The 1,053,531-nt window shown below is 47.7% G+C and overlaps 382 protein-coding genes across 382 annotated transcripts, besides 3 other annotated features; 175 read left to right on the forward strand and 207 right to left on the reverse strand.

Annotated features, from left to right (window-relative positions):
- Window positions 1–10,189: 10,189 nt before the first annotated feature.
- N7489_007552 (uncharacterized protein) lies at window positions 10,190–11,998 on the forward strand (the record flags this gene model as incomplete). The annotated part of the gene is made up of 3 exons (XM_056713302.1): window positions 10,190–10,283; window positions 10,340–10,734; window positions 10,802–11,998. The coding sequence occupies 3 exons, from the start codon at window positions 10,190–10,192 to the stop codon at window positions 11,996–11,998; spliced, it is 1,686 nt and encodes a 561-aa protein (XP_056567017.1).
- Window positions 11,999–16,308: 4,310 nt separating this feature from the next.
- N7489_007553 (uncharacterized protein) lies at window positions 16,309–16,699 on the forward strand (the record flags this gene model as incomplete). Its single annotated transcript, XM_056713303.1, has 2 exons — window positions 16,309–16,427; window positions 16,516–16,699. 2 exons carry the CDS (start codon window positions 16,309–16,311, stop codon window positions 16,697–16,699), a joined length of 303 nt encoding a protein of 100 aa, XP_056567018.1.
- Window positions 16,700–18,238: 1,539 nt separating this feature from the next.
- On the forward strand, window positions 18,239–21,933 carry N7489_007554 (Zinc finger CCCH-type; the record flags this gene model as incomplete). Its single annotated transcript, XM_056713304.1, has 11 exons — window positions 18,239–18,471; window positions 18,781–18,921; window positions 19,213–20,838; window positions 20,898–20,985; window positions 21,042–21,154; window positions 21,208–21,255; window positions 21,311–21,345; window positions 21,398–21,486; window positions 21,536–21,571; window positions 21,625–21,815; window positions 21,869–21,933. Exons 1-11 carry the CDS (start codon window positions 18,423–18,425, stop codon window positions 21,931–21,933), a joined length of 2,481 nt encoding a protein of 826 aa, XP_056567019.1. The 5' UTR covers window positions 18,239–18,422.
- Window positions 21,934–22,141: 208 nt separating this feature from the next.
- On the forward strand, window positions 22,142–22,576 carry N7489_007555 (uncharacterized protein; the record flags this gene model as incomplete). Its single annotated transcript, XM_056713305.1, has 2 exons — window positions 22,142–22,226; window positions 22,281–22,576. The coding sequence occupies 2 exons, from the start codon at window positions 22,142–22,144 to the stop codon at window positions 22,574–22,576; spliced, it is 381 nt and encodes a 126-aa protein (XP_056567020.1).
- A 449-nt stretch (window positions 22,577–23,025) lies between these two features.
- N7489_007556 (4-hydroxyphenylpyruvate dioxygenase family protein) lies at window positions 23,026–24,405 on the reverse strand (the record flags this gene model as incomplete). Its single annotated transcript, XM_056713306.1, has 4 exons — window positions 23,026–23,160; window positions 23,217–23,574; window positions 23,632–23,691; window positions 23,747–24,405. The coding sequence occupies 4 exons, from the start codon at window positions 24,403–24,405 to the stop codon at window positions 23,026–23,028; spliced, it is 1,212 nt and encodes a 403-aa protein (XP_056567021.1).
- A 404-nt stretch (window positions 24,406–24,809) lies between these two features.
- Window positions 24,810–25,589, forward strand: hmgX (the record flags this gene model as incomplete). The annotated part of the gene is made up of 1 exon (XM_056713307.1): window positions 24,810–25,589. The coding sequence occupies one exon, from the start codon at window positions 24,810–24,812 to the stop codon at window positions 25,587–25,589; it is 780 nt and encodes a 259-aa protein (XP_056567022.1).
- A 174-nt stretch (window positions 25,590–25,763) lies between these two features.
- Window positions 25,764–27,274, reverse strand: hmgA (putative homogentisate 1,2-dioxygenase (HmgA); the record flags this gene model as incomplete). Its single annotated transcript, XM_056713308.1, has 4 exons — window positions 25,764–25,887; window positions 25,949–26,596; window positions 26,649–27,158; window positions 27,207–27,274. The coding sequence occupies 4 exons, from the start codon at window positions 27,272–27,274 to the stop codon at window positions 25,764–25,766; spliced, it is 1,350 nt and encodes a 449-aa protein (XP_056567023.1).
- Window positions 27,275–27,544: 270 nt separating this feature from the next.
- Window positions 27,545–28,834, forward strand: fahA (fumarylacetoacetate hydrolase FahA; the record flags this gene model as incomplete). The annotated part of the gene is made up of 1 exon (XM_056713309.1): window positions 27,545–28,834. One exon carries the CDS (start codon window positions 27,545–27,547, stop codon window positions 28,832–28,834), a length of 1,290 nt encoding a protein of 429 aa, XP_056567024.1.
- Window positions 28,835–29,071: 237 nt separating this feature from the next.
- On the reverse strand, window positions 29,072–29,752 carry maiA (maleylacetoacetate isomerase MaiA; the record flags this gene model as incomplete). Its single annotated transcript, XM_056713310.1, has 1 exon — window positions 29,072–29,752. One exon carries the CDS (start codon window positions 29,750–29,752, stop codon window positions 29,072–29,074), a length of 681 nt encoding a protein of 226 aa, XP_056567025.1.
- Window positions 29,753–30,451: 699 nt separating this feature from the next.
- Window positions 30,452–33,063, forward strand: N7489_007561 (uncharacterized protein; the record flags this gene model as incomplete). The annotated part of the gene is made up of 3 exons (XM_056713311.1): window positions 30,452–30,659; window positions 30,723–31,350; window positions 31,407–33,063. The coding sequence occupies 3 exons, from the start codon at window positions 30,452–30,454 to the stop codon at window positions 33,061–33,063; spliced, it is 2,493 nt and encodes an 830-aa protein (XP_056567026.1).
- A 187-nt stretch (window positions 33,064–33,250) lies between these two features.
- N7489_007562 (isoaspartyl peptidase/L-asparaginase) lies at window positions 33,251–34,594 on the forward strand (the record flags this gene model as incomplete). Its single annotated transcript, XM_056713312.1, has 1 exon — window positions 33,251–34,594. The coding sequence occupies one exon, from the start codon at window positions 33,251–33,253 to the stop codon at window positions 34,592–34,594; it is 1,344 nt and encodes a 447-aa protein (XP_056567027.1).
- Window positions 34,595–35,619: 1,025 nt separating this feature from the next.
- Window positions 35,620–37,363, reverse strand: N7489_007563 (cytochrome P450; the record flags this gene model as incomplete). The annotated part of the gene is made up of 3 exons (XM_056713313.1): window positions 35,620–36,774; window positions 36,835–37,107; window positions 37,160–37,363. 3 exons carry the CDS (start codon window positions 37,361–37,363, stop codon window positions 35,620–35,622), a joined length of 1,632 nt encoding a protein of 543 aa, XP_056567028.1.
- Window positions 37,364–38,670: 1,307 nt separating this feature from the next.
- Window positions 38,671–39,194, reverse strand: N7489_007564 (uncharacterized protein; the record flags this gene model as incomplete). The annotated part of the gene is made up of 4 exons (XM_056713314.1): window positions 38,671–38,810; window positions 38,873–38,963; window positions 39,019–39,100; window positions 39,160–39,194. 4 exons carry the CDS (start codon window positions 39,192–39,194, stop codon window positions 38,671–38,673), a joined length of 348 nt encoding a protein of 115 aa, XP_056567029.1.
- Window positions 39,195–40,046: 852 nt separating this feature from the next.
- N7489_007565 (uncharacterized protein) lies at window positions 40,047–40,854 on the forward strand (the record flags this gene model as incomplete). The annotated part of the gene is made up of 5 exons (XM_056713315.1): window positions 40,047–40,334; window positions 40,405–40,429; window positions 40,481–40,625; window positions 40,676–40,742; window positions 40,792–40,854. The coding sequence occupies 5 exons, from the start codon at window positions 40,047–40,049 to the stop codon at window positions 40,852–40,854; spliced, it is 588 nt and encodes a 195-aa protein (XP_056567030.1).
- Window positions 40,855–41,363: 509 nt separating this feature from the next.
- N7489_007566 (uncharacterized protein) lies at window positions 41,364–42,455 on the reverse strand (the record flags this gene model as incomplete). The annotated part of the gene is made up of 1 exon (XM_056713316.1): window positions 41,364–42,455. The coding sequence occupies one exon, from the start codon at window positions 42,453–42,455 to the stop codon at window positions 41,364–41,366; it is 1,092 nt and encodes a 363-aa protein (XP_056567031.1).
- A 1,801-nt stretch (window positions 42,456–44,256) lies between these two features.
- Window positions 44,257–46,289, forward strand: N7489_007567 (uncharacterized protein; the record flags this gene model as incomplete). The annotated part of the gene is made up of 3 exons (XM_056713317.1): window positions 44,257–44,319; window positions 44,383–44,809; window positions 44,866–46,289. The coding sequence occupies 3 exons, from the start codon at window positions 44,257–44,259 to the stop codon at window positions 46,287–46,289; spliced, it is 1,914 nt and encodes a 637-aa protein (XP_056567032.1).
- Window positions 46,290–46,658: 369 nt separating this feature from the next.
- On the reverse strand, window positions 46,659–49,698 carry N7489_007568 (TAPT1 family protein; the record flags this gene model as incomplete). The annotated part of the gene is made up of 2 exons (XM_056713318.1): window positions 46,659–47,215; window positions 47,280–49,698. The coding sequence occupies 2 exons, from the start codon at window positions 49,696–49,698 to the stop codon at window positions 46,659–46,661; spliced, it is 2,976 nt and encodes a 991-aa protein (XP_056567033.1).
- Window positions 49,699–50,788: 1,090 nt separating this feature from the next.
- On the reverse strand, window positions 50,789–51,956 carry N7489_007569 (S-methyl-5-thioadenosine phosphorylase; the record flags this gene model as incomplete). The annotated part of the gene is made up of 3 exons (XM_056713319.1): window positions 50,789–51,183; window positions 51,250–51,759; window positions 51,842–51,956. The coding sequence occupies 3 exons, from the start codon at window positions 51,954–51,956 to the stop codon at window positions 50,789–50,791; spliced, it is 1,020 nt and encodes a 339-aa protein (XP_056567034.1).
- A 296-nt stretch (window positions 51,957–52,252) lies between these two features.
- Window positions 52,253–53,791, reverse strand: N7489_007570 (6-phosphogluconate dehydrogenase, decarboxylating; the record flags this gene model as incomplete). Its single annotated transcript, XM_056713320.1, has 1 exon — window positions 52,253–53,791. The coding sequence occupies one exon, from the start codon at window positions 53,789–53,791 to the stop codon at window positions 52,253–52,255; it is 1,539 nt and encodes a 512-aa protein (XP_056567035.1).
- A 580-nt stretch (window positions 53,792–54,371) lies between these two features.
- Window positions 54,372–55,485, forward strand: N7489_007571 (sugar phosphate isomerase/epimerase family protein; the record flags this gene model as incomplete). Its single annotated transcript, XM_056713321.1, has 2 exons — window positions 54,372–54,761; window positions 54,832–55,485. 2 exons carry the CDS (start codon window positions 54,372–54,374, stop codon window positions 55,483–55,485), a joined length of 1,044 nt encoding a protein of 347 aa, XP_056567036.1.
- A 237-nt stretch (window positions 55,486–55,722) lies between these two features.
- Window positions 55,723–57,573, reverse strand: prnC (delta-1-pyrroline-5-carboxylate dehydrogenase prnC; the record flags this gene model as incomplete). The annotated part of the gene is made up of 3 exons (XM_056713322.1): window positions 55,723–57,213; window positions 57,276–57,383; window positions 57,445–57,573. The coding sequence occupies 3 exons, from the start codon at window positions 57,571–57,573 to the stop codon at window positions 55,723–55,725; spliced, it is 1,728 nt and encodes a 575-aa protein (XP_056567037.1).
- Window positions 57,574–60,079: 2,506 nt separating this feature from the next.
- On the forward strand, window positions 60,080–61,522 carry N7489_007573 (proline dehydrogenase family protein; the record flags this gene model as incomplete). The annotated part of the gene is made up of 1 exon (XM_056713323.1): window positions 60,080–61,522. One exon carries the CDS (start codon window positions 60,080–60,082, stop codon window positions 61,520–61,522), a length of 1,443 nt encoding a protein of 480 aa, XP_056567038.1.
- Window positions 61,523–62,061: 539 nt separating this feature from the next.
- On the forward strand, window positions 62,062–63,117 carry N7489_007574 (putative proline utilization protein PrnX; the record flags this gene model as incomplete). The annotated part of the gene is made up of 1 exon (XM_056713324.1): window positions 62,062–63,117. One exon carries the CDS (start codon window positions 62,062–62,064, stop codon window positions 63,115–63,117), a length of 1,056 nt encoding a protein of 351 aa, XP_056567039.1.
- A 493-nt stretch (window positions 63,118–63,610) lies between these two features.
- On the reverse strand, window positions 63,611–63,883 carry N7489_007575 (uncharacterized protein; the record flags this gene model as incomplete). The annotated part of the gene is made up of 1 exon (XM_056713325.1): window positions 63,611–63,883. One exon carries the CDS (start codon window positions 63,881–63,883, stop codon window positions 63,611–63,613), a length of 273 nt encoding a protein of 90 aa, XP_056567040.1.
- Window positions 63,884–65,819: 1,936 nt separating this feature from the next.
- Window positions 65,820–68,575, forward strand: N7489_007576 (Zn(II)2Cys6 transcription factor; the record flags this gene model as incomplete). The annotated part of the gene is made up of 5 exons (XM_056713326.1): window positions 65,820–65,899; window positions 65,962–66,093; window positions 66,162–66,427; window positions 66,485–66,570; window positions 66,629–68,575. The coding sequence occupies 5 exons, from the start codon at window positions 65,820–65,822 to the stop codon at window positions 68,573–68,575; spliced, it is 2,511 nt and encodes an 836-aa protein (XP_056567041.1).
- A 331-nt stretch (window positions 68,576–68,906) lies between these two features.
- N7489_007577 (BUD22 family protein) lies at window positions 68,907–70,338 on the reverse strand (the record flags this gene model as incomplete). Its single annotated transcript, XM_056713327.1, has 2 exons — window positions 68,907–70,007; window positions 70,096–70,338. The coding sequence occupies 2 exons, from the start codon at window positions 70,336–70,338 to the stop codon at window positions 68,907–68,909; spliced, it is 1,344 nt and encodes a 447-aa protein (XP_056567042.1).
- A 442-nt stretch (window positions 70,339–70,780) lies between these two features.
- Window positions 70,781–71,771, reverse strand: N7489_007578 (complex I 30 kDa subunit family protein; the record flags this gene model as incomplete). Its single annotated transcript, XM_056713328.1, has 3 exons — window positions 70,781–70,831; window positions 70,889–71,538; window positions 71,603–71,771. The coding sequence occupies 3 exons, from the start codon at window positions 71,769–71,771 to the stop codon at window positions 70,781–70,783; spliced, it is 870 nt and encodes a 289-aa protein (XP_056567043.1).
- Window positions 71,772–72,158: 387 nt separating this feature from the next.
- Window positions 72,159–77,742, forward strand: N7489_007579 (CCR4-NOT core ubiquitin-protein ligase subunit MOT2; the record flags this gene model as incomplete). The annotated part of the gene is made up of 6 exons (XM_056713329.1): window positions 72,159–72,211; window positions 72,266–72,332; window positions 72,446–72,561; window positions 72,622–73,795; window positions 73,848–74,802; window positions 75,572–77,742. 6 exons carry the CDS (start codon window positions 72,159–72,161, stop codon window positions 77,740–77,742), a joined length of 4,536 nt encoding a protein of 1,511 aa, XP_056567044.1.
- Window positions 77,743–78,600: 858 nt separating this feature from the next.
- N7489_007580 (spherulation-specific family 4 protein) lies at window positions 78,601–79,407 on the forward strand (the record flags this gene model as incomplete). The annotated part of the gene is made up of 1 exon (XM_056713330.1): window positions 78,601–79,407. One exon carries the CDS (start codon window positions 78,601–78,603, stop codon window positions 79,405–79,407), a length of 807 nt encoding a protein of 268 aa, XP_056567045.1.
- Window positions 79,408–79,671: 264 nt separating this feature from the next.
- On the reverse strand, window positions 79,672–81,285 carry N7489_007581 (thiamine pyrophosphate-dependent dehydrogenase E1 component subunit alpha; the record flags this gene model as incomplete). The annotated part of the gene is made up of 5 exons (XM_056713331.1): window positions 79,672–80,442; window positions 80,504–80,713; window positions 80,778–80,839; window positions 80,897–81,084; window positions 81,146–81,285. The coding sequence occupies 5 exons, from the start codon at window positions 81,283–81,285 to the stop codon at window positions 79,672–79,674; spliced, it is 1,371 nt and encodes a 456-aa protein (XP_056567046.1).
- A 230-nt stretch (window positions 81,286–81,515) lies between these two features.
- On the reverse strand, window positions 81,516–81,995 carry N7489_007582 (NUDIX hydrolase; the record flags this gene model as incomplete). The annotated part of the gene is made up of 1 exon (XM_056713332.1): window positions 81,516–81,995. The coding sequence occupies one exon, from the start codon at window positions 81,993–81,995 to the stop codon at window positions 81,516–81,518; it is 480 nt and encodes a 159-aa protein (XP_056567047.1).
- A 495-nt stretch (window positions 81,996–82,490) lies between these two features.
- N7489_007583 (tyrosine-protein phosphatase) lies at window positions 82,491–83,464 on the forward strand (the record flags this gene model as incomplete). Its single annotated transcript, XM_056713333.1, has 2 exons — window positions 82,491–82,992; window positions 83,097–83,464. 2 exons carry the CDS (start codon window positions 82,491–82,493, stop codon window positions 83,462–83,464), a joined length of 870 nt encoding a protein of 289 aa, XP_056567048.1.
- Window positions 83,465–83,654: 190 nt separating this feature from the next.
- On the reverse strand, window positions 83,655–85,187 carry N7489_007584 (uncharacterized protein; the record flags this gene model as incomplete). Its single annotated transcript, XM_056713334.1, has 1 exon — window positions 83,655–85,187. One exon carries the CDS (start codon window positions 85,185–85,187, stop codon window positions 83,655–83,657), a length of 1,533 nt encoding a protein of 510 aa, XP_056567049.1.
- Window positions 85,188–86,375: 1,188 nt separating this feature from the next.
- On the forward strand, window positions 86,376–88,312 carry N7489_007585 (uncharacterized protein; the record flags this gene model as incomplete). The annotated part of the gene is made up of 6 exons (XM_056713335.1): window positions 86,376–86,396; window positions 86,468–86,642; window positions 86,713–87,766; window positions 87,911–87,973; window positions 88,037–88,097; window positions 88,232–88,312. 6 exons carry the CDS (start codon window positions 86,376–86,378, stop codon window positions 88,310–88,312), a joined length of 1,455 nt encoding a protein of 484 aa, XP_056567050.1.
- A 1,116-nt stretch (window positions 88,313–89,428) lies between these two features.
- N7489_007586 (uncharacterized protein) lies at window positions 89,429–91,320 on the reverse strand (the record flags this gene model as incomplete). The annotated part of the gene is made up of 7 exons (XM_056713336.1): window positions 89,429–89,729; window positions 89,784–90,680; window positions 90,739–90,764; window positions 90,820–90,870; window positions 90,924–91,061; window positions 91,133–91,163; window positions 91,229–91,320. The coding sequence occupies 7 exons, from the start codon at window positions 91,318–91,320 to the stop codon at window positions 89,429–89,431; spliced, it is 1,536 nt and encodes a 511-aa protein (XP_056567051.1).
- A 5,216-nt stretch (window positions 91,321–96,536) lies between these two features.
- On the reverse strand, window positions 96,537–96,737 carry N7489_007587 (uncharacterized protein; the record flags this gene model as incomplete). Its single annotated transcript, XM_056713337.1, has 1 exon — window positions 96,537–96,737. One exon carries the CDS (start codon window positions 96,735–96,737, stop codon window positions 96,537–96,539), a length of 201 nt encoding a protein of 66 aa, XP_056567052.1.
- A 77-nt stretch (window positions 96,738–96,814) lies between these two features.
- On the forward strand, window positions 96,815–97,786 carry N7489_007588 (uncharacterized protein; the record flags this gene model as incomplete). Its single annotated transcript, XM_056713338.1, has 3 exons — window positions 96,815–96,830; window positions 97,004–97,472; window positions 97,546–97,786. Coding segments are annotated over 3 exons (726 nt in total), but the record flags the coding sequence as incomplete, so codon positions are not given.
- Window positions 97,787–104,159: 6,373 nt separating this feature from the next.
- N7489_007589 (Glycoside hydrolase superfamily) lies at window positions 104,160–104,920 on the forward strand (the record flags this gene model as incomplete). The annotated part of the gene is made up of 3 exons (XM_056713339.1): window positions 104,160–104,558; window positions 104,665–104,828; window positions 104,893–104,920. Coding segments are annotated over 3 exons (591 nt in total), but the record flags the coding sequence as incomplete, so codon positions are not given.
- A 168-nt stretch (window positions 104,921–105,088) lies between these two features.
- On the forward strand, window positions 105,089–105,796 carry N7489_007590 (Glycoside hydrolase superfamily; the record flags this gene model as incomplete). The annotated part of the gene is made up of 1 exon (XM_056713340.1): window positions 105,089–105,796. The coding sequence occupies one exon, from the start codon at window positions 105,089–105,091 to the stop codon at window positions 105,794–105,796; it is 708 nt and encodes a 235-aa protein (XP_056567055.1).
- A 558-nt stretch (window positions 105,797–106,354) lies between these two features.
- On the reverse strand, window positions 106,355–108,304 carry N7489_007591 (uncharacterized protein; the record flags this gene model as incomplete). The annotated part of the gene is made up of 1 exon (XM_056713341.1): window positions 106,355–108,304. The coding sequence occupies one exon, from the start codon at window positions 108,302–108,304 to the stop codon at window positions 106,355–106,357; it is 1,950 nt and encodes a 649-aa protein (XP_056567056.1).
- A 1,856-nt stretch (window positions 108,305–110,160) lies between these two features.
- Window positions 110,161–111,536, reverse strand: N7489_007592 (UPF0075 domain protein; the record flags this gene model as incomplete). Its single annotated transcript, XM_056713342.1, has 3 exons — window positions 110,161–111,276; window positions 111,331–111,405; window positions 111,456–111,536. The coding sequence occupies 3 exons, from the start codon at window positions 111,534–111,536 to the stop codon at window positions 110,161–110,163; spliced, it is 1,272 nt and encodes a 423-aa protein (XP_056567057.1).
- A 451-nt stretch (window positions 111,537–111,987) lies between these two features.
- On the forward strand, window positions 111,988–114,000 carry N7489_007593 (uncharacterized protein; the record flags this gene model as incomplete). The annotated part of the gene is made up of 8 exons (XM_056713343.1): window positions 111,988–112,381; window positions 112,455–112,544; window positions 112,611–113,020; window positions 113,075–113,266; window positions 113,314–113,408; window positions 113,463–113,619; window positions 113,677–113,737; window positions 113,801–114,000. 8 exons carry the CDS (start codon window positions 111,988–111,990, stop codon window positions 113,998–114,000), a joined length of 1,599 nt encoding a protein of 532 aa, XP_056567058.1.
- Window positions 114,001–120,156: 6,156 nt separating this feature from the next.
- Window positions 120,157–122,454, forward strand: N7489_007594 (uncharacterized protein; the record flags this gene model as incomplete). The annotated part of the gene is made up of 6 exons (XM_056713344.1): window positions 120,157–120,199; window positions 120,299–120,746; window positions 120,804–121,221; window positions 121,275–121,883; window positions 121,935–122,026; window positions 122,088–122,454. The coding sequence occupies 6 exons, from the start codon at window positions 120,157–120,159 to the stop codon at window positions 122,452–122,454; spliced, it is 1,977 nt and encodes a 658-aa protein (XP_056567059.1).
- Window positions 122,455–123,623: 1,169 nt separating this feature from the next.
- N7489_007595 (putative proline permease) lies at window positions 123,624–125,323 on the forward strand (the record flags this gene model as incomplete). Its single annotated transcript, XM_056713345.1, has 2 exons — window positions 123,624–123,958; window positions 124,018–125,323. The coding sequence occupies 2 exons, from the start codon at window positions 123,624–123,626 to the stop codon at window positions 125,321–125,323; spliced, it is 1,641 nt and encodes a 546-aa protein (XP_056567060.1).
- Window positions 125,324–125,657: 334 nt separating this feature from the next.
- Window positions 125,658–126,692, forward strand: N7489_007596 (class I SAM-dependent methyltransferase; the record flags this gene model as incomplete). Its single annotated transcript, XM_056713346.1, has 2 exons — window positions 125,658–125,847; window positions 125,938–126,692. The coding sequence occupies 2 exons, from the start codon at window positions 125,658–125,660 to the stop codon at window positions 126,690–126,692; spliced, it is 945 nt and encodes a 314-aa protein (XP_056567061.1).
- Window positions 126,693–126,992: 300 nt separating this feature from the next.
- On the reverse strand, window positions 126,993–128,421 carry N7489_007597 (uncharacterized protein; the record flags this gene model as incomplete). Its single annotated transcript, XM_056713347.1, has 2 exons — window positions 126,993–127,937; window positions 128,053–128,421. 2 exons carry the CDS (start codon window positions 128,419–128,421, stop codon window positions 126,993–126,995), a joined length of 1,314 nt encoding a protein of 437 aa, XP_056567062.1.
- Window positions 128,422–129,168: 747 nt separating this feature from the next.
- Window positions 129,169–130,146, reverse strand: N7489_007598 (nicotinamide/nicotinic acid mononucleotide adenylyltransferase; the record flags this gene model as incomplete). The annotated part of the gene is made up of 3 exons (XM_056713348.1): window positions 129,169–129,426; window positions 129,494–129,767; window positions 129,836–130,146. 3 exons carry the CDS (start codon window positions 130,144–130,146, stop codon window positions 129,169–129,171), a joined length of 843 nt encoding a protein of 280 aa, XP_056567063.1.
- A 1,544-nt stretch (window positions 130,147–131,690) lies between these two features.
- Window positions 131,691–137,261, forward strand: N7489_007599 (HECT-type E3 ubiquitin transferase UFD4; the record flags this gene model as incomplete). The annotated part of the gene is made up of 4 exons (XM_056713349.1): window positions 131,691–131,974; window positions 132,034–132,113; window positions 132,202–137,010; window positions 137,065–137,261. The coding sequence occupies 4 exons, from the start codon at window positions 131,691–131,693 to the stop codon at window positions 137,259–137,261; spliced, it is 5,370 nt and encodes a 1,789-aa protein (XP_056567064.1).
- Window positions 137,262–137,750: 489 nt separating this feature from the next.
- Window positions 137,751–138,619, forward strand: N7489_007600 (uncharacterized protein; the record flags this gene model as incomplete). The annotated part of the gene is made up of 4 exons (XM_056713350.1): window positions 137,751–137,804; window positions 137,868–137,909; window positions 137,973–138,428; window positions 138,503–138,619. 4 exons carry the CDS (start codon window positions 137,751–137,753, stop codon window positions 138,617–138,619), a joined length of 669 nt encoding a protein of 222 aa, XP_056567065.1.
- Window positions 138,620–138,753: 134 nt separating this feature from the next.
- N7489_007601 (PaaI family thioesterase) lies at window positions 138,754–139,679 on the reverse strand (the record flags this gene model as incomplete). Its single annotated transcript, XM_056713351.1, has 2 exons — window positions 138,754–138,780; window positions 138,837–139,679. The coding sequence occupies 2 exons, from the start codon at window positions 139,677–139,679 to the stop codon at window positions 138,754–138,756; spliced, it is 870 nt and encodes a 289-aa protein (XP_056567066.1).
- Window positions 139,680–140,388: 709 nt separating this feature from the next.
- On the forward strand, window positions 140,389–141,391 carry N7489_007602 (uncharacterized protein; the record flags this gene model as incomplete). The annotated part of the gene is made up of 2 exons (XM_056713352.1): window positions 140,389–140,860; window positions 140,913–141,391. 2 exons carry the CDS (start codon window positions 140,389–140,391, stop codon window positions 141,389–141,391), a joined length of 951 nt encoding a protein of 316 aa, XP_056567067.1.
- Window positions 141,392–141,524: 133 nt separating this feature from the next.
- N7489_007603 (uncharacterized protein) lies at window positions 141,525–141,725 on the reverse strand (the record flags this gene model as incomplete). Its single annotated transcript, XM_056713353.1, has 1 exon — window positions 141,525–141,725. The coding sequence occupies one exon, from the start codon at window positions 141,723–141,725 to the stop codon at window positions 141,525–141,527; it is 201 nt and encodes a 66-aa protein (XP_056567068.1).
- Window positions 141,726–142,483: 758 nt separating this feature from the next.
- On the reverse strand, window positions 142,484–143,968 carry N7489_007604 (URC4/urg3 family protein; the record flags this gene model as incomplete). Its single annotated transcript, XM_056713354.1, has 4 exons — window positions 142,484–143,112; window positions 143,193–143,366; window positions 143,415–143,742; window positions 143,813–143,968. 4 exons carry the CDS (start codon window positions 143,966–143,968, stop codon window positions 142,484–142,486), a joined length of 1,287 nt encoding a protein of 428 aa, XP_056567069.1.
- A 351-nt stretch (window positions 143,969–144,319) lies between these two features.
- On the reverse strand, window positions 144,320–146,756 carry mak5 (ATP-dependent RNA helicase MAK5; the record flags this gene model as incomplete). Its single annotated transcript, XM_056713355.1, has 3 exons — window positions 144,320–145,198; window positions 145,255–146,451; window positions 146,517–146,756. 3 exons carry the CDS (start codon window positions 146,754–146,756, stop codon window positions 144,320–144,322), a joined length of 2,316 nt encoding a protein of 771 aa, XP_056567070.1.
- Window positions 146,757–146,965: 209 nt separating this feature from the next.
- N7489_007606 (tRNA methyltransferase TRM7) lies at window positions 146,966–148,273 on the forward strand (the record flags this gene model as incomplete). The annotated part of the gene is made up of 1 exon (XM_056713356.1): window positions 146,966–148,273. The coding sequence occupies one exon, from the start codon at window positions 146,966–146,968 to the stop codon at window positions 148,271–148,273; it is 1,308 nt and encodes a 435-aa protein (XP_056567071.1).
- A 317-nt stretch (window positions 148,274–148,590) lies between these two features.
- N7489_007607 (sulfite reductase subunit alpha) lies at window positions 148,591–151,731 on the reverse strand (the record flags this gene model as incomplete). Its single annotated transcript, XM_056713357.1, has 1 exon — window positions 148,591–151,731. The coding sequence occupies one exon, from the start codon at window positions 151,729–151,731 to the stop codon at window positions 148,591–148,593; it is 3,141 nt and encodes a 1,046-aa protein (XP_056567072.1).
- Window positions 151,732–152,436: 705 nt separating this feature from the next.
- N7489_007608 (uncharacterized protein) lies at window positions 152,437–153,229 on the reverse strand (the record flags this gene model as incomplete). The annotated part of the gene is made up of 2 exons (XM_056713358.1): window positions 152,437–152,957; window positions 153,025–153,229. 2 exons carry the CDS (start codon window positions 153,227–153,229, stop codon window positions 152,437–152,439), a joined length of 726 nt encoding a protein of 241 aa, XP_056567073.1.
- Window positions 153,230–153,608: 379 nt separating this feature from the next.
- Window positions 153,609–155,482, forward strand: N7489_007609 (uncharacterized protein; the record flags this gene model as incomplete). The annotated part of the gene is made up of 3 exons (XM_056713359.1): window positions 153,609–154,467; window positions 154,551–155,001; window positions 155,056–155,482. The coding sequence occupies 3 exons, from the start codon at window positions 153,609–153,611 to the stop codon at window positions 155,480–155,482; spliced, it is 1,737 nt and encodes a 578-aa protein (XP_056567074.1).
- Window positions 155,483–156,918: 1,436 nt separating this feature from the next.
- On the forward strand, window positions 156,919–157,338 carry N7489_007610 (uncharacterized protein; the record flags this gene model as incomplete). The annotated part of the gene is made up of 1 exon (XM_056713360.1): window positions 156,919–157,338. The coding sequence occupies one exon, from the start codon at window positions 156,919–156,921 to the stop codon at window positions 157,336–157,338; it is 420 nt and encodes a 139-aa protein (XP_056567075.1).
- Window positions 157,339–158,800: 1,462 nt separating this feature from the next.
- N7489_007611 (RICIN domain-containing protein) lies at window positions 158,801–159,292 on the reverse strand (the record flags this gene model as incomplete). Its single annotated transcript, XM_056713361.1, has 1 exon — window positions 158,801–159,292. The coding sequence occupies one exon, from the start codon at window positions 159,290–159,292 to the stop codon at window positions 158,801–158,803; it is 492 nt and encodes a 163-aa protein (XP_056567076.1).
- Window positions 159,293–161,024: 1,732 nt separating this feature from the next.
- Window positions 161,025–162,523, forward strand: N7489_007612 (acyl-CoA dehydrogenase family protein; the record flags this gene model as incomplete). The annotated part of the gene is made up of 4 exons (XM_056713362.1): window positions 161,025–161,357; window positions 161,423–161,673; window positions 161,728–162,335; window positions 162,390–162,523. 4 exons carry the CDS (start codon window positions 161,025–161,027, stop codon window positions 162,521–162,523), a joined length of 1,326 nt encoding a protein of 441 aa, XP_056567077.1.
- A 6,742-nt stretch (window positions 162,524–169,265) lies between these two features.
- Window positions 169,266–170,315, reverse strand: N7489_007613 (ankyrin repeat domain-containing protein; the record flags this gene model as incomplete). Its single annotated transcript, XM_056713363.1, has 1 exon — window positions 169,266–170,315. One exon carries the CDS (start codon window positions 170,313–170,315, stop codon window positions 169,266–169,268), a length of 1,050 nt encoding a protein of 349 aa, XP_056567078.1.
- Window positions 170,316–171,772: 1,457 nt separating this feature from the next.
- Window positions 171,773–172,583, forward strand: N7489_007614 (uncharacterized protein; the record flags this gene model as incomplete). The annotated part of the gene is made up of 2 exons (XM_056713364.1): window positions 171,773–171,811; window positions 171,912–172,583. 2 exons carry the CDS (start codon window positions 171,773–171,775, stop codon window positions 172,581–172,583), a joined length of 711 nt encoding a protein of 236 aa, XP_056567079.1.
- Window positions 172,584–172,788: 205 nt separating this feature from the next.
- N7489_007615 (uncharacterized protein) lies at window positions 172,789–173,280 on the reverse strand (the record flags this gene model as incomplete). The annotated part of the gene is made up of 1 exon (XM_056713365.1): window positions 172,789–173,280. The coding sequence occupies one exon, from the start codon at window positions 173,278–173,280 to the stop codon at window positions 172,789–172,791; it is 492 nt and encodes a 163-aa protein (XP_056567080.1).
- Window positions 173,281–173,892: 612 nt separating this feature from the next.
- Window positions 173,893–175,720, reverse strand: N7489_007616 (uncharacterized protein; the record flags this gene model as incomplete). Its single annotated transcript, XM_056713366.1, has 4 exons — window positions 173,893–174,003; window positions 174,035–174,232; window positions 175,041–175,353; window positions 175,524–175,720. 4 exons carry the CDS (start codon window positions 175,718–175,720, stop codon window positions 173,893–173,895), a joined length of 819 nt encoding a protein of 272 aa, XP_056567081.1.
- Window positions 175,721–177,098: 1,378 nt separating this feature from the next.
- On the forward strand, window positions 177,099–177,956 carry N7489_007617 (uncharacterized protein; the record flags this gene model as incomplete). The annotated part of the gene is made up of 2 exons (XM_056713367.1): window positions 177,099–177,165; window positions 177,616–177,956. The coding sequence occupies 2 exons, from the start codon at window positions 177,099–177,101 to the stop codon at window positions 177,954–177,956; spliced, it is 408 nt and encodes a 135-aa protein (XP_056567082.1).
- Window positions 177,957–179,242: 1,286 nt separating this feature from the next.
- Window positions 179,243–180,231, reverse strand: pre9 (proteasome core particle subunit alpha 3; the record flags this gene model as incomplete). The annotated part of the gene is made up of 4 exons (XM_056713368.1): window positions 179,243–179,382; window positions 179,452–179,870; window positions 179,962–180,146; window positions 180,208–180,231. 4 exons carry the CDS (start codon window positions 180,229–180,231, stop codon window positions 179,243–179,245), a joined length of 768 nt encoding a protein of 255 aa, XP_056567083.1.
- A 551-nt stretch (window positions 180,232–180,782) lies between these two features.
- On the forward strand, window positions 180,783–182,260 carry N7489_007619 (uncharacterized protein; the record flags this gene model as incomplete). Its single annotated transcript, XM_056713369.1, has 2 exons — window positions 180,783–180,952; window positions 181,006–182,260. 2 exons carry the CDS (start codon window positions 180,783–180,785, stop codon window positions 182,258–182,260), a joined length of 1,425 nt encoding a protein of 474 aa, XP_056567084.1.
- A 180-nt stretch (window positions 182,261–182,440) lies between these two features.
- Window positions 182,441–183,190, reverse strand: N7489_007620 (uncharacterized protein; the record flags this gene model as incomplete). Its single annotated transcript, XM_056713370.1, has 1 exon — window positions 182,441–183,190. The coding sequence occupies one exon, from the start codon at window positions 183,188–183,190 to the stop codon at window positions 182,441–182,443; it is 750 nt and encodes a 249-aa protein (XP_056567085.1).
- A 717-nt stretch (window positions 183,191–183,907) lies between these two features.
- Window positions 183,908–186,540, forward strand: N7489_007621 (uncharacterized protein; the record flags this gene model as incomplete). Its single annotated transcript, XM_056713371.1, has 4 exons — window positions 183,908–183,965; window positions 184,029–184,129; window positions 184,156–184,707; window positions 184,768–186,540. 4 exons carry the CDS (start codon window positions 183,908–183,910, stop codon window positions 186,538–186,540), a joined length of 2,484 nt encoding a protein of 827 aa, XP_056567086.1.
- A 624-nt stretch (window positions 186,541–187,164) lies between these two features.
- On the reverse strand, window positions 187,165–188,185 carry N7489_007622 (LUC7 domain-containing protein; the record flags this gene model as incomplete). Its single annotated transcript, XM_056713372.1, has 3 exons — window positions 187,165–187,644; window positions 187,719–188,050; window positions 188,143–188,185. The coding sequence occupies 3 exons, from the start codon at window positions 188,183–188,185 to the stop codon at window positions 187,165–187,167; spliced, it is 855 nt and encodes a 284-aa protein (XP_056567087.1).
- A 340-nt stretch (window positions 188,186–188,525) lies between these two features.
- Window positions 188,526–190,745, forward strand: gpi16 (GPI-anchored transamidase subunit GPI16; the record flags this gene model as incomplete). The annotated part of the gene is made up of 4 exons (XM_056713373.1): window positions 188,526–188,896; window positions 188,952–189,346; window positions 189,399–190,391; window positions 190,696–190,745. The coding sequence occupies 4 exons, from the start codon at window positions 188,526–188,528 to the stop codon at window positions 190,743–190,745; spliced, it is 1,809 nt and encodes a 602-aa protein (XP_056567088.1).
- A 274-nt stretch (window positions 190,746–191,019) lies between these two features.
- N7489_007624 (uncharacterized protein) lies at window positions 191,020–193,177 on the reverse strand (the record flags this gene model as incomplete). Its single annotated transcript, XM_056713374.1, has 2 exons — window positions 191,020–191,695; window positions 191,751–193,177. 2 exons carry the CDS (start codon window positions 193,175–193,177, stop codon window positions 191,020–191,022), a joined length of 2,103 nt encoding a protein of 700 aa, XP_056567089.1.
- A 788-nt stretch (window positions 193,178–193,965) lies between these two features.
- On the reverse strand, window positions 193,966–195,303 carry N7489_007625 (alpha/beta hydrolase; the record flags this gene model as incomplete). The annotated part of the gene is made up of 5 exons (XM_056713375.1): window positions 193,966–194,264; window positions 194,285–194,624; window positions 194,685–194,839; window positions 194,910–195,035; window positions 195,102–195,303. The coding sequence occupies 5 exons, from the start codon at window positions 195,301–195,303 to the stop codon at window positions 193,966–193,968; spliced, it is 1,122 nt and encodes a 373-aa protein (XP_056567090.1).
- A 433-nt stretch (window positions 195,304–195,736) lies between these two features.
- N7489_007626 (uncharacterized protein) lies at window positions 195,737–197,806 on the forward strand (the record flags this gene model as incomplete). The annotated part of the gene is made up of 8 exons (XM_056713376.1): window positions 195,737–195,877; window positions 195,940–195,995; window positions 196,062–196,189; window positions 196,251–196,641; window positions 196,691–196,940; window positions 196,998–197,154; window positions 197,223–197,469; window positions 197,527–197,806. The coding sequence occupies 8 exons, from the start codon at window positions 195,737–195,739 to the stop codon at window positions 197,804–197,806; spliced, it is 1,650 nt and encodes a 549-aa protein (XP_056567091.1).
- A 1,303-nt stretch (window positions 197,807–199,109) lies between these two features.
- Window positions 199,110–199,573, reverse strand: N7489_007627 (uncharacterized protein; the record flags this gene model as incomplete). Its single annotated transcript, XM_056713377.1, has 2 exons — window positions 199,110–199,343; window positions 199,412–199,573. The coding sequence occupies 2 exons, from the start codon at window positions 199,571–199,573 to the stop codon at window positions 199,110–199,112; spliced, it is 396 nt and encodes a 131-aa protein (XP_056567092.1).
- Window positions 199,574–200,593: 1,020 nt separating this feature from the next.
- Window positions 200,594–201,704, reverse strand: N7489_007628 (dihydroneopterin aldolase family protein; the record flags this gene model as incomplete). Its single annotated transcript, XM_056713378.1, has 3 exons — window positions 200,594–200,770; window positions 200,842–201,201; window positions 201,291–201,704. The coding sequence occupies 3 exons, from the start codon at window positions 201,702–201,704 to the stop codon at window positions 200,594–200,596; spliced, it is 951 nt and encodes a 316-aa protein (XP_056567093.1).
- A 665-nt stretch (window positions 201,705–202,369) lies between these two features.
- N7489_007629 (putative MFS monocarboxylate transporter) lies at window positions 202,370–203,778 on the reverse strand (the record flags this gene model as incomplete). The annotated part of the gene is made up of 3 exons (XM_056713379.1): window positions 202,370–203,278; window positions 203,326–203,563; window positions 203,615–203,778. The coding sequence occupies 3 exons, from the start codon at window positions 203,776–203,778 to the stop codon at window positions 202,370–202,372; spliced, it is 1,311 nt and encodes a 436-aa protein (XP_056567094.1).
- Window positions 203,779–205,285: 1,507 nt separating this feature from the next.
- Window positions 205,286–206,004, forward strand: N7489_007630 (uncharacterized protein; the record flags this gene model as incomplete). The annotated part of the gene is made up of 4 exons (XM_056713380.1): window positions 205,286–205,427; window positions 205,462–205,583; window positions 205,636–205,653; window positions 205,711–206,004. The coding sequence occupies 4 exons, from the start codon at window positions 205,286–205,288 to the stop codon at window positions 206,002–206,004; spliced, it is 576 nt and encodes a 191-aa protein (XP_056567095.1).
- A 768-nt stretch (window positions 206,005–206,772) lies between these two features.
- Window positions 206,773–208,061, reverse strand: N7489_007631 (uncharacterized protein; the record flags this gene model as incomplete). The annotated part of the gene is made up of 2 exons (XM_056713381.1): window positions 206,773–207,495; window positions 207,555–208,061. The coding sequence occupies 2 exons, from the start codon at window positions 208,059–208,061 to the stop codon at window positions 206,773–206,775; spliced, it is 1,230 nt and encodes a 409-aa protein (XP_056567096.1).
- A 478-nt stretch (window positions 208,062–208,539) lies between these two features.
- faeB-2 (putative feruloyl esterase) lies at window positions 208,540–210,146 on the reverse strand (the record flags this gene model as incomplete). Its single annotated transcript, XM_056713382.1, has 2 exons — window positions 208,540–209,783; window positions 209,843–210,146. 2 exons carry the CDS (start codon window positions 210,144–210,146, stop codon window positions 208,540–208,542), a joined length of 1,548 nt encoding a protein of 515 aa, XP_056567097.1.
- A 1,358-nt stretch (window positions 210,147–211,504) lies between these two features.
- Window positions 211,505–211,908, reverse strand: N7489_007633 (uncharacterized protein; the record flags this gene model as incomplete). Its single annotated transcript, XM_056713383.1, has 3 exons — window positions 211,505–211,576; window positions 211,639–211,725; window positions 211,789–211,908. 3 exons carry the CDS (start codon window positions 211,906–211,908, stop codon window positions 211,505–211,507), a joined length of 279 nt encoding a protein of 92 aa, XP_056567098.1.
- Window positions 211,909–213,436: 1,528 nt separating this feature from the next.
- N7489_007634 (DUF3632 domain-containing protein) lies at window positions 213,437–214,486 on the reverse strand (the record flags this gene model as incomplete). The annotated part of the gene is made up of 1 exon (XM_056713384.1): window positions 213,437–214,486. One exon carries the CDS (start codon window positions 214,484–214,486, stop codon window positions 213,437–213,439), a length of 1,050 nt encoding a protein of 349 aa, XP_056567099.1.
- Window positions 214,487–223,286: 8,800 nt separating this feature from the next.
- On the reverse strand, window positions 223,287–223,742 carry N7489_007635 (uncharacterized protein; the record flags this gene model as incomplete). Its single annotated transcript, XM_056713385.1, has 1 exon — window positions 223,287–223,742. One exon carries the CDS (start codon window positions 223,740–223,742, stop codon window positions 223,287–223,289), a length of 456 nt encoding a protein of 151 aa, XP_056567100.1.
- A 2,948-nt stretch (window positions 223,743–226,690) lies between these two features.
- Window positions 226,691–228,359, forward strand: N7489_007636 (uncharacterized protein; the record flags this gene model as incomplete). Its single annotated transcript, XM_056713386.1, has 2 exons — window positions 226,691–226,862; window positions 226,921–228,359. 2 exons carry the CDS (start codon window positions 226,691–226,693, stop codon window positions 228,357–228,359), a joined length of 1,611 nt encoding a protein of 536 aa, XP_056567101.1.
- Window positions 228,360–229,819: 1,460 nt separating this feature from the next.
- N7489_007637 (uncharacterized protein) lies at window positions 229,820–230,194 on the reverse strand (the record flags this gene model as incomplete). The annotated part of the gene is made up of 2 exons (XM_056713387.1): window positions 229,820–230,106; window positions 230,158–230,194. 2 exons carry the CDS (start codon window positions 230,192–230,194, stop codon window positions 229,820–229,822), a joined length of 324 nt encoding a protein of 107 aa, XP_056567102.1.
- Window positions 230,195–232,067: 1,873 nt separating this feature from the next.
- N7489_007638 (uncharacterized protein) lies at window positions 232,068–235,695 on the forward strand (the record flags this gene model as incomplete). Its single annotated transcript, XM_056713388.1, has 2 exons — window positions 232,068–233,817; window positions 234,260–235,695. 2 exons carry the CDS (start codon window positions 232,068–232,070, stop codon window positions 235,693–235,695), a joined length of 3,186 nt encoding a protein of 1,061 aa, XP_056567103.1.
- A 51-nt stretch (window positions 235,696–235,746) lies between these two features.
- Window positions 235,747–236,436, reverse strand: N7489_007639 (uncharacterized protein; the record flags this gene model as incomplete). Its single annotated transcript, XM_056713389.1, has 2 exons — window positions 235,747–236,067; window positions 236,146–236,436. The coding sequence occupies 2 exons, from the start codon at window positions 236,434–236,436 to the stop codon at window positions 235,747–235,749; spliced, it is 612 nt and encodes a 203-aa protein (XP_056567104.1).
- Window positions 236,437–236,985: 549 nt separating this feature from the next.
- N7489_007640 (LSB5 family protein) lies at window positions 236,986–238,352 on the reverse strand (the record flags this gene model as incomplete). The annotated part of the gene is made up of 4 exons (XM_056713390.1): window positions 236,986–236,998; window positions 237,050–238,078; window positions 238,128–238,279; window positions 238,338–238,352. 4 exons carry the CDS (start codon window positions 238,350–238,352, stop codon window positions 236,986–236,988), a joined length of 1,209 nt encoding a protein of 402 aa, XP_056567105.1.
- Window positions 238,353–239,196: 844 nt separating this feature from the next.
- On the forward strand, window positions 239,197–240,255 carry N7489_007641 (3'(2'),5'-bisphosphate nucleotidase; the record flags this gene model as incomplete). Its single annotated transcript, XM_056713391.1, has 1 exon — window positions 239,197–240,255. The coding sequence occupies one exon, from the start codon at window positions 239,197–239,199 to the stop codon at window positions 240,253–240,255; it is 1,059 nt and encodes a 352-aa protein (XP_056567106.1).
- A 193-nt stretch (window positions 240,256–240,448) lies between these two features.
- On the reverse strand, window positions 240,449–241,329 carry N7489_007642 (mitochondrial 54S ribosomal protein uL6m; the record flags this gene model as incomplete). Its single annotated transcript, XM_056713392.1, has 3 exons — window positions 240,449–240,822; window positions 240,888–241,001; window positions 241,062–241,329. The coding sequence occupies 3 exons, from the start codon at window positions 241,327–241,329 to the stop codon at window positions 240,449–240,451; spliced, it is 756 nt and encodes a 251-aa protein (XP_056567107.1).
- A 467-nt stretch (window positions 241,330–241,796) lies between these two features.
- On the reverse strand, window positions 241,797–242,537 carry N7489_007643 (uncharacterized protein; the record flags this gene model as incomplete). The annotated part of the gene is made up of 2 exons (XM_056713393.1): window positions 241,797–242,004; window positions 242,059–242,537. 2 exons carry the CDS (start codon window positions 242,535–242,537, stop codon window positions 241,797–241,799), a joined length of 687 nt encoding a protein of 228 aa, XP_056567108.1.
- A 1,126-nt stretch (window positions 242,538–243,663) lies between these two features.
- Window positions 243,664–245,486, forward strand: N7489_007644 (uncharacterized protein; the record flags this gene model as incomplete). Its single annotated transcript, XM_056713394.1, has 6 exons — window positions 243,664–243,748; window positions 243,789–244,609; window positions 244,666–244,887; window positions 244,955–245,011; window positions 245,059–245,395; window positions 245,449–245,486. 6 exons carry the CDS (start codon window positions 243,664–243,666, stop codon window positions 245,484–245,486), a joined length of 1,560 nt encoding a protein of 519 aa, XP_056567109.1.
- A 617-nt stretch (window positions 245,487–246,103) lies between these two features.
- Window positions 246,104–246,908, forward strand: N7489_007645 (uncharacterized protein; the record flags this gene model as incomplete). The annotated part of the gene is made up of 4 exons (XM_056713395.1): window positions 246,104–246,116; window positions 246,219–246,416; window positions 246,491–246,838; window positions 246,892–246,908. 4 exons carry the CDS (start codon window positions 246,104–246,106, stop codon window positions 246,906–246,908), a joined length of 576 nt encoding a protein of 191 aa, XP_056567110.1.
- Window positions 246,909–247,239: 331 nt separating this feature from the next.
- Window positions 247,240–248,273, reverse strand: N7489_007646 (DUF2011 domain-containing protein; the record flags this gene model as incomplete). Its single annotated transcript, XM_056713396.1, has 3 exons — window positions 247,240–247,590; window positions 247,642–248,179; window positions 248,248–248,273. 3 exons carry the CDS (start codon window positions 248,271–248,273, stop codon window positions 247,240–247,242), a joined length of 915 nt encoding a protein of 304 aa, XP_056567111.1.
- A 349-nt stretch (window positions 248,274–248,622) lies between these two features.
- N7489_007647 (LAMTOR1/MEH1 family protein) lies at window positions 248,623–249,338 on the forward strand (the record flags this gene model as incomplete). Its single annotated transcript, XM_056713397.1, has 3 exons — window positions 248,623–248,673; window positions 248,796–248,947; window positions 249,044–249,338. 3 exons carry the CDS (start codon window positions 248,623–248,625, stop codon window positions 249,336–249,338), a joined length of 498 nt encoding a protein of 165 aa, XP_056567112.1.
- A 966-nt stretch (window positions 249,339–250,304) lies between these two features.
- Window positions 250,305–251,405, reverse strand: N7489_007648 (E2 ubiquitin-conjugating protein UBC8; the record flags this gene model as incomplete). The annotated part of the gene is made up of 6 exons (XM_056713398.1): window positions 250,305–250,441; window positions 250,498–250,679; window positions 250,747–250,861; window positions 250,916–250,953; window positions 251,287–251,294; window positions 251,373–251,405. 6 exons carry the CDS (start codon window positions 251,403–251,405, stop codon window positions 250,305–250,307), a joined length of 513 nt encoding a protein of 170 aa, XP_056567113.1.
- Window positions 251,406–252,817: 1,412 nt separating this feature from the next.
- Window positions 252,818–253,348, forward strand: N7489_007649 (uncharacterized protein; the record flags this gene model as incomplete). The annotated part of the gene is made up of 1 exon (XM_056713399.1): window positions 252,818–253,348. The coding sequence occupies one exon, from the start codon at window positions 252,818–252,820 to the stop codon at window positions 253,346–253,348; it is 531 nt and encodes a 176-aa protein (XP_056567114.1).
- Window positions 253,349–253,989: 641 nt separating this feature from the next.
- On the forward strand, window positions 253,990–259,485 carry N7489_007650 (uncharacterized protein; the record flags this gene model as incomplete). Its single annotated transcript, XM_056713400.1, has 6 exons — window positions 253,990–254,910; window positions 254,973–255,221; window positions 255,283–255,604; window positions 255,664–257,365; window positions 257,419–258,419; window positions 258,473–259,485. The coding sequence occupies 6 exons, from the start codon at window positions 253,990–253,992 to the stop codon at window positions 259,483–259,485; spliced, it is 5,208 nt and encodes a 1,735-aa protein (XP_056567115.1).
- Window positions 259,486–259,815: 330 nt separating this feature from the next.
- N7489_007651 (pyridoxamine 5'-phosphate oxidase family protein) lies at window positions 259,816–260,677 on the reverse strand (the record flags this gene model as incomplete). The annotated part of the gene is made up of 2 exons (XM_056713401.1): window positions 259,816–260,555; window positions 260,614–260,677. 2 exons carry the CDS (start codon window positions 260,675–260,677, stop codon window positions 259,816–259,818), a joined length of 804 nt encoding a protein of 267 aa, XP_056567116.1.
- Window positions 260,678–261,090: 413 nt separating this feature from the next.
- Window positions 261,091–263,067, forward strand: N7489_007652 (aminopeptidase P family protein; the record flags this gene model as incomplete). The annotated part of the gene is made up of 10 exons (XM_056713402.1): window positions 261,091–261,283; window positions 261,341–261,505; window positions 261,570–261,730; window positions 261,786–262,178; window positions 262,228–262,271; window positions 262,327–262,360; window positions 262,417–262,638; window positions 262,689–262,807; window positions 262,859–262,985; window positions 263,038–263,067. 10 exons carry the CDS (start codon window positions 261,091–261,093, stop codon window positions 263,065–263,067), a joined length of 1,488 nt encoding a protein of 495 aa, XP_056567117.1.
- A 675-nt stretch (window positions 263,068–263,742) lies between these two features.
- On the forward strand, window positions 263,743–265,862 carry N7489_007653 (protein serine/threonine kinase activating protein nimO; the record flags this gene model as incomplete). The annotated part of the gene is given in 4 exon segments (XM_056713403.1): window positions 263,743–264,240; window positions 264,350–264,398; window positions 264,415–265,685; window positions 265,743–265,862. 4 exon segments carry the CDS (start codon window positions 263,743–263,745, stop codon window positions 265,860–265,862), a joined length of 1,938 nt encoding a protein of 645 aa, XP_056567118.1.
- Window positions 265,863–267,415: 1,553 nt separating this feature from the next.
- Window positions 267,416–268,559, forward strand: N7489_007654 (3-methyl-2-oxobutanoate hydroxymethyltransferase ECM31; the record flags this gene model as incomplete). The annotated part of the gene is made up of 2 exons (XM_056713404.1): window positions 267,416–267,877; window positions 267,939–268,559. 2 exons carry the CDS (start codon window positions 267,416–267,418, stop codon window positions 268,557–268,559), a joined length of 1,083 nt encoding a protein of 360 aa, XP_056567119.1.
- Window positions 268,560–268,700: 141 nt separating this feature from the next.
- N7489_007655 (ubiquitin-like protein ATG12) lies at window positions 268,701–269,370 on the reverse strand (the record flags this gene model as incomplete). The annotated part of the gene is made up of 3 exons (XM_056713405.1): window positions 268,701–268,760; window positions 268,828–269,027; window positions 269,112–269,370. The coding sequence occupies 3 exons, from the start codon at window positions 269,368–269,370 to the stop codon at window positions 268,701–268,703; spliced, it is 519 nt and encodes a 172-aa protein (XP_056567120.1).
- A 943-nt stretch (window positions 269,371–270,313) lies between these two features.
- N7489_007656 (uncharacterized protein) lies at window positions 270,314–271,141 on the forward strand (the record flags this gene model as incomplete). Its single annotated transcript, XM_056713406.1, has 1 exon — window positions 270,314–271,141. The coding sequence occupies one exon, from the start codon at window positions 270,314–270,316 to the stop codon at window positions 271,139–271,141; it is 828 nt and encodes a 275-aa protein (XP_056567121.1).
- A 483-nt stretch (window positions 271,142–271,624) lies between these two features.
- On the reverse strand, window positions 271,625–272,582 carry N7489_007657 (uncharacterized protein; the record flags this gene model as incomplete). The annotated part of the gene is made up of 2 exons (XM_056713407.1): window positions 271,625–272,057; window positions 272,107–272,582. 2 exons carry the CDS (start codon window positions 272,580–272,582, stop codon window positions 271,625–271,627), a joined length of 909 nt encoding a protein of 302 aa, XP_056567122.1.
- A 568-nt stretch (window positions 272,583–273,150) lies between these two features.
- Window positions 273,151–274,167, forward strand: N7489_007658 (SIR2 family NAD-dependent protein deacylase; the record flags this gene model as incomplete). The annotated part of the gene is made up of 2 exons (XM_056713408.1): window positions 273,151–273,490; window positions 273,548–274,167. The coding sequence occupies 2 exons, from the start codon at window positions 273,151–273,153 to the stop codon at window positions 274,165–274,167; spliced, it is 960 nt and encodes a 319-aa protein (XP_056567123.1).
- A 561-nt stretch (window positions 274,168–274,728) lies between these two features.
- N7489_007659 (SDR family NAD(P)-dependent oxidoreductase) lies at window positions 274,729–275,634 on the forward strand (the record flags this gene model as incomplete). Its single annotated transcript, XM_056713409.1, has 1 exon — window positions 274,729–275,634. One exon carries the CDS (start codon window positions 274,729–274,731, stop codon window positions 275,632–275,634), a length of 906 nt encoding a protein of 301 aa, XP_056567124.1.
- Window positions 275,635–276,064: 430 nt separating this feature from the next.
- N7489_007660 (uncharacterized protein) lies at window positions 276,065–278,552 on the forward strand (the record flags this gene model as incomplete). Its single annotated transcript, XM_056713410.1, has 14 exons — window positions 276,065–276,182; window positions 276,238–276,271; window positions 276,323–276,372; window positions 276,428–276,522; window positions 276,571–276,716; window positions 276,770–276,953; window positions 277,014–277,083; window positions 277,134–277,418; window positions 277,469–277,519; window positions 277,576–277,883; window positions 277,935–278,035; window positions 278,085–278,257; window positions 278,310–278,472; window positions 278,525–278,552. 14 exons carry the CDS (start codon window positions 276,065–276,067, stop codon window positions 278,550–278,552), a joined length of 1,806 nt encoding a protein of 601 aa, XP_056567125.1.
- Window positions 278,553–280,350: 1,798 nt separating this feature from the next.
- Window positions 280,351–283,786, forward strand: N7489_007661 (putative SNF2 family helicase/ATPase; the record flags this gene model as incomplete). The annotated part of the gene is made up of 2 exons (XM_056713411.1): window positions 280,351–283,326; window positions 283,379–283,786. 2 exons carry the CDS (start codon window positions 280,351–280,353, stop codon window positions 283,784–283,786), a joined length of 3,384 nt encoding a protein of 1,127 aa, XP_056567126.1.
- A 1,384-nt stretch (window positions 283,787–285,170) lies between these two features.
- N7489_007662 (hybrid sensor histidine kinase/response regulator) lies at window positions 285,171–289,089 on the forward strand (the record flags this gene model as incomplete). Its single annotated transcript, XM_056713412.1, has 2 exons — window positions 285,171–288,728; window positions 288,796–289,089. The coding sequence occupies 2 exons, from the start codon at window positions 285,171–285,173 to the stop codon at window positions 289,087–289,089; spliced, it is 3,852 nt and encodes a 1,283-aa protein (XP_056567127.1).
- Window positions 289,090–289,296: 207 nt separating this feature from the next.
- On the reverse strand, window positions 289,297–292,019 carry exg2 (putative exo-beta-1,3-glucanase; the record flags this gene model as incomplete). The annotated part of the gene is made up of 3 exons (XM_056713413.1): window positions 289,297–289,708; window positions 289,762–290,774; window positions 290,826–292,019. 3 exons carry the CDS (start codon window positions 292,017–292,019, stop codon window positions 289,297–289,299), a joined length of 2,619 nt encoding a protein of 872 aa, XP_056567128.1.
- Window positions 292,020–292,528: 509 nt separating this feature from the next.
- On the reverse strand, window positions 292,529–293,848 carry N7489_007664 (SDR family oxidoreductase; the record flags this gene model as incomplete). Its single annotated transcript, XM_056713414.1, has 2 exons — window positions 292,529–293,766; window positions 293,818–293,848. 2 exons carry the CDS (start codon window positions 293,846–293,848, stop codon window positions 292,529–292,531), a joined length of 1,269 nt encoding a protein of 422 aa, XP_056567129.1.
- A 1,905-nt stretch (window positions 293,849–295,753) lies between these two features.
- N7489_007665 (potassium ion transporter) lies at window positions 295,754–298,360 on the forward strand (the record flags this gene model as incomplete). Its single annotated transcript, XM_056713415.1, has 10 exons — window positions 295,754–295,790; window positions 295,849–295,969; window positions 296,042–296,178; window positions 296,246–296,420; window positions 296,479–296,630; window positions 296,685–296,732; window positions 296,795–297,218; window positions 297,282–297,996; window positions 298,047–298,090; window positions 298,150–298,360. The coding sequence occupies 10 exons, from the start codon at window positions 295,754–295,756 to the stop codon at window positions 298,358–298,360; spliced, it is 2,064 nt and encodes a 687-aa protein (XP_056567130.1).
- A 442-nt stretch (window positions 298,361–298,802) lies between these two features.
- N7489_007666 (glycoside hydrolase 5 family protein) lies at window positions 298,803–300,032 on the reverse strand (the record flags this gene model as incomplete). The annotated part of the gene is made up of 3 exons (XM_056713416.1): window positions 298,803–299,104; window positions 299,162–299,284; window positions 299,351–300,032. 3 exons carry the CDS (start codon window positions 300,030–300,032, stop codon window positions 298,803–298,805), a joined length of 1,107 nt encoding a protein of 368 aa, XP_056567131.1.
- Window positions 300,033–301,788: 1,756 nt separating this feature from the next.
- Window positions 301,789–302,097, forward strand: N7489_007667 (uncharacterized protein; the record flags this gene model as incomplete). The annotated part of the gene is made up of 1 exon (XM_056713417.1): window positions 301,789–302,097. One exon carries the CDS (start codon window positions 301,789–301,791, stop codon window positions 302,095–302,097), a length of 309 nt encoding a protein of 102 aa, XP_056567132.1.
- Window positions 302,098–302,140: 43 nt separating this feature from the next.
- N7489_007668 (uncharacterized protein) lies at window positions 302,141–302,527 on the forward strand (the record flags this gene model as incomplete). Its single annotated transcript, XM_056713418.1, is given in 2 exon segments — window positions 302,141–302,223; window positions 302,242–302,527. 2 exon segments carry the CDS (start codon window positions 302,141–302,143, stop codon window positions 302,525–302,527), a joined length of 369 nt encoding a protein of 122 aa, XP_056567133.1.
- A 1,632-nt stretch (window positions 302,528–304,159) lies between these two features.
- N7489_007669 (putative MFS sugar transporter) lies at window positions 304,160–305,732 on the reverse strand (the record flags this gene model as incomplete). Its single annotated transcript, XM_056713419.1, has 2 exons — window positions 304,160–304,872; window positions 304,931–305,732. The coding sequence occupies 2 exons, from the start codon at window positions 305,730–305,732 to the stop codon at window positions 304,160–304,162; spliced, it is 1,515 nt and encodes a 504-aa protein (XP_056567134.1).
- A 1,057-nt stretch (window positions 305,733–306,789) lies between these two features.
- Window positions 306,790–307,056, forward strand: N7489_007670 (uncharacterized protein; the record flags this gene model as incomplete). The annotated part of the gene is made up of 1 exon (XM_056713420.1): window positions 306,790–307,056. The coding sequence occupies one exon, from the start codon at window positions 306,790–306,792 to the stop codon at window positions 307,054–307,056; it is 267 nt and encodes an 88-aa protein (XP_056567135.1).
- A 36-nt stretch (window positions 307,057–307,092) lies between these two features.
- N7489_007671 (uncharacterized protein) lies at window positions 307,093–307,938 on the reverse strand (the record flags this gene model as incomplete). Its single annotated transcript, XM_056713421.1, has 1 exon — window positions 307,093–307,938. The coding sequence occupies one exon, from the start codon at window positions 307,936–307,938 to the stop codon at window positions 307,093–307,095; it is 846 nt and encodes a 281-aa protein (XP_056567136.1).
- Window positions 307,939–309,069: 1,131 nt separating this feature from the next.
- N7489_007672 (uncharacterized protein) lies at window positions 309,070–311,134 on the reverse strand (the record flags this gene model as incomplete). The annotated part of the gene is made up of 8 exons (XM_056713422.1): window positions 309,070–309,408; window positions 309,468–309,639; window positions 309,696–310,180; window positions 310,230–310,385; window positions 310,444–310,648; window positions 310,700–310,811; window positions 310,870–310,992; window positions 311,092–311,134. The coding sequence occupies 8 exons, from the start codon at window positions 311,132–311,134 to the stop codon at window positions 309,070–309,072; spliced, it is 1,635 nt and encodes a 544-aa protein (XP_056567137.1).
- Window positions 311,135–313,563: 2,429 nt separating this feature from the next.
- Window positions 313,564–315,165, reverse strand: N7489_007673 (uncharacterized protein; the record flags this gene model as incomplete). The annotated part of the gene is made up of 1 exon (XM_056713423.1): window positions 313,564–315,165. One exon carries the CDS (start codon window positions 315,163–315,165, stop codon window positions 313,564–313,566), a length of 1,602 nt encoding a protein of 533 aa, XP_056567138.1.
- A 54-nt stretch (window positions 315,166–315,219) lies between these two features.
- Window positions 315,220–315,795, reverse strand: N7489_007674 (uncharacterized protein; the record flags this gene model as incomplete). The annotated part of the gene is made up of 1 exon (XM_056713424.1): window positions 315,220–315,795. One exon carries the CDS (start codon window positions 315,793–315,795, stop codon window positions 315,220–315,222), a length of 576 nt encoding a protein of 191 aa, XP_056567139.1.
- Window positions 315,796–316,596: 801 nt separating this feature from the next.
- On the forward strand, window positions 316,597–320,791 carry N7489_007675 (uncharacterized protein; the record flags this gene model as incomplete). Its single annotated transcript, XM_056713425.1, has 7 exons — window positions 316,597–316,823; window positions 316,903–318,207; window positions 318,268–318,988; window positions 319,039–319,089; window positions 319,138–319,830; window positions 319,853–320,702; window positions 320,751–320,791. The coding sequence occupies 7 exons, from the start codon at window positions 316,597–316,599 to the stop codon at window positions 320,789–320,791; spliced, it is 3,888 nt and encodes a 1,295-aa protein (XP_056567140.1).
- Window positions 320,792–321,401: 610 nt separating this feature from the next.
- On the reverse strand, window positions 321,402–321,739 carry N7489_007676 (mitochondrial 54S ribosomal protein bL33m; the record flags this gene model as incomplete). The annotated part of the gene is made up of 2 exons (XM_056713426.1): window positions 321,402–321,571; window positions 321,727–321,739. 2 exons carry the CDS (start codon window positions 321,737–321,739, stop codon window positions 321,402–321,404), a joined length of 183 nt encoding a protein of 60 aa, XP_056567141.1.
- A 1,027-nt stretch (window positions 321,740–322,766) lies between these two features.
- N7489_007677 (glycoside hydrolase family 75 protein) lies at window positions 322,767–323,964 on the forward strand (the record flags this gene model as incomplete). Its single annotated transcript, XM_056713427.1, has 6 exons — window positions 322,767–323,036; window positions 323,097–323,162; window positions 323,216–323,352; window positions 323,413–323,561; window positions 323,621–323,839; window positions 323,891–323,964. The coding sequence occupies 6 exons, from the start codon at window positions 322,767–322,769 to the stop codon at window positions 323,962–323,964; spliced, it is 915 nt and encodes a 304-aa protein (XP_056567142.1).
- Window positions 323,965–324,911: 947 nt separating this feature from the next.
- Window positions 324,912–328,091, forward strand: N7489_007678 (glycoside hydrolase family 31 protein; the record flags this gene model as incomplete). Its single annotated transcript, XM_056713428.1, has 4 exons — window positions 324,912–325,594; window positions 325,664–326,074; window positions 326,163–326,333; window positions 326,405–328,091. 4 exons carry the CDS (start codon window positions 324,912–324,914, stop codon window positions 328,089–328,091), a joined length of 2,952 nt encoding a protein of 983 aa, XP_056567143.1.
- A 1,816-nt stretch (window positions 328,092–329,907) lies between these two features.
- Window positions 329,908–330,282, forward strand: N7489_007679 (uncharacterized protein; the record flags this gene model as incomplete). Its single annotated transcript, XM_056713429.1, has 1 exon — window positions 329,908–330,282. The coding sequence occupies one exon, from the start codon at window positions 329,908–329,910 to the stop codon at window positions 330,280–330,282; it is 375 nt and encodes a 124-aa protein (XP_056567144.1).
- Window positions 330,283–330,584: 302 nt separating this feature from the next.
- Window positions 330,585–331,598, reverse strand: N7489_007680 (metallophosphoesterase family protein; the record flags this gene model as incomplete). Its single annotated transcript, XM_056713430.1, has 1 exon — window positions 330,585–331,598. One exon carries the CDS (start codon window positions 331,596–331,598, stop codon window positions 330,585–330,587), a length of 1,014 nt encoding a protein of 337 aa, XP_056567145.1.
- A 1,740-nt stretch (window positions 331,599–333,338) lies between these two features.
- N7489_007681 (endo alpha-1,4 polygalactosaminidase) lies at window positions 333,339–334,577 on the forward strand (the record flags this gene model as incomplete). The annotated part of the gene is made up of 1 exon (XM_056713431.1): window positions 333,339–334,577. The coding sequence occupies one exon, from the start codon at window positions 333,339–333,341 to the stop codon at window positions 334,575–334,577; it is 1,239 nt and encodes a 412-aa protein (XP_056567146.1).
- A 396-nt stretch (window positions 334,578–334,973) lies between these two features.
- On the reverse strand, window positions 334,974–336,694 carry N7489_007682 (uncharacterized protein; the record flags this gene model as incomplete). Its single annotated transcript, XM_056713432.1, has 2 exons — window positions 334,974–336,322; window positions 336,484–336,694. Coding segments are annotated over 2 exons (1,560 nt in total), but the record flags the coding sequence as incomplete, so codon positions are not given.
- Window positions 336,695–337,097: 403 nt separating this feature from the next.
- Window positions 337,098–338,651, reverse strand: N7489_007683 (uncharacterized protein; the record flags this gene model as incomplete). Its single annotated transcript, XM_056713433.1, has 3 exons — window positions 337,098–337,474; window positions 337,529–337,619; window positions 337,677–338,651. The coding sequence occupies 3 exons, from the start codon at window positions 338,649–338,651 to the stop codon at window positions 337,098–337,100; spliced, it is 1,443 nt and encodes a 480-aa protein (XP_056567148.1).
- A 934-nt stretch (window positions 338,652–339,585) lies between these two features.
- On the forward strand, window positions 339,586–340,823 carry N7489_007684 (uncharacterized protein; the record flags this gene model as incomplete). Its single annotated transcript, XM_056713434.1, has 3 exons — window positions 339,586–339,972; window positions 340,024–340,405; window positions 340,516–340,823. 3 exons carry the CDS (start codon window positions 339,586–339,588, stop codon window positions 340,821–340,823), a joined length of 1,077 nt encoding a protein of 358 aa, XP_056567149.1.
- Window positions 340,824–342,075: 1,252 nt separating this feature from the next.
- N7489_007685 (uncharacterized protein) lies at window positions 342,076–342,735 on the reverse strand (the record flags this gene model as incomplete). Its single annotated transcript, XM_056713435.1, has 1 exon — window positions 342,076–342,735. The coding sequence occupies one exon, from the start codon at window positions 342,733–342,735 to the stop codon at window positions 342,076–342,078; it is 660 nt and encodes a 219-aa protein (XP_056567150.1).
- Window positions 342,736–346,786: 4,051 nt separating this feature from the next.
- On the forward strand, window positions 346,787–347,441 carry N7489_007686 (uncharacterized protein; the record flags this gene model as incomplete). The annotated part of the gene is made up of 3 exons (XM_056713436.1): window positions 346,787–346,791; window positions 346,838–347,042; window positions 347,298–347,441. 3 exons carry the CDS (start codon window positions 346,787–346,789, stop codon window positions 347,439–347,441), a joined length of 354 nt encoding a protein of 117 aa, XP_056567151.1.
- Window positions 347,442–347,838: 397 nt separating this feature from the next.
- N7489_007687 (uncharacterized protein) lies at window positions 347,839–348,063 on the forward strand (the record flags this gene model as incomplete). The annotated part of the gene is made up of 1 exon (XM_056713437.1): window positions 347,839–348,063. One exon carries the CDS (start codon window positions 347,839–347,841, stop codon window positions 348,061–348,063), a length of 225 nt encoding a protein of 74 aa, XP_056567152.1.
- A 2,922-nt stretch (window positions 348,064–350,985) lies between these two features.
- Window positions 350,986–352,536, forward strand: N7489_007688 (arylsulfotransferase family protein; the record flags this gene model as incomplete). The annotated part of the gene is made up of 1 exon (XM_056713438.1): window positions 350,986–352,536. The coding sequence occupies one exon, from the start codon at window positions 350,986–350,988 to the stop codon at window positions 352,534–352,536; it is 1,551 nt and encodes a 516-aa protein (XP_056567153.1).
- A 557-nt stretch (window positions 352,537–353,093) lies between these two features.
- N7489_007689 (alkyl/aryl-sulfatase) lies at window positions 353,094–355,073 on the reverse strand (the record flags this gene model as incomplete). The annotated part of the gene is made up of 1 exon (XM_056713439.1): window positions 353,094–355,073. One exon carries the CDS (start codon window positions 355,071–355,073, stop codon window positions 353,094–353,096), a length of 1,980 nt encoding a protein of 659 aa, XP_056567154.1.
- A 2,725-nt stretch (window positions 355,074–357,798) lies between these two features.
- Window positions 357,799–358,887, forward strand: N7489_007690 (fungal specific transcription factor domain-containing protein; the record flags this gene model as incomplete). The annotated part of the gene is made up of 3 exons (XM_056713440.1): window positions 357,799–357,813; window positions 357,863–358,066; window positions 358,168–358,887. 3 exons carry the CDS (start codon window positions 357,799–357,801, stop codon window positions 358,885–358,887), a joined length of 939 nt encoding a protein of 312 aa, XP_056567155.1.
- A 418-nt stretch (window positions 358,888–359,305) lies between these two features.
- Window positions 359,306–361,135, reverse strand: N7489_007691 (alkyl/aryl-sulfatase; the record flags this gene model as incomplete). Its single annotated transcript, XM_056713441.1, has 1 exon — window positions 359,306–361,135. One exon carries the CDS (start codon window positions 361,133–361,135, stop codon window positions 359,306–359,308), a length of 1,830 nt encoding a protein of 609 aa, XP_056567156.1.
- An 807-nt stretch (window positions 361,136–361,942) lies between these two features.
- N7489_007692 (putative zinc metallopeptidase) lies at window positions 361,943–363,271 on the forward strand (the record flags this gene model as incomplete). The annotated part of the gene is made up of 2 exons (XM_056713442.1): window positions 361,943–361,955; window positions 362,010–363,271. The coding sequence occupies 2 exons, from the start codon at window positions 361,943–361,945 to the stop codon at window positions 363,269–363,271; spliced, it is 1,275 nt and encodes a 424-aa protein (XP_056567157.1).
- Window positions 363,272–363,465: 194 nt separating this feature from the next.
- Window positions 363,466–364,485, forward strand: N7489_007693 (NAD(P)-dependent alcohol dehydrogenase; the record flags this gene model as incomplete). The annotated part of the gene is made up of 1 exon (XM_056713443.1): window positions 363,466–364,485. The coding sequence occupies one exon, from the start codon at window positions 363,466–363,468 to the stop codon at window positions 364,483–364,485; it is 1,020 nt and encodes a 339-aa protein (XP_056567158.1).
- A 251-nt stretch (window positions 364,486–364,736) lies between these two features.
- N7489_007694 (uncharacterized protein) lies at window positions 364,737–366,023 on the forward strand (the record flags this gene model as incomplete). The annotated part of the gene is made up of 1 exon (XM_056713444.1): window positions 364,737–366,023. The coding sequence occupies one exon, from the start codon at window positions 364,737–364,739 to the stop codon at window positions 366,021–366,023; it is 1,287 nt and encodes a 428-aa protein (XP_056567159.1).
- A 660-nt stretch (window positions 366,024–366,683) lies between these two features.
- Window positions 366,684–367,418, reverse strand: N7489_007695 (uncharacterized protein; the record flags this gene model as incomplete). The annotated part of the gene is made up of 1 exon (XM_056713445.1): window positions 366,684–367,418. One exon carries the CDS (start codon window positions 367,416–367,418, stop codon window positions 366,684–366,686), a length of 735 nt encoding a protein of 244 aa, XP_056567160.1.
- A 1,173-nt stretch (window positions 367,419–368,591) lies between these two features.
- N7489_007696 (DUF726 domain protein) lies at window positions 368,592–370,754 on the reverse strand (the record flags this gene model as incomplete). Its single annotated transcript, XM_056713446.1, has 1 exon — window positions 368,592–370,754. The coding sequence occupies one exon, from the start codon at window positions 370,752–370,754 to the stop codon at window positions 368,592–368,594; it is 2,163 nt and encodes a 720-aa protein (XP_056567161.1).
- Window positions 370,755–370,999: 245 nt separating this feature from the next.
- On the reverse strand, window positions 371,000–371,575 carry N7489_007697 (uncharacterized protein; the record flags this gene model as incomplete). Its single annotated transcript, XM_056713447.1, has 1 exon — window positions 371,000–371,575. One exon carries the CDS (start codon window positions 371,573–371,575, stop codon window positions 371,000–371,002), a length of 576 nt encoding a protein of 191 aa, XP_056567162.1.
- Window positions 371,576–371,871: 296 nt separating this feature from the next.
- sec17 (alpha-soluble NSF attachment protein SEC17) lies at window positions 371,872–373,042 on the forward strand (the record flags this gene model as incomplete). Its single annotated transcript, XM_056713448.1, has 5 exons — window positions 371,872–371,904; window positions 371,989–372,112; window positions 372,190–372,496; window positions 372,569–372,743; window positions 372,803–373,042. 5 exons carry the CDS (start codon window positions 371,872–371,874, stop codon window positions 373,040–373,042), a joined length of 879 nt encoding a protein of 292 aa, XP_056567163.1.
- A 419-nt stretch (window positions 373,043–373,461) lies between these two features.
- On the reverse strand, window positions 373,462–375,942 carry N7489_007699 (small subunit rRNA maturation protein TSR1; the record flags this gene model as incomplete). Its single annotated transcript, XM_056713449.1, has 2 exons — window positions 373,462–375,770; window positions 375,834–375,942. 2 exons carry the CDS (start codon window positions 375,940–375,942, stop codon window positions 373,462–373,464), a joined length of 2,418 nt encoding a protein of 805 aa, XP_056567164.1.
- Window positions 375,943–376,252: 310 nt separating this feature from the next.
- On the forward strand, window positions 376,253–377,907 carry N7489_007700 (WDR46/Utp7 family protein; the record flags this gene model as incomplete). Its single annotated transcript, XM_056713450.1, has 2 exons — window positions 376,253–376,882; window positions 376,942–377,907. The coding sequence occupies 2 exons, from the start codon at window positions 376,253–376,255 to the stop codon at window positions 377,905–377,907; spliced, it is 1,596 nt and encodes a 531-aa protein (XP_056567165.1).
- Window positions 377,908–378,230: 323 nt separating this feature from the next.
- N7489_007701 (urease accessory protein UreG) lies at window positions 378,231–379,257 on the reverse strand (the record flags this gene model as incomplete). Its single annotated transcript, XM_056713451.1, has 3 exons — window positions 378,231–378,771; window positions 378,886–378,984; window positions 379,082–379,257. 3 exons carry the CDS (start codon window positions 379,255–379,257, stop codon window positions 378,231–378,233), a joined length of 816 nt encoding a protein of 271 aa, XP_056567166.1.
- Window positions 379,258–380,309: 1,052 nt separating this feature from the next.
- Window positions 380,310–382,932, reverse strand: N7489_007702 (uncharacterized protein; the record flags this gene model as incomplete). The annotated part of the gene is made up of 3 exons (XM_056713452.1): window positions 380,310–381,317; window positions 381,376–382,460; window positions 382,632–382,932. 3 exons carry the CDS (start codon window positions 382,930–382,932, stop codon window positions 380,310–380,312), a joined length of 2,394 nt encoding a protein of 797 aa, XP_056567167.1.
- A 2,522-nt stretch (window positions 382,933–385,454) lies between these two features.
- N7489_007703 (uncharacterized protein) lies at window positions 385,455–385,751 on the reverse strand (the record flags this gene model as incomplete). Its single annotated transcript, XM_056713453.1, has 2 exons — window positions 385,455–385,526; window positions 385,590–385,751. 2 exons carry the CDS (start codon window positions 385,749–385,751, stop codon window positions 385,455–385,457), a joined length of 234 nt encoding a protein of 77 aa, XP_056567168.1.
- Window positions 385,752–386,599: 848 nt separating this feature from the next.
- N7489_007704 (ATP-binding protein) lies at window positions 386,600–389,458 on the forward strand (the record flags this gene model as incomplete). Its single annotated transcript, XM_056713454.1, has 1 exon — window positions 386,600–389,458. The coding sequence occupies one exon, from the start codon at window positions 386,600–386,602 to the stop codon at window positions 389,456–389,458; it is 2,859 nt and encodes a 952-aa protein (XP_056567169.1).
- A 937-nt stretch (window positions 389,459–390,395) lies between these two features.
- Window positions 390,396–391,093, forward strand: N7489_007705 (actin-binding ADF family protein; the record flags this gene model as incomplete). The annotated part of the gene is made up of 5 exons (XM_056713455.1): window positions 390,396–390,401; window positions 390,458–390,468; window positions 390,530–390,781; window positions 390,847–390,895; window positions 390,959–391,093. 5 exons carry the CDS (start codon window positions 390,396–390,398, stop codon window positions 391,091–391,093), a joined length of 453 nt encoding a protein of 150 aa, XP_056567170.1.
- A 743-nt stretch (window positions 391,094–391,836) lies between these two features.
- N7489_007706 (DUF4050 domain-containing protein) lies at window positions 391,837–393,048 on the forward strand (the record flags this gene model as incomplete). Its single annotated transcript, XM_056713456.1, has 1 exon — window positions 391,837–393,048. One exon carries the CDS (start codon window positions 391,837–391,839, stop codon window positions 393,046–393,048), a length of 1,212 nt encoding a protein of 403 aa, XP_056567171.1.
- A 324-nt stretch (window positions 393,049–393,372) lies between these two features.
- Window positions 393,373–394,884, reverse strand: N7489_007707 (glycoside hydrolase family 71 protein; the record flags this gene model as incomplete). Its single annotated transcript, XM_056713457.1, has 4 exons — window positions 393,373–393,917; window positions 393,975–394,106; window positions 394,282–394,693; window positions 394,756–394,884. 4 exons carry the CDS (start codon window positions 394,882–394,884, stop codon window positions 393,373–393,375), a joined length of 1,218 nt encoding a protein of 405 aa, XP_056567172.1.
- Window positions 394,885–395,997: 1,113 nt separating this feature from the next.
- On the reverse strand, window positions 395,998–402,930 carry N7489_007708 (uncharacterized protein; the record flags this gene model as incomplete). The annotated part of the gene is made up of 1 exon (XM_056713458.1): window positions 395,998–402,930. The coding sequence occupies one exon, from the start codon at window positions 402,928–402,930 to the stop codon at window positions 395,998–396,000; it is 6,933 nt and encodes a 2,310-aa protein (XP_056567173.1).
- A 289-nt stretch (window positions 402,931–403,219) lies between these two features.
- Window positions 403,220–403,502, forward strand: N7489_007709 (uncharacterized protein; the record flags this gene model as incomplete). Its single annotated transcript, XM_056713459.1, has 2 exons — window positions 403,220–403,274; window positions 403,348–403,502. The coding sequence occupies 2 exons, from the start codon at window positions 403,220–403,222 to the stop codon at window positions 403,500–403,502; spliced, it is 210 nt and encodes a 69-aa protein (XP_056567174.1).
- Window positions 403,503–404,058: 556 nt separating this feature from the next.
- Window positions 404,059–405,331, reverse strand: N7489_007710 (PAPA-1-like domain-containing protein; the record flags this gene model as incomplete). Its single annotated transcript, XM_056713460.1, has 3 exons — window positions 404,059–404,313; window positions 404,381–404,487; window positions 404,542–405,331. The coding sequence occupies 3 exons, from the start codon at window positions 405,329–405,331 to the stop codon at window positions 404,059–404,061; spliced, it is 1,152 nt and encodes a 383-aa protein (XP_056567175.1).
- A 958-nt stretch (window positions 405,332–406,289) lies between these two features.
- N7489_007711 (peroxisomal membrane protein PEX14) lies at window positions 406,290–407,534 on the forward strand (the record flags this gene model as incomplete). The annotated part of the gene is made up of 1 exon (XM_056713461.1): window positions 406,290–407,534. The coding sequence occupies one exon, from the start codon at window positions 406,290–406,292 to the stop codon at window positions 407,532–407,534; it is 1,245 nt and encodes a 414-aa protein (XP_056567176.1).
- Window positions 407,535–408,020: 486 nt separating this feature from the next.
- On the reverse strand, window positions 408,021–412,242 carry sec31 (putative protein transport protein (SEC31); the record flags this gene model as incomplete). Its single annotated transcript, XM_056713462.1, has 9 exons — window positions 408,021–408,065; window positions 408,126–408,424; window positions 408,479–408,841; window positions 408,916–411,202; window positions 411,258–411,344; window positions 411,402–411,635; window positions 411,689–411,794; window positions 411,857–411,973; window positions 412,034–412,242. The coding sequence occupies 9 exons, from the start codon at window positions 412,240–412,242 to the stop codon at window positions 408,021–408,023; spliced, it is 3,747 nt and encodes a 1,248-aa protein (XP_056567177.1).
- A 454-nt stretch (window positions 412,243–412,696) lies between these two features.
- N7489_007713 (RNA-binding protein) lies at window positions 412,697–413,214 on the forward strand (the record flags this gene model as incomplete). The annotated part of the gene is made up of 2 exons (XM_056713463.1): window positions 412,697–413,017; window positions 413,077–413,214. 2 exons carry the CDS (start codon window positions 412,697–412,699, stop codon window positions 413,212–413,214), a joined length of 459 nt encoding a protein of 152 aa, XP_056567178.1.
- Window positions 413,215–413,490: 276 nt separating this feature from the next.
- On the reverse strand, window positions 413,491–414,111 carry N7489_007714 (uncharacterized protein; the record flags this gene model as incomplete). The annotated part of the gene is made up of 5 exons (XM_056713464.1): window positions 413,491–413,590; window positions 413,730–413,742; window positions 413,805–413,867; window positions 413,968–413,983; window positions 414,052–414,111. The coding sequence occupies 5 exons, from the start codon at window positions 414,109–414,111 to the stop codon at window positions 413,491–413,493; spliced, it is 252 nt and encodes an 83-aa protein (XP_056567179.1).
- Window positions 414,112–414,381: 270 nt separating this feature from the next.
- N7489_007715 (cytochrome c oxidase subunit VIb) lies at window positions 414,382–415,030 on the forward strand (the record flags this gene model as incomplete). Its single annotated transcript, XM_056713465.1, has 6 exons — window positions 414,382–414,448; window positions 414,524–414,526; window positions 414,640–414,670; window positions 414,733–414,814; window positions 414,873–414,936; window positions 414,996–415,030. The coding sequence occupies 6 exons, from the start codon at window positions 414,382–414,384 to the stop codon at window positions 415,028–415,030; spliced, it is 282 nt and encodes a 93-aa protein (XP_056567180.1).
- A 679-nt stretch (window positions 415,031–415,709) lies between these two features.
- N7489_007716 (uncharacterized protein) lies at window positions 415,710–416,384 on the reverse strand (the record flags this gene model as incomplete). The annotated part of the gene is made up of 1 exon (XM_056713466.1): window positions 415,710–416,384. One exon carries the CDS (start codon window positions 416,382–416,384, stop codon window positions 415,710–415,712), a length of 675 nt encoding a protein of 224 aa, XP_056567181.1.
- A 230-nt stretch (window positions 416,385–416,614) lies between these two features.
- Window positions 416,615–416,898, reverse strand: N7489_007717 (uncharacterized protein; the record flags this gene model as incomplete). Its single annotated transcript, XM_056713467.1, has 2 exons — window positions 416,615–416,685; window positions 416,739–416,898. The coding sequence occupies 2 exons, from the start codon at window positions 416,896–416,898 to the stop codon at window positions 416,615–416,617; spliced, it is 231 nt and encodes a 76-aa protein (XP_056567182.1).
- Window positions 416,899–417,960: 1,062 nt separating this feature from the next.
- On the forward strand, window positions 417,961–419,505 carry N7489_007718 (phenylalanine--tRNA ligase; the record flags this gene model as incomplete). Its single annotated transcript, XM_056713468.1, has 1 exon — window positions 417,961–419,505. One exon carries the CDS (start codon window positions 417,961–417,963, stop codon window positions 419,503–419,505), a length of 1,545 nt encoding a protein of 514 aa, XP_056567183.1.
- Window positions 419,506–420,075: 570 nt separating this feature from the next.
- grpE (mitochondrial nucleotide exchange factor MGE1) lies at window positions 420,076–420,949 on the reverse strand (the record flags this gene model as incomplete). Its single annotated transcript, XM_056713469.1, has 3 exons — window positions 420,076–420,108; window positions 420,176–420,601; window positions 420,674–420,949. 3 exons carry the CDS (start codon window positions 420,947–420,949, stop codon window positions 420,076–420,078), a joined length of 735 nt encoding a protein of 244 aa, XP_056567184.1.
- Window positions 420,950–421,704: 755 nt separating this feature from the next.
- Window positions 421,705–422,511, reverse strand: N7489_007720 (uncharacterized protein; the record flags this gene model as incomplete). The annotated part of the gene is made up of 2 exons (XM_056713470.1): window positions 421,705–422,380; window positions 422,432–422,511. The coding sequence occupies 2 exons, from the start codon at window positions 422,509–422,511 to the stop codon at window positions 421,705–421,707; spliced, it is 756 nt and encodes a 251-aa protein (XP_056567185.1).
- A 498-nt stretch (window positions 422,512–423,009) lies between these two features.
- On the reverse strand, window positions 423,010–424,798 carry N7489_007721 (putative methionine permease; the record flags this gene model as incomplete). Its single annotated transcript, XM_056713471.1, has 4 exons — window positions 423,010–423,148; window positions 423,199–423,596; window positions 423,654–424,382; window positions 424,442–424,798. The coding sequence occupies 4 exons, from the start codon at window positions 424,796–424,798 to the stop codon at window positions 423,010–423,012; spliced, it is 1,623 nt and encodes a 540-aa protein (XP_056567186.1).
- A 508-nt stretch (window positions 424,799–425,306) lies between these two features.
- Window positions 425,307–425,553, reverse strand: N7489_007722 (uncharacterized protein; the record flags this gene model as incomplete). Its single annotated transcript, XM_056713472.1, has 2 exons — window positions 425,307–425,315; window positions 425,383–425,553. The coding sequence occupies 2 exons, from the start codon at window positions 425,551–425,553 to the stop codon at window positions 425,307–425,309; spliced, it is 180 nt and encodes a 59-aa protein (XP_056567187.1).
- Window positions 425,554–426,246: 693 nt separating this feature from the next.
- On the forward strand, window positions 426,247–427,340 carry N7489_007723 (uncharacterized protein; the record flags this gene model as incomplete). Its single annotated transcript, XM_056713473.1, has 5 exons — window positions 426,247–426,483; window positions 426,537–426,591; window positions 426,619–426,743; window positions 426,793–427,098; window positions 427,125–427,340. Coding segments are annotated over 5 exons (939 nt in total), but the record flags the coding sequence as incomplete, so codon positions are not given.
- A 1,117-nt stretch (window positions 427,341–428,457) lies between these two features.
- cbpA (putative calcineurin binding protein) lies at window positions 428,458–429,300 on the forward strand (the record flags this gene model as incomplete). The annotated part of the gene is made up of 1 exon (XM_056713474.1): window positions 428,458–429,300. The coding sequence occupies one exon, from the start codon at window positions 428,458–428,460 to the stop codon at window positions 429,298–429,300; it is 843 nt and encodes a 280-aa protein (XP_056567189.1).
- Window positions 429,301–430,124: 824 nt separating this feature from the next.
- Window positions 430,125–431,315, reverse strand: N7489_007725 (DNA-directed RNA polymerase II core subunit RPB3; the record flags this gene model as incomplete). The annotated part of the gene is made up of 3 exons (XM_056713475.1): window positions 431,205–431,315; window positions 430,586–431,151; window positions 430,125–430,512 (listed from the first exon to the last, which is right to left on the reverse strand). Exons 1-3 carry the CDS (start codon window positions 431,256–431,258, stop codon window positions 430,125–430,127), a joined length of 1,008 nt encoding a protein of 335 aa, XP_056567190.1. The 5' UTR covers window positions 431,259–431,315.
- An 821-nt stretch (window positions 431,316–432,136) lies between these two features.
- N7489_007726 (NUDIX hydrolase) lies at window positions 432,137–432,761 on the reverse strand (the record flags this gene model as incomplete). Its single annotated transcript, XM_056713476.1, has 2 exons — window positions 432,670–432,761; window positions 432,137–432,564 (listed from the first exon to the last, which is right to left on the reverse strand). The coding sequence occupies exons 1-2, from the start codon at window positions 432,716–432,718 to the stop codon at window positions 432,137–432,139; spliced, it is 477 nt and encodes a 158-aa protein (XP_056567191.1). The 5' UTR covers window positions 432,719–432,761.
- A 1,096-nt stretch (window positions 432,762–433,857) lies between these two features.
- On the forward strand, window positions 433,858–435,828 carry N7489_007727 (arginyltransferase; the record flags this gene model as incomplete). Its single annotated transcript, XM_056713477.1, has 9 exons — window positions 433,858–433,912; window positions 434,084–434,128; window positions 434,221–434,299; window positions 434,357–434,542; window positions 434,613–435,017; window positions 435,087–435,184; window positions 435,245–435,310; window positions 435,402–435,652; window positions 435,703–435,828. 9 exons carry the CDS (start codon window positions 433,858–433,860, stop codon window positions 435,826–435,828), a joined length of 1,311 nt encoding a protein of 436 aa, XP_056567192.1.
- Window positions 435,829–436,255: 427 nt separating this feature from the next.
- Window positions 436,256–436,638, reverse strand: N7489_007728 (CVNH domain-containing protein; the record flags this gene model as incomplete). The annotated part of the gene is made up of 2 exons (XM_056713478.1): window positions 436,256–436,428; window positions 436,506–436,638. The coding sequence occupies 2 exons, from the start codon at window positions 436,636–436,638 to the stop codon at window positions 436,256–436,258; spliced, it is 306 nt and encodes a 101-aa protein (XP_056567193.1).
- A 1,849-nt stretch (window positions 436,639–438,487) lies between these two features.
- Window positions 438,488–440,455, reverse strand: N7489_007729 (uncharacterized protein; the record flags this gene model as incomplete). The annotated part of the gene is made up of 2 exons (XM_056713479.1): window positions 438,488–439,800; window positions 439,885–440,455. 2 exons carry the CDS (start codon window positions 440,453–440,455, stop codon window positions 438,488–438,490), a joined length of 1,884 nt encoding a protein of 627 aa, XP_056567194.1.
- A 951-nt stretch (window positions 440,456–441,406) lies between these two features.
- Window positions 441,407–442,025, reverse strand: N7489_007730 (uncharacterized protein; the record flags this gene model as incomplete). Its single annotated transcript, XM_056713480.1, has 4 exons — window positions 441,407–441,431; window positions 441,485–441,579; window positions 441,641–441,799; window positions 441,864–442,025. 4 exons carry the CDS (start codon window positions 442,023–442,025, stop codon window positions 441,407–441,409), a joined length of 441 nt encoding a protein of 146 aa, XP_056567195.1.
- A 1,310-nt stretch (window positions 442,026–443,335) lies between these two features.
- N7489_007731 (uncharacterized protein) lies at window positions 443,336–444,197 on the forward strand (the record flags this gene model as incomplete). Its single annotated transcript, XM_056713481.1, has 2 exons — window positions 443,336–443,725; window positions 443,796–444,197. The coding sequence occupies 2 exons, from the start codon at window positions 443,336–443,338 to the stop codon at window positions 444,195–444,197; spliced, it is 792 nt and encodes a 263-aa protein (XP_056567196.1).
- Window positions 444,198–444,586: 389 nt separating this feature from the next.
- N7489_007732 (exosome non-catalytic core subunit RRP42) lies at window positions 444,587–445,836 on the reverse strand (the record flags this gene model as incomplete). Its single annotated transcript, XM_056713482.1, has 3 exons — window positions 444,587–444,742; window positions 444,799–445,191; window positions 445,288–445,836. The coding sequence occupies 3 exons, from the start codon at window positions 445,834–445,836 to the stop codon at window positions 444,587–444,589; spliced, it is 1,098 nt and encodes a 365-aa protein (XP_056567197.1).
- Window positions 445,837–447,122: 1,286 nt separating this feature from the next.
- Window positions 447,123–449,568, reverse strand: N7489_007733 (serine/threonine-protein kinase; the record flags this gene model as incomplete). The annotated part of the gene is made up of 2 exons (XM_056713483.1): window positions 447,123–449,348; window positions 449,404–449,568. 2 exons carry the CDS (start codon window positions 449,566–449,568, stop codon window positions 447,123–447,125), a joined length of 2,391 nt encoding a protein of 796 aa, XP_056567198.1.
- Window positions 449,569–454,906: 5,338 nt separating this feature from the next.
- N7489_007734 (uncharacterized protein) lies at window positions 454,907–455,967 on the forward strand (the record flags this gene model as incomplete). Its single annotated transcript, XM_056713484.1, has 6 exons — window positions 454,907–454,977; window positions 455,032–455,058; window positions 455,105–455,339; window positions 455,401–455,616; window positions 455,684–455,782; window positions 455,854–455,967. The coding sequence occupies 6 exons, from the start codon at window positions 454,907–454,909 to the stop codon at window positions 455,965–455,967; spliced, it is 762 nt and encodes a 253-aa protein (XP_056567199.1).
- A 1,397-nt stretch (window positions 455,968–457,364) lies between these two features.
- Window positions 457,365–459,434, forward strand: N7489_007735 (uncharacterized protein; the record flags this gene model as incomplete). Its single annotated transcript, XM_056713485.1, has 3 exons — window positions 457,365–458,153; window positions 458,212–458,314; window positions 458,368–459,434. 3 exons carry the CDS (start codon window positions 457,365–457,367, stop codon window positions 459,432–459,434), a joined length of 1,959 nt encoding a protein of 652 aa, XP_056567200.1.
- Window positions 459,435–459,743: 309 nt separating this feature from the next.
- On the reverse strand, window positions 459,744–460,890 carry N7489_007736 (OB-fold domain-containing protein; the record flags this gene model as incomplete). Its single annotated transcript, XM_056713486.1, has 2 exons — window positions 459,744–460,459; window positions 460,758–460,890. 2 exons carry the CDS (start codon window positions 460,888–460,890, stop codon window positions 459,744–459,746), a joined length of 849 nt encoding a protein of 282 aa, XP_056567201.1.
- A 372-nt stretch (window positions 460,891–461,262) lies between these two features.
- Window positions 461,263–461,946, reverse strand: N7489_007737 (putative DRAP deaminase; the record flags this gene model as incomplete). The annotated part of the gene is made up of 1 exon (XM_056713487.1): window positions 461,263–461,946. One exon carries the CDS (start codon window positions 461,944–461,946, stop codon window positions 461,263–461,265), a length of 684 nt encoding a protein of 227 aa, XP_056567202.1.
- Window positions 461,947–462,345: 399 nt separating this feature from the next.
- On the forward strand, window positions 462,346–463,302 carry N7489_007738 (DnaJ domain protein; the record flags this gene model as incomplete). Its single annotated transcript, XM_056713488.1, has 2 exons — window positions 462,346–462,499; window positions 462,554–463,302. 2 exons carry the CDS (start codon window positions 462,346–462,348, stop codon window positions 463,300–463,302), a joined length of 903 nt encoding a protein of 300 aa, XP_056567203.1.
- Window positions 463,303–463,952: 650 nt separating this feature from the next.
- Window positions 463,953–469,124, reverse strand: ino80 (chromatin-remodeling ATPase INO80; the record flags this gene model as incomplete). Its single annotated transcript, XM_056713489.1, has 4 exons — window positions 463,953–464,149; window positions 464,206–467,989; window positions 468,048–468,536; window positions 468,597–469,124. The coding sequence occupies 4 exons, from the start codon at window positions 469,122–469,124 to the stop codon at window positions 463,953–463,955; spliced, it is 4,998 nt and encodes a 1,665-aa protein (XP_056567204.1).
- A 2,666-nt stretch (window positions 469,125–471,790) lies between these two features.
- Window positions 471,791–476,664, forward strand: N7489_007740 (WD40 repeat domain-containing protein; the record flags this gene model as incomplete). The annotated part of the gene is made up of 2 exons (XM_056713490.1): window positions 471,791–474,424; window positions 474,484–476,664. 2 exons carry the CDS (start codon window positions 471,791–471,793, stop codon window positions 476,662–476,664), a joined length of 4,815 nt encoding a protein of 1,604 aa, XP_056567205.1.
- A 599-nt stretch (window positions 476,665–477,263) lies between these two features.
- N7489_007741 (HNH endonuclease signature motif containing protein) lies at window positions 477,264–478,339 on the forward strand (the record flags this gene model as incomplete). The annotated part of the gene is made up of 2 exons (XM_056713491.1): window positions 477,264–477,284; window positions 477,335–478,339. 2 exons carry the CDS (start codon window positions 477,264–477,266, stop codon window positions 478,337–478,339), a joined length of 1,026 nt encoding a protein of 341 aa, XP_056567206.1.
- Window positions 478,340–479,140: 801 nt separating this feature from the next.
- N7489_007742 (zinc-dependent alcohol dehydrogenase) lies at window positions 479,141–480,153 on the forward strand (the record flags this gene model as incomplete). The annotated part of the gene is made up of 3 exons (XM_056713492.1): window positions 479,141–479,641; window positions 479,698–480,052; window positions 480,107–480,153. The coding sequence occupies 3 exons, from the start codon at window positions 479,141–479,143 to the stop codon at window positions 480,151–480,153; spliced, it is 903 nt and encodes a 300-aa protein (XP_056567207.1).
- A 318-nt stretch (window positions 480,154–480,471) lies between these two features.
- On the reverse strand, window positions 480,472–482,662 carry N7489_007743 (putative GABA permease; the record flags this gene model as incomplete). The annotated part of the gene is made up of 7 exons (XM_056713493.1): window positions 480,472–480,626; window positions 480,686–481,106; window positions 481,145–481,231; window positions 481,309–481,841; window positions 481,903–482,050; window positions 482,278–482,408; window positions 482,476–482,662. Coding segments are annotated over 7 exons (1,662 nt in total), but the record flags the coding sequence as incomplete, so codon positions are not given.
- Window positions 482,663–483,960: 1,298 nt separating this feature from the next.
- N7489_007744 (bifunctional K:H/Na:H antiporter NHX1) lies at window positions 483,961–486,339 on the reverse strand (the record flags this gene model as incomplete). The annotated part of the gene is made up of 4 exons (XM_056713494.1): window positions 483,961–485,837; window positions 485,933–486,082; window positions 486,182–486,211; window positions 486,297–486,339. The coding sequence occupies 4 exons, from the start codon at window positions 486,337–486,339 to the stop codon at window positions 483,961–483,963; spliced, it is 2,100 nt and encodes a 699-aa protein (XP_056567209.1).
- A 613-nt stretch (window positions 486,340–486,952) lies between these two features.
- On the reverse strand, window positions 486,953–489,064 carry N7489_007745 (putative sucrose transporter; the record flags this gene model as incomplete). The annotated part of the gene is made up of 4 exons (XM_056713495.1): window positions 486,953–488,280; window positions 488,341–488,662; window positions 488,775–488,814; window positions 488,910–489,064. The coding sequence occupies 4 exons, from the start codon at window positions 489,062–489,064 to the stop codon at window positions 486,953–486,955; spliced, it is 1,845 nt and encodes a 614-aa protein (XP_056567210.1).
- A 1,144-nt stretch (window positions 489,065–490,208) lies between these two features.
- steA (sexual development transcription factor SteA) lies at window positions 490,209–492,554 on the reverse strand (the record flags this gene model as incomplete). Its single annotated transcript, XM_056713496.1, has 5 exons — window positions 490,209–490,455; window positions 490,507–490,590; window positions 490,689–492,212; window positions 492,270–492,369; window positions 492,425–492,554. 5 exons carry the CDS (start codon window positions 492,552–492,554, stop codon window positions 490,209–490,211), a joined length of 2,085 nt encoding a protein of 694 aa, XP_056567211.1.
- A 3,076-nt stretch (window positions 492,555–495,630) lies between these two features.
- N7489_007747 (uncharacterized protein) lies at window positions 495,631–497,220 on the reverse strand (the record flags this gene model as incomplete). Its single annotated transcript, XM_056713497.1, has 2 exons — window positions 495,631–497,108; window positions 497,166–497,220. The coding sequence occupies 2 exons, from the start codon at window positions 497,218–497,220 to the stop codon at window positions 495,631–495,633; spliced, it is 1,533 nt and encodes a 510-aa protein (XP_056567212.1).
- A 2,140-nt stretch (window positions 497,221–499,360) lies between these two features.
- Window positions 499,361–499,794, forward strand: N7489_007748 (uncharacterized protein; the record flags this gene model as incomplete). Its single annotated transcript, XM_056713498.1, has 3 exons — window positions 499,361–499,503; window positions 499,568–499,665; window positions 499,724–499,794. 3 exons carry the CDS (start codon window positions 499,361–499,363, stop codon window positions 499,792–499,794), a joined length of 312 nt encoding a protein of 103 aa, XP_056567213.1.
- A 369-nt stretch (window positions 499,795–500,163) lies between these two features.
- Window positions 500,164–501,756, reverse strand: N7489_007749 (amidohydrolase; the record flags this gene model as incomplete). The annotated part of the gene is made up of 1 exon (XM_056713499.1): window positions 500,164–501,756. One exon carries the CDS (start codon window positions 501,754–501,756, stop codon window positions 500,164–500,166), a length of 1,593 nt encoding a protein of 530 aa, XP_056567214.1.
- Window positions 501,757–503,991: 2,235 nt separating this feature from the next.
- N7489_007750 (uncharacterized protein) lies at window positions 503,992–504,543 on the forward strand (the record flags this gene model as incomplete). Its single annotated transcript, XM_056713500.1, has 1 exon — window positions 503,992–504,543. One exon carries the CDS (start codon window positions 503,992–503,994, stop codon window positions 504,541–504,543), a length of 552 nt encoding a protein of 183 aa, XP_056567215.1.
- Window positions 504,544–504,932: 389 nt separating this feature from the next.
- N7489_007751 (uncharacterized protein) lies at window positions 504,933–506,583 on the reverse strand (the record flags this gene model as incomplete). The annotated part of the gene is made up of 3 exons (XM_056713501.1): window positions 504,933–505,046; window positions 505,115–505,601; window positions 506,087–506,583. 3 exons carry the CDS (start codon window positions 506,581–506,583, stop codon window positions 504,933–504,935), a joined length of 1,098 nt encoding a protein of 365 aa, XP_056567216.1.
- Window positions 506,584–507,503: 920 nt separating this feature from the next.
- On the reverse strand, window positions 507,504–509,256 carry N7489_007752 (uncharacterized protein; the record flags this gene model as incomplete). The annotated part of the gene is made up of 3 exons (XM_056713502.1): window positions 507,504–507,713; window positions 507,777–508,702; window positions 508,764–509,256. The coding sequence occupies 3 exons, from the start codon at window positions 509,254–509,256 to the stop codon at window positions 507,504–507,506; spliced, it is 1,629 nt and encodes a 542-aa protein (XP_056567217.1).
- Window positions 509,257–510,685: 1,429 nt separating this feature from the next.
- On the forward strand, window positions 510,686–512,059 carry N7489_007753 (Rieske [2Fe-2S] domain protein; the record flags this gene model as incomplete). The annotated part of the gene is made up of 1 exon (XM_056713503.1): window positions 510,686–512,059. One exon carries the CDS (start codon window positions 510,686–510,688, stop codon window positions 512,057–512,059), a length of 1,374 nt encoding a protein of 457 aa, XP_056567218.1.
- A 263-nt stretch (window positions 512,060–512,322) lies between these two features.
- Window positions 512,323–512,987, reverse strand: N7489_007754 (uncharacterized protein; the record flags this gene model as incomplete). Its single annotated transcript, XM_056713504.1, has 3 exons — window positions 512,323–512,432; window positions 512,503–512,610; window positions 512,693–512,987. 3 exons carry the CDS (start codon window positions 512,985–512,987, stop codon window positions 512,323–512,325), a joined length of 513 nt encoding a protein of 170 aa, XP_056567219.1.
- Window positions 512,988–514,417: 1,430 nt separating this feature from the next.
- N7489_007755 (uncharacterized protein) lies at window positions 514,418–515,994 on the forward strand (the record flags this gene model as incomplete). Its single annotated transcript, XM_056713505.1, has 3 exons — window positions 514,418–514,483; window positions 514,536–514,787; window positions 514,840–515,994. The coding sequence occupies 3 exons, from the start codon at window positions 514,418–514,420 to the stop codon at window positions 515,992–515,994; spliced, it is 1,473 nt and encodes a 490-aa protein (XP_056567220.1).
- A 906-nt stretch (window positions 515,995–516,900) lies between these two features.
- Window positions 516,901–518,262, forward strand: N7489_007756 (uncharacterized protein; the record flags this gene model as incomplete). The annotated part of the gene is made up of 3 exons (XM_056713506.1): window positions 516,901–516,991; window positions 517,040–517,902; window positions 517,954–518,262. The coding sequence occupies 3 exons, from the start codon at window positions 516,901–516,903 to the stop codon at window positions 518,260–518,262; spliced, it is 1,263 nt and encodes a 420-aa protein (XP_056567221.1).
- Window positions 518,263–518,917: 655 nt separating this feature from the next.
- N7489_007757 (zinc-dependent alcohol dehydrogenase family protein) lies at window positions 518,918–519,943 on the reverse strand (the record flags this gene model as incomplete). The annotated part of the gene is made up of 1 exon (XM_056713507.1): window positions 518,918–519,943. The coding sequence occupies one exon, from the start codon at window positions 519,941–519,943 to the stop codon at window positions 518,918–518,920; it is 1,026 nt and encodes a 341-aa protein (XP_056567222.1).
- A 3,198-nt stretch (window positions 519,944–523,141) lies between these two features.
- On the forward strand, window positions 523,142–524,045 carry N7489_007758 (uncharacterized protein; the record flags this gene model as incomplete). Its single annotated transcript, XM_056713508.1, has 2 exons — window positions 523,142–523,493; window positions 523,561–524,045. 2 exons carry the CDS (start codon window positions 523,142–523,144, stop codon window positions 524,043–524,045), a joined length of 837 nt encoding a protein of 278 aa, XP_056567223.1.
- Window positions 524,046–524,893: 848 nt separating this feature from the next.
- N7489_007759 (uncharacterized protein) lies at window positions 524,894–525,304 on the forward strand (the record flags this gene model as incomplete). The annotated part of the gene is made up of 2 exons (XM_056713509.1): window positions 524,894–525,203; window positions 525,261–525,304. 2 exons carry the CDS (start codon window positions 524,894–524,896, stop codon window positions 525,302–525,304), a joined length of 354 nt encoding a protein of 117 aa, XP_056567224.1.
- Window positions 525,305–527,341: 2,037 nt separating this feature from the next.
- Window positions 527,342–528,619, forward strand: N7489_007760 (uncharacterized protein; the record flags this gene model as incomplete). Its single annotated transcript, XM_056713510.1, has 3 exons — window positions 527,342–527,733; window positions 527,798–528,050; window positions 528,107–528,619. The coding sequence occupies 3 exons, from the start codon at window positions 527,342–527,344 to the stop codon at window positions 528,617–528,619; spliced, it is 1,158 nt and encodes a 385-aa protein (XP_056567225.1).
- Window positions 528,620–529,281: 662 nt separating this feature from the next.
- N7489_007761 (serine/threonine protein kinase) lies at window positions 529,282–529,909 on the forward strand (the record flags this gene model as incomplete). The annotated part of the gene is made up of 3 exons (XM_056713511.1): window positions 529,282–529,423; window positions 529,552–529,778; window positions 529,862–529,909. 3 exons carry the CDS (start codon window positions 529,282–529,284, stop codon window positions 529,907–529,909), a joined length of 417 nt encoding a protein of 138 aa, XP_056567226.1.
- A 413-nt stretch (window positions 529,910–530,322) lies between these two features.
- On the reverse strand, window positions 530,323–531,012 carry N7489_007762 (putative isochorismatase family hydrolase; the record flags this gene model as incomplete). The annotated part of the gene is made up of 1 exon (XM_056713512.1): window positions 530,323–531,012. The coding sequence occupies one exon, from the start codon at window positions 531,010–531,012 to the stop codon at window positions 530,323–530,325; it is 690 nt and encodes a 229-aa protein (XP_056567227.1).
- A 2,560-nt stretch (window positions 531,013–533,572) lies between these two features.
- On the forward strand, window positions 533,573–535,211 carry N7489_007763 (uncharacterized protein; the record flags this gene model as incomplete). Its single annotated transcript, XM_056713513.1, has 2 exons — window positions 533,573–534,065; window positions 534,121–535,211. 2 exons carry the CDS (start codon window positions 533,573–533,575, stop codon window positions 535,209–535,211), a joined length of 1,584 nt encoding a protein of 527 aa, XP_056567228.1.
- Window positions 535,212–536,911: 1,700 nt separating this feature from the next.
- N7489_007764 (succinate--CoA ligase (GDP-forming) subunit alpha) lies at window positions 536,912–538,308 on the reverse strand (the record flags this gene model as incomplete). Its single annotated transcript, XM_056713514.1, has 7 exons — window positions 538,096–538,308; window positions 538,002–538,030; window positions 537,822–537,948; window positions 537,703–537,765; window positions 537,613–537,638; window positions 537,476–537,558; window positions 536,912–537,412 (listed from the first exon to the last, which is right to left on the reverse strand). Exons 1-7 carry the CDS (start codon window positions 538,254–538,256, stop codon window positions 536,912–536,914), a joined length of 990 nt encoding a protein of 329 aa, XP_056567229.1. The 5' UTR covers window positions 538,257–538,308.
- Window positions 538,309–538,525: 217 nt separating this feature from the next.
- N7489_007765 (Elongator subunit ELP3) lies at window positions 538,526–540,308 on the forward strand (the record flags this gene model as incomplete). Its single annotated transcript, XM_056713515.1, has 2 exons — window positions 538,526–538,829; window positions 538,885–540,308. The coding sequence occupies 2 exons, from the start codon at window positions 538,526–538,528 to the stop codon at window positions 540,306–540,308; spliced, it is 1,728 nt and encodes a 575-aa protein (XP_056567230.1).
- A 615-nt stretch (window positions 540,309–540,923) lies between these two features.
- On the reverse strand, window positions 540,924–541,458 carry N7489_007766 (uncharacterized protein; the record flags this gene model as incomplete). Its single annotated transcript, XM_056713516.1, has 4 exons — window positions 540,924–541,001; window positions 541,095–541,187; window positions 541,294–541,351; window positions 541,421–541,458. The coding sequence occupies 4 exons, from the start codon at window positions 541,456–541,458 to the stop codon at window positions 540,924–540,926; spliced, it is 267 nt and encodes an 88-aa protein (XP_056567231.1).
- Window positions 541,459–541,768: 310 nt separating this feature from the next.
- On the reverse strand, window positions 541,769–542,751 carry N7489_007767 (1-(5-phosphoribosyl)-5- ((5-phosphoribosylamino)methylideneamino)imidazole-4-carboxamide isomerase HIS6; the record flags this gene model as incomplete). The annotated part of the gene is made up of 3 exons (XM_056713517.1): window positions 541,769–542,052; window positions 542,109–542,295; window positions 542,452–542,751. 3 exons carry the CDS (start codon window positions 542,749–542,751, stop codon window positions 541,769–541,771), a joined length of 771 nt encoding a protein of 256 aa, XP_056567232.1.
- Window positions 542,752–542,927: 176 nt separating this feature from the next.
- On the forward strand, window positions 542,928–543,882 carry N7489_007768 (uncharacterized protein; the record flags this gene model as incomplete). The annotated part of the gene is made up of 2 exons (XM_056713518.1): window positions 542,928–543,266; window positions 543,328–543,882. 2 exons carry the CDS (start codon window positions 542,928–542,930, stop codon window positions 543,880–543,882), a joined length of 894 nt encoding a protein of 297 aa, XP_056567233.1.
- Window positions 543,883–544,028: 146 nt separating this feature from the next.
- N7489_007769 (RidA family protein) lies at window positions 544,029–544,494 on the reverse strand (the record flags this gene model as incomplete). Its single annotated transcript, XM_056713519.1, has 3 exons — window positions 544,029–544,205; window positions 544,250–544,320; window positions 544,383–544,494. The coding sequence occupies 3 exons, from the start codon at window positions 544,492–544,494 to the stop codon at window positions 544,029–544,031; spliced, it is 360 nt and encodes a 119-aa protein (XP_056567234.1).
- Window positions 544,495–553,326: 8,832 nt separating this feature from the next.
- On the reverse strand, window positions 553,327–554,514 carry N7489_007770 (uncharacterized protein; the record flags this gene model as incomplete). Its single annotated transcript, XM_056713520.1, has 1 exon — window positions 553,327–554,514. The coding sequence occupies one exon, from the start codon at window positions 554,512–554,514 to the stop codon at window positions 553,327–553,329; it is 1,188 nt and encodes a 395-aa protein (XP_056567235.1).
- A 1,173-nt stretch (window positions 554,515–555,687) lies between these two features.
- On the reverse strand, window positions 555,688–555,984 carry N7489_007771 (uncharacterized protein; the record flags this gene model as incomplete). The annotated part of the gene is made up of 1 exon (XM_056713521.1): window positions 555,688–555,984. The coding sequence occupies one exon, from the start codon at window positions 555,982–555,984 to the stop codon at window positions 555,688–555,690; it is 297 nt and encodes a 98-aa protein (XP_056567236.1).
- Window positions 555,985–560,195: 4,211 nt separating this feature from the next.
- Window positions 560,196–561,952, forward strand: N7489_007772 (uncharacterized protein; the record flags this gene model as incomplete). The annotated part of the gene is made up of 4 exons (XM_056713522.1): window positions 560,196–560,483; window positions 560,536–560,776; window positions 560,824–560,892; window positions 560,949–561,952. The coding sequence occupies 4 exons, from the start codon at window positions 560,196–560,198 to the stop codon at window positions 561,950–561,952; spliced, it is 1,602 nt and encodes a 533-aa protein (XP_056567237.1).
- Window positions 561,953–562,662: 710 nt separating this feature from the next.
- Window positions 562,663–564,514, forward strand: N7489_007773 (DUF890 domain protein; the record flags this gene model as incomplete). Its single annotated transcript, XM_056713523.1, is given in 10 exon segments — window positions 562,663–562,760; window positions 562,814–562,861; window positions 562,922–562,997; window positions 563,060–563,094; window positions 563,114–563,212; window positions 563,262–563,335; window positions 563,386–563,515; window positions 563,569–563,659; window positions 563,752–564,015; window positions 564,086–564,514. Coding segments are annotated over 10 exon segments (1,344 nt in total), but the record flags the coding sequence as incomplete, so codon positions are not given.
- A 606-nt stretch (window positions 564,515–565,120) lies between these two features.
- On the reverse strand, window positions 565,121–567,940 carry N7489_007774 (tetratricopeptide repeat protein; the record flags this gene model as incomplete). The annotated part of the gene is made up of 1 exon (XM_056713524.1): window positions 565,121–567,940. One exon carries the CDS (start codon window positions 567,938–567,940, stop codon window positions 565,121–565,123), a length of 2,820 nt encoding a protein of 939 aa, XP_056567239.1.
- Window positions 567,941–568,215: 275 nt separating this feature from the next.
- On the reverse strand, window positions 568,216–569,828 carry N7489_007775 (glycoside hydrolase family 5 protein; the record flags this gene model as incomplete). Its single annotated transcript, XM_056713525.1, has 4 exons — window positions 568,216–568,881; window positions 568,956–569,336; window positions 569,404–569,668; window positions 569,731–569,828. 4 exons carry the CDS (start codon window positions 569,826–569,828, stop codon window positions 568,216–568,218), a joined length of 1,410 nt encoding a protein of 469 aa, XP_056567240.1.
- Window positions 569,829–570,235: 407 nt separating this feature from the next.
- On the reverse strand, window positions 570,236–572,912 carry N7489_007776 (putative APSES transcription factor (MbpA); the record flags this gene model as incomplete). Its single annotated transcript, XM_056713526.1, has 3 exons — window positions 570,236–570,915; window positions 570,968–572,624; window positions 572,679–572,912. 3 exons carry the CDS (start codon window positions 572,910–572,912, stop codon window positions 570,236–570,238), a joined length of 2,571 nt encoding a protein of 856 aa, XP_056567241.1.
- Window positions 572,913–573,294: 382 nt separating this feature from the next.
- On the forward strand, window positions 573,295–574,317 carry N7489_007777 (uncharacterized protein; the record flags this gene model as incomplete). The annotated part of the gene is made up of 1 exon (XM_056713527.1): window positions 573,295–574,317. One exon carries the CDS (start codon window positions 573,295–573,297, stop codon window positions 574,315–574,317), a length of 1,023 nt encoding a protein of 340 aa, XP_056567242.1.
- A 389-nt stretch (window positions 574,318–574,706) lies between these two features.
- N7489_007778 (putative glutamine-serine rich protein MS8) lies at window positions 574,707–575,553 on the reverse strand (the record flags this gene model as incomplete). Its single annotated transcript, XM_056713528.1, has 3 exons — window positions 574,707–574,809; window positions 574,889–575,304; window positions 575,428–575,553. 3 exons carry the CDS (start codon window positions 575,551–575,553, stop codon window positions 574,707–574,709), a joined length of 645 nt encoding a protein of 214 aa, XP_056567243.1.
- Window positions 575,554–579,421: 3,868 nt separating this feature from the next.
- N7489_007779 (sugar transporter family protein) lies at window positions 579,422–581,044 on the forward strand (the record flags this gene model as incomplete). Its single annotated transcript, XM_056713529.1, has 3 exons — window positions 579,422–579,598; window positions 579,666–580,340; window positions 580,394–581,044. The coding sequence occupies 3 exons, from the start codon at window positions 579,422–579,424 to the stop codon at window positions 581,042–581,044; spliced, it is 1,503 nt and encodes a 500-aa protein (XP_056567244.1).
- Window positions 581,045–582,545: 1,501 nt separating this feature from the next.
- N7489_007780 (GPI inositol-deacylase) lies at window positions 582,546–586,026 on the forward strand (the record flags this gene model as incomplete). Its single annotated transcript, XM_056713530.1, has 4 exons — window positions 582,546–582,815; window positions 582,992–583,084; window positions 583,144–585,734; window positions 585,798–586,026. 4 exons carry the CDS (start codon window positions 582,546–582,548, stop codon window positions 586,024–586,026), a joined length of 3,183 nt encoding a protein of 1,060 aa, XP_056567245.1.
- An 899-nt stretch (window positions 586,027–586,925) lies between these two features.
- Window positions 586,926–587,373, reverse strand: N7489_007781 (TMEM14 family protein; the record flags this gene model as incomplete). The annotated part of the gene is made up of 3 exons (XM_056713531.1): window positions 586,926–587,122; window positions 587,189–587,281; window positions 587,337–587,373. The coding sequence occupies 3 exons, from the start codon at window positions 587,371–587,373 to the stop codon at window positions 586,926–586,928; spliced, it is 327 nt and encodes a 108-aa protein (XP_056567246.1).
- Window positions 587,374–590,766: 3,393 nt separating this feature from the next.
- N7489_007782 (putative translation elongation factor eEF-3) lies at window positions 590,767–594,032 on the forward strand (the record flags this gene model as incomplete). Its single annotated transcript, XM_056713532.1, has 2 exons — window positions 590,767–593,881; window positions 593,947–594,032. 2 exons carry the CDS (start codon window positions 590,767–590,769, stop codon window positions 594,030–594,032), a joined length of 3,201 nt encoding a protein of 1,066 aa, XP_056567247.1.
- A 1,209-nt stretch (window positions 594,033–595,241) lies between these two features.
- N7489_007783 (DEAD/DEAH box helicase) lies at window positions 595,242–597,226 on the reverse strand (the record flags this gene model as incomplete). Its single annotated transcript, XM_056713533.1, has 2 exons — window positions 595,242–596,945; window positions 596,993–597,226. 2 exons carry the CDS (start codon window positions 597,224–597,226, stop codon window positions 595,242–595,244), a joined length of 1,938 nt encoding a protein of 645 aa, XP_056567248.1.
- Window positions 597,227–597,454: 228 nt separating this feature from the next.
- N7489_007784 (uncharacterized protein) lies at window positions 597,455–599,446 on the forward strand (the record flags this gene model as incomplete). Its single annotated transcript, XM_056713534.1, has 1 exon — window positions 597,455–599,446. One exon carries the CDS (start codon window positions 597,455–597,457, stop codon window positions 599,444–599,446), a length of 1,992 nt encoding a protein of 663 aa, XP_056567249.1.
- Window positions 599,447–599,747: 301 nt separating this feature from the next.
- rscE (uncharacterized protein) lies at window positions 599,748–601,924 on the reverse strand (the record flags this gene model as incomplete). Its single annotated transcript, XM_056713535.1, has 3 exons — window positions 599,748–601,133; window positions 601,187–601,767; window positions 601,828–601,924. The coding sequence occupies 3 exons, from the start codon at window positions 601,922–601,924 to the stop codon at window positions 599,748–599,750; spliced, it is 2,064 nt and encodes a 687-aa protein (XP_056567250.1).
- Window positions 601,925–602,943: 1,019 nt separating this feature from the next.
- Window positions 602,944–604,016, reverse strand: N7489_007786 (uncharacterized protein; the record flags this gene model as incomplete). Its single annotated transcript, XM_056713536.1, has 2 exons — window positions 602,944–603,893; window positions 603,986–604,016. The coding sequence occupies 2 exons, from the start codon at window positions 604,014–604,016 to the stop codon at window positions 602,944–602,946; spliced, it is 981 nt and encodes a 326-aa protein (XP_056567251.1).
- A 1,216-nt stretch (window positions 604,017–605,232) lies between these two features.
- On the forward strand, window positions 605,233–606,653 carry N7489_007787 (uncharacterized protein; the record flags this gene model as incomplete). The annotated part of the gene is made up of 2 exons (XM_056713537.1): window positions 605,233–605,665; window positions 606,622–606,653. The coding sequence occupies 2 exons, from the start codon at window positions 605,233–605,235 to the stop codon at window positions 606,651–606,653; spliced, it is 465 nt and encodes a 154-aa protein (XP_056567252.1).
- A 2,968-nt stretch (window positions 606,654–609,621) lies between these two features.
- On the forward strand, window positions 609,622–610,407 carry N7489_007788 (glycosyltransferase family 32 protein; the record flags this gene model as incomplete). The annotated part of the gene is made up of 1 exon (XM_056713538.1): window positions 609,622–610,407. One exon carries the CDS (start codon window positions 609,622–609,624, stop codon window positions 610,405–610,407), a length of 786 nt encoding a protein of 261 aa, XP_056567253.1.
- A 1,052-nt stretch (window positions 610,408–611,459) lies between these two features.
- On the reverse strand, window positions 611,460–611,689 carry N7489_007789 (uncharacterized protein; the record flags this gene model as incomplete). Its single annotated transcript, XM_056713539.1, has 2 exons — window positions 611,460–611,569; window positions 611,602–611,689. 2 exons carry the CDS (start codon window positions 611,687–611,689, stop codon window positions 611,460–611,462), a joined length of 198 nt encoding a protein of 65 aa, XP_056567254.1.
- Window positions 611,690–612,219: 530 nt separating this feature from the next.
- N7489_007790 (uncharacterized protein) lies at window positions 612,220–612,423 on the reverse strand (the record flags this gene model as incomplete). Its single annotated transcript, XM_056713540.1, has 1 exon — window positions 612,220–612,423. One exon carries the CDS (start codon window positions 612,421–612,423, stop codon window positions 612,220–612,222), a length of 204 nt encoding a protein of 67 aa, XP_056567255.1.
- Window positions 612,424–613,587: 1,164 nt separating this feature from the next.
- Window positions 613,588–615,235, reverse strand: N7489_007791 (phosphatidate phosphatase App1 family protein; the record flags this gene model as incomplete). Its single annotated transcript, XM_056713541.1, is given in 2 exon segments — window positions 613,588–614,190; window positions 614,201–615,235. The coding sequence occupies 2 exon segments, from the start codon at window positions 615,233–615,235 to the stop codon at window positions 613,588–613,590; spliced, it is 1,638 nt and encodes a 545-aa protein (XP_056567256.1).
- Window positions 615,236–616,394: 1,159 nt separating this feature from the next.
- Window positions 616,395–616,724, forward strand: N7489_007792 (uncharacterized protein; the record flags this gene model as incomplete). Its single annotated transcript, XM_056713542.1, has 2 exons — window positions 616,395–616,471; window positions 616,556–616,724. The coding sequence occupies 2 exons, from the start codon at window positions 616,395–616,397 to the stop codon at window positions 616,722–616,724; spliced, it is 246 nt and encodes an 81-aa protein (XP_056567257.1).
- Window positions 616,725–616,986: 262 nt separating this feature from the next.
- On the reverse strand, window positions 616,987–618,015 carry N7489_007793 (ankyrin repeat domain-containing protein; the record flags this gene model as incomplete). Its single annotated transcript, XM_056713543.1, has 1 exon — window positions 616,987–618,015. The coding sequence occupies one exon, from the start codon at window positions 618,013–618,015 to the stop codon at window positions 616,987–616,989; it is 1,029 nt and encodes a 342-aa protein (XP_056567258.1).
- Window positions 618,016–619,020: 1,005 nt separating this feature from the next.
- N7489_007794 (uncharacterized protein) lies at window positions 619,021–620,388 on the forward strand (the record flags this gene model as incomplete). The annotated part of the gene is made up of 1 exon (XM_056713544.1): window positions 619,021–620,388. The coding sequence occupies one exon, from the start codon at window positions 619,021–619,023 to the stop codon at window positions 620,386–620,388; it is 1,368 nt and encodes a 455-aa protein (XP_056567259.1).
- A 520-nt stretch (window positions 620,389–620,908) lies between these two features.
- On the forward strand, window positions 620,909–622,420 carry N7489_007795 (uncharacterized protein; the record flags this gene model as incomplete). The annotated part of the gene is made up of 1 exon (XM_056713545.1): window positions 620,909–622,420. One exon carries the CDS (start codon window positions 620,909–620,911, stop codon window positions 622,418–622,420), a length of 1,512 nt encoding a protein of 503 aa, XP_056567260.1.
- A 271-nt stretch (window positions 622,421–622,691) lies between these two features.
- N7489_007796 (DUF3632 domain-containing protein) lies at window positions 622,692–624,105 on the reverse strand (the record flags this gene model as incomplete). Its single annotated transcript, XM_056713546.1, has 4 exons — window positions 622,692–622,890; window positions 622,947–623,184; window positions 623,231–623,737; window positions 624,009–624,105. 4 exons carry the CDS (start codon window positions 624,103–624,105, stop codon window positions 622,692–622,694), a joined length of 1,041 nt encoding a protein of 346 aa, XP_056567261.1.
- A 346-nt stretch (window positions 624,106–624,451) lies between these two features.
- On the reverse strand, window positions 624,452–625,829 carry N7489_007797 (uncharacterized protein; the record flags this gene model as incomplete). The annotated part of the gene is made up of 4 exons (XM_056713547.1): window positions 624,452–624,918; window positions 624,984–625,051; window positions 625,119–625,261; window positions 625,323–625,829. 4 exons carry the CDS (start codon window positions 625,827–625,829, stop codon window positions 624,452–624,454), a joined length of 1,185 nt encoding a protein of 394 aa, XP_056567262.1.
- A 751-nt stretch (window positions 625,830–626,580) lies between these two features.
- On the forward strand, window positions 626,581–628,335 carry N7489_007798 (putative GABA permease; the record flags this gene model as incomplete). The annotated part of the gene is made up of 5 exons (XM_056713548.1): window positions 626,581–626,691; window positions 626,742–626,926; window positions 626,978–627,057; window positions 627,114–627,497; window positions 627,545–628,335. 5 exons carry the CDS (start codon window positions 626,581–626,583, stop codon window positions 628,333–628,335), a joined length of 1,551 nt encoding a protein of 516 aa, XP_056567263.1.
- A 372-nt stretch (window positions 628,336–628,707) lies between these two features.
- N7489_007799 (S1/P1 nuclease) lies at window positions 628,708–629,800 on the reverse strand (the record flags this gene model as incomplete). Its single annotated transcript, XM_056713549.1, has 2 exons — window positions 628,708–629,611; window positions 629,670–629,800. 2 exons carry the CDS (start codon window positions 629,798–629,800, stop codon window positions 628,708–628,710), a joined length of 1,035 nt encoding a protein of 344 aa, XP_056567264.1.
- A 927-nt stretch (window positions 629,801–630,727) lies between these two features.
- N7489_007800 (uncharacterized protein) lies at window positions 630,728–630,990 on the forward strand (the record flags this gene model as incomplete). Its single annotated transcript, XM_056713550.1, has 2 exons — window positions 630,728–630,810; window positions 630,891–630,990. The coding sequence occupies 2 exons, from the start codon at window positions 630,728–630,730 to the stop codon at window positions 630,988–630,990; spliced, it is 183 nt and encodes a 60-aa protein (XP_056567265.1).
- Window positions 630,991–632,537: 1,547 nt separating this feature from the next.
- Window positions 632,538–633,294, forward strand: N7489_007801 (uncharacterized protein; the record flags this gene model as incomplete). Its single annotated transcript, XM_056713551.1, has 2 exons — window positions 632,538–632,561; window positions 632,935–633,294. 2 exons carry the CDS (start codon window positions 632,538–632,540, stop codon window positions 633,292–633,294), a joined length of 384 nt encoding a protein of 127 aa, XP_056567266.1.
- A 599-nt stretch (window positions 633,295–633,893) lies between these two features.
- On the reverse strand, window positions 633,894–634,610 carry N7489_007802 (hemolysin III family protein; the record flags this gene model as incomplete). Its single annotated transcript, XM_056713552.1, has 1 exon — window positions 633,894–634,610. The coding sequence occupies one exon, from the start codon at window positions 634,608–634,610 to the stop codon at window positions 633,894–633,896; it is 717 nt and encodes a 238-aa protein (XP_056567267.1).
- A 4,796-nt stretch (window positions 634,611–639,406) lies between these two features.
- N7489_007803 (DUF3176 domain-containing protein) lies at window positions 639,407–641,167 on the reverse strand (the record flags this gene model as incomplete). Its single annotated transcript, XM_056713553.1, has 2 exons — window positions 639,407–640,497; window positions 640,558–641,167. The coding sequence occupies 2 exons, from the start codon at window positions 641,165–641,167 to the stop codon at window positions 639,407–639,409; spliced, it is 1,701 nt and encodes a 566-aa protein (XP_056567268.1).
- Window positions 641,168–642,329: 1,162 nt separating this feature from the next.
- Window positions 642,330–643,700, forward strand: N7489_007804 (uncharacterized protein; the record flags this gene model as incomplete). Its single annotated transcript, XM_056713554.1, has 3 exons — window positions 642,330–642,620; window positions 642,696–643,467; window positions 643,531–643,700. 3 exons carry the CDS (start codon window positions 642,330–642,332, stop codon window positions 643,698–643,700), a joined length of 1,233 nt encoding a protein of 410 aa, XP_056567269.1.
- Window positions 643,701–646,087: 2,387 nt separating this feature from the next.
- On the forward strand, window positions 646,088–647,607 carry N7489_007805 (uncharacterized protein; the record flags this gene model as incomplete). The annotated part of the gene is made up of 2 exons (XM_056713555.1): window positions 646,088–646,552; window positions 646,591–647,607. 2 exons carry the CDS (start codon window positions 646,088–646,090, stop codon window positions 647,605–647,607), a joined length of 1,482 nt encoding a protein of 493 aa, XP_056567270.1.
- Window positions 647,608–648,350: 743 nt separating this feature from the next.
- N7489_007806 (uncharacterized protein) lies at window positions 648,351–648,649 on the forward strand (the record flags this gene model as incomplete). Its single annotated transcript, XM_056713556.1, has 2 exons — window positions 648,351–648,465; window positions 648,534–648,649. Coding segments are annotated over 2 exons (231 nt in total), but the record flags the coding sequence as incomplete, so codon positions are not given.
- Window positions 648,650–648,669: a sequence feature (Protein overlapping with rRNA (N7489_007807, KAJ5237716.1) was converted to a misc_feature.).
- Window positions 648,670–648,740: 71 nt separating this feature from the next.
- Window positions 648,741–648,842: a sequence feature (Protein overlapping with rRNA (N7489_007807, KAJ5237716.1) was converted to a misc_feature.).
- Window positions 648,843–648,853: 11 nt separating this feature from the next.
- Window positions 648,854–648,962: a sequence feature (Protein overlapping with rRNA (N7489_007807, KAJ5237716.1) was converted to a misc_feature.).
- Window positions 648,963–649,625: 663 nt separating this feature from the next.
- On the reverse strand, window positions 649,626–650,250 carry N7489_007808 (uncharacterized protein; the record flags this gene model as incomplete). Its single annotated transcript, XM_056713558.1, has 2 exons — window positions 649,626–649,647; window positions 649,733–650,250. The coding sequence occupies 2 exons, from the start codon at window positions 650,248–650,250 to the stop codon at window positions 649,626–649,628; spliced, it is 540 nt and encodes a 179-aa protein (XP_056567273.1).
- Window positions 650,251–652,245: 1,995 nt separating this feature from the next.
- Window positions 652,246–653,209, reverse strand: N7489_007809 (WD40 repeat domain-containing protein; the record flags this gene model as incomplete). The annotated part of the gene is given in 2 exon segments (XM_056713559.1): window positions 652,246–652,335; window positions 652,355–653,209. 2 exon segments carry the CDS (start codon window positions 653,207–653,209, stop codon window positions 652,246–652,248), a joined length of 945 nt encoding a protein of 314 aa, XP_056567274.1.
- A 166-nt stretch (window positions 653,210–653,375) lies between these two features.
- N7489_007810 (uncharacterized protein) lies at window positions 653,376–656,881 on the reverse strand (the record flags this gene model as incomplete). Its single annotated transcript, XM_056713560.1, has 4 exons — window positions 653,376–654,200; window positions 654,256–654,863; window positions 654,886–656,227; window positions 656,327–656,881. The coding sequence occupies 4 exons, from the start codon at window positions 656,879–656,881 to the stop codon at window positions 653,376–653,378; spliced, it is 3,330 nt and encodes a 1,109-aa protein (XP_056567275.1).
- Window positions 656,882–659,019: 2,138 nt separating this feature from the next.
- Window positions 659,020–660,750, reverse strand: N7489_007811 (cytochrome P450; the record flags this gene model as incomplete). The annotated part of the gene is made up of 5 exons (XM_056713561.1): window positions 659,020–659,346; window positions 659,398–659,776; window positions 659,832–660,012; window positions 660,063–660,618; window positions 660,670–660,750. The coding sequence occupies 5 exons, from the start codon at window positions 660,748–660,750 to the stop codon at window positions 659,020–659,022; spliced, it is 1,524 nt and encodes a 507-aa protein (XP_056567276.1).
- Window positions 660,751–661,273: 523 nt separating this feature from the next.
- On the reverse strand, window positions 661,274–662,380 carry N7489_007812 (uncharacterized protein; the record flags this gene model as incomplete). Its single annotated transcript, XM_056713562.1, has 1 exon — window positions 661,274–662,380. One exon carries the CDS (start codon window positions 662,378–662,380, stop codon window positions 661,274–661,276), a length of 1,107 nt encoding a protein of 368 aa, XP_056567277.1.
- Window position 662,381: 1 nt separating this feature from the next.
- On the reverse strand, window positions 662,382–662,710 carry N7489_007813 (uncharacterized protein; the record flags this gene model as incomplete). The annotated part of the gene is made up of 2 exons (XM_056713563.1): window positions 662,382–662,515; window positions 662,551–662,710. The coding sequence occupies 2 exons, from the start codon at window positions 662,708–662,710 to the stop codon at window positions 662,382–662,384; spliced, it is 294 nt and encodes a 97-aa protein (XP_056567278.1).
- A 1,081-nt stretch (window positions 662,711–663,791) lies between these two features.
- On the forward strand, window positions 663,792–665,286 carry N7489_007814 (cytochrome P450; the record flags this gene model as incomplete). Its single annotated transcript, XM_056713564.1, has 4 exons — window positions 663,792–663,852; window positions 663,903–664,843; window positions 664,897–665,057; window positions 665,112–665,286. 4 exons carry the CDS (start codon window positions 663,792–663,794, stop codon window positions 665,284–665,286), a joined length of 1,338 nt encoding a protein of 445 aa, XP_056567279.1.
- A 166-nt stretch (window positions 665,287–665,452) lies between these two features.
- N7489_007815 (uncharacterized protein) lies at window positions 665,453–666,868 on the reverse strand (the record flags this gene model as incomplete). Its single annotated transcript, XM_056713565.1, has 1 exon — window positions 665,453–666,868. The coding sequence occupies one exon, from the start codon at window positions 666,866–666,868 to the stop codon at window positions 665,453–665,455; it is 1,416 nt and encodes a 471-aa protein (XP_056567280.1).
- Window positions 666,869–667,739: 871 nt separating this feature from the next.
- N7489_007816 (DUF3237 domain-containing protein) lies at window positions 667,740–668,350 on the reverse strand (the record flags this gene model as incomplete). The annotated part of the gene is made up of 2 exons (XM_056713566.1): window positions 667,740–668,164; window positions 668,215–668,350. The coding sequence occupies 2 exons, from the start codon at window positions 668,348–668,350 to the stop codon at window positions 667,740–667,742; spliced, it is 561 nt and encodes a 186-aa protein (XP_056567281.1).
- Window positions 668,351–668,925: 575 nt separating this feature from the next.
- On the forward strand, window positions 668,926–670,717 carry N7489_007817 (cytochrome P450; the record flags this gene model as incomplete). The annotated part of the gene is made up of 2 exons (XM_056713567.1): window positions 668,926–669,334; window positions 669,387–670,717. 2 exons carry the CDS (start codon window positions 668,926–668,928, stop codon window positions 670,715–670,717), a joined length of 1,740 nt encoding a protein of 579 aa, XP_056567282.1.
- A 758-nt stretch (window positions 670,718–671,475) lies between these two features.
- N7489_007818 (cytochrome P450) lies at window positions 671,476–673,302 on the forward strand (the record flags this gene model as incomplete). Its single annotated transcript, XM_056713568.1, has 5 exons — window positions 671,476–671,781; window positions 671,832–671,957; window positions 672,007–672,106; window positions 672,156–672,224; window positions 672,281–673,302. The coding sequence occupies 5 exons, from the start codon at window positions 671,476–671,478 to the stop codon at window positions 673,300–673,302; spliced, it is 1,623 nt and encodes a 540-aa protein (XP_056567283.1).
- A 645-nt stretch (window positions 673,303–673,947) lies between these two features.
- On the forward strand, window positions 673,948–674,841 carry N7489_007819 (uncharacterized protein; the record flags this gene model as incomplete). Its single annotated transcript, XM_056713569.1, has 1 exon — window positions 673,948–674,841. One exon carries the CDS (start codon window positions 673,948–673,950, stop codon window positions 674,839–674,841), a length of 894 nt encoding a protein of 297 aa, XP_056567284.1.
- Window positions 674,842–675,361: 520 nt separating this feature from the next.
- N7489_007820 (uncharacterized protein) lies at window positions 675,362–677,079 on the reverse strand (the record flags this gene model as incomplete). The annotated part of the gene is made up of 5 exons (XM_056713570.1): window positions 675,362–675,651; window positions 675,711–676,234; window positions 676,327–676,420; window positions 676,471–676,839; window positions 676,911–677,079. 5 exons carry the CDS (start codon window positions 677,077–677,079, stop codon window positions 675,362–675,364), a joined length of 1,446 nt encoding a protein of 481 aa, XP_056567285.1.
- Window positions 677,080–678,000: 921 nt separating this feature from the next.
- N7489_007821 (terpene synthase family protein) lies at window positions 678,001–679,129 on the forward strand (the record flags this gene model as incomplete). The annotated part of the gene is made up of 3 exons (XM_056713571.1): window positions 678,001–678,346; window positions 678,396–678,669; window positions 678,721–679,129. 3 exons carry the CDS (start codon window positions 678,001–678,003, stop codon window positions 679,127–679,129), a joined length of 1,029 nt encoding a protein of 342 aa, XP_056567286.1.
- A 964-nt stretch (window positions 679,130–680,093) lies between these two features.
- N7489_007822 (uncharacterized protein) lies at window positions 680,094–681,165 on the forward strand (the record flags this gene model as incomplete). Its single annotated transcript, XM_056713572.1, has 2 exons — window positions 680,094–680,240; window positions 680,290–681,165. The coding sequence occupies 2 exons, from the start codon at window positions 680,094–680,096 to the stop codon at window positions 681,163–681,165; spliced, it is 1,023 nt and encodes a 340-aa protein (XP_056567287.1).
- Window positions 681,166–682,353: 1,188 nt separating this feature from the next.
- N7489_007823 (uncharacterized protein) lies at window positions 682,354–682,684 on the reverse strand (the record flags this gene model as incomplete). The annotated part of the gene is made up of 2 exons (XM_056713573.1): window positions 682,354–682,476; window positions 682,517–682,684. 2 exons carry the CDS (start codon window positions 682,682–682,684, stop codon window positions 682,354–682,356), a joined length of 291 nt encoding a protein of 96 aa, XP_056567288.1.
- A 72-nt stretch (window positions 682,685–682,756) lies between these two features.
- On the reverse strand, window positions 682,757–684,166 carry N7489_007824 (uncharacterized protein; the record flags this gene model as incomplete). The annotated part of the gene is made up of 4 exons (XM_056713574.1): window positions 682,757–683,454; window positions 683,669–683,872; window positions 683,928–683,967; window positions 684,023–684,166. 4 exons carry the CDS (start codon window positions 684,164–684,166, stop codon window positions 682,757–682,759), a joined length of 1,086 nt encoding a protein of 361 aa, XP_056567289.1.
- A 1,002-nt stretch (window positions 684,167–685,168) lies between these two features.
- Window positions 685,169–686,286, forward strand: N7489_007825 (uncharacterized protein; the record flags this gene model as incomplete). The annotated part of the gene is made up of 3 exons (XM_056713575.1): window positions 685,169–685,199; window positions 685,261–685,731; window positions 685,901–686,286. 3 exons carry the CDS (start codon window positions 685,169–685,171, stop codon window positions 686,284–686,286), a joined length of 888 nt encoding a protein of 295 aa, XP_056567290.1.
- Window positions 686,287–687,322: 1,036 nt separating this feature from the next.
- On the reverse strand, window positions 687,323–688,319 carry N7489_007826 (SDR family oxidoreductase; the record flags this gene model as incomplete). The annotated part of the gene is made up of 3 exons (XM_056713576.1): window positions 687,323–687,545; window positions 687,606–688,207; window positions 688,272–688,319. 3 exons carry the CDS (start codon window positions 688,317–688,319, stop codon window positions 687,323–687,325), a joined length of 873 nt encoding a protein of 290 aa, XP_056567291.1.
- Window positions 688,320–688,588: 269 nt separating this feature from the next.
- Window positions 688,589–690,850, forward strand: N7489_007827 (uncharacterized protein; the record flags this gene model as incomplete). Its single annotated transcript, XM_056713577.1, has 10 exons — window positions 688,589–688,708; window positions 688,761–688,874; window positions 688,927–688,964; window positions 689,021–689,075; window positions 689,125–689,223; window positions 689,291–689,511; window positions 689,574–690,259; window positions 690,338–690,557; window positions 690,639–690,729; window positions 690,797–690,850. The coding sequence occupies 10 exons, from the start codon at window positions 688,589–688,591 to the stop codon at window positions 690,848–690,850; spliced, it is 1,698 nt and encodes a 565-aa protein (XP_056567292.1).
- Window positions 690,851–691,665: 815 nt separating this feature from the next.
- On the reverse strand, window positions 691,666–695,424 carry N7489_007828 (regulator of nonsense transcripts 2; the record flags this gene model as incomplete). The annotated part of the gene is made up of 4 exons (XM_056713578.1): window positions 691,666–691,971; window positions 692,029–695,219; window positions 695,300–695,344; window positions 695,406–695,424. 4 exons carry the CDS (start codon window positions 695,422–695,424, stop codon window positions 691,666–691,668), a joined length of 3,561 nt encoding a protein of 1,186 aa, XP_056567293.1.
- A 477-nt stretch (window positions 695,425–695,901) lies between these two features.
- Window positions 695,902–696,183, reverse strand: N7489_007829 (uncharacterized protein; the record flags this gene model as incomplete). The annotated part of the gene is made up of 1 exon (XM_056713579.1): window positions 695,902–696,183. One exon carries the CDS (start codon window positions 696,181–696,183, stop codon window positions 695,902–695,904), a length of 282 nt encoding a protein of 93 aa, XP_056567294.1.
- A 1,265-nt stretch (window positions 696,184–697,448) lies between these two features.
- On the reverse strand, window positions 697,449–699,065 carry fhdA (putative transcription factor Tos4; the record flags this gene model as incomplete). Its single annotated transcript, XM_056713580.1, has 3 exons — window positions 697,449–697,475; window positions 697,541–697,946; window positions 698,002–699,065. The coding sequence occupies 3 exons, from the start codon at window positions 699,063–699,065 to the stop codon at window positions 697,449–697,451; spliced, it is 1,497 nt and encodes a 498-aa protein (XP_056567295.1).
- A 3,016-nt stretch (window positions 699,066–702,081) lies between these two features.
- On the forward strand, window positions 702,082–702,897 carry N7489_007831 (uncharacterized protein; the record flags this gene model as incomplete). Its single annotated transcript, XM_056713581.1, has 3 exons — window positions 702,082–702,146; window positions 702,195–702,614; window positions 702,678–702,897. The coding sequence occupies 3 exons, from the start codon at window positions 702,082–702,084 to the stop codon at window positions 702,895–702,897; spliced, it is 705 nt and encodes a 234-aa protein (XP_056567296.1).
- Window positions 702,898–703,724: 827 nt separating this feature from the next.
- sun1 (SUN family protein UTH1) lies at window positions 703,725–705,092 on the reverse strand (the record flags this gene model as incomplete). Its single annotated transcript, XM_056713582.1, has 2 exons — window positions 703,725–703,772; window positions 703,836–705,092. The coding sequence occupies 2 exons, from the start codon at window positions 705,090–705,092 to the stop codon at window positions 703,725–703,727; spliced, it is 1,305 nt and encodes a 434-aa protein (XP_056567297.1).
- Window positions 705,093–707,840: 2,748 nt separating this feature from the next.
- On the reverse strand, window positions 707,841–708,491 carry N7489_007833 (glutathione S-transferase family protein; the record flags this gene model as incomplete). Its single annotated transcript, XM_056713583.1, has 1 exon — window positions 707,841–708,491. The coding sequence occupies one exon, from the start codon at window positions 708,489–708,491 to the stop codon at window positions 707,841–707,843; it is 651 nt and encodes a 216-aa protein (XP_056567298.1).
- A 2,369-nt stretch (window positions 708,492–710,860) lies between these two features.
- Window positions 710,861–714,914, reverse strand: N7489_007834 (putative sister chromatid cohesion factor (Chl12); the record flags this gene model as incomplete). The annotated part of the gene is made up of 3 exons (XM_056713584.1): window positions 710,861–711,062; window positions 711,654–712,064; window positions 712,120–714,914. The coding sequence occupies 3 exons, from the start codon at window positions 714,912–714,914 to the stop codon at window positions 710,861–710,863; spliced, it is 3,408 nt and encodes a 1,135-aa protein (XP_056567299.1).
- A 442-nt stretch (window positions 714,915–715,356) lies between these two features.
- Window positions 715,357–716,411, reverse strand: N7489_007835 (uncharacterized protein; the record flags this gene model as incomplete). Its single annotated transcript, XM_056713585.1, has 5 exons — window positions 715,357–715,636; window positions 715,692–715,815; window positions 715,876–716,126; window positions 716,193–716,300; window positions 716,359–716,411. The coding sequence occupies 5 exons, from the start codon at window positions 716,409–716,411 to the stop codon at window positions 715,357–715,359; spliced, it is 816 nt and encodes a 271-aa protein (XP_056567300.1).
- A 1,357-nt stretch (window positions 716,412–717,768) lies between these two features.
- N7489_007836 (electron transfer flavoprotein subunit alpha/FixB family protein) lies at window positions 717,769–718,957 on the reverse strand (the record flags this gene model as incomplete). The annotated part of the gene is made up of 3 exons (XM_056713586.1): window positions 717,769–718,346; window positions 718,406–718,574; window positions 718,652–718,957. The coding sequence occupies 3 exons, from the start codon at window positions 718,955–718,957 to the stop codon at window positions 717,769–717,771; spliced, it is 1,053 nt and encodes a 350-aa protein (XP_056567301.1).
- Window positions 718,958–719,327: 370 nt separating this feature from the next.
- Window positions 719,328–720,581, reverse strand: N7489_007837 (uncharacterized protein; the record flags this gene model as incomplete). The annotated part of the gene is made up of 2 exons (XM_056713587.1): window positions 719,328–720,449; window positions 720,510–720,581. 2 exons carry the CDS (start codon window positions 720,579–720,581, stop codon window positions 719,328–719,330), a joined length of 1,194 nt encoding a protein of 397 aa, XP_056567302.1.
- A 479-nt stretch (window positions 720,582–721,060) lies between these two features.
- N7489_007838 (zinc-binding alcohol dehydrogenase family protein) lies at window positions 721,061–722,119 on the reverse strand (the record flags this gene model as incomplete). The annotated part of the gene is made up of 1 exon (XM_056713588.1): window positions 721,061–722,119. The coding sequence occupies one exon, from the start codon at window positions 722,117–722,119 to the stop codon at window positions 721,061–721,063; it is 1,059 nt and encodes a 352-aa protein (XP_056567303.1).
- An 863-nt stretch (window positions 722,120–722,982) lies between these two features.
- N7489_007839 (uncharacterized protein) lies at window positions 722,983–724,388 on the reverse strand (the record flags this gene model as incomplete). Its single annotated transcript, XM_056713589.1, has 6 exons — window positions 722,983–723,295; window positions 723,347–723,377; window positions 723,441–723,508; window positions 723,573–723,690; window positions 723,755–724,139; window positions 724,215–724,388. The coding sequence occupies 6 exons, from the start codon at window positions 724,386–724,388 to the stop codon at window positions 722,983–722,985; spliced, it is 1,089 nt and encodes a 362-aa protein (XP_056567304.1).
- A 761-nt stretch (window positions 724,389–725,149) lies between these two features.
- On the forward strand, window positions 725,150–728,539 carry N7489_007840 (uncharacterized protein; the record flags this gene model as incomplete). The annotated part of the gene is made up of 5 exons (XM_056713590.1): window positions 725,150–725,585; window positions 725,641–725,764; window positions 725,820–726,286; window positions 726,345–726,632; window positions 727,809–728,539. The coding sequence occupies 5 exons, from the start codon at window positions 725,150–725,152 to the stop codon at window positions 728,537–728,539; spliced, it is 2,046 nt and encodes a 681-aa protein (XP_056567305.1).
- Window positions 728,540–729,114: 575 nt separating this feature from the next.
- On the reverse strand, window positions 729,115–730,154 carry N7489_007841 (coiled-coil-helix-coiled-coil-helix domain-containing protein; the record flags this gene model as incomplete). Its single annotated transcript, XM_056713591.1, has 3 exons — window positions 729,115–729,433; window positions 729,489–729,825; window positions 729,962–730,154. The coding sequence occupies 3 exons, from the start codon at window positions 730,152–730,154 to the stop codon at window positions 729,115–729,117; spliced, it is 849 nt and encodes a 282-aa protein (XP_056567306.1).
- Window positions 730,155–730,418: 264 nt separating this feature from the next.
- Window positions 730,419–731,569, forward strand: N7489_007842 (thiamine diphosphokinase; the record flags this gene model as incomplete). Its single annotated transcript, XM_056713592.1, has 4 exons — window positions 730,419–730,533; window positions 730,600–730,667; window positions 730,774–730,818; window positions 730,934–731,569. 4 exons carry the CDS (start codon window positions 730,419–730,421, stop codon window positions 731,567–731,569), a joined length of 864 nt encoding a protein of 287 aa, XP_056567307.1.
- A 582-nt stretch (window positions 731,570–732,151) lies between these two features.
- On the reverse strand, window positions 732,152–733,355 carry N7489_007843 (uncharacterized protein; the record flags this gene model as incomplete). Its single annotated transcript, XM_056713593.1, has 3 exons — window positions 732,152–732,935; window positions 733,002–733,232; window positions 733,282–733,355. 3 exons carry the CDS (start codon window positions 733,353–733,355, stop codon window positions 732,152–732,154), a joined length of 1,089 nt encoding a protein of 362 aa, XP_056567308.1.
- A 580-nt stretch (window positions 733,356–733,935) lies between these two features.
- N7489_007844 (putative mitochondrial carrier protein) lies at window positions 733,936–735,240 on the reverse strand (the record flags this gene model as incomplete). Its single annotated transcript, XM_056713594.1, has 2 exons — window positions 733,936–734,988; window positions 735,052–735,240. The coding sequence occupies 2 exons, from the start codon at window positions 735,238–735,240 to the stop codon at window positions 733,936–733,938; spliced, it is 1,242 nt and encodes a 413-aa protein (XP_056567309.1).
- A 940-nt stretch (window positions 735,241–736,180) lies between these two features.
- Window positions 736,181–737,236, reverse strand: N7489_007845 (uncharacterized protein; the record flags this gene model as incomplete). The annotated part of the gene is made up of 4 exons (XM_056713595.1): window positions 736,181–736,734; window positions 736,789–737,009; window positions 737,074–737,091; window positions 737,166–737,236. 4 exons carry the CDS (start codon window positions 737,234–737,236, stop codon window positions 736,181–736,183), a joined length of 864 nt encoding a protein of 287 aa, XP_056567310.1.
- A 1,915-nt stretch (window positions 737,237–739,151) lies between these two features.
- Window positions 739,152–739,966, forward strand: N7489_007846 (SH3 domain-containing protein; the record flags this gene model as incomplete). The annotated part of the gene is made up of 2 exons (XM_056713596.1): window positions 739,152–739,595; window positions 739,658–739,966. 2 exons carry the CDS (start codon window positions 739,152–739,154, stop codon window positions 739,964–739,966), a joined length of 753 nt encoding a protein of 250 aa, XP_056567311.1.
- Window positions 739,967–744,053: 4,087 nt separating this feature from the next.
- On the reverse strand, window positions 744,054–745,767 carry gprM (the record flags this gene model as incomplete). Its single annotated transcript, XM_056713597.1, has 3 exons — window positions 744,054–745,337; window positions 745,424–745,545; window positions 745,599–745,767. The coding sequence occupies 3 exons, from the start codon at window positions 745,765–745,767 to the stop codon at window positions 744,054–744,056; spliced, it is 1,575 nt and encodes a 524-aa protein (XP_056567312.1).
- A 3,176-nt stretch (window positions 745,768–748,943) lies between these two features.
- On the reverse strand, window positions 748,944–751,505 carry N7489_007848 (uncharacterized protein; the record flags this gene model as incomplete). The annotated part of the gene is made up of 6 exons (XM_056713598.1): window positions 748,944–749,776; window positions 749,834–750,489; window positions 750,546–751,083; window positions 751,154–751,354; window positions 751,409–751,437; window positions 751,486–751,505. 6 exons carry the CDS (start codon window positions 751,503–751,505, stop codon window positions 748,944–748,946), a joined length of 2,277 nt encoding a protein of 758 aa, XP_056567313.1.
- A 687-nt stretch (window positions 751,506–752,192) lies between these two features.
- Window positions 752,193–755,849, reverse strand: N7489_007849 (uncharacterized protein; the record flags this gene model as incomplete). Its single annotated transcript, XM_056713599.1, has 2 exons — window positions 752,193–752,428; window positions 752,537–755,849. 2 exons carry the CDS (start codon window positions 755,847–755,849, stop codon window positions 752,193–752,195), a joined length of 3,549 nt encoding a protein of 1,182 aa, XP_056567314.1.
- A 1,523-nt stretch (window positions 755,850–757,372) lies between these two features.
- On the forward strand, window positions 757,373–760,771 carry N7489_007850 (FACT complex subunit POB3; the record flags this gene model as incomplete). The annotated part of the gene is made up of 9 exons (XM_056713600.1): window positions 757,373–757,765; window positions 757,894–758,013; window positions 758,064–758,200; window positions 758,828–759,050; window positions 759,107–759,861; window positions 759,911–760,042; window positions 760,104–760,337; window positions 760,387–760,459; window positions 760,514–760,771. The coding sequence occupies 9 exons, from the start codon at window positions 757,373–757,375 to the stop codon at window positions 760,769–760,771; spliced, it is 2,325 nt and encodes a 774-aa protein (XP_056567315.1).
- Window positions 760,772–761,740: 969 nt separating this feature from the next.
- Window positions 761,741–763,279, forward strand: aspB (septin AspB; the record flags this gene model as incomplete). Its single annotated transcript, XM_056713601.1, has 3 exons — window positions 761,741–762,029; window positions 762,077–762,543; window positions 762,628–763,279. Coding segments are annotated over 3 exons (1,392 nt in total), but the record flags the coding sequence as incomplete, so codon positions are not given.
- A 1,721-nt stretch (window positions 763,280–765,000) lies between these two features.
- Window positions 765,001–766,921, reverse strand: N7489_007852 (splicing factor u2af large subunit; the record flags this gene model as incomplete). The annotated part of the gene is made up of 5 exons (XM_056713602.1): window positions 765,001–765,483; window positions 765,536–766,119; window positions 766,168–766,765; window positions 766,819–766,844; window positions 766,894–766,921. The coding sequence occupies 5 exons, from the start codon at window positions 766,919–766,921 to the stop codon at window positions 765,001–765,003; spliced, it is 1,719 nt and encodes a 572-aa protein (XP_056567317.1).
- A 177-nt stretch (window positions 766,922–767,098) lies between these two features.
- Window positions 767,099–768,465, forward strand: N7489_007853 (8-oxoguanine glycosylase OGG1; the record flags this gene model as incomplete). Its single annotated transcript, XM_056713603.1, has 3 exons — window positions 767,099–767,193; window positions 767,253–767,995; window positions 768,047–768,465. The coding sequence occupies 3 exons, from the start codon at window positions 767,099–767,101 to the stop codon at window positions 768,463–768,465; spliced, it is 1,257 nt and encodes a 418-aa protein (XP_056567318.1).
- Window positions 768,466–769,195: 730 nt separating this feature from the next.
- On the forward strand, window positions 769,196–770,007 carry N7489_007854 (40S ribosomal protein uS15; the record flags this gene model as incomplete). Its single annotated transcript, XM_056713604.1, has 4 exons — window positions 769,196–769,397; window positions 769,466–769,498; window positions 769,713–769,759; window positions 769,834–770,007. The coding sequence occupies 4 exons, from the start codon at window positions 769,196–769,198 to the stop codon at window positions 770,005–770,007; spliced, it is 456 nt and encodes a 151-aa protein (XP_056567319.1).
- Window positions 770,008–770,381: 374 nt separating this feature from the next.
- N7489_007855 (fanconi-associated nuclease 1) lies at window positions 770,382–772,799 on the reverse strand (the record flags this gene model as incomplete). Its single annotated transcript, XM_056713605.1, has 3 exons — window positions 770,382–770,900; window positions 770,972–772,307; window positions 772,363–772,799. 3 exons carry the CDS (start codon window positions 772,797–772,799, stop codon window positions 770,382–770,384), a joined length of 2,292 nt encoding a protein of 763 aa, XP_056567320.1.
- Window positions 772,800–773,073: 274 nt separating this feature from the next.
- On the forward strand, window positions 773,074–773,637 carry N7489_007856 (DPY30/SDC1 family protein; the record flags this gene model as incomplete). The annotated part of the gene is made up of 3 exons (XM_056713606.1): window positions 773,074–773,085; window positions 773,223–773,464; window positions 773,550–773,637. The coding sequence occupies 3 exons, from the start codon at window positions 773,074–773,076 to the stop codon at window positions 773,635–773,637; spliced, it is 342 nt and encodes a 113-aa protein (XP_056567321.1).
- A 1,529-nt stretch (window positions 773,638–775,166) lies between these two features.
- On the reverse strand, window positions 775,167–776,336 carry N7489_007857 (RNA recognition motif domain-containing protein; the record flags this gene model as incomplete). Its single annotated transcript, XM_056713607.1, has 3 exons — window positions 775,167–776,085; window positions 776,138–776,243; window positions 776,300–776,336. 3 exons carry the CDS (start codon window positions 776,334–776,336, stop codon window positions 775,167–775,169), a joined length of 1,062 nt encoding a protein of 353 aa, XP_056567322.1.
- A 408-nt stretch (window positions 776,337–776,744) lies between these two features.
- Window positions 776,745–780,066, reverse strand: N7489_007858 (putative PHD finger domain protein; the record flags this gene model as incomplete). Its single annotated transcript, XM_056713608.1, has 3 exons — window positions 776,745–777,594; window positions 777,646–779,413; window positions 779,493–780,066. 3 exons carry the CDS (start codon window positions 780,064–780,066, stop codon window positions 776,745–776,747), a joined length of 3,192 nt encoding a protein of 1,063 aa, XP_056567323.1.
- Window positions 780,067–780,475: 409 nt separating this feature from the next.
- Window positions 780,476–781,095, forward strand: N7489_007859 (uncharacterized protein; the record flags this gene model as incomplete). The annotated part of the gene is made up of 5 exons (XM_056713609.1): window positions 780,476–780,498; window positions 780,564–780,742; window positions 780,800–780,811; window positions 780,870–780,947; window positions 781,004–781,095. 5 exons carry the CDS (start codon window positions 780,476–780,478, stop codon window positions 781,093–781,095), a joined length of 384 nt encoding a protein of 127 aa, XP_056567324.1.
- Window positions 781,096–781,437: 342 nt separating this feature from the next.
- On the reverse strand, window positions 781,438–783,941 carry N7489_007860 (N(6)-L-threonylcarbamoyladenine synthase family protein; the record flags this gene model as incomplete). The annotated part of the gene is made up of 6 exons (XM_056713610.1): window positions 781,438–782,683; window positions 782,776–782,816; window positions 782,875–782,961; window positions 783,033–783,094; window positions 783,522–783,526; window positions 783,571–783,941. 6 exons carry the CDS (start codon window positions 783,939–783,941, stop codon window positions 781,438–781,440), a joined length of 1,812 nt encoding a protein of 603 aa, XP_056567325.1.
- A 3,552-nt stretch (window positions 783,942–787,493) lies between these two features.
- N7489_007861 (citrin) lies at window positions 787,494–789,641 on the forward strand (the record flags this gene model as incomplete). Its single annotated transcript, XM_056713611.1, has 1 exon — window positions 787,494–789,641. The coding sequence occupies one exon, from the start codon at window positions 787,494–787,496 to the stop codon at window positions 789,639–789,641; it is 2,148 nt and encodes a 715-aa protein (XP_056567326.1).
- Window positions 789,642–790,501: 860 nt separating this feature from the next.
- N7489_007862 (DUF5321 domain-containing protein) lies at window positions 790,502–791,029 on the reverse strand (the record flags this gene model as incomplete). Its single annotated transcript, XM_056713612.1, has 2 exons — window positions 790,502–790,680; window positions 790,741–791,029. 2 exons carry the CDS (start codon window positions 791,027–791,029, stop codon window positions 790,502–790,504), a joined length of 468 nt encoding a protein of 155 aa, XP_056567327.1.
- Window positions 791,030–791,408: 379 nt separating this feature from the next.
- On the forward strand, window positions 791,409–797,656 carry N7489_007863 (C50 family peptidase; the record flags this gene model as incomplete). Its single annotated transcript, XM_056713613.1, has 2 exons — window positions 791,409–796,023; window positions 796,077–797,656. The coding sequence occupies 2 exons, from the start codon at window positions 791,409–791,411 to the stop codon at window positions 797,654–797,656; spliced, it is 6,195 nt and encodes a 2,064-aa protein (XP_056567328.1).
- Window positions 797,657–798,079: 423 nt separating this feature from the next.
- Window positions 798,080–799,231, forward strand: N7489_007864 (S-formylglutathione hydrolase; the record flags this gene model as incomplete). The annotated part of the gene is made up of 4 exons (XM_056713614.1): window positions 798,080–798,335; window positions 798,441–798,661; window positions 798,761–798,955; window positions 799,046–799,231. 4 exons carry the CDS (start codon window positions 798,080–798,082, stop codon window positions 799,229–799,231), a joined length of 858 nt encoding a protein of 285 aa, XP_056567329.1.
- Window positions 799,232–802,105: 2,874 nt separating this feature from the next.
- Window positions 802,106–802,545, reverse strand: N7489_007865 (GFA family protein; the record flags this gene model as incomplete). Its single annotated transcript, XM_056713615.1, has 2 exons — window positions 802,106–802,456; window positions 802,519–802,545. The coding sequence occupies 2 exons, from the start codon at window positions 802,543–802,545 to the stop codon at window positions 802,106–802,108; spliced, it is 378 nt and encodes a 125-aa protein (XP_056567330.1).
- Window positions 802,546–803,405: 860 nt separating this feature from the next.
- On the reverse strand, window positions 803,406–803,848 carry N7489_007866 (uncharacterized protein; the record flags this gene model as incomplete). Its single annotated transcript, XM_056713616.1, has 2 exons — window positions 803,406–803,599; window positions 803,647–803,848. The coding sequence occupies 2 exons, from the start codon at window positions 803,846–803,848 to the stop codon at window positions 803,406–803,408; spliced, it is 396 nt and encodes a 131-aa protein (XP_056567331.1).
- A 1,353-nt stretch (window positions 803,849–805,201) lies between these two features.
- Window positions 805,202–808,507, reverse strand: N7489_007867 (Ran GTPase-binding protein LOS1; the record flags this gene model as incomplete). Its single annotated transcript, XM_056713617.1, has 3 exons — window positions 805,202–805,228; window positions 805,302–808,343; window positions 808,496–808,507. 3 exons carry the CDS (start codon window positions 808,505–808,507, stop codon window positions 805,202–805,204), a joined length of 3,081 nt encoding a protein of 1,026 aa, XP_056567332.1.
- A 435-nt stretch (window positions 808,508–808,942) lies between these two features.
- On the reverse strand, window positions 808,943–810,737 carry N7489_007868 (xylulokinase; the record flags this gene model as incomplete). The annotated part of the gene is made up of 2 exons (XM_056713618.1): window positions 808,943–810,178; window positions 810,237–810,737. 2 exons carry the CDS (start codon window positions 810,735–810,737, stop codon window positions 808,943–808,945), a joined length of 1,737 nt encoding a protein of 578 aa, XP_056567333.1.
- A 559-nt stretch (window positions 810,738–811,296) lies between these two features.
- On the reverse strand, window positions 811,297–812,647 carry N7489_007869 (cation diffusion facilitator family transporter; the record flags this gene model as incomplete). The annotated part of the gene is made up of 2 exons (XM_056713619.1): window positions 811,297–811,871; window positions 811,936–812,647. The coding sequence occupies 2 exons, from the start codon at window positions 812,645–812,647 to the stop codon at window positions 811,297–811,299; spliced, it is 1,287 nt and encodes a 428-aa protein (XP_056567334.1).
- Window positions 812,648–813,092: 445 nt separating this feature from the next.
- N7489_007870 (putative SIR2 family histone deacetylase) lies at window positions 813,093–814,232 on the forward strand (the record flags this gene model as incomplete). Its single annotated transcript, XM_056713620.1, has 1 exon — window positions 813,093–814,232. One exon carries the CDS (start codon window positions 813,093–813,095, stop codon window positions 814,230–814,232), a length of 1,140 nt encoding a protein of 379 aa, XP_056567335.1.
- Window positions 814,233–814,427: 195 nt separating this feature from the next.
- Window positions 814,428–815,686, forward strand: N7489_007871 (cyclin-dependent serine/threonine-protein kinase phoA; the record flags this gene model as incomplete). Its single annotated transcript, XM_056713621.1, has 3 exons — window positions 814,428–814,595; window positions 814,659–814,682; window positions 814,781–815,686. The coding sequence occupies 3 exons, from the start codon at window positions 814,428–814,430 to the stop codon at window positions 815,684–815,686; spliced, it is 1,098 nt and encodes a 365-aa protein (XP_056567336.1).
- A 1,764-nt stretch (window positions 815,687–817,450) lies between these two features.
- N7489_007872 (putative cAMP receptor-like protein) lies at window positions 817,451–818,412 on the forward strand (the record flags this gene model as incomplete). The annotated part of the gene is made up of 3 exons (XM_056713622.1): window positions 817,451–817,648; window positions 817,712–818,224; window positions 818,380–818,412. 3 exons carry the CDS (start codon window positions 817,451–817,453, stop codon window positions 818,410–818,412), a joined length of 744 nt encoding a protein of 247 aa, XP_056567337.1.
- A 550-nt stretch (window positions 818,413–818,962) lies between these two features.
- Window positions 818,963–819,726, forward strand: N7489_007873 (PMF1/NNF1 family protein; the record flags this gene model as incomplete). Its single annotated transcript, XM_056713623.1, has 2 exons — window positions 818,963–819,345; window positions 819,432–819,726. 2 exons carry the CDS (start codon window positions 818,963–818,965, stop codon window positions 819,724–819,726), a joined length of 678 nt encoding a protein of 225 aa, XP_056567338.1.
- Window positions 819,727–819,753: 27 nt separating this feature from the next.
- N7489_007874 (uncharacterized protein) lies at window positions 819,754–821,499 on the reverse strand (the record flags this gene model as incomplete). Its single annotated transcript, XM_056713624.1, has 4 exons — window positions 819,754–821,023; window positions 821,136–821,277; window positions 821,338–821,368; window positions 821,437–821,499. 4 exons carry the CDS (start codon window positions 821,497–821,499, stop codon window positions 819,754–819,756), a joined length of 1,506 nt encoding a protein of 501 aa, XP_056567339.1.
- Window positions 821,500–822,632: 1,133 nt separating this feature from the next.
- Window positions 822,633–823,099, forward strand: N7489_007875 (uncharacterized protein; the record flags this gene model as incomplete). The annotated part of the gene is made up of 2 exons (XM_056713625.1): window positions 822,633–822,683; window positions 822,785–823,099. The coding sequence occupies 2 exons, from the start codon at window positions 822,633–822,635 to the stop codon at window positions 823,097–823,099; spliced, it is 366 nt and encodes a 121-aa protein (XP_056567340.1).
- Window positions 823,100–824,254: 1,155 nt separating this feature from the next.
- N7489_007876 (NTF2 and RRM domain protein) lies at window positions 824,255–825,878 on the forward strand (the record flags this gene model as incomplete). The annotated part of the gene is made up of 2 exons (XM_056713626.1): window positions 824,255–824,575; window positions 824,637–825,878. 2 exons carry the CDS (start codon window positions 824,255–824,257, stop codon window positions 825,876–825,878), a joined length of 1,563 nt encoding a protein of 520 aa, XP_056567341.1.
- A 1,715-nt stretch (window positions 825,879–827,593) lies between these two features.
- Window positions 827,594–829,771, forward strand: hsp90 (chaperone Hsp90; the record flags this gene model as incomplete). The annotated part of the gene is made up of 2 exons (XM_056713627.1): window positions 827,594–827,851; window positions 827,936–829,771. 2 exons carry the CDS (start codon window positions 827,594–827,596, stop codon window positions 829,769–829,771), a joined length of 2,094 nt encoding a protein of 697 aa, XP_056567342.1.
- Window positions 829,772–834,142: 4,371 nt separating this feature from the next.
- On the forward strand, window positions 834,143–835,521 carry N7489_007878 (uncharacterized protein; the record flags this gene model as incomplete). The annotated part of the gene is made up of 4 exons (XM_056713628.1): window positions 834,143–834,228; window positions 834,292–834,459; window positions 834,510–834,964; window positions 835,022–835,521. The coding sequence occupies 4 exons, from the start codon at window positions 834,143–834,145 to the stop codon at window positions 835,519–835,521; spliced, it is 1,209 nt and encodes a 402-aa protein (XP_056567343.1).
- A 2,053-nt stretch (window positions 835,522–837,574) lies between these two features.
- Window positions 837,575–837,973, reverse strand: N7489_007879 (uncharacterized protein; the record flags this gene model as incomplete). The annotated part of the gene is made up of 2 exons (XM_056713629.1): window positions 837,575–837,763; window positions 837,821–837,973. 2 exons carry the CDS (start codon window positions 837,971–837,973, stop codon window positions 837,575–837,577), a joined length of 342 nt encoding a protein of 113 aa, XP_056567344.1.
- Window positions 837,974–838,635: 662 nt separating this feature from the next.
- Window positions 838,636–846,384, reverse strand: N7489_007880 (putative polyketide synthase; the record flags this gene model as incomplete). Its single annotated transcript, XM_056713630.1, has 5 exons — window positions 838,636–838,895; window positions 838,952–841,930; window positions 841,981–844,959; window positions 845,034–845,684; window positions 845,748–846,384. 5 exons carry the CDS (start codon window positions 846,382–846,384, stop codon window positions 838,636–838,638), a joined length of 7,506 nt encoding a protein of 2,501 aa, XP_056567345.1.
- Window positions 846,385–848,615: 2,231 nt separating this feature from the next.
- Window positions 848,616–850,573, reverse strand: N7489_007881 (uncharacterized protein; the record flags this gene model as incomplete). The annotated part of the gene is made up of 7 exons (XM_056713631.1): window positions 848,616–849,011; window positions 849,069–849,394; window positions 849,451–849,474; window positions 849,534–849,997; window positions 850,059–850,172; window positions 850,270–850,340; window positions 850,433–850,573. 7 exons carry the CDS (start codon window positions 850,571–850,573, stop codon window positions 848,616–848,618), a joined length of 1,536 nt encoding a protein of 511 aa, XP_056567346.1.
- Window positions 850,574–851,471: 898 nt separating this feature from the next.
- N7489_007882 (uncharacterized protein) lies at window positions 851,472–852,974 on the reverse strand (the record flags this gene model as incomplete). The annotated part of the gene is made up of 1 exon (XM_056713632.1): window positions 851,472–852,974. The coding sequence occupies one exon, from the start codon at window positions 852,972–852,974 to the stop codon at window positions 851,472–851,474; it is 1,503 nt and encodes a 500-aa protein (XP_056567347.1).
- Window positions 852,975–853,627: 653 nt separating this feature from the next.
- Window positions 853,628–854,947, forward strand: N7489_007883 (uncharacterized protein; the record flags this gene model as incomplete). The annotated part of the gene is made up of 5 exons (XM_056713633.1): window positions 853,628–853,685; window positions 853,756–853,877; window positions 853,958–854,128; window positions 854,201–854,690; window positions 854,931–854,947. 5 exons carry the CDS (start codon window positions 853,628–853,630, stop codon window positions 854,945–854,947), a joined length of 858 nt encoding a protein of 285 aa, XP_056567348.1.
- Window positions 854,948–855,092: 145 nt separating this feature from the next.
- On the reverse strand, window positions 855,093–859,841 carry N7489_007884 (uncharacterized protein; the record flags this gene model as incomplete). Its single annotated transcript, XM_056713634.1, has 2 exons — window positions 855,093–859,352; window positions 859,419–859,841. The coding sequence occupies 2 exons, from the start codon at window positions 859,839–859,841 to the stop codon at window positions 855,093–855,095; spliced, it is 4,683 nt and encodes a 1,560-aa protein (XP_056567349.1).
- A 744-nt stretch (window positions 859,842–860,585) lies between these two features.
- Window positions 860,586–861,993, forward strand: N7489_007885 (Fructosamine/Ketosamine-3-kinase; the record flags this gene model as incomplete). Its single annotated transcript, XM_056713635.1, has 6 exons — window positions 860,586–860,667; window positions 860,735–860,853; window positions 860,911–861,481; window positions 861,544–861,670; window positions 861,734–861,790; window positions 861,849–861,993. 6 exons carry the CDS (start codon window positions 860,586–860,588, stop codon window positions 861,991–861,993), a joined length of 1,101 nt encoding a protein of 366 aa, XP_056567350.1.
- Window positions 861,994–863,907: 1,914 nt separating this feature from the next.
- On the reverse strand, window positions 863,908–864,786 carry N7489_007886 (glutathione S-transferase family protein; the record flags this gene model as incomplete). Its single annotated transcript, XM_056713636.1, has 2 exons — window positions 863,908–864,475; window positions 864,617–864,786. The coding sequence occupies 2 exons, from the start codon at window positions 864,784–864,786 to the stop codon at window positions 863,908–863,910; spliced, it is 738 nt and encodes a 245-aa protein (XP_056567351.1).
- Window positions 864,787–865,977: 1,191 nt separating this feature from the next.
- On the reverse strand, window positions 865,978–868,278 carry N7489_007887 (putative AMP-binding enzyme; the record flags this gene model as incomplete). Its single annotated transcript, XM_056713637.1, has 5 exons — window positions 865,978–866,083; window positions 866,149–866,432; window positions 866,477–867,738; window positions 867,802–868,057; window positions 868,108–868,278. 5 exons carry the CDS (start codon window positions 868,276–868,278, stop codon window positions 865,978–865,980), a joined length of 2,079 nt encoding a protein of 692 aa, XP_056567352.1.
- Window positions 868,279–868,795: 517 nt separating this feature from the next.
- On the reverse strand, window positions 868,796–870,513 carry N7489_007888 (putative arginine transporter; the record flags this gene model as incomplete). Its single annotated transcript, XM_056713638.1, has 2 exons — window positions 868,796–870,291; window positions 870,345–870,513. 2 exons carry the CDS (start codon window positions 870,511–870,513, stop codon window positions 868,796–868,798), a joined length of 1,665 nt encoding a protein of 554 aa, XP_056567353.1.
- A 991-nt stretch (window positions 870,514–871,504) lies between these two features.
- On the reverse strand, window positions 871,505–872,116 carry N7489_007889 (MARVEL domain-containing protein; the record flags this gene model as incomplete). Its single annotated transcript, XM_056713639.1, has 3 exons — window positions 871,505–871,604; window positions 871,697–871,982; window positions 872,038–872,116. 3 exons carry the CDS (start codon window positions 872,114–872,116, stop codon window positions 871,505–871,507), a joined length of 465 nt encoding a protein of 154 aa, XP_056567354.1.
- A 1,338-nt stretch (window positions 872,117–873,454) lies between these two features.
- N7489_007890 (uncharacterized protein) lies at window positions 873,455–875,589 on the reverse strand (the record flags this gene model as incomplete). Its single annotated transcript, XM_056713640.1, has 4 exons — window positions 873,455–874,465; window positions 874,534–875,379; window positions 875,468–875,524; window positions 875,578–875,589. The coding sequence occupies 4 exons, from the start codon at window positions 875,587–875,589 to the stop codon at window positions 873,455–873,457; spliced, it is 1,926 nt and encodes a 641-aa protein (XP_056567355.1).
- A 401-nt stretch (window positions 875,590–875,990) lies between these two features.
- On the forward strand, window positions 875,991–877,876 carry N7489_007891 (ubiquinol--cytochrome-c reductase subunit 2). The gene is made up of 4 exons (XM_056713641.1): window positions 875,991–876,410; window positions 876,482–876,656; window positions 876,748–877,607; window positions 877,666–877,876. The coding sequence occupies exons 1-4, from the start codon at window positions 876,171–876,173 to the stop codon at window positions 877,759–877,761; spliced, it is 1,371 nt and encodes a 456-aa protein (XP_056567356.1). The 5' UTR covers window positions 875,991–876,170; the 3' UTR covers window positions 877,762–877,876.
- A 1,076-nt stretch (window positions 877,877–878,952) lies between these two features.
- Window positions 878,953–881,233, reverse strand: N7489_007892 (uncharacterized protein; the record flags this gene model as incomplete). The annotated part of the gene is made up of 3 exons (XM_056713642.1): window positions 878,953–879,992; window positions 880,058–880,495; window positions 880,555–881,233. The coding sequence occupies 3 exons, from the start codon at window positions 881,231–881,233 to the stop codon at window positions 878,953–878,955; spliced, it is 2,157 nt and encodes a 718-aa protein (XP_056567357.1).
- An 826-nt stretch (window positions 881,234–882,059) lies between these two features.
- Window positions 882,060–884,206, forward strand: N7489_007893 (phosphate-sensing transcription factor PHO4; the record flags this gene model as incomplete). Its single annotated transcript, XM_056713643.1, has 3 exons — window positions 882,060–882,592; window positions 882,661–883,652; window positions 883,707–884,206. The coding sequence occupies 3 exons, from the start codon at window positions 882,060–882,062 to the stop codon at window positions 884,204–884,206; spliced, it is 2,025 nt and encodes a 674-aa protein (XP_056567358.1).
- Window positions 884,207–885,336: 1,130 nt separating this feature from the next.
- On the reverse strand, window positions 885,337–890,007 carry N7489_007894 (uncharacterized protein; the record flags this gene model as incomplete). Its single annotated transcript, XM_056713644.1, has 10 exons — window positions 885,337–885,708; window positions 885,761–886,049; window positions 886,115–886,529; window positions 886,592–887,461; window positions 887,499–887,611; window positions 888,144–888,720; window positions 888,791–889,097; window positions 889,150–889,398; window positions 889,448–889,705; window positions 889,813–890,007. The coding sequence occupies 10 exons, from the start codon at window positions 890,005–890,007 to the stop codon at window positions 885,337–885,339; spliced, it is 3,645 nt and encodes a 1,214-aa protein (XP_056567359.1).
- Window positions 890,008–891,728: 1,721 nt separating this feature from the next.
- Window positions 891,729–892,091, forward strand: N7489_007895 (uncharacterized protein; the record flags this gene model as incomplete). The annotated part of the gene is made up of 1 exon (XM_056713645.1): window positions 891,729–892,091. The coding sequence occupies one exon, from the start codon at window positions 891,729–891,731 to the stop codon at window positions 892,089–892,091; it is 363 nt and encodes a 120-aa protein (XP_056567360.1).
- A 1,395-nt stretch (window positions 892,092–893,486) lies between these two features.
- N7489_007896 (O-acetylhomoserine aminocarboxypropyltransferase/cysteine synthase family protein) lies at window positions 893,487–894,968 on the forward strand (the record flags this gene model as incomplete). The annotated part of the gene is made up of 4 exons (XM_056713646.1): window positions 893,487–893,530; window positions 893,580–894,078; window positions 894,139–894,707; window positions 894,770–894,968. 4 exons carry the CDS (start codon window positions 893,487–893,489, stop codon window positions 894,966–894,968), a joined length of 1,311 nt encoding a protein of 436 aa, XP_056567361.1.
- Window positions 894,969–895,472: 504 nt separating this feature from the next.
- N7489_007897 (Nrd1 complex RNA-binding subunit) lies at window positions 895,473–898,080 on the reverse strand (the record flags this gene model as incomplete). Its single annotated transcript, XM_056713647.1, has 5 exons — window positions 897,929–898,080; window positions 897,605–897,850; window positions 897,326–897,422; window positions 896,070–897,274; window positions 895,473–895,982 (listed from the first exon to the last, which is right to left on the reverse strand). Exons 1-5 carry the CDS (start codon window positions 898,046–898,048, stop codon window positions 895,473–895,475), a joined length of 2,178 nt encoding a protein of 725 aa, XP_056567362.1. The 5' UTR covers window positions 898,049–898,080.
- Window positions 898,081–899,962: 1,882 nt separating this feature from the next.
- On the forward strand, window positions 899,963–901,617 carry cit1 (citrate (Si)-synthase CIT1; the record flags this gene model as incomplete). The annotated part of the gene is made up of 5 exons (XM_056713648.1): window positions 899,963–900,073; window positions 900,136–900,200; window positions 900,265–900,349; window positions 900,410–900,457; window positions 900,511–901,617. 5 exons carry the CDS (start codon window positions 899,963–899,965, stop codon window positions 901,615–901,617), a joined length of 1,416 nt encoding a protein of 471 aa, XP_056567363.1.
- Window positions 901,618–902,524: 907 nt separating this feature from the next.
- Window positions 902,525–903,780, forward strand: N7489_007899 (putative mitochondrial DNA replication protein (Yhm2); the record flags this gene model as incomplete). Its single annotated transcript, XM_056713649.1, has 4 exons — window positions 902,525–902,641; window positions 902,697–902,793; window positions 902,934–903,606; window positions 903,726–903,780. The coding sequence occupies 4 exons, from the start codon at window positions 902,525–902,527 to the stop codon at window positions 903,778–903,780; spliced, it is 942 nt and encodes a 313-aa protein (XP_056567364.1).
- A 1,905-nt stretch (window positions 903,781–905,685) lies between these two features.
- Window positions 905,686–905,982, reverse strand: N7489_007900 (uncharacterized protein; the record flags this gene model as incomplete). The annotated part of the gene is made up of 2 exons (XM_056713650.1): window positions 905,686–905,789; window positions 905,853–905,982. The coding sequence occupies 2 exons, from the start codon at window positions 905,980–905,982 to the stop codon at window positions 905,686–905,688; spliced, it is 234 nt and encodes a 77-aa protein (XP_056567365.1).
- A 79-nt stretch (window positions 905,983–906,061) lies between these two features.
- On the reverse strand, window positions 906,062–906,439 carry N7489_007901 (uncharacterized protein; the record flags this gene model as incomplete). Its single annotated transcript, XM_056713651.1, has 1 exon — window positions 906,062–906,439. One exon carries the CDS (start codon window positions 906,437–906,439, stop codon window positions 906,062–906,064), a length of 378 nt encoding a protein of 125 aa, XP_056567366.1.
- A 4,425-nt stretch (window positions 906,440–910,864) lies between these two features.
- Window positions 910,865–912,235, reverse strand: hem13 (coproporphyrinogen oxidase; the record flags this gene model as incomplete). The annotated part of the gene is made up of 2 exons (XM_056713652.1): window positions 910,865–911,971; window positions 912,026–912,235. The coding sequence occupies 2 exons, from the start codon at window positions 912,233–912,235 to the stop codon at window positions 910,865–910,867; spliced, it is 1,317 nt and encodes a 438-aa protein (XP_056567367.1).
- A 699-nt stretch (window positions 912,236–912,934) lies between these two features.
- Window positions 912,935–913,452, forward strand: N7489_007903 (autophagy-related protein 8; the record flags this gene model as incomplete). The annotated part of the gene is made up of 3 exons (XM_056713653.1): window positions 912,935–913,024; window positions 913,134–913,366; window positions 913,419–913,452. The coding sequence occupies 3 exons, from the start codon at window positions 912,935–912,937 to the stop codon at window positions 913,450–913,452; spliced, it is 357 nt and encodes a 118-aa protein (XP_056567368.1).
- Window positions 913,453–914,407: 955 nt separating this feature from the next.
- Window positions 914,408–915,692, forward strand: N7489_007904 (putative mitochondrial GTP/GDP transporter Ggc1; the record flags this gene model as incomplete). Its single annotated transcript, XM_056713654.1, has 7 exons — window positions 914,408–914,504; window positions 914,560–914,597; window positions 914,652–914,693; window positions 914,753–914,866; window positions 914,937–915,070; window positions 915,127–915,304; window positions 915,357–915,692. The coding sequence occupies 7 exons, from the start codon at window positions 914,408–914,410 to the stop codon at window positions 915,690–915,692; spliced, it is 939 nt and encodes a 312-aa protein (XP_056567369.1).
- Window positions 915,693–916,065: 373 nt separating this feature from the next.
- Window positions 916,066–918,710, reverse strand: N7489_007905 (putative microtubule binding protein HOOK3; the record flags this gene model as incomplete). Its single annotated transcript, XM_056713655.1, has 7 exons — window positions 916,066–916,248; window positions 916,313–916,408; window positions 916,478–916,860; window positions 916,928–917,040; window positions 917,096–917,175; window positions 917,226–917,283; window positions 917,335–918,710. The coding sequence occupies 7 exons, from the start codon at window positions 918,708–918,710 to the stop codon at window positions 916,066–916,068; spliced, it is 2,289 nt and encodes a 762-aa protein (XP_056567370.1).
- Window positions 918,711–919,251: 541 nt separating this feature from the next.
- Window positions 919,252–919,742, reverse strand: N7489_007906 (uncharacterized protein; the record flags this gene model as incomplete). The annotated part of the gene is made up of 4 exons (XM_056713656.1): window positions 919,252–919,378; window positions 919,435–919,444; window positions 919,522–919,546; window positions 919,608–919,742. The coding sequence occupies 4 exons, from the start codon at window positions 919,740–919,742 to the stop codon at window positions 919,252–919,254; spliced, it is 297 nt and encodes a 98-aa protein (XP_056567371.1).
- Window positions 919,743–920,559: 817 nt separating this feature from the next.
- N7489_007907 (putative mRNA cleavage factor complex component Pcf11) lies at window positions 920,560–922,666 on the forward strand (the record flags this gene model as incomplete). Its single annotated transcript, XM_056713657.1, has 5 exons — window positions 920,560–920,728; window positions 920,789–921,216; window positions 921,270–922,163; window positions 922,213–922,563; window positions 922,619–922,666. The coding sequence occupies 5 exons, from the start codon at window positions 920,560–920,562 to the stop codon at window positions 922,664–922,666; spliced, it is 1,890 nt and encodes a 629-aa protein (XP_056567372.1).
- A 239-nt stretch (window positions 922,667–922,905) lies between these two features.
- On the forward strand, window positions 922,906–924,264 carry N7489_007908 (Gfo/Idh/MocA family protein; the record flags this gene model as incomplete). Its single annotated transcript, XM_056713658.1, has 4 exons — window positions 922,906–922,939; window positions 922,992–923,012; window positions 923,079–923,609; window positions 923,693–924,264. The coding sequence occupies 4 exons, from the start codon at window positions 922,906–922,908 to the stop codon at window positions 924,262–924,264; spliced, it is 1,158 nt and encodes a 385-aa protein (XP_056567373.1).
- A 663-nt stretch (window positions 924,265–924,927) lies between these two features.
- Window positions 924,928–925,893, reverse strand: adk1 (adenylate kinase ADK1; the record flags this gene model as incomplete). The annotated part of the gene is made up of 4 exons (XM_056713659.1): window positions 924,928–925,333; window positions 925,408–925,562; window positions 925,625–925,677; window positions 925,734–925,893. The coding sequence occupies 4 exons, from the start codon at window positions 925,891–925,893 to the stop codon at window positions 924,928–924,930; spliced, it is 774 nt and encodes a 257-aa protein (XP_056567374.1).
- Window positions 925,894–926,338: 445 nt separating this feature from the next.
- On the forward strand, window positions 926,339–927,644 carry rpn8 (proteasome regulatory particle lid subunit RPN8; the record flags this gene model as incomplete). Its single annotated transcript, XM_056713660.1, has 3 exons — window positions 926,339–926,616; window positions 926,688–926,959; window positions 927,042–927,644. The coding sequence occupies exons 1-3, from the start codon at window positions 926,433–926,435 to the stop codon at window positions 927,642–927,644; spliced, it is 1,059 nt and encodes a 352-aa protein (XP_056567375.1). The 5' UTR covers window positions 926,339–926,432.
- A 209-nt stretch (window positions 927,645–927,853) lies between these two features.
- N7489_007911 (uncharacterized protein) lies at window positions 927,854–928,126 on the reverse strand (the record flags this gene model as incomplete). Its single annotated transcript, XM_056713661.1, has 1 exon — window positions 927,854–928,126. The coding sequence occupies one exon, from the start codon at window positions 928,124–928,126 to the stop codon at window positions 927,854–927,856; it is 273 nt and encodes a 90-aa protein (XP_056567376.1).
- A 60-nt stretch (window positions 928,127–928,186) lies between these two features.
- Window positions 928,187–928,753, reverse strand: N7489_007912 (uncharacterized protein; the record flags this gene model as incomplete). Its single annotated transcript, XM_056713662.1, has 1 exon — window positions 928,187–928,753. One exon carries the CDS (start codon window positions 928,751–928,753, stop codon window positions 928,187–928,189), a length of 567 nt encoding a protein of 188 aa, XP_056567377.1.
- A 105-nt stretch (window positions 928,754–928,858) lies between these two features.
- Window positions 928,859–931,048, reverse strand: N7489_007913 (ubiquitin carboxyl-terminal hydrolase; the record flags this gene model as incomplete). The annotated part of the gene is made up of 3 exons (XM_056713663.1): window positions 928,859–930,209; window positions 930,262–930,659; window positions 930,704–931,048. 3 exons carry the CDS (start codon window positions 931,046–931,048, stop codon window positions 928,859–928,861), a joined length of 2,094 nt encoding a protein of 697 aa, XP_056567378.1.
- A 3,365-nt stretch (window positions 931,049–934,413) lies between these two features.
- On the forward strand, window positions 934,414–935,366 carry N7489_007914 (MYB DNA-binding domain protein; the record flags this gene model as incomplete). The annotated part of the gene is made up of 2 exons (XM_056713664.1): window positions 934,414–934,874; window positions 934,952–935,366. The coding sequence occupies 2 exons, from the start codon at window positions 934,414–934,416 to the stop codon at window positions 935,364–935,366; spliced, it is 876 nt and encodes a 291-aa protein (XP_056567379.1).
- Window positions 935,367–935,659: 293 nt separating this feature from the next.
- Window positions 935,660–936,541, reverse strand: N7489_007915 (tRNA (carboxymethyluridine(34)-5-O)-methyltransferase; the record flags this gene model as incomplete). The annotated part of the gene is made up of 3 exons (XM_056713665.1): window positions 935,660–936,128; window positions 936,266–936,390; window positions 936,446–936,541. 3 exons carry the CDS (start codon window positions 936,539–936,541, stop codon window positions 935,660–935,662), a joined length of 690 nt encoding a protein of 229 aa, XP_056567380.1.
- Window positions 936,542–937,769: 1,228 nt separating this feature from the next.
- On the forward strand, window positions 937,770–938,825 carry N7489_007916 (TBCB family protein; the record flags this gene model as incomplete). Its single annotated transcript, XM_056713666.1, has 3 exons — window positions 937,770–938,045; window positions 938,204–938,423; window positions 938,485–938,825. 3 exons carry the CDS (start codon window positions 937,770–937,772, stop codon window positions 938,823–938,825), a joined length of 837 nt encoding a protein of 278 aa, XP_056567381.1.
- Window positions 938,826–939,138: 313 nt separating this feature from the next.
- Window positions 939,139–941,250, reverse strand: N7489_007917 (Cupin domain protein; the record flags this gene model as incomplete). The annotated part of the gene is made up of 5 exons (XM_056713667.1): window positions 939,139–939,365; window positions 939,432–939,680; window positions 939,736–940,914; window positions 940,977–941,137; window positions 941,189–941,250. 5 exons carry the CDS (start codon window positions 941,248–941,250, stop codon window positions 939,139–939,141), a joined length of 1,878 nt encoding a protein of 625 aa, XP_056567382.1.
- Window positions 941,251–941,483: 233 nt separating this feature from the next.
- Window positions 941,484–942,515, forward strand: N7489_007918 (ribonuclease H2 catalytic subunit RNH201; the record flags this gene model as incomplete). Its single annotated transcript, XM_056713668.1, has 1 exon — window positions 941,484–942,515. One exon carries the CDS (start codon window positions 941,484–941,486, stop codon window positions 942,513–942,515), a length of 1,032 nt encoding a protein of 343 aa, XP_056567383.1.
- A 188-nt stretch (window positions 942,516–942,703) lies between these two features.
- N7489_007919 (peroxisomal membrane protein PEX16) lies at window positions 942,704–944,035 on the reverse strand (the record flags this gene model as incomplete). Its single annotated transcript, XM_056713669.1, has 4 exons — window positions 942,704–942,827; window positions 942,890–943,730; window positions 943,784–943,819; window positions 943,882–944,035. The coding sequence occupies 4 exons, from the start codon at window positions 944,033–944,035 to the stop codon at window positions 942,704–942,706; spliced, it is 1,155 nt and encodes a 384-aa protein (XP_056567384.1).
- Window positions 944,036–944,304: 269 nt separating this feature from the next.
- On the reverse strand, window positions 944,305–946,374 carry N7489_007920 (SAE2 C-terminal domain-containing protein; the record flags this gene model as incomplete). The annotated part of the gene is made up of 1 exon (XM_056713670.1): window positions 944,305–946,374. The coding sequence occupies one exon, from the start codon at window positions 946,372–946,374 to the stop codon at window positions 944,305–944,307; it is 2,070 nt and encodes a 689-aa protein (XP_056567385.1).
- Window positions 946,375–946,681: 307 nt separating this feature from the next.
- N7489_007921 (WD domain protein) lies at window positions 946,682–948,371 on the forward strand (the record flags this gene model as incomplete). The annotated part of the gene is made up of 2 exons (XM_056713671.1): window positions 946,682–946,845; window positions 946,910–948,371. 2 exons carry the CDS (start codon window positions 946,682–946,684, stop codon window positions 948,369–948,371), a joined length of 1,626 nt encoding a protein of 541 aa, XP_056567386.1.
- A 532-nt stretch (window positions 948,372–948,903) lies between these two features.
- N7489_007922 (uncharacterized protein) lies at window positions 948,904–950,035 on the forward strand. The gene is made up of 7 exons (XM_056713672.1): window positions 948,904–948,965; window positions 949,111–949,130; window positions 949,203–949,237; window positions 949,292–949,305; window positions 949,394–949,408; window positions 949,465–949,770; window positions 949,829–950,035. The coding sequence occupies exons 1-7, from the start codon at window positions 948,926–948,928 to the stop codon at window positions 949,936–949,938; spliced, it is 540 nt and encodes a 179-aa protein (XP_056567387.1). The 5' UTR covers window positions 948,904–948,925; the 3' UTR covers window positions 949,939–950,035.
- Window positions 950,036–950,344: 309 nt separating this feature from the next.
- Window positions 950,345–952,613, reverse strand: N7489_007923 (uncharacterized protein; the record flags this gene model as incomplete). Its single annotated transcript, XM_056713673.1, has 6 exons — window positions 950,345–950,545; window positions 950,607–951,712; window positions 951,763–951,913; window positions 951,982–952,026; window positions 952,067–952,076; window positions 952,123–952,613. The coding sequence occupies 6 exons, from the start codon at window positions 952,611–952,613 to the stop codon at window positions 950,345–950,347; spliced, it is 2,004 nt and encodes a 667-aa protein (XP_056567388.1).
- Window positions 952,614–952,797: 184 nt separating this feature from the next.
- N7489_007924 (aldo/keto reductase) lies at window positions 952,798–953,812 on the forward strand (the record flags this gene model as incomplete). The annotated part of the gene is made up of 3 exons (XM_056713674.1): window positions 952,798–952,860; window positions 952,925–953,205; window positions 953,266–953,812. The coding sequence occupies 3 exons, from the start codon at window positions 952,798–952,800 to the stop codon at window positions 953,810–953,812; spliced, it is 891 nt and encodes a 296-aa protein (XP_056567389.1).
- Window positions 953,813–954,428: 616 nt separating this feature from the next.
- N7489_007925 (uncharacterized protein) lies at window positions 954,429–956,665 on the forward strand (the record flags this gene model as incomplete). Its single annotated transcript, XM_056713675.1, has 2 exons — window positions 954,429–954,542; window positions 954,584–956,665. The coding sequence occupies 2 exons, from the start codon at window positions 954,429–954,431 to the stop codon at window positions 956,663–956,665; spliced, it is 2,196 nt and encodes a 731-aa protein (XP_056567390.1).
- Window positions 956,666–957,095: 430 nt separating this feature from the next.
- On the reverse strand, window positions 957,096–959,402 carry N7489_007926 (uncharacterized protein; the record flags this gene model as incomplete). The annotated part of the gene is made up of 2 exons (XM_056713676.1): window positions 957,096–959,332; window positions 959,390–959,402. The coding sequence occupies 2 exons, from the start codon at window positions 959,400–959,402 to the stop codon at window positions 957,096–957,098; spliced, it is 2,250 nt and encodes a 749-aa protein (XP_056567391.1).
- A 404-nt stretch (window positions 959,403–959,806) lies between these two features.
- Window positions 959,807–960,677, forward strand: N7489_007927 (Rab family GTPase; the record flags this gene model as incomplete). The annotated part of the gene is made up of 2 exons (XM_056713677.1): window positions 959,807–959,875; window positions 959,925–960,677. 2 exons carry the CDS (start codon window positions 959,807–959,809, stop codon window positions 960,675–960,677), a joined length of 822 nt encoding a protein of 273 aa, XP_056567392.1.
- A 289-nt stretch (window positions 960,678–960,966) lies between these two features.
- Window positions 960,967–963,406, reverse strand: pmt2 (uncharacterized protein; the record flags this gene model as incomplete). The annotated part of the gene is made up of 4 exons (XM_056713678.1): window positions 960,967–961,616; window positions 961,687–962,473; window positions 962,530–963,213; window positions 963,266–963,406. The coding sequence occupies 4 exons, from the start codon at window positions 963,404–963,406 to the stop codon at window positions 960,967–960,969; spliced, it is 2,262 nt and encodes a 753-aa protein (XP_056567393.1).
- Window positions 963,407–964,228: 822 nt separating this feature from the next.
- Window positions 964,229–969,276, reverse strand: N7489_007929 (putative MFS monosaccharide transporter; the record flags this gene model as incomplete). The annotated part of the gene is made up of 11 exons (XM_056713679.1): window positions 964,229–964,620; window positions 964,679–965,120; window positions 965,233–965,503; window positions 965,559–965,752; window positions 965,842–966,130; window positions 966,198–966,275; window positions 966,334–966,752; window positions 967,010–967,189; window positions 967,921–968,737; window positions 968,800–968,948; window positions 969,082–969,276. 11 exons carry the CDS (start codon window positions 969,274–969,276, stop codon window positions 964,229–964,231), a joined length of 3,426 nt encoding a protein of 1,141 aa, XP_056567394.1.
- Window positions 969,277–969,888: 612 nt separating this feature from the next.
- On the forward strand, window positions 969,889–973,277 carry spt16 (chromatin-remodeling protein SPT16; the record flags this gene model as incomplete). The annotated part of the gene is made up of 6 exons (XM_056713680.1): window positions 969,889–970,068; window positions 970,154–970,238; window positions 970,297–970,418; window positions 970,485–970,637; window positions 970,696–972,726; window positions 972,783–973,277. The coding sequence occupies 6 exons, from the start codon at window positions 969,889–969,891 to the stop codon at window positions 973,275–973,277; spliced, it is 3,066 nt and encodes a 1,021-aa protein (XP_056567395.1).
- Window positions 973,278–973,714: 437 nt separating this feature from the next.
- Window positions 973,715–974,702, reverse strand: N7489_007931 (zinc metalloprotease; the record flags this gene model as incomplete). Its single annotated transcript, XM_056713681.1, has 3 exons — window positions 973,715–974,377; window positions 974,431–974,649; window positions 974,700–974,702. 3 exons carry the CDS (start codon window positions 974,700–974,702, stop codon window positions 973,715–973,717), a joined length of 885 nt encoding a protein of 294 aa, XP_056567396.1.
- A 343-nt stretch (window positions 974,703–975,045) lies between these two features.
- Window positions 975,046–976,521, reverse strand: N7489_007932 (CDC50/LEM3 family protein; the record flags this gene model as incomplete). The annotated part of the gene is made up of 6 exons (XM_056713682.1): window positions 975,046–975,130; window positions 975,185–975,347; window positions 975,395–976,124; window positions 976,188–976,284; window positions 976,339–976,375; window positions 976,428–976,521. The coding sequence occupies 6 exons, from the start codon at window positions 976,519–976,521 to the stop codon at window positions 975,046–975,048; spliced, it is 1,206 nt and encodes a 401-aa protein (XP_056567397.1).
- Window positions 976,522–977,436: 915 nt separating this feature from the next.
- On the reverse strand, window positions 977,437–978,596 carry N7489_007933 (SWIRM domain-containing protein; the record flags this gene model as incomplete). The annotated part of the gene is made up of 3 exons (XM_056713683.1): window positions 977,437–977,880; window positions 977,954–978,232; window positions 978,366–978,596. The coding sequence occupies 3 exons, from the start codon at window positions 978,594–978,596 to the stop codon at window positions 977,437–977,439; spliced, it is 954 nt and encodes a 317-aa protein (XP_056567398.1).
- A 28,793-nt stretch (window positions 978,597–1,007,389) lies between these two features.
- N7489_007934 (uncharacterized protein) lies at window positions 1,007,390–1,007,692 on the forward strand (the record flags this gene model as incomplete). The annotated part of the gene is made up of 1 exon (XM_056713684.1): window positions 1,007,390–1,007,692. One exon carries the CDS (start codon window positions 1,007,390–1,007,392, stop codon window positions 1,007,690–1,007,692), a length of 303 nt encoding a protein of 100 aa, XP_056567399.1.
- Between the last annotated feature and the right edge of the window lie 45,839 nt (window positions 1,007,693–1,053,531).

Consider the following 1,053,531-nt stretch of genomic DNA (forward strand, 5'->3'; position numbering starts at 1 on the left):
CTAACATGAGCGCCATGCACATCTACAGGTGCACTTGGCTAGGACACCATCGGTATGACATACTCATCTCACCCATAAACCCCAAACACCCAGGGTTCCGATTCGGTGCCATTCCTTCTGCCTCTATACATATGTAGACTACACGATGTCAACCGGAAGTCCTTGCCGAAACAGAAAGAGCGAAATACATGCCAGTACGGCATGTAAAAACAATCTAAGCCATTCCAATCAATGTGTACACACCAGCAGACAGGTTAATTTTCGTAGGAGATCCGTGCCTCCATTCGGGATCGTGTGGGAGTGTCTGTGTTCACGAGGGTCACCCGATATGCCGAGGAACAACAACGCACCCAAAGACAGACGCACTCCCACAACATCAACTAACAATTTTTGGCTTTCCGGGGTCTTCAATCTAACCTCGGTGCGCATCTGTGGGGGTGCCTATTCTTTCCGTGTTTCCTTTCCCGTTTAAGGTCTTCTGGGGTAATGGACGAACGGAACTAGGTAGCTGGTGACCTGTCCCGTCATGGTGATATACATTGTCTTGTTACCCGGATACGAGAGTTAAATCTTAATGTTTGAACTTCGGGTTGGGCAATCGATGTATACCATTTCTTCAAACAGCACCTGAAGTCTTGCATGCGTGTTTAGGTCATGATGTTCTATCAAATGGACGATGCGTTGCCCTACTTGGTTCTTGTCATTCTGTATCTTCATCTCCCCTAATGACATTTGTTTGTTGATGCGAGTGTCAGTGATAACTCCGATTTGTTTTCTTTCCTCCCTGAAGAAACCCTTGCAGGGCGAAGATCTGATCACCTCTGCATGCACAATATCGAGCCCCCCACTCTACCAGGTAATCTGTACGACGAGCAGGTGCCGACGTCAACAGCAAAGAGTAGCGATCTACGCTATTCATACCTGCAATGACGTTTTTGTACAGGTTATACAACTTCATAACAAGCTCATTGTCCCGAATGTGTTGAGTTCCGCTGTATCGTGACCTCGGGGCACTACGTCGAGCAGCGAAGTGCCGGCCTATGGGACGAACTGGAATTATGAATTGAACATAAACTCGATAATGCCCAGCTTGGGCAATTATCAGAACCTCTCTCGACGTGACGCCCGAATCGGAATTTCACGGCGAAGGCCGCGTACCAAGTTTCAGTTTCGATGGGATGGATATATTAAGCTCTAAAAGATGTGTACAAAATAGGAAGGACATCATTATTTCTCAGTTCTTCTGGCGCTTAGGGAAAAATACAATCGTGTTTTCTTTTTTTCCCTCTCCTTCTTGAACCGGTATGGTAGAGCTTTCAGCTTGCCGGGATTCAGATGTTGACTCCAGGGTTTCACAATGCATGGAAGTACGACCCCAGTTCCCCGCGACTCGTGGACCACAGGATTCGGAATTCTGCTATCCACAGCTTGAAGGCGAGACAGGCCTAGACCAGTTCTATTTTCTTTCTTTTGACATGTAAGCTGTTGATATTAGGAGTGTTGGGACATTGGAATGGCTGCCTTGATCTGAATGGTCGACGATATATCCACTCGTATGTCTGAGCTTTCCTTTCCGGACATCAAACTTGGCAGATAGCATTGGTCTAGGCGAGAAAAGACTCAAACAAACCATTGAAAGGTCGCTTAGCCAGACCCTAGCTCTACACGCAGACACATAATGGCGCCGTATTATGAAACAGGAAGCCAGGAAGCCAGGAAGCCATCAAACTCGAAATACTGCATTGCAGTGCCATTTCAAAGCAAACGAGGCAATAGTAAGTGCCGTACCAGGATAAAGTCCTTATAATATGGGCACATGAATGCAGCTGCATCGAGCTTGTCTATACATAGCACACGATTCCAAGACGCATTGCATCCCGCGGCAGATCAATTTAAAGTCCCCCATGACCTGCAGCGGGTCGTGTTGCAAGGCTTCTTGATTGGAATATTTGAAAACGGGCGGCAGCCGCTACAGGAGACGGACGTCAGCTCCAGCTTAACCGTAGGTGAGTACGCCGGGCCACGACGTACCCTGTCTGGACAGATTAGGTACTTGTGTACATGGATTGGTTCGATCTTCCGCCTCGGGCCGAATCCAAATTCATCGCTGCGGGGTGACACCGCTGACAGGTACGAGTGCAAGCCCCGATCTGGCGCCCATTTTCGTGGTCGGGGCCAGTTTCGAATCTGTGGGACATGCGGGCTTGGATTGGTTGTGCTGGCTATTCTTCCTTTTTTCCCTTTCTGTCGTCTAGTACATTGTGGGCGGGAGAACTAGATCAAGGCTATGCTGCTGGTCAGCCTTGGATCTCTCTATCTTGTGCCCTGCGTTCTCAATAGAACTGGGCTACGTTGCATAGTCCTGTAGAGTAGGCGATGTCTTGGTATGTTCTTTTTCTAGCGATAGTCGACATAGCCGCGCTATGCTTGTAGAAAATTTATACCGGAGATATTATTTCCGCCGTTCAGATGACCTGGTACTGTCGGTCGGGCTCCATGTGGAACAGGCGAGAAGGAGCATGGTCTGGCCATAATCGATATCTTGTTAAATGGGCGTTGTTAACTGTTGGAGACCTCGGAGCATGAGCTACTGTCGCGTCGGCCTCATCGGTGCTATAATCTGAATCACCTAGGCTGTTCACATGGGCGTAGATTGACGTGGCTTCATTTCGTTTTAGACGTCTTTTTGTCCGCTCGTGACAGTCATTTTATGTAAATTGGGCATCTTCCTCTGCTAGTAAGCAACTGTCACTTCCGACCTGTGGTCATTTAGTTGTTCTAGCGCTCCTTCGGGGAACCCTTGGTCTCGTCACACGACGCACTTATTATCGACATATCACCAACCTAGTGATCGCTATGTTTGAGGTTCATGACAATTCGACTGCCTTGGGCAACTTCGGTTTACCCGATCTGTAGATGTTTGCGGCCTCTACTCTGTACTAAAGTATGGAAAATCGGTATAGGCGCGTATTATTCAAAAAGTGACAATACTTTTCAAAACGTATTCTCTTTCTCCTTTTTATCAGTAATCTATTTGCGTCAGACCAAAATAGTAAATGGTTTGCCAGTGCGGTGGCCGAAAGCGGACTGTCAGGGTCCGGGGTGACCCCTCAAGGTTGCTTCCCCGGATTTTGATCCCCGCAAAAGGTCGCGAGCATTTTCTAAATATTTGGAGTTGTAATATTATGGGAGACCACATATTTATTCTATAAGAATATAACTCTTGGGGTCATGAAAGATGAAAAACAAAAGCTAGATGGATACCCACATGTAGACTCTGTACTTGCAAAGATATATCACAGCATCTAGAGCTCCTGGCTAACCTACCTTCAAGCCTCAACAGGACATGTTTGATTAGATATACGTAACAGTCTTTGTTTTCGGTCGATATCTAAATATTATGCGACCAACAGCCACGGCTGACGGGGAAGCAGGTGACAAACCCGGACGAATTAGCCTGATTGTAGGAGGCTCCAGATCAGCGCCTAACACACTGACAGGTGATCAGGTGCACAGAACAAACGAAACATCAAAAAGGTCCCCATGGCTTTGAAGTTAATACCCGATCAGCGTCTAAAATCAGCAGTGATAGAGTGCCAGTACAAACGATGAAAGAGATCAATCGATCAGGTGTCGCATGGCCAAAGAAGCCACAGTGACAACCGTACCGAAGAGGCTTTATTATCAATCAGGGATTAGACTCGTGATGGTCTAGACTACGTGTCGATGAAACACTCCATCTCAACAAAAGTAAGCAATCAAAGACAGCGATCTCAGCCCATCGACCGCCACAATCACACGCCGAGAGACCACCAAACTGGCGGTGATGAGAGATCTTTGTACACAGCCGCTACAGCCGTTCTGGGCGTGGAATAAAAAGAGAGCTGTCAGGAGATAGCCGCCCTAAATAGCCACCGGATGCACATGGCCCCATCCAGTCAGCTTGCGTTGTGGGGATGTCATTGGTCAGGCAGCTTAGGATCAACACGTATATTATCCAGTTGCTTGCACAACGGTGGGAGTAAAAAGGGACGATGTGCTCTCTAGACCTTCCATAGGTAGATGGGTCTAGGCTTTTAGTCAGGTGGTTTTGTAAATTGGGCTATTTCTGGAGTCTCCAGGACCCTTGTCTTTGATTACTTCGTATCTCCAACCATCGCAACAAGCAAAAACCAGTTATGTTCTCTTTGGGAAAATGTGTGACTTGGGGTTCGTATTTGGCATTGGTGTCTTTAAAACAGAATTTGTACAAAAGGAATTCAATTCAAAATTCCGAATCAGGGCCCTGAAAGTCCACAATAAGAAACCGTGACAGCGGGCTGTTACTATCTCAAATACCAGAGAGCCAGAACAAGCAAAAAAAGAGTAAGAGACCATAACCGGCTTGCAATAACTATGCATTTCTTTCTGGATTTCCCTCGCAGTATGCTTACCAGAACAATATGCAATGACGAGGTGGCGGATGAGGCATCAAGCCCAAATACTTCGTCCTGTATGGAGTAGAGTATGTATAGACCCTTGCACTGCAACATCAAGAGAAGTGGGGCCATATCGTTAGAAAAATGGGAGCAGACATGCCAGGGCTACCGAATACCTGGGAACGTGATCTGCAGAAAGCACAGGGTGGATAGATAATTGGGCCATGACTCCAAACAAGGGAGTTGTCGACGATCCGGGACCAGGGGCCGCGCAGACAAGACGATGGGCTAGACCTTTCAATGGTATGCATGGATGTGCTTTTTCTTTGCTAGTTTGTGATGGTTGAACGAGCAACAGAAATTACACACATGACCACCTGAGCCCGATCTATTGTAATAGTTGGATGAGACCGCGATATTGAAGGGCGAGGGATATGCAAAAAAAAAAAAAAAAAAAAAAACACCCAAGTCCAGAACGATCTTCGTCTAGGATAGGGATATATTGGGTGTCACCTGTTCCAGTCAAACATGATGTTTAGAAGTCGACTATCTGCAGAGAAATGTATGAATGAAGCCAAAGACATTCGGAAGAAAATGATCGTCGCGGATATGCAAGTCCTGCTTCCGGCTGGATCGCAGGATCCAGGAACCCACATCCCATCTTCGTCTCAGCTTGTTTCACGGGGCCTACCAGCCTCGCGGATACAGCAAGCTTTCGATCTGGAAGATTCCCCGGATATCCCTTGTTGAAGGTCACATGCATTATCCACTGGTAGGTCGATCTTTGCAGCGTAGGGAATTGGAAAGGACATCATTACGTGGAGTAACTCCGTAGCTGGTAGAAGAATATCATAATCGTATGTTTTCCCGTCTCGGTATGAATGTTTCTAGATTGAGTTCATCGATCCGTCCACCTGACTCTATGAATCTAGAAAACTATCCCCGGCTCCTACTCCCGCAGCCCGCGAGTATCCCTTGCTCGTACCAGTCAACTCTTAAACATTGAAACAGATAGACTTCTCGCTTGGATAGCAAGTCTCAAATGATTCTCGATCCCCTTGATTAATTATGGATTCGACCATCTATATCAGACACTAAGATTTGATCCGAGCACAGACATGTCGGGGAAGGCGGGCTACAAATAAAGTGCGAAAGTGCGAAAGTGGGGGAATGTGATTCGTTGCCTGATATGATACAAAGAGAACTCGGAGATGCCTGTCGTTACGTATCCTATCGATTACTCTGTATCGCTCAATTTTGCGATCTATATAATCCAAAACAAAGAATCAGGAGATAATCCGTAACTCCCCCTGAGCCCAGTTGGAATGGATGGGAGTGAATTATTGACGATACTCATCACCCTCGTACACCGTTATATGCCACGCGTTTGACCTTTCAAGTGGTGACAGTCACCGGCGTGGTGCCCTGTCACATTGAAAGAGACACGGCTCTGGCCGTTGGTTTGTTGACGCGAAGCGCGTTGATTCAGGGACGGTGACACATTTAAGCTTAGTCTGTCGAATCCAAATTACAGCCCTGGAAGGTTTACAGGCCCTTTTTATCGATTATTTACCGTTGAATCCCTGATAGCTTTTTGTTACGTCCAGCCACATTACATAACTATGTACACCCTGAATATATAGAAGCAATTCATAACATTGATCGACACGGCGCATAGTGTTGCGTCTCATGCATGAGTTGCGGTATATTACATGGGGTATATGATACAATGGGAGATGAACGAATATGTTGTATGACAGTGATACTCGTCTGAGAGGGGATCTGGATACCCCTGAGGTTTGGAGACCGGGCGGGTTGGATTCAGAAAGCTGATATCTGTTTTCGTGATACTACCCACATGTAGGTAGCTCACATAATTATTGGGCCAGACAGGTAGCTGTCATCTCAAGCCGTTACGCGGATCAATGAGCCAAGGCATCTGGGCAGCTATGACGGTTCAATCAGCAAGCAGAAATGAAAGTGACTAGGACGAGACAAGAGAATGAGATCGAGGTGATCCCCGGCGTCCTTTCCGTGTCACATGGACTCAGGTGATTGGCGAGGCAGCAACATAGCCCAAATCCAGGGCCGAGAGAGGAGTTCTCGAAAATCAAACGGGAAGCGTCAACTCGGGAAAGTCACAAGCCCCTGAAGTGGCGCGCTGTTCCTGGAACCCCACATCATGTGACACGACTTGCGCGTGACTTCGCCACTTTATGAGCTGTCCTTTCGGCTCATTGCTCATATTAGACAGAATGTGGTCATTATACCTGGATACCCGAGTTGCACTGCATGCGACTGTGGGTACCAATACCCCAGCTCCTTAATTTGCCATATCGGCACTATATGGAGATATTGCAATCCGAAGCGCGCTCGTCACAACCTGCGCCTACATCAGCTGCCATCTGCCACAGCCCCGGTCTTATTTCTCTTTGGCGGCTCGGTCTGCCCGTGATCATTTGGCATATTGTACAGCGCATAGGATAGTGACCATGACCCGAGTCTTGACTCACATGGCGGAAATGCTTTCTGCCGGTCCTCGGTACCCCGGTATCGTGGCTTTTCCAAGGTTTGTCCATGTTCTGGTCCAAGTGGGGCGTGATTTCCCATTTCCCCAGTTTCGAATTATTGGCAGCCGCAGCCTTAACGCGGTCATTATGCGGCATGCCTGGTTTGATGATGGTATATTATGTGTGGTTTCGTATTGCCACCTGGTACCACCCGAATACTAGTGAGACAGGAGCTGGATGTCTAGATAGAGTAGATGAGTCAAGAGAGTGCGTCTCAATGTTCCTCTAATCAGATTGCCTATCGAAATGACTTTTATATGCCATTGGCATTGTGTAATACTTGCAGACAGGGGTCAGCAGCTATGAAGAAAGTCAGGCTGCACAATCGGCCAGACAATGCTTCGCATCATATAGATGATTGTGTGGTGTCATACATCCGCAGGGATACGTCTACTACCAACGAACTGTTTTGAACGAATCAGACGACTTCGGTATCTTTTTTTGGGTGGCCAAAGGAGATGCACAATGGTTGATTGGTAGATACCTTTTTGACTAAGACCTTCTACAAGGGGAATGAGATATAAGCGACTTCATACACCAGCTTTCCCGGTGCACCGAGTTGTAGATTTGTTTTCCTCATCCGGATCCCCGCAAATCCAACTGGAGTCTCTTGTTACACACCTGGAGTCACAGATGATGACAACTTGCAGAATTCCACGTTATATATTTACAGGAATAACGGACCTGGGATGTATCTGTCGGATGCAAGTTACTGTTACTTACCTTGGTAGCTAGGAATCTCATGGTGCAATATCACATGATAGATGAAACGTGCGCCTGATGTGACTTTTGGCAGGGGTCGTGTCCTGGACGATCGACCTTCCAGGCGCCCGGGTATAGGTTTGGAATGATCGGGTAGAGAAAGATACAGTTCCCTTCCGCCAGTCCGGGCCTGAGGGTAACCTTGGAAGGGTTGCTGTAAGCGTTCAACCCCCGTGACGAAAAAAAAGGCCACCATCTCTAAACCGGCCTCTTACGTATCGTGGCCTTCTTTATGTCGACCGTCATCTGTCAATCCCGTTTCTCTTCAGGTAAAGCAAGGAAAACCAATGAACATTACAATGAGCTGGCAGACTCGTGACTAGTAGCCTAGGTTTGTGACACTTTCGACTGTCGTGTCCTGTCTGAATAGTCAAAGATAGAAAATCTGGCCAGGATTTGTCCGTTCGGAAGATAAAAAGGAAAAAAAGAGCGGTAAGGCTGGTTCGCTCTCTGCTTTCGAGTGAAGCTGTGGCTGACTTGCTTTTTTCATCCACATGATTGAGGCCTGAAGTGATTTACCAGAATATCCCTCAGAATCCTCACCGATGAAAGACGTGTGGATAGAATTTACCTGTTTTGAAACAAAGCAATGCATCTCAAACAGAACACGATCTACGATGGAAGAGGTACGTTGGCTCCCCGGCATGCAGCCGGGCTTGGAACCATCCCTTCCTCCCGGGTAATAGCTGCTTGCGGGGGAAATAGCTGGGGAAAAGCACAGATTTCAGCCGGAATAGACAAAATTAAACAGCCATTAAAGGAACGAGGCGCTTAGAGGGAAGTGTATAATCTCCACCGGAGTTATTGTGTTTCGACATCTATAGCCTTAACCCGTGACATTTGATACTTCCTGGGCATAATAGGCTCGAGGATAAACGAGCCCCAAGTTCCATATCGGTGACCACAACGTGGCTTGAGATCTTAGACCGATTCCTAGCCTTTTGGACGCGGTGTACCCCATAGTCCAAGTAGAGAGCGTCCGTGACGAAAATAGCTTAAATGCGACATCGGTTTGGTAAGTCAGCCGGACCCTTTATCTGTCAAAACCAATCGCTGGCAGTTTGACAGTTCATCAGTCAGTAGGCCTCTCTTTTTACACAGTAAAGAGTCGATTGTCAGTGGCAAGAGGTTGTGCCCCAATGTCAAATGTCCAAACGACCATTGAGAGATACATTAAGTGGCGTAGAGAGAGCCCTGGTCCGGACTTCCGGCAAGTCACTGCAACTACCGCGTTGGAGGGTTGCCGTCTTTCGATCTGTACACTTTGACGTTTTGTTTTTGTTTTATTATTTTATTTTACTTTTTTTTTCGCCCCGACAGGTCACAGGCACTCAGAGGCTTTGATTATTTTCTCATTCTTTGATATGAGTGTCTAAGGTCTTTGAAATGCACGGAGTGTAAATGTTCGGGAGTTCAACTTCCCTTCTAGAAACCAATATTGAAGCCCTGAAGGGAACCGTGGTTTCCGACCTTGGAAGGTTGAACTGATATTTAGGTAATCCGTAAATTGAAACGGAAACTGGTATTAACATTACCCAGGTATTTTTAGGGGCAACTTCGGAACTTCCAGTCGGAAAGGGAAAGGAAAGTCTAAAGTACTGGGGGAATACAGTTGGAACCATGGTAGGGAGGAACTGAATACATGGACATGGTATCGATGTAATTCAGGGCCCCGTGATGCGATTGAATTTTCCCCCTTCACCGACCATTATCCTCGGCTTGGAGTTATTTCGGGAATATTTTATTTTATTTTATTCAATTATTTCCCCTTGTATCGTTATGTTCTTACCAATAATTCCAATAATTCTTATTCTTTTTAGGAATAATTCAATTTTCGATTTTCGATTTTCATTTTCATTTTTTTCATTTTCTTTTAATAATTTATTACCGTCCCCCTCTCCTTCCACTCCACTCCACTAAAGTGCCGCCCCCCGTCATTCTTATTATCGTTCCGACTCCCTTTTCTCTTCTTCCTTCTCCAGATTTTTCTAGTTCACCTCACTCTCAACCTACAATCCCTCTCACCCTTCAATCCTGAAGGATCATCCCAATCCGCTCTTTCAACACTCGCTCCGTTTCTCCGACTCTTCGCCCCGGAATCTCCGCACAGTGGCGCTCTGACGGAAAATTGACGGACATCCGACGCCCGATTCTTCACTTCATTTGAAAATCCAAATTCTTTTACAACTCGCATCTTTCGCGTGAGAAATCGATTGCATTCTAGGCGCCAAACCCGATTGATCGACTCTCTGCAGCACACCGCAGGGCCCAGACTCAAATTTCAAGGCCCATTCCAGAAACCGGTCGATTCTTACGAACTTTCACCACCGCATCTCAAGCGCCGTACGACCACTCTCGGGGGAGACGGCGACCCCGGAACATCAATCAAAGATTTTCGATAAGTACAATAGCTTCACTGCTAGTTGTGGCGTCGCGAAAATGCCTTTAACGACACCGGTTCTCACGGTGGACGCGGACAATATTCATAAGGTGGATACCGCCAACGCTCAAAGTCTTCATGGAATGTGGATGGGTAAGTGACAATTCTGCTGGTCGGGGGATATCTTGTGTTGCTAACCTATTGTGCAGTCTTTTCCAAATGTGCCGACTACATGGACCAGGGCCGTCGACTTGAAAACCTCAGTTGGCGGTTGTGGACTCGCGAAACCTTCTGTGTCGAACCTGAAAAGTCTAACAGCACTTCTGCCCTCCCATTGCTACGATCCGAAGCTGGGGATTTGCCCGAACTCTCTGCCAGTGTCGAGTCGGCTGCATCTGACCAAGCCGAGCGAATCGAAGCTCATATCAAGCGTCCCAAGTTTTCTGACTACCGACCAGCCGTTGTTCGCGAGGACTCACTAGCCAGCCTCGGCCGTGGCAAAGAGAAGCACATCACCTCGTTGGATTTGGAGCGGATGGTCCTCAACATTAAGGAAAAGAAGCAACTGGAGCCCATGCCTACTGTCGAGCCTGCTGCCCCCGTTGTGGACATCACTCCACGCCCATCCACCCCCACCCCCCACCCCTCCCTCCGTCTCTACCGCTCGTCAGGTCCCTAATTTCTCCGTCCGACCGACCCCATACCCTCATGAGTCGACTGAATCCTGCTCGACGACTGCCCCCGAGGGCAATGAGAGCGACACTGCACAGGTCAACGCGTCCGATACTAGCGTCTCATCTTCCGGAATTCTTCCCAGCCGACCTCAATTAGTCAAGTCTACCAGCATTGTTCGTGGATTCTCGCCATCACACATCTCATCTTCATTCAGATCCCAACCAAGACTGTCTATCGAGCCTAGTCCTTCTCGTTCTGCTACGCAACTGAAGCCATCGCCCTTGAAGAAGAAGGGAGGCATGTTTACATTGGGCGGATCCTCTGGGGATGACGATGAAAGCTCATTCGAAGAGCGCATGGTTCCCCAGGCGGGCCAAGAGAACGCGACCGGGGCGTTGAAACCGAAAAACAACACAGACCCTACGAAGAAGACTGCTTCCTTCAGCAATCAGGTCTCCTCCCACATCATTCCTAACTCGAAGGACATCAGTCGATCCGACGAGGACGCCATCGAGACCGACGATGAAGTCTCGGAGAGTGCGATCGAAGATGACGAAGATTCTGATTGGGAAGATTCCATCACTGAAGGTGGCGAGTCCAGCGTTGACGAACGAGGAGGAATGTTCCAACGGGTTGATTCCCGACCCAATTTGGTCTCGCGCCGCTCGATGCTCACTATGATGATGCACCAGCCGGCCCGCATGCAAGGGAACGCGTTCCGGTCCAGTCCTGCACTTCAACGATCGCGGTTGACCTCACCGAGTGGCCCATCTATCCCCCAGTCCCCTCCCAGCAACGAAGAGGAAAGTTTGGTCATGCGTGGTCCCGATGTTCCCCGATCGAAGCCTATTGTCATGAACACCAACGCTTCGCAGTCTATGGCACACTCTCCCCGAACCACCCGTCGTAACATGCTTGCTACTGAATTGACCGAGTCTCTCCGCCGACATCTTCTCTGGGAGCGCCAGCAGAAGAGCGCAACTGCGAACGCTTTTCTCAAGCGTCGCCACACCGCCCACGACATGAAGAACCTTCAGGAGTATCCTGGTCCTAAGGGTCCCCACAAGGGAGTTGGTCCAAACCAGGCTAGTGCTGAAGCAGACCCTAATGCTGCTGACCTGGGCAAGAATGGCTCCTGGACCAACTACACCACTGACTACGGTCCCTGGGAGTACCATGTGAAGGGCTGGTAGTCAATCCGCGTGCGATTCACTTCGCCTACTCGCTTTTCGATTTTCTTTTTCAGACAAGGCTTTGCAACACAGCACAGCTTTTCTTTCTTGACACGTACAATCACGATCATGCATTGCATATATGGCGCATCTGGGATTCTTTTTCTTTCTGCTTTGTCTTTTTCTCGATCTCATCGGCTCCGAGGCCGGGATGTTGTCACAGCATTCACTGGGCGTTTGTTCTGCATGGAGGGTATGAATACCAATTTCGAGGGCTATTTCTTACGACCTTAATATCCATGTACAGCTCATATCCCTCGTGCTTTTTTTCCGGGTCACCAACGGTTGATGCGACATGGGTTTTGTTTCTTCTTTGCGTCTTGCTTTCCAAGATATTTCCGGTTGGCTTTTTCATGCCCGGAACGTTCACCAAAAAAAGGGGTTTATCTTATGGTCTATCTCAGCGCTGCGTCTTTTACTGCATGTCCATATTTGACTGCAGAGAACGTGTAGCATTATTTCACTACTCCCGATTATGATCGGAGAGATAGTCATGTTCTTTTTGCTTTCCCTGCGATACTTGATACCACACGTTTATGTCTTGCAATTCTTCATCCGGCACCGATATCCCCAATCGGGCCACTTGTACGCTACATGATGACAGCTAAAAACAAAAAATCCAATGAATGAAATCAGAGAAAAGCTGTCCTCACATGCATATCGTATTTCCTTGACTGCAGCCTTGGATATCAGAAGAAGAGGCCTACATAGGCCTGAATTGGCGGTCTGGATCCATCTTGTACTGTAGTAGCTAGCTATAGCTCTGCTGCAGAGCACGGAGGATACCAGAGGTCCTCAAAGCCTTGTGATAACGGCGCCAAATCAATCATGTGGAAATCCAGAGTTGACTTTGTGGCGCTGACACGTATGAGAGATGAGTCTTATGGCATAAGACTGAGACCTGTCTGCATGTACTTCGCATGCGGGTGGTCATGATGCATCTTGATTATGTTGCCTGACTACAGGAGTTAAATGGCACTCGACTATATCCATACTTTCTTGAGATATAACCTGATACAATGTACTCCTACAAAGTGCCGTATGCCGTACTCCCTATAACCAAGAAGATCTTCATGTAAACCACACGCGGGGCGCCAACATAGGGAACAAGTTACACTCAATTATGAATCGAATCGAATCGTCGAATCTCTTAATGCAGTACCACCTGCCTAGACAGGCTTTGAGAAAAGTTTAGCTATGAGTTCATGAATGGACGTTTCAGTGACAACCTCCGCCGATCCTTCCCGCCAAAAAAATAATAGAGGTCAGGTGGGATGCAAAAAAAAATCCAATACAGGGGCAATTAAAAAGCAGCGCGATATCCCGGGACCCCCGTTCGGAATCTTGAAAATATGTCAAAAGTACCTCTCTCTCCCGGGAAACAGTTCGCGCAGATCTAGAACACAGACCAGAAACTCGGATTCCTTTTTTGTCTAATTATAATTTGACCATATGCATGTGTCACATCATGATATTCTAACATCAAAGGTTGTGATGTCGATATTTGATATTACGAGTTAATATAGCCCCGTACAGCCCCGGACTCTTCGCTGAAGAAAGTTTGCATCTTCCAAAACTGACCCGATCGAGCCGCGAGATCCTCGGTGACATCTTCTTTGTTCGGCTTCGCACTGGTCGCTAGCACATGCGACGAGAAGCTATGTCATCTTTACATTAGTTTATGCCAAAGCTCCCGCGGAACTCGGGAGGTGGTGGTGGGCTTGAAATCGACTCGACGAGATACGTGCTCAGTTCGCGGTGGCTTTCTCGCCCTGCATGGTTTGCAGGGCCAGCTCAGCGGAGATCTTGGGGGTGTGTGTGGGATTATGAGGGGGTAAGGGTGATTAGATTGGGCTTGCGCCGTGTGGCTGGCTGGGTGAGTTCTAGGCCTGTACTTTGGATTTTGTATCTCCCTTGATATTGAGTTAAATGCTGGGCTCTATTTAGGCGTGGGATTGTGCTATGGTACTCCGTTCGATGTACAATTACCATCTACTCCTAAGGGAAGTTGCAGGAAAGGAATCACGTTCCGTTGGAGGGCCTCATTATGACACTATGAGTAATTGTAATTTGTGTTTACATGGATCTTGCCTGAGTTATGCGTGTTTTCATCATGGTTTTGCCTCCGCTTACAGTTTTGCCATGTCTTACCTAGTGGTGGTGGGAGTTGCCTGAAGGATGAAGATTGACGTGCAGATCTCAACTGAAGGCTGCACTGAAGGAGTTGTATCACGTTGATGTCATTATTGGCATAATTGCATTTTCATATTGGTTGAAGATATGCTTATTTTCATCAAGAGATGTGTCAGACTTGTGTGCAATGCCAATAGAAGGAGTCTTATACATCGTAGTCCTTACAATGGTTTACCGGGTACAGTATAGGTAGTCATGTGGTAGCTGCACATGACCGGCGCACATGATCCGGGGGTGGAGCCGCTGGATTTGGATGCCCGAGATCCATTTCTATATTGTATTCTCTTATCTTCCTCTTTTCGCAGTCGCATCTCAAATATATGAAATGTGCTAATAGACAAGAGATCGAGTAATATTATCAAAGGTAGTACTCCCTGCCCAGTTGGTCCCGCAGTGTTTCAACCAATGACGTATGCAGAAGCTTCCTGTCTCCAACTTTGAACGGGTGTGGGGATGAAGACTTTTTTCCCTAAATTGCCCGACGCCGTTTCCATCCTGGGAAAATCTCCAGTCTTTCCGGTCATACCCGAGTCGTGGGGCTCTAGTATGAACCATTCAATGCTTGAGGAACCAAGGACCAAGAACAAAATGAAGCCAATGACATGGATAAACAGATCCCATGTCAAATTGAGTACAAAATACACCTCCTCACCGAAAAATGCGATCTTGGCAATATATAGCCAAGGTCGTATACTTTTATATCTCAAGCCCCTTTCCTCCGTCCCGACCTAACAACAGCGAAACAGCGAAGATGGAACAAGAGCTTCTTCTAAAGCCATCACCAACACTCTCCAGAACATACATCGTGTGCACATTCCAGCCTCCATCTACAGAACCCACCTGCCCTGTTAGGGCTAACTTCTCTCTGACCCGGCCCGGCCAGATGAGTCTTCTTGATCTCAGCTTCACACAGGCCGCAAAGTGGGTGTTGTAGTGGATCACTCACAACACAGGGGCAAACATTATTCGCTGTCTCCTTTTTCACGCGTCTCACCGGTACTGAAATGTTTCTAACTGACACTGTACACATGTGACAACCTTAGCTCCGCATTTCCTATTCGGGCCTTCATACGACTTGTTATGTTATGGGTACCGCGTACTAACCCCCACGGACCGCTCCACGATCAAGGCTGTTAGGCAGAGGCGTTGTGGTTAAGAAAAAGTGGATATCGCCTCTTTGCTGCAAGATTGACGCCTAACTGGCTCATCGGGTTGGTGATGTGCGCCCGACGTGCAATCGGCAAGCCGATGCAGCGTGCAGCGTGCAGCATGTCAACAAAAGCTACAATTTGCGAAGATGCGAGGATATCGCGCCCGTGAGCTGGAAATGGAGGGTGATTTCGATATTTAAAGATTGAGGCACCTTGCATACAGCTTCGGTCGCTTCGTCTAGGCTCTTTGATGATTGAGGCGAATCCAGACGCGCAAGAATCTTAGTTGATTTCTTCTCGGTCGTCCTCCACTACGAAGCGATCGTCCAACCATGACGCATGCAATCCCTGTCTACTCCATAGGCCTCTGGAGCTCTAGAACAAAACTTGATTTCTGTTTCGATGCCGTATTTTAGACTTAGGCTATGCTTTACTGACTTCTTGCTATGCTTTCAGTTCAGGGACATCTCTATCAATCTTAGCATGAATGCTGCACGACGACAGATGCACGACGACAGATATCTACTGTCTCAAGTCACTTCACAATATTTGCCATCATATATGACCTCCCACGTTTCGTGGCTGTTCCGAATTAACTGCTACACCACATCGACTATTATTAATATTCGGCGAAATCCCGAATGAGGCGCTCGGGATTGGCCCCCGCCCGTTTTCCCTGGCCAAAAAAGGAAATTGAATCTGCGAAACCCAACCTAATTACCACGCCCGTGATTGGCCAGATTATTATTCTAGGCCTTCTGGTGGAGAAAGGTCACGTGTATCAGCGCTCCCAGGAGCCCTGTACTCCGAAACCCCGCAAGCTGCCAATATCGTCAATTGCTGTCAGATTATGGGAATGGAATAGCACGAGACGTAGTAAGAGCAAATTCAACGCATATACTAAATGGCAAATCGACGTTCATAGAAATGCCGACATGTGCTCAAACCCGGAAACTGCAAGCTATACCCATGGTCAAACGCGCCAACGCCCAGGGAAGACCGTGCGAGATTCTGGAAGGCTTCTGGAAGGATGATCCGGTTGGCCCGTGAGTTCCAGGTCCGATTCGCGCCTTTCCGCTTTCGGTGTTTTACTTACTGTACGGTATTTGTATCTTACATTACCATATTGTACAGCGGAAGGATCAGTACCGCGGAGCGGAGCTCCCATACCGGTGTCTTTCTTACAATACAGTTGACCGAGGCTCAAAATCAGTGCCCCGTAGATGCGGAGGTTCTTCGGTTGAATGGGCCATATTACATGTTCGAACAGCTTTTATTTTGCATCTACAGCTCGGCTATTACATTCCAGACAACCTAGCCATGTGGAATGCTACATCTAAAACGCGAGTATATCTTGTAACTTCCCGATTGGGCTGAATACCGGTGTCCTACTAGCGGCAGCCACGGACAGGGTTTATGCACAGAGTACGGAGTACTCCGTACAACACCAGAGGTTCCACTATACATCCGAGTGACCTACAGATAGCCTCGCCAAAACCCGTTTCCTTCAAATCATGGTTTACGCCACAGCTGATGTGTGGGATTTGAGAGTTTCCTCTAGATCGAGGTCGAATCCTCTCTGTATCTGTACAACATAGTACGTACATTTACTTTGTCGCACAATTCAATTTCTGTGGCTTGGATCCACTCCCAAATCGATTCCCTTTCTCTTACCTTATTACTCCGTACTTTTACGTTAGATTCCCTAAATGTCGGGGTAAACACGTAAAACCCACGCTATATGTGTCATGAAAGTTCAGTACCTACAACATAGGTAGAGTCCGAAATACGACGACACACTCAAGCATCCCCAGTCCTGAAAAGAAACTATCGAAGATAACCGTTCTGTCTAATGGATCGATGTCGTATCCCGGACTAAACGCATACCCTGGTGAAGGCGCACCCATTACGCAGGGATGCGGGAATTCTAGAAACTCGAAAGCGAACCCCTCATCTTCTCCGCGCAACGCGGACAGACCGCTGTCCGTGACTGGTGGCCGTTGAGGACATTGCCCTGAGCTTGTTACGACCATCGGGTCGTATTGCTCCGGTGAAGGTTAATCTTTTCTCGCATATTATCATGGCCTCGCTGGCCGGTGTTGGACCCTTGCTAAGGGGGATATCCCCCGGCATGGATGTGGGAGATAAGGCGCATGGCGCGCTCCGTGTAGTATATGCTCTGCTGACAGACTGGAATTCGGAATCTTGTTTCCCTCCTGCTTCTTATTCTGATGGCTTTTGCTTTTATGGTTTCTGTATGCAACGGTGCTGTGCAGGTAGATTATTGTCAATCAATGGTAGTACTTGGTTGGTTTTGCTTCCTGTTGTGGCTTCGAGCATGAACGCCACAGCATTGGGTTGCGATTTCGACGTGGAATGACGAAGGCTATACTTGAAATGATATTAAACGTGAGGACTCTGCAGTGGTTATCATTATTAATATTTGTGAGTCTGTACTTATACATTGTACAACATGCGATGTAGGAGTACTGGAGTTAGACAGGACAGATCTACATGCCAATTGTTCTCCATCTTAGAACACCGAACATTCTAGTCATTTTCGACTAGAAACCTCCAATCCACCTTGCAAAATCGATTGTGACTAACCGCAGTATGACTGGAAATGAGTCAACAGGCGAATATCAAGGCAAATGAGATCATCGGGTCCGCCTGAAGTCTTGGCGCTCGCCTGCCAGTAAAACCGTAAACAACTATAACTTCATGTATAGCTTCATATTTTTTCAGACCTTAAGCCCAGGAGATACTGGTCTGTGGCCGATCTTGATATTTTACGTCACGTGGCATCTCTTCACAGTTTTCCTTTTTCCTTTCATTTTTGCTTAGCGCCGTGACTTTAATCGCTACAAAAGTTCAGACGGTCGCACATCTCGGCTTACTTACTGCGCAGATCTGGTCCTGTCGATCTCCTCAAGGTCACCCGATCTCTGCGTTGGCAGCGCGCGTCACCTCCAAGTCGCCCAGAGCCGGGCCATTCCACTCTGGATCATCTTTCGCAACACGGCTCGAGGCTCAGTTTCAGCATGGAGAATAGGTCATTTGACAATGCGGGTCCAACACCCCAGATCCAAGGTGAGTCAAGCATATTCTATTATTGGCTCGTAAAAGCCATCGAGCCGGAACCTTTTCTCCCAATCAATTCCACGAGATCTACTCCGTACTTGGCCGGATTATCTCGGTCGACCCTCCACGGGCTTTCGTATTTTCAGCCCCCCCTGTTGCATGTCCATGCACCACATGTTGCATCAGCCACAAAGCCTATCAATCCCCCATGTTATCTCGTCCGAGAGCTTTGTTGGCGTGCAGGGTGGCTACGTCTGGATCGGGGGCGGCCGCCCGCAACCTTTTTGATCACACGCTCATGATCCCTTTGTTGAACAGATACAGAGCTGCCGTCCTCTTTGACAACTGATGAGTTGGCAGCGGTCCGGTCGCGTGGTGTTGCATCCACCGATGAACTGAGTGCTGCTCGCCAGTCATCGCCTCGGCGGCAGAAATGTCGCTTTTTCAAATCTAAGAAGGGTAAGTCTGCGTTCTGAGTTTCTTTCTGTAAGGGCTCTTTGTCTGTTTTGTCACTGCAATGATCGACGCGTCATTGAATACGAGCCGGGTGCCACAAACAGGCCCCTTCGGGAATGCTTGTACACACCAATCTGCTATGTTCACCCAAAGGGTCAATGATACCGAGGCTATTATCAGCATCGTATGATCGACCTGTGCCCTAAAGTCTTTTACGCATGTATTTATTCTCGGGCATTGTAATTTGCTAGGAAGGCGATGTTTCGTTCAGGTCATATGCTAATATTTTTCAAGGATGCCGACTTGGAGCATCATGTCCGTATATACATGATGCCTCGGCGATTGAGGCTAAGCAGCCTTCTTCCGGGCAGCAGACACCTGCCCAGTTCTCAGGAAGTGAAAGCCAGAGTTCGGCACAAGCCCTTGTCACTGGGGCCGAGAGATTGAAGATTGGTGACAACCAGTCGAAGCAGAGCTCTGCCGCAGGTCCTGTCCAGCCCCAAAGACCAGTTTCGAAATTGGAGCAGTCAGATCCAAGAGAGTTCCAAATCAACCAGTTGAGGCGGCGTTACCGTCCACAGGAAGTCAATGATGCTCAGGGTACTACTTTGACTTTTGGCTTGGTACCTTCTGATCCAGACTTCCCATTTGAGCTTGAAAGACTCCACTGTGTCCTTCATGTCCCAACCTCATACCCCAAAGGACGGCCCACGCTTGCAGTGACCAATACTGAAATGGAAGCTGCGTATCAAGCCAATGTCGTCAGAGGCTTCAATGACATTGTCGATTTTACGTACCGCACCAACAGCCGAGGAACTCTTTTGGGCTGGCTGAACAGTCTGGACCGAAAACTCGAATCATTACTAACCACCCTGGAACGTGGGCCAACGCTGAAGTTTTTCGCCAATATTGGTGATGGGTCCACAACTAAAGAACCTACCAAGGCCCCGGAAAAGACTTTAAGCCAGCAGAGCTTGTCTCAAGGCCGTAGTAAAACGGCAAGTGTTGCTGCTAAGCCAGTACCACAAGCACGAACTGTAGCACCCAAGCACACAGCCGAAGCAAAAGCCGCAGCTGAGAAACGACGAGCAACCGAGACGAAACAGCTCGAAGCGCGCCTTGGAAGACTACCGATGTACCAAAAGCTGCCAGATGGTAGGACATATGTTGTTCCCATCCAGCCAACAAAGAAGGATCGTCTGCCGCGAACACTTCAAGCACTCAAGACTGTGAAATTGATCGTGCCACCACTCTACCCGCTCGAGCACAGCTCGATCAAGTTGCAGGGAGTCGAAGGCCTCGAAGTGAAGGCAACAGAAGTGGGATTCACTCAGTGGGTAGAACAGACTTCCCAGCTGAGTCTGGTATCTCAGATCAACTACCTGGCGAGCAACATCCATAAATTCGCTGAAACGCCCTTGCCAAAAGTGCAGGAGCCCGCTGGGGATGTACCTTCCACTTTTGAAGAGGACGAGGATGAGAATGTGGAGGAGCCTACCAAAGCACCTGCCGCATCCTTAACTCAAGATATCGAAGACAAGCCACATCTTGTTGTCATTCCACGGCCCCCCGAATGGTCTGTTCCTAATCCCAACAGTGGCACTGAAGGGACATCGGACGAATCGAGTTATGAGGAAGACGAGTATTCAGATGAAGAGGAAGAGGAAGATGAAGAAGGTGGCGCACCTGTTCCCGCACCAGTGGACAACAACGCGCCCGGACGAGGCGTCGCACTTTCTTTCCCATTCTTGGAGCTCTACGGAATCGAGCTGCTGGAACTCGCGAGCCTCAATATCACTATCAAATGTGACAGATGTAAGGTTTCGCTCGATGACAAGAACGTACCACAAATTACCGACGAGAAGGGCCAGATGCCGAAAATGGAGTCGTGCCGGAAATGCGCTAATAATATGAGTGTTGGTGGGTATACACTTAATCTCATTCACCTTCTCAGATGAGTTACTGACTCTTATGTGCAGCCTTCCGGAAGCAGCTGATGCATTCCCATGCCAATCGTGCTGGCTACCTTGAATTGGGCGGCTGTACGATTGGGGACATGCTTCTCAGGTTGGTTCTGTGATTCATATAAGTATAATGTCATCTGTTGACTCACCTTGCTATAGCGACTTCATCCCGACATGCTCAGAATGCTCGACTGCCCATCCGGCACCTGGTATATCTGCAGTTCGTGGCGAGAGTGCCATGGGTATATGCCGCCAGTGCCATCGCAAAATGGGTATGTTCTAATACGCAATACAGTGTGTTGCTTAGGTACTAACATATCCAAAGTGTTCAAAATCCCTGAGGTGAAATTCCTTCTAGTGGGAAGTGCAGCAAGTACGTCCCGATCAAACCCGCGTAAAACGCTTTTGCTCATTGCTGTACCACCTAGTCACTGCTCGTGGAGCCCTCCCTCGCAAAAGAAAGGTTCGTACAATCTACAACGCATCGTCATGGTAAAATCTAATAAGTACCTCAGCCTCAGGAAGTCCTCGGCATTGTCGCAGGACAGGAACTTCCGCGACGCGGTCGTTGCCAGCACTATGCTAAGAGTCAACGCTGGTTCAGGTATGTGATTATGGCACTCGGCAAACAGGTCATACTAAACCCCCTACAGATTCAGCTGCTGCTCAAAAGTCTTCCCTTGTGACAAGTATGATTTCCACTCGATATGCATCCCACTTCATATGCTTATGATTTATCTAGATGCCACGACGCGGAAACCGATCACCCGAACGAACACGCAAACCGTATGATATGTGGCTACTGCTCCCGCGAGCAAATCTACAGGCCCGAGAACTGCGGTATCTGCAAAGCAGTCCTGATTGGAAAGGCTGGTAGTGGGTTCTGGGAGGGTGGAAAGGGGACGAGAAATCGGGCTCTGATGAGTCGAAAAGGTATGTTTTTCGGTCTAAGTTCCTATGAGTACTCTCGTCTAATATGGCTCTAGATCCGAGGAAATTTAAGCGGATTGGAGGCAATGCTCCCACTTCGAGTTCGTCGAAGCGGAAGTGAATAAGGGCAAGAATAGAAATATTATATATCTCACTATGGCCCTGCTTTGGGGTATATATTAGTTTACTTCAATCTTAGCAAAGGCTTCTTCCAACGTGAGCCGCGGAAACCTAAACATAACATCATTAGTGTCTCATCTTACCCACGAAAAAAAGCACATTCTCATTCTTTCTGTTACTCAACCAGATCGAACGTCTACATCAACGAAATGTCTATGATTCCGCGAGCGCTAGAGGCTGCCACCTGCGCTGCCGTATGGGTGGTGTTAATTCTAGTCAGTGCTGCTACTTTTTGTACGTCTTGGTCCCGATCCACCCCCACTTCCTATCACTAAGAGAAGACCCTAGGCCTTATGGTGCAGTGGCTGGAGACAAGACCGGTCGCCACATGGAGAAGGAACACGTTGTCGCAGGCAAAGAAGAAATGGATGGATGATAAGAAACGCTTGCTCGCTGAATCGAAGGCCATATTAGACCGCGAAGTATCCTTGATAAAGGATCTTCAACGAGGAGAGGACGAAATGGCTAAAAGAGTTATTGATGCTGCTGGTCTAGAGTCGATGGCCGTCTTGGAAAGACCTCTGGATGAGATTCGACGGAATTGGCGGGAGCTTTCGGACTTGCTGGATCGATACTGCCATTAAGCTTGGAATTGAGATCAACGTAGGGTTACTGGATAATTGATGATGGATGACTAGATGGTAGGGGGTTGCTTCTTTTGGCTTTTAAGAATTTGGCGTAATAAATGGTAAGGATAATGCCTTGTTTCGGTCGGGTTATAAAAGAAAGTAGGTGCTTGTTTTTCCAAGATTCTAAAGTTGCTTCGGTCTCTATCAAGTATATCTTAACTTCTATGTCTTTAATGCTTCTATAGTAGCAAGCTAGCCATTATCATAGGGAAGCCGGAGTGCACAGAAGCTAAGGATACCATATATCCCAAGTACAGACGGGAGTTACAAAACGAGGCAGACCATGGAATGATTCAAAAATTGTTATTAAGGAATAATCCCTAATTCGCTAAATACAAAATGAGAATTCCAAAGCAGAAAGGGCTCATCAAGAAAAATGCCCGACTATACAAATTTTTAAGTCCTTAAACCAAGTTACCACGCAGTTCCTGCTCTCGTTCAATAGCCTCGAATAGTGACTTGAAATTGCCAGCTCCGAAGCCTTCGAAGTTGTGGCGCTGGATAATCTCAATGAAGACAGTAGGCCGGTCCATCATGTGCTAATTGTAAGGTTAGTATAAAGTAACGAATACTGGTGTCATCAGTTTCCACATACCTTAGTGAAAAGCTGCAGCAGATAGCCACCCTCATCGAAATCAATCAAAATATCCAAGCTACGGATGGTCTCGAAGCTTTCCTTAAGTACCAAACCAGACTGCTTCAAGCGAGCCTGCATATCCGTGTAGTATGTGTCGGGAACCTTGATGAACTCGACACCCCGTGCCTTGAGATTGGTGATATCTCGGATGATATTGTCTGTGCGAAGTGCAATATGCTGTACACCAGCACCGTTGTAGAAGTCCACGTATTCCTCGATCTGGGATTGTTTCTTGCCCTTTGCTGGCTCGTTGATGGGCATCTTGACGATCTCGTTGGGCGAGGCCATGACAACACTACTCAAAGCTGAGAATTCACTATCATCATAGGGTTAGCCACTTGTCAGGTATCAGATATAATATTAAAACACTTACGTGCAGATTTCGTTGTCGTCGACGGACCAGAAACGGTGGAAGCCGAGAGCCTTCTCGTAGCTAACCAGTGGTATCAGTAAATGAGACTCAACCAGATAGTCTGGACCAAACTCACTATTCACAGATCTTATCCATCTCATCCCAGTCCTGATTTCCAACACAGTGATCGATATGCGAGAGTTGAACACCAGGCAGGAACTTCACAATGGGATCCTCATTGGCAGTCTCGGCACGGTAGCCTGGCATAAAGGTACCGCGGTACTCGCTGCGCTCAATAAGGGTATGGGTAGTCTGCCCATAAGTCTGGATAGTAGCAGTCTTGACACGACCACCCTTATCTTCAAGGACCTTAGGGTTGGAGACGGCCTTAGCGCCATTCTTCACAGCGGCAAAGAAGACAGCATCGACATCGTCAACCTCAAAGGCAACGTCCTTGACGGCATCACCGTGCTTCTCGAGGTGGTCATGGATCTCCTTTAGCTCGGCTTGCTCCTCGGGATCGAAACGGTCGATTTGGTCAAGGGACCGCAGAGGCGAGCTCAGGATGAAGGTGATATCGCCGTTGCGGATGACATGCGAGCAGATGTGGCGGCTGCTGGTTTCAAGACCCTTGTACGCAATGCGCTTGAAGCCCATGCGGGTGATGTAGTAGCTTGCGGCTTGCTTGGCATTACCAACGTACCAGTGCACATGGTCGTAACCGCGGTAGCTGGCAACTGAAGATGCATCGGCAACTGAGGGAGGAGGGCTATTGGAAATAGCTGAAGGCGCCATTTTGCTAATACTGTATATTTGTGATGATATTGGTAGATGGGACTTAGATGGTAGTTCAAGATGGGAGGTGGCGATTTCGAATTATTTGATGTCCAGCCTACTCCTTCCCTTTCTTTTAAATAACTGGATCCTCTATTAACCGTGTCTCGGCGGGTGTGTCTTCCAATCCACTTTTGTTGCTGACCTTTGGCCGGCTTGTCCCTGTGCGGCTATTTCAGGACCCTGAAATATCCGGAGATACCCGGACCCGCTGAGATCATCGTCAACATCCGCCTGAAGATCAATTTCTTAGATTCGCAATTCTCGGGAGATTTTGTTCTGTTCTTCAATTATTACGACCGTAGTGAGCCTATTCTGAATCGATCCCCACGAAATTCATAACTGCCTCAACATCAAATCACAAGATGACATCCATCACAGCTGCTCGCCCATCATTGACATCTAATGATTCGGCTGTACTGCAAGCTCTATTTGATGCCGAATCCTCTCCATCATCGGGATTCACCGTTGATTCGTCGCTACCACCATGGCCATCATCTGTGAACATTTCTGAAACAGACTTGGCATCGCTCAAGCAGCGTGAAACAGACATTATCCGCAAGCTGCAATCAAACAAATCACCAAGTATAGGGACAGTCCAATCAGCACTGGACGACTTCGACACTCTCATCACCGATCATCCAACATATCCCTCCGCATACACAAACCGAGCACAAACACTCCGCCTGCTGGTCGATCTGACCTACAGCAAAGAAGCGGGTAGTGATCAAAGCACTGAGGGCGAGGTATCCGATGCGGCTCTCTTTGCCCCGCAAACCTCCCAGCTCTGCTCCCGCATCTTCTCTGACCTAGGTCAGGCCATAACCTTTGCCACACCTTCCTCTCCTGCCGATGCGGTCTCGACAACCCAGGCGCGGTTATTGGCTGACGCACACACGCATCGGGGATACTTGCTTCTCAAAGCGGCGCGCGTGAAGAAGGCTGGTTCTGGTGATGAGGCGGGCCCGGAGCGTCTGCGTGCACTTTCGGCTGATCAGCTTGAGGAAATGGCTAGTCGGGATTTCTTTTTTGGGGGTCGCTATGGGAATAAGGTTGCGCAGCAGCTTTCTGTGCAAACGAATCCTTATGCTAAGATGTGTGGGGCTATTGTTAAGGAGGCGATGAAGAAGGAGCTTGAGGGGTGAACAATGTATATCATGAAGTAATTTAATTTATGGAGTGGCATTTGGAATAACGAACATTTGAAGCAATAATGTGAAACAATTTTGATAGATTCGATGGAGTTCTGGTATCTTGTTATGCTATAGAGCTAATTGGAATGTGCACATATGCTCAGCGCAGTGCTCAGGGCCCATATCTTAGGCCTTTTTGTTAGGGTTTACAAAGTGCCGCTTCAGAGGCTTCCAGCTGTGCTCGTTATATTCTGGCTGCACTTTCTGGCAGGTCTTGAGACCCCATTCCGAGACGCCAACCATGTGAGCACTAAAGCATTGTCAGCAAATACGAAGTTTCGGAAGGAAGTGATGGTGGGAATTGAACTAACCTTTCAAACATGAAAGCCATACTTCCATCACCAACCTTTTGAGGCTTCAGCTCAGCATTGCTAGCTCCCTCGAAAGCACCCGAGTCGGGACCATGTGCACTCATAACGTTGTGCAAACTAGCACCAGCAGGCTTGAAACCTCCACCCACCTTCGCATCGTAGTCGCCAGAAATCAGACCCATGAACTCTGACATGGTGTTACGATGGTACCATGGGGGACGGAAAGTACCCTCTGCGACGAGCCAGCGAGGAGGGAAAATGACAAAGTCAGCAACGGCGGTACCAACGTGGTCCGATGGAGCTGTCAGCACAGTAAATATCGAAGGGTCGGGGTGGTCGAAAGAGATCGAACCGATGACACTAAATCGGCCAAGATCGTACTTGAAAGGGTAGTAGTTGCCGTGCCACGCGACAATATCGAAGGGGGTGTGGTTCTGTCGCGCGGAGAAGAGAGTGTTGTTGAATTTGCTGTAAAGCTTGTACTCGCTTTCCTCTTCGTCGTCGAAAGCGGCAACGGGGGCTTGGAAATCGCGTGCATTGGCCAGGCAGTTGGATCCAATGGGGCCTAGCTCTGGGAGCTGGTAGTGGCCCTGGTATAATTCACAGATGTATCCCCGCACAGGGCCGTCTGGGAGTGTCACTCGGTATCTGATGGAAGTGGTTAGTTATTGGTGACATATAGGGTATAGAAGACACCAACCTAACACCACGAGGGATCACGCAGATCTCATTTGGTCGCAGGATAATCCGACCGAGCTCTGTCTGGATGTCTAGCACACCGTGCTGAGGCACAATTAGGAAGTCTCCGTCGGCGGAGTAGAAAGCTTCCTTGCCCATGTCCTTGCCTGCGGCATACATCAAGATACCCAACCCTTGCTTCTGAGTTGGGTCTCCAGACCCTGCAATTAGGTGCAGTCCATGCACCCAGTCGACCTTCTCATCTAGATCGAAGGGGTTCCATCGCAGCTGATTAGGGATATGGTGAAGCTTGTGGGCCTCGGTTGTCATCCTCGTATGGTACGAGTCGACATCCTCCGCGATGAAGTTCTCATGAGCTGCAGCGGGTATAATTCGGTAAACCCATGTCTGTTTATTCTCATGGCGAGGTGCAGTGAATGCCGTTCCCGAGAGCTTTTCAGCGTAAAGCCCATAGGGAGCTTTCTGCGGGGAGTTTTGACCGATTGGCAGAGCTCCTTCGATGGCTTCGGTCCTATTTACTTATTAATTTGTTTTCATTAGAAACTATGTGTATACATACTCGTGATACGAGTCGAAGCCCGTCTGGTACTTATAGGGATCAGGGTGGCTGAAATTAGTGACAGGCATATTGGCGGTGATGTCTTGATGTTGGATGATGCAGACCTCTTAATCAAATACCCCAGATCAACCTCGGATCTCTTCCAGAAGCAAACGTCAGGTCACACCATTCCGCGGAAATCTGAGAATTCCCGCGTTTATCCTTCGTTCCGCTCCGGCTGGATGCGGGGGGAGCGGACCAATTCCGCTCAACGTCGAGGGGCTAAACATCATAGTTAGGTAGTTAAGCCCCGTGAAACTCCTTTTTCTTTCTCCAAACTTCTCGAACATTAATTCATCATGGCTTCTTGGCTCCAGATTCCCAAGAACTCGCCGTTCTCACTCGCCAACATCCCGTTTGGCATCATCTCAACGCAATCCGCACCAAAGGCAGCTGCGATTGCAATCGGTGATCATGCATTGAACTTGAGCGCATTCGCTTCGTCTGGAGGCTTCTCACAGCTACCAGCTATCGAGAAACACCTAGCTGTTTTCAGCCAGCCGACGCTGAATGACTTCGCTGCACTTGGTCGCCCTGTGCACCGACAAGTGCGCGAATATCTACAAAACGTCTTCCGCGCCGACACGAAGTTCCCACAGGTCCTTAAAGACAATGCATCCCTCCAAAAATCAGCCTTGCTCCCCTTGTCCCAGGTCACCAATCATGTTCCCATGCAAATTGGCGACTACACTGATTTCTACGCTGGTCTGAACCACGCCTACAACATTGGAGTCCTCTTCCGTGGCCCGGACAATGCACTCCAGCCTAACTATAAGCATCTACCCGTTGCCTATCACGGCCGTGCCTCATCAGTTGTGGCTTCAGGCACACCCCTCCATCGTCCCCAGGGTCAGATTCTGGCAAACCCCGCCGCGGACCCCAAGCTGCCTACGTTTTCTCCTTGCAAGAAGCTCGACATCGAGCTGGAGCTGGCTTGCTTCATAAGCAAGCCCAATGACCTCGGCAAGCCTGTCCCAATTGATGAGGCTGAAGATCACATTTTCGGTCTGGTTCTCATGAACGACTGGTCCGCCCGTGACATTCAGGCATGGGAATACATCCCTCTGGGTCCCTTCAATGCGAAGAACTTCGGTACAACCATTACCCCTTGGGTGGTTCTGATTGATGCGCTTGAGCCTTTCCGCGCTGCCGGCTTGGAGCCTGCGAACCGCGAGTCTCTGCTCCCCTACCTGCGCGAGAAGCGCGCCGATAGTGCCTACGAGATCCCCCTCGATGTCGAGGTCACCAACCCCGGTGGTCAGCCCACTATTATCTCCAAGAGTAACGCTCGCAACCTGCTCTACTCTTTCCCTCAGATGGTTGCTCACCACACTATCACGGGTTGCAACTTGCGCACCGGTGACTTGCTGGGATCGGGTACGATCTCTGGTAAAGAGGGTAAGACTGAGGGTAGTTTCTTGGAACAGACCAATGGGAAGGTGCCTATTAAGTTGGCGGATGGCTCTGAGCGCATGTTCCTTGAAGATGGTGACACTGTTACTCTGCGCGGTATGGCTGGCACGGAAGGCAACTATGTCGGCTTCGGCGACTGTGTTGGCACTATCCTTCCTGCCGTTTCGCTGCAATAGATGACTTAAAATGACTTAAATCAAATGATCAATGTGTGATATTTCTTGAGTTTTGTCCAATTCTACAATAGAGAGCTTGGAATTATGTCTCGGTCGGTCTTATTTAGCCAGTATAACAAGGAAAATTGATCGCCTTTTGCGGAAATGTCATTGAACACCAGTATTAATAGCATGGCGATGGAACATTCCAAGAACATCAGTTGGGACTAGTGTGTCCACTTCTTACAGCCTGATCAGCTACTCTTTGATACGGAACTCCTCAGGGGTATCTTCCTGTGACCTCCAATGCCCCTTCTTAACAGCCTCCTCCATCTCCAAGTTCTTCACAATCCCATTCGTAACCGGGAACTGACCCAAGTCAACACCAAACCGCTGAGCTCCCCAAGCAGCAGGAATCAAACACAAATCCGCAATGGTAATGGAATCCCCAACGCTAAACTTCCCCGCCGAACCCTTCACAACAGCCTCATAAGCCCTAAAACCATCCTCCATCAAATTCTTTGACCATTCAGCACGATCAACACCCAGCTGCCCAACCCGTTTCAGGATCCTGAGGTTTGTAACAGGCTGTATATCGCAAGAGATAATGTCTGCCAGCGTGCGCACTACAGCCCGGCTCTCTGGGTCCGACGCTGGGGGAAGCAGTGCGGGCCCTTTCTCTGGGAATGCTTCTGCAAGGTACTCAAGTGCAGCGAGAGATTGTGTGATCGTCACGGGTGCTTTGGACTCGCGTTGGATTACTAGGGCTGGCACTGTTCCTGATGGGTTGATGGCCAGATGGGCTGGGGAAGATTGTTCGCCCTTCAAGAGGTTCACGTAGACGGATGTGAAAGGGATTTGCTTTAGGTGCAGGGCTATCCGGAGTCTGGCTGAGCAGGAGGAGCGAAAATAGGTGTGGAGAGTCACTGTGTCGGACATTGTGGCTGGTTGATGTTTTGATCTATGGGATATTGGAGTAGTGATGAAAGTACGAAAAAGAGCCTAGACAGACGGGTTGGAGAGACTCTGTGCTTATAAACCGAATATCAAGTCCAAGTACGTTGAGTGACTTCCCCCGCGGATCTTGTTACCTTGCCCAGGCTGACTTTGTACATATGCAGTACATCGTACGGAATAAATTCCGTCATCTCTAAAGCCGAGTTCAAGCGCTGTGCCTTTTGTACATTTCGGCTATCACTCTTGGATATTGTTTATATTGCTTATGTTTTTCCCAATTTATTTACTTATGTACATCATACTATTGAATTGCATTAGAGCCCCGGAGGCTTGTAGTCTTGAATATTCTGCATGACATATACCGAGTTCTGCTTGTATTGGCTCATGACTGTCCAGCAGGAAACAGCATCACCAATCAACTTTAGCATAAAACTAAAACATGATTTTATTCATAAAATAAGTTCAAGCATGATATCTATGATTAGATTAATTTTCGCCTCTAGTTAAAAGGTCCGATCCTCGCCTGGGAAGCTTATGCGGGGCCGACGGATATCGCCGGCTAATAGACCCGGCTCAACCGCATCTCTTTGTCTCACTGCAATTATCCATCGCATCACCAAATATCCACAGAATCCACTTCAACACCGAAATCCTGGCTAATTCGCCCAGGAACGGCTGACGATGGATGGTGTCAGGTCATCCCGTCCGGACAAGCCGTATCAACGCACCTACAAGGCATGCATCCCTTGCCGGCAACGAAAGGCCAAATGCGACCTAGGAACCGGCCCAGATGGCCTTCCGATCGGCCCACCATGTGCACGCTGCCGAAGGGAGCTAAGGGAGTGTGTGTTCCCGGAGAAACGGGCATGGGAAAGGTCCCGCAAACGAGGTGCGCTAGAATTGAGTGCTTACCATATCTAAATTGGCTGATTTCTGAATGGTCAATTTCTAGCGAGATCACCAGAGAGCTACGAAGCGGATGTATCACCCCGACACGGCAGTCAACTTACGACGACATCGCCTAATGATTCCATCCACACACAAGGACGGACACTGAACCCGCATCAGGCAAGCGAAGTAGCCAACTCAACACCCGAGACCAACTTTCATAAGGAGTCTGAGTTTCAGTCGGGATGGCCATATCATCGGGATCAAGCTGGGTCGCACCGTGGCTCTCTCGATCATCGTTCCGTAGGGTCTTCACGAGCTGTTCAGTCCCCTTCTCATGCGTATGACAATAATAGGCACCGATCGAATTCCACCCTCGCGAGCTCTATGATGCGCACTGTCGTGACAAGTGGCAATGATGCGCTCAATATTCTCTTCGAAGCTGCAACTGCTCAAGAAGATAACAGTCCTGGTAATAGCTCCGAATCACCAGCCGGGCCTCCATCGATTGGTCCGAGTACTCATGATCGAACACCTGGGAACTACGATTCCGCGTTTGAGCCGGTGACTCGGGTAATACACCCTGTCAAGCTATCTGACGCCACCCAAGACACTCTCAATGTCTGGGAGGCTTGTCGGTTTGTCAAGATGGGCTGGTTCACTGCTAGAGAGGCTGTTACTTTTATTGATCTGTGTGTTCCTTACATCTTCCATGTCTAAACTGCCAATAAAAGCTAACAGGAATTAGGTTCTATAAGAATATGTCCTGTTTATCTCCGATTTTAACTGATTTCTACGCCAACCATCGATATCACTACTGGCTGGTTACTCGGGAACCAGTTCTATGCTCCACCATACTCATGATATCTTCCCGTTATCACGTCCTTCCTGGGGCAGGGGGAGAGTCAAGAAATTTCTTTATCCACCACCGACTATGGTCGCATTGCCAGAAATTAACGATGCGGCTAATATTTGGGCAAGAGAAATCAACAAAATCCAAGGTGCGGAGTCTCGGTACTGTAGAGGCACTTCTGTTGATGTCAGAATGGCATCCTCGCGCCCTGCATTTTCCGCCCGAGACGGATGGCTGGGACGATGATTTGATCCCAGCACCACCAAGGAACCATGAGAATAACGACCCAGGCTCAGCACCTGGCAGTCGTGGCGTAGAAGATATAATCGAGCCAGCACGCCGATCTGACCAAATGTCCTGGATGTTGCTCGGGTGTGCGCTCTCTCTTGGTCACGAGCTGGGCATATTCGAGACAGAAGGAAGCAGCTCACCAGCAGATGAACCAGAATGGAGAGATCAGATGACAATTCGTTGGCAGCGCGTACAACGCCTGCTATACGTCTACATCAATCAATTGGCTTGGCGGATTGGATGCATGTCACCGATTCCTCAATCATTAAACCATGCTATCTTGGGGGGACGCAAGCCGGAAGGACTGGGTCCACCGGGCAGCACGTGGTTGACGTTCATGGATTCGTGGATTGAGCTTACCAAGCTAGCAAAGTCTGTCACTGATATGTTCTTCCCATCTGCCGCCTTTGCACGTCAGCAACTGCACAGCGGCCGTTATGTTGGGCTTCTTGAACATTTCCGACCTCTTCTCAACCAATGGAAAGACAAGTACCTACAGCCCCAAGTACTTGATAAAGCATTCTACAACGATCTTTTTATCGAATACCACTTCGTCCGTGTCTATACCCATTCAGTGGGAATGCAAGCCGTAGTGGAGCGTGCTGTCGCAGAGAACGACCCCAACAACTTCGACGGAGTGCGACCCATGACCATCGACCCAACAGACTACGAATACATTCAAGAAGTGATCGATGGATGTGGCCAAATATTGCAGAAAGTCACCCATCTAGCCGAAGCAGGGGCGCTGCGATTCTCGCCAGTTCGAATTGTTCTTCGCATAACCAGTGCCTCGATCTTCTTGATGAAAGCGCTCAGCCTGGGCACCCGGCAAGCCAAGCTCCAGGAATCAATTGAAATACTAGAAAAGAGCATCAAAGCACTCAAGTCGAATGCCTTGGATGATGTGCATCTGAGCACGCGCTATGCTGCACTACTAGACATGCATGTCTCACGCTTGCGGCGCAATCTGCTTGCATCATCGAAAGTCATGAAAAGTAGTCAAGCCGCTACGCGAAGATCATCCATGGGACCCCCTCCTTGGCCAGATAATGGTGACCGGTCAAATCCCATGAGCACCCCTGTATTGCAGGACCCACCACCCGACTTGGGATACATCCCGTCCTTGAATGATATTGGTGCAGACAACTGGCTTTCGCTGCCATTCGATCCATCGATGGCGCCGTTTGATATGAGCCACGGATGTCAATTTCCGATGTATGAAGGTGGAACATTAGACTTTATTTGGAATCTGCCATCGTGACAGAGTCAACTCTGCACAGTATGCAACAGTATAGCTTTGTACATAGCCCTGTATGATCGCAGTCGCGCAATGTTGATAGAAGATGATACCCCAATTCGGACAATGTCACTCCGCCTTATCTATGGATATTTCCCCGCACCAAAGACAACCAACGTCAGAATCCCAACCAGCCCAAGTACCCAGCAAAATGACGAAACCAGCGTCATTCAAACCCACTCTGATAATCCACGGCGGTGCCGGCAATATCCAACGCTCCAAACTACCCCCAGACCTCTACGCCGCCCACCACGCCTCCCTCCAATCCTACCTCCGCTCAACACACATCATCCTCAAAAATGGCAGCACAGCCCTAGACGCAGCCGTGCACGCCGTCTCACTCCTAGAAGATGACCCCCTCTTCAACTGCGGCCGCGGCAGCGTCTTCACAACAGCCGGCACTATCGAAATGGAAGCCTCAGTAATGGTGACCTCCCTGCACGAGGACAACGCAACACAACCAGGCTCCATCAAACGCGGCGCTGGTGTGATGGGCGTCCGTAACGTGCGCCATCCCATCCTTCTCGCGCGCGAGTCGCTTCTCAGAGCCGGTGTCACCGCTGACGGATCTCCCGTAGATGACGGAGGGAGTATGCATTCTCAGCTGGGTGGTCCATACATTGAGACGCTTGCTCGGGATTGGGGGCTGGAGTTTTGTCCCGACGAGTGGTTCTTTACGCAGAAGAGGTGGGATGAGCACATGAGGGGTTTGAAGGGGGAGGAGGAGCCTGTTTCGTTGAGTCAGGGGACTGTTGGTTGTGTCTGTCTTGATCAGTGGGGGAATCTGGCTGTTGCTACTAGTACTGGTGGTATGACGAATAAGTTGCCCGGCAGGATTGGTGATACGCCTACCTTGGGTGCTGGGTTCTGGGCTGAGGCTTGGGATGAGATCGCGTCGGGTGGTGGTGAGGCAGTGCCGGGGGATTGGACAGGTGGTCTGCTACAAGAGGCGAGGAATTGGCTGGGGGATTGTATGCCGGCTTTCTTGCGAAATCAGGCCTCTCCTGTTTGCTCGTCCCTTTTGGGTGATGATTCCTCCCGGCAGCTGGACTTTGGGTCCGAGAAGGTTTGTCATTCTTATTACTCTGCTCCTCCATACAATAATCGGCGGGCTGTTGCGGTGTCCGGGACTGGGAATGGGGACTCGTTCCTTCGGGTTGCGGCTGCGCGTACCACTTCTGCAATGCTACGGTTTTCTTCGCCCGGCAGGTTCCCTTCTGGCCTAGCCGACGCAGTGACGGCTATTTCTGGGCCAGGTGGTGAGCTTCAACGTTCTGCTGGCTCTAGGTGGAACAAAACTGGTGAGGGCGAAGGGGGTATCATCGGCATAGAGGTAGAGCTTTCCCCTACAAACAGGGTATCGGATGTCAAACTACGTCGGGGAAAGGTTGTATTTGATTTCAATTGTGGTGGTATGTGGCGTGCTTGGGTAGAGGAGGATGCTGCTGGCAACGAAGTTGAGAGGATTATGGTCTTCCGAGGGCAATATCAATAGAATATGGATCCTCTCCGGTTGAATTCACATCTAGGCTGATATATCGATAGTATATCTTCGGCAAGCTCTTTTTTAACTAAACACTTGTAATGCACTAGTTAGGACACAGTTATCCAACTTATTCATTGATTGCGGTCCCTTTACCCTGTTGCTTGTTCAATGTTCTCATACCCATATGATACTAACAGGGCGACTATGTAGTGAGCCGAGACTTGAGCGCCATTTTATACGCGCTGAACATACGAGTTCGGGATTGATCTGGGCGTGGGAATGTTTCATGCCACATACTTTCTGAGTGGTGTGGCTTGATACAAGGTATTCCAATCCATAGTATGGGATGGGCTGGACTACCGGCAATAGGTCCTAGAAACGGTCAGGTAGCTTGCAGGGAAAAGAATTAACAGTAGCCAATATCCTCATATCCCCATTTTGATCTATTTTTCCATCCCAGCAAGCATAGTAAAGGAAGCCCAGATGTCGGCCATCCATCTACTCTAGCTCTTCAAAACTTCGTAATAACCGAAGAAATCCTGCTTCGTTAGACCAGAACTATCTTCACCATCTGTGCAGCTAATAGACGCCAAAGTTTCCAAAAATGTTTCTTTATAACTAGGACAGGTCTCAAAGCCGTCTTCGCTATCATCACTTGAGCAGATTCGAATTCTATCCGCACTTTTCAGCTCTGCAAGATGCTTCCGTTTCCATGAGAAACATCCGTGTAAACGTCGGCTAGTAGTGAAAATTTCTCCAGGGGCTCATATACTGACTCTTTGATGGTTCGAATCACATCGCTGTATGTAATGATATCAGGCCCCCTTGTGTCGGAACCCGGTACAACGAGTGGAGTTTCATTGAGCGATGCAAGAGTCTTTGAGAGTAGCAATTCGTAGCAACGAATTGTTGCACTGTCTGCAATAGTGCCCTGATGGTTCGCCCTCAGCAATGTAAAGACGCAAACTACTCTAAAGGCTAACAATATATACAGCAAGGACCATGCAAAGTCGACAGGTACATCAGATCCCGATCTACCACCCCTCCAACGGCGTAAGCAAGGCAAGTACCCCGTCTTTAGGTGCAACGGTAGCCCCTTCCCGAATCTCCAACTTGGCATCAGGAAACTTCAACTCCATGTGAAACCGACCGACAGTAGCAGCAATCAAGCAAGCAAGCTCCGATTTCGCAAAGCCCTGTCCAATGCAACTACGAGGACCATGCAAGAAAGTCAAAAACGCATAATTACTAACCGCACCGCCGGTGTTAGCCTTACCAGGACCCATAAAACGGTCCGGATTGAACTCGTTCGCGTCTGGTCCCCACAGCTCTTCCAATCGGTTCAGGATTTGCGGACAGATTGTGAATGTTGTGTCCTTGGGGATATACATGTCGGCAAGGGTTGTGTCACGAACCGCCTTGCGTATGGTCATCGGCACAGAAGGGTGGAAGCGGAGCACCTCGTTGCACACTGCGTTTAAGTAAGGCAGATTATCGACTGCGACTGCGGAGATTGGGGTCGGGTTGTCGAGCGAGGGGAGATTGGCGCGGATCTCATCCCGCAGACGGGTTTGGACATCGGGGTTCTTGCAGAGTGCGTAAACGGCCCACTGTAGTGCTGTGGCGGTTGTCTCGTGGCCTGCGCCTAGGAAGGTCATGGATTGGTCCACGAGGTTTTCTTCGTCGAAGGTGCCGCTGCTTAGTGCGACGGAGATGATGTCAATCCCCGTTTCGGCTTTGGGGTCTTCCATCTTTGCCTTCTTTTGTCGGATCATCTGGCGTGCGACGTTGCGGATGACCTCGCCACTTTCTTTAATGTCTTTGTTGCGTTTCATCGGTAAAGAGCTGACCCATGTTGGGTTACCAAATATCATACCTATCACGAAAAGGGTTTTCATGATGAGGGAGGGCGGGGACATGATTTTGCGATAGGATTGGTTGAGGGTGTTGTCGGGATCACGAAGAGAGTCGAAGTCATGGTCCATACCGGCGACGCCAATGATGTCCAGGGTTGCTCGACTAGCCCAGTTACTGATTCGGACTGTGTTATCGTTATTTCCATTGGCTTTCCTGCTCTGCAGGTCTTCCTCGATCATCTTGACCATTTCTACACTCTTGCTCCAAAAGATTGGGTAGAGGTTCTTGATGTGGCGATAGGCAAAGGCTGGCATGAGATTCTTGCGTTGCGTCTAGTGGAGATATTGTAAGTTTGAACCCACGTAGAACGGCATTTGAAGGGACGGTTTCACCTTATGCTCTTCGCCTTCAGCGAGTAGGACTCCATCGCCTGTAATACGCCGCAAGCTCTGCCGAACCAATTCGGGTTTTTCAAAGTCGTAAACTTTTGTCACAAGCAGCTCGCCCAATGCTTTTGGGCTTGTCAGAATCACTCTTTCGAGGTTTGCGACAAGATAGTACCGGATGAGATCTTGATTGGGCCTGTTCTTGGCCCACTCCCGCAGCTGCGGATAGGGGGTCTCAAGCAAGAAACTCGGAGAATTACCGGTGAGACAGCTTCGACCCTAGATAGTATTAGGCAGATTCATCGAATCCAAGGAAAGAGGGCTGGCCTACTGCAGGTGAATAAATGTGTTTCAAAGGGGTGAAGTAGTCGGGATACAACACAAGCCGATAAACAAGCTTGGACGCAGTAATAACCCCAAAAATGAGGGCAGCCGTTGCAACCCTGGAATTGAAAACAGAATACTCCGGCTTGAGGTATATGCCGGCGGCGAGGGCAAAATAGAGAACGGTGAAGCTCTCGCTGATGCGTCCCATTGCTAGAATCTTCCGGATCTTCCGGGGGAAAATATATTATGAATCGACAGGTCCGATCCCACATACAGCAAAGATGATAAGATAAGGCCTTCTTGAGTATCGAACTACTGGTTTCGATTGATTCTTTAGTAGCACCAGCCTCGAAGCGAAGAGCTCCGTGTGGGGTATAGGCGGATGACAAAATGCTTGGCTCTCGTTGGTTCAGTGAGGTCTGAATGATATATGGCGTACAGTCTGAGAAATAGCAATGCAACCTCGATGAATTCGGATAATCTTTGCACAGTTGAGATGAGTTTGGCTCAAAACAATTCACACGGATATAAGACGGTGAGATGGTTGCCTGGGACATATGACAAGCGCGGACCTCGGGGAAACCTCGGACGCCAAGCAAAATAAGCCTAAAAAAGGAACCACGTGGTTGACAGGTCAAGGTATATTATGATATAGCCCGAGTATCTTAGCTGCATATGAGATCTACACTATTCAACAGTCTTGCTTTTGATACTTTGGTATCCTAGGGTGTGCCCAGGGCGCCCCTAGTGAGATTCTTTAAGGACATGTTACCGTTAAATAGTGTTGACATGCATGCATACATGCAATGCCTGCAGGGTATGCGTTTGTCTCTGTGCAGATAGATGCATCATAACCTCTCTTCTTCACGATTTTCTGTTACAACCTGCCCCTGGACTGGCGAGTTACACACTAGGCCAAAAAGACCACTCTATCTGAGCGTTACGCTCAGACATTCCAGGCCCCGATATATATAATGCGTGTCATGACATTTTCCCTCCATCTCTCTCTTGTTTCGTAGCCTCAACAAATAGTCCTAGCTACTGGGTACTTGTTGACACTACAAAGCAAGAGAGAGATGGAGGAAAAATCGTGAAGCAGAAGAGAGATGATGATGCATCTATGGAAAGGAGCCGGTATATAAGCCGGCGACGTGACAAACGAGACGAGCTAGGCAATGCTCAAAGAGCTCAGTCTGCACACAGAGACAAACGCATACCATACACGCATTGCATGTATGCATGTATGTCAAGAATACTCCATATATGGTAAAGCATTATATAAATAGTAAGCCACTCCCTTGCTAACTGAAGACCTGAAACCCCCTTCCAACCGTCTTTGTACGCAAGGTTCCGATGTTACTAGGCTAGCTTTACAACATAGTAATCGATACCTAAGGCCCTGGGGAGGGCGGACTTCAGAGAACCACGAGGTTGCTCGGGAGTGAAATAGAGCAGTTAAATCCTGGTCTTGGGGTCTGCCCTTCTAAAATCCACCACCAATATGGGTTCCATGTCTTACTCCGCGTTCTGACAGTAACCTTGCAAACCCTTCAAGCCACAGTAGTAATCGAACTCATCACCACCCATGTGGAAGCCAAAGGAGAAGCAAGAAGGAGTGCCAGACCATCCATCCATAGCGTATGTGTCCATTTTGCCTGCATGTTAAGCCCAGGTTAGAAAGAGCACACTGTTAATTGCTGGCGTGCGGGTTCCTCACAGTCAGGGCAATGATCCCATTGTTTAGTGCCGGTATTGCGGTTCCGGTATCGGGTGCATGCATAAGTTGAGGCAGCAGTGTCGAAGTCCCACTAGAAGCAATTAGTGTCTGTAATCTTGCAATGACCCAGTCATACTAGTACTCACGTATGCGTCTTGGACAGAGTTGCTACCATGACGCTCGCCACAGGCGCAGAAGTTGTGTAGGTCGGCAAGAACGCCGCCGAAGCTGGACGGTATGTTAAGACACAATGTGATAACTTGGAATGGAACATGAGGCCGGCTTACAAAAGCGAACTAGAAATAAGAATTGATAGCTTCATGTCTTCGGGAAAAGAACAGAAAACAGAAAAACTAGAGTAGGTGAATATAATAAAGTGCTAGTGAGAGTCGAAATAAGTCGGTAGTCAAAAGGTCTCGTGGTTAGGTAGGACGACAAGTGACGGGAGTGAGGAAGCAGCTTTACTATATATAACATTCTCGCAACAAGAAGAGGAAAGGGGGCGAAAAGAGGATAGTGAACGTTTCTACGGACAAAGCGGAAGACAGTGCCCAGGTGTCTTACCTCTAGCGGGATATTGGGATCCGCCGAAATGAGGCCTTTACTAGTTTCATGATAGTAGCTTTACTGGGAATAGCCGAGATATGACGCCTAATAGGATAAGTTTCGTAACGTGATCCATGAGTGAGACACCTCAAACCACCGTGAATCCGACAATGGTATTCCCTATAGTTGAAACTGAGGGAAAATACTTTCCAAAGGATCAGCACTAACTATCTGGTGTCTCAGTCGCTCGTGGCTTAGTGGTGTTTGGGATTCTCCACCGTTCCGCAGCCAAACTTTATGCTCAATTTAACTATCGAGCTAGCCCAAACTGGGCTACCTTGGTAGAGGCCCAAGCCAATCAATTATGCATGCAACTTTATTCGCCCACTGGGATATACGAAGGATTCTACGAAGCTACTCCGCCCCTTCAGAAGTAGCTAAGATTTACGAATAGCTCATCCGGGGGTTCCGGGAAGAGCTTGCAAAGACCGGTATTGCCAGGATCAGTGAGTGACAGCCTGGAGTTGCCAGGAAGAAATGGAGCATAAATACCGGCCTCGCAGCCCAAGCAGCAAACTACAAAGCCTTTCCTTACTTCACAATCACTCTTCCCATCAAACTTGGCAAGATGCGTCTCAGCCAAGTCGTTTTCCTTTCTCTGCTTGGCTTCGCCGCCGCCGCACCTGCTCCCGATGGACTTGATAGCTCGGCTGCTGTTGTAGCTGACGACTTCAAGCCCGACTGGGATGCCTTTGAGAGCGACTTCAAACTGGCTTTGGAGGAGTCCGAGGCGGACGCGAGCTTGGCCAAGCGCCTTAACACCCAGAGCGCTAGCAATGTCGCGTACGGGAAGGCAATCTATGCTGCCGGTTCTGCCGCTGTCAACCAGATTAAGGGTCTTAAGAACTGGAATAAGGTAATGAGCAATGCTCTATTTGTTGTTTCTGCTTCTGCCTTTTATATCCGGAAACTGACAGTACATCTAGGCCAGGGAACAATTCACCCAGCTAGGTAAGGAAAGAGGAAACCTGTGGAAGTCTAGCGCTAACAATTCATTTCCAGTCACCCAGGGCATGATGGACCATAACCCTGACCCCAAAACAGCCGTGGCTGCAATCTGCTACAACAAGGGCTATGGAGTCCAGAATCCGGAGGGGATTTATGGCCTACACAGCGAAAAGATTTCTGTTTGGCCGGCGTCGACCGAGTAGGTTTGGAGTACACATGAAAGCACCGTGCAATGCTAACTAGTTTTAGCTACGACTGTTTCTACATGGGCAAAAACAACGCCTTCTGGTCTTACGGCGATGGTGGTACTATCAACGTAAGTTTGAATCTACCACTGTAGAAGTTCCCAGAGCTAACGGACCCAGTTGTTCACCCGCTGGCAACACGGAGCTTGCCGTTTCGACGACAAATCGGATCTCTACTGCTAAAGGTGGAGCATTTTTGCACTGGTGAATTGAAATGGATCGTGGCGGTGTCGGAAGTGGGATGGTCTCTAAGTGGAAGAGGAGTTACACATCATGAGTTAGCACTAGACTGACTTGAAGGCTGGATTGATGCTTTGAGAAGCGGCAGCTTATAGACATGGGTCCCTCGTGCTAAATAGTTGATTAGGAGAATGCCGCTCTTCTTAATGCAACTCCCTCCTGGTCCTTAGTGCATATAAGCTGACTTGTGATCGGTTCTCGCTATTCGTCTGTTCGTTTCATTATCTAGTGCCTGCTATCTTTCATCATCTTCTATGTAAGATATAGATCGTTTAAAGCTACTTATACTATTCTGTCTGACTAATAAACCTTCTATGTTCTAGATATTTATAAATAATATCGTACAAGAATATACTGGTAGGTATATAGATATATGAAAAATGTCTTGCGATATATAGTACAAGAGCTAGGACCAATTCCGACAATGGGCGCCACCAAGAGCACACTCTGAATCAGACATCCGCCAACTTGGTAATCCTATCGAACTCCCCAATCGTATGCTGCCAAACATTCTCTGCCATCCCCTCCTCACGAAGTCCAGCCAACAACTTGACAACCTTAGGGCCAGCATGCTCCCCACTCCAGTGAATACTGTAAACACCACTCCCGACCTTCCCATCCGTCCCAGTAGCAACCTCAACCCCCTCGGACAAAGGCACACCAGCGGAATCTCCCACCGCAGCATCCAATCGGACACGGGGAGGATACTTAGCACTCGTCGCGAAGAAAAGATGTCTCTCCCCTGACTCACGAATCGGAATGTAAACCAAAGGCCCAATAATCATAAGCACGATAGTCATAATCCAGACCATAAGAGTATTCGACTCACGCCCGATCCCCGTCTTAACTGCGCCGGGGTAATCGTTGATAAAAGTAACTTCTGGCGCTTGCTTGGCCAATTTTTCCAGCGCCATATCGGTCATGGACACAATATGTCCACGTATCTTTAGCATGGACATGCCCTTTCCTTGGAAATCGGTCACATCAATAGGACCTTCGTGGCCACCAGCTAGGACGCTGACGACGCGGCGTAGGCCCGTAGCTTGCTTGAGATTGGGTAGGAGGTTGACGATGAAACGCGTTCGTGCGTAGTATCCAGTTGCAGCCATGACATGGAGGCCTTCGGATGTATCTGTTTGTATTATGAGCAACGACTTTTTTTTCTTGAAGTGATGTGGAATGTCCTGCCCACCTTCTCCGAAACGAATAGTCCCGCAGCTAAGGAAGAGGATGTTGATACTCTTTTCTTTGCTCTGGAGCTCGCGACAGACTGAATCGACATTCCGAATTAGACTGACGTCCGCTTTTATGAAGGTGAATTCGCCTTCCGGGTTCAACTGTCGACATTCGGCTGTGATGCGGGCGGCGGCTTCTTGCGAGCGGCCGATGAAGTATGCGCGGGGAGATCGGGTGGAGCGGGCGAACTCTTTCAGGGCTGCTTCGCCGATGCCGTTTGTTGCGCCTACGAAGACTGCCACGAGGCCTGCTGGGAGCGTGTTGGCGATTTGGGTATTTGAGGACTGCACGTCTGGTAGTGACACCATTTTGTATTGTATATTATAGCAGCGAATTGACGTGGGAATGTTGGCGGTTGAAAGGTCGTCGATTTTGGAGATCAGTTGAGGGTAAAACCCCAGTATTTATATTGCAGGGATTTGTCTTGTATTGTGTTTGGGTGAGTTCGGTGCATCTATAGGCCGTCTCGGACGAACGACGGACTTAAAGCAACACGAGGCAGAAACCTCCGGAAGTTTACCATTGAAAAGAAAAATAAAAAAAGAGGAAAAAAGGGACGTCTATCTATCGCATGTCGTATTTGGTTTCAATGTGGCGATATGATTAAGAGATCTCTATTTGAAATAGAACGATGAAGCGGTGGCACGCGCCCCTTGCGAAGGACAGACGAATCGACTTGGTAACATAAATCATGCGCAACAACCGAATTGACAGTGATGACATGACAATTTACTCGTTATTTGGAAGTTCGATGCCGGAGAATGGAAATATCACACTATTCTTTACTCCGTATGTTGTCGGCATGAGATGAAGGTTGGGGAAATATAACGCGACACGCGCTGGAATAGCTTGGGAGGTTGGGTGTCTGATTGTGGAATTGCTGCCGATCTGGGGGTTGGGGTTAGGGGTCAACGCGGGCTTGTTCTGGATATGCGGGCTTGTGCATGTTATCGCGAAGTATCCCCGACGGAATGCATATGGACAACGGATTGAAGTAAAATCAACTGGGATGAATTAGCCAGTCTTGGCGTTCACCTTGGAAAGAGCTTGTCCGCAATCATGTGACGTTGCCTAAAATAGGCAAAAATGACACCTCAGGTGCCAACATGCTTGTTTACTCCTAGAGAGATAGCAAAAATTACAAAATCAAAATGACCCAAGAAGATAGCGTGAGGCCTTGGAAATTGCCAATGTAACATCCAACTCTTTAGCGGAGTCAGCGCTTAGGTACACCCCTGGCGCGTGCTGATGGCCAGTGGGCAGTCAGAATGGAGAGTGACGGGACCCATCTTCCCCATCTGTGTCTCAGGGCCTTGGGGAGTGGGCCAGTGAGACAAAAACAATGTTATCTTTGCTCCAGGAATAGTCATATGTACTCCGTACTCTGTAAGTAGTTCGTGGTATTGATGAAGGTAGAGATATTCCCAATTTAGAAACATAAAAAGGGCAAAAGGACAAAAGAACAAAGGAAATGAATAAGAAACCCTTCAATGAAAGAGAAACCCTTTCAGCCCTAAACTTGTGCCTGTGACTTCCCGCCTCCCCACCCCTGCCGAACTCCTCCCCTCGAAGTGTTTCAACTTCTTCCCCTTTCTCAACTTCTACCACTTCTACCTGTGTCATTCATTTTTCAGTTCCTTAGCCCTTGGAAAAGTGGCCACCTTCATTCAATCCGATTTCCGCCTGTTTCGACCTATTTTCACTGACAATTGCGCTTTCTTTCTCCACACAATCGTGACCCCTTTCTTGGCAGGAGAGATCGGCGGTCTTCAATGAAAGTCTGTCTATTGCCGCTTTGAATACGTCAATGCGCGCCCGGAATCCCAGCGCTTCATTGTGATCATAGACACGTGGCTTGCAGCACTCGATACCTGACACCGCGAGCCTCCTTCCCTTCCGCAGGGATGCGCCATTCGCGCGGTTAAGATACTATCATTTCCCTCATTGCGCCCCGACCATTGACACTCTCTGTTCTTTAAACCTGTTTCGAAACTCAATCACGACTTTGCCCGGCTGGCCCGAGGAAGTCGACTCATCATCATCCGTGATCCCGCCATTCCTTTCAATCCTCCGTGATCACTTCCTGGCAGGACCAGGTCAATTGACACAATGCTGTGCGGTGGAGACCGTGAGAAGGGGGATGTAGCGATGGAGGAGAAATGGGACTACGTGGTAAGTCTACATGGTGATGGTGTTGTATGGTTGGCTCGGCATAACTGACAGTTACTCCCTTAGAACTTGGACGATTTCAAATCCGAGTCTTGCTGGACGCCCTTCTCATATTTCTTCTTATGGGTATTCCTATTTATCTCTCTTGCCGTCTACGGTGTCGATACGTTCACTGCAGTCAATTTGCTGGCTTTCTCCCGCTGGTCCGGCCAAGTTGAACCCGCAATTCCCTTCAATGTCTCCCGCTGGATCTTCGCCGCCTGTATCATTGCTTCGTTCGTTCTTTTGGGCTACCGATGGGTACATGCCATCCGTGCCATCCGCTCGGGTAGTATCACTCGCAGCTTTCTGGATCCGCTGGCCGTGCGCATTCAGAGTATTCGCTTCGGCAGGCGGGGTCGTGGATACAGGAGATTCCTTGTGTTTGCTGAATTAACGAAAGACAGGAAAGCAGCAGAATATGTTGCTCTTTATGCATACTTTTCTTTTCAGTGTCAGTATACTACTGTTGCTTAACTTGCCTTTGAAAGTTGTTAACGAAGCTTCTAGTCTGGATGAACACGATCTTCGCAGATGGCCCGCGTCAAGTTCTCAATGCCATCACTCTCTATTCAGTCATGCAGATGGACCTCATCCCTGGGGGAAAGAATGCAGCCGATGACGATGGAACTTCATCAGCTGCTCAATTCTTCAACAATGTTAAGATCATGGCCGAGGACAACAACCTCCAAGCTGTGGTCTTGTTTGGTATGCTGTTCACACTGGTCATTTGGGTCCTATCAGTTCTCAAGTTGATCTCGGCGATCGTACTCTATTTGATCTTCCTATTCCACCATATCCCCGCGGAAGACGGTACTCTTTCCAGGTACTGCCGCCGGAAGGTTGGCCAACGTCTGAAGCGTATCGTGCACCGCAAGAACACCAAGGCGTTGGCAAAGGGTCTCAAGTTACAGAATCGAGCACCCACTCAGCCAATGCTGGCCACAGATTCCAACCCGACTCTACCATCTTTTGCCGGGGATAAGGTTTCTACTGTGGCTTCGTTGTCGCGAAGTACTACCCAGACCACTTTGCCGCCTTACTCGCGGTCGGCCTCCTCGACAACGCCGGCGCCAAACCCGACACTGCCAAATCTGGACCTCGATACGAAACCGACACTGGCTCGAACTGCAACTTCATCTTCAGCAATGTCCGAGTCCGCTTCATTGACAGGCCATGCGGCCGGAATGGGATACAGTCCTCTTGATCGCCAGAACCCGACGCTTCCCCCAGTCCCTCCCTTGCCGGCAAACGTTCCATCAAGGATGGCTACTCCCCACTCTCGAGCGACTGCTGCGCCATATGGCGGTGATGATCATAATACCCCCGGTCATGGATATCGCAACCTGACCAATAGCTCCGATTCTTGGCCATACCAGGGCCACACCCCAGCTCCTGGTTATGCTTCGGCTGACATGGACGCTTCCGGTGATCATGATTATTTCAACCGTGGCAATGCGCCTACTCACTACGACCCGTATGGTCCCCCGAGGGGTACATATGGCGGAGAGGACGGATACGGGGAAAGATACGGGACTCCTGGTGGACAGACAGGCGCCCCTCGCCCACAGCAAGATTACTACCCACACGATCCATATTCGACAAGATCCTACACGCCGGCTAGCACTGGTGCGACGCCTGCTCCCTATATGTCCAACACCCCGGCGAGCTACCGACCCACACCTCCCCCACAAGCAGCCGCATTGGAACAGCCTCCAAGGACGTTCACTCCAATGAGCTCGGCGACTCCCGCTCCTCAAAATGGCGGCTATGCAGCTTTCAACCCGTCAATGGCTCATCACGCACCCCAGACCCGCTCCCAGAGGCCTCCCGGTCCGTCCAGCTTTACTCGAGCAAACACCGCTTCGCCCTCGGCCATGCATCGGGCTCCACCAGGGCACACATTCAATCGCTCAAATACCCACCAATTTTGATAAGGCCCAAGGCTATGGGACCTTATTACGATGAAAACCAGGAGCTGGCTCCTGTGGTTGATGACCGGATCACTCGCTAATACTGATCACGACCAGCCAGCCTCTCGAGATCTTGTACATACTCCTATTCACCCACCTTTGATATCCTTCCTCAAATTCTTATTCCCGATGACATGAATTGACCACTTTCATCCCCCATCTACTACATCGAATGTATAGATAGCAAGTAGCTGAAAGTATTCTTGATACCCCCTTCATTACATTCTATGGTCCAAAACAATGTAATGTAAATAACAACAGGAGAGTAATATACATCTATACTATAAGTTATACAATAAACATCTTCCATCCACAACAAACCAACACCAATCACCAAATCTTCTTAGCAATCATCTCATACCGCTGTACATGATCAACATTAAACTCCCCATCCTTACTCTTATCCTTCTCCTCCTTCTCCTTCAACCGCCGCAACCCATCCGGATCATCCGCATAGATCAACCTCCGCTTCTCATCCCCAACCTCCACAACACCCCACCCACCAACACGCTGACTACCCTCAACATCGAAATCACGGGAACGAGGCGCCCCACTCTCAGTACCGGACTGGGTATTCGCCTGTCTACGCTCGTTCTCCCGACCCTTCATCTTCCTGTACCGGGAGCGCGCAAACGCAAGCAGGACCATGCCAAGCAGCAGTTTCAGGATGAGCAGTACGATAAACCCGGTCAGTAGCAGGATGCCGGTGAATATATGGACAGACTGGGCTGGAGATGGGATGGCGTTTTCGAGGAGGGTGCGGAAGAACGCGCTGACGTGGGCGGCGGAGGCAGGGAGGAGGGTTGCGAATGTTAAGGGTGGGGCGGAGGGGATCGGGGAGGGGCCGTAATTGTTGTGGATGGAGGTTAGGGAGGTTGCTCCGTTTGCTGTGGAGGAGGGGTGTTGGGGGAGGAGGGCGGCTAGGAACATTTGGTAGGTTTGCACGGAGACGCGGAAGAAGAGGCAGGAGAGAGGGATGACTGGGAGGCCGATGCGACGGGTTAGGGTTTTGTTCGCCGAAGGCGTTGGTGTAGTAATCCTTGGCTAGCACGTCGAGGAAGCGGCTGTAGATGGCTGGGCGGTTGTTGTTGAATTTGTTGATGTAGGCGTGCTTGAGCCAGTCAACTAGCATCTCGGAGCCTAGGACGACTAGGAATGGGCCTAGGACTTGGGCTAAGGTCGGGATGAAGGAGTTGACGCTGTTGAAGGATGATAGGATTGATGATGGGAAGAGGGTGAATGCTTGAGGTAGGATGGATGATGCAGTGCGTGGAGGCGTCGATAGTGGCGTGCTGTTGGTGATTGTGGAGGACTGGCCTGGGAAGCTAGATCCCAGCCCGAGGTTGCCGACGAAATTGAATGCGCCTGTCTCCACTATATTACGCGAAGCGATGATAGTGAGCATCAGCCATAGCTGGAATCGTTCCACGACGTCCGCACATGTAAGCTGGAAGAGATTCTCTTTCTCGAACTTCCGGAAAACGGTGGATTTGATCTCGACGAACTGATTCGATAGTAGCAATGTAATCAAAGCGTTGGAGTATGAGTTCACTGCCACATTCAGAGTCATGACTTGGTAGAACAGGGACAAGGCATGGGATACTGTATAAACCAGTGCCACCAGGAACAACCAGAATGGACGAATGATCTTGCTTCGGCCGTCTGGGCGACGTTCAAGAGCCTCCCGGGAGAAGAGACACTCGAGGACATCTTGACCTATAGCAGCCAAGAGCCTGTCGCTGACCTCCAACACATTGTAGATAACATATAGCTTTATGGCAGCCTGTCCACGAATCCAGTGATACATTCGGCTTGCATCGAAATACATCAAAACACAGCAGGTGGCTATCATGAGTAGGCCTGTCAGGATGTCCGCTTTGTCATCCGGAAGTAGCGCCGAGGGCATCGACTTCTTCCGCCGGTGGTGATACTTGCGGGATTCGGAGGACCGATGTTTCCTCCTTGGTGCTATGTCTGGCCCTATAGAGGAGCCTGGAGGCAGGTGAGGAGTGGCGTCAGATTCGCTTTCGCGTCTTCCACCCTGATCCTCCTTCAAATTATGATTCCTCCTGCGCCATACTCGACCAATCCCATTCAGCACGAATTTCCAAATGAAACGGATCTCAGCTCCCACGTTCATCACCCATGACTCGCCCAGAATATAGACTGCCTTGATGAACCGCAGTGGCATTATTGTGAAAGAGTAAAGCCATGCATCAAGACAAGCAAGACTCCCAAAGCAAAGTACCTGCTCTAGCATAGGTGCGAGCATGATAAAGTTCATAAGTCTCTCGATCTTAACCCGTGACGATTCATAGGGGAAGTCGCTGGCTGCATCGCGGTGTATGTACAGTGGTGAAGGTCGGCCAGAAGCAAGCTCAAGCTGAAGATAGGTTGGTAGAGAGACTGGTGGCAAAGGGATAGATGATGGCAAGGGTGATGGCATGGCTGATTCTACAATCTGAGGTGAGGCAATAAGGTGGCTCTTGAACTCGCGATCCAGCGCGGGTCGGTCCTGTTTCGAGCGCGATGCCCATGTCTGTGTTAGGCGATCATTACTTGGGGTAAAGGGCAACTGACGCCGCGTGGAACCAGGGGTCGAAACTGTTCGTGCTGGCTGCGGCCGATTGCGGAAGGGGGGATTTTGAGTATTCCGTGGGAAGGCGGGGCTCGCCGGTGCAGAAGCATCTCCCAGCAACACGTCTTTAGCGGGCCGTAACTTTGGTAAAATATCCGCGGGTGGTGGCTTTTCGCCAAGTGACGGAAGCGTGAGCTCCGGCACCTCTGGTTGTGAGGCGGAAACACTCCCATGGACATTGTCCGAGGCTACTCGCCTCCCATCGTTCGTTTCTGGTCCCACAGGACGGTAGGGGATTGACTCTGGTGAGGACGTGAGTGCCTGGATCTTTTCAGGAGACAACTTCATGACTTTTTCTTTGTCCTCCGATAGGTGAGACAGGTCACCAGCCAACCCAGCCAAAGCAGCTTTGACCTTGGGCCCATCGTACACATCCACTACCGACAATCGACCAATATGATCCGGATCGTTTGGTGAATGCTCGACTATGATGCCCAGCCCTTGCTCCGAAACCGAGTCCGATGTTTTGTGTACTCCGTTCGTATGGTGGCGTTCCGAAGGAGTGCCGTGTCTCCATTGCCCATTTGTGCCATCGCGTCCATTGATTGGGCGTTCGTCTGCCCCGCCGTTAAACTGTGCCACGGGATTGTCTAGTCGACTGTGTGTGCCCTCGAGATAATGAGGTGAAGACTGTTTCTCAGCTTTCAAGCTCCCATTGCTCCCGTTTTCGACACTATGTTCTGCCATCTTCCGCTCTGGCGGAGCTTCACTGGTATCTGCGACAGGGCTCATTCTGACGACCCAGGAACCCGCGACAAACCGATATTCATTGGAAATATCCACAAAGCTGCAGTATCGTTTCTCATACCATCAGAAAGTGCAATCTCCAACTTGCATCATTCGAATTTGGCTCGCGACGGATCAACAGCGAAAGGGTGTAAAAGGATAGGAACACAACAGTGGTGTAATTGTTGTATTAACTACTAACAATGTCGTTTGTCCAGCGTGTACATCCTCGAGAAGCAGAGTACAGTCTAGGCTGTTTGGAACTCTTGTTGATGTTGGGGTCTGGGGGAAGATAAGGACGGCAGATTATCTGGCAGGTCGGTGAGTCGGTGAGATCCACAAATCACGTGATAACTATACTTCTGCCCAGGTGGGCATCTTGGTGATTACTAATATTTCCAAATTACCAGGGCTAGGTATAATATTAATGATTTATTAACATATAATCCCTTATATGCGACACGCATATATGTGTCAGTGGCGTCTTAGGTTCCTGCGACTTCCAAGCATGCAAAAGACGGTGATTTGATAGGAGGGTCTATATGGTGAAGTCTACTTCCACTGATATATGGTCATTTGGTGCAATGGTATGTATACAAGACATGCTTTTGTCATTGGATTCTAACTGCCACTTTTAGCTTATCACTTTGATATATGGTAGTAAATCTTCTTGTTTAAGTCCGATGTCTCTTCTAATCATTGTGAATATGCGCTGGGAATCCTTACGAAACAGTGCCAATTCTTTGGCCCATTTTCTGTCTCTTACCAGGAGATCGCTCGCCCTAGCACACTAAATATCCTTATGCGAAGCCATGGAGGGCAGGCATTTAGCTACAGTGTTGCTCCTTTTTGGAAAGAAGAATAGCCGTATCGATAGAGGATCCGAAGAAAAGAGCATATATCCATAATAAATAGTAAATCAATCGACACACTGCATATGACTAATTTATGAATGTGCAATCGTATCCTTTGTGATTTGCATGTCAATCATGTCTATCATGTTGGTATTCCATAACTATAATGCATATATGCTATCATCAGATGTGTCAAGTGACAAGGCAAAACAATGCGTGTCCCAATGCCAAAGCCTCCAGATCTACCAGTAGCCAGGGAAAAGCCAGTCCAGCTTCTCCTTAGCCTCAGGCTTCCAGTTAGTCTGGGGGGTGCTAACACCAAACTTAATACCGCCAGCCAGGTGCTTAGCCTGGACCAGCTCGCTGTGCTCATCGCTAGCCAGCGCATCAAGGACAGCAGTCACGAAACGGCGAGCGTTATCAGCGTTGGACTTCATGTTGCCCATGACCATCTCGACGGTCACGTCGGCGGTGGCCTCGTGCCAGCAGTCGTAGTCAGTGGACATGCAGATCATCTGGTAGGCGATCTCAGCCTCGCGGGCGAGCTTGGCCTCAGGGAGGGCGGACATATTGATGACGCTGCCACCCCATGAGCGGTACATTTTGCTCTCAGCGCGGGTGGAGAACTGGGGACCCTCTGGATGGTGTAAAAAGACATGGTTAGCGATCTTTTGTCTTAAAAACGGGTCGCATCTTCACATACCCATGCAGATCAGAGTACCACGGTCGTGCAGGACGACGCCATCACCCTCAAGGCTGTGTCCGCACTCGCGCACCACCTTAGCGATGCCCTCATCGAAGGGGTCACCGAAGGGGACGTGAGCGACAATGCCACCCTCGAAGAAAGTCCACGGGCGCACGCCCTTGGTGCGGTCAATGACCTGGTCAGGGATAACAAAGTCGCGGGGCTTGATCTCCTCCTGCAGACTGCCGACGGCGGAGAAAGCAATGATGCTGCGCACGCCAATGGAGCGCAGGGCGGCGATATTGGCGCGAGCGGGAACCTCATGAGGGGCGATCTGATGGTGCAAGCCGTGGCGGCTCAAGAAGGCGACGGCGACAACCTTGTTGTTGTGCTTACACTCGTGGTGCAGAATGGTGATGGGCGAGGAAGGGGCGCCCCAGGGGGTTGTGACATTCAGCGAAGCCACCTGGGTGAAGCCTGGCAACTCGCGCAGACCGGTGCCGCCGATGACGGCGATTCTGACGGGCCCTTTCAGATTCACTATCGTCAGCTTTTTATCGAAGTGGGGGTATGAGGGGTAGTAAGGTGAGGGAAGCAGAAGCACACGTACCGTCGTATGTGGTAGGGAGAGAAGCCATTCTGCGAGCGAGTTGTTTTGCGGACTCAATTCGACGAAATGGTTTCGATATAGAAGAGATTGAACGTAAGCCTAAGATCCATCGCATCTTGCGCCATCTTCAAATCTCTGAGGCTGCGGCCAAGCTGCGCTTCTCCGATTGGTTGTTGGTCGACCCACGTGTTGCGGGTTCCTTAGGCCGCCACCTGCCTTTTTGGACGATCTCTACAACTTTAATACGCATCTACATCTACATCGACCTCTACATAGCTATCGGGGTCGCAGTTGATCAATAGTTACAAACTTCTTGAACGTCCTATTCTGTACAGTTGATACATGTGTAATTTGGGATAATAGATACAATCTGGGTTGATACAGAGTCTAGAGGAATGTACTCGAACCAATCTAAGCCGGCAGCCACTCATAATGATGAGGTCCCTTGTGAACAGGTCCTGGATCCTCACCTGGAATACCAGGCTTGTTATAGTTGTGTGAACCGAAGTAGTCCATCTGCGCCTCCATGAACTGGGTCGGCAGTCCCAATCCACCCTCATACTTGAGATATTCCAGAGTAGCCGAGAGAGCCGGAATATATTGATCAAACATGGTTCCCTCCATGACAATCTGCTTGAGACTGTGGAATTTCTGGCGCAACTCATGCGAGACCGCATCCACAAACTTGGCGTTCGTCAGCTCATTTTTGCCTGCAAGCGCCGGCTGCAGTAGATCCGCAATGTAATCGGACTTGATGATACAACCCGCTCGCCAGATCTGCAGACAGTCACCCAAGTTGACATCCCAGCCTTCGTCTTTCGAGGCCCGGGAAATCAGCTCCAGGCCCTGACAGAAAGATGCCAGGAACGAGCAGAACACAGCTTGTCTTAGGTTCTCGATGATCACTGCGTGATCCCGGGTTCCCTCAATCGGCTTCGGCATGGGCATCTCCATCTTCTTCGCAACACGCGCTCGCTCTATGCGGTTTCCACTTGCGACTCGCAGGTAATGAGCGGCCGCCAACGTAGGACAAGAGACATGTCGGGCGGCAGACTCCATGAGACACCAGTATGGAGTGCCTTCAGTGTTATCGTCGTCTTGGACCACCTTGTCGAGCACGTCGTCGATCACATATCCGTTATCCCGGCTGGATCCCTCGCCTTTGCGGTCACCGTGGGGAGTTCTCTTTTTGTGTAGCATGTCGGCACCGATGTTTACCAGGTAGTTGCCTCGTAGCTCGCCAGACTCACTCCATTTATTGAAGACATCTCCGATTTCGCCATGCTCCATGGCCAGTCCCTCATGCATGTATTGCCATGTTTCAGCAAGAGAAGAAAGCATTCCACCCTCGATGCCATTATGAACCATCTTGATGTAGTGACCCGATCCACCGGGACCCATGCGCTTCACGCACGCAGTTCCAGTTTTGGGATCATGGGCCGCATACGACTCCAAGAATGGCATAACAAGCTCGAGGGCCTTGGCATCTCCACCAGGCGAGAGACTGGGTCCCCGTCGCGCAGACTGATACCCACCCGAAACGCCCATTCCGATCCAGGAGACGCCGATCTCTTCACACTCTCTCTGGCGCCGTTCGGTGTTCCGGTAGTTCTCATTTCCGCCGTCGAGGACGATATCGCCCGCTTTTAAGTCGGGTTTAATCATGCGGAGTACTTCGTCGGCGGGGTGGCCGTGCGTGATGGAAAACATGAAGACCTTCCGTTCAGACTTGCCCTCTAGGCTCTTCGTGAACTTGTTGATGTCATAGAAGCCTTGAACTCGGCCTGTGATGGCTTCGTCCTGCTTTGCGTAGTTCACCGCGTCGTCCACGTTCTTCTTTACTACATCCCAGACCGAGACTTGGAGGCCAAGCTCAGCGAAGCGGAGGGTCATCATAGAGCCCATGTTTCCGGCTCCGACGACGCCGATGCTTTTGATGGCGGTTGTCATTGTGAATTGGGCTTGATTCTGTAAAGCTAGCTCATGTGTTGTTATTCGGAGCTCATATGCAAAATATGCAGGAGATATTGGCACGGAGATATCTGGGACGATGTTCGCTCTTCTTGAACAAGAATCTTGTGGCGATCGCGTCAGTGATCCGGGCGTTGTCAATATGCAATCACACACGCCACGAACCAGTCAACGGAGCCTGTTTCCTCTTGGCACATATCATTCGTTTGCAGAGGCAAGTGAGGCAAAATAATTACTTTTGGTGTGTATTAAAAGACCCAAGTTGTGGCCAAACTGGATATGGGGGGATATGACACAGCACTGACGACACAAGCCCTAAGCGTAAAATCCAATATTACATCACAATGCACACAGAATGAACAAGGAATGGGCAAAACAAAAACAAATGAGGCAAATGTATTCCTAATTATACCAAGCATGGCAATCTTTCATAGAAGCTCTGTCCCCATGCATCCTGTGGAGTGTATCTTCTTGGCCGATATCAACATCCCCGAATAAGATCACGGTATACCGCACCATTTTTCCTCGACAGTCATTTAGGAAAGCATTTAGAACGAAAATGTCAATTCCCCACTCCAGCCTCCAAAACATCCCCCTTTCATACGCCTCCTGCTCAATTGGCTGCAGCCCAAACGACACACTCCCGCGCCGTCTCGAAGCAATCAGCGGAGCGGGCTTCACAGCAATTGAGCTCTCCTTCCCAAACATCTTACAGTATGGGGCGCAAGTTACTGGCACTTCAATTGCACCCGACGACTACCCTGCGATTTTCCCCATCGCCGTGGAGATCCGCAAACTATGCGAAGAAAAAGGGTTGAAGATCATGATGCTGCAGCCATTCTCAAACTTCGAAGGCTGGGCCAGGGGCTCTACAGATCGTGAGGAGGCATTTGCTAGAGCGACAGGCTGGATGGAGATTATGAACGCCGTGGGTACCGATTTGTTGCAGGTATGACAGCGATATACGATGGATGACCAGCGCAAAAGTCGCGAGAACAAGCAACTGATGCCACATCTAGGTTGGAGCAACAGACACGCCGGAACCTTTATTTAAAAATGATCGCGACTCCATCGTCTCCGACTTGCGCGCTTTATGCGACATTCTCGCAAAACGCAACTACCGCCTAGCCTACGAGAACTGGTGCTGGTCGACTCACGCCCCTGCGTGGAAGGATGTCTGGGAGATTGTGAAAGCTGTAGATCGTCCGAATTGCGGGCTGTGTTTGGACACATTCCAGACTGCGGGCAGCGAATGGGGCGATCCGACTACCGAATCTGGTCTAATCGAATCAGTCTCGGAGTCCGAGCTAAAGAAGCGGTTTGATGCGAGCATGGATGAGCTTACAAGGACTGTGCCCGGTGATAAAATCTATCTGCTTCAGATCTCGGACGCGTATAAGGTGTCGCCGCCGTTGGACGACAAGACTATTGGTGGGCTGAGGCCGAGGGGTCGCTGGAGCCATGATTTTAGGCCCATGCCATATGATGGCGGGTATTTGCCTATCGAGGATGTTGCGAAGGCGGTGCTCAAAACCGGATTCCGGGGTTGGTTTTCGATGGAGATCTTCGATAGTGGCCCGCAGGGGACTGGGAAGAAGTATGACATGGGATCTTATGCAGCGAAGGCTATGGATAGTGTGCAGAAGTTCTTGAAGAATTGTGCGACGGATTAAGAGAAAAATTACCTGCAAAATGTTTGTAATGATATACGGGGTTTGAAGAAGGCTAGTTGGTACATTTGGCATGTTATCTTTATAGATTTTGAAATAACTAAATACATATTTTGAAGATTGGAAATTCGTACACCAATTGAAAGAAAACGCCGGGGTGGGATATGCAAGTTTGACGCCAATGAGATCAGAAAGCACGGGATATCAGCCTGAAGGTCATGGATAGGGGACCGTTATCCATTAGTTGGCGTTGCTGGGGTACGCAACGGTGTATGTGGGAACATACTCCTCCTTAATGGAGCGCAAGCTGACGAAACGGGACATCAGGTTGGCACTTCCGGCCTTGTCGTTGGTACCGCTAGCACGGGCACCACCGAAGGGCTGCTGGCCGACAACGGCACCGGTGCTCTTGCAGTTGATGTAGAAGTTGCCAGCGGCGTTGCGGAGAGCCTCATCGGCGAGCTGGACAGCCGCACGATCCTGGGCAAAGATAGAGCCGGTCAGAGCGTAGGTGCTGGTGGAATCGATCTTGTCACAGATCTTGGTGAAGTCGGCATCGGTGGCATCGTTGTAGGAGTGAATGACTAGAACGGGGCCGAAAAGCTCGCGAGAAAGCAGAGGGTGGTCGGGGTTCGATGTGCGGTAGACGGTAGGCTGGATGTACCATCCCTTCGAAGAGTCGTAGGTTCCACCGACGAGCAACTCAAGCTCAGGGTCATTCTTGGCCTCCTCGATAACTCCGGACAGCTTGTTGAATGAGGCCTCGTGGATGACAGGACCGCAGAAGTTGGTGAACTCAGATGGCTCGCCAACGTTGATCTTCTTCACCTCAGCGACGACCTGCTGGGTGAAGTCCTCGGCGATCGAAGAGGCAATGTAGGCACGGGAGGTGGCACTGCACTTCTGGCCCTGGAACTCGAAAGCACCACGCACGGTCTGGACCGCGGCGTTACGGACATCTGCGGACTTGTGCACCAAGTGGAAGTTCTTGCCACCGGTCTCACCCACAATGCGGGGGTAGCTGCGGTATTTACCGTCAGCCACGCCCTGTGAGATCTTACCGTACAGCATGCGGAAGACATCAGTGCTTCCGGTGAAGTGAAGAGCAGAGAAATCGCGGCTCTCAAGGACAGTCTCGGTCACCTCCGCAGCGTCACCGGGAACGAACTGGATGACGTCCTTAGGCAGACCGGCCTCAAGCAGGATCTGGTGCACGAGCCAGTTGGAGGCAATAGCGGAAGGCGAGGGCTTCCAGATCACGACGTTACCCATCAAAGCGGGAGCACCAGCCAAGTTACCGCCGATTGCGGTGAAGTTGAAGGGGCTGATCGCGTACACGAAACCTTCGAGAGGGCGGTACTCAAGACGGTTCCACACACCGGCAGCGTTATGAGCAGGCTGCTGTGCGTAAAGCTCTTCAGCATACTTGACACCGAATCGGAAGAAGTCGCAAAGCTCAGCGGCGGAGTCAATCTCGGCTTGCCATGCGTTCTTGCCTTGTCCGTGCATAGTCAAGGCCATGATATCGTAGCGGTACTTGGTCGCAATCAGATCGGCGGCCTTGAGGAAAATGCTAGCGCGCTCGGCGAAAGGAGTGTCGGCCCAGGACTTGCGAGCGGCGAGAGCCGAGTCAATGGCAGACTGAACATCGGCCTTGGATGCGTTGGAGTAAGTTGCCACAGGAGCATGGGTTGCGGGGTTAGACTGGGTGAAGGTTTCATATCCCTTGAGCTGTGTGATTCAGTGTTAGAAATTGCTGTCTCAGTTATACAATATTCCTTGATGATTCTTACCTCCTTGCCCGCAACTACCAGAGGCACACTCAGAGGACCTTGCTGTTTGTACTTTGCCAAAGCCTCCTCGAGACCCTTACGATCCGGAGTGCCAGGAACATAGTGTTTCTTTAAGATTCAAAAGTTAGCCTGAATAATCAAACAGTCTCAATTCTAATGCCGAACTCACGTTAGGTTCATTGTTAATTTGGGGCACCTTGAAAGTGGCGTAAGTGCCCATGGAGCGAGTGCTGGAGCTTGGAATGCGGCATGCAAGGCGCGAAATGGGCGCGCGGGCACGCATAATGGAGGCCATCATGGTAGTTTGAAATGAAGACAATGAATCAACTTTCCAAGCAATGAAGAAGAGAAGATTTGGAGAAGAAGTAGACGCGGGGAAGAATGATCAAAAGTGCCGGCTACGACCGGTCAGAAGCACAAGAGCTGCATGGGAGTGGCTGAAAGTATCGGCCAATCAGCAGTGGCCGGTTATTGTCCCGGGTGGATCCCACCGGGCCGGCGTCTATCGTTTGTCAAAGAGAAAACATTTTAGAAATCATTTTCTTCACCGGCCCTTGATGTTCTCGATAAATTCAAGTTCTTATTAGTTAAGAGATTTGGATAGACAATTGACACTCCCCACGAATCTAGATAGACTCGATAGCGGAGATTGGGTTGCTTGAGAGGACAAACAGAGAATCAACAGTCAACCCCACTGATCGGCGCTAGATGTAGGAGTATACTTCATGGGTACTCCGCACAACTTACAACAACCTATAATTCCCTTGATCGGTATATAACATAATATGTATAATACAAGGACTTCTGTTGCCAGCAAGATTGAAAATGAATACCTAGATAGTGGGATTTATTAGTTTGAACTACTCGAACGTTGACATAAGTGCTAGTCACCAGTAATTGTATCCTGGCGGTATTTCAATCAGCATCGGTGTTACTGAATCTTCAAAGACGGGTTTGACATACCAATAGCAATCCAAGACTGGGCTCCGTAAATCGAGTGATGAAATACGGCACAGAAACACCCTGGACGGGGGGAGATAGGTGGTCATTTCACCGAGCATTTTCATGACAAAGTATACGATACTTGACATGACAGTATAACCCATGATCAAAGGAGCTATCACATATTAGCCCCATATCAAGTTTATGTTTCTGAAGCTGCTTCTCACCAGGACCAACCGTCGACAGCGCTTGACCACTACCCACGAAAAGCCCAGTTCCGATACAACCAACCAGAGCCAAGAATTGAACATTACGCGAGCTCAAACCTCGCTGAGTCTTTCAGTTGTGAGCACCTGTGATCTCTCTTTGTATAGCTTTTGGGTCATCGTATGGAGAATCGGGCCAGTCCCCCGCATCGAGACTGTTACGCGAGTCCTTCATGGTGCGCGAAGGCAGAGAAATAGAAAGATTGGCTAATATACAGCACAACTTAGGAGAAGAAAAAGAAGAACAGCAACACGGCGGAAATTTCTAGGCAGCGCAGAAGCCTATAAATCAACTTGAAATATTCGAAGAAAGACGCAATTCTTATTATACAACGTCTGCTCTGTGCTTCGCAGCACCAAGGTGTTATCTTTCCAGATACCTCTGAAGATGAGATAACAATACACGCCCCGACATGATAGTGTGCTCCAATTGGAGAAAGCCTCCCGGAGAAAGATAATTAAAACGCCCAGGGAAGGAAATGAGTTTCCTGCGTCGATGGGTGATTTAGAATCCATGTACGGAGTATCTATCAAGGACTGTGAAAGCGTGTGCCGTCCAAAAATGATCTAGAAGACCGCGCTACTGTGGGGGCTATGATTGAGCTTTTTGAGATGATTGGCGCCCACATCGCCTTTAGTTCTAGCTTAATCTCTGGCGCCTGTCTTATCGTATTTCACCTTAATAGGATTCTCTTATCTTACCTTGCAACCTTGGAAATATTCCAACAAGCTTCTAGCGGCGTTCTTTTACTTGGCCCAACCTTGGAACGCTTCCAACGTTTCCGGGTAACCAGATTGTTTGTGATTGGTGTGCAGGTTAAATTGACTTTTAAACATTTGCCTCCCGCTTTGCCACTGCGATCACGTGGAGTGTGTATGGGGAATAAACCGGGGTAAAATAGGCAGACCTGTGCCCAGGTGACTGAATAAAATCACAAATAAAATCAGACAAGAATGTATTTGCGGAGTAAGGGTTTCGGGGGTTGGAGCATACCAGAACGTTCTGGGACTAAACCGAAAGTAGCCAGAAGTAGGTCACGCGTGCAGAAAGACCGGCCCGGTTCTGCTTATCGCTTATCAGTGGCCCACAGCCAAATATCAAACCGGCCCGTGAACCGTTCGGCATGAAGAACATGCGAACCTCCTGTTGGCTCACATTACACGGGTAAAGAGGCGAATATCAAAGCGTCATTCAGACTCAGACATGATCTCCCTTCCCTCGACGCAATCATACCTTAATAGTTCTTCGTGCCATTATCATTTTATATGATCATAAAATCTATAGTTCCCAGATGACATGAATAATAGCAATGCCAATCCATGGATCGTAACACATAAAAACTGCCATTCTCTTCCCGGCCCGTTAAGATGGGCCTGCTGACCGTACCGGTGCCTGGCGGTTGCCACCGGCTCTTTTTACTTCTTACCCAATGAGTTCCACCAACCTAATCGCAATATCTAAAAGGTCGTCTTCAACCGTGGCTCTTCCGTTTCTTCCGTTTATTCTAAGTCTTCACCCTTCACTCACTTCAAAACTACGTCCTTGCCTTCCTTTTCCTAGCGATAGTCTCACACAATACGACCTAACTGACAGCCATGAAGGCTGCACCTTCCGTGCGTGTGCCCCTCAAGGCCGCCGCCCAAACCACCAGACTGGTCAGCGGCACCAGTAACTCTCGATCTTCAGTCGCCTCAGTTTCAGCCACAAATGCATGGCAACCACAAACAAAAGCCCCGCCTCCGCTGCCGCGCAAGGCACTGGCAGCACCTCTAGCTAAGCTGCCGTTGTCATCTGTTATCCGCTCGTTGCTGGTTTTGTCTGTTTCCTCGTCAACTCTACTTCTCAAGCCATGCATTTATACCCTGTCTTTGCTGGCCCACCCACGCAATGCATTCTGGGATGTCTCCAAGAACCCATTGCTGAACATGCTTGTCAAGCACACCATCTATAAACAATTTAACGCCGGCGAGAACAAACTCGAAGTCCAAAATTCGATCAACCAAATCAAAGCCCTCGGATGCCGTGGTGTACTTCTGGGATATGCCCGTGAGGTCCTTGTCGGGGAGAATTCGGATGCCGCGCGCGACGAGAAGGCTGCTATGGCTGAGATTCAGATGTGGATGGATGGCACCCTCCAGACCGTTGACATGGCTCAACCCGGCGACTTTGTCGCTTTGAAATTTACTGGAATGGGCACCGATGCCCTTCGCCTGTTGCAATCGCAGAGTATGCCCACCGAATTCATGGACAACTCTATCCTGAAGGTCTGTGATCTCGCCATCTCCCGTGGTGTCCGCCTGTTGGTCGACGCCGAGGAGCAGGCCGTGCAGCCTGGCATTGAGGCCTGGATCATGAAGTATCAGAAATACTGCAACTCGCAGACCCCCGGCCGCGCCATCTTCTACGGAACTTACCAAGCCTACCTGCGCTCTACTCCTGCCACTCTCGCTCGTCACCTTGAGACTGCTCGTGCTGAGGGATACACTCTTGGTGTCAAGCTTGTTCGCGGTGCCTACATGAAGACCGAGCCTCGCCACATTGTCTGGGCTGAGAAGGAGGAGACCGACCAATGCTACGACCAAGTTGTCGAGTCCCTCCTCACTCGCAAGTACAACTCCATGCTCCAGGCTCCCTCTAAGGATACCCCTGCCGAACTCCCTCCCGTCAACGTCATCATCGCTACTCACAACCGTGAGTCCGTTCGCAAGGCTCATGCTCTGCGCATGGAACAGGCCACCCGCGGCGAGGACTACGGTGTCGATCTTAGCTACGCTCAGCTCCAGGGTATGGCTGACGAGGTTAGCTGTGAATTGCTTCAAGGATTCGAAAGCGCCGAGAACAGTGTTGGCGCTACCCCCATGGATGCCCCCAACGTCTTCAAGCTGTTGACCTGGGGCTCCGTTCAGGAATGCATGGGCTTCCTGCTCCGTCGCGCCGTGGAGAACACCGAGGCTGTTGGCCGTACTAAGGACTCTCAGATCGCAATGATCGCCGAGTTGAAGCGTCGCATTGGCAATGTTTTCAGCCGCAGCAAGTGATATCCTAATCTTCCCTGATTTTCCTTTTCGACTTTCGGAGGCTACTTTAGATCGTTCTGTCTTTACTTAGCAGCCCACGGGCTCTTTCGCTACGTCTTTTTTCTTGTTTTTGTTGCATTTTTATTTGCGTATAGCTGGATGCATTCTTCATGGCGTTGCTACTGCTTTATGAGAACCTTGGAAGTCCATTCTGATGATGATCAATGAAATCAAATTTTTGAAAACTAAGTGACTGTATTCTCGTGTTCCTGATTAATCTTTAGTCGTCGGGTAGATTGGAATTAAGAAAGCAGGTCAGAAAGATAATCTCATACCTACTTTCCAACCGGCATGATCGAGGTCAGATCATTTGGAATGTCCCCAGGTAGTCCCCACCGGAACGACTTGCCCCTCACGAGGCCACTATATGTCGGAAGGTCTACCCGATGACCTCCCCCTTATATTCGACTCATCATCTCGGAAAGCCTCTTATCTTTTATAGTAAACTTTAGACAACTGGACTTGAAGCATCTCACAAGACAATCAAACCCTCAAGCAAAATGCATATCCTCTCTGAGCCAAACGTCTCCAAAATCTTCCGCAGTCTAACCCAAACCCAATGCCATGGCTTCATCTCAGCACTGGGCAATGCTCTAATCAGCATAACCCAAGAATCGAAGCCCTCAACCCCAGCATCCAGCAAAAAAATCCACCAACCCCTCCGCACAGTCCTCAACACAAGCGATGACAACACATCCCTCTTCATGCCGGTATCGGACACCGTATCCACCGGCATAAAAGTGGTAACAGCCAGTCCAACCGGAATCCAAGGCGTAATCAACATCTTCAACCCAGAAGGCCGTCTCCAGGGCCTCCTCGCCGCAGCAGAAGTAACAGCCTTCCGCACCGCACTAGCAACAATGACCCTCTTCGTGCGCTGCACGACCCTACGCAAGGACAATGTGCTTGTTCTCGGCAGCGGTCGACAGGCAGAATGGCATGCGCGTCTTGCGCTGCTGCTGTACCCGGACCAGGTCCGACGGGTGACGTTTGTGAATCGCGGCGCGAAGAGGCTAGCGGAGATGGAGAGGGATGTTGTTTCGGAGTTGCGTGCGACTTACCCCGCTGTTGACTTTGTCACGCTTGCTAAGGAGGGCGTTGCCGATTATGAGCAGCGGTTTGGGGAGGAACTCGCTGTCGCGGATGTTATCTTTAGTTGTACGCCTGCTACGGTGCCGAATTTTGAGTACAAGGCGCTGCAGGCGAGTCCTAAGCAGAGGTTTATCTCGCTTATTGGCTCGTATAGGCCTAATATGCATGAGATTGATACTGAGACGCTGCTTTCTGGTGGTGGGAAGGTTTATGTTGACTCCAAGTCAGCTTGTCTGGAGGAGGCTGGTGAGTTGATCGCTGCGGGTCTTGGGGAGGAGCAGTTGATTGAGATGGGGGATCTTTTGGGGGCGGAGGGGATTGCGGAGGGGGCAGTTAATGTCCCTGCTGGTTGTAATGTTGTCTACAAATGTGTTGGTATGGGGCTTATGGATCTTGTTGTTGGGAAGAAGGTGCTAGATGTTGGGGTTGAGATGGGGCTTGGTACTCATGTTGATGGGTTCTAAAGGCCTACTGGTATTCTCTACATTTTACAAGGATAACGGTATCATCGATCAGAATTATATTGAAAACCATTACGTGCTAGGCCTCGCAAGCTCTATCCTCCACTCACACGTCGTGGCAATGTCATTTAAATGTCCCAACAACTGGTCATATTGGCAGGTAATGGCGTCGCGGTCTGCAACAGGCTTGCCCTGGCCAGCCCGACGTTGGGCGTGATGGGTGGCCGATGCATGGTTGGATGCTTTAAGATCGTGGAGAGCTGAAAAGGTAGCAGATGTTTTCTCCTGTCACACAAAACCATAGTGATATGTGAAAACTCCCTGGTTTGGGCATCAATATAGTCAAAGAACGGAGGGGATAACTCGAGGCGGTGATGGTTAGAGCAAAAGTCATTTAACCATTTGCAATCGAAACATTGGGAGCGTATGAATGCGTTTGTGCGTGTTGTTGTTCTGCAGGGTGTTTCACTAGGCGCAGGGAAAGGATCACGAAGGCTTAATCGTCTGAGCCACCGTATTTGAGCAAGACATCAGTTGTGTTGAAGTATCCATCCGTTCTTTGCTCATGCGTGTGCGCGAGCGCCGGGCAGCACATTCGAAGGATCTCTGCGCACTTGCAGTGCCAACGAGCCTTCCTGTGGATGGCTAGATGATAAGATCTGAAGTCAAAGCTCTTGGCCTCCAGAATGTCCATTCCCAAAAATGCCGTTTCCGATCGCCAACTAGCTATTGCTAATGGCAACTTGTCCTGCAGCCGACGCTCCGGCATTGGGAGCAGTCACTCATCCAGTTGCCATGCAGGGAATAGTGAGTGTAAGTGTGACCATCACATGCTTCAATCATCTATATCCAGCACTCCGTTCGGGGCGATGGCTAGCAACGCTCCTTAGATTGCGAAGAAGGGGAAGCGAAGAGGCGAAGGTATAGATGAAGGAAGATAAATATAAATATAATAGGCACGGGTGGAATACTCAAAGATAGAGTGAGCTTGAATCGAAATTGACATGCTTGTTGCACTCCAGCCAGCGAAATATAATCATGACATCGGCAAGATCAATAACACGATTTGTCCAAGGGTTCTAGCGCAGGGAGCGATGCCTGACACTTTTTCTGTGCGGGTAGATCATTGATTTCATCCACGGACCCAGGGAACTTCCAAGATTCCTAGTAGGCCCTTAGTGAAAGACGTGTAGGACCAAGCTCGTCTAGCGGAGGTGCCATTGTTGCTATAGAGAAGCGAAGGTTAGTATGAATTGCTTGCACTAGGAAGTGGGGGAAGGAACCCACCAATTGACAAAGAAGATCAGTATTGAAGTTGAGCATTGAAGTTCAGGGTCGAGGTTTGAGGGAGAAAAGGAAAAGTTTATGGAAGGGGAAATGTGAGGTTTTTATATTTGAGCAGAAGTGTTGCTCTCGCCAAGCATATTTGCCTGGCAAACTTCTCAACGACCTTGAATCACCAGACATTGCCTACATTTTTTGTATGTGAACAATCCTCTGGCGGGCCCTCTGCTGAGAAAATATGAGACGCTGGTAAGTCAGGGGGCAATTGGGCCATGACAGTCAGTGGAAGTTATCTGTAACATTAAATGGTAGGCTGCATATCTAGGCTAGTCTAGGGCTGTTGGCATTGTAACACACACACACACACACACACACACACGGTTTCATTCTGAACAAGACAAACGGACAGAGAAAGAAAGCCCAAGGAGCAGGTTAAATAAGAGGCCCAACCACCCCTGGGAAGGAATAAAGTAAAAGGAGAAATGAATGGAAAGTAAAGGATATGGAACTGAATCTTGAGGAAAGGGATGTTAGCAGCCAGACAAAGTACTGAGGATCTGAACTTACAGGCGTAGGTGCGTGAACCTCAGCACTATCCTATTGGTGGTAAGGTCTGTTTACTAGGGTCGGGCTTTGACTTGGATGGAAAGAAGAAGCATCGAAGTCATGAACGGATGGCGTTCCACTTGTTTCTCTGTCTGATCCCACGACGAGGGCTGGGAATAGATCTCTGACAGTTTTGTCAGACGCCATAATGTTCAATTTCAAGAAAGGCGACGAGAATAGAATTAATTCGGTAACAAATGGTTTGCTTTATACGAGTAGGCGACATAATCATCCATGTGATACGAGGTAATCAAGGCGATTGAATGAGGTACGCGATGCACACCACAAGTACTATCTAGGAGTATATATAGAATGCTGGAAGTTAAGTACTTCCAACATTACAAAGCTATAGAGCTACCGGCTATGGAGTTACCCCCTTCAGTGTTGTGGTGTATATATATTCCCATAGTATTATCAATCCGGCATCGGACGTCGAGGGACTAGAGTTTGCTGGGGATTTCTAAGCTATAATAGGTTAGGACTATATTAATATACCTAGGTAACTAAGCCGTAAATATGAAAAAGAAAAGGAAAAGGAGAAAAAAAAAAAGCGTCGTTCATAGAAGATCACCAAATAGCCCCAGTCCCCCCCTAAAAAGGCACAGACCGATGAGCGGAGGCAAAATGAGACCCGGATGATGCGGGGATGTGCCTTTATCGATTAGCTTCCCTTTTTCTCCTCACATGGCCATTTTCCAACCCTGGACATTCCTCTGACTGTGATCTTTTGCATATCTTTACATATATCTCTTGGTTCGCAATCTCTTCATATTTTCTCATTTCTCTAGACCATGCCCTGATCCGCTGTCACGGTAATGGACGACTCGACCCCGACGCCCACTCAGCAAAAACGTCCTCGCGTGGCCGAAGAAAACCGCAAGCGAGCTGTCCGAGCGTATGCTATCGCCCTAGTGTATCAAATAAATCGCATCCTCTAACATAGTCCTTTCCGCGCAGGTGCGATGGTTGTCGCCGGGTGAAAGAGAAATGCGAAGGAGGTGTGCCGTGTCGAAGATGTCTGCGATACCGCCGCCAGTGCAATTTTACTCACATTGACCCCAATGAGAAGACCCGGTCGACCTCAGTCTCGTATGTTGACCGCATAAACCATATTTTTATTATAAAATAGTCTGCTAACGGCGCAACACCTGTATTAGACTTTTGGACAGAGCAGCCGCCCAGAGTCGAAATGACATCGCCGAGGCAGAACGGGTGCGCCTGATGGAGCGTCTCCTGTCGCATTATGTACCCAACATCACTTTCGATATTCAGTCTCTGCGCCAAGCTGCAGAGGATCTGAAGACCAAACACCGCGATTCTGAGTCGGATGCGATCTCCACCCGGGGAGACCCAAATGAACTGGAGGATCTTGCCATTGACGAGGAGGATTTTACAATCAAGGCCATGCCCGATAACACTACCCGTATGTTGACCTCCGAAGACCGTATATGGGAATTCCTTGATTGACGGTTTTTGTCAGAATATTCCGGTGAATTTTCATACCTGAATTTCACAATGAAGATCCGGAAGAAGATCGATGAGTGGATGAAGACTGCAGCCCCCGAGGTAGGTTCCCGTGAATTGTCGGTGTGCGAAGCCACTCATGCTAAACCCGAGCCTGCAGGCCACTTCCGAAGTTGAGCCTTTTGAAGAACGATGGCGAAGTACACAACTCCAGTCGGCATCACCCCAGGTATCTGCCTCAATTACATGTCTACCGCCGCGCTATGTCGCCGATTTTCTTGTCCAAATCTTCTTCAAGTACGCACAGACCAATAACTTTTACATTGAGGAAGACTATTTACTCGAAAAATTGGGCGTCTGCTACACTGACCCTGACAGTCTGTCATTTGACGATGCAGGCGCAGTGTGCTGCATTCTTATGGTCCTGGCCGTGGGAACTCAATTCGCACATATGGAATCATCCACACCTGTGAATTGCTTGCCCTCGGGTTCTACAGCAAATCAGGATCACCACTTTTCAGAGGATGAGGTCGGACTCACATTCTACCAATTTGCCTCGAGGCTCTTACCAGACATCATTGCCACTGCTTCCGTTCGAAGTGTGCAGGCCTGTCTACTCATTGGGACCTATTTGCTTCCATTGGATACTTCAGGGTTATGTTATACATACTTTGGCCTGGCACTCAAGTTGGCCATTCAAAATGGGATGCATCGGAGGTATCACGGCGAAGGCCTGTCTCCACGCATGATCGAGGTGCGGAATCGGGTTTTCTGGACAGCTTTTACTATCGAAAAGCGTATAAGCATTCTCCACGGCAGACCATCGTCGTTGTCGGACCCCGACGTTGATGGTCCTCTGCCGGTCGATTTCCCTGGATTGATGCCCGTCAATCAAATCTCAAACCATAAAAACATGGTAACACTCATTACGTTGACTTTGAAGCTTGGGGAGGTTTCAAATGAAATCACCTCATTGCGAAAATACCGCAAAGATCAACAGCAGGACTGTCTTGAACGATTACTGAGTTGCCGGAAAAACCTTGTTGATTGGTGGTCGACTCTGCCAGAGGAAGTTACCTGCCGTGATCTGAATCCCGCAGGGCCGCTTTTCAGGTCTAATGTCCATCTCAAGCTAGACTACTGTCTAACTCGAGTCTTCATTGGACGTCCTTTCCTTTTCAGTAATATCAAAGGCATCTACCCAACCGCTTCTCAAGGTCCGCCGTACAAGGGGTCTTCCGGTCTGTCCGGTCTGTCAAAGAATCGTGCGACTCTTGTCACAGATTGCGTGGAAGCGGCTCTGGAAATCATCGATTTGTGCCGCTTGCTCCGTGATGAGACCGGTCTCGCGCGAGCCTCGTTTACTGAATTTAGTTCATGCCGTGCAGCTTTGCTAGTCATTCTGGCCCAGGGCCTGACCAAACGAACTGAAAGACTTGGCGCTGCTCTCGAACAGGGAATTTCCCTAATCAAGATCATGTCTATGGGTGTTGGGTCGGCCCGTTCAGCTGTTAGTGTCATAGAGGCGCTCGAACGTGCCATTCGCCGCCTCGAAGCATGGAGCGAGACACAACCGGATATGAGCAGCGGAGGTGCCGTCGAATCCGCGTATGACCGGTTCAAAAACTGGGAAATGCTTTGGAAAGCAGGGCCTATCTCGCCGTCCACGCTCGCGTGGCAATCACAGGAAAATTATGCTTCAAGTGAACCAAATGTTCCACAAAGCGTACCCTCTCAAACCTCCACTATGGCAGGTCCTTCTACTCTTCTTCATGGCATGGCCCTGACGCCTCCTTCTGCGGCAATGATTGGAGTGGGTGGTGCTGTTCCAACACCTGCTGCACCTGATCAAGGCATTCCAGAGGGCGAAGAAGTTCCACTCCCCGATACTTTCTCCATTTCCCAGCAGTCCCTCTCACATATGCCACACTTTGGTTTCGATCATTTCGTTTCCAATTTCCCACAAGAATTGGGCGAGTTCACTGCTATCCCTTGCTTCGAGCCAGATTCTCAGGCTCAACCTAATGGGTTACCTGGTTCTGAAATGAAGCCGCCAGGTGGCAGCTCTGACCCCCCTCACTGGCTGAACTTCATGAGGGATTCGTGATTGATCTTCTCCAAGTTCTTAAGCAGCGACTCATCTATACGACATGTTTGGGTTGGGTCTTTATAACTTTGATATTCTTTATTTTGGTATACCATCTTGCGACTGTTTTTTTCACTGCTCTTTACTGCGCCTGGGTGGTGGAACTCTCGGAAATTGTATACAGCTTATTCCCAATATAACAATTTATTATCGCAATCAATCCGTTACTTTGTCTGAGTTCTGAGTTGACTGACTTTCAGTTGTGTGCACATAGGGGGATCTTAACATCTGCTCGTCTGCTTGTGATGATATTTCGAATGTTGATTGATAAATATACATAGTGCCCATAGACTTAATCGAATGTAACCTTCTTTCCTGAGAAAGCAGCTGTCGTCTGCTCTTTGGCCTTCCGCTTTGCCTCCCAAGAGGGGTGCAATGGGCCCTCATCCTTAGGCGGACCTTTAGGCTTACCGGGCCGCTCCCCAGAGTGAGGACCAGTAGGGCCAGGGCCATCTCTGTTCTGAGGCCGTGCAGATCCACCACCAAAGCCACCACGCCTGCCCCCTCTGCCTCCTCTCCCACCCCTCACACCGTCAGTTGCGCCGCGCTTCGTATCCCATCCATTATCTCTGCCACCATACTTCGCAGCCATCTGCTCCTTCTTGACGTGGTTTGCACTAGCTCCGAACTTCTTCTCCCACAGAGCCCGACGCGCCTGCTGACCCATGCGGTTCTTGCGAACAGGCTTCGCACCAGAATCCTCCTCATCAGTGGCTTCCTCCGAGCCAGACCAGTAACCACCGTGCATTAGAGACGGCAGGAACGTCGTACTATTCACTGCTGCAGCAGAGCCCTTGGCTGCCTTTGCTTTCTTGGGTGGCGGGGAGTCCGCGGCGGAGAACGAGGGTGAGGGGGAACGGGAGATAGAATCGGAGATATGGTCTGCGGCGGGGTCTTCCTCGTCGCCGGATTCCGAATCAGCTTCGGAGTCTGAGCCCGGCCCAAGTCGCGAGTCGAACTGTGAAAGGTCTTCGTCTCCGGATTCGCCTGAGTCGGAGATGTCCATGTCGTTCGTGGAGCGGGAGACCTGCTCGCCGCGCCTGGGTTTTGTCGTCGCTGTCGCTGATTCGGACTCGGATCCGCTGTTTTCCTTTGCTGAATCCTTCGTTGGCGCATCCTTCTTGTCATCATCTTTTTTCGCCTTGCTAGCCGGCGCCTCGTCGACTCTCAGTAATTTCCGAATGCCGGCCATGATGCCGGGTATTTCCTTCTGTACAGGAGTCGATTTGAATAGCCGTGCCAGGATATTGGCTTCGGCTGTACTTTTTGGTCCATCCTGCGAGACTTTCTTCACTGCCTGGAACTCCCCGAACGTCCGTGTTTCTGCGATCCGCTTCGTCCTGATAAGTTGCTTGAATAGGTATCGCTCCGCTGTGACATGGTAATCGAGACCCTGAGAGAGAATGTATTAGTGATGGAGTTCTTGCGTGAGGGCTCTCATCGAAGCCATCTGGATGTCTAGAATAACAATAGCTACATACTTTCAAAGTCTCGATTTCTTCCTTTAGTCGCGCCAACGCCTTATCGTCTTTTTGCGCCTTCGCTGTCTTCTCTCGCCGACTAAGCTTTTGTCGCTCAAAGCCACGCGATGTCTTGAGACCTCGCATTATCATTAATACACCGTTCTCGAACATTTGCGTCAACCGGGTGCCGTGAATGGACATTTTGCGGGTGTCGCTGCTCCGCGGGGGGCCGCTGACTTCGTCGAGCTTGCGTTTAGGCATTTGTTCGGTGGTGTGGGTGTATGGAGATGTGCTATTTCGACGTAGGCAACTCAAAGAGTATATGGCTTGTCGGGGAAAAGAAGGAGGGCGGTTTCGAGGGTCGTGTTGATCGTCGGATGTTGGTGTAGCTTAATTTTTTTTTCTTGGGCGGATCCCGGCGCCAAGACACACGCTTGCAATGGCCATTGTAAACTATCGACTTGATAACTATCACAGGTATCTATGTCTCTCTGTAGATTGTGAAACAAAAACAGGCAAATAAATATATAGACATCTATTACTGGCAATTGGGGACTAGCTTATGAGTAGACTCGGACAAGTTAACTGCTACGAGCGTTACATTGCTAGACATATGGCTTGGACGAAAAAAGACCATCGATTAACACTGACGGATATGTACATACAAACATGGCAAAGGAAACGATACGCATACAGACCCTTTCTATTTCTTTTCTTCCTGCTTCTCTTCCGGCTTGGGGGTCGGGAGCTTGAACTATAGTTGAACAGGTTAGCACATTATCTTTCAGCAACGAATAGGAACTTGACTTACGGATTCAGGAGTGCGGTTCTGACCCGCACCCACAGGCTCCCAGGCAGTAGAGCCACTCTCAAAGTTACGGAAGGCCTGGGTGAGCTCGAGGGGCTCAATAACGATGCGCTTCTTCTCCTCGTCGTAGCGGAGCTCAGTATAACCAGTCAAGGGGAAGTCCTTGCGCAGTGGGTGGCCATCGAAGCCGTAATCGGTCATGATACGGCGCAGATCAGGGTGGCCGGAGAAGAACACACCGAACATGTCGTAAACCTCACGCTCGTACCACAAAGCACCCTCGAAGAGACCAGTCACACTAGGCACAGGGGTGGCCTCGTCCGCGTAGGTCTTGACACGAATACGGGAGTTGTGGCGAACACTGAGCAGGTTGTAGACGACCTCAAAGCGCTGGTCCCGGGTAGGGAAGTCGACGCCCGTGATATCGGAGATCTGGGTGAACTCGGCGGCAGTGTGGTTCTTGAGGAAGCTCATCACGGGAACGACACCGGCGGGAGCGGTGTACACAGTGAGCTCATCCTTCCAAACTGTGAACTGCTGGATATATTTGGGCAGACAGGACATAACGTACTGCCCATAGGCGTGAAGGCTATCGGCCATGGGCTGGTACTTGTCGGTAGGGTTGACCACGGGGGCGCGCAGAGGTCCCGAGGCTGGCAAAACACGGTTCGGTTAGCTCAATTGTGTTCTATCTATCAACTGGTCCATTGCACATACGCGGGCGCTGCGCCTGGCGCATGTTCTCAGGTTCCGGGCCCGGTGCTGTCGAGGCCTTGGGGGCACACTGAAGGGAGGCGGAGGAAAAGGTGCGGGCGGCCATGGACCTCGTGGCAGATGCCACAGAGCGTCCAGAACCCAGGCGCATCAAAGAGCGTGCGGAGGCCATTGTGTAGAGGGAGCAATGGCAGATGCAACTGGAGGGGGGGACGGAGGCACGTAAGTCGGATTGTGAAGGTTTAGAGTGGTCGAGCACTTCTGGTCACGTGTTGACCATACACTAAGCCAAATCGGGTAATGCCAGCAAAATGAAGCCGCGCTTCACAATTTCCTTCCTTCTTCTCTCCGTTCATCCTCTTCTATCAATCATCTACACCTTTTCTTTTGCCCTCTCTTCTTTTCGCTCCTCCTCAAATAACTAATTACCGTTTGTCTTTCTACACTTTACAGGGCAGCGTATTCTCTTTTATTTCCCCAGTTTCTCGTCCGATTTAATCAGGTGTCGGCGTTTGAGATCTCGTGTCCCTCTCCGGTTGTCACCATATTCCCCGCGATCATGTCCAGTCCTTCCTTGATCGACTCCGTCATCGACGATGATGACGAGTTCTGGTATGTCTTGAAACTCGTTCAAACAGCTTAATCTGTATACTGATCACCCCACAGCCCCCTGTGCATTGAAGAGTTCGATCTCTCCGATAAGAATTTCAAACCATGTCCTTGCGGATATCAGGTACGTTCGATCGATATCCTTTACGCGTCTCTGCCAGTATTTCCTTTACTATGGCAGAGACAGATGGCTCGTCTTTGTCTCCCTGTGCCAGATCTGACATGTGATCTTTATAGATTTGCCAATTCTGCTACAACAACATTAAAACGCAGAACGAAGAAGGACGATGCCCTAACTGTCGACGCGGATACGATGAAAGTACCATCCAGTACAAGATTCCTGACGTTGAAGAGTCAGTTAGCCCAAGCTTTGTGATATATTCGCCACATCCCGACTAACCCGCTGTGTTTAGGTTCAAGGCAGATCTGGCACTGAAGCACCGCAAGGCGGCTGCTGCGAAGAAGAAGGAAGCCGAAAAGCGGGAAATCGAGGCTTCCAGTCGGAAGAACCTGGCCGGTGTCCGTGTTGTCCAAAAGAACTTGGTCTACGTTATCGGCCTCAATCCTACGATCCGAGACGAAAATCAACTACTTCAAACGCTCCGTGGACGGGAATATTTCGGTCAATATGGCGAGATTGAGAAGATTGTGGTCAGCAAGGCTAAGCCCGGCGGCAACCCCAACCAGGGAATTGGTGTTTATGTGACTTTTTCGCGCAAAGCCGATGCTGCGATGTGCATAAACGCTGTGGACGGTTCCGGAAATGGCGATCGAGTGCTCAGGGCGCAATACGGAACAACGAAATATTGTTCGTCCTTCCTTCGCAATGAACAGTGCAATAACCGGAACTGCACTTTCTTGCACGAGACCGGGGAGGACAGCGACAGCTACAGCCGCCAGGACCTCTCATCCATGAACACGATTTCCACCCAACGCCATAATCTCCCACCTACCCCCTCTCACGTGAGGTCCGCTCAACCCATCGCTCATCCTATGCGCCGGCAACCGAGCAAGGACGACTCGATCAGTAGTCGCACCGGCATACCAGACGGTCCGGCTCTCCCCTCAACCGCCAGCTGGGCTAACAAAGACGCTGCTATTCACCGAACCAGAAGGGCTAGTCTGTCTGGTAGCCAAGCCTCCATCAACAGCCCACGGCCCTCAAGTGTCAATGTTGCGACCCCAGCAGAAGAACCAAAGCGAGCAGAGAAGCCATCTCCGATTTCCCAAGAACCGCCACAATCCATTTCCCAAGTCGATTCCCAGTCTCCTGCCGCGCAACCACGTTCTCGCCGTGGGACTCAACCACCCAAGCTGCCATCACCATTTGACAGTTTGCTAAAGGATATCAACTCTCCGGATTTCAAGTTTTCTTTCAGCACGGGAGACCTGAGTGCCGAAGAGGTCAAGTTAATCAAAGATTACCCATCTTTCATCGATCCATATGGTGGTGTCAAGCGCAGAGCAATGCGCGAGAAAGTCGAACAAGAGCGTCTCAACCGCGAGCAGGAGTTGCTCCAATCTGTTGCAGCGGAGGAGGAAAGCCGTGAAGCTGGCAGCCTGCAACTCGGTGGCGAGCCAGAGGAAGCAAACCCCCCCACGCAGTCGCCAGACGCGGGAGTCTCACGGTGCCATCCAGCCGCCTTCGCAGCAGGACACTGCGGACAATTCAGCTGTTGGATCTCCTGTCTCTGCGACTAGCCATCAATTTCAAGGCTTGAACCTCGCTGGACGAAGCTTAACTCCCTTGCAGCAACAACAGTTGATGCTACTCAAGTCCGCCGGTAATCAACAAGCTGGCTTGGCTGACCCTCTCAGCGCTGCCGCTCTAGACCAAGCCGCCCAAGTCCGGCAAGGCCTTGTGCACAATCAGATGGCACAGTTCAATGCGCTGCAGGCAGCACAGAACCGACAGTCTTCTCGATTCTCGTTCACCAACGAGGCCGGTTCTAAGAATATGCCTAATGCACGCATGTTGGGCCAAATGCAGTCTTCATCACCCAACCCTCTTTCTGCTCCAAGCCCTCAACATGGTCTTGCAGCAAGCGGTTTCTATGCCAGCGGTGTACAGGGTCCCCCGCCGGGACTGAAGACTGCCGGCACTCCTCCGATCAGTGGTGGCGGAATGTTCGCCCAGGGACATGGCTTCACCTCTGGGCTTGGAGGTAATGGAGGAAAGCAAGATCCAACTCCGGAGCTGATGCGCGAGCTACTCCGTGGACGGACTGGTACAAATGTTGGTGGTTTACAGGGCCAGGAGGCCGCTAAGCGTGAGTTTATGTTCCCTTTTCTTCAACAGCACAATACCCCGCCCCCCATGACTCCTGTCAATGGCCTTCTCAGCTCCTTCTATGGGCCCCAAGCGGGCGTAATGCCTGATTCTGGTGGCCCACAGAAGCAGAAGAAGAAGGGGAAGAAGCACAGACACGCTAACACTTCCTCCGGTGGAGGTGGTGTAGTAGATCTTGCGGACCCGAGCATTTTGCAGGCGAGGATGCATCAAGTCGGTGCGAATGCTACTGCTGGGCAAGCGTTGTACGGGAGTCAGGGTCAAGGTGGGTACAATCCCTCGATGGTGTATGGTGGTGGCATCAGTCGGTGGTGAATCCCCATGGTTTCCCTTTAACCTCTCGCTTATGCCCGTGATTTGATTTCCTTCATTTTCCTGCTCGCTTTTCCACTATGACCTCCCCTTGGTGGGCCTGCTTTATCCTGATGACATGATATCAATTCCCTTTCTTTTCACTCCATATGGAGGCATTGCATTTGTTGTTTCTGTTTTCTTCGCCGTCAGACTGACAGCTCTGATTTATGCGATGGCTGGTCGTTCACCTGGCGTACTAGGGTCTTTTCCCTGTCTCCTTCAATTGCTATCTATTTCCTGCATGTTTTCTCTGGCTCTTCCCAGGTGTCTTCGCATTTCATGGACATACCGGCGTGTGCTCCGGGCTCCCTTTGTATTCGGCGGCTGTGTATTCCCTTTCTACTGTTTCTTCATTTCTTTTTGCATCCGGACTTCCATTATACGATCTGCTGTGTCTTGAATACCGCGGGTGTTCATTGTGGATTAATGTACGTTAAGATCTCCCTACCCTGATACCACAAGCCGAAAAGGGTCTTATTCGAAATCAGTTTCCTCACAGCCGCCGTTTACATAGACGCCCTGTCCTGCGAAGTTCCTGGTCTGGGAGATGTCCATCATGTAATTATCTCGTGCTCATTTTTGTATTCTGCTTAGCCGTGCTGCGCTGCTTAATCGTCACCTTCGTCTCAGGCGGTTTCGATCTGATCTTACGTCCTCATCTGCCCACTCACATCGCCACATTTTTGCTTTCTTGCACATTCGCTGACCCAATGCTCTAGTAGATGAGGACTTTCCGCCTCTTGGGGATCAATCCAAGGATCGACGACCCGTTGACAGCTTTGGGTTTTTGAAGTCTCAATTGCCTGGCGAGTCAGCTGCTCGTTCTGGGACTCCGACCTTGCCACCTGGACTGCCTTTACCTCATGCCCATCCCTCGTCTTCGGTCTTCCAGGAACGCAGTTCCTCTAAACCTTCGTCTCCTGCCCCAATGCTCCCACCCGGCTTGACGCCTAACATTTCGCGACTCAACAGTCCGTCACAGAGCCGTATTGGCAGCCCCTCTCGTCTTTTGAGTCCTGAACTCACCGTGGGCGGGCCTTTGACATCAAGCCGCGTGAAGGACGCTTCTCAAATATCCTTTGGATCGCCCGTGCAAAAGTCCGCGAGCAAGGCTCGTAATCCACGCAAGAGCGAGTTCAACATTGGAGCTGATTTCAAAGATTCCCCTGCAAAGGCTGCAAACCAGCCGCAGCCGAGTTCTGCCACTACGAAAGGTAGCCCACTCGACTTCGCCGCCTCGCTACCCGTATCCACCAAGGCTGAGCATGTACCACCTCCTAGCTCTGTTTCCGCAGTCGGGTCGCGGCCCGACACACCGCAAACCATAGCGTCTCGCCTATCTGACTCCCCTGCCCCTCGGCAGCCTCGTATTCTGCGTGTGGTAGAAACCCCTAAGACAGAAACACCTCCCATTGCCACCGCACCCTCCGTTCCCGCCTCTGTTGTCGGGGGTATCAAGTCTCGCTCTAGCAGACAGAGCATCTCGTCGACCAGCATCCCTGACACTCCTGCTGATATGGGGTGGGAAGCTGATTGCTATCCTTCCACCTCTGCTTCTCGTGCGAACTCCCCCCCTGCGTCCTCTCGTATCGGCTCCGCCCCTGTTCGCACTATGACCAAGAGTCAGGTCAAGAAGGAACGTAAGCAGAAGGCGAAGGAGGCCGAGGCTAAAAAGGTCGAAATTGCAGCTGTGAATGAGGAGCCTGTTCAAGCCCCTATTATGGGGCGAAAGCGCAAGACCAAGAAGGCCCCCACAGCCACTGTGAGCACGCCCGATACACCCGCTGCCATTGGTCCCGAGAAAGCAAGCCCTGTGAAACCAGCGAATGCTTCTCCTGTTAAGGCCGAACCCAAGGTGGATGCCACCACAAAGAAAACGAAGGCCAAGGAGACCAAGCCTGTCAGAGAGCCTACTCCTCCCCCTGTCGAAGAGCCTCCTGTCCAGAAGGAACCCCCCGTAGAGCCGTGGCGTTCGAACAATACAGTTGGGCAGTTGGTCAAGGATTCCGAGGCCCTTGGAAAGGCAATCAAAGATCTTTTCGTGGAACGAACCAAGCCTCTTCATGAGTTGCTCGCTGAGATGCACAAGTCCGGCGAACTTGACCTCAACAAAAGTGCCCTCTTCAACCCTAGCAACCTCAGCCAGCGCACCGATATGAAATGCACTGCAGAGGACTACGATTATCTCCAGTGTCCCAATGAGTTGACCGAAGAAGATCGGAAAACTCTGCTTCGCGGAGAGCCCGTTCGAATTGGCGATTATTTCCTCAAGACTCGGTGCCTCATCACGCCCCGTGGCTGTGTGCTGCGCCACCTCGAGCCAGAAGAGGAGGAGCGATACCTAGAGCTGGAGAAGAACATGGCCGGTATCTCCGACCCTTTCATGATTGGAGATGACGCGAGCAATCCCAGCGGAGGTCTGGAAGCACTCTTCGCGAACCCGGAAAAGTTCAACATCTGCTGGGTCGACGACATGCCCACTCGGTTGGGTGCCACGTCCCCCTCGTCTTCTCTTGAGGCGGCTGAATCTGTGATCCCACCTAACGTCCTCTCGGCCATGGAGGCAGACAGCTCCCGCAATCACGACTGGGCCGTCGCCAACTCGGCAGAATTCCTCAACACCACCCCTGCTGCCGTGCGTTCCTTCGCCGCAGTTACCGCGCAGCACATGCTGGGCAATCCGGGCATGGTCGGCACCAACCCAACCCTCGATGACGTTGCTGGCTTGACCAACGAGGAACTGAAGGAACTTTCTGGTCGTTCTCAGAAGGACCTCGAGCTCACCCGGAAGGAAATGGATTCGCTGGACAAAAAGTTCGCAGCTCTCCTTCGACGCAACAAGAAGCTTCAGCAGCAGGCATTGAACTTTGCTACTGGGTCGGAAGTGTAATCGACTCTATCTCGGATCGGAGCTCTCAGTCCCCTTCGCAATTGGAGTCTTGGGCGGACTTGAAATTTTCTGTACGTGTACATATGGATTTGCATGATACCCAGGATGGTGGTATTTCATGGCGTACTAGCCCATTCTTTACGATTATTCTATCTTAGCCTGAATGAATCATTGTACCATATTTGTTACATCCCTCCACGCAGGTCCTAGTAATATGTAGGCCTATCCTCAATAGTACACTTGCATGCAATTGAGCATACAAATTTTTATTCTTGAGCCTTAATGGCAAGTGAAGATCACTTGAATTCGGAAACTGGAGAGCGTATTCACTCAACTCCATTTATCCCAAGTGAGAAACAGATCTGAATTTCGAGTTTCATCTAACATGGCAACAAGGGGATGTGCCAGGGCTGGATCTCTCGACTTCCACATTCCTCTCCTCCGTACATTTCAATCAAGACCAGACATTTAATGAGGGCTCATTCCTCCGAAGGGATTCGGCATTTACTAATTCTTGGTATCACACAATTCCTACATGGGTATTGAGTATTGAGGTTCAAGGTGATGTGGCTGGTTTCTAGTATACTAGGTCTCCTTCTACTTTCGGCCTGGATACAAAAGGGATCGAGGCTGATATTGGGCTCTGCTGCCCCTATTCGATCACTTTCTTCCCACAGGACAGTACTTGCGCGAGTATCTCGTCTGGCATGTATAAAGCATGCAATACTCACTAGTATACCACTTCCCGTCATCTTGTTGGTCGTTTCTTCTTTCCTTGCGCTCATTTTACATCATTGGCTATCTTGGGTGCTACATTTATTCGGTTACTTGCTCACAGTCAGCCTCACATATATAACAATGTTTCCATTACTTGTCATAGCAACCTTGCTTACCCTAGCCTCAACTGCAGCATCGACCGGCCTACTAATACCATTATACGCCTGGCCCGGTATAGACGGATGGAATACAATCTACGACTCAATCGCAGCCCATCCAGCAATCCCATTCTACCTGATCATTAACCCATCCACGGGTCCCGGTACTACAGAATACCCAGAAGACGTCTTCATAACCGCCATCGACAAGCTAAACAGCTATTCCAACACCAAGATACTGGGCTACACCTACACAAGACAAGGCACGCGGGCCAGCTCCGACGTTGAAAAGGACATCGCGACCTACGCCAACTGGGCCACATATGCAGGACAGAATATCAGTCTCTCCGGCATCTTCTTCGACGAGGCATCCAACGGCTCAGATCCGAGCAAGCTCGCTTACTTCCAGAAGCTCTCTCGGAAATATAAGAGCAGCAGCTTGGGTACTGTCGTTTTCAATCCTGGCGTCAAGCTCGTGGCTGATGTTGCTGAGTGGTTCGCCGCCGCAGACTTTATTGTTGAGTATGAGAATACTTATGCTAATTGGGTGGCTCGGGCTCCTGATGAGCATTTCTCGACGTCTGACCATTATGGGAAGGATGCTGTTATCTTGAATCAGACGCCTGTGGATGCCGATGTTGATAATGTTGTTCGGCTTGCGAAGGATATTGGGCTCGGTGCAATTTATCTGGCTTCGGATGATAATTGTATGAGCCTCGGTACAGTGCCTAAGGTTGCTGTTGCTGTTGCGCAAAGCCGGAATGCTAGGCGCAGGGGGCACGGTCGGTAGTCGACTTGAGTATATAATATTTTTAGATGTTTTCTCATTTCTAAGTTCCGACCGCGTTTGGTCGAGTGCTGTTAGGGCCTGTAAATTTTGTTCTTGGCTGAATATATAGGAGATTCCATAAACTAGTGCAGTCGGAATCTTCAATAAGCATCACGACTGAACATCATTCTTCTGGATATCGCCGGGATATATATGAATATAGCTCTCAATTATAATGCTCTAACGCTCCTAGGGCCCCTATGTATACTTTTTGAGAGACAAGCCTTAATCCAGACCATTAATCCCATCTTTATACGGCCGGAGGTCATACTCATCAGGATAAGTCTCCAAGATGCGCTTGAGCTCCGCCATCTGCTCCCTCTGCTCCTCCGTAATTTCCTCATAAACATCCGTAAAGGCGTCCCTAAGCGAGGGCTTCTTCTCCTGCTCCGCCTCGCCAAACTCCTTCAGCACTGCCTTCCGCATCTCATCCCGCGTCTCCTTCTCCTGCTCCTCACTCCAAATCCCCTGATTCTCCAGCCATTTACGCAGCCGGATAATGGGATTATCACGACGTTTCCAGTCCTCGACTTCAACGCGGGCGCGGTACGCAAAGCTATCGTCGCTGGTACTGTGGTGCGAGACACGGTAGCTCATGGCTTCGATCAGCACAGGCCGTCCGCCATCACTTAGGGCGAGTCGGCGTGCCTCTTTCATCGCTTCGTTCACAGCGAAGACGTCATTGCCGTCTACGCGGATCGTGTCGATACCGTACCCGACGCCGCGGCTGGCGATTCCATCGCCCCGGTACTGCTCTAGCGTTGGCGTTGAGATTGCGTAGCCGTTATTTCGGCATATAAAGACAACCGGGCAGGACCGTGTCGCGGCGATGTTTAGCGCGGCGTGGAAATCACCTTCACTGGCGGCTCCTTCGCCGAAGTAGCAGGCCACAATGCGTGGGTCCCGGTTTGGGTTTTGAAGGTCTTGGAGTTTTAGTGCGTAAGCTGCTCCGGCGGCTTGGGGAATTTGCGTGGCTAATGGGGATGAAATTGTGTGCTGTTTTGCGTGTGAGGTTAGGGAAAGCACAATGCTGTAGTAAGGAGGTAGTGGCACTGACCGTGCGAGGATAGTTTTGCCCATAGTGGACTGGCATATTTCGACCACGGCCTGTGTCGTTGGCATTGGCGAAGAGCTGGCTCATGAAGTTTTTCAATGTAAATCCACGTTGCTGGAATACGCCGGCTTCGCGGTATTGTGCAAAGACCACATCATCTGGTGTCAATGCGGCCGCGGAGCCAACTGTGATACCTTCTTCGCCGGCGGAAACCTATAGGTACCCAGTCAGATAAGCCACATTCTTCCTCTTCTCACTCTTGATAAATTGGACATACCATGTAGAAACTTAAGCGACCCTGCCGTTGTGCCTCAAACATGACCACGTCCATAACGCTTACTGCACCCCAACAGTCAGACAGATACTTGATGTCCCATCAAGTCTGGAGTAACTAACCAGACAGCATATTTTTGTACCACGTCAGGACCTCCTCATTTGTAACATTGGGTGCTGGTCTCGTCTTGTCGATCTGGTAACCATCTGAATCCATCACACGGTAGGTAGGGATAGCGGGCAGATCCGAGGCTTTGAGGAAGGCCATCTCCGATGTGAACTTGCTGTTCACAGCACCTGGGAATCGAACACTAAAGGGATAACATCTGGTCAGTGTCTCTTTCCCCCAGAAGAAATTGTTGAAGCAATCACCTGTCTGACCCCGGCCGCTGCGAGATGGAGCTACTCCACCTCCGTGCGGGGACGATGCGCGCTGTGGTTACGGGCTGGCTGCGAAGGCCATTCCGAGACAGGAGCTTCAGAGACATTCTGGTCTCTCTCGTTATTAACATTGTAGTTTTAATTGTTCTCAATGGGAGAAGAGGGATTCCAAGGTCTTTGAATGTTAAATCTGGGGAGTGCGGAGGGCGGTTGGCGTCGGCATTTTAACGTCACTCCGCGGCCAACCGAGTATTCGGTTGCGGGGAAATAAACTAAAGAGTGAACAACATTGCAACAATCTCAGTTGTATTCTTTGCATCCTGATTAATTCTCTAGAATGAGGCCTCAAATATCACACACCTCAGACGTATCCCTGGCGGCGTAGTTCAAATCCCGTGCGTATCACATCCTGCATGGCGACAGGGATGCGGAGATCGTCAATACACTCCTCTTCCACCCATCGATACTCAAAAAACTCGCTGCGAGGGATTACGACTATCTCGGTAGATTCCTCGTGGATCACAAAGTTAAGTTTCGTCATGGGCTGGTCTTCAGATCCCCACGACAATGGTTCCACCTGATAGATGTTGTAGCAGCCCTGTAGTCCAAGACCTGTCTGCTCGAAAATGATCCGTCTCATGGCACTGTCGATGGTCTCATCAGTGTCTCGAACTGGACCCGTTGGAGTATTCCACCATCCAGTCGTGTACGAGCCCGTGGCGCGCTTCAGAAGTAGGACGGTGTAGCGCCCATTCTGTTGGTACCGGAAGATTGCTGCACCGATGCGCCACTGTTGATCCCGGGGTAAGTCTGAGATTCGGGTGTGGTCTGGGGCTGCCATAGTTGGATGACCAAGTTGATTCGAGAAGACGGAGATGGAGTTGATTGGTGGAGAGTTGAAGTCACACCAAGGGCAGTATAAATACCTATGTTTGCTATTTCGTTTGCTACTCATTTGCTATTTCACTTCTATACGGTCTCATTGCTTATTCTCTGACTTATATGAGGTTGAAGCCTGCAAGAACAGTTCGTATAACATGGGTCATGGGAAGAAAGCTCAACAAAACCAAAATAAAACGTGAAATTTATAAAAATGGTATCTGAGAAGACATCTGAACAGACTACATACTAACGACTGTGTGAAAGGACCATTGAGAATATATCAAAAGACGCCATAAGTATCTATGAAGTGTTCCTGGAAAACAAGGCCGTCGTCGGATATGATGACATCGGTGCCTGCGTCGGCTCCACTAATGGATACGATGACATCGTTGAACTGGCTTTCTTTATATATCTTCGATCTCTGATTTCTGTTTTCGATCTGTGCAATTGAATAATGAACGAAGCCGATCACATCCGTCAGGTATTAAATACCGATATCCGAACCCCCATCCCCCAGGCGGTCGTGACTAGGATCACATCCCTGCCACCATTTATCCCCATACAAGGTGTCTCCAACTTTCGCGATCTGAGCCATGATGGCAACCAGGTACGCCCAGGATTCATATATAGGTCAGGAACTTTGTCCGACATCTATGGTACCGGGAAATCCGTCATTGCGACCCAATTGGGCGTCACCACAATCTTCGACCTCCGTAATGAAGGGGAGCGGCAAAAAGCTCCTTCGCCTTCTATCACAGGAGTCAAAACGATATGGCTACCATACGGAGCTCGACCAGCCACTTTAAATCTTGGCGATTTCACGGGCGCAGATAAGGGCGCCGCAGGGTTCGTCAAGATGTACTTGGGGATCCTCGAAGCGGCTACCCCATCTTTCATGGAGATATTCAAGCATATCAGAGATAAACCACATGATCCGTTCATCGTCCATTGCTCAGGTAAATTCCACCGGTATCACCGTGCTCTCATGCTTATTTTGCATAGTCGCGTGCAGAAACTCCCTTCATAATCGACGGATGCTGATCATAAGTTCCATCCACAGCCGGTAAAGACCGCACAGGTGTATTTTCAGCTCTGGTCCTCCTCTTGATCGACCAACCCCATGACGAGATTGTTAATGATTACATCCTCACTCGAGTCGGATTGGAAAGCGCCCGTGAGAACCTCATGGAGGCATTCGCTGTAAATCTGGGAGCTGGTGGAGTTGACATCAACCAGCTGAGCCCCGAAGCGCTGGGTATGCTCGAACTGTGTGGTGTTCGCGCCACTTCGATGGCAGCATTCCTGGGAGCATTCGAGAACTCTTGGAAGAATGGCGTTGAGGGCTATCTCATTGATGGACTTGGATTCTCACAGAGTGATGCATCGGTGATGCGCAGGAACCTGACACAGCGGGCCACCTTCAGATAATTATACAAATATAAACAATCATGTAGAGAGTACACATTGTTGTACTAGTTATGTTTAGACTCGACCAAGTCTTAAGGTTCTCCGGACATGTCTTCATTGCTGCCTCACAAATATGCCTTCAAGAAAATAGATAGGAAAATACCCGTGGTTACGACATATCCTCTGCACAATTTATGAGACTTTCTGTCTGCTATATCAAAAGAGTCTCGGTATGCATTCCCTCCCGTGCGCAGAACGTATACGTAATATCCAACCTGGTCGCAGACTGCTGACTGACGACATGTACCCAGGACAAATCCTCGATCCTCTGGCACACAGCGATTTGTTCCATGCTCTGTATCATTTGCCCACCCCATGACCCACCCTCTTCAATCTCAATTACCCGCTCAACCACCCTGGCAGCAGAGATGCTATCCCAAACCGCCTCCCGTATCGGTTGCCGTCGCAGGATACTCAAGACCTCGCGTCGGACTATGGGATGCCGGCATTTGACCCCAATTATGTAAAGCAAGGGAACAATTCCAGTCTCCGGCGTAAAAGTCGGCTCTAACCTCGAATACCGCTCACGCGCCGCCGCTATGTCGCCCGCCAAGGCTACGCACTGCTGGAACTGGGGCAGGAAGTCATCGTAGTCCATTTCTCTGCCAGGTCCGCAACTACTGAGGAGAGTGCATGCGATAGTATGTTGTAGGCGCAGCAGTGATTCAAGCGAGTAAGCTTCAGAGTCTGTCTCATAGGATCCGCCTTTTTGCAGTGTGTTGTTGAAGAGGCTCGACCACGTTTCCATCTGCCCGAAAACAATATCCTTAAGCGACGAAAGTGACGGCCGCATCTTAACGGACATTTGCTGCTCCGTATTGCGCAGTCTCATTACCCGAGCGAGGAGGGTCTGGAGGTGGTCGGCGGCTTGGTCGAGAGACCTAAAGCTACTGTCGGAGGGTGGAAGCTGGGACATAAATGTCTCTCGGATGTCAATTGGAGTCCAATCGACTAGAAATGTTACGGCCTGCATGTCGAGGCGGCGGATCTGCCTTGTGACCTGGCAGATAAGCGTGCGAAACCCTGAGGGTTCGGAATCGCCATAAGTACTGTCGTTGTTTACTATAGCCTTGTCGAGATTGCACGAAAGCTCTACACCTCCGCGCAGATGCTTCACTGCTTGTACGTAATTGCCTGCCAGATGATCAAAGCAGGTGAAGAGATAGCAGACCAAAAGCGTGACGGCCGTTATTTCGGTGTTGTCAGCACTTCTCTGGTTCAAAAGAAAGTGAATTGCCCGATTATAGTGAAGCAACGGAGCCGCATCCGGTGGCCAGTCTTTCGAAGATTGCGGTTGATGTATATGGTCGCTAGAATCGCGATACATGTAGTTTCGGTGGATCAAGGCCAGTGCAATGGCGGCATGCCGCACTGATGGCACTGTTTGGGAGAAGAATATGAGAGTTCTACGCCATGATTCGCAGGGGCGATATACACTCAGATGCTTGATCGAGATATACTCAAAAAAACACATTGCCTCGGCCTGGGCTGACCCGGTCACTGGTAAGACCATAAAGGGTTCGAGGTTCTGCAAGTTGAGGCCATCGTATTTCGAGTACCACTTTTTGGGATGATACGCACTGATCGTGGTACAAGGGTGATAACTGTTGCAGCTCTCTTCTCTATCGGCCTTTTCGTTGTGATTATGACTTGGTTCAATCTCGGTCTTGAAAGCGATGGTCATTTCACTATAGCCGTCACAGGTGCGACCCGTAGACTGACATTTCAAGCATGAAGGTAGAGATAGATCGCATTTTACTCGTCTTATCCTGAAAGGTGCACCGACGTTGAGTGTCATTCTTCTGGATCTTTGAACACAATCGATTGATCTGTAGAACGGTGTCTAGACTCACTTGCAAGTCTTACAGCCTAGCCTTGATTTTGGAGCGAACTTGCGAGGCTTTCTTCTCCAAGCTTGGTTGGCCATCTTCGTGTTCTTCTTCATATCGTCCATCGCTTTGATGTTAGCTGGCCAGACTTGCTTTGCGTTGTTTTAAGCAGTGGACACTCCCTGGGCCGCTGCCAATATAATTTCAGGAGGACCTTCTATTCATCTGTTCGTATGCCAGCAGGTCATCTCCCACGTCCTTTGCGGTGGACACTTGAATAAGGACGTACGGTACAACAAAGAGGGTGAGAGATCAATCGAATAGCCCAAGGATAAACCACTGTGATAAATACCTACCTACCTAGGTAGGTATTGATTGGCCAGTTCGTAGGTACAAGCAAGAAGTACCAAGAAAGGGGAGTCCCAAGGTTCTCGATGGAGAAGGACCGAATAGGGTGAAGATAAGCCAATGATAAATCCTGAGACAACATATTTTAATAAATTCTGATTGGCTAGTTCGCACAGGTGGGGTGCCAAGAAGGTAGAGCCACCAATTACGGTGAGGTGTGATGGCTGCCTAGGTAGACATCTCTGTGTACATGCAGTGCATCCGGAAGGCTAGTCTTAACCTCACATGAGGTTTAGTATAGAAAGTAAAGCACCTAGGTAATCTTAGAAGAATTTAAGCCCCCACGCTCCGTAGTGAGATCTGGTGGTAGAATAGATATTCATTGGCTAGTTCGTACAAGCAAAGCGCCAGGAGAGTGTACACAATAGGTAGCGTGGCTTGATAGGAAGAATGCCACTACCTAAGGAGCTTAGTGAACCCTGTAAGTTTATTTGACAAAGTCTCTGAGGAAATTCACCTGGTATAAATATCTGCCTGGTCTCGCGATGTGCCGGGTCCAATGATACTTTCTTGCAAGCAATATTAACAGGAAGCTCAGTGAGAACCTTTTGGGGATAATAATGAAACAACTTGTGAATGCACTCATACTTTTCATGAGCTTGGGATGCAAAGCCGATATTTGGCGTGATCCAAGCATGGTATATGGATTTGACACTGTGAGTCTTGGGCTTTGCCGAACCACAACCTCTAATCAAAGGCTTTTTGAGCTTTCTGACTAGCCATCTAGATTAACCCATCAGCCAACCTCACGTGGACACCATGTTTCGATAACTTTACGTGTTCTAGACTTGAGGTTCCTTTGGATTATTCAAACAGAAGTTTTGGCACGACGTCAATCGCCTTCATAAAACTGGCTGGGAAGAATGCCACCGCCGAGTCCCCAAGCATTGTACTCAACCCCGGTAAGATCTCGATCAGATCAATCATACAAAGTTACCTGAAATGCATGTGCCTGGACTGACACCTCGTCAGGTGGTCCGGGTGGTTCTGGTGTCGATCTCCTCCTCACATACTCCACTGTCACAGGGCAAATGTTCGGAGATCAGTACAACTTCATCTCGTTTGATCCTCGCGGTGTGAACAACAGCGATCTGAGCCTCGACTGCTTCTCGGGGAATTCTGAAGCAAGGTTGGCCTTCAGCCGACTGCACAGTACAGGCGCTACCAACATCTCAACTACATCGCTCGAAGAACAATACTATTCAAGCTCTATCTATGGAGAGTGGTGCAACGATGTCGTCGCCAATGAGTCACCTCATGGTTATTATGTGACGACACCGGCGGTTGCCCATGATTTGCTCACATTTATAGAAGCCGAGGCCAGGGTCGCCGGTCAGTCACCATCAGACGCCAAATTGTGGTGTTATGGCATCAGTTACGGCACTGTGATCGGCAGCACTTTCGCTTCCATGTTTCCCGACCGAGTTGGGAGAATGATACTCGATGGTGTTTTGAACGCAGAGCAATATTATAACAATGACTGGAGAGATAACGTTGATCAAATGGACGAGGCCATGAAAGTATTCTCGAGCTTCTGCCATTCCGCAGGCCCTGAAAAGTGTTCCTTCTGGGGACCCACGCCAGGCAACATCACAGCCAGAATGGACGACATCATCCATCAGCTTCAGTACAATCCGGTCCCAGTAAGCGGAGTACGAAGTCGAGACTTACCGACACTGATCACCTATTCAGACTTGAAGGCTCTTTTCCTTAACACTATCTACACCCCACTTGAGAAATTCCCAGTCATGGCCGATATCCTACACCAGCTCGAGCGTGGAGACGTGTCAGCTCTTACAGGCATGTTCGACGGATTAAATTCTATATCCGACGCCCGTCTTGCCATTCAGTGCGCCGATTCGTATCGGAGGAACCGGCTTACTACCATGGAAGGATTCAAGAGTTACGTCGAGTACTCAATTTCCAAGAGCAAATACATCGGTGATATTTACCCCATCTACCAAGAAAATATCTTGTGCAGATCATTCCGACCGCAGCTGCCTGATAGCATGATGATTCAAGGCAGGTATCCCACGTTTTGTCTCTATCTTTCTCTCTCTCCCTTTCTGTATTCTCTAAAGTTCATTCCGGAAAGCTAAATAAACATCTCCACTGGAAGCAAGATCTAATCGATTTCTTTCTATGCAGGCCCAATAAGTGGACTAGACAGGCCTACGTCCTTTCCAATCCTTTTTGCGAGTAATACCATCGACCCTATAACGCCCTTGAAATCGTACGTTTCGACCAAACTGTCTCGCCATCTGGTATGTTGCTAATTGACTTGACACCTTGGCAGGGCGAGCGAGATGTCTTCTCGGTTTGCCGGATCAGTACTCCTATTGCAAGAAGCCGTTGGTGTAAGTTATTATCAAATCTCAATCACACAACCACCTCAAACAAGGGTCTAGGCTGAATCGCGGGATGTTTTTCTTGGATGCAGCATACAGTCATCAATCAACGGGCGTCAAATTGTTACTATGGGTATGTTCAGGCATACCTTCAAGGCATAGTTCCACCGCCCAACATTACATGCCCGCAGCGGTACATACCTTTCATAGACGGCCCTATTTAAGAATTGTTAACGCCGCGGAGAAGGGGTTCGGTGAGTTCCAGGAAGAGTTGGCTAGTGGCACCACAGTGCTCAATGGTTTCCTACCATTGTGAACCTGGCGGTTCTATTACCTAGGTGGGCAGTTCAGAATGATAATGGCAACAGGACATTGAATGGTGCCAATCAAGTGTTACATATAGAATATGAGGACCTGTGGAATTGACGCCGGTAACTTTCGATGTACTATTTTACACCCGCCCAGCACAGTTAGTCGTCCTCGAGTCCTGATATTGGCGCCCGACTTTAAACAGTTGTTCCCCCTATTTCCACTGGCGGTCAAAACGGCGCCGAAAATGACTCCCTCCTATAGCCAAATCTAAGTTCCCTCCCTTTTCGTCTAGCCCGGTCGAGTGGCTGTAAGATGCTTCGTCTTCCCTCTCTTCCGGAGTCACTACACCTCGCATCCTCGCTCCTTATCCCCGTTGCCCACGCCCTAAGTCAACCTTAACGCTTCTAATACCAAATTATTTGCATGCTGGTCTTGGTACCTGACAATCCCTATAACAACACCTACGCCCGTACGTCTGGCTTAAGCTGATGAGTATTAGAATCCTACGCACTCTATCACTCCCGCGTGACCATTGGTCGCATCATATTAAGTCGATATAAGGTTCTAAACGTCTCTACAGTCGCCCTTCCCTCTTAGCTGACACTGTACCTTAGGTAATGTGCTAATGTCCACGGGTGTCTACGTGATACATCCCCCAAATTCCAATAGGCTTATACCACAGTGAAAGAATAGCCCTCGTGAATTGGGTCAGTGGCATCCAACAGGTGGCCCACCGTTGTTCTCGGATGGCATCTGGCGTCTTTTCAAGCCTGATTATCCGACAGGTGCCGAGAAATGTGCAATCCGCCCACAAATATCTAAATGGTATTAAAACAGGAGAAGGTGATGGGGAAAGTAAAGAGCAACATGGATTTTGATTCCGCTTGCAAACCATGCATCAACAGGAATGGGGTGATTGCATGAGAGCAGCCGGTAAAGGTAAAATAGCCATTCCATGAGGTACACAGTTGCCGGCAAACCTTTACACAGCCCAGATAATTCCCCTCCCATTGGATAGGACGAATGTATTAGGAGACTGTATCGACAAACCATCCGTGCTCGTCATTATACAGGTTGTATGGTGTTACTCCAGTCAAAACGGGATACTTTTGCTGGTCGTCCGTAACTGTGCAATTACCTGTTCCGTGCAAGCAGTCTGCAATGGCTTCACCAACATGTTTGCCTTCAAAGTAGGCGCCCTGCAAGTAGCCGAAGAATTCCTGGCTGGTGGCCTCGCCTGCGAAAAACAAATTCCCCACGTTCGCACGGAGGTTTTGATGCGCTTGCATACTGGTGGAGGGAGGCCAGTTGGAGTAGGATCCATACGCCCTGGTGCTGTCAGTGACGTTCTGGGTGCCAGGGCTATGTGTTGCGGAAACCTACCAAGGGGTTTGTGTCCACCGTTTGTACCAAAGATCAGTCGGGTCAGGGATTTCCGGGCCATACATGTTCCGCAAAACTTCCATGACTTCAGCCTGTGTTTCTTCAAAGGATTGCGCCTCTACTCGGTAGGACTGGTCATTTACGACCGTCGCGACCATGAGGCCCGACCCTTCCAACACGCCCGGGAGGTCAAGGGGCTGGAACTCGGGATAGTAGCCTCGAGTTTCGGGATCCGCATAGATGAGGTACTGCGCGTTATCCCAAAATGCCCACGGGAATTGCATGAAAATCTTGGTGTATGTTCCCAGCTCGAAGCTATGGATGGCAGATTTCTTCCAAGAAGGAAGCTGTGGAGCAAATTTCACAACGTCCTTCTGAAGAACTCCCAGCGAGAAGGTCATGATAGCGTAGTCGGCATCGATGCAACCTCGATTGGTCCACACAGTCACAGAGTCCTTGCGGTACTCGACGCCCGTTACCTGCGTGCTCAGACGTAGACGGCTGTCGTTTTCCGCCAGAAACTCCGCCGCTTCCTCCCGAATGATAGTTGCAAAGCCACGCTGGTCAGATACGAAAAGGTTTTCTTCGGAGAAATAGTTGAAGGTCGCGTTCTCTGCCACAGAGGTGTAGACTTCCGAGCTCTCACTAGGGGTGTAAACAAACTCGCCATCAAATAACCACCATTCGGCGGTCTGCCGGTAAGAATCGTCCTTGGCCGGGTCCCAGCCCTGCAAGCGCAATCCGGCACGGAAAGACCGATCCTGGATATTGTGCTGTAGGAGAGACCCTGCGTCAATAGTAACTTTTTCCATGGCCTCTTGGAACTCTCGAATTGCATAATCATAATCTGCTGGACCTCTTTCATCGAAGTATGTCGTGTTATCCTGGTCAGTGAACCTGTAATAGTCGTCAGCAACCATTCGTCGTATCTTAATTACCTAATTTCCACACATACAGGGTCGTGATCAAGTTCTTCTTGGCCTATCAGAACGCTGTCAGCTGCATGCTATGACACTATCCGCGTGGAGTGATTTACCAAAGTGTAAATCGGGTTCTCAGGGCCACCATCACGGACCGTTCCTTGCACCTGATACCGGTTAGACGTGAAAACACTCTTCGAACGGTACACCAAAAGATTACCCAGTTCGCGCCTGCTTCCACGATATACGGATACCCGTCTGGCCTGCTGCCAAAGCCAACATCATGCATGCGTCCTCCAATGCGGTCTTGGTACTCAACAAGCAGGAAATCATCAATCCCATTATCTGAGAGCGATTTCTGTTATGCACATATGAGAATCAAATATGTCGATACGGGAGGGGGGCATCCTTGGTATAAGGCAAACTCACTGCAGCTGTGACTCCAGCAACACCCGCGCCACTGGCGATTGTCAGTCCTGGTTCATTCCAAAAGTGTATGTGTGAGGTCTAAGGGTATGATCGTACAGGACAGCAACCTTGGTTCTTTCGCATGTTTCCTGGGCCCGCACAGCTAGTGCGACGAGGCTAAAAGCAACGAGACTTGCCGCTCGCTTCATGACTTTCAATAATATAAAGGACAAGTATGATGTGCCGAGCAGTCCAGATTGACACAATCTGTTTTGGTTGAGTTTTAGTTGGAAGCTTGTATTGTCAATTGGCAGCTTGTTTAATATACCTTCCATCTGGTCACCAGATTGCCATCATCGACGTCTGAAGCAAGGACACTAATTCCTTGCTTCACTGCTGCCATGGGGAATCCTGTACTACCACCTGGAATTGTTGAAATATTCAACTTGTAACCTCATTTTCAGCCGCCTAGAGTGTACGTGATCATCACTTCATATTTTCAAGTCATTTCCAAGCACTATTCCTATTGTTGAAAAGCCCATTTTTATTAAGACTCTTAGTGAGAGCTAGCCAATTTGATCGTTCCTCCGATTTATCTTTTGTTAACTAATTCGAACCAGAAAACCACAACGGGAGTAGATATATTTCCTCCCATCAGAAATTGCATTCCCTATGAGATATAATAGCTTGGATTCAATTATTTGTAGGTCGAAGGATCAGCATATCCTTGTCTTTTCGAGGTATTGATAATTAGAGACTAAAGCCGTAGGGCTACCGAGCTACCTATCAAGTTGATCTGCAGATCTATGCAACACGTCTTTTCAGCAACGCCAGGTCGGCGGGAGAATTTACTTAGCTACGTTGTAAGTCGGTTTACTGGAGCATTCAAGTCCTCGGAAAATTCTTAGGAAGGGTATGAAGGGGCAAAGTATGTGAGCACAAGGTAAGCTAGGAAATTACGTTCCCGCCCTTCGGGAATTCTACAATAGGGATTATCACGGTGGGAACGGGTAAGTATCATACCGCTTAGCGAGGACCAGATCTATAGCTCGAGATCACACTCAGTTAACACCTACAAAAAAGCCAACCAAAGGGTCTGACCTACTCTATTGTTCTCTAAGTACGGTGCATGTCCAATTTATATGGGAACCAGGTTCTGCAAGAAGCACTTCTTGCCACTGGTGCGATCCGTTCTCGGTCTATATTACCCGGGTCCTATATATAGCGCGTATCATTTAGCTTTATCTGAAGAGGCTAGTAGGGCTAGGCCTTGATAGGTGCTGCAGCACTAAAAGGACTTCTGCACTGTTTCCCGGTACTGCGGCTGCATAATTTTAAGAATCTATATCTTTTGGATGTATACAATGGTTACTTAACTTGCTCAAATACAGTTTCAAACCAATGTATTGGCTTCAAGTGATCTTTAAAACCACAGCCACTTGCCAATGAAGTTTCTATTAAACTCATAACTAAAACATGATCAAACGCCGTAGGCATTAGCAAAGTGTTTACTACGTAAACTTTTAGCTAGAAATAGTACAGAGTCAGTTGTTGAGCTGAAGAAGGCAAGTCGATGGTATTGCTCTGCTAGATGCTGATTTGTTGTCACTCCACGCGTCAACATGTGTCAAACAACATTTGGAACAACTCATGGAATGACCCCCTAAGCCCCGTCTGAGAATCGTTTGGGGACGGCCCCTACAGTCTGAATCTGACATCAGTAGCTCCGGTAAGCTCTTTGATGTCTCGGTAGACCCACTCAATGGGCATGAAGAGGGCGTAACGCCCGTGTGGCTCCCCGGCAAATATGATCTCAATCAAGACTAAATAGGCTGGATTAGAATTAGTGAATACCAATCCCCCGAGTCCCCAAGGGTGGCTGGACTCGGATCCTGTGACAATGTAGCCCACTGTATAGTTTTCGGTCTCTTCGGAATCTGCGCATGGATTGTTTGGCCCTTAAGGCCAATAATTTCATAAGGGCTGCGGTCTTCAGCCCGTGAATAACCCCGGTACGGTGCCCCATTCGCTGTCCCCACAGGCAACCTCCAGCCCATTTAGGTCTGTGGGAAGGGCAGAGGTATGGAAGGGCTGTCCCTCCGGTGTCTAATTTTTTGAGATTAGCTTTTACCACATCTGGTTCAACCAAAGCCCATGCTATCAAAAGAGAAGTCGCCTTACTTGGTTTGGTGACACCCGATGGCTAGGGACCTCAATTATGATCTATTCAAAGTCACAAACGCCCTCATAAATCCGATAAAGCGAAGATCCAAATCAAATTTGAAAAAAGGAAAAACCGACGCCGTTGAGACAGGGGCTAGATGATTCGTATTGTTGAATACCCGTCTGTTTATTCATATCCGTAGGGAAGCAGAAATTCGGAGTGCTTTACCAATCCAAGTGGTCACGAAAATAAACTGATCTGACCGCAATTAACCGTAGGGACTTGGATTGATGAATCACCATTAACGCGAGCTCAACGTAATTTCGAATGTGAGGAAAATTGGCTGACGGTGAAATTGTGTCCGAACGTTCACTAAACCAGGCTTCTTAAAGAGGGCGTGCAAAAGTGTTGTGCAGCGTGGTTGAAGTATAGCAGGGCTCGCCAACTGAGAGCCCGTCCTCCACCTAAAGCGCAGGTCCATGCATTTCATAAAGCACAGCACCCCCCCCCCGCCCCCAAGGTCTCTGATAAGAAATTATTTCAACCTGCTCGCAAGGGCCACCTCCGCTCCATTCCGAGCCCTTAGGCGGGACCGGAGAACTTGAAATTCCTTCTGTGGTTCACTTCTAGTACAGTATTTGTACATCTTCACTCTAATCACGGCTCATAGTAGAATCGAGCTTGCCCCAACGAGGCAACCATATTCCAGGCTACACGTAGCAGCCAATCTCATGCGATTGCTCACAATCACACATCTGTATTCCTAAAACAGTAGGATCGTCGTACTCAGCCTCGCACGGTTACCACGCAATCCGGTTACTGCCTCAATTAACAGGCCCTTTCTAAAATGTGATAACGAAATGGTGTATATACCTAGGTACTGATAGTTTGAGCTCCGCTCCTGCTTTCATACAGTGCCCGTACGTAAGATAGCCTGACATTGGGCAGTCCAATCGACGATATTAGAACAAATATATACTTCAGGAATCATAGAAATACCCCCAATGCCTGAAATATATAATCCTGCTGTAAAGTAGTTAAAAAGAAAAACACTTGGCAGGCATGCCGGGGAGCGAACATCAAGGAACAATAGGACAAATTAGAGCTCTTGATATTGCGCCTGGTCCCAGCCAATACTTCAAATTCACATGTTCATATTTAGGTAGACCTCGCCACATTCCTTTTTGGGGTACCCTTCTCGAACATCCATTATAGAGCACTCATTTGTCCATTACGGATGCTGCTGCTGCTAGTGTCACATGGCCTTTTCCTATGTATGTAGGTAGTTCACTGCTATCCTTCCTTTCCTCTTTACATAGTACAGTACAATACATCTTGTACAGCCTCTTTCATGATCTCATTTACATTGTAGATCTTACCAGGGAAAGATAAATCACCGGATACTGCGGCATCCGTTCCGGGGAAGTACTTTGTGCTGGGGCGGGCATTATTAGGAAAACCCATATAAAGCGCCAGGTTCGCAAGGAACATGCCTGTCCTCCAAGTTTCAGTAACCCGCCTTTCTATCTGGTCAGTACTTCTTTCCTCCCCTTTCCTCCCCACTTGGTTACTACCGCAATGGATATAGACAATGCAATGCTGAAGACTGTCGACAGTATCAATTTTCCCTTCAAGCGAAAGCAATACGAAAATGCGCATGAGCCTTCTCCTACTTGGCTTCGCTGCCAGCGTCGCCATGGCTTCTCCACTCGAAACACATTCTAATGTCTTGACGAAGCGTCAATGTATCTACTGTTCCGAAACCGCCGACATGTGCCCGATGAAGTGTACCTGCGGTAATTATGAATTACCCCTTTTTTGTGAAGGTGGAAAGCAATGCTGTTGCAGATGTGTAAGTAATCACCTCTGGAGATTTGGATGGGGTAGATCAAACTGACAGGCCCCAGTCTGGTTGTGACGATGGCGGTCAGAATGGTAGTTGTTCGGTGGAGTAGCCGGCCAATAGGGCTAAGGCCCCGCCATTACCTGACATGACCACAAATATAAGTACATATGTATAAGATAGCTAGATAGCTCTGAATACCAGAGTTGTCAGTTTCTGTCGGGTTATAAGCCCTTTATTTTGGTTACTTTAAGATTTATAATAGAACGCGAAGAACCCCTATCTACAATTACTAATAGTATTTTTTAGAACTTTTCAGGACTATATTCTCAGCTCTAGGAGTGTACCTGGAAGAAACCCCGACCCGCAGTCTGATACGCAAGCTGACCAATCAGGAGGTCCATGTAAGCGATTAGTTATTCCAAGGTTGGCCCCATTAGCGGCATACGGCCCCCGGTTTCTGTGCCGCAGACTGAACCCCTTACTGATGCGCCCTGCTTGGTGGATTACCCTTCTAATGTCACAATCCTGCTTGCGCCCTGCCAATCTGGCCCCCATGTGATAGTGTTAACTAACGTAATCCACCACCGAATGGATCACACCACCGAGCGGCGCAGTCCGGAACACCATTTCAAAAGCCTTTTTTTTATACCTTGATATCTTGATCACCAACTCATGAACTTTCTCCTAACTCCCTCCAAAGAGACTACATAGCACCCTGAAAAGTATAGGGTACAAGGGGAAGCCTTTATAGATCACTGTTTTTAAGATTTTACAACCTGATATCTCAAGTGTTCCGGACTGCGCAGTTCGCGTACCGGTTACGTTAGGGTCCCTGAGGAATAACACTAAGAATAGAAATTAATTGGGGCAATAGAAGAAAACTTTGACCAATTCAAATGTGGCACATACCATATACTTGAAGGATAGAAGGATTAGGGGCGGCCTGGTCAAATTATGAGAAAAATTACGATCTTCTTTCTCCCTGCGTATTAGTTGACACGGCGGGCCCTCTGCCGTACCCGACCGCTTGCCCTTGGGTTTATACAGACGCGACCTAGAAATGAATAGAATAAAAGGGGTAGTGCGTCGGGCTATAATAGGGCGTAATAGCCAGTGGGGCCGATAGGTAAAGAAAGAGGGCGGCAATAAGTGCAAGGTAGAGGAGTTCTAGGGAGGGGAAGAAGGAGAAGAGAGGTCGAAAGGGCGAGGCTGAGTCTTTTACATCGAGGCGACGCCTGGAGAGGTTACAAAAACAGCGTATTATGGTCATCGAATTTCCCGGTGCTCGACGCTCCGCGCAGAAATCGGCCTTCCTCGAAGACAACGTCCACCCACTTCAGCTCTTTCCTGTCGAGAATGGACCGCACTGTTTTTTTTTTTTTTTTGTGGTATTGATGCGGTTTTTTCCTTGTTGTCTAGCAGATCACGACGGCGGTGCGGTTGCTGTCTGCAGTGTTTCCATTACCGTACCGAAAACAGTTGATCAGAAAGTTGTTCAGGTGAATCCTTTTGACGGTTTCGCCGCGGATCTTTGGCCAAAGGGGGTAGATGGGGTCGGACCGAGGGACAGGAAATCTCTGGACTTTTGCTGTCCTGTCTGTTGGTGTTGCTGTCATTTTGAAGCTGCATGAGAGGGACATTGTTAGATGAAAGACGGCATTGACTTGTAGCTCGACCGAGCTTACAACAAAAGATGGCGTTGCAGCAGAGTATGTTTGGGAAGAGGGAACTGGTTCAAGTAGAAGAAGCTTGAGTCCAAGTTAAGTACAAGAACTCGAACTCGAATGGGCTTCATGGTCAACGGCAACACTTGAATACGATCTATTGTCTATTCCAGTGACAATGGGGGTTTTCTACGTGATTCACAATAGCACATGAATAGGACATATATTCGAGGACCCAAAAACCCCTTCAAAAAAAAAAAAAGGGCCGAAAGAGCCCAGGTTCACATTGCAAGAATGTTCTCCAAACGCAATAGGAATCTGGGATTCCACCTGTGAGATCAACGGCGATATATTCAATCGATGGAAGCTGCCCATCCAACCAGAGCAACGCCCTCGCAGCCCTGGAGCTCGACAGAAAAGCTCACAGCAGCAAAGTCCGTTCTTTCGTCTCCTGGCTGAGATCAGGAGGCTGGTATACCTCGAGCTTATGGGCGATCGACGAGTGCATATTCGGTACTTTTGGAGAAAGCCATCGCGGGAACCACACAGCAAGCCTCGCTGGCGCTGGTGGCATACTGTTTGTGACCATTCTGACGGATTTATTGATGATCCTGTTGAGGATATCTGTTCAATCTCGGGCCGCGAGGGGTACATGCACATCCTGAGACCCAAAATTGGCAGCGTGGAGTGGCTGAGATGTTGTCAAATCGGGCAAGTCGGTATCCTTCCACTGTCAGACCATTGACTTATTATCGTACAGATATGAAGAAGCATTGGACGTTCTTTATGGGGCGAATGTCTTTGTGATGGACGAGGCTATGGACACCCCTTCTCTGATATCACGGATTTTGGCACCGCGTTGTGCGTCTCTTATTACATCTATGGACATCTCGTTTGTTGTAGGCTTCTGGGGCCCGGGGCAAGCTGAGGAGGACTGGATGGCAACCTATTACGCGTTCTTTGGGTTAGTTGAGAAGAGCTTCCGTGGCGTGCTCCGGCTACGTGTGCTACTTCAAATGCCGCCCTGTGAGGCTCAAGAGCTTTTATATACCTATTGTTGAGGCTACGAAGGAGGGGAAAGATGGAGATGAAGAGAGGTGATAGATGAATCTATGGGAAAAAGCTGGTATATAAACCAGCTGTATGACTAAGATAGCAAAGAGCTCAGTCTGCACACAGACAAACGTATACCCTGCATGGACTGCATGCCAAACAGATACCCTGCGTGCAGTGCATGTCAACACACCCTCCCAGACTGAGCATCATGAAGAAGAGCTCATACACAGAGGGGCCATAGAAACATCAGATAAATGAGTGTTGGGATCATCTTCGAAAGCATTAATATCAAAAATATCAGTATGAAAAACATCATATGTCAATCTGGTTTGCATAGTAAAATCAATGAAAATAAATCACTTTTTATAAGGAAAAATAAAGGAAAAAGGCAGCATCCAGAGCTTCAATCTGCATGCTTTTCTTGCTTTTCTTCCTACTTGCTCACAAGCAGTTTTCGAAGCCTTTCGAAGTCAACCTTTAGTAGTGCTTTTGTCAATGTATCTACCGGGTTATCCTTACTGTCGATGAGGTGGATTTCAATCTGCTTTGTTTTCAAAGTATACTTCACAAATTGGTATTTGATATCTAGCCATTTGGTCCCTTTGTTATATGAATCCTTCTTGAGAATGGCCACGGCATTGTCGCTATCTGTGTAAATCCGGGTTGGCTTTATATCATCTAACAAGTAGAGCTAGAGAAGAATCTTTTTTAAATAAAAGGCTTCCCGCACTACTCTATTAAGAGTAATGTACTCGGCGATAGTGCTCCCTATCGCAATAATGTCTTATTTTCGTGAGCTCTAAGAAATTGGCGCTCTAGTATAGTAAAAGATATATACTTCGGTCGATTTCCTATCTTCGTAGTCGTTAAACGAAGAGTCGATATAACCAATTAGGTTCATATTATTATCACCTCTTTTTATAGCGGTTGAATTTATCCTTCTAAGTTAGATCCTATAGTGCGGTGCACCTTTAAGATATCTTAGTAACTGAGATAGAGCTTCTAGGTCCTCCTTCCTAGGATTTGTAGTTCTTCTTTATAGTCTGTTTATAGCAAAAGTAATATCGGGTCTTATACGTATGCCTAACTAGGTAACCTTGCTAATATCCTCTCTAAAAGCTGATTTTTCGGAGGAAGAAACTGTCTCCGAGGAAAAGACTGTATTAGTCTCTATTGTAGAGAAAGGTGGTTGATATAATGACTTTATAGGTAGGTATGTCGATAAAACCTTGCCTAGACTTGCTATCTGTAGCAAATCTTCTAAGTATATAGCTTAGTCGATGAAAATGGTTGATGAAGAAGAAACTCTATTAGGGAGTGAAGAAGCTTTATTAATAGTTCTTATCAAACTACTTCCTAGAAATCTTACTAGTTCACCTATCACCTTAATCTTAAAGGTGATGTTGTCTTTGAACCATTGTATCTGCTACTTATCTAAAGTAGCGCTTAATATATCGTTAATATAGAGCAAAAGCCAGAGATCTCTCTCTCTATATATGAAAATGTATCTTTTATCCGGAAGCTCTTTAAAACCTAGTCTTTTTAGCTCTTCCTTTAGCGTTTCGTACTATAGATTTACTGATTGTCTAAGTCCGTATAATGCTTGCTTTAGCATATAGACTTTGCTAGATCCTAATTAGTCTATCCGGAAATCGGAGTTTTGATAGTATCCGGTTAGTGGTCTTATAAAAATGCACCTCTTATCAATGAGCGTATTGAGATACGTAGTGGTGTAATCAATTTGCTCCTATTCTATATTGCGAATTGTAACTATAGATAGGAATAATCTAGTGCTTTCTGGCCTAGTAACCGGTGTATAGGTGTCGTTAAAGTCGAATCCTAGTCTCTAGCGGTTGCTATAGATCACCTATCTTACTCTTATCTCTATAACAAAGTCTTACTTATCACATTTGAGGTCGTAAACCTACTTTCTTAGTAAGATAGTGCTTCCTCTCGGCGGAGTGTTAACTAGCTAGTAAGCTTACGCTACTTCTAATTTAGTGATCTAGTTATCTATAGCTTGCTGCTAAAGCTCTTTCTCTAGCGAAGGGGAATTTAGTGCTTCTTTATAATTCCGGGGTATTTTCACTTGCTATATTTTCAGACCTTCCGGGATAGTAGTAAAAGCTATACTAATAGCGGATAAAGCTCTGCTATATTAATCCTAGTCTTCGTTATCAAACCTTCTTACTAGTATTCCTACTATTTGCCTTATTAATCTCCGTATAGGAGCTAGATCTAGGGAAGACATTAGTCCTAGAGCACCTTCTAGGGAAGAAATAGAGACCGTTTTCGCACTTAGTGAAGGTGTCTATAGACTAGAAGCTGTTCTTCTAAAAGTAGGTTTCTTACCTTTCTTAGTAGGGGTAGGGGTTATAAATAGGGTATATTCTTTATCTTCGTTATCTAGTTCTTACACTCTTATATCTAATAGTGGGAGATGTTAAACTAGGTGTTGAACCTTGCTTATAATAATGACTAGTGAACTAACGCTTCTCTTAATGCTTAGGGGACTATTAATGGTTTGTCCTCTAGTGATAATATCCCTCTTATTATAGTGAGGAATACCCTATTTTTGCTCCTAAAATATAATATCTCTATGTCTAGAAACCTTCTTAGTTTTAGGATTATAAATCCTATAGATATGACTATTGTCACCCTCGTAACCCACGAGGTGGCTAATCTATACTCTAGTATCTATCTTTTAGCTTTGAACACGCTTTTCCTTCGGGATATAAATATATGCCTTTATATACTATACCCGAAGGAAGGAGAGAGAGACATTATTAGGACTTCTTAAATTTAAAGACTGTCTCTATGCTATAATAGGAGCTTGTTGATAAAGCTAATTTCTATAAGCACCTTGCTCTCTCTTTGAAAGTGGTTTTCGTAGTCGGTTAATGATATATATAGCTATATTTATAGCTTCTAGCTAGAGTTCTTATAGTACGCTAGTATCAATTCTTATAGTACGGGCAATCTATAAAAGATAAAACCTAGAGAACTCGGAAACGCCGTTTTGCTTATATATATAAGGTGCTAATAAAGTGACTGTTATATATATCGATTTAGCCTATTTAGTAAAAGCAGAGAATTCCGTACCGCTGTTAATTCGCTATTCCTACGGCTAGTAACCTATCTTTTAGTGTATCTCCTAAGCAAATTTCTAGAGAATTGGGGAAGTATCCGCCTTAGTAGTAAGATATAGTGTTAGACGATATCTGGTTATATCGTCCGTAATAATCATAACATGTTTTCTGTCAAATTTGCTAGTATTAGTCTTCGTATCTAGATTAAATCTAGGTAGTGATATAGGCTGTAGATCAATATGAAATATATAGCCTACTCTAGTTACTCTCGCTTACTAGGAGCGAGATATAATCCGCTTTGATTTACCGAGTTTATAAGCTTTACAATTGAATTCTTTATCCTATATATTATAACCTAGGTCTATATAGTTGATTTTTGTAGTATAATTGCTAGTATGACCTAGTCTCCGGTGAGTAAGTTTAGATAAAATGACTACTATACCGAGAGTAGGTAAAGTAAGCTATAAAAATAGGATACGCTAGTGAATTTTGGTATAACTAATAAGAATATCGTCCTTATATAAAGCTCCGGTCTTACTATTCCACTAGATTCCTTGCTTTACTACTATCCCTAGGGAAAAGAGGTTGTATTAACCACCCTTTTTATAAATATAGTGTAGTTTTAAGTGGTAGTAAATAGGAGTTATTAGCGTTTCTTTATCGTGAAGCTTCTGATCTCTGAGATAAAGTGTTAAGTTGATAGTCCTATATCTATTAGCTTTGACTTTCTTATTGCCGGAAGTCTACCATTCGTATTCCTAGCTAGTTATATAAGCCTATATAGTGGAAAAAGCAGTTTTATCACTATAGATATACTCTAATACACCTATATCTAAAACCTATAGATAACTAGATGCTATTATAGAGAGCTGTATTATAAAAAGAGCATTCCTATCCGATTTGTTATCGGTTGTTTCTCTAGGAAGTAGGTAGGAAATAGACCTATTTCCTTAGAGCGAATTAGAAAGGTCTACTATGCCTACTTTATCCTCCCGGATAGCAGTCTCTACCATTGCGTTTTCGCCGTACCGGCTCTTTTTAATGACATTTTTGTCGGAACTACTATCTCTATAGCAGCTCTCTATCATAATATAAGAAGGATTGAAACCTTCTTTATAGAAATCGATATTAATAGATGTTATAATAAAACTAGATGCTACTTCTAGAGCAGATAAATTGGCCTATTTCGCTCGATCTATAAGCGGACTATACACGGGTTGAATCTTATCCTCTTTAAACTCGGTTTCTTTATTCTTCGAGGTGTTGAAAACCTATATATTTAGCAAAGGCTTCTAATTCTCACTCCTTTTCTCTAGATATAGATAAAAACAGCTTTTCACTCTATAACTAGGTTTCTTATAGTATAAATAGTACCTAGTATCACTCTTCTCTAGTTTATAAGATAACCATTTCTTAATATGTACTTCTATAGATATACCCTTTAGTGGTTCATTAGTGCGCCGTTTGTTCGAGTTGGATGTATTAGAAGACCTAGATTTTATAGATTGACTCTTAATAGTAGAAAGAGCTATAGAGTCCGCTTTGCTAGACTTGATATAATTAAGAATTGTAATACTATACCGATAAAAATTAGTAATAGTGATGGTTTGGACTGGTTTATCGATTGTATTTAGCTCGTTGTCCTTTACGATAATAAAGCTGTTTAATTCCTACACTCCTACTAGCTGGCCTAGCATTATCTGAAGCGTATAGTATAGAGTAATTTTAGTATAAAGATTATAAGTCTCTTTATATATATGCTTTAGAGTATTAATATACTCCGCACTTATTGAAAATTGATCCCTTCTAAGGTTATAGAAGGTGTTTATAGCAGCTTTTAGCGCTCTATATCCCTCTCCTTTTATATAGATCTTGATTTCTATAAAAATCTTATCTATATAATAGAGATCGCTACCCCGCGCATTGATTTCCTATATGATAGTATAGTGGATACTGCTTGATAGCTAAGATCCGACTTATAGTAAGAGCGTATTCTATTTCTGACTATTTAGATCACGAATTCTCGGCTAAGGAATGTCCTTATTGATTAAGTGATACAAATTGTATCCTCGAAGGACTTTTTCAACCTAATCTATCTAGTTATCTAGATCCGCGCGCTCTTTTAAAGGGGGAGTGAGCTTATATAGGTTGAAACTGCCTGGTTTAGGTAGGTTCACCGCTTGGTTTATAACGATAGTAGTGCGGATTGCTTTCTAGTCATTACTATCATTAGCGAGGTGCGCTATATTAGCAGTAGTAGAGAAGGGAGAGGGGTTCGCTATAGCGAATATAAAGTGGTAAAGATCAAGAATCAATCTAGCTTAGTATATAAATATAAAAAAAATGATATAAATATAGTTTAAAGACACTATATACTACGATGGAGGTAATTCTCTAGTAAAAGAGACTCCGCTTAGTGCTTAAAGACAAATTCACACAATAATAAAATGTCAAAGGCGGGTTTATATAGAGGTGATAGATTTATATAGAGGTGACGGGTTTATATAGAGGTGAAATTATAATCCGGGTACACACTACGGTATCTCGGGTCTTCGTATAGCGGCGATATAGTGATTCGGATGCGTATAGCGGCGATATCCGGACGCTTCTTCGCTTAGCGGCGATAAAGAAAAAGGTGAGATATAGCTTCTCTAACAAAGTGAGAGATAGCTTATACACCAAAAGTGAGTTATAACTTCTTTAAGAAAGACAGTTTATACTCAAAAGGAAAGCCTAGTTCTTAATGAAACTAGCTATAAAAGCTTCGATTCTTAATGAATCTTAGCAAAGGGGAAAGAGGAAAAAGGGCCTCATAACCTATTGAGGCTACGAAGGAGGGGAAAGATAGAGATGAAGAGAGGTGATAGATGAATCTATGGGAAAAAGCTGGTATATAAACCAGCTGTATGACTAAGATAGCAAAGAGCTCAGTCTGCACACAGACAAACGTATACCCTGCATGGACTGCATGCCAAACAGATACCCTGCGTGCAGTGCATGTCAACACCTATGAAAAGGGGGAGGTGTTCCTCAAACCATGGAAAAGACTCTTGGGAGGTCGGGAGTGGACTCGACTGCAGCTTTGCGTTCCGTACAATTGGCACGACTGGTTTCAAGAAATCAAGGGACCGATGCCTGAGCTAGCCAGATTGGAGCTCATATCTACTTCATGGGCCGACCACTCACTTGCTCCCTCGGATTTGGCATGGTCAACATAAGTTGACCAGAACCTCTTCAGCGTAACCAATCGCACTGGCTTCCGTACCATTTTCCCGAACCGCCTAATATCACCGACGAGCAGTTGGCCAAGGGTGTCGAACCCGGCACGAATTGGCATTTCGAGGTGAACGGCCATGAGTTCTACGCCAAGGGCTCGAGTCTCACTCCACCAGATGCGTTCTGGCCGCGAGTCACAGAAGCCAGGATGCAGCGACTCTTTGATGCAGTCGTTGCTGGAAATCAGAACATGCTCCGAGTCTGGGCTTCGGGCGCTTACCTTGTTGATTTCATGTACGATCTTGCCGACCAGCGTGGAATGTTGCTGTGTAGGGAGTTCCAATTCAGTGATGCTCTGTATCCGACCGACCAACCATTTCTCGACAATGTTGCTGCTGAGGTTGTCTCCAACGTGAGACGGGTCAATCATCATCCATCCTTGGCTTTGGGGGCCGGTGGAAATGAGATTGAAAACTTGGAGCTACCAAGCGCTAAGCCAACATGACCCTGCATCATAGGCCTGCTTGGCTGGAGATTATGAACATCTGTTTATATCTCTGATTCTTCCCTTGGTCTACGAAAACTCACGGTCGATTTCATACATGTGCGAATACATGCCCAGTAGCACCAACAACGGCTTCCTGAAAGTCGATCCGCCGGCTCCAGTTTCTATGGTAGAGCGGTACGATAATGGGACAGAGGAAAGGACATTATTACGGTGATACCAACTACTATAACTATGACAGCACTGTGGCGTTCGACTTCACCGGCTAACCGATAGGTCGCCTCGCCATGGCTACCACAGCATGCCGAGCGTACAAACATAGCAGCAAGCCGTGGGCGATGAAAACCTCCACTTCAACAGCAGCACCATCATGCTCCGAACCCACCACTACCCACCAAACAGCCCAGACACTCATAACTACAAGAACTCATCTAGTTATGGGCATGGCCGAAATGACCCTGGCAGTGGAGAGATACTACCCGATCCCGAATAAGCAAGACTCAGTCGCCAACTTCAGCGCCTGGTGCCACGCAACCCAGCTTTTCCAGCAGACATGTACAAGTCCGAAATCCAGTTCTAACGTCGCGGAAGTGGAATGCCAGAGAGCCAGCTCGGAGCCCTATATTGGCAACTCGAAGATATCTGGCGGGCGCCGACATGGGCTGGCATCGAGTATGACGGCCGCTGGAGGTCCTTCGCTACGTCGCCCGCGATATCTTCCAACCCGTCATCGTCTCGCCGTCCTGGAACTCTTCAACTGGCGACCTGTCTATCTACGTGATATCGGATCTCTGGGAGACTGTCCATGGAACTGTGACTCTTACCTGGACAGACTTGTCTGGCAAGCCAATCCCAGAGAACGCAGGTACTCCCTTGACCAAACAGTTCTCCGTTGGAGCACTCAATACTACCAGTATCTACGAAAATCAGCGTGGCAGAGCTCTCTGCCGAATACGAAGGATGCCGTCCTGGTCATCGACCTCACTGCTCAGGGCCGTCTCCCGAATTCCAAAAGCAAGACCCTGACTACGTTCACACAGCGGAACAAGTTTACCCCCATCTTCCCTAAAGATCTTGCACTCAAAGACCCCGAACTCAAACTGTCTCGTGATGCACAGGCTGGCACGTTTACCGTCGAAGCGTAGAGTGCTGTCTCGCTGTATACATGGCTTGACTACGCCGCTGGTGTGGTGGGATACTTTGAGGATAACTCGTTCTCTTTCCTTCCTGACGAGAAGCGGACTCTTCGGTTCGTTGTGCAGAAAGATGAGACTAGAGGGAGTGTGTATGGTGTTACTGTGCGTAGTCTGTGGGATCAGACTACTAAAAGTTGATGAGTGTATACAATGCTGTTGGATCATCCCATTGTCCATATATGCCTCATTTCTTAGGCAGTCTGAGCGCTTGCCAGTTTGCCTGGTTGTTGTAGCCTCAACAATTGCGCGTAGTCTAAATATCGATTTTGTATTGTTTATTTTTATCTAGCAACCTTGGAAATGTCTTGACAGTATTGATCCGTGGATTATCTTCTATTCTTAGGATCACACCATAAATATTAGACAGATTGATAATGGAGTGGAATTAAATGGTTGAGTGCCCTTATGGGGTACTGACTAGTTCTTCCTATCAATATTTGCATATCATGTACCAGCCGTGCACTATATCTATATATCCGACTTATACCACCAAATTCATGTCCGCGTCTATTTACCATCGTAAATAGCAGTGGCATCAGTGAGGAACTTGTCAAAGGCTCCATCACCGGTAGTAGGGACGATCGACTTAGGAAGGTCCTCACCCTGGGCATTACGGTCATCGACAGTCTTAGCCTTGGTCTTCTCAACCCACTCCTTAGCAGAGTTGAACTCGGCATCGGCCGTACTCTGGTCCTTGTCATCAAGCGCCTCGAGCATAGCAATCAAGTGCTTGCAGGCGGTTGCCCACTGCTTAGCAACAGTGGCCCAGGGTGCCACATCCGTGGCGAAGGCCTTCATAGCCATATCGGGGAGAACATCGGGGATGGAGATGATGAGTTCGAGACGATCTTTTAACGCCCCAGTTCCGTCGCTGGTGCCGGCTTTGCGAGCAGTCCAGAAAGCTGTAATGTCCTTGTTAAGCTGGGTCGCATTGACCTGGGGATTTTGGTACGGCCAGTTTTGGTTCAGGTCGGTGAACGCGATGAGTGCGTTGTGAACGGTTGTGTCAGTACCAGACAGCTCCCATAGGCTTGCTTCCGTAGACTTGGTGGCGTCGTACGACGGGCCGTTCCAGGTATAGTCGCCGTAGTTGGCGAGCGTCGCCATAGAGGCGTACGGTTGATTCATCGGGTTCGAGGTGAACCCAAGAAGGTGCTTATACAGTTCGGCCGCACGCTTGGTGAGAGGGTTCAGGAATAGGCGATCGCGGTTGGCGTCGTTGACCGGGAAGTTGTCCCATAGGAACAGGTTTTCGGTCACGTAGCTCTTGTCGGCGGCCACGACGCTGTCGACTGTGATTTCGTCGCTGAAGACTCCTTCGCCGGTCCACTGAACGCGGATCTTCTTGTTTAGCTTGGTGCCGAATTCTGTCTTGTACGGGGATGTTGCGCTGCCGGCGTAGTGGGTCGGGACAGTCTCGAGGTCTTCGAGGTTGTTTGGCTCGATGTACTCCGTCTGAACGCGGTTCAGATAGAAGGTCTGGGCATCGGCGATCCATTCATCGTTCTTAGTTTTGGGCCACTTCTTCTTATCTGCATCGCAATGGAACTCGAGGGGAATATCATCGAGAGCAATGTAGAAGTTGCTGACACCAAAGTCGCGCAGCTGGTTGAACTTGGCGACGGTAGCATCGAAGTCCTCGTCAGACGAGTAACATACGTCTAGGCCAGGAGAAAGAGCGTAGGTGAAGTCGACATGGTTGGCATTCGCAGTCTCAACAAGCTCCTTGAGCTGGGTAAGCTCGTCTCCACTGTAAAGAGTGCGCCATTTGGCGCGGAGAAGTAGATCGTCCTTGGGCGTGTACACATAGGTGTTCATCTTGTGCTTTCCATAGAAAGCAAACTGGTCAAGACGTGCCTCATGAGACCAGGGGACACCGTAAAACCCCTCGATTGAGCCACGGATAGACATAAGAGGCCAGTCGCGCACCTTGATACCGGGAATATGGTCACCGTCGAGAAGTTGACGAAGAGTCTGTGCCGCGTAGAAAGTGCCGCGGGTGTCTACACCATTGAGTACAATGCTTGGCTGTTGCTCATAATTGCCACTTGCAAAGACGTAGCCATCAGCGTCAAGGCCATTTGCAGAGTTTCCGGCAAGAGCCTTAGCAGCAGCGACAGCGACACCAGCTTCGGCCTCCGTACCAACGAAGATCTGCGTGCCGTTGCCGCTTGACTTGGAGGCGAGAACTGCATTACCACCGGCGGCAGCAATAACCTCCTTGACCTTGGAGATCGTGGCAGAGTCTTTGAAATCGTCAGTCACGATGGTGACATCGCCTGTGAGCGATACCTTTCCGCTGGTTAATGTTATCTCTTGAGGAGTGGGCCACACCGCGGGGCCTCCATCTTCACGGCCAGCAAGGTCGTTGTGGGTAATGGGTGCAGCATTGACCGGCCCAAGAGCGAGGGCCACAAGAAAAGCACGAAGACAGGTGATGCGGTGTAGATTGAACATTGTGTGGAAGAGAGAACATGTTCCAGGGCTGGTTTATATACTAAGGAAGGTGGGGTTAACACCCCCGAGGTTTTGTTTGATCACCTTCCAAGATTGGAAGTTTGCAAGTGACCAGTGCCACCGGTTACATCATGGCAAGAAGAGTTGCCCAGGTGCAGTATAGCCCGTAGTGTTGCTTACCGGGGTTTGGTTTTTTGATTAATTTCTCAGGTCGTATGCAGCCGGTATACCCCAAGCAGCAGTTAGAACGGTGTATTCCGGTTCTCCGGAAGATAAGATCTACAGGACATTGTGTTCTCAGGTGGTAATGTTGGCAGATGGTAGTGTCCTCAGGTAGTACTGTCTTGGGATAGCAGAGCAGCAGAGAGTGCAGGGAGCTGCACGACGACGATCCGTCCGAAGTGCCAGGGGGTTGTTTTGGCAAGCCAAGATGGTGGCAATTCACAAAACCACCCCGCTTGTAAGTTAGCGCTTGCTGTGGTTGATATATAATAGATTATAACGAGGTAAAGTGGAGGCAATTGTTTAATATACCGGTGTCGCTAATCGTTGATTGGGTGGACACTGGACGAGTACGACTTTGTAGATCAGGTATGTCAGGTATCAATCTCGGGATAATTTAGATATCTCGGCAAATCTCAACTCGAAAGCCCAAAGCTTTTCTGGACTGTAACGTTACACTCCTCAGATTGCGGGGTAAACGAGATGAAGTTGTCCAACTTCGGTTGAATTGGATATGTCCTGGTAGAGATGTTGAAATTGGAATAGATGTCGTAGATCTTGGGTCAACTATAATTGTCTCAAGGCTTGCAATATATTTCAAGAAAGGACGGCACATATCTTAATACCACCTGGGCAGGAGTAGTCGGTTATGCGTCCTATCTGTGAGGATAAAGTATGCCTTGAACATACTTTACCCTATTTGACCTTTCCACGTGACCCTTGTTCCCTTTTTTATATTAAGTATTTTCGAGTTACTGGTTATCAATTAGGGAGTATCTCTTTTTACATTAGCCAATTTATTCCGGTATACCCTTGTTTCGATTAACGATGCCTAAAGTATATCGAAAACATAGTCCTTCTATCTGTTGAATGGTAGGTTCGCCCGGCGAGATTTATACATAAATACGTGCACGCGCAATGCAATTGTTAACGAAAGTACCATCCCCTTTAGGTACTTTATAAGCCTAGTTTTTTCGCATCAAGAGCTATCCACCGATGCATCGAGACTAACCTTCTCTGAGCCCAAGGAAAAGCTTAGCCCACAGTCTAGATCCTACTAGGCAAGGGATAGAAAGAGCAAGCAAGCTATCCCCACATCCCTACGGAGCATGAGCAACAAATTAAAAAGCCCACCGCATTCACAAAGGATCATATAGACTCGGTAAATCCTCGGGCGAACAATTGCCGATGTAAAAAGGCAGCTCTGAACTTTTCCTGGCACGTGCCATTAGTACGTACTGCTAAAATGGCTGAATGGATATTTGCTATGACGATCCAGGCTAAATGGAAACTGGTTTTATCAAGCTAGTGATATTAGTGTCGATCGTCGGGCGGTTCTCATACTTAAGAATGCACCACATGCGTTGACATCAATCGTGTTGTTTGAGTACATTTTCATTTTTAGATCCGAGATATTCACCGACATTTGAGAAAATAACCAGGAACAACATTTCATTCGCCAGTCCAAATATATATGTAATCAATGTAAAGTTGCGCCAAAAAGTCAAAGAAATTCCCGAAAGTATGTAAATGCATTCCAAAACCTTATGCAAAGAACTTGATCAAAAAGTCCGTGAGCCGTATTTACCATTTGTTGTCGAAAGCCTTGCCGTCAATGTAGTTGACCAGCTCGTTTACTGGGGGAGATGGTCACGGCCAGCGCCAAACAACATGCCCTGACGCAAGACGTTGCGGTAGTTCTTGCCCGGAGATACCTTACCGAGGACATACTCTTGGCGAGTCTCAACACGGGTGGGGACAGGGATAGAGCGGCCGACTACGGCCTCCATTCCCTGCCAAGCAAAAGTAATGGCCTCCTTAGCGCCACCAGGGATACCAGCTTCATCAAGCATCATAATACGGGTGTTGGGGTAGTTCTCCTGGATAAAGGCGGTGATGTTAGGGTTGTACGCGCCACCGCCGCACATGAATATCTCAGCGATCTCAAGGTCCTTAGGAGCGTAGCGACGGTAATGGTCCACGATAGCCTGGGCGGTAACACGAGTGATGCTGGCGACAACATCGTCAGGCTTAAGGCCCTTGGCCTCGGCCTTGACGATGAACTCGTGGGCGAGGGTGTCACGGAAAACTTCACGACCAGTTGTCTTGGGGGGTTCCAACGCGAAATAGGGATGTGTCAGGAAGTCGTCCACAAGTTCCTGGTCGACTGTGCCGCGGGCTCCCATCTCGCCATCTCGGTCGTACTCGTGCTTGCCGTTCGTGTAGTGGCGTACGACGGCATCGATGAACACGTTTCCTGGACCGGTGTCGAAGTCGTAGCAGGCGTCAACGCCGCCGTGGCTGTCCGGGAGGACGAAGCAGACATTTGCAATACCGCCGATGTTCTGGCATGCACGTAGCTTGGTCGGGTGGTGCAGCACCAGCGCGTCGAAGAAGGCAATGAGGGGTGCTCCTTGACGTCCAGCGGCCTGATCACTTACCCGGAAGTCGGTGACTGAGGTAATGCCCGTGCGCGAGGCGAGGAATGTGCCCTCGGCCATAGTCAGAGCGCTGCGGGTCTCGCCGGCCTCTGGCATGGAGAGTAGCCAGATGGTTTGGCCATGGGATCCGAGGACATCAATTGATTTGATATCCACATTGTAATCCTTACAGAACTGGTGCACGGCAGAGGCAAAGGTCTCGCCCAGGATCACATTGACCTCAGACAACTCTGAAGGGGAGGTCTTGTTATGCAGGATCATGTTCATCACTCGCTTCTTGATCACCGGCTCAAGTGGAATTTCACCATACTGCGTCATTGGTCAGTGTGTCGTACCTTGTGGAGCATTCCCTTGGGTACTTGCCTTGAGTAGTTCGAAGTGCATAGGAGATTCGGGGGTCTCCTGGCGGAATCGGCAAAGAGCGCAGTCAATGCCATCCTATAGCTGATGAGTGTGGTGTTTTCTCAATTGAACAGATAGTCACCTACCATGGACGTTCCACTATTCAAACCCAACACTGTAATGTCTAAACCATGGCTGGTAGTGCCATTGACAGAGTTGGATGCCATGTTTAATGACAAATTGTAGATAACAAACACGGAAGTATGACGAGAACAATGTTAAAAGAGAGAAACATGAGGATCCAAGACCCTATTTATCAGACCCGGTCCTGACTGCCGGAACCCATAACGAACCAACCGGTGAGTGGTGGAGACCGAAAATTTGGTTCGGCATTCTCAATTACTTCTGATAGATCTCCTCCAAGTAATCTACTCCTAGTGAAGAAATCGATGATTACGTTACTATGGGCAGAAGGGATGACCGGCAAAACGCCTATTAGGAATTCCAATGGATAAATGGCTACACGCTTGAGAGCTGTGGGCTTGGCCCCCGCATGAACAGCTCCATCGTGTCCCCAGTCTTTACAGATTCTTCACCAAATGCCGGGGGCGGGTCCTATAACAGGGATTATTCGAGATAGCTTCTTTTCCGATTCCTGGGATCTGGGAAGTCACTGTCATGGGGTATACTACACTATGGAAGCGACTTTCGCCACGTCAGCTGAATGTCGCCATTCAAATATTTTCGCTGATCTCCATCTTCTTTGAGGGATATGACCAGGGTGTGATGGGTGGCGTCAACAACTCGCCGAGATATGTGGAAGAGGTTGGCATTGGTAAACCTGATGGGACAGTGACCGACACCACTCACCAGGGTGGCATTGTCAGCATCTATTACCTGGGCGCGATCTTTGGTTGTTTCGCTGGCGGCTGGCTTGCCGATCGAGTTGGTCGGATCAATGGCCTACTCGCCGGCTCATTATTTGCGCTGGTAGGTGGCGCCCTGCAGGCGGGCGCTCAGAATTCGGACTTCATGCTGTGTGCGAGAGTGATTACAGGGATAGGGACCGGGGGTAAGCATCCTTGCTAGTCTTGCCTTAGCTTGCGGGTTGGAAGGAGCTACGATTCTAATTTGTTATTTCACAGCCTTGACTGGGATTACTCCAGTATTAGTTTCAGAGACCTCTTCCGCGAACCATCGTGGTGGCTTTTTGGGTTATGTATTCATTGCCAATTGTGAGTTGTCAATTTGCGATATCCACTGTGGGGATGATCCTGTTTCTGACATACATCATTTTCAAGATCTAGGAATCTCCGTCGCATACTGGATCTCCTTCGGCCTCGCTTTCGTTGATAACGGTTACTCGGACGTACGATGGCGCTTCCTTCTTGCCTTCCAGTGTTTCCCGGCACTCCTCCTAGCTGCCTTCATCAAAATGTTGCCGGATAGCCCCCGCTTTCTGGCATCAGTCGGGCGGAACGATGAAGCTCGAGACCTTTTGAACCGTATTCGCAAAGACCGGGCCTCCCAGGACGATATCGACCGAGAATACCTTGAGATTATAGTCACTGCGAAAGGAAGCAAGCTCAGCTCCCCCATTGAGTTTGTCAAGATCTTATTTGGAAAGGGTGGAAGACCGGGAATGAATCTCGGCCGACGAGCCTGGTTGTGTGTTTGGCTTCAAATCATGGCGTCCTGGACAGGTATTACAGTGAGTTACGGCGCTTACAACCAATGGACCATCCGGGTGCTAATGGTATGACAGGCTGTTACTGCCTATTCTCCGGTACTGCTTGCTCAGGCAGGTTATAGTGATATAAAGCAAAATGGCCTTGCTGGAGGAATCAATACAATTGGGATCATCGGTACCATCATCAGTGCTATCATCATTGACCGATTGGGCCGACGTGTATGTTTGATGGGCGGAGCGGCTGTTTTGTTTGCAGTCAACCTTATTGTGAGTTTAGTTTTACTTCCGATCGAAATATTTCTAACAAATTATAGGCCGGAGCTGTTTATGAAGGCTCGCTGCATAACCCTGAGAAGGCATCTCAATATGCGCCTGGTGCTGTGACTATGCTCTTTTTATTCAATCTGGGGTAAGCGATCATGAAATTGAACACTCCTTTCATAGGTACTAATGTCATGGGTAGTTATGCTGCCACCTGGGGCACGGTTGCTTTCTTGGTTCCCACTGAGATCTTCCCCAGTGATTTACGAGCCCAAGGCAATGGATTCGGCATCACCGGTTGGGCTATTGGGGTGGGTATGACCACTTTGGTCAACCCTATCATGTTTGATGTCATGACCGTAAGCTTCTTCGGCTTTTACTGGAGTACTTTGATGAAAATACTAATGACCTTTTAGAGCCGTACATACTTTTTGTTTGCCGGCCTTAACCTCATCTGGATCCCGATCGTCTACCTGTGTATGTTTCTGATGTCTTATCAATCTACGTCCAGTGCTGAGTCTAACATGATCTTTTTCATAGTCTACCCCGAAACTCGGAACCGTTCTCTTGAATCGATTGACGCGCTTTTCTCGACGCCTAGTCCATTCCACTGGAAGATGGAACAGGCCTACAAGCTCCACGGTGATGTTCTTGCCGAACACGGAGTCAACAGGAATGAGGCTCTGGGTGATGGCAAGAGTGAGCTGACAACGTCTCCAACTGAACTTGGAACTGTCTAAAGCATCTGCCATTTACGTCATACTGTATAGTGTTACATACCGACACAACACATGTATAGGATCATGTACCTAAAGTTGTCACCTCGGACTTAATGTTTTATATAGAGATTGTATACATACTATTCTTGCTTGTTTTTCACTTCTGCTTACTTGTCTCTAGTAGTGACCCCTATGTGTTAGGTCGTAACCACCTTTATATCAAACTAGCCAAGGATCTGTACACACTTCAACATTGAACGCATTGAATATTTTCTTTTAGGTTTCCCTTTTAAGTTTTATATGCAAATCCGAATTGATCCACCAGGTATATAAATATATTCTTACTCTATCTTCCAGATCCAACGATCGTCCAAATCTCCACCGCATTCGATCGTCCCGGCGTCAACCTCGAATGACACGCCGCTGACTCAGCTTTTTGTGGCTTCCAAGCAATGTCGGAGTAGATGCATACCGGCATACCGGAGGATCCATTGATCCTATGAATTGTGTAATTTTAGATTAGTAATCGGTGGCCCATATAAATTGTCAGGAAAACCGATATAGCAATACAGAGAGTTGAACACCATTGATTGGACCCCTACATTTCGCAATACGGCACACGCCGACAGTTATGAGCCCGGTTCGCACTGAATGAGACCACTATAGTTAGAATATAGTATCTAGCCGGCTGCTAGAAGTGTCTCGTAACCCCTAAAGCTACCCTAAAAGCTATCCCGAAGCTATATAAAGCTACCCCTAAATCTAGTAATAGAGGTAGTATTAATCCTCTCCGCTATAAAGGGCGAAAAACTAAAGGACTTACTATAGTGGCTTACCTAGTTTTTAAAGGTGTAGCTATATGCCGTATAAAAGAATATATAGGATCTCTATAATCTAGACCTTACCTCGTCGACACGAACTAAACCTCTCTAAGAACCGGCGGAACCCGAATACCCCGAGGAAGGCGATAAGAAGGACCGAAGGATCTAGCGAGACCGTATAGATATATATAAAGTGAAGTATATAAGATAGGAAAAGTAGGTAAAGGGACTAAGCGATATAAACGAGTATATCCTTATATACCTTAATCTAATCCACTATCTCTCTTTAGTTATATATCGTACTCCGTATAATAGGCTTATATATCTAAAGTCTCGCTTCGCTCGATCGACTATATACGAAGAAGAAATCCGTATAAAGTGGAAGGTCTTTATAATATAGAAGCCGATAGGAGATATCGAGGAATAGCTTTAATAGTGGAATATACTAAGAGAGTAAGCCGTTAGTCTTAGAATTAATAATAGAGATATAAATAGGGACTTCTTATACGCTATAAAAGAGGTGCTTCCTATCTAGTAGTAAGGGAAATACTAGGAGATTATTATAGATAAGAAGGTGTACGATACTCGAGATCTTCTTAAATCATTCCGCGCTATAAACTGTAAAATTAGCGTTTAAACTATATCCTCGATAACCGCTCTAAAAAGCGTATTTTTAACCTAATAAGGACACTAAGAAGCGAAACCGGAAGTGAAGTAAGAGAAGCTCCTATTTAAGAAGAGACGCTATCCGTATAGTAGCACTTATCTAAGGTATAAGGTTACCACTTACTATACTATAAATAAAGCAATTCGTCCGGAGGGATACACTCTTAATAAGCGTACGCTAGAGAAAGCGAAGAAGAAGTTAGTAAAGGACCTCGCTTAGAAATAATAGGTGGATAAGGTGGTTACTAAAGCTTAGCTAAAGGCTAAATATACTAACTAAGTTAGCTTTACTACCACCTACTAAAGTAAGGATAAGCTACGAGATAAAGCCGTATAGATTAGTAAGTATATACTATTTATAGTAAGAAGCGACGAGCCCTCTCTTTACGATCGATAGATTCTCGACACTAGATCGAGTGCGTATATCTATAATAATAGAAGTCTATTTGTTAACTTCACCCCGGAAGATATAGAAGTTATAACTAGAGATAGCACTATAAGGATACTCGGTAAGGGTATAGCTCGCCTAGTAGGAAGATATCTAGTGAAAGGAAGGATAGAGATTATATTAAGTAACACTCTATACTTATCTAGATTCTATACGAATCTAGTATCGTACGCGATACTAAGGAAGAAAGGTGGCCTATAGTGTTAAAAGACGAATTATATACGGGATCCTAATAATAGGCCTATTGTTAGTATACACTTCTAGGATCACTTTAACCTTTAGCTTTTTAATAAGCCTAGTAAAGCTCCTCTATAGTAAGTATATACTATCTAAGGCGTACGGAACTCGGTAAAGCCGTAGGAATTAAAGGCTCCTTCTAAACTATAGTATCGGCGACTAGTATATATTAAACCAGTATATATTAAACCACGTACTATAGTAAAGCTTCCTAGTATAGTGGAGGGCGTCGTTCTTAAAGATAAGAAGTCGATAGGGGAGTAGTCGGGAGAGGAGTAGAAATCTTTATATTAAGTCTATAAGATAGGAAATGCTCTAAAATAGATATTAAGAAGACTAGTTAGACGTACTTTTAGACGATTTAGAAGGGTACACTTCGACCTAATCTAACTACTACCGGCGTATAATAGATATCGCTAGATATCCCACTTCTATCTAGAAGGACCGAGGTTCTATTAGATTATAATATATAAGCTTAAACCGGAATGCTAACTTACGATAAAGGAGTTCGTATAGCTAGTAAGGAATGAGTAGAAGCTACCGATTAAGGCTTTCTACTACGATAATAAAGCCGTAGTAGGTAGAGTAGCGGAGTATAGCCTAATAGCTAATAGTATCTTAGTATATTATACTCCACTAGGATATTTAGAGATAAATAGGTATACCGAGAGATCTAGCGGGATAATTATTACTTATATACGTATACTCGCTCTCGAAGGAAAGCTTCCTAAGGACCTATAGCTAGAATTTATAAGTGCCGCTATATAGTTATTAAATCGTACGCCGTTATATATTGCCACCGAGAACCGCTAGGTGGTTCTATAGGAAGAAGTTAGGAAGGAATTTGCACTAGTAATACCGAAGACTAACCTATTAAATATCAGACTATACGGGAGTATAGCGTACTATAGGATTAAGAAGTAAGTATAATCTAATAAGATATACCTATAAGCGGAGATTAGCTTCCTAGTAGGATACCGTGCTTCGAATATCTAGAAGATCTAGTTCCCGTATAGTGGAAAGGTGAAGTATATAAGGGATGCTATAATTGATAAAACCCGGAAGTATATACCTAAGTACGACTAGTATATACTAATTCTACTACCGCTAGTGAAGGAACCGTAGGAACTTATTACTAAAGAGATCACCTAGGTGATTAACTATAAAATCACTAGTTAATAGACTAGTATAATAGAGGAAAGTTAGGATATATAGGATCGGGATAATCCCTAGTAGTATAATCCCTAGTAGTAAGATCCCTAGTAGTATAATCCTTAGTAGTAGGATCCTTAGTAGTAGGATCCTTAGTAAGTATAGGAAAATCCTTAATAAGCGTAAGATACTTCTTAGGAAGTGGTTTAAGAAGTAACTAGTAAAGTAAGTGCTCGATAAGAGACTACCCTAAGCTAGGGGGTAAGAGAAGAAGTATACTAGCTAACACCTAGTTATCTATATATAGTACCACTAGGTGTATTCCCGGAGGATTAAGATCTACCTCTACTACTAATTACTCTACTATATAAAGAGGAAGCGAGTACTAACTCTAGTTAGGGGGTGGATATATAGGCTAATTAAGAAGATCTAGCGCGTTAAGACTAGACCTAGTATAAAGAAAAGGCTTAGTATAAACCTACTCCTAATCCTATAGAAGACGAGCTAGAAAGGTAGCTATAGTCTAAGCTACTAGCACTAAATAGAGAGATAGTTAGTGATATTAACACCGGTAATATACTAAGTGGAAAACGAATACGTAGAGTAAGAAGAGATAATAACTTTATATATATAATAACCACTATAGTACGGGAGGAAGAGCCCCTAGCTCTACTCTATACCTTTACCGCTAGTTTATACGTAGAGAAACCGGATATTTATCGTTATCGAGATAACCTTCCTCTACCGCCGAAGCATTAGAAAGATATTATAAACCACCTATTTTAGGAAGGCTTTCTCGTAGTAATAAGGAAAGAGATCAATTCGCTATCTAAAAAGGAGATATTTAAAATCATTAATAGACTAGGGGATAGAGGGAAGTAGATCCTCCCTCTACTATAGGTTTTCTTATATAAATTTGACTAGGATAGTTATCTATTAAAACTAAAGGCTCGTATCTACGTACGAGGAGACCTTAAAACTATTTCTCACGAAGAGAAAAGGGCTACTACGCTAGTAGTAAGGATAGTAAGGATAATCTTTGCACTAGTGGCTGCTTTTAATCTAGATTTGCGGTAGCGGGATACTATTACCGCTTTCCTAAATAGTAAGCTAGATAAGAAGGAGACGTATATATCTATACTAGAAGGGTTCTAGATCCTAGGTAAGTGCTAGAAACTACGCCGTGCTTTATACGGACTACGTATCTCACCGAGACTATAGTAGCGAGAAGTAGTAAGTGTATTACGTAAGCTAGGGTTATAATAGATACCGGAAGACCCCTACGTTTTTATAGGATAGGGCTTGCTAGTCTTCTTCTATATAGATGATATCCTGATTGCTAGTCACACTACTACTAGAGTATAAGTATAGTAGCTAGAGCGAGATCTAGAAGCACACTAGGAGCTAACCGATTATAGAGAAGTAGTATAGTTTCTTAGAATCCGGATTGTCCGAGATAGGCAATAGAAGAAGCTTTAGCTCTATTAGGATAGCTATATGACGAGTATTGCTACCTAGTATAATCTGATAGACCGTCTACCTATCTATACACTATTACTAATTAACGAATTAACACCCTACTAGGGTACGGCTATACCGGGAGAGATCTATTTATACTAGAAGAAGGTTGGATCTATAGGGTATGCCACTATAATCACTAGACTAGATACTATAAAAGCCACCGCTCGGCTTACGTAGTTCCTTATAAATCTAGGTCCTTAGCACTAGTAGGCAGCTAATCGAGTTATCACCTATCTCTATACTACCCGGAATCTAGCTATCGAATATAGCGCGGATATAGTAAGTACTAGAATCGATTCTATACAATTTATAAGTGATACTTCTTATAGAGATTATCCTAATCGAAAGAGCTCTATAGGGTATATCTATTAAGCGTACGGTAGTCTAGTTAACTACAAAGCTAGTAAGTAGCCTATAGTCACAATATCGACTACCGAGGTAGAACTATTAGGCCTATTAGAGATAGGGAAGTAGCTTTAATAGTGGTAGCGGTTGCTTAATAACCTAGCATTTATCCTATCTTACTACCTAACTATTGACTATAATAATAAACGGACGATCAGCCTCTTAATAAGCGAGGATATAGCCTTCGAAACGAAGCTACGATATATAGATATATACCACTATTAGCTAAGATAGGAAGTTAGAGTAGGACGTATTATAGTACGTTAGGTAGCGACGGCGAGTATAGTTGCCGATAGTCTCACTAAACTACTATCCCGGCAGAAGTATGAGAACTTTGTACGGCTACTTCGGATAGTGGATATAGGCTATCTTATAGCCTAGATAGCGAGGAAGAGAATAGATCATAGAGTATGCCGTTATATAGGGTGTAGCGATCTCAGTATGTATACTAGGACCGCTAAGGGGGTGTGTCGGAGTAGATGCATACCGGCATACCGGAGGATCCATTGATCCTATGAATTGTGTAATTTTAGATTAGTAATCGGTGGCCCATATAAATTGTCAGGAAAACCGATACAGCAATACAGAGAGTTGAACACCATTGATTGGACCCCTACATTTCGCAATACGGCACACGCCGACAAGCAACTCTAACATCGACTTTTATCCTTCGCTCATTTCCAGGATTTCAATTGTGCATGTCATCGGAGAAATTTGCTGCTTGAGCTAGTTTGTCAATATTGTCAATTTTTTGGCCCTTTTTCCATTCTGCACAGGCTTTACCCCAGGATCTTGCACACACGACCCGTGTCTCTGCGCAGACCTCAACCCCGTTTCTGACCGAAGCTCGCGGCCCGCGAATTGTCTCCCGCGTCCTCCTTGCTCCTGAGACCACCAATCTCTGTTGGAATTGAACTAATGAATTGAATGTCGCAAAAACCCCGAAAGCTCCAACGCGTCTCTAAAGCCTGTAAGATCCCCACGTTCAATTGTATACTCCACTCGCGCTTGGCGGCAATTATTCCCCCGGATTGTACTAGAAAGCTCTGAGCTCATCCCGCATCCACAGGCGACTTCTGCAACAGACGCAGCATCAAGTGCGGCAGAAGTGAAGACCCGCTAGGCAGATGTCAGAATTGTGCGGATTTTGATGTCCCGTGCACCTTTGATCGCCCCGCAAAGCGCCGGGGCGTCAAGGCTGGCACCAGGGCTTCCATGCGAGAGACACCGTTGGTAGGGACGCCTGCCCCCGAGCACGTCCCCCCTGTACCGCCTTCTGCGCAGGCTACAGGGAGGATGTCAAATTCCTCTGCGTCTAGGAGTTCGTACTACACCGAGTCAGCCCACCGCCCATCATTGACTGGGGATCCATGGTCTACCTTCAATACTGGCGGCGTGGCAACGGAAGGGTATGATGACGACGGCGCATTGCGGAACTCGTGGAATGCATTTGCCATTGCCAGTGATCGTCAAATCCGAAATCTTGTGCAAGTATACTTCGAGATTGTGTATCCAATGTACGAATCGAGCTTGTTATTGCTCTTGTCCCTTTTCTATGGCTGATGTATTTCTAGCTTCCCGCTTTTCCACAAGCAATCTTTCATTGAGAGAGTTCATAACCAAGAGCATCTCCGAAATCCGGGGTTGTTTGCCTCAACAATGGCAGTTTGCGCCTTGGTTTCGGGGCGCGCGCGAGACGGCGCGCTGTTTACGAATAGATGGCATCGCGATGAACTTACAGAACCGCCATCCGAGGCATTTTACGCCGCGGCCAAAGATTCTATCCCCCGAGACCTTGCAGCGGCAAGAGGCATTAACTATATGCGTGCATGCGCTATTCTTGCAATCGCCAGCATTCAAAACGGCCAGATTAAGAATATGCAAAAGTTCTCCGGCATGTACCACACTCTCACCAGCATGGAGGGTCTTCATGATGAAAAGCTTTGGCCAAAGAACCTGAGTCCCATTGAAACCGAGGAGAGACGAAGACTAGTATGCATTCTTTCATCTTACGGTTACGATTTCCACTAACTCTGGGTCCAAAGTTCTGGTCTATCTATACATTAGATATCTATTCCACTATTGTATGGGGAGGCGTGATTCGATATCGCGAAGCCCATTCTCTGGTACGGTATCCGAGTGAAGTGGACGATGAGTTTATTACACCGCACGGTTACGGCCTGCCGCCCGTGTCTCCAGAGTCGGGCGTCAGCCCGGACGATGTGACCGTCGTATCACGGCAACCTGTAGCATGGCTTCGGGGCTGGAACTTTACGACCGATCTGTATCGAATCCTAGAATACGTCGTTGATGGCAATCGCCGTCGTTTCTCGTCAGCCAACGGAACCTCACAGGTGTGGTCTCTGTTCACCCCGGCATCCATGTCAGAACCAGCAGTCATGGAGAGAGTACTAACGATGTACGCCGCGCTGCCCCCACAATTCAAAGAAACTCCACCCACTACAGGCGACATGGCGAAGGATCTGTTCGGGTTCCAGTCTGCCAACATCCAGGCAACACTACAGCTCCTCCGGATGGTCCTCTTGTCAGCGGAAGAGCTCGGCGTAGACCGCAAATGTGACGTGGCGGGAGAACTTCTCAGTGTCTTCAGCAAAGTTCCCGTGGAGTATTTGAACGCCATCAGCTCCCCTTTGGTATGTACACCAGCCTTGTTCTTCTACACCCATTTCACTAACCGCTTCCAGCTTCATCATCTCGGCGGAATCGGTTATATCCTCGGCTCTGTCATGGAAGGAAGCTTATCAGAAGCATCGTACCAACGCGTCCGCACGTTGCTGTAAGTTCTTTGCCCATTCCAAGCCACCCAGTCAGACATATAACTAATACCATCCTTACAGACTCGAAATGGCCGACCTCCTCGGCCGCCTCGAGACAGGTCTCCAGCGCGCCTCTGGCGCTAGTCAACGACTCCGATCGCAGGTAGACAGAATCGACGGCTACATGCGCACCTCCCGACTACTCAATCTCACGGCGCCACACCCACCCCCTCAACATAACACAATCCCCATCGATACTAAACGCGAGATCCCTATCCCAGCCACAACATACATTCCTCCCAGTGGCCCAGCCCCGACGGTCGGTCCATCGACGGCAATGGGCGGGCAGATGATGCAGTTCCAGCTGCCGCCGGAGCTGTTGTCGGATTGGCCGTGGCCGTTGGATGGGGCTCATTCGGAGGGTTTTCTTCCGCTGGCGTTTGAATAGCTCACTCGGTGATTGCTGGGTGGGTTTGGGGGAGTTGGAGGCCGCGTGTTTAATGATTCCATAGAGTAGAGCAAAATGCTTGTATCTAATCATCCGTTTATATCCATATCTCAGGGTGTAATTGAGCTGAAGTCACGGATCGTGCTGTTTATTACTGCTCATCGTCCTGCCTGTACTTGCTATATTTGTGCATATTTCGTCTCTTTCACATGTTCTGTTCGGGTTCAATTTTGGACCAGCTTGATGGTCAAAGAATCTATCTATCTTGGGTGGAGTGGTGGGGGCAGACCTCGGGTAGCTGTCTATATGCTTGTCGTACTAAATCCTATCCACTCTGTACGTGGAGAATTCAAATTGGAAAACCATATGCATGTAATGATCCAGTTCTACATTTTCTAGACCGAATCGAGCAAGTACATACAGGCCACATTCCGTTATAGAGTACAAGGAAGGTCTTGTCCGCCATTGCTAAGCCTTGGGATACAAATAGCACCGGGCCGGTGTCTAGTGCTCAAACCCCGCTGCCTTGCCGTCAAAATGCGGGGGGTTACATATTGCCTTTGTATCTGCTTCGGTCTTCCAAGGCTAAGCGGGTCACAATATGTACACCGCAGTAAGGTGAATGCAACCGAGATGATCGGGGGCTTCATTGGTCGTTGGAATCTGATAGGACATTTTGGACTGCATTTAACCTGCTGATCTAAACGTTTCGTTTGATGTTACCGGTCAACCTCCGATATCAAGGGCTTGATTGTGTCTAAGAGTTTACCCCACAATTGGCTTGAGTCCGAGGCATTAATATCTTAGCATCTCTTATCAAAGTCTTATTCTGTTCCATGTTATTTCCAAGCTGGAACCCTCCTGATAAGCTTATCACTTGGCAGATCTACAACTACAAGGTTTAGCATCGCCTTCTCCTCCCCCTTTTGGGATCGTCCCGTATTCTCTAATCCTAATATCTCTCTTATCAGTGGTGTTTGGGTCTTTTGTATAATGCTCTTGGCAGTTTTGCTTAGATATTGCATGATCAACATGTACGCCGTCCACGGGTCTTTATCAACGTCGTTAGCTCAGCACGCTCTTGACCCCCAATGTCGGTGCGCATATAAAGAGTCACATCCCCCGCCTCTAGACTTAGAGTAAAATCCTAGCCCCAGTAGTATTTCGCTATGGAGAAGAAACTTTCTACAGACCTTTCCGTGCCCGAGGATACTAGGCCAGGCGATGTTTTACCCTACCGACAGACACAGCGCGGTCTGACATCCCGACATGTGCAACTAATGGCCATCGGAGGTTCAATCGGGACTGGGCTTTTCGTCGGTATTGGATCCTACCTGCGAGATGCCGGTCCGCTGTCTGTGTTCCTTGGGTATCTTATCTGGGGATGTCTCTTTATCTTACCTGTCAATCTTTGTGTTGGAGAAATGGCTGCATATCTCCCTATTCGTGGGTCGATCTTTGAGCTCGATGCCCGGTTTATTGACCCGGCATTTGGGTTTGCTATGTAAGTCCTTCCATGGCTTATCTTGCTTTGCTTTATGGTGTAGGTACTAACTCTTCTAGGGGCTGGGTATATTTCTATGGCGGTGTAATGCTAGTTTGTACAGAATACTCTGCAGTCGCAACAATCATGCAATACTGGAACACGAGCGTCAATCCCGCTGTGTGGGTAGCCATGGCGCTGATTGTTTGCACGATACTCAACCTGGTTTCCGTGAGATGGTACGGCGAGAGCGAGTTCGTCCTAGCGTCGACCAAAATCCTTCTCCTTATCGGACTCATCCTCCTCACCTTCATCACAATGGTTGGAGGAAACCCCAAGCACGATGCCTACGGTTTCCGTAATTGGACCGAGGGTGTCATGTTCGAGTACTATACCGAGGGCACCACGGGCCGCTTTTTGGGCTTCTTCTCCGTCATGGTCTATGCCGCCTTCTCCGTCGCTGGACCCGATCTCCCAGCCCTAGCCGCCGGAGAGATCCAGAACCCACGAGTGACCATCCCCCGAGTTGCGAAGATGACATTCTGGCGCATTGTGGGATTCTATGTCGTCGGAGTCCTAGCTGTAGGCATCATCTGCAGCCCGCGTGACCCACGTCTCATGTCCGCGATTGATGACGGTGCCGCCGGCTCCGCCGCTTCACCTTGGGTTATCGGAATCGAGAACCTCGGAATTACGGGCCTGCCGGATCTGATCAACTTTCTGATTTTGTTATCGGGCTGGTCATGTGGCAATGCCTACCTTTACAGCTCTAGCCGGACACTCTACTCTCTCGCTCGCGATGGCCAAGCGCCCAAGTTCCTTTTGAAATGCACTGTATCTGGCATCCCCATCAACTGTGTCATCACGGTGTCGGTTTTGTCTTGCATTACCTTCCTCGTGGCTAGTACCTCTTCCGTCGAGGTCTTCTTCTGGTTCGTCGATCTGACCACCATCGCCTTCGTGCTCACCTACACGGGCATGGTCTGCGTCTTCATCGCCTGGTACCGCGCCATGAAAGCCCAAGGAATTGACCGCAAGTCATTCGTCCCATGGGCTGCACCGTTCCAGCCATACGGAGCTATTCTCGCTATCATTATCGGCTGCGCTACTGCTGTCTTCAATGGCTTCTCTGTCTTCAAGCCTTTCAGTGTACAAGGGTTCATCACTTCGTATTTCGGTCTGGCGTTCTGGGTTGTCATGTTTGTCTTCTGGAAGGTGTATCATCGGAGTTCCTTTGTGAAAGTTGCAGAGGCAGATTTGTACTCTGGCAAGGCGGAGATCGATGAAGAGTGCAAGATCTGGGAAGAAGGTGGATGGGCGGAACGGCGGAAGGAGGAGCTGGCTAACATGCATTGGGCCCGGCGAGGATGGGAAAAAATGTGGTGATTATAATTTATATGCTTGGTGTTTGGGTTGTATATATACATTTGTCTGACAGGGTTAATCAAGACAAAATGTTCACCAAGGTAGCAGATAATGGCACTCGGCGAGGATACTTGTAAACACACCTATTCAATTCTAAAGAGCTAATATCTTTTCTATAACTAAATAAGTGTAAAAGTGCCCAGGTTGTTCAGTTGTCCTCATACAACTAGACACTCTGATTGGTTGGCGCGGATGATGCTTAAGGGCACGCACCGGTGGGGACCGGGACAGGAAAAGAAAAGTTGCCCGATTCACATGGGCAAGCTTCTCCAGACTCGCAAACACCAATTCCACCATGTCCACCATGTCAACTCGCTCCGCCTGGCGAGCTTTGCACTACAGTGCCAAACGTCGCGCTTTCCAACCTTTCACCCCCTACCGTTGTTTCTCCTGTGCCAATCGCGCCCAGGACCAAAAGACAGACAATGATCGCATGACACACTTCGGCTTCACCAACGTGCCCGAGTCAGAGAAGGAATCGCGAGGTAAGGATTCACCATCTCCCTATCCAATTGACCACCATCTCAATCCGACCAAACCCGAAACCCATAACTAACCACCAACACCCCCTACAGTCGGCGCCGTCTTCAGCTCCGTAGCAGCGTCCTACGACCGCATGAATGACCTAATGTCCCTCGGCATCCACCGCCTGTGGAAAGACCACTTCGTGCGATCCCTGAACCCAGGCTCCTGCCTACCCGCCATGACCGCCGACCAGCGCGGCTGGAACATCCTGGACATCGCCGGCGGGACCGGCGACATCGCCTTCCGCATGCTGGACCACGCCACGAACGTCAACCACGACATGGAGACCCGCGTGACGATCAGCGATATCAACGCGGACATGCTGGCCGAGGGCCGGAAGCGCTCGCTCGACACCCCCTACTACAACACGTCGCGACTGGACTTCGTCGAGGCCAACGCTGAGCACATGCCTCATATCCCCGATTCCTCGGTGGATCTGTACACGGTTGTTTTTGGGATCCGGAACTTCACGGATAAGCAGGCTGCGCTGAACGAGGCGTACCGTGTGCTCAAGCCTGGTGGTGTCTTTGCCTGCATGGAGTTCAGTAAGGTTGATAACCCCGTTCTGGATGGTATCTATAAGCGCTGGAACTTCAGTGCTATCCCGCTTATTGGTCAGGTTGTGGCTGGTGACCGGGATAGCTATCAGTATCTCGTTGAGAGTATTGAGCGTTTCCCCAGTCAGGAGGAGTTTAGGGGTATGATTCAGAAGGCTGGGTTTATGATTCCTGGTCAGGGCTTTGAGAACCTTACGGGTGGTATTGCTGCTATCCATAAGGGTATTAAGCCCATTGCTAAGGCTTGATTGTGGAGGGGTGCTGTGTCGTGTGGGAGATGGTGTTTCTGTACTATATAGACCTGGGACTTTGCATACTGATTGTATTACCGAGAAATATCATTGGCGTTAATTTGCATCGTATATGAACAGCCTTGGCTGTGAGGCTTGTGCTTCGGTTGTAAATGTGCATCTAAAAAGTATGTATGCGAAGAGAAACAGAGCTGTGTGGGCGTAACATCGTCATCCGGATGCGTGATAATGCAAACGATATGTAAGATCAAGTGAGTATATCCAAGAAGGAGAAAACTGGGTAGCTTTTCAGCCATGTCATCCGTCCAATAGATCCTCTGCCTCCACCAACCCCAGGAAACTGCCGGGAGAGGTCATATCCTTCACGACAGCAACGACAGTTACTGGGTCTGATCTATTTCGAGATTCAGAAACAGTATGTCGGATTTCAGCGAGGGGTGTTGAGTCTGGCACCAAGAGCCATTTACTTCGAGGTACAATAAATGGAGTACTGGGGTTCTTGGCCATAACTTCAGACACACGCATGTCCATATCTCCACTAGGAGACAGGAGAGCACGAATGCGCCGAGGAGGGATTATTTCAGATGGAGACAATAACACCCAAGATCTGGCATTGGGATGCTGGATGGCTGTGAGAAGGATATCGAGAAGTCTGACATCGCCGGGTGACTGCGATGAAGACGGCGAGGCGGTGGGAATTTGATCGAGCGGGACCAGCATATCTCGAGAAATGACGCGCTGTTCCGGTGGCGACTGTAGAGTGAAAGGAGGGATCAATGGAGTATTCGTGATTTCCTCCCACGGAAGAGACACAGACGACGTGGGAGAGTCAAATGTCCTCGTTGACATGCCACTGGAAGGCGTGGTCAGCGGTGTCTCAGCTGCCGCCGCTCCAATGGCACCACCAGGATGGAACCCACGGAAGACTTCTGCAGGGTTCTTCCCAGTGGCAGTGTGCAGCTTCCGGGCCGTAGCAATAGCCAGCGCATCGCCCAGCGACAAGGCCACCGTCGTGGACGAAGTGGGCGCACGCACACCGAAAGAAGCCTCCTCGTCCTCATGAATCGGGGCCGGTAAAAGAATGCCCATTCCCAAAGGGCCATGCAACGAGAGAAGCGGACATGACGCTGGATGTGTATGCGATGTAAGAGCGATCACCGGGACAGTAGCCGGAAGATGCGGAAGCAGAGATAAAAGTTCAGGCGAGCGACCAGAGAAGGATATAAGAAGAACCGTATCATTCTGGATCCACCAGGTCAGTATCAGAGTCTCGAATGTCTCATTAAAAGCCAAGCGATCGCGCCGTGATTGTGATTCAAAAGCACGCATCTGCAGGCGTAGGCGCAGGTGGGCTTACCGGCCGAACCAATCCCAGATCGCCATGCAAGGCTTCAGTCGGATGCAGGAACGCGCTGTATACGCCCAAACTATTCATCGTAGCCTCGATTTTTCGTCCGACCTTCCCACTTTTCCCGACCCCGCAAACGACCAGTTTCCCACCCTCGCGCACGCTCTGTGTAATTCGATCCACGGCCCGGGCGAGATCGTGCTGCGCTCGCGCATCGGTCTGGTAGATGTGCTCGAGGTGAGCGAGGGCCGCTCGCTCGGTTGAGATCACATGGATTGCTGTTACTACCGATGAGACATCTTTTGGTGCTGGTGGATCGGATGAATTAGGAGGTGTGAGAGGCCACGAGGGTTGGGCGGGTTCTTCGAATATTGACATGGCGGGTTCCCAATGTTTATAGCATGATTGGAAGTAAGAGGAATTTATGAGTCAAATGGTCTCTTCGCACGCCCGGCTAAGACGAGGCCGAAGATCAAAGGATCAGTCGATAACGGAAGATAACGAGTGATCGGAGATCGGTGTTTTCGTGAGCGGGAAATATTACTACTTAGGTACTTTACCTCTATGGACACATGTAGTCTTTTGAGGGGAAATTTGATTTATTAATGTAAATACCCCTTTCTGACATTGATTTTATGCCAATATGCATAGCCCCGTCTAACCCCGTCTAATAAGATGGTGTCATTCTTCGCTACAATGGTGAATGTGGAGGCGATCTACTTTCCTATTCGAGTATTTCCGAGGCCGATGCATAGAATAGAGCATTTGAATATGAAGTTGAACAGATTTTGAGCAATTGACGTCTAACCCAGGTGGTCTATTGTGTCATATGTACAGCGGGTATAACCAAAAAAAGAAAAGAAAGCAAGCCCGAAGATAATAGTATGTACATCCGGTTGGCCGCGGGGGATAATTGCAAGATTCTCCCGATAATAGTCTCTAGCAAGGACAGAGGCCAACATGTTTAGAACTCAAAGGTACTCCACAAACTCCAGCAAAAAAAAAAAAAAGGAAATCTGTCGTACAGGAGAGGACAGAAGGTAGGGGTATCGCATCAGGATGTCACGTCGCTAGGGGTCATTATGAGTATGCCTCAACAGGCAATAGTAGATCGTCGTATCATCCTTATCGACCCTCCTGTTTTTCTTTCCCTTTCTCTGTCGTGCCATCATCCTCGTATAGATGATGCTGCTCAATGTAATGAATGACTGGAACTGGGATGAGGTAGCGTACACTCATCTCACGCCGCAAGAAGAGCCGGATCTTTGTGCTGCTAACATCATTCTGAATGAGCTGCTGGATAACATGGATGTTGTCCTTCCAGGGCTGCAAACTGGCTAGGGCTTCATCGATATCTGTGCCACTGCGCTCCACAATGAAAGACTGAGAGGCGTGTTAGCGATCCATTTCTCAAGCGTGGGATGGACGGGGTCGATGTTCAAGGACTTACCCCGTATTTGCCTAGAATGTGGTCCAGATCCTTCTCACTCCATACACCTGGTGTGGACATGGTATGGATCAGATCCGCCCCGGCTAGCAGAGCAATGCGAACGGGCTTCCGGGTTCCATTTCCGGCGTCCACCCCCTCACGGACCACGTTGATTTCATGATCGAAATGATCCAGCACCACAGCAGTTGGCTGATAGGCCTTCTGAGTTGGCTCCCATGTGTCCACCATCAACCAGTCGGAGGTTTGCTCGACTGCGAGTTGGCACATCGCAACCCTATAGATCAATCCCCGTTAGCCTTCGAGAACGGCGAGACCCAATAGAATGAATGCAAAGTCCCTTACCGATGCTCTGCACTAGCCAGACCAGCCTTGCGATAGGCATCCGACACCGGCGACAGATATCCTCCAATGAGTTCAAAGTCGGTGCTGAATCTGACGTGATCGGCGGCCATTTCGAACATTCGCAGGTGTAAATAGGTAATTGGTGAGAAAGAACCACAAGCGACCAGCAAGAGAGGGGTCTTTTCTGGGTCGCTCATCGTGCGCTTGAGGCGATACTCCGGGAAGGTGTACTCCTCCATCGGAGCGGGGGTGATATCGGCGGGTATCTGGTGGACATCATCGCTTTGCCCGCCGACCATTTCGATTGCCATGATGGAGAGATAAATAGAAGAATATGCCCCTAGAGGATCTTGAATTCCGGGGAAAATGAGAGAGTATGGGGATCGGAGAAAGGCGGGGGAGTTGAAAAGTGAAGAGATGAATTTCTATTGCGGCGGGGGGGGCGAACCGGAGGCGGCAAGAGAATGCGCCGGAGAAGGCGAACGTATGAAAGCTCAAAAAGTGAAAGATGGAATATGTGAAATATGTTTCCTTTTGCCTTGTTTACCTTTTTTTTTTTCTCTATCAGGTTCCAGCCCTGGAATTCCGTGATTAAAAATCGCAACCTCGGTGAGTCAATCGAGATCTATTCGGCGTCTCTCCGTGATCCGGATCGAACGCCGTTACTTTCCATTTTGAGGAGTTAAGGGAATATATATGTAGGTTCATGGAGTTAACAGCTTAATAAAGTTCATTTAGCTCTCAAGGTCCTTATTTAATTCTAATTCTTACCTAGTTCTCGGCTTCACTGAATCCTATATAGTTATCAATGTGCTCCATACGGAATACTTGTATGAATGGCCTTTGACTGTCAACCCAATAATTGCACATCAAATCCACATACCATAAACATATAAAAGACACAAGGAGATCCCTTGCGGTATTTATTGCCACCTGCACTATCAGGTCTCGGGCCCTCCGTGCCCAATATCCAGGCAAGATGCCAATGTGTGCCGGAGAATAGAGAATAGAAAAAGTCATGAAGTACGGAGTAATTGTGCAATAAATCATTATAGTATATGATATTTGCTATAGACTAGTAGATATAATAGATATGAAACCATCTATGTATGTAGTATCCAGTGAGTTCGTCGGTAATCAAGTATATAAGTACCTGGTTAGATCATCGAATGTTGCACTTCCGCCGCCTGACGCTCCCCCCAATCCCATTCACAACCACATCAAACCAACTTCCCTTTTCTTTCCCCCTCCCCTCTCCTTAACCCCCCATCGAGAAAAAAAATTATCTCCTGTGCGACTGGAATTGGTACTCGTTCTTTTCTTCCAAGACTGTGATCTCATAGCCTCAACGGCAACAGTGACAGCTACCCGAAACATCGTTCTCGCCAGCCCTCTCGGCTAGCCATAGCGGATGGCGGGTTAAAAACGGTGACCACTCAATTGAGCTTCCTATACCCGATAACTTATGGCCAGGCAAAGGCCGTCCGCCAACCGCCAGGACCCTCTCGAGGATTATCCCGCCCCCGTAGGCACTTCGGCCTCTTCTTCCCTGAGGTAGTTTCCCCGTTCTCTCCGCCTTGTACACTCATCGCCTAGAGGTTCAGACTCATCTTCCGTGGACTCTCACGAACCTGTTGATCACTGAGCTCTCGTACCCTTCGTTTACCCCTGGGTTGTTAAGTCGATGATCCGCAGTTCATCGGAATCATCATCTCTTCTACATTTCTAGATTCGTCATCTGTCTACCCAACTATCTGCTTATCGCTTTGGCCATCCCGGTCTTCGTTTTTCCGTCATTCTCTTTCTTCAGGCCCTAATATCTTCACACATCATTACAAAAAAAGACCACTTTCTCATGTCATCCAGAATAACTCGCTCCTCCGCGAGACTCGCCACAGACCCTCCACCTGCTGAGTCCGGTACACCGCTACAAACCGCCGGCTCAACCCCATCCCGGAAACGCAAGGCATCTTCCCGCCACGACCGACAAGCAGACGCCCCGATACAACCAGCACCGCCGTCACCCAAACGGAAAACCAAGCGACCGCGGACTGCAGCATCCCAAACAGCTCCATCTACTGGTCCTGTTGCTGCACCCCGTCGAGGCGCCCGCAGCCGCCCAGCCATGTCACAACCGGGGTAGGTGATGATGTACAGTGATGAATAGGGATCGGAGCTAATTTCGTCTTCTGATGTAGACCGTCATCTCGACCGTCGGAGGAATCATCCAAATCGACGACCTCTCCCCAACCATCGAGGCGAAAGTCCAATCGAAACGGTGAGTTCTATGCTGTGGAAATTGGCAATGTGACACAATAATTGGTGTCTAGACATAATATTTACTGATCCCGTCTCCTTATTTATAGATCGACCTGCGACCACACAGTCTCCACCACCCCGACGCTCGAAGAAGCGTTCCGCTAAATCAAATGCCGATGTTGTGATGAGAGATGCGGAGGAGGAAATCGAGCAGGAAGAACACCAGGAAGAACACCAAGGATCACAAACGGGAGAGAGCAACGATGGCACTAACCCCTCGGCGTTTGGTGATGATGATATGGATACCTTCCACAGCAGCCTGTTCGGTGGCCGAGGCCCCATGGGACTCCAGAGCACTCTACGTGCGCTTACTGGCATGATGAGTGGCATGTCCTCACGTCTTCGAGATATCCTCTCCAACTTGAGAGCAAAAGATGATCCGTCTCTCCAACTGATCGCCCTGCAAGAGCTGTCGGATCTCTTGCTTGTCTCGAACGAGGATAACCTCTCCGGTCAATTTTCACCGGACCCGTACGTGAAGGAGCTCGTGGCTCTGATGCAACCGAACCAGTTTGGCGAAGAGAATCCCGAGATTATGCTTCTTGCATGTCGCTGTCTCGCAAACCTAATGGAGGCCCTGCGGGGCTCCGTGGCGAATGTCGTATATGGTGGTGCTGTACCCATCCTTTGTCAAAAGCTGCTTGATATACAGTTCATCGATCTAGCTGAGCAGGCTTTGAGTACTTTGGCCAAGATTTCCGTCGACTTTCCAGCCTCAATTGTGCGAGAAGGTGGTTTGACCGCTTGCCTCACATATCTGGATTTCTTCCCAACCAGCACTCAACGCACAGCAGTCAGTACGGCCGCCAACTGCTGTCGTAACCTCCCTCATGACTCGTTCCCCGTGGTAAGGGATGTAATGCCCACTCTACTCAACGTCCTGTCTAGCAATGACCCTAAGGTCGTGGAGCAAGGGTGCCTATGCGTATCGCGGATAGTCGAGAGCTTCAAGCACCGACCTGAGAACCTGGAGGAGCTGATTGAGCCTGAGATGCTCAAGGCCGTTCTTCGGCTGCTACTGCCAGGAACGACGAATCTGATTGGACCCCATATCCACACGCAATTCCTTAGGGTATTGACAATTGTATCGAAAACAAGCCCACGATTGTCGAACGAACTTCTCAAGATGGACGTAGTGGATACGCTTTACCAAATCTTGACCGGCGTGTCACCACCACGTGATGTGGATAGCACGGCCGTCAAGATGGACAGCGTGCTAGTTATGCAAGCATTGATTCATCGGCCTCGCGAACAAGTATTTGAAACTCTCAACGTCATCTGCGAGCTACTGCCTGGTGTTCCAAGTCGCGATGCCTCAAAGACTGATAACCTCCTAAGTTCATACTTTGATAGCCACATGTCCATTGGACTAAGGTCACCCAAAACCAAAGAGGCAGTGGAGGAGAGGCGGTCCTTGCTCGCCGACTGCAAGACTGAGCTTAAGCGTTTTGCGATGATTCTGTTCCCAACTTTGACTGATGCCTACTCGAGCACGGTCAATCTGCATGTGCGCCAGAAAGTCCTGATTGCACAGCTGAAGATGCTACACATTCTCGAGCCTTCTTTGATTGAAGACGCCCTGCGCACAGTTCCTTATGCTTCGTTCTTGGCTGCTATTCTGTCCCAGAAAGACCACCCGTCTCTCGTATCTTTGGCTCTACGCTGCGCTGAGCTACTGTTCCAGCGACTTGAACATGTTTATCAGCACCAATTCCACCGTGAAGGAGTGATCTCAGCCATCATCAAACTATCCGAAGGTTCTCTGTCCGGAGACCAGGAGAACATGGATTCATCCGATCCCACACATATAAGTACTTCCACAGATCCATCGCGCGGCACCAATGTCGGAGAGACCGGAGCTGGCGGAGATGATGAGGATGAGGATGATGAAGCCGATGACTATGACGACGAGGATGGCGAGGAGGATGACCACGATGACATGTCTGATTCCGAGGATGACTTCATGGCGGGCCCGCGCAGTCTACAAAAGATGGACAATGCGCTAAACGACGTAGTTATCCGGGATGCGCAAGCTTTCCTCGAGGTATATGAAGCAAGCCATGGCGAAACCGTTCGAGCAGAGGCTCTGAGGATCTTGACAGCACTGAAATCTCTCGCCTCTGAAATTAAGTCGCGCTATTCTCGTGGCGGTGAGGGTGGTTTCCCCTTATTCAAACAGCTCGCGTCATACTTTGATGGAGACGCCTTGGAGAGCATTACCAGCTCTGAATTGCTTAACTCCGGCATCATAGAGGTTCTTCTCTGTGTTTTAGGTAACTTCCAAGCGCCTTCTATTCGCGATGCCAGAGCCGACTTCCTAAGAGCGTTTATGGGTGTTTCAATCTCAGACAAAGCTCAAAGCCAGAGCACCGCTACGACACCCTTCAGCGTACTTATCCGCAAGTTGCAAGACCTGCTTAGCAGGACGGAACATTTTGAAGTCCTCACAGTCAGCCATAATTCGCTGGAGAATACCCGCAGCAATGCCGCCTACATGCTGAGCAAACAGCTCCGATTGAAGCTGGTTGCCGACGAAGAGTCCGAAGTTCCTCGTCCTTATCGCAACATCATGGTATCAATCCATGCTATTGCCACATTCAAGGCCTTGGACGACTTCCTTCATCCCCGGATCGCCGTGGCAGAAAAGCCTCGCCCCTCACGAACCAGGGACTCAATTCTCTCCCAAATTGCCAATGCATCCCGACTTCGTGAACAGCTGGCTTCAGGGTCTGGGATGAACCTTCCAAGCCACACAGAGGGCCCCGATGACACTATTGCCGACTCTACGGACGGCACCTATGATCGCTCAGCTGACCACCCGCGCCACCAGTCAGACCGGATTCAAGAGGATGAAGACGAAGACCACGAGGACGAGCCACTCGAGTGCGCAGATGAAAGGCAACTGACCGACGAAGAAGAAGACGGTGTTGACGAAGACGAGGACGAAGAACTCAATGCCATTGTTGATGATCTCGATGAGGATATGGAAAATGACACTAGCTCCGACCCTTCGGCAGTCAACATGGAGGTGGCATCCTCGGGCAAGGTCACAGCTCGCAAAGAGGATGGTACCCGAGTTGGAACTCCCTCTCAGACGGCTGCATCCAAACCTTCATCATCAACTCCTGCTGCTGCTCCCCCCACCCGCATGCGCAATAACTCGCTCGCCACTGCCGGGCGGCCCTTCTCATCTTATGCCGCTGCGATGGCCTCTGTGCCTCAGGATTGGCACCTTGAGTTTTTCGTAGATGGCAAGCCCGTTACTAATGAGACGACTATCTACCGTGGTGTTCATCATGACCGCGAGGACTTGGACGAGAGTAGTGCCAAGAACGTCTGGTCTGCAGTCCACACCATCACGTTTAAGCGCGTCCCTGGCCCTCCACCACCAGAGCCCTCAACCCTCACACCGACCACTCAGGCTGCATCTGAGGATGATACTCTCCAGATCCCAGCCTCTCTCGACAAAGACCCCACCACTTCATCCATCATTCGCCTGCTTCGTGTTTTACACGAAATGAACGCAACAATTGATGATATCTTGACCGATAGCAAAGACACTGCCACTATCACCTCGGAGCCCCTGGCCCAGTTCATTAACACGAAGCTCACGGCCAAGATCAACCGCCAACTCGAGGAGCCTTTGATCGTTGCAAGTGACTGCCTTCCGAGTTGGAGCGAAGACTTAGCCAGGCTTTTCTCCTTCTTGTTCCCGTTCGAGACAAGGCATCTATTCCTGCAGTCAACTGCATTCGGCTATTCACGGGCAATGATGAGATGGCAAAATTCTCAAAATGGCGAGGACAGCCGACGGGACTTGCGCCGCGATGATCGCCCATTCCTTGGACGGCTGCAGCGCCAAAAAGTGCGGATCTCTCGTTCGCGTATCCTTGACTCGGCACTAAAGGTCATGGAACTCTATGGGTCTTCCCCCAGCATTCTCGAGGTCGAATACTTCGAAGAAGTTGGTACTGGATTGGGGCCGACTCTTGAATTCTACTCTACTGTTTCCAGGGAGTTCTCTAAGAAGAAGCTGAAGATCTGGAGAGACACAGATGGGAGCTCTGGTACAGAATATGCATTTGGCAAGCGCGGTCTGTTCCCAGCGCCGATGAGTGATGGACAAGCAGGCCAAGAGATCGGGAAGAAGCAATTGAACATCTTCAAGGTGCTAGGAAAGTTCGTGGCCCGCTCGATGCTTGACTCCCGGATCATCGACATTTCATTTAATCCAGCGTTCTTCCGTATCGCGGATACCCTGTCGTCAGTGGCACCATCCCTAGGCACTGTCAAGCTTGTTGATCAGGACCTCGCGAAATCCTTGTTCATGCTCAAAGAATTTGTCGATGCCAAAAACGCCGTTGAGGCAAACAGGTCGCTTTCGCCAGCCCACAAAATCGAGGCGGTGCAAAACATCACCGTCCACGGTGCCCATGTTGACGACCTGGGTTTGGACTTCACTCTACCTGGATATCCCGCTATTGAGTTGATTCCTGGTGGCACCGACGTGCCGTTGACAATCGAAAATGTTGACATTTACATCGAACGGGTGATCGACATGACCTTGGGCAGCGGTGTCCGGCGCCAGGTAGATGCCTTCCGGGCTGGGTTCTCACAAGTCTTCCCCTTCTCCTCTCTTCGTGCTTTCACTCCAAGTGAGCTTGTCATGCTTTTCGGGCAAGCGGAGGAGGATTGGTCAATCGAGACCTTGATGGACTCTATCAAGGCCGATCACGGGTTCAACATGGACAGCCGGAGTGTGCGCAACCTTCTGCAAACGATGAGCGAGCTGGACCACCAGCAACGCCGAGATTTCCTTCAGTTTGTCACTGGTAGCCCCAAGCTCCCCATTGGAGGTATGTTAATCCCATTTTCCACCGCGTGGAATCCCACTAACACAATCAATACAGGCTTCAAGAGTCTCACGCCGATTTTCACTGTCGTGTGCCGCCCAAGCGAGCATCCCTATACACCAGACGACTATCTCCCCAGTGTGATGACCTGCGTCAACTACCTGAAGTTGCCAGACTATAGCGATCTGGACGTTCTCAAAAAGCGCCTCTCGGTCGCCATCAAAGAAGGCCAAGGAGCTTTCCATCTTTCCTAGACCCAAAACCTCCACTATCTCCTCTGCCCTCTCCTCTCTTTTGCTGGCTTTCATATTTCTCGACTAGGACGAGAAACCATTCACGATGCGACGACGTGCGACTTGTTTCTGATTTGTTCCTCCCAAATTCCCAAGTTTCCGGACGGGCTGTTTCTCTGTTGTCTTTTCCTTCTATGCCATCTGGGTCGAAAGGCGTCATGGCGGGGGTCCCCTTACGATAGTGGTATTAGATAGCAATGCTCACTTTCTACTGAAACTTGGTGTAGGTGCTCCCATACTGAGGTACCATTTTGTACAAACGCAGTGTAAGTGTAGCACAAGGTCTATCCCAATGAAACGTTCGTAAAGATGTAGGAATCAATTGCCCCATTAAATAGTGTAGCTTTCATATTCCTCCGAGCTCTCCGATGAATCACCCGTGGACAAGATGAAGTATATATTCATCGGATTAGCTCTTGTTGAACGGGACAAACCTCTTCTTCCTATGCCATGGCTGCTCCGCGAGAGATCACCATTGAATGCCTCAACGGCCCCTGGGTCCTGGTAATTGTACTATGCCCATTCGAAGATACTAGATTCTAATCGTATTCCTGTCTGCATGTACAGAACAAGGACCTAACCAGCGAGCCAGATCCGATTCTAAAACTGGTTTGAAACATCTCGTCCATTTCTACTACAGATCCCAAGCTAATCATCCCGTCCTGTCTACAGCAAAAGGTATCTTGGTTACTCCGCAAGGCCTTCGGATTGGCGACAATACACCTCCACATCTCCCAATACCAAACCCCAGCCTCTGAATCGACTGAACCATCGACACATATCGACTTCAACCAAACAGCCGCAGGTCTGGCACCGACCGAAGAGAAGCGCATCTTGGATTGGGAAATAAGGGACCACCAGGACTACTTCTTCGGCGAGGTCAAAGCACAGTGTGAATTCGTTCACGGCGCTGTTGATGCAGATGGAATCGTGAGACCTCAATTTGAGTTCCAGACGCCCAATGCCAATGCGCAGATTAAGAAATTCATGCGAGGCGAGATCGAGGTGGATGGGAGTAAATCCGCGGGTTTTATAGTTGAGGATTGGAGTGGGATGGCGGATGAAGGTCCTGGGCTTTGGGTACATACTTGTGAGCGGAATGATAAGTCTGGATGGACGGCTGAGCAAGTGAGTATTGTAACCTATTGTCATCGTTTGGTTGGTTTAAATGTCATGTCAGAAATTGACTACTTGGGTTGCAGATTTGGGGGTTCGAGATGCTTGGGGACTCACGATACTTCTCTCGTCGAGTGGTGGTCATGACGACGAAGGGAGAATATCTATGTGGGAGGATTGTCTTTGATTTTGTTAGTGCTTAATGGATTTCGAGAATCATGGGAAATTAGTATATCTATCATTTTAATAGTCTATAAATCTATGAATCTCTAACTCTAACTCTATAACTCTATAATCTATACAACGCGAAGGGATATCCACCTTTCACAAAGACACTCTAGCTCGAATAAATCTTCACCATAGACTGAAAATTGTTAGCCAAACACGCTTCGTGGATACAGAAGAAAGAAATTAACTCACGTCCGCAAATTTAGGCTCAATAAACAAAGCCTTAGCCTCAGCAACCATTACCGCACCTTCACTATCCTCCCGGAGCAGACCAGAATCAGCAACAATGCTATTCGAGTCCGCAGACGGCAAAGCCAAAGGAAGATAAGTCATCCGACCCTCAACCCAAGCCTTCCTGCCCTCGACCTTCACCGTCTTTGTGCGCAGCACATATATCCGGTCAGGAAGGGCCGGCTTTCGGAAATCCACATTGAGATTAGCTGTCATACCCAGCCCGCTGGGGAAAGCCGCAGAGACACAGCGAGCAAACACCTCATCAAAGAGAACACTCAGCAGACCACCATGGACAAAGCCAGGGTGACCACAGAGATCCTGACCGATGTGGAAGACCGATACAACGCTGCTGGCCCGGTCGGCATTCCCGACCTGTGCTTCAGACTTGCCGGTCGATAGCCACATGTACGGTGCGAATGCAAGCTTGCCTGGACCAGCTAAGCTTCCACCAACGAAGTGATGTTGTCTGATGGGTGGTGGGATTGCGAGATGGGGGCGTGTTTCCCTGTAGGTGCTGTGGGGTTCGCGGAGTTTCTGGACAATAGGGATATGGGAAATGAGGGTGTCGAGGTTCATAGATTCATGGCGTGGTGATTGAGCGGGTGTTGATTGTGACTTGGTATGAGAAATGAATGAGGGTGATTCTGTTTGGCTTGGTAGTGCCTGGTTATGAACCACAGCCGACCGTGTTGGGCCTTGTTGGTGAAGACGGGCAATAGACGCTGTGGGCGGGTATGTTCTGAAAGCTGAAAGGTTTTGCGATCGGAAAAGCCGACGCGCTGTTTGTGAAATGTTTGACATTTTGGGAAGTATATGAAGCCGATTTTGAGCCTAGTTATGCATGTTAGAGGGGCATGTTTTTAACTGCCGATCGGGGTACATACTGCAGAACTGGCTCAGCTTATGTAGTACTCGGTCTCCTTGAGCTTGTAGATCTCACTAGCACCGTTGATAGCTTGGACGTAGGGCTAGGTGATGTATGGAGTATACCACACTTGGAACTTTTGCAATGACGATGAAAAGAGGATTGTTCTGCAATTTAAATAACAGACCCGCCACATCTGAATTGGACCTGTTTCTGCCCTTTTTTTTTCTTTTTAAAGCCGATTTTTCTCCTGCTGGACCCATCAGTGGGGCTCAAAGGCTTGGAACAGCCGATGATCGGACCGGGATGCCAAGACATATAGTTCGGCATGCCGAGAACTATAAGAAGCCGTAGATCTATATCAATATAGCACCGTATTTCAGCATACTTCAGCGGAGGACTGAAGTTCAAAGTTCATAGTATATCAGATTAGGATAGTATGGTGGTCTTGAACGTGGGTCCTTCCTCGTTGGGGGCTCACACGCAACAAGATGCGTTCTCATGGAACAGGACCTCTTCTCGTCTCCTCTTCACGTTTTCAACCAAATCATCATTGCAATCCATCTTGCGCATCATCTATTCTCTCATATCAGCCTTCTTTCATCAATTTTTCGTTGTCATCACTTATCATCGTATCTTTTCAACATGGAGGATGAAACCAACCTCTCTTCTTCTGGTGAGGTCGGCGAGGTCTCTGGGACAGAGACCGTCACCAACCATGTCGGTCCTGGTGTGAGCAGTAACACCCAGACTGTGAACAACCCCTTCGGTTCTGCCGTGGGACGTGGCACCCAGGTCCACAATCCGTTTGGGGCTCGAATGACCTATGGCACGCAGGTAAACAACCCGTTTGGCCCTGGCGTGGCCAGTGGCCACACCAACAACCCGTTCGGCGCTGGTGTGACCCATGCCCTCCAGACTGTCAACAACCCGTTCGGGTCTGGCGTGATCAATGCCCTCCAGACTGCCAACAACCCGTTCGGAACTGGCGTGCGCAATGGCCCCCAGGTCAACAACCCGTTCGTCTCTAGTATGGGCAATGGCCCTCCAACTGCCAACAACCCGTTCCGTACTGGCATGGGTCATGCCCCCCAGACTACCAACCCGTTCCGCTCTGGTGTGTCCAATGCCACCCAGACCATCACCAACCCCTTCCTCTCTGGCTGGAGCAACCCCCCCCCAGACCAACAACCCTTTCGGCTCTAGTGTGGGTACTGTCCCCCAGACAATCAACAACCCGTTCCGGTCTGGTATGAGCAATGGCCCCCAGACCACCAACAACCCTTTCCGCTCTGGCTGGGGGATTCCCTCCCAGACCAGCAATCCTTTTTCTTCTGGAGGAGGCAGTGTCCTCCAGACCATTAACAACCCTTTCCGTCGCGCCGCCATCGAGGATGGCCCCTTGACTCCCAATGGGGGGCTGACCAACGGTCACTCCCATGAGAACGAATGGCGCGCTCCTCACCCCACCGACTTCAACCCTCTCTACCGCGCACCCGACGACGAGAGCGAGGGTGAGGGTGAGGAGCGGGGCGCTGCCAACACAGACGCCCTCGAGGCCAGCCTCGACGCCATCTTGGCGGAGGGAAATGAGGACGCTGACGACTCCAGGGACGGCGACGAGGACGCCTACCTGGACGAGGCGTAGGCAAATAAATGCTTACTTAAGTGCAAGGTATGTCTTATATTTTCTTTTCCCCTGGGTTCAAGTCAGCTTCACTTCACTTCTATTATCGCTTTGCTCTCACATCGGCTTCCTTGCTAACTCATCTTCTTGTCATCTAGGTGCCGGTGAGGAGAGCGGCGGCGGCTTCCTCACTGGGTTCCTCCGCCTTGCGGTGCTCCCACCACGCTGACCTCAAGCCTGGTGGGGCACGAATACAATCCTGGTGGGAAGGGGAGGGGGGAGGTGGTGGGGGAGGAAATACTTCTTGTCTGAGTCCGGGGGGAGGAGGGCGATGTACGATTTGGCCCGGTGGCATGGGGCCGTTTGCTGTTTGATTCCGGCCTGGGGTCTGACGCTGCACTAGGTTCGCCTGGTGCCGCCGTCACCTAGGCGAGGGGCATGCTCATTGGAGCTGTCCCGTTATGTTGAGTATCCCTTCTGTTTTGAGTATCCCTTCTGTTTTGAGTATCCCTTCTGTTTTGAGCGTGTTTGTCTTGAGTTGAGGTGATCGCTGATGAATGCAACTCTCATTTCAACTCCGTGTTTTGACCCTTTTGTTACAAAAGAGGAACATCAAGACCGCAAGTGGCATCCAACCTTGCAAACGCAGAGCAGAGTTACGAGTCCTGCGATACGATGATACGATACGATGATACGATGCGAAACGGACCCGCATTGACTGGAAGACATTTTGGAACTTGCTCCGGTTACCCTAAACGACCTCAAATTTTATAAGCTGGGAAGCAACCCAAGGCCGGACATACACAGATATAGCGCTGTTTCAGCAGCTCCGGTTTCCGTAAACTCACTGCAAGCAGATCAGGGCAGAAATGCTGCACCGAGATACTTCTTTTCTACTGGAGGTGAATGGCCAGCATCTCGCATATCCAGTGCCTTATAAAAGATCCTTTATAAAGCAGACTTCAACACCGGCCTACAGTATAAACAGAAGAAGTTCAATCCATGCTGTATTGGATCTACAATCTATGTATTGCGGGTGGTGAGAACCGTAAATACATTAAGTGGACCTACTATGAACGGCTACTTATGCATTTGATACTGACAGCATGCTTTCTAGAACAAGGTACCATCACCAAAGTTCAAGATAGGACTACACTTTGTCTCTGGACGTTTAGTCGCTGCAAGCTCACGACCCGCTTTCCAAGAGCCCGCCTCCAACACCTGCGGTAGAGACAACTGGACACCGTCCATGCGAGCAAGGATCTTCGTATGCAACACATCAAGGAGGGCAACGGTCATCGCTCGCCATTCCACAATCTCGTCATCGCCCGCACCAAATGAGGGCAAGCTACCACCAGAAAGGCTCAACCCTCGCTGCAGTGACTCGGGCTTCAATTCTAGAACTCCCATGTCCACAAACATTCCTCCGTTGCGGTACTCGGGTAGACCAGTCCCCAGCTCGGTATTGGACCACGATACCGAGAGGAGACGAGAAAATGGCACCATCAATGAGTACGCTAGCCACTGGGTCAGCTTATGGAATGGCTGGATGTTCGAGTAGGGTTTTGACTCCGATCCGGCTTGCTGCGAAAGTGCTCGCAGGGGCCACGCATCGCCGATGGGCTGTCCATTAATGTGGGTACGATCGGACGGCCAGATTGGAAGCAGAAGGTGCTGTAGCACATTCCAAAGATCTCGGTAATCGAGCTTTCCGCTATCATTTGACTTGGCAATGAGGTAGTCTGAATGTTTTGGGAACTGTTTAGTCATTTTGATCGAAGGGTCCAGGACTAACTGGCCTTCATGGCCGGTATGAACTTACCAACAAGATTACCAGGACGACCAGAGCGACCGAAGATATCTTTCAGGTTCACCAAAGAGTCGCCGAGTTTACGGAGGATATCCGCACGAGCAGGTACTCCTACCATGGGATTGGCATCGTCGACCTGGAGTCCACGGGATAAGATATCTATGTTGATATTGCGCAATGCATCGCCTAGCGCGAGTCAGCCAATACTGCATTGAATAAAGGGCAACCCCTTACCATTAACGGTGTGTTTCACCGACGAGTCCTGCCCAGCAAAGTCGCCGTCTAAAAACATGTGCAGGGCTGCAACCGCAATACCTTCGCTTCGATTGAGCGTCAGGCCGCTTTGTGACTCATTGTATTTCCAAAAGTCTCCAGCACCAGCATCCAATAGAACTGAGACGAAGAAAAGATCTATCAGCCCGCGTGTCTTTTCGGTGGCGTCACATTTCTTCTCATCCCATTCAGCTAGAAGGTTGGCTATGCGGGGAACCCCGCCAACTTCGAAATGCTGCCAGCGTCCATGGGGCGGAATTAGGTGATACTTATCAGGGCCAAAGTCGCGCTATGATAGAGAGTGAGCGTTTTTGTGCTTGGAACTGTAAGTGTTCACTCTGGGTATGGGATAGCCCTACCTGAATCAGTTTAAGTACGTAGTCGGTGGCATCTTCCATGCGTTCACGGTGGTAGTTAAAATGATTCAAACGACCCTCTTCGGCTAGTTTGAGGACGATATGGGCTCTGGTACGGACGGCTTCTAAGCCTAATAGTTCTTGAATTTGGGGATCCATGTTGATTGCGAGGATGGGAGAGGTGAGTCTGGAGGAGGTCAAGGATGCACTTTGTATTACTCGGAGCTGGGAAGCGGGGGAACATATGCACTTATGTAAATAGCTGCATATACGCCGAATGAGCTAGTTACCTTTAGGAAAAGTGTCTTGGATACCATAGATTAACCTGCTCAGGTGTTGGGGTATTCTTTGTCACTGATATGTTATCTAAGAGATGTCGGAGTAGTCCGATAACGTTGGGGGCATTTTCGAAGGATTTAGGAATCAAGTACATATCCGACGTAGTTTTGGTATAGTCTAATATCAAAGAACTATGATTTTTACAAACCCAATGCTTCAGTAGATTCAGAATTAGAATGTCAGAGGGTCAAGGTGGCCCAGGAATGCGTCGTTGCCCTCGCCACGAAGAAGAGCATCAATGTCAATGCGACCGGCCGTAAGGTACTTCTCGCTAACACCGATGTTCACTCGCTGGGAAAGCAGTTGTTTCAGCTCGGCGCGAAGCCCAGCCATTTCGCTCTTGCTCAATTCGCTAGCCTCCTTCTCACGTCTTTCGCGGCCACCACCACGACCACGACCTCGACCCTTAGACTGATCGAACTCATCACTATCATACTCAACACCGAGATCATCGGCCGCAGCACGGAGCCAGTTGTCCTCAGTGTTGACCTTCTCCTTGGCGATAGTGGAATCGGTAATTCGCTTGGCGAGAGACATGCGGGGGCGGAGGCGAGCAACCACCCGGCGATCAATGTCGAGAGACTCGAGGGGAATCTTCTTGCTAGGTCCGTTGGAGTCTTCGGCTTTCTTCGTCTTCTTGGAATGGATCTTGCCAGCGAGACGAGCAACACCGACAACCTCGTCAGGAGCACAGATGAGAATACTCTTTCCGGACTCACCGGCACGAGCAGTACGACCGGATCGGTGAACGTAGGCGTCTGCTGTGCGGGGAACGTGGTAGTGGATGATGCAATTAACGCCCTTGATATCCAAACCACGAGCGGCGACATCGGTGGCGACAAGAATGGAGCTTGGGTTGGCAGTAGGAGATGAGAAACGTTCGATGGAACGGAGTCGGGCTTTCTGGGCCATGTTTGAGTGGAGTGCGAACACAGGAAGTTGAAGGGCTTGCAAAAGCTGAGTGATACGGCGGACAGCAGAGATGGAGTTTGTGAATATAAGAGTGCGGTGCTTGGGATAGTAAAGCAGAACTGAGTAGAGGTATAGGTCCTGGTAAATTTATATTAGCATCAGTATTCGAGCGGTTCAAAAAAGAAGCGTCTTACCTTTTCCATGGCAGGGCATTCGACAATTCCTTCCTTGAGGCCGACGGCCATCTGTGACTCCGGGTTCACATCGATGAATTTGGGCTTCTCTTCGCGGAAATTCAGCTTCTTGAGAAGGTACTCCATAGACTCTTTGTTGTCCAACATTTCACCACTTGTCCAGCGGCTTTTGCCTGCTAACTTTTGTTGGAGGTCCTTGTGGAATGTGGCCGAGAAGACAAGAGTCTGCCTATTGGATGGCTCCTCTTCCTCTTCTTCCTCATCCATGTCCGCGATGTCTCCGGCTTGATGTTTGTCTAGGGCAGTAAGGATATGTTCCATCTCCTTGAAATGACCTTCACTCAGCAGTCTGTCCGCCTCATCGACAACCAGAAATTGGATTTTCTGCATTTTGCGGATTAATCCCGTTCCTGTGCTCAGGATCTCCCACACTCGGCCGGGGGTTCCGATGACAATATCCGCCGTGGCAAGCTGTCTCTGCTGCTTCTGGATGGACATACCACCGGTAATAAGAGCGACTCGTGCGTTGGTATCCGGAGAATTGGCAATGAGTTCTCCGATATGCTTTCCAAGCTGATGCGCTAGCTCTCGAGTGGGAGATAGAATCAATGCAATCGGAGATTTGTTCTTTTCAGACTTGTCAGACTGCCCCTCTTGTTTCCCTCTCTGGTCCAAGTAATGCTCGATAATCGGAATACCGAATGCCAATGTTTTACCGGAACCTGTTGAGGCCTTTCCAACAACATCGTGCCCATCCAGAATGGCAGGGATACTGGCTTTTTGAATGGCCGATGGGGAGCTAAACTTCATTTTGGAAAGAGCCGTAAAGGTCTCGGGCGAAAGATTAAGACCATCCCAAGCCGACACATCAACACCGTCATCCTCTTCGACATCGTCGAGAGCCGCGAATGAAAGCCCGGCCTTGATGCTCTGGCTCTGGGCAGCTTTGGACTCCTTAGGCTTCTGCTCCTTAGGTTTTTGCTCCTTGGAGTTTTGCTCTTCTTTCTTGGTTTTGTTTTGCTCCTTCTTTTTGTCCTTCTTCGACTTCTTATCTTCCTTCACTTCGGTTGCAGCGGGAGTCTTCTCAGTGGCAGGAGACTTCTTGGACGAGTCTTCGTCGCTAAAACCAGCCCATTCGTCTCCGTCATCTTCAGACGGGGGTTTTATGATCGATTTTGTCGGCTTGCCAGCTTTGGCCTATCCACCCAACCATATATATTAGCGTCTTGCCAACATTGTTGATCAAATTATCAGCCTCGTACCTTGAATTGAACCCCTCCATCGCCCTGTTTTATAATGTCCACACCCTCAATCTCTTCCAGTCCGAAGAAGCCTTCTGCATCATCCATTCGATCTGGCATAGCAACTTCCTTCCAGTTGAGGTCGTCAACTCCAAGAGAGCCATAGTCGTCGCTGGAAGCTGCGTCAGACTTGGCTGCCTTTTTGCGTTTGTTTGCCTCAGCCACTTGGGCTTTGGGGTCGCGTGCTCGCTTCTGACCCATCATGAACTAAGTAATACTCGAGTATTACAGCGTGTGCCGGTAGACAAATGATCCAAGTACACCGTCGGGGAAGATTCGCAAAGAAAAAAGCGGCAGAAAATTTAGTCCGCCTTTGGAATCTTATCTTTTCGTTCCCCACGTTCGCCGCAAAATTAACCCACTTTGACAGACTAGGACTGCCCATTGCGCCTGAACAGTCTGTTCTCAAGATGGGCAAATCATCCAAGGACAAGCGCGATGCTTATTACCGACTTGCCAAGGAGCAAAATTGGCGCGCCCGTTCCGCCTTCAAGCTTATCCAGATCGACGAGCGATTCGACCTATTCGAGCACGAGAACCCGGACAATGTGACGAGAGTTGTGGATTTGTGCGCTGCACCTGGAAGCTGGAGTCAAGTACTCAGCCGTGTCTTGATCAAAGGCGAAAGCTTTGGGCGGCGGGCATGGCTCGAGAAAAAGCGGAAAGAACTCAAGGGATTGGAGGCCGCAGAGACAACGACGGCCGATGGCGATAAAATGGACTGCGATGAGGTCACTTCAAGTTCTGAATTAAAGCCCCGGAAGAATGTCAAGATCGTATCCATCGATCTACAACCCATGGCACCGCTCGAAGGTATCACAACCCTAAAAGCCGATATCACACACCCCTCTACGATTCCTTTGCTCTTGCGCGCTCTGGACCCAGAAGCGTACGAACAACCATCTACCCCCTCCGAATCTCCATCACCTGCCACTGAGGCCATCAGGCAACCTCACCCCGTCGACCTGGTCATCTCGGACGGTGCCCCGGATGTAACAGGTCTGCACGACCTAGACATTTATATTCAATCACAACTTCTCTACGCAGCGCTAAACCTTGCTATGGGTGTTCTCCGCCCTGGGGGCAAGTTCGTCGCCAAGATCTTCCGCGGCCGCGATGTCGACCTTCTCTACGCGCAGCTGCGGACCGTCTTTGAGCGCGTCAGCGTCGCGAAGCCGCGGAGTAGTCGCGCTAGTAGCTTGGAGGCCTTCGTGGTCTGTGAAGGCTTCATTCCCCCGGTTAGCGACAGCGGAGTGGTCGGTATGGCCGCATTGAAAAATCCACTCTTCGGCGGTGCTGCAGCTCCGGTAGCTGTGTCAGAGGATGGCAATGTGGGCGTGGAAGTCCGCGAGGAAATCGACAAGGACACACGGGCCCGAAATACCGTGTCGCAACCCGCGGCAATCACTAGTCCTGCGCCCAATCATTCTACTGAAGTCCGCCATCTTCAAACCACAACATCACAAGACCAACAACCCCAACCCCAAAAGCTGTCCAATAAGTTTGCAGTTGAGAACCGGTGGATTCCATCGTTCATTGCTTGTGGTGATCTTTCCGCTTGGGATTCTGATGCATCATACACCTTACCTCCGGATTATGTTAACCTGGATCCTATCCAGCCACCTACTGCACCCCCATATCGCCGGGCATTGCAGTTGAGGAAGGAAAGGGGTGGTGCATTTGGCAAGACCAAATATGGATCCCCTGGTCACGTTTGATCATTACGTTGCATGAGTTTAAGAGAAACTTGTATGTATAGACGACATAGACACGACATAGCATTTTTGAGGGTCATGCTATGAAGGCATTGTCTTTGAAGCAGATACCCTAATACATATTGAATCATATATATTTTAATTTTCACAAAGGTGTCGAAAATCAGGAGACATTTTATTGAAGATCGTGAAATTCTAATGTATTCTTGAAGTCTCTCAAGGCCAATGCGCTAGCCAAAATCAGGATCTAAATACAAGGGGGAATAAAAAGCAAAAACATGCCAATCGTAGAATCATGCCATGCCAAAACGAAACAGAGTCTAGTAAACCTCCAAAACATAGCGCTCCTCGTCCTTCAGCTTCTCGATCTCCTTGCGAGTCTCAACCTTCTTGCCGTTGTTCTTGGCTTCGGTGGCAATAGCCTCCTCCAGAACAGCGGTGACATCGGGCACGGGCCAAGTGGGACCGCACAGGTAGAAAGCACCCTCCTCACGAATGTATGCCTGGATGATCTCGGGCAGTGTCTGGCGCATGCGGTCCTGGATATAGATCTTCTCGGGCTGGTCACGAGAGAAAGCAGCGCCGAGGAGAGTGATAACACCAGCCTCCTGGTAAGCCTCCCATTCCTCGCCGTAGCAGTACTCCTCGCGCTGATGACGGGAGCCCATGTACAGCAAAACAGCGCCGATCTCCTTGCCCTGAGCCTTCTCGAGGGCGCGGTGCTGGACGAAGGCACGGAACGGTGCGAGGCCAGTGCCAAGACCGGCCATGATAAGGGGCTGGGTGGACTTAGGAGGCAACTTCATGACACTGGACTTGACGCTGACGGTGATCGGGGAGCCGGGTTGCAGGCGGCTGAGATAGCGGGTGGCCAGACCGAAGCGGTCGCGACCGTTGGGGTCGACCCAGTTCACGGCGACAATCATCAGAGCGACCGAGGTGGGGGTCACCTTCTGGCACGAGGCGATTGAGTACTCACGGCGCTTCAAGGGACCGATGATGCGGACGATATCGTGGAATTCAGGGTGAGCGGAGGGGTACTCGAGCAAGATGTCGGCGAAGGTGACAGTGTCAACCTCGGCGCGACGCTTGAACTCGGTGGCGCCGTCAGGACCACCCAAAGTGAGCAGGTTGGTCTTTTCCTTCTCATCGGAGGCAAATTCGGCAAGGGCCTCGTAGAAGCGCTTGGGAGGGCGACCAAAGATGTCCACGTTCTGGACCAGAGCCTGGTAGACAGTGCGGTTCTCCAAAACGGCAGGGTCCTCGCGGCTGGGAACCTCGACAATCGCGTCGGGGTCCAAGCCGTAGAATGCGATAAAGTTCTTAACGTCCTCAGGGTCGTTCTCGGCGTGGATACCGAGGGCCTCGCCAATGTCGTACTTCAGACCAGTCTCACCGAGGTCGAACTCGATGTGGAAGATGTTACGATCATAGGTGGTAGGGGTGAGACGTCGGTTCTCCTTGACATGGACAGTGAAAGTCTTGTGAGCAAGATCAGGGCGAAGGGCAGCCCTGGTACCGTAAGCCTCCTTGAACGCGAGGCCACGAGCGGCAGTCTCCCAGTCCTTGAGAAGAGTGGGGGGCTCGGACTCGTCCTTGTCGAACGAAACAAAGCTGTTGGCGATGATGTCCTTGGGAAGTTGAACGGCCTCGCTGACGCCCTCGGGCTCCTTCCAGGACTCGGGAACCTCGATTTGGCGGAGCAGCTTCTCGAGATCCTTGGTAACATTGTCCAGAGCCTCGGCATTGCCAGTGACCGAGGACAGCTTCTTGGCTGCCAGAGCCTCCTGAGCAGGCAGAGCGACGCGCACGAACGAAGCCTGCAAGACAAGAGTGTCCAGCGACGAGTCCTCGACAGCAGACGAGTCGACGACGAAGACGGAGATGCCACGCTGGGCGACAGCCTGCTTGAAGGTAGCGGGAAGCTTCTTCTCCAAATCCTCATCCTTGATGCCCGGGGCGTTGACAATGACCTTAGCGTTGTCCTTGACTGAAGCCAGTACATCAACATCGTTGAGCAGGGAGATGTTGCCAACGTAAGAGACGTCGGCACCAGTTACCGCGTAAGGTGCGTCAACAATCTTAGCACTCTTGCGAATGTCAACACGGATAGTACCACCTTGGACAAGGTTGTCGTGAGCCTTGCTGAGGGTCACGTTGCTGGCCGAGTCGGCGCCAAGAGCCTGGCTCAGAGTCTGAGCAGCTGCCTCGGTAACCGAGGAGTCCACATCCCAGAAAGTGTATTCCTGCACAGAGGCAGGGTCCAGCAGCTGCAGCGAAGCGTTGGTTTCGCCGTTGACCGTGAGAATAGGCTGGTCGTACACACGCTGGAATGCGGCGGCGGCGGAGATGAGATCCCAACGCTGGGAGCGGGGGTACTTGATCTCCACACAAGCCGGGTTGTGCTCACGGCCGGTGGCAAAAGTCAAAGAGGCCAGCACATCCTCATAGAGAGCAGAGTGAACTCCCTCTTCCTGAACAGCCTGCTCAGAGGCAACCTGTCCAAGAACTGCGACAGTCTTGGTGGACTGGGGAAGAACGCGCAGGAACTCCTCCTCGATGAAGGGGCGGTACACCCGGACATTCACAACGCCGACACGAACACCATCCTTTGCGAGAGAGCGTGCGATTTGGGCAGTCAGAGTAGCCTCGACAGTGCCGAAGGCGATCAGCACAGAGGTAGGCTCAGAGTGACCGTGGTACTCGAAAGCACTGTAGTCGGTTCCGAGTTCGCCGTTTAGGGTCTTCAGAAGCTCCAGAACCTTGCCCTGAGCGTCGAGATGACGGTTGCGGGTCTCATCGAGAGTCTTGCGGATGGCCTCGTAGGTGCGAGTCAGCCCATCCTTGTCGAGGACATCAATGACGCGTGTGGTATCACGGCCAACACGAACGCCGTCATAGATGTGTATGGAGGGGAGGACCGAGGAAAGCAACGTTGTGAAGAGAGCCATGTGCTGGGACTCATGGGCAGAACCGCTGGATACCAGACCCAGACCGAGGTCCTCGGCCAGAGAGAGGGTGGAAGCATAGTCGGAGACTAGGCCATCCTCGCCGGCGTAGTCGACTGCGGCGACATGTGCAGCAACTGGGCTAGCGACGGAATAGAGCAGAGAGAGTTGCTCCAATGCGGCCCGCATATAAGGGAGGGTTGCTGAAGAAGCAACAATACCCTGGGGGATGTGGCGCTTCTTCAAATCAAAGTCCTGAGAGAAGAGGTAGCCAAGGGCCATGTTTCCGGCACCCTGGCGGGTTTCCAGGGCCTTGACAGAGGGAGACTCGCCATTGGCATTAGTCTCACCCTTCGAAGTCCATTCCTTGAGAGCAGCATCAAGGTCGAAGGTCTCCGGCGAGTAGGAGAAGATCTTATCACTCAGCAAGTATGCAACTTGCTGGATGAGGGTCTGGGCTGTAACATAGGTCGGGCCATTCAAGGCCGACAGAGCTGGAACTGATGGACCCATGACTTCTTCTTGACACCGGATACAAGACCGATGTCTGTTAAAGATAAAAACAAAGAAGAATGTGGGGAGAAAGAGAATCTCCCCTCTTCATAGCTTATAGAGAAAACCCCAGGTCACTTGCCCAAAGCGGTTAGTGCCAATTGCGTGCTTGTTATCGGGCGATAAGATTTTTCAAGGCGGTGAAGAGTGGCACAAAGTGGCGGAGAACCCGTGGACGCGCCGCTTTCGGAGCATTACTCAGCTGTGCCTGAACCCGTGACCTCCCGCTCATTTTGCTGGGAAAGGAAATCCTTTATGAACATAGAAGTTTTGACATAGTTAATTAGGAGAAAGATATCATTGTCGGAATGTGGTCTCTTCGCCTTCTTTAATTATCGAACTCGGCTGCTCCAACGGATACCTCATTTACAGTTGACCATAATAGGAAAAAGGAAGGGAGCTTGTACGAAGAGCTTGTCAAGATTTATCAGCAATCGACTGTACGCTACAAACAGTTGCTGGCACATTGGACAACATGAAGGCTTTTTAACGTCCACAGATGATTTGCTGCGTTAGATAGCAACTGTGACGGGTGATCCTGTAATCGGTATAATTGGTATAGTGCATCCAGGACACCCGGATGAAACCTAACAAGCTGCTTAGCTTCACGAATCCTTGAAGCTCACCTTTTCCTATAGTTTCTGTATTTTTCTGCAGTACAATTGTTCAATTATTCACCCCAAGGAATACCATCAAGACAGCAGCATATGTTGCCGTAGACATCAATGTCTCCACATTCGACACGCGCACTCCAAGAGCCGTAATCAGTGCAAACAAAACAATACAGACCGAGACCGTAATCAGACTCTTAGCCTTTGACTGGTGCAGAGTCATAATGATCATGGGTACCACCAGGAAGATGCCCCCAGTCATAGCGACGAGGAACCGCGTCAATCGATCCACAAACACCGACACTTCTCGCGGTGCTTTGCCCTCGCTGTATTCTCTTGCCCTCGACATCTTTTCTTCGTCGGAGAATGCAAGAAATGAAGGCATATACCGCATCAAGGCCCTCCGCAAAGGATCGACTCTGTCCTCTGCGTCGTGAAAAGAGCAGTAGTGGGAGTGGAACTGGTCGTTGACTCTAGATCGAAAGTAGCGTTGCAAAAGCAATTTTCGCCTAAGTGTCTCGGCCTTGTCAAGGGCTGCTTTGCCCTTGAGGAACTGGTAGTTCCGAATTGCAGTGGCTACGGGTGAAATGTGAGATATTGCGAGACACTTTCTATTATGATTCATTCATGAGCGACCTCTTACCATATTTCTGCAGCGTGCTCTCGAGAGTCTCCAAATCGTGAATCGACGCACGTTTTTCGCCCTGAAATCGGCCTTTCAACCGGACCAAATCTAGCTGCAGCTTCACGATGTTGAGTCTTTGCAGGAATTCAAAGCGCAGGAAGTGAAATTCCTCTTCTTCGTCCAGCGAGCGGTTGATATACTCGACAAGATCATCTTCCTCCATGGTCTTGGAGCTCATGGAATCCGGATGCATTTGAAGGTTTCTTTCTCGATGTGGGCCAGCGATGGTTCTCACCTTGCAGTAGTGTCGGGCTGCGCCTCATGCCCCGCTCTATCTCAGGACTCGCGAAATTCGGCTGACGATTCTAATAAACTCATGGCGCGCAGCAAAGAAGAAGCGTCGTAAATTCCTCTGATGATGGACAACACCAACCCGTCGTACATCTGCACCTGTTGTCCCATGAACCCAAGGAGATTCAGCAGGGTATACAATTTGCGGTAGGGTTTGCTGGCGTTCAACAATTGCAAATCCCCCAGGCCCTTCCAACGACTGACTTGCAAAACCTAGTACTCACGAGAGGGAAAAGAAGAATTTCAAAAGCATGAGTGAAGCAAAGCAACACCAAGACTCCCTCCGTCTCCAACGCTATTCATGGTCGTGCGCCTTCCTCCAAGGATGGCAGTGGGCATTTCATGCTATATCACCATTGGCCCAGACTTCAGTCGGACTATCCAGTGACATATGTGGCTACTGCGGCCAAGCGTTCCCCAAGAGCGGCGAGCCGGACTCAGAATCTCGGCGGGTCGACCATTTGGCCTCCGTGCACAAGTGCGGCGAATGCAATGAAACTGAAATATTCGATTGTAGCGACGACTTCCGGCAGCATCTGATACACCGCCATTCTGGTAGCAATGGCCCCTGGATGAAACATTTAGAAAATGCTTGTATGAAAGAGAAGCAGGACCCGGACCCGGCGGAACCTACAAAGCCGCAAGTCCCGAATGAAAATGCATCACGCGAAGCCTGTGGAGTTTCCGCAAAGGAGATATATCGATGTATGGACGATCGCAGTCCGAGATCACAACACTCGGTTAATTCACGAGCCTCACAGAAGTCGACGCACTCGACCGGGTCGCAGGTATCGGATGAGTCGATAGAAGCAGGTCGCTCTGCCTCCTATGGGACGGACGATCGCAGTCCGAAATCAAAACACTCGGTTAATTCACGGGCCTCACAGGAGTCGACGCACTCGACCGGGTCGCAGGTATCGGATGAGTCGATAGAAGCAGGCCACTCTCTCTTCCATGCGATGGATGATTTGATTGAGGGGCATCTCAAAGATGCCTTTCCCAGGTCACGTTTTATTCTTCGCAAGACAACAACGCCTGCTAAGGAGTGTTACGAAACTGGAGTTAGAGACCTGCTCTATAAAATCCACAAGCGTTACACTTTGTTGTATGGTATTATGGATGTGGATACATGTTAGATAAACCTTCAGTCGTGACGACTCGGTCCGCCATTACTGATATGAGTTTTGATTCAGGTGAACGCGACGAGAACCTCTTGGTATTGTACGACGACATGAAGCTGTCTTTCAACGGTCTTCTGTCTCGGATCCTGGTGGCACAGGAGGTATCTGAGGAGGCTTACGTCGACCGGACTCTACAAGTATTGGAATTCGGTTATCGATTGGACCAATGTATGGGTCTAGAATCCGATCAAGCAGACATTAGATGTGCTGCCTCGCAGGAGCAGGACAGGACACTGCCGTCACAGCTGGCTCACGATAAAAGCAAGTATATGGGGACCAAGAAGCATATCAAGATGCTACTATCCAAGAACAAATCCAGCAAGACTCGCGGGGTCCTCTCTTCGGTTCAAAAAGCAACCGGGTGGTGGAAGTCAAAGACTGTCGTTCCCAAATCCCTCGAACATTTTACCTGCAATTGCTGCCCTAAGAAACCCAGGAAGTTTAAGAATCACTCTGACTTGCGGTAATTCCTGTCTTCACTCCATTTTGCGAGGCATTCCATTAATCCCCAAACTAGTGCGCATGAATCCGAGCAACTCGACTGCCATTTAAAGAACAAGGCGGAGGTCAGACGGCACGAGAATGCTGTTTATCTACCCTTGTATTCTTGGTCGTGCGCCGCACTCATCAGTTTTCAGACCGCGTTCGGTCCGTCTCGCGATATGTGCGGGTACTGCGGCAAAGTATTCACAAATTACCCCCAGGTAGACTGGGATGGTCGGTTCGAGCACCTGACGACCGTGCACAAGTTCGGCGAGTGCAACAATGCGAAGAAGTTCTACCGCGCCGACCACTTCCGGCAACACCTGAAACATAGCCACGCTGGGACCAGCGGGGAATGGACCAATATATTGGAAAGCGCTTGCATGAAGGAACAGCAGCCCAAGGACGGTAAGACTGCTGTATCGTCCGGTGCTAGCAGTGGAGCAATATATAGCACCTAAACCGCCGTGTCGTCCAAGTCTCTTGGCAAGGCCCTCAGTGATGAATGAAAATTCATCTGCCACATTACACTGGAATGGGCCATAAGGAGCGGAATGCTGTTAGGATCCTACCTAGGTAGTTAGTTAACGTTAGTTGTTACTGATGACGTTCGTAACTGAGACGTAAGGCTCTCTATATGTTAAGGTACCTTGGGGTCTTAGGACAACACTACATAGTAATATGGGCAGCTGCGGGTTGCGGCCTGTTCTACTAAGGGTTATGTGGCCTATAAGGAGATATTGCTTCATAGGCTGCTTCTTTAGAGAACCGGCTTAGGGTACTTGTTCTTCTAGCCCTGGGGGTAGTTGAGTAGATATAGCCCCACTTGTATCTCTAGAATCATAACAACCAGTCATAATCTAGACTATAACAGACATCAATATGCAAGTGCTTGAAACAATATAGCTACTACCAACTTATGCAAGCACAATATAACCAATAAAAAGGTCGTAATTTCGCTATTGCTCTGGCCGGCCCAGCACCGGACTCCCCGGCCCCTTCAACCGCCATACTTTAAGGTCCTCGGCTTTCAGCCAAGCTCGGACTACGATATATCAAATGAATGTGCATTCTATAATCCCCCTTTTGGTTGGGTCTCGGTGACCCATTGTCAGCTGAAGAGTCCCTTGTATGAGCGGCTGTTGCCGGGGTCATAGGAGGTATTCAGCGGCGAGCGACCTCAACCATCAAGTTAGGTAGATCCGTGGGTGCTGCAGCCATCTTTCCTTTTGGTTAGCTGAGTTTTATTAACAAACCAATCGAGGGTAATGGAAACGTTCCTTAACCCGGGGCGTCCGGACGAACTGTCAATGGAGGTGGAGCGATACGGAAGGTTCTGCGCCCTTGAATAGCTTGATATGTCTGTCAGATGCAGGACTGTTTGCATTCAGATTCTAACAATGCAGTGGTGGCTTTTACTTCCTATTCCTATTCCTATAGGAGGATGTTGGTGGATCGTTACAAGATGTCTGCAAGAGAGGATAAATAGCCGAGGTGGGGATAATAAGCCGACATTATCAGTAGTAGTAATATTGGGATTGGCCAGTGGTTTTCTGTTGTTTTATTCTTGTTCATATTACCAAAACTTATTCATGCCTAAGGTCGCATTGGTAGGAGAAGGGGGTGTGCTTATGGTCTGTCCGAGGAAGTTCAGCCAGCCCACAAACTTATTCCTGCCTCACTCTCAGTCTCCAATAAGCAAGCAGTAATTTAGTATCTCTTGTCGTTCCATTGATCCATTTAAAAGCCATAGCCACTTGTTTCCTGCTCTTTCTCAGTTTTTCTTTCACCACCGTCGTTTCGTTGAGCTGATCGCCCTTCTCTGTCTCGTACATTGTAGGTACCTATTCGCTGCGTCCTCTGACCGGAGCTAACTGTTATATTGTCTGATAGCAAAATGACTTACATTCTCCCCGTGGCGATCGTCAATGAGACCAATGAGGTCCTCACGGTAGTTGAGAAGACGTGCTGGTATTACGCGAATGGCGGCACTTGGACCGAAGAAAAGTGCGACAAGCTTGTCCTCGAGATGGGTGGGAGCGGCACATCAGGCATGCTTCGTATCAAGACCTCATCAGGCACTACTTTCAGTGTCATTGTGGGTTACCACAATTACGACTTCTGGTGCGATGCGCAAGTGAATCTGCATGACGATGATACGGCAGTGAAGCTGCATCCCGAGTACTACAACGGAGGGATTCTATCTCACGAGGCGCGACCTATCACTGAACGCACGACTTCAGCCGGGAGAACGGTGAAAGTCTACTTGCAGGCCTTGCCATGTGGTCGACCACCTGTTATTATCACCTATTGTTGAAGAAGCTGGAACTTCCGGGAAGGGTCGACTCCGACCAGAAGCGGGATTATTTCTGTAAGATTGAGTGAAAGCGTCGCTTTATTTGTACTGAACTGGCAATCTTGGCTTGTTATCTCTCTCATCTTGTTTGTTCCCTTTCGTAGGATAATGTAGAATTGAGCGGACCTAGGTAGTTAAGGTATTGATTGGTGTCAGACTCAGAGTGATAACAGAGAACCCTGTTTGGATAGTCCACTATAATCGCGAGTAGCCCTTTTCTCCAGCAGATCCTACAATGAATTCGTAACTTGAATCACTATTATACCGATTCCTTTTTTGAGCGCTAAGGATGGCATTAGATCCTCACCTTGCATATTCCAATCTGTACGTTGTAGAGATTCATCGGCAATCACTGCCTACTTTAACCTAATAAGCTAATCGCCGAGTCCTAGGTCCTAGCCCGTCATACCTAGTGCATAATTCCCCACCAGTTGTTGATTCTACATGGGCATGGTTACTTTCGACCCTTGGTAGTTAGTCTGCGTAATGGTCAAAGCCCCAGAAGAGCTAATGACTACTCGCTAGTCACTGCTGCTTGCTTGCTTACTCTCCGCGGGATTTACTTTCGAGTCCGTATACTTTGTTTGACCTACTTTCCGATATCTAGGAACCCCGAAGCCCCTCTATCCCTCCAATATTATCAAGTTAACGTAGGACTCTTAGAAGACGGGATACTTATACTGGCCGCTTCTACCGACTAAATACCCATGTTGTCAACGGAGTTTACCGGACCAATGTAGAGCCTAATAGAATGCCCATCCAACCCTGGTAGTTCCGTAGGATATCCAGAAACCTTGGCATATGCAAGTGATCATTTCCAAACCCGCCTGCAGAATCTCGGCACTGCCAGCGCATACCCCCACAGAGCTGAGTCGTTCAAAATTAACGGCGACGCCGAAGACCTGACAACCTGAGAACCTTTACACAGACAATTCGACGGACCCGAACAGGGTCTAGACCTGGTACTTCCGCCCCAAGACGCTGTCTTTCCTAATTTCGGACACAACCTGCCACCTCACCCAAGCCTGATAAAAGAGATACTACACAGAGTGAGTGATTCTGTCTTGAAAAACAACAAACCAGCGGAAAGACACAGTTCTATCACTGGTGAGGGATTTCCGCCGTTCGCTGCAAGTACATAAATGTGGCAGGCGTGTGTAGCGGGGGAGCAGAAATATATCAATCACGAAGAGATACTAAACGCGTTACCTGGAGAGGAGTGTGGGAAGTGTGCTTCAGAAGGTTTCAGTCAATGGTCGGCGCGCATGCACAGAGAAATTAAGGCACATATAATGTGGTCAAAATACGAATATATATTCAGTAGCGCTCCAACCAGGCCTGGACACACTCCCATCGAGAAATCATATCTTGAACTTCACCCACCCCGTCTGCTGCATTGCGATGGCTAAGTAAACGTAGCAGATTAGATCTTTCTAATCGCTGTAATAGTCCAATGCTGTCCCGTATGATCTCCATCTCCCATAAAGGGTTCGTGTGTATCAGAGTATGTGTCAAGGCGAAGGTTACCAGAATATGCATTCGATAGTCTCCACGTGCTGTCACCCCAGCCGTCTAGCGTCCACAGCTGGCCTGAGTAATTCCCCTCCGTCGCCAAATGCGGCTTGGTCTTGTCGTTTCCGTACACATCCAGGGCCCTGTTTTGCCCAAGAAACATGCTGCATATCTTGTACGTCCCGGAAGATGGCTGCGGAATAAATTGCCAGAATTGGCCACTGTAATTGCCACAAGGTGCCATTTTCAGACGTCCCTCTGTGTTGCCCACGCCATCATTTTCCACATCGAGGGCGATCGAGGTGCCGAGATAGGCATTTGTGAGCCGGTACCAGGTGCCAGGATCGATGGTAGTACTGATATAGCTGCAGCCTGCATTGGCGTTGACATCGGCGCTCATCATACTGTTGGACTTTATAAATATATCAGCTCCGAAATATAATGCCCGCCTAGGAAATGCTCTAAGTTACCTGTGATGAACTGCTGGGTAGATACTAAGGGCTCAATATTGCAATCTGAGTGTCCAGACAAGACTCAATGTTCAGGTATATCAAGGCTGTGTTGGGTTCTGACTGCTGACCGTTCAAATTCAAAAGACGAGCGCACTCTTTATATATATGTGCTATGTACTTCTTGCTCGCTAGTTTCTATTTCGCCCGGGAACCCCGCAATATTTTGGGCGTTTTCTATATGAGCTGAAAGTGGTCACTATGTGGCAGACGCTAATTTAGTAATACGCATAGAGTTAGCGACACTTGTTTAGGCATCATATATTCAGATTCCGTTGTGGGACCAGTTGGAAGTAAAGCGCTGACAGACGTGTTACTATTTGTTGACTGCATACAGAGGCGTAGCTGCGAAAGTGCTGAAAAGTGTAGGTTAATTTCGACACAGTTCTTCCTCATCTTAATTAGGTTAGTTATATACGGTCTGCCGGGGAACACCGTTGTCGCTCGCCCTAGAGGTTAGAAGAGGCAAATCTAGAGAGATAGATTAGCAATGACCCTTTATAGAATAAGAGAGAGATTTCTGTCTAGAGCGGGCGTGGCTCGGTGTCGATGCGCACGGTGAGAAAGTAGGGCCCCTTCAAGGGTTCAATAAGACGGAAGGATACAATTGACCGCAGCTTCCTATTGAAGATGATGAATTCAACGAAACAAAAGTAGGAAGGAGAAGTGGGCTGCAGCTGAGCTCCGTTAGCCAGACCAAACCCCTCGACGCGGCCTTACAAATGAGTCAGGCAGCTGTAAATATTTCAGTATTGATGACACTGCTGTTGACTGTTGACTGTGTCCTAGGAGGTGGCTGAGCTGAATGATTGTATCTCCAGCGCTTGTAGGCACGCCACAAATATTCCATACCCCCAGGACTAAAACGCCCACAGAGTCAGCTGAAGATCACTTCAGCAGGTGTAAGCATTTCATTGCCCAGGTGGCATATCATCCTCGAAGTGGTTTAATATAACTGAAATTCTTTTTGTCGTAGGCCCCACGTAATATATAGACTCTATGCCTTGTTGTTTTGCGCTATTGTACTCGACAGCGTTATTTAAGAGGAGAACGAGACCAGAAGACCTTATACCTCTAGACATAGAGCACGGTGAAAAGTGGGTGCCATTAAATGGTGACCGCCAAGCGCTCCTTCAGGTATGAACTGAGCGTAGACTAACTGCCTAATAGATACCCTTTTGAGCATTTAGCGAGCGACTAGTGAGCATCTAATCACCATCAGTGAGCACTCACTAAGCGTTCATCGGACCAACTCATCACAAGATGGCTCTGAGCAGCTCACTGAGTCTGACCCCGGACAGAAACTCACGGAGCCTGACAACAAGTATGCTCATAAGCGGCAGCTAAGGTAAAAAAGGCCCGAGGAGATATGGTACATCTTGTTACCTAGGTATGTACGATGTAGGTACCCGTGGATGTTAGCGACGAGCGCGCCACGTGATGTGCTTGTGCACACGCTTGTGCACGGGATCTGCACAACCACACCGAGCCTCGGTCGTCAGAATGCGGAGAAGCCATTCCATCCCCTCGTAGATAATTGATCCTGATACATAAACACCAATATAGTCCAATGCGTATTCCCAAATACATTCTCTGATAATATATCTCTTTGTTGACTCGTTCATTATGGCGTACAATTCACCAAATCCCATTCCATTCTCAGAGCCGCCTTATATTCGTGGCCTCCCTTCTCCCTACATTACGCCTGCCCACCGTCGCTTCCAACAAGCATGCCGTAAATTCGCAACAGAAAACTTGATTCAGCATGCGTTGGAGTGGGAGCGTGAAGGAACAGTTCCTGAGCATGTTTTCCACACGTTCTGCAAGCATAATATGCTGTTGCCCAACATGCCGGCCCCATTACCTGTGGATTGGTTGAAGCGCCTGGGAATCAATGATATCCTGGGAGTCAAGGTCGAGGATTGGGACTACATCTACACCGGAATTTACTGTGATGAGGTATGCTATGAAAATTGTCTGACTATATATAATCGCAAGGTAATTGACTGGTTATTTGCAAATAGATGGCCCGGTCTGGTCTCAGTGGCCCTAGTGGCTCCCTAAATGCTGGGTTCGCTTTTGGAATTGCACCAATCTACAAATTTGGTAGCACTGAGTTGCAAGAGCGGTTCTTGCCCGAACTGCTCACAGGTAAGAAGCGAGGCTGTATTGCCATCACGGAACCCGAGGCCGGGAGTGATGTCGCAAACATCACCACAACTGCTGTCAAGAGCGCCGATGGTCAACACTACATCCTGAACGGATCCAAGAAGTGGTGAGAGACAATTCTGCAATAATAATAAAGCTGCCAGCTGATCGCAATATCCAGGATCACGAATGGTATTTGGTCGGACTATGCTACCATGGCGGTGCGCACCGGTGGACCAGGAGCCGCAGGTCTTTCCGTTCTGGTTGTGCCTTTGAAGGGCCACCCCGGCGTCTCGATGCGCCGACTTAAAGTCTCAGGTCAGATCACAGGCGGGACCACATACATTGAGCTCGACGACGTCAAGGTTCCTGTGTCAAACATCATTGGCAAAGAAGGGGACGGCATGCGTATCATCATGACCAACTTCAACCACGAGCGACTTGTTATTGCTGTTGGGGTCACTCGCCAAGCTCGTGTGGCCCTTTCTGCGGCTTTCTCGTACTGTCTGAAGCGCGAGGCTTTCGGAAAGACGCTAATGGACCAACCCGTGGTCCGCCACCGTCTTGCCAAGGCAGGCGCTGAACTTGAATCTATGTGGGCGTGGGTTGAGCAGATCTTGTACCAATTAGTTCACCTCAGCAAAGAGGAAGGAGATCGTCAACTCGGCGGATTGACGGCATTGGCTAAAGCAAAGTCTGCTATGGTTTTGAACGAGTGTGCCCAAACAGCCGTTTTGTTGTTTGGGGGCAATGGATTTACTAAAACTGGTCAGGGTGAATTGGTCGAAGGTATGCTCACAGGAGTATCAGTATGCGTTTGAAACAAGCTAACCACGTCTCTAGCTATTCTTCGCGATGTTCCTGGTGCCCGTATTCCAGGTGGCTCAGAAGACGTGCTGCTCGATCTGTCTGTGCGCCAATTGGTCAAGCTCTATCAGGCTGAAGAGAAGAAGCTCTCCAAGAACGCCAAAATTTGATTGGCTTATTCACAAAACCTTTGGTCTTTGAGGAGTATCACTTATCCGGCTGTTTCGGCTAATATACTCGAACTTCCATTTATGTCCATAGACAGACCAACGTTACCTTCTATTAGGGGTTCTTTTATTACAACTGAGCATAATCAGCCTATACTCAAAATGCTAAGCATTCTTAGGGCTTGTAGTCTCTCCACTAGTTCCCACTCCACCTATCCTCGAAGTCGCACGAACTACCGTGTCTTGTATCTCGTCCAAAAAAGACCCGATATTGCACTCGTCTTAACCTGCAGACGTATGCGAAACACGAGACGTCATATAATATCTCCCTGGATCTTAGATCAATTATAGTCATACAGACCTTTACGCCATCATGGCCTTTGCATTTGAAAGCTAGAATATCTTCTCGCATTTTGAGCAATTCTACCATAATCTAATAGCAACGGCAATTGGCGCTCTTCCCTGCTCAAATAAGAGCGTATCTCCAAGGAAGTCGTCTAAATTGGACTTTCATCCCTGTGCACAATCCACCGGGGTAATACTACATGGTTTGAGTTCGGTTTGCGTCTCGTGAGGAACCCTTGAACTTCGTGGGCTTCCTGGTAGTCTTTTTTTTGGCTTTCCTTCGGGACAGTGTTCTCGTGAGCTTCATTGGTTTCTTGTATTTCTAGGCTTTTCTCGTCGACCAGCTACTTTCCACCTGAGATGACTTCTTTGGTGGAGCTGTCCTTGGAGCTGTCCTTGACAAAAGATTCGCTTGAAGATTCGCTTGAAGATTTCCTCGAAGCTCCCCTTGCAGTCATTCTCACTCCTATCAAGTCCTCCAGTACCGGATACATCCCTGTCGCGGGCAAGTCCAGTACACACTTTCCATCAACTACTTGGTCTGCACGAGCTCCGTGCTCCAAGAGTAGCTCTATCAATACAGTGTTGATCTGACGTTGTTTTTTGCCCTTTTGATGAGGCTACGAAGGAGGACTGCTAGTGAGAACTAGCATGGAGGGAAAATCGGGAAGAAGATGCGTGCTATGAATCTATGGAAAAACAGGCTGTATATGAAGCCTGTACTAACAAAGACATAGCAAACTGACAAAGCAAAGGCTCAGTCTGCACAAAGGGACAAAGGCATAAAGACATGCCGTACCATGCATGTCAACACACCCCCCCAGACTGAGCATCAAAAGCCAAAATCAATCTGGTTCGCATAGTAAAAATCATAGTAAAATGTATAGTAAAAATTGCAGTAATAACATAGACAAAGACGCAGTAAAAAGCAACTCAGTATGACAATTTAACCCGTCTTTTCCTTCTTGCTGACCAGCAGTTTTCGAAGTCTTTCGAAGTCGACTTTTGGCAGTGCTTTTGTTAAAGCATCTGCCGGATTTTCCTTGCTGTCGATAAGCTGGATCTCGATCTGCTTGGTCTTTATAGCATGTTTCACGAACTAGTATTTGACATCCAACCACTTGGTTCCTTTGTTATGTAAATCCTTGTTGAGAATGGCAACGGCATTGTCGCTGTCAGTACGAATTGGAATTGGAATCGGAGTTGGCTTCGTGTCATCTAGTAAACGCAGCTGGATAAGGATCTTTTTCAAATAAAGACCTTCTCTCACTGCTCTATCGAGAGCAATATATTCAGCAATAGTGCTTCCTATGGCAACAATGTCTTGTTTCCGTGAGCTCTATGAAATTGGCGCTCCAGTATAGTAAAAGACATATGCTTCTATTGATTTCCCATCTTCGCAGTCGTTAAACGAAGAGTCAATATAGCCAATCAGTGTTAAATTGGATTTTGCTAGTTGTATCCTATAACTAGGTGCACCTTTCAGATAGCGTAGTAGTTGGGAAAGAGCATCAAGATCTTACTTCCTAGGATTTGCAGTTCTTCTCTACAGTCTGTTTATAGCAAAAGCGATGTCGGGTCTTGTGCGTATGCCTAACCAGGCAACCTTGCTAACATCTTCTCCAAAAGCTGCTTTTTCGGAGGAAGACACTATTTCCGAGGAAGAGACTATCTGAGAGACCGTGTCAGTCTCTGTTGTAGTTGTAGAGAAAGGCGGTTGATAGGATGACTTTATAGGCAGGTATGTTGATAAAACCTTGCCTAGACTCGCTGTCTATAGTAGATCTTCGAGATATGCAGCTTAGTCGACAAAAATGGTCGATAAAGAAAAAATTTCATTGGATAGAGATCTGGTCAAACTGCTTCCTAGGAACCTTATAGGTTCACCAACCACCTTGATTTTGAAGGTGATGTTGTCTTTAAACCATTGGATTTGTCGTTTATCCAAAGCAGCGCTCAATGTGTCGTCAATATAGAGCAAAAGCTAGAGATTTCTCTCTCTATATGTGAAGATGCATCTTTCATCTAGAAGCTCTTCGAAACCTAGTCTTTTTAGCTCCTCTTTTAGCGTTTTATACCACAAATTTGCTAATTGCCGAAGTCCGTATAATGCTTGCTTTAGTATACAGACTTTGCTAGCTCCTAATTGGTCTAGCCGGAAAGGGGATTCTAACGTCGAAGAAGGAGTGTAGTATCCGGTTAGTGGTCTCATGAAAATGCATCTCTTATCAATAAGTGCATTAAGATATGTAGTGGTATAGTCAATTTGCTCCCAATACATATTTCGTATAGCAACCATAGATAGAAAAAGTCTGGTGCTTTCGGGTCTCGCAACCGGTGTATAGGTTTCGTCAAAATCGAATCCTAGTCGCTGGCGGTTGCCGTACATGACCCATCTTGCCCTCATCTCTGTGATAAAATCTTCCTTGTCACATTTAAGGTCGTAAACCCATTTTCCTAGCAAGATAGTGCTTCCTTTCGGCGGAGTGTCCACTAGCTAGTAAGCTTGCGCTACTTCCAATTTGGTGATCTGGTTGTTCATGGCATCCTGCCATAGATCTTTCTCCGGGGAATTTAGCGCTTCCTTGTAGTTACGGGGAATCTTCACTTGCTATGTCTTCAGACCTTCCGGGATAGTAGCAAAAGCAATACCAATGGCGGATAAAGCTCTTCCATATGCATCCCATTGTTCTTCGTCAAATCTTCTTAGTGGGATTCCTACAGTTTGGCGTCTTGACTGCCTTGTCTATGGTGTAGGAGTAGCTATAATTGGATCCGGGGAAGAAGAAGAGTCTATGTCCGGTCTTCTGTCTCTCTCTGATGGAGAAGGGATAGTTCCTACGCTTGGTGATAGAGTCTATAAACCTGTCGATGTTCCTCTCATTAGGGCTTTCCCTTTCTCCGCCTGTGTAGGTGTTGTGAAGAGAGTATTTTCTTCTTCTTCATCCAGTTCCTACACTCTAGCATCCAATGGTGGGAGATGAACTGGTTGTTGAACTGGTTGTTGAACCTTACTAGTAGTAATAACTGGCGAACTAACACCCCTATAAGAAATAGGGGGAGGTGCATCGATAGTTTATCCTCCAGTGATAATATCCCTTTCATCATAGTGAGGAATACCCTATCTTTGCTCCCAAAACACAACATCTCTGTGTCTGGAGACCTTCTTAGTTTTAGGATCATAAATCCTATAGATATGACCATTGTCACCCTCGTATCCAACGAGGTGGCCAATCCATGCTCTAGCTTCCATTTTCTGGCTTTGAACGCGCTTTTCCTTCGGGATATGAACATATGCTTTTGCATACCATGCTCGAAGGAAGGAAAGAGAGACGTTCTCCGGGGATCTCATATTCAATGATTTCCTCCATACCATAATAGGAGCTTAGTGATAAATCTGATCTCCCTAAGCTCTATATTTTAATATCGGCTTTCTTAGTCGATTGATGATATATGCAGCTGTATTAACAGCTTCTGGCCAGAGTTCTTATAGTGCACCTGCATCGATTCTCATAGTCCGAGCGATTTGTAAAAGATAAAACCCAGAGAACTCGGAAACACCGTTTTGCTCATATGCATAGGGAGCTGACAAAGTGACTATTATATGCATTGATTTAGCCCATTTGGTAAAAACCGAGAATTCCGTTCCGCCATCAATTCTCCATTCCTACGGCCAGCATCCCATTTTCTGGTGCATCTCCTAAGCAAATTTCTGGAGAACTGGAGAAGCATCCGCTTTAGTAGCTAGATATAGTGTGAGCCGGTATCTGGTTGCATCGTCCGTAATGATCATAACATGGTTTCTGTCATATTTGCTAGCATTAGATTTCGCATCTGGATTAAATCCAGGAGGAGATACAGGTTGTAGATCGATATAAAACATATAGCCTACTCTGGTTGCTCTCGCTTGCTAGGAGCGAGATACAATCCGCTTTGATTTGCCGAGTTTACAAGCCTCACAATTGAATTCTTCATCCTACATATCATAACTAAGGTCGGTATAGTTGATTTTTGTAGCATGACTACTAGCATAGCCTAGTCTCCGGTGAGCTAGTTCTGATGAAATGACAGCTATACCGAGAGCTTGGGAAGCGAGTTATAAAAAGGGAACTCGTTGGTGCATTCTAGTATAGCCAATAAGCTTGTCGTATTCATCATATAAAGCTCCAGTCTTGCTATTCTACCAGATTCCTAGCTGTTTTTCGGCAGTCCTAAGTGAAAACAGATTGTACTATCCACCCTTCTTATAAATATAGTGAATGCTAATTTAATAGCAAGCTAGTGTCGTTCGGATAGCTACTTCCTAAGCTGCATACACAATATCATCTCTAAGGTGGAGAGTCAAATTGACAATACCATAAGCATCCGCTTTAACTTTCTCATTGCCGGAGGTCCACCATTCATATTCCTAGCCAGCTGTATAGGCCTATATGGTAGAAAAAGCAGTTTCGTCACTGTAAATGTGCTCCGAAGCGCCAGTATCTAAAACCTATAGATATCCTAGAGCTGTAGCAGATAGCTGGATTGCAATGAGAGCATAATCTTGCTCTTACTAGGCTCCAGCTCTGGATTGCTGGATAACCTCTTTCCCTTCTTTTTGGAGGGAATCAGTAAGGTCCATACCTACGTCATCCTCCCGGATAGCAGTCTTTGCCATCACGTTTTCACCATATCGGTTCTCTACTATATCATAAGAAGGATTGAAACCTTCTTTGCAGAAATTGACATTGATAGATGTTATAATAAACCTAGATGCAGATCCGGCATCTAGTGTAGAGAGATTCGCCTAGCGGGTCCTATCTGTTTGGGATCCGTATATAGGCTGAATTTTGTCTTGCTTGAATTCAGTGCTATTAGATACCACATTTGGCGCACTTGTCGATTTCTTGTAAATCTATAAACCTAGCGATGGAATCCAACCTAGATAGCGAAGCTTAGGATATAGATAGAAACATCTGCTCACTCCGTGTCTCTTGCCGTAGTAAGAGTAGTTTCCGTTATCACTTCTCTCTGGTTTGTGCGCTAACCACTTCTTTGTATGCTCCTCGGCAGATACACCCTTTAGCGGCCTATTCGTAAGCGTAGTGTTGTTGTTGGTGTTCGAATTGGAATTGGTAGCCGGTGTAGAAGAAGATCCGGATAGATTGGGAGATCCAGATAGATTGGTTATACGCTTCTTAAAAGTAGAGAGAGCGAGAGAGTCTACATTGCTAGATTTGATATAGTCTAGAATAGCAGTACTATACCGATAAAAATCGATAATAGTAATTATCTTCGCCGGTTTCTTAATCGCGTTAAGCTCGTTATCTTTTATAACGATAAAACCGCTAAGTTCTAGTATATCACTAAGCTCTAATAATATAGTTTCTAAAGCGTAGTATAGGGGAAGTTCTCTATTTAGGTTATAGATAGCTTTATAACGAAGCTTTATAGTATAAATAAACTCCTTATTTATTATAAATTGACTCCGAGATAGCTTCTTGAAATTTCTCACAGCTGCTTTTAAAGCACCATAACCTTCACCCTTCATATACTTCTTCAATTCGGCAAGAAAGTCGTCGGCGAAACCAATTTTTGATCCACGAGCATTAATCTCCTAAACCAGGGTGTGGTCCATACTACTCGTCATCTATATCCTCACTTGTAGGGAGAGAGTATGCCATTTCTCTCCATTTAGATCGTTAACAGCGGGCCATAGGATGTCGGTGTTAATCAGATTGTGAAGTTTGTGGCTCCGTAGGACCTTTTCCACTTAGTCCATCCAGTTGTCGAAATCGGTTCGTTCTTTCAGCGGTGGGGTGAGTTTGTAGAGATTGAAACTCCCTACTTCCGGTAGACCAACAGCTTGGTCTGCAACAATGACATCTTACTTGGCATACTAGTCTCGGTCTACTGGTTGGTTGGAGGATTCAGCCATCGTGGCTGATGAAAAATGAATGCACTTCTTTGTCAAGGATAAAGAGATAGTACTCCGTTAAGATACTCTCTTTGTAAAAAGTGATAAAGAAGTCAGAAATGCACCCCTCTTTAACAAAGGGTATATACAAATCAAAAGTGCACCCCTCTATGTCAAAGGGTATATGCAACAAAAAGTGAGAGATATAGACCTCAAATCTATTCTCCCAATGAAGCAAGAAATAGCCTATCGACAGTGCTATTCTTGATGGTGAGGCTCCCCCGCGGGGAGATGCTCATGTAAAGTAAGGATAGATCTACTAGATCTAAGCAAAGGGGAAAATGGAGGGCGTCATAACCTGATGAGGCTACGAAGGAGGACTGCTAGTGAGAACTAGCATGGAGGGAAAATCGGGAAGAAGATGCGTGCTATGAATCTATGGAAAAACAGGCTGTATATGAAGCCTGTACTAACAAAGACATAGCAAACTGACAAAGCAAAGGCTCAGTCTGCACAAAGGGACAAAGGCATAAAGACATGCCGTACCATGCATGTCAACACCTTTTGCTTTCGCAAATTGGTTTTCACAATCCTATGAAGAGCCATGGTTCCCTTTTCAACGTGGCAGCGAGTCCTCGGTCCTGGTTTCAAGGCCTGTGCAAAGATGTCCGGATCCCCAAATCTGATACCAAGTGGTGGTTCTCTTTTCCAGTTCCGTATGTTAATATCGGCACCAGATCTCAAAAGCAATTCCACGAATTTTTTTTGGGCCTTCTTATTTCCTAGGAAGGCGTTGTGGGCAAAAGAATCGTGAAGGGGAGTGTTTCCTCCCGAGTCTTGCGCATTTAAGTCAGCACCATAGTCGAGAAACAGACGGAACAGTTTCTTCATCGAAATCCATGGCCTCCTAGTCATCCTGTGAAGACAGGTAGGCAATTCATCCCCGTATTGGAAATTTGGATCTGCCCCGTGAGCCAGCAGCAACGAGGTTATATTGACAAACTTCTTGTCTCCTTCGGGTGGTGGGTTATTCCATGTCTCCGAGCTCCAAGTGTCACATTCCAGGGCACGTCCCAGGGGACAAATACCGCTTGAAACAAGGTCTACATGAGCTCCATGCTGGAGGAGTAAGCTGGTCATGTTGAAGTCTCCTAGTCTCACAGCATATTGCAACGCGGGCATATCTGTGTCGAGATTGACTTGGGCTCCATTGCGCAGAAGGAGCTCTGCAATATTCGTATGACCAGATTTGGTGGCACAGAGTAAAGGTGTGTTGGCCCACATGTAGTACCGGGGGCACAGTTTCATGTTCACATCTAGGTTGTTTTGCGATATCATGCGCTGGACCCCCGATTCAAACCCTCTTTCTATCAACCATTGCAATGGATGATCTCCAGCGTATTTGCGTTCATCCTTGTCTTGCTTGTACAGGGGATGGATCACGATATCATGAAGCATACGATTGCATCGTAGGAGTGACAGCATATCTTTGCGCCGTGGCAGATACGAGACAATAAGATAGATTACTTCGATGGGCAATGAGTCAAGAGACATTTTGAAAGGAAAGTAGAACTCTGTCCACGACAAGAGGGGTATTTTACAGTATATATCCAAGTCGAGCAGTTGTATGTAATGATTATCATTTCAGTAAACCGTTATTTAGCTCCAAAGTTTCTCGAGATGGTGAGCCTACTATGACTCGATGAAGTACCCGGGTACACTTTTCCATATACTAACCATTGATTTATATCTATTCGAAGCGTTGAGTGCGCAGTTATCTTTGAACAGTAATTTTTTGCTCTTTGAATAGGCGTTGTGAAGTATAGCATCGCTATATGTATTTGATCATCCTCTACAAGCATTGACGTGACTGTCGATCATATATACAAGTGTAAGCTTCATGTCAACCTTGGGATGGATAACTAGAGGAACCTTGTCTCTCCATGGAACATCCCACTAGTGGTTACTCCTCTCTCGGGGGAATATATTGGATTCAATCCTAGAACGTATCGGCTGAGACAGTTTCATGAACAACCAGGCATAGTATGGGCATGATGACATTGGAATAATCCCCCGTGCAATCCAACGATTTCTTAATCAACATTCAATCAAGAATGCCTCTCCGTCATTTCCAAGACTCAGCACATCTGGTTATACATGACCACTTCGGTACTCTTGCTTCAGCAGCACAACATATCCGATAGGTGCATAACTTTAGTAAAGTGGGTTTATTAAGAATTTGACTCCCAAATAAACTGCTCGTCTGAGTTGGTACGAGTTATTTAATGATACATAAATTGGACTTCTCGATATTGCTCAAAATTCGAGTAAACATGCAGTTGACCATTACGTCAAAACAAAACTGTGTCGTGTTTTTCCCCTTTTAGAGAGCCACGGCTGTAGAGCAGAAAATAGTGTAGCACCAGAGTAGGTCAAGAGGGCACTGGCCAGAGTCATCCGCGTAGTCTGGACACCGTATTCAAGAAGCAACCCGATCATAGCATCCGTCTCACTGAAGTCATACGGACATCTCACTCTACCTTCATTCATAGCCTCCAAGTAGTCCTGAAGCTCGTACCGAAGCGAGTCGGTGCTTGGGTCCTCCTCAAACTAACTGGTTAGCCCGTCCGTTATAAGATAAGTCGAGGAGCTGAGCCCCCTCTTTGCCATGGCATTGGACTTTGGCACCCGCATCGAGAAGCGGCCTCGCTAGGTTTATCTTTCATGGGAACAACATTGCATGCTCCAATGGAGTCCTCAATTCTCGGTCCCTCGCGAGCATGTCGGCTCCTCGGTTTAGGAACGATTTGAGCGACTGGTTATGCACACATTATTGTGCATTACTGTGCACAAAGTCGCGCTTACCAAATGCAGTTTAGCTCTTCCTCGGGATGACGAAAGGCACTGCGCCTAGATGGATTCTCGAGCTCCCACTGCATTCCCCTCTTGATACCTTATGCTGTACAAACGCGACGGACATCTACACTAACAGCAACTCCAGATATACAAACATGGTGAATGCCGCATTGATCGGTGGTACGGGGATGGTGGTAAGTGTCCATCCTGCAAGCAAAACTCCTCAATCTACTCGTCGCAAACTTCCCAAACATACTGGGCCTAGAACCTGAGCTAAAGTCGTATAACCGATAGGGCTCCCATATCCTCGCCAGCCTTATCTCCAACCCCACTGTAACCCGCGTTGACACCATCTCCCGTCGCACTCCGCCAGCTACTAGCGGCACGCCCCCAGCCAAACTCACCAACTTCGTGTCTGGCGATACCGCCACCTGGGCAAGCCAGCTCTCCTCCCTCACCCCGACCCCCAGTATCTTCTTTTCCGCCTTCGGAACCACAAGAGCAGCCGCAGGCGGATTCGAGAACCAATACAAAATCGAGCATGGGTTGAACGTCGAGCTGGCCAAGGCCGCGCATGAAGCTGGCACTAAGGTCTACGTGCTGATCTCCTCTACCGGTGCCAACAAGGATTCCAACATGGGTTATGCCCGCATGAAGGGAGAAATCGAGGAGGATATCAAGAAGATTGGCTTTGAGCACATGGTCATCCTACGCCCTGGGTTGATCGCTGGTACTCGTGAGGAGAGCCGGCCGCTCGAGGCTGGGATTCGGTTCGTTGCGAACTGGGCTGGCAAGCTGCACTCCGGTTTAAAAGATGGTTGGGCTCAGGAGGCGGATGTTATTGGCAAAGCTGCTGTCAATGCTGGTCTGAAGGCGTTGGAAGGTGATGTTCCTAAGGGCAGTGAGAAGGTCTGGACCTTGTTTGGCAGTGATATTATCAAATACGGCAAGGAAAGCTCGTCCTGAAGACCTCGATGCGTTTGAATGAGCTATGTCTGTTTTTAAACACACATTTGTATAATTCTTATGGTTTGGGCCTTATGACGTTATGCGGCTATGGACAAATTACTTGATTGCCTTGATCGAAATTTCAATATGACATGTATTTGGAAATGCCGAAGACACTGCATGATATGACCATTTATCGCCCGCAACAGTATGAACAGAGCATTCAATCCCGGTACGAAACATGAGTCCCATCCTCCTTCACATGAATACTACGGCCCTTCTTCGGCGACCCACGAGTGCTGGAAACGCCGCGATCCCGATTCCGATCAGGCCCTTCCTCACCCGGGTGCCTGTAAGAGCTGGCACCCTTATTGGCTGGGCTCATATTTAGAGGACTCTCCTTCTTGCCTTCTTGTCTGCTTTCCTCTTCAGTTGCCGCGAGCTCGCTCTCCGGTGCTGTGTTCGATGGGTCGAATGCAGAGGGGTGCTCGGCGACTTCGGCGTCCGTACCAGATTTGGCAGTCTCTGAGCGCTCCGGGTTCAATGTTTCACGGTCGAGCGAGGTCTGGCCCTTTTCGACCTGAAACAGAGGGGTTGTGCTGAAGGGCGTTCTTGTTGCTGTTGGGGTCGCAAGGGATTGGGTGGTGGTTTTTGAGACCTGGCTCCAACTGACTCGGGTGGCTTGCTGGCCGGCTGAAATAATGGTTTTCCACATTCTGTGAGATGTGGATATGAAATTCGGGGATGATTTCGGGCGCAGAAGTGAAATGGTTGGTGGAGATACCTTGTTGTGGTTGGGCTTGGGTATCGAGATTGTAAGTGTAATGAACTGGAGGAAAGCAATTTGTTAGACAGAAGGATTGCTTGTTATCATTATCAGGGAAAACCGATCAAAAGAAAGTCTTGAGACTTCTCGCTCTTCTCTGCGTTCCAAGTTCTGCAGGCCATAGGATCATATTGACGTCACTTGGCCAGAAACAGCCGGGCTAACCTAATCGGGCAATGAGCTTGCCCTAAGAGACCGGCCTTATACAAATGAAATGAAAGGCCCCTTAGAAGTCCCAGCTGCTAATTCGCGTTGGTCTGATATACCATGCTACTTGGATCTACATCGGGATCTTGGGATCAGCTGGCATGCCCATAATGATATATCATGTATTGCTAAAGACAAGGGATTGATGTGGAAATAGGTATCACCTGTTTGCAATCAATCGAATCGAAATTAGGAAAGAGATGGAAGGTTTTCATAGAGAGAGGCCTACGGCGACGTCGAAGGGCATCGTGTAATGTGAGAATGATATTGAGAGTAGCTGCAGCAGAGGCTAAACTAAAGCGGGGGGACTCTAGCGATGGAGTCCAATACGTGACTTGCAGTTGAGGCAGTGGCTGCCATTAACCACACACAATATCGTATCCACCATGTGGGCTCTAGGCTCGGCTACGAACGTACTTCTGGTCGACCGTCACACCACGATATTTAGGTCATATTCTGACGGCTGACGGGCCGCCAGCCGATCAAAGCATGTCGCTAAATGATGCATGGGAAGGTGACGTTGTTCTTTCCGGGCATCCCAGTAATAGGCAGAGGCGTTGTTGTAGAGGGGTTCGAGCGTGCGCGGTGAGCGGACTAACTCGAGAGCAGACTGGCCAGGATATTCGGCTAAAGCCTTTGCTAATTCATCAGTTTCCGTATGGGTCCACTTACTTCATTGCGGGATATTCTCAATTGTAGCATCGTAACGTTGTAGGAACAAATTCTTTCGTGGCTTGCAAGGAAGAGCCGGCAAGGGGGGGGGGAGGAGGAGGGGATCATAGCCTGCGTTTCGTTCATTCAAAGGTAGGGTACAAGGACGATGAAATGAATGGAGCCGGATGTTGGACCTTGTTGGAGCTAGAGAACAATTGGTTTGGTTATTCAAAGAAGGTTCTGAGGTTGCTTGGAGTCAACGGACTCTGAGAAGGTGTGGAAAGCAAGAGCAAAAGCAATATGTGTGCCCGAACTTTAAGTAGATAAGATTGACATATGAAGTAAATATGCGCTTGCATATATTAATAATATCCCATCAATGCCCTCCGGGTGTTGGGGCGGCCTAAATCAAATGCAATGTTAGGGTAATCCACACACAAACTCGAATTGACAACGTCCGAGGTGCCCCTGTCCGATCAATAGAATTACGAGGTAGAAGGGCTTCTTTGCAACGTAGGCAGTGGTAAATGATGCAGAAGAAAAAGAAAAGAAAATAGTGCCCCTAGAACGTGATTTGGTGCTGTGTTCACGACGTGTGCTGCAGGTAGAGCATCTGCATAGGGAGGTTTGACAATGATAATGGGGAACACGCGAATGCGAGGGCCCACTCAGAGAAAGTACGATCTACCAATGAGAGGTAGTCGTAGGCCTCATCCAACGCAAGTGCTGATGAGATGCACATGCCTTTTTGGAGTGGGGAAAGGTGTCGTTAGTTGCATACAACTGACATCCTGGCTAACGGTTGCCATTGGACGATTGGGCCGGCTGTAGGTGAGGATAAGTTGACCGGCCGACCAATCCCCGTACGCCTGACAGAATGTAGACAGTGGGCTTTTTTGCTGTCCAGCACCAAAGGCAGCATTAACCTCAGCGATTTGTCGCCGTCCAAAAGCACGCGTGGGTAGGGTGCGGGAGCCTCCGTTCACTTTCATATCACGGGACCAAAAGAGCCCGACGCTGTGGGAGCCTGTATGCGGGTCCCGGAATTCAATTTTAACGTTGAGGCACGGGCTTTTCTGGTTGATAGCGCTCAAAATTGGCCTGCGGTAACTCCAACCAGATCAAAAACGCTTTAGTATTTCACCCGGCAACTTCGCTTGTTGGGCAGAAACGACAACCATGCTTTTCCCAGACCCTCGGCCTGATCCTTGCCAGGAGAAACTTTGGTGCACTAGGGATGGGCGATGGGTTTCGGCGGTAAGACGAGAGACAAAGGGGGGGCACCGGAATTTGATTCGAGAGCTTTTTGGGGCTGGATGCAACCAGCTTGCCGCAGCGAAGGATAGATCCACCGAGTGTTATGGCCATATTGAGGCTGTGAGCCATCATCAGGGATGCCAGTTGCCAACTCAACATCTTGCCATGGATCATCTTCCTGGGTCCAATGCTGGGCGTGGTTGAGCGGCATTCCCCGACGATCGCTTGTCGTATTGGTGCATTTCTCAGAGGCCTCGACCAGAACGGCAAGCACAGAAGTCTGCAGGATTTTCCATTCCACATTGGCAATCAGTCATATTTCGTCATTGTCAATAACGTGAATGGCATCTGGCTCCCTGGTGGAGCTTGCATAGAATCCGTAAACGGCGATCCACGGCCTTCGAGCCAGCCATCGCTACCAGGAATTGACGCAGAAAGCCAGAAACAACGTGCCACGTCAGAGTCCCTGAGCTTTGGTGCAGCTGCATGTGGCTCGACAATATGTGGAATGTGTCACGGTTCGTGTCTGCGGCGAGCGCCGTACATCAATCCGATCCTATCATTTCCGCCATAAGGAGCAAGTGGATGATGGTGAACACACACATGAGCGGGCCAAATGCAGGATCCCTCTTTGCAGGAGTGAGAGATCAGCTGAACGAAAATGGATCTATCTGGCCTGCATCCCTAATTTTTGGGGTGTGGCACAATAAATTTCAATTGCGTGGACCGTGTCCTTGAACTCCAGTGCCAATGATAGGGCCGCGGAGACTCTAGCATTGCCACTTGAGTGAGGGCTATTGGCTGAAGCCACGGACCGGAGAAGTGCGGCAGGGTGGAAAGACGGCTAGGTCTGAATTTCGATGGACTGGCGAGTAAGGCTCGGCAGGAATAACACAAGAAGACAGGGGCTAATGGTTGCACCCACATGCTGAGACCCAATAAAGATTTCCATTATTGCCCAAATGCAGGAAACGTAGGAGCCATGAATTGGAGTGAAGGCAATAACTTGGGATGTGCATGCGTCTGCAATCACACTGACAGCAATATCGGATAGATACTTCTGCGGACAAAACATGGCGTTCGGCCAGAATCCCGTGTCAGTGCTCATGATAGATGAGGCATTGAGCCAATCAATAATTGCGGCTGTCGAAAAATTGCATCAAGATATAACAACCCATTGTGGTGGAGTCACAAGTGGCGTGCAGAGTCCCGTCACATTTGCGAAGGCAGTAGCTTTTCTCTTGCATGTAGACAGGGTTATCCCTGGGCATGAAATCCTGATTATTGCATCAATACGACAGCTGGCAAGCACCGGGACGGATTCGACCATGCAGGATCAGCCATGCAAAACGCAAGAGAATCACAGGAGTGCGAGTCCATGCGAACAGCATCCACATGAAAGCGGGGAGAGGCAGATGGCGACGGCATAATTGCAGTAGTTGAATCTAGAAACTAGAGGATTGCAGCCGTGAATTGAGGGATTTTCGGCCCATCGTACATCATCACCATGAGGAGGGACTCGCCACGGCTGAGGGTTGCATGCATCCATGAAGCAACCGGTTGTTCATAGTGGCTCCATTCGAGATACCATGGCCATCGTACTGTCTCCACTGCTTGGAGAACTGCTCCCAGCCAACCGGATCAACCGTCAGGCAGGTGCGATGTGAATCCACGGACTGGAACCACGGATGATAAGCCATCGGGCACTGACAAACGTCGATCAACAGTGGGACGAGCAAACATGGGAGAATAGAGCCATGGCATAGAAACTTCGTCCGAAACATAAATAAGCCTGTCAGCGCCCCCAGGATGCCGTGAAGTTCTCAATCATCCATCCGGTTTCATAATTCGAGTCTGAAATCTTCAAGCCAGGCCAATAGATCTTCTTCATAAAAACGATTCATTCGAAATTTGTTTCAACTTTGTTGAGCTTTCTCAGTCCTTTAAAGCCACAGACAAACGCCGGCCTATCAAATCTGGCAAGCGCAAGTGTACTGTCAGGTGCAACCAATAGCAACCCAGTATTCAAGCTGAAACAAAGACGGAGCCGTGAGCAAGTGGGTTATGTCGTACTTGCAGATTGAGCAGCACTGACAGATCTGATAGGCATGTGCTTTTACAACCAAAAGAGATTTGCGTGTGGAGACTGGAGCTGGACCAGCTTTGCTCATCGATGCAATTATGAATATCGCACCGGCGAGACATGCGGTATGAGACTCGTCAACATGACTGAGAACGAGAAGACAAACTGTCGTCTCTGCGAAAAGATCGAAACCAAATATCGCCGGCGTAGTGCCGAAGTCGACCGTTTGGACCGGTGGAAGCGAGAGGGTGCCACACTTGTGGCCTCGATGGATCGGTCTCACAAACTCATTATGGACTTGGAGAAAGAGATCCGCTCCCTGCAGCGGGAGCGGGACGACCGAAGGAGCACTCTCCTAAGATAGGATTGGTTTGGATTTGTAAAACCGGTGTTCCTTTGGTTTTTCTGGCTTTTTTCTTTCATCCTTATTCGTTGGACAGCAATTGTGTTAGCCTATTTCGGGTCCTTGGTGGCCAATTACCCTGTCGTTCGTTCTGTTGCCTGTCACTGTTTCTTTCTTGGGATTTGCAGCGAGTTTCATGTTTCACCATTTGTCCGTGACAGTAAGTCCGAATCGAGGTTCTGCAAGGTGATGGGAGAACCAGATCGCCTCTAAGAAGATTGACGAAGAATTTGATTGGTTCAGTCTCCATACTGTTTTCTGTCGATAGGCTGTTAAGCTCCCAAAAAAAATGTCAATAGGGACTAGTCGTGTCATAAGCGCCCTGTTTTGCTGGGTGAGCGGTTCGCTGAGACAGATTAAGTCTCACAAAACAAGAAGTGGCACCTGCTGTAACCAGACAAAAGAGCCATTGAGGCCTGAAGAATATTAAGTAGCCATTCAGAATTGAGATGAATCCTTGAAATGAGAGCCGTGGTGTCTGGTGTCAGAACAAGGGCACATAGTGTGGAACAAAATGCCCCTCATCACATACCCCCGCACGTGACGACCCCTGCTTAGATAACCTAATAAGTTGCAGGTGGACCTGTCACAATCTTGCAAGATGGATCTGGGTAAAGTCCCTAGAAAAAGAGTTGGAAATTCGAAGCAGTGTTGTGAGGAAGAATGTCGGGCTAGGTGGGCTAAGGTGGGTTCCACTTCCCTTGCTCTATACTCCCAGGACCTTGGGAAACTCCAACATTGCAAATCTTCAGCCCAGCTCCAAAATGGTGGGTTTGGAAAATCTAGGCAAAATAACAACATGTTTGGTACGTGCCAGTGATATTAATAAGGGAGAGGAAAAGGGAAGAGATATCGAATTGAAGGCTACAGAGCGGCGAGCTGGGAACTATATATCATGGCCCTATAATCGGAGAATTTACTGGTGCTGGCTAGAGCCCGCATGCCCCTAAGTAACATCCATGTCTCTTCAGCCTACGTGTACCTACCTGCTTCAGCATACTCCAGGCAAACAGCATCGAATTGGAATGCAGAAGTGAAGGAGAGCGCTGAGACTGGGCCGATGTGCATGCCACGTCACAAGAGAACAACACCAGACGCAGCCATAAACAAAAGCAGGCGCGATAGATAGCAAGACTAATGTTTTGTTTGGAAATGAGACGACACTAGGATATTGCAACCGGGTGATTATGGTCAAAGTATTGGATTCGAGTATCTGAAACGGAAAAAGGAACAAGAGAGGATTTAATCTATTTTATGTCACCAGCCTCGGGCTCGTCATCGACCTTGGCCAGCCCTTGTTCCCGAAGAAGGGAATCAATCTCATCCGCAGTCCATAGGTGGTGGTAGATCTTGCCATCCCTAGTCTTGCCCACTGTTGCAAACTCGACTACGTAAAGTACAAATGTTAGTATGATGAAACGAAATAGAATGCAGAAGAGATCACCGAGAAACTTACTCTTCTCACTGCTCAGCTTTGTGGAGTCCATAGTCTTGCTCAGCACCTTAACAGCCATAGCACAAGCCTCCTTGAGATCGCAGTCCTCCTTGTAATCTTGCTTGAGGAGACTCTGCGCGCTTGCGTTGTTTGCGCCAACGCTTGTCGCTTTCCAGCCTCCATAATTTCCACTAGGGTTGCTCTGGTACAACTGGAACTGACGGAGGTGGTCGTACCCGGCGTAGATGAAGGAGACACCGAACGGACGGAGACCTCCGTGTTGGGTATATCCTTGCTTCAGGTCACACAATCGGCGGACAAGCTGTTCACATGGAATGTCTTCGTTGTACGTTAGGAGGTAGCGTTGGGCGTTCTGGCGAGCATAGTTGATCAGAATGTTGGCATCGGCATTCATACCCGCAACGGCGCAGATCATGTTACTAGAAAATATTAGCTACTTATCCCAATAGCAAACGCAGCAAATCTGGCCATTTCGGCTCGAGACGAAATAAATGGTGGGGGTTGGCGTACTCGTTGATTGTGTAGAGCTTCTCGGCGGAGGTATCCTGCTCCAACAGCTTGCTGGTCACCTTCCTCTCAGCAGCAAGGACAATTCCATCCTTGGCTAAGATACCAAGGGCTGTACCGGCATGAGAAATAGCCTCAAGTGCATATTCAACCTGGTAGAGTCGACCTTCTGGGGAGAAGATGGTGGTCTTTCGAACAGCGTCATAGGTTAGCTGGAGCTGCACAAAAGCAATGACGGTGTGCACAAACCCTCGAATCGTATCTCCGAGACATCGTGTATGAATAAAAGAAAGCAACAAAAAATCAGAAATGGGCTAAAGGTAAGGGTGGATTGTGCGGAAGAGGTGGTTCGGGATGGTGAAGGTCGGTGGTGAAGACGTAGAAGCTCCAGGCAACTCGCCCTGGCGCGTCCTCTGTCATCCGCCAAGCTCGGACCACCTCACCACACCAAAGCTTCGTTGCGACAATTTCACCACTTTGACCCGCAAGGACGGACTACAAGGCCGACTGACACGTTATTTCGCATTTCAATTCATTCATCTCGATCGTCATGCTCAGATCAACATACACCGCTCCTCCCCCTTTGCCTCCGGGATGGACACAGCATCGGGCCCCCACAGGTTGGTATTGCGTTCGGTTCGAGTGAAAAGTTTTGGCCGTTCTAAGTATTAAGCCAGGTCATTTGTACTATTATAATTCTTCAACAAAGCAATCGACATATACTCGCCCCCAAGAAACCCCCCCTCAGCCCATTCAGGCCGCTCCCGACATATCAGAAGCAACATACAATCCCGAGACACTACCTCCGTTTTCTTCGACACCCTATGGACCGGCGGGGTTTGGCTCTGGGCCAGCGCAGTTTGGCCCACCACAAACCTCCCGTGGACGCGGAGGATTCCGAAGTGGGAGAGGTTATCACGATCGCGGACGGAAGGAACCCGAAGATCGCCCAAAAGCGAAGCATCCTATTCCTGACTGCGCGCCGTGGCTACTAGTAAGGACCAAGCTTCGGAGGATATTTGTGCACAATCCGGAAACAAACGAAAGCTTTTGGAAATTCCCAGAGCAAGTCTTGAAGGGCGTGGTCGAATTTGATCGCCTCGAGCGCGAAAAGAAGGAAAGGAAAGAAAGGGGAGAGCCCGAGGTGCCGGCCAAAAAGGAATCGCCTGCTCCACAGGATAATCGCAAAGAGCGCCAGCCGACACCACTAGAAACCGAACGCGCAGACTACGACTCCGACTATGAAGAGGTCGAGGTCACAGACAGCGAGGGAGAAGAGGGCCAGCCGTCAAAGCGTGCACGAGCTGCAAGTGAGCATGCCAAGGATCAGGCGCTAGAATTCAATGAAGAAGACATGGCATATCAACTAGCAGCCATGGGCGAAGACTACGGACTGGATCCTGGGGAATATGGTGAGGTTGGGGAAGAAGATTGGGAAGAGGGGGCAGAAGGCCTGCCGCTGACAGAGGCCGATGCTGAGGCCCTCTTCCGCGACTTACTGGATGATTTCAAAATCAACCCATTCACGACATGGGAAAAGGTCATTGAAGACGGCCGCATCATTGAAGATACTCGGTATACTGCACCCCCAAACATGAAGACACGACGAGAGATTTTCTCCAATTGGACACGGGACCGAATCCAACACATGAAAGAGCAGAAAGCGAAGCAGGAGAAGACCGACCCACGCATTAGATATCTGGCATTTTTGCAAGAACATGCCACTCCGAAGCTTTACTGGCCGGAATTTAAGCGCAAGTACAGAAAAGAACCTGAAATGAAGGACTCTCAACTTGCAGACAAAGAGCGCGAGAAGTTCTACCGGGATCACATCTCTCGTCTCAAGCAACCGGAAAGCACTCGCAAATCAGACTTGTCAGCTCTGCTCAAATCTGTTCCTTTAGACTTGTTGCATCGGTCATCGAACTTGGAAGCTCTGCCCACCATGATCATCACCGATATTCGTTATATCGGACTGTCGCCCGAGGTCCGAAACCCGTTGATTGAGGCATACATATCTACTTTGCCTCCGGCGCCGGAGGTACAGATGACGGCAGAAGAGCTAGCAGAAGTCGACCGAAAACGAGTGGAACGGGAGAAACGCGAGAGGGCCCTTGCAGATCGGGAGAAGCGGGTTGAGGAAGAGAAGCGGAGACAGCGAGGAGATCTTCTCCGTGGAAAGCATCTACTCCGTGAAGGCGAGGCTGAGATTGAACAGGCAATGCATGTCAACAAGGATGCACTAATGAGCTACATGGATGTTGATCAGGCGGTAGATGAGGGACAAAAGCCGAGTCAATAATATTTGGTCATTGAATATTACATATCACATTTGTCGGAATAAGGACAGCCGAGTTCATATTGTACATCAACAGGCAATTTGCTTATACCAATGCCATTCGGTTCCTGAGGGTATCACTGTAGATGAGGGAAACCTATTTCCCCTTCACGTGGACGATTCATCATTTCACCATCGATTCAATCATTTAAATCTCCAATCATCCCAATCCTCGTCGTCATCGTCTTCACTCTCGCTCTCAACCTGCTCCACTACGCCAGATCCCATCGGCTCATCCTGTGTCTGGTCGTCGGCGCGGGCTTTCCGCAACTCCTCGCGTTTTTGTTTGAGCCTTCGGACCCGCTCCTCCAACTGATCCATCTCATCAAACTCTTCCTCCAAGAGCCGTGCGGCATCCTCTCGCTCCCCTTCCATCTCTGCCTCACGAGTGCGGGCTGTTGATGCCTTTGCTCTCTCTTCCTGCGCAGCAATTTCTGCGGCTGTCATTGGTGCTGCAGATATTGTAGCCTCGGCCAGAACAGCAGCTGGTGCATGCGGCTCCTCGGACTGTGCGGCGACCTCGCGTTCGAATGCTGCCCACGCGTCTTCGTCAATAGGCGTTGATAGATCTTCAGGCGGCTGCGTAGTTGATTCTTCCACAAGGTCTGCAGCTGGCCCAGCAACCACTGGTTCACTGTCGAGTGGAGGTTCCGGGCCGACGACATCATCCTTGACTTGCTCCGAACCTTCATCCTCTGTGGTTTGCTCGATGCCTGTTGCGCCAGAGGCAGACTGAAATGCATCTAGTTCCGCGGCACGTATCTTTTTTCGCATCACTCCATCTCCACTGTCAACCTTGCGCTTTTTGGTGACCCGGTTTCCTGTCGTATTTGGTTGAGATGTGCCCTTGCGGGAAGCTAATTCACTACGGAGTAGCGATCGGACGTCGGCCATGTTCTCTAAGTCGTAAGGAGTAGGTAAAACGGGGGCGTAGTAGGTGGAACAAGCTCGGAATCAAACAGGCGTGAATAAAAGAGTCTGTGATGAAGAGTGGGGAACCTGGAGAAGCTCAATCTTAAGATTCACCGAAGGGCATTTCGCCGCGAACCTGTGGCTGGTGACAAATATCACGTGATAGAACCCCGGTGAATGACAAAGACGGGAGCCAAGCCACTTATTCATCTCTCTTCTCACATCGCATCGCATTCCTTTTCTATCTTTTAACCATCCATCTCTGGCGTTATTGCTTTCGTCATTTGATCGTCGAGAAAATACTGCTCCAGCGCCAACTCAAAACGTCTAGTGCTATTTCGGACTGCAAAAGTGCGTGATTTGGGCTCAACTCACACCACGCGACCCCGCTTAGCGCCAAGTGTCGATTTGACGCGCAGCAAGGGATTGCACAGTCCCCCATAACACCCGCTTGAGCGCGTTCTTCGCCACCGCGTGTCAGTCCAAGAAATATTGCGCAGAGACTAGATCGGTTCTTTTATTCGATCAAGCAAACTGTGGGCTAGACAGTGACGCTGTTGTGCCGTCTTCTTGTGTATTACATTAGCGCCTTGAGCCCGTAGAGACTTTTGTCACCCTGGGGTAACACCCGAATTTCGAGCAAGTCAAGAGATCTATTATCCTGTCACGCGCTGTAGTACGCGCCAAATCACCATTATCATGGCCGGTAAGCTTTCGTACACCATCACTGCACACATTGTCATCCGATCACTTGAGAGTGGCAGGGCAACCCCAGGACTGGGTTGCCGACCTAGACCTGGGGTTGCTGACTATTCACCAGAAGACAAACTAACAGCAAGACTAGACGAACCTCGACGCTCCGGCCGAGCCACCAAAGGCCAGCACAAGAACCTCGAACTTCCAGATGATGCCGCGAAAAAGGCAAAAGCAAAAGCCCGAAAGAAAAGAGCGCGAAGCTATCCGCCGAACCTACACCCGGTCCTAGTGAAGCCGAGGGAGACGAAGAAGAGATCATCCGATGTATTTGCGGTGAATATGAAGAGGAAGAGGATGTGGAGCGTGATATGATCTGCTGTGATCAATGTTCAGCATGGCAACACAACGACTGTATGGGCCTCACATTCGCGAAAGGTCAAGAGCCAGATCAATACTATTGCGAACAATGCCGACCAGAGAATCACACAACCCTCTTGGCAAAGATCAACGCGGGCGAGAAACCCTGGGAAGAGCTTGCTGAGAAACGTCGCCAAGAGGCCGAAGAAAAGAAGTCTAAGCGGAAGAAGGGCAAGAAGGGAGGCCGCAAAGGAAGACCCAGTGAGAGTCGGACAGATGCTAGCACACCAGCTCGCACTGCGCCGTCAACCACACCAGGTCCTCGCGGCTCTCCTGGACCGGCTGTGTCCGCCTCAGCTGAACCAGAGAAAAATGGCCACGCTGTTGATTCTCGGCGATCCAGCACTAACAAGCGCAAACTTGAAGAAACAGTGGAGGCAGAGAATGTAAATACTTCCATTTCACTCACTCATCACATTCAAAATGCTAACATGTTTATCTGTCAGGGACCACAGGTCAAACAACAACGGGTAACCCCACAGTCTACCCCGGCAGCTGTCCCAGAGGCGACCGCACCCCAAATCAAGACAGACCCTATCCCCGAGGCACCTGCTATTGCCGCCCTGGAGGAGCTGATGCCTGCTCGCAAGAGTGTTGCCACACACCTCGTCAAGTTGTTTGTAGACCAGATTACTGCAGCCCTGAAAGCAGGGTCATTTACCTTGCCTGCGAACCAGTCGATGGAGGACATGGCACAGCAACTGGCTCTATCCATTGAAGATGCCATGTATGAGAGTATCTGTGGACGGACAGGGGAGCCTAATGAAGCATATAAGGCCCAATTACGGTCGATCATGTTCAATGTAAAGAAGAATGCTTCTCTGCGAGATCGTCTGCTTATAGGTAGTCTCTCCCCTAAGTTACTGTCTCAGATGACAACGGCGGAGATGGCCAGCAAAGAACTACAGCAGAAAGACGCAGAAATTAAACGAGAAGCCGACAGACACCATACCATTGTCCAGGAACAAGGTCCTCGGATTCGACGCACCCATAAAGGAGAAGAGTTGATCGAGGATGAACACCATGGTGCGGACGAGTCTGTTTTCTCCCGTGGGCCTCGTCGTGTTGTGGCCGATGGCGGCAGTCCAACCCACAAAACTCCCACCAGCCCCAAGGGACCGCAGCAACCAAAGACAGAGAAAGATGGATATGTTCGGGGTCTATCACCTGAGGGTGCTCACCATGACCATGTCTTCCCCGAAGTGGCTCCCGCCATCCACGAGCCACTGCCTACTGGCAGGGTCCAAGCAGATGCTGAGATCGATCAGCTCTTGCGCGACGATGAGCCTTATTCCCCTCCTTATTCACCCAAAGATTTCGATGATGATGGCACCATCTGGCGCGGCAAGGTAACGATGCCTCCAATTGGAGAGTTCTCCTCGTCCGCGAAGCATGTGGGAGGCGCAGACTTGAGTGGCCGAATCCCATGGAGCCAACTGGCGCCCTCGACGTTGGTTGTTGATGGCCGTATCGATATTAGACGAGCAACTGATTACCTATGCGGTCTCCAGTTCAGCAAGTCTACCGATGTGTCTGTGATAGCAATCAGCAGTCCTGATCAGCCTGTGGATCGAGCAGGCTTCGACAAATTATTTGAATACTTCCATAGTCGTGGACGCTATGGCGTCATTGGAAAGCACCCGCTACCTGCCGTCAAAGACACCTACATTGTCCCGATGGAGGTCGGCACCACGACGATGCCCGAGTTCATTGAGCTGCTGGAGAACATTTCACTGGAGGGACCTATTACTCAACGCATGCTCCTTACTATCTTCGTCGTCAAGACTGGCGAGTCCAACCCTTCATCTGTCCAGCCGCCATCCCACCAGGCTAGCCAGGAGCCCCCTGTCTCTGCGAGCCCCGCCGTCGCAGCGACGCCTCAGCAGCCTCAGTTCAGCGCTGGAATCGCGCCAACGCCCCCCTCCCACTTCGGCGGGTTCAACCCGAGTCCCGCAGCATACGGCCAGCAGGCCCCTGTACAGCAAGGCCAACCTGCTCTGACCGGCCTCCCTGCCGCAGTGCAAGTGCTCGGCCCACAAGTCGATGCCCCCGCCATTCAGCAGCTTCTGAAGACTGCACCCAACGTGGACATGGCGCAGCTGAGTGTCGTTCGCGACATTCTGGCCCGCCAACCTGCTGCAGCTGCTAATTACGACGCTTTGATGCAGGCTCTATTTGAGACTCAAGCGAACGGCCACGTGCCCCAACAGGGTGTGTAATAGGGCCATTTCCATGATAGCCATTTTTCCTTTTTACTTGTACAGTTTATCACATTTTGTATTTCGTTTTTACAAGGCTGCGCAATGCTAGTCTGGTGTTCGGGACCCAAGTCTCTAGGGCTGGGAAAAGGGTTTGTTTTAGGAAAGTGGAATACCCACCGCCAAATGTTTTCAAATTTTATGCCTCGTTGTTCTCTACTCGCAAAAATGAAACCGTTTCTACTAGTGTTAGTATCTCACGGGGCTTGTTTGGCCCTGGACTCGGATGGGTAGGGTTTGTTGTAGCCGATGTTGAAGTCTTGCATTTGTAGTCGAGGTCCATTTGGGCGCTAGTTGTATGCATAGTTATCTGATACGGTAGCAGTAGAAAGTGGATGAGATATTCCATCATATCATGGGGAAAGATGATGTATACCATACTGTACACAATTCTCGTACATATTACAAAGGCTGTGAGATATCAACAAGGACAAGAATGAAAAATGAAATGGATATTGAGCACTTATCCTATGACCTCCCTAACCGTCGTCTGAGCATCATACACAAGATAATAAGTAAAAACGCCTGCGCTATGCAACGGGCCCAGAGCCCAAGTCTTCAAGAACGAAGAGAAGTCATCGAAAATCACCACCTTCCACCTCCACGGCGCCGATATCCACCACCGCCACCACCACCCCCATACCGAGGACCACGACCAGCACCGGGGCGACCACCAGAGGTGTAAGGGTTATCATCTTCTTCGTGATGACGAACTGGCGGAGCCCGGCCCTTCAACTCGACGCTTAGCTTCTTACAGTTCTTGCGCATGTCTGAGTATCCCATGTGCATCTTTCCGAAGAAGTGATCCGCCAACCGGCGGTCGTTGTCAAGACGAGACAAATAGGCACCACAAACGTCACAGACTTGTAGCTTCTGGTGGCCGGATGGACCAGAGGTATCTTGAAGGTTCTTGAGATCGCGCTCCAGACTTTCCTTCTGGTGCTTGGAGGTGCGGACTTTGTGCATTTCACTGAGTGCTAGTGCGACAGAACCTGTTTCGCCGAGAATCGAAACTTCTTGGAGACCGGAGTTGATTGTGTTGGATAGATCGGCAATTTGTTTGAGCTATATCAGAAGTTAGTTGAGATCCTTAGGTCCCTCTCATTGGGGTTTGACGATAGAAGCAAAGCTAGACATACCAGGTCATTTGTCTGCCGAATCTCATCCGGCGTCTTTTCCAGTCGGCGCTGCGCCGTATCGATTCGGCGGTCACAGTCATCAATGTACTTCTGCATGTCGCGCAAGTAATCGAATTCGAACCCCCATTTTGCCTTCTCTGAGGAAGATGCCATGTCATATTCTGCTTTCAAGCCTTCGCTATGGACCTTGGGGCAAGGTCCGAGATCTTGCTTGGTGTTGGTGAACAGGTCGTGCGGGCAAGTGCCAGCTATGTAGGAACGGCAAACTTTGTTGTCGGTGATTGAGAGCTGAGAATTGCGACCCTGTGCGCTAGTTCCAATGAGCTGATCAGCTATAGACAGATGCAATGTTAGCTCAATTTGGAGATTTGTCGGGGTAGGCCAGAGCTTGGAGATTTTGAGAGTCACAAAAAGGACAACATACCTCCCATAAGCTGCTCAAGCAGCTTTCTCTGTTCTGCTGCCATGCTGATGGTGTATCCAATAAGCTGGAAAGAAAAGGAAAGACGAAATTGTGACAACGGGCTGGTTGGCGGCAAACGACGAAGTCTTTCGTTTTTGATGCTTTTGGTGCCAAGAAGGCGGTGAGGCTCCGCAGTCAACAGACCAGATGGACATCTCGGGGCTTTTGGAGTTTGGCTTTGATCTTTCTCTCAAATGCGGAGCTTTTCTATTGACTCGGTGATTACTTAGGCCTGATTTTCTGGGTGCACAGCCAACATAGGCCCATCGCTTCGCCGACGCCCCCTGCCAATTGACCTGTGACAACCGCATGGACGAAGACCGAGCTCCGGCAAGCATGAAGTCATGACGGTCCTTTCACTATTCTCACTTCCTTTCGTCGCACTTATTCTTTCGTTATGGAGTTCCTCCGCCTTTGCGTCATCCGACTATCACGAGCACCTGCTCCTACACCCTCTTCCGCAGTCCTCCTTACTAGCTTCTTTTAACTTCCGAAGCAATACATCCCAACAATCATTCGACCAACAGCATTTCAGATATCTGCCACGCGCTCTTGGCCAAATTCTCCAACATGCTCATACAAAAGAATTACACCTCCGCTTCACCACGGGAAGATGGGACGCTGAAAGCTGGGGCTCACGGCCATGGAACGGCAGTAAAGAAGGAGGCACTGGCGTCGAGCTTTGGGCGTGGATCGATGCGCCGGATGACGAAGCGTATGCTCCATACTCGAAATATGACATGAGAGACACACAATGCTAACTTAATTAGGGCTTTTGCCAAATGGGTCACCCTGACGCAGTCCCTCTCTGGTTTGTTTTGCGCCTCGCTGAACTTCGTGGACTCGACCCGGACCACTCGACCTGTGGTTTCTTTTGAACCAGCCGGGGATCACTCGGCTGCTGATCAACTGCACCTTCTGCATGGAACTCTCCCCGGAGAGGTAGTATGCACAGAGAATTTGACCCCTTTCTTGAAGCTGCTTCCGTGCAAAGGAAAGGCTGGAATCTCCTCACTATTTGACGGGCACAAATTGTTCGATGCCGCATGGCAAAGTATGTCAGTGGATATCCAGCCAGTCTGCTCTGCAAACGGAGAATGTGTGGTTCAGATCGAGCAAACCGTGGACATGGTCTTGGATATTGACCGGTCCAAGCGCTCTCGTTGTGCGTATTTTCACCCGCATAATGCGGCTCAAAATTGCTAATATAGATCTAGCGAACCCAATTCCTCGGCCTGTGCCTAACGAGCAGCTGGTTTGTGACACTTCCAAGCCTTATAATTCAGACGACACATGCTACCCGCTGGAGAAGACAAACGACAAGGCGTGGAGTCTTACGGAAATTTTCGGGCGAAGCCTAAATGGGGTCTGTCCTCTTACAGAACTCGATGGCTCTAGTGACCAAAGCGTCTGCCTTCGGGTGCCTCACGAGAGGGGTGTCTTCATATCCGAGGAGGCTGAAGAAATCAAGAAAGATGATGGCTTTACGCGCTGTTTCAAATTGGCACCATCGGTTCCCTTTGATCTTTCGATTCCGCAACAGCCAGTGAACACTGAAGTTCCGTTGGACGAGCCCGTTTTGCACGCAGAACGAACTATTGTCGGACACGGCCAGGAGCGTGGTGGAATGCGCATTATCTTTGGCAATCCATCCAACACCAGCGCGGTTGATTTCATCTACTTCGAGTCTCTTCCATGGTTCTTGCGACCATATATACATACTTTGCACGCAACAATCACGGGGCACGACGGAGTCCTGCGGGAGGTGCCAGCATCTGAAATTGTCAAAGAGACGTACTACCGGCCCGCCATTGATCGCGAGCGTGGAACACAATTAGAACTGGCACTTTCTGTCCCCGCCGCATCAACCGTCACGTTGACTTACGATTTCGAGAAAGCCATTCTTCGGTACACCGAGTACCCGCCAGATGCTAATCGAGGGTTCAATGTTGCACCTGCAGTAATTCGGATCTTGGATACAGCCCACGATGCGCCGATCTACATCCGGTCTACGAGTCTGCTGCTTCAGCTTCCGACCCCAGATTTCAGCATGCCTTACAATGTGATCATTCTCACTAGTACCGTGATTGCACTTGCGTTCGGAACTATTTTCAACATTCTGGTTCGCCGAATTGTCACCCTGGATGAGGCTGCTACCCTTGGAGCTCAGACTTTGAAAGGCCGCTTACTAGGGAAATTTGTGGCTATTCGTGATCGCCTCCGTGGCAAGGATACCAAAGTGGAATAGTTCATATCTGAATATAATAATTACATCTCGAATATAAAGGCCTGTGTAAATGACGCCGAAAATGACAGCTTTCGGTGCCAGAAACGGCCGCCTTTCTACCGTAACTTCCAGCGACAAGCCGCCGCTCGACCGCCTAAACCACCTAAGCTGATATTAACGCTCGGCCTTAAATGCCTCCCATTTATAGTAACTAGATCCCCTACACTTACCTAGCTTAGTCGGGTGTTTATAAGATACTCTTTGTAATCCCCTTAGTGTCCTACTAGACACTGTCAAGAACGGAGCGATAATAGCAATTCGGGTCATGCTCGACTAGGCAACATTGTACTTGTGCCTTTGGATGTGCATCCCTGCGGAGTACAACATACAAATATAGGGATTGCATCATAGCTGAACCTAACTTGCCGGTAAGATCTGAGGAAATAATTTGTGCAATATGCTTTCGATCGAGAGGAGATGGAGCTACACAATAGTCGTAATTAGATCGATTCCGCCTCACCTATCACTAGCTGCGCTGATCCTTACATTTCCACTTCAACACTTAAGGCATTGCAAGTCTAATAGTACGTATATATTAATGCAATGCATGATCACTTGGCTGACCCGGTTATACCAAGAGGCCGACTAATGCTTGAACCCGACGCAAACGCTTGTCGGACATGTTCTTCCAAATGCAAGACATTCTCGATCCCCTTCCAAAATATAGAGTCAATCCGGAGAAGGCCAAGATGGAGGCAGGGGAGAACATCAGCCTTCAGACGCATATCCCGGCGCACTTTGTGGAGGCAAGTGACCCATTTGTCTGCCTCGCTTCTATCAACGGAGCTGGTAGCCATGTGCAGGATTTGGAAACAGATAGACGAGAATGCAGTCGCACTCCAGGCCGGCCATACAGTCTCGAGGTCATCCGGGCGCAGTCCGTGAATAAACTCCACTGCCGCGGAAATGCAGGTTTCTGCTCGGATCCGGGCCTGCTCATGCGCCAGTATATAATCTGCCTCATTCAAGTTTTCGACAGTTGGTTGTAGGAATGGTCTCAAAATAGCCCTGCAAATACTGAGATGAATATAATGGTAGTTCATCTCGAGTGTTCTCTCTAGTCTGGTTGGTCTGCCTTGATGCGATGAACCTTGATTTGACGATCTGAAATCGGTTGATGGTGCAGATACAGGTCTGTGCGATGAGAAGAGATCTTCAAGCAGCGGACCGGTCAATGCGATAGTCTTTTCGTAGTCGGTACATATGGTATTAATGGCACGAGGGGAGCTGGGATCGGTGAGTTGTGGATAAGGCGAGATAGTGGACATGGGGATTGACTTACTATAATTGAGTCAGAACACGGTCAAGCAGAGAGTCGAGCTTGGCTCGCTTCATGATGTTCGTCCAGGCTTGAGGATCAAGTCCACTGACAGGACGATCCTCTTGGCTAGGACTTGTCACGAGCCAATTATCATAATGCAGTAAAGGTGGCCGCCCAAGGCTCAATGCGAGCCACTTATCTGTCGAATAAATAAAATAAGACAGACAACGTCGCTGGGCAATTTGCCACGGTGGTAATCGCCACGACTTTGGATCCAAATGTAGTCCAAGAGTATGGGCACAAGCAATAAGACTGGCGAGTTGGGACCATTTGAATCCACTATCCAATACAATTGGGTTTGGATAAGGTCGAATGACCAAAAGAAGCATTGTTTGTACAACACAAAGCTTCGGTGCATGTATCTCATGCGAGAGCGCTCTATTGATGATCCCATATAGTGCCACATTTGATGGTTTATCGTATGCCAGATCGATGCATAGTTTTTCATCAAATTTAGTGAAAGGTTCGACAAGTAGGTACACGCTCGCAAGGAGGTGTGGCGGGCTGGTGCCGGGATTCAATTCACCTGGTGGAAGTATTGGGTAGTCCGGTGCGACTATCCTCTCAAACAGGTTAATTAGTCTGAGACCTATACCCTCCGGGACCAAAGATTGGAGTTCCTGCCTCAATTGAAGGGCCGAAACATTCTCGCATCCGTTTTCCTCCCTGCTGGTAGCAAATATTGATGGTTTTGACAGTAAAAACTGCGTTGGGTCGGTCCCCGAGGATACGGATTGGATATTGAGATTTTTAAAATAAAAAGCCCCAGATTTGTCGTATTGATAACGACTCATCAGCAAAGGGTCCATATCACCACTACTGCCGAGCAATTGTGGTGTCATTACACCTTGAGTGTCGGGGCAAATCGATGAGCCGTTCTCCTGCATAATCAATGGCAGGCAGTCAGCCTGCGATAAGCCTCCATCCTCCGAATAGCCAGTCCCTGCCAGCCTAGGAGATGGATAGATAAAGCCCCCTGGACTAAATCCAGTTGGCCATGTGCCATCCTCAAAGTCACCCGATAATGATACTCCAGCCCCGTCAAAAAAATCATGGAATGCCTCAGGTGCAGTGGCAACTGAATGATTTCTCCCGTTATCATCAATCGACATCAAGATATCGTAATGGACTGAGTCACCAACTGGTGAAACCTCATGCTGCTCTGAGTGTGAGCCTATCTCAGCTTGTTGCGGGATCTGTGAGCTGAACACCTCAGGGAAAGGCTGGCGTGGCCTTGAGGTTGGCTGTAAGAATGTGCATTCTTTCCCATGAAGCGTGCAAAGGTAACAGGGAGGTGCTCGATCAATGCGACAAGCTGCCTTCCTAGCACGACAGGAATCACAAGCGCGGTTTCGCTTACTCATGTACCTACGAGCTCTGCCTGACATTTTTGCATTGGGAAAATTGCCATGAGCACATGTATTAGTCGCCAAACCCCGATAGGTCAAGAGGTAGGATGTCTACAAAGAAGTAGGTCCTAGTGGTCCCACATGCCACGTGATTATGCCAGGTCTTTTAAGGTTCTGACGACTCTCTGCCTCCAGCTCTACCACAGAGTTCCTCGTGTGTTAATGCAATTATTTTTACCAAATGTCCATCTAGCTCTTTGGACTAGGTCGCGCTAACCTTGAAGTGGGGGTATATGCGACATTGGTATACGGAAGCGAGAAATATGGCCGTTGTCCCCAATAAAGTCTATTTAAAACTTGCACTACATATTTTCGGACCTTTAGACTTGTTTGTACTATTCTTCATCTAACTACCTATTCCTGGTGCGAATTTCCCGGTCTAGGCCCCTGGTATAGTGGGACCTCTAAAATATGGGGCCGAGCGAAGTATATATCCAACGACCAATATTATGAACTGGAAAATATTCATGATGCGTTCACGGGTGAATCTTGCATGAGATTATAAGACCTCCGTTTATTACCCGCGTAGGGACTGAGTAAAAGTTGGAGTTTTTTTTCGCAGTTTTGGTGGGTGTTATAACTAACTGGTCAGTTGTTGGACACAATCCGGGGTTTATCGTGCTGATAATCTTGGAACCTTCCAAGGTTGTCCCCGCATCACCCGGGCCGACCCCGGGAATATAAAAAAGTTTGTAAATTCCATGGTTCCTTTAAATCTTTTTCACATTCTCCAAATTATCATAATTTGTGTACTATCTCCCTTCCCTTCACTCTTGCCGAGAGTGCACTTGCCGAAGGATTCGACTCGTATCGTCAATGTAGACAAAGCTCTGTGAGAGTCCCCTTTCCGGGTGATTGAAGTGTCCAAATGCATGTGGCACGCCTGGGTATCTCTTCATTGTGACCTCGTTTCCAGCCTCCCGCATAAGCCGACCATAATATTCTCCTTCATCTCGCTCAAGATCGAACTCCGCGGTGATGATGTGTGCCTTCGCAAGGTTTTTGAACGAAGGAGCGAGCACAGGTGTACAGATCCATTCTTTTGTCAAGATTCTCTCTTGGGTAGCTGAAAAACCATTAGTACACGCATGAAGAAATTGAAAGGAGGAAAAAGAGAAAGGGATGACTTGCCGTCATCATCGCCGAGCCAATACTTCAGGAACCATTGCTCTCTGCCTAGTGGTCCCCAAGGGGCATCACGGTATAGCAAGACACTTTCGTATGGACAAGTGACCTCGTTCAGCTCCCTTGTTTTTAGGCAATAGCGCATGTCTGTCGCCGGAACTATGATCAACTGAAGTTTCAGATCAATTCCCTCGTCACGGGCGAAATGTGCCATTACTGCAGTCATTTGACCACCAGCCGAGAGACCTCCGATAGAAACGCTCGATGCATCAACGTTTAGAGTAGAGGCATTGGCGATTGTCTGTCCAAATATTCGGTGTTAGCGAAGCACACCTCAAATGGCATTCGGTCTTGCACTTACCCATTTCACGGCATCCCATGAATCGTAGATACTGGTAGGATAGGGAAACTCCGGAGCGAGTCGGTAGTCGACATCAATGACTTTAATTTGAGCTTTGTTGCACATGTGCCGGCACCAAGCAGCTTCGGAGTTGAGATTGCCAAGGACCCATCCACCTAAAGTCCATGAAAAATGGTTAAAGAGCTCATACCGGAAATTGGAAGTGTGGCGCCATAATACGCATACCTCCGTGGAAGTTTAGATGGACAGGGAATGGCCCTGGACCTGCTGGAGTATAGACCCTGATCATGATCTTTCCAGCTGGCTGAGAAACCGGGATCTCTATATCCTCAACATGGAAAACGGACGGGCCTTGATCAAATTCAGTACTTGTCTAGGTCCCCAATTGAATGACCGGAGCTCACAAATCCGACTTACCTGGGCATGTTGGGTAGGTGAAGCTGTACGTAGCGGGACTTTTGCGATATTCTTCAAGAGATAGCTCGTCGGCTCTCACCATGGAGCTGCCGTGCTTTTCCCATAGCTCTACCCATTCAGGATCCAGCCCACCCAAGAGTTTTTCTGGAATAGACAAGCGCCCCTTCTCTTCTACCACGGCTGGTGTTTGTATACTAGCCATTGTCATGTGTCAAAGCAGATTAGCCTTGCAATAAGAGGAATTGTGAGGGCAAAAAAACACGGTAGATAAACGGGCAATACTAGGCGAACGATTGAAATTGATAAAAAAAAAGGCGACAGTGTTCATAAATTTAGTCACCTTCCCTTCGATAGGCCTCGGGTATAATGCATGGCCCTGGTTGGCGGCATCGGCCACCTTATCAGCTCCGATCTAAGCGATAAGCGATAGGCATCGGGGGCGGGGGTCTTCCTATCTGCGGGTCCCATGTGGGCCATGCACCCCGGATTCGTTCCCGATATCGAACCTTCCACTGACCGAGTTGGTTAATTAAAACGCCATTCCTCTGGTTTAACATGGAGTAATAAAGGTTTGCCTTTTCCTTTCCCACATTGATTTGCACACTACTTCATATATTTACATCTTTTCAGACGAGATGGATTCTATCTCAGCCGACAGAAACCATTCAGAAGAGGAACTGGACAAAGTCGACCAGTCTCCTACTAGTCTCCATGCTGGACTCCGCCGTATTCCCGACAAATTCCCACGCGTTGCGCTATTAATCCTCGTCGTCGAGGTATGTTGCCCCACCGCCCACGTGTTGATGCCCAAGCTCGTCCGCTAACGTCCACCTATTAGCTTGGCGAACGGTTCACTTACTTTGGCCTCAGCGGTCCTATGCAAAATTATATCAAGTACGTTGAGCCTTTCAAACATGCGTCCATGTTCTGGGACAAGGCCTAACTAACTACTTCATCTAGTAACCCCTATGATCCTGGGTCCGGTCTCCCTGGCGCACTAGGCAGAGGACAAGCAACCGCGTCGGCTCTGGGGAATTTCTTCAAATTCTGGGCTTATGCCTCCACCATTATTGGTGCAATTGTTGCAGGTAATACATCTTTCCCCATCTTTCCCCAAGATCTTCAGCATCATTGCTAATAGTCCTCCAGATCAATATGTCGGTAAATTCAAAGCTATCACAATCTCTCTAGGGATTTACGTGGTCGGACTAACCATCCTCGTCGCCACTGCGACACCAGCTGGTCTTGGGGGTGATGCTGGTTTTGGAGGATTGGTTGCTGCGATGGTCATCATTGGTCTGGGAACAGGTGGTATCAAGGCCAACGTGACTCCCATGTGCGCCGAGCAATACCAACATGCAGAGCCGGTTTTGAAGACTCTAAAATCAGGCGAGCGTGTGGTTGTTGATCCTGAATTGACCGTGCAACGACTTTTTATGTGGTTCTACTGGGTCGTCAATGTTGGCGCTCTCTCCCCCTTGATTACAGTCAATGTGGAGGCAAAACACTCCTTCTGGCTTGCATATTTGATCCCATTGATGTAAGTTGGGATAAGGCACATGTATGCTGCACCGCCTAATGTCTTCCAGTGCAATCTTGCTCTCAGCTATCGTATTCTTGTCCGGCCAGAAGCGATATGTTAAGGTTCCTCCCCAAGGGTCTGCTATCATTGATGCATGCAAGGTCTTGAACATTGCCCGACAGGAGAAGCATTTTGAAGATGCAAAACCATCAGCTCTAGAGGCTTCAGGCCGTTTACGAAAGTATCCGTTTGCGTCTTCGCCGCGCTACACGGACCAGTACGTCTCGGACGTCCGCCGAGGCTTTAGAAGCTGCAGAGTAAGTGGAAGTTCAATACTTTCGCTCTAAGATATACTTAACTTACGAATATTATAGATGTTTGTATTCTTCCCATTTTACTTTATTTGCTGGGTCCAGATCTGGAACAATCTTATCTCACAAGCTGGACAAATGGCATTGCACGGAACACCGAATGATCTCCTACAAAACCTTGACCCGATCGCCTTGTGTATCTTTATCCCACTTCTTGACTGTGAGTATCGACTTGAGGAGACTGAAAATAAGAAGAAAACATCTGCTAACCAATTTACCTATCTCCAGTGGGCGTTTATCCAGTCCTTCGCAAGTTTAAGATCAATTTCAGTCCAGTCCGTCGAATCTTCGCTGGCTTCCTTCTTGTCTCGATCTCCATGATCTACTCCAGCGTGTTACAACATTATATTTACATGTCCCCTGCAAAAAGCATACATGTGTGGATTCAAGCCCCTACGTATATCTTAGTCGCATTCTCCGAGGCCTTTGTTATTGTTACTGGCTTGGAACTCGCATTCACACATGCTCCGAAGAAGTGAGTCAACCGCCCACTTGATACCGTCAAACCCAAACTAACCATACGTTACTTTAGCCTTCGATCTTTTATCTCCGCACTCTTCTGGCTCATGATTGGCATTGCGGCGGCGATCTGTATCGGTCTAAGCCCAGTGTCTCAAGATCCGTATCTTCCTTGGATGTATGGATCTCTCGCAATCGTGGGCTTCATAGCGGGGTGTCTGTTTTACCTTTGCTTCAGAAAGAGTGGCTCCCTTGATCCTGTTATCCCGAGACTTGTCGAAGGAGTTCCAGTTGAAGGGAACGGACAAGATGTTACCCAAGTTGCTGATCATAGCAAACACAGTGAAGTATAAAGACTCTTGTTCGATTAAACAGCCTAGTTATAATGAATACACATCTTCTTTTCAGTTTGCATCCCTTTCCTTATATCACAGGTCCAAGTAGATGTTTGTTCGGCTAGATAGCTCCTCCGGTTCTCAGCTTCCACAAATCTCTACTCATTGCCGTGTCCACTATGTCCAGTACGCCATATCATATTTTTCCATATTAAATCTTGACTGTCATACCGCCAATTTGCTCTACGTCCCCCTTTTGTAGACTTCATCCAACATAGTTTATAGCTGTGGAAAGAAGACCGAAATACCTATACATCATACCTGCAGTACCCTAGCATTTTTAACAATAGCGACATGTTTCCTCTTCCCCCGATTTTTATTTCAATTTATTTCTATATCTTACGAGATCCCCCCAAATATAGCACGAAAAGAGTGGCAATTGTGGTAAGCCCGAAATCTGTGAAATATGTCTCTTGGTATCCTCCTTCCCCAGTCCCATGTGCTTTTATCAACCGGGATACTATACAACATTCCCGATTCAACCCTAGCGGGAATCATGACACCAATCACAAGCTATGCCGGTTGATCCACATTTAAATGCCGCCAATCGGAGCGTTGCCCAACCTTTCGCCCCCGAGGTAGGCGCTCGTTTCCTCGTTAATCATATCTAAATTGGACGCCGGAGACGAGATAAGAGATATGGAATTAATGAGTCAATGTGGAGGGAGTCCTCGAAAGTGGGGTACTGCTGTTGCTTCTTGTTTAAATTAAAGGAGCTCCTTAGATGGATTGAGTCCTAGTCCGTTGGTTGAGTTTTTGAACACTGATCTAGTCACAATGAGGAGCGAATCTGTGGTGATTATTGGGTGAGTCAGACCCATCCGAGTATTTTCTGTTCTTTTTACAAAATGCTTCAATGACTGACAGTCATAGCTTGCCTGATACACTTGGAGATGAACCGAGTCTATATTATCCCGGACCAAGGCAATGCTACCAGAGCTCGAGTCACCCGAAGCGGAGATCCTCGCAGCATTTGCAGGCTTGCGGCCATCGCGAGGAGGTGCTCGAGTCGCCAGTGAAGTTGTCCAGGGCTGATAAAAGTGGTTGTTGTAATATAACAAGAATTCGTTTATGTACTAAATTACAATTTCACCTTCTGTGGGTTTGAGGTGCGTGCAGCAGGTGGCTTTTGCTTTATAATATATAAATTTACAGGTGACAGGTGACAATATAGTAGACATCTGAACGACATTATCCTCTACAACGGATTGGGCTTTGTCAGAACCAATGATCCTATTAATCTTTCGCAAAAGGGGGAAACTCACATGCCGAAAAAACTCTTGAATGCGCCCCATCCAGGATAAGTATCCGGATCACCGGCCTTGCGGCGCATAAAAGAATGATCTTCGGTGGCACAAGTCGGCTCGCCTTGGGCATTCATAGGCGCAACATTGTTGTCAACCAAGTTCTGGCGTTGAACGAATTTACTTTGTCCACGTGTCTTCTGATCATCTAAAGCGAGGAAGTCGCCCATTGTTGATCTGGGATTGGTAGCCTTCGATACCACAATTAGGACTCGCCAAAATGTGCTATAAGGCTGTCTGGCAACACCAAATCACCTACCTCTGCGTGACCTGATCCCCCGTGTTTGCCACCTAACCAGAGCCTGTCGCCCCATCCCTCTCCACCGCCGACATTGTTGGCGGGAGTAGGTTGGGCACTGGCACCTCCTTCGGGCACCGCAGTTGTTTGACGATTGAAGGTACTATCGGCCCCCATTGTCATATTGGGGTTAATTTGACCTACATACCGAATTATTAGCAAACTAATTGACATACGGAGGGAGATAATGCCGTGGTGAATTGATAAGGGAAGTGGATGGTACAAATTGTTGTTGTATCAAAGAATGTGTATACTCACTGTGAAACTATATATTGGGGAATTTCCGTGTGGAGATGGTCGCAATTCTTATAATGGGATTTGTACGGAGTGCATATTTGAGATCAGTTGAATTTATTTAATTCTATATATCCTTGTCCTTAGAATAGTCCTTGCCACCACGACCCCGGGTGAAGTCATGATGAGTATACATCGCTCTTTGCCATTGGTCCAGCATCGGTAGTATCCCGATGATCTATGAAACAATTCCCCAAGTTGGCCAGGTTTTATTAGTTATTTTCCTTGCTGGAAGTAGTGCTATCGAAGCGACCAATTTTACCAATCCACGTTTTAGAGCACTGATTCCTTGTTAAGCTATATCTCCAATCAGGTAGTGGAGCGCGTTGTTCCAAGCCCAGATGTTGATCTCAAGGATCGCGTACAAGCTCATCAGTTTGTCTGCGTAGACAACTCGGTCCAAACAAATCCCTCGCACTTGTGGTTAGGTCGTGTCGTGGATGAACAGTTGTGAGCGAAAGCACACGTGGTTGATGCCAGCGCTATACCTACAATGCTGTCTATGCTATCGCGATACGGACATCCGAGGAAGACTGTCACAATTCCCGCCCGTTCTCTCAGTTAACTGGGCTTGTGGTTTAGTGGTATAATACTCCCTTAGCATGGGAGTGGTCCGGGGTTCGATTCCCCGCGAGTCCAGATCTTTTTTACATGATGTACATAATTCCGTAGCTATGGAAGTAGGTGGCGAGTTTTTCTTTTTTAGTATTCATATATATCACATGCATGATCCTGTCTACAGTAGGTCACATAGTGCTTCTTTGCAACCAATGAAGTGAATCTATCTTCCTAAGCCAGATATTTATTAACAGCAGATAAGAATGGTGACTATCTGACTATCCTCCCGATTCACTGGAAGAAATCACGGGAACGAGTGATTTCTAGACCCGAGCCTTCGACAAATGCCAAAGCACTTGGTTTCTGTACTAGTACAGTGACTTTCTCGTGTCCAAACTCAACAACCACAATCCGAGCAATGAGCGACGCAAGAGATTCCACGCTACCGAAAGATGAAGATTCCACACGCTATTATAATGCGAGGTGTTAACAGGTTCTACTAATAGAAATTGAACAGAAAGGGCGGGTTTGTAGCTTACCTCTGCTACCTCCAATGTTAATTTCTGATAGGTATCAACAAACTTTGAGCCCCATTGTTGTAGTGCAGGGCCGTTGAATGCCAGAGAGATATGAACGGCTTGCTTCTCAAGTCGTTCCCACGGGTTAATTCCCAAAATACAATAGCATCGAATATTTTCTATCTTGAATTCCTCCTCGAGGATGGCGAGCCTTTTCTCGGCGGACGGAGACGTTTCCCCCTTGACCACAGCCAATGCAGACTTACCGCGATAGTAGAGACCTCCATCCGCACGCAGGACGGCCTTGGGAAGGCGAAGCTCTACTTCAAATTCACCAAAGTCTCCCCGAACTGCGGGGGATGGATCGCTCGAAGTGTTTGACTAATACATATTTAGAACACGTTCTTGAAATCTGATCAAAACCTGTTGGTGCAACAAGGGCGGAGGAAGCAGAAGGGTAGAAAACGAACCGCGGTTTCTTCCAATTGCTTCATGCCACATTTAGCTATCAGTGCTGCGGCCAACCTAACGTCTTGGCCAACTTCTCCGCGCAGGTTTTCATGTAATTCCTCTCCATCTCCCCGCAGAACACCGCATTCACGAGCTACCTCTGAGCTGTTGTCTGAGATCAGACCGTCAAGCTCTGCATCCAATCGCTTGAATAGCTTGCCATAATCAATTGTCTTTTTGACATCATCGCTCTCAGCAGCAGCCGCTGATGATGCATAGGTGAGTCTGAAAGATACATTGCATGGCTGCTTCTTTCCCCCGCGATGCCATGCCTCGGGAGCGACAGGCAGTGGAAGTTGGATATTCCGAAGTTGGATGGTGTCTGCAATGTCAGGCCGAGGCTCTATTGAGAGAGATGTTCTGAGATTGGCCATGACTTTTTCTTTTTCACTGAACGTTTAGGTGCTACAAGGCATTGGTAGTAACGGGAAACGAGTCATACGTGTTGACAATTTTTGGTGGCACCCGTGGTCACGTGGTGACGACGAGGTAATGTTGGTGCCTAATAGATCAGGCCACTTCCTTGCTTGCTGCTCTTCTCTCATCCTCCTCTCTCTCTCACATGCACATAATCTTCTGGTTGTTTCAGTCTCCGCATGCATTCTATCAAGGCTGCAAGTACGCTTGAGCTAGGACCCTCTACTGCAAGCCCATGCTCTCCACTATGTGAGAAATAATCACAGACTTCATGACTGTCCTCTTCCCCATTAGATAGTGAACACACGCATCATGGATATTTAAGCAGTACTTATGTTTGATGATATTGCTAAAACCTATATGACAACATTTGGACATGATCCCAACCTCCACCGAGTCATCAGTGAAGCCCTAAATCGCATTGAGCCAGATTCACGTATCTTAGATGTTGGGTGTAGTATATGGAGACTGATAGCATTCTATATAGTAGCAGACCGTGCAGTCTACCTTTCTATGTGTGGTACGTGTCTACCGAATCTATTACTTTTGAGCTAGAAGAATAGTCCTTTCACTTGTCTTGATTCGGAGCGCCAATATCGCCCTGCAGTTTGCACTGCATTGCTTATTTCTTGCGAGGATTCTCTAGATCATACCGAACCACCTTGAAAGTTGGCCAAACCTGTAACAAGACAGCGCCAACCATCATACAACCCGCAAAGACCTGAGCACGCAAGAACTCCGCGGTATCAAGATTTACCAAAGCACCTGCAATTGGAGTTCCAGCAAGCGCTCCGAAAGACGATATCCCCCACATCATGCCCAACCGAGTCCCTAAAAAGCTTGAATCCGGACAGAAAACCGGATGTGCCACAATAGAAGTGGGAGCCGTAACCAAAACACCACTGAGAGCTCCCCAGTAGCATGCCCAGACAATGAACCCAGCCATACCAGTAGCCGCAATCCAAGTGAACATGGCAATCGCCGACGCCGTCACAGCGAATATCAAGATCCCGATAGGCTTGATATATGCAACGAGCAGATATGGAACGACACGACCAATGACCGACGTGCCGTTGACAATAGCAACCATATAAAAGCTAAAATCGGTCGTGGTATGCACCACCGTGCGGGCATAGGAGGCGACATAGAAAATCGGCACGTAGTATGCGAGCATTACACACGTGAGCGAGAGCGAGAACATCATAAACGAGGGCTCCCGGAAGGCTTTCCAATCAATAAGACTTCTCGCACGGGCCTTTTGGCCTGGTTGCCGGCACAAGATTAGACATGATACACTAGCGAGAAATAGGCTGATGAAGCCAATACTGCGAACTGCCCATGGGAATCCGGCTTTGGGCTGCAATTGGCGGAACATGACTGGGAATATGACGGCCCCCACGCTAGACCCGATTGACGCGCAGCCGATGGCGATTGGGCGTTTTGTGGTGAAACTCGTGGAGATTACGACGAGGGCTGGGATGTAGGAAATGCCGCCTCCCATTCCGACGCAAAAGCCTTGGGCGAGCAATACCTGTTCTTGTCAGAAAATGGTCATCCGATGTTGGATTTCGGATTTACCTGATAGTATGAAGTGGCGAGACTCGTCATCATCATTCCGAATACAGTTAGGAAACTTCCGGATATAATTAAAGGACGCAAGTAGCCGACGTCAACTAATGGCCCTGTGGCAAGTCCAACCATTGGGATTAGAGTGGCCTGGATACTGCCTACCCATGAGATTGTGGATGGGCTCTCATTTGGTAGAAGTTCTGTTTGGTAATACTCTTGGAAAGCGCCGTAAGTCGTTAGCAGGCCCCTGGAACAAATATTAGTTTGATATAAGAATAGTACAAGAATATAAACCTACCATGAGTTCACAAAGACACAGAAGCCCGCAAGAACATTTAACCACGCATTTAAGCCCCCGTTCACTCTTTTCTGGGGTTCGTTTTCGTGTTCATTGTCGGACGTTAAGTTGCCCGGCACGGGTGGTAAATGTGGTTGGGCGCCATGTATCTTCTCTGAACTCATTTCGATATATGATAGCCATTATGTATGGAAGAAGAGCAGTTATAAGAAAGAGAACCCTTTTCCCAACACTCCACTGTGGGGAAAAACTGGGGTTGCTATTAGTCACGAGCTTCCCCGGTTCGGCATTGGGTAGCCGAGCTCTACCGATTGGGTTGGCTGCTGGTTATAGGATGATCTCAGGCTATATACGGAGTACGGAGTAGTTATGCAGTTCCAAATTGGTCGGGCATCTCCGAATTTCCGATTTCCGATGTTCGAGGTTCAAGGGTCTTACATCTACCGAGTAAGATCGTTGAATATCACTTCCGCTTCCGGAATATACGTATATACCCTTTGTAGGGCTCATTTTGGGTCCTAACTTTGTTCATCTGCTTTATTGGAGGGTATTTGTTTCTTCATTTCCTTTTCTCTTTGTCTACATAAAGCTATGTTGACTGAGTCCATGGTAGGTAGTAAGTGCTATTAGTTTAGTACCTTATTGCTTCCCTTGGGGCCTCTCCCCAGCCCGGTTCTACGTAATTCCTATTTCGATCATAATGCAAGTATTTATCCGGCATGACCATTTCGTTCTCGGGGAATTTCTTACCTGCGTAACTCCTATTTAGTGTCATCTGACGTGAGACTGGACCAATCACATCCACTTCGGAGAAAGATCTCCCACCTATTCACAATCTTCGTTCTATATGAGGAATCAAAATCAGATATGGTTCAATCGAGCCATTTTTATCATCTTCGACCTTATGAATTTCATCACCGATTTCACGTGGCACTTACCGGATGTTTCTATCCAACAATTTCGTTGCTCCGCACGTTATGTGACTATGAGGTGACCCCCAATACTCTGTGACCGTCTTGCCCGCCTTGATCCGGAGAGATATCGAATACTTATTTTTCCAAGATGCGATCCCCTGGTGGATCATCTCAGCGCATGTCGCTTCCTCTGCTACATAAAAAAAAGTCACCTCTTGCGGTCTTCCGGACTTGTTCAGATATCTCTGATGCTTCTGGATCTTGGCTCTTCCACACTGCAGACCTGATGTGATCCTGATTGATGAAGTCGTGTTCGCAGATCCGAAGCTCGACCCTTTGGGAGGCTTCATGTTTGTCATCTGATCTCACATTCGTGGACTATTTCATCTCATCTGTCATACCAGGGAAAATACCCTGACGGTCAATGACTAGGTGGGTGCAAATGGGAAAAAGGTTCCGCATTTGCCCAAGTGCTTATGAATCTAGAGGCATAACCTTAGGGTTCTATGGGATCCCTTCACAAGACCACCTGTTCTCCCTCTCTCTCTTCATCGTCAACGAGGACGAGAACCATTGCTACTGACTGCTCTTCTCCAGCCCTGTCTCTCAGCCTTATGACGTGGGACTCGGTACTCCAAACCTTATCCAAAACTTAGTACTAAGACCATATAGCTTCGGACGCCGGAATGTCTGCACCTTCCTCGTCGATTCCCTTTCGGAACCCCTTACGTTGGTCACAAAGACCAGACATTCAGAAATGTCTGATGGCTCGGACTCCCTAGAAGTCGAGCACTCGGACGTCGAATGCTTCAAGGCGCTGCCCGACGACATAGTCGAAGCCATCGGGTCGACGGAGAGTGCCATCCGGAAGATTACAAACCCAAGAAGCAACCGACGTGGTGAAATATATACGTTTCACAAACGTCCCACCAGCTATTGCGGACAAGTTTTCTTTGCGCAGTACTCGGCAGATGTTTAATCGCAGCACTGGATATATGATCATCAAGCTCTTCACTGGGGCCCATGAAACAGCTTCACGCAGCCTAGATGGCGCAGTGCAATATGAGATATACAACATGGGGCTGGACGAGTCGATCCGCCCGTTAGGCTCCGAAACTATCTAAGGTATGTTTTGCAGAAAGGAGGCCGACGCGTCGTTTGGCCCTACGTAACCTATTCTAGGTCGCAGTCCAAAATGGCCGGACCGTTATGCTCGAAGTAGGAGTATTAGAGTTATATCGAAAGCTGCGGGCAGATGCAGAATGGTGGCTCAAGAATTCGAGAGGCGATGTGAAGCTTGTAATCATCGTGTCTATTAGTCGAGAGACCCCCGACATCAAGTTTGAGACTGTTGCTTTGGACCCGACGGTCAACTACGTCCCAAAGATACGGCAGACGATTACGGCATCCCGCGACGCAAACAAACCTTCCCGACTCACAGATCACCGTCAGTCCAGCAGCACCTTTGACCATTAGGTTTGAAGAATTGTTTTGTCGTCAACCAGTCCCGCCTGAACACAACATTGAACTATCACCTGATCGGTTAGGACGGATCTCAAAACACGTGTGGGGGGAGCAAGGATTTTAGCTTATCATTACCTCTGTGCCTCTGTTAGTTCTAGGTAGCTTCTTCAATGACACAACTTTTGCTACGATAATCGTGGAATGAAGAATTCCGAGAGCCGTACGAACTACTCCGGCCGGTACTAGGGGAAGCGTACCTCCCTTTTGTTCGCGCAGATCTGGATTTTGTGAGGGGGTTTGCAACGAGACGGACAGTGCCTGCAAGCTCAAGCCTTAAGGTCCACAAAAGACACAGGAAAAAGATATAAAACGACATCGAACGAGATGCCCAAAAAGACATCAAGAATCTGAATATACCGTCCCTTATATAATTTGGAGCTAAATGGATCAGATTCTTGAGGTATGTCAAGAACAGAGGCTGCACAAGCGCCGACTATGCTTGTTACAACATCAATAAGCCGAAAATATAGCAGATGTCACAAATTCCAGAAAGCAGCCTGGAGTATTGGGTATGAGCAAAATATACGTATATGTAATGCTGGCGGACTTTCGCATCTGACCCATCTGAGCCACCAATCAATGAATGCTCCAGGACAGCGGGATATCAAATTGCAAGTGCGGAAAAGTATCTTCATGTCGTAAATGCAGAAAGAAAATCGTAAAAACCAATGAGAAGAAAAGCCAGAAAAAAAAAAAACTCATTTCCAACAGGACAGTTCGTCACTCATCCTCGAACTGGTCTGCCCAAGTTCCAGTAATGGGTGAAAACGTATCGTCCAATTTATCCATTGCTGTTTGTGACTTGGATGGTGCAGGAGCAGTTTCCGTTTTGGGCTCGGCTTTAGTCTCAGCCTTGACCTTAGTCTCCGGCACAGACACAGGCTTAGTCTCTGTCTTCTTGGGTCTCTCGGGCAGAGCCGGGAATGCGCTCTTATTATCCAGCCCCGGCGCAGCAGGGCTCTCTGCTGCAAATATACTGTCAGCCAAGCCCTTGCGTGGCCGGTCTCCCTGCGGGGCCCGCGGAGATCCACGGTCACGGCCACCTCGACCGCGTCCACGACCCCGGTTACCACCAGTGTGATCTGCGGCATCTTCTGAACGGCTGTCTTCAAAGTCCCGTCGCACGGCGCCAGACACGCCACCATGCATACCGCGTCGGAACTGGCTGCCTCCACCGCGGGGGTCATAATCTTCCTCGCGTTTCTGCGAGTCCCACTCACGCCCCGTCTGGGCCTTGAGTTTCCGCTGCCTGTTTTTCTCGCGTTCACTATCCATCACGCGGCGGTGCGCGAGTTCCTCGCGACGTTTCTTCGCCGCCTCCTGCTCGCGCTCCATGAACGACGCCTGATCAGCTTCGGCGCGGGCATGGGCCGCAGCCTTCTTTACGGCGTTTTCCTTGGCTGCTGCAATGCGTTTGGATAGTTCTTCTTCCGTGAGTTTAGGCTGAGAGGGAATAGTCAGCTTGGGACTACCGTTATCTGGGTAAGAGATGCAGTACACACCTTCCTCAGTCCACCTGTGGCACTCCGGTCACCACGTACAGCAGGGACTCGCTGAGCATCGGCGCCATTCGCAGCCGAATCCTCACCATTACCCTCTTCAACCGGAGCGGTCTGCTCTTTAGACTCAACGGGCTTTTCGGGCTTCGAAGCTGCCGTCTCGCGCGCTTCGGCAGCAGGTGCATTGACAGGAGTCTTTTTGCGCGGAGAGCTTTCTGACCGTTTCTGCTCGGACTCCCGACCACCGCGTCCTCCTTTGCCCCGGCCCCGTCGTCCCCGGCCTCGTTCTCCACGGCCCCGCTGCGGAGTCTCCCCACGTGGAATTGGCTGCTCGGGAGCTGGCTTCTCGGGTACTTGTACTTCCTCTGGCTCTGGATGTGGCTCTGGTTCGGGGGTGATGATCTCTGTCTGCGCCTGCTGTTCTTCCGTGGAGATCGGGATAATCTCATCGTCGAATAGGTCGTCGGGACCGCGGGTCTGTGCGAATTCGTCCATCGCTGGGTCTGCCATTGCGATTGGGTCTGGAAAGGGGGCTGGTAGGGCGGACGGGTTATGGGGAGGCTGTGAACTCGAAACTCGAGGGTGCGCGGGATTGTCGCCGCTATATACGCGATCCGAGGGGTAGCTTCGATGGGGCTTTAAACGGTGATCCGTGCGCAGACTAGTGGAGGGTGCAATATATTGTTATCTTTCAAAATTTGCAAAGATTCACATAAACGACATATATAAAGGAGAAATGACTAGCGGGTATTATAGTTGTCACACAGCTCAACTGATCTACAATCCAGCCGGGGCAGTCTGCTAGGCGGTCTGATCTTGCGCATTGTTTTGCCGATGAATTCCGTCTGCTTTCTGCCCATATGACGTCCAAGGTTGTTTACATCCTCTTTATACGTGAGCTGGATTGAATAGGTCAATTCTGACGATTTTCTAATGATATTTCTAGGTAGTTCGGAAGAACCACATACACAACAAGGGGCAAGCAAGCCTAAACACACTGCCAAGCGTTCTCATCAGTGTAGTTACCAGGACCCTTGAACACGTTGCGTCGAGGCCAGCGGCAGTGCCTGCGCTTGTACTCCACCTCAGAGCCAGGGCCATCAGAGAACTTGGTACCACGAACAGTCTCCGGCGCCTTGCCCTCCTCGACCCACCGAACCATTGCCATAAGAACATTGTCCTCGGGGTCGGTACCAGCGTAGGTACTGGCGCCCTGGCCAATACCATAGGCTCCATCTCCATCACCGCAATGGGCCATACCGCTGATCGGGAAGAAGCGGTAGAACTCGTCCAATTTATTGGGGGGTAGTTTCATTGTTTTTGACACGTGGGAATAGTACAGCTTGGAGTTGTCGGAGCTGATCAGCTGGTCTTGGAGGCCGTGGTAGTGCAGGATTTTGCCGCCACCATTTTTGAACGAAGAGATATCACCATCCCACGTCTGTATATTGTACGGGTTCTGGCGGAGAGCCACAGCAGCATCTTTTACTGTGAAGTTGGCCCCGCTCCAGGCCGGGTTGTTGTAGACGACATATCGATACCAGTCTTGGCTGTATTGGAATGGTGCGCCACTGTACATTATTGGTGCAGCGAGGATCTCGGATCCAGGCTGCATGCGGGGGTATAGCAGGGTGCCATTAATTCCGTAAAATGGCGATAGCACTTGCTGGGCGGTGTTGACTTGGGCGCTTGTGAGACAGCTTGTTTTGCTTGAGGCACTGGGGTCACATGTCAACGTTTCCAAGACAGGATGGCAGAGGTCGGTATCTTCGATAATTCCATCTTCGGCGCCATCAATAGCATCACATTGGCGGATGATCTCTTCGTGGACGATCTTCCATTCGGCTGGGGACAGGAATGTGTCGGAAGTCGGGGAGCCAGTGATCGGGTAGAAATGTGCGCTCCACGAGAACAGATTGACTAAGCCGATAGCAGGGGCACCAGCGACCACCCCGTCAAAGTCGTTGGGGTATTTCTGGACAGATTTCCAACCTTGGCGGCCACCAGTGGAGCATCCGAGGTAGTAGCTCTTGTCGAAGCCCTCCTCATAGAATTGCTTGGTGAGTTCTTTGCCTATGACCACTCCAGTGTGAACAGAACGGTATGCATAATCTTCGATTACCTCAGGTTGGCGGTAGAAAGGCTTTCCCGATGTACCGTTGTGTCCGTTGTTGGCTCCGACAGTGGCAAACCCTAGTTGCGCGGTGTATGCGAGATCATAGTATTGAATACCTGCGTTGAGGTTAGACGAGCCGACGTGTTGGTTTATGTTGGTTTCGGGAACAACTTACACCCAGAGATACCACCATTTCCGGTGCTCAAAAAGCGGCCCTTGTACTCACGAGGGAACCAAGCCTCTAGCGTGATCTCGCTGCTATTCGAAGTCGACACGGCCATGGCGACCCGGCACAAGTCTACGGAGACGGCCTGATTCGACCTACCGCAGCTAGGTGGATTATCCGCCAAGGATAAGTTGGTACCTCCCTGCACAAACTCGGCAAAGTTGACTTTGACATTGGGAATGTCGATTTGAGCACCAAACTCGACACATTTTGATTGAAAGGCGTCTTGGCTGGCCAGGGCAAGGGAGCCCATGGCTGCCAACAAGGGCAACACATGAAGACGAGTCATATTAGGGAGAGACCGTGGAAAACACTAATGATGCGACACCTGCAGACCAGCGGCCTTTAATATCCGGTTATTTGCTCCGAGGTATGTTTCCTCCTCCCATGGCAGCGGTATTATTGCGTATTAATATGAACGTTGAGACGGCAAATATTAGACCAGGAGTTCCCGAAGACCGACTCCTGCAGATCAATAACGAAAAGGCTAAAGCACCCGAAGTTTGGCCGACTAGCATGTGGGGATTGGCAGCGAATGAGCAACCCCAGGCTGCGGAGAGGACAAAGGACGCGACGACATCGGCAGCATTGCAAAGCTTAGACCAAATAGCGGGTTTCGGAGGTGATCCGGAAAAGCCGAAAATGACGGGATATTTCTATTTCCTCGAGTCAGAGGGAGAAATCCGGGGATCTCCACAAATGCGGAGAATACACACACCTGTTTCACTTTAAGGCTGTTGAAATCGGCACTTCTTATTTTACCTGTAATTCAACACCCGTCAATTTCAGGCAATTGAATGGAGACTAACCTCGGTGGTGTTTGCATGCTTTTGTGATTTATATAGTAATATGTATATGTGTAAACGGCCGGCGTGTTCTAGGTAGTTTTGCCTTCTCGGGTTTAGTGCCCCAATACGCCATCATGTAACCTCCCTTCAATGCCCTCCGGCATGAAAGACCCGTCTTCGCTGCTCTTCCTCCCTTTCTCTCATTATCCCTGCCTCTCTATCTTGCACCCTCGCTGCGCCCCTTCAATTTTTCCCGGCCACTCGCTTCGCCTTATCCTAAGTATCTAATAGCAAAATGCCTTACCACTACTAGAGATTAATAATAAACTACCTATTACAATAAATAATAACATTCAAGCGAACAGTGAACACAAACCCCGCTATATGTCCTGATTGCCCTTTGTATAGAACAAGATAGACTCTACTAACAGGGATACCGGGGAAAGTCCTTAATATAAACTAGTGTATCTTGGCTATTAGGGTTCGAGAAACGCCAATTACGAGACGCACTGTACAGCTGGCCAACAATCTCGAAAACGGTCAGAAATTCTACTGCTACTAGTAATATTACTCAATAGAATAGGCAGTCAATAGGCAACACTTTCATAGAAGTAGAGCTAGCTAGATACCGAACGAGTGTGGTGATAACGAGAACTGTACGAATACCTCACCCCAATACAGACAGAATCCACTGCTTGTTCCAAGCCCTCCTTGGCGTATGATCATTGGCATTGAGAGACACGAACCATTTCAGACCTATGATGGGCTAGAGAATAATCAAAACAGCCAAGGACTCTGTTTCTTGCGGAACTGTATAATTGGTTCAAACTGGGGTCTGGCAGTCAACCCTCTTGTGGTGCTCATCGTATTCACAGTGGTGGCGATCAGACTTGCACTGTAGATGAAGATTAAATGATAAGAACAAATCAATTGGCCCCGAATCGAATCGGAATCTACCTTCTTGTTGGCGGCCGAACCGCAATTGACTACATGGTTCTTTCCACCCTTTAGGTATGTGCACGTGTTGTGTTTCAAGCTGCATTCCTGTAAAGCGGTTCAGAAAGGTTAGTGCTATTTCTATATAGACATCTTATAAGAAGAACTTACTCCTCCGAATTTACTAAGCTGTACGTCTCGGGCATCAAGATCGTCCGACTCGGTCGCGATGGGGCTAGCAACCGCGCCCATTGCGGCGAAGAAGACAATGGCAATGCTAGTAATATGCATGGTGGAAGAGTGGTCTTGTAGAGGATTGCGGTATAGTAGTTGAGAGAGAAAGGTTGATGAGATTGATACTTCACAAACTGGAGCGCCGTGAAGGTGTCTTATATAGACAATGACGGATATTTCCTGCGATATTTGACAAATACCATCCTCACATTCGATATAGCCATGATCGAGGCCGCGGTCGAAAGATTATCCAAGCTATCCAATAAAAGATATGCCTCATATATCCAAAAGTTCGTTCATACGGGGTATAGAATAGGCAATGCTATCATTGGCTTAATGCTAACAGTACTACTGATCTGCCCCACGGGCCGGGCCGCAAACCCTGCGTACACAGCCTTGTGGCCTGCTGCAAGGCTGGGGTGAAAGTCCCAAAAACTAGGGCGTTTATGCGATGTAACACTGCAAGCTTCGAGGCACATGCAATGTGGAAGTATGTAAGATTTGGATATACGTATACAAAACAAGGAGGTGGAGTGAATTGGCCGCAGGTTTGCCAGAGGTTCACAGAGACCTTGGGGTGTGAGCCTCATCGGTAGATGCATCTATTTCAGCCCGCAATACTTGTACGTAGCTTCTAGGACTTATGTGCGTTTGAAGGATAAGAAAGCGAAATCATGAATTAGAAACCTCGTTTCTTTTTCTTATGGCAGCAGTCTGCTCTGGAGCAATAGTGCATTCAGTGAGATTTATGCACTAAGCCTTTTGAAGCCAAAAAAAAAAAAAATTATCATCGATCCATCTGACGATCAACTCCTTTCATGCACCAAGTCTGTTGTGGTCCGGCCCAACCCGGATCAGATTCGCGCCTAGGGCTGAAATGAATTCGGGGTCACAACCTAAATAGTAGATATGGAAATCAAAAGTCCTTTGAAATAGAAAGACCAAAATTGTCAAAGTTCTCATTATCAAGACTAGTTTTTATTTATAGTGTATGATCTCAGAGATCGTTGAAGTAGAGATGGACGCGTTATTTTGCTGTACGGAGGAACTACAGACGGACCTGTGAGTACACTAAGACCTCAAGGCTCCAGTATTAGTTTTGGTGCTTAAGGCCGACGTAATAATTGCCTAAGAGTTAAAAGAAAAGTCAGCCAATGGCCTCATATCTCTTCTATGTCTCAGGCTCGCTGGAGTGGATTGATTATCATCTTATTAGTCGGCAAATGAGACATGAGGACCTTGCGATTGACGAAAGAACAGAATTTAACGCTATGGAGTACAACATAGAAACGGCTGGCTTTCCATCCGTGTTGGATAGCGAGGGCTGAATCGCCCCCATCCAAAACTGCCACTATTTTGGGTCCCTATATGATGGTACTTTCTATCGGACCGGAGAAAGGCATTTAATTTCGTCCCTGCTTCATTCTAAAAATCAGAACAGACGTAGATTTGATAAAGACCGACAGTAAGGAGCAGAGAGTGTGACATTCAACTTGAAGACTCAAGAGGCCGAGAAAGAAAGAGAGGAAGGGGGAATGTCTACATGGGCATTTTCGAGTTTTCCTTCAAAACTTCATCCAAGTCTTTACGACTCTGGCTCCTCAACGCCTGCAAGGGGCTTTAGGCACGAAAGATGCCTATCCTGATGCAGGGCATCGCCACCATTCTTGTAAGTCCTGAGGAGCTCAGCATTCCTTTGCTTGATTGTGTTGATCATGTACTCGATGCCCTCGGTGGCAAGCCCCTCCAGGGCTTTCTTATTGGCCTCCTTAGCTTCTTCCTGAATCTCATGAAGTCGCTTCAGCCAGAACATGTATCTCCATGGCGAGAATCCAGCAGGCGATCGCTGTCCGAGCTCAGATTCGAGAAACTCCTCACCACCCTTGCTGATGTGGCTAGGGCAGTCGTTCCAATACAATTCTGATAGCAAAAGGAGGTTGTGGCTTGCTATTTTCAGCCAAGCAACAGCAGCTGGTAATAGATGAAAGACCTCAAGCTGTTTGGTGCCCCGGTTGAGGTCTTCCTCGTCTGACTCTTCCCCAGTGTGAAGTGCTTGAGGGCTTTCAAAGAGAGTACGGAAGATCAGAAGAGCAACTTGGCACAGCCTATCCTTAGCGACACGAGTGGATGCAAGTTTAGCCAGGAATGTTGCAAAGTTAAGACGGTGTGTTCCCGATATAGAAGCACTATGATTGACCCAGAAATTGGTCATATCGCCAACCAAGAATGGGAGATCGTTCCATAGTGTACCGTCGACGGTTCTTGCGATATCAATCCCATGGACTCCGCGTGTAGGTCTAGTCAACGGCCCCATTCCTTGAATGCGGAGGATATCGAGGACTATTCCCTCATGTTCAGGTAATTCGGAGGAGATGTTTCGGCTAAGCTCGTAGTACATATACCATAGGGAATGGATATGGCCTTCAAGGGAGTCTACACCATCTCCAATATCGCAGTATCGGCTGGTAACGACCCAGGTCCGGTTACTAAAGGCCATGTCCCGAACCTCTTTGAATTCACCCCGAGCGACAGACTGGCGTGTACCTTCCTGATCTCTGCGAGTATGGTCGATCGTTGCGGTAGAAGGTGTGTCTCTAGGCAGAGAGCTCAGCAGAGAATCACGGAGGTGGTCCATTTCGGAAAGCTGACAATGTTGAATGATGATCCAATTAGAATTCAGGTAAGAGAAAGAAGACAGTGGGGAAGTGAAAGAGTTGATATGGTGGAACCAGACGGGGACTTAAATCGTCGTAAGGGTCAACTTGGACGAAAGGACAAAGAGATTTCTCTCCCAGGGTGGGGACCCTCCTGCACCCCTGCTAGGCAGCAACGTAGGTTCTGACAGGCTAACAGCCCAATATCTGGATTTGGTCTCGTGTATGCGCTTATAGACTGAACTATTTTCTTTGGTTGTCGATCAGCCGGCAGCCAAGACAGGTACTTAAGTACATGTCAATCATGCAGCCATCCAGCAGGTACTACGTAGCCGGTCACAAATCCTGCGTTACTGCGATTAAGACTGGAAACTCGCAAGGCTGAGGTGTACATGAAGAGAGTGTGATGAGATGGCCTACATACATTAGCAATATTTCAATGTTACGTTCAATGCGACCAACTGGACGCTTGGTCTGAGAACCGCTCTGGATCGTCATGGGGGCTAGCGAACACCTTTTAGCTGTCGGCGGGCCCGACGGCACTCGCCCATAAATGGCAGCATGTATACAGTGCTAGCTACATTTGTAAATGAATTGGGGCATAATCATGATCATCAAATCATCATCATCGTCATCATCAAAAGTACTCAGTACTCCGTATGCCGATCTACAGTTATTTCAAATCCTCCAGGCCGTTGTGCGTTGATGGAAGCGTCAAGCCTATGGAAGTTACCACCAAACGGACAGCCCATCAATGTAGCAATTTTATAGCAAGAGAAAAGACAAGGGAAGCGCATCAATCCAACGGTTCAAGAATGCGTCCTCAGAAAAGTGCGGTCGCCAAACCCATTGAAAGACTAGTGCAACTTCCTAGAGTGATAGAGCCCTGGAGGGCCTTTTAGCACGTGCATTTCCTAATAGCCCGGGTGGCCCCAGGTTGTGACCCTGAAATTATTTCGACTTCGACTTGGAATGATGGCTTGGTTTCTACGGAGTAGGCGAGGATGATCTATCGGGGCCAAAATGCAGCCCTGCAGGGATCATGTATGTACAAAGTACGAGTACCAATTCCTTTTTTTGCTTCTTCTCTCTGACTGTCCCATTGATTACCATAAATCTGAAAGATTGAGGTAGACACATAGCGCTGGTTCAAAGAAGAAAAGAAAGAACCTAGCCAGGCATTATACATCGAGATTTTGTCCAAACCACTTAAAGGCAAGCGTTGATCTATGAATCAGACAATTCCACGGTAGGGAAATCTACCACAACCAACAAAGAAACAGTCATCTACAGTAGCATTCGAAATCAGATTACCCCTTAGACACTTCCGGATGATACAGTACGTCTCGAAACTGGCGTCACCCCCCTACACTCTTCGATTATTTTCCAAATCCGGATGTCAAGAAATACTATACTTCATTAGTAATAAACTCGGAGTATTAATGTCCCTGTAAGGTTACGTCTACAGTATTTTACTGTTAAGGATACATGCCTCCATGTATCATCACTGTATGGTGTAAATGGAGGTGACGATGAAATGGCCAGGACCTGGCGTGACGTTAAACCGAAAAAGGGTCTTCCCACCTAGTGACTTCGGCTAACTAGGCCTCACGCTAGCGTTAATGCTATGCCTAGCTAGGTTAATAAGCGAATATCAGCGCGTCCAAAACGCTACGAAATCCCGGGGGATAACACAGTTCGGCTCCGGGACCCTGCGACGGGCTTCACTTGCTAGAGGGTCATTCAGGCTTGGTTTCATCGATAACATTTTCTCTCGATGGCCAAATTATGGCTTCTGGCCCATACGACACGACAGTCCGGGTCTGGGGCACGAAGACGGGCGCCACCCAACAGATTTTGATAGCTAAAGGAGCAGTCAATGAGTTGCATTTTTCTCAAGACGCATCATACGTTACGACCAATCTCAGAGCCCTTAGTATTCCGTCTACATGTGGGAGTCATGCCTCTAATTCACCTAAAACGAAACTTGATAGATCTATACTGGAGCGTCGGTGGGTAATATTCAACGGCAACAAGGCACTATGGCTTCCTCCCGAGTTTCGCCCTATATGCTCCGGTCAAAGACAGTATGTTGACATGCATGGTATGGCATGCCTTTATGCCTTTGTCCCTTTGTGCAGACTGAGCCTTTGCTATGTCAGTTTGTCATTCCTTTGTTAGCACAGGCTTTATATACAGCCTGCTTTTCCATAGATTCATAGTATACATCTTCTTCCCGATTTTCCCCTCCATGCTAGTTTATCTCACTAGCAGTCCTCCTTCGTAGCCTTATCAGGTTATGACGCCCTCCATTTTCCCCTTTGCTTTATCAAAGATCTAGTAGATCTATCCTTACTTTATAAGAGTATCTCCCCGCGGGGAAGCCTCACTATCAAGAATAGCACTATCGATAGGCTATTTCTTACTTATTTGATTAAGAGAGAAGCTCTAAGGGCTATATCTCTTACTTTTTTTTTGTTATATATACCCTTTGATATAAAGGGGTGCACTTTAGATTTATATATACCCTTTAATAAAGAGGGGTGCATTTTTTGACTTCTTTATCACTTTTAACAAAGAGAGTATCTTAACGGAGTACTATCTCTTTATCCTCGATAAAGAAGCTTTATTATAGTATCTTACGTTAAGAACTATATTTACATTTACTATTAACGTGATCTTTCTTTATTATTAATAGCTTTATATTAGCTAAGATAGCTAAATCCTTTAACTAACTAATAGACCGAGACTAGTATACTAAGTAAGAAGTTATTATTATAGACTAAGCTATTAGCCTACCGGAAGTAGGGAGTTTCAATCTCTATAAACTCACCCCGCCGCTAAAAGAACGAACCGATTTCGATAACTAGATAGACTAAGTGGAAAAGGTCCTATAGAGCCACAAACTTTATAATCTAATTAATACCGATATCCTATAGCCCGCTATTAACGATCTAAATAGAGAGAAATAGTATACTCTCTCCCTATAAGTGAGGATATAGATAACGAGTAGTATAGACTATACCCTAGTTTAGGAAATTAATACTCGGGGCTTAAAAATTAGTTTCGTAGACGACTTTCTTACCGAATTAAAGAAGTATATAAAGGGTGAAGGTTATAGTGCTTTAAAAGTAGCTATAAGAAATTTTAAGAAGCTATCTTAGAGTCAATTTATAATAAATAAGGAGTTTATTTATACTATAAAGCTTCGTTATAAAGCTATCTATAACCTAAATAGAGAACTTCCCCTATACTACGCTTTAGAAACTATATTATTAGAGCTTAGTGATATACTAGAACTTAGCGGTTTTATCGTTATAAAAGATAACGAGCTTAACGCGATTAAGAAACCGGCGAAGATAATTACTATTATCGATTTTTATCGGTATAGTACTATAATACTAGACTATATAAAGTCTAGTAATACGGACTCTCTCGCTCTCTCTACTTTTAAAAAGCGCGCTAATCTATCTAGATTAACTAATCTATCTAGATCTCCTAATCTATCCGGATCTCTTTCTATACTAGCTACTAATTCGAACACTAATAATAATACTACGCTTACGAATAAGCCGCTAAAAGGTGTGTCTATAGAGGAGTATATAAAGAAGTGGCTAGCGTATAAACTAAAGAGAAGTGATAACGGAAATTACTCTTACTATAGTAAAAGATATAGAGTGAGTAGATATTTCTATCTATATCCTAAGCTTAGCTATCTAGGTTAGATTCTATCGCTAGGATTATAGATCTATAAGAAAATGATAAATTCGGTATCTACTAAGTTTAAATAAGATAAAATTTAGCCTATATACGGATCCTAAATAGATAGGACCCGCTAGGCGAATCTCTCTACACTAGATACCGGATCTATATCTAGGTTTATTATAATATCTATTAATATCAATTTCTATAAAGAAGGTTTCAATCCTTCTTATAATATAATAGAGAGCCGGTATAGTAAGAAGGTTATAGTAGAGAACCGATATAGCGAAAATATAATAGTAGAGACTACTATCCGGGAGGATAATATAGGTATAGACCTTACTAATTCCCTCTAAAAAGAAGGGAAAGAGGTTATCTAGCAATCTAGAACTAGAGCCTAGTAAGAGTAAGATTATACTCTTATTATAATCTAGCTATCTACTATAGCTCTAGGATATCTATAGGTTCTAGATACTAGCGCTTCGGAGTATATTTATAGTGATAAAACTACGTTTTCTACTATATAAGCCTATATAACTAGCTAGGAATATAAATAGTAGACTTCCGGTAATAAAAAAGTTAAAGTAGATACTTATAGTATTATTAATTTAACACTTTATATTAGAACCGAAGATATTATATATATAGCTTAGGAAGTAGCTATCTAGATAACACTAGCTTACTATTAAATTAGCATTCACTATATTTATAAGAAGGGTAGATAGTATAATCTATTTTCGCTTAGGACCGCCGAAAAATAGCTTAGAATCTAGTAGAATAGTAAAACCGGAGCTTTATATAATAAATACGATAAGCTTATTAGCTATACTAGAATGCACTAACGAGTCCTATTCCTATAACTCGCTTCCCTAGCTCTTAGTATAGTAGTTATTTTATTAGAACTAGCTTACCGGAGACTAGGCTATACTAGTAGTTATACTATAAAAATTAACTATAACGACCTTAGTTATAATATATAGGATAAAGATTTCAATTATAAAGCTTATAAACTAGGTAAATTAAAAAGAATTATATCTCGCTCCTAGTAAGCGAGAGTAACTAAAGTAGGCTATATATTTTATATTAATCTATAGCCTATATCTCTACCTAGATTTAATCTAGATACGAAGAATAACGCTAGTAGATATAATAGAAATCATATTATAATTATTATAGACGATATAACTAGATACTATCTTACACTATATCTTACTACTAAAGTAGATATATCTCTAGTTCTTTAGAAATTTACCGAAGAAATACGCTAGAAAATAGGATACTAGCTATAGGAATAGAGAATTAATAGAGGCACGGAATTCTCGGTTTTTACTAAATAGGCTAAATCGATAAATATAATAGTCACTTTATCAGCTCCCTATATATATAAGTAAAATAGTATTTCTAAATTCTCTAGATTTTATATCCTATAGATTATATATACTATAAGGATTAATACTAGCGCACTATAAGAGCTCTAGCTAAAAGCTATTAATATAGCTATATATATTATCAATCGACTACGAAAACTAATTCTAAAGAGAGAGTAAGGAGCTTAGGGAGATTAGCTTTATCACTAAGCTCCTATTATAGTATAGAGATAGTCCCTAAATTTAAGAAGTCCTAATAACGTCTCTCTCTCCTTCGTCCGGATATAGTATATAAAGGTATATATTTATATCCTAAAGGAAAAGCGCGTTTAAAGCTAAAAGATAGATACTAGAGCGTAGATTAGCTACCTCGTTAGATACGAGGGTAATAACGGTTATATCTATAGGATTTATAATCCTAAAATAAAGAAGGTTTTTAGATACTAGGATATTATTTTCTAGGAACAAAAATAGGGGATTCTACACTATAATAATAGGGAAATTATTATAGAAGGAAAGACTATCGATAGTCCCCCTATCCTACCTATTTCTTATAGAGGTATTAGTTCACCTATTATAACTACTAATACGACTAGATATTTAACCTAGGATTTACCGCTATTAGATTTACGTATAGAAGAGGTTAAAGATAAGGAAAATACTCTCTTTATAACACTAATATAGGCGGAGAAAGGGAAAGCTCTAATAATAGGACTATAGACGCTATCACTAAGTGTAAGGACTATCTCTAAACCGGATATAGACTCTTCTTCTTCCCCGGATCTAATTACTACTACTCCTATACTATAGCTAAGGATTTTAAGACGCTAAACTATAGGAATTCCACTAAGAAGATATAATAATAAACGGTGGGACTTATATAGAGGAAGAGCTTTATCTATAATTAGAATTATTTTAACGGCTCTAATAGTACCGGATTTAATAAAAATAATAATTCCTAAAGATTTAAAAACCTAGTAGATTAAGATCCCCTATAACTACCGAGAAGTAATAAACTCACCGGAAAAAGAGCTTTAGTAGGAAGTAATAGATAACTAGATCACTAAATTAGAAGTAGCTTAAGCGTACTAGCTAGTGAATACTCCGCCGAAAGGAAGCACTATTTTACTAGGAAAGTGGGTTTATAATCTTAAATATAATAAGGAGGATTATATTATAGAAATAAGAGTAAGATAGGTGATCTATAGAAACCGCTAAAGATCTAGGTTCGATTTTAACGACACCTATATACCGGTTACTAGACTAGAAAGCACTAGAATTTTCCTATCTATAGTTACTATCCGAAATATAGAATAGAAGTAAATTAATTACACTACTATATATCTTAATACGCTAATTAATAAGAGGTGTATTTTTATAAGACCGCTAACCGGATACTACTAAGATAATCCTTCTTCGACGTCTAAATCCCCTTTCCGGCTAGACTAATTAGGATCTAGCAAAGTCTATATACTAAAGTAAGTATTATATAGACTTCGGCAATTAGCAAATTTATAGTACGAAACGCTAAAGGAGGAGCTAAAAAGACTAGGTTTCGAAGAGCTTCTAGATAAAAGGTATATTTTTATATATAGAGAGAGAGATCTCTAGCTTTTACTTTATATTAACGATATATTAAGCGCTACTTTAGATAAACGATAGATCTAATAGTTTAAAGATAATATCACCTTTAAAATTAAGGTAGTTAGTAAACTAGTAAGATTTCTTAGAAGTAGTCTAATAAGAGATTTATTAACTATTTTTATCGACTAAGCTATATACCTAGAAGATCTACTATAGATAGCGAGTCTAGGTAAGGTTTTATTAATATACCTACCTATAAAGTTATCTTACTAACCGCCTTTCTCTATAATAGTCTCTTCCTCGGAGATAGTCTCTTCCTCGGAGATAGTCTCTTTCTCGGAGATAGTCTCTTCCTCCGAAAAATTAGCTTTTAGAGAAGATATTAGTAAGGTTACCTAGTTAGGTATATATATAAGACCCGATATTACTTTCGCTATAAATAGATTATAACGGCGAACTACTAACCCTAGGAAGGAGGATTTATAAGCTCTCTCCTAGTTACTACGCTATTTAAAAGGTGCACCGGACTATAGGATCTAGCTTAGAAGAATAAATTTAACTACTAACGATATAAATTTAACCACTAGCGATATAAAGCTAATTAGTTATATCGACTCTTTATTTAACGACTATAAAGATAGGAAATCCACCGAAGTATATATCTTTTACTATACTAGAGCGCTAGTTTTATAGAGCTCACGGAAATAAGATATTATTACTATAGGAAGCACTATTACTAAATATATTACTCTCGATAGAGCTATACGAGAAGCGCTCTATCTAAAAAGATCCTTCTCTAGCTCGGCTTATTAAATGATATAAAGCCAATTCCAATTTATATAGATAGCGATAATACCGTTACTATTCTTAAAAAGGATTTATATAATAAGGGCACTAAATAGCTAGATATCAAATACTAGTTTATAAAATATACTATAAAGACTAAGCAGATCGAGATCTAGCTTATCGATAGTAAGGAAAATCCGGTAGACGCTTTAACAAAAGCACTACTAAAAGTCGACTTCGAAAGACTTCGAAAACTACTAGTTAGTAAGAAGGAAAAGACGGGTTAAATTATCATACTAAGTTGCTTTTTACTACGTCTTTCTCTATGCTTTTTACTGCAATTTTTACTATGATTTTTACTATACGAACCAGATTGATTTTTGCTTTTGATACTCAGTCTGGGGGGGTGTGTTAACATGCATGGTATGGCATGCCTTTATACCTTTGTCCCTTTGTGCAGACTAAGCCTTTGCTATGTCAGTTTGTCATTCCTTTGTTAGCATAGGCTTCATATACAGCCTGCTTTTCTATAGATTCATAGTATGCATCTTCTTCCCGATTTTCCCCTCCATGCTAGTTCATCTCACTAGCAGTCCTCCTTCGTAGCCTCATCAAGTACCCTTGCTATTGGACATACATCGGGGAAATTTTCATTTATAGAGTTTAGGGCAGAGTAAAAATGGAGATGATTCGAATGTACGCCTTGATTGGGAGCTCTTTGATGATCAAAATGGAGAAGAGCCTCTAGAAGAAGATGGTCTATATATTCATGGTCCGATTAAATATAATATCTATTCTCGTATCATTCTTAGTTATAAATCTTTTCCCGACTAAGTAAGCACACACTTTCGCTAATAACGTTCGACGGCGATACCTTCTAATCTTTAGCCTAAAGTTTAGAGGGTGTGAGGAGCCAGATCTACAAGCCAGCAGAAGCAAAGCAAGAGAGTGCTTCAATTCAAGATACTAAAGATAGGGAAGAAAGAGAGAAAGAAAGCAAAGTCTGGCGAGCTCTCTGAGAAAGCTTAATCAAACCGAGACTATACAAACGGTGCAAACCCCGACTCTTCTTGCTTAGCGAGGCAAACAAAGAAAGCAGGCAAAAAAGGAAAGAAGAAGCAAACTAATCATAACAGATCTGACATGTGATCTAGCATGTAATACCAGATCAGATCCAGATCGTAACAGAAGGTAAGTAGATGGGCACTTGTCTCACTAACCCTCTATACACAGTAACTCAACACAGGAAATAAATAGATAGACAGAGAGAACCTGACGACAATGTATGTTCCAGAAGTTGAACCAGTCATATATTAGGTTGCCTGCAATAGCAGACAGGCTCCTATTTGTCATGGGTGTACATTCCTTGGTAGGTTCGCAGAATCGTCACGAGGCTATCCTTCGTGCACTCACCATCACTGTAAGTAGTAATGGTGCCACTACACTCGCCGTCCTGGCCGTTGCCAAAGGGGTTAGGGGTAAATTCGTCGTTTGCCTCGCCCTTTGTCTCTGTAGTATCAGGGGCGTACGCGCTGCATGCTCCGGGCGTGCCGCTAAAGGAGGAGCCGCAACTGAAGTCCCAAATTCCCTCCCAGCAGTCCGAAGTGATCTCGATGTGGTTGGTATCGCGCGAGCAGGTAGGGAGATCGTCTTCGCTCTCGAAGAGGATATTGTCATCGTTGTCGAAGAGGGTAAAGCCACTGGAGAAACTGCTACCCAAGTTTTGGATGCCGAGGGAGGCCGAGCTTGAGAAGAGGAACTTGATGTTATTCTCGCCGGCTATGGCAGTGGTAGCCATGGCGGAAAGGGCAAGGAGAGACACAATATACATTCTGTCGTATTTTGTCTAGGAGGAGAGAAGGCGAGATAAGTGAAATTGCTTCTGGTTTGATAGATGATAAAGTCGAAGAATTCAAGAGGGATAGGGGCATATATACCTTAGTTGTTCGCACCGAGACAGCCTTGTACTAGGATATTTACGTAACAATTCAGATGCTGCGAGGCCGTACCTCGTGGCCCCAGGGGCGAGGTCGAGGTCGAAATCTGGATAGGAAGGTTACCCTTGCTACAGTACTCCAGGCCGTGGTAAGTGGACCAACATTTCTAAGCCAAGGTTCTAAGACTGTAGATCAGCTTTGACTTTATGCACGGTCAACCTTCAACATCAAATAGGAGTAAACGAGTACTGTTGGGTCGAGTTGTCCTACATAGTATCGTTAGTCTCTCCATACTTTGGCCCCATACTCTGGATGTGAGGTGTAGTGTGGCCCCAACACCAAGATTTGCCAAGTGAACCAGCCACCCGCAACCAATGCAAATCCTATACCTGGTTGACGGCTGTGGAGAAGGTACAGCTCTATAGCCTCGTCAGTGGAAGTTCATGAAACAAGCGCATAAAGCAGGTGACTAGAAGTAACGGGTCGCAGTACGAATCAATATTGACTTCCTAACCCGGATGCTTGGAAGTAGAAGCAGAGCCACCATTAGTTCCCCGGTCTTCGCTACAATCCTCGCACTAGTATGTATAGTATTCGTAAGGCCAAGCCCCTGCAGCTCCCGCCCATCCAAATTTTTAGACGAGATGTATCCCGTCCCGCTGATAAGGCTGATCTTGTGTACCTCTATGCGGCTATTTTGACGAGGCTATGCAAGTGGGTCGTTTAGATAGTCGTAGCCAGTTCTGACAAGTGTCACTGGTAGTGTTCTCCATATAAAAGTGGAACCTTTCATCGACGCCGGACTCAGCCCACCATTTTTAAAGGGGATTGCTACTACCTCTGGGTTTAGCGGCGGCGCGCTGTCCAACTTACGGATGGAAAGCCAGCCGATCCTAGCGTCGAATGCTGTCATTTTCGGCGTCGGTTTCAAGACTCTATATTCCATGTGCTGACTAGTCGGATGATAGATCCATGCAGGGGTTTCTTAAAAGCGAAATACGGTAGTACGACGGTAGTAATGCCGCATTTGGTCGTACAACAGTAGAACTAGGGTTGTTGCTATGGGAGAATCTCGTTAGTTAACTGAAAATGTTACCTTTTTCTTGGACGCATCATTGTGATTGACTGTTGGCCAGACATATTTGAATGTTGTAGAAGTACCTGGTACATGTGTGTTGGAGCGAGATGGCCATCGAATCCAGTTACAAACTTGATCGCATGGGAGAAGCACAGAAGGAAGCGAGCATATTGGCACTTTGTTGCCATTCCTCACGTTGCACTTGTAGAAAAGCAAGCGTAAACTGACTGTTCATATCCAGGTGGTAGAACGTGAAGATCTCCCCGTCGCCAAGCACCCTATACAGGGTCTAACCTCTCCTATAATAATAGCGACCTCCTTAGCCACTATGGGCGCCTCCTTCACTTCCTTCAAGAGGTTCTTCGCCGCTACAACGATCTCTAGTATATGTAGTAGGTCGGACTGCCCACGTTTCTTCCGATTGGCCTATACCGTGGCCATATATGTCAGAAGCTGGTCATGACCATCTCCGCCGATTTGATTGGCTTCAATCATCCTGGCATAACAAGCCAGGTGGTCTCTTTCTCCAAAGAGAAGGCTGTAATTCGCCCTTCTTGCACAAATATGTGGCTCTTCTTTGTATGTGATTGGGCCCCAACTCACGGTTGCTTCATCGGCTAGTGTTATGCGGGGGGTCCATTTACTAGCAAATTTTGCTGATAAACAACGTTTATCAAGGCATCGAGTTTATAGCGCACCTGGGTTTCTGGGGCTTCGCACGTTTAGCGAGGGCCTCAAAAGCCTCGAGGCCAACTAACTGTCAGACAGAATGGCCAATATCTAAGCACTATGTATGGTGGTCAGTAATAAGCAAGACACCTGCCCAGGTGGCTCAGGGGGAAACAGCGATGTTTACTAACCGATATTGGTTAACCTTTTGGCCAAGAGCTTCCAGCTTCTCAGCTTGCTTCATGAGCAGTCCTCCAATAGGATAATGAACCTCTGTAGGAGCTCGTCTTTACGACATTTCCTCCTCCCTGCCTCATCATGGAGAACTTTGGGCTTGCTCCGAGGAGCGACTTAAGTGGGATGCCAATTATCGAGAGACGAACAAGGCAACTAAACTCATTTGTAATGGACCGTCTGGAGAAGTGAAGATGAGAGAGGTGAGACAAAGTGAAAAAGTGAGAGATGAAGAGAGCGAGAGATTGAAAAACTGGAAACTGGTAAAGCTGGCCAGCTCTGGAACAGAGATCTAATTGGTATTTGCTCTCGCATCACTTTGTATGTGTGCTGTGTATCTCAATGTTGACTTGGTATAGGATCTCTTTCACTGGAAAGAGATAATGCAGGTAGTCGCCAGAGACTGGGGGGCCTCGTTCCTTTCCAGCGAAATGAGATTTGACAAAAGATTTATCATGTCACTTGTTAAATATAAGCTAAGTTGTTTATATAGAACGGTAGAGAGGTGGAATAGTCAGTTCCTATATACTGAGTGGATCGTGAAAGAGGTGGATCCTTAAGGCCAAAATCAGGCAGGAGTTAAAAAACAATCTTGGAACGTAACTATAGTATAGAAGGTTATAGCCATGCAAAAGTAGGATGTAAGTATAAGCCAAGTTCTCAATTAACTATGGAAAACGTTCCGTACGGAGTATGCAACCAATAAGACACCCGCTATTTAAACCCCACGTCTCTCCACTCCCTTCGGAGATTCCGCCGGAGTTCCGGACTACATCATTGGCAATCTCTCTGCTGACAGAACTTCCCTTCACCTTTGGACACCACATCATGTCTGTAGGTGACATTGCCAGAGAGCCTGCGTCTGAGCAAACGCCCCTCCTTCGGGATTCACCCGATGGGGATGCCAATGAAAATACCCCACTACCCCAGGAACCCAGTACCAAGGAGTTAATCTGGATCCTCGGAAGCATCTGGCTCGGTGTCTTCCTGGCTGCTCTAGGTATGTATTCCAACACTCTTAGTGGAAACAAAATTACTAACTTCAGCTTTCATCACAGATACAACGATTGTCGCCACGCTCTCCGCCCCCATCTCTTCATCCTTCAACTCATTCTCGCTGCTTTCGTGGCTAGCCACTTCGTATCTGATCTCCAATGCTGCCTGCCAGCCTCTCAGTGGCCGATTGACTGACATTTACTCTCGTCGTTGGGGGCTTGTGTTCTCCAACGTTTTCTTCGCCGCCGGCAACTTGATCTGTGGCCTGGCAAGAGCGCAATGGGTTATCATCCTCGGTCGCGTTGTGGCAGGTGTCGGAGGAGGTGGTCTTACTGCGATATCGACCTTCGTCACTTCTGACCTGGTCCCTCTCCGCAAACGAGGTATCTGGCAGGGCATCGGAAACATCTGCTACGGTGCTGGTATGGGACTTGGAGGTGTATTTGGCGGGTGGATCAACGACACTCTGGGATGGCGATGGGCGTTCTTACTCCAGGTCCCCTTCCTGCTGATCTCGTGCGTTCTTGTTGCAATCAAGGTCAACATTCCCGTCAAAGAGTCGGATACTGCCCGCATCAAACGCGTTGACTTCCTCGGCGCTATCACTCTGGTTCTGACACTGGTCACATTACTGCTTGGCCTCAACACCGGCGGAAACCAGGTGCCCTGGACCCACCCGCTGGTGGTGACGTCGCTGGTCGCATCTGCTGTCTTCCTGGGTCTGTTCATCTACGTGGAAGCTGAGGTTGCTTCTGAGCCTGTCATTCCCGTGCGCCTTCTGCTGTACCGCACCGTGGCAGCTGCCTGTCTGACCAATTGGTTCAGTACGATGGCTGTCTTCGGTCTACTCTTTTACCTACCGGTGTACTTCCAGGTGCAGGGACTTTCTGCGACCGCCGCGGGTGCGCGAATAATCCCGCAGGCGATCGGCACCTCGATTGGCTCTTTGGGATCGGGTATCATCATGCGTGCCAGCGGTCGGTATGCATTTCTCAATTATGTTGCCATGGCTGTTCAAGTTCTCTCCGCTGGTCTCATCTGCACGTTGAATCTCTACACGCCCGTTGGACTGCCGTTCCTCTATTTCTTCCTGGGCGGTGCATCCTACGGTAGCATGCTTACCATCACTCTGGTTGCGCTCATCTCTTCCGTAGACCACCACCATCATGCGGTTGTGACATCTGCTTCGTATGCCTTCCGCAGCACTGGGAGTACGATCGGCATCACGGTCGCTTCGGCTGTCTTCCAGAACACCCTGAAGCTTGGACTTTGGTCTCGATTCGGTGAGCGCGAGGATGCCAAGGAGCTAATTGGACGGCTCCGGGATAGCTTAGATGAGATTTGGAAGATGCCCCCAACCTTGACACCTGGAGTGCTTGACGCATATATGGACTCCTTGCGGGCGGTATTCGTGACATTGTTGGGCCTGGCTGTCCTAGGAGCATTGACGAGTCTCGCCATGAAAGAGCACAAGCTGCACAACAATCTGGCCCGACGATAAAGTGAACGTTGGGCATTGATAGAAAAAACGTTGGGTTATATAGATCAGCATATATACAACGCACCTAGACAGCGATTGACCTAGTTCAACTCCCTTTTTCATGTCTGAACTGACTTGAACTAAACAACCCAGCAGCAGTTAGGAACAGACGAATAGGACAAAGCCCCTGAGACAAGTATTTGTCGATGTTGTACTGAAGTACTCCATACAAAGAGCACATGTTGGATGATCTTCGACATAAATGGCGTCACCTATCACCACTTCATTTGTATAGCGTCAATAATACAGAACCTCTGCTGTTCTCCTGTGGGACATAATGTCCATTCATAGAGCATGCCGCTAAGCCAAGTTCCTACACATGTATATCAATGATTTCGCCTATCTTTTTTACCGTTTGAGACCACCGGGGTCGACATATCGAACCGGCGTCGGTGGAAGAATTTCGAAAAGGGTCAAAATTCACCACTCTGTAATTTTATACCTCTCCTTTTCGAGCGTAGTGAAATTGCGTGAACTTAATCAAAGTAAAAAAGAAAGAACAATATAGTAATAGAAGCAAAACATGAAAAAATAGAAAAGGTCCTGCCCGGGTTCGAACCGGGGTTTCTGGTACTTCAATCATTTCAAAAACCAGAGTGATGACCACTACACTACAGAACCAGTGCATATTATTTTTTAATGCCGATTAAACACATAACCTACATTTTACAATACTACTTTGGGTTCATCATAAGATGCTTATGCCTAGCCCTTCCCAAGGTCTAGCAAGTTCTCAAGCACCAAACTTGAAGGTCAGAGGATCTCTTTGTAGTACACAAGCCAAAAACATCTCTTGAAGATTTAAACGTAGCTGTTCGGGTCTCGCGGTCTTAACAAAAATAGATTCAAGCCCATCTATCTTCTCAAGCTCCGCGCATATTCCGTAGTGTAGTGGGGGATGTTTATTTGGATCCGTTCACGAAACATGAGAGGCCAACGTAAAGGTAGACAAGCGTATCGGTCTGATGATATGGACATAAACCCCAGCACCTTCATCTCTCCCAGGGTTGTCTCCGATATCAATCAAGCTAGGCCAAGTTAGTATATGTATTTATCAGACACAACAGTTTTAGTATACATACTCAGATAGTCCAATTGAGGCTTTCTCGGAACCTTCCTTCGTGGCAGGGTCAAAGCATCATAGAGACTATCCTCGATATCTTGGGTGTCTGTGTTCTCGAAGAACTCTCCATGGCGTTTGCTTTGGCTGTTGCTGCGCTCTATCTCCATAAGAATATTTATTGCAACATGATGTAGAGACGGCTTGCTTAGGTTTGGCTTAAGAGGGAAACTGGACGGCCTGGTTGGGGAAGAGCTGCTCGGCTAAACGATAGCTGGTCACCTTGACCTTGACCCAGGCACTGGTGGACTTCTTCCATAGCAGCTTGGGTGTATCTTTCAAGCTCACCTTGTGGATCGGCTTAGCTGGAGACATTGGTATCATCGACCTTGTTGCCGTCGACCTTGTTGCCGTCGACCTTGTTGCCGTCGACCTTTTTGCTGCCGACCTTGTTGCTGTCGACCTTTTCGCTGTCGACCTTGTTGCGATCGACCTTGTTGCCGTCGACCTTGTTGTTTTCGTCATCTGAGTCGGGCACTGGAGGTGCAATGTCCCCAATGCTACATGTGTAGGGGCATGTACGGCAAATGACCTTTATCTCAGTGTCGATTTTAGCGATGGCTAGAATATTGGCGCAGTGAGGGCAGACTGGGAAAGTCAGTATGTCTTCAAAACCAGGTGGTGTTGGGAGGCACGGACAAGACAGAGCCCGAGGGACCTCGTAGCGTGGGGTCATTGTGAAATCTGGGGGATCCTGATGAAATCGATAGTGTTAGTAGAGAGGATCTCATATACACCTGCATTTAGCATGGATGATCGGTTACATACTCGATGGAGAAGCAACCTGCAAATCCGGTATGGTGATGATTATCGCTCATGAAGAAAAGAAAGGTGGAAGAGAGTGGAAGAAAGAAAGAAAGAATAAGTTTAAAGAAGTTTTACACCACAAACAAGCATCTTCGGGCTTGGATGGTATGCCTACATTTCCTACTCCTCTTTTCACGACTAATGGGCCTTCGATCATGTGCCAGAAAATGTTTCTTCGGGGTACCATCGTATTGCTCTGACCACCCTATATCGAATCGAATCCAAATTAGCCTGTTCCTACGAGGCGGTGCTTTCAACCTATCCCTTAGATGATCTTCTTATAAACATATGTAATTTCCTAATATGTATGCTGTAGCTAATATCCCAAGCCCTCTACGACGTAGATATTTCTCCATTGCCCCATCATTTCCCAGAGACGGGAAGCTAGAGATCTACTATGAGGTAAGGGGGATATCTTGCTCTGGGATATCTGTAGATATGTGGAGAGGAAAGAAACTATCTGTAGCGCTAGGTATTATATGGCCTTCTGGATAATTTTATAGAAAAGCTGGTTCTGTACCTAGGTTAATGGGTTAGGTTAGGCCACAATCATTGTCGACTCGCACGACATCAACGCAGGGATATATAAAGCAGGACTGATTCCCATAGGTAATGCCTGTACGCCCTCCTTGTAGAATATATATAAGCCAACCGGCGCCAATGATGAAAAGTCTACAAAGTCAGTGTTGAAAGGAGGTATTGCATTCATTGACCATACATATATATCGATTATATTTTTAGCCATTTTTATCGACGAAGTTGTCAAGTCATCACCCTACAAGGGGAACCGTACATATTCAGGGGTGTATAGGCGTAAAACAGGGGCGAGGGCCGGATAGTTAAGGCGCGGTCTAGTCTCACATTGTCTAATTAGAAGCAAGCACAAAGGCTAAGAAGTTAAAGATAATTTAATTTACTTCCACATAAAGCAGTAGACGTGTAAATCGAACTATTTTAGTGGAGAAAAGTCTAAAGAACCAAAAAAAATCCGAGGTCTTACCCGGGTTCGAACCGGGGTCGATGGAAGAGTTTTGATATATCAAAATCCACAGTCATAACCACTAGACCATAAGACCGAACTTGTGCCGGAAGGGACTTTTCCGCGGTTTATCGCAGAAGACTTTTTATCCACATATTCGTTCCTTATGTCTATACTATAGGCCTACTGTATTTAATACAGGAAAATGAATAGTTAAGTGAAGAATTAGTGAAAGACTAGACCGCTTCCAATCAATCTGCCCCTTTCCTGTACGCCCCCCCCGTCTTTAACCGTTATAGGCCCTTGAACTAACATTTTGGCTCTGCATTATTGGTTGATCTCCACTCTGGAATCTCGGCATTTTTTCGTGAAACGACACGGTCATACCTGGGCGGATTCGGTTCGGTAGCTCATCACGTCGGATGTGGCAACGACGTGGCGAGACAACACACCTCACCGCTCGAGACCGATCGTTGCACGAGTTTCCATTTCAACTTTGGGTTGCATGATTGGGCTCTAATCATCCCAGCCTGATAACTTATCTCTTTGTACAGTACCCAATTGATTTGGTTTCATCCTTGCTCTCGACTCGATTCTTTACTATTCCTACCTATACCGTTCCTGCGAGAGATCTCTTCTCTCCGCCCTTATCCTCATATAGTGAAGCCCACCTTTGGTCACATTGGGCATGACAGTCGAATTTCGATCTGATATATCCTCAATTACAAAAGGCAATAGCATTACAAAGGGGTCGAGGTCTGATATGGAGGTGGATGGAGGCTGTAAGGAAACCGTGATTGGAAACAAAGCGGTGCAAAATGCGAAATCATCCCATCCCCGGCGCCGCCGATTGCTTTTATCAACGGATAGCGCTTTCGCCGACACCGTCCTGCCGTCCCTCGTTCAAAACCCATACATCGAGCTACGACTGATCACAGACGAACCCTCCGCTTTGCTCACCGGCACCAACAAGATCCCACACTACATGGATACGGTCGACAGCCAAACGTTCGATAAGAAAACCGGGGCACGGAAATGGCTCAAGGCGAAGACGGCAGAGCTCTGCGAATGGGCGGACATGCTCTTGGTTGCGCCTATCGATGCCGGAGCTCTGGGGGCGATGCTCGCCGGCTTGACAAATACCTTGACGTTGGCGCTCCTTCGTGGCTGGGTCTCAAAGAAACCTGTGATCCTCATCCCAGGAATGACGGTGTCGGAATGGGACCACCCGCTTAGTACGCGGCAGCTCGATGAAATCAGTCGCTTTTGGCCTTGGATTCGCACTGTCAAGCCTGTTCTCTGGAAGTCAAATGGGCCCGAAGACCTGACAATACTGCCATGGGACGGCCTGGAGGAGTTACACCAGACACTGGAGACAACATTAAAATTACCGCCGTGGGAAGCTACCCTATCGACCAGACCAATCCCCCGTAGCGCTACGGTCCCAGATAAAACTGCATCGAAATCTACCTCTGGAAATGCCACCAGCTCCACGCCGCAGACGCAACATACAGGCAAAGCCGATTTTTTACCACTCGAAATCTGGCTGAATGTCTTTGAGGATCAAGTGCGAGACTGGGAGACAGCGAAAGCCGTGGGCATTCCCACTCATCTCCCTGTTCCCCAAGAATGGCAGAGCCATCTACCCAAGATGTCCACCACGGCCACACTCGAATACACAATCCTGCGAGGATCCTTCGCCGCCATCAAAAAACGCATCGATGCGCTGCCTCGCTGGAAACCGCTCTCCGACCTTGCTTGCCACCTCATTGTTAAATTCTCCCGCACCGACATCCTTTCCTATCTCACCGAGAACCACCTAGACCTCCTCTGGACAACCTCTCGACTCACAAACATTCCATATCGAGCATCCGCGATCTACGGCAACCCGAACGTACTGACATGGTGGCGTGATGCGCCCGCTCTCCCAAACAAAGAATACATGGCCGACGCCATGGACGGTGCTTCCCGGGCCGGGTTCGTCGATGTATTAGATTGGTGGCTCCACTCGGGGCTCCCGCTACGGTACAGCGAGCGTGCCCTCGAAGCCGCCAGCGCCGAAGGTCGAGTCGCCGTACTCGACTGGTGGAAAACCGCCTCCGCCAATGCCCCACCGTCCAATCCCTTGCCTCTCAAGGTCGGCAAATCCGTCCTGCTTGCAGCGCAGTCGGGCCGCACTGCATCCCTTGCCTGGTGGGACGCATCGGGGATCCCTTACAGTCACGCTGAGAACGTTGCCCGCATCGCGAGCACACATGGCCATGTCCATGTCCTCGAGTTCTGGTATAAGCTTAAAGGCCCGAAGATGATCTTCGATAACCAGGTGCTCGTCGGCCCGACGAAGAACGGCCACGACCACGTTCTGCAGTGGTGGAAGAGCTGCGGTATGCGGGTTGAATTCAAGACTTGTGACATTGAGGAAGCGCTTGAGGATGCCGATCCGAGCTCTGGCGCTGAGGGTCGTGTTCGGCGTTGGTGGGAGCGGAATGGGCTGAACCTCGGAGTTGGCACGAGTGAGTGGATGAGATCGAAGGTTCTGTGAGAAATCATTTTGCATCACTGCATGGATTGCGGTTTTGGTCTTTTGGCGTCTTGGAAGGGATTCATCTTTCCTTTTCTGTTCATGCGGTTGCGTTTTGTTCTTTTACATATCATGACTCCAGATGACGACTCACAATACCCATTTGAATATTCATAATGCTATCGTTTTCATCGTGCGTTTATATCTCTGTGATTTAAATTGAACCTACTTTTTACATATCTTTCGGTGAGGTTATACAATGGAACCATTCTCCTATCTCAACCAAGACAAGTTCAATCCAATCATGCAATCACTAAATGAAGTAGATATTAATTGCGCGGGAAAAACTGCTTCATACTGACTATATATTCAGCCTTAGACCCTAAAGACCTCGGGATCGTCCCGGGCCTTAGAATTGCTGAGTCAAGGCCCAGCTCGCCGCTGTGGCGCCGAGGCTCCACCAGTAAATCGCAACATCAACCTCCATCTCAACCAATTACTTGCCAAGTTTCTGCTGATGCTGGCGCGCTGGGTCCTGCGACGCGCACTGCGCGGTTCAAACTCCAAAGTAATATCAACCCGCACGCGGCAGCTATCACCAAATCCTTATAGCAACACCCCGTCACATGGCATCGATGGTCTCCACAGCATCACAAGAAAGAGACAGAGCATCGCTCAAAATGCCCGACTCAATATTATTAAATCACGAAGCCTTATGACAGAGGCTATCCCAAGCATTGCTGTACCACCTCTCATGTTCATCGGACTCCTACTCGGTCTATGGACGTGGAAATGTTTCTGGATCATCGTCATGCAAAACAAGCTCCTGTATCTCTCCTGGCTGCCTCCATTTACAAGATCAGAAACGATTTCAGATTACAGGGCTGAATGCAGACCGGTGCAATGGGAGGAAAAGCAGATTCGCAGCTTGGACGGGACCAAATTGGCTGTTTGTGAGGGTCACATTCCGATTCTCGCAAAGGATAATATGTCCTCGTTGAATAACAGTGTCCCACAAAATAAAGATCAGGCGAAACTGATCCCGAAACGAAAAAAGTCCGTTGTGATCTGTTATTTTCAAGGCAATGGAGGATCAACCCCTATGCGGTTGCCTCTTCTCTCTCACGTCTTGCGCGCAATTACGGAAACGTCAAGATCGACCTCACCATCTACGTCTGGCGCCTATGTGTCTCAATATACTATCTCTGCTCTATCATACCGCGGCTATTGGACGTCATCTGGTCGCGCCACACAGTCCGGCATTGAGATGGATGCCCAAGCATTCTTGAATTGGGTCTCGGAAACGTATGCGTCCCCGGAAACCGATGTTGAGGTCGTGATTTGGGGACACAGCCTGGGTGCTGCTGTTGCTAGCTCAGCAGTGTCTACGTATCTCGCCCGTCAACACGAGGGGCAGACCTCAAGCAGTAACAGGCCCCTGGCGCCAATCTCGAGGCTCATTTTGGAGGCGCCAACATCCAGCATTAAAGACATGCTCATCAGCCTCTATCCTCAGAAATGGCTTCCGTACAGGTATCTCTGGCCGTTCTCTTGGAATAACTGGGATATCAAGGCGAAGATGCAAGAAATGGCCACATGGAGAGACGAACCTGGGTCTCAAAGCCCCAATGAAGCTACGCTACCAATACCTCGCTCGCTTCCACCGATCTTCCTTATATCTGGCGATAAAGACGAAGTCGTCCCACCATACGTACCAGACCAGTTAGAACAACATGCCAGGTCCCTCGGCCTGGAGATCCAGAGGAAAGATGTCCTTGGTGCTATGCATATAGAGGCTCCACTTAAACTGGATGGTAGGAAGGCAATGGTGCAATTCATTCTCAATGGCACATCCGTGCCCAAGACATAACATAATACCCTCTCATAGATACCACATAGATGAATGGAAGTACATAGTACCCTACTCCCACTTCTCAACATGTACATGCTTAACATCTGCATCCTTCGCTAAGGCCTTGAGCCTTCCAAATTTCCCAGAAGTCTCAGACCCGCCAAAAGCAAGATGATCCGCGACTTCGTTCCACCCACTGAAAAGAACAAACTCTTCATCTTCGCCCTCTTTATCGATACGCCACGCACCGCACGAAGAGAACGGAGCAGTACAGGCATTCGTATGAGAGCCACCAGCTTTGAAAGCAGCGTCGAATTCATCTTTCCTGCTTGGATCGACAAAAAATCGGGTCATAGCGAGAACGGGTGCATCCAGTGGGATTTTGGATGGCTAGGTCCGTTAGCTTATATATCTTGAGAACAGCCCCGAACTACGAAGTTAGCTCTTCGTCAGTATTAGAAAACTTACATCGATGTCCAAGTGAAACATCCAGCAGACATCAACATTGTCCTTCAACTTCGCGAGCAGGTTCTGGTTGACTTCGAGTGAAAGCCATTGTCCTTCGCCTGTATGTTTCTCGACAGACTCCCATCCACCCAGCAGATAAAGGGACAGTGGGTCTTCGATCTGGCGGAGGTATGTGACAGGGTAGCCTGAGTATTCACTCTGTTTCTTCTTGGCTTCTAAGAAAGTACTCTTGGTAGGAGATGGGGGGTCTTGCAATCTCAAGCGGAGGAGGGCGAGTTCGGTCACCGGCATTGTGTCTTCTCTTTGAATAAGTAGCTTGTGTTTGGGGTTTGAGATGGAACGAGTCTGATTTTTCGTTGAATATTGCGGGTTACACGTTGCTTTATATGCATATCTAGTCATCGGGATTTACCAGGAAAGGCCGAAATGCGAGCTAAGGTGGGGGCGGTTTTGTAGGCAGCTGCTGGCGGCGTCATCTTGCTGATTCTCGGCGCTAATCGACTAATCGGTCTTGCAAAGACTTCGACTACATCTGTAGGCTCATCACCGGTGGATGTATTGGAATGTTAGTCTTCAAGGCTATAAGCTACGGGTTTCTTTCAAGCAATGCCAAAAAAGGGTTTCACGTAAATTGCAATGCAACCAATATCCAATCGATTTAAGAATATACATATCCGGGACACCAGCGATCAAAATGAATGTTCACCTTTCAGCAACACGATAGCTAATGGCTTTGGGTATACCGATCAAGCACAAGACCAGACAATGTATGGAAGGAACCAAAACCGTAAATCTCAAAGGGTAAAGACCATCCGAACTTCAGCATTGTAATCGCACGGATCAGACCTCTTTCCTGTAGGGACATTAATAACCCGAGGCGTAATAGGGAGGGGGAATGACTTACCAAGAAAGTCCGGATTTCTCAATGGCCGGGGTCTTAATAGCATTCCTGTCCCCAAAGGGGTTGTCTTCATCATCCTCTTCTTCCGATTCACTCTCGCTATCAAAGATTTGGCGTGAGTGTTGCGATGAAGAAGCAAGAGGCAGGCTCTCAGGACGATTCGGCCGTGGCGGCTTTGGAGGGTTGATACTAAGTCCAGCAAGGCCGTCATTGACATCCGTGTCCTGCAGTCCAAGTCCATGTCTTTGCCTCCAATTGCCTTCCAAAATGTCGTCCTCACTGTCACTGTCGTAATCCACGCTCTTGTCTAACACCTCGAATGCCATCAATGCATCCACCAGCTCCTCATTTGCATGGATCAGGCCGCCCAGGAACTCCTCGGTCTCTATATACTGGATATATCGAAGAATCTCATGGCGAAGCTGCTTGCATGTGTCGAATCGATTACTGCATTCCGCATCTTCACTCACTCGGTGTGTCTCGCGATCGACCAGTTTAAGAGCATTTAACAGGTTGGTGCTAGCAACGGAAGAGGCAGCAAGTGCTTGCAATATCTCAGGGCGCTCCTTTTCAAGATCAAACCTCTTGCTGCTAATTGATAGTTTCTTATCTTTCTTGACTTTCCTGGACTTGGACTTCTCTTTGGGACTGGTCAGCACAGTAGATGGTCCACTACCCGCTGAAACAGATACAACGTGACCCATCGGGGGCTCATTTGTGTTTGGATTTCCCTCGCGAAGAACTTTGGCTTTTGCTTGCGTTGCGGGCTGTTTTCGCTTGGGAACTTGCTTATATAGCGCCGTGACCTTCGCCATACCGGGGGTGTCCTTAAAAGTTGCCGCCCATTGTGCAAAAATCTGTTTGCATTTCTGTTTCACGAGTGGATCCGAAACGGAATCAGTAGCTGCGATTCGCAGACGTTCGAGCAATGCCTCATCGGCGAAATCGCGCAAGAAGCGCTCTCCAGCATTTTGAACCAGGAAGTCGAGAATAGTAAGCGCGCGCAGTTGTCGATGGAGATTGCCATATTTTCTGGATTGATCAGACCGATATTCAGCAATGTCAACACTCGTAGACTCACAGCTTCTTGCGAAGAGCCCGGCTTGCTTCCATTGGGCCACTGGCCTGGATGCGGACTACTTCCACTAAATCAACGATCCCACTTGAGTCTTCGACTTCATATTGTTCGCTTGTAAGGACCTCGATTTGTACGGTCACTGCCGAATACGGTTTCTATTGAAAGCGATATCAGTCGGTGCTAAATGGGTGTGATATTCACCCAAAGACTCACGGAGGACTGGAACATCCTGGCCTAGTCAAGGAGATAGTCTCTATAACAGCGTTTATGCTTGGCTTGAGTAGGAACAGGTTGGAGGAATCGAAAATTGTCCTTGGGATCAAACAGCCCACAATCACCCCACGCTGCGATGTCGGTATAGGAATGACCCCGCACGGCGCTGTTTATACAACGTTTCGCAAGAATCAGGTACGTGCGGGTATTGGCGGTGATAGATGCAAGTGCCTTCGCTAGGAAAAAAATGCCAGAAACGAGTTAATGGTGTGAAAGACAACATAAGGGTTCAGGGAGCTTTCGCGATACCTTCACGTGGTGTCGGTGACGTCGGAGGCCCCAGGAGTCTTGGCGCTCGTTAATCTGATAAGCGCAATGAAAAGTGCCGCGAACGTAGAACAAACATGTACCTGGCTCCCAAACTACTCTAAACTCGTCCAAATTGCAAAATGGCCTTGTTACAGGGGAAGAGGGAGTTCAAACAATGCTCAGGCAGTTTAAGCTTATCGGCTCCTCGTGACTATTCCGGCCCAAAGGGGATTAGGGCGGGGTCAAGTGCCTGAGGCCAATTTATGAGAAAGAGGTCATTTAACGACCTCGGACTTGAGCAATCAATAGTGACCAATAAGACCTCGAGGAAGCAAGAGTAGTCAATCCTGGCTACAGTTCTTGCCAATTGATCTCGCATGAAGCTTTCGTCTACACACCGGACAGACCCATCCCCACGCTCCTATTTGTTACGCGTACTGTCCCGCTTCGTGGTCTGCTCCACCCTTATTCTGGCCGTCAGCGTGGCTCTGAAATCCCGCTCTCGTCTCTCCCTCCTCCCCCCCACCTTTCTTCCAACCAACCTACAATCATGTCTTACCAACAGGAACGTTACATTGCCGAATTGGCCGTCCAGAGGGCGTGCCTCCTGACACAGAAGGTCTTCTTCGAGAAGGCCAAGGGCACAGTCTCCAAGGACGACAAGTCCCCTGTCACCATTGGCGACTTCGGCGCCCAGGCCCTCATCATCTCAGCCATCCGCAAGAACTTCCCCAATGACGAGATCGTCGCCGAGGAGGAGGCTAGCTCCCTACGTGAAGACAAGGACCTCAGCGCCGAGATCTGGCGCCTGGTCAAGGACATCAAGCTGGATGATGCGGAGAGCGATAACATTCTGGGTGGCCCGCTCACCAGCGAGGAGAGCATGCTGGACATCATTGATAATGGCAACAGTGCCGGTGGTCCAAAGGGCCGCATCTGGGCCCTCGATCCCATCGACGGCACCAAGGGTTTCCTCCGTGGCGGCCAGTACGCCGTGTGTCTTGGCCTGATGGTTGACGGCGACGTCAAGGTCGGTGCTATCGGTACTCCTAACCTCCCCGTCGACGATGCTGCCCCCATTGATGCCAGCACCGGCGCCCAGCAGTCCGCGGCTGCCGGAAACGGTGTTCTGTTTTCCGCTATTCTGGGTGAGGGTGCCACCAGCCGTCCTCTGGGCGGTGGTACTCTTGCTGACAGCAAGCCCATCTCTATGCGTCCCGTCTCCAAGATCTCCGACGCTGTCTTCTGTGAAGGTGTTGAGGCTGCGCACTCCGCCCAGGGCGACAACGCTGCCGTTGCTCAGCTTCTTGGCATCACCGCCCCGAGTGTGCGACTGGACTCGCAGGCGAAGTACTGCTCCATTGCCCGCGGTGCTGGCGACGTCTACCTGCGTCTCCCCGTCAAGAAGGACTACCAGGAGAAGATCTGGGATCACGCTGCTGGTGACTTGATTGTGCGCGAGGCTGGTGGCCAGGTGACTGACATCTACGGCAACCGCTTGGATTTCAGCAAGGGCCGGACCTTGGCTGTCAACAAGGGTGTCGTTGCTGCTCCCAAGGCCCACCAGGACCAGGTCATTGATGCCGTCAAGACCGTTCTGAAGCTGTAATTGACTTATGATGTTTATTTCGTCGCCTTGTCCACTGCACTTGAGCTCCTGGGGAGCAGAATCAGTCTGAAGTAGATTTGTGATACCATCGCTTGTGAGAGGAATAAAAGAATACATATGTGACGATAAGAGTACAAAACACGGAACCAAACACAAAATGTCCCGCGTAGCTGAAAAGAAATGCGCCTCCAGTCTATTTGATCTTCTTCGCCTTGAGCTTGATAGTCTCTCCGTTGACGAAGATACCCTTGCCCTTGTACGGCTCGGGGCGTCTCCATTCTCTGATCTCGGCCGCGAATTGGGTCACAATCCGCTTGTCGACGCCCTCCAACAGGATTCTAGTAGGCTGCGGTGTGCTCGCCACAACGCCCTGGGGGATACCCAGTTCAATTGGGTGGGAAAAGCCGACCTTGAGGGAAACGAACTTCTGGCCGGGGTAGGCGGGCTGGACGGTGGACGCCTTATCCTCAATGGTGGCCCTGTAACCAACACCAACCATACTCAAGACACAGACGTGGCCTTCGGAGACGCCGAGGATGTGATTCTGGAGGAGCGCGCGAACAGTTCCTAGGTAGAAAAGCAACATGTTAGAGACCGACGACTTGCCGCGGAGAAAAGACAGGAGAACATACCCCACATGGCACGCTGGTGAGGAACCGTCGTATCCTCAACCGACAAACTGGCCTTCTTGGCAGCCTCATCGTGGGTGATATTGACGAACGAGGGAATGTTCAGGCTCATCTCGCCTGTGAATCGGACTAGTTAGCATCCATTGGCCGGGCCACATTTCAGCAATACCAACTTACCCTTAGGCCCCTTGATCTCAGCCACAAACTTGGGAATATCCTTTCCTCGCGTCCGGGCAAGGGTAGCGGGGATATCGATGAGCTTAAATGACACCTCCGGGGGGATGGAGAGCGCGGCACCTCCGACTCGGGACTGCGCCGGGGATGTGGTTGAGAAGCATTGTGTGCGGGGGGAGAAGGCGGGCGCGAGGAAGATTGGTAGGGAGCCGCGCTGGAAGGGCTCTCGAAGAAGCTGGCGGGCGCAGCGTTGGGGTATGGAGCACGACATTGTGACCTGCGCGTGTTGGGTCGGATGCTGCGTTGCGGACTTTGGATTTTGTTCGCAGATGGTTTACCTTAATGGGTTTAGCGTGCACGTGATTATCTATATAATTTGCTGCTTTTTATTTGTTCGGGATTCACCATCTCAACGTACTATTTATATTCTCGACTGCAGAGATAAGGTATTCGAGTCCACTTTGTCATGGAATTGACTTGAAGTTGGATATTCGTCATTGAATACGTCTATTGCCAGAAGTTGTTGAAACCTGGAGCTTTGAAATCCAAATTCTTGAGGGCCATTCGGATTCTCCCTCGCACTCACTCAACTGAAAGAAAATGACGCAGTAAAACAATTTATCCCAATCAAAACGCCAACATCTCTTCAGGCACCGACATTCTCCGGGATACCGAATCTCTGGCTAGCCGTAATGCAGATAAGGCTCCAGAAACCGAACCCTCACCGCCAACATAGCATCAACATTGCTCTCGTTCCCAATGAACTCTTCCTCGGTGTTCAGTCATGTTGTCCTTCCGATTGAAGGTCATAGGACATGAAGGACAATCGAATGAGCGCGGATTTACATGCTGCGTGTCGATATGGCGCATTAACGCTGGTTTTCCGGAGAAGGTGTCGCGGTAGGTGCAGTCCTTCCAGTGGCATTGGAAAGACCATTGGGTTTTTCTAGATGGTATTAGTAAGTGTTAAAACTTTATGATGCATCCTAAGGTTGCTTACTCCTGTTTCTGCTGTCGTCCTTGGTTACGACCAGAAGCTCTCTTTCCCTTGGCATAGCTATTGCTGGTATTCTTGAGCTGAGATGCCCGTTGAACAGATAGACTATGTGGTGGTGAATTGTTGCAAGCGATGTCGTGTCTAGGGCCGAAATAGCCTGTGGCCGGGGCGGTAGCTGCATAGTCTTTATCGATTGGAGAGTGGTGTATAGAATTATGGTTGAAGCGAGACAGATCGGAACAAGTCGAGGGCGAGGCAGAAGATTTAGCAGAGCTAAGCGCAAAGGATGGAATAGGATACTGTATGGCATCGGTACATAGAAGAGGATCTGCAGATGCTATAGATGGCTCAGCCAGTATAGAGGTAGATGGTTGATAGACAAGAGGGTCGAATTGGGAATAGTTGAAGTCCGGAATGGTCCAGTCATAACCGTCTGGCATTTGTAAATGATCAAAGTGGGTGTTGCAAGAAGGCGATGCCATACTAGGAGATTATAATAGCAGAACGAGTCGGGGGAAAAGAAAAGAGAAAAGAGAAAGCAATCAGTAGGCAAGTCAAGCAATGTGTTGAATGAATTGAACTATAAAGGTTTTAGACAATATCTATTTAACAGTTCTAAGGGTAGGCGTGGTGAGATTGTAGACTACATATAGTTCCCGTTGGCAAAAAAGGAAGATAGGTATGATGTTGCGGTGAGCTTGGGACCTTGGAAAGTACAAACGTTTTCCTCTTAATTAGAGAATTCTTTTTAAAATAAAAAACAACGAATGAGACCACCTGGGCACTCCATTGCTGAGATATCTGCTAAGCCTCGCCCTGGCCTCCAGGGCTATTTTGCCCGGGTATTCATGTTGCTATGATGTAATTATTATCACGTGCCCTCAATTCATCACGTGCCATTGATCTATCACGTGTCCTCAATGCATCACGTGCCCTTGATTTATCACGTGCCTAGGGAGCCGGAGAGATCCGTCACATCTTGTATTGTCTTCCTCATCAGTTTGTATGTTTTCTGCGCCTATCATTCTGCCCAGTACGGAGTGGCTGGGTATATTTTACCATATCAACACGTAAGCACCAGTGAAGCTCGGGAGCCGGTAGACCTTGATATTATTTGGGGTTCTGGGTGTCATCATCGGGACCGTGCCTTTTATTTTCTTCCGTTATGACTTCTTTTTGAGAAGCAAAAGCTTCCTCGTTCAGCAACTCAATTGAAGGAAGAAGAGACTCGAGGCTTGAGAGGATTTTGGGAAGCTTCATGAGTGTAGCGTTCTTTTTGGTCTTCATTCACCACCAAAATGTATATGAACGACTGCATTAGTATTTAAATAAAATCAAAGATAATCTCTTCTAGTGAACAATGACCGGGCACTCAGGGGAACTTCGTGAGGAAAGAGTAAAGCCAAAGTTGTGTGAGCCAAACAACCTCCCGAGGTCGATGTCAAGTCTCACTTTCGAAAGTCATCCTTCACCCGTCTCTTTCCATCTTATACCGGTCTTCTCACTTACCTTCTTATATCCATTCATCTCATACAATATATGCGAGTCATCAAGAACTAGAGCTTGTGCGAACCACACTCGTACACTGAACCAGTCAGACCATTCACTATGAGGGCAATCGATAGCTTTCATGTGCTTTCATATACCTTCCTGGCACTCGCACATCTCAGTCGAGCAAGTGCCCCCCAACACAGTAAGGGTTTCGGATAAGTCTCAAATAGTTATACTAACAGAAGAAGATGTCCCAATTCTTGCACCCAAACCGTCCGACATCGACGCGGTATCTTTCCTCAGTTCCCGAGCGCAAGACCAAGACAGCATCTTTAACGAGGCTGTCAGGATCCTGGACTCGATGAGATCTTCACCCTCATGCAACCGGCTTGCTGCAACAAAATTAGTGAACTCGTGTCAAACATTCAGCGATGGCAAAGATGGCGCGCAGACGGATAGCCCAGAGACGCTTGACATTCTTCGATCCGTCTATGCCGCACGCCTGGCATTGTGCGAGATCGATGGTACTGGCACCCCAATGCCTCCCCCGTGCCTTCCTGTAACCGTCTCGCCGCCCCCACAGAAGAAACGATTCGGCTTTGTGAGTCGGCACAGAGGCTCTGACCCTGTCTCGGATGAAGTCCCAAAAGAATTACTGGAGCAATGTCTCAGGACGCTTGAGTCGCGACCCCAGTGGTGGACTTCTTACAGCAACAGTCGGCAGAATGCCCTCGTGATCTGTCATGCCTCGCGAATAGAGACGGAGAAAGAGGAGCTAATTGACCTACATCGATCCATTGCCAAGAGCAGTCTCAAGCTCAACAACGGGCTTCAAGAGGCTTTGCTAAATGCAACTACACAGTCTGCACAGCAACACTCATTCATACAAGCTGTTCAGTCTCTGCAAGAGAAGATAGTGTCCGATATGGAAGCGACGGACTCCGTGTTCAAGCGAACATTCGGCAGATTTATCCGAGAGATCGAAGCCGGAATATCGTCTCTCCAAGGTTCTATATCTATGGCTTTGTCAAATGTCCAGACTGGAACAGGGGTCCTCGAAAAGGTAAAATCCGAATAAGACAATAGGAGCTGAAACATGTACTAAATTTTAATCAATAGGACATCCGGGACGTATCGACGCAAGTGGGAGCACTTCAGCAGGCCCTAAAGAGTGCACACCAAGATGCAATGGCTAGAAGCCAGGAGACGTTGCTGGTCCAAGAAACCAATGCTGTCGCCCAGAAGCATCTCACATCTTCTTTACACCTGTCGCTCGAGTCGCTTCTTGACTCAGACATGGACAGAGTGTATCGAGGAATGCAGAGGTTCGATGCTGCTATGGTGTGGCAATCATGGACTTACTTTTTGCTGTATACTGCGTCGACTAACATTCTGTCCCTTTTTGTAGGAATGGTTGACCAGCCGAATGAGCATGGTTCTTGAGCAAGAAACCAGGATGACAGAGGTACGAGAACATTTTCCACATATTGTCGCTCTCACTGACTTTCAAAGCGACTTCAAAACATGGAAAACTTCATCCAACAATCCGAATCAAAAGCCAGCGAGTTGCAAAAGGCCCAAGACCAACAAACAGAAGCACTATCTGCACAGTCGCGGGCTCAGGAGGCCATTCAATTCGACGCGCAGGTATCGCAAGCTTTGCTGGCCAAAACTAGCGTTGCCGCTGCCAATTTGCAATCCGCTATCGACGATGCAGCTTTCAAGTTCAAACACGTCCCCGGTTTCGGTATCGGAGGATCCTCCGCGTGGTCTATCTGTGCCGTCCTGCTCATCGTCATCGCCGCCCAGAACCTTAAGATTGGAATCGCTTTATTTTTCCTCATTTTGGGTACGTGTGTCTTCCTTATCATGACTCATTGGTGCTAATACAATGTGGCTTAGGGCATTCTGTTGCCCTGACCATCTTCAAATTTCTCTAGTTATACATACCCTGCGCAGTGATTTGCGGACCAGATACCATTGATACCCCGGCTTTATTTTCCTTTTTTTATTTTCCTTTGCTTTTCTATTTTGTTCCCCGATCTCTACATGCCTGCATCACCTACGGTTGAAACACATTCATTACATCTAGATCTATAGCAATGGAACAATGCAGCTATCCATCACTGGGTTATTCGGAGGGGCTACTCCGTGCATATCTCCCCTTTCTGCTGATGGTATGAAATTAAAATAAACAGATTGTTTCAGAAAAATAAAATGACAGTGCAAGCAAATTAGCAAATTAGCGCCGACACAGCCACAATAGCTCGAGCTGCCAGAGCCAAGATAAGCTGCGGGATAGGACCCATTTATATTGCGATCAGCCAATGAAAGCCCTTCCTCTTCGCATGAGAAACGGCATACGAGAAGGTAATTCCCCCCAAAAAACAAAAAATGGAAAGTCGACAAGCACGATGGGGGGAGTCACGTGGGAGTCGTGGGAGTAAATAGATCAACAGCGCGCTTCTCCTTTTCGATTTGCAACGCGTTTCTCATCGAGTTTTGAATCACATTTATCAAACGTCCGTTTCATCTGATCTTAAAACCGTTGATCAAAATGCCTGGTGTTCGTGAGTGATCATAACAATCCCCTATACTCCCAACCCAACATTCGTCGATCCAACATTTGTCGCTCGTTGGAACCGCAAGTACACAGCGCTAACATTCCCCAGCACCCGACGCTCTTGAGCAGGTCAAGAAGGGCTTCAAGCGGTTCTTCTTCGGCCGCAAGAAGGCTGCGAAGAAGCAAGCTGAACAGAAGCCCGAACCTGCCCCTGCTGCTCCTGCTGCCCCCGTCGCTGCCGCTGCGGCCAGTGAGACACCTGCCGCGAAACCCACCGACCCCGCTGTCACCCCGGAGTCTGCCCCCGGTATGACACTCTTATCAATTTGATCTAAATTTCGTCGCGCGTTTGGGCCCGACTGACTTATTGATTTATTCTAGATGCTGCTAAGGCGCCCGAGACAAGTGATGCGAAGCCTGCCGCCTCCCCTGAAATGACCGCTACCGCCGGCCGTGTCGACACTCATTACGAGCCTGAGGCTGCTGCCGCTGCCGCGCCTGCACCTGCACCTGCTGCGCAGGCTGAGGCCCCTGCTTCTAAGCCAGAGGAGCCTGTTGCTAAGCCTGAGGAATCCGCTGTTAAGCCCGAGGAGCCTGTCGCTAAGACTGAGGCCCCTGCTACCGAGCAAGCTGCTGCTAAGCCCGAAGAGGCTGCTACTAAGACCGAGGCCCCCGCTGTCAAGTCCGAGGAGCCTGCTGCTGCGCCTGCGGAACCTGCCGCCAAGACCGGTAAGTCAATCGTTCTAAACCAGGCAGAGGATTCTGGCTAACGACGACGCTAGACGCGCCCGCTAAGTAAAGTGTGCATATCCACTTAATTGACGAAGAATGGACCTTTCTTTGCGAGTCTGATCTAACTTGCGAGTGCTTTCTTCCCCCGCTCCCTGTTTTGTTTCATACCCACAGCGTTGTATATTAATCAGTTTCACGAAGCGATGCATTGCATGCTTTTTTCTCTCCCATATCGGCCTCGATCGGACCGCTCAATACCATGCAAAGCTCTACTCATCCATTCCAGACTCCTTACGCGACAGTAAAACTGCCCGCTTTGATTTGATATATCATGGCAAAGGGAAAAACCAACACTCCCACGGGTATCACATTAAGTATCTATCCTGATGCTAGAAGTTTCATTCCTCCCCGCCCGAGGAATGATCATCACCATCAGCCATGACGACATCTTCAACGCTAACACCCGCCGCCGCAGCCTTCTGCTCTCTCGCCTTTTGTCTGCGCTTGATTTTCCTCTCACGGTTCTTCCGAGTCCGCTTCTCCGCTTCATTTTCCTTGGCAGCCTGCGCGGCAGCAGCCCGCTTGCGCAACTGCACTCGTCGCTTCTTGCCTGGCTTCTTGCGTGTAAGTGGACTCTTCGAGACAGGTGCGCCCTCTACCACGTAGACAGGAAGACTGTTGGCCAGCCGTGGCATTTTAGTCTGATGTCGCTTGAGATGGATGACTCGCCAGGGGAGATGGCAGCCGGGCTAGGAATTAAGTTAGCAGCTACAAAACTAGCCAAGTGGATATTCACTTACCCAGACTAGCGACTTAGCCCATGTCAGCATGTGCTGCCCGCTAACTGCCATATCCTCAAATTGTTTCTTCTTTTCGGCTATCCGGCTCTCGTCTTCGGCGGTAGGTTCCCCATCCTTTGTGCCCTGGAGGGAAGGTGTAGAGAAGTAATAATCCCATCCGCGGGAGGCTTTCACAAATCGTCCCTCGCCGCCAGCTCCAGACCCCGGTGTAGGCGAATGCAGCCGAATCCTCAATTTTTGGGTACTGGGGGCCTCTGTACTTTTCTCATCTGTATCCTTTCCTGACTGCTTGGTGGCGTCTTCTGTTGATTTGGCCGGGGCGCTGAATAGCCGGAACTCGAATTCTTGTTCCTCATCTTCGTCATCCGCTGGCTGTGAGGGACCATTGTCTTGGCTAATTGTATCTTGTGCTGTATCCAATTGATCGAGGTTGAGTAGCTTTCCTAACCGGGCATACGCATCATTGGCTGCGTCGTCGTCTGGTGCTGGTGATGGCGAGCGGGATGACGCCGGAGAGCGCATCTCATCGCGGCGGACGCTGTACAGGTACGATTAGATTTCTTGGTATATTGAAAAAAGGTCATAATGAATGGCTCGGCCACATACCGCTTAGCATTTGGTAGATCAAACATCGTGTGGTGGGGAGAGTAATAAGACCAAAACGCCGAATCGAGAAAAACGGTGTTTCCACGCCGCTCTGCGGCCACGGCCTGATGACATGGCACGGACCGCCCAGCCTCAACCTCCGACTTCAAAGTCCTTTCGTCTACAGTGGGATTCTCCACTGCGCCATTTGTTTCATTTCATATGTTCTGTTTCCTGCATATTCTACAGTCCTTTCCTTCTGATAATTCCCTCGCCTCTGACAAGGGTACCCGCACCTCAGCTATTGGGGTGATAAATGCCTCGTGTCCATCGCATAGCGCAAACGTGCAGCCAAGAACATCCTCGGTTCTGAATTCGCGACCCCGATCCCTATAAATGGGTATCTGTGCCTCCTGCCTCGGCGGGAATCGCCACGAGTCTCCTGAAGTGAGTCCCGAGTCTGGAGTTAATTTCCCCGTCACCATGTTCAGCGCGCATTACCTCGGTATGATGCGCGATGCGTGGGATGTTTGTCGCAGAGCACAGTTGTCTGACCTTTCTTTTTCAAGCCTGAGTCTTCACGTCTACTCGAAGAAGACCCTTATCAAGCCGGGTATGGCTACGGAGCACTCAACCATGCTCATCAGGCTAGCCAGCCGGATTCGGAATACGTGAGACGTGAGAGGGAGGCACTGGAATCAATTTGCCAGCGGACATCTGAGTGAGTATGCCCCTGTATTATACTAGCTAGCTTGTCATAAAACATGACAAATTAGCTTCAGATGATAACTTCCAGGTTTATGCTAATCTCTCTCAGCTCCGTCATTGATATCTGGTCCATCCAACCACAACCACATCTTCGACCTCAAGCAACTCTCCACACTCCTACCTCTGCATCTCCCGTCCCATCTCAAAGAACAGATACAACAACACCTGCGGTATCTACCCACCGCACATCACCGCCAAGCCGTCCCACATCTGGCGCATCAGGCGCCGTCCCGAAACACTGGGGTGAAGTTGTCGTGAACCCGAACAAGAAACGGTCTCGTACCGATATAAAAACGGACGCTAAGGCCGGCCATGATGTGTTTGGGGTTCTGAATGTCGCCTAAGACGAGGTGTGGGGACATGCATCACTGCACATTGACGCTGCACATTGACGATGTACACGACAGACGAGGGTGCGGCCCGTGAAAACAAAATTGAGGGATGCAGATAAGGGTACTGGAAGACCCCATTTTTTTCATTATTTTCTTGCGCTGCGCTGTTCTTTGAGGGTTCTTGTTTCTTGCATTGATCGCAGGTCGACTGTTTCTCGCACATACATAGCCATTCCTTCTTTCCTCGACCTTCCTGGTCTGATAATACCCAATGGCGCAGACTTTTCTTTTGTTATCGGTTCTTGATTTTCTTCCTCATCCCATGTTGGTTCTTTTTTGTTGGTGTGCGATGTTATTTTCCGAGTTTGTTTCTTTGTCTTCATATCATCTTGTCAGTCGCACACTGCTTGTATATGTAGTTTTCTTTTCGAGTGCCGGACTTCGTCCTTCTCCTCGCATAGACACAATCCGAATTTCATTATCGAATCAGTTGCTGTAAATCAGATAATGGTGTGTAGACGCTGAAGGTCCTAATCCTACTGGGTGGTATATATGGTAGGTCAACCCATATGGAAGTTCAGATTTGGATAGCATGGTCTTTGTATGGAACTATTTCGAGATTACTATACAAATAAGAGATCATGGAACAATAAAAAAGAATATCACTCCCTACACCTATCAGAGATTCAACATCAATTGTTCAACCGGTGACTCCGTCGACAATTATCGCAAATGCCCTTGTGTGAACCGAATGCTCTTGGGTGGACCGAAATAGACAACAATAAGCGGAAACAAAACAAAGATGGAGACTGACAGGGAATAAAAAAATGGATACATGAAAACTCCCCTATGATAGAAAAACGAAAGAGAAAACGCCCGCTGATATCCAGTACCGGGATGGACAGAAGAGTAGGATGATGCAATATGTTCGAGCCGGGTCAATCCTAAACCTGAGGGAAACGTTCGCACTGCGGACCATCAGACATCGTCCATTGTACCCGCAGGCTGTTCGCCATCAGACTCGTAACTCCCCGCCGAGCTGAGCTCATCTGCAGACTCGGTGTCCTCGCCTGCTTCATCCACGGCCTCTTTGCTGGCGTATTTGGCAACATATTCTGGTGAGCTGTCAGTATGGCAAATAACAAACCCAGGGCTTTGTATTTTAACCCACCTTTCACCTTTGCCTCATATGCCTTGGGTTCCCTCATCATCAGGGCTGCTGCCTCACCGTTCAGAGGATCCGAAGGGTTGGGATAACGAAGGAGCTGGGGAAGGAAGACCTCGAAAATGTTGAGCATGTCGTACATCGGCGACCACGTTTGGTTGATCACATCAAGGCAGACCGAGCCCGACCTATGGCAGAAAGATCGTATTAATATCTTGAGTTGCTTTCCACGCATGTCTGACATCCCTAACTCACAGCTCGTCGATATTTGGGTGGAAGATTCTGTTGACAAATCCGATGCTCGGGCTTTTGTATGGGTACTGATCAGGCAATTCGACGTGGATTTTCCAGAGGCCCCCGGTGAATGGTGCTAGGAAGGTTAGTATGATGTAATACTGGTCGATTAGGTACGAGAGAGACATACTCTCTTCTGGGCCCTTGAAACGAACGTAGAATTCTTGCCTGTTGGTGGTTATTGGTATCGGAAGACTTCAAATGGTTGATTGTAGGGCATATGAAGTACGTACACTGGATTCCGGAGTTAGCATATAGATCTATAGGTGGAAGAGCGCCAGAACTTACTGTTATCATTGACCAGCGTCACCTCATAGTCACTCATTAGCCTAGATAAACCGTCAGACTAGTTCCTGGCAACCAAGTATGCTCCCCGAGGCCGATCAAAAGGTTGGGGAAAGCGGCGGTTCAAATGGGAAGGGTAGGGGTATCGTCTATCGTACATCCTAGCAGAAGGTTAGTGCCACGTATTTTGAATGTTTTCGGACTTGCGGGGCATACTTCATGACCTGTACAATGAACAAAAAACGCTATTAGCATCTCCGGCGACTTTAGGGGCTTATCGGACTATCCGCAACATTACTCACATCTGTCTCGATTCTGCGCTTTGGGCTGCTCATGTTGGCGGTTTGACGAAGATGAAGTACTATTTCCGATATTCCGAGGTTTTATCGACTGCGGGCTCGCACACAGGAAGCAGACCCAGCGATGTCAAATGTCGTGAATCACAAGCAGATATTCCGTCGGAGCGGGGAAGTAATGGGCGGGGCAGACGATGGACTATGAAGTAGAGGAACAAGGATCAGTGAGTAGGGGGTAGCAAAGTAACAAGAATGACAAATATTATAGAAGGCTTCACTTCTCAGACCTGAGGCAAAAGGGAAGAGAAGAGGAATGAGGTCTTGGTGAACCTTGAAACGATCCATGGACATGATCAATCGATGAGTCAGCATCCGCCATGACGATGGCTGGGATAGGTGGATACGATCTACATGAGGTGCACTTCCAAGGTTGCTGTACAGGAAGATCATTGGTCCAAGTTGACATGATGGTGTTGTCAAGGATACTCCTAACACCCATTGGACATTGTTCATACATCTGTGTGTTGTTATCTTGCAGCGATCATACATACCTTTGATGGCATTTCCGATATAGATGCCCAACAAAGCAATAGGCACACGTCCTAGATAGAAGGGTAGGCTAGGTAATTGTCCATCTACACCCAGCCATACAGTACTAGGATACATAGAACAAGAATAAGGGGCTGCAGGCACTGTTGCGGAAGACTTAGGGGTCCATCGCGGCGATTAATTGCCATTCTCTTCTAATCATTTAGGCCAGGTCCAATTGTACTGGTCAGTCAGGAATTTACATCAATTTAAAACGGATGACCTTCTCATTAATCCAGCTCTAACTAGGCCATGCTTTGTTGCCTATTTAGGAAGGGCTATGTGTGATCACGTGGCTGACCGAGACCATAATTGGCAGCCGCAGCTGACATCTTCATTATCTTCCAAGATTCTCTTTTAGCTATCAGTGTTATTTTGTTTATGTTATGTTCATTTTCCTCTTTAGGTCTGTTATAGCGGGGTCCAATTCTCGCTTCGAGGTTATGGTGAGCTGTATGCCTAGGGTGTGACTACAGCATTGGAAAAGATAGAGAAGAAGAGGGGGAGAGGGGGGAGAGAGAGAGAAATGAGCAGGTATTACATATCTCCTTCTCATCATTTAATCCCATGGGGACTCGTTGTCATATAATGACCTCACCTGGGTACCTACCTACGTACATGTGTAGCCTACATATGTAAGGTAAAAGGTAAGAGAAGTATTTACATCCAACTGATATTTCGAGGAAGGAAGGGAACAGAGTATCCATGGGCCACCTGTTGCCAACAATATATTATGGCTTCAATGTCCTTTCCTCCTTCCCTCTTTTCCATCCTTCTACCACAGTGCCTCTTCAAAGACTGCCACTCACCCACTTGTTCAGTTCCTCCTCGTTCATCGACTGCCACCCATCCACTTTTCCACCATGGCCGTCTATCCTCCAAAACATGCCGGACCAAGCCAGATCCGCAGCTACCTGACAACAGTCTTGACAACAAAACATGAATTGCCACTTCCGGATGCCACTTCAATGGCAAATAACTGGAGATTCGGCCGTGAGCATGACCTTCGTGAGGCATCCCAGGACGACTTTCGTCATCTGTTTGGAGCGTTCGGTCCGTCACTTTACCACAGCGTCAGTGAGGATATAGCTGCTGCGTGGCATGCGACCCTAGCGGGCTCTCTCAGCGTTTTCTCGATCCTCAGCATCCCAACTCTTATTGTTATCCTATTATTCTACCAGGGCATGCGAAGCGACGGCTTTTTGAGCCGGAATTTGCCTTTAGAGTACCTCTTGTGGGGGTCGGGGCCGATCCTGACTTTGTGCGCCAAACAAGAGATGAAACATCACTCCGAATTGATCAACGAGAATCTTGTCCTCTGCGGATGCATCTTCTGCCTTCTGGAATTTATCGTTGCGTCATTCGTGTTTGCTCTGCAATGCCTCAGAGGATGAGACATTTCGATCATGCTGGTTCCATTGCTGTTATTCGGCTTCATGTCTCATGGACATGTTGAGAGACAGACTTGCAGGGCAGCATTTCCACCTTCTCACTTCGCCCGGTTGCTACATGTGCCGGATTATGAAAATTCGCTCAAAAACAGGGGACTTGTATATCTATCAGAACACCGGTATTACATTATCTGAATAATTATGGATTTGAGCCTTGAGACGTTTGATTCTAAGGTATAAAAATAGCTTTTTTTAAGTCCAGGTCTTCGACTAGTTGAGAGAATAGCTACGGAGTACCTAAGGAGGTACTCCAACAAACCTATGAAATACGAGCTTGGGCATCGTATATAAGGTCCACTACTAGGGGTATCTCCCTCGTATAAGGGTCCACTACTAAGCCGATGTTGTTGATCAGTGGTTGTGCGGGGAAGAGGCGATTGGCTGAAAAGTGGAAATAGTGGGTCTGTTGCCTAAGGATGCCTAAGGATGCCTGGACGCTAACGCTAAGTGGATAACGATGTATCAACGAGAGTCCCCTCGACATTAGCCTCAACTCTATTTAAATTCAACGGGGATCCCCTGATTTTGCTATTCAACATCCCATCTCAACATTTACAGTATATGCCATTTGCACAGTCTGTATCATGACTTCTTTGCCCCCTCTCCCAGTGAAGCACAATGACTTCGTGAAGTATGTCAACTCCAACTCGGAGAAACCCATGGCCAATTTGGTTCAGCCATATAACGAGTACGATGCCGTTTTGCGCAAGAAATTTGCTCAAGATCCCTCTCATCCATCAATTCAAGACAACCACGTCAACATTGTACCGCTGTACGACCAGAATGGTTCCACGGATCTTTCCATTCGAGCTAGGGACCTTGTCTCGGAAACGCCAGAGCAAACGGAGAAGTATCTTTTGCCGCTGAATGCAAAAGACCGGAAACCACATGGTTCTGCGGCAGTTGTTCCCTCCTTGAATGAGTTCAAGAACAACTTTGCGCTCTTCACAGAGGGCTCGTTAAGTGAAATTGACTGGTCCAACGTGGTTGCTGCTGGCAGCGCTGTCGTGACCTCACTTTTGCCTGTACCAGAAAAATATCGCAACTCAAAGCGTGGCCTTCGCAAGTACTACCATGAAGAGTTTGCTCCGGCGTCAGATGTGGATCTCTTCTTGTATGGTCTCACCGAGGAGCAGGCTCTGGAGAAGATCATGCACATCGAGGACAAAATCAAGAACACTATCCTCTATGAGACCACAACCATCCGGACCAAGAATACAATCACCATTGCTTCTCAGTATCCGAACCGCCATGTGCAAATCGTGCTTCGCATCTACCGCTCAGTCGCTGAGATTCTCACCGGATTTGACGTTGATGCTGCATGCGCGGCTTATGATGGTCGCCAGGTCTATGCCTCTCCTCGCGCTATCGCTGCATACATTACGCAGGCGAATCAGATTGATCTAACCCGACGATCACCATCATATGAAAACCGTCTCTCCAAGTATTCGCACCGAGGATTCGAGGTTTTCTGGCCTGCTCTTGACAGATCGAAGATTGACCCAGTGAGCATTCAATCCTTTAACTAAACGCATGGAATTTTAGCGAAATTAATGTGCCGTGATAGACTATCTTCGAGAGAAGCTTTACCAGAACTGAGGGACTTGCACGACTCCTGGTATTGGAGAAGCTTCCTCGGTCTGAAGACCGGGACAACTATCTCCAAAAGAGGCGCGAAGAACGAGGCCGTCCTCCTCTGAACTTGTACCTGCTACGTCGTCATGGTCAAATGTTGCATGGTAATCTCAAGGACGACTGGGAAGACGAGGTACCTGATTGGCAAGAGCAAGACCAAGTGTCTGATTACCATACCTTTGTTCGTACCTTTCCTGCAACCGAGCCTGTTGCTCTTTCCACTCTTACTGACCCTCTGGTAGAATATCCCTTATGGTAGGCGATTCAATGCCAAGAACATCGAGAAGCTACTTTACACCAAGGATCTGTTACTGAACGCCCAATGGAATCAGCCCGAAGACCGTACGGTTTATCTTCATCGTCATCCAGCATTCTTCGGCGAGGCAGAACATGTCATTGGTGACTGCTGTGGCTTCTGCCCCAAGCCTGTTACCGAGGAGGAAATTGAGGTCGCCGACGAGGAGGCCAAGATTTACATCTCTGGTCAAATTACTTTCATCAAAGATGATCCTGGCCGCCAGGAAATTGGAAGTTTCAATCCGATCACTGAGACTGATTGGACCGGTGAGTGAATTGTTCGAGATCTTTTGTTATTCCCGAATTACGCACTAATACCAACATAGAAATGGCTTACGTTGGCCGTACTGAGAGACTTTGCCAGGCAATTGTAGCAAACGATGTCGACTCCGTTAAAGCTTTCCTTGCGGAAGAGGGTGCCAATCCGGACCGTCGTGACTACACTGGACGGACACCACTCCAACTCGCGTGCATGTGCTCGACCCCTGAAGTTGTTCAATGCCTTGTTGACGGCGGCGCTCGCATGATTCCCCGAATGGCTGATGGAAAGACCGCGCTCCATCTTGCCGCGGCCCGGGGACACGCCGAGATCATTCGAATTCTACTTACAAAGAGCAATGAGAATGAAGAAGAAGAAGCTAAGAAAGAGGAGGCGCTAAAAAAGAATGACAATTCAGAGCCTAGCACAGCTGAGGATGAAGATATCGACATGATTGACCAAAACGATGCAGTGTCTCACACCTCTGCTTCTTATGTCAAGGTCGAAACTGAGGAGAAGAATGAGGAGGACTTGACCACGTACGATACGCTGGAAGAGAACGACCTTGAGCCCGATATCTACGATATCAATGTCGTTGCATGGGATAGCCGGACTGCCCCTTTGCATCTCGCTATTCTCCATGGCCACACTGAGGCCGTGAAAGAGCTTGTCACGTCCTTTGGTGCCGATGTCTTGATGCCAGTCAAAATCCTCAACGACCACAACAGAACACCCCTGGCTGCAATTCTTAACCTGGTTCTCATCCATGCCCTTCCATTCGAGAAAGCAAAGGAGATGTCGCAGACTCTTCTCGATCTCGGCGCTTCGCCAGCCCAAGCAGACCTTAAGCAGAAGTCACCGTTATACTACCTTGCTCATTCCGACAAGTTCGACATTCTCGATATCTATATGCAGCATGACGAGCCTGCAGTGAAGCGTGCAATCAACCATCTGGCGGTTCTGGGCACGTCCTGGACACCAGAATACTCTTCGGCATTGATGATCGCGCTGGCTGCGAAGAATGCACCCGCGGCATCCAAGCTCTTGGGTGCAGGTGCCCACCATGAAATTAACATTGGCGAGATTGTGAAGCTTATTACGGTATCAAGAGGAAGCAACGCCTACGACGTTGAGGACACCGCAAGGTCCTGTGTGAAGCAGCCAATCTTCTTGGCTATTGAGAATGATCTTCCTTTGGTTGCCATTGACCTGCTTCACCGCGGTGCGGACCCTAACGCCGTAATCAAGGGGAAATATGAATCCAAGGGTCGCACGTTATTGGACGTCATGCGCCGAACCTTGCAAACGCTCCGTGAATTCTTGGTCGAGCGCAAGTACCAAAGCTATTATCATTCCGTTGCAACTCCCCTCGATCCCAGTGATGAGACATATTTGTCAGAGTTCCAATCAGGTAGTTACAAAATGTTCACTGCAAAGGACCTGCTCCGCAACGTGCGCAAGCTTAACCGACAGACCGAAGAAAACGCTGAGAAAGCTAAAATTATCCCGGATGATCCTCCCGGCCTGGTCGAGAAGAAGGCATTCATTGCGGAGTTGGTTCGCGACTACGAGAAGCTGGAGTTCATCATGCTGCAAAAGGATGCAAAGACCTGGGACGAGCTTCATCCTCCGCAGAATGTTCCCGTGCCGATCCCAGCCCAGGTTTCGACTAATAAGCCTACACAGCTCCCCAGAATGCCTTGGAAAGTCAGCTTCAGCTTCAATGTACCGGCTATTACTGACAACGCTCGCGATGGATATTTGCAACTGTAAGTGTTCCCCTTACTCGCAATCCAAAAATATGCTGACATTGATATAACAGCTTTGAAGCAGCCTGGAATGGCGATATTGATACCATCAAAAGCTTGACACTGGGCATGTGGGGATCTCTCAATGACCAAGCACCACTTGAGATCGCCGTGACTGACAAGCAGGGCCTGTCTGCCCTTTCAATTTCCATCATGCGCGGACACTTCGCCGTGGCTAAGGCTATCATTAAAATTCTCCACGTGCAGTACAAAGTGAAGGAGCCTCGCGGTCGGAAGCGCTTTGAGATCGATGTCGATGGATGCCCTGACGGCTCCGACGACTCCGATGAAGAAAATGATGAACTGAAAATCATCAGTGACATTGTTGATGATACATTCACCCACGAGAACATCGGTGAAGTTAGCAGTCAGGTCGAGAGCAATACTTCCCCTCTTGCTGCCTTTGAGCGACGGTTCAATGCTTATCTGTTTTTGGACGAATATGAGCAGGGGGGTCTGGACAAGAAAAACAACCTTGGCAATGTTGACGGCTTGTTGAAATACGCGGTTTACACCAACAACATTCCTCTTTTGGAATTCCTTCTGAAGACTGGACTGGACCTTGCTTCCACCAATCCATCTGGAGAACGCGAGTTCCTGGTAAAGTTCGATGAGTTCCAGCTTGCAATTTCTCTTGGACGTACCGACTGTCTTGCCAAAATGATTCAAAGCGCTGGAGCTGGCCTTCCCCTCACAAAATTGAGTGAGGATTGTGGCGTTGAAGAGAAGAAAGAACCTCAGTACTACCCTGGGTTGTCGATTCGTGGCGCTAAGCGTGCCGATTGGGCTAATGCTGGTCGAGACCGACCGATGAGAGCGCAGACACAGCGTCCTCCTCTTCTAATTGCAGCTCGCCGGGGTAATCTGGCCAGTACGGAGTTCTTCCTTGGTACCGCGCCTGCTCGGTATTACCTGGAGTACCTCAATGCGAACAAAGGTGATGGGAGAGTCAAACGGCTGACTCAGTCTAAACTCGGACTAGAGGGATCTCTCTTAACCTGGTTACAAACGAGAAGTAAGTGTTCTGTCTCTTTAGTAATTTTGACGAAATAGCTGACCATAAGAAAGACAACCTCGTCCTCCACAGCGCAATCCTCTATGAACCAACCGACGAATCCGTTCGTCTGGTTCAGTATCTTGTGGATCATCACCCCGAATGCATGGAGGTCCGATCGACAGAAGGACTAACGCCTCTCGCCCTTGCCATGTCCCACCACAAGGTCCGTTTCGCCCGCATCTTGGTAGATGCCGGGGCCAACCAGGCCGTCCGTGACAAAGAAGCACGCAATCTCCTCCACCTCATCCTCGTATCAGATGGTGGTCGGATCTGCAAGCACTCCAACCGATTCACCAAACTCCTAGATCTGCTGGATAAGCAACTCCTCGCAACAATGCTCACGGAGCGCGCTGGCAAAGGCTCAAGAACACCATTCTCACGCTGGCTTCACGCCCAACCCCACTTTACACCAGCGGATCCAGCCATCCCTCGACCATCTAACACTCCCCAGACCGATGAAGAGATAATAACATGCATGACGAGCCTCATTCTCGATCTAGCCGATTCCACGGATCAGAAGCATCTTGAGGTCTTTGACGAAGCTGGAAATACGCCTGTGCATGATGCTGTCAAGAAAGGTTTCCCCCAAGTTCTTGCACTACTCCTCGATCGTCGTCCTGACATGCTCAACCGGGAGAATGCCACTGGTACGACTCCTCTCGAAATGGCGGTTGACGCTTGGGTCAACAAGACTACCTCTGCGCCGCCTGTCAGTCCCCCGGGGTCCACGAGTACGCACCCTGAGTGGCAGAACGCCATTCACCGCGCTCCTCGATTCTTCATTGCCGGTTGCAGGCTCAAGTACGATCAAGAGAAGGAAATGCTTCGGGTTTGTCAGGAACGAGCTCAGCAACGGCCTGGAAAGAGAAGACTTGTTAGTCTATTTGAGGCGAATGAAGTCGCTAAGAGATTGGCGGCGGCCGGGCGGGCTACCGGTCGGCGTTTTGGCGCTAGAGATGACGATGAGTGTACGGATTCTGAGGATGATCCTGAAGGGTGGGGGAGCATGTCTGGTCATTGGTAGCTTGCTTGTATGGGGAATGGCAGTTCATAGTACAATGTTTATTTACAATCTACGGTTTTATTCGAATATATCCCATTCATATCTTTTGCTTCATCCCCTGTTCTATGAATGTGACTGACTCGCTATTGTGTATTCCTGGGGCCAATATATATTCTGGAGGCCACCTCGGAAGGCGGAACATACACACTCAAAACGAACAGATTATAATTATCTCGAAAGAAAAGCAATGATCTCATTCTATTATTTGAGACAATCAAGTTAATCAAATGAGAACCGTTACTGAAAGATAAATTCGTGACATGGACATTCAAACCAGCCTTCGTGTAGTCCTCAGTGCTGTTCCTCAGACGGCAGCGGAATCTTCGCTGCACTCTCCGCCAGAGCTTTGTTCCGACTGTTCTTACTGGCAATATACGAATTAATATACTCGGGCACTTCAGCGACCTTACCATCACCGCTCGGAATCGGGGTTCCAAACGTTTCCCAGACCGGAACAACACCAGTCCAGACACTACCGGTGACCTGCTCGCTACCCGAGTCCTTACGCTCATCCGAAACACCGCCATCACGGATCTTGCCACTGCCATCCACAATCTTTACCTTCAGAATGACAGTCGACTGCATCTCAGCACGGTCCGGCGGCACACGCGAGTGATCCCAGCGGTCCGCGAGGACGGAGTTCGTAATCAACTTCATGGCCCAGAGCTTTTCTTCCTCGCCTGTGACGAGGGTTGCGTAGCCATGTAGGATGGCAGAGCGGTAGTTGTAGCTGTGCGAGTTGGGCGTGAGCGATAGGATCAGCCCGTCTACTCTGCTTGTTGCCACGCAGATGGGGAGTCCCTCGCCATCGCTGCAGTTGCGGGCTAGGTTCATAATACGTGAGCTGACGTAGCCATGGAGGTAGCAATCTAAAGGCTCATCGATGCTCGCGGAGGGAAAGTCGAACGATCCCATTTGTCCTATCATTGGTAGGATTGCGGGAAATGGGTCATCTGGCCCTGGGTTGAAAGATACATGGAGGACTTGGGAGTCATTGATGATTGAATGAATTGGACCCAAGTCATATGTGGCTGGAATATACATAGTGTTAGTAGTTGGCTTCGGTGTATTTCTATAGTCATCTGGTACCTCGATGCTTGTACCGGTTGGCGGTGTTCGAGACCCTCTTTGGGTAGGTCAAGGTTCGTCCCATAATGTGTGTGGCAGCTCTGTAGAATGTGTGGAATGTGTAGAATGTGTCTTGAAGGCGAGATAATAAGAAGTAAGTGACGACAAAGTAAGCATTTAAGTAGATAGATAATGAGTAGACAGGTGATCTCATGAGCTAGGGCACGCCTTCAAACAACCTTTCTAGCAGGTCCATCCGCGAAAGATTTTCCCACAAAGGCTAGACCGGAGCATATTAATGACAGGCTGGGCCGGGATCCAATAAATCAAGAAGTATGTATACGACAAGGGTATAGGAGTGGACAAGACAAGGGGTCTCAAGTCTCCGATGCCAAACGCACCCGAGATGATTGGCCCACACCGCCGACTGGACCGTGAACCTGGCGATAACAACAACTCCGACTTACTCTTATCAACTTATTTTTGGGACCTTGAAGCATGGCGGCATGCAGGTCTCTTGTTCGCCAATGCGCTGTCCATCTGCGCTCATCCAGGCCTTTGAGTCATTCATTGCGCCAATTGCCTAGATTCAACCTGCCTCGCAGTTATGCTACCTCGGTGGCCGCCGCGGAACTCAAATTCGGCCAGCCGTTGCATGAGACGCATCCCCACATCCTCAGCCCAGGCGAACGTGAGTAATTATCCGGCCTTGACTTTTTATTTACTTAGCTGATCGTCTTTTGCCTAGTTACGCCCGGAATCACCGCTCTTGAATATGCGCAACGTCGATCGAAGCTTGCAAACAAGCTACCCAAAGGCGCGATTGCAGTGCTAGCTGCCTCGGAGGTCAAATACCGTGCGCCAGGCATCTTCAATGAATACCGCCAGGATTCCAATTTCTTCTACCTAACGGGTAAGTTCGCTTGTTAGACTGGTGATGCTGCGGAGAACACCCGCTAAATCTGCATTCCGGATAGGATTCAACGAACCGAATGCGCTGGCGATTATCGGGAACGACGGCTCTGGCGATAACCATATCTTCCATTTATATGTGCGAGAAAAGGACCCCAAGGCAGAGCTCTGGGATGGGGCGCGCTCCGGCACCCAGGCTGCTGTGGATGTCTTCAATGCGGATGAGGTGCGGGATACTGGCTTAAGGATCAGACGAATTACCCAGCTGACCGAGAGAACAGACTGGAAATATTGAACGGATTGGAGATATTTTGCCGAGTATTGTCCAGGGAGCGACGGAGGTTTACTCGGACATCCCCACATTTGATGGCTCACGATCGTCTTTGAATCGGTATCTGTATGGGCCAACAGTCGCGTCGGAAAAGCTGAAGAAGGTCGTCGACCACCGTAGGGTCAAGCCGTTGAAGCATATCCTCAATGAAATGAGAGTGTTCAAGAGTGAGAATGAGGTTGTACAGATGCGCCGACTGGGACAAGCGTCAGGGAGAGCTTTCACCGAGGCTATGCGGCAGAACTTCACTCGAGAGAAAGATCTATATTCTTTTCTGGAGTACCAGTTCAAGGTGAATGGCTGTGATACCAACGCCTTTGTCCCGGTTGTCGCGGGTGGCCAGGTAAATTTCCCGACTTTGTGTAAGCTGAATTCTTTACTGACAGATTTAGAACGCCTTGGCTATCCATTACACTCGGAATGACGATGTATTGAAGTTCGTATGCCTTTTCTAAGCTATCCATTGAGACTCTGCTTACACTTCATTTTAGGGATGGTGATTTGGTGCTCGTCGATGGCGGTGGTGTAAGTCCTCTATCTGAATTCAACTTTCATAGTTACAGTACACTGACCAACTATAGGAATGGGGAACCTATATTTCCGACATTACTCGAACATGGCCTGTCAATGGCAAGTTCTCTGATCCCCAGCGGGATCTGTACAATGCTGTGCTCAAGGTGCACCGGAGCTGTCTCTCTCTGTGCCGCGAGACCTCCAATCTTTCTCTAGACAAACTCCATGGCATCGCCGAGAACGGATTGAAAGACGAGCTCAAGTCACTTGGCTTTGATCTTTCCGGAAATGTATGCATCCAAACTCCTTCCTCGTGGAGTACGTTGCTGACTCCGACTAGGCACTGAACATTCTCTTCCCGCACCATCTAGGCCACTATGTTGGCCTGGACGTCCACGACTGCCCTGGGTATTCCAGAGGCCACGACCTGAAAGCAGGTCAATGTATAACAATTGAACCGTTCGTCCCCAGCCTATTTCCCCAGACGTGAAACACGCTAATCCATGCCAGGGGTATTTATGTTCCCGACGATGAACGATGGCCCGCCCACTTCCGTGGGATCGGAATTCGCATCGAGGATAGTGTTTGTGTAGGAGACGAACATCCGATTATTCTAACCCCTGAGGCTGTCAAGGAGGTATGTTTTAGACCGAATGTCTCCCTATTTACTCGTCACTAACTTGTACTAGATTGAAGACATTGAGGCACTGCGTAATTAGTTGTGATGTATCCGGTAGCCGTCAGACCCCTCAAATTCCCATGTACAATAGCACAAGGCTTCAAGATAGTAAATTTGAGCCCCTTTATTTTCTTATAGTATGTCTGCTCCGACCTATAATCTACATGTCTGGACTATCCTTGCCTAGATTCCTTCGTGGTGGCTGGTCTGCGGCTGGTCGGAAGGCTGGTCTGGGGGTGGTTGGAGACGATTGGGCATTTTTTTTTTAGCAGTATGATAAGAAGGGGAATATCGGACAAAATAGCCCCAGAGAATGAGATCGAGAATGAAGTAGAGAAGAAAAGAAGGTCGAAAAGAATCTTGGTCGCGGTCAAAGAATGCAATGTTGATGTTCATTCGCGTGCTACCGTTGGTTGTCGGGCCTCCGCCCAAAACAAACTGAGCTCCACACCACACGACTTGCTTCTTCTTTCTTTCCTCCAGGTCTTCCACCTCGTTTCTCTTCCCATCCCAACTTTAAGCACTTCGACCTGTTTCTCTCTCCTTTGACTGCTTGCTATTGTCTCCTGGGATACAATGTCCATTCTCTGATCTTCTCTAACCCTCGAAAGACGTGTAGCACGCGTGCTCTTCACCGAGTACCCCTCTTTGATATTTGACTACTGCCACTCTGCAGCATCTAGACGCGTTCTCGGCCCTGGGAACTTGTTTCCCAATGGCAACTGTCTTTGTACCCCCTTCTCCACGAAACTCTATGGCCATGGCGACTCGTCGTCCACTCGCAAACGTGCCGAATGCAACCAATTCTCCACACAGGGCAGGGCTCTTGCCAGTTAAACGAGCTCGGTCTACTCAAATGGAGATCCCGTACGGACAACCACCGCCGAAGAAGCAAGTGATCGAGAACATGGAATACGAGACTCGCCCCGCCACGTGCCAGAACACGAACACGGAGTCGAAACTCTTCGCGCGGCGATCGAACAACGGCAACCCTAGCGCATTCGAGAAGAAGCTTGTCGCAGCTAGGGAGAAGGAACGCCAACCGCAAGTGAAGCATGTCAAGGCCGAGAAGGCTCCGGCGGATACCATGGATTCCATTCGACAATGGCAACGGCACTATAGGAAAGCGTTCCCTCAGTTTGTGTTTTACTTCGATAGCATCCCTGAAGATGTCAGACGCCGGTTCTCTCGCCAAGTCATTGCTCTTGGAGCTGTAAGTCACCCCACAGCGCATTCGGCTAGTCTTGGTTGCATCTCTTTTCTCCCGTCTTCAGTTATTAAACACCTTCCATTGGCATCTTCTCTAACCCACTTCAATGCAGCGTGAGGAGAAGTTTTTCTCGCGTCTAGTGACCCACGTTGTCACTTCGCGTGCCATCCCCCCCAGAATCAGCCATTCCCACAGAACCGGAGTCGACTGCAGACGTTAGCAACGGTGATAGCAACGTCCAAACCGTCAACCCTTCACTCCTAGAGAGAAACGGCGAGACCCACCTGCATGCTTCTTTAAAGACAGAGACACGTCGTGATCAAGGCACCATGGACATTTTGCAAAGGGCTCGACAGATGGGCATGAAAATCTGGGCGTTGGAAAAGCTTCAGCGTATGATCACTACCATCAATGACAGTGATATTGGTGCCCAGTATGAACAAGCTGCTCGGAACAAGGCCGCTGGTAGTCACGCAGTCAATGGAAAGGGCGAGAATGACCTTTCACGGGTTCTTCGCCAGGAGCTTCTCAACGGACCATCTGACCGCGACCCATTGGCATCAATGGAAATGCTAATGTTCAAAGGACCATTTGTCTACATCCACGACATGAACGAGAAGACCAAACCAGTCATGGTTCGAGAGTACTCTCGAGTCGTTAGACGCCAGGATGGAGCTTGGCCACAGTTCCGAAGCGCTCCCCTCGGAAAGTGTCCATTCATAGATGAGCCCCCGAGTAGGAAGGAATATGATCGACACCGATTACGCCAACTCCATAAAGAGAAGAAGGCTGCCTCTCAACGGGCTGATGGAACTCGTGATGCTAAGCCAAAAGCAGCTGTGCCAGTCCAACAAGCGCCCGAATCTGTGACCACAACAGAGATCGCACATTCCCAGCCATTGGCGAAACAAGAGGAGCGTATTTCACCTCCAGTTCAAAACGAAATCCAAAAGCCGTCATTCGATGAAACTCATGAACGGAAGAGTTCTGAAAGCTTCATTCCTCCCCACTTCCCTCGCACCGGGCCCTTCTATACTGGTCGTGAGCCAGCTGCCTCAGGCGTTCAGCCGTCGAACATGACATCCGCAATTCGCTCACAAATGATCTCATCTACTGCTGCAGCACCTGGCGCGAAAGCTGGGCTCAGCAAGGAGGTTCATGGGCTCAAGCGAAAGGTTCTCGAGAAGGGAACAGGTGGGTTCGCCACGGGATCGATGGCAGCTCCGCAACGCCGTGGGGATGGGTCTGCGACAGTTCCGATGAAGAACAACGTCAACCCCCCCGGGAGGCCCATCGTTGTCAATGAGGATGAAGCAAAGCAATCTGAGGTGGCTGGGTCAAAGCGACAAAGGGAGGACAAAGATGAGCAAAAGAAACCCGAACGCCGAAGAGATCCAAAGCCTGGCTATTGCGAGAACTGCAGGGACAAGTTCGACGATTTTGAAGAGGTATTATCTTGGTTGTTGTGTTTGTTAGATCGCTATAGGTACTGACCAATCTCTTAGCACACTCTGACTCGCAAACATCGCCGATTTGCCACGAATGCCAGCAACTGGGCTGAACTCGATGCATTGCTCTCTGAAATTCAGCGCCCACTCAAGGCCGAATACGAATATGATGAATAGATCTGCTGTTTCTAACAGCATCCCATGATTCCCTTTGGACCTCGGCCTCTTCTATTTGGTACACCTTTGCATCCCGATGCAGGTCGAGATATTATTTTCAAGCTATCTTTCTTCTACCACGTTGCAATTTTTATTTCCGTCATGCCTGATTTGCACCTCGAAATCTTGCATAACCATACCCTCGGCATCGACACATGCATGGTGGCGTTTTTTTTTCCTTTTTCCGTCTTCATTTTGTTTTATCATGCATCAGCAGCACCAGTAACTATTCCCTCTCCGGTCTGATCTGCTTGCCTTGACCTCGATGGAGGTCGTCCACTCCTTTACAGCATTTTCACCTTCTTCGAATGTATTGAATATCCGATTTTAAACCAGCATCACCCTTCGAAATCGTGGACCGACCTCCATCAACCGCTGACGGCAATTTTGGATACTTGCATTTCTCATGTTGCTCCAAGAACAACTCATCGTCGACACTGATTGCCTCGCATGCAAACAGCTTGTGCTTTACGGTCTTTAATTGTGGCCGGTTGCGATATACCGAAGGTATAATGGACGATTTAGCATGGACTCAAGGGTTCCTAGCCTTGCATTGCGCTCCGTTCTAACACATCGTTATCACCCTTTTTGGTCCTACGGGGCCATATTTTCTATCGTCAGATTTTCCTTGTGTCTTTTCACCGGTGGTCTCTTGTTTCCCCATGGCTGTGGCTTGTTGCCCAGCGCAGGCGGCCAAGTCTCTGTTGAGACTTTTCCTTTCTCGTGACATTACTTACTTGAATAAGCATTTATTCGACTAAATGATCTGTATGCAGTTTGTATTGTGCTAATTGAATTGTCTGCTATCGAATATATTCCCTAAAGAGACATCGGCCCATAGAAGTAGAAAGTACAAGCCCCCTCACTTAGCCCAATGCGGTAATCACCTCGGTGGAACCTAAACTGCAGGCGGTGACGCTTTTGCTAGGCGGTGAGCCTGGCGAAAATGGCATCCTCGAGCTTCCAAAGTTGATGTCAACATAAGAAAGGCTTTCTATGTTGAGGATTCCTTTGGTAGGTAGACAATTACCATAGTAAGACATATCAATTAAGATAAAACTAGAGGAATTGCGCCGTTCCTGAGTCCACGTGCCTGCATTGTAGCCCCGCAAACAATTCGGCATTCGGCCCGCAATGAGCGGCAGTAACGGAGATCTTCAACTTCAAATTTTTGATGCTCCCATCTACGCCGCATAACCCAGCACGTCAATCCGGACAGAAGGATATCTGAATATACAAAGCCGCAGCTCCGGACATAGTCCCATATATGGTCCTTCGACCTCTTTGTCCTCTTCGCTCGCGCACCGGAAAAGCTTCAGTTCGCCGCTGAGCTCATCGCCATTCCTTTGTTATCGCTATTTCTACAGCCCCGACGGGATACAACTAGTGCATATAGCATTGTATACTGCGACATATTGAGATACATACTCACTGAACGCAGAAGCCCTCGGTATTTTGGTATCGTGCATCACCGGGTGCATTGCGCCACTCCACTTTTGACAATCACACCACCAATGGCCGCGCCAGGCTGTTCATTGCGGCGCACAGCACTCGCTTCTTCATCGCTATTAAGGAAGGGAGTCATTCCCGTTACGAGAACGCAAACCGCACGTACCGTTCGCGCCGCACGATGTCCTGTCCTGTCCTCCTCCCACGTACCGACGCCACACTCCCTCTACCAAACACGACATAGTTCCTACTCCGCACCAACACCCAGTGAGAATGGAAAGGCGCGGAAGAAGGTTACTATCCAGACGCTCCAGAACATGTACAAGAAGGGGGAGCCGATCACGATGCTCACGGCGCATGACTTTCCCAGTGCCCATGTTGCCGATGCGTCGGGGATGGATATGGTCTTGGTAGGGGATAGTTTAGGGATGGTAGCTCTTGGACTGGAAAACACCACGGAGGTCGTTATGGAAGAGATGATTCTTCATTGTCGGAGCGTAGCGCGGGCAACGAAAGCCGCCTTTATCGTGAGTGGGGATTCCAGGATGGTGCCACAGCCGCCGACTAACAACCATATTCCGATTCCAGATTGGAGATCTACCGATGGGGTCATATGAAGTGTGCGCGGAGCAAGCAATTGAGTCATCTCTTCGTCTGATCAAGGAAGGCCGCGTACACGGCGTCAAGCTAGAAGGTGGCCAAGAACTCGCGCCCACAATCAAGCGCATCACGCAAGCCGGTGTTCCGGTAGTAGGCCATGTCGGGCTCACGCCACAGCGACAGAATGCCCTCGGCGGTTTCCGGGTGCAGGGCAAGACGGCTATCAGCGCGATGAAGCTGCTGCGCGATGCACTTGCGATGCAAGAAGCTGGCGCGTTCATGCTCGTGCTTGAGGCGATGCCGGCGGAGGTTGCGTCGATCATCACGCGGAAGCTGCGGATCCCGACTATCGGTATTGGCGCTGGGAATGGCTGCTCCGGACAGGTTCTGGTGCAGGTTGACATGACTGGGAATTTCCAGCCTGGTCGGTTCGTGCCGAAGTTTGTTAAGCGATATGCGGATGTTTGGGATGAGGCTGCGCGTGGCATCTCGCTGTATCGCGATGAGGTCAAGAGTCGGGCTTTCCCTTCGGAGGAATACACGTATCCCATTGCGAAGGATGAGCTTGCCGGGTTCCAGAAAACGGTTGATGAGGTTTTCCGGGATTGATAATGTGCTTGGTTCCCATTATTTTTTGCATTGGCCATTTTTTGCGTGTTCTGTATTAAGAAGCATCATCATCATCATCATCATCATCATCATTTGTACATAGCATCGTCCAGCAGTTCATGCTGGTTGTTCATAGCCTACTCAGCCGAATGCTGGGGTCATTGAATAAGCGACAATCAATTGATCGTCCGTCTTGAAACACTATTATGAAGTTAGCATTCAAACTGTCAAATATGAGGGGTACGTAAACAGTCGAATTGAAACTCACCCTCCATAGTCCGCCCATGCCTTCATCTAGCCCGGGCGCAAACACACTGTTAACATAACAAAAGACGGAATCGGTATCTTTACAGTCCAGTTTCTTGCGCAGGAACTTGACAACCGTTTCGAATTTCTGCGAAGCGCTAACCTTGAACACCCGATTTCTCAAAATAGGGGCTGACGGGAGTGGTTGGAAGCGAACAGTGACTTAATTATCGTTAGTTGAGTTTTATCATTTGTTGTGATCGCGGTCGTCTAATCAGCCCAAAGCTCGGAGAAGAGGGGTCTTACCTTTCCCCGAATCAATACTCTCCACATCGGCGAGCGCCTGGTGCGCATCACGGGGCAGATTGGTCAACATGACCGATGTAGTCATGTTCATCGGTAGATCCGCGCCATGTTCGTCATCTGGAATCGGGGCGTTTGCGGAGCTGTTGGGTGGTGTGTCCGAGCTCTGGGGCTGGCGCGGGCTTGGACGGTGGCTGAGTGTGCTCTGTGGATTTGGACTGGGGGAGCTCTGTGGAGAGCGTGTTGGAGAAGATGGATTCATGGTGTATGATGTATGATGTACGAAGAAAAGCAAGAAGATGGGAGTTGAGAGGTGTAAGTTGAAGGGAGTTGAGGTGGGGGGATATCCTTAACATTAGAGTTCCCGAACAACGCTTAAAAACACCACCAAAAGTACTGCAGACCACCGTAACATATCTACAAGGTACAGACTTTTCAGACACAAATCAAGTGAAAAGTTGAAGCAAAATCGTATTAAAGATACAGGGACACAACAGGCTCGGAGGGGTTGGACATTGTACTTTTGGTTGTGGATGTTGCCGGAGACTTCAAGGCGTTGACATTTCTGAAGAGAATACATAGGCAACCACATCACTTAAAGAGGAATGTCGTAAAGAAGTCGGCGAGCTTGTGCAGGCACCGGATCACGTGTGTCTCAATATGGGAACTTGTCGGTGATAGTTTCAATAGCCCGTTTGATATGATTGATGCACCAAGTTAAACGCAAAGGACAAGGGTAGCTAACTTGCTTCAATGTTGGAGACATGTTGTTATTATAATTTGGAGCGCTATTGTTATCATAATTACTATTATTACCATCCCGTTATTTGGCGTGGGCACATAGCTTGAATGAATGAATCTACCGGAAAATGCCGCTGGTGACTTCTTCAACCCTAAGCACTAGTGATCAACATTCACAGGAAAAGGACAGATCCGAAGTTATATTGAGAATCTAAATGAGAGAGGTATCTAGTGGAACTAGCAACTATCAAATTAAGTAGAGGTGTTCTTTACAGTTATAGGCGCATCGCGTACTTGCTAAAATGGCAAGTGTGTACGGCATCAACAATCTACTATCTACATACAGATAGACATGTGAATCTCAGATAATGATTGCTGAGGGGTGTATCTAAGCAAACTGAAGACTCAATCTTCATTTTGTATTCGGTTCAACTACTCTTTTTCACCCGCCTATCACAAACACGATGCCATCTGTCTACCACGGCCAGTGGTCTTTCGACGGCGACACTTTTTACGTCACCTCCTCAAGTGGCCATGTCCACCGACGCGCAACATACTTTGAGCTGGACAACATTTTCAGCACACCATTAGGCGACAGAATAAACACAGCCGACTACCAAGACCACTGGTACGAAGCGCAGCTTCTCCATTATGGGCTACCACCGACAAAAAGCAAAGCTACAGCCAAGATGAGATTGATGGATGCCTTCCAGGACGGAACAATAGATGTCCCCGATAAAATACACGAAATGGAGCGCAAACTGAGAAGGGCCTGGATGAAACAAGACTTGGAGGCCCGTATCCTGGGTCCTTCAATGCAACCTCAACTCGATCCTGAGACTACCGGAGCTACGGCGACTGACGCGATTGAGCCTACTGCTCAGAGACCATCGGGTAATGAGGAGGGAAGGTTATTCCCAAGCTTGGTTGGAGGAAGCGGTATACAAGGCAATGTGCGACCCCACCGAAACATGATTCATCCAACCCACGCTCACACAAAGAGAAGGATATGCAACACCACAGACCAGTCGGGCCGCCCTTTGAAAACAGCAAGGCGATGTGGGGAAACTGGTGGACTCGACTCCTACCAGATTCACGTCAACATGAACGGTGAGACGTCCCATCAGAGACCAACGGATACTCCAGTATCAGTGGGGAATGGACGCGGACAACCGGCTCCGGACGGGGAATTGCAGCAGGATGGATATCGGACAGTGCCTCCGTCGTACCAGACTACCTACAGAATGGTGAGATGTCCGTCCGTGGACAAACTGCAGTATAACAATCTCTGACCAGAATACCCAGGCCATGCAACTACCTCCGGCAGGGGTAATCAATGCTGACGGTACGAGTGACTATTATGGGTAAGCTACAAGCCCGCAATTCGCTCCAGCCAATCTCTTCTACTTCAAGGCTGGAATTTCAAGAACAGAGATTCAGTGGCCAAGGTATGAGTGGACTTCGGAATTTGCATTGGTTGAAACAAAAGCGAAATACATTGTGTGTGGCTATGGGAATGTACGTAGGAAAACGTTACTCGGGAGAGATGAGGATTCATGAAATGTTTGGAGTTCAAATCGATTCCAGAAAATCTGATACATTGCTAGTAAATGGTCTATATGTGTTACACTATGGTAGTGTTATTTTAGATGGAAGGAAAGATGATGCCATTTCTAGTCTGGGATGTTGCAACTAAAGAGGAGCAGGTCTGGCTGGCTGCCCAGGTGCTCCCGTGCGCCGACTGGTAGCCATACATGGTAGCGGTGCCTAGGAACCTAGGTAGGAGGAGTGTAACAATGTGCCTTCCGATGGCTATCTCTCTCCACAAGTTCGATTCGAAAAGGTGCATCAACAAACCTGGTCAACACCTCCCATTGGGGGTGAAGCCCTAGTATGGTCACCACGACTGTGAAAACCGCGGGCTGTTGAATCTGATACAGCGGCATAAGGCAATCTACCAGACGCTTTCTGTAGGGAGCATGTAAACGGATGGTCAATGTCTTCAGACCAGGCAGCTTAGTAGCGAGAATCTGGCAGCATGTATTCCAACCAGTGAAACATGGATCGAGATAGGGAAAACTGAGCTGTAAAATGCGTATCATGCCCAGGCGATGTGGTAGAAGTGTATGGGAAAAATCAATAATCGTTTGCCAGTCGTGAAAGTGGAAAGTGTTGTTTTGAAACATGATATCCACAATCTCCGAGTATCTGACCACGCTGTTAATTGAGTATTTTGAACATGAATGGAAGTACTCACACTCTTCGACACGATTGTAAAAGTGGCGTGAAATCGACTCTCCTTGTCTCAGAGACATGTTCCATAGAGTAGGAGATATCATCAAAATATAGGTTGCGTTTCCTACGCTTACCCGTATAGTAATCCCGCGCAACAATTCTTGCCTGACAATGATGATGACTGCATGAACAGAAATTGCGAGGTATGACGCACAAGACCCCGATAACCTGTCTTTTGTCTCGTCTCCATTTGCGCCGTATGTATTGGGCAGTAATATGCAGCATACGGCTACAGAGATAATGTTCCCAGATGAGGAGTCGGATTTCGGTAGGCAAACATCCGAACAGAGGAGACTGGGTTTGTTCCAAGGTATATTGGGTAGATTGTTTCTCGCGTCGCTTTGGAAGTAATAACCGCCATCCACGACGAGTTGGTGGGACTTGAGGCTTGGAATCTTTGTTCTCCAGCAATGGTGGAGTGAGTGGCCTGCGGGGCATCATGAACTTGATATTTCTTTGACAACCTAGATTTCCTCATATTTGAGTCGCCCGGGTTTAGAGGTGCGATACCTGAACTAGCAATGAAGCTAAAGGTCGGCAGGACAGGGTTGCATGATATATTGGCAATGTTACACGTCGGGGATGTCCGACAAAGCTAAGCTTCTGCAATGTAATCGTTGATTGCCGACAAGCAGTGTCTTTGTCTTTGTGTTCCCCTTTGTCACTTCTATGGCTGTTCCCTGTTCCATTGTGTCAAACACCACTTTAAGTAATCTGCGCAGAGCTGAGAAAGTAGATAATACCAACCTTGGAAGAATCAGCAGACAGGAGCTCCTGCTAAATTTCCATATTCCGTTTTCTTCTGCTGAAGGGGAATAAGGATAGAAAGAAATACCACACGAGCAAGTCAATAAGTACTAACGAAGTGTGATGTTCGAGCAATGATTCTGACGCCTTATAGATCAGGCGTTGACATGGTAACTATAAATCCCCCCGCATCTCCACTTCAGCTTCTTTGATAAGCTCAGCTCTTCCTTCTTGACCTCGGGAATATTGTGACAAGGCGATGGCTTCATCTGCAAAGAGCATAGTGCCGGCTGCCGACATTCAGTCATTTACTGAATATTTGAGAGGGTGCAAACGCATCGTTGCTCTTCTTGGAGCTGGAATCTCTGCATCATCAGGCTTGCCCACCTTCCGTGGCGCAGGCGGACTCTGGCGTTCCCACGATGCAACCTCCCTCGCAACTCCAGAAGCTTTCGATGAGACTCCCGGTCTCGTCTGGCAATTCTACAGCTACCGGCGACACATGGCTTTGCAAGCCGATCCCAACAGAGCACATTACGCCTTAGCAGAGCTAGCGCGAAGGAACGAAGACTTCCTCACATTGAGTCAAAATGTTGACGGTATGGATGTCCAGCAAGTCGTTTGTTTTTTGTCTACTAAATCCCTATTTCTTATAGGCCTCTCCCAGCGAGCCAACCATCCCGTGAAACAGCTACATCTTCTCCACGGCACTCTCTTCAATGTTAAATGCACCAATTTCTATTGCAACTACACCGAAGACAACTACACAGATCCCATCGTTCCCGCTCTCGAAATTCCCAAAAAGAGTTCAGGTCTTAACCCCTCTGCGACCGACAAGACTGGCGAGCAAGCATCGAAAGCGATCGGTGAAGCGCTAGACGATACGAGTACCGAGGTTGATATCTCCGATGCGAGTAATCCTATCGCCACAGTAGCCAGAGAGGACCTACCTCAATGCCCGAAATGCGAGGATGGCTTGCTCCGACCGGGAGTCGTGTGGTTTGGAGAACCCTTGCCGGAGAAGACGATCAGGGCGGTAGATAAGTGGATCGCAGCGGGTCCGGTCGATCTGTGTCTGGTCATTGGCACCAGCGCGAAGGTCTTTCCGGCCGCAGGGTATGTCCATGAGGCTCGTTCGCAGGGCGCCCGAGTTGCGGTCTGCAATATGGATCCAAACGATACGCCGGGGGAGCTTCACTACGGCGATTGGTTCTTCCAGGGAGACGCGGGAGTTATTGTTCCCGAGATACTCAAGAGTGTTACTGGGGATATCTGATTTGCTTGTGGGGGGCGGGGAGTTGACACGAGGACGGCGAATTTTTGATAGTGAGGTTTGCAAAGTAGCGATGGGACAGACCTGGACATAATCGTTGGATGACAAGGCGATATGGCACGATTTCCAGCTAGTTTTCCCTTTCCCACCGGCGTCTTTTTCCATTTTTCCTTATCATCCTAAAGTCAAATAAACCGCGTGGAAAAAGGCGGGATTTCAGAGAGTCATAAAGAAGTGCCCGAAGCGGCACCTGACGAATTATACAGGGAAGAGCGACACATTTGAGGATATAATAGAACGACAAGTGCGCTGTATGCTCCTATCAATATCAGCATCCTACTCTCGCAGTCTACCTACCGTTCGTGGGCTCGATATGCCAGACTAAGCCACCGGGTGACTTGCAGGCTCTTCCTTTCGATCATTGCCCGAAACAGCATTAGCTTGTTTTACTTACTCCATATTTAGTGCGGCGAGACACGGGCGGCATGGCGACATGTCTTGATCCACTTCTAGCATTCTCCTTCCCCTAGCTTTCGTTGTATTAACGCCGCGTGCTATCCAACCATGTCGACGGTCCAAGATTTATCTGGTGCCCGCTTCACACCCACCCATCACTCTACAACATACGACTACATTTCTCCCTTGAAGCTAGACCTAGCCGGAAGACACATTCTGATCACGGGTGCCGCCTGGGAGGACGGAGTAGGCTACGCCACAGCCACGGCTTTCGCGCGCGCGGGAGCTTCCGCTATAGCAGTAGCAGATCTCCACGGCGTATCCGCCGATCTTACTGAGAAGTTGAAGCTGACGGCCACGCAAGCCGGTCGTTCCGAGCCAATGGTGCGTAGCTACACTGTCGACATTGCAAGCCAAGAAAGTGTTCAAGCAATGCATGAATCCGTCTCAAGGGACTTTAGTGGGCGTTTGGACATTGTCGTCAACAACGCTGCACACATGGAGCCACTTAAGCCAATACTCGACTCAGATCCGGACGTGTATTGGAGGACATGGGAAGTCAATGTCCATGGATTGTTCAACATGGCACGCGCATTCCTCCCTACGCAATTGTCGACTCGTGCTAGTGGCGGTTCATGCATAATGATCAACTTAGCTTCCTCGGGCGCTCTGGCCGCTCGTCCTGCGGGCGGAAGTTATCGAAGCTCGAAACTTGCGATATTGAGGTGGACAGAATCTTTGCAGTTGGAATATGGTGATCGGGGGCTCTTGGCATTTTGTGTGAATCCCGGTGCTATCAAAACGAAGATCTCTGAGGACTTGCCGCAGAGGATGCGAGATGCATTCCCTGATCGGCCAGATGTAGCGGGAGATACGATTGCGTGGTTGGCTGCTGAGCGTAGAGAGTGGCTGGGCGGGAGATACGTGAGCTGTCCCTGGGATATGGAGGAGCTTCTGGAGAAGAAGGACGAGATCGTCGAACATGACAAGCTCAAGTTGAGGATGGTGTTTTAGGCTGAGTCGTGCTCCTTAGCCTTGGAGAGTGGTTATGGTAGCGATCCGAGTCTGTATATATATGCATCTAGAAGCTACGAACATTTATCCCATAGAAACTGACCAGGCCCGTGACACATACATATCGTTTCAGATGATGTCCTTAGAGGACCTGGTTCGATATTGATAGGCCAATCGCGGGGATTCCAAAATACTGCCGTACACAAATGCCGATCATCCCTCGGGTATTCCAATTTCCAACCCCATAAATAGCGGAATTACGAGCTGATCTGCACTTTTGAATGATTGGCCTAGATCCACCGTGTTACTATGCGGGGTTCGCATATAGAGCTGCATTGCCCTTCAGCTCCAAGGGGTTGGATATTTAAACTCGGACGTCCCCTCATTCAACAACAAATACCAATTGCAACTCAATTGAAAGACATACACAATGAAGTCGACAAATACAGTACCCCAGAAGCGGAAGAAACAAGAAAGCGATGATGAGGATGACATTGTTAAAGATGGCACTCTTACATCTGCGGCTGAGAATTTCTTCGAGGCGCTGTGTATGTGACCGGAGCTTTATGCAATCCATTAGAAAGGCGCTAACCTTTCTCCTAGCTGAGGCCGGCATCACTCACTGCTTCGTCAACCTGTGAGTCCCTACAATAACCACCAACCTGATGTGTTTTGACCGGTCCAATAGTGGGAGCGACCATCCTGCGATGCTGGAAGCGATGATCAAGGCTAGGCAAGGTGAGTACCGGAGATGTTATCCAATACCCAGGGCTAAATCGTAATTCATATCTAGAAAACAATCTAAACTTCCCAAACATCATTACCTGCCCTTCAGAGCTAGTGGCGCTATCAGCTGCACTGGGATATGCTCAAGCTACAGGAGTACCGGTATGTGACTATGCCCAGCATCAATTGATTCTTGCTAACTCTTGCAAGCAATGTGTGATTGTGCATGTCGACTGTGGCACTCTCGCTATGGGGCAGTCCATACATAACGCCTCCGTTAGCAGAGTTCCTGTCCTGTGCTTTGCTGGCCTGAGTCCTTTTACACAGAATGGGGAATTGTTGGGTTCCAGAACAGAGTTAGCAAGCCCAAGAGAGGATGCTTACCTTGAGCCCACTGACACTACTGCAGGTTCATCCATTGGCTCCAAGACGTACCTGATCAAGCAGCCATTGTCCGGCAATACTGCAGATACACTGGTGAAATAAAGACCGGACGCAATATCAAACAAATGGTCTCGCGGGCTTTGCAATTTGCTACATCCGATCCGAAAGGCCCAGCATATTTAATGGCTGCGAGAGAGGTTCTGGAGGAAGTAAGTATTCGCAATCACCGAAATACACTAAAATTACTACTAACCAAATCTACTATTCAGCGTGTGGGAACAGAATCCTTAGACGGAGACATTCTCAGTCCAATCGCTCCAAGTGCATTGCCAGAGCAAGGTAGGTTGGTCATTATTCAAGTTATTACTTCACATCGCTGACACGAACAGAGGTGGAATTAATTGCCAAGTCGCTCATGGATGCAAAGCGACCGCTTGTCATCACAAGTTATCTTGGTCGGAATCTCAAAGCACCAGCCCTCTTAGCTGAGCTCTGTGATAAACTTCCAATCACCGTCGTGGAAATGGTCGGCTCCGACGTTTGTCTGCGAAGTGACCACGAAGCTTATCGCGGCGTTACCGTCACCACTCATCCGGAAGTTCTTGAAGCTGACGTTATTCTTATTCTCGATTGTGATGTGCCTTGGATTCCTACTGCTGGGAAGCCCCGGACCGGTAAGGATACCTCAAAGCTATGTTTGATGCTTTTCTGACGGGCGCTGCAGACACGAAGGTATTTCATCTAGATGTCGATCCGCTGAAGCAACAGATGCCACGTATGTTTAGGCCGTACGACTGTCTTTTTCCTGTTACGCTAATAATTAGGTATCAGTATTCTCGATCAACGCCATTCGCAGACTCAAGGTTGGCTGTGGAATTGCCCTTGAGCAAATTAATGCTTTCCTGGTTAAACAGAATATCGATCGGGCTAGGTACACCCTGGAGTTTGAAGAACGGTCAAAGCACTACAAGACCTGGAGGGAAACTCTACGAACACTTGAATCACCGTCGGATGACAACGTAGTCAGTGTGCCGTACTTGGCATCACGGCTGCGTGGTTGTCTCCCACAAGACACTATTTACGTCTTGGAGGCTGTGACCAATGCTGGCCATCTCATTCACCATCTAAACCTAACCAAGGTATGTAGTGGTTGGTATCAAACTGCTGGCTCTATGCTAATTAATATTTAGCCAGGAAGTCTGGTTGCTAGCGGGGCAGGTGGTCTAGGATGGGGCGGTGGTGCAGCATTGGGCGTGAAGCTAGGCAAGCCTGGTTCATTCGTATGTGGAATGTAAGTGCTCCCAACTGCGAGCACGTTTTCAATATCTAATAAATCCCAGCGTTGGCGATGGTGTCTATCTGTTCTCGCAGATGGAAAGTGTCTATTGGATCGCCAGACGCTACGATATCCCCTTCCTCCTCGTCGTGCTCAATAATGGCGGATGGAATGCACCAAAGGTGTCCGCACTTCTGGTCCACAGGGAAGGACTATCATCGAAGTCAAATAGACGAGGTTAGCCAGATGTAAACCAATTGCCTTGTGCACAGTGACTGATTTACTCCAGATCTCAATATCTCGTTTGACCCTTCTCCCGATTATCCTGGAATCGCTGCTGCAGCCGGTAAGGCTTGGGGTGCGACAGTCACGACACAAAGCGAGCTTGATCCTGCTATCAAAGAGGCCACTAATGTTGTTCAGGGTGGAAAATGTGCTGTGGTTGAGGTTTCGTGAGTAGCAGCGGTCGTTCTTTACTGATCACAAGCTGACTTTGATTTACAGTGTTCCGTCTATGTGGAAGGAGAACTAGAGGGAAGGACTAGTTAGAGCGCGTATGGAATAACTAATCATAGTTTGCTGGCTTCACGACGGATTTTAATAGACTATTCTGATGATGGATGCGTTATTCACTGTAGACGTCAGGAACCTGGACCAGAATCCGACCATTCTATGGTCCGAATTAGTGCAGGTAGGAGGCCTGCTGCCATCCACGCGTAAGCGTCCAACGCTTAATCTCAGCTTGTCTGGCCACAATCTCCTGTCTGGTCCTATATCCGCTTCACCCCTTCTCTAGACGGTTCTTCTGTTGGCAGCCCACTCCTCTCCTCGCTCCTCCAAAAGGGCAATTATAACCCCAGGTAGAGCTGGAGGCGCCGCGGTGACTAGGAAGGGCTAGGCGCGTTGAGGACTATTTGAATGTCAATCTAGTGGCTAGGTAGGTAACCAGTTATTAATTATTAGCAAAGTAGAGCTTTTAGTAGGGTAGTAGGACGAAGCACTATCATTGTCGGGTTTGGTCCTGGCTTAAGCTGTTTCACCGCTGTGTTGGGTGATGTCGCCTTCCGCTGGGCTACTCGCTAGCAGAATCTCCATATCAGAATCGTCGGATCGAAATGCCAATAACCGATGAATCACTAGCTGGGCGCCTGAGTCTCAACTGGGTTGCAGATGTTGCCTGGGGCTGCCGACAAGCTGATGGACAGGTAGCTCTTGAGCGAACGATTTGGGCGATGAGTTGTTGGCGCGTGTCGTCAAACTCCGAAAAGATGTGCAGAGAAATCTGCTGGCCTTCTTCAAGATGTTGCGCCATAAAGAAAAAAAGACACATCTATCATGATGGCAGATGAAGAGTGACGGCGTTGTGAATTCCTTATCCTGTACGAGAGTGATTGGGTGTCAGACTACATCTGGGCGGCGAAGTCATGATGTTCGTAATTAACTTGTACTTGCAAGTTAGGAGATTCCTCCGCTTGACATTATTTATGATACCTTCTATAGCCATTCTAACTTGGGCTTTTAGTGTTTTGGGATCTGCCCATTTTCGTGATATAAGCCACCACTTGAATTGGCTTGGTATTGCTCGATGAAGGTGTTTCCACTGGCTGAATAGGTGGAGGGTATTGAAGTGGCACCTCATTTCCTCGTAGCCCAGCAGGGTAGGCCAGGGTTTCCCCAGTGGAAATCATTCTTGGATTACTCGACACAACGGTAGTACTGTCGTGTTTCTGGAATGAAGAGGAGAGGTGAGGAGATGAAGGTGAGGATAGTGTCGCTCAAAAACAAACAGGGATGAAAGTGAACATGACGAAGCGACTTTGCACTTGTATATGGTAAGGTCGAACACCTTCCACCTTACACGATAGCTACATATGCTTAGATCAATCGGGAAGAGCTATGAAGGTGACGTTCTAGGTGATGTTTCTGAGTTCTGCCTGAGGCATAATCCGTTGCTAGGCCAACAAAACGATAACCATCTGGAATCGATAACGACTCTTTCCTCTTTGATGTCTGCAAACCCCCACCATCGACCAAAAACTCTGGATTCAAGGCATCATCTAAGGGTTAGTTCCTCTATATTGTTGCATCCAGTTATTTTCGGTCTTGCAATTTCAATTCCAACAGGACCGGAGAAGTCCACGAACTCACCGAGTCGGCACACAAAGAACACGAAAGGCTAACGGCAAATTCCAGTGCTCTGAGATTCCTCTTCGCGTCTTGATGTCCCAAGATCGGATCATTTCAGACCCGATAATCCAGTGAATCCAGCAGACCAACATATTACCCGTCTGACAAGATAATCTCCAAACCACACCGCTCGTTAAAACACGATGGCCAGAGAAAGCACCGCGCCAATGGAGCCCCTCACTCCAGGGGGAAAGCCAAACACCCAACCTCACCCCGCACATATCCAAGAACCCGAATTCGGAAAACCCTCGCCGATCGGGCCCCCGCAACACAGATCAAACCACCTTTTCAACATTCCGAAGCCGAATCAGTCCCGAGCTGAACATCACCGACCTGCCCCTAGACCGCAGCCGCAACAGCAGCCACAATCGCGCCCTCCCGGCCAGCCAAGTGCTACCCCTCACGCTTATCGCCCACCGGGCACTTCAGGTGCCCCAGTCGCTACGCCGTCGGCGAAGCGAAGCGAGCCATGGGACCCATTCAAGCCGGTGGCACCATCAGCCTACAACAACCCTCGTGGAGGATTCCACCACGGTGCAGTGAGTATCAAGCGACCTGAAAATGTCACTTGGACAACTCCTCGGGCCCCTAGGCCGATCTATCAATCCAAGCCTGTTCCACCAAAAATGGGAGGCGCGTCCAACCTACAGAAATTTATTGATCTCACACGTGATGACACTGATCCTGTTCCACGCCCGACGGCCCGTGCCACTCCAAGCTTCGGGGCCATGGATATGAATGGCTATGTGGATACGGCTATGGCAAACGAGAACATCAAAGCTTTGCTTGAAGGTGCATTCGAGGACGAGGAGGACAAGGCTGAGCTGAAACCCAAAGGCAAGAAGAAGAAGGGTGGGAAGAAGGGATCCAAGAAGAAGTCACAGAAGAAGCAGAAGGATGAAGTCATTGTGGATGAGAAGAAGGAACAAGCGACCGACGATCTTGATGATCTTGCGGCTCAACTTGAAGGGGTGACAGTCAACGACCCGAAGGGTAATGATACTAAGACTGAACAAGATTCATCTGCCAAGGTTGAGCAAGAGAAAGTAGTTGCCCAGTCAGACGAAGAACACGATGAGGCAGCAGAGGAGGAAGAAGAAGAGGAAGAGGAGGAGGAGGAGTCAGACGACGAAGATGATGCGGTCATCGAAGGCCTAAAAGTCACCCTCCTTCCCCATCAAATTGATGGTGTGAGATGGATGTGTGACAAAGAGACTGGCCGAAAGACGAGCAAAGGAATTTTCCCGAAAGGCGGAATCCTTGCAGATGATATGGGCTTGGGCAAGACGGTGCAAACAATTGCTTTGCTGCTCAAAAACCGTAAATCCGACCATGATCATAGCGAGAACACTGAGTCAGAGGGGAAGACGACCAAGCTGCCCCCAAACTGCGCTGCCTCCACTTTGGTAATTGCGCCCCTTGCGCTCATTAAGCAATGGGAGGCGGAAATCAAGGACAAAGTTGAGGCGTCTCACAGGCTGCGTGTTTGCCTCTATCACGGCACAACGCGCGCGAAGACTTCGACGACGCTGGACAAATACGATGTTGTGATCACAACGTATGGCACTCTGACCTCCGAATTCAATTCGTCGGCATCAGACAAGGCCAAAAAGGCGGGTATATTCGCTGTTCATTGGTACCGCATCATTCTCGATGAAGCGCACACAATCAAGAATCGCAATGCCAAGGCCACCCAGTCAGCATATGCATTGGATGCCCAATACCGCTGGTGCTTGACAGGAACGCCATTGCAAAACAACCTGGATGAGTTGCAAAGTCTGATAAAATTCCTTCGAGTGAAGCCCTATGACGAGTTGGCTGCATGGAGAGATCAAATCAGCCGTCCTTTGAACAATGGCCGTGGAGGTCTCGCTATTCAGCGACTACAGGTCTATCTGAAGGCCTTTATGAAACGGCGCACCAAGGATGTTCTTAGACTGAACGACAAGCCTGGCGAGGAAGGACCGGACGGCAAGCCGAAGAAGTCCTCGAATGGATTCCACATCACCAAACGTGAGGTCATTAAGGTGGATGCTGAATTCATGCCTGGCGAGTTGAACTTCTACAAGCGTCTCGAACAGCGGACGGATAATAGCCTTGAGAAAATGATGGGCGGTGCCAAGGTCGATTACGCTGGAGCTTTGGTCCTGCTCTTGCGTCTACGTCAGTCTTGTAACCACCCAGACTTGGTCAAGGGCGACCTGGCCAAGGACAAGGATATTCTTTTGCAGAATGGCAGTACGAACAGCCAGTCGACACAGCCAAAGCCGGATGACCTCGACAACATCGCCGATCTTTTCGGCGCGATGAGCGTTGTCGCGAAGAAATGCGATGTTTGCCAAACGGACCTGAGTCCAAACGAAATCAAGACCGGTGGTAGTCGCTGCGGTGAATGTGAAGCCGACCTCAATACAAATGTTATGGGCACAGATAAGAAGAAGAAAAAGAAGTCGAAGAAGAGCCACAAGAAGCTTGATGTTCTGGACTCCCCGTCAGCCCGCAAATCCGAGGCACAAATCGCTCGTTCTCGCAAAAATCGTCGAGTCATTCTTGATAGTGACGATGAAGATGAAGAAGGAGATTGGGTTGTACCTGATGACCAGCGCAAGATCTCTAACCTCGGGAAAGCGGGTGGTTCCGACGATGAAAACGCCGAAGGAGGTGGAGAATGGCTCGTTTCGGACGAGGAGACCGATGATGAGATCGAATCACCCTCCAGAAGGAAGAGCAAACCCATTATCCTAAGTGATTCTGAGGATGAAAGCGATTCTGAAGCTGACGACATCTACAACGATGAAGGAGAAAACGGAGAGCTTCCGTCCACCAAGATTCGCCATCTTATGCGTATCCTCAATCGCGAGGCACCAGACTTCAAGTTCATCGTTTTCTCCGTCTTCACATCTATGCTTGACAAGATCGAGCCCTTCTTGAAGACTGCCAATATTGGCTTCGCCCGCTATGATGGAGGAATGGCAAACAACCATCGCGAAGCCAGTCTCGAAAAGCTCCGAAACAACAGTGGCACTCGTGTATTGCTCTGCAGTTTGCGTGCCGGTGCATTAGGCCTCAATCTGACAGCCGCTAGTCGTGTCGTCATCTTGGAACCCTTCTGGAATCCCGTAAGTTGCAATTTTTTATAATCTATTGCGCATTGTGCTAACCTGAACCTAGTTTGTGGAGGAACAAGCCATCGATCGTGTCCACCGCCTGAATCAAACCATTGACGTGAAAATCTATAAGATGGTCATCAAGGGTACTGTGGAGGAACGCATTGTGGCCCTGCAGGACCGCAAGCGTGAACTGGCCAATGCTACTATTGAGGGCAAGACTGGCGCTGGCAAGCTCACTATGCGTGACATGATGGCGCTCTTCGGTCGTGATGCAGAATCCCGATTCACGGACAACCAGAGCACCCTGGACTTCAACCAGCCTACGCGGCTGCTGAATACCGGGGATGAGACTGGGCCTGCTCCTTCCTCCTCTCAGGAGCCAACACAGTCTGGCCCACGCAGCCGGGGACATCAGGTCCAGCCTAACCGGCCGCGAAATGAAGACTCGGTTTATGGCCGCCGCTGGTAACCAGCATGGTACGAAATTATGAAATGACCTTGGAGATAACTTTTGGGGAGTCGGGTTGGCGTGAGGAAACGTGTTGGAGTATTTCTGCTAGGTTTATTTTATTTCTTGTTGGATATTATATTTTACTGCTTTATTCCGGATATCTTAAACTTCTCGCTACTATGTCAAAACTCCCTGCCCTTCGTTCCCCATCATCGGCCTGGCGTTCTTCCAGGCCAAAGAGTGGAGGAACCTTGGTCGTTTGATGTCTGGCCTCACGCCTCCGGAAACAATGCCCGCGAGTCGGATCCCCGCCCAATTTTAGATATGGCGATTTCACAATGGGGTCCGGCATTGTGGTCCGATTGGGATAACTACGATCCTCGATAATGCCTGCTATCGCTATGTGTGGCGGCCTCTTGCACTCTATCCCAACGGTGCGATGGGCTGCCCTCTGTTTGGCATTCATGCGCAGAGTAACTCGAGTTTCGTGATATATTCCGACTTCATCTCCAAACTTCATACGGCAGGACGGCAGCTAATTGAGAATCCAGTTGTCAAATCGAAGCCGCCTTTCATGTCGCCATCCGACACGTTTTTCACACACTAGAACAGACGATTCATCTATTGTGGAGTCTGTGGGGTATCGCCCATCCGAGCTGAGCTGATTCTCGATGGGCCGAAACAGGTACCTCCATTTTAGGTTCTACGGTTCTGGTCCGGAGTGGCCGAGTGTCGCCTTCCTAGATACGCTCTGACTTGATTGAACCGGTAACGTTATCAGATCTTTGCTTGGATTACACTGGCAGCATAACCACGAACGCCAAATCTCTCAAGTCTGAGACTGAACGAGCCCAGCGCAGAAGTTCGCACACCTTGGATAGTTTGAATACCTTGAAGCCAGGGCCATCCAATGGGCCAGACCATTTCCCGAAGCTCATACCATGGATCTGAGATTCTGGTCCAAAGGATTGCAAGTGATTGTCTGATGGTAGTCTCCGGCGAACCGGACAAAGGAACCGAGGACATGCTCCCAGGGAGGAAGCTTGTTTCTGGTGGTTCATGCTTTGATAGGTTGATAGTTCACAGGAGAAAGCATGAGCTGGGGAAGAAGCCCCTCGGTAACCCCGGTTGAAACACGAGTTTCGTGGAGATCTTTCAATCCCTCAACTGTATACCGCTGAATCTCGTTCGATTTTCTTCGTACACTCCGTGTGTTGCCCAGATTACCCTTGACACACGATGACTTCGATGTCGCCAGTCATTACTTAAGAGTGTCAATACACCCCTAGCTTTCGGTGAGTTGCTCCTTGTCAAACTCGATGCCTAGGTTAGAGTTAATTCCGTGGCTTTCTTAGTTCGAACCTCTCAACTGTTCTTTCCATCGAGGATTGAAGACTGAGATATGTCTTCCCCGTCCGACATTAAAGACAACGGCGACTGGACGGTCATTTATGATGACCAGAATGAGGAAGAGAAAAACAGCAGGAAAGAGGAAAAGCCTTCTAGGAGGAGGCAGTCTCTAGCGAAAACGCTGTCTATACCGAAGACCATGTGTATCATGTCTGACAACAAAACTGAGATATCAACGGTAGCCGAGCTGCTCTCTCCGAAGTTGAAATTACCTCAACTAGGCATTGACTCGGCGGAAAGAGTCTTTCCTGTTCGCTCGGTCGTCTCCATCGATTCCACGCCCTCGTCTGCCCTGCACACACCTTCCCTGGATAAGCTCGAAACACCGATATCTCCTTTTTCGGACACACGGAGTGCAGGGTTCACCAATGAAGAAGCGGGATCTCAGCACAAGAATACGCCCGGGAAGGGTATGAATACGGAGGAGGGTGTCTCACTGGGACTCGACTATCCCACTCGACTACGCCAAAAGAGTGATGGTGGGAGCGAGATTCCATCGACTCTCAAAGGACAATCATACACTAGCCATAATCCCGACATTTTGGCACAGTTGACAAACACTTTGCAGAGCGGTGGCGAGGTGCTTGACTTCCACAAAACAGCAAAGGGGATATACTACTCGCATGAAGAGGAAGAGGACATTTTCATTCAGTCATTCGGTGTACTCGTTGTGATGACTGAGTCCGACGGTAACTTGGAAGTGCAAATAGCGAGCGACAACTCCAAGGACATTATTGGGCATTCTCCTGATGAACTCTTCGAACTTCGAACATTTTGTGATATATTGCCATTCTCGCAACGGGGCAACTTTCTTGCCCATGCTGAATTCGTCTCGAGCGATGACTACTCGGTCGAGCAATCCGGTCCAGAGGCTTTTTCCCTTTCTCTGTTATCATCCCACGGATATACCCAAGGTACTTGGTGCACCATGCATACGAGCACAGTATATAAGAACTATGTCATTTGCGAGCTTCAGCCCGATGCTCAAGGGACAAAGGATGGCCCTCATTTGGAGAATTCAGAAAGTCTAACAATAACATCTGAAAGCCAGGCATTGGATATGACTTCTGGGGCATTTTCCAAGGGTCTAAGTCCTCCGGGAAAGGGCCTTGAACCCAGAGATGGGGAAATTCCGGACTCATCTGAGCTTCTCAATACCATACCCCGAATTCTCCAGCGCCTTGCAAATGCCCGAACACTTGAAGCTCTTGTTCAACATACCATCACCACTTTGCAAAATCTTGCTGGGTTTGACAGGACGACCATATATCATTTTGATAGTGATCGCAACGGAACTGTGGTCGCCGATGCGGTTGATCCTTCGTCCGGTGTAACTTCGTACGAAGGCATGCATTTCCCGGAATCAACCTTCCCCGAAAGATTGAGGAAATTATATACGCGAAATACTGTATGCTCCTCTGGTTCCGGAAGACAGGGCACTTCAAAGCTTGTGTATCGGGCTTCCACCAACAAAATGCCCCTCGACATGTCAAAGACCTATCTCTCTGCAGCGCCGGCGTCCTCAACGCCGCCAACCGACAAGCCCGTCCAGGCCTGTTTGTCAATCAAAATCAACGTTTTTGGCAAGCTTTGGGGTCTCATATCATGTCAGTCCTACAACAGTAGCCAAAGCCTCCATCCGCTCATCCAGAAAGTTTGTTGGTTTGTTGCCGGCGCGGTTTCAAGTAATATTGAGCGTCTGTCCTACACTTTACCCTATCAGTTCCGAGAGCCGGACATCCCCATGAATAAACTGAGCACATCTCAGGCTATTAAGACTCCACCCGGTGATCTTCTCAGTCTGTTCGGGGCAGATTATGCCGCAGCGTCCATTATGGGCGAGGCCAAGATCTTGGGGAAACCAACCGATTCACAGGAAGTTCTGGCGTTGTTCGAATACATGAAAGCTAAAGAGAACGACACTGTGTTTTGGTCTGGAGATATAGCTGCTGATTTTCAGGATCTCAACTACGCACCTGGCTTCCATCATCTTTCTGGTTTGCTCTACGTTCCTCTTTCAGTGGATGGTCGTGATTTTATTATCTTCTTCCGGGCTGATTTAGAAAGCCATAACCTCGCTTCTGATTCAGAAAGGTCGAGTCGACAACATGAGTGGTCGTCAACAGAGTTTGGAAAGGCTTCTGTTCTGTCCTTGCTATATCGCACTTTCACGGATATATGGCAAGAGAAGGAGGCTACGCTACAGAATAACCAGTTGATGAGGCTTTTACTGGCTAATTCTGCGCACGAGTTCAGAACACCCCTCAACGCCATCATCAACTATCTGGAGATTGTTCTCGACGGAACCCTAGATCAAGAAACACGAGACCATATTTCGAGATCTCACTCGGCCTCTAAGTCCTTGGTATATATAATCAATGACCTTCTGGACCTCACAAATGCCGAAAACGGACAACGATTGATAAAGGATGAGGTATTCGATCTCTCAGAGACCCTCACCGAAGCAACGGACATATTTTGGGAAGAAGCACGACAGAAGCATGTCGACCTCCAGGTGGTCCAACACGCAGCCCTACCTCCCGTGCTCGGAGACCAACGACGGGTACGCCAGGTGATAACAAACTTGATCAGCAATGCTATACAGCACACATCTGCAGGTGCAGTCACGATCGAGTCTTGTATCGTACCGGAGCTGCTGGAGCTAGATCATATCTGTGTTGAAGTGGCAATACACGATACAGGGTCTGGAATGTCTCAAGAGACTGTCGAAACCTTGTTCTGCGAGCTGGAACAGGTCTCCAACAAGGGATATATGCAGAGTCCTAAGTCCTATGAACGCACTCAAGGTGATGATGCCACCGGGACTGAAAGTGTGCTTGGTCTGGGCCTCGCCTTAGTTGCCCGAATCGTGCGCAATATGAACGGGCAGCTAAGCTTGAAGTCTGAAGAAGGCAAGGGAAGTTGCTTCAAGATCAGGCTTGCATTTCCTCTTCCGGATGAAGATAGTGGTGAAAAGCAGAATGCATGTGCTACATCAAACGACCATCTGCAGGAAGATGAAAGGAAACAAGAGACAAAGCAAGACACCATATCCTCAAATTGCGTAACAAACAAGCAAAAGGGGGGTATTCCATGTGAATGTGGTCAAAATCCAGAATTTGGATTAGAGCAATCCCTCGTGAACATCGATGTAAGCTTGAAAACCGGCGAATCAAGAAACCTCTCCCTTTCTGGCCAGCAGCTCGAACAGGCCAAGGAGCCAGATAAACGAACCACTTCCCATCGAAAGGAAGGACCTAGGCAACCATCAGAAGCACCCAAATCTCCCATCAAAGGAACCTTACCGATCTCACCACTCACGGAATCCCCAACCAACCAGCCCCAAGTCCGCCAACCTAGCGTCTCTCCCACGATGGACTGGAACCTCCACGTCCTCGTCGCGGAAGACGATCCAATCAACAGCACGATCGTCCAAAAGCGCCTCGAGAAATTCGGCCACACAGTGCACATGACAAGCAATGGCAAAGAATGCGCGTCTGCCTACAAAGCGGATCCCACGCGATTCGATGCAGTGCTCATGGATTTACAAGTACGCCCAACCAAAATCTCACAATTCCCAGCTCAATTCAACATACTAACAGACAAATTTCCTGCAGATGCCTATCGTCGATGGCCTCGGTGCAACGCAGATGATACGCGAGTTCGAGCAGCAAGAGCTGGCTAATGAGAACACACCTGCGCCTCGCATTCCCATTTTTGCTGTCTCAGCTTCCCTGCACGAGGAGAATCGACAGATGTATATGGATTCGGGCTTTGACGGGTGGGTTATGAAGCCGATTGACTTCCACAGGGTGGATCGGTTACTTGGGGGTGTTAGGCTTCAGTGGGTCCGGGAGGAAGTTGTTTACCGGCCTGGCGTGTGGGAGGCTGGAGGGTGGTTTGAGGCATAGATACTAGCATGGCATGGCATCGCATCGGAGCCGGGATTGAGCTTATTTCGACTCGAAGAAACTGCTGCAATGAGGGAAGATCTCAAATATTCAGAACCGGGAATTGTAATCATATGCAACAAATCTAAATTTATCCATGGTATCTATGCAAACATCAACATGAAACGCAAAATGCAACAAAATGTGAACAAATGCAGTAAAATCATATCAGAAACTTTCCGCTGCATCGGCAAAGTCCGGCACTGTATCGCCGCATTTGAACGAAGGACTATACGCCTTGCTCGGCATATATCCATTCTTCCACGCAGTGCGATAACTCCACTGCGCGGCTGACTCCGTCCGCCAGGTCCAGTAGAACCATCCCATTGCCGTTTCGAAGGCAGACATCTGTGCCTCGGCATATATCTGCAGGAACCTCTTGTATGTATCCGTATACTCGGATGGATCCATGTTCGCATCTGCGCAGCTGCACGTTCCTTCGTCCGCTGTTGGGCAATATGCCGTGTTGGAATTTGTATCGTAGGTCCCTTCCCATCGTGTACCTCGGCCGACGTTGTTCACATACTGCGCGCAGTCTGTGTCTGCCTGCGACCATTCACCGCAAATGGTCGGACCCCATCTAGTTGTGTGGTTAGCCGTACGAAAGTAGACAAAAAAAGGAGCTCCATTTACCCAGATGTTGTCGTGTTGATCTCCTTCAGCATGGGGTACCAATTATTGCAGATGATGTCAACCTTCGCGGTGTGGTTCAAGACGATCTCGCCCGTATTGAAGGTAGTGTATTGATGGGTGTCGAGGTACATGTTGTCCGGGTGTGTTTGGAACATGTTGTCCCACTTGGCGAGATTCAGGAACCCGTCATGAAGGACAAGAGTGGCAGTGATACCATTCTTGCGGACGAGTTCCGCTGCCTCCTGGGTCCAATCTAAGACCTTCTCGACGGGCAGGGTCAGCATCAATGGCTCGTTCACCAGGCCGTAGATTGTCACCACGTTCTTATACCGATCTTGGGCAAAGAACTGCGAGAGTTGGTTGTGAATCTCAAGTGATCGCTTACGGTTGAGGGCACCGTCTGAGCCTGTCAACCAGTTGATGCTGCCCTGCTGGCCACTGTGGTTCCAGCCGTTTTGACTGCCTGGGAGTCCGTGGAGGTCGAGTTTGACCCGCAGCCCGTGTTTGCGGCACCACTCGATTGCACGCAGGAGATAACGCCACGCAATCTTAGGGACGTACGGGTCGCCGTCGTAGGTAGTCACGGCCCAGTAGGAGTATGGGATGCGGACGTGATCTAGTCCGGCTTCCTTGATCTCTTCTATATCTGACTCTGAGATGAATTCGGCATAATGTTTCTCAATCGTGCGCGCCGCAGAGCTTCCGAGCTTTTTAGTCAAGGTATACTCATCAATGATACTAGCACTGGATGGCCACTCGCTGAACAAGGACGGGGTAATGAAGGGTTCGATAGACAGCCACCCGCCTAGATTGACTCCGCGGATCGGCTGCGTGCCGTAAGGGAAAGGCTTGTTAAGCGGAGGCACTTTGTCGTTCGCCCGGGTAGAGTCATCCCAATCCGAGTTGATTCCCATGACGGAGAGGCCGCCTACAGTGTCATTTGTGAACGTAAGGTTGAACCCTTTGGTCTCATACCACGTAAATGGGTCCAAGACCGTGCCCTTGGCGTAACTCTGAAGTGCTGTTGTTAGCAAATTTCATCGAGATTTCTACTCAAGTCTTACCGGTATGCTGTCGCGGCTGATACTGTCCAAATTAGAAGTGGTAGAAGTCTCGTCGGAGCCCGAGGAAGTCTCTTTTGAGTCCGAGCCTTTCTTTTTTGACACAACAATTGCAACCGGGATGATGATGGCAAGCAAGAGAAGCAACACCAGTAGACATCCGACCCAGATACGTTTCTTCCTCGACCAACCGGACCAAAATTTCCAACCCGGTGGTCCTCCACGGCTGTCCAAGCTGCCTTCCCAGCTGTCTTCGTCTTTCCAATGATCTTCCATGGCAGGTCCACCACCGCCGCGCCGACGAACCCGAGCGTCAGAGCTATGTCCTTCTTCCAAATAAGCACCAGACACAACTCGCGCGCCCGCTTTATGGCGTGATCGGCCCTGTGCAACTTCCGCACCAAGTCCCGCACCAGCAGCACCATCCAGAGCAGCTCGCTTCTTCTGCCGCCGACGTTCCCGACGCGCCTCTTCTTCTGCGCGAGACTGTTCCATACGATCCGCATCCTCCTGCTCAGCAGCAAGGCGCGCCATAGCATCCACACTCAAGAGATGCGCAGCACTACTCGAAGACTCAGTGCTGCGATGTTTCCTCGCCGACGCCGCAGCAGCAGCATTGACTTCCCGCCCACGCTCCCTTTCTCTTTCACGCTCGCGCTCACGTCGCCTCCGTCTCCGCGCCTCAGCCTCAGCATCAACATCAATGTCCCTCCGTCTCTCCCTGACAGGACTCGCACTCGCGCTCTCCTCCCTGCGATACCGCCTCTCCCGATCCCGTCGTTTAGTAGGTGACGTAGCCGGCGAGTCCTTCACCCTAGAATTTCCCCTCTCTCTATCCCGTCTCCTCCCCTCCCCAGACCCCCCATAAACAAGACCGGCCGCTTCATCCTCTTCCTCCCTCCGTCTGCGTCTCCGCTCCTTGCGCCGCTCACGCTCCTCGTCATAATCATCGCGCTCGTTATACGAGTTCGACTCGTACCCTGATTCCCCGCGGAAACGGTATTTCGCCGTGCGCGCGTTGCCAGGACTGGACGTTGCGCCTTCGTCGGGGTCTTCGTAGCGGCCGCGGATGTACTCGCGCTCCCGGTCACGGTCGCGGTCTCGGCGGCGGGAGCGCTCTTGCTCGCGTGCGCGGTCGCGGTCGCGATCCCGATCCTGTCTGTCAGGTCGGTCTCGGGGACGGGAGTGGCTTGGCATGCCAGATCGGGGTGGGGGGTTTGTGGTATGCGCTGATCGGTGGGATGGGGAATGTGGAATTGGTGTTGGGGGATGATTGTTTGGGTTTTGTTAGGTGGGAAGGGGATCGGGAATTGGACGGAATGTGTTGAGGTTGGGATTGACACGTGGGATGTTTCGAGGAAGTCCAGCCTGTCTTGGAATTCTTGGAAGTCTTGGAAGTCTTGTCTTGGAATTTCTCGATTTGGTCCTCAGCTGCTCTTTGTTTTGCTTTTTCCCCACACGGATGCCAAGACATTGTATAATTAAATGTCTTTGTGCTAAAAGGGTTTGTTCCCTGTAAAGGTCTTTATATATTACTTAGATTATACTTGTTAAGGTTCTTTTTGTTAATGTTGTATCCCGGTTTTGTATAATAGAGGCAGTAGATGTGAATGGTTGCAGAGCAACGAATATTCAAGTCCATATACACTTTTGATCAACTAACATCACATAATGCTCGACAGCATGTATTCTCTAGAAGCAGCAGACTAGAAATCCCGCTTCAGCTGATCCAAGGGTGGAAGAATACCCTTGCTTTCCAGAGTGTTGAATGTATCTTCCAACTCATCCCAAGTATCTGCATACCCAGTCCAGCCCAATTTCCGTGCCTTACTCATACTCCCAACACAACTCCAGTCTCTACCCATTGCCATAACCAGGAAGTCCCATGTGGCTTTATCCCATGCATCTTGATCAAGATTGTACTTGTCTCGAAGCTGAGCCCATGCCTTGTTGACATCCTCTCGTTTAGCCCATTTCTCCGGGTCAATCTGCAGGAAAAGCGTAGGAGAGTCCTCAACGGACGGGTCTTTAGAGAGACCTAGTGACGAGGCTAATGCCTTGAGAGGAGGCTTATTTGTGAATCGAACTGTGGATGACTCGTAGTTCTTGAACCCCTTAGTATCCGGGGTACCACCGTTGGGGAACATGGGGTCAGGAATGCGACATCCGAACCGAGCGGCAAGACGCGGCCAGAGGTTCTGGAAAGACTCAGTGTCACCATTGATCACATTAAAGATCTGGTTTCCTGCACCCGGGGCGACAGCTGCCCAGAGACAGAACTTGGCATGTAGATTCGCCGACGTCCAGCAATTGAAAGCGAAGTAGTTCGCCCTGCTACCGAGGAAAGGCAGCTCCGATCCAGGAAGGGCTTTACTGACAGCACAATAGAGTGCCAGGGCCGTGGCTTCGTTCATAAAATTTCCTCGGGCGTATCCTAGAACGTCTTGTGGGAGTGTAGCAACCCATTCCCAGCCGCCTTTCTTAGCTGCCTTGGCCACGACCTGTTGTTGGGGGTAGTAGAAGATTGGAGGCCAGGAAGCCCCGCCTACATCATTCTCTAGAAGAGGGTCGTCTTCGAGTAGAGGCTGTTTTCCGGGTCCGATGTGGACACCGTACTGCTTGAATCCGCAGGTGAGAACGAAGCGCTTGATTTTGCGCGCAGCGCCGTTGAGCTCGAGTGCCTCGATGAAATTGGAAAGCAAGGCTTCATTTATTCGCGACAACTCGGCCTGGTCGTCGGTGGCTAAGTAGGCACAGAAAAAGATATACTCGGCTGAAACGCCTTGGATGGCCTTTGCCATGTCTTGCGCCGAGCTTTGGAGGTCCAGAGTGACATGCTGGATTCTTGGATCTTCATATCCTGGGTTCCTTCGAGAGAAGGAGTAAATCTTGTCGTAAGTCTCATCTTTCAGGAGGTGATGCACGATCGCACTCCCGGTGATTCCTTGTTGATGTCAGCTTCATGGTCTATGGGAATTTCCAGGACAGAACTTACCGGTAGCACCAGTGACGATAGCCGAAGGCATGACGAATTCAATATGGTGTATCGTTAGAGAATGGTTTTATCGATCTTAACTACATATATGTTTCTTTTGGGGGTTGTTCAGGACCTGCAGGATGTCAACGACGTCATATCCTCCTGGTTAACCTTTGTCGTCATGGTTGATCAGTAATCCAACATTCTTTCACAGGAAATTTCAATTCGTTCAAATGTCTCCGAAGAGAGCTGTGATCGAATCCTGTTTCCAACTTAACAGTAGGGCGTAAGGCGCGAGTCCCACATCAATTCCCGACTCGGGATATGAGACAAATATGAGCAATGAGGCGCTGGAGACTTCCTTGCTTGAATATCTATGAAAAGGACTCATTAACTCATTATAATTTACCTTCATACATAGTGTGGCTTTTATTTTCCATCGCCCGCATATAAGCATCTATACATCTAAAGTCTATTTAGCTATACCCGGACTACAACTGATCTTAATATCCTCGACCGCACCTGTTTAATCCTTTATATGTGAGAAACGGTTGATATAAGTCCTGTATAAGATCGAGAGGCTGTCTCCTTCCCGGTAGTGTATTGCTTCAATTTTGGATTAATGTGTGGTAGTGAAAAGGTCATAAATAAATAAACCGGTAATAGGCCACTTCAGAGCGATCAATCTTACTATTTATTGAGTGGCAACTGTATAGTTGAAGTTGGTCAAGCAAGTTGATAATCCAATAATGTTTACAGCTGTCAACATGCCTTGTTCCTCCTATCTTTCCAATCTTTTCATCAAGCCTGTCAACTTCATCGACATATTAAGCATCAAGCTAATCAGCTAATCCCCATTACTTGCTCCCAGTGAAAAAGCCTAACCGCCTAATATGATGACCCCTTGCATTTTGGCTTGTCCTAGTAAGGGACCTTCCACTACGTACATATGTAGGCAACGGCTGGTTGCTAGTACCTAGGTAGTAAGCTGACGAGGTTTGCACCGAAAACTAACAACAGAGCCCGTCGGCAAATGTGGCGCTCTAAGAAAAGAAAGAAATGACTTGCAAGGCGTGGCTCTGCCTGTTGGTGAGTGTCCACTTTACATACGACCGTGAGTATGGGAAGTAGGAAAACCAGTTGTAATGGCGTTCCTAAAAAGCAAATATAAGATGAGCTCGTATAATCAGGAGACGTCACACAATTTCTATGCTCTCCCACTTTCTTATAGAAAATCTTACCGGATTCGATATGCGGGATTTTTCTGCGCCTCTCCTTCACGTAGGGAACACGAGAGCATATATAAGCCTAACCTCAAATAGCCGAATCCGTAAAAATTCTCAAGGAATCAGGTACTGTGGGCTCATTCATATTAATATCTGATTTACTAAAGATCACCGTTTCTCTCTGGTCTACATAACATTTTCGACATGAGGCAACTAGTAATCTCAAAATCTTACTACCTCAATGTGGAACATTTCTAAGTTCAGAGTTGCCTTTTATAGGCTTGGTTTAGGCATTCTAAAATCAAGTAAACGAGCAGTGTCTCCCTATATAAATGGAACAAAGTGCTTTCATGGGGTGTCACCCTAGGATAGGCAAGTCCATGCAGTTATCTACCAGACAATGCTATAAGAGCGACCCTGTGGCCAATTGTATCACCAAAATCGTAAAATCTAGAATCTAAGCATCTGATTTGTCTATAGTTAAATTTTCTTTTTGATGCTCAGCCTCGATGTCGACGAGCGCGCTAAGTACGGATGTTGGAGCTGACAAGCCGCAAGCAGCCAAGAGCCCAACTTGATTTGCCTAGTAAATGCCTCACGCAAAATTCTTTATCGCACTGGTTCATCTTGTACGCGATAATTTTTGAAATCACGATAAGCTACGACTATATAATGGAATTCTGCAGGCCCCTTTGAATCCAGTGAAACATTCCTGCGAGTCTTGTGCCATGTGGAAGCCACCGATAGACTTTCTCGCCCTGCATTGTACGTCTGCATCTATATATCCCTGTCTCTTTCTAATTTTTCTGATTTTCCTTCTCAGACGCGTGGATTATCACTCTCAGCGTGCTAAGCTTGGTTATCATTTATCCTTATGGTAATCTGAAAGCCGTCGATGCTTATTTCTTCGGAGCTAGCGCTTCGACTGAGTCGGGCCTGAATACGTGAGTATTCCTTGTATTCCTTGTTCTTTTCGTTCGCGTTCAACGGGCTAAACAAAGACTTTCCATGTCTAGTGTCGACGTCAAATCTTTGAAGACATACCAGCAGGTATACATATACCTCATTCCAATCCTAGGAAATTTGGGATTCATCAATATCATCGTCATTGTATTTCGGGTCCGATGGTTTGAAAAGCGCTTTAAGGAAGTCGGTGAGAGGCCTTCTTCCCCTTCCGTTCAACACTTATATAGAGAACTAACTCGTCTCTCCGCATCTAGCACCGCATCTTTTAAGGCCACAGGCTCCCGAACAAGACGCAGAGGCGCACTTGAAGCACAAAGGGAGTTTAAATAGCAACAATGATGAAACACCAAACGATGGATTGAGCAGCCACGAAGTAGATGACTCGGATAAGGAAAGGGCGCATGTTGAGACTCAGGCCAAGTCTTCCAGGTTGGTTCCCATGCATGACAAGGTAGTCAGGTGCAATGGGTACTAACTCATACACTAGCGTTTCCCTGGAATCGAAGGATGCAAAACCCGATGAGACACCCGTTCCGAATACGAATCCGAAACAAACCATCACATTTGCTGAAGACAATCGGCCGATTTCCGACAAGAACAAAGCTCTGTATATTCCGCCGCCGTGGAGACGTGAAAGAGGTATATGAAAATCGCTCTCATCTTTCCCTCCGTATTCTCACGAATACTCTATAGGGGCCTCGTTCGATGAGATTGATGAAAGCCTTCATGATGAAGACGAGGGTAAGCGGATAAGATGTTATATGAACATAACTGCAAGTTAATCGCTAACCTTTTTATGAAAGGACCGTCCGAGAAAGTCCTTACTCGTCGACAGACAACCAGGAGCATACAGTCACGTTCACGTACGCTGACCCTTGAGCGAGTTGTAAGCTCAGCTCGCTCTGTGTTCATATTGGAAGGCTCTTCTAGTACCGAGCGAGCGATGCCAGCAACAAAGCCGAGGGAAATGAAACAGCTCGATCTGCCGAATATATCTTCGCAGGCTACGATAGGCCGGAACTCCCAGTTCCACAATTTGTCTGACGAAGACCGGGACGCGCTCGGTGGTATCGAGTATCGAAGCTTGAAGCTTTTGTTAAAGATTGTCGTGGGATATTTCTTTGGTCTGCATCTCTTCGGTGCAATCTGCCTCGTGGGGTGGATTCTGCACGCGGATCCGAAATATCGTGATTATCTCGCTGAATGTGGACAAGGCAATGTTTGGTGGTAAGTCGTCTCCATGGACTGGGATCAACGACATAATGACTTATTTTGTTCGCCGCACGGCAGGGGCTTTTACTCCGCCCAGACGATGATTGACAATCTTGGCTTTACCCTAACACCAGACTCGATGATCTCGTTCCAAGACGCGACCTTCCCAATGATCCTCATGAGTTTCCTTGCATTTGCCGGCAACACTTGCTATCCATGCCTTCTTCGACTCATTATCTGGATCTTCCACAAAGTTTGCCCGGAGAAATCCTCGCTGAAAGACCCGCTCAGATTCCTACTCGATCATCCACGACGGTGTTATACACTGCTTTTCCCAAGCGGGCCAACCTGGATTCTCTTCGGAATCCTATTCGCGATGAACTCGATCGATGTCCTCCTCATCATTGTGCTGGACTTGAACAATCCCGCCGTGAACAACCTCGCCCCTGGTCCTCGAGTTCTCGCCGCTATTTTCCAAGCTGCATCGGCGCGTCATACGGGTACTTCGACTTTCAACTTGGCTGACGTGAGCCCAGCCGTCCAATTCAGCTTGGTGGTCATGATGTATGTTGCGATTTTTCCGATTGCGATCAGCATCAGAGCTTCCAATGTTTATGAAGAGAGAACGCTGGGTGTATATGGTACTGAGGGTCACATGGACGAGCATGACGGCCGGTCTTACATTATCAACCATATTCAGAACCAACTGACCTTTGACCTGTGGTATATTTTCCTCGGCTGCTTTTGCATCTGCGTTGCCGAGGCTGGTAAGATTGCAGATACGTCAATTCCAGTAAGTGGTCGATATCCAATGTTGCGAGAATAAATTTCTAACAGTTCCAGGCCTTTTCTGTGTTCTCTGTGTTATTCGAGGTTGTCTCGGCATAGTAAGTTATCCATTTGGTGTCTACACCTTTAACCATTCGCGTTGGCTAATCTCATGAAGTGGCAATGTCGGGCTTAGTCTTGGGTATCCCACTGTTTCGACGTCTCTATCTGGACAGTTTACCGTGTTCAGCAAGCTTGTTGTTTGTGCCGTGATGATACGAGGTCGTCATCGTGGATTGCCTTACAAGCTCGACCGTGCCATTGTTCTCCCAAGCGACCGCCTAGAAGACCATCAAGGTCGGGATGAGGTTCAAACAAAGGTTGACTAAGGAAGGCTTCTGATACTTGCTCGCAACCTTCTGTATGACAGTGCTGTGCTATTAGAACGCTGCTATAATAAGAACACTGATAGCCTTCTGCATCATAGTGGGCCAGGGATCATATACAACCCCAGGAATGCACCTCATGATGCCAACCAATCACATTTAATAAGTAATGTTGGAAACGGGAATATTCATGGACAATAAACGGCTACTTGCTCGCTGGGACTACAAACTGGTCATAATAGTATTACTCTCATATAGAGGGTGTGCATCTGATTTCTGGTTTCTTCGCTCTGCTAGGTTAACAAGTTGTCCTAACCCATCAGTAATAGAAATTCATGCTCCATCCTAATCCAAAACCAAATACGTATACCGTGCCTTGTGTCAAGGCCCTAGCCCAGTGGGACAGTTGAAAAGTCTAGGCTAGGCTAACCGTTGGAGCCCAGCCCTAAGCAGCATTGATATCGGCGACATGGTCGGTCACCACACAGGTCCAGTCATCAGTGCCGTAGTATACAGTGTACCTGTCGTTATGGGTTTGTCCTCCGCTAAGAGTATCGCCAAACTGCCAGAACAAATCTGCAGCCATTCCAGTCGCGGCCAGAGCAGTGTCCTGCCACTCCAACTCATCGGTACAGTGAGCGTCCTTCATTCCATATTCCTCAAACAGACACGGCTTGCCAAGGGATTCACAAATCGCGGCGTGGTCCTGGACCCATGTATTTCCCCAGGAGTTGTTAGTCACGCCCCCTGTTATTACTTGTGGTTAGTACGAGACAGAAACAAGGGACAGGATATGCAACGTACAGTCAGTAGTGTAGAGATGCAAGGTGCCAAAGTCGACGTCGGGAATGGCGAGATTCAGGGCAAAGTCAGTGCCTTCGACCTCGGTATAGGGGTAATCAGTGCTTCCCTCAAGACCCATACCCTCTTGAATATGAATTAGCTGGTTAATCCGCGGATTGAAATCCAAAAACGGAGCTTGGGTTTACTTACCATCTCCAATAGTCACTAGGTGGTTAGGGTCGAGAGACTTTATAAAGGCACTTGTTTCAGTCGCCCACTTGTTAATGACGGAAGTATCGCACGATGCACAGCGCGGCTCGTTTGCCAGCTCCCAGGCGAAAATACTAGGCGAATCCGCGTATCGGGAGACCACTGCCTTGATATAGGCCTGGTACGCGCCCTGCATATCGGCATCGGTATACCAGCTGATCTTGTCGCCGCCATAGGCTTTGGCGTAGGCGTTCATGCCGCCATAGTCGTCCCAGTTGTTCACAAAGGGAATAATCAACTTAATTCCCTCCTTCTCCGCTGCCGAAACGACATAATCCAGACGCTGAAGGCCGTCCTTTCCGGTGTTGATGGTTGAAACGCCGTTCTCGTGGAGCTGGAAGTAAACTGTGCCTTCTCCGGGGACGGTGTTCACATCGTTGAAACCCCAAGTACGGAGGATCTTAAGGCCCGACTCCGCGAAATGGCCCATCGCAAGATCGATATCGGCGTCGTTGGTGAGGAATGGGAGCCAGTATGCGTTTGATCCGGCAAAGTAACCCGTCTTCCCATCAATGACAAAGTTCAGCCCGTCGACCGAAGGGTGTGAACCCGCTTGTCTGGCAACTGGTGTTGCCAAGGCAAGCGGTGCGATAGTTGAAAGGAGAGAGAGGAAGTTCTTCATGGTGTCGGATTTCCGTCTTCTTATGAAGTCCCGAGAGGCTGGTGGCAATGTTCTTACTGTCGGAGATTTGGTCCAGGGTGGTTCTTCAGCGCCTTTATATATTTTCGCGTTCAACAGTCTGCAGCACGGTTGCCCAGCCTTGCCCAGACATGGTGTTCTCTATCTGGTGTTGTTTGTGGCAGGAGTCTATAATTTCCGAGCCAGCCGTGCTGGATACAGAAGATCTGAGCGGATACGACGTCTATGCATCACTATCAAAGCTCGGCTGTAGCCGAGTAGCCAGACCTGAAGACCGTGATCTTGTCCTGCGACTCAGCATCATACCGCCCTGTTCCTAGTAAACTAGGTACCCATACAAGGGTGAACGACCCTCAAGCGAAAACGATCGACACGACCTGTTTCCTGCTCCTGATCATCCCCGCCTCCTAATTTTCCTGATCAAGTATTCTTCAGGCTAGCTCCGCCTCCGTGTGCTATATTCCGATACCCAGTCCGGTTAGAGCATGCCAGTCCCCGGATTTTCTACACGTTAAGTGCGGAGAAATCTCCAAGTTATTGACCATGCCAACCTTTTTTGAGCGAAGCCAAGAATTTCGAATATTTCAACAATAAAGCGTATGCATATCACTTCCCCATGGGGATATGCTGCTGCTTCTCCACCTATAAGCTCGATTGTACCTAGTCTCTGAAGAGTCTCACGCTAGGAAACCCTCTTGCTGGACACCCTCCGTACAAAGTTTTGGTCGCAGAAACAGCACAGCCTGTCTCAGAGAGAAACTGGGTATGCACCTAAGCCTTCTGAGCCATTGGGAAGGATAGGGTATAGGAGACGGCAGCGAACAACATCTTACACTCCAAACAACGCAAGGCACCAGCAAATATTCCCCCGGCAAGGCTTGGCTTCCCTTGACATTCGGAAAATTGATTACTCAGTCAGAACGCCATTGGCGGAGAAAGAGTCATCGAAGTGCGAAAATCTCCCGTCACGTCACGGCCGATCACCCGAACAATCCCAGATCTTCGAAGTTCTGACTTTGCTCGCCGGTAGGATTCCCTATTTGAGGTAAAAGTGGGCGGAAGTGCGCCAGGTGTCGGACAGGTGAGCCTGAAACGCGGAAGAGGGAATAGAATGTTTCTAGCCCCGGATTACTGTGGCCCCACATGGAGATAGAGATGGATGCCGAGGTAATTGTTAGGCAAGGCCTGACGATGCCTCATAAACACACCTTTGCTATTCACGATTCACATTACTCTCACTTAGTTCATATTCACATCCTTATTGTGACTGACAATATTTTCACAAACGGGCACTACTCATGTTTGTTTACATTCAATCGCTCTGCTTTCACTTTGTTGAGGGCTACGATACTAGAGATCTAATTAGTGCTAGCATGGGAAAATCCGGATGAAGAAAGGTGGTAATGACTCTATGGAAAGCAGGCTATATATGAAGCCTATGCTAACAAAGAAATGACAAATTACCAAAAAGGCTCAGTCTACACACAAAGACAAAGACATCCTATACATATCAACACACTTGCTTCACACTCAATCTCTCACCCCAGATTTAAATTGTTACCCTAAAACTAACTGTTTCCACTTCTACTCCTTCATCACTGTATCCTTGATTCCTTCCCTTTACCAGCACGTCGTCAACACTCTAAACTCTGTTTTGTCATCACCTACACTTAACCTTAGAAGGTTGAGCCTGTCTTTATCATCCTTCCGCCAATACAACCATCATACCGCGACCTCCATGGCCGACATTAACACGGCCCTCCAGGCCCGATACGGCTCCTGCACGGACGATAAAGTGCTGCCGACGACGCGCTATCTGATGGTCATGAATAAGAACGCATACATGGAATTAGCAGCATACGCCGACAAGCATAAACTGCCCTACTACGATAAGATCGTAAAACGAGCACGGATGGTTAGTCGCCCCGCCTGGAGACCATCGGCTATCAGACGACGAAAGATCGTCCCTACGCTTGACCCGGAAACGTTGGAGACGATTGTCAGTTTCCCGGAGATGCCAGCAAGTATAAACAGGGAACGCCGGTGACAGTCACACCGAAGGGACACGAAACGCCATCAGATGACGGAAGATGGTCCCTACTCTTGACCCGGAAACGTTGGAGACGATTGTCAGTTTCCCGGAGATGCTAGCAACTATAAACAGCGAACGCCGGTAACTGTCACACCGAAGGGACGCGACACAAAGCAAAGCAATAAGCCGATTTGGCCCTGGTGACCCTCTCGTTCGGTCCCATGGAATCCAAATCCTCGGTGCGTTGGCACCGTTGATGCAGCAACTCGCGAAGGCCAAGAAAAGTACCGTCACCCATTATGCTACTTCAGAATTCAGATCTTTTCAAGAGGCGTGCACGATTCTGCTGGTCACGCATGATCTAGAAGAAAACCTTTGGAATCGGCATGACATTGAGAATGCTCCCTTGGCCACGCTCTCTACTAAGGTGGACAACGTTATCTAACGACTCAAGCACTGCGGTTACTATAAGACCGACAACTCCGAAGCCTCTGTACGCGTTGTCTATATACACGGTCTCCGCAACAAGCCCCCTTCGTGAGAGATCAATAACCCAACATTTGAGTCTAGTCGCCACCCGTGCTCATCCAGAGCCCAAAAGATGGCAAGACGCAGGTGACTGGGGCGCAAGACACATATGACGATGCCCCTTTCACGTTGTGGGATGGAATAAACCGTCAATATCGTGCACCGATGGAGAACGAATTTGAGTGGATTCGTAAGAAGTTCGGTGATGGAAAGTTCTCCCAGTCTGGTCAAGCTAGTCGGCCAAAAGCAAGAGCAATGCCATTGCTTTCGGGATCGCGACGGATAGTGACCAATTCCGATTCCGGTTTATGTACTCTTGTCAGTTATGGCAGGCAGGCAGATACCTGGGTTGTCAGGCTGCACATGTTTGTTGGCGAGTACATTAGCCAGTCCCGCACAGATAGAGAATCCAACCATCTTCTCTCTCTTCCCACCTGGCTTCTGCTAGTCAACTCTGGACGTCGGCTGTTCTCTTCCGCGGTATTTGAATGGCGTCTCCATAAAGCCATGATTATTGCATGGGTCGACAAAATGCTCTCCAAAGCGATTGAGGCCTCACCGCTGACAACGCCAATTCTACGACGGGATGTCTCTCTACGTAACTGGGAGAAGGACTTCCGACGGCGTCAGATATTAAGTTCGGAATCCAACGATTCCCCTTTAACCGAGGGATGCCCCTTCGATATTAATGTTCCAGACTCGTCTCAACTTGTCAGGCCCGCATGGTACCAAGGATAAAGACCATGGTTGTCGAATACGAGTCGAGTGGAGACGATGAAGAGGTCGGAGAGAATAGTGCTGTTACTGATTAACATTGCTTGCTGTTGTATGGGCGATTGCTGACTATTCACCGTGGGCATGCATCATGGCTTTTATAACCTTCTGCAAGACCAGACTTCATATTTAGAGTACTAGTAATGGTAATGCCCGTGTCGTATCCATTCATCTCCTTTCCTTTTCTGGACTCCGCAAGCCGGAGATAGTTGCTTACTTCTGTCCTGGTTTCATGGTGTCAGCCACAGTTGTCTCTGGAGCTAAGTAATTCTTGGCTTATCGTCCGAGGAGATGAAGAGGTAGCAAATTGCTCATATGGGCGGGAATGAGTAATGTTACTTGTGGCAGAAGCGGGTTGAAAGTATTCTGCCAAATGATAGGCCGATACTCTTTCTTAAATCAGCAATATTTGTCTCAGTGGGTTTCAACCTAGTGTCACAGCAAAGGTATAAGATGTGGCCTATGGCTATCTTCCAAGGTTCTTCATATCTAACGAACTAGAACAAATTGAGAACGGAGAATTAAGCCGATTAATCTCTGCAAGGCAGAGGAAATATATTATTATATTATGTACAACAACACTACTCATCACCACATGGCCGGCTGTTTCTGGACCTCATCTGGGACACTGAAATACCCTCTATTGGCCAAGTGCCGTTGGAGTTCTCGAAACTTGCTGGTTTTAGCCTTCTTTTCAAACAAGATGTCAATTTCCAAGTAACTTAACCCAAATGTCTCAGGGAGTCGCAGGTAGCACCATACGAAACACACGGCGCTAAACCCCCAAAAAGAAGAAGCACGACTTGCCCTTCCAGTTCCAGGCTGTAGGATTCAGCATCCGTGGGGTCATCACATTGGTAACAATGGAAGCCACATTATACACGATACGGGCGAGTACCACAGTCTTGACTCGCAGCCGGGTGCAAGGGATCTCTGCAACGAGGACATAGCATATAGGCCCAATGCTGAGGTCATATATGAAAGTGAGGAGGGTAATCAGACCCCCAAGAGTCCATGATTGAGCATCCGTTGCAGGTAGGAATGCAATGCCACCCGCAACCGCGAGGATAGCCATCGAGGCGGCGAGCCCGATGAGGTAGATCCTACGGCGCCCGGCTCGCCTCATCCAGAACCACGACATGATCGCGCCAACTATAGCCACGCCGTACATACCGATGGCAAGGGTGAAGGAATTTTGAACACCCAGACCAGCTTGTTCATAGAAATATGCTGCGTAAGTCCCCGAGCTGGAGAACGAGGCTTGCTGGGTAACCCAGATCATGCAGGCAATCTCCGTCCGTCGGAGGTTGATCCCTTTAAAGCAGTCCAAATATGTCATTTGGCCGCTGCCCAGATATTTTTCCGTTTCATTAGTATGTCTCATCATCGCTACTATCTCGTCAACGTCGCAACCGGCTTCGTGTGCCGTGGTAAGACGTAGTAATGTTCTTCTGACTTCTTCGGGCCGCTCTTTGCGGATCAGCCACCCTAGATGCAGGATAAGATTCAATATCTGATGGGGAAGTGTGATTCAGGGCCATCATACCTGGGGACTCGGGTGCGAAATACACCCCGATCATGATCGGCACAGCCAAAGCCCACTGCAAGGCAAGTGGCAAGCGATACGCCCACTCCGATCGATTGCCTGTTTGGCTGCGGACTACCCCAACAGCACAGAGCTGTCCAATCAACCAACACATGTTCACACTGCTCAGGATATACGCCCGAAGTGCAACTGGCATAATCTCTGCCGCATACGTCGTGGCTAAGGTCTGAAAGATCCCCCACGGAATCCCGCATAGAACCTGGCCAGCTAAGAACATCTGAACGTTCACGGCGAAGAAAGGCAAAAAGATAAATAAAGACAAAGAGACCAATGCCACCAGTATCGTCCAGCGATAGCCGAAGCGGTCTGCGAGGAAGCCGTTCATAAACAGCCCGATAATTTGGCCTACCACAGCTGCGGACGTCAGGCCCGATTGCCACTGGGATGGAATTTCAAAGTTTCCAGGACGAGATGGATCCGGGGCTCCGTATTTCTGTTTGAAGCCCGGGAAGGTAAAGAAACTGACGAGAAGCGTCGTGTCGTAGCCTTCCATAATGATCGTCGATGAGAGCACGATTGACCATGCGATGGCTTTGGGGTAAAGTTTACAGCATGTGAGTAGTGACATCTTTCGCTCCGCCCTAGTAGCTGCTCTGGCGCCCGATGACAGCTGGTGCAGGCTGGGGATGCTGGCTGACAGATCGGAAAAGACGTCCTCCTCATGATGGGAACTTGGCCCCTGCTCTAGCGGAACCTCACACAAAGATATTTCAGTGAGGCCATGGCGAGCTTTGGGTGCCATCTGGCGGCGCGGAGAGTTGAGAATTTTTGTAAAAGGGCTGAGATGGTCGCGTTGACCGGCCGTTCTTTAGGAAGGAATTGTTATCATCGCCGAGAATTGGAGCAGAAGTACTTGGTTAAAAACAAATAAAAAGAAGGCTTTAGACAATTGAGGGGGAACAGTTCGCTTACAATTTTTGTTCAATGGTCAAGTTCCAGCTGAGCTTGAAAAAGTAATTGATGGACTTCAACCCCACAAGAACGTGCTTGGCCAGCAACGTTCCGGGATGCTAACCAGCCTGGGCAAGGAGTGGACGGACACCAATTCATTTCGCTTAGACAGTCCCCGGAACTCTGGGCAAGTCAACCTGACGGGATATGAAGATTTTTCTTGCCACAAGCAAAGAACTTGACCCATAGTCTGAATCGGCGTTATACTAGTGATGAAATTAGTCAAGGGGCGAGTTTCGATATGATGGACTCCTCACCTTCTAGAGTAGGTCTTTAATGCGCTTCGCAGATTGGCCGTCGACTAGATTCCCCCTGTCTTTCAACACAGACTCGTAGTCCTGCACCTATTGATAAAAACTTCCAATCTACCTAGTAGTGGGTTTAGCCTATGTCCCAATTTGTTTTATATAGAAGCGGTATAGGTATATTGGTGATTGAGATAGATGGGCTGTTCTGGTTATTCTTACTTCGTCGTTCTCTCACGCGACTATGTGTAAAATGCTGATGGATTCCTTCATTTTCGACGACATTGGGCAGTGCGGGAAGTATTATATAGAACTAGCCGTACCAGGGCTTAAAGGGCCCAATTCCAGTACGATACTCGCTGGTCTGTATGCATCAGATATCTATCCCGAGACGAGGTTGGCGTAGGCATTAGTTCTGGCTTGGTCTTAGGCTGGGGTGGACAGGGCATGTTGCCCTTCGGCGCTTGCTGAAACCGGCTGAGGTGCGTATAGGGAACCACAAGTGACTTTGCGCTCGCGCATTGTTCTTGCTGGCTTGGTTGGATCTTTCGAGAAAAAGCAAACATCAATCCACAAAATAGCGGTCACCTTCTTGGAAGGGTCATGATTGGGAAGGTTCCCAATGAGGTTACCTATGCCCAGATCAACGGCCTTCTCGCAGCGATCCCACTTCCCCAAAAGGGTGCTCTGCGGGTGCAAAACTGCGTGACTTGGACGAAAGACGCCATTTGGAAACTTCAGGAGAACGGTCTGGTAGAGAAATTCGACGTCGGCCAGTTCATGGACGACTCGCTTGATTTCGCGGATAAACGCATTCGCAGCCCCGAGTCTACGCCTACCAGCATTAATTATACTGCTCGGCGTATGTGATTGCGGGGCGCCTTGGATCAGATTGTCTCGATACTGTCACGCAAGGTCCAGGCTCGGAATCAGATGTTCTTTCCCTCGCCATAGCAGTTGCGGCTCGTCCAGTCGTCTCCAGAGAGTTTGTTCTGCTCTGAGTTCATCGTCATATCTCTCCATAGCATCTTCCAATCCATCATACCACTCTGGCCGATCTATCTGACCGTAGTGTGCCTTAGTATACTCCCAGTATTCTGGGTACCAGCCGCCAAATTGCCAATCAACGATCGCAGAGACTTTCCCATTGTCCACCATGATATTCCGCGGGGCGATATCAACGTGGGTGAAGCAGCTTCGATAGTGACGGGAGTGGCATTCAGTGACCTCTGGGCCAAATACTTCGTTGCAGTCCTCGATTGGAGCGTTCGCACGAAGGTATGAGTGGAACCCTTTATGACTCGTAAACGGGCCGAAAGTACAAGATCCGACTCGGTGATCCATGGCCTCGCCTAAGCTTGCCGATGCAACCATTCCTTCTCGCGGAGGTTCTAGTTTTCGGAGCTGGCTGATGTAGCCCGCAACCTCAGCGATGATGTCTTTCTTCTGGTCTTGCGACAGGTGACCATGGTACCATGCTGCCTCGAGGTTCATTCCACGGATATATTCCATTTCAATATATAGATCACCATCGTGATAGTGCGTGTTGAAAACTTTAGGAACAGGAATTGATGTGTGCTCAGCGACATATTTCAAGGCTGCTAGCTCCGGACTGGCACAAGGTCCTTTGATCATTCTGTTAGGGCTTGCTCGGACTCCACATGGCCCAACTACCCCAAAGAGTTTCTTGCCAATCCATAGTCGGAGTGGGAGCAGATAAGAGGTTGCGCGGTAATTCCCCTCATTTGCCATGGCTTGCTTGGCTTGGCAGATGAGTTTCGCGGTAACAATCAATGTTCTTGTGTATCATTGGCAGTGTCAAGCTGCGGAGAAAGGCGGATGAAGAGCCGATCAGGACCGCGCTGGGGCCTATGGCTAGGGTGGCTCTCGGGCCAAGCTATTTCTTTTGTCCGACCTATTCCACTATACACAGAACACTGTACTCTCAGAGAAGAGAAGCGTGCTATCCAGGATAACGGTCGATCGTGTAGATCCTTGCAGCGGTTAGCCGCGGGGGGGGAGGTTAGGTGACACCGATCTAAGCCTAGTCTCATAAAAGCGGCAGCTAAATACGAAAGCCGGTACGGACAAGCTCAAACATGTAGAGTACTACGGTTTGGATACAGGACGCTGAAGTGCAACTAATTTATGTATTGAAATGCAAGAGATAACATTAAATACATTATCCCACCATAGACATGCTCCAGTCCAATTCTAACCAAAATACAAATGTTCATATCAACGAGTCAGGGTATGCAAACTCCAAATCACAATACAAGGTTAAACAAGACATCATTGCGAAGAGAAAGGGACAAAGCAACAAAGCCAACCAAAAAGAGGAGCGATGAGATTTAAAAAAAAGTAACGCACGGGTCTGGTTGTCTGTGTCTGCCATGAGTATATCTGTACAGCTGTGAGGGGAAGATGGAGAGGGCAATACAGGATGACGAGGATATATAGAGATGATAGGATGTAATACATGAATTCTCGCTGTGTTCGGGGAATCTAATAGAATGAAAGGGAGATGGTGCCTCGAGCACTGCATCTCTTGCTGTAAAACATCAACGTAGACAAATGTATAGTCGATGTGCAGTATGCAATCAGACAGGGTCAGCAAGGCCGTCTCCCTCCGGCCGCTCCCAATAGAGCGAGAACCGGAACGTGTCGAAGTGATGGCAACCGGGCAAAACGCCAGAGCGGGCATTTAATTGCCAGACTCCTTGGGTGCTAAAATGGGAAACAGTCGTCTCCGGGACGAGATTTCAGACCAGAGTGAGTTTGTGAGTAGGGATCTCACCGGTTGGCACACTAGCCCCCGGGGTCATATTGTGCGGGTATGTTGTCAGCAGCGACAGAGCAACCCGCATGAGCGCCGAGTGGTTTTCACCCGCTAATGATCTGCCTGGCTCCCTCTTTGCCCAGAACACCGGGCTCAGTCGGCTTGGGACTGCGGTCACGGCCCTTCTTCCGACTGAAGAATGATAGCATGCCATTGGCTTGCTTGCTCTTGTCATCACCACTGTCCATCCCATCAGCGGGGGTGGAGTTATGAGCCAGCTCACTCCAGCTGCCAGCTTCATTTAGGACCATTTGCACGCCTCCACTTTTGCTCATTTGACGGGTGGCACCGCGGTGGCGATTGTTGGGGGTAGGGGTCGATGGAAGGACGGGGCAGGCGGCGGTTGGAAGGACGGGGGAGGCGGGGGTGAAGGTGACATGCGGCTTGAAGGGGAAGAAGGCTGGCCAGTCGCGGGTTCATTGGGATCGAGTGTCTCGCTGACTGTTGTCATGTTTTCACTCGGTGGAGCACGGTAATACGAGCCGTCGGCTTGGATGGGAGATGTATTTTTAGGGTCGGGCTGTGAGAATTGCCGGGCATGTACGGTTGGGTTGGCTGGGGTTGTAGTGTTCCCTTGTGTTGTTGTCGCGATTGGAAGACACTCCTCGGGATTTCTAGAAGAACACTGTTAGTACAAGTGGACATAGGTCTTGAACGGAGATAAACCCACGATACGGCCGCAATAGCTTCCGCGGCATTGCCTTGGTAGCTAGTCAGGGTGTAGTCGAACGGTTCGAACATTGTTTCAATCAGACGATGAAGCTCATCATCCCGAATTTCTTTCGCAGTTGCATCGTCCCTTAGTTCAGCGCGCGGCTTTTGCCTGCGGGCTCTGGCCTCCAAGGGCGCTTCTTCAAGGAGGAGCTCCTCTAGATCGTAAGTCGCATCAAAGTTGGTTTTGTCGCTTGATGGGCGGAATACTGGCGGGATCTGCTTGCGCTCCAGGGCATCAAAGTCGATTTCGGCGAAGAACATGTGCGAGGTGTAGGACTCAAACCCGATCGCCCCGATTCGTTGACTCCGATCTTTTTGCATCAATGCTCCCAGCGCCCGCAAACAAGCTACTGATACTGCAGGATTGGTGACGTAGTATTTTGGCTGCGCCTTCTTGATGTTTTCGCTCAAGGTTTCTTGGCTTCGGCCTTCAAACGGTCGCTGCATGGGGGTTAGAAGGGAAAGTAAATGGGAAATGAATCTCTCATACCTTATTGTAGATGCACTCGTAAAAGGTGACACCTAATGACCACCAATCGACCTCAAACGTGTAACCACTTCCTTCGTACACTTCTGGGGCTAGGTAGGCCAAGGTCCCCGATTTGCTTGTAAGAGGCTTCCCCGGTCGGTAATCGGAAGCCACGTTCTGGAAATTCAAGTTAGCTGAAGCTGATAAAGATGCTCTCCATGCAGATAGAACTCACAAAATCAGCCAAGTGAACATGCCCATCGGAATCCAACAGGACATTGTCTGGTTTTAAATCGCGATGAATGATACCCTGCGAATGGATGTACCTCAGAGCACACCCCAATTCCGCCATCCAAAACCGCACCGCATCCTCTGTGAAACATTTTCGAGAGATATGGAATCGAAGATCGCCGCCGTTCATTAAATCAACCACAATGTAGCTTTCAACTCGGTTAGAGAGGAGCGATAAGGGTCAACTCAAGGATACTCACATGTACTCCATATCCTGGAAACTGTATCGCAAATTGCAAAGGAATGGATGGTTCAAGTGCTCGAGCATTCTCCGTTCACGAATTATATTCCGTACACTTTCCGAACGGACCACTGTAACGAGTGTCAGCTATAGCTCTCTCAACACGGTGGCTTTGAAGCTCCGACACACCTTCCTCTTTGCGGATATATTTCAGGGCAAACGTAAGGCCTGTGTCCTTCCTTTCAACGATCCGCACTTTTCCAAATGCGCCCTTTCCAACGACACGCAGGAGCCGGAAATGATTGAGGTTGACTGGTAGAGGAAAAGCGATCAGCATGTTATTCGAAATAATTCTCGGTGACCCAGGGAGTCCCGAAACTGTGCACCCCAGTTCCGGTCCAGTAAACCTACCTGCATCGTTGCAAGACACCGGTTTCCCTTGAGTGTTTCCCATGTTGTGAGGATAGACCGATGGTCGAAGTAATTAAAGTTGACTAGTATCTTGCTAGCAACATCACACTCGTCCCAAAATCCCTCCGGTTGAATGGTGATCGCGTCAACAGCGGTAGTCGGGCAATCCACGAGTGGATAAAGGAAACAGATCTTCGGCGAATATCGAGCTTAAATCGCAATTTCCATGAGAGGTGACTGAATTCCAAAGGTAGAATAGAATGGCCGAGCGGGGGGTCAAATGTTTCAGAGTCGGCGAAGGATATCGGTGCAGGTCCAGATGTAAATTTTTGAGATCTAGACAAGGCTAGATGAAATATGAAGGCCACCAGAACTTATGGAGAGAAGTAAAGAAGATCCTGGGGTTCCAAGCCTGCAGGGTATGTATATCAAGAAAACGTGAGGGCCCGGGAGCTCGCCAAACACACCGATATCGGGTTTGATAAAGAACCACGCCGAAAAAGAAAAGGTGGAAGACAAGACAGAAAATCGAAGAGATAAATATGTCAAATTGACAATACCAAGAATATGACCACTTCGGGAAGTGAAGAGATGAAAGAAAGGGGATGAAGCGGGTGAGCGGTCTGGGAGAAGTGGCAGTAAGTGCGGGCCAATCACGCGTGACGCGCAAGAAAATGGGGGAAAGGGGGGATACCTACGTGAAGTGGTAAGTGAAATGGTAAATGAAAAGACAAATGAAAGAAAAAAAGGCTTTTAGTTCCGCTATGCTTGTTCTGGTCTTGGACGCCGTGCGATCTACACTGTGCTACTACTCTTCAAGACTAGTTGTTTTGTCGGATACTGATATTGCCGTCTTGTGGAATCGACTGATAACATGCTACGGAAACAGTTGCAGAAATATTGAACTTCCATATATTCCACCCTCCCCTCCCCTCCCAACCTTCAAGTCTTTCTGAATATCAAGTTCAACATACGGCATACGGAATGTGAGGTGGAGAGCATATAGCCCTGGCCCAGTTCGACCCGCTTTGGTTGATGAGCGGAGGCTACGATATCCACAGAATGCACAGACTTTATTAATTCGGTGACTTGTCCATTCTAATCCTAGACGAACATCTTGGCGATCAAAATTCAATTTGAAACAGTGTTCTCTATTGTTTTAAGGGGAGAATTGGTCTACGAGATTGCTATATTGCACAGTACGATGTATGTACTTTAGTGTGCCCTACGCCCTACCCTCTCTTTGTGAGACTCTGTGCCACTTCTGATATCACCTTCCAGGTTCTATGTCTCATTCCTCGAATATCAATTTAGAATATGAATATCCCTAACTAATTGGATCATAGGTTGATCGAAGAAATAGTGTATAAGCATGCCGCAATCGACTGATCATAGTTTGCCACACGTGTGAGATGCCTATTTCTCCCGAATTCTCGTGGCCGCCACGTTATTATGGACCGCCCTGGGCCGCAATGCATCGTTGTCTCGGGAACTGTCGTATCGAAGGGCCCTGGAATGCCTTTAGAATATTCGATGTTCGATTTGGTCCCTCACATGCAAGACCACGCAAGGAGCGTTGTCGGCTACAGTTGAATCAATTCTAGGCGGGTCTTTTCGCATTCGCTCCACTAAGGCGCAGAGATATGTCTGGACACGTACGAAATGAATATGTTTGTCTAACACCTTGACTCTATTGAGTGGTTCCGTTTCACCAAACTTGACATGTGGGCGCAGTCAGCTGGTGCAAGGGTTCTAAACCCCTGTCAAATGGGAGCCCAGCAACTAACAACCTTGAAACATTACGGGGCACAGTAAGCTTATGAAATTGAAATTGGCGATGCTTGTAACCTGGGCATTGGGTAAAGCATACAAAGAAATCAAGCGGCGGTTTCAGTCTGCTATTTCGACTTTCCAGAGACATTTGAACCTGGGATGAAGCTGTTTGTACTATTTGTATTATATTATATTATTCGTATTACTATATTCCCGAATTTGTGATCAATAGAGAGTGTACGGAGTATGTATCAGATCATTCAACTCTACGTGGCCTCTTTGTGCTGGGATCTGTCTCAGCGCAGACACAAGATAGGAGATTTTGAACGACTAGGTCCTTTCATACGCATTTTAGTCATAATTCATGTGACCGAGAGGTGATTATTGTCTTACCCATACACAATGATACGCAGATGAAGACTTCCCTGCTAGCGTGACTAGTGCATAGGGGTTTTACATATGCGAAATCGCCCAAGGTACAGTAGCTCTTTGGCCTGTGAGCGCTTATATGACAATATTGCGGCTCCGGGCCGTTACATGGCACAAGCCAAGCACGGTTGTCGCCCCAAAGATCCTAGGGCTGTACTTAGCGCCTCTGGTAGCATATATATAGCAATTGAGAGATTTATGGTGATGAACACGAGAAAATACCGAGTCTGCAGCTAGTGCATCTCGAATTGAATCAGGGGATCGACCAATTTACATATAGCCTATCAACATCACGCCATCCATGTTCCCCTGAGCAACACTTGATACAAGAGCTTTTCTTGCGCAGCCCAGACATCGAGCCACTATGCAGCCGTGCGAATGCTCGACCTGTCCGGCAACAAATAATGCCCACTGCGGGTCATCTAGCACAGCGAGGTACCCCGGCATATCAACCGTTCCGAACGGTTTGACGTACCGATCCTGTAGCCAGTACTTTACATCCATATTTAGGACATGCTTGGTATCTGCATCGCGATGGTCACAGTTCTCTGTCACCTCAAAGCTGCGAGCCACCGCCCTAAGGACAGCCTTTACTGAAACATGCCCAATATTATCTCCATCAACCCGACCAACAAAACAAACGTCTGGGCTGTTATAACGTGCTTGGCGTTCAATGCTAAGATATAGTGGCTTGCTGGGCGGGTTTGGTCTTGCCGGGCCTACCCAAGGATCATGGGGCCCTGAAGATATAGTATACGGCTGTTGCGAAACTTGAGCTGGAACCGAGAACCGGTCCCTGTCCGTGTAGATAGCCCCACCATAGGATGAATGAATAGAACCATCTTGGTGGACACGGAGATTAGCATAGAACGAATCCCTGCAAGCTAGGCGGACGGCATGCATTGAGGGCTTCATTTCCAGCAGCAATGACGGAATGACCGAGTATCGTCCATTTCTCCAGCCAATGATCTGGCGTGAAAGAATTCCTTTCTCTTTGGTGACACCAGCACTGTCACTAGCATCGACACCCACGTGCACTGCTGCTAGCAGATCCACAATCTCACTATATTCGACCGAACTTGCAAAGGTTCGGTTGATAGTAGCACACATTTCTTCCAGCCAGGCCTCTTGTGCAAGATCAACTGATATGCAATGCCGTACGTTCCAGAATTGTGTATCCGAAAGAGTAGCGACAAGAGCAATAACGATAGCTAGGGTAGTTGTACGGAACCGGGCTAGGCCCTCAGTAAGGTCATCGTCGTACGCATCCGCCATCCTACGCCGTGGATTTCTGACCTCGGTGAGAATGCTGCGTGTTGCGATCCTGCTGTAGCATGGAGCAACATGGTCGGCAAGTAGAGGGAAATAAATGGCTGCTAGACTTCTCTCCACTGCAGAAACTTGACGCTGCGAATCTTCCCACTCGATTATCCCACAAATATCCTCTTTTATAACGTCTCGGACATTCTCCAGATGGTACGAGACTCTGATCCGAGTCGCAATTGAATGACGGATGTACTCAAAGTCCTCCTGCAGACATTCTGGGTCGATCAGATAGTGAGGTCCAAGGCTGTGGTATAGCATGGGGCCCACAGTGCTGCGTGTGTAATGATAAACCTGGTTGCAGTCCTGGGTTATTTCCTCCGCTGCGGCCATCAAAAGGTCCGTTTCCTCACTCCCACCAAGAACAAGCACAATGCACCTGGGGCCAGGTGGCTTAGGTCGCGGCGGTGCTCCATCCCAGACCTCAATAGGCCCAATGAAATATCCAACAAGTTTCAAGCAGTTTGCCGTGCGGGCGACCAGGCCACTGCGCGTAAAATACGGCTGTGTGTCGCCCTTCGCGATCCACCTCAGGAGGCCAGCAACCATGTGTATCTCGGTGACCGGAACCTCCGATCCTTTGACATGCATTTGCCTCCGAAGTCACGATGCATCGCCGACTGGAAGACCTAGCCGCTCCGTACTCTCCGTAAAGAGTTCTGGAAGGCCCCGCGTAGCGCCCTCATTGAGAATGCGCTCGTAGAGGCCATCGTCCGTCAACTGACTCAGTAGAGAGTCCACAAGCAAATTAGCACCTTTGAAGATTGCGGGTGCTAGGAAATTTGCAAAGAGTCTGACCGCAGTTAGACCAGTGCACTCATGGCCCAACGCGCAGAGAGTGAGTCCTACGAGCTGAGTGCTCTGGTCGCCACTGAAAGCCTCTTCTGCATTTGGGATTTCGCACCTCACCGGGCCATGATCGCTTGTCAATATGTGGACTTGGGAATTATTGAAGCTTATGCTGGGACCGAGGAGGGTTGCTAGCCGATTGCTTAGAACATGATTGCTTGAGGGCCGCATCAGGCCCACGTAGCGAGAGAGAATATATTTCACTCCATCTAAGCCTCCAAGCCACCCAGCCGCTGTGTATGCTGCCGAAAGTGTTGATATCACGTCCGCGGCGCCGATTTGAACCTGTTGCAATGGCCCGGCAGTAGTCGTGAAAACAAGTGTTGCCATTACGCTGGTTTCGTTAAAGTTCACAGTAACGAGCGCAACAGCTAAGTTGACCGAGACTAGCGTCTTAAGGCCCTGGCCACCTGTTGCGATCGGACTGAGAGAGCTTTAGCGTTGCCTCAACACAGCCCGCGACACAGCCTCCACAATCGCCAGAACTGCAGATAACCCGGTCAGGGTCCTCGGGTTCATCAATAGCGGGGCAAAATGATTAACGCTCTAGGGCTGTTTTATCGGTATTAGATCAGCAACACTACCTACCTACTTACCTAGGTACCTACTAGGTAGGTAGGTAGATAGGTAGCGTAGGTACTTCACTCAACTACTACATGCGTCCCTTGATCATCAGGGGCCATAACTTTACAGACTATCGCACCATTTCTGTGGCCTCCGGAGCTACCTGGTTAATATTAACCACGTATCTTTACCGTAAGATCCACTGCGGTTGCTTCCCAGCACATGTCTAAATAGTCATGCACCACACTTCGGCATCTTATTAGAATATACTAGGGTGCTTGGGCAACAGCTGGAAGCTAGGAATTATGGGTGGAAATGCAGCTGCTTATGGCTTCAGTGGCAGTTACTTTTGGTGTCATTTTCACAGGTCATTACATTCTACCTAGGTAGTTGTAAATGTCACGGATGTTGCAGACCTCAGAGTACGTGGGTGTAGAGATGTTAACTCGGTCACGGGGTAGCTCCTTCCCAGGTTTGGCTTCCTCAATTTCGCTGCCATTTCTCGTTAGACCTCGCCATTTCTTCATCCTCGTCTCTCTCTCTCCATCACTCTCTCAATCATTCACCATGGAGAGCTCTGAAACCCCTCGGTCGCTGCTGCAGCGCCCAGAGAGCTCTGGCATTGATGTTATAGATTTCTCCTTCGGCAAGCCCTCCTCACACAAGCCCTCGTACTCGCGAAACCTGACCAAGCAACCTGCCATCCCCCATCCTGCAATTGATAATTCCCAATCCTCAAGGGAGCATGTGGGAGAGGGGGCAGGTCGCAACCATCAACTAGCCAGGCCAGACACGTATGTAGATGATCCAGACTGATCCCACACAGATGAACACCAGTGTTCACAATGGACTAACTTGTTCTCTTGGGTTCAGGCCTCTCAATCTTCGCAGCGTTGGGAAAGAAGGAATTCCCAAGGCACCTCTCCCCCTGAGACAACCTGTGTTCCCACAGCCACCAAGGCAACTATCCGCTGCAGCTGAACCCAGCAAAGAGAGCGGCAGTCGACCCACACCTGTAGAACTAGGGCAACCAAGTTTCGGACAAGAACAGGGGACGATTGCTTCCCGACCGAACGAGCCCACCAGGGCTGTTACCCCCAGAGGGACTATCAGCCCTGCAGGAAGGGCCGTTGAGCAGAGTCAAGAGCGCGTCATTGACACCGAGAAGACGGGTGAGGTTAAGTCTGCCTTGTCTGAGCCAACTCAAGTGCAACATCTTCACAGAGAGAGGCCTGATATTCCGGAGAACCCAGGCTCTCGTGTGCCCCTCAAGCCTATACACAATCAGCTTCAGCCGTCGAAGCGACGCCGTGCTCCCGAAAAGGACACAAATTCGAAACAGCATGCACCGCCTGTCGGTGACAAGAACGGCGTTCAGCTCAGTGAGGATGACCTATTCGAGCTTCTCATCACAAGAATGAGACAGCGAGAGGAAGGCGAGCAAGCGGCTGCAGCTATCCAACGGCAAGTCACGAATGAGAACGTGGCTTTGAAGGAAGAGAATCTTAATCTGCAGGACCGGCTCAAAAGGTGCCAAGCACAGCTCGCCAAAACATCATCCGAGTCAAGATCTCAGCGCGCACAAATAGACAAGTGGAAGGCCAAACTTGGCACATTCAAAGGTGTCCTCAATGAACTCGGGCGTGAATATGGTGCAGTCCGGGAACAAGCCAAAGAGTTGAAAGAAGCCACTGCGTCCCTTGATAAAGAGAAAAGCGAGATCCAGCACAGTCTGGAAGATATTAGGTCGAAAGTTTCGGAAAGTGCAGAAACAATTCAAGACCAACGCAAGCGACTTTCAATTTCCGATGGGACGGTTGCCAGCTTGAGGGAAGCCTTGGACCATTCAGAGACAAGAGGCGAGTTAATCAAGGCCCAGCTATCCAATGAGAAAAAGCGAATCACGACTCTAGAGACCTACATCCAAAATGAGTCTCAGAGCCAGTCACGATACCTGGCGCTTGTCAGAAGTGATCAGCGCAAGATGGCTGAAAAACTTGACTCTGCCTGCGAACTGTTCAACACATCTCTCGCTAAATCCCAGGATAATATCTTGTCAAAACTGGGTCCAGTGATTGAAAGTTGTCTCAGTTCAGTTCAGGGGTTGAAAGAACAGTGCTCTGCCGAGACCATGAATGTCCAAGACTTCACCAACAGTGTTCATGAGGCGACATCTCGGTAAGTTCTGTGGAAGCGCAGCAAAGAACAACACATATTGTAGACTCACTATGACCCTAGTTTCAACTCCTTGGCTGGACAGGTTACAAGCGACGTCGAACGAAGCACGGAAATGAGCAAAAATGTGTCCCAAGCCGTGCAGGAAACCCTTCAAGCGATCGAAGGCAATCTCGGTCCGCACTCATCACTTTTCAAACAGCTTTCCAATAGCGAGAGTTGCTACGGAAATTTGCAACAACAGCTTCAGATTGTTGGGCCAATGCTCGACAGTCTCGGTGGTTCTATCAAGGCCGTGGGAATAACAGAAACAGACCTTGTGCGCGGGTTGGAAACCTTCGGCCAGAAACTTTCCGAGGCTCGAATTCCAGCTGGGAACCCCGTTCTCGAGATGGAGGTTTCCAACAAATTTGCGGAAAATACGAGGTTGCAACTTCAGCTGCAAGAAATCTCGACTGAGGTTGAGTCACTTCGAGAGCAACTTGCCAACAAATCATCCGAGAATCAACACCTTCAGCATGCTTTGGCCGAGACTGTTGCTAATGAACAGGCATCTAAGAGTCAAAATGCTAGGCTGGAAATTGAGAAGACCGCGTTGCAGGTTGAGCTACAGTTGCTCGAGCAAAGAGTCCGAGAAGAGCTGAGTGCCACAAGCATCAAATGCCAGGATCAGATGAAAGCTAAATTCGAAGAACAAGTCCAATATCTTGAGGCAGAAATGATGAAGCAAGAAACAGACGTCAACAACCTCCAGACGAAGCTTGCAAACGTCCGAAGCTCTTTGGTAAGCCGGACCGTGCCCTATGAGACAATGGTTAACTAACAGTTGTGGAGACCGACAGCCAAAAGGCAGCCGAGGATGAGCGGTTGAGAAGAGCCACCATTGTAAGCGATGCCGAGCATTTCCCTGATGTGCTGTACTAATAAGCGCAGCTTGAGGAGTCACAGAGACGAATCATGGAGCTGAATAACGCTTGCTCAAAATACATCGCAGAGGCCAAAGCTCATGAGGCTGAATCAAACGTATTGAAAAGCTCTGAGGCTGGTCTCTTATCGGAAAAGGAGAGGCTTCTTGAACAGCTTGAACAAGGAAAAAGAAACGCCATAGAGCTCGAAGCTAACCTGGGGCTGAAGACTGAGTCTGTTGCGCTAAAAGAGAAAACAATACAGGAGGCAGAAAAGAGGGCTGAGGTGCTCGAGCTGGAGACGGCCCAGAAAACTGAAGAGCTTGCAGCAATGAAAGAAAACCTCGCCATGCTAAAATCACGGTCATCGGCTTTGGAGAAGGTGGGGGAGGAAGCTGATGCTGAAATAATCTCACTCCTCCGCCGGGCCCAAGAGGCTGAAAGTTGGCAAGCGACCATAAGAGAAGGGTTTGCGAAGGTGATCGATGTACACCCTGATGAGCCTTTCGAGCAAACATGGCAGAAACTGGAAGACATCATTCAGTCCTCGCTTGCTCAGCCGCCCATGACTGGCGATACATTTTCCACGAAGCCTCACGGCACGGGACATATGGAGGCGACTAAGTGCAGCAATGTTTTACCGGACCCAAGGGACACAAAATATGAAAACATCTTCGAGGCCAATGACTCAAATAAGGGAGCTCTCAAGACCGCCGGGAATGTGGAAACTGATGGACCTCTAGCACCAAAGATTTGTAGCCCCCCCGAAGGCGTTGAAACATGGTGATTGTGTTGGCTCCCGACCGAAATTCGCAGCTAGTCACGGTCATATTGTTCCGTTCTCAAGTCTCCATGACAGACTTTCACGGGAGAATAGCCTGTCGGTTTTCAATGATCCAGCTGAGCTCGAAATGCTCTTTATGTCAACTCCAGATCTCCCGGGATCGTTAGCACCAGACGATGCTTCCAAAAAGGCTCAAGAACACAAAAAGGTTCTAGCTGAGCCCCTGGAAATGAGTGGAGAACTCAGTGAACCTATCCCTGCAGTCGGGATGCAACGACCCAGCACCGACAACAGCAAAAGCGAAAGGTCGCAGTCGGCTCCTGAAAAGACTAACGGTTCGTTTGTTGATAAATGTGCCAAGGATGAACAGCCCAACACCAAGCGCAAAGTAGTCAGCTTCGAGGGAACGCGTATTATCACCCAAACAGAGCTTGGCAGAAGCCGACGAATGTCAGATGCAACCGACAACAGCTCTGGAAGAGAGTCCGAAAGTAAAGAAGTAAAGAGAACCCAGCAACGAACTTACAGCCGTCTTCGCCAGTCTGTAGCACAGGAGGAAACTTCAATCGAGACAACTACAGAGATACAGCCTGCCAACAAAGCTTTGGTGGGAAAGTCTCTACAGGGCCCAACGGACAAGACTGAACAATCTTCAAACCCAAACCCAAAGCCACCGAAGAGACCACGAAATGCTGCCGATGGCCCAGAGCGACGACTGAGCCCGAAGGGTTTGGCTTCGGGTAGCAGTAGGGGGAACACAGCCGGCCAAGCTAGCACTATGCGAGGCCGAGGTAAGCGCCGCACTCGAGGTAAGATGCCTGATGATTTCCTATGGTAGCCCAGCTAACGGTTAAAAGGAGACCGCTACAGCCAGCGCTTCAGCCAAGACGCCGGCTGAGCGGTCAATGTGAGGGGACACCAAGAAAGATGCCCTTCCTCCATTATTATACTCTAACCATATTGAGCGAATGCTCCATATTCTTTTCATCGGAAACAAGGTGCGCGACAGTCCACAGCTATTCAAGTATTGATTCGGAAAAATATGTTGTTGTCATGAACGGATGGGCGAAAAGAGCCCTAGCATGATTCATGCTTCGGAAGGCGATGAAGTGGAATGTTGTATTTTAGTTTTATTGAGTTACCCAAAGCTGTATTGCTTTTAACGCCAAACACAATGCTCCAACAAAAGGAGGTTTACCGCAGAAAATCCAAGAAACTGGGGAAATCACAATTTCCCTTGTCTCCTGTAAAATAATGTACACACAGGGCTCGTTTCCCTGACACACTTGTCGCATTTCCCTAATCCGTGCAAAGTCCGAGATATCGTTCGACGGCGTATCTGGATGGCGATTGCAAATAAATGGAAAAGGCCAAGTTCGATTGGAGCAAAAGAAGAGACCGAAATCGAAGTCGTCATCGCGGTTGAAAGGCAGGCGGACATCTCTCAAGGCGCACAACAATCGAATTGGAAAAGGACCGAGCAGAATTCAGATCCAAAGTCGAGTAGCTTATTTATTCTTTCCACCCTTGGTCGCCTCAAGGAAAAGCACCTGCTTCTTAACGACAGGGTCGTACTTCATCATGCTGAGAGGACGGTGTACACGGGGCCGGATCATTGTGCGGTAGTAACCCGTCATGGCCATAGAGATCAACCGGACGGCAATGGTACGGGACTTCGCTGTGTCGGGGAAAGACGATGTTAGCCATCGGCCGCAAAAGAATCCGGGGGTTCTTGGTTTTCGTTGTCATCGCCGGTTTCGCATTTCCAATTGCGGCATATGACATGACGGATGGATCGTGCGACTGAGTTCTCGGGTTTCTCGTTCCACGTACCTTTTTTAGCCATCTTGGGCGGCGTCTCGGGGTGCTTGGTCGAGTTGTCGCTCCGAAACAATTTCGAGGTCGGAGTTGATTGCTTCCCGTAGGTCACGTGGATATTGCTTAGTCATTGCTCTTTTGGGGTGACAAGTTCGAAGTTGTGATGATTTTGAATTTGCTAGCCATGAACGCGTCAATTTATTATCATCGAATGCGAAATTGATAAAGGTTAATAAAGCCTCTTGTCTTTCGCCGTTTATTCGATAATAGATGGCATCTTGGGTTTTGCAATTAGCTCCAGTCATCGTGGTAGCTTCTACTATGTTCGGTCATATACTGATGTTAGCAATCCTCGTGGAACTAGCCAATTCAGCACACAGCGTTAAATCGCTTGCTTGGTGAGATTAGTAGGATATTGATTATTGGTTGCCTTCATAGTTCTGAATTTCCCTGAATATGCGGACTGGATACTTCTGTGGGTTTGTGGCGATCTATCGAATTGAAGCGTTTTCATATTACGACCAGATTCTACTTTCGTCAGACCAATTTCTAAATCTGGAGTAGGGCGTAGGGAGCTAATGTCTGCAACTAAGAAAGTTCTGGCTAGCTTTGCATGATTGTCATTTACATCACAGCATCGCCGATGTGACGCTATACAAGGGTCTTCAGGGGCTGAACCCCTTCCCCACCTGGCCATTCAGGGACAATTTCCAAAGATACCAAAAATCAGTCCTACTGGTGGCCTGATGCTATGTCTATGGTGGCTGAACAACGTTGTATCTGTGCCACTCAGGGTTAGTATGTCTCACATGTTGCAGAACTGAAGTATGGACTGAAGGATCAACTGCATAGCCGAAACTGACAAAGTAATATGAACTAGTATGTGAAAAACAAGCATGTGGTGGAAACTAGCGCCGGTGTTTCCGGAGGTAGTATTTACTAGTCGCTAATTGTATAGTCCTTCAGGGACCAAAACAGTTGATAAAGGGTCACTTGTCCGGCCGCAAAAAGCAAGAATCATCTTTTCCCACATCTCAACCCTTCTACTAGCAACCATGATGACCCACAGCCACTTAATCCCCTTCGCTCTCTTTGCCTTGTTTGGCACAGGGCTCGCGCAAACAGTCGATGGCTCCAAATTCAACAAGCCAGACGGCGGTCCACCAGGAAGCTACTTCGCTGCTGGCTCGTCTATTCCCGTCGCTGCTTTGCAGAGCGCTGCTGCAAAGGCTCGCACTCCTGTGCCAGATGCAACCTATCCTATCAATGGCGATAAGGGTGCTAAGAAAGTTACCATCCACAGCGACTGGGCTAAGTTCGACAAGGTAGATACTCTTACTGGTCGGTTAATTGCAAGGTCCGCATGCTTATGAAATGAGCCATAGGGTGCGGCATATGTTTGGATAGCGGATATGGACGTCGACTGTGACGGCATTGACTACAAGTGCAAGGTACGGTCACTATTATTGTCTGTCTGAGATGTTATTGCTGACCCGATGTTCAGGGAAACCCGGATGGTCAGCACCAAACCAACTTCGGAGCTTTGGCTGCGTATGAAGTGCCGTTCTTTGTGATTCCCGACAGGTTTGGAACCAAGTACGCGAAGCAGCTTCCTGGAAACAACGTTGGTGCCGTTATCTGGTATGGTTTCCTACCTCTGTAAGATATCTCAGCGGCGCCTTGTTCTAACCCAAAAGCTAGCAATGGAAAGATGTTCTACGGAATTTACGGAGACTCCGATGGCGATACCCCTCAGGTCATCGGCGAGGCCTCATGGTTAATGGCCCGGACCTGCTTCCCTAATGATGACTTGAATGGCAACAGTGGCCATGGTGATGTTGATGTGACCTGTAAGTTTGCAACCTTGGCACATCTAGATCCGTATTCTGACAACTACTAATCTAACCAGATATCCTCTTCACTGGCGACGACTCAGTGCTCCCCAGCAGCGCTCTCAACAAGAATTATGTCACCAACTTCACCACTCTGCGCTCTATGGGAGATAAGCTTATGACTGCTCTTGCGAAGAACCTCAAGTTGGTAGATGGAGGTGATGGAGGTTCTCCAACAACTACGGCTGGGTCCAACCCTACTAGCGGGTCTTGTGAGTGGGAGGGACACTGTGCTGGTAAGAATTCTTTTCCCCATACTTTTCTTTACTTACTAAGTAATTTTCCAGGTGCTTCTTGCAAAGATGAAAATGATTGCTCCGATCAACTAGTCTGCAAAAGTGGAAAATGCGCCAGTCATTGATCGAAATGGTTAGACGGCAGAGATCTGTAGCTTTCACAATAGCTATAAATGCCAAATTTTTCCATTAGATAAGACTGAGACTCTACTTCAGCTCTTGTGGTGGAGGTCTTTTGCTTCGATGCTCTATAGTCGATAAGGCCGCTATAACATGTAGAGATACATATATACCCTTCAGGTCTTCGTCGATCTCGATAATCACTAAAAGAAGGGTCGTTAGCAATTCTAACAGACCTGGCTGCCAGCCCTATGCTCCGTTATTCCATGTCAGTGTCTGATTTTTCTAAGCTTCTTCATCACTTCCTGTCCCATATTCAGTGGCCCAAAACCTGGTTTGATGCATAAGCCAAGCCTACGCCCAGTGATATACCTCTCACCGGCAACACTGAAACAGTCATCTACACAATGCTACCCCGTCTTCGTCGACGGTCAATATTGTCTGAAGAAAAGATGAATGCCAAGGCTGGGGTGCGCGGGGAGAAGACATACCAAGACAGCGCTCCGGTGAATGTGGGCATTTATCGGGGACACAGTACTTGGCCATCAGCCGCTCACATTTATCTGCCAAGGTTCAAGGCCACTTCCATGATCATGTCTTGATTTCCCCAGACAAGGTGAATCCTCGGGCTTGTCATGAACTCAGCGCAGTGCATCCTCGCGGGTTCATTTGCTCAACACTTCAGCTTCCCCACAATTTAACTCAATTCTCCAGTTCTCCATCTCCTTTGCTTTTTCCCCTCCAATTTCCCCCACACTTTTGGATTATATACGTCAATGAGCGCCCTTATTTCGGGGAAATTGTCCTGTATTAGCCACTAGCTGTTCGGAGAAACCATTTTCGTCCGGTAAGGTTGAGGTCGAGGGTGAAAATGGTCGATGTTATAAGAGCGAAACACCTGCGTCTCAGTCCAGCCAGGCTATCGCTCTCTCAATTGTCCTACTAGCACATCATGGCCTTCCTCACGAAGGTTTTGCTGGCCAGTGTCGGGCTGCTTCCGGCAGTTCATGCAGCTTCGAGCACTTCTTCCGCGGCGAATGCTCAGTACACGCTTCCCTTTGACTCAATGGAAGGTGTCACCATGATTCCTAACGTGGAGAACCCCAAAGCAGTTGATGCGCAAGCTGTCTGCCCGGGTTACAAGGTCTCAAACGTGAAGCATTCATTACGGGGCTTGACAGCTACTCTGTCGATGGCCGGAGAACCATGCAACACCTACGGCACCGACATCGAGTCTTTGTCCCTTACAGTGGATTACCAGGCGAAGGATCGGTTGAACGTCCAGATCATCCCGGCCCACATTGATGCAACCAATGCATCCTGGTATCTGGTCGATGAAGATGTCGTTCCGAGGTCGCAGGCCTCCAACGGATCCGTCAACGCCAGTGACCTAACTTTCTCGTGGTCCAACAGCCCATCTTTCAACTTTGAAGTGTCCAGAAAGGCAACTGGCGATGTTCTTTTTAGTACGAAGGACACCGTTCTAGTTTACGAGAACCAGTTCATCGAGTTCGAAACATCCCTGCCGGAGGGCTACAACCTCTACGGGCTAGGAGATCGTGTTCAGCAGTTCCGGATTAAGGAGAACCTTACCTTGACCACCTGGGCAGCTGATGCTGGAAATGTCATCGACGAGTAAGTATCAAAGGCAGCTCATGATCCATGTCTACTACATGGGAGACCTGGCTGATTTTGCTCCACCAGGAACTTGTACGGTACTCATCCATTTTATTTGGATACCCGCTACTACACTGTCGACAAGAAGAGCGGCGCTCGCCGTATGGTCAAGCCTGGCGAAGGCGATCCGATCCAGGATTATGCTGCATACTCCCATGGTGTGTTTCTGAGGAACGCCCATGGACAGGAAGTCATCACAAAGCCGGATAGCTTGGTATGGCGTACCCTGGGTGGAAGCGTTGACCTCACATTCTACTCCGGTCCTTCCCAGGAGGAGGTCACCAAGAACTACCAGATCAGCACGATCGGGCTTCCTGCAATGCAACAATACAGCGCCCTTGGCTACCATCAGGCCCGATGGGGATATGCTAACTGGTCTGTAATGGCTGATGTGGTTGCTACTTTCGAGAAGTTTGAGATTCCCCTGGAATACATGTGGTATGTCCTGCTTTTAGATGCTAGGTTCTTGGTGACCTATCATATTCCTGTATAGCATGCCCTTTACTTACTTTTTGAAAAATGATAGGGCCGACATTGACTACATGAATCAGTACCGTAATTTCGAGAACGATCTCAACACTTTCCCATACGAGGAGGGCCAGGAATTTCTCGAGAAGCTGCACCAGAGTGGACGTCACTTTGTTCCGATCATCGACTCTGCCCTCTATATTCCCAACCCTCAAAATGCATCGGACTCGTAAGTGCCCGTAGCTCGGTCATCCAGTCCTACGTTTTGTCAACCCATTGTTAATCCCAATCTCATCTTAGGTATCCTACCTTCGATCGAGGTGTCGCAGCAGATGCTTTTATCAAGAACCCCGATGGCAGCCTTTATATCGGTGCTGTGTGGCCTGGCTACACGGTCTTCCCTGATTGGAACTCTCCCAGGGCTGCTGAGTACTGGGTCAACGAGCTTGAACTGTGGCGCCAGAAGGTTCCATACGACGGTATCTGGATTGACATGAGCGAGGTTGCCTCGTTCTGTGTTGGCAGCTGTGGAACCAACATGCTGCACCTGAACCCCGTCCATCCGCCATTCCTTCTTCCAGGAGAACCTGGAAATGTGGACTATGGCTATCCGGAAGGTTTCGCGGTCACTAACACCACCGAGGCTCGGGCTATTGCCGCCGCTGAACGCCGTCAGGTTGCTGCCGCCAAGGAAGAATCCGATGGCAGCCAGCCCTCTTCAGTCTCAATCCTACATCCAACCGTCACCCCTGGTTTCCGCAATATCAACTACCCTCCCTACGTGATTAGCAATGTGCAAACTGGTCATGATCTTGCTGCCAAGGCAGTTTCTCCTCATGCCACCCACTCGGATGGTGCTGTGGAATACGACGTCCACAATCTCTGGGGTCACCAGATCCTCAAGGCCACCTACGACGGCATGCTCCGGATGTGGTCAGGAAAGCGTCCCTTCCTCCTTGGCCGTTCCACTTTTGCTGGCTCAGGGAAATGGGCAGCCCACTGGGGTGGTGACAATGAGTCCCGCTTTGCATCGATGTACTTTGCAATCCCCCAGGCCCTCTCATTCTCGCTCTTCGGAATACCTATGTTCGGCCCCGACACTTGTGGTTTCTCGGGTAACGCGGATTTGGAACTCTGTAGCCGTTGGATGCAGCTCTCGGCTTTCTTCCCCTTTTACCGGAATCACAATGTTCTGGCTTCTATTCCTCAGGAGCCATACCGCTGGGCGGCTGTAATTGAGGCTTCGAAGAAGGCAATGGCCATCCGCTATGCTATTTTGCCATACTTCTACACCTTGTTCCACCTTGCGCACACTACCGGTTCTACGGTGATGCGGGCTCTTGCATGGGAGTTCCCTGACCCTGCACTTGCTAGCGTCGACACACAGTTCCTCCTAGGTCCATCGCTTATGGTGGTCCCTGTCCTTGAACCGTTAGTTGATTCCGTGAAGGGAGTGTTCCCTGGTGTCGGTCATGGTGAAGTCTGGTACGATTGGTACACACAGACAGCCGTCGATGCTCAGCCTGGTGTCAACACTACAATCGCAGCGCCCTTAGGCCACGTCCCTATCTTTATGCGAGGAGGATCCATCTTGCCAATGCAAGAACCCGCCTTGACCACTCAGGCTGCGCGCAAGACACCGTGGGCCCTCCTGGCTGCTCTAGACAAGAACGGTACTGCATACGGCCAACTCTACCTAGATGATGGAGAAAGCCTCGAACCCACCGAGACTCTGAATGTCAAGTTCAAGGCCGGCAAAACTCGCCTCACTGCCACGGCAACCGGCACTTGGGTTGAGTCGAACCCGCTCGCTAACGTGACGGTGATGGGTGTGTCGAGTGTGCCTTCAAACGTGACTTTTAACAACCAGCCGGTCCAGTCCTCGTCGGTTCAGTATGATGCCACCGCCCAGGTCCTGTTTGTCGGCGGCTTGCAGAATATGACTGCACATGGTGCGTGGGCGAAGCCCTGGACTCTGCGGTGGTAAGATGTGTCAGAGAAACAGTGTATGGCTGCGCGATCAAGGTTAAGTGCTTCCATTCGGGCGTCCGACGAAACTTTGTACAGGTTGATATGCATTGACCATGTCTTTTACTCTTCTATCTACTGTACTTGCAGTCAGCTATACTCATTTCCTCTTTGTGAACAAGTCAGTAGCCACACGTTACTTTAACTAGTAGTTATTCAAGCCTGGATAGCTCCGGGGAACGACAGGTAGTACCTGGGAGCGTTGGTTACTACACACCAGAGAGGCCCTCTACGACCACCTGTCTAAAAAGCCTAGTGGTGCGCCCAGGCATATCCTTCACAGAAAGGAAAAATAGAAATAGAAATAAAAAAAGTAAGAATAAAACACTAAATGTGACGAGCCGGATCTACAAGCAAAGCAAGATGCGAAGCAAGTGAGTACTTCATTCAAGATACTAAAGACGGGGAAGAAAGAAAGGAAGCAAGATCTGGCGAGCTCTCTGAGAAAGCCAATGAAACCTAGATCAACGCAAACAATGCAAACCCGACTTCTTCTCGCTTAAGCGAGGCAAACGATTAAGCAAAAAGAAAGCAAACAAATCTGACAGATCTGGCATGCGACATCAGGTCGTGACAATAGCCAAGAAGTGGCAGAGGAAATCCGCTAGTTACCTATGTTGTTGTAACTAGGTAAAAGATTAAACTTTCCTGAAATAGGGGTTTAAAATGGCAGAACTTGCAGAAGTCATAGGCGGTATATAAAGCGGTGTAGTCCAGTCCCACCGTATGTGCTAACTCCATATGGAAGTTTTTTAACCGGCAGCCGTCGCCATAATCTGGGGGTGTCCGGGCCGGGAGATGGGCCGGAAGGGTAAGCCGAGTCATTGTACAAACGTAGGTATCTTTTGTATGACTTCACCATAGAAAAGAGACATGCATACGTCATAGGCACAATATGTTGCTGTTTACAACCTTTACTGCATGTATCTTCCTCAATCCTCTTGTTATTGCAGCGCAGTTTATTGTGGCAATTTTGATTCATACAACATAGGTGACTGAAAACCCTTCTTCTCAATTCTATGTATGTAACCGTTCTATCTATAGACGGTGTAAGTGGAAAATGTTGGGACTAATTTGCCATCCAATCATGTGATGGTCCCAGAAGGCGTGCTTGTTTGTTGGGTTTGTTCCCGGTCACCTGAGAAATCACCTGAGATACCAGAAACGACTAGAATGCGGGGAACATCCGGGCCGAGCAGCCAATTGGAGAATAATGCCTCAAGCGTGCAGTGGCAATGACTTCATTGCCTGCAATTTCTGCCATTCCTCTAAATAGAATAACCTATTAGGGGAAAGGAAACGTAAATGTTTCCAGGGGTCACTTGATCCATTTGCGTGATATTACCTAAAATTTCGCTTTGCGTCGGGGATATGCTAACTCGATTCGGCCATGCCTTACGTTGGATGATCAAATCTGAGTCTAGAATCCCATCTTTTTACGTGATTTCACAAGGATCGCCAAGGGATTCCATCCAATTTTCGATCTCATGCTGGCAACGCAAGTTGGGGTTGGACCGGATGGCGTTATAATGATCTACCCGTGGAACTCCCCCGCAAAATCTTCCAGGGTTTATAAAGGGATAAGGATTCCCCGGACTTGAGAGCCAACAGTACAATTCAATTCCAAGGCTTTTATCCCGCTTTACTTCCTCGGGTACCTTATTCCAAAAAAAAGGAACTACATTTCCATATGTGAGTAATGCAAGTACCTCCCTACACCTGACAGTTACTTATACAAACCTTAGTCAATGATCCAGGGTCAACCGTCCTTCACAATGACTATCCAATTCGAGCGCTCATCAAAGGGCTGGAAGTGCGAACAATGCGGACTCCCCGGAGTGCGTCTATCCACAAACTCAGGCTCAGCGTACTACAAATGCGTCCCATGCAATCGCTCCTTGGGCCCTTGCCCTTGCACCACACCCGGAGCCAGAACCACCTCGACGTGTCCGTGTGGTGAAAGCGATGCCGAGTCATCAGGGGAGGATGAGGTGCCTCGCGGTCTCTCCATGATTTCTTCGAAGAAGCAAACATTCAACCCACACAACCCGAACCCAGGGTTCGAGGAGGACTGGGAGGCCAATTGCTCTCCGGGCTTCATGGTCTCGAGATTCAAGGCCCAAGGCCGGGAATTGCTTATGTGGCCTTGAAAATCATGCATTTTGGGATTTTGGGAATAGCGAGCATTGTTTAATTTACCAAGTGTTTACACTCGATCGTTGCCTCTCAAGGCGACGCTAGGATTCTCTCGAGTAAAAAGTTCATATATATCACTAATAAGTTTGAGATTACAATGAAGAACCCTTTAGGTATCTACCTATCAACAGAGATCAGAAATCCACGAATGCAGACATAGACCAGTAAGAGTTAAATGTAATTCATTAACTATCTATTACGACTTCGGTGCGATCAGTGAGGGCAAATGAAGTCTTATATTCGTATTGTGTACAGGTTATATATCTGCTGTCTTGTCGCCTTGTTCCACAGATACTGTTGGGGTTATAGGCACATCAGCGCATTCAACTTGAATAACATGATGCTCAATCTCCTTGTCAGAAACCCCAATCACAACTGCACTTAATTGATGGCCGTATAAACACCCCGAGTCCAGTCCAATCCCATACTTGCTTCGCTGTAAACGACGCTTTGCATCGTGTCCAAATATCACAGTAGTTCTGGATGTTTGCATCTCTTGCCACCGGTCCCATTCCACAATCCAGCTTTCTTCTCCAGAAGCTTCAGCCGGTATCAATCCATCCTTATCGCCCGATCCACAGACAAGGCTCCGCATATGCATTATAGCATGTGGATCCTGCTCTTCAAGTGCGACACTAGGCACGAGACCCGCATGTACGACAATTAAAGTGTCGCCGAGGGAGGATGTTGGGACACGAGGTAGTTTGACACGCAAGATCAAAGGCAAAGCAGCAAGCCAGTCGAGCTGGTGCTTTGAAAGCACCGATGCCGTATTTCGCGATGTAGAAACGCCGGTATTTGCAGCACGGCCGCTTTTGTCGGGAATCTCGGCATCTCGAGCATTATCCCCGGGTAGCTCGGTTTCGGAATTCTCAGGTACGGCAGGACTGCCTGTCAAGCTTGTGGGATGTACTGGACTATCCTTAGTGGCGTGGATGTCCGCGGCCGCGTTAAGAACTGCATTTTCGTGGTTGCCTCTCACGGCACTGGCGTCTAGCTTCATAGCCAGGTCGATGACACCGGCGCTATCGGGTCCTTTATTGACTAGATCGCCAACTAGTATCAGATGATCTCCTTTGTTTTTGTTGAAGCTGACTTTGTCTAGGAGGGCCTCGAGGGACTTTCTCATCCCGTGTATATCGCCTACAATGGCCAGGCGTCCACTGACAGGGCCATTTTCAGACGATGATGGGAACGGAATGTGGTTGTTTGGTAGGTCTGAAATGAAGGTGGTGATTGGAAATATCTTGTCGGAAGATTTTGTAGGCATCTTTTAGACTTGAAGCATGTGTTTAGTTGGGAGAAATGACGTCCGTTATATAATAACCCAATGCAGACTAGCGTGTTTCTGGTTCGGGCCGTCTCGTAGCCCTAGAGTTCCGAGGTTCTATATTTTTGCTTCTTTATCCAACTACGCATCTAGGCAAGAATCTCGCTTTACCTCACATTCCATTCCTTTGCTTTCCTTCCTAACTTTTCGGAATCACATATTTCTGTTTTGGCAGGCTGCTTTCGATACTGTTCGTAATTTCGGGATACAGCAGCTGAATGTCCTGCCCGCAACGCCGCTTACGTTAGTCAATGATTCCTCCATGTGCTATCTATCTACCTATCTAAGAAAGTAAGGAGACCGCAGACCACGACAGTTGAGAATGCATATAGTCACTTACGTTGATTCAACTACGAATCAAATGATGGATATCCAACTCAATATACGCAGTCCTGGGTGAGAGTGGTACATTACGGTAGAGAGTGTATAGTCCTGGGAAAAGGCGTTTGCAGGAGGACCATGCTGGGAGAAAGTACGGATAAGTACGGATATGAGGTGTATGATGACCAAGAGATTGCTTTACAAGGTAGTATGCACGTGGATGAGTGTGACTTGAATGCATATGCGGTGCAAACGGGTACATCGATATAGTCCAGAATACGGGTCTACATATCGGACTTGTTAAATCGTACACTTATTTTCAGTATTCTATACTCGATTTTTTATGCACAGAATGTCAGCGATTAACATAGAAAGAGGGTGGCTACGAATAACTAATCCCTAAAAAGAGACCACAGAAGATTTCTCAGGTGGGAGCTGTCTGGAATGCCCTTCTTTGTAAAAGGTAAGCGCCGTAAGCAATGTGCCAAGGCGAGTTGGAGATATTTCTCAACTGTTTTGAATATTTCGATTCTTTACAGGGCCAAAGGGGCCCAGAATCCATGTGGCCAAGGGGTAGGTCTATATAAGTGGCCCAACTCTATCGAGGCATGACGCTAATGCCGTTGAGATCGGCTATTTTGTACGATTTCCTAGGGGCGCAAAGAGATTGTTTCAAGAATTGAGAATTCTCTGAGATGCATGGTTCCATTTCAAATTCACGTTCTATCTAACGTTGAAATTGAGGATATGTTAAGTTGATTTGTCGCTTTATAGATCTCAACTTGTATCTACCTAATTAATACGGAACTTACCGGACCCTCCGATTGGAACGTAGTGGCACCAAAGAATTGCATCTTGGACGAAGTGATTCAACTAAGATTGCATCCCTTCACCTAAAGAGAATATCCGCAAATCAACGGACTACATCTACCGCGAGGCGTTTCTTGGCAGTCGTTTCATCTTTCCCATATTCTTCCGGACCGATCCTCTTCAATTTAATCTACCATTTGCTCGACTCCTTATTGGTCCGATCTGGGACGTAATGGGGTTTCCATTTTGCTTGGCTTCGTTTACCCTCCCCCGCTAGTGGTTCGGTCATCTTAGGCGATCTCCAGCCTTATACCTACGATTCCATATGTAAAAAAAGTGAAACAGCTCGATGCAGGCTATACGCCAAATGGTTCTGACCCGTGTCTCTACAACTATAAGTACCGGACATCTACTCACGATGTCCCCATTCTACCTTCACTATCCTTCAGTCTCTCCTTTTCCTGACACTTGCTGGATTCAAGTTGTCTATCCGTTCCTTTCTACACGATTCACTTCTTACACTCCTTTCAACTTAAAGCTTTTACCAAAATGATGCACTTTCCCCAAACTTCAGGCTGGCAGGTCCTACCGACCAAGGGAAAGGTGGTAGTATCCTGTGTTCTGGGGCTCTTCTTCCTCGCCATCGGGATGAACCTCCAAGCTGAACTCGGAGCTGGACACAACCAGAAGAAGAACCTGAAACGCGATACCACTACCACCGACGACGCCATCTGGCAACCGGCAGCCGGAGTCAAATGGCAAATCCAACTCATTGACGCCGTCGAAGACACCACCGTCGACGCCGACATCTGGGACATCGACCTCTTCGACAACACCGCCGAGACAATCACGACTCTCCAGGCCAAAGGCCACAAAGTTATCTGCTACTTCTCTGCGGGCACGTACGAAGACTGGCGCCCAGACACTAGCAAGTTCGACACCGCAGACCTCGGCAGCAAGCTCGATGAATGGCAAGGCGAACGCTGGCTCAATATCAAGTCGAGCAGCGTTCGCGCGATCATGAGCTCGCGGCTGGACATGGCGCAGCAGAAGGGCTGCGATGGTGTTGACCCGGATAATATTGATGCGTACGGCAACGAAAATGGGCTTGGGTTGACGGAGGCTGACTCGGTTGATTTTCTGACTTTCTTGGCGTCTGAGGCGCACTCCCGTGGCATGTCGATCGGGTTGAAAAACGGTGGTGATATCATTGGCGCTGTGATTGATAAGATGCAGTGGTCCGTCAATGAGCAGTGTGCGGAGTATAATGAGTGTGAGGTCTATGCTGCATTCACTGAAGTCAATAAGCCTGTTTTCCATATTGAGCATTCTGCGGAGACTATTGAGTCTGATACCTCTGATGATACCTCCGACTCGGCTGCTGAGACTACCACTGCCACTGTTGCTGCTATCCCTGCTGCAGCAACTGGCACAGACGCCGATGTCACCGATACCGGCAGCGTTGATAGTACCACCGACGCTGACGCTGACACTGACGCCGATGCTGATGATGACGAGGAGGATGAGGATGAGGAGGATGAGGAGGATGAGGATCAGGAGGATGAGGATGAGGAGGATGAGGAGGATGAGGATCAGGAGGATGAGGGAGCCAACGCCGCTACCCCCAAGGAGCAAAAACACCGATACGGTCACGGTCACCACAAGCTCCGAACCAGAGCCGTTCTCCCCTCCACGTTGAAGACATCGGCCTGCAACGCAGCCAACGCCGACAAGTTCTCGACTGTCATCAAGAACATGGACCTCGATGCCTGGGTTGAGTATTGCTAGATCAATACATTGCTGTCTTGGTTCGTACGGGAATGGCTCAATTCGCACGTCTGTTGGAGTTGAGGAATGACTGTCGCTATCGTATACGGTTCGAAGAGAGAGCCTAGAAAATATGCAATAAACAATTATATTATATAGGCAATGCCCCTGTCTTTGTGGTTGAACCATGTGCACGTAAACTTTGGTAGTGGCCTTGTTCTACACTGTGAACAGCGATGCATACCTGAGGTCATCTTGCCACTCAACTCATCTTCTATAGAAAGATTCGGAAGAGGCATCTCTTAACCAGGAACGCCTTTTTTTTTATTTTTCTGCTACCTTCTCAACTGCAAATCTACCTTGAAAACACCAGTGATATGGAATAGGCCGTAACCCCGCGCCAGAACACCATCCCCCTTAGACACAGAAATCCTCAGAGACCATGAACTTCTCATCCCTAGCATTTGTGGCCTTGGCAATCACAGTAGCATCTTGAACCTCACACCCCCTCAGCACCGATTCACGACCAATCTGAGCTCGTCGACCGATCACGCATCCGGTCAATTCAGCCCTGGTCTCAACGACAACGCCCTCCATCAAAACACAACGCATGATACGGGCAGCACCAGCAATGTGGCAATTTGCACCAATGACACTCTCCTTGATAACAGCACCAGCTGCAACAATCACATTCTCGCCAAGGAGACAATCTTTCTTTGTAACAGTGCTAGGCGAAGCCACGCCCTCGGGGTAGGCAACTTTATGGGCGTGTGCAAAAGGAGACGCATTCTTGCGGCCGACTTCCTCAACGGATGGCAGTTTTGCCAGGAGAAGGGAGGTTGAAAGAAGGACACCTGTGTTGTCGACTCGTCGGATGAACGGGGTCGATCCTCGGTGGACGTAGGCTAGCATGTGCGGCATTTCAATAGATTGATAAAACTGCTCCGGCTGTACATCGGAAGAGTGGCTTGAGTGGCTTCTGGTCGTGCTCATGTCCCTGAGGTCGATTACTTTGTCGACGAATGCACCAGTATGAATTTCGGGTGTGAACAATCCACTCTCCTGGGCGGGAGTCGTGTCTTGGTTGAAATTCTTAGTCAGACCTAGCTTGTCACCGAGACCTTTCTGCCATGCCGACTTGGCCCAGTTGCCGACGAAGTCCTCGCTAATGGATTCCAGTTTGCGTTGCTGGTGGACTAGATGTTTGACCCAATAGGGGAAGACATAGATGTGGGCATCGCGGAAGGTGTTGAGTATCCTGATGCGCGGGCAATTCTGGACGAGGGAATGGCGAACGAGCAGGCTTTTGTCTTTTTTTATTTTTTCCTTGATTGTGGTCATCGGCATAGACATGAGGAGCTTGGATAGACCGAATCGTGGAACTGTCGGTCTCTCGGGGCCGTGGATAACGGGTGCTTCGTTCTGCTGAAGAGGTGCGATGGCTATGAAATCAGTTGCTTCTTCCGGGACGCTCTCCTCTCGATCCTTTGTCTGGTAATACACGGCGAGACCGCCGGACCGAGATTGCAGCTGACGATCGAAGTAGGAAGTGGTTGGAGGGGATGCATGGCGAACCCCTTTAGGATCGCTGCCCTCGTCGACATACTGATTGGCAATCCACGCCTCGAGGATTAACTCTCCGGGGATTTCACAAACGAGGTCACAGGGAAGAAGGAGGAAATTTTTGGTGATACATTTCTGTACTTCGGGGAGGCGGAGGAGCTCGGCGGTTCCCATTGTCATCTCAAGGTTCTTCGGTGCGACAACTGAGACTGAGGGTGAATAAAACGATGTAAGGTACGGGTTTTGGTCTAAAGCGGTCCGAAGGGGCTGGAAGGACAGTGGGGGGGGTGATCAATGTGATATCTGAGATATAGTTAGCCAATCCGTTTCAATGGGACAAGGCAGTGAGAAGATTTGGACTCACCCATGACACCTGATCGTCTGCAATAGTCAATGGCGTAGAATACCATGGGTCTGTTTGCGACTTGAATGAGGCACTTTGGATACTCCTCGGGCCTGGAGGTGAATGTATTGAGTGAACCTCCAGGACCACACAGGATGAGGGCCTGGAAGTCCATGGGACCCGCGTGTGGCATGGTGGGCAGAGTGAAGGTTGAAGCAAGTAAGATCAATAGGTCTGTAAGCTGTAGCTTGCTTTGGTGTGAGCTCTCAAGTGTGAGATGGGAAGGTTGTTGAGAAGTTTGTGAGAGGAGAGACGTGTTGAAAGGAAGAGCTGGGGACAGCTATGCCAGGCAGTAAATCACGTAGTTGAGACAGGTCACGAGAGAGTCTGAAGTTGTTTGCTTTGAAGTTCAAGTCTCTTCGTTCACAATGTTTGACTACGTTCACCTTTTGTTGGCCTCAGGATGCCTGGTTTCAAGCAGACACCATAAAGGACTGGAATAAAGTAAGATAAAGAGGGAAAGGAACAAACAATTATGTGCGTTAATCAAGTAAATGCTGTGAATGATAGATTCGTCTTCATCGTATAAATCCTATCGGTCACACAACCTAGAGTAAGGATTCTCTCCTAAATCATCATGGACCATCTTCTACTCCAGCCTCTAATTCATTCCTTCGATCCTTCCGCCAGACAAGCCACCACGAAGCCAGAATGCCCGAGATGGCCGCACACAGGAAACAAAGACAGATAACATAAGACACTCGATACGTCGGTCCAAATACCGTACTGTACACATGAGGCCCAACAATGCCACTGAACTGAGCCATGGCATTCGTCAGCCCGATTCCAACGCCCACAGCCACTGTACCCTCGAGCGCACGAATACGTTCTGGCCAGATGACAGGGTATGCAGAGCCGGCACAGGCAGTAGCTACAACCAAAGCGAGGTATTTGACGACGGAGTTTGGGACTGTGATTAGGATAATGTAGCAGATGATTATTGTGCTTTCGACTGTTTTTGCTATCAGTAGGGACCTTATGCGCAATTGGCAGGATTCATGCTTACTCGCAACAGCGGTGGTCCAGGGTCTGATCCATCCTTTGTGTAGCAAATACCCGAGGGTATTCAAGAAGAAAAAGCATGCGACGTACGGAGGCTATTCGTTCCGGGCCCGGTTAGATTGGTGCGTTCCCTTTGATTGAGCCCAACTCACAATATTCATCAGCTGTGATAAAGCGGTCGTAGTAAAACCAAGCTCGTAGATAACAGTAGGCAAAGCGTAATTCACTCCAAATCCGCCAATACCATGCCCGATCCAATAGACAGTGAATGTGTACAGCGTTGGAGTAGAAAGGAGCGCCTTCGTATCCTGCCAGCTCCAGCTTTTGTCTTTGCCGGAAGGAGCTGAAGAGGATAGACGGCCCTTGAGAAAGTTTCTCTCCTCTTCGGACAACATGCGGGCGGTCTCTGGGTAATCTGGAAGGCCGAATAATGCTACCACAGATAGCACGATTGCCGGGAGTCCTTCGATAATAAACAGCCATCGCCAGCCTGATAACCCACCAGCTCCATTCATAAAGCTTATGGCGTATGCCAGCAGCCCACTCAATGCGCCAGACACCTGACCAAGAGAGTAGAAGAGAGCTATTCTCCAACGCAACTCAGACGGCTTGTACCAAAATGCCATATGGTAGAGCACAGAAGGGTAGAGCCCGGCTTCAGCCATTCCAATTGCAAACCGTACACACATCATCCCCGGAAAGTCCTGTGCAGCACCGGCAGCACAGGCGCAGACACCCCAGGACAAAATCAGGACGAACATCCATCTCGAGGGCGTGATTCTCTTGAGAAGGATGGTGTTGGTGGGCTCGAAAATGAGGTAGCTGTAGGAGAAGATGGACTGTGTCCATGCCCATTGCGAGGAGTTAAAATTCAGCTCTTTCTTTATTCCAGTGCCTGCTTCTAGGTTGATGATGGCGGCATTGGAGTAGTTATTCGAGTCAATGACTCGGAAGATGTACACAATCGAGTAAAAGCCAACGAGCCAGAAATCTATCTTTCGCATCACCTTTTTCTCAACCTTGGCATTGTATTCGCTTTTTGAATTCTTGCCATTGGTCTCATTGGGCGGAGTTGAAGGTATACAGGAAGTCATTACTTCCAGTTCGTCACGCTTATCCAACCCCATGTTGTCGATTTTCGGAGTCCGTTCGATGTAGGATAAATTGCTTTGTATAACTTCACCTTGATTCTTAAGTGTTACTTGGGCCCCTCCATCCTTGGCGGCGAGGGATGTTAGGGCAAGGTGCCATGATAGTTTGAATCACGACATATCCCCGCCAAATATACGTAGTGCGGGAACGTCTACCAACTTGCTTGATTGAACCTTGATTGCTCATTATTCCTTCAGATTGCGGAATGCATAGTCTGGAAAACCATGATGATGGAGAATCAACGAATGATATACCGAATCTGGGAATACGAGAATGCCTCGAGCTGGTCGTGACTTCGGCGTGTTAGTCAGGGAACTCAGCGGTGGGAGTCTATGAAAAGATGGTTTGGCAGTCCTAGTTATTCCTGGTAAGGACGACTTACCCATGCATGGGTTTATTCACCACGGTTCTTCCCCCTGGGCACTGCGTTCCACAGTTCTCTATGTAGCTGCCATTGGAGCTCAATTTTTTGAAAGGGCTATCTGTAACTGCCATACGATCAATTCAAACCATCAATAAAAGGCAGAAATATCTAAAAAAGGGAAGTTGCATCTAAGGGCATTCCTGAAAAAGATATAAACGATGACATACTCTACTCTCTCAGGCACGTTCCCACACATCGAGCCGGGGACGTAGTTCACAGTCTTATTGTTCCATCGTACTAAGTCAGGGTTTTACTATGACTATGACTTGACCCCATTCACGGCACGATAATGCCGTTGCATACGTATAACGCCATCCTCAGCGACCATGATACCATAAGCCCCGCAGTATGGCACATACTACTCACAACAAGAGTACATTGTAGATCCCAGGTCTTATTTTAAATCAGGTATTTAAGTCCGGTCTTCTAGCCTAGAATATATTCCTGATTCATCGCTATTGCTGTATATCCTAAACATTCCAAACATGGCTCCATCCGCTATGGAAGAAGAAATCCCAATCAAAAAGACGACCATTAAACCATGGATCCGACCTGCGCCTACTAATGAAAAGCTTGATTGGGCGCCGCTAGTCGAGATTGATCTTTCTCGCTTCGACGAATCCGGCGGAAAAGAAGAGCTTGCAAAGCAGTTATACGATGCCGTGACACGAGTGGGGTTCTGGGTAGTTGTCGGACATGGACTCGACGACGAGCGAATTCTACGCCAATTCAGCATCGGAAACGCATTTTTCAAAGAGAACATCGAGGAAAAGCGAAGCTTCGAATGCAATTTTGCCGAAGGCGAGTATTTCGGCTACCGTGAAAACTCCAGGTGGATTGGAGACACGGGCGTGAAAGACAATATAGAAATGGTACAAACATATCCATCTACATAACAGATTGAATCTAGCTAACTTGTGCAGCTCAATATCCCCAAAGCCATTCCTGAATGGGATGACGTTCCTAAACACAGAATCATCCATCAAAACTACGACGAGATTTCCAGCTTCCATCGAGATCTCTTTGACAAGGTTATTCGCAAGCTGTTTGTCTTGATAGCGATTATCCTGGAATTACCGGAAGACCGCCTAGTCCAATCCCACGCTTATGACAGGCGTTCCGATGACCACTTGCGCTATATGGTCTATAACACGCGCACTCAAGAGGAATGGGATAGGGCACAGGCATATACTAAGGGCGGTCACACGGACTTTGGTAGCTTGACGCTGCTCTTCTCGCAGAATGTCGCTGGCTTGCAGATCCGGGCTCCGGATGGGGAATGGAAATACGTGAAGCCTGTTGAAGGTGGGATTACGTGCAATGTTGCTGATACGTTATCGTTTCTTACCAATGGCAAGTACTCACTTTAGTTATCTCCAGTCATCCCGGAGAGTTTTGCTAATGTATAACCACAGGCCTTCTGAAATCGACTATTCATCGTGTCGTTACTCCTCCCAGAGATCAGATCCATATCCCTCGTCTTGGGTTGCTCTACTTCTGTAGACCAGGTGATGATACCGTGATGAAAACTGTGCCCTCGCCTTTGCTTGAGCGTCTTGGTCTTCTGACTGAAGAAGACAAAAACCAAAGTAACCCTGCACCCACGGGGACTGAGTACGTTCGAGCTCGGGTTCGAGATGTTCATCATAAGACTGTGATTGATCGTCGGGAGAACACTTCGTTTGAGTTCAAAGGACTGAAAGTGCCAAATTATTATCAGTGATAGACTGGCGGTGTTGGGTTGTGAGGATTTAGGCGTAGCAAGTCGTATCTCGTAGCTATCGCTGATAATGGTGAGGTGGTGATAGTATCAGGAGTCGAGAAGCAACTAAAAGGTGCAGCTGGTGACCGGTTTTTGTTACTTCTTCGCCTATGCATCACGTTCTCAATATCATACGCGGCATCATCTTCAAAGAGACTCACGTGGCCTCGAAAATCTGTACAGGTGATACGAGCATATCACATAGGGTGGAATATTACTGCCTTCTTGCCTGAGGCAGATGATTCCAATCAGCCACAGTCCCACAGTGAGTCATGTATAGAACTGTAAGAACCTACCTCAATGTATGTTTAAATGGTGGGGAACACAGGGTTGTTGGTGGGTATGATCGTCGCAACTTGACTAACGTGGGGTAGCCTCATGACTGGACTATCTAGCAATTATGCTTGATGAAATACTACTATGTCTCAGTGTGCAAGACTTATCTATTCTATAATTATTTTCTTGGAATATGGTTGGTTTTTCCAGTAAGACATTCAATATTTCGTAACGCGTGCAAAGTATCTAGGTAATTCCAAGAGTGTCAAAAGAGTGTCAAAAGAGTGTGAGGCTGACAGCCTTGTCCCGAAAAGGGCGCATTTCAATATCAAAGACAAAGGAAAATTGGCAAATCGAAACCATCGAGACAAGCTTCTCCACATGAAAAATGAGTCACAGTAACAACAGCCAATAAAGCGTGCAGTAAAAGGAACAAAAAGTACATGCATAAACACAGCGACTTTCCGCATCTGTCATTGGCCAATGTCCCCACACCTGCATCCTCCTTCGGGGAGAACACCAGTAACGGAGCTTGGCCAAGCCTGCAGATTCTTGCGTACAATCAAAGCAATTGCTCGAGTCACAATCAGGGGTCCGAGACTGGGGAATCCCGCAAGTCCAGAACCCCGAAGTGCACTCGGGTCAAAGATCAAAGCTGGAAAAACAGAAAAGTGAATTTCCGAGGGCGCATCCAGGCAGGCCCTATCAATCCAGATCATCAAAGACTAGGAGGGTATGCCGATAATGTGCTAATTCCACATTACCGGCGAAGACCGTCTTGCGGTCAACTGGGGGGGTGGGCAATCAATGCCCATCGCGAGTGAATTGGAGCTTCTTCAAAGCGATTGGGGTGGGATGGGTGTATGGTCATAATCAGATAAACCAGAGTCGAAATACATTGCCAGGTACGTCGCCGAGTACGTTGCCAGGTATACGTTCAACGGTGCTTGGGGGAGACCTCGACGTATCGGCGAGGAGTCTCGTAGTGCCGCTCCACACGCTCCTGTCGGTCGACGCCGTACAAGGAGCCACGGCTGGAGGATGGACGGCTGGGAGAGCCACCGGGCGAGCGGTACATGATGGAAGTAGGGGAGCGAGAAAGGCGAGGGGCCCTCTCAACGAGCTGGTAAGCCTCGGGGGACATGGAGCGAGGACGAGTCTGCTTGCCACTGACCCGGCGAGCTGGGACAGGGTAGGTCCGGTCGTAGCTGGTGGACTGGGTAGACGGGACGACGTGGAAGGGCTTCTGGACGACAACGGCCTTCTCGCGGATGCGCAGGCCTTGTTCGAGGGCTGTGAAAAGCTCGCGGGAGGCGAAGGCGTCCCGGGGCAGCTTCACCCGTGTCGACTTGCCGCTCTCAAAGTCCACAGTAGAGAAGTGCTTGCCGCTTTGGCTGAAGATGTAGTTGCGGAGAGTGCGGGCGCGGGTGTTGCCCGATTCGCAGAGTGCAAGGCCATCCTTGTATGTCTGGACAGCGTGGGAGCAGAAGCGGCAGTGGCTGGCATGACGCTCAAAGTCGTCGACCACCAACTTCTCGTCGTCCTGGAGGTCACGCACGACGGCGAGAGGATCTATTATGTCGATTGGGGCAGGCATTGTGTTGGTTCGGCGTAGTCCAAGTAGACGTCGTGTCAGACTAGGACGGCGAAGAGGTCTTTCTCTCGAAGTTAAGTGAGTCGCGGGGTCAACAGTGTAAGAGGTCGAGCGGTAGGGCGACACCGTGACTGATTTATTGGGGGTCACGCGAAGATAGTATATGATCACCGTATGTAGATGATCGGATGTGAAACCCAAGTGTGACAATGGATAGATGTGAAATGTCAAGTGTATGTCAAATGTGTGTAGACTGAGGAAGATATTCTGAGAAAAGGGAGGGGCACTCGACAGTTATATACTATGCGGGCATCATGCAGGCTCTATAGATGGCGCTCTGGAGCCTGGAGGGTCTGGTGTCCAGTGGGGCCTTAGGGATCTGCAGTACCTCCATAGTACTTAGCGCATGACGCTAGACACACGGGAAATCCATGTACTATTCTTGTCACCTTTATCCTGTATAGTCTGTGGCTAGTGAGGCTGTGCTTTGGCCTCAAAGACCGCCATATTCGCGCCTGTCGTCCCCCTGATTGGCCCAAATCCCCCGTTTGACGGTCAAGTTGGCCATGCACTTCTTCAAGCTATTTCCCACTTCCCTTTTGGTCCCCCGACTCTATTTCCCAAGTTATTATTATTATTTTGTAGCCTTATTCCCATGACATCAACCGTCTTACTCGGTAAACTCGTTTTATTACGCATGTCATTCACCTGTTTAGTATCGTGTGGCTTACGTTTCTCGTGTTCCTGCGCCATGACAAGGGTCCCGTGCTCCCCCCTGAGAACAGGCCTCAGGTTCGCGTCATTTGCAACCCTTTCGACTTGACACTCAGAAATAGAATCTCAAGATTCAACCAGAGCCAATACACTCAGAAGGAGGTATTTGATCGCAGGGTTCCCACCCACCCCCTTCCCCACGCTCATAGGCTCCCACAACCGCCGCATTGCGATGAGCGCCTACCGAGACAACTCTGGAACTCCCAAAACCACCTCGCTGGGACACCGATCGCTGTTCTCTCGTTCCATAATTGGAGGTCCTCGAGCGTTTCAAATTATCTAAGAATAGTGCGCTAGCTCGGATTGTTTTTTTTTTTTTTTTTTTTTTGGACCCCAATATTGCGGATTCGTATCAGCCTCAACTACCCCTCTCAGCGGCAAGCCACGACGTAAACAATAGCTCTCATCCAGTGATTTTTTTCACTCTATCCCTAATGAGGGATGACTGCTCAGCCTCAGCCACTAATCTCACTATCTCGGATTCATGATTCGATACACCAGCCACTGATGTCTTCTTTCTCGGAAACTACTTACTCGCAATTTCCTTTTGTCGCTGCGCCGCCGGCACTCAAGCCAAGGGTCCCGATTCGATCATGACCTTGTTTCGATCTCGCTCTATGTCTTCAATTAACGTCGCTTGACGCGCACGTCAGGGTACAATTTCTTCAATGCATTTCGCTCCCTCCCCAGGCATCAGTACGCCACATTGTTGATACCAAGAGGCCCGAGCCTCTGATTGCGCGCGACAACCTCGAAAAGACAGGTTGTTATTCTTGCATTGTACTGTTTCATCGACCGCCGACGCACTGTTTATTCAAGGATTGTTACGATATACCCCTCATGCCAACATATACCCCCCGAGCCATTCATTGTCCTATACTAACTACCGACCAAATCATGACCTAACTAACCCTACTTCAATGGCCAATATCAGCTCCATTAGGGCAACGTCTTTCAACAGCCCAGCCGGGCTAGCTCAATCGGTAGAGCGTAAGACTCTTAATCTTAAGGCTGCGGGTTCGACCCCCGCGTTCGGCTATTCCTACAAACAAAACTTGAGATTTCTTCTTTTTTTTTTTATTCGCTGTTGAAAATTCTGCTTGAGCCTCCCCGGCTCATACTCGAAGCTGACTGGCTGCTGTAGCCATTGAGGTCCACTAGTGGGTCGGACAGACGTCGGGATGCTTGACTGACAGGCAAATCAGAAGATAATGTTTTTGCCTGCATGGATATCCTACGCATGACCAAACAAACTGTACGTTGCTAAATCTCAGGCAGTCATGCAGGAGAACTCTTCAACATGTATGACTCGCAAGCTGAAATCCTGGCCATGTGTGGCTTGACTAGGCCCGAGCGCAAGGCAGAGAACGCCTTGTGCAGATAAGGGCTTGACAAGGTTTGTCCTTCAGCTGGACATGGGTCATTGGATATTATACTCCGTAGTGTATGTGGGCATTGACTTCACCTTTCCTGGAAGTAAGCACGCTATGGTTCCATGAATCATCATCATCTCGGGCTTTTGTGGTGAGAACTTGCAAGACAACTGCCAAGATATATATTCCTGAGCTGAATACTACATAAGTGGCTGCACCATCAGGCCGATTTTATATCGTAATCTTTAATCTACTCACATATACTTACTGATTCTGATCCATCTAGACAGAATATGCCCCCCACTGTTCACCCGGCTTCGGAAGATCCAGGGAGGAGTACAGATCTAGTCCAAGTCTACCATATCCCACCCCAGCATGGCAGCCTATAACGGACTACAACTCCGCGTTGAGAGAAAGACGTCGACAATATTTGCCACCTAGGCTGATTTCAACAGCCTGACAGCTTGTTTCAAGGTTCGCTACCCCTCAATCTAGTTCTTCTGCCTTGGGCATCGCTCTGTCCTTAGGAGTAGAACCAGTATTCGAGTGATTCACATGTTGAATCTTCCAGGTCTTTCTCTCTCTTCATTTCCCCTCTCCCGACTGTCATGGTAGCCTGACCAAAAGGAACCAGGTAGCGTGTTGCGAATCATATCACTGCTGGGAAAGGGGATATGATCCACCATGTGGACGGCAGCCTTGTATATTTGACAATGAATGCCAATTTGGATACAAGGCGTAAGAGTACAGCGGGCCGCTATGCCTGATTCCTCTTGATAGCCACAAAATTTCGGTGAGGTTCATTATCTACTAAAGGCAGAAACCTCTAAGGATATGTACATAGGCTCACGGATGATAAAGAAAAGACGTCGGGGTCACTTAGAGGCTATGTGGCCCCTGTCTATTTGCTCCCAGACTATGTAGTCATAGACCCACACAGGTAGTTTCTTCCCTCTATAGTTCACTAAGATATCCTCTAGAATACTCCGTGGTGCAGTTGAATTACATGAACCCTTGAAAAGTACCTAGGGACGGTGCGTGCAAAGGAAGTGGAAGCTACTCTCCCTCTGGACAGTAAAAGAAAACGAGCATCGATTGTGCGTGCAGATGATGCTTGCAGAGGTTAAATAGGAGTCCGTATAGAAGACGTAAGTAGGAAATGAAAGAAAATGGACAAGGAAATCTTGGGCAAAGGGGAAAGTGCGAAAAGTGCTATCATTATGTTTCCCCTCACGATGCTTGATAAAGTATGGAAACCATCAATACTTCTTCTTTCACTTCCCTCACTTATTCTTCTTCTTTTCCCTTTTCATATGTCTTCCATCTTCCATCTTCCACCCATAAGTTATGCCCTTGCAACCTCTTAAATCTTCTACGCTACCTACGGTTATAGAGGATTTCCTCGCTAGAGGAAATGTCCCGCTCCCTCTATATGACGATAGCCCGCTTTGGCGAAGATTCCTGGGGAAACCCGTCGATGAAACAAGAGCAATCACAGACTTCATCTAAGCTACAAGCCTAAGGTTAAAAAATGAGCCGCTAAACTGCCGATGAAGGCAGTCACGGACCTAAAGCCATCGACAATATTAAAGATACTTCCCCTCAAACCAGCCCGCCGCATCGAGGATGAACTCGCTACCCCCGTATCTCGGTATATCCCATTTATTCATACTGTTTTATGTCTACATATGCTAACTAAAACAGGATGCTTCTAGCAGATTATATCATTACCTTGCATCAAGCCGGTCACCTCCGAGTGAAACTCTGTTATCTTAAATTGATGTCGACGTGTTGGCCACACTTGCAATGATGAAATGCGGCACGGCGTGTAACTCCACTGGATCTGTCCACCCTACCAACAGCATGAATCGCCACTGTGAAGGATGACATAAAGTGCCTCGGATTCAATGGGGTAAGTGTTAACTATATCACACTAGGTTGACCTACTAACATAATAGATTCCTGGTGGATGTGCGTATATGCCTTGAGCCCCTCGCCCATATCCATTATATGGTCCTATTTTGGGACAGTCCCGGCCTGCCTATCGAGCCCGACCTGCTTCACTCAGCGGGCGTCCTTCTGCATGGACTGATCCGCGATCTTTTCGTTGCGGTCACTGAGCACCGGCGGGTATGGCACATGGATACTCAAGGCGCCACTCATGTAAGAATACGGTATATTCTAGTGTACATATATTCACTAACCATGCCGCCCTAGGACACGATCCGCGTATACAGCCGTTGACTCCATGCATTTTCAGTTCTGACGCAGTATCAGACGCCCATGTCACATCAAGGACAAACAGACTAGCTCCTGGCGTGGTCTAACCGGGGTATTAAGGGCGACCAAATTCTAGCGGGGGCAGAAGGACACCGATACGAGTTACTCTCGCTCCTTACCTAGACAAACCTGTTCTAGGGTGAGGAAGCGGCAGTAGGAGGCTCTCTCGGAACTGCTGCTGCATCTGGAGACTTTCTTAGTCTACGTGCCCCGTATACCGATCGCCTATACCGCGTACTCCACCACTCAATTCGCCGCTATATCGGTGCTTACGGCCTATAGGTGGTGAATCCTCGCTCTGATTTGGGGCACCTGGCAACTATGACATGGACCTAGTGATATTCGGGGCGAAGAAGCCTGCAACCTACCTGACGGCATGTTCTATTGCCTAGCATACATGGGTAAATGGACCCGAGTTACACTTCACATCCATGAATGGATATACTGGCATATATAGGAATGATCCATCATACAAGGAAACATCGACGCAAAGATGGATGATGAATCCGTGCATGGCGTTGCTACATAGTTTCGAGTGGGCCTTCATCCATCCTCGAGTGAACAGCCAGGTATAATAAACCCTCGAAGCGTACTGGAGTGTCACTAATGAACCATCCAGTGCATTATCCGAAGGAAAAAATGGCACAAGAAAAAAGTCAAGGTTGTTTCCCTTTTATACATGATCTTCGAGATTGCCGCAGCTTCTTCCATCCTGTCGCTTAACGACGACGGTCAACTCAAAGAGCTCACGGAGCGCTCACTGAGCGCACATCGCCGATCTCGAGAGCGAAAGAAGATGGATCAGGAGATATCGCGCATCCTAAATGCCAAAGAAGCTATGATAGTAGCCACCGGCCTGTATTACTACCTGTCTGGTCGAAACCAACCCCAGCGCAAGCGATAGCCTGGAGGTTCCAACATTCATCCACAACCAAGTTAGAGAAATCATCAAAGCCGCCAAGGGTTAAGAATCTCGTCTTCGTCGAGATAGGTTCCGGCTCCGCAATTTGTCAAAGACTCCGATGTACAACAAGCTTATGACGATGACGCAACAATGCAATCCTGCAGAATCACGTCGATCTGATTGTACATCCCAACTGGCGATAAGGCGAGACCAGTACTTCCACCTCTTAAAAGAAGGGTGCGATTTCGGAGACGAGGTATGTCGCTATCCAGCGACCATTCCAAAGCATACGGGATAAGCTGGTAAAGCAAAGCCTGCATTCCTCCGCTGGGGTCTGTGTCATTGTGCTCAAGCGTCCTGGCCTTCTGCAACTTCATCATCGCGATCTCAGGCAGACCATGTCCTCGGTGAGAGGGTTTCTTTTCGTCGTCATCTCTATCGCTGTCATCGTCGACGTTGACGTTAGCGAAGCGAATTGGATTGTTCAGTGATGGGATCGGATTGGCTTTTGGAGTGGGGGTCAATGGTTTAGCTGTCGCATCGAGAGGGTGAGGGTTGGTGTCTCCCTCATTGTCAGACTCCATCCATGGATGTTAGCTATACTTATATATACAAAGCAAAACGGATATGAGGCATACATCTTTTTCTACGCCGGATTACCGATCAGCTGGGCGTCACGCAAAGAAGAGATCGTTGCGAGAAGCAGCACCTCGGCCGAATACGTTGCGTTGGATGGAGCAGTCCGCGAGGCAATGTGGCTTCATAAAGTTATGGTGCAAATGGGTATCCGCCAGGAAGGAGATCTTCCCATCACGATCTTCACGGACAGCGATAATGCCTTCACTATTATGAAGAAGGACAACTATGCCAAAGCGACCAAATGGCTGGACGCGAGATATCATTTCGTCCGACATGCTGTGAGATCTGGTATTGTCTCTCTTATGCTACTTCCAAGGGAGGACAGCATCGCGGACGCGCTGACGAAGCCACTTGGACGAGAACGGTTTGAAAAGATGAGAGAGATCATGATGCATTGAGGTTTACATACATTGACAAACCTACATTGGAAAAGGATTAAAAACTGATAAAAATAAGCAGTTTTTACTATGACAGCCGGAATGGGGTCATGGTTTCTACTTTGCTTTCGGGTTGGGCCCTACGGGGGTGTGTTGTGGTAGAGACCCCACATGTGGGTCTAGGTCCTCACCCTCTGGTAGCTACCTAGATAGTTGTACTGGAAGCTCGCTTCCCTCCCTTCTCAATACAACTCTCTCCATCTGCTTCCTGAGCCTACAACCTGTAGTCTCACCAAAAAGGTAGTATGTAGATTTGGAAAATGTTGTTATAGGTTGAAAATCCCCCGATGAAAACTCTGCTTCGTTGATCTGATCCGGTCGAGGACAGTGTGGGTCCACCCTCGTGGGGCTACGATACTGGAGATACACTAGTGAATACAAGCATCGGAAAATTGGGAAGAAGATAGGTGATAATGAATGTATGGAAAGGAGGCTGTGTATGAGGCCTCCACGAACAAAGAGAATGACAAACTAACAAAAGGCTCAGTCTGCACACAAAGAGACAAAGACATCCTATGCATGTCAACACTAATCTGCACTCCTAGCCCGCGACCCTGTCTGCACGGGTAATTGTAGATGAAAGTTTGGAACCAAGGGGTCATAACCTGTTGGTCTCTACGCTATGTGGGGACCAAGGAAGCAGAGAGAAGAGAGTCGTATTGGGAAGAGAGAGAGCGAGATCCCATACAAATTATATAGTTAACTAGTTAGACTAGTCAGTTAGTTACAAACGAAGGGTTGATACTTAGAGCCCAGGTATCCATACACAACACAGGTTCTTTTGGGAACGAAACAGCGTCGCAGAATGTAGCGAGTGTCCTGGAAGTAATAACACGAAAGGACGTGGACGACAGGTTACTTTCAGCTAGCTCATTTCAAGAGTGAGGGCCATTTGGTCAGTAGAAGTGAACCAATCACATATTGTCTTCCCCAGACCCTCTAGGTCCAATGAAAGCTACTGCAGAGACCCGCTCCTACACGATGCGTTGGTGTTTCTTTCTTTCTTTCTTTCTTTCTTTCTTTCAAGTGTCTCTGAGACCGTACCGTTCACAGATTGTTGGGGGATTTTCATTCGAACAAATATTATGCTTAAGCCTGCCGTCCACATCGGCAAGCCCCTGAGCATTCCGGACCAGTGTGACTTCCCTGAAAAACCCCCGATCAAATACCTTTGTTAGTTTTCGCATTTGACCATAGTGGGCGCTGGTTTACGGAGAAGAGTCTTAGCAAATGGAAGGTTTTCTGGGATGCCGTACGAAACAATCGGTAACGAACAACTAACTGAGCTGGTACAACTACTTAACTACTGGAAGTCGCTACATGAGACCCTTACAGAAGGACAGTGGTTTCCAGGAAAAAGAACTATAACCGGCGATTGGGAGCGTAGTACGTATGGCTGCGGACGTAAATCCGCTTTGGATGTTTTGGCGGACTAAGTAAAATCAGCACCGCAGGCCGCCGGTTGCTGACAGAAGAAGGGGAGGGGGAAGATGAAAGATGCTTGGATGTTGAGTTCTCCACGCCTGGGCCTTCCTTTTCTGTTTAAAAGTGACGTTTTCCCTAGAATATACCCTTCCTCCCCCCTTCTGCCATGCTAACAATCTGCACTGCCGTAGCTCCGGAGCTACGGCGGAGGTTATCTCGGTTGCGACTAACAAACACAGGGAAGATCACCCGCTCACAATATTGCTTCGCATTTCGCAAACTAATACCCACACGGGTCACGGAGATGTCCGAACACGATGCTAAAGATCGATATTCTATATAAAAGAATTGAAGCGTTCTCATCTTTAGCGCTGTTTTACCTACACAAGCTTTTTGTTATACACTCAAACAGTAATTCGCAATGACGCGATTTTCTCATCTCGCGATACTCTACTTCACTGGCTGTGTGGGTGCAAATTTGGCCTACAGGTCGAGACCTGATCTCGCTGTCCCGGTCTTGAACATTACGATCCCAGCCACAAACGAGACTGCGGATGGGCTTATCTTCTTTACCCCCGAAAGCACCTATGCAGACGGTACCGGCCATGGACCCGCTCAAAGCGGCCCCTATATCTATACTGATAAAGGGGAGATGGTGTGGACCGGATTCGGATACGTTAGTCCCAGAAGTGAGAACTTCCAGGTGCATACCTATAGAGGACAGCAAGTGTTGAGTATTTTCGAAGGTTCACACAACTCACCAATGGGGCATGGGCATGGTCACACCACGATCCTCGACAACAAATACCGACTGCTCAAGCAGATCAAAGGCGGAGGACATAAATTGGCCGACCACCATGAGTTTCTATTTTTCAATGATCGCTCTGCTCTCTTCACTGTTTATGATCCTGAAATTCACGATCTAACCAATTACGGAGCGACTTCAGAGGATCAGCAATGGATTCTCGATAACAAGATCCAAAAGGTCGATATTGATACAAACAAGGTCTTGTGGGAATGGAGTTCGCTTGACCATGTCGACCCAGCTGGGACCAACTTGACATTGCAGAGTGGGAACGCGGGACTGGGAGTAAATTCAAGTCAAGTCTGGCATTACTTTTACATGAACGCCTTCGATGTCGACCCGAAGACCAACACCTACTTGTTATCCGCCCGAAGTATGTGCACAATCTTCAAGATAGATGGTAACACCGGCGATATCATCTGGCAACTAGGAGGGAAGCAGTCCGACTTCTCGCTTGGTGAAGGCGTCGACTTCTGCTGGCAACACGACACCAGGATGCATCAAAAATACCTACACCATGAAACAAAAGGATCCAAAGAGATCATTTCTTTCTTTGACAACTCCGCGCATGAGAACCTTGCTGGGGGCCCCGATCTGAGAACCCGTGATTACAGCGCTGGGAAAGTCGTGGAGCTTGACACGAAAAAGCGAAGCGCCAAGTTGATTGCCATGTTTCGGGCGCCGGGCGATCTGTCAGTGAGGTCTCAAGGAAATCTTCAACTTTTGCCGAACGGAAATGCTTTTATCAACTGGGGTTATGAGGGCGCCATATCTGAGCACAAGCCAGATGGATCAACTATATTCTTCACAAAGCTTGACTCGGGAAGACTTTCTCCCGGCTCAGAGAATTACCGTGCATTCAAGTTTGAATGGCATGCCATTCCCTACGAAGAGCCAGCACTGGCTGCCTTCAAAGAGTCAAATGGGACCTCTATCTATATCAGTTGGAATGGGGATACGGAGACCGCTATCTGGAAGTTCTACGAGCAGAAGAATGGGGAGAGGCCCCTACTCGGCCAAGCGAAAAGAAATGGATTCGAAACGACGTTCCGAACGGGGGAAACGCCAGCTCATGTGTCGGCCAAAGCATATGACGCTCACGGACAATACCTCGTTTCTTCGCCGGTAGTTAAAACCAAAGAGTACCGGTCCAGCCTGTATTATTGAGGTCATGTTGATCGAACATGTACTGCAAATTATCTTTTAGCTAAATAGGATATGATTTTGCTTTGCGAACCAATTCTGAATAATTAACAATACCCTGGGGGATACATCTGAGGACAATCATTTCTTCCAAGTTATCCCTATGGTGACATGCGGGTGACATGCTGGCAATTGAACACTTGGCTACGGCGCCATGCTCTTCTACCATCTCCGGTACGCAAACTGCTCTCCACCACTTTGTTGCTTTAGCCAAATAACTGCCTGGGGCGCGGGGAATTACTTATGTTCGAGACTGAATACTTCAAAACGACATCAGTTTTACTGACCTTTTTGAACGAAGGAAAAGGGGTGGGAGAAGAAGGCGCTTAGTTGTGGTAGTGTTCTTTTGGATTCTCAGCAGTACAGAAGAACCACACTCGTTAGCTTAATGACTGCCGCATTGCGGATGTATTTTATCCAATCTATGCTGACAAAATATGAACATTAGGCTAACTAGATACAAATTCCGCAAATGAACAGATCGATTGCCTCTTTGATCAAGCTTCTATGCCAGCATTCTTCTATGGTGTAACAATGTTGAAGTTCGGGTCGCCCTTGTCGAGTAAAGATGAAAAAGTGTCAAGTGCAGTCTTGTCACCGTCAATCTTGACACCTGCCTTCTCCAGAGCTTCAGGGTCGGGTCCGTACACCGCGAGCACAGTAAGCTGCTTAGCAGTCCCTGTCAAGGCCACATCGACGTTTCTAGACTGCGAAGCCGTGCTATAAATGAGCGCACCGTTCGACAACCACAGAGTGTAGATAACTTCCGCGTCGGGGACAATAACTTCGATGGTCATTTTCTTATCCCAAGCCTCCGGACCGTTAATCTGAGCTGCAAGAGCATTGAAAAGCATCTCAGGCGTGAGCTGCGACACTAGTTCAGCCGATGCTGACTGCGTAGGCGTTCCAAAACTTCCATTACGCAGCTCTGTCGTTCCAGATATGAAGAAGTTCCTCCAGGGCCCGTTCTCTGCACCATATCCTAACTGCTCGTAGACGTCGGCTAGTAGAGCTCGAGCCTCTGAGTTCTGGGGTTCGGAAAAGACAGCATGGTTCAAAACCTCAGCTGCCCACCGGAGGTCGCCGGCTTCGAATGCCTCGCGCCCGTTTTGAATCGTTTGTCCCATCCCGCCCGCGAGTTGGACGTAGCGCTTGGCCCTCTCAACAGGTGTGTGCTCCCAAAGATGGGCTGGGTTTCCATCAAACCAACCCATGTAGCGCTGGTATATAGCCTTGACATTATGACTTATCGAGCCATAGTAGCCTCGAGCACTCCACGTTTTATCAAGTGCAGGAGGTAGGGTCATCATCTCAGCAATCTCAGGACCATTGTATCCTTTGTTCAGAAGGCGAAGTGTCTGGCCATGAACATAAGCGTACAGGTCGCGCTGGGAAGTGAGAAACTCAACAACTTCCTCAACTCCCCAGGTAGGCCAGTGGTGGGATGCAAAGACAACTTCGGTTTGACCGCCAAACATGTCAATAGTCTCAGTCAAGTGCTTAGCCCAGCTATTCGGGTCGCGGACCTCGGCTCCACGCAACGTCAGAATATTGTGGAATGTGTGAGTGGCGTCCTCAGCAGCACATAATGCTTTGAGTTTGGGAAAGTAGATGAGCATCTCGGCAGGGGCCTCAGTATTCGGTGCCATCTGGAACACCATATCAATGCCGTCAATGGTTCTATTCTCGCCGGTATAGCTGATTTCGTCATTAGGCACGATGAGAGTGATGGTTCCAGTCGGGACACTCTGTCCGAGTCCGGCACCAATCTGACCTTCAGGTCCCCGGCTGAGAGCAGCACCGAACATGTACGCGGAACGTCGGCTCATGGCAGTACCCGCAAAGACGTTTTCCGAGACAGCATGCTCGAGAAAACCCTGAGGTGCAAGGACCTTGATGTCTTTTTTCTCGATATCCTCATCCGTGACAAAGCCTTTAACGCCACCAAAATGGTCAACATGAGGGTGCGTATAGATGATTGCCTTAATGTCCCTTTCAGTTCCACGATGCTCCTGGTAGAGGGCGAGCGCAGCAGCACCGGTTTCCTCCGAAGTGAGAGGGTCAATGATAACAACACCTTCATCGCCCTCTATAAATGTCGTATGTGAGAGGTCAAGCCCTCGTACCTGGTAGATACCTTGTGTGACCAGGTAGAGTCCATCCAGGTGGGTAAGCCGCGACTGGCGCCACAGACTCGGATTAACCGTGTCTGGTGCGTCTTCCTCCAGGAACTTATAGGCGTCATTGTTCCACACAACCTCATCTTTGTCATTCTTGATGATGTTGGGTTTGAGGCGGCCCTGGAAGCCCCTCTTCGCATTGACGAAATCTCGCGTATCGTTGAAGGGCAGACTCTGTTGGATTCGCTCCCGCTGATCAATGATGAATTGGCTTGCAGGCTTAGGATGCTCTATATTAAGGGCCGCTTTGTCGGGTTTGACCGCTTGCGCGAAGAAGAAAAGCAACAAGATGAGGAGCCATGAGTAATTCGTCTGCGTCATAGTGAAGGACGACTTGTCGAGTTTGCGTGAAGAAAATGACAATGAGGAAGTAGTGATGTTTCTGTCACAATGGAATGACGGGTTACAGTGGCATATATATAGATACTCGTTGAACGCACCACCAGACATTTGGCCGAACATCTCGGTAGACCTGCTCGCCGAAGCTTCGTAATGCCAAGCTGGCTATCAATCAAATCACGCATCTAGCCATCATCTCCTCATCGTTCCGTCGACAATATCGACCGGCCATGACCTTTCCTATGGATATGCCTAGCATCTGGCCCGCGCGATGGATACAGGGAGTAAGCGTGGCTATACATGTTGACGCTGATTTTCCAATCCAGTTTATTGAGAGTATTCACAATAATATCCTTAGTCCATTCTACTGTTATACTGGATAGCAATACTTACCCGACGCATTCGGTAGCCTGTCGTTGGTTCACAACTCCGTTCAGAAAGGATTACAGTAGTTTGCTTTCGGGCTACTTAGGGGTAGACGAGATTCCCTCAGTGTTGGAATGGGGCCGGAAAGATTCTGGTTCATTGGAGCACACGTTTACAAATTCTCACTATCCAGTCATGGTTTGTTTCACCCACACATCGACCCTCGGTAGACAGGTACTCGATAAATCACTATATAGGGTACGAGTTACCGAAGCTCGGCAACTCCCATAGCTAGTAGGAAATCGCAGAGGGGCCGGACCGAGCCCAGCCTCGGCCCAGAAGCCGAGCGAGAGAACCCCCTTCAGACCCAAGTCATTCACTACTTCAGCCCACCATAACTCGTGGATAGCATATAACCTCGACAATTAGAGAATATCTCCCAGACTTTTAGGCACCACACTTCGAAAATAGTACCAAGTCATACGAATAAAGGTATGAAAATTGAATGACACCAACTTCAATGTCTCAATATTATACCACTCTGTGTCAATTACTGCTTGAATCCGCCTCGGCAACTGCAAATCAAGGCTTCAAAATGCTCGTGTCCTAATCCCGCCCTCGTTCGCTCGCTAATATCGCTAGAATGAGACTTTTATTCTTCAGGCCTACCGTTAGAAGTTCCGAATTCGGATCGAGGCGATAAATCATCGTTTCTAGCTTAGCCCAAGCCCCTTCAACAGGGTTAAGTTCCGATAAATTCGCAGGCCAATCTAGTACAGGAATGGTATGACCATCAAACCAACTATTTTGCACGGAAATTAGACCATAAGAATCTGATGATACGGCCAAGCACTATAGCAAATCCGTATAACTATAATCAATATCCCGACTCATTTGACTAATATCAGAATGACCACCGCCCCAAATCGCTGCCCAAGTCATTACAGAAAAGGTTGGATGATCCTATCCTCCATAGATGCATACTGAGCCCCTTGCTATTCTTTCATAGATGAGATGCCTTTGTTTAATTTGTATTACTCCTCATAGACCAGTCGAATCAACTGCCATATATCTCATATATTTCATATATTTGTTTTGTTCCATTATCTATTCCTCGTTCCGCGCAATTGCTCCATAACACCTATTAATGAAGGGCCGACCCACTCAGAGGAGGAGAGGGAGAGGGGAAGCTAGTGGGTCCGGACTAACTGCACTGCATAACATAATACTCGACTGCGCCCCAGTCTTGTCCGTATGCCCCCGGCATATAAATCCATAATCCATTTACCATACCTGACCTGCAGCCAATTGGGCATGGCAGATTTTCTGAGATATCATCATGGTTCCTCCGATTGTTACTAATACAAAGCTCCGTGAGAGGGCGAAGGTTGTCTGTGTCCACTGCCATGCGCGGAAGGAATGTAGCCTCTATCTCCGGGCCCTTAGCGAAACTAATGGTCTGATAGGTACGATGCGATCTCCAAGAGCAGGAAGGCGGTATTTGCAACAATTGTAAACGGCGTGGTCAACATTGCAAGTATGCCCTTATGAACATAACGTTACTGCGTATATCTTTAAGAGGCTCACCTCTATCTAGGCGTCACAATGATAGGGCTACGCGTGTGACACGCAACCGCGTTGTGCCATCAGCCACTGCAAGCCCCGTTTCTCTGGACTCAAATGCACCCGATAGCGCTAACAAATCATGTCGCACTGGTCAGCCTGGTCTGATTCTGTCAAACCAGCCCCAGATTGCCCATCATCAAGCTATCAGGTCGCCGCTTGACCAGCCTGGCTACATAGGGAAGCAGTCTCTGATGTCTTCCTCTTCATCGGTTCATCCTTTGGGAATACCGGATGCTGGTTCCTTCCCTGATGACGTCCATAATGAGGTATTAAGAGTCACCAATGCGAAGTCTCTCCCCCTCCATCCAAGATCCAGGTCTTCGCCGACACATATTTTCAACATCTTTACCATATCGCGCCCGTCATCGATAGAGCGGACTTGGTTGTTGAAGAGCCCTCTATCTTACTGCTACAGGCAATCTGTTTGATCGGTTCCCAACTCCGATACCCAAGGGACCAATCCCCCACACTTTTGAGCGAGTCGTGCTACCTCAAAATCAAGACTCTGATTTATACGAAATATGAGCACGATAATTTTGCCATATTAAAAACACTTTGCATTCTATGCTTTTGGATTGTAACGCCACCTGTGGTAGTTAGCCTTGACTCCTCCTACCACTGGCTCGGCGTCGCCGTGCGACTTGCATATCAAATGGGTCTTCATCGAGAATCGACTTACTCTACATTATCCAACCCAGGGGCCGCTCGCCGAATAATGTGGTTCCTCTTTGTGAGTGTCAGTTTGAATGGCGCGGTAGTTTGTTCTAACACTTGTCCAGGTCGCAGATAAGCTACAGGCAGCGGCTTTTGGACGTCCTGCATTCCTAGTATCCCAGAGTATGGACCTATGCCCCTTGGGGCTTGAAGATTTTGAGACTGCGAATACAACAGCGGAGGTATCCATCGAGTATACCAAGCTGAATATGCTCCTTGAAAGGGTTGTGGAGTTCCAAGATCGGAAAGCTGAGATCTCTCTAGAACAAGTGTGTACTATTAAACGAAATCCCCCCCCGCCCCCCCCAACCCCCCCCACCAGTCCAGCCTGGCAGAATTGTAACAATTCTAATTAGAAGACCATAAGCAGGCGTCCTGCATTCTTGGTTCTCTGGAGCAATGGATTGCAAATCTTCCGAGTAATTTGCGCCTTCACGATCAATCTGGTCGGAGAAATTATCGACGAGACATTAACGAAATGCATATCCACTACTTTACCTGCGTTATCTTCTTTGTTCATTTATACGGACAGGTTATCCACCCTCCCATGACGCACACTCCATCTCTAGTGGCATCGTCCTGCATGGCGCGTCTGTATGAGGAAATTGACGACCGCGATGAAACAAACTACCTCACGCCGGTTCATAATTGGTCGCTGATGGTTGGTTGTATCCCGCAAATCCACCGAGACAAGCTGTTTCCCGAAGAGGATGACTTGTGCAATACAGAGCTAGATACCTTTGTGACTGCGCTGAGATTCATGCGTCTGAAGTGGCCACCTGCCAACAACATTTTGATGACTGTCGACCGCCTCCGTACAGGCAAGTTTCACCAAAAGTCCCACACATCAATAGAGGGCCAACAGAGAATGTACCCTCCGCCGACCTCTTACGAGTTCCCGACTCCGATTCTGACGAGCTTGTTCCCTTTCCCCAAGGATATGTGTCCCAGGATGGCATTGGTGAATCCGGACTCAGGGGAATGCAGGACTGGAATGGAAAGCGTGGTGCCACCCGCAACGGAGGACGTCATGGGTTGGATCTTCGATGAATTTAACCTGGATTGTCTGAATATGCCGTTCGTTGGCTGAGAACCATGGCTACGAGCGAACGGCGCCATCTTTTTGCAAGTATTTCAAATTTCGAATGACCCTACACCGGCGAATCGTACAGGGTTCCGTAAAAGAATAGTAACTACGCGGTGACAATAGCAATTACTCGGTGGCCAAGAACATCGGGTGAGAGCTCGGCGGGCTGCACCGGACGTATGGCGATGTATAGCTCCCAGTGCGCCATATCATATTTTGTCAGCGGAACACATCTATGAAACCAGTATATGTGTGTTTCGCATGATGGGGAAAGATTTACAGATATATGCAGGTAGCCTCTCGTGATGTTGTCGTCTGAAGACTGCGCGCGTTTCATTGCTTTTGGGAGCCATACATTAGTTAATCTTGATATGCACTATTTACGCGCTATATTTGCTGGAACTCCTATTGACCAAGCAGTTTATGGTACAACGATGTTGAACTTCTCATCAAAGCTTGCAATTAGAGAGAGCAACTTCGAAAAGTAGGAGCGATCTCCCGTTTCACTCTCTAAACCGCCGAAATTCCCAGTAGCCAATAGGATCAGTAGTTGAGAATGGGTCATCGAGCATGAATAGTCTGCTGCGACAGCGTCTGGCCTTTCCTGCTTGATCCCTGTTCGATGAATCAAAGCCCCATTACTGAGAATGAGGCGGCATTGCTCCTTCCGATCAGTGACGTACAAATCTATCGTGAAGCTATGTGCCTGTGCCTTGTGTCCATCAATTCTCACTGCAATGGATGCAAAGAGCTGGTGCAGAGATAAAGCCTCGAGCATCTGCGTCTGATCGGACAGTAAATTATGGGTGGTCATTTGGCCGCGTAGTTCTCTGGCACCGGAAAGGTAGAAATTTCGCCATGGGCCATTCTCGGAGCCGAACCCGAGTCTTTCGTATGTCTGAGCCAGCATCGCCTTGCCGGCTTCGTTGTGTGGCTCTGCAAAAACGACGTGGTTGAGAAGTGTGGCTGCAAATCGTAGATCTCCTTCTTCGACGAATTCCTTGGCCTTCTCGATGACATTTTCGACACCACCCATGCAAGAAATGTAACGTGTCGAAGACTCTACTGGCGGGTGTTCCCACAGGTGAGATGGATTGCCATCGAACCAGGTCATGTAGCGCTGATATATTGCCTTGACGTTATGGCTGACGGAGCCGTAGAAGCCTTGTGTATGCCAAGCCGTCCGTAGTTTTGGTGGGAGCGTGAAATTCTCAGCGACCTCAATGCCCGTAAGTCCCTGATTCATCAGACGTACTGTCTGGTCATGCAAGAAGGCGTAAAGGTCTCGTTGCTCGCAGAGATACGTGTATATTCTCTCTTTCCCCCATGTTGGCCAATGGTGCGAGGCGAATGAGATGTCTGCTTTCTCTGAATAAAGCGCGACTGCTTCGTCTAAATATGATGACCATGCAAGCGCATCACGTACAGCAGCTCCCCGAAGCGTCGAGATGTTGTGGAGACACTGAGTGGCGTTTTCGGCCATGCACAGTGTTCGAAATTGAGGGAGGAAGAAATTCATCTCAGCCGGTGCCTCTGTCCCAGGCGTGATCTGAAAGACGAATTCTACACCGTCAATGGTCTCAACTTGGCCCGTGTGGGTGACATCCAAGCTCGGTGGAACGATAGTAATGGTTCCTGACGAGACAGTTGCACCTAAACCAGCACTGATTTGGCCCTGGGGACTTTTAGGTAATTCATTTCCATACATATATCCCGCCCTGCGAGCCATGGCATTGCCTGCAAAAATGTTTTCGCTGACAGCATGCTCAAGAAAACTCTGAGGGGCAACCACCGGTATTTCGAGGGCCTCGCTTCGAGATAAGATTCCCCCAGCACCGCCAAAATGATCCGCGTGACAGTGCGTGTAGAGCATGCCTAGCACGGGTCTGCTGCCGCGATTCTTGCAATACAGGTCTAGTGCAGCCTTTGCACACTCCGCAGAAGTAAGGGGATCGACCACTATTATACCCTCCTTCCCTTCGATCACAGTCATATTAGAGAGATCGAAACCTCTGATTTGATATATGCCGTCGACAACCTCAAAAAGTCCTTGTTTTGCAACAAGTTGAGCTTGGCGCCATAGTTTTGGGTTCGTGGTCTCTGGGGCAGGCTTTCCATGGAGGAAGTTGTAGGCTTCATTATCCCAGACCACACGGCCTTGGCGATCTTTAATGATACACGGGTCGAGACGATCAATAAACCCGCGATCTGCATCTCGAATGGACTGCATATCCTCCAGTGAAGGCTCCATTGTGCCAAGCGTTGATGAGATTTTGTTGAAATATCGCGAAATTGATTTGAAGGAGAATTTGAGTATTAGGTATGCTAGTATATCGCATCGCATCTATGACGGGTCCACGAGTCTATGACGTGTGCATCTTGGGAATGTCAGGTGGAACTAACCATATCCTAACCCACGAGTTAAAAACAAGGATCATTCAGAAAGAGTAAGTAAATAACAAAAGAGCAAAAAAGAAATCTCAAGTTTTGTTTTTAGGAATAGCCGAACGCGGGGGTCGAACCCGCAGCCTTAAGATTAAGAGTCTTACGCTCTACCGATTGAGCTAGCCCGGCCGGGCTGTTGGAGGCGAGCAGAGGAAATGGCTATCTATAGAACAACTCCCTTCAGAGTAATAACAGTCACTTAAGATTTGGACTATTCGAAGCATCTTCTATTGGGATGGCATATTCTATGTTAGTATTACATAGAGATAGGCCAGAATTATTCTGAACAAGTCTGCTGCCCCAAGGTTAAAGCCAATTCTCTGGTAGAGCGAACCGGAGTAATTATTCGGCAGTTGATAATAGTGAATATATGCTCTCTACTAGGTATCAGAACAGAAACAGGAATTGATCGGCAATCGAGCTGCAGGGACAACATGCGGAGTTACAATTGCGGGGAAATGATTCGAGGGGTTTGCCGACGATGTGGGTTCGTCGCCTACTGGAAGACAATGACGAGGTTTATAGTCCGATCTGTTCGGATATATAAACCCCGGGTGAATGGCCCGGACATGACGTTTACTGTTCAGAAACATAGCTTCATACTACTTCAACCATGCAAATATCAGGTACAACTCCCTCAACAATATCAATTGTTATAGTACACATGCTCACCCCTACAGAAGACAAAAGCAATGACCTGGCCGACGTCATCAATCGCTACCGACCAGAATTGAAGCGGTTCGAAGACGTCTATCGCCACATACACACCAATCCCGAATTATCCGGCCAAGAAGAGCAAACAGCCAAGATAGCATCAGATCATCTCCAATCGCTCGGATTCGAAGTCCACACCAAAATCGGCGGTCATGGCGTGGCAGGAGTCCTGCGAAACGGCACAGGCCCAACAATCCTCCTACGGGCGGACATGGACGCATTACCCGTCGAAGAACAAACAGGCCTACCATACGCAAGCACCCGCCGCACCAAGGACGAAACCGGAGCCGACAAGCCTGTAATGCACGCCTGCGGACACGATACCCACGTCGCAACCCTAATGGCCGCCGCGACGCTCCTGCAATGCGCCCGCGACCACTGGGCGGGAACCTTGATCTGTATTTTCCAGCCCGCCGAGGAACACCTCGACGGAGCACAGGCAATGCTGGACGACGGGCTATACGACAAGATCCCCAAGCCGGAGCTCGTGCTCGCGCAGCATGTAATGCGGATGCGTGCGGGGACGGTCAATCTCCGCGCTGGCCCGCTGCTTACAGCCGCCGACGCCTTCGACGTGCGTATCTTTGGTCGCGGGGGTCACGGCTCAGCGCCCCATACGACTATCGATCCGATTGTCGTCGGCGCGTCGGTCGTTATGCGATTGCAGACTATCGTCTCGCGAGAGGTCGCGCCTGGCAAGGTGGCTGTTGTTACATGTGGTAGTATTCACTCTGGTCAGTCGCCGAATATCATCCCGGCGTATTTGGATTTGCAGTTAAATGTGCGGACTTATGATGCGGAAGTGCGCAAGCGCGTGTGCGCGTCTATTCATCGTATTATTGAGGGTGAATGTCTGGCTGCTGGAGTTGAGCAGAAGCCTGAGATTAAACTGACTTATTCGACGCCGGCGACGATTAATGATGGGAAGACTATTGATGCTCTTCGTGAGACTTTCCAGCCGTACTTCGGTGATCGGCTTGTTGAGGCAGAGGCCCCGACTGCTAGTGAGGACTTTTCGTTGCTGGCGACTGCTGCGGGCGCGCCTTATGTCATGTGGATGTTTGGTGGGACTGATCCTGTGGTTTGGGATGATGCTGTTGCTAAGGGGACTGTTGATGAGCTGCCTAGTAACCACTCGCCGTTTTATGCGCCGGTTATTCAGCCGACATTGCGTGCGGGTGTGGATGCCATGGCACTTGGGGCTCTGACCTTCTTGAAGAAGAAATGAGTCTAGATAGTATTAGTTTGTACATAACCAATAAAGTATTCAAACTCATAATTCCACCGAGGCTGATATGTAAAGTGAGAGAAGGCCACCTGCAGGGCCGTGCGGGTGAGGTCATCGGTGGCCCCCAAAAAAGTGGCCACGCCATCTCTCAACAGCACAACAAAACAACATACAACATACATATCAAACCCAAAATGACATCTGAACAACCCTCAGAAATGAAAGCCTGGCTCTACTCCAGCACAGCAAACGGTCTGGAAAAGAACCTCAGCTTCGACACGTCGGCACGCGCGCCACCAGCCCTTCATGGCAACAATGTCCTAGTCCAGGTCCTCTCAGCCTCCCTAAATCCAGCCGACTACAAAGTTCCCGAAATGGGACTAGTAGCGCGCAAACTCGTGATCGGCACGCCGGCCTCACCGGGAATGGACTTTTGCGGACGCGTGGTTGTCACCGGCGATGACGCGACCGAGTTTTCACCCGGCCAGCTCGTGTTTGGCTGTCTCAGCAGGCCCAGCCAGTTTGGCTCGCTGGGCGAGTACCTCGTGGCGTCTGCGAGTCTGCTTGCGCCCGTGCCAGAGGGCGTTGAGGTTGATCATGCTGCGTCCATTGGTATTGCGGGACAGACGGCGTACCAGTCGTTAGCTGGGTACGTCAGTCCCGGCGATAAAGTGTTTATTAACGGAGGTTCTGGGGGGTGTGGAATTTTCGCGATTCAAATTGCTAAGGAGATGGGGTGTCACGTTACGACTACTTGCTCGACGAAGAATGTAGAGTTCTGTCATGGGCTGGGTGCTGATGAGGTTATTGATTACTCGGTTCAGGAGGATTTGGTTGCTACGCTACGCGATCGTGGGGTTGTCTTTGATCATATTGTTGATCATATTGGATATCCTGCGCCGATGTATCGCGAGTCGCATCACTTCTTGGCGGCTGGGAAGACGTTTGTGCAGGTTGGTGCGTCGAGCATGGGGACTTTTGTTGATAGATTGATTTGGCCTGGTTTCCTAGGCGGTGGAAAGAGGAAGTATGTTGTCTTCTTCTTCAAGAATACCCGTGAGGATCTTGTGAAGATCGGGGAATGGGTGCAGAAGGGGGCTGTCAAAATTCAGCTGGATACTGCCTACGAGTTTGAGGATGCTGTTAAGGCATTCGAGAAACTTCGCTCCGGTCGTGCTAGAGGGAAGATTATTGTGCATGTGGCTAAGCCATGAGCTGAGATTAAAAGCAAATTTTCTGTCCTTTTTCAGGGTTTGGCGATACTACATCTCCGTTCCGAATCGGGAAATTATCACATCTGAGAAAGGCATAGTAGCAAGCTTCGACGTAAACTTGACGATGTATCTATGTGAGTCAAATGAGTCAAATGAAATGAGTTTCGATTTTTCGACCTTATTGTTCCATTTACTCTTCATCGCTAATACTTTGCAATCACCAACAAGTTCAAGAGCCTTCATCGTTCAACATGCAATTGCTATTATCCCCTTTTCTGGGTACGTTTGGCATGATTCCTGTAGAAATTCGCCTGATCGTATGGGAGTACCTCTTCTATGCCATCCGAACACAACAAGTCAGATACACCTTCCACAAAGAAAACCCCCTATCCATTCTTTGCACCAGTCGAGACCTCTACAATGAGATTTCGTCCCATCTATTCCGCAACTCCGTCCAGCATGTCATACTGAACCCAGAGTATAACGAGCAAGAGTGGATGGTTATACAATTCAAATTCAGAGGCATGGAAATCGAGTGGGCACTCGGGAACAGAGCGGATGCTGAAAGACATTTCCAGAAATTCCCGCATTCAAAAACGACAATGATCGTACATATCAATCGGCCGGATCCAACAGACCCGGGCCAATTGGTGTTACTTTGGCAGAAAACCAACGCGCTAGCTGAACTTCTCATCCCAATCGCTCGGCCAAATATAAAGCTGGTCACAAATGGTTCATGGCATTCACCAAACCCACCAGCTTCCTGGGGATCAGATAGGGATCTATTTTACCAGATGGGCGGCCTACAGGAATCAATCTCATTCGGACCGAGATACTGTCCTGACAAGGACGTTGTCATGTTACCCTTCCTTCGTCTAGGACTATGGGTTGAAGATCCTACAAACGTACCCGCGATGTCAGACGAAGAGTTCGACATCTTACGCCGATGCCTCTTTTCTTTATTCGATCAAAAGGGGATCGAGCACAGGCTTGAAAAGCTTCTCTCCATGACCAAGGACACAGCCGCCCGCGAGATCGAAAGCGCACTCATTGAAACCGACCTATTCTTAGAGACTAGGACGGACGAGTTAGCGGGCATAACAGCCCGTTTCCTTCGCCTTGAACGATACAAGAACTGGTTCGAAGACGGGAGAAGCTGGGAATCGCTATATGAGGCACAACTCGAAAAGCAATTATCTACCTGTCCCCAGGTCATCACGGACATAGATCCCTTGCTCGATCGATTGAGTATGAGATACGTCCTTCTTATTCTACTACACCACGCGGTCTGTTCGCCGTGGTCAAATTTGTACGGTGGTCTTGGGAGATTTGATGATTCAAGAATATATACAACATGGGACTCGGAATTGTGGCCGGAGATGTTTCCAAGTGGCATTCCACGACTCAGCAATGTCCAAACCTGCCTTTTGAGGTTCTGGCGACCGGGTAAAGACCTGTTTGGGAAATTCCTTGCCTATTCAAAGTGGTTAGGTCGGCGAGGGCCGAGGAACTTAGATGGTCAGCTATACACTATATGATCTTGCGGGAGATTGAAGGCTTTCAAGGTCACCTTTATAACCATTTCCGACCTAGGGGTACCTTTCGTTTAAGGCCTTCCTAGACTTAATTTTAGTTCTTTTATACTTTCTAGAGCCCCTAGTTTACTTAGCGTATCGGTTCTTACCTCCGAAGCTGCGTAATAGAGGTTCATACCCTCCCTCGTCTATCTGTAGACGACTACTCTACCGACTTCACACGGCCCTAAGATCCTAGAATACCCTCTAATTTACGTGCTATAAAGAGGTAGAAGGATATAGAGAGTCACCTACCTCCTCTAATCCTTAAAATAGGTTCTAATACGTCGCTATCCCCTTTCGCCCTAGATATCGGAGCCCTAAATATTAAGGCCGACCGGTAGAGAAATAACCGACGCGAGGTTCTTAATACACTTATTAAAGCTATTGTGATTCAGAAAGGATCGTATGGTTTGTATTAGACTAGGAGTACCCGTGGATAACGAGACTAGCGAATGGGGACTGCCAGGATTATGTGTTGGAGATATTGGACCGACTGCAGGAAGATTATGTTTTGGACGAGGATGATGAAGATTACCAGGAAGCAAGGAAGGAATTGTGGAGTAAGAGAGGGCCTATTGTTTAGATACAACTGGCTAGCGCGCAGCCCTTGTGGCTAGATAGCTATACCACTCTTGTTTCTCGGACGCGGTCAAGGAGCCACCAATGAGCATACCTCTTTGGCGAGACACAGTCTGGTAGAAATAGATACCAGTCATCCTCCTCGTATGGAGATAGGCAATTGGTAGACTTGGCAGCTTCGTAGTATTCTGGATAGAATCCACTGTATTCCCAATCTATCAGGCCAGTAACAACGTAACCATGGTCTACTGCCATCTCCACTGTAATATTGTCTGGGCGGAGGTCTCCATGGGTGAAAACAATCCTGCATGATGAGGCTGGCGGACGTAGTTCATGCATGAACGACACAAAGGCATCTCCACCTGACCTGTAGCCCTTGAAAAGAAATTGTTCGAATTCGTCGATTGTCGTTATTGGTTGATCACTACGACGTAAATGTCGCCTAACATCTTTGCAGCCTTCACCCCCAATCCCCCCAAGTTGTGTGCCAGGGGTAAAGGGCAGGGATCTAAGATCTGTTAGGATCTTGTTTAACTGCTCCTGAATGGAGGCTTTTTGCACCTTATCCAGAGTCGGCCAGACATTTGTGAGGGTGTCACCAGGCTGATAACTCATGAAAATAAGGACAATGTCGTTTAATCGCAACAGCCCTAGGGGATCCGGAATGGGAATAGCGGGTCGACGCTGTCGAAGATATTGGAGAGTTGTATACTCAGTAAAGTCCGTCATATATCGAACAGCCTTCAATACAATGCAATCGTTGCATTTAAAAACCATTTTGCGGCGTGAGGATGGGCCCCTCCAGAGAATTTCACTCGCTTGTATCATCCCAATCGATCGCTATCGGTATTCCCTCCCGCTACTAGTTGCTTCTGCGATGCTCCACTGGCTTGTTTCGCAGAGCCTTTCTACGTTGAGATAATTGGGGTTAGTATGGACGGGTGGAGTGATGAGCTTGTCACGTGTGGGTTTTCGCCTGTGGCAATTATTTTTGCGATCATTCTTGGTGTCAGCTTGCTTTTTGTTGCTGCAGTGTTGGGGGCTAGGAGGTTCAGTTCGCACATGCCGATTATTGGGTATTGTAGTGCTGCTATTGGTGCTGCCTGTCATCCGGAAACAGAGGGGAATCATGCCATGGAACCTATACAGTGGGGTGAGGTTCTCTCTGAATCGGGGACGTCGGGGTCTGCGGAGGATGATGACGATTATGGGATAGCAGATCATGCGGACCGTGGTGGAGATAGAAATTGGAATCCCCGGAATTGTCTTTTGGAGGAAATAGAGATGGGTTCTTTGGAGAGCAGGGTATACCATTGCTCGTTTACCTCGGGGAGGTTGCTGGGCCGAGTTCGGCGCGGCTCTATATATGAGACGATAGAGAAGAATGCTTCAGGCACTTGAAGCTGTGAAGGGAAAAATCTCGAAGGATTACCATGCAACACATAAGGAGTCATATGATATAATATATGCAATTGCACCAATTCTTTGTCCCTCAAAAAAAAGCTTCGCTACTTTGATAGCAAGGGCTGGCTGGAAAGGAGAGGATGAGGGGGGAACTGTGCTAATTTTATGAAAACCTATCAGTATGCTCTACTACAGGAGTTTAACCAATATCAACAGCGACTAGTGCCTCAAACAGCGCCAGCGAATATGCAGACATTGGCAAGAGAAAAAGATCCGGGGGAGACGAAGTCAGAACAGTTGAGGGCTCTTTTATATTGGGAGGGCAGGCGGGCTATACCAGAAACGGCAAAACTAACCGGAACAGGGAATTCACAGGTCGTCGTTTTATACTACAAATTGTTTATGTCTATAGCTGTGACAGCGAATCAAAGGCTCTGCCTGTTCTTACTGCAATAGCCGACGGGTGGCAATAACCTTTGTTGTATTAAATGAGGAGTATTTTAGAGATCTGCCCGACTAGCTGTGTGATAGATCCTGGACCCTCAGTTACAGGGCAGAATGCTTCGAGGGATCTTCCTTCAAAGGCGCCGAATAATCATTATCATCCATATCAAGCATTTCAATCCGGTGGGCCATATTCTCCTGAGTCTGCGCCTCGATCTTCTTCTGCAACCGTTCATCTTCCCCAAAGCCATCCTGGCTGTTCAGCGTATCGCGAGCGGCAGATGATTCCCGGTCTTTAACACCGGCCTCGCGCTCATTCTCCAACCGCTCCTTCTCCTGCCGCTTGTCCTCATCGGCAAGAGCAGCTTCTTCGCGTTCAATCTCACCGGGATCAAGGTCCTGAAGCCCGGTAAGGGTAAAAATCTTGCCAAGCAGATACTGGTACCGCAGGTGACCGCTGATCATATCGCTTACGTTCAGGTTCTCAACGCCAGGAACACCTTCAACTGGCTGCAATCCGGCGACACCAAGTTGAAGGCTGCTTGTTCGGTAGAGGAAAGCGAGCACAGAGTCATTCTCAGAGAACACGTTCACAACACGTCCGCTTACAACACTGCGAATCTTTTGCCAGTCCTCCGTGTCTGAAGGGGTGGGTGACCCCATCAAAATGACAGACTCGACCAGTCCATAGGCATTTCTCCTTTCCAGGCTTTGGAGGCAGGAAAAAATTAGTCGAGATCCCAGAGAATACCCCATTAAGGTCACGGGTCGTTCTCCCTGGGCTTTGTTGATCAGGGCATCTGCGAGAACCTCACCCGCTTTGTCAGCGCGGGCTTTGGCCACGCTGAACGGGTTGTCGACGACGCCAGCAACTTTCATGAGACCCAGGGGAAGCATCACCGCGCTCATGAGTGTGGAGAAGACAGTACGAGCCAAGACCTCACGGCCGGCTACCGACCATGCTGCGCTAGTCACAAGAGCGGAGATCGCGTTGCCCAAGTTCATTAAAGGCTCCATCTCCCAGCGGAGTCCGAACACTTCAGAGTCGGCACCAATCACCCGCCATGGGACCACGAAGTTCGACTCCTCCTTGACCCAGCCGGTAACACCAATGGTAACTCGTAAACGATGATCTTGCTCAGCAGACTCTTTACCTTCCACTTTCCGGCGGCGTTCTCCTCGGATCGGTATAAATGCAAAGTCGTCCACTTCACGGGCATATTTCTCCATCATGCGACCAGTCATACGTCCGCCATAAGCGCCAAACAGACCGCCGACAACGACGCCACTTCCGGCCAAAGTGCCTAGGAGTCCAGCAGCAGCGGTAGCGCCAAGGCCCAGTCCACCCATGACAGTTCCCAGGCCCGCCGCTACCAACGGAGCTGCGAGTCCGCCAGTGAGACCAATCAAAGCGGCTCCAGCCACAGACGCAATGCCAACCTTCCATTTCTTCATGTCATCCTTTTTCTTTGGTTGCTCTTTTGTATCCTGGTCTGCAGAGAGCGCCAGAGCTGTCTGTAGCAATCCGCGGGCGACACTAACTTCATCTTGATTGAGCATGTTGATATCTATGCTCAAACTGGACGCGACATTTAACATCAAGACTCGTGAGTAAGCACTGTAGTGCTCTAGACTGAGCACTAAAAGGAGAAGCGAGTGAAGAATAAGCAGTCTTGTTGCTTTAGGAAGTTCAGCCAAGGGTGTTTCCACAGGGTGGTATATTTCTTGTAATTTGGCAATCCTATCTTTATCCTCGTCCAGTGGAAGATCACCAGACTTGGCAGCGTTCTGCAGGTCACCTTGGCCCTCCTTTTTGCCCTGATTGTCGTCATCTTTATTGACGACCGTGCCAACCCGCAAAAGGACAGAATCCCTCCAATCCTCGAAAGCGGAGAGGGCAGTGACTCTTACGTGAGGGCTAGACGGCTTGCTATTAGAGCCCTGCCGTGGACTTGCACCATTTTTCGAAGCCCCGTTACCTTGCGGTCTTGGGGGCAAGGGTGGCGCGTCTTCATCGCGGTCCGACTCCGGAGACGGACGTGGGCTGGGGCGACTGGGAGAGCCATCCTTTGCATTTGCGTGCTCATGAATCTCCAGAATCTTAACTCGCATTGACTCAGCTATCTCAGCGACAAGGACAGTTAAGTCACCACGCTGCGACCGGTCCAAGATCGATGAGAGATCTTGACCGCGATCGCTTTCCGAAGCATTGGATTGCTTGGATTCGAAGAATCCCCCACTTTTTTCTTTCAAATTTTTGAACATTGGCGCTGAGGAAGGTGAAAAAGGAGTTGACAAGTTTTGAAGGAGCAAACAGGCAGAAGCCAATGTTGTTGGAGAGGGGCGATGTTGTCATGGCCCCCGATAGCACCTGTCGGGTATCGGGACCGCTCACTCCGCCCGTAGCCTGAGGCAAAAACAGCTGAGTATGTTGATATAACTCTGCTTTGCTTCATGGAATATTCAAGCCCCCTGGATATTCTAATGCTGTAGAATATTGATAGAATATCTCAATTGCCGATTTCAACGACAAAATATTTCCCCTTCGTCTTTGTCGCGGACCGGAGCGCATTCCCATCCCAAGCTGTTCCATCTGGACGATCGTTTTTCTCACCTGGAATACGCTGGATTTTTCCCCGTCGTCCGGACACTTTTTCTTTAGCCAGAGCCTCCCTGAGTTTTTCGATTCCAATCGTTTCCTCTTCGATGGCAGCGGGACTCTCGTCGCGAATTCTAGCCAGCGGCGCGACGCCGGCAGTATCAACAAGTTGGATCTCCTTCACAAAATGGATTTGAGACTCAAGTGTATCAAGCATTGACTGCTCTTCCTCTTGACTGGCAGGTTGGGGAAGAGCTGAGATGCGCAGCAGATGATGGAGTTGTTTTGGCGTGATTGATGGTGGCGGTTTTGACGCTGGGTTCGGGAGCAGCGACCTGACAGACCAGTTGGGTGCGCCAAGTATGAACTCAATATCCGCACTGTCGGATTTTTCGGAAGAGTAGAAGCGAGAGAAGGTCGTGTTGAGTCCGGAATGACCAGGGCGCAGCGACTTGGATAGCCGAGCAGCAGTGCGAAGAGAGGCCATTGTAGAGTCCCTGATGGAATGAGAACCTTTTGTATAGGTAATTATAGCGAACTTAGTCGGGTGAGATTAAAGCGCAGTGTAGTCGGAACAATGCAATGTAGAAATAGTCAAAAGTCACCAAAGTTGCAGGTCAACACCGGGGAGCTCAGGCGGATACCGAAAATAAATGACACCGCCTCCATGGGCCCGCCGATCGATGCTCTCATCGATAGCAACCCCGTTTGACCACAACACTCCAACTTCACAATATCTGCGGACTACTCCTATCGCAGGAAATACAGGTACCCACACTCAAGATGACTCAAGATCCCCGTGTCCTGCTCCAGAAGGTACGAATGCTTCCCCGCCTTATTTGATGGGCAATGACGATAGTCCGCATAGCTGACCCGACCTCGCTTGTTGCGATAATATAGGCCGACAAAGCGCTATCCGGTGCCACTGGCGGCTTCAGTTGGTTCGGAGGAAGAGCGGAGAAGTATGAAAATGCCGCAGATTTATTCACCCAAGCTGCAAATGCGTTCCGAGTACAGAAAATGAGTGAGATACCCCGCGGCCTAGCCAGTCCGTTGACTTGCAGTGGTTAAGCCAGATGGCTGATGCATGTTTCCAAATAGACAAGGAGGCCGGCCAGGCTTTTGAGAAAGCTGCCTCCATCCAAACCCAGAACCTCAACGAACCCGACGACGCTGCCAATAACCTCCAGGAAGCGTTCAAGGTCTACCGCAAGACAGACCCCGAGGATGCTGCACGCGTGCTTTCCAGTGCTATTCAACACTACGTACTACGAGGAAACCTGCGCCGCGCGGCAACGCAGCAGCAATACCTGGCTGAATTGTATGAGGTGGAGCTTGGAGATATGAAGAAGGCCCTGGAAGCGTACGAGAAGGCTGCCGACTGGTTCGAGGGTGATAATGCTGAAGCGTATGTCCCATTATCTGTCTGATGTCTGCGAATTCGAGGAAACAACTTGGCTGACATATACCTCATATGCAGCCTTGCAAACAAGCACTACCTCAAGGTGGCGGACCTGGCTGCCTTGGAAAGTGACTACTACAAGGCCATCAACAACTACGAACGCATCGGCCGGAGCTCTATTAACAACCATCTGATGAAGTGGTCTGTGAAGGATTATCTCCTGAAGGCAGGCATCTGCCACCTTGCCACAAAAGTATGTTGTTCCCAGTCTTGATCTTTATAGGAAACAGAGTACTAATCATCTGTTTTCAGGATCTTGTTGAGACTAACCGTGCTTTGGAATCATACCGGGAACTTGATCCTTCCTTTGGTTCGACAAGGGAGCACCAACTGCTCGTGGACCTGACCCAGGCTGTTGAGGGTGGTGACCAGGAAGGTTTCGCCGACAAGCTCTTCCAGTTCGACCAGCTCAGCAAGCTGGACAAGTGGAAGACAACCCTGCTTCTGCGGATCAAGAATAACATTGAAGAAGCTGAGGAGGACTTCTCGTAAATGGCGATTGATTTCTTGATTCCCCGCGTGTGATGTCTAGAGAATATTGACTCTCAAGTTTTTGGCTTCTTCGTTTGTTTATCTTGAATTTTTTCTGGTCTGGAAATGAAAACAGATCAATTCTACCGTCCATTGATTCTAGTGAGTTTGATTTGGCTGGCCTTGCTGGTGGTCTTCATCACCCTTCACCTAGGAATTGGAAACCTTCGAATCTTCGAATCTGGTCATTCAGAGACTACTATTGAATACGGAATGCAAGTGCAGAAGATTCGTAATTCATCATTTTAAGATGCCTCAGGTCTATATGTACTTTTAGGTGTAGCTCCCTTCAGAATCAGTATAGCTACCCTCATAATGTAATCAGTTCAGTCAAATGGTATCATATCATCCACCTCGCCAGTGCTATTGACACCAACAGCTTACGCAGCAATTCCATCCAAAGCCTTGGCCTTACGAGGGAAGACGCGCTTGTACAAACTGACACCCACAGAGTCTTGCGGGTTGATCTTGGCATCGAAGGTAGCCTTGAAGTATCCGTGTGTACCCAGGCTCTCCTTGAAGTATCCACTGCGGCCACGGCGGGTCCACAACTGGAGTGCCTTGAACCACTGGACATCCTCCGCGTTGAAGAACATGTATCGGATGGTAACGACCTTCTTGTGGATCTTGTAGGGGTGACCAGTGAGAATGGCACGTTTGGCAACCACGCGCTTCTGATCGGGTGCGACAACAGTACCAGTACCGATCAGTTCGAGCTGGTCCAGGGCAATTGGCACCTCCTTGGCATCGGTCTCCATCTCCTCATCACCATCCTCCTCCTCGGCTTGCTTCTGTTTGAAGACAAGGATAGGAACTGAGCCCCAGGTCATGGGTCCTATCCAGGATGCGATGCAACTACGACCAGGATGCAAGAATCGGTCGTATTTGTGAACGTTGTTTGGCGTATTATCAGCCGACGAGAAGATGGGGTTGATGGCCATGCGGCGGGCACCGCACTGGACGATGAGCTGCTCCTTAGCCTTAAGGGGCTTCTCATAACTGGAGTTCAGGGTCATGCTAACGTTGACCACAGTATGCTTGTGCTCATGGCGGAGCAGAGAGAAGAGCGAAGTGGGCTTGGGGCTGTTGCGTAGAATGGAAGGAACTGCGCGAAGGTGAATATCCACGCGGACACCAGGGTTAACGCCGCCGGCCAAAGCCTCTCGAATGATGCGGTTCTTGGAACCCTTGACATCGGCAAACTGCAGCAGTCGGCGCCAATCCTCGGGCTCGTAGGGACGATCCTCGGATGTTTCCCAGTGGCTGAGCTTGAGGTTCTTTAATCCACGGAATCGGGCCAGACGTTCTCTGGCAAGCGTGTTGGGGTGCAATTCAATTTCATCGGGGAACTCCAAGTCCTCTTCGGCCTCGGTCTTGCGACTCGCACGGTAGTCGGCCAACTCCTGGGCCTCATCTTCTGGGGAACGGTCGAGGAACATCTCCGATTGCGGATATTCTGAAGGAGCCCCCTCGGTCATGGCTTCCTGGTGGTCTGGGAACACACCATCCTCAGGTGCGCCAGCGGTATCCATCTCCATGGGCTCGTCCTCATCCTCCATGTCTGATCCGGAGTCTGAGACGTCTTCGAGATACCAGGCCGACTGATAAGTCGAGGTACCCTTGGGAAGCTTCTTAGGTACGGGGGGGATGTGCGAGTCGTCATCCGAGAAGTAATGATAGTCATCCAACAGAACACCCTTCTTCTCTGTCTCAGCCATGGAAACCATGTCGTCATCTACCATTTCAATCTCTTCGGGGGCAACAGTAGCCATGTCATCCTGGTCCTCAGAAGGAGTATCCAACACTTGGATTGTTTCATTCGTGTCAACGGCCATTGCGTCGTCACGCTTGGGCTTTGTGTTTGTTAGCGGAGCAGCTGTGATCGAGTCAACCTGGAAGTCACCCCATCCAGGTAGATGAACAATGCGGTCTGCCTTCAAGCCTCTTCCACGAACTACACCGGTGATGACGACGTCGTCAACCACTTCCAGGTTGGACTCTGGCCACTGAACATTCTCAACAAACATCCAGCTGCGATCGTCACGCCAGCGGATGCCCTTAGGAGTAGCAGTGCAGATGGATCGGATAGTATTTGAAGATTCCTGTCTCGAATCGAGAGACATGACCTTCTCGATGCCGGGGAAGAAGTGGTTAATGAAAGACCTCAACGAAGAAGCCACCTGGGGGCGCTTCTTAGGGGGGTCGATCCTGTCGAGACCTTGAACGACAGCCAACACATTCGAGATACCCTGGCCTTGAATCGAGCGCAGCAGCATCTCGCCCTCCTCATCAACCTCAACTTCAGACGACATGACCAAGATGACAAAGTCGGCCATACGGCAAACATCCAGAGCGCTCATCAAGTCATATTTGGCGGGCACGTACTGCACACTTTGACGGAATCGATCAATGCGCACACGGGTAGGTCCGTCGGGGGAGACATCAGTCAATACATCCACGCTCTCATTGATAGAAGCAATAGCGGCGGCGGCGTCAATATCGGGTGACAACGGCACAATTGCGACATGACGAGGAGCACCATTCTGGCCGGCGAATATGCTGGTAGCTTGGGACCTTTCCTGATGTTTCAGTGCCTGCCTTTGGCGGGCGGTGTTACGGCGATCGAGTTTCGTCTTCAGCTGTTGGTGGGGTGTTTTACGACCGCCCCGCTCATCACCTTCGATTTTGCCTAGAGTGGTATAAGCGTTAGAAATTCATTATTTATCACACTCAGGCAGTTCAGAAACCATACCTTTGGCCTTATCCTTCAAGGCGCTCTTGGAAGCATGCTTGCTCTTGTAGGGCTTGTGGGAAACCTTAGTTGTGGAGCGGTGGTGGTGCACCGTCTGGGCAGGCGCCATATTGGCTTTAGAGCCTTTGAATCGGAAAGGGAGGGAGTCCAGATTGAAGCGAGTCAGAGGTAACTCAACAAATACACAATCAGAGCAATTTATAAGGCAAATACACAGAAAAAAAACGAAAGTGCCTCTGTAGGAAAAAAAATTGGCAACGATAAGAAATCAAAATTCGCCAGTGGAGGATAAGCGAGCGGTGAGCGCAAATCTTGGCGAAATTTTGGGCAAAACACTTTTTTTCTTGAAGCTACGCTTCTCGTCCGCCCTCTTATCTTCCTGAGTTCTTTTGCAAACGAACTCGAGAAATTGCCAGAAAATGGCCGACTCAGCCTCCAACATGGCTGTCGCCAAGGGTGACCAGGAAGCCAAGATGAGACTTGCAGCAGCCGAGAAAACGTACGGACGAGGCAAAGGTGCCAATGCGAAGAGTGCGCGGGACAAGAAGCTGCGCGCAAATCTCAAGAGACAGGAATTCAAGCACAAGGAGGCTATCCTTCAAGCCAAGGATGCAGAGATTTTGCTGGAGCACACTGAAGGATTCCTCGAACCCGAAGGTGAACTCGAGCGGACGTACAAAGTTCGCCAGGATGAGATTCGGGAGAGCGTCGGTATCGAGACTGCAAAGAAAGGATTCGAATTGAAGCTTCCTGATATGGGCCCCTACCGCATGGACTACTCCCGGAACGGACGTGACCTGCTGCTGGCGGGACGGAAGGGACATGTTGCGACGATGGATTGGCGCGAGGGCAAACTGGGCTGCGAGTTACAGTTGAACGAGACTGTGCGGGATGCGCGCTGGCTACATAACAACCAGTTCTTCGCTGTGGCGCAGAAGAAGCACACTTATATCTACGACCACCAGGGAACGGAGATTCATTGTCTGAGCAAGCACCTGGAACCGCTCTTCCTGGAATTCCTCCCATATCATTTCCTCCTCGCAAGCGCTGTGAGTATCTTTGATTCTTCGGTTCCCTAGAGCCCCCTGCTAATCAGTCCTTCATGCAGCAAATGAGCGGCCACCTCAAATACACAGATACCTCAACCGGCCAAACCGTCGCGGAGCTACCTACACGGTTGGGTAAACCCACCGCTTTCGCACAGAACCCATGGAATGCCATCCTCCATGTCGGACATCAAAATGGAACCGTGACCCTTTGGTCACCCAACTCTCAGACTCCCCTCGTAAAGGCCCTAGTGCACCAGGGACCTGTCCGGTCCTTGGCAATGGATCGCACAGGCCACTACATGGTCTCTACAGGCCAAGACCAAAAAATGAATGTGTGGGATATCCGCATGTACCGCGAGGTGCATTCATACTCATGCTACCAGCCCGGTGCATCTGTGGCGATCAGCGACCGCGGCCTGACCGCAGTCGGCTGGGGCACGCAAATGAGCGTATGGCGAGGTCTTTTCGACGCCGCGCAAGCCGACCAAGGCAAAGTGCAGAGCCCATACATGGCATGGGGCGGAGACGGGCAGCGCATCGAGAACGTGCGCTGGTGCCCATACGAAGATATTCTTGGCGTAGGACACGACCAAGGATTCGCCAGCGTCATTGTTCCCGGCGCAGGCGAGCCCAACTTCGACTCGCTGGAAGCCAACCCTTACGAGAACGTGCGACAGCGCCAGGAGCACGAGGTTCACTCGCTGCTCACCAAGCTACAGCCGGATATGATCTCGCTCGACCCGAACGTCATTGGAAAGCTCGATACCGTCAGCGACAAGAAGTATCAGGAGCAGCGCAACCCGGACCACAAGCCCGAGGATCATATGGAGAAGATCAAGAACCGGGGTCGTGGTCGCAACAGTGCCCTGCGCAAGTACCTCCGCAAGAAGGGTGGCAAGAACGTCATCGACGAGAAGCGCGTCAAGGCCGAGACTTTGCGCAAGGAGTATCTTGCTCGTACGAAGGACAAGCTCAAGCAGGAACAGCAGGATCTGGGACCGGCTTTGTCCCGGTTCGCCAAATGAGATCACTGAGTTTGTTTCTTGCTTGACATCTTGTGGAGCAGTAGAGGAACATCCTCTACCCCAAACCAGATACCCAGCCCACACGCGGCTTCTGTGACATATTGGAGCTTTGGCGACAGCTGCATTCCAGGCGTTCTCGGGGAATATGTATTCGGAGGGAAAAAGCAGTTAAACGTGTGCAACATCTACTTTTAAAACATTGAATATATTGAACTTTATAAATATCCTGACCTTCCAACTGCACTGCGTATTTTTACTTTTCCAAAGTTGGTTATCCAAAATGTCCAGTCATCCAGTTTGAATGGACTCCATCTAAACACCATCTACTCATCAACACTGCCAGACCCCCTAACAGCCCCATCCTTCCACCTCTGCAAACTAACATCATAAGCACCACTCCCCTTCCAAGCACTAATAATCAAATTAACAATATGATCCATCCCCTTCCCATGCTTAACAACCGCAAACACAGTCGGACCCCCTTCCCTCATCTTCGCCGCATCCCTCTCCATAACAGCAAGATCCGCGCCCACAGCCTCAGCAAGATCAATCTTGTTCACAACCAGCAGATCAGACCCCGTGATTCCCGGTCCACCCTTACGAGGCACCTTATCACCACCCGCAACATCAATCACGTAGACGATGAAATCCGCCAACTCGCGCGAGTAGTTGGCAGCCAGGTTATCACCGCCGGACTCGATCAGCAGCAGGTCCGTCGAGAACTGCTTCTGCAGCTTCTGCAGCGCGAGGAGGTTCGCGCTGATGTCTTCGCGCACTGCCGCGTGCGGACAACCGCCTGTTTCGATGGCGCGGATGCGAGACGGCGCTAGGGCTTTGTGCCGGGTTAGGAATTCGGCATCTTCCCTGTTTTATTTGGGCGGTTAGTTTTGGGGGAGGTATGTATGAGGGTATAGTAGATATGAATCTTGTTGTCTTGGATGTGGGGTTGGTGGATGGAGTCGGGGAATTCCGTCTTACCTTGTGAAGATGTCGTTCGTGACTGCGGCGATATTGTACTCGTCTCGAAGGGCGCGAGATAGCGCTAGCATCAGGGCTGTCTTGCCGGATCCTACGGGTCTGTTCGGATACATTCACGTGTTAGTGACCATGTGCATCTATAGATGAGAATTCGAAGGGATATGCATTGGCATGGAATGAGGGCTCCTATACATACCCGCCGATACCAATAGTGAAGGCACGATCGTTCCAGTCTCGGCCTTCGATCAGAGGCATCTCACGGTTGACGTACGAGCCTGGACCGTCGAGGATATCGTGGGAATGGCCGTGGCCGTTGAAGGGGTCATCGTGGGAGTGGTCAATGCCGCCGTCGTGGGAGTGAGAGTGTGCCATTTCTAACCAAAGTAGATGTGAATACCAAGTCAAATAAGAGAGGATGTTTAGAGGAAATTCCAAATGAGGGACAGTTCTATCCCTTGGAAGGCCGGGGTGTGGGGAACCGATAGATAACGAATGCCGAGCTTTGTGGTCGATATTATCAATTCGCCGATGCTAATGTTGGCCGAGTTCGCCGCTCGGTCTCTATTTCACTAAAGTAATACTATTATCTTGCATAAGACACGATGTGGAGATTTATAGTTGCTGGGGTCCCTAGAGAAATATGCAACCAAAGATGCCTAGACATAGGAATTTCACCATAATATCAACCACACTATATGTGCAGCTATAGAGCACATACTTCGGCATACCTGAATTGTACAAACTACGATGCATCGTAATTGGAAAGCAGGTATTTATGGATTCGTCAAGCAGCGGCAGAGAAAGGATAAACCCCGAGGGGCAGAGATGTCAAGCCAAATGGAACATAGAACACCCCTATGCACGCAGACGTAGTTCCCAAAGAAACGTAAGAGCCGGACGCCATATCATTCGCCAAACACGGATATCAATAGTTCTGTCTGTCCAGAAGAAAAATAAATGAACAGACTGCCAAGGAAAAGGCGAGCAGTGGCAAAAGCCTAAACAAAGACCAATCCAAAAGTCGTTAAAATCCCAGACATGGACGGCAAAAAGGATCAAAATGAAAACCGAACGGGAAAGAGATAGAAAACATGCAAGGTCAGGCAATGATCCCGAGCCCACCAAGGAAACGCTGAAAGGAAGATAGAGTACATTAGGTCGGAGTTGAGCAGGATCGATGAGGACGCCATTTCCAAGCCAAGGAATATGGGAGGGCCTCAAGCACTGATTAAATCCCGCCAATTGTGAATTGAGTCGTCATGTGCCAAAAAGATAGGTCTTTCACGAAAGGCCTGGATGAGGATTAAACAGAAGAGCGGGCGTGGCATGCCTCGCCCAGGTATCCAGTCATACGCCGGTCCTGCACCGCTTGAGACGGCGAGGAAAATGAAACCAAGGGAAATCAAACCAAACTCCCAACCTGATTAGGCGGCGGCACCCTTTTGTCGCTTCGGCACCCGAGGGCTAGCCTTTACTTTCCCTGAGCCCTGTTGCGGAGCGCCGTTAGCTTCGACTCCACCACCGTCCTCGGATTCCATTTTGACGGTGCTTGCCCGGCGACGTTTGTTGCCACCTACATTTGGACTGTTGTTCACGCCGGCTGGGGACGGCTGCATTGGTGGTTGCATTCCTGGGGGACCGGCAAGGTTGCTTTGGGCTGGGCTCGCATGCGCTGAACCAGTCAGATGAGGCGAGCCTTGCTGCCCAGGAAGACCAAGATGGGCCATGGCAGGCGAGGCAAACTGTGACGGAGCGCCCATGCTATGTCCCCGAACGTTTTGCATGGGTTGCATGCCCGGGTTCATACCCGGATTCATACCGGGATTCATGCCTGGGTGCATAGCTGGATTCATACCCGGACTCATACCTGGCTGCATCGCCGGATTCATGCCTGGATTCATACCCTGATTCATGCCTGGGTTCATACCGGGGTTCATGCTCGGACTCATGCCCGGACTCATACCCGGATTCATACCCTGATTCATGCCTGGGTTCATACCGGGGTTCATAGCTGGATTCATGCCCTGGTTCATAGGCATAGGTGGCACAAAACCTGGATTGGGATTTTGCGATTGGAGGGTGTTGACGAGATTCCGCAAAGCGTCAGGAGGTGATAGCTGGGGATTTGCCTGCGAAAATTGGAACAACATTTGCATTGCAGAAATGGTTTCAGCCACTTCCATGAATCCCATGACTGGAGTAGGCACGCCGTTGGCAGTCACGTTGGAATCTGGCACTAGTGATGGTGCTTGCTTAGGCAAGGCACGTTTTGAGTTCTTCGCGACCTTCGGACTTTGCTTTTGGGAATCCGCCTCCATGGCTAACAATAAAGACCGCGGAATGAACTCGTTGTGGCTGATGACATTAATATCGAGCATCTCAAGCTTGTTGTGCATATCGAAGTGCGCGCGCAGCGTGCCATTAGTGAAAAGCTAAAGATATAGACATTAGCGAGCTGCAAATAAACGGACCATGAGATAGGAGATGTACCTGGCACTCATTCTTGAACCAATAGATGAATGAACATTTCGGAGCTTCCACGTAATGCCCTCCATTTTGTGATTCTCGCTCGCGAGCACCTTCCACAACCATCTGAATATGACTAATCCCGCTGGTGAATTGGGTCAAATAATAACGCGCCAGTGCGGGAGTCGCAATTTCGAATTGTTTAGATCCGATCGTGCTGTTCCAAACACCTTGCCGCAACACACCTACAGGGGAGTAGAAACGATCGACAAACGATTGCCAATATAGGAGATCCTGTGCTTCATTGCGGGATTGGAAGTTTCCCAGATGCTCGGCATAGGCATGAATGGTCAATATCGCGTTATTCTTCCTTTGCTGTTGCTGTTGTTGCTGCATCATAAGGGCATTCTGGTGCTGTTGTGCTTTCAACTGAGCCTCCTGGGCCGTCATCTGCTGATTCTGTGGACCCGGCTGCTGTCCCTGGGCACTCTGGGGAGGTTGCGGCTGCGGACCAGCCTGTCCCTGTTGACCCGGTTGTTGAGACTGCGGCAATTGCTGCGGTGGGGGATTAGGAGTTGGCTGGCCTTGAGGCGGCCCCTGGGACTGCGGGGGTTGAGTGGATGGTGGCTGGGAGGTTTGAGAGGGTTGCGGTGTGCCGCCTCCTGGTCCACCATGCTGCGACTGCGGAGTCGCACTCTGTTCGTGCATATTCGGGGGTTGTGCTGATGTACGCTGCGGGGTATGCTGGCCAGACTGTCCATTATTTGCCTGTTGTTGAGCATGTTGAGCCTGCTGGGCCTGTTGGATAGCGAAAAATTGCTGCTGCTGCTGGAGACTTGGCGGCTGACCATGTGGCATTTGCTGCTGAAGGTGCATCATGTTGACGGGTCGCATTCCAGGGTTCGCTTGCATTGCAGCCATTTGAGCAGCATTAAGTCCTTGTGTACCATTAGGCATTGATACAGGGAGACCTTGTTGCTGCTGTTGCTGTTGCTGCTGCTGCTGTTGTTGTTGCTGGTGTTGGTGCTGCTGGTGTTGGAGCATCATTCGTTGCCGCATTAATTGTTGCTGGTGCTGTTGCTGGTGTAATAAATGGGGATTATTCGCGACTATAGATTGATAAAGAAAACGTAAGTATGTGATCGTGAAAGACGGCTGGAGGAGACGCGGGTATAGCGGGGAAAGAAGTCACCGCAGAGGGCGCCGATCGCGTGTTCCGTAACATCACATCTCACACACACCATTGCGTTAAGCAACTAGGAGGTTTGAGGAATACTAACAATTTTGTGGGAATTGAGGGTTCTGAAGCATATGCGCCTGCGCGGGATTCAGATGGGAGAGGGCATGAGCATTTGGGCCGGGGCCACCAGGACCAGCTGTCCCAGCGCCCGGGGGCATGCCGCCCATCATCGCCGGTTGGCTGACTTGAGGTCCTCCCGGTGCAGAGACACCAGGATGCATTTGCTGTACCATTCCAGCACCCGGGTGTCCATTTGGATGTTGCGCGGCCATCGGGTGACCGGGGGGAAACCCATGTTGTGGCATGCCTTGGTGGGCAGGAAACGGCTGCGTCATCATCATTGCTGAGCAACGAAGTCACCACAAATGGGGGACTTCAGAAACAATCGCTCGCGATGGCGAAAATATGGTGGGCGAAACGTGGCGTGGAGCGCGACTGGAGTGGGAAGACAACAGGCCGCTTTTAGCGTTCGGGGATGGGCCAAGACGTAGCGAGCGACTTGGACCGGTATTCAGCAGACACGAGGTGCTGAAATATCGATCGGGGGCCTCCTGGCCAAGTCACTCACCCGCGCAATGAATCTTTTGCCTTCCGGGAGAAGTGAGCGGTCAGTGGGGAGTGATAAGAGAAGATGTCGGGGATGAAGGTTAAAGTGACGGGGCTAGGGGAGAGAGGCGTGGAGGCGTGGAGGGGCTGGGCTTCCCAAAACAGTCAAAATATCTCAAAGAGGCACAACTCACAGGTAGTTTCCTAAAGGATCTGGATATTAGGGGGCTAAAAGGTGTTGCGAACGCCCAAGTCAGGAATTAAGGATGATCGCCCGGTGGGAGAGAGAGAACTGGGGACGGAGGATCCGGGTCCGTAGGGTGGAGGATCTAACCGAGACGACAACGCGATTAATCCAGAGAGAAAACAGGGATAGAAGAGAGAGAAGAAAAAAAACTACAATGAGATCGGGCAGATTGTATAGATCTTAAAGTATAAGCTCCATCTTTCAAGATGTTCTTTTTTTTTCTTCTTTTTCCCTTTTTGAGGCTTTTTCCCTTCTGTCTCCCTCCTGCGCTAAGTCCAAATCACACACTATCCCTAATCAGGAGATCACGTGGCCGTTTCGCGGCTTTTTCTTCACAACTTTTTTTTTCTTTTCCTTCTTCTTCATCTTCTTCTTTGTCTTTCATTCTTTTCTCTGCATGACTGTGAAGACTCTTCAGGAGACATTCTCACTTCCAGTATAGTGCATTTTGCCATCTTTGAGGCCTGCAATCACTACTGTGAATTATGTTTGGCATTGTGGTTTCTTGTTGCTCAGATTTCCGGAGCTTTCTTGATGTTGATTGCACCTGACTTCTGAGGATAGCATGACCCAATGCCAGCATCTTACGATGCTTCAATCTCGCCACTAACCTGACAGATCAGGTGCTAGCATCTTCGTGCTTAACGTGAGTTTAGTCCTTTCTCTTATTCTTCCTGCATTTGCATTTCCTATCCGTTCAAGGATGACAAAACCCATTACTTCTTACCCTCCAAATCGACATTGCGGAGATAATTCGGACCTCCCTTCCCGGTTGGTCTGCTACTTGCCAGTATATCTTGTCTGAGAACTCTTTATTGCAATGCATCTTGATCATGTTTTTGTTTTGAGCAACTCACTAACATTGCTCTCAGTCTAGCAACAAACGCAAAACGCAAACCACGATGCATAAAAGGATATCGCCTGTTGTAATGGCGAATTGATCAAGTGACGAAAAATTTTCGGATGTAAACTCACAGACCTGTTCTGAATGCGCAAAACCGTGTAGAGATTTCCGTTGCCTTCCTTCTGATGATCAATTCGCTATTACACCTGTGTGTTGTCTGGATATATAGTTGTGGAATGCTTGAAATTTTTTTTTCTTTGAGAAACTTAAAATGTCTTGTCTCTTGTAGCTTATAGCTCGTACAAAATACCTAAAATATGCTTAATGAACCTCTACTAGTGCCATATTATCGATATCGGTGTCCCATTCAGCGCCACAAACATACGCACCAAAAGGGTCCTCTGCCTAAAGTAGAACCAACTTGTATTGCCCTGTGGCATTCCTCTTGACCTTTTTCGCTTGCCTGCGATTATATACCTTCTTAAGTGTCACGCAATACCAGGGGCAGAATACAACACTGGCATCTCTACACCTTCGTCTTCTATAAACATGTAGCTCATTCTTGCAGGAACTAGGATAGGTTACCTTGGTCTACCATCTAGCAGCAATATTGGTGATCATAGCTATTTAGAATATATTTCTTTTCTACTCACACGTATGTTTCATAAACCTGCCATCCACTTCATGTTTCGCACACAAGAGAGTGAGTGACCAGAGAGGAGCCCCGGATATGATGGCTTGTAGCATTCCGACCATTCATATTTATGGAGAAGGAAGCGGAATGACAGCTTGCCTTTTCCATCGGGCGATTTGATATTGCTTCTTTGACGACCAAGAGCCACAAAATTGCGGGAGTTACACAACGCAAGACAGTAGATATCTTCGGGGAAGAGCAAATCCGATATTGGCTATAAGAGCTCAACCGGTAGCCGCTCTAACAAGAACAGTCTTTTTGTCTGCCCTGAGCTGTTGAGCACCTACGGCCTGGATGAGTCGATGCCCAATCGACTAAAAAAACCCATGATGGTGGCGCGGATTCTTGGTTAGCCCTACCTGTGGCCGAGATAAATTAGAAGGCTAGGAAGGCAATCTGATGGTTGCATAAGTGAAATGAATATGAGTGGCTTCTCTCGTTTATCCTTACGGACCTCGAAACCTGAGTGGGGGATGATATTAAGTAGAAACATTGATCTCAAGAGGGTGAGATCAGATATAGATGATCTGAGTCACGATGTGATGTCGGAAGTAAACTCTGGAAGAGCCTTCCAGAGCTGTGTCTGGGCACTGACATAACAGCCCTGTTACGCATAGTAGGATTTTCAGCATGCAACAAGACGGTACCCTAAGAGATTAACACTCACGAGCATCTCGATATGTTTCAGTGAGGCTGTAGGTAATAACCCGACATCTGAGGACCCGTCACCCTCGGTGCCTACGAATCGCGTCACCTTGTCGCGAGGAGATTGTCTTGAGGCGGCGGCCTGCTGATGTAGACACCATTCTTGATGAGGTGCAAATGTCATATGGGGACGATGGCCTCTGGCTTGGCCTTATCAAGTCTCTAAGCGGTCGCTGTTATGGTCCACGTATTGCCGTCTTCTACTACGGTAGCCCTACCGGAGGCCCACATCAGTTGCAGCAGGAATCCCACATGGTCGTATGCCGCATGGAGTGAAGTGCTCCTGCACGTTTCACGCGTAGGTGTGCATGTAGACGCCTCCATCATCATTCCCACTGTGCTATCGTATAGCACTGGAGGTGGAAAAGGCATGCATCTGAAAAGACAGTATAGTTTTATCTTGAATATAACATAATCATCTTGACAATTGACCCCAACTGTATTAGATTATCAGAGTTAGAAGCTGCATAAACAGCGGACTACTGTTATAGATTCGGCCTAGTTTGAGGCTGGCCATAGTCGCTCCTATAGCACTGTGATAACACACTACTGTGTAGATTCATAGGGCCATATTAGAAATGTCAACCTTAATCCTCATATGTTGTGGTCAAGAAACTGAAGATTGACGAAAGTGTTGGTATTGGTCATGGTGGAGACGAAGCGGGTACGAGGATCCTCGACTGAAGAATCGATACATAGAGAGTAAACCGTACGCCCGTGGATGGAATGGAGATGTGCACGTAAGCCTTGAGGAGTTTCTAATGTTGAGCTCAAAGCACTTTCTGTATATAGCACACGTCGAAAAGGTAATAACACCACGCGGCGGCAAATAGTAGAAAACTCAGAATCACGTGATCCATGATTTCTCCTTCATAGGGCCCGATAGGGCCACTCGCGACTTGGTGCATATATCAAGTACTCTCGGCGATATCACATAAATCTCCGGTGACAGTGTCCCGGATGTATTCGTCAATGCAACAAGTCCGGCTGTCAGTTGCACGCCCTTGTCGATTTGTTGCTCGCCGCCGCTATCCCGCACCGCTGTCCACGCGACGATTCCATCTGTCACGAACATGGCTTGCGTCACCATCCCAAGATCCTCACGATACCGAGTCTACAGTACCAGGGAATGCTGTGGAAGACCCTTCCCTCAAAAGTGAAAATATATCCGACAATGGCACACCGGCGACATCTCCCTCCCCCGACTCGGGCAAGTCGATCACGAAAGCCTACGGATCTGCCGTACGCAGAGCGATGAGGAACCGGAAGTCCTCACAGCAGACTTGCCCGTCAACGGCAACAGTTCCCCCGTGGTTCTACGAACACAATACGGTGTCCCACAGCAGCAAAGACCGCGCTACACAATCGCACCAACAGGTTAGGATAACCAAGTCAGGGTCGGAACAGGAGCCCGAGGAGGTGCAAACAGAGAGCATGGCTTTCGGGGGAGACTCCGACCCGTCTGCATCTAGTGAACCATCGACCGCGGCGGAGAATCGGTATGCGGTGGCCGAGGAAACGTGGGAAGAGCTGCGGGCCTCCGTTAAAGCAGGCTTACGGTTACCACCTGCCAAATATGCCAAGGAGCCTTCGGTAAAGAAGACGCATCTGGCGCTGCACTACCCGGGTAGCGATGGCATCCCATTCCTAGATGCGGTGGTGAAGAAACTTGCCCACGAGCTGGGCACTGACCTGGTGACCCTTAATGCGCAGGATATTGCACAATTGTTCAGCGAGCAAGACCTCGCGGATGTTGGGATAACTTCGCCCATTCGATCTCTCGGCTATGATGTCTATCGGCAATCCGTCACAACTTCATGGTCGGAAATTGAAGATCCCGAAGGAGACGGTGAGGATGACGCGACTGAAATGGCAGGTGGACCCCGTGGTATGCGCGGCGATATTAGCGCTCCTCGGTTTATCACAATCGAGAGCAGCAAAGAGGCCGGTGATATCCCTCTTCCCAACTGGCTTGGGCTGAAAACTCTTCTCGGCGGGTCGATCAATGGCCAAACGGATCCGGATCCCGGGGCCGGCGCCTCGCGAAGTGGTCAGCGCGCTGAAACTCGGTGGATTCAACTAGTCAATGAGCTCCTCGGCTCATCGGGTCAACCAGCGCTGCCAGCTCCCGTTGAAACAGCAGAAAGTGCGGAAACAGACCTCAGCAAGGCTTTGCCATCTCGAGACATAATTATGCATATCCAGGATTACCGTGACATCCAAAACACCCGAGAGGGGTCCAAATTCATTTCACTCTTACACAAAGTCATCCAAGATCGGAGAGCGGCAGGGTCCAAGATTCTGTTGATCGGAACTACCTCGCAGGAAATCCACCACTCGCCCTCACAAGATGGTGATGGTCTACTGCAGAATGTTCTCGATGATCAGTTCTCGAAGACCTTGCTTATCACCCCTGCGATGGGCTCGAAAGAAGCTGAAAAAGTCTTCGCCGAAGACCGAAAGAAGCGCACCATGGATATCAATATCCGCCACCTGCAGAGCATGCTTCGCTTCCGATTACATGAACAAGCTCTGCCTGTAAAGGATAACATCCTGAGTGACCGCTCTTGGCCGCTGGAGCCTTCGACGATCAAAGAATCAGGAATCGAGGATCGGTACTGGTCATACAATCAAGTGCATTGGATTTCTACACTTGCACTTGGCTGCGCTGAAGCCAAGGAGCCCTTTGGGTTTGAGCACATCCGACGTGGAATCGAGCTCATGGATAGAAGCGATCGAATCACCAATGAATGGCTGAAAGAGAAGTCACCGAAACAGAAGGATTCGGAAGCGGGGCAGACCAGAGAGCAACTAATTAGCTCTTTACGCAAAACGTGCAACACCCACGAGAAAAAGCTACTCAACGGTGTAGTTGACGCAAAAAGCATCCGAACCACATTCAACGATGTGCATGTGCCTCCCGAGACCATCGACGCCCTGAAGACCCTGACTTCCCTCTCACTCATTCGCCCTGAGGCATTCACATATGGTGTCCTCGCCACCGACAAGATCCCCGGCCTTCTCTTATACGGACCTCCAGGCACCGGTAAGACTCTCCTCGCCAAAGCCGTAGCCCGCGAGAGCGGAGCAACAGTCCTCGAAGTCAGCGGTTCGGAAGTGTACGACATGTACGTCGGCGAGGGCGAGAAGAACGTGAAAGCGATCTTCACGCTTGCCAAGAAGCTCAGTCCCTGCGTGGTCTTCATTGACGAAGCCGATGCCATCTTCTGCTCGCGCACCGGAACCAGCAGCCGCACCTCCCACCGCGAACTGATCAACCAGTTCCTGCGCGAGTGGGACGGCATGAACGACCTTTCAGCATTCATTATGGTTGCCACAAACCGGCCCTTCGATCTGGACGATGCTGTTCTCCGCCGTCTTCCCCGTCGTCTATTAGTCGATCTACCAACCGAGGAAGACCGCGAAGCAGTCTTGAGAATCCACCTGAAAGAGGAACAGCTCGAACCCTCCGTCGACCTTGCCGAACTCGCCCGACGCACGCCGCTGTATTCTGGTTCCGATTTGAAGAACCTGTCGGTGGCGGCTGCTCTGGCTTGCGTTCGCGAGGAGAACGACGCTGCGGCTAAGCACACCGGTGATGAGCCATATACCTACCCGGAGCGCCGCGTCCTGACCCGGGCACATTTCGAGCGCGGAATGGAAGAAATCAGCGCTTCGATCAGTGAGGATATGTCTTCGCTGTCAGCGATTCGGAAATTCGACGAGCAGTATGGTGACCGGAAGGGTCGCCGTCAGAAGAGTCCTGGCTGGGGTTTCATTCCTGGTGGTAGTGGTAATGCCTCGGCTGATTCAGCGCGTGTTCGGACATGATTTTGTTTCATTCGAGGTTTCTTGCCGGTTTCTTGCCGGTTTGTTTTGGGTTATTTTATGTGGATTGGGGAAATGGGAGGTTCCCTATGTACTTTTAGCGATACGATAGACCTGTACCATTACTCAAAATGTATATACTGCCATCCATTTTTTGGGCAATACGAATTTTGCATCATTCCATATTCAGGTACTTTGTTCTTTTGCAGTGGGCTATCCTTTCGTCACTCACCCCTGCTCGCTTCTGGGTTGTGAATCATCCGTTAGCAATTGGGTTGGTGACACGCATGTAAACAGCAAAGAACGTCTTAGATGCAATAACAAAGCGCTAAGCTATATTTGTTCAAATAACTTGCTTCCGTTGCCAGCATCCCAACCTTGCTTGGTTTGTGGATTTTAATTTATACATTCACCTGGTCAAGGATTCAATATGGGTGAGTACGTGTACACAAGTGTATATTAATGGTTTGAGATATAGTATATCGGTGAGGAACTACCTAACTACATAGCTAGTTATATATGCCTACTCATAGATTTCTAGCTGACTCAAACCTGGAACATACTTGGATACTTATTATCTACGATCCCTTGAAATCCACCGATTGAAATATATCTTATCCTTTCCAGTTTGAGTCCGTATCGCGAAGCAATGATGATAGAGCCACAGGCAGAGACATTCCATGTTGCACATGCACCGGGTTCCTACCTATACATACCAAAGACATTTTTCTTTCTACGTTCCTTTGAGATAGAATATATCAGCCTAGTCAGGCAGCACGTAAAACACATGGGATTCATGTAAGATTAGTGATATAAGGCAAGAAAAGTAGCCAATTTCTCCTGTCTTCTAACAACTTTCCATCCACCACAAGATACCTGCTCAGCCTATCTATTCTAGCTGCGTAAATTTGCTGCAGGGCACTACTTACCAGGTCCCAACATGTCGGTACGTAGATCCGATACAAGCAGTCAATATAAGAATTAACACCTTGATTTCTGCAGATTCCATCGGGGTATTTCTACAGTCCCAACAAAGCATCCACAGAGAACATGTCAACTAACAATCTGCATCAGTATTTCCGTCGCAGACGAATGCATATCTGCATTCAACCAGCTCCGAACAGGCCCAGAATCCACCAGACCCAAGTTCATCATCTACAAGATCTCCGACGACAACAAGAGCATCGTAGTCGAGGAAACATCTACGGCAAAAGACTACGAGTTCTTCCGTCAGAAGTTATCAGCTGCAGTCGACAAAGACGGCAACCCAGCTCCACGGTATGCCATCTACGACATGGAGTATGACCTCGGTAGCGAAGGGAAGCGGTAAGAGATTGCTCCAGCGAGAGCAGTGGAAGATCGTGTCGCTAATTCAGTCACTGGCTATGTAGTACCAAGACCATCTTTGTCCACTGGGGTCCTTGCCACGCGCCTATCAAGGTAATTGGTCTTTTAACTCGGGTTCATTGGCTGGCCATAAGGTACTGACTGTATTCGCTGCAGCTGTGCATGCTCTACGCTAGCAGTATGCAGCAATTCAAAAGAGCTTTAGATGTCAATGTCTCGGTTTATGCGGATATCCTGGAAGAGCTTGAATGGGAGGTTGTCTTGAAGGAAGTCAGTGGGGGCCAGGCATAGATGGGTCTAGGGAAATGATCGGCGTTGCTAAAGTACACTGCATGAAGAGTGTTCTTTACAACATGGTAACAAAGTATGCGTATTAGGTGATCAAATGTTGATTCCGCTGGTTCTGAACTGTCTTCGAAATCATGCTCAGTTAAATTCCTTGATATGCCTCGGCAAGGGCAAAGCGTTCGAAATTGCGACGCCAACTCCGCGTTTTCGTCTAAGCAGCTGCCAAGGTTGGTATAGCGCGAGCTATGGGCAGGGATTAACAGCACCACTGGATGTATAGCACCACTTGGCGTTGCGTCACTCCATATGTTAGGCTGAATAGGGGAGGTTCCTTGTTTTCAATTGTCTCCAATCGCTTTGTGCTTCCCATTGTAAGAGTATAAGATCGGAGTTTAGAGCAAACGAGAAACTTTTCGAGTTGGAAACCGAAGTGAACAGACCGAGGAACAAGACATAACAAGATATAAGGGCGGAGAGAGTTGGAGGCTTGTATCTCCGCATTGGGGCACGTGCCTTATGACATTCGAGTCTGATCATCCCGCCACTTTGACCTCGCAAAGACCTTCCAAAGGCTGCTTTTCTTGTGGCTTTGGCTTCGCTGGCATTTCCCAATTTTTGCATCTTTGATTAGTGGAGAACATCAGGAGTGCACCGGCAAGAAAACCCTCGGCCAAGCAAGAAAACCTTGCTACAGAGCTCCCCACTTTCTCACCCGAGCAAACCCCCCACATTCAAAGATCGCGAAAATGATGGCCACCGGTTCTCGGGATACCTCAGTTCGCGAGGCTAAAATCTTTGTCAAGGAAGTCGTCCGAAACGACTGGGATTTCGAGGCCGGCGTTCCTTCCCCGTCGTCCGCCGACGGTACCCTTTGCCACAACCGCGAAGTGTGCGAATGGCGAGTCCGAGAATTCGACACCCCGACCTCGGAACTCGAGCCACAGAGCTCAGATAGCGAGCAAGAATATGACCCGTCAGCTTTCGCCCCTGGCGATGCGGGCATCGAGCGGCGTCGCAAACGCCGTCGACAAATAGATGACGAAATGGCGTGGAACGAAGGACTACGCGTATGGATGGCCAGGCGCGATGCGTGGTGTGGCGCGAAGACTCGGCGGCAGATTCGGGCTGAGGAGGCAAAGCGCGCGTTGGCTGGCGCGCAGACGAACACAACAGATCAGTCCGATAGTGTGAATTTGGGGCGAAACGATGCGACTTCTTCTGGCTCATCCGAATCTGCAGCGCTGTCTGGTCGGGGTAGCGAGGGTATTGGCGCTTCTGACCTAGCAGTCCGGACCGAGACGTCGCTTTCTATTGCGGATCGGGAGAAAAGTGAGGAGCTCCAAAGTCGAGTGGATATGACCTCCGGGCAGCAAGAGGATCAGGAGGAAGGATTGTCTACCGCGCCAGAGGAGGGAGCTAAACGGAAAGCCTCGTCAGAGACCAACATCACAGAACCGGATCAGAAAGTTGCCACGAAGGTGCCTACTCAACCTACGTCCTTCCCGGCTGTGGAAGACCAAACGGAAGAGGAGAAAGTGGAAGAAGAGCTTGATGAACCACTTTGCCCTGTTGCCCCGCCTTTTATTTCAAACGATAATCCAGTACGCGCAAGCATCAATCCGGCAATCTACCCTTCAATTTACACCAAGGTTGTTGTGCAAGGCATGACCCCCACCGTCCCCGTCAACCTCGCCCATTTGACCAAAGCCATGGTTCAAGGTTGGAAAGCAGACGGGCAGTGGCCGCCAAAGCCAGCTGTGACATCAATTGTTCTTGCTGATGATGCCTCTGTGCCCAAGAAAAACACGGATCGCTCCGAGGAGGCGCCACAGGGCAGGAGGAAGAACAGCATTACCAATGCTGTGAAGAAAGTCTTCCATTTCGGATCGCATCCCTTCCATCGCCGCGGCAGCCAGGATACCGGAAATGGAGCCGGTGCCGGGGGCCCGGCGGCTTAAGTGGATTTGCTTCGTCATGGGTCATAAGTAATTGCATAGCCACCAATCCTGCGGGTCGAGGGACTGGCTTCGCCTGGCTGGGTTGCTCTGGCTCCATTTGGCGTCTACTCCGGGAGGTTCTGTTTATGTTTCCTTATGTGTGTTCATAATCTGAGCATGCTTTTGTTTGATTTACTGTCTAGCTCTGCACAATGAAGGAATGTCATATGCTGTGCAATCTGGTTCAATCTTATACAGTAGAAAAGTTCTGCTCCAATAAATGCTCTAATACGCACTGTGCAGTTTGGACATGTGGCCACAGTCCCCGAGACATACTCCATAATATCACATGCTACCTCTAGCCCCGGTCGTGTTACTACCATCACCTCCCTTGGTCGACCCAACATAAACATTGAAGTTATAATGAACACAGCTATCCTTGACATCCAGACCCCCCTGACCACTCAAAATCGTCTGTCCATCCCGAGCCACCTTGAAAGACTGGGCACCAACTCCCATAGTCACATTCGAGGTAACAATCCCCGCCGGAACCTCAATGTCAACAGGAGCATTATTCCCACTCTGCACAGTCAAGGTACCCGGACTCGTCAACATAGTCGCGACAAAAATACTATCACTAAGCATGTCCGCACCCATCGGTGCTGAAAGGGTATCCCCCGTGCACACGACGCCCTTGGGCGTAGGTCGGTACCAGTACACGACTTCATCCGCTTCCACGGTAGGCGTTTTTGCTCCAGACTTGTAAGCTGCGATATAAGGCTTGAACAGGTTGCGCCAGCCGTCGTGGGGCATGTTAGTTGCCCACTGGGATGATCCGTCATCGCTGTGATGAGCTGAGTACGGGCCGATATAGTGGGATTCGCCGTAGTCTATATAGCGGTTAAGACTTTACCGGATAATTTTGCGGGAATATAGATGAAGTGTACCATTCCATGAGATTATCTCAATCAGGTCCGGCTGAAGGGAAAGCATCTGTTCCCAACGTAATGTCGGCAGGTTCTCGCATACGAAAACCCAGTTCTTGGTGTTGAAATGCGTTGAGAACCACGGTGAGACGGCTGTCGTTGAATTAGTCTACTACTCTCCCAGACCAGAGCTAGAAAAGGTTCCTACGGGCCATGTAAGTTTTCCCCGCGAGAAAATGGACAAATCTATCGTCCCAAACGGTGGTCATCGGCCCTGGGATGATACTATTTCCCCCATCCGTAGGCCAAGCCAACCAGGAGAACGCACCATCAGCGCTCTTGGCAGGGCCGGTGGTAGCCTCAGCCGGATCTTGGAGATTCGGCACTGCGTAAATGGGATGCGGCGTGTTCTGTTTCACTGCATCCCAGTTGAAACTGTCTCCAACAAATGTACTTACTACTGCGGCTCCCTTGTACTGCATCTGCGCTGGGTGGCCTGCATATTGTTTCATGTACTCTGTGATCTTTTCTGTGTCTCCATTGGTCCAGTAGGCAAAGTCGAAGGAGATGAATACTTTGAAGTTGACTTGCTCGGCTGCTTCGTAGGCTAGGGCTAGCTGGGTTGGGGTGTAGCTGTCTATGCTTGCGCAGTTCAGTGCGAATGCGTCGATGCCGATGGATTGGGCTGTCGTCATGTCTTCTTTCCAGTCTTCTAGCTGGTAGTCTTTTACTATACCGACCTAGATATATGGGATCTATGTCAATGACGCGGGATGCTAAGTGTTTATGTTGATATACTGACCATGAAGTGGGCGAATACATATTTGTCTTCCGACTGGCTAGACAGCTCTGAATCGAGAGCTGGGGCAGCTAAAGCTGGGAGAATATGTGCCAGTATGGCCACAGCACTAAAGAGAGATTTCCAAATCATAATCGCGAAAGGTGCATGAATTCTCAATCCATAAGTTGATCTCTCAATGCGAGTTTCCGAGGTCTCTTTGCAGATTATATAGTTCATCGTCAACTATACTATAGTCAAAATATATATTATACAACGTTATACTTCCCCAAACGCATTAAACTCCAAACGAATAAGGCGAGACAAGTGAAATACCAATATAACCCCAGAACAATAACTTCAGCGGCGAGTATAAAACTTGTTTCCCTTTTCCCCGTAGAATATTGTAACACCCGACAACAGTCACATCCACGTGAGATTGTGTAGTATTCGCGGATTTTCCGTGTGATTCAACTTTCTTTTTTTGCTTTTTGCTTCTGAAGCATATGGTACCGTCGCCAGACTAGTGTCGGTCTATCACGCTCAAAGAGGAATCAATCGTTGAAATGCTACAGTAGTGCTGAGTATTACCGGCGCTATGCACAAATCGGGCTTTATACGCCAGCTGATCCGGGCAAATGAATGTGCCGGGCATATGGAAATGCTGAGTACAACTCGAATAGTGGATTAACGCCGATGATGTCGCTGTTGAAGATACTTCCGGCTCCATGTCCGGGGCTTTTGCGCGTGGCCTATACGCATGACTGAATATCAAAATGACGAAATAATCCATCACGGGGGAAATCGACTCTGACAGAGTGCTATTCAATGAATGTGAAACTTCAGAGGATGCTGTTGAGATGAAGCTGAGTCCTGCATTATATGACGTGTATGGAGCTTTATCCCCAGTGCAAACAGCACAACAAACCGAGTTAGGGCTGCGTACATACCCTGGGCTAGGGATATGCAGGCCACCATAGAATCCCCCTGAGGCAATCTCCGTTGACCGCCATGATCCTGGAAACCCCTAATTTACCTATATGTTAGATCCAACTTGCCATATACTTAGTATCCAGGAAGATTGTCCAATTAGGGAACCTTACACTGTAATGGGTACATTGGGACCCGAAAACTATAGCCTCCATTACAGCAGCAACTATGTCAATATGGTACAAGATAACATTATCGATTCCTTTTTAATATTCGTGACACGTTAATTCCCCCCAAGAACGCCGTGTATATAAAAACCAAAGAAAACCCGCACGGTCAAGACAGTAACTCCAGAAACTTTGCACGATCAACGAATCCCCTCGCCGCATCCTCAAAGACCCCCTGCGCTTCAACCTGACTAGCCACCAGAACGGCAATCTCAGGTTCGATTGTGACCTCCTGTGACTCATGACCAGGACGAGTAAAGTAGTACTTATCCTGATGATACGACCATTTTCTGAGATAGAGTTGCAGGTCGGTCGAGGCGAGTTTGTGAGCCGTGGTGAAGAGTTCAGTTTTCCTGCTATCGGAGGGTGGTGGCATCGCAGGGAATATGACATGGGCATTGCACGAGAGCGAGTCTGGGTCTGGATCCGTGCTTTCTAGGCATCTGCCCACAGCTTTGACGAAATCGCGGATCCACTCGATGTGCGTGAGAATACCCTCCCCCGCGCCGGTGGCTCGATCGATGTAGTCTACCACTGGCAATACCGAGGAGATCATGTCAAGGAAGGCGGCAAGCATGAGTAAAGTTGGAGCACTTTGCAGATGATGGCGACGTAAGGCGACCACACCCAGTGCTTGATAGGAGGCTCGGCATACGACATCAATGATATCGATGACAGAACACACACAGGATGCATCCAGAGTGTTTATATTACATAGCAGGTTCTTGAACTCCAGAGTGATGGTCTGGATGATGGGACGGCTGAGGACCCAGGCGGCGCGGTTGGGAAGCGTCGCTTCGAGATACGCTGGAAACACGCATTGCAAAAGGACGGCGCGGAGAGTGGGCTTGTCGTTGTCCCCAGCCTCATACGTGTTTTTCATCGATGTGTGCAGCTGGTCAACCAGGTAGCACTGTTGGCCGTCAATGGCGGCACGCTCGGAAATGCTCTGGACGAAACCGGTCAAGGTCTGGATCTCTTTGCTGGAAGATAATTTCGACTCGTAGCGTTTGAGCTTCGCAACAATGTAGCGTGGGTCGGTAGATGGCAAAGGGAATGAAGCAGGGTCCGTGAAGAAGGGGTCGATGGGTTTGATGTCGCTGGTATGTTGCTGAAGGAAACTGATGACGCGTTGCACGAACTCGACGTATTCCCCTTGAACAGCCTGCGCTGTCCCATTACCTAGCTCCTGATAGTTGTCTTTCATGGATATCATCACGCGCTGAAGCATTTCGGAGTACTCTTGTTTTGTCACAGAAAAGTTCCGATTTCCAGATAGTTCCATGTCCTGGAGTTGCTCACGCATATTAGACGATAGGCTTGAGAGGAGAGACAGTCGGCGAGAGCCAATTTCCTCCAATGTTATTGTATACCGACCAATCTTCCTATCCTTAGAGAACGGAAGATTTGCAAGCAAGGGATCTGCGGGACTTCCGTTCAAAAGCGCCTCCGTGAGACGATGTTGGAACTTCAACATCGAGGAGCGCTCGACCAACGATGTCATCCACATACTCATAACTTGGATTCGGCACTCAGAAACGATCTGTGCGTCATTCTCAATGCATTCTGCAAGGAACAGAGGTGCAAATTTTCTTGTCTGAACTGTCTGTCGAAGCCGCGTCCAGGAGTCATTGCCGAACTCGCTCAGATAATTGTCCCAGTTTCGGAGGCCATGGCGAACGAGAACCTGCGCTATTGACGTCCAGCATTCAACCACGTTAAGAAGGATCGCATCCTCGGGACAGTGGTCCTCGCCAAAGCAGTTCGAAACGAGACGAGAAACAACCGGATGGAAAGCCTTCTCTACATGCTCAATACCTTCACCTGGGGAACTTTGTTGGTCCCAAACAGCCTGAATAGCATCCCAGTCACCGAACTCCTGGCTGTCCTCGTCGGTATTCACTGCCGCAGGAGCATCTGATGTAGATGTAGCTGAAATGTTTTTCTGGGTGTATGCCACCAAGACCTGCAGTGCCTCAGATACAACGACATTCACGCGCGGGAGCTTGGGGTTGAAAAGCGTAAGGATAGACTCAAAGGGGGTTCTCATGACAAGCCTGTATGCATGCTCCAATTTTGGAGCCAGTTGGACAGCAATCCGCAGACCGCTGAGCGCATTGCTCAACAAGGTCTCAATCTGCCGTTGGTTCTGGGAGATTGTGCGCTCGACAAGCTGCTGAGAAACCCGATTGTCGCCTGTGTTTTGAGCCTCAATCTCTTTGCGAGCATATGAATGCTGTTGTAGCAACTCCGTGACGAAATAGCCGTACCAGTCTCCGAACGGATCAAGCCCCGAAATCTCTTCATCTGTAGAAAGCTTGAATCGAACAAGCCTTGACCATGACCGCAGATTGATACTGCACGCTTCACGATGTGAAGTGGCAGGATGGACCAGATTACGTATTGTCTCCAGTCGAGGGCGACACCCATCGGGAACAGCCCAGTACAGGGTGCTGAGAAGATCGTGGTGGTTTCTTAGTGCATCGAGGTCCTCGTGCTGCAATGGCTGCTCCTTCGGGTACACACGGCCATGGTTGGGTAAAAGACGCCAGGCAAAGTTTCGAATCTTTTTCTTGTCATATCTCTTCGCCAAGAAGCGGAGACCACTTGCTACGATCTTGAGAAATGTGTGGAAACACGGCTCCCCCACTCGGGCATCCAGAGAAGGATTGCTATCAAGTTCGTCAAGGAATGAAGGTGAGCCACGAGCTTCCTCAAGTTTCAGGTTGTGAAGGGTGTTCTTGGCGAAGAAGTCGAATAGCGTGTCCAGGATAGATTTGCATTCTCTCCACCCCCACGAATTGACAAGGCGATGACATCTAAGGAACAAGGTTCGACAGTAGCTGTTGTATGAGATGGGTTGTGCCTTGGAGTTGGACCCGAAATGGTCCAGGGCCGGAGCGAGAAGCCGTTTGGCTAATTTCCAGTTGTCATTAACACCTGTCAACTGATAACCAGGGCGCGCAATGCCAAGCAGGTCTATTTCGTTCAGAGGTAAGACAGTGAATATCCCACGCCAACCAGCCTCAAGGCTACCCACATCCCTTTCATTGCGAATGAGTCCATTGTTGAACGTCTCGAGCTGAATATCTTCAAAGCAGCCCTTGTAGTTGTCCGAGCTGCGTAGAAGATGTTTGGTGACGACATAAGCTTCCACCGATGGGTACTCATCGCGAATACCCGACTCGCGGCGTTCAGGCTCGTTGTTTTCCTTAAACAACGTTTTCAATTCAGAGGAACCGACTTTGGACGTGATCAAGCCTGCAACGTCTTTAGCGGACATTTTGACAAGATCCAAAGCTTCAGTAGCAAGGGCGGGGCTAACAAGCCGATGAGAAGCAATTTGATAGATCTGGTTCGAGAAGACCGTGTTGAAACAAGCAATTTTGACAAGCCCGTTCTGGTTGTATTCGTCGCTAGTCAGAAAGGCAGCCAGCGGGTCTCTCACCTGGGAGACCAGCCCCATTGCTCTAGTGACAAACCCCGTACGATCAACCGGGTCGATGAAAACCAGGTTTCCCGTGATGTATTTGATCAACAATCTGTATAACCTCGACGCCACCCCTAGCGCAGCCGTAATGCCTGTCTCCGGGGAGGTGACGGCACTTCGCTCAACATTATCGATTATCACGTCAAAGACCTGCCCCATCTCCGATGACACTGTATCGTCCCAGCGACTCCATTGGAATGTCTCGTCTCTGAGCTCGATAGGGAATGAAGCGGCATCCCCATCGAAGTCCCTCTCTATGATTCGCAACGAACGAGAAAATTCCCCGCTTCCTATGAATGTAGACTCATGGAAGAATGTGTTGTCACGTAGGGATGGTACTCCAAAGTCCACCGGATAGAAACGTTGCCAGTTGAAAAGCCCGCCGACACTGAAAGACGAAGGATTTGCATGTCCAACGTCTGTTATGGTAGGAGGTTCCAAGTCATCGGAGACTATGGTAGCAGGATCTGGATTCTGACGGAATTCGTCGGCATCGAGATTGATTCTGGTTGGGGGATTCTTCCTCAACCGCCGTCGAGACACAGGGGCTTTGGGGGTTGGCGTTTGATTTCGTGCTTCAGCTGAAGCGCCAACAACAGCAGCAACAGAAGCATTCATAGGCGAGGAATTGCCTCCGGTACTCAATGACCCACTGTCAGAGACATATCGATCCAAGGTCAAGCTCGGCTTATAAGGTTGAGATGTGCGCTGGTTTTTGTAGTGTCGGTTAAGAATAGACAATGACTGGTTGAACATGGCTGGGACCATTTTTGGGCCTCTACCAGGACCTGCCAAACTAGTTGCCGCAGGCCTAATGGTGTTCCTCTTCAAAGATGTTATGGCAACATTCCTAGGAATAACCCATGTGTGCCCGTGCTGCTCTGGTTTGCGACGCGACGAGGACACGGCCACTGGGGGTTGGTCTGGCGGGACTGATCCTGCGCTAGATTCAGGTGGCGCCTGTGTCTCTTCCGGTTCTACTATGTTGGTGTTCGAAGCATCAGTGTCTGCCTCTGCATCAAGGAATCGGTTCGGTATCCTGTCGTTTGTAGTATTCGACTTAGCTCGAGCACTGAGAATTGAAAGATTTGTTGTCCAATGCCGGTGTTGGCGAGCTTTGGGGCGAGGTGGGCTAATCTTGGCCTGCCGAATAGCTCCCCTTTTCCAATCTCGCAAAGACTCATTTGCATCCACTGTGTCTTCCCTTGAGGCCAGTTTCACGAACTTCTGAGTAGGGCTCTGCCTGCCTCCATCTTTACGTGAGCGTGGTCGTCTAGTCGCTACTCTGAGCAGTCGCGATTGCTCTTTGCGAGGCTTGATGGCAACATCTGGCGCATCCAAGATTCCTATTCTTGGTCGCTGGATAGTCGAGGGTTTCCTGGTCCTTCGTGCCCCATACGAGACATCAGTCATCCGGGTTTGTCGTTGTCTCTTCGGCTGTCTCTCCCCATTGAGCAGACTTTGTTTCGATTTTGGCCTTTTCAAACTGTTCGCTTTGTGTCGAGGACCTGTTGAGTTACGCGGAACAGGCGCAAACATGTAGTCGATGCGGTTATCCTCAGACACCTCGCCCCCTTCAAGCGCGAAAGGATCTTCCAGGCCAAGGGAACCAGTCAGCCTTTGGCTAGAGTCATTGTCTATAGAGTCATTTCCTGTGGCATCATTACGATTGTCCTCATCATCTGAGTTGGAATCTCCAAGATCAAACAAGCCTCGTGATTGTTGCGCTGCTGGTTGCCTTGAACGATCACCCTTTCGAATGAGCTTCCGCGCAACACCCTTTCCATCCGGACGTTGCGAAGAAGCATGACGATCTAATTGCAAGGCTCTTTCTTTGTCTGCATGTTTTTTCAGATCCAGCCGAGCATGTGACGCAGGGAGCGCTCCTCGGATCATGCGTTGGAATCGTCGAATTTCACGTTCTTCGGCATCTGACTTGGTTCCTTCTTCTTCACTCTGGCTGTTGGACGAGATAGACTGTACTTCCTGCTCATCATCTGTACCGGCACCAGGTGATTGGGCTCGGTCGGCTTCTTCTGTTTCCCTTGCCCCAGATTTCCCAACTTCTTCTGGCGGTGACCATCCACGAGGAAACCGGAAACCTCCCTCTGAGGCACGAGGAGTCCTTGACGTTGAAGATAAACGGCCTGCGTGTGGAGGGCTAGATGATAGATCATATATAGAAATACCATTTTGATTCCCAGTAGCTGTATTGCTGTCTCTAATGCCACGAGGTTTTGATGGTTTGTGTATATTTCGACGATCTTTGGGAGTTCCAGAATGAGAAGTCTTCTGCCGCTTTGCCAGATGAGCTTGCGATGGCCGAGGATGCTCTGAGTCGTTGTGTTCCCGTCCTTGCGCAGCAGATTGCGGGCCACGATGCCGTTCATGTCTTACCGGCGGGAGATACTCTTCAAGAGGAGGGCTTGATGGAGGTGCATCGGGATCATATGAATCTTGCTCTTGACTTTCATCAGTAGCCTGCTGTCTTTGCTGTGCCGGTCGACCGAAAGGCTTGACGCCCCGCGCCTGCAGCTGCTGGGCGAACTTAAGTTGTTCCAAATGGTACGGGTGCATTTGGATGGCATTGCGCTTTCGGAATGTTCTTTGCGCAGCATGGGGTAATTCTCGCAACACTTCTTCGGGGATATCAAGCTGAGGTGATACATCGTCTCGGTTGGCATCTAGTTCAATGAGCACTGCTTTCCGTAGATCTGCCTCCCCATCTGCCGGTCTTTCTGGTTCTGTCTCTATCACATCATCTGCGTGTTTTTCTGTAGAATCCTTGTCCGGCGGAGAGCCAAAGGATGACGGAACAGAAGATAACGGGGAGTCATCTTCGGAAACCTCCTGCGGCGGTGGTGGTAATGGCGGAGCCTCGATTGGCTGAACATGGTTGACCACAGGCTTTTTCTTCCGAGTTGGCTGAGGGATCAGCACCAACTCGTCAGGCGAGGAGCTCCGAGTGCTTGAGGCCTCACTCTGTGTGATGTCCTTGGAGATGTGTGGCTCTGCTATATCTTGTGACTGCGAGGGCCGTACGGTCTTCAAGGGCTTCGGGGTAGACTCGCGGCTCGTGGGCTTCGATTGAGGCCTGTCATGTTCCTGTGACGACGTTGGAAAATCGTATATGCTGGATGTGTTCTTTGTGGAGGCATTGGTATTACCCAGCTCACTGCTGCGGCGATTCGTTGATTTCGTAGCCGACGATCGAAGTCCGTATGTCTTGCGTACCCTCCTTTGTTTTGGTGTCGTTCCGTCATGCGCGACATTTGTTGAGTGAGGAGTTGCTCGGTTCGTGCCCCTTCGCACCGCTTCCTCCGTATCAGAGAGTGTGATAGAGCCATTCTCGGCCCGGAAGTGCTCGTGCTGCTCCTTCGTCACACTTCTCGTCCCTTCCTTCGGCGATGATGAAGGGTTGTCGATATATTCAAGATTTTCGACAGCAGGGCTATTTTCGACATTGTCCTTCTTAGCATCTAGAGAATCGAAGCCATCTTCCTCGTCCGAGTCGGGGACATATCCTCGTTGTCGCCATGATTCCATTTGCATCCTCGGCGGGAATCCCCCATGTCTCTAAGCAGTCATTGGGTGGTCCCAGGGGGATAAAAACGTGACTGAAATAATTCTCGGGTTAAAATTCGCGAAATGCAAGGATATCAAACGTCGAACAGCTAATCAAACTGTCTGAAAGCAGGGAATTTGATTCTGACGCGTGCCAACGGAGCAATTTAGCAGACGCGCCGGGTGCTAATCAGCCAACTGATAACCGATTTCCCGCATCACCTCCGCAACCTCCCCCAACTGTGCAAATCTCGCCGTCTACCTCAATTCCTCCGAAATGAGTCGCAATTTCTTCCCTGCCCTCTTCGCTATTGGCGTGGGTGTCTTCACAGGTAAATCTTCTCTACAGCAAAACAGCCCATGTCTGGTATCAGTCCCTAATCTCGAATTTTCTATCTGCTTCAGGCTACTATACCTTCCAGCCGACATTCAAGCAACTTCAATATGAGAAACAGCAGGCGCAGACTTTACCTCGATCTGATCCTGCTGCTCTGAAGCAAGATACCAATTCTCCCACCAAAGCCGAGTTCCAGCAAGATCCCAAGTCGACGAATCAATGACGATGACCGGCCTTCGCCTTGAAGCGGCATTCTGAACATTGGATTGGCCTGGGTACCACCAAGCATGATTGCGCCAGTAGCCTGTTCTCGGCGCACTATGCTCTATTGGAATTAGTGCTCTTCGCCGCGCTCCGAGGCTCCAGTGTACATGGCACCATGTGTCTTGCTGTGCCACACTTGCCAGGTCTTGTGACCGGCCCTGGAGGCCGTTATATATATCCAGGTTGGCGCAGCGGCCAGTTCCGGAGTAGTTATGGGTAGAGTATTGAATGGACCTAGAATCGACTAGCCCGCGTACTAATGAGGGTTTCGGACTAATTGAATACAAAAGCCGGTTTTCTCGGCATACCTGGATAACTGGAAACATTTGAAATAACTAGTCGATGTATTGCACGACATTTAAACCTTGACGTTTCGAAGAGGCATTTTTGAACGCCGTTCGCAACACACGCAGAAAATCAATCCTAGCCCCTTGCAATGATGTAGTCCATTCCCGAATACCTCAGTAGAAAATCCTTCCATAAGCGCCAATCCGTTGTAGTTTCTGCATGTAACATCAAACTTCTTCCACCATCTTTCCCGCAGGAACTGTGGGTGCGCCGAAGACACGTCCGGCAGGGGTACCCAGCCATTCTTCTGGCACGCTGACTCTACAACCATTTGAGCCACTGACCCAGCGCGCCATGGTAGGGTCAGCTTTGTCGGTCTCCGCGGCTTCCTGGCCGGGGGTGCCATCAGCGCCCTCGGCTGCCGCAGCTCGACCACGCCGCTTGGGGGCCTGCTTCTTGAGCAGTCGATTAATTGTGTCCATCTGTTATTCAGAGTTAGCGGCCGTTCTCAAATGGTCTGCGTATTGTAAAGTGCCCTGTTGCGCATACCTTTTCCTCTTCATTCCGCTTCTCACTCAGGTTCTTTCTTCGCCGAGCCATCTCTGCACGCCGCATCTGGCGTTCTTCAGCGGTCAAATGCTTCTTGACCTGGGGTTCTATTTTAAGTCAGCTTCGGTTTCGACAAAATTCAACTGTCTGCAGTTTCTCACCCATAGGAAGTTGCAAGAAATCATTTCCCAGGTTTCCTCGCTGGCGCTTGGTGGTCTTGCCACTTTGCATAGCGAGGGCATCACTATCCATATCGTCGTCTATTTCGTCCTCTTCATCGAGTTCATCTAGATCATCACCATTGACATCTGGAACGGCACTTTCGTCCTGATCTTCAGCCTCGGCTTCGGCGTCTTCATCCGTATCGGAAATAGGCTCTTCCTCGTCTTCTTCTTCCTCTTCGTCTTCTTCCATATCCATCTCCTTGGCTTCCACACTCTTGGGCGGCTTGGCGCGAGACGGAGGAGTGACCTTACCGCGCCTGGTAGGCTGGGGCTGGACGTCATCCATATCAATGTCGCCATCAGCGCCAGCGTCGATATCGGCATCTTGATCTTCATCGTCATCTCCGGGTGCATCTTCATCGTCGACTTCATCCTCTTCTTGATCGTCCATTTCCTCGTCGCTTGTAGCAACTTCTACAATCTTCTTTCGGTTCCGACTGGAGCGGGGTCCCGAAACAATGGGATCCTCCCGGAACACATTGACTGAGCGCCGTCCAGTAGCACGGCCAGCACCCGTAGCTTCCCGCAATTTGCTAGAAGGCATTTTGACAGTAAGACGGAGAGATCTCTTTCGATCTCCTGAATTCAATGAAGATCGGGAGACTGAAACTAAAGCAGATGCGGTAGATGCACGAGTTTGTCTCGTAGACCTGGTGGTCATGTTAGCATCTGGTTCTGGAGTGTCATCTTGCGTCTTTCGCGATCGAAGGGATCGACGGAGCGACATGGTGGCTTTATGGAGTGTGACAGAAGTCTTGGGGAAATGAAAATGCAGAAAGCAGAACAGCAAAAAGAAGCGGGACAGAAAAGGTCGATATGCAAGTGTGTGGCAGTATGAACTAAGCCATTAAGCCTCTGGGGAGGGGCAGTCTGAGGAGAGAGAGAAGAAGGAAAGATATCCAATCACTTCATCCAGTGCGAAGCGGAGCAGCAAACCGGAAAGATACAGATTGCTTTTCTATACGGGCAATGCGAACAAAGCGCACTGTTACAGGGGGAGCAGGTTTTGGTCTCTCCCTGGGATTTGGGATCTAACCGACCCCGTGGGCAGATGGGAAGGAACACAAAACAGTAAGACCAACTGGGGGAAGCGCCATACTCACAGGTACTTTTCTCTAAGGTTTCAGATCCTCCAGGTGTCCAGTCGCTGACGCTGGATGAACGAATGAAGTACTGCACGGTCCATTCTGCCGGGCGGTATCGAGTATATACGCCATTTTTGAACTATATGGGGATGATCTTTTCAATATGCCATAGATCTATCCAGATAAAATGTAGAAGCAATTGGTGTAGATCTATATAGCCTTCAATAGGACCTGGAGCCAGGTGGTATGACTTCGTCTTACGTGTAGGCTATTTTGGGTGAAGATGGTATCTTTGGTTATTCAACTTCCCATATTAAGACATATAATAGCTACATGTACTTAAATACAATTAAAATAGAATGTGCACGATTTATATTTGGATTATTCTCAAACAAGATCCTATTTTAGTACAACGTGAACATACATCAGTGTCATCTCAAGATGTACAGCAATATTGATGCCTGAGGTGTAGACCGGCGTTGGAAACAGCCGAGGTCGGGTTCACATGGCCCCAAGTCCGGGGAAGGCTCCGTCTCCTCTTTACAACACCCCAACGCCTTTGCTTTCTCATATCTCTGGCGAATTGTCAGGTATTCCATCATGCCTGACGACACATCCAAATCATCATCTATTCCCTCCTGGCAGAGGCCCAATAAGACGGCCGAGGAGTCGCCATCGCCGACCTCCGACGATGCGCCCGCAACTACAGCCTCCACATCCCGACAAGCTCTCCTAGACCAAGCATCCAAATTCCTAGAAGACGAGTCAATCCGTGATGCACCAACAGAGCGCAAAGTCTCATTTCTCGAATCTAAAGGCCTGAGCTCAGACGATATCCAGCAAGTCCTCGGAATCTCCCGCAATGTTGAGGCAAGCACCTCAACCCCAGCCGAGGACAAGACACAGGAGGAGACACCATCTACCTCACCCACTCAATACCAAGCCACTCCTTCTCATCCTGCCACCTCCTCACCACCCTCCAACACTATGCCTCAATCACGCCCAGCACCAGTGCCAACACCCGCCTCCCGCGACGTCCCCCCAATAATCACATACCCTGAATTCTTGTTCGAGCCATCCAAGCCGCCTCCCCTCGTGACAATGCGTAGCCTCTTATACACACTATACGGCGCCACAGGCCTAGGAGCAAGTCTCTACGGCGCAAGCGAGTACCTCGTGAAACCAATGATAGCGAGCCTAACGAGCGCACGACACGAGCTCGCCAGCACAGCAGACGCGAACCTGCAAAAGCTAAACGAGAAGCTGGAGAAGACCGTATCCGTGATCCCGGCGGAGTTAACTGCACGCAAGAGCAAGCCCTCCAGCGATGAAGATGAAGACGACGCCTCGTCGATCACCTCGGATCCAACCGAGCTGTTCCACCGGGACGTCGCAACGCAGACGATTTCAGAGCCGACGCCACTGCTCAGTGCCACTGGCCCCGTCAACTCGGCGGACTCGGCAGCCTTCTCCCCATCGACGGCGGTTAACAACCACGTCAGCCGTGTTGAGTCTATTACCTCCAAGCTGCGTGAGATCGTTGATTCGGAGAAGGATGCCAGTACGCTGGATGACTCGATGCGTACCCGGCTCACCGACCTGCATCATTATTGTGATGGGTTGATCTATAGTGGTCCTACGTACTCTACTGGGTCGACGTACGGGGTCTGGAATTCCAATACCTCGGGCTCGAGTGATAGCTCTGGTCTGCGGAAGGCGGAGGATGAGGCTATTGCTGGGTTTAGGGCTGATATTCGCGGTGTGAAAGGTGCGCTGTTGAGTGCGCGTAACTTCCCTGCTAGTCGCGGAGGACGGCTTGGTAGCCTTCCCGTCGGTGGACGCTGATCGGGTTGAGTCGCGGGGTTTTGGTGCGACTGTATGAATGTATATAGATTGCAATGGATTCTCTAGGTGTTTATCTAGGCATGTATGGGTTCATATTTTCATGTAGTCGATTGCATTTGGTTAAATTATAGCCTGAATCCTAGTATATGTATCCATTGACCAGTAAAACGAAAGCCACATCCTCATTCGATTCATCTCTATCTCGCAGTCTAAATAAGAAAGCATCATGTAGTGAATAGTATCAATCAAATCACACTTAGGAAACGTTGGAAATTTTATGCTTTGCTCATGCTAGGACCTATGCCCCCAGGAGAGAAGAGGAACGGAAGAAAATACGCAAGACATTAATTATAAAACATTGAATGGACAAGGAAGATGAGAAAATTTAGAGCAACGCTGAAGTATAGAGAAAAACAAGGCCAGAAATACATAAGTTATACCAAGCCTTTAGCATTCCCTTTACTCGACAAGGTACAAGGGCGTCATTTACGGAGTAGCGCGGCTCATGCTAATCAGACGCTTCACACCGACCTGTAATTATACTTGTTAGTGACTGTTCAAAGCTTATAAGACCAAGCAAGGTTCACTCACCATCCAGTTGCCACATTCGTCAGTCCGGTTGGTCATGATATCAACATGAATAGCGAGGGCGGCATTGTAATCGCGTTGCTGGAGTGCGCGAGCCAAGTTCGCCATGTCCTCAACGGTGTTCGGCTTGAGTAAGTCCTCGTTGTTGAGGTGATCAAAGAGGATGTTCAAGCGGCGCTCGGCGTCATCAACCTGTGCCTTGAATGCCGCAGGGGCCCGGGTCTTGACGCGCTGCATGTCCGCCGACAGAATCTCGAAGACGGGCTGTGCGTTTGCAGGAATGTGTGAACGGTCACCGGGGGCTGTAATAAGGGTCAGTTGACTGGAACTAATTATTGGTAACTGAGGTTACTCACGATACTTGGGAGCCTGAGGAGTCGGCCTCTGCGACTGGGCTGTTGGAGGCCGAGACCCTTGAGGCGGCGGTGGGATTCCCTGGGCCATAGGTGGAGGCTGTGTAGCAATGGGAGTGGTGGGTCCATATGGGTTTGCCGCAGGGGGTTGTGATACTGCCTGTGGGGCGTATGGCGAGGCAGAGGCCTGGGGAGGTGGAGCCACTGGGCCACGAGTCTGCAGTTGCGGGCTCGCTGCCTGGGCGGCCGGGCTTGGTGCATACCGGTTGGTTGGGGGTGGCACGCTAGGAGGAGCGTTGTAGGGCGACGCTCCGCGGGGGATAGATGCCGGGGGGACATGGTTGACCCCGGAGCCAACGGCGGTGACTGAGGGAGAGAAGCGTATGGGTTGGCAGGGGGCGGCGGGGAAGGCCCAGGGATGTTAGATCCAGGTTGCCCACCAGATGACGGCGACATCATGCGGGGCGGCGGAGGCACCGAGCCCACCTTTGGTGGGGGAGGCACGGATGGTGCGCGTGGAGCACCAACCGGGGGAGGTCCCTGGGGCATATTCGGTGACTGGTTGGGGAAAGGAGAGGCGATTGGCGCAGAGGTTGCGGCAGGAGTTGCATGGCGGGGTGTAGGAGCCTTCGCAAAGCCTTCTGGCAGATCGTTCCATGCAGGAAGGCCAGTGGCCGTGGTGTATGTTGTGACTGTGTTGGCCGGCGACTGGTTAGATGACGCCCGAGGAGGGGGAGGGACACCAGCACCTGCGGGCTGTTGTCCGCCGAATGCAGATGGTGGAGTATAACTGGTAGGCCTCATGCCCTGAGTTGGCTGGTACCCAGCTGCCGATCCGTAGGCGCCTCCTGTCGACATAGCAGCGTAGGGGTTGGCAGGCTGAGCTGGCGAGGAGGTCGCTGGGGGCGCATATGGATTAGCCTGCTGGGTAACAGCAGGCGCAGGTGGTGCATAAATGTTAGGAGCAGCAACTGGTGTTGGAGTAGCAGCAGGGTTGAAAGTTTGCGCCGGCTGGTACATATTGGGCTGTTGCGGGAGGGGCTTGAAGCCAGATTTGACTCCGGCAGCCGGCTGGGGTGCCTGTCTTGTGGCAAGCTTGATGCGGTTGCGGGCTACTTCAGCTTCGGGGTGCTTCTCGGGGACAAGGTCGAGGTACTTCTGAGCAATTTGCAGGCGTCCATGGGTAGCGACAACATCGGCATATTCAATGTACTTGTCGTACAAGACGCTCAAGCGCCAATCCGAGTCCTTGTTCCGCTCCGTATCCTGGAACTTGGTGACTTGGCGGAAGATGGTAACCTTCTCGATCAGACCTTGCAGAGCACGGACATGGATGGAGAAGGAAGAGTTGTCAGTGTTGCTTTCAATTCCTTTCTGCTCATTCTCGCGGAGCTCCTCAACCCAGATAGCAACAACCTTCTCAAGCTTCGAGCCTGCCAAAAAGCAGAAAGAAGCATCCTTGCGGGCGCTCTTATCGTCGCTGTTCTGAATCTGCTCCTCCAGGCGGTCACCGAGAGCATCGCAGAGATCAGGGAATTCCTTCTCGTCGGCAAAGGTACACAAGGCAGCCATAACTTCCTTCCAGTTTGACAAGTCGGCATTATGCACCACATCCCACAGGTTCTTACCCACAATAGACGCGAGCAAGCGCATATAGTTCGGACCGGCGGCCTGCTTGGAGAAGTAGTACTCCTGTGCCTTTTCGATGCATTTGGGGCCGCCGCAAATAGCAATCATGAAAGCATCGGACATCTTATCCTCCCGGAGGGCAACGTCCAGAGCTTTCTCGAACTCCCCAAGGAGCAAAGCGCGAGTAATTTGTTTCTCTGCCTGGCTTTCTGAGCCATTGAAAATTTGGAATGGGTTGTTGGTTTGAGCACCCTTGGAAGCAGCCAGTTCAGAGAGGAAGTTGTCACCTTCGGGGTTCGCATCGAACATGGATTGCAAACGCTTGTGCTTCTTGACTCCAGCGGGTTTGGCGGGAGCGCCGTTGGTGTCCTCGCCTTCCTTCTTGTCCAAACCAAGCTGCGCGAGACTATCGGCGGCCTCATCAGCTTGATCCTGGAATCCAAGGTACTCCACCAAGCCCTTGCGTGGATTTTCGGAAATCAAAGCTTGCATCACCTTCCAGTCTGCCTTTTCTGCTTCACTGGAAGCACCTGAAGCGCGCGACTCACAGAGAGTACGAATATCGCCCTCTTTCAATGCAGTTTCAAAGCTTTCGGTGGCATTGCCAACGGTCTCATCAACTTCGAACGACGTGATTTTGATATTGGATGTACGAGAGCCCTTCTCAGTCAGACCGAACGAAACGACCCGACCTCCGAAGCCAAATGTAGCACCACAGGGCCGCTCAAGCCAGCGAGGAGCCTTCGGGAGAGAGAACTTGGAGACTTGGGGCTGGGTTTGCGCCTTGTTAAAGAAGTCTTCGCCGTCCAAGGCTTGGTTGTCATCGGCAATGGCCTGGGCGCTATCGCTCTTCGTGTTCTGGAGGGTCTGGACACAGATCTTTCCATCGAATGACGCGGTTGCGAAGAAGTTGGGGTTGTGGGGGTTCCAGCGGGTCTGGAAGGTCCAGTTTGTGACCACGGGGAACTCTCCGTATGCTTGGCCGATTTGGGGGTTCCAACAGATATTACGGTTATCTTTGCCGGAAGAAAGGAGGAGGTCAGGATCATGCTCGCACCAAGAAAGTGAAAGCACACCGGACTCGTGGCCTGTGAGTGTCTATACAAATAATATCAGTATTAGGTCACACCTGGACTCTGAATGAGTAACCTACCCGCTCCGGGGCGTGGGAGTTGCGCAGGTCCCAGACATAAAGCACCGGGTCTGACTCGAGCGGTGACGATGTAATGAGCTTTGTGGGCTAGACGTGAAAATGGTCAGCAATTTTGAAATAACAACGTAGGACGTGCCAACGTACTCTTTCGGGGTCCCATGCGACTGCGCTGACAGCCTTTCGGGCCTTGTTGTTCAGTGTCAGACTCTCTTTTTTCGTCTTGACATCCCAGACCGTCACAAAGCCGGAGCTGCTACCAGTGACCAGAATGTGAGGAACCTTCCTGTTCCAATCCAAGCAGTCGATATCATCTGTGCGGGCGGCGTTGTTGCCCAACCGGAATGGGTTCTCGATGTTGTTTAGATCCCAGATGAAGAGCTACCCAGTAATTAGCCACATATCCATCCAATTACCATCGAATCGCAGCCTACCTCTCCCTTTGCGCCACCGGTTGCCAGAAGGTTCGGGTGTTTCGGGTTGAACTGAAGGGTCTTGATGGCGCCGCTGTGCTTAGTGGTTCTTGAGATCAACGCATCACTGAAATTGTATGATCAGCAAACTATCCCAGGAGTATGATTCAGATGTAGAGTTCAACCAACCTAGATCCAGCAAGTAGCTTATCAGCATCCCACAACTCCAGCGAGCCGTTCTCCAAGCCACCCGCAATCACACCCCGTTTGTTGTCTTCGGACGTTGTCCAGGCCAAGTCATTGAAGCTAGTTACATCAATCAGTTAGCATGCTCATTCTCGTTCAATTTCCAAAAGGCACTCTTACCCGGAGTCTGTATCAAACTTAGCTAGCGGCTGCAGCTCCTCGCTCGCATCTTCGCGGTCAAGGCCCAAATCCCACAGCTCGAGGCATGTCTTGTTGGAGAAGTCGACGTCAACAGCGCCAGCGCGAGTTCCAGTTGCGATCAATGGCGACGCAGCCCCAGGTGACCAGGCGAAGGTGGCCGTCCTTGGGATTTCCCTCAGACGCACCATGATGATGGCAGGGGAGATATGTTTCGGTGAGGATCGAGACCAATAGAGGATGTAAAATGTATCACCCAAGAAACAATGAAACTCAAGTAATGAGGAAGAAGAGGGATCAAGAACCACCCCCTATGAATAATTGACAATGGGGTGATACTCTAGATGTTCCAAGTATAGCAGTAACCAAGTGGCCTCCTGGACTTGGAGGGACCGGGGAACACACGCTAGACCGCTTTGAGACTCGCCAAAACACCTCTCCGAGGTGAGCTGCACGTGATATCAATCTTCCGTTTCGAGCTGATGGCAAGATACAGCTTGGATTCAGATTCTCGAACAGAAAAGCTTAAAGCTTTCTTTGTTGTTGCACGCACTTTTTTCTTCTACTACAACGTGCAATCTTTTCATATTGCCACCCGTATTAAACACCTACCAATTTCAACCAAAGCGCAACTACGTACACATCATGAGCGAAACTACGCGGCTTAAGAGCACCGTCTACGTGGGAGGTCTTGACCAGGGAGTGACCGCGCACACACTTGCGGAAGCTTTCGTTCCGTTCGGCGAAGTCGTTGATATCTCGCTGCCCAAACCAGACCAACCCAACTCCACCGAAGTTCACCGTGGATTTGGATATGTGGAATTTGATCTGCCGCAAGACGCCAAAGAGGCAATCGACAATATGGATGGCAGCGAGATCTACGGGCGCACGATCAAAGTCGCCGCTGCGAAGCCTCAGAAGGATGCCAACGAGGGCCTAGGCAGCAAGACTGCGATCTGGGAACAGGTGCGTTGGACTCGATTTTATACCTACTTGCGGTCTATACTAACCGGTATGCCATACAGGAGGGGTATTTGGCCAAACATGCTGTCAGTGAGGAGGATAGGATAGCGGCAGAGGAGGCTCTGTCTGCAAGCAGTCGTCCCCAGGATCCCATGCAGGGATTGGAACAATTAGATGTTGCTGGGCCGAAGCCCGAGTGAAGCACGCTACACTTTACGATAGCTACGACGAAGATGAACCAAAAAACGCAAGTCTCACACCACAGTACAATTTGCCAATTACACCACCAGGATTCAGGCCCGGTAAGCCAGAATATATACACGGCTCGAAGCTCGAGCCCGTTCCTTTTTTTTCTCCACTGGCTTTTCTCAAAACATGCCCATCGGCTTCAAATTCTCCTAATCAACAATACAAGTGGCAAGAATCCAAAAACTGAGGATCGCATTCTGAGAGCTCAAAGAAACATAGTGGTACATTTAGTGCTCACGGCTCTCGGGGCTGTTGCGGTAGAGACGCAGGGTCTTGTCGGTCATCAGCTTCTTGCTGCAAGAGTAGACAGCAGCACCAATGGCAACACTAAATTATGAGTTAGCATCAGGGAATGACATGAGCTCGATTGCCAGTGATGGGTCATGGGGGATAAAATTCCGGCATGTGTCGGACAATAGGTTCCTGGCACCAAGCGGTAGATAGTATCAAACAGGGAGAAACGTACGCAAGGACGAAGCCTAAATATCAAATAGACCGTTAGCTCGATTTCCGATCGCAAAGTCATGATTATAGCACATACCGATAGGGAGCAGCTCGGGGGGCACACGCTTGAGCTGGCGCAGACGCTGGGAGATAGTGTGGGCTGTAGGCGCATGGTTAGTTCAATGGCTATCCCCATAAAAGTAAAGCCATGCTAAATGGCTCTGGTTATCACTAGACTTAGTGACCTCAGAGATGCGTACCACTTTGTTGCTCCTTCTACAGACATGAGTTAGTAACCGAGGGATCGTATGATCACAAGATCATTGCCGAAGGGAAGAACATACAGGAGTAGGGAAGTAGAAGGCCCGAGTGGGCTGCATCCGCAGCATGCGAGTGGGATACATGGCGAGATCAGTGGTTCAACCCTGGAGTAGCAGAAGAAGAGTGGGATAGAGGACGAGGTTGGAACACCAGCTTTCCGAGAACGTGACTGGCTCGGGTGTAAAAGCGAGACGCTCAGTGGCTCTCGCTTGACCGCCCGCGGTCGTATCCGGCACTTCACAGCTTCAATCACCCAACGTCGCTCTTCCCGGCTCACTTTCTCCCCTCCTCTGTTTCCACTCCACTCCAATTCTTCCTCTGTGTTGTTTCTCTAGAAGCTGCACATCGCAAATATGGGTGCTATTCCGGAAGCCGACCCCGATGAGGTCCTCGAGACCAAGCCCTTCAAGTTCGTGACTGGTAAGTCCACTACCCCCTCCCGAGAAAACCGGGGCCATGAGTCCTATAGAGAGTCAATGGCTAATATAATTGCAGCTGGTGCGTAAACCTTGATATCTTTCCGCTTCTTTCGCTCGTCGCATGCGCGTGGACCGATGTTCCCCCGATCGGCTGATGTATGGTGTAATTGACAATTTTCGATTGAATCGCAGGCTACGATGCCCGTTTCCCCCAGCAGAACCAGTACGTGATAAGCTATTATTCGGGTGCCTTTTATATTTTTCTAACGTTGATTCGCTCGGCAGGACCAAGCACTGCTGGCAAAACTATGTCGACTACTACAAGTGCACCACTGCCAAGGGCGAGGACTTCCGCCCCTGCAAGCAGGTAATATCAACACCGTCAATACCCTCAAATCCCAGCAGCTTCTAACAGCGTCTCACAGTTCTACCACGCCTTCCGCTCTCTTTGCCCCAAGGCCTGGACCGATCGTTGGGACGGTCAGCGCGGTACGCACCTAGCAGTCTCCTCTGGATATGTGTTCATTTATACTAACTTGTGTTAACAGAGGCTGGCAACTTCCCTGTCCACCTTGACAAGTAGATAATCAACAGCTGTTTTTGGTTGGTCAAGTGAGCCGTGTCAAATTTTTTATGTATCGACAAGTTCCAATGTACTCTACTGGGTCACGCGGGGACACAACCCCTACATTTTTCTAGGTCGTTCCGTCCGTGTAAGGCAAGAAAGGGTGTTGATAAACTCGTATTGTAAAGGGAAATGTTTTTTATCTGGTGCTTGCTCTGACTCTTTTGATGTATGGGCAGTTCCTTTGTTGTACATTCATCTGTATTGCAGAAAGACAACCTAGAATATAGAGCAGGAACCATGATGTCCTTGCGGAAATGCTCTGTATGCGATTCAGTGTGTATAAATCTAATTCTATGTAATCCCACCTCCGACAAGAAAAAAAATTATATCATCCAGCATACTGTACAAGGCCACAGGGCCATGATCTAGATATGCTTCGAGGCCCGGGACGGCCTTTTTTCGAACCTCTGATGAAAGAAACATCCGAAAGAATGCAAGCTATATACAAGCCAAAATGAAAATGGTGTGCATGAGTCTCAGGGTGCACCACCCAAGTAGAAAACCAGAGGAAATGACAAGAAATCGTATATACCGAGGATATATCGGACAGAAGGCGTAAATGTTGTTTTAAGATTGGGAAGAATCGGCGGGGGAAAGGAGATTCACAAAAAGGAATAAATCACTCTTTGCATCTTCAAATGCCCTTCAGCTTGCGGTAAAGCTTCTTGTGCTCCTCGAGGAAGAGGAAAGTGGCAATGGTATGAGGACCAAGACGGATGAAGCTAGGCACCCAACCACGGAAAGTCCATGCCAGGCCTTCCTTGCGGCAGATATCACGCAGAAGACCAATGATGCTCTGACCACCGCCCTCCGCATGAGAAGCCGTCATAATGCGAGTCTTGATCACGTCCACAGGGCTGCAGACAGTGGTAGCAACGAAGCCCGCCATGAACGAGGCTGTGAAGTGTGTGCTCAGATTATCAGCCATGCCAGCCTTCTCAATACACAAGCGCTTGAATGTATCGTAAGAAGCGAGCTGCGAGGCAGTCATGAGGATTGCGCGGGTGGAGTTAGGCCACACTCCGCGGAAGAGAGAACTGAATCCCTCTGTTCGGGTCATTTGAATGATTCCCTGGATTGCGTTTCGGTAGTTGCGGCGCTGGGCGGGAGGGAGGGATGCATCGTGTTGCATGCGGACGTTCATAACATCGGCTGGGTTTCCTGCAATGCCGCCGATGAATCCGGAGGCGGAGGCCATGCCAATGAGGGTGACCAGGCTTGGTGCGCGGTCTGAGGTGGGAGCAACGCGCGATTTCAATTCTTCATAGATACCGAAGCGCGTTGTGGAATATGTAATTTGACGTAACATCGCAGCTGACAACTATACCATATCCAATCCATCCCATCGTTAGCCAACTGTACCCGCGTACTGATAGCCATTGGTATTTGCTATCAACCATATGTTGGGATCGCACATACACCACTGTATAACCCTGTGAAGCCATTGTTCTTCAAGATGTGTACAAACGTCCCGACCATAGTCTTCGGCGCATCGGGCGCACGAGTCTGTAACCGGACCTATTATGCGACAAACAGATATCAGCGCCGGGGCTCGGAATCGCGGGCATGGGCCATTGTCTCGAACGGCTTGGAGCGTCCAATTACCTTAACTGTGGGCGAGTCAGCATATAGTACATAATTGAGTGGATAACTGAGAACGTACCTAGATCTAACGGGTGCGTCACGGACGCCGCGAAGCACGAGGCCGAACCCCCAAACCAAAACGGGTAATGCAGCTGCTTCGGCTTTGACTGCGCGGGCGTCTGAACGGGCACGACCCGGGAATGAGGAGCAGCCTCCAACATCTTGCCACTGTCTGCCATCTTGCTGGGAAACAAGACCCCTAAGTATACACAGTAAAAAAAAAAGGCGGGGAGAGTCAGAAAGATATGTAATTTTTTCTGGCCTGTTCTCGGCTTTTTGAACGTGACTTGACGTAATTTTTCCAAGTTTGGCCCTTTTAAATACCGACGGAGACAAATCAGACTCCGAAACCACTCGGCCAGCCGCCGAATGTAAAGAAACAGCCAATCAGCTCGAGTATCTTGATGGGGGCTATCCCTTTCACCAATCATATTCTCGGGTTTGCGGTCTTTTCCTTTGCCCCGGATAACATCTGGTATGGGACATACAGCCCTGGCCCAGGCACTATATCATCCTGCTTCGGTCGTTGAATTGGACGCCGAGGGTATCTTTGCGCATACAGCCATTATAATAAGCTTCTATAGAAAGGATGATATGACGGGAATCGGCTATTATGCGGATCTTCGGAGTTTTTACGGATATTGGCCGGTTGGAGTCGGACAACCGAGGGGTTCTACGGGAGGGGCAAGATACTATATGCATAAAGGCTACCAAGAACTCTAGAGGTATATAGTTGTGATGTAATCGGAGTATAAAAGGTATAAATATTCTAAAGACTAGAGTTAGGGCTACCCTATTGATATATTGTTTCGCGGGTTTCTCTCGGCGCAGATGGGGTACATAGTATTTGCACTCCAACAATGTCGCATGTATAAAAGGAAAAGCAAAGAGCTGGAATAGGACGCAATATCAACCGACAGCCTACTTTTGTTCTGGTTCGAGTGTGTACTAAAAGAGATGTATATTTTATAATGTGAAGCAAACTGCGTAGTAGACAGGGAAGCCTCAATTTAGAAATAAGATTAAAATGATTCCGGCTAAGAGCTGCAGGAGTTAGAAAGACCTTCAAACATCTTTAAATCATACGTCTCTCTCTTCTAAAAAGAGGTAAATGCTGAGCGATCTATATTCTTGGTTGAGCAGACTCGACAATGTACTTCGGGGACTAATTTCGCCGACCCGAACATATGTTGATAGGTTGATAGCATTGACGGACAATTCTCACAACGCCCAACTCAACCATGAGGCTATTCGCTACAGGCCGAGCCCTGCGTGCAAGCAGTGGCCGTTGGTCAATTGCCTCAATCCGGCCCCAGATTGCGATTCCGCGCTTCATCCCACGGACTCCCATTCTCTCCCTCAACCGCGAATGGAGCTCAACTACAGCTCGCCGGAGTGGACAGAAAGCAACCACTACCTCCAAAACACCTCAGCAACAATCTAGCCTCAAGCTTGAAGGGGAGACTTACCCAACCGACCAGTGGACCAACACCCCTGATACAATCCTATCTCATATCGGACGACGACTCTACCTCGACGACAACCATCCTCTCGCCATTACACGCAAACTCATTGAAAGCCAATTCCCAGCCCCGAGCTATGGAAACTACTCAGAGAAGAACCCTGTCGTCTCAACAAGACAAAACTTCGATGTCCTCGGCTTCCCCGCGGACCACCCAGGCCGCAGCCGCACAGATACCTACTACGTGAACGACAAGACCGTGCTGCGCACACACACCAGCGCACACCAACAGGCATATTTCCAGCAAATCGCCCGCAACGAACACACCCGTCCAGAGGAGGTCGGCTACACCGTGATTGCAGACGTGTACCGTCGCGACGCGATCGACCGCAGCCACTACCCCGTCTTCCACCAGATGGAGGGCGCAATGCTATGGAAGCGGCCGGCGACGGATCCACTCTCCGCCTCAACCGAAACAGCGGCGCGGATCATGGCTGATGTGGAGAAGATCCCCCGACACGACGTCGTAGTCGAGGATCCGAACCCGACTATCCACGCGCAGCGGAACCCGCTGCAGGACGAGCACCACAGCGCCGAGGAGGTCGAGGCTGTCGCTGCGCATCTGAAGCGTTCCCTCGAGCGGATGGTGATTAAGATCTTCACGGAAGCGAGCAAGGCCGCTGCGGCGAGTAGCGGTGGTGCGGAGCAGGAGCCGCTCAAGGTGCGCTGGGTCGAGGCTTACTTCCCGTTCACCAGCCCGTCTTGGGAGCTAGAGGTGTTCTGGCAAGGTGACTGGCTGGAGATTCTGGGGTGCGGCGTTATCAAGCAGGATCTGTTGATCAACTCGGATGTGCCGGATCGGATTGGATGGGCGTTTGGTCTGGGCATTGAGCGCATTGCTATGCTTCTCTTCAATATCCCTGATATTCGGCTGTTCTGGTCGCGTGATGAGCGGTTCTTGTCGCAGTTCCGGGCTGGTCATATTGCCCGTTTTGAGCCTTTCTCGAAGCACCCGGCTTGCTATAAGGATGTTGCTTTCTGGTTGCCTCCTGCGGCAGTGACGGGTGGCAACAGTGCTGCTGGTGGGGCTGTGCCTTTCCATGAGAATGATGTTATGGAGATTGTTCGTGGGATTGGTGGGGACCTTGTCGAGGATGTTACTCTCATTGATGAGTTTACGCATCCGAAGACTTCGCGCAAGAGCATGTGCTACCGCATTAACTACCGGAGCTTGGAGCGGACTTTGACGAACGAGGAGAGTAATGAGATGCATCAGAAGGTCCGGGAAAAGCTAGTTGGAGAGCTTGGAGTTGAGCTCAGGTGAGTCGGGCGATTGTTGGGTTATACTTTTGTACTATACTGTCATTATTATGGAGAATATGTAAGATATAGCATTCCTCCCGAGGTCTCATCAGGGAATATCGATATATACATGGATATCACTAAGCTAGGATTCCAATAGATATAGACCATAGCCAGCTTTGTCTTTTATTAAAGTCTAATTTAGTTACCGAAGGCGGAAGGAGAATGAAGAACACCAGAGGCTATAACAGTGCCCCGAAGAAGTGTGTATTATACAGTGAGGAGGAGAGAGTTACCGGGGGACATAGAGGTACAGAGGTCACAAAACAAGTGAAAGATACCCCCAACATGAGACAATCCGTACGCCTCCAGACACATGCAACAAGGGTGTATCATACAGCCGAATCCAAGAGACAAGCAGAAAGGTAGCAAGGAAGAGTAATTTTCCCGGGTCCAAAAGCCAGCCGTATCCGAGTATAGAACCCTATCGTGATCATGATGTATGACATATGGTACAGAGAGAAATGAAAGAAACTTGAAAATGCTGGATCAGAAGGTCGAAGGATTAAGAATCGAAGTTATCGTCGACGATTTAAGCGTTCTTGACGACACCGACCTTGGCAGCCTATAAACGAAGAAAGCAGTTAGTCATAATACTCGGCTAGAAAACTTGAATCTTAAGTGGTACTCACCCGCAGAACGCGGCCGTTAAGACGGAAGCCCTTGCTCTGGACGTGCATAACATCGCCATCCTCGAGGCCAGCAGCCGGGGCCATGAAGGTAGCCTCGTGCAAGTTTGCGTCGAACTTCTGGGCCTTGCCGTCGACCTTCTCGGAGGGGTCGAAGCGCTCGAGACCATGCTTCTGGAGAGTGTTTAGGAGGATTTTCTGGGTCATGTGGAGACCGTCGACGAGATCCTGGAGGTCCTTGTTCTCTTCGGTCTTAGCAGCGGCGAGCTTTTCCGCGGGCACGGCCAGCAATGCGCGGTCGAAGTTGTCGATGCTGTCGAGGAGGTCCTTGGCGAAACCTTGGATGGCGAACTTGCGGGCGGCGTCCATGTCGCGCTTGTTGCGTTCAACAAGGTTGCGGGATTCGGCGACGGAGCGGAGCCATTTGTCCTAATAAGAAGTTTGGGTTAATATTCGCTTGCGAAAGACCTGCGGAGCTACCAGTATGGGGAACTAGCTTACCTTGAATTCAATGGCTTCCTTGGTCTTCTGTTCGAGCTCCTTCTTGACGGGATCCTCGGCCTCTGCGTTCTCTCCGTTCTCGGTTTTCTCAGCTTCGGCGGCTTCCTTGGTGTCCGTTGAGTAGAGACGGGTAGACCGGGGAGCGAATGGCCGGAAAGCCGGGAGACGTGGTTGTTGTGTGGTCCGTCGCAGCGCCAGCGATGCTGTGGAGGGGGAAGAGGCGGAGAGGATGGAGCGGGCGGCCTGAGCCTGTCTGAAGATGGTCCGTTGGAACATTATGAATAGTGTGATGTGGAATTGAGAATGGGGACTCTGTGAACTGGAGGCGGAATCATTTCGGACAAATTTAATCGGGAATCACCTGACCGCCTTGGCAAGGAAAAACGCTGGGCCGGACGTTCTTCTGGCTTCTCCAAGGCTATTACGTACCACATTGCTTTCACTTGCAAGGTTGAGTCATTGTGTGGGCTTGGTCGCATATGAACAGGCGTTCAATTGACTCATGACTCGCAAATATTGCCCAATGGACCATCTGCGACATAGGCATGCAACGGATAGAGCTCCGACTCATGGAAGTTCAAGCTGAGCTCTATTGCTCAAGGCTTTGCATAAGTTGCTTCATGAAACACTAGGTTTGCAACATTAATACAGGATGTGGGCTGTCTGTGTCATTTATTCATCACCATGGCATCCAAGGATATCGACTTATTGCTGTGAGCTATATATCTCGAGAGCGTTTGTTTACTCTTTTCGGGTTAGCGCCATAGGTAATCCCAACGCATAAGAAGCGATTGCTTCTATCTCGATAACTGGGATGGACGGGCTTGACATTCAGCCCGTCTTACCTTTTTACCAGACTATGTGTGAAGGAGGCATGGCCATTGCGATGTCGCTTCATTGGGGTATTCGAACACATATGGAGTTTTGGGGATTAATGATTTTGACGATTTCCCCAACCACACCTGGGAAGTCGCCATCCAGCTATAAAAACTGGTTCCTCTCATTCCTCTCAACAGACACGCCGGATCTTATTAGGGAAAGATGATCGGTTCATTTTCGGCTTGGCACTTAAGAATCCGCATGATGGCACGGCATTCCTCTTGATGTTCCTTCCTGTTGGGGTCCAACCCGTACGCAACACGAATTGCCTTTTCAGACATGCGGTTCTTCGTGAACCATTTCTTTTCGGTCGGTGTGAATCGCTCGACCCCTGAGGCTCGAATCAGACCAGAGAATTTCAAGATTACAAATCTGTGCCGTTCACGCTGGGACCAGAAGGCGTGAATCAGGTAGTTCCCGTTAGGGCACAGAGGCGAAATCCCGAACTCATGGCCTAATGGAGGCTTGCCAAGCTGGACTTGGTACAGGTCGGGCCCTTGATCCTTGGGCTTGAAGTAAGCCACGATATTACCATTAGTGTTCTTCACAATAAAACCGGGGTAATCTGAGTCAGTGGAGCCGCATATAACAGTGTAATCTTCCGTCACTGGCTTTCCGATGATGTTGCAGAGCGCTGCGGGGGCATGCAGAACATTCTTCAAGCGGAGGGTGCAAGGCGAACCCGGATCGGTCTGAGTTGGCGGGCTCATGGTGGCGAGATCGACGGTTCCCATCCCAATGACTTCTGCCCTGGCCCCGGTTATATCTGTGAAATGGGATGTAAAGGGGATGTAGTCTATACCAAACCAACAGCGATCTTTGGCAACGCTGGTTTCGTTAGATGGATACATTCAGCCCTGTGAAGTGGGAAATACTAACTGGGTGTCGGACTTGTCAGAGAAGACCCAGGAGGGACACGGAGGAGGCGGCCTATCGGGCCTCACAGGCATCGATGCCATGGTGAGGCAATCACTTGCTCGGGGACGACTCCGAGGAACTGGGAAAAGTGACTTGAGAAATCCAGTTGTGATTTCAGCAAAACGGGGAGAGAGAGAGATCCGTATGCTGTATTCGATATGGGGGAAGGTGAATAGGAAAGAGACGAGGAAAAAGCAGAGACCAAAAGGAAGATAGAGGATGAGAGAATGAGAGAGTGAATGAGAGAGAGAAGGAGAGGAAGAGAGAGGAAGAGAGGAAGGAAGGGAAGGAAGAAGAAAGGAGGAAGCCTCGATCTGTTTGTTTGTGCACAATTGCTCTGGGAAGTCACTCAAACCTCATCTTTTACATGCATTACAAGTGGACAAGTCCTGGATATTATCCACCTACTCATTAGGGACTCCTGCCTTACAGACAGAATCAGCATCCTATAAATATTGTCTCCCAAATGAGAATATGAAGCCAACAACCAATCCATAAAGTGAGCATGATATGCGTCACGCTGTCACTTATTCACTTATTCACTTATCATATGAATGTACGAGCTTGATGATGCTAGTCCCGTCGGCCAGAATCTCTTTCTCTTCCTCGAGTTGATACCCTCCCCACTGTGGGAGTAACACTGTCCAGACATACCAGTAGAGAACACCAGAGAGCATACTGTGTTTGTTAACAAGGTAAAACTCACACATGGAAGGATTGCTACTCACATTCCAATCCCGACAAGTGGATATGTAGCATAGAAGAAATCGACGTCCCGCCAATTCGGCGGCGGAATAAAGGGTGCTACTAGCAGGACTAGACATACTACAACCCGTAACCAGACAGCCGGCAACCACGCTCTGAAGGGTCGTGGAAGATGAGGCTCCCGGTATCGCACTACCAGCAGACCGACTGTGATTGCCAAGGAAAACATCTGTCCAGGGTATCCCTCCAGGTCCAGGATAAAGTTATAGACGTCCCCTTGTGGCGGTAGGGCGAGGACCAAGGCAGAAGGGATATAGTGCACAATAAGTCCACCCAGTGGAGTCCCAAATGGCCGCGAGGACGAGAGAACATTTTGCCATGGAAGAAAGCCTTGTCGCGCTATCTCTTGATTCACACGTGCCTACTAAATGTTAGTACATCGGCTTTCAAATCCATGCTAGTAGCCCCAAAAGCGTACCAAGCCAAAGGTCACTACCATCACATTCCCGGCAGCTGAAATGGCAATAGCAAGTGGGAAGAATATCTTTCCAATATGCTCCCCAAACAACCTTTCGAATAGCAGTGCACCTACTAACTCCCCGCTATTTTTGATCTCTTCCAGCGGAATGACGAGGAAGTACGAAAGATTCGCAAGAAAGTATAGACCACCGGCTGTGACTAGCGCAGTAGGACACACAGTCTTGACTATCTTCACGGGATCATGGACCTCACTGAGGACGTTGTTCACATTGCTCAACCCAGCGTAGGAGTAGTAGACTTTGAACAAAGCCGATGAAAGTAGACTCCAGCTCCAGTTCGATCCTTCCCACATCGAATTCCAAGAAAATGAGCTAGCGACCCCTGGCACTGGAGATATATTATTAGTATCTCCATACAAACCCAGAAAAACCACCCAAACCCCCGCCAAGGACATCGCAGCAATGAGAAATATCTTCACCCAACCAAGGACATTCTGGATGAAGATGCCAGTTTTCAAGAAACAGCCATGCACAATAGTAATGGCAGTCAAGAGACCAACAGCAAGAACCTTATGCTGAAGCTCAGTGGGCTGAATACTAAACGCGAAGAACGCATATTTCGAAAAGATAATGCAGTTGCTCGCCGTGAAGCCCAGGAGCACTACCTGGGCGGTTATAAGGCTTGATGCGAGAAACCGCGGTCGGGGATAGGTATACTCGAGGTACACCTGCGCAAGTAAGTAAATTTAGCCGAACAGCATTCCGTAATTATGCAGATGCGCTTTACCTTTGTTCCTCCTGAGCGAGGTAGCATGCATCCGAATTCCATCGAGACGGCTAGCCCGCAAGCCGATATTATCGTCCCAACCAGCCATACTAGCAGAGTCAATCCTATGCTTCCGGCGGATCTGACTATTGAGCCTGGTGTTGCGAATATACCGCTTCCAATCACTTGCGAAACGACTAATATGTATGCGCTGGACCAGTTGATGCTCTTTCTGTAAGGTGTCCCTGGTAGGGTGTCAGGGTAGGGTGTCGGAAACTCGTCGGATGAGAGACCGAGTGGTTCTTGTTGAGAGCTGTGAGATGGAACGTTGGAGTAAGTTGATGAGTTTAAGAGAGGTTGTCTTTCCTGGATGTCCATGGTGGGCTGTTGTAGACGGTTGAAGTATGGGCCGAATAACTATTTATTCATAGTGGTTATACGGTGAGAAGCATTATAGGATGTGAATAAATGCAATTCAGAGAGGAGAACCGAGGAGATAAGGTGCATTGAGGTGCTTGGAAATCATCTGGCACGTCATTCAGGCCGACTGTTGTGTGTCGGATCCTTGCAGGGTGGTTCACGCCATAGGAATGTGATTGCACAACTTTAGATGGAACCTATTGTGCTTTAAGCTTTGAAGTCAATGTTAAATTATGACCGAATACTGTACTCGAGGCAGTGATAGCGGTGCTAATGACCCGTATGTATCTGGTACTATATATAACACACGATAGTTATCCAGAGGCACAGGAAAGTGATGCGCAAAATAAGCAACCCAATAGAAGGATAATAACGGTCTACCACCTATAGAGCGTAGTTATTTAAATTCAAGAATCCCAAGCCTCTAAAGCTCCAGGCCGAATATACGTATCCAGAAAGCCTACCCTCAGAGTACCTAGATATCGGCTGTTCTGATTTAGTATCAAATCCCAGGATCAACAAACCGGTCAAGGAAGACTTACAACGTCAAATTCTCCCAAATCAAACTGATTATTATCCACAATTCGAGCGACCTTGCCCCCATCCGAATCAACCGTCCCGACAACCCCATTGCTAGCGACCCGATTAGCTTCCGCGAGCTTGTCGCGACGTTTATTCTCTTGGCTTAGGTAGATCCTGAGTGCGATAATCATGATTGACGGAAGATTGCAGCAACCTTAAGCGCTGTAAGCCAAATATTCCGCGAGTGCTTCTCTAAAATATAACTTACCACAAGCAAAATAATCCAAGTTGATGTGTAGCGAGGCTAGAATCTTTGTTAGTATGACAACCCAAGCTAGCACAAATTATTAACTCACCTTCCATTCCGGCCGGAATAATTGCGGAGAGATAATATTTCCCAGTCCGTATCCAATGTGATAAAGCGCAATGACAGTAGTTTTCTTCGTATGACCCGCTGACGCATTGGCAGCCCAGATCATGACAATGGCATATGGGATGCTGACAGTAGATCGAATCCAGATTCCAGCGATGAGACCGTCGATTGGACCAGGGCAAGGCTGTCGGGTCCATCAGTAGTGGATCATATTTTTGAAAGAAGACAACTACTAACCTAGTAGAAGGATGCTTGAAAGAGCACCTAGAATGTATGCAAAGAGTGATATCCATGCTCGGCAGTTCTGCAAGTTTCAGTCCACGTTCACAAGAATGTTCGGACCTGGCTTACCTTGGTGTGGTACAAGGTTATCGCCGCTGTTATTAGAAAAAGAATGATACAACCCCCATCATGGTTCCTAATAGTGTTGTTTGAAGAACGGTGAAACCAAATGGGTTGATGATCAGTGAATATTGGTTGATCACTCCGTTTGCCATTTCCTGGGACCAGAGGGGTAGGAAGAAGTAGTGCCTACGGAGACATCCTCATTGGGGCGGATGGGATTCGATCCGTTCGTGATATAACTTTGGTTATTGCGTTCTTGCTAATTCGAGTTCAGAGTGTCAGACAATCGTTCATCCCGGATTATAAGCTACAGTTCAGTGGGAAGGTATTCATCAGGCGGATGTTTGATGCCTCATTGGTAGAAGGCAAGATCCCTGGTTTGCCTGCTGATTCGATACACTGGGTATATTCTCACTGTGTTGAGGGTGTCAGAATCATTGCTAATAATAATGACAGTGGGGCCCTAAAGACAACTTCTTTGCGTCTGGGCTTGTTAAGTGGAAGAATCAGCGTTTCATGCCTGAATAGCTCTGACAAGACCCAGGCAAGGACCAGTACACCACCGTTGAAGCATACGATGACCCGCGCTCAGCAGAGAAGGTGGAGAAATGCATTTTGCGGGATAAATTTGGCAGTGTGGAATTTTTAAGAGGGGCATACAAGGTACACTCCCAACTGACCTGTCTAAACCCATTAGACTCACAGCGCTCAGGACTGGAATCCCACGTTCAAAGCCCTGACAGAGCTCACACTATCCACAAATCTTTATCCCAGTTTCGTGGGAGATGCCCTCCCAAACTGGGTCTTTGGGTCACGAGTGACTCTAGTCGGAAACGCAGCCCATGCTCACGGCGGTGCTTTCGCAGCCGGAGGCTCGCTGGCACTAGACGACTCCCTCGTTCTTGGCCTTGCATTCGAAGAAGTGTTTTCTTCGAGTAAGGCCACGTTCTCACCTGAAAATATCAACAAGGCATTGGGGCTGTATAGTCAAACCAGGCAGCCGCATACAGCTGGGGTTGTTGGGTATTGTGCATAGCCAGATAGACAAGAAAGGTACTATTTTTGCAACACACGAAGAAGAGGCTGCACTTGTTGCTCGAGACTGGCAGACCAAATACGGAATGGCTATCGGAACACGACGTTGAAGCTGCGTTCACCGCTGTTGTTGAACAACTGGAAGGGGCGCAGCGACAGGTACGCCTTGCTGGGCCGGAAACAAAGAGAGATGGAGAGATTCAGCTCCAACGAAGCAAGTTGTAAAATAGATTCATTGATTGCCTAATGTCGACTTAGCAGCTTAAGCTCATGGACGGATTGTCTTTATGCTATGTTGATTTCAATAAACAGGTGTCCTTGAGATGTCTTGCCGGCTAAAAGTACCAAGAAATAGCGACGTATACAAGTGGATTTTGCGACATCCGGCCTAAACATAGCTGGGATCTGGTGTTTTGTACAACTGATAGGGCAAAAGATCTAAATTTCCGCAAGGCTTGTGGACCGGTATGTGTCACAAAGATCTGTGCCAGTGTCATAGCCTGCTTTGTTTTTCTATGTCTCGGGAATTGATAGGGTATATGCTCCAGAAATAAACAATTGAGTAGCCTTAGGGCTGAATCAAACATGTCTAATCCCAGACTTTTCCCATTGCAAAGCCCCAGTTTTGTTATGCAAGGCTTGGGAAGAAACTGTGGGTGGCAATGCTTGATAGTGGAGGTCTTAAAGGCGTAGGCAGAATGATAAACTGTACAAGCCAATGGGGGCTTAGACAATAAAGATGCTAGCCTTGCACAGGAGTACTCCGTCCAACGCTGTATGCATCGTACTCCTCCTTCGCTTGCATCGGATGCTCCGGTTGGAAAAGGGGCGGAGCTTGTTGAGAGGTCACGGGGTGTGGCTGGTGCAAGCCAAAGGGGGAAATCGACGGGAAGCAATGTGTGGCGTCTGTGGCGCATGCACAGCACTCCGGCTGGGAACGTTAATAGTTTATTGCTAAAATCCAATAAATCCCAATAAATCCCAATAAAGTATAGTAGATCACGGCCCTTTTGATCTGAAAGAGTTTAGGGCTAAGCCGGGAACAGGTGGATACATGGAGAGACGTGGAATGGCAGAGGCAGTGCAGGGATGACGATAGCTGCGCCCCCCGGCTTTAATTTGGGGAAATGTCTGTTTTAAAGAGAGGCAAATCCGGAGTTCTTTGAGTCTTTCATCTTTCAAGTTTATCTATTCTGAATCATTCCCGCCTTTATTGGAAATTCTAGAACATTAGAACATTTCTCTAAAGTTCTTATCCGGTGGCAACCTCCTTTATCTTCTCCTTATCCAACCTCCAACAAACAACCACCAAACCATAAACCATACAATACACACACACGAAATGGCCATCTCAGCTTCATCTCCACACTCACTGGCTTCATCACCAACATTAACTCGCTCATCCCACACCTCACGACCATCTCTAACTCTCGATATCGCCAACATGCCCGCAGTCTCTCAGCCAACACCCCCCTCCAACACCCTCCTAATCACCAATCTCCACGATCTCCTCGTCTTCCAACCCGCAGCACTGGAAGAAATCCGCAACCAAATCACCGCCGTGGCCCCCCTAAACTCATTCTCCCCACTTCCCTCCATGCGCCGCATCGTGTGCTCGTTCCACAACGACACAGACGCCACAGCAGTGCGCCAACTCCTAGACGGCAAGCGTCTCCTAAACCGAGACGTCCACCCCCGGATCTACTTCGGCGAGCCGACCGCAATCCTCGACGGCGGCCGTCCCAAACTCCTGGAAGCACCACAAGTCTCGAAGATGTTCTTTATCTCACCGCCGCCCAGCCCGCCACACGGATGGGTCATGCGCAACGAGGACCCGCCCAACAAGGAAGTCCACGCGTCGGATCTGGCACATGCACTGTCCATGCTGAAGACGGACCAGATGCAGGAGACATATGCCGACCCCGCGACACCGGTCTCGATCTCCTCTGACAAGCGTACGTCCAGCTGGCCGACAACCGGCTCCCAGCAGCGTAGCAGGAGCAGCACCCTCATCTACAATCCTGAGGACCATGGTGGTAGTCCTAATCTCCCGGCTGTTATGGTTGAGGATATGACGCTGGATATTGATGAGGATGTTGATATGGATGCTTTGAGTCCGATTGAGATGGCGGTTAACCAGATGCCGCCTAAGACTGCTCGTCCGCCGGTTGAGTTGATGGAGTAGATTCTTTTCTCGAAGGTTGCTGTACTTTTTGTGTTCTACATTCTGCATTTTAGCGAGGCATGGTTGTGTTTGTATAGTCGCATCTGTGGCATGCCGGGCGTTGGGAAAGGATGGGCATTTCAGCAGCTTATTCAGAATTTGCTTGATGTTTTATTGCTTTACGCAGGACGATGGTTAATAGGATTTGAAAATAAACGTGTTTGATATTCATCTCATCTTTCTATGTAGTTCCATCTGATAACCTATACTAATGCTTAATTTGACCTCTGGCCCAATCTTTGCTTGGACATTGAGCTCAATCGTCGTTTGGACACATGTTATATAGTACGGACCTACTAAGAGACCTAGACACCCGACGTGCTAAACCTTGGAGGGAGCATTAAAGAGCGATAGATCAGAATAGATCCCCGCCTAGTCCTAGACCAGCCATGTAGATGTAGAAGCTAGGATAAGAGGGCTTTGGGTGAATCGAGACTATGAGTATGGGAATTCCTCGATTCTTTTCATATGCAGGCTTAGGACATGGCTGGCATGCGGATATTCATGCTTAGTTACTAGGGTTAAGGGCACTGGTATTTCCACTCGGATGAGTCACTTGGTAGTTTTAGCAGAAGTTCCGAAACATAATATTTAGTATTTCCAGGTTCACCGAACCAACGAGTAGATATTTGAGATCCAGAGTCCAGTCGTTCTCTAGTATCAGAAGACCGTCCCCACAGCAAAAGATACAAAGAACGGAAAACTCCAAAGTGCGCCCCAATTCACCAGGAAATCAAAACTCCATTGCGCATGCTCGAGCTCTATTTTTCTTGGGTTATACATGTTCAGAACCCATAGCTGCTCTGTCCGTAAGGCGTAGCACCATACGGTGTCTGTGCACTAGCGCCCCAAGCACTGGCCGCACCGTTTCCGTAGGCAGTCATGTTTCCGTCAATGCCCTCAGGCGGCTCATAAGCATCGGGGTCATTGGCACCCATCATCTCAGCATCTTCAGCTGCTCCGCCGTGTCCATCCTCACCTTCACCCAAGAGGACGGAGACGGTGGTTGCGAGCTTGCGCTGGAGCGACACAATACCCTGCTGGATGATCATATCCGGCTCGAGGTTGCCGATGCTCTCGACGTCGAAGTAGAAGCAGTTAGGCTCGGCATCGTAGTCAAAGGGCTGGTCAGGGTTGGCAGCGGGCTCCCATGCAGCGTTTTCAGAGACAGGCCTGTAAGAATCATTGTTAGCAGATATGTCGAAGCAACCTTGTGTAATATCAAGCCAAGACTCCAAATACGCACCATTCCTTCGCTGCATCCTGCTCATACCAGTAGTCCACATGGCGCAGGTTGTTGTTGGGGTCGTATTCGAAGCCAACAGCAGCAGTGGGAGCCCACTTCGCATGCTCCTTGGCGGTTCCCTTCTTCGCCAGACAAGTCATCTTAACCTCCTGCCCTTTGCGCAGTTTGCAAATCAGGGGTCCCTTGTTCTCTGGGTCGGTGGTAACGGGATCACCGATCTTGTCGTTGATTCGCTCGCCGACGACAATCAGATCCCGCGCATAGACGGACATGATGCCGCTGCCGCAGCGCGCGTGCAGAGACAGCGTCACGCTGCAGCGCACACAGTGGTCTTCGCAGTCGCAGTCTCGTGTGTAGTCGAGGTCTTGGTCGCAGTTATACGAGTTCAAGGGGATCATGCCGAGACGGTGGGCGAGGAATTCATCGGGGAGGACTGAGGTGTTGCTTTCGATTTCGATTAGGTCGAGGGCCAGAGTGGGAACTTCGGCGAGGATGGTTCGTCGGAGGGAGTTGGCGAATGCGAGGTCGACTGCGGTCAGTCTGAAGTCGACGCGGTACGGTTCCGCCTGACATATTTGTGAGTCTATTGTCCTGCTGCTTTTTGGATGTCTCGCCTTACTTCGCGGACTGTCACTTGGGGGCCTGTGGGCTCGAGATCCATTTCGTAATCCATGTTGGTATGTATGCGGCAGCGCTGCTCGCCGCCACCCTTGTCTGGAGCTGGTGTTTATCCGCGGGTCATAAAAGTAGAGGAATAGGCTAAAGTATTGAGGGGTGCAATGGCGAATGACGAGGTAATGAGAACTGTGGTGGTAGATGATTCGGGCGCGAAGTTGTTGGCTTGAGGGCACGCGGATTTGCTCCCTCGGAGACAGCTTTTTGCGCTTTGCCTAATCGGGTCACACGCTCGAAGTGAAAAGTGCCAATATCAAGTCGCCTCTTTTTCTTCTTCTTTACATTTACAGTTATAATAAAATGCATTTGCTTCTCTTCTGTTCATTTCATTCTTTTCTTTCCCAGATTAGAGAATGAAGGAAGTGGTTCAGATTTGATTCACTTGCTGGGTATCGACACTGGATCCAAAAGACTGGTATCTAGAACTAAGGGAAAAGTGTACGCTGAACTCAAATCTGGCAAGTGAAACAGTGCAAGCAATGGGATTCAGATAAAGTAGTCCGATATCACATTTGATAAAATAAGGTATCCTCCGGTATCAATGCAAGAACGTCCCGAAGCCTTCAAGGCTGTTTGCAAAAAGGCGTCTATCAGAGGGAGACAGAGCAAAACACAGGCTCTCGTACGGTTCATTCGCAAATGAATCAGTAGACGGGTAGCGGCAGCCCGTCAAAGATGCAAAAAAAGGGGGGTGAAAGGGTAAGAGGTAGACAAAGCCAATAGCAGAAGCGACGAAGCCACCTTTTTTTTGGAGTTGGTCATGTCGAGTCGTTATCAGGGAGTAGTTCTCTCATAGTAGTGAGCACGTATATGTTGAAGAATGATGAGGGGAGAGTATTCGATGTGCGAGAGGACTGGATGTGCATGCGATAGGGGCTACCGCTTCAATGAGCTGCGATTCAACGCTTCAAGCAACTCGGGGCGATTCGCGAGGGCAGTGGCAGCCTGTGCATACGAAACCCATTGTCGTTTCCGCTTGTGCATCTCGGGCCACTCGGTTTCCTCTCGCTCGACGGTGACTTCAAAGAACTGGTATGACGCTTTGGGCGCTTGCGCCGTAAGAAGGCCGGAAGGTCTCATATCCGGGATGAGACCGAGATCTCTGATCACGATGCAAACGACACCGGCTTCCTCCCAGGCCTCACGGCATGCAGCCTGCTCGGCGGTTTTTTCATCGAGCTCCCATCCACCCTTGGGGAGCACCCAACCTCCGGGTCCCGCGGACTGAATCATGAGGACTTTGGTCTTGTCGGCGGAAATAGGGACAACGCCGGCTACCAGTCGCTCGCCTTTTGAGCCGTAGCCTAGGACAAGCCGTTAGAGTCAGGAAACACGGGGAGAGTGTAGACGTAAGGGGGACGGGTTCCCCCCACGTGCGCAGCCGCAAAGCGACCTCAGCAATAACTCACGTTGGTTTTTCCGCCCAACGCGGGCTTCCATAGACCGTATTTGAGCCATTGTAATAGACAATCGAATATCCTTGGTTTTACTCCAGGATTTGGTGGGGTTGGAAAAGTCCCCGGGAAAATGAAGAAAGAGAGAGAAAAAAGAGTGTAAAGGCCAAGGATGTCAAAAAAAGGTCAAGGGCAAGCCAATAGATGATGCTCTCGCAAGCTCCCTCGGAGCCTATTAGGTCTCTGAGGTGAGAGAAGAAGCTCCCGGTGTCTCGGTTGGTGTAGATGAGCGGGAGTACAGCGCGAGGGCGGTCGGGGAGGGAAATTTTTTTTTTTTTTTCCCTTTAGGATATTGCGGAGGTAGGCAATGGAGATCAGGTCTTCCCGTTCATGCCTGACGGGGGATTGGAATGGTAAGTGAAAATAGGCATGGTTTTCAAAAGAAGAACTGAGAAATGGGAGGTTATTGAGGAATGGAGAAAAGATGAGAAGTGGGAATGGAGGGGCACGGCGGCGCAGTCCGGGAGAAGAGTCAAGGTACGTTTCTTTTTTTTTTTTTCTTTTTTTTTCCCTCACGTTTTTATTATTTTCTTGTCTTCTTTGCATATTTACATTAGTTGTCTTTGGTACATCGTCTACTATAGTCACGCTACGGAGTAGAGTCATTGGAGTCATTCTAAAGTGAGGACAAGCAGTTCAATGACCTTGACTTCTCTCCTTTCTCTATATATGGTCATGTGACTAGGTCAAGGAGTTGCGATGTATCTATATTTGGTATTATCGAGTGTATTTGACTATGTTTTGCTATATTTTATCACAGTTTCCTGTAGCCTACGGTTATCTACAGATACTATTCCTATAATTCAACCTCATACCTCTGAATGTGCGTCGGTTAATGAGCCTCTTAAAACCTACGGGATTTGCTGGTACCGAGAAGGGGGAAACTCGGGCGATTCGACCAGAAACAACAAGATCGGCCCTGTGGCTTGAGACAGAAGATACATACAGTTCAAAAGCTATAGAAGTACCTAGGTAACTAGGTAACTAGTATGTATGTTTATACATAAGTACCCTAAACGTATATTCCCCTTGCCGTAGAGATACAATATTTACAACATTAACCCCCGGCTTCTCCGACTTCACCTTTCTCACTTTCTCCTACAACTCACATCCACTCAGTGCCAACACATATCCAATCTAAACATGCAACAAGTTGACGCCGAACGCGCGCGAAAGCTGTCGCTGTTCCGCCCACTAGGTACGTCCCACTCTCCTGCAGGGAACCACTGAGATAGGCTTCTGTTACCCCGTGGCGCTTCCACTGGCCCAGGGCGCTACCACTTCGGGGAATTTGGCGGGGATGTCAACGCCCAAAGCTCTTGGATCGTCCAACCTCATGCAGAGACTAACTGCGTTGTGATCCTCTCAGGTTACCAAAAGAACTCGTGTGGTTACTGCAAGTCCAAAGATGGAAGTTTGTTGCCCCTCCCCCTGCTGTGTTTGGTCCTTTTTTTCTTTCTATTTTTTGTCAGGGCTAGAAAGTCAGGCAGGGATGCTGACACGTAGAAGGTGCATCGTACTACACCAGCTCGACGTCCGTCCTCCCGGAACATTATGACGAGCTGATCAATGGCGGCTGGAGGCGGTAGGATTGCCAGGTTTATTTTCCCTGTGCTCCATCAGACCATACTGACATCCTCAGATCGGGAAACCTCTATTACAAACAAAACCTGCTTCGGTCTTGTTGTCCTCACTACACACTGAGACTAGAGGCATCCGCTTATCGGCCCCGCCGTGATCAGCGCAAGGCCATCAACAAGTGGAACAAGTTCATTCTAGGTCCCGAGTATATGCGAAAGGCAGCCCGGCTTTGTCCGCGAACCCGCGAGTATGCAACCCTATGCCAATTTGATATAATTTGATATCAGATTATATTCTTATTGCTAATCAACGCACAGAGAGAAAAAGCACCGCAAGTGCAACTTCGACCTCCTGTCAGCTGTCCACCAGAGCGAGTACGACCACATCAAACGGCCCATTGACCCTGCTACCAAGCTTCCCATTGAACCAGCGCACCGCTTCGAAGTCACTATTGAAGGTGACTCTGTGTCTCAGGCAAAGTTTCAGCTGTTCCTCAAGTACCAAACGGCCATCCATAAAGACGATGTCTCTCACTGGAAACCCAAGGACTTTCAACGCTTCTTATGCTCAGGCATCAAGCGAACTCCGAATCCCCTAACTGCCACCAACGCTTCCGAGAAGAAACTCGGTTCTTGGCATCAGTGCTATCGTCTGGATGGCGAGCTCATTGCTGTCGCAGTATTGGACTTGGTCCCCAGCGGCGTCAGCTCCGTCTATGTCTTGTAAGCTGATGGCTGACTGCACCCTGAAACACCAAAGTATGTGATAAGCTGATATTCAGTACCACACAGCTACGATCCTGCCTATGAGCAATGGGAGATTGGCAAGCTGAGCGCCATGCGTGAAATCGCCTTCGCAATCGAGAATCAGTACATGTACTACTACATGGGTAGGTCGCAATCGTGGAACTGGTCCCTAGTTTGGTGCTCCTCTAACAACCAAAATATAGGGTACTACATTCACTCCTGCCAGAAGATGCGCTACAAGGCCAATTTCCGCCCCCAGTACATCCTTGGTAGGTCCCACTCGTGCCTTAGTCTTAGTACATTTTTTTGTGCTACCTGAAAAGTTGTGCACGACATCTGACCGTTTTATCTGTTACTCAGACCCTGAATCCTGCCACTGGGACCCTCTTGACGGCGAAATGACGGAGAAGCTTAACTCCCGTTCCTATGTCTCTTTGTCTCGAGACCGAGCATCCTCCCCTGCGCCTCTGGCCCCGGAAAGTGACGTCGATCTAGAGGAGGTTTCCCTCTTTGATATTGGCATGCCCGGAGTACTTACTGTCCCCGAAGTGGAAGCACTGGACCTGGATCATTGGCTGCTGTTCTTCAACGACAACTATGTTCACATGAAGGTATGCATTTATCTTTTTCTCAAATCTCATGTCTTTACTAACTTAACTAGGATCTGGTCAAATGGGAAACCATGTCAATGACTTCGCCAATGTCTATCAAGGGTATCATCGCCGAGTTGGCCGCAGTCCTGGGCCCCAAAATTGTCCGAAACAGTGCAGTGGACTTGCTCGGTTGATCAAAGATGATGTTTCAGTGCCAACTATAGCCAATAACGGATATGGAACAGATATAGATCCATTGTGTTGAACTAATTCACAAGCAATTCAGTCAAGTCTGCCGAATCAAGATAATCTCTTCTGATTTACATTTTATATTCCAAATGCAATAGCAAGCGACCTGCTATGTCTGTAAATGTCCAAGCTCCTTCATAAGTGATGCGCATGCGGACGCTTCATGCCTTGAGCCCATCCCTGGCGTACTTGAGAATAGCGTCGACCCCAAGAGGAAACGTGGCCCACAACCTCACCGATTCCTTCCGTTGCAGTGGGAAGAGGCCTACGATGGCGACTCTATCGATACTCCATGCGGAAGCAGGATTGTGACGTGAGCGCAGAGTTCAAAACCACCGAGTTCCCTCGACCTAGATGAATCCGTCTCATGGCTTAACGAAACACTAGATCACCACTCTCATTTGCAATTCGATCATTAAGATCAATATCCTGTCTTTCCCTGTAACTCCCGCTTTTCTTCAAGAGTTCGGCTGTGAGAAGAGTTCCCTCCAGTCTGATTTCACTTGCTGAACTCGCAAAATTCACGCCCTTCCATGTGAAATAACCTAAACATTTTTGTCCATCCGTTAGTAGGAATGTCCCTCATCTTCATTTTAGCACATTCAATATAGAGATACCGTACCATCGTCATTTCCAATGAAACCGTTAAGGTCCAGAGTGGCATATACCGAACTACCATACTGGTCCACTGCATAACAGGCCAGAATGTGGCCGTCCTTGAGAGAAATATCGGAGCAAGTTGCAGCGAATGACATTTTCCAAAATTCGATTCCGGAATAAGATAGTTTGCGTTCTTGGGGAAGATGGTCTTGAAATAAGGAATGAGAAATGAGTGAGCTGTAAACATGAGAGAAAATTTTACGCATACATGTCTCTTGCTTTATACCTCGTCGCTTAATCTAAGGGTTAGTAGCATTTTCATACCTGCATGTCCACGTCATTTATGAGAGATCAGGAGTCACCGCATTTACGAGGTTCTTCAGCCAGCCACACCTCTAGTGATTACACTTGTGTATTGTATAATTTAATGAACAATGATTTTACAGGAGGCTGCCATTTTGTTCCAATAGTGCTTAGAGTTAGGTGATATGGTATTAGGGGGTACTTTATATTGATATAGTTATGTACCTGTACAATTAGGAAGAACACACAGTACTTATAGTACTGAGATGTATAGAAAGCAGTCTACATTCAAGCGTGAAAATGATACTTAATCAGAACTCGCACATCTAGGGTTTAAAAAGTGATCTAAGAAGGATGTCGAGATGAACCTGACGTATCGCAAGTGAAATTGGACCGAAATGCCGTTGACACAAGCTTCAAGGGTGCTCACAAGCAACCAATCCTACCTATCATATCCTAGAATTCGTGATGAGGTGGTACATTATCTCTCGATACAACACCGCACGAAATCAATACCGCAGAGTCTTACCTGAGCGCAGGATAGAGTGACACCAGTGAAACCGGAGTGGTTAGTCGTTTTCGTAGTCCTGGAGGCTATCGGTTGCTTTTTTGAGGGTGTCTTCCTATATTGATAGCTACCCTTGAAGGTTGGCATGTATCTAGGTTATATACTAGGGTAGTTTCAGTTTTACAGGGCGGAATCTGAAGATGAACTGCTGCTGGATAAACTACATAGACATGATTGCGTACCGGAAGTCTCTACGATTGAACAATGTCATATATTCAACCGATATATACGACCGTCTAAGATTACTATATATGCTATATATTATGTACTTCTAACTTGTGAAGTGTATCTGGACCTTTCGAGGAAAGAAGCTCGACGTCCGTATGGGTTGAAGTTTATTTCTCAAGTTTTCCTATACCTCCTGCTTGATACATAGGGTAGCAGGCTATATCTCTTTCAACTCTTCCGTACCAAATTAAACCCCGGGATACATGAATATTGAGGATGAGCATTCAAGGCACCGAAGAAGGAATACTCTGGCCATATATATAGCGTGGGGTGTTCCTTTATACACGTTTGACGCAGTCCATTCCATTGCTTAAGATAACAATAAAGACTGCGACGGAACAGCTATTCCAGCAGATATGGCATAGCCTTTCCTGCACTTATAGGACACCTGGGCAAGACTTATCTGCATGCCATTATCTATTGCTCCTTGTGTGTTTAAGAGATCCTTTTGATCTTGGTCTTATAAGCTAGAAGACATTTTGGGCACAAGCATAAACCGCACAGAGGACTTCCCATGCACAACCAGGAACTTATATATGATATATGAAAGTCGCGTAAGAACAATGACTATGAACAGCAAGAAAGTTCATTCATACATCCACAAAGAAACCCATAACTGCACGGCGCCATGAAGTAAAATCAAACCAGCTGGCGCCACATGTTTCTATCCCTTTTCCTCGCAATCCTGCATATTCGCCACGAAATCAGAAGACAGTCATTCAAAGAGGCACAGCAGGTAAGCCACCATATTCCCACGAAAAGCCCGCAGCCGCAGATGCCCGCATATGCCCTAGAACGCCAGAGAGGAGAGACAAAAGAACCCAACCGAAAACAGGATGCTACGCCAAGACAAATGAGACCAAAAGAAAACAGAGACAATAAACAAGATCAGGGTCCTCAAGCCTTCACTCATCATTGTCACTCCCCTCCAATCCATCAATCATAGCCCGACCGGGCTTTCTCCCAGCCCCATAAACCAACTCCATAAGCTTCGCCTTCTGTTTCTCCCGAACAGTCCGCAGATAATCATACGTCCCCTCCAACCCACGGATCTGACCATCGATAACCGCCTCAACAGGCCCAAGCATGCGGCCCGGAGACCCGGAATTCCCATTCCCATTCCCCCCACTCCCATCAACCGACCCAACAAAGCTGACAGAGTCATTCCGACGCACAAGCGGGCTAACCAGTTTCCGGCGCAGCGTCTCGAGATTAACCTTGAGCGTGAGCAGCCGGCCGCGGTGGTCGACGAGGAGATGTTTATTCGCGACAGTGCGACTGCGAACATTCGCGAGGAGTTTCTTGTTCTTCTCGTATTTGCGAACAGCCGCGGCATCCGGCCCCAGCACGCGCGTCCATAGGGATGAAAGCATCTCGCCCTCTGCGCGTTCCTGGGCGTCTGATTCGCGGACGACCGTGCGCTGAAGATTGAGGAACTGGCGGTCGATGGACTCGAAGAGCGCGAAGAGAGCGGTTGAATGGGTGAGTTCGCTGTTTATTGATTCTTCTAGTACGGAGAGGAACTCGGTGAAGGTGCGGGTTAGGGTTGTGCGCGTGCGCTGCGCCGAGGTTGGCCCGAACACGGCCATTACGAGGTGGCCGAGGGGCGTTGTCGTTGTTGAAGTTGCGGAGACGCCGTTGTCGGAAATCTCCGCTGAGCGTTCCAGCGCGCCGAGGCGTGAAAGCATATTATGCATGTTGTCGAAGACTATTGTAGGGAGGGTGCTTGGGGGCTGGGCGGAGAGGGTTTCTAGCTCGCGCTTGGCCCAGTCCATTACTATGAGGATGGAGTCGATGTCAGAGTCGACGTTTGCGAAGAAGCGGGTTAGCTCGAGGGAGAGGGACTTTAGGGAGTCGGAGAGCTCGTCTAGTTGGCGCACGATTATGGGTGCGCTGGTCATGTTTGTACCGCGAACGGACTCACTCAGGTCCCAGACTGCGACGCCGGTTTCTTGCAGGGTGCCGATTTGCTGAACACCATTCTCTGAGTAGTATATCAGTGGTTCGAAGGAGCGCGCGAAGCCAGATAGCTTTACTAGATCGGGGATCGATTGTGGGAGGCCTGGGAGGACCAAAGCGCGCATGAAAGCGACTGAAAGGAGGAGGATTACGATAGATAAGGTGGTGTTAGACTTCGAGCTGGTCATGCGCTGGAACTTTGAGCGCAGGTAGCCAAACATCGCGGCAATAGGTTCTCGGTGCTGGACTTCTGCGCGCACTGCAAAGCGAATGTCTTTATTCATTCGCAACAATAGTTAGTATACCCGCGCCTGCAACTGAAACCAGATCAGACAGGGCCTACAATTGCTCAGATTCTCCGGACCAAAGCTCACCCCGTCATCCTCGGGACTGTGGCATGGTGTGCGCCCCGTACTCGGGGCCGGAGGCGGACTTGGGGATCGTCCGTGGAGGGGAGTATCTGCACCCGCCGGTAGAGGCACATTAGCCGCGACAGATACGTCGCCCGGGGTGGTGCGATCGACCTGTCTACTCTTCGCGGGGCCCTCCAGCGCGTCCTCATACTGTGGACTTGGCTCCCGCGACTGGGACGGGGAGACGCTGAGTCCAACTGTGGGCTTCAGCTGTAAACGATCTGCGTTGGCGTTCTCCTTGCGCAGGTAGGGCTGATGGCGATACCATCCACTGCCCTGGACGTATTCGGGTGGATGGAAGCCTGGGGGTGACCAGCGCTCCTGGGCAGGGTCCTCAATCTCTCCGTCATCCCCATCCGAGTCTTCAGATCGGAATCCTGAGTGTTGGGACGGCAGAGTGAACATTGGGGACCTGTGGGGATTGGTATTGTTCTCGAAGTCTTCGAGCGACGCGTCCAGGGATGGATGGTCGTCGAAGACGTTGTCTAACTCGTCCAGCATCCCGGACGGCGTATCGCGATAGTCGCGCCTCAGAAGAAGAGGCACTGCAGTTCTCAACGCCAAAGCGCAGACCAATGCCTATGAGTGGGGATCACTTGCGGCCGAAGCACTTTGGCTCCTTGGGGGTAAACTAGAGGAATTAGTATACGCGCTGGGACGGTGTCGCCTGCGCTAGCCGTTACAGAAGATATCTGAGCGATCAACCCCACGCCAAAGATGCGATAAGGTATGATGCGATGCGATGCGACAAGGCAGGTATTGGATTCTAGAAGGCAACACAGGATTGTTCTGAGATAAGTGCATTCGATAGTTGATGTTGGACAAGATGCGATCAGGGCAACACGCTGTAGATTAATATGGAACTGGGATCGAAACGCCTTGAGTAATGCAGGAATCAGGAATCAGGAATGAGAGACGAGAGAGCGTCCCCTCACTTGTATCCAAGTCGAGGAGGCTGGGCCAATCAGCCTAACCCCTGCTGGTCATGTGCTGAGACTCGAGGCCAACAAGGTGTGTACACATCAGATACCGAAGGGGTACAAAGAAGATACTGGACGAGTACTTTTCTTTGTCTGGCCTCCGAACCCAGTATCAAGGTACCGGGCAAGTACCGTCAAGTATCTCCGTGCCTGACCGCCCATGTTTGCCCAATCGGTACAGCCAGGACCATCAACCAATCATAAGTCAGGCCTCCATGATAATCCGAAGAATCTCAACACTTTCACAAGGTTCAGATAGACTTGCATAATCCCCGTTTGCAGTGCGTTCTAATCAAAAGAATATCCAAAAGAGGAGAAGATCAAATCTATTTTGGGTCATGGAAATTGTAATAAAAATACAGGCCCGGTGCCATGGGAGACCCGGTGATCACCCCATGGGCGCCATAATCCCAGACTTCTATGGGGAGAAACAGAAAAAAAAGCCGGGGAATTAAAAAGAACATCAGGTCGTTTATGCGGTGCTTTCCTTGAGGTAGCTGTGGGATTGTCAGTTCGGTGTTCGGGCGGTGTGGAGTTGCGGGTAACGTACGTGATGAGGTCGTTGCGCTCCTTGGTCTTCTTGAGACCACCGAAGGCCATCTTGGTACCGGGAATGAACTTCTTGGGGTTCTCGAGGTAGGAGAACTGTAATGGGTATCGTTAGCGCGTGATCGGAGGTGAGCCGAAGGTGGCAGTTGGCACTTACCAGAGTGTCCTGGTTCCACTCAACACCGGCCTGCTTGTTGGCGTCGGTGTAGGCGTAGCCCTCGGAGGAACCAGTCTTACGGCCGAAGAGACCGTGAAGGTTGGGGCCGACCTTGTGGGCACCGCCGGCCTCAACGGTGTGGCACTGGGCGCAACGGGTCTGAAAAAAGAGCTGTTAGATTTTCTCTTTCGTTTTCCTGCGCGTGAAACAACAATGAACTTACCTGGAAGAGCTTGGCACCCTTGGCGGCGTCGCCTGGAGAGGAGCTGAGGTTAGCGATCCTGTCGGCTTCTTTTTTGGCTTCCTCAACGAGGGCGGCTTCTGCACGCTCGGCCTCGCGCATGTCGATGACAGTCAAGGTGCAGAAGACATCGAAGGTAGTCATTTTGAAGTATTCATGCGCGGTGCTTTGGGAAAGGTCGCGGTGATTCGTAATTGAGAGATGATTGGGTTGACGAGGAGTCGCAATGGTAGTAAAGGCGAGGAAGTATTGTCAATCACCATCGTCCAAGCAAACAGTGTTGCCATTTCAGGAGCTGGGATACTCTTCACTTCCTTCCTTCTCCATGGCGCCTCCCCGTTCAACCTTTCTCAATGGAGGGAAGGTAGCTTACCAGGAGCGAAAGATTCTTGCTTCTTAGGAGCCATTGTGCAGTATTATGAAAGAATAGTAAAAAAAAGAGGTTATTATGACACTGTACTGTACAGAGAAAACTGGGAAGGGAGAAAAGAAAATCTGGTTATTTGTACTTGGCCCCGGCGCTCTCTCTCGTAATCTGCCGCTCCGCCAATCAGAAGTCGGATGATTCAGGTAGACGGGCGCAACCGGAATCTTCGGTGTGGCTGTTGTACTCTTGACTCTTACACTCCTACTTGTTGCGGCTTTCTTGCTTGTTCTTTGCTTGCACTGACAATGGGAACACCTACTGGCATCTCGTGGCAAAGAATCTACTTGTACCCTCTGTCTCCTATATCCCGCCCCCAATGATCTCATCACTCATCATCACTTGAGTAGCTCAGAATGGGTCCCTGACTAATTTGCTTGTGCATATGCACCGAAGCCTCAAAACCAAAACACTCAATTCCTCTCACCCTAGATGCCCTTGGCGACTGTGGTCGTATTACTCCGACACGCGCGTTCTTTCACCCCCTTCCACCCTGGAGAACTGGAGCAAATCCCCGATCCACTGCGGCTTCGAAATAGCAGGGTTCTCATTCGCTCAAGCTGGCCGGTGGTCCGATGTGTGGATCCTGAGGCAGAAACGGTTTATTCTCGATTCATTCTCGGCAACGAATGCAATTTAGCCTGTTGCCGAGGTTGCAGTAGGCCTGGACAATGACCTTTCATTAGGTTGTACTTCGTAGTACTTTGGGAATGACTCGGACAAGGTGCTAAAGCTATTTTCAGACGATTTCAATTGGTGGGAAACTCGGGAAATCATGGATAGGAAATACTAAGCCATGTGAATATTCCCAAAGGTCAAGTGGTCTTATAATTTTTTTCCTCCCCGAAAATAGTTAGGATATGCGGTCAGCCGGGTGAGAGCATCTCGACTGAATCGGCATCCGATGTCCCGATATAGTCACGTGATATAAAACCTTCTCCAAAATTGCATCTACGGTTCCACATCCAAAAGTCAACAAGATCATCCAACCGCTCCGCACGAGCAAAAGGGCAAGGAAGCTGTCTCCAAAATGCCCACTCCGATTCCTGGATTCCTCCTCCCGCGAGGCCCGCCCTCAGCATTGACCCTTCGCGCCCTCCAACGCCAAAGCGCGCGACGCAGCTTCACCTCGACCAGCGCCGCATTGAAGAAAGCCAGCAAAAGCACCACCAATGCCAATTCGAAGCCCCGTGTCCTCGCAAAGCCAGACAGGTTCCGCCCGCCCTCTCACCCCCAGCGCCTCACGACTCCATCTCCAAAGAACGCACCCCCAGGCCAACCATTCGAGTATGGCCCGCGCACGACGGAGAAAGAACGCATCCAGCAGAACAAGACGCAGTACCCGGGCATGTTCCCGCCGGAGGGAACAGTGATGTTTAAGTTCCTGACGAGCAAGTGGATTCACATTTGGATTGCGATGGTGAGTCTCCGGCACAGACCTAGCTCTGGTTATACAAAAAGGACTAGTCAGATAACTAACCAACACACAGAGTGTCCTACTCTCCTGCGCCGGGTTCACTTTCACAACAAACTTCAAAGCAACCTCGCCGTTCGCTCACCTGCTACCATCCTGGTCGGGTCTGCTGACGTCGCCCATCGGCACGATCTCGCAGGCATTATCTGTGTGGCGCATGCATGTGCAGCACAACTCGATGCTCGTGCGGGAACAGCGACACCGTCGCGTTGAGGATGCCGAGAAGAGGAAGCAGTATCGTGTTGCGCATGGACTTGAGGAGGCGGAGCCTGAGAAGAAGGATGAGAGTGGTAATGAGGTTGATTTGCAGTCGCCTGTTGCTGCTGTTGCTGCTGTTGAGGGTGCGGAGGGTAAGAATGAGTTTGTTGATTGGGACGGGAATAAGAAGCCAGTTAAGAAGTGGTTGGGGATTTGGTAATCGTTGTTCCCTACATACATAACCTTGGGATAGGCTATGTCTATTCCTATCTACGGTGATTTAGCTAGGTATGGCATATGCTACATATACTGTCTATGTGGTTTGGTTGTGGGTAGTCCAATATGAGGGACCACACCAGCGGTGACATTGGTGTAAATGGTGTTCAATCCATTTTGTACATTAGTGGCTTTCAGTCCAGCTACGATAGGAAGAGTTATCTCAGCTTCAATCGAAACGATGAATAGGGACGATTTAATCAAAACACGACGCTTTTTTCTCCGAACTCCACCAGCAGCGACATATTAACTCAGATATCAATGTCGCAACCGTAAGTAATGCTGTGCTTTATTACTCATACATGGCCATGAAATATGGATCAAAATAGACAATCATTGCACTTCAACACCCTCAAGTCCCTCAAGAACCTCCTCACCAACACCGCCCTTGCCGAGGACAGTCTTGACCATACGTGCAATGACACCGCGCTTAACACCACCTCTGCGCGGACGCCAGACACCCTCAACCTCCTCCTGGCCACCAGACTCCTCGCCAGGCGCGGCAGTAGCACCAATCATGTTCACATTTTCGGAATTGGGGATACCAGGCTGGGTGAGACGGGAGGGGGATCGATCGAGCGGATCGATAGCAATTTCAACGTCTCGGAGTCGCTGCTGCGCGTAACGGAGATGGCCAGGACGGCGTCTGCGACGGCGATTTCTTCGCGATTGGGGTCGAAGATGACGTTTTCACCAACGGCGATCACGAGCAGCGTTACAGGTGGGCGGACAGGGTATGATGGTGCGGCGGAGAGAGAAGGGTCGGAGGTATTGGAGCGGGGGTAGAGATACTCCGCGGCAGCCCAGTCATCGTCGAAGAAGGGATCTTCTTCGCCCGTGGACTTGAGTTTTGGTAGCTTAGTGCTGAGGAGGGCGAGGTGGGTTGTGAGCGAGAGGAGGGGGAGGGGGTATGCGAGAGGTTGAGAGAGGAGCAGGACCTATAAATAACATGTTAGCAGTGCTCAAATCATACCTTTGAAACCGGCAACAAAAACCATAAACCCCAAAAGCAGACAGCGTTCTGAGAAACTTACATCAATATACAAGCGCCAGTGCCACCGCTTGTTAATAACGAGCCTCCCCTTCAACCCACCGGCCATCTCCTTCGCACCATCCACATCCCCACCAGCAACAGAACCAACCAGACTCTCCCGCATCATCTCACTCAAAAACACAGGCAGGGCATCATCGTCCCTAAACCCGGGAATCTCGATCGACATCTGCACCCACTCTCCCTGTCCCGACACAGCGGCCGAGCCCTCTTCGCCCTCGCGGTTCAGTGCGTCGCCATGCTGCGCTAGACTGCGTGAGTCAAGCGTATCGGCGGCGAGAACGGTCTTCTCGACCTCCGCTTTCACGCCGACGATTGCTTGCGTGCCGTCTGCGAACCCGATGCGCGCGCTGCCGTTCGTGCCAGGCAGGATAGTGGTCTCGGCGGAGAGAGGGCGGAATTGTGTGGGTGAGCGGCCGTCTGGCCGGATTGGGTTCTTGGGGAGGCTGAGAGAGGTGTAGAGGTAGGAGAGTTCGGCGGGTGAGAGGTGGGGGACTTGAGAGGCGGAAGAGGCTTGTCTTTGACTTGACATTTTGGCGAGTTTGGTGTTGATGTGTTAGGTGGCAGGAAAATAGATTGTTTTATTTCGGGGATAGAGCTGGAGCTCAGTTACGCGAGGTTAAGTTCGTAGCTGTTGGCGGGCAGTTTGATTTTGTGGTGATCGGCCCGCGATTTGTGGAAAGTGCTTGCCGGAGCGCGTGATGGGTGTGCCAAGTCGTTTGTGCTCTGGATTCCAAGCTATATAGCCAGTCTAGTTTCGACTGGTGAGGTTGTGCTAGAGGGCAATTGAGCAGAAAAAAAAGTTGTTAGAGTCGAGCAGAGCAGTCTCAATCAGGAAATCTTGATTGCAACGGATGATCGTTGTTCCGTTGATATCCATCCATGTGAGAAGTACAGATGCAATGTGATATTTTCACATTCACTGCATAATCTTGAGATAGAATGTCATGTTTTTAGCTGTATATTTAATTCTCTGCTGCTGAAACTATAGTTTTTAGCAGAACCATACCACCTTCCCAAGCTGTTTATTGTTTTCCATCACCACCAGCTCCCCATACCAGTTACGAAATACGGCGAATTTGAGAGAAAATGTTAAATAAGCTTACAGAAATCCATCAAGAATAAAATATTAGTAAGTTTTGAGTAGATTCAATGCATATGTAGTAAGATGTATGTATGGGCATGGCGCAACAGCCAAAGGCGGAGGTATATTACAAGAGTATAGAACGGGCTGGATCCAAGCCAGCACGCCGAGGGAGGGAGAGGAAATGATACAAGAAATCGAGGCAGGAGGAAGGGCTATGACGGAATATGTAGATGCAGGGATAAATAAGTGATAGAAAATGATAGACAAGAAGAATAAACATGGCTGTAGCCGGACAATGTACAGGCGGGGGGAGAGGGGGAAAATTGTATAGACAAAAGAAAAAGAGCGCAATATTCATCAAGAAGGAGACGCAAATGTGCAGATCCGATATCAGACACATCGGACGAAGAGAAGGTGAGGAATACCTAACAAGGTAGAGGGAAATGCGGTATATGATGCGACTTGCGCATGTGGTATCAAACGTCAAGGAAAGAAATCACGCCCCTGGTAAACGATAAACGAAAGGACTCCATGATAAGGAAAAAGAAACGATGCCCGGATCCATCTATAAAAGGGCTGTAGGGGTATGAATGTTGGGGAAATGAGAAACTCGCAAAGAGGGCGAAAGCCCAATGCCCATATGTAAAAAGAAAATGACAAAACACCCTCTGAAATGGCCAGACCTTGTGATGAAAATGAAAATGAATATATCCCAATCCATACGCCTTGAGCTATGTAGGTTGCTCGGTGTTTGTTCCGTTGTTGCGCAATTTTGCCAAACTTTTGTGCGTTTCGCAACTCAAAAGGATGTGATGTGGTTGAAGATGAGGGTTGGGACACTTAGATAAAGTTAGACCCACGAGAGAAGTAGTCAGATTTCTTGTTGTGATACTCCGCCTCCTCGTAAGGGGGGTGGGCCAGTGGCGGTTTGGGGCCGCCGGATCAATCTTATGAATGTTCAACTTGCTGGGTGTCGATTGTTGACCGAACGTAGCACTGTCCTTGGCCGTGGGTGACGGTGTAGGATACGGGTTCTGCAGTACACGCGAGTTGCGAGCACCACTGTGCGAGTCGGCAGCTATTGACTGAGTCTGAGCCAGGCGCCTAGCCGCTTTGCTGGCAGAGTGCAACACCTCATCAAGCAGCTCATCTTCCTCTTCAGGAGTCTCGTACCGGTGAACCGGGTGGGTAGACATCTGCATAGCACGGCGAGTCCTGCTAGAGATAGGAGCAGCGTTGTTGCTGGTGACCTGGGGCATTGACTGACGCTTGGTTTGGCTGTCAGCAGAATTGTTCAAGTGCACCGGGACGTTGCTCAGTGTGGACGAGTCCAATGAGTACTTGACAGATTGAAGAGCCTTGTCCAGCTCGGTCAAGTCAGAACCTTGCTTTGGCTCACTAGTGGGCCCATCCAGAGCCACTGATGAACGGTTCGACCAAGGGATGCAACCTGCGTTAGCCTCGACGTCATCAGCTGGGGCTGCTTGGTTTCGTCCAGACAATCTGCGGGCGCGCTTGCGCAGGTGCGAAAAGAAACTCTCCTTTGTGGTTGGAGTGTTGGTCCCGGAACCGTTGAGCATCCTTTCAGCCTCTTGGCGATTCTGGTCCGAGTAGTGATTCCCATGGGAGTTGAGGGATAACTGACGACCAATCTTTGACGTAGCTGATGTGTCGGAGGCCTTGGAAGCCTCGCTGTGTGCCAAAGTGGCATTCGCCTGGGCTGTAACGGAGTTGGAGAGAGGGGAGACAGGGCGGATAGAAGGAAGGATTGGCATTGGTGCACCGTTTGCCCAGGTAGCCCGCTTAGGTTGCGCGGGCCGCGGCTTGACAGGCTGGATCTCGGGCACAGTGACATGAGTAACAGCTGATGGACGGGCGGGGCTATCCTCTGCAGCAGGTACAGGGCTGTCCGACCGAACAATCAATGATCTCCGGAACCACGAAGGCTTAGAAGACAATGTTGGAGAGTCACCCGGGGTAAGATTTGGTGACCGGAAGCTCTTCTCGGACTGCTTGCGACCCAGCAATCTCGACGAAGTAGAGGACTTGGGCCGCACCGGATCAACCGCATCGGCGAAGTACTCATGGTTAAGCGCCTGTGTAGACGTCGGGCGGTTCTTAGGGTCCCACATGAGACACCAGGTGACAAACTCGCTAAATGCTGCGGGCCACATCGGGGGCTGAAGCACGGATTCCATCGCGTGTGGTGCCATCTTTGGGAATGTGAAACCGAGCTTGTGAGCCAGGCGTGATCCCTCACGCCATTCACCACCACCGATCTTGGCGCCCGACTTGCTGTACCAGTTCCCTGGGCTACCCATGATCTCACAAACACGCCAAACTTGATCTACCTCGTTGCCTCCTGGGAATAGGGGCTTTAACGTGGCGATCTCAACTGCCATGGCACCCATTGCCCACATGTCGACTGGGGCCGAATATTCTCCTGCTCGGAGAAGCACTTCAGGTGCGCGGTACCAGCGCGTGGAGACATATGTGGTGTATGGTTGTTTGGAGTGGGTTTCACGCGCAAGACCGAAGTCGGCGATCTTCACAGTGTAGACAGGAGGAGTGGAGGGAGGGGTGACAAGGTTAGAGTAGCGGCTGAAAGCGGAATCATTGGGGGCGGAGGTTGAGACGAGAATGTTTTCGGGCTTAATATCGCGGTGGAAGAAGTGGTGTGCGTGGATGTGGTCCAGACCGGACAAGATCTGGTAAAGGATACTCTTGACGTGCTTGCCTTCGAAGTATTTGTGGTCACGGGCTTTCATCAACTGATATAAGTTGCCATCCATGTATTCCATGCAGATGTGAAGCTTCCGGGAGAGGGGGTCGAGAAAGATGTCGAGGGCAGGGACTAGGTGGGGGTGAATGGGTAATGTTCGGAGGAAGATGACCTCTCGCAGGTCTAGACATGGACCTAAGGAATCAAAGGTCTTCTTCATCGTTTTGATCGCAACCTAGCCGATGAGTCAGTGGAAAGCACAAAACACCACCAATCTTGCTGCTCCATACCATAGTGCCTCTGCGAGCGACATGAGCACCGGCGGTCCGAACGCGTGCGACGGCAACACTACCGAAGCTTCCATCACCAATCTCCTTGATAACTTCGAAGCGGTCCTCGAGGGTTGCCATGGAGGTATGTGACCCCCGGGTGGGTGTATCATATGTGACGGTCATATTGATATCTCTTCAGGTCTGCCAGCAGATCGAGAGAGGAATGTGGAGGAGGGGTTCTAAGGGGGGTTCAGGTCAGTTTCCCGACATTCTCGGAAGATCAGGCGGTTCATACAATTATGTAGAGGGGAAAGTTTCGCAGTATCCCCGAGTGAGTGTGTATGTATATGGGAATATCAATTGCAGCAGGTGATCATGTTCCGAGAATTAGTTCGAGCCAGACGATTGGGTTCCCATTGACGGAAAAGTAAGGAGTGACGAGATAGTTGGAGGGGGAATGACGGTGGTCATGTAGTGGGCGATCTGGAAGGACTGAGGACCGGGCACGATGCAATAAAAAGGAAAATCCAGAATAGGAGGAGACCCGTTCTGGTGGAAACTGGAGGGATCGGAGGACCGAGGGTGAGCCCCTGACGCGGTGACAGCTCGAGCTCCTAAACGGGGACGTGGAGACGGTAAATTAACGACTTTAGGTCGTTGCAGATCAGTCCACCGTGGCGAAATACTTGGAATATGTGAGGTCACTTGGAATGTATATAGGAGAAGAATAAAAAACTTAGAAGTATTCAGAGTAGAAGAATAATAAGAATAAAGAAGCACAGGGAGAGGGAATATGTAAAAGAGACATCGCAGGCGCATAGAGAGGAGAGGGGGGGTTCTGGGTCCTTTCGGTATGAGAAATCTGAATACTCTGCAATACTGAAATTATGAAATTATACAGAAAAAAGAAAATAAACTAATTTACAAAAATAAACCAAACAGAAAATTCCAAAATAAAACCAAATAAACCAACCGAAACCAGCTAAAACCCCAAATAACGGGTTGATCCCGTCTCAACCAATGGGACATTCATTGTGGGAACGGGTACCTTATTTTCAATTTTACCATACAACTCTGCCCAAAAACACTTCCACTTTGAAAGAAAAAAAGAGACAACGTCTGAGACTTGAAATAATTAAATAAATAGTACGGAGTACGGAGTACTCATACGACGTACCATTTTAACTACTCCGTACAGAGATAGTATTACCAAGTACATACATATCATATAACAAACCCTATATGCTTATCACATCTGTATATAGAGTAATTCCCTCAGTGTATTTATCATCTGACTGCTGTGGATGCACGGCGCCTAATAATTGAGAAGGTTGGGCATACAATAATTGTGTGCAGCCTGTAACCGTTGCCCACGCAGCCCTAGTCTGCACGGTTTGAGGCGTGTCAGAAGGGGTTGGGCCGCGGTGGTAATTTATTTGACTCGAGCTTTGGAATTGGTTGCCTCGAACTATCACTCTAGGACTAACATACTCTAATATTCCGAAGTCCAGTTACAAACAAAGACATCTCATCTTGACTTTGACACAAAAGTACACTCTGATCACCTTGGTTACCCCGTATTTTGTACGAGTCACTTCCAGCGGAGATGTACTTGGTTCTCCGTTGATGTACCAGATGTACGATGTACGATGTAAGATGTACTACCGCAGACACAGCTCGCAGAATGGGCGAGAACAGCAAGGAGAATCCTTTCCCTCGCCATCTCAAGTTCGTTATGTCATGTCCTACCTTCGGAGTTCTGCCCTCTGCCAGTCGCGTTTTCGCACGGATAGTAGAGCACCGGCTGTCTTATTATTTGGCTGCGAACGGTCCATCCCTGTTTCAGTGCGCCTACAACATACAACATACGGGGTAGTTCGTGTTGGCTTCTTAAAATTTGGTTGACATTGGTTGACCGGACATCCTGCGCCTCATTTTGTTTTCCGCCACCTGATCTCCTAATGCATCCGAGCTCTGGAGAGGGGAGGTATCGAGCTGTCTCTTTTCTGACTGATCCTCTGACCGGTTGAGGCCAATCACATACCGGGGTAAGTTTCTGGCACGGCCATGTGGAAGGGAATTGGCAAATTAGGTTCGCGGCCGGACGGAAAGGTTCGCGGGATAGAAAGGCAGGGTCGACTTAAGCCGCGATGGGCTGGGAGTTGCATATGATGGGTTCTCTTTTCTCTTTATTCAAAGGTACACGGGCCTGGGCCCCGTATGCTTGGGAGATCATTGACGGGCTTTTTCCCCAGCCGTTTCCGATTGGGAACAGTGTTGGATTCACTTGTCGACTCGGGTTTCTTTGTTAAGAATCCCGTCTCAAAGATTCGCGTCTTAGTGTCTGTTGCCATGGATGCCATTTGTATTGGCGTATTTCAAACTCAGAGAGTCTCGGACATCGTATCAGGATATGGTCTAACAGACTCCAATCAACTCTAATCAAAGTTGTGACAGTAGGATCATAAACCAAGCCCATTACAGCCACTTTGTGGGAAGTCTCTAACCGCGTCATTCCAGTTTCTCCACTAACTTCAGAGCTAAGGGATGTTCGTGGTCCCGACAACACAGAGATGGGGCCCTACTCTTACACACAGAGTATGGAGTAAAGCGATGTAATTACCTGCAGGAAGCGGGATGGAATGCACCTGTCAGAGGAACGAACCCTGGGGCAACCGTTATGGCTCACGGATCCTAATTTCATTTGGACTTTGCAAAGGCTGATTTGAGGAGTATCTAATCAGTCTATTCCAGTTTATCAACTCATCACATCCACTGTTTCAATGTTCGCCCCTGATCCGATCTCTCGAATTCCGAATTTCTGGTACATAACGTGGTACGCAAATCTAAGGGCCGTACCGAAAGGAAACCAAGGTTCGCATTGAGTGGGCCAATTCACTTTTTCACTATTTATTTATTTGTTTATATTTATATTTATTTTTTCCTCTAGACCGCACAATTTTATTACCATTCGGAGAAACTACGGGACGTGGAGTACACACCGTGTACAACATACAATAATATACCAGATGAATTGTACGATACCAGAAGACATTTCTCAAAGCAGATTCCACTTTCTCCCACTTTCGAGTCTGTGATTCGCCCAGTGGGCCTATTGCTCCACGCGCACCAAGCACAAGCCAATCATCACGGACCAAAGATCAGTAGTCCGATGGAGTCTATGCGCCAACAATGCCATTGGCCCCGTCACCAAAGACAGCCCACTTTCTCCAGTCGTTGTGCCTATGACGACGCCTTCTTATCCCTCACAATTGCCTAGTCTCGCACCGTCGGTTCGGGGGACTACGGAATGCTCCACGGTGGGCCTCATCTAGACCAGTCCCAGCTACCCGCGAAGGGCCGCTATAGGGGGAGGATCACAGTGTCGCCACTTGGGAAAGGAAACTATTTGCTTCCCAGTCTGCCGGGAGGCGCCGCCGTGTTCCTTCGGCCTTCGAGAAGGCGGTTCCTGGCAACGTGATCACCGAATATTCAGGTTAATTGCTCGTCAACGGTTCCCGAATGGTTATCTTGCCTTCAGATGGGGTGATTATTGCCTAGACCTTAGACTCCCTAAAACGAGAGCTTGTTGGGGGACAAATCCGCCTTGGCCAATCTCTTGCCTCGTTGTCCCCCTAACAGCAACCTCCTCCTCCGAAGACTAAACAAGCTAACCAACGACGAACACACGACCACCCGGATGTTCATCCCGAACTTCCTCTGAACCTTCCTAGCGACCGTTGGCGAATTACCAATTTCGAGATTTAGACCTTCAACTTACCACACTACCTTCGACACTAAATCTCCTCGGCCCACTCCAAACGCCGAAATGGCTGTGCGTGAATTTCCAGAATCCGTGGAAGCCGCGGGAAGGACACCCCCTTGATCGCTGGGACTGTCAGATCTGAGTCCGTAGATTATCCGTCCCAACTGCGCACGAGGACGGGCCTAAACTAGTTTGAATTGGCCCTCGGTACTCCGTACTCCGTAGTTGAATTGTTTTCATTAGAGTGGTCCCACTGTCCCTCCAGTAACCTTAGATTTTATATGAAGCTTTGGCGCATCGGGAAGGTGTCTACAGTACAATACTCCGTACACCAACAGACAGACTTTCACTTTCAGGGTCAATTAGCACTAGCCCTCAATGCTACCTAGCGTACGGAGTACACAGTGGCAGTGCCACTTACTGCGTGTCATTCAATGATTTTCTTCGCATTCAAATTTGCCTCTGGGTATATTTAGATCGCCAGCTAAGGCGGCCGCGGCTTCTTGCGTACCACAGTAATATATCTCCATTGTGAAGTGACAGATGCCCCTCCTCCCTACCCTGCCCCTGCCCAGGCTGGATCCCTATGTGTGTCATACCTAACTAGCTTATCCCATCACTCTGGGAACTAATGTCCGTGGTCCGGTTGGGTTTGAAACTAGCCCCTGTCGAGATTGGGGGATGCCCCTATGTTGTATGTAAAGGCAATCAATTATGCTTCTATTCGGGGGCTTGCTCCGCTTCTTCTATGGTTTTCTGGAAATGAAATAGAGTGGTTTCAAATGCTGATTGATTTAATGTTACTCCTTTTTGAATGTTTTGCAAGAGGCTTTTTTTTACTCCGTACTGTCGCTGTTGTTGCCTAATAAGGAATAAACTTAATAATGTCTAACTAAAGTGCGCAGCCTTGATTAACCATGCTTTATGTTTGCCGTCTACTCCGTAGCTAAAATATAATACCAAGACTTCAGAATAATGGTGGCTTATGTGGCCTTGTCATATCTTTTTCAATGGTGTTTTTAGTGTTTTTGTATGTCTTTGTGTATAGCTCCGTCCTTCTTCCCTCACGCCACCTTCATTGGTGTTGTGACTAGAAGGATAAGAAGTAACCATGAAATATAGAATATAGTGGAGAGTGTCCGAAGTGCGGTGACGAGATGCTATTTGATATAGCGTTGCTCCTTTTTTTGAAGGTTTTGCAAGAGGCTTTTTACTTTCCCTGTTATTGCCCTACTCAGGAATAAAGCTAGCATCCAAGATAGCCTCGATTATGCTGTGTGATTGCTTCTAGAACACGATGCTCTTTGAGTTCTTTGATTAATGATGGCTTTGATGTGCAGCGTCTGATGTATCTACCTACTCAGCTGTGTGTTCAGCCATTATATATCTACTTCAGAAGTGACAATAATACCATGAAGTAGCCCTCTTTTCTTGGTATCATTCCCACTTTTATGGCCTCAGCTCTTCTTGTTAAAGCCAAAAGAGCAAACAAAACAACGGTCATGATGGCAAAGCGAATTTGAGGTGATCGAAGTGGCCAGCCCAAAGCCCTCACTTTCGGAAAGAGCAACCCACGCAGTTTCCCTATTGTGCCTGTCTCGGCCAATATAAATCAACTGTTGCCCTCCCTCTCGTTTTCTCTTCCACACCCACCCGTGGACGTTCGGCTACTACGTCCACTCGGTGTAGTATCCTGCAACTTATGCCATTTTTTACTTGGTTCGTTTGTCTTCCTGAAATACCACCATCCTGACCATGCCTCAGCGGCGAGGACGGCCCCCAATGAGTCCGTTTGCCCGGGGATACACCCCGGAAATGAGAGAAGCGTCAGTTAATAAAAGCCCCCTTTAGCAAAATGGTCGCTAACAAAATATCGACAGTGTGGACCGAATGCCTATTCCAAGCGAGTCAGTATATTCATCCGTCTTGGTCTTCATGTTCTCACCATCATAGAATCAAATGTTGCGTCTGCAAGCGGCGTCGCCCGAAGTCTCAGTACTCGAACAATCAACTGAGCTATCTCCGCCAGGCAATGTTCCAGCTTGGCTACAATAACATTCGTGACCAGCAGGTTGCTAAGTGTGGCCCATGCACGAATGCTCAAGTCTGCGAAGAGCTGTGTCATCGTTGCGGCCACTATCGTGCCATCGACCAGTTTGCCAGAAACCAACGGAATCGTGAGAATCCGGTATGCTTTTTTCTCGATCCATGCACTTTGACTGTCTCTAACGCTTGACCGATCTCAATAGATCTGCCAGCCTTGCATGAACTACCAGATGTCCCTCGATCCTGCCGCTAAACCTCTTGCAATCAAGGACAAAACTGTTGTTGAGGATAAGGGAGAGGGAGAGGATGAGGATGAGGAGCTCAACTCTGAGTCTGCGGGTCGGTCTGGATCCGTGGCTCTCTCTGGGTCTGTGGGACACCCCGAGTCCCCCGATCTCTTGAGCTCTACGAGTCAGCCGGTAAGTGACAAGAACTACATCAGCTATGACCAAGCCTTCGTTACTTATGCATGTACTTTTACTGTAGGAATTCTTGGAGCAGAGTGTCGAAACAGCTCTCATTCTGCAGGATGATTCTACGGATAGTGATGGCAGTGGGAACAGGAGCGGGTTTGTAAAGGTCAAGGTGGGTGACTTCAATTTGACAAAAGTCCTATCGCTCTGAATGAACTTTTAACGAAACTTCGCATCATATAGGCGCACAAGCCTCACCGGGAGCCTGTTCCCGACCCCGAGCCCGCCCCAGGTTGGGCACCCGGTACTCGCAAGGTAGATGATGGCGCTCCTTGGAAGGGAGGAAGGTTTCTTTAATTGTTTCCAACATCGTGCCGGTGCGTTTTCTACAGACAGCCCCCGTTTTATGATTGAGGAAGCTTCTATGAGCACTTTGGCTGCTAGGCGCAGCCTAGCGTTGCGTTCGACGGCTTGCTCTCTTCTTCTTCTTCTTCCATCTTTGTAATACTCCGGATTCTCTTGCGTCCACACATTTTTATCTGCTGTGTCTGCGCATGATGTTTCCTATGGATCTAGACGCTTCTTACTTCCAAGGTTGCTCTTTGCTAGGGCGACGTGAGTTTCTAGTATTCCAGCCCTGTGCCTGATGCATGTTCTACAGGCAACTCTTTTCATATTCTGATTGATATTCTGATTGCCGGGGGCTTTTATCTACAGGGTGGGGCGGACTCAAAAGTCCGCGCCTGATATAACCCTACCTACGCTGTTTTTTCTTTCTTTTTGCTTTCTTTTCTAGGATCCTAGGGTATGTTTTATGAAGGCCCGGATACCAATCCAAGTGTACTTCCAACGTTCGAGGTTTATTTCCCCTTTGAATGCCCATGGGTCGGGAGACAACAGTGCCATGGTAATGACATCGGTGGTTCCGTCGACCCCACTACTATAAATAGGTAAATCGTAGTTCGAGTTCATATTCATTATTACTACTATGTATACAATATACAACATAATAATCGTTGCGGAATGTCCCATCTATTTTTGGTCATTGGAAAGGTTGTAAGAGCAATGACAAACTGACCAACCCCTCAAGGCCTTGCATTCGTAGTTTCTGATAAACTGGGGTTCTGTTAGAATAATGGCATCAGATCATAATGTGAGCATAGACGAGAAGAGGGCAGTCCTACAGAATATATTGGCAGCCCTTACAACTAGAATAGTAGATCAGAGCCCTAACCGTCGGATCCGGGCCGACAGCTGGCAATGACATAGCTCAATCTTTTGAAATAGTGTCATTCACAACTCTGATAGGTGCAAGAGAACTATTATGCACATACCGCATGGAAGATGCATGTAAAACCTCGTGGTTGCTATGCATTGCCAGATGCATGCTCCGTTCTGCCAATCGCGTTGCTCTGACCCAGTATAGTATAGCGATATGACAGAACATCTGTGGGACTCTAATATAACAAATGGCTAATATATTAACAGGCGACCGCATAATGTGACGTCGAGGGAGTACAAAGAGAACCAATCTTAAATCCGCCTCTTAGTGACGATGTGATCGCCAATCGCCACAACGTTTCACTTGCCCCCCCACTAGCCCCTCCGCCATAATTTATTGGTAATTCTGTGATTCTCCTACACCTTTCTTTCTAGAACTTCCCTCCAAATCAGTTACCCATTTTCAAGGAAAAATTTACACGTCTTTGCTCAAGGAGAACAGCCCAGCCACATCTAATCCTCCGAACCCCCGTATGGCCTACAATGGAAATTATGCGAGGAATACATACCAAACGGGCCAAATGAACCCAGACCCAAACGGACATGGGTATTCGCCAACCCCTCCATATCCATCCTACAACGAACCAGCCTACTTGAATATGCCGCAGCCACAGGTGCCGCGGACTGGCTCGCCGGCCCCAAACCCAGCCTCAGAAGCATACAACTACCCAGAACCCCAGCGCTCCTCCCCAAACATGAACACCGGGCACATAAACAACGCAGTGAGCTCTGCATTCCACAATAGTGGCTCCACAGACTATCTGTCCCCAGAAGTTCTATCGCAAATCACAGCAACAGTGATACAACAACTCAAGACAACTGGGTTAGACAACCTACAAGGATCTGGTGCGCCCCCGCCCCGTTCCCAATCACAGCAGCCACCATGGCAAACGGACAGTTCATTGCGGCCGCATGCAGAGTCCCCGCAGCGAAGCAGCTCAATCCCCCCGCCCAGTTCGGCCTCCGACAACATCCATGCCGAAAATTTCCAGCCAAACGTCCCCTCCGCTTACACTAGCGATAGTCGCCTGAGCCCCAGACCTACAAGTAATCCCCTTGTGAATAGACGTGGCTCGATATCGAGTGAGAATAGTGATCGGAGTCATCATAGCCACCATAAGGCGGAGCGTCCGAAACCTCCGGACCGGGACGCTACCGTTATGGAGATGACTACTTTGGAGCGGATTTGGGGGAAATTGTTTGAGGAGGGTAAAGCGACGAACAGGCTTGGTCAATTCTTAAGGGGGATTGCGGTTCATCTGGTATGTGGACTTTTGTCTGTTCTGTTATACTACGGATCTTGATGGCTAACTTGAGTAGATTGAGGACTATCCACCGGGAAACACTATTGTCATTCCCCCTCACAAGTTGCAAAAGTTCTATCGTGATACTCATGATCCGAATGACCCTTATCCATGGCAAGGTCGGTGGTCTAACCTGTTCATTGGCATGGCCATATTCTGACAAAATATCTAGACATCTTCGACGATCGCACATCTTCCATATCCCGACTATTCCGCGAAATCAAAGTCGAACACCATCTCATTCAAGACGATGTAGAAAAACGTCCAGATATCCCAGGCCTAACCCCCAAAGGCTTCGAGACCTGGGAAACCTTGATGATCCTCGCGAACCCAGGGCGCGAATACGAGCGGCTCCAAAAAGCAGTCCTCAACATGCCCATCAACAACCCAGACGACAAGAAAGAGCGCTTCCCAAAGGAAATCCCACGCCGCCTCTTCCCAGAAACTGGCGACATCAAAATCAGAGAAGACATCGAGGACCGCATGATGATCCATTGCGGTGTCGATCTACCATACATCACCGCCGAAGAACGCAACCAATCCGGCCCCCGACCAACCCGATCATCCACCACAACCGCATCACCCACAGAGCGAAGCCACTCATACGAGCGAGGCCGACCGTGTCCCGCAGACTCAATCCCAAGACCAACTGAACGATCCCGACCAAGACCCGCCTCGGCGGTCACAGATGACGAGGAAGATGAGCCCGCCCCGTCTGTGCCAATCGAGCGCGAACGCAAGCCCTACACCGCAAATCCAGGTGGCGGCAAAGTCTACGACGGTTCCGCACCGAGCCGTAGCCACGCGGGCTCCTTCTCAACGGCCCAGCCTTCGGACCCTGCCTACAAGGGACCGTTAGGATCCACTCAAGCATACCGCATGTCTGAGTCCTATGACCGCGACCCGCACTACTCACGCTCGGGATCTGGTCATTCTGCTGATAAGCGGTTCCCGCATGATCCCCGCAGCTCGTCGCCGAGTGTAAACCACCGCGGTGGTGGTGGTGACTATAGACATTCAGAGAGTGATTTGCATGGTCGCGACCATTCGTCTAGATATGCGGGGCTGTCGGCGTCTGATTTGTGGCATAGCGAGTCGCCCACTGCGAATATGCCCGAGGATGATGGGCGCAGGTATGATCATGGTAGTTGGGGTGGTGATGAGGAGTATTATCGTGGGAGTGCGCAGCCTGGGGGGTCTGGGTCTTGGTATGATAAGTATGACAAGTATTACCGCTGAGGTAGATTTGCTTTATGTTTTGGGTTCTTTGGTTTCCTTTTTGGAGATCATTGCATGTCAGGGTAATTTTTCTGTTCTTCTGGCTCTCAGTCTCGACCTTTGGTCTTGATCCTGATTTTTTTCGAAGCTCGGCGTTGCATGGATACAAATATACCCCTTCTTCTGGGGTTGTGCATGACTGATGATACATATCTCATAATTCATGAATTGACGTTGACGTTTTGTTCTGTTCGGAGTGCATATGAATTATAATTTCATCAATAGCGTCGGGAATGAAAATGTGCAGCGCGTATGCAAGTCGAATCCATCTTACCCCGACCCAAATCCAAACTTCCTCATAAGCCTCTCCCCATCCTCTCTAATCTTCCTAAGCTCCCTCTCCCTCTCATTCTCCTCCTTCTCATATCGACGCGCAATGGCTCTAGCATGTCTCTCCTCACGCTCAATCTTCTTCCTCGCAGCCCTCTCCACACGTCTCTTATCCTCCAACGCGCGCTCATCACACTTCTCAGCATCATCACGCAGCGTCTCAATCTCCTCATCAGTCAACACCCATGGCACAGACAAGACCTCAATAAGGAACCGCAGGCGGGTATCCAGGAACTGCATTTCGGCGTTCGTATCGCGCACGAGCCAGAACCGCTCGAGATGTAATTGCATCCGTGAGCGGAACGTTGATAGTGTCCCTTTTACTCGGACTAGCGTTCCTGGTTGGAGAGCGGATATGTCTATCTCGTCGTGGTCTTTGGAGGTTATGTGTGTTGTCCGGGTGAGGCTGGTGGCTGTTGGTGCTGTGAGGGTGAAGGAGGACCATTCTGGGTTTTCTGAGCTTGCGGTAGGTGTGGGCTGGCTAGTGGTGCTGGGTTTTGGTGTCTCCTTTTTTAGTACGGCTATGTCGATTGTTGCGCCGCTACTGTCGTCTAGTGTTAGGATTGTGCGCCGTGGGATGTCAGTTCGCGCCACTATTATGCCTACTAGGCTAACGAATTGGATTGGGTGGTTGTTGTAGAAGAAGATGTTTTGGCCTGGGGCGTTGTTAGTAATGTGGTTTTTGTGCATAAATAGGTTTGGCTGTGGTTGGATGGGGAGGAAGCTATTGGGTAATAGAAAGACAGAATATGTTTGCGATATATTGGAAAAGCATGACAGAGGCCATTGGAATAAGTGTGGAAGGCTCGGGTATAATGAAAATGAAGTATAGACAGTCTAGTGGAAGATATCAAATGAACATCTTCACGGGTAATATGCACATAGGCGCTACGCGCGTCGATCTCCACAAGAAACAAAGAAATGGTAGCAAGCTTGGAAAAAGAAATAACATACCAACAAAGTCATTCGATTTTCGGAGCCGATGCACATCGGCCGCTCCCATTTTCACCCAGGTAAAGTGCGTTGGTGACGCCTTGAAGCAGAACGCGGGGTAGAATACGAGGCTCTCATTGCTGACCGTTGCCATTGGTTCATCTTTTTCTCGGGCTTTTCTGTTTTGAAGTGTCCAAAAGATAAAAGATATAAGAGTTGTATTATGAACTGGAAGCTGGAAGTGTTGCCCAGGTGAAGGTCGGGTTGACGTCACGTGGTTGTATATAAGGTCGCGGGGCGCGTCATTTCGTGTCTGCTCGCTGGATCTTGAAATATTTCGAGTCTGCATGTTGCAAAGATATAGAGTGTATCTCGACGACCTCAAGATAATTCGATTGATTTACTCATACCTCTTGACATTCTACGTCATCATCTCATTAGGACCTTCAACCAGTCCATAATGGCACTGGAGCATATAATCGCTGATTCCCGTGCCATCTTTTAATACCATCATACCCCACAATCTCTATAGATAGATATGCTCATCCCCCTCCATCATTCTCTTCATCGGATTCCTTGGCATGGCCTCCTGCCTCCTCCTCTCCTCGGCACTAACATCATCAACATTAGTCTCCTTCTTCCCCAATGCAGCTCTAACCTCCTCCTCCGCATTCTCATGCCCCGCAAAAGCAACAGTCAATATCTCCTTCTCCAACCCACCAACATGCTCCCACTCAATGCCCGCCTGAGTCAACATCCGACACCCCTCAGACTCGCCAACAAACGTGCCAGGCTCCTTAACCCCAAAATAAACCTTATGAATCCCCTCTCGCCCGCCTTCCGTCGTCCGCGTGATGCGCTGTACACACGGCGCATTCCCAGACAGTCGCTTCCCGCATGGCTCCATCGTGACGTACATGACGAGTTTGCGGCCTGGCTCGACGGGCAGGACTTCGCCGACTTGGTCGTCGGGGACTTTGTGCACTGCGGCGTAGTTGGCGAAGCAGCATTGCTCTGCGTGTGTGTTGCCCGCGAGCTCCATTGTGTACCCCGTTGAGAGGATCCGGTCGTCTGTGAAGGTGGGGTCGTTGTCTTTGCGGGATAGCAGGACTGCGCCAACTCGGAAGTTGGTCGGTCTTGGAGGTGATTTCTCCGCTAGGGAGAGGCATTGCTTTATGTAGGGTATGTGGGAGGAGGTGTTTGTCGTCATGGTGAGTGATGTCAATTGCGGTTTGGGTTCAATGTTCGGTGTGAGAGCGGGATGGGTAAGTCTGTTGTTTTAGATGTAGGATTTGATTTTGGATCGGAACTGGATAATCTCTGCAGCTCTTGAAATCCGACGAGGGTGAAGTGGCGCTGTCGATGAGCTCGGAGTTGCTTGTAAGTGGGTTGGTTGGCAAGGCGGGGAGCAGCAGCAAAATGACGAAATGGCCCCGTCGCGTCTAAATCGCGTTCCGTTCCTACAACCCTACGCTAGTGAAGTGACCACTCCTATTGGTCTTTTATCTATTAAGTCCCAGCTCAGTGTAATATATCTAAATTGCACTCTGTTCTTCCTCCTGGTGCTGAAGCAACCCAAGAACACATATCGCACCATCGAAAGCTAGCAATGGCGAAAGACGCGAAACCTGAAAGCCATGCCTCAGACGAGGAAATGCCGTCTGTTGAGGAAGACCTCTATAAGATTCTAGGCGTTGCATCGGATGCAACCCCAGAAGCCATCAAAACTGCCTACAAAAAGAGCGCTCTGAGAAACCATCCTGGTATGCAAACTCACGCAGGTCCGAAAACATCCAATATACTAACCTCAAGAGCAGACAAAGTGAGCGAAGAAGCCCGCGCAGACGCCAACGCAAAGTTCCAACGAATTGCATTGGCATACGGTGTACTCTCCGACGCGCGCCGACGAGATGTGTACGACCGGACCGGCAGCACGGACGAAGCCTTCGGTGAAGATGGCGACTTCAACTGGATGGATTTCTACCGCGAACAGCTGTCAGCGATGCTCGACTCACGGGCGATCTCGGACTTCCAGAAGAAATACCAAAACTCAGAAGAGGAGAGAAAGGATCTGCTCGCCGCGTATGAGACGCATGAGGGCAACATGGACGCCATCTACGATACTGTGATGTTGTCTAATGTACTAGATGACGATGAACGGTTCCGCGGTATCATTGACCGGGCCATTGCGGATGGGGAAGTAGAGGACTTTGACCGATATTCCAAAGAGCCCGAGAAGAAGAAACAGCAGCGTGTGAAGATGGCGCAGAAGGAGGCGCGGGAGGCGGAGAAGCTGGGGAAGGAGATTGAGGATAAGAAGAAGAAGAAAGCTGGGGCTGCGACGAAGAGCTCGAAGGCTGCGGCGAATGAGGATGATCTTTTGGCTATTATCACTAAGCGCCAGCAGGATCGTGGTGCGGGCTTCCTTGCTCGTTTGGAGGAGAAGTATGCGCAGCCTGGGAAGAAGCGTGGCGTCGATGATGAGCCTCCTGAGGAAGCGTTTGCTGCTGTTGGCGCTCGGAAGGGGACAAAGCCTAAATCTAAGAGGACTAAGGCTTCAACGTAAACCCTAAGTTCGCCGTCAGAGTTGATCATCATCAGCATTCATAACCCTAGAACACTACATCTCCCTATAATGAACCTAATCCTACGACTTTAACATTGACAAGCCAAAACCAGGGGCATAAGAGTCCATCAAACCAATACATTGACACTCATAACCAAACTAAAAAATGAGCGCCGTTTTTGAACATTGGACATACAAGCGAGCCAAAAAGAAAAAGCCAAAAAATAGAAAAAAGGGGAGGAAAAGGAGAACAATATAAAATGGGGCAAAGAAAGAAACAAAACACAACGAGTTCACACTCAAACCACCACCACTGATGAACCACAAGCCAAAGCCAGGATCAACTCTATCGCAGGGAAGAGGAACAAGTTTTCGTTGCATCGACCACCCTCAGCCACCAGACTGTGGGAAATGTCCATACTCAGCCCACATCGCCGTTTCAGAACATAGTCAAGGTTTTGTATGATAATACAGAGCAGTTCATGTATCTGCCGTTCGAGAAAGATAAGAAGAAAAGGGGAAGAGGGAAGGTGGAAAGTAAGGAGGAATGCGAATAAGCAATCGACACAAAAGAAAAGAAGAAAAGAGAAGAAGCATTGACATTAAACGCCGTCCCGAGTTGCATTAATTGACCGTCATTGCCGCTTAAATCAGTCGAGGCCGCCGTCGCCGTCAATCAGACGAAGACGCTCTTTCGTGGTCTTAGCTCGTTTTGACGTGCCTTTACCGCCACCACGGCCGCCGCGCCCGCGCTTCGCAGGCGTCGACGAAGGGGTCTCGACAGGCTCCTCGGCGGGTGTAGCAGCCCCTGAGGGTTTGGCGCTGGCGTCGTCAAAGTTACCCTCGCCTATATAATCGATTAGTATGGATATCAATCACAACAATAGAGTGGGGTGTTCTCACCTTCATGATACATGTCATCCAGCGTAAGATCCCGCTTGCGTTTCTGAGCAGCCTTCTTCCCGCCCTTAGCGCCAAGGGTCTCACCACGTTCGATGGCTTCCTTCTCCTTTTGCTCGATGAGTTCCGCTTCGTCATCGTCGGCAAGCCACAGGGCAATGTCCTTAGTGCGGTTCTCGCGAGCACGGGTATTGAAGTCCACACCGCCAGCAGCACCGCCAGTAATGACAACACGCTGCACCTCTTCTTTCTGCAAGGCACGCTTGCGAATGCGTTCTTCGATGGTACCGCGGGTGATAAGACGGTAGACAGTGACCTGGCGAGTTTGGCCCAAACGATGGGCACGATCCATGGCCTGGGAATCGATAGTAGGATTCCAATCGGAGTCGTAGAAGATGACAGTATCCGCTGCCGTCAGGTTGATACCAAGACCACCGGCACGGGTCGACAGCAAGAAGACGAAGATCTCCGGGTTGGACTGGAAGTCTGAGACAGTGTCGCGGCGGTCTTCCAGCTTGGTACTTCCGTCCAGTCGGCAGTACTTGTAGTTCCGGTATGTCAAGTACTCTTCCATCAGATCGATCATGCGTGTCATCTGGAAGTACAGGAGCACGCGGTGGCCACCGGGCTTGAGCTCCCGCAGCAGCTGGTCCAATTTGGCCAGTTTGCCTGAATCTGTCACGAAACGACGCATAGACGGTACCTCGATGTGGTTGTAGCGGCCCTTGAGTGACATTGGTGGCGGCAGCATAGGAGCATGAGAGTAAGGCGCAGGATCGAGCTTCTTGATGAGGATCTGCTCCTCAACTTGCCTGCTACAGTATCCAGACAGGGCCTGCCGAACAGATGGATTGAACAAAGCGTGGTGGGATTCCCGGTGTGCCTGTTGACCAGAAGAGGACATGGTGATGGGGGGCGCAGAAGCCTTAGGGGCAGCACAAGGCTCGATTACATGAAGGCCTTGATCTTCGAATGAGGATCTTGAAACGTTCATGAGATCTTTCATTCGGCCCTCAGCAGCGATTTCTCGAACAGCCTGGCGATCATTACGATCGACAATATTCAACATCGAATGAGGCAGCACAGAGTTTCCTGAATCGTCACTCTCATCATAGAGGACATTCAAGGCAGAAAGCCTGTTTGGCTTGCTGCGACGACGTTCTGCGCGCTCGTAGACACCAAGTCGTGCCATCTCGCTTGCTTCTCCTGCGGAAGTGTCGACGAAACGCAAGAAAGAGAACGCGCCATTTTCACGTGCGCTCTTCTGGATGTTTTCTGGCGTCCAGACATTCATCAGCTGGGATAGGTACTTGGTTTGGAAGCCCACGCGAGGATTATCGGAACCGGGAAGATCAAGTCGTCCTGTAGAGCTACACAGTAGGCGTGGCAACTCGTATTCGATCAGGTTGCGGGTCGAATAGCGGACATCGACAAAGTTCCCTTCACGAACGAAGGAAGCAGTTTCCGCAAAGTACGCAGTGGAGAAGGGAGATTTGGTTTCGGCGCGTTCGAAGAGATCGGGGTGGTTACAGACTTTGCGGAATTGCATAACCAAGTTCATCAGTGTGCTGCTGTCAGTGTCGTCGCCTGTGGCAGCCTTTTCGATGAGGTCGATGATGCTGACACGGTTACGAAGGTTGGAGTACAGGGCACGTTGCCGGTATGTCAAGTCGCAGAATATGTCCTTCTCAACCTTGTCTCCGAGTTCTTGCTGGACGTTCTTCTTGACACGACGTAACATGAAAGGCTTCAAGATCATGTGAAGACGCTTGAGCTGATCCTCGTTGAGCTTCGTGTTACTCTGGGCGTGCGACTCGATATCCTTGGAGAACCACTCGCTGAACTCGTCGTGCGAGTCGAACAGAGTTGGCATGATAAAATGAAGCAGGGCCCACAGCTCTTGCATGTTATTTTGAATCGGCGTACCCGTCAGCAGAAGACGATTGCGGCAGCTGAATCCCAGCAGGTTCTTCCATCGCGAACTTGAAGAAGACTTGATAGCTTGAGCTTCGTCAAGAATCATGTACTGCCATTTCACCTTCTGGAAGTACTGTGCGTCAAGAACAACAAGTTGGTACGAGGTGACTAGAACGTGGAATTCCGAGTCACGGTTATAGGTGATGTGCTTGCGGTCCCAGAACTTTCGCAGGATCTTACGGTCCTTGGCATTACCCCAGTAGGGAAGCACCTTGATGTTCGGGACGAACTTGGTAATCTCCTGCTGCCAGTTGTGCAGTGTGGATGCTGGCGCGATGACCAGGAAAGGACCCCAGATGTTATGGACCTCGGCCAAGTAAGCCATAACAGAAATGGACTGGATGGTTTTACCGAGACCCATCTCATCTGCCAAGATACCGTTGATGCCCTGCTCGTACAAGTTGACAAGCCAGTTAAGACCCTTAAGCTGGTACTCTTTCAGCTGAGCATTCAACATCGTCGGCTGGGAAATCTCAATGTCACCCAGACTAGTCGGATTCTGGAAGTTCATCTCTCCGTCGTCGAACGCAGCCATATTATCACCCTCTCCTTGGTTGAAGGCACGGGCGCGGTCCTGGGCTTCCTGCACAGCGTTTTGTGCATTAGCCATAGCAGCTTGCTGCAGCGCGGTTTCATCTTCAGCATCGAAGTCGAGATCCTCGAATGCGGTGGTCTTGGCGTTGGGGTTGGCCACACTGTCTGGAAGATTGACTGTGTGGGCGTTTGGCTTGCCTGGTTGAACGGTCTCTCCGGTAGCGGCAACAGCGCCGTCTCCTTGAGCCTCGTCGGTCTTGATCTTGCGCCCGATGAAGTGGGAGTAGAGCTCTGTCTGCGAGATAAGGAAGTTGAGCTTGCGCTTCTGTCGGTTGGCTTCGCGGTCCGCCTCTGCCTTTTTGGCTGATTCAAGCTCCTGCTTCTCAGCCACACGGCGCAAGTCGCGTTCCTCGCGCTCGTTGCGCTTCCAGAAGGACATCATTTCACGCATTGTCCGCTTGGCGCGAGCTTGGGTATCCTTGGTGCTCTTGTTCGTGCGCTCCTGCCACTTGCGAGACTGCTTGCTGGCCAGCTGAGCCGTCTTACGCGAGTTCTCCTGGCGAGTTGAGAGGGAGGTAGTTTTGATGCGGTAGACCTTTGGAATATCCTTGCGCGCGATATCGCGCCAGATCTGCTCGTAGATCTGGTTGTAGCCCTTGCTGTCGTAGTGTAGCTGCGACATGGGAGTACCCTCCTTTGAACGTCGGGCGTCCTTTCTCGTACTTGGGGTGAGATACAGGTCGTCGTCCAACCCAGCATTCCAAGCTGCCTCGGCGAGATCCTTCTCGGCCTGCTTCTGCTCCTTTGACTTCTTAGGACGGGTGACAGGGCCGGCGCGACCGGACCTGCGTCGGCTGGGCGAGGAACGGCCGATGTGGAATTGACTCGTCGTCCCGCCTTCAAGGTTGGGAGCAAGCGGAGTGACCTCACCGAGCTCATCCTGCCCATCACCACCCTCCAAAGCGCGCTTAGTGGTGCGGATTTTCTTCTGGGCCCGTTCGGCTTCGCGCAGGAACTTGGCCTTTTCTCCAGGTTCCTGGGCCTTGCTGGCCTTGCGCTCAGCCTCCAGCTTCTTTTGCATTTCTTGGCGCACAGTGTTCTCACGACGGCGCTTGCGCTGCATGTCTTTCTTCCGTTCCTTTTCATCCTGGATCTCCTTTTGTTGAACTTCGGCCATGACGGCACCCTCATTGAGCACTCGGAATCTCTCGGTGCCAAGAATGGCTTGTTTTTCGAAGGATCTACCTAGATCGATGAGGAACTCGTTGCGGCGACGCTGAGCATATGTTAGTTGAGGGATTGGCTGGACATCAAACGGATTTCAGGCAACCTACCTTTCTCCGTGCTTCCTCTGCACGGCTGCTTTCCACCGACCGTTTGTAGCCTTTCTCCCGATACCGTTCCTGTTCGGCGTCAAAGGCAGGATCTTCAATGTCGCTCTTCTCCGCGCGATCGATCTCGGCTGCAGCCCGGTTGACCTGTTCGAGGTCCACACCGGGCGGGAAGGGTTTCCGAAGAGGGGCACGAGCAACCGGTGCAGGATATTCCGCAGCGGGCTTGACGAAACCATTGGTGGCCTGTGGTGCTCTCGGGCCATCGATGCGCTTATCAAAGTCAAATCGATGCTCGGGTTTGTGATGCATAGCTATGGGAGTGGAGCTGTGGTCGAGGTGCCGGTGTGTAAAGACAGGGGGAGCATGCGGCGTGGGCGTGTGGGTGGAGATGGGGGCCGGGAGAGGCGATGGCTTTCTAACAGGCTGCTCATCGGACGGGCCTGAAAGAATACTGGCGAACGACATAGGGTCTGCAGCTCGAGCGGGCTTCTGCGAGGCAAGGATGGGTTAGTGCATCATAAGATATTGAAGGATCCGGGTAATGCCTACAGCTTCCTGCGGCGTAACCGGTCTTGGCTCGCGCATCATGGGAGGTCCATATCCAGCACCATTACCTCGCATGCGATATGGAGATTCGGATTCCCTAGTAGGAGATTGCGAATGACCTTCTGGGCGACTCGGTGGATGGCCATGGGGTGTCGCAGATCCGTACGGCGAGGCACCGTTGCCCGTGATAACGGAGCTGGAGTAAGGGCGCGGAAGTGGTAGCTGAGAGCCAGGTGCCGAATGTCCCTGGTATTGCGAAGCCTCCGAGTGAGACGGGTGAGGTGGCGCGCTGCCATTCAAGGGCGGCGGCAATGTAGAGGGCATTGGAGACGCGTGCGAAAAGTGCGGGCTTCGCGCGACGGAGGATGGGCCAAATGCGGGTGGGGTCTGCGGAGGATGCTGGTGGTACTGCGGTGGCTGGGGTTGTTCATTGCTTGGGTAATACTGATGGTTCTTATTCGGAGATGTGTAGGCCGGATACCGCTGCTGCTGAGTCGGGGACTGGGCGTTATACGGCGGAGGGCCCGTCATGATGGCCGCGGTCCCCGGTTACGGGTCGAGCGCGTCGAAGATTGGTCACTCGGGTGGAGCTAGGGTCTGGGAGGGAATTGAGGAAGAGGAGTCCAAGACCCCTGCTCAGAGACACCTGTCAAGGGGGTTCCGGAGTGTCTAGGGACGCGGCTGTCAGTTGTTGGTTTCAGGTATCCGTTTCGGAGTGAAGAGGGATGAAAGAGAGAGATGGAGGAAGAAAGCAAGACATAAATACCTGATGGAGGGATGGATTCGTTTGTGGTGGGAAGATGCAGGAAGAAGGGAAGTTTCCGTGGAGCCCAAGAAAGAGAATGCGGCCTAGGCGAGCTGATGCAGGGGCGATGAGGATGAGAAGGGAGGGGGTGGGCAATGGGGGGATTAGGAGGGGATTGCTGAGGAAGAGAAAGTTGCAGGTCGGGGAAGGGGGAGAGACGAGTCGTGGAAAAGGTAAAAGCGGGAAAAGTTGAGATTTGGCATTTCTCGTGAATCTCTTCGTCTGGGGTATTTCAACCTACTCCGGCATCCCGGGGGTTAGATCCGAACTGGCTGTTTATAGTGGAAATATATGGATTTTCTCTTCTAGATGACTATTTCAATTGTTCTACGTTCTTCTATATCATTTTGCTCATCTGACTGGGCGATAATTTCAATGTTCTGCCCCGATCTCATCTCACTGGGAGTCCATACGAACACACTGTTGGAGGAGGTGGTGAGAACGAACATCATCAACATGCGATATTTTCATATTCTTTTTTCAAATGTTTCCAAATGTCTTCAAGTCGTCCGAGTTCCTTCTAAAAATGAAGATATTTTAATCCTTCTTCCATTCCACTCGAAATCTGTCCGGTTCTCGGGAGTTTATCGTGAGATCACCTTATCCACATGTGCGCCTTGCCCAGGTGTCATGGGCAGTCTTATAATTACATTCACTTGGATTGTACAGAATACAACAATGACATACTAGACTGGACTTGCTCGGTTTCTTCTTGTCTTACTCTTTTTCTTTTTCAATGTCCTTTCCCCCTTCCAAGGTTGTTATCGCTCGAATGTGACTGATTCTTATGTCCATATCCATAAGAATGCCAAGGGAACTTGACCCCGGAACTCACTCGAAACCACCTCTGATCACGCCTAGATGTCTCTGGAATGGATCTAGTCATCAGGATACTCGGTGTTCAAGCTACTCATACGGGCCTTGACCTATGAGGATAACGTGGATGTCTACTAGTAACTTCGCCCGCCACCCTCTGGGCCTTTCCCTTCCTCATCCAGGGTGCTCCTTCGCTACTTCTCCTTTATACGGCTTATACGCCTTCTTGCTTTTTCTAGGTCTGAATCATATTCTCTGCCAAGAAACAGATATCAAGTAACGAGACAATCACCAAGCTGCTCACCCACACTCTGTCCCATACTGTTTCCCGCGTGGGCAAGTCCGATTCCCGAGCTTGGCAGGCCAATTTGTTCCCTTTGGTAAATCCTACATGCATATTTTAACCTGTCGAGGGGCTAGGAGTAATGTCTAGAAGGCTTGCTATCCACTGATAGCCAACGAGAACAAATATTCTCGGAAGTTATGGCACTCGGAGTCCGTGGTCGACAGGTACTTCAATCTTGCCTAGCCTGTTACTCCTGCAATGAAAGATTGAACGATCAGAATAGCCCTGTGCGAACCAACAGCGAAGACTAAAGGACAGGCCTATGCTGAGTCTCCAACCTACAGCCAAGAGCTATTGATCGTGTTCGTCATCCAAGCACTGAACGCCTGTTGCGTGATAGTCCTTATTGGCTCCGCACCTGTTTTGAGCCTTCCTCCGGGGGGGTCTTTGTCTGTGATTTAAAGTCATATTGAAGGCCAGTTGGGTCGGCCTGCCATTTGCAACGACCCTTGTATAACTTCGCCTCCGATTGTGAGAAGACGATGCGGGTGCAACTGCCTCCGGTGATCTCGGGACAAGCTCAACAAGTATTTCGACCAAGGGAAAGGCTTTTCTTAGAAGAATCTCTTGTTTTTGGTGGAGTTTATGCTACTGTTTGAGCCATCTAAGAGCCAGCGATGGGTCGCCTGACAGGATTCGACAGCAGCCGCGACTTACTTTGGGTATAAGCGCCCCAGTTCATCGGTGTAGAGTGTGCGGCAGTCCACCCTCGATGCTGGACACGTTTTTTCTGATATGAATCGAGATATCAAGTTCCGAATCGCGAATTCTCAGGAGCTAAAGGACCTTGAAGCTGCAATACCTCGGAAGGTTATTCACGATCGCCTCATACGACTGGGACTTTTACGCTCATAGAATTATCAGTTCTCTAATGACGTCGTCTGTATCTTTCATCGAATCTAGCTTTGTGGTCCTACCACTACAGCTACAATCGGACGTTCCGACACCGCGCTATACGCGGTGGTATTTTTATTTATCAGTGGCAGGCAGCTCCAGTCGCCCTATAGGGTTATCATATGGTTAAAAAGAAATCAAGGTTTTCTAAACATACACATACTCGACTCTCCACGCTCCGACTAATTCAATCCGTAAAATAGTTTAGCGCGACCACGTGTCCCCCATGTCCCCCATTTTGGATCACTTGTCTTCCTACGCCATCAACAAAGTGAAGCTCTCTTATATTGATCACCCTGAACATCCTCATCAGAGTAATCGCCCGAATCTGGGAGAATGGGTGACACAATAGACCTACTCGGACTCGCCGGTACATGGTTGGCCGCCCTACTGGCGCTGGTCGCACTTGCGGGCATCATCCCCGCCTATATCCTCTACCGCGAGTCCCAAACCGGCCACTACGAAGCCTTGAGCCTCATCGACGATCAACACCATGAATACATCTCCAAAGGTTATACGCTGTTACCTGGAAAGAAATTTTTCCGCACCGTCAAGGTACCCAACCTCACCATGCCACCAAGGATTACGGCCGGAAATCAACCGCCATCGCAGCTGCGCATCCAGCGAAAATGCGATCTGCTCGACCGCGAAGGAAGTCCCTCATTAACTGCATGGGTCAATTTCGCCAATCTTCTGCGTGCGTACGGCATCTGCCCGCCATTCACTGGTAAGATTAAGGTTTCAGGCAAAGAATCATTGCTTCCCGTCCACAGGAGCTGGATCCTTTTGCTCGGCCTTGTGGATCGATATGACCGTCGTGAGGACTACGGTTTATTTGAGGGCGAGGCGTCGGAACCAGAGTGGAGTGACCTAGGAGGAGATGCGCTATATGGATTGAGCGGCATTCTAGAGTCCAATCGTCCAATGCGCAGTAGGGTCAATTTTCGGATGCACAATATCACCCACATGGCTAAAATACCCAGCGTTATGCCCGCCGACGACATGTCGCTGCGAAACCTCTTTTTCCTATTCCTTGGCTATATCCCTGCTGCTGATGGAAGTCTTCTCTGCAGTGAGCTGGTGTCGGACAAGATGTCTAGCTCTAGAATTACACGGTGTGTGCTACGAAGCACGGACACGCGGACAAACTTCTTCTACAAGCTAAGGATCCTTGAACCGAACGAAATCCCACTTCGACATAGAAGATTGGCCGGCGAGGTGGGAATCAGGCTGCCCAGGATTCGCCGGGTCAGCCTACACAAGACACATCCCGTTGACAAGAGCCGGACAAATCCCGGCTCAAGCGAGAAGCATGGGGAGTTGGATGGCGTCCAGTACCAACGGATCGACCGTGACGCGTCTAATATCAAGATGTGGATGGACCCATCGGACTCGAAAACAATGGTTCTATCTTTGTTACAGCTGAACATGAATTCGCATTCTTTCCTATGCGATGATCACCTCCTAGATTTCTTCGAGAGACTGTTACCCGAAAGGAACAACGACTACCTACAATACCTTGCTTATGAAGGCACTGATATCCTACAAATTAAAAACGAGGAGAAGGATCTCTTAAAGAACGCAATCTCCGAAGTTCCACAATATGAACGATCGTCGATTCGAAGTCGTCGTCGGACTTCAGCGCTGACTGCGCTAGAGGGCTTGGTGAAACGCCTGGTTGAGGCATACCAAATCTCTACGTGGGCCATGCAAACAATAGCGATTCTGTCTCTCATTGGGCGAGATTTTATCACCAGGCTTCTGTGTGAATCCAGCCACGTTGACCCCCAAGCAATGTTTGTAATCGACGTGCCCGGGAAGAGGGTCCGCGTCCCAGCACTCTCAGTGTACGCTGAGACGCAGTTCGAGTTTGACTTTGCGGTGGTCTTCAAAGTGCCTATTGGCGAAGAAGGCCCGACCGACACCAGCTTACCGTTATGGAAAGTGATGTTAGCAGCTCTATATGGCGATATCAAGTGGCAAATGTGGTCTACCGTCTTTCCCGCCTGGTACTTGTCTAGCTTCCACGCCGGTCTAGACCGAATCGTCTATATTCCTGGGCAGAATTTCCTTGACGAAGACACTCTAGGTGGGCACATGCGGGATGTGGCCAGTGCATGCGAGGAAATTACTGGTCTTTTACGCGGTCTCCGTGATGATCAAGCTCGCCGGGAACGAAATCGACGCTCGAGGCCTCACCACCTTCCTTTCTACGAAGAAGAAGTAGAGCTGGATTCCGATTGGAGTTCGAAAGGGAGCGGCGGCAAGGACGACCAAGGTGCATACTCGGAGACAAGCAGTGCAATATCCATGGACCTGGGGTTTATGAGAAGCCGACAACCGCAAGGTCCCAGCTATGGAAGGCGCGACCCACCTTCGAGCTACGAACCTATACTCCCAGAGGACCTTCCTCGACCACATACAGCTTCCAGTGATTCCTTGTTTGACAAGTCAATACCTGTGACTGCGGCCAGCGAAGGTCCTCAGGTCTCGTATCCAAAGCCTCCGCTATCGCTGCTGTCGCCCCCATCGGCCCTGACACAAGAACAGCAGGAAGAGTACTTTCCGGGCCTCCGGCAAACTCTCTCCGCTCCGTCTGATGCTACTGACCTCATGAATCGGGCTCGAGATCACGAGAGAGTCAATAAACACAATGTCATAGCCGCAGAGTGTATTGAGCTACTTTCTGGACCAGGTACCCTTGTCCAGAATATTTGTCATCTTGAGAGTCCCGGGTCTGCCAGAATTGATATTAATAGTCAAGACGTGGCAGTTGCTCTCCCGCCCCATGTTCAGTATGCTTGCCGATACTGGGTATACCACCTTGGGCATGGTGAATGCACTCTCACGGACGAAGACCAGGTCACTGCCTTTCTGAAATGCCACTTGTTGCACTGGCTGGAAGGCCTCGCGCTGATTGGATGCATATTCGAAAGCATTGCTATGATAAAAACTTTGCTATCCTTGGTCGTACGGGACCAACTCTCTGTGATGCACCGATTTTCATCCCGCTAACCACAAAAATACAGGACCCAAGCAGCTTCTACGTCTCACCGTTTCTTACAGATCTGTTGCGTTTTGTTCAGAGAAATGTCTCGATTGTGGATATCGCACCGTTGCAACTCTACTCCGCCATCATTTGGCTGCCGGAGTCGAGCATAACCCGAAGGGTATACTTGCATCAGGTCTCAATCTCCATGCCACAACTTCCCGTAGTGCAAACTCAATGGAGCACTGTGTGCCTGACACTCGAGGAGCCGGATGGTGCGCATTTATGCTCTACTACAGCTCTTGCGTTCTCATCTGATGGGGAACTGATTGCATCCGGGGATAATTCCGGCGTTGTCAAAGTATGGGACAGTAAAACGGGGCAACTCTTGCATACAATGGCTAGAGATGATGATGATGAGATTGAGGCTGTGGCGTTTTCTCCGGACTGCAGACTCCTAGCATCGGCGACATATGGTGGAAACCTCCATGGTGGAGTCGTCCAGGTTCACGAGTCGAGGATTGGCACAAAGCTACATGAACTTAAGTTCCATACTACTGACATTAGTTACCCACGAGCGGTAGCATATTCCAGAGATGGCAAGGTTTTGGCAGTTGGCGGCGGTAACGGCGTCATTACGCTTTGGGATCTGACCAGTGGAAACTCAAAGCGGAGACTCGAAGGCCATACTGAGGCAGTCACGGCGGTAAGTTTCTCGGCAGATGGATTGCTAGCATCGGGTTCGGACGACAAAACCGCGAGGCTATGGAACCCAGAATCGGAGCAATTGCTCCGCACGTTTGAAGGATTATCAAATCCAGTCTGGATGGTGGGCTTTGCTGCTCACGGGCACTTATTGATGGGATTGACGGATGGGGTAGTAAAGACATGGGATATGCGGGACGGGGGTACCGTTGAGACACTGACTACTCCCCGTCGGGATGTAGTATATCACTATGAAATCACCCGCCCTGTTCTGTCCTCCAGCGGCCAGCTCCTAGCCTTGCCGGCCGAGGAGATAGTAGAGCTGAGTGACGCGTTTTCCGGCGGAAGAACACATGTGGTACGGGGAGGCTTAAGAAAAGCCAAGCCGCTTGCTTTGTCACCAGATGACATGTTCATAGCAGTGGCACGTCTGGGCCAAACCAGCATCGAGATGAGAGAGCTGTGCCATGAAAACGTGATCGATTCTTCGGTACCTCTATACCAACCAGGCGAGGAGATGGAATTTTCCTCAGACGGCAGACTCCTGGCCTCGGCGGGACACGAAAGACTGGATTTGTGGGACGCAGCAACCGGAAGGAACATTCACACTTATAAAGGCCATGACGGGCGGCTCACCAACCACGTATCAAATGTCATATTTTCACCGGATAGCAGATGGCTAGTGTTCTGTGCCGGGATAACCAGCTACAAATGGGACATCAGCCGAGGCCTCAGTGGTATCCGTCCCATTCCTAGCAATGGTGTAGGGAGCCTACGCTTCGCTTTTTCCCCGGACAGCAAAGTACTCGCGCAAGAGATATTAGGGCACGTTCAGCTCTGGTCGGTCCAGACACTGGAACCACTGCACGCGTTCCCCGTTCTTTACGAAGTCGGCGACATGGCATTTTCCCCGGACAACAAGTGTTTCGCGTGTGGCCTGGTGAGTGGCGATATCCGGCGGTGGGATCTCGACACAAAGATACCACATCGAACTCTGACACACCAAACGGGGATGGTAAACAAAGTTGCATTGTCATCTGATAGCAAGCTTCTAGCCTCCTCGACACACTCAGAGGTTATCATCTGGGATTGGGCCACTGGCTCGGCTCTACGGACATTTACCCCTGAAGCAAAATTCGCCGAATTATCATTCTGCAACGAGGATAACTTCCTCAAGACCGACCAAGAGGTGTTTCGCGTAAACGACTCAAGTACCGCACCTCCTCCGAAGGAGTTCCCACGCTTCGGCTTTAGTCCGGATGGCTCGTGGATTACTCGCAATGGTAGCAATTTCCTTTGGCTACCATCAGAGTACAGAGCAGTTGCGTTGGCCCTTTATGGAAGTCGTCTGGCATTGGCCCTCGAAACGGGTCGCGTGATTTTCATTGGATTTAAGCATTCTGGTGATCTGTTTTCAGTCTCGGCAGGGACAAAACAGTATGCGACAGTGAGTTCTCGATCAGGGATAAAGCTCTCACCCTCGTGTGATGACATGTGGTCAACCGCCGCCCCGTAAGGGCCGCAGATAGTCAAGATAATACATCATCTTTCCTTCCCCTTAGCTTTCAGCGCTCACACGAGGGCCACGACGAAATGGTCTATGCAGCAGGCTTTCGGTCAAACTACTAGGCTTTTTGATCTGGAAATAGAAGACCGGGCCTCTTGGACCCGTTCATATTCGTGGAGCTTTGCTCTTCCGCTGGAAGATGATGAGGTGGGGATAGGGACCTGTGGCTTGAACTTTCACGACGTCCTGACTGCAATGGGCCACATCGAAAGTGGGCCACTGAGATTCTACAACATAGACCCCCTTAGCTAGGTGCCTAGAGGTGGTGGGCTTATCAGAGGCTAGGGGATGGGGCTAGACTGAAGTGGAAGGCGGTAATTTTGGTACTTTTCTCGGATATTTAATAATCCGATATTGCTACAGCTTGGCATCCCCACTCCCACCCCCACCTAACTTTCCTTCAACCAATCGCACTCATCCATCATCAATCGCCTTCTCAACTGTCAGAGCTAATTCGGCCGCTTTGCCTAGGTGCTTTGACTAGAACTGTCATATTCTCCAGACTGGCCCCAAGCTCGGCCCAAGCTCACCCTAACCTGGGTCGTTGGATGCCATCATCCTCGAAAACGGTGAGCCCTTCTATGTCTTCTACTCTTTTCGATACTTATAATCAAGCTAGAAGCTCGATCGAAAGCTGAATACCTACACACCACTTAAACCGACAGACAAAACCAAGGACTTCCTTCGTGACTTCTTTGCGGTCCTTCCTCCTGATGGAAAACAAAATCTGGCGGGGGACGTTTTCGGGTGTGCAGACGATGAGGAGCTTCGACAACTAGTCCAAAGCATCCGAACTGGTCTATTGATCCCTATGGAAGCAAAGGGCGGCAAAACACCAACCGAAATCACTCCGTCTCCGCGTTCTAGCGTTGAAGATTTAATCGAGGATCCTAAGAGCCAAAACATCGAGCCTATCAGCAGAAGCTATCAGTCCCAACTCTGGCACCGCTGCTTAGAAAGAGATGGAAACAAATGTCTTGCAACAGGGACGTACAGCCACAATCACGCCCATCCACAGAACGCAATGACAACCCATCTTGAACCGGCCCACATCATTCCATTTGCCCTTGGATCCTTTCAGACCAATGACGGCGAGGCAGTGGATAGGAATGCAACGATTTGGGTCAACCTAAGGCGCTACTTTCCAGTTCTCCGCAATATGTCCTTTACCTCAGAACGGATCAATTCGGAAGAGAACGTCCTAACGCTGGACTCCCAAATCCACACAGAATTCGGTCAATTCAGACTCATTTTCGAAGCAACGGGAGTTACTCACCAGTATCGGATCAAGACCTTTCCAGATACCGCAACAGGGCCAATACGAAATTTACCCAGAAATCGGCATGTTAAGTTCAGAGTTCACAAAGGAAGTTGCGAACTTCCAGATCCTAGACTTCTCGGAATCCACGCTTGTATTGGCAACTTCCTACATATGAGTGGCCAGGCGGAGATAATCGATAAGGTCCTAGAGGATTTTGAAGACTGTGGTGGACTTGCCCCAAGTGGAAGCACCAATATCGAAGACCTTCTTGCAGTAAGCGGCCTCGCACTACTGCCCTCGAATACTGTCCTCCAGCGGCCAGCTCCTAGCCTTGCCGGCCGAGGAGATAGTAGAGCTGAGTGACGCGTTTTCCGGCGGAAGAATACATGTGGTACGGGGAGGCTTAAGAAAAGCGGGCCAAGCCGCTTGCTTTGTCACCAGATGACATGTTCATAGCAGTGGCACGTCAAACCAGCATCGAGATGAGAGAGCTGTGCCATGAAAGCGTGATCGATTCTTCGGTACCTCTATACCAACCAGGCGAGCAGATGGAATTTTCCTCAGACGGCAGACTCCTAGCCTCGGCGGGACAGGAAAGACTGGATTTGTGGGACGCAGCAACCGGAAGGGACATTCACACTTGGGAAACATTGTCTGTCTTTTGAAGAAGCGTAGAGAGAGAACTATCTGTGAACTGTTCTACACCTTTATCCAGTATTTACCAGCGGGGCAGTCAACACAACAATACAGATTTGTTGTGGTAGAGACCCCACATGTGGGTCTAGGCCCTCACCCTCTGGTAGCATGTAGATAGTTGTAGTGGGAGCTCGCTTCCTCCCTTCCTAATACAACTCTCTCCTTTCTGTTTCTGAGCCTACTAGTTGTAGTCTCACCAAGATTAGATTGTAACAGATAGACTGGCAGACTACATTGTAGGCTCTGGTTAGACAGCAGCATTAATTAAACAAGGACTTAGATGACATGTTAGAGAAATGCTTGGCTTTTTGCTCACCAGATCTAAGTTCCATAGAGAGCTTGTTAAAGAAGCACAAAGAATTAATGTAGAACGATTCTTAAAAGGGCAATGCTGTAGAAATATTGGACATCACAGCAGAATATCAAACTTGAAGAAAAGGCAAATGCAATTCCTGCGAACAGTTCGGCATGACTATAATTACCCCTTTGATAGAACAATATCACCTAGTCGGCGGCCACGAAGGCGCCGGCATTGTCGTCGCGAAGGGCTCTCTCGCGCAGGGTATTGAGATCGGCGACCACGCAGGCATCAAATGGCTCAACGGTTCCTGTCTCGCATGCGAGTTCTGTAAGACAGCTGACGAGCCGCTGTGTCCCGATGCGCAGCTGTCCGGATACACCGTCGACGGCACGTTCCAGCAGTACGCGATTGGGAAGGCGGCGCATGTGGCTAAGTTGCCTAAGGAGGTGTCGCTTGATGCTATTGCGCCTATTCTGTGTGCTGGTATTACGGTCTACAAGGGTCTTAAGGAGTCTGGTGCGCGTCCTGGTCAGACGGTGGCTATTGTTGGTGCTGGTGGTGGTCTTGGTTCGCTTGCGCAGCAGTATGCTAAGGCTATGGGGTTGCGTGTTATTGCTATTGATGGTGGCGAGGAGAAGAAGGCTATGTGTGAGAAGCTTGGTGCTGAGGTAGGCCTTTCTACTTCTTTTTTCACTTTCGGGGTTCATGCTAATATAGTGTTTAGGCTTACGTCGACTTCACCAAGTCTACCGACCTCGTTGCAGATGTCAAGGCTGCTACCCCCGATGGCCTGGGTGCCCACGCTGTACTCTTGCTTGCTGTCTCTGAGAAGCCGTTCCAGCAGGCTGTCGAATATGCTCGCTCCCGTGGTACTATTGTTGCCATTGGCCTTCCCGCCCATGCATTCCTCAAGGCCCCTGTTTTCGAAACCGTTGTCAAGATGATTAGCATCAAGGGTAGCTATGTCGGTAATCGCCAGGATGGTGTTGAGGCCATTGACTTCTACGCGCGTGGCTTGATCAAGGCTCCTTTCAAGACTGTTCCTCTGAAGGAGCTGCCTGAGGTGTTCAAGCTCATGGGTACGTTTCAGATGTTGACTTGTTATCGACCATATGCTAATATATGCAATACAGAGGAAGGCAAGATCGCTGGCCGCTATGTCCTAGAGATTCCTGAATAGATGCGTTTATCTATGCATAGAGCCGGAGCAGAGAGGCCTGAAGAGAAATAGCTCCTGCGAAATGAAGGACGAAGAAACGAAGAAGACGAAGTGATGTCCATAGCGACGATTTTTAGCCCCGGTGTAAGGGCGATTAGCGATAATTGAAAGCCAAATTATGAAATCTACAGTGTCTCCGTAGCTGTTGGGAGTAAGACCCCTTCAATTCTTATATTCTTGGATGCATATATACTTAATCTACTCCGTATCGACATGAACAACAGAGGGCATCAAACCAGACCATATTGGACCAAAAGTCCCACCAAAAGCCACGATATCTTACTTAGAATCCCCCTCCAAATTCTTCCCCTCATCTTCAGGACTAACAGTAGCCTGAGGCCCCTTATACGTCTTCCTAGCATGAGCATAATAATAAACCAACGCCCCAAGCCAAAGACTCCCATTAATAACAACCGTATAATTCATCGTTTGAGCTTCAACCAACACCCAGTCAGCAAAAACACAGAGATAGTATAGTGAAGTGTAAACTCACGCGACGGATTCGGCCCCTCGGTAGGAATCATAGTAAGAACAATAACAAACATCATATAGATGACAGCAACCCACCCAATCGGCTTACTGAGATACTTACCTGTATAGAACTCACCAGGGATAAAGCGATCACCGCCCCAGAGCAGACGCGCCAGGATGGGCGTCAGCCAGGCGAGGTCGTTGCCGGCTACAGCGAGGGAAAAGAGCGCGCTGGCGGCGGCTTCGTCGATTAGACAGAGGAGGCCGATAACCGCCGACGCGACGACTATACCGCACACCATGCGGACGGGCTGGTAGCGCATGAATGTGTGCTGGCTTACTTTGCGGAAGAAGGAGGATAGGGGGAGGGCACCGTCGCGGGAGAAAGCCCAGCTTTGGCGGGAAGCGGCTAGGACCTGGCTAGTTAATGGACGGTTTTGGGGCTGGGAATGTGTTGGTAGTAGGTGGTATGGGGACTTACGATACTCAGTCCCATGAAGAATTGGACGATCATGACCACGACCATGAAGCCCAGTGCTCCGCTTTTGCCGAGGGCGTCGTAGTAGATCTACGTAGTAAATCCAGATCAGAGAGTACGTCCAACACAAGAAGACAAGACGACGGAAAATGCAAGGCAAAACAAACCTGAGTCATAGGCTGACCGAACTTCGAGTTCAAAATCCCCTCAATATTCCTATCCATCGAAGATGCAATAACCGCCAGCGAAACAAATCCAAGAAGGCCACATAATCCGGCAGAAGAGATAATCCCCAGCGGGACGGCGCGAGCAGCATGTGTCGCCTCCTCGCTCATATGCACGCAGGAATCGAAGGCGCCAATGGTCCAGATGGGCGATAGCCATGCCATGATAAAGGCCCAGCCAGTGGGCCAGGTAGTGTGGTTCTGGACCTCACCGAAGACATACGAGCCCGGATTGACTGGCGGGCTGTTCTTTGCTTTTCCTAAGGGTAGAGCGATGACGGTTGCTACTACGAGAGCGATGTTGAGGAAGATACAGGCGGATTGAATCCTAGGCATGATCCGGGCGAAAAAGATGGCGATGATGCCGTGTGCGAAGACTGTTGCTACGTATGTGCCGTAGATGACTGGTCGTGTTGCGGACCAGTTGCCGTCGCGGACGAGTGAGACGACTGAGAGAAGCATGCTGGCGAAACCATCTGAAGGGGAGGGTTAGTGATTAGGTTCTTATTGTGTCTGTACTGATCTAGGCTGACTTACAGTCAATTGAGCATATGCCCCCGATCAAGCCGATAGTATTGCTATATCCGACGAGGAAACTGAGCGGGTTCTTCCATTTCTCGGATGCGAAGTAATGGGTCCAGAAGTAGAGTCCGCCTGCTGTGGGCATTGCAGATGCCATATCGGCCTGATGGTCATTAGTTCTATCATTTCTAGGGTTGTAAATTGAGTAAACCGTACCATTGCCAAGCTCACAATAAAGATAAAGCAACTTGCAACCAACCATCCTGTCCAAGAAACCAGTTAGCAATTGTTAGAACTATACACCTGAAAAGATAGTTGCATACCCTAGCATTCGGTCAGTCACAATACTAATAAATTTCAGCTAGAATATATTACCCAAACCATTCCCACCGGACCAGCGGGCATTGAAAACGCCAACGTAGAAGCAATGGAAGGCAAAAGCCCCATAATACTAAAGGCGACAGCAAATATCTGAATCGTCGAATAATGACGCCGCAATTCCTGCTTGTACCCGAGGGTCGCTGTTGATCAGTTAGTGGCAGCGATCTCATGGTTACACCAGGCCAGTAAGCCGCGCAATATACACACCTAGCAGCTCGGTATCTCCAGCTTGGGGCTTCGAGTCATGACCTGTAGCTGTCGACTGTCGCCTCTTGCTTGTCTGGGATGCCACTTTCTCCATTGTATCATCCATAGCGAGAGTACGTGTGATGATTATAGAGGGAAACGAGCGAGTCGATAGGCAAATAAATAAACGCGATGGGGCGCTCAACACCTAATAGAAATGAAGACGTCGGGAAGAAAGAAAAAGATAAGGTCAATATTCTGATGGACACGAGTACTATAAGCACCAATTCAAGAGCCACATAGCAGGTGCAGTAAGCGCAGATCCTTGCCGTCTGGTCAGGGTCTCTATAGATATATAACCTTCAAATACCTTCCGATTCCAGAATCCAGAATAGCTATATTTATCTGCAGCAAATGCTGAGGGGGTACATGACACAATACTGCATATCTCCTCTCTTTTCAAAGAAGATCGACCTAGAATCAAAAGCGGCTCGCCTAGCGGAGCGGGGGAGCATAAATACATGTACAACATTGTATACATGTATGCTATCGAAACGATCCGTCCCCTTTAGGACTCATCCCTTGCTGCCTTTTGGTGGCTGGGTAGAACTCAGCACACCATGAAAGCCATAGGTTCCAGGGTTGTTTGACATGTTGCCTAGGTGATCGGGAACGATCTATATCAATATTGAAGAAATTCTTCATTTTTGGCAAGCAGGCCTCCGAAATGGAGCACGAAGGAACCACGTGGAGGCTCATTATGTCACACAGTGTAGCGTACATTTCAAGGTTACTACGTACTGATATATATCCTGATTATATTAGATATCCTATATGGTTGTGTAAAGCGGCAGCAGACCAGGTAGGGAACCCTCGCTAATCCTATCTACATCAGTGCATAACTGCAAGCCTCGAAGCTAATACAAGGACCAGATGACTTAGGAGATAGACACCGAGGCAAGTCCTCCCGGATAAACTTGGAAAGCCTAACGCCGCACATAATTAGACTCCTGGGCTACGTATGTAGGTACTTTACACAGATAGCTGTGACTGATCCGAGTGGGCGATAACGCAGGAGATAGGAACGCACGGAGGCGAAGCCTTGGCTTATCCTAGAGTGTTACGTTTATTAAATCGCTATGTACCGAGACCTGTCCGATATTCTTCTGTCTATCTCATGTCGGGAGGTCCGACTATCTTGTGAAGGTGAGATATCCCAAGTGTGGGGTAACAGACAACGCTAAAGTGCGGAGAAACTCAATTCTACGACCTCCAATGCTCTACGGAGTACGAGGTCCATGTATCCAATGGGAAGATCTTGTTGACATCTATAGGTTTCAAACGTATCGTTTACACAAGCTCATACAGACAATCAGGCCTTGTATGGAAGCCAAAAATGCAGAAAAAGGAAAACAATAACGAGAATGCAGACCCAAACAAGAAAGGCTAAATATACACCCAGATCAAAGAAAACAAAATGAAGGCCGCTTCCAAGGTATCATCATCTCAAACCGCACCAGGCCCGGGTCCTTTATGATTCGACTGGTCCAGCAAAAGCGTGGGTTTGATATAGTCCTCATCGAGCTGGCGGAACCAAGCCGCATGATCGCCCGAAGCACCTCCCGAAAACAGACCCCGCACCGCATCCCGCGCGGACATACCGACTGGCTGGCGAGTGGGTGAGACGCTGGTCGATGCCGCGGCGTTGGTAGGGGGGGCGCTCGAAGGGTGAGGGGGTTGAGAGGCGGATCGGCGGAGACGCGAGGCCCCGCTTGCAGCCGGTGGGAGGTCGTCGTCAGAGATGCCCTCGATATCGAGATCAAACTCGTCTGGGTGAGTGGGATCATTGGAGCGGCCGGGGCCCGAGGGTGGCAGGCCGAACTCGTCGTCGCTACCTTCGCCTGCGCTCGGCCCAGATGCGCCGTTGAGTAACGTCGCAGCGGATTGACGGTCGCGCCAGGACTGGTCTTTGTTGCTGTATGCGGCGGAGTACATTCTTGTGTGGGTATAGGGTGGGCTTGGGCGGCGACTGTTGCCACTGGAATAGCTGTGTGTACGCTCGCCTTCGGCGCGGGGAGTGGGGACCCCATCCATGGGGATCACCGAGTCGGCGCGTCGCGGGATGTATCCCAGGCTCGTGCCGGAGCGCTTGTAGTAGGTGCCGCCATGGGTCACCTCGGTGTCGAATTCATCGTCCGAGTCAAGCTCTTCGACCACACCCGTTCGAATGCCCAGAATCTCCAGCATGCGTGCAGTTGTTCCACCGAAGATGATGACGGTTAGCACAACGACGACAAGGACTGTCGCGCGAAGAGCGGGGGCGTTGACTCCTGATAGACCTGCTGCTAGCGCAACACCCACGGCACCACGTAATCCAGCCCAGAAGAGCATCGCCTGATAAGCGAACGGCAGCTCGTCAGGAACGTCCACGCCGCGGCGGCGTGCTCGGTATCGAATGAACCAATTGATAGCCTTGGAGAGCGGGAAGACCGCGAGGTAGCGGGCGAGACAGATACCAAACACCGCCACCATGATGAACAAGGGGTTGAACTGGAGGTTAGGCTCCACGAAGAGGTCAAGGCCGAGGTAAATAAAGATGAAGTTCTCTGAAAGTTGAGCCATCACCTGGAACAGGTACTTGGTGGTCAACTGCGTGCGACGCGACATGTTATAGTAAGCATAGTGCTTAAGGGTGATACCACAAAACAAGAGCGAGACAATGCCGGAAAGGTGCACGCCATTGGAGAAGAAGTAGCTGGCATATGCGACCAAAATGATCAGACAGCTCTCGATCTTAGGCAAGCGTCGCACGAGGGTGTATTTGAGACCCAGCGCGGTCGCGATTCCAACCAGCATTCCGACAACCATACTACCAAAGAAGACGAGTAAAAAGAGCCCCACGGCCTCAAATATATTGAGGAAGGTCAAAGAGCCAGCCGCGCCGGTCTCATGATACCTCTGCGCCGTCTCGAAGAGCACGATAGCAATAGCATCGTTCAGGATCGACTCGCCAAAAATGATAGTATACAGCTTCGGCTCGACCTTATAAAGGTTGAAGATAGCTAGGATGGTGACAGGATCCGTAGCGGAGAGAGTTGCGCCGACCGAAATAGCTTCGACGAAAGAGATATCCAACCCACTCAGCGGGATCCGTGTCCATAGGTATAGCACCAGACCGAGCGCGATTGCGGAGATAAAAGTACCGGCGAACGCGAACGTGAGAATCGTGCCGATATGTCGGAAGAAGTTCGCCTGATGGAGCTCATAACCAGAGGCGAGAATAATCGGAGGAAGAAGGAGGTTGAAGAAGAATTGGTAGTCGAAGGCAACGCTGTCTTGGAGGGTGGAGTCTGTGAAACGGATGAGTAGTCCAACGAACATCCCTGGCGACCGTTAGCAAGTCCGTACTAATTGGCGTAGACCAAACGAGCTTTGTATATTCCCAGATTGTGTCTGCGCCACTGAGGATATCGCCTACCTGCAAAAATTGATAGAACCGTCTCATGGACAGCTTGGATCTTCTTCTGCTGAAGGATGTAGCTCGTGAACAGGGCGAACATCAACAACATGATCATGATAAACAGTGCCCAGGAGCTTGTGATCTCCTTGGACCCTGCCTCGGGGGCATCTGTAGTTTGCCATATTAGTTAAATTTCCGAAGCTGAATAGCGCTATATCGCGACAAGACGAGGGGGAGGGATGAGGGGGTGAGTTTAGGCGCGCGTACCGTCGGGATCGGAGTCCTCAGCGGCTCTCCCTATAACAGAAATAGATATGTTAGCTCGCAGTCCAAATGGAAAATTAAAGCGCAACGTCCAGGACCACCGCTCGGAGGGACATACGAAGCAGGGCGTGTAGGCCATCGTTCATAAGTTGGCTAGCCATCGCGGCTCACGCCTTGGGAAGTATCAAAGGCCAGGGCGGATGACTGGCAGTTCACTCCCACAGTGAAATTGAGATGACAGGACAGGCGCACATAATCCAAATCCACGAAGAGATGGATGACAGGTTGCGACAAGATCGAATTGTGTTAGCCGTAATAGGACACGGGCTGCTTAAGTTGCATCCGAGGGACAGATAAGAGGTCAGGTACGGGCTTGTACGATACAGAATATGGCAGGGCTGGTCGGAGCCGAATTGGTGGGTAAACTGGAATAATACAACGATAGCGTAAGATATGCTGTGTATTGGTAATTAAAAATTACACGTGGGCCGATGTTCGAAGTGCCGCGCAACCGGTGGATTCGGGCAGAATACGTAGCCAGCAACAAAGGGAGTCAATCTAGTTCAGTGCGAGAACACATCATCATTTACTCGATGATATAATTTGACAATGCTCTAGGGCTGTATAGAAGGACCCACATACTCCGTACTATCCCCTGCAGAATCCCTTTGTTTTATTTATAGTTAGACAAAGCTGGGGTTAATCTTTGCTTTGGAAATACATACATATACAATAATCCAATGAATGTTTTGTAGGACCCTCATGTATCCAAGTTTACCTTGACCCATCCGAAACCCTTCTAGTCAACCATGCAGCCACTAACGCAGCACATCCACCAAACCGTAGCACCCATCCCACACTATCATCCCACGGCTCCCCTCTTTGCTTCTGAGACACTTTGAAAATAGCACTACAAACAAGACTAGACAGAATCTGGGGTAGGGAAACAGCCATATTATGCAGCCCAAGAATAATACCTGCCTGTGCAACATCCCCGCCCTCACGATAATCCTTCGGGTGTCCATGCTCAACATCACTGCCACCAACGCTGCCATGATCACCAGGACCCTCGTCTTGAGCCTCACTCTCATGTTCGGTACAGGTGCTCTGACCTGTATGGTGGCTATTTCGTCTTGAGGGATCAATCCTAGCTACCTCCGCCGAGATCAGAGCGAAGGGAGCCCACAGCGCTACAGCCCAGGAGATACCGACAAGGCCCACAAACGCCGACCCAGCTTGGTGAGAGTAGATGAAGAAAGTACTGAACATGCACGCTGCAAAGAGGAGGTGGGAGATGAGCCAGACTCGCGGGAGAGTCAAGCCCGGGATGCGCAGGCGCGAAAGCCAAGTCGGTTTCCCTTCAGCCTCCTGCTCGAGTGGGACCGCGTCGAGCAGAGGCTCGGATGCAGTGCCCGTCGGCATACTTGAAAACGACACTCTCCTTGCAGCGGGTTCTGCATCGTCATCTAAACTGCCCTCTAGAGAATCCCGTTGCGAGACAGTCTTTGGCGCCGGTCCATACAAGGGGACCACGAAAAGAGGAAGCAAGATGTTGGCAAGGAAGGAGATGATAGCATAGATGAGAAGGGCTAACGTTCCAACACGAGTAGCGGCTTCCCAGGCCTTATCGACCTCACCCTCGGAGAGATGGGGGTTATCTGCGAAAACGGGATTGACATACAACTGCCCGACATAAGTCGTGGAGTAGTACAGGAATGGGAACCAGCCCACCCACGCTGCGATCTGCACCTGACAGACGCGGGAAATCTGCGTTGGCAAGCTCCGAATCGACTTGATGACTTGTTTGAAAAAGGAGACCACGCCCAACTTGTCGGTCACAGGCTCGTCTCCTCGGGGATCCCGCTCTTTGATGTAGATGCAACTGAAGGCAAGGGTTGCGCCCAGGAAAGCCGAGGCGAGTACGCACAGGACCTTGAACTGTGTATTTCCCAAGAAAGGGACAGCCTTCGGCAGGTCCATGTAGCCAAAGATATACCCCAAGATGTTGCCAACGCCGACCATCCGGCTAGCCCAGGCGTTGGCCAGCTCCTGCTGGTGGGTGGGGCAGTTGTCAACAATAAACGCTCTGATCGCAGCTTGCACTATAAGATGGTAATTAGCCAGGCAAGTATAAACGTGAAGATACCGACCGGAAGGCGCACCTGTGTTGATGGCGAAATCAAGGCAATACATGAAGATCGTTGCCATGATAATAATAACGACTTTGGTCCCTGCAGAAGTTGGTTCGACGCCGAATATAGATAGAAACCCTCCCACAATCTCTTTCACCCATGCCAGAGCTAGCAATGAGACGACGGTTGCTGCGCCTCCAACGACCATGAACGGTTTCCTCTTACCCCACGCGAGTCGGCAGTTATCGCTTCGGATGCCGATGTATGGTTGCACCAGCGCACCCGTCAAGGGACTGGCTATCCAAACAAAGGCAAGAAGCGACTTGCTCATCCCAAGGGATAGAAGGTATGGCTGTACCGGAGTTAGTATGTTGTTTCACCTAATGTTGCGACTTCAGGGCGAAAGAAGCAATGCAAATCAAAATCGAAGCATCTTCTGCGAGTCACGACCTATAGTTACTTACCGATCCATTACCAAGTTCGACAGACCAAACAATCTGAAGTCTGTCAAAGGAGCCCAATGTCAATAGATGCCCAGTATGTAAGTCACAATAGCATTAAACAAATAAAACCAAACCACGGTATTCGAAGCTACTCACCCACCAATAGACACAGTCAAAAGAAACATGTACAGCGCACTCTTAGACGACTCATCGGCACCGGCACCGTGCCGGGCTGCACGGCGAGTAGCAACCATGAGAGGCGAGTTCTCGTCGATAGGATTAAGGGCAGGCTTGCAATCCAAGTCTCTCATCGGAGAATTAAAGAGTCGGGATGTCGATGTTTTGAATTGGTACCAACCAGTATTAACTCGAAGAACACGGGGATGCGTGTTTGGATGTGGTTGGGGCTGCTATTATTTCCAACTGCTGACTGTGGCGCAGGGTTCAGCTGAGCTGGGATTTGCTTTTTCTTTTTTGAGTGTAGTTGTCGACTGCGAATTTTCTTTTGGTTGACTTTACAACCCCCGTGTTGGTGGTAGGTAGTCTGGACTACTGTGGGTTATTGGAGTGTGGGGAATTAGATATCGTGAGAAATATGGAGTTGTGCTGGGTGTTGGCAGCCACACATCGTTTACCGGCCAGGTGTAGCTGAACAAAGATAAAACTCGACAGGATATAGCCTCCTGGTCAAAGCAGGGTGTGTCAGATGGGCAATCTGGTTGATATGTCTATCATGAAGGGCTGCAGAGGTGATCGACGTCAGCAACACGTGATGAACCATTTATAGACCGTAACCGCCTTTACTCACATCATTACCACCGTAGATGCATTCGAGCAAGTGCACACGGCAATAATGGTAGTTGTAAAATTTTCAAGTGTTTTTTCACATTCCAATTCAAAGTCGTTACACAACGTCTGTCTATATAGTGTGATTCGAGGCGTACAAAATAACCTTACCATTCCCAGCCGGTCTCCATGGACAATGCCTGACGATCCAAGAAGCCAACCCGAATCTTTCCCTTCCCAACTCATTTCCCATCGAGAGATAGTCGAACCTCTCTGATGCCCGTGCCCGCCAGCCAGCATGAAATGAATGTCTGCCAGCGCAACCCAATTCACGTGCAGGGCAGCCGACAGCAATAATACACGATGTTTCCTGTAACCATCGCACATCGCGAAAACCAAAAGAAACCGAACGAAATCAAAAGACAAATGGATACAATGTCAAAGACAAGCAAAGACATAACACGGGAACTATACACGAATATCGCGGTATGTGCAAGGCCAGTATTAGACCATGTGCGATTAAACAAGAGGCGATATAACTAAAGCCTGAAACAAAAGACGCCTGTATGCGCCCGGAAGACCCGAAGAGAAAGGAGAATTGAAACACTTGCTCGGAACATCCCCGGCAATCTACTGTTTTGCATAGACACACCATGCTCTGTAGCGTTCTCACATGTGTTGCTGGAGGAGTTGCGGGGCGATCATGTGTGAAGTCGGCATGCCGGTCAGGGCGGACGGCATGCTCAAAGGAGCTGCCATCGACGTCATATTGGGCATGCTAATCATTGTGTGAGCGGGCTCCGGCGGGGACATATCTTCCCTGGGGGAACCGAATTCGTGTGTGTCATTATCCAGATCTTCGTCAGTTGGGGCAATTGCCTGACCATCCTGCTGCGCTTCATGGATCCGACGATGTCTAGCAAACATTAGTGAACGCCGTAAAAGAATGAGAACAATAGGAACTCACTGTGCAAGATTATCGGACCTCGAGAAAGCTTTGCTGCAGTAAGGGCAGGGGTACGGACGCTCTTGTGTGTGCGTTCTCACGTGTCTAGAAAAAGGGGTTAGTCGGCGGCTATTGAAACGGTTTCACGGCGCACGGTGCAGAATAGCCCCACCCGCGTGAGTCAAAAATAGGAGTAAGCTTACCTTTTGAGATGCTCTAATCTCTTGAAGGTTCTACCGCATGACGGGATGGGGCAAGAATGGGCCTTGGTGGGATACGGGCCCAACTCCATCATGGTTGCACTCCTGGCTCTCCGAGTAGGACCAGGCGCCGAACGCTCGGACCGACCAGTAGTTTTTTGAACCGCAGTCTCGATGGCACCACTGCTTGGCAGAGATGTCAGATCATTGGTTTGGTTTGCCATTGAGCCTGGATGTTGTGCGGTGCTCTGGTCTATGCTCTGCAGCGGCGTGCCATGACGGGACATTTCGTGAAGAAGATCCTTTTGTGGCAGCATCGCACTTGGGTAAGTGCGAGCGATTTCCTGGGCAGCTTCATCCCCCTCTGCAACTGGAGCGACTGAGCTAGAAACTGAACGCCGCAGGTCACTTGGTCTGTGAGCAGCGTACGAGACTGACTGAGGACCTGGAGTTGTTGATTGGGCGTGAGCAGCGCTGCCGGATGCAGCAGCACCGGTGCTGGGCGGGATAGATGACCTACGTCTGCGCTGCTTGTATGTTGGGGATCCCTCGATGACAGGATACGGGTTTGCCGAGAAAGACCGGGGCGCAGGCTGATAGTGAGCACTAGACAGATTCGAAGGAGGCAGCTGCATCATAGGATGATAGGCGGGTCCACTTGAGATATCTGGAATCGCGGTGTAAAGTCCAGTGTCTTCGTTGGCGATGTAAGCTGGTTCTCCTCCGAGTCCGACGGAATGCTGCGGCGGGGTGACTGGTTCGAAGGACAGGCCGCGATTGCTGTAATCCTCATATTGCGAGGATACAAATGATGGCGCAGGCGAGTATTCGTAGAAGGTCGGCATGGAAGAATGGCGCTGATGGGGGCGGGAAATCGGCATTCCGTGACGATCGTACTGGATGTGGCCGTAGTCCTGCTCGCGCTTAATGATGCTCTGGACTAGATTGTTCGAAAGGGGCATCTGTGGCTGGCTGTACATCTGATTCCCCGAGTCGTCCTGGAGCAGGGGAATCGCTGGGGGAGCCATCTGCGGAGGAGGCATTGCGTCAACGGTCCGAACCACGGGGGAGTTGGGCTGGCCATATGTCGTACTTGCGTGGGCAGCGAAGGAGTTCAGATTCACTTGTTGTGACTTGGTCAATTGCTCGTACAAAGACTGGGACGAGTCGAATTCAAAGGACAGGGCCGGTTCGCTGACTGCGACCGTGGTGGCCTCCTGGTTCATTTTCTCGCGCTTCAAGTCCCGTTCTAGTGCATCGAGGAATAGCCGGTCGTGCGGCACACCGTACCAGTAAAACACCTTTTGCTTCTTCTGGGTCCGAATACAGTTGTTTTTGTACAAGAAGTCCAGGAACGGGCTCTTTGGATCCTCCAGGACCGCGTCTACGCCGGCCTTGAGATTTCGTAGATCCGAGAAAATGCCCTCCTCAAACTTTTTCGAGTTCTTCACCGGACGTCCAAAGGCTTGGAATCGAAATGCGAGGCATCGGACAATATCGGTACCGGAGATGTGGAAAAGACCGCTCCTATTGAGACCGGATCAGTCAGCTTCTCGAGACATCACGCTCCAGGGTGGGACGAACCAGTAAACACAAGAGACATAGTCGCCTGTGGGGAGCAAAAAGCGTCGAATGAGTTGATCCGGTTGCCAGTCAACGGGAGCTGACAGAAGGAAATATTTCACTGGCCCCATGTCAATACACTGCTTTGATGCGGGAGTAAAAACCCAAAGACATACGATTATCCACTTGCTGAAGAGCAACTTGCGCGTCGTGAGGTAGGCTTCGCTGTGCTTCGGTGGAGAGCATAAAGGTTTCAGGCTTTTGGGGTGGTGCCATAGGGATTTGACCACCTGGTTGAGGATACATTTTTATTTTCTTTCTGTGAGAAGCGCACTTTACAAATAATTAGCATTGAGGAAAAGACCGCCTGATAACGCATGCGCAAACAAAGAGGCGATTTGAGTCCAATCAAAAGAAACCCTCTGCGACTCTGACTCTGAGACATAGCTGCAAGACCTCGGACCAAACTCACCAGCTGAATGGTTCAACAGGATCGGAAGTGCGAGGATCAACGTCGCCAACCAGTCAAGATGATATCCGATCGGGAGAAGTTCTAGATCACACGCGCGAAAAGGGTAAGGAAACAGAGGAACCAGCCTCGTAGACAAAGAGAAAGAAAGAGAGATTGTCAGAGAATGAAACTGGACCAGCCGGTAAGCCTCTGGGAATTTTCGCGCGCAGCGGAAGAAAGAAACGAAAGTGAAGAGGAAGCTCGAGGATAGGGTGAAGGAAGAAGAAGGGGGGGAAGAAGTACAAGTCTAATAATAATCGAAGCTGGGAATGGGGGAAAGCGCCTAGGGACGTCTGACCGGTCAGAAACTAGTATGTTATTTTGGGTTATTCTTAGTCATATCGGACGGAGGACTTATTATCCGCTGTTAATGGTGGTGGGTTGTGTTATTTATGTTATTAATCTGGTATTGCCTGTTATTTACATGGTATCTATCGGTCATTTACAGGGCGGAACAAGAAAACATGTTTATCCAAACGGTTCAGGTACATTTACCTTTTTTATACTTCACTTATCTTTTGTTGATGATACATATAAAAGAAGTGTATCAATTTAACACACAATAGTTTGTTTCTCTTATAGTTTCTGATATCTGAATAAGACTTCTTGTCAACAAAGGGAATATAACCCCCCTGTCTTAATTCTGTACAATGTTTTGTTTAGTATTCACAAAATTGATGATTGGCCCAATCTTCATAGTGACCAGGCTGCATAAACAATTGATAAACATATCACTTGCCATATTTAGAGATCCTTCTAGACAGAAAAGTCGTGTGAGTCCAACGGGAAAAAGAGGTGGAGACCGCCAAGGCTCATCAAACTGGCGCTGCGACCTGAAGCACCCGCCCTGTCGTTTCAGATTTGGTGTGGGCGCTTACATGCATTGAAACCTCCCGAATTTTCCCCTTTTTCTCCGACCTCTAGTGCACCTGGTATATAAACGGTGGCATTGGGGGGATCGTCCCTGCGGTATTTCGGACTTATCTCTTTTAGCCCAATGAGACTCGTCTAATGGGAAAAAGTACCTTGTACTCCGTACGACGTAGTATCTTGATTACTACCTATCGATTGTACATTCGCTCAACCCTCCTTGTACAGAGCACAGTGCTTTTTACTATGCAAAATCAAATAGACATGTATTTGTGTACCTTCACTCTTTACCTGTACTCTGTATCTGGTCCACATTTCCCCCAGCCAGCCATATCATAAATAAGATGAGCAACGGTCCAGACCACATGGACAGACAGGTACCGGAGCCTTCCTATAGGGCGAGCCATAGGATGGGAAACAAGGCAGATTCCAAGCTGGGATAGCACCCCACAGCAGGTGGACTCGGTAGACTACTCTGACTCGTGTATGGTTGTCAGAAATTTCAATGAGATCGGGATAGGTACGGGTCCGAGATGGTTGCACACCCATATGTCCGAAGAAAACACGATCATATACGGAGTATAGAGTTCAATCATGCTATTTCCATCCACGGAGATCATTATCAGATCACCGCATAAATGGATCTATGTGTCAGAATGTCTCATCCTCGAAAGGAAAAAATAACGTCCGGTTGGATCTGACTAGATCGTCCTAGAACCACCAAACCATTATCGACCGCCCCATCAACAATTGCCTAGCGATCATCGAACCAAAGAGTAAAATAAGAGCATAGGAAGAGAACCAAGGTCACCGTGTACAACGATTGCTGGTGTCTAACCCATCGGAGTCCTACCAGATCGAGGTCAAGATATGTACTCCGCAGACATATGTCCAGATCCACGATATCCATGAATCTTTATCACATCCTCATGAATATAAACTTTGGCTGCAGGTTTCAACTCTGACTAGGATTTCATGGCCCCAGGAAAGCAGAAGCCGTCGGTATTCACACCCAGCTTGTTCAAATGCCGTCCTCGGATGCTATTCTGAGTACTACGGAGAACGGAGTAGTCAGACCATCGCACAGGGCACCGGGAATCAAGTTGTTTGATCGTCCGTCCTGAAACGATCTAGAAATCCGACAATTCAGAAAAACGTGGGGACGTTATTCCTCTCCTCATGCAAGGAGCCTCATGCGGAAAGATATGTTGGTCGACGACCTATACAGGAAGCAGGATGAAGGGAGGCGGCCCGTTTATCCCCCTGTCGTTGGAGGAGCAAGACTAATGGAGTAATTCGGCTATTATCTGTGGTCCGGTCACTGAATCGTAGGTTGCGATAGTGGTGTTTTGTTGGTGTAGTGTTTTTTGGCGATGGGTCTTTTTTCCCCTTTTTTTCTCTTTTTTTTCTTTTCCCTCCATTTTCTTCTGTCTGGTCAGTCTATAGTTGACCTCAACAAAACAATGTCAATCCACAATTACCACTTGCCTCAAGGACCCTTGGACGAACGTGGAAGGAGACATGTGGAGGTTAAGGGGGAACTTCATTTCGGGCTAGCGTCGCCTCCTCGATCTATACCGCAATCTGGAATATCTCCGACGTTTCTCGAGTTCGATGAAAAATTGCCCCTGATTCAAACCATATTGATGTTTTGCTTACAATTAGATCCACTCGTCTCTTGGCATTCATAGTCTTGAATTCACTCCATGTGTTCTTGCTTATGCAGGGGTTTCACAGGTGGGAATGTCGTCTATAGTTTAAGGTTTGCCTAGGCTGGAACAGACTGAAACATATCAAAGTGCCTTTTAACCATGATCAAGTCTTTCGCCTAAATAACTCCTCGGAGTTGCGGATGGCCTTGCTTTACTTGTCCGCATGAGTCATGGAGAAGGCTGAATCTGGACAAAATAAAATATTCAGCGAAGATAGCAAACATACTCATAAGTCTGTTGATATGTGGGATGTGTCCTTCAAATACCTTTATGTACAGAGCAAAATCCGTTAGACAGAGTCGATACTCTTCCTCCTCTTTTCCACCATAGCTTCCTTCATGAACGGACTCCGTGCACGGATTTCTCTACCCCATATAAGCACCAATATTGGCGCAAAAGACAGAGCTAACGCAATAAAGGCCAGTACTGTACTAGCCCATTGGAGCCCAAGATGAGTATACATGCTCATAGTAGCTAGAGGCAGAAACGCCGCCAGGGTGTTCTCGCCAGTAGCAATGATACCCATACAACTGCCCGCGTATTTGCTGTATGCATCGACCACATAGTCTGAAATTCCCGTCACGACAATGACACTACCGGCCCCTACCATAGCGAGACCAACGGCCGGTGCGATCCACGGAAAGTCCGGATACGATGTCCAGGCGTATGTGAACATACCACTGGAAATCCCGAATACACCGCCCACAATGGCGAGATACAGCCGAGCCTCGGGAATAGGCGTACCGGGGATTTCCTTATTGCGGGATGCCGAGTCGAAGTAGAGCTTTCCTGAGAACAAGGTGCACACCCATCCTAAAAGCTCACCGATCACGACCGCTGATTGGACATATCCAGCTTGTGCTGGTGTCCAGCCATACAGCTCTTCGAATACCTGCTCAACGGATTGAGTGAACAGATACAACGTACCGACGGTAAAGGCGGACCATAGCGTCGATACAAACACCACAGACTCGGTGAAGAATAGGAAAAGAGGCCTGCTCGCGCTGTGGCCCACGATGCTCAAGATCGACTGGCCTTGCGTGTCGATTTCATGCTGGGTATAGGCATTCTTGCCTTCACGTCGCAGAGCCTTAGCCCGCCGCCCTAGTATTGCAATTCCACGACACTCCTTGAACAAGAAGAAGTACAGAGGGAAGAAAACACCATACCAAATGAGCTGGATATAGCCAATCCACCTCCACGTGAGGGCGTGGTAGATAGCAGCTCCAATAACGGGTCCAATGCTACTACCCACTAGGTAGGCAAGGATGTAAAGACTGACAGGGACGTTGCGACTTCGCTCCGTGTCCCAAACATTCCCAATCACCGTGCCAGAGGTATTGGCAAGAATGGAGACGCATCCTCCAGCGAAGAATCTCGTTATTACTAACGTGTAGAAATTCTGTGCCACAGCCTGCGGCACGACAAAACAGATGAAGGTCACGTACGTGCCCAGGAACACCCATCGCACACCAAAGTCCTCCATAAGGGGAAGGACCAGGAGGGAAAAACAAGCACCTCCAAGGGCCCACGATGTGACGGGCCAGTAGGAGTGAGGAAAATTGGCGTCTGAAATGTTGAAGCGTTCATTCATGGGATCGTGGGCTACTGTGATGATTGTGCCGTTGATCATGGTCATGAAAGTGGCGAACACGGCAAGAGCTGTGAGAAGCCATTTCTCGCACAGAGACCAGTTGTATGGATTTGCGGGATCGCGCGGACCATCCCAGGACACGATTGTAACATCTTTGTTGGGGTCTTGATGATCTGTGCTGCTGTTAGTCGATATTCTGGGTCTGAGTTGCTGGTGGTGTTCTAATTTACCTAAGGTAATTCTCTCATCATCATGGCCGGAGATATCACCACGTGCAAACACCATTCCGATCCCACGCGACTCAACGAAATTCTTCAGGGCTGGTCTTGGTTCGCAAATTCTTGTTGTCCCCCTGTTCCGCGCGGGGATCGAAAGTGAGCCGAACTCGAAGATATGATGTAATTTTTCCCCTCAAAAGGTCGATATGGATCGTAGTCGTTAGCAGCAAAATCGGATTTCCTCAGCCTCAGCCCTTCAGAAAACAGAGAATTCAACTTCATTTAAATGCATCCGAGCTGTCCCAAAAAAAACCTGTGCGCGCCATCTCGACTGAGGATCCGATGATCCGAACTGAGTGATCCTCTCCCCACCAGAAGCCCGGTTCTCCAGACAATAGCCGCATTTGGACTAGTGACAATATGCCCCAGGATCAATTTGAATTGACACAACGTGGTTGGTTAATGGCGTTGATCTGACCGGCTCTTCTGTTGATATGCTTAGATGAAGGAATTAGCTAAACGATCTGCTGCTGCACCCCACATTGACTTTGTCCCTACAGGATTCATCCCGAGGCGGATTATGTTCGGTCTACCTGCCCGATACACCTCGAACTGGTCTAGAAAACGATCTGTTGCTCGGGCTATCATTATCGTTCCGCGTCTTACGATCTTTCAGCTTCAATATCGGATAGCTAATCGTTCTATATTGTACCTAGTCTGTACCAAGAAGCCAAGACGTAGTGGGGTCCGAAGGATCACCTTATGAAGCCAAGAGAATGGCTTAATTTACTTTAATCGGAGCATTTTAGTAAAAGGAATGACTCTTCAGGTGACTGGAGTAGTCTTGTCTTGTTCAGTCTTTGTCCTCTCTCATAGCCGTGGTCACCTTCTAACCTATTATTCAAATCGACTATCCAAGGTTCTGTATAATCATAACCCTATTTATTAATAAGCCGCTTCAGCCGCACATGGGTTATTCACGAACCTCCGGAGTCAATTTTCCGTAGGGACGTTCCAATGATCAAAGCCGGTGCAGAAACGGAATCTTTTGAATTCGGATGCGAGCTCTGATTCCTAACTATTTTGTTGTGGGTCGATTCCGATCGCATTCCATTGCCTAATAGATACTAGTATGTTTTCTTATTTAGGCAATTACTTCCCTGCCTGCATGTATATACACTCAACGAAGGGACAACTAACATTGATCAGGCGGACCTCGGGACTAATACTGGGTTAGATAAAATCTTCATTCGACTCAAGCCACGATGAATTTCCCAGTTAGCAGCAGGCCGGCATCGTTGTGGCGTCCGTCAATTACTGTCTGGCTCTACTCAAATGATCATGCCAATGGGCATTCGCGATACTGGAAAGTCAGGAACTGAACTCAATTTTGTTGTCTTATAGTATTTGCCATCTTCCAAATTCCCCGCGAGATCTATGCTCCATGGCAACTAACCTGTCATCTCGGCTTCGGAAGGCATTTACGAAGAATGACATCGTGTGTTGCGAGCAGGCCATCGCTGAAGCGTTGCTTTGTGAAAGAATGAGAGAGAAAAGACCTTTATTCTTAAGAGATGGTGCTGACTTGTCACATACTTGGAAAATCAATGCTGTTACATCCCATCGATATCTAGAAGCCTTGGGGTTTTCCCGTAATGGTTCCGGCTCGAGGATAAGCCAACAATAGATATCTAGGATGGACGATGAGGATCATATATCTATATTTTTACATCCCTCCTCCACTTATTGTTTCATTCCACAATGCAAATCACAGTGGAAAAGATCAGAATACTTACTAATTTTGCCATCTTGCGGCCCATTGACGAGCACTTGACCTCATACATAGTTGGCCATATAAACTACTTCGCCTCGTGTAACGAGCAATTCGGCTTCAGGTGAGTACCACAACAGTTAAACCCCTTTTCCCCCTTTTTTGTTTCTTCATGGTCAATAGCTAGGATGGCCGACGTTCATTGTTCAAATCCCAGGATCAAAATGGATCTGATAGGTTCGCCAGAAGTGTTTATATCATAAGTTTGCCACGCCCAACTTATGACATCGAAGACTCCCCGCATGTAACATAAGATAAATAGTTTATTTTCGCTCAGTTTCCAACATATTTCCAAACAAATTCGCTTCTCGATACTCCCACACTATCAACCCTGCATTTGCCACCACTATAGTCTACACAATCTACACACTCGAACATGGTCAAAACCGACAGAGATCAAAACCCCCTAGATCCCAATTACGAAAAGCGCCGCAGCTCTCTTGGAGAAATGGAGAACCAACAGAAGAACCAATCCGATGCCAAATATGAGGATCTCATGGTAGACAGAGAGGTCGCCCCGTGCGTTTAGACTACTTCGAAGTTCGCCCAAGTATCCCGTAACTGACAAATTCAAATATAACAGGTCTGGCCGTGAAACGTGCGCGGAGCTTGCACACCAACATGCCTTGGAAGGTGTGCACAAGAGCACAGAGCGTCGGTCTTCACAGGAGGTAGATCACAGTAGGTCTTTGTTATACCCAAACTATCAACGATCTTTATTTGTACTAACGAGTATCAGCTTCCTTCCTCTCTGATATAAGTACCGACCGTGGACTCCAGGAACAGCAACCTGAGAAAGTCGAGGAGTAATTGGCGTTCATTCACTTTGTTGGACTTGGAACTACACTGAAGCTCTGAGGGACTAGATCGGAACTAGGAGTTATTTCGTCATGATGCGATGATAAGCTGTAAATTAAGAAATTGTCAATCGATACTATATATTCCACTCATTAACTGCACATCGTACATTGAGATAATCGTACATAGTGATAGTCACAAATTGTTTCGTGAGGCAAAAGCGTGTACTGGTGATGTCACCGTGATGTTCACCCCGCATAGAAGCAGAAACGTCATAAGGAATAGTAAAAGCAATGCTACTAGTGATTTCTTTGTACACTCGTGTATTCTGTTAATATTCTTTTATCTGATTATGGATCTAACCCACGGCTATCAATAGCTTCATGAATCAAAAACCTTCTTCCCCCGGTACCAAGTCTGGCAGACACGCGCCTGAAGCAATGTCTCCGGAGTCCACTGCATATCAACAACCAAGAAATCCGCATATAATCCCCTCTGCAGACTCCCAGTCCAGGAATCAGCAAACCGCGCATAGGCCGCACCAGCTGTAGCTGCCGTAGCTGCCTCAACCAAACCCAACTTGAAATGCTCGTTTACAGTATCATCCATCTCAGTCTGAAGCGCCGAGCGCCTCGTAGTAGCATTGTAAAGATTAGGGAAAGGGAAATGAGCTGCAGTAGGAGCATCAGTGCCGATAGCAATAGGAGCACCTCCATCTTTGAACTCCTTGTAGGCGAACGCGCGCTTACAGCGCTCGGGGCCCACAAGACCAGGCCAGGCCTTGAAAAGCATCGGATCAGAGTGCACGGGCTGGATCGAGGCGGTAATACCCAGCTGACCGAGTCGCTTGGCATCTTCCGAGGTTGTCAGCTCCAGGTGCTCGATTCTGTGTCTCCGGCCTGGCGTGCCGACTCTGGACAGCACGTTGATTGCTTGATGGATAGTTCTGTCGCCTATGGCATGAATTGCGCATTGGATTCCCGCTGAATCGGCGCGCTGGACTACTTCTTGGAGCATATCCTCTGGCCAGATTGGTTCGACGGGATCGGATTTACCAGTGTACGGTTGGAGGAGAGCGGCAGTGCATCCGTCGACGACGCCATCGCAGATGAGTTTTATTCCGAGGACATGGAAATCGGGCTGGTTGTACTCCTGGTGTAGCTGGATTGCACGATCCAGGTGTTTGAAGTTGGCGTTTTGATCCGCTGAGAAGGGGACGAGCCAGTGAACGCCGATGTGGAATGGGATGGTATGATCGCGACGGTAAAGATTCAGAATCTCCCAGGTTCCTTCGTCCATGGCCATATCCACTACTCCGGTATACCCGGCAGCGGTGTACGCAGCAACTGCAGTGTCCAACGCACTCAGTTTGTCTTCCGTGGAGGTAACACTTTCCAGAAATGGCCATGCAAGGTTGACAACAGCAGATTCGTCAAGTAGTCCTGAAGCTCTTCCATTCTCATCGCGGTGGATTCTTCCACCGGGGAAATCGGGGGCAGTATGAACCCCCATCTCATCGAGAGCAGCTGCGCTGCACCACATGGAGTGGAGGTCGAAGGAATCAATGTAGATGGGACGTGGGTCGATACCATCCAGCATACTTGCTAGTGCAACTCCATTGGTAGATGATTGGATCCAGCCTCTACATAAGATGCGCGGTAGAGAAGGATTGGCTTCAGCGTAAGATTTGATGACTGCACGGATCTGATCGAGTGAGGTGCATGCGATGAGATCGGCCTTGCGCAATGACTGCCCGTAATGCAGGAGGTGTACATGGGCGTCGATGAAGCCTGGAATAACAGTCCGGTCTTCCAGGTCAATGATATTTGCATTTTCTGGGATAGTTATTCCGTCGAGTGAGCCGACATGAGAGATCTTGTCATTCTCGATAATCATGCTCTCAGCAAAATTCTCCTCATTATTCGAGGCTTGGGAAGGGATGAAGATACGCCCATTCTTGAAAACGGATGTCATGGTTCCTAATTTTCTGTAATTGTTGAACCCGCGTGGAGATTTGCGGCGATTTCTACAGTATTTATTGCTTCTTGCGGGGAAGTCGGAGTGTTCTTCTCACCCAGGTAGACCCGGGCATCTCCAGGACTTTCCCGTTTGAGGACATTGAAGGGTGGAGATGGTGGGATTTAGGCTGGGCTATCTCCACAAAGAATGGTCATGGAATTGTTTTTAAGGTAGCATGTTGCTAAGGACCGACCAATAAACTGCAAAGTGATTGGATGAGAAGAGAGGGGTAAGTGGTTCGATGGAGGGAGGTCTTGACTTCCAACGAGCGGGCATCAAACATTAAGCATTGCTTTCCATGTTTCTCCATCAACCAGCCAAGTGGCCGAGCAGTAACTCAGCCATCCAATCTTCCTTGGTCTAGTGGTGATGATTTCCGCTTGTCATTAATACCGATAAGCGCGGGAGACCGGGGTTCGATTCCCCGAGGGAGAGATTTCTTTTTTGCTCTTGTTCTATTACATCCGTTGATTTTTTGCGACCAGGACAGGGCCTTACATTTACTATTTTTTTAATTAGATAAAGGGAAGAAAAGGAAGTATAGGAAGAGCGATTACTATAGTACTATAGATGCTTGATACTAGATGCCACTTTTGTTATATATGTTTACCAAAAGTGAGAGAGCAGGTCTAGTCTACTCATTTCTTTCAAATAATCATTTCCTTCATAAGCAAAGAGGTAGCACCTTCTACTTCCACGGTTTATATCTCCCGGAGTTTCTCATATTGTTGAAGCCGTCCTGGTACATCAATAATGGACGAAATTTCCGTCCAACAACAGAAACAGCCTCATGTGGACATATAAAGTGGGGCTGTGGTGGCCTTGGTCTGGCAGTGAACGGGGATCTTCTTGGGCACAGAAGCCACTATCTTCATGTTTCTCTACGAAGAGATCGTCCTTGCTCCGTTGTTCAAGGGATATGACATAGACTTTGATATATTACGCCTAGAGTGGCACTATAATCCAGTCCATACTGCTAGTGTGAGTTGATATATATATGAGGTGTGCGTTATCCATGCAACCGTGTAAAAAGTGATTGATGTCGGCGCCCGTCATTTTAAATCGAAGATATGAAGATGCTAGCCACACGGCCTGAGTAGTCCATAACTACCACGAATGCCGAGGATAAAAACATGTACTTATGCACAGTCACTATGTTGCACAAGAACACCCCAAGCACTGCCACTGTCCATCGCATGGCAGTCAAACAGGCACAACTTAATGTCTCTTAGCATTGCTACGCACAGTAGACTGTTTGCTTTCGTCACAACCTCACTGTAGGCATCTACGATGCCCTTTTAGCCAACACAAACAACGTGGCCTGTAGGGCTATGTACAATGCAGATCCTCTTGGATAGTTACCTTGTGACAATGACTTCGCACGAATGATAATGGGCGACATGATTTCGTGGGCAGTGCATATTCCCTGATTGAACACTCGGATCGCACCAACAACCCCGTGCAGAAGGCCAGGCAGGAATACCTTCTAAACACTAGTCAAACACCGTACAGACAAAGTATCAACGAATATTTCTAAGCATGTTTTGGCCCCCAGAAAATGATGTCATATAAATTTCCAAGAGCCTCCGACTCCAATGATGAACCGGCGTGCAAATAAGGCATGCGTAATGAGTCTTGGGGCTCGGCAGACGGATTGAAACACCGGACCTTCCTGTTCCGACTGTAGCGTCAAGCCCTGGGGGATGATTTGGACTTGCAAGAGTTCAGGGTGCAGAAAAAAGGGGGATATCAGTAAGCCGATAGCAGTTTCGCCCTGGATTGTACAGAGTAGAGTGGTGGGTAATTCGCCGCAGTGGACCTGGCCCCCAAAATTCGAAATTATAGGGTCGAAAATATAGGGCGAAGGATTGCGCTATAAAGCTATTCGGTGTGCCTTTCTCCATTTGCTTTGGGGGCGACGAGGCTGCGATTGGCCGTTAGTGGTGGAACCCGGGAAGATAGTGCGGCAGGCTCATTCGGGCTCCGCCGCCAGAGCCCCAAGCCTCGCGATACCTTCCAGGGCTTGTGACAACGCATCGGGGGCGCATTTAAGTATTTAAGCATAAAGACCCCGGAGGCTGATTCTTTCTTTCTTTTCAATTACTCAAGCACACCAAAGGCACCTGTTCTTCAGCTCCATATTGTATTATTCTCTATCTTATACCCCAAGCATATACTTCAACCGTCACCATGCAGTACAAGTCTCTCGCAGCTGTCCTCTTCGCCAGCATGGCCATGGCCGCCCCGGCCGACACTGAAGCCGCTCTTGAATCCCAGGCCGCCGAGCTCGAGGAACTCATTCCTCCCTCTATTGCCATGGTTATCGCAACTGCTGTCCCAACCTCTTTCTGGGCCGAAGCCACCAACACCGCCGCCTTCCTTTCTCAGGTCGAGCAAGGCATGGTCTCCAACTCCTGGCCTACCTGGTACAGCAGCCTTCCCGACAGCGTGAAGGAGTACGTCACCACTGCTGTTGAGGACTACTATCCTTCTTTCGCATCCTCCGTTGCCGCCGAGGTCACTGCCTCTGGCGATAGCAGCTCCAGCCCCAGCGCTGCTGAGGCCACCTCCACCGACGCTTCCAGCTCTGATGCCTCTAGCTCTGATGCTTCGTCCTCGGCTTCCGGTTCGCCGTCCGGATCTGCTGCATCCACCACTGCCGATGGTGGTGCCGCCCCTACTGGTATCGCTATGAGCCTTGCTGGCGCCGCTGGTGTTCTCGGTCTTGCTCTTGCCCTGTAGGAATAAGAACTGTGAACATTAGCACTTTTTGAACAATCTACGGTTGCTTCGGGGGCATTTCTACTATGTGCATTTGACCACTACAAAATATTTGTCTAGTTCTTATGCTTCGAAGGATTGTGTCCCAATAGCGCGCTTATACCTCATGTACTTACAACTAATTCTGTCAATATACTGCATAATCGCTTTTCAGTACACTTACAATGTGTTTATTAATCTTACAGTATGGAGTGGCGGTCTCGCAGGCACGTGTTCAGCCAAGTATTACCTCCCCCGGCAACCCAATTCGACAGTTCCAACCACCATTTCATCTTTCCTACTCCCAAACGATTCTTTGTGTTTCGTTGCAAGATGGGTGCGAACGAACCACAATTCATCTCCCCATGGACTCACGCGGCATCAGAAGGACCGGGGTCCCTTTTCTTCCCCTTGTCACGCTCGCTGTTTTCCTGGGAATTCCCAGTCGGCACGCTGGACTCTGGGTCCATATTGGCTGAGGTGGACTGTTAATAAATGTTAGTCAGAAGACTGATTAATCAAGTGAGGCGAGAGGGACAGGGATATCTCATACCTGGGGCTTGGAATGTTCCGAGCGACTCTTGAACGCGGCCTTTTCAAACCCGCCGTCCTTCATACCGAGCAGGTCGAACTTCTTCACAAGTCTAAACTGGGAACGAGAAATACCGAACTTAGATGCGTACAGTTTCTCTTGTTCCTCCCACGACGTGCCTGCCTCGATGAGCGCCTTGATAAATGCCGGCCCCTCATCTAGTTCGCGCGGTGAATACCGCACCGGCGGACCGGCCCGCGGGGAGATGTTAGAGGCACCTGGACTCTGCGTGTGGGTTTCTTTCTTCAGAGAAGGGGTCCAGGGAATGAAAACGTTCTGTTTCTTGGGACGGACTGGAGCAGCTGATTGCTTGCCTTTGTTTGTAGGATTGCTTCCATCGGGTTGGGATGGTTTTGGGCCATCCGAGCTTCCTGTGCTGCCATCCTGAGCGCAGGTTGTGATGTCAGATCTGGTCGGGTCGTCTTCTGATGTAAGCGAGTTGGTGCGACTATGACGGGCGTCAAATGCAGGAAACTTGTTACAACCTGCCCCTGGACTGGCGAGTTACACACTAGGCCAAAAGACCACTACATCTGAGCGTTACGCTCAGATATTCCAGGCTCCGATATATATAGTGCGTGTCGTGACAAAACTCTTCTTATGACGGGATTAGAAATCAGACCCTCTGTTGTTGGGGCGAAGCCTTGACGTCTCAGCTTCGAACTATTGGGCTGCACATGAGGTTCCTTTCACATCCCCCTCACCCTGGTCTGAAACCGCAATCCTTTTCTCAGCCTGATGTGAGAGATGTGAGAGATGTGAGAGATGTGAGAGATCTGATGCAATTGAGCGTTGGGGTATGTCGACTGGGTCGGGTACGGGGTTGTGGAGCGGTCCTGCGTCTGCTATTTTATATTAGTACGTATCCAGATAACTGATTAGGGGAAACTGTACTCACCATTCGCGGCAGCATTGGTAGGGCTGGCGCCTTACCCACCCACATCTCCAGCAGTCTCTTTCTCTCTCTGTGCCCCAGACGGGCGAGAAGACTGCATCATGCGTTGCGGGTAGCCCAATGAGATGAAGTGGTAGTTCTCCGCAGACATCTCAACCACCCTTCCCTTAACATGACACCAGTACATGCCATTGTCCTGGAGTTGGAATTTATCCGCGGTTGTAGCTTCAGAAAGTACATCCATCCAACTGACTATGGGATATGAGCGGCGGAACGATTGAACGCGGCCCTTGCACACCCTCTTGTGCGTCCGAGGCTTGGTATGGGCCTTAATGCATTCAGGTAGGATCAGGCAGTAAGGAGGACCACCGAAAAACTTGTTGAGTGCGGGTCCAAGCTCAGCATCTGAAGGCGAGGATGCAAACTTACTTCCTTCAGGGGCATCCTTGGGTGGTTCGACTGGGTGCTTGGCTCCATCTTGATTTTCGTGCAAGGCCTCACCTGGGAGAGTAGTGACACCCTTCCTTTTCTTCATGGTCGGTAAGGATTCACGCGAGAAAGGAGGAATCAGTCTGGAAAAGAAAGATGAGGATGGTAAAAGGCCTTGATCGGAAGATTCAGACGAGTTGTGGGTATGATGAGAAGAAAGTCGCGCAGTATCGAGATGGAAGATTCAATGGGAATTCACGAGGTCTGTGTATTTGTTGTGAATATTATGGGATGAAAACACTATTAACCCCAACTATCGATACCGCAGGGAGCATTGGCGGTATCTATCTACTGGCATTAAAGAAGCCCATTACTGAATGGACGGTGAGTTACCCATGATAATAATATGAAATTCATGAAGTAGTCGTCATATCCACGATGCAGACTGGCTTTGTATCCTCCCAATTACTAGGATTGCAGTCCCAATTCCTCTCATTCCTCCTCATGTCCATCCGCCTCCTCTGGCTCCAACCCTTAGCGGCATCGTGAGCGTCGATCCTAGGAAAAGGCCTAGGATGACTAAAAGAGTTATTAACGAAGATCTCTACAAATAATGGAGTAATGGGTTTGATCTTTACGATATGTTGTTCTATGACTCCTGCATAGCCAAGATCACATTTAGCGGCCAGCTAGGTCACCCATTATACGTATATTTCCGTATCTTCACTAATGACAAAAGAATACACCCAGAGCAAGTACTTTCAAATGGTAGGAATGGTATTATTAAGTAAAGAAGTGGCTGATATGGAGATACGTATTGACCAGTTGCATGAAGAGTACCACAAACAGAAGTAAGACTTTCTGCTCAGCGAAAATTTTCTGAGAACATAGATTAGTTAAATGCTTATGATGCTATTAAATGATAAAACGTACCGTGAGCTGACTTCCTTAAGCCTTGAAAATGAATATGATCAAGTTATGTCAGTTAAAAGATGACCTGCAATAACCGACATCCAAGCCCACCTATCAGTACACGTTCGGAAGACCACTCTTGAATGGTGTCGATGCAGCCGTCTTGGAAGGCCAGTCCAGCTGGTATGGGACGGGTGAGCCCCCAGGCTGCTGGGGGGACCGGAATAGAGGGTATGGGGATACATAGGGCGGCGCGGCGGCAATACGAGAGGGGACAGCATCAGTTGCTGACATTACCCGGCTCGTAGGGAATGTCCGAATCGGCTAGGGTGGATTGTCATTCAAAAAGGCCAAACGAAGATGCGACGGGAGTTGTACTTTCAATACCACGATTTTGCTGGGGTTCTCTGCTTTGACCGTTTTCTCTGCTTTGGCGGCCCTTTCATCCATCCGGTCGACCCAGAGCTTCACGGTCAGCCAGCGGTGGAAGACACCGAACTCCTCGACGTAGGCCTTTTCAATCTCGCTCGGGGTCTTTCCTGCGTTGACCTGGCTCTTGAACCAGGCTGGAGCGTGCTCCTTCTCGTAGTCGGTGAAGTTATTTCGTGTTCGCTTTTGTCCTTGACGTTTCTTTCCTGTGGTGGAGTATGCGGGCTGATGTTTAGTGGGCGTATCGACCTTTTCTTTCCACATTGGTAGTTCTCCACTAAGGTCGATGGTCTCGATCTCTGCTGGGGACGGGGCAGTCTCGGTCTTTTGCTTTTTCAGGGGCGGTCGCGCCAGGTCCTCGTTGCCATGGAGCTGGTGTTTCGCTGACCCGTCTCCTTGGAATGGCTTTGGATTCTGTGCTGACCCGTCTTCTTGGAATGGCTTTGGATTCTGTGTGCGATCCTGGTTTTGTGCGACCTGGGGCTTTCTGCTGCTGAGGAGTCCAGACACCGACACTCCCATTTCATTTTGAAATGCTTTCTGGTAGCTTTCGGTGATGGCATTCAAATTTTTTTGTTGGTGTGAGTTGCTAACCGCATCATCATTATTGTCGTCACTGTCATGAGATATTGGCCTTGATGTATCGCCAGGGGCCGTGAAAGGGATGTCGGATCCACTTGAGACACCCGAGCTTTCGGATGAACTGCGAGCACGGGTATGCGTCTCAACAGATACCGTGGGACGAAGTGACTCGCTCGGGGTAGGATACTGTGATCCAGGGGTTTGCGGTGTTCGAGACCTTTTCACGGGGTCCTGAACACCTTGGAGAAGTTTGATTCGGCGTTTCTTCAGCGCCAGCTGAAGTCGCTTCAGTTTCTCCACGTCTGTTTCCATTAGCATGTCTCTTACGACCTGCGAGTGTAAGAAAGTATGGGAAGTACGCACATTTGGTCTTTCTGTCAATTTCATCCAAGATGTCTGCCTCTATTGCCAGAGTGACTTCGGACTCTCTTTCGGCGTCCGCGGGACTTGGCCACAAGCAGGAGTTTTCCGGGAGGAAGCATCGGTTAAGGAGGATGCTTTTGTGAAGAGATTCATCAAATGAAATGAGGTTCCCTTGATCGTAGCAGTGATATGAACCGTCACTTTGCTTTTCGAAACTGCCGTGTCTGAAAATGTTGACCCAGCTGACCGAGGGACCATTCTTATCCCTCGGACGAATCCCCAGTATTTCCCTTACTCGCGACTCGATAGTGTAACTTTCGAGTGGCTTGTCTGAGAAGTACTGAGTGAAAGTCTCATCGTTGTCGAGGACAGCCTGATAGGACTGCATTAACGCGAGGCCATCCTGTGGTAGGGACTCAAATCTTTGCAGCTGGGACCGAACGCCCTCTCGATAAACCCCCCATTTGATCGGATTGTTGGGAGTACCATCCATTTTCAGGTATTGTTCTGCATAACGTTAGTCTTTTAGGTAAAGCGTTAGAGACGGCTAGCCGCGTCTCACCTAATAAGGCAGAGTAAAAATCGTCAGGCCTCTGGGTATTGAGACGTGAACGGAGATGTGAAAAGTTGGAAAGTGGAAAGACTAGAAGAATAAATGAGCAAACGCTCGGAATTATTTCTCCTAGACCCTTTCCAACCCCCTGTCGCAGGATGTGCTTAGGTGTGAGTGTTGGTTTGTGAAGGCAGTCGTCACAGACTTGATAAATACCAGTACCTAACCCACGTATTTTTTTTTTTTTTTTTCACTTCTCCTCAACCCTTCACGCACACTATGCCGAAGGCTCCAGTCGCTGCAAGTGAATTTATATAAATATAAGATTAATAGCCTATATATTATAGGAAAATATACTTTCTAATTGATGAGAGAAAATTCCTCGTTGCGGACACTATTAATTGAGACCAGTAAGCGAGGCCCACATTTCATTGAGGCGCCCAAGGTCCGCTCTGCTGGCTGCCGCTCAATCACACTTTAACCTGGTCATTTGTGGGGGACGAATCCTTCGAACCTCTCAAAGAATAGCTATAGACGCCAACGGTCATGCTAAGACTTGAATTACTAGATAACTAGGCATCGAGTCTACGAATAGCGAATATCCCTTTCACCGCTATCTATTCATCTTCAATTAACCTTAGTATTTCCAGTAACTACATAATCTTGCCGCAGCTGGATGATTGGTTTATTAATACATGGCGAAGATCTTGGTATCTGAGCATGGTATTTTTACCGCCAGATTTTTATTAACTATCATGATAGAGTTGGTTGTTACTACTAACTAAATACGGTTTTCTTCGTTTGCACGTACGTTATATGTACTATTAGTACTGTAGTTCTCGTATTTATCCTATCTGTGACATATTAATTGCGTAATTACGCTTATAAAATACGCGCTACGTAACAAGTTAAAGGCCCGAAATTATTGCTTTCTTTTTCGCTAGTCCTTCACTACGTATGTACTTTTCATCTCTGTTTTAGTTTCGAAGGATGGAAACAACGTAAAAAAGGTATGATCCGACAGGTCACTTTACCCCCTTCAAGGTTGGATAACACGAGGGTGGTGATTGTGGCGGCCCCGAAGCCCGTGCTAGGCGAGATGTTTGTTTGCCATCAATAATAAATTAATGAGCGGTCTGAAGTATTGTTATCCAAATCACACAGTATTGAATTAGAAGATAGCGACCAAGGTTGCCCCTATTGAGTGACCCCCTATTAGAAGTCCCCCTATATAAACGGCCTATATAAAGATCGAAAAGTGGGGCAAATACACATCATCACGTGATCGTTAAAATCAATCGAGGCGAAAAGCCTCAAACAAACCCTTCTAGTTACGCCAAAAGAGACATCAACACTTGCAAAAATCAAGATGTGGATCAACTGCGGGAAACTCTCCGACTTCACGCAGGCGCGATACGTGGTCCGCCTAAGCACAGGCAAGAAACTGGTCTTATTCCGGCTCCCGACGATCGACAAATCAAGCCTGAAATCCAACGACACCAATGATGGCTGGTCGTACTACTCCATGGAGGCAGAATGCCCGCATGCCGGTGGCCCAATGGCCGACTCCTCAGTCGACATCGAGGACTCGGCGTATGTCGTCTCGTGTCCGTGGCACGCATACGATTTCAACGTAGAGACCGGCGAATCCAGCGTCGGTATCAAGGCCTGTACGTTCCCCGTGGATGTGCGCGGCGAGTCCGTTGCGCTGGATTTCCCCGTCCTCGACGGGGATACTGTTGGGGTTGCTAGTGTCGATCCTGTTAGTGAGAAAGTCAAGCTCAAGCACCCGCGACCTGCAGAGAAGGCTCTTCCTACGACTACCGCTACTACTGTTTCTGTTTCTGCTGCTTCGGGCCGAGAGGATCCCGGCCCGGCGACTTATCTCGGCGACGACGCGACGCTGTGCGACTGGGCCGCTCATGTTCTCAATACAGCCAATCCAGAGCACAAGATCGAGCTGGCTACGCATCTTTTCTCTATTTTCTCTGCTAGAGAGGCTTCTGATTCACCCATGCCGCTTGGAAGGGGCACTGTCGCTCCGCCTGACCAGCCGCCGCGCGAGAAAATGGAAACCGTTGACCCGAGCCAGATGCCGAAGGCGGGACGAGGCGGGACCCTGAAGAGCCGCATTGCTATGCTCCATGCGCTGGCCAATATCGAACTGTGGGCTATCGACCTGGCTATTGATATCTGCATTCGCTTTGCGACATTCCAGACAGAAGGGACGTCGCAGGAACTCCCGCGCGCCTTCTTCTACGACTGGTTGAAGGTCGCGAACGACGAGGCTAAGCACTTCTCCCTCCTCCGCACTAGACTCGAGGAGATGGGATCTAGCTTTGGTTCGCTCCCGGTACACCATAGTCTGTGGCTATCTGCAACTGAAACTGCGTACGATCTCCGAGCGAGAATCAGTATCATCGCTCTGGTGCACGAAGCACGAGGCCTGGATGTTAACCCCATGACGATTGAGAAGTTCCGCAGAGCTAGTGATGGCGAGAGTGTGGCGACCTTGGAGATTATCCACAACGACGAAATCACACATGTGACCACTGGTCATCGGTGGTTGACGTGGATCTGTGCCCAGGAGGGGACTGATCCTGTTCAGGTCTTCCGGTCGAATGTGCAGAAGCATTTCAGGGGTCCGATCCGCGGACCATTTAACGAAGAAGCGCGCTTGCAGGCTGGAATGGACAAGCGCTATTACGAGAACTCTGCTCCTGCGGGAATTGCAGCTTCATGACCGGCATGGCGATGGAATAGAAGGGAAACGCTTTACGTTGGAACATGATGTCACGCGGTTGATCGACACGATCTTTTCTCTGCTAGTGTGTTTTTTTGATATCCCCGTCTTGAACTAGCAGTATGTACATAGCAAGAAAGCATTTCATTTCATTATTCGCTGAATCGCTATTAAGTAGTAAACATTAAGACGTCCAAACCCCGGACCGTCGATCATTAAGTGCCATTAAAGGGGGCCAAATCACCCCGAGCGACCGTGGAAATCTAGATGTATTCGGCCTTCACCTGGACCTTGGAGCAGCTGGAGGGGATGGTGGCGGTGTAGTAGCGGTTCAAGTAGAATAGCTGGGGCGCATTGTGGTACCAGTCACAGACTGTTATGGAGATGTTAATGCCATGGTCTTGAAAACGAGAACATGGAACAAAGAGACAGGGTTTTCTTACCGAGCCAACCACCGAAGCCGCTCTGTTCCGACCATTGGAAGTTGTCGCCCTTGATGGAGTATCCTTCGCTGCCGCCGCTGCCGGCGTTGATAACCATAGGCAACCAAGCTAAAGTGGATAAAAATAGCAGATTAGTCCAGACTGAAATGTGACACAGGAGAACTTTTCCAAGGTATGTGGCGATACTCACAGGCGTAGTTGGTGTTGCCAGTGGCGATCAGGCCCCAAGACAATTCGCTCTCCAGTTCGACGACTGCGTTTGTCCCGTTCAGATAGACTGGACTGGCCATGCTAGCATCCTTGGTGAGCACAGCGTCGTTGAGACCTGCGCCCGTGTGGTAGGCGTAGACATATAGGTTGTTATGGTTTTCATTGGTGGCGCCGCTGGTCTTGAGGTGGAAGTGCTTCGACTCCTTCGCAGTAGTAGTGACAGGAGCTGCGATGGCAGAGGTAGCGAGCAGAAGAAGGGATGTGAGGAACTTCATTTTTGGTATGATAGTTCTTTGTGAGGTGAGAGGGAATCGGTGAAGGTTGGTCAAGAGGTTAAGAGGTGGAAAGTTGGGAGAGTGGAAGTTGAAGGCTGGAGGTAGGAGGCTGGGGAATTGTTCTGAGTTGAAAGAGAGAAAAATTCACGTCTAGGAGGGAATCTAGGAATATTTATGCACGGATTGTTTTTGATGGATTTATGGCTGTGGAGATACACATCATAGCATGTAGCATGTGTTTTTGTAGATGATTTTCAGATTTACTTGCTCTTTTGGAATTTAATAGCTCCATTTCTGTATAGACCCCCCAGTCGGAGGTTTACATTCTGAGTGAGAACAACATTCACCAGGAAATGATTAACCCCAACGTATACTGCATTGATGGAGGTCATGATGTCAACGGAACTATTAAATTGGGTCTCGTACCCAGTGATGTGTCGGGGTGGCGAAAATCTTACTCCATCAAGGCTTAGTCGGACTGCGGTTGCAAGCAACTAGGAAGAACTAGAGGATTGGCAGAGGGGAAGTGAGACATTTTTCTTTGGCTTCGGGAGAATAATCAGGTTATCATCTTTGTTGAATGTCAGTTCTAATATTGCTTGATGATTGAGACATATTTTGTTCTTTTCCAAGCCCATTTGCTGAGAACTGTTAGTGAGAACATTGTAGTCATGTAGACAAAGTACACGCTATTTCCACGATATAACCATGAAAGATCATGGCCTGAGAAGAAGAGGGGCCTTACGGTCAGCTTCCGATAGCTTCAATTGATTGAAATTCTGAGCATGTTGGCTTTCACTATATCCACTCTATGTACGGGTACAAGCCCGCATATCTCAAACGTTCTATTACACGGTTGCTCCTTTCAACCTCAATCTGATAACGACTTCAACCAATATCGTCAACGGCTAAGGTTAATAAACTAGTTCCAATGCCCAGGTTTACCAAGGCTATGGTGGCATAGCTTATTTATTGGAAGCCGAAAGCAGATCGAAGAGAGCTCTCACTAAATAAGGACAGACTCCTATGGATCACAATTCTGCTCAGAATGATATAATGATATATAAAAATTCAATCGGCAATACCTTTTCTACTCCCACAAAAGCAATTGCACAATTGCAACATAACGTATAGTCTTGCCTGGTGTAGGTGACACTCTGTTACTGCAGAACTGATGAAGCGACCACATCTTTTTCCAACGTTAGAACTGTAAAATAGTCTCCTGAGAAATACAAAGACGATTTCACGATTCCAAAGAAACAAAAACCCTCACAGAAAGGTGCCCCACCAAAACAAAAGCCCCAAGACTTCCGCAAGGGTTTGCCCGCACATCTGCTTGGCGTGGAAAACCTCCCGACATCGGGCCATACCCAGGTATCCCATACAGTTGCCATGTTTCGCTTTGGCGCGGTATTATGAGATATCCAATCATGTTTTTAAAACTCGTGGCGTTGCTCCTAGTGACATGCGAGTCACTGGCGGATATCCCCCCCGGTGTATCGATCGCGACCATATGACCTGGGCGCATTTGACCGATGGCCTCACCAGCTGTACCACTCTTCCAGTGCCATTGGACCTATCCTGAACATTCATGCGGAAAATCCACAGTGTCATAATGAGAGACTTTACACCGTTGTACCCTACTGGGGAAAGCAGGTGAACGTTCCGGGAGTGTTGCTCCTCGATACGAACGGGTATCTCGTCTGGCATACGACCGGGTATGTCACAGCGGACATACAATCCTATCGAGGAGAAGACTATATTGTCTCCCTTTCTGAAGACTCAACCTATTATGCATTGGTAAGTTGTCGATCGGCAGTATCGCCTTGAGAAATGTTCTGATGCCCTATAGATAAACTCCCGCTACGAGGAAGTTTACCAAATCCGTTCAGGCAATTCAGGCAACAGGTGGCACCTCGATGCGCATGAGTTAACCCTGACTCCCTCAGGGACAGCACTCCTGGTTATCAATGGTGTCTTCGCGGTGAACCAAACGGCGTTCGAGACACCGCCGGAAGTTGAATTCCTGATGGATACAGGGTTCCAGGAGATCGACATCCAGACAGGAGAGGTGTTATTTGAGTGGCGCGCTTCGGACCATTATAGCTTCGAAGAGTACTACCACTTCCAGCCAGGCGATGGCAGAACGGAAAAAACGGCACCGGATCTGTTCCATGTTAACAGCATCGAGAAAGACGATCTCGGCAATTACCTCATCTCCTGTCGAATGATGAGCTCCATTGTCTACGTGGATGGCCGGACAGGCGCTGTTATCTGGAAGCTTGGAGGGAAAGGAAATATGTTCAAAGACCTATCTGGTGGTGCAGCGACGGGCTTCAATGGCCAGCACCATGCCCGGTTCCACGAAAACGGCCGGATTGTTTCCATTTTCGACAACGGGAACTGCCCCGGCCGTCCTGTGACAGGTCCAACCCGGGGTTTGACGGTTGTCCTAGACACAGAGAAGATGACTGTGCAGCTGCAGCATGAATACATCAGTCCGAACAGCGTTCTCACCGACAACAGTGGATCGATGCAGATCTTGGATAGCGGCAATGTGGTCCTGGGCTTTGGCCCGAATGCGAACTGGGCCGAATACGCCTCGGATGGATCACTGCTCTGCAATGTTCATATGGGCCCCGAGACGTTCTTCAACAGCGGGGAAATTCGCTCCTACCGGATCACGAAGAGTCCCTGGATCGGTCATCCTCAGACCATGCCCGAGGTTGCTGTGGATGATGGACGAGTGTATGTGAGTTGGAACGGAGCTACAGAAGTGTCTATGTGGTCCCTGAATGGAACCGATGAGGGTGTCGAGGGTGAGTCAGTCTTCTTGGGGAGATTCCCTAAAGGCGGCTTTGAGACTGAGATACCTGTTCCTACCAACCTGACTGGTCGGTATTTCTTTGTTACTGCTCTGGATAGAGCTGGTCAGGTCCTTGGGTCAACTTCTGCAACGCAGTGGCCTTCTAAGCCTAGACAAGGCCTTATTCACCAAGGTCTTTGAAGTGGTTTTAGCATAGAAAAAGGAATTTGACCTTATGATCGAAGGAAGACCGGTCTCGCCTCAGTATGTCACTGTCTTGGCAACAGTTGGCTCTTACCTATGTAGGAAAGGACAGATGTTGCTTCGTTATATTTCATTAATTCTTCATCTCTCATCCTTACAGCCCATCCACATCCTTATACCAAAACAATAGATTGTTTTGCGAGATATTTGATATTCTCGACAACCAGAACGCTTCTTCGCAGCATCTATTTAGCATTCTCGTGCTTTATGTAGCCTTTCTTATAGGCTGATAGCTTATTTTTTCTTAGGCGATGATCTTCCGCCAGGGGCTTACCTCAAGAAATGTAAATTATGATTCTCCAAAACTTACGCATTAGGTTTTATAAGCCCGAGTACTCTATATTTCTATGCGCACATATAAACAATTGTACTTTAGCTGGAGTTTTCGCTAAAAATCTTAGGGTGGTGGGATGTTCAGGGGAAAAAGTTTCCCGCCCCCTGAATCGGATGGGCATGCTGTATGGCGTAGCATAATCATAAGTTCTTGACAACAAGACCCTTAAATACTCTCGGATGGCAAAGGATAGCTTGAGCTGTACTTGGAAATACTAGACCAAGTGTTAGAATCATTAAAGACGTTGTTTCGACTCACATAACTTGTCGATTCCAGGACCCACAGTTGAGTCCCCGAAATCTCTTCGCGCCCCTGACGCGTTGTCTTATTATTAGGAGACTGTCCAGGGTACTCCGTATTTGCTAGGCATCTATTATCTTTATAAACCCGGAGATCCCGGAAATTATCCAAGTTTGTTATAATCAAGAGCTTGGACCCCGGGTTAGTGTTGGACTTCATGTTTGACAGGACAGGATTAACATGACTAGGCTCCGCCGTACTAAGGCATCATGGATCCCTCTACATACACAGATCCCCAACTCACCTACCAAGATCGACTGGTGATCGATGCTATTGTTGAGCCTCAGCCCAGCTCAGATGGTAATACCCCTGCCTTGTCAGTTGAAGAACACACTAACCAAATTCTAGACGAAACAAGTGCACAGCCATTGGACAAGCTGAGCACCAAAGAAACAGTCCAAAAGCTTCACAATCTCAATGATCCTTCTAATGTAGAGTTTGATCCCACCATCTCCCAATTCTGGGACACCCCGCTGCTGAGGGCCAAGCTACCGGCGCCCATCCAAAAGTACGTGCTTACGCCGTACATCAACTGGGCGAAAGGCGTCGTACGATACCAGACCGACGTGGTCATGGTAACGCACCTTATCCTGTACTTCACGACTATTGTGCCAAGTGCCGCATTCTTATATTACCGATTCTCCTACTTGCACGGAGCCCTGCACTGGCTCATGCAAGGGTTCTATTGCGGCGCTTTCACGCTGATGAAGCACCAACACATCCACATGAATGGAGTCCTAACATCAAAACTATATCTGTTCGACATGCTCTTCCCCTACCTGCTGGACCCCATGCACGGGCATACATGGAACTCATACTATTACCACCACATCAAGCACCACCACGTCGAGGGTAACGGCGGCGACGATCTGAGCACAACGATGTACTACGACCGCGACAGCATCCCAGACTTCCTGACCTACGTGGGCCGGTTCTTCTTTTTCATCTGGCTCGAACTCCCAATGTACTTTTGGCGAAAGGGCCAGTTCAAGTATGCGGCCAAATGCGCCTTCTGGGAGGTCGGTAACTACGTTGCCATTTATATGCTCTACAACTACGTCAATGCGCGCGCTACCACGTTCGTCTTCATCCTCCCGCTCACCGTCATGCGTCTGGGCTTGATGGTCGGCAACTGGGGCCAGCATGCTTTCGTGGATCCGGCAGACCCTGATTCGGATTACCTGTCCAGTATCACCTTGATTGATGTTCCGGTGAGTTTTAACAACTTGATTAATGTGTAGATCGTGACTGACAGATACCAGAGTAACCGATTCTCTTTCAATGACGGGTACCACACTTCTCACCACCTGAACCCGCGTCGTCACTGGAGAGATCATCCTGTCGCTTTTCTCATGCAGAAGGATCGCTATGCGAAGGAGAATGCTCTTGTCTTCCGGAATGTGGATTATATTTTCATTACTGTGAACTTACTCCGGAAGAACTACGAGTACCTGGCTAAATGTCTGATCCCTATTGGTGATCAAGTCAACTGGACCATGGAGGAGCGGGTGGAGATGCTGCGTCGTCGGACGCGGAAGTTTCCCAAACCGTCCTCGAAAAAGAGTGAATAGAGGGTTTTAGATTTTGAATTTGTTTCCGATAGACAATTTGTTCTGAGTTCCTGATTTTATAAATTCACGGATTGGTCTATCTAGGAATGTCAGATTGAATATATTTTGCCGAGATATGGAATTGGCAGCGCTTTGTATGTCACCCTGTATAAAGTGTCTTTCAGGGCATTGGACGTCCTATACTTGTGAGACTGTATTGACGCAGTGCCGTTTAAATCGTGTGAGCAATGATCCTTGTCTATAATTCATCTCTACCAATCCTTAGAGCCAAGCTAAATTAATTGTCTTTTCTACATCCATTCCTATACCACGCAACGCTACTGACGATGTATTGAAACCAGCTTCACCACTTCACTCTCGTGTAAACATTTTGAGACCTTGGGAAGCACACTAAATCAATTATTGACTTTGGATTATAATCGTGAACCGTATTGGAAGAGGATTTCACGTGTTTTAACCTGCGTATATTACTAGTAATGCCCGAGAAAGGCCGGGAATTCGTAGGCCCGCCCAAGTACGCTTAGTCGAAGACTTTCCCCTGTTCCTACTTTCCTACTTTCAATATTTTTGGCAGCAATATTCATTAGAGTGCTCCACGGCCGATACCGCCGTGGCGAGCTACCCTTTTCAGATATTTCCTATCCTTATGAGTCGCTTATTTGGCGATCTCAATAACGACTTTGCCGACTTGTTGTCCACCCTCGAGCCTTTTATACGCCTCACGGAATTCTGCGAAGGGATAGACCTGATCGATAACAGGTCTGACTTGGTGCCTTTCCATGGCCTGAAGCATAGCTTCGAAATCGACCCGCGAACCAACAGTTGACCCGGTTACTGTGAGGGATCGAACGAGGATATCGATTGGCGGAAGGCCACCGCCGAAACCGCTTGCGAATCCAATCAAGATGATGGTTCCAGTGATCTTGGTCGATGCTGCCGACTTCACGATAGTCTTCTCTCCGGCAATATCGAGCACCTTGTCAACACCCTTTCCACCGGTCAGAGTAAGGATCTCCTGATCCCAATCAGGGGTCGTGCTATAATTCACAACGGCATCGGCTCCAAGCTCCTTGAGCTTAGCAGCCTTCCCATCCGAGGAGGTGATCGCAAGGACACGAGCGCCGAAGATTTTCGCGAATTGCAACGCGAAGAGTGAAACACCACCAGTGCCTTGGATCAACACCGTGTGGCCCGGCTGAAGGGGTTCAACTTTGTTGAGGGCTGTCCAGGCCGTAACAGCTGCGCAAGGAAGGGAGGCAGCTTCGACGTAGGACATATAGTCAGGAATGCGGACAAGTGCGTCTTCGTTGAAAATCACGCATTCAGCTAACAGTCCATCGACAGTGAAACCCACGCTGCTTGAACGATATTCCGGGATATATGGGCCAGCAATCCAGTTTGCAGTACAACCGACAGCGACGCGGTCGCCCTTTGTGATCCGTGCAACATCTTTTCCGACAGCAATAACCTCTCCAGCACCATCGGATACAGGAATTCCATTTTCCTTGGTCGGCGCACGATATTCACCCCTCAAAAGGGCCGTGTCGCGGTAGTTGAGCGAAGCAGCGTATACCTTAATCAGGACATCGCGGGGACCTGGAGTTGGGAGAGGTTCATTACGAAGTTCGGCGGTAACTTTGTCGCCGGCATTGACGATGCGAACAGCTTTCATTTGCGTCATGTTCAGGTACTTTGAGAAATTGAGAATATTTTTATGGATAGCATATGGAGGGGGGTTACGGAGCTATATAGTTTTGGATCTGTTGACGTAAATATAACCTGAATTTCGAGTGAATTAGTGATCGATTACGATGGCACTGTCGCAGTCGCGGACCTTCCCATGATATATCAACAATTTCTCCCCGGCTCCCACCGGTACAGAGATATCTCATTGGCCCTTGAGGTGTCGATCCTCTTCCATCAGTATCCTACCGGTATCCCACCGGTATCCCACAGCCCACGTTCGTGTACGGCGGCGAGGGCTGATTGTAAACCGTAAGTGGTTCTAGCATTACTGACTTCCTTTCAAGAAACGCTTTCTATGTGTAGCCTTGATATCCAACGACATATCTCTTACATCGAATGACTCGCTGTGTACCATGACATAGATCAACTGCAGGTTCGAAGGATGGATAGATTTAGACGCGAAGGAGGCTCTCACAGAGAAAGAAATCTGCGTGTTCATATCCGGTAATATTCACGTTGTTCATAATGACACGTGAATGAATGGGGACGCGTGCCTTGTCGTGGAGTCCACCGAGGACTATACCAAGCTAAGCGGGAGTTTGATGCCCTTGCCCAGCACTGAAAATGAGACAACGCAAACGCATGTTGCCTCATCTCCGCCTACGCAGCGGCATAGACGCCATGCGACAAAACCCCTTTCCCCGCTATTATTAATGCCTGGATGCCTGATTTTGGCCTTGTTATTGACCGCTGCTTACACCGCTCTGTACGATGTATTGTAAATGATAAGCTTGTAAAATGAAGCCTTTTTCCCCCATACAAATGCATGCATCTCCATTTTTGGAGAGGTTTACTGCCTCCAGTATGAAAATGAAGCCTTTTTCTCCCATACAAATGCATGCATCTCCATTTTTGGGGAGGTTTCCTGCCTCCAGCATGTAAAATGAAGCCTTTTTCTCCCGTATAAATGCATGCATCTCCATTTTTGGGGAGGTTTACCAGCCTCCAGCATGAAAATGAAGCCTTTTTCTCCCATACAAATGCATGCATCTCCATTTTTGGGGAGGTTTACCAGCCTCCAGCATGAAAATGAAGCCTTTTTCTCCCATACAAATGTATGCATCTCCATTTTTGGGGAGGTTTCCTGCCTCCAGCATGTAAAATGAAGCCTTTTTCTCCCATACAAATGCATACATCTCCATTTTTGGGGAGGTTTACCAACCTCTCTCTCCGGCACGGAATAACTAGTCCCGGTCGATTACTAGTCTATATTAAAACTTCCAAGCTAGCTGTCATATCACAAATCGTACTTAGGTCTTTATTCTTTAATCATGCCGCGCCCGCGTATTGATCTTGAGCCCTACAAAGAAGAGATACTCGGTCTTCTCTTTGAAAACGTCACACATATAGCCATCTGCGCTACCCTTGAGGAGAAATATCATATTACTCTTACCCCGCGCACGCTATAGAGAAGCCTTCTAGTATAGAGACCGCCTACGAACCGAGACCGTGATTTCACTCGAACCGACTACCAAGACCGAGTTGCAGAGCTTTTACCTTTGTATAATACATAAGAGATCCTCCAAATCCTTACTTCGGAGGGTATCCCTTCGTCAGTGCGGACCCTTTGTAGGATCCGGGCCGATCTTGGTATTACACTTAGGCTCTCTCCTGAACAGCGATAGCAATAGTTCGACGATATTGAAGCTGTTCTTATTACCGAGAATGTTATCGGTGAAGTCGAGGATTATAGCTACCGTACTCTATACCGCCATCTTCGTTCTATGGGGCTATTTTATACTGAGTATGTACTCTAAGTCTCTATTGTATATAATACTAAACTACTTTAGGGCCCAAATTGAGATTGCGTAACGTCTCCTTCGGCTAGAAGCTATACAAAGCCGGCTTCCTAGCGCACGGAGACCTAGGGTTAACTATATTTCTCCTAGGCTAAACGACGTATGGTATATTGACGGCTATATAAAGCTTCAACCTTTTGGGATTGAGATCTATGTAGCTATTGATAGCTACTCTCGTTATATTATCTGGGTATATATCGGAATAAGCGCCCGTACAGCTATAAGCGTCCTACGCCAAGGCACTAATACCTTTAAAACTCGAGGATTTCAACCTAGGAAGTTCCGGTCTAACCGAGGCGTAGAGACTATACTTCTTACTGATAGCTAGTATAAGCTTCGTCAGGTTACTAATCCCTCTGCTAAACCTAAGGACTGCTAGATCTATAGAAGAAGCGTTGATAACCAACGTATTGAGGCATAGTGGGGGATGTTATCGAGGGCGACTACTAGGCTCTTTCATATAAGTTCTATATTTAAGAACTTAATTAATTTCTTACTAATTTAAAAAGCGCTTTTTCCGCCGGCTTCAACTCGAAGATCGCTTTACACAAGATAGTATCCCTAATCAGGTCTCTCTTCTTATAGTGTATATAGAAACCATACGGAAGCGTGTTAAATCATACACCCAAAACTAGAATACGCACCCTATCCAGCTTCACCCTCGCCGGACTAACGTAGTCCCAGGAAGGCCGGCAATAAACTTCTTTTTACCGAAAGGAGATACGAAGAACCTAAAGTGTATACTTAATCAAAACCTAGAGCAGACAGAGCTTTTAAAACGGCTTCAAGAAGACACAGAGGAGTGGGATCCTAATGAGTATCTCCCGCTATCTACCCTTACTTAGTGTCACTAACAGCTTATTAAAATTGGTCAAGAGCTAGTGGGAATAGCATTTGACCCTACAAACCCGGATCCTCGGTTTACTAGTGACGCCAAGTCTCCATTTGAAGCGGTATATATAAAGCTACGGGATCGAGCGTGTGAGCATTAGGCTTCGGGCCAAGATCCGATACTCGACGTTTGTATTAAGCCAATAGGTGCAGCTAATTAGGATCCAAATGATAAGCATACGGTGGATCGGTATAGAGAGAATGTTTTAGAAGTGTTTAATCAAGAGTGCTAAAAAGAGAGTATGTCTCGGAAACCTAGATAATTTATCAATGTTGCATTTAATATTAAAAATCGGCCGAGTATATATATAGTTGCATACTATGTCTCGGCAAATAGAAAGATTATTAAAATTGTAAAAGCAACTTGCTAATAATGATTCATCTATAACTAAATTATCTTTGTTTATATATATCCCCATTTATCTTTACATTTTTCTATCAAAATGGCTTTATCAAATGATGCTAAAGAAGCCTTAGCGCTCGTTTTACGAGAGCTAACATCTACAACTCCTACACTAACATCCTCTGTAGCACCTACTACCCCGGGTATACCTTTATCGGTGATACCTTCGCCAGCGCCAGCACCCTCGCCACCTATACCGGCCCAGTATATAAGCACACGGTTCTCCGACCTCAAGGGTAACCCAGTCAGCGGAAGCCGTCTTACATATACTAAGCAGTATAAGGAGGCAGAGGCTACTCGGAAAGCCGCTAAAGAGGCAAATAAAGAGATCACAATGATAGTGATTTTCTATCTCCAGGAGAAGCCAGGAGAGACAAATCCAATTCCGGATAGTAGGTATATCTATATTTTACTATATGATTGTGATCTAGAAGCTAAAGCTAATTATTACTTTTACAGCTTCGATTTCGGTTAACCTTCGCCCTAAACAAATCATATTGAATATCGATAGCTTCGCGAGAGATTACTTTGTTACAGGACTACCGAGTATCGTCGATTTCCGCCCGGAGTGGACAGACAAGTTTTACTTTACTAAGGAAATGCAGTATATAAAGGGGAAATACTATCCTCGATGGATATCGGGAGTGGATGAGACCTTTGACGGTACTATAAAGGAGCTTATCAATAAGCTTCCAGGTCGAAAGGCGAAGCTCCATGTGGTTGTGAAGCGGTATCAGGATACGTATTCATTCGAGGCTGATCTATGGGATGACGAGGCTCCTTTCCATATGACTACACCAAGTCCAGCACCCCCTGAAGCGGCTACTTTAGTGGGTGCACAGTCAGTGGCAGAGCCGGTGAGGGCAGAGCCGGTGAGGCGGAAGCGGGCTAGATCTCCGGTTACCACACCTCGGCGGAGCCAGCGGAGACGGAGGGTTAGATAAATATGTGGATTTGTAACTAGGAAATCAATGGGAAAAAGCTTCATTTTCAAGCTGGAGGCAGTAAACCACCCCAAAAATGGAGATGCATGCATTTGTATGGGAGAAAAAGGCTTCATTTTCATACATGGAGGCAGTAAACCTCCCCAAAAATGGAGATATATGCATTTGTATGGGAGAAAAAGGCTTCATTTTCATACTGGAGGCAGTAAACCTCTCCAAAAATGGAGATGCATGCATTTGTATGGGAGAAAAAGGCTTCATTTTCATACTGGAGGCAGTAAACCTCTCCAAAAATGGAGATGCATGCATTTGTATGGGAGAAAAAGGCTTCATTTTCATACATGGAGAGGGTAAACCTCCCCAAAAATGGAGATATATGCATTTGTATGGGAGAAAAAGGCTTCATTTTCATACTGGAGGCAGTAAACCTCTCCAAAAATGGAGATGCATGCATTTGTATGGGAGAAAAAGGCTTCATTTTCATACTGGAGGCAGTAAACCTCTCCAAAAATGGAGATGCATGCATTTGTATGGGAGAAAAAGGCTTCATTTTCATACATGGAGAGGGTAAACCTCCCCAAAAATGGAGATATATGCATTTGTATGGGAGAAAAAGGCTTCATTTTCATACTGGAGGCAGTAAACCTCCCCAAAAATGGAGATGCATGCATTTGTATGGGAGAAAAAGGCTTCATTTTACTTATACTAGTACCTTGCTTATTAAGGCAAGTGTAATAGTAATTCAGGTATATCAATACTTCTGCCGGTTTTAACTAAGGCCCCTAGGCCAAAACCAGGCATCCAGGCATCAGTATTTGCCGGAAAGGGGGTTTTGTCGCATGGCGTCTATGCCGCTGCGTACTCCGCCACAAATCCCATTTCTCGAGACACCACTGGTTGGCCAGAATGGCCCCGACGCCGGCTTTTGGGCCACGCGAGCGAAAGAATGCCCGTGGCAGAAAGCATTCAAGCTAAAGAAGAAGCCCTCTGAGAACCTTCATACTCTCATAGCACTCCCAACGCAGAGGGAGCCTGCTCTCCGAAAGGAAGAAGACCCCTTGGAATTCAATAATCATGTCAGCCAAAAGAAGTCCAACATCGAGGCCCTCCTTGCACAGGCAGTTGGTGCCGAAGTGCCGACTAATGCGAAAGAAAAAGGTACGCTAATTGAGAACGTAGAGACAACAAAATAATACTGACTTTGTTACCCTTCAGTGCCTAGAACGCGGCAACGCCAAATGCGTCCTAACCAGACGTGACCAACCCGGGCTTCAGTGTGCGCATATCGTGCCACACAAGCTAAATGGTTCTAGCGCGCTTGCAAAATCCTGGATATGGCTCGAAAGCTTCTGGGGTAATTCTCGGGTTAATAAATGGAAAGCTGAGCTACTCGGCGGCCCGAATCACCGGGGTCTATTTAATACCGAACAAGGTGAAGAACCTAATTACCCTTGGGAGCCAAGAGCATAACTATTGGGATAACTGTATGTTCGCTTTCCGTCCTATAAGGACATACCAGCAGAACACTAAAATTTGTCAAAGAGTAGCTTCGAAAATGTCATCTGATCCTTAATTCTGAATGATTCTAAGGTGTTGTACGTTGATCTCCCATAGTATTTAAGGGCTATCAGTAGCGGAAAGGCACTACAATCGTCTTATTGAAAGCACTAGTTCAGCGACAGCGCCACCAACTCTATCTCAATCTCGAAGTGACCAAAATACCTTCACAATAAGAGACGAGAGAGATATACTAGATCTATACGCAGCCGACTACCAACGTATTTGGGCTGTAGGAATTGAATTCCCCGGTGTCATTCTAGAAGAGATATCATAGTATATATATAAGGATAGCGAGTAGGTCTCCTTGTTCATCGGACCGTTGTCAAGCCTTTTTTGGCTTGAGGGGGTGGAAGAGCTCGAAGAGCTCATTCGCGATCCCGCATATATTCTTACAGATGAGTACCGTTCGATCCCACAGGGTTCTCCGCGTCTTTGGATTGTTTCAATTTTGTCTGAAGAAGGGGAGAGATAAACCAGGCATCAGCCTGGCTGACCTAACAGACATACAAGATGAAGATCAGGCCAATGCAGGAAAGCGTAGATGTATGTCTGCAAGAAGTGAGATACCGCGCGGAAATAGGACGAAGGTTGCACAGCATGCTTGGATGAGAGGAGTAATATTTGTTTGAAATGAAGCTTTAATAACAATAACACGGAGGTTAGCATACTAATGTGAGCTCATAAACCCTGAAAGTATCACCCTGTTCATAGCTAACTAAGTCCACTTTTTCGCAACTGGAATTTACTTGAAATTGAAGCCCAGAAAACAGGTCATGCAGCCCAACGAAACTGAGTACGTAGATGCTGCGCTGCTTCCATAAATGTATCCAGCTCGCAACAGTAATCGAGACTTGCTTGATATGGGCAGATGGTGTGCTGTCATACTGGAATTGACATGGATCACCGGGACAGAATCACTGGAATTGGAGATGAAATGTATTCCAAGGTTGTTCATGGCGTTCAAGTTTGTCAAAGCTTCATGCAACACCGGTTATTGTCAGTAAGCATCTAACGCATATCCACATCCACTTAGCTCTCAAATAGTGGACACAAAGAAGGTCGCCATGGGATGCATGGTCAGGCTATCTATGTACTGTACTTGGCAAATGAGCCAATTAGCAGCAATATATAGACACTCTTCTAGTGACATCTTTCTAAATGGCTTTCATCTTAGTCTGACCTACTTCTTACTCTAAAATTAATTGTTTTCACTAAGGCCTGACTTTTTCCGATACTTCTCTTGTCCTATCTCTTCTACGGCAATACATACCTAGGTATGTACATCCACTATCTACCGATGACGCGATATACGAGCGGTTCATATACTATTCCTATCTAGGATTATACAGTAGTATAAAGGCACCCAATAGCCCCACAGCACAATGTAATCTCGGTTTTGGCGTATAATTTAGTATTCTGTTGAATGGGCACACAGCTGGGCAGGAGCCGCCCGCCACCAAATATAGCGTCCGAAAGACTCTAGCCATGACATCTGGAGGAATAGGCTTTCTAGATCGGAATCAGTCTGATTTAGGCTTAGTTCGTGTTGACACACACTTTGTACCCGCGGGTCTACCCAGCTAGTATCTGATTTAGGCATAGTTGATATATAGTCTTGGATGTCGGAGAAGACCCAGAATTTGACAAGGGAAAGAAGACATAAAAGAGCCCCCATTCTCTGCACCTTCCTCTCTTTTTTCTTCCTTCTTCATCATCCCTCCCCAGGTGGCTTCACAATGTGCCCTACACCCGTCTGGATTTGGCTCTTTGAGCAAAAGGAGCATAGCCTCCAGAAGCTCCACAGAGAGCTCCGCTACATGGAGCCTGGTTACATCACAAACCAGGCCACAAATATCGATATCCACCCGATGGATTTCTGGACTGGGGACACCGACCCTTCCCTCGTCGAATTCTTCGCACCCGACACCGACACCGACTTCAAAATAGCCAACACTGCACTCGACCCCGAGGACCCCGTGGACGACCCGTTCACCTGGGTCCGGGCGATGAAGGACAGTCAAGACTTCACCCCCCACGAGATGCACCATCAACTGTACAAGGCATTTTCGAAGTACCTCCGCAAATCCCCAGGGGGCAATAAGACCCCAATTTTCTGGGACTTGGTCTCGTAAGTCTATAATTCCCAAGGATAGATAAAAAGAGTCTTAGGAACTAAGTCTTGATGAAAATAGCTTGGAAGAAGACGATAGTCTCTTCAACAGCAACGACCAGCACGGCTTCACCATTCAAAGGGGAGCCACGAGTGCCGACGGAAAGGCCGCGCATCAACTCGTCGTCATGGAAAGCGAAGAGTGCTACCACGACGTTCTCCCGTCAGTTGGCGAGCTCATCGTGCTTGTTCGATGGATGCTGAGTGGATTCAAAAACCGCAAGTACCAATTCGGCAAGTACCACCGACATGAGCGCCCCCAACTTGACTTTCCGGTAAGTCCAGACAATCTACCCCATAACCAAGACATGATTGACTGATTTCTATATAGACAATGGTCATCTCCTTCCTCCCCGATGCTCGAGTTCGAGTATTGCATGGGTATTTCGACGAAGGCCGACTCAAAGTCGCCTATACCCAAGCACTCAACTTCGATGCGGAGGACTACGCCGACAAGATGGATGGACTTCTCCAGTGGGCATGGCCCCTACCTGAAGGGGACACCACCAAACCGATCCCCCTTCCAACAATCGAGGACGATGAGGAAGACGAGTGGGATGAGTGGGAGAAGTGGGAGCTACGATACAGGGAGGACAGCGAAGACGAAGGCCTGGAGACTGAATCGGATGGAGAGGGTGACAGCACTGAGGTACACAAAGACCTCAGCGACTATGAGTCGGAATTCAGCGAGGAGGATGAGAGCGATTGGGAGGAGGAAGATCCCGGCGAGGAGAACGAGGGATGGATGGAGGAGGACATGATGTCTGCGGACATCAAAAAGAAGATCATCGAGAGGCTGGAGGAGAAGATGAAGTGTTTGAGGGAGGTGCGAGAGTTGACCTGAGCCAAAGGCGAGGGGACTGGGACCCAGAGGCGCCCTGGGACCTGGCCTATCCTTGTCCACGGCAAAGGCAACTAACTATATTTACATGTAGTGGCAACCCGCCACATAGTTCTGTATTCCACACACCATATATGCATGCACCGTACACAAATGCATAGAAAATGAGAGAGGCATTCCATCCATGTTTCCGTCCTCCGTAGTCTGACATAGAGACACGTAGTCTGACTTATAGATACCATAGACATCTGTAGACACCCGTAAAACAGAGCCAAAAGTGTGAAGGTAGAACTGAAAGTCCCGACTAAAGGAAATTCAAGTCAGGCCGAGCAAATGTCTGAGATAGACTGGCTCGAGTAAGGAGCCATCGTCTCACGTGAATTCAGCATAGTGAAGACCATTCTATACCTTCACCCTATGTGAGTCCTGATTGGGTAGGCGATGAAGGCCCCCACACTTCAGACCGCTGTGTAATATTACGATACAGTACTGATACAATAATATGACACTGTATTTTACACGCGTGCTATACTACATAATGTCAACTATGACTTCCCACAGGACAACAATGCACCTAAGAAGCGCTCCCTCAACATGGACCCCTCCAAAATTCAAATCTCAGGCAGATTACGTGCTCTGATGCATCTGCAATATTCGAGTTAGACCTGGATGGACAAAAGTATGCATTGAAGCTTTTCCACGACAACGGCGACCCTGGATATACCGAAAAAGGTCGTGATTTGAACCGATTTCGCTGCGAATTAAATGCTTATGAGAAGCTTCTCGCTTCTGGTGTCTACGCGGGCGGTTTAGTGCCAAAATTCTACGGCTACATCGATCGAATGGATCCCGCAGCATTTCGTCCTGCCTTTCAACATTTCGCCCGAGACAAGCTAAAGCCGAGAGCAATATTGCTAGAATATCTCCAAATGCAGAGAGCTTGAACTGCGTGAAGTACTCAGACGCGCTCTATCCCCAGGCAATTGAGGTCATGCAGGAGATACATAGGGCGGGTGTTCACCACCGAGACATCTACCCCAAAAACCTTCTCCTTGTCCGTGGAAACCCCGACAGACTGGTCTGGATTGACTTCGATGTTGCAACGACCTTCACCGACTTTGGATCTGAACAGCTGGCCCGCTGTGACCACGAAATTTCACTTGTTTAGGGATTCGGGGAAGCACTGGTATGGGTTCCGTTGCTGTCTACGTGGGAAGCATTCAGTGTGCTAACTAACGAATACAGAGAAATGACCAGGCTGAGGGACTCCCGCCGAATACAAAATTTTATTAGGGGTTCCATAGGCGTGTAAACATTCTGACAATGTTTGTCGCATTTACGCGTTCTTTCTTGTAGCAAATATCAGTCGGGGCGGAGTTTCAAGCAAGGGCCGTTTTGATTTATTTTACTCCTTCATAATAATCATGGATCAACACTTTATCCCTAAGAGTCGCTCTCCAAGCCAATTGGATTCTGTCTTAGCTACGCTATTTTCGCTGCAATCCTCGTATAATTGTTCTCTGCCAAAATGCCCTGTATATCTCCAAGGCAGGTAAGTTCTCCACAAGAAAAACCGACATACTAGATATGGGCGATCAGCATTGCCGTTCTTATTCCAAGGGAAACATTGTGATTTCTCTCATACGTTCGCGACAATAGGTATAACTGATTTCGAACACTACTGTATATCCTCAGACACTATCATACTAGTTTTGAACTTTGCTCAAGGCCTTAACAACCTCCTCAGTGGCAAATACATCGGCAAATTCACCATCGAGACTAGCAACAGAAACCGTCTGAATAGTTTCCGAATCAATCCCAGCCTTTCCAAAGGTAGCGGTCGCATCCCCGACAAGAACAATACGCCCCTTATCAACGCTGCCCTCATTCTCATGCGTCCCGTCCGATCTCAACCGGACAGGCCCATCTCCAAGATACCGATCCACAACCCCCAGATTAGCCGCCATGCGCACGGTAGTCGAAACACAATGATCAGTCGTCATCCCCGCAATGATAAGCTGACGGAACCCCTTTTCACGCAGATGCGCTTCAAGTCCAGTTCCGATAAAAGAGGAATTGACACTTTTCCAAAAGACAGGCTCCGACCCATCTGAGGCAGGGATGGCGAAGTCTAGAGGACGGATACCCTGTTCCGGGTTGGAAGGGTGGAATGGAGATCCCGGTGTTGTGGAGGAGTGAAAGACGTGGATCACCTCCAGTGGCGTTGAAGAGGAGGATCTCGCAGATCGGAATGCGGATAGAAGTGCTTGCAGGTTGGTTTCATAGCTCGGGTTGGACCGTGTGGTGCCCCAATGGGATATGGTTTTCGGGTTGGAGAAGCCTGATTGATTGTCTATCAGGATCAGAGCTGTGGGGAGAGTAAATTCCAATGCCATTTTGTCGATTTGAGATTCCAGTTCTCGTATTTCCGCTTATGACTGTGTCTCCGAGATATTGGTGAAGTTGAAACTCTCAAAGTTCCTTTTTACACGGCTCTAAGGTTGTGGCTTTTGTGTGAGTCACCCCGCTCACTAATCTATCCTCAACGAGGCCACTTTTTAGGAAAGTAAGATATCTCCATGTTTTTTGGACACATTGATACTAAATTTTCTGTGGTGGTTCAGTATAAGGTCTAGTATTTCAGCTTTCGACTCTTTGGCTTTTCTTCAGGAGAAGAAACTTTCAGTTTCTCAATTTCATTTTTGGCCAGTTGGCTCAGATTTCAGTAGACTGAGATTGATTTTAAGTCGGTTCAAGACGAAAGCTCTATCATCTGCTCATTGATCGATCAGGATTACCGTAGATGAACATCATATTCTAGGGTTATATTAACACTACGCCCAAAAGAAGATGCATCGTGTCACTGAATATTCTAAGAGAGTCTTCTTTAGAACACCGAACTTAGGCTATTGATATGGGCTTAACACCGCTAATACTTCACTCTGGCAAGGTAAGAGTCGACCACAGCGAATCTTTGTGAACTTTCACTGCGAAGTTTTCAACAGTCGCAATCTCATTATAACCTCGCAGGGTTTAAACAGCACTCCATCTGCGTAGCTCGATCGACAAAGATTCGGAAGTTCTTACATGTCTGTGCGTAACATTTCATAGATCTCCTGAACTCTGTCACCTAATGTTTTGTAACATGACAGGCCTGCCATGGGGGTCTCTAGGCAACTGCGACACTTAGCATACATATTCAGTGTGGCACTTTGGAGTGTTATGGCTGTAGGCCATTATATGTGGTTCTACTCCGTAGGTATAACAGACATACAACGTTAGAGAAACCTAACTTTCTCTTTTCTCTCCCTCTGTCCTTGTAGCACTTTATATTTTCCCTGCGTGTGTTGTAAATGTAAATTATCTCCCCCTATATCCTATCTCTAGTCACCTGTATTGCAGTAGCATTCTCTTCACTAAGTTGCCTGGCGTATGATTCCATTCAGCCCCAGCTGATTAAAAGTCGGCAAAGGGCACAAATTGGTAGTTCGGAAAGTGAAACATTGGCTGTGCCACCAACAAAAAGCCTAGGGTTTTATTTGTTGACAATAACAAAGAGAAAATGATAGGTATGAAGTGTACAACGCATTGTGACTGCGCAACAAAAGCAAAAGCTGCGCTAAGAATGCCACACGAGTCAGTGGCAGACCCACAATCCCCAAATCCGAGAGGCCTGGAATATACAACATATATACCGTCTAGAATAACGGGGCCTAATGTTGCCAGTCAGCCTCCTATCTTTGTTGCAGTATGATCTACTCCGTATGATCCTCGACACAAGAAGTTCGTCTATTCTTATAGCTGTATCTGTCGGCTTCGCCATTGATAAGGTATAAAGCTATTTTCAACGGCAGGGCAGTGCAGATGATACCAAACTTGGAACACCAATGAGGCAGCTAGGACGCGAAAAGCGCATAGCACGTACACACACCCCTGTTAGGCAAATCAATTCAACACGAGATGTTATATTAGCAAGGAAATCAGAGAAAATCCCAGACCTTCGTATCCGACGGAACGGGCGACGTACATTACATATGTAGGTACATATCGTAAATGATTGGCACTAGTGGTGTTTAGCTATTGGCTGCTCGGCCCCCGGCCCCCTAAATGTAAATCGCCCCCAAAGAGGTGCGACAAGGAACTGACGAAATGACTCCCTCCTGCAGACCTGGGGGCCGATCCCCCTGCTGCGAACCTGAAAACCGACCCTTAAATTTAATACACTAATCCACTCCCCCAAACGGGGGTGGCGAGAAACTGACGGCGTGCTGCGGACCTGAAAACAGACCCTCATTGCGGACCTGGAATCTGACCCCTGACAAGGATGAGGTGTGATGTCCTGGGCAACCTGCAGGATGCAGGCGCCTTGTTCCTCGAACCCCAATCAAACAAGTGTGGGGCTGCGTGCTCTATCATCCACGTTTGATACCTGTACTTGTGACGAATTGGTAAGTGGAATGTACTTGCCTCTGTTCATAGAGTTGGAATAGTTAGGGCTCACATATAGGTACATGTATGTATATATGTATATATGTATGGAAGTATTTTATTTTTTTTGACATTGCAGATAGAACGTACTTTTGTACTGTTATTTTTTACGTGTTGGAAATGATTCCAAGGTCAATGCCCACGTGGAAAGGTCCAACTAGCATTGAATGAAGGCTCTATCAGAGTGACCGGGGTATAACGGCGATCCTACTTGAACAGTCGGTGCATAGACACTGTAGAAAATTTTCACATTTTGAAAACATATATATTTTGTTACCTTTTCCTTCTCCTGCGTGTTATTTTCTTCACTCAAACATTCCGGCCTTGAAACCGGCTTGTGCGAAATTCATACTCATATTTCAACACCAAAGCCCCGGAGACCTCTATAAGAAACCACTGTACTGTATGGCAAAAGACCGGCCGGACATGGAGAGTTGGACTGACCTATGAAGGCTAGAAACGAAGAACATGGACAGCCTTGAATATTTCATCAGCTGGGGTTCAGAGAGATACGTTCCATTACAACGATTCGAAGACCTCCAGCCGCCTCGCCACGATCTCATTCGGTATTATGGAGAGGTGCTCGACACAGCCCAAACCTTCACCCAGCATTTTTCAAAAAGACCGCTCAAGAGTTACGATATTGAAAGGTCGTTGAGCAAGAATATGGGTCGCGATCCCTCGTGCTGGAATGAAGACGCAAATAGCGCCTCTATTTCCTGGCTGGACATTGTTCGTCACGGCGATTTCGAGCAACAAAGTGACGGAAGTTACCACTGCTCCATTCAGGGCAGGGTGCTTGAATTCGATCCGCAATCACACGATAGGGTGGAGTTTTGCCGAAGCCATGCCGTCCAAATTTCCAATTCGGGGCCAAGCCACGAAGAGGTGAAAAGGGAGGCAAGAACCACGCTGAGAATATTGACTGATATCTCTGGCGAACTAAGTGACTTCCCCAGATGTTCGTACCTCCCTCCTATCCATGACTTGATGAAGCAGCAATCTAATCGGAACAGATAAGAGAAGTCTAGAAAATCTTGAGCGAGCACTGAAAATACGCATGAGCGAGCTTCAATCCATCCTAGATAGCATGGCAGTATCTCCCACGTCAACGAGTCCACCAGCACAGTACCTCACACCGCGTGAGCCCGATACCGCAGTGGGAAGCGAGAGACCCCGTGCATCAAGTCCAGCACAATCATGCTCATCGAGTGGATCAAGCGGATCAGAAACGACCTCTGATGACGATTGCAAGAGGAGTATGGACAGTTCCTCTGAAGATTCGAGTGAGGATGATGAGTCAGAGGATGAAAACGCAGAGGAGTCCCCAGAAGACAATGGCGCAGAGGACGAGGACTTGGATGGCATGGTCCGAGAGGAAAAAAGGACAGAAGATGGCAGTTCTAAGAATGGCTCCAGTCAACAGAGGAACAATAACTCTGACATTGGAGGCAACGTGGCACAAGATGATGATACAGTCGGGACCTCACCAATGCCTCTAACGGGAGAGCATAAAAATGCCCTCTCAGCACCTCACATTTCCCCGCCAGGACATGGAAAAGCCCGCTCGGCGAGCGCCGTGTCCTTGAGAGACTTCTCGCCTAGCTCTTTACCACCAAAGACCGAAAACGATGTTGAAATGAACCGTACGTCGCAAAAAGATCTCGCGCTGGGTATGCATAAATCACCCCCAAAGCGTCTCCGAAAGGGATGCAATACGCGCGCTGGAAACAACAGGCAACCTAACGCCCACGCATGTAAGCGGCGGAAATCCACCGATGTGTCAGAATCGCAGAAAAATCGCAAGTCCAACTGTCAGGAGAGGTCGGTTGCTGTTGCATGGATGAAGGCACATGCACACGAAGGATGGAACGAATCGGAAAGAGCGAGAGCATACGAAAGCACTTTTGGCATCAAACGAACTACCACGACCCTCAAGCATTGGATGGATGACCCAAAGAATTCTCAAGAGAGTCGTATTGTGGAATTGAAAGTTCCGAGTCCTCGTCTGCGTGAGATATTATCGAATGATGATTATCGACCAACGACGTGCCTTTCATCCGGCAATCTCTCTTTGGCTGCATACCAGACGTTATACTCGGAGTAAAAAGCAGCATGGTTTAAGTCTCTTTGGGAAATGGAATGGAAACAATCGCATTTGGCGCTTGGTATAAGCTTAATCGGAGATTGGAGGAATTGGTATCATAATAGGAAAGCAGACTCTTCCTTTTTAATAGTAATAATTGAACTATTTTGCGTCTTTCATTCACTTTCCGATAAGGTAATGGTATATATAGCACAGTATCGTATAAATATGGTATTGACGCAGGGGGATTAAAGGGAAATGAGCATGGCCAGATCTACCTTAGGGAATGGTATATGGAATTGTGACCTGTGGAATCTTACTAGCACCGATTCATATTGGCCTAGGTGCTGCTGATCTTTGCAGGGTAGTGATTTGCTTTTCATTTGGGAAATATTGGGAAATACCCCCTTTCCAATCGATTGATTAAGCTGAATCTCGCTTTTTCATGCTTTTCCATGCTTTTTCATGTTTTTTTCAGGAAAGACAACCTGCCAATGCTTTATTTGCCGTGCTCCACCTATAGCAACCTATGCTGTTAGTCTGTAGGGAAACAATTCTTCTTCACTCTCTTTGCTCCCTTCAAATGTTAGCAGTCAGATCGGACCTCACCGGTCGCACCATACTTCCATACGCCCTTCTATGTCTTATCTACGGGAATTGCTCTCATGTCATGACTAGCGGTTGTATAGCGCAGGCACATTTAACCGACGCCATACATTTCATTAGACAGTCCATACATTTCATTAGACAGTGGTTTACACGAGGCCCGTGAGATCTATGAATATCTTGCGTCCATTATCGAAAATAGCGGACCGTTGCTAGCCGACTTTAACGACTCTCTTTTCTACTCTGAAGCGCAAGAGTGAGTTGCGAAACTCTTCAGAAAGCGGAAAATGGGTCGAAGATACCAAAAATGACCGCTCTGGAAATCTGTGCAGTGTCCTAAAGGACTTGTAGATACCCTCTATCGCATGTCAGAGATTCGCAAACTCCAGAAGTTTCAGAATCACTTTGATGAAATCTTTACGTTTGTCCAGCAATGTAAGCCTTTCAATTCTCCCAGAATTCGGGTATGACCTCAAAAGGAAGCGGCCTCTTATAAGGCCTCAATATCTAAGTCAAGCCAAGAGAATCAAGGGTGCAGACTCCGGTATTACAACTATCCATTTAGAGATGCCCGTGAGATATGACCAGTTGACATCTGGATATCTGTTTACAGCCAAGTCACCCTTGCCTTCATCTGGTGACCTACCTGGTGCACATGTTGACAATATCCGACTTGTTGCCCAATTTCTGCGAGAGCCAGGGGCCTATGAGTGGGTGAGTTCCGCGCATTGCCTGTAAAATGCCGATATCCTAGAGGCTTCTTACCACAGCAATAAAAGTGGGCCCATCTGATATACTAATCCCAACGAAGACCGGCCATATATACCTAGGTAGTGAGGAACGCATGGCTCGAGGAGCCTGCTTCACAGACTCTAAAAGAATGGTTTCCATATATTTATATATTTCAACCAACTACTCTGCACAACAGCACGCAGTAATAATTACACGAGCATGATTACTTCAAGGATCTCTAACACAAAGGAGAAAAAGAATACAGGAGCAGTCGGAAAGGAACAGCCCATAAAAACCCCATAGTATGAAATGGCACATATACCTCAGATCCCCGCCTTCAAAACCAGGACAAGACACGCGTTGCACCAGAAGGGGCGACAAGCTTAAACAAGGTCGCGCTTGACGAACTCAGCAAGAAGGGTCTTGCCGAGGGAGGCAGGGCTGCGCTCGACGATGACACCAGCATCGGTGAGAGCGGAGATCTTGGAGTCAGCACCACCCTTGCCACCGCTAACGATGGCACCGGCGTGACCCATGCGGCGGCCGGGGGGAGCAGAGATACCGGCAATGAAAGAGACGGCGGGCTTGTTGTGGATGTTGTTGGCCTTGAAGAACTCGGCGGCATCCTCCTCGGCGGAACCACCAATCTCACCGATCATGATGATACCGTCGGTCTCGGGGTCCTCGAGGAAGACCTTGAGGCAGTCGATGAAGTTGGTGCCGGAGAAGGGGTCACCACCGATACCGACGACGAGGGACTGACCAAGGCCAGCTTGGGTGGTCTGGTTGACGGCCTCGTAGGTCAGGGTACCGGAACGGGAGACGATACCGACACGGCCGCGCTTGTGGATGAAGCCAGGCATGATACCGATCTTGCATTGACCCTATGAGCGAGTTGTGTGAGTATTTGCCGCGCATGGTTGGAGCAAGTTGGAGTGGTAGCTTACGGGAGCGATGATACCGGGGCAGTTAGGACCGATCAGGCGGGTCTTGTTCTGGGTCTTGAGAATGTCGGTGATGCGGACCATGTCTATAGGAAATCAATCAGTTCGCGCGCTTCAATTGGCGGTCAATCGATCCGTACCGTGCTGAGGGATACCCTCAGTAATGCTATTAAACAAGAAACTGTCAGATAAAAAGTTCTTTGCAAGGGGAAGCTCCAATGGACTCGTACCAAACAACGAGGCCCATCTCAGCGGCGATGGCCTCCTCGATACCAGCAGCGGCAAGAGGGGGACTAATTGCAGTTAGCATTGTTGGGCTGATATTCTAAGACCATTGGAGTTATCATACGGAACGAAGATGGCGGAAGCTGTGGCACCGGTCTCCTTCACGGCATCGCTAACGTTGGCGAAAACGGGACGGTCAAGGTGCGTGGTGCCGGCCTTCTTGGGGTTGGTACCACCGACGACATTTGTGCCTGTCCTGTGTAAGCAATTGTTTGGATGCGATCGCGACTGGATCAGTACTTACCGTAGGCGATGGCCTGCTCAGCGTGGAAGCTATATCAAGGGCGAATGTCAGTATCATGCGCGTGCGATTAATAGAGCTTGACAATTGCACTTACGTTCCCTGCTTTCCAGTGAAGCCCTGGAACAGAACGCGGGTGTCCTTGTTGATCTTGAGGTTGTTCAAGGTCTCGCTGTAGGCAGAGGTGGCCTGAGTCCGACGCTGGGTGGCACCGACATTGCGAAGGGCCGAGAGGGTGTTACGGCGGAAGGCCTGCATTGCTGCAAGATTGTATGTATGAGGGGAGAGGTATATGAAGTGAGGTGAAAAGAAGAAAAGGACGGGATAAAGGGCAGGTGTTCGGGATACGCAGCCGGGAGTTTTCGCTCGGGACAATTATTTTACTTAAGCGGAACTGACTTTCAGTCGGGCTCGGCCACCATATTTTTCTATCTAATCAACCTCAACCCCCACTAAAGTACAACTTCCAAGGTCGCTTTTCGTTATTGAACAGCCTTCCGCCTAGGCGCGGTGTTATTTTCTTCACCATGGCTACTATGACTTTGACCTCGCAGGAAATCAAACGGGCTGCCAAGAAGAATGCAAAGAATGTACCGGAGAACGAGCGATTCATGCGAGCATGTTCTGATATTGCAAATGCTCTCATTCAAGATTACGAGTCATACAGAGACTCTAACAAGCCCAAGAAGGATCTCAATCTTAACAAGTTGCGGGCTACCTTTTCGAGGAAGCACAGCTTGTCCAGCTCGCCACCACTGACAGCCATTATCGCGGCAGTACCTGAGCACTACAAGAAATATATCCTGCCAAAGCTGATTGCGAAGCCGATTCGTAAGTTTACCTATTCCAAATGGGAGCGTTGGACTATCGCTAACCTTGTCCATAGGAACCTCCTCTGGTATCGCCGTAGTGGCGGTTATGTGTAAACCCCATCGATGCCCCCACATCGCGTATACCGGTAACATCTGTGTCTATTGCCCTGGTGGCCCAGACTCCGATTTCGAATACTCAACTCAGTCATATACCGGATATGAACCGACCTCGATGCGAGCGATCCGCGCTCGTTACGATCCGTTTGAGCAGGCGCGAGGACGTGTGGACCAGATCAAAGCTCTCGGTCACAGCGTGGACAAGGTGGAATACATTATCATGGGCGGAACCTTCATGTCGTTACCGGAAGATTACAGGGACAGCTTCATCTCCCAGCTTCATAATGCGCTGAGCGGATACCAGACGGACAACGTTGACGAGGCCGTGATGGCAGGCGAAATGAGCAACGTGAAGTGTGTGGGTATCACAATTGAAACCCGACCAGATTACTGTCTGGATACACATCTAAGCAGCATGCTCCGATACGGTTGCACGCGGTTGGAAATTGGCGTGCAGAGTCTGTACGAGGATGTTGCGCGAGACACCAACCGCGGTCACACCGTAGCAGCGGTAGCTGAGACCTTCAAGCTTGCCAAGGATGCCGGTTTCAAGGTCGTTAGCCACATGATGCCCGACCTGCCAAACGTCGGAATGGAGCGCGATCTGTTCCAGTTCCAGGAGTACTTCGAGAACCCCAACTTCCGTACCGACGGTCTCAAACTCTACCCCACACTTGTCATCCGAGGCACCGGTCTCTACGAACTGTGGCGCACCGGCCGCTATAAGAACTACACACCCAACGCTCTTATCGACCTTGTCGCACGCATTCTCGCCCTAGTTCCGCCATGGACCCGTATCTACCGAGTCCAGCGTGATATCCCCATGCCACTTGTTACCTCCGGCGTGGAGAACGGCAACCTGCGCGAACTGGCATTGGCGCGTATGAAGGACTTCGGCACAACCTGCCGTGATGTCCGCACGCGAGAAGTCGGCATCAATGAAGTCAAGAACAAGATCCGCCCCTCACAGATTGAGTTGATCCGCCGTGACTACACTGCCAATGGTGGCTGGGAGACTTTCCTGGCATACGAAGACCCAAAGCAGGATATTCTCATTGGATTGCTTCGTCTGCGCAAGTGCACTGAGACCCATACCTTCCGGCCTGAGTTCACCGGCCAGCAGACGAGTATCGTCCGTGAGCTCCACGTCTACGGTTCTGCCGTTCCACTTCACGGGCGTGATGCCCGCAAGTTCCAGCACCGTGGCTTTGGAACCTTGTTGATGGAGGAGGCGGAGCGTATTGCCCGCGAGGAGCACGGTAGTCGCAAGATCAGTGTTATCTCCGGTGTGGGCGTGCGTAGCTACTATGCTCGCCTCGGGTACTTCCTTGATGGTCCTTACATGTCCAAGATGTTGGACCCATGGGAGGACGAGGAGTGAAAAATTCAAAAGACAAAACAAAACAAACTAAAAGGGTACCAAGTGTCCAGCTGAGGCTCGGCATCTGATTCTGCAGAGTGAAAAATTCAAAAGACAAAACAAAACAAACTAAAAGGGTACCAAGTGTCCAGCTGAGGCTCGGCATCTGATTCTGCATCACTGGCGTTGGCGGTCTCACAAAACTCGATTTTCTTCTCAACGAAGGACAAATGATTGAATGTCTATACCAAATTTTATCTTTAGATGTATCCAATGGACCAAAAATGAGATATCAAAGAGCTGGAAATAATTATGAGCGCTCTATGTACAAGTCGCAGGTCGGCCGTCTGTGTATTCTAGCAAAGGAGACCGGGAAACCTGCCCGCCAACGCCTTTCAAGTGTAGTCCGATCCTGCTCGTCTGTAACGTAGATGAATGCAGGTCGCACAGAGTGAACATATGTGATTCATACTGAGAGAATACCTTCAATTCTCTCGACCTCGAATCACTCCCAACGCATCAAATTCAAATCACCGTGTTGTACTCAAGTAACCCCGAGATATAAGCTCAAAAAGATTGAAAATCGACAGATAAAGGTGTCATGAAGACATCGAAGGAAAAGGGACCAAGCTAATTTCAATGCAGTGATATAGCACCTCCCCTACTGTCCCGCATGTGAAGGTAGGCCTGGAAACCGCAGAAAACGAAGAAGCCCTGTGATCCAGAAAGCGCATTGTCAGTAACCGGTTCCTTTCTCATGCAACGACCCCGTCGGGGCTTAGGGATGGGGATCGACGAGTGACGTACAGCGTAGACGATCACAGCGGTGTAAATGGAGGCGGCGACTGCAGGGCCATCTTTGGGTTCGCCTTCTGATCCGGTGTATGCGTGGTTGTTGCTCTATATTTAGGAACTTCGCGTTAGCGGCTGAGACTCATATTACGTAGGTCTGTGACAATCGGTCTTTGGAGGGTTTCACGGGTAGGTCAGGGTCGGGGAGACGTACGTTGTATAGCGAGCCGAGGACTGAGAGGATGACGATTGCGAAAACGGAGATAATGACACTGTTCGAGAAGCGAGGGGTTAGAGCGATAGGACTTTCGATGGATACTGTCTGGGACGAGGGAGCGTACCAAGACCAGGCGTTCAAGGCAGAGACGACGGGCTTCATGGTGGCGATTTAGTAGCAGATAAGGAGTGTTGTAAAATGATCAGGATAGGTATAGCTTGGAGAAAGTGGTCGCAAATCGGCTAATACAGAGAGTTGAGGTTGAAGACTTGAGATACGGAGGCGGGCGGACCTTCAGTTGATGCAAGCCCCTAAGCCGCTTTGGGACAAGTCCAGACTCTCAACTGTGACTCGTTCTCCTTGCTGTTGTTTTCATCTCTTTCATGAAAAATAGTAAATAAGACTATGCAAATATTATTCAAATTGTTCGTATTTTTGCAATTATCTATTTCTTTTGATTCATCTTCTATTTTTAATGCGTTTTGTTCCATTCGATACATTCATCAAACGTCACTCCAGAGCCACCAAAGATGTCTAGCGCGCTACCAATCGTCAAATCCACTCTTCCCTTGCTACTAGTGTGGACCTTTTCCAGATCCTGTAAATGACGCGCACCTCCTGCGTAGGTCACAGGAATAGTACACCATTCAGCCAGCCTTGAAACAAGTTCCTCATCAACGCCTTGTTGCAGGCCCTCTACGTCTGCAGCGTGGATTAGGAACTCGGCGCAATATGGTTCCAGCATTGAGATAGATTCTACACAGTGTCAGTGATCCAAAATTCAACCTGAGTTCAGCACTGGCTGGACATACCCTGGTTGATCTCCATCTCAGTAATGGTTTGCCAGCGGTCCATCGCAACGAACCAAGTGTCGTCTTTTCTGCGGCAGCTCAGATCCAAGACCAGCTTTGACTTGTCGCCGCCTAGGGCAGAAAGGACCGAGTCGAGCCGCTCGAGCGAGAACTTGCCCCCAGGGAAGAGGAATGAAGTGATGATCACCTGTTGCCCGCATTCCACATGATTAGCGTCATCGGACTCTTGCTATGACGCAGCGCAAGCGACCAGGAACTTCAAAAGGGTAGACATGATTAAGTTGCCGATCCAGCACAATGCCAAGCGAAGAAATAGTAATCCGTCTGGAATTCGGGGGCTTACCTTGTCTGCACCCTGATCGATCCAATATTGCGCATTCTTATCGGTGATACCGCCGGCCACTTGTAACCCACCCGGCCATGCCTTCAATGCCTCCTGGGCAGCTTCTCCATTTCCTGGTCCAAGCTTCACGACGTGCCCGCCGCGCAAATCGTGCTTCTGGTATAATCCCGCGTAGTGGCTGGCCGGGAGCTTGGATACGTAGTTGGTCTTCAGGTCTGTGGCCACCTGGCTGAGCGTACCACCCACAATCTGCTTGACCTGTCCTGAATGCAGGTCAATGCACGGCCTGAACTTGGTCATTTTCTCTGGCGAATTGGAGAACAACCTTAGAAGTTGATTTAGTGACGATCCATGGATGTGTGAATCGAGGGGCGGCTTATCAGCTTATCGCACGTGATCTTGAGCTTTCGAAAAACTTTTGGGTCGAGGCGCGATTATACAATTTGGTCTACAACTTGGTCGACAGCACATTCACCATGGTCGTGAAACGAAAGAGAGAAACCACTGTGGTTTCCAAGCCCCAGGCCAAGGAAGACAGCCCTCCTCCGGTGGACAATGCGCAGGACGTATTCCGCAGATTATTCGAAGCGCAATTCGAGCCACTTGATTTGCCAGGTCCTACCGCCAAATCTACAAATTCCGATGAAGAAGAAAACGAGGACGACGATGACTCTGACCTCTCTGGGTCAGAAGGCGATTGGGATGGCATGTCCGATATCAGTGACGAAAGCAACCAAGTCGAGGTGGTCGAACACACGGGCACTTATGCGGCACCAACAGACAGGATGGACAAGAAGACTTGGAAGGCGTTTATGGTATGTGCTATATTTCATATTTCAACGTATTGGACGTTCATTCTAACGCTGATATCTGCAGAGTGGAAAACTGTTGTCCGACTTGGATAAGCCGAGCACCGAACCAGAGCCTACGTCCAAAAAAGAAGAAGAAGAAGACGCCCACGAATCTGCGAACCTAAAGCACGATCTTGCATTGCAAAGACTGCTTAAGGAGTCCCACCTTCTCGACTCCGCCGATGACCTCGCCCCCACTGGGAAGAACCGTTTGAAGGCTTTGGATCTGCGCATGCAATCCCTTGGAGCCAAAACTTCGCTCTACGCGCAAACTAAAATGCCTACTGCACACCGACGAGGCATCAAAGCTAAGGCTGAGTCAAAGGAAGACAGACGCCGCCAGGAAGCCAAGGAGAATGGTATCATTCTCGAAAAGCCTAGCAAGGTACAGAAATCAAGCAACAACGGGCGAAGAGATCGCGGTCTCGTCGGATCCTCTGTGGGCAAGTTCTCAGGAGGCACATTGAACCTGAACAAAGATGATATCGCTCGCGTCCAGGCGTCAGGGCGCCGTATGGGTGGCAGGGGGAAGGGCAAAACCAGAGGCGGCAGAGGCGGCAGAGGCGGTAGCAAACGCTAGTATCACGATATTTGAGAAAGGCCTTTCTCCCCTTAGACTAATATGCTTCTCCCCGCGGCACTGCACTGTCTACCACGCTACGACAACTCAAGAGCTATTGGGTTCATGATCCATAAATGCATACCACGCGCTCCGATATTTATCTCTCACGGGTCATGAGCTACAACTTCAATCTCAACCCGCATATCATCCTCGCCGAGTCTTGATACCCCAACACATGTCCAAATAGGCTGGTGGTTCGGCATCCATTTCTTAAAGTTCCGCACCATCGCCTGCAGGGCCTCGTCGTTGATCGGGACGTGGTACGAGTTGACCCGAAACACCTGCTCCCAGCCTTTCCCCCAGCGTGCTTCAGGTTCAAGTCCACGTTGGCGAAAGCTTGGTCGATCTGCGCATTGATCTCCCGGTGAATCACAAATGTTTGTGGATCCCAACCGCCTTTTCGCAATCAGCACGATCTGTTCATTCGGAAAGCGAGGACTCGTGGCTCGTGTACATACCTTGGCCTGCGCATTCGATGCGATCGCCAATGCGGACGGCTTGGCTGTAATAGAAGTCTCGGTTTGCTTTCTGGCCCCAGCCGTCGTAGTTGAAGTACTGGAGATGCGTCATATTTAAACGATAGAGATAATGAACCACTTGACGATCTTAGGTCTTTAGGAATGCGTATCTTGACAATCGAGATAGTAAATGAACTGTCAGGTGTACGGTTACTCGGTGTTTCAATCTCCGCCGTTAAATACTTTTCCACTTGAGTAGTTTTGCGGAATATACATTCCGCCGAACAATATACGTCATACACTTATTTAAAGTGAGAGGCTACACCAACATCGCGATAGCCAACAAGTGCAGAAACCGAATTTCGTCAAGGAAATAATATTAGTGATACAAAGCTTAGTATCAGACACTTCCGGGGGCGGCCTCTAGTTGTTCGCTTCTTTGCTTCTTTCTTCTCAATTGCAACCTAGATAACTTAGTAAAAACAACATTCGCCCTCTCCTGCTCACAGTCCATTTAAATAATAAAGACTAAAATGGGATAATCAAATACTTTCCCTTAATAGTGGGTCCTTGGTTATTTTCACCTCTTTTTATTAGACCCTCTGTACGCAACTTAAGGTGGCTGGTATATAGGCGTGCTATAGAAATGATACATATTAGGGACCTAAGATTTGAGTGCGATACCTCTAGAGCCTCATTTAAGATCAATACTGATGTCTATTCTTATCTGTCATAACCACTAAGTGAATCTCTTTCTAGCTTTTTAGCTATCCATAAATAACTAACCTGCCCAGCCGATTTGGCTTCTGCAGAAATGACGGGGTACTAAGCTATTTGGGGAATATAACAATATTGATAGGCATTGCAATCGATTCAAAGGGGCAGTTAATTGAAGCTGGCATGCTTGAGGATTTGTTTTTGGCGGATCAGGAAAGCCAGCTGCTGCATCACATCTATTGCTAGTCCCAACCGAGTACATACTTGTATCGGCCTATTTTGGCCAAAGTGGGGACATAGTGGGGCCAAGAGTGGAGAAATGTATTATTTTAGGTTAGTGGGGACCTCGGGAGGCCTTGAGACTGAGCATTCCATACTGAACTAACGCTCATATCTGATGCTTCGTGAGATCCCCCAGCGGACAAAGCTTTATTGACAACCTTGGAACTACTGAGATTGGCTTTTTATGGTCCCTTTGCACTTTTGGCATTATATAATCTCATTCCAGTGCATTCTAAATAGGCAGAATTCCATCTAGAAAGGCGGTACTAAGTAAAGCTGAACATACCTAATGTCAAAAGGTCACGCGGAGACTGACTGCATTACGACATTTTGGCCTAATGGGTAGGGACGGTGGAGTGGTGTCTCCCGTGTCCCAAAACGGTAAAGGGCAAATGCAAAAAAAGGTCAGGCGTCGCTGCTAGATGATTTGGAAGAAGTGGCTATATCCGATATTATGGCGAGTCTTCACAAGTTCTATCTATTTGTAGGGCAATCAAAATGATGGTGAGTCTAAAGACTTGACCGTCTTTTACAACAGACTTTATAAAACATAGCTAATTCCCGTTTGACATAGGAAGCTGTAAGGCTACCTAGGTTGGTGTGAGTAGAATCGGAGATAATATGAAGCCGGAGAATCGATAATAAGGCGAAAAAAAAGATCGATAGCATGTCCTGGTTTTGTTGACATGCACTGCACGCAGGGTATCTGTTTGGCATGCAGTCCATGCAGGGTATACGTTTGTCTGTGTGCAGACTGAGCTCTTTGCTATCTTAGTCATACAGCTGGTTTATATACCAGCTTTTTCCCATAGATTCATCTATTACCTCTCTTCATCTCCATCTTTCCTCTCCTCCGTAGCCTCAACAGGTTATGAGGCCCTTTTTCCTCTTTCCCCTTTGCTAAGATTCATCAAATCGAAGCTTTTATAGCTAGTTTCATCAAGAACTGAGCTTTCCTTCTGAGTATAAACTGTCTTTCACTTTATTGAAGAAGTTATAACTCACCCTTAGAGTATAAGCTATCTCTCACTTTGTTAGAGAAGCTATATCTCACCTTTTTCTTCATCGCCGCTGAGCGAGTAAGCGATCGGACATCGCCGCTATACGTATCCGAATCAACATATCGCCGTTGTGCGAGAAGCCGAGACACCGCTGTGTGTACCCGGATTACAATTTCACCTCTGTGTGAACCCGCCTTTGACATTTCATCACTATATGAATTTGTCTTTAAGCACCAAGCGGAGTCTCTTTTCCTAGAGAATTACCTCTATCGTGGTATACAGTGTCTTTAAACTATATTTATATCATTTTTTTTTATATTTATATACCTAGTTCATATCAGTCATAGCTAACCCCTCTCCCTTCTCTACTACTACGGATATAGCGCACCTCGCTAATGATAGTAATGACTAGAAAGCAATCCGCTCCACTATCGTTGTAAACCAAGCGGTGAACCTACCTAAACCAGGCAGTTTCAATCTATATAAGCTCACGCCCCCTTTAAAAGAGCGTGCAGATCTAGATAACTAGATAGATTAGGTTGAAAAAGTCCTTCGGGGTTACAATTTACACCACTTAATCAATAAGGACATTCCTTAGCCGAGAATTCGTGATCCAAATGGTCAAAAATAGAATACGCTCTCACTACAAGTTAGATCTTAGCTATTAAGCAGCATTCACTATACTCTTATATAGGAAATCAATACACGGGGAAGTGATTTATATTACGTAGATAAAATTTTCGCGGAGATCAAGATCTATATAAAAGGAGAGGGATATAGAGCGCTAAAAGCTACTATAAACACCTTCTATAACCTTAGAAGGGATCAATTTTTAATAAGTGCGGAGTATATCGAAGCTCTAAAGTATATATACAAAGACACTTATGATCTTTATACCGAAATTGCTCTATACTATACGCTTTAGATGATATTAGCCTAGCTAGTAGAAGTATAGGAATTGAATAGCTTTATTATCGTAAAGGACAGAAAGCTAAATGCAATTGACAAACTAGTCCAAACTATCACTATTACTGATTTTTATCGGTATAGTATTGCAATTCTTAATTATATTAAGTCTAGCAAAGCGGACTCTATAGCTCTTTCTGCTATTAAGAGCCAATCTACAAAATCTGGGTCTTCTAATATATCTAACTCGAATAAACGCCGCACTAATAAACCACTAAAGGGTATATCTATAGAAGCATATATTAAGAAATGGTTATCTCATAAACTAGAGAAGAGTGATACTAGGTGCTATTTATACTATAGGAAACCTAGTTATAGAGTGAAAAGCTATTTTTATCTATATCTAGAGAAAAGGAGTGAGAATTGGAAACCTTTATTGAATATATAGGTTTTTAACACCTCGAAGAATAAAGAAACCGAGTTCAAAAAGGATAAAATTCAACCTATATATAGTCCGCTCATAGATCGAGCGAAATAGGCCAATTTGTCTACTCTAGAGGCAGTATCTAGTTTCATTATAATATCTATTAATATCAATTTCTACAAAGAAGGTTTTAATCCTTCTTATATTATAATAGAGAGCTACTATAGAGATAGCAGTTCCGATAAGAATATAATTAAAGAAAGCCGGTACGGCGAGAAAGTTATAGTAGAGAGCCGGTATAGTAAAAACGTGATAGCAGAGACCGCTATCCGGGAGGATAAAGTAGGCATACTTTCCTACCTACTTCCTAGAGAAACAACCGACGACAAATCGGATAGGAATGCTCTTTTTACAATACAGCTCTTAGCAATAGCACCTAGTTATCTATAGGTTTTGGATATAGGTATATCGGAGCATATTTGTAGTGATAAAATAGCTTTTTCCACTATATAGGCTTATACAACTAGCTAGGAATACGAATAGTGGACTTCCGGTAATAAGAAAGTCAAAGCTAATAGATATAGGACTATCAACTTAACACTTTATCTCGGAGATCAGAAGCTTCACGATAAAGAAGCGCTAATAACTCCTATTTACTACCACTTAAAACTGCACTATATTTACAAAAAGGGTGGTCAATATAACCTCTTTTCCCTAGGGATAGTAGTAAAGCAAGGAATCTAGTAGAATAGCAAGACCGGAGCTTTATAAGACAAATCCGATAAGTTGATTAGTTATACCAAAATTCACTAGCGTATCCCATTTTTACAGCTTACTTCACCTACTCTCGGTGTAGCAGTTATTTTATCTAAACTCGCTCACCGGAGACTAGGTTATACTAGCAGTTATACTACAAAAATCAACCATACAGACCTAGGCTATAATATACAAGAAGATAGTGCTAGTTTTAATTATAAAGCTTACAAACTCGGCAAATCAAAGCGGATTGTATCTCGCTCCTAGCAAGCGAGAGCAACCAGAGTAGGTTATATATTTCATATCGATCTATAGCCTATATCTCCACCTAGATTTAATCTAGATACGAAGACAAATGCTAGCAAATTTGACAGAAAACATATTATAATCATTACGGATAATACAACTAGATATCGTCTAACACTATATCTCGCTATTAAAGCGGATGCTTCCCCAATTCTCTAGAAATTTGCTTAGGAGATACACTAAAAGATAGGTTGCTAGCCGTAGGAATAGCGTATTAATAGAGGTATAGAATTCTCTGCTTTTGCTAAATAGGCGAAATCAGCTCCTATAAATATGATAGTCACCTTATCAGCTCCCTATATATATAAGTAAAATGGGGTTTCCGAGTTCTTAGGGTTTTATCTTTTATAGATTGCCCGCACGATAAGAATTGATACTAGCGCACTATAAGAACTCTGGCTAGAAGCTGTCAATATAGCTACATATATTATCAATCGACTACGAAAACCACTTTTAAAGAGAGAGTAAGGTGCTTATAGAGATCAGCTTTATTAACAAGCTCCTATTATAGTATAGAGATAGTCTTTGAATCTAAGAAGTCCTAACAATGTCTCTCTCTCCTTCCTCCGGGTATAGTATGTAAAGGCATATGTTTATATCCCGAAGGAAAAGCGTGTTTAAAGCTAAAAGATAGATACTAGAGTATAGATTAGCCACCTCGTGGGTTACGAGGGTGACAATGGTTATATCTATAGGATTTATGATCCTAAAACTAAGAAGGTTTCTAGATATAGAGATATTATATTTTAGGAGCAAAAATAGGGTATTCCTCACTATAATAAGAGGGATATTATCACTAGGGGACAAACTATTGATAGTCCCCTAAGTATTAAGAGAAGCGTTAGTTCACCAGTTATTATTACAAGCAAGGTTTAACACCTAGTTCAATATCTCCCACCATTGGATATAAGAGTGTAAGAACTAGATAACGAAGATAAAGAATATACCCTATTTGCAACCCCTACCCCTACTAAGAAAGGTAAGAAACCTACTTTTGGAAGAATAGCTTCTAGTCTATAGACACCTTCACTAAGTGCGAAAACGGTCTCTATTTCTTCCCTAGAAGGTGCTCTAGGACTAACGTCTTCCCCGGATCTAGCTCCTATATAGAGATCAATAAGGCAAATAGTAGGAATACTAGTAAGAAGGTTTGATAACGAAGACTAGGGTCAATATAGTAGAGCTTTATCCGCTATTAGTATAGCTTTTGCTACTATCCCGGAAGGTCTAAAAATATAGTAAGTGAAAATACCCCGGAATTATAAAGAAGCACTAAATTCCCCTTCGCCGGAGAAAGAGCTTTAGTAGTAGGCTATAGATAACTAGATCACTAAATTGGAAGTAGCGTAAGCTTACTAGCTAGTTAACACTCCGCCGAGAGGAAGCACTATCTTACTAGGAAAGTGGGTTTACGACCTCAAATATAATAAGTAAGACTTTATTATAGAGATAAGAGTAAGATAGGTGATCTATAGCAACCGCTAGAGATAAGGATTCGACTTTAACGACACCTATACACCGGTTGCTAGGCTAGAAAGCACTAGATTATTCCTATCTATAGTTGCAATTCGTAATATAGAATAGGAGCAAATTGATTATACCACTACGTATCTCAATACGCTTATTGATAAGAGGTGCATTTTTATAAGACCACTAACCGGATACTATCAAAACTCCGATTTCCGGATAGACTAATCAGGATCTAGCAAAGTCTATATACTAAAGTAAGCATTATACGGACTTAGATAATTAGCAAATCTGTAGTACGAAACGCTAAAGGAAGAGCTAAAAAGACTAGGTTTTAAAGAGCTTCCGGATAAAAGATGCATTTTTATATATAGAGAGAGAGATCTCTAGCTTTTACTCTATATTAACGATATATTAAGCGCTACTTTAGATAAGCAGCAGATATAATGGTTTAAAGATAATATCACCTTTAAGATTAAGGTGATAGGTGAACTAGTAAGATTTCTAGGAAGCAGTTTGATAAGAACTGTTAATGAAGCTTCTTCACTCCCTAATAGAGTTTCTTCTTTATCAACTATTTTTATCGACTAAGCTATATACTTAGAAGATTTGCTATAGATAGTAAGTCTAGGTAAGGTTTTATCGACATACCTACCTATAAAGTTATTATATCAACCACCTTTCTCTATAATAGAGACTGATATAGTCTTTTCCTCGGAGACAGTTTCTTCCTCCGAAAAAGAAGCTTTTAGAGAGGATATTAGTAAGGTTGCCTGGTTAGGTATACACATAAGGCCCGATATCGCTTTTGCTATAAACAGACTATAGAGAAGAACTATAAATCCTAGGAAGCAAGACCTTAATACACTTTCCTAGCTACTACGCTATCTAAAAGGCGCACTAAACTACGGGATATAACTTATAAAATCAAATTTAACCCTAATTGGTTATATCGACTCTTCGTTTAACGACTATAAAGATAGGAAATCGACCGAAGCATACGTCTTTTACTTTACTAGAGCACCAATTTCTTAGAGCTCACGGAAATAAGACATTGTTACAATAAGGAGCACTATCGCCGAGTATATTGCTCTTAATAGAGTAGTGCGGGAAGCCTTTTATTTAAAAAAGATCCTTCTCTAGCTACGTTTATTAGATAATACGAAGCCAAATCTAATCCGTATTTATACGGATAGCGACAATACCGTCGCCATTCTTAAAAAGGATTTATATAACAAAGGGACCAAATAGCTAGATATTAAATACCAATTTGTGAAGCATGCTTTAAACACGAAGCAGATCGATATCTAGCTTATCGATAGCAAGGATAATCCGGCAGATACATTGACAAAAGCATTGCTAAAAGTCGACTTCGAAAGACTTCGCAAGTTACTTATCAGCAAGCAAGAAAAGTATGCAGATTGAAGCTCTAGATACTGCCTTTTTCCTTTGTTTTTCCTTACAAAAAGTGATCTATTTTCATTGATTTTACTATGCAAACCAGATTGACATATGATGTTTTTCATACTGATGTTTTTGATATTAATGCTTTCGAAGATGATCCCAACACTCATTTATCTGATATTTCTATAGCCCCTCTGTGTATAAGCTCTTCTTCATGATGCTCAGTCTGGGAGGGTGTGTTGACATGCACTGCACGTAGGGTATCTGTTTGGCATGCAGTCCATGCAGGGTATACGTTTGTCTGTGTGCAGACTGAGCTCTTTGCTATCTTAGTCATACAGCTGGTTTATATACCAGCTTTTTCCCATAGATTCATCTATTACTTCTCTTCATCTCCATCTTTCCTCTCCTCCGTAGCCTCAACAGGTTTCGATCCAGGGGCCTGTATTCATTGTTAGTTTAGTATTTGGTCAATTGTTAATGTGTGAACCTTGGGTACTTACCTCCGGGATATGAGCCCGACACTCTACCTGCTGAGCTAACATGCTGATTGGTTGGAAACATATTACTCTACTAATTCAAATAGACGCACCTTAGCTTTTGTGTATTCTAGGTTTCTAGGATGGTGTCGTGGCTTAGGATCGATCTATACAACGCTAGAGGATAAGATCTACGACGTGAACGAGGTCATAAAGAGGCTGTACAAAGTGGTATTGTACAGAGTGGCAGACCTTTAAGCGTGTAGGGAAGGAAGAAGAGTAGGAGTGAACTATGTACATGGGGAAAGGTCATGTGACACTAGTGAGATTAACACTAGACACACCCTTTAATAAGAGGGTGTGTCTTGTCTCGTTGCAATATTTTAGGAAGCTAATCTAATCAAAGCCTACGGGCACAGGCATCGCTTCAGAATCGGGAAAAAGGACCACGGCATCTATGGGATGGCAGCAGCTGGGCAGACTGTTGAGATCTACAGAGTGGATGAGATCATAAAGGTACACAATACGTTAATATTGGGACAGTGTGAAATCTGTGAAGAGGGGAAGGAAGTAAGACTGTAATAGCCCTCTAATACAGAAATGGTGACTTGTTGCCACCATTGAACCTAGTGAGGGTCTCACCTTTTGCCTACATAGGGACCTGCCTCTGTTATTTAGGGTTCCCTTACAAATTTAGATCCCCCGCGGACTTATAGAAGTTACGGAGTTGTGAGTGAACGCTTGGGCTGTTTGTGGCTGAAAAAGAAACCGGCATCTTAATGAGATGATGCGACAGCGAGGTGCCAGAAGGTGAATATGTTGTGGGTTGGAAGGGAGGAGCTTGGAAGGTGCTTCTAAATGAGAGATTTCGTTAAAGATACTACTGAAAGGATATGTAGTACGAAGGTCGCGAAGTAATAGAGGTATATTGAATAGCCGAGAACTGTGTAAGAGGAAGGAAAGACAGCAAGATCACACTTTCCATCCTGGCCCACAGGAAGAGATTAGGTAAATAGGTGATCACGATACCTAGTCCCAACATTAGTTAATCCATCGAGCTACGAATGACCTGACAAGAGACGCAAACCCCCTGAAGGGCTAGGTCAAAATGTTTACTTGGAAGTGTGAATGAAATTGATTGATTTATCGAAGAGAACAGTCTAAGATTCACAACATGGCAGAGAATCTTTTTTGATCTCGTTTCAATAGCTCTCATCAGGATCAGGTAGATAGTAAGGTACCCTGTTTGGAATTGTTCTAGCTTCTTTAGCCAGAAACGTCCCGAACTCTGTGACGGGGAACTTACTGTCATCCACGAACCAGGAGGTGAGGCTAGGCGTACTATCTCCGAAATAACCTGACCAAAGAGGTTCGGCATAACTGTTATCTCTCCATTGCTGGATCCAAGCAGCCTTCAGTTTCTCTGGGTCATCGTGCGAGGGAAAAGGCTTAAGACAGAGGAATAATCGGTATCTTGTTATAGCCGCACGTAACATGGGGTCATGCTTCAGAACAATATGTCGGCGTGTCCGAAGATCCGTAACGAATTGTTTTTCGTATCCCGGCCCCCAGGTTCGGAATCGTTCCAGCCGAAGAACTGCAGCCGTTTCCCCAGGAATATCATCGAGCTTCGTGTCTAGAAATATTCGGGTATCGATGAGCCAGTCCCTTGGTGCCGTAGTGATGAAACACCAGCCGTTGCAAGGACAGTCATTCTCATTTTTGTATAGAAGAGACCGAGACTCCTCTCGTAAGTCCCGTTCGGTCGCTATCGTAGCAGAATAGGCCGGTGGTATCCGATAGTACCAATTTGAAAGGCGTACGAAAGGAATGATTGCAATATCATGATCGGGGCGATATCCGTTGGTGTATGTGATACTCTCTTGTGGTTTCTCATCCCTCGACCAATCTTCTAGTAGGCTCACCCATACTGAAGGAGCAGAAGGCGCTGTATTTAGTGCATCGATGAGTTGGTTGACCTTCTGCCAAATTTGCACGACTTGACCGGGATCTTCTTGAGGGGGAGGCGAGATGTTAACAAACATTTCGCCCCTGATTTTTCTCCAAGGAAAGGTATGAAGATGGCAGCGAATGGCTTCAATATTCTTCAATTCCCATCCTTGTCTCTGTGTCTGCCTGGTAGTAAAATTGAATCTCAGTCCGCCCGCAACCTGAAACTCGTGCTCGAAGTCCTCAAAAAGATGGTCTGATATCTCTTGATAGAGGTATCGACTGCAGCGCAAGATAGCTAAAGCAAAAGAAGCGGAATGTATTTCATCGAAGACAGATTCCCATATCGTCCAACGAAGTTCAAGTGGGAGCTTTGCGAATGTTCCCAGTTGAGCAACGCCGGAATGTTGAGGCGTAGATTTGTCCTCGGCACGGTCCATGGCGTTTTGTTGATTGTGTAAATTAGAGATGCGAAGATGAGAAGCTGGGAGATCTCTTAGCTACCACACCCCCGTATCTAAGCCGATAATTACTGACCTTCGTGCTCCGAGTAGTTGCAAGGTTGTAATAGGAGTGGTATTCAGATGATGTTTGATGAAAAGCTTAGGAGAAGATATTTGAAATTCAGATGGTTTATAGGAAGCTAGGTTGTCACTCTCAAGAAACATCAAGTATAGTCCAGCTATGAGTCAAAACTACTTGAAGTGGCTGCGGCCCGAACCTTCAAATCTTGGTAGGGAAAAAGCCCTCTTCCACATGTCACCGCTTATGCGTAATAAACCCGTCACCAAGCATCCAGTTAGCCAATTCATCCTTTTGACAGAGGGCATCTGATCCCACTTGGAGCTACCTAGGTAGTGTCAAGTACTTCTGTTATGTCAGCCAGGCTGATGTCTGGTTTGTCAGGTCAGGCCTCATTGTTTGCTAGCTATATTACCTAGCTAGCCTGTATCAGTCAGAGAATCAATGTCTTCCTTCTTTCTCTCTTCCTCCTTCTGGCTTTGCCAGATAAACTTCATCTATCCACCCTTGATCTCATAGTACCAGTACCAAACGCGATTATGAACTCACTCTTTGTTGATGGGTTGGTGCCGATCACACAAGCAAAATAGTCGGGACCCACGATCCAAGTTCCCCTCCTGTGAAATCCCAGAATTGCCTATTCAGGAGTGCGAATAACCTCAGGGTTGTGACTTGTTGTCAGCATTTAATCTGGGAGACATAACTTACAGAGATTCAGGGTGTCACCTTGAGACTACCAGATTCCCGGGCCCGACTTATTGAAGATATTACTGGCTATTATATGAGATCATGAAGCATGAAGTACAATACCACGTAGAACTATGGAGGGTGGCTTCAGAGGTCCAAGCAAAAGGAGTCAAGCTTACTTTTCAACCACTTTTGTAACAGGCACAGTCACTCAGAATTACATTTGAAGAGTTCGTGAAAGAAAGAAAGATCAGTATCATTGTAAAGAAGAAGCTCATCTTGATATTTACAAACTATTTGCATGAAGAATCAAACAACAAACGCCAACCAGCCAGCCCCTCCCAATCAACCAAATGCCAGCCAGCCCCATCCTCCCCCAAACCGAAACCTCTGCAGGGTAGCCTTCACTTCTGTCGCTTCAAAGGGCGAAGGGAGGATAGCGCGGGAGTCAAGTCCATCTTCCGCTTACTAGGAACACCGTGAAATGGGTCGGACCTCGTCGACTGCGTGCGATGAGGTGAGTCTGGTCTGCAGTGCCCTCCTGCTCGGCTCAGTTGATCCAGCTCGCCCCGAAACGGGCCTTCCTCCAAGGCTCGTGTGAACTCCTCGTTCTCCTCGGCGGTACGGGGCGGTGCGGCGAGTAGACGAGATGAATCCGGGGTTGGCGTCGTCTTCGGAGCCGACTTTTGCACCTCCTCCATGTATCTCCCGCACTTCTTCCACAACTTGACAATTCGCGTCGGGGATCTTATCGTAGTTACTTCCCGAGCTTTTGAATTCGGCAAAGTATAGGTTGATGGCCTTGGCCTCCAGGACTGCCCCAAATGCTTGGCCAACGGCCTGTTGGAAACGGGGCTGGAGACCATGAATCTACCCTTCCGTCGGGGAGGTAGAATTAGGTTCCTCGGCATAGGCAGATCCATCTGTAACTGCCAGGAGGATGAAGGAGGAAGAAAGATATGAAATGATGAATCTATGGAAAGGAGGTTGTATATATAGCCTCCGAGAATGACAAACACGACAAACCAGGCAAATGCTCAGTCTGCACAGAGACAAACGCATACCCTGCATGCATTGCGTGTCAACAAAGGACCCTTAATAAAAGAAAAAAGACGTGTCGTCGAGTATATACTGTAACTGGGCAGTCCTTTTGAATTAGAGGAGAGAAGGAAAAGAAGAGAAGTAAGACAGCAGGATCAACAAAATATTTATACTACAGATGAGGCAGGCACTGATGTATCTACGGTAGCGATAGGTTACCTAGACTCCCGAGGTAGCGGGCATGGAAGGTGCCCCTGGTAGGTAAGAGGAAACTCGTAGGGAAGCAAGGAGTGAGAAATAAGTGAGAATAAACATAGCTTTAGATCAGAATGAACAAAGAATGGCGCATATGTTGAATGCAAGGCAATCCAGACTTAATATCGACGACCAGGATGGGGTATTAGCTCAAGAATATATAAAGCACAAAACAGTCCTACTGCTATTTCACCTAGACTTACTATAGGAAGCAGATGAATGACAAAGCTGTTAACGTTACCGGACGAGATATCCACCTCGCAGCTTTACTATTTCCCTCTATCCACCTTTACTACCTCTTTTGGATCCATATCAGATAACCAAGAGGCTGAATGTGGAAATGTGTTCTTTCTTCCGATGTATTCGGTCGCCGGCTGGTTTTCATCGGAACATTTGGTCTATATATATGTACATTATTTCGTACATTGCTTTGGCTGTCTCTACTAAGAGGTCCGTTCTAATCTTCGAACTCCACCACTGCTGTATTTACGGTAGTCTTGAGATGACTGTTAAAGTCGTACTAGATGTCAGATACGACAGATTCAAATCATCATCCTCGTCTGCTATATCCCTTTCAAAGTACGCATTCGGAAAAGAAACCGCATGTCCCGGTCCACAAGGTCCTATCGATATTTTTTTCTGGACCCAACAGCACGATACCAAGCAGTTCATGGAACTGCCAAAAACCGGGGCCAGGGGCTTTTAGTTTTGGGTGGTACTTCTAACCGTTTCTGCTAATAGAGGCGACCTGGAGAATGATAGGACGATCGGCAGGTGGACGGAGGATTTTGAGGACGTCGTTCTATGCAATGCCAAAATGCTAGGGTGTCCGTTCCTATTAGCCCTACATTCTTCATGTGGCACTCTGGAATTCTTCATATTAGCTTGTGTGTGTCAAGTTGTTTTGGCGGATCGGGAAAGCCAGGGGCTGCATCTGATCTGCAAAGCCCTTGGTCAATGCGCTTGGTTATTGAAGCGCCAGGCCAAATAGTTTAGACACAGCCTCATGTGCTTCTCGACAGATGTAGGGTATATTTGAAATGATTATTTTTGTTTTCTTTGCGACTACATTACGGAGTAGATCCATTTGACTAGACTGTGTTTCAAACGGGATTGTCATGGTTGTCAGGGGGATCTACTACGTCCGCCAGATTTGAAAGCCATAGTGGATAATTAGAAACTATTGTTTCAGAAATCTTGAGAGAAAAACTAAGAAAAATTCAATTCTATAACTATGAGACAGCTAAAAAGAAAAAGCGAAAAACTTGTATTGAAGGATATACAGTTCTAGGGATGTCAAATGGCGAGTCAACAAATGTGGTATCGCGCTTGATGTCGACATTGAAAGTGATGCTTTTTAGTCTAGGAACCGTCCAGAAATCAGAAAACAATATGAAGCTCCTCCGTAAACATGTGCTCCTCAGTCCCGTTGCGACCATGGGGCCGAGATCTACGTACAAAGGAGACTTGATATCCTTCAGGAAGAGCCTCGATACAGCATACACGGATACTTCGGCAAATGCAAGTTCACGCCTAGGTTTATAGACGCACGCAATAATTTTAGCCTCGGTTCGCCCAAAACCCAGTTCAACATACAGAGTACAATTTGTATGATGAGACTCAGTAGGCTTGAAAACCCAGCTGGAACTCTACTCCAACCGAGTGGCCCAGGCCCCTATATTGTTTAGAAGTGGGGATCTCGCACCATGTCGGCCCAATCTACTAGTGAAACCACCCAACGTGCGCTAACGGAGACGGTATCCGGTACCCGAGAATCGGCACCCGAGGTAGCGGTGTTAGATATTAGACCGTTCTCGACGTGAAACGGAAGGCTTGGCGTTGGACATCAAAATTGAGGAATAGATGGAAAATTGAGTTCTATCAAGTTGCCAAGGTGGGAGCCTGCATCAGCCTTACAGGGTAGACAGCCCTGGCCAGCCTTAATCGAGCTGAAGGTTGGCGAGATAAAAAACACCCCGGAAGTGTAAAGTCGACGCTCAATCGCGAAACGATGTGCAAGTTAATGAGCAATCGTAGATGCTGACGAGCTCTTGGCGGCTCCGCTATCATTTTTAGGGGTGTCGCGCGTGGCGGATCAGTGGAGTCAGATAGGAAGACCAAGCTATGCTTGCACAGGGGCGTCTTGTGGGTCTGATCGACACGAGGGTTGGCACCATTCATGCACAGTACATGGTATATTGTACGGAGTATTCCGGTGCATATGTGCCATTTATTAGTACGTATGGATATGTATGCAGTGTCTACGGATGTTGTATTCCATAGAGAAGCCGTTTAATTCGCCGACCATCTCCTGTCTAGTGCGAACCTTAAGACAGTCTTGAGGGAAGTTCTTACACGCATTCCTTCTCCTATCCATATGTGCCCCGCAACGTACTCCCTAGCCGCATTAGTTAGTAGTCTGGGGGTATCACTGATCTGGAATCATACTGCATCGTCATTGGGTTGCAATGCGAAACCCTGTACCCAACCGCCCCCTTTGCGGGTCCCCGATTGGCAAGCTATAAGCAGCAAGGGGTAACGACCCCTATACAGATCCATCAAGGGGGAATGCACACGTAAGTCAATGGCGTATCCTGTCCAATAATCCCATCTGAACTGATATTAAACAGGGCTAATGACGAAGCTTGGCATTTGCTTGACATATTGTTGTCAAAATGGCTGATATCATGCACGTGGAGAAAATGGAACCCTGGCGCAGGAATCAAGTTTCAGCTTCTCTTTTCCTATAATCGAGATAAATATCCGGTTCGGCAATACATGGCTTGGGAACATTGGAGCTATTTGTGGATTAGTTAACCAGCTTATCATACATCCCACCTGTAGACTTTCGGGACCTTTAGGACAGGAGCGGCGCTACGGAGCTGAACCGAGCGGCAATATTCGACTGCCAAATGGGCCTCGTTCCAATGTTTTTTCCTCCGACTGTAAACTTCAGGGTGAAACCGGACCTGTGTGGTGCATATGTTGTGCAGATCGATTCCGTTATACATCCGCTTATGGAGATCGGAAGGAATTCCAGTGGGCAATCTGCCCTATGAGCTTAGGTATCGGCACTATTCATCTATAGTCAACCAGGCTCAAGAACACGGAGATTAGGAATGCGCCGTAGTCGTCAGCCTTTGAGGCTTAGAGATAACACCAGACATACGGCTGCCTGCGCTAGACACAGCTCCTCTGTAAGCTTGTGGGAGCTCTGAAGTAGAACTCCGAGTAAACCCACTGCAAATCATGACCCATAAGTGGTCAAATTGAGCGACATCGGGGTTGCCTGATCTGTCGTATCCGTGCCACTTCCTACCATCCAGGGGATGATGATATAGTGGTTCCCCTGGTCGAACCCACTGTGGAGCACGTTTAGTTAACTCTTAGATGCATGGGTTTGCTTAATATTTTGTTTTGTATTTCTTTTTAAATAAGCCCTATAGGGGTGTCATGCTGGAATTGAGATACAAAAGGGTGTCTCCATTCCATCATTTAGCTTTCTAGATCTCCAAAGCCGCCTCGCCCGAATGAAGCCATAACTCTTCTATTATCAATAATTTGTGGCTGTTAATACGTCCAGAATTGTCTTCACATTCTATAATAATCTTTCATCATGACGTTGTCCCAGTTTAGCTCAACGGAAACCCTCAGGGATCCTGTGGTCACAGACAAGTCGATTAATTCAAGCCCTAATCTCTCACCTAGGGATGAAAAAGACTTCTCGATACCATCGACACCAGCGGAGTCAATCAACCTTGAAAGCCAAGCAACGGCATCACCACCATATCATGTGTTCACTCGGTCTCGAAAGTTGTTGATGGTCATTATTGTCTCCTTTGCTGCCATCTTCTCGCCGCTATCTTCAAACATTTACTTCCCTGCGCTTTCAGACGTTGCAGAGGTCAGTTGGATTGAGTAACACATTTGAATATTTCTTGCTGACGGGATTATAGGAACTCAATATCTCTATGTCTCTAGCTACCTTAACGATCACGGTGTACATGATTGTTCAAGGTCTTGCCCCAAGCTTTTGGGGTTCTTTCTCCGATGTATTGGGCCGCCGCGTGGTCTTCATCGGAACATTTGCTGTATACATTGTTTCGAACATTGCTTTGGCCGTCTCCACCAACTATGGCGAACTTATGGCTTTCCGAGCGCTGCAGGCTGCAGGAAGTGCGGCCACCATTTCAATTGGTATGATACATTAAGCATTCCTATTGTGACTTAGCTAACTCGCCTAGGTGCCGGTGTCATTGGCGATATCACCACTTCAGCGGAGCGAGGCAGTCTTATTGGAATTTTTGGTGGTGGTAAGTAACCCGCTACTCGGACCTCATATACTGCTGTTCTAAGCTAACAGCATCAGTCCGCATGTTGGGCCAGGGAGTTGGGCCAGTATTCGGTGGAATTCTCTCTCAGTACTTTGGGTTCCGATCAATCTTCTGGTTCTTGGTTATTGCATCCGGGATCAGTCTTCTCTCTATTATGTTCTTCCTCCCGGAAACACTTCGTTCCATCGCTGGCAATGGCACTGTTCCCCTCAAGGGCATCTATAAGCCAGTCATCTACTCCATTTGCGGACAGAAAAACGCACGTGAAGATTCAACCCCGCCTGGAAAGAAGGGCAAGGTGACACTCAAGACTGTGCTCGCACCTCTCACCTTTCTATGCGAGAAGGATGTCTTCATCACCCTGCTATTCGGCAGCATCGTGTACACCGTCTGGTCAATGGTCACTTCCTCCACATCCGCCTTATTCGAAAAACAATACGGCCTGAATTCAATGGAAGTTGGCCTCACTTTCCTCGGCAATGGCTTCGGATGCATGACCGGCTCCTACACAATCGGATACCTCATGGATTTCAACCACAAACGAACGGAACGAGAATACTGCCAGCAGCACAACCTTCCCACCGACACTCGCATCAATCTAAAGAGCCACTCCGATTTCCCCATCGAGTACGCCCGTATGCGCAACACTTGGTGGATCACCGCCATCTTCATTGTTTGTGTCTCCGTCTATGGAGTGTCCCTCCGCACACACCTTGCGGTCCCAATTATTCTACAGTTTATCATAGCCTATGGCTCCACCGCTATCTCTACCATTAACAGCGCCCTCGTCATCGACTTGTATCCTGGTGCTAGCGCTAGTGCCACGGCAGTCAACAACCTGATGAGATGCTTAATTGGTGCGGCTGGTGTCGCGGCTTCTCAGGCTATTATCGATGCTATCACTGCTCAATTTGCATTTCTCATGCTCGCTGGCATCACCATCGCTATGGTTCCTCTGCTCATGGTTGAGATGAAATGGGGCTATGGATGGCGTCTTGAGCGCCAAGAACGCCTTCAAAAGAAGGAAGGCTCGGTCTGAATGGGGACAATCGACATATCTAGAGTGGGAAAAAAAGGCAATATTGAATATAGAAAGGGCAAAGTACATTATTGGACGCAGAAGCCTATCACGACTTGACGATTTGGGCTGCTCAGCAAAAAGCGGTGCTTATATGGTTTCACTTCTCACTTATATCTTTTGGGGATTATTTATTTTTGCTTCTGCTGCACATATTTATTCAAAGAATAAAACAGCTACCTTCGGGCAGTCTTACGCATTTAGGGACTTTCTTTTTTATATTCTTAGGTATGAGAACATTTGAATATATAAATATCGTTCAGGCCGTAAATACTATCGTCTTGCCAACATTAACGGCCACTTGGGCCTTATATGTCACCATCCTCTCCGCCTTCTGAATTCGTATATATATGACCTCATATTTCTTCTTTGAACCTGTTTTATTGTTCTATTTTATGTGAAATCAGTCCTTTAATGACAATTTCTTTCATGAGTCAATTAATTAGGCTTGAACCCCAATACATTGATGTAGGCCATGTATCAATGGAAGCTCCATGCGGTTTTCTGCCAACACCAACACAGTAAAAGTTCCACTGGCCGGTTTTAGCCACCGTACCTGCTTCCCAACATCAGCTTCCCTCACGCGACGCGGACTTCGCTTTCTTCGTGACTGACAACATCGCAATTCTGCACATTATCTCTAATCTCAAATACATTTAACATTTCCACAGAATAACGCAGTCTTGGCCATGGAGTCTGCCCGAAGCCTCTACAAAAATGACATCGATTTTGCAGCCTTGGCGTTGCAATCGCGCGACTTCGCCAAGCAGTATGTGAAACGGCGTCTGCTCTGGCAGGAAGACTGGCACTGATGGTATATAGCTTGAAACCAAACGGCCAGCTGGACTTTACTGATCCAGCCGCCGTCCGGTAAGTCAGAGGACCCTAATATCTGACATTCCGAGAGTGGATCTGATCTGCATCACGCAGACAACTTACCACCACCCTCCTGCAACAAGATTTTCACCTGAAAGTTGATATCCCTGAGGATCGACTATGTCCACCGGTACGCAGATGCTGAAAATTTTCAATGCAGATGTATTGACTTGATTCCCAGGTACCAAATAGGTGTGTCCGAATGACGGCTTGGACTATGCCCGCACGTATTTGACATCTGGATAGACTCAATTACATCCTCTGGCTGCAAGACCTCCTCGACTCCACAGCTGAAGGTCTGCACGAAGGATATGATCGAGACCGGGAGGTCGTTGGTCTCGACATGTACGTAATGACTCCCTCCAATATCTGAATCACGTCTGACACGGTGAAGCGGAACGGGATGCATCGGTATATACCCCCTGCTGGGTTGCGCGACGCGGCCACGGTGGAACTTCGTAGCTTCAGGTACGTCTTTGAATCCGAGGATCTTCAGCACCCACTGATCAACCCGACAGATATCGACTCAAACAATATTCGCACCTCCCAGCATAATGTGGCCCTGAACAATCTCGAATCTCGGATTCGGATCGTACATTCCGACCCTAACGGGCCGCTCATCCCGCTAGAAAAGCTGGGCTGCCAAAAGTGAGTCTGCACAGATTCAAGTCCTGCTAGAATCTTACCTAACTCTCCACTAGCCTTGACTTCACCATGTGCAACCCACCGTTTTACACCTCGCCCAACGAGCTGAAGCAATCCGCTGAACAGAAAGAGCGAGAGCCCTACTCGGTGAGTGTCACTAGTTCTTCACTTCCCTAATCCAAACTACCATACACCACCGCGTGTCACTTACATACTGTATCGTACTAACCTATTTGAAGACCTGCACCGGCGCCGAAGTAGAAATGGTGACCAGCGGCGGAGAAGTAGCTTTCGTGAAGCGAATGATCGACGAGAGTCTCCAGCTGCGCGACCGGGTCCAGTGGTACACATCCATGCTCGGCAAATTGAGCAGTATCAACGCACTGGTGGAAATGCTGATCAAGCACGGCATCACCAATTTCGCAGTGACCGAGTTCGAACAGGGAAGCAAGACGAAGCGCTGGGCGGTGGCGTGGTCATGGAGGGACAGAAGGCCTGCCATGGTAAGTCACGCCTAACCAACTTTTACTCGGCACTTGTGCTTTGTGCGTGCCAGTCTAACCGCTAGTCTAGAATATTGCACGTGGAATACCCGGCTGCCCGAAGAGTCTCTTGCCTTTCCCTGCTGATTACACATTCACGCTACCACCTGGTACATCTATCGACACAGCCACTGCTACCATAAATGCAGAACTTAGCTCGCTGCCTTGGTTCTGGACGTGGGATCAGGCGCGTTCTGCGGGGACGGGATTCGCTGCTGAGAATGTGTGGTCGAGATCCGCCCGTCGGAAGATGAAACTTGCCGGTGAGGAGCATGCGGCTAGATTGAAGGTGATTCCAGACCAGGTGGCGCTGGGAGTACGTCTGCAGATACGGCTAGTCCGGGGTCAGAAACCGGAGGAGAAGGAGGTGAAGGTTTTAGTACGCTGGGCGCAGGGGACAGATACCGTTTTGTTCGAGAGCTTCTGTGGGATGGTGAAGAGGAAGTTGGAATCAAAATGATTCACACGAGACTATGACTCTAGTTGCGCGGTTATGGACGCCTCAATTCATCGATCAACATTGGGTTTGGATAATGTGAACTTGATGGCCCTTGCATGTCTTAGCGTCTCTTCGTTCCCCGTCTTCCCGCCTGTTCTTCTCTCATCTTTCATATTACTGAATACACCACTGCTCTCACTTGCTGGGTACAACGGAAACCTTGAGCAAACACCGAACATTTTGAAGGTAATGACGCAGCTTCATCGAACTTTGATATGAAACAGACTAAAGGCACGTAGGGGTATAAGCAAATCCTAGTGGCGAGAACCCAAGCCTGCCCCCGATGAGGACAACAGAATATCCAACATCATTCTCAGACCGGTTCCAGCCTCACATATTCATCAATATTCAGTACACTCAATAGCCTCCCGTACATGGTTCGGCAGGAAGAAATTCCTAGTCAAATCCATCCCCTTTTGTGCTTAGTATAGAATACATATAGAAGGGATTGTCTTTATTTGCCATCTAGAGGAAATCGTAATGCTCAATATCATCGAATTTGTAAACATTTGCACCAGGTGAGCGAGCCACTCTATGATTCATAAACAGCATCAATGGTTGTATGTACTAATTGCCCGTAACCTCGGACTGCAGCTCCTTCAAGCGTTCCCAGCCTTCCGTTCCATCCCAGAATTCCTTGCCCTTGCCCATGATTCCTCTCACAGCACTGCGAGACTTAAATCGCCAATCCTTGGCAACAAGCTCGGCCTCTTCGTCACCCTCCACCTTCTGATCTTCACGATCCATAGGACCAAACTTAGCATATCCATCCCTCACAAGCTTCTCCGTAGCCCGCACGACCTCAAGCCAAGGCTTCTCATCACCCATCTGGAAAGCACCCTGAGCATTAGCGGCAATAGTAGCGCGCCACGCCTTCTCGTGGGCCTCGAACGCCTTAGACGGCCGGCCACGGAAGACTTCAACGCGAGCAACAATCTGCCACAGCACCGAAGAGTGCGTGATAAGCGGGACGACATGCTGATCAACCAGCGAGATGATCTGACCGGGAACGGTACCGGTGCGAACAATGGGAGCTTCGGATGGATCGTCAGAGCGAATAAGCAACTCCTCGTACTCGAACGCCACGTTCAGGAAGTCAACGAGCATGGCCAGGATTGCCACGTCAACGCACTTTTCGCCGTTCTTCGCGCCCAGGAGCTCAATAATGCGCTTCTGCGCGGTAATCACATCGCGGAATGGCGTTGCCGGCGGTGGGATGGACGCCGCGACTGTCAGGACGTTATCCCAAATGCGGGCGTCAGTGCCCTTGAGTTGCGCTGCGCGCTGGAGAGCTGATAGAGCCTCGCGCTTGCGCTTGTGCGGGTCGACTTCGGCGGTGGAGACCTCACCGGTGGACTCGTCGATGACCTCTGGGGCCGGCTCTGGGTCGGGCATGCGCAACATCGCCGCGGCAAGGTTACTCCAGGCTTGGCCGTCGGTATCGTCGAGTTGGACGGTGCGGGTGAATGTGTCGGTTGCTTCTTGCCATTTCTGGAGCTCGAGCTGCACGCAGCCGAGAGCGAACCATGCGCCCTGGTTCAGGCGGTTGATGTGCAAACTCTTCTTGTAGGCTATCTCGGCATTTTCTAGTTGTGGTGGTGTGGAGGTGAGGTAGTGGCGGGCTAGGGAGCGCTGGGCGCGGGCGTATCTTTCTCCGGAGACCTCCCAGGCACGCTCGTACATCTGTTCGTCCTTGTCGATATCTCCCAAGATACAGAGCAGGCGTGGGGCATCTGCTGGTAGTGGTGACCTCTCTGGTCCGTCGAATTTCTCATTTTCATCATTTTCATCAGGGCCAGTGGCTTGGTAAAGTTGGCGGCGGATGATGTTCTTCGCCTTGCCTTCGCGCTCGGTGGCGGCGTAGCAGAGCGCCGCCTCAGCCCACATGTGTAGTCTCTCGTAGATCTCGAGTGCGGTGCGCAGACCACCGAGATCAACCCAGCGCTTGGCAAGCTCGGCCTCGAGGCTCCAGCGTGTTGAGAAGTTTAGGATCCAGATGTGCTCGAGTCGATCAGCGGCCGGGGCAGACTCAGACTGCTCAGGACGCGGCAGGAAAGTTGTGGGGTCGCCTGATTCAGTCTGAGCGGCGTCGTCGCTAGTTGCGGTATCCGCAATAACCTGATCCACCAAAGCCTGCATCTGCAGCACGGCTCTTTCAACAGTACGGGAACGGTAGCCCTCTACTCGACTGCGGACTAGGAGTGCCTGGGTATAGATCTGCCAGTTGGAGCTGCCGCCATCGAGGACTCGAGTAGCGTAGGGGTTTGTTTCCTCTCGGGTGAGGCCGTTTTCAGGGGAGGTGTTAGTAATCGCAGATGCTAATGCGAGTAGGAGAGCAGAGTCAACGGGATTGAGGATGGGTTGATTGTTGGCATCGATAGCACTCAAAGATTCAGGCACCTTATCTTGAATTGCCAATGATTGTTCGTCAGGCTTTTGGTCGGAGAAAGAGATGGCCTCGAGAAGGGTATCGTCGTCCAAGTTTAGGTTCTTAGGGCCAGAAGGCTCCGAGGATTGTGATGTCTCATCGGCACTCTTAGCCAAAACGACCAGCTGACTGATATCGCGGTCTTGGAATTTTGTCCGCTTGCCCATCTTTCCGGTCAGCGCAAACTCGAACCTCCGCACCTTGGCCGCCTGATCGATATCTTCCCGTGCCTTGGCATCGAAACCGTGGTGTGTGTGGATAATGGCCCTTTCCAGCAGGAACCGACTCCTCTGGTCTGAGTTCAACTCAGCCTTGTCCAGGATCTCAAGATCCTTGTAGATCACATCCTGGAGGGTACTCGTGACCTCCGAAAGCATTTTTTGGTGCAGGAAGTTGGTGCGCACACGTGCGGTCTTTGCCACAAGCGGTCCATCACTGCTCGCATCGGCCAGCAGAGCCTTGGCAACAGCGAACAACTCCGGGTTAGGTGTGAGCTTGTAGGCAGCTTCTCCGTCAAGGGTTAGGTCACGAATGATCTTTGCCCGCACCGCTTTGAGTGTTGCGGGGTCGGTTCGCAGAATAGAGGGCAACACAGTTTCGGCTGAGTTGAATTCGAGGGGAGGACCGGTGACGTTGGATTGTAGGAAGCTGAACAAGGCTGCTAGGCCGATGTGCAGGATTTGCGACTGTTTTTGTTCCGTGGTCAAGTCATCGGTAGACTGCAGGGCAGCGCGGGCCTGATCGGCGACGAAAGTAGTATATGAGATCTCGCCGCTTGCAACCTGAGCTAGGGACTCGTCTGAGGCATCGCGACCCAGCACGTTGTGAGTGAGGGGCAGGTTGAGGATCGGGAGGATGTTGTCGGATGTCAATCGGATTGGATCAATGCGGTCTTTGAGAGGCGACGCGGCATCAAAGATACTGTCCAGATTGGACGGATACGCAGAGGATTCAGCCATGTCAAATCCCTCCAGTAACCTTTAATGATCTTGGAGTCGAGAATGTGCCCCGCGATCTTTTTCGATTTTTCTGGCTTATCGATAATGTGCGGATAACACAAGTGCGTGGTATTTAGATCGAGACCAGGATATCGCCAGGAACGGAAATTATTGCCACACTCTGCTTATAGAGCATCGCATCTATTATTAACCTGACCTCTCTCTTCCCTCTAGGGCACCTGAATCAATGTCCAATTTGTTGTGATGAGCTATATTAAACTAACTCTTGCTTGCACTCAAAGTGACGAATGTGCGTGGTCCTTGAGTATACGATTCAAGCCCTCTCGCTGCATACAACCGTCAAAGTGGAAACTCCTAGCCAACTCTTCCAAGTCCTTCTCACTGCTTCCTCGGAATAATTCAGCGAATTCATCCACAAACGATGCCGCCAAGAAAGTGTAAAACACATTCCGCATGACATGCAACTCCGTATTCCACGACGTGGGATAAGTATTCTTCGCAGTTGGGCTAACTCGGTCAATCCACTCAAGCAAAGGCTTCACAGCCTCCTCAGGTTCAGACTTAGGCCGACGACCCCATTTATCCAGCCAGAAGTCCCTCTTCTTCTTCAAGAAAGGCTCGAGCGTCTTGTTCCACTTGCTCTCGGGATCCGTATAGATCATACCCTGCAGACCAATGTCCTTGTAAAGCCAGATCGACCAGCTGATGTTATACTTATCGTAGATACGCAGCTGATCACCAAGGAGGTTATACCGCTCCTGGTTAACAGTCTCGGCATCAACGTCGAATACCTTGTCTGCATAGACGGGCCCGAACTCCCCGTTCCAGACGGGGGTCTTGTTCTCGCTCATGAACTGCGCTTTGCGCAAGTACCCGCGTTCAAGGTGCTCCTTTTGCTCTGCTGTACCTTTGTAGCGATCGCCTGTAGGGAAACCCATTGACTAGAGATAGATGGTGTTAGAACGCTACACCCGATGTTTGATCCCACAGGCTCGGAAAGGAATGCGAAACTCACCGAGTAATCATGCATGGCATACACGCTGTTTGGCAACACCTCGTCAAACCCCTTCCACTCCATCGCAAAAGTGTTCCCATCTAGCCACAGGATATGGTCCGGGTCGATCTTGCGAATTGCCTTCTCAACACGAGCATAGAATGCGGGGAGCCGAACATGCTCAGGATCGCAAGGTTCGTTGAGGGGGTTGTATCCAGCAACCCAAGGATTGCTTCTGTACCTGGCGGCGATCTGCTCCCAGAGCCAAATAGTCCGGTCTTGGTGGTCCTTGTAATCCCAGAAAGCAGCATAGCTGGTAGGATTGTCGGAGTGCCAGTCTGGATTCTGACCACCAGGGACGGCATGCATGTCTAGGATGGTATAGATCCCGTGTGCTGCGCACTATACGGTGTGATTAGTCCATTTGCTCGTACCACGGACTCCATGTAGCGGTATGAGGAATACTGACCAGGTCAACGACTCGGTCCAAATGCTTGAAGCCAGATTCCTTTAGCACGCGGGGATTCATATCGTCCTCGAAGTGCCGGTAGTTGAAAGGCAGACGCAGACAGTTCAGTCCTAGCTCGGCGAAGAATTTGGCGTCCGCCTCAGTGAAGAAGTACTCGAGCCATTTGTCGAAGAAGAATTCGTATTTCTCTTGTCCTAGGACTCGGCGCATGGCTGCGCGGTGCTGGGCTTCGTGGCCTGCGAAGCCTGTGATGAAGTTCTCCATACTTCAAGATGATATGTCAGTTTGGAAACAGGGGAATAACACAAAATTTGATCATCTGCATACTTCATCCATCCTCCCAGAGCAGCTCCTCTCATCACAACGCCCTCTCCGTTCCCATCGACGATAGTATCGCCCTTCACGCGCAGGAAGCCGGTGGCCATGTTGTTGATTCAGTAATGTAATGGGAATTGTTACAAGCTACAATGATGTCTATAGAGGCCAACAGGAGGTGCTACCCATGGCTATAAGTACCTCTCCGCAGCAGGCTATTTATCCGAAAGTCCAGCAAAGAAAAACGCGGGGGATGGGCTAAATGTCTCGGCAGCTAGAACGTGGCTTGAAGCCACCAACCCCAGCAGCCAACTCGGCTAATGTCGCAACATTTAGCCTACACGTATATGCAGCCAAGGAATATAATCAATCGTACAAGAATTGCATTTGTCATAAATAACAAGACATGTGCCAACGGGCATGGATGCATGCCACCAGGGTATTTGTATTCAAGTGAAGCAACGCCGTCCAGAAAAGCCGCCTAAACGCTCAGAGAATAATGCAAGAACAGATTGAACTACCAGTCCTGCCCGCGATCCCGCATAAGGATCTCAATGGCTTCATCCTCGGGGACGGGATTGTCATTCAGTTCCTTGACACATTGCGTGAGCCCCTCCGCGGCTTCATCGACTTGCTCTGCCGTCCAGCCAGTGCATGCCATCACCATGCGTCGGTAGTTCTGGCCAAGAACTGCGTTCTTCGCTTTTAGGCTATCGACTTCAGCTAGTATCCCTCCATTAAATTCTTTGTAGCATTGGGCTTGGCGCCTAAGCAGATCCGTTGCTGGCAGTGAAGCAAGGAAGCCGACTTGCTGTTCTGAGAACCCGGATGCTGGGTCGAAACCTTCCGGGAATAGGGCATCAAATGTCGCCACATCAACACCGGCATCTCTGTCAGCATCACCCACAACAACCTTTCTGGTTGCGTCCAATCCTGGTGTGTTTTGAACTGTGACTAATAGACCCTCGGATGACCGTTCAAGATTCTTGATGCGCCGGTCTAGCTCCACGCGGTCTGAACCCTTGCGTCTGAGGTCATCATATTGCTTCTGTTCGATCTGTCGAGCTTTGGCAGATTCACGGATCTTCGAATGCCAGTGATCGAAACTTTCTTGTTTTTGTGTCAAGTTCGCAGCTAACTCTCGGTCAATTCCCCCAAGTGTTTCCTCGACCATCCCGCTGATTTGAGACATTGCCGCTAGATTTCACGTGAGCCAAAATAAAGATCATCGGCGGGAAGAGGCACTTACCATCAAGAATTTCTTTCTTCGACTTCGCCAATTGATCAATGAATGTGTCACTCCGATTGGCCGGTTGTTGGGATTGGGAGTTTCCGTCGACCATATCTACACCCACTCCGTAGTCTGCAGGACGGAGGCCAGTATGGTTTGGAATGTGAGGATCGGCACCCACTTCCAGGAGCTGCGGGACAAGGACCGAGCGCGCACGTCCTGCCAGATTAAGGGCCGTATCGCCCTGATCATCGCGAAGATTGACAATCTCGGAGATGAATCGCCCCAAAGAAATGACTTCTCCGTTAGTGTTCCCGTTTGCATGGCCTCCATTCGCACTCGGGGCAATACCGCCATGACGTACGATGAACTCGAGAAGAGCTTCTAGATAGTGCTTTGCGGAGACATGTCCGCCCCCACCAGTAGCAGCCATCATGGCGATATGGTGCAGGATGGTACGTCCGCTGTAATCGACCATGTCAATGGTAGGGGCTAACACCTGCAGCAAACGCGGGAAGCTCCGATAGTCGAGGTTGTTCCTAGTGCCCACGGACTTTTGCAGGGCCGTTTCTCCGGCACCGTTGACTCGCGATATACTTACACCCTTGGCTACCAGCGCATTGAGCAATGGCATGCGGGCGAGCATCGCAGCCCAGTGCAGAGCATTGTTTCGGTACTCATCAAGGGGAATTTCAAGATCATCTCCGGTCAACTGCAACAAAGCCGGGTGATCCGTGAAATCCTTTGTTCGTTTGTCGAGGAACAATGTCATAATGAGCTTCATCTTTTGGAATCTCTCAGGAGTAGAAGCTGGCGCCAAGGACTCGACGCCACGTTTCGAGCCATCATCAATAGGAGGGGGAGGAAGATCCATGTCTTGATAAAAGGAGTCGTTAGGTTCTGTGGGTGTAGGTTCGTGCATGGACAGATTGGACGGTTCTCGAGTAAGACCGATAGATGGGCCTTGGTGCGAAGCGGAGCGCATGCGTTTGCGGGGAGGTTCCGCAATGTCATCGTTGTCATCTTGCACCTGATACCGATTTTGCAAGCTGCCAAACCCGCTGTCGGACATGCTGTACATGCTCTGCTGGCTGCTGAACGCAAGTCCAGATTCCTGGCTGCTCATCTGCTGTGATGGCTTGCGGGCCATGCTGGGCCGACGACTGTTAGAGCTGGGCGAGTCGAAACGCGCTTTGCTGAGGGCATTGACCGCGGTAGCGGCCGTTCGCGAGATATTTTGGAAGAATGTGCCCTGCTGTGGCTGTGAAGCGCTTCGATTCTCCCCGCTGTTGTAAAGGCGCTTGCGCTGCGCGGCCATTGCTTGTTCTTTGGTGGGTGTATCTATCGTCGATCCTTGGGCAGGAGCTCCGGAACCGTCAGGGCTCATATCGTACTCCAGCAATGGCCGGAGCGATTCTTCAACGTGGTACTCTCTACAGAGTTCAACACCTCGTTGGTAGTTAACCCACGTCCCCTGGTATTTTCCGTAACCGCCTTGTACCTTCTCGTGTTCACCGGCCGCAATTTCTTTCTCGAGGGTTTTCGTTCGTCTCGCTTTCACAACACCAGCGACTTTCAAAATTTGCGTGGCGTTCAACCAAGAGTCGGATCGACGTTTCATCACAGCGACACCGTTCACTTCCATCTCATAGACAGCGACATTAGAGTAAACGGCCTATTTTAGCCTCGTTAGTGGCATGCTCTGTGGGTGTGGATAAAGACAACGCACTCGGTAAATCTGAGGTTTGTACTCGTCTTGATATGACACCACCGACCCATAGTCATTGGCTCCGTCGTACCCACCAAAGCTACTTCGAGGGAGTCCGTTGGGGTAACCGAAAGAGGACATCTGAGGTCCTTTCGGGGGCGGAGTTGCGCGAGGGGTGGAGGAGAGGGATTGCGAAGCATTCAACATGTTGTAGGCCATTCCATTCGACCCTGTACTGCCCTGTGAGTATGACATGCTGGACCTCCTAGGATATGTCAGCCTACAAATCGGGTAATGATGGGGTAGAAGTACATAGCAAGGGGAGAGATACCGAATGCCGATTGGAATGACGCGAGCTCAAGGAGGCGCGTGGCTAACCCTCTGGAGGGAAACCGTAGGCCAGGCCAAATAGCATTCAAAGCCACAAAGCCAAACGGGTTGTCAAGCAGGAAGTGAGATATTAAGATCCGAGGCTCAATGCAAGGCAAGGCAATGTTCGCGGGGTTTGGGAGAGACTTCGAAAATGGCGCGTCGGAGTTCCCGTGACACGCATTTCGCCAAGGATTTCGCGTTTCTCCGCTTTGGGATTTCGCTTTTTTTCATCTTCTAGATTCCAATAAAATAAGAGATATCTCTAATGGCCATACCACAACCTCAGCATTGGGTTCACAATCTCTCAACCTCTCAACAATGGCGCCATCTATTTCGCGCTACGCTGCGCGAATGTACCTACCTCCCTGACCCCATCGCTCGCAACTACATGAAGAACCATATCATCTCCCGATATCGAACTGTTTCCTCCCGTTCCCCCAAGGCTGGTCCTCAGGTGGTTCACGCGGCAAGAAATGCATTGTCGGTTCTGCGGCGAGCAAACGAAGGCTATTCACGTCCTCTGGAGAAGGTGTTATTACTATCGTACGGTCGCACTGGGAGACGACGACATGAGCTGCTGGCAAAGATGTTAACACCGGAAATTCCCAATGACTCCAAGGCTCTCAAAGAACTACTCTCTCAGCCTGCTGATTTCAGTGATGGCTGGGAACCCCCAGCTATCGTGAAGAACCTCGCAGCGTCTCAAATGCAGAACACAGTGGTTACAGCTGCCCGCGTCAGGCCGTTGATCAAACAATTGGAACCCCTGATCCCCAAGCAAGACAGCTGGGGCAAAGAACTAGCACATTGTCGGAAGAAGAATATTCGGCGACAATGGTACAACAATACGTTGTGTAGTCTGCTTCCACCATTACCAGAGAAGGATCTTCAGACGCTTGAGGGACTCATGTCGGGGACTGTGCCATGGGAACCTATCAAAAGAAGAAGCTCAAAGGCCCAGGTTTCCCCGACCGAGTCTAGTGGCGAGCTCTTCAAGTTACTGGCTAGGGGGCCTGAGAAGGGTACCACCTTTGCCGAATATGCCAATGGTCGGCCGCATACAATTACAGTCAGGCTTATGCGTCGTCAATGGAGACGTATGTCTGCTCTTGTTCCACGACAGTACTGGAATCCGATATCGCAAAAGTGGCGCTTCTTGTGGGATTCACCAAAGGAAATCCCTCGGCTGTCCTTTGATCTTGACAGTAGCATCGACGCAGATGCCTTTTTCAAGGAGTCACTTCAGGCGAAGGAAGACAAGACTGAGGCAGATCACCCCTCTCGATAACAAAATATTAACAATGTAATAATACACGATTTGAAATCCACACATGGCCCTAGTCATTCCCATGTTCAAGTGCTCTCTGTACTGAAACGAAGGGCTATCTCTCGGGCAAAAATGCAAGCTAACAAGCACTCCAGGATATCTCACCGATCAAGGCATAATTGCATGATTCAATAATTCAACTTTGTGAATGAGCCGTCATCTCATTAAGAATACAATTTGGACATAATAAACGTAACGCGTTAGAGGCTCTCGAGTCCCCAAGACGGAGAAGCCCAAACGAACCACATGCTACTAGAATGGGAAAAGTAGCAGAGAACAAGACGGGGTATACAAATGTGAAGGACAAAACAAGTCAGCGTAACCAATCACACCAGAAAAGGCGAGACAAATCAGTCGCTGTCAGACGAGCTAGAGCTGGAGCTGGAGCTCGAGCCCCTTTTCTTGTACTTCTTATCCTTCTTATGCTTCTTGTCTTTCTTGTGCTTCTTCCCACTATACCAGGGTATGAACAGTCAGTCTCCTCTCAATGCAAAAGACCAAAAAAACGAATAGTGTAAAGGGCAAGACTCACAGCTTATTGGATGCCATGTTTGCACCAACAGCACCCAAAACAGCACCGCCCGCAGTACCAAGCACGCCATGGCTAAGCTTGTTGCCCATGAACCCACCTGCCGCGCCACCAAGCAGCGTCGACCCGAGGCCCCTCTCACCCTCCGGTCCTACAGGACCAGGCTGTCCTTGCTGGTGTGGAGGTGCACCACCATAGTACGAGGAGCTCTCGCCGCCAGTTGGCGGGTACTGCTGTTGCTGGGGAGGGTAGGGCGAGTGGCCGCGATCCAGGGGAGGCTGTCCGTATCCAGGACCACCTTGGGGAGGGTACGGACCCTGCTGGTGCTGTGGGGCGTACCCTGGGTAGCCCTGGCCGCCTTGTTGATCATATGGCCCTGGGTGTTGGCCGTATTGGGGCTGACCGTACGCTTGCTGGCCCTGCAGCGCGAAAAGTTAGTATGGATGTCCGCGGTACGAGTACGAGAGGAGAGTGAGAGTTTTGAGCCGTGTGCGACTCTGTTCTGTGCAAGGGTATGTAATGTGCTTGGTGTATAAACTCACCTCTGGTGGGTAGTAGCCTTGCTGTTGTTGAGGGGGATAGCCCTGCTGAGGGGGGTACTGTTGACCTTGCTGGTCATAGTAACCCGCACCGCCGTATTGATTCTGCGGGGGTCCACCGTACGACATGTTGATAACTGGGGGAATAAAAGTTGGTTCTTGGGTAAGTGTTAGGTATGATGATAGTCAATAGTTAGGATGCGTTGGGCAGGAAGGTAAGATCTGGGGCTTTCCTCACAATAAATACACGGCGTCAGCGGGGTTCGCGGGGCTGAGCGGGAAATTGAGCACCGCCTCTCAGGGGTTCTGGGATTGACACAGCCTCCTTGCCCTGTTGAAATGTGGCTTAACCTTTCTTTCAGCTGAACTGGATAACCAATCAGTACGGGAGTATGTCTTTTTACGTTGGATTGTGGGCCTTTCTAGTATTTTGGCATTCGGCATTTGTCCAAGGCAGTCAATGCCAAGACGGTCGCCCCGCTATTGACGGGCTTCTCTGCAAGGAACCGAGAAGCATTCCTGCTTTGGTATTTATAGATCAGAGTTACTTGAATGGCAATAATCATGGTATATCCAGTCCCTTATGCATTCGCTATGGTCCTTCCAATTTGACAATTTCTAATGTTAATCCACGACGGGGAAGTTTGTTGGCCTTCGATTATTTTCCTTTCAAGCGCGAATGGTTCTGTTCTCATGCTTTTATGTATATTGATTGCTACCTGTGACTACTTGCCTGACATATATAATTGATTGTGATTGTGATTGCCAATGCTTTACCTTTCCCACCTTAAAAATTATTTTCAAAGTGAATTGTACTCCCATAAGACGGTGACTATCTATACTATGTGTTGAGCATATATATAGGTGACCTATATACGGATCTAGGTACCCACCCTCGTCGTCTATATAGATAGTTGTAGGAGCTCGTTTCCTTTCTCCTAATACAACTCCCTCCCTTCTGCTTCCTAAACACCACTTGACCCTATATAGTAGTGCCAACACTATATCCATACCATCGAATCGTACGGCTTTAGCTATCCCTATGACGCAGAAGCAAGCCCTTCGAGCTTAGGCGCAAAGTCAAAACCCTCGTCTATCGCAATCCTAATGTTCTAGTTGGTTCGAACGAACCTATAGACGGAGCATCTCCCAATCTTCTATCTTATCTATACTCTCCAAACAGTTTGATTATCTCGATTCCGGTCCGGCATCCAACTTAAGTCGTCAACCACAATGGCCTCTCCTAGAGACGCCACTTTGTGAATAGCTTGCGAGCCAGGAACCCGGCCCAACACCCTCGGCCGATGTTATTATTACCAAGGCACGTGAAATCGCGATGGGGCCGCGGGTACAGGTGGATGCCCACAGCAATGCTTTACGACGGAGCGCCCGATTAAAGAAAGCGAGTCTACGCAGTAGATAGAGCTCGACGAAAACGGTTGGGCTGTGACTCACCCCGCGGATCACCGCTTGTCGGATGCGCTAGTCTCCTCGTTATCGGTCAAAACCTTGTGGTCGCCAGAAACAGGCATGGAAAGTGGCCGGCCGATTTCAGCTCGGACGGCCACTTGTACCCGCACCGCTGGCCACAGGGCGACCCAGTTGTGATACGGGCCCATGGCATACCGTTCGTACCTGTTTACGCATGGAGATTTGACTTAAAATAACTCATCGTTCCAGCAACTGGGGGATGAACTAGTGAAGTTGAAGGATCAACTTCCGGCCAAGACGAGGAATCCCTCAGACATCAGCCATGGCCCTAAGTCCCACTTGAGATAGTGAAGCTCCCTAGCACTGCCGTAAGTCATTCTTCCAGGGGTTTCTCTAGCGGCTTGATGCTTTTATAAGGCTGGAACTAATGGCTAATAGAGAAGACGATTGACAAAAAAAGAAACAATTACCTACGCCTAATCCGCCCGGAATGAGCGGCTGCGCGCTGCATTATCAGCAATATTGTGCTGGGCATGCTCGACAAAGCTGCCCCGTGTCCACACTGTGGCCAATAGCCTTTAAATCTTCAAGCCGAGATATCTTTGACCTCTCGTCCGGTCACCCTCAGAGGAAAGGTATACCAGGCGAAGGAAACCTGCGACTATACCCTGCAGTGTGGAGAAAACCACCTTTCCTAGTCCATACGCTTACGAGACTAGGGCAAGGGCTATTCGCCAAACTTGAGGAAGACCAAGAGCTCTTTCCTGGTATGCGAGTGGCCGTGTCGTATCTCAGGAAGTGCTGTTCACAGTGCTGCCAGGTCATCGGCATGACGACCATCATCACCTCGCCTCTATGGGCCTTGACGACTACTTTGGGATTTCGTATCCCGTCTATCACCAAGAACTGAAGGAAGACGTGTAGCCAAGGAGCCTGAACGGTGACTGTCGCCAACGGATCCCGGACATCTTCGATGGAATGGATCGTGGGACATGATTCCCAACTCTGGGCCTTGAAGTGGCGGTTTCTGAGTCACACCGCCAGCTACGTAAGGACGCCCAAAAATGCCGTCAAAAACGATGTCAAAAACGTAGCAAAAAATATGTCCAACGTTATCTTTTACTCTCCGGGCCACTCCATAAGAAAATTAAGATCGGCAAACCCTAAGCCGTAAATCGGCGACTTGCCCATTTAGCGGCGTACTCCGCGGAAGTAGACACTCCTAGACATATACTATCCGAGTGGGAAAGGACACCAATTCGCAAAGTGGAGTAGGATTCATTACATGCAGAGTAGGCAAGCCTCCGGGTCTGAGCGTTGTGATAAGAAGCTTTCTTGCCAATAGCATGGCATTTATTGGCACTGCAGCCAAGAACCTCTCGCGATCTCGGATCTTGTCGTAGGTTTAGAAGGTTGGGGAAGAACCAGTGAAGGGAATGATGATACCTGGTAGAAGCGAACTCTATACCCCGTATCCCCGGGATACTTTGGTTCGGAGAGAAGCCGAACATGTGGTCACCCCCTCACTCCAATGCTTGGCAGTCGACTATCCACCTGGGCAAAGTCTTACTTCAGAGAAGCCCTGCCAAGGAAATACGGGCCGGATCATTCAAAGTTAACGAGTTCAAACGTTTACTTATGTGCATTTACCGATTATGTGGTAGATGTTTGTCTTAAGACCGGGTGAAAAAGTCCCAAACTCTACCCAGGTAGTATGTGGGTTTGCCTTAAGCAAAACCGGCTCTAAACCGAATCCGAGGGCCTATCACGGGTGAGTCGGCTTACGAGTCTAAACAAGTACGGCTACTGTGGGCTACTCCTAGATCTTTTCCCCTTCCATTTTAGACTCTACACCCCGCATTTTGCCTAAGCAGAAAATCTGGAGTACATAAAGATGTCTTCGGGTTGAGAAATGGAACCAAAAGTGAGGCTACTTGCATACCTATCTATGATGCGGCTGTCAGATGCAGTCATCCGATGCATCCGAAAGCACGTACTGGAAGAGAATACAAAGTTCTGGGAAAAGTCTAATGAAAACCAATCTAGAAGGTCGTAGAAGTAAAACAGACAAATAATTCCACAAAATTACTCACATAAAGCATACTGAGCTTAGTGGCTTGCATCAACCTCCGTTCACCGCAGAAAACCGTGCCATTCCGGAGTTGGAAGGTTTTTCTTTTCTAACTTTTCCCCACGAGGGACTGTCGTTTTCTGGGGCCCCATAAATTGTATCATGATCGGCAACTGAGCTTAGATCACCCTCATTCGTGCCCGTCCCCGATTCCAGATTGCTGACCCGCATGGCAAACGAATGGGATCGCATCGTATCCCTGCTTTCGGCGGGACCACAGACGTCTGTGGTCATTCGTTTGATTCTTTCGGTCCTCGGGATGTCCATTAGAATCGGATACCATGGAGGTGGGGAGGAGGACCCGCGCAGTATTTAGAGCTGCGCAAGACCCCCCATATTTTGACTTGTGATCTATCTCATTTCCCTTCCTTCGGACTTTGCGGCACGATCCGGCTTTTACTCTCCGATTCACCGGCTCCAAGATCCTTAGCAGTTATGGATGAGGCAAAGCCTCAGTATGCGGCGACACCCTCGCCGGATGTCGAGGAGCATATGAGTGTCTCCCGCTACATCTCCACGCGCATTTCCTCTCTGGTGCCTCCGATGAACCCCGCGCCAAACCCGTTCAAGGCTCTGACACTGCTTAACCGAACTCAGTGGCTTAATTTCACGGTATGTCGATCTCCCTGTAGGGCTAGCGGACAAGAAAAAGACTTGGCTAACCAGCCCAACCCAACAGGTCGCATTTCTGGGCTGGTCTTGGGACTCTTTTGACTTCTTCACCGTCTCGCTAACTACCTCCGAGCTTGCTGAGACATTCGATAAATCCGTAACCGATATCACATGGGGAATCACACTAGTGCTGATGCTCCGATCCGTCGGCGCCATCACCTTCGGAATTGCCTCGGATCGATGGGGCCGCAAATGGCCATTCATCGTCAACCAGCTGCTCTTCGTGGTCCTCGAGCTCGGCGCCGGTTTCTGCCAAACTTATAAACAGTTCCTGGCTTGTCGCGCCTTGTTCGGAATTGCCATGGGTGGCTTGTACGGTAATGCGGCTGCTACCGCACTAGAGGATTGTCCGCCCGAAGCCCGCGGTATCATTTCAGGACTCCTGCAGCAAGGTTATGCTTTTGGATACCTGTTAGCCACGGCTTTCGCCAGAGCTCTTGTCGATACTACCCCGCATGGCTGGCGACCGCTGTACTGGTTTGCGGCTTGTCCACCAGTCTTGATCATTATCTTCCGGTTGTTCCTAGGTGAAACCGAGACTTTCCGTCGGCGCCAGGAAGCGCGGCAGGAAGTGCGCGGAGGCGTTGCGGCGTCGTTCGTGTCAGAAGGGAAGGTTGCACTGCGGCGCCATTGGCTGATCCTCGTATACCTGGTTCTGCTTATGGCTGGGTTTAATTTTATGGTATGTGCTTTGCTTTCTATTAAGGAATAGAAGAAGCTAACATGGAGGACTAGTCGCACGGATCTCAAGATCTGTATCCTACAATGCTGGAGAACCAGTTTGAATTCTCGAAGAACGAAGTCACCGTCACACAAGTCGTCGCCAACCTGGGCGCCTTGTCAGGTGGCGTATTATGCGGCTGGGCTAGTCAGATCTTCGGCCGGCGGTTCTCTATCATCGTCATCTCTATCGTCGGCGGTGCCCTGCTCTACCCCTATACGTTCGTCGAGAATAAAGATGTCATAGCTGCTGCCTACTTTGAGCAGTTCATGGTCCAGGGTGCATGGGGTGTCATCCCCATCCACCTGATGGAGCTATCGCCAGGACCTATCCGGACCTTCGCCGTCGGTACCGCTTACCAACTTGGAAACCTGGTTTCCTCCGCTAGCTCGACTATTGAATCGACTATCGGTGAACGCTTCCCGCTGCCTGGGACTAAAGAAGCTCCCCACCGCTACGAGTATGGTAAGGTTATTTGCATCTTCATGGGCTGTGTCTTTGCCTATGTTATTTTGGTTACAATTGCTGGGCCAGAGCGCTTGGGTCGTAACTTCGACGCTGAGCATGATGCGGATCTCCAGGAGGTTGCTGCTCACCGCGGTCTCAATAATAAGGAAGACTTCGGGGATGATCCTGAGAAGGCTAGGACTTCGATTGTGCCGTAGACCTGCTAGTGGGTTTTGAGAGCTGTGTGATATGTGCGCGATGACTGATGATTGCTTTGTATTTCGGGACCTTGGAATGCCTTAAACGTTTTTCGAACAATGTGGACCTCGGAAGGTATGTAGAATGAGATAATTGGATGAGACAATTGGATAAGACAATAAATTTCAAAGTTGGCTTCCATGGACTTGCCCTCTAAGGAGATGGTCAGCGGGGTATCACTCAACGGCTTTGATGCACATTAGTAGAAGGTCTGTCACACCAAGGATCCGAATCTGCTTAATTGATAGTACTCATTCTGGCGCGCAAGCCAGTCTTAAAGATGAAAGATATCTTCATTTCCTTGAGGGTGACAGTGGGGCATGGATGAATCAGTACCCACCTTGACTGGATGTGGAGAGTGACGATGAAACTGTATGATTCTTGGGATCTGAGATCTGACGAGGACAGGACTACGCAAAAGGTATGGAGTATAGGTACCTACACAGAGGACAAACATAGTAAGCGTGTGACCTGTAGGGAGGCTCTTTACAGTGCAGGGATTCATCCTACCCGCACTTGTACACTATTCACACATTCACACCTAATTTTTAATTAAATAACGCAGAATACAAGAACGAGCGGAGATAATTAATGGTAATTACAGACTAATTAGTTAGTTGTGCAGGTACACTCTGGGTTGGATATGTGATGCTATACTATGTTATGTTGTATAGCACCGTCAGTCACGTCATTGCTCCTGATAATAGAGTCATCTAAGTAAGATGAAGGGAAATTAGGGGTCCACGGGTACTTAGATCGGACTAGCTGGTTTCAAGTCAAATGATTCATTGCGATCTCTTATCTCTTGTCATTTATACGGAGTGTTAGTTATACTAATAAGCAATTGTCACTATGTGGCATACGCGCGTCCTGCAGGAACCTTACGATGCGATACACAGTTGCCTGCAGTGGCAGTCCCAGTTCCGTCTACGCATCACACATTGAGGTTTCTCTATATCTCCATCAAATTCCTATTCATATTGGCTATAAGATAGAACATAATATGTAGGCCATTCTGGGCGTAAGCTTGTCTTGTCATGGCTTCAAGCTTATAGGGCTATGTACTAGTTCTGTGGTGCCAAGCCTATGATGCCAATTGCGTCGAAAAAAAAAAGAAAGGAGCACTTCGAAACCGGTGGATAATTCAAGTCAAAATCTGAAGAGAATCAAGATTAGAATAATCACTTTTGAAGTTCACAAAGACCTCGGCACATATAAATTATCTCCACAAAAAAACCACTTTCAGGGACTGTCAGGGACTGTCAGGGACAAGGACAGACGCGACGGCTTTTCTCCGCCAAGGCCCAGATCAAACCTCCAACCGCCCTTCCATTCTTGTCTTCATTCCCACCCCTTCCCTTCCCCTCGTTCCTTACTCGTTAAGGGTTCTCTTGCGAGGTTTAACCCCCTGCGCCAAGAACCTGTCGTGTGCTGGATGAAGCCCCGGCTCCGCCTTCTCCAATGCACAGACGTTCGTCTGGCTCTCCTGTCGAGGACGAAGATTCCTCGGTCTCCCGAACAGACGATGGCACCGCCATCGACGAGAAATCCCGATCCCAAATAGCTAGGCGCGGCACCAGCTTTGACCTTCGCCGCGACGGCAGCGCGACACCGCGCTCCCGAAACTCGAGCATGTGGCGCACCCCGTGCTCCCAACCTTCCAACGATACCAAACCGATGCCATTGGGCTCCCCCGACTTCCGATGGAAGCCCCCGCCCCCGACGGCCGCCGTGCGCGGCAATCACGCCAACGCAGTCCATGGTCTTCCTCCATTCTGACGGCCTTCACCACTTGTGTCGCGGTCGCATTCTTGGTCTCCATTGTCAGCTCGTTCACCGGTCGGCAACATGGTGGAGATGGTTGCGGTGTTCCGATGATGAGTCCGACGTTTATTCGTATGTTGGAGTTTGACACGGAACATACCCGCTTTGCAAGCAAATACAACCTCTTCGTCTACCGGGAGGAAGGAGTGGATCCTTACACCCAGGATAACATCGGGGTACAGTGGCCCGGACTCGGTGCATGCGCTTGAATTCTTGTGCTGACTCGTGTGTTTAGTTGAACGGCGTGCCGGTTCTGTTTCTGCCCGGAAACGCTGGAAGCTACCGCCAAGTCCGATCCCTGGCCGCCGAGGCCTCGCGACATTACTACGATGTGGTCCGACACGACGAAAGCCGCCATGCGGCCGGAACGCGGAGCTTGGACTTTTTCATGGTGGACTTCAATGAGGATATGGCGGCGTTCCATGGACAGACGCTGTTGGACCAAGCGGAATACGTAAACGAGGCGATCTCATACATACTGTCACTTTACCACGATCCGCGACGCACCCGCCGAGATCCAGGGTTACCCGATCCCAGCGCAGTCGTTCTTGTCGGACACTCTATGGGAGGAATAGTGGCACGAACCGCTCTAACTATGGCAAACTATCAAGCCAATTCGGTCAATACGATCATCACCATGTCTGCACCTCACGCGAAACCGCCTGTCTCCTTCGATTCCGATATCGTCCACACCTATAAACAAATCAACGACTATTGGCGTGATGCCTATGCGCAGACATGGGCGAACAACAACCCGCTCTGGCATGTCACTCTCATCTCTATCGCGGGTGGTGCGCGTGACACCGTGGTGCCTTCCGACTACGCCAGTATCTCCTCGCTCGTTCCCGAGACTCACGGATTTACCGTATTCACCTCTTCTATTCCGGATGTCTGGATTGGCATGGATCACCTGTCGATTACTTGGTGTGACCAATTCCGCAAGGCTATAATTAAATCATTGTTTGAGATCGTCGATGCCCGACGCCCTACTCAAACGAAACCACGGGCTGAACGGATGCGTGTGCTCAAGCGGTGGTACTTGACGGGTCTGGAGTCAGTGGCCGAGCGTACACTGCCCCAGAAGGAGGCTAATACCCTTCTGACACTTGAGGATAACGCAAATACTATTCTTGCACAGGGCCAAAGGCTGATCCTGCGTGAATTGGGCCTACAGCATGGCCCGGATGTTCGTCTTTTACCAATTCCTCCCCAGGGCGTTTCTGGTAAAAAGTTCACCCTACTCACGGACCAATCGCTTGATAAGAATGGCAATATCGAGGTTCTCTTCTGCAGCGTGTTCCCGCTATCCAACGGCCGTTCAACGAATTTCCCGTTGAATTTGGATTTCTCCGGTGGCACTGTTGGCTCAACCCGTTTGGCCTGCAAGAGCGCAGCTGAGGACACTATTCATTTGCCTGCATCGACCCGCTCATCCAAGCACGCCTACGATCGTACCCCGCCGTTTTCGTATCTCCAGTACGATTTGGAGGCTCTTGCAGAGCACCAGTTCGTGGCTGTGGTGGACAAAGCCAATGTACGGACGTCAGGCTTCCTCGTGGCGGAGTTTTCGGACAGTTCGGACGCTATGATTCGGGCTAAAGTGGGATTGGGAGGATTGCTCAGTGCTGGTCTGAAGATGCGGCTGCCTGCAAGCCGGCCCATGCTCATGGAAGTTCAGATCCCCGCACTGTATTCAAGTCTACTTGATTACCGGTTGAAGATCACTCGCCATCCCCAGAAGGAGGAGCTGTTCGCTCCATTGCTCCGGCAATCCGTCTCTGACCCTCACGAGTCGAAGTTTTTCGTCAATGTCAATGAGGTCAGCGTAAACCTGCATGGTGTGGCGCCATACATGCCGCCTGCAATTAGCGAGCAGGCCGCTCTCGCGGGCGTATCATTCCACCTGTGGACAGATCCAACCTCTGACTCGACGGTCGATATCTCCCTCCAAGTCGATCTCGCTAGCAGTCTTGGCGAGTTAGTGATGCGGTATCGCACCATCTTTGCGGCCTTCCCACTGCTCGTCGTTGCCCTCGTTCTGCGTAAGCAGTTCCAGGTCTACGATGAGTCTGGTTACTTTATTCCCTTCACAGACGGCCTCGATCGTGCATTGCGGTCCTCCTTCCCTCTCCTGCTGGTAGCTATGTCTCTGCTGGCCACCTCCCTGGCTACTTCCAAAACCCTGCCCCAGACTGATGAAACCCTCCACTGGCGGTCCAACTCGACCGAGACTCCTGTCGACTTCACCAAGAATGATCTCTTGCTTGGCTCACAAGACGGTTTCTTCTGGTTCTTAGTTCCAGCGTTTGGTCTCATCAGCGTTGGCGTCTGCGTCCTTGTCAACTACCTTGCCCTCGTCCTCGTAAACATCTTCTCCTTAGTCTATGGGGTCCTACACAGCAAGTCAGGGTATATCCGACGAGAAGACCGGGGAAATATGCCGATCTTCCACACCCCCACACCTCGACGACGCATTATACACACCGCCATCCTTTTGATCCTTGTCTCAACAGCCATCCCTTACCAGTTTGCCTATATGGTCGCCTGCATTGTGCAGCTAGCCACATGTGTGCGGGCGCAATGGCACGCGAAGGAAACCAGGTCCACCTCGCACCTGAACTTCGACAACTATGCACACTCCATCTTGATCCTGATGTTGTGGATCCTGCCAATCAACGTGCTAGTCCTTCTGGTCTGGGCTCACAATCTCGTCGTGCACTGGTTTATGCCGTTCTCATCCCACCACAACGTCTTATCTATTATGCCCTTCCTCATTCTCGTCGAGACCATGACCAGCGGCGCTATGATACCGCGCATCACGACTAGGTACGTAAAGTCGTTATTCCCTATCACTCACAATCCTAGGCTAACATATCATCTCCGTCTCAGGTTCAGACACGTCACCTCGATGATCTTCTTCTGCATCGCCATCTACTCCGCGATCTACGGCGTCTCCTACGCGTATCTCCTCCACCACCTCGCCAACCTCCTCGCAGCCTGGTTTGTCGGGATTTACCTAGTCGGCAACAATTTCTCACCGCGCCGTCTGTGGCGTATCATCGACGGCGACGAGCTCCCATCAGAAACGGGGAGCAGTCACGTTAAGAAGAAGCCATGAAGCTACTCACGTCTGTTCTTATTCTGCTTGTTTGATTCGCTTTTTGCCACGGAGTTGCGCTGCGCATATGGGTCTGGAGTTTACGAGCGTTGTCACCTTTTTGTACAGACATCGGGGTTGTCTTTCCCAGCGATTTCACGCATATCGATGTCCCCATCTCTTCCTGCCTTCACACCAATCCTTAAACCTCCCAACACCACCTGTCACGACACCTAGTCCACATGTCCACGTCTCTCCTAGTGGGAATCATCGGAGCCTTGTGACACTACTTGACACTCGCAGCCTCCAGACTTCGGAATCTGTTCTACTATCTGGCAGGCTGCTATGATGAAGTTTTGTATATATCCCGGATGTGCTTTTTGCTGTTTCGGCTACTTTTTATTGTTCACTATCTGGACATAGATTGCGGGATGCGACGGATTGATTCTGCTTGTCGGTTCTGGGCGTGTGGGTGGTTCTGTGTGTGTTTTTGTTCTGGTTTATAGAGTTGTGCATTCCCACATACTAATTATCTTACCACTTAATCTTGTTCTCTGTAGACCACCTGGGCAACTGAGTAGATGGGGATTCATCGCATCGATCTCGTCATAAACATGTCTATGTAAAATTTATGCATGTCAGAATATTGAAAGATAGGTCCAACGTTTATATAGGATAATTTCTGGCGTTAATTAGCATTATGAATTCTTTCACACCAGAAACTTGAGATTTATTGTAGAACAAGGAGAAGCTCGGTGTGGTTGATATATCTAGATAGTACGAGCTATTGTGCCACTTATAGTACTGCAGCAGCTTCCATACTCCAAGTAAAGGTACAATCACAATCTCGTGAGATATCGCAATAAGATTTTAATATACATAGTGACCACAATACCAGATCTGGGTTAATCCTGTCAAACCTAGACCCCAAATCGGAATTCTCTAACCTTCTTCTGGTAGTAGTACGATGCCAACAAGCCAGTGGCGCCAAGCGCCAAAGGCACAGGCGCCTTAGCACCGGTTTTAATGATCCTGGGGATTGCAGAACCAAGAAGGAGTACGCTGTTTCCCAAAGCAAGCTCGGTGCCGTAGTCACGGTTCTCTTTAATCAGATACCCTGACCAAATCGTTAGCTCGGGTGATGAATCATTGCCTAAAATGGCGTTATCTGGTCGTCACTTACCAGAGTATGCGTATGAGATTCCGAGCCCGACACCCGCGATCAAAGAAGGCGCTGAGCGGGTCTTCAGGTACCCAGCCAGACCCCCTGCAGGCACTGTTTTTAGTCATTAGTTGGCAAGTCACATTTGTTACATGTGCGGGCGACTTACGAAGGGCGGCAAGAGTGAATGAAGGGTGTTCGGCCATGATGAGAGATGTATGGGAGAGGTGAGTGACGTTGGGGTTCGTGACAGTCCTTCGACAAAGATCGTTTAAGCATGCAATCCTCCGGAACGTTCCGGGGTCCCCTGGTAAACAGGAGCTAGTCCCAATTGGATCTTGGTGGCTTGGCTCCACACTGTCTCCGCTTACTCATAGTGTCTATACCAGGGCATTATTGTAGGGATATATAGATCAGTTATGGTACCTAGTTGGTTTAGACCTGGGTACTGCTTTTTAATCAGCATGTCGAAATATTTATATTTGAATGGCATATATCCCCTAGACCCTCAACTACGTGGGATTCTACTCACACTTGTTTTCTCGCCATGTAGGCGTACCTCCAATATGGTGCTATCAGGGGTTCGGTCCGCACACAGCTCGATCAAACTCCCGAGCAATACATATTACCATACCATTAAAAGAGAGGGTAAATGTATCAGCGGGCAGAATGTTTGGGATACAGAGCAGCGCCGACTATCTGAAGCACCTCCGATCCAGGAATCTAATTGATCGACAACCCCGATATAGCCATGGACAACTGGCTCATATATTTGACTGGAACGGAGAAAAAGACATCTTGAGACCGCGAAGTTTTACTCTTGGAACGAGAATAATGGCAACACTGGTTGTATCTGCCCTGGCCTTTGTGGTCAGCGCTTCATCCTCTATTGAATCTGCTGTTCTGTCGAAAAGCAGCGTTTCCTATAGGGTGAGCGAAGTCGTCGCCTCGCTATTTACAGCATTATTTCTCCTGAGATTTGCTGCTAGATCCTTGGTATTAGGCCCTCTTCTGAAACCTTGGGCTGAAATGCTGTCTATGCAGTTTCCACAGCGCTCTTCATGATCTGGATAATGGGATCTGGACTGTCACCGAACATTGGAGCCAAGCTGACATCAGCCTTGAAACTATCTATACGATACCCTCTGATAGGCTGTCTTTCTTATCCCTTTATTTCCCCTGCTTCAAAGTGATAGGCCCGTCACCACAGATCAACCCCGATGACTATATATGTATTAGAGAGGAAGGGAAGGGTCTAAGCGCTGTGCCCGGGAAAGGGGGCGCCTGGGTAACCAGACATAGAAAAAGGGGCTGTGAGAGAAAGGGGGAAAAGGTAGAAAATCAATAAACAATAAAATCAAAAGCTACAAGGGAAACAGGCAAAACAGATTAAATCAAAGGATCAGATCTCCAGATCACAACTGCACTACAGAGTACAACCTCCTTACACGGCATCTACCCCGGATTCGAATAGTGGATACCCAAAAAGCAAATGCATGTCTAACATAGTCTGCATCGAGCTAACTCGTCATAAAGGGGTTAGACTAGGTGAGATGAAGATTCGCCTCCGTGCCCCATCAAATAAACAACTGGGGCACCGGGTACAGATGCCATGTCGGATCCACTCTCTAAATGTCAAACGGTATGCCCGATGCCAGCAGATGATACCTGATAACTCGTCCGGTATATTGTAGGATCGGTATATACCGAACTGTGTAGTGTACATTTGGTGACCTCGCCTCGACGTGCCAGGAGGTGGCGCGGGAACGCCACAATATTCAGAAGGAAAAGGGGGAAAAAAGAAAAGACGGAAAAGAAACGAGTGCGAGACGTGCAATTTCGGTTCCCTTCCAGAAGCAGTTCGAGGAAAAAGTAATTCGATGTAAATGATTCGCTCGCGCGGAAATCTCGGATTACGGAGTGGCCATCTACTATACCCTGGACGTAGGGACAGAAACTTTTTTTTTTTTTAATTTTTCAATGAGCATTGTTGGATGTTAGATTTGCAGGCCCACTCCAACTGTGCCGATTCCGTTTTTTTCCACTTCTTTTTGTATTTTTGTATTTTTCTCTTTTTGGGCTTTTCCAAGGTTGGCTTGGATGATTTTCGTTTGGATTTTCTTTGGAGTTTGGGTATTTTTTTGACTTTTGACTTTTTTTTTGCCACCCGATTCCTTTCGCGGGGGATAAGGTGCGATAGCAGGGGCCTCACTTCTTTTGTTCTAGATGGGTTGTGTTATTATTAGTGCAATATGCATACAACGTAAGCCGAATTTCTTATTTGGCGAGACTTGGAAGACTTTTCGAAATTTCAAAATTTGGTATAAAACACGCGATAAGCGATAAGATAAATCAAGCGGTGAAAGAAATCCTCGACATCCCGTGGGTGAGATTCGCGTTTAATTGGACGTTCATACAAAGAGAACACGTTGGAGAAAATTACCTACATACGTAGGTATTAAATATTGAGATGGGAAAGCTGTCGAATACTAGTCGTACAGGTTTATAAGGTGATTTTTATTTCTGCCTGATTTTTGGCTGAGATTATATTCAGCTCTGACCGACATGCCAACTACATATGTAGGATCGGATGCGTACCCAGCGGTTAAGCATCCGCATGTCGACACGGAGGTGCCAAGTCTGGGACTGGACGAATACTAACACCCTAGCAACTCTAAAAATATGCAGTTTCCCTGGGAGAAAACTCGGGTTTCTTCCCTAATGGTACTGCGCCACTCAGTCATGAGTGGCGAAGGGCGAACTCGCGCACCTCTGGCTGGTTCAAAAATGTACTTTGTACAACAGGGATAGGAGTGTTGGTACTATAGTATTGGACTAAATTATCCTCGGACAATCACCTAGAGTTACTCCGTACGGAGTACGCATATGAGATTTGTTACAGGACTCAAGTGAAATGCAGGTTCAGATGAGAGTTACTTCAGGTCTGCCATATCCAGGCTATACATAGTTAGTAGTAACTGTCAGTAAATGGGTATACAACAATGTACGCTATACAAGCTATTCAGAGATAATCAATTGAATATTGAATATAGAAAAATATTAAAACAATTAAATAAAATAAAATAAAATAAAATAAAAAAGCCACCTACTAAGCCAAATACAGCCAGGCAGCGGGTTCAACCAATCAAACAAAGGGAATTCGGACGAAAGCAGGACTTAACCCAATAAGGGTGCAGGAACGGACATACTAAGCCTAATTCAGCACTAGTGCGGGACAATGGGCCTGAAAATTTTAAAAAATTTTTTGATTGCCATTTCATAGGGTTTTGCCGCCCAGGTTATGCCACACGATAAATATCCTCGCCCCCCTTCCCTTTCTTCCCCTCTCCTCCACTCCTGCATCTTTTTCTTCGAGGGTCGGCCTCTTCTTTCTTTTTTCTTGTTTTTCTACTCTGCATAGACAGAATAGAAAAAAAGTTCGCTCCAATCTTTGAGCGCTCGCGTCTGAAAATTTGACGCAGTTGAGTATTTTGCTCAAAAAAATTTCTACGATACCCCTCATAGAAAAAAAGGAAGGATTTTTCTTTCTTTACTCTAATACCCCTTCCTCCTTTTCAACCGCCAAAATTTCTTCCAAAATGCCTGCCGCCAACGTCGCCTCTCCTGCCGTCACTGGCAAGGAGACCGCCCAGTCGGTCGCTGTCCTCGAGGACCTTGTCAAGAACCTCAACTTGTCCAGCAGTGCCGATGAGGCCGCTGCCGCTGCCACCAACCTTGCCACTCTCTTCAGCGGTCCCATCGAAGACCAGACTGTTCCTCTGAAGGCTACCGAGATCTTCAAGAAGCAGCTGGCCGACAAGAAGGACGCTACCGCCCGTGAGCGTGCCTGCGAGGGTATCCGTGCTATTGCCTCCCACTCCACAATCGCTCCCGGTGTCGAGCCTCACCTTGTGGCTCTCCTTGGCCCCGTCCTTGCCGCCGTCGGTGACAAGATGGTCCCCGTCAAGCAGGCCGCCCAGTCCGCCGCTCTCGCTATCACCCAGGCTGTTACCGGCAACGCCGTCAAGGCCGTCATCACCCCTATCCTTGATTCCCTCGCCAACGCTCAGAAGTGGCCCGAAAAGATGGCTGCTCTCGACTGCCTCAACATCCTCGTCGAGTCTGCCCAGATGCAGCTCGGCTACCAGGTTCCTACTTTGATCCCCGTCATCTCCGAGGCCATGTGGGACACCAAGGCCGAGATCAAGAAGGCTGCCTACTCCACCATGGAGAAGGTCTGCGGTCTGATCGTCAACAAGGATATTGAGCGTTTCATTCCCGAGCTGATCAAGTGTATCGCCAAGCCCCAGAACGTCCCCGAGACCGTTCACTTGCTCGGTGCCACCACTTTCGTCACTGATGTCACTGGCCCTACCCTCGCTATCATGGTTCCCCTGCTTGACCGTGGTCTCGTTGAGCGTGAGACCGCCATCAAGCGTAAGACCGCTGTCATTGTCGACAACATGTGTAAGCTTGTGGAGGACCCCCAGCTTGTCGCTCCCTTCTTGCCTAAGATGTTGCCCGGTTTGAACAAGAACTACGAGACTCTCGCCGACCCCGAGGCCCGTGAGAAGACTCGCCAGGCTCTTGACACCCTCTCCCGTGTCGGTCACGTCGTTGACGGCAAGATCCCCGAGGTTTCCCGCGCTGGTGACATCTCCACCGTCTCCGCCATCCTCAAGGAGATCCTCGAGGCCAAGCACAAGGACGTCATTGCCAAGTCCGAGGAGGCCATCAACTACGTTGCTGCTATCGCCGCTCAGCTCGTTGACGAGAAGGAGAACGACCACGTCATCTGGACCCAGAACACCATTCCTTACATCACTGCCATCGTTGGCGAGGGTGATGCTAAGGCTGTCGCTGAGGAGCTCCGCAAGAAGGCCTGCCCCGATGCCGCTGCCGCTGATGCTGTTGCCTCTGACGAGGAGGAGGGTGTTGACCTTTGCAACTGCACCTTCTCCCTGGCTTACGGTGCCAAGATTCTGCTGAACCAGACTCACCTGCGCCTCAAGCGTGGTCAGCGTTACGGTCTCCTCGGTCCCAACGGTTCCGGAAAGACCACCCTCATGCGTGCCATTAACAACGAGCAGCTTGAGGGCTTCCCCAAGAAGGATGAGGTCAAGACCGTCTACGTCGAGCACGATCTCGACTCTGCCGATACTGAGCAGACTGTCATTGCCTGGACCCAGAAGAAGCTGGCTGAGGTTGGACAGAACCCTCCCCGTGAAGAGCTCGAGGCCAAGCTGCTCAACGACTTCGGTTTCTCCGAGTTCCAGATCCAGGGTCCCATCACTGCCCTCTCCGGTGGTTGGAAGATGAAGCTCGCTCTCTGCCGTGCTGTCTTCGAGAGCCCCGATATCCTCCTGCTTGACGAGCCTACCAACCACTTGGACGTCAAGAACGTCGCATGGCTCGAGGACTACCTGAAGAACTCTCCCTGCACCTCCATCATGGTGTCTCACGACTCCAAGTTCCTTGACAACGTCATCCAGCACGTCGTTCACTACGAGCGCTTCAAGCTCCGCCGTTACCGCGGTACCCTCTCCGAGTTCGTCAAGCAGCACCCCGCTGCCAAGTCCTACTACGAGCTCGGTGCCTCCGAGATGGAGTTCAAGTTCCCCGAGCCCGGTTTCCTTGAGGGTGTCAAGACCAAGTCCAAGGCCATTTGCCGTGTTACCAACATGTCCTTCCAGTACCCCGGTACCCCCAAGCCCCAGATCCACGGAATTACCTTCCAGGTCTCCCTTGGTTCCCGTATTGCCGTCATCGGTGCCAACGGTGCTGGCAAGTCTACTCTCGTTAACGTCTTGACTGGTGAACTTATCCCCACCTCCGGTGATGTCTACCAGCACGAGAACATCCGTATTGCCTACATTAAGCAGCACGCTTTCGCTCACATTGATAACCACCTGAACTCCACTCCTTCCGAGTACATCCAGTGGCGTTTCCAGACCGGTGAGGACCGTGAGACTATGGACCGTGCCAACAAGATCGTCACCGAGGAGGATGAGAAGGCCATGGACAAGATCTACAAGGTTGAGGGCACCCTCCGTCGTGTTATCGGCATCCACTCTCGTCGCAAGTTCAAGAACACCTACGAGTACGAGATCTCTTGGTCTCTGGGTGACAACGTCGGCATGAAGTCCGAGAAGTGGACTCCTCTCATGTCCGCTGACAACACCTGGTTGCCCCGTTCCGAGATTATCGTCTCTCACCCCAAGCAGGTCGCTGAGGTTGACCAGAAGGAGGCCCTCGCCTCCGGTCAGTTCCGTCCCCTTGTCCGCAAGGAGATCGAGCAGCACTGCGCCAACTTCGGTCTCGATGCCGAGCTTGTCTCTCACTCTCGCATGCGCGGTCTCTCCGGTGGCCAGCGTGTTAAGGTCGTTCTCGCCGCTTGCTCGTGGCAGCGTCCCCACCTTATCGTCCTTGACGAGCCCACTAACTACCTTGACCGTGACTCCCTCGGTGCCCTCTCCAAGGCTATCAAGTCTTTCGAGGGTGGTGTTGTTATCATTACTCACTCCCGTGAGTTCACTGAGAACCTGACTGACGAAGTCTGGGCCGTCAACGACGGTATGATGACTCCCTCCGGACACAACTGGGTCCAGGGTCAGGGTTCTGGCCCCCGTCTCGACGCCAAGGGTGACGATGATGAGGACAAGTTCGATGCCATGGGTAACAAGATCGTTGTCCAGAAGAAGGTCAAGCTTTCTGGTAAGTCATACAATTATACCTCACTTATACATCGCAATGTTCAATTGCTAACTGTTTCCCTACAGGTTCTGAGCTCCGCAAGAAGAAGAAGGAGCGTGCTGCCCGCCGCAAGCGTGGTGAGGAGGTGTTCTCCGACGAGGAAGACCTTTGAACGCCCAGTTGGGGTGTTTATTGATGCATATTATGATCGGTTGATGAATTTCATATGCTTTGCTAGGACAAAATACAATTCTCTGTTCAAACATTCGTTATCATCTTTCAAGACTGCTGTAGATTTGTGACCTTGTAGTTCGGAACATAGAGCTATTTGCTCAGACTGGTTTAAGTGACTGCGGGATGTAGTCGTGTCTATACTCAATGCCCCGATATCCAGGCGGGTTGCTCTAGTCTGCCCTCGCCTACGTAGTTGACTATGTTCCGTTACAGGCATTGCATGCCTCACTGTTGCCTTGAGCCCTGCATCCAAATTAGCGTCGTCTTCTTGACCGTTTTCGTGCATGGTCTGGCATCCGTCCACTCCTATTTTTACAATCTATATCTGTTAGAAGTTTCCTCCCACTGTCCTACTCACACTTATTACGCTTCCATGATTATGATTTTGTGCTACCTATTGAGAGAAGTACACCACAGTTATATCGTGCTTTGTGCACTCCATCAAGAATCGTCCTGGAAAAACCGTCAGAATCAGAGTCGGAGTCATATTCATGGAGTTTCTATCAGCGTACGCCGGCTCCTCGATTGGCCTTGGCATGCCGTCCATCCTTCCAGTCCTGAGCCGAGTACCCAACGCCAGGCCGAGATGTATCCCGAGTCAAGTGTACCTATGTAAGTGATGTAGCTCCCATAGACTATGGATATATTGGAACCAGCTTGAATCACAATTTGATGGGTGTTTTCTACTCTGCTGTCAATGCTAGCTCTCTAAAAGACATTCGTGATCGATTTATACCTTCAATCTTGAGGGCCTTGTAACCATGTCAAAAATTCTCTCATTTCCTTGCCTGTTCCTAGGAAACTTATCACACACTATCTATATCTCACTCCGTCTAGCCCTTGAGAGCCAAAGCTCCGACCTACTAGGATGCGAGGGGGGAATAGTTCACTCCTGGTTAATCCTAGCTAGAACTACGCAAGAGCCTCCAGGAATTGTGGAAATTCCCTAGTGTTGGGATGTGCTGCCTGGCTGCTGGCGCTCTGCTTGTCAGGAGATCTTCCTGGCGAAGATATTTTCTAGGCAAATCCTGAGTTCTTTGGCATCAGGGTCATGCAATCGCCAGGCGATTTGCGACTGTCTAGAACAGTTTCGCTTCTTCAACGTGTCGTTTCTCCAATGGTTTACAAGAAACCACACGTTATCCCATCAAGCCTCGACTGGCCCGACCTTAACATCAACCCGTCTTTGAAGCTCAGCCATGTTATCCACTTGCCGCAGCTTTTTCCGTTTCTGAACCTCCAAGTCCTTGAAACGCTTCTTGCCTCCATGCTTCAGCTTCGTAATCATATCAGCCGCTTGACCACGGGTCAAGTCCTCGGGCTTTATATTGCCATCCCGAATGCGAGCTCCGTTCAGCATTTTAATTTGTCCCGGTGTTGCCTGGGCCCGTCGCCAAGGTTTCCAAGAAGCGATGTAATGTTCTTCAAACTTGGTGCTGGCAAAGGTATCCGCTGCGCGGACAATGCTCTCCAGATCCGAGCCAGTGGCGATCTTCCGAGGACGTGTGAATTGCGGTGCCTCTGTTGTTGGGTTATTGAATTTCATGACGTGATGAGCAGTGAAGATATCATCTGCTTTCTCAATCGTGATCCAGCCAGATATATCAGTAAGCATATATCTGTCATCGCCGACCCGCACCCAGTTGTGCGGGCTGAACGACCTGATGTGTCGCTCGGACTGCATGTCTCCTAGGAGATCATATATACTGTCGTAGGTTGTAAATTGGAGTTTCAGGTCGTTGTCTGAGCCATCGTATGGTTCAGCGGCCTCAGAAGTGGGTTCCGATTGGCTTCCCTGGTCATCATCATTCTTCTTCATATCTTCCACGCTGGTGTTGTCCAAAACCTCGTCTGGGTCCAAGCCGAACAATGTCGGTGTTGATAGGACTCCAGTTTCTAGCGAAGCTACCATATCGATAACATGGCAGTCCTTTTTCCCGGGAAAAAGTCGAAGACCACGCCCGATCATTTGGATGAGCAGATTTCGTGATCTGGTCGGTCGAGCTAGGAGCACGCAGTCGATATTTGGGATGTCCGTGCCTTCTGTGAAAAGGCCACAATTTAACAACACGGGAAATTCTTGGTCTTTAAAAGCTCGTAGCTGTTCCGCACGGACGCCTTTAGGTGTGCTAGCCGTGATATACCTAGCATCGACGCCATGGTCGCGAAAAGCGGCGGTAAGCCGCCGCGCGTGCTCGATATCGACACAGAATACAAGAGTCGACTTTCTATTCTCAGCACTTGCCATCCATGCCCGGACAGTGATGTTGTTCGTGGATGTAGTATTAACCGCCTCCGAAAGCGATCCCAGGGCAAAGTCTCCGAAACTATCTTTCTTGACTTTGGACAGATTGGCCCCGGACTTGACAGTTGTAAAGACGGCATTGGCCAACCAGTTTTCACCAATCATACCAACGTAGTCCTTGTGATAGACAATATGATCAATGGCAGCGCCCAGTTTGAGACCATCGAACCGTGAAAAAGTAGCCGAAACACCCACCAAGACCGGTCCGTTGGGAGATGGCTCGTTCAATCCGAAATGCCCCAGAGCTTCACGGTATGATTTAGCAACTATATGATGAGCCTCATCTACCAACACGAGCTTGAATGCACTCGGATCAAACTTGTACATGCGCCCCCGCGCTAGCGTCTGAACTGACGCGATGATGATGTCCCCTGCTCCCGTCGCAACATTCTTGCCCATTTCTATTTCGACGGTCTTGTCTGGATACGCCAGACTGCAGTGTTTTGCGGCTTGTTCGACGAGCTCGCGTCGATGGACGATAATCATGGTCTTGGTGGCTTTCGCATCGCGAGGAGGTATTCGGCTGATAAGCTGTGTGAAAATGACCTGCAAATATCAGTATGATGTTGGATAAGGAGTATATTTAGCCTTACTGTCTTGCCAGCTCCTGTTGCAAGTGAGATTCCTAGGCGTCGATGGCCTTCACCCAGATATTTCAGGACGGATTGAATGCTTTCCTCTTGGTAGTCGCGGAGCACAATGCTCGGAGGAACTGGGGACTCGGTGGAATTGAAGCGCACATGGCGCAAAGGCTTTTGCAGCAGAGGACTCTTCACCAAGTATCTCCTTGGGAGTCTCAACCGCGAGACACACCGTATGAACTCCATGCCGATGTTGTAATGGTCTCTGTCTCACTGAAGCTCAAAAGCGAGTGCAAACAGTGCAAACATGCTTATCGATAAGCCTGCATCTCCTAGTGGATCTCCGCAGCTCGACTTTTTTTTCGGTTTCTATAGCTCTTGATGAAATTGACGTGGCAGATTTCATTAAGGGCGCAGCTGTGATGTTTTGCTACCGAACGTCCCGTATGCGCTGCAAACCTGCGAGCCTGAACGATGAGCGACTCCGCCTCCGTCTATGAGCCCGACGACGACGCCGAGTCTGATTCCGACTTCCAGCTATCTGAGCCTGGGTCCGACTTTGAGCAACCCCGCTCGTCTATTGAACGCTCTCCAACTCCAAACCAGGGCCTTGACGAATATGATTACCATCGCGACCCGACATTCAATGGCGTCGGACGGCAAATCGGTGATGCGCTTATGGCGCGCGTCCCGCAAATGCGTGGATCGCTCACATTTCTCCGAGCCTACTCCCACCTTATTGTGCAAAACTCGGAGATTATTGATTATGCCTCGTTGAGGGCAATTGAGAACACATATAAAGTCAGTCAGCATGGCTCGATGGTGTGGACGCCCACGGAGAAGGAAGTGTTCTTCAATGCATTGGACCGGAAGGGCAAGGGCGGTATCAAAGAGCTTGCTGCTGCAATCGGTACGAAGTCGGAACCCGAGGTTATGGAATACATCCGACTTTTGCATAAAGCCTTGGAGGCCCAGTACTCTTCCGACGTGCACCTGGAGCGCATGCCGGTCTTAAGCGATGTTCCAGCGGCTACAGAGGTCAGCCAAGAATGTTGTGGGCTACTCGAGGAATATGCAGATGTTCTATCGTTGAAAGAGTCCCTCCTTGAAGCTCAATCCGGAACAAAGCAACACGGAGATCACTGGATTATAACCAGAGCTCATGCACATGATTTGGAAAACGAGGACGGTAGTGCTCGAGGTGACCTCCGCCTCGCATCTGATTTGCTGAACCTTCCATATTGGGTTCGGCTTTCTTATTGCTTGTTCATGAACTTTGGTGGAAAGCAAGTGGAGAACAACTGGTGGAACCTCGCCAAGAGACAAGACCTGATCACAGCCTATGGACATACCCCGTCTATGACTGCAGATACTGCCGTCGACTTCTACTCTCTCGCCGTTAGTGTCACACGCCGCTTGGTCCAATCATCCCTCTTTTTTGCAATGTCGCGATTGCGCAGCTCGAATCGCAGTGGGAACGACAGAAAAGGATATGTTCGAACGCAAGATGTGCGGGCCGCCATTGAAGTGCTCAACATGAAGCACTGCAGACCCAACTTCGTGGACATTGCTCGTCGCAATGAAACAGTCCTAGAAGATATCAACAACCGGAAAGGCTGGGTACCGACAGTATTCAGCTACGAAGAAGCCGAGGAGATCATCGACAAACACGAATGGACCCGGTATCGCAAGGATGGAACCATGTACAATGAAAACGACGAAGAGGACAGTGAAGACCACGACATCACTGACGATGACATCGAAGTGGACAATGACGTCGGGTCGGATGATGATATGGAAATGGAAGTCAACAAGCCAGAGCCAGAACCTGAGCCAACGCCAGAACCAGAACCAGAAGAGGAATCAGAGCCCGAATTTGAATCGGAATCGGAATCGGAACCAGAGGACGTTGATCACGATCCTTTGGCCACGCGAGAGTCATCCGAACCGACAGCGCCAGTTGCACCGACAGACGAACTGGAAATAGACCCTGAAGAAGAGCAAGCAGACATCGCAGACCAGAATGCCAGCCATCGCGAAGAGGCCAACTTCCTAAAGTTGATGGAACAACCCGTGCCGTCCGTCCTTCATGAACCCATGAAGGCAGAAGAAGTCGAGGACGAGACCAAGCAACTGCCAGAGCGCAGAATGAGAGAAGATGTTTCTAATTGGCGGGATCGGACTGTCTACCGCAGCGATTGGGAGGAGTACGGGTACGATTTCGCCGATCTGAACGAAGACCTGGAAATGCCTCCGCTGAAAAGGCCCAGGTATAACGAACCAGCAGTTGCTCTCTCCGCTGCGGTTGTTTCGGGCGAGGACAAGGATGAAGACGCAATAGACGGGAACGAGGACGATGAGGATGGATCTCAGCAAGTTGAACTTCAACCAACCACTGGAGAGTCCTGGGTGAAATACTACATGGCAACGTTTGGTCAACCTGGCAATCCGAATGGGCCTGGATGAGAGGCACTACAATCTACTTTGAGTAATAATATAAGATTCCCATCAAGGACATATGATTAAAAAGTAAACACGTTGATGAAAAAAGATCCCCAACCCCCTAGTTCAACCCCTAATAACAATCCACTTTCTGGAGAGAGGGTGAATCAACAGAAAAGAACTCCAGCAGATAACAGAAAAACAAAACTTGCGCCTTTTCCAAGCCAGAAAGTTCAGAATATTCATAACTCAGCGAGACGAAAAGCAGTCCCTTTGGGTTCCTTTCTCAGAAGATCCATGGGGATTATCGTACATGTATTGAAACCTACAGGTCAAGGGTCTTGTAGTCGGCACCAGCTTGAGCGCTCAGGGGCTGGGTGCCAGCCCGCATATCTCCGCCAACAGGCTGGAAGCTGTAGTGGTTTCCAATGCCTGTAGTAGCAGCATCAGCCAGCATCTGGTTAGTGTGCTCGTTGGGGCCCTGCAGGCTGACGGTCTGGAGCGCATCTTGGGCCTCCTTGACACGCTTCTTGAACGTCATCCGGTCCAAGAAGAGTTGCTGGCGCGCCTGCTCCAACTCCCGACGCTCAGCCTCGATAATCTCTTCCATCTCGTTGAATTGCTGCAGCTTGATCTCGAACTTCTGCAGGGTGACGTTGACTGCAGCAGAGACCAGACGGGTCATTTCACGCTCCTCGTGTGAGGCAAGAGCTCCGGCACGTGCGGCGGATGCAGCCAGAGCGATGGTGCCGAGGGTCTCCTTAGGCTTGGCGGAAACCTGCTGCTCGGCCTCGCGCGCGGGGTCCACGTCCATGGAATCTTCGGCCTTGACTGCGTCTTTGCCTTTGCCTTGTCCCTTCTCGAGCTGGCTCCGGAGCTCCTTGCGGATCTCGTCGACAGACCGACCGGCGGCGGCGGCAGCCACTGCAGGCTCCGCCATCTGGGCCAGGAATGCCACGACAGAAAGAACGGGGTTTTCAGACTGGCTGATGGGATCACGTCCGCTGCCAGACCGAAGCTCAGGGACATCTTCGACATACTTGTCTTCGATCTCGAGCTGTAGGAACTTCATGACACACTCTTCCCGAGATCGTGTGCCAACGTGGCTCGCAATTTGTTCCCAGTTTTCATCGAAGTTCTCCAGGCCTTCCAGCAACAAAATCACTTCCGAGTCCGACCACGCAGTGCCTTTGTCGGTCAAGTGAGAGTAACCCTTGTCCTCGAGCTTAACAAAGTCCGAGGCATTGTGGCTAGAAGGCATTCGCCCTTGAAGGAAGCAATTCGGGCACAGATCATACTTGGTGTCTGGCGTAGCTACATTGGCTGACGTCGAAGCCGATTTGGCGTAGTGGAATCGAAGTTTGGTGCAATCAATGCCGCAAGAGAAGCAGTGTGCCTTCTTCTTGGATTCTTGAGCAATGTCCAAGCCGTTCGTTCCGTCGCCGTTGGTCTGTTTGTCTTTATCTTCGGAGGAGGTGATATCCTTGCCTTTTTCGTCATAAATGGTGCGGCGTAGTTCGAGATTAAGATCGTCTTTAGATGGGGGGATGGAAGAGGTGGCACGCTGCGTGGCTGGGTGAACTTTGCCGGACGTGACGCCGTGATTTGGTCCAGGCTGGAATGGCTGCAGGCCCCGTGGAGTATCTGCGATAACTCGGAAGTGGCCGGTGAATGGCGGCCCAATATTGGACGGCCGTGTCTGAGGGTCAACCTACAGAGGTGTTAGCTGAGGCGTGTTTGAATGGGAATAACAAGGCCACTCGCCTGATAGTTGATCAAGCCCCACTGCTCAAGGAATGAGTGAACACGCATAATAGCACAGACGTCACCCGCAAGGTTGCGACGGCAAGCAGTAACGGTCAAATACTCGATGGGGTTCAATCGATAGGTATTGATCATGAAGTCTCGGTAATCTTTGTATGTGGCAGGTGTCTTGCTGCGGTTGCGGCCATTAAAGAACTCGGCGAGAGCTTTCTTCTCGATTGGGTTGATGGTGTTCATATCAAACCATGTCGCATAGCTGGGGAGGATGATGGCGTGTGTTTGTGTGACGAGTTGTTCACGCGCGGCGGCTTCGAGAGATGACTTGGATGGCGCGGGTTGCTCTTCACCCACAGCGTCTTCAAGCCCGTCCGCTCCCTCCACTTGCGGATGCGACTCGCCCACAGCATCCTCCAAGCCTTCGGCGTCAGGCTTGGCGTCGGTCTCAGTACCACCCATCTCTTCGTCTTCCGGTTCAACTCCGCCGTTCCGAGGTTTGGGAGACGCGGGAGCATCCATCGGGTTGTCTGATCCAGGTGTGTTCTCAATCTTCTTCACAGGCGAATCCTGGCGCGATTGCGCTCCTGTCCACGAATTTAGCACGCGGTGCAACATCGATCAAAGCCATATGGGAGTAGACATACCTGAGGCTTCGCGAGCTGTATCAGCCGCGCCATCTAGGCCAGTCACAGACTGGACATTCTCGTGGGCCGCACCAGGGTTGATGGGAGTGTCATCCATGATGGATCAAAGCAAGCAGCTCTCGCGGTCGGCAGAATGTTAACTCCTTTCCCGCTTATCAGTCTGTCTGCTGTGTAAAGCGCAATAGCACTATGAGATAAAACAAGGGAAAGCCAGCAATGGCGTAGATCAAGGCCGCGGGAGATGGAAGAGGAGGCCTAAAGTAATGATTGGACGGGTTGCTGGTGGGCACTTGGGGGAGGTTGGTCGCGACACGCAAAACTCACGGGGTGCCAAGAACCAAATCGCCACTAACCGCTTTGGGACTTGGGGCCTTTCCCCGTCGTCATGTGATTCGAATCTACATTATAAATGAGGACTATATCAAGCTTCGAAATGTGTTTCAATATTCCGAGGTCGTTGTCACGGTTACACTGTTGGTAATTTGAGATTTCTCCGTATAGCCTTACTGGGCTATGCCACAGTGCATGTTAGGCAAAAAGATGTTTGAGGGTTGTCAGAGTTAGAAAAAAATAAAAGCTGGGGAAGCTATGAAAATCCTAGTGGCTTTATATGTGATAGGCAGGCAGCCATCAATAATGGATAGAAGACATTTTCCCCATGATAAGTAGGCTTTAATCCTACAGCAAAGAAGGCAATCTATTTTTATGTATTCGTATTCACCCCTATGTGTGTATCAAGAAAGGCAATGGTAGCCTGAGGTTCCTACAGTATCTCCTTGGCTAGTGCCTGATACTTTGACTGATTTCAAAGGCAATTCAAGTTGTTCTTGACCTGATTCAAGTCAAGCACCTTGGGTGCTTGAATATATTGACATGATTTGTGAAGAGGAACTTAACTTTAGAATCTCTGCAGTAACGTATAACTAATAAGGTGCTTAAAGTACGTATACGAGAAACCTTGAATTCGACCTCGATCATTTTAACGAAGAAACTTCTTTGATATGAATGCTGACGAAAGATCTATATATTCAATACCCCTATAGCCATATCTGGAAAAAAATAAATATAAAAATAACCTATAGATACATACCTTTGCAAGTGATAACATAGAGTGGGTTACTTTGCTTGCTTCTTCTTATCAGGCTGCTCAGACTCATCCTCGGACCCATCCTCTCTACTTCTCTTGGTCCCAGGAGCAGGAGGTCCGATCGGGCGGGCGGCAGTAGCGGGAGCGGGAGCATATGGCAATGAGCTTGCAGCAGCAGCAAGTATATCGAGAGATGAAGTAGGAGAAACCACAGGACTAGGCTCGGCTGAGCTTGCAACTTCTGCAAGTATATATAGGGGGCTAACAGGATTACCGGTAGCAGTAGGCGCAAGTACTTGGTTTGCTGCATCTGCAAGCATCTTCAGGTTAGCAATATCCACCTCCATGGCAGCAGCACTCGGAGTCTTAACAGGACGACGACGAGGACGAGCACTCGGACGAGCAATCGGAGTCTTAGCAAGACGAGGACGAGAACGAGGAGTAGGACGAGGACCCGGAGTACGACGAGAACCCGGAATCTTAGCAAGACGAGCACGAGCAAGATAAGGAACACGAACACGAGCAAGAGCACGAGCAGGAGAAGGAGCAGGATCAGCGGTAGCAGTGGGCGCAAGTACCTGGTTTGCTGCATCTGCAAGCATTTTCAGGTTAGCAATATCCACCTCCATGGCAGCAGCACTCGGAGCCTTAGGAGCAGGAGCAGCGGCAGCTGGAGGGGCAGCTGGAGGGACAGGAGCAGGAGCAGGTGGAGCGGGAGCAGTAGTGCCAGGGGTAGGTACCCTCCAGGCGGGGTCGGTGAATCGGTAAAACCTAAGAATATCGTATAGGATTTCATAAAGGACTGCCTCAGACTCTATCGATTGGACGCCTGGTGGTAGATCTCGCATCCTAGCTATGACCTGGTCTCGAAACAGGTTACTGGCATCACTGGACAAAAACTGGCTTTGCCAAGTATGACCTGGCCCAGCAAGCCAAGCAGCTAGCAAAGGATCGTAGACGCTTCGGAGAACATCGAGGACTGTTTGACGGTCAAGCGCGTTCTGTGGACTGTCAACTCAAGACCAAGCGGCCTCCAGATTTTCCTAAGATTCGCTGCAGATGTCGTCATACCAGACTTCAATCTCAAGGTGGTTCGAGGCATGTTGGGAATGTTCTTGACAAATGATGTGTGTTGAATGAGATGGTTAGCTTGTAGGCTTATTCGGGTATTTTGAGTATTGGTGTTGATTGCTTGAAGGCTGTTGAATGATATGGAGAGTTGGGATGGGCTTCGTCGACGTTTAAATACTTGAGAACCTCTTTATGAACCCGGGTCAATGTGAATGTCTATGATACTGTTCTTTATCTTGTTTAGAACAAACAAATGCACTCAAAATACAATACTTGACAAGCTCCTCATTACCGAAGGCTAATATAGATCTATGGTTTCTTTCACGTGAACATAGCAGCATTGTCTTTCCTCCGAAATCAAAATGAAGATAAAAAAGGGCCTATGGGACTTCAAAAAACCCTATTTTGACCGACCCAATAATAGAACTGAATGAATGAAAACAGTTTAATAAATCACAAGACACAATATACTTAGCATTTTCTATCATTAGAACCTCGAAAGTGAAAGAGGTGGAAGACAAAGGGCATTCCGAGGCTGCCTACTAATACTACTCGGCCTCGCACTCCACGGTGAGTATGAATTTCTATCTTCCCTGACAATAGCGAACTCACTATTCACTGGTAGTCCCTCTAATAACTATTCTAGACACATTTGTGGGTCAGGTTGTATATAATAAACTCTTTTTTTTTTTTTTTTTTTTTTTTTTGCTTTATACGGTAATCCACACGGCATCATGTCATCAAAGGAAGATATATTTCTTTAAGAAATAGCCTTAGTATCAAACGGGGAGATTCCTATCGCTTTGTTGTTGATACAACTTGGAACTCCATTGTATGTGGAGGTCACATATTTATGCACGATGTACTAGAGATAGTTTCTATCCTTTACAAGCGTGAGATAATGGCTTTGTTTTCCTCCTTTAGTATCTCGGGGAAGGTTGCCTGGACCTCGCGGGCCTGACACCGACTTTTCGGCCAATGCGATATCGCCGATTGATGAGCACCGTTGTAGCCATAAGTGTCCGAGGTCGGAATGCGCCCAACCCCAAATGTTTCGCACGCTGACGAACTGTCGAGGTGGTAAATCCATACACTGATCCTTGTTATAGATTAAAAAATTACGTTGAAATGGGGGATATCGACTATAAAATCCCCTAACTCCCTCGAGGAGTGAAGTCTCTGCCCTTCTCTCCGCTTGTCTCGGTACTCGAGTTAATTCCAGCGATCTTCATCGAGTGGAACTCCATATGCAGTCAATTTTGAAGTATCGTCGTCTCCGCCGAGAGGTGGAAGAGAGCTTGGTACACGCCCGAGCCAAAACTTCCAGCTTGCGTTCTAACGTCTCGCCAGCCTTGGTTAAGGCAAAAGCGGATGGTCAAATGCGTCCGGACGCAGAAGGAGAAAAGGAGCCTGTTCTGTCAACTGATATGCTTCTTGTACCTGGTGTTGCGGTTTCACACCCGAATGGAGCTAACGGTGATATTGTCTTGGTGGTCGGTTGGAGGGATAATGACCCGAGCAATCCCCTCAATTGGTCACTACTCAAGAAATGGATGGCCACGTTCATATGCGCTCTGATTGCCATTGCAATGACGGTTCCATCATCCATCGAGCGTGCGACACAAGATGTCTTTGACACCCGCTTTGGTGTGAACAGTATGGCTGGATCAGTCACAACTGGTATGTTAATTAATCTTCATCTTTTATCGACAAGTTCCAGCTGTTTTGCCCGCAAAGCTCAAGCCCAACATGTACTTCCTCAAGATGTATGAGAACATCGGCCCCACTGGCCGTTGACAATCGTCAACACGTCGGAACTATCATGGCGCCCCCATACCCTTTGCGTTGTATAATTATGGCCACAAGGTCCGTGCAATAAGCAAGAATGTCCAGAACAAGGTTTAAGAGGGTCTTCGCCAACTACGTGAATTGCACAGACATAGAGCTTGTTCTTTCCTTCTGGCGGTGTTCCGTTTACAAATAAGGTGTACATTTTGTCAATGGGCAAGCTATGACATGATGATTCAGTGTATATACAACATATCAATTAATGCTAATTTATAAGAGGCTCTTTCAATATCCAGTCACACTCACATGATAATCAAGCACCCATAGCAATGAAGCGGTACAGTACTTGAATTTCAAACCGGATTTTTGTATTATGACCCTAGCAAGCAGAGAATGTTATATTAACAGTTATTGTCAGAGAGAGCTACATTGAAATGCAACCTGTCATGGACCGACATGACATGCACTCCGTGGACTTTTATACTGATTACGTCATACTGACATAACGACCGTTATCATGTACCTACATCTATATGAGCCCTATTTAGCAGAGCTATTAAAAGATTCCTTTCTTTTAATTCTGCATACTTAAAGAGATAACACTCGCATTCTTGGTGAACCGAATATTTGTGAGGTCGGCAGCATGACGCAAATTCCACTCCACAACAAGTCAGTTCAGACCCTTTCCCCATTCGCTAATATTTACTTCTTTCAATAGTCCCAATCCACTAACTAATTCTACTTCTGTAGAGACGATGACGGAAATAAGAACAATAGCAACTGCCACAATTGCAAAGGTGAGCCCACATTCTGCAAATAGGTTAGCAGTACTAAATACTACTTCGCAGGGTGCAACAATGTATGCTTCCACACCATCTAGATAATTCTACCTACACACTACCAAGCTACCTTCATAACCTTTCTGAGACATACTTATAAATAACTCTAGTGCTCCAATTGTGATGACTGTGTCGACTGTTCATTCTGCAGCAACTGCACGAACTGTGAAAAGCAAGCAATGCTCGAACATGACAAGTTGTAGCAAATGCCAGGATTGCTCCAATATGGAGAACTGTGTCAATTGTCATAATTGTTCCAACATGGTAAACTGCACCAATTGTGAAAATTGCTCCAATTTGAAGGTCGGTTCGTGACGTGGAATATAAGTGAACAAAAATAGCTGACTGCCTTTGAACGGTTAGGACCGGGACGGTGCTGTTAATGAGTCCGGGTAGATAAGCGAAGGCAAGCAATGAAGAAGCAATGAAGCCTCGAAGTGGGGAACACCATTGTATATATGGTTGCTAGACAGGTTCTTACCTCTAGTGCTAGTGCTTTTACCTAGCTTTCTCCCGTCTACTTCTTATTCTACTTCTTCTCATTTGCGTTCGCTTGCCCAGATAGATCCGCGGACTATAGTTTTCGTCTCATCAATTGATTTGATCTCATCGAAATCCTACAGATTTTCGCCTACCCCGCCATGTCTCACCACCGAAAGAAGACCAATCAGTCAGCGGAGGTTACACTTAACTACAACTATTCTTAGAACAATATCATACATCTAGTCCCTGCAGATCAGTTCTTAAGTGGAATTTTACAACACTGTAATTGGAATAAAGAAGGCCTGAAGTCGCTGCCTAGAGTGTATTTTAGGAAAATTCTCTAGTTTAAGTGGGGTAACCGTGGCTTAAATATCTACCCGGCCATTGACGAGACCCTACCCCAGTGGGTATAAATCAAAACGTGGGTTCGTTTCTGTTTGAAACATTACAACATAGGGTCCGCTCCTAACAAGTTCCTAAAGAGGAAAATAGTGGAGACAAGTCGTGATATGCACATTACAGACATCACAGGTGTTCATAGAGCTAGCTTTAATGTTTGCTTCATTGTTCCTAACCCATATTGACCAGATCTTAACGTAGAATAAAGAAGTTAAAGGGAGCACTTAGGACGTTAAGACCATCACGTGGACTTAGCGGGATGATTCAAAGGCAACACGATAGGGTCGGGTACGCCCGAAGACAAAATCAATGGGGGCGGAATTTTCTATGGCCACGATATTTATATAACTAGCGTTACGGAAAAGATTGTAATGATTTTAGTGCTGGGAACTTCCTAAAAGCGTCTTAGGGAAATGGTTACATCAAGGCTTTTCCGATATACGATTGGCCGTTTTGTAAAAACTTGCCTCCCGCCGATAGTTGGGCCTTTTAGCCTATACCGATGTCTCAACTTTGACTTCATTCTACAACATAGATCATCGTCTAACTCATGTAGATTAACACTTACATTGCCAATCGGTGAGTACTTTAATTCGAATGGACTTCTTGGCGGGCTTCTTTTCCGGTTTAGGTTGGATCTCGGGAGGGAAGTAGCGCGTGGGAACCCACAGGACAGGGTCTACTCCGTACAAGAACAGGCTACACTTTGTCCAAACACCGCTGTTTCACCATGATCATCGATTTTATGCTTTTCTTATATGGATACCTAAGGTGGGTTCTAACGTTGCTCTTTCCCCCTGTCTTCTATTGGTCGAGAGATGTTTTCGAGAGATGTTTTCGAAGATTCCAATGAGGAACTTCTACTGCAACACCGCGGAAAATATGCAGAACCTAAGTCACTCACTTCTCATCGTAAAAGCTTTTATCTATGGTTCTGGGTGTTTCGAGGAATTGGGCTTTGACGAGGGGTCCAGGTTGGTGTATTTAGTAATTGCGTTTGCTAAAGGCTGTTGTCATAGGCCATTTAGCAGCCACCAGGGGTTGTGTCCTTCCTTCCTGGTGGACCTCACGCTAGTCTGTCTTGCACTGGTAGTCCCGTAGTATCCTGTAAAAGCACTATCGTTTCAACACTAGACGGGAATCCACTAATACAAAAGAGTAGTATACGTTTGTAATGAAGAGGCGTAAGGGAAAAGGCACGGAACTGACTGAAGCACATGATAAATGGAAGACGAAGAATGTATCTGAAAATTCAGATCCTGCATAAACAGGCGGAGAGAGTCGGGGTCTCAGGCCGTCAACGGGTGGTTATCCATGATCTCTCTCTATTTTTGCTGTCCCTAATCTAGGCGCTGCGGGGACGTAATACTCGTAGATATTTTGTCCTTGTGGCCTGTGAACCAAACATACAGACAGTTTGTGGTTCACTCGCGATGCTCAAGTCAGCAGACGTAACGACTAGTGGACCTTCGAAGTCCCATACGAGCAGGCGTGTCATGAACCCGGTCTAGGGCAGCTGGACCTTTGTAGAATTATCTTGCTAGCACATGCTAGGTAGGCAGCAGTGTTCGAATTACAGGGACTTCTAATATATCATCACAATCCTGTCGATCGCGGAGACACGGGGCGGGACAGTGTGCCGAACATTGTCGGTTGCTACGCCAAGAGGACTGTCTCATTTGGTATTGCTATGGGTTTACGACTTATGTTCTGGTATTATACATCCTGCTTGCATGTTAACGAGAGCTGCAGTTACATATCTGATCAGGGTTTCTAATCAGATGGTCGCCAGGTAATGAAGTTATATGAAGTGCATAGGATATTGCTCCAAGTGCTCTTAGAAGGACCATTATCCAGGACCATTCTAGTGACTTTGCTAGCTAGACCATTAGGAGCAAATATTAGCACGTACGGCGTATACAGTAATGTTTCGTAAACCTCACCACACACTCCTTATTCTATGACGGACCACAATGCTATTATTCCAATTTTTTGGACGGACGAGCAGTCTCTTACCAGACCCTACTCTTTGCTCATTCCGAGTCTGTCTTCGCTTCATTGACGGTTCTTCCTGCTTCATGTGCTTGGCGCTGGAATAGTCCGTGTTATATCACTCAACAAGCTATAATGGGTATTATTTCAGGGAGACGGTGGACACGATTCATCGCTGTCGGGATTCTGTCCCTCGTTCTCGTCTTCAGCATTCACCTGCTCGACTTCGCAAACCCCTTTTCCAATCCCGACGACCTGTCTGCTTCGATGGACGTAATCACCGCGTGCGCTAAATCAGACTCTGACTCTGAACACCCCAACGACTCCCATTCTGCTGTCCCACAAATCCCTAACGTTGTTCATCAAATATGGAAAACAACCGACCTCCGAACCTACTCTACACAAATGACCGCATCGCACGACCGTTGGAAGCAAGCCCTCGAGCCGCTAAACTACACAATTAAACTCTGGACAGACGATGACATCCTCCAACTCATCAACGGAAGCTACCCTTGGCTTCTATCGACGTATGAAGGGTATCCTCAAAACATACAACGAGCCGACATGGCCAGACTGCTCGTCATCCACGCAGAGGGAGGAATCTATGCCGACCTCGACGTCTACCCGACCTCGGCTACTCAAATCCAATGCCTCCAAAGTCTCAACCTCGAGGCCATATTCGCCCCAGTGTCGGGCACCCTCGGGCTGAGCAACCATTTCTTCATGGCCGAGCCTAGATCTCCATTCCTCCTGTGGGCGCTATACGAGGGCAAGCGTCGCGGCGGTGCGACGTCTCGATTCATCCCTATACCATATCTGCGAGTCTTTTTGGTCCACGGGGCCTACGATGGTGACGGCGGCATTTCGAAAGTACGCATGGCTATACGGTACCCTCCAAAACAACTTGGGCTTGTTAGATGATGGATATACAACAGCGGTGATACAACATAAGGCGGGCAGGTCGTGGCATGGGTCGGACGGGAGGGCTTTTAATTATATAGCGGACCATGTAAGGATGGATAGTTTGGTAGTGGTCGTTGCTTTCTTTTCTATTATTTTGGGAGTCGCCTGGTTTGTGAGAAGACGTTATTTTTGAATTGCAACCTTGGGCTCTTTCACGTACATGGACATATTTGGGTCAGTGTAGAGCCATGTCGGAAATTTAGTGGACCTGCACGTGGCTTCTAGGTAGCTCTAGGGAAGGAGCTGCGGGGGAAGTCTCTACGATAAGAAGTCTGTGTTGCATCCCAAGCGAAGCGAATGGAGAGGGAAAGGAGAAGGGGAAAGGCAAGAGAGTGTGTGCATATGTGTCTATCTAAACAGTTGCAGTCGCCGATGATGCCTAGTCCCTCAGGCACGCCACAGTATTTCCACGAGAATAGCTTGGGAAATCGGAGTGGACACCTGCCATAAAATTTATAATACCCTTTATCGCCACGTCCTTCAAATTGTCAATGTCAAAGTCTTTAAAGAGTTCGATACTACTGTTACAAGAATAGACACCCTTTATGTATCTATATTGTTTATAAGAATGGGATACCTATATAGAACAGACACGTAGTAGTTGAGCATCAATACATTAATTTATTTCCCTTCCTAATGGAGATGTCGGAGCACCACTCGGTGCTGGGCTGGCCGAATCCGGCAGAGAACGAATATCATAGGACTTGCATTCCATAGCCACGTTCATCCCCAACACAAACGATCTCAGGATACATTGACTATGCAGAAGCCGTTCATAGCTGCCTCTACTAGTCTGGCATAACCCCATTGTGCAATGAGCAAAGGCTCGTGGAGCGTGTCTTTGATAACATTGTCTCTCCTTTGCTGAAGGACTTGGTAAATTTCGAGGGTCTGATATGACAATTGGAAGTTAATCTATGGACAAGAAGTCGATTATAGGACAAATGTGCTGGCATTCTATACCATTCAGCTGTCTTAGGTATCGAACGAAGACTTAGTTGTGGGCGTCTTTATGGCATTTCACTCTCTCCAGTGTAAGGGACCCCGAGATCAACAATGCTTCCAACACTGTTGATTGCGTCGTCGTACTGATATACACGCATATACATGCCCACCGCGACTATTCCATACACCGACATTAGGTTGACATACCGGGTGCTGTGGACTGCAGAAAGATATTGATCGAGTTGTACTTTCGTCTGAGGTCGAGGTTCGCGTTTCCAGACCAGTCCTCTTGCATCTTGCATTGCACAACCAGAAATTGTTGGCTCGCTGTTGTGCAAACAGACACTAGTACGTATGCAAGTCTGAGTACCCCTTCTGCCCCGCTTGGCTGGTATGGTCTTTGGGGCGTGTCACATAGCCCTGTGATAATAGCTCGAAGATTGTGAAAGTCGGCAGTCTGCCCATCAATACTATGCTCGATGTAGGGGGCTCGTATGATCTGTTTTGCACGGACGCGGCTTGTGGCTTCGCTCTCTCCGGACCAAAGTACGAGTCAGTATGAGTTGCTTACTGTCGCGCGTGGCAATATTACGATGAATTCCACAATCTGGGCTTCTAGCACATGATCATTCCCAAAGTAGGGTCCGTACTTCTGAATCAACTTCATTGATTCCGCCACTTATTCAATTGGGCCAAATCGGTTCCTCTGCAGTGGTACTCTAGCGCATTTTGAAGAGCGCTAGCTTTGTGGAGCAACTCAAGACACTTAATGAGCGAAGATGTCTCACGCCTGAGGCGTTAAGTTTGACAGGTTATCCTGCTACCTCAGTGGCGCCCGCACGCGAGCAGGGACATGCGTAATAGATCGCGGGGGATGACGACGTGAGCGGCCGAGTAAACCGCACGCTGACCTGCGTGGTGATGTTTTGCGTGCATGGATATGGGTACGGTGAGGCCCATGCAAGATGTGGTCTTAACCGTCTTGGAGTCGAAATTCAGGCGGAAGACCTCATGGCCCATTGCGTCCATCTCGATTAGCAGTTTTGCCTTAAGGTTCTCGACCAAGTGCACCTCAATCCGGATGCATGCTATGTTGTCCGGGCATTGTAAGTCGATTTCCTAGTTTCCAGCAACTATTTCCTAAGATCCGTGTTAGTACTCCCCGGCAATCTTTCAATGGGTGCATGTACACGTACTCTGCTAGCGACTTGTGCTGGACGTGGATTCGGGCATTCCACGTTCTTTTGTGGAGCGACTGCTGTCAGCCATGCTTGCTGCACTCCTAGGCCTTTGAATATATAATTAAAGACATAGCAATTGAAAATGAACGACCCAAGCTGACGGGTCTGCGGCCGATATTGTAGGATGTGTTGCGGAAAGAATGGTGTTTCCCTAGATACGAGGTCGGCCCGTTCTAGGGCTTCATTCGAAAGAATACGGCAGCACAGCTCGGTGCAAGCTGTTACCCATTCACAGAGGTGACAATATCCCTTGGTGATCTTGATCTCGGAAGAAAAGTGGCCATCCGCTCTCCGCGAGTTGGGCCAGAGTCTTGAGTGGGAGCTTCGGTGGCGGAGGCGACACGGGATCTTGGTTGCTTGGGAGTGTTGGCGAAACAAACGTAGATGGTACGGGGATCCTTTGGGCCATCGTGTATGGCTCCCTTAAGTAGAGGCTCTCATCTAGATAGAATAGTCACGATATTTGCTGTAAGGTGAGGTGAGATTGAGAGCAAGTTGAGGTTGAGCCGAGAGTGCAGTGGAATCAAAGATTATCACTTTGGTGGGAGCTCATAACCTCTAGGGATCTCACTACAATGGTGATCGCATGAAGGAGCAACGTATGTGAGTCCTTGTCACGACACGCACTATATATACCGGAGCCTGAAATATCTGAGCGTAACGTTCAGATATAGTGGTCTTTTGGCCTAGTGTGTAACTCGCTAATCCAGGGGCAGGTTGTAACAGTCCTTATCAGAAGGGGCGGACAGGCGGGAGAAGGAGAGAGAAGTGAGGAAAGACCTACTGTCACCTAGGTATGGATGCCTGATCAGCTAAGCAACAGGTTGACCCGTGGACAAGGGGTGCTGAGGACGTGGTTCTGCCTCAAGTCACTACCTACATGTAGGTAGTTAGAATGCACGTCGGCCAAAAAAGACTTAATTGAAATGTCCGTTTAGTTAGCATACATCATTTACAAAAACATAAAGGTGACCGTAACCACCGCTGCGACCAACGCCATGAGGCCCTGCACACCAGCTGATTTCTTGTTTACCAGTCCGCTAGCAGCTCCGGTGCGTTTTGTTGACCCGTTAAATGAAGACAGGGTATTTCCTAGGCCAAGTGGCAGCCCCTGGTAGCCGAAGGTCAGGTTCTGTGGAATCGACTCATTATAGCACTGTCCATTCTCAATATCCAGGTTTGTCAGATCATCCGGGTTCACGAAGAACATGTACATGGACTGATTCAAGTCCTTGAATCCGGATGTGTCGTATGGGAACTTGCTGTCCGGATCCGTTGCCGAGGTGTTTCGAATCAAGATACATTGGACCTGCCCGGGAAAGTCGGTGACCAGTTTTGGGTAGTCGCGCATGACATCGCTATTGCTGGTATCTGCCACCAGAACGAATTTGCGCTCGGGGAAGGTTTCAAAGATCTTTTGCAATAGGAACTGGCGGATCGACAGGGTGGCGGAGACGTCGCTGAAGTTGAGAGGACGGGTGTCGAAGGAGCCACCTGGGTAGTTGTTGTAGATGAACTCCATGTAGTTTCTGGTAATTTGCTCGGGGGTGGTGCCCTAGAATAACTGTTAGTATGTTAGGCAAGAAACGGGAACAGAGGAGACTTGCAAGGTAGTGGAAATGAGTGTCCGGGAGGCTGGTGGACCAGTTGCGGTAAATCTCCGGCATATTCTCCCAAGGCATAAATGGACGGGCAAAAGTATTGAGTAATCCTTCTGCCGGTTGATAGATCTTGGTGACACGCAAAAGATCGTCAATGTCAGAGAGGATGGTGAGTCCGGTTGGAGGCACAAGATACGCGGTGGCATTTCCGATACTAGCGCCCTCAACATGAGTCTCCAGTCTCTGAACTGCTGAGGTTTCATTTCCCGCAGTAAGACCATTTCTATCGATTTGCACAAATGTGTCGAAATCACCCTGGGCTGTTGTGTTGTAAGGCAGAGTGACGTCTTGCGTACCACCTGTTGTGTTGGATGATCCACCACCGCCTGCCTGTCCGCTTGATCCCTGAGTCTCCACAGGCTTCAGGTGGATCTTGTCCACAGCAACATCTGGCTGCTGAACAACAAAGATCTCGGCAGTCAAGTTACGTGCCTGGGCCTGCTGGGATTCAGGTAGCTCCGAGATACTAGTGTTGACGAGGAAGACATCGGCCAAATCGTTCAAGGTTGAGACAGAGATGTTTGGCTGCTTATAAACATTTCCATGGAAGCGAACATTCCAGCCTGAGTTGGTCCAGTTGGCGTAAGGGGCAATATTCAACACATTCGTTGGTAATGCTTTCAACTGGGAGCTGTCCAATCCGAGGGAGCTCACAACTGCATCTCCAGTTGGGAAACCCTGGAAAAAGTTGGGCACTCCAGATGCGACCCCTGAAGGGAGTCCAGACCCAACGCCTGAAACGACATTGCCAACACCCGACTGAACGTCGCTCAAGATGTTTCGGCCAACAATGGGAGAAGGATTGTGCTCGACCGGCGAAGGTGTAATGACGGGGTCAGGCGGGGCGACGTTGTTGGCAAAAGCAGTTGGAGCCGGGGAAGCGGAGGCAACTGAAAGAAGTGACGCCTGTACAAGGGCGTGTGCAAGAATGTATCTCATTGTTTCCAAGTATGTTGGAAAAGGTCGGGCAACTCAAAAATTAACCGCTCCCAAAGGAACTACACGACAGTGGAACTTCAAAATGGCTCTCAGGAGTATACAGGAGGAAAAGTCTAGGGAAATAAATTCGGTCGTGTTCAATGGATTTAAATCTTTGACAAAGGCCAATAGACCTTGACAAAGGGAATTAACATGGAAAATCCGTTGACGTCACTGTGGAGATCTAGATATATCTTGACGATCGGGTAGATCGATCTACATGCTTATTTCGATCATCCGGATCATCTTAGATCTCCCTACTACAGTTCTAATGAATCCACCTCTCTTGGTGCAAGTGTGCACTGAACAGGCGAGTTCTGAAAGAAGGGAAGAACGGTTGCATTGTCACCGTTGGATACCCTGCTTTCGACAACTTTGAGCCTCTCATGGCTAAATATGGACACTTTAATAACAAGCATGAATGATTAGTGGCTTGCTATAGACCTTCCAGGTGGGCAGAACCCATAAATATTTGGTTTCTCCAGTATTAACAAAATGTAGATCTCAATCGTGTGCTGCTTAACAGGAATAAATTGAAAGACCTCTTGACGTATATCGTTGAGTCATGTACCGTAGGAATACTCTCGGCATCTGGCTTCGGCTAGTGGATTCTGCTTCTTCAGTATGATGGTGGACTTGCTGTTTCGCGCCCCTGAATGCCACACCGTGACCACAAGCACATATTTTATCCTAACGCCGTTTGATATTTCACTCTTGCCTTCGCCGGGTTGCCGTTCGTTGGGTTGGGTTTTCTCTCGACTCTTTTTGCTCTCAAAAAAAAAAGGAAAAAAGAAAAAGAAGTATGTATTGTATATAACTTGTAGTTATATACCAAAAGCAAAAAAAGGTGGGTGTTTCCAGAACTACTTTGGAAGATTGTCTGCTAACTCTTGTCAGAATCATGCACGTGGTGATCGATCATGGACAGCAGACCGTGATGATCTCCATCGCATCGGTCACTTGGCCAGTGCTTAGAATAGAAGTGCCGGAGAACTAGCGCACCACAACCTCCTTACCTATGGGACTGAACGGCAAATACTGTCCCCTAAATCCCACCAACTTGAGTGTCTTACGGATGTTGTTCCTGTCGCTATGGTTTTTCTTTTTCATTACCTCTTCTATGGCTGCGGCAACTACAATATATGCCTGCGGTGCTCAGATGTCGATGGGTCGAAGTGGTTCGATCTTTGATGACAGGTAAGTCCTAACATATATCTTGCAGGTAATATAAGATCTAACGTGGTATATCACGTCACTCCCTCGTCGGCTGGCCTTTTCAAGTCCATTCCTCGAGGCCTTCGGGCTCAATGCTGTGTACCTCATGGCTCCGGAACATTTTGTCTCTTCGGTCCATGTCCGCTGCAATACCTCCGAATCACCCCCCGTCATGAAAGTCTCCCAATATATTGCACGTGGTGTAATATTTTCAGGATTACGACATATGCGCTAGCCTCATTTCAGGGCTACCGTAGGTGGTATTGTAACCTCGGTACCGAGATATTCTGCATCGTGGCATTATTTCAGGTCTCTTGCTGTTGGGATAGCTTTTAAATCGCAATTATATACGCATTAACGGAATTCCCGGAGTATATTCCTTACTGCTTCCGTAGGTATTGGGCTACTCTGTCAGGAAACCAGCTCATCGTACGATTGTTTCAGGGCTTGTTGGTATGATTGTTTCAAAGCATGGCATTCCTCCTCGATTCGACTATTCATACCTTGTACTCAGGTGGTGGAGCCGAAGCCATCGATGCTGTCGGCAATGAATCACCCTTCGAATGCGCGGCTGCATGGTTACGCAATACCATTCTGGTCTTTGGATTATTGGAGAAATTCTCAGGGGTGCTGCCATACTTGTCCTTTGCCTCAGCTATAGCACCATGGGCAAGTAGAAGATGGATCACTTCTGTAGCCCCAGTGATGTACCCCATGTTCTCCACAGTGACAGCCTCATGAAGGGCGCGACGTCCGTACTTGTCTCTCATCTCAGTATCCGCGCCATGATTCAAGAATATTCGAACCATCTCAATATTTCCTTTCCTGATAACATTATGGAAAAGCAGCTGGTTGTGGCGATCGGAAGACTTGCTCAGTTCTGGATGATGGCGTAAAAAGATTTCCACCATCTGCTCATGACCCTTTTCAACTGCGTACGCAAAAGGCATGTTTCCCAAGTAATCTTCGTCGTAGACTTCCAAACTGGGTCCGGCGATCCGGGACCATAGTGACCGATTCAAAGACTTGTCGTGCTTTAGGAGAAGATCGCAGACGTCAGGATGGCCTCTTGCTGCTGCCAAGTGCAGCGCCGTTTCTTGCCCATTAGCGCCCAGGGTCGGAACACCGTAATCCAGAAAGAGTTTGACTATTCCTGTAAAGCCAAAAGATGCAGCAACGCGAAGGTGTCTAGATGCTTCGGCTTTTGTCTCAGTTGTAGGAGGATCACACTCGAGAAACAAGCGAACAATCCGTTCGTGACCTTCTTTCACAGCGAGGCGGAGTGGAGTTCGGCGGTTGCCGTCTTCAATCCGGGGTGATGCATTTTTCTCGAGGAGCAGGCGGGCAATATCCCAATGGCCCCCTTTTGCTGCGTTATGAAGAGCGGAAGTCCCGACCTCGTCGACGGTATTCGGGTCAGCCCCGCCCTCTAAGAGCGCCGTGACAAGATCGAGCCGGCCATGATCAGCCGCAACAATGATGTTCTCAGGGATTTGCTCCTCTGCACTCTTCGATTTTTCAGCCATATTGACACGCGCAACTAAATGTCAGGGAAACAGTTGGAATGTCTCATCTCGTGGTTGCTGATTCGGAGATTTTAAAGCGTGTCAAAGTCGACTTAGCCCATTCTAGTACAAATAAGCGAAACCGTCAACCTCGGGAACGGAGTGTAAGGTGGATATTTGCGTGATCCGTTACAAATTTCGTAGAGATCAGCGGGTTACCAAAGACAGAGGCACTAGCAGTGTTAGTCATTAGTGACCTTTCCATTCTTCTCCTTGATTTGAGCACAATTATGCATGCAATTGTGGTATAGAATGGATGTAGTGAAGGGACCGAGGCAACAGGTGCCAAGAGGCTACTTCATGTGGAGCCAATCACAATTCACCCAACTAGGCCTATTTGGGTATACGTATCGCGCTCTTATAGCCCGCTTACATTTACATTCCTTTCAACGGGCATGTCGACTACATACGAGCATAATTATTCTATATACTTTCTTCTTATAATGTAGGTGAGAATTATAGGACCCGTGTGAGAGAGGTGGGAACAGGGTGGAAGTTATAGCCCCTAGGGAGTGTAGGGACTAATTTACTGTAAAGGCTAGAGCCTATGCCCGTTCCTAAGATAAAGACATAAAGTCAAGTTCTGGGTCCCTTCTTTTACTTCGCTGGTGTTTGCTTTGTTTTGCTTTACTCTTAAGACATAAAACATCTTTACCTCGAGGACATCGCATATTACCACATAAATTCATATTTTGGATATGAAAACGAGGGACACGGAGATAATTGTTGATCAGATATCTGTCTGGACGCCTGGTTTGTCAGGCTGTCACTCAGCATTTAAAAGACTAGTTCTGTTTGTCTGTAGACAATCAATCCTTCTTTTCTCCTCTTTGTCCTTATTCAGGCTATGGGGCGCCGGCTGCTGCCTACGCCAAGCCAACGCCCAGTTGGACCCTACGAAGACGATACGAAAAGATAAAAATCTCAAGTGCCGAGTCGGTTTACTTCCAGGTAACCAGTGCAGTCATGTTTAACGATCTACCCCCAGAAATACTCCATCTAATTGCATGCGGTCTCGGTAGCAAAGCTCTCTATCGCCTGGTCTCCACGTCACGTCGACTGCACACTGTTTTCCAGCGAAGCCTCTACACCGACGTGACTCTTTGCGGGAGGCGAAGTGAGGACCAAACAACCAACATCTTCCTATATGCCATCACCCGAACTCCGAGACTGGCTAGCTATGTCCGGTCCCTGAAGGTGAACTGCTGGGAAACCGAGGAGGACAACAATGGAAAATCCGCCCAGAGAGTTGGATTTGATGACAAACTTGTACACCAACTAGTCGCTGAAAGAACAGGATATTCCAAAGAAGAAAAATCGAAATGGTTGAAAGATCTCGAACAGCATAACAGTGATGCTTGGCTGGCTTTGCTTATTCCGCAATTGAAGGAGTTGCGGAAACTCAACCTCACCTGGCCATTCGGCTCACATTATGTCGTGGATATGTTGCAAAAAGCCGCTATCGGAACGGAACCGATATTTCCTCATCTTGAGGAAGCCTATGCAGCTTGGCACGATTCAGAAAACGCATTTCCATCACACTACATGGATGCATTCTTTAAATTCCCGTCAATGCGGAAAGTGGGCTGCTATATGTTGGCCGAGAATGAGAATGACGATGACGATGAGTTTGCGCCCGAATCGGATGACTCCGAGTCTCCGAAGCGAGCCACCCTCTCACCACAGTGCTCGAATATAACCGACATCGACCTCCAAGAAAGCAATGCTGCGGAGGGGATGCAGGAATGGGTGCAAGCCTGCAAAGCACTAAAATCATTCCGGCTTGTTCATGGTGGAGGGGTGGTCTCCGGGACTGATTTTCAGCCGCGGAAAGTCTATGAATCGCTTGCGCTCCAGAAATCGACGCTGGAGTCTATCTGGGTCGAGGCTTATGATGGAGCCTATATGGATACTGATGACGAGTGGATGGGCTCCTTTGCTGATTTTACCGCTTTGAGACTTATCTGTATTTCCTTGCCCAACCTTGTTGGATTTGATGAGCGCAAGCTACCTTTGCGAAAACTTCGGGATGTTCTTCCGTCCTCGTTGGAAACATTATTTCTTTCTCTCGGCGAGGGCGAAAGCTTCGAGGTAGCTATGGATCAGTTAGCAGAATTGGCTACCTCAGAGAGCTTCCCGGAATTGACTGTGATATATCTTGAATACTACGAGCTTAGGAAGCCGGAGAATGTTGCGAGGCTTGAATGGTTGGATCAGAGGTGTCAAGAGGCCAGAGTTTTGTGTTTTCCTCATAGCTCAAAGGGGTGTATAGAGCAGAAGCAGATGCGAGTTATGTGGCCCGATAACGAAGCCCTTAGCAAGTTTGAATATTAGGATTGGAAATAAATATAAGAGTACCTGAGTGCAGAAGTCGATCGATCAGGATTTTCTGCTCCAATTTGTCAATATAAGATTCTCCTCTGCAACATCAGATCACCCTTTCGATCAGATATTCGAAGCCAAAAAGATGTGTCTTGTGTGCTTTCTAGAGAAGACGGTGCATATACGGTGGTCGTTTTTCCGTGTTTCTTTTTTCTCTGAATATGGATTTATTAAGTAGTAGTAATGCCCAATCTTGTGAGGCCGACAGCGGACGCATCGCTTTTTTACTTTCACTACCGGCAGAGGATAGGTGTATAAGTCTTGCCATAAAAGCAATACAAAAAACAAACTAAACGAGCTAAAAGCGCTATATGAGGATTGACTGGGATGGTGGGAACAAGAAGCAGATCGTCATATTCTCATTTCTTGGCGTGCGACCAGTCAGTCAGTATAATACTTGGCCTGAATCCCCCACTCTATGAACCCATTGCCGTTTTCAATCACCTCGACCTTCTCCTATACTTTAAGCATTATGGCAAGAACAGCTCAGATTGCACGTGGCCCATCCGACCCACCTAGACGATGGATTCAACGGGAATATGCCGATCATGAAGGCAACACTGTCATTCTGGGGAAGATTTCCTCTGAGAGCCAGTTCAATCAACCAGAGTCAGAGGAATTTGAGGCGTACCGACTCCAAATATATAGCACGGCCCCCATCCAGCCAGAGGAGTTCAACAAGCTATACGAATATTTCTTCTCGGGATTCGACCAGTTTCCTTTTCTGGAGATCTACTCATACAGCCCAGAGGATGGTCTGGCATGCGTGGAGCATCAGCGTCACGAAGTTGCTTATCGCAAGCGTCTTCACGTTGGACAGGGAGAAGGTGAAGACAACGAAAGCCTCCCTCCTTTGATCCCCACAATGCGAACTGGTTTCAAGGATCACTTCATGTCAGGATTCTGTTTCCTTCTCACGTCCAAGAGCTATCTCAAAGGTGCATTCCGTGACAATGACCACGGCACGGGTCCCTGGTGGATTAGCTTCGAACGGAGCCTTCCAGCAGCAGTCAAGAAGCTCCCAATGATAAAACGTCTTGGCGGGCCGGCGACTGAGCTTGAAACTTTCAAGGAGTGGGGTATTTCAGTTGATTCCGAAATTCGCGACATCAATGTGGATATTACGACAGATCAGAGCGGATTCGGCTTTGACATGAAAGATCTTATGGTGGGCCGCTACTCGACATACGTTTATGGGAAAATTGATTATGGACTCCATGAACCGCCCCCGCCCTCACCGTCCGAGGAGACCCCGACTTTGCAACACGTCCAGGAGGCTTTGGAGCAGCAGAAAATGGCAGAAATCCAGTCTATTGACTCAGAGGTACTTCGACTTACCTGGGGACCGGAAAACAGTACTCTTACTGTCACAAACAACCCTTCGGACGGGGAATGTGACCTTCAGTATGTCATCTACGTGCAATTCCTCGCGGGTATCGAACAGGAAAGAACCGCTGTCCTAGAAACCACCGCGCGCACATTCACTGCAGGCATCATGTCCCATCTCCCTCTCCCTAAATCAATGTACTTTGAGTTCCGGATTCCCGACTCCGACTCCTTATCCTCCCTCATATCCTCGCCACCCAACGGATTTGATATCGGTGCCTCCCATGAATTCGAGGCGGGCTCAGGAACGTTTATACGGGCACTGCCTCAGGGTTCGCGTGATTATTCCTTCCGCCCGTACGCCCATCACTACTTCACAGTGGTTCTTGATAAGCCCAGCTTCATCCAGGAACCAGGTGTGCTATTCTTCACTATCTGGTCCGACCCTTTGCCAGAAGTTGACATTGACCCCGATACTACTACGGACCGCGTAATTGAGACTCGTCGGAGTGCTGGTATCTATGAAGCTACGAGGAGGCTTGCAATGCTTTCGGTGGAAGATAATGTCCAGGACAGTCCAAGGAAGCTCACGCAAGAGGAGCACGCAGAATTATTGTCTTTGTCGCCAGAGGAGTACGAACAGAAGATGAACTCCTAGTGTCCTTTGGCCAAAATCTCAGGGAGAAAGAGACATATAGCGTCAGAGGTGTCAATGTACGATAGGCCGACACATGTCTAATGAAGTTCGACTTATTCCATCTCTCGCACACAGACCGTCCTACCAGTGCCCGTTCTAAACATCACAATTTTGACGAAGCGTCCTACATAATTTCCCCTTCCCAATAATATAGTACTCTGTTTAATCTATAACCGTATACGAAGTGAATCGCCTTCTTTAGTATTATTAGTAGAACAAATGGATCTATCCACTAATCGTTCGCCATTCCCCTTCTCAGACTCGCCAAAGCATCATCAATCAGCTTCCACATCCGCTCGTCTTGGCATTTAGTTCTAGCCTCCTTCAGCGCCTCCTCCCAGATTCTCCATCGCTCCCGTGTATAGCCCGTCCAGCCCTCCTCTTCATACCTCTTCCCGGGCCCAGCGCCAGCCGCCTCAGGATACGTGCGACTATTAAGCACATTCGCCCGCAGCCGCTCCGCAGCCGCTCCGCAGCGTAGATAAACCACTGGCAAGCAGCCTCCATCGCCGCCGTATCTCCCAGCAACGCAAGAGGGCGCTCGTTCTCAAGTGCCATCGCCGTAGTCCAGATGGCCCGTAGTGATTTGTCCAGAGGAGAAAATCGCACTTCTTCCTTAGGAGGTGTATAATGAATATCTGCAGCTTGAGTGAGCTGCGCGAGGAAAGCGTTGAGATTCGCCCAGCGATCTAGCTGCTTAGAATCTAGCGCTTCATCACATGGGTCTACATGCGTTAGCGGTCTGATTGTTTAAATTGGAGGATGAATCACCTTTGTAATCGCCACCAAACTCGTACCACGTCTCAAGCTCCGTGTAGCCGAACGACGGCATGTCTGTCCAGAGGGTATTGCCCTGGACCCTCAGGGGTTTGTTTGTCGATGGATCAATGGCAACTTGCTTCTGGAGATGAGATATAAACTCGACAAGCTTGGTGTGTTTGGATGGCTCCAGGCGTTGGGCGAGCTCCATTACTGCAAGAGAGACGTTGTAATCTGGGAGGCCAATCCCGCCTTGTTTGTCTAGACCATGAATAGAAAGTGCACTCATGGTCATGTTGACGAGGTCTTGGACTGCATCTTGGACTGTGACTGCTTCCTTGACTACTTTGTCGAGGGATTTGTATTCAACGGAGTTCTCGATTTGTCGGATGAAGTTCTCTTTCCCCATCGTGGTGTGGAGGTAATCAAAGAAAGGTGTTCTTGGGTAGATTGAAGCGTGCGAGATAGAGAGTGTGGAAAGTAAAAACTTTGACCCGTAAAAGAAGGCATAATTGAGATCTGCAGAAGCGGATAAGGCTGTACAGGGGCTGTGCTGGATGGTGGGACATCGACACTACAGCTCGTCTCGGCCGTGGGGGCCAGACTAGCTTGTAGTGGAGAAGACGGCGTGGGAATAGTGTGGGGAGAGCAGATACCCCGGCAGTGAGCTTATTATAGAGAAGGCATGTTTAGTGCCGTGGTTGAAGATAATCCCACGGCAATAAAATCCAGGCAAATGTATTTTTGGCGCTGATCAGTCAGGGAAGAGCGCGAGTCTATGCGACGTGACGCTCCGCATTGAGCGGGTCGGCCCGGACGAGATACATTGGACTATCATCGGTCTTCCGGAACTCATACGAGGTAACAAGAAGAAAAGGAAGGAGCATGTGCTGAACGCGAATGGTGACGGGGCGCGTAGATACGTCAAAGCAGGTGAATGCAGCTCATCGGACCCGGCACGTAGGTATCTACCTAGGTAGCAAACAACCGGAACAATCGTCTTCTAGGTTAACAGAGAGCATCCTCTATTACACCCAGGCTGATAGCTTAACAGGGTTGTCATTGATGATGTGGATGCTGAGCGTCTTTGGATCTTCGAACTGATAGAGATTCCCTGGGAGACCGGTAAGCATCTATCTTGTTTGAAAACAATGCAAAATAGATGCAAGAGATCCCTTGCTTATCAACGCACTCGCAACACTTGGTATCGAGCACCCATATTGTACATACCCCTCAAAGCCGGTCCCGATGATGCTCCTCAACCTCCACCGTGATATCCACCGTCCTAAGGACGGCTCCCTTCCCCTGGAGTCCCTGCGTCAAATGCCGCGTACTCTCAGTTCCCTCGCTTGAATTAGACTGCCGATTACCCTCATCATTCTGGTTTGAATCCCGACATGAAACCCTAGTGACAACCCCGGTCCCACCTCCCCATCCATCAAACATTGACCGTCCATTCTTCCTCGAGCGTTCACGCGACCGCGACCTCAAATGCGACTGGCTTGCTCCAGAGGAGGATTGGTTGATACTCCCGCTGGCCTTAGTCCGCGGGAGCTCGAGCCCGATCCCTTCGGGGATCTGGGTTGTGGTCAGGCCAGAGTTCAGGCCGGCGAAGATGTGGTAGAGGGTTGGGATGCAAGCGATTACGACGGCTGTGAGCATCATCGTCTGCCCGACGATTTCCCAAATGACAATTTCCCCTATATACTTGTCAGATCAATTTCATGAGGCTTTTGGGTCGGAAGGGGAATGGGGTGTCACAGACAGGAGACGTCGGTTGAGTGAACGAATGAAGGTATGAGGGCTAGATGGGCGATTCCGAGGCCGACGATACTGTGACAGGTCAGTACCTGAGTTACTGAATTCGAAGGAAAAGTTCTTGGAGTTAGTGCTAAGATACCTCAGGCGCAAAGAGAAGGAACACAGAATCTTCACCCGCTTGTGCCAGGCCATCTGGACATTCCGCATCATGATAAACGGCTGAACAACAATCATAATCTCTGTGAGGATGTTGAAGACAGCGATCGGGTAGAATAGGGCTCCCTGTTCGGGATTAGATGAAGTGTTATGTCAATTTTGGCCCAGTTCCCTGGTGTTTACTGACCTCTCCAGCACATCGCTCGGGGGAGTATATCCATAGATCCGGCAATTTACACTGGAAAGCTATACTTAACATTGCGAATATCGACCACCCGACAACTATACCAGCGGTAACAGCACAGCTGCGACGGAGGCTCTTACTCGGCGTGAGCTTCCAAACCAGGAGGATGGTCGACATTTTCGAAAGCGACAAGACAATGATAAGTAGAATATGAGCAGTGAAGGCGAACTTGCTCCATGCCTGGTTATCGCCTTCGCTAAGCCGGTCCTGGTGCTTTCCCAGTCCATGGTCAACAGCCTTCTGTAAGACGACGACTTGAACAATTGCAATAGTCAAAGCAACCCAGATGGGAGTATTGACTGATGTCCGTCGCTGCTTGAAATAAATCACCGAACCGACTTTAGCGAGCACAAAGATTATGGCCACAATCAGAAGGGATACCGAGGTCAAGGTGATAATACCACCGCGATTATCGCTTGACAGCGCCTGGAAGGCGTTCTTTTGCTCCATCGCATGACATCGACTTCAAAGTTTTCGAGAACTTGCGGAGCTTCCAGCATATAATAAAATTCTGCTTTTTCACATCCCTGCGACTAAAGTTGTTTCTCTGAGTCCCCTGCTCATGCGGCCGGAGGTGTTGGCTTGGCACCATCGCATGTCATCTGGTGTAAGAATGCGAACCCTGTCAGTACCCGGTTATATCTACGGAGTAACATCCGAATAGTCTGGGACCACTCCAGTAGGTCCGGGGTTTTCCCGTCAATGGCATTGTCCATGACTATGCACCCGGACAGACCCCTTTACCGCAAATTTAAACAGTCCAACCTCGCTTTGTCGTTGGCTGCTGACATTACCTATGAAAGCACCGGTCTTTTACTACACAGTGGCTACTTATGTAGTCGTGGCCTTTTGAGTCCTCGGGCCCCATGGCTGTGGGGCCGAGGAACTCCGGAGAGTCCAGATGCAGCACTAAGCAGCACTAGACAGCACTAAACACCACCGGTCTTGTTATTCGAATGCAAGTGACAAGGGCTTGCGCCGGAGCGAACAGGCCCGTTCCAACGCGGCACAACAACCTGCGTATGGGATGTCGACTATTTGTTTCGCATTCATTGCGCAATCAAACCCCCTGTCTAGTCTCTGTCTACAGAAATGACCAGGCAAAGATGGACCAGGTTACTTCTTGCCGTCTTCAGGCCGACTGGTCTATTTTCTATCGTTTTTCTTTCTCTGACTTTTCTGTCCTCAGTCGTGTTCTAATATGCAGGAAGATATGGAAATGAAGAGCGGGAGCGCTGTGCGATCAGTGCCAGCAGGGAGTGGGAATGATGCCTATGAGAGCGCTACATTTCGACAGAAACAACAACTGGAGGTACATATCCAGCGTTCGATTCACCTGCGCAGACTCTAATCATTCAACAGAGATATCTCAACTTCTTCTCATCGGTCGCATTTTCCACTTGCTTACTTGCCACATGGGAATCTGCCGGTGGTAGTATGCTCGCGGGGCTGTACAATGGCGGTCCTGCAGCCATTGTCTATGGGATTATCTTAAGCACCGTGGGTAATCTGGCCATCGCATGCTCTTTAGCCGAGCTTGCCTCTCTGTACGTGCAAAAGTGACTGCTATGTGACTGCGCTGACCTCGAGACCGACAGACACCCAACTGCGGGTGCTCAATATCAATGGAGCTATATCCTTGCGCCCCGCGGTCGTCGATTCATCAGTTTTTGCCAGGGTGAGCGCATGCCTCAGCATTTTCCTTCCTTCATAGTCGCATGCTAAACACACCAGGTTGGTTGACGGTCTTTTCTTGGTCAGCTTTAGTATGCATCGCGCCATTCCTAATCGGTACCCAAATACAGGGTATGATTGTGCTGGCGCACCCTGACTATGAGCTTGTGAGATGGCGCGGAACACTGCTCATGTGGGCGGTTGCAATCGTACCGATAATCATCAATATATTTGCGCGTCGTGTTCTGGGAGGCATAGAGGTTGCTGCGGGTATCATGCATGTCGTCTTCCTACCCGTCACCATCGCTGTCTTCGTTATCCTCGCCCCTCGAAATCCCGATCCATTTGTCTGGGACACTTTTGTCGGCGGCTTGAGCGGGTGGAAGGATTCCGGGGTTGTATTCTCCATCGGCCTTCTTGGTGTCATTACCCCCTGGCTGGTATGTCCCTCCACTATCTGAATGTTGAACGAATCTAATCCATACCAACAGGCGTCGATGGCGTAATCCACATGGCCGAAGAAGTCAAAAACGCAAGCGTCGTCGTGCCCCGCTCCATGATATATGGCACCCTAATCAACGGAACCCTCGCATTCAGCTACCTGATCGCCGTCCTCTACTGCATGGGAGACTATACCGAAGCAGTCACCAGCCCAACAGGTTACCCCATCATTACAATCGCCTACCAAGCAACCGGATCCAAGGCAGCCACTTTCGTCCTCATGGCAATGGGCATGCTACCCGGCTGGATCGCCCTCTTCAACGGCCTCGCCTCCGTCACGCGTCTCACCTGGGCTTTCGCTCGAGACAACGGACTCCCCTTCTCCGACTTCTTTGCCGTGGTCGACCCAACCTACAAGATCCCCCTCCGTGCTTTATTCCTAGTTGCATCATGCATCTTCGCGCTCTCGTTCATCCAGATTGGGTCTACGGCTGCATTCAACGCTATTCTCTCGCTCAGCACGCTCGGTCTCTATATTTCCTATCTTATCCCTCTCGTACTCCTTGTCTTGAAGCGTTTCACGGCGCCCCAGGATATCCCACGGGGAACTTTTAGTCTAGGGAAACTCGGCCTCCCGATGAATCTTCTTGCCATTCTCTTCGCCACTTATTTCGTTATCTTCCTTCCATTCCCGGCTACTGTGCCGGTTACCGCGGAAAATATGAACTATGCCGGGCCTGTGCTTGGTGTTGTTATATTATTTGCCTGTGTGGATTGGATTGTCCGTGGACGGCATAAGTGGGAAGGGCCGAAAATGAGGTCTTATGCTAGAGACGAGTGAAGTTCGGAAGGTTTAAATTGAACATGGAAGAGGGAGTAAAAGTAATTGAGCTGTTAATATTCGCTAACAGCTTTTCATTGTCAGGATGTGACTGGACTGTACATATACCTAGGTACTTTTCATTACTTATGTAACTACGAGTTGTGGAAGATGGATGTAGATATATCTGTATGTATATCAAAATGGTCCTAGAAACAATAAAGGCCGGATTGCTGGCCCCAAGCAGCTAGATCCACAACACATAATCCAACAACACCTATTTCCACAACATCTATTTCCACAACATCTATTTCCACAACATCTATTTTCACAACATCTATTTCCACAACACCTATTTCCATAACACCTATTTTCTCCACAGCTTCCGTCAGATCAATGGCTATGCTCACGTCCTTCTGAGGTGCAGCAAGATCCTCCCATAGCAGCTCTAGCCATATTCGCACGACTCATTTGACGAGGCTCGCGAGGAGAGACGCGGACAAACTCGGTCTCAGGAGCTGCATCTCGGGACCCTTTGACGGATTTCCCTGACAGATCTTTGGCAACCTTTTGCTCGTAGATCAGATTGATCCAGTTCGCTAGCCGGTAACCGCCCTTAGCAACCTGCATCTCGATCGTCCCGATGGCGGAGTTGTAATATGTCGGGTAGAGATCACCAGTCTGCAAAGCAGCAGCTCCGTCCGGCATGACAACAGTACAGATAAAGGCATTGGCATCCGACGCCCATCGAGTAGCAGTAGTGACAGCGTCACTGATAGTATCACCTTCAATCCAGCTCTCAGCTTGCTCCTTGTAGGTGCCGGAATTAATCTCATCGACCAGGCTGTCAGCCCACCCCTGCGCATCGGTGAGCGAACTGCCGCCAACCAACTTTCCGGGCATATATGTATCCCAATCCGAGTGGAGATTGTCATCGTAGCCGTCGAAAGTGACGTCGATGCCATTTCCGCCAACCTCGTAGTTCTCGTCGTGCAATGGCTGCGTGATATCACCAATGAAGTGGACGAGGAATCTCAGAGCTTCGGCCGTATGGTCAGTGCTAAGTCTGCCGTCGCCTGCACGCGAAGTGTAATTGGCAACGGCAGAGACCGAGCAGCCCTCGTCTCCACAGTCGCGCTCGTAGTCCACGTTGCAGCTTTTTGGCGGGTCATCCATGGCATCAATGTAGTGCAATGGGGCTGACCATTTGCCGTCGTCTGTGAGGCGATATTTGTCCGCCCAAGAAGCAACGTTTGCTAGGTATGAGTTGGAAGTGTCATTGAGAATTTCTTGTGCCCTTGAAATACATTAGTATTGAACATTATGGCTTTTATAAATTCTTTAGAAGCACTTACCATGATGCGGCTTCAGATGAAATATAATGTTGTGCAACATAAGCAACTGTCGCATGGCCCAACGCACCCCACGCATTTGCCCCATTGATCGCACCGAAGGTGACAAAAGCGATCTTGGATAGAGAGACCATTCTTAGGAAAGGCTTTAGGTGAGTCGCAGTATAAACTGGTTCATGGAATGTTTATTTCTTGAAGTCGGCGAAAATTGCACCCCATTATATAGTTTCGTGTCTCGGCGGATTCCTCCTCATCGGGTCGCATTACCATGAAGCTAGCCGATGTTGCAGAAAAAAAAAAGAAGAGACTATGCAAGGCCTTGTCAGGAGATAAGGCCACGATGATTTCCTGCGGGTTATGATTCGCGAACTAGATTGCGGGGTCGGCACTAATCATTCTAGGGCCACCGGAGACCACCGGCGTTGAAGAAATGTCCCAAACAGTGACCTCGGCTCTCTGGACCTCTAGTCTGCATTTAGTATGATATGCAATAATGTATTTATGTTGTCTGTGATAGATTAAGGGGTACATATACGGACGAACAATCAAACGTATAAGAAGTAAGAGTTCATAGAGAACTATCAAACATCTAATGAGGTACAGATACAACACAGTGAACGTCTTAGCAAAGATTGACGCGAATTGACATGAGAAATTCTGCGCTGGTCGTACCCAATGCAACCGGCCTGTCAATGAAGGAAGCGAGTGACAGGAAACGGAAATAATCTCATGGGCAACTATTCTCCATTTCTTTCAAAGTGGAGCCTTTTAGCGGTAGGATGCATACGGCAGTGCAATGGCGTTGCGTGGAACCAGCGTGCATTCGCGTAACCTACCTGTGGTTTTACTTGGCTGCTGTTTGATAGGCGCACCAATAGGGGTCAAGGGCGGTTTCTCGGCACCAATTGTATAAACTGATGCTTGGACACTTCTTCTAACGGCAATGCATGGTCGCAATGTGAGATGAATTAAACTACTGAAAGGTTAGTCTGTAATAACCTAAGCGACTCCGATAGGTACTAACTAATTCACAAATTGATATTGTGTATGCCTTATAAGTCATGAACATTCCGAAGACGGCTCCAGGGCTCTATGAACGACTTATGTCAGAGGCTCGTGCTACACTTGAAACTGGCGGCTCCTAGTATGACTCTTGTTGCCAACTTACAGATCATTACCATAGTCGTGCAGTGGCACTATAAGTGCCACTATAAGAGCTGACAGCAGCCCCAGCAGCCCTGTTTGGACAGGCCGAGTCAACATTGTACAGGTTGCAAATGATCAGTCAGTTGAACTACGCACCTCGGACCCTGAGGCTCTCTGAGAAATTGTAAAAAGACATGGTCAGTATATTATCGAGATAAGAATAGGTTGTCGAGAATAAAAGATCTTACCTGACCATATGGACAACTTGGCGGCTCCATTTGGCACACAGCAGCGCAAGCCGTGGCTTGACACTGATCAACAAGTGCCAGACAAAGGATCGCAAGGACCAGGGTGGGCAAACGGAGTATACTTGTAGACATCGGAGAGGAAACTAAGCCTGGACAGGGTTATGGACGGAAGATAAAATGAGGACACTGTGTTCTGGCCTAAGTGCGAAGTATCCTTCTTATGGTGCAGGCCCCTGTTAGGCTGTGATAAGTGAAACATGCCACCAACCGACTGCATTCTATGCCCAACGCCACATAGGTATATTGTAGGTAGAGGACTTTTGATTTGACTTTAGTTGTGACTAAGAATAAGTAAATGGAACATTTGATTGCTCGACTCCATTATGAGGCATTTGAGGCTACCACTTACTTTCGATTAGACGGCATTCCGAACTTCTTTGCCTAGTTGCCTTAATAAAAATCAGCCACAGTAGGATAAAGTGAGGACCAGTAAAACCCCAGTAAAGTGACCTTGTACGAGACCTAGACCCCATCACGACCTCGATTTTTCAGACCGGGCCCAAAAATTCGGGCGGGGTAGGTCATGGCGAGGTCTCAGTAAAGCACACGGCGTCGAGTACCGTCAAAACCCAAATTGAGACTCTAAATATAGGCAAAATTGGTCATGATCACTGCATGAACGTGGAGGTGGCTGGCGCGCTATTGCGGCAGATTGCGGAACCTCGCCTTCTAATAGTTCCAGAATGCAGCCACTGTCACTTTCATAATCAGTCGTTCACGTGCTCATTGCAACAAAAAAGTTGATAGAATGAACATGGGCTGACGCAGCTCTAAGCTAAATACAAATATCTACTCCATATTCTCTAGACCTCTGCAGTAATTAATTGTTTACCTAGGTATATGATAGAGATTGTATAGAGTGGACCTTCTAAGGTTGAACCTTGGAAACTGAGAGCCTGTACTTCCTTTTATGGTTAGTGTTGCCCGTCTAAGTTTAGCCCCAATATGCACGTACCACAGTAAAAATGCATCAGCCTTGGAAGTTACCTCCATACCTAAGTACCTAGGTAGGTATGGAGACAACTGCGCTCTTTATTTAGCCTTGGAAGATTCTTCAATTTCAATATTTATTCATTCCGATGACAAAGACGTGAATTACTGAGCTCATATACTGCGTCCCGTACGTAGTAGAAGTTGGAAATTCCCGAATGGTGAAACTATCTAGGTACGGGTATGCACAGTACAGTCCCCCTTTTGTTTTTGAAGTCGCCTGAGAGCTGCAAGGGGCACCGAATCTCATTAAAGCGCAGTTCAAAACAAACAAGATCTTTTAATCAAACCTTGGGATCTCATTATAATCCTCGACATCATATGGAGTACTCCGTGCCTTCCTTATACAGAGCTATGATTATTTATTCCGCACTATTGAAACCTTGGAATTGATGTCCCGCACTTTCTGTCATATGTTTTAGTGGTCATGTCGGCCATTCTCCGCTCTCAGGTATGTATAGCGGCTAATCACTGTAGTTTCTTTTTTGCTGGAGGAAAATGATCTCGTAGCAAAGGCTAGAAGGAGAGAGAAGAAGAAGGTTAATTATCTATCTGCAAGACACTAGCTAATATCCATGGATACTAGCTAGCAAGCATGTGACGTCTGACAAACGGGGAATCAATTAGATGGATCCCTGTCATAACAGAAAAGAGACGTGCCATAATTTAATGTCAGTCGGAAATTTGCAGGCGGCCTTGGGATCAATCCTCCCATTCGATTGGAAGTATCCGAGACGTCACTGGATTTGATGTGATGAAGCTGATAAATCCAGATCTTCTCCCCGCCTGGACACTAAGGTTCCTGCATTATATGTCGTCTTCAGCCAAGCACGTCTTCGACAGAGCATTTCCTCGGTCGCTTCGCCATCACAGTCCGTATCGATGAGGATGGCCCCCTCTATCACCACCTCCTGCGATGGATGATGGATCATCGACCTCCCAGCCCAAGATTTTGTTCCCTGCTTGCCACCAGCAAGTCAAAGATCCCCTGGGCAGACGAAGATGATGCACTCAACTCGGTGAAAGGCGCGGAAACCCAAGACACAAAATTTGTCAACTATCGATATATCGTGAACCAGCCTCCCATCAGCCTTCAGCCATTCCAAGACACGCACACGTACCTCTTTCAACATCATGGCAAGCGAATCTTATTCCATCACATCGCGTCCAAGATCAGCATATAACGGATGAAGGACCGCGGCTACATTCAGCTGCAATGTATTGGCGCTTGTGTTGATTGCTTGCACGGTCTTCTTCAGGAGGTGCAGTCGTATAACCCGGACAAAACCACGGTTATGACACACGGTTTACCGGTCTATCTACAGCTCAAAAGCCGCCTCGCGTTGGTCGAACTTCAACACGCGACCATCATGAGCCATATTCGCGGTAATATCCGATAAAGGAAAAGACGAGTGGCTCCAAGATATCAATGAATACCCGCCTTCCAACCACGGAATCCCCTACCGACGCGGCTATCTGTTCTTGGGGGCACATGGGATGGGAAAGGCTAGTCTCACCTTTGCCCTTGCGGGGGGCTGACTATCTACGTCCTGAACCACCTTGGGCCGGACCAAAGTCCTGTCTTTCTTCGTCTCCCTCCATAGGTTAAGACCTACTTGCATAGTCTAAGACCTGTTTGTTATATATGCTATGATTCGGTCTGGTCTGGTCTATCACATGTATATCAAAGCCGAGCTCGGAACCTTCCGACTTGGAAAGCATACTATGCTGGCAGCTCTGGATAAACTCACAGTAGTCCAGATAGATTGCACTGTGAGGCAACTCAACAGATTTCGTGCATTCGGCGATAATCGTATGCAACAAGCAAAGCAACGACATGGAAAGCGCTGCCGAGCACAGCAAACATATGCCAAAGCTGATGCGAATGACCCCAAATGTCAAAGGTGCCCGGGCTCAGTCTCTCTGGGAACCGACAGACAAAAACGCTCACTCCGGTTAAGAGGGAGAGTGCCTCTGCGAGATACCACCCAGCCCCAATTTCATTACTCGCACGCGTCCAGCCCAACTCAATCACACTTTGGAAAATAGGCAGCATGGCGGAGATAGCTAGCAAGGAGAAAACCCCTCCTCGTAAAGTCCTCATCTTGTTGCCTCCACCGCCGGTGTCAAACAAAGTGATGGCAGCGCCAACTGCCGAGAAGAGATTGAGGCCCCAGTACATCCGCTGGAAGAAGGGTCTGCAATAAAATGCGTAATATGTTATGGAGGTACCAGCTCCTAGGGCGAGAAAACAGATGCCAAGAATATCCATTTTGCCCCAGAGATGGTGGATGTTGTAAGAGTGACTTCTTAGGGTGTGAAATCCAGCGCTGAGGCCAAAGCAGATGGTTGCCGAGGCCAAGAAAGATCCGAAAGCAAATACATCGCCGCGAGTGAAATTGAAGTCTTTTGAGACCGAGATGAAACAATTCAGGGTCAAAGCAACGGTAATAAAAGCTATCGAGCCCAGAACATGGGTCCAAATGTTCATTGTTTCCATGTGTAGACAGCGCCACAGCCGTAAAGATCGTTTGTAAGAAAATGTGGGCATCGGATGGCCTTCCAAAATATAGTCATTGTCACGTAGCCATCCTGGTATCTGGTCTTTGCTTCCAATAGTTGGCCAGTACGACTGGTTGTCTGACTTGGGGGTGGCTGGCGAGCCCTCACTCAACAACTGGGTGTCTTCGAGTGGGGGTGTCGAGCGTCTGGTTATCATTGCAGTCTTCCAGGAGCACATATAATAGTCTCAAATGCTGCAGGCACCGTGTAATGGAGGATTTACCAGAATGTTTTGAGCGCTTGAAGTGAGTGATCTCGGCCGTCATATTTTTCCTATCACATGCCTAAGCGCCCTCTTTTCGTGCGCATCACACAATCATTCTGAATATCGTTAAAGACATGGTCCTTTCGGTCGGTTAAATGCTTCTACGTAAATTTCTTAAAGCAGCGAGAAATATAAACGGAAAGAACTCCATATATCAAATTTTGACCTCAGCCAATAAGAGCGTCACTCCTGATCTCCTGCTTAACCCCTGAGGCTACAAACCCTGACCTTCCTTCATCACCTCGTATCAACAGTACAAAATATACCACGAATTTAGGGACCAAGCTACTAAGAGCCAAAGTCCATTCCTAGGCCAAGATGGAGAAGAAAAGGGGGGAGAGAGAGAACTATCAAACTAGTAGGTTCTATCACATAGTGATGCCTCAGGCATTCAACAGCTTGCTTGCCAATGCAGACATCTGCAAAAGGCCTCTGCTTTACCAGTTTGATTATAAGAGTTTCTTTCTCATTTCCTCCCTCTAGTAACACGTAGCTGCAAGAGATTACATTCGGAAAAGGAAGAGAGATAAAATACAAAATGAAGAAGCCAAAAAAAAGAAGAAGAAGAAGAATCATACTACTAGGCCACCCGGGCAGCTGGTAACAAAAGGCTCAAAATGTGCTATTACCTAGGTATCAAAGAAAAGGTCTTAGGTCCATGTCTACACGCCCTTGGCTCTAGATCTAGATCACCATATCGGTTGACATACATGCATGCATGCAATGCATGCAGGGTATGCGTTTGTCTCTCTGTGTGCAGACTGAGCTCTTTGAGCCTTTGTCTAGCTCGGTCTGTTTGTTATATATCGCTAGCTTATATACCAGCTTCTTTCCATAGTTTCATCATCACCTCACGTCTTCTTCATCTATCTCTCTCTTATTAGCCTCAACAATATCCATTTATATAGGAAGGGGTCCCTCGCTACGTGGAAAATTGGTTTCTGGGAATTATCAGCGAGCTTTTCTTTAAGGACAAACGTTCGTTATGAGCGAGACACTACTTCAGTTTTGATGGGACACCCAAAGGCTGACTCAGAAATACCTCGACAGTATCTACATCGGGGGAAATAGATAGGCCGCAAGGGAGTGTCAATTGCATGAATTTTGAACGGTAGACCTTGAACAACCAAGCCCGGTTTAGATGAAAGGTAAAGGCCAGAAGATACAACGCCCAACTTCCTACAGTCGTTCTCGAAATCGCCTTGACCAATATATATCTTGTAAAGTGAGGTTGCGGAGGTATATGGAGAAATCTAGACGGCCATTAGTCCCTCATGTACTTATTCCGAGCATTCCAATGCTCGCGCACACATTTCTGAAGTGAGAGTGAAAGTAACGATTACCACTTGGATTTCTCTCTCGTGGTTTTGATTCCTATAATACCTCGTCGACAGACCACCTACTCTACCTCGTAATTTTCTTTTCCAGCATAACATACGTCGGACTGAAAGCCTACTGCAGCAACGGTCTCTATTAGGCTCGGATTCTCAAATCCTGCCTGCCAAACATATTCCTAAACTGCTTCTCTGAACCGCTTCACTCGAGCGCACAACCCCATTTCCAGAATCCTTTCAAGTACAGTACACGTGCCCTCTATTGCAGATCGGTGGCCTCACAACTAATACTTGTATAACTAGTCTCTGTCACCGCCATGACTTCTTTATCCGACATAGCCGTTCCTCTGGACGCGATCAAATGTTGCACCTGCGAACTGGATAAGAAAGCCGTCCATGCAGACTGTGGCGCTTGTGTTTCCTGCTGCAATTGTTCCAAGAGAAAGGACCAAATGATCGGAGACGGGAGACAAATAGCTGCAAGGGTGTTGTTTGAACTGTGTCACTGAAGCTGCTTGACCGACAATCATAAAGATCCTTCCGAATCATGACTCCATGGGCTCTTCTAGAACAATTTACGAAATTCACAGCAGTGTATAAGGGATAGGAGAGACCAAGTAGTAGAAAGATACCCATTTCATATTTGCGATGGTTTGTGATCCACAATCCCTAGATGTAAGGCTCTGTGAACCCAGAGGTTGCTAGCGTCTACAATACAAATGTAGTCCATTCAATGCATAGCATATTTCAACATCATCAGAATGGCTTAGAAGGCTATAGGTATCATAATCAAGCCACGTTTGCCTTGTTCTCGGAGATTTAGTGTCTGCCAATGGTTTTCAGTGAAGTGCCCTGGTTAGCCGGATTCGAGGGTCGGTAAAAGCGAGCTTACCTATTACCATTGAAGACTTCAAAGCCGGTGGAAATAATTAGTATAGGCCGAGTAAGATCGGCGACAATCTGCTTGACTAGGGCGGTAGTAAAGCCTGAGATCACGATCGATTTATCGTCGATTCTGATGGAACAAAAACGGGCTACGCAGATGAAAATATAAAACTCAGAGGAAAATAATGGATGGACTCTGGAGAGGAAAGAAGAAGAGAAAGGAAGCTATCTACACTACATGAGGAAGTCCTGGGAGATGGGGTGTCACGTGATTCGTCACGTGACATCTCCAACACCCCTCAGGACTGACATGCTCGATACCCCCACCTGGCATTCCGACTCTTCATACAAAAACCTCTTTTCTCTCTCTCTCTCTCTCTCTGTCTCTCTCTTTTTTTTATTCATGCAGTTTTCTTACTGCCTTTTCTGCGTATTGTAATCTCCTTTCTCCATTGATAAATTGTATGGAGATCACTAAAGACCTAGCATATGTACGAATTCTTCGTGTCCGTCCTTCTCAGGTGCTTTCGTAAAGCCATCTGCCACATTGTGTTTGGTGTCAACACGTAGCAGGTTAATCTTGTCTCGAAAAATGGCGTCTTCGATGAAGAACCATCGCATGTCTAGCCACCTCGTGCTGTTCTTGCATGAACGTTTTCCCATGAGAAGCTGTGTATTGATATTATCGGTCAAAATGACAATTGGCTTCGTAGCTCCGGGTAGATCCAACTGTGGTCGGAGCCCTCTTACGTGCTGAGTCTGTGTTGGATGTGATAGCCTTCCGCTTTGGTGTCTGTTGGGACGCGGACGAGGTCTCCGCGGACGAGGTTTTCGCGGAGAACTCATGGCTTGGTATCTTTGAGCGGAGAGTCGTAAGATGAGTGCCGTCTGTAGGGGTGCGTAGGTTCAGGTGCGTCGTCCTCGTGTACTCCTTTGTGGTCGCTTCGGCCCAGTCCGCCTCGGAGATATCTTGCGGACGATCCATAAGCAACATCCCATTTGGTCCACTTTGCGGTTGGGGGCCGGCGATATTTTGTAGTGTCGTGAGGGTGATTCCATCCCGTAGGATGACGGCGACGACATCAGTGTGATTGAAGTGGACTGGAGCAAGAAATTTTCCGAATTGGAACCCAAATCCTCCTATACCGTGAGGCCTAACAATTTTGAATTCCCTCTCGATTAGGATCCTTTCTACCTGTCGGGCGATATTCAGGCAGTTGGAAGGAGCTTGCAATCTTGTTTAACCACACAGCGTCTCTGCAAGGTTGATATAATGCGCACCATTCTGCAACAGTTGTCGAATTGGCAGTGATAGTCTGTTCTTTTTTTTTTTTTTTTTTTTTTTTTTTCGTAGACCACATCACTGGCGATCCGGCGAGATACCAGACAGAGCCTTCCGTTGATTTGCTATCATCCCAATCTGCATGTGAGGCGGCCGGCAGGCCGAAAATGTTAATAAAATGCGCGATCGTGCGCGAGAGGACGTGCTTTCTCCGAGGCTGCGGAGGTCTCGGTGTGTGGGGTGCCGGGGGTAGCGACACCAGGGCAACCCCAGCTGCTGGGTCTCAATGATAAAACTTGCTCGGGGATGTCGAGCAAAGGGACCATAACCTAATGGAAAGGCTAAGCAAGGAAAGACAGTGGTGCATTCTGAGCGAAGCCCTTGCTGAGTGAGATAAGAAGACAGGAAGGAAAAGAGAGAGAGAGAAAATTACCTAGCTATCTGACTGCAGGTGGTTCTGTCATTGTGGTGACCTTAGGCATCCAACGCGTATATATGTATCAGATTATATGAGGGAGAGAATGGGATATTAGAAGGGTGAGTGCTCCATATATAGGGTGGGCCATATCCCTTAGGTGTACTTGTTGAGGCTACGAAAGTAGAGAGATGGAGGGAAAGATCGTGAATAAGAGAGGTGATGAGGCATCTATGGAAAGGAAGCGGTATATGAAGCTTCTGGAATGACAAACGAGAGAAACTAGGCAAATGTTCAGTCTGCACAGAGACAAACGCATACCCTGCACACATTGCATGTATGAGTGTATGTCAATAGTACTAGACTTGATCATTCTGTAATATAAGTGACTGATACTTTTGGGACGGACATGACCAGTGTTTTCAGGAATTGGAGAACTGTTGAATAGCTTCAGTGTTTATGGGTTAGTCTCTAAACAAACTATATTATTTAGCTAGGTTGTCTATCATAAATACCCTTCTCATAGCTCATCTACGCTACCTCAAGCATGACACTATGGCAGCCGTACCTCAGCCTTCTTGGCCTCGTCCCCAATCTCGTAAATATCTTTGTCCGTAGTTTGCAGGAGCCCAAGCCTGTCATCATGCTGACAAGCCAGCACAGCGAGTGTTGAGGACTTCCAAACGGGAACACGGCGGCTCCGGCGATTGCTAAAGATACTCAAGATGGCGAACAAGACCGCGAACCCCTCAGTCACAATCGGAACAACAAAATAGCCCCAGCGGATGTGAACAAATTGCTCGCTCCGAATCACCTCTCCATGTGCAGACTGCGTATTTGGGCCATACCGCAGATAGGTTGTCATGGCAGTCGCCATTTGGTTGAAACGGTCGCCAAGGTCAACGTCACCAGATAGAGTAGCGGCAACACCAAGGTTCGTATTGACATAGTTCCCTTCGACCCACTCGGTAGCCATTGTTGTGGACTGGTAGAAATTTCCCAGCGCTTCCAGACTTTTATAGCTCATTTCAAGCGCAGGAATTTGGATACCACCACTTGTTGTTGTCTCGTTGATGTATATGCGCTGATATTTGTCGCTTCTGTTGTCCGAGTACGTCCAGGGATTCTTCACACCGAAATCGACCTTCATGCTCTCAAAGGAGAAATCACTACCACTGGCATTGGCATTTCTGTATTCGTAGACCGCGAGGAAGAGAGAGCACTCTGTGATGTTGATGTTGCGCATTTGAAAATTATAGTCTGGGCTCGATCTATAGACTGCAAATCGCACGATTTCGGGAAAGGTATGTGGCAATCCAGGGGTTGAAGGTTCGAAAGCCATCAATGAAGATGCATTCATGTAATATGCTGTCGACGAATCGGTAAACGCAAAGCGGCTTGCAACGTCAATCCCACCCGGTGTTGTCATGTTGCATCGCTCGAAGCCACCGTTACCAGCCTCCTCGCAGGTGGCCGTTTGCAATGTTTCCTGGGTGACATTCCTGCACTGGGTATCGAACCCAAGTGATATGTACGGTCCGGCCCAGCTGCATGTCCCGGGGCAGTTAAAAGGTTCTGTGGTGTTGATGCCATATAGGCCCTGGTAGATTGCAGACTGCATATCGGGATCCTGCGGGATGCTCTCTAGTTAGAATCATGTTAGCTGCACTTGCTGTTTCTGCTGTTGGGGGTTTTTATACTTACCAATACGAGAGTTGGCGAGGTTAACTTGTTTGTGGATGGTGTAATTGTGCGCATATCCTAAGGTGGCGGTGTCGGAAGGAGATACGATGTCTCTCTGATATATCAGAATCACCTGTTGTGCAAACGGCGAGAAAGCAAGTCGCAAGATCGTGATGAATGCGCCGATGGTGGCTATATTCCACTTGACGGTGGTAAGCAGCAGAATAGAGCCCCAAACACCGCGACTCGCTTCGTCAAATGTTTCAAAGTCAGCAAGCTTGCGAGGCCCGTTCTTGAAGTGAAGCCATTTAGACTGTCCAATGAATGTGCTAACCCCGTACATCAACGCTGTGGTGCATGCAGTGGTCAGAATGGAAACTGTCGCGTTGAGAGAGACCCCGGCACGCCAGGCAGAGAGAGGCTTGTTGTCCATATACCAGAAGATAATGGCAATTGCAAGGAGGAGACCCAGGGCCAGAATCGAACTAATCGATTCCAAAAGCCATTCTTGGGGGGAGTACACTGGATGGCGCTTATATTCAGTGGTCGCAGTTTGTGGCTCGGAGCCTACGTCAGAAACCTGAGCAGGTTTATATGAGTGAGTTTTCGGGGTACTGTTAAATCCGGTCATGGTGACAGCCTGTGGCTATGGATATGTGATTGGGATGGCTTTCGAGCGATGCGGTCAACATGAAGATGAGAAAACGCGATCAACCGCGGAATGTCGCCGAAGGGTTGCTAGGTTGATCTGTGCCTAACTTCTGGCTTTGACAGGTTTGTTTTGGTTTGACTAAAATTGGCCTTAAGATTGTAAAGGGTTTCTGGGCCATCGGAACTGTCGCACATTGTCAGTCTGGTGGGACCTGCGGAGTACTTGGATTTATTTCTTCGTACTTGAAAAGGGAGACATCAAAGCACCAGGAAATGGGCTCCTCGTATCCAGGTTACCTCCAATTGGTGGTAAGCAATTCGGGCTGACATTACAGGCCGTGAAGAAGAGTTGGGAATCAGATCCCTTTCGGTCCTCGTATTCCCCTATCTAGCCCCCACAACGCTAGAGTTGGCGTCGCTAGATCAACGTCTCAGCGATGGCAGGTTTACCGTTGAATGGGGCCAAAACGGCCTCTCCGGGGTGATATGAGGCCTTGGACCCCGATATTTTTGATTAACAACGGCACATTCACATTCCCTTGATAGGCATGGGTTGGGGTCAAGGTCATGCGCAGCCTCTGGAGGATGTGTACGAGAAAGTGGCTGGCTGAGTCGCAATCAGACCTGCATTACTGCAAGGGTTAATATAAGCTAATTAAACCAGAATCGGCGTTGTGCAGGGATATACGAGGTGTCTCTGCGACGCGAGACGCTAGATGGGCCGGGCCGTTGTCCAAGCTCCACCCTGATCTTCTCATTGGATAAAATCCCAATTACACTATTCCGTTCCAATCTTCTTGCGTCGCTACTAGCCTAATTCGGGCTAGACCCTGGAGGATGGCTAAACGGTGCTGACGCCCTTTGGAGTTTCGATAAGGGTCAGGTAATCGTGCCAAGCCCACCAACACTAACGAACGGAACTGGTTCACTCATTAAGTCGACTCAGCCTTCTTTGTTTTGCTCTAAATCTGTGTCCCAGGGTCCTTGGCAAAAATGTGGGATTTTAAGCCGCTTTTGCTGACAGTTGAGTTGAGAATTTCAACAGTAAGCGTGCCCATATTTGGAATGATGAAGTCCTCTTAATAAAGTCACTTTTGAGGTTCGTTCTCACTGGAGAGTTCCCTAGACATCCAGAAACGACCATGCGACTCCTTCTGCACTACCTCGTGGCATGCGCCCTGTTACTTTTACAGGGTGCTACAGCACTTCCACAGGGAATAATAATTCCATCCAGTGTCTCAAGCGCAACAACAGCTACACCCACAGGAACGCCTGTTGCAGAAAATGGAAGAAAATGTGACTTTAATACAATGAACGATTTCTTCGATTACACCAAGAAGAACGGTCTAAACATCACTTTGGAGGTCCAGAACTGCCAGAATCTATGTCTTCTCACATACGGCGTGGGAAACCCTGATCTTTCCGGGATCGGCGTAAGTTTGGGAAAACAAACGTTCTCCATTTTCTCCATAAATGTCGTAGCTGATTGGTTGTTTCTTCTAATCCAGATGATGTATGCATATAGCATACAAACCGGACTCACTATTCTCGTTGGCCCTGTTTATCGTATACTCTATCTCGCATTAGCGCCAGCGAGCAGCTTCATCCGAGATTTGAAAGACATTCAAACGAACTTCTTCTCCTCAAATGGCTTCTTTGTCGGTTCCTCGGCCATAGCTACACTCGCAAACCTGTCACAGAACCCATCCACCTTTGAGGTGGCCGAGATGCAGGCCATGGCATTCCTGCAAGTCAACAGCATCCTCGTGACCTTCTTCTGCATGGTAGTCGCGCAACCAATGTCGCGCTGGGCGGCGCGAGTGTTGCTCTATTGTATAGTGTTCGTCCTCGTGGTCGTTGCCCTGGGCCTGAGCCACCTGGGCAGCGACAGCAGGGCGAACTGGAGACTTGCCTCTGATGGCTGCGCACACAGCTCAACGGATTATAGTGTGATCAACCCCGTCCCGTATCCATCATGGGCTGTTGCTATCTTTACCGTCGCGGGTACGATCGCGTTCTGGCTACAGTCTCTTAAGGAGAAATTCCAAGCAGACAAGTTACACAAGTCGCTGTTTAGGTTATTGATGGCGTTTTGGGTCTTGTTGATTGGACTCTTGACAGCGGGTATGGTGGTCGGCCTAACGATGATGTGGCGACAACGAAGGCATCTGCGAAGTTTGGTGAGAGACCAATTTGAGGATGATCAGTGGGGGTTCGGGCAGATTGCTTCCTTGACAATTTGGGCGCCAATAGTGGTCGAATTGATCTATATTCTGAATGGTGAGGAGCTCTTCATACTTGTTGGTGGTATTTGGTCAAGCTGACATGTCCATTTTGTTACAGACTTGGTCCAACGGAAGTCCAAGAGATGGAATCGCTGGAATCAGACTATTAGTGTTTACTTCTCTCCGAAAGCTTTGCAGGAAGATCAAGCTACACTCAGTTCCGACCCGCAAGCCGAAATGAAGGAGCATGGTGCAAGTGGAAAGGTGACCGACGTTGCTAGTAGCTAAACAAATCATGCTACACACGTTGTGATCTTTGGCCCTATATACTTTCAATTGAACGCGGCTGGATCTTTGAGGCAGTCGAACTTGGCAGGGCGCCTGTCTGCAAACATTTGGAGGCCATAGGGATTGTATAAACACTATGCTCTTCTCACTAAATGGCACCATAGTGGCGTCTGGATCTACATGCTTCTGTTAAGATATCAATGCCTGTGTTAAAATTAATATACCACTTCGACAATTCTTAGTCAGAGGTTATCTGGTTAAGCATAGGACTTCTCTGTCGGACTTAGGTCCTACAAACACTCGCTGAATACGAAAATGTTATATACTTTCCATGTTTCTTATTCACAAATGGACACAACTATATTTTAATGACCCCGCCCTGTCATCGAGACCTTGTACAGAAGCGAGCAGCATACTTCGTATACCAAACACTTACTCTAGCCCAATATGTGTTGTATTCTGGCCTATCTTAGTGGTAGTCATGACATCAACTTCACGAAAGCGTTGAAATACTGGGACTCGTTTAATGCACGTTTAGATCGATCACAAAGTAGATCTTTCGCTAGTACTATTGGTGGAATGAGACGATCTGTCCTTGCCAAGATGGAGATTGGCTTTATGCCAAATAAAAATAGAGTTGGGCCCGAACAACGGTCTGTTGGGGTCCCACTTGTGACGAGCCAGATCTACAAGTAAAGCATGATAGCAAAGCAAGAGAGTGCTTCAATTCAAGATACTAAAGACAAGGAAGAAAGAGAGAAAGAAAGCAAGAGATCTGGCGAGCGACCTGAGAAAGCTAGTCAAACCAAGATCTAGTGCAAACGGTGCAAACCCTGTCTCTTCTCGCTTAAGCGAGGCAAACAAATAAAGTAGCAAACAAATCAAGGAAGGCAAACTAATCATAACAGATCTGACATGTGATCTAGCATGTGATACTAGATCAGATCCAGATCGTGACACCACTACAGAAGCTCCCAAGGTTTGCCGTATCCCGTTTAATATCCTATTTATACCCGCCCATCCCCCATCATGATGATGTAGCTTTCGTCCCAAATCTTGCAATGCCTGCAACATCGCTGAACAAAATAGAAAAGCAAAAGCATACAACAGCTTGTGTATGACCGTGGTCACCTAGCGCCCACGGTTCGGGCATGGGCGGCTCGCCGCTCTATTCAGGGCGGATATTTACCAACGAGCATTCTTCGCCTGAATATTAGCCCGTACAGTAAAAGGTACATTAAAATTGTATAGAATTCTCTGCACGAGAAGCTTCTTTAAAGGCAGAAGCACTAACAGAGGGGATCTGTTAAGATGTCCTATAGTCACCTGACCCCTATACTTATAGTCTTACTTTCCTTTTCTCCTCTTTATAGTTTTCACACTATCTATAATATAAAGTGTTGTGTCTCCTTTATAATCTTATCTATATTATAGATCTTAATAGGACCTTCATTTTACCAACAGCCTCGGCAGACTTCGCAAGGGTGGAGCCTTAATCTTGCAAGTACCAGCAGACTCCTTGCAACAGGAGTCTGCAGTTGCAGAGGAAGTTCTGTTGTTATCGTTGCTATTTGTTTTGTCGTTGCTTCAGATAGTGGCAGAAATCCGGCCGTACAACAATGTATGGGTATCCTACAATGGGTAAATACACAAGCGTAATACGTTCAAAAATGGTAGATCATTTTAATACAATTACCCTGTGCTATATAACTACATGTACCTAGGTGTCTCACTATAATAATAAACACATTGCAGGGCTCAAAATGTGGTTGTGTTGTAGCTTGACTGGCCCTTCCGGAGATTAGTTAACTATTATGCACTTCCGTATAGGGTATTCCAATCTGCGGTCCGAGGATTTTCCAGATTAAAAATACCCTGTAATCCAACGGCATGCAACCATAGTATTCGACAATTTGCCCAAATGAAACACATGCAAGTTGCGTCACAGCGTTTCGGGCCGACAATGGACCATTATCATCACTTATTGCTGTATTTGGAGTATGATTGACGTTTGACTAACCATTTTAACTCCAGACTGTGCGCAGATCCCCCGCTCCGGAGTCTCAGGGGCAACGTGTCTGAACACTGCCTGGCTTCTCTCTAGGGGGACCGTCGGCTTATTATCGGGGGCGCTAACCGTATGAGGAGAGATCTTCAGGATAAATGCAATATACTAGAGGGAAACCACATCTGCGAAGGACTGGCAGCCCGTGCCAAGGGTTATGGGAAGCAATGTCGAGGTCTCGGAGCCTGGCTGCGTAGAGAGAACATCTTAGAGATTCGGATATAAAAGGAGGCGAGCTTCTCCGATCAGTATCGCACTCCAATCATTTACCACAAGCCTAGTACAGTGTTCAACAATTTGAGATATCACTTTTGTCTAAATTATGAAACTGTCCCACACCCTGACAGCTCTTCTACTCCCTCTGATATGCACTGTATCAGCAGCGGATGTGAAAGCATGGAAGTCCCGCAATATTTACTTTGCCCTGACTGATCGCATTGCCCGTGGAAGCGATGATACAGGTGGAGATGCCTGCGGTAACCTTGGAAACTACTGCGGTGGAACTTTCCAAGGCTTGGAGTCTAAGCTTGACTATATTAAGGGGATGGGCTTTGATGCAATCTGGATCACCCCTGTTATCGCTAGTGAGTTCGAATGGTTCCTCATGCTGTTCTGTCCTCGACGACGCAACTTATCTGATCTCCTTACCATTTCTGCAGATGCGCCAGGTGGATATCATGGATACTGGGCGCGGGATCTCTATAGCATCAACGAGAACTATGGCACCGCTGATGATCTCAAAAGCCTAGTTGATGCTGCTCATAAGAAGGCAAGTACAATCGATAGCGTTTCCTAATGGAAGGTACTGACCGGCTTGGAAAATAGGGGATCTATGTCATGGCAGACGTAGTTGCCAACCACATGGGAGGCCCCATCAGCGATAACAAGCCGGAGCCATTGAACCAGGAGAGCTCCTACCATTCCACCTGCACAATCGACTACTCAAGCCAGGATAGTGTTGAAAACTGCCGTATCACAGCAGACCTACCTGATGTGAACACACAGAGTCCCGAGATCCGTGCCCTCTTCCAGAAATGGGTCAAATGGCTCGTCACGGAATACGGGTTCGACGGCTTGCGCATTGACACTGTTAAGCACGTTGAAAAGGACTTCTGGTCGGCCTTCTCCTCCGCTGCCGGGGTTTACACCATCGGCGAAGTCTGGGACGGTGACCCAGCTTACCTTGCCGGATATGCACAGGACATGGACGGCCTGCTCAACTATGCAGTCTACTATCCCGTGAACAACTTTTACCAGCAAAAGGGCTCTTCCCAGGACATAGTTGACATGCATGATAAAATCGACACCGCTTTCCCTGATCCCAGCGCCCTGGGCACATTCATAGACAATCACGACAATGCGCGATGGCTGAGCGTAAAGAATGACAAGTCGCTTTTGAAAAACGCACTCGCCTACGTGATTCTCGCCCGGGGCATCCCCATTGTCTACTACGGCACGGAACAGGGCTACGCGGGCGGCAACGACCCCGCAAACCGCGAGGACCTATGGCGCAGCAAATTCAGCACCGACGCGGACTTGTACAAGGCCATATCCCTGCTCTCAGCGGCGAGAAACGCTTCTGGTGGCCTCGCTGACAACGACCATGTCCATCTGTACGTCGCGGAGTCGGCATATGCGTGGAGCAGGGCGGGTGGAAACCTCATCGTCCTTACGTCCAATGGTGGATCTGGGTCTGAGGCTAATCACTGCTTCGACTCTAAGAAGCCTGGTGGGACATGGAAGAATACCTTTGGAGAGGGGACAATCACCGCCGATGAAGGCGGAAAAATTTGCATCTCTATCTCTAATGGTGAGCCTGCGGTGCTGGTTGCAAGCACTTGATTGAGACTAGTTATCTCTAGTCCGGTCCCCATAACCGCTTAGCTGCAGTGAGTTTAGGGTTTTGATCTATTCAGTTGTGCGATAGTCCCTATCATGTTGTCAAGCCTGCTCCCGATCAACAATATGGTTCTATTGGGGCAACAGCATTCTGTTTGGGATATTCTTGTCATCTTTCATTTCTGTACTTATTGTAGTTGAATAAATCGAAGATCCTATTTAGCTGAAGACTGGGTCAGTCTGTATCAGCTTTGTCTCAATTTCCGCTTCCAACCCAGGGACCCATTTGGCCTATGAGGAGCGAGCCACTGAAGAAGGGGAACAGTCAAGGCCATTTTGTTATGTTCACCAAGTAATCCTCCCGGTTTGTCGTGCAATTAATCTACGTCCTGTCACCTCTGGCAACCATGTTAGGTCGCTGCTACGCCCGAGAAGTTCTATAAGGGTATATGTGGCTTTGTTAACGAACCTGATATACACTTAATCTCTGATGAGTTAGCTCTACGCTCTCTCGGTTTAGTAAACCTAGAAATGGATAACCCTGTTTTAACTCAGCCCTTTCTTTTAAAGCTGAAACTTTGACGAACCCGAGAGATTACCTGTTATATAGGGTAATTGTGCCGCTCAACACACACTCCGTGTATAGTACAGTAGATGCAAATTACCCGCAATGTGCAAAACGTTCCTTATTTTATCAACTTCACATACATTTTTGTACTACGCCACAATATCAGATCAAAATCAGAAATACCGAGGAGCGAATCCAGGAAGCACTCAAGCCTATTATACAACAATCATGCCCGATATCGCTAAATTGGGGGCGTGAATTCGATGTTCCATACTTATGTATCAACTACGCGGGTTCGCGATCGCCAGTCTGATTCCCGATCAATCGGACTAAATCAACCAAATCCCTAAATCCAATTCAGGGAAAAAAGCATTGATTACCTGGGTCGAATGCCTAAATAATTTATATACTTCACCTACCCCGGAAGTGATTGAAAAAGTCTGCCAATCGCCTTCGAAAACCGCGGGTTCGGGCTAAATGGCTGGTTATAACTACATGTAGGTAGTAAAGCGGCAAAGGCACTTGGCTGATGAATCGAAAAATAAAGAGAAACAAAAACATACAACAGTGAGGATTCGCTGGTGGTCACCCACCCAACTACTAACTCACCGGCGTGTGGCTTGAGTACGGCTGAGCGGACGGGAAGCCCTATTTTCCACACCCTATGGTCGTATGTAACAGACGAATTGTTAGAGAGAATGATACAATGCAAGCCATAGGGCGACAGGATGAAGCGTGGGTGCGGCGAGATGGGAATCGCAAAAAGAAGCATGCTGCGCCACGAGCCTAGGGAACTTTATCGAGTAATACGCTGGACCCCTTGGACTCATTACCAGAATGCAAATTTTGTGAGGTCGAAAAATTCATACAAAATGACTCCAAGCCCTCTTGGAGAGGAAATGGTTCAACTTATATATTCCACAACCCCGGGGTTCAGATAAAACAGACACAGGGATGTCTCAGGTTAAAAATACTAGGAAATCAGCTCCACAGCTCCCATCCACGACCTCGTGTTCCCTCCACGATCACTAACACACAAGGAAAGGTCCGACGGCTGGTTCCTGTTAATGGACCGATGTGGAAGATAGCCTTAACCTAATGAAAAGAAGAGTGTGCAATGACACGTTGCGGTGTCGTTGTGTACATAATTTAGGTCAAGAGGTTGAAGTCTCCGATTCTGAGAATGTCGAATCCCACAGTGAAATCAAAGAGATCACGACAGTTTCGGGAATTTGCACCCTTTCCTCGACATGACCCTCTCTCACGAAAGTGACCGAATCACTGGTTCTTCAGCACCTGAGCCATTCCACCTCTCTGCTCATATTGCTTTATGTACCAGAAGCATATCCCGTAGAGTAGATCAAATCCAAGGAATATGGAACAACACCATAGCATAAACGGAGTTGCCAGGAATCCAAATGCCTCATTCCAGTGCTGCACTCGGAGATAAAAGCTAGGGACCAATGCGAGGGATCCTGTGAAACGGAAAAACCTGCTAATTTCAGCCACAAGCCTCTTTCATTCTTCATATATAACAAGGTAACAAAAGGGAGTACGAACCATAGGGTAAAGGAGTACCCGCGCGTGCTACCCCGTGTCAGTAATACAGATAGAGACCCAACACTCAAAATAGCTTGCAATACGATGGCTATCATGAAGCAGGCCTTGGCTTCTCCAATTTGCTTCACGATCCCCACATAACAGGCTATTGGGGCCCCGAGCCCGACTGCATAGATCAATGGCAAAATGCGCTTTACAATGGGGGCGTGGTCCCACTCTCTAGCACCATATCGGATGGCAGTGTAAGTTACTGTGCCGTTGACGACGACGGCAAGTCGGAAGAAAAGCGTTACCCCCCAGTCATCTGTGGGGCAGATGAACGCGAACGTAATTTCCCATGATAGGTTGAGGCATTGGGATAACAGTGGCATGGCGTAAGTGTGATCCCGAATTGATAGTTGGATCATACCCACGTAGACAATGATCCAGGCAACGTTTGAGTACATATCCATAGACATGGATATATCCCCCCATTCTTGGAACTCCAGTGGAGCCTTTGAAACATCGAAGGCCTCCATTATTTGGGTTGGGATAGAACAATATGAGGCAGAAGCTGAAAGACAACCGGCGTGGATATTGTTGTAATAGAAAACGAAAGGCTATTCAGCATGTATAGGAATAAAGATCTTACAAAGATAATACTATGAGAAGTACTGTGAAAAATGCGTATACTGTAAAAACTAAAACTGGAGCTGTCTAATCTCTTAATACATGGAAAGAAGCCCATATTTATGTAATTCTTCATCGTATTCCCCCACTATGTCAGACCAGAAAGGAATCAATAAGAATCAATAATAATCAAGATTTAACTAGATATAGTCTGAATCGAAACGTCGAAACGCCAGTATAGTGCGATAGTCACTTATATGCTGACAGCATAAGTATTGTCAAACTGCATCTAGCTAATACGCTAGTCTTCCTTTCGCAGGAGGCAAATTTCGGATTCTGCATACCGTAGGTCTATATTAGGATCCCGGGATTATGGCTACCGTTAAGCCCTCAAAATGTCATATTAATAAGAATTAACTTGGGTTTTACACACGCCCCTAATGTAAAGTAAAAGAGGAGGGAGGCTCTATAGCCAATCCGTATCCCTAGTTTCTATAGAGGACGTCTAAGGACTTTGCGATTCTCGTCGTATATGGAATTTCGAAACATGTCCCAAAAAAGAGCTGCTGTCATGGCTATATCTCGTTATAGTGGTGGGTGCTTTTGCTGTGACATCGAGCATACACTCCATTGTGTTACTCCGCCGAAACCTGATTTCCTCGGGCAATAGATGCCCGCGGGCAGTCTTATCAAGCGACGCACATGGGTCCGGATTGAAAAGGAAGCAATAATTGACACGCCATTTAAAACTCGACTGCTTTTACCGAGGATGGTAAATGTAAAGGTTGGGCAGTATATCAACTTGTGGCTTCCTGCAGTGAGCTTTTGGCGTGGACACAAACTCACCCCGCCACGATTATTTCAGTCACAGAAGAAGCAATCGGTGCTAGGGCTTTTGATTCAACCTCGCAGGGGTTTAATCGGCACAATTAGTCCTCAACTACGAACAATCGGCTCAAATGGTTACTCCCCCATGGCCCGCTATGATGAGCCTCGTGTCCCAGCGAGCCTGTTGCTGGCTATAAAAACGCCCTACCTGTCGTAAAAGATTATAGGCTCGGGCGTCTTACCATATACTAAGAAATCGATTTGCAGATATCACACCTGCACATCGCGGGTTCGCCGAGCACATCGCATCTGGCAAGTTAAAAATCGCCGTCGGTCACTAAGTGGTATTGAGCAGATACCAGTTGATGAACTAGAAATTGCTATTGTGGCACAGGAACATACCAATGGGTTATTGAGGGAGGACGTGGCGGATAATGGATAGTTACGAAGGAACTCACTACATATATTGGCGACTAGATACTCTCGAACCCCCCAGGCATAACTACAGTGTATTGTAAATCGAAGCTATATAAATCATAGAATTGAAGGTATTCCCACTATATAATATATGTTGGCATTTCATGAAATGCGTGAAAAGAAGCCTAACTATGATAAGACAATAATTGGTAGATTTCACAACTCAAGAGCCTCTACGTCCAACCGATACAGTTTCACCACTTTACTGTCATAGAATATTTCTCGTACCCGTATCATAATCCGAAACACGCTAATCCAATTTAATGTTCCTGCTAAAAAAAAGAAAGGAAGAAAGAAAGAAAAAAGCCACACCTCGCAGGCCCTTAGCTCGCTCGATGACGACTTTATTTCTGCTTGTACTCAGTCTCTTAGCAGCCATGGAAAGGAGCTTGAGGCTAAATTAAGTTATGAGGGTGTTCTGATTCCCCCCGTTAATGGTAATTTTCTTGTTACGCGGTTAGATGAAGAGTTGCTTCATGATACTAAGCGACCTTGAGATAGAGCTGATTTTTGGAAAATATTTTTTTTTTCAGGCTGAAATTAGATGAGGGAAAGAGAAAGAGGTTAGATAGGGACATGTGAATCCGAAAATACAAAGATCAATGTTTGACCCGACTTGCACGACAAGATGAGTTGGTTTCCTGCGTCAGCCTGATCAACTTCCCATGAACGGTACTTTGGACGATATTCTGCAGGCAACCAAAGAACCCTCTGCCCTTCATAGGTAATCCACAATCCATCGAGGTCAATGGCATAGTGATGTCTTGGGCCAGGGCCAAGGAGTTCTGATGCTTTTTCCAAGCTGTACTCTGTGCTTTCGACCCGTTGGAGGCATTCGCGGCTGCTAGTATCCCAAACAATGAAGTCGCGTTTGTCATGCGACAGTAACCGTGTGCCGTCGCAGGAGAAGGTGAGTCCGTCAAGAGGCAAGCGATGGTGGGAACGAACGGATTTCAGTAGGACGCCATTTGTCTGCCAAAGTTTGATAATGCCGTCATAATAGCCCGCCGATGCAATCATGCCGCAAGAGGACATGGTAACTTTGCGGATTTCACGATCATGAGCCATGAAGCTAGTAAGGCAGAAACCATCCGTTGATTGCCAAATCTGAATCTCTCCATTCGACAGGCCTGACACGATGATTGTTCCATCAGGAGAGAAAACAACTGATTTCACTTTATCATGAGCTTCCAGTATATGGAGACACTCGTCACCCTCCGAATCCCAGATGCTGATTGTCCCGTCATTTGAGCCCGACGCGAGGGTTCCATCAAGAGAAAACGAGAGTGAGTTAGATGGCAGTGACTGCTTGCCATGGTTCAGGACTCTGAGGCAGTCTCCATTCTTGGAATCCCAGATCCTCACAGTCCCGTCCTCATATCCAGATGCAATCCTCCCCGCCGAAAATGCAAAGGCCCAAGACACAAAAGATAGCCTTTCAAGGGGGTTGCGTTGAGTGGGTATAGGATTCCAAAGTCTGACGGTGTGGTCCCCTCCTCCAGATACCACATTACCTCCAATGGTGCAAGCCACCGATTTGACACTCTTAGTATGACCTGTCATCTTGTTGAGTAAATGCCCACTGTGGAGATCCCAGATATTCACAGATCCATCCTCAGAGCCAGATATAATGTTTCCATTAGGGAGAAAGGCGACCGTGGAATAGCCACGACGGCGTTTGAATTGGCGGTCAGTTTGATTATGGGGGTCACCTAGGGTAAGACGACAGTCACCTTCCTGCCCCCCAGACCTCGAGGTTGTTACCATGCGACCCTGAAACCATTTGTCTATCAGTGGAAACAGAAATTTTGTCGGCGGAATCTGCATGACCAAGAATCTGGAGGCATGTGCCCTTAACTACATCCCAGCTTTCGATCTGCCTTTCAGAACTATACACTGCGAGATGTTGGCTAGATATGAAGGCGACGGGCGATCTTCCATCAAATGATGTGATAGAGTTCAGACATTCACCAGTGTGAGGGTCCCAAATCTTGAGAGTCCCGGGTTCTGACTTCGCAGCAATCTGACCGGTAGGAGAAAACACCACACGGCTCTTGGGATCTTTGCTGATAGAAAAGGTTCTCAAGCATTCTCCAGTTTTAACGTCCCAAATTATGATGGTGCCATTCCGTGATGCGGATGCAATGCGTCTGCCATCAGGCGAAAAGCCAACTGAAGAGACTACGTCCTTATGGCCCTCCAGGATATTGAGAACATGACCACTTTCTTCTTCCCAGATCCTAATGGTATGATCCCATGATCCAGACGCTATGAGTGTACCACTAGGAGAGCATGCAACCGAAGTAACATGAGCGAAGTGGCCGTATAAGGTTTGTATGCATTGACTCCAGTCTGGATCAACCAGAGGTTTTTTTGCAAGCCAGTCTAGCTCCTCGTGCTTGAAAGCATTTCGAGTCAGACTACCCGTTGGGGCGAAGACGAGTGCAGACGCATATATTTGCAAAGGGTAACGTTCGACGACACCTCTGGCCGATAAAATGAACCGATGAGAGTCTCGAACCAAGGGAAGGAACTTTGGTTGAGGCAAGAGATGCTAGCTTTGTTAGTTATATTCCGATATGTAGTTCAACACCGATGTCAAGGCTCACCAAAAGCAATTTGATGAGTTTGACTGAAGTAGACACCGCAACTGAGTAGTTTCTTATGAGACTGAGAGCTTCAATCCAATAGAGAAGATGTCCCTTCCAAAATTCATTGATTGGACCATCATCGCGAAGACTGTCTGACTGAAACTTGGTTTCAGAATCTGAAAGGTGGTCGGCCCAATAAACACAAGAGTACCGGAGAGGCTCAAGTGGATTTTCATCTTCGGGTATTTCGAGATTCTCAATGGAGAAACCTGGGTGTTTCTGCTCATAGATATCTCTTTGCAAACCCCTCATGCACCCAGTAAGCGATTGAGTCACTATCATGTGATGTCCCTCGATGTGGCCATTTGGGAAAATGCTGGACAGGAGCTCTGGACCTTGAGCTTGAACGAGGTAGTCCTTCGCAGACTGATGGACAAAGCGAACAAGGTCATCATGATCGCCTAGAGCGAAAAGTCCACATGTTCTCACAATTTGGTCTTCAGGGACCAATTCTGGTAATTGGGCCAACACGACCAGTTCAGATAGATGGAGAGGACGATATGCGCTTGTCATGATCAAAAGAACTGTCTTGCACTCGGTTGCATATTCGGAGTTGTTCATATTGACTAGCATTTTTGGTGTACAGACCATAAAGGTCCTTGGGCATTTGCTCAACTCGCGCAAGCAGCATGTCCGGGCGGCAGCTTTTCAGTTCCCGCATGACCAAAGCTACCCACAAGAAAGTGCCGTCTGCTTTTTTTCTGAGCTCACGATTAAGTTTTTCCAGTGTTTGAGTAAGCTTGGTCTCACGCAGCTTCAAGCCCTTCGTTGATTTGTACTGTTTTCGACAATTCTTACCAAGGTCAGAGACCTTTCGGTCAATATAGGCATTGACGGCCTCAGAGATAGCGGTTGAGTTCAGTTCGAGAGAGAGCTGAAATATCCCGCCGTTCTGACCAAGATAACTTTCGATGTCATTTTCGTTCCGACTAGACAGGAGCCATTTCACCTTGTTGTTCTCGGCCGTTTCGATGATAAGCTCCAGGAGTTGCCGTAAGCCAGGTCCCTCCCTTTTGCATTCATCGAGGGCATCGACCACAAGATAAACTCTTTTCATGGAGCTGTCTTTAATCATTGCAAGAAAAGCAGCCTTTAAACTGTAGAACGCCGAGCGCCCATTGAATGCGTTTGATCCCTTGTGTTTGAATCTATCAAGGTACCGAATGAGTGACTGATCTTGACCCAAGAGCATCCATATCAATCCCCTCAGAACCGACGTTGCTGTATTTACGTTGTCTTCTGTACCGCGACAGAAAAAGTATGACAGGCAACATTCATCAAAGCGGGTCTCCAATCGGGCCTTGAGATCTTCAACAATACCCATGAGTAGCATTGTTTTCCCCTTTCCGGCATCTCCCCTCATCCACAGGATTCTATTGGAATTGTCGCCGTACCAGTTGGTGAAATCGATGTATTCCTGGGTCCGAAGAACCCATTGATACGATTCAGGAAGCAAGTCGTCTTTGAGTCCCTGAAGGAGTTGGATGTCTGCCTCCATGTCCGAGACGCAACATTCGCTCATTATTGCATCGTCTATTTCAGACCGACGCATATTGACAAGAAGTTCGAGGTATGAGCTGGTTTGTTGGATCCCAATAACTTCAGCAGCCGCTTTTACGTCCGCCTCAGCTTCTTCGACACCACTCAATTTCCCATCCCAGTCATCCAATTTGACCAAATCTCCCAGGTACCTCACAAATTGGTTGCGATAGTGGGAGCAGATAGTTTCGATGATGTATTGGAGAATTGCTTTGTATAAATCGAGAATGCGCTCGGCCAGTTGCTCACGTAGCTCGGTCAAGTCGTCGTTTGCCATGGAGCTCTTTTGGTCGAAGATTTTTGAGAGACTAGAATACCATTTCATCTTGAGAACGACCTTGGTGATCCCCTCGCGGTTTTTCTCTGCCTCATCTTTTGCGTTTGAGAGAAACTATGGGTTGTCAGAGGCGGAAAAAATGATAAAAGGTATCGGAAAGCACTGGAAAGAAAGGAGAAGTGGGTGGATCAGGGTAACTCGAGACAAACTCACCTCTAGAGCAACACAGATGCCAGCCCATGCAGCAGCAGCAGCCGGAACAGCGCTTAGGCCAGCACTAACTGGCCTACTAACAGACCGAACAACATCGATGGCCTCGCCAAACTTTCCCTCTACCTTGCTGATCTTCGCTGTCTTGTTTAAGCCGGCCTCTAAAAGAAGATTCATTTGAGACAGTTTATTCTGTCGGCTCTGGTCAATGACCTTGCTCGTTTGATCTAAAGGCAGCACAGTGGGGAGTAGCCTTTCGTAGCCCTTTAATAGCCCTGGCTCCTCGGTTTTGAGATCATCGTAGGCTTGATGCCAGAGTTCATCTGGTGGGATGTCGACGGCTTTCCTTCTTAGCTTCTGTGTTGCTTCTTGGTTTCTAGAATTCACTACCACTGTTGAAGAAGGGGAGAGTGAAGAGCTCTGACTCTTGGGGTGGGTGGTAGCGGAGTGATCTGAATTGGAGGCAGAAGTATTGGCTCCATTCTCTGGACCGGTCGGGACGTGTTTGGAAGACCGAATTATCCAAAGGTCTCTCCAAGGCCTGTTTGGTTTTCCCATTGTAATGCGGTTTCGATGAAAGAGATACTAAATGTGGTATGTTGGGCGCGGGAAAGGGAAGCCACTTATCTGTGGGGTTCGGCTCTCGTGTTCGGCGGAGCCGATAAACATAGCCAATACAATGTTGTTGACATGCACTGTATGCAGGGTATGCGTTTGTCTCTGTATACAGACTGAGCTCTTTGAGTATTTGCCTAGCTCGGCCTGTTTGTCACATCGCTGGCTTCTTGGAGAGACTACAGTGTGTAGGCCCAGGAAAGCAGGTGGGAGAGAGTTGTATTGGGAAGAGAGGAAGCGAGCTTCCCACAACTAACTAGCTAAGGGTGGAAACCTAGACCCACATGTGGGGTCTCTACCACAACACTTATATACCAGCTTCTTTCCATAGTTTCATCATCACCTCACTTCTTCTTCTTCTTCTATCTCTCTCCCTTCGTAGCCTCAACAGGTTATGAGGCCCTCTTTCCCCCCTTTTCTTTCAAAGATCTAACAAAGATCTTAATCCAGTTGAGCTTCTCCTGGCAGCGGAGACTCTTGGACTTCTTGGAGAATAGCAGAAGCTATATCTCACACTCCTTTATCGCGGCTGAGCGAGAAGCGATCGGAAGACGCCTCTGTGCGAAGCCGAATCACCAAATTGCCACTGTGCGAGATCCCGAAGACACCGCTGTGTGTACCCGGATTATAGAAATTCACCGCTGTGTGAACCCGCCTTTGTGCAACAAAAGCCCGGAGTTTTGTATTCTCTTTCACCGAGAAATATCTCTATCGTAGTACATAGTGTCTTTTATTAAGAAATATAGTCACTTTATCTTTATCATTATACTTATTTTGATTATCGATTTTTTATGCCCGGCCTCTCCCCAACCAGGAGTGAGAGTTCCGATATCATCTCGTAGTTCGAATCCCTTTAGGTCTCGGACAAACTCGTTGCACCCCTCCAGCCTCAACGTGTGCTCTGTGCCCCGACAATTCCTCTGCTTAATATTCCCAAGATAGCCACTACCCCCGATGCGTCTGTTTAGGTTTCTCCTACTCTAACGTCACGTCTAAAGGAGGTAACTAAAAAGCCACGGACTCTTAACGTTTCGATCTTTATAGGACCTATAGACCCTGTCACTTCTAATACTAACGTTATTAAACCTATTGCGGTGCAATCTAAGACCATGACCCGGGGGTTGAGCGCAAACCATCCGAACATTCCTAAGCAATAGGATGTTCACTTAACTGGCGTTCGTGCACTCGGCCCTACGCCATACAAACCACGCGTGATCGGCCCTGCCCACAGTCCCTATGAACTAACCACATTGCGCGACGTTCTAGTACTCCACATTCGCACTGTTTCTGCCTAGCATACTAATACTGAGAATCGGCCCTTATTCGTTGCTAATGGTGCTTCGAGCTCCATAGGTCAATCCAGTGGCCCAGCTTCCCTGTAAGCTCCAGGCCGACTGTTCTCGATGCCTGATCCTGCAACGATTCTCCGGCCGAAAACAAAGGCTACTGGTTCTTTCCCGTCCAAGCTATCTCGCCGCTAGTTAACGGCATCCAATTTCCAGAGTTTGAGTTTCGGTGGATTTCTTCTTCTACTGGCCTCAGCCAGCCCTAATCATCTATGGTCTTGACTTTGGTATTTTTTTCATCCTTTCTGCGGCCTAGTTGAGCTTTGAGATCTTCCGTTTTCCCTTGCTGAATGATGTTCTTATTTTCAGTTATGCAAATGTTCAAAAGCGAAAGATCAATGATCGTTTAACGGGCTGTGTATGATTAACCAAATTATGTACTTGAGCCCCTAATGAATTGATTGATTCTTTTTTTTTTTCTTGAATTTAAATGTGAGTAGACTATCTCATAGAAACCCTAAAGTCAGATATGTAGTCGGGAATGTAACTGTTAACTAGATGAATCTAATATATATGAGCTGTTAGAATGCTATATAGCCGTGCCAAGCGCCCAACACACCTACCGGGTGTTGTTGGTACGCCTTGTCAAGGCCTAATATACCCTTCCCGCTAGTCAGCTAAGAATTGTAAGCCAATTGTAGCATGTCTATCTTTTAAATTAATATATCCATGTCTAAGTATAGCATCGTTAAAATATTAGAGGACATCCTAGGGCGTCCGACAATCTTGTTATTATTATGAAGCAACTCGCCTACGAGTAGTCTTGATCATTAGCTTTGGCTTCTTCCACAGCATCGCCATTCTGGAATCCCTTAACCAATCGACTTCTGTGTTTAGAAGCTCGATATCGTAGACCCAAAGGATTTTCGAGAGTAACAGACTCAACTCGATCCATGCCAAATTCCTTCCGAGGCATGCTCGAGGTCCCATCGAGAAAGGTTGAGAGGCCTCGTGGTCATCGACCAAATCACTTTCGAGCCACCGCTCTGGTCTGAACTCCAGTGGCGCATCAAAGTTCTTTGTAGATAGACAAGCTGCTACAGGATTGACGGAAACGATTGTCTGTTTTGAATTAGGAAGGTTCAAACCAAATGGATATGGATCTGTAGTTACCCCTTCTGCAACGAAGTGACCGTCGACGGTATCTCCGCCTTTGGGGACGACTCGCGGTAAGGCCAGCGGCAAAGGTGGATAGATTCGCATCGCCTCGAGAGCTAACGCATGAAGATATTTGAGTTGCAAAGCTGCTGTTGAGTTGATGTCCTCGAATCTTTCGAACCTGTCTCGGATTTCCTGCGTGGCTTTCTGATATACTGATGGGTTCTTGGTTAGATAGTATACGATGCAGCTCAATGTTGTCGCTGTCGTTTCGCTGCCAGCAATGACAAAGTCAGACGCATGGGCCGCGATCTGGACATCTGTCAAATCTTCTGGTCTGTTTTCCAGCATGCGCGTCAAGAAGTCTGGACGAGTAGATGGATTTCCCAACCTCCTAAATCAAGGTGTTAGAGTTCCGCAGATAGCCCTGTGAAGCTTCGGAGGCATACTTATCGATCAGTGAGATGGTATAGTTCTCATGGCCTGCCGTGTCTTCCAGCATCCTCTCAATTGCTTTCGGGAATAACCACTTGAATGTAGTTGCGAATGCTGGAAACCGCTTGAAGGCATCTGCCAAAGCACTCTGCCCGATCGCCGTGATGATTCGCGAAATCCAAGGATGAACCTCACCTATGTGAATGATGAGTATAGATGCGATGTATGAGGTCTGGAGCACTGACCTGATTTGACCCCCCCAAAAGACTCTCCAAATGCCAAGGAGCCAATGATATCAAAAGTGGCTAAATTAAACCAGACAACAATGTCGATGCCACCCTTTTTCGAACCAAACACGTCAAGCTGAGAAACAAACTCGTTTACAACTTCATCGATGAGTGGCTCTTGCGCTTTCAACGATTTATCCGAAAAGGCGTGGCTGAGATACTTCCGCATGTGCCCATGCTTGCCAGGTTCACGCTCGCTCACGATCGAATGAGCTTTGTCTGCAAAGACGCCCCCATCATACCAGTCGCTCTTGATAAAAGTCTCATGGCCCGGCCGGAAGTTGTAAATATCTCGAAATGCACCTGCCGTGTTAAAGGAGAGATCGTTTGGAGCCGTCCGAACAACGCTTCCATATTGGTTGTGTAGCTCCAGCAACTTGAAGGGCTGTCGACCTTGGATGTAGTAGTAACAGTAGAGCACGTTGCTCCATGCGGCCGATCGGGGTCCTGGGAACTTGTACAGTGGATGTTGTGTGTGTCTATAGTAGCAGTATGCGGTGATAGCGAGAGCAAGCTGTATTTTATTTCAGAAATGCCTTGCGAGTCACGAATGCTGGGTACTCACTCCAATCAGCAAACTAGTCTTGGGTGTCAAGGCCGACAGGTGGGGTAGTAAAAGCAGCTCTGGAGCCTCGAGTGCATCCATGACTGCGGGTATGCGAAGAAGTGCTAGGTAGGTGCTCTGGAATTGGGGAAATCTTTGGGTTGTGGTCGACTGCTTTTACCAGGCGTTGCGCTCCAGGTTATTCTTTGACGTGACTAGGCCCCAGCAGGATGACAAATAAAATTGATGGCCTCGAGCAGTCTTATGTCGGAACATGCCCTTCTCGAGCGTGTCGGTGGTAAATAAGTCGGGGAGATACCGGATACGGAAAGGTGCCTCGCAGATACAGAACTAACGGACTCTTTTCATAATTTCTGGATACGTGTTATTTTTGTAAGCCTAGTTGTCCGTCAGTTTCACTCATTATCTGTGTTGCAGATGGCATGACCAGTGATCTCTTTATGCTCGCAATGACTGACTGAATTAACTGCAAATATTGACTGACTATCTAAGCTCTACAATGGACAGGTACTCGGTATATATAGGCCCTGAAGGCTCCGTAAGCTCTGTAGACACCCACTGTAGCCTGCAATCCTCCCAGGCTCCTGCAACAACCCCAGGTGTCTCATATATCACAAAGGTCTGAGTCTACTTCCGAGACCATTCGTTGCATCTTGATGAAGAGCTCGTCCAGCCTGCTTTCAAGCTTTTTAAGGCTCTGAGCTTGTGCAAGATGATTCATTGATATCGCAAGCTCACGAGTGCGAGAGACAAAGGCCACCGAATACTTCAACTGCAACTTAATAACGGCAGCTGATACGACTTTGAATTCCTGCAGGGACTGGACTTGAAACTCGCACAATTGTATTGCCCTGTTGCGATCAAGACGCTTGTCAGGAGAATCGGACTTGCCGAAATCCACAGACTCATTTTGCTCCTTCACGCGGCAGACGAATGCGGTGATTATTGCCCCCGAGAGGCTGGTGATCTTCTCGCCAATGATCCCAAGAAGTCCGAAGAACTTTATTCTGCTATTGCAGATGCGACATGTCAAGATGTCATTGCTTGCTGCCGTTGTTTGACGGAGATATGACAAAATAGCGTACATGTTGCTGGGACTGGCGGATAAAATGTTCGACTCAATCTCAGCAAGAACGCGGAGGATGGATCCTCGACATTGGCAAGTTGATGGATCTGTCCTCGGTCTGGCTCGGTCGAAATCTGTTGCGATAAAAGCGTCACTAGCCGAGGTATCGGAGCTTTGGTGTGACGACGAGGACGACGAGGTGCGTGCATGATCAAAAGCCATGAACGCCGACTGGGCATCGGTAGATGGAGGTTGAGATACCGCGAAGTCGCCTATGTCGTCCGACATAGAATTTGCTGGTTCGGTCATCGAGTCAAAGGCCTCGGCATCGAGGACAGCTCGATTTGCGGCACCCACGAAAACGTTCGTCTCCATATCGTCTGGCTGGAGATAGGCGATGTTGCTGAAAATATCATTAAGTTCGTTTTCGGAATAGTCAAGCTCACCGCCGAATCTTTGTCCCTGACGCAAGTCGTTAAGATTCGAGTGTTCGCCCTGGTTCACGCGATTCAAGAATTGAGAGGTAGTGGTCACTACACTGCCAGCCGGATCGGTCTCAGCCATTTCCCACCCGCCGATCTCCCGATCGACGCCATCATTGCCCAGAGGGCTCGGAGCCTTGCTGGTGCCAGCTGTCCCACTCATGTTAGAGAAGTTGGCTTGGAAATGTGATCTTGACTTCGGTCGCGAGCTGTTGCTCGGGGCTCCTATTTGGTAGGAGCATTTCATCGCCTGGCTTCTGCAGCGATCGCAGCCAGACTTGTGTCCACTGCAACGTAGCTAGTTGACCAGAGGAGTTATATTAGCAAGCCAACCGATGCCAGCACGAGAAGGCTTCACCTTTTTCAATCGGCAGCTTTCACAAGCGGAATGTGAGAAGACGTATCCTCCTAATCGGCTTGCAGCCTCTCCTTTGGCATGCTCGATAAATTCCACAGAGTCCTTCTCGGACCCGATCCTGAGAGTTCCAAACATTCTGGCCTAGCAAGTGATCTCAGTTCTCAGAGGTTTGTGAATAAGTAGAGACCCGAGCGCTTGCCTTGAACTTTATTATCTCACGTACCCAGGAATTATAGTATGCACCTGGGCAGACTGTTACGCTGACATGCACTTGTTATTGTGGCTTGTCCCATGGGGCAGGGGTTATGAAGCTATTCGGGCGGGAGATGCACAAGACACATTTAGTAAATAAGAGACTTAGGGCGGTATTAAGGGACCCCACCTTCTTAGGAGGAAGAGAAGAAGAAGAAAGGACTTCTCTTCTCCTTCATATTATCATCATCTTCTTCTTCATCATCTCCTCCTCCTCCTAATAATCAGCTTTGTAGTAACACGCTCTACAGTCAAGCCAGATACGCTACCTCTTCGCTCTATTATCCTTATCTAGTCAGCGGATGCTCTACCCGACCCTGCCAAGTAGGGTTTACACCACTCGTGGGACGCCTCGTTCGCACCGGTCCGCACAGCCCGTCACTCCTGCATACGCGAGCCAGTTGCGCGACGGGCGAAAATACGAGATAATAACACGGAGCACACCTGCATTGCCTCCATCTAGTTAGCAGGGCGTCGTTGTGTCAGCTTTTCGCCATGTCGGATACAGACCTTTAAAGGCAAATGCGACCCAAAACAGCATGAGTCCGAACAGGTGAAGTCGTTTATGTTTATAAGTGGCCACACGATTTCCTTGGAAGAGTAACTCGAGCTACCTGGAAGTGAATGCTTATCGCTCAACATGACCATATCTCCGATCTCGGGTCTCTTATCGGTCTATGATCAACCCCTCAACAGCATTTACGTGCTCCCGTTCGTCATCTCTGCAGCAGTAAGCTCCTTGGCATTGGCCAATGGCCATACACTTCGATCCTTCATACCATACCAGGCCCTTTATTTTGCTAACAAGTGGCTAGACCCTCTGCTATTTTATTAGCCTCATAGTCTTTAACCTCTGGTTTCATCCCCTGGCCAGGTTTCCGGGACCACTATTGGCTAGGTCGACCTTGGTAAGATATCAATTTACTCAATCTATTCCTCTCGCTGATTCAATTAGCTATGGCGAATGCGAATGACCTTGAAAGGCAGAATCCACCGATCCATAGAGGCTGGGCACCAGAAATACGGTAAGTTCATCCCTGCCCGGACGCAAGCAGCTGCTGACCTTTTTGAAAAGGCCCCGTTCTTAGAGTCGCTCCAAACGAGCTCTCATTTGCCTCTGTGTCCTCATGGAAGTCAATATACGGCCACCGGCCAGGGGGCATGGTGCCAACGAAAAGCGAATTCTACGATATGTATGGGTCGGGGTTCAACTCGCTCTGCATTGGAAGTGAGAGAGATCCAGAGAAGCACCGGCAGATGAAGTCATTTCTGTCTGCTGCATTTTCGACGAAAGCCCTTTTGGAGCAGGAACCGCTTGTCTCTCAGACCGTTGATGCTTTCATCACGCGACTTGGCAACGACGGTGGTTCCGAGACGAGAGGCCTGGACATGACTAAATGGACAGAAATGGTAGCGTTTGACATACTCGGAGAGATGGCCTTTGGGCAATCTTTCGAGTGCATCGTCCGAGGTGAGCCTCACTACTGGCAGGAAATGATTCTTAAACATCTTTACTTTGTCACCGTTGCGGACAACTTGCGGCGCCTGCCATTTGCACTCACATTGGCAAAATTCTTGGCACCTGTTCTGACTGCTGTGCGAAATAAGCACTCTCAATTCACCAGGGACAAAGTTGCCGAGCGCATGACCAACAAGAATCCTCGGAAAGACTTCATGTCCAATCTGATTTCGAAGGTTGAGTCCGGCGAAGTTGATCGCGAGGAGATGACAGCTCATGCATCCACTCTCATCATTGCTGGAGGCGAAACTGTCGCAACTTTCTTGGCAGCTACAGTGTACTACCTGCTCAAGACTCCGGAGGTATACAAAGCTATGCGTACAGAAATCAGAAACCGCTTCCCTACCTATGAGTCAATCAATGCGACCTCTGCACAGCAGTTGCCATATCTACAGGCGGTTATCAATGAAGGGCTCAGAATCTATCCCCCTGGCTCACAGGGTTTCCCGAGACTATCACCAGGTTTCGAAATCGATGGCGAATGGATACCAGAAGGTGTACGTGTTTACTAGTTTCTTCTCAATCATGAGCATTCTAACCTGCAAGCCAGACTGAGATCTATACCAGCGCATGGACTGTGACGCACAATCCCCAAATCTTCAGAGACCCGATGAAATTCGATCCAAGCAGATGGCTGAAGGAGAAGTCGACCGATATCAAAGAATCATCTCAGCCTTTCAGCTTGGGTCCTCGAGGATGCCTAGGGCGAAAGTAAGTGGCACAGCTCCGTAGCTGTTTACAAAAAGCGGCTGACAGTCTATACAGTTTTGCACTTATGGAGCTAAATTTGATCCTTTCGAAACTTTGCTGGAATTATGATATGGAGCTGATGGATCAGTCTCTGGATTGGGAAGGACAAAGCAAGGTCCATGTCATGTGGGATAAGCCTGCCCTGACTGTCAGATTTCACTCTGTGGACGGTAGCACACTCAAGGCATAGCGAGGTCAATAAATTTGGGAACGTTTCATACTCGAAGCAAATTGGTTGTTCATTTTGGTCCAACATTAGTGTGAATAGATGCTTCAATCGACTGACCAGCCAATAACCGACTTACAAAGGGAAGCATTGAATCTGACACAATGCTGTGGATTGGCTATCTATGGGGCTATCTATGGGTTGCAAATCTAGTAAACTCTGCATCACTTCGAAGCCGTTTGCTATGATCTTCCTCCATTGATGTAATCAACTGGACAACCCCATCCTTTGGCGGCAAAATGCAACAGAGACTTTCAAATTGTCGGTCTGGAATGCGGAAGAACTCGGCCTTACCAAGTGGGCCCCATTCAAGCTTATAGAACGGCAGATCAATCCAAGATGTAACGTACAGGTCAGGCCCCAGATTGTCGTTGGCGTACTTGATTGCCTGGCAATCTGGATGAGTGGCAGCCAGCCCGACGACAGCTTTCAGCAACGTTTCGTTTCGGGCCGCGGTGATCGTCTGTCTGACTCTGATCGCAATATCACCAAGATGGGTGCTCTCACTTCCTACCATATTGATCGGCAGGTCCGTAAAGCAATGGAAAAGGCAGTTACCGATGTAGGTTGGTGATATGGAAAGGTCCTTCCTGCCATCAAGGGCCACCACCACGTTTGACTTGCGGTTTGGAGGCTCGCTTTCGGTTATCGATGATGGAAAGCGAGCTCTCATGGTATGTCGCCACAGAAACGCCACCAACGCGTCGTTTGTCGACACCCACCCTCCGCTTTGACTCGGTTGTGCCATAGCTTTGATTTCTGCCAGAGCGTCTGAACTGAACGAGAACATACTCGAGATGACTGGTGGCTTCCTCACTGGAAGAAGGGCAGGGATAAAATCGGGCCAGCGAAAATCGTTAACCCCCCTGAACTCGAGGCAGTTGAGTCGCCAAAGGTTTGGGTCACTTTCCAGGTCCTCGAATTTGTACTGCTTTTTCAAAAGTTCAACGTCGAGGAGGTCTGCTATCCCCCTCGAACCGGTACCGTCCCCCTCTGGATCAGCGCTATTTTTGAGGTCAACAGTCCCATTGCAGTGCTCTGAAAACCTTGCAATAATGCGTCCAGCCCCATATGCGTCCACGAAATTGTGGTGGAAGCAAAAGGCAATCAATAGTCCGCCGTGGATAAAGTTGGCTTGCACCGACATGACTTTCCGTGTCTCTCCAATACCGGCTGTCAGGGGTGCTAACAAGTTTGCATCCAGCTTGTGTGGCGGCATGCCGGTGTCTTTCAGATCCTGATATGTCTCCTTCCATTGGGACTTCGGGCCTGTGAGATCGTTGAATACGATACGAAGGTCTTCGAAGGGATTCGGTATGTGGAGGATGAGATGGCCTTTGCGCACACTGCTTTCCATATCCCTTCGGACTGTACCAGTCAGGTATGGGCGCTCTTCTGCCAGCGAGGACAGGGAGGTTTGCAAGAGTTCGGACGTGCCCGCCCTGTTATCGCTGCTAACAGGAAAGCAAAGTAAGTAGCAGTAATAAAATGCTGGAAGCACTTCATCCAACGCACTGAACCTTCGATGTTGTTGTAGCTCGTACATCTTGTTCAGCAATCCACGAGATGCAAATCAAAGTACTTATGTTGCCAGGCAGGTCAGGTCTTGCGGTAGTATAGAAACAAGCAGGATTTTTCGAGGAATGAGGTAAAGCCGACATAGGCATGAGCGGATGCAAGCAGGTACTTCCTAGACTTCCAAGATAAATGGACTCCAAGATGGCGGTCGTGATTCACGTGTTCTGCATATCCCGAAACAGCTCGGTTCCGTCCGAGTACGGGAACCTGGCGGATTTCTACTTTGGGCTTCGTGAAAAGTCGCTCATATTAAGAGAAATTGAGACTCACCCTACATTTGTACTGCCCCTAGAGCCTGCCCTTCTCTCCTCGGTAACAAAATTAATAGGCAGCCTCACAGCGCAATCGTCTTTCCAGAACCATGGCACCCAAGCACGGTGCCGTCTTCAGGCTCGAAGTTCCCGGCCGGCTCACTCGACAGGATAATTGGCTCCCGCTGTTTTATGGTTGTCTCTGCACAGCTCTTGTCGTATATATACAGACATTATTGCCTGGAAACGCGCAGCCATGATACCGCTTCGGTACAGCTCCGCATACAGCCTCTTGATTGAATATTGTGCAACAATCAGAGATCCTTGCGAAGAGACGTGTGAGTAGGTGAGTGGGCCATAGTGCGTGAATGTGGATCTGCTGACCGAGGTTCCAGTAGAACATGTCGAGTGTCTTATCAATATTGGAGAGAGTCTGTCTGAGCAAGGTCATATGAACGGCGGACTATATGCTAATGAGCAATGCTTAGCATCCGATCATTGAAATCTACATAGCACCAGTTACATGAACATGATTATAGTAGCCTAGATACAAGTCGTGGAGATCATAATTTGAGTACCTCTATATCGCTATTTGACCAGAAACTGGAACAATTTCATGTGAGTCTTAGCCATGCGACCGTCTTCGTAAATCAGTCTCTCCTGCCCAATGATGCATGCCCAATTCAGCCAGGCATACTCCGGGCTATCAGTGTTGATGCGAAAAACCTGCCATGCGTTGATTTCCCCCATCTCTGTCGAGCGCGCGGCGGCTGTCTGGCCCATCATATCGAATATGAGTTTGTTCCATTCGCATATACCGAAAGAGGTGATACGGAATATATGATCGTTGTTGAGACCCTTGGCGACGACGCTGACATTCAGTTCCGCAAGTTCATTGTTATGTATCAGCGGATAATCGCCGCCACCTGGAAGCACCTCTGCCCTCAGACCTTCGATTGCCTCTGAGTGAATGCCGAATCCGTCCGGTAATGGAAAGACGGTGGTAAAGTGTCCTGCCTTTGGGTCAGCCCCAGGTCCAATGTGTGTTTCTATTTCGACTCACCGCCAGTTATGGGGCAGAAAATGAAATTTCCTCGCGGCGTCACTCCGCCCGTGGTCACTTCGCCCAGGTTGAATTGTATGTCGCCTATGTGCACCAGACGCGGTAGGGGGTCGGGGTCTTTCGTTTGAGGTTCCATCCTTGGGGCGGTGCTCAGGCAAGCAACGATGGAACTGGGCGATCTTCGCTCTAGTACCCTACCCCAAGCTCTCACCTATGCTGACTGCATCTCCAAGTTGCAATCGATGCGCGGGGAGGGAACTACTATGGCAAGTTCCGAATAAAGTTCTAGGTCAGATGTCAGCGCTAGTCAATAACCTTCCCTTCCCTAATCAGGGTATGGCCCGAACTACGTGTGCGGCTAGGCTATGTAAGCTCGGAAGTAATCTGTTTGAACGCGACGCAACCTGATGTGTTCAATGTCCGTCCTACCAGTAAATACTTCGTACCAGGGCTGAATCGATCTGCGTCCCAATATGGTCCTTTTGGCTCCTGCGGTGCCGATCCAGAGCTCTTGTTCGGGCATTTCCAATGGGTATCCTGGGCCGGCAGCCGAAAAGCTCGAAACCAACTCCCCCCGGGGCGCAAATTCCCACCATACTGTATCATTATTGCACAAAGGAAGGTCTATAGAGAGACCAACCAGCTGTCAGCTTTCACGCTCGACTTGATCCATCCTCAGAGAGCTTCGCTTCATTGTCTACTCTCCGCACTATGGACGCCTCAAAGTTGCCCCTGGGCTCGTTTGTGGGCACGACCCTATTATTGTTCATACTTTACAAGCTTGTCAAATTGGCGTACTACGTGGGTCAAGCCAAAAACACCGGCCTGCCGTATACTATTGTGCCTGTACTTGAGACTGAGTTCCTTGGAAAGCTCTTGACTCCGCTCATTCGCCCCTTGTTCACATCAAGACTGTCAAGAGGCGAGGGCTGGCCGCGATGGATTCGCTTTTCGATTCTCGACTGGGCTTGGGAAGAGAAACGCAGGGTTCACGAGGAGCTCGGTGATGTTTTCCTTGTCGTATCGTCTGAGGGTCTCATCTGCTACACCGCGGACGCCGACATGAGCTGGGATGTCATGAACAGGCGAAATGAGTTCCTCAAACCAAGAGATAAATACAGTAAGTTTAATGCTATTCTCATGGAACATCGTTCACTAACTCTACATGCCAGAGGTCCTTGAGCCGTATGGACCGAATGTTGCAACTACAGAGGGCAAAGCGTACAACTTCCACGTTCGCATTACTGCACCCCCCTTCAACGATGGCAGCGGAGCTAACGATCTGGTCTGGAACGAGGCTTCCGACCAAGCACGCGCGCTCATGGAGTCCTGGTCCCAGGAAAACACAACCCGCGACCTTTCACTTGATATCAACCGATTGACTCTGGCCGTCATTGCCTACACGGGCTTCGGCAAAAGATTGGACTTCAAAACCGAAGTTTCTGATCTTCGCAACAAAATTCCTCCGGGGTACAAGATGAGCCTGCATCACGCGCTGCACCTAGTCACAACGTTCATGGTCAAGATTCTTCTCATTCCTAAATGGATTATGAAGATGACATCAATGAAGGAGATCGCTGTCGCGCATGGTGAGCTCGAGAAGTATATGCGTGAGATGATCCGGACGGAGACCGCGAACCTGAGCAAAGACAGCGAATACCAATCTGCCGACGCAAAGGGGAATCTTCTTACATCCGTTCTGCGCGCTTCAGCCTTTGAGGCAAAGGCTGCCGGTCGAAAGCAAGCCTTCAGCGAAGACGAGGTGCTCGGCAATCTTTTTCTGTACCTGCTCGCGGGGTATGAAACCACCGCAAACGCCATGACTTACGGCTTCATCACCTTAGCTCTCAGGCAGGATTTGCAGGACAGGATTATTGAAGAGGTAGATGGGGTTTATGCAGAGGCAGCTGCTGAAGGACGCACGTCGCTTAATTACACGGATGACTTCGAGAAATTCCAGTACACATACGGCTTTATGTACGAAGTTTTCCGCCTGTACCCTGGTGTTTGCATTATCACGAAAATGGTCCCAAAGGATACCACTATCACCGTCTACCCGGAAAACAATTCCCCACAACAGCATGTCCTGCCGGCTGAGTGTCGCGTGTACCTCAATGTCAACGCTGTTCACTACCACGAAAGGTACTGGCCTGATCCCTGGGCTCTCAAGCCTGATAGATGGATGGATACCATAGGGGCCACTCCAAATGCGCGCTCTAACAAGAAGGTCGTTGCGGGGGACAAGTCGAGACAGGTCAGGGGAACGTTAATGACCTTTTCTGGCGGCGCTCGAGCTTGCCTCGGAAGGAAATTCACACAGTCCGAGTACATCAGTGTTCTGGCGACAGTCTTGAGGGAGTACCGCATTGTGCTCGGCGAAGGCATGGACGCGAAAGTAGTGAAGCAGGAGATTGATCATCTGGCAGCGGGTACAGTCACGTTGGCTCCGCTCAAGTACGTCAAGCTGGCGCTGAAGAAGCGGACAGACGTCAAGACTGGCTAGATATCGCAGATAAAAGATAGTAATTTCTCTCGCAAGATTATCGAAATACCTCCGGTCGTACCTCACCCAATCAACTTCTCAAGTACCTTCCCAAGTACCCAGACTGGGATGCAAAATGTCTGAGTCCTATGTCACTTTTTGGCAAGGGAAGTAGATCTAATTCGGTAATGTTGTTCTCGCTGCTTTCAAATACAGTTCTATCTTTTACATACATATTTTTGGAGGGGGCTTTTTTTTTTTTTTTTTTTTTTTTTTTTCATAATAGTAGTGCGATAGTAGTTATCCCCGGCGACCATTATCGAATTTAATATGAAAGGGTTTTAGAACGATTAATTAAAGGTGCGCAAGAAGCATAGCATGCTATTAATATGGGAAACTTGTATAGATTAGCTATGATGATGGGAAATTGAGTAGAAGCAGTGAAATAACTTCAATTTGAGCCTTTGTTTATTTCTTCAAGTAGCGAGAACAACAATACCTTGGCGAAAAGTGACAGGGAACTTTGAATTTTTGTATCCCACTGTACCTGAAGAGTATTTATCAAACCACTTGCCCACGAATGCGCACCTCTCGGGGTATGAAGCCCGTGAACTCGTATCTTCGGGAGCAGCACTGTATATGGTCAAGTCCGAAGACTAACTCGGCCCATGTCTTTAAAAAGGCATTTGTAACAAAACCGGCGCGTCCATTTCCATCATGCTTCCGCTCCAACGCTAGTAGCCTTTCTTGCAGTAGGTTCATGAGCCTCCTGTGCGTCTATGGCCGTGATCTTCTCCTCTTCTGCTCTCGGTTCTCACACTCATGTTGATAGACACCTCGTTCGACAACCAATCCGCGATCTCGAGAACAACGTCGATATGCTGGATCACCTTTCGCGGGTACTTGCACTTAGCTCCCAATACCATGTCCTCGGAGCAGCGATCGCCTTGTTCGCCTGCGCTTGCGCATATGCCCTGGTTGCACCTCGACAACCGCCAAAATTCCCCGCTCCACAGCTTTACGACGAGACTGGACCAATCGATCTCATAGCATTGGATAAGACAATTAAGGAAGGATTTCAAAATGTGAGTGAGAACCTATCGTGTCGCGAGAGCTGTATTAACAATCTCCACAGTACAAGGGTAAATACTTCACCTTGAAGGAGGCCCATGGCGAGACCGTCATCTTGCCGACTAAGTTCATGGAAGAACTAAAGGCTCTACCCGACAATATGCTCAATCTAGATGACGAGATTGATGAGGTATGTCTGCAAGCGCGGTTGAGCAGTGCGGTAGCTGATAATGGTGCAGCGGTTCCTGTCCGAATACAGCCTATTCACGACAACGTCTGTGGGCGGAAGGATCTCGACTGTGGTGAACAGTATCAAGAACGAGCTCACAAAGACTCTCGGTAAACTAACCTACACTGCAGCGTCTTTGATGTGGCTAAAGCTTTGCAGGTAACCTGATGGGCGATATACATGAAGAAGTTGTGTACTCCTTCCAAGAATTGATCCCACCTTGCGACGGTAAGACTCGGGGTGACTGGACCTGGAAACATAATTCACTAATCTTCTTTTCACAGACTGGACTGAACTTGACATCCAAAGTAAGCTTGTTCACATCGTCGCATTAGTGTCTGGCCGGATTTTTGTTGGCCTTCCAATGAGCCGTAACCAGGAATATCTAGATTGCATCATCGAGTTCACACTCAACGTTTTCTTCGCTGTACCTGAAATCCGGGCATACCCGCGGCTACTTCGTTGGACCTCACGGTATCTCAACACCAAAGTTCGAGCAGTGCACAAATCACTGGCTACCATGAGACGCTTGATGGCGCCCATCATCGATGACACCAAACAGCAGCTTGAAATGGGAACCGGGCCTCACAATATGTGTGCATGGAACATCAAGAACAGTAACCAGAAGGAACGAGCTAGCCTCAACATCCAGGCACAGATGCAGCTAGCGACAAGTATGGCAGCCATTCACACGACTTCGATGACAGTGACGAACGCAATTTTCGACTTGGCTGCCAGACCCGAGTACCTACAGCCTCTTCGTGACGAGCTCCAGGACCTGAGAGCGATCGAGCCATTGCCGTACCTCGATAAGACGTCCATGCCAAAGCTGCGCAAGTTGGACTCGTTTCTCAAAGAGTCCCACCGCCTTAGTCCGATATCCCTGCTGAACATGCGGCGTAAAATCGTTCAACCTATCACTCTTCATGACGGAACTGTGCTGCAACCGGGAATGCACATAGCTTTCCCTTTGCACCAAATTTCGAACGATGAGGACTTATGGGAAAATCCAAGCCAGTTCGACGGCTTCAGATTCCAGAAGCTTAGGGACCTGCCAGGTAACGAGTCCAAATACCAGTTTACGGCGACTGGGACGAATAACTTGGACTTTGGCCATGGTGTGCATGCGTGCCCAGGTCGCTTTTTCGCCGCGAATGAGATTAAGATGATACTTGTACATTTGATCGACAACTTTGACTTCAAGTTCAAAGGAGATATAGGGCGACCTGACAGCTTGTGGACACCAGGAGGCTACCATCCCGATCCAAGTGTGCGAGTGCTCTTAAAAAGACGTCTAAAGGCCTGAAAGGGATTTGGGTTTGCAGAAGAGACGCGGGTGACTTTGCAGGGCACCTGTGAGGATATCTACTAGAAGAATTTCTAAAGCACCTCAGTGTCACTAAAAAAAAAGGAAAAATAACAAAAGAATCCATTTGAATCATGGATATTCACGATTTGATAATTTGATAATTTGATGATTATTTATAGGCCGTAACCCTTATCCAACACTCAGCAAACTGTTGAATAATATACTACAGAGTAATACACTAAACAGCATGTAATAACAGAATTTGAATCTTTCGCAAAAAGGTGTCTGAAATAAAATTGTGATTTTTCTAATCTCTTCACACAGGGAAATGAAGCCGGACTTATGCATCTTCTTGCATCACAATTCACAAAGCATGCAACTGCTCGGATTGTCTCTTAAACCGGCAACGGGGGGCACACCGAAATGACTTGATTGCTAGCTATCCCGTTTTAGTATGTTCTTGTCGTTCCGGCTTTTTGCCTATCTGGGCATATTTCGAGTTGGGCGAATCCATCACAGAAGTCATGAAAGTCAAGGAACAACGCCATGATTCCCCGATGGCAACCAGCATCTATAGCTTTACTGCTCCACTTGGATACATTAAGGTGCCACCACGTCTCGGTTCGACCCCCAAGAGCTACTATGACATCTCTCAGCATCAAAGAAGAAGACGTCCCGCGGCTCGACGGCAAGGTGGTCGTCATTAGCGGCGGAGCCTCCGGTATTGGGCTTGCCGCTGCAAATATCTTTGCTAGAGCTGGTGCCAAAGTCTTCCTGTTTGACCGCAACCCTCCCGACAGTGGCGAAGCGCCTGAAAATTCGACTTTCATTAAGGCCGACGTCACATCTTGGGCTGAACTCAAAGCTGCTTTTGCCCAAGCAGGCCATGTCGACATTGCCGTGGCTAACGCTGGCGTCTCCGAAGAACAGCCATACTTCGAGGATACTTTTGACGAGCAGGGCGAGCTCAAGGAGCCGGGATTCGCGGTGGTAGACGTCAATTTCAAAGGTACCGTCATGTTTACCAAACTGGCGGTCAGCTACATGCGAAAGCAAGGGAAGGGTGGCTCCGTTGTGGTCACTGCTAGTGCGACTGGATACGCGCCTGAACAGAACTTGCCGGTGTATAGTGCTATCAAGTCGGGTCTGGTCGGTCTCGTTCGTTCTTTGCGTTCGACGCTCCCCCGTTTCGATATCTCAATCAATGCAGTTGCGCCGGCGGCGACCATCACGAAGCTACTCCCCATGGATATTGCCGGACCGCTCATGGCAGCCGGACTGCCCGTCAGTTCTGCTCACATGGTGGGTCTGGCAGTGGTTTATTCTGCCGTGGCCCGTCAGCCACGGATGGTTGAGACTTACGGCAAAGAGAATATGCTAGATCTGGAAAGCAAGTGGAACGGGCGCACAATTTTGACGTTGGGAGAACACTACACTGAATTGGAGGAAAAGTTGGCTGATCTGCGGCCGGTCTGGTTTGGCTGGCGGAACACTGACTTGACCAAAAAGCAGCAAGCTACAGCAGACTTCAGGTAGAAGTCGAGGTCCGTGAGTCGGGGGCTCGCCCGCAATCAAGTACAGTCACAAATGCTTGCCGCATAGATATGTGACCCTTATACCTACCCACGTATCCATCCGAGTACCTAGCCAACTACGTATCCAAGTACCTCTCCAAGTATTTGAACAAGCAGCTTTATACAAGTTATCCATTCAAGTAAGGCAGCTAAGTAGGTAGCAAAGAACTTGCCTAGCCCCCCCCACCCCTTTAACATATTTCTTTGGAAATCTTGCCGAGTGCTCGTATACATACCTCACGAGATGAATAAAAACCTCACCCGCCTTAGGATAGTACAGACACCTAGTGTCCCCGAATCACTCTAGATATTGGAGTGGGGAGTATGTGGAGCAACAGGCTTAAGGGGCGGCTGTGAGCCAAGTATATATCTTCTCTATAGCAGTATACAAACATGAAAAAGTAACCACATCCCACGATAAACATATACCTCGACAAGACTTTGGTGGCAGAGGAAGCCATGGAGAGCCCATCCCGAAGCTTTCATGCTGGGCTGTTGATGAACTTGAAGCCGCCAGGAGTCAAAGTTTGGAAGACCTGGTCTGGATCATAGCTCTCAGCGATCTCCCGCAGTTTCGGCAAAGCTGTTCCGTTCGAGAACTTCTGGAAGATGTCCTTGGTCTGAGTGGGTGCTGCGTCGTTCAAGTAAACAAAATCATAGTAAAGGCCCACCTTCTTCGCCCTGTTGTCGAGCTCATCGATCATGTCTTGGAAGAACTTGTAGATTGTCTCATCATCCTTGGCATCGGCCCAGTTACCGCCGTACAGAACAGCTAGTGAAGAAGTTAGTTCATGGATTGGGTAATTTTAGAGACAGTCGCAAGATGCTTACCCAGAACCCCGTTGCCGAGTGGGTCGTAGAGCCCTATCGGATCTCCACCCGAGGCTTCTGCGGCTCTGATCATACCAGGGGTGAAAAGCTGATAGGTATTGGTGACGCTGAGATCCGTCGTGGTCTTGATCTGCGGGTTTGCTGCAATCACGTCGAAGAAAGTCTGGTTGACCAAGTACACTGCCTCAGCGCTGGAAGCCAAAGCTGTGGACGAAAAAAGCTGTCTCCGATTTCCTACTCCAAAGTTCACAGGATTCGTGTCGTTCTCATGGCCCAGAATTGTCTTTCCAACACGGAAGTCCTGGAATGTAGAAGGTATATCGGTGAAGTTCTTGAGAGCAGCAGGTGCCGGGTCATCGCCTCTGTGCATATAGATACTATAGCCCGATACCTCGCCAGTAGTCACGTTGTACAGGATCGAGGGATCAGAATGAGCTGCGGGATCGCTGGAACCACCGGACGCAACAGCGTAGCTTGCGTATGCGTTGACCAAGGGATCCAAAGCGGAGGCGTCGTAGTAAGCGCTACCCCCCACATGTATGGAACCGAAAAGGTTGCCAAATCGAAGCGTGTGACAATACCAAAGTTGAAAGCACCGCCCTTTAAGGCCCAGTACAAGTCGGAGTTCTGTTGCGCATTTGCCGCGCATACAGTACCGTTGGCGAGCACAACTTCGTAATTGACGACACTGTTCGCTCCCCAACCGTGGTCTTGCTCAATTAGTTCAATTTTTCATCGAAGTGACCGGTCGATAACATACCGCTGTTGAAATAAGAGATACCACCACCAAGCAGAAGGCCAGACACTCCGACCTGTCCAAAGCGTCCACCGGCAACGGCAAGACTGTCTTTGGCAAGCACTTTGTAAACGTCCAGCCAACGGTTTCCTGCGCCAATCTGGACAACAGATTTGGAGTCGTCTGCGTACTGCACGCTATTCAGGCTGGTGGTAACGATGAGCACGCCATTGCTGATGTCGGCAGCGCCAGGGATGGGCATATGCCCTTGGGTGCGAACAGCAAAGGTCTGGTCAGCTTTACGAAGGATAGCCAGGCCACCAGCTACTTCCTCGGCCGAAGCTGGAGCAAAAACACACGTGGGCGTGGTTTGACAAGTCTGAGACCAGGGCTCTACACCATCAAGTGTTAGCCTCCTTTCCGCGTAGGGGGCTTGACATGCATAGGAGAGAGAAGATCATTACCAATTACATCTTCGGCAAAGACTGAAGATCCAGGGTGAATGGTACTGTTAGGGTAGCTTCGTGAGAGCTTCTTGCATGCATTAGCGCGACGGTGCAAGACGCTAGCCACAACACCCTGGCTAAGATGGAAAGACAGAGAAAGGGCCAAAAAAGCACCAAGAGAAAGCATAATGATTGTTTAGAAAGATACTGAAATCAAGATTGGAGCCAACAATATTAAGCAGAAAGGTACCATGCAGCTGCAGGGCCAGCATCTTTATGTACCTACCGAATCACTCCCGAGTATGCCCTTGTCCGTCAGCACAACTTTTACAAGCGCATACATAGTAAGGCGTCCTAATTTGCTAATTGCGGTAATGATTCAGTAATACGAAGCAGTTTAATCAATTAGGCCTAATTCGAAGTGGCTATTTTCTATGAAATTCATCCCGACATCGCCCTTTCACATATAGAGCCACGCTGGTACATTCCTGTCTCTTATATTAGGACCATACGCAAGCCTTTTGCTTATCGAATTGAATTCTCTGGTGGTTTATACCAGTCTACCCCACCGATATAGTGATTGTAGTCATTAATGGCAGTAGAGGTTTCTAGCTTCTGTATTATCTCATCACCAAAAGGGGCAAGCTGAATAGCTGCGTTTGTAGATTTTGCTGATGACCGCTTCCGCTTAGTAGTAGTATCTCTGACCCCTCTCACTCAAGCCAGGGTTGGTGCGAATCTACGAAGCCCAGCCGGCATGTCCTAATAGGGCCGGCATGTCCGGTACACTATTCCTTTGAGGGCGCTCTACCTGAATTTGCCGATTTAGGAAAATTTCCCAATTAAATCCGCAAATGCATACGTTCCTCGGCCCGACACATGGAAACAGCTGGTTATTGACCGGGCGCGAACTCGGAAAGAACACCAGATGTGACAGTTCGAATTAGTTTCATCCAGGTCGTCAGCGTCCTACGTACACGATCAATTCGAGCTCCTGATAAGACTGGACGAGTTTCCGAAGTCTCGTATTTTTCGACGATATGCTTCCTCGCACTTACTGAAAGCTGTTGTCCACGAGTATAACCCTTCAAACCCGGTGATCGTCGACATGGCTACCTTAACAGAAACCATTACTTCTCTGGCCCAACCGTTCGTGCACCTTGAAGACACTATCAATAGCCCTCCAGTCAAAGAGACAATCAGGCCCAGAAATGACACGACGATCACTCCGCCTCCTACTCAGTGGTCGTACCTTTGCCATCCACGAGTGAAGGAGGTGCAGGACGAAGTCGATGGATACTTCCTGGAGAACTGGAAATTTCCAAGCTTCAAGGCTGTTCGCACCTTCTTGGGTGCCAAGTTCTCAGAGGTTACTTGTCTTTACTTCCCTCTTGCACTGGACGATCGCATCCACTTTGCCTGCCGACTGCTGACCGTTCTCTTCCTCATCGATGGTGAGTGCGAAAGGACATGGCCTAATGTAGCCTTCACTGACGAGGTTAGATGTTCTTGAGCACATGTCTTTCGCGGATGGAGAAGCCTACAACAACAGATTGATCCCGATATCGCGTGGAGACGTGCTCCCGGACCGAACCAAACCAGAAGAGTTCATTCTCTATGACCTCTGGGAAAGCATGCGCGCCCATGATGCGGAGCTGGCCAACGAAGTTCTTGAGCCGACTTTCGTGTTCATGCGCGCGCAGACAGATCGAGCGCGTTTGACCATCCATGAATTGGGGCATTATCTCGAGTACCGTGAGAAGGATGTAGGCAAGGCGTATGTGTTCTCGCCCAGGATTCGAGCTCGTGATGCTGACCGTTCGGCCAGGTTGCTTTCGGCTCTGATGAGATTCTCGATGGGACTTAGATTCAGTGCAGAGGAGCTTCAGGGTATGAAAGCCCTTGAAGCCAACTGTGCCAAGCAGCTTTCTGTAGTCAATGACATATACAGTTATGACAAGGAAGAGGAAGCGTCTCGGACTGGGCACAAGGAGGGAGCCTTCCTTTGTTCAGCTGTGAAGGTTCTGGCGGAGGAGTCCAAGCTTGGTATACCCGCAACGAAACGCGTGCTTTGGTCTATGACTCGGGAGTGGGAGACTGTGCATGACGAGATCGTGGCAGAGAAGATCGCATCCCCAGACGGCTGCTCTGAAGCTGCTAAGGCGTATATGAAGGGCCTAGAGTACCAGATGAGCGGCAATGAGCAGTGGAGCAAGACCACGCGTCGGTACAACTAAATGTATAGACTCAGCAAGAATAGATAGAAGCATGAAGCGCGTTACAGAGATTAAGCTTAAGCAAGATGCATTGTGCGACCCTCAAACCCCCTTTTTAGGGGAATTTTGATGCCATGATACCTGAATTAGTACCGCTTTATATACCGCCCTAATACAGTGTACTGTGAATTGTCAATACATCCTGCCTAGATGAAGTTTTTGTACACCATACAAATCAGGTATCTCCATTATTTCCGGATATTTAGGTGCTTCAAGTTGTTATGTCATCCAGGCTCATGCCTGGTTTCCTAGGTGTCAGCCTCACTGTTTGCTAGCTATATTAGCTAGCTTCCATCTGTCAGAGAATCCATCTCTTCCTTCTTTTCTCCCCTTCCCCTTCTGGCTTTGCCAGATCACAAGTGCTTTAATTTTTCCACCCTTCTAACTTGAATCATTCAGGCATGAATTCTCCCTAAAAGAGCCGAACCCTGGCCCCCATACGTCTTCGTACCCTACCAGCCCTGGAGGTTACCTACCATGAGTCATCAAGTCAGCCCGACCAACAGGGGTTTCTTTGTTCCTGTCTCCCCGCTTGCCCGACTCGGGCTTATCCCGATGTCTTTTTGGCGATTCGTGCCGGCTGCTATCCTATTCCGGCAAAAAGACGAAACCACATTTTCAGCTCCCTTCTCCTTTGAGCAGTCGGCTGATGGAGTTAATCCTAATTGGACGGTTATAGTGCTGAATTTGAATCTGAACATACCCTTGCCCGATAAACGGTCTTAAGCAAAACCCGAAATAAAGTCCGAGGTTCGAACAGTCTTTCAGCTCTTGACCCATGTTCCAAGTCGTGCCAGTGCAAGTCACTCCATTACCACGCTCTCCCCCGCACCCTATATAAAGCCCCACCAGACATACACCCTCTCCCCAGCATCCACTTGCAAAATCAATCTACCAGCTATCCTCCATCATCACAATCACCATAATGGCCAATCCGCTCATTAGTAATCACCATGGCAAGAACGGCAAGTACACTCGGGCCTTCTTGGAGCAGAATGGGCCTGGAGACGCTCGACCTACGGCTCTTGACATTCTCAAGGACAACGACCGGATCGATAGCATGAAGGACAAGGTGGGCATTGCCGCCGCTGAAAACCAGAACTGGAATTGACCATAACCAGGTCTTTCTTCTCACCGGGTCCTCTGGAGGAATTGGCATTGAAACTGGTCGTGCGCTCGCCGCAACTGGTGGTAAAGTGTATCTTGGCGTTCGTGATTTGGAGAAGGGAAAGCAAGCTCTGGAAGAGATACTTGAACCCGGTCGTGTGGAGCTGCTTGAGCTAGACATTGGCTCAATGGAAAGCGTCCGCACCGCGGCCAAGACCTTTCTGTCCAAGTCAACCCAGCTCAATGTCTTGGTCAACAATGCGGGGATCATGGCATGCCCAGAGGCGAAGACAGCGGATAGCTTCGAGTCGCAGCTTGCAATCAACTATCTCGGCCACTTCCTTCTCTACAAGCTACTCGAGCAGACGCTCTTGTCCAGTTCCACACCTGAGTTCCAATCCCGCGTCGTCAACGTCTCTTCCGCTGGCCATCACATGAGCTCTGTTGTGCTCGACAACATTAACCTTGAGGGGGAGTACGAGGAGTGGAAGGCATATGGCAATGCCAAGACAGCTTGTATTTGGATGACGAACGAGATCGAGCGCCGATACGGTTCAAAGGGTCTGCACGGCCTCTCGTTGATGCCTGGTGGTATTGCCACAGGCCTACAGCGCCACGTCGACCCGGAAACGTTGAAGCAGTGGGGTTCAAGTGAGCCTGCGCAAAAGTATGGGAAGAGCTCGGCTCAGGGCGCTGCCACAACCATAACGGCTGCATTTGGTAAGGAATGGGAAGGCAAGGGTGGTGTCTATCTGGAGGATTGCCAGGAAGCTGGCCCGGTCCCCGAGGGTGGTACACTGGCGGTCGGTGTTGCACCACACGCCTTCGATCCGGAGGGCGAGAAGAAGTTGTGGGATTTGTCTCTCAAGATGTTGGACTTGTCAGAGTAGGGTGCAGAGGGCACATCTATTGAGGACGTTTTTAGGTTGATCGGGGTGGGAAAAGAGGTATTTACAGTGACGATCCGGGGAATTGGAAGATACTTGAAGGGCAAGGTACAGCGCCTCGAAACTCCAAGACACGTGGCGCAGTAGTCAGGACCAGGACAATACGGCAATGAAGGGAGCAATCCACCAATATTGGCTACGGAGGCTGCGCCCTAGGCCTACTCGCCCCATGTGAGAAGTCTGGTTTGGTTAGGCCTTGGACCAGGCAGCTCAAATGGGGATCAGTATCCGAACGTGATATTGATTTCCGGGATTGCGATATCCTTCGGGGTGTTCGCCGTGATCAAGGGCGCCACTGAGCACTGTATTTAAGCTGGCCAATGACCGTTGGGCCAGCAAACGTCTTGTGTATTGGAATTTTGACCTGCATATTTAAATTGGTATAAGAGAGATTGTAATACGATCGAACGCATGCGTGATACAATCTTGAGAAGGAGACGCTCTTTCAAGAGCAGGATCATTTTTTGTTTCATTCCAATGGATTTGCTGATAGAAAATGTAGAGATCCAGTGGCACGAAGGTCTTACAGGCGGTATTTGTAGACTCCTCGGTTTGTCTGGTTGCTCACATGCATCGTTTTGCACCAGCTCAGCCGTGTCTGTCCGTGACAAGTGTTGAGAAACATTGGTGAGGATGTCTGCCCAAATGAGGCATGTTGGAACCACTCTACCTCAACTAATTTCATTGAGCAAAAATCAAATGCAGGCTGGTAAGTCAACAAGCAACACTTTCTATAGATATATTATCACACTTTTTTCCTCCTTCATCTCCCTGGTAGTAACTATATAGCCTCAAGATTTCACCACCTAAATAGCTGTATCCCCATGCCATTATGCTATCCTAGGTAAGGACTGCCACATACGACCATAGGGTGTGGAAAACAGGGCTTCCCGTCCGCTCAGCCGTACTTAAGCCACACGCCGGTGAGTTAGTAGTTGGGTGGGTGACCACCAGCGAATCCTCACTGTTGTATGTTTTTGTTTCTTTTTATTTTTCGATTCATTAGCCAAGTGCCCTTGCCGCTTTACTACCTACATGTAGTTATAACCAGCCATTTAGCCCGAACCCGCGGTTTTTAGAAGGCGATTGGCAGATTTTACAATCACTTCCGGGGTAGGTAAAGTATATGAATTATCTAGGTCGACCCAGGTAATCTACATATGTTCTGTTCTTTCGCCTTCTGCTGGGCTTTTCTTTTGTCCAGCCAGCCCGGGAGAGAGCGCGTTTTTGACGCTGGGTGATGATGGTAACATACTGAACTCATCCTATAGGAAGATGGCCATCTCTTCGACACATAGGTAAGGTTTTTAGCGAGGTGGTTACAAAGGACATCCAACATCACAGGAGTGATGATCGCTAGTCGGCCAGCGGGAACTGAGGGAGATCTCGCACTGCCGAACAACCGCATGTTCTTGCGTATGTTAGTGATGGAACGCTCACTACACTTTGCCACCTTCACCATTTGGGACGTGGTAAGTCTGCCTGCTGTGTATCATATGGACAACGATCTTACGCTGCCATTTATTTACATTTTTTAAGACCTCATCTGACCCGACCTCCCCTGCTCATGCTCAAGAGTATATTCCGTCGTAACCCGAATAGCCATAGGATCCTGCTTCCCAGCACCAGCCGGCACCTGCTGATTCCCCTCAAGGATATACTCCTCACTCCCCGCATCAGAAACGCGACTCCCCTTATTCGTGTTCAGCACATCATCCAGCTCAAACCCCCCACTCTTCCGAGACCGCGACGAAACAAACGTCTTCGTCTTTCCGGTCTTCGACCCTGTTGCATTGTACCCGTCGCTGTGGTAGTACGGGTTCTTGGAGTTCTTGCGATGCGAGGAGCCCAGCCAGCGCGTGTTGCGGAAGAGCGGTTTGATGCCGGGTAGGGAGACGACGATGGCTGCGACGAAACATTCGCGGTCTGCCCAGCCGAGGGCTGTGCCGAGGTTTGTGATTGATGAGAGGGAGTAGTAGGCGCGCAGGATTGTCGAGATCATAATGAAGATTCCTGAAGAGAACATGACTACCAGGATTATCTTGCGTTGGAGGGGGATTTGGAGTTTGGCGAGGATTGGGATTGGGATCAGGATTATGCAGGCGTCGGATCTGTAGGTCATGGTGTTAGGATGGAGTTCTTCGGTTCTGGGAATTGGGCCTCTTAGGGTGACTTGCAATACGTTGAAGACGGCGATGACAACGTAAAGAGGTTCACGGAGTGTGCAGTTGTCTGTTTCGGTTAGTTGAGGTTGTCGTGTGGATATGACGAGACTTGCCTCCTGCGTATGGTTTGATCTGCCAATTTCGCGTAACCGGGGTGCAGAGGCAGATGTGTGTTAATAGGCAAATCAACCACGTAACCACGCAAAATGCTGAAGCTGATGTGACGAGGTGACGGTGCCAGGTTCCTTCTCTGTGAAAGTTTAGACGTGCTCAATGCTCACATAGATCGCTGATGGGCGGCACATTGACATACGTGAGTTTCCAGTAGAGGCAAAGAAGAACACCCTTCAGGCACCAGATATAGCAGATGTACCATATCCAATTCATGAAGGCCAGCTTCGATCCGAGGATCATATGGGGGATTTTGCTGTCTGGGACAAGCATAGCTGTTTGCTCGTTTAGTCCGATGTTGTTGCCATACACTCCTATTTGAATTTTAGCTGTGCTGTAAGAAAGTATGATCATTCATTGGTGTTTTACCCAGGAGATAGATGATAGCAGTCAGCATGGACCAAAATATCTGTCATGGCGCTGTCAAAAGCAAATCCAGCAATGTCTGGATAAACCGTACATACCATGCCAGAAACAGCAAAAGCATCATCCAGCCGGAGGCCGCGAATGCCTCCTACGTATAGTCGAGCATATAGCCGGACTAGGAGGAAGACCATGCCTATTCCATATTCGGCGAAAGTTTCAATCGTCAAGGCATCGGCGGACATAATGAATATCGAGAACAATGACAACGTCCAGTCGTGAAAGGAAGAAAAGAAAGCACTTTGAATGCCTTGGCAAAGTATATCCCCGAGAGACAGTATGGAGAAGGATCTCCCGGTATTAATATCAACCAGCCACAAGCAACGGCGCGATCAACTGGATCTATCACCTTTAAGCTTCTCGAGACAACATGAAACTCGCTTGGTGCCTTCGCGCCGATCTACTTCAAGATCAGGACAAAGGTATAGGAGACAGATCCGTTGTAGGATCTGTATGCCGTCCAGTCCACTAGACCCGAAGGACGTGTCGTCGGTGATCGATCGATATTTTCGCTGCTTGTAACCCACTCTGATATACGATCGCAATAATGGGGACACTGCTACGACATACGTATACTGTCCACCGGGATCATCTGCAGCGGAACACATTCCTGAAAAGGATTTGACAGGATGCTACAGGATTTATACTTTTGTGCGGAGTACAAGGATTGAAGTTTTTTTGCCTGACAGCAATACCCCTATCCAGGACAGACTTTGTCAGGCCCCAATTTTTGCTGCAGGATTTGGACAGGGGCGATTTGCCCCACGAAGGATTGATATGTGGAGTCTAAAGGGCTTTGGGTTCTCAGTGGAAAAATCAAATTATGCAGTTATGCATCAGGTTTCTACTCTTGAATTGTGACTATCGAAACCAATAAGACATTGAATAGAATGTGAGACATCAGCTCGTCTAGATGAAAGAATCCAAACAGTGGAGCTATCAAAAGACGACTGTTACTCGCGAGATGATAGGCCTGGCTGTTTCACGCCGGAGATTGTCGGGACTGACCACTTTAGGGCTTAAGAAATGAGTACTCCGTAGCCGTGTTGTGGGGATTCTAATGGCAAAGACAATCATAGCCCGGTATGGATTCATCGCTACATAGCCATCTAGAGAACCTACGAATGATATAAGAGTTCGTCCAACACATGGCAACTCAGCCTACACAGTATCAAAATTCCTCGAAAATGACCAAAGTCGCATTAATCACAGGAGGAGGTGTGATAGATCCCCATAAAATCTACGCAGACAAAAGAAGCTAAATCCAACGCATTCACAGCCAGCGGGATGGGTTTGGCCGTAGCCAAAGCCCTATCCTTACAAAAAGACTGGGAAATCTACATCCTCGACATCAACTCAGAGCGCGGAGCCGAAACAGCAAAAGAACTACCCCGAACGACATTCCATTACGCCAATGTGACCAAATACAGCGACCTTGCTGCCGCGTTTCAGAGCATGTTCCAACAGCACGGCAAGCTGGACTTTGTATTCGCAAACGCAGGTGTCATCGAACGAACCAATTTCTACACCACACCACAAGCAGAGAACGACAGGGATGTGTGCCCGCCACCGGAACCGGACCTGCCGTCGATCGACGCTGATTTGAAAGGCGTTGTTTTCACGGCTTATTTGGCCCAGCACTATTTCCGTCACTCGCCTCACAGGGGCCATGGCGGGAGCTTGGTTATGACTGCCAGCTGTGGTGGGTTGTATCCGTCTTCCTATTCGCCGCTATACTCTGCAGCCAAATGTGAGTCCCCTTATGTTGTACCCAGTACAGTATCACCCCTGTTCCCCCGTGTACTATTGTACCATCATATGATATCAATCTGATATATCTACCACGGCATCCATACTGCATATCAACTACGATGCTATTTTTTAGTTTCGCTTAAACGACCGAGACTAACACAGCCTAGTCGGCGTGGTAGGATTCATGCGATCAATCTCGCAACACTTCCACGCAAGCGGGATCCGCGTCAACGCCATCTGTCCAGGAATTGTGCGCACCAATCTTGTTGACTCAGCGGGATGGGACAGTTTCCCACCGGGCCGATTCATCGAAGTGGAAACGATCGCCCGGCTTGTGCTTCAGCTCGTGGATGGTGGTGAACCCGCGGGTCGGGGGTTGACTGATACGACTGGCAAACACTTGCCCCTGGAGGAACTGTATGGAGTTGCGGTGGAGATTTCCGATAGCGGGTTTTACTTCCGAGATCAGCATACCTTTTGTGACGAGGGTATGCGTGAGGTTATGGACGCAACGGTGGTCGAGAATCAGGTGGGTGCTGTCCTTAATGGTTAGCGGGATCCCGTTCGGGGATAATATACCGTAAGATCATCCCACTTGTAGGTGCAAGTGGTTAGCCTTATTGTCGGACTGTTTCCGTCTCTGCAATAGTTAATGATCCTCGTTACGATCTTTGGGATTTCTTCGCGTTTGTCTGTACTTTTTTCTTTCGGGTTGGTATGAACTCTTATTTGAGACACCGTTGAGATCGTCCCGGATTTGTATTCACATACAACACATGAGAATCAAATAGGACTAACTTCGGCGAAATACCGACTTTGTCCGATAAAGGGGAATCCTGCAGAAGTTTCCACATTAGAAATGGCCCCCAAAGAGAAACACAAATAACGGCAAATACACGAGAATGTATATTGTACTCCACTGCTTGCAGGGATGTTTAATCAAATCGGCAATTTTGCAACACTATTTGTACAGAGTAGGATTCTTGAAGTATTCCGTGCTCTCGCTGAGGATATCCATTGATCATCTAGGCCAATCAAGTAGTGAGGCGTTGAACTCGACATATCAATTCTCGGCTCGTACTTTGTGCGGAGTACCCATATCGACGGAGCACTCTGTATGTACGGAGTACGGAGTACGGAGCACATGAACTGACGGTCCGGGACGAGCATCACTTCCTTGTGGAGTCACTCGCGCATCACCGTTGCATGCCAAGTCACAGACCGTTTAAGCGTGTATATTGCAAGACACGGGCCAGTACCGAGGCTACTGGATTTTAAGCATGTCTCGGAACACGACAGCTTAATTAACGAGAGACAAAAGACCATCTGACACATGATAGATCACATTTTTACGGCCGTTAGAGACCCGCGCGGAGAACAAACCCCTGTTTCCGCGAACAAGAAAAATGCGCGACAGCAGAAACAAAGTTATTATTGGCTCGCTTGCTAATATTTGACACGCAAGGTATAAGCTCAAAGGCGAAGATCGTCGCAGCCCGTGGTGGAGCCAATCTGTACTTTTTCTTTTATAACGCTAGCCAGTTAGGGCAATAGTACTCCACGCGGCATGAACTTTGACTCCGAGATGCTCATGGGATGGCGTCCGGCAGCCCAGAAACTTCGCCATGCGACATGCGGAACAGTGGCTCCCAGACTGTGACAGCCCGCTTTGTGATATGACCATTTCCCGGTTTGGGCATGTGGTAGTAGATCAGCTTGTCGGCTGAGCACTCTAATATCTCACCCGCCATGCCGGTCGAGTCTTCTAAGAAGGTTTCGTATCCTCTGAGGACGGTCTGCACTGGAGTGATACTAAGTTAAAGCTGATGTCAGTATTGTGCATGGATGCTCGAAGGCCACACAGGATCTCACCATTCAGGAGTGACAGCGGCAATCATCTCGGGTGGCACAATGGGCGTGTTCACAATTCCCGGCATGACACAGTTGATCAAAATATTTTCCTTTTGCTTCAGCAACGGGGCGACGCCTCGTATGAAATGATTCACTGCAGCCTTAGTGCCGCAGTATACCGGATACGTCTTGTGGGGAAAGACCGCGCCAATACTACCCGTGACGACAATACGACCACCAGGCTGCGGGTTATGGCGCATGAAATGGATTGCCAGCTGGGTGCCATAGACAACCCCCTTGTAATTGATGTCCACGACGGACAGGTCTGGTGCCGGCGGGATGTTGTCAACGCCGTTGTTCTTCGAGCCGTAGATGTAGAGGGAAGACGTATCGACAATACCGGCATTCGCACATAATGCATCAATACGGCCCCAGAGGTGATGCACTTTGCTGAATACACTTGCGTACTGTTCGTAGTTGGAGACATCCGCAGCAAAGAAGTATGCTCTGTCCTGTGGCAGGTTTTTTAGGAGGGCCTCACCGGCCTCCTGGCGCCGACCTACACAAGCGACCTTCCATCCTTTCGAGCAGAGGTCCTTGGCGAGGTCAATTCCAATTCCAGACTGTAAGGGATCTCTAGTCAGCGACTGATAGCGGGTCCTGCGTAGTCGGTTTCATTGTACTGACGGTGGCCCCTGCGACGATAGCCACGCGGGTTTCGGTATATGAGCCCATCTTATGAGTTGAGATGTGATGGTGTTGGATAGTCAATGGGGGAAGAAGTTTGATCGAGAAAAATGAGACAAAAATCCATCGGATCATAGTGTCCGACTCAAGTCTCGGGGATTTGCCCTCATATTGTAGTGGATTTAGCGCGAGACGATCCTGGGCCATTGAGTAATGAACGCCCCCTCTCTTCATACGACTGATTCATAGAGTTTATTGTTAAAATTGTTCCTCTTCCCCGTTTCCCCTCTGCATCCATTGCATTTTCAAATTCCAGCATGGCTGTGGATACAGAAAAGGATTCGGTGCAGGCTGGTTCTCCAATGGAGACACCAGGCTCGCCTGTCGATGAAACAACTGAGCCGGTTGTCACTTCGAAGACATGGATTGTCTCGATGGTATGTATGTGACCAGTCAATTATGTTGTGCATGCTCATTCTGTGCATATAGATTCTTTCTTGTGGTTATGGCCTCTCTTTCTGGCCTATCCCGGTGGTGTCGGCAATTGGCACCATGATCTCTGCTGATATGGGGGATCCAACTGGATATATCTGGTTTGTTCCTGTGTGTATAAAGATTGTTCAAAGGACTTCATGCAAAACTAATCCAATCATAGGCGTGGACTATCTCGATCACCTGTGCATTCTTGATCTTGTATGCTTCTGAAACACCGATATCTTCCCACCCCCAAGCTTATTTAAATTTCGCAGTGGCCCAAACACCGATCTTTTAGGCCGACGTTGGTTCTTAGTTCTGGGAAACCTGGTAAATTGGATCACTGCCCAGCATACAACGCCTCTTAACACTCCTCTAGGTATGCTTCATCGGCCATATTGTGGTGGCATCAGCCAAGAGCACCAACCAAGTCATTGCCGGGCTGGTTGTCTCCGGCTTTGGAGGTGCAAACTGTCAGGTACGAGCTCTCCAATCCTTCCTCATCTCCTTTTGAACTTCCAGCTAAAAGGTCATTCACAATATAGATGGCCGCATTCGCCCTACCAGAACTCCTCCCCAATAAATGGCGACACATCGGAGTTGTCATCGCCGATCTCACAGTCTACATAGCCGTCATCATCGCACCAGTGACAGCCCGCTATGGCTACGAACTGGGTACCTGGGCCTGGAACTTCTGGGGCGTAGCCATCTTCCAAGGCCTCTCATTCTTCGGCCTGTTATTCCTCTACCACCCGCCCAAGCACCCGTACGCCCAACCCCTTCTGACCCAACCCCAGTGAAACCACCCAAGCTAACCACACAACCCAGCCTCGGCATCCCATACAAAGAAGCCTTCAAATCCCTAGACTACCTCGGCGCCTTCCTCTTCATCGGCGGCGCAGTCCCATTCCTAATGGGGATCGTCTGGGCCGGCGTATACGACTCCAACGACGTCCATGTCGTCGCCCCGCTAGTCGTCGGAGCGGCTGTTCTCGTCTGTTTCGCGCTGTGGGAGTCCTTCGGCAAGCTGAAATACCCACTAACACCAACCTATGTCTTCGCCAGCTCGTGGGGCCGCGACTTCACGGCGCCGGTCATTGCCCTCGGCGTCGTCAATATGTTCTACTACTCATCTAGTATCCTGTGGCCGCAGATGATCACGGTGTTCTATACGAATGGCGGTGCGGACTGGAAATACTCTGTTATTCTGTCTTTGCCGCAGGGATTTGCTATCTTCTTTGGTGCTATGCTTCTGACCTGCTTTGGTAGTAAGCTGCGACATTGGCACTGGCAGCTTACCGGGTCTGTGTTTGTGATGGTTGTTTTCGGATCGTTGCTTGGTATTGTTACGCCGACTAATAAGGGGACTATGATTGCCTTTATCTTCCTCTCTCAGGCTGGGTTTGGTTGGGCCCTTTATTTGAGTATTGCCATTACGCAGATGGGTGTTGAGCATAAGAATCTTGGTGTTAGTGGTGGTATCTCGGGGTGCATTCGCTTCGCAGCTGGTGCTGGTAGGTTTTCTGTTCTCGTTACTCGGTTTTCTAACTCATACTGCTCTTGTGTTGGATCATGCTAATTCTCACCCTCAGTTGCGACCTCGATCTACCAAACTGTCTACAGTAACTCATTGGCGAAATACACGGCTATATATGTCCCCTCCGCTGCCATCTCCGCGGGACTCCCGGAGTCCAAGGTTACCGACCTAATGGCTGTGGTATCTCAGGGCGCTGCTGCGATGAAGTCATATAGCCCTGCTGTGGTAGCAGCAGTAGAGGCGGCTCTTAGCCAAGCCTACTGCAAAGCGATCTTGTAAGCGCCCACAATAACACCACTCTTACCTGCACTCTCCGGAAACGGGACAAAGAAACGGTTTCTAATGGTCTCTTCTAGTGTGGTGGCTATGGTATCGATGGCCTTCGGCATCTTGGGTCTTGCCGCTTGTCTATGCTGCAAGGATGTTGATTCGAAGATGACCAACAAGGTGAGTGGAATTCTTTTCGGTTTAGGATTAATCACTGTGAGCACCACTAATGGACCGCTTACTTTAGATCGAGGTGTACCTTGAGAACACAGATCTCTCCGACCGAAACAAGTTCCATTAGACCAAACTGTCTGCGTAGTGCTTTCGTGCTGTGCTAACGTGGTGGTGAAATAATTTCCCCTTGAGCAAAACAAGCTAGACGAGGGTTGCTTTTGAGATATACAAAATGCATTTAGCCCACCATAATAAGGGGAGATTAGAGGGCAACGCCTTCACTTCACGAAAACAATTCCTTTGGTTTTATCTCATGCTCTTGGTTCAATTAAATCCGTTACATTAGTTACTACCGCTAGACTAGACGATAGAGATCATAGCTAAGAGGCACACCCATGGCATTACATTCATATTCGCGTATCCATTCAGTCTGATTGATTCTCTAATTCTCCGAGCCAATTGAACCCCCATCATCCATAGATCGAACAGTGTACGATCTTCGCAAGAGGGCAGCAAAGTGGTCATGTCTTTCGCCAGGTAATTGATGATTGGCGACCATATCGGGATTCGGGATTCTGTATGCGGGTAACATCGAGCTCCCCATCCAGCTCAAGCACACCAGCCGGGATGGAAAGTGATAAAAGAAGGATCCCGAGCAGCAACAGGAGTGCCACTTGGATGGCATGGCATTCGCGGCCGGGTAGATTCCATTAGCAAGGACAGATTCCAGGTCATACTCATACGGCGTTGCATACTCGCGTTGTGTGCGACGTATACCCTAGATAAGCTCATTGGGTTGAACCAAGAGTTTCACACCGGGCTGTGCAGAGATGAAAGAATTATTCCATGGTAGGATGGCAACCTTCCACGGGAAAGGTGCTGTCTGCTGTGTCAAGTGAAGATATGGGATATGGACCTCGGTCCAGATAGTGGCAGCATTCATTACCAATTGACGTCGCTGAGCTGGAGTTTGCGGGAACGGAAAGCGGTCCGGTTGGCGCCGGCTTTGTCCATCCGCTGGCCGGTGGGGGTGCGCTTTTCCTGGGTCGCTGCTTTGGAATATCTCAGTTGGAAGTTCTTCCGGTTAACCAGGGGGTATTGCTCACTCTCTGTGGGTTCGGGTTCGGTGGACGCCTCGTAGTTCAGGACCAGGTTCTTGATGCGCTGCTGTTCTTCGCGATCGGCTTGTTGCTGGCTCCGCATGGCAATAGCAAAGGTCGAGTCTGATGGAAGATCGATGGTGCGGGTCTAGATATGATTAGCAAATTGCTGAAACAATATTGCGGGTGGGTTGGAAGGTCCAACCTGTTGCTTGTTCCCCTTCTTTGTCATTAGGGAGAAGGCCATTGTCTTAGGCGCAACTGGTTCGGCCGGCACTGGCTCGGGGCTAGAGTCGCTGGGCATGTTCTCGCGGGGCCGTTTCATAGGAAGAGGGATATCAAAGACAGTCTTGCGTTCGAACCGTCTCGAGTCCATGCTCTCAGCCATCATCTTCTCGAATTCTCGATCAAATTCAGCCTCGGTAACTGGGTCGCGTTCCTCTTCCTGTCGGGTGACAACGATTTGCTCGTCCTCAGACTCGCTGTCGCTGTCGTCATTTGCCTCGAGATTGGGTCCAGATGCCTTCGACGGGTTAAATGCGTTAATAGGGCGTACTTGATGCAGACGAGACGGGGGACCTACTTCGGCCTCATCGCTGGATTCCTGGTCTTCGTCTATTTCGGGAATAGCATCCTCCTCAAGGTCCTCGTCAGAAGAGCTGCTCTCCGCGTCTTCTTCGTCAGCTTCAACGGGTCGCTCAGAATCTTGCACGTTGTAGTTCAGGGCAACAGCTTCGCTGAAAATCCGAGTCGCTTCTTCAGCCTCGGTAGAAAGCTTCCACTGCGGGCGAATAGAGTGGTACGTATCCTGGACGAGGAAGTCGATATCCATGGGCAACGGATCCTTGGTAAATAAGTAGTACTGGAAGAACGCAAGGAAGAAATCGAGTTTCTTCTTGGCAGAGCCACGGTCGAAGCAGTGGCCACACGTGTCAAGAAGAGTGCATGCCAGGCGCAGGCGGAAGTAGTCGTCTGGCAAGTCCAGCATACTAATCTTTCCAGGCGCTGGGGTACCACCTTCATGACCGAAGGTGATAATGCGGTACAACGTATCGAAGATTACCGGGGAATCGATCATCTTGTAGTTGTAGAGCTCACCTAGATATTTGATTTCCGCAATGCGCTTCTGATTGAACTTGAAGTCGTTCTGCTCGAGGCCAAGCGTGACCTGCTCCAGGACGTTGTCGACAATACCAATCACGAAATCCTGGTGGTACCGGTACAAAGCACTGACAAGGATCGCCAAAAGGTGAATACTGCCATATTTCACCTTGACCGGTTTGCTGAACACACGTTCCAGAATCTCGACAACCTCTGGCTCCTCCCAGTGAAGTTTGCGGATGGATTTCAAGATCTTGGTGTAGTTCCGCTTGTTCATATCCAGGTAGATTAGTCGGCGGATGTACTGCTCCATGGGTGTACGTTCCTTCTGCTGGATCGCTGGGCGTGGTGGCGGGTCAACATAGTAGATGGCATTTTCGATTACCATCCGCTCCTGCTGGGCCAGATGTTGCACGGTCTTCTTGCGACTCAAGGTCTCGAGGAAAGAAGCCATCCGAGGCGATGACTCGGGGTTGCGCAGAAGGTAACGGCCGCAGTTCTCCAGCAAATGGCCGATAATTTCAATGTTCATGCGCGAAAATTCGTCAAGCGAAACCTTGAAGCAATGAAAGATGATATGCTCCGGAACAACACCAAACTTCGTCAATTCAGCTAGGTAGCGAACATTGCTCATACGTACTTGGCCGAGGAATTCCTTGGACTTGCGCCGCTGCAGACTTCGGAACTCTTCATCGAGGTACGTGGTCAGTCCCTGTGGAATATCTGGCAGGTATTGTCCAAGCGTTGCCACTAAGCGAGAATACAGAGGCAAAAGATCAATGCGACCCTTGGGGATGTCGGACACAGCTTTGACCAGCCGGTTTCGTGATGCTTTAGAATTAACCCAGCAGAAATCCAGAGCAAACTGGTCGACTTGGTCTTTGGTTTGCAACTCGGGGAGCTTGGCAAGAAGGGAGTCCACCTGTGCACCCACAGTCTTGCTGGCAATGGCAGTGGACTGGTCATCAGCCTCCGCGGCAGCCTTCTCATCCGAAGGCTCGGCAGAGTCGGCGGATTCGCCATCTGGCTTCCTTTTACCCGACTCCTCACCTTCGCCCTTCTTCTTTTTGCCGTCCTCGAGCAAGACCGCAGGCACCTTGCCCTTCAGATCGACCAGATTCTCATAGAAGCGTCTTTCCTCCTCGTCTTCCCAAATTCCGGCACCTTCGCCTTGGCCTCGCAGGTAGTCGGTGGTCTTCACAAGGCCAATACCACCACTGGCAGAAGCATCCGTGGGTTCCTTCTCGGCTAGATCGGGCATGTCGGTGCCCAAAGCCTCGCACAGCACCTGGGTATTAGCCACGAGCTTCTCCAGAACCTTGGACTGCTTCTCGAAATTGGCCTGGCGGTCCTCGAAGATCTCACCGCTCTTCACGTATGCTTCGGCATTACGGCGGTTTTGCTGTGCCAGCGCTCTCTGGTCCCGGACCACGTGGGCTTTGACGTCCTCAAGGTACCGGTTCAAGATATTTCTAAACCGCAGCTGAGTCTTCTCTGGGGTCAAAGGTAAATCGGTCTCCGGGTGGGCATCTCCGTTGGTTTCCGTAGTCTGCGCGTCCGCGCCAGTCGTAGCGCCATCGGCCTCGACTGTTTTCCTACCCTCTTCGGCAAGTTTCGAGCCGACGATATCCCAGCTGAAGCTCTTCACAAACAAAACTGCAAGGGGCAGGTTCGTATGATCACGGTCATGACCAAGTAATTCCTTCAGAACCTCCAATGGGAACGGGTCAGCCTGTTTGTCCTGGTCCTTCGAGCCTGCGGCGGGAGTCTTGGCTTTCAGCGGTGTATCGGAAGGCTTGCTAATGCCAACTGCTCCCTCTTTGCCCTTCGCACCCAGTTCCTCAGGTCGCTCGACGTCATCGAGAGTCTTCAGCACATTGACCAGCCAAAGCTCTGTAACGACGCGGAGAAGAACGCGGTGTCGAGACAAACGGTCTTTCTCTTCGCGTTCGCGGATCTCCTGGCTGAGCGCCTTGAGCTGCGCTTTATCCGGTGTGCTTAGTCCCCGGCCGAGCAGCCAACCGATCTGCCGTGTAAATTCCCAAGGGCCGAAACGCTGGTGCAGCGCACTCACAACCTCGACTCCAGCGGCAATTTCACCGGGGGACTTGAGCTTGCAGAGGCCTTCATAGCAGGCGGAGATGATCTCGGAAAGGTACTTGTGGAGCGAGAGGGTGCGGATGTCAGCGAGGAAAGTGGAAAGGGCGGAGGCACTAATGCCGGTGCGTAGACGTTTGATGAAGGCAGTGTTCTTCTTGAGCGCCGAGTCAAGGGACTTGCTAGTGGAGAATACATCTGGTTGCAAGTCGTTAGAATCACCCCGAAGGTGGGCTGGAATGACATTTCGTCATAAAGGGAGTCAGGTGGGATTTTACCAGATTCGCCTGCCCAGGCTCGCTCGTTCAGGTCGCGAAGCTCCCCTGTAATGGAAAAAGCCGAATGTCAGTCAATATCTCCAAAGTGAGGTGTGGTAGCCCGTACTTTTACGTTGGCGATCCATGACTGTGGTGTCACAGGCTCAATCGTGGGGTCCTTTCTGAATGTCCGAGAGGAAAGCGCATAAGTGACTTGAATGCCACATTGGGGGAAAAGAAAGAACAAGAGAAAGCAAAGCTCAAAGCCTTGAAGTGAAGAGAGAAGGGAGGTCGAAGGTCTAAAGGTCTAAAGGTTCGAAGGCGGAGCGGAGATGAAGGCGGACTTTTATTTGCTTATCCATTTATCCCCTTGTGCGATAACTTGGACTTCACTTGGTCACTTTCATCTCTTAACCCCCTTTCTCGTGTTCATTATTTCGGTTTTAACATTCCAGTTTCACAGTTTCAACTTCATCTTCATCTTCAACCTCCTTTTGTGATTCTCAATTTAATACTACATCATTTCACTATCCCCAAACCCCACTTCCTAAGGTCCCACCATGTGTTATAACCCTGCATCAAAAGGACGATCATCGCAGCACTAAATGCTGTTTCGAACCATTCTAATCCCCACTATGCACCTCTGTGAACCCCGTCTCCTTTCCCTTTTCCGACCGGTACAATCGTTCTTGCAGCTGGTGCTTCTGGTCCTGGTTACTCCAGCTGTGTTGGCGATGGAAAGTCGGCTTCCACGACTTCTCCGAAGATGTGCTCTCTCGGCTGGGACGCGATGACCCGGCAGTATCGTTATATGGTTTAGGGTTTTGAGCGAAAGGGAGAATGGGGTGATCTCTGCCGATATTTGGGATTTCACCGTGGTTATCGTTGTGATTGTTTGACGCCATTCCGTGTTTCGTAGGTAGATAGTGTCGATCGAGGTTCCGACGTAAAACGCTTGCCCACTACTGATTTGGAGCTAGCTTATAGTGGTGTAAGAAAGATATTGGGAGTCATCAATGTTGTGCTCATAGCTCATCTGCTTCCAAGGTTGTCCTTTTATACCTCTTCGGTGCGGGGTATTCAAAACCTGAATGTGTGGCAATGAGTGAGATTGGTCCTAGTGGATATTTCAGATGATACATGTGAGGAGGACCTCTCACAAGGCGTAAGGAAATATTCTACCTGTATTTGGGTGGAGGGGTGGATATGACGTGCGGGTGGCGAAGGTATCAGGCCATCTTCAGTAGAACAACTAGTATGCTATAAGTATGAAGGAACATCATCAATTCATTCCAGTGCAAGGACAGTATAGCTATTATAGCTACTGACGAGGATTGTGTTTGTATGTTGTACATGAACGTGATATCGTGGCAGCAATAGCACAAACCCTGCAGCAATCATCTGCTGCTGTATCACCTTTGGGAGATAAGTCGAGAGCATTGTGACTAAATACTTCGCTGGGCTATATGGAGTGAGTGATGACAATGTTGCATACACTCCTAATCCAGTTTCGCCCCTGCTATTGGAGACATGACAACTATCTAGTTACTACACCATTGCATCCGTATACTAGTACCTAGATAGCCGATTATTCGAACAGATATATTGAAATTGACTAGCTAACGTACAGGTCGTGAGTGCGTTCAACCATTGGAAAGCAGACTGACAAAAATGGCAAAACCAACGAGGCAAAAGCAGAAGTAGGATACATAGTCCGCGAAGGGACAGTGCCGGGAGGTACTAACAGACAAGGTGGCGAAGCGTCTTTCCAAAAGAGACACCTGCAACATAGGAGCCGGTATCAGAATAACTGATCTCTAGGGCAAACAAAACGGCCAATGATGTCCAAAGAGAACATGACACGTTGGACACCAACTTCGGGATATCCAAGGCCCAACCAAAACGAGATACACGCGCTTTTGGAGACCAAAACTCGTACACGTCGATGCTATAACGAGGAAGCAAGACCAACGAGCAGAAAAAGAACATAAAAAGAAAAAGGAGAAAAAAAAAAAAAGGATGTTGATAATAAGGATTAAAAACAGGGTATGCCTCACGCCACGCTATGCGAGTCTCCCTAGCAGTCAGGGAGACCAAGAATCACTGGAAATATGTACTGAGAAAGCCCATCCGACGGTGGAAAGACATAGGAACTTTTTCGATCAATGATTCATTTGGGCTTGCGCCAGAAGTATTGCTGGAAACGAGTTAGTAGTGGTTCGGGTACGTCAATGGATGTATAGGGGCCATGGAGATACTAACCTTGTGCTGCTTCCGGCAGTTGCGTAGGCCTGGCTTCCGAAGATCATCCACCACAGCAGACCGCCGCATAACATCGTCATCCTCGTCGGGAATGTAGTAATATTCACTCTCAAGTGGCTTGCCAGCAGCATCCTTGCCTTCGCGGGCAACTCTGCCGATAAATTTGGTCGATTCGAGAATATTGCGGATATCAGACCTTGAGAGGCCGGTCGAGTACTCGTGGCCGGACTTCCAGTACGCAGGAGGGAGGTTGTTCAAGATGGTGGAGAAGGGCGTGGAGGACAATCGGGAGAAGGCGAGCTGATTGGCGGCGTGGTTGCGGACTCTCTCAGACCGTTCGTCGGTGTGCTGGGGCTTGGCCTCGGGAGTCTCGACTTCCTTGTCCTCGTGGATGGTGGCTGGCTGTCTAGGGGACCGGGTGGGCTGGAGAGGTTGGGCGGGCAGCAGGCTGCGAGGAGAACGACCAGTCTGAGCGGGGGGAATCACCCGCCCGGAAAGAAGCCATACGAGGAAGAATGTTCTCTCCGAATGGTCCAAAGGAGTGAATGATAGGATCATTCTCTTCGTCGTTGTCGGAGAAATCTTCAGATCGGCTTAGTTCACTCAACTCGCTCGCCCGCGAGTCGTGAAGCATAGCAGTGGCACGACGGGCACTCTGAGAGGTCACTCCAGTGACGGTGTTGTGACGCTTCAATGGAGAGGGTTCATCTTCAAACACCACCACTGCAGCCCGAGAACGAGAAGGCGTGAAAATCGGCGAGGATGGGGGGATGGCATGCTGAGCAGCAGGCGAAGGGGAGATAGGCGATGCCAGACGCTGGCGATCCAGGAGCGGGCTTTCCTGCAGCTCTCGTCGGGCTTGGCGGCGCTGAGTAGGTGTTGATTCGTCACTGGTCTGTTCCGAGTCCGTAGAAGGGCAGTCCCTTCGTTCGCTGCGAGGCCATTGGACCAGTACGCGAGCCTCATGGACATCTATCATGATATCTGCATCTTTGATGTCCGAGGTAAAGGTCTTGCCTTTGGCCAAATCATATTTCCTCCCTTGGCAGTGAATCTTTATCCCATTCCATCCCATGCACACGATCTCAACCCTGTCCCGATCAAATGGGTTTGGGGCCGGCTTATATGTAGCCTTGACATGGACACGAGAGATCATCCGACTAGCAGCAAGCTGGTGATGACATGAGACACTGGATCTGCCCATCAAAATGGGCTCCCCGTTCTCCAGTAACATAATGGCGGGCACGGCAGACAAGGGCGCACGTTCGAGGGCAGCAGAGAAGGACCGTGGCAGGGAGGGTCGTGAGGCAGCGACGCCAGGAGGGGGAGGCGAAGAGGACATGATATGGGTTGACGAGGTCGGGACCGGGGTGGGATACGTCGAGACATCGGGCTCGCGTGCTACACGCTTTTGAGGTCGAGGAAGGGAGGGCGACGAGCTCGGCTCAAAGGCAGGCAGTAAAGCTGCAGGACGTTTCACGCCTGAAATCGAGCCAACTCGGCTCTTCAACGGAGAAGCCTCCATAGTAAAAGGTGGGACGAAGTCGAACGAGCACTCCTACTCACGAAAAGAAAAACCTGAGTCGAGGTCGAGGACCCGCGTCTCCGCGTGTTATACGAACACAGAGAGGGAAAGAGAGTTTTAAAGAGGAGAAAGACGTCAAGGCCTCCCCTAAGGAAAAAGGTGTGGTGGGAGGAGAGAAATTGGTCAAGGAGTAAGGAGGAGAAGCATTGAAGAAAAAGGTCGAAAGGGTGTGTGGTGGTGGAATGCCCTGGGGCGGAGGGTCTTGTCCACCCTGCGCGGAAATGCACGCTTACAGCCCGAGACGCGTTCGATAGGCGCCAACCACGCTCCACTGCAGCTTCGCGATTTCAATTGCTGCCTTTAGGTATTGTTACAAATAATGACTCGTAAATTGAGGGATGAAAACGTGTAAAGGCGCGAATTAAAGGTTTGCTTCCTCGTAATTTGTGCTGTTCAACTCTATACTCCGAACACTGCGGCGCGTCCGCGTCTCAAAACACGTGACCCCACGCGAGACAGTAAAGCGGGTTTAAGGATCTGTCAGGAATGGTATTCATGACTTCAAGATTGGCATTATTTAGCATGTACCCCCTAGGATGGTTTTAAACAATCGACTGCAACATATCCTTCCTCCTAATCTTCAACCTATTCAAGTATCAAAAGCCAATACTGGTATTTAGGGTCTCCAAGCTCGTATATAGCCAATACCATATAGCTAATACCAAGGTATAAAGTACGAAGTACTATGTTATACGGAGTACAATTGTACAATTCATACAATCCCCAGCAGAAAATGCCAGCCTCCTCATCCCCTCAGCCCCCCACTTACTGTCACATTGATCACCGGTCACCTCGTCGCATTTCCTAACAATTTGCCCGACCACCTTAAATCATTTTGGCTCGAGCTTTAGTGAAAAAGGCTTTCTTCCCAAGGGCATATGAGCTAAATTCCAGCTCGGCCAAATATGAAAGCGAATAACAAAACAATCCTAGTTTTTCCACTGGGTTTTGTTGACAAGCGCTGGTGGGGCCTCGGTTAGTTTTTGATTTTTTGGTATGTTTTTCGGGATAGCTCACCTCACCGGTCTTCTGGAGCACTCCCAGCATTGGCAAAGAATCTTCTGGGATAATCTGCAGGTCGGAATGATTCCATATCAGCTGTGGAGTTATGCCTCTCGTAGAACCGATCCCCTTGCCTAATATATGGGTCTAATGCATGTCGCCTAACGGACGGTTATATAAAACGGTCCACTGAGAATTATATCAGTCTTGAACGAGAGATAATACAAAAAATCCGACGTAATCGAGCAAGGACCATTCCCTATTCAAGTCCTATAGTGTATTTTTGCTTATCAGATTAGAATTCCGGCACCTTCCCTCCCCGACCTGCGGGAATGGTCAACTATTAGTTTTGTATTCTTTTCTTGGCCTGTGTATGTTCTTATCGGCCATTTTACTCCAATTAACGAACTTTGGCCTTGCTAGTGATCAACGCTACTCGATAACCCCCAGCCAGCTTTCAACATGACGTTCATTTGGATCCCAGTGCCGTTCCACGTCCGATTCTACCTCTCCAAGCTCTTATCCTTCAGAGTCTCCGAACTGCCCAAGATTGTTGGTCTTATGAGTCTTTCCGTTACGAGCATACGTGTAGATTCAAATACTCATTCAATATTCCGGTCATGGCTCCCCTATTAGCTCTAGCTATGACGCTTATTTTGGTAGCATGAGGCAGGGTCTTCTCCACCGGGATATAAGTAGGATATGAAACACTCTGCCAGAGATGTCTTTGCCCTAGGATGGTCTTCGAGAATCTTGCTAAATACATCGCCCCTCGGGCGTGCCACGCATATATCAGCTGACCGGGTGCAGATTCCAGGCAAGGGTGATGGGCTGTTTGAAGCTTCACAGAAAGGTGCGGCTGGGAAAATATGAGTTATCGGCACCTTATATCACCCGGTCGCAAATCAGGAGAAGGATTTAAGCGGTCGGACGCAGCGTGTGTCGTAGGCTACCGTCTCTGTGGCGGGGAGTCAGGCTTGTTTGCGACGGACTAGATTCCACGTATGTTGTCAGATGAGTAAGTTTTCAGACCCAACTTATATTTTGATAATCTCACGGATTATTAAACTGGGAACTATCCCTCGACAGCTGTTGTGTGGAACTGCATGTCTACAAAACTGCCTTGAGCATTAGTTGTCACGATCTCTTAGGGCTTCGCTCCTATATATATCGGCACGTGATTGGCAGGAATCACGAAGTTTCATTTTACCTAGGCAAGTTCTTTCAAGTAAGCTACCATATTGTTGACATGCAGTGCATGCAGGGTATGCGTTTGTCTCTCTATATGCAGATTGAGCTCTTTGAGCCTTTGTCTAGCTCGGTCTCTTTGTCATATAGCTGGCTTATATACCAGCTTCTTTCCATAGTTTCATCATCACCTCAACTTCTTCATCTATCTCTCTCTCTTCGTAGCCTCAACAGGTTATGATGCCCTCTTTTTCCCCTTTTCTTTCAAAGATCTAACAAAGATCTTAATCCAGTTGAGCTTCTCCCGGCAGCGGAGACTCTTTGGACTTCTTGGAGAATAGCAAAAGCTATATCTCTCCCCTCTGGGAGAATAGCAAAAGCTATATCTCTCACTTCTGGGAGAATAGCAAAAGCTATATCTCTCACTTCTGGGTGAATAGCAAAAGCTATATCTCTCACTTCTGGGTGAATAGCAAAAGCTATATCTCTCACTTCTTCATCGCCGCTGAGCGAGAAGCGACCGGAAAACGCCGCTGTGCGTACCCGCCTTTGAGCAACCAGGATTTTTGTGTTCTCTTTCATTGAGAACTATCTCCATCGTGCTCCCACCACATGGGACTCGTGGCAGCGTGCAGTGAAAAAGTCAACACAGGACCACAACCCTCATGAACGGCAACAGTGGGGCTCAGCATCCAAACTGAGCAAAGAGGAGTATCTCCTTATACGTTGCTTGTGGAACCGATATGGGACTAGGAATCTCCCCGATATGCTGGAAAGATCAAATTTGGACGAATACTTTCGGCAGGCCAAGAGGTTCCGAGCCTACTTACAGTAGGTCACAGCCGGACTTCGAACGGACAGATACGATCGATATCTTAGGTCGGACCCGGCCCCGGATCCGGGGGAAACCGGTATCTTTGAGATACTGGCGGCCGAGCAGGGTAGGATTGTCTCGGCGTTAACCAAGGAGCGGGCGGAACCTAGGAAAAAGTCAAAGCGGATGATCGATGAAGATTCCGTCAACCTAAGCTTGGTAGCTTTGCTCATTGCTGTTGCCGCCAAACACCCCTCCTTACGCAGCCGTTGGACGCCCCACAGGAGGCCGATCAAAGCCGAATTTGCCAACGGCGCGGAGATGGAGGCGCAAGTTGATGGGTACTTTGCGGGGGCGGATGGGCCTATAAGATTAATTCTCGAGGCCAAGTCAGGCCTACGTGAGTACCATGAGCCCCAAGTCTCCATGCAGGAGACGGCGGAAGTAGTTGCGTTGATCATGACCCAGGATGTGGAACCCAATCGGTAAGACTTTCCATACCCCAGCCTCAGCTATGTTATACAGTGCTAATACTAAGTCGTATATAGGCCCGTTTTCGTTATCTCCCAAGATGGCAGTCGCCTGTATATCACAGCTGCCATTTTCAATAAAACATACCTCAGCTGGATCAAGAACAAGCGGACAAAGCTGCCGAGCGACAGCTTCCTCCAGATGAATCAATACGGTCCCTGGGTGCTAACCAATGCCGACTCCATGAAGGAATTTGCGGAGACTGCGCTAGCTATTATGCTAGCAGTCGATTCTTAGACGAAGGTTCTGCACTGCCTTTGTCGTTTTGTTTTGCTTTGATTTTGCTTTGCTTTTGAATGTATTATCTTCATTCCATATTTCCCAGAGTTGTACTCTCCCTGTCTTCCTGGCATGATGTCTTCGGGTATAGGGGTTCCAAGAACGTAGCGTGAATAAGAGGATCAATATACCGCGCACGCATAGAGGAATAGGTCTAGCACTAATTGAGTAGAAAAACACGAAGAATACACTAGTAAATACTGCGACCAGGATTAACTGACTGTCATGGTGTGCAATTTCGAAGAAGCCGCTAACTACGACCAGACTGAAAGACATCCCAATAAATGAGACAAGTAGCAGAGATCGGCGTCCACGTAAAACAAGTCACCAAGGGTCCAAAGAAAGACATTGGGTAGGGAGATGCAACCTCCAGTCACCAGGACAAAGATGCAAGGCAAGGGAACGAGGGATAGATTTGGAAATCAAGAACTGATTGGTACTTGAAGATGAAGAAGGTAAATCTAACCGTCAAATAAAAAAAGATATCGCTCCCATCAATGTGCCTGACCAGGGGGTAAATGTGGTCATAAGAAATAAAACAAAGAAGATGCAACAAGGATTTGGATTTCGATCCCAGTCACACATAAAACAAAATAGAACTTAAGATACACAGAAAAGAATAATGATCCTTCGAATAAGAAACCGTGAATATAGACAGGGATACATATGGAAGTGAGACGAGAGCGGTAGCTCTGCTCACCCTAGTGTAATTCAAGTGTGGGAAGCTCATCGAATTCCGCTTGGCAGTGCAAGGACTGCCGCCGACCAAAAAGCGGTTGCGACATTTAGTTGTCGTAGAAGACGTAGTAGGCAGCGCCGGAGGTGACACCGACCTGAGGAGAGATATTGTTAGTACGGAAATTTGCAGGCCGGAAGGTTTAGGACGAAAAACTTACTGTGCAGCCACTGTTGCCGCTGATGGGACCCTTTGAGTCGTAGAATTTGCCATTCTCGTAACGGCACTCATCGCTGAGGTTGTCACCCTCAAGCCTAACGTTGAAGTCGAGAAGCGCGTCGGTGGTCGGGGCATTGGGGAAGATGGACAGGAACTTTCCGGCATCGGTTTCACCGACGCCAAGGTTGAGGGGAGCCGAGTTACCAATAGGCTCGCTGCCGTCACCCCACTGGCAACCCTTCTCAGTGGGCACACCCTTGGGGTTGACGTAGTATTGGGCGGAGGTGACCTTGCCACCCCATTTGAAGTAGTTGTTACCGTTGGGGCAAGTCAAGTCGTGAACAGCATCGGGGGACGCGTTGAGAGGAATGGTCTCAGACTCGGTACCGGGATAGTCAGTACGGCAAACGGCAACGCTCTCGGACATTTTGTTCTTGACGTGCACACCGCCAACACCAGGAATGCAAAGCTGGCTGTGGTCCTTGTTGGTGAGGTAGAGCTTGTTGTCGATCTTACATTCCAGACCACCGACGGACTGGCCGGTGCTACCCTGGGTGGTAGGCCACTGGGACTTTTGGTATCCAGGTGGGCAGGCATAGGAGCACATGGCACCGGAATGGCACTGATCGCCAGTAACAGCGGTCACAATATCGCTGACCAGGTCATCGAGGATAGTGACGTACTGGATACCGGACCAGCCATCGAGGCCAAGGTAGTCAAGGGCGACAGCACCGTAATCCGAAGGGAATTCACCGCAGTCAATCTCTCCATCGGGGAAGTTTGCGGTGAGGCCGGTGGCACCGGAGCTGCTCGAGCTGGAAGAGCTGCTGGTAGAAGCAGCAGCTGTGGTGGAGCTAGAGGTGGGCTCTGCTGTGCTTGTGGAGCTGGCGGGGGTGATAACGGCCGAGGTCTCTTGGAGGATGGCAGGCGCCACCGTAGCGGTTGTGGTTGGGGCAGCCGTGGAAGTCGAGGTGGGTGTGGCAGTGCTTGAGCTGCTAGATGGGCAAGCAGCAGCAACGGCAGAGTCCAGCCACTCAAACTGATTGTTTGCGAGACCCTCGCAGGCTTTCTCGATGCTGATGGGCTGAGGAGCGCCGGGCTTAGACGGGTCCAATACGACAAAATCATACACGACGGGGCCTGGGACCGAAACGGTCTCGGTCTCAGTAGCGCGCTTGTGGACGTGGGCGTGGCCATGGCCGTGAGCAGTCGCGAGGCCAGCCGTCGCCAGCGCGGCAACGGTGTTTTGGAACTTCATTGTAGCGGTAGTGCGAAACTGTTGATCAGCATATGTTAGTTCCGTCAAATCCATGTATAGTTCTTGTCGTCCAATGAATCCAGGCCGTGTAAAACAGTCCATGCAACCATATATCGCGTTTGTTGCGTTGCACCATCCTCCGCATATTTGCCCGAGACACAACAATCCACACCACACCACATCGCGACTTGCTATTGCAACCTGTAGAGATAAACGGGAGATAACACATACATTCAAGGGTAGTGGCGCGTTTGTCGTAGAGAGTCGAGTAAAGGACGGTTTTCAAATGAATGTGGAGAGAACGAATCCCTCTGGTGTGGGAAAACTTCGAGAAAGGAGAGCTGCGGTTGGAAAGACTGGGGAAGAAGAAGTCAGGGAGAGGAGACAAAAAGGAGGTGGGGGGCGATTCAGTTGATGCCCCAATTGCGTTAGCGTGATAGTCACGGGAAAAGGGGCAGGTACGGGATTCAACTGCGAGATTCAAGCTGTCTTACACTGCCTACCTTGGTAGTGGACCCTGGACAAGGGTCTGGATGCTACTTGCTTTGCTTGGCATATACAATATCATCTCTCCAAGAGTTCCAAGACTTCATCCAAGATATGTGCTTTGTCTAATTATACGAAGTCACTCTTTCTTTCCCCAATTGGGATTCTATAACGGCGGGGACCCATGGGCGAGGCAGTTCCTTTTCCTTTTTTTCTTTTGTTTACCTTTGGTCCCTGCGGCTTGGCGCCAAAACGAGATTAAAAACTGCCAGGGGAAGCCAATCAGAGGTAAGGATTGCACCTCTTTGGGCCCCAGAATTCAGGTACACCAATCAAAATTCACCTGGCCTGTCGAAATTCCTTACGGTATCCATGGGTACTCCGTACCAGGATCATTGATAGTTATTATCCAGTTAATATTACATTTGCGTATTCTGCTTTGTTCAATTCTTTGACGACTTATTACAGCACGCTATTGAAGTTACTTCCCCCTTATAATATTGCTTGGATACGGAGTCCGCCAGGGGTAATAATCTCATACGCTTAAGTATAAGACTATCCCCCTGACAGCCTGATCTGGCAACCTGACCAATCTCCTTCCGTACCTGCCCAGCTTTTCCAAGACTTACAGTGCGGTGTGCATAGCCAGCAAGGGATTCAATGTTTCCCCTGATGGTGGTAACGCTCGGTCCCTACCTAGTCCAGTTCGTATTCGACTTTGACTGGACTCAAATTCTAGCCTATAAATACCAATTTCAATAATGTACCGATTGTGGCCTGCTCAAGGCGTCACAAAAATTAAATCTCAGCCCACGGCAAAAGTACGATCTAAATGCCGCCAGATAGTCAGGAGTACGGAATACGTACCTACATTGGTTGAACTCCATAAGTGAGCTAACCCGCAGTGATGACGACTCCGCGCTTCAATTTTCTAAATTCACGCACTCCATACTCCATAGTCCCTCAGGCAGCCGAGAGCTGCTCCGCCTATCCACTTTTTCGATAATGAGCCAGCCAGTGGAATATTGATAGTCGAGCTAGAAGCCAACGGACTCGTCGATCCACAGCAATCTTAATCCTACTGTTTGGACGGCACGGCCTTGTCCGCGTCATAGCTCGCTCTAGCCTCCATAATCAGCCTAAAATTACATTAAATGTAATATTGTCTCCGTAGTTACCTGCGCGGAAAAACCAAGCATTCGATAGTTAGCCCACGTTCTCCTCATTTTCCATACGGTAGCGAAGTTCGGCCTAGGTGGGTGGGCATTTCATCAAGGCATGATTTTGTCTTGACGTCCAATAACCAATCAAAGCCGACATCCTGACATGCAACCTGCCTTTTCAGGTACGAGTATTCAGCTCCACAGTCCTCCGATCATTCCGATTCTTTCAGCCTTGTTTTTGCTGGTGCCTGCTGCAATGATTGTAGCACCTGTCGACTCTACTCCTTTTGCTCTGTCTATGTTGTAGTGCTTTTAAGCAGATTCAGGTATCGCTCAAAGACACTTACGTTGTATCTCATTAAAATATGCTTACGCGGCTCTGTGGGCTATATACGATATACGGAGAATATCACAACTATTCCGATTATACTGCCTATATTATGCTCTATTCTGCTCACGTTCAAGCATTTCTAACATGATTAGGTCTTATCCCACAGGAAACACAAGAAGACTTGGACAGAAAGAAAATCATACCAACACCAACCAGCGTCTGGCAAACGCACCTTCCCTATACCAGGCTGCACTGGACTTTCCTTTTTTCCCTTCTCCGTCTGAATCCAGTCTTTTGATCTTGGTGTATGTTTTCCAGATTTCATAAATTCTGCGCTCAAAAGTTTCCAGGCAATCCGTCTCACATCGACCTCTCGATATCCTTGGCGGACCGTTCAGTTGGCCCTGAGCGAGTTAACGAATAACAAACCAAATTTCCGCTTTACACCCAGCCAACTGGATCATGTCATTCTCAAGGTCAGGCCGCAAATGTGGCCGACTACTCACGGTCCTGGTTTTACATAGGAAATTCCTTTCTACAGCCTATGCTTTTACAGTCTCATACACTTAAAAGGTATCTGAAAAAGCATCTGAAACACGTCGGTGTGCCTCACATACATACAACCCCCTAATATCAAGTTAGATTGAACAGATCATATTATTGGAGTCTTGCGTCAAGAATAGAGGCCGAATGAGCGACCCACTGTCCTTGTGGTAGTTCGTTTCATTCCTTCCTATCCACACGCCAACAGCCTCATATGAAATCCACTTAGCGCCGCGCACAAGCATCAGCCCGATCCTGAACCGACTTAGCAATAGCAGGACGTTCCTGCACCAGCTTCGACCAGGCATCGACATTTGGGAATTCCTTCTCCATATCAATGCCAAACTGACCAGGATACAGATTCCAAGGAACGAAAGCAGCATCGACATACGAGAACTTGTCACCGACGAGATACTTCTTCCCCTGGAGGGCGCGGTTCAAAACACCAGAAACCCGACGGATTTCGTTGACATAGCGGTCAATTGCACTTTGCACCTTCTCCGAGTGGAAGCGGCTGAACCAGACAGCCTGACCGAAGTATGGACCTTGACCAGATACCTGGAAGTGGAGCCATTGCTTGGCGAGGTAGTAGTCCTTCGAGCCGGCGGCAAAGCTGATGGTGTTTTGCTTGTCGTATGTGTCGACCAGGTATTCGACAATCGCGCCGGATTCCCAGAGGGTGATGTCGGTGTTTGGGTCTTCGATTGCGGGGACGCGGCCGTTGGGGTTGATGGACTCGAATGGCTCTTTCTTCATGTCTGGGAAATCGACGATCTTGTGGGTGTAGGGAATGTTCAGCTCTTCCAGGATCATGATCACCTTCCAGGGATTGGGGCCCAGGTCATGTCCGTAGACGGTGATAGGCTTGAGAGACATTGTTTCGTGTGTAGTGAGGTGGTTATTGGGATTGGAGTTGGGAAATGAAGAAAGTCAGTACCAGATCAGGACTGGAGCTATCTTAAACCACGCTTCCGTTCCCTCAGAACCCCGCAATTCTTGCCGATTATTCATCTTGAAACTTCAGAGGTCCTCAGCGAGTTTTCCAGGTGCTGTGGAGCGAAGCTGACAAATGTCCCAACCCGGAGCGGTGGACCCTGCGGAGACTTTCAGAGTGCGGAATTCGATTTCTCCACGTTGTTAGGCGTTTACAACATACTGACGAGGATGGTGTTGCTATCAGACTGAACTGTCGAGTGTATCTCCCAGGTCCTGAGGCCTGATGAAATGGATTACTAACATGTTGATCTCGGACAAGGTTGGAAGATCCACAGGTTGGCTGACCAGGCAAAAGCAAATAGCAATGAGATCCCGAGTGACCCTAGAACAATTCGGAGAAGAACATCAACATGGTGGAGACTTTGGCTACTTCATGATTCAGAACATTCGAGCTAGGATGGGTTCCTTCTCACAACTGTCTGAGATCGGATGTTGGATTGCAGCAAAAACCATAGGAATAGTCTCTTTCTGGCATATGGAAGAAAGGTTGACGCATCGGTCAATGGTTCCCCTTCCCCAGAAGCCTCGAAATCGAGTTAAATGCCACCATATTCGTAATATTGGGAGACCAGTGGATATGTACTGCGGCCAAGACCGCAGGGCGTGTTAGTTGGAGTATCGAAGAGATAGCGAGGATTGTGGAGATATTCAATGATTGTTGACTCTGATCGAGTCATCTGAAAAAGGGTTAGAATGCGGCGGACTAGCTGTATATGTATGTAGAAAGTGAAAACAAGGTTGACAAGCCTCGGACTTCGGGATATCGGACTAACACCCATGCTCAGTGTACTCCGATGTTTTACCCTGAGGACATGTCATAAGAAATATAAACTGTATCGAAAAACCATGGAGTATATAAAAATCAAAATAGGATCTCTCTGTCTTTCGTACATTAGAATCTGTATATCATCAGAAACTTCCAAGGTAGATAATCCAGCATCGGAATAAAAACCCACATGGGTCGGACTAACATCGGACTACCTAAAATCAGCACATCCCTATTCTCCATCCTAACTCGACTAAAAATGTCCGGTTAAAACCTTTCCGAGTCATCTCATTCCATCCTTTGTATATTGTTCTTTGATTTCAAATTTTCTCAAGGCCTCATCTATTTAAGCTTTGTTGTGACGTTGCAAGCACCCGCTCTTTGAGTCATCCCAAGCCACTTCGTAAATCGCAACGCTCTAGCATCCAGGCATTTATCCTTGATACCGATGCAATTTTTAAAAGGCCTTCATCATTTAACTTGTGGCTCTAAAACTGGCTGTTGTCAACATGAAGGGCTCCCATTGCCCATCACGGAGTACGAGTATACTCTATGTACGGAGTACTCCTTAGTATACTTGGAATAATATGTCGCCTGTGGACCCAAACCACCTAGAATCATCTAAAATCTCTCGGACAAGATCCAGGCCTCAACTCCGATATAGGAAGATCGATAGCCGCATTAGTGTCAGCCTCAAAATGCTCCGTCTAACACATGGGTCGTAAAACGCAAAGCCACACATGCACTACGAATGGGCTGCGCCCTTTCGCAAGATAGTTCTGAACTTGGAAGTCTTGCGAGTTTCGTATCAAAGGGCGTGCGAATGAATTACCGTGTTAGGAACCCGCTTTCGGTGTCATCATTTGGGTTTAGAGGATGGAGACACATGCCCCAGAGACGATGTTGTAAGCAGCTTGATTTATCAATCCTTGACCTTCCTCGTATATTTCATTGGTCAATTTCCAAGCAACTTAGATATTTTGGGGTTCCCACTCTAACCTCGTATAGTCCCCTCCAGGAAAACTTCCAACTCCGATTCTTACTCCGACGGTTAGACCCACATGTAAGGCAGTGACTGACGTCTTTGGGCCTATCCCTGTACAGTGCAGGGCTTCTAGACTTGATGTCTATGTACTATGTATGTACTATGACTGAGACGGTGGGGCTTTGGCGTTTCGAGATTTTCATTCTTCCCTCGGAGTGGCTACCTAGAGTACGGAGTAAATGATGTGTGTGGTGATCACCCAACATCTACCTCTATATAAAGAGTCGATGATATCCCCGTAGAAAGAGACATTCAATCCATTGCAAAGCATCAGATCCCAAGCTCTAAAAAGTGTCATCCTTCTCACACCTTTCTCCCGAACTATAAACGCCAAACCAACTCAAACTTCGTTTACGTCTATACCTCCATTGTCAACAAACCTACCAAGTTCCCCACGCAACGCAATCCTCCAAAATCTTCCAAAACTACGCACAAGCGTCAAATACCCAAAATGTTCAGCAACTCCTCCAACTCGTCTTCCAAGACCACCTCGAGCGCAGCCTCAACCCACTCCACCGTCTCCACGGCCACAACACTCAATGCACCAGATGCATCAACCAAGAACCACAAGTGGTACTCGCTCAGCTCGAAGTCCCCGAGCTCCGATTCAAATAAGGCTGCCGAAATGGAGAAGAAGAAGCTGCATAACGAGGCTCTTGCCGGCTACTTGAGCCTGCGCTAAGTCCGTTCGGGACAAGGGAATGCATCTACTTCTGTGATTATCATTACACCTGCTCGATCTACTCAGAATACCTGGATTAGATGCTTCGAGCCTCTTTCCTTCTCTTCTGTCTTCTTTTCTTTTTTCTTGTCTGTTTTTGTGCTTGGTTGGATTTGTTTCGATGCTAGGCTGCTGCGTCGATTTCCGAGTGCACTTGTTCGCCCTTTCGCCTCAACGATGGAATGATTTGGATACCACATACTATGTTTAATTATTTGTGCTTTGATTTTATATCTCAATGCGTTGGACTTTGTGTCTATATTTGAAAGTCATAATCTAGACTGTTTGGCTGGTTTATTGGTGTTTATATATGCTTTCAGGAAATAGAGGAATATCTCTTTCGTTTCAAGACCTAATATCAACCAAGTAATATTGTAGTATCTGGCATTCAATGGCTCGTAGCAACCAGTGTTCATTATAGAATGTATGCGAAAAGCAGGAAAAACAAAACTCCAGCACACCATGACAAACGCTTAAAGGAGGCAACCTGGAACACAATGCATATATTACAACCCAGCCATCAACTCTCCCATCGATATGGGTTTCCGGACCGCATTCGAAAAGCCTTCGTGGAAAGTAACCCAGACCTTCCGCCCAGCCTTGGACGACTCATCAGCCCAGCCGTCTGCACTGTTTAGATCCTTAGGTTGTGGCGCAGGTTGCTCAATCAGCCGACCAAAGAAGTCACGCTTGACAGCCGCTTCCTTGATTGCTTTCGCTGCGGCCGTATCATCGGAGTTCTTGTCGCTCTTGATGCCGACTCTAGACGCTCCAATAGCATCAGTCTGCTTGCGCATTGTCGCCTTGCGATACTCTTGGTCGAGCACCTGGCGGACGGCATACCGTACCGGCGCTGTACCACCCGAAGCCTCGATGGTGCTGCCTTTGATCTTCGAGAAGACCACGAGTGAGTCAATTGGTCTGTTGAGGTTATGTTAGTTTTGTTATGTTTGCATGGACTCAGAATCCCACTCACGGTTCCATTCTATACGCCCATCCACCGTGGCTTCCTTCATGTTCCACTCGGACTTTTTCAAAAGCAACGCCCATCCCGGTCATAACACGCACGGTAGATTGGACAAGGGCACGTTCGGAGACTTTGCGGACAGTAGCGGTGCTTCTCTGCTCTCCGTTTCCACGGATGACCACCGGCTTGATGTCTGGTGATAGCATGCGGATCAAATAAGGGACTAGATCTGTGATTATACTTTCAGTCGACCGGAAAATGCGAGCCATGGGTGCCGAGAAGGAAGCGTGGAATGCAGCCATGGCCGCGCGGTTCTGCTTTTGTGCTTCAAAGGCAGCAAAGTCGGCTTTGGGTCCTGAGAAAGGGTGGGGCTCTTCGGCTTCCTCGTCATCATCGTTCTTGTCGTCATCGGTGGTTCTGCCAGTAGCCGTAGCAAATAGGTGATGGAATGCGACAACCGACTGGCTGAGGTACGGAATCAGTTCCCACTCTTGGGATGAATGGACTTTCGAACTGATTGAGTCATGGAAATGAAGCCAGTCGTGCGCGGCGTTGGGTTTGGAGAAATAGTTATCATCCTGGTATTGCTGGATGGGATATGAAGCAAAGCAGTCCGATACACAGCGGTCATGATCACCGCTAGAATCGATCATTTCCCGCAATCGGTTGATTGCGTGTCGCTTGCGCAGATCTGCCACGCCGAGAGGAACACGGCTGCTGGGATTATCAAAACGATCTTGGAAACTCATGCCAACAGGAGCATCGGAGAAGCCAGCTCCCTCTGTGAACACACGGTTCACAATCTCACGAACACCCCCACGACTCATCTCCTTGAAGAACGCGCTACTACCCTCGGCCGATGCGTTGAGGACTCGAGTCTCTAGCCAGTTCCTCGTCAGTCTGAGTGAGGATGGCAACGACTCGTTTCGAAGCTTGTGCGCCACAAATTCTGCGGCAACAAGCACGCTACGAATATCACCCTCGGCAGACCCTTGGGATTTGGCACTGCGCTTTTTCCGGGCCGCCATACCCCAGGCTGCTTCACAGAGCCTTCGAGCTCCATCACTGTCACAGGGGATGCCTTCGCGGCCGAATATAACCTTGACTCGTTGAACGACATTCTCTAATGGAGCCTGGCGGACATTGATCATCTCTGCAATGGAAGATGCCCTGAGGGGCCGGAGACTGCTGTGATAGAGGTCATTGCAAACCAAAATCAACGGCCGCATAAACCGGAAGTTATCACCCTTGCGCTTCTTGCCATTATTGCCCTCCAAAGACAATTTCGAGTTTCGTTGGTCAAGCAAAACAAGGTCAATGAGGGCCTTCATGAAACCGCCCTCACCACCACTTCCAGAACCACCAGTGACACCGTCGACTTCGTCTACCACGACACATACGGGTTTACCGGCACGGCGGACCTTTTTATTGCCAATCTCCACGTTCATACCTTTGACGTTTTCGGTTCCCAGTGCGTCACGAATGCGGCCCTTGACCACGTCCCTGCTGCGGTCGTCACTAGCATTGATCTCAAGCACTTCGTAGCCAGCCTGTCTGGCACATACATGTGCTAATGTCGTCTTTCCAAGTCCGGGAGGACCACTCAATAAGAGAACCTTTCGATGGGTGTACTCTTCTTCACCCTCCTGGGTAGACTTCTTCGGTCGAGACTTTGCTAGACCAGGGAATACAATTGGCTCCCATCCCTTGAGCCACCGTAGTACAGATCGATGAGTGCGTTCATCTCCAATAAGATCGGTGAATTTACGAGCACGATATTTCTCTGTCCACATTGCAGAGTCTATCTTCTTTTGCTTTGAGCTCACATTGTTTGCTTCGATGGTTTTCTGGACTTGGGGTTGAGGGTCTCTGTTCGCGGGCTTCTCGTCTTTGGCAGCATCGTCCAGTAATTTGTGGATATCGATACCGTAATAGCTCTTAGTCGCCTTTCCAGGTTCTGTCTCCGACCGATTGGCGATCATTTGTTGATAGGAAACGGGGGCCTGGGCCTTCCTTTGTGGGACATTATGGGTCTTGCCAGCGCAAGTCTTGATCTGGAATCTTTTGGGAGCCATTGGGGCGGGGCGAGGTGTCAGTTGTAATTGTGTTCGAGAAGAGCCAGGTGTAGCATTGGTCGTCTCGTTCAATTTCGCAGTTGGCGCCGGCGCTGCCAGTATACTAGGTAGTTCCGCCGGAGGCTCCTGGAAGACGTGCTCGGGCAAGTCATATTGATTCTTCAGATGCTCGTCCCGGAAAGCAGCGAGGTCGTCCTCATCGTCATCGTCATCGTCATCAACGAAGCCTCCAACCATGCGCTGGCGCTTCGGCTCCGTCGGCTCTCCCTCCGCATTTGTGCCTTTCCTCTTCTGCGAATCGTTGGTCGCATTGCCAGACGTGGGTGCAAGCGCACCCGGAGACGCTATGAACGGCATTTTCGAAACGGGCGGCGAGGATGGGATAAAAGAGAGGTTTCGAGTAGGAGCGCGAGAAAAAGGTCTTGGGGTCGTCACGTTCTTCGTCGGCGTATCTACTACGTGGTTGTCAGTGGTGCTATGCCAGGCAATGCGGGCTTTCGATCGCGAACCAGGTCGTATGTCGTCTTCGCTGCGAAACACATCGGACAGATCCCACGCTCTATGTTGAATCACAACCCGGTTGCGGGTTTGTTCGTGCCGGTGCAGGTGGATTGCCTCGATATCGTCGGAGAATGATTCGGACGGTGGGTTTTCGTTGCCAGGACCTTCGGAGTGGAGGTGAAGGGCGGGGTCAAACGAGGATAGGAATGATGGCGAGGAGGGAAGCATTCAAACGTTCAGACGTCTCATGTCATTGAATGGTCTCCGATGTAATTCCCCTCTGATAGACGCGCGACGCGTGCAGAACGCGCTAGTCCCGTTTTGGCCACATAGTACTTTTACAGACTCTTCTTCAGAGCTATCTGACCGGAATGCACGCCATCGAGCGTTGCGGCCCTGTAACAATGAAATGGAGAGGGAAGAGTTAAGCTAAGGTTTTTTTTTTTTTTTTTTTTTTTTTTTTTTTAAGAAAAAAAAGAGTTGGATCGGAGAGTACTCAGTGAAGATGCAACAAATGACCAAGTACGCCGTAACCAAGGCTATAGATCTGTACTCCGCTGTATTTTTATTTTAAAGGACGATCTGGAAAATTGAACAATTTATTCTTTTTCTGCCCGAAATATTCTGTGAGGAGACTAATGTCTAGTACATAAAATCAACGGATTGGACCCTAACCCTCCTTCCGGGCCAACAATGATATCGGGGACCAATTGTATATAGTGCCGTCTGTGTTTGTTGAACATAGACGATCCAAAGCCACTTCCACCTCACTAACTGAAAGAAGTAGGCCTTGTGCTAGCATTCTCTTGATGCCCAAAAGGATCTCCCGAAGAGCCAGAAGATATGTGTTTGTACACAACTGCACCAGGTCGGGTTTGAAGTGACCACTGTCGGACTCGAGGATGCTAAGTCCGTCCTGACGTAAGAGGTTTGGTAAATTAGAAACCCAACTGTATGAACGCAAGTCAGCATGGTGCTTTCAAAATAATATTTTTATAGGCATACTTGAAGTCGAGACCAATTCTTTTGAATATTTCATTCAAGCGCTGCTCAAGTTCGTGTGCCGTGTCCCCTTTGATAACCTGGTGTACCAAGTCGGCATCCTCCCACTGGATATACCCGCCAGGCTCTAAAAACATAATAATTAGTACTGGTAGAAATCGTCATGTAAGGTAAGACTCCGCTATACTTAGAATCTGTTTCACGTGGCTGATCAATGAAGAGGCATCACTTTCACGCACGTTGGTTGCCCACATCCTAAGATGAACCACATCATATTGACCGACTAGGGGTTCAGGTGGGTCAACTAGAGAGTCTAGTAGCCCCAAAGTGACGTTCTGTGGCCATAAATCCTTTGGCGGGAATTGACTATCGGATATGTCAAAGCCATGGAGTTGGACTGTTGATGGGAGTTGCCTTGTAACATCAAATATCCAGATTCTATCATATATCAGGGATCAGTTAGGTGGGAAAAGGATACCATAGAAAAGGATGATGAATGCACACGCGGTACCTGTCCCAATCTCAGCTACCTTCATATCGCTGGTTACGGGGATTCGAGGATGCAGCTCGTAGCCCCTATGAAGCTTCCAAAGTAGGTGCTGCGCATCCAAGCTGCTTTTAGTTAGCTAGTTCTGACTCGGGGAAAAAACAGCAAATTGAGAGTAGTCACCGTATGGAGTCAGCTATGCCGCGGCCTAAAACATAGTCATCCCCTCGAGACATTTTCAGGTTTCCTCGCTTCAATTCCAAGTATGATCGAAGTCACTTTTATCGATACTATCTGTGCTCACCGAGGTTGAAATGAGAGACGCATGGTAATGTGGACTACAATGGGGGAGGTTTATATCCGTGAATAACCCAACCTTGATCTGCATTGACAGCACATGCTGCGTAAGACATAACTTGGACCCTCCTCAGATATGCTGTCTAAGGTTCTGTACCACACACCAGTATGTCGAAAGGGAGATAAATGATGCAATAAAAATTATCATTTGCAGCGTGGTCGTAAACTGTCATTGTGATAGAATATCCATGCCTAGGTAGGTATTAGAGTTCCAGACCAATCTGCACCCATGTCCTAAATAGGAAGTGGTTGTCTATCAAAAGGGGGCGTTGCGTACCAAATAACCTTTCAATGTTTTCTATTGAATGCACCCCAGATTAACGATTGTGGCATGCATATGTATTAATTCGTGGCGTCATAGAACAACTTTCTCTCTCTCTAAAGCATTACTATGTTCTAACCTGTCATATAGTTATTGACTTCAAATATTAGCAATATGAATTACCTACCAATACTGCATCTATAACTAGCACCAAGGAGACGGAAGTAAAGCAGAACGGCGGTAGAAAATGCTGGCAGCCACACCTAGCCTATGTAAATATAATAGTAAGTGCAGTACCTAGATAAACTGACCTATGCCTCTATGGCAGAAAAGACTGACGTCAAGAAACAGATTAACTTCTGAACCGACCTACAGGACATGTCAATCTCAGGCTTTCTTAAGAATGGTATGAGGATATGTCAATCTATTGCCCTTATTCCCCGACTTGATCTATAGAGACAAAGTTCACACTCACTACGACAGGGACGTGAGTGACCACGCAATATCTGACGACGCAGAAGTCAAACAACCTACCGTTTGGTAGGCCTGTAGGCTTTCAAATTACAATAATGTATCTATTGGCTATACTACCTATTATCTGGGTTGTGCTACTTAGTATTTGTTGCGTAGTCTCAAGTGATATTCTTCTAATGTTGCTAAAATCGTCAATTTTTTGTGTGGGTGTCTCGTATCCTGCCCCTTTTGGATTTGCACAAATGATTGTACTCAAGATAAACTCTAGTGGTGAAAAATGGGATATATAAGAACTTGTATCTGCTCGTCGAAAGTACACTGTCAAGTTTAAAGCATTCGATCATTTCATCAAAAATGATGGATATTTGGTATTGTAGAACAAAACTCGGTCCTAGTCCTCTAGCCAATGGTATACTGTACGGTTCATTTAACAGACAAAAAAAGGTATCAACCTGCTCGATAGGTCATGATACAAAAGAGAAACTATTCATGCAACCGGATTAGGCGCTCTTGACCTTCTCGGTCAACTCGGGCACCTTGTCAAACAGATCACCGACGAGGCCAACATCAGCAATCTGGAAGATGGGAGCCTCGGGATCCTTGTTGATAGCAGCAATAACCTTGCTGTCCTTCATACCAGCCAAGTGCTGGATAGCACCGGAGATACCGGCACATAGGTAAAGCTGAGGAGCAACGTTCTTACCAGTCTGGCCAACCTGCAGACTGTTATCGGCAAAGCCACTGTCAACAGCAGCGCGCGAAGCACCAATGGCAGCGCCGAGGGAATCCGCCAGCGGAAGCATGATGCGGTCAAACTCCTCCTTCGACTTCAAGCCACGGCCTCCAGATACGACACGGGTGGCTGTGGCGAGTTCGGGGCGCTCTGACTTGGCCAATTCTTCGGACACCCACTCAGTCATCGCGGGGGCGTTGGGGTCCGCTCCCTCAACGACCTCGGCGGAGCCGCCTTCGGTCTCGACGTCCTGGAAGGCAGTGCCTCGCACTGTGATCACCTTGACGTTGTCGGTTGACTGGACGGTCAGAATCGCGTTGCCGGCGTAGATGGGGCGGACGAAAGCTGGTTTGCGGTTAGTGGCCGGATCACATGTCAAACTTCTTTCTCTTGGTTTCACATACTGTCCTCGCTCTCGATGCCGGTAATATCCGAGATTTGCTGCACATCCAAGAGAGCAGCGACGCGGGGCAGCAGGCTCTTTCCGAAGGCAGAGTGGCCTGCAACGACGTGGGTGAATTCGCCCTTCTTAATGTTCTCGACAAGGAGAGGGGCATAGTTTTCGGGGAGGCCCTATTTTGCAAGAAATCCAATTGTTAGTCAAGGATCCTTCTAAAGGAATTGAATTCGGAGGATGCTGGGGTAAGTACCTTCTCGTATGCGTCATTATCCACAGCCAGCACCTTCTCAATACCCTTGATCTTAGCAGCCTCGGCAGCGGAGGTGCCCTTGACGCCGGAGCCAGCAATGAAACCCGTTACTGAGCCACCGAGCTTCTGTGCAGCCGCAATTGCGGACAAAGATGAAGATTCCAGCTTGCCATTGCGCTGCTCGAGAACGGCGAGGGTCGAGAGGAGGCGGGCGAGCGCCGAAGAAGCGGGCTGGCTCAACTTGCGGGTGGGTTGGAGCTGAGAGCGGGCAGCCCGCAGGACAGAGTGCCTAGCGATTGGAATCATAATGACAACTTGGTGGAATAATTTGGCGTTGTTCTTCCAGGCGTGGGGGAAAAGAGCAAGATTGAAGCTCGGCGATTCACGGTGATGTGACTTTGGGTGGCTATCGTCGGGATTGCCAAGACTGGCTCCCGAGGTCGGACTCGGTTAATGCGGTGATCATATAGCCTGCCATTCTTCGAAATGACGCAGGCGACGGCGATGAAAAGACTTAATCTATTGCTCTATTACGTTGTATCTGGATGCTTGAGTTCGTCTACTGTTATATTGATTCCAATTACTAGCACAACATAAATTGTCGGAACAATAGACACGTGATATTTTGTACGCCAGAAATACCTTTACATGCAGAAAACATTAAGAGCTATAACCATCATGAAGTCGCCTTCTTCTTCTTCTTGCCGCCAACCTTCGTTGCGGCGGGCTTGCTTGTGTCACCATCCTCGAGAGCCTGAGCCTTGAGCTGCTGGAGCTTCTCTTTCCGCGCGGCCACGGCTGCAGCCTCCTCTTCATCCTCTGCAGACTTGGTCTTCTTAGTCTTCTTCTCCTCGAGCAGCTTGCCGTCTTCAGCGGACTTGCGCTTCTTGGAATCCTTGATAGCTTCGGTCTCAGGGGCAGCTTCCAGCACGTTGGCATCCTCCACCCACAACTCATCAGCGAGCCAAATAGGCAGGGCCATGGTGTTGGCGCCCTTGATGTGAAGAGCCTTGATGTTCCTCCAGCCCTTTGCTACAAACTTATCGGTCAGGCCGTTGACCACAGCGGCAATATTCTCAGACAGCTGCTCGGCTGTGAACTTGGATGAACCGACCCGGACGGCAGCGGTAGTGGATGGTGCGAGCTGCACGGAGGCGCAGTTCAAAGTACGCTCGATCTCCTTAGCGACAATAAGAGGAGAGGCGAAAGAGGCGTGCTTCTCTTCCTTGGAGGAAGAGTTGACCTTCTTAGTGTCTTTCTTGACCCGCTTGCCATCCACTTTCTCGATCTCGGCGATACGGATGGGGATTGGACGCTTGCTGGATTTGTAGAAAATCTTTCCAAGGGTCTGGACCAGGCGCATGGCAATACGGTCATCAGCCAGGAAGACATCGTGCTCGGCGAACAATTGGCGACGGCTCTCGAAGCTCTGGTAGCGGGCCTTAAGTTTAGAGAAACCAATGACCTTCTCGATGCGGGAGGAAAGGCCCTGGGGGAAAGATGGGTCGGCAATAATATCCTTAACACCACGCTGGGGGTCGGCAGTGATAACACAGATACTGAGCGAGGGAGATGTGTTGAGAGAGTGAGGGATGCTGATCTTGCCGGGCTTCAGACGGTTCTTGTCCACCACATGCTGCTTAGTGGTGAGAACGAGCCAGATGGCTTCATTCTTGGTCGCACTGTTCTCGTCATCGGAGTCATCGTCGCCAATGAGAGTCTTCTTGGTGGCGGTCTTCTCCTGTTCCTGCTGAGTAGACTTGATGTGCTTCAGCAGCGCGGTGGAAGCTTTGAGGGCCTGATTGGAGTGAAGATAAGTACTTTGCGAAATTGGATCCTGGGAATCATTGGTACTAACCTGGGGCTTGTCAAGCTGATAAGGGGAGCCCGAAGTCACCTTCGAGGTAAGCTGAGTAGTAGAGGAGCCCATTTTAGCAAGTTGTAGACTCGATGGGTATCTCCAATTTTTTCGCAATCATATCGGGACTCAAAAAAATTTCGGAAGGCGGTGGCAGTTCATCCGTGCTTGGCAAAGGGACCACACACCGCCTGGCCTCTCAGGTCTTTCTTTTGGCTCTCTTTCTATTCTCTTGTTGTATATAATTCTCTTGTTGTATATAATTTTAACAGCGCAAAATAATCAGCTTTGCCGTGTTCAAAAATTGTGATACCATGAACTGTTGTTCTGAATGTTACGACATCACCCCCGCAAAGCGCGAGATCAACACTTGAACAGCATTGCAGAGCCTTTGCAGTAGTACACCGTGTGTCTGGCTGTATACAAATGTTGAATGGTAAAGCCTGGTGAACTAATACTAGATCCTAACGGAGCGTAGATCAAAAAATAAAATGAGTGGTGCATAGCTAGATAACTAGACTGAACAGGTGCGGATCATACATCTCTAGGCTTTATAGTGACACAACGATCTTCTTTGCTGAAACACCCTGCATATGGACCCCAAAAGCCTCCTGAATCTTGTCCAGTCCCTTCCCAACGACAAACGCCTCGGGTGCTGGCACAAACTGTCCATTGGCGAGTGCATCCGGGAGGTAGCCCTTGTAGATATTGCTTACGACAGTGTCGGAGGCAGCCGCGTCCGGACCGAGCAAGATGAACTTGATCTCAATACTCGGGTCAATGCTGCCGCCCCCGGGCTTACCGCCAGCGAGAGTAATGAATTTATTAACAGAGGGGCCCTGATGCTTGGATAGTACGGCAGCTAGCAGGTCGATGGAGCCGTCGCCGATGGAGTAGCCGCCGGCAAGGTGGAATCCCTCGACAGCAGCGCTGATATCCTCGACCACGGTGTCACTCTTGTAGTCAAACACGTGGGCAGCCCCGAGCTTCTTGACATAGTCGAAGTTCTTAGGCGACGCCGTGGACACAACCTTGTAGCCGGCGGACACGGCTAGCTGGATGGCGGTGCTACCAACGGCGGACGAACCGCCGGTGATGACGACAGCACGCTTGTCGCTAGACTGACGTGCAGGCACAGTTGGCAGATCAAGGCCCAGGTAGCCGGTGTCAAACAGGCCATAAGAGGCTGTGAAGATGGCTAGCGGTATCACGCTAGCCTGCTCAAAGGTAATGCTGTCCGGTAGTGGCGTGGCTAGCCACTCGCGGATGACTGTATACAGCTGGAAACCGCCCTCGGGGGAGATGTTGGTGGAGCTGGCTGCAGCTGCAGCTACAACACGGTCGCCGACATGGAAGCGCTCTACTCCCTCGCCCACTTCGACGACGGTGCCAGCCACATCCTCGCCAAGAACAAAGGGGTACCTGATATAGCCTAGCAAGTTCTCGCCGAGCATCTGCTTGGCCCAGTCGACCGAATTGATGCCCAGTGCGCTATTCTTCACCACAATCTGGTGAGGCCCCGGTGATGTGTACGGCGCCGGGCGAATCTCAAGCGGCAGGACACCGGAGGCGGACAGCCAGGCCGCTTTGTTCTCTGGAGTCTGGGCCATTGTTGAGATCCTGTTATAGAGAATGGGTGATTCCGTATAGTGTGGGCAGAAGGGGTAGTAGCTGGGGTTTTTTAAGATAACAGGAAGAGGGGGAGTATTGCCGCTAGGCTTTAAGCGAAATAAGAATGCAGATGCTGGTGATGGTTTTCCTATAGAGTGTCAGTTTATGCGGAAACTGATAGATCCTTATAGGCATCCCACGGAGCCCCATGCGTAGAATACGGAGTTAGGGCCGTCGGTTATTTAGCAATCATTAACAGCATCACATATCTGGATCAGAATAAACGGAATTAATGGATTTAGTTTAAGATAACACCGTGCCAACAATCGGCATAGGAGTGTGAATGCCGGTGGATTTCCTTTTGGGTTTCCTCGAGGGGCGGATCGGATTCTAAGAGTCCGGTCCTAATTTCCATGACTTGGCTATGAAATATGTTTAGAGACTATTTCCATACCAGAATGCTCTATTGTATTGGCTATTGGCTTGCGTAGCCGTGTTTTCGGTCTAGTCGCTTTGGAGCGCCATCCCTACTCCCTGCACATGTGCATATGTAGCATCATACCCGGGCATGAGTTTGATTATTCTCGTACAAATCCATGAACTGGTTTCAGCATGAAACTACTGGTTGTGACCGATTCCTAGCAATTCGCATGTGAAAGTATGTTTAGATTGGGTTCTCCTTAGCCTTCTAGCTGCGGCACTTGGAAAGGGAAGAACTATCTATAGAAGAATACATCGAATACATCTGAGGAATCCAAGGAGACTACCAAAAAGACCAACAAAACAGAGATAAGAGGCCGTATAAGTCTAAGTATTTCATTAACTTGAGTACTTCGTTAATTTCAGTCAGTACCCGAGTGACTTATTCCGGAGCCGCCTTCGATTGCTGCATCTCATATTCAACATGGACTTCATCCGTGCGCCGTATCTGGTATTGCTCCATGTCATTGAGAATACTTTCCTGACTCTCCTTCCGCGACGGAGTAGTTCTTTCCTTTTTCGACACGTAAGCCGGAGAACTGGACTGATTGTCGTATATCTTGTATTGTGCATAGGATGATGGCTTGGAGTGACCCTTAAATGTCGAAACGAGTTTCAACTTTCTCAGAATCAGTTCAAGCATCGGTTGTAACGTTGGTATGCAAGCGGCAATGACAACAACATTAGCTTCGACACTGGAGGCTTGTTAGTATGATAACAACCTGGTGGAAGATGGAATTGCTTGCTTTGTCCAAACCACAAGAGGTACAGTGCTAACTAATCCACAGAGCAGCGTTAGCATTTGGAAGGTCAGGATCAAACTCAGAAAAGAGAACTAACAGGTTGGATCAGTCTGGTCAGCCAGACCCTTGATCTGAGCACATTTTACCATTGCGGTTGCAGCCGCGCTAGCACAGATCGTACTTGTTAGCTTTGGGGCACTCCAAGGGATCAATTGGCAGATCTCCCTACATTGAACCCAGACCAAGCGCAGCAGTCAATGCAATCTTTTTGCGCAATGACATTTGCAGTTTGAACAGAACAACGCCTGGATAAATAGCTAGGAAGAGATCGACGAACGCGGAGAAAGCTGTTCATGCATGGCGTTAATCAGTCACTGTGGTGAAAATCACGATCCATTGAACACTACTCACCTCCGTTAAATGTAGCATAGTTTATAAGGATCCAAACGTCCCTACACGTGGCCTCCCCTTTTAGTATCATCGAAGGCTTCCAGAGTGCCCGTGGTGGATTGCACATGGTAACGTAGATCAGGATGTTGATGAGGGCAATGATAGCAACCAGAATAACAAGACCCCACACTGTAATACGTTGGATGAGGCTCGGGTTTAGGATTCGATGGAGTAGTGCCGCAACCGCAAGCTTCGGTATTGCGAAGGATATGATTCCGAAAATGAACGAGATCATATTCCACATGAGAGCGGGCTCAACGGTCTTAGGATCGAGATTGCTCATGTGCTGTCCATACCCATAAGTCACGGAGACTGTCGCAGTCGCAACGAAAATTAACCCGAAGATCTGAAGCAGTCGTATATGTCAAAAGTCTTGGTCCAGAAGGATTTCGGAGGAAGCCGAAACAGATGGGATAATCACCATAGATGCGCCGATCAACCAGTCATCGAACCCGAAGTTGCGTAGCATTCGCTGTCGGATACATAAACGAGCGATAACAAGTAACGTGGCAAGTGCTGTCATTGTCCACATTACCGCCATCATTTCTGGGCCTTTTTCGCCCGTTTTGGCGACATCAGTCATCGAACCCGCCATACCGGGCAGTGGTCTATATCAAGATCTGAATCACCATTGACAACGAGAGCAGCTAGAATATTTATGAGACGTAAAGGAGCCGATGAGCTTATGGGTGGCAAAAAGATTAAAATAAAGATCAAAACAAGGGGATTGTCTGATTCAGGGACTATTTCAACGGTAGTATATTATACTCCGTATGTGAGCACAGGTCCACTTTTCTTGCTTAGAACAGCAATATAAATAGTCGATTGGCCTACATTAGTGATAGTAACGGGTCAAACTGGGGGCACCATGCATTAGTGACATGTATCAACGATCCTGCGCGCCCTCATCTATCTCCGATGTAACCGCGAGGTGTTTTAGCGCACCTAATCCCGGCATGTTTTACAAGTCTTTGTCCTATATTGTAGACCCGCATAGTAGACACGGTCTGCTAGCCCGCTCTCAGCTGCCAATAAGTGATTCAGTTGGATTGACTCCATTCTTTTGCCCTGAACCGTACGGAATAAATGAAGAATCCAATAATATACACATCACGCAATAACCTTTTATGGTGCTAGTCTGAAGCCTCCTGTCTCATTGTTATTCATGCATGGGATGATATTACAACATAATATCCTTGTCCTCCATAGTGGAACCCATATACGTTCGCATTCGCTTAACATGGATCACAGGGCCCCTTATATAGCTAGCCATATGTCAGATATTCCATATTCCTGTTTTGATTTCACCGTTTTCTCTCCGTGAAAGGTGTTCCAAGTTCTCATGCAACATTCAAAATGACTGTATCAAACGGATCTGCAACTAATGGCCATGGGCAAGCCATTATTGATCCTCGAGTTGCTACTACGCCCAGCGCCCCTGAGAGACTTGCCCATTTGCAGAAGGAAATTGAATCCCATTCCCAGGCTTACACCAACGGCAACGCTGATGCGCGCCTGAATCTCCTAGAGACAGCCCGGTCTCTCGTACAGGCAATGGAAACACCCCAGGAGACCATGTTGCGATACTGCTGGGCCCAGGTGCGTCAGAACCAAGATCTTAGTCGAGGAACCGAGAATACTTATTTGGCCGTTTCTACATCACAGCCCACAGCGTTCGCCGGCATCGAAACCTGTATCGACCTGGGTATCTTCTTCATATTAGCACAGACAGACAAGCCTAGGACAGTGGCAGAGCTCGCAGCAACAACAGGAGCGGAACCAGAACTTCTCGGTCAGTGGTAATTCCCATATCAGTCAAACATAACGCTCATCTCATCATTGTGAAGGTCGTATCATGAAGCATCTTGCCACAATGGGGGTCTTCGTTGAGACTGGTATGGATGAGTATGGCCGCAACGGGCTGACTACCACATTGGCTATTAAGCGCTACAATGATGCTTGGCCGTGCATGTAAGTAGTTCCCTGGACATCCTCCTCTCCAGGTTGGTATACTGACTGCCGACAGTAATGGATGCACCCTTCCAGCAATCAATGCGCTACCCGCCTGGCTCAAGAAAAACGATTATCGAAGTCCCACCGAAGGAACAGACTGTCCATTTACCCTAGGATTTAAAACCAACCATCACTTCTTTGAATTTCTTAACGGCAAGAACCCCGACTATCCCGAACTCGGCGCCCAATTCAACAATCTCATGTCGGCCTACCACCAAGGCAGACCCAGCTGGATGGATGGGAATTTCTATCCGGTAGAGACTCTCATCGAGGGAGCGAAGACGGGTGAAGAAGACGTTTTTATCGTGGACGTTGGTGGAAACAAAGGACATGACCTGGAGGAGTTCATATCGAAGTGGCCCAACACACCGGGTAGATTGATCCTGCAAGACCAGCCACACGTTTTGAAAGACATCAAGTCATTGAACCCAGCAATTAAGCCCATGGTGCACGACTTCTACCGGGAACAGCCTATCAAGGGTGAGTGGGCTGAGACACATCCAAAATTAACTACTAGTAGTAGCTGACACATGTCTAGGTGCGCGAGTATATTTCTTGCACTCGGTCCTGCACGACTGGAATGACGAGACATGCCGGAAAATCCTGTCACAGTTGGTTGCGGCGATGACACCCGGGTACAGCAAGTTGCTGATCAATGAGAACGTTGTGCCCAATACCGGGGCCCATTGGCAGGCCACTTCCCTGGACCTGATAATGATGGTGGATCTTGCTGCCAAGGAGCGGACGGAACAGCAGTGGCATCATGTTATTGAGCCTGTTGGTCTCAAAATTACTAAAATCTGGACCCCACTGGATAGTGCTGAGAGTTTGATAGAATGCGAGCTGGCATAAGGTTCACAGGAAGAGGACCTCGGGGCGATCAATATATTATGCTTTTTTTACAAATTGGGCAACTGATTTCCAAGTGGGTTACCTCGTACACAGGAAATGGGCATATGGAATATTTATTATAGCTTTGAGTCAGAGAGGGCGTTGTCCCTTAAGCAATTATTAGCGAAGATCAAGTATACTGCCGAGGTCAAATCTACTTGAAACGATCGACACCTCCGATGTTGCCTTTAAAGTTTTATCTTTCATTTGACGTAGATCTACGGAGTACTCCGTAGATAGAAGTTATGTTGTATGTGCTCCGTACGGAGTGGACGGAGTACGGATACTATAAATTTCCTATTTGGGTATGCCAACTGGAAAGCTTCCTATGGCAACCCTAAAAGAGTGTCTTGAATGCCAAACAAACTCAACAGCATATATTACGTACACTGAATTATTAGGTATGAAAAGATAAACATGTAACGTATTCTCCATGCATAAGAAGCGCGAAGGATCATCTTTTTTTCGTTGAAAGAGACGGGACTGGCACTTTGACCAAGTTACCCACCGAGACGCCACAAGTTCATCATCGCCCCGTTCCGAGTCCACTGATCGACTAAGCGGGCAAAACACCAACACGGTTCCCCTGTTTGTCTTAAAATCAGAAACATCAGAAATTATCCTGTCTTGGAAATTCTTGGAAAAGCGGGAAATTCTCCTATGGACATTTCTTTCGCAAGCTTTGGCTTGGTGGTGCTGGACGAGATCCATTTCCCCAACCGGAAACCTCTAACCAATGTACTAGGAGGGTCCGGGGCCTATGGTTAGTTTTTGCCTGCACTGTATCTCACTATATCCAGAACAATTAGTTTTCTAATACATACATATCTGATCCAGCCACTCTGGGCGCCCGGTTGTTCCTACCCTCACCACTCAGCCGCTCCTTAGCCTGGCCAATCCATGTGGGAAATGACTTCCCAGACCCCATTGCAGAGCATCTGCAGACCTGGGATATGAATCTGGCCATAGACAAGGATTCAGAAAGACCCTCGACTCGTGGCTTACTGGAATATCAAGATACTACATTCGGACGTGCGAAATGCCTTTTCTTTTACCATCTCTGTTTCCACGTATAGATCCAAACATATGAATGAGCTAACTTGTCTTTTAGCCAAGAATTTCAAGTACACCACACCGGTTCTGGCAGTTCAAGAAAGCAAGTTGCGGGGCACGGCCTTGCTGGCTTCGAAGGTGTATCACTATCTTGCTAGTCCCCAAGATATGAAAACACATGTTCTAAATATCCTCACTCTCCGAGAGAAAGAGGGTATACTAGACCGACCTTTGATTATCTGGGAACCGGCCCCACTTTCATGCAGACCGGAAAACCTCGAAGCCTGTCTAGAAACCGCAGCTCTGGTCGACGTGTTCTCCCCAAACCATTTAGAGCTGGCGGCATTCTTTGGACAGTCGCCGGTTGCGTCCGATAGATCCGAGATCGAAAGGCTGGGCGAGAAGCTCCTGGCTAGCAGAGTCGGCCCGGAAGGAAAAGGCGCGGTGGTTATTCGGGCTGGTGAAAATGGCTGCTTCGTTCAATCGCGCATCACTTCTCAATGGCTACCTCCTTTTTACAGAGCGGAGATGGGAAAGGAACAGCCCGCTAAGGTGGTTGATCCGACTGGAGCTGGTAATGCATTCCTGGGAGGCTACGCTATTGGATACCTCCAAAGAAAGGGTGATATCCTTGAAGCGGCCTGTTACGGGTCTGTTGCAGCTTCGTTTGCATTAGAGCAGGTAGGGATGCCGGAGAAGAGCAACGAAGGGGGTGAAGAGCTATGGAATGGGGAGAGTGTTGTTCGAAGGTTGCATGAATATAGGGCGAGGCAAGAATTGTTGCAGTAGGTGGTGATGGTTGTAGAAAAGCCAATGGCAAGACAGAAATCATGGAATGAAGCAGAATGGGCCCGGCAATAACCTTCGAACTCTAAGAAGCAAGTGAGAGAAGCTGGGTTCCTGCACAACCCCAGCAGTTGTGTAGAAACCCATATCTATATTTGACAAGATTTCCATGGGAAATGGACCAGCAGCTCCTTTCCAATATATGCCCTCCTCTGATCCTATGCGAAAGCTCTATTCTGGATAGTCATGATGCAACAAGTCTATTCGATTTCCCCTCTTTCTTTTTTTTTTGTCCAAGGGACAAGAGCGTGAAGCATATCAGTACACTAAGTTACACATTGACAAGGAGGAAGTATCAGGAAGAACACAGGAGCGCAGACCGGGGGAATGGATATGCTGAAAGATCACGGGGAAAATGCATCAAAGGCAAAACCGGAGATGGAGAGATGGCAGAAAGGTCTATATAATACACAACTCCAATCTCAGTCCCTGTGCATTACAGAAAAGAAATCGAGCAGTACGCTTGTCTCTAGGGGAGGGTGGTGTCAAACAGGATGCAGGGATTCGGAAGCTCAGCTCTAAGCCTTGTTGGCCTGGTTCTTCTCCTCGGTGTCATGCGCGGCCTTGGGGATGAGAGAGTCGCTCTCGGCCCTCTCGCCTGCAACAGCATTGTCGGCCTTTGCCAGGGCGTTGACGTCCTTAGCGCGGGTCTGCTTCTCAAAGGGGTGCGACGACGCATCCACCTCGGCAGCACTGGGTTCAGAGGTAGCGGGAACTTCAGATGGGGCAGGAGCTTCGGAAGGAGCGGGAGCATCGGACTGGGGTTGGGGTTCATCGTCGTCTTCCAGCTCAGCGCCGTAGACTTCAGGGTATTGGCGGAAGCAATCTTGCATGGCCCTGCAAAAATCGTTAGCACAGAACCATCGGTCTCAAAGTGAACAGTGAAACATACTTGAATTTCTCAATGCAGTCAATACCCTTAGGCTCTTCTTCGGAGTAGACGAAGCAGCTGAAAGCAGCCTTAAAGTCCTCTCCACATGGCCCGTGGGCCATACCTCCAAGACACGGGCAGTCCCAGTTGATCTCGCCGGTCTCGGGGTTGAACGCGGCCTCCTGGCCGGCCTCCTCCTCGAGCTCCTGTGCGTTCAGTCCACCTTCCAAAACAGCCGACTCGCTCTTCTGGGCCTGCGCGGCAGCTCGTTCTTGCCGAATCTTCGGAGTAATGGAGTCGAGGGTCTTGGGGTTGGCATCATCGCCATTTTGTTTCCGGATCGAAGAAAGGAGAGAGACTAAAGCCAAACAGAAGCAGAGTTAGCGATTTGCGATTCCAGACCTCATTGGCCTTGACGGTGACGGGATTGTCGCGGCTTGCAACCTCGGGATCGAGGAGCAAGGGCAATCCCAACTCCAATCGGCGAAACGTACACTTCGGCTCCTCGGAGAAAACACTGCTCGTGTTGTAGTAGTAGACTGCACCACCGGCCAGGCCCAATCGCAAGAAGGTGTTCTTCCAGCTTCTCGACTTAGTCGGACCGGTGCTTATCAATCGTCTGTTCGCTGGGGTACGGGCTGCGACGGTGGGCGCGCGGGCGAGCGCTCGAGCGGCGGGACGGAACATTATGTGTGAGAAGAGTGCGAATCAATCGAATTGACCGAGAGTTCCTCCAAGAAGGGATTGGGAGGAGGGGAGTCGAGGCACCGCGGGATGGAGAAGTTGGAAAGCGATGTGGATTTTGGCCTGAGGTTGTCTGCCCGCGTCAGCCAGTCACGTTGCAGCTTTGAGTCGAGATAATTATATCGTCACCACGCACGCTTTCGGGCTTTGATTTCTGTTGTTTACATCTTTTGAACTAGTTCGGTTCGGTTTGTTTAATTACTCGCAATGGAGTGGGATCCCAGCCGATTCTTCCAGCCTCAGGGAAGTTCTTCGCCTTACGCTCTTCTCATCCTCAACCAGCCAATCAATGAGAAAGCTTTTGGGGTGCTGAGCAGATATGGTAGGTTTCTATATGAATGCTATATAAACACAATGTCTTGAATAAGGAATACTAATGGCTATGCAGCATCCTATATTATTTGCGCCGACGGTGGTGCCAATAGGCTTTTTGATATGCCGGAAGATAATGACCAAGTAAGCGATATATATGGACTGTACTATTTGCACAATCCTTCTAGACTGCAATCTTGGGGAGAAATACCTAACTGCATCACAATAAGACCAAGCTGACCAGATATAGCTCCCTGACTCCATTGTTGGCGACCTTGATTCCATCCGCCCCGCAGTGCGAGAGCATTATGAGAAACTCGGAGTGTCCGTCCTCCAAGATCCAGACCAATACTCAACAGACTTCACAAAATGTCTAAAATATCTCAACGCACATGCCGCAGAGATCATAGCTTCCCCCCCGAAAAGGAGCAAAAGCCACCAAATCAGACACCAATGGCGCAAATGGAAGCACATCAACCTCACCATCTGATCAATCACCTCTGGAAATCGTCATCCTCGGCGGTCTAGGCGGCCGCGTGGATCAAGCTTTCTCCCAAGTCCACCATTTGTACATGATGACGCAGACGCAGCGCTCAATCCGGGAAAATGAAACCGACACCTCAAGCTCTGATGCCAAGCCAGCTGCAGGTGGTAACCTCTACCTCGTCTCCGAGGAGAGCATTACCTTCATTATCCAAACAGGGAAGAATACAATCCACACGCCGGCAACAAGACGAGCAGACATCGTGACAGGGTCGGAATCTGGGGGAAGCAAATCACCGAGAAACCGGAAGCGCGGGCAAGAGCAGGAGCAAGAGCAAGAACCAAAACCGGAATACTTCTTCGAAGAGAATATCGGGATCATCCCGCTCTCGTCACCTGCTATGATCACAACTCATGGCTTTGAATGGGATGTGGAGAATTGGCATACCGAGATTGGAGGGCAGTTATCCACGAGCAATCATATCCGCGCCGACAAGGTCGAGGTTGAGACCTCTGTGCCGGTTTTGTTCACTGTGGAGTTAGCGGAGAGGTTGAAGAGGTGACTACGAGCTTCACGTGAAGCATGATATTGCCCAGGTGGGCACAGAGGTTAATAGGAAGCACCACCAGGCTGTCCGGGACATTTCACGCTTCACGGAGCCTAGGCTGTCGGAGGCACATCGCTACCGCAACTTTGCGATTCAGGCCATAGCAACAGTTAAATTGGCTTCCAGCAACCGCTGCGCCTCTATGCCAGCATTAGAAAGTCGTCCACAGGATGGATAGACTCGACTATACATATACTTCTACACTTCCATACCCCTGACACAGACTGGAAAATAAAGAATCGGTCATTAGGAGAGAAAAACAGGGGAGAGCCTCCCAAAAAGATGATCAGAACAAGGACCAGAATAAAAACCCCAAGGCGCCATCTCTGGCTAGAACGAGAGACCCAGCAAGACAGGGGAAAGAGAAGGCAAAGGAAACCCAATATCGCATATCGCATAAACCACATACCAGTGACTAAAACTTGAACCCATAGAAAATAATAAAAAAAAAAAACAACCATGGAGACGAATAGAATAACAACCATCCAAAACCACTGAATAACCTCTCGAACTGTACAGCCTCACAAAATTCATACCTCACGGGCGGTGCAGAATAGCCTCGTACAGAGCACTAACACCGCCGATAGCGGATCCGGTCAAAAGACCAAGGTCTCCACCAGGGACAGAGTCAACGACCTTCCCAATAGCATACCCGCTATAGAAACCAAAGAAGTCGAAATCCTTGCCAAAGACAATGTGCACCAGCAACGCCTTGACGATATTGAAAGTCAACGGATCAAACTGGGCGAGACTAGGCGCAGACCGGGTGCGACGCGCACTGCTAGAAGCCTTCCAGCTCAAGTTGATAAAGTAGGCAGAAATCAAAGGCAAAAACAGACAAGTAAGGAACCAAAGCGAAAACGGCGCCCAGAATGCTCCTTCCAAGAACACAAATAGATCAGGGACGCGGATGGGAATCGCAGGAATCTGCGCGGCTTGCACAGGAGGAGTAGTAGTAAGGTAGCGTATCGGGATCAACTCTTTCGCAAGACTGCCGCTCTCAAGCAGAAGCACGATGATCTCAACCGCCTTCACACTGCTCAGCGTTGCTCGCAGGGAATGCGCGCGGTCTACCAAGCCGGACGCAGTCCAGACATCCTCAAGGCTCTCGCGCAACTTGAGCGTCTGCGCATCGATGGCTTCGGTGATGGCAGCGGGAGATGCGGGCAGTGATGGCTCTGGGTCTACGACAGTAGCGAGAACTGGTTGGCGGGGCGTTTGGCGGGGTGTCTGGCGCGCCGACTGACGAGTGCTCGTGCGCGCCGCAGCGGGAGTCGGGCTGACTACAACTGGGCTGGGCATGGGTTCTTCCACACCCTCGCTAGTCCGTAGGTTAGTATGTGCGTTGACAGCGATAGATGCCGTAGCGCATTACGGGCGCTCTTACCTAGTTTCTTCTTTTTCCTCTTCCTTCACTTCCTTCTTCGCAGAGCGGCGTGCTGGAGTGCGCGCTGGGGTTCGCGCGGTTTCGCGCTTCACTGGCGATCCTCTGCGGGGTGGGGTGGCCAGGCGCGAGTAGTATTCAGAGAGGCTCTTGAGTCCGGAGAATATAGAGCGGTTTTCGCGGAGATGTCTGTCCAGAACTACGACAAGATCGTTCTTGTTATAGTCATCGTAGCTATAGATTCGATCAGCTTGGTCTATGCGACAATCGCATTCGTTCTTACTGTGGCAGCTCGGTCTGATCGGCCAACTCGGCCAACTCAGACTTTTTCAGCGACTTGAGATAAGGAAGAGACATAATGTATCCGATATCAACTGTGAGAAATTGGACCAATGTCAAATAAGAAAGTAAATACTGGGGGGAAAGAAGATGCAAGGGAGGGGAGTGGCCGGTAATTGTTTACATCCGCCGATCGCCCAAAACAAAACACGGTTTAGCGCGTTCACTCCCTTTGTTCAGTGTCATTCCCGTTTTCTTTGGGCTTTTTACTTTCTTTTTTTAGGTCTTTTTTTAAGAATATGTATCCAGGGTTGCATAGTAGAAAGGTTCTATGTTTCTTTTTGTAATGAATTATATAGTCTGCGCTGTTTGCTTGGATATCAGCAAAGATATCACATCTAATCGGAGTGTAGAACCTGCAATATGCCAAAATATGTATAATATGTATAATATGGGGATGAAAAGAATAGTTATGGTACAGGAGGCCGTAGCCAGTCTAATAATCTATCACAGAGTAGGGTACACAGTATACAAAGTGCTCAAAGCAGGGTCATAACATCCCCAATTGGGACAAAGAAATCCAACGCCCCATATCCCAATGACGAAAAAAGAAAGAAAACCAGAAGCCTTGGAAATGCATGCAGTTAGATGTAAGGCCTTACAGAGACCCTTCCATAATCTGGTAAGCCTCGAGTTGTTTGAGCAGGTACTGATACATAACCAGCATAGTTCCGCTTTGGATGCTAGTCCACACACCGCGTGGGCCCACGCCGCGGAACCACCCCGCAATACCTTCCGTTCGGTAGATCATCTTCAACCCCGTGAACACGGAGGAAGTGTCAAGTCGCGGCGTACCCGGTGGGGGGATCGCTGTGCTTGCCCCTGATGTGGAGATTGGTCGCGAGTGTGCCCGGGAAGGGTGGGAATGTGATGAGGCCGGTGCGTGTGGCCGTGGGCTTTCTTTCGGTATGTGTTCGACATTATGTTTGGCGCCCGAAGAACCGGATGGGGGCTCTGGTGGGTTTTGCTGGGTTTGGATGCGAGTCTTGACCACATCCATGGGACAGGTGATCACACCAGCCATACCGCCAGCGGTGGCGGCTGTCAAGATCTCTAATCCCAGTCCAATGTCCCGTTTGCCAACCCATTGTTTAGCCATTGATTGCTCTTTCTCGTAGAATGCGAATTGGAGCGCCGAAAATGGGAGGTCGCGGAAGATTGTAGCCTTGTAGCCGTGAAATAACGCTGAAATTCCTTCCAGGCGGACGATCTGACGGAACCCATCTCGCATGTTGCGGTAGTTGTAGCCCGAGTCGAAGTGCGGGTTGTTGTGTCGGCCCTGCAACTGGAGTCGCGTCTTCAGCACCTCGGATGGCACGTAGACAACCGATGCAGCCAAGTCGGCAAAGAAACCACCTGATAAATAGGCGATGCTGGGGTTGACCCCAGAGTCGATCATCAAGCGCTTGGTATATTCATACACGCCGAAGAAGATCACGGTGCCGGGAAACGAGCCGAGTAGGGCCGGTGTTACTCCTCCATATAATCCGCGACAGAATCCTTCTTGGCGGTAAATTGTTGAATAGGACTGACCCATCGAAGTATATTTGGGCGGAAAGGTCGGATCGCCCTGTTGTCGGGTCTTGACTGTGTCTAATGAGTGCATCAACATGTCGCCACATGTTCCTCCGGTACCACCAGCCAACATCGCCTATAATTTTGAAATCAGGTCAGCCCTCGCGCAATGGTGGGATGTCGCTAGGGACAATTGTACATGTAGGTATGGCGGCCGAGGCTCCTCTTCCTCCAACAGCGCGAGGTCATTATGAACAGTGTGGTAGGAATCATTGATTCCACCCGTGGTCGGCTGTGTCCATGTCGAGGTATGTGAGTCCCCCACCGCTGCTGTTGAGTCCGAGGTCGCTGTCGAGAACAGGCCGAACACCCGCGAGGTCAGGCTCATGACAATATTATGCCAAACTGCAATCCCAAGCGGGTACTGGTCGGGACCAGGCTGGGATTAGGGGGGGTGCTGAGAGAGTGGATGGGAGAGAAGCACCCCTGGGAGGTAATAGGAAGAAAGAGTGACAAGAGACCGAGAAAGGATTGATTAGTATTGTTTGCGAGACGATTGTTCCACCAGCCAAAATTCTGATCGGCTTATTTTCGCCGCCAAGCCCGATATGTCGCCTCAGGCATGAGTCACGGGATTTCGTCATAGCATCTGAGAGATGCGAGAGATACCTACAACATAGGTATAGGAATAGCATAAATAATCATCGTGATTTAGTCTGAGAGACTGCAATCAAATATGTGCAAGGTCACAAAATAATTGGTTCTTATAAACCCGCAAATGAGCTTTTTAGTCCTTATTATCTATCCTCCACGAACTTCCCTGGTACAATATATTCGTGCGTGTCCACTAACAAACTTGGACATAGTTACACCTTGTCCAGTTTGTTTGGACCCTGCTTTTATAGTGGTTGAGACCCCTTTCAGTTTGTGGCCTACTATATTTAGCGGGTTTCTACAAATTTCCAAATTTGATATAAAGAGAAACCGAAACAAGGTATGTTGACAAGAGGAAAGCAAATACAAAACTATGCATCGCAATACTCTAGAAATAATAAACACAAGTCGTTGCGTATAGCATCATCATGGCGGGAATCCTCCGCGTCCGCCTCTTTTCTACAGTCGGGACCCGGGCGTCCCATCCTCCGACATCCTCCAAGTTCTTCGCTCAGGCGGGAACATGCCAATGGGAAAGATAAAGCTGTAATATTATGCCTCGCACCAGCCACCTTCGTTCATAAATCTCGCAAACCGAAAACCCACGTTCTTTCCTAACGCCATGAGCTCCCAGCTTGCAAAGAAAGGTGTCTGGCACATCACCATAGCGACATTTACTGCGGCTTCTTGGCAGCGGTAGGGCCAGAGACGTAGCGGCCGATATCGGTGGCTTCGTAGCCCTGACGCACAATACCCTTGACGGTCTCCCAGCCCTGGCGAACCTGAGGAGGAGTGCTCTGGTGGGAGATGGCGGCATCGGCACGGGCGGTGAGCTGGCGGACGGCCTGTTGGACGAAGGAGCTCTGCGCGTAGCGGGCACGGAAGAAAGACAGGTAGACCAGCAGGAGCACCCAGCTACCCTTGGAGAAGGTGATAGCGGACAGAACAAGGCGGAACAGCAGGGCAATCTCGAGGGTAGCGACAACACCCATGCTAGCATCGTAGTATTGCTTGATGAACCGTCCAATCGTCTCGGCAAGGGGAGACTGCTTGACAGCGGGCTTGGAGCTGGGGGAGGTGGGAGAGGTAGGGGCGGCCGGAGCAGCGGGCTGCAGGGTAGGGATCAAGTACATGCGGCTGTAGGTCGCGACGTGGAAGACCGAGTAGACGCTGAAAGGCAGAAGAGCCAGAATGAGCTGGCGCGAGTACAGCCAGACCAGAGCCATCCCTAGAATATGTATAAGCTTGAATTTTTAACCTTCTCGCATCGCCGATCACTCACCGAGGTATTGCACATTCTCATCAGAGATGAGCTTCATCACAATTGCCAGAGGGCTGCCCTGGACACCCCGGGCGAAGTGGCCCTTGTACACGACGATTCCATAGGTCACGGCGGCCGAGATGAAGGTCAGACGGTAGGCGATCTGTGCCGAGGAGGAGTAGTAGTTGAAGAAGACGCAGGACAGGGAGTAGCGGAAGACGGAGAGCAAAAGTGTCACATGCCTAGAAATTGTCAGTAACCCTGAATTGGGGTCTCTTTCGGTGTGCGCTTTAGCAATTGACCTACCCAACGAACCAGGCAAACCTGTAATGTGGTATATCGTTAGTATTGGAAACCAAGGCATTGAAGTATCATTTCGGCATTGGAGGGAAACGCACTGTAGGGTCTGTGCCAAGGCCTTGAGTCTCTCAACCAGAGGCAAGGTTGCAGAAGGAGGAGGAGGAGCCATGTCGTTTTGACAGAATGGAGAATATGATGAAATTGGAGATGAGGAAAAGGTAAGAGTAGAAAATGTGGAAAGACAGATAAGAAGGTGGCTGGGGGGAGAAGCGGGGAGACTTCACCCGTGGACGCACAACTGAGCTTCCCTTCCTCTCCGCCTTTGGTGACGTCGGGTATTCGGGAATGATGCAATTTCTTATCTATAGCATCTATATACTCGACATCTATAGAGCTTGTATTTCTTATTCTCTACTTCTGCTTCTGTCTGTTCGACCTTCGACCTTGTTTATATGTCTGTCTCAACCTCGAGTCGAGTCGGTGTGACCGACCCGCTTGAGGAGATCCAGTTTCAGCACTAACGGCCATTTGCATGTACTTGCAGGATTCTCCAATAGTTCATGTATAAGGTACATCTTGGTAGAGCACACATTTCCTTTGAGTACGTACCAAAGAAGCCTTGACGTACTCAATATATCCTTCAAGCTGATCTTTTGTTCGACTCAATTCAACACAGTTCGAAATTGTTCGGAAATCCATCTTCGCCATGCAGTTCACCGATGCGGAGGCCGCTGATGTAAAGAAATGGGTGGTTAAAAGAACTAGAGAACACGCGACTTAATCAGGTACTGGAATTGGGCCTTCACACCCGTGGACAGTCCAAGTTCTGCTGGGAATATATCCGGAACCCGACAAGAATAAACAACATAGACTCAGGTGGAAGAGCTATACTTATATCCCACAGCCTTAAGACTCGGTTCATCCATGACTTCCCAATTGAAACGAAGCAGCAGGCCTGTACGGAGTATAAGTACTTACGATTCTTGTCAAGCAAAATTGCCAACCCTCATTAGCCGAGGCACGTTACAAAGGCCAGAGGCCCTTGTCAACGTTCGGTGCTTCTTCGGAATACTACTAAGTGGCTGACCCCTGAAGGCTTGCTCTGTTTAGGCCGATCGGAGCAAAGAGATAAGAAAATCACCCGAGACACGGAGCAATAACTACCTTGTTGGGAAGCAAATCGCGAGTTGAAATTATTCCTTTAGCCCGGTTGCTCCTTTGTGTACTCAGTTAACTAGCGACGTAGTACTCCGTACTCCATACACAAGTAGACATCATCACATAACTTGGTTCCAATGGTCGACGCTTAACTTGCACGAAGGCTCGTAGAAGACGGATACGTTTCTATTGTCGAATCCTTCTTGCGCTCAGAGATTAGTACTAATTAATCCATGTGCAAAAGCTGAAACGAAGTACAGGAAGCATACCCAAGTCTTAAATTTATCCCTATAGACCATTCACAATCTTAACTTTCCGATGTAGTATGCACTAAATCTGCCAGGAACATAACAGACGAATCAGCTGAAGTGAATAATCTGAATACGGGTGATCTACAACAATCGACGCTAATATCGGGATAGCCCTGCTATTTTTAGGCGGGCACGTTGCGCTCTGAGAGGCAATTATCTTCAGGAACACGAACGCCAAGCTTGACCGATGTTTCGATCTAGCTTAACAACATCGGACTTTTAATAACACGAGATTTCCCTGTGGGGGTTATACGACATGGCCTTTCCAAATGTAGATTCGTCACTTTCATTTGATACAACCTCAGCCCTGGATACGGGCCCTGTAGGAAAAAAAAAAAACTACGAATACGAATCGAAGATCTCTCTATATTCAGCATCATTATACGAGCTCCGTGGGGTCCGAGTCAAGCAAGAATGCACAAAATAGTTCTTCTATGTAGGGTCTGATCTCGAGGAATGAGTAGCCCAAGGATATAAAATGCTCACTGATTCCCTTCAAACTCTTCTATCCACCAGCTCACAACATCGCAACAACAGCTCCTCTGCAAGCTCCATCTGCAACACCAGCTTCAGCTTCGCAATATACTTCAAGTATAGCTCCAACATCCATTCAAAATGATGTTCACTCCCGTTGTGGCACTCGCAGTTGCTGCCCTCACACCCATCGCCAATGCCTACCCCATCACCGGCGACGGTGTCAACTGCCGCTCTGGTCCAGGAACCTCCTACTCTGTAGTCAAGAGCTACAAGCAGGGAGCCGACGTTGCAATCACCTGCCAGACGGCCGGCACCTCCGTCAACGGCAACGAAATCTGGGACAAGACTGAGGACGGCTGCTACATTACCGACTACTACATCAGAACCGGCAGCAGCAGCTATGTCACCAAGAAGTGTGACAGCGGCAGCGGAGGCGATGATGACGGCGACAGCAGCAGTGGAAACCTGCCCGGTCTCACATCAACCCAGTCCAAGCATGCAAAGGATATCATCGGAGAAGCAAAGAAAGAAGACCTGGGTCGTCAGGGCTGTCTTGCTGGAATTGCCACTGGTCTTGTCGAGGTGAGTTCTAACATGCACATTCAATTTCGATATAACGCAGAACAATACTGACACTATCCCAGTCTAATATGCTCATGTACGCCAACAAGAAAGTCCCCGAGTCCCTCAAATACCCCCATGATGCTGTGGGCTCGGACTACGACAGCGTCGGAATCTTCCAGCAACGTGCTGTTTACTACCCCGACATCGCTGCTGATATGGATGCGGCCAAGTCCGCGGCTCAGTTCTTTAAGGGCATGAAGGCTATTAGCGGTTGGAAGACTATGGAGGTTGGCAAGCTTTGCCAGAAGGTGCAGCGCTCGGCCTACCCGAGTCGCTATTCGGAGCGTGTTGCTGAGGCCAAGAAGATTTGTGCTGCTGGTGGCCTGTAGTTGGACATGGTTTTTGGCATTTTGCTTGGATCATGTTGACTAGACATTGTGGCTTCTCGACTGCCTTTATTGTTAGAATATGAAGAGTTGCTTTATTATTACCTATAGTACGAGAAATATACAGACGTTTGACATTGCCCTCTCCTTGGGGTTTGCAAAAGCAATGATGGTTAATATCTGCTCCTCGCTCATGTCATGTATGTGCCAGTTCTAAAGTAGTTAATTTTTGCTCATAACTGCCAAACCGAGAGAGGAAAACGAGAAATTGTTCCTGTTAAGATCTCAATGGTTTTTCCGTACGACAACTCTTTCTTTTATTTCTGCAGTTATCATGCATTTTGACGTCTCTTCATCTCATCCAAAGATATCACCAGTGTCGTAACATATCTAGACGAGTATCCCTCGAATTACTCTCGCTTCCCGAAACAAGGCCTATCTTTCCAACGTAGACGATATAATATGAAAGAGACGGTAGATAAAGCGCGAATACGATGATCATCTAGATAGGAGCAATTACCTAGTAAAGCCTGGATAATTTATAGCGTGACTGCTATAGTACATGTAGCCTGGACTAGGTACTTTGACAACGTTACATATAATATGACATCACCGCAACCTTCCAAGGCAGTCTTTGGATTGAATGCAGGAATTGTGGGAATAAAGAGGCCTCAGGCTGCGCGATTTTTGTATTTAGCAAGGATCATATGAAGATGTGATGTACTGCCTGAGACAACATTGAAGTAGTGGAGAGTCTGGCCCTTTTTACCCGAAAATTGTGTACTTAGTGAAAATGGCCCGTTTTCTGGTCGTTGCCCCCGACGTTCCTTAACTTGGCCTTCTCTTTCTCCAAAGATTCAAAATGTCAGACAACACCCACCTACTCCCTAACAAACCTCACAAGCGCCCCCGACAGCCATACAACATATACTACACAATCCCATACTACAAACGATTCTTCTACCCATATATCTTTATTGGGTCATTCACTTTTGCCTGGATAAGCGACTACCTCCCAATAGTCGGCAAAGCATGTCTCTGGATCGGATTCGCTACGACATGCGGACTACTGATCGCTATACACCCATCGATCTGCACCGAGCGGATAAGAATAGACGAGACGGGAAAGCCGGTTCGAGTACGTCGTCCGCTGATTGGGTTCAAAAGATACGAAGTCGCTTTAGACGTTGATGGCATTAATAATGGGCTGTATGATGCTACGGATGGGAATACGGACCTGAGACTTCATGATGGGTGTCGGTATGGGTATGCTAGGATGCGGATATAGAATGTTTCTAGAGGGGTCTGGCTGAGATACTGTGATGATTTGAGTAATGGACACCTCGAGTGCCAGCCGTTAATTGGTACATGTATGTATGTGGAGGTATATTTCCGGCTTTCGTGTACAAAATGAGGGAAGGTGGCGATATACATAAAGGTGATTGTACTGTCTGAAAATAGGCCATTGCAGACAGAGCTACTCTGCATGACAAGCCAATGTCATTGACTACAATATTTCCCGTCCAAATGTTCAGGGCTAATGTTACTTTGGGTTATTTTCGGATAGTAGCCTCGAAAAGATTCCCTATCGGCTACAGAATGCTGTATTTCTCCTCCTAGTTAGCTCCAAGGTATTACCCCATGAGCTTTCCTTGCTATTTCGTAAGATCAATAAGACTCTTAGCTTGGATCAAGCTATTGAGGTGGTAGGAGAACACGACAGCCATAGTTGGGAAGGGTTGAATGCAGGGATGTAGTGGTATCCCAAGAGGGAACCGGCGTTGTTTATTCTAGTCGATATAGCTGAGTATAGGTAAAAAGAATTTAGATATTGGAAGGAGGTAATCCACTTGTCTCTTCCAACCCGCCATTTGATCGATATATGATATTAGGTATAACAAACCCTTGAACTTAACCCATCCATCTCTTTGACAGACAAAATCATTAAGTAGCCTCATAATCACACCACTTCTCTATCGCATGCCATCTGCATCGCTATCTCTTAGATATGCAACAGCAAGTTTTGACATGCGTCTGCGTACCATTCTGTATAGTTACTAAATGGAATCCCACGATAAAGAAGTGACTTGTTACCCCGTGATACCGTCTGATTGTATAGAGTCCGTTAAGATCTGTTTTCTAGAAGGTTATACAGTGGGAAAGCATTACCAATCAAATTAAACCAAATAAAGCTTCCCCGGAACTTGATGATCACATGGCAGACCTCGGATCATCATATAGCGCGAACATTAGGATCCAACCTTGGAAGGTCTCTTTCCCCGCCATTTGCGGCCCCATTTCAAGGACAATCCCGAACCCTGTCTGCCCCGGATTCTGCATTTCCAATCATATGTTGTATGCATGGAGTAATGTGAAGCTGTACGCCACCAAAAGCACGTGCCAGCCTACACCAGTACCATGAATGCCGAAGTGACCACTCTCCTGGCCTATGAACAGCCACAAATTCCATGAATCGTGGAGTAACTGGAGCCAGTTCTCACCTGGCTCCGTATATCGACTTCTTACTTCCTAATGTTTGGTCTGGGGAACATGCTACCTCGGTGGATCAACCCCGCAAACGGGAGTTCTCGTGAGATCACCATACCATTCACGACGGATGGCCGTAAGATCCGCCGACCAACAGAACTAGAACAATCACAAGAGAGGTCGATCACTGTACTTCGAAACAGAACCCTTGAGATGTTGAAGGTTCGCCGGATATTTGCCGGAGTTGGGATGCGGGGAGTTCCGTGAACCGTGGCCCGTAGATCAGTTTTCCCGAGGTCAGGATGACAGATGACAGCATTGGCAGGGAATATGTTGTATATGAAATGTTTTGACAGAATATCAAAATCAAGTTAATGACATTCCTCGGTTTGTGCCATGTGGTATTTAAATTAACGTCCACTAGAAAACCAGCCGTATACTAGTCTACCCCTACGTGCATGTAGTACCCCTCGCTATCACATACCCTGTCAATGTACGCAATTTAATTAACTTCCCGACCCCAGACCCTGTCCTCCATACATGTCTATACAGGGTTTGGTGTACGGAGTACATATGTAGCTAAATGAAATACATAAGAGACGTCCATTCAGCGGCGCAATTTAAAGAATGCCCTTATGTAGGTACAACCTTCCAAAATCGGAATAAAGCATCTCACATAATCACTAAATCTCCAGGGCCCGAGAGCAGAATACTCGCGGAGTTTCCACCCGATGCATCCAGCAACGATCTAGAAGGGTTCTCTGAAAGCCTAACAGGGATGTTTGTTACTGTAGTGTGCAGTAGGGTTTACCTAGGTAGCTAGTATAGTAACCTTGGAATAACGCTCTCACATATAGCCGGTAGTACTACTACTATGCAGCAATACTCCGTACGAATCCATGGATACACGCGTTACAGGCTGAAACTATATCGAAACACTAGCCCTAACGAGGCAAAACCGCCGTCCCTGCGGGAAGTGGTGGAGTGCGTAATCCCGTGCAGGGGAATTAGTCTTGCCCCCGGTATTGTTGGTACCCTAATACGGATGGGTTGGGGCCGTCTTCGTGGGACCACTTTTTGCGCATATGCGGTATTTTAATATGCAGTGACCGTCTGATCACGGGCATACCGAACCCGTTTGAATTATCGTGGTTAAGGTTGAGATTGGAATTGAGATTGAGACGGGTGCAAAGTAAATGGCCATCGTGAGATCCCAATGGACAATGTGAATGTGCTCGGTAGCGAGTTTCGGGATATGGAAAGTGTATTTAATGTGGAGCCCATCCAAAATAAATTGTAATAGAGTTATATATCGTATACCAAGTGGAGGATACGATGAAATCGGCACATCATACATCATTGATACATACATGTTGGAGTTGCAAAAATCATGAACGCCTTAACTCAGAAATGGTGAGACGCCCCCTGTAACACCGTCGAGAAACCCCTGGGACATCCCTTTTGTAAACCTCCCATCTTTTGGAAACGGGGAATAGGGTATAGGCTAAAGCATAGAAATAGAACAGTAAATATTTTCGGACATTGAAAAAAAAAAAAGAAAAAAAAAAAAGAGGGGGCAAAACATAACGTATTTCAGTAAACATTACACTCGTTCTCGCCCGTACCCTGGCGCAAACGAAGACTGTGGATCCCACTCGCGTGCACTAGCACTTTGTGACGAGCTAGGCGGCCTAGGCCCGGAAAAGCTCAACGAGGGACGCACATAGCGTGCCTCGCGAGTAACAGTAATGCGCTCGGAGCCTAGACTGGGGCTGGCAACCGGACTGCGGCCGTATCCAGTCGTCTGCGTAGGCGTCGGCGAGGGCATGAAAGCGCTGCGGTCAGACCGGCCCATTTGTGTAGGGCTCGGGGAGCGCATGAAAGCATTGCGGTCTGGCCCTGTTCGGGAAGGGCTTGGCGATCGCATGAATGTATCGGGTGATTTCACAGATGTAGTCAGCATTTCGAAGCCCTTGTTGTCGGCGTAGCGGGTGGTCGCATCTGCAGAGACGAACTCGTGGCGGCGTGTCACTTTGCGGCGGAATAGATCCAGCCAGCCGGCGAACATGGATGGACGGGCGAAGAGGATGAAGTTCCAGAAGCCGACGAGCGAGAGCAGAAACACGACTGCTAGTAGGGTTGCTTCGTTGGGGCCGATGGCTGAGGCGTATTCACGGCAGAGGTCCTTGTTGCCGGTTTCAGCAAGGCACATTAGCCAGGGGCTTGCGGCTTTGACGTTTTTTGCCGTTGGCGCGACGGCGTTATCGAGGTTGATGAATACGACTGCGAAGAATATTACGTTGCCGAGGATGATCGATGTGAGGGCGATACCGCGCCATTGGAGTTTGAGGACGCGGCGGACGCGGCGGTAGGCTTGTCGGGCTGTCACGGTGCCGATGCTGGCCGTATAGGACGGGAGGTTTGCGCCGGAGCTGCCTGATGTTGAGGCGGATTTGTCGAAGAGGGAGCGGAGGTAGATGTGGATGCAGTAGATCATTGTCGATAGTTGGAAGAAGAGGGCTGCGACGGCGAAAACCATGATTGGGATCCAGTAGTCGTATAATCCGTTGTCTACGTTAATATGGCAGATATCGCCGAATCGGAATGACACTCCCGTCAAGATCAGCATAACCGTCAGTCCGATTGCTGGGATTCCGAATCCGCAGACAAAGGCTGCCCACATGAACTTCGGTCCCAGAACCTTTTCCCAGCATACTTGTAAGTGGAAAGCCATTGTGCGGATGAAACTCCATATGACCACTAGCCAGCCCCCAAATAATAACAAAGATCCGGAGAAGGCGCAGGAAAGATCGGAGCGCATATCATTGGGGGTGATCGCATTGTGGCATTGGTCTGGTTTGGCGCCGAGGGGGATGATGAAGGCGAGCTAGATTGGAGTTAGCTATGAAGGTCCGTAGCACACGCCAGCATCTGACTTGCCTCCATGCAACAAATCCCCAACGTAAAGCAGACACTCAGATAATGACGGTGAGTCCATTTGACAGGCAGCACGGCGTAGGAAATCAGCAAGAAGATACAAAGAGGGAGAATGGCGACGCTGATCCAACTCGTGGCATGAATTGTATTTCCCAAGTCTATTGTAACCGCGTTAGGATTTGGAAACAGACCCGGAAAGCACAGAACTTACCAGAGTCATACCTCCACTCGGCAAGAGGACATGGCAAGCAACAGGACAAAGTGCTGTTGCCGAGAGTGATCTGCTGGCAATAACGGCCATCGATAAATCCCCCGGCGTCGGGGAATAGCGTCTCCTGCAAGAAGGGAGACGGGCAATGTCCAGTTAGGGCGTGCTCCATGATGGCGAGATATGCATATCCTGCGCAAATCCGTAACGCGCCAGCGCGATATCGCAAAGGAACAGTATAAGTCGAAGAGAAAGACAGGAGAAATAGAGAACTTAAGGGGGTATACAATTGTACTTGTACGATGTACGGTACTCCGTACTCCATGGGACCCGTGGACTGGATACTCTGTAAGGCCCCGTTCTTTGCCCCACCGGCACACGAGGCACTAAAGTCCAACCCACGGTCCTCCAGAACTCAATTCAGCCTTGGCAAAGTCGGTTAGCGGGGGATAAAATACGTACATACAGTATTACTCCGTACTGAGTACGGAGTACGGAGTACACAGACACAGACCTTTTGAAGATACTGACCGAGGATCGTATCTAGAAGGCCATAAGTCATAATAACAACCTTGGACGATAAGACTCATAATGCACCTTCCCTTTAAATACTAAATACCTGTAGAGTACGGAGTAAATCTCCGTGTGGGTATCTCGGGTATAATATTACATTGTGGAATAATTAATATAATTCACTCAGCCTCTTCCCATGCTTTGCCCTTTCCGTGGCTAGTGCTTTTTACTATTTTTCAGCCTACAATGGAGACAATGCTAATTGTTAAATCGAGATTTAATTAATAGATCTAAATATGCATCTACACTGCTCCATACGCAGTCAATACTTAGGAATTACGGACGGAGTACACAGCTGACAGATACCTCCGAGCAAGTGTCCAGCCCCAAGCTGACGGCAGGTCTGCCAAGTACTCGCCTCTTCATGATTCGGTTGCATTTTTACCCCTGGAGATCAAATTCTGTGTCTCGTCGCACAGAGTGGTCAGAGTCAGAGTGGGCAGTGTCACCCACAATAACGTTCCTTCTCGAGAGCTCACGCGTTAATCCACCCAATCATTATTACTAACCCACCTACCGCTGTGATCAGCACCGACATTCGTCATTCATAAGTCCAATCGGGTGGCTGACTGAGTTCTATATGATATATGTCTGTATGCCAGACGATCTATCACAGCGAAGTTGTGAAATGTTGTGGAATGATTTGCATGTAAAAGTCCCGGAATCCTCATCCACCACCAATTCGTTCAGGTCCTGATGTTGTACCTAACTATGAGATCTCATTTATGGATAGAGTAGCTGACCACCTAAATATTGGACCAACCCGATATCTATATATACCGCCTGCCTATTAAGCATACCGCGTGCAAAATACACCATTACCTAGGTACAGTGGCAGAATTACATAATGTAGAAGGGGAGGTCCCTACCTAACGTGTGGATACAGTGTGGCCCAATATTGAGCAAGTCCCACTGTCCATCTCTAAAACCCTCTACTCCGTAGAGGAAAGATGTTCATATTTACGCAGTATCGACTACTTATATGCTCAGATCACACCGCATCCTCCAGTGATCATCGCACTTAGCGCCAGCCACAACTCTTAAACCACTCAAACGTTGACTCTTGTTTTTCGCTCTCTATGAAGATCACAATCATTGACTTACAGCATATGAGTCAGTTAAATGTCCACATTGAATCACAGCCTAGTTCTCCTCGTCACCTCAGTTCTACCCAGCTTTCTAATTCGGACTCTTCCTATACTCCATACATGATGTCTGCTAGCTCCAAGCTTAGAGCTATCCGATTCGCTACTCCTATCCGCATTAAACCAACTCACAGTCAATCCTATACCACAAGATAGAAAAAGACTGCAAAATAACCCTCGTCCTGCCGAAATACAAACAGGCCAACTGCTGCTATCAGAACTAAATACACATCTCTCAAGACTCCCCTACTTCGTTCTATTCCCAACCCAGGTAAACCACTCAACAGAAACACCAACACAAGCTCAACTAATATCCCCATGGATTCAAGGTGCGCTTAATTAACCTCAGATATTTAGTGACCGTGACACTTAATCTTAAATCCTGAATACTCTACTCCGTACATAAATGAACCCCTATCTATCAACATAACTATCGCAGACCCAAACTCCTTTAAACTACATCGTATTTCAAGCTCCCTAGTCCACACTAAATCTCCAACTAAATCTCTTATCTTCCCCGCCACCTTAAATTGGAATTCTTCGGCTCCGCCAAACTTTCCATTCTCCACTCTCCATTCCGAAAAAGATCCCCGATTCCTACGGAGTACATGCGGGATAGTACAAGTAGCCCGAGATATTCTCGTCGGGGTAGATCCTGAATAATGTCGGATCTGGAGCGTTGTCGGATAAGTTGCCCCCGGAACCCCAGAAGGGTAAATCAGTGGGGGCATGTGGATTCGGTGACACAATGGGCAACGGAAAACCTGCAACGTTGGGGACTGAGGGATGGTTTTAGGGCTGGAGTGGGTTTGCGGTGAAGGTTACGTAGAGGAAGAGATTAGGAAGAGATTGATGATATTTGGTGTGTTGGGTGTTGGGTGTGTGGTGTTAAGTGACACTTGGTACATATGTACATATCTCCAAGGTTTGGTCAAGACTTGTGTTATTTCCAATCCCTTTATGACATAAATTAAGATTGTCAAAGCTGAAGAACAAGTATGGGGTAGATATTGATCGAATCAGAGACAAGCTCGAACAAATACTGGAGTATACCCTACATGTACTCCGTACATAATATGGAGAATGTGTGTCCTATGTGCAGTACTCAGAGGCAACTAAACCGAACCCTGCAGAATCAAATGGGGAAAGGTTTTCGACCCTAAATTTGCTAATATTTCTGTGCTCTTTTTCTTTAGATTCCATTTGCCCACTTCATGGTTATACCTATCTTGCACATTGTACAGAGGGCTGCATTATACTATGATTACTATAGGAGGTCCACGGCCCTGGGGGTATCATGAACAATCATTACTCATGTCTCTGGCATTCGTCACACCATGAGGACACATCCCCCGAATGAACGAGAATCCCCAGTCGCTTGTCACTTGATTCTCAGCATGGCATGGCGTGCTGGTGGTGACAGGACTGGGATGCATGGTCACAATTCGACAGCCGGCCCATTACTCTGCAAATACGCAGTTCACCCCAGTACCCTCAAATGATGTCATCGGATCCAATACAGGCCCGACCAAGAGGGTCCAGGTACTATACAATGAGGGTGGTTGCGTTGAGCCCGCGCCAACCCCACAACTCTAACCGTATCTTGTGAAAAACAAGATACCTTCAAGTCTCAGGAACCAGAGGAACCAGGCGATAGGGTCGAACTCTCATCCCACCCCCACTCCTTCAGCAACTGCTGCACACGATACTCAGTCGCCCAGCCCAGATCCGACTCGATACTCCTCAGCAGGCGCACGGTAGTGCGGCGCTCGCGCGGATCCGTCAGACACTGCCCACTAACAAAGAGCGGCTGCAGCGAGTTGATCCTGACACTTCCGTCCGGGCGGGAGAGACCGATACCCACGATCTCGCGGCTGTGGAATGCAATCTCAGATTCGATGGAGCGGTATGACTGGAGACGAAGCGTGATAGTGCTCCGACGACTGGTGGACTCGTGCGGCTTGTTGATGAGCAGCAGAATACGCGCCATGTGGTAGTGCTGCATAGCGGAGGCGCACATGGGCAGGCTGTACCAGATTTCCTGGAGGGTGGAGATGTCTTCGATTTCGTTGGGCGGGCGATGGTGTCCGAGCTTGGATGAGTCTATTCGTGCGCAGGGCCGGAATGTCTCCGGTACCCCGTTGTACCATGCATCAAGCTCGGATTCGAGTCTGTACCACCGCTCCAGGAGGACTTGTTGCGAGACGGCTAAGGGTCCTGGCACGGGTCGGTGGTCGGTTAGGTGCACGTTGTCGCCAGAGCTTATGAAATTGACTATCTTGGACACTATCCAGACTAGTCCGTTGCTGATTAGATCTTCTTTCATTACGTCTTCGCCTTCCGGGTATCCTGCTGCGCCTGTGTTGCTGGGGCGGACAAAGCCCGCGTTGTCGATGAGTAGACCTGCTTCGGTCCACAGGACTGTGTCGTCTGTGTTCAGCCTTGTATGGCTTTCATTGATAACTACTCTCTGTCAGCGGAGGTTGGAGGGAATCATTTATTGGGGGAGAAAACACTTACAGGCAGCTAAGTAGTCCTGCCGCGCGAAATTCCAAAACGTCGCCTTCCGAGCCTTAGAAAGACCCGACTTCTTAGGCGTCTGTGTCTGATATGAATTCTCTCCCGGAGACGGACGCTGCTCGAGAGGCATCATTCCCACTTCAGCAACATCAAGCAATGACTTCACGCCGCTCAAATGACGATTCCACGCAGGCCCTGCGGCATCGAGGAACTCATACACGGACAAAATGGCCGTCGCCGCGAGCACCTCATCGGAATGAACTCCATGCGAGAGCCGACTATCAGAAAGCCGTCTGCGGCGCTTACGTGGGTTATCCGAATCTATACAAAGCTCGGCAGCCTGCCATTGACCGAAAGCCTCTGGGGTGCTCAATGGGGGTGGGCCCTCTGCGTCAGGTTGCAGCTCCTTCATTAACAGCTGGATGGCCTTTTCATAATACTTTGCCCCGTACCATGCGAAGTCGGGGTCTTTGTCAGGCCACAGTTCCATGGCAGCTTGCTGGGTGCAGACTCCGCCTACCGGGGCCTTGGCACCTTTGACTCGGCCTAGCTGTTTAGCGGAATATGCGCAGGCCGCGAATTTTAAAAGCGGGTTGGTTCTTGCTCGCACTGGCACGTATGAAGCGAAATATGTCCCTAGGTCAAAGAGATCCATCCTGCAGACATCATCGTTACTCATGGTTCCACGTCAGCCAGACGGAAGAAAACATACCACAGTCCCGGTCCTTCTGAGTAATGTCGCAAAAAGAAAGCAGTCTCGAAATCGTTCTCTGCATTGTCGTCTGGTGCGTGATTCATGAGACTCATGTGGCTCATATGGCTCAAGCTTCTCTGCGAAACTGCCGGTCTCGATGGAAGCGCAGTATTCCGATCAGGGAGCTGCATACTTGGGTCGATGGAGGGGGACATCGACTGCGAGGGGTTAAGGAGGAAATTAATATTGGTATTGTTGCTGGTGGATGACAGTGACATAGAGGGCGAGGCCGGGGGTATAGCGGCACTCTGCCGTGGGTTTGGAGAGGTATAGGAGGTACTATCGGAGACCGAATGGTCCAGGGGAGAAAAAGGGAAGCGATCGTGTGTTGCGACCGCCGACAAGGCTTCTAATCCCTGCGTCTCGGCATCATTCGTTCGAGAGTCCCCACTACCCCATCTGCGATTTGGAGAGTTTGTCTGCGCTACGCTGCCCGGATCTGTTAATGAGGACTCGAGGTCGTCGGCGTATGGATCGGAGTTGTCGACGAAAATCACTGCAGAGGATATGAGCTACCGTCTAAAAAGAATCACAAATCGAAACAATATGCCGCAGCGGTGCCATACCATGTTTGGGAACATCCAGCCACACACTATCCTTGTCAAAAGTGTTTTTATACGAATAGAACCCGTTGAGACTGCCACGACCATCTGGGGAGTTCCGGTTCATCGACGCGTTCTGCTGATGGCGGAAAACTACACCTTCGCTGGGACGACATTCTCGGCCGCCTTTGCGGCATTGTGAACACTCGGGCTTCTCTTCATCGCCTATGAATTAGTTAGTCGCCAAGCAATCAAACGGTCGAGAGAACAGATTCCTACATTTGAGCTTTCGTGTTCGACACGTTAAGCTGGGTCGCGTCAGCAATGTACCACACCTATTGGGCGCATATACTTACCAGCCGGTTCGTGATCGCATACCGAAATGGCATGAATGCGATGCAGTAACAACATCCGAGATAGAGAAAGTGGTGGGTTAAGTTTGGGATACGAAAACCTGGAGATCGACTTGCGGGGAGAGAGCAGGTGACCTGGGGCCCCCACACAAATAACCTGACTCAGCCCTGGAGACCAGGGCTGTGCTCCCGAGGTCAGGTGCTCAGATGTGGACGCGTGGTTTATATTAAGTGGAAATTGGGCTATGCTGTTTTGTGGGATATAATTAGACATTGCTAGTATAGTACGGAGTACGAAAGTACAGTAGTACTTATTGAGAATACGTTCATCAGCAAAAGGGTATTGTATTAATTGTCGTGTCCACGAACAAATCGTGGCTATCTACATATCTCCAACCTCCCAAGCAACACACATCCACTCAAGTGAGGAATAAATCGCTGAAAAGCATATGGTACATCAACACAGACACATATTCACAAAGGAGCTTTGAAAGATTGTATCGGCCACATGTGCCAGGAGCAAGGAGCCAGGGGAAAAATTGAAGATAAATCGCGATATGGCCGGCGCGAAAACACAGGCGAATAGAACAAAAGACATTATAAAGATGGCTGGGTATAGCAACGTTGTTTACGATAGAACATAACAGAAACGCCAGCCTCGAAGCAAATCAAAGGGGTTAGATGGTTTTCTTTTGGTGTGAGAAGGGGCATTAAAGGGCCGGAGCACCAGGGTTGGACTGATGCAGCGAGTTGAAGAGGTACTCGGGCGGCAGGCGCTGCATGTCGGATGGTCGATCGGTGCCAAAGGTTTGAGGGGCAGCTGCATAGCCCTGGCGGCGGCGCTGCACCTTGTTCAGGATGACACCGGCTAGCACGATGAGGAAGACGCAGCCCAGAGCGCAGCAGAAAGCGACCAAGACTGCAATGCCATTGGAGTGATGTTTTTCTACGTTGGTGAGTCAGTATTGATTCCTGTCAAGGACAAAAGGCAGGTAAACTCACTGTTGGTGGTGTAAGGGGTTTTTGTTCTCGGAGATGAACTTCGACATGCTACCCGGTTGGCCATCAGCTTGCTGAGAAAGGATAAATGGAGTGATGTGGGTTCCGTTGTAGAGCGCGGCTGATGCATGTCCGAAGTCCGGGATCACAAGCGAACCCATGATCAACAGGGTCTGTTCGTTGCTCAACAAAGAGGCCGCAGAATGGTCATGGCGGACAGGAAGAACCTCTAGAGCATGAATAACTGTGCCCTCGGAGAACAGACTTCCGGGAGATAGGAACTTGGAACCGTCATAGCTCAAGAAGAAGGCCGAGCCATTGGTCGCAGTACCTCCGATCCAGAACTTCGACAGATCTGCGCTAGAAGCTGTAAAGGTAGTCACATTCCCGGGGAGATCCGACTGAGATGCTCCAGAGAAAGAAGTCCATTTTTCGGATTTGACTTCGTAGGTAGCAATTGCGGTATTGTTTCCACCGACCTGGAGGTCACCCACAGCCATCAGCGTCTTTTGACTAGCCCAATGAAGGTCAACCACGGTGCCACTTAGGGACGAGCCAGGTTGATCCCATTCGCCGGTGGCGGAATCAACGTAGCAGACGGAATTACATGGCAACTGCCCGACACCTTCGAAGTTTCCTCCAAAGTAGATATCAGACGAACCCGGTCGATTGACAATAGCATTGACTGAGACGTCTGAGCCCGAGAAGGCCGGCTGAGTCTGAGAAAACTCGTTCTTGTCCAGGTCGTAAACCACAAGACCTTGCAGAGTAGTACCATCGATTTTTCCTGTGACGTTTCCACCCGCATAAAGGGTATCGTTGTGCACAAGCATTGAAACAAATGTTGAGTTACTGTCGACGCCTTGCGGTAGACCTGAGATCTTCTGATTGGTACCGTTGAGAATGGCAATGTTTTCAATGGTTGATCCATTGCTGCCAGCGGCAGCGAAATGCCCACCGTACATAGTGAGATTCCGGCTCGATTCGCTATCATAGGCACCAGTGATCAGGCCAGTGCTCGATTTCTGGCGGTTGATCTTCATCGACAGAGGAATGAGTTGCAAATCATCGGAATCTAGCAGTGACACGGCACCACCAGCGATGATACCATTTGTGGCAAGATTGCCTGCCAAAATGAGCGTGTTGTTGTGGGAAGCAACGCTGGAGAGCTGACCACCGAACTGCATCTGTGTAACATTAAGGTTCTGGAGCCAGTCCTTGTGAGAAGGAACCCACATGGCGAAACCGGCAACAGATACCACGGGGTTCCCGTTGGAAGCAATGATCTGATCAAAGTCACCGCTCACAGCAATGATTGTTTCGTTGATAGCAGTTGATGCATTCAATTCAACAGCCCAGATCGAACTAACAGGACCGTTCAAGCCTGCACCCAGGGCTGACCACTCCTTGGAAGAGTATGAGTATGCCGCAACGTGCTCAAGGCCCTTAGAACCTGCGTCTGAGGTATCGGTGAAGCGACCTCCAACATACAGGACATTGTCAAGGGTGGTCATTGCTAGTACTGGAGAGTTCAACCCAGAACCGGGCATTGCTGTGATATTGCCGTCCTTGATCGACATGATGTTGTGGATCTTGCTGTCGGAGAAGTTACCAGCGACATAGATCACATCATCATGCTCCTTGATGACTGAGATTGTTGCGTTATGTTCAAGCGAAGTCCCCGCCTTGTTAATGTCCGACTTTGTAAGATCCGAGGTTTCAACCTTGGAGGTCGGATCGTAGTCGTATAGTCCATTGAGACCACCAGTGCTGGAGAGTAGTTCAAATCGGACACGAGACGCCACGATGGTGATATCCCCTTGGCCGTCCTTGGCCCGCAGGGTAACCTTTGGTCGGAAGGAGTCACTGCTGGCATCAACGTAGCCAGTGTAGAATGTGTCATACTTGTCGTGGCGGTTGGTCTGGTAGAAAAATGACGGATCGGGCTGGTCAGAGTCAGACCCACTCGAAAGGGTAGCTGTGACATTAACAATGCCCCGTGAGCTGCAAGAGTTGTCCTGGCTGCAGCCGGGAGTATAGACCTTGATGGTATAGTTGCCGGATTTCTTCACGTCAGGCTCGAATGTGACGGATGTAGTCGAGGCATCAGAGTCGGACACTTTTGCAGACACATACCCGGACTCGATAGTCCAAGAGCCGGTGCGCGTTGACTTGGCGGGGTATTCAATGCCCGAGCATGTCGGTTCGTTGTATTGGTCAATGGCGTATGTTAGGATTTGATCTTGGAAGACTTCAATGCCGTTCAGGCCAGCTCCTTGCCCGTACCAACTGAGAACCTCGATCTGGAGACCCCGCATACCAACGGGATTAACCATAGTAAATTCACGGTATGTTTCACTCGTGTCGCTCGAAAGCGGACAGGACGAGTCACAGCTGGCTTTTTTTCCAGATTCGTCGATGTAAGTCAGATTCATGATGCCATTGTCGGGGAGCGCTCGAAGTAAAAACTCCTTAGTGCCACGTCCATCCAGATGAGTGTTGTAAATGCGAATCTTAGTCGGGAAAAAATCGAATCCGAGGTCTGCTCTCCAAAAGCCAGGCGCATAGTCGTGTAGAAGATAGGTCTTGCCTTTGGCAGCCTTCCCGTCTGTCGAGCAAATAATGTTACGGGGATCGGAGTAGCCGTCCAGAGGTGAGTCCGTATCGGATGTGATGGTCGCATTTTGGAGGTTGAGAATTTGTCTTTCGTTTGAGGAGCTGGTGCTGTTTCCCAGGGCATCAAATGATCCTCCAAAGATGATATGACCATTGTCAGCCTTCATAATCGAGCTAACTGGGCCATTTAGGCCACTGAACGGGAGATCAGTCCAGCCATCGTCCGGCGCCCATGCGGCGGCGTTTGTCGTGTTGTCGTAGGCGAATTTTCCTCCAACGTAGACGCGGTTAGTGTCCTGATCGCAAGTCACGGCAGCTACCGAGCCCGAAAGGCCCGGTAAGGCAGTAATTTTGCTGGTAATGGGGTCGAAGAGAGCAGCACCGGGTGAATCAACTCCGCCCAGGCTGGTGAAGTTACCACCGACAAATATCCCTGCAAATTTTCCATCTTTTTGAGTGAAGGGGCACATTGCCATGATTTGCGCATCGGCGGATGAAAGACTTGTGAGAATACCGTTCGGTAGCGGGGTCAGGAGGGCTTGGGTGCCATCAGGAATTGATTCGGTCTGTTCCTTATACTGATAGAGGGAAACGCCATCGAAATCACCAGTAATTGATACCCGTCCCAGCGAGCTCAGGTCCAGTTCCGGAACGGAGACTGACTCGAATGACAGGGCGTTGAGAGTTGGTAAAAGCGCGAGGAGCGAGGGCCAGCCGGCCGCCGCGGGCCCAAACAATGAAGAGATCCTCATTGTCGTGGGAGCGACGACGGGCGAGAGAAGTGTAGTTGACCAGTTGAAGTGGCTGGAATGGTTGAAGCGAGTGTGGGAAGACTAGACAGGGCTGTGCTGTCCAAGGAATTCAGGGAGGCCGTCAGGCCGCAACGCGTGGAGAAAAGAACGTGATAAAGAATGTGGCATAAAAAAAGAAGAACTTAGAAGCGAAGGAATGTAAATGAATGAATCATGCTCGAGACCGAAGCCTCACTGCATTTGAGTATCAACGAATGACTGAATATGAAGGTGAAGGGAACCCAGGGGAAGACCCAGTCTTGTTTTTCGAAATTGAAACGGCAATACTCTAAATTACAGCTCCCAAATTAAAAATACAAGGACCACCACGCTAATGCACTTCACAACTCACAGACAGCCAATGAGAATGGCCACTCCCAGCCTCCCGTCTAAATAGTGGGGACCTATGGACCGTGGATGTGTGATATCAAAGGTCTCTTGATGCTGTTGACAAGGATAGTATGATGTACTAGAGGAAAAAAGCAAATGGGTTTGCAATTGAGGGTTCAGTTGTTTGTCAAATAAGCCCCTCAAATCAATATCTAATAGTCTGTCCATTACTAGGGCAAGGGGGACTCGATAGAATGAGGATCTACCGTTGTACGACTAATTTGCCGGTAATGACGAGATGTACGAAATATTTAGCACTGCCCTTATCTCCTGTGAAGTCATCCATGGGTATCCCCTTTAATCCCTTTTGATATGTCGAATGTGCTTTTTAATGTCATTTATTCTATGCTTGTCAACAATGTACTATCTATACTCCGTACTGTATTAGTAGATCGATGTGTATTAATATATCCTGAGAATCGCATCGTACACCAACGTTGAGCTAAATCACCAAGTGGATCCCGATGTTTTGTCGCAGAAATGATCCAAAGCCCCGCGTTGTTTCGCTTAAATATAGAATCGGGCTCCACGATCTGGTTCGGTCTGCGTATCCCAACACACGCACACCTCTGGGGCGTATGTTGTACGTTGTAGATGTCTGGTTTTTTGGAATCCACATAAATCAACGTATACCATCCGTATACGGAGTACGGATTACCAGGCAGCGAAATTGTCCACCCACAAGGTACATACCTAGGTTGGCTTGCGGGTCAATAGGTGGATATGCCCATAGAGTTTATGCTATGTGTTCTAGTAATGATGTTATATACAACAGAAAAAGGAAGAATATTGCTGGTTTCACATCAGGACTGCCCTACCAACCGGATTTCTTATGCTACTTCTTGGCCTTCCCTTTCTGTTTGATGCTCACCCACGGCCGCTTTTTGCTCACCGATCCTCAGCTTAGCGGGATAGACGATATCGCCAGATACTTCGAGGGTAACGGATTTCGGATTCTGAAGGAGCTGGTACAAAACTGGCCAATTAGACGTAGCTGCGAGGAGGTATTAATGCAACACCCAACTTGCATGCGCTCCACTTTCCTCATCAACTCCTCTCTCAATCTCTTATTGTCAACCAACTCACACGTAGCCATGGGCAAGTTCTACGAGTCCATTTCAGACGACCTACGTGACTGGGCCCTACGCCAAAGTGTTTTCTTCGTGGCTTCGGCTCCTCTGCGTGGCCGACATGTTAACCTTTCTCCAAAGGGCTTACCCGATTCTTGCCTTGCGTTTTTCGGTCCCAACCAGGTAGCGTATATCGATTCAACCGGGTCTGGCTGCGAAACCATCGCGCATGTGCGTGAAAATGGTCGCATTACCTTGATGTTCTGCTCATTCGAAACGTCTCCTCGTATCTTGCGGCTGTTCTCTACTGGTACTGTTATCGAGTGGGACCAGCCCGAGTTTGATGAATGTGTACAGCGCATGGGGAAGACCCCGATTGCGGGAGCACGCGCTATCATTCAACTTGACGTTTTCAAGGTTAGCATTTGTCTTTCATATGACTTCCACTCGAGGATCAATCGCAAGACCGAAAAGCATCCCAAACATAATGCGTCATAGAGATGTGACTCATAACAAGGGTTGATTCTATCTAACAACATATCCAGGTTCAAACCTCCTGCGGTTATGGTGTCCCACTATTGACACTAACCGACGATCCTGAAACCGACAAACCCAGCCCCTATCTTAAAGACCGCCAGACACTGGGCCACTTTGCCGCCAAAACGGTTAGTGCCGGCCAGATACATAAATACCAACAAGAATGGAATTCTCGCAGCCTAGACGGACTCCAGGTCTTCGATCTGCGTTGAAAGCTAGCGGGCATTATATTTGGCGGGTGGAGTTGGAAAATTGGTTCAGTCGACACTGGAATGAGGTTGATATATTGAAGTCGTTGGCTTTAGTATTGTTCGTGTTCGTGGGGGTTATGGCGCTAAGGTGGGGCAAGTGACTTGTAATTGTAAACAAGTGACTCTACTACATATGTAGTTATGCGTTTGATGCTCCAGTTCGTGTGGGAATGTTCTATGAGATTACCACTGTACTGGGCTCTTAAAAGCGGCAGCTCAGAAAGGAAAGCCCCGGCAGAGGAAATATGGCATGTAGAGTGCCATATATACATAACCTGAGTCAGTACTCCAAAATACATGACCAACTCAACCATTATATATCTAAATAGAATTCATCGAGTCCCCATGGAAATTTTCGACTAATTTTCAGATGAACTTGAGTGATTCCTTCAGACTCTCAAAGAAAAAGAATATACATGCTCTTTGTCGCCTCAGGCATCAACGCTAAACGCTTTTGGGCTGAATTGGCCTCCCTACGGCGCGCCGCAACGCGAACTCCAGAAACCGAAATCTTAAAGCTTTCAACCCAGCTGCTCATCCCTCACCTACCTTTCTCATCTGTTTTCTCGCCACTTCAAATCTCTTTCTTCTGCATCCTATCCCTTCACCTGCCACGATCTTACATCCACAAGCTCCATCATGTAAGAGTTTTCCGCAGTGGTTCTGTTGCCCGGCACTGACCATCTTACAGGGAGAGCTTCGATAACATCTACCTAGACATCTCAAAGCAGCCTGGAAAATGCAAGCTCGCTGAAAGTGGTCTGGGCTGGCGCCCGTCCGGCGGTGGCGATACTTTCACACTTGACAGCAGCAACATCGGCGCAGCCCAATGGAGTCGCGCCGCGAAAGGCTTTGAGCTGAAGATCCTATCGAGATCGTCTGGAGTGATCCAACTGGATGGATTCGATCAAGAGGTATACTTCACCTGAGCATCCTGCGACCATTGACCTATAAACTGACAACTCAAAAGGACTTTGAGCGACTGAGCAAAGCATTCAAGATTTGGTACGGCATTAACGTGGAGAGCCGCGAGCACGCTCTGCGAGGATGGAACTGGGGCAAGGCAGAATTCACAAAAGCAGAGCTGGCCTTTAACGTCCAAAACCGACCCGCCTTCGAGGTTCCTTATTCCGAAATCTCAAACACCAACCTGGCTGGAAGGAACGAGGTCGCCGTTGAGTTTTCCCTCCCCGCCGGCGACGGAAGCGATGCCGTGGCAAAGCCCGGAAGCACAAGAAACCGAGGCCGCAAGGCTGCTGCAGGCCCCGACGAGCTTGTCGAAATGCGATTCTACATTCCCGGAACGGCCGTAAAGAAGGAAAAGATGGAAGGCGCCGATGGTGAGGAAGAAGACAACGAGGAAGAGGCCGAGGAGCAGAATGCTGCCAACCTCTTCTACGAGACGCTCATGGACAAGGCCGAGATTGGAGATGTCGCTGGCGATACCTTTGCTACTTTCCTGGATGTTCTTCACCTCACGCCCAGAGGTCGCTTCGATATTGACATGTACGAATCGTCCTTCCGGTTGCGCGGAAAGACATACGACTACAAGATTCAATATTCCGCCATTAAGAAATTCTTCCTTCTCCCCAAGAACGACGATACCCATACTCTTATTGTGCTCGGTCTTGATCCTCCTCTGCGACAAGGTCAGACCCGTTATCCTTTCCTGGTCATGCAGCTGAAGCTGGACGAGGAGATTAGCCTTGAGATGAACATGACAGAGTCAGTTTCCCTGCGCTTGGGTCTACTTTACCTACTAACAACCTTTTAGGGATATCTTGAAAGACCAGTACAAGGACAGGTTGCAGCCGCACTATGAAGAGCCAATCCACCAAGTTGTCACCAAGGTCTTCCGTGGTCTATCTGGAAAGAAGGTCATTATGCCTTCCAAGGATTTCTCCAGGTCAGTGCCTGCCAGCCTATCTTTGCAGCATTCGCGTAGCCCATTACTAACATCCCCATAGCCACCACGGTCACCAAGGCGTCAAGTGCTCAATCAAGGCCAACGAGGGTCTCCTATACTTCTTGGATAAGAGTCTCATGTTCGTTCCCAAGCCCGCGACCTACATTCAATTGGAGAACATTGCGATTGTTACAATGTCGCGTGTCGGAGGCGCTGTTTCCGCCAGCCGAACCTTTGACATCACTGTTAGCCTGAAGGGTGGTTTGGGTGAGCACCAATTTAGCAACATCAACCGGTAAGTACCCGATGTTTTTCTTTTTCCGGGGATATTCTGACATGAACAGCGAGGAACAAAAATCTCTCGAGGACTTTTTCAAAGCTAAAAGCATCCGCATCAAGAACGAGATGGCCGAAGAGGTATGTGAACTCTGTTTCCCTGGTGTTTTCATACAAATGCTAATCATCTCCTAGGCTGCTGGACTTATTGCTGCTGCTCTTGACAACGATGCCATGGGCTCGAGTGATGAAGAAGCACGACCTGATCGCGGATCGGCAGATGAGGATGAAGAGTCAGTTGACGAAGACTTTGCTGGTTCTTCGGAATCCGATGTGGCCGAAGAGTTCGACTCGGATCACGAGAGTAGTGGTGATAGCGATGAAGAGATGGGTGATGCTTCTGACGGAGGCGACAATGAGGATGAGCGTCCCAAGAAGAAGACCAAGGTTTAGATGTACAGCTAGTTCTTTTCAAAATATCCAAGTCTGTTCTAGTAATACAATATGTTATAGCATTTTATAGCATTCTATACAACATATAGTCCAATGTTAATGTTCCTGATATATAGTGGAGCTCACGTGAGTTGATTGGACCAATTCTGGGGCTTTCCAAGGTTCCTTAACCCCTGATCTCAGGAGAAGAGAGATCTGGCAAGTACACAAGTACACAGGTAAACTACACATGAATGTATACGAATGTACTAGTAGCTTCCGACAATCCAGTACCAATAGGAAATCTCACATTCCTAGGCTGGAAATAGAACTGCAGTCCTATTGCCTAGAACCATGCGAACTGCAGTCAGTAACGGTGTTTTTACGGTTTACGTATAGAGTAAAGTAGAAAAGAGCCGAAATATAGATAACATAGGAGCAATTCAAGCAAACAAGTAGAAGAAACAAAAATAAGAATCAGATACATTACGTATGTACACATATTGTATAGTCCAGATCCGTATAGCCAACACATCAGGTGTTTTCCCTACGCGGGTCGATCCAAACCAACTCCAGAATAGCTGGGCCCCCGACCACTCCTCCCCCTTTCTTTCCCAGACTGGCAGATTCAACCTCCTTCTCTCCATCCTTTTCATCTTCCTTCGTTTTTACTCTTCTTTTCTTTTCCTCGTCTCTCGCTTCCGGTCAATTTATTCCAATCCCACCCCCCTTTTTTTTGGGAAAGAACAATTCCTGGTACATTCCCCCCCTGCTCCCCCGAATTTTTTTCCCCTATCGCGACAATTCGACCCCACTGGAGATTAGGAAAGGCGACTGACGACATCCAATCTTCTAGGGGATCTTAATTTACAAGTTTTACATATCCTATATCCCCGGCTTTCGCAATGTGTAAGCTATTCCGCCCATGATCAGGAGACAAACAATCGGGAGACTCTTCCCCAGACAAGATGCTGATATGTTTTTGAAGCTTCGCCACCTGCGACCAGCTCCCCCGTCGCGTCTCCCGTCGTGTCCCGGGACTCTGCCACTCCTACCAGCGGCGTGGAGTCCCCTTTCGTCGAGCGCAGCAACCCAATGGGCTCCGGTATCGCCCAGACCGTCACCTCCCGCGACCCCAAGGCCGCAGCTCAGGCCGCCACCGACATGAAGAACGTCGTCCGCCGCAAGCTGACAGGCTATGTCGGCTTCGCCAACCTGCCCAACCAGTGGCACCGCAAGAGTGTCCGCAAGGGCTTCAACTTCAATGTCATGGTTGTCGGTAAGTTAGACAGATAGTATTCCATGACCAAAGCTCATACCCACCAGGTGAATCCGGTCTCGGAAAGTCCACCCTCGTGAACACCCTGTTCAACACCTCGCTCTATCCCCCGAAGGAGCGCACCGGTCCTAATGCCGATATCATCCCCAAGACTGTGTCTATCCAGTCGACCAGTGCCGACATTGAGGAGAACGGCGTGCGTCTCCGCCTGAGCGTCATTGATACCCCCGGCTTCGGTGACTTTGTCAACAATGATGACTCCTGGCGCCCAATTGTCGAGAACATCGAGCAGCGCTACGACACCTACCTCGAGGCCGAGAACAAGGTCAACCGCAGCAACATTGTCGACAACCGCATCCACGCCTGTGTCTACTTCATCCAGCCTACCGGCCACTCCCTGAAGCCCCTGGACATCGAGGTGATGCGCCGCCTGCACACCAAGGTCAACTTGATCCCCGTCATTGCCAAGGCTGATACCTTGACCGACGAAGAGGTTGCCCTTTTCAAGCAGCGTGTATGTTTTTTTTTTCTTTCTTTTTTCTTCCTTTTTTTTCATCCCCTTATTTCCGATTGAAACTGTGGATACTGACTTCTCTAGATCCTTGCCGATATCGAACAACACTCCCTCCAGATCTTTGAAGGTCCCCGTTACGAGCTTGACGATGAGGAGACCATTGCTGAGAACCAGGAGATCATGTCCAAGGTTCCCTTCGCCGTTGTTGGTGCCAACTCCGAGGTGTCCACTGCTGACGGTCGTCGCGTCCGTGGCCGTAGCTACCCCTGGGGTATCATCGAGGTCGACAACGAGGAGCACTGCGACTTTGTCAAGCTGCGCCAGATGCTGATCCGTACCCACATGGAGGAGCTCAAGGAGCACACCAACAACTTCCTGTACGAGAACTACCGGTCCGACAAGCTCACCCTGATGGGTGTTGCCCAGGACCCCAGCGTCTTCAAGGAGGTCAACCCTGCCGTTAAGCAGGAGGAGGAGCGCGCCCTGCACGAGCAGAAGCTGGCCAAGATGGAAGCCGAAATGAAGATGGTCTTCCAACAGAAGGTCGCCGAAAAAGAAAGCAAGCTCAAACAGAGCGAAGACGAACTCTATGCCCGACATCGCGAGATGAAGGATCAGCTAGATCGCCAGCGCGGAGAACTCGAGGAGAAGAAGGGTCGCCTCGAGACCGGACGCCCCGTCGAAGAGAAGGGCAAGCGAAAGGGCTTCTCGCTTCGCTAATGTCCATGTCTCTGCCATTGCTTTTTCCTTTGCCTATACTTCTGGCAACTAACCGATCCCACTCTCGTTCCCTTTTTTTCCTTACTCTTGTCACCCATCACACTCCCTTACCGTCCCCATAACGCAACTGCTTTCTCACTGGATGGGCCCGCGCACTGAAAAAAGAATGGGGTTTTCTTTTCTTACCGATTGATTGATAATACGATCCTGCGAGGGTCAGCCTGGGACCTTTCACTTCTTGTGATGTACTTTTTGCTACGCCATATCTTGTCTTGCCACTTTTCTGTGTGCCCTATTACCCGCTCATTTCGTTATTTTCTTAGTGTTTGGGACATCTGGTTGTTCGCCGCCTGTCCGTGTGTTAGTCAATTCAGCGCTTCAGCTTTAGATTGTGCAGTTCGAGTAAACGGTAGACATGGTAGACATGGTTTTCGGATGTATACGGTGGCTTGCGTGTAATGGACATCACCTGCACCTGCAACCGAGTTTGCGTATCGAGTACTTTCTGTTACTTGCTTATCTAGTGTTTACTCGTATTCATTAGATCAACAGGGATAGCATCAGGATAACTAGGAAATGGGAGAGGAATACGGGAAGAGAGGGAAGCTACATGATATGCATTGTAGGACGGGTTATAGGCACATTAGAGTAAAAGCTGTATAACTAAAGCCGAGAACCTAAGGCTATTGACATTATATACCGAAACAAACCCCGTCCGTAACCCTAACTTATTAGAAGAAGAAAAGAGGAATACAGTAGAAGAAAAAAAAAGAGAAGAGCATACATAAGTATGTAAATGAGACCAGAAGTATGAGGGAGAGAGGGTTATGGAGGTCACGTGTGCTAAATATATGACGTGACCATCATCCATCTACCCCAGCAGGTATAGCTAAGCGGTAAACGCTTGAGCGATATCTCACTCATCTGGGAGTGCGGACCCCCTCTAAGGCCTACGGTTCAAACCGCGCATGAACCAAAAACAAAAATAGGGGGGTCCAGAGTGCGGACCCCCTCTATCCAAAAGAACTCAGATACCACCTATCACGTTGGGAGTTCGGACTCCCTCTATCCTTGGGGTTCCTAAAAGACGGGCAGGGAGTATCGATCTCGGATACCACCTATCTCGTCGGAGTTCAGACTCCCTCTATCCTCGGGGTTCCTAAAAGACGGGCAGGGAGTACTCGATCTCTGCCCGGAGTCATCCTTCTTTTTTTCTTCTTCTACCGTGTATATTAGACATTTTAGGTGCCGTTCACTCCAGACCTAACCTTGGAAGGTTATCATAACCTAGGGCTGCTCCCGGGGCAGCCTGGCTAATCTACACGTTGGAGACGCGTGCCCGTGGAACTCGACCGGTCTTTATGCGTAGTAGAAGTGATATCATGTATTCATTGGGTTTATTCCTACAGTGCGGTTGCAAGAAACAGATAGACACAAACACCATGGTTATTGATCGGAGAAGGTACTCTAGACAAACCATGACAGATCGGCTAGGATAGCTTCTGCCAACATATATTCACCCAACACCTATCCCAAACCTCAGGGAAAAACAGCACGGCAGAGGAACTAAAGCTTTAGTGAGCATTACAATTGACCGTTGATGATGTGAACAGTTTTTGTTATGGTACACATTTGGGACCTACCCTGAAGCGACTGGTCCCGAGAAAAAGAAAGAGAAAAAACACGCCTGCATCAAGGGAAATAAGGAACGGAAAATCAACAGTATCAACACCGGTTTTACCAGGCCTCGGTGTCGAAGTTCTCAACGCTGAAGTATGAGGCAACAACTGTACGGTCAGAGAACTTGCGACCCGCCAGCGCCTTGAGAGCGTTGGTGGCAGACTCAGCGGTGTCGTACTTAATAAAAATCTTGCCAGCGCCGTGTCCGCGGCGGGGGATCTTGATTCCGATCATCTTTCCGAACTTCGAACACTCCTCGCCCACGTCTTCCAAGATTTCTTCGTAATCTTCGTCATTGAGGAGCTCGTCAAGCGTAACCATGTTGAGAAGCTGTAGGACCTGGGTGGTCTCGAGATCCTGGGAGGTGGTCTTGGCGAACATCTGCATGGCGTTCACGCCCATGTCGAGGCCAGTGGCTTGTGTGGTTCCAATACTGGCACGAACAAACTTGAGGCGGCGGTCAGCCAGTTCCATGCCGTTCAAACCTTCAACGGCCAGAGCAGTGTTGTTTGGGTCGACGTATTCATAAAAGGCAATTCCCTGGAAAGGTTAGTCGCAAAGTATTGGACGGTAGGGAGATATTTAGACTTACCCGAGACTCCTCTGTAGCAGCATCCTTGACCAAGATAAAGGACTTAAGGTCGCCGAATGACTTTAGCAACATGATGATAGCCTCCTCATTGATGTAGGTGGGGATATTAGAGATGCAGATCTTGTTGGGTGAGTCAGGCACCTCATTCAGAACAACGCCAGGCTGGACTGGCTGGGCTGCGCTGCCGTCGGGAACAATGTAGTCCTTTGGCCGTCGCACTTCAAGTCCCTTGTCTCCACTCTCTGGCATGGTAATTCCATCGAGAGCCAATGCGACTGTGGCGTCATTTGGATCCTTGAACTCCAGGAGTGCGAATGTTTTATCTTCAGAAACTTGGGCTGAGATGCACGGGTCGACACTGCGAATAACATTGAGACCATTCAACTGAAGATTGAAGAAGGCGATAACGGCATCGCCTGAGACACCGGGCGGGATGTTGTAAACGAAAAGTCGTTTTGATTGACGAGAGTTGGAAGGCTTGAGGGCAGCGTTCTCGCTATCCCCAGTGGGGGGGTTCAGGAAGTCCTTCATGCGGCTTGGGTCCATTGGCTGCTGACGAGGAGCTCCGGGGAGAGGGAACATTCCTGATACTGTTAGGCAATTCCACTAGTCCAGAAGCTGCAAATACATACCTGAGATCTTTGCCTGCTCAGCCGTAACATTCTCATAACCAGGCGGCTTCATATCCCATTGAGTCAAACGACGTTTGCGAGTCAACACCGATGGCACATCTGTCAAATCCGGAGTAGGCTCCTTGCGCCGCGGGGGCGTGGCGCTTCGCTTGCGCTCTCTTCTCTCACGGTCTCCACGGTCTCCACGGTCTCCACGATCACCGCGATCACCGCGATCAGCACGATCACCACGTCCGCCGCGTCGGTCGTCAAACAGATCGCGACGGGGTCTATCGTCAAAGTCACGGCGGCGACGGTCGCCCCGGTCACCACCCCCACGCTCGGCACGGTCGCCGCGGTCCCACTCACGATCATCGCGACGATAGCGGTCCTCGCGCTCACGTGCACGGTAGTCACGGCTGGTTGAGTATGAGTTCACTTCACGCTCCCGACGGGAGTCAGCTCGGGATCCATGATGAGGCGAACGCGATCGGCGTCGTTCACCACGATCACTCCGATCGCCCCGTTCAGCTCCACGCTCACTTCCTCGTTCGGAACCACGTTCAGCACCTCGGTCGGCAGTTCGGTCGGGCCGGTCTCGCTCACGCCGCTCCTCGCGCTAGAATTGGGGTTAATCGCCGCGGTTGCGACCAAAGATTGGCTGGTACTTACGTAGTAATCGCGGGAACGTCCAGTGTCTGAGAGATATTAGTAGCTATATTTGAAGTAATTGTAAGGATAACTTACCCCTGGATGAGTAGGTATCACCGTTCATGTTGAAGTTGGTTGAGGAAATGAAGCTCTGTCACCAGTGAAGGGGAAAACTCATGACCCGGAGCTGCAGGCGGTGATACCCTCACCGCCCGAGTGTCGACTACGATACTGGCAGAAAAGAACAAACATGAAGACGACGTCTCCGCGGTCTCGAATCACTTTATTCCGTGTTTTAAGGATGTCTGTGGGTGCTTTGTCGGAATGGCGAAAGCTTCCTTTGAGCTTGAGTGAGCTTTGTATCAATACTACACTCAGATGTGGCCAGTCTTTTAGGTTTGTTAGCCAAGTTTTCAGCCCCGGGGATCGCAGATCAAACGACTGATCCTTCTTAGATGGCAGAACTTCCCAGAGACTAAGGAATGGCGATGTGTCCTATATGGCCACCTCCTGTCACTGAGGCAAGACTCGGATTTCTTGTACTATAGATCTGTGCAACCCCCTTCCCATACACTCACACCAACAATCTCCGACGATGACCATCTCGTCCGCATTATCAAGCATTACTTCAACCTGACACCTAATTTGACCGAACTATACTCCCAATGGTCATCACAAGATCCCAACTTCAAGAAAAAGGCTGCGCAATTCACAGGGATCAGGATCCTTCGGCAAGATGCGTGGGAAGCATTGGTATCTTTTATCTGCAGCAGCAACAATAATATTGCCCGGATCTCACAAATGGTGGAGAAATTGTGCATACATTATGGAAAACCTGTGGCCACGATTGAAGGGCGTGCATATCATGACTTCCCTCCCCCAGGTGCATTAACTGGCAACGACGTCGAAAGCAATCTCCGCAAGTTAGGCTTTGGATACAGGGCTAAATACATATACCAAACTGCGGTTATGGTATCCAACCGAGATGAAGGCTGGCTGAACAGTTTGAGCAACCCCGAATGTCCAGCATTTGGCGTGGACCCTAAACCCAGCGGTGAAATGAAACCGGAAGGGCGAGAGGGATATCGTGAAGCCCATGAAAAGCTCCTTGAGCTACAGGGAGTTGGGCCCAAAGTGTCAGACTGTGTCAGTTTAATGGGATTAGGCTGGGGAGAGTCTGTGCCGGTTGATACTCATGGTGAGTTTCTCTTGATAACGTTACCGACCTGTTTCTAATCCTTTATAACAGTCTGGCAAATCGCACAGCGAGACTACCGATTCGGAAAAAGCTCCAATAAGAACTTGAACAAGACAACTTATGATGCGGTTGCCAATCATTTCCGCAAGCTTTGGGGTAAGGAAGCTGGATGGGCCCATAGTGTGCTTTTTACTGCAGACCTGCGGACCTTTGCAGACAAACTTGCTGCAACCAAGAGGGTTGATGTGAAGGTGAAAGACGAAGAGTCTGGTATCAAGGTGGAGGCGAAAGTGACAGCTGCCGTCTCTTTGAAAATTCCTAAGGAAGAAGACGTCGATGTGAAAGTCAAAGTCGAGGACATAGACGATACCAAAAAGCCCAGTGGCAAGAAGCGAAAGGAGGCTGAGACCATCGTTCCCACCGCTCAAACAACAGAGACACGAAGAATGTCCAAGCGACTAAAGCGCTGAGACTACTAAGGAGTATTTGGACTACTACTTTTACCCAAAAAAAAAAGTCTGTACATCTTATACTGGGACATTGCAAAGTAATGAAATCATGTGCCGAAAGCACGAGCGTACAATAGAGTGTGGTGCGATAAACATGTGTATTTGTATTCAATCATCTTAGCTATATCAATATATCAACGATCAATGCCTATAACCGTAGTTAGTAAAACGGTCAAGCAACTTATAGCACAAGTCTTGAAGTTGAAACAAGTCGATCAGAAGTCCAGATAGATCATCGAGCTAGCATCCGAAAACACTAGCTCTGACATAAGAGGTACCAGAAAATAAAGTAATAACGAATGCGTTGTATCATCAGGTCGGAAGTTTGGGAATTGAGCAGAAAAAAAGGTTGGAACTGACCTGATATTGACTGTGGCGAGAGGATGAAAGGCGTGTCGAGTGTATACCTAAGTATAGTACAATTCGCACTCAAATTGAACAGAAAACATCAATTCCAATCAAGTCAAGTGCGAAATTCAGATCGTTGGTTGTTGAAGTTGGAACAAAAGCCGAAGAGAAACGAAGTGAAGTTTTGTCGAAGAAAAGAAATAAGCGAAGGCACATCACGTGACCCCACACAGGCCCCATCTTTCCCGTCCACACTCACACCCTCTCACTTCTCGATTTTCGATCTTTCATCCACGCCGACAACCGACCAGATTTCCTCCGCCGGACACATCGCCAATCCAAAATGGTTCGTCTTCACAGCAAGGGCAAGGGTATTGCCGCCTCCGCCATCCCCTACTCCCGCACCACCCCCGCGTGGCTCAAGACCACCCCCGACCAGGTTGTCGACCACATCTGCAAGCTGGCCAAGAAGGGTGCCACCCCTTCCCAGATCGGTGTTGTTCTCCGTGACTCCCACGGTGTTGCCCAGGTCAAGATTGTCACTGGTATGGAAATCCGAAGAAACGCGATCCCAGGAATTGGAGGATCGAAATTTTCTAACATTTTTATGCAGGTAACAAGATCCTCCGTATCTTGAAGTCCAACGGTACGACTCCCTCCGCCAGCATAATCACCTCCGTCGGGTGAAGAGAGCGAACAAATTGTGTGGGCAAACTTTTCTGGTTCGGTAAAAGAACCCGCTGGTTTCGAAGCGCAAAATGCTCGTCTCTCTCCCCGACACTGGTCGCAGAAATGCACCAGCAATTAAGCCTCTGCTTGGTCAAGAACATCTAGACTGACAGAGAGATTTTGGAATACAGGCCTCGCTCCCGAACTCCCCGAGGACCTCTACTTCCTGATCAAGAAGGTAAAACCTTTTTTCTCTCCCTTTTTCACCCTTGTCTCCATCCGTGTAGATTATGCTAACCTCGAATCATCCAGGCTGTCGCTGTCCGCAAGCACCTTGAGCGTAACCGCAAGGACAAGGACTCCAAGTTCCGCCTCATTCTGATCGAGTCCCGCATCCACCGTCTGTCCCGTTACTACAAGGCCGTCGGTGTCCTGCCCCCCACCTGGCGCTACGAGAGCGCCACTGCCTCCACCCTTGTCGCATAAGCGCATTTTGGGAGGATGAGTGGTTGACGGAGGGAACCCATCGGATCGTCGTGATCGTCGTATCTGGAGGGTTTATCTTCTTCTAGGTACAACAAAAAAGATTACGATTATTTGATACCCTGTTCATGAATGCTCTAGATCCTTTGTAGTCGTAGGTTTGGCTGGTAAGCGCCGTAGATGGTAAATTATAGCATAAATGATCGCTAGCCTGCCAATATATGTTGTAGAGTCGGTACTCAAGAAGTATACTGGATTTCGTCACGATCCTTCACACCTACTATTTGACCGATGTGGTAAGTTGGAGCGCTAGCAGATAAGGCTATGTTGCACCACTTTAAGCGGGCATATATTCATGGAAAATAGATGTATAGGCATTACATATCACACTCAGCTCTAACCTCCCTCGCCACAGCATTGCAAAGCTCAACTTGAACCCCAGCCCCCAATAAGACATGGATCCAAAGACGCTGGGTATCACTCAATCGATCATTCTCCGACTTAACCTCGGCGAACATCACTGTCCTCTTCTCATGATTCCACAGGAACAAGTCCGGGATTCCGCCACCGCGCTGCTGATACTCCTGCGCCATGACTTTGCAGATGGTAGCAAGTGCTTCTCCCCGGAAACATTGCACAATCTCAACCAAGTCATCTAGATCGAAAGACCAGTCAAGCCCAACAGCGCAGGGCTGTGCCTCCGCCTCTCGAGCATGAATCTCACGGATGATCCGCTCTGCATCCCCATTCGTGATCTCAACAAGCCGATGATTGATCTCCGATGCACGAGACGGGTAGAAGACATCGGTGTGGAGATCGAGCGGACAGGTCTGAAACGCAGTTTGGAATACGTTAGGTACGTACGTGAATAGGATATCGTAGAAGAGGTAGCCGAACTGTATTGGAGATCAGAGTCAGCTCGTTCTTCCGGATATTCAAATGCTGCTTTACATGGGATAAGACTCACCAGCGTCCGCACAATTCCCCCCTCGGAGTGATACCCCTTCCATCCGTGATCCCGGTACCAGCTCAGACACATACTCTCAACCCTACACTCGCCGCCCTCTCTCTCATCAACCCAAACAGTCGCTTTCCCCTTCCGCGGAGAATCACCCGTATCAATACGGATACCCTCAATCATCCGCTCAGCCGGCTTCCCTAGCATGACATGTCCGAAATCATGCTGCTCGCGCTTTACCACCCGCAGCGCCTTCTCCAGCTTCGTGATCCGCTTCTGCAGGTCATAATGAAAGATCAGATGGCACAGCGGGTCTTCCAGTCCAGCCTCGCAAGTCCGCAGCGCAAGTCTCTTCCAATGCTTGCGCTGAGCCTCTTCGCTGCGCCCATCTGCAGGCGTAAGCGCCCACATGTAGTGTTCTTCCAGCAGTGCCTTGCGCTGATACCATGCACCGCGCCGCGCAGCGTGGAAAAGTCGCTGGGCGAGAAGTTCCTCTAGCACCTCATGCTCGCGTTTATGCTCCTTGAACCGTCCGAGCGGATGGAGGCTCTTGTGGATTATTCTTGTGAGCACCCATGCCGGCGAGAACCGGCGTAGATATGCGCCTTCGCCGCTTTCATAGATGCTGTCTTCTTTCTTTTGCTCTTGCTCGACTAGCTCTTTCCATCGGGGGTAGCACTTGTTGGCAAGGTCGATGATCTGCTGGAGGGAGTCAGTTGTGACTGGGCCATTGAATTCAAGCATGTTGTCAATTGCGAATTGGGTTTGTATCGCTGATTCGAATTCCAGTAGCGCTTCTCTGGACGAGAATATGGAATTCGAGCGGCAGACGATATACTCCGGGAAGTTTCTTTTGGTCATTTTGGCTAAGATAATCGTTGTGAGGGACTTTTCGGTCCATTCAGTGGAACGATAGAATACGAGGTGCACTCGCTCAAAGAGAGCACGAGGCACTGGCGAGATTCTGATACACGCACCCGTGTAATCCAGTATTTTCTGGGTGAAATGACCGTCTCTGTTATTTGAGTCTTTGAGTCCTGTTTGGGTCTGGCTCGCTTCACGAAGAGCCGCCAGCAGCTCTTTCTTGCTCTTGCCCTGGACCTTGGCCTCCTTTGCAAAGACCTTGAGTTCTTCCAGCAATAAAAGTGATGAAGCCTCTTCCAGCGTTGTGATCGCTTCTATGCCTTCTGCAAATCTGAATGTATTTCCGAGTTCTGAATCAGGCAGGCTCCGGGCCCGCTGTAGGTCCTCGGCAACAGAGAATAAATCCGAGATATCGGAGTAGTAGTTCAACCGATTGATACGGTGCCAGGCAGAGGTCTTGCGGAGAAACAGCCGAACATACCTAACTCAAACATTAATTTCAATCATAGCTCATCATGTTCCATAGGAAAACATACAGATACTGGGATTCGTAGTACAGCCCCTGCCACTGCCTAAAGATTTCCATTTCGGCCTCGTTAAAGAGATGCGATTCCTGGTCCAGCACAGTTTCCAGTACCAGGTTGAATGCATCCACATATATGGAGCTTTTGCCTTTTTGCCAGGCACCATCTCGTAGTCTGACATGTAATCCCGATTTAGTGTCATTCTGTAACGCCTCGTACTCCTCAATTGCATCCTCATCGGTCTTGATCGCAGGAAGGGAAGTCTCGAGTTCCGTTTGACTGCTGGTAACAATCCCTAAATCGTCCGCTGCGGGAGTCTCCTCTGCCGTGGCCGAAGGACTCGGACTCGGCGGTGGTTTAATCTCGGCGTCTGTACTAGAATCCTCATTTTCAACAGTCCGCCGACGTTTCGCGGGACGCTGCATCTCCCAAAAGTTCAGCAAGGACATAGTCTCCCGTGTCCATGGACACAATCAGTCCCAGCAACTCGAGTCTCCGAGTATAAGCAGACACGAACGACGTGTCTCGCGAACAGGATTGAGACACGAGATCACGTGTTCACTATAACTCTATTGGGTTGTTTGCCCTGTTTGCATATGACATAGACAAAGAGGCACAGCCAAACATTAACGACCTAAGCAAAGACAGTCCGAAAGAGAGAAAGAAAGAAATGCCATCTGAATATCAATCGCAAATCTTCTAAGTCCGCTCTCTAGATATAAAATGGCCCTACCAGTAAGCTCCAGCCCTCCCTCCCTAACGGATCAACACCGAGCTCCACTGCTTCCGCTCCGCGAACATTCGCCGATTCCACTGCTGCGACTCCCACTTCTTTCAAGATACACATCCCAGCTCTCAATTAACCTGTGCAGCCTCCCACTCTCGCAATCTCAGATCCACCCGCCTCCTCGGCTCCTACACACACCCCGGCGCCCCAACCAAAACCCACATCCACAATGGGCGAAGCGAATGGCGGCTCCAACACGCCGCTTGGCGACTTGGGCAGTATCCCTGCAGGCCAGATTCGTCCCGGTGGCGCACCTGCGCGCGTCTATCTCAATGAGAAGGTCGTGCCTTATCTGCTTGACGGGATGAAGTCTGTTGCGCGCGAACAGTGAGTGGAGTACTATGGCTAGCTAGATTTTCTAGACTAGTGTGCTGAATGGGTTTACTGATATATTTTCTTTCGCTTGCGCTAGGCCTGCTGATCCTCTCCGTGTGCTCGGCGAGTTCTTGCTTCAGAAGAGTAATGAAGTGGAGGGCGAGACTAAGAAGGAGTCGGAGTAAAAAGAGGATGGGATTTGGCGTTTGACGGTGCTTGATCGGCTGTTCTGGGGTTCTTGTTCTTCCCTTTTCTTTTTGTGGAAGGAATTGATTGCTTTGGTTTTAAAGGTTTATGAATGGACTTTGATGTACAATAAGACGTTCACCATTTGATACCCCGGTCAGTGTCTATATCTGCCTCGCTAGTAGGATCTGAAAGATGGCAGAAAAGAAGAGATAATAAGGTCTTGGAAAGCGAGGTGGTGATTCCTTGCGTATACGCATCGAGCATGAAACTATGCTAACTAGTTAAATATACAAGAAGGTATATTGTAGGAATTCAGCTTCTCAGCGCATGTATGTTGTACTCTGCATCTTGCAGTCCTTCCAGCTTTAACACTGGAAAGGGAAAAGAACATCTAGAAAGATGTCTAAGGTATTGTAGTGTAGTCCTAAATAGAACGCCATTGGTACTATCTCAAATAAATCATATTATTCAAGTCCCACCGTCAAGGACAGAGGCTATGTAAGTGACTGATTACACTTGTCAAAGGATATGTAACCACCAGGGTAAACTTATGGGAGAAATGCCCTAGTGGTTGGAGAATATATTAGTCTTCACTAAAGACCCAAGTCTCATCGATCAAAGAGAATCCACGAATCCACACGGCCCTGGAATCAAAGACAAAGAGAGTCTTGGATAATTAGCTGCTCAGGAGGAAACCTTGGGCACCCTCTTCGAAGTAGTATGCATCTCACGCTGAAGTCCCAGACTGAGCTAAGGTCTTGTTAAAGGCGCATTAAATCATCCAAGTATCGAAGTCGAAGCCGAGATATATATATATATATTCAAGCTTGGAAGCTTCATAGAGATCCCTAAATAGGGTAAGTACAATCTTGTTCTCCCCGACCAAGTATTCGGGGAAGAACAAAAGGATTCCAAAAAGAACCTAGGTAGGTCAGCTTGTGAAACACATCTCACCTTTAATGGCATTAACATTCCAAATCGATTAATGCCTGGAGGTTTAAAGGTTGAGACTACAAGCGCAAAGTCGACGGCTTTGGATGGGGCGAATGGTTGATCATTCAGTTGTTTAGAGAAGTCGAATACAATCGAGCCGTTACTGGAGATGGTGTAGAGGTGAAGTTGTAGCTGTAGCTGTGACGAATTTGCTGACCATGAGATAACCGAATTACAGCGATAATCTTCTGTCCCTTTGCTGCTAGAAGTTTTTTTTTTCCTTTCCCGAAGTTGCGTCGCGAACAGACATAAATGAGACACATCATCAAGCGACCGAAGTGTGCAGCGATGAAGTTGCCGAGTCGTGGCGCTCCGTTTTTCCTTTTTTTTCAAAATCGTCGAGCCGAGAGAAATTGACAAACAAAGACAGCGACGCCCCGTGGCCCGTCGCCCAAATCCCGCATTAAAAAAAATCACAGAAACAAAGAAAAAAATTGGGAGGAAGTGGGCAAATTGGTGAAACATGGGAACCAGGAACCAGGAGACATCAAAGGCCAGTCTCTGTCCTGGTTAGAAGAAAGGGGAAGACACTTTACCTACCAGCGTACCGATCCTCGCCGCCAGGAGCACCACCAGCGCTGCTGCGTGCCTGGCCTTCATAGGAACGTCCACCACCAACGTAGGGGTCGCGAGCCTCACGGGGAGGGCCGGCAGCATCAAAGCTGGGAGGGTTGGCGTCACGGTCGTAGTAACCACCACCACCGCGAGAATCATCACCTCCACGACGGTCATCACGGCTGTAACGGTCATCACGGCCACCGCCGTAGCGGTCACCACCACCACGGTATCCATAGTCGTCGCGTGATTCACGGCGGCCACCATAGTCACGGCCACCGCCACCGCCACCGTAATCACGACGGCCGTAGTCGCGACCGTAGTCGCGGCCATAATCACGGCGATCATTGTAAGAGTCGTAGCGACCATAGCGGGAGTAGTCATCGTCGCGACGACGCCAGCCGCCACCGGAGGGGCCACGGCGATCATCGTAACGGTCACGGCGGGGACCTCCACGACCACCACCACCAGGGGGACCACCAGGACCATCTGGAGAAGGGAAATGTAAGCCGGTGCGAAGGCGCAAGGGGAAGGGATGATGTAGCTTACCACGCTTGGGAGGACCGAAGTATTTTCCGGGGGTAGGGGTACGAGGACGGGCACGACGAGCCTTCTCGATGCTGAGGGTGCGACCTTCGATGACCTCACCCTGGAGACCCTCCTTGGCGGCATCAGCCTGCTCGGCAGTGACCATATTCACGAAACCGAATCCACGGGACTCCTTGGTGTGGGGGTCAAGCATGATAGAGCAGTTCTCGACATCGCCATACTTTTCAAACAGACGCGAAATATCAGACTCGGTCAGGCGCGGGTGAATACCAGTAACGAAGAGGTTAGAGCCAGTATTGACGGCACCTTCATCCTCTTCCTCGATAGGCTTGCGAGCCAGAGGAGCTCTGTGAGTTGATTAGTTTTGGAATTGATATACCAGATCAGACAAATACATACCTGTCGTCAGAGCGGCCATTAGGGGAGCGGCTGCGAGCACGGTCGCGGTCGGCTCGAGGCTCATCGCGAGGAGAGGCGCTGCGCTCACGATCATATCGGGGCTCGTCTATCGTAAAAGGGTAAATATTTTCGAGCGCGCCGAAATAATCATAAAGGACATACCCGCGTAACGGCTGGAATCGTTGTCGTAGTCCGCCATGATGAAAGGACCGAAGGTGTAGGTTGGAAGAAGGAAGAAAGAGAAGTTGGGAAAGCTGATAAGAGCGGACGCTAAGCACCGGGAAACTGTACACCCGAGGAATCAGGCAGCGGTGCAAAACTGCGTGGATTTTCAGTGAATTGGACGAATTTGGGGGATTTTGAGAAGAAAAATCAGATTTTTCATTCTTTTCTTTTTTGAAAATGCGAGCTTATGCAGGGGGTTAGCCTCGACAAACAGCTATTACGCCAAGACCAAAGAAATCGCCATATTACAGCTTTATTAGCTATAGAACTAGTACACATACTCATACAAACTATAAAACTATAGAACTAAACTAACTCCTGGAATTGGACTGCGCTAAAATCAAATTCGTGAACCCCATACGCATCATGTCCAGAGGAGTAATCATCGTGAGCCTCGCAAACGTCGAGTCCGACGGGTATTCTGTTGTGAAGCAGCCGGGGTGCTGGTGGTCTGGCCCTTCAGGTCTCCATCGTCGACCAAGTCCTTCAACCCTTCGAGTTCATCCTCATCCAGTTCACTGAGTTCTTCACTCATTCCACGCATGACATCCCGCCCAGTCCACCGTTCCTCATGAATAGTTGTACCGACAGGGTCAAATGGCTGCATGTACCACTGAATGCCACCCATAGCCAACGGTAACTGTTGATCCTGCTCGGTCAAGACAGGCGTCGGATGTCGATAGTAGGTGGGAGCGCTCTTCACGGGATCTTCAGCAGGAGGTAGCTCTTCTGCCCCAGGTGCTTCTGGAAGTTGTTCATCTGCAGGCTGGGCTTCCGTTGGGACCTCTGTCGTAGGAAGTGTTTTTTCAACTCCTTCCATCTCATCAGGGTGACCAGACAGCTCAGTATCACCTTCCGGTTCGACAGAATCGCCACTGCGTGACATCACGCTGTGGTCAAGAATCACATCCAGCTCCTTCAATTCCTTCTCGAATGGTTTGCGATTGAGCTCGCTTTCTTTCCTAATCGCATCCTCTAGGGAAGGCTGGATGACTTTGATTATCCGTTTTGCTAGCTTTCTCTTTTCGCGTTGCTCCAGGCTAAGCTCTGGAGCGCGACCACTAATCTGCGCTTGGAGTTCCGCGGTATCACCGGCGGGCTCCACGCCAATTTCTGAGGTGAAAAGACTGGCCAAGTCGGCAGAGAAGGCAGCAACAGACGGATAGAATCGTTCTTTGAGCCTTTGTCGAATTGACATCAAGCCTGGTGCAAACACACCCTTTCCATCGAGCCTGGAATAAAGTCAGTATGAGTATTGACAAGATAGGACGAGCATATCTTACAGTTGAGCTTTCTCAAGTATTGGCCACAGCAATGGGAACGTAGGGAAGTAAACAAGATCGACGATGTTACGGAGCATCTCTGCATCCTTCAACTTCTCCCTCTCTCGTTTCTTGACTTCGTCGCATAGCATCCTCAACCGATCAAGATCCTTGTAAAGTCGCTCACCAAACTCAATGCGACGCTCCAGACGTTTGTGTCCCGGAACACCCATTGCCACGTAGTCTCTTCGTGTCATTTCCATGGATGAGAAGGTCTCCAACTGCAACTGGAGGCGCTTGAGCAATGCTGCTCCACGTCTCGCCTCTCGCTTCAATGTCCAATACTTGGACGCATCCTCAGCATATTGCTTCCTTTGGCGAACCGTAAATCGCCCAAGAGAAGCGATCACTGAGTTTAAAACAACCTGGGGGATAACTGGCGCACCAGAAGGTAGCTTCCAAATTGTCCTGGGAACACGTTTCCGTTTATTGCCGCCTACTGTTAAGGTAAGGCGAGGAGTGAGGGTGCGATCCTCGTCTCCTGCATCGTCGGGGTGCGCAGGCCCCATCGAGAGAGCTGCAGCTTGGCTGTCTCCCCAGCGTCTACCTTGCATGGCATTGCGGTAATATTCGATGGCGTCGGCAGTTGCGGCATCAGTACCATGTTCCAATCGCCAGTCAGGAGGAACGTGCTTGTCGCAGAAAGCCTTGAGAAGATGGGAGTCCATAAGACCATGGCCAATCTTCATCTTTAAATATAGTTGAGCTCTGCGTGCACATGAGACATGGAAGGCAACAAAGCAGTTTTTGTTGCTGCATTGGATAGATGCACCCATCCGCTGTTTGCAGATGTAGCAATTCAACTTCCATCGGCTGCGTGGAACCTTTTCGACGTCGGTCACCGGCTCCATAAGAGATGGATTACCAATAGAAACTTCAGGGATCCAGAAAGAGCAGAGTAGGTGAGCCCATTTGGAAGAGGTTGTTTGTTTAAATGCGCCCTCGGTGTTTGGGCAGAAAATACAGTTGGTGGACCCTCTTCCCAGCAATTGGCACTTGCGGCAAAGCCACTGACCTTCTGGAATGAAAGGAACACCATAACACTCCTGATGCACTGCAAGATCGCAGCCATCGCAGAAAACAATTGCATTCGCGTTCTCACAATCGCCATCATCACAGATAGCACACTTGCTATCTTGTTCTTCGCCCGGTCCAGCAGTCTCGCCATTAACCGCAGCTGCGGAGCTAGAGCGAAGACGTCCGGTCTGTGGGGGTTTGGGATTCGGCTTGGGAATACGCTTCTCAAGGGCATGCCATTCCCTCTCAATTTTGGTCATGGTGATCTCAAACACAGCGGGCTTAATGGGTTCGAGCTGATCTTCACGGCGCTTAGCATTGTATTCTTCCAACCATTTTTCATCCTGCTCGTCCATGTCATACTCGACACGTCCAATGGCGGTGTTAATATCCCCATCTGTCATGGCAGGTTGAATCACATCGAGGTCATCTTCTTGGGTGCCTTCAGTCATTCGAATGAATCGCCGATCATGGCGAAGGAAGAGATCGCTCTCCTGGTATCCAACATTTGCCATGGTTCGATCGACATAGTTTTGATGACCGACACCCTTCTTCTCATAGAATGTAAAAGGGTCACGCAGTCGGAACGACGGCTTGGGTAGTGTCAGTTTCTCCCGGGGGGTTGGGGCCAGGGGGCGGTATGATCTTTTGCCCTTGCTGGGCGAGAAGGGCGTTGAGGATGGCCTCGGGGCGACGAGGTGGACGGCCAGGCCTACGTTTGATTGGGATTGGGGAAGCCATTTCGCCTGATATGATAACCGGTGATCCTGACAGATCGGAGACTGTCGCACCAGCCAGCGACTCCAGACTCAGGATAGGAGCAGAGGTATCCGGGGCATCAACCTCTTCAGACGTGAAGACAGCAATTTTGCCATCGATGTCCAAGTCGGGATGGAACTCTTCCCACCCGCGTTCTTCGCGTGGCTTGTACCCATCGCCTTGTTGAAGAGCCAGAGCGGCGGCCGTAGAAGAGGTGAACCGACCGCGGGTTTGGTCCTTGTCGCGCCTTGGACGCGACATAGAGGGTGGTGTTGTTGGTACGATGGGAGGTGGCGGTGGAGGGGCTGAGAATGGTTGCTCCATCTCACGCGGTGGACGGCCTGGACGGCCTCGAGCACCTGCGGAGTGGCGTCGGGGAGTAGCTTTCTTGGGAGTCTCTTGGGCGGCGGCGGCGGCGGCTGCAGCTGCAGCGTCGAAGTCGACAAATCTTCCTCCTCCTCCAGGACCACCTGGAACGTACTTTCGCTTCTTTGAAGGAGGGCCGTCAGGGGAATCGAAGGAGACGCTGTTGGGTGATTTGAGGGAGGAACTAGGTTTACTGCGTGATGGACGACCAGAGATTGAATGTCTGACCGACGGTGCCATAATTTAAGAACGAGGTTTCGGGTGTGTGTATGTTGCTCGTTGGGATGGCGATTGTTAATCGGACGGCGTCAGGTCGCGTTCAGAGGCCGACTCAGGCAGGGCCTCGGTAAAAATCAAAGCCGCAGGTCTGAAGTCATGCGACAGCAAACTAGAAATGAATGGGCACAATAGACGCAAAGGACGCCAGAGCCCTCGGAAGCTGCAAGGCGCGATGATGTGTTTGGTTATCTGGTCAAGGCGGAGACACCCAAGCTGTCTGGGCCTGTTGGCCTGAGGCAACAATCTGGACTTTAAGCACCTCCGCAGCTTGACATAGTGACATGACATCCACAGCTGTCCTTTGTGAGCTATTTACGACTTTGTTCCTTCGATCAAGCTTTACTTTTTCATTTTTACATAAATTTACAACATGAGCGGCTCCAGCGACAACAGGTACGTGTTATCCACCCGGAAACACCTCGCGCTTCAGCTTCGCTAACTGTTACTGCCTTCCCAAGGTGGCGGGGTGGAGCCAGTCGCCAGGCGTCGCAGCGCAACTCGAACAACCGTGATAAAACAGGAGGACAGGGAGGCGCAGGCGATAACAATGCTGCTTGGGGCGCATCCAACACTCCGCAGGAACAGCATGTCCCTGTACGAGGCTTCAACACCGCAGAGGTTAAGAACGTTCTGAAGGGTATGTATATGCACCCAATTTGCAAGTACAAGGTCTAACCAAGCTTTTGATATACAGCAGGACAATACGGTACGTCTTGTATCTACCTCCGTATCTACTAAAGCCTAACCTATGCGCCATCGTTCAGAAACCAAGGTGTCGACACCCTACAAATCTCATTTTAAAGACGGCCCTGCCCAACGATCTACTGCCTGGGGCCCCAAGGGTACAGTTTCCTTTCGATCGCAGCATACCTTGGGCAAGCAATAACCATATCTACAGCCCAAAACATGGCGAACGGGAAAGACTTCTTCCTAGAGCTTCGGAAACAGATTGCTTCGCTGCAGCGAAGCGGTCCCCCTGTCGGCGGCTGATCATGACGATTACGACTTCATTATCTCAACATACTTGCATTGCACAGTCGGCCGGTCGCGAGTTTGGTTCGTTTTATGGGTTGCAACGGCGCATCTTCGATACCCTACTGTGGAGGATGCATAGGTGGTGAATGGACTTGGAGGCTGCATGGCATCGGCGTCTCTGATGATTCTGGGTCTTACATGTCCATAATGCACTATGACTCCTTATCTTTTTTTTAAAAAAAATTCATTACGCGCTGTATCAAGGAATTATGGGAATAAAACTACATTATCATACACCGGTTATTATACAGAGATAGTATGTTACTATACAAGCACGTAGCCCTCCAACTGCAATCATCACTCTCGGATCCAGCCTCCTGGGCCAAGGATACCCCCATCACCAGCCTGCGGGTCGAGGGTCCATTTCCGCAGAGGACGACAGCTGAGGTCAGATCGGAAGCCAGCCTCGAACATCTCAATGCCCGCCCATCCAATCATGGCCGCATTGTCGGTACACAAATACGGAGGCGGGGCAACAATGTTTATATTGCCAAAGCCTCGCACTTCCAAAAATGAAGTGAGCACTTTCATGAGGAACTGGTTGGCGGCAACACCACCACTGACAACGAGGGTTTTGATCTCATCCTTGCCAGTATTGTGCGGCCGCAGAGTCTCCAGAGCGATAACAGTGCGCGAAGCAAGGTGCTCAAAACAGACGCGCATGGCTTCCCGGCCTAGATCAACTCGCTCTGCATGCGACATCTTAATATTCGTACCGCTTCTTTGAACAATCTTCCCGACCATGCTGGAAATCGAAGAAAAGCTGAACTGCATCATGCGCGTATTCGCAAATGGAGTCGTAAGAGACCACCCCCAATCGCTCACTCGCTTGGTTATTTCTTGACCTCGAGTATCTGGCGGCGAGTAGTCCGCGAAATCGGCCTTGCCATTAGGGAAGACGAATTGCTCCAGATTCTTGCCGTACATTGTGCTTTTAGCTTCCTGGAGCAAAGAATCAGGTAAGATATCTCGTGCGGATTTATCGAGTGCCTCTCCAATAGCTATATCTTCGCTTGTAGCGAGGATCTTGTGGTCTGTAATGCCTTTAGATTGAACTAGAGTCGTATGGCCGCCAGAGACAAGAATAGACAGGAAAGGGAACTCGGGCGCTATTGCGGGTGGGCCGGCCTTGGATGCATTTTCCAGACACGTTACAAGTCCCGGTGTCAAAAGATGTGCCTGCATGTGGTGCACTCCGACCATGGGGATTTGCCATGCAACCGACAGCGCTTTTCCGGTGTCGAGGCCAACGGACAGGTTGGACCGCATTCCGGGGCCTCTTGTGGCGGATATGAAATCGGGGAGGCGGCGACGTGTTCCATCTGCCAGTTTGAGTCCATCGCTTGTTTTTGACTCTGGTAGGTAATTAAGGGCTTTCTGTACAAGGGTTGCGAGGTTGTCTTGGTGAGATTCAAGGGCGATGATAGGATGAATTCCCCGATGCGCGCGCGTGTCGGCCGTTACATTTTCAAGAAAATGGATTTTGGCTGCGCTTCCGGATTCTTTCCTTGTTTTCTCGACGATGGCTACTGACGTGTCGTCGCTGTTGTTGGAAACAAATTAGTTGGATGGCTTTTTTTTTCCGCGCGTACATCTCCGCTTACCATGACGTTTCAATTGCCAACGTGAGCAAACCACGGCGGGAGCTCAAACATCTCCTCGTATTTAGTGCCGATCTGCGAAAAGTCGCAACAGAAGCAACAGAGAATAACATTGGCAAGATGCTTGACATACGACCGGCAACGGGGCGAAAAAGATCGGACGCGCACGGGCCGGAGAAGCCCTCAACTGGAGCCCTAAAACAGGTACCAAAACAGCAATCTATACTGATCTGAGTACATACTCGAGTGATGTCGGAAAGACTACTATCTACGGATCTTGAGTCTACGTACTATTGAGATTGATGATGTCGGCATCGGGTCGAGGACATTGTTGTATTTGCAGTAACGAACGACTAGGTTAAAACATTTATGCTCAAAAATCAAAATCATCAATCCAGGTCCGATCATAACGTCATAAATATATTGTTCCTCCAAAACTCTGATACATCGTTTTTCCTCCAAGAACAGGATGTGCGGTGTGCATCCAAGGACGAGTCAGCCCAGATGAATATGACACCGTTAAGCTCTGCGCCAGCGAAAAGAGCGAGAGGCAGCATAATCATCCAGAGAACTATCTTGAGACAAGCTGGATGAGCACTTAATGCGCCATTCTGTCATTTATAGGAGTCCATCTTGCAATTTGAGGATGTCAATTGTCGGGCGCGCGAGTTGCTGTGTGGATTGAGGTGACAATAGACCCAGGGTGCAGGGCGTAGTACCATTGCAAGAGCAAGATGCATACCCCGAGTCATTCAGAAACACCTGGTCGCTCCTTATTACCCCAGCTGTGGACGGTCATTAGTGATACAGATCTCGAACTTGACCTCACTGTCGGACCGTCCACCGCCGCTCTTCTCGTGACATCTTCATGTGCTTGCCGTAATACTCGTCTGGATTCTCAATAGGCGTCACGCAGTGGACAGTTGGCGTCCCTTTGAATTGTATACGCTTGTCAACAGATCCAGCGCGTGAGGATGACTGCTTCTTGAGGATGCTCTTCGATGAGCAAGAGTTTGTGTATGCGTAGCTTGGAACTTGTAGTGAGGAGAATCTCGGACTCGACGCGGAGATTGGCGAGACCGGCGTGCGAGGTAGAGCACTTGGTGACTTGAGCGACAGTGATGGCCGAGGGACATTCTGCGCAGCAGAGATGCTCAAGGACAGCTTTGGCTTGACGACACGGGCAGTGGTAGTGTACATTGTGACAGACGAAGAATCCACGATAATTGAAGAAGTTCACGACAACCAGTTGATGTTATTTGGGAATTTCAAGGAAATTTTGATCGACAAAGATATCCGAGTAGGCAAGGAGAGAAACAAATTATTGACGAAGATGTAGATAAGGAGTTGAAGAACTTGGGCCAGCCAAGTCGGAAAAGACAAAAATAGAAAAGGCGAAAATAGAAAAATAGGAAAATCTTAAACAATATGTAGAACGTAGTCTCCTGGGGGACACAGGGCGGCTATATACACTTGAGAGGGGAAGACCTGCCACCTTCTTCTGTCTAAGCGCCCACCCTATGCACGACGATGCACAAATTCACCACCATCACACTTCAGTTTCTAACTTGGGAAAGCTTCCGTCCCATCCAGCCAATTATAATTATTGATTGGAATCCCCGTCTAGTGTGATGTGACGGATGGTAGGATTCCACGATAGGGTGTCCAATACTCCGTATACCCTGCAGCCAACTGCACTTGGAACCCCCACACTGGTCTTCCTATCCATTTGATTCGAAACTCTCAACCGACTATCACTTAATAGGTGAGGAAGATCACACTTACATCAAGTGGATTCCTGCATTACTGAGTGATATCCCCGCATCATCACAGTGATTAGCAGTCACAGCGACAGCTGATTGGTTTGAGGATTCGCAGGATCGTTGCGGCGTCCTATAATTAGATATCACATGGGGATGATGCCGCACCTATTTTTACTCTTGAAGATTGAGCGATGAAGAATCTATACTTGGACACAGAATGTATCGATGCACACTACGGAGTAAATGCAGTTGTAACATGTTGATCACATTTTGTTGTGGGCTTTTTTTGGAAGGCCAAATGACATCCAGTCCTTACAAGATAATGCCCCATCTATGTTACATTCTTCTGGCGTGATCGCCTTAGTGGTTTTATTTCCTTACTTTTCAAGCAGAGCATGTATGTTGTACGATGCAATGCCTGAACATGTGTTCTATTTATGGAGCCTCCAAAATTGACAACATATAGTGGACACACATACTTACATACATCTACTTGGTTAGGACAGCGCTAGGGGATAAGGCGTTTGATCTTGTAAGACGAGCCACTATATCTACCCAAGTATCCGAACCTATGACTGGATCTGGCACTGGACGGTAAGGACCATATCAAAAACAGACATTCGAAGACATGGACGAACATGTGCAGAAGACACACAACTCTTGGAATAAAACTGCCTCGAGTTCCTATGAGGTTAACGGAATTCGCAACATTCTATAGGAAACCTCGGGAGCCTTGAGGCTTAGGTTAGGAGGTCGAGGCTTCCATAGCTTGTTGGGAGGATCTCTTGTAGTTCACTCTTCGAGATTATGGCGGACATACTATTCTTGTTCTCTCTCAGTAACCTCGAATAAAAAGAGAAAGCTATACCTCTTTTAGAATCTCTTTCTTGTATGTCCATCAACAAGGCGTAGCAGCCTCCAACAGGCTTTTGGAAATGAGGAAAAAGTTGTGCTCATGCATGAATCGAAACAAGATCAATGGCACTTGGGGTTCTGTTCTTGATGCTTGAAAGGAAAGCGAACATGCTGAAATGTATGAGAAAAAACAAAGTTAGCGGCCGAAATGACCACCATATACTATGTAGGGTATCCATAGATGACAGGATCTTAGCGACTTATTTCCCTTCAGCAGATGTGGCCCTGGATTCTTCAACATGTGTTTAGTATGATCAGCTGGGACCTGGCGGGATATTGTCCTCAAGTTCAGGATAATAGTCCAACGACAAGCAAGATGTACCTTAACTCATTGTGGACTCAAATGGTTTCCAATCTGGGAATCGTTAAGGATTAAAGCTAAGGATAGTCGATTTGGTAGGTGGTAGATAATCTTCTTTTCTTTTCTTACATTTTCATGATGAGTTCTCATCGATATATTGGAGCAACATGTATATGGCTTCTTCGATCACTTTTGAATCCTTCTGTTTCTCTTGTCTTTTGGACATCTAGCTATTGCTCTATATGAGTATGATATTGATTTGGCCTTATAGCCCTTGTTAGTCCTAAGTGTAATGGCACTTGCTAGGATAGATATATATCCCAACTCTTCACAGAGTACCTTGCATGTAATTTGTGGCAGACATATACTATAGCCCGCATTGAAATTGGTAGCTAGTTCATCCATATTACGGATGGTCTTGCAACATACCTACCTAATTAGGTAGCTCGGAGACATCGTGTGGAGTTCCCCATATTAATTGCCAAAGGCACCATTGGCAGGCTTGGCTCCCGGTGAATCATTTCTTGGGCTTTTCAGGGCTTAAGCTCAAGAGAAAAGTACTTTCGGAGCTGGCAATGGCGGTGGGTGTTATAGCTACACCGCTACACCCACTACATACATATAATGTATGACCCTCGCCCCAATTTATATACGAAGTATGGAGTAGTACGGAGTACATAGCTGTCAGGTTTCGCATATCTCTCAACTCTACTCTGTAGTGCAATTGAGTTTTAAGGCTCTGGAGAACCGCGCACTTTGGAAGAATAAGAAGATATAGATGTAGAATCAAGATGAGCTACTATTATAGCAACTCTAGTCGGGTAAATGCACATCTGATATAGAGTACAGAGTATGTGCGGAGAAAAAGGGGGATAACGGTACGGAGTGCTCCGTACATAAAATCCGGAGTTGAGCCGAGTCTGGAAGGCTTGGGAGAGGGGAAGAGATGGGAATCGACCAATTGAAGGGAAATTCTCCAACTTCTTGTTCCCACTGAACTCCGCACCGAACTCGGAGACCTTGGGTGTTTTCGCCCTTTTTCGTCTTTTCGTCTTCTCGTTAAGGCTCACCGGTCCCGAAAGGGCCATGTGACAGGTTCACAACTCCGGTTTTTCCCTCAGTTTCGATCGTTTTTTCTTTCAAAGTCGCCTGCTGACTGTGTTTCTTTTGTTTTGCCACTAGGACCTGGATTATGTGGCTGGTTCAGCTATATATATACCGTGGCTCATGGTGGCAAAAACAATGCCCATCCCAAGGAATAACTAGATAAGAAGTTGTTCTGGAACAATAAGAAGTAGTACCGCATTGAGGCTAATTTGGGGAGTTGATATTCTGTCGATTATCCAGGGCGCAATGCGGAGATCGGGGGACAAGTGAGACTCTTGATTCGGTCCGATCTGCCCGGGTAAATAACGCCATAATGAAAAAGACAAGGGGTAAGTACAAAAAAAAAAAAAATAATAATAATAAAACCAAAAATTTAAAAAATTCAACGTGGCCACGGGTGGACGCGTGAAATTTATATTAGAGAATGAGAATATCAAATCTATCTGAAAAATACCACATAGACATAAATTATCTATTTCCAGTATTATTATGAAGAGAAGGGAAACTCTGGAAAGTGGGCTCCTTCGATTATCGTAACTTTTCTCCAGCGCTATTGACTCAATTCTCCCCTTCTCCACATCCCTCGATCCCTTCCTTCCCCCAGTTTTCCCTTTTGTGTGGGTTTTCCTTTTTGTTTAGTACTCAAAATCAACTTGGACATACACAATGGCAACCGTTAAGGAAGCTGTGAAGGAATCACTCCTGGGCAGCACAGAGGCGCCTCATCTGTCCCAGCAGTCGCGCTTGAACTTTGTTCGTCATGCGCAAAAGGACGAGAATGGCGAGCTCTTCATGGACCGGGAGAACTTCATTAATGCCGTGGCACCTAAGCATGAAGACTATGTGAGTGTCATCCCGGACTGCAAAAGTACTGAAATCTTCGCAATTACTGATCCGGTTTTCTCCCAACAGCACAAGATCAAGCGTGAACAATATGGTATCCTTTTCAACGTCGCAGACCGACGGAGAGCTGGCAAGCTGAACGTTACCGACTGGGCCTCCTTCGAAAACCTCCTCGCGAAGCCCGATGCCGAGTATGAGATCGCCTTTCGTCTCTTCGACTTCGATGGAACCGGCAGTGTCAAGTTCGAGACCGTGCAGGGATTGTACAACATGAACAAGAGTGCTGACACCATTCCCTTTGATTGGGACTCAGAATGGGCGTCGCTGTACGGAGGTCGCTCCAAGTCTCGCCATGATATGACCTACCCCCAATTCGCCCAGATGCTGCGCGGTCTGCAGGGTGAGCGTATCCGTCAAGCTTTCCACATTTTCGACAAGGATGGTGATGGATTCATCCAGCCCGAGGACTTCCAACGCATTATCCTCGAGACCTCAAAACATAAACTGTCCGACCATGTCCTGGAGAACCTCCCCACCCTGTGCAATATCTCGACCAGCAACCGCATCTCCTACGCCAATGTCCGTGCTTTCCTGAATGTCATGCGCGAGATGGATATAATTGATTTGGTTGTCCGCGAAGCAACAAAGAAGAGCAACGATGGCAAGATCACCCGTACCGACTTCCTGAACGAGGCCTCTCGTGTGACCCGTTTCTCCCAGTTCACACCTATGGAGGCCGATATTCTGTTCCATTTCGCTGGACTGGATGCGCCCTCAGGACGTCTCTCACAGAAGGACTTCGCCAAGGTCATCGATGCTTCATGGCGTATCCCGGTGATGGCTGTGGGCCAGGCCGTGTCTGCTGGACATGAAGTTGCCGAGAAGACCAAGGGTATGCTGCACAACGTTCTTGAGTCTGTACACCACTTTGCTTTGGGTAGTATTGCCGGTGCTTTTGGTGCTTTCATGGTCTACCCCATTGACCTGGTCAAGACCCGCCTACAGAACCAGCGTTCGTCTCGCCCCGGCGAAAGACTGTACAACAACTCCATCGATTGCGCTAGGAAGGTTATCCGCAACGAAGGTTTCACTGGCTTGTACTCTGGTGTCATTCCTCAGTTGATTGGTGTGGCGCCTGAAAAGGCTATCAAACTGACTGTGAACGATCTCGTTCGTGGCTTCTTCACAGACAAGGAAACGAACAGGATCAAGTACAGCCAAGAGATTCTGGCTGGTGGAACTGCCGGTGCTTGTCAAGTCGTCTTCACAAATCCGCTTGAGATTGTGAAGATCCGTCTGCAGGTCCAGGGTGAAATTGCAAAGAACGTCGAGGGTGCCCCCCGCCGCTCAGCCCTCTGGATTGTCAAGAACCTGGGTTTGGTGGGCTTGTACAAGGGAGCCAGTGCCTGTCTCCTTCGCGATGTACCCTTCTCGGCCATCTACTTCCCCACCTACGCGCACTTGAAGTCCGACTTCTTCGGCGAAACCGCTACGAACAGGCTCGGCGTTGTCCAGCTCCTCACCGCCGGTGCCATCGCCGGTATGCCCGCCGCCTACCTAACCACCCCGTGCGACGTCATCAAAACCCGTCTGCAGGTCGAAGCCCGCAAGGGTGACACCAAGTACCACGGTCTGCGCCACTGCGCTTCCACCGTCTGGAAAGAAGAGGGCCTCGCTGCCTTCTTCAAGGGTGGACCCGCCCGTATCATGCGTTCTTCGCCTCAATTCGGTTTCACCCTAGCCGCCTACGAGGTCTTGCAGAAACTCCTCCCCATGCCCGGTGAGGGTGAGGCCATTAGCCCCGCTGGTCACATCGAGCCTAGTGTCGGGGGACACGGTGCTACGGCGCCTCTGCCTTACCTCCGGTCAAGGAACGCCCTCAAGCTCATCCTTGACCTTGACCAGAACATTGGCCGGGTGCAGGTCCCACGGCCGGAGAACTGGCCCAAGATCCTGCAGGGCTCGAAATAGAGAGGCTTGCTGTTAGATAGTGAGCTGTTTGTCATTTCTTGTCTTTGTTACTTCATTTCTTTTACTAGCGATATGTTTCTCATTTCTCACTTGTTCAAGGCCTATCTTTCCCTCGATTTAGCATGAGATCTTTCTCTCATTTCTTTCAGATTGTTTTCATGTTCGCCCTCTTCGTGGTTTAGTTGGGCTTGACTTGGGACGTCCTTCCTCCCTTTGCATCATGATGTCTTCTCTTTCTTCGTTGAAGACCGCCTGTGTTTGCATTGTACCAACAGTAGATAGATCTGGAAAGAAGGTGTGTGGGTTGTATTAGAGGGCCCTGATTGTGGTGTTTCTATCAATCTAGATCTGGTTTGGGTAGATATTCTCCTGTTTTATCATGCGAGTGTAGTGTTGTACATGTAGATATGTGTAGCGTTGACCCAAGTCGTACATAGAGAGCAGATAGATCTTATCCAGATTAAGTACTTAATCTATTTGGGTGCATCTGATCTTGTTATCTGCAATGAACCATATTGTAAGATCTGGGTCTTGAGTTGTTTATCCCACGTTCAAGAAAATATGTACATGAATCATAATTTGCAAGCTCACAAACGGGTATCGGAATTCACTTTAAGGAGAGATTCCCTGTACAGGTGATGTTACATTTATATCTGCGAGGATATGTCGGTCATGGACTGGGTTCAGTGTGGGAAATGCCAGACCCGATTGTCGAGGATAGAGTGAAATTCCATCGTGATCTAGAAGATCAATTCGATATCGTTGAGATGGCAGTGGGCCAATGCGGCGTATATTCCAAACCCACACGACCAAGCCTCAAGACCAGAGGCTCGTTCTTAAAGAACAAACTTAGTCCCCATTCAATAGAATCTAAGCTTTCGTGTAGACTCTGTCTTAACAACCTCATCGGTGGCCTTTTCTTCCGCAGGCTGTGTGTGTTGTTTTTGTTCTTTCTCGGGCTCCTGACGCTTCTCTGCTTGTGACTGGGCAGTCTTTTTGTCATGCCATAGGGAATCTTCGGCTTCAATCTCGCGAAGTACTAGATATAATAGTTAGACACCGGCCATGAAATAGAATTGTCGGATATTGGTCGACGCACCCTCATCCCACTCTCGTTCCTTTGCCTCATCGCCCGTTCCCAGTAACTTCTCCACATCGACCTTCTCTCCGTTCTTGACTCGTGTGATAATCTCCGCTAGAAGCTCGATCTTCGCATCCGTCGTCCGAGTATACGCCGCATAGCCGTTCTTCAAAGTGAGCATGCGAATAGCTTGCGAGCCGATCAGAGTGAACATGATGATGTAGAACGTCGCCGGGTTCCATTCTTTAGATTTCTCTTTCGCGGGGTCCTTGCGCGTTCTGCCACCTCGAAGAAATCGGGGAATCATTGCCGTCCATACTGACGTGTCTGCGATCTTCGGAAGGCGATCGGAGGTCGAATATGAGCGCCCAGCCGGAGCGCGGCATTGTCTGGTAGCATTTAATGTAGAAGAAGCAGAAAATATTTGTCTGCTGAGCCCAAAGGGCCTGAATCTGAAAGCCATAGCTCTGTTCTTGTCTAGCAGCAACCGTCGATCTCTAGAAGCGGGAAAAGTTGAGGTCGTGATTGCCTAAGGCGATAAGGCTATCAAGTTCCCAATACGGTATAGCGCTGTTGTTGCTACGACAACCCCCCGTTTAGAGCGTCGGGCTGATAGCGATTGCACATCAAAGGCTCAACGCGAGCGATGACCTCAGTCCTGCAGCTTCGATAAAACGACCACGAAAATGGCGGTTACCGTCTTACCGGCCAGCTCTTTAACAGAGTCCGTGAAACAGGCCCTCCGCTCAACGACAACATGCTCGGATGCTACCGTGTTGACCCTCCAAACACTCCTCCGCGGGTCGCCAAAGACGCCCGAGAAACCCACGAAACGCACAAAATCCACAAGAGAACCAACTGCAGCGCCTAGTCGAACGAGAACATCCCGCGCAACGAAGACAAAACCTGCAAATGATGCGGCGCTGCAATCATTGGCCGATCACGATGCGGTGGCATTGTCGTGTCAGGAGAAGCTGGTCTTTGCTACGGAGGTATTCAATGCCACATTGAAGACCCTCACGGATGCCGCAAAGATAGCTACAGCCAAACGCCAGAATAATACCACCGATACTGCCAGTGGCCCCGACGCGGGCATCGTCTCGGCTGCGGAGTGCGCCAGAATTTCTTTGTCCACACTACGTACTCTTAAGAATGAGGCTGGGAACGACCAGTTCCCGAACATGCAGCTCGAGCAGGGACTGTGTGTTCTTGCGGGAAAGCTTATTTCCCTGGGACTGAACGACCTGGCATACAAAGAGCTTCGACTTTTGAAGCGGAGAATCCAACAATATCTTGATAACGGGAAGGCCGGGAAGAAGACCACAGAAGCGCAGGATGCGACGGAAGAAGAAGCTTCGAAAGAAAGGATGTCAGATCTGCTGACATTCGCTCACATCTCGAACGGGAAATCGCTGTACGGCTTGCTTGTTCCCTTCCACTCGAATGTGATGCGGTTATTCGCTGCGGATAGAAGAGCCTCCACGATCCTGAAGGTGTACCCTTCTTTGCAACTTTCCGATCCGAGTAGCCCTGCTCAAGTAATTTTGGCTGCCTTGAAGTCGGGTCACCTGTCGAATGACAAAGCTGCTCTCCAACTCCAGCTATTATCAAATACAGTTCTATCGCTTTGCTCGGGAACATCTTTCTCGAAGGATGAGTCTTCGAATAGTTTGAAGCCTACGACATCATTGGACTTGCAACTACTTTCCCTCGAGGTTCGATGCCTGAGCTGGAAGCTGTCCGGTCATGTCTGTGATGAGAGCAAAGAAGTGTTCGATCCCTTGCTTCGCTATTTTGGTAGCTTTTCTCACCGGAGCAAAAGCGTCGAGAAATCCGAGTTTGCTTCAATCTATAAAACGGTTACCCGGCTGCAAACATCTATTGCAGAGGTCAAGAAGAAGTCCTCAGAAACACAGAATGCCCACCAGGCTGCCAAGCTCATGACTATCCTCGGGCAACTCGCTTTCGACGCGGGTTGTTTTGACGAATCCATGAAGCTGTTCACCCAAGCCATAAATCCTCTCTCAAGAACTCAGTCTCTTTCTTTGGCAACAGTCCGGTGTAAAATTGCATCTGTTCATTTCCAGGCTTCGAAGACATCAAAAAAGTTTCTGGACGGAGCTTTAGATTCTGTGTCAGAGGCGACTCAATCATTAGGGTTGCAATTAAGAGGCAGCGCAAACGACCTAGATGAACTGCTGGTGGAAGCTGCAAGACTGAAGAAGCTGGCTCTTGCGTGGTTCGGAGAGGCTATCACAAAAAGTTCCGAGACTGAAAGCGAGAAAAACGAAGTTGCCACTCAGATCAGGGAATATCTACAAGCGTTCATCAGGTTCCTCAGACGCTATGTTGGACGCCAACCAGCGGAAGATGGTGACGAAAAAGAGATCGAGATGTTCAGCAAACGTGTTTCGATTTCTAGAAGTATCATTCTAGCTGCCATTGATTCAACTGTCGCAATTGGGAAACTTTCTATTATGTCTCAGAGGCCACCTTGGGAAGACATGCTTCCAATATTGGCTGATTGCCATCGCCTGCTTTCGACTATCGAAACCCCTGATGAGAAAGATACGGAGACGACGGAAAACCTAGGAATGGCACTTGTTAAACTTTCGAATCTGTTCTGGTCGCGATACATCAAAGAAAAAGAAGCCGGACAGGGTTATCGGGAGCTTTTACCCCTTCTCAAACAATCTACCCAGCTGCTTTCAAGTTGCTCGCCTTCCCAACGCCACACGGCATTTGCAGCACTCAAGTTCGAGAGAATGGCCCATCTGTACATCGAGGGCAATATGTACATTGACTCAGAGCTGATGTTTCGACAATCAATTGAAGAATACATTCTCTCTGGCACTCTAGAGCAGATTGTCAAGAGCAGCGGAGGGCACAACCCAAGTTTGTCGAACCAGGATCCCAAGAGCCCCGGTTTCATGCTTGGCCGTGTATTGTCGGCCCTTCTGAAGATGAAGCTGCGCAGGAAGGGATCTCACCCCTCTGTTGTCTATGATGATGTTGAACTAGAATTCGAACAGAGATGTCTTCTTCTCGAATGGCAGATGAGCTTGCTTGTTGACATGAATAGCTCTTCTTCAAACGAAGAAGAGTTTCGCTTGATTCTCGGATCAGCTGTTTCCTCCCTCCTCGATCTCTATCCCCCTGACGTCTACCCTATTCGTCGTTCTCGTGTGATCCTCTCTGTCTTGCGGCTTCTACTGGAGCAGCCTACTGCCTTGGATTCAACATTGATCGATACTCTGCTGGATGCAGGAGCAAAGGCTTTGGATGGCGGTTTACAAGTCCGAGATGACATTGACCTTGCCTCATTTGCAATCCATATTAGCAACTCATTGCGAATCATCATCGGTTTCCACCGCGGCAAGATTGACGCAAGCGACCTAGACGACACACTTGCTTCCTGGACTTCATTGGCGCGCCAGTCCCATGACTGGAAAACACTGCTGCTCTGCATCAATGACACGGACTACTGGGTCTTGCAGTTGAAGGCACTGGTTGACTATACCGAAATTCACGGGCTTTGGAAGGCTCAACTATGCACTCTGGAACTGATATTACGCGCCGCGGAGCTCAATCGGTCAGGGGATTTGTCAGATGCCATTATCATTCTGTCGCGCTTAGTACTGCAGAATTGCCGTCTGGGCTACTGCCAAAAGGCAGGTGAACTCCTATCGCGTGGTGAGCAGTATCTTGCTCAAACCAAGGTTTCTTCTCTTGCTACCATTTCCTACAAAATTGCACGGGTGGAATACCTTCTGGAGACCGGAGAGCCTGAGAAAGCCGCCATGGTTCTTTCAGCAGCCCGTACACTCTATGACAAGTGCCAGAAGTCAGAACTAGGCAACTTGACTGTCCTGTCGAAGATCTCATGGGAGAGGCTGGTAGCAGATGCCGCCTTTGTTCAGTCCAGGTTGTTCTCCGCACAGGGCTCAGCAACCCAGGCTCTGTACTTCGCAAAGCTGTCTGTAAGGCTCAACTGCCGCATATGGGCTAAGGTTGAGCGGCTCGCCCAAAGAAAGCAAGACAAGATGTTGCCTGCTGCAGGAAACTCTGATGTTGAGGCTGTTGCTGATGGTATCGCGAAACTTGATTTGTCTCAGAACGGGTCTTCCCCAGATATGTCTGCCAGCTACATCCAAGGTGCGCCTTTCTGGCCGCATCTAGGTTCCCACCATACCTGCTTGCTGAACCTCGCCACATTGTCTGCCCACCATGGCTTGTTCCAAGATGCTATCTATTACGGCGAACAAGCGCTCAAGATTGACAAGACCCTTGATGCCAATGCACGGCTACTGGCGGCACAGACTCAGCTTGGTTGCCATTGGATTCTTAGTGGCCACATGAGCGAGGGACAAGATCATCTCTCTGCAGCGGCTGAATCAAATGAACAAACCCAGAAAAGTATCGAAACCGTGTCTTTCCAAATGGCGCTTGCATCCCTGTACAAGACGCAGGGTGCACATGACAAGGCACTCCGTGTCCTCCTGGAAGCAGATAAAATCATCACAGCGGTCACATCTACCGATATGCCTGCCAATATGGAGGCACCAGGCATGGCAGAAATCGAAGAAAAGATGGACAAGTTACGGGTTAGAGCAAGCAGCCGGCGAACCCCAACACCTCGAACCCCAACACCTACGACCACTACCACTCGGCGGACCCGTGCAGCCAGTTCCGCTACTACCAAAACCACAAAGAAAGCCCCAGCTCCAAAGCCAAATCTCCCCGAAGTCCAATCTCAATCCATATTACAACTGAAAGGCAGCATCCTCAGGCAGCAAGCTGATTGCCTGCGGGAATTGCGTGACTTCGAGCGATCTGCGCAGGCACTCGCAGAGGCCAGGCAGTTTTCAGTGGCCCGAGAAAGCAAGATCGCCCTGGAAATCGGCGAAAGTGAGCATCTGTTGGCCGATGCTATTCGCCGTTTTGCCAGCCATGCCGTGTACTGCGTCTTGCCTGAATCTACAATCTCGCTACCGTCACTTAAGACACCAAGCAAGACGGCAGATGAGTCGAGTTTACCCCCGGCGAAGCCGTCGACAAGGAGAACCAGGGCTCCAGCCAAAACAACGCGCACCAAGGCTCAGCGAGCCAGTGACGACTTTTCGGTTATGCTGACCAAGGCAAGCGATTGTCTTGCCAGTGTCTTCTCTGATGCCACCATCCTAGGCTCAACGCTTGATAGCCATGCGGCATCTCGCTTGATGAGTCGGATCTCTATGCTATCACATGCAACTTCTCCCGGGATCCCGGCGACTCTGGCTCAGTCGCCCGCGAATATGAATGGTAAGTTCTGCGAGACTTATTAGGTTTGACGTATATCTGACTTTCTCAATTAGAGATCGGACGTGTTGGCGCATTTGCCCGGGAGCGCATGGCGATTGATATCGATCGACAGCTGGCTGATTTCGCCGACCCTCTATTTTGGCCAACCTCGTTCCCCTCAGCTGTCGAACTGGACCAGGATCTTTGCTCCAACTTCACGCAGGATTACGTCGATATTCTGCCGGAAAATTGGAATGTTCTCTCTTTGTCATTAAGTGCAGACCGTACCGAATTTGTGGTTTCACGACTCCAGAAAGACCGCTCACCGTTCCTTCTGCGTCTTCCCCTGCATCGCGGAAACTCAGAAGATGATGACGAAGAACAGTTTACTTTTGAGGATGGGAAAGAGGAGATGCAAGAACTTATCAAGCTGGCCAACGAAAGTGCACATGCAGCCAAGGCCCAGACGGACAAGTTGTCAAAGAAGGAATGGTGGAAGACTCGCGAAGCCCTCGACCGTCGGATGGAAAATGTGCTTCAAAACATTGAGAACATATGGTTTGGAGGGTTCCGCGGTGTGTTCTCGCCGCTGTCGCGGGAGACTACCGCGCTGGCCCGGTTCGCGAGTACCTTTCAAAGCATTCTTGACAAGCATCTTCCTTCTCGGCAGAAGGGTGGCAAGGCCGCCGGACCCCGGCTTACACTACATCATAATGTAGTAGACTTGTTCATTGGGCTTCGCGATCTTGAAGAGCAAGAAGAGCCCGAAGACACACTGATGGATCTTCTTTACTTTGTGGTGGATATTCTACAATTTCAGGGCGAGCGCAATGCCTACGACGAGATTGACTTCGACATGATGGTCGTAGATACTCTCGATGCCTTGCGAGGCTACCACGAAGCTGCGCGCGATGAACTTGCGGCACGGCCGCCGAGACATACAATCCTGGTGCTTGATAAAGCTCTCCACCTGTTCCCGTGGGAGTCACTTCCCTGTCTGCAAGGATACCCTGTCTGTCGGGTTCCATCCCTCGAGTGCCTCCGGGACCGTGTTCTCCAATTCCGCAAGCCATCCTCCGGAACCATCGTGGACCGCAACTCTGGCGCATTCATTCTCAACCCGACAGGCGACCTGCGCACTACACAAACAACGTTCGAACAGGACCTCTCCAAGTTCAAATCCTGGACTGCAGTCGTGCAGCGCGAACCAACCGAGGACGAATTCCGCGACGCGCTGGAAAAGAAGGATCTATTCCTCTACTTCGGCCACGGCAGCGGCGCGCAGTACATCCGCGGCCGCACGGTCAAGCGGCTCACCCAATGCGCTGTTACTTTCCTAATGGGATGTAGCAGCGGCACTTTGACCGAAGCTGGTGAGTATGAGCCCTACGGCACGCCGATGAATTATCTCCATGCAGGCAGCCCCGCGCTCGTGGCTACGTTGTGGGATGTCACTGATCGGGACATTGATCGGTTTACCACGACTGCCTTTGATGCATGGGGTCTAATCGAGAAAAAGGATAAGAAGGATAAGAGTCGGGGAGAGAATGTTGGGCTTGACACGGCAATTGCGCGCTCGAGGAGTGCGTGTGTGTTGAGATATCTGAACGGCGCAGCGCCTGTGGTTTATGGAGTCCCGGTGTTTTTGGAGTGAATGTGAGGTCATGTTTCTCTCTTATTGTGTATATATACCTTGGCGTTTTCCCCACTGTGGGCAGCAATGTGATTTGACTCTTCGTACTCCCGAGGTCAGTCTTTGGAGAGGTTAGGGGTTTAATAGACTTAACATTGTCTATTTGTGGTATATCCTAGGGTGTAGTTAGTAAACTAACTAACCAGTCTAATAGTTCCCAGCTCTTAATCCCAAATAGCATCTATAAATACATCTACATACATCTAATCGTGTACATAATTGTATAAAATCCCAAATAGGAAGAACAATCCTATCGAAGTGGACCTTTTCCCCTCATGCGGGACATCCCCCCACCATAAAAACGTCAACCTCTCCCCTTCTTCCAAGGTTGTTCTCTTTCCTCCCTCTAACATTACAACATACACAACATACAGAATATACAAAATGTCCGTCACCACAAACGCAACCATCGCCTCCTTCGGCGGCAAGCTCCTAAAACTGAGCCATGCTGCCACAACCACAAAATGCGAGATGAAATTCAACCTCTTCTTGCCCCCGCAGGCCCAAACACAGAAGGTCCCCGTCCTCATCTACCTCTCCGGTCTGACCTGCACCGCCGAGAACTGCTCCGAAAAGGGCTTTTTCCAGCACGGCGCCAGCAAGAAGGGAATTGCCGTGCTGTACCCTGATACCAGCCCACGTATGTATCTACCTTATCTTTTATTACCACAATTGTCCTATCTTTCCATCAAATCGAGTAATCATGTTACTAAGGGAAGGGAAATATAATTGACCTTGTCCACAGGCGGCCTCAATATCCAAGGCGAGGACGACGCATACGACTTCGGCTCCGGCGCCGGCTTCTACGTCGACGCCACCAAGGCTCCCTACAACGCCGGCTACAACATGTATAGCTATGTCACCGACGAGCTGCCACAGACTGTCTTTGCTGCTTTCCCGCAGTTGGATTCCAGTCGTGTTAGTATCACCGGCCACAGCATGGGCGGACACGGTGCTCTCACTTTGGTAAGTTACACACCTGTCAAATGCAGATGTTCGCTCTATGACGCAAGAGCTGGAAAAGGAGATGCCTTCGTGGAGTGGTTTATCTAATTAATTCATCAGTTCCTCCGCAACCCTGGCAAGTACAAGTCCGTCTCTGCGTTCGCGCCGATCACGAACCCGACGAACTGCCCTTGGGGCCAGAAGGCGTTCAAGGGTTACTTCGGCGATGATCAGCAGGATAAGTGGAAGGAGCACGATGCTACTGAACTGATTAAGAAGTGGAGTGGGGGTCCGCTGGATATCCTGATTGATGTGGTGAGTTTGGTTTTGTCCAAGTCTTCTTTTCTCTATTCTGTTTCCACTTTCTTCCCCTTTTATCCCGTACAACATCTAATCCATATCCAGGGTACCGGCGACAACTTCTACAAACAAGGCCAACTCCTACCGGAGAACTTCGAAGCCGCAGCCCGTGATGCAGGCATCGACGGCTTGAAGGTTCGCTACCAGCCGGACTATGACCACTCATATTATACCATGGCTACCTTTGCGGATGACCATGTCGAGCATGCGGCCAAGTATCTCCTTGCATAGTGTGTTCTCTCCTTTTAACTCCTAATCTCAAAGATGTTTTACTTCTTATTGTCTTGCGTATATCTTTTGTAAACAGCATCTGATTGGTTCTTTTCTTTCGGCTCAAGTGAGCGCCAGGTTAGGTCGATGATTTAAATGGAGGTATTGAACGATAAGGTATGTCCTAGTTCTGGTCGAATATAACATATAAATCTCATGAGCTTTCACACAGTAAGATGGAAATTGTTCATTCTCAGTCGCATGTATCGATAGCTCTTAGTTACATGAGCCAGCGAGATCCTTCGTGCGCACTACACCTCCTCCGTATTTGGCCATAGTGCTCTCATGCCGGGTTTCGGCCATTTTAGATCTCGAACCGACTTTTTCAAGCTGGCTCATCAGGTCTCTCGAAGCCACTTTTGAGGATGGCATTGTCGATGAGATTTGTATGCCTGACGTGTTTGGTGACTGGGAAGAGCCGTAGATGCCCAGTTGCTTAGGTGGAGTATAGATACCAACCCCGGCGAATCAGGGACGATGATAATGACCTCCGCAAACATCATCCTGGTTACTCTAGAATTGTTCGGCCCAAGACAAACAGGCCAAAAGCTCATACCGGTTGCCCTTGACTCCTTCGGAGACCTAAGTGCTGTTAGTACGAACAGGCCTCCAAACGCGGCAGTAACGCGCACGACAACATACCGTTTCACGAGGTCTATGCAAGCCATTGTATTGTTTCAGGAAAGGCCCTTCCCAGCGTTCAACTCAATAGCAGCTCATCAGGCCCATGCCCCGCTAAGATCCCGACGGTGTGTTTAATCTGTCCCCGGCTTGAGCAAGGCCTCAGAAGAAGTGACCCGCATGCACCTACAAACTCCACCCCCCCCCGGTATGACTCGGAGACGGCCGATACGGCAGAACAGGTGTCAAAGATGTAACAGATAGATCCAGGGTATCTCTCGAGGTACGGCGTTACCGCCCACCAGTCCACAACGGGGGCATTACGATCGAGTGTTCCGCTAGAGTATCGATATTAGTATATCACGCATAATATAATAGAGGCAATGATGATTACTTACCTCAAGTCCCATGATCGCCCACGCATTCCAGGATCACGAGAGTGCCCGGAGTAGACATATATCCGCAGTGTATTAGGACCAGCGGAGTCATCCGCATGACCCATAAAATTCTTAGCGAGGGTCTGTTGTGGCCGGGCGTTTGGACCGACTGGAATAGTAAAGCTTGAGGTGTGAACATACTTGTAGTCGTCTCAGACAGATGTCACCTGTAACGTGTCGAGCGGGAACACAGGGTGAAGATCCTTATACTCGTGAATCTCTCGCAGTGACCAGGTAGTCGATCACCTTCTTGTAGGATCTCAATTCCACAAGCTTGAGTGTTAGAGGTGCATGGCTGTGGCTCGAGACCAGAGCCTTCTGAAGTGGAAAGGAAAAGTGTAGAATTTGCGTCCGCAAGTCCGTCCTGTTCTCTGTCCGTGGCTTGGGGCAATATACCTAGTGTGTCGGTGGTTTCTTTTTATAATATATTGCAGCTGAAAGCCCGCGCGATGAAGTTGAATCGTGAGAGAGGCTTGTTCTTCACTTGCTAGGAGGAATAAACCCACGAACGATAGACCTTCGTATATAAAGAGGATACAAGAGTAAGTGAAGGAAATGTAAGATAGAGTCAAGAGTCGTGTTATATAGAAGTATATGTCCACTTTTTCTCTCTCGGCTTGCTTTCTTCGTTGGATGATTGCATTGTGAGTAGGTCGGTCACTCGGTTATCCGCATACTGTATAGGTTATATAGTTAGCACAATTCTAAAACAAGCAAACTAAACCAAACTTACTATTGCAGGTATATATACAATCTTATAGCACAGCTTGAGTATAGAATTCGGAGTGTAGACGAGCTTAGAGGGTGATCTGGCTAGTTGGAGTAGAGAGAGAAGAGAAGAAGAAGGATTGGATCCGCTATAAAGAGGCAGGAGCTGCCTAATAGTTATAGTTAGACGGAGCCTAACAAACCAGGCATCCGACAGAAAGAAAATTATTGTCAAAGGTATAAGCACAGAGATTCTAGGTTGGATTATATTTACCTTCATAGATTTGTAGCCTATTTCAACTCTATCAGAGGCTATCCTTCGAAAAGTCCATTCCACACATTAAGCGTTTGTGGCCCCTTTCTACTGTCTAGCGAGCTGAGAATGGAAGGTAATAATCTGTATAACCAGATGTTCAGGCGACTACCTGAGGAGACTATCAAAAAGGGCCAAAAAGACGTATAAAAAGACTATCCTAGAAGACCACTGACTGAGAAGATTACCGCCGCATAAACAGCCGATTATTCCTGTATAGAATAACTGTAGAATACCTTAGGTCTTTTCATTCCAGGGTTCTACCTATGCTATAGATAGACCAATCATCTTACAATGCTAACTCAAGGTTACCTTATGCTACGCTTTTGGGGGTGTAAAGTGACTACATCGAACTTCCCCGAAATGACTTCGACGCCTTGCTTAAGGACTAGTTCCGTAGACTTGCAGATATCGCTGCCCTCTGGTAAACCTATCCACTTGGCTGTGGAGGTGTTTTTGAAAATGGGACGTATTGCATAGATTCCAACTTCACCCTCGATAACCGTAATCCTCTCAGTTGTCCGTCGAGATCGATTGTCACGTAGTGCCCTGGTAGTCGATGCCCAATGGAAACTAGAGAGAATACAATGTTTGAAAGATGTAGGGGCGAAGACCTATAAATGTTCCATGTAGAGAGATCATCATGACCTCAGTCTATTCGCTTGGAAACCCCCTCTTAGGAAGATAAGAGGATTATACTCCAAGGTCTCATGCAGAATGTTGTGGATATTTTGATATTCAATTTCAGTCACCTCCCTAGCCCATGCTACCATTGATCCTCCGAACATCCTCATTCCCCATATCATCCACCCACTTATCCTTCCGATGATAGTAAATCTCCGCTGCCAATTCCGCACAATTAAGTCGGTGTTCTTCATCGAGCGTTCCCGACTTCACAGCAACTTCCTGATCATCGCTTGATGATGTGAATGGCGTACCGCAATCAGGACAGAACTCGCGCATTACCTGTCCGCCCCTGTCGCCGCGGTCCAAGTACATCTTGGGTGACCCCTTGGTGTACTCGAGACTGGATTTTGGCACAATGATGTTGGCGGAAAAGCTGGAGCCCGTATAGCGTTTGCAGTTGGTGCAGTGGCAGATAATCACCTAATGACACTATTAGTAAATGGGGTATCCTGATTTTTATTAGAGGTAGAGATAAATCATACCTTAGGGAATGATTCGTTGGGTAACATAATGCGGTATACTATGTTCTTGCAGAGGCAAGCGCCGGTCAGGCAATTCGGAGCCATTGTGCTTGTGGGATTGGAATTTCAGTGTCAAATATTTGGGGAATACAAGAGTTAGGCGAAATAAGACACTGCTAGACTCGCTAGAAAGTTCTGTACTAGCACGATAACGATGCTATTTTTATCCCGCCAAGAAGAGTAATTGTGAAGTGAATCCAAAGTAGACAGTGGAATTCGAAAATCAGTTTTAACTGTAAACCCTTACAATTTAATTCCCGTGTCGAAAGGAGGAGGCGAAGAGACAAGACTATGAGGAAGATCATTATTATGAAGTTGAGGCTATCGTTCGCCTACAAGCAAAGACCATATGTATGGAGTTACGAGGCTATGTATTTTACAGAGACCTCACCTTTCCTACTCCGTACAGCTCCCTGGACTGTTAGGTACATATGTATACATTACAATACAGTATTTGAACGTTTGGACACTGTATGTATTTTACAAGAAAGTGCTATACTCCTCTGCACCACTCGCCTGTCTGCTACATTTCAGTACCTCACCTCCAAAGTTCTACATTACTTCTTGAAACTGGGGTCACCACTCACACTCTTTGCTTCTTTCTCAAACCTTCACTGCCAAGGCAGACTAATCGTTGAGGCTAAGAAACTAGAGAGGAGGGAAATCGTGAAGAAGAAGAGAGGTGACGATGCATCTATGGAAAGGAGGCGTGTATATAAAGCCTCTGGAATAACAAACGAGACAGACTAGGCAAATTGTTTCTTACACATAGTAAATAGGGACATCGATACATATGTACCCCACTTTGAAACTGTCCAAAAGACAAGATTCAAGCTAAAGCTATGGCCCTAGAAATTCCCATGAGCGATGTCCTCTTCAAACCACTCTGGGCTGCCTACGAACCCATTAATGTCCTCGAATTCACTCATTTTCATCGCCATCAGCATGTCCTCGATCTGAAATTTGCCTGGTGGTTTTCCCAAATCCTTGACAAGGTGCCCGCTCCGGGGACAACGATCCTCGAGTTCATCCGGGGGTAATGCTACGGGTATAGGCAGCGGGGGTTGCTTTGACGCACAAGGCTCGCACATGCGGCAATAGGTGCAGTATCGTCCATATCGACATCTCTCTCGACAAATAGCGCAGAGGACTTCTTCCTGGCCACCCACCATGAGGAAATGCCCTGGTTGATACATCCTGTGGCAGCATCCGCAATCGAGGCAAAATCGACGGTCATTCTCGATGTGGCCTTTTCCGCGCCTGGCTCGTAGTTGCTTATCGGCAAACGCATTTCGTGCTCGAAGTTTCAGACATATGTTGCACGAAAAGAGGTGAGTATATCTGGAATAATTAGTAACTAGAAGGTAGGTTGATCGGCATAGCAAGACTTTGTCCTGCTGGGAAGCAGTTACTTTGGCCAGAGCTCCATGGCAAGTAGATACGATAGTTTTTGTTCCCCTGTCGTAGGCGGCTCTATAGGAACAATAATCCTGAAACGTCGGTTGGTCTGTAAAAGTGCCACAGATGAAGGGTAATCAAGAAATCGTATGATGTATAATTGGAGCTCGGTCGGCAAATCTAATAAAGTAGTAGTAATACTACCCATGGCGATTAGATCTCAAATTGCAGACTTGAAAGAATCAATGGGGGAAACGAGACGTATATTGGGCCAGTGCGAAGAGGTACAGTAGAAGTGGTAAACATATTCCCCAGACACACCACCCCGCTCTAAATCGGCTAAGCTTAATTAGGCAAAAGAAAACACCTTGTTACGGCCATCCGGCGTGGTTTCCGAGAACGAACTGAAACTATCTAATGGGTATCGGGGTAAAATCTCCATGGGGGTACTGGGTATTTGTTTCGGAATCCACTGTACGTAGCATTGGAGAACATTTGAAGGCATGTAGCTGAGCAAAAACCGCTCTTGGGTAGCTTATTTTATTCCATGTCGGAAAAGAATGACGTGGATAGTTTTTCAAGAGGGCCTTGTTGTGTCCGTACTAACGATACGAGTGAACATACACTTGGTTTCATGAGTTATCCCATGACAATAAGACTTAAACTGATTTCGAATTCCAGTAGGTAGTGCACTATAACTGGACTCTTCATGTAGAAAACAACGTCTATTCTTGCAAATCGTAGATCGACCACTATTCCAAATGGGCACTAGCGTGAAATTAGGGGAGTTACAATTCAAGTTATTCAGCTCACAAGACATAAAAAATATAAACCCGATTTTGGTCCTATCCTATGAAGCTGCTAAGAGGGAGAAAGAGAAAATGGGGGGATACGCCAGGGCGTGTCCAGGTGGATACTGAACATAATGCGAATGCACCGCAGAAGGGATCAACGGGAAGCAAGAGGCAAGCTATATACTCGGAATTTCTTTTTTTAAAAAAAGATCACGTAAATTCTTTTTTGTTCTTTCTGATTTGCCCCCGAGAGTTGGATCCAGCACTATTCTTGGGGTTCAAGCTGGGCAAGCATGGTATCAGGATCGGAATACTTGGATGAGAAAAGTAGATGGTATAGATGGCGAAGTCACAGGGCGACAGGAGGAGAGACGTCACCTCGTCGCGTCAAAACGTAAATATGGAAAAATGGGGGGAATCTAGAAAGCAGACAGAGAGGAGAAAAGGAAACTTCATGCGCTCAATCGTTGGATGAATGACTGTAAAGTTGCAGGTTAGTTGGGACGTCTCCTAGGTCGAAAGCGTCGGGGGTATTGACACAGTAGCACATACCGGGAAGAATTGCCGGAACCCTTTCACGTCCAGCTGGCCCATTGCGGTCAGGAACTCTTCGATGAGTTCGGCTCCCATGCCCATGCCAGGCAGTTCCTGATTGCGCAAATATTCCGCATACTCCATGCCTGTCTTAGAGTAGATAGTACGTTGCAGAGCGCCGGCCTCGGCAAGGACCTGCTTAGCTTGTGCATCTTTGGAGTTGAAGGATGGTGTTGTGGGGAGTGCCCAGCACAGTGGCGAGAACCGGGTAATCATGAATCCACCAAAGCCGGGGAGTGCGGCTTGGGCAGGTGTAGCGCCATTGGCAGGGGCAGGGGCAATGTCAGGTCCACCCCAGCAGCTTGCCATACGGCCCAACACGGAGAACGCCATCTTGGCGGTTGTGAAGTCTTCAATATCTTTGGCGAAGTGCTCGATAGTGGTGATCACGGTCTCGAAGATGGACTGGTTTCTCTCACTAATGATGACATTTCCCAGATCATTGTTCAGCACGGCCAGCAAGAAGTTCAGGTATTCTCGCTTCAACTCGGCAAGCTGGATCTCGTCATCAGTGCCGGTGGTTGGCTCGGCAATACCAGAGAAGACTCGCTGCAAGAAAGGAGTCAGGAGCGTGTCGAGGATGTTGTAGATCTCACCCTTGAACCCAAAGATAACTTGGTCTAAAAGGCGGAGGAACAGCGCCATCTCGTCTCGTGATGAAGTCTGAGTCAATAGCCCGTCAATCCATCGGGGCAGTTGAGGGAGAATCTGCGCGCCCAAAACACCGATAAGACGCGAGAACGCAAAGCGAGCAGCAGTCCGGATATTGAATGAGGAACTGAGAGACTCAAGCGCAACCAGGGTCGCTTCAGCCACCTGGGCGAAAGCCGCCGAGACCTCTGGCGCCGGGAGAGCTGAGGGTGAGCTGGTGCCCGGCTGCCAATCGGAGTAACCACGGGCGAGGGTTCCTAGAGCCATGATATCGTGGTGTATTTGCAGCAATGCGCGTTCGTCGTTGGCCTTGGCGGCTTCGAGGTTACGTTCCATGTCGCCGAAGACAGGGTTCATCACCGACTGGGCGTAGAGAACTTGCTTGTCTGCACCGACGCTCGGGGTCGAAGAAATGATTCCAACGGACTCGAAAAGGTACAGTTGGCTGTTGAACACGGCGTCTGCCGAGCCCTCGTGGTCCTCGGAAGACATCTCATCACCGTCATCACCCTCCGAAGGCACCTCAGCATGGATAACCAACAAGTCGCTCAATGCCTCCACGACAGTCTGTGCCACGTTGCCAATTTGGCTGCGTAGCTGTCTAGCTAGCCGCTGGAATAGATACCACGAACGGGTCTTGACTTTTCGAACAGGGTGGTGCACAAGCTGGAGGAAGCTCTCCAGAACTCCGGGGATAAGATGGGTGTGGCGAGTAAAGAATGAGCTATAACGAACACAGATTTCCATGTACTGAAGTTGGGTAGCGGGGTGGGTGAATGATCGGATATCGGACTCTACCATTGCGAGCATCATCTCGATCAGACGGCTTGCAGCCATTCCAGTAGGGGCGCCCTTCACGTAGAGACTGCCGGCCCTGACGGCCAGATCGCCAAACAAGAACATCTCGTGCAAAGCGAGATCTAGGTCACGCCAGTCGAGCTGCCCACCGGATGCCCGCAGTTTTTGGAAAGTTGTTCCCACCACCTCTGAGATTGCATCGATGAAAAGCTGCTCATCGGCCGAGGCGATAATTTGTTGCAAAACACCCAGTCTCTTGCGCAGGTCTTGGAACTCTGCCTCATCCGTCTGCTCATCCTCCTCACCCCAGTTTGAGGTCTCGTCGTACCGCATTTTCGCAATGATTGCCTTCAAAATCGGAAGCAGGATGGACTTGTTTCGCTCCTCGAAGGATGGGTTCGCCTTCGCAAGCTTCCGGATATAGGTGAGCACGTCACTGACGCAAGGAATAACAGTCGAGCAGACTTCGTCGTACTCGTCTGAGAAGAATCGCAAAATGTGCGGCAGGAAGACCTGCAAAAGGGTTTCTGCCTGCTCCTTAACGGGACCAGCGTCATTGTCCAATACCCGAACAATATCCACGACTGTGTTGTTGACAAGCTTGGCAACCGTCTCTGCCAAATCAGTATCGTACTTGAATGTGAACCGGTTCTCCCGTAGTGGAGGGCTGTTAGACAGCTGCGTGATGATGGAGTCGAGGTTCAAGAAAGCGATCATCTCAATTTTGTCTGAAGGCTTCATCTTCTTTCCGATGATCTCTGTGAAGACGTCCACGGCCGCATCGCGTACCCGCTGTTCTCCCTCCCGAAGCTCCTGTTTCTCGGCCCGCCCAAGCTGCTGGAAGAGCAGGTCCAACATGGTCTGGTTCACGACGAGACCAATATCGATCCAGCTGACCCAGCTACCAACCGCCTTCAAGCACATCTCGACAATTGTATCATCACCTTCCCGCCACACTGCCAGAATCTCCTGCCAGGAGTTGGCAATTTTCTGCATGTCCCTCTCACGAATTAAATCCTTCAGCGCATTCGCCTTATCCTGTTCCCCGCGGGACCTGGAAACCAGCACATCGCCAATCTCCTCGTGAACCGAGCCCAGCACACGCAGGTAAAAAACAACACCGATTTGGTTATCCCGGCCCGCGGATTTGCAGGTCAGGTTCAGTAGATCGTCGATGCAGGTCTCCCAGCCGTTTGCGTAGAGGGAGGAGAAAAGGAAAGTAACAGTCTGTGCAATTTTATTTTGAATATAAGGAGCGTCGGGGCTGGCAGTGGCCTCCGGGCCGTAAGCCTGGCGAATGTAGGCTAGCACACTATCTCGAACAACGCCAAGTGAGGCCGGATCGATCAAGCCGCCCTGAGCGGCACTATTGACAATTTCCAGACTGACATGCCGTACAACTTCGGTCTGTTGGGGGGTTTTGGTGAAAAGAGAGAGGCAAACCTGCCATCCGGAGGGGTCGGAGCGGAGTTGGTTGAGGTATTCGAAGGCTTGCGATTTTAGGGTTTGGTTGGAGGATGGATTCCAGGCGATCTCAATTGCATTTGCTACCTGGGATGTGTCAATCATCTTGTGTCTTGAGGTAAGGAAAAGGTATCGGAGGGGTTGTTTGAAACGGCGGGGGAGGGGCGGTGGATGGGGTACTGGGAAATTTCTTTTTTTTTCTTTGATTTAAGGGTGCTGAAAAGAATTGGAATACTAACCTGTTCTTCCATCTTCCAGTCTCCCTTCGAGGTGTGGGAAGGAGAGAGGGAAATGAAATCGTAGGGGAGGTTTGTGTTGTTTTAAAATTGTTTTCGGTGGAGGAGATATCACCTGCGGGCCCTTCCTCGATATCGTAATCGGTCCCGTGCACCAGGTTCCGCCCTCGCTTGCCAAGAGAAGTCAAGTCTGTAAAAATATCTAGAGTATCTAAAGTATCTCAAGTATCTCGAGTAGAGATGTGGAGGAGATTTTGATTGAAATGTGATGTTCTTTGTCTCTTCACAAGTAGGGCAAGGGGCACACAATTGGTTTTAGGCCGGAGCTTTATCGTTGGAACATCATACTATATATGTGTCTGTCATTGCGAAATGAGGCTTTAAAATAGCTAAAATGATGCTAAAATAGTTCTAATCTAATCCTTTTTTTTCTTTATGTCCATATTATTTTCAGTAATCATCTCCATCGCCCTTCTCAGCCACTTGCTGCAAAACCTGCAGTTCCATCTTCTCAAAGCCCTCAACGGCCTGACCATACTGCTCAAAGACCCCCTTTTGATACCCGTCCGCAATTTTCTCAATGAACTCAGCCTCATTCCACCGCTGCCCGATCAGGTCCTCAAATGTTTGACCGGGCTGTCGCTCGATACCCCAAACAGCCTTGTATGCGGCGCCCAGGGCGCAGGCATTGTCGCCAACGTCGAGCGAATATACGCCCTCAACACCGCCGAGGATCTCACCAGCAATTTTGGCAATTGCCTTGTTCTTAGATCCTCCGCCAACGAGATAAACTCGGCGTGGCTGTGAGGGAAGTCCACCCCCAGGGTTCTCGGTAAGGTCTCGAGACCGCAAGCGACACGAAAGCAACTGGCTCTCGATAATGGCGCGGGCTTCGTCCTGCGGCGAGTTCCATCCATCGGTCGTCTCTTTTAGATTCCCGGTATTGGCATCGTATGTAAAGCGCCATTGGCCCTTAGGGATATTTGGTACGATCTCGTGTCTCGGGAAGAACAGGCCCATCTTCATCGGGTCCGTTGGGCTCTGTTGGCCCAACGGGGCAGTCTGCAATGCAACCTTGTCAAAGTTGGCCCAGGGCTGGGCAGGGGTATCCTTCAGGCTCTCATTGATGGCGTCTCGGACGTGCTCACGGGCCAGGCCACCGTTCTTATAGCACAGCATGAACATGTACAAGCCGGGGGTAGTAGGGTGGTTGAAGAAGTGTGTGGCCGGATCGGGTTTGTAGCTGGGGGTGGACATGAGGAAGGTAGTAGAGGTGCCGAGCGAAACCATTGCATCCGATGGCAGCAACGGTAGCGCAAGGATGGTCGCCGGGTTATCGCCAGTTGCTGGAATGACCGTACAGTCCGGGCTGAAGCCGAAACGCTCCACGAAGTATGCATGAACGGAGCCTAGGTGCAGGCCTCCATCTTCCGGTACCTCCCCTAGCTTCTGCTTGAGATCCTCAACCCCAAAAGCACCCGAGCAGAGCTGAATCAAGCGCTCGTCGTACGCCCCTTTCTTGATGTTCCACAGGTTCATCCCGCACACGTCGGAGATGTCGAATGGGGCTATATGGCCTAGGAAAAGTGATGCCAAGAAAGATGACACCAGCGAGATTCTCGAGGTCTTTTTATAAACCCCCGGGTGTTTCCTTGTGAACCGGAGGATTTGAGGACCTGTGAATCTCTAATTACATTGTCAGCACGCTTGTCCCGCATATACTTAGACTTCGAGGGCTTCTTACATGGTGCGCTTTGCTTCCGGTGGCCTGCGCCAAATGTTTGCGATCGCCGAGAGCGGCGTCAAACTCGTCACATTCATTCTGAGTGCTCGAGTCTTGCCAATTGGGACTGTATGGGTGGGAGAAAGCGTCTTCCAGCTGTTCCTCAAGGGATTTGCTGGAATCCAGATTGCGGAGAAGGGACTCCGCATTCTGACCCCAGTATACACTTCCGTGCTGCTGTCCCGCACCACTAATTCCTTTCACGCGGCGGAAATCGAGACCCTGCTTGCGCAGACTTTCTAGCACACCGTCCAATGCCTGCAGCCACAAAGCGACCGGGGCAAACACTTCGTGTTCGGCTTCATTGTTCAGCACACCTTTTTTGATCGGGAACCCCTTCGAGTCGGCATCGAAGTCGAATTTGGCAGCGTGGACCACTTTAAGATCGGAATTGACAACTAATCCCTTCAATTGCTGCGTCGAGAGATCGAATCCAATGTAGAGGGGACTGTCTGATGCCATGGTGGAAAGAGATACAGTTCCGGGCAATAGAGTAACAGGAAAGATATAAACTAAACTAGGAATCTGCTAGATTTTCCAAATTTAGGCAAAAATAATCGAAAGATCAAGGGATGAATCCGGAAAAAGAAGAAAGAGAAGTGTCAAGTGCAAGCGGCAAGATTCCCAGGTGGGATGAACCGATGATGTAAAGGGACTATAACCGGTCCCGGTCTATGGTGGGCTCTACAATATATAACATCTATGGACCCTCCTATGATTCCTTTTATATGTAGCGGAGTATAGTTGAAAAAGTGGGAAAGTGAACACCGAGAAACCAAATTAGGGTAAGCTCATCCAGGAATGTCAAGTGAAGCCCGAGATGTCCGGGTAAATAGCTGCTCTGCTAAATTCTCGGTAGAATAGAGAAATGCCCCCACTATATACGGGGTACTATATTGTATGTTATATGTTGTAGCTAGGATGCCTGCTATTTCTGCTATATCGGTTATATTATAGACTTGTTTTATATTCAATCTATACTCATAGATCTCGCCAAGGGTATCATTGCAAAAGTCTATCCCTATTGCTGCTTTCGAGCATGGGGTGTCTCTGGGTCACCACTAACATCCCGTGCGACGAACTCATCAGAGAACGTGAGTTCCTGATGTTCCGCGGGAATGAAGCGGACCTTGATGCGCTTCACACCACGAACTTCGGATCCAACAGTCTGGCGAACCACCTCTTCGATGTGTCGTGACCGACTAATAGCCCAGGCCCCCGGAACAGCCAACTCAATGTCCATCAGGTAGTTTTGACCGGATTTCATGCCCTGCACGTCACGAACAATCACTTCATGTCCATCCTCGATATCCTTCAAGGCTTTGGAGGCGGCATCCTCCACAGAGTGTCGGATCTCCTCATCGACCGTAGTATCTGCCAACTCCAAAAGAGAGGTACATGTGTTGCCCCAACCAGCTTTGATGACCATCAAGGAGATCAGAACTCCGCCAACCGGATCCAGCCAGGTGGCGTCTTGGAAGACATAACTTCCTCCAATTGTGAAAAGGGCGACGATACTCGTCAGGGAGTCGATGCGGTGGTGAACGGCGTTGGATGCAAGCACGGACGACTTGCGCTCTTCGGCAACCTTCATAGCTGGGATATAGTTAGCCACCTGATGGATATAAACAGCCAAATCCCTGTATCTCTCTTCACTTACTAGCACGGTAAAGCCACTCCTTAACCACGATCGAGCCTGCTGCGATCCACGCCGCGTGGATGCTAGGACCAATTGGCCCATGACTGTGAGAATGTCCATGTCCCAGAAGCCCAGAGTGAGCTACTGTTTCAGCCGCCTCGGGGTAGAACTGAGCTAGTAGGACCTGTCCCGCGTTGAGACCCATAAACACTCCTCCGCAGAGCAGAAGCCCACTAACTCCTAGCGCACCGATGCTCTCGATTTTGCCATATCCATTAGGGAATCGTTCGCTCGGGGGTTTCAGGGACCAGGCGACAGTTCCCAGAGTCAAAAAGTCGGAGACGAGATCAGTAAGCGCGTGGTAGGCGTCGGCGATGAGGGATTGAGAGTTGAAGACGTAACCGCCAATGAATTTTCCAATTGCCATACACAAATTAGCGACAAGGCCAATGCGTGTAATGCGAACACCCGCGTCGTGTTTGTTTTTGGAGGTTAGGTAGGTATTATCGTGGTGGTGGTGGTGGTGACCGTGGCCGTGGCTATGGCCATGGTCCCTAGTTTGTGTCATAGCGAGGGATGTCGAACGTGGAATGGAACGAGGTCTGGAGTGAGAAATAAAGGAAGAAGCGTCTTTTAAAACGGGAGAAGTAAATATACGCCGCTGGGCAGTAAAAGATAGAGAGATCCGTAAGTGGAGAGGACGAAGCCTGCATAGGGGCTGCGTCAGCGGCATCGCGTCAAAGGCACGCGAGCATGAAAATTGGGCCGAGTGTTCTTTGTGTTCTTTTGTGTTCTTTGTGTACTTGTAGTTAAAACAGTTTTAGTTTCAGTTTACACATCTCTAAAAAAGATCAGATGTCTTACGGTGGGATGTTCATGTCATCCGGCAAATTCCTTGATTTTCCGTTTCCAGTCTGCACTTGCACTGTATTTCTCCCTATGACCATCTCCATGACTCCTATTGATCCCCTGAAATCGGACTACTTCCCGGAACCTATCAGGATCCTTCTTTATCAATTCATCTTATTTTAGTACACATAGTCTTTGACGAACCTTGAATCTATCTAATCTTCTTACGCAAGTATCCGCCAAGCATTCAACTACGCAATCGTTGGAGAATCTCCACTTCCGTTCCGCCCAAGACAACCGGACGTACGTTGTATAATGGTGCGTCTTCAATGACGACGCCTGCCATTCGGATCCCCTTTACGGGACCATTGCCGCCTGCTATTATAACCCCTCCAACTGCAACAACACTTGCAGGGGCAATCGAGGCTATCTGCACTTTCTTCACTGCACCACCGTCCTTAAATCTCCGCGGGGTCGATGTGGGGAGACATTCCCAGACGGTACTACTGACTGGCGCAGGTATCTCTGTCGCGTCTGGCCTGTCGGATTATCGAGGCGATCAGGGTACCTACCGGCGAAACAAATCCTATCGTCCGATTTACTACCATGAGTTCATCTCACGCCATGAGTCGCGCAAGCGGTATTGGGCGCGTAGCTTCATCGGATGGCCTGGGCTTGTGAAAGCAAAGCCGAACTCGACACATTGGGCAATTAAAGGTCTTGGTGAGAAAGGATACATCAGTTCCGTTGTGACGCAGAATGTCGACTCGTTTCATTCCCTCGCACATCCGGACCTGTCTACCCTCGAACTACACGGATACTTGCGATCGGTCGTCTGCACTAGCTGTCGAAACCAACTTCCCCGCGCTGACTTTCAAGCATCGCTGGAGAAACTCAATCCAGCTTGGGCGGAGTTTTTGGCTCGTATGGTTGCAGAGGGTGCGCTCGATACCGATAATCCGGAGGAGCAACGGCAGAAAGGCTTGAAGCTGAACCCGGATGGCGATGTTGATCTCGCCGAAGCGCCATATTCTACTTTCCGTTATCCTTCATGTCCGACCTGCTTGGAGAACCCTCCCACGCTGAGCGATGGCACGAAGGCTATTGTAGAGGTAGAGAGCGACGGTGCATTATCGCCGGGTTCAAACGCTGGCATTTTGAAACCTGCAGTCATCATGTTCGGTGAAAATATTGATCCACTGGTCAAAGCAGCGGCTGAAGAGGCGATCGACGATGCTGGGCGGCTACTCATCTTGGGTAGCAGCCTAGCGACTTTCTCGGCGTGGCGCCTGGTGGAACGAGCACATCAACGAGGCATGCCTATTGGTATTATCAATGTTGGTGGCGTCAGGAATGAAGCCCTGCTTTTTGGAAATGTTGGACATGAACCCTCTGCTCATGTCCGGTGTAGCCATCCATCCCAGTCAGTCCTCCCGACCGTTGTATCTCAACTCCCAGTCAATGTATAGATTTAGAAAATTAGATGAAAATATTCTAACATCAAGCTCATTGTGAAATAGCATAGTTACAACGAAAAAAATAAAATAAAATAAAGATAAAGATAGAAGTAAGAGTAAGAATATAAGCGCCTGCTACCTCAGGCCAAAAAAAGCCAAGTCTGATAAGTCCCGGCTGAGCGCGGGGCTCCTCCCTCACGTCCCAGCATGGAGCACTTCAGGGATTCTGCAGCCCCTTTAAAGATCGCCTCAAATCTGGTCTCTCCTGGTCATTTTCTCTTCCATTCTAAAAAACCATCGGGGCCACCGGCTTCCAAAGTTCCACAGAAAATGGACAAGTCTCAGCAGCCCAGTTCCTTCCAGCAACTGGAAAAGGTATGCCCTTCTACTTATTACCGGTCTTGGACCTTCACTAACTGGTATCCGTCTGATTTCTAGCTCGGCGAAGGCACTTATGCTACTGTACGTCTCGATCCCTCTCGATATCTCTCCGCTTCTCTCCCCCGCTCCTAGCTTGATCGCCACTCTCCCCGTTTCACCGCTGATGCAGAATACTACAGGTCTTTAAAGGGCGCAATCGTCAAACCGGTGAAATGGTGGCGTTGAAGGAAATTCACTTGGATTCCGAGGAGGGAACACCCTCGACGGCAATCCGTGAGATCTCCCTCATGAAGGAGCTGAAGCACGAGAGTATCGTCTCGCTCTACGATGTCATCCACACGGAAAACAAACTCATGCTTGTTTTTGAGTTCATGGACAGAGATCTGAAGAGATATATGGACACTCGCGGTGACCGTGGACAGCTGGATCCTGCCACGGTCAAATCCTTCATGCACCAGCTACTCAAGGGCATCGCCTTCTGTCACGACAACCGAGTCCTTCACCGCGATCTGAAGCCACAGAACCTCCTGATCAACAAGAAGGGCCAGCTCAAGCTAGGTGACTTTGGATTGGCTCGCGCATTCGGCATCCCGGTTAATACATTCTCCAACGAAGTCGTCACACTGTGGTACCGCGCGCCGGACGTCCTCCTCGGGAGTCGCACCTACAACACCAGCATTGACATCTGGTCCGCTGGCTGCATCATGGCAGAGATGTACACGGGCCGTCCGCTTTTCCCTGGCACAACCAACGAGGATCAATTGATCAAGATCTTCCGTCTGATGGGCACACCATCCGAACGTACATGGCCCGGCATCTCCCAGCTGCCAGAATACAAGTCCGACTTCCAGATCTACGCCACACAGGATCTGTCGCTGATCGTCCCTCAAATGGATGCTATCGGGATGGATCTGCTGAACCGTATGCTCCAACTCCGTCCGGAGATGCGCATCAGTGCCAACGAGGCCCTGCAGCACCCGTGGTTCCATGATCTGCCTCAGATCCAGGCTAAATTGCAGCAGCAACACCAGCAGCAGCAGATGGCTGGATATGGGGGCATGATTCCCCCGCAGCCCGCTTATTAGCGGTCTAGACTGCGCATGACGAGATGACGAGCTCGATTAGACAATTGGACATGGGAGAATTCGGCGTTATACCCGATGATGGATATTTTTGTTCACCTTTTTTTTCTTTCTTTTTTTTACACCTGACATTGTGCATTTGGGGCCAGTTTTGTCAAAGATGAGAAGTATCTGGCCTGCTTGGAGATGTATTTCCTTCGGAACACTGGTTCTGACTTGATGATGCTTTGAAGCAGGGCTCCAGATGTTATCACCATTCTGCCTGCCGTCTTCCAAATAGCTTTTTCTCGAGAAATTCATTCTACCATCCACCCCAACCTGTATTTATTAACATACAGAAACATGTGAAACAAGCGCTTGGGCCTAGTTCAAACGTCCCCGTTGGAACTGCAATCCATGCGGATATCTTGGCTAATGGGTGCAACTGGTTCTTTGTCCACCAAGGATTTTCCGAATCAACAAGCTCATGGCTGCTACACTGCGCTTTATTATTAAGTACCCAACTGTAAGTGCTTAGAGCAACCCTTTCAAGCATTCAAGCATTTGAATGTCTTCATGTCCGTTCGGAGAAATCTTTCAAACATGCAGTTACCTGTATTTCAATCTGGTCTGCAATAGTGAGCTGTGAAAATATCGGGGGAAAACAGTGCTAGTGTCACACAACTGACTTTATAGGATTCCACAAGGTCTCTACAATTGTTGTCACTATTGTCACTGGTGTGCCCTTTGGCATATTCAGGTTACTTCACTAAGCATTGTTAGAAGACAGCTGCGCGGGACAAGGACAGCCTAAACAATGACTTTAATTGTTAGTGCAACCCACTATCATTCGACTTGTCTATGCAGTCCAGTACTGGCCCTTTATCCAATCCCCTACCTATATCGCAAATCCCGGGAGATTGCACGTTGTGGTACCACCCAAGGAATCGTTCGCATGTCTTTCCCTGTACCGGTTGGAGCCCTGTCCCAGTGTTTGAGACGAATATCATTTAAAAGATATCCTGCTTGGTTCTTACCCCTATTCTTGGCAGTTGTTTGAACCTAATAACTGTTGGGACCGCGCTCTCTGTTTCATGGGCATCAGGCTAGCATCTTCCTAGCTACAGGCCGATGGGAATAACAGCAATATGCTGATTGGGTCCGTCTTGCCTTATCTGTCATTTGGCTTTTTTCCTCCCTTTATTTGTTGCCTGTTTCGGATAATAAGCAGGTGGTATTGTGCTTTGGTCATATCTGCTTTTGCCTTCGGTTTCGAGGATGAACCATATCGCAAAAATACGTCCCGCTGGTAGATCTCTATCATCTGGATCCTCAATCTGTCACAAGCCAACTTGGCTTTGTTGAACCACGAGGATCTTCTCGGTTCATATCTGCTGTTGGATATAACATTCAGGTGCTGGAAGCCCTCCCCCTCGCGACTAGGTCAGGTCATAGACCATGATACCATGACCCTGACAGAACAGCAAATATTGGCCATCTCGGCCACAGAGCGTGTGTGCTCGACTATTTCCCTGGTTGGCACTTTTGTTATAGTCGCTACTTTTATGTGGTCCCCCACGTTCCGTAAACCCATCAACCGATTGGTGTTCTATGCATCATGGGGTAATATCATGGCTAATATAGCCACCATCATATCGGCAGACGGGACTCATTCTGGGGTTGAGAGTTCCCTGTGCCAGTTCCAGGGGTTTTTGATTCAATGGTTCGTGTCAAGTCGGTAACTAAATACCCCTTAACACACGACCACTAACAAGCAAGGATAGGTTCATGCCCGCCGATGCCCTATGGACATTTGCAATGGCATGCAATGTCTACCTAACATTCTTCCACAAATACGACTCCGAGCAACTACGCCGGCTCGAATGGAAATATGTGCTCTGCTGCTACGGTGTTCCATTCGTTCCAGCTTTCGCATTCTTCTTCGTCCAGACCCAAGCCCGAGGCCGGATATATGGCTCCGCCATTGTAAGCACAACCGTAAAGCATTCCCTTCTATTGGTCTATACTAACCTAACTACCATCCGACAGCTGTGGTGCTGGATCTCTGTACAGTGGTCCTTCCTGCGCATCGCCATATTCTACGGACCAGTCTGGCTCATTATCTCATTGACCTTCGCCATCTACCTACGAGCAGGGACGGTGATTTACCAGAAACGACGCCAGCTTCGAAACCTCGGCGGGATCGACTCAGATCTTGTCCCAGAATCTCCCTTTGCTATGTTAACCGGCATCCAAGTCACCAGGGAGATTGCCTGTTCTACTCCAGAGCGTCGGTCATTGTCGGAGGGCAATGCGCGCGGATTGCCGTCTGCTGCGTTCAGAGCATACTCGGTCACGATCGAGGGCGGGAGTACGGCCAACACATTGCAAGATTCCAGAACAAAAATAGGGCCCAGTCCTCTTCAGCGGGAGAATTCCGGCAAGACCGCGCGACCGGATGGACAAGACTCGCGGAGGTCGACGTCCACGGAAGCTAGTTCGGCTACGTGGGCATATACGAAATACGCTATGCTGTTCTTCATTGCATTACTTGTTACATGGGTAGGTCTAGTGGAAGTCCATTATAGTCTGAAAATTGTTCTCGGTTCTTTTCGTGTGTTGATTTGTTCGACATTGCAGGTTCCCTCGACGATAAACAGAGTCTATTCCCTGGCTCGTCCTAATGACTTTAATTTCAGTCTCAACTATGCATCTAGCTTCGTCCTTCCACTCCAGGGCTTTTGGAATAGCCTTATATACGTCTCTATCTCATGGCCCGCATTCAAGTTACTTTGGTCTGACATCCATAACCGCGTATGCTCATGGCGCGTGTCCCGTCCGGTGACGAATTTAGAATCCTTCCATTTACGGAAAGGCTCTCAAAGCTCGACTCCTGCTCTCTTGGTAAAAGCCGAGCATGAGGGGGACAGACACCGAAGTTGGCTGGGCTTAGATCCATCAAGTTAGGGCTAGGAGGTGGTTAATAGCTGAATGCTATGTTTCCTTTACAATATACTATACGCACTACTTCACGTAACCAATATACCCATTTTAACACTATTTAGCATTTAGCGAAATATAACTACCAAAAAACAATCAAATATCGATGTAGTGTGTCTCATCAATTCGATATATATAAGCACGTGACCGGCGCGTCGCGTTGAACAGAGTCCGTCCAACACCCAGACCCAAATTCCTAAAGAACCACAAACAGCCTCCTGTACGCCACTCACTCCATAGCTGCATGCTCTCCGTTGCTTCCCACTCTCCGACTCTACTCCGGCAACCGAAACACCCACCATGCCCGAATCAAACTCCCACCACCCGCCCGCCGCGTCGCCGTCCCCTCCCCTGCCGGCTCCAATCTCCCAAACCCCGGGCCCGCGCGCCTCACGTCTAAGCCAAGTCTTCGAACAGGCTCTGGCACGCACACTCCGTGCAAACTCATATGCGAACTTTGCGGGCTGTTTCCCGACACCTGCGCGCCATGTTCCTGCCAGCTTGGAGGGTGTCTGGCGGCAGCTGAACGCGAAGCTGGAAGCAAATGCCAAGGCTGAGTTTGATGATATTATCGCAGAAAGGGATGCGGTGGCGCATTTGAATGAGCTTGATCGGCTGGTTGGGGATGCGAGGGCTAGAAAGGAGCGGGAGGGAGAGAATGCCGAGGGGCAAGAGAGAATAGTGTATGTTGAATGGATTTGGCCGTTTATTCGGACTATGTTGGTTTTTTTGTGCTATTGGTTCTGACTTCTAACTTTGTTTACTACAGTGCGCATACACTCGGCGCCGAAGATCTGTACAAGGCGCACCTTACGCCCTATCTGCAGGAAGCGCAGTCGACCCTCAACGCCAGACTCGAGGCTACGCATGCGGAAAACGCGGAGCTTGCGCAGACTGTGCAGGCTCAGAGGCTGGAAATTGAGCGGCTATTGTCACATCTTGGATTGGTCGTTTCGGATATTGAGGGTGCTGCTTCGGCGGCCACCCAATTCAGCAGACAACATCATATTCGCCAGGACGCGATCCAGATGGATGAGGAGGTGAAAGCCCGTCCGGGCCTATGAGCTGCGGAAATTGTTTCTCTATCCGATTCATGATGAAAACAGAGCACTCAATTCCCTGCCGTCAACCATTCCGTCTTCCACCATATCCTGCGCCACGACTATCACCTGTTGGAGGTCCGTTGACTTGAGCTGCTCGAGCTTCGTGTTCTGGCCTTCGATCGCTGCAGCAATCGCCTCCTTGCAAGTTCCGTCGCGTTCTTCCTCGGCTGCTCCGTCGCGGCGGGCCAGAGCTGTTGCTCCGCGGTAGTACGTCTGAGCGTTGCGCAAGAGCATAGCTCCGTTCTGCTTCGCCATGGCGTGGTTCCAGGGCGCTCTTCCAAGACGCCATCGGTGCATCTCAGCATCTCCGCGTCCAAGGTGGATCTTGGGCAGGTTGTCGGCATCCGGGAGCTTGCTAGCAGCCGTCAATGCATCCAGGGCAGTTGAAAGCGACTTCCAACGCAATGCTACTGCGTTCTCAAATGCCTCGTCATCCTCTGATGGGGGGATGTCCGAAAGCGCCTGGTTCAGCGATGTGAGCGCATCCGCTTTACCACACAGTCCTGCCGGGTCCGCGGATACGTCCAGCTCGGGGCCAAAAACATGTCCAACCTCCTGCTGGTAGGTTTGGATATCGGTATGTCCGCCTCGGTAGAGCAAATCGTTCAAGGCACAGATGAACTTAGCGCGCGCCAAGGCCGCCTCATACTGTCTGTCCGAACCTTCGGCATAAGCAGGCAGTCGTGAATGCACAAGCTCCGACGAGTATTCCTGCACCCAGCCAACACCGCCGGCACCCGGATTCGAAGTCAACAAGTTGCACAGCGTAGTCAAGGTCTCCAGCTGCGCCACCGCCGTGTCCACGAGTGTATTTTTCGTGACGGGCTCCACAATCATCGCCCACTGTTCTTGCTCCTCCTCGCCTGTGGACTCAGCTTGGGACTTCTCCGCAACCTGTGGTACAACCTCCGGCTCCGGTGGTGGCACATCCCCGGATTCCATTTGTTCGATCTCCTCTTGCATTTGCGTGTACTTCATCTCCTGTACGATCAGACACCGCTGGAACAGCTCAACTGCCTCTTGTAGGTAGGTTCCCGCTTGCATCTGCTGTTCTTCGTCAGGATGCTTTAGGTTTGACATCAACTCCGCTAGACTGGTCAGCACCTGGCCCGAATTGAACAACACGTCAGCATTGTCCTGCTCCAAAGCCAGTGCATCCCGGTGTGACTGCAGCGCAACCTGCAAGATCTCCCCCTGTGGCGCTGTTAACTGGGCCGCTAGTTTGGGGTGCTGGGTGATTTCATATTGGACTCGTGCTCTGGGTGACTTGTTAGTAAAAGCTAAACTTGAAACAAGACCTTTTAATCATGGACGAAATTGAAGAATGCGAGGCATTGGCTTGTTTCGATGTCGGTTTCAACTATACATACTTGTTGTAAGCTAGATCAAATGTCCCCGGATGTTTCTGTAGTCCTTCGTCATAGTTGGTGATGGCCCGCATAAAGAAGCGCATGGACTTGGCCGCATCTCCGGCCCGCCATTTCTCGCCGGCTTCTTCTAGTTCCACGCCGGCTGGGGAGGTAGTTAGCAATTTTGGCTGCTGATTTTATTGGCTTATTGACAAATACACACCTGCAAGAAAATCATCTGCCGTCACAGGCACCTATATAAAAATGTATGAGTATGAGATCATGACCAAGCTATTCTGTGCGGGGTATCTCTACCACATACATGTTTTGAGGCAGCCTTCTTCTTTGTCTTGGTCTCCCTAAGGAAGGATTTTGGCTTCGGCATATCTGCAGGAATGATGTTGATTGAATTGAACGAGAATCGACAGAGATGGCAGTGCACCTTGAAATTGAAAGTAGATCCGGCAGAATTTGCGCGGTGACGGAGTTCGGAGTATACTTTGTCACTTTAACCTGCTTTCACCTGCTTTCATCTTGACTACATCTAATAACGATAACAATAGTTATTGTCCTGGTCTGAGGTTTAGTACTTGTTAATTTTGTGAAAGACTTCAACTATAGAATACTTCAACTATAGAATACTTCAGCTTTAGAATGTGCGAGTGAAAGACACTCAAAGCCCCTTCGAAACTGCATGCCAAGACTACCTAGGTAGATGACCGGTGTAAGCAGTCTTGTTTCATGTTGTTGTTTCGCAGTAAAAGGGAGGTCTGTGTTGCCTCTGTAAAGATGATAGTTGTATAGGCCGTACTATCCCTTGCTGCTATAGTACCTCTAATATAGATAGATAGTAAATAAGCTACTAAGCTACCCAAATTTCACACTCACCTCAGTATTATAATATACAATACTACAATAGAGTCACTAAAAGTTAAAGTATCAATAGTAGGACCTAATTTCCCATATCAAGTACCTTAAGTACTTGCCGAGATGATCGGCTCGCGTGGCAGCACGTGGCAAAGATATTCCCGGTTAAAGCTTTCTTGACATCAGAAGGGAATTAAATCATTCCGAGGTTATTGATCAATGACTTCAATGTTCTGATTTGTTACTATAATCACAAATACCCACCTTGTGAAGTTTCATTGCCTTGAATTGCACATCTTACGATTACGTCGATCTTTCCATAAAAATCCCTTCCACCCCTTTCCCGCCACACATTGTCTTTCCCCACCACTTTGACCCACCCCGTTTCGTCTTCTCCTTTCTGTGACTCTATTTCTACTCCTATATTGTACACTGCATTGGTACCTTTGCGCCTGGTTCCAACACACCTTCGACGAAGTATTCTGAGTATGTCTCCCTTGGAGATTCATGATCGCCACTTGACAGTAATACCCGCTAACAAGTCAATCCTGCAGGCTGCATTCCATTCCAGGCCTTCATATACCTACAATTCGAAACCCTACCCCTCTTTCGGTGCAAATCTCTTCTTAATAACCATATCACCTCCTGGAAATGGCCCGCCAGCCCTCTCTCGACTCTGAGCGTCCCATCATGGCCCAATCGGTAGGAGTTCCCCCGTCCATATCCACCTCATCTGCCCACCGTAGGGCCTTTGCATCCGCGTTAGCGAGAACCAAGCAAGTCTAACCTATAAGTTGTTGCAGAACCGAAACTCGAAGCGATTCTCCACTGTCAGTGGAAGCCCCTCGCTGGCTGCCTCCGATCGCACAAACGGCACTCTTCCCACCGGTGACCCCAGAATCGCGGACATGTACCACCTCCACGATGGCTTCGAGCGCCTCGAAAGCAAGCCTCTCAACAAGCAGCGGTTTGTCCCCACAGAGGAGAAGTCGAACAACCTGAACAAACTCGCTCTCGGGGCTAAGGTCGAGCGCGCTCTGGGCCGGAGAATGACTAGCCAAGACGCTGTCATGCGCAAGCCTCTCTCTGAGAAGGCTGAGCCAACTGAGTCGCCCTGATTGCGACGATACATCTAGCAGACATAGGACTTGTCATGTGCTTTGGTCGCTGCATGGTTGACCGTGATCGTTCGCTTGTTTGTGGTTTCTTATTTCTGATTTCTTATTTCTGGTTTTTCTTTTTCATTCCGACATCCCAGCCTCTATCAACACGGCTCTTATGATTGCAGTTCTTTTTCACAGTCATACTTTCATGTCCTATCATACCCCTCTTCTCTTTTTTTTTCTCTTTTTTGGATCAATTTGTGGCGTTTTGACTTGATGAGATGCGCATTATTTCCTTGAGTATGAACTTCCGGATCTGGTATTTTCTTTTCTTTCCTTGCCTAACTATCACATATCTTGAGCCGTCATGAGAACTTTCCTCAACTTCATCTATATCCATTGAATTCCTAACAATATCATCCTTGTATACTACGTTGTGCTATGCTTATCGAGACAAGAATAGTCCCTCATACGACCTATGTCCTTGACGTAGGAAGTAATTTGATTTACTTAGGCCAAGATGGTAAGACTCATGTACTTTTGGATGTTCTTTATATATAGGTCTACATATGAAGAGGAAAGGCTATAAACAAGCCCTGTACTTGGGGCACATTCTGCCGGGCGGTCATCCGCCAAGCCACGAAACCCGCACGGAGTCAAAGAGAAGGAAGTTCTTTTCTTCGAAGGCGAATTCCCACAGCTTCATTCCACCTCTTTTCTTGTTTCCCATTTCCTGACTTTGTCCATCTTGGAGACCCACATTTTCTCGATCTCTCTCATCTTCCTCTCAAAACCCCATCTCCCGACTCTTTCTCTCTTCCATACTTCCCGCTTTTCCGCAATCTCAAAGCGCCTCTTCTTATTTCGATTCTTTTGCTTTCCTTCTATCCTCTTCAATTGCTTGCATTGGTTCCATTTCGCATTGTGAGTTCCGCTATCATATCCAATTCGACCACTTGGTCAGAACCTTGGTCAAAACCTCGAGACTAATGACTTACCAGTGAAGCGAGGGAAACGAACATTTCCATTTTTCTAGACAGTTCATCACTTGCTTTTTGACCCAAAAAAAAAAAAGCCTTTATAGTATCGGCCATCATTTTTGCCGCGCTCGGTTACTTTTAATCTCATTTTCCACCCGAAACCGAAGATAAAACCCCTCAATCCTACGCCATGGCCGACATGACTCAGGTTCCCATCAATGGCAACTACCCTGCCCAGCACGGTTACCCCGAATCCTACAACCATGCTTCTGTCACTATGAACACTGCTGCCAGCTTCCAGCCCGCGCAGTCCTCCACCCCGACAACCGCCACGCCCACCGACCAGCAGAAGAATGAGATCTCCAAAGATGAGGTGGGCTGGTACTTTGTCGAGCAGTACTACACCACCATGAGCCGCAACCCCGACAAGCTTCACCTGTTCTACTCCCGCCGCTCTCAGCTGGTTTTCGGCACTGAGGCTGAGTCGGTTCCCGTCACCGTTGGCAGTAAGGTAAGCTTGATTCGATCCCTCAATGTGAAAGTTATCTAACCAATCACCCCCACTTTCATAGGCCATCAACGAAAAGCTCAACTCGTTGAAGTTTCAGGACTGCAAGGTGCGCGTCCTGAACGTTGATTCTCAGGCATCTTTCGACAACATCCTGGTCTCAGTCATCGGTGAGATCTCCAACAACTCTGAGCCGTCCCGCAAGTTCGTGCAGACTTTCGTCCTCGCTGAGCAGCCCAACGGCTACTATGTTCTTAACGATATCTTCCGATACATGTATGAAGAGCTAGAAGAAGAACTCGAGCAGCCTGCCCCGGCTGCGCCTGCTGAAGCCCCTGCGGCCGCTGCCGAGGTTCCCGCTGAGGAGCCCCAGGTGGTTGATGAAGCCGCTATCTCCCAGGTCGATGAGAAGCTTGAGGAGGTTGAGGCAAACGGTCAGGTTGAGGAGCCCAAGGAGGCTGCTCCCCAGACCAACGGCGCTCCCATTGAGGAGACCCCAGCTCCTGTTCCTGCCGTCGAGGCTGAAATTGTGAACGAGGAGAAGCCTGCCACCCCTGAGCCCACTCCCGCTCCCGAGAAGGAGGAGGTTCCTGAGAAGGAGACGGCCACTCCCGCTGCCCCTAAGACCTGGGCTAGCATTGCGACTACCTCTTTCGCCGCTAAGGCCGCTGCTGCCGCCAAGGCTTCGGCCGCCCAGGCTGCTCCTGCTCAGGCTGCCCCTGCCGCCCCTGCCGCCCCTAAAGCTGCTGCTCCCGCTGCTCAGGCCCCCACCGCTCCTGCTGCTGCCACCCCCGCCCCCGCGGAGCCTGCCCGTCCCCAGGAGACCCCTTCCACCGAAGCCGGATGGCAGACCGCCGGCGATGGCCACAAGAAGTCGCAGCCCCGTGCTGAGGAGACCGTCCTTGCTTATATAAAGAACGTCAACGACAAAGTCGACGCCAGCCTGCTTAAGCAGACCCTGGCTCGTTTCGGCAAGCTGAAGTACTTCGATGTCAGCCGCCCCAAGAACTGCGCCTTTGTTGAATTCAACGAGCCCTCTGGTTATACCGCTGCCGTTGCCGCCAACCCCCACCAGATTGGCAGTGAGCAGATCCTCGTTGAGGAGCGCCGCCCCCGTGGCAATGCTTACGGCAGCAATGGCTTCCCCGCCGGCCGTGGAGGTGGTGCCGGCCGTGGTCGTGGTGACCGCGCTGGCAGCCAGGGCCGTGGTGGCTTCCAGCGCGAGGGCCGTGGCAGCTTCACTCCCCGTGGCCGCGGTGGGAACGTTGCTGCCAAGGGTCGCCCCAGCCAGGCCCAAGCCGCTTAAACACTTTTTACGTGATTTTGATGATCCTCTACGTTCTCCTTCACCGTCGGTGTCATGTCTCTCGCAATTCCTGTGAGCATTCCTCCGCCGGATGATCTTTCCAGGATCTGTATTACTCCGATTTTGATTCTCTTTTTTCTTTTGCCCCGTCTCTTCCTAATGACATGTGTTACGTGACTATTGCCTCCCCCTTTTTTCCCGTCACAGTGCATATTAGCGGTTGGTCCGGGTTGGCTGGAAAAGTTGCGTCTCTTTCCTTCCCTCTGGGCACTTGTGTTTTAACCTGTTTTTTTTTTTTTTTTTTTTTTTAAAGGGATCGGGTTTAGTCTTGGACATTCACGATTCTCTTTTATTTTGCACCATATTTCTTTCTTTGAGTGTCTTCTGCCATGATCTCTTCCTTGCTCCTTTCTTGCAAGACGTTATATCGCATCTTTTTTTAACTAGCATAGCAAACTCCAGGGTTTTACGGTGGTGCGCCATCGGTCTTTCTTGTATTTTGCTTTCGATTTTCTTGGCTATGAGGACCGGTTCTCTTTCTGATGTGTAAATGGGATATGCTCAGGGGGAATTATAACTGTATCATGGGATGAGCCTACCAAATATGGATTAGAGAATAATGAAACTCCGACTAAAAGTCCCTTTCGCTATACTTTACTTGACGACCCTTCCCTGATGTATCATCTTCTCACTTTCCTTCCAAGGTTCTCTTTTGTCTTCACATGCAGTCTTGTGTCCTGCTATTAAGCCTACCTGGGTATCTAAGAAGCCTACTTAGGTATGTCCCATGGATGCCGGTGTCCGGTCACTTCCTAGACTGGTCTTTGTGTGTCGGAGCTGACCATCTGATTGACCGCGGTTTTCAGGTTGCGAAATTATCTGGCCATTGATTTCCGCCTTGCTATCGCCTTGCTAAGACCTTGATTGACGCACCTGCCCATATATACCTACTGATTTTATATTAGAACTTGCTCAATGCACCTACTAATGTGTGCCTACATGTGCTGATTATATCTTAGTATGCCTTAACGCCTTGGAAACGAAATTATAAAAACCTGAGGTACTTATATCATGTACCAATGAATATATCCTGTTAGGAGATTTCTTTTCAACAGACTATGTTATCCTCATGTATATACCAAACCAAGATTGATACCCGGGGACCTCCTGGGGCTTACCTAATGGTGCGATGAGTCGACGAGTCATCCGGGGAAGATTCTAGAGTGTGGATGCCTGAGGCATTCACAGCTTGGCCACTGCCAAATATAGAGAAAGAGACGAGGTAAAAGCTACAAACTTGGGGGGGATTAGAGTAAGTTCATTCTGAAAATGCAAGTAAAAGCAAAAGCAGAAGAGTCTAGAATAATACCGAGAGAGCTGCAGGGGTTGCCTGAACGACATGGAAGTTGCTGGATCACCGTAGAAACTCTCCACCAGAAATTTTTGGAAACACAAAAGGAACTGGCCCGCCTCTTCGACTCTTTCTCTCCATCTCTCCTCTTTGCTTTGGTTCTTCTCCCCCCAGAGCTTCTTCTTTTCTAATTACTTTGCTTTCTTGTAAGATATCATCCCCCTTGTTCTTCTCAGACCGCTTCCAACTTCACCCCCACCCCCCACCGCTTGATCAGACTCTGCATCTGCATCTCTCTGCATATTCCTCAATTGCGAGAAATTTGATTTCTAACTCAAGTCTTTCAGAATTACTATCCGCCATCATGTCTGAGACCTTCGAGTTCCAGGCTGAGATCTCTCAGCTGCTCTCGCTGATCATTAACACCGTCTACTCCAACAAGGAAATTTTCCTTCGTGAGTTGATCTCCAACGCTTCCGATGCTCTCGACAAGATCCGCTATGAGGCTCTCTCCGACCCCTCTAAGCTCGACTCCAACAAGGATCTGCGCATCGACATCATCCCCGACCTGGAGAACAAGACCCTTACCATTCGCGATACCGGTATTGGTATGACCAAGGCTGTAAGTCTCTGATCCGAGAGTTGCGTCAAATCACTCTCTCCCTATGTCTATTTGTCCACCCATACTCATACCCATCTCTTTTAGGATCTGATCAACAACCTTGGAACAATTGCCCGCTCCGGCACCAAGCAGTTCATGGAGGCTCTGTCCGCCGGTGCTGATATCTCCATGATCGGCCAGTTCGGTGTCGGTTTCTACTCTGCCTACCTCGTCGCTGACCGTGTCACCTTTGTGTCCAAGCACAACGATGACGAGCAGTACATCTGGGAGTCCGCCGCCGGTGGCACTTTCACCCTTAAGGAGGACACCGAGGGCGAGCAGCTCGGCCGCGGTTCCAAGATCATCCTTCACTTGAAGGATGAGCAGATGGACTACCTCAACGAGGCCCGCATCAAGGAGGTTGTTCGCAAGCACTCCGAGTTCATCTCCTACCCCATCTACCTTCACGTCCTGAAGGAGACCGAGACCGAGGTCCCCGATGAGGAGGCCGAGGAGACCAAGGAGGAGGATGATGAGAAGAAGCCCAAGGTCGAGGAGGTCGATGAGGAGGAGGAGAAGAAGGAGAAGAAGACCAAGACCGTCAAGGAGTCCAAGATCGAGGAGGAGGAGCTCAACAAGACCAAGCCCATCTGGACCCGCAACCCCGCCGACATCACCACTGAGGAGTACGCCTCCTTCTACAAGTCCCTCTCCAACGACTGGGAGGACCACCTCGGTGTCAAGCACTTCTCCGTTGAGGGTCAGCTTGAGTTCCGCGCTATTCTCTTCGTTCCCAAGCGCGCTCCCTTCGACCTGTTCGAGACTAAGAAGACCAAGAACAACATCAAGCTCTACGTTCGCCGTGTCTTCATCACCGACGATGCTACTGACCTCATCCCCGAGTGGCTCAGCTTCGTCAAGGGTGTCGTCGACTCCGAGGACCTGCCCCTCAACCTGTCCCGTGAGACTCTCCAGCAGAACAAGATCATGAAGGTCATCAAGAAGAACATCGTCAAGAAGACCCTTGAGCTCTTCGTCGAGATCTCCGAGGACCGTGAGCAGTTCGACAAGTTCTACCAGGCCTTCAGCAAGAACATCAAGCTCGGTATCCACGAGGACGCCCAGAACCGCCCCACTCTGGCCAAGCTCCTCCGTTACCAGTCTACCAAGTCCGGTGACGAGCAGACCTCGCTCGCTGACTACATCACCCGCATGCCCGAGCACCAGAAGAACATGTACTACATCACCGGCGAGTCCATCAAGGCTGTTGCCAACTCTCCCTTCTTGGATACCCTCAAGCAGAAGAACTTCGAGGTTCTCTTCCTGGTTGACCCCATTGATGAGTACGCCTTCACCCAGCTGAAGGAGTACGACGGCAAGAAGCTCGTCGACATCACCAAGGACTTCGAGCTCGAGGAGACCGAGGAGGAGAAGACCCAGCGCGAGACTGAGGAGAAGGAGTTCGAGGAGCTTGCCAAGGCCCTCAAGAACGTTCTCGGCGACAAGGTCGAGAAGGTTGTTGTCTCCTCCAAGCTGGTTGGCTCCCCCTGCGCCATCCGTACCGGCCAGTTCGGTTGGTCCGCCAACATGGAGCGTATCATGAAGGCCCAGGCCCTCCGTGACACCTCCATGTCCTCTTACATGTCTTCCAAGAAGACTTTCGAGATCTCCCCCAAGTCTCCCATCATCAAGGAGCTTAAGAAGAAGGTTGAGGCTGATGGCGAGAACGACCGCACCGTCAAGTCCATCACCCAGCTGCTCTTCGAGACCTCCCTGTTGGTCTCTGGCTTCACCATCGAGGAGCCCGCCAGCTTCTCCGAGCGCATCCACAAGCTCGTCTCCCTCGGCCTGAACATCGACGAGGACGAGGCCGCTCCGGCCGCCGAGGCTGCTGCTCCTGCCGAGGCTACCGGCGAGAGCACCATGGAGGAGGTTGATTAGATGAGTTCAGTCAACTCGTTTTTTGCTAATTTTTAAGTCTTACGGGAAATGGGAAATGGGATACGACCCTCTGTGATGTTTTTTATCTTTTCATTTTTATGTGTTCTATAATAGGAACCGGCATCTTTTTATATTTCTCTTCAGGACCAGTAGACTGTAGTGTAGTGTCTTATTGTAGACTTTAGAGCCGTCGTACCTACGATTTACAAGCTTCATCTCATCCTGTTGGATCTCCCTCTCCAAACATTACATTATTGCGCACTTTAGCAGACCACACCTTTGCCTTCACAATCTTCATATACTCGACCCAACGCACGGTCCAACTCCCCTTGGGAGTTGGACCGCACGGGTTGAATGCAAAAACGGGTTGAATGCAAAAAACTCGATTATGTACCTTTTCTATAGGATACGCATATAAAAGGTACTTAAAAGCTAGAATTATTTAAAACGTGAATATCTCAACCACGTTCTTCATTTATAGGAAGGTGAAAACATTCATAACTTAGTCTACTATCTTTACTTTCTATACCAGATGAATCTTTAAGAAAAAATGTCTAGAAGTAGAGAAAAAGAAATTACGCTACTAGATTTAGTGTAAAATGAGTCGGATAGCATTTCCCCTAAAACAGACGTCTTTTTTAACTTAAAGTCTTACCTTACTATAATCTATGGCCTATAGTAGCCTAACAATATATATATTTAATAGTTAAGAAGTGGTGTGGTTGAGATATTCACATTTTAAATAATTTCAAAAATAAGTACCTTTTATATGCGTATCCTATAGAAAAGGTACATAATCGAGTTTTTTGCATTCAACCCGTTTTTGCATTCAACCCGTGCGGTCCAACTCCCAAGGGGAGTTGGACCGTGCGTTGGGTCGAGTATATTTGAACAGTGAGAATTAAGTAATAATAAATCTCCAACCCCCGTTATCCGTCAAACTGAATGAACCTCAGTAACACTTGGTCGACCAGCTCTAAATTCAGCATAGGGGAATTACAATATATATCTATCAATGTGTATACATTACATCAATTGGGCGCGTAACTCAGTTGGTAGAGTGTTCGCTTTGCATGCGAAAAGTCCAGCGTTCGAATCGCTGCCCGTCCATTTCTTTTTTTTCTTTTCCATATTTGGTCGCAAGCCCAGCACTGAATTTGCAGTTTTTCTGTGACAATTAATATGCTGCATTCCTTTTTTTTTTTTGGGTCAATTGCATTATTTTCACCCTGTTCGTGAACCAGTAGCTTATGATAGAATGGGTTCATTTATTCGCTGGGAATCTGAAATTCAGAATCGGCAACCCAGCTGATATTTATATCCCACGTATATCCCACATGGGAACTGAACTATACTCCGAGAAGAATACGACAGGGCCACGACCAAGACCTCAAGTATGTCGTTTGACTCAGCATGGTTGTCTCCGTCACCTTAAATGTGCCTACTCTAGGTTTGCTTGGAAAAGCCATGGGCTTGCCTGATACGCAGTAACCGAGTTAAGGGAAAACATCTTCGACCAAGAAAATTGCCGTAGGCCTTCCTTCCCCCTTAAGACTATCCCCGTTCTTATTCACGAGAGCTAATTTATTGACCCAAGCCGTGTCTTCCTTTCCCTAGACCCTTGAGTAGCTACGAGATGAGATGCCTAGGTCGGTTCGGGCCGGAGGCGAGGTGACGATCATCACCCAAACAGATTTTGCCCATGTTCTCTTGACCACGACTAATATCAGTTGTGGTATTGTACCTTGGATATATGACGGTTTTTGCATCTCAAGAATTAGTCTACATGTAGAAATCCGAAAAGGGCCTGCAAGTACGTATGTTGTATCCATTTTTGCGATCGGGCCTTCTGAGCTGGCGAATAAGAAAACAGAGCTAGGCGCTCCATACAATTAGCATGCACCTATATTCTTGGGCACCAAGGCAATCGTTCAGCCCTATGACTGTGTTGGCGGTGCAAGGTCAGATTTTGCTGGTGTAACTCTGCCCCCGATCCCGACAGGCACTGACAATCTTCACATATAGTAAGATGTTGCCCGGCTAAATCATTTCAATGCAGCTTCATTGCGTCAATGTGGAAGTATTATGATCAGCTATATTGACCATGTACTTCTCCGACAACTATCGACAAGTCAATTATCCTCTTTGTATAACATTAAAAGCCCAATCACCTCGTGGCTTAAGCTTAAATTGAACCTCCCTTGGCATTGCCATGAAACCCGCAACAGTCATTACCCACAGCACCTTCTGACTATGGATTCCGACAATACTAATATCCCACTTAAACCAGTTCCCAGACATCTCCAAATTTGTTCCTGAAAACACTGACTTGTGAAGCCGCATCAGCTAGAGCAGAAGAGCCTGGGCCCCCAAAGTGAAATCCCAAGTGCTAAAGCCGCTTTCTAGGTCCCTAAAATAGAGGTTGCCACTGTCACTTCCGATGTGCAGGTGGCCATCATGTGCGGGGAACACATGAGTGTGATTTCCAGAAGAGAAAGCCGGAGAAATCCTGATACGATCTTTACTTATCAAGACGACCGGATAATCGGGGAAATGGCACTGTCGACGGTCGTCGTCGGCTTTTTCGATGACAAAGGCTGTACGCGCCGTAGCAGATGCGCCGACTCGATTGTTCTTTGCGTACCAGTATAGATGTGGTGTCGCCTTGCTTCGGATAAAGAATCTGTCAGGTCAATTAGCCTTCTGAACTCTCCGCTTGAGAAAGACACGTAGACTGACGTATGACCACTGATAGGGTCCCTCTGAGGCAATGAAGGAAGTGGCCAGAGTCGGGGCCGGTCCCCAGTCCCAAGGTCCGGTAAATACGTAAAGAACATTTTACCCCTGAATGAGCTGGTAGGTTCATTATCGTTGAGACATTTGGCGGCTTGATCTCCCAGATCATTTTTGCTATAAGTAAACAGATGGGGGGAGAGCCGACGGAATGATGCATATTCGCGCTTAGAGGAGGCTTCTTGGATGGCTCTCCACCACGCATTTGCCAATTCAAAGCTAGCAAATGTAATTAAAGACCTCCATGTGTCCCTATCTGTGGTCTTAATTACAGTTAGCCTCAACTTGTGCGGGGGTAAATATCTTATGAAGAACCAACATTAACAATATAGGCGTAGAAAGGGGACGCATTCAGAGATTCCGTGGTCATTTTTGGTGAATAGTAGTTTCACACGTTCACACACATAGACAGTGAAAGCACGATCGATTTTGAGGATATATCAGGGTTGGTGTCTCGCTTGTTCCTTCAGCTGGAATATATAAGCATTCTGAGGATGAATCCTGTAAATCTATGATAATTACACTTACGATTCTAGAAACTTGAACCCGTATGACGTTTAGATGCATAACCTCAGAAGAAAGCTGTGGCTTGCGTCACATCCTCCTTCATTTCCTCAGAGCTAGGTAAAGCATGTTGAAAATCCCAGTTAGTTTCCTAACCCTAATTGGGATGCACCGCTCCTGCAGTTTGATCATACTCCTGTTGTCGTCAGTATACAACTGGCTATCACACTAAATAAGCGTCTCGACATTCCAATCTAGCCTTCTTCCAGTCCGTTTTTGCTTCTTGTTATGGATTCTCACTATTTCTTTGTAATTTATCATACTAGGGGTATACGAAAAAGAAGTACATAAATAGGGGCATTATATGCATGAAAAAGACAGGGACAATCTAATTTATCACTTTCTATAGTATATAACTAGGATTTTCATATCTATAATATTTTTTATAGTATTATTCTTGTCTCCCATGAATGCTATACATGTCTTTATATCTGTATTTAATACGGTATAAGCCCGGCTCCACTCTATAAGAAGTCGGATTTTATATACTATAGCTCACCTGTAAGCGCTTCATTAAAGCTTTTCTGTAAGCTTGAGCTTTGTCTAAAGCATCTGCTTCTTAAGTAGTACTCATTAAAGCGTTTTTAAGCTTCACCTACCTCTCAATTCTCATTTACCTCTTACGAGCTTTTCATATACAACTAACATGGCTTTGGTTGTCGGAAAATCAACCATGTCTCCCATATTTCCGAGAGATACTAGATTAATGAAGTGTGAAGAGTTTCTTTCGAACTTAGGTTAGATATTAGTTATCTGCCCTCTTATTGATTTCCGAGATCTGGCGGTCCTCTACGACTGACGTCATGTCATCTCCCTGACATCAATATCTGATTTCACAATTGCATCAGATGGAATACAACGGAGTACGAAGCAATTTCGTTGAGTAAAACTTGATTGTCTTTAACATTCAACAGAAAAGTAGCGTTAGTGATATCGTTAATAATCTAATGATATAATTTAACCACACGATTTAACGATATTGTTCGGCTCATTGAGCTCATTCCCACTATCGTCATGCCAGCCACAATCAGAGCAAAGTTCCTGCCTTTTGGAGCTCGCAGACCTACCTTCATCCGGTCTCTACGTGTCGAGCAGCGTGGGTTTGCGCAAGCCGCAAACCCCGGGAGCATACCTGCAGTCAGAACTCGATCGCTGTAAATTAGGGACAACGTTGAAGCTAACTTGGGCTGGGGCCAGGAAAATGATACGCCTTTCACAATACCAATTGCGGAAGAGAGCTTTCGAACATACAATTTCGATCCGCCGCCATATTCTGTCGAGACAACGAAAAACCAACTCAAGCAGCTTTATCGTGACATGACAACAATAAGGTTCGTACTGGGGTAGAGCCTGCTCACTTACGTATGCTGATATGTCTTAGGCGCATGGAGCTAGCTGCCGATCAATTGTACAAAGAGAGAAAGATCCGTGGCTTCTGTCACCTGTCGACTGGACAAGAGGCAGTTGCAGTCGGGATCGAGCACGCAATTAGCAAAGAAGACAAACTTATCACTGCATACCGCTCTCACGGGTTCACGTATATGCGCGGCGGTACGATCAGATCAATCATCGGCGAACTGCTCGGTCGCCGGGATGGGATAGCGCATGGGAAAGGTGGATCGATGCACATGTACTCCAAAAGCTTCTTTGGCGGAAATGGCATCGTAGGTGCGAATGTGCCACTGGGGGCTGGCATAGCGTTTGCCCAGCAGTATGACGAGACAGGCAATGTCACAATTAATCTGTATGGAGATGGAGCTGCGAACCAAGGACAGGTTCACGAATCTTTCAATATGGCGAAGTTGTGGAATCTGCCTGTCATGTTCGGCTGCGAGAGTAAGTCTGTGCTATTTTTCCTAGCTGATTTCATCCCTCTGACTGCAAGGCGAATAGACAACAAGTATGGAATGGGGACGTCTGCCGAAAGAGCTTCTGCCATGACGGAGTACTATAAACGGGGTCATTACATCCCTGGTCTTCGGGTAGATGGGATGGACGTTCTAGCCGTAATGGCTGCAGTCAAACATGGGCGTGATTTCGTCAAAAGGGGCAATGGCCCCCTCGTCTATGAGTATGTCACTTATCGATTCGCCGGTCACTCTATGTCCGACCCTGGAATTGCCTACCGTACTCGAGAGGAAATGCGAAAAAATCGTGCAAATGATCCACTTACATACTTGAAGACGAGGTTGGTGGACTGGGGCATAATGACGGAAGATGAAGCCAAGGCTATGGAAAAGGAAGTGAAAACGACCATCAAAGACGAAGTCGAACATGCCCAGCAGATGCCCGCTCCGGAGGCAAGTCTCGATATTTTGTTCGAAGACATCTATGTACCCGGCAGTGAACCTGCGCAGAGGCGAGGTAGGACAGTTGATGAGACTTGGTATTAGGGATGAACTATAGACCCAGGATCAGTCCAAAATAGGGCCCTCCAATCAAACAAAGGATACACAATGCGCACCGATTTGTCGGTTACCGCAAGATGAAATAGCCGCAATCGTAATTGTTTAGATGCAGTGTCTCGAAATATGGGGCTATATAACCAAGTGTGAAGTGGCCCCAACCTATTATAACGAGAGCTCTTAAGGGAATAGTATGGGCCCTACCTTGTATAATAACGATTCATGATTGATTAATTCATTCCAAGGTTAGTTAGTTCATGGGATTACAGCAACAGGCCAAGGGTGTTGACCCCTACATTTAGTTCGTAAGAATAGATATGAACAATCTGTTTCATGATTCAAGTTAAAGATCGCCAATTTTCTCAATAATAGCTAGGGTTGTGTTATAGATATCTCCTTCAACATGGGCCATAATTGCTGTTCCCTGCAAATGTAACGTGGATGTAAATGTACCTTCCTCCCCGGAGTAAACGAATGGTTCGCCACTAAGAAGCGAGGTAGACTTCCTTCCAATAATCTTCTCTCTATAGGAATTCTCATTAATAGAGTATTCAGCTGAAAACTCAGTTGACGTAGGGTCGAGTTCGCCCTTAATCTGCGAAGAATCAGCAAACATATATGTACCATCAGATCAAGCAAAGAACGAATATACTCTAAGAGGACCCCAAGCCCAATTATAATCTAATTGTTATTTTTAGTAGAGCTATAGGAGACAATTGCTGTAAGCACTTACTCCGACTTGACATTATAAAGCTTGATATAGGATACGGTAGCTTTTCGGAGACAAAGGTTTCTTTTGAAGAGAAAAGAAAAAGTGATTTATCTAGTAGACAAAGTTGGTTTCTTACGAAGATGACCTTCAGTAACTATATGCGGTCGATCTAGGTGATTGATAACTAATGCTTTACATTATTATGACGTGTTCCGGTCTATGGAGTTTCTATCAACTTGGCACGACTCCCGAGGGTCAACGTTGGAAATCCGGTTAATTACTAACCGGCTACGAAGACCCATAGTGCTCAGGGTTCAAAACCCCCTTCCTAGGGGAGTTTATGCCTGAATGCCTTATTTTACAACGGCAGAAAAATTAAAATACCTGAATTACTATAACACTTCCCTTAGTAATCGAAGTACCTTCCAAGGTTAATTCTTCACAATCATGAAAATGAAGCCTTTGTCCTCCATACAAATGCATGCATCTCGATTTTTTAGGGTGGTTTACCAGCTTCTCTCTATGTATGAAAATGAAGCCTTTTTATCCCATACAAATGCATGCATCCCCGATTTTGAATATGGTTTAGAAGCCTCCAGTATGATAATGAAGCCTTTGTCCTCTATACAAATATATGCATCTCCATTTTCAAGGTGGTTTACCAGCCTCATGGATGAAAATGAAGCCATTTACTCCCATACGAATGCATGCATCTCCAAATTTTAAGAGGAAAAGTTTTATCTTCATACATGGGGGCATGTAAACTAACTAGTCCAGCAATTGGGGATGCATGCATTTGTATGGGAGAAAAGTTGACCGCGGGAGGTTACGATACGCTGTATAGAGCGGTGTAGAGAGCGGTCCTAATTCAGGCATTCAGGCATCAAGATTCCCTACTAAAAGGGGTTTTGAACCCTGAGCACTATGGGTCTTCGTAGGACGAGTGACTCACCTCGTTATCCAATTGGATTCCCTCTTGCGACTGGCTTTATCTTCTCGTCTATATTTGTTCAACTTGGTATGCTTTGGTGGGGAAGACAAAACACGCAACTGGTTAGGTACGGATACGACGCGTCCAATGCTTCGACCAGGCTGGACGAAGAGAGCTCTGGGCCCACTTAAGAAGTAAGTGGTACAGCACAGTCAGCACAGTGATTCAAACCGTATTTGGAAATATCGAGACCCGGGGTTTTCTTCGCAGGCAATATAGTTACTAGTTATATAGAGAGAACGATGAAACAGCCGTAGCTTATACAGGGCTTGGTAGAATTGAAGTCTGCTCTGGGGAATACAAAGCTATTCGAGCATAGCAGTGAACTGGTAAAGCCGTCAATGATGAGTAAATCCAGGAGCATAGCGACAAATGGCTTCTTGTATGGTTAGATCGGGTCCTAAAACCCACTCGTATTTGAAAGCCCGGGCGCGGTTCTGCTGGTGGTCGAAGCTGTTGCCATCTGTGTCCTCGGGCTTATCCATCCTAGTCGGATCCTGTTTAACCCTCTTGCTTTCAGGTTCCACCTATCCAAACATGGTTAGCCATATTCCATTCGAACCAGCAACAATAGTATCACGCACCTGCTTGTCTTCTTTCCCGATTACATCGCAGATCTGAGGGTCTGTAGACTGACACACCCAGCAGGAATCTCCAGCGAGCCGTTTGATCTCAGCTTTTGTGGCGGTCGAAAAGAGGTCAGATTTCGGACAAGACTCAGTTGATGCCAACGACATGGCAGAGGAAGATTTTGTGTGCCTAGATGCAAGATACCTAGTGGTATGAGGGCGTCGTGATGGCGTCGTGAGGACGAACTGAGCTCAGATGACTGTCTCACCTCGCTGAGGTTCTCGGAGAGAAGCAAAACTGGTGAAACGCCCAGAGGAACGCCTTGGTGCCAGAGGGGCCCACTCCCACCCGAATTGGCTCTTGACCCAGCGCCCAAGGCCCCGGGCAACACGGCCAGATTGCTGGACGGTGTTAACAGTGGCCTGAGCTTCGGTGGCCAGGGGGTGAGACGAAGAAGGGGGAGGGGAGAGCGCGCGGGCAGTCGATACCCCCGTTTATTACGCACTCACCCTACTCACCCGAGTCGCGCGATGCTAAAGCGGCCCTCGATTCATTCTCACCTGGCGGCAACCAAGCCCTAACTGACCTCTATCGTACGACAAGGTTGGATATGAAATTATGTGGCATATGTATGTTGTGACAGCTAATTTCTTATCAAATATCTATGAAAGAAATACATATAAGGAAAGACATAAGAGTATTTATAGAAAAGCCACTAAAAAGACCACTAAAAAGACCACTATAAAGTCTACCAAAAATGCTGTATAAAGAGGCTAACTATTCATATATACTACATACATGTTTGTATCTAATGTAGGCGGTATCCCGACTAGGCCGGTTGTCCGTCGGCCTTGACCTTAGGAAGCAGCTCCGGTCCCATGAGTCCTAGCGTATCCTCCACAAGGTCAACAACACACGCACCACTCAGAATACGCAGAACGGAGATATCGACGTTCAATTGCTTTATAAACCAAGATCGCGCCTCGACCGCAACAAGAGAATCCACTCCGAGCTTAACAATAGCGACATTGTCGTCCATATCACCTGGATTGAGTTGCAACAGAACAACCAAGCGGGCAGAGAAGCATTCTATATGCATTCAAGTTAGATGTAGGAAGGTGAAGGAGGGTCGCTTGATCGCATACCTTGGATGATTTTCCTGGCCTGTGCTTTGCTTGTCGCCTCGGCCAGCTGCACCTTGACAGGCACTATGGATCGTTTTGCACCACCACTGGTCTCCATCTCTTCTTCTTCAACCTTCCATAAGTGGCAGAACTTGGGGTTTGATCGCCAGAGCACTCGATCATCGATCTCTGGGTTGATCGCCCGGAGGCCAGTAATAATGTCTGGCTTGCGCCCCGAGTGAGGAGGACTAGCTAGCACAGCTTCCCCAAAGAGCTGATGGAAGTCCGCGACCGAGAGAGGGTAGGCTCCCAATGCGTTCAAAGCTCCAGATTTGAGCTGGCCAGTGCGCGTGATGTATCCGGCTCCAATAATGGCGCCAATATGCATGACTGACCCGGCCAGGCCTTGAGCTCTTCTCTGACCCACCAAGGAGGCCATATAGCCATTGGCCGCAGCGTAGTTGCTCTGTCCACTGCTACCAACCACCAAGCTAAGCGATGAAAACAAAATAAAGAAGTGGAGTGGATGATTGTCGCCAAACACCTCGTGAAGGTACCGACTACCGTCCACCTTGGGCTTCATTACGGTCAGTAGATCGTCAAGCTCCATGTTCGACAACATGATATCTTGCATGACCATGGCCGCATTTGCCACACCTGCAATGGGTGGGAAGGACTGACAGATCTCCTCGTAGACGGCCCGTACTGATGCCTTGTTTGTGACATCCGTTGCACAGACCTTGATGGTTGCACCTGCAGCCTTCATGATATCAAGCCATTTCTGCCCAACTTTGGGATTCCGACTGGTCAAAACAAGATGTCTGGCTCCGTTCTGGACGAACCATTCGCACAGCGACTGTCCGAGATCTCCGGTCAGCCCAACAAGGAGATACGTCTTGTCTGCGGGGAACGAGATTCCATGGTCCACAGGTGAAACATCGACGGGGACAGTATCATCAGCACCCCAGTCGACGATTGTAAATGCTTCTTTGTCTTCCGGGCTAAGATGGGGAACTTGTCTGGCGGTGCGCGTGAGCCTGTCCACGTGAGGTCCGGAAAGTGCTTGATACGCGTCAGGTGGTACCCCTGTAAGCAGATCGTGCAGTGACGCACCCTGAAGACAGGGCCTAGAGAAGGAGGTCTGTGACAACAAGGTAGTTGCAGTGTGAACTTGGCAGAAGTTCGGAAGAGCGGAGGTCAAACGCTTATGCAAGTTATCCTGAGTGGGTCCCGAGGAGGATAGATTCAGGAATGCTGATATGTTAGAGGGTATTTTGGCCCTCAGCACATTCTTGAATTCCAGAGGGTGAATGAAAATGGACAGGGCATCTTCGTTCAACCGCAGGTCATCGGTGACGGTGAATACGCATATGCCCTCCTTATCGGCGCGAGACCGTAAGATCTCGAGAAGCTCTGTTTCAACTCCCAGAGTCAATATTGTTTCACCTTTGGTGGCGGTCGAGAGGACGGTGTGGGCAATTAGCTCCCAGACTAGTCGAAGCAGTAGGGATTTTTCTTGTCCAGATACCACCGTGACGGAGACAACGTACTCCTGTGGAACAACAACAAGCGACGAATTTGACGTTGAAAGAGCAAAGACAGTCTCATTGGTATCCATACACCTGCCGATGATAGGGAAGAGATACTGCCCACCCACTAGCCTGAGCGCCGAGAGACAAGAGTACAACACGCATATAGATACAGAGTGCTCTGACGACGAATTAATGCTGGAGGAACCTTCCGTGACAAGTCTGAAACCTCCGGATGACGACTCCGAGTAAGCGATAGAGACCATGTCGGTGGTCGGTGAAACCTCATACGATATCTGTCGTTGCTTGGAGTTATATCGGCTGTTCTGGGCTTCCTGTTGGTATATGCGTGGAACCAACAAACGACCGTCTTTGCTCGTACAGAATTCAGGCTCAGTTGTCCACAGGATCTGGTCAAGAGTGCCTTCGCGTTCCCAAATTTGAGTGACACGGAGACGCAAGAGCATTTCAGACAGACGCCGACCGTCCAGCGCCTCTGTAGCAGAGCCATCTTCGACGTCGAGGAACTGCAGTCGAAGTTCCTTTCGCTCATTGCTGGCAGATCGGCCTAGCCCAACCATCATATTGTTGTAGGGTTCTGTGCTCTTGCAGCCACGGGTGACCCAGAGCAAATTGCGATAATTTGCGAAGAGTGTCTTCACGGCCTCTAGTCGACTGGCAGACATCTCCTTGAAAATGGAGAACTCCAATTCAGTCAGGACAAGGATTGTGGTCGGTAGGTTATTATCTCCGAAGAGGTCATTCACTTCCTCCAGTGTCTCGATGGTTGTTATCGTGCGGAAACGCTGGCCAACCATGCACTGGACATCTGTCGACAGTCTGGCAGTCTCAAGCGTTGTTCCGCCTACAATGAGAAGATCTTCCATTTCAGCATCCAGTGTAGTCCTCGAAAAAAGGGGCTGTCGAAGGAAGGCAACACGGTCATCAACTGCCTGCGTGACTGAAACTGAGAATGGATTGGCAAGTCCATCCTGGGACATGGCGACCGTGTCAAGTCCCGAATACCCTGTTTTTTGCAGCAAAGAATGCCACTGGGCCGTTGATAATGTTGGTGCCCACTTCTTGTTTTCTTCCTGGCTATGCCACCAGCTAGGGAGACCGCCCATCAGGAACCTGATTCGGCTGGGCTCCTGGTCTGTCAGTTCAAGGAGCACCAAGTACCCACCTGGCTTCAGCAGGGAACGGACACTTTGTAGGGCTTTCCCAATGTCCTTGGCAGCGTGAATGACGTTCAAAGCGAAGACAGCGTCATACGAGTGCTCCTCGTACCCCTGGCTGTTTGCTTCTTTCTCCATATCGAAGGGTTTGAAGAACATTTTGTTAGTATAACCGCTGAACATCTCCTGGGCCTTTTCGGAGAAAGCTTTTGAGGTATCAGTGTATGTGTAGGATTTGAAGGCAAAACCAAGATGGTCGAGGATCATCTTAGTTGTCCCTCCAGTGCCGGCCCCTGATGTTTATTGTTAGACGATGATAATACTTAAGACGGGCGGAACTGACCGATGTCAATAATATCCATCTGAGGATACCGATGGGAGATTTGCTTGATAAGGCGAGCAGCCCAGGTGTTGGCCACGGAGAACCCAAGTCCTTCGGCGTACAATTTGTCCAGCATATCGTCCTTGATGAGATGCTCTATGGGGTTTGACTCTCCTCTAACGATAGATGGATAAGCTTGTCCCATGAATTTGATGAGTTGTAGGTCAATATCGTCGGGGTATCTGTCAAATATCCGTTGTATCTCTTCCTTCGTGTCGTTTGCCCAGTCGGCCTCGCAATGTCGTCGCTTGCCACTGGCCACCTCCGAAACCAGGTGACTAGCCCATGCAAGTAGTTGTTGGTAATACAAAGCGGCGTTGCACTCTTGCAGAGCCGATACCTCAGACCTGAGATTCTTCAAGTAGAAGTGGGCCGCTCGTTCACACGCGCGGGCACGATCCATTTCGTCGGCCGTGGCGCGAGAGTCTATCATGACGGAACTCGCATAAGGGTCTGCTGGTGCCCAAACCTCTTCAGAGAAAATGTTGCGGTCGTCCGCTTCAGTCGCCTTTGTGAAGGGTACCGTTGAGACAGACTCAATTTGGACAAAAGCGTCCCCTGCATCGGTGTATATGGTAACGTTTCCGGCCTCTGAAAAATTGGGAACACTCCCATAAAACGACAATATTTCAGACTGGTGGCAATGGTATGGATTGATTCTGACGGTGCGAATGCCAGTCGGTACTTGTAGACTCCAGAGACTTCCATCGCCGGGGTGGCTAGCGGCCGCAGACAAGGCCTGAAATGCGACGTCTAAAAATGCAGGATGCACGATCGAGTTCTCGGGCGATATTTGAGGCTGAAAACAACCATACGAGTGGCCCATCTTGCGCTCCAGTCGGGAAATAGACCGGAACGCCCCAGTATATCCGTACCCTAGCTCATAGAGTGTGCTGTAGAATTCATCGACGTCGACAGAAACCATATTTGGCAGGGCATCATCAAGAGCGCGGCCGGGAAGCACGCTGGCCTCTGATAGTCCTAAGAGCAATGAAACAGATCCACTAGCAATCCGACTCAATTTATCTGTCTCCTCGTTCGTCGGGGATTGCACTGTCCAGTTTGCACTGAAGATTTGATCGCCTGAACCGCTGTGTGTCAGTGTCCGTTCAATATCCGACAAGGTTAAAACCACCTCAGCGCCCGTAGTCTCATCGCTGAACGAGATGGCCCGATGAATGGCCAAGTCGCAGACTTCGATAAGCCGTACCTGCTCGGCTTGCGCCTTCAATAATGCCGCCTCGCACGCCATCACCACATATGCCGCACCGGGAAGCACCGCCCGACCCTGTAGACGGTGGTCGGAGAGCCATGGAATCTCCTTGGGAATAAGGAAATTTCGCCATGCTACCTCCGTATCCGTGGCATCGCCGTATGGAACACCGAGTAGACTATGCACTGGCCCAGGTCGGTTGCGTCCTGCCCTTTCCTTACGACACTCGAACCAATATGATCGTTCATGGTCCCATGGATAGGTTGGTATATCCCGTACAAAAGATACCTTGCTTGCGTTGGAGAAGAACGTCCGGTCATAGCCGGCGAAGTCGACTGTACCAGTCCCACAGTAAGTCCACAACATCCCCAAGGCCTCCGCAAACACGGTAAGGTCGTTCTTCCTCCGCGAAAGAACTCCGCCGTATGGCAGTTCGGCCTCACTTAGGTCCTGCATTGTTTGCAGAACGGGCGATTGAAGGGCTGGGTGTGGGCCGACTTCGAGCCCTAGATCAAATCCCCCTACTCGCGTGGTGAGCGCAGCCTCCAGTGCTCCAGCAAATAGAACGGGTTGGGTCATATTAGCGACCCAGTATTCGCCGGAGATCCCAGCCCAAGCTTCTGACATTGCTTCGCCCGGATAGACGCTGGAAAACCAAACGGGCGAAGAACCTTCGGGCGACAATGGGCGAATATCGCACGATCGCAATGCGTCTAGGTAGGGTTGTGCGCAGGGTAGCATATGATGCGAGTGATATCCCATATCGACCTTCAGCACCCGGGCAAACTTGTTATGCTCATCCAAATGTAGCCTCGCCTCGTTAATGGCATCATCGTCCCCGGAGATAGTTACGCTTGTCGAAGAGTTACACGCAGCCACCAAAATACGCCCATGGAAACCGGGATCTTCGCATAGTTCACGGGCTTCATCTGGTGATAGCCCAACTGCCATAGTTGCTCCCCGTTGTCCCTCTTTTCCACCTGCGAGCTTCGTATAAACACCGCGATAGTAAGCGATACGGATGGCATCAGATGCTGTGACGAGGCCGGCCGCGTATGCAGCGCCAATTTCACCGGACGAGTGTCCCACGACGGTATGAAAGCGAATACCAGCACTCTGTAACATGTCGACAAGCAAGATTTGGACGGCGGTGCAAAGGGGCTGGGAGATAGCAGGTTCCCCAATGCGGCTGTTCTCCGGCGATTTCACGAGCTCTTCTTCAACTGTCCATGATGGACGGTCATTCTCTCGTGGAAGGGTTGCCAATGAATTATCCAGGGATTGCACTATCTCACGAGCTCTGGGGGAGGCTCGGAGCAGCTCCTGGCCCATACCCGCCCACTGTGCGCCTTGTCCTGTGAAAACACCGAGGATTCGTCCATCACGTTTGAGAGATGGCTTGACACCGACCGGGTTTTCCGTTGTTGACAGCTTGATGCTCAGCTTAGATAGAAGGTCGTCAGTACTGAGTGCCGTGATTGCTGTTCGCACGCTGAAGATTGACCGTTTGTATTGCAGAGTGGAGGCGAGACTGCGCAGGTCTACATCGGTACCAGACTTCAGATACTCGGAAAAGTTCTGCAGTATTGACACGAGGGTCCGCTCCGATTGAGCTGAGAAGACAAATGGCGTCGTCACTGTTGACGTTTGCTCGCCAGGCTCCGCGTGGACTCCTCTCATGTCTTCATAACTTTCCAAGATAGCGTGTCCGTTTGCACCGCCAAAGCCTATCATGGTGTAGTGGTTAGCAGTCGTCTCAAAAGTTTTGGGGACCTATTGCTGTGCAGTGCCTGGTACTAACCAAAACTATTAACACTTACCCGTCTTGGTACACTCTTGTCGAGGACGGGCCATGGCGTCAGGGCTGTAGCTAGGCGAAGATGCTTTGCGTAAGGTGCTACCGCGGGGCTCAGGTGATCAAACAGCATGTTTGGCGGAATATAGCCGTGTTTAATCGCTAGAGCCGCTTTGAGCAAGCCCGCAAGACCAGCAGTACCCTCGGTGTGGCCGATGACAGTCTTGATAGATCCAATATGGATAGCATCATCCTCGCCAAGGCCCTCCTCCCGTCCCCCAAAAAAGGCATTATGCACCGCCTCAGCCTCCCTAGGATCCCCGGCCTTTGTCCCAGTCCCATGAGCTTCAAAATATTGAGGTCTATCCTCTCGCCTAGAGACATCCAGTCCGGCCCGCTGGTATGTCTTTCGAATTAGGTCCGCCTGGGCTGCGCTGCTGGGCATGGTGATACCGCGCGTGCGGCCGTCCTGGTTGATGCCGGTTTCGCGGACAATACAGTCAATTGGATCGCCGTCTGCTATCGCCGCGCTTAACGTTTTTAGCACAATGGCGCCAACACCTTCGCCTCGGGCGTATCCATTTGCACTCGCATCCCACATCTTCGCACGGCCGTCGGGACAAATCATTTTCAGGTGACTGAGAATGAGATAGTTCGCTAAAAGCCAGAATTAGCTAGAACCCACCAGACTTGAGACGTTAGGAAACGGAGGGGTCATACGGGGTGAGATAATCAAACTTGCACCACAAGCGACAGCCACCGATGACTCTCCACTTCGGAGCGACTGCACAGCGAGATGAAGAGCCACCATGCTAGAGGAGCAAGCAGTGTCAATAGTCACAGACGGCCCGTGCCAGTCAAAAAAGTAGGAGATGCGGTTTGAATGAATGCTGCGTGAGAGACCGGTGCCCGCATACTTCGGTATGCAGTCGATATCACCCTGCACCACATCAGTATAGTCGCAGCTCATCAGCCCTACATACACGGCTGTTGAGGAACCCTGGAGGCTTTCCAGCGTCACACCAGCAGACTCCAGTCCCTCATAGACGGTCTCCAGGAGCAATCGTTGCTGCGGGTCAATCGCCTCTGCCTCTGCTGGCTGGATGTTGAAGAATTGGGGGTCAAATTTGCGGATATCTTCCTCCAAGAAGTGGCTATACTTGGTTATGTTGCTACCATGATGTGGTCCATTTGCGTAGTGGTAGCCTTCCCAGTTGAATCGGTCTTTGGGGATCTCAGTCAGACAGTCCCGGGGATCTCGCAGCAGCTCCCAGAGACGAGAGGCACTACTCGCATTTCCTGGGAACCGACAGCCGCTGCCAATAATAGCGATAGGTTCATTCGGACAGGGTGCCATATTATCTATGCTTGATTATTGGAAAATAATGATTCATAAAGTACGAAGAAGAACACCAAGAGCCATGTGGGTATGTATATATATAGCTGGTGTGGTTTTTTTAGGGGTTTCTCTTCGGTGTCGAATCTACATAATCTGCACCACGACGTGTGGCATAATCCCCTGTGCTTCATTGACTCCCATGTGTACCCCGCCACGTGGACCGACAACCGTCTCGTTCGTCGGTGGTCAGCGCTAAATAATCGTGATGCTTTGTCGGATCACGCGTTTTGTATCGTATTAAAAAATATATTCAGCAATTGGCCAATCTTCTGCAGTCTTCCCTCCGCAGGAGGGTGGAGAGGAAAGATTGGAGATGGCCCTGGCCGGGTCCACACTCGTGGTAGGACCCCCGGGGCGGGCCGGGCATGCCCCGGTCTATTAGTTTATACTCCGTACAGCAGGTCTAAATACTTTGTATGTATCATGAATCATTGTTCAAGGTGGAAAGCCTACACAGATAGGCACTCGCAGTCTCAATAGCTTTATACTATGTTCACAAAAGCTGCCAGGTCCATGAGTTCCCTAACCATAACCAAGACTAAGCCAAGCCTCACTAAGAGATTTGCCCAGAGAATCGAACGCCTAGCTCCACGGGGCCTATGCGCTGGGCTGTCCTTCGTCCAGTCGATGAGCGCATCTGTTAGCCAAAGGGTGGGGCTAAGATTGACCTGCCACTTCGTTCCTCCATCGGGCGCGTAATAAGTGATCATCACTTGGGATATTTTTGGGAAGATGATTATGTTATATCAACATTCTCAGGAATAAACAGGTGCGGCTGATAGTCAATACTATATATATACATGTAGCTAATACATGTATGTACGTAGCTGCATGTACGTATTGTTGCAGCATCAGATTTACATGAAGTGTTTTTGGTGGTAGCATTTAATGTTCTTACCCTATGTCGTTCATTGCGTTAGACGTATTATATTATAGATATTATTCCCGCCTTATTAGTGCTATAGCTCCAATGACAAGGAGGATTAGTTCTCATCTGCATGGGTGTCACATACCGCGGCTAGGACTACCTACCCACATTTCTTGCCAGGGAAAAGAAAAAGAAAAAAAAAAAAAAGAAAAGAAAAGCTGGCTGGTTGTCATATTGGTCCCTCAATCCCTTCGGTGAGGTTGGCTGGATATAATTAGAGACAAGACGCCAACAGTAAGCACTACCCGTAATTCTCGTATACGAATTAGTGTGGACATCCGATAGGGATTACATCGGTCCCCCACTAGTGCATCGGACAATATTCGACTTTTAGTCCGACTTCAGCCGTACCAGCTGCAGCCTAATGAAGCGTGCAGGAGTTAACGGAACGCTGTGCAACAAGAACGGCACAGGTGGCCATGTCGTAACTTTTTTTGGTAGTCCTTTTTCCTTTTGATATATTCCCCTTGTCCGTGTTATAGTTGGATGACAGAAAAGGAGTTCTTATGTATAACCATATAGTCTCCAGGGCTGCAGGAAGAGGAAGTTGTCGAGGACTCGATACGCCAATCTAGTGAGCTGCTTTTGTCTCCATTACTACCCATCCACAGCATAGGCCAATTTTCAGAGTGTTCGAATAATCATCGTTAGATTCCTCATCTTTCGCTCGAAGGACTCTATTCGTTGCGTCACTTCTCGTAAATGTTCAAGATGTATGATTTCCGCTAGTATAGTTGATTTCACTAGCAGACCTTTGCCATGTTCAAACAGCAGTAGCCCCCATCCTCGGGATTCTCGTCGGCGAGTTTGAAATGGCCAAAGCTATTATACATTCGCAGGATAGTTGTGAAGAATGGCGAAATCAGAATCAGCAGCCATTGTGTGAAGCCGTTGAATGAGCAGAATAAGAATTCACCAAAGCTGAAATTGAGTGGGAGAGACAGTTGCAAGGTGAGAAAAGTAAAAAAGAGAGTCGAAGAAAGGTGCAAAGCGGTTAAGGGCTCTGACTAGCTTAGTGCGAGGTCAATTTACGCCTCGGGGACAAATGGTGCAATACTATAATAAATGGTGCATGATGCGTCTCAATAGAATTAGACACATCCTTCGGAGTAGATTCTTACTTCAAATCGTTGAAGCATGAAGAATTCTGCAAGTCTTTATTGTTACTAGATCTAACTGTAATAGCTATATAACTTTTCAGCTCCCACTAGCTTACCAGGTAATGTCTCCCTTGTTTATTGCTGCATCATCCTTACCCGTGTTACTGGACCCTTGTACACACATAATAACTTAGTGAAACCACAACAACGCCCCCAAAAATAACCACACTCCAATTCATGGTAGTCGGGCCCACATTCTTGGTTAGGGGGAAGAAACTAAAGATCCATATCACCAGCAAAACCATGATGGAAATCGTGTCACAGATTGGGGTGAACTTGCCCATGTTCCAACGTGCCGGTGGTAGGGGCTGATTGCGCCATCGTCGAAGACGAACGCAGGTGACGGAAATGATGTAGGAGGACAGAAGAGCGGCTGTGCCGAGGGACATGATTGCGTTGAAAGCCACAGAAGACCCAATGTTGATTAAGGAGAGGAGAGAAACGATAACGAGACTGGCGCAAAGAGCATTCAGTGGAACAGTGAATGTTGGGTTGACCTGTTTTCCCCATTTTAGTCAGAGCATCGGATGAAGGTGCGTGAAAGAAGAGCCCACCTGTGCCAAGAAGTCGGAGAAAGGAAGACCCTTGTCTCGGGCAAATGAGTAGATCTGACGGGAGGTCGTAGCAACATTACTGATTGCCGCACAGAATTGCATGATCATTATAACTACTGTCATGCCTGTCGTGGCGCTGACTGATCCCGTGGCGTTGAGGAAGACTTGGATGAAGGGGAATCCTGTTTCAGACTTGAGCACTTCATCGATGTCGCCCACACAAAACGCAAATGTGATTATCATGACCAAGCCGGTGGACCCGTTGAGGATCAGTGTCCATACCATGCCCATGGGGAGCACCCGGGACGCATCTCGGATTTCTTCAGCTGTATTACTTTCTTAGTCGTTTTCCCCATGGACTGGGGAATAACAGGGTACATACCCATATGAACCGCTGAGTCGGGGCCTTTTCCGGGGATATTGTTAGCAATGGGCAAAATAATATTAATCAACGCGGGGACATACCAATCAAAGCATAGATGGGTCCAACCAGCCCGGCCATACACGCCAGTCCATTATTATCCCATCCACCCCGATTCTCGATTGAGCCAAATACCTCAGAAGCAGGAACCTTAGGGGACAACACCCAAAGTGGGATCAAAATACCAAAGAAACCGAAACAGTGCACAATCAAGATAATACCTTCGATCAAGGGAAGCTTCTGGGCCAAGAATGTGTTAAACATCAAGGCTACTATGGCCACCGCAATAACAAGCAGTGTGACATGCCAACGCTCATAGGTATATGTGTCAGTGTAGTTTATGGCAATCACACCGACCATCATGTTGGCCACCGTGTAGCTGCATCCTGCAATACCGGTGTGCCAACCGCATACACAAATCCATCCAGTGAGGTAACTCAATAAGGCCTGGGAACCGGGGGGTGCGAACTCCGATACCCAATGATACTGGCCGCCGGACAATGGGGCCCTAGAGAAATCGAATATAAGAGTTAGCGATCTCATCGCCAAGGCATGTAAACTATGCATACATGGAAGCCATTTCAGCCATTGAGAAGATCACGAAACTGAACCCTGCCAGGCCTCCCAGATAAGTATATATCATACCCCCTTTGCCACCGTTAGTCAATCCATAAGATGAACCACTAATCCAATATGTCAACAGTCAGCACACGATCCAATAATATAATGAAGTTGATTGTCCTAATAAATATATCGAGAAGTTTAATTATGGAGACTTACAAGAGAACTGCTTCCCATGTGCACATAAGCACCGCTGTAAACCCAAGTACGGAAAGGAACCTGAAGTTCCTCTGTAGGACGTGTCATTTCTTTCGTTCTTTGGTCTTTCTGGTGTTCATGGTTTGGAATTGGGAGCTCGGAAAATATGAGCAGAGTTGCGTACATTCAGTTCTTGGTCTCGCCCGACACGCCACATGTCTTGTTTGTCCTGCGCCGTGCCTTCCCTCCGGGAGGGGACGTTCAGGGAGGAGGCCTCCAGCGAGGAGTGTTGAACGTTCAACATGATTCCGTCCTCGCGCCCCATGGTGAAAAATGGTAAATTTAATTCTTGTGAGTGAGGGGGATAAGCGAACGAGGGTGGAGGGGAAACTAGTACAAGGAAATAAAGGAAGAGCAGGCAGGAAGTAGATAAGGGAATTGAGAATCCTAAAACAACGATGGTGCAACTAGGGCGAGAATGTAGCCGTGTTTCCGATTAGAAAATTGCAACGTAGGCATAGGGGTAGATAATTGTAACGATAATAGACTAGGGACTAGGGTAGTAAAAATATGCTAACATATTTTATATATCTGGTGAACCCTGGTCAACAAGCAAAGGTTGTGGTTGGCAACGACCTAAGTACGATGCATTAGGGCACCACTAGGGGCATGCCGGTGGTAAGACACCCAACAAGCTAGATTTTTATTATCATTATAAAATACTCGTACACTAGGCTCTTTTATGCGGGATTAATATTATTCAGGGGAAAAAGAATGCCCTGACGTCTGCCGTTAGCTATCCCGCCAAATTCTGGCCCGTTCAGGATCATAATCCCAGCTATGTACGCACTCAATTGAGATCATCTGATTGGGCGATTATTATATTAATCCTTCCTCCCCTCCCGGGTTAGCTCTACGCACTAGACGTACCTAGGTAGTATTTGTACATATGTTGTATGCGAACAATAACAATGGCCTGGGCCAAGTCTGGAGATCCCGCCCCACAATACGCTACCCTAAGCCATCTAGAGCTTCTATTCCGTTATTGTACGGAGTAAGAGGATCATATATACATAGGGGGTTTGCCAAGCTTATGCTGATCTTCGCAACCGTATGGCGCCGAGGTAATATAACTCCTCCGCGCTCCGTGTTGAGAATATGAAGTAGTAGGTCATGTACTCCAGTTATAGGCCTGCGATTATTCCAGGTTACAAAAATAATAATCATCTAGTACATCGTGAATCCCTCTTATCTCTCCATGCAGATCCCCATCGTCGAAGAGCCCAAACCGCAAGTAATCCTCCCCCACCATCAACAAGAGCAATGAGCGTAAACAGCCAAGAGCGCCCAATTTCCTTCGACAACGGCTGGAGAGCCGCAACAGCAGCCGCAGAGAGAGCACATCGAGTGATATTGTTCGCCGCGGCGGCCGCACCAGGACGTTCTGGGAAGATATCCACCAGCAAAGCACTGAAATTCTGTAAGACCACCGTACATTTTGCTCCAATTAATGCCTGTAAGATCAATGGAACACTGGGGTGGACATGAAATTGAACGGCCCATCCATAACCCACCAAGAGAGGGATGGAAATGGAAATGATGGTGAAGGAGCCTCGAGACCGAGCCTTTTCGAAGGGGAATTGATTTCTGTCCACCAGTTGGTCGTTGCCCTCGAGGCCTAGAGCTCGTGTAGTGTGTTTGTAATCCATATCCATGAGATACCCCGCGATAAGTCCCCCGAGGATGACTCCGAATCCTCCGGGAAGAAAGCATAGACCAACAAACAGGTCGTTGTATCCGTAGGTATTCCCGTAGATTAGAGGGAGGGATGTCTGAATACAATACCATACGGTGTAGGGAGATGCGGCCATCCACAGTATTAAGATAGTGTCCCAGTAAAATATAATCTCGAGAGATATAAATGGGTTTGGTATTGTCCATTTGCCTTTTCCTGTTTTACCGGCGTTGATATTTGCTACTTCTTCTGGTGCCGTGAGATCACTCGTTGTGTGATTTTTTGACTTGGAGAATTTTTCGCTAAGCATACTGGACCACGTTCTCCAGATGCCCTGTGGATGCACGGCGCCATTGCCGACAACTGTCCGTGCGGTCTCTGGTAATGTCCATCCAATCAATAGAAGAGATGTGATCCCAAAGATGGCCAAAACCCAAAAGCACCACATGACATCGCCCGAGGCTAGGATGGCGCCACCTCCAATGACAGGGCCGACGCAGGGCCCGAGGTTTGTCGATGTAAGCATGGGACCTAGGATTCTGCCACGCTCGGAGTGAGGCGAGATATCCGCTACAACGGCGTAGGCAAGCGACATGACGGCTGACCCTCCAATGCTCTGGAGGCCGCGACACAGAAGCAGCGCAGTATAATTGGCTTTATTCAGAGCGAGTCCGAGGCTGGCACATGCGTAGATCGAGAAGGTAGTTAGGAAGACTGGCCGGCGGCCCAGTGTGTCGGAGACTGGTGCCCAGAAGGCGGGTGAGATGGCCTGGAATATTACGTAGAACGTGATAGTGAGGTTGACGAGTTGGGTGGAGGCTTTGTACTGACTGGTCAAAAGATCAATGAGTGGGAAGTAGATGGTGGCTGTCAAAGAGGAAGCGAGAGTGAGGTATCCGAGCAGATATGTGAAAAAACATCTTCGATTGCGTGAAAATACGGTGTATGGGAGAGAAGTAGACAGTGAATGCGATACGTCTTTGGTAGACATTTCGGAAAGAAATCACTTCATTTCATTCAGAGACTCCACCTGGACAGTTGATAGAGTTAACTCAAATCCATGCCCGGTTCCAAGATTTGATTGAGGTTAAAAAGAGGGGAAAAGGGGAACCTTGGAACCTGTTACCCCACCATGTGGGGATACCGTAGCGATATATACATAGGTAGCAGTATGGTCAACATTACTACTCCACCTGCATGGCATCCATCTACATGGTAGTAGTTCCGAGGTTCCCCTAGAAGTAGCCCAGCCTTGGAAGGAACCTTGGAAACATCCCCCGATGTGAAAGATCCGGAGGGCGATATTTGCGGTTGTCTATAGAATACACCCATTCAACCAATACCCTTCCACCTAAGCAACCATCCTCATCATATCATCAATGATGGATATGTATATATCCTTGGCTTATGGGCTCCACTTATATTTCTTTCGCAACACTGATTATCTCCGCATAACCCCTCTTCCTAACATCCAACCATGGAATGTTCTCTGTGCAAAGGGGCGTCGATGGTTCCTTAAGGATTAGTTTCACAATTTATTGAATCGGGCCTGCTGTACCCGCGTACCCCTCCTTTATTTTTACTTTATTTCATTTCTCTACCGTATCGACACCACGGTTTGAAATAAACCACAGAGGTCTGAATATGACAGTGGAACATAATCACCTGACGAATTACCAGTTGCCTCCGAGCATTCTGCAATGTACGTCGTTCTACATTAATTCTGCCAGCGGAATCCTACACAATGTCTAATTAGTAGCGAATCCGCCCAGATCTTCCAATCGCTGGCAGCAAAGTAGTCGATGCCACTCAACATGGTCAGTCCCATTACGGACGCACTACACGGTTAACAATCCAACTTCCGTCGGGATCATTTGCGAATTATTTCTTAAAGGTAAGAAAACAGAGCACTATCCGTTTATCCCAGCGAGAAAAAGATTCCCCCCCTAAACAAACTATTAACCAACTCAATAGACCCTAGAAGGAGAACTCGGAATGGTCACCTGCCGAGGGGAGTATGAGTCCCTCAAGTCAATTTACTCGGTGTGCGCACATACCCCAGCACCAGTTGGATGGGGCAGATACACCGAAGACAATATCGACTATTCTTTTCTCCTCGTCGAGTTTATGGCCATCCAGAAGCAGGTAAGTTTCCAATTGTCACGAATCGTTTTCCCTCTACTATTCATTCAAATAAATAATGGCTTTCCTTTCTAGCCTGCGGATGCAAAGAACCTTGCCGCTTGCCTAGCAGAGCTTCATCTCAAATCCCAATCCCCAACTGGAAAATTTGGGTTCCATGTGCCCACCTGCCATACTCGCAATGTTCAGGCTGTCGATTTTTGGACGGATTCGTGGTGTGAACTCTTCTCCAGCCATCTTTCACGCATCATTTCGCATGCTAAGGCCGGTTTTGCGTGGCCTGAATTTGATAATCTTGGAAAACTGATTCTTTCCAAGGTCGTTCCTGCTCTCCTTTTACCGTTGCAGACAGATGGACGTTCGATTAAACCATGTCTTGTTCATGGGGACTGCTGGGATGGAAATACCGCGACTGGGGAAGACGGTCGTCCTCTCTTTTTTGATGTTGCTTCTTTTTATGCACACAATGAATACGATCTGGGGAACTGGAGGGCTTCCAGACATGCCCTCAGTGATTCGGCGTATACGGATGCCTACAAAGCATTGGTTCCCGTATCTGAACCAGGTGAGTGCTTTACCATGAGTATACACTATACGAAGGAAGGGAAGGAAATATTGACATAGTGTTTGCTCGGATCTCTCAAGTCGAGGATTGGAATAGCAGAAACCTTCTTTACTCGTTGACATGGAACATATGTAATGCATTGTTCGTGCCTCGCTCCACGCAAAAGCCACAGTGAGGCTATCTTCTCAGTATTTAGCAGGACTTTTGTTACAGAATTGGCTAACAATTTTATTTCAATAGAGTCTTCAAAGACATGATAATCCTCTGCGAAAGGGTTTGTCCAGATGATCTTCATGATCTGCTTTCTGACCCAGGCAGGGCGAAGGGGATTCTTGATCCACCAGTAGTTGGTCGCGAGGACTGAACCATCTCTACCGAACCTGAGAATGAGGGTCCAAATAGCTAACTATGTCTGAGGGTCAAGCTACCTTTTCTGGTCCCATCGAAACTGCCTTGAGGTGTGAATTCAAGACCTCGCTTGATAACGACGAGCTCATTTAGTTTGACAAAGATCACCTCGCCTGTGCGTCCAAGATCCAGTAGCAACTGATCGGTGGAGATCATCCAGTCATTAGGAATGAAAAAATGTCGTATTACGGGCTCATGCCTCTTTTCCAGATTGATGGAGCAGACCCAGCGGTCGGTGTCGAGGTAGAGTAGTCGTTCATCAAGCGCCCCAATAACCGCCTCAACCCTTGAAGACACGGTGCCAAAGCTATGCACGGGGGGTTGAATCGCCCTATCCAAACCGAAGCCTCTAAAATCCCACACGTGTATCTGTGGCTCGGAATACTGGGCTGGCGAGGTTTCTTTTGTTATTGTTGCGAAGAAACGGCTGTGATGGAGAGGAGTCACACGATCGATCATTGTTGAGGGCTGGAGTACATGATCCAGGGAAACAGTATTGAGGCATTCCAGGGAGGTCCAGTTATACACCATTGTTCCTGTGGGTGTCACAAGAAGTAAATTATCGGGACGCGCGGCGCTCTGGACCCAATATCTTTTGCCTTTGACCTCATTGCGAATAATAGGAGCTTTATCCCCAGACTCCAGATCCCAAAGAATATCCTCGGATTCGGTAGTTACAAGAAGCCCGGAATTCTTGCTGCATGCAAGCAGTTGCTTTATACTCGTCCCAATATGTAAATCCAAAAAAGGCTCCTGGAGCTCCCACCTTGATCGTGGCCGTCGCGTAAGCCTTCTGCTCACTACGTGACTGGCGGAGTCGGCGCATGTGAGAATGCCCTCGTCAAAGTGGAGGAACTTGATTGGGATCCCAGGAGTTTGTACAAATAGCTGTTGGCTCCGGAGCTCGGAGACCATGTCGTAGACATGCACGGATCCATCCTCCTTTCCACAGAAGACAATCGAAGCAGACCTGACGCAGATAATCGACGTGATGCTTACGCTTTCAGAAATATGGTAGTCTATCTCTTGAGCGTTAGTTGAAACAGATACTGTGTCACTGTTGATATCGTCGATATCCTGTCTCTGCAACACTGCAGGGTCCCAGATCCGGCATTGGCGGGCCCGAACGTCGAGGAGTCGACTGCTGTCCAAAGTGAAGGCGAGAGCTTCCGATCCAAACGGGTCCCCACTAAACTTTAGCCGATATATCATTTTGAGTGTCTCCATATCGTACAGCCGAATCGTTCCCTGCGGGTCGGCAGTTGCTAATGTGCGGCCATCTGGAGAGCAGGCTAGCGCGTGAGCATTCACCCCCCGTAGAGCCCCTCGAACGCCACCAGACGAGGTCTCATACACCACGGTGTCTCCATCTGAGTAAGCCGCAACGAGGATATTTGCGTCAATAGCAGGACTGAAGGCGACAGTCCAGACTGTTGTGCTTCCGTTGCTTTCTTTCGGCGACTCATATAGAGACCCAGACTCCTTTTCATATATATCGTGGATGCGTTCTAGCTCAAAGTCCCACAAGATGAGGTACTCCCCGCGATACATGATTGCCAGGAGCTTTTGATGAGGACAGAAAACTGCGCCCATAGGTTGTCTGAACTGGATATCACGGTTCTCAAAATCCTGCGTCCAATTGGTCGACTCGTCCTGAGCGATCCCGCCGCTTTGGATGTCCCAGTAAACCAGCTGATTGTTCCTCAACGCACCAAGCAGAAAGGTGTCATTTTCCATGAATGTCAGGGCAATGCACATCGCTGAGGTCGGAAGCGTGCATATCTTGGACCAGGAATCCAAGTTCCACACAGACACCGATTGTATACCGGCCGACGCGAGATAGTTTCCGCTCTCCCCAAATGTCAATTTCAATACCGCCCCTTGTTGACAGATAACTTTGCACTCCTGGCATGTCGCACTATCGTAAAATATGACTTGCCCATTCGCCATCCCCATGGCCATATACTTGTTCGATGTTGCCACGCTCATTAGCAGCACCGATTTCGGATACGAGATGGTGGACATGCAGTCATCCCAACTGTGCTGAGATAAGCCGTGCACAGATAAACCTCTGGGCGATGAACCGAACAACCGCCGCACAGTCGAATCGCGAGGGCAAAACGGAGGGACGAGATGGTGGATTGACAAAGGGTAAAGAGAGAGTTGGTGACCAAATCTCGTTATAAGATGAACCATGTCGTTTCCCCACTCTTGGATAAGCCGAAGGTCTTTCTTCAGACCCATTGGGGGCGTATGCAGGGAGCGCCGAGCCAACATATTGTCGATTGCCTTCCCGGCATGGAACACCAATTGCAGCTCTCCATGTTTGGCAAGGTACTCAATCCAGCTCAGGATATTGGGTGACATGAGAAATTTTGACAGGGCGACAAAGACATCCTCATCCGTCGACCTAACCAAAGTCAAATGTTTGAAGACAAACTTGCATGCATAGTCTGCGAACGGGGACTTCTTTTCAGCTTCTGTGGAGAGGCTCAGCTTTCTGGAGCGAGGGGCTTTCATCTCGCTGCTAGAGAGGTATTGAAGACATGCCAGAGTAATCCGCTTGTGAGCCTTCGTCTTTTCAATTTCCAACTGCGGAACACTATTTTGGCGTAGGAGAAAGTCTCGCGCTGTCGAGTGGATTAGTCGGACGACTTTCTGGCTATCAACGTAGGCGATGTTGCGACAACATGTGTTGACGGAGCGCTCAAAATCATTAATCCTGTCATCGATGTCAAGCTCAATGGCCCGATGTATCTCGTCTATCAAAAGTGGCCGAAATGAGCATGCTGTCCAGGTGAGGATGGCTTTCGCTAAATCTTTCCCGAACCGAGCGTCCGCCATATCGGTGAGAATCTTGCTGTAAAGATTATCCATACTGTCAGAACTGCTCGCTAGCACTCTCCGAATATCGGCGGACGTGTTTGCTTGCTGGAGTTCCTTCAGCACTAGGTCAACCCACAGGAAGCAACCGTTAGATGTCTCGGCAATTTCATCAACCATAGCCTTCTTTTCATCATCGTTTCTTGAAGGCAATGAATTAATATGCGCTTGCAGAAGAAGTGATATATCCTTCTTTGTGTCGCCCTCTTCGATCACCTCCGAGACGACTTCAATTGTTTGACTGGTAAACCCCATCGATGTCATTGGATACCGAGAAGTCACCAAGATCGACAATGGCCAGAGCTCTTGGGCCTTTGCTAGGAAAGACATGAGTTCGGAGCCTGCCTTGCACTCATCCAGAGCGTCGATGACCCAATATTGCTGCTTCATGAGAGGAATCTTGAGCAGACCGCGCAGATAAAGTCTCTGCCAGACAGGATTATGGTCCACCTTGCTGATCATTGCATCCTGCCACGTCGCCGCGACGTCTAGTACGGCCGAGAGAATGTCTCCGTGTAACTGGGCCATTTGGCAAGCCAACGATCTTAAGAACGAATTTATGCTGACCTTTGATTTGTCCTCCTGCTTGAAAAAGAAAAAGCAGCAGTCTTTCCCCATGCTCCGCAGATGATTAATGATGTGACTGGCTAAAACGGTCTTTCCTGTACCCGGGCGCCCTCGCAGCCAAAGGAGTTGGGGATAGGAACAATCCAGCCATCGCTCAAAGGAGGGTTTGCGTAAGAACCAATCACACGAGCCTGGAACTCGAGTGTCATCTTGGCTCATCAGGTCTCCTTCTGGGGCTTCGGAGGAACTGAGAAATATGTTCAAGGCCTCTAACCGATCCCCTTCCACGCGTTGACCCTGGGTTATCTTGGAGCCACGTTTGCTCTCGATGTATGCTGCGAGCGAGTTTCGAACTGCGAGGTAGGAAGGATCACTTGTAGAGGCAAAACGGGCCACATCCCGGTGATTTGCGTTGAGGTACATCTTTCTCTCGTTGACGTAGTTCATTACCGCTGAGTTTTTATCTACAATCAACCCTCGCCCAAAGACATAGTTCATGGGCTTGTTTTCGTAAAATGAGAAGAGCTGCAGGTTGCCACAGAGTTGGGGGAATTCTTCGTTGATCGATTCTAGTGCTGGTGATCCTGGAAAGAGGTCCTGTACGAATGCCCGGGTCCCTGAAACAGCCTGTAGAAGCCGACTCAGAGTCTGTGCAAGATCGGCTCCTTGATGCGGTGTGGCGAGAAAGAAGATGGCACAGATCCTGCTAACAAGTGGCCTCATATCCTCGCTATCATGTGCAAAAATGAATGCCTTCTTGATGACCAGTCCACCCATGCTGTGACCAACTAAGATCAATGGTACCTGAATAATACCGAGCGGTTAACCAATTAAATCTGTGGCTCCAAGATGGGTCCACTATATACCTACTTTACTCTCTCTCAGGATGACTGGTGAATCATGTATAGAGTACAGCAGGGATCGTGCAAAGTCCGGGATATTGAGGACCGATCCCTGCGAGATGGCAGATGCGTAGCCAAATGTATGGATTCGCACATCATGGAAGGCTTGGTCCTTGGGGAGCCATTCTTGAGGCCAGAACAATGATGGATCTCCATTCTTGGTCCATGTGCTTTGAGAGCCCCCATTGACTCCATGGACAAATATCAAGTCGACCACTATGTCATCAGGAGGATTGTACACGGTGGTGAGACCAATTGGACCCTTGGTGCTCGCCTCTTGATCAGACCAGTCCGTAATGGTATCTCTGCGGTTGAGGGTCCGGGTAATAAGAGACTTAGTGGTGGTGATAGACGCAAGGGATTTGCGTCTCTCTCCATATTCTGATCCCATTTCATTCAACTGCTACCCCTAGAGTCACGGGTGCTTGGGATAGGGGCTGAATGTTTTGTGTTTCTTGTGGACATAATTGGAAAGAGAGGGGTTTTACCGAGGCCAGTAATTCCGAGTCGTGGATGGTTCTGACGTCCGCCTCTTCCTATTATTCTGCACAAGAGCGATTCGAGACAAGCTTGGCGCCCTACTCCTTGTCCTGCTGGGATATCATTTTGACGCCACGAAGCTGCCACGTCGCGGTGACCTGCAAGGCTAGATAGATTTGGAAAGAGTCTAAGCTCACACCGAAGAGTACTGCTGTCGTGACAATTTGTCTCAGAAAAGCAATTATTTACGCTTTGGGGACCCTTGGTCTTTACTGAGTGACAGAGCGATTGGAGCCCTATCTCGCTCGGTTGGATTAAGAGCAGCTTTCCTCCTATAGTCCACTTCCTCTCCACATAAGCATAATAAAATGGAACTTTCAAAACTTCAAGTGCGGGGGAAAAGGTATTTCGGGTGTCCATCCATGTCGCCGCCACGCCCGCTAGCGCCGCTAACCTGGCTAAAATTGGCCAACTAATGCAGGGTGATGGAACCAATGTGATGAGTATGCATATGGGATCCCTGGAGGCTGTAAGCGGCAATAAATATAGAACACTGCCCCAGCTATTATTATGTTAACTTAAGTTATAAAAGAAGCCTCAACCCTAAGAGAATCTTAGCCAGTAAAAGACGACGAAGTCAGAAACGCCCTACAGAATGGCTGATTCTTCCATCTGGGACCAGGAAATTGCAGTACCCGCAAGTGTGATCACTTTTGTGGATGATCACGTTTTGAAGCGTAAGATATTTCTCTTTTCATTCTGTTATTGTACTTCCCTGACCAAATTCCGTGTTTGTTACTATAGAGCTCCCCGAGGGATCAACCGTGGTCAGCATCTCTTCATGTGGTCTCTCGTACTGGACTCGGACTGCCGAGATTAAAACCACTACTTCCACCGGGGATGCCGTTTCATTCTTTTTGAAGGTTAGTAGCATCAGGTCTTCTCCAGGACCCACTCCTACTTATTCTGTGGCGCAATAGGTTGCCCAAGGCGACGTCGGCAAAGGGATGCTATACGGCGAGTTCCATTCCATGACAGCCATCCATAATGCCATGCCTGATATTGCCCCTCAACCTATAGGGCATGGGACCTACGCAAATGATTGCGATACTCACTTTTTCCTCTGTCGCTTTCACGCCATGATGAACCGCCTCCCCGACGCGCAAGATTTCCCTGCCGTCTTGGCTCAACTACATAAGAGTGGAATCTCCCCGAATGGTAAATTCGGTTTCCCTGTGACAACTTACCAGGGTAGACTTCCTCAGGACAACACCGAGTGCGACACATGGGAAGAATGTTTCTCGAATGGCATCGAGCAGTTCTTCAGGGCTGAGGAAGAAGCCCAAGGCTTCGATGAAGAGATGGCCGTGCTCAGAGAAGGAATCATGGAAAAAGTAATTCCAAGACTGTTACGACCACTGGAAACAGATGGAAACCAAATCCAACCATGTTTGGTTCATGGAGACTTGTGGGACGGGAATACGTCGGTCGATGGTGCCACTGGTAAACCCCTGATTTTCGATGCGTGCTCATCATACGCGCATCACGAATGTGAGTTTCAGAGAATACCACACAGCATTGAAGCTATTCTGACAGTACCCTCTTGATTACAGACGAATTGGCTCCATGGAGGCCTGTGAGACACAGGATTGGAAAGCCGTATATACAGCAGTATGCCCGCCATTTTATTCCATCCGAGCCGCGGACGGATTTTGACGATCGAAATGCGTTATACTGCGTGTGGGTCACAAAAGGTTTGATCTTTTAGTTGAGATAGAATCAATTGACCAAGCGGCAATTTAGGAGGTTCAATCTATGCTCATCAGCTCTTTACCCGGGAAACCTTATCTTCCGGGATATGTAAGTCTCCCTGAAACCCGTTGCCAAACCTTTACAACTAACTGTACTGGTTATAAAGTGTGAAACAAGAAATGCATGATCTTGTGGAAAAGTTTCCGCTGGGATACGAAGGTTATAGCAAGACAGGATTGGAGGTTGACTCGCATAAGATATACGGGAATGGTCAGATCATCAACCCCATTCCCATATCCTCGGTTTATTAAGTATACGTGGGATTGTCTGGTCGATGCGCTTTTCCCAGTCGATGTGAAATACGAGTTTTAGTCCTTTCCGTTTGTGACGCCCTGTCACCATCCTGTGTTTAATGAAATACCAAGTGGCTTCAGAGATAGCACGGTGGGATACCATAACACCACCAATATGGCAACCTTCAGACCCCAAGAGATCAGGTGCGTAACTTCACAATATGGCCGAAAACACGCCATAGCAATCATATTAGTCACAAACAGTCTCGTAGAAATTGTCCGATACACCTATATTATGATTATCTGAGCTGTCTTTGGTTATGTCTTTAACGAGAACTGCGATGTCATTATAGTCATTCGAGGCAAGCAGAGAGCTTCATTTACAGCCGTCGTCTCAGTCTTCATAGTGTGCACAGAAATGTTCATCTCGCCCAATTCATACGTTCTTAACGTGCTTAAAGCTGTGGTTCCTATTTCAGCCTTTAAGGAGTTTCCGGTTTAATTTGCGGTGTGTATACTCTGTACTTGTGCTTTTCTCTGTAGGATGCAGCGTTCCGTAGGATTCGGCTTGGTTTTCGGGCTCTCATATAGCAATTCATAGCAATTCCGTAATTTAGACTCCCAGCCACAGGATATTGCACAGGCCAATCTGTCTTATACGACCGCTATTCTCGAGGAAAGCGCGCTTATCCGAGTATGAATGCCTGTTTGCCTTGATTCTCTGAGATCTAATCTAATTGCAAGGTTGGAAGGAACGCTCATGAATATGGAGATTTTTCGACATATTATGTTGGCCCCTTCATGTAGTCATACTTTTGTGTATCTGCCATCCAATTGGTAAGATGGCCGAGTTGGTCCAAGGCGCCAGGTTAAGGTATACCTTAACTCCATAACTAGCAATAGTTTCCTGGTCTCGAAAGGGGCGTGGGTTCGAATCCCACTCTTATCAAATAACTTTTTTGTTTTTGCCCATTCCGCCTGAAAACAAGGCCCTTTTTTAGCTCAATTGATGTGATTTTTGGTGTCTTGGTGAAGAAGTGAATAGGTGGTTGAATGAAATTTTAGGGCTGTGCGTTTGCTGGTCTTAAGTCTATCAAACTTGCTTCCAAACTGCACATATGAATGAAATTTGTGTAGATCCTATGTTTTATCTAGGCTAGACTCACTAGTTCTCACTGTCAATTAAATTTGTTCTCCTCGTTATTCTACCCATTCTTATCGATGTTGTTTGATTTTTATAGATAAAACTAGCCATGTACAGTGGGACCTCTGAAATATTGGGCTAAACCTTTGTACCTAGATATACCGCCTGCCAACAACTATAAGAAATGTCAGCCATGTAGTCTTTTTAGTGGCCTTCTTGGGTAGTCTTCTCCGAACGGAAAAAAAAAGGAGTTATAGGAATCATCCCGGGCCATAATTATGGACAAAAAGCAAAAAAGACATGACAAGAGTGGGATTTGAACCCACGCCCCTTTCGAGACACGGAGACGGTTGTATACCATCGGGATCAGGTGGACCTGAACCGTGCGCCTTAGACCAACTCGGCCATCTTGCCAACTTGGATGGGAGAAGTGAACAGTTTTGGATTCATGAAAGGAAAGCCTAGATTAGGGCTCGCTGCGCACCTGATCATACTATTCATTATACTTGAACTTCACTTGTCAAGTGCTTAAGTAGTATAAGTCAGACCGAATCGCATCACTTCATTCTCCTTAAGTATCAACACCTTCGGTTAGTTGGTGGGGTTTATCGTCAATATATATTATTGCAAGCCTATCAGTGCACCAACATATATAATTAAACCACCAAAGACATCGCGTGGACAACAGAGCACATCACAACTTGCATTATACTGCGTGGTTCTATGAATATCGGCCGAGCGCCAATAATAAATACATAGACAGTATTCCGCACCGTGGTCCTACACGATCAATTATTCTTTTCCATGTAAGGCAGACATGCCTCATAAACCTCCCTATAGCCAGGGTACTTGGTGATCCTCTGAAACACCCCCTCATCAACCACTCTAGTAGACTGAAAGGACCCAGCAATAAAGAAATCAGTGTAGCTTGGCCGGGCACCGAGCACAAACGGACCGTCCGCATTGTGCGTCCGTATCAGGTCGCCAACAGCGCCCAAAACCTCACTAACACCGTCCCAGACCTGGTCCTCCTTGTCCCCATCAAGCAGATCCTCGAGACGATGACCAAGGGAGGCCTCGCGCGTGCGTCGGAAATATTCCTGCGAGCGCGGCGACAAGATGCGGATCTCGCGCGGCATCACTGACGAGTAGATGGCTTTGCCGAGCACACCGCGTGCCTTGGTCTCGATCTCCCGACCAAGTTCTGATGTTAGTGGTACGGGTGGGTCTGGGTAGGTCGATTCTAGAAACTGCGCGATCGGAAGTGAGTCCATAATGTATGTGTTGGTTGGCACATGTTGGATTGCGGGGACAGTGTATTTGGATCCTGATGAGGTTTCCACCGGAACCAGGCCACTGAGGAATTTAGGGTTAGCTTGTGGCTGCTCTCATGTATGATGCAAGGTCGGGCTTTATATCGAGACATGGAAATGAAGGGGAGCGAAGGAATGGGATTGGGAGTAGAATGAAACCCAAAACGAGGTAAATGTAACCCACAGTTCCTTAAGCGTGGGCTCAATGTCTGGAAACTCGAGGAAGATGGTTTTATAAGGGATATTCTTATAATTGAGCATGAGACGAATGCGCCAGACAACGGGAGAGAAGCTGACGCTCTTGGTGCAGGCCAAGTCGTACAAAATGATGTCGGGCTTGACGTGGGAAGCCATTTATCCGCGCTGTATATAACCAGAAAGCCAAAAAGCCAAGGTGCGATGCAAAGTAAATGATCAAGAATCAGGTGCAATACGCAGAAACTGCGGTTAAAGTGGGAGACTGCCGAAAAGGCTGATGTTGGAATGCCGATGGATTCAAGGGCCCCGGGGAGCATGGCCCTATACGAACAAGTACCCACCAGACCTCGAATTATAGGTTCTGCAGATGCTCCATGATGAGAATGCTATATATAGAATGGTCGACATTGCTTGCTACCTGCGTTCGCTCAATACAGTTAGACTGTTTCATCGCTCCTTGACCAATGATGGGTGATATGGACATGTCTACTATATAGGTCTGAAAATCAATACTCAACCCTGACAACATGCTGGTATATTCATAGATGTGAACTGTTATCGAAAGATACAAAATCGAACAGCATAGCGATGGAATCCCTTCATAATTCCAAAACTGCTCGCTTCTCCCATCCAAGTTGGCAAGATGGCCGAGTTGGTCTAAGGCGCACGGTTCAGGTCCACCTGATCCCGATGGTATACAACTGTCTCCGTGTCTCGAAAGGGGCGTGGGTTCAAATCCCACTCTTGTCATGTCTTTTTGCTTTTTGCTGCTTCCTTTAAGTATCATTTTAACAACGGGGTTGGTTGGTGACTGGTTATTTATTTTTGGTCGGGGTATACATGGCAGTGTTGTGTAGAAAGAACGTAACAACTCATACTAACGCAGGTAATCGAAGTTGGATGCAGAAGACTTCAATCTAAGAAGTCATGTAAACGCGCAGTGGTAGAAGTTAACAGAAGAAGAAATAAAGAAGAAGAAGAAGAAGAAGAAGAAGAAGAAAGCGACAAGTAGTGTATAAAAAAATAAATCGCTAGGTAGTATGTGCATATAGTCTAGTTCCGTGAGGAAGAGGCGAGGAAGCAAACTAGAACAACCTTGATAAAAACAGGCCAAATTAATGAGCCTACAACCAAAGAGAGCGTCCCTCCGAGCCACGAATGACCCAAGACAGTAGCGCACTAGCGCACCAGAAATCAATCAGAATGTTCAATATACTACAATGTACAGACTGGTTCTATATACAGTGCCTGAACCGAGCCCGCGAAGAATTGCCAAATACCAGAGTGAGAACACGATGGGAAAGAAGAATGAATAAGAATAAGTGTTGGAGCCACTATTTGGAGCCATTATAGCTTAGCCTTGGGGGCAGACTGCTCCTCGGTGGCCTGTTCGTAGAGCTGATCCAGAAGGGAACGGTAAAGCTTGACAGCAGGGGGACGCTTGAGCTTGAGACTATAGAAGGGAGGGGATAATGTTAGCAATGCTCGGATTACGGAAAGGTGGAAATAAAAACTTACGTCGGGGTCAGCAAGTTGTTCTCAACGGTGAATGGCTCCACCTTGAGAGAGACGTTGCGGATTCTCTCGTAGCCAGCAAACTTGTGCTTCTTGGCCACGCGTTCGAGGTCCCGGAGCACAGCACGGCGGATCTTGTCATCGCGCAGAGATTCCTTAATCGCTTCCAAGTCGGTCGGGGCAATGGTCTTGCCCAGAACCTTGCTGGCAAACGGAGCGAAGAGGTCAGGTGCGACACCGAAAATGCCAACTAGGAATGTCTGCATGCTGTCGCCGTGGACATAAGCCTGGGCGATGTAGCCAAGCTCGGCAAGGACAACACCCTCCAGACGCTCGGGGAGATGTACTCGCCCTGGGCGAGCTTGAGTACGTTCTTGCGGCGGTCAATGATGATGAAGCGGCCCTTTTCGTCGATTGTGCAGACATCGCCGGTGCGGAACCAGCCATCCTCAGTGACGGCCTTGCTGGTCTCTTCCTCGTTCTTGTAGTACTCGCGGAACATGTTGTTGCCGCGCAGCAAGAGCTCACCACGGGGGAACGGCTTGTCATCCACGGAGTACTCCATGTCTGGCAGAGAGGCCAGGCATGCCTCGACACAGGGAGCAAGGCTACCGCAGTTGCCGGAGGTCAGATCGTAGGTCGGCTGGGCGGTGGCTGAGGCGTAGGACTCAGTCAAGCCGTAACCCTGAAGGATATCGGTACCGGTGGCAACACGCAGGAAGTCATGTAGAGTCGGGTCCAAGGGCGCGGAGCCAGACACCATGTACCTGGCTCGCTCCAGACCGAGAGCGGCAGCCACCTTCTTAGCCCACAGGCGATCGTACACAGCGTGCCGGACTGTCGCCTTGGAGGGATCGGGGTTCTTCATGTTCGCAGTCTTGGCCGCAATGATGTGTCGTGAAAGAGCGCCCTTGAAACCAGGCTGCTCAACTGTCGCAGAACGGATTGCGCTACCAAACCGACTGTAAAGACGAGGAACAGACATGAAACCAGTGGGTTTCAACAACTTCAAATCATCGACCAACTCCACAATGTTCCCGTGGAAATAACCAATCCGGGCACCACCCCAGAAAGCAGTGTGCTCGGCCAGACGGGCATAAATATGGGCCAGCGGCAGATAAGAGACCATCGTATCACCTCGGGATTGGCCGACAGTGATCAAACCGCAGGACGTGGCCGCCACGGCATTGCCATGCGTCAGAACAACACCCTTAGGGGGACCGGTCGTTCCGGAGGTATAGTTGATAGTGACAATGTCCGAAGCAGAAGGGGCATTGTACTCGCGCTTTGAGGCCAAGCCCAGCTCCTCAACCTGATCCATAGTGTAGATCGCCAGGCCCTGACCCGCGGCCATGGACTCGATAAGGGCACGCTTGGAGTGACCATCCTGCTCACCGCCATCTAATGGGTCCAAACTGATGATGATCTTCAGGTTCGGGAGAGAAGGCTTGAGCTTGAGGAGCGTTGGGATATGGGGTAGAGAGGTGACAACACAGCTGAGCTCAGCGTGGTTGATAATATATTCGGTAGCGTCTGGGGACAGGACGTCGTAGATCGAGACGGAGTAAAGAGATTGGGAAATGCAAGCCAAATCTGTACATAGTTTCGATTTAGCGTTTTATCTCTTGAATTCTTCGCCCTCACAGCACAACTCACCGGTAATCTGCCATTCCGGTCGGTTCTGGGACCAGAGACCAACACCATACTGGCCGGAGCGATGGCAGTCGTGCTTGTGGTGCAGCTCTACTAGACCAGCACCGAACGCAGCGCGTCTCTTCTGCACAGTCTCGTAAGTGAGCCACTGGTATGGATCGAAGGACTTGGTCGTGGAGTTATACGGACGCCAACCGAGGCAGTGGTTCTTGGGCTGGCGGTTGGCGGTCGATTCGAACATATCATGGGCCGTGGTGACCTAGAATTGGTCAGTATTAAGATATTCTGGCATTGGCTGAGCCTCTGTACCTGGGAGTCCAGTGTCGTCAAAAGTTCCTTCTGCGCATTCCATGCTCGGTATACCCGACTTCTGCCGGGCTGTTCAGAGCCAGGAATGGCGACAGAGTAAGCTACGCCCTTTGGAGGCGCTTGCTTAAGCTCCTCGGCCTTAGCCAAATGGGGAGGTGATGAGAAGAACATGTCTGTCGCGCCAGCGATCTATGGTCAGCGAGGGAATGAAAATAAACAGTAGGCCGACGAACCAAGATCTATGCGAATAAGAAAGAAAAGAAAGAAAGAAAGGCCCGAGTGATCCGGGATATTAAAGGGGGCAAAGAGTGTGGGGGAGAAAACTGGAGTTCCATGAAAGCCGGAGCGACCAACTCTTTTCGGACATCAAAGACATGAGCCGATCAGGGGACCTCGGCTGTTTTTGGGGGGTACTTGCCACAGAGTGGTGCTTCACATAGTATCTCAGGTACCGACAATAGTGGAGCCCTGCTTACATATCCCACGTCATTTGTTGAACAACTCACATGCACTAATTTTCACATGGACCGAGATCACACATGTTTAAGAATGTTTATAGTGTATTTAGGATATTAAGATATAATAAAGTGTATTGTGGAGTATATATGCCTTCGAAGTAAAAGACAACGCCTATAAAATATGCAAAGAAATAAAATATATATACATCTGAGATCAAAAATCTCTCTAATTACCCACAAATCCACTTCCAGGCTTTTCCATACCATGTAGTTGGCTCAATAGTTTCCCATGTCTCATTATCAGCAGTGGTACGGCCGGTATCCAGGTCAGCCTCAATGGGCTTAATAAAGGCGGGGCGGTAGATGATCTTGTGCCCCGCATATAGCACCACGAATAAAATCAAGCTCAGGTAGCTGATGAAGAACTCTTTAACTTGGAAGTGTGGGATGAAGGAGGTGAATCCCTGGGTGAGGATGATCAAACAGTTGAAAAACAGACCATACCACGAGAACCAGGGCTGCCAGAGGGCCTTGTAGGGCAGGATATCCCGAGAGATATTACGAGCCTTAAGCGCCCGCTGGAAGGCGAGGTGGCAGGCGTTCAGTGAAGACCAGGTGATGAAACCAGCCACACCAGAGATCTGGAGCAACCAAGTGAACACCGTGCTGCCTGCGTCAGAGACATTCAAGAATCCGAGCAGACCAAAGGCCGCTGTGAAGAGCACACTGTAGTAAGGGACACCACGCTTGCTGGTGATCTTGAACCAATGAGGCGCGAAACCTTCCTGAGCCAGACCGACTAGGATACGGCTCCCGCTGTAGACGTTGGAGTTGGCTGCCGAAAGCACCACAGTCAGAAGCACAGCGTTGATGATACCGGGGAGAGCCATGACGCCGGCACGGTTGGCGGCGATGACGAACGGCGAAGCATTAGCGTTCTGAGCAGCAGCACCATCTCCCTCGCTCGCTAATAGACCGGGGTCGCTCGAGGGCACGACAATTCCGAGGAAGAAGATCGTCAGGATGAAGAAGAAGACGATACGGAAAAAGGTTTTGCGGATGGCAGATGGGACGGTCTTGCGAGGGTTTTCGGTCTCACCGGCTGCAATACCAACCAGTTCAGTTCCCTGGTAGGAGAACCCGGCCTGAATAAGCGTCGACCAGAATCCGACAAATTTAGCTAACGAATCGTTCCCTTCAATCAAGTAAGGGACGAACGGGCCAGGGTCCACCCAGTACCGGAACCCGATATACCCTTCCTTACCAACGCCGGCATTCATACAGATCGAGAAGATCATGAAGCCAATCACGGTAATAACCTTGATACTCGCGAACCAAAACTCGATTTCACCGTAGAAGGCCACGGGCATCAAGTTGAAAATAATAATCACGACCCAGAAGACGGCGATGAAGATAGAGATCGGAATAGTACTATCCCAGAACTGAATGATCAAACCGGTTGCGGTCAACTCCAGCGCAAATGTTGATGCCCATGAAAACCAATAGATCCAACCCATAGCAAAGCCCAGACTTGGGTCGATTAGGCGAGCAGCGTACGAGGTGAAGGCACCGGGAATCGGGATATATGTTGCAATCTCTCCGAGAGCGGTCATGACCGAATACACGATTGTTCCGACGAAAATATAGGCGATGAGAGCGCCCACGGGGCCTGCGTGAGCAATAGCGGTGCCGCTACCAATGAATAAACCGGTACCTATTGTGCCGCCTTCGAAGACCGTTAGTCCGAATAGTCCTGGTCGATGATACCATCCAACGCACCAATGGCAATCATCTGTAGATGTCTGCTCTTCAGCTTCCGCTTGAGATCCGGCAGCGGGTTTGCCTCGCGCTGAGCGCCATGCTTCTCGTAGTCGATATCATAGGCCGGGCTCTGTGCCTGGACTTGCACAGGCATTTCAGCGCTCTTCTTTTCCTTTGACTCGGCCATTGTCTGCTGTGTAAAGGGAACAGCCCCAGGACGGAAGATAAAGAGGAGGAAGAAAGGATCTGAGACTGCGAGGATCCACTTCAATCCAATTCCGAAGACAGGCTTTTCCCTCGGTGGAGCGACTATCACGTCCGAACACCTTTTTGAGGGGAAATATATGTTATGTAAAAGAAAAGGAGAATCTGAGGGGAAGATGGGATTCGATTTATCTATATATCTATGCTCATCTTATTCTATTCTATTATTCTAATCTGACTTTTATCAAATTTTCTCTTTGCCCGATACCACCTGGAGTGGGCCAATTTGCCGGGAAAGAGTTTTCCTCGGTGGCGACTCTCTTTGCCCCCTATAGCAGATATTTTGTATATTTTGTATCTATTTTATTTGATATTCTGTTCTCGTTCTAGTCTAGACTTTCCAAGGTTATTGTGCCAGTCGCTGTATACTGATGCTATCATGCATTGCCGTAGCATATCACTGGCAAAGCTAATGTCCACGGGCACATTGTATATAGACTACATATATATATGTATGCAACACATCTTTTTCATACTATATACTCCATACCTAATCCTCCAGTCTCCAGTCTTTGAAGACTTCATATGGAAATAAAGATCAGTAATTAATTAATTCCGTAGCCACATACTTGGCAAGCCCGGGGCTTGGCCGAATCGGGATGCCGTTTGCGGAGATAACCTGATACCTTGGAGTCATAAGAATGACATTCCCTACACCTCTGATCTTTGAATTCTTTAAATAGATCCCATCCGGTCCCTGGAAGAAGAAATAGAGGTTAATTAAAAGAAGAATTCCATAAGGTCGCTAGCAAAGGGTATCGCATCCAAACACCATGACTATGAGAACATTCAAAGCATATTCAAGACGTCCAAATCATTAAAAAACAAGAGAAAAAAAAAAACAAGAAAAATATCAACAAATTTCCAATCGGATAGCCTCAAATAATTTCAGGCTGATCATGAAAACAAACACTTCAGACTCCCATCTGCACATTCGTATGTGGTTTCGCTCCACCGCGGCGGTGGTGCATAAGATCGACAATCGCGAAATAGCTGGTCACTGCGAAAAGCACCCTATATGCGACACCAATGACAGTTAGCTCTCTGACCATATACAACATATACTGTTATAAAACTAAAAATAAAACAAAGACATAGAATCTCACCATTCAAACGCCCCAAATACCGTTGCTGCCTGGAGCGAGCTGCAGACACTCCCGTGACACCACCTTGGTGGGGGCAACATCGCTCCCATAGCGATGAACCCGGCAAACCAGAAGATCATGGTAATCATCTCAACAGCAGGAATCACATAATGGTGTGCCAGGCGAGGGAACCATATTGGTGTAATGGCGAGGTAGGGCACTGCTACAAAGGCAGTCCAGCAACCGAGGAAGAGGAGAAAGTTGACGGTATCCGAGTATGACCATCTGTAGTAGAATGTTGAAACCACTGGAGACTTGTCAGTATCCATAGATTTTTGAGAATTTGTTCTGAAGCGACGGACCATATCCTGTCAAGCCTATCACGATCACACCGAAGAGGGCTTGCACGGCTCGGATGGGGTATATCCACGGGAAGGTCATCTTTGAGAGGATGTTGATGTTGATATCGATGTAGATAGGAGGTTGATTGAAGGGGAGATTAATGCAAAATATGGAAATTTATCTGTGGATTTACGTCAGGAAAGACATTTTGTAGGACAAGGTATGGCAAGGTATAAAAAGGTGCAGGGAATTCAGCCACCGGCGTCGCGCCAGCGTCATTAGTTATTTGCAGGGCGATTTTGGCAATAGGGCTGACGTAGGGGCTTGTTGTACCTTGAATAAACAGACACTTCTGGTTTCTCCTGCTTTGACTAGTCGTTTCTGTTTTGTTTTTGATTTATACTCCCTAACACAGCTTTTTGATGTCCTTAAATTACTGCCTAAACAATGCACCATCCTGTCTCTATTAATACATTCTTCTTGTTATTTCTTCCCCTTTCCCTGCTGCCTACGGTAAAGTATTCAACGTTAGTCTTGTATATTCTTGGCTAAATGATCCAATGGCTTTCAAGCCATATTACGGCAGTGTATAGCCAGTGCGCCATATGGTACTTTTTCCTATTGAATTTTGACTGTCATACTGCCAGTTTACTATTACCTACAGATTGGGGGGCTAACTTAGTTGTATAGATATCTTCTCTCCCTCCTTAATTCATTTGGTAGATAGTAGAAATGGGCCAAAAAAGAGGCTTAATCTATAAAAGGGAACTTCCTTATATAACCTTTGATATCTCAACCTCTACAATATTTCATTTCTATAGTGTCAATTTCCATCAATGTCTATGGTTAATAAAATACACATGTACTAGCTTTATGAAATGTGCTGCTAGCAAAATACGACTTGGCGCACTGGCGGCTATACACTGCCGTAGCCATATGACGCCAGGCTGCCGATCACTGTGCAACCTAGAGGTTATACATCTTTGTTGCTTTGTCTCTGGCGAAAAGATAGAAACACAGAACAAAAGGAGCATTGCACCAGATACCAGACATGGGTCATTTGGAAGGTAATCATAGCTTCTTGTTGGCATAATATTGGACAAACGCTGAATGATCCCGTACTTAGTGTTACATACAGACGAATATGTGTTTCTTGCATCTGGGAGATGTATTCATTCCTATTGTGGCTGTATGAGGTGCAGAGGCCAAGCCTATGCTGGTTTGTCCTCGCAGACTTCGTGGGCAAGGCCTAGAGACTACGGGAGACTCGAAGGCGCATCTACGACCCAAAGGGAGAAGCATAGCTACGTACTATGTCCAATAGACCGCAAAAATAAGCACGTAGGTGTCATTTGTATCAATTCGTCGCTCATGCGCCTGTACAGATTTATGCAACCCCAATTACTTCCCAGCCTCCAATGATATGAACGTAGCAAATCAATAATCACGGAAAACAGCAACCATATCATCTAATCGAGATACCTCAGCCAGCAGCAAAGCTTCCTTAGCCTTCCAGTTGCGAAGATGTTCTAATTCGGCCTCGGAGAGGAATTCTTCCTCGTGGCCCTTGACGTCAGTTCGTTCTGTCTTTTCAAGGAAATCTCTCTCGCGGCTACGTTCGAACTTGATACGTTGCAGGCACCGCGACATGGCTTTGTATGTATCCTCCAGAATGCTGCTGCACACGCGATCCGGATCATAGTACCACAAGTAGATTGTCTTGGAAGGCTGACGCTGCGCGTCACGCGGCACTTCCTGCAGATCAACGAACCCTCCAGTTTGCATGCTAGCAAGTGTCTGGCGCAGGTCCTTGAATGGCAAGAGACTGATTTCCTGGAGCCGTTTCTCGTCGAGCTTGCCCTTGGCATGCAGGACGCGGACCACCCGCAGTGCCACATCTCCATACCGCGATTCAATCATGCGTTCCAATTCTAAATGGCGAAGCTTCCGAGCCAGGCCTCGGAATGCAACTCGCCACGTAGGAAGGCCGGAGATAACGTGCTTGGTGGTAAGGTTCAAGGGAGGTTGTGAGAGAATACTGAGATGCTGGTCGATCTCGTAGGCGCGGTTCTTCCCGCTCGGTTCGTCTTCATGCTCGTCACCATTCACGCCATTCGTGTCATCATCCAATGGTCGCTTGCCGCGTCGGTTCAATACCGTCGAGGGCTCCATTGGGCCAATACATCCTGCAAGATCCAGGTGCGGGTCAACGTCTTCGACGATTGAGCTCAGTTGGATTGGGACAGAGTATTGTTCGCCTTCTTCTCCTTCGCGAGGGATCTCAAAAGTGTCTCGGCAGCGGGGTGTTTGGTATTCAATGCGCCGAAGTAGACAGTCGTAAATCTCGACTGAGGCGGAAGGTGCGTCTTGCTCAGCAAGCTCAAGGAACCGCGTGTTTCGAAGCGCCACGTCGAGTTTCTCGTAGTTCACCCGAACGATAAGGTTAGACTGGGGTAAGTATTAGTGATTGATTCGAAGCCGCAGCAAGGGAAAAAGAAAAACAGAAAGGAGCTTACATCCATTGGGATTGAATCAACGTCATCTTCATCATCGGACCAATCATTGCCCTCTTCCACCTCGTCGTCTACGTGGTCTCCGTTGACGCCGTTGGTGCCATTCGGCGCCGGGTTACTGGACCCCGAGTTGCCGTGATTGCGTTTTCGTTTGGCGCCCCGGGGGATGCCGTTGTATATGAGGCCCCGGCTCAGATCTCCTTCAGTTTTTTCCTTGACCATATCCTTCGCCTTTTGCTCGATCTCTGCCGCTTGCTGTTTGCCCTTCATTTGTTTGACATCTGGCCTTGATGCGACGATTCGGGAAGCATTTAGCCAGTTGTCGTTTGGGCTTTGGAAGTGTGCCTCTCGAAGGCGATGGATGTATCCGTGGGAGGCAAGACTCTTCAAGGTGGGGTGAAGATGTGCCGGTTCCTCGCTCTCAGCATGATCGCCGTTAGGAGCAGCGGAATCCTCTTCCACTTCCTCCTCTCCCTCGGCCTTAATTCCATCATGGTGGACACCATTCGGAATGCGCTGCTTCTTGGACTTAAGTTCGGGAAGCGTCTCGAGGTGCGCGATCGAGGAGTGGCCGAGCATCATGATTGCTTCTAAGACCTGGGCCGCATATTCTCCTAGTCGATTTTCAACAAGTTGGAGAATTTTTCCAGACCGCACGAGGGAGTACGCGGCTTGTGGATTCGCTTCGTAGTAGGTATTGCCGTCATCGAGGGAAGTGAAGTGATATATCAAGTGGTGCTGGATCATGGCGGAAAGGCCATGATGCAATTGGCGATCAGTCAAGCGAGCATAGAATTTTAACCGAGGGAGAGTCAGTCTTTCGTAACGTTGAAGGACAGTAAAGATGCGCTGCGAAAAGATGACTAGTCAGTCCGGTTCCTTCCCCGCTGTCGCAAAGAAGCACGACAAGTCAGAGAGTCTGCACAAGATGACTCACGGCAAAGAGCTCTCCAAAGTTGTCTTCGATCAAGAGCATACAGAGCTCGGCAGAGCACTAAATCCACGTCAGTAAGTAGCTCTCTCGAGGTTAGTGGGACAGTGACATACCTGGGACATCATGGTGGGCTAAAGATAAAATGATTCACCACCGAACCTCGAGAGGGGGCAATTAAAGGTCACCGAATGTTCATGAAGATTTCCAAGCTAGCAGAGATCTGCAAGTCCAAAAATCCAATGCGCGATGAGATGCATGTCTCCAACGTTCTTTCGTTCTTTTTTTGCTTATCGGTATATTCACGTGACAGGACCAATCAGGTGATCCAAACGCCTCACTTGAAAACGTGTCGGAGACACAATAGGGGGAACAATAGAGATATTCAAGGCAATTTAGAGATATGATTATTTAAATATATTCAATTGAACTATAAGAGACAATTAATCCAAAGACAATAGAAAACACTCTTCTATATACTCGCAACAAAAGTAACTCCGGTTCCGTCCGCGCTTTTGATTACTCGACCGCTGATTGGCTGAAGTGACGAGTCGGGATCTTGAAGCTTTTCGTGACCTCCCAAACTGCCTCTTCCCTCTTGCTCTCTCCGCATCCCACCTCCTTCCCCGCCTCATTTGCGCCTCTTTACGAACCCAATTCGGGTTTATATCTTTTCTTTTTCTCTCACATCTTCTCGGCACAGGCGACGATGCTGTCGCGGTCTTCCCTCAGCCGAAATGCGCCGCGTGCGTTCGCCGCCGGCCGTCGGTCCATGGCCTCCGCTGCTAGCCCGGCCTTCCAGTACGATGTCTCCGAAGCTTCCGGCGTGAAGGTCGCCAACCGTGAGGTTGAGGGTCCTACTGGCACCCTGGCCCTGGTTGCAAAGGCTGGCTCCCGTTACCAGCCCTTCCCTGGTTTCTCCGATGCTCTCGACCGATTCGCTTTCAAGGTCGGTCCCACCCCATCAATTGGTTCATATCAGGTTTATTTGGTGGTACTAAACATTCAATTCCTCAATAGACTACCCTCAAGCGGTCTGCCTTGCGGATCACCCGGGAGACTGAGCTGCTGGGCGGTGAAATCTCGTCGACACACTCGCGCGAAAACATTGTCCTCCGGACCAAGTTCCTCTCCAAGGATCTCCCCTACTTCACAGAGTTGTTGGCCGAGGTTGCTACCCAGTCCAAGTTCGCAGGTGAGTTGGTCCCTTTCGATGAATGGTGGTTGTTATAGCGCAATTATATGAGCGCCCTTTGCTGACCTGAGCCCCCCTCGGCGAATATCAGACCACGAATTGAACGAGGTTGTCAGAAATCTCCTCAAGTACAAGCAGCAGGCCGTCCACTCCAACCCGGAGACCGTCGCTGTCGATGCCGCCCACGGTGTTGCTTTCCACCGCGGTCTGGGCGCCTCCATCACCCCCTCCGAGACTTCTCCTTACGAGAAGTACATCTCCAGCGATGCCCTCGCCGAGTTCGCCCAGAGTGCCTACTCCAAGTCCAACATTGCTCTTGTTGCCAGCGGCCCGAACTCCGCTGAGCTCTCCAAGTGGGTTGGCCAGTTCTTCAAGGACACCCCTACCGGCAACGCCTCCAGCAAATACAATGTTCTGCCCTCCGTCGCCTCCAAGTACTACGGTGGTGAGCAGCGCATTGCCTCCAAGATCGGCAATGCTGTTGTGATCGCCTTCCCCGGTTCCAGCGCTTTCGGCACCGCAGGCTACAAGGCCGAGGCTTCCGTTCTCGCTGCACTTCTGGGTGGCGAGTCCACTATCAAGTGGACCCCCGGCTTCTCCCTTCTCTCCCAGGCCACCAAGGGCTTCAACCAGCTCCGCGTTTCCACCCAGAACAACGCCTACTCCGATGCCGGTCTTTTCACCGTCACCCTGTCCGGCCAGGCCGACCAGGTCGGTGCCGCCAGCAAGAACGTCGTCGACGCCCTCAAGAAGGCCGCCGCCGGTGAGGTCGCCTCCGAGGACATCAAGAAGGCTATTGCCCTCGCCAAGTTCCGTGCTCTGGAGTCCGTCCAGACCCTCGAGACCGGTCTTGAGGCTACCGGCTCCGGCCTTGTCCACGGCAACAAGCCCTACCAGATCAACGAGATCGCTCAGGCTCTCGAGAAGGTCTCCGAGCAGCAGGTCAAGGAGGTATGTTATTTTTTCCTATCCACATTGTTAATGTCGTGGTGCTAACAGTTACCCGTAGGTCGCCAACGCCTTCCTGACTGGCAAGGCCACCCTCGTCAGCGTGGGTGATATCCACCAGCTCCCCTTCGCCGAGGACATCGGTCTGACCGTTTAAAATCCCTGTATACATTACACCGTAGAGAGGGAGAAGTCTGTTCCCTTCATTTTGGATTTCATGTGACCACTTGTGCCTAGATTCATTGCCGATATCTCCTTTGTTCTTTGAAAGGTGTAGTTGACTGTAATACAATTGTACCTTATCCTTTGTTCCTATTCTCTTCGGTCGATCTATGGATTTCCTTAGCTCGTGATAGTCATGACCTTGGGACGAGGTATGGCAAGGACCGTCAATATCACCTGTATGTTCCATGTACTTGTATCATTTCCAGCTTTGTCTACAAAAGAACCTCGGTCAATTGCGGATTTGAGTGATCTAGATGGAGGTTTATTGGGTTCTTCTTTGACAACATACTTCACTTGTATCGATGTATTCCAGCAAAAAGCAACAGCCTCTCTTCTCTAACCCTACATGTATTATTCTATATTGTTGGACCACAAAAACACAAAAAGATATGACAAGAGTGGGATTTGAACCCACGCCCCTTTCGAGACACGGAGACAGTTGTATACCATCGGGATCAGGTGGACCTGAACCGTGCGCCTTAGACCAACTCGGCCATCTTGCCAACTTGGATGGGAGAAGCGAGCAGTTTTGGATTCATGAAAGGAAAACCCCGTCGATGTATGAATCATTAATGTCCACATATAGTTAGCTGTCGAGGAAGACGCTAATGCCAGCGCTTGTTTTTCCCCTTTTTCCTTTTCCCCCTTCTTTTCAAAGAAGTGATTAAAAGGTTAAAGGGTTAAATTCTCCTAAATACAATGGACCAGTTTCAATTTCAATGTTCAACCGTTGATTAGCCGATATAATACCGGGGAATGGCTGGAATGGAAATGATATCCATATTGGGTTAGGTAGAAGGATTAGAGAGGAAAGGCAAGATAAATCACTTGCAATAAAAATCAGATTTATCATTTTCATGCAAAGACGCCCCTATCCGACTATATTGACGTGGCCCAGAACCGCAAAGAGAATATGTAGTCCTAGAGTCGTAAGACACCGGTCATAAGACGCCGAAGGAAGATGAGAGCAATGATCTTCAGACGACCATGCGCACAACAGTGGAAAGACAAACCCGTCCAGTAGAAACAGAAACGCTCCAGGCAACAAACTAGAAAACCATAACTCCATAGAGCCATCACATATTCATACCCTCATTATCATACTAGAAGTCATCTCATCAACCTACCGTTCCATAGTACCACACCAGTAATCAAGCCGCAAGTCTGAAAGGTTGCGCGTTGGAAGACCCCAAGTGCGCGCAAGCCAGAGCGCCAACCCACCAACAACCCCTACACTCCCAACAATCTGAACAAGCATCCAGCCCCGGTGCCCAAGGTCGTCAATCCAGCCAACCACGCCGAGCGGGTCATGCGGACTGAAAGCCGCAAAACGACGTGCCCCAGAAGCGGAATGTGAGCGCATGACCTGGAACCCACCAGCGCTCTTCTCGCCGATGGGGCCATGCAGTCCACAGAAGCCAGGCGTCTGCGAGAGAGGCACCAACGACCCATCGACAACACACTCACCCAGCCGCTCGGTAAGCCATACGGCGCGCTCGCCGCGAGCCAGTGAGGTGTATCGATCGCGCTCGTTCTGCAAGCTTCGCTGCAGGTCTGTAGCCCACTGAGCGAGGCGCACCTGCGCCATGCGCTCCTCATGTCGGGTGTAGTCCGCGATGCGGGCCATGGCATATCCGGGTGGGGAGCCGGGTGAAATGGACGTTCCCGAGACGGAACGCCAGCTGCTGGATGCAGATTCGGACCCACCTGCGGCAGGACCCGGCTGCGCACTGGATAACGGCATTGAGGGCGGAAGCGGATACAAATCCGTGCGTTGCTGGAGAAGTTTCTTTGCGGCGGAATGGCGCATCCATGCTAGATTATCGCGATCGAACATTTTGTTGACTAGGGCGTCTAATTCGGAGGGTACGAGTGGCTGAACATAGTCTGGACTCATTAGAGTGCTTGCATCCATCGTTTCGGTGTCAATTGTTTTCTCAGAGGAGACCGCATAGGGGGGTTGGGATTCGAGCCCGTCTAGCCCGTTCGGCGGATCACCGAATAGGAATGGTTTGACCCCGGCCTCGCGAGCCTGTTCGTGGAAGCGGATTTTCAAGTGAGTGATTTGAGTTGGGGTGAGTGTGTCTGCTTTTGATACTATTGGGATTACATTGCTAAGCTCGCAGAGCTTGCGAATGCATTCCACATCTGTTGAGAGGGTGTCTATAGAAGGTCAGCGATCGGTTAATTTGGGAAGTTTCCGAGACGGAACACAAATTAGAGCCTACCATTAGAAATCAAATATAAGATTGCATCCACCTGGGATCCACCATTCCCGGCTAGGAGGTTTTGGAAATCAACACTAGACCCACTAAGCGCATTGGTGGCACGGAGAAATTGTTGTCTCATATATTGCGCGATAGCGTCGCTTTGACCTGCTCGGCTTAAATTTGTTGCGGGTGTGTCCACGAAACACAGGTTCCTCTCTAACACAATTTCTCCGATGCTTTTCCGTCGCTGGAGCACGCGCGAATCTTCCAAATCCGACCACCATGAAGGATAAGGTTTGGTGCTAGCATAAATTTCTGTTGTGGCAATCAATGCCCGAGATCGGGGGCGAGAAGGTCTGCGACGTCCCGAAGAGGTTGTCTGTGGAATGGTGTCGACATGTACAATATCCTCGCATGTCTGAACAATAGACTTGATCAACGAGGTCTTACCGGAACCTATTTTTTTTTCGAGACAATCAGCTTGTGTAATTTCCTCCGAAACAATTGAGACCTACCAGGAGCACCAGCCAGAAGAACCTTGAATCGACCCATGGCTTTTCCTCGCTCAGTGAATGGTCTCCGACTTGGCATTTTGATACTCGGCATGATAAGTTGGGAGGCCCCACCTGGGGCCAAAAATGGAGACCCACGGGGCATTTCGTCCTCATCTCCAGATCCAACAGCCTGACTATTGGTTTCATCCGTGATAGAAACATCGTCGAGTGGCCGCAAGGACTGGTTGGATGTAGATTTGGGACTGCTGGGCAGGGAGGATGGGTCATCGGGCATGCCCAGCGTAAGCGGAGTTAAGGGCCGAGACCCTGCATGGATGGGAGATGCGTATTCAGAGGATTCCCCCGTGCCCGGGTTAAGCGGCTTCAATGTTGACCGGCGTTGTGCGAGGTGTGATTCTAAACCGTCTGTTACCTGCTTCAGGCTGTCCTCTGCAGAGTGATCGCGGGGCGAGGATGTGAATGCGGATTGGGACAGAGAGGCATCTAGGCTTTGTACTCCATACATATTCTCTTTGACATCCTCGGGGCTATCTAGCAATATACTGGAATCCTGATCCGCGACATCTGGACTGCGCGATAAGAAGAAAGTTGTAGGGGTGGCAGTGCGGGGATCGAGGGATGGAGATGGGGGATGGTCGGAGGGTTTGCGAGAGAATGAGAGGTCCGGAATAGGTCTCATTATGAAAGCATTTCATAGGAAAGAGAGATCTTGAGGAAGGTTAAGAAAGTCAAGAAGAAGCCAAGCTCTCTCTGCAGCTCTGCAAGTCTAAACCTTCCAAGGTTGGAGATGATCATATGTCATCCATGGGATGTTCCTTTGCTCAGGTAAGCATCACGAGGTGATAAACCCCTCTTGATTTCTGCCTGAGGTATTCATGCATGGGATTTATGTTCCACCTGGGCGACCTACTTATGTTTTAGTTGAATTACTTGTTTATTATATTTCAATATACCACATACTAGTATATAAAATGGAGTATAAGTACCCATAGATATATCGGAAGTTGGTCCATACTCCGTATAATCTCCACTGTGGGTTAAACGGTAAAAAAAGAGAGAATAAATGGCCGGAGTACCTAGACGGAGTACTCCGTACTAAGTTAGTACTTTTTTTTATTTTTTAACTGAGTTCTGCATATAAAAGCACACGCGCATCTAGCGCAGAAATAAAGAAATAAGACTGAAAAAGGGCCAAAAGGGCAGACCCTCCGTAGCCTCTTAAAACACACAGTGGCAAGGTCCCATTGCCCGACCACGGAGGACCGTCTCCGCCCCCGAGAAGGTTCCAAGGTTGATTCTCCACTTCATCTCTTCTTCGATTTCCTCGAATGGATTCTCCTTTTCTCCGATCTTTTCGAAAGTGACTCTTCGACGGACTTTTCGAGGGACTTTTCGAGTTCTCCTCTTGTGAATGTTTCGACGTCAATATACTTCTCTCTCGGCCTGATTGGCCAGTATCTCTTCTCTCTTCTTAAGGATTGGCCTAAATATCTCATATTGCAAAAATGGAACAACCAGCCATGTCATGGCCCGAGCAGCTTCATGAGAATAATCTCATTACTGCGCCTGGCGAAGAAGAATTCTCCAATTTGTTCGAGTTCAACATACCGTTTTCCGAAATCGAGCACGGACCAGGGAATATGCAACATTCCCATTCTCTCCCGACCACCACCGGCCCGGACTCGGATATGGCTCACCTACGATCGAATGCCGTGCAATACTCGGGCCAGATGGAGGGCCTCATGGATTTCAATGACAACACACAGTCGCACACCAATCACGGTCACCCAATGCCTTACTCGACTCCCCATATGACACCAGGCTTTTGCGCCCAGCAACCATCGCCCATGTCGCAACCGCCTACCCACCAACATTACATGCAGGGCCACAACATGATTCCTCCCACACCAAACAGTATCGAGATGCATGGCAATGCCGCTCGTTACCCCCAGCGCGTGGATGAGAACCCGGATATGTACGACGGATATTCACGCATTAACGAGGAACAGGTTAGTTCAAACACACAAATCCCAGACGAGTTCGTTGGCTAATTAAATGAAGGCCCTCTATACTCCTCTTATCTCACCGGCTATGACGCCCCTGGAGAACCAATTCCGACTCCCCCGAATACACAATCCCCGGCGAATACTTCACACCTCTCACCTCTCCCGCCCTGGAGGCCCAAAACGCCGAATCCAGCAGTTACCAGTACCATGCAAGACAGGTATCGGATATGGGATTCGTCCCCACTACTGCGGAGGTAAACCCCATCGCTGGAACCTCGGCTCCATCTTCACCTAGCATCATTCGGAAGCCCAACAGTCGTCAGCGGCCAACAACGACCGCTACTCGGCTCAACAACGCGCGAAAGGTGAAACAATCACCTATTATTCGGGCGCAGCGCAAACGCAGCACTTTGGCTACCAATTCGGAGGAATTCTACAATAGCCTTACCCAGGAGATCAACTCCACAAAGCCGCAAAATCAGGACATCCGCTCCCTCCAGGTCAGCAGCAATGAGGGTTCTGGGCAGGACTCGGTGTCCCCCGAGCCATTATCAGAACCGATGATGCCCCCTCCTGCTCTTCCCCCTCCTCGGATGTCTCCTGCAATTGCTCCCCACGTCAAAGCTTCTTCGCCCGGCACTGCCGCCACCCCCGCGCTTTTGATGCGCATCCAGCGGAATCAACATTCGCAAGACCCCGCAGGCCAGTTCCGTGGTCAAGCACAGCTCGCGGAGCCTGAGTTCCCAGATGAAGTAATGGAGGATATATCACTCCCAGAGGCCGCCGCTCCTTCGCAGCTGCGTCCGAAACCCAACCGTATCGATACTGCTGTTCGGAATCCGTCGGTCTCTACGAATGGGACACCTTTCTTGGATCCTTCGTCTGCGACGTACGATAAGCCTCCCAGCGCCTCTTTGGCCCCTAGTCCCCGCACAAGTGCAATGCCGTCTCCCAGTGGGCCGGTTCCTCGAAAATCAGAATCCAGAACTGCGTCCAATCGGAAACGACCCAGTATGAGTTCCACTCAGGCTAGCCCACAGTTGCGGCCGAAGATTAGTCCCAGCATCCAGCCCCTTATGAAAGGCAGCGAGGGTGAGTCTCGAATCCCAATCTAATTCAATGGCTGTTATACTAACTATTTTCTAGGCATGTCACAGGATGCGCTTTACCTGGCATCAAAATCCAACTATCAACACATTCTCGACGGCACTCTGCCATCGGGCGTGAGCTACCCAGAGGCTCTGGCAGAGAATCTGAGCTCCAAGCGGACGAATCACAAGCTCGCAGAGCAGGGACGCCGGAATCGAATCAACAATGCACTCAAGGAGATTGAGCTTCTCATTCCGCAGGAGTTCATCGAGGCCCGCAACGCCAAGGAAGCTGCAGAATCTGGTGGAAAGGTCAACGAGAAGGAAAAAGAGAAAGAAAAGGCTAATCAGGCCATCAGCAAGGCCACCGCCGTGGAGATGGCCATTGATTACATCAAGGCCCTGAAAAAGAACCTGGACACAACCACTGCCAAGTTGGCCGCCGCCGAGGCCAAGTTGTCCGGTGAGCCCTCTACGGAGAGTCCAGCCACAACTTCAGCTAAATCTGAGGAGACGCCAAACGGTGTTGCCGACTCTGGGACGAAGAGTTCGGCGTGATCAGACTATATTACCTTAATAAGACCAGATATTCTGCTTGCCCGCATAGTGACGCAACCTATGCAACGGCGGACAATCGAAAAACGGGATATTCTCTATCCGGGGTTGGAGGTTTCGCGCAATTGTGTTATGGATCCATGATCTATGGTTTTCTTTCCTCTATAATGTGATTTGATAGCGCCGGTGTTTGAACTACGAGGGTGGCTCATTTTTGCTTGTACTATTTTTTATTTTTATTTCTGCCTACTTGATAACCACTGCCAGTTCTTCGATTTCCTTTCCGGTCTACTGCTCAAACCTCGTATCTTGTTCACCCAGTAGAGACCATGTGGGCACCTCATACGGCAGTGTAGAACATCTCATAAAACTAGTACATGTGTATTTTATTAACCATTTAGAAATTGACGTATTGTAGAGGTTGAGATATCAGAGGTTATATATAGGAAAGTTCCCTTTTCTGAACTAAGCCTTTTGTTAGCTAGCCCTTTTCTACTAACTATCTACCAAATAAACAAGGAGGGAGAGAAGATATCTACATGACGAGATATCAGATATCTAGAGACACTACACTACCTAAGGAGACCACTAAAATAGACTACTGAAAAGATATATAAAAAGACTATCGGACAAGACGACCTAAGAGGACGGCTAAGAGGACTGACTATACCCGTATAAGCGGCCAAGTATTCTTATAATAGGAATCGGGATATTATAGAAATTGACCCTATAGAAGTTGACATTGTAAGAATTAACGGTTAGTCCCCAGTTTGTAGCTAGTAATAAACTGGCAGTATGACAGTCAAAATTTAATATTGCAGTACACCTCAATATAGGACAGCTAGCGTGCAGCACGCTAGCTCCAAGTGTAACACTGCGCTGTACCCCTATAGATTATTTCCCCGGATGTATGTCGATGTGACCGTTCATTCTAATATATTCGCTACTCTATATATACGCAATGGAACCTACTCTAATTGACACCAATATTGCCCTCCAAGCTATAGGTACGGTCCTAGGAAGACTTCGGTTACTACATATGCTTATATACCGCGTCAAAGTCTCTCTGCTAAGTATCTGCTTGCAGGAAATTGTAGAAGTCTAAGTGGGTTGCCAGAAGCTCGCCATCTCCTTTAGTAAAGCATATCATCAAAGGCAACTCGAAAATCTTGAGTCTCAAACAAGTCCATACCCTGAAGATCAAAAAAGGAAGTGTCAATATCAGAATCCAATATCGCATCAAGGTTGGTGCCGTCGACGGAAACTTCTGGTCTCGGCTCCAATATTTCGTCGATAATACTCGAGAAGACCGACGTTGCACGGATGAATAATGGAGATGTCGCTCGTTCCGGACCGGCCATGGACTCCAGTTGTGAGATAAAGACGCTCAAGTTGCGAATGAGGGAGGATCGAGACCCGGAATACAATAGTGGCTGGCCTGTCCGAGCTTGCTCCTGTATTGCTCGGATCAAAACGCTGGCGCATGAGAATCCATAGACAAGCGCCTAAAAAAGAACATTAGTGGTGATCTGTTAGGCAGCTAAACTGACTACTCACGATCCAAGTGAAGTCACCCTTAATATCAACAGATCGCTCCCACTGTTGGCCCAGGGTCAACACAGTGGAGAGAATTTCAGAGCTGACGTCTAGTAGGGCAGCATTTGATTTTTTAGAATCCTGGTACAATAGGCTTTGGATCGAGAACTCATTGTAAAGATAGGCGAGATATGAAATGATCGATATCAACTTCACTCCTATGGGAAGGTCGGACTCCCAACAACTGGACGTATATTGTAGATGCTCGGGCAACAAATTCCAAGCCTTGTGGCAGCGACTAGAGACATCCCTAGTACGAATGGTCAGCACCAAGTAGACAAGAATGGCTCTAGGCGGGCATCGAGGTCAACCTACCGCAATTGTTCCGTTCTATTTGGACTTGGCTTTTGAAGTGACAGCTCCAGAATTTCTTCTCGGAATGTACTGATAATAAATCGTAGTCGTATCCAAGACGTTTGCTGATAGACCTTTTTTGTATTCCATCCATTAGAATCTAAAGAGCGCCGGGCAGCCTCTAGTATGTGGGTGTGCCCAGCCAAATCCACATCACTGATATCGAGAGGAAGACGGCAATCAGAGTGCCTCCATGAAATGCGAGGTGGTCGTCCAAGAAAAGTTGCAATACTTTTATCGAGCTGATAGGAAGCCGCAAAGAGTCTTCGTCGGGATTCGAGAATGAAAAGCGGTAATAAGCTAGGACTGTCCCTATGTGCACCAAGCTCAAATATATCTGTGGCAAGTTCACCTAGGCGGTTCCATGTCACCGAACCTGTAAAACACGAGGACCTCGTCAGCAGCGGGATCCGTGTAGGGTCAGTAACGATGACTGACTAGAATCGCCCCGAAGCAGTTTCGACAAGAGGAGGTCTTCGTGAACAAGCCAGAGAGAAAGATCATTCAAGCCCGTTAGACTCTTGCATATCTGAATAGTGAGATCACATGCAACCAACATTTTGTGAGAGAATCGGGTTCGTGACTCGGTATCGCGAACTGCACTGTCGGCTAGCCCGAAATAGCTGGCCCGGCCTGCTAGAGCGCATATAACTCCAATGATCTCCAAGCGAAGAGAAGGGCCAGTAAAACATTTGTGAAACACTGTCCCATCGCTGTTCTGTGGGATCTTCAAAGTCTTGCTAGTATTGCGTATTACAAATGTGCCGAATGTAAACAGTTGCTCATCAGAGGCTGGCCCAAACAAGATTGCGTTAACAGTGACCTCAAGCTCATCCAGTGCGTTGAGGATCAATGATGATGGAATGACGGCGGTTTGAGAGACGCTGTAGTATTTCTGGACCAAGTTCTTAATAGCAGAGAAATCTTGCAAGCAGCGAAGAACCTCTGTGGTCCTCCTGACTAACCCAGGTGATGGAGCCATGGTGGGATTCTCGCTTCCACCTGTATTGGACTGTTGATCATGAAGAAAAAGATCAACATTCTCCTCAAGCCCTGCGATGAAGCTCGTCGGACCCAAGTACCCCGCTGGCAGCAACTGTTCAGCTCGAAGTGCCGGCTGAATAACTGACGGGAACTCTGCCACAGCGTCCAGGGTTTCAGAGTCAGACATGAGGTTGCCTAAATTCCTCAAGGGAGGCGAAGGTGACCTATAAATCTTTGCACTCAGTTGATAGTTTTGCTGCGGGCAATCAACGTGGAAATGATTACAGGTGGATTTGACTATGCCTATCTGGTCGTCTTCTGGTGCTGGTCAACGGCGAAGGATGGTAGAAACACCGATTACTGTAACCCCGTTTCTGGCAGCGTTCACACACAGGCTGGGCATGGTCGCACCGCACTTTGTCTTTACGGCAAGGCTCACAGGAAGCAAGCGTTCCGTTTCGACGCCGAGAATGCCTGCCGCGATATTAGCAGCGACAAGAATTGCATGTTTGAAACCAGAGACATCTCTTGATGATAAGCAACTCGCTTAATTCAATCCGGCCCCTCGATTATCTCTTTAATCTTTCGCAGATGATCGTATTTATATGGTCTCAAGAGGAAAGCGAAATATGTGCAGGTTGGTGACAAGGGGATTCTGGGTGTGAAGTACTGGATCAACGTTCTTCCAATCCGCTAGTATAACTGGCGTTTACTAGGTCAGCTCGAATAGGAAACCCCCGCCAAGGGAAAGAGTCCGGTTTGTATAGTTTCAGATATATTCTAGATTATGATGAAGTCTTTCTGGTAGACTTGCTAGTATCTATAATAACGGTCTATGTATAGCATGAGTACCAAAAGCATCTGTCACGCAGATGTACTCAGTGGAAAGCTTGTAACAGTGTAATCGAGCACGCAACAGTCTCCAAAAAGCTTTTCTTCAGAGTTATCACGGTCCAGAAACCCCAAAAAAAAGCATGTCTCGTTTTTTCATATCGCTTTTCCTTACTCGTTATCCCTAACATCAATAACGGTCGACTTGAACTTCCGAGCAGGAATCCTGCGATTGAACAAGATGTCACTCTCACGGTAAGAACGGCCCTTGAGCTCAGGAAGGAAGAAGTAGGCCGACAAGAAGCAGACACAAGCGGTACCTCCCCAGACGTAACCACACTTTCCAGCGAGGTTCCATCCACCGGGGTTGAGCATCTGCGAAGCAAGGTAGATCATGGGGATCTCGGCAACGTAGTAGGCGGCACGACCGACACCGGTGCTCAAAGCGCGAAGACGGACGGAGGAGGTCTCAGCAATGATGGTGTATGAGATGGGTCCGAGACTACCGGCAAAGACGAAGGAGATAAGGATTCCCAAAACGGCCTGGGCGTAGTTGGTCGCTTGGTTCTGGCTGATAGAGGCGCAAACACCAAGGACCATGAGCAGAGTCACGTTGGTGGCTGTGCCCCAGAGATAGATGGTTCGGCGACCAAATGAGGAGGCCAGAGGCAGAGCGATTATGTTGGCCACCAATTGCAGACACGAGTTGATCAGGTTGAGCTGGAAGGAACGTTCGGGCCCCATGCCGGCCTCTAAATGGGGAGTCAGTCATCCATTGTGGCTTGGAATCTAGGGAGCTAGATAGGGGAAGAAGCTACTCACGCTCGAAGAAGTAAGTTGCTTGATTGGCAATCAAGTTACCGGCAAAATTCTGCGACGCATAGATCAAGCAGGTAATGATTGTTCGTCTTAGATCGGTTCCCTTGAGAAGGTCGAGGAGAGTAGGGGACCCACCCATCTGAGCTTCGATCTCAACGGTTCGCTCTATCATGGCAAGGGACTGCTGAGATTCCTCGTGGGATTTACTACCCAGACGCTGGATGGAACGAAGGGCCTCTGCTTTGCGCCCGCGGCGGATCAGCCACCAAGGTGATTCGGGAGCGAAGAAAAGGAGGATCAAGAGGGGAGTCTAGAAAGAGTCAGCGCCTGTAAATACAAGATTTAGTAAGTAGAGGACTCACAGGGAAGATCCACTGCAAGGCAAGAGGGATTCGCCAAGCCCACTCATCGTTGCGTTTATTGAAGCCGTAGGTTACTCCGGCAACAATGATTGAACCGATGGACCAACTCATTTGCAGTGTAGCTGTACAGGCACCTCTCAGGGAGAGAGGAACAATCTCACTGGCGTAGGCGGGAGAGTTGGCAATGAAGAATCCCCAAGGGACACCTTCTAGGGCTTGGCCGACCACAAGGAGGGTGAGTGAGTTGGCCTAACTGGAGTTAGAGAACAAGCTCAACAATTTTTGGGGGCTTACTCACAAAGAAGGAAACAAAGATGGTGGCGTTCATAAGCATCAGGGCGAAGATAGTAGTCCAGCGGTAGCCAAACTTGTTGGTGACGGGACCGGCCAAGAATACACCGACGAAAGCGCCACATTGACCAGCCTGGAAGAGGGAACTCTGCCATTTGGTTTCAATAGTTTTACCGTGTCCCGGGACCTCGACGCCATACACCTTTTTAAAATGGGGAAGCGCGACAAAGTTACCATTCAGGAACATGTCGAAGGACTCCATGACCTGATTGGAGGTATCAGCTGAGTTGATCTTGAGATCCGACGGAAGGGAACTGTGGAACTCGGGATGAACCCGAAATGCGGAGAGATATCGAAGTAAATCCAACTCACAATGGTGAAACACATGGTGAATGCCCATAAACAAGCCCAGGGGCGGCTCTTAATGGCCGCCCACGTAGACATCTGATGTTCGCGGTTCTCGCCATCGAAGGCATCGTTCATGAGATCCGTATTGACCAAGACCTCGGATTGCTCAATGGCGGCCTTCTCGCCATGCAAGTCATCATTTTTGTCAACTGACGACATTTTTGGAAACACTCGTTATTTCCCTGAAAAAAAAAGGGAAACCAAAAACCCAGAAAAAAGTAAAAATAGGGGGCGATCCGAGGGTCTTATATCCTTGACCCCCATTGTGCACGTCTCTAGAGCTGCACGGTATGCGCGTGATACGTGGGTTAATTCTGCCATCTGGTCAAGACCAGTCAACGACCAGATGGGCAACCAGGGGCGCAACTCTGCCCCGCCGGGGTTTTGCCCATTTCCCCGAAAGTGAGTACGACGGTTACAGAAACAATTTAGCCGGAGCTGGGCAGGCGTCGAAGCTAATGGGCTGGAGGCTTAGCTGTGACTATAAAAGGTTAGCCGCTGGGGGGCGTTGGAAATCGTCTGACTAAAGGATTTGTGGCGTTTGCGAGTAACCGGCTTGGGAGAGAAAACCGGTTTAAATTGCAGTCTCAATTGGCCATGGGGATTCTCTGGGGATTCTCTGGGGATTCTCTGGGGGGGATTTGGATGCGGGGCCCCAGAGAGAAAGAAAGGGGAGTTCATTGAAGTGATTGGACTAAAAAAGATCAAAAAGATCAAAAAGATCACACCGGGGAAAGCGGATACCACATGGTAACTTTGTACTCCGTAACCTTGGAATGTACCCAAGTCAACCTCGTATCACTATCCCCCTTCTAGAACGTTGAACGTTGAACCCCCAGTCTGATCGGCTAAATGATTGCATTTCACTTTTTTTTTCACTTTTTTTTTTTAAAAAAAAAAAAAAAAAAAAGAAAAAGAAAAAGAAAAAGATCTGTGTAGCCCATCCTCACCTGAACCCTTGTCTTGGATGTCTTTCGGGAGCGTTTGCTGTTTGGGTTATTGTGGGGGATGTCGGCGTGGAGCAGATCAGAGATCTGCGCGATCTAGAGAAGCTTGGCAACACGGGCAAAGCCGAGGTGCTACACCACGTTTCGTACTCAAAAGGGATGTGCATTTCCGCACTGTGAATTATTCACAAAACAACGAGAGAACCTATAATAGCAATTCCCCAGAATGGACCTGACATGGCACTGAAACCTGACTACCACGTGGATTCCAGCTCTGGTCAGCAATAGATTGACATCGTTATAGGGATGATTATAGGGATGAAAGCTTCCGGGTATTGTCGCATATCCTGCAGTCTAATTGGAGAGGATAATAACACGCTAATAGTATGATGGATTGATATATAATGTCAAGATACCACATCGGAGTTGCGACGAAGGACCTGTGGCCCAATGGTTAAGGCGCCGAGCTTATGTAAACATCCCCTTTGGGGGAGTTTCCATGCCGTTCCTCGGAGATTCGTGGTTCAATCCCGCGCAGGTCCACTTTTTTTGTCTTTTTTGGTCTTTTTTTAGGTCCATATATGGAGTATATATGGGGTAAGTCTGAGGTTAATATACTAAAAATAATGGAATTAATTGAATCTTTTATTCTATAACATTCCAGACATTTCTTTTCTGGATAAATTCTATCTCAATGTTGGTGCCAACCATCAACACACCTTCTATTGGTGTACTCCGTACAGAGTACTGGAAGGTACACGAGTCAGTGGTTGAAATACGCTAGCCTAGTTAGGACAACGCTTAGGGTATGGGGCACAAAATCTGGACTAAAAGTGGGCAAGACAGATGACACATTGGTAAACCAGGTAACCTTGCTATGTTAAATATGCCTATAGCATACCTCATGCATTGGAGTCTTGGCAAGAGAACCAAATGAGCCACACTGCGCCATCTGTGATTCCCCAATTCGATGTTCCCCGCGCCTTCGTTCCGTCGGCCGCTGCCATAGTAGCGTGGTTGAAATGTGATCCAGCCTTCCGCGGAACATGCCGTAGCAATGAGGGTCACACGTACTCCGGGCTCGATCTTGCTTTTGCACACGGACAATCAACCATCCCTCATCTCCCGATGTTTCGTGCTCACGACAGTGGGCCACGGCTGCCAGATAAGCTCTGTACTGAGCCTGTACCCTGTAACGACAGCTATCGCTGCAGGCTACGCAACGCTCCCTGCAAGAAGTTAACGGACGAGATTGATGCCAACGACTATATGCGCATTTCTGAAGAACGATATTGAGTTAGGGAATTGTTCTTCGCGGCTGTGCTGTGGTCCAGACAGATCACATTCTTGTTGGTTCTGTAATGCCGGCGATTGAAGTTGCAAACCATATACCCTGTGAGCAATACGGTCAGTGTCTGCGAGATGTAAAGACTTATAGTTCAGCTGATCTTCATAGAAGAGACATGGTTGGTAAGTGTGGATGTCGACAGTAAGTCGCTGTCGAGTTTGGGGTTTCCCGGTTGATGCCTCTGCCTTCGGCATACGAGTATACAGGGGCAAGTTTACTTGCCGCTTCCAGAGGATAGTCTCTTAAAGCCGCTGCCACCTAGGTATACATGAACTTTAATGAAGTCGAAAAAAAACCACTTATTGCGATGACCAAAAGGGTTCACAGCTGAGCGGAAAGACGGTCTTCCAAGACCGCGGGGGGTGAAAAGGAAGGAAGATAAAGGGGGTACGGGCAGGTATTTATAGTAAGCACATTGGACTCTTAGGTTACTCTTCCTTTATGTCTTTTTTAAACGTCTATACATTTTCTGGGTGTTTAAATGTCTATCACTGTCTATGGAAGGATATCCTCGATAGTGGATCATTCCATTATATCCATTTGTACATGCTACTATATAGGAAGCTTATAATGGAGGCATTGGAACCAGCAGAGAAAATGTCAGATCCTTCTTCACCAGATATTCTGGATCCAGGGCTTGGAGAGAATGGATAGGTTTTCCGGAAGGGGTAAAGACAAGGAAGAATTGGTCTTCTTTTAATCTTTTCTGTGTAATTAGCTGTTGTTTTCGAGGGAACATCTAGTGATTCGCATCATCCTCATCGTTGTTCAATCTAATCCATCGGGTGATATTGATGGCCTTTGCACCTCCCCCTTCTAATCAGCATCTTGTCTAGGTAGCCTCTCTCTTCTTGCCCTTTTCTGCATTTCTTCGGGCGACTTAGGGTGGTTCGTATTCTTCTGACCGATCGACAGACTCACCATAAACTCACCGTGGCGACACCCGACTATTGGCCGCACACAAGCCAAGCCACACGGTGAGTTATTGGAGTCCTCACTATTGTAGTTTCTTTTTTTTTTTTTTACTTGAAATAGGGCTAGTATAGAGAATTAGAATACATATGTAATTATTAGAATGGATTAAAGGGGAATCAAGTATATAATAGGGTGGGGACTATATAACCAAATGCAGGAACATTTGTGGAGTATAAAAATCCCCCCCCAAATCACGCCATTTGCAAGCCCCCGAATGTTAGTCCCTCTTCTCCCCTCCTTTTTCCCTTTGATCCTTTTTGATTTCTTTGATTTCTTCAATCTTATCTTAAGAATCCCGGGAATCCCAAATCCCACTGTTTGACTGTTGTCCAAAATCTATTCTGATAGCTTCTCCGCATTTCAGAACCATGTCCGAGAATCTCCACTTCGACACTCTACAGCTTCATGCTGGGTAAGTGTCCGATCCCAATTCAAGGACAACTCTAACAATCAATCTCAAGTCACGAACCCGATTCAACCACAAACTCACGTGCTGTCCCAATTTACGCGACTAGCTCTTATGTGTTCAATGATTCTGCCCACGGCGCGAGGCTCTTCGGCCTCAAGGAGTTCGGCAACATCTACAGCCGAATCATGAACCCGACAGTCGACGTCTTCGAGAAGCGCATTGCAGCTCTGGAAGGTGGTGTTGCTGCCGTTGCTGCCTCCTCTGGCCAGGCAGCCCAATTCATGGCCATCTCGGCCCTCGCCCATGCCGGAGACAACATCGTCTCCACCAGCAACCTGTACGGTGGCACCTACAACCAGTTCAAGGTTATGTTCCCGCGCTTGGGAATTACTACCAAGTTTGTCCAGGGTGATAAGCCGGAGGATATTGCTGCGGCCATTGATGACCGTACCAAGGCTGTCTACATTGAGTCTATTGGTAACCCCCGCTATAATGTTCCGGACTTTGAGGCCATTGCCAAGGCTGCACACGAGAAGGGTGTTCCTGTTGTGGTAAGTTGTTTGTTTGGAACGTGTGTGCCAGGATGCAAAGCTCACGAATCTTACTTCTAGGTTGATAACACCTTTGGTGCAGGCGGCTACTTTGTCCGCCCAATTGATCACGGTGCCGACATTGTCGTGCACAGTGCTACGAAGTGGATCGGTGGCCATGGTACCACCATTGCCGGTGTCGTGGTCGACAGTGGAAAGTTTGACTGGGGCAAGCACGCTGCCCGGTTCCCCCAATTCGTCGAGCCATCCGAGGGTTACCACGGGTTGAAGTTCTGGGAGACTTTTGGCTCCATCGCTTATGCTATCCGAGTGCGCGTTGAAATCCTGCGCGACCTCGGTTCTGCCCTGAACCCCTTCGGTGCCCAACAACTGATCCTCGGCCTGGAGACTCTGAGTCTGCGCTGCGAGCGACATGCAACTAATGCCATCGCCCTGGCTAAATGGTTGCAGAAGAACGAGAATGTGAGCTGGGTGTCATACCCCGGTCTGGAGGATCACCCTAGTCACGATCTCGCAAAGAAGTACCTGACCCGCGGCTTTGGTGGTGTGCTGTCTGTAGGCATCAAGGGCGGCGCCGCCGCTGGTTCTCAGGTAGTTGACAACTTCAAGTTGATCTCGAACGTTGCCAAGTATGACTCCTTCCCATTCCCGAGGAGGCTCTCCTTTCGAAGTCTCTACTAACATGCTGCAGTGTTGGCGATTCCAAGACCCTGGCCATTCACCCTTGGTCGACTACCCATGAGCAGCTCACGGAGCAGGAGCGTCTTGACTCCGGTGTCAAGGAGGATGGAATCCGTATTTCAGTTGGCACGGAATACATTGACGATATTATTGCTGACTTTGAGCAGTCGTTCCAGGCATTAAAGGCTCTGCCGGACCGTACTGCTTGAATGTCCTGACACATGTGAACGATCTCATGCATGGAGATTAAATACACCAGTAAGGACACTACAGGGTGGCATGGTAAACTTAGTGACGACCTCAATACGATATCAATGAACATTTTTACAAGATGCATACTACAAGCCGGACATATCCGTAGATTTGCCCTAGGGAAATCACAAAGCTACGCCGAAAAACTCTTACGGTCACAAGGGAACCATGAGGTCATGTTAAATGAGTTATTTGAATTCTCTCGTAAAATTTCACATCATCCATCCCGGATGTGTCCATCTTGGTGAATCACCATCGGCGACGTCATGCACAAGTGTGGAAATTAAAAAAAGGTAAGACAAGTGCAGAAAGAACTAAAACCTCCCCCGCCGAATGATATGCCTCAAGATAAAATAAGAAAAAGGAAAGCAAAACATGTCCATCCCCCAACGCCTTTGCCATGCGCGGTGCGCGCAACCTATTTGGACCATATGCACGCATCAATGAGGAATCAAGAAACATCAGTTGCCCTGACCACCGGAAGGAGGCTGAGCACCGGGCATACCGGGCTGACCACCCATCATGAATCCGGGAGGCAGCATGGGCATGCTGGCAAAGTTGAAACCATAGGAAGGAACTGCAGGTGCGGCTCCTTGGTTGTTCATGTTGGACATGTCAAGTTCACCACCCATCTGGGAACCGCCACCGTATCCATCACGCTCAGGACGGCGACCACCGAAACGAGTATCCTGAGGGTTAGGGTTGGTACGAGTGGAAATTGGGCCCCGCTTGCCACCAGTGTCAGTGGCGATACGACGGCTGATAGCCTTGGAGGAGACACCTGCGCCGATCTCAATGTCGGGCTCCTCAACAATCATACCAGACTCGATAGGACGTCCACCAGTTCCACCATACTCCGCCGAAAGCATCCACTTGCGATCAGCCTCGGTCAATCGCTCAATCGGAATTATGCTAACTCCAGTCTGGTAGTCACTGCAATCACGGGGGCCAAAGCCAACACCCCAACGAGTCTATATTGATAAGGTCAGTGATAAGATCCAAGATAAGGTCCAGCCACCCACGGAGGGGGAGGGGGAAAAAAGAAGCAAAAGACTTACCCTGAGTTGCATGTCGCCAGTACGGTAAGACTCCATTCCATCACGTGCCTGCATCGCATCGGTGCGGCTAATCATCTTGATAAAAGCGTGACGCTTGTCCACGTTGACAATGCAAGTCTGAACAATTCCGAACTGGCCAAAGAGCTGACGCAGGTGAGCCTCAGAGGAGGTGACACCGCCAACGAACAGAGTTCGACTCAAGACTTTGATCATACCCTGACCAATGGAATAGTCCCATTCAATGAACTTGGGTCCAGGGGGAGGCAGGTTAGGATCCTTGTTACGAGCAGGTGAAGGCGAGCGACGTCTACCACCACGGCCACCAGGAGGGCTACGCTGGCGATACTCATTACCACGACGGCCTCGCACATCACGCGGGTCTCCGCGACGACCAGGCGATTCACCGTACTCTCCATAAACAGGGCTGTCACGACGGCGAGGAGGCGAAGCAGTACGGCGTCTATCCCAGCCGGGAGAGCGAGAACGACGACGATATCCAGTGGGCGGCGAGCGAGGGTACTCACGGCCACGTTCATCCTTATTCTGGGAGTCCGAGTGACCCCATCCACCAACATTCTGTCCTTGCATCGGGTTGAATCCAGCCATCGGGCCTCCAGGCATCGCAGGCATACCGGGCATTCCAGGCATACCGGGCATACCACCCATACCACTGTTGTTGGTCATGCTGAAGAGCTGCAAGGCAGTTCCCCACTGGTCCTGAGGGATACCTTGAGCAGCGAGCATCTGGAGAAGCTGAAGCTGCTGTGCCATGGCGTTCGAGTCGGGTGCGGCAGGCTGCGCAGCCTGAGGAAGCATCGCGGCCAACGGGTTCGCGGCGGGCATCGAGATTGGAGTTCCACTTTGACTCTGCGGCTGGAGCGCAGGGTTCTGGGCCATACCGGCCATACCTGCGAAGGGAGGCGCGACAGATCCACCGCCGCCGAGCGCATTCATAGCAGCAGCCATCTGCGAACTCGGGTCATTGGCAGGGGTCACAGACGCCGAGTTGAAAGCACCCAGAGGGTTGCCCGGCACAGGAGCAGGGGCAGCAGCGGGGGCAGCAGCGGGCGCGGTAGTGTTCTGCTTAGCCATGTCGGCCAAAGCTTTCAGGATGCTCGAGGTATCAGGTGCTGCCGACTGTTGCGGGATTCCGATCGGGTTGGCGTTCGGCGCAGGAGATCCTTCGGGGGTGTTCGATTCGACATCTAGGGAATTGTGAGTATCGGCGGCATATATTGTCATCCTTGAGGACTTACTTTGAGCAGCGTTCAGTTTCTCCTTGAACGAAGTGAGCATCGGGGACGGGAAAGTCGCACCACGCTCCCAGATGTCGACCAGCTTCTTAATCTTGTCCTAAATTGTGACAGGGTATAGGTGAGTTACATGTTCGAAAGAGTCTGGTCAAGGCGGCATGATCTTCAGATTGAAGTACATCGGGACAAGGATACAATATGCATGGCTTGGCCGTCGCCAAGGCTTGCGAGGCTGGGGGGGGTATGAGGTTTATCATGATACGGGTATGTCCTATTGCGTACCTTTTGGTCATGGGGAGCATTATTGATGATGTCTGTCATCAGGATAGGCAGAAGATCAGTGACACGCTTGACACCAGCGGCGAAAGTTCCATCAGGTGCATCGCCGCCAGGAACCTGGCCGGCCTTGCGCGCGGCCTCTACCCATTGCCGAGTTACTGAGTCTACCACATAGAGCACACCCAGCTTGTGGGTGCCCGGGGCCTTCTTGAAGTGAGTGTAAATTTTCTGGATGAGAACTGATTCATTCTGCGGGCAGGGTTAGCATATCATCGATCACGCCGGGACCAATGAGATGAATCAATCGACCAAAGGGGACAAGCGTACCTGCACGTTGGCATTGCACAAGTTTGTGATGCCACCAATCTTTGAGCCGGATACGCCAGGCGGCTTCAGAGCCAGCATGGATTGGAGCAAATTCTCCAGTTCAGCTACTGCGGAAGACATGGCGGGAAATACTACCGTCAAGTCCGAGTGTAAGGGGAGTCGCAAGAGGAAGAAGAAAAGAGTTCCCCGTCAAGGCTTTATGCAGATGGGAAACAATCGAGAGAGAGAGAGAGATCCGGGCTACTGCGCTTTGTGACGCGACGAACAATCTCTCGGTATGAGAAAAAGAAGATATGTTTAATCGAGTTTCCCTGGCGATTCTTCACTACAGACTCCACGAGCGCATTCACTGTCGACCAGAGAATAGCCGCCTACAGCTGGAATACAGCCTAGCGATATTTTTTTGTCCAGGAAGGCTGCCTGGCGCCGAGTACGAGAGTACGGGGAGTACGGGAGATGTACAGCCTAGAGCGTCTTTTGCAGTGAGGTCCAGAGAGAAAAAAAAACCAGATCAGGGTTTACGGATTCCAAGAGAATCCAGTGAAGTCCAGCGCAGTCAGCGGATGAACTGAGGTTGAGAAACTGATGAAATCGAAAGGAAAAAGGATGCTGGGATGGGGGGATGAAGATGAAGACTGAAGGATCATCAAAGGGGAGAGCAGACTCTGCGACTGGCGCTGGTCCTATCCTGGAATTGATCACGTGCTGATTACAACTTGCATCTTTGGCTGCTGTCCGGAACCGAAGGCTTTTTGGATCTTTTATATCTGGAGCGGCTAAAAGGGAGATCAAAAGGGAGGTCAAAAGGAAGGCCGAGGTGACTGTCAAACCCTAAAAACCGCAAGGCTCGTGTCAATAAACATTGACTTTTCAAATATCGACCTTTGAATGGGGTCCTACATTTGTTTTACTGTCTTTCTTTCTCATATCATATTCAATGGTCATAAGGCCGAGAGGAATGAATGACATATATTGAGATAATGAATAGAGTCTGCTAAACAATGGAAATCCCGGACCTTTCCAATGAAGGATACTACCACATATATCAAACAATAATGAACATAACATTGTATATTGTACGTACTCCGTACTCCAGTACCTTACACCTAATTACAACTGAGCCGAGGAACCCGTGGGCATCCCATCCCTTTTTACCACATTTCTGCCCCTGTCCGCCGCCCATAGCTCCCGACCTCGGTGAACCATTTCAGAAAAGGCCATTGTACAACTCGGAGGTATGACTTGTACAAGGATAGCCTAGGAATTTGGGGTCTATAACTATCTATTCGAGTTCATGACAGCATCAACACTATGACATATATGTATACATATATATATATATATATATTATATGCATATGTATATGGATGTACTAAATATCCCATCTGATAAGCTCCTACCGAGGGTTCCATATCGGACGGATGGCGACAACGGAAGAAAATGGCGACTTGCCGACGTCATTACCTGCCGCTCAGGGATGTGGACTGTATTTGCAGTACTCCGTACGAAATTTGGGAACATCCATGGATTGGAACCGGGGCAGATTGTGGGATTTAATTACGTATATTGAGATGATTTAATGAAATTGATACATTATATTTCTTACATATGTACATATGTATATAGATACATAATCTCACAAAGATCAAAATGTGTACAATATACCATTTACTATGTAGAAAAGAACACATACCCGAATTAAATTTCCGTATTTCGCCATCTACGAATATCACCGTAGTTGATCTGCCGGCAGCCCGAGCCCGTGCTCTTCCGTACCGTTGGGGGAAAATTACCGTAGAGAGAGAGCTGTCTAATAGCTGACTGAGCTTCCACGGCGTCCCGAAAGTGACCCAGTTACCGTACCGACGGTACCGGCTGTAATACGGCCAAATGGGAAAAAAACCGAGAAAATTCCAGGCGCAAAAGAAGCTCGTCCCCGAATTCTTTCCTTTCTTTCTTCTTCTCCCCCAGGCTTTGTGACCACTTCTCCATCTCCTCCATACCACCCATCCCACATATCCTGTCTGATTCGACATGGCTTCTTCCCTCAGAATCGGTACTACCGCTCTCCGGTCTTCCATTGCGAAGCCGGTGCAGTCCGCTGCCTTCAATGGCGTGCGCTGCTACTCTTCCGCTAAGGTTAAGGTATGATGCTCGTCCTTCGGCTTCAAGCTTTAACGGAATGCTAACCTAGTTTCATTGTTTAGTCCCTCAAGGACACCTTCGCCGACAACCTGCCCGCCGAGATCGAGAAGGTCAAGAAGCTCCGCAAGTATGTGACGCGCCCTTTGAGTTGAAATCAAACAACAGCTGATCATGGTATCCAATTGTTTCAGGGAGCACGGCAACAAGGTCATTGGTGAGGTTACCCTCGACCAGGCCTACGGTGGTGCCCGTGGCATCAAGTCCCTCGTTTGGGAGGTAAGTTGAGAAATTTCATAGCCCCTGGCAAATGACGACGCTAACATTTTTTTTCCCTAGGGTTCCGTCCTCGACTCTGAGGAGGGTATCCGTTTCCGTGGCTACACTGTAGGTCTTCATTGATTCGGATATCTTTTCCGCTTGCTCACTATTCTTTCTAGATCCCCGAGTGCCAGAAGCTCCTGCCCAAGGCTCCCGGTGGTGAGGAGCCCCTGCCTGAGGGTCTCTTCTGGCTTCTGTTGACCGGCGAGATCCCCTCCGAGCAGCAGGTTCGTAACCTGTCTGCCGAGTGGGCTGCCCGCTCCGATGTCCCCAAGTTCGTTGAGGAGCTCATCGATCGCTGCCCCAACACCCTCCACCCCATGGCCCAGTTCTCTCTGGCCGTGACCGCTCTCGAGCACGAGTCTGCCTTCGCCAAGGCCTACGCCAAGGGTGTCAACAAGAAGGAGTACTGGACCTACACCTTCGAGGACTCCATGGATCTCATCGCCAAGCTGCCCACCATTGCTGCCCGCATCTACCGCAACGTCTTCAAAGACGGCAAGGTCGCCCCCATCCAGAAGGACAAGGATTACTCCTTCAACTTGGCCAACCAGCTTGGCTTCGGCGGCAACAAGGACTTCGTTGAGCTGATGCGTCTGTACCTGACCATCCACTCCGACCACGAGGGTGGTAACGTCAGCGCCCACACCACCCACTTGGTTGGCAGTGCTCTGAGCTCCCCTATGCTCTCTCTGTCCGCCGGTCTCCAGGGTCTTGCCGGTCCCCTTCACGGTCTGGCTAACCAGGAGGTCCTGAACTGGATCACCAAGATGAAGGAGTCTGTCGGCAACGACATCAGTGACCAGTCCATCAAGGACTACCTCTGGTCCACCCTTAACAACGGCCAGGTCGTCCCCGGTTACGGCCACGCCGTTCTGCGCAAGACTGACCCCCGTTACGTCTCCCAGCGCGAGTTTGCTCTCCGCAAGCTGCCCGATGACCCTCTGTTCAAGCTGGTCAGCCAGGTCTACAAGATCGCCCCTGGCGTTCTGACCGAGCACGGCAAGACCAAGAACCCCTACCCCAACGTCGATGCCCACTCCGGTGTCCTCCTCCAGTACTACGGTTTGACCGAGGCTAACTACTACACCGTCCTGTTCGGTGTGTCCCGTGCCATTGGTGTCCTGCCCCAGCTGATCATCGACCGTGCTCTTGGCATGCCCATTGAGCGCCCCAAGTCTTTCAGCACTGAGGCCTACGCCAAGTTGGTCGGTGCTAAGCTTTAAACGCATGAATTTTCCCATCTCTTTTTTTTAATATCACCCTTGGGGCCCGTTGAAAACCCGGGTTAGACATTTGTATTATCTCCTTTGTTTGGCCGAGAGAGTCTTTGGTTATTTTCATGTTGTATGATAGGGACTTGATCGGTTCGAGCGGGCCTTGTAACAGAACTTCCATGTCAAATCATTTATGATCTCCAGTTTATTTTCGCTATACATGTAAAGGAAAGCAAAAGAACACGGTGTATTCGATAATTGTATAGTATCCATGGAGATCCATAGATGTGTCCAAAAAGACTACCTAGGTAAAACTGCTTGGAATTCTCCAGTTGATGGATGGGGACTAGAGATACAGCGTAGGATATCACACGGTCTGACGACTACCTGTGTTGAATCGATCACATGCGGATAATTGTTGGGAACAACTCAACGTCCCCACATGTCAACATATAAACAATACATATGTTGTATATATGTACGTATAGAATAGTTAACTGTGTTGTACATTGAATATGTATTGTAAAAGGGAAACAGACATAAGATCTTATAGAAATAATAAACAAAATAAAATAAAATAAACAAAGTACTTGGTGAACTGCTCCGAATTACGGTGGATTCCTTCCGTGGCTGGTATGGGAGGTACCGAGTACCCAATAGTATGAGTGGAAACTTTAATGATCCGATGTACCTGGTACTAAGTTGTCCCCCCCAGCTTACTGTCCCAAAGCTTTGATTCCCCCCGACCCTATAAGACATTCTGCTCTCCTCTCTCTTCCCTCTCTTCCACTCCACTTTCTACGCACCTTGCCAATCCATCTTCTTCCGACTTTCTTAGTCCTCCCTCTTTTAAAAACGCACGAAGCCCCCTATATCCCTTGGTCAGGGCCCCTTTCAGCGCATCCATAATCCCAGAATGTCTACAACTACGTCCGCGGCCTCGGCCCCTAAGCTCGAGAAGAAGCCCGTCAAGTTCAGCAACTTGTTACTGGGCGCAGGATTGAACTTGTTTGAGGTTACATCACTGGGACAGGTATGGCATACTTCAAGTTCCATATGGTAAACAACGCAAACTAACCATCCCCAAGCCGCTGGAGGTGATCAAGACAACCATGGCCGCAAACCGGGGCGATAGCTTCGCGGGCGCTATGGGTCGGATTTGGGGCCGTGGCGGCATTTTCGGTTGTAAGTGTCCATTCAATACCCGCTTCTACTTCCATTCATTACCCGCTTCCAATTTCCCCCGACCTTTCCAGCTAGCGCGTGGGGGCCTAGACCCGCATGATATGATGGACTCAAAACTAATTGCGAGATCGGATGTTTAGATTACCAGGGACTCATTCCGTGGGCCTGGATTGAGGCATCCACCAAGGGTGCGGTTCTCCTCTTCGTCGCCTCCGAGGCCGAATACTACGCTCGCACCTTCGGCGCCAATGACTTCGTGTCCGGTATCAGCGGTGGTATGGCTGGCGGTGTCGCTCAGGCCTACGCTACTATGGGTTTCTGTACCTGCATGAAGACCGTCGAGATCACCAAGCACAAGATGGCCGCCTCCGGTGTTAAGCCTCCCGGCACTTTCCAGACCTTTATGGATATCTACCGCAAGGAGGGTATCCGCGGTATCAACCGCGGTGTCAACGCCGTCGCCATTCGCCAGACTACCAACTGGGGTTCTCGCTTCGGTCTGTCCCGTCTCGCTGAGTCGGCTATCCGCAAGGTTGCTGGCAAGGAGGACGGCGTCAAGCTGTCTGCCTGGGAAAAGATCTTGGCTTCGAGTCTCGGTGGTGGTCTGTCCGCCTGGAACCAGCCGATTGAGGTTATCCGTGTCGAGATGCAGAGCAAGACCCCTGACCCTAACCGCCCCAAGAACTTGACCGTCGGCAAGACTTTCAAGTACATCTACGACAACAACGGCATCCGTGGCCTCTACCGTGGTGTGGCTCCCCGTGTCGGTCTGGGCATCTGGCAGACCGTCTGCATGGTTGCTCTTGGTGACATGTAAGTGTTCCACTTTCCCCTCCATTCTCCAGATTTTCCCCTTATTCTGTCGTCATTGCGATCCACCTTCTTTTTCATGTGAGACCTCGGGCTAACCAGATCTCCTTTCCACCGAATAGGGCCAAAGAAGCAGTCGAAAAACTGACCGGCGACAAAGTCACCGCGAAGCACTAGAGAAGGTTTGAGATACCCTTCTGCCGTGCAGTGGTTTTCGGAATGGAAGTGTTTGTTTTTAGTCTAGATGCATTTGCTCATATAACTCCATAATTAGTCTGGACGTATGGACAGACCCGATACCCATTGAATACATTTACGGTTTTTCTCATCTTTACCCCGATTTGTCTTGTTCACTTTCTTGTACCGTTGTATCGATCTCGGTCTCATATTCTTATGTTATTTGCAAAGTCAAGAATTCGAGTCCCAATTGAAGACCGGAACCACAATTCCGACATACAATGACAATAACCAATGCAACAAGGCCTTATTCTAAAAACATGAATTTTAATTCTCCGAACCTTTAGTTCCGACAACCGACAAATCCCCGGTTAATGTCAACATCAAACCCCAGACAAAACATCATCCGATATTCGGTGCGCGAATCGGCCATTTCAACCCTTCAGGCCGACGACCGACGATACTAATGACGACAAACAACAGAAAGGATTAAGTACCTGTCTCAGCTTGCCCTGGATTATTCCTAGAGTTTGCGCTAGATAATTTGTGAATTCCGCTATTGCGTAGCACTTGCAGTATGTAGCATCTACTCCGTGTGCCTAGGTAGCGGTCCAACGGCCACGGGCTTTGACCTCGGCTTATGGGAATCAGAACACGGCTGGAATCCCGTCTGTCCGTCGGCTACTCCGTATGTAATATAGATTGAGAGTCTGAATTATCATATGGCTAAATTGTCGGGGTAATTGCGGGTATCGGCCGAAAGTTCACATGCTTTAGACTAGAGAGTCAACATGCCTGTGATAATTCTGGACTATTGCTGCTTTCGGTTCATGTAGCCATATTCTCGTCTGTTTCCCAACCAATTGGTAAGATGGCCGAGTTGGTCCAAGGCGCCAGGTTAAGGTATACCTTAACTCCACAACTAGCAATAGTTTCCTGGTCTCGAAAGGGGCGTGGGTTCGAATCCCACTCTTATCATAACTTTTTGCTTTGGAAACATCCAGGTTGTCCTCCGTTTCTTCTTTATTCTTCTTTATTCTTCTTTTTTCTCGTTTGGAAAAATAGTTGAATGATGTGGTAGTATAATGCATTGCTGGAAGTTCCGCCTATCTTAGGGCTGAGCCCTCCTAAAGGGTTATCCATGTTACTTGGTGTAAGTAGCAAAGCTGCGTTTGCTGTCTAGAATATTTATAGGGATTGTATAAAGATACCTTTGTTGTTTGGCTCTATTATGTACAGTCGTTTAGCCGAAGTGATGGGTATTACGTCTGGTTATATTTTCAATATATGATGGTATATGACTATATTCAACTGGCTAACCTTCTCTTAGAAACCCAGCTGTCGTTCCCCCCGACAGATGAGCATAAGAACCAGCTCGTCTGTCCAAAAAGCCCCTAATAAACTTATACACACTAGTTGTCCTACCAACCACATGTCTACGATAACTACCCCTACACATGTAAGGCTGTTCATGCACTGGGGCTAGAAGATACATACGGATAGCCACACGTGCATTGATGTCACACCCTCGTGATGGCAGCAATGCTAAAGCAAACGTAGCATGCAGCTGCCAGGGGTCGGACGTCTGACTTTCCAGGCCCGATAATCTGCCAATTTACGTTCCACATACCTGCTTAATATTTTAGTCAAAGGGAACTCCGGAAGGAAAGCCACAGGAGTCAATACTTACTTAGCATATAACTTTGTTGGGAGCACGCAAATGATGTTTCCTCCACCGGCATCTAGCGCTTCTATATGTAGCCAGCCTTTTTCGTAGCATATCTTCACGCCGTCGTCGTCTAGGTCCCGAGGGACGCTCCCCTCTGGCAGCACTTTTCGCAGGATTCGTGCCACAGGTTGGGATATCCTTTTCGCTAACAAACGAGCGCCACATTGTTGTCCGTTTCAAGGGGGAAAAAGGTCGAACGCCTTCTCATTCTGGTGCAGAGTTCTCCGGATGTCGACATCTTCGATCTTAAGCTTGTTGTATTTCAGACCAGAGTAGTACCCTGTATAAGATTGGATTTGTCATATACTATGCTGGTAGAGCGGGGAAACATACCTCCTCTAACATCCTCGGAACTCAGTCAACAGCCCCTGGGTGTCCATCGGTAAGCTCAAATATATTGTAGCGTGCTGCACTGTCGACATTGTCCAACTTGATAAGAAAGCGGTCATCGCGACAGTAGCGAGAGACGACATCATCAAATTTCTCATGATTGTAAAAAAGCGCTATCCATGGAGTGTATTGAACAATGGATGGCTTAACAGACACGCGTTACTAGAGGGACGGGGGTAGGGAAGTGTCCTTCCTACGGCTGCAAAGGGCCTCCAGTAGGGCTACCATAAGAAGAGGAATGGCAATCCGTGGACCCGAATAGAAACCGGTTTGATCCTTGATAAGTCCATACCAGAGGTCATCGTCCGTATGAGACATTTGTGCTTCAAGAATAATGACCATCCCAGCATTTTCGAGCGTGCGAGAATTGATGGAATCATAGCCTTCGGCTCGCCTTGCGGACAAAGCCATTAGTGTGATCTTCGGTTTGGTCTCGATGCCAGGTTCTGAACAATATGACAGGGGCGTCTTTGCTATGGCAATGATCACGCAAAAGTTGAGCCAGTACCGATTTTCCTGGTGCTGGTGTCCCTCTGACATTCACAACAACGTTCTCGTCAAGAATCCTCGCCAACTCTTGAACAGTCCCGTCGCGTGGACACGTGAGAGGGTCCTTTAGATGCCGTTGGTTAATTCAAGATGTGGATAGCGATAAAAAAAGAAGAAAACGAGAAAACGAGAAAGCATATCCAACATCCAGTCAGTTTCTTATTTTGGCTGTTGAAATATACATCACAGAAAGTTCATGGTGAAGAGTATTTTGCAAAGAGACGCTTATCTTTTCATAGAGAGAAGGAAGCGAGTGAAGAGAAGGAGGAAGTCTAAAAGTATGCTGCTGATCGTGGCGTCATATGGTTAATATCTGTCTCCAACGTGAATTGGCTTAGCTTCTTACCAAAAAGACAGTTGGAATACTTCACTCCAGTTAGATCAGATGAGGAATATCCTCCCTAGCCTAGGTCGAAGACCTTCGTAATGCTCGCAACGGTTTGAGCTAGATTCCGAGAGATGACTTCTTCAACATCAGGGATATGCTCCCCGAATAGGATCTGTTAAAAAATTGCTCTAGTGTCTGTCGATTCTATCATCGGCGTCTCTGGTGTCGGAAGGCGACATGGAGTGTGAACCTGTCACTCGGATTCACTACCCATGTTCGTATCGCTTTGTGGTCCATGGCGCCCTGAACTTAGTAAAGAAAATATGTACCGGTAAACTCGTTTTTAACTAAACTACCGTAGGTCACCTTGGAGATAGAGTAGTAAGAAGCCCTTGCGGAGGGTGCGGTGGGAGATTCATAGTGAAAACCAACAAGCCCTTTACAAAATGGTACTCATGCAGGAATCCATGACAGTGGATTAGGGTCCAAGGAGAATACGATGTTGTGATGGTTCGTAGCGTATCTACGCGGTATTGCGGTGAAATGCGGATCATGCCATATGTAGTAGCCAAGGCAGCATACCTAGTATGTACAAGCTGCGGGGGTCCACGGCCACTTCTTCGTTGACAACCGGTTGGGACTATCTTTATATACTCGACACAGGTACAAATGGCGTGACATTAATGTCATTCGAGGATTGGAGTTTGTTAAGATCTGAATCTTTTCTAGCTACATTATCAATGATCCATTCCCTCCGCAGTTCCAGGCGAAGCACTTAATGCAGAATCAATACTTCATAATCGAATCAACAGCTCGTGGACCAAGTCTCTAGATCACCCATAATCTACCTAGGTATCCAAGATCCCCCAATGGGGCGACATAATTTGCTCAAAGTAAAACATTAATCCATAAGATAATGGACCAATTTCTAGTTGTAGACTGTTCTATCAAGGATTCAATTAACAGGTATTGAAAACTATTACGAATTATCCTAGCCTTTACCACAACCATTTAAACCTGGAGGGCCCTAGAATAGGATACTTTACTATAAGTTCTTAGTGCCTTCATCCATCTTATAGATCTATTAAACCTGAGCCTCTCTTCTTGTCTTTTTTATATGTTCATAATCTGACCTGTCTTCCATCCCAGTTGGTAAGATGGCCGAGTTGGTCCAAGGCGCCAGGTTAAGGTATACCTTAACTCCACAACTAGCAATAGTTTCCTGGTCTCGAAAGGGGCGTGGGTTCGAATCCCACTCTTATCATCTTCTTTTTGCAATTTTTGCCCCTTCCGCCTCAAAACGAGGCCTTTTCTTTCTTTTAGCTCAATTGTGTGATTTTTTTTTTGGCGGGTGGTTGGTTGAAAATTTTAGGGTTGTGGTATATCAAAATTTCGTTCTGTTCAGGAAGTTGACAATGGGGGAATTTATTCGGACGCTATATCGTTCGAGACTAAACGCCCTATCAGACTATTAGCTAGGCTATTTCTCCTAGTGGATGGCCTAGGTCCCACTGGGGAGCTAGATACTATCAGACAAACGAATCGACTTTTCTTGGTCGTCGATACTCTGCCATGGTGCCAATGAGAAGGTATCAATCACACACGGCAATGATCAGATCTGAAAGCCGATCTGAATGAGAACAGCCATAAAAAAAGAAATACAGGTGTGTTGCCACGTGGGAATACCTTTCTATTTTAGGTAGCCTGTACGATACTTCCAATAAGCAAATGTGAAGTATATAAAGCTCCTGCTTAGATGTCCGGGACCCTCTCCTTTTCCATCTGGCTCTCCGTTTCCATAACCAGGTAGTTCAATGATAAAACCATAGAAGGTCCTTTCGTTAATGCTGTGCTATTATGCTGATGGATCCTCACACTCTTCGTCGGTTATCCCCAAACCTCAAAGGTAAAGGTTATCAATAAATCAATCTTTGTATTCGGTGACAATAGCCATACATCTTATGTATTCTTCTATTATTACGCCTTGGCATGGTCAGTAGGTTATGTTTTAAGAAAGCGGTTTGTTTGTTAACAATTATACTAGTAGCAGTCAATATAGTCAGGTTTAGTAGGCTATTAACACATCCACCACTCACCACAAAGCCACAGAGAATCATGGCACATGCCACAGATGAGCATTTATTACAGTTCTAATATGTTTTACAATAATATAATATGTATCCCCGGGGCCTTTGAGCAAAAATATAAAGCATTTCGCTAAAAAGACGTTCAAAGGAGAACATCCTCTAGACGTCTTGCCCTAACAGCCACTAGTGTATAAGATAGATTTTTATTAACCCCCTTCGTATATGAAGCTCTAACTGCATGCTCTCTGCTGGCATTTGTTCCTCCTTCTTTCCTTGTACTAGGCCATGTATCACTCTGACACTTGCTAGGGTTCATAAAACATACTGGGACTTTGGAGTTCTCATATTTGAGATGGTGCCTCTTCATGGGTGGCTTGATATACTGTCCCAATTTAAATAGGGGGTTCTTGTTGTATCTATACTACCCAGTTATAAGATTATAGGTTAAGGTGAAGCACTTGCCGGCGTATGTACTGAACGCACAAAAATGAAGAAATTTTCTTCTCGGGCCAACCCGCCACTCCATCCGTACACAATTCTCGACTACAAAACTCACCAGCTGCAAAAAGGAAGTAATATGAGCAAAAGCAAAAAGTTATTTGATAAGAGTGGGATTCGAACCCACGCCCCTTTCGAGACCAGGAAACTATTGCTAGTTGTGGAGTTAAGGTATACCTTAACCTGGCGCCTTGGACCAACTCGGCCATCTTACCAACTGGGATGGAAGGCAGACGAGAATGAAACATATAAAACAAGCCTAACCGGACCTGGTCTAGGGACCTATAAGATGGATGACGGCACTGAGGACGTTCTCTTTCTAGGCCGCTCCAGATTTAGACGATTGTGGCAAACGCTACCCGTGGATGATGATGCGCAGCGGTTTTCAATACCCATTGTATAATTATAAATTTGACAAAACAGTCTGTCACTGGAATTGTGCCACTAACTTATGGAATAATGTAATATTTAAAGCGTACCCTATTGGAGAATCCTGGATAGACAATGGGTGATTTATAAGACATCGGTCTTCAGGCCGATGTATCTGTCGAGCCTACCTAGGTAGTATGAAAATTTATGACCATGATTCCGGCGGGATCGTCAATATCTAGATACCACCAGCACACTGGTAATGCTATATTAGATAGGTGGCTCCATCTAACCACGTGGGATGTTGGCAATACTGACAAGGCTGAAGGTAAAACATAAAGTCAAGCTAGTATACCTTGGAAGTGAAGATTGGAAGGGATGTCAACTCCTTAGTATTATTTAATACTTGCAACAAATACGGCAGTGCTTAAAAGAGAGATAATATCAATCTATATCCGTGGGAGTACAGTGGGACCTCCGAAATACCGGGCTAAACCCTTGTGCCTAGATGTACCTTATATACCACCTGCCCATTATATCCTTTGGGATATACTGCTATAAGAATCAGTCGGCCGCCTATACGGCCGTGCTCTTCTTAGTGGTCTTCCCAGGTAGTCTCTTTCGGTAGTCTTTCCATATATATATTTTAGTGGTATTTTCTTTGGCAGCCTCCGGTACACTAACCTTAGTGCTAGATCACGTATCTGTACACTAACCTTCCAAGGTTGTTAGGACTGCTGGTTTTAAGCCTGACAGAACCGGCATGATTTAGCGGTGGATACAAATTGTCAGCAAAAGTTATGTGCAAGAGTAGCACGGGATATTCCGTGGGCGCCGAGGTGGCATCTTTATATCAGTTCTAGTCATATCTATAGACTTCAGGGCTAGACTGATTCAGTTCTTCGGGAGCGTAGAGTAGTTGAAAAACAGTCTCAAGTCGATCGAGAATAAAAATCCCTTCATCAGTCGTGGGGTTTGTCACTTTTTATTAGGACAGCCATAGAGATGACCGTAGAGATATGAGATATCCAGTCCGACAATTATTCACATATCTACAATGTTTGTTAGGTAGTATACATATATAAATCAAGAAAACACCATGACCCCTTATACTGAACATGGCACATGGACCAATCATGCCCACTGCCGGGGGTGGCGCAACACATCCATAATCTCCTTCTCGCTGGTCTTATCCTCTGTCAGGTCATCTTCATCGACAGGCATGTTCTCTGTTCTTGTGCCAGAGACAGGGTCCATGTAAGCCCAGCTAGCGGTACGTGGGAGACTCATCAGGATACTTTCAATGCGGGCATTGGGTGTGCGCAAGCCAAAGCTAGTTCCGCGATCATAGACAAGGTTGAACTCCACATAGCGGCCCCGGCGAAGCTGTTGCCACTCCTTTTGTTCCGGAGAGTACAGCATGTCTTTGCGTCGCTCAATGATGGGCACGTAGGAAGGAAGGAAAGACGCCAGACTATCGGAAACAAAGGAGAACAGTGTCTCCTGAGGGTTGGAGGAGGAGCCAGCGGAAGTTTGAAGGAAGCTGGCGTCGAGATCATCGAAGAAAATACCTCCCACGCCACGGCATTCGCCACGGTGGGGGATGTAGAAGTACTTGTCACACCAGGCCTTGAACTTGGGGTAGTATGTGGCATCGTGGCGATCGCATGTATCCTTAATGGTCTTGTGGAAGTGCTGAGCATCCTCCGGGAAGAGGTAGGTCGGGGTCAGATCTGTGCCACCTCCGAACCACCAGTTCTTGTCGCCGTTGATAGGATCCTTGGGATCCGATGTCTCGAAGTAGCGGTAGTTGAGATGCACCGTCGGAGCCATGGGATTGTGTGGGTGCAAGACCAGCGAGAGACCGGCGGCGAAGAAATCTAGCGAGTCTACATCTGAGCCAACAAAGGACTTGTGATCGGCACGCATCTTCTCAATGGCCGGCCGGGGCAGTTTGCCGTACACCACGGAGACGTTGACACCCGCCTTCTCGAAGACATTTCCGTCCTGTAGCACACATGAAACACCGCCGCCGCCATTGGGCCGTGACCAGGTATCAGTCTTAAATTGTTTCCCGTCGATTCTGCCTAGTTCCTCGATAATCTTCTGTTGGTGTTGTTTGATGAGCTTTTCCATCCGTAACCGCATCGGCGAGGACTCGCTGATTTTCGACGATTGCTTTAGGGCTTCATCCACTTCAACCATAGATGGAGCGTCGAGTTCCGTGACTTCTTCTGTCATCTGGAATAAAATAAGCAAATTGATTTCCTCACGTTTTGAAGTGCCGTGTCATACCATTGAGTATATAATCCCGCCGATGAAAGGCACACCAAAGGCGAGGCGCAAGTATGGCCTCCAGACAGTGAATGGCTTTGGTTCACGCGGAGTCTGTCCAGTGGAATATCCGCGGAACGAGGGTCCAGCGCGACGGCCGGCAATTCGAGTGTTTCTAGCAGACAACTGCCCCAGTGACCTCCGCAGAGGTGTGTATGATCGGGTCGCCATTCTGGACATAGGATTGGTTGCGCGAATGGCTGCCGGCGGAAAGTATCAAAGATTCAAAGGCCGAGACCGAGAAAACGACAATCCAGACCTTTACAAAGAATGATTTGAGGAAGAAGTTGAATTGAGTCAACAATTCAGCGAAATACCACGCAACCCCGGTCTCAAATCGTACGACTTGCTTAGAGCTGAGTTTGATCTGTTTGGCTGGATGAGATAAGCATGATAAGCGGCCGGGAACCTTGGAAGTTGCCCAAGTGAAATAGGCACCGAGTACATGTAATCCCCAGTATTGGTGAAAATGATTTCACTTAGACATCTAGATATCCAAGGCGTGTCTAGTATATTGGGTGGTATCTTAATCCACTGATATAGGTAAAAGTAATATGGATACATATGTATATCTTGCTATCCACGTGAGCAGAACCCTCGAGGCACCTGATTTCTGCCGCGTGACTATTGACTCACCGCCCATGGATCCCGTGATGGTATTACCGTAACGTCAGCGGGGGAATCGCCTTGTCATCCTCTATCACCCCTCTTCATCTCTCTCTTTCTATTTCCTCCAAGATACTTCCCATCTAGAGCTTCACATCAAGGAAGTCACTACTGCTACCAGTTTTGCATCAGAACTCCCTGGTGTTCTGATCTTACTTACTCTCCACCCGACCCGCTCTTACTTATCGACCCTTATCAGTCACGATGCGATCCAAGTTCAAGGACGAGCACCCCTTCGAGAAGCGAAAGGCTGAGGCCGAGCGCATCCGTCAGAAATATGCCGACAGGATTCCTGTGAGTATCTTTGATTCCGGGGGGTTCATCCTCGAAGGAGGTGGTTGCTGCAACCGAGTTCTTAGACCCTCACCGCTTGTTCGGTAGCTAACGGACTGGCAACCTACAGGTCATCTGCGAGAAGGTCGAGAAGTCCGATATCGCGACCATCGACAAGAAGAAGTACTTAGTGCCGGCCGACCTCACCGTGGGACAGTTTGTCTATGTGATCCGCAAGCGCATAAAGCTCTCCCCCGAGAAGGCTATCTTCATCTTCGTTGACGAGGTCCTACCGCCAACAGCTGCGCTCATGAGCAGCATCTACGAAGAACACAAGGACGAAGATGGCTTCTTGTACATCACGTACGTTTCTCCCTTTTCTTAATAAATGAAATCATACTGACATAAAGGTTAGATACTCGGGCGAGAACACCTTCGGTGACCTGTAGAGGTTGCTCAGTCTCTCTCTCATTTGCTTTGCTGTTTGGTCACTCTAACCTGCACGAGTGAGTCAATGAAGGATGAACGGGCAGGCGAGAAGGCTTCCGCACCCTTCGGATACTGGTTTTGGGTCACGGGCGTTTCATTCGGTGTTCTGCGCATTTCGTTTCTAGCTTTGCTTGGCAACTATGCTTTTTTAGCTGCAACTACAATCATTATGAGCTTTCTCTGGTTGTGGTAATATTCTGGGATCCTTTTGACAAATTTCTTTTTTCATGTGTTCCGTCGAGCAATGGAGCACCGACTTGGAAACAAACCACAGATCAGGCTAGATAAGGTGTTTACACTTAAGAGCAATATGATTTCTTTAGCCTTGATCTAAGTATAGGTACATACATAGCCGAGTTTGTAGAGAAGTACTTGGACTTGGATATCTCTACTGTACATAGTGTCTCGAGGGAAGTAGTTAATCCAACCATGGAATGTCCCCAAACGCTAACCCTAACTAGTTCCCCCAGATATTAGCGCGCTCCAGATGTTCGACATCGCTTATGCTACTACATATATATACATGCAGTATTTACTACAGTCAGCGTCATGTTGTCTCACATCCATTTTCAGTTTCAAACAGATTCCGACGTGGGTTTGATTCCACGTAGTTCCATAGTGGGGATTAATTAGCCCATTTACAGGGAAAATGAGTTGATACGAGGAGGATTATATTCTATAAATGAAGAGATTAGACTATTTACTTCTTGATACCTCTTCAATATCGTTCTAATACATACATCGACAACATAAGTATAGTATTTTCGCAACTCCTTGGCTCTCCGATGGCGGCCCCAAAACGGGACTAGTGCCAAATCCCGCCTCGATAAAATTTAACTCCGAGCACATGTTCCTGAATCCATCGGCGTTCTCATTCTCTTGCTCTTTTTTGGAATTTCTCTACAATTAGAAAAAATGTCTCCCACTATTGCTCCCACTATTGCCCCCGGTGCTGGCGCTGCCTCTAAGGATGTCAAGAAGGAGTCTGCCACTGCTCGTCTCCTTGGTTCCGGTAAGTCGTCAGATGTTCAAAACACCGACTCATTGCTGACCCGTGACTCTTCTAGGCTCTGCCGGTATTGCTGAGTTGATGATCTTCCACCCCGTACGATGTTCTCCCGATTCGAGACCCATTGCGACTAGAAACTGACCTCCATAGGTTGACACCACCGCCAAGCGATTGATGAGCAACCAGACCCGGGTGAGATTCGGATTATTTACAAACGAAGGTGTACCTATTGCTGACTGGGTCTTTGACAGATTTCCAGCGCTACCGCTTTCAAAGAAGTCGTCTTCAAGGAACACGCCAATGCCTCAATTGGTCGCAAGTTCACCTCATTGTTCCCCGGTCTGGGTTACGCTGCTGGTTACAAGGTTCGTGTGACTCGCACCGGCAACGAAAAAAGCGGGGGAACAACGAGCTCATATCATTTCAAATCTATAGGTCCTCCAGCGCATCTACAAGTACGGCGGTCAGCCTTTCGCCCGCGATTACCTCGCTCAGAACCACGGTGCGGACTTCGATAAGGCATTTGGCAAGGGTACCGGAAAGGCCATTATGCACGCCACTGCTGGAAGGTAAGAACAATTGGACAATTGGACCTAAGGATATATCTGACTGGGAACCTATTTAGTTTGATCGGCATTGGAGAGATCGTTCTGCTCCCTCTCGATGTTCTTAAGATCAAGCGCCAGACTAACCCCGAGGCCTTCCGTGGCCGTGGCCTGTTCAAGATTGTTGCCGATGAGGGCATGGGTCTTTACCGTGGTGCTGGCTGGACCGCCGCCCGTAACGCCCCTGGCTCCTTCGCTGTATGTTTCCCCCAGTCTGCTATCACTGAACCACCACTAACTTCTGTTACAGCTCTTCGGTGGATCTGCTTTCGCCAAGGAAAAGATTTACAAGCTGACCGACTATAACACTGCCTCCTGGGCCCAGAACTTCGTCGCTTCGGTCTGCGGTGCTAGTGCCTCCCTGGTCGTGTCCGCTCCCCTCGATGTCATCAAGACCCGTATCCAGAACCGCAACTTCGAGAACCCCGAGTCTGGCTTCAAGATTGTCTCCAAGATGCTCAAGAACGAGGGCCCTACCAGCTTCTTCAAGGGCCTGACCCCCAAGCTGCTGATGACAGGTCCCAAGCTGGTCTTCAGCTTCTGGCTGGCACAGACTTTGATTCCCGCTTTCGGTCAGGTTGTATAAAGACTTCTTATAATTGTTGCATTTCCCCTTTTATTATCTTTTCTCGGGCTAGGTGACTTGCCTAGACTTTGTATTTTTCATAGACATCTTTTATTTCTTGCGGGGATCTATTTAGGTAGCTTACATTTTCCGAATGCGACGAACTCACTCTACTTTCAACACGGATTCATGTGACGTTATCAAGACTCCGGGCTCTTTGAAGGACAAGTTCTATTTCGATGACATATATATTCTCTATTGTTATAGAAGTAATCACAAGAATAAGACGGGATGTATAGTGGGAATATCAACATCCAAACCAGTAGACAAAAAAGAAATAAAAAGCAGATGTAAAAGAAATAGACACAAACTCGATTCGTGAGGTAGCATTCTACTAACCAGTAACTGCGTTTCTTTGCTTTGCTAGCCAGCCCTTTGAATCTCCCGTGCTGGCTCCGTGTCGATACCGTGATACCGTCATATTGTTGTTCTGCCATCGGCTCTGAAGGTGATACCAAGCCGAGCCCACGAGGTTGAGTTCTCGAGCTTGGCTGTCGATAATGTTCTGAAGCTCAAGCTAAAAAAGTGTCATCAGCATACTGTTAAAGCTGGGACGAAGCATAAACAGCTTTTTGACTTACTTCTCGCTCTTTGGAAATTCCATCATCCAGGTTTTCTTCGTAGTTCTTCATACGCTCACGAAGTGATTTGACCAGCTCATTTTGTTGCTGGATGTACTATTGAACCAAGCTAGAATTAGCAAACGCGAACCGAATAAGATATAGGATCTTGTGTGGAAAACTGACCTCTGCACGCTGAGCAAGTCGTTCAACGTTCTTCTCCAGAACTCCTGCACACTGCTTCAAGAGCTCGAAGCTCGATTTCTGGGGCACTTCGCCGCCCTCATTATTATGGGTTTCGAACTCGCCTAGGAGCATTTGCATCTCTTTCATAACCTCCTGATCTTCGGAGCTGATCTCGCTTTGCTTGTTGTCGAGCATCTTGCGCAATTCCTCTCGTTCCGCACAGACTTCGCGCACCAGCGTCTGGCTGGCATCAACTTCAGCCTCCAGGTGATGGACGTTCTGTGTGAGACTCTCCCAATCATCCCGGACTTTTGTCAATTCAGCCGAGTTATGCGCTTCGAGTCCTTGGAGCATCTCAGCCTGTTCTGCATTGACAAGACGAACTTCAAGATTGTAAGTCACATGTATTTCTCAAGTTGTGGAGAACCAGAGCAAAAAAAGGACACTTACGTTCAGCTTGTGTATCAGACAGGTCCTTCTTGGCTGTTTCCAAGGTGTCTTGGACCTCTGCAATCTTCTTGAGAGCTCCGGTATAGTTCTCGTATAGTTTCCAATAGTCGTCACTGTGAGACATGTTAGATATTCTGTTCATTAAAACGAAATGCCGGGCAATCAAACCTTTGGGTGGAACCAGAGCGCGCCAGCTGCACGGATGCAGCAAAGTTCTCAGAGAAGCCTCCAGTATGGGAGGCTGGCTGCTGGTTGTTAATATCAGTATAAGATTGGAGAGAACAGATGGTACACATACAGCTGAAGGTGCTTTGACCGACTCCATTTCCCGTTTCAAGTCATCGTTCTCGGATTTACTGTCAATGGTTAGAATCCAACAAGACCGCGAAGGCAATATGTATACATACAGTTGAGACTCTTTGACACCGAGTGCCTCAAAGTCCTTGTGCAATGTCCCTTGCATCTTTGGCGTCTCTGAGCCAGGCGACGCGCTGCCCGGCAAGCCGTCCATTTCTCCGAGGCGTTCACGTAGTTCGCTGATCAAAGCATCGTCTCTATCGTGCTGCTCATTCGCACTTTCCAATCGCTCTGTGAGCGCATGGTTATTGAATTCAAGTTGCTTCTTCAAGTTCTGGATCTCATTGCATTCCTGCTCAACTTGTGGCAGAAGCTTGCGATACTCTTCCAGTTCCACATCGCGCTCCGCAGACCACCGCTGCTGCGAGTCTGACTCTTTCAGTTGTTGCTGAAGATCTTTGATTTGGTTCTTGAGGGTCTGGTTCTCTTTCTCAAAGTCTTGGCTGGCTTGCAGCTTTTGGCGGTATTTCTCGGCCGCATTTGCCTTGCGCGCGAGTTGATCTTTTTCGGTACGGAGCTCATCATAGTCATCCTGTAACTTCTGATAGCGCTGGTTCTTGACCCGCAACGACTCGACGGTCATGCGAAGACTGTCGATTTCGTCCTGGGCCGCGGTCAACTTGGCTTCTTGGGAGGCAATTAGATCGTCCTGTTGACGAGTCTTGCTCTCCAGTGCCTTTGCATTGTGACCGATATCACCCTTTCCAGATTTCAATGTAACCAGCCGGTCTTCGGTGGAGGCGAGACGGTTTTGCAGGGTGTCATTGTTCTCCTGGAGACGCGCCAGGCGATTGTGCAAGTCCTCCAATGCCTTTTCCAATTCCTTTTTCTCATGTGTTAGACGGTCGTTTTCCGCGAGCACCTTTCCGACGCGTTCCTCGAACTGTAATTCCAGGTCCACAGGGCGATCGTGCTTGGCCAGGTCTTCCCTGAGCTCGTCCGCAGCGTCCATGGGCTCGTATTGGCCATTGTGCGCCTCCTCAATAATATCCCTGAGCCCCTCTTGTGTCGAGGTGCTAAGTTCCTGAAGGGTTTGTACGTATGTTCCGGCGTTGGGGGAGCTGATGGCAGCGATTAGGAGAAGCTTCAGCAGCTTGTTCGTGTCCTTGGCAGAAGCTTTTTCGGCAATCGATTCGAGATCGGGCGATGGATCGAGACCGGAGGGTAGGATGTCATCGTTCTGGTGTCGAATGTAGTTGAGCAGTAGTTTGTGGATGTGCTTCAGGTTCTGCCACTTGGCCACCCAATGGTCGGAGGAGTTGCGCTCTGGGATTTCCTCAAGGAAATATTGAGGGTCAATATCCTGGAGAATCTCCCACAGAATAATTCCATCGGTCAATTCATCGGTGGCTCGGAGGGTTTTGCCTAAGGAGAAGCTGTTGATCCATTCTAACAGAACCTTGGTCACTGTGTGTTCCGACGCCATTTTGGTGACGCGTTTTAATCGAGTGTCAAAGAAGCCGGCAATTCCAGCAATTCCAGCATTTCCAAAGGGATCGCAAGCACAAGATGAGGGAGTTTCCAGATCCACGCGCCTTCGGGGCCACAAGGACGGGAGTCAACTAGCGGGTGGGGGAAAGGATGATCGGCCCTATGTTGACTCCAGGGCTTCGATTTGCCTACATCTGTAGAAAAGTACCATAACTCAAGTCTTGAATTGTAAATCATACATTGTGATATTGAATATATTGTACGTGTATGTTAATTTAGTATGTAGATCGTCAGAAACCAGTAAAAACTATCAATATATTTCCCTACCCAGAAGCCCTTAGCTGAGGCGTAAGGGCTCAACCATTTACTCCACATTGTGTACATCCGAACGCCGAGGTATGTTGTATTAAATCGTCCAAATCGTCCTGAGAGTGTAATTCTGAGATGATCCCAAGATGGGTTCGCCTCCGGACATCATTATATGCTCAGAACTGTGAGATTCTCACAACACTCGGTATCTCATTGGAGAAGGTATATTAGACGGCAGCCGCATAGTCTCCGTACGCGCTGACAACCTTATCTTCTTCGATATTCGGTTTGTATTGAGTATCCTGTGTGGAGAGGGTCTGGAGAGCGTTCACAGGAGCCTCGGCGGCGAAGCCACTAAAACCATAGTTAGAAAACGGGTTATGAGATAGGAACGTCTGTTGAAACCGTACTTAATCAAATCTGCATAAGAAAGGTAGGTTAGCGATGAAATGATATCTCTATATCTAGTTATAAGCAAGGTAGAAAGTGAAACTTACTGTACTCATGCGTGATGACGCCACCCTATAAGTGTCAGTTCAGAGCCAGAAGAACAACTTCATGAGAACGAAGAAACAGTGCATACTGAAGCCACCAGGCAAGCTTTGGCCTGGTCTACCACCGAGTCAGGCGTTCCCTTGGGGAAAGTAATGATGACGGACTTGAGCGATCCGGCCAATACCAATGGTAGAACCAGCAGGGTAGCAAATGTAAGCTTCATATTGAAAATCTTGCGAAAGAGAAGCAGTAATATCTCTTTTCAAATGAGTTGAATGTACTCTGCACGAAGTCAGTCCAAGTCTGACAAGGAGTTGAATGCGTCATTCCAAGGATCACATGACTGTATGACAATCCCTTTCTCTTTGGCGCTTCCACCTCAGAACAACTTCACTTCACCTCTCTCTCTTTTTCTTTCCCTTGTCAATCATTATCTTCATTCCACAGCGCTGTTTTTATTGCATTTACCCAGTCTTGATAGTCTCTTCTGTTTCTTCTGTTTCTTCGGTTTCCCCCTCCCCGTCGGTTTTTCACAGGACGCGGCTTTTCGGCCTAGCATTTCTTCCCTCGTTCCATCACCATCCCTCGATTTCTTTGGCTGGAAGGTAGATACACAAGGGTACTGGAGGTTACGGGTTGGGTTGGACTGAGAGCAAGCGTTTGAATACTATTGTTTTCTCATTTCTCGCAAAGATAGCTAGCAAGCATTTACAAGTTCCGACTATTTCTCCATCTTTGCGTTGATCCAAGAGAATTCGTTGGAACGAGGACAAGGATTAAGAAGAAAAGAAGACATTCTTAATAGTCACAGGAAAAAGAGGACAGGCAGAAGCCATTCTGAAGAGAAGAGAAGAAGAGAAGAGAAAAGACCAAATCCAACTCGGAATCCCACAAAAACCAGAGAACAAAAGGGAGAAAAAGAAAGAAAAAGCAGGAAAGGAAAAACAGACCAAGACCACGTGCTGAACTTCGACTTGACTTGATATTGATCTCGACATCTCTGATAAATCCAGATCTCGACTCATCCTGCCATCGCCATAATGTCCGGCCTTGTTTCCGACGAAATTGCGGAGGACTACAAGAGTTCATTGGAGGATTTAACCACCAATGATGGAATCCAGATCCGTACTCTGACTGTCATCGCCAAAGAGAATACCGAACACGCAATGGCTATCTCCCGGGTCCTGGAGAACCACATTCGATCAGTAGGTGCTCCAGATTTCTTTTTATTCGCAGCGTAGTACAGGATGAGTACTAACCACTATGTAGACTCCCCCCTGCAGAAGCTTCCAGCCCTCTATGTAGCCGATTCCATCGTGAAGAACGTTGGAAGCCCCTACACCCTCTTCCTTGGCCGGAACATGTACCAGACATTCATGAATGTTTATACTCTCGTCGATGGAAACACCCGAAGGAAGCTGGATGAGATGCTCAACACATGGAAACAGCCGGCCCCAGGCTCCCTGGATACGCGCCCAGTCTTTCCTCCCGACATCACACGCAACATTGAGAGTGCTCTCATCAAAGCACGCACTGCAGCTTTACAACAACAACAGGCCAGGGCCCAACCAGACATTCTCGGCCGCAATCGTGGAAATGGGACTCCAACTGGGTGGACAAGCAGCTCTACACCACCTCAGAACATGCCTCGGCCTTCACAGAACCACCAGTATCCCAATAATGGTCATTCCAATTCGGTAAGACTACTTTCCTCCGTGTGTCACGTTTAAAGCTAATTTGGGTCTCATAGGCACCTCCCCAGGCTCATCGACACGATATTGATTTGAGCTATCTCAATCGAGACGTGGATGCCCTGATCGCCTCTGCAAAGATTGACTTTGCTAACAGTCCTTTTAATCCCGTCTCACAACAACGCTTGAAAGCGTTGGTAGATCTTCAGGCCATTCTACAGAAACAACAGCTTGCCCCGGATCAGTTGAAACTTGTTCGTGATCAGGTCTCTGCGCTTGCCGCCACAAGACCGCCATCGGCTGCCCCTAATGCCGCTACGAATGGCCCTGCAGTGTCTGCTCCCCCGCAAATCCCCACGCCACCAGCCCAACCAGTCTCGCAGCCCCTCCAGCAACTATTAAACCCTAACACCCTCGCCGAGCTGATCAAAGCTACCGCTACGCGTCAGCAGTCTACCCCGCCACCTTCAATTCCGGCAGCGCTGCCTCAGATGCCCCAATATCCTCACCAAAGCGTCCCTCCGCAGACGGCGCCGGAGAACCCTCTTATTGCGGCCTTGAGGGCACGCGGACTTCTACCTGGTGGATCGACGCCCTCGTCTCTTACGCCATCGACTTCGACGCCTGTTTCTGGTAGATCTAGTCTGCCATTCATCTTGCCCCATGGAATGCAGCCTACACCACCAGCTCCGTCTCAACCCCCAATTCCCTCCTATGGATCCTCTGGGGTGCCCATGAGCACCGCGTCTATGAAGATCCCTCGATTCGGACTTATTGTCTCTCTTTATGATTCCCGACCGAACCGATGTGGAACTTGCGGTCGTCGCTTCTTGACCACGGACGAAGGCAAGGAAATGAAAGCCCGACATCTGGACTGGCATTTCAAGACCAATCAGCGCATGACCGAGTCCTCCCGACGGGCTCAGAATCGCAGCTGGTATGTTGACGAGAGGGTATGTTCATCTCATGTATTTCTACAAGTTCCATTTCTAACTTGAGTAGGACTGGATCAAATCTCGGGAAGCTGGCGACGAGAATGGTGCAGCGGATCCCCAAGCCACCGCCGAAGGAGCTGCAGGCGTGGATGGCAATACTAAGCAAGAGCCACCAAAGCCGTGGATTCGAGCCCCGAACGATGCCACTCTCCGCAACACCCCGTGCCCCATCTGCCAGGAGAAATTTGAATCGACCTGGTCTGAAGATGTCCAGGACTGGATCTGGCAAGACGCGACCAAGGTCGGAAGTCGTGTATATCATGCCAGCTGCTATTCCGAAGTGACCAAGGGCCCTGCACCGACGCGTCAGACACGGACCGGCACCCCGGATTCTGTCCTGGGCAAGCGGAAAGCTGAGGTGAGTTCCTTTCATGTGAGGGTGTTTGAATGTTCAGGGAGCTAACTATAGCCAGGGAACTGAATCTCCAGGTCATAAAACGCGCATCAAGACCGAGATCTGATTTGTACCATACTTCGAAGTATTATTCTTTGCATTGCATAGGGAATATCTCCCTGGCGTTAACTAGCGAATTGAGTCCTTCTACTTCAGCCGTAGGAATTCATCTACCGAGCCCCGCTCCCATCCCCCGCCTAATTTCCCCATAAAATCCAATTCCTCTCGTAAACTGTCTTCTCTTCTGATCTTTACACCTTTTTGTACATTTGAATTCTACTATCCTACTTAACATTTACTTCCATCATGGCGCCACACATCGTTCGATGGGGTATTATGGGTATGAGATTCTGTTTCCATGAAAACCAGAAACAAAGCTAACTGATTGGTAGCCACTGGCTGGATCGCGGAGAGTAAGAGCTCAACTTCGACAATACTTGGATAAGACAAGAACCCATGAAATAACTTATTTCCGACAGTATTCACAAATGACCTTCTTATCGACCCTAATGTCCGCGATGCCTCTGACGTAGCCCACCAAGTCGTGGCCGTTGCATCGTCCTCATCCAAGGACAAGGCTGAGCAATTCATCTCCGCTCGAGGAATCACAACCCCCTGTTCCGCATACGGTGACTACGAGACTCTCGTGGCCGACCCCAACGTCGATGTCATCTACGTCGCAACCCCGCACTCCCACCACTACCAGAACGTCAGACTCGCGCTGGAGGCAGGCAAGAATGTTCTCTGCGAGAAAGCCTTCACCGTCAACGCTGCTCAGACTAAGATTCTTGTCGAGATTGCCCGCAAGAAGAATCTCTTCCTTATGGAGGCTGTCTGGACTCGCTACTTCCCCCTCAGCATTCAAATCCGCGAGCTTATCCGGAAGGGTGAGATCGGCGAGGTTCTCCGTGTCGTGGCTGATACTAGCTTCGGCGATGATGTCGAAGCGAAATGGGGAACGACACACCGCATGGTGAACCCCGATTTGGCCGGTGGTGCTCTCTTGGATTGTAGGTTTCCTAGGGTTTTTGTTCATTGATTGTCGCCGGATGACAGAAAGAGAAAGGGGACCTTAGCTAATTCGCTCTGCTAGTGGGTATCTACTCCTTGACCTGGGTCTTCCAGACTCTATACCACACCCTACCCCGGGACCAGAGGAAGCCACCCACTGTCTCCTCGCAGATGACTCCTTACCACCTCACCGGTGCAGACGAGTTCACAACCATGCTCCTGAGCTTCCCTACAAGCACTCCATCCAATGGCCCGCACCCGCAACAATCGCACGGTGTGGCCATGACCAACATCCGTGTCTCTGCTGATCCGGATGAAAAGGGCTCGGCTGGTCCTCCCATCCGTATTCAGGGCACCAAGGGCGAGATCCAGGTGCATGGCCAGCCTTTCCGGCCAGAGAGCTACCGTATCATTCCCAAGAAGGGTGGCGGTGAGATCCGTGAGGTTCAGTGCCCATTCCCTGGTAATGGTAAGGGCATGTACTGGGAGGCTGATGAGGTTGCTCGTTGTCTCCGCGATGGCAAACTCGAGAGTGAGGGCTTGCCATTGGAAGAGAGTATCGTGATTATGGAGCTCATGGATGAGGTGCGAAAGCAGGGTGGTTTGACCTATCCTCAGAAGATTGAGTCCACCGAGTACCCTCCACAACTTTAGGTATGAGTACGAGGCAAGTTCTAAATAATTCTAGTATTACGTGAATATATGTACATATCACATCTACCTATATGGGCGAAGGTGCAAAGCGTCCATGGGTCAACTATGTACACGGTTCAACAACTCGCAGTACTAGTATGGGCAAAACCTCAACATGACCAAAGGGACGCCGACAAAGACCCTAAAAAGACATCGAAGAAGACACGACAACTGTAGGAGTGTGGTCATACTCACTAAAATAGGCAGATAAGAAGACGAGGCTATTCACACTATTCAAATCTTCATCTTCATCTAATTCTAGGCGTCGAAGCCAAATCAGCCATCTTGCCGCTCTGCACCCTCCCATATATGTTACTTTGGTAGGACCCCAAATGGAAACAAGACTAAAGACTACGAGATTTACCAAGATCCAATTGAATTCATACCGGTCTTGAGTGTATTCGGTACTCAAAAGGTACACACATACTACTATACATGGCGGTCAAGGGCATAGACCCACGTCTATATGTGGACGAAAACACCAGCCATGCTTCCGGTGTGCCCAATTAAGAAAAACATAGGAAAAGGAAAAAAGGTAGACATCACGGAGCATGGACTGGTAAGTTGTCCCAAATTACCCCCCAAATTCCCCTTTTTTAAATGCAATCAATCCAACAGAATCACTTACTGGCGGAAGACTCCAAGAATGCTCTTCCAGACCTGGCCAGGCTCCTGGCTGGCATCAATGCCGCGCCAGATACCGGTCTTCTTATAGTACTCGACAACGGGGGTGGTCTGGGCGTGGTAGGTAGCCAGACGCTTGGTGAGGGTGTCGGCATTGTCATCGGAACGCTGGATCAGCGGCTCTCCGGAGATGTCGTCCTTCATGTCCTCCTTGGGCGGGTTGAAGATCTTGTGGTACGAGCGGCCAGAGGCAGGGTGGACCAGGCGGCCGGTGATACGAGCCACCAGCAGGGAGTCGTCAATCTGCAACTCAACGGCGTGCTGAAGCTTCTGGTCACGGGCGACGAGCATGTCATCGAGGCGCTCGGCCTGCGCAACCGTCCGGGGGAAACCATCCAGAATGAAACTGTCCACCTCTCGTGTTAACTCTGCCCCGGTGCCCGAAGAAAATAAATTGGAGGGGGATGTAGATCTACGCACCCGTTCTTGCACTCGGCGTTGTTGTCCAGCTCGCTCTTGATCATGTTGATCATGATCTCGTCGCTGACGAGACCACCCTGGTCCATGATCTTCTTGGCTTCCTTTCCAAGGTCGGTCTTCTTCGCGACCTGGGAACGCAGCATGTCTCCGGTGGCCTATTCAGGAAATATATCAGCGGGAAGAGCTTATGCTGTACTCAGGCAAACTTTCTACTCACCAGGTGGCACGCGCAGTACTTTTCCTTAAGGTTCGGGGCTTGAGTACCCTTGCCTGATTGAACCGTTAAAATCCATTGCCTTTTTTCCAGTTATAGTTCAATCGCATACCTGCACCAGGAGGGCCCATCAGGATCATGCGCATCTGCTCGGCGACGGACTTGGGCTTGCCGCCATTGGCGAGACGACTCTCAAGCTCGGACACCTTTGCCTCCAGCTGGTGGATAGTGTTCTTCAGACCGGAGACGGACTCTTCAGTGATGGGAGCCATTGTGAATTGTAGGAGGGGAGAGGGTTGAAGAAGGGAAAGCTGTAGACGGGGAAACGGAGAATGAGAAATGGGGAAAGGGAAGATTCGCAAGGAACTTAGCGCCCCGAGGTTCGGAGAGCACGGGCTTCACGGGGGAATGGACTGAATATGTACATAGTATATATTTTGTTAAGGGACGATTATACATAGATGTACAGATTATTAGGAATGATCCAATTGATTGTTTAGTATCTACCTTATTCTATCTATGTTTCCTTAATTATTTAATTATTTACTCGTTCATGTACTCCATATATTATTCCCAGCTTCCTCTTCACCGAGAAAAAGTGCAAGGTGGCCGCTTACTAAGTTCTCCAGCCTCAGTATGGCGCAGCTCTGTGGCGGAGAGCTCTCATGAGCACCTGCGCATCATCGCTCTCCATCCACCGCATTCTCCTATCTCGCATTGATTTGCTGTTTCATTGGATTTTATTTGATCTACAAGCTTTAATCGTCCCCTTATAGCTCTAGATTTCTTTTCACCTTTTCTCCCTTTCACGATGCCTGCCACCACGGCGGACACGCTATCCCTCGTCAACCGCTCCGTGACGGTTGCCCCGTTAGTGCTCCTCTCCGTCGCAGATCACTATGGGAGAACGGCAAAGGGTACCCGGAAACGTGTTGTAGGTGTGCTGCTGGGTGAGAACTCTGGCGATAATGTCCGGGTATCAAACAGTTTTGCTGGTGAGTGCGAGCTTTCGGTGAATCGAAACCATACAACAGATGAGCTGACATCTGTTTTTGTATCTCTCTAGTCCCGTTCGAAGAGGATGAAAAAGACCCATCGGTTTGGTTCTTGGATCACAACTTTATCGAGTCGATGAGGGATATGTTCAAGAAAATCAATGCTCGCGAGAAGCTAGTCGGCTGGTACCATTCGGGTCCCAAGCTGCGCGCTTCGGATCTGGAGATCAATGAGCTCTTCAAGAAATACACGCCTAACCCCTTGCTGGTTATTGTCGATGTACAACCGAAGGAAGTCGGTGTGCCTACAGATGCTTATTTCGCTGTGGATGAAATCAAGGATGTGAGTTTGCATTGAATCCGAGGAAGCATCCATCAGGCCATCAGGGCTAACTATGGCATTTTTTTTTTCTTTTCACTTGCAGGATGGAACAACAACCTCCCGGACGTTTGTGCACACCCCGTCGATAATCGAGGCAGAAGAAGCAGAGGAGATTGGCGTGGAGCACCTCCTCCGAGACATCAGGGACGTCGCAGTCGGCACACTTTCCACCCGTATCACGTCGCAGCTGCAGTCGCTGCAAGGATTGCATCTGCGGCTACGCGATATCGGCCAATACCTCCAGAAAGTTCTTGACAAGGAACTTCCCGTCAACCACGCCATTTTGGGCAACCTCCAGGATGTTTTCAACCTCCTTCCCAATCTGTCAACCCCACCGGCAACACAGCGGAGCAGCGGCCAGGAGACACAGGTCGAGAACAGCGAGTTGGCACGCGCCATGAGTGTCAAGACTAATGACCAGTTGATGGCTATCTACATTAGCAGCTTGATCCGGGCTATCACGGCTTTCCATGACTTAATCGATAACAAGATCCAGAACCGACAGCAGCAAGAGGAGAGTGACACCAAGCGGGACCAGGAGGCGAATGGAACTAAGGGAGACAAGGATGCCAAGAAGGCTGGTTCGCCAAATGGCGAGCAGAAGGAGGAGCAGGATAGCTCCGACAAGAACAAGAAGAAGAACTAAGGGAGTTTTCTTAATTTATTCTCTTCCGGAAATCCAACCCAATGAGTGAAGCATATGACATATCCGCCAATTCTTCTTTCGTATCTCGCCATGTATATTGGATGTCAAGGTCAAGACCCTATCCTATTAGCAGTCAAGTCTGTCTATTTCGCGCAGATAACGAAGACCTTGGTTTGCTCTGTAAGATGTATATCTAAGTACACAAGTAATCATGCTGCAACGCTGCCCATTGGCGTGTCCGTCATGCAATCGTCCTGCGATTTGAAGGGCTCCGGAACAAGTCCCGTCTCCATTCGTGGCCAGCCGACTTCGCATGCAACGATTGCCCGGACACAGGCAGACGGTTCATGTGGAATGGACAAGGTTCCGTAGTAGGACTCGTCGTCATCTGCGGGATACCTGGGATGGTTCTCAGATGGCTTCAGCAGTTGCCACGGGGGTCTAAAGACTCTTTGTCCAAGTGCGTAATATTCATCGTACATCAATTTTCGTTGATCTGTTTGGCTCTTGAATTTTCGTTGACGTGTCAAGAGCCAAACAGATCAACCACCCCAACCAGCACACCAGCCTGCCAATTCCTCCTTGGATACGATGAATTTGCCATCCCCGTCAACGCCGAACAGCTCAGGGCATCGCGTTTGCAGAATGCAGGCTAGGATATGTTTGCAGGTAGGAGGCGACACCCGAGCCGTACCACGAGCCAACGTTCCGCCAAACGAGTAGGTCAACTGGTCCTGTTCGTTTGTCGGATGATTCGGGAGTTGAGAGTCTCGGTATGCAGACAGGGTAAATGTAGGACAACTGCAATTCCAGGCACGCAGCCGAACCTCGTAGCCCTTTTCTTGGGAAGTTGATGAACCCAGGAGTGAAGGCGGTACCGAAGCAGATATTACAATGAAAATATCCTCTTGGGCTGTCTCTGGGGATGGCCGATCTGAGCGCACAATTCGACGTACTAGCTTGCGGTCGACGATATCAAGAGCTGGGAGGAAGTCGTTTGGGAATAGACAGTGCAATGTTAACATCAGTGGTTTTAAGGTCTTCGAAAATCCAGGCTGGGCCAATTCTGTGATCAAACGATCAATGAAGATGTGAGAATTAGAATCCATTTAGGGTGATGGAAAGAGGGAAAAGAAGAAAAAAAAGAATTTCAAACTAAAAAGAAAACAACTCCGGGATATCCCAACGTCTGAACTGAACTGAACTTCAACTTCTCAACTTCTCTTCTTCCCCTTCCCCTTCCCCTTTGGCTTCCCCTTTGCCTTCCCCTTGTCTCCCTTTTCCAAATCCTTCGCTTTGCCCACCGCCCTTCTGCCCAGCAGCTTTCTCTTAAATTTATTATATGACGAATCTTTGTCCTCTTCTTCGTCCTCTTCTCTGCCCTTCGCCCCCTTCTTCCTCTTCAGTCGATTGTAGTGCAACCCTTGAACTTCGAGATCTAACAGCTTTGATCCCTTTCCCCCATCTCCAGTCAAAGTGATCTCAAGTCGTCCTCGTTGCTTGATCCAGTCGACTATTACCTCATCGGAAATGGTGCCAATATCAGGATCCGTAGCAGAATCCGTAGCCAAATCAACACCAGGATTAATGGCAGGGCCAATGCCAGAAGCAATGCCCGAACCAGTGCCAGATGCCTGTGCTCCTGTGATTGATTCCCTCTTCTTCTCCCATTCATCCGCCCAATTCTCCCACTCCTTGCGCCTCGAATCCGCTGTGCGAGCTATATAGCCATCGATAACCTTGGGAATCATCACATCCAGTAACTTCCCTAGTGCCTTGGGGTCATTTCCCCAGACATTAGCGCCTGGTCCTGTGACAGACCCAGGCACCGATGGCAATGGTCCAGGGTCAGGCGCCGATAACAATGCACTAGAGTCAAAGTCGGCGAACGCACCCCCGTCGTTCCACCCTGGGGAGTCGACTTGCATGTCGTCGACCCCCGGGGTCTGTACCACTGGGTCATCTGTGGGTAATCGGCGGTATGCAAAGAGGTAACCGGTGTCGAGATGGCACGGGTGGCCTCCAGGCTCTTCGGGGTTCCAGTCCACGACTAGAGTGTCACTCGCCCTGCTCCATGTATCTCCTTTACCTTTGACACCAATGGTGTAATGACCTGTTGATACAGTATCGCCAAGATGCATGACCACCGAGGACAATTTATACTGGATGACTTTCCGTTCGTTGCCCCAGCGTTCATCGATGAACCGTGTCTCGATATTCAACTGCTCGCTCAGATATACGTGAGTACCGATCTTCTTGCCCGAGTCATCGGTGCGGTTGAGGTGGACCAAGAGAATCTCCGGAAAACTTCCAATTTCTTCTCTGACTGTTCTTTTGCCTCCACACTGCTCACAGGGCCCGAGATCGTCCTCATGGTCAAGGTGCCGTCCGATTACATCGCTCAAAGTAGGCTTCTCGGGCAGTGAACTGCCCTCCTCTCCGGATAAGCTGATCTTCAGGAATGGGTCGTGGGCTGAATCGTATTTGGGTTTACAAGGGTTCTTCCCAGCACATCTAGTCGCCAGGATGATTTCGACCTCAAACATATCTTCCAAGTCCCCTCTCCTGGAGTCTAAAGTCAGTCTTCTGTGTTAGGGACATGTAGAGAAGCACATACATCATAGGCTTGGTGCTCGCTTTGATCTCTTTGTAAAGCACATCAAAATATTCTGCCGGGTCTTGTTCCGTCCCAGCTCCAGTTGGTTTCCAACCAAGCAAGATCGATTGTGTGAGGATGTCAAAGGTCTCTAACCAAGATCTCGAATTACCTGCCCAGTAAGCCTGAGCGATATCAGCCAGTCGACAGACATGGCATTCGGTGAAGCCAATGGCGAGTCTGCAACCGTGACCCTGAGGGGCATGGTGCTTCTTGTACCAGGCGAGCCAATTGTAGAAGATGGGCATGTGCAGAATCATTTGAAAGACGGCGTTTCGATAACATTCAGCTAAGATATTCGGAAAGCCCACGGTGGTTTTATCGGGCAAGTCTGGATGCCAATATTTGGGGATGGTGGACTGTCTCGTTAGCGTTGACGTTGAAGAAGTGGGCTGCAACTTACTCTCCACGTTCTTTTATCTCGTGCTGACCTGGTGAATGGCTCTGTATCGTCTTTCACTCCCACCTCTCCCACTCTCTCTTCGACTCTCTCTTCGACTCTCTCTTCGACTCTCTCTTCGACTCTCTCTTCGACTCTCTCTTCGACTCTCTCTTCGACTCTCTCTTCCATTCTCTCTTCGACTCCCTGTCCGAGCGCCTCTTCATCTCCCTCTTCGAGTCCGTCGTCGAACGCCTCTTCATCTCCCTCGTCGAACTCCTCTTCATCTCCCTCGTCAACCGCCTCTTCATCTCCCTCTTCCCCCGGGACTTCCGGGATTTCCTCTGCGGGTTGCTCAGGTTCGCTCATGATAGTATACGAAGTGAATGGATGTGATATGTCGCCATTGCCCACTTGAGGGGGTTCGCGGTTTAATTTATCTTGCGTTGCAACTGATTTTCATTGTTTTCATTGCCAAAGAAAATATGACTTTGAACTTGGATTCTTTGAATACATGGAGCCAAGGAATATGAAGATGATCAAAGAAAGTCGAGAAAACCCATCGAGTCAACACCAGACCCATTCGAATTTCATTCGAATTTCATCCAAACTCCATCCACATTTCGTTGACTATTTCGTTCTTTCATAGATGGCCGTTCCATGATTTTACATCTGATTCGATGTTGACATCCAGACAAAGAACTGAGAGAAGGCATATCTGTCTATTAATAGAAGGCCAAATGGTTTTGAAAGAGGAATTTCAGTCCGATTCCTCCCATTCCTCCCATTCCTCATTCCCCCTTTGACAGAATGTTCGAGACTAAAGGAAATCCCCAGTGTTCCACCCAAAAAGTTCCACCCAAAGCGTCTCGATGGTTTGTGTAACTATGTAACTAAGGGACCTTCCGGTGGAGTCGGAAATTCTAGGGATTTCATTGGCCCCAGAGGTCCGGCCGAAAAGCTGGTGGTTCGGGTTTTGTCTTCTCTGTACTTTGTTCTTTTTGTGTTTTGTACTTTTACTCCGTTCACTTAGGTATATACATCTACATAAGGAGGTATAGGTACTTGAGATACATCCACTTCCCGGAACAACCTTGCCCTGCCCCGATGATCCATATAACTCTGTACTCCGTACTCCGTACTTCATACTCCGTATTGACAGCAGGGTTCCTCCCATCTACCGAAGATCCACCGTTGAGGGGCAAAAAAAAAAAAAAAAGAGAAAAAGAAAAAGAAAAAGAAAAACGGTTGAGTGCCACTTCAGCTGAAGATGATCGCAATTGAAGTGGAGCCCAGAAATTCTCCGTTCACAGTGATGTGGCTAGTGGTAGCTACATATATGAGCCAGCAACAACCCTATGAGCTCCAAGAGAAACCCCCTTAAAGTCCATCGAAATGATAGAAACCATCCAAATGACGGCAAAAAAAATAAAATAAATGAGCTTCGAATCAGAACCTGTCAAAAAACCGGGTCTAACGGGTGCGTGTCGGATATTTAGGGCGATCACGACAATAAATAGAAAAGAGAAACACTCCACGCAACGCCACCAGCTCTTCGCTACCACTTAGGTCATGGTTGAGGGATGATCCGACGCCCTCTCCACACCGTTATTTCTTCATGGCCCGAGGTTCTCCCTATATCCACGGATTGAGACTATCCATGGATGTATCATTGCCCGCTGATCTTGTTGTACTAACGTCTTTTATCCTGAATTCTCGTTCTCCCCTATTCCTAAATCCTACCTGGTCATCCCCTTATACCTTAAGAGCATTAGTGTATTTCGTCCCAGCGGATCATAAGGTGAAGTAGCTGCCGAATGGGTCATGTCTGTGCTGGCTCCAAGCCAAGGGAGGCAACGATCGCCTTGTGAACGTTGTACATATGATCCACTTACGCCGGTACAGAGTACACGTTCGACTATCTCTCTCTCTCTGTTTTATTTTATTTTATTTTTCTATTTTATTATGATTATTTCCTTTGCCTTCTTATTGCCTGACTGGAAAGTTGATAGACGAGATTCGAGGCCCAAAAGTACGAACAGGAAGTGCTGATCCTTGTATTGAACGGACGTTTCAGGGAAACTGATCGTCGTAGATTGAAGAGGTACGTGTAATATATATGACTACCTAGGTAGTTAAATGTAAAATTAATAGAATTGGAGTGTTTCCGATATAAAGATCCAAGGTTTCAACCTTGGAAGGTCAGGAACTCGTGTTCGGCTGCCATAGAATTGCATTGTAAGGGAAATTGGCGAAGAAAAGAAATTGACAGGGCTATTAGGGAAATTGAATCAAGACCCCACCAGTCCCTTAATCTTGGAAATGCGTGAACGCGTGCCCCGTCGTTCACAGTACAATTACCAATCTTAAAATCTCTAATGTATCGAGGATTCTGGTTCAATTTCACTGATTCATATAAAGGAGAAGAAAAAAAAAATTAAGATATACTACATTACTCCGTAGAAGGAGATATATCCTATATCTGATAATACTCTTATAGGTATATTATATATTATAGAGAGAGCGAAAAAAAAAAAGAAGAAAAGAAAGGGTCAGGAACCCGGAAAAGCCCCACAAAGAGCAAGGGGCAAGCAAGTGAAGAGAAAAATCCCCGACTGGTTCCAAGGTTGACAGGGCACCTCGTAAAATCCCCGTGAACACACCCATTTCAAGATATAAGCCGTTAGACGATCTGGAACTTTTAGTCGCAACGGGCTGGGCTCTGGACCGGAGAAGACCGTTCTCATTTAACCAAAGGGTGATGCGGGTCCCCGCTTATTTATTTAATTTTATTTCTTTCTTTTTTAATTAATTTGATTATTATTATGATATATTATTTTATATTATATATTATTTTATGTTTTATGTTTTAATTTTTGAGTTTTGAGTTTTGAATAAAAACAAAATATTACCAATTAGGGTGAATTAGTAGAATTAATACCAGAGTAGAGTTGGCATAATTTACAAATGTAGTATAGTACTCTGAGGTAGAGCACATACCGTTAAAATCCCAAATGCCCCTCTTCCTTTTCTAGGTTAGTATGAAACTCTGCAGGTCATATCAAACATTTACCGTGTATACATTTTGGTTAAAAGGTCGATAGGAGATTCTTCGATTCATTACACCTGGGCATCTTCCAGACTTGAACTCGAAATATCTACTTAGTTAGCTTAGCTCTTAACTGAAGAAAGACGAAGATCACCCAAGTAGACCAGGGGAACTGACCGCATCTTTAATTAAAACCAGTGGATATTGAAGTATTTTTCACTCTGTAACAGTCATTACCCTTAATAGCCCCCCCAACGGTCTAAGACTCTTCTTTTTTTCTCCTCATCTCTTCAAGATAGGTTTAGATCAGCTGTCACTTCTGGATTCGTTTCACCTTCTAGTTGGATGCTTCATATCGTCCTTTCTCCTCCCTTTTTTCCTTTCTGGTTTCTATCCTTGATATCTTCATTAGCTCATTCCATCATACTTTCATACTTCCTTCCCCTCATTTCTCTTCTCTGATATCCTGGAGATTTCCCAAAAATAAGAAAACCCATCATCAATTCAAAGAGAAGTTGAAGATTCTCTTATACCGGACGTTCGATCGTTCTGTCGTCATATTTGGGACAAGACTTTAGGATCACGAGCACCTTACGTCTTTTCCCTCTTTTCGCCCCTTCCCTTCAGTCGGGGAGCTCCCTGCTGCTTTGTTTTCTATACTATCCACTGGTGCTCATCCGCGCATATGATTGCGTTACAAAATCGGCCTATATTGCCTCCTGTCAAAGTGGATATCTCACTGCTACTCAAGCCCCAAGATGAGGAAGAAGCCGCCCCAGGCCTGAACACCGGGTACCCGCCCAGAACGATAGGGCAACCACTGGGCTTGGGTCCTATGATGACTATGCCGGGCCCAGCTGCCATGACCATGCCACCCTTGACCAAGTCTGGTTCGTCGGGTGCGGCCAAACGCCTGCAGCCCTCGCATACGTCCGAATCTCCAGCAAAGAAGCAGTCCAAGTGGTCACCAGATGAGGACGCCTTGATCATCGAACTGCGTGGCAGTGGTATGAAGTGGGAGGATATCAGCAAACGACTCCCCGGCCGCAGTGCCATCAGCTGCCGTCTTCACTATCAGAACTACCTGGAACGCCGAAGTGAATGGGATGAAGATAAGAAGAACAAACTAGCCCGTTTATATGAGAGGTAGGTTTGGGAGGGGTAGATGGCGCTTCTCAAGAAAAGGAAAACAAATCCACTAATCTCACAACTCATTCCAACAGATTCAAAGCCGAAATGTGGTCCAAAGTGGCGGAGGAAATGGCTATCCCATGGCGTGCAGCGGAGGCCATGCACTGGCAGCTGGGAGAGCAGGAGATGGCTCGACGCGCAGGCGTAGTACCATTCTCTCTCTCAAGTGCTGCCATCGATCCCCCAACCACCAGAACACGTCGCGCCAGCACCTCTCTATCCCGGCCGAGAAAGGGATCTTCCTCACGCGCAATCCCAGGCCATATGCCAGGCCTTCCACCTCAACTTCCCTCCCTTGAAGAGCTCACGGCAGGCGTCCCTGCATACGCACCCGCTCCGCCCCCTCCGAGAGAGTTCTATGGAATTGGACGACCGCCGGAGATGGGGATTCCCCCACCAGGTCACATGGGCCCTCACCTTGGCTTGCCCCCTCGGACCATGCCCTAGGATGAGATGACGAAGATGACGCCTACACGTCTTTCCTTGAGTTTCTCCCCTTGCCTTTTTCCCCCTTTCCCTCTCCTGTTTTCTTTTGTGGTTTCTGTTACGAATTGCATAGCGCCGGTTGGAGGTATATCGTGATTTTGTGGGGATTGTGAATCGTATAGATGATTTCTACCCCTCGGTGTTTGTTGCGATTTTTTCCTTTGTTTGCAGAAATTTTGGCGGGACCAACAAGTGCGAATTGATGTGTCTTTCCATGTCTTCGAGGCTGGCTCTCGGAGTGCAAAACACAAGTTTCAAACGTCATGAGCCGTTTTGGGGGTTGCGATCGCCCACCAGTTATCCTTCTCGTACCCGGATTCTAGCACACGACCGCCAGCATTGTCGATGTCGCGCTCCAGCTCACCTTCCGCGTACAGGTGGTAGTAGCGATGGAAAGTCTGGGGTTGATCACCCTTACGAACCCAGGGGACCATTCGATCCTGCTCGTCCCCTTTATCCCAACCTCTACGGCTGTTCTTTTGCTCGAGGGCCCAGGCGTAGATCAGGACCTTCCCGCCCTCCTGAGTCTCTGAACCATGCTTCACAGTTCGCATGATCTCGGCGACGGCTTGGACTCGTCGAGCTGGAGTGGAGAGATGGTGCACCACCGCAATTGAAATTGCAAAGTCAAAGCTTGCATCCCGGTGTGGGAGGTCAAGAATATCGGCCACCACGGTCGAATGCGGCTGATGCTGCAGGGCAATCCGAGCCAAATTTTCAGATCTGCCATCTGGTTAGCTTAGACCAAGCTAAAGGGATACAACGGCCGAGTGAAACGATATCCCAAGGAAATAAAGCAGTCTATAGAAAATCCAAAAATCCCAAAACCCAGGAAGTCAATAACTCATATCAAAACATACCTATCTGAGGCAATGATAAATACATCTCGATTGACCATCAAGTTTTTGCCATTACCACACCCTACATCTAATCCCACCGCACCGGGTGTTAGGCTCGTGAGGAATCGCTCAACTATAGGCCATGGCTGGAAATGCGGTTAGATGGAGGGGTGTTGAGCCGGTAGCCAGTTTAACACACACCTTGTAGCGGGTGGCAGAGAAATGCTGGGCAATCTCCTGGTACACTTTATGGACATTTTGCCGCTCATAGGCCTCGCCTGTCTCTTGGGACGCCATGATGCTCTCGTGGGGGACAAGGTGGGAGCTGTTGAAGAGTTGAAAAGTCAAGCGAGAATGGATATCACGTGGTTGGCGATTTGTAACGCATAATGTCTACCTAGGTACATCATATTCATTGATAGATATAGGCAGAAAGCATAGCATATGAAGCTATATGGAGCTTGAATTATAGTGTGACTACCTTGTTTATTATATTATGGAAGATGATCAATCGCTGTAGATGCTTCATAAAAGGGTTATCAATGTGAAGGTATGAATGCTGTTCCTTTAATGCAAGTCACCATGACATAGTATAGAACATAATGCACAATGCACTATGACATAGCCTGGATTCTAAGATTCTAATGGTCTAATGGTCTAATGGCCCTGGTTTCAATAATGTGGCTAGACTTGTATTGGTCTGAGAGAAAAGGTCTCCTATCTCCTATGAGAATACAATTATAAGCGTTAGCTGAGGCATCACAACCGAGGTCGTAAATTGAAATTCCTAGTATTCCAAGGTAGTACTATTTAAAGACATATATATCCATACGTTTAATCGTAGATATTGTAAGTAGGCCAACTTCAATATAAGCTATGAACCGGCTTTTTACATCATTTTCTTACCCGAATGCTGATTTACTTCAACATCCTACTTTTGACATCCTATTCAGGCAATTGTTGATCTACATAATCTGCACCAAACAGGAACTTCCCTTGGCTTCACCTTGTCCTCCATAAACCTCATCTATCATTTGCCAATTCCATTCCCAACTGCGTGTAGCCATCAAACGGTGTTCCTGGCGGTGACCGCTTACTAATAATCGCTTCTTCGAGATCGATATTCCTTTTCCTGTCAATCACAGGGGAGCACAAGATCAATTGTAAGTAAGACCTACTCCATTCAATGATTGTCCTTTTCGTCTAGGATAGGCTGTGTTTCTGCCACCAACTGCCACAGAAGTTGCCCTGGAAAGTGCCCAGCAGCTTCTTGTGAGCCCCTCAGGGGAATTTTGATATCAGCAATTTAGCATGCAATGGTGCCGAATGCATAGTCTGTTCTTGTTCTTCTCTTTCTTGAAGGATTACAGAATCTTGAATCTCGCTATATGATTTCGATTATATATTTATTTTTCCCTCTTTGAATGCCTCGCACTGTACCATCAAAGAACTTACATTGATTCACAGCCCACTAACACTTCTTTCTAGAAATACCAAAACACAAGTCAAGTGAGACAGAGACAAGATGGCATTTCAGCCTACCCCGATGGATATCTCCGTCATCATCACCAACGCGGCTTTAGCCAAGCCCGGGAATTCGGAGCCTCGATTCCTGACTGAACGCCGCATCACCCCAACCTGGACGGTCATGCAGGTCAAGGCAAAGCTGGAGACTATGACAGGAATTCCCCCAGGAAGCCAGCGCCTGCGAGTAAAAGTACCCGGTCGACCTGACCAATGGGCCGATGGGGACGACCGCCTGATTGGGGATTGGGGGTTGGTGAAGGGGTCGGAGATCGAGGTTAGTTCTGTTTCCTTTCTATCTTCTGATACCTTTTCAATTTTGCCCTGGCTGTTTTACTGGATTAAAAAGATGCCATGTCTTTTGATCGGAGTTGTCGGGGGCAAGAGATTTATGCGGCGAATTCTGAATAGATGCTGATTTGTATCCCTCACCAGGTCAATGACAGTCGCCCACAAACCATGCGGGCTAACTTCACCGACTTGTCATCGGTCGAGAAATATGTGCTTCCAACTGAGACTTACGAGGCCCGTTCGGACTCTGTATTGGCCTGGAAGAAGAACCAGAAGCTGGGCCGGTTTGATCCTAACGCTCTGTCGCCCGAAGAGGCTCTGCGCCATCAGGTTGAGAAAGACCAGACTGAAATTCAAATGAGAGGTTCGTTGAAACAAAAGCTCAAGTGCCAATGTGTTCCGATGAACTAATCACATTCTGGTAGACATCACTGTCGCTAAACGAGCTATCGTTCTGCCTTCATCTCCGCCGCATATTCGACGCGGCACGATCCGCTTCGTTGGACCTGTTCCGACTATTCCTATTACCGGTCCGGGTCGGGAGCTGCAACGTGATGCAGAACTTCCGGCAGATCTCCAGCCAATCTGGGTCGGGATTGAGCTTGACGAGCCGATGGGGAAGAACGACGGTAGTGTGGGCGGACAGCGCTACTTCGAGTGCTTAGGCAACAGGGGCGTCTTTGTTAAGCCCGAGAAGGTCGAGGTCGGAGAGTTTCCCCCGTTGGGTCTAGATGACGACCTGGATGAGCTAATGGAGGAGATCTGATACTCTGGGTATATATTGAAGGAATACATTTCGATATTTTCGAGGAAATGAGGCTCTGATTCCCAGCTTCTCTCAGCTGTTCTCCCATCACCAATTATCACCAATAGATACTGCATAATTAACTGGAAAAAACGCCAAATTCCCCTGGTAATTGTATGAAAACAAACCGCTGAAGAACGAATAACAATAAAAGACATTTAGGCGCCCATAGAGTAAAATTTCAGGGTATCCACGTAGAAGAAAGGTATCATGGCGCGTTGTCGTTGCCTACAAACATGAGAACAGGAGTGGAGGGCAAAGCTAATGGAAGTGTTCATTTGCCAGTCTTCTTCTGCTTGCCCTTGGGGCGACCCTTGGCTTTCTTAGCAGGGACATGAACAGGAGCAGTGGGAGTGTCGGCTTCAAATTCGCTCTCAGGGCCGGCATCCTGAGACATCTGGGGTGTGTCATCTTCATTCTCGTTCTCATCAGGCACACAGCCTTGGGTGAAGAAAAGTCGAGCCTCTTTTTGATGGGTGTTTGCGAAGCTATAATAGTTACCTGGAGATAGGACCCTGGTGTCAATAAACCAATATGAATCAAGAAGCCAGAGGAAATGAAACTCACCACGAGGAACTTGGAAAACACAACCCTTTCCGGCACTAAACTGGACGCCTGAGATATCCACTTGAACACGCCCGTGGCAGACATAAAAGACCATATGCATTTTCTTCGAGTTCTTGGGTTTCTTGACTCCATCAGGTGGGAGCTCCACAACTCCAGAACCGATGAAAGACGAGCTAAGCAGTTTCGCGAATCGGAACGTTGAGTCCTTGACTTCTCTGGTTTCGATTCCAGAGGGAGCATATGCAATGTCTGTATCACGAGAGACTTAGTAAAGGAACCAACTATAAAGGGGGTTGGTTCATACCTAGGACTTCCTCCTCCTTCGAACTCGTCTGTGTTTTCCCATCCCATTTAAGGGTGTAGCCATGAAGAACACCGCCTTCCTTCTCCCAGAGATCAACATCTTCATCGTCTGAAGAGTCATCCTTTTGTTTCTTAGACTTAGACTTGTGGGATGTTGAGCGTTTCCCTTTCTTTTTCTTCTTTTCAGGCTCTTGCTCCTCGGTGCGAATTACTTCCTTGATGGTTGAAAGAGGGTATCGATGCCCCTCAGCTGCCTCCCCATCACCGAAGACGCATCGCTCATTGCGCCAGTATGCGAGTGGTCGGACCGAAACACGTCCAGATCGAGTGTGCGTTGCACTGTTGTCGGAGGGATTTTCACGTTTAAGGATATACAAACTCCGGCCTTTTAAAGGGCCTGTGCGGTTGGCGTAGTTCTCAACCACTCGATCCAATTCCGGTTCCAAAGGTTCACGCACTGGTGGGGATGCTTTAGTTGTGTTCCGCTTCTTGGTTGGCCTCGGGTCTGCATCTTCTTCGGCGTTACGGCGCTGAGACTTTGGACGCCCGCGCGGCGCAGGGGGTTTCGCCTGACTCTTGTCTGCCTTGGCGGTCTTTGGCGCGGCCTTCTTTGTTGACTTAGCCACAATGGGTTCTTCCCGAGGTGGAGTGGTGTTGGCCGTAGATGAATTGTCGTCATGATCCTGTTGGTCTTGCCCAGGAGAATCGGGTAGCTCCTCTGCAGCAACTGAACTAGAATCCACATTCAGACTGTCACCAAAATCTTGTTGTACTGTGGTGAATGCATTCGTGTTCTCGTCGCCGTCGCCGTCGCCGTCGGAAAAGTCGGAAAAGTCATGTATGACCGTGGGCTCAAATTCTGCCGCTAGCTGTGCTTTTGCCGTTGGCTTTTGCCGTGTGCCATTCCTCTGGTTCGAGCGTCCCACGTTGACTGAGCGAGTAGAAAGAGGAGATGGAGATTGGTGCGATTCTCCCTGTGCGCCCGCAAAATTTATGCCGTCAGACGGACTAGACGACTCGAGTATATCCTGTGGGTCTGGTGTTGATTGCAACGCCGGTGTCCTCCGTGGAGAACCAGTGAGGCCAGTCTTCATCGGCGACCGCGCGGCAGGCGGGGGAAGAAAAGAGGTACGCGAGCCATTTGTGCCCTTGAGGAAGTCTATGGGATCTGGCGCATTGCCTATTGAATTTGCGTCAGCACGCAATGAGTCGGCAACATAAGGCGACGCTAAATCAGCCCACCTTCGTCTATTGACATGCCCTCGGATCCTGAAGAGTTATCTTCCACATCTTCAAACCCATTCAACTCCACTGGCGATTTTTCAGGAGATGAGAAGAGACCGTCAACTTCTTCCATTCCATGTTCGTCGCGTCGACCCTCCTTCAGAGATATGCCAGTGCGCCTAAATGTGTTCAGTATAGAGGTCCTAGTACAAGATTGACGATATATTCACCTTCCCGTGGTCCCCACATTGGAGTAGTCGAAGTCGCGGGCCTTTCCGGGCCCTCGCGCCATATTTAAAGTTGAGCACCGAGATGGAATAGGAAATCAAAAGATAAGGAGGGATTCAGGAGCGTCAAAACAGACACAAGGTGGAGGGGAGGAATGCGGAATTTAGGCGGGAAGAGCTACACGCGCCCCCGCTAACCCGAACGGTCGACGCGTTCTGCACTTGTACTTTTCAACGCTTGCTTTTCCTTTTTGTCATTCTTTTTCAAAGCACTTTTAAGATCTTCTATACGACTATTATGACAAATGCTACTCCCCCTGTCAATTCTCCCAAGGATTCGTCCACTTTTATTCCTCCTAGTGTGATTTCAGAACTCCTTCTCTCCGGCGAATCCTACGCGTACTACACCCCATGCCCAAGCGCAATCACGCCCCAGGAGATCTCACCCACGATTCATGATACAGTTGAGAGTACACCTTGTGTCTTGGGCATCGATGAAGCCGGCCGTGGTCCAGTCCTAGGGCCAATGGTCTACGGTGCCTTCTATCTCCCTCTTGATCTCCACCACTCGCTTTTGACCGAGAAACACAGCTTTGACGACAGCAAAGTTCTTACACCCGCCGTGCGGGCAAACTTGATGCATCTATTGAATACACCAGGAGACTCATTGTTCGAGTCCTGCGGATATGCGATCAAAGTACTTTCGGCGCGCGACATCTCTTCCGGCATGATGAGATCACCCACCGCAGTGTACAATCTAAATGCCCAGGCCATGGATGCCACGGTGGAGATCATTCGAGGGGTGGTTGAAGACCGTGGAGTGGATGTGCGAGAAGTATACATTGACACGATCGGAAACCCCGCTACATACCAGCAAAAATTGGAGCGAATTTTCCCATCTCTCAAAATCACAGTGGCAAAGAAGGCCGACTCCTTGTATCCTTGTGTCAGCGCCGCAAGTGTGGCAGCCAAGGTGACACGGGACGTTGCACTGGAGGTTATGTATGAAGCCGTGCTTCAGGCTGAGCACTCACTTAGCCCAACCTCCGAGACCTGGGGAAGTGGTTATCCCTCGGACTCTAAATGCGTCGGATGGCTTCGACGCAACATGGACCCTGTGTTTGGATGGGGCAATGAGTGTCGATTCAGCTGGGGCACTGCGAAGGAGATGCTTGAAATGAAAGGAGGAGCACGAGTCGATTGGCCCGACGATGAGGAGGAAGGGGCACATCGGCTAGATGAGTTCTTACTATCATCAGCTCCCGGGAAAAGCACGGGCAAAGTTGGACTACGGGACTGGTACGGCCACAGACAAACCGAGGTTCTCTGAATGCGAATTCTCCGTGTGATGTGATTAGACATGAAAAACTTAATAAAACATTAATGATACCCCTTCCGCTTGCTTGACAAAGTACAGCAAGAATTGAGAACAAATGAAAGATGGAATAGCATGAAAAGACTCGTACATAGAAATAATGGGTATCATGGTGAAAAGGAAGCGGGCCCATCTGTGAAGATTCACAGTGTAGCAGTCGAGAAGTAGAAGTTGTCCCAAAGGTACTCATAGTCTTCCACAACACTGCCCACCAAGTCCAACAATGGCTTGCCTTTCATCTTTCCAGTTAAACTGTGTAGCCAGGACCTGTTTCACAATGTCAGTATTCAAACGGAAACTCAGAGACAGAGCAGAGACCGGGTTCTTACTTGGTGATGTTTTCGTAAAACGCGCCTCGCATCATCCACCAGCCCATTGACCATCCGCGCTTCTTCAGTTCCTCTCGCTCAAGTCCTGTGAGTCCTCGAAGACCGCCAGCGACCCGTTCACGGAAGTCCCGCTTTGCGAGCTGGCGGCAGCCATACTCCATTCCAAATCCAATAAGCCATGGCCGCCAGCTTCGCTTATCACCTCTCCACTTTTGCATCGCCATTGCATAGACGACAGGTCGAAGAATGTATAGCACTTCAGCCAGTTGTCCTTGTCCCGTGGCCCGATGGAGGAGGGCCTTCGGGGGTTTAATGTCATCTGCCGTAAGCACTTTGGAGATGAGATAGTTCGACACATCGTTTACGTCGGGCAGAGACGGAAGGGAAAGTCCCGTGCGAGGCATCGTCCAACTCAAGTCTGAAGACCGATCGCTGACCGGAGTGTCCATTCCATTCCAGTCGCTCTGTGGTTCCTCTTCTTCTGTCGTTCTTGGATCTACCTCGCGCTCTGGGAGTGGAGGACTGACGAGCGGTCTGGAGTTCGTCAATCGTAGAAGAAGCAAGCGGCAGACTGCCTTTGCGAATTCAATGAAGATAACCACGCGCCAACGGGTTTTCTGGCCGCGCCGCCGCGCCGCCATCTCCCAGAGAAGCTCGGTATACTGGAGCATCTGTAGCGCAAGCGCTACCTGGCGATACAGCGAGGAGCGAGAGGCCCAGTATTTGGTATACCGGGAGTGGGGAGTGGGCGGCGGGCGGGGGACAGTTGACGGAAGCCGATCAACAACTCGCGAAACGAGAGAGTCATGGTATAGCGATAACAACTGCACACCGGAGTGTACTGCAGGGGGTATCAGCAGGCGCGCTTAAAGGCCAGTACAATGTTACACTAACCACATTCTGAGGGTATCTCTGACTCGCGGTATCGCCCTGATAGAAAGTATTTGTTAGTTTCTTCAGCAGCTGCAGCGTCAGATCGAATAACATCTCACCTGGAATGATATAAGTCAAAGATCTTAGTGCTGACTCGACTTGACCAACCGAACTGGCATTCTTGGTCACAAAGTCTTCATAAATAGAAAGCCATTTGGAGGGTTGCAAGAGCACCGGAGGTATTGGATTCTGGATATTGCGAACAGTTTCCATCTTTAAGCTTCAAGCATGTTGAGATAGACTGCGTCAGAGGAGATGGGATCCGGGGGTGACCTCGAGAGGTTACAGGGGGGCACGTGCTCCCGCGTTTGCCAAGATGCCTTGGGCCGAGGTCGATGCTTTTGGTCGTTGCATATGTTGTACTTATGTTGTACATGTAACTACCTAGGTACATACTTTGATCTATGCCATAGAGTTACAAGTGAAATCATAGTTTCAGATATCTTTTATGATATGTTCCCAGTAGAGTAATATTGAACATGTCAAATAGATGTGTTTGTCTTATTCATCCGCCCATGTCCATAACCCCCGGGCCGCATAGCCTCTCGATATCGCTCTTCCACTTTCTCACGCTCCAACCTCTTGGCAGCTTCAAGGTCGTCTTCCTCCTCCTGTGTATCTGGCATATCAGTCCGCCAGAAGCCAGGAGGGGATTGGATTCGCTGGTGGGTATGCCGATGTCGTCCATATTGGTTGGCCAGGGCCCTGGCTCTCGCTTCCACCAGGAGATCCTCACGCTCTTTACCGGTCATGTTTCGAAGCAACTGTGTATCTTCTCCCACGAATTCTTGTAAAATTGCCTGATCTTCTTCCTCTTGTCCTGCTCCAGATTTACCGGGGAGACCCCCAAGGCGGGCCATGGCCCGGAACCGATCCCCACAACAGCCTGGGCGAGTACAGCCTGATATGCATTTGCGGTCATCTTTCTTTCGGACAACTGCATCATATGCGTAATCAAGCCCTTGATTTCTAGCCGGGTTGATTTTAAAATGTTCCAACCCAAGACGACGAAGGGGTCTTGCCCTAAATGGTTCATCATCGGGGTCTATATCTGGGACCAATTGACTCGACATGTTGGGTGCTGTTTGATCACTGTGGGCTGTACTGTTCACCCTTGTTGAATCTGGGCCGGAGGCTTTGCTCGACAAATGAAGTGGTGATTTGGAGGGCACCGATCGTTCCAGGAGACTTTCTAGACGCCTCCGGGCAAACCCACCATTTGTCTTTGCTTCCGAAGGCCCGAGATTGATACCGGAGCCAATCTTTGAAGAAGTCCGCAAGGGTATCTCATCATCGCCGTCTTCTGCCAGGGCTGGTATTGCGCGTCGCTCCAGATCTTGGAGACGTTTCGCGGAAGGCTCCTGTGCAGATAATGTGACCTTGCGCGCGTTGCCATCAACTGGTTGGAGTATAGATGACTGTTGAGATATTTGTTGGCGTGGGGGAATTCGCTTTAAGTGATGTGCGTTCGCACCGTTCTCTGAATCCCAAGCGTCTGCAATATTGACATCACGGTAGTTTTTCCGTTTGATTGGTGTTCGTATCGTGTCCCCTATCTCATCAAGATCTTGTGTGCTTACAAATGGCTGTTGACTGTTGTGGACTGAGCCTCGGGTTGGACTCGAGGACAAGGTCTCATTCTTAACAACTACAGGGCGTTTCGAGGTCTTAACCCGCTGGGTATGCACGAGATGCCTGTCGGGAAGTGTTGGGGAAAGCCTCTGCTGAGTCTGCTGCCGGCGGACACTGGGAAGGGGACATATTGTATCGGCGGATTCCGAGGGTTCCATGTCGGCTCTCGGAGAGCTAGACTGAGTAGATGCCAACTCTGATACTAAGCCGTGCATTGCTCTTTGGTTATCGTCTTCAGCTTTTATATCTGCATGCACATCATCTGCAAAGTTCCTTATTTGCGACAACTTGATGGCCTTGGCAGAAAGATCTGGACACTCTTCTCTTTGACGTTTCCTCGAGGAGCCTTGGGCCTCCGAGTGTTCTTCGTCAACATCCACGGAGGTTGGACTTTCCACTCTGCGGAATGTGACGGGTCGACCATTGAGAACAAGCGAGAATTCTCCACGTTCTAACTGTTGATCCCATCGCCGTAGCTTCTTTTTATGTTGCAACACCCGGGATTTGAGACCACTCCAAGTTTGGATGAAGGTCTGTAAATTTGTATAAAGCGCGGTGTATTTGGCCTCAGCTCTTTTCCGAGACTTCCGAACACTGCGATGATCATCTTCCTCCAGAACATCCCCCCACAGGTTTTTCGGGTCAAACTCGGTCTCTAGATTGGCATATTCCCCGGGAAGTTCGAGATCCTGTGGGTCAACTTCATGTTGTTGTAGCTCACTCCGGAGTACTGTGATATCATGCTCAAGCTCTCGGATTCTGGTCTCCAGTCGTCGTTGGGCTTGGCTGGCAATTGATTCTTTGATTTTCACCTCTTTGGCGTGTGCGTCAATATGGGATTTCATGTGCTTATAGGCACTGTCGAAGGAGGCCTCACAAGCATTTGCCACAGCAGCGTGGAGCTCCTTGACAATTTCCATCGTGTGAGTTTAAAAGTATCATCGAGGGAAATGACATGGATCATAAGAGAAGTAAAGAATAAAACATAAAAAGGGAGCAACTTGTGGACATCTTATCTTGTCAGAACGATGTAAACGCGACGCGTCCAGGCCAAAATGGGGCACACGTGAGCTTATCACTTACTGATAAGACTGCCCCGGTGGCTCGAGACTCCACCTTCAATTGTCCCTCCACTTTCAACCACTGTGTTCTTCTGAGCGTGCGGGAATGATCTCTCCGGTTGATTTCACTAGGTTCTTCACGATTCTTCATTCAGCCTGAAGCAGGATGTCCAAACGGTGCAGAGACCACTGCGACTCCGGTCTACCGCAAAAGCGGACCCGCACTCGGGACGATATTGGGCCTGTTGATCGTTTGTCTGGTCTGAGCAACGAGTTGTTGCTCCATATCCTTTCTTTTTTACCTGTATCGTCCCTTAACGTCTGTCAAAGGTAAGTATACTCCCCTGTCGTCGGTCCTTCTCGGAGGGTTTCGCTAACTTGCTACCTCAACCAGGTTATCACATCGCTTCCATGCTCTTGGTGGGGACTCCGAGATATGGAAAAGGCAATACTACTCGCAATGGGTACGACCACGTGCCCGCCGCCTCGCAAGTTCTAGACGTACAACGTTCCCGGCCAAGGCAGATTATTCGCCCAAGGTCGCAACGTGGTTCGACCATGGCCACTTAGCACAGGAGGGCAATTGGAAACAGCAGTATCGGCTCCGGCATAATTGGTCCAAAGGGCTATGCCGGGTTACTGAGGTAGAGTTTCCTCAGCCACCATGCCCTCCTACGCTGATCAGGTTTTGTGCTGGGGTTGTCTTCACGGCAGACTCAGCGCACGGGCTCCGGGCTTGGACCACAAGGGATCCAGCATGTTGTCTTGCAAAAATTCCTTTGTCAGCTCCAATAGAACCATCGCCTACGGTCCCAACCGCCTTGGCAGTAAGCCAAATTCAAGATAAGATCGAGATCTCAGTCGGGCTGGAAAATGGTCACTTCAGCCTCTTCGTCTTGGATCTTCAAACTACTCGGCTAGACTTTCAGTCCTCTCATGTCGGCTGCAGTGATGCTTCTATAACCGCAATGGCCCTCTCATCGCCGTATCTAATGGTAGTATCCCAGCACAAAGATTTGACCCTATACAATTTGCGACCTGGCAGCCATCGAGCAGAGGAAACCGAAGCCTCGGAGCCCTGCCAGGTTGCCTCCCTCAAGGCAGATAACATTGTTGCACCCATGACCCTCTCTCTCAGAGTCTCGTCCTTTGAGATTGTCGCCACTATTGTGTATAGCTTCTTCCACATTGGCTGTGGGTGGTCTTCGGGGATTCAAGAATTGCGTCTAGGCAAAGATGGGCGACCAGTCGATTCCCGACTGGCTACTACGGTGGATTCCCAATATGGATTGAGGCCACTTCAATCCAGGAAGAGGCGACACTCTGCAGCCGAATGCAATCAACCTTCCATCGACCCTGGGGCACCGTCTATCATACATCAACAGCCGCCAACCTCGATGTCCTATTCCCATCCGTATTTGCTGACCTCTCATGCCGACAACACTTTGACTATGTACCTCGTGGTATCTACATCGGAGAGGTTGTTTGTCCAAGGCGGCCGGCGACTTTGGGGTCATACCTCTTCTGTATCTGCTGTTCAGGTGACCAATCGTGGGAAAGCCGTCTCTGTAAGTTCTCGAGGGGATGAGATTCGAATATGGGAATTAGAGATGGCGATATCATCCCTGAGCAGCCGTAAGTTCTTCGAGGAGAATGGAGTTCAGCTCAATGTTGGAAACAAGGATGGGGAGTCAGAGCCAGAGCCAGAGCCAGGACTAGGAACGATTTACCAGCATTTGGGCAGTGTAAAAGTTGAACCCCAAGAATCCACCCCTATCGGATTTGACGAAGAACGGGTACTTCTTCTTCGAGAAAAGACGGGGACACAGTTACTTGAGTGTTACGACTTCACCTAACCCCAGTATATATACATGGATTTCATTTTGATATGTATATATGTATACCTAGGTATACGTTTCAAGGCCGAGAAGGGAAGGCGAGTAGCACAAGGTACTCAATTTGGACTGGGGACCCTGGCAGGACAGGGGTATAAATATAAAAGGATAAAGAGCCCCGGGGATTTTGGTTCGACTTTGTCTTTTGTCTTTTGTCTTCTCCGTCTTCTATTCTCCGTCTTCTATTCGCCGGTCTCCGGTCTCCAATACCTCTTTTTCCATTAAAAGGGGCTATTTCCTCCATCATGATGACTTTATATACGAGAGGAAACTGGCAAAGGGAAACCGAAAATAAGTGAAACAGGAAAAATAAGAAAAGACAACCGAAAGAGCACGAAACAGAGAATAAAAAGAGGCAAAAGAGCGAAAAGAGCGAAAAGAGCCAAAACTCCCATCTCTCTCTCTCTTCAGGGCGGTCAGCTATGGAAGATTTTCCCCCGCACAATATTATTTTCAGACTCTTCACTTTACTTCTCTTCTTCTTGTAAAAACACTCCCCCAACTTCTCTTCAATAATGGATTTCCCTCCTGCTGGACGTGGTGGCTGCTTCAACTGTATGTGTGCTTCTTTTACTGTTGAATCCCTTTCATATTCACTTGGAGCTTGTACTGAATTGGATTATATCTATGATACATGATTTGCGCGGGGGCCTTTTTTTTTTTTTTTTTTTTTTTTTTAAATAGCTAACACTCTTCACAGGTGGCGAGGCCTCTCACCAGGTAATTACAACCTTTGCCTGACTCTGAAAACTTCGAATAAGGCTTGAAACTTATCAACTTATCTCTTTCTAGGCCAAGGACTGCCCTAAGAAGGGAAACCCTACCTGGTAAATTCCCAATGTCGAACTGTCAATTATACGAAGCTAACCTAGTCCCAATAGCTACAACTGCAATGGTATGCTCATACTCAAAATTGTCCATTGTCCATTAGACATTTGGACTGGCTATTAGGACTTTGCTAATCTAGTCAATCACAATTGCAGGCCAAGGTCACTTGAGTAAGTTGAAGTTGAATATCGCAGCCCCTGGATTTGACTAACCTTTTCAAAAAAAGGCCGTGAATGCCAGGAACCTGCCAATGAGAAGTCGTGCTACCGTTGCGGCCAGACCGGACATCTTTCTCGCGAATGCCCCCAGGGCGGTGACAGCAACTACGGTGGTGGTTCCCAGGAGTGCTACAAGTGCGGACAGGTTGGCCACATTGCCCGCAACTGCTCCCAAGGGGGTAACTACGGTGGTTACAGCGCTGGCGGATACGGTGGTTTCGGTGGTGCTGGTGGTCGTCAACAGACCTGCTACTCCTGCGGTGGCTTCGGCCACATGGCCCGTGACTGCACTCAGGGTCAGAAGTGCTACAACTGTCAGTTATATCTCGGGGTTTCTCACTTTCTTTGGGAATCTGCTAACACAATACTTAGGCGGCGAAGTCGGCCACGTCTCTCGCGACTGCCCCACTGAGGCCAAGGGTGAGCGCATGTGCTACAAGTGCAAGCAGCCCGGTCACGTTCAGTCCGCTTGCCCTAACTAAGGTGCTCATTGCTTGCATTGCTCTTTTGGTCAACATCTTTCTACAGTTTCCATGGGATTGGACGACATTTTTCATGCATGCACGAAACGAATTTCTCTTTTTTTCTCCCTGAAAATGTATGATTAAAGATCAAACGCCTGACAAGGTTGACATGATCTAACTTTTGATGTCCTCCTACCTAGGTTGTTTGGTAATCCCGGGGACTTTTATGATAAACACGTATAAAATGTGAAGGGAGCCTGGCAAATACTCGTATTTGCACGTTTTAATTCTCTAAGCCTACCTCGTGGGTTGGGAATCGATGCTTTTGCTGTGTAGCTCAAATCGGTTCTGATCCCTTAAAAAGTTGTCATATCACACACTCGCCTCCCAGAGGGTTGAAATCCGCATAGCGCTCGTAGTTTGATTACGAGCTGCAACTGCACATCATAGCCCTCTTGTACTTGGGGACATCCCCACAGAAACGCTCTTCCTCTTGCCTGTGAAGACCCCATTCATCATTGAAAGGGTTTAAAGACATCTGCATGATCCGGTCCAGAATATCTCGGTCTCCTTTACGCTCCACACGCTCGATGACCTCGTCGAGAATCCACCCTCGGGGCACGAACTGCCAATGGATTAGCCAAGCTGCACGGGGCTTCAAGCAGGATATTTCGACAGGCACTTACATTCGGGTTGACGGATTTCATGGCCTTTTGCCTTTCCTCGTCATTTGCGGGGCCCCAGTCCTCTAGGACGCGAAGGCGCCAACTATCCAGCCATTTTGCAATGCGGTCTCTAGCTGTAGCCTCGGTGTATCCAATCCCACCGAAACCTTCGGCATGGAAGAAGACCGAGGCTGCTTCCCTTCGGCCTTCTTCAGACTCCAGATTGGATAGTGTCAGCCCTGAGAGCCGACGGAAGAAGTGGTTGAAGTCCAGTTCGAGTGTCTCAAGTGTGTCTAGCATCTCCGAAAAGAGATTCTGGAAGTCTGACTCGGCCTGTGTTTTGAGTCCTAGCCTCTGGCCCATCAACCGCTTGTATTCGTTCAGAAAGACTGCTTTGAACTCCTCGCCCACACGCTCAATAATTTTCTCCGCGCGTTTGATGAGTTCTGGTTCGAACTCCTCCGTCACCCCGTCATTGACGAAGCTTTCGTCGTCAACCCGGTTTCCTGCCCCAATCAGCTCACCTAATGACTCTCCGAGTCGGACCAGATTCCACCAAATAATGCTGGGTTGGTTGCGATAGGCATATCGCAGCATGTGGTCATCATGGTTCGGGGTATACTGGGGATCGAAGTTGTCCATAAACGCAAACGGGCCATAGTCTAGCGACAAGCCGTAAATGGATGTGTTGTCGGTGTTCAACACACCATTCATGAAGCCGTAGGCCTGCCACGCGGCCACTGTCTTAGCATTGCGGCGAGCGATTTCTCGATATAGTCTAGCAAACCGATTTTCTTGCACATCCTCGTGTTCTTGTACCTGGTCGCCGGGGATACCCCTTTGGGGATTGTCGATTTGTGTGGAAGACTGCTGGTCACGCAGCGATACAACGGCGGGAAGAGATTCCCACCCGTTAAAAACGTCTTCTGCAACATATGTCGCAAGCTTCCTGATCAGCTCACGATCTCCACGAACGCGAAGAAGATCGAAGGTTCCAATTCTTAGCCAAGACTCAGCAAAGCGAGCAACAATTGCTCCTGGTTCGAGCCGCTCTCGCAATACCTTGGCATTGGGGATCAAGGTGAGTGAGAGTGCCCGAGTGGTTGGTATACCGAGGGCGGAGAGAGCTGGCAATGTTTTAGTGGTCTGTCCTCGGGGTTGATGCAGGTTTGCTCACCTTCCGAGACCACGTATTCACGGATACTTGACCGAAGAACAGCTTTGCCGTCTGCGAAACGCGAGTAGGGTGTTCTGCCTGCTCCTTTCAGTTGCAGCTCATACCGCGTATCTGTCTGCGGGTTGGTGCATTCAAATAGACTGATTGCACGCTAATTTTACGGTCATTAGTACCACTAATGAGCCGAGGACTCCATTGCATGTTTACTTGTTAACTTACCCCGTCTCCAAGTTGTCCGGCCCATGAACCGCTGCATATGGTCAGCTGTTAACGTCACATCTAAAGAGCTTCATTCGTAGCTTACAATTGCCACCCTGCACATGTTAGTCTCTTTGGGGTTGCTCATGAAGACGTGGACACTGACCTCCATAACACTGTGCCCATGGGTAGACTCCACCCTGTTCCTCGTTCCACCAAATCTCATTTCCGGCGACGAGCGCCTTGAATCGTGACGTTTGTTCCTCGCCCGGTTTTAATCCCAAGTCTTTCATCGCTTTCGAACTGACTCCCAGTAGTTCTGGCTCATCGGTCTGCTCTGGGCGGACATACGTGAACAAAGCTCCTTTGACCATGCGAGGTCCCAAAGTTTCCCTTGGGGCCTTATGCGATGATTCCGGTGTATCAAAAGCTGGATCAGGGGGTAATTTAGATGTGAAAACATTTGATTTCGGTAATTCAGCCAGGGAAGTCCCGGCAGTTGAAAGATGTGCCATTTGGATCAAACGATTCCGAGCCGACGGTGGCCGGAGACGAAACATATACTTTCTTGAAGACACTAGAACGCGAAAGTTCATAGAGAGGGAGTAAATGATATCCAAGTGAAGATGAAGGTACGTGGGTTCTGACCTCATGTATGCAGGTGAGATGCAGAAATGACATAACTAATTGCCATTATTAATCATTGCCCCCCCCGGACCTCGGGGACCTCGGGTCTACTCTAGGTACATCGCGGGCATTAGAAGTATTATCCACTTACACCCTTCATCATTCTACGCCCTTTTTTTTTTTTTTTAAAAAAAAGAAGGACTTGGGATCATGGCAAACACTATTTCGTCTATACCTACATTGGATCTCAATGATGGTACCTCGGTCCCTACCGTGAGTAAATAATCTGTCATCAACTCACACAATAACTATGGGTAATGTTCTCTAACAAACACAGATCGGATATGGCACTGGCACCGCGTGGTTTAAAACATCTGGGAATACCGGTATCAATCGTGAATTGGTCGAGTCAATCAAGACAGCAACAAAGTTAGGATATCACCACCTCGATGGAGCTGAAGTCTACCAAACCGAGGAGGAACTGGGTCAGGCAATCAAAGAGAGCGGGGTATCTCGAGAGAAACTCGTCGTGACGACTAAGGTTATTACCAATGTCGCCGACATTCCTCAGGCCATCGATACCAGTCTCAAGAAGCTTCAGCTTGACTATGTGGACCTGTAAGTGAACTCCAGCATAAACTGATAGCTCCGAGAACTGCTTTTAACTAATTGGAGCAGGTACTTGGTCCATGCTCCATACTTTGCAAAGTCCAAGGAAGAGCTTCAAGCTGCCTGGGCAGCCATGGAGCAAGTAAAGGCATCTGGGAAAGCCCGGTCTATTGGCGTGTCCAATTTTCTACAAAGCGACTTGGAGACCATTCTCGAAACCGCTAAGGTGGTACCATCTGTGAATCAGGTCGAGTTCCACCCTTACCTTCAACATGGCAACCTTGTTCCCTACCAAGAGAGTAAAGGTATCAAAACTGTTAGTTATGGAGGCCTCACCCCTGCCATTCGGGCCCAGGGCGGGCCATTGGACCCTCTGCTCTCTTCCTTGGCCACTAAATATGCAGTCAGCCAGTCCGAAATCCTGTTGCGCTGGATTATTGACCGTGGTTGTGTGGCTATCACCACCAGTGGCAAAGAGTCCCGCCTGAGCAGCTATTTGCGCATATTTACCTTTAAACTGACTCGTTCAGAGGTTGATGAGATCTCCAAGATAGGCGAGCAGAAACATTACCGTGCATTCTGGCGCGAGAAGTTTGCAGATGATGATCGTTCTTGAATGTTGAGGCTTCAACAAATTTAACGGAACTCTTACAGATTCATTCCCTGCATGGCAAGATGAGAATGCACCTACATCCTATGTGTATATATGTATACATGTAGGTATTCGAGCTTTTTATATCTTCATCACTATGTATGTATGTATGTATGTTGTACCGTATGTAATGAAACTGTACGGTAACGATAAGCCGATAAGCAACAGGCACCGTGACCTAACGTAACCTTCTCCAATTCATCTCTTTCATTCTATCCCGGGGACATTTCCCATCTCTCACTCCTTCATGGAAAGAGGTCACCCTCTCATTGTGACACATCCCGCTTTTTCTTTGTTGCCTCGTGTTTATTTCCCTCACAATTGCGCGGCTTCGAAATCCCAGGGTATGGGAACACCCCCCACGCGCGATAGTGATAGGATGCCCTGATTATTCGGCACCTGAAAAAGGCCGGATCTTGTACATCCTTCGCTTGACTCAATGCGTTGACTATTACCAGGCAGTTCGCCATACCGACTCGAGAAACGGGACTCGGTGATAGACTTCGACCAAATTTATGCTTGAAGCGCGTATGATACCATCTCTTGTGGAAGAACAAATCGTGAACCCCTGCGCACTGCGATGTCGGTGAACGAGAAACGCCATTTCCAGACCACTACGATCCCCCGAGCTGCGAGTTCCTCCACGTCGGAGCGTGAAGCGCTTGACCAACGATTGCAGCGCCTCTCCGACGACGTCCTCCCCCGGTTCCATATTTACTCACATTTCCTACCAAGACGCCCTTTAACCTGGGGAACCGGTCCGCCAACAATTGGGCTGTAGGGCATGACAGACCCTTCAGCTTGGAGGAGCAACAACTACAGTATATGACCTTCTTGACACATAACGACACCGACTCATTGCTCCTAGCCGTTGGGGACTGGTCGGACGAAACGGGGCGCATGATGGCCGATGGATCAACAGCCCCAAGCGCTGGGGAAAGTTCAAGAGAAACGGTGGCCAAAAAGAAGATTAGTCTCAAGGACTACAAGACTCAAAAAACCAGTGGCGCTGTCGCATCTCCCGTTGGCCTCGAAGCGGGTAGCCGAGGCGCATCAAGCTCCGCCAAGTCCGAGGATAGACGACGCACGATATCTTCAGAGCCACTCAAGAATAACGATAAGACTAAAATGCCTCAAATGCCGCAAAGATCACATGCGCGTCTCTCTCCCGAAAGAGCGGGCCAGAAACGGCCATCTGGGTCGGAACTTGACTTCCTTAACCCCTCAACGACCAAGAAGCCCGAAGCACACCCTACAAAGAAACTGCGGCTCTCTCCCGAGAAAGAGACGCGCCGAGAGCCCAGCCCAGTCAAATCGCACTCTCCCAAACTTCCCGCACTCCTTTCGCCCACTCTCCCACCGACATCGGGTGGCCCCAGACTTCCGCGCTTGCTATCTCCTACACTCCCTCCAGAGATCGAAAAGGAGTTGGCCCGCCTCGAGGACCGATCACCGTCTCGTAGTAGTCGGGCAGGAAAAGGATTGCCTTCCAAAGAATCCAATACACATGAACATACAAGAGATCACGCCCGTGCTGGCCCACAAAAGACGCAGCTTCTTACGAAACTGCGGTACGGGAGAGCGAACAGAAAGCGTGTTGAAGCTCTGCTTAAATTTTCTGGTAAAAGGAAACCCCATCTGTCAGATTCACCGGTCAGCCAGGACACCGATCGTGACGAAGTATCCCATCCCAGGAATAAGGGAGTAGATACTGGTTCGTCTCGTGGACACACGTTCGGGGATCTGAAAGGTAAAAAGCATGAGACTGGGGAAGCCCTTGGCCCTCAAAATGGTCGCTCAAAGGAGCAAAAAGTCTTCCCCGAAAAGCCTCGAACGCCCGTTTCCCAGCCGCAGTTGGCCTCTCATTCAATCGCCCACGACAAAACCAAAGCAGCTTCTATCACGCCGGCGAAAGACTTAAAGCTTCCTATCTCTCGTCGAAACGATCCCGGAGAGACCGATGGCAAGATTCATTCTAATCCCGCCAACAAACGTCATTCTGTTGATCCCGGGTCAATCATGAAAGCTTCCCCGACACAGGCAGATGGTCGTACGCGCAATGAGCGGCAGGTATGGTGGGATGAGTGGCAAAAATTTGCGAGCATCGGTCGTGAATTGAAACACGCCGCAGAGCGGCATACCTCTAAAGCCGGGGCCTTGGTCACCGACGAAAAGCTAGCCGTTGTGACTGCGATCGAAGCGTTGTTGTCCTTTATCATGGCATTCGTAGCGAACGACCAGGCTAAGGCTTTATCACGCCAGGTTGGGGATTCCTCAACATGGCTGTCTATTGTGCCATACTGGCGTGTGGTCAAGAAGAACAGTGTACCATATCCGGCATTGAACAGTCTCTGCTTGCTCCTTGGGGCTGTTTCATTCACTGCCATTCATACTCTCGATCTTGAACGCCTCGCGATAAGCCCAATTCCTGGAGAGCACACCCCAGTCCCAACGCCTGGGAGCGACGGAAACGCAGCCCTGTCGGATGAGAACAGGAAAAGCAGGAAGGAGTTTTCGGAACTGAAGGCTCGTCTTCCTGAGTTCTACAAGGATTCCCAAAGGCTATGGATCGAAGGCACCCGGGGTCTTTCTGAGGATGTCCTTGGCCGTGAGTTCCCCACGATCTGGTCCCAGCGGTCTCGAAATTACTCGGAGCGAGGCCGATCATCTCTTAAAGCTGGCGACTATGCTGGAAGCTATTTCCTACCGCTTGGTGGCACTACCCCGCCTATTGAAGTGGTTCGGTTTGGCTGGTCCCTACTGAAAGAATGGTGCTCGAAAGAACGGGTGGAGTGGAATGGACGTCTTGGTCTCTAATTCATTCGTGTTTCATATTCGTCTCCTTCTCCTTTTCCCTTCGAAGTATGCTTCACATGGCGTCTCAGGGGAACGACCTTGTTTTTCTTTCCGCACAGGTCATTGCCTTTACTTTTTATATTTTTTCTCATGATACCACGAGCCCTGGATTTTCATGTAGCTATTTGCAATTCGAATATACCATGGGGGAATGAATGCAAAAGAATACATTATTTTCTCAGAGAGCTGCTTTGGCATCGCTCATAACCGAGATGTAATAAATGCAGAATGTATTTGCTTGTCAAGTCTTCCAATCTACTTGAAAGTCAAGGATTTTCGCTAAAGCATATGGAGATATTACCACCGCTCAATCGTACAATTAAATGGCATGGGTCAGGAGCTTATAAGATGAAGGGGGAAAGGGCAAAAAATAGAAAGAAAAGAAACCGACCTAGACCTCTTGATATTCATGTCCGAAGCGCGTCTGCGAGTCACCAAAGAGCCAACCAGCCTCGCGGCAGTACCGGGCTTCTCTGCCGTATATACCGACTTCGCTCGCCCAGCAAATCACCGCCGCATCTACAATATCTGCGATCACACCTTCCATTGCACCCAGTGTGGTCCAGCCAATTGTTCCAGCAATAAGGCCGACGACGTAGGCATAAAGGCTGCCACGAATGGTGCCACTGGACGCAGAGGTTGTCAGGCTCCGAGCAGTGGTCACCCAACCACCGAACCCTAAGGCTAAGGACATCATGAAACGGGCAGCGTAGAGGATCAATTTAGACAGCCGGTATGAGAGTAGAGACCCCGAATTCCCGGGCGACCGAGAATAGGAACGGGGATGTAAAGACGTCGAGGCCGCCGATGGCGCAAGGATAGTCATTTGACTCAGCCCCCGGGAGGAAGCGGCAAGAGGCTGCGAATGAATCGCTGCATAGGTGAGAGAAAGAGGATTGGTCAAGAAAGTGATTGGGGTGGGGACGAGTGAATAGGCGAACAGACTGAGCAACGAGGAGATGCGACTTGGTAGCAAGAGCAGAGGAAGTCGAACCAGTAGCCCCAATAACCTGGACAAAGAGATCGTGCCAAAAAGAGTCGTAGCGGCGTGAACGATGGCTGCCTGAACAATCTGCCTGGAAGTGGGTGCGGGTGTGGTTAAGCGGTGGAAATACCACTGGCTCACTGTTGCAGCGGTGACAGCACGCTGGATGCCTGCGATGATGCCGATCGACCACAAATAAACAACAACGAAATAGATACCGAGCCACCAACTACCCACGTCAACGATGAACGATTTCGACGTAACGAAATGACCGCCCAAGAAGACGCGAGTGAACATCAGCATCCAGGTCCAGGTCCAGGAAACAACACAGACCAAGGCACCCAGACCAAGAACAAGCAGCTCAGGATTGGCGGCCAAGATTCGACAAGCAAATTCGAGAATGCCTATGGCCTTCCCTATAGACTGACGGCCACGCACAACATTGTAGATCCACATGGTGGCTATGAGAAACGGGACAGCAGAGCCCCATCGCATCGCCTTGTCTTGGATACTCGTCCCATGCCATGGCCCCTTGAAACTTGAGATGAAAGGATACAAGGAGAAAGAGTATAGGATAGCAGGAACGGCCACTAGGATCACATGGACCAGAAGTCGCACATAGGATCGTAGCAAGGCCAACCAAAGCAGGGACACGAGAACGGATACAATAGTATATATTCCGAGGAGGAAGAAAGATCCATGGACAGTCATGTATATTGTATCGCCCCATTTTGATTTGTCTCCAGATGGGGTGGATGTGTGAAGATATACGAGAAATGCAGAAGCAAACAAGCCCGCGAGAGATATCAAGAACAACTGGCCCCAGAAGGCATCGTGCACTGTGTTCTCTGAGGCTAGCGGTGATACCGATGTTGGAAATGAGCTTGCCGAGCTGGGCGGCCGTGGGACATCTCGCGATAAAAGCTCAGCCTGCTCTACAGTATGTCCATGCTGAAGGGAACCAGAGGGCTCCTTCAGTAGTTCTCGTTCTCGGAATCTCTGAACAGGTGGGTTGCGGGCACCGGGATTGGATAAGGCCTGATCATTGTCAAAATCGGCCCGTAAAGAATCCTCCAGACCGACGTCAACTAGATGGCCTCGAATTTTGCTACTGCTTGGGCTGGGTTGGGATACCGGCTCATGCTCTGGAGCTTCTGCCACAGACTCGATAGGAAAAGTGCGAGCACCAGAAACACTCTCTTCTCCTCGCCATGAGCTCTTGATGCCTTTGCCAGGACGACCATCGTATGGTGAGCTTCCCTCCTCAAACCCTGAACGTTCAGAATCCTCGAGTTCCGAAGATTCTTTCAAGTTGCTATCGCCAAAATGCCGCCTTGATCGTTGGAGTGCATAGAAATCAGCGATTTCTCGCTCGCGTTCTGTTTCGTCATCTTCCTCTCGAAATTCATCTGTGGCACTGAAAAAAAGGGGAGCTTGTTGAACCGAGGTGCGGGGGGCAAAAGGAAATTGAGATGCCTGGGATGCACCCTGCCGATAAGGATCGCTGGGTCGTAAGAAGGAGCGCGATGAGGGTTGCCGAGGGTGGCCTTGGTGTTGACCAGGGCGGCTACGACCCGTTCTTTGAACCTCATCTGGTCGAGAGGTTACTCGCGACTGTGATTGAGCAAGAAATCGTGAGGCATCTAAGGCAAGGCATTAGCCATATAGTCTTCTAATATTCAGGATCTTCCGGTTCCTACATTCAGAGAACATGGCCTGTTATCGCAACAAAGTACGGTGAGTGGGACAAGACTGATAAATCACAAGAAAGGGAAATATGCTGAGGAAGTCAAGTACGGTCGGATATTAGGAGTATAAAGGGAAGTGAGAGAGACAGGAAAGTCTTTGAATTTTTTTGAGATATTTGAGATATGCCAAATCTAGGAGAGAGAGTGTGTGTGTGATGTCTGGGGATAAAGTGAAGGACTACAAGGGTCACGCAGCTGATGAAAGCGTCATACGGGCACGTCAGGCTTGATAGATGACTCAGCTGATAACCACCCCGGGGCCTGGGGCATACCTCCGTAGCTAAGGTCTCCAAACGTAGGTAAACTGACCTCCGCAATCTTTTCATCTCTGATTCTGGGTTCTTTTTTTTATTTTTCTCTACCCTCTCCATGTCACAGCCATGGGATTACATTGCTAAGCTTGTCTGCATTGGTGACTCTGGCACTGGCAAGTCCAGCGTAAGTGCTATCTGTCTTGGACCTTGTACCTCCGCTAACCAAACAATAGCTCACCGTCCGACTTTGTGAAGGCCGCTTTTCCCCATCGCATGATGTGACCATTGGGGTTGAATTCGGGTCGCGAATTGTGCCAGTTGGTCCTCCAGCGTCGCTAGAGCTAGATCTTGATGAGCCTTCTCTCGGATCGTCAGGTGATACATTTCCAGAAGCATCTCCCACCTCCGGTCTTCCTACCCCTCCACGAAAACCACAAGGTTCTCCCAATCAAAAACGCATGAAACTCTCCCTGTGGGATACCGCTGGACAAGAGACCTACAAGTCTATCACCCGCTCTTACTTCCGGGGCGCCTCTGGCGCTCTCCTAGTCTTTGATATATCCAGGCACTCAACCTTTATATCTTGCACCCAGTGGCTGCAGGATTTACGGCATATCGCAGAAGATGGCATCGTTGTCATCTTGGTCGGTAATAAGACTGATCTGGCGGGGAGCAGTTCTGGATCAAATCAAAGGCAGGTCACCAAGGAGGAGGCTGAAGAATGGTGCCGCATGAATAATGTGGTTCGCTATGTTGAAACGAGTGCCAAATCTGGAGATGGCGTTGAACGAGCGTTCCTGGAAGTTGCCGAAAGAATCTACCGTAACATCGAAACGGGAAAATACGACCTCAATGACCGCCGGAGTGGCGTGAAAGGGTTCGGGGCCTCAGGAGGAGCAAACACTGGAGTGCCTCGAACTGTTACGTTGGGAATGGATGATGCTATGCGCAGAGGTGGCAACGGTTGGACCGGAGGATGTTGCTAAATCAACAATCCGTAATAATAAATAGTCAGCAACATCTGGCCCCGACATATCATATTCAACTGGATTGTTTTCCATACGCCAAGCGCGACTACGGCGGTCGGGATGAGAACTCTACTATCTCTAATAACATTGCATTTTTTTTCCTTTACAAATACAGAAAGTAAAGTGAAATTATCCATGTTGACTCACACACCCATGTAGACAGGTAAGGTCCAACTTGAGGTGGTCAACACGAGCTAACAAGCAGCCCTAGAGAGAGGACAAGAACACGTCATCAAGCGATCCATGATTAGTTCGCATTCGCCATTTTCCATCCGGGTAGCCAGCGTAGGTGAGTCCATTGCTGGTTAGAACCCTCCATCCCAAATACAATCGCTCGGAAATGAATGAACAATCCGACAATGATCACGTAGAGGAAGGCATACACCGCCGCAGACAATCTGGGATTCATCTTCCGTGTCACCCAATCGACGCAGAAGCCGAAGTTCAGGATGGCATAGTAGAGAGCCGGATAGTAATGGTGAACATAAGTCACACGAGCCATGATTATGAAGGGAAGGTAGTGCAAGACCCATCCGATAACCGGGTACAAGCCGGAGTAGTGGATGTGACGGATATCTTCGTTGCTGAGATCATTGTAACCCCTCTGCCAGCGCAGAAGGTACCAGAGGAATAGAAGACCAAATCCACCAAGAGCCGCAGTACTTCCCCAGTAGACCAGGGGGTTTCCTAGGAGATAGTATTTAACAACGCTATCATCCCAAGAGCACATGCGCAAGCCGACATTGAGAATCGGCCATTGCCAAAACTTGGAAGCCAGGTCATCTTGCTTGTCAGGATCAGGAACCAGAGCATTGTTAGAGGTCATCATGGCCACATTCAAGTGGATGAAGTCCTTCAAGAAGGGCGATTTATAGGAGCCAGGATCACCAGGGGGTACTATGAATAGGTCAATAATTCTGATCGCGCTCAATCAATATCAAGTTTTGGAAAAAAAGGATAAGCTTACGGCGCTCGTTGGTATGAGACTCAACATTCCAGTGAGTGTACACATCGCTGGGTTTGTTTTCCTTGGTACACGTTGTTTCAATCTGCTTGAAGCCCCATTGAGGTAGATTGACATTTCCTGCCCGCAGGTAGCAGCCTAGGACTGGATGGCGGAGTCGGAATGCTGTTGTGAGTGTCCGGATCTTAGATCGATCCCGAGATGCAACATCGTCGACCACCTCCACTTTCCAGTGGTCTTTGTCATCTCCAATGGTAATATTTCCGTAAGATGACACCTCGTGGTGTGATTTAGTGATTGGTGCTGGGATAGCGTGGGAATGCAGGTTGCGACCTGTCTGTCCATGAATCAGCCGGATGACATCGCCATCACCAACGAACCGCAGATCAGCAGTGGCATCATAATCCGGCTCCTGTCGGTTGGGATAGATAAACCAGTCGTTGTTGGCATCTTTGTGGTGGTAGCAGGTGACCTGCTGCTGCATAGATCCCTCCGGGTAGGTTTGAACATGAGAGTGCAGAAGCCCTCCTCCGTAGCCCATATTTTTGAGTGTGACACGCGACCCAATTGCAAGCTCAAGAGGGCTGTCTCTACCAACCTCGGTACCTTGCAGGTTGGCCTGGAAAAGCGAGCTCATCTGGGCATCACCTGGGCCACTGTTCGCCAGGACCAAGAAGTGCAGATAAAAGGAAAACATGTAGACCAAGATTGGGATAACAATCAACCCCACGACACGAGCAACCAGGTGTTTTGCGAGCACAGCCTTTTCGAACGCATCCGTGTTAGCTAGCTGATTGGTGATCGACTTTTAGAGAAGCCCCCCGGGGGCAGAAAGCAAACACTCACCCGTGGCATCTTCAGGTCGCCAAATTTGTTCCAGAGATCGTCAATAGTATAAAGACCGACAAGAGCAGTGCAGAAGAAACCGACCCATTTGACACTACAGACACAGCCAATGCTCAAGCCAGTCAAACAGAGCCAGGCATACCATTCCAGCGAAAAGCTATCACGTTGCAACCGGTGGAATCTTGCCCAGCACATTGTGGTAGTAAATGTGAAACAGAGCAGCATCGAGTCAAGAAGTATAAACCGGGAAATTGTTGCGTAGGAGTTCTCACACAGCACCATCAGGCTAATCAACCAGACTGTGGCCCGACGGAAGTTCAACTCTCGCGCAGTGTAGTAGGCAAGGGGAATGCAGACTATACCAAAGGCAGCATTGAAGGCTCGCATAAAGGTATAGTTCACATCTTCTGGATACTTCTCGCCAGACTTGAATTCAAAAGACCCGTTATAGCCAGCAAGATAGCCGGACAGGCCAACAAGCATCTTCCCCAAAGGCGGGTGGACATCGAAGTAGAACTCGCGTTTCAGATAGTGGGAACCGAATTTACCGAAGTGGGCCTCATCCCAGGTCACAATGTTGGAACGGCCGATCTGGTACAGGCGGGTGAAGAGGGCGAGTGCAGTCAAGATGATAGGGGCAATGATCGGCTCCCAGCTAGCTAGCACATGGAGGAACGAAGGTGACTGTCCAAGGGGTTTAGAGCGTGTATGATGATCTCGAAGAACGCTATCTCACCTGTATTCTGGCTTTCTTCACATCTTCATCATTCATCCGGTTTGAGTCCAGATGAACTTTGCTAGTATCGGGGACATTTCTTCGACGGAGGTCAGACTCATGTTTGGCGCCCGTGCTCACAGCAGTGTCCAGGCCTGCCATATTGCGCTGTAGTAATTTCAAAGGAAATGTGCCAACTGAATGGGAGAATAGGTAGGAAGTTAAACTGAGGAATACCGAGGTAGACCGATAATAGAAGGGCGGGTAGCTTAATAGAACATAGCCATTCCCCTGGGCAAATGAGTGATAGAATAGGGCAAATCTAGCGGATTTACCGGAAGCAAAGCCAGGAGTAGATTGGAAAAAGATAATATAAAAAAGGAAAAAGAAAAAGAAAAGGTTGAAGTGAAAATGAAATGAAATTAGGTGAAACAAGAGAGTGGGCTGATAGAATAAAGGAGAAAGTGAGATCCGTGGCCTCAAGGAGGATAAACAAGCCCACTTTTAGTGGGCCGTTTTCAGAAGTCCGAAGTGCAACAGTACATTTTTGTACATAACTATTACTAGAGATATACTATAAATGTACTAGAAATGTACTTATCTATTGGTGATGACATTTTCAACTATCTCTACAAGTCAGCTTTTATATCCATGGATGACTAGTACCTAGACATCATACATACACATTATATATTGTATACAAGACACGTACAAAGTACCTACTATGTGGGTATTAGTACTACGTACATATATGTATGCATGAGGATGTTCAAGACTATATCCACAGAGGTATACGATTGATCATATAAAACAAACCCCCATACAACAGGAGAATTTTCGAGGACTTGAATATGTACCGGAAACTTGAACACAAAGAAATCAACTAAAAACATTGGTAAATGGGGAAAAAAGAAATATATGACATTGAATTCTTTGGTCTTGCTTCCTTTATTCAGTCCGAGGCCACAATTATCCGTACCCCTTTCATTGCTCGTCTCCTTCTCCTTGCTCCAAACGTCTATATTGACTGCTGGTAGCGCCCGGGGCCCCTCGATTTCGACCAACCATGTTTGAGATCCAGCCACCAATTCCTTCGCCGCGCACACTGCCCTGATGAGAATCCGAGCGTCCACGTTTGCTGCTCCCTTCATGGCTTGAAGTCGGCGGATCGATATCTAGGCCAGGGATGGAACTCTCCGCCCCAAATTGACCATACTGTCGACGCAGATCGAGCGATGGGACGGGTGAACCAGCACCCATTAGCGATCCCCGTTCGCCTTGAGTGGCCGGCGTCGGCATGGCGGTAGAAGCATCGCCAAAAAGATCGTTCATATCTTCGAGGCGAACCCCACTCGTTTCGGGGTACAAGAAATAAACTGAGGTGATGGTTAGTACAATAGTCCCTAGTGGATGACTATGGATGACGGATCATACCAAGCACAAAACTGCATGCACAAAAGAAAGCATGGACCAGATATAGCCGCCACTTGATAACTTCCTGAAGAACAGGGGTCACCTCGCCCACGAGCCAATTGAATGCCCAATTTGAAGCGGTGCTCAAACTTGCACCTTTGGCACGAATACTCAAAGGCAAAATCTCCGGGGGATATAACCATGGAATGGGGCCCCAAGATGCCCCGAAAGCTGCGTTATAGACCATAACGAAGATGACCGTCAGGGTCGGGGTGGCGGGAATTTCAATGTAAATAAAGTAGGAGATAAGAGAAAGCGAGATGAGCATAGCAACGGCACCCGAAAGTAAAATTGGTCGCCGACCCCAGCCATCCACAAGATACCATGGTGGTATGGTGGACAGCAAGTATGAAATACCATTGATTCCAGTCATGAGGATGGCATCCCGTCCAACCCAGCCGGCCTATATTGAAGATTGGTCAGTACAACCCTGAATCATTTTGAATCATGCTTGAATCCGGGATGGCCCTGTAAGAAGGGGATACTGGATCCATAGCGGTGTATCATATTCATACCGATTCAAACACAAGAGGCGCATAGTATGAGATTACGTTGATCCCGTTGAGCTGAGCTAGGGCCTGGGCCGACATTGCAATCAAAACACGTTTGCGATACCGGCGGAACATGTCTGAGTAAGATCGCTCGCCCTCCTGTCGCTGAACGAGGACGTTCATCTTGATCTCACGATATTCTTGGCGGGCCTTGTCATTAAGGAGATCTCCTTCCCCATAAAGATTTGCGATTACCACCATGCCCTCCTCGTCGTGGTCATTATCAAGAAGCCACCTAAGTAGGGACCTGGGAGTTAGCCTGGCAGATGACGGAGGAGATTTCTACTCACCTAGGTGATTCACAGATCACCAGACTGCCAAGTCCAAGCAAGGCACCCATGATGCACTGGAAAAGAAGTGGCAGGCGCCAGGAGTAGTCGCTATCGATGAAGCTACAGAAATAGTCTACCCACACACTAGTTGCATACCCAGCAATATTGCCGGTGAATTCAATGCATGCGAGTTTCCCACGGTTGTGAGGAGGCTTGAAATTCGTCAGCATACCTAGCGAGAGAACGGGAGCGGGAGGTAACCAAAAGCCTTGGGAATTGATGAAGAAAGGGGTTCACAAACCGAGATTTCAGATTGGTAGACTGGCACAATGGTAGAGAGGGCACCGACGCCTAGACCGGCAACGACACGACCGACCATCATCATGGGAATGCCCGTGGCAAATGCTTGGAAAGCACCGCCAATGAAGAACACAATGGAGCCATAGAGTATAGTCCTTCGACGGCCGATCATATCACCAACACGTCCGACGAGGAGCGAGGATATGAATGCTCCAATTTCAAGAACCGCAACCACAGTACCAATTGTAGCCCGAGAAGGCTGGTTGAAGTAATCTTTGAAGTACCAGCCACTGCATCTGTTAGCCACAATGTACTCCTCAATCTCTACAGTATATGCTCGGGGGGTTAGACACGAACGTTATGATGCCAGACATTACACCCTGGTCATAGCCAAAAAGAAAGACACCCAATGATACAAACACACTCGTAAAGTAACTACACGCAAACTCAAGTCAGCGGTGAAAACAACGGTATTGGTCTTTGATACACTCACAGTAATGGCTTTCCCACTAACCCGTGCATCTGGGTGTTTGGCCCATTTCTGGGTGTCATTATGGCGGCCAGAACGTGTTCAACTCTCGAAATATGCCGCGGGGGAGGTACTGGTATCCTGATCTTTTCAATATCGACCACGGAACGCTCGTTGCTCAAGTTTGAAGGATAGTGGACGCGTTTGGGCTGCTTCCTTCGCTCTTTCCGACGCAAAAGCTGTCGATCCGAGAAATTGCGAAGGTGGATTTGCAGCGGATCTTCAGCCTCAGCGAACTGCTCGGCGAGATCACCGGTATCTGACCAGATTGAGAAGTCAGACCCGACCGAGTGATCAGACGAGTGGGAAGACCGTCGGCTACCCTTCTCGGTGGACTCCAATAACTTGGCCGAATGTGTCGAGCGGGAATCAGACGGTATGGACTGGAGCGGTATACTAGAGGCGCGTGGGGGAGAAGTCGAAGAAATGATGGCGGTATTGGCGGGCTGAACCTGGCAGCCCTTTTTGTCCTAGGAGGAAAGAATGCGGAGTCGATGAAATTAATGATATCGATAAGAGGTTCTCCGCAAGGAGTCAGCAACGGTACCACCTGGGCACAACCCTGAAAGTCACTGTATTAGTCCGCGATAGGGCGCCACACAAGCGATGTGGCCGCGGGCGACTAGCTACGTAAAGTCACACGCGACGCAGGATGACGAAGTACCGTCAAAATGGAGTGATGATCAGGCGGAGATTTGGAGAGAGGGGGGGGTGCGTTTGGGCAAAAGTAAGGGTCCCGAGCCAAGCAAGAGAGCATTACACAGCCAAAGTCAAATATAGAATAGAATAAGAGGGATTCAGATGATTTTTCATCGAGTGTCTTTTTCTTTTTTTTTTCGGAAATGCTAGGTTAAAATAGTAACTGCTTTTTTGGGAGGGGGGGAAGGTGTCTAATAGAAGAAAAAGAAGGACAAGCCTATCCTAATATTAGAGGACATTTGGAGACAATATGTAATGCCAAGTGGTATTTGATTTGTATGTTGGACGCATACGGGAGGACGTACTAGTACTAATATGTACTGGATCGTATCTAATGCGGGATGGATCGGCATATGGGTTACTATTTACGTATACAACCTTGGAATATCTAGATTGGATGGATGTATGTTGTATACATACAACTACAACTAATACATATAGTACATAGTACTAAGTATAACGTGAACAAGCAAATGTTGTATACAGACTCAGTCCAAATAGAAAATAGGGAAAAACTTCCTGTGATTCTCGAATGTAGGGCAAAAAGCCTTCCTCGAGGTGCCTAGAATAACCCAACCTTTATTCTTGGTGATCAAACTTATCTTGCTATATACCAAGCTATATGGTTAGGTACTCATTTAAAGTCGGGTATCACTTGCATATGTACATAAATGTATGTAGGTCTAATGAAACAAGATTCTAGGTCTATAACGCCCTGACCAGAACAAACCATGTGCTAGAAAGAAAAGCAAGAGAAATGTCTCAAAAAGTCAAAGCGAGAGGGGATGAGAAAACCTATCAGATGATACATTATGTGAGAAGGATGTCATATCCATCACTCTGGATATGGACAGCGTCTGCGGGATTTGCGTAGCGGCGGCGCACCAATTCGAAAATGATGAGGCCGGCACTGGTGCTAGGTACTTGGCGAAGAGAGCTCCCAACAAACCCACGGAATAACCAGGGGCGCCAGCCTCCGGCCCGCGCAGCTTTTCGCTTGCACCTCTTGAAGGTCTCCTGGTAGGCGTGGTAGTATAACCGTATCATCTTCTGTCGCGAAGGTACAAAACTAGCCTGGTGATCCAGGTATTCCAGCCGACCTAGGTGAAGGTCTTGAACCCTACTTAGAGGATGCTGAATGGTTTGTTGAGCAACCGATGCCACAACACCAGCCATCATCAGGAAACAGGGCTCCAATGAATAGTGGGGCTTAATTAGTGGTACACCGCGATCACTAGGCCCGGACGATGAAAACCTGCCCACGTGGTCGACTTGCAGGGAGCCATAGTACCAAGTGACGAAGGAATAGTAGGACTGTGACTTGATGTATTCGAACGAGGAGAAGAACACAGCATATCCGAGTGAATCCCGCATAAATGACAGGCTCCAACCTGCGAAGACTCCACGGAGGCCAATCTGTTTGAGCTTATGATGGCCATAATGCCACATACTCCGGTACTGACCCTCCAGCATGTCACTGGTTTGAAAGCGAACCTGTAACGCGTCGAGAGGGGCGGCTACAATTGACTGAATTGTGCCGGCAGTGAATCCAGCAGTGAATGTTGCAGAAGGAGGAGCCGGGGGCCAGACTCGCTTGACCCCTTGGGCTACAGGTTCATGTAGGGCCCCCAAAACCTGGAGATAGGACGTGTAGAGAACAGCACCAACCCTGGTATATATTGTTAGCGCTTTCAAGTCACCCAGGACCCCCCATCCTCAGAAATATCTCACCCTGCATTTGCCATCAAAGGTGGAAGCACTTGATTCGGGATAAAGCGCCAACCATATGTCCGAACAGCGTGCAGCAATAATCCCGGGGTTGTTGTATGCAGAGACCATTTGCCTTCGGCGACACGTGGGTTCACAGCTCTTGCAAATGCCTGTTTCAAATAATAAGTAACGAAGGCTGGGGATAGGTTGATTGTGTTTCTCATCTGTTGTAGATGGTGGGAGGCTGTACCATATAACTAAGCGCAATATTGTCAATACAAAGATCATTAGGTCGAGAGATACTACATACTCAACACGCATACGAAAGAAAGCTTTGATCGGTGCTCTGAAGTAGAAGGCCACCATCTGTGCACTGAGAGCGCGAACGCCTGCGGCAGATGCTCCGGTAGCTGCATCATTGCGAGAAATCCTTCGTGAACTTCCTGGAAGTTCGCCGAGATGGGGCTCGAGAAGGATAGGAGCTATTGGAGACTTCATTGTTTACAAACAACTAAACAGCCACAGTGTACATCATAGGAAAGGGTGCTTGTGGGGTCTCAAAGAGAGACTGACTCAAATGTCGACAGTGAATTCCAAAGCGCAGGTGATGTGGGCGGGAAAAGACAGCATCACAGGGTGTGATTGCTATCCAATCAAACGATCAAGTGAAAGCTCCCATATGTCATGTTGACTGAAAAATAAAAATCGAAAGAAAGTCAGCGAAAAAGAGATATTTACAAAGGCATGTTTGGATTCAACAAGAGAAGAGAGAGTTGAAAATAGCGCTAGTACAAAAGTGGTAATACTTTGATACGGTAATCGAGAGAGACCTGGAGTGCAACAACGCGCTTTTCGCGTTCACTTTCCCCTAAGCCGTCCCTTTCTATCTTCATCTTTTCTTTCACAGCCCAGCTCTATTGTTGTTTTGTCTCTCATCATCGCAGTGATCGCATTGAGGCTGCGTTCATTTTCCATCTACATTTTTCTTTATCCTCAACAAATTTAACACTCAGGCATACCTCCAAAAGCTCCTACGCTGCTCCATCGAGCTCTTTTGCCATCAACTTAGTCTCTGACTGGAGCATATCTTGCTCGCGTCAGGCCATCAACATGGCTGAGGAGATTGCCATCGACAATAACAACTTTTTCAACCGCCTGTCTAGTTTCTATGCATCATGGAAGGCCGACAAGCGCTCGGGCAATGCCCTCTTTGGCAATGCAGGATCCATGGTCATTCTGATGGGCAAGACCGATGAGGAGAACTCATTCCAAAAGAACAACGCGATGCATGTATGTGAATCATCCTCCAAAGCCCTATCCCCGTCGCATCGAGGCCCGCCAACTTCACGGCATCGTTACTAATGGAACTTGTTAGTTCTGGCTTCTCGGGTATGAATTCCCAGCGACACTGTTTGTTCTCACGACCGAGGCGATTTATGTGGTCACCACGGCCAAGAAAGGTAATTACCAACGCATGGATTTTTGCGCGCCGCATGGCTGATTAAACCAAAATTTAAGCGAAACACCTCGAGCCGCTGAAAGAAGGAAAAATTCCAGTCGAGATTCTGGTCACCACCAAAGACCCCGAATCAAAGACCAAGGCATTTGAGAAATGCTTGGATGTTATCAAGGGCGCAGGGGTGAGCTAGAAAATTACCGTTGAATCACCGGTATGATTTGTCTTCCACTAACCACAACAACCACAGAACAAAGTCGGTACCTTACCCAAAAACGCAGCTTCAGGGCCCTTTGCAGATGAATGGAAACGCGCGTTTTCAGAGATATCGAAAGAAGTGGAGGAAGTTGACATAGCACCTGCGCTCTCAGCTGCTTTTGCGATCAAAGATTCAGATGAATTGGTTGGTTTATCTATGCCAGCGCCTTTAGAGAGTGGTGTTTGCTGATACAGTCTCAAAGGTCTCAATCCGCAATGCTTCCAGAGCCTGCAGTGGCCTTATGTCAGAATACTTCGTTGATGAGATGTCACGTCTGCTCGACGAAGAAAAGAAAATGACCCATAAGGCTCTCGCTGCAAAGGTTGATGCAAAGATTGACGATGCGAAATTTTTCAACAAGCTGGCGCGGCTGCCCTCAGAATTTGATCCTCAGCAAATCGACTGGGCCTACGGGCCTGTAATCCAAAGTGGAGGCGCCTACGATCTCAAGCTCACAGCGACCCCCGACAGTAAAAACCTCGAACCCGGCATCATTTTGTCCAGCTTTGGAATCAGATACAAGACTTACAGTTCCCTCATTGGGCGTACTTACTTGGTCGACCCAACCAAATCACAAGAAGCAAACTACGCCTTACTACTGAGTCTCCATGAAGCAACTATGAAAGAGGTTCGGGATGGTGTGGTCGCCAAGGACCTTTACAACAAGGCACTGAGCCTTGTCCGTTCTAAGAAGCCCGAGCTGGAGGGACACTTTGTCAAGAACGTTGGCGCAGGGATTGGAATCGAGCTCCGGGATGCCAATATGGTCCTCAATGCCAAGAACAACCGCGTCCTGAAAAACGGCATGACGCTATCTATCACGATCGGCCTGACTGATGTGAAGGATCCAGACTCGAAGAATGGCAAGAATGGTGCCTATTCTATGGTCATCACCGATACAGTTCGTGTCGGAGAAAGTGGGCCTCATATTTTCACCAAAGACGCCGGTATTGACATGGACTCGATTTCATTCTATTTCGGGGATGAAGAAGAGCCCGAAAAGCCTGTGAAGGAGAAGAAGGAGACGAAGTCTAGTGCGGCCGCTGGCAGAAATGTCACAAGAACCAAACTTCGTGCCGAAAGACCAACTCAGGTGAATGAGGGAGCTGAAGCTCGTCGTCGAGAGCATCAGAAAGAGCTGGCCTTGAAGAAGACAAAGGAAGGTTTGGATCGGTTCACCGGTACTACAGGAGACGACAATGGGGTGGCACAGAAAAAATTCAAGCGCTTTGAGTCTTACAAGCGAGACAACCAACTGCCTGCCAAGGTCAAAGACCTTACAGTTTACGTCGACCAGAAGACTTCAACCGTGATTGTGCCTATCATGGGCCGACCAGTTCCCTTCCATATCAACACTATAAAGAACGCCAGCAAAAGCGACGAAGGAGAATACGCCTATCTGCGCATCAACTTCCTGTCTCCAGGTCAGGGTGTAGGCCGAAAGGATGACCAGCCCTTTGAGGACTTGTCAGCTCATTTTGTCCGCAACCTCACTCTCCGGTCCAAGGATAATGACCGGCTTGCACGAGTCGCCCAGGATATCACCGAACTTCGCAAGACGGCGTTGAGGCGAGAGCAGGAGAAAAAGGAATTGGAAGACGTTGTTGAGCAGGATAAACTGGTTGAAATTAGGAACCGCCGTCCAGTGAAACTCCCCGACGTCTACCTCAGGCCTCCTTTGGATGGAAAGCGTGTTCCGGGTGAAGTTGAGATTCATCAGAATGGACTTCGGTACCTATCGCCCTTCCGCAATGAGCATGTCGACGTGCTTTTCAGCAACGTGAAGCATCTGTTCTTCCAACCTTGTGCCCATGAATTGATCGTTCTCATCCATGTCCATCTCAAGACGCCTATCATGATCGGAAAGCGCAAGACAAAGGATATTCAATTTTATCGCGAGGCCACGGAAATGCAATTTGATGAGACTGGAAATCGTCGGCGCAAACACCGCTACGGAGATGAGGAAGAATTTGAGGCTGAGCAGGAGGAAAGACGGCGGAGAGCTGCGTTAGACCGCGAGTTCAAAGCCTTTGCCGAGAAGATTGCGGACGCTGGCAAGGATGAGGGTGTCGACGTCGATATCCCATTCAGAGAAATTGGCTTTACCGGCGTTCCAAACCGGTCCAATGTCTTGATTCAACCGACCACGGATGCCCTAGTTCAACTCACCGAACCTCCTTTCACGACCGTCACCTTGAATGAAATCGAGATCGCCCATCTGGAGAGAGTTCAGGTAATGTTTACTGCTTATCACTATTTTGCCGGCTTGGTTTACTAAATCGTGCACAGTTTGGACTCAAAAATTTCGACATGGTCTTCGTTTTCAAGGATTTCCGCCGGGCTCCCGTTCATATTAACACGATTCCTGTCGAGGCACTTGAGGGTGTTAAGGATTGGCTTGATTCTGTTGATATTGCGTTCACCGAGGGTCCGCTCAACCTGAATTGGACCACCATTATGAAAACAGTCGTTAGCGATCCGTACGGCTTCTTTGCCGATGGCGGGTGGTCCTTCTTGTCGGCCGAATCAGACTCGGAGAATGGTTCAGATGAGGAAGAGGAGTCGGCTTTCGAGTTGTCCGATTCGGAGCTAGCAGCTGGAGACGAGAGTTCTGAGGAAGACAGCGAATTTGATGATGATGCGAGTGCCGATGCCAGCGAGGAGGATTTCAGCGGCGACGAGGAGAGTGGTGAGGACTGGGACGCACTCGAGGAAAAGGCGAAACGTAAAGACAAGGAGACCGACCATGGTGACAATGACCGCGGAATCAAACGCAAGCGCTAATTGACCATTTCGTTGCCGCTGGAGGAATCATAACGGCTTTTCTTTTTTTTTGCTTCCTTTCTTGCATTTTGTGTTTCAATCTATGGGCCAGGTAAGTTTGGGCTACGTACGCCTTGTATCTCTTGATTGGCCTTTCAAATTATTGTACGATTCGACTCGGGCCCACGGTGGATGAGAAATCAGAGGAAGACACATCTATGGTGTTGGTTGGGAGGAAACTAGTCTCTTAACGTCTCTTAACTGTACTGTATCCAAAATATTCACGCATGATATTCGTTCAACGGATCTTTTAGAATGTAGCATTTCTCTAAATCGCAGCAACCAACTAACTTAGCTGGCTGGTTTGGTTCTGACCTTGCGGTCTCCCGGGTGTACATATGGCTGCGAATGGACTCCATAGCGAGCTTGCATTGGACTTATTGCTAGTCACTTTCCCGCTATTTCCCTTCACGCATAGACATCCAAATACTCCGCATGCGCTCTCCTTGTCCGGGCGTGAAGCGCTCATAGCATACATCAGATGAATAGTCCATGAAGTTGTGGACCGCGTCCAGCCCAGGGGAGTCCGGACACGAATCCTTCTGCTCAGGGCACCCATCAGTCGGGGTGGATTGCTGTGGCGTGTCACTTATGTGGTCGCCAGCATTATCCGCTGAGCAAGATTCCCCCTGGAATGTGTGCAAAAGGCCATTCCAGTGTCCAATCTCATGAATGGCAGTTCCACCTCGATTATAGAGATCCAGGGAGCCACCGGGCATTGTGTTGGCCAAAATATTGCAGCCATCCTTGACATAGTGAGAAGCCGGGCTACTGGCATTGACACTCGGGTCGGGCAAGGTGCAGAATCCCAGAACGCTTGATGCCAAGTCATTATTGGTAACTGCACCCCTGTACCCGAGAGCGCGTCCTGCTTGTCCAGGCGAGGCTTTAAGATTGGTTTGGAAGTAAACGTTCAATGTTCGGTAGCTCCCTTTTCGAAGGGCCGTTTTCATCGCCGTATCATCCGCATTACTTGCCCATTTATCATTGACATGACGAGTCACACCTTGCAATTGGTAGGAAATGCCAGAATCTGCATAAGATTGTTGTAGAATAGAAAGCTACAGGCAGAATGTTAGCACCGAGATACCAGTCGAAAAAGGAAGCGACTGACTTGGGAATTGATCATATCATCAGTGACCTGGGTGGACTCCGACTTGCTGCTGATTATGTGGAACCAGGTCTCGATCTCAATTGGAGCCTCCCTGGCCTGCGAACCAGCAGGATTGGCTTCATCCGACTGGAGGCGCGCTACTTCATGCAAGAAATCTGCACCGGGATCTTCAGTAGCACAGGTGCCTCTTTTCTGGAGGGCGAAGGGGCTGCACCGAACCTGCAGGAAAAGGGTAACAAGGACGACGAGTTGAAAAAAGAGTGACAGACCATGGTGTTAAGAAGCCCTGGTTTTGATACCCCCTTCACACCTGTTCCAAAAGAGAGAAAAACGAAAGGAATGGATGATGAATCAAAGAATCATCAGAATCATCAATCTCGAGATTGACCAGTATCCGGGGGTATGCTATCATATAACCCGTCCGATAAAGAATGCTGCGTCATGCGGGAATGCATGTCTTGAGCAAGGGGCACGGGCATGTAAAGGATCGGAGAAAATGGAACAATTGGTATGTCGGAAATTCGAGGATGAGGTCATTGAGCACAGGGGTTATTTACAGGGCATATTGAAACAGAAAGAAACAACGCCAAAAAAACAAATGTGAGAGGAAGATATCTACGGGGCATTATCGCGTCCCGTGGCGATGGCAGTGCTTGGTTGATTGGAATCCCAAGTGAGATAGGTGTGATCGCCAAGTTTTCTAGTAAGGAGGTTAGGTGTCTGCTGTCTACCACGAAGAAAGGGAAAATCATACCTCGGACGCACCAAGTGCGCAATAGTAAACAAAGCCCCGAGGACAACGCAGATTCCACCAACAACCACATAGGCGATTCCCATAAAGGGGTTCTTGCCTCCAAGCACTGTTCGAGTGGATATCAAGATGGACTTGGTTCCATCATATTCGGTGACATTGAAACCTGAACAGTTTAGTAAAATATGGATAAGAGGTAGTAGTAACACATACGATCAACAATCTCAATGGAATATTTCGCAGCAGGCATGGCATGGGTATCGTTACGGCGGGAAAGTTTGCTGAACGATGGCAAACCAGCCGTTCTCATCCAGACCATGAACGCTTCGTTTTCATGTAAATTGGGATCCTCTTTATAGACCCCATCCTGGCTGGCCCAGACCCAGTTTGGCGGTGGGAGTACTTCATCCATCTTGTACTTTGTCCCCTTGATGAGTTCCTTGTCACTGTCCCAGGCGATGCCTTTAGTGGTCATTTCATAGTATTGCTTTTCATTCTCGGATGCATTCGGGTCTAGGATTCGAGGCATCCCAATTGTGTCGTTGAAGAATGAGTTTGCAATCAGTCCGCATGGATAGTAGACCTTCTTAGCCGTCTCGTTGACCGCTAATGGGTCACATGCGCCACCCTTGATCGTATTGTAAGAGACAGCATCTCCCTTCAGCTGATTCAAATCGAGCGACTGAACATATCGGCGATGGTTCTGATAGAAGTTGGTGAGGCGGTAATACATGAAAACCGGTGCTGGAAGCTCGTTGGGAACCTCAAAAAGAAGAGTGCAAGTAACGGTGCCCGAATCAGACTCATTGATGGACTTGCGCCAGGTGGGTGCCGATATGGATTTAGAAGATTTGAAGGTCGCCGAATAGTGAGGAACGGAAGCATAGCTGTCAGTCGGTGCCTTGCTAGAGCAGTCGGAGTAATCGATGGAAATTTCTTGGACCTAGGGCATACGGCCGTCAGAAGCTGTTCGATCAAGCACACAAAGGTATGAAACGAGACATACTAGAGAGCTTGCCCACAGGAGAACACCGCCAATGGGGGCGAAGATAACACCAACAATGAAGAACAGAGGCAGAACGCTTTTAGGGGTTAAGATTGGTCTAGTGGAAGGTTAGCACAGTCTAGAAGCAGATATACAGGAATCGCAATCTCACTGCCATGCTTTCAATCTTTGCTGGCGAAAAGCAGTATCTGGTGGAGACAAATTAGTCGTGGTCAAAAGGGTTGATGAGAAAGAACATACTGGCTGGTCGGCGAGACTTTGGTTTCTTGTCGCTATCCTCCCTTGCACGCTCCTGTTCCTCGATGGACTCAGCACGAGTCACCTCCTGAGACATGGCTTTTGACCAATATGAATTCAAAGAGGAAATTGGATGATCCAGATTGGAGTGAAGCGGAAGATGATACAAGGGATACGTCAAAAAAAGGTGGCGCCCGGCTGCCGGAGGATTACGATTGCGCCCCACCGCTTTCCAAGGTTATTTTGTGTTTTAATTAGAAACATATCATCAACTAACCTTAACATATAGTAACGGAGTACTAAGTACATATGTATTAATTATTAGATATTGATCTATTGTGTTTACAGGGAAATCCTTTTACACATTTGGCGCAATTTCATGCCAGTTTCAAACCAATTCCATTGTGATGTAGGAGAACCATATCTGGTCAGGGTATCAAGCCTTATCCTATGTGCTATTGCCCTTCTGAAAAAAAAAAAGAGGGGGGAAGAGAACGGGGAAGCAGTAGAGTTCAATCGCAAAGGAAACACCCGTGGCTAACCAAGCCTGTCATTCTAGACACAAAGCAAAACTGAAGCGAAGCACCCAAACGCCATAGCCGGCAACCGAAGTTGGAAAGAATCAAAGCCCATGGGGGTTGTATGCAAAAAAGAGGCAAAAAGAGGCAAAAACCAAAAAAGGGGGGAATCTCAAAAGGAAAGAATGTGTCATGATGAGTCGTAAAAGCGAAATAACAATTGAAAAAGGTAACCGAAAGGTCAAGATGCAAGATGGGTTGATCCTGGGGACACTCAAATATTCGTCTTGATCAGGTGCAGAGAGCTGTCAGCACTCAAATCCGGATTAATAGTCGAGGGTTGTATTGCACAGTGGTAAGACACTTGAGGTGGAGGGTCAGTTATTGGAAACGGTATCTTTGATGGCTCGGCCGGTGAGCGGGAGACAACACACAGGCTGTGGTAGACTGGCAGCATCATTATCCGCAGTACCATCAACACGTAACCCGCGATATCATGTTAAATATTGATGGAAATATTCAGGTTTAAACCAACCCACACGTTCGTAAGCGGTCCAAAGTTTGCTGGCTTTATTGACATCGATCTTGCAAGCCTGTTGGGCATCCGTCTTGCGAAACTCTTTGCCTACACCAAGGGCTCGAACCCGAGCTTCGAAGATCCGACGCTTGCTGCATAGGTAGGTCGCACATGAAAGTCTCAGCGTAGAGGCGAGATTGAGCTCAGCGGGACTGAGAATATTTCTGTCTGGGTCATTGCTCAAATCCAACATCTGCCCCTTCCAATCGGCCTTCAATGCTTTGGCATTACTGCCTAGCGTTTCTGTCGGGGGCGAATAATCCTTGAGTGAGTGATAATCGGTGTCATCGCGATTCGTGCCCAAGGCTCGCGGTTTGGTAAGTGGGGTTTGGGGGGGTTCAAAGTTGTCAAACACCTGCTGCTTGGGTGTGGATTTAGGGGGTGCGTTTGACCCGGGTTCGCTGCACCCGCGGTTGAGTTCCTAATCGTTTCACCGGGGCAGGGGCAATCTTCTTCAATTTGGATTCGTAATCTCTTGGACGGTAGCGGTTCATCATGGCCATTTGGCGCTCTAGCGTCTCCCGCTCCTCTCGGGCCCAAGCACCCGGGTTGCGATTGTACTGGGTCGAAACAATAGGAACACAGGAGAGCGCCAGGAGATATTCATCTCGTGTGGGTTTGTTCAACTTATTGCGAAAGATTGCCATATGAGAATTCATGTGCTCTTCCACAAGTGCCTCTGCAGATGGAGGGTGGACGGGCCCGAACAGCGGCTCATCCGTAGCAACGTCAGTAACGGAATCTTGATGGGGGAAAAGGACAGGATCCCTAGGGGATCCCAAATCCCCTTTCAATTTGGTCCGAGGCGTGGGAGTTGTTCTTCTTGTTCCCTGTGTAGGGAGTCACAGGTGGCGATGGGAGGTCCATCTCTGACTGGGTTCGTTTCCGATCAGCTGAGATGGGTGGAAGCTGTATGTCACGAGTTGAAGAGTCTCGAGGCTTTGCAAACGGCGAAAGCGAGGCTGGAAAGCTCTCGAGAGGCTTGGTCTCCGGGGGTGACATGAGGCTAGAAACAGAAGGGAGGCGATGCATAGTGGACGGCTGTTTAGCTGGCTGCCAGCCAGCAGACGAAGTCATTCCGGATTAAATACCGTTTGGGCCAACGGTAATTGGGCAATAAGAGGTTAAAGTAGTCAATGGTGTCCAGGGCTATGGTTTCGGGGAAGAGAATTTGGGGGGATGAATACACCAGAGAGTGGAAAGATGGATGGCGAAAGCTGATGGCAAGTGTTTATGGAACTCAATGGAAGTTGAATCACCAGGCAAAACGGGTGATTTGTCAGGTCTACCCTCTTTGTCTCTCTTGAGTGGCGATAAGCCAATATGACCTAAGTCTCGGCGTTAAGGCTCCAATGGCCGAATGAGTCAATTTGATGAAGAGGGTAATGGTCCATCGAGCGAGAATGGACCAAATGGAGATAAAAAGGATAAAGTGGAAAAGAAGAGAGGAAGAGAAAAGGGAAAGTTGAAGGGAATATTGGAAACTGTGAGTCAGTTTGGGGCTGAGGGTGTGATGATAAACTGCGGGGTGGCGCTTAATGGAGATTCCGAGTTTCTCCAGGGGTCTCATGAGACCAATGGACTGACTGTAAAAGGGTTAGTAGGGCATCAGAGCGCAAAAAGGGGGGGAATCTGAGGGGAAAAAGGATGTTTGGGCGTCATTTGGGAAGAACCAGCTGATCTCATCATTTGGTTACTTACTCCATACTCCGGTTCTGAGGTAATGATACATACGAAGGTAATTTTTGGTTTGTATCCGGTACTTCACAAGGTAGGTATTATGTAGGTATTATATTACTTTTATTACTTTTAGTATATACACATATCTGTATATGTACCTAAATGGTTTAGTATATCTATGCCCAATCTTTCAAGCGACTAATACAAGTGTAAAGTTCTGGTAACTTTTCGGATTTAATTTGTATGGGCACTTTCCTTTACCTCCTTTCCTGCCTAAAGTCCACATGTGACAACATCCCATGCGGGCAATCACCTAATAGGATCAGCCGCAGGAAAGGCGAGCCAATCATTTCATGGCATTGACCCTCTGTACCATGTGATCTATTGGTGTAGATCCTTATCTTTGATTTCTTTGCTTGTGCTTTTGCTTTGCTTCTGCTTCTGCTTTTGCTTTTGCTTTTGCTGTTCCGCTTCGCTTTTGGCAATATCCAACTTTTCCTTTTGTTTTTCTTTCTTCTTATCAAGTGAGACCTTGGGTGACTGGAGTCTGACTCATCTGTCTTCCAAATGTTGGAACCTTCCAAGGTTGAGTCATAGGTTGAATGGCTGCCTGCGCTAGGCGCCTATGCTATTTCCTTTCTCCATATAGGAGTGACGTCATCATACACCTACGGACAATCGCAGAGCCGCTGTTGTCATTTGCATTATCAGCCACAAAACCTATACTCCCTGAGGCCAGGAACAAGGCATCCATTCTTGGCGCGGGCCTCTGGGCACGAATCCCACTTGTTTGGATATGGTACTAGCTAGTCGATGAGGTTATCAAGTACTATATATAACACGTAGGATTGAAGAATACAGTAGGACCTCAGAACTATTAGGCTGAACCTTTGTGTCAACTAGCAATATGAACCCACTAGACTTATGATAATTAACCTTGGTTTTTGTTATGGTCTAACCGGCCCCACAATTTTTTTACCAAAAATACGGACCCTCGTAAGTGAGGGTCTGCCACCCATATAAAAAGGATTATATAAATAGTAAATTCTTTTTAAATCTACTATCCTTATATTGATCATCCACCACCCCACTAACTATACCTTAAACCAATAAAGAAATCGATTTATAGGTTAAGAAAGTAATAGAGTCTCTCTCCTAGCAATCTAAACCTAATATTATAAAAACTACGCGAGAATTCGCGTTCCCTAATAGCCGGCTCCGAAGAAGATAGAAAGGTAGAAAAACGCTTTTTAAACGATAACCTAACGGTAGGAAGCTTACTACTATATAAGAGGGAGCTTTATATAAATATATCGAATACTTCGATACGGTCGGAGCTTCGATAAATCATAGAAATGCTACGATGCTAATCAAATGGAGAAAGTATCGTATATATTAAAATGGACAGAGTGTGACGATCTGCATTATCACATGTCAGATGATAGATTAGTTTCCTTGGTTGTTTGCTCTTCTTGATTGTTTGCTAGTTTAGCGAGAGAGGATAGAGTTTGCATCGTTTGTATAGTCTGGTTAGATTAAGCTCTCGAGCTCGCCAGACTTTGCTTGCTTTCCTTCTTTCTTCTCTTTAGTTACTTGAACAATAGCACTCTCTTGCTTTGCTTATGCTTTGCCTGTAGACCTGGCTGGTCACATTTAACTAAAGACCCTGTCTGCAAAGTCCTGTATGTCAGTATCGGCAGTTTCGTACAGCTGTATAGAAGACTCATTGAGAGAACCTTCTCGGCTCGAAGCACTTTTTCTCTTTATGGACAGCTTGGTAGCGTGACTCCGGTGCGTATGAGAAGAGACTAGGCTGCTCCGGGACATTTAGTAAGCTGAGAGCGAGAGACTATCTGGACCCTTCCATCAAGACTCCACCCCCGGATTTCCTCCCCGGATTTTTCTTCACTTCTCCACTTCCTAGGCATAAGGTACTAGTGCAATTTTTTTTTCACCTTGCTTCCTTACCTGATCTTCGTCAAAATGGATCATTATCAAATTCAACAGCTTCGTGAAGAGCTTTTTATAGAGCTTCGTGTAGAATTTTCATCTACTATCGACAACCTTCGTGATAAAATTCAGAGCCTTCAGCTCTCTCTCTAGTAAGCTCTTTCCGTATAAGCTTCACCTTCCGTATAACCCTCTTTATCTTCGTCTAAAAGGCCAAAATCCTCCCTCCCCGATCCCGAGAAGTTTACTGGTCTTGTAGTGAAATACGATACGTGGGATGCCTCTATCCGTGCTAAGCTCGCTATCGACGGACCCGCTATAGGAGATTCTATAGCTTAGTTTTACTACGTCTACCTTAATCTCGCTAGCTAAATTTAGGCTATAGTTCTTCCTTAGCTCTCCGCCGCGCGTGATTCCGGTATTTACGACTATAATATAATTCTCGACTCCCTTCGCTATATATACGATAATCCTAATAAGATTTAAGAAGTAGAGGACCGTCTCCTTTCGATTAAGTAGTCTCCCGATAAATCCCTCGCTACCTATATCGCTAAGTTTGAGCGTGTTCTTTACGAAGTAAAAGGATAGGAATGGCCCGAAGTCATAAAGATCTCCACTTTCCGTAAAGGTCTTTAAAGCTCACTTCGAAACCGCCTTTCGTAGTAATTGAACCTTCCCCGTATATACACCGAGTTTATTAGTGTCGTATAGTAGCTCGCCGGTTACACCTTCTCTACTAACACCTCGCATTCGAATCAGGGCGCGTATACGAATAGCTCTTCGAATACGAACTATAACACCGATCGGATAGATTTATTAGCTCTCGAAACGGGTGACACTTTTGATTATAAAGCCGCTATAGCTAGTCTTCGTACATCTAGGGACTAGATAGAATTTCATAAGGGGGTTATATAACGATCTACATTATCATATGTCAGATGATAGATTAGTTTCCTTGGTTGTTTGCTCTTCTTAATTGTTTGCTAGTTTAGCGAGAGAGGACAGAGTTTGCATCGTTTGTATAGTCTGGTTAGATTAAGCTCTCGAGCTCGCCAGACTTTGCTTGCTTTCCTTCTTTCTTCTCTGTCTTTAGTTACTTGAAGAATAGCACTCTCTTGCTTTGCTTATACTTTGCCTGTAGACCTGGCTGGTCACACAGAGAGGGAAAAGAAGAGACTAAAGGTGAGAGGCTGTCTAGAACTATCTACCTATAGTAGTATCACGTGATATCACGTGATCCACCTAATATCCCCCTTATAGACCTAACTATATCTCTATATAAAACCTATCTTATACGTATAATATCGAAAAACTCTATATTATTATAGTTATAAATCTAGACTATACTAAGTAGATTAGTAAAGGTCTTAAATTGCTCTTTACCTAGAGCTTTCGTAAAGCCGTTAGCTATATTTTTCTTAGTATTAATACGTTTAATATTAATATAACCTTATATAACTACGTCTTTAACGAAAAAGTATCGAAGTGTTAGCTATCGATTTACTAACTTTCCTCCCTTTTTAGAGAGAAGAAGCTAGGAATTAATATTATCCGTATAGATTTTAGGATAATAGAGCGGAAGTTAGAATAAATTAGCGACTTTCTTTAGCTATATAGTATCCCTATATAGTTAATTAAAAGCGCACTACTTAGTAATAGTAGTTAAATTCGCTATTATTATCTATTTCTTAGTAGCCTATATAATAGGTAAACTAGCTAGATACTATACCGAACCCTTAGTTAATTTACTAACTTCCTAATTAGTATAGGCCGTATTAGTATATATATAAGAACGGAGTTTATTAGTCCTACTAAAAACGATAGTAAGGTCTAGGTAACTATAGAGATACTTAATAATATAGGGGATTGTTAACGGCACCCCCCCCTTAGATCCTCACACCCCCCTTTGGATCCTCGCACCCCCCTTTGGATCATAGCAACCCCCCCCTGCCTGGGAATTAAGGAATCCACCCCACCGCCTTCCTAATCAGGTGCGACTCTAGATTTTACTATATAATTCTGCTAGTGTAGAGTTTTCTACTATATAATTCTGCCACCACTATAGGAATTCCGGTTTATATAGTAAAAAAACATACATTTTGATTAGAAGAAATTGTATATTCTTATTAAATTAAGCATTAGTATACTTATATAGGTTAAATATGCTTCTTAACTAGGTCCCCGCGCGCGTTTCCGGCCCCTTTCACGTCTATATTCACGTCTTACGACTTAGTGCTAGCCTCGGTGCTAGGTATAGTACTAGCCTCGGTGCTAGCCTTAGTGCTAGCCTCGGTGCTAGCCTTAGTGCTAGCCTTAGTGCTAGATATAGTGCTAGGTATAGTACTAGCCTCGGTGCTAGCCTTAGTGCTAGCCTTAGTGCTAGTCTTAGTGCTAGGTATAGTGCTAGATATAGTGCTAGGGATAACGAAGGGTGCTAGGTATACTAGGTATAGGTGCTAACAAAAGTGACTTATTTTTACTATATATTTATATATAAATTGTAGGTATCTACTATCGTCTAATAGTGTTAGGGGAGTTTAACACGAAGGCGGTGTGAAACCTTAAAGGGCGGTGAGGAATGCGGTAGGAAGGTGTAGGTGTCGAGGTAAATACGGTGCCCGAATTAGGAAGGCGGTAGGGTATACACCTTAATATTCAGGTAGGGGGGGGTGCCATGATCCAAAGGGGGGTGCGAGGATCCAAAGGGGGGTGTGAGGATCTAAGGGGGGGTGCCGTTAACAATCCCCTATATTTATTAATTTAGCCTATTTAGTAAAAACCGAGAATTCCGTCCCGCCGTTAATTCTCTATTCCTATAGCTAGTATCCCATTTTCTAGCGTATTTCTTCGGTAAATTTCTAGAGAACTAGGGATATATCCGCTTTAGTAATAAGATATAGTATAAGACGGTATCTAGTTATATCGTCTATAATAATTATAATATAGTTTCTATTAAATTTGCTAGTATTAGATTTCGTATCTAGATTAAATCTAGGGGGTGATATAGGCTATAGATTAATATAAAATATATAGCCTACTCTAGTTACTCTCGCTTATTAGGAGTGAGATATAATCCGCTTTAATTTACCGAGTCTATATACTTCGTAGTTATATCCTTCGTCGTCCTAGTGCAGGTTATAGCCTAGGTCCGCTTAGTTAATTTTTATAGTATAACTACTAGTATAACCTAGCCGTTAGTATATAAGCTCTATAGAAATAAGAGCTACACCGAGAGCTAGGGAAACGAGCTATAGAAATAGGATATATTAGTATATTCTAGTATAGCTAATAAGCTTATCGTATTTATCGTATAAAGCTCCGGTCTTACTATTCCACTAGATTCCTAGCTATTTTTCGGCGGTCCTAAGTAAAAATATATTATATTATCTACCCTTTTTATAAATATAGTGTATACTAATTTAATAGTAAACTAGTGTTATCTAGATAGCTACTTCCTAAGCTATATATATAATATTATCTCTAATATAGAGCGTTAAATTAATAATACTATAAGTATCCGCTTTAACTTTCTTATTACCGGAAGTCTACTATTTATATTCCTAGCTAGCTATATAAGCCTATATAGTAGAAAACGTAGTTTTATCACTATAAATATACTCCGAAGCGCTAGTATCTAAAACTGTTGAGGCTACGAAGGAGGACTGCTAGTGAGATGAACTAGCATAGAGGGGAAAATCGGGAAGAAGATGCGTACTATGAATCTATGGAAAAACAGGCTGTATATCAAGCCTGTACTAACAAAGGAATGGCAAACTGACAAAGCAAAAGCTCAGTCTGCACAAAGGGACAAAGGCATAAAGACATACCATACCATGCATGTCAACACACCCCCCCAGACTGAGCATTAAAAGTAAAAATCAATCTGGTTTGCATAGTAAAAATCATAGTAAAAATCATCAATTTAGTCTGTCATTTCCTTCTTACTCACCAGCAGTTTTCGAATCCTTTCGAAGTCGACCTTTGGTAGTGCTTTTATTAATGCATCTGCCGGGTTTTCCTTGCTATCGATGAGCTGGATATCGATCTGCTTCGTCTTTATAGTATGTTTCATAAATTGATATTTGACATCTACCCACTTAGTTCCTTTATTGTAGGAGTCCTTCTTGAGAATGGCAACGGTATTGTCGCTATCTGTATAAATTAGAATTGGCTTTATATTATATAGTAAACGGAGCTGGAGAAGGATCTTTTTTAAATAGAGCGCTTCTTATATAGCTCTATTAAGAGTAATGTATTCGGCGATAGTGCTTCCTATCGCCATAATGTCTTATTTCCGTGAGCTCTATAAAACTGGCGCTCTAGTATAGTAAAAGATATATGCTTCGGTTGATTTCCTATCTTCGTAGTCGTTAAATGACGAATTAGTATAGCTAATTAGCTAGTTATTACTTTTATTAGAATCTGTAAGTCGTATTCTATAGTTCGGTACGCCTTTTAAATAGCGTAGTAACTAGGAGAGAGCTTATAAATCCTCCTTCCTAGGGTTAGTAGTTCGCCGTTATAATCTGTTTATAGCGAAAGCAATATCGGGTCTTATATGTATACCTAACTAGGTAACCTTACTAATATCTTCTCTAAAAGCTACTTTTTCGGAGGAAGAGACTATAGAAGAGACTATTACTTTATCGTCTCTTCGTATCTCTGATGAAAAGATTGTCTCCGAGGAAGAGACCGTTATAGAGAAAGGCGGTTAGTAAGATAACTTTATATGTAGGTATATTAAAGAAACCTTACCTAGACTCGCTATCTATAATAGATCTTCTAGATATATATCTTAGTCGATAAAAATTGTTAATAAAGAAGAAGAAACTTTATTAGATAGAGATCTAGTTAAGCTGCTTCCTAGGAACCTTATAGGTTCACTAACTACCTTGATTTTAAAGGTGATATTGTCTTTAAACCATTAGATTTGTCGTCTATCTAAAGTAGCGCTTAATATATCGTTAATATAGAGCAAAAGCTAGAGATCTCTCTCTCTCTATAGGTGAAAATATACCTTTTATCCGGAAGCTCTTTAAAACCTAGTCTTTTTAGCTCTTCTTTTAGCGTTTCGTACTACAGATTTGCTGATTGTCGAAGTCCGTATAATACTTGCTTTAGTATACAGACTTTGCTAGATTCTGATTAGTCTAGCCGGAAAGGGGATTTAGACGTCGAAGAAGGAATGTCTTTCTAGTAGTATCCGGTTAGTGGTCTTATAAAAATGCACCTCTTATCAATAAGTGTATTAAGATATATAGTGGTATAGTCAATTTGTTCCTATTATATGTTTCGGATAGTAACTATAGATAGAAAAAGTCTAGTGCTTTCGGGTCTCGTAACCGGTGTATAGGTTTCGTTAAAATCGAATCCTAGTCGCTAGCGGTTACTATAGATCACATATCTTACTCTTATTTCTATAATAAAATCCTCCTTATCACATTTGAGATTATAAACTGTTGAGGCTACGAAGGAGGACTGCTAGTGAGAACTAGCATGGAGGGAAAATCGGGAAGAAGATGCGTGCTATGAATCTATGGAAAAACAGGCTGTATATGAAGCCTGTACTAACAAAGGAATGGCAAACTGACATAGCAAACTGACAAAGCAAAACAAAGGCTCAGTCTGCACATAATGAGACAAAGGCATAAAGGCATGCCATACCATGCATGTCAACACACCCCCCCCAGACTGAGCATCAAAAGCCAAATCAATCTGGTTCCCATAGTAAAAATGCAGTAAAAACATAGAGAAAGACGCAGTAAAAAACAACTCAGTATGACAATTTAGCCCGTCTTTTCCTTCTTGCTGACTAGCAGTTTTCGAAGCCTTTCGAAATCGACTTTTGGCAGTGCTTTTGTTAAAGCATCTGCCGGATTTCCCTTGCTGTCGATGAGCTTTTCTGTCATATTTGCTGGCATTGGATTTGGCATCTGCATTGAAACCAGGTGGAGATACAGGCTGTAGATCAATATAAAACATGTAGCCTGCTCTGGTTGCTCTCGCTTGCTGGGAGCGAGATACAATCCGCTTTGATTTACCAAGTCTGCATGCTTCGCAGTTGAGATCACCAGCGTCATCATCTTGGTGAAAATCACATCCTAGATCCGCTTAGTTGATTTTTGTAGCATGACTACTAGTATGACCTAGTCTCCGGTGTGCAAGCTCTATAGAAATGAGAGCTACACCGAGAGCTAGGGAAGCGAGTTATAAAAAGGGGACTCGTTAGTGCATTCTAGTATAGCTAATAAGCTTATCGTATTTATCGTATAAAGCTCTAGTCTTACTATTCCACCAGATTCCTAGCTATTTTTCGGTAGTCCTAAGTGAAAACAGATTGTATTATCCACCCTTCTTATAAACATAGTGAATGCTAATTTAATAGTAAGCTAGTGTTATCCGGATAGCTACTTCCTAAGCTATATACACAATATTATCTCTAAGGTAGAGAGTCAAATTGATAATACTATAAGTATCCGCTTTAACTTTTTCATTGCCGGAAGTCCACTATTTATATTCTTAGCTAGTTATATAGGCCTATATTATAGAAAAAGTAGTCTTATCACTATAGATATGCTCCGAAGCGCTAATATCCAAAACCTATAGATAGCCTAGAGCTATAGCAGATAGCTAGATTGTAATAAGAGCATTCCCTTCTTTTTAGAGCGAATTAGAAGGGTCTACTATACCTACTTCGTCCTCCTAGATAGTAGTCTCTACTATCACGTTTTTACTATATCGGCTCTCTACTATAACCTTCTTATTGTACCGGCTCTCTTTAATAACATTTTTATCGGAACAGCTTTCTTTATAGTAGCTCTCTATTATAATATAAGAAGGATTAAAACCTTCTTTATAGAAATCGATATCGATAGATATTATAATAAAACTAGATACGGATAATCCGGTATCTAGTGTAGAGAGATTCGCCTAGCGGGTCCTATCTATCTAGGATCTATATATAGGCTAAATTTTATCTTATTTAAATTTAGTGCTATTAGATACCGAATTTATCGTTTTCTTATAGATCTATAATCCTAGCGATAGAATCTAACCTAGATAGCGAAGCTTAGGATATAGATAGAAATATCTACTCACTCCGTGTCTCTTACTATAGTAAGAGCAATTTCCGTTATTACTTCTCTCTAGTTTATACGCTAGCCACTTCTTTATATACTCCTCTATAGATACCCCTTTTAGCGGCTTATTCGTAAGCGTATTATTATTATTAGTAGTGTTCGAATTGTAATTAGTAGCTAGTATAGAAGGAGATCCGGATAGATTAGGAGATCTAGATAGATTAGCTATAGGGTATTGATATATTTGCCCCCCCTTTGGCTATTCCTGCCCCCCCCTGCCTTGATATTCAGGCATCCGCTGACCGCCCTTCTCACCGCCTTCCTTTTTAAATCACCGCTTTCTCTGGTCAAGTATAGCACTCCTAGTGGTACCTCTATTTACTATATAAACCCCTAACAAAAATAAGTACCCTTTATAAAAAGTAAAGATTTATAGAAATTAAATTTAAAATCAATATTACCTCGTTAAACCTACCTTTCTCTCTACTAATTCCTACTTCTTCTCTCCTTTATCTCCTATCTATTCTCCACTTTTATAGCTACTACTACTACTACCACTACTATAGTCGCTAGCCTTACTTCACACTTACGGTAAACCTCTATCGCTCGCCGAGTCTAATACCGAGTCTAACCCCATTCCTTAGTCGTAGTGTAGGAATATCTCGTGGTCGAGGCGCTAAGGTGCTTAGGCTAAGGCTAAGGCCCGAGCTACTATAGAGATTTAATATAGACTAAGTAAAATAGGGGGTTATATACGAATAAAAGCTTCAATTATATAGGAATAAGTATTTTTTTCTTATTATAAACATACATTTTTTACTATATAAATCAATATTCTAAAAGTAGAGATTTACCTGGCAGAAAAGAATTCTGCCAGAAAATCAGGCAGAATCAGGCAGGGGGGGGCAGGAATAGCCAAAGGGGGGGCAAATATATCAACACCCTATACTAGCCTTAGTATTAGCCTAATATAATAGACTATACTTAGATTAAGGTTATACTCTACTACCTATTCTAGTATAAAGATAATCTTCTCGAGCTTAATAGTATTAGATTTAGCTTCTAGCTAAATATATATTAGTACTACCGGGCCTTCTATAGCTATTCTAACGATCGGTATAGCTATAGGGTTAACGATACCCTAGAGGACCTATATAAGGATTCCGCCTATAAAGATAATAAGGATAAGCCGCCCTACTCCTAGTAGGATTTAGTATAGCGTAGCCTAAATTAGGATCTAGCTATATATATCTAAGACTCTAATAACTTTAAAGAGTATAATCTTAACTATAAATATAATTAGATACTTTATATATATTATAATATAGATCTCTATATCCCTTTAGACTATTAGAAGGAGTCTATATCTATAGACCCCGCGCCTTTTAAAATCTAGTCTAATACTTTATTTAATATCCTTTAACTAAAGTAGCGGTAGGTATTCGATATAATTATTAAGTATTTTTATAAGTTACTTATAGTAAGACCTAATCCTATATTACTAAATATCGATAGTAAGATAGGGATAGGAAAGTCCTATCTAATAATACTTCTATCCGCTACTCTTACTTAGATAGCTAGAGAGTCTAGCGTCTATAGTCTTATCCTATATATAACTCTAATAGGGGTTACTATATTTAATATAATAGGCTAGATATTAAATTTATTATTCCGCCTCTCTCTTAAGCTTATAGGTAAGTATATATCCCTACCTACCGATATAATTAAGGCTATATAAGAGGTCTTTAATAATATCTATTATCTTATTATCGATAAGAAGTCTATAGTCGGGCTTAATATACTATTTTAGATTAAATAGTAGTACTAAAAGATCTTCCCCCGCTCCTAAGACCGCTACTTTAGTAGTCTTAGTATCTATCCTACTTATAGGTAATTTTTTCTAGCTCCTTTTAGTCCTCTAGAAGCCTATATTCTCTAACTTACCTATACCTAAACCTTATAAGATATAGGCTAAGGTCTTTTATATAGCTTTTAACCGGACTATCGAGCTTAATACTATTATATATTAATAGGGTACCGATAATACTAGTATCTAGTTCCGTAGTATACTAAACCGGCTTTATAAAGAGCGTTTTACTTATAGAGACTTTAAGCTCTTTATATCCTAAGTCTATAGTAATAATCTTTATAAAGCTATAGTATTCGCTAATACCTTATATATCCTACTTACTTAGAGCTAGATATAGTAGTATAATTATAGCTGTCTCTAGGACCTCTATTAGCCTATCCTTACACTTACTACCGCCTATACTAATACTAATACTAAGGCTACCTCTATTAAAAAGGCTAGTAACCTCTATTATATAATCTAGTTTTCTATTAGTAGCTATATTATACTCCTCGATAATATCTAGACCGAACGTAGCCTTATTAATAGGGCCTTTAGTACTATTAAAGATATAGTATAGCGCTTTAGTACTATAGACCTTTATTATAAAACCCCTATAGCCCTCTTTATATAGTTTAAGAACTTTATAGGCTATAGAATTAAGCCTAATCACTCCTCTACTATCCTTATTCTCCTTATTATATATAAGTTCTTTATAAAGAACTAATAGTATATAAGGATCTAGTTTCTCCTAGTCCTATTATACGCTATAATAGTCTATAAAGTATAGGGTATTACTATAGACTAGGTAGTACTTAATATTACTAAGCGGCCCTATTCTTTAGGCCTCTACTATATAGTAGTATCTTAGATCCGTACCCTACTAGAAGTTCTTTTTAAAGAGGCTATTAGTTTTAATCGCCTCTAACCCGCTTAGCCTATACTAACTATACCAATACGTTTAGATAACTAATAACGCTATATACTATAGTATATACCGCTATTAGACTCGATTTCGTCCCCTATAGCTACTCTAGTCTTTCGCCTATCTTTATATACTATACTAGGCCGATTTATACTATCTTATATCTTAGTCCGGTCCTCTATTACCTTCTTACCTATATTATCCCCTTCTTTTTATAGGGCTACTACCCGCCTACTATTATTACTAAAGCCGCTACTAAAGTAGCTTATAAAAGATTAGATCTCCTTCTCCCCCTTTAGTTAGTATAGCCTCTAGCCCTATCGTCTCCGCTATCTCTATTATCTCTATAATAGGCGAGCCTATACTAATATAGTATCTAATTCTTCTCTATAAGGACCTTTCTAGGCGTTATAGAAGCTAATTTAATAGCTAAGACTATCTTTTAATCTATCTATTTACTTTACTACTTTTATTACGCTTTTATAGCTCTAATTTAGACCTATAAAGTTATAGTCTTTATCCTTATCTCTTACTACCTCTTTAGTATTTATTCTCTTCCTTCTTTTCTAGTATCTCTTTTAGACTATTTACCTCCTATTACCTTTAACTATATTATTATATATCTATTAGAAGCGTTATCGACGTTTACACTCTAATTCCCTTTTAATAGTAACTTAACCCTTACTAAGCCTTTAGCTCCTACCTTTTTTTACTTTAGTCTAGCCGCTAATTTATCTAGATAAGTATTCCGCTAGTCTTTATACCTTTACCCTATTAATAGTTTCTTAGTCCTTAGCTAGTCTAACCCTATTATAATACCCTTACTAAATCTAGTATTATATAGTCTCGATACCTATAGCGATCTAGTATCTAATCCTAACTATTTAGGCTAGAAGAGGGAGTATTAGATATTAATCCGCCCTAACTCCCTATATCTAGATTAGCGATATAGGGCGTCTAGCTAGCCTTATTACTAGAATATAAAGTTAGAGAGACTATCGATCCGCTCGGCCTTATATTAGCGGTTTAGTATTATAGTTAATCTCTCTAACTAATACGCCTTTTATATATAGAGTAATAGACTATTTTAGTTATATATTATCGCTATCCTCTCTAACTCCTAGATATTATTTAATAATATATATATAAACTACGCTTTCGATAATAGCGGTAATTCCTACTCTTTCTATACTAATATATTAGATAGTATCGCCTAGTACTTTATTACTTAGGCCCTAGGCACTAAGATTATTATTCCTCTCTAATAGGGGCTATAGATTAGTTATACTTCTATCTCTTATTATATAACGCTTTAATAGTTAGTAATACTTATTCTACCTTCCTAAAATATATAGTCTAAGTATTATAAAGTACACTCGCTATCTAAATCTACTACTTTTTTATTATTTAGTAGTATATTACGCTCTAATATAGTCTAGCCTAAGCCTAGACTATAAGTACTACCTATTTTATCCTTATATAGGTCCCTAGTTATCTAAAGCTTATATACTAAATCTATTTAAAATCTATAGTACGCTAGAGAGTAGGTAGATTAAATATATCGCCGGGTTAGCTAGGATTAGGCGGTCTTTAACGCCTATATTACTAAGCTTAAATACACTACCTAAGAGCTAGACTTAGTAAACGATAAAGCTAAAGAGGACCTTTCTATATAGATACTATAAGCTATAGGCTATTATCTAAATATATATAGAATCTAGCCTATTCTAAACTACCTAGTAGTCCTATTATATATATAGTTAAATCGATTTATACTATAATTAGTATCTAGACTATAATAAGATATTCGGATATATATTATTCTCTATATAGCTCTACGCCTAGTGTATATATTATAAATAGAATATTTAACGGCGGTTTAAATATTAATACCTATATCTATCTACCTATAAAATTAGTATATTATTATAGGGTATATTTAAGGATATATATATATATATATATATATATTATTAATAGACTTCCTTATAGATTTATTATATAGTATTATACTAAGAATCTTTAGAAGGGCCCTCTAGAGGATCTTTAAGAGCTTATATACGCCTAGAATCCCTAGGAGCACCCTCTAGAGGATCCTTAGGAGTATTATATATATCTAGAATCCTTAGGAGTACCCTCTAAAGGATCTTTAGGAGTATTATATACGCCTAGAATCCTTTAAAGGATCCTCTAAAGGATTCCGATATCTAAATACCCTCTTAAATAGTATATACGGGTTATACTATATAGTCGAATATCTATATTATATTAAAAGTAGAATATATATATATATTATAGATTTAAAGCTACTATAAAGACTTTCGGGTCTATCTATTTAGGTTAGTATACTCTACTAGAATCCTCGCCTAAGATTATAATATACGATCTTATACTTCCTCGCCTAAAGCTTATAGTTAATTATAATCGCTAGCTAATCTACCCTTTAGTACCCTATATCTAAACTTATATATTAGGGTAGAGGTTATAAAGATCTATAGTACCTAGTCTAGGACCCTATATATAAATAAATAACTAGTATAGTTACCTTAGAATATATAGTATATATATACACTATCGAAAAGTATAGAACTATTTATATTAACTATAACCTTATAAGTCTTAAAAACCGCTAGCCCTATAATATATTATTTATAGCGATCGATATTTATAGCTTAAATACTAAAGCGTTATCTATATATAGCGATATAGCCCGCTAGGTCTATCGGTATTTATATCTTATAGGCCTCTCTATTATCTATATACTAGTTAATATTTAGATATTATAAATCTTTAATACTCTTTAGATATATTAATACCTTAGATAGGAGCTAGGTTATATCTAGTTATTCCTATATCTAATACTCTTATAAGTTATTTACTATATATATTAGTATATAGTCTATAATTAGTATCTAATATATATCCTTACTAATTAGTATTAATAACTTATCTAGTAGTCTAATACTTAAATTCCTATTAGATAGTAGTTTATCTTAGTTTATAGCTATCTCTATTAATACTATCCTATTATATATATAAGATATGAGTATATCTTTATTATTACTCTCCTCTTTAGTATCCCCTTTATTACTATCTTATACCGCTTTAAGAATAATATTAAACTAACTCTCTAGCTAGTCCTCTATTATACTAGTAGAGGGTGATATTTATAAAGCCCGGTAAGGTAAACTAGGGTTAGTAGTAATATAAATTAACTAATTTAGAGAACTATAGAGTTAAATAGAGTTAGTATATTACTAGTAGTAGCTATATAGTACCTATATTCTATTTATAGCTTATATACTAGCCCTATATTTAGTAGTTTAACTTAATAGGTTCACTATTCGATAGGTATAGGTAGTAAAAGAGTAAATATCTAGAGGTTTTACTACCTAATTACTTTACTCTCTTATTAGATACTATCTTATTAGCCCTTTTATCCTTACCTATATATATAATAGTCTAGAGTCGCCTAGCTAACTACTTTAACCTTACTTTCTTATTACTTTTTATTATTTCTTTTTATACTATACCTACCTAGTATTTATATATAGTAATCTTTATTATAGCTAATAGTACTAAGCTAGTTATATCCCCTATACTACTATTATATAGTAAGTATTATAAGCTATAGCCTAAATATATATTTATATAATATACTAATAGTTTCTTTAGCTATATAGCGGTTTTTAGACCGATAGGGTAACCCTATAGTTAATCTCGCTAGCTCTCTTAAGGAACTTATCTATACCTTATCTATTAACTAGTTTAGTTCCTATATTAATTAGGTCTATAATAAGTATAACCTTAAGGTTTACTAAGTCTCTAGCTATACTAATAGCGTTATAGCCCTCTTCGGTTAGCGATTTAACTATATCGCGTCTTATAACTAGGCCTACTATAATTACTCCCTCCGCTAATATACTTTCTAATCCTACTATATTACTATTAATAAGGGTAGTAACGCCCTTTTTAAAGGGGTATATATAAACTATATATTCTATAATTAGGCTACCGGCTACTTATTTAGTATATTCTACTATTCCCTTTTATATTTCTAGCTCTAGAGTCTAACTATATAATCCTTTATAGTCTATAACCTACCCCCCTTTACTTATACCCTCTTTAACGAGGCTAAACTAGCTAAACTATATACTAAAGATAGTAATACTTATATACGCGCTATTACTACCTTCTAATATAGCTTCTAAGTAATCTATATTATTAATATACCGCCTAGATTATAGTAATTTTTATAATACCTATAGCTATCTCTTAAATTAAACCCTCTATAAACTATATTATACTTTATATATCTATAGCCTACCCGATTTAATCTTTATTTCTATTTACTCCTATAGCTATATTATAGTTATCCGAGTTACCCTTCGGTATAGTATCTTAGTTTACTATAGAGCTCGGTATAGCCTAGACTATTAAATTTATTAGTTACTATCTATAGTAATTATAGAATATACTATTCCTGATAGAGACAGACTACAGGGAAAGGTAGTGTGCTCTGGAAAATAGATAGATACGTGAAGAAGGGAAGAAACTATCTACAGGTAAGCTAGCTAAAGTGTGAGGGAGCATATGAGGTCACGTGACCTCTAACACCCCCCACGATAGAATATATAACTATCTAGCCTATATAGCTAAAAACCACCCTTCTCCTAATAAAAAAACCAGATATAAATTAGTAAAAACAAATACTTTTAAACTATAGATTTAACCCCCCTATTTTTATATATAAACCGGAAATCAAAAATCCTTCCGGTATTTATAGAGACTAATCTAGGAAAGCTAGCGGCGAAATATGATTTTAGCGAGGGGTTTAGTTATCCTATCGGCCGCTATCTACGCTATTAGAATTTTTACGAAGTATATAGATCTAGCGGCGACTTCTTCGCGAAGCCGGTAAAAACGAATTATAATATACTTTATTACTATATAAAACTTAGGATTTAAGGCTAAAGTAATTGCCCTATTATTATCTATATAAATCGGAATTAGCTTTTTTAAGAAACCTTTAATACTAATTTTAATAAGTAGTTATATAAGCTAGAGCGCTTCTTAAATAGTAAGTGCCTTAGTAATATACTCGCTCTCTATTATTAATAAAGTAACGTAGGGTTATTTCTTACTAGTCTAAGAAATTAGACCTCTAGCTATCTTAAAAATAAAGCTAGATATAGAAAGCCCTTCTTCGCTATATAGACTAGCCTAGTCTATATTATAAAATCCGTAGAGAGTAGGATTAGTATTAGGCTTAAAGCCTATTAGGAGAAAGGAGATTACTAGGTTTTTTAAGCTAATAAGGTATCGAAACACCCTTTTTAAAGCTTAAAAATATATTTCTCTAGGGTTCTTTATATATCTAGTAAGCTTAATTATTATAAATAAGATATCTAGCCTAGTTAATACTATTAGCTAAATTAAAGTGCCGATTTTTATCTAATATTCTTTTATCTATATCTTTATAGCGGTCCTATCTTTAAAAGGGGTTAAAGCCGCTCTCTTATCTATTAGGGTAGCGATAGTATTATATTTTTTAAGACTAAAGCGAGCGAGAATCTAGTTAATATAGTCGGACTAAGATAAATAAATCTTACCACTTTCTCTATAGTATACGTTAATAGCTAGATATCTTTCTAGGATCCCTTTATTAGAGATATTAAAATATCTAGAAATAGTAGTCTTAAAATACTAAATTATATCTTTAGAGGGAGATAAAACTAGTAAGTTATTAATATACACTATAATATAGAGACCGTCCTTTATAAAAATTAAATAGTCTACTTATATCCGGTAGAATCCTATAGAGATTAGAACGTTATAAATAAGCTAATACTATTCGCGAGGACTCTATTTTAGTCTATAGATAGTTTTTTAAAGTAATCTAATAAATGAATTAGTAGGATAGTTATCTTATATACCCTTAGGAAGTTCAATTTTAATAGGTTCTTTTAGCTCTATATAAAGAAACGCTATTATAATATCGATATAGTATAAAAGCTAGCGTTTAGCTATAGTAATAGTAGTAAAAATTTTAAATAATATTAGCTTAGTAACGATAGTATAAACCTCGTAAAAATCTAGGTCTTTTACCTAACGGAAACCGCGAGCTACTAAGCGAGCTTTATACGTCCCGTTATATTTAATTTTAAAGACCTAGCGAAGCGTAAGAGGTTTATAGCCCTTAGAATTTAACCGAGAAATAACTCTCTAAGTTCTATTTTTATTATAGCGGGAGAGCTTTTTATATATAGCTAGTAGCTATTTATCTTTTTCCGTATATATTATTACTTCTTTCTATCTATTAGGTTTAAAACTAATATCCTACGGTTTTAATTTAGAGGGTATATACTACTCTTTAGAAGTAATAGCGGTAAAAAGCTTTATTAAAATATCTAGGGAGCTAGTAAGAAATTATAATATATTAGTATTAAAGAAAGTCCTAGAAGCGAGACTATTAAGATAGGCCTAGGAGGGCTTCTTTAGTCTAGTTAAACGTCTTAGGTCTATAGATATATTAATAGGGATAGATAAAGAAGGTCTATATATTATATCGCTAGTGTTATTAGGAATCTAGTCTATAAAGGAATAGTCCTACCGAGAAGCGATCTATATAGTATCCTAACTAGTATAACTAGTAGTAGTTTCCTAACCGAGGGTAGTTTCTTAAAAAGAAGACTATATTCCTAAACTCCTATTTTATACCTCTACTCTCGAACTAATACTACCCGCTATTTTAACCTTATTATCGATCTCGAAGGTGTTTTAATTTAAAAGTCGGTCTTCTATTTTAGAAATCGGGATCCTATAAAGTATAGCTAGATCGGACGGATTAAGGGGTAGACTCGCTAGTCTAAAAAGATCTATATCGTCTATATCTTTAATAGTAGGAGAGAGAGGTAGTAAAGAGGTTATAAAGCGTTAAGGAATAGTCTAAATTTCGGTGTGAATAGGGTCTTTATCTTATAAAAACGGATTACTATAGTAGTTATATTTATTAAGAAAATCAATTAGGATATAATAGTTAGAGATAGGTTAAACTATATACTATACTAGAGCTTATATTATACTACCCTAGCTAGTAATATTAAGGTCGTAGGTAGGATTAGGAGGATCCGTTAGTGTTAGATTCTTATTAAAAATAATATTGTAAGAACGAATAATCTTCTTAGTGCGGATATTATATAATACGTAGTTATCACCTTTATTATAAGCGATAAACCGAGCTTCTTCTATATAAGGATCTAGCTTTATAGCTCGCTTCTCTTTAGGAATTAGGAACTAGCACTAGTACCCAAGGGCGCGTAGATTAGATTAATCTAGCTTCTTTCTATAAAGAACTTTATATAGTGATATACTAATATAAGAGGTATAAAGTCTATTTATAGTATAGTTTATACTACTAAGAAGATAACCCTAGAGGTATTTTAGAAGCTAGTATTTAGTTATAACCGCTATAAGGGGTTCTATAAGATAACGGTTTTTAATCTTAGTAACGCTACTTAGCTACTTTATATATAGGGGGGTAGGGTCCTATATAATACCGCGAGAGGAGAGATAGATAGTAAGAGGTTTATACTTAGGAGTATTATCACTATACACCTTTTTTATAGTAAAAGAGAATTAGGTTTTTAAATAGCCTTCTAGCTATATAAATTTCTCTATAACTTTAGCTCTAGATTTTAGTAAGAAGAGCTAGGTAAATTAGGTTATATCGTCTATAAAAGTAATAAAATAGTGTTCTCCGCTATAAGATATAATAGAAATAGGACCCTAGATATCGAGATAGATAAATTTACCGGGCTTAGACTAAATATATCTAACTTTTCTAAAGGGTAAAGTATAACCTTTTCCTTTAATATAGGGAGTGTATAGGAAAGTGACGCTAGAACCCGGCTTTAATATAATCCTATCTATATAAATTTCTATCTTTTTTATATAGTCTTCGCTAGTATAGTATATACGCCGGTAAGTAAGGTCTATAGAGATAGCTATAGAGGAACCTCTCTTTATAGTAAAGATAGAGTTAGGAGAGCTAGTACAAAGACTAAAATTATAGTCTAGTATAGTCTTAACCTTATTAATACTATTATAATTTAACTAGTAGTATTCTCCTTTATATATAGCGAAACTAATAATTAACTCTATACTAGAAGTAGTATCTTAATACTTAAAAGTTATAAAACTACTCTTTATCTAGGTTCTAATATCTTCCTTATTAAGAGTAGATATAGAAATCAGGCTAGATTTTAGCTTTAGAGCTAACTAGACCTTTTTTAAAGTAAGGGATAGAAGGGTATTAGTCTAATCCTAGTTTAAAAGCTATAAAATAATATCTCTATAGCCTTTAGTATAAAAAATATCACCTATAGTAGTAGAGATAGGTAATATACACTATCGGAAATTAATAAAAATAGACCGGTATAGGGTTATATATATACTAGTACTAGAATTAAGTATCTATCTAGTAGTGTCTCCGCTAGAATTAGCTATTAGTCCCTCTTTAGATATAATATAGACCCCCCTATAATCTTTAGTTTAAAATAGCGCGTTAATAAATAGGTTATTATATCGAAAGAAAGGGTCTCCTAAAGAAGGACCTTACTAGGGAGGGGGAGTAGAATAGATAGTATTAGCTTATAGTCTCTATTACTAAAGAGGAAGAGTGATTAACCTACTTTAGTTATTAACCTAGCCTATAATCTAACTGGGTTATAGGATAGAGATTTATTATAGCTATTAAAAGCTAAATTACTACTATTAGATAGGTTATTACTAAGGTTACTAGTAAATAGTATTAGTAGATCCGCTAGCTTTTAAATAATAGTTTCTAGTGTAATAGTTCCTAAGTGTATTATATAACTTATACTAGATAGTATCCTTCTTATAGTCCTACTTCTTCTTATCCTTTTTATTTAAAGACTACTTATCTTTATTATTAGATTTAGACTTATTATTCTTCTTCTTATCTTTCTTAGACGAAGTATTAGAATTAGTATTTAAAGTAGATAAGTCTTTTATAGATATTATATTAGCTAAATAGTTAAACGAATTAGACGACTAATTTATAATATAATTAGAACCCTCTATTATTATAAAGTTATAATAAACCTCTACTATAAAGTTAGGATCTTTTAAGTCCGGTCTTGAGTTTTAAATAAAGGTATAATATCGAGGGTTACCCTAAATAGCCTTAATAAAGAAATTAAGAACTATATCTAGCGGTATAATAGAGTTTCGTTACTAGATTTTAAAAAGAGCCTCTTTAAATTTATATACGAATTCTATAGGGTTATTATTTTTATATTATAAATTAACGAGGATCTTAAAGCGTTTAAAATTACCTTACTATAATAAGGTGCTATACTCCGTACGAAGGTGCTTATATATATCTTATAGATTATTAATATTCTATATATAAGAGGTAGGAATAGCTTTAAAGGTACCGAAAATCTAGTTATAGTAATAAATATTAATAGAATCCTACTTATTAACGAGGACTTAGTATTTCTTTATAAGCTCTTTATTCTCTTACTTTTACTTTCGAATAAGCTCTCGGATAAGAGCTTCGGAGATAGGAGTAGGTGGGGTATTAGATCCTAAAATAAGAGTAGCTATAGTTATATTATATTTAGCTAGTTCTTATAGGGTATCCGGTGATTTATCACTAAGGTCCGGTAGGGTAGGTTTTATAATAGTACCCTAGATAAGCTTAATATAGATCTTATTATTACCCCTAAGGGTTATATATAACCTATACTACTATTAGGCGAAATTAGATTTACCCTTAAGCTTTAGCACAATTTTTATAATATTAGACTCCTTCTATCGATCGAAATCGTATAGTATCGATATAATATATAGGGATAATAGTTAAACGGGATTAAACGGTTAAAAAGAAAGGGTAATAGGGTTAATAAATGGTCTAGGCGGTCGGTATAAGAACGGTCTAATAATAGACGGTCTAGTCGAACGGCTTTTAACGGTTATAAATAATACTAAAATAATATAAATAGATAAAATCTAGATATAGACAAATAAAAGGCTCTAATTAGTCTAATTAGAAATACTCGGAAGCGGGGTATAGATCGAAGCCTCGATCTAGAAAAACTCTACTATAGGCCTATATAGAGTTTTCTTAGCGTAACGTAACTTCGCTAAGAAGTGAGGTAAAAACGGGGAATTAAAGCTTATTATAAGATAGAGGCTTCAAAGATAGGCGCTTATAACCTAATAGAGATAGACTATAGGGAAAGGTAGTGTGCTCTAGAAAATAGATAGATGCGTGAAGAAGGGAAGAAACTATCTATATGTGAGCTAGCTAAAGTGTGAGGGAGTATATGAGGTCACGTGACCTCTAACAATTATTATAGTTTTTAATAGACTTAACTTCACTACTTTACACTCTTTATAAAGGTTTTTAACTCTTAAAAGCTAGTTATTAACTATAGAGTCTTTAATAGGTATAAAAAGAAGCTTATACTATAACCTATAAAAAAGCTAGATCTATATTATATTAGAGAATAAGAAGCATTTTTATAGTATTTTAAATAACTCCTTCATATTATTGATACTAACTATTAGGTACTAAAGGTTAATAGCTAGTATATTCTTAATCCGGTCGGCTATTTTTTCTAAGGATAGTCGAATAATCCTATATTTAGTAAGGTCTATCTTATAATCCTTCCGATTATATTAATAATCCGCTCTTCCTTCTATAGTAAGGCGCTTTATCTCCGGATTATTTATATACTACTTACTACTTTAGTCTAATTAGACTAGCTTTACTAGTATCTTTAGCCGTTTCCTATCTTTAAGCTTTAGGTTAATATATTCCTAAATGTTAGACTTCCTAGCTATTAACTCTACCTATATAATCTAGGTCCGCTATTATACTAAGCTTTTAAGGATAATTTATACCCTTAGGGTACTTCCTATATTAGTAAGAATACTTAAGAAAGTAAAGTTATTATAGAGGAGTGATATCTTAATATTATATAGTATTATTTTCTTCGTTATTCGTCTTCGTAGGTTAGTAGAAGTAAGATATAGCGTCGACCTTCTTCGTACTTAAGGGTATAGTGCTTTCTAGTAAGCGACTATATTATCGTAAATCGATAAAGGTATTTTAAAGAGTTACTAGCTAACCGGGCTTATAACTAATAAACGAGAGAAGTGTACTATATAACTTAATACTACTACTATATAATAGGGTAAGAAAAGTAAAGCGAGTGTGTTTTATAAAGAGTAGATATACTTAGCTATTTAACCTATAGTTATTAGGCTTATAAAGTAGCGTTAATAGCTTAGTAAGTGATACCTAAGGCTAGTAAGTGATGCCTAAGGTAGCTACTATATAGAGAAAGTAAAAGACTAAATGAACGTACGGGAAGGGAGTAATTCCGGCCGATAGTTAATAAAAAGATACTAGAGAATATTAAAAAGCTCTTATAAAAGCTTTAAGATAAAGTAAAGGAGCTTTAGAATAAGCTTACTTTAGAAGAGAAGTAGACTTTAAATTAGTCTTACTTTATATAGATTAATAAAGATAAAGAAAGTAGTTTTTTAATAATACTAGTTATCTTTACTACTAACTAATATATTTTTTCTTATAAATAGTATATAAAGCTCTATTAGAGATAGATAGCTAGTTAATTTAGTAATTAGTAAGTATATCTTTAATAATAGGAGTCTTTTTATTAAGTTTAAAGAAATAAAGGGGACTTTAAAAGTAGGTAATACTACTATATAGCTCTATAGAACTAATAAGGTCCGACTTAGGACTATTAGACGCTTTAGAAAGCCTATTAATCTTACTCTTTTAGAAGTAGAGTATTCTCCTAGTTTTTATTATAATCTAATTTCGGTTATACTAATAAAGAAGAATAGATATAAAGTTAATTTCGATAAATTTACTATTATTAATAAAAATATTAGTAAGACGTTCTATAAGCTAGAAGAGATTAGAAACTTCTTCGCACTTTTATTGCGGAGCGTTAGCGAAGCACCCATATCATAAGGGGGTTGCTCTCATGTCACGTGACCTGGATCTTATTCGATTATCTAATTCTTCTCCTATGGGTCTCCAGAAAATAGTGGGGCGGTGAGGGCCTCAAATTTCAATGTCATGTGATCCTCTTCCGGCAGAATTTCTTAGTGCCTTAGTTATCCACCAATCGGATCTATACGGTCACGTGACTTTGCTTGCTCCTAGCCTGGGTGCTGGCCTGGATGCTAGCCTGGATGCTGGCTGCTGGCCTAGGTGCTGGCCTCTAGCGTCACGCTAAGCCTATAGATATCCGTAGAATACTTAGTTGTCTCTACCAATGCACTAAGACAAGCGCTTAAAAAATACGGATTAAGCTAACGCTCAGCAACAGAGGCTGGGGGTCCGGGGGGCGCCCAAAGCACCCTGGTATAGTCGGACTTAATTATAAAGTAGGTCTTACTATCGACTATAATAATAAGTAGATAGTTAACTTACTAACTCGTAAGTAATCTTAGATACGTATAAAACTCCGCTATATAGATATTTATAACTACTAGCTTCGTTAGGAAATTAGTACTAGCTCGATTTTAATTCGCTAGATTATAACTACCGATATATAGGTAGATAGACTTACTAAGCTACTTCTATTATAGCCTTATAAGGCTTTTTTAACGTCTCTCGGACTTATTAATATTAAGCCTTTAGTAGAAGAGCAGATTATATAAAGACGTTAGCTTCTTATAGAGCCTATAGGTAGCTCCTAGGGGGTATATCGGCCGGAATTACTCCCTTCCCGTACGTTTATTTAGTCTTTTACTTTCTCTATATAGTAGCCACCTTAGGTATCACTTACTAGCCTTAGGTATCACTTACTAGCCTTAGGTATCACTTACTAGCCTTAGGTATCACTTACTAAGCTATTAGCGCTACTTTATAAGCCTAATATAGGTTAAATAGCTAAGTATATCTACTCTTTACAAATCACACTCGCTTTACTTTTCTTACCCCGTTATATAGTAGTAGTATTGAGTCATATAGTACACTTCTCTCGTTTATCAACTAGGTATACTTAGATCGAATCTAGTAGATTAAGTTCGTAAGAATTAATGACCTTATTAATAATCTTATATAGACCACTCGCTAAGTAAGCGAGTTTCCGAGCTAGCTAGGTAAGCTACTAGTCTTTCGTTATCATAAAAACGTAGTCGCTAATACCGAAATCTTCCTCTCTCCGATATCGATTTACCTACCGGATCTATAACTACTATAACTTCGTAATCTATTCCTTTATCTAAGTCTAGATCTCTTATAGATTTAAAAGTATCTATATAGCGTCCTACTTATTTAGTGTTACGGTTTCCTAATCTTTCTAGTCGAAAGATATAGCCGGTTTATATCTTCTCTCGATAAAGAATAGGGATTTCTTTATAGTATCTTAAGGAAGGATAGAAGCTATAAAATCTACTATAGATAGTATTTCTAACTAATTATCCTAGTTCTACTTAATATAGGGTTATAATCTCTAAACTATATACTAATTCGCGATCTTACTCTAACTATCGGTCTAGGGATATAATATAGTTAATAACTTTCTTTTAATTTTAAGGATTCGATAGAATTTAGTCTAGAACTCGGAAACGAACTATCCTCTATAGTTAGAGATAATAGTCTCTAAGATATTAATAGTTTATATTATATTATAGATAAATAACCGAGCTATCTACTTTATATTTATATCTTTATAGTAGGGAATAGAAATTAGTCTTTTACTAAAATAGTTAACTATTATAAAGATAGTATCGTACTTATATTAGTCCTTTAAGAATAAGCGGAAATCTATAAAAATATATTACTAAAGTCTTTCTAGGATAAAGAGGGGGTATAGTAGTCTAAAAATTCGATCCCTCTATACTTTAGTTCGTTTATAGACTAAGTAGTTATCTATATATTATTTAATATCTACTATCTACCTAGGCTAATAGTATCTTATAAAAATAAGCTTCTTTAACTTTTCTATACTAAGATATAAAGTTATCGGTTATCGGTATACCTTATTAAGTAATCCAGTATATAGATTATCTTTATCCGGAACTTCTAAGCGCTTTTTATAGAGGAGGAGTCTATCTTAGAGGGTCTATTTTAGGTTATTTTCTTTTACTATAATCTAATAGAATTTGTTAAACTCTAAACTCTTATAGTTTACCTATTTTACCCTATTAATAACTTCTTCTACGTTTTCTAGTTAGATTAGATTTAGATCTAGTAGATAAATACCTTTCTCTAAATAGTCTACTAATAAGAGCGTTAACTACCTACTATTATCGATATAAGGTAACTCCTTTCTTAATAATACGTCTATAATAATATTTTTCTTTCCTAGTTAGTATTTAATTAAGAAATAGAATTATAAAAGGAACTCGCTTTATCTCGCTTATTATTAGTTTATTTATTAGGTAGTTATAAAATATTCTAAAGATTAATAGTCTATAAGAATCTCGAAATAATCTTATCGTATAAGACCCTTAAGCTCTAGTCTCTATTCCTATAATATATAGATAATAGTAAGGAGTTCCTTATCCTATATTTTATAGTTTAACTCTATAGCTTATATAGTTTTTAAATAGAAAGCTATTAGATACTAAAAATCGTTATCTTTATAGTACTAAGATAATACTACTCCTAATATACTATCTAAAGTATTAGTTTCTACTCTTATTTTTTATATTAGGTTATAATAATAGAGTATTAGTATAGTAACTAGCTTCTCCTTTAGGAGTATAAAGGCTACTTTATAATAGGTAGACTATTTATATAGGACGTCCTATTAAATTAGATAATATAGAGGCTTCGAAATTAAACTATATCCTTAGATAAATCGTCGATAGAAGTTATAGAATCTAAGAAAGGATTATACGCCTTTTACTATCGATAGGGTCTTCTATAACTAGATTACCTAGATCTTTTTAAGATTAACCGCGATACTATCTATACTTACGATAAACCTAAGGAACTTAGTCTTTATAATAGTAAATTTATACTTTAAAAGAGTAACTTATAAACTAGCCTTCTATAGATAGGAGAGCACTTCTCTTACCTATCGGTAATATTCTTTAAGAGTCTTACTATAGATAAAGATATTATCTATAAAGGTAACTATATATTTATCTATATATTCTTATAAGATATTATTTATAAACCGCTAAAATATAGCTAGTCCGTTTATTAACCTAAATAGTATCACTTTATACTTAAAGGATCCGTACTATATCCTAAAGGTCGTTAAGTCCTCCGCTCCTAGGATTAAATAAATCCGGTAGAAACTCTATCTAATATTAAACTTAGTAAAGTACTTCGCTTTACTAGTTCGTTAAAGTACTTTATTAATTAGAGGGAGTAGGTAATAGTCCTTTTTAGTAATTATATTTAACTTTCGGAAGTCTATATAGAAGCGGAGTCTACTACTAGGCTTCTTTACTATTAAGATCAGAGATACGTAAAGGGACGCGTTTAGTATAATAAAGCCCTTATCTAGATTCTTAATAATATACTATTTCGCCGCCTTTAGCTTATTAAAAGATAGCTTATAAAGAGGATAGTAATCTAGTTATACTTTAGCTTTAAGAACGATATTATAATCTATACTAGGTCTATATAGGGGTAATTTATCTAACTTCTTCTTTAAAAATACTTTAGCTAGATTATAGTACTCTAGCGGTAATATCTTCTTTATCTTTTAGAGTTTAAAATTCTCCTTAGTCGATAACTTTATAGTAAGAATTCGATCTATCTTATAGAGTAAAGTAGTAAAGATCTCGATTCCTCCTATAGAATTTCTCTTCTTCTATACTTCCTATCTATCGAATCTAACTCTTCTAATTACGCTAATATTAATTATAGGAAAGGGAGATTTATCTTCCTTTTTATAGGAGAGCGGAATATTTAATATCTTATCTTTAATATTCTATACTATCTTTCTCTACTCTTATATCTACTAGTGTTTATACTAACGCTTATAGGCGTAAAGATAGATATCCTTCTTCGGTTTCTATACTTTTATAGTTATCTTAGTTAACTTAAAGAGACGATCTCTTCGATTTATATCTTTCTAGTAGGTATTATCCTATAGAGATCTCTATAGGATAATCTTTAGGGTTAGGATAGAGATCTTACTTACTACTTTACCAGCGAGCTGTAAGCGCCCACCGGTGGTAGAGGCGTACAGCTGATATTTTGCTAAGCGTAGCGGAAGCAAATCTGGGCCGGATACGAGCTAAGATGGCCTATAGGCTGCCTTTCTGGCCTGCAGCCGGCTTTTTTTTGGCCTATAGCCTACCTTTTTCTATCTAGTGCTAGGTATAGTGCTAGGTTAGTATGGTGCTAGGTATGGAGCTAGGTATAGAGCTGGGTATGGTGCTGGGTCTGGTGCTGGGTCTGGCGCTGGGTGCGGAGCTGGGTGCGGAGCTGGGTCTGGTGCTGGGTCTGGTGCTGGAGCTAGTGCTGGAGCTAGTGCTGGAGCTGGTGCTGGAGCTGGTGCTGGGTATGGAGCTGGGTATGGAGCTGGGTATGGAGCTGGGTATGGTGCTGGGTATGGATGCTAGGCCGGTATCACGTGATCTGTTAGATAATAACGTCAGTGAAATCCGGGCTAGGCAAACAGCCTGCGAAAAGTTTGATCACGTGATTTAGCCCTACCCTATTCACATGACATACGAATTTTCCAGCCAATCAGAGGCCAGGATCTCAGAATTCGTAGGCGGATTTTTTAGCATAGACCTTGGGTATATTGCCTGTATTATTTGCTTCGCTCCGCTCAGCAAAATTAAAGAGAGTCCTTTTATCTAGCTAAATTATCTAGTATTATCGGTAATTAAGAAGGATATTATACTTAGTAAACTATATTCGCCTAAGAATAATATCGTATCTTCCTAAGTCTATAATTAATATAGGGATCTACTATTAAATCCTTCTATCGATATAAATCGTAAAGAAAGCTATATATCGTATAGATTCTACTAGTTTACTATTAAAACCTTATATCGGGTATTTATAGCCTAGCCTTTCTACCCTAAGTCCGAAACGCTTACCTAATATTATAACTATTAACGAATTAATAAAAACGTAACTATCTACTCTAGTATCACTAAGTACTAAAATAGAAAATAAGCGTCTATTATATATTAGCTATATATTAAAAACTAAGCTATCTCTAGGACCGCTAATTAACTTCTATAAATCTAGCGAAAATAGTAACACTTTCCGTCCGCTTAAGAGAGAGACTTCGCCTAAATAGGAACTTTTCCTAAATCGGTATTAGCTTTAAGCTCTATAATCTCGTCTATATAGAGAGGGTTTATAGTAGGAGTAGTTATTATAATAGTAAGGGTCGGTTTCTTCTTTAGATAATTATAGGTTATATATCTATATTCCTTATAGTTAAAATATCGTCCTTCTCTTATTAAGATCTCTCTTTTAGAGGTAGATAGACTTAGAGTATACTTACACTTTATATAGGAAGTGCTTAACTAGTTCGTAGCGGATATATCTCTAGTACTAGTAGTAGGGATTATAGATTAGGTACGTAAGGAGATCTTTACTTCCTACTAAAGACTAATCTTATACGCTATACTCTAATAGCTCTATATAAATATATCGAATAAGATAGTATCTTAGTTAACTATCTATATAACTTAACTCTAAAGTAGGTATAGGAGTTTCGAATATAGATTACGCTTATAGTTTTCGGTAATAACGATAGCTTCTTCGGCGAGCTATATAAACTCTATAAGGAAATTAGTGAAACTATCCTTCGGTTTTATCTTAAGCTTATAGTATATAGTATAAGCTTCTATATATCGGTTTAGGTTCGCGAAGATAGTCTTTAGGTAAAGGATAATATCCTTAATATCTATATATAGGATACTAGTATCGGAGCTTATCTAAGAAATAATATATAGCTAAGCTTTACTTTCGTAACGGCTCTAGATATAAAGCTTATAGTAAATAGGTAAAGGGTAATAGTTAGTGTTTACCTTAAGTTTCTAGCGAATTATAGTTTCTTAAGTCTTAAATCGGACTTCTTTTTTATCGTTTAGTATAGGTATATTAGGTATTTTAGTAGACTTTTAAGCGATAGCGGCCTCTATAATTAGTACGCTAATACTATACTAATTCTAGCCTTAGAGATTTAGGAGACGGAAGGTAAGTTTACTATATTTATAGATAGCGATATCTCGATAGGCGATAGCCTTATCTCGCTTAATATAGAGTGCTTTTACTATATTATTAGGTTTACTTCTCTCTACTTTTAATATAATAATCTTATCTTCGAGTTCTTAGACTAGATTTTATAGTCTTTAGTGATTATAAATAAGCTTAATAAATCTTTCACTTCTTAGTATCTAGCGTAGCTATACGCTAATCGGTTCTTCTTCTTTATTATATTCACTAGTATTAACTAGTCTTTATAGATCGGGGGTCGGGGTATATAGATTATAAGTAGCGATAGTTTCTTACTTAGTCTCTTTATTAGGTATAGGGATAGACTATCTATCCCGATTTATAGGTAGGTTTCGTCTTAGACCGACTATCTTAATTAGTTAGAGGTTCTTAGTTCGGTATAGATTCGGGATTAATATAGGTTAAAGTCTTAGCTATATAGTGCTAAAGAACGAAAGTGGGGATATAATAGGGCCGAAACTAATTAAATTAATAGTTTATATAACCGTACTATTATAAAGAAATTAAGAGTAGTACTTAGTATTATATAACCTACTAGTTCTTTATAGAAAAGAGTGCATTTAAATTCAGAATACTAAGTATAAAGAAGGAAGAGAAAAAGGGGAAAGGATCGATAACTATAGGATCCTTTTATACGTCGAGACCTCTAGTCGGGGACATTAGGCAGAAATCTCTATCGACTCTATCGACTCTCGTCCTAGACCCTAGTCTATCACATACCGGAAATAAATATCATCACGTGACTGTAAGAACCTCTAGATCGTCATATTAGAAGTAGTATTATCTTAGTACTATAAAGATAACGATTTCTAGTATCTAATAGCTTTCTATTTAAAAACTATATAAGCTATAAAGTTAAACTATAAAGTATAGGATAAGGAACTTCTTACTATTATCTATATATTATAGGAATAGAGACTAAAGCTTAAGGGTTTTATATAATAAGATTATTTTAAGATTCTTATAGACTATTAATCTTTAGAATATTTTATAACTATTTAATAAATAAACTAATAATAAGCGAGGTAAAGCGAGTTCCTTTTATAATTCTATTTCTTAATTAAATACCGACTAAGGAAGAAAAATATTATAGTAGATATATTATTAAAAAAGGAGTTACTTTATATTGATAATAGTAGGTAGCTAACGCTTTTACTAAAAGACTATCTAGAGAAGGGTATTTATCCGCTAGATCTAAACCTAATCTAACTAGAGAATATATAAGAAGTTATTAATAGGGTAAAATAGGTAAACTATAAGAGTTCGGAGCTTAATAAATTCTATCGGATTATAATAGAAGGGAGTAATCTAAAATAGACCCTCTAAGATAGACTCCTCCTTTATAAAGAACGCTTAGAAGTTCTAAATAAAGATAATCTATATACTAAAGTATTTAATAAGGTATACTAATAACTAATAACTTTATATCTTAGTATAGAAAAGCTAAAGAAGCTTATTTCTATAAGATACTATTAGCCTAAGTAGATAGCGGATATTAAACGATATATAGATAACTATTTAGTCTATAAACGAACTAAAGTATAGAGGGGTTAAGTTCTTAGACTATTATACCCCCTCCTTATCTTAGAAAGACTTTAGTAATATATTTCTATAGATTTGTATTTATTCCTAAAGGACTAATATAGGTATAATACTATCTTTATAGTAGTTAACCGCTTTAGTAAGAGACTAATTTCTATTCCCTATTATAAAGATATAAATATAAAGTAGGTAGCTTAGTTATTTATCGATAATATAATACGAACTACTAATATCCTAGAGACTATTATCTCTAACTATAGAGGATAGTTCGTTTCTAAGTTCTAGACTAAATTCTATTAAATCTTTAGAGTTAAAAGGAAGTTATTAATTATATATTATCTCTAAATCGATAGTTAGAGGAAGATCGCGAATTAGTATATAGTTTAGAGGTTATAACCCTATATTAAGTAGAATTAGGATAATTAGTTAGAAATACTATCTATAGTAGATTTTATAGCTTCTATCCTTCTTTAAGATATTATAAAAAAGTCCCTATTCTTTATTAAAAAAGGATATAAACTAACTATATCTTTTAACTAGAAAGACTAGGAAACTATAATATTAAATAAGTAGGATACTATATAGATACTTTTAAATCTATAAGAGATCTAGACTTAGATAAAAAAATAGATTATAAAGTTATAGTAGTTATAGATCTAGTAAGTAAATCGATATCGGAGAGAGGAAGATTTTAGTATTAGCGATTATATTTTTATAATAATAAAAGACTAGTAGTTTATTTAGCTAGATTAGAAACTCGCTTATCTAATAAGTAGTCTATATAAGATTATTAATAAAATCGGTAATTTTTATAAACTTAATCTACCGGATTCGATCTAAGTATACCTAGTTTTCTATACTAGTAAACTATAATAAGTAGCGACTACTAAGCCTTTAATAGGATAATATATTAATCCCCCTCCGCTAATTAGGAATAATAAAGAAGATAAATAGGAAGTTAATAAATTACTAGATATAAGAATATATTACCGGAAGCTATAGTATCGAGTGTAGTAGTTAGGATATAACCTTAATCTATAATAGTATCCCGCTAGGAACTTTAAGTATATACTATAAAAGGTTAAAGAATTCTATAACTAGTATCCTTCTAAACTAGGTCCCCTAATACGTTTACGAGATTAGATTAATACTTTAAAAAGAGATATTATACTCGATAAATATCCTAATAACGATAAGCTAGTATTTAGAGACTAAATATAGTTTTAGCCGGGGGTTATATAATAATCTAGAGGTTCTTACAGTCACGTGATAATATTTGTTTCCGATATATAATAGACTAGAGTCCGGGACGAGGGTCGATAGAGATTTCTACCTAAAGTCCCCGACTAGAGGTCTCGACGTATAAAAGGATCTTATAGTGTCGATCCTTTCCCCTTTTCTCTTCCCCCTTTATATAATACTTAGTATTCTGAATTCAAATGCACTCTTTTCTTATGAAGAACTGGCAGGTCATATCTATCTCGATAATATATAGTCGGTCCTAATCTAGCTACTTAAAGATTAAAGCGGAGATAAAGAGGTCCTTTACTTTCTAAAAGGCGCTCTTATAGGTCTCTATCTAGATAATAGGGCGGAAACGTTATTTATAAAGTATACTATTACTTTCTTTTAAGAGCTTATAGAGTAGTATATATACCTTTAAAAAATTATAAATAAATTAATAATAATAAATAGCTAAACTAAGAAATTAGCGGATATTATAGATAGTCTAGGGTCGCGGCTATACTTATATAGCCTCGATCTTAGCTAAAAGGGGTTATATCGTCCTATTTCTAATAATATAATTATAGAATTCTAATTTATAAGTTATAAATATATATTTAGTAGATAATATATAAAGCTATTATTTCTTTAAGAGCGTAAGGACTTTCTTAATATATTTCCGGTACTTTTTAAATATAGCTAAAAAGATAAGGATATTATCGACATATACTACTATATTATAGCTAAGAGGGGTTATAATATATTATTTATAATAGATTAGAAGGTAGCGGGTATATTATATAATCCGAATAGTATAGCGAGTTATTTATATTTCCCCTAAATAGTATTAAATATAGTTTTTTCGATAGAACCCTCCTCTATATAGATCTACTAATATCTAGCTACTAGATCGATTTTAGAGAGGATTTATATATTCCTAACGATATCTAATAGCTTTTAGATTTATAAAAGGTAGTATCTATTCTTAGCTATTATATTATTTAAGGCTCTATAGTTAATATATATTCGCTATTTCCTATATAGTTTATAGGCGAATACTACTAAGAATCCCTATACGCTATTAGACTTATAGATTAAGCCTTTTTTAATAAGATCTTCGACTTATTTAGCTTATTTATTAAGCTTTTTAGCGGAGAGTCTATATATATTAATATTAATAGGAGTATATATTCCTATATCGATCTTATATACTATATTATATTTTAGGGGAAGTATTATAGATAGTTCCGCTCGGAAAAGATCCTTATATTTTATAAGGATCTATTAGATCCTAGGGTTATCGCTCTTAGGTAGCCCTAGTTCTTTATTTTTATATCCGCGATTAGTTAGGTAGACTATAAAGAGGTAGGCTTCGCTCTTCGACTTCTAGAGGAGTTAGCGTATCTATTTAGGGGATTGATATAGCCACCCCCCCTCTAGATCAGACCACCCCCCCTGCCTCAAAAATCAGTCACCGCCTTCCTAATCAAGTAATATCTCTGCCTTAATATCTACACCTATCTACCGCCCTTCTTACCGCCTTCGGATTTTCAGACCGCCTTCTTATTAAACTCCCCCACACTATAGGACGATAGTAGATACCTACAATTTGTATGCAAATATATAGTGAAAATAAGTCACTTTTGTCAGCAACCATACCTAGTACCATACCTAGCACTATGCCTACCACTATACCTAGCACCTAGACCTAGCACTAAGTCGTAAGACGTGAATATAGAAGTGAAAGGGGCCAAAAATACGCGCGTCTAGAATGAAAAGGACAAATGTCAATATATCGAGTATATCACTACTTAATTCGACCGAAATGTACGATTTTTTCTGATCAAAATGTATGTTTTTTTACTATATAAACCGGAATTCCTATGGTGGTAGTAGAATTATATGGCAGAAAAGTCTGCTCTGGCAGAAGGTATGGTAGTATTATTGGCTATACCTACTTAGGAAGGCGGTGACTTATTTTTTTAGGCAGGGGGCGGGGTGGTCTGATCTAGAGGGGGGGTGGCTATATCAATCCCCTAATATTAAATTAAGGTATACGCTTCCTCTTATAATTATATAAGAGTTATTTATAAGATAGATAGCGTATATATAGTAATTATAATCTATTAAGGTTATAATAGATATATACTAGTTAATATATAGGTTTTTAGTCTAAAAGAAATCTCGGCCTTAATCTATCCTATCTAACTACTAATTTCAACTAGAAAGATAGTATAACTATCTATTTCTAGCCGCTCGCTATTCGCGATATTAACTAGTAATAGGGTCTTAGGTTTTCGTACCTAGATATATCTATCTAACTTCCTAAGGACCTATAGAGAGACGAATATATTACTTACTCCGCTATCTAAGAGTATATAAATAGATATTAGATCGGTATTTCCTATATAGATCTTTCTCTAATAAAATATTAGGGAGTTATTAAAGATATTTAGAGAAACGGTTAGATAGAGGGATTCTTTCCTCCGCTTTTATTAAAGATATAGAGGAGGCTCTATTTAGGCTAGTATATAAAAGTTTATAATATAATAAAGGTTAAGAATATTATCTATATTAAATAGCGGTAGCTTAAGAGCCTATATAAAGCGGCCGATAAGGGCTTTTATATCGTATAGCTATACTAGTTTTTTAACTAGTAGTAGGGATATTTAGAGGTAGTATTGTACTTTTATTTTATCTCTTCTATCTTTAGTTTCTAATAAACGTAGGTTAGATATCCCTATTTTCCGTAATTATAATATTTATAAGTTTCTTTAAACGCTAGGGGACCTCTTATAGGGCGAGATTTAATAGAGTTAATAATAGTATTAACGTCTATAGCGTCTAAGTATCTTACTAATAACCTTTTATATCTCTAAGTAATAGCTCGCCCCTATTTATATTAGGCGAAGCGGAAGATAATATCTTTAATTATCTTAGGCTAGTCCTATTCTTTAGTCTATTTAGTATAGTATATAGCTTTTATACTAGTAATAAACCGCTAGATTAGTATAGGGTCTAGAATATCTTAATTAAGGTCGGATATAACTTATTAGAGATTCGCGGTATATTCCTATATAGATTAGATTCCCTATTTAAGAGTTTTATAGCGCTTATAGAGCTTCTCTATAGATAGGTATTCCGCGAACTCCTATTTAAGCTATTCCTTAAATAAAGTCTATATTAGGAAATTATTAGTATTAAGTAAGTTATATTATCGCTTACGTTATTCTAGACGTTACTAAGCGACCTTTATAAGCTTTCCTAAGGTATATAGTATCTTTACCTTATTAAGGGAATTATAACTAATAAGCTTTACTAGCTCCGAGAAGTACTAATTATAATAATAGATCTATTTATAGATAGCGTTATTAAAGATAGCGCTATTATAGTTAGCGATTACCTATAAGTTATTAAAGGTTATAGCTATAGATAAAAGGGGTTTCTTAGTAAGGTTTAGTAGCGGCAGTTCTCCCCTAAAAGGGAGATCTAACCTATAGTATAGATTTACTACTATATTAAGAGCGGTTATAAGCCACTTAGTTTCGGATCGCTCCGCCTAAAGGGCCTAAGCTCTATATATAGCCTATTTAACTAAAGGATTAACTTATTAGGGGTTAATAATAGAATATATATATAAAAGGATATTCCGTTCTTCTACTTCTAAAAGATTAAGGGCCGTTTAGACCTCTACTAAAAGGTTAGCTATAAATTCGGCCTTAGTATTTCCTTAAATAGGTTATATAGATATAATTATTTCCTAGTAGAGACGATAGGGGTTTCTTTTCTTAGAGGAAGTAGAAAAAATAGTAATTTAATATTCCTCTTATTAGGTTGGGGAGCTATTTTTCTTTTAATAGCGTTTAGATATAGATCGGTATTTCTTCCGGCTAGATACTTATAGATCCGAGAGTTCTCTTTAGAGTGATATATCCCTTATATTTTATTAGCGGGTAGAAGTGCTATCTAGCTAGGCGGGTCTCTTATAAATATATATTACCTTATAATTACGCGATTTTTATTAATAGACCCGCTCTATATTTCGGAGGGGAGATATTATCTCTATATCTCTCTATGTCTTCCTCCGTTCTTAGTCTCTATATATTAAGAGAGCTAAAGGAAAGAGAGGGGGAAAAAGAGAGTAAAAAATAGGGGTTTATAAGCTTTCCTACCTAGTATCTTAGGTCTATAGGATTATTATCGGGATGGGAAACACTATTGTCATGCCAGGTTTAACTAATGTCATGCTACTAGTACCCTTTCGGGATAGTAACTCTTGGCAGTTAGTTTTCAATACAAGTGCTATTTTCTATGGTATTGCCTCTGTAAAAAACACAGCCCCCGAACATCTCTAGCTATAGAGTATATCTGCGGTCGGTCTGATCTTTCCCCGCGCCCCCTCCCCTTTTCATCTGATTATAAAGCTCCCTATAGATCACGTGATCTAGTAGGGTTTGTTTGCTAGGGTTAACCGAGTCCGTATACAAATAAAAAATCTATATATTAATATTAATTTGCATTCTGGTAAAAGCTTCATTTTTGTCTATATTTTTGCCTATATTTGAAACAAACTAAAAGTTAAAATCAAAGTGCATTTTTAAACTAATAAAAATAGTGTTTAAACTAATGAAAAAGGGTTATAAAAGCGTAGGTGAAAGTGTAGGTGAAAGTGTAGCTTTTACTATAGGAGACCGGAATATTTGTGCGGGGACTCGGTAAAAACTAGTAAACAAACCCTATCTAGATTATATGATTTGTTCAAATAGTGTGAAAATCGATGATAAATCGATGATAAATCGATAAAAATAGGTGAAAATAGGTATAAAAGTGATAAAAAAGGATAAAAATTGATGAAAATAGATAAAGATTGATAAAAAAGGGGGTGTAAAAGTGATAGAAAGGGGGGTGTAAAAGTGTAGGTAAAAATATAGGTGAAAGTGTAGCTTTTACTTATAGGAAATCAGAATGTTTATAGGGGGACTCGGTAAACCCTAGTAAATAAGCCCTATCTAGATCACGTGATTTATAGGGAGCTTTATAATTAGATAAAAAGGGGCGGGGGCGGGTAAAGATTAGACCGAGCGTATATATACTCTATAGCTAGAGATATTCGGGGGCTATATTTTTTATAGAGGTAATACTATAGAAAATAGCACTTATATTAAAAACTAACTACTAAGAGATACTATCCTAAAAGGGTACTAGTAGTATAATATTAGTTAAACCTAGTATAATAATAGTGTTTCCCTATCGGGATAGGACGAGAGGGTATTAGTACCGTTCTATCTTTAGTAGACGTCTATAGTGCTATCTTATACCTCCCTAGGCTAACTATAGAAGGTAGCTTATACTAATATACTACTAGATAAGATTCGGAAAGGATCGTATAGTTTATATTAAGTTAGCTTTACTAACGGCTAAGTACTATAGAATATAGTAACGATAGTATATATAAGTATAGAAACGGATCTATATAGATCCGGCTAATAAGGTATAAGATATATTTAATATATTTTATAAGCGAGTGGCGCGTATAAGCGAGCGGCGCACCCTAACTAATATACTAATTTCAAATCTATTTATCTTAACTAAAACGCTATTAAATTAAATTTTTAAAAAAATATTATCTATCTAGATATATCTCTCTCCTATATCCTAGCTTCCTATATACTCCTCACCCCCCGGGGGTTTCGTACGCGGTTATAAAGCTAATTCACTATACTAACCGGGACTAGGTTTAGCTACTTCCACCGGCTATATAATTAGTGTAGATACTTCCTATATGGAGAGACCGCTCTCTATATATAGATACTTCCCAGATCTAGCACGCTTTTACTTCTTCTTCTCGTTTTCACCACGTAAATCACTTACTTCTCTCTCTAGAAGTGTAGCGGATTATATCGTTATTTAATAGGCTTTTAAAACCTAATTTATAGCGGAATTTAGTAGCCTCGGGGGACTTTTTGATCTTATACGAAGTAATACTTTAATAGAGGAAGCTTACTTTTCTAATTATATATAGTTTAAAGGTGTTTTTAGATCCTAATCACTACCCTAGCTAGGGGAGGGGTAGGGGTTCGAAGCCGAATATTAAGCTTCGAAAGCACCCTATCCGGTTTAAAAGGGATTAAACCGGTAGATTAGAAGCTATTTTTAATAGTCTTTAATTTAAAAGCTTCTATCTATATAGTAGGATAAGCTTCGAGGAAATCTAATTTATCTATATAATTAGATCCGTACCGTAACGTAATCGGAAAGCGAGTGGCCACTGTAAGCGAGTGGCCACCACCTCCAAAAACGCGTCCATGAACTAGCACTTAGTTAATTCAACCACCCACTATGCCACCAATTCGCTCCCAATCCTCTGCAAATTCAACAGAGCAAGAGGGTAGGATCTTATTAGCTATCCAGGCTTTTAAAAATGGAGATATTACATCTGTTGCTCTCGCTGCTCGCACTTATAAAGTCCCGCGTACAACTCTCCGCCACCGGCTTAGTGGTATATAACACCGCGCGATTTCTCGCGCCAACTCACATAAATTGACACAAATTGAGGAGGAATCTCTTAAAAAATGGATTCTATCTATAGATACTCGCGGATCAGCACCCCGGCCCTCTACTATACGAGAAATGGCGAATCTTCTCCTCGAAAAGCGTGGAACCACCCCGGTTCTTTCGGTTAGCGATAAATAGGTTTATAATTTTATAAACCGGTACCCTCTCCTTTCCTCCCGGTTCTCGAGACGCTATAATTACGAACGTACGAAGTGCGAAGACCCGAAGATTATTATAGAGTGGTTTAATCTTATTTAAAAAACTATCCTTTAATTTGGGATTGACCCCGATAACGTTTATAACTTTAACGAGACTAGTTTCGCGATAGGGTTAACCGCTATAGCGAAGGTGATAACGAGGAGTGAATACTACGGCCGGCGAGCACTTTTATAGCCTAGAAATCGAGAATAGGTAACTATTATCGAGTGTACGAATACTACTAGCTAGGCCCTCCCCCTATATATGATTTTTAAAGGCAAAGTCTTTATTAAATCTTAGTTCGACAGCCTCCTAGAGGACTAGCGATTTAAGGTTAGTCCTAATAGATAGACCTCTAATAAAATTGGACTTCGCTAGCTTAAAAAGCTCTTTATTCCTACTACTTCTTTACGTACGAAGGGGGGTATCGGCTTTTAATACTTAACGGCCACGGAAGTCATTTAACCCCGAGCGAGATTCGATAAAGTCTATAAAGAAAATAAAATCATACTAATCTATATGCCTCCGTACTCCTCTTATCTTTTATAGCCTCTCGATATCGGCTATTTTACGGTACTAAAACGCTCGTATAGCCGGATAGTTAAAATAAAAATACGGAACGGAATCAATCATATCGATAAACTTGATTTCCTCGAAGTATATCCTCTCGCACGAATTAAAGCTTTTAAATCAGAGACTATTAAAAACAGCTTTCGATCTACTAGTTTAATACCTTTTACACCGGAGAGAGTGATTTCGAAGCTTAATATCCGGCTTGCTACCCCTACCCCCCTCCTAGCTAGGGTAGTGGTTGGGATCTAAAAACGCCTTCGAACTATATACAATTAGAAAAGCAAGCTTCCTCTATCAAAGCATTGCTTCGTATAAGATCAAGAAGCCCCCCGAGCCCGCTTAATTCCGCTATCAACCAGGTTTTAAAAGCCTACCAGATCATAATGCAATCCGCTGTATTACTAGAGAAAGAAGTGAGCGATTTACGCGCTAAAAACGAGAAGAAAAAGCAAAAGCGAACTCGATCTACAAGGACGATAGTCCACGAAGGGGATCTCTTAGTTCAGGAGGTTCGTGAGCTACGTTCAGAGCCATTTGAGGCCCAAGTTACGCGTATTAACAACTATCGTGAGCAGGTTTCGGAAGGTTTAAAACCGCCTCCCTAGGCCGGACGAGCATATGGGATATGTAGAAAGCCAGGCCATAGAAGAGAGACATGCCCAGATAGATGATGATTTTAGTTTATTTAATTTAATGGCGTTTTGGTTGAGATAAATGCATTTAAAAACTATACATGGGGGAGGGTGGCCACTCGCTTACAGTGGCCACTCGCTTTCCGATTACGTTATCCGGAATTTAACTAGTCTCTTATAAGCCCGTTTTAATATAGTAAAATAGCCTATATCTAGAGATTATAAAAGATAGGATAAATATAAGGGTATATAGATTAGTATAACCCGGTTTTTTTTATAAATTTTATTAAACCTTAGTGTTAAATAGCTTCTATAGCTATCTAGTATTAAAAGCCGATATACCCCCTTTATATATATAGTACTAGGGATAAATAGCTTTTTAAGCTAGCGAAGTCTAATTTTATTAGTAGTCTAGCTATTAAGACTAACTTCGAAACGCTAGTCGGAAGGAAGACTATCGAACTAGGATTTAATAAAGACCTTACCTTTAAAAATTATATATAGTAGAAGGGCCCGACTAGTAGTATTCGTACACTTAATAACTATCACCTATTTACGATTTCTAGGTTATAAGAGTGCTCGCCGACTATAGTATTCCCTTCTTATAATCACCCTCGCTATCGCCGTTAATCTTATCGCGAAACCGGTCTTATTAAAGTTATAAACGTTATCTAGATCGATCCTAAATTATATAATAGTTTTTTAAATAAGACTAAATCACCCCTTTATAATCTCCGGATCCTTATATTTGTACGCTTATAGTTATACCGTTTCGAAAACTAAAAGGATAGAAGAGGACGTCTTTTTATATAGTTCGTTACCTAATTTTCGCTAACCGAAGGAACTAGGGTAGTACCGCGCTTTTATATTAAAAGATTCGCTATTTCTCGTACTATAGAAGGCCGGGGGGCGCCTCTATATCGATCTATAGAGAGAATCTATTTTGTAAGAGATTCCTCTTCGGTTTCTAATAGTTTATATAAATTTACGCGAGAATTTACGCGGTTTTTAACACTAGTAAGGCGGTAGCGTAGGGAGGATTCCGGGACTTCGAATTAGCGTACTATATCACGAATAGCGCTAATTTCTTGATTTTTAATAGCTTTAATAGCTAATAAGATCCTACCCTCTCTCTCTATTAAATTTAAAGAGGATTAGGAGCGAATTAGTGGTATAGTAGGTAATTAAATTAGTAAAGTGCTAATTTATAGACGCGTTTTTAATAGGGTACGCCGCTCGCTTATATACGCCACTCGCTTATAAAATACGTTATATAAGGAAATAGGCTTCTATGATTATATAGATAGTATATATAGCGAGTGTCACTATATACTTTTTTTCTAAATTAATTATCTAAAGGTCTTTATAGATATAAATTCTTACTTTTAACTTTTAACTTTACTAAAAAGTTATTACTATCGAATTTATAGATAAATATTTAGATTAAAGAAAGTATCTAGATACTCCTATCTTAAAAGAGAGGATATACTTTATATATCCTTTAAAGCTTAATTAATTTAATCTTAAGTCTTACTATAGTAAAAAAAGCCTTTTATAAAAGGGTAGTTAGTTTATTACTTCTTTTTAATTTTATAACTTTAATAGTAGATTATTTTAGTAGCGATAGGCTACTAATTAGATAGTAGAAAAACTAGTTATAAATATAATAAGTACGCTTTTTATATTATTAGAGTTATTATATACTATATAAGCCGCTATATTAAGGTCTTTTCTAATTCTCTATTTTCTTTTATTTTAGATAATATTAAAAGAGGTAACTTCTCTCTAATCTTTATCTTTATTAGTTAATATCTTTAGAAAACCACTTAGGATTTCTTATTAAAATAAATTATATCTCTTTACTCTCTTTATTAGTCTAATCTCTTTTTATAAAAATACTAATAGTTATATCTAAATTAAACACTTTTTAAACTTTAATAGTTTTATTAGAATTACTATTTAAAAAGGTTATTATTTTATTAAAAGAGTAGTAGGAGTATACTATCTTACTACTAATAGAGTACTTACTATAGAGCTATTATAAAGATAGATAGCTAGCGGACTTTCTAAAAGGGAATCTAGACTATCTAATAAAGGGATAGTCTTTAAAGAAAGAGGACTTTCTAAAACAGAGATAGCGTTTAGTATTAGTAAAAATATAGCTAAAAAGCGTTTTTATAGTTTAAAAGTAAGATCCTTTTCTACTTATTATTATATAAACTCCTCTTCTCTTTTATATATTAGGCTTTTAGTCTACTTATACTATTAAATAAGCTCTTTACTTATCTTATAGACTAGGCTATTAATCTATTTATCTTAGACTAGACTATTAGTCGAGTCTTACTTTTTTTAAAATAATTAGTTTAGGCTTATTTTATATAATTAGTATAGTATCTACTTAATATATAGCCTTTTTAAGCTTTTTATTAAGCTTATCTTCTTTAATAATCTTAATAATCTATTTTTATTAGATCTTTAGAGGCTTTATTAGATACTTTTTATAATTAAGATTTTTATTAAAAGTCGTATTCTAAATAAATTTAGGGGATTATTAACTTAACCCCCCTATAGATAAATTAACCCCCCCTACTTAAAAAGGTAGGTATCTACACTACCGCCTTCCTAATTAGGTGCGACCCTAGATTCTACTATACTTTTCTACTAGTATAGAGTTTTCTACTATATAATTCTGCTACTACTATAGGAATTCCGGTTTATATAGTAAAAAAACATATATTTTAATTAGAAAAAATTGTATATTCTTATTAAATTACGTATTTATTTATATATATATATTAAATAAGCTTCTTAACTAGGTCCCTATACGCGCCGTCCCCGTCCTCGACCCCGTCCTCGGCCTATACTACTAGTTTCACCCTCCGCTATTATAGTTACTCCGCGTCCCCGTCCGCGTCCCTATTCTTATAGCCTTCCTTATCCTTATCCTTATCCTTATCCTCGGCTCTCCCCCTATAAAGAAGGATCTCGGTGTATAGAACGATCTTAGGTTAGTAGATCTAGTAAGGATAGAATAACCTAAGTGCTTTACTAGGTGCTTCCTACCTAAGTGCTTTCTACTTAAGTGCTTAGAAGGTTCCTAGTACCTTAGGGGCGCCTACGTCGATATACTAGAAGGGGATCCTATACTAGAAGTAAGGGATCGATAGGTAGAGTATTATTAATACTATATAAGTGCTAATACTAGTGATATAACTCTAGTTCGAGGTATCGTTCTTCGTTTTCGTACTACTTTAGTAAATAGATATATAGAAAACTAGCTATTTCCCTAGAATTATAAGTGTAAATTAGTAGAATAGCTTATTTATTATCCGCTAGAGGTAGATACTATATATAAAGATCCTTTATAAGTTAAATTGCCTATAATAAGATCTAGGTATAAAGGAGTCTATAAAGCTATAGGATACGTATTAGTTAACGAGTCTTCTACTCTTTAATACTATACTAGATATTAGTAAATTAGTAGTTCGACGTCTAGGTAAAATAGGTTAATATAGTGAGTAAATCGTTATTTAAAACCTAGAGACTATACTTTAGAAGCTAATACGCGCTCTCTATACGGGATATAGCGATCTTATTAAGGTAGAGATACTATAAGGTATAGTAATAGAGAAACTTCTCTAGATAGTTATCTATCTATTCTTCTTATATATAGTCTAGTAAAGGGGTAAATAGGGGATCTATATATCGTTCTTTAAAATTAGTCTATTCCCGGTCCTTTTCTTCGATTATAAGAGTATATATAACACGGTTCTACTAACGTAGTATCTTCTTCTATCCCTTATCGGCTTTTATACGGTCTTCCTAGGCTTCGGTAGGAGTAAGGTGTATATAGGGGTCCACTCCGAGAGCTTCTTATTACTCTCGACGTGCTTATATAACTTAATTAGCGAGAAGGGGGCGCGCTTTTTTAATATATTTATATTAATATACTAGATATAAAGTATATTCTTTATCTCTAGGAAAATAGTCTTAATAGTATTTATTAACGCTTTCTCTTTATCGGTAAGGATCGTATATAGGGGTATAAAGCTAAGAGATTTATATACTTTAGTAAGATAGCTAAGTATTATCTAGTAATTCTAATAACGTATTAGTATTAAATATAGATATATTAGGACTATTAGGTATATACTTACCTTATAAAAATCGTCCTTCTTATCTCGTATAAAGTAAAACCTAATATAGAATATCGACCTAGTTATAGTAAATCCTATAATATTAAGTAATAGGAGACTATATCGGTTAGTTTATATATATAGTCTATAGAGATCACCTAAGGATTTATCTAAAGTATTATAATACTTATCTTATATATATAAAATAAGCTAGATATATAAGAGTTATCTAGTTTATACTTAAAGATCTAGTTACTATCTTTAGGAAGTTCTATTAATAACGCTTAAAGGGGCGTATAGCTAGCTAGGAATTTATCGCTTAGCTTCCGACGAGTGTTATAGATATCCTAGGGAATAAGGATAGTATCTAGATTAGCTTTATATAGCTTAGTTACGATCTACTTTATTATATAGCCTTAACTAAGCCTATTCTCTATATTATCCCTCTTATTATTAAGATTAAGAGCCCGTTAGATAGGGTAAGTCGACGCTAGTAAGGGTAGATAGTTATATACCGGGTTCTTAATAATAAGATACTAAAGGTCTATTAATAAATTTAACCTTAATATTATCTTAAAAGGGTATCTAAGCCGAAGTATACTACGCTAGCGTTTCTAGGGTCTAGGCTTATCTATATTAGTCTTAGGTTCCTACCTATAGTCGTAAATTAGCGGGATGGTCTTTTTTATACCTTTTTTAGTAAATTTCGAACGGATACTTATAACTATATAGCTATATAGCCGCGTAAAGGTATTTACCGCCTCTCTCCCTTCTTTATAGGTATAGAATTACTAGTTGAGGGGGGAATCGGAAATATAAAGGTTTCGCTTAGTATCTTAGTACTTAGTAGATTACTTAGTAGCGTAGGTATAGTAGGATTAGTACTTAGTAGCGCGGGTATAGTAGGATTAGTGCTTAGTAGCGTAGGCGGGGACTTAGGGATAATCTTATAGTCCGAAATAGGGTCCGTATCGGACGAATTAAGGTATATTAGGCCTAAAGAGGCTATTTTAGTTACTAGAATAATAAAAATAGTATAGAAATAGTATAAAAAAAAGGATTAAAACTAATAGATTTAGTCGGAAAAATAGGTTAGAAGAAGGTAGGATAATATATATAAACTAGAAGTGTATTATTAGATTAATTACTACTTAAGTCCTATAATATATAAGAGTAAAGTGACTTATTTTTACTATATATTTATATATAAATTGTAGGTATCTACTATCGTCTAATAGTGTTAGGGGAGTTTAATATAAAGGCGGTGTAAAATCTTAAAGGCGGTAGGGAAGGTAATAGGTAGGTATAGGTGTCGAGGTAAAAGCGGTACCCAATTAGGAAGGCGGTAGTAGTGACACCTTAACTTTTAGGTAGGGGGGGTTAATTTATCTATAGGGGGGTTAAGTTAACAATCCCCTAAATTTATAGCTATTAATATAGGGAAATTAGACCTTCTAAATATTACTTACTCTATAACTAACTAAATATCTAATTTCTATTTTATAATATATTTTACCTAATTAAGGGATCCTTTAGATCTTTATATAGGCTTAGTAGTTATATACTCTAAAATTTAAAAGGTTAATAAAAGTAAAGATATCTATCTTTTATAAATAGAATTCCTACTATAGAATAAGGGGATTAATAGAGAGACCCCCCCCTTAGCTAATAGGACCCCCCCCTACCTAAAAATGCCTGATTTTTTAGTACCGCCTTCCTAATCTAGTAATATACCTACCTCGACCTCTATACCTATCTACCGTACTCTATACCGCCTTCGAGATTTTACACCGCCTTCGCGTTAAACTACCCCCTAATACTATTAGACAATAGTAGATACCTACAATTTATATATAAATATATAGTAAAAATAAGTCACTTTTATTAGCACTTAGACCTAGCACTAGACCTAGCACTATACCTAGCACCCTATCTAGCACCAAGTCGTAAGACGTAAATATAGACGTAAAAGGGACTAAAAACACGTGCGTCGAGGGTAAAAAGGATAGATATCAATATATTAAGTACACTAATACTTAATTCGATAGAAATACACGTTTTTTTCTGATTAAAATATATGTTTTTGTACTATATAAATCGGAATTCCTATAGTGTTAGTAGAATTATATAGTAGAAAACTCTACACTAGTAGAACGTATAGTAGAAATCCTAGTCGTACCCGATCGGGAAGGCGGTACTAAAAAATCAGGTATTTTTAGGTAGGGGGGGGGTCCTATTAGCTAAGGGGGGGTCCCTCTATTAATCCCCTAGAATAATCTACTTTTTTAAGTTTAGCTTTATTAGCGATTTATTTAATATATATATAGTAGCCTAGACTACTTCTAGCTAGAGGTTCTTTAGAAGAGCTAAATCTTTAAAAAGCTTTTACTCTATTAATAATTACCCTTTTAGATCGCTTTATAAAGCTATTTTACTTTAAAGTATTAATAACTATTATCTATATTATAATTCCGTTCTCTTTAAGAAAAGTAATAGTCTTACTATCTATTAAATCTTTATTATCTAAATAGAAGATATAAATTAGAAGGTTAAACTAATAATAAAAAGGGAGATACTACTATTATAGCGGTTTCCCTATAAATATAGGAGTTAGTCCTAATTAGGATTTATCTCTCTTAGTATCCTATTTTTAATACTAGTGCTATTTATTATAGTACTACTATAGTAAAAAATATAGTACCCTAGCTACATTAGCTATATAGTACTTTAATAAAATTAATTAATTAATCTAATCTATACCTCTATTAAATTATATAATCTATATAGGGATAATTTACTAGGGCTATTAGAGTATAATATAGGTAAAGTATAGGAGGTAATTTAGTTACAGTAAAAATATAAAATTAATACTATTAGAAAGAGCATTTAATTCTTAGTATACTAGTATTTTTTATAGAGTAATTAATACTATTTTAATAAAGAAATAGAGGTTTAAAAAGTAGTTATAGAAGTAGGAGAGGTATAGATTTATTAAAGGGGGAGCCTTAGCACCCTATATCGACTATTAATTCTACCGCACTAGCACCCCTAAAAGTGTAGTTTTTAAGTATCTAAAAGATATATATTAATTATAGAGAGCTAATTTATATAAATCTATTATTTCCGACCGAGAAATAGCTTTATTTATTAGTATAAATAGAATAAGAAAATACTCGCTTAGAGGATTAGGATTAGGGGTATACTCGGTTAGGGGATTTAGGGGTATACTCTATTAAAGATATCTTAGATAGATAAAAAGTAGTTAAAAATAAAGCTATTTATAATAGGAATAGATTTACTAATATAATTTTTAATATAGAGTGCTCTAATAACCTTAGTAAATTATCCCTATATAGATTATATAATTTAATAGAGGTATAGATTAGATTAATTAATTAATTTTATTAGAGTACTATATAGCTAAGGTAGCTAGGGTGCTATATTTTTTACTATAGTAGTACTATAATAAATAGCACTAATATTAAAAATTTAATACTAAAAGAGATAAATCCTAATTTAGACTAACCCCTATAGTTATAGGGAAACCGCTATAATAGTAGGGTCTTCCTAATAAAAAAGGGAGAGAAAGATATAGATAGTTTATTAATAGCCGCTTTTCCGCTTATATATCTCTCTCTAATAGTAGCGAATCCTATCTGGATAGAAATAGGAAAGCTAGATATAATTATTATATCCTAGTTTAAATATAATTAGATTAAAATAAATATAACTAAATAATCCGAAAGGGGTTTTTTATACTCTATATAAGATTTACTACTACTATCTATTTAGCTAGTAGATTTTATAGAGGTTAGGATTATAAGATTTAGGGTCTATAGCTATAGAGGAATCTTTAATAATCTCTATCCTATCGACTATAGTTATAAGCTTTTTAATACACTTACTATAAAGATAACTAAAGCGTTAGTATTAATAAGTAGTAAAAGCCTTAGAAATAAAGGGCTATATTATATATCTTATTATATTAAAAATAGTAGTTATAAATATTATTAGAAATATAAAACCTATTTATAGAAATACTAGGGTACTTTAGGCGCCCTCTAGACCCCTAGCCTCTATTACTAAACGTTAGCTTAATCCGTATTTTTTAAGCGCTTATCTTAGTATATTAGTAGAGACGACTAAGTATTCTATAGATATCTATAGGCTTAGTATAACGCTAGAGGCTAGTATCTAGGCTAATACCTAGCGTTTAGGCTAGTACCTAGTATAGCACTTAGTATAGCGCTAAGACTAGCACTAAGGCTAGTATCTAGGCTAGTACCTAGGCTAGGAGTAAATAAAGTCACGTAACTATATAGATCTAATTAGTAGATAACTAAGGTACTAAGAAATTCTACTAAAAGAGGATTATATAATATTAAAATTTAAGGCCCTTACCGCCCTACTATTTTCTGGAGACCTATAGGAGAAGAATTAGATAATCGAATAAGATCTAGGTTATATAATATAAGAGTAACCCCCTTATAATATAGGTACTCCGCTAACGTTTAGTAATAAAAAAAGTTTCTAATCTCTTTTAGCTTATAGAACGTCTTACTAATATTTTTATCAATAATAGTAAGTTTATTAAAATTAGCTTTATATCTATTCTTCTTTATTAATATAACTAAAATTAGATTATAATAAAAACTAAAAGAATACTCTACTTCTAAAAAAGTAAGATTAATAGACTTTCTAAAGTATCTAATAGTCTTAAGTTAGACCTTGTTAATTCTATAAAGTTATATAGTTATATTACTTACTTTTAGAGTCCTCTCTATCTTTTTAAACTTAATAAAAAGACTTTTATTATTAGAGATATACTTACTAGTTATTAAATTATCTAACTATCTATCTTTGATAGAGCTTTATATACTATTTATAAAAAAAGATATATTAGTTAGTAATAAAGATAGTATTATTAAGAAACTATTTTCTTCGTTTTTATCGATCTATATAAAATAAGACTAATTTAAAGTCTCTTTTTTTATAAAGTAAGCTTATCCTAAAGCTCTTTTACCTTATCTTAAAGCCTTTATAGGAGCTTCTTAATATTCTCTAGTATCTTCTTATTAACTTCCGGATCTAGTTTCTAGCTATTAAGCTTAAATACTTTTATTAAATAGGGGTATACTATAAAGAAGTATTTTTTATCTATATATATAGGGGATTAATATAGCTACCCCCCCTCTAGATTAGACTACCCCCCCTATCTTAAAATTAGTTACTACCTTCCTAAATAAGTAATATCTCTTCCTTAATATCTATACTAATCTACCGCCCTCCTTACTACCTTCGAGGCTTTATACCGTCTTTATATTAAACTCCCCCATACTATAGGACGATAGTAGATATCTATAATTTATATATAAATATATAGTGAAAATAAGTCACTTTTATTAGTAACTATACCTAGCACTATACCTAGTATTATATCTACTACTGTACTTACTACTATACCTAGCACTATACCTATTATTATACCTAGCACCTAGACCTAGCACTAAGTCGTAAGGCGTAAATATAGATATAAAAGGGGCTAAAAATACGCGCGTTAAGGACGAAAAGGATAAATAAATATATCGAGTATATTATATTAAATAAGAGAAGTATACTATATAACTTAATACTACTACTATATAATAGGGTAAGAAAAGTAAAGCGAGTGTAATTTATAAAAAGTAGATATACTTAGCTATTTAACCTATATTAGGCTTATAAAGTAGCGCTAATAGCTTAGTAAGTGATACCTAAAGCTAGTAAGTAATATCTAAGGTAGCTACTATATAGAGAAAGTAAAAGACTAAATAAATATATAGGAAGGGAGTAATTCCGGCTAATATACCCCTCTAGGAGCTACCTATAGGCTCTATAGAAGTTAGCGTCTTTATATAATCTACTCTTCTACTAAAGGCTTAATATTAATAAGTCTAAGAGATATTATAAAAACCTTATAAGACTACGATAGAAGTAGCTTAGTAAATCTATCTACTTATATATCGGTAGTTATAACCTAGCGAATAGAAATTAAGCTAGTACTAATTTCCTAATAAAGCTAGTAGTTATAAATATCTATATAGTAGAGTTTTATATATATCTAAGATTACTTATAAGTTAGTAAGTTAACTATCTACTTATTATTATAGTCGATCGTAAGACCTACTTTATAATTAAGTCCGGCTATATTAAGAAGTCTTTTTTACTATATTACTATCTTACCGGCTTCTAAAATAGTAAATAGCTCCGCCTCTATTATTAAGATAGTAACTATCCTCTATTTACTAGCTTTCTAGTTAATAGTAGAGCTAAAAAGCTTATAAAAAAGATTTTTAACCTTGTTTTAATTAACGTAATTATTAAAGGAAGCGTTATTTAAGAATTAGAGCGTAGGGTTATTATAAATAGGATAAAACTTAAGAGCTTAATATTAGGTATCGTATAAATACTAAATTAGCCGATTTATAGTATTTTAGTACTCTAGTCCTAGATTTATTAGAAATTTAGCGAGATAGTTAGCCGCTTTTACCGTATCTAGGCGAGTAATAACTATTAGATAGAGAGCTAAGCCTAGCTTCTACTAATACTTATAGATCTACTCTTTAGTTATAATACTAATAAACTTATTTATCCGATTTACTAGAAGTAGTATTAAATACTTATAACTATATATAAGTCTATATTTAATAGCTATAGAAGAGATATAAGAATCCTAGTAAAGCTAAAGCTTATATTTTTTAGTATCTTAGAGAATATATATTCTAAGAAACTATAAAGCTTCTTCTATTTCTTAAAGCTTCTAACGTAATCGGTAAGCGAGCTACGTACGTAAGCGAGCTACGTACCTTAACTAATATACTAATTTTAAATCTATTTATCTTAACTAAAACGCTATTAAATTAAATTTTTAAAAAAATATTATCTATCTAGATATATCTCTCTCCTATATCCTAGCTTTCTATATACTCCGTACCCCTAGGGGGGTTTTATATATAGTTATAAACCTAATTTACTATACTAACTAGGACCGGGTTTAGCTACTTCTACCGGCTATATAATTAGCGTAAATACTTCCTATATAGAGAGACCGCTCTCTATATATAGATACTTCCTAGATCTAGCACGCTTTTACTTCTTTTTCTTATTTTTACTATATAAATCTCTTACTTCTCTCTCTAGAAGTGTAGCGGATTATATTATTATTAATAGGCTTTTAAAACCTAATTTATAGCGGAATTTAGCGGGCTTAGGGGACTTCTTAATTTATAGAAATACTATAATACTAATCTATAGAGAAAGAATTGTATATATTAAAATAGATAGAGATGGAAAAGAAGAGACTAAAGGTAAGAGGCTACCTAGGACTATCTAACTATAAAGTCGTCACGTGATATCACGTAATCCTCCTAATATTAATCTTATACGAAGTAATACTTTAATAGATAAAGCTTACTTTTCTAATTAAATATAGTTTAAAGGTATTTTTAGATCCTAATCACTACCCTACCTAGGGGGGGTAGGGGTTCGAAGACGAATATTAAGCTTTAAAAGTACTCTCTCTAGTAAAAAAGGAATTAAACTAGTAGATTAGAAGCTATTTTTAATAGTCTCTAATTTAAAAGCTTCCTTTCGTATATTAAAGTAAGCTTCGAGGAAATCTAATTTATCTATATAATTAGATCCGTACTATATTCGGAATTTAACTAGTCTCCTATAAGCCCGTTTTAATACTATAAAATAGGAACGACTACTAGTATAGTCGTTTTAGCTACTAGCACTAAATTAAACCCCTTTCGGATAGGTTTCTCTTAGTAGTTAGTTTTTAATATAAGTGCTAGTAGCTAAAACGACTATACTAGTAGCCATTCCCCTATAAAATAGCCTATATCTAGAGGTTATAAAAGATAGGATAAATATAGGGGTATATAGATTAGTATAACCCGGTTTTTCTTAATAAATTTTATTAAACCTCGGTATTAAATAGCTTCTATAGCTATCTAGTATTAAAAGCCGATATACCCCCTTTATACGTATAGTACTAGGGATAAAGAGCTTTTCTAGCTAGCGAAGTCTAATTTTATTAGTAGTCTAGCTAGCGAAGTCTAATTTTATTAGTAGTCTAGCTAGCGAAGTCTAATTTTATTAGTAGTCTAGCTATTAAGACTAACTTTAAAACGCTAGTTAGAAGGAAGACTATCGAACTAGGATTTAATAAAGAATTTACCTTTAAAAATTATATATAGTAGAAGGGCCTAACTAGCTATATTTATATACTCGATAGTAGTTACCTATTTACGATTTCTAGATTATAAAAGTGCTCGCCGACTACAGTATTCGCTTCTTATAACTACCCTTACTATCGCTATTAATCCTATCCCAAAATAGGTCTTATTAAAATTATAAATATTATCCGGGTAAATCCTAAATTATAAGATAGTTTTTTAAATAAGATTAAACTACCTCTTTATAACCTCCAGATCTTTATATTTCGTACGTTTATAGTTATACCGTTTCGAAAACTAAGAGGAGAGGAGAGGGCGCTATTTTATAAAGTTATATACCTATTTTTTACCGACCGAAAATACTAGGGTGATTCCGCGCTTCTTAAGGAGAATATTCGCTATTTCTCGTACTATAGAAGGCTAGGGAATAGATCCTTAAGAATCTATAGAGAGAATCTATTTTTTAAGAGTTCCTTCTTCGATTTCTAATAGTTTATATAAATTAGCGCGAGAAAACGCGTAGGGAGTAGTCCTATAGAGACGTATTCGGAGGGTTAACTTAGGTATTTAAAAATAGCGCGCTACTTTATAGGTAGAGCTAATTTCTTACTTCTTAATAGCCTAGGTAGCTAATAAGATCCTACCCTCTCTCTCTATTAAATTTTTAGAGGATTAGAAGCGAATTAGTGGTATAGTAGGTAGTTAAATTAACTAAATACTAATTTATAGACGCGTTTTAGTTAAGGTATATAGCTCGCTTATATACATAGCTCGCTTACTAATTACGTTAGTATTTCTCTAGTTCTTATTATAGCTAGAGTACTTCTTAGAGCCTTAGCTAATAGTATATAATAATAATATTATCGATATAGAAGAAGATAATAATCCTATCTCTAATAAAGAGATAAAGATCTTCTAGAATATACTCGAATCCTAGCTTTTTAAAAACGTAAGTAGCTTCTTACTACTATAAACGGGGTGACTTTCTTAGTCTATATAGAGCTTCAAGAAGCTTCTATATCTTACCTCTATTATAGAAGCCTCCTAATATTTATATATATATAACTTTATTAAGATCGCTATTTAGGAAGGTATTAATAGCGTTAAATTATATTATATTAAGGTTAAATATAGTGATAAGTATAAAGATAATATAGGCGGTATATATAGCGAGTATTACCGTACGCTTTTCCTCTAAATTAATTATCTAGAGGTCTCTATAGATATAGATTCTTACTTTTAACTTTACTAAAAAGCTATTACTATCGAATTCATAGATAAATACCTAGATTAGGGGAAGTATCTAGATACTCCTATCTTAAAGGATAGGATATATAAAATATATCCTATAAAGCTTAATTAATTCGACCTCGAGTCTTACTATAGTAAAGAAGCCTTCTATAAAAGGATAATTTACTACTTCCTTTTAGTTCTATAGCTTTAGTAGTAGATTATCTTAGTATTAATAGGCTACTAATTAGATAATAAAAAGACCGATAGTAAATATAGTAAGTACGCCCTCTATATTATTAGAGTTATTATATACTATATAAGTAGCTATATTAGGGTCTTCTTTAGCTTTTCGTCTTCTCTTATCTTAGATAATATTAGAAGGGATAACTTCTCTTTAGTTCTTATCTTTATTAGCTAATATCTTTAGGAATCGCCTAGGACTTCTTATTAAAGTAAATTATATCTCTCTACTTTCTCCGCTAGTCTAGTTTCTTCCTATAGGAATACTAGCGGTTACGCCTAAATTAGACACTCTTTAAATCTTAGTAGTTTTATTAGAATTACTATCTAAAAAGGTTATTATTTTAGTATAGTGAGAGTGAACTATCTTACTACTAATAGAGTACTTACTATAGAGCTATTATAAAGATAGATAGCTAACAGACTTTCTAAAGGAGAATCCGGACTATTTAGAAGAGGGATAGCGCTTAGTATTAGCGAAAGTATAGCTAAGAAGCGCTCCTATAGCCTAAGAGTAGGATCTTTTTCTACCTATTATTATATAAGCTCCTCTCCTCTTTTATATATTAGGCTTTTAGTCTATCTATATTATTAAATAAGCTCCTCGCTTATCCTATAAACTAGGCTATTAGTCTATTTATCCTAGATTAGACTACCGATCGAGTCTTACTCTCTCTAAATAATCAGTTTAGGCTTATTTTATATAATTAGTATAGCGCCTATTTAGTATATAGCCTTTTCGAGCTCTTTATTAAGCTTATCTTCTTCGATAACCTTAGTAATCTGTCTTTACTAGATCTTTAGAGGCTCTATTAGATACTTTTTATAATTAAGACTTTTATTAAAAGTTATATCCTAAACGAATTTATAACTATTAGTATAGGGGAACTAGACCTTCTAAATATTACTCGCTCTATAACTAACTAGATATCTAATTTCTACTCTATAGTATATCTTATCTAAATAAAGGATCCTTTAGATCCTTATATAGGCTTAGTAGCTATATATCTTAAGATTTAAAAGGTTAATAGAAGTAAAGGTATCTATCTCTTATAAGTAGAATTCCTACTATAGGATAATCTACTTCTCTAAATTTAGCTTTATTAGCGATCTATTTAATATATATATAGTAGCCTAGACTACTTCTAGCTAGAGGTTCTTTAGAAGAGCTAAATCCTTAAAAAGCGCTCTTACTCTAATAATAATTACCCCTCTAGATCGCTCTATAAAGCCGTTTTACTCTAGGGTGCTAATAACTATCGTCTATATTATAATTCCGTTCTCTTTAAAAAAAGTAATAGTTTTACTATCTATCGAACCTTTATTATCTAAATAGAAGATATAAATTAGAAGATTAAATTAATAATAAAGGAGGAAGAGGAAAGTATAGATAGCTTATTAGTAGCCGCTTTTCCGCTTATATATCTCTCTCTAATAATAGTAAATCCTATCTAGATAGAAATAAGAAAGCTAGATATAATTATTATATCTTTATTTAAATATAATTAGATTAAAATAAATATAACTAAGTAGTCCGAAAGGGGTCCTTTATACTCTATATAAGATTTACTACTACTATCTACTTAGTTAGTAGGTTTTATAGAGGTTAGGATTATAAGGTTTAAGGTCTATTTTAAAAGAAGAAGAATCTTTAATAATTTCTATCCTATTAACTATAGGGAATTGATATACGTACCCCCCCCTACCTAAAAATTTAGTACCGCCTTCCTAATTAGGTGCGACACCGGATTCTGCTATACTTTCTACTAGTGTAGAGATTTCTACTATATAATTCTGCTACTACTATAGGAATTCTAGTTTATATAGTAAAAAAACATATATTTTAATTAGAAAAAATTGTATATTCTTATTAAATTAAGTATTTGTTTATATATATATATTAAATAAGCTTCTTAACTAGGTCCCCGCGCGCGCTATCCCTATCCTTAACCCCGTCCTCGGCCTATACTACTAGCTTTACCCCCTCTATTATAGTTACTCCCCGTCTACATCCTTATCCCCGCGGCCTTCCCCGTCCTCGTCCTCGTTCTTATATAAATATATATTCGAATCCTAAGGGATCTCGCTAGGTAGATCGATCCTATATAAGGGGATCTAGTAAAGACTATATAAGGGGATCTAGTGAAGACCAAGTAAGGGGATCTAGTGAAGACTAGATACTAGCCTAGGTACTAGCGGCCTAGGTGCTACTTTATTTAGTAATAAAATTTCTAGCTCCCTATAGACGTCCCTATCGTCGAACGTAGAGGGGATCTTAAAGTAAAAGTATAGGATCGATTAGCGGTACGGATACTATATAAAGATACTATTATTAATAGTATAGCTTAGATTCGAGGTATCTTTATTTATCCTCGTACTATTTAATAATATAGATATAGGGGAATCTAGTAGTATTCTTCGAATTATAATTATAAGCTAATAGAATTAGCGGTTTATCTAGTCCTTTAGGAAGATAATATACGCGAAGATTCCTTATATACTAAATCGCTTTAGCTAAGACTCTTCTAATTAGTAGTCTATAAGCTAGTAGAATTATAGTTAGCTTCCTAATCTTATCGTTCTCGATCTTATCCTCGATCTTCCGAAACTATTAATATATATAGTTATATCTTTATACCTTTATCTCTTTATATAGACTAAGCTTTTACTTTATTAGTTTGCTTTATTGGTTTACTATATCTTTATTAGTATAGGTTTTATATATAGCCTACTTTTCTATAGATTTATAGTATATATCTTCTTCCCGATTTTCCCTCTATACTAGTTCTTACTAGTAGTCCTCCTTCGTAGCCTTAATAGAAACTAAAGCTTTATAGCGCGCTTAAAACCCTAGAGAAGAACTAGTAAATCACTTATCGAAACTAGTGTCTCCCGCTTTAGGAGCTAATAAGCTAATTTAGTCCGAGAGGTAGTAATCTCGCCGAGATAGAGGTATTAAGTAGTATAATAATAAAGAAACCGCTTAGGACAATTATTAAGCTATTCCTTTTAGATATACTTAATAAGCGGTTAGAATAATAGGTCTTTATAGATATCTTTAAAGAATTCCCACTTTTAATATATAGCCTTTAGGGTAGTAGCGTATACGATCCGGTTCTAGCGCTTAAGTATTTTTTTCTAGGCTTTATCTACCTTCTAGAGAAGCTCCCGTTTTTACTAGGCCTTTAATTAACCCTAGATACTAGAAGCCTAGATACTAGAAGCCTAGATACTAGAAGCCTAGGTACTAGCTTATAGCTCTCTCCGGGCCTTTATAATCTACTCTTAAAGGATTAGACGGGCTTTCTTAAGGATATTTATATTAATATACTAGATATAGATTATGGGAGATACTGCTGGCACACCGATATTTACTCCGGACACACCACTAGTACCCTTTCAGGATAGTCACTCTTAGCAGTCAATTTTCAATACGAGTGCCATTTATTATGGTATTGCCTTAGTAAAAAACACAGCCCCCGAATATCTCCAGCCACAGAGTACATCTGCGGTCGGTCTGATCTTTACCCGCGCCCCACCCCTTTTTATCTGATTATGAAGCTCCCCATAAATCACGTGATCTAGATAGGGCTTGTTTGCTAGGGTTTGCCGAGTCCCCGCACAAACATTCTGGTCTCCTATAGTAAAAGCTGCACTTTCACCTACATTTTTACCTACACCTTTTACACCCCCTTTTTCATCAATTTTCATCAATTTTCATCCATTTTCATCGATTTATCATCGATTTATCATCGATTTATCATCGATTTATCATCGATTTTCACACCATTTGAACAAATCACATGATCTGGATAGAGTTGTTTGCTAGTTTTTACCGAGTCCCCGCACAAACATTCCGGTCTCCTATAGTAAAAGCTGCACTTTCACCTGCATTTTTACCTACACTTTTACAACCCGTTTTCATTAGTTTAAAAATGCACTTTGATTTTGACTTTTAATTTGTTTCAAATGCAGGCAAAAATGCACACAAAAATGAAGCTTTTACTATAGGAAACCAGAATGCAAATTGACATTGACATTGACATGCAGATTTTTTATTTGTGTGCGGACTCGGTTAACCCTAGCAAACAAGCCCTATCCAGATCACGTGATTTATGGGGAGCTTCATAATCAGATAAAAAGGGGTGGGGGCGCGGGTAAAGATCAGACCGACCGCAGATGTACTCTGTGGCTGGAGATGTTCGGGGGCTGTGTTTTTTACTAAGGCAATACCATGGAAAATAGCACTTGTATTGAAAATTGACTGCCAAGAGTGACTATCCTGAAAGGGTACTAGTGGTGTGTCCGGAGTAAACCTCGGTGTGCTAGCAGTGTCTCCCTAGATTATACTCTTCGTCTTAGGAAAGATAACCTTAATAGTATTTATTAGCGTATCCTCTTTATCTATAAGAATCGTCCTTAGGGGTAAAAGGCGAAGGGTTTTATATACCTTAGCTAGGTATTTAAGAATCACCTAATAGGAATTATCCTTTTCGTCTCTTATAAAAGTAAATATAAGGTAGAAGGTTAATCCGGATATAGTAAAACCGATAATATTAAGTAGGGGTAAACTATACCGATTAGTCTTATACGTATAATCTATAGATATAACCTAAGGATTTAATTTTAGTATCCTAACGCTCGTTTTATATATATAAAAGAGGCTAGCTATATAGTTTTCGTTATTAACTTCGTATTTAAAAATCCACTCGCCGTTCTTAGGGAGCTCTATTAGTAGCGCCTAGAGTGGTATACGACTAGTAAGAAACTTAATACTTAGCTTCTTCCTAAAGTTATAGATATCCTAGGGTATTAGGTAAGAATCACTTTATCGGAGACCGGTTAAGATCTTATAGGTTAGGAGACCTTATAGAAGCTAGGTTCTAATCTCTTCCTTCTTCTTAGTAAGCTTAGCCTAGTATAGTATTATATAGGTTAACGGAGGGGAGGGACTATAGTTATATAAAGAGTTTTTAACTATAAAACGCTAAGTCTCGGTATCGTATTAAAGGCGAAGTGAGATAGAAAACGGGCACGTATTAGCGATTGTTATAGTGTTTCGTATTCTCTTCTAATCGTAGATAGAATCATTCTAATCGTAGATAGAAAGGTTTATATTATCTAGTGACTCTCGCTATCGGTCGTATATAATACGAATAGTCTTCTTTATACCTCTTTTCGTCTATTTTAAACGTCGGCTTAGTACTATATAACTATTCGCGCGGCTATAGTTATTCACTATAGTGATCCTAGCCTCTAGTGTCTTATATAACTACTATAGTATCGATAGGGGTATCGAGGGTATCTCTATACTAATCGGTTTAGTGATTAGTTAGGGACTCGGTAGGGTGCTTAGTAGTATAGGAGAGAGAGCTTTAGTACTTAGTAGTGTAGGTAGAGACTCGGTGATTAGTAGTATAGGTAGGGACTTAGGGACGATCTTATAGTCCGAATTAGCGTCCGAATTAGATAAATTAAAGTATACTAGGCCTAAAGAGGCTATCTTAGTTACTAAAATAATAAAAACTAGATAGGAATAATAGAAAAAAAAGGATTAAAACTAATATATTTAGTCGGAAAAATAGGTTAGAAGAAGGTAGGATAATATATATAAACTAGAATTATATTATTAGACTATTTACTACTCGAGTCCTGTAACTTATATAGGATAAAAGTGACTTATTTTCACTATATATTTATATACAATTTGTAGGTATCTACTATCGTCTAATAGTGTTAGGGGAGTTTAATACGAAGGCGGTATAAAAACCTCGAAGGCGGTAAGGAGGGCGGTAGGTAGATATAGTTATCGAGGTAAAAGCGGTACCCTATTAGGAAGGCGGTAGTATAAATTCCTAAATTTTTAGGTAGGGGGGGTATATATATTAATTCCCTAACTATAATCGCGAGCTTTTTAATACGCTCGCTATAAAGATAGCTAAAGCGTTAGTGCTAATAAGTAATAGAAGCTTTAAAAGTAAGAGGCTATATTATACGTCTTATCGTATTAAAAGTAGTACTTATAAATACTATTAGAAATATAAAACTTACTTATAAGAGTGTGAAGAAGTTTTTAATCTCTTCTAGCTTATAGAACGTTTTAGCGATATTTTTATTAACGATAGTAAGTTTATTAAAATTAGCTTTATATCCGTTTTTCTTTAACGTAATCGGTAAGCGGGTAGCTAATATAAGCGGGTAGCTATCTTTAAAATATGTAGTAAATACGATAGATTATTTTAACCACTATAACTAATATTAATTCTTATTATTATTAAATAGGTATCGATAAGTATTTATAGTAGTGTATATTAATTTTAAAGTGGATAGATAACTATATTATTATATTATTATTTCTAATATTACTAAAAATTACGTTACTAAAATCTGGAAATATATATATCTTAGCGACTAAATTATTAAATCTCTTAAAACTCTATAAAGAGACTAGATATTATATAAGAACTAGTAGACTAAAAGGGAAAGTTTATATAGAACGCTATTATTAAGATATTAAGTTATAATTTATTAGATTTACTATATATTTTAGAGATAGCTACCCGCTTATATTAGCTACCCGCTTACCGATTACGTTATTAGTACGACTAAAATTAGATTATAATAAAAACTAGGGAAGTACTCTACTTCTAAAAGAGTAAGATTAATAGGCTTTCCGGAGCGTCCGATAGTCCTAAGTTAGATCTTATTGGTTCTATAGAGCTATATAGTAGTATTACTTACTTTTAGAGTCCTCTCTATCTCTTTAAACTTAATAAAAAGACTCTTATTATTAGAGATATACTTACTAGTTACTAAATTAACTAGCTATCTATCTCTAATAGAGCTTTATATAGTATTTATAAGGAAAGATATATTAGTTAGTAATAAAGATAGTACTATTAAAAAACTACTTTCTTTATCTTTATCGATCTATATAAAGTAAGACTAATTTAAAGTCTCCTTCTCTTCTAAAGTAAGCTTATGCTAAAGCTCTTTTACTTTATCTTAAAGCCTCTATAGGAGTTAAATCCTCTTTCCGACTAGACTAATTAGGAGCTAGTAAATCTATATACTAAAATAAATATTATATAGACTATAGTAATCTATAAATCTATAGTACGAAACGCTAAAAGAAGAGCTAAAAAGACTAGGTTTTAAAGAGCTTCTAGATAAAAGATATATTTTTATATATAAAGAGAGAGATCTCTAGCTTTTACTCTATATTAATAATATATTAAGCGCCACTTTAAATAAACGATAAATCTAATAGTTTAAAGATAATATTACCTTTAAAATTAAGGTAGTAGATAAATTAGTAAGATTTCTAAGAAGTAGTTTAATAAGAGGTTTATTAACTATTTTTATTAACTAAAGTATATACCTAGAGGATCTACTATAGAGGTAGATACTATTATTAACGCGATTTTTACTCCTATTACTACCCTAGCGATTAGTCACTCTTAGTAGTTAGTTTTTAATACTAGTGCCTTTTTCTATAGTATCGCCTTAGTAAAAAATATAGCCTCTAAATATCTCTAGCTATAGAGTATATCTACGGTCGGTCTGATTTTTATACCCCCCTTTTATCCGATTATAAAGCTCCCTATAAATCACGCGATCTAGATAGGACTCTCCTAATTAGTATTATATTAATAAAAACCCTATTTTTAAATTTATATATAAAGAAATAGACTTTTATTTTGATTTTTAATTAATTTTAGAATTGATAAAAGTTGATAGAAATAGGTGTAAATTAATAAAAATTAATAAAAAAGGGGGTGTAAAAGTGATAGAAAGGGGGGTATAAAGGTATAGGTAAAAATGTAGGTGAAAGTATAGCTTTTACTATAGGAGACTAGAATATTTATAGAGGGACTCGGTAAAAACTAGTAAATAAGCCCTATCTAGATCACGTGATTTACGGGGAGCTTTATAATCGGATAAAAAGGGGGGGTGTGTAAAAATTAGACCGACTGTAGATATACTCTATAGCTAGAGATATTCGGGGGCTATATTTTTTACTAAGGCGATACTATAGGAAAAGGCACTAGTATTAAAAACTGACTACTAAGACCTATTTATCACTAGCGTAGTAATAGGAGTGAATCACGTTAATAGGAGTGTCTACCACTATAGATAGCGAGTCTAGATAAAATTTTATTAATATACCTACCTATAAAGTTATCCTACTAACCGCCTTTCTCTATAATAGAGACTAATATAGTCTCTTTATTAGAGATATAAAAAGATAATAAAGTAATAGTCTCTTCTATAGTCTCTTCCTCCGAAAAATTAGCTTCTAAAGAAGATATTAGTAAGGTTACCTAGCTAAATATATATATAAGACCTAATATCGCCTTTACTATAAATAGACTATAGAGACGAACTATAAATCTTAGGAAGTAAGACCTTAATATACTTTCCTATAAGTAATTTAGTAGATAGGATATTATAGTCTAGTATAGACTATAACCGTTTTAGAAAGTTATCTTATATAATCTGATATAATAGGAGTATATAAGATATAGTTAATAGGTTATACTTATCCTAAATAGAAAGGAAAGACGTTATATATAAAGTAGATTAAATTAAGAAGTAAGTTATATTAAAGGTTAAAATTAGATATACTTTTATACCTTTCTAGGAGGCAAATCTAAGATAATCTATAATATCTTTATAATACCTTTATTATCTTATTATAATACTAGTTATATTATTAATTCTTACTATATAGTGTATACCTAAGGTATCCTTAGATAGTACCGGTAAGTTAATATAACTATTATTATCCTCTATAGTATACCTTACTATATACACTATTATACTAATAGGCCCCTATAATACTTATAGTCTCTATAAGGATTATAGTATATAGTATATATAGCTATAAAGTCTCGTTAAAAACTAATATATAATTAAAACCTTATAGGATAAAATATTAAAATTAGAAAAGAGTGCTCTATAGATTCTTATATCTTATATATTATCTAGCTAAGCTAGATCTATATAAGATTTATATAAGGTATAATTAACGTTTTTCGTTAAGAAATTAGCTAGTATATATTTAGAAGGTATTTAGGTTATATTAACCTTTCCTTCTAATATAGCTTATCTTATAAAATAATATATAATTCTAATATACTTTAATCGCTTATAATATTCTAGATTCTTAGCTAATTTCTTAGCTAAATTATTAAATAAGATTATAGGTATACTAGGTATATACCCTAAATCTAGCGCTTTATTTAAATAATTAAATATATTAGCTAGATATATAGCTTCTTTAGTAGCTTCTTTTAGAGCTATATATTTAGCTTTATAGCTACTAAGTGCTATAGTCTTTTATAGTTAAGAATTCTAGCTAATAGGATTATTTAATCCTATATTAGGGCTTAAGCTAATAGCCTAATATAGATTTTCTTTTATCTAGATTATTACCCTAATTAGAATTAGAATAGCCTTTTATATATAGGTCCTTTCCTAAGTATTTATATACTAATCCTAATTTAGGATATACTAGTAAATATTTCTATATCTTATTAAGGGCTATAAAATGCTCTTTATTAGGATTACTTATATATCTAGTATAGTATATAGTAGTAAAGGTTATATTAGGCCTAGTTCTTAAGGCTAAATAGAGTAAAGACCCTATTTATTTCTAATAATCACTAATATCACTAGGGCTTACGCTAGTAGTATTTTTCTCCAATTTTAGCCCTAGTTCTCCCGGTATTTTAATAGGCTTATAACTAGGATTATTATTTATAGAGAATTTATTTAAGCCCTATTAGTCTATATATAGTGTTTTTATCTAGTAATTAATTTTTATATTATTACCTAAGAATATTAATACTATACTAATTTCTTCTATCTTTATATAGTAGCTAATTCTAGCTACTATATTTCTTATATAGCTTAAATCCTTATATATAAATAATATATTATTAACGTAATATATTAATATACACTAATCTTTAGAGTTTATATATATACCCTTATTATAAGGGAATACTCTAAAGTTAAATTTAGCTAATATTTTAGATAGATATTTATACTAAAGTCTTAGACTTTATTTTAGACTAACGTAATCGGCAAGCGAGCTGCGCATGTAAGCCAGCTGCGCACCCTAACTAACATGCTAATTTCAAATCCATTTGTCTCAACCAAAACGCCATTAAATTAAATTTTTAAAAAAACATCATCTATCTGGACATGTCTCTCTCCTATGTCCTGGCCTCCTGCATACTCCGCACCCCGGGGGTTTTGTACGCGGTTGTAAACCTGATTCACCATGCTGACCGGGACCGGGTTCATCTGCTTCCACCGGCTATATAATCAGCGCAGATGCTTCCTACACGGAGAGACCGCTCTCTGCGTATAGATGCTTCCCAGATCTAGCACGCTTTTGCTTCTTCTTCTCGTTTTCACCGCGTAAATCTCTCACTTCTCTCTCTAGAAGTGCAGCGGATTGCATTGTCATTTGACAGGCTTTTAAAACCTAATTTATAGCGGAATTCAGCGGGCTTAGGGGACTTCTTGATCTTATACGAAGCAATGCTTTGATAGATAAAGCTTGCTTTTCCAATTGAACACAGTTTGAAGGTGTTTTTAGATCCCAATCACTACCCCGGCTAGGGGGGGGTAGGGGTTCGAAGACGAATATCAAGCTTTAAAAGCACTCTCTCCGGTGAAAAAGGAATTAAACCAGCAGATTAGAATCTATTTTTAACAGTCTCTGATTTAAAAGCTTCCTTTCGTGCATTAGGGTAAGCTTCGAGGAAATCCAATTTATCTATATAATTGGATCCGCACCGCATTCGGAATTCAACTAGTCTCCCATAAGCCCGTTTTAATATAGCAAAACAGCCTATATCTAGAGGTTATAAAAGATAGGATAAATACGGAGGCATATAGATTAGTATAACCCGGTTTTTTTCACAAATTTCATCAAACCTCGGTGTTAAATAGCTTCTATAGCTATCTAGTATTAAAAGCCGATATACCCCCTTTATACGCGTAGTACTAGGGATAAAGAGCTTTTCTAGCCAGCGAAGTCCAATTTCATTAGTAGTCCAGCCATTAGGACTAACTTCGAAACGCCAGTCGGAAGGAAGACTATCGAACTAGGATTCAATAAAGACTTTGCCTTTAAAAATCACATACGGTAGAAGGGCCTAACTAGCCGCATTCGTACACTCGATAACCGTCACCTATTCACAATTTCTAGGTTATAAAAGTGCTCACCGACTATAGTATTCGCTTCTCGTAACCACCCTCGCCGTCGCCGTCAATCCTATCGCAAAACCCGTCTTAAAGTTATAAACGTCGTCCGGGTGGATCCTAAATTATAAGATGGTTTTTTAAATAAGATCAAACCAGTCCTTTATAACTTTTGGATCCTCATATTTCGCACGCTTGTAGTTATACCGTTTCGAAAACCGGGAGGAGAGGAGAGGATGCGTTTTTATATAGTTCGTCACCCATTTTTCGCCGACCGAAGATACCGGGGTGATTCCGCGCTTCTCGAGGAGAACATTCGCTATTTCTCGCACTATAGAAGGCCGGGGAGCAGATCCTCGGGAATCTATAGAGAGAATCTATTTTTCAAGAGTTTCCTCTTCGATTTCTGATAGTTTATGTGAATTGGCGCGAGAAAACGCGCGGGGAGTAGTCCCAGAGAGACGTGTTCGGAGGGTTGACTCAGGTATTTGAAAATAGCGCGCTGCTTCGCGGGTAGAGCTGATTTCTTGCTTCTTAATAGCCTAGGTAGCTAATAAGATCCTACCCTCTCTCTCTGTTGAATTTTTAGAGGATTGGGAGCGAATTGGTGGCATAGTGGGTGGTGGTTGAATTAACTAAGTGCTAATTCATGGACGCGTTTTGGTTGGGGTGCGCAGCTGGCTTGCGTGCGCAGCTCGCTTACCGATTACGTTATATAGTGCTTTCTTTAAGAAGTAGCACTTTCTCGGGTTATCTTTATATACTCCTATTAGTAGGATAGTATATATATCGGTATCTATATTAGTATATATAAAGGCATTTTTAATATTATACTATAGCACGTACTAGCCTTTACTAATAGCTATTATTAATATTAGATACTATAACTTAGTTCTATATATAGTAGAAAAGGTTTCTAGGAAATCCACCCCTAGCTTTATATCTAATAGTTTTATTACTATTAGTAATATAATCCTTATCCGGATTTAGATTATTTATAGGTTTTTTCTTAAAAACCTATTTACCCTTAATAGGGTTTACACTAGGTAGTGTATTAATTATATCGTAGGTTCCTTATTTTTCTAGTTCTTCTACCTTAGCGTAGTAAGCCTTTAACTATTCGTCCTTTTCTAGACTATTAATAGTTTCTTAATAGCTATTAGGTTCTAATAGTATTAAGGTAGTAAGTACGTATCTATATTAGTCTTAATTAAGCTAATATAGTTAGTTAATATAGTATCCTTTATAGTATATAATTTAGGTATTTACACTTCTATCCTATAATTAGGATCTATAGTAATCCTTCTAGAGTTTTCTCCTCTAGTTAATACTTTATCTTCCTTATTAAGAGATATAGGATCTATATTAACCTTTTCTAAGTTATAAGCTTAGTTTCTTTATAGGGACTGGTATTTTTATAGGGATTTAAATTTCTAGGTAGTGTGACCTACTAGTTCTTTATAAGAAAAGAGTATATTTAAATTTAGAATATTAAGTATAAAAGGGAAAGAGAAAAAGGGGAAAGGATCGACACTATAAGATCCTTTTATATATCGAGACCTCTAGTCGGGGACTTTAGGTAGAAATCTCTATCGACCCTCGTCCCGGACTCTAGTCTATGATATACCGGAAATAAAATTTATTATATAACTATAAGAACCTCTAGATTATTATATAAACCCCGGCTAAAACTATATTTAGTCTCTAAATACTAGCTTATCGTTATTAGGATATTTATCGAGTATAATATCTCTTTTTAAAGTATTAATATAGTCTTATAAACGTATTAGGGGACCTAGTTTAGAAGGATACTAGTTATAGAATTCTTAAACCTTTTATAGTATATACTTAAAGTTTCTAGCGGGATACTATTATAAATTAAGGTTATATCCTAACTACTATATTTAATACTATAGCTTCCGGTAATATATTCTTATATCTAGTAATTTATTAACTTCCTATTTATCTTCTTTATTAATCCTAATTAGTAAAGGGGGATTAATATATTATCCTATTAAAGGCTTAGTAGTCGCTACTTATTATAGCTTACTAGTATAGAAAACTAAATATACTTAGATCGAATCCGGTAGATTAAGTTTATAAGAATTACTAATTTTATTAATAATCTTATATAGACTACTCGCTAGATAAGCGAGTTTCTAATCTAGCTAGATAAGCTACTAGTCTTTTATTATTATAAAAATATAGTCGCTAATACTAAAATCTTCCTCTTTTTAATATCGATTTACTTACCGGATCTATAACTACTATAACTTTATAATCTATTCCTTTATCTAAGTCTAGATCTCTTATAAATTTAAAAGTATCTATATAGTATCCTACTTATTTAGTATTATAGTTTCCTAATCTTTCTAGTTAAAAGATATAGCCGGCTTATATCCTCTTTTAATAAAGAATAGGGACTTCTTTATAGTATTTTAGGGAAGGATAGAAGCTATAAAATCTACTATAGATAGTATTTCTAACTAATTATCCTAGTTCTACTTAATATAGGGTTATAATCTCTAGGCTATATACTAATTTATAATCTTACTCTAACTATCGGTCTAGAGATAGTATATAGTTAATAACTTCCTTTTAATTCTAAGGATTTAATAGAATTTAGTTTAAAACTTAGAAACGAACTATCCTTTATAGTTAGAGATAATAGTCTCTAGGATACTAGTAGTTTATATTATATTATTAATAAATAACCGAGCTATCTATTTTATATTTATATCTTTATAATAGGGAATAGAAATTAGTCTCTTACTAAAGTAGTTAACTACTATAAAGATAGTATCGTATCTATATTAGTCCTTTAGGAATAAATAGAAATCTATAGAAATATATTACTAAAGTCTTTCTAGGATAGGAAGGGGGTATAGTAGTCTAAGAACTTAATCCCTCTATACTTTAGTTCGTTTATAGACTAAACAGTTATCTATATATCGTTTAATATCCGTTATCTACTTAGACTAATAGTACCTTATAGAAATAAACTTCTTTAGCTTTTCTATACTAGGATATAAAGTTATTAGTTATTAGTATATCTTATCGAGTAGTTTAGTATATAGATTATCTTTATTTAGAACTTCTAAGCGTTCTTTATAAAGGAGGAGTCTATCTTAGAGGGTCTATTTTAGATTACTCCCTTCTATTATAATCCGATAGAATTTATTAAGCTCCGAACTCTTATAGTTTACCTATTTTACCCTATTAATAACTTCTTATATATTCTTTAGTTAGATTAGGTTTAGATTTAGTAGATAGATACCCTTCTCTAAATAGTCCTCTAGTAAGAGCGTTAACTACCTATTATTATCGATATAAAGTGACTCTTTTCTTAATAGTATATCCGCTATAATATTTTTCTTCCCTAGTCGGTATTTAATTAAGAAATAGAATTATAAGAGGAACTCGCTCTACCTCGCTTATTATTATTTTATTTATTAGATAGTTATAAAGTATTCTAGAGATTAATAGTCTATAAGAATCTCGAAACGATCTTATTATATAAGACCCTTAAGCTCTAGTCTCTATTCCTATAGTATATAGATAATAGTAAAAAGTTCCTTATTCTATACTTTATAGTTTAACTCTATAGCTTATATAGTTTTTAAATAGAAAGCTACTAGATACTAGAAATCGTTATCTTTATAGTACTAAGATAATACTACTCCTAATATACTATCTAAAGTATTAGTTTCTGGGAAACACTATTGTCATGCCAGGTTTGACTAATGTCATGCTACTAGTACCCTTTCGGGATAGTATCTCTTAGCAGTTAGTTTTCAATATAAGTGCTATTTTCTATGGTATTGCCTCTGTAAAAAACACAGCCCCCGAACATCTCCAGCCACAGAGTACATATACGCTCGGTCTGATCTTTACCCGCGCCCCCACCCCTTTTTATCTGATTATGAAGCTCCCCGTAAATCACGTGATCTGGATAGGGCTTGTTTGCTAGGGTTTACCGTGTCCCCCCACAAACACTCTGATTTCCTATAAGTAAAAGCTGCACTTTCACCTACATTTTTACCTGCACTTTTACACCCCCTTTTTCATCAATCTTCATCAATTGTCATCCATTTCCATCCATTTTCATCCATTTTCATCCATTTTCATCTATTTTCATCACTTTTACACCCATTTTCACCTATTTTCATCGATTTGTCATCGATTTATCATCGATTTTCACACCATTTAAACAAATCATATGATCTAGATAGGGTTTGTTTGCTAGTTTTTGCCGAGTCCCCGTATAAACATTCCGGTCTCCTATAGTAAAAGCTGCACTTTCACCTACACTTTCACCTACGCTTTTGCAACCCTTTTTCATCAGTTTAAACACTATTTTTATTAGTTTAAAAATGCACTTTAATTTTGACTTTTAATTTATTTCAAATATAGGCAAAAATACAGATAAAAATAAAGCTTTTACCAGAATACAAATTAATATTAATATATAGATTTTTTATTTATATACGGACTCGGTTAACCCTAGCAAACAAACCCTACTAGATCACGTGATCTATAGGGAGCTTTATAATCAGATAAAAAGGGGTGGGGGCGCGGGTAAAGATCAGACCGAGCGTATATGTACTCTGTGGCTGGAGATGTTCGGGGGCTGTGTTTTTTACAGAGGCAATACCATAGAAAATAGCACTTATATTGAAAACTAACTGCTAAGAGTTACTATCCCGAAAGGGTACTAGTAGTATAACAATAGTGTTTCCCTAGTTTCTACTCTTATTTTTTATATTAGGTTATAATAATAGAGTATTAGGATAGTAACTAGCTTCTCCTTTAGGAGTATAAAGGCTATTTTATAATAGGTAGACTATTTATATAGGACGTCCTATCGAGTTAGATAATATAGAGGCTTCGAAATTAAATTATATCTCTAGATAAATCGTTAATAGAAGTTATAGAATCTAAAAAAGGATTATACGCCTTTTACTATCGATAGGGTCTTCTATAATTAGATTACCCGGATCTTCTTAGTATTAACCGCGATACTATCTATACTTATAATAAACCTAAGGAACTTAGTCTTTAATACCGATCACGTGACAGTCTAGTAAATTCACACTTTAAAAGAGTGACTTATAAACTAGCCTTTTATAGATAGGAGAGTACTTCTCTTACCTATCGGTAATATTCTTTAAGAGTCTTACTATAGATAAGGATATTACCTATAAAGGTAATTATATATTTATCTATATATTCTTATAAGATATTATTTATAAACCGCTAAAACGTAGCTAGTCCGTTTATTAACCTAAATAGTATTACCTTATATTTAAAGGATCCGTACTATATCCTAAATGTTATTAAGTCCTCCGCTCCTAAGGTTAAATAAATCCGGTAGAAACCCTATCTAATATTAAGCTTAGTAAAGTACTTCGCTTTACTAGTTTATTAAAGTACTTTATCGATTAGAGAGAGTGGGTAATAGTCCTTTTTAGTAATTATATTTAACTTTCGGAAGTCTATATAGAAGCGGAGTCTACTACTAGGCTTCTTTACTATTAAGATTAGAGATATATAAAGGGATACGTTTAGTATAATAAAGCCCTTATCTAGATTCTTAATAATATACTATTTCGCCGCCTTTAGCTTATTAAGAGATACCTTATAAAGAGGATAGTAACCTAGTTATATTTTAGCTTTAAGAATAATATTATAATCTATACCGGGTCTATATAAGGGTAATTTATCCGACTTCTTTTTTAAAAATACTTTAGCTAGATTATAATACTCTAGCGGTAATATCCTCTTAATCTCTTAAAATTTAGAATCCTCCTCGATAGATAACTTTATAGTAAGAATTCGGTCGATCTTATAGAGTAAGATAGTAAAGATCTCGATTCCTCCTATAGGGTCTCTCTTTTTCTATACTTCCTATCTATTAAATCCGACTCTTCTAATTATACTAATATCGATTATAGGAAGGGGAGGTTTATCTCCTTTTTATAGGAGAGTAGAATATTTAGTATCTTATCTTTAATATTCTATACTATCTTTCTCTACTCTTATATCTACTAGTATCTATACTAGCGTTTATAGATATAAAGATAGATATCTTTTTCGATTTCTATACTTCTATAGTTATCTCTATTAATTTAAAGAGATAATCTTATTAGTCTATATCCTTTTAATAAATATCGTCTTATAGAGATCTCTATAGGATAGTCTTTAGGGTTAGGATAGAGATCTTACTCGCTATTTTATTAAAGAGAGTCCTTTTATCTAGCTAAATTATCTAGTATTATTAATAGTTAAAAAGAATATTATACTTAATAAACTATATCCGTCTAAAGATAATATCGTATCTTCTTAAGTCTATAATTAATATAGGGATCTATCGTTAAATCCTTCTATTAATATAAATTATAAAGAAAGTTATATACTATATTAGTTCTACTAGTTTACTATTAAAATCTTATACTAGATATTTATAGCCTAGCCTTTCTACCCTAAGTCCGAAACGCTTATCTAATATTATAATTATAATTATAAAATAAATTAATAAAAATATAACTATCTACTCTAGTATTACTAAATACTAAAATAGAAAATAAGTATCTATTATATATTAGCTATATATTAAAAACTAAGCTATCTTTAGGACCGCTAATTAACTTCTATAAATCTAGCGAGAATAGTAATACTTTCTATCCGCCTAGAAAGGAGACTTCGTTTAGGTAAGAACTTTTTCTAAATCGGTATCTACTTTAGACTCTATAATCTCGTCTATATAGGGAGGGTTTATAGTAGGAGTAGTTATTACGATAGCGAGGGTTAGTTTCTTCTTTAGATAATTATAGATTATATATCTATATTCTTTATAGTTAAAGTATTATGCTTCTTTTATTAAAGTCTCTCTTTTAGAGATAGATAGACTTATAGTATAATTACGCTTTATATAGGGAGTACTTAACTAGTTTATAGTAGATATACCTTTAGTACTAGTAGCGGGGATTATAGATCGGGTATATAAGGAGGTCTTTATTTCCTACTAAAGACTAATCTTATATACTATACTCTAATAGCTCTATATAAATATATCGAATAAGATAGTATTTTAATTAACTACTTATATAATCTAACTCTAAAGTAAGTATAGGAGTTTCGAATATAGATTACGCTTATAGTTTTTAGTAATAATAATAGCTTCTTTAGCGAGCTATATAAACTCTATAAGGAAATTAATAAAGCTATCCTTTAGTTTTATCTTAAGCTTATAGTATATAGTATAAGCTTTTATATATTAGTTTAGGTTTATAAAGATAGTCTTTAGGTAAAGGATAATATCTTTAGTATCTATATATAAGAGACTAGTATTAGAGCTTATCTAGGGAGTAATATATAGCTAAGCTTTACCTTTATAATAGCTTTAGATATAGAGCTTATAGTAAATAGATAAAAGGTAATAGTTAGTATTTACATTAAGCTTCTAGCGAATTATAGTTTCTTAAGTCTTAAATCGGACTTCCTTTCTATCGTTTAGTATAGATATATTAGGTATTTTAGTAGACTTCCGAGCGGTAGCGGCCTCTATAATTAGTACGCCGGTACTATACTAATTCTAGCCTTAGAGATTTAGGAGATAGAAGGTAAGTTTACTATATTCGCGGATAGCGATATCTCGATAGGCGATAGCCTTATCTCGCTTAATATAGAGTGCTTCTATAGTATTATTAGGTTTAGTTCTCTCTACTCTTAGTATAATAATCTTATCTTCGAGTTCCTAGACTAGATTTCGTAGTCTCTAGTGATTATAAGTAAGCTTAATAAATCTTTCACTTCTTAGTATCTAGCGTAGCCGTACGCTAATTAGTTCTTCTTCTTTATTATATTTACTAGTATTAACTAGTCTCTATAGATCGGGGGTTAGGGTATATAGATAGATTATAAGTAGCGATAGTTTCTTACTTAGTCTCTTTATTAGGTATAGGGATAGGCTATCTATCCCGATTTATAGATAGGTTTTATCTTAGCCTAACTATCTTAATTAGTTAGAGGTTCTTAGTTTAGATTTAGGATTAATATAGGTTAAGGTCTTAGCTATATAGTGCTAAGGAACGAAAGTGGGGATATAATAGGGCCGAAACTAATTAAATTAATAGTTTATATAGCTATACTATTATAAAGAAATTAAGAGTGGTACTTAGTATTATATAACCTACTAGTTCTTTATAGAAAAGAGTGTATTTAAATTTAGAATACTAAGTATAAGGGGGAAGAGAAAAAGGGGATAGGATCGACACTATAAGATCCTTTTATACGTTAAGACCTCTAGTTAGGGACTTTAGGTAGAAATCTCTATCGACCCTTATTCTAGACTCTAGTCTATTATATACCTAGAAATAAATATTATTATATAACCGTAAGAACCTCTAGATTATTACACCTTAGCACTATATAGCTAAGACCTTAACCTACGTTAATCCTAAACCTATACTAAACTAAGAACCCCCGACTAATTAAGATAGTCGGGCCGAGAT

Source organism: Penicillium chrysogenum, assembly GCF_028827035.1.
Source record: "Penicillium chrysogenum strain IBT 35668 chromosome Unknown utg000004l_segment0_segment0, whole genome shotgun sequence".
Taxonomy (NCBI): domain Eukaryota; kingdom Fungi; phylum Ascomycota; class Eurotiomycetes; order Eurotiales; family Aspergillaceae; genus Penicillium; species Penicillium chrysogenum.

Coding starts and splice junctions, on each gene's coding strand:
- N7489_007891 (XM_056713641.1), top strand. CDS start 876,171: ATGCTGTCGCGGTCTTCCCTCAGCCGAAATGCGCCGCGTGCGTTCGCC. Junction 876,657..876,747: donor TACCCAGTCCAAGTTCGCAG/GTGAGTTGGTCC, acceptor GGCGAATATCAG/ACCACGAATTGAACGAGGTT. Junction 877,608..877,665: donor CCGAGCAGCAGGTCAAGGAG/GTATGTTATTTT, acceptor AGTTACCCGTAG/GTCGCCAACGCCTTCCTGAC.
- N7489_007922 (XM_056713672.1), top strand. CDS start 948,926: ATGGATTTCCCTCCTGCTGGACGTGGTGGCTGCTTCAACT. Junction 949,131..949,202: donor GTGGCGAGGCCTCTCACCAG/GTAATTACAACC, acceptor ATCTCTTTCTAG/GCCAAGGACTGCCCTAAGAA. Junction 949,771..949,828: donor GGGTCAGAAGTGCTACAACT/GTCAGTTATATC, acceptor CACAATACTTAG/GCGGCGAAGTCGGCCACGTC.